Genomic DNA, 1,011,324 nt, shown 5'->3' with positions numbered 1-1,011,324 from the left:
CACAGCTCTGCTTACATACCCAACTGGCTACCTACTTACCTGACTACCTACCTATTTAGATGCTTACCTGGTTGGACTTGATGGACGTATGTCTTTTTTCAACCATACTAACTATGACTACCTACTTACCTACCTTGATAGCTGCCTGGCTACCTACATCCATGGCTACCTACCTGGATACCTACCTAGCATCCTTCCTACCCGACTACCCAGCTAACTGCTTGGCAAACTATTTATATAACTACCTACTTGGCTACCTAGCTACCTGACAATCTACCTATATACCTACCTACCAACCAACTTATTTACGTATCTAACTACTGTGGAATATACATACCTACCTAACTACTTTGGGGGATATGCCTACTTAATGGGACCTACTAACCTACCCACTTCTACTGTGCAGGACATCAATAAGAGCATTATAATTGTTTGGGGGCTTATAGATGGGGTGATTGTATAAAGATCTGACATGTTTGTCCTGCTGATGCTGGAGAGATGGCTTTTGGCTGGAAGAAGTCGTCACAGTGGTCTGAGATGGAAAGAGAAAAAAAGGAACGAGAATGACTAGGATCAGAGAAGACGTCACCTGTGAGTCTCTGGATGTACAGTAACTATAACACTGTATACAGATTCTGTGCAAAGCTGGTATCAACCACTATATGATCCTGTATATATTCAGTTATGTGGTCTGCAGATCCTTAATATAACTGGTATCTATCACTAAATGGGATCTGTATGGAGGGATACTGGTCTGTGTATACTGTTTTAATTTGGTGCAGTATGGTGCATTAGTCAGTTGCTGTGTGATGCATAGTGTATTTCTGGTGTGCTGGGATTATTTGGCCCTTGTATACTGGTACTCCTGTACTGGGCCACCTCATCAGTGTTGCTTCATCCGCTCTCCTCAGACCGAATGAAGTGACTCTAAATGTTATATTGTTTCAATACCATTGTCATGTCTGTATTGGCCTGTGTTCAAACACAGCTATTGGTTTGCTTTTGTGTGAACAGTTTTATGTTCCCTGGTCAGGGAATAGTTAATAGCCTTTTGCTTACTAGCCAATAGCTCCAAGGGTTTCTCTATTTAAAGACAGCCCAGCCTACCCTCAGTGCTGGTGATTACAGATTACACATGGACATGCTGCATGGAGCTCTTGGTGAAACACTCTTTATTTGAGCTTTTAATCTACTTTTTTTACTTTAGCATGCACTTTGTATTTTCTGGTTTTAGCCATGGTTAGGTGGCATGCTTATAGTAGATTTTAATCTGTGTTTGTTCAGTCGGTTTTAGGATTTGTATGTTCTTTTTGCTATGTGTCTGTTCACACTGTGTTTTCTCTTGTATCCGTTCCTATGAAGTTCTGTGTTTTATATTTCTGTTTTCCTACTGGGTCAACTTCTGACCCAACTGTGGAGTGTGCAGCGGGCCAGTAGTCTATTTGGATTTATTATTAATGGCTACTTTGTTAGTGGAGTGGAGTTTCCAGTTTGTGTGTCCAGTTGGAACTGTGTCCTATGTTGCATCCATGTTGCTGTTCCATGGGGACTCCTTGTCTACTGGAGGTGTTCTGAGGAATTGCGATTCATCCTGTCTTGTGTTTAGTGTGAACAGTGTTCTATATTATATCCTGTGTATTTTGGCATTCCTGTTACCTGACCATGGAGAATCCGTGTTTACTGGAGGTTTTATGTGGGATTGTGAATGTTCCTACTTAGCAATAGATCCCGTTTACCTGCCCGTGGGGACTCAGAGGCTATTGTTATTCCTGTATCTACCAGAGGTTTTTCTAGGGGATTAAGCTTATTCCTGTTTTGTACTGGAGTATGTTCAGACATCCATTTTCCTGTCTGGTGTTTTGAACTCTATGTTTATTAGTCCTTTATTTAGATCTTTGGAGTTCTGTTTAGAGATGAGTGAACTTACAGTAAATTTGATTCGTCACGAACTTCTCGGCTCGGCAGTTGATGACTTTTCCTGCATAAATTAGTTCAGCTTTCAGGTGCTCCGGTGGGCTGGAAAAGGTGGATACAGTCCTAGGAGACTCTTTCCTAGGAATGTATCCACCTTTTCCGGCCCACCGGAGCACCTGAAGGCTGAACTAATTTTACGCAGGATAAGTCATCCACTGCCGAGCCGAGAAGTTCGTGACGAATCGAATTTACTGTAAGTTCGCTCATCTCTAGTTCTGTTCATAACCACTTAGCTATAGTGTCCTCTGTTCACGACCTCTGACTCCTTTGTTCATGTCCACTGATCTATGGAGTCCTATGTTCATGACTGCTAATATAGTGTCCTCTGTACTAATTCTCTGATCTGTGCCCTCTGAACTTTTATACTATGGAGTTCTATGTTCCTGTATGTTTCTGGTTTGTGACCAACTATTTATTAGTATGTATTTTTATGCCCCTGCACTTTAGTTTAGGGAGGGACCGGCGCCCAGTTGTCGATCCACCGTTTAGGGTGGATGGGCAAGTAGGCAGGGAGAGCGGTTTTAGGGTCAGTTTAGGGCTCACTATCCCTGTCCCCCCGGTCGGTCCCTGACAACCATGGTATAAACATATTATTTATTACTATAAAATAATATATTTCATTTTAGTTATTTTATTTTTTTTACCAATTTTTCTTCATGCTTTCCCTTCTATAAGTGGGACACATATAGTGTGTAATGTATAAAAATATAGTCACTTAGGCCTTCAGCACCTGAAAGACATACTGTCCAGCCAACCTTTTCATACCTCAGCCACGTGACTAAGTTTGGCATAGCAACTGGTACAGTTCGTACTAGACCACCACATTTCCTTCAACGGACTTCTTGTTCCTGTGGACTAGCTGTGAATTCAGCCAATGTTTTCTCCCTCCCACTAGACTTACTTGACTTTCCCTCTTCCCCTTTTGAATTTGTGTGTACCTCAAATAGATTGCCCGACTATTAATCTTTTTTTCTACTGTCTACTAAAAGAACATTAATTGGTAAATAAGATTATTTTACTACTTTTCTGTGGTCTTTCATGCTTTCCTTCTGCTTTAGACGCAAACTGTCTGCCCCTTGTGTAAAGTACATCCTATAACAGACTTCCTGTTCCTGTGTAAAATTCAGCAAACTATCTCCCTCCCTCTATCTGGCATGGGTTATGGTCAAGTAAGTGTAGTGGGAGGAAGATAGAGTTGGCTGAATTCCTGGCCTGGAGTGTACGCAGGAACAGGAAGTCTGTCACAGGATGTATTCCAGGCAGGACATTGGGTGGAAAATAACAAAGCAAAAGAAAATTATGAAAGACAACAAAAGGAAGAAAAATAACCTCATCTACCAATATATGTGTGATGCCCCACCATGGGTTAAGCGGTTGAGTGTCGAATATTTTGTTTGCTTATGTCCTGACAGGCTATTTAGGAGTTATGCAAACACCCACACAAACTGCATTTTCCTAGTCAACAAACCCCCCCCTTGTAGATTGTCATTCCTCGCGGGCGGGGCCATCTCTCCTTCTAAATAAGTCTGTCTCATGTTAATTTTACTTATATTTGTGTTTTAATCCCTTATCAAATGTACAAAAAATAAAGAAAATAAAATAAAAACAATAATAATGTTTGTAGCAGGATACAAAATGAAGAAGCTGCAACTCTAAGACTGGACACTGGAGGTCAGAAGTGATCTGCTATTTTGTAATCACTTAATAAAGATGTTTCTATGTTATTGTTATATTTTATTCTTTTTTCTTATCTTTATCAGCTACACATAACAAAGCCGTAACAACAATTTGTGTGCCATAAGGCATAACCATGATACTGAACACGTGTGTAACAAATCAAATTAATGACCATTTCTATCAGACAGTTCTGTCTGTTCCTGGAAACCTTGGGGAACAACAAACATGGTCAAACATACATTGCATGTCCAAAATAGTCGATTAGGAGGCTGGAAAAGTTGGGTCACTTACAAACTTTGCAGGAGCTACCATTGTAGTCTTACTGTAGCTATAATTATTGTGGGGGTGTCTGTGCCCCGTGGACTCCTGAAAGGGTAGCATATTGTCTAGGGTTTCCACAAGTCTGCTGATGGTTTAGTAAAGGCAGTAATCACTGACGTTTCCCTGCTGCTTGCATAATAGCGTGTATGGGCACTGTGGCTGTCACTGTTATGGGGGCACTGTTTCTATTACTATTATAGGAGTACAGGAGGGGTTATAGCAAGGAATAATTAACTGCACCAACCATGACCACTGCCATTACCATCACATAGTGACTGGATAATACAATTATATTGATACAGAATAGGAACCACTATACACAAACCAATATCACAAATAACACCACTATACAAGAGACAAATAATTGCACCAAAACATGACCATTTCCATTACACCACATAGTGAATGGATAATACTACCATACTGCTACTGAATAAAAACCATTGTGCACAGACCAATAACCCCCATATAGTGTTGACCCCGGCTCTACACAAGCACTGCAGACCATATAAAAGGGTTAACTAAAGCATAATTAATAACACCTGAAAAAAAAAGATAAAAAAAAAAAACAATTGGGGTCTATTCACACAGCAGAAATTCTGCATGCAGAATTCTCCCTCAAATGAAAGCTCAACTGGACTTCAATGGGATTCCGAACTCCCATTCACACTTCAAAATTTCTGCGGAAATTCTGCCTTGTGAATAAGTGTCGATCCCATAGATCGGTGTTCATTTAAAGAGCCTTTACACAGTGCAACTATGCAACTATTGTGCATGTAGGGCTGCATAAAAAATTCTGGATTTTTCATACAAGCCTTTACTTCACCCCTTCATCAGAAGTAGAGATGAGCGAATTTACAGTGAATCAATTCGTCACAAACTTCTCGGCTCGGCAGTTGATGCCTTATCCTGCATAAATTAGTTCATCTTTCAAGTGTTCGGGTGAGAGAGTCTCCTAGGACTGTATCCACCTTTTCCAGCCCACAGGAGCACCTGAAAGCTGAACTAATTTATGCAGGCTAAAGGCAGCATTTGCCGAGCCGAGAAGTTCGTGACGAATCGAATCACTGTAACTTCGCTCATCTCTAATCAGGAGCACATCATCTATTACATGGGGAGATGTGTGGATGAGAACAATGGCTTTTTAACACTGCTTCTCTCGCTGCTTTATCTTATGGTGACCTTCACTTTTCCCATAGCCCCCAGATCTGACACCAGGCATGGTGGAGGAGTTGGGGTGCTTCTAGCCCCACAATGCACTTTTCAAGTCATCCCCCCATTACCTTCACTCACGTTTCCCTCTTTTGAGGTCCATACCCTCAGGCTCTTCCGCCCATTGTCTCTCAGAGGGGCAGTCATCTATCGTCCTCCTGGTTCTCCCCAAATGTTCCTGGATCATTTTGCCACCTGGCTCTTTCACTTTCTTTCCTCAGAAACACCTACACTCATCATTGGTGATTTTAATATCCCCATTGATTCCTCAATCTCCTCTTCTGCCTCTCGGCTTCTGTCTCTAACCTCCTCCTTTGCCCTTTCACAGCTTACTGACTCTCCCACACGCAAGGATGGGAATACACTGGACTTGATCTTCTCTAGACTTTGCTCTGTCTCTAAATTCACTAATTCTCCTTTTGAGCTCTCTGACCACAACCTTCTCTCTTTCTCTATCAGTAACTCCTATCCTCTTCCAGACACTCCAACCTTGTACACTTACAGAAACCTGCGTGCCATAAACACCAATCAATTTATAGACATTCTACAATCTTCACTATCACCAATCTCTTCTCTCTCCTGCCCTAATCTAGCAGCCAAACATTACCATGACACCCTAAAGTCTACCCTGGATCAAATGGCACCCTCCAAAACACGAACCTCCCGACACAGACGGCAGCAACCCTGGCACACGCTAACAACCCGCTTTCTCAGGCGATGCTCTAGGTGGGCTGAACGTCTGTGGAGGAAAACTAAGACTTCTTCATACTATCTGCACTATAAATTCATGCTTAAATCCTATTACTCCGCTCTTCATCTCGCCAAACAAACATATTTTACCTCCCTCATCTCCTCTCTGTCTAACAACCCAAAAGGCCTTTTTGACACGTTCAACTCTCTCCTTCGGCCTGAAGTACAGACCCCAATCACTGATCTCTGTGCTGAAGATCTGGCCAAATACTTCAAAAATAAAATCGATGACAATCGGATTAAATCCTCTCCCAGTCCCCTAAAAGTTCTGATCCAATTCCCAGCCACGTCTCCTCTTCATCACTCTCAGTTTTTGAGCCTGTAACGGAGGATGAGGTTTCCAGGCTCCTCTCCTCCGCCCGCCCCGCTACCTGCTCTAGTGACCCCATGCCTTCACACCTCATCCAGTCTCTCTCTCCTGCTATCAGCTGTCACCTAACTAAAATCTTTAACCTCTCCCTCTCTTCTGGGGTCTTTCCCTCCTCTTTCAAACACTCTATCATAACCTCACTATTGAAAAAACCATCTTTGGACCCATCCTGTGCAGCCAACTATCGACCCGTCTCAAATCTCCCCTTTATCTCCAAACTCCTGGAACGCTTGGTCTACTCCCGCCTTATCCGCTATCTCTCCGAGAACTCTCTCCTTGACCCCTTACAGTCTGGTTTCCGCTCCCTTCACTCCACAGAAACGTCCCTAACCAAAGTCACTAACGATCTTCTGACGGCCAAATCAAATGGCAATTTCTCTTTACTGATTCTCTTGGACCTCTCTGCGGCTTTTGACACTGTGGATCACCAACTCCTCCTCAGTAGTCTCCGCTCCATCGGTCTCGAGGACTCTGCTCTCGCCTGGTTTTCCTCCTTTCTCTCTGGCCGCCCCTTTAGCGTCTCGTTTTATGGCTCTACTTCTTCTCCTCCCCTTGCTGTCGGGGTTCCCCAGGGATTGGTCCTGGGTCCTCTACTCTTTTCACTCTACACATCCCCCATTGGAAAAACAATCAGTAGATTTGGTTTCCAGTACCACCTCTATGCTGATGACACCCAACTCTATACCTCTTCCTCCAACATCACCCCTGCACTCCTACAGAATACCAGTGACTGTCTCTCTGCTGTCTCAGACATCATGTCCTCTTTATATCTGAAACTAAATCTTTTGAAAACAGAACTTCTTGTTTTTTCTCCATCAACTGATACTGTACCTAACCCTGACATTTCCATCTCGGTATGTGGGACTACCATAACTCCCAGGCAGCAGGCTCGCTGTCTTGGAGTTATACTTGACTCTGATCTGTCTTTCACTCCCCACATTCAGTCCCTTTCACGTTCTTGTCACCTGCATCTCAAAAACATTTCCAGAACTGTCCGTTTCTCACTACTGAAACTGCTAAAACTCTCATTATTGCTTTGATTCACTCTCGCCTCAACTACTGTAACTCTTTACTAATAGGCCTTCCTTTCTCCAAACTCTCTCCTCTTCAGTCCATCCTTGATGCCGCAGCCAGACTCATCTTCCTCTCCAGCCGCTACTCCGACGCCTCCTCCCTGTGCCAGTCACTACACTGGTTACCAATTCAGTCCAGAATACAGTACAAAATCCTCAGTCTCATACACAAAGCTCTCCACAATGCTGCACCTCCCTACATCTCCTCTCTCATCCCTGTCTACCATCCTACACGTTCTCTCCGATCTGCTAATGATCTCACACTAACATCTTCTATAATCCGAACTTCTCACTCCCGTCTCCAAGACTTCACTCGTGCTGCCCGGTTCTCTGAAATGCTATACCTCAGTCCCTCAGACTCAACAACAACATCCATAGTTTCAAATGTGGCCTGAAAACACATCTCTTCAGACAGGCCTATAACATTCTTTAATTGGCCTCAACATATCCTCAACATATCCCCACACCTCTTGTTTGAATAGTTATTGTGTAATATTATGTCTGATACTTGTCTTTGTTTGTACCCCATAATTGTAAGCGCTGCGGAATCTGTAGGCGCTATATAAATAAAATTATCATTATTACTAAAACTATGTGATCAGCAGATGAACGAGCGTTTATTGGCTGATCACTGGGCTGTTCACAAAATATTAGCGCTGTACTGTATTTGCCACCAGATGCCATCTCTTCCCTTGGCCATTGTAAGGTCATGTTTGTGCCTTGTGGTCAAAGTGCTCTTTATGTGGTTTTCCTGGAGCAACCTGTTTATCATTATATGCATAATGGAAGTTCTGCTATATACATTTACATATGATTGTTCCTGATATATACACCACTAGGCTGCCATATGCTGCTTTTCCAGTCAACCACAAGAGTTGTGCTTTATAGACAATAAATACCTTAATCTCCGTCTGTGCCAATTTGATTTCACAAACCCCATTTATGTGAGAGGGATTAGAAGTTAAGACTGAATTCTTGGAATCATTTCTTATCGATAACATAAACAGTTGTAATTTGAGTGAGGAGACAGTCCACAGAAGGAAGGAATTCTCTGCAGCTGTAGAACAAGGGAAAAGTGGGGAGGAGGGGGGGTCATAGTCGGAATTAAAGAGACAGTAGAAAAGCTACTTTCCCTCTATGAAAGTGGCTCCGTTGCAAACGGACGTTAAGGGCTCTTTTTTTTATTTTTCACTTTGACCACCCTTAACATCGGTTATTGTAATGGTGCCTAATGGCAGTCATAACGGTCAAAGAGGATCCCATTCACTTTAATGGGATTCCTCTAAGGTCTGCTAAAACTCCTATTATTGCGGCCAAAGATAGCAGGAGAAAAAGATATCGCTGGCACAATATTTTCTCCCGCTATCTTCCTAACGGACTTCACCTACCGTGCACAAACGGTAGTGTAAAAGGAGCCTAAGAGCCAATACCATATTATCTGAACTGATGAAAAAAGTTATAATACCATTTATGACCACTAGGCTAAGCAGTGAGGCAGTTTACTCAAAAGTGTATCCTTAAAGGGGTTCTCCACTGCCCTGTCTTCCGGAGCTCCGCTCGCAGTGTGATACCCTGGGGGATGTAGGGTATGGGGTGTGTAGCTGTGCAGTAATCAAAGGGCACATATATTATTATTATTAGAGATAGACTTGAGGAGAGGCGACTAGGGGCTGTCCAACCTGAGGAACCCTACCTGAACGTAGTTACTCTGACTTTGGGGACCTCTACACGATACCGGGACACGGTGCAGGGGCCTCCGTATTGCTCCTATGATGATATTGCAGGGCGGGCACAGCGCTGGCGTCCCTCGTGGTGGATGGTAATGGAGAATGATGTGTTCTCAGGGCGGTTGGAAGATGGATCTTTCCCAGCAGGTTCTGGGAAACCTGCTGGGAAAGATCCATCTTCCACCCGCCCTGAGAACACATCATTCTCCATTATCATCCACCACGAGGGATGCCAACGCTGTGCCCGCCCTGCAATATCATCACAGGAGCAGTACGGAGGCCACTGGGGACGTTGTGCCAAACGCACCCCTGCACAAGCAACACTCTGCACAAGTGACAGCCCTGTGCCAGCGCAGCCGGCGTGTGGTGAACGGAGTTAACATCGAGCGCCAGGAGCGGGTGAGATACACTGTACCAGCAGTACTCAATACAGATCAGTCCAAAGCCTGTATTAGCCAAAAAGACTGAAACAAGTAACCACTCAGTGGATATATTATCTGTTCATATATTTACTGCAAAGACTTATTGTTACGCCGAGCGCTCCGGGTCCCCGCTCCTCCCCGGAGCGCTCGCTTCACTCTCCCCGCTGCAGCGCTCCGGTCAGATCCACTGACCCGGGGCGCTGCGATTCCGCTGCCAGCCGGGATGCGATTCGCGATGCGGGTAGCGCCCGCTCGCGATGCGCACCCCGGCTCCCGTACCTGACTCGCTCTCCCTCGGTCCTGTCCCGGCGCGCGCGGCCCCGCTCCCTAGGGCGCGCGCGCGCCGGGTCTTTGCGATTTAAAGGGCCACTGCGCCGCTGATTGGCGCAGTGATTCCAATTAGTGTCTTCACCTGTGCACTTCCCTATATCACCTCACTTCCCCTGCACTTCCTTGCCGGATCTTGTTGCCATTGTGCCAGTGAAAGCGTTCCTTGTGTGTTCCTAGCCTGTGTTCCAGACCTCCTGCCGTTGCCCCTGACTACGATCCTTGCTGCCTGCCCCGACCTTCTGCTACGTCCGACCTTGCTTCTGTCTACTCCCTTGTACCGCGCCTATCTTCAGCAGCCAGAGAGGTTGAGCCGTTGCTAGTGGATACGACCTGGTCACTACCGCCGCAGCAAGACCATCCCGCTTTGCGGCGGGCTCTGGTGAAAACCAGTAGTGGCTTAGAACCGATCCACTAGCACGGTCCACGCCAATCCCTCTCTGGCACAGAGGATCCACTACCTGCCAGCCGGCATCGTGACAGTAGATCCGGCAATGGATCCCGCTGAAGTTCCTCTGCCAGTTGTCGCTGACCTTACCACGGTGGTCGCCCAGCAGTCACAACAGATAGCGCAACAAGGCCAACAGCTGTCTCAACTGACCGTTATGCTACAGCAGTTACTACCACAGCTTCAGCAGTCATCTCCTCCACCGGCTCCTGCACCTCCTCCGCAGCGAGTGGCCGCTCCTGGTCTACGCCTATCCTTGCCGGATAAATTTGATGGGGACTCTAAGTTTTGCCGTGGCTTTCTTTCCCAATGTTCCCTGCATCTGGAGATGATGTCGGACCTGTTTCCCACTGAAAGGTCTAAGGTGGCTTTCGTAGTCAGCCTTCTGTCTGGAAAAGCCCTGTCTTGGGCCACACCGCTCTGGGACCGCAATGACCCCGTCACTGCCTCTGTACACTCCTTCTTCTCGGAAATCCGAAGTGTCTTTGAGGAACCTGCCCGAGCCTCTTCTGCTGAGACTGCCCTGTTGAACCTGGTCCAGGGTAATTCTTCCGTTGGCGAGTATGCCGTACAATTCCGTACTCTTGCTTCAGAATTATCCTGGAATAATGAGGCCCTCTGCGCGACCTTTAAAAAAGGCCTATCCAGCAACATTAAAGATGTTCTGGCCGCACGAGAAATTCCTGCTAATCTACATGAACTTATTCACCTAGCCACTCGCATTGACATGCGTTTTTCCGAAAGGCGTCAGGAACTCCGCCAAGATATGGACTCTGTTCGCACGAGGCGTTTCTTCTCCTCGGCTCCTCTCTCCTCTGGTCCCCTGCAATCTGTTCCTGTGCCTCCCGCCGTGGAGGCTATGCAGGTCGACCGGTCTCGCCTGACACCTCAAGAGAGGACACGACGCCGTATGGAGAACCTCTGCCTGTACTGTGCTAGTACCGAACACTTCCTGAGGGATTGTCCTATCCGTCCTCCCCGCCTGGAAAGACATACGCTGACTCCGCACAAAGGTGAGACAGTCCTTGATGTCTACTCTGCTTCTCCACGTCTTACTGTGCCTGTGCGGATGTCTGCCTCTGCCTTCTCCTTCTCTACTGTGGCCTTCTTGGACTCTGGATCTGCAGGAAATTTTATTTTGGCCTCTCTCGTCAACAAGTTCAACATCCCAGTGACCAGTCTCGCCAGACCCCTTTACATCAATTGTGTAAACAATGAAAGATTGGACTGTACCATACGTTTCCGCACGGAGCCCCTTCTTATGAGCATCGGATCTCATCACGAGAGGATTGAACTTTTGGTCCTCCCCAATTGCACCTCGGAAATTCTCCTTGGACTTCCCTGGCTTCAACTTCATTCCCCAACCCTGGATTGGTCCACTGGGGAGATCAAGAGTTGGGGGTCCTCTTGTTCCAAGAACTGTCTAAAACCGGTTCCCAGTAACCCTTGCCGTAACTCTGTGGTTCCTCCAGTAACCGGTCTCCCTAAGGCCTATATGGACTTCGCGGATGTTTTCTGCAAAAAACAAGCTGAGACTCTACCTCCTCACAGGCCTTATGATTGTCCTATCGACCTCCTCCCGGGCACTACTCCACCCCGGGGCAGAATTTATCCTCTCTCTGCCCCAGAGACTCTTGCCATGTCTGAATACGTCCAGGAGAATCTAAAAAAGGGCTTTATCCGTAAATCCTCCTCTCCTGCCGGAGCCGGATTTTTCTTTGTGTCCAAAAAAGATGGCTCCCTACGTCCTTGCATTGACTACCGCGGTCTTAATAAAATCACGGTTAAGAACCGCTACCCCTTACCCCTCATCTCTGAACTCTTTGATCGCCTCCAAGGTGCCCACATCTTTACTAAATTGGACTTAAGAGGCGCCTATAACCTCATCCGCATCAGAGAGGGGGATGAGTGGAAAACGGCATTTAACACCAGAGATGGACACTTTGAGTATCTGGTCATGCCCTTTGGCCTGTGCAACGCCCCTGCCGTCTTCCAAGACTTTGTTAATGAAATTTTTCGTGATCTGTTATACTCCTGTGTTGTTGTATATCTGGACGATATCCTAATTTTTTCTGCCAATCTAGAAGAACACCGCCAGCATGTCCGTATGGTTCTTCAGAGACTTCGTGACAATCAACTCTATGCCAAAATTGAGAAATGTCTGTTTGAATGCCAATCTCTTCCTTTTCTAGGATATTTGGTCTCTGGCCAGGGACTACAGATGGATCCAGACAAACTCTCTGCCGTCTTAGATTGGCCACGCCCCTCCGGACTCCGTGCTATCCAACGCTTTTTGGGGTTCGCCAATTATTACAGGCAATTTATTCCACATTTTTCTACCGTTGTGGCTCCTATCGTGGCTTTAACCAAAAAAAATGCTGATCCCAAGTCTTGGCCTCCTCAAGCAGAAGACGCCTTTAAACGACTCAAGTCTGCCTTTTCTTCGGCTCCCGTGCTCTCCAGACCTGACCCTTCCAAACCCTTCCTATTGGAGGTTGATGCCTCCTCAGTGGGAGCTGGAGCTGTTCTTCTACAAAAAAATTCTTCCGGGCATGCTGTCACTTGTGGTTTTTTCTCTAGGACCTTCTCTCCAGCGGAGAGGAACTACTCCATCGGGGATCGAGAGCTTCTAGCCATTAAATTAGCACTTGAGGAATGGAGGCATCTGCTGGAGGGATCAAGTTTTCCTGTTATTATCTACACCGACCACAAGAACCTCTCCTACCTCCAGTCTGCCCAACGGCTGAATCCTCGCCAGGCCCGGTGGTCTCTGTTCTTTGCCCGATTTAATTTTGAGATTCACTTTCGTCCTGCCGATAAGAACATTAGGGCCGATGCTCTCTCTCGTTCCTCGGATGCCTCAGAAGTTGAACTCTCTCCGCAACACATCATTCCACCTGACTGCCTGATCTCCACTTCTCCTGCCTCCATCAGGCAAACTCCTCCAGGAAAGACCTTTGTTTCTCCACGCCGACGCCTCGGAATCCTCAAATGGGGTCACTCCTCCCATCTCGCAGGTCATGCGGGCATCAAGAAATCTGTGCAACTCATCTCCCGCTTCTATTGGTGGCCGACTCTGGAGACGGATGTTGTGGACTTTGTGCGAGCCTGCACTATCTGTGCCCGGGATAAGACTCCTCGCCAGAAGCCCGCTGGTTTTCTTCATCCCCTGCCTGTCCCCGAACAGCCTTGGTCTCTGATTGGTATGGATTTTATTACTGATTTACCCCCTTCCCGTGGCAACACTGTTATTTGGGTGGTCGTTGATCGATTCTCCAAAATGGCACATTTCATCCCTCTTCCTGGTCTTCCTTCTGCGCCTCAGTTGGCTAAACAATTTTTTGTACACATTTTTCGTCTTCACGGGTTGCCTACGCAGATTGTCTCGGATAGAGGCGTCCAATTCGTGTCTAAATTCTGGAGGGCTCTCTGTAAACAACTCAAGATTAAATTAAATTTTTCTTCTGCATATCATCCCCAGTCCAATGGACAAGTAGAAAGAATTAACCAGATCTTGGGTGATTATTTGCGACATTTTGTTTCCTCCCGCCAGGATGACTGGGCAGATCTCCTTCCATGGGCCGAATTCTCGTATAACTTCAGGGTCTCTGAATCTTCCTCCAAATCCCCATTTTTCGTGGTGTACGGCCGTCACCCTCTTCCCCCCCTCCCTACCCCCTTGCCCTCTGGTCTGCCCGCTGTGGATGAAATTTCTCGTGACCTTTCCATCATATGGAGAGAGACCCAAAATTCTCTCTTACAGGCTTCATCACGCATGAAGAAGTTCGCGGATAAGAAAAGAAGAGCTCCTCCCGTTTTTTCCCCTGGAGACAAGGTATGGCTCTCCGCTAAATATGTCCGCTTCCGTGTCCCTAGCTACAAGTTGGGACCACGCTATCTTGGTCCTTTCAAAATTTTGTGTCAAATTAATCCTGTCTCTTATAAACTTCTTCTTCCTCCTTCTCTTCGTATCCCTAATGCCTTTCACGTCTCTCTTCTCAAACCACTCATCCTCAACCGTTTTTCTCCCAAATCTGTTCCTCCCACTCCTGTTTCCGGCTCCTCGGACATCTTCTCTGTCAAAGAGATCTTAGCTTCCAAAAAGGTCAGAGGGAAAACTTTTTTTTTAGTGGACTGGGAGGGTTGTGGTCCTGAAGAGAGATCCTGGGAACCTGAGGACAACATCCTAGACAAAAGTCTGCTCCTCAGGTTCTCAGGCTCTAAGAAGAGGGGGAGACCCAAGGGGGGGGTACTGTTACGCCGAGCGCTCCGGGTCCCCGCTCCTCCCCGGAGCGCTCGCTTCACTCTCCCCGCTGCAGCGCTCCGGTCAGATCCACTGACCCGGGGCGCTGCGATTCCGCTGCCAGCCGGGATGCGATTCGCGATGCGGGTAGCGCCCGCTCGCGATGCGCACCCCGGCTCCCGTACCTGACTCGCTCTCCCTCGGTCCTGTCCCGGCGCGCGCGGCCCCGCTCCCTAGGGCGCGCGCGCGCCGGGTCTTTGCGATTTAAAGGGCCACTGCGCCGCTGATTGGCGCAGTGATTCCAATTAGTGTCTTCACCTGTGCACTTCCCTATATCACCTCACTTCCCCTGCACTTCCTTGCCGGATCTTGTTGCCATTGTGCCAGTGAAAGCGTTCCTTGTGTGTTCCTAGCCTGTGTTCCAGACCTCCTGCCGTTGCCCCTGACTACGATCCTTGCTGCCTGCCCCGACCTTCTGCTACGTCCGACCTTGCTTCTGTCTACTCCCTTGTACCGCGCCTATCTTCAGCAGCCAGAGAGGTTGAGCCGTTGCTAGTGGATACGACCTGGTCACTACCGCCGCAGCAAGACCATCCCGCTTTGCGGCGGGCTCTGGTGAAAACCAGTAGTGGCTTAGAACCGATCCACTAGCACGGTCCACGCCAATCCCTCTCTGGCACAGAGGATCCACTACCTGCCAGCCGGCATCGTGACACTTATTGTATCAGCTGCATCAGAGAAGGACACAATATCTTTTTCCAGACTGGTATATATATATATATATATATATATATATATATATATATATATAACATTTTTTTTAATATATATTTTATGGTTGCCAGAATATAAAGTCTTCCTTTTTTAGGCGATTAATACCACTAGGGCCAAGTGGAATATTTACCTTTATTATATCTGTGCCAGGATTAGAGTAATTTTATATAATTGTTTTATATATGTTTAATAAAATTTATATAAATTGAAGCATCTCTATATTAATTTGGAATTCATTGTGTACCTTTTGGGGTAAAATCCTAGAAGGATTGGTTATATATTCTTTATATATTATTTATTCCCGGTCGTTGGGGTTTCGGCATATAACCAACCATATCCTCGGATTTTTGATTTGTGAGCTGCACACATTTCCCCTTTTTTACAGATTTGTAAATTACTTCTATTTAAAAATATTGTTCCTTCCAGTACTTATCAACTGCTGTATACTACAGAGGAAGTATTCTTTTATTTTTGAACTTCTTTTCTGTCTGACCACAGTGCTCTACTGACACCTCTGTCCATGTCAGGAACTGTCATGGACAGAGGATAGGTTTGCTATGGGGATTTTCTCCTGCTCTGGACAGTTCCTAACATGGACAGAGGTGACAGGACAGAGTACTGTGGTCAGGCAGAAAATAAATAAAAAAAGAAAAGAACTTCCTGTGGAGCATACAGCAGCCGATAAGTACTTAAGATTTTTAAATAGAAGTAATTTACAAATCTGCTTAATGTTCTGACACCAGTTGATTTAAAAAAATATTTTTTTTTCTGCCGGAGTACCCCTTTAACTAAGAAAGCTATCAGGGTTCTTCACAGGTGTGGTCTGTGTTAAACTATTGCAAGGATCCCTTCCCTCACTTATGGTTTTTGGTTTACTGAGATACAACTTCTTGAGCATATCCAGGAAGGAAATCCCCAGACTTTAATGTGAAAAAATAAGTAGAATGAAAAAGTGACACTTACCTTCGGTCTTTAAAAGTAGTGCCTTTATTATTCAATTTCCTAAAATCAGCAGGCTGGGATGTGGATGGAGGCTGCGGTGACATATGTTTCAAGGTGCTTTGTCTAGATTTTTCTGTCCACAGACAAAGCGCCTTGTAGCACGAAACATATGTCGCTCCAACCTACGCCCACATCCCAGCCTGCTGAGTTTAAGAAATTGAATAATAAACTACTTTCACTCTACTTTTTTCTTCATACTAGTAACTGTACTACAAGGAGAGCACCAACTGGTCAAAAAACTCAGTGACTCCCATGCTATTTCATGGACCATTTTTTCTTTTGTGACTAACATGCATAACTAAGCAGTGCCAGCTACGGATCTCTTCATCGTATATCCCAGACGTTAATGTGTTGTTAACTAGGCTAGGTCTGTAAGAATAGCACACCTAGTTCTTCTTTTGCAAACAGGCCCGTTGGAATTTGGCTTTCTCCTGAATGCTATGTCTTATAGTACCTCTATAGCAGGACATGCTAGACAGGATAAGCTTTGCTGGAACAGTACTGGAATAGTAGGCAAACTATCTCTGAAAACTAAAGAGCTGCAAAACGTGCTCACACTGCTGTGATTGAATGGGATAAAAGTGAGGATTTCTATTTTGATGAAAAACTTTAGTATGGACATCACGTGCACCAATAATATGGGCACTATGTAAATCTTTTAATGCCTTCCATGAAATGCTGTTCCCAGAAATCCAACCATTTACAATAATTATGAACAAACTTGTTAACTTGACAAATGTAAGAAAACACATTGAATTATTAGTAGGCGAAAGATGTCCTTTAGAAAAGACCTTTACTTGATCTGTTGTTGGAATTTTAGATGACAATTTCATGACCCCCTTGCAAGAATTCTCCCGATTATTGAGTTGATGTCCCATCCCATTGTCTCCTTGTTGGCATATGTTTCTTGCGGCCTCCACAGTATTTTAAGTTTAGTTAGTTTTTTGGCTTTTTTTCTGCTTGTGATAATACAAGGGATTTTTTGAAACATGGGATGAGGGGCTTTCCACTTCAGATGAGGGGCTTTCCACTTCCAATTCTTTTTCAGCAGAACTAAAAGTCCCCTTTTGTTTAGTCCATTATTTGTTGTTCCTATGGGATTTTTTTAAAGATAGATCTTGGCACACTTACACCTCTCCCCCACCTCCCCCACTCATATACCTGGTTCAGCTTGTGATCAATGGTGTCACTTTGCAATTTTATTTTTTTAGTTTCCATGATGTGGTTCTCAAGTTTGTCAATTTTATCATTGACCTCAGAGAGCAGAGCGCTCACCCCCAGCAGCTATTAGCATATTCTATACTGGGACTGGCCAGACAGAGAGAATATGTAGGAGGCAGGGAGCTGGGTGAGCCAGCTCCCTGCCTCCATTGCGCAGAGCTGTGTAATGCAGCTGGACGATTAAGAAACAGAAACTCTGCAAATACAGCACATATTCAAGTAAGTGAGGACTTTTTGTAAAGCTGTCCAACCGCACTATAACCCAGCATACAGATTCTCTTTAATGTACTCTTTTAGTTTATCAGCCTGGCAGTTGCAGCAATGTTACTAGGTTGTTCCTAATTGTCTTTTTAATCAGCACATGTGTGTTGCAACATAGTTTACTCCCACTTCCCATTCTTCCTGTAACAGAGCTGGTTGTGGATACTCTACTTGTGTGGCTGATGACTCGGACGTTATCGGGGAGCAGAGTCTAAGGTGCCGCTGGTCTTCACCAGAGCCCGCCGCAAGGCAGGATGGGCTTGCTGTGGCAGGCGACACCCAGGTCGCTACCCGACACGGCTCAACCACACAGGTAACTGGGCAAGGCGAGGTACCGAAGGAAGAGGCAGTAGCATAGTCAACGTAGCAGAAGGTCAAGGCAGGCGGCAAAGGTTCGTAGTCAAAAAACGTAGCAGGAAGGTCTGGATACACGGGTATGGCAACAGGCAATAGGAATGCTTTCTCTCAGGCAATAGGCACTGAAGATCCGGCAGGGAAGTTTGGGAGGTGCAAACAACTTATAATGTGGTGTCAGGTGTATTCACTAATTATGGGCGTACTGGCCCTTTAAACTTCAGAGCTCCAGCAAGCGCGCCCTAAGGGACGGAGATGCGCATGCCGGAGCTGAGAGACAGAAGGAGCTGCAGGAGCGGAGCATGATGAGAAACGGGACGGGATTCACATGCGGGCGAAGTCCTGTGATGCGAATCCTTGCCCTGCCAGTGGTCGGGGACACTGTGCTCAAGACCGGTGCTTGCGGCTGGAGCACAGTGTGTAACAGTACCCCCCGCCCTTTGGTTTCCCCCTCCTTTTACAGCTCAATAATTTTTTGAGAAGATTCTGATCTAGGATGTTATCCTGTGGTTCCCAAGACCTCTCCTCTGGTCTGGATCCCTCCCAATCTACAAGAAAGAAACGTTTTCCTCTGATGAGTTTGGAGTCCAGAATTTCCTTGACAGAATATACATCGCACGAGGTACACGAGATGGGAGTAGGAAGAATGTCCTTTTTATGGAAGCGATTATGGATGATGGGTTTCAAGAGGGAGACATGAAAAGAATTTGGGATCCGAAGGGAGGAAGGCAGATGAAGAGAATAAGCCACTGGATTAATGTCACGATGCCGGCTGGCAGGTGGTGGATCCTCTGTGCCAGAGAGGGATTGGCGTGGACCGTGCTAGAGGATCGGTTCTAAGTCACTACTGGTTTTCACCAGAGCCCGCCGCAAAGCGGGATGGTCTTGCTGCGGCGGTAGTGACCAGGTCGTATCCCCTAGCAACGGCTCAACCTCTCTGGCTGCTGAAGAAAGGCGCGGTACAAGGGAGTAGACAGAAGCAAGGTCGGACGTAGCAGAAGGTCGGGGCAGGCAGCAAGGATCGTAGTCAGGGGCAACGGCAGGAGGTCTGGAATCACAGGCAAGGAACACACAAGGAACGCTTTCACTGGCACTAGGGCAACAAGATCCGGCGAGGGAGTGAAGGGGAAGTGAGGTGATATAGGGAAGTGCACAGGTGTAAACACTAATTGGAACCACTGCACCAATCAGCGGTGCAGTGGCCCTTTAAATCGCAAAGACCCGGCGCGCGCGCGCCCTAGGGAGCGGGGCCGCGCGCGCCGGGACAGAACTGACGGGGAGCGAGTCAGGTACGGGAGCCGGGGTGCGCATCGCGAGCGGGCGCTACCCGCATCGCGAATCGCATCCCGGCCGGAGGTGGTAACGCAGCGCCCCGGGTCCGTGGAACCGACCGGGGCGCTGCAGTGAGGGAAGTGTAGCGAGCGCTCCGGGGAGGAGCGGGGACCCGGAGCGCTCGGCGTAACAGTACCCCCCCCCTTGGGTCTCCCCCTCTTCTTGGGGCCTGAGAACCTGAGGATCAGACTTTTGTCCAGGATATTGTCCTCAGGTTCCCAGGACCTCTCTTCTGGACCACAACCCTCCCAATCCACTAAAAAAAAAGTTTTTCCTCTGACCTTTTTTGAGGCTAAGATCTCTTTGACAGAGAAGATGTCCGAGGAGCCGGAAACAGGAGTGGGAGGAACAGATTTAGGAGAAAAACGGTTGAGGATGAGAGGTTTAAGAAGAGAGACGTGAAAGGCATTAGGGATACGAAGAGAAGGAGGAAGAAGAAGTTTGTAAGAGACAGGATTAATTTGACACAAAACTTTAAAAGGACCAAGATAGCGTGGTCCCAACTTATAGCTCGGGACACGGAAACGGACATATTTAGCGGAGAGCCATACCTTGTCTCCAGGGGAAAAAATGGGAGGAGCTCTTCTTTTCTTATCTGCGAATCTTTTCATGCGAGAAGAAGCCTGTAAGAGAGAATTTTGGGTCTCTTTCCATATGGTGGAAAGATCACGAGAAATTTCATCCACAGCGGGCAGACCAGAGGGCAAGGGGGTAGGGAGGGGGGGAAGAGGGTGACGGCCGTACACCACGAAAAACGGAGATTTGGAGGAAGATTCAGAGATTCTGAAATTATACGAGAATTCGGCCCAAGGTAGAAGATCTGCCCAGTCATCCTGGCGGGAGGAAACAAAATGTCGTAAATAGTCACCCAAGATCTGGTTAATTCTCTCTACTTGTCCATTGGATTGAGGATGGTATGCAGAAGAAAAATTTAATTTAATCTTGAGTTGTTTACAGAGAGCCCTCCAGAATTTAGACACAAATTGGACGCCTCTATCCGAGACGATCTGTGTAGGCAACCCGTGAAGACGAAAAATGTGTACAAAAAATTGTTTAGCCAACTGAGGCGCTGAAGGAAGACCAGGAAGAGGGATGAAATGTGCCATTTTGGAGAATCGATCAACGACCACCCAAATAACAGTGTTGCCATGGGATGGGGGTAAGTCAGTAATAAAATCCATACCAATCAGAGACCAAGGTTGTTCGGGGACAGGTAGAGGATGAAGAAAACCAGCGGGCTTCTGGCGAGGAGTCTTATCCCGGGCACAGATAGTGCAGGCTCGCACAAAGTCCACCACATCAGTCTCTAGAGTCGGCCACCAATAGAAGCGAGAGATGAGTTGCACAGATTTCTTAATGCCCGCATGACCTGCGAGATGGGAGGAGTGACCCCATTTGAGGATCCCAAGGCGTTGGCGTGGAGAAACAAAGGTCTTTCCTGGAGGAGTTTGCCTGATGGAGGCTGGAGAAGTGGAAATCAGGCAGTCAGGAGGAATGATGTGTTGAGGAGAGAGTTCAATTTCAGAGGCATCTGAGGAACGAGAGAGAGCATCGGCCCTAATGTTCTTATCAGCAGGCCGAAAGTGAATTTCAAAATTAAATCGGGCAAAGAACAGAGACCACCTGGCCTGACGAGGATTCAGCCGTTGGGCAGACTGGAGGTAGGAGAGGTTCTTGTGATCGGTGTAAATAATAACTGGAAATCTTGATCCCTCCAGCAGATGCCTCCATTCCTCAAGTGCTAATTTAATGGCTAGAAGCTCTCGATCCCCGATGGAGTAGTTCCTCTCCGCCGGAGAGAAGGTCCTGGAAAAAAAACCACAAGTAACAGCATGCCCGGAAGAGTTTTTTTGTAGAAGGACAGCTCCAGCTCCCACTGAGGAGGCATCAACCTCCAATAGGAAGGGTTTAGATGGGTCAGGTCTGGAGAGCACGGGAGCCGAAGAAAAGGCAGACTTGAGTCGTTTAAAGGCGTCTTCCGCTTGAGGAGGCCAAGACTTGGGATCGGCATTTTTTTTTGTTAAAGCCACAATAGGAGCCACAATGGTAGAAAAATGTGGAATAAATTGCCTGTAATAATTGGCGAACCCCAAAAAACGTTGGATGGCACGGAGTCCGGAGGGGCGTGGCCAATCTAAGACGGCAGAGAGTTTATCTGGGTCCATTTGTAGTCCCTGGCCAGAGACCAAGTATCCTAGAAAAGGAAGAGATTGGCATTCAAACAGACATTTCTCTATTTTGGCATAGAGTTGATTATCACGAAGTCTCTGAAGAACCATACGGACATGCTGGCGGTGTTCTTCAAGATTGGCAGAAAAAATCAGGATATCGTCCAGATATACAACAACACAGGAGTATAGGAGATCACGAAAAATTTCATTAACAAAGTCTTGGAAGACGGCAGGGGCGTTGCATAGACCAAAGGGCATGACCAGATACTCAAAGTGTCCATCTCTGGTGTTAAATGCCGTTTTCCATTCATCCCCCTCTCTGATGCGGATGAGATTATAAGCACCTCTTAAGTCCAGTTTGGTAAAAATATGGGCACCTTGGAGACGATCAAAGAGTTCAGAGATGAGGGGTAGGGGGTAGCGGTTCTTAACCGTGATTTTATTGAGACCGCGGTAGTCAATGCAAGGACGTAGAGAGCCATCTTTTTTGGACACAAAGAAAAATCCGGCTCCGGCAGGAGAGGAGGATTTACGGATAAAGCCCTTTTTTAAATTTTCTTGGACGTATTCAGACATGGCAAGAGTCTCTGGGACGGACAGAGGATAGATTCTGCCCCGGGGTGGAGTAGTGCCCGGGAGGAGGTCAATGGGACAATCATAAGGCCTGTGAGGAGGTAGAGTCTCAGCTTGTTTTTTGCAAAAAACGTCCGCAAAGTCCATATAGGCCTTAGGGAGACCGGTTACATGAGGAAGCACAGGGACACGGCAAGGTTTACTGGGAACCGGTTTTAAGCAGTCCTTGGAACAAGAGGGCCCCCAACTCTTGATCTCCCCAGTGGACCAATCCAGGATTGGGGAATGGAGTTGAAGCCAGGGAAGTCCAAGAAGGATTTCAGAAGTGCAATTGGGGAGGACCAACAGTTCAATCCTCTCATGATGAGATCCGATGCACATTAGAAGGGGCTCCGTGCGGAAACGTATAGTACAGTCCAATCTTTCATTGTTTACACAATTGATGTAGAGGGGTCTGGCGAGACTGGTCACCGGGATGTTGAACCTGTTGACGAGAGAGGCCAAGATAAAATTTCCTGCAGATCCAGAGTCCAAGAAGGCCACAGCAGAGAAGGAGAAGGCAGAGGCAGACATCCGCACAGGCACAGTAAGACGTGGAGAAGCAGAGTAGACATCAAGGACTGTCTCACCTTTGTGCGGAGTCAGCGGACGTCTTTCCAGGCGGGGAGGACGGATAGGACAATCCCTCAGGAAGTGTTCGGTACTAGCACAGTACAGGCAGAGATTCTCCATGCGGCGTCGTGTCCTCTCTTGGGGTGTCAGGCGAGACCGGTCGACCTGCATAGCCTCCACGGCGGGAGGCACAGGAACAGGTTGCAGGGGACCAGAGGAGAGAGGAGCCGGGGAGAAGAAACGCCTCGTGCGAACAGAGTCCATATCCTGGCGGAGCTCCTGACGCCGTTCGGAAAAACGCATGTCAATGCGAGTGGCAAGATGGATGAGTTCATGTAGGTTAGCAGGGATTTCTCGTGCGGCCAGAACATCTTTAATGTTGCTGGATAGGCCTTTTTTAAAGGTCGCGCAGAGTGCCTCATTATTCCAGGATAATTCTGAAGCAAGGGTACGGAACTGTACGGCATACTCGCCAACGGAAGAATTACCCTGGACCAGGTTCAACAGGGCAGTCTCAGCAGAAGAGGCTCGGGCAGGTTCCTCAAAAACACTTCGAATTTCCGAGAAGAAGGAGTGTACAGAGGCAGTGACGGGGTCATTGCGGTCCCAGAGCGGTGTGGCCCAAGCCAGGGCTTTTCCAGACAGCAGGCTGACTACGAAAGCCACTTTAGACCTTTCGGTGGGGAACTGGTCCGACATCATCTCCAAGTGTAATGAACATTGGGAAAGAAAGCCACGGCAAAACTTAGAGTCCCCATCAAATTTATCCGGCAAGGATAGTCGTATTCCAGAAGCGGCCACTCGCTGCGGAGGAGGTACAGGAGCTGGCGGAGGAGATGATTGCTGGAGCTGTGGTAGTAACTGTTGTAGCATAACAGTCAGTTGAGACAGCTGTTGGCCTTGTTGCGCAATCTGTTGTGACTGCTGGGCGACCACCGTGGTGAGGTCAGCGACAACTGGCAGAGGAACTTCAGCGGGATCCATGGCCGGATCTACTGTCACGATGCCGGCTGGCAGGTGGTGGATCCTCTGTGCCAGAGAGGGATTGGCGTGGACCGTGCTAGAGGATCGGTTCTAAGTCACTACTGGTTTTCACCAGAGCCCGCCGCAAAGCGGGATGGTCTTGCTGCGGCGGTAGTGACCAGGTCGTATCCCCTAGCAACGGCTCAACTGTCACGATGCCGGCTGGCAGGTGGTGGATCCTCTGTGCCAGAGAGGGATTGGCGTGGACCGTGCTAGAGGATCGGTTCTAAGTCACTACTGGTTTTCACCAGAGCCCGCCGCAAAGCGGGATGGTCTTGCTGCGGCGGTAGTGACCAGGTCGTATCCCCTAGCAACGGCTCAACCTCTCTGGCTGCTGAAGAAAGGCGCGGTACAAGGGAGTAGACAGAAGCAAGGTCGGACGTAGCAGAAGGTCGGGGCAGGCAGCAAGGATCGTAGTCAGGGGCAACGGCAGGAGGTCTGGAATCACAGGCAAGGAACACACAAGGAACGCTTTCACTGGCACTAGGGCAACAAGATCCGGCGAGGGAGTGAAGGGGAAGTGAGGTGATATAGGGAAGTGCACAGGTGTAAACACTAATTGGAACCACTGCACCAATCAGCGGTGCAGTGGCCCTTTAAATCGCAAAGACCCGGCGCGCGCGCGCCCTAGGGAGCGGGGCCGCGCGCGCCGGGACAGAACTGACGGGGAGCGAGTCAGGTACGGGAGCCGGGGTGCGCATCGCGAGCGGGCGCTACCCGCATCGCGAATCGCATCCCGGCCGGAGGTGGTAACGCAGCGCCCCGGGTCCGTGGAACCGACCGGGGCGCTGCAGTGAGGGAAGTGTAGCGAGCGCTCCGGGGAGGAGCGGGGACCCGGAGCGCTCGGCGTAACAATTAAGATGTTTATAGACCTTGAAAGGACCCAAATAGCGTGGACCCAGGTTGTAACAGGGTACTTTGAAGTGGATACATTTAGATGACAACCACACTTTGTCCCCAGCTGAGTATTCAGGAGGAGGGTGCCTTATCTTGTCCGCTTGAGATTTCATATGGGTTATGGCACAAAGAAGGGAGAGACGAGTCTTCTTCCAGATGGAGGTGAAGTTCCGTACAAGTTCATCTGTCATAGGGACACCGGAGGGATAAGACAAGGGCAAAGGTGGATGAGGATGACGTCCATAGACCACAAAGAAGGTTGAAGTTCCTGTGGATTTGGTATCCCTATGGTTGTATGAAAACTCAGCCCAGGGAAGTAGATCGGCCCAGTCATCTTGGCAGGCAGAAACAAAGTGGCAAAGATAATCTCCCAAGATCTGGTTCACCCTCTCAACTTGACCATTGGATTGGGGATGATAGGCAGAGGAGAAATCCAACTTAACTTGAAGATGTGAGCAGAGTGCCCTCCAGAATTTGGAGACGAACTGGACTCCCCGGTCAGAGACAATATGTGTCGGTAATCCATGGAGACCGAAGATATGGGAAAGGAACAGTTTAGCTAGTTGAGGTGCAGATGGTAAACCAGGCAAGGGCACAAAATGAGCCATTTAAGAAAATTGATCCACAACAACCCAGATGACCGTATTGCCATGAGAAGAAGGAAGGTCAGTAATGGAGTCCATTGCAATATTAGTCCAGGGCAGGTCAGGGACAGGAAAAGGATGTAGAAGAGCAGCAGGCTTGGGACGTGGTGTTTTGTCCTGGGCACAGACTGAGCAGGAACGAACAAAGTCAATGACATCCCATTTCAGAGTGGGCTACCAATACTGTCAGGAAATTAGTTGCAAGGATTTACGGACACCGGCATGACCAGCCAACAGAGAGGAATGACCCTATCTCAAGATTCGGAATCTCAGACAAGGAGATACATAAGTCTTCCCAGGGGGCAGATGCTGAAGAGTTGCTGGTGCTGCGGAAATAAGACGATCAGGAGGAACAATATGTTGAAGATGTGATTCCAGGTCCAGTACCTCAGAAGATCTAGATAGAGCATCAGCCTGAAAATTCTTCTCTGCTAGACGGAAATGAATAAAAAAGTTAAACCTGGAGTAGAACAGGGACCAGCGAGCCTGTCAAGGTTTGAGACAATGGGCAAACTGAAGATAGAGCAAGTTCTTGTGGTCCATATAGATAGGATGCACTGAGCCCTCTAAGAGATGTCGCCATTCTTCCAAGGCCAACTTAATAGCCAGGAGCTCACGATCTCCAATAGTATAATTTCTCTCCGCTGGAGAGAAGGTCTTAGAGAAAAATCCGGAAGTCACAGTCCTTCTCTTAGAAGATCTTTGTGTCAAGACTGCTCCTGCACCAACTGATGATGCATCCACCTCCAAAGTAAATGGGTTGTCAGGATAAGGTCTTGACAACACCGGAGCAGAAGCGAAGGCAGACTTTAAGTGTTTGAACACTTCTTCGGCCTCTGGAGTCCAGACTTTTGGATTGGCAGGTTTTTTGGTAAGAGATACGATGGGGGCAACCAAGGTGGAATAGTGAGGAATAAACTGCCGATAATAATTGGCAAAGCCAAGGAAGCGCTGAATCGCTTTCAGACCAGAAAGTTGTTAGGATCCATTTGTAGTCCTTGACTGGTAAGAATATACCCCAAAAATGGAAGACTGTTTTTTTTCAAAGGTACACTTTTCAAGTTTTGCATAGCATTGGTTGTCTCGGAGACGCTGTGAAACTTGACGGAGATGGAGACGATGAGTGTGGAGATTGGGCTAATAGATGAGAATGTCATCCAAATAGACAACGACACAGGAGTAGAGAAGGTCCTGAAAAATATCATTGACAAACTCGTGGAAGACTGCTAGAGCATTACATAGACCGAATGGCATAACAAGGTACTCAAAATGTCCGTCTCGAATATTAAACGCAGTCTTCCACTTGTCCCCTTCTCTTATCAAGTTATAGGCACCACGAAGATCCAGTTTGGAGAATATCCTGGCACCTCGCAGACGATCAAACAACTTTGAGATTAAAGGGGATAACAGTTTTTTGCTGTAATTGTATTCAGTCCTCGGTAGTCGATGCAAGGATGCAACGACCCATCTTTTTTTCAATGAAGAAGAACCCGGCTCCGGCAGGAGAAGAGGATTTCCTGATAAATCCCTTCAGAAGGTTCTACTGGATGTAGGTTGACATGGCCTGGGTTTCAGGAACAGACAAGGGGGTAGATTTGGTTCCTGGGAGGTGTGGTGCCAAGCAGTAAATCAGTGGAACAATCGTATGGACGATGTGGAGGCAAGACTTCTGAAGACATCAGCAAAGTCCTGGAGGAATGAAGGTAAACCGGGTAGAGGACTAGACAATGATTTCAACTTGGTCACACTTATATGAATACAGTGGTTGTTGCAGTACGGACCCCAGCGAAGAACTTCTCCAGTTTTCCAATCCAGGTGTGGGGTATGAAGCTGCAAGCAAGGTAGGCCAAGCAAAAGAGGAGAAGTACAGTGTGGGAATACATAAAAGGACAAATTCTCCTTATGCAGGAACCCGATCTGCATCGACAGGGGTTCTGTGCAATATAGCTCAGTCCAGTCTTTCTCCATTGACCGTAGAGATGTACAGTGGTTTTAAGAGGCGAGACACTGGCAGATGATACCTATGCACTAGGAAGGCATCAATAAAGTTCCTCGCTGAGCCAGAGTCCAGGAAAGCCAGAACGGAGATGATCTCTTTAGAGGGAAGAAGAAGCTTGACCATCAAATTTAAGCATTCACACCTAGGGAGGCCTCTCCCATGAACACTAGGTGCGAGCGTTTCCCTGTGGCTGTGGACACAGAGGACAATCTTGAAGGAATCGGTCTGCACTGGCGCAGTATAGGCATAGATTTTCGGTTCGTCGGCGAGTTCTTTCCTGCAGGGTCAGGCGAGACTGATCCACTTGCATAGGCTACACTGCGGGAGGCAACATAGAAGGTTGTGGTGGTTGCTGGAAAACTGGTGCCAGATGAAGAAAGCGCAGAGGTCGTGCAGATTCCCTTTCTTGTAGTAGTTCCTCTCGTCGCTCGGAGAAATGGATATCAATCCGGGATGCCAATTGTATAAGTTCATTCAAGTTAGATGGCAGTTCCCGGGCAGCGAGGACATCCTTCATTTGGCTTAGTAATCCTCTCTTGATAGTAGCGCAGAGAGCTTCATTATTCCAAGACAACTCTGACGCCAGGGTCCTGAACCGGACGCCGTACTCGCCCACAGTGGAGTTTCCCTGAGAAAGACTCAGCAAAGCCGTCTCAGCAGAGAAAGCTCTAGCAGGTTCTTCTAAGACACTGCGAAATTCCATCAGGAACACCTGGAGATTGATAGTGATAGCATCACTGCGATCCCACAGCGGAGTTGCCCAGGCCAAGGCCCTTCCAGATAGGAGACTGAGGACGAAGGCCACCTTTGCACGTTCCGTGGAGAACTGGGCCGCCATGAGTTCAATGTGCATGGAGCACTGCGTCACAAAACCATGACAGGACTTGGGTTCCACCTCAAACTTTTCTGGAAACAACAAACGGAGTTTGGTTCTGGAGGATACTGCTACAGCGGGAGGCTGTACTGGAGCTGGAGGAGGCTGAGGCTGTGGCGGATGCTGCTGAGCAGATAGCAACTGCTGTATAATGGCAGATAGCTGGTTCAGCTGCTGTGCCTGCTGGGCCAACTGCTGTGACTGAAGCACCATGATAGAAGCAACATCCGTGTTGTCAGGCAGAGGAACCCCAGTGGGATCCATGGCTTGATCTTACTGTAACGGAGCTGGATGTGGATCCTCTACCTGTGTGGCTGATGACTCTGACCGTATCGGGGAGCAGAGTCTAAGGTGCCGCAAGGCATTATGGGTTTGCTGCAGCAGGTGACACCCAGGTCGCTACCCCCTGACACGGCTCGACCACACAGGTAACTGGGCAAGGCGAGGTACCGAAGGAAAAGGCAGTAGCATAGTCAGCATAGCAGAAGGTCAAGGCAGGCGGCAAAGGTTCGTAGTCAAAAAACGTAGCAGAAAGGTTTGGATACATGGGTATGGCAACAGGCAATAGGAACGCTTTCTCTCAGGGACAGAAATGCATATGCCGGAGCTGAGAGACAGAAGGAGCTGCAGGAGCGGAGCATGGTGAGAGACAGGCCAGGATTCGCATGTGGGCACGTCCCGCGATGCGAATCCCGTCCTCGCCGGCGGTCGGGGACACAGGGACACTGCGCTCACGGCCGGTGCTTGCAGCTGGAGTGCAGTGTGTAACACTTCCTATTTAAGGAATAAAGGAATTGGGTTTAGTTATCTGATAAAGAGTTGGAATCCACTCGAAACTTGTCCTGATGTCTTGTCCTGTGTACGCAATGCTATGAATTGCTGTTTTTACAATGTAAAATAGAGGCAGAAGTTTTATCTGTATGCTGGATCATCTGATTTCTTTAGTTAAGTTATTTATATATTTAATACAGGCACTAAGGCTCTGTTCACATTCTGTTTCCCCAGTACATGTGGAGTTATATGTCTGCCATACTAGCGGCAGACCCCCTGAGTATAATAAACTGAACCTAGTCAATTAGTGATTATGGGGGAGATCCATCAAAACTTGTGCAGGGGAAAAGTTGCCCATAGCAACCAATCAGGTTGCTTCTTTCATTTTTGAAACAGCCTCTGAGAATTCAAAGAAGTGATCTGATTTGTTGCTATGGGCAACTGGTAAACCTTTCCTCAGCACAGGTCTTGATGAATCTCCTCCTATGTGACTATACATTCCGGAGAGGGACCAAACATAGTCACTAGCTCAATACATTCAGCCTATTTAACTCAATGGGCTTGCTGCCAGTATGCAGCAGTATACATCAACATACCTTTTTAATGTGTTGCCAATATATACCTCTGACATACATGGGTACCGAGATTTAAACATTGCCTCAGAAACAGCACAGTTCTAAGAAAAGATGTTCCAGAATTTATATTTATGGGGAAACACAAGCATTTACTAAAAAAGACATGTCTGGAGAGTTAATAGAGTCCCTTAAAGCAATAAGGTAAAGTTCAGAATAAGTAATTTCCATCTGGAAACATTCCAGCTGGAGATTCCGAGGGCCGCAGGCTCTGACTAAATCAGTTGGCACTAGAACCACATGGACATTGCCATCCCCATAGATAGGAATATATTCCAAGCAAGATCATTCTTTCGGATGCGGTATTTCAGAAATTTCGTAGCACGCACTATGCTACAGAATCCCATTGACGCCAATGGGAGTCTTCTGCACCATCATTTTTAAGTGGAATTACGTGTGGAATTACGTATTCTGTGGTCTGAACCTAGCCTAAAAGCATCTACTGAGACCAATGTACTGCATCCACTTATAGCAGCACACAGACGTGGCTGCTGCTATAAGAAACATGTAAAGTATGTACTATACAGAGCCACTCAGGCTTCTCATAATACAGTCTAATATTAGCATTGGCCTTGGCAGAAGTAATCTGTGTGGATCATCTTTCAGTTTATCTTGGGGCTGTACAGTAAATACCAAGCACAGGAGTTTCAGCCTTACTGTACGCACTAGAATCTGTTGTTATATCAGTCAGATAAACCTTAAAGGGTAGCTCCCACCATCACTTTTTTTTTCTGTCCCTGCCTATTACCCATCTTAATCATTTTTTTTTACATATTAAAAATGCTTTTTTGTCTGCCTGGTAGTGTGCTCACTACCAGGCAGACTTCCCCAGCAGGCACCACGTCACTGATGCCTGCTGGGGCCGACACTTCCGCCCGTAGTTCACCTATACAGGGTGCCTCCAGCTGTTTCCCCACTGCAACTCCCAGCTTGCCCTGACATCTATTGGCTGTCAGGGCATGCTGGGAGTTGTAGTGGGGAAACAACTGGAGGCACCCTGTATAGGTGAACAGTGGAGCACATACCTCTCCCCGCTGCGCAACCCGCAAACAGCCCCCCCCGGGCCCGTCGCGCCGCTCAACTGACTCCCCCTCCCCCTTAGTTCACCCAGAGTACCCCCTCCCCGCCGCGCAGCCCGCAACCCCCCCCCCCCCCGGCCCCGCCGCTCCGCTCAACCCACTCCCCTCAGTTCACCTATTCAGTGTCCCTCCAGGCTTCCCCACTACAACTCCCAGGGCATGCTGGGAGTTGTAGTGGGGAAACAACTGGAGGCATACTGTATAGGTGAACACCGGAGCACATACCGCTCCCCGCTGCGCAGCCTGCAACCCCCTGGCGCGGCGCTCAACTCACTCCCCCTCCCCCTTAGTTCACTCAGAGTACCCCCTCCCCGCCGCGCAGCCCGCAACCCCCCCCCCGGCCCCGCCGCTCCGCTCAACCCACTCCCCCTCAGTTCACCTATTCAGTGTCCCTCCAGGCTTCCCCACTACAACTCCCAGGGCATGCTGGGAGTTGTAGTGGGGAAACAACTGGAGGCATACTGTATAGGTGAACACCGGAGCACATACCGCTCCCCGCTGCGCAGCCTGCAAACCCCTGGCACGCTGCTCAACTTACTCCCCCTTAGTTCACCCAGAGTACCCCCTCCCCGCCGCACAGCCCGCAACCCCCCCCCCCCCGGCCCCGCCGCTCCGCTCAACCCACTCCCCCTCAGTTCACCTATTCAGTGTCCCTCCAGGCTTCCCCACTACAACTCCCAGGGCATGCTGGGAGTTGTAGTGGGGAAACAACTGGAGGCATACTGTATAGGTGTACACCGAAGCACATACCGCTCCACGCCGCGCAGCCTGCAACCCCCCCTCCCCCGGCACGCCGCTCAACTCACTCCCCCTCCCCCTTAGTTCACCCAGAGTACCCCCACCCCGCCACGCAGCCCACAACCCCCCCCCCTCCCGACCCCGCCTTTCCGCTCAACCCACTCCCCCTCAGTTCACCTATTCAGTGTCCCTCCAGGCTTCCCCACTACAACTCCCAGGGCATGCTGTGAGTTGTAATGGGGAAACTGGAGGCATACTGTATAGGTGAACAGTATACATAATACTTGAACATATACATAATACATGTATACATAATATAGTGAACATAATACTTTACCTTCCCCCCTAGCCTGCGCGCGTCCTCTTCCTTCAAAGCGCTCGGTCCCGCCTGTCTGATTGACAGGCGGGAGCGAGCCCAGCAGTGATTGAATTTCGACTCGTTGCCAGGCTTCAACGAGTCAGAATTCATTAGTGACGTCACTGCTGAATGCATTCGGCCACTAGGAGGACGACCCCTAGTGGCCGAATTTAAAAGTGATTTTAAACTGTTTTAAAATCACTTTTTTTAATTAAACTATATTAGAGATTAAAAAATTCCTGTAAGGGTCAGTTCACATGTGCATATTTTCTGCCGCAGATTTCCTTTGGTAGATTTTCCTACCTATTGAAGTCCATGGGCAGCAAAATCTGCTGAAGCAAATCTGCAGCAGATCTGCAGCAAGAATATGTACGTGTGAACACACCCTTAGGGCTCATTCACACGTGCATATTTTTGCTGCAGATCTGTTGCAGATTTGCTGCAGCAGATTTTACTGCCCATTGACTTCAATGGGCAGCAAAATCTGTTGAAGCAAGTCTGCAGCAGATCTGCAGCAGAAAATCCACCCATGTGAATGAGCTCTAAGGGTCCAATCACAAGTGCATATTCTTGCTACAGATCTGCTACAGATTTGCTGCTGCAGAATTTGCTGCCCATTGATTTCAATGGGTAGGAAAATCAGCTACAGCAAATCTGCGGCAGATCTGCAGCAGAAAATACGCACATGTGAATGGGCCCTAAGGGTACGTTCACACATACAGGATGTGCTGCATAATTTTGCTGCATATTTTGTGCAGCTGATTTTGCTACCCATTGACTTCAATGGATAGCAAAATCAGATGCAGAAAATATGCAGCATATCCTGTACATGTTAGCATACCCTAAGGGTATGTTCCCATGTGTGTATTTTCTTCTGCAGATTTGCTCTAGCAGATTTTCCAACCCCTTGAAGTCAATGGGCAGCAAAATCTGCATATCTAAAAATATACATGAAAATATACATGTGGGAATGTACCCTAAGGGTTCGTTCACACATGCGTATTTTTGCTGCAGATTCTGCTGCAGATTTTGCTGCCAATTGACTTCAATGGACAGCAAAATCTTCTAAAGCATATCTGCAGCAGAAAATCTGCTTGTGTGAACGCACCCTAAGGGTACGTTCACACGGGCATATTTGTCAGCGGATCCGCTGACAAGGCCCCTAAAGTGCTGCCCTCTTTGTGCCTGCTAATAGTGGCAATCCGCTGCTACCAGCAGACACACTGCGATGTGCGAGTTACCCTGCAGTGTACGCGCGCACATCGCGGCCGCTCTCTGTGTATCTGTGTAGCTCAGGGAGACGGGGGAGCGGCCGCGATGTGCGGCTACACTGCGACTCGCACTTCACAGTGTGTCTGCTGGTAGCGGCGGATTGCCGCTATTAGCAGGCACAAAGAGGGCAGCACTTTAGGGACCTTGTCAGCGGATCCGCAGCTGCGGATCCGCTGACAAATACGCCCGTGTGAACGGTTTTCCACTGCGTATTTAAAAGGGGGCGGGCTCTTCTCAGCTGTCCGCAGCAGATTTTCCGCTGTGGAATTTACGCTTCGGAAAATCCGCGGCAGTCCCTACTGACTTCCAAGGGGCTTGTGGCGGATTTTCCGCAGCATAAATTCCGCCGCGGAAAATCTGCTGCAGACACCCGAGAAGAGCCCGTCCTCTTTCAAATACGCAGCGGAAAACCCGCAAAAAAATCCGCTCGTGTGAACGTACCCTAAGACTGTATTTGCACATTGCAGTTGCTTTGTCATTTTATTGCAGTAGTGAGTAACACAGTAAGGGTTGCATTGCATGTTTTCAATAGTAAGTATTCATTGCAGTATTGGAAACGGCAATGCAGCTGCAACACAACCTGATCATGTGTTCTCACCCTAAAAATGCTGCAGTATCGCTCGGCTCTGCAATAAAACTGCAGTACAACAACTATGTGTGAACATAGCCCCAATGCAAGTTCTTCAATTATCTGACTCAATGAAAAATTAGGGCAAACAGATACACTATATTCCATAAAGTAATATATGTTTCACAGATAGAATGTCAAACTTAATACTTAACATTCAGTACAAATTGCTAAAACAAATAACCATCAAAATGATGCACACACATAGTCATACTTCCAGTTATCGGTATAGTTCAATGTGCAGGCTATGTTACAGATAATAGAAAGACTAAATAATCATGTGTCTTACCATTGGTCTCCCTTTCACTGGTCATTGGAGTTAGTATGGGGCATTTCCACCGGTTCCACATTTTAAGACACCACAGTTCTTCCTATCACCATCAGAGCTCTAGTCACCATCAGAGCTCCCAAAGACTTGGCATCCAACTTTCCGAGAGTCCTGAATGGAAAAGCTGCTAAGCTAAGGAGCTTGAGTTGTTTACTGCATACTGAGACACATCTGCCATTCAGAAGGCTGGACTAGCTGGGTTACAAACTCTATGGGGTACATAATTGTGGTCATAATGGTTACCTCCCAACTTTCCCTGGAACAGATATAACCAGTGTTTCCTAACCAGTGTTCCTCCAGCTGTTGAAAAACTACAACTCTCAGCAATGCTAAATCAGCTCCGTGGCCCCTTCAGTATAATAGACTGATTTTTGTCACAAATTGGCCTTTTTCAGCTATTTCTGATGGCATATTTCACATGCATGCTCCAAAAAATATTTACTGCACTTCACTGTGTAAACTGTAGCATATATATTAATAAAAACAATAGAGCGGCCAGTGAATGCGTTTTTTGGCACTTATGTTGTCATATGACATGTAATAAAATGCTCTCTGACCATGTAATCTCAGCATAAAACTCCTGGTTTTGGATAACTCCAAATGTTATGGTAACTCTGTGCTGAAAACAAATGCCAAACTTTCCAGATTATTGGATGATGGAATAAATGAATATATGAGATTTCCTCCATATTGTATTTGTCTGTAAAACCAAGTAATTCAATATTTCTAGAAATTCTCCAATGGAACCCTTCATTTCATCAGGGTCTGCCAGAATATGTCATTGGTAAACAATTCAGAACAGTCTCATGGTCAAATGTCCAAGGCTGCGGGCATTGACTACATGCAAGAAATGTTATTGTATGATACAATGTCTGTAGTCCCGGCTCCCATAGCAATCAGTAGATTTAATCTTCTTTACATTTAACCCCTTAAGGACCGGAGGTTTTTCCGTTTTTGCATTTTCGTTTTTTGCTCCTTGCCTTTAAAAAATCATAACTCTTTCAAATTTACACCTAAAAATCCATATGATGGCTTATTTTTTGCGCCACCAATTCTACTTTGTAATGACGTCAGTCATTTTGCCCAAAAATCTATGGTGAAGCGGGAAAAAAAATCATTGTGCGACAAAATTGAAAAAAAAAAACGCTGTTTTGTAACTTTTGGGGGCTTCCGTTTCTACGTAGTACATTTTTCGGTAAAAATGACACCTGATATGTATTCTGTAGGTCCATACAATTAAAATGATACCCTACTTATATAGGTTTGATTTTGTCGGACTTCTGGAAAAAATCATAACTACATGCAGGAAAATTAATACGTTTAAAATTGTCATCTTCTGACCCCTATAACTTTTTTATTTTTCCGTGTATGGGGCGGTATGAGGGCTCATTTTTTGCGCCGTGATCTGAAGTTTTTAACGGTACCATTTTTGCATTGATAGGACTTATTGATCACTTTTTATTCATTTTTAAATGATATAAAAAGTGACCAAAAATGCACTATTTTGGACTTTGGAATTTTTTTGCGCGCACGCCATTGACCGAGCGGTTTAATTAATGATATATTTTTATAATTCGGACATTTCCGCACGCGGTGATACCACATATGTTTATTTTTATTTTTATTTACACTGTGTTTTTTTTTTTATTGGAAAAGGGGGGTGATTCAAACTTTTAATAGGGGAGGAGTTAAATGATCTTTATTCACTTTTTTTTTGCACTTTTTTTTTGCAGTGTTATAGGTCCCATAGGGACCTATAACACTGCACACACTGATCTTCTATGTTGATCACTGGTTTCTCATAAGAAACCAGTGATCAACGATTCTGCCGGATGACTGCTCATGCCTGGATCTCAGGCACTGAGCAGTCATTCGGCGATCGGACAGCGAGGAGGCAGGTAGGGGCCCTCCCGCTGTCCTGTCAGCTGTTCGGGATGCCGCGATTTCACCGCGGCTATCCCGAACAGCCCACTGAGCTAGCCGGGATGCTTTCGGTTTCACTTTAGACGCGGCGTTCAACTTTGAACGCCGCGTCTAAAGGGTTAATAGCGCGCGGCACAGCGATCAATGCCGCGCGCTATTAGCCACGGGTCCCGGCCGTTGTTAGAGGCCGGGCCCGACCCGCTATGACGCGGGGCCACGCCGTGGCCCCGCGTTATAGATCGGGAGTGGACACATGACGTTCCAGTACGTCATGTGTCCTTAAGGGGTTAATTAGAAATTAGGGGACAAAACCTTAAAAAAAAATAGAAGATGCAGATATTAGATAGATACACATGAAATATCACAGCAGCACATCCAGATAGCGGTTAAAATATGGCTTTATTCAACACCAGAATGCTGTGGCAATGTTTTGGCCATGACCATTGTCAAGCCTTTCCATAGCTGGCATCCTATCTGAACTTCTTTGGTTGTGCTGCTCATCTTCATTTTTAGATAGACAGACAGACAGGTAGCTGCGTGAGACTTAAGGTGCGTTTTGTTCTGCGTCTCCAGGCTCTGCACCTTATAAGCCATTACTATTTTCTCCTTCTCCAGCTCTTCCATGGCTACCAGCCTAGCCATGTGATCACTTTGTAGAGCCAGATATGCCTCCCACAGGACATTCACTTCTTCATCCTTGAATGAGACCTGCTTGGCCAGACTCTCCAATTCTCTCTCCTTGCTGGTCACAAGATCCTGGGAGTGGGACAGTTCATCCTGCAGAGTTGCAAACTAATTTTTCTGCAGCTGAAGCTTTGCTTCCTGCTCTTTCAAGCCAACTCGTTACAACTCTTCTCCTTTAGGGGTTGTCATCCCCTTTGCAGGGATCTTGGCCCCTTGGGCCTCAGAGTAGTCCCCGGACAGTCTCTCTGGACTGTTTCTCTGCTCTCCGGCAGACTTCTCTTTCACTTCACCACCGTCTCTCCGCTCACTCGCAGAAACGTCAAGAGCTCCTGGGTCTGCAACATCAACCTCTGGTCCAGTGGTTTGACCTTCCTGGTCACGATCCACCTCTGGTCCAGACATCACATCTCCTTCACTCAGGACTCTGTCTATCACAGTAAGCAAAGCTGGGTGCCAGCTCCACATGTACTCTCTTCAGTACTTTTGCATTATCCACAGACATCTCTGTAGCTTCTTTTCCAGTCACCTCTTCCAGATGACCGCGCAATTCTAGCCCCACCTTGGGCTCATCTTCAGCTGGCGGATGCAACCCATGTTCCTGTACCTGATCCGTTTCTGGTTTTACTGAAGATTCTGTTTCGGTCAGAGGCCCACTTGTCAGTTGAGTCTCTGGATCCTCTTGGACTTGACTCACGTTCTGTTCTTCAGCTCTCCCAGTAGTCTGGCAGACCCCTATCTGACATATATCTAGTGACTGCTGACACTCCTCATCCTCAACCTCTGCTGAGAAACTCTCAACTAGTGTGTGGTGCAAGTCAAGTGTTCCCATAACAGTCCCATGACAGTCTTCCCATAATTGCTGAAAAAATGGAAAATCCATCCCCAGTACTACATCATACTCCACGGAGGGCTTTATTGCAACCCTGTGACTCACAGTAGCATAGGGAGTAGAAATACAGACATTAATAGTTTTACACCCCCAAATAACTGCCTGTATAGACATTATGACAGGGTCCGGCTTCACCAGACTTATTATACCCCTAGACTCCAGCAAAGCAATCATCTTTTTACTACCTACTACCACCTCACACAGGTTTTCGTTTGTCCCGTCAGAGATGGTAGCAGTATACATTACTTCAGAACACATAGGCATGAATTTTTTACAAAAAACATTATCACACTGCATAGGTTCAAAATTGACAGGACAGTTTACACAGTCAAGTAGTGACAGACCATCCATCATTAGCTCAGAAACCTTTGTGTGCAGTTTCTCTGCTCTCCTCATTCCACAACTGCCACAAACATGGGAAGTCTCTGCTTAGTATAAACTCCACATTAACCCCTTAAGGACTGAGCCCTTTTTCACCTTAAGGACTGAGCCCTTTTTTGCAATTCTGACCACTGTCCCTTTAAGCATTAATAACTCTAGGCTGCTTATACCGATTGTTTTGATTCCGGGAATGTTTTTTCGTGACATATTCTACTTTAACACAGTGGCAAATTTTCGTTGTTACTTGCATCCTTTCTTGGTGAAAACTCCCCAAATTTCATGAAAATTTAAAAAATTTAGCATTTTTCTAACTTTGAAACTCTCTGCTTGTAAAGAAAATGAATATTCCAAATAAATTATATATTGATTCACAAATACAATATGTCTAGTTTATGTTGGCATCATAAAGTTTACATGTTTTTACTTTTGGAAGACATCAGAGGGCTTCAAATTTCAGCAGCAATTTTCCAATTTTTCTCAAAATTTTCAAAATCTGAATTTTTCAGGGACCAGTTCAGTTTCAAAGTGGATTTTAGGGGTCTTCATATTAGAAATACCCAATAAATTACCCTATTGTAACAACTGCACCCCTCCAAGTATTCAAAATGACAGAAAGTGTGTTAACCCTTTAGGTGTTTCACAGGAATAGCAACAAGGTAAAGGAGAATATTCAAAATCCTCATTTTTTACACTCGCATGTTCTTGTAGAGCCAGTTTTTGAAATTTTACAAGAGGTAAAAGGAGAAAAAGCCCCACAAAATTTGTAACCCAATTTCTCTCGAGTAAGGAAATACCTCATATGTGTATGTCAAGTGTTCAGCAGGCGCAGTAGAGGGCTCAGAAATGAAGGAGCAACAATGGGATTTTGGAGAGTAAATTTTGCTGAAATGGTTTTTGGTGGGCATGTCACATTTAGGAAGCCCCTATGGTGCCAGAACAGCAGAAAACCCCACATGGCCTACCATTATGGAAACTACACCCCTCCCTCAAGGCACATAACAAGGGGTCCAGTGAGCCTTAACACCTCACAGGTGTTTGACGACTTTTCATTTAAGTTGGATGTGTAAATGAATTTTTATTTTTTTCACTAAAATGCTGGTTTTCCCTCAACTTTTATTGAGTTGGGTTATAGGAGAAAATGCCTGCCAAAATTTGTAACCCCATCTCTTCTGAGTATGGAAATACCCCATGTAAGGACGTAAAGTGCACTGCAGGCCCACTACAATGCTCAGAAGGGAAGACGTCACATTTGGCTCTTGGAAAGCAAATTTGGCTGAAATGGGGCATGTCGCATTTAGGAAGCCCCTATGGTGCCAGAACAGCAAAAAAACACACATGGCATACTATTTTTGAAATTACACCACTCAAGGAACATAACAAGGGGTACAGTGAGCCTTAACAACCCACAGGTGCTTGACAAATTTCCACTAAAGTTGGACATGAAAATGAAAAATTAGATTGTTTTCACTAAAATGCTGGTTTTACCCCAAATTTTTCATTTTCCCAAGGGGTAATTGGAGAAAATGCCTCCCTAAATTTGTAACCCCATTTCTTCTGAGTATGGAAATACCCCATATATGGATGTTAAGTGTTCTGCGGGTGAGCTACAATGCTCAGAAGAGAAGGAGTGCCATTGAGCTTATGGCGAGAGAATTTGTTTGGAATGGAAGTCAGGGGCCATGTGCGTTTACAAAGCCCCCCGTGGTGCCAGAACAGTGAACCCCCCCACATGTGACCCTATTTTGGAAACTGCACCCCTCACAGAATTTAATAAGGGGTGCAGTGAACATTTACACCCCACTGGCGTTTGACAGATTTTTGGAACAGTGGGCTGTGCAAATGAAAAATAAAATTTTTCATTTTCACACACTTTTCCAAAAATCTGTCAGACACCTGTGAGGTGTAAATGCCCACTGCACCCCTTATTACAAGATGTGAGGGGTGTAGTTTCCAAAATGGGGTCACATGTGGGGTGGATCCACTGTTCTGGCACTCTGGGGGCTTTGTAAACACACATGGCCTTCAATTTCGGACACATTCTCTCTCCAGAAGCCCAATGGCGCTCCTTCTCTTCTGAGCAATGTAGTTCGCCCGCAGAGCACTTTACATCAACATATGGGGTATGTTCTTACTCAGAAAAAATGGGGCTACACATTTTGGGGGGCTTTTTTCCTATTCTCCCTCACACGGGCGGAGGTTTACAATGAATTTCTCGCTGGGAGTTTGAGCTGCAGCGGAAAATTTGCTGCATCTCAAACTTGCAGCAGAACTCGCTGTAAACCCGCCCGTGTGAATGTGCCCTGTACATTCACATGTGGGGGGGGGGGGCAAACCTCCAGCTGTTGCAAAACTACAACTCCCAGTATGCACTGACAGACCATACATGTTGGGAGTTGTAGTTATGCAACAGCTGGAGGCACATTGGTTGCAAAAAACAGAGTTTGTTACTTAAATCAGTGTTTCGCAACCAGTGTGCCTCCAGCTGTTGCAAAACTAGAACTCCTAGCATGTACAGTCTCTCAGTGCATGCTTGGAGTTGTATTTTTGCAACAGCTGGAGGCACACTGGTTGCAAAACACTGAGTTAGGCAACAAACTGTTTCACAACCAATGTGTCTCCAGCTGTTGCAAAACTGCAACAATCAGCATGCACTGACAGTCGAAGGGTAATTATGAAACAGCTGGCTGCACCCTTTTTCATAGAAAAAAGTGTCTCCAGCTGTAGCAAAACTCCAACCCCCAGCATGCACAGACTACCAAAGGGCATGCTGGGAGTTGTATTTGGAACTCCAGCTGTTGCAAAACTACAACTCCCAGCATGCCCTTTGGCTGTGCATGCTGCGAGTTGTTGCTAAGCAACAGCAGGAAATGAACAGGCCTCACCTCCTGCTGTATCCTTCCGCTGGGACCGCTACTGCTGCTGCCGCCGATCCTGCTGCTCCTGTCGCCGCCACCGATCCCGAGGGGACCCCCGCCGGACCAGGGCAAGGTAGAAGACCCCCGCCGGGCCGATCTCCGCCATCTTCACCGTCCCGATCACCACCCAGCAGGGGGGGTCTTGGGACCCCCCCCAGGGGTTTGCACTGGGTGCCTGCTGATAGATATCAGCAGTCACCCCAGTCCGGTCCCCACCCGGCGAGTGGTGGGGACCGGAATTCCCACGGGTGTATCCATACGCCCTCAGTCCTTAAGGACTTTAAAACGGGCGCGTATGCATACACCTCTAGCTTATGGCTCACTGTCCCATAACATGTTTCAAAGTCAATTAGAACAGTCTTAACAGGCTCTGGTCGGGTCTTCAAAAAGGGTATTATGTCCAGCATGACTCTGGATACAGCCTGGTGAACAGTGGCATTCCACCCACCAATAACTCATGGGTCCTCATGTCCATCTTTTCTGGCCTCCTGACCAGAGGACAATCAGGTGCGAAGACATCCTCTTGCTGCACTGCAGCCAATTTCATCAAGGTGCTCACCATAGCATCCATCTTTGTGATAACTGGTTGCTGTCGATGTTGGTTGCTCCTAGCAATTGCATTTCGACGTCAACCCATCTTTGCAAAACAACATGGCTTACTGCTGTTGCGCTGCGCAGGTGGTCCGTCCACCTGTCTCCTCAACTGAGAGAGCGCTCACTCACTTGATGCGATCCCTTGCCCCTAGCAACGCTTTCACCACAGGCTCAGTCCTTCACTTGTACTGCACTGCTGCACTTGTACCACTTGCAACATGCACGGTTGGTTGCTCCTTGCAACAACTTCACTGCAACTCTACCGTTGGTTGCTCTTAGCAACGTACTGCCTGCATCCTCCACCAATTGTAAGGATTTCTCCCTAGGGTCGTCCTTGACACAGCCACAGGATACGTTTCTGCTTCATTCAGCAGGCAAACAACAGTTCTTTATGCAAGTCTGGCTCCTCGTCAGCTTTATTAAACAGGTTGCAAAATAAATAAAAACATAACACAGGAACAAACAAAATCCTAGACCATCTAGACACTAACTAAACAATCCAGCGTGCCCTGACTATCAACTGGTGGCTTTTCCTGGCCAGTTAAACTTATGCCTCCTTCTACTCACTGTTCACTCACAGCATTTGCAACCTCTTGCTGTGTGTCTCGTCCACATCACTCTTGTGTGTGTCACTCACAGCCCTGGCTGTGTGCTCCTTTTAGGACCCCTGCCTCCCCCCCAAAGCCACCTTGCTGTCTTCTGGGGAGAGCCCAGATTATTCTGTTTGACTTCCTTTTAAACATACTCTCTGCTACATCATTAATTAGGCCACAGGTCGAGGTCTCTCCAGGGTTAGCTAGGGAAATACACTCTTTCCTTGCCACACTGTCACAAAATATATATATACATATGAATTCAGGTAGAAAACAGACATGGTGCACATCTTTTTTTTTGTTTTAACATGTGTCTGCACCCTTCCCCACCCCCTCAGCCCAACCCTATATAAGTAGTAATTAACTACACATGGGCCATTTCTTTCCTAGCAGCCTCCCAGTCTGACTGGGAGAGCATGGTAAGTGAGCTGTAGCATCCTGTTCACACTGGTGTGGTGCTGTTTGGCGTCCGTTGCTGCCGTGGCGCCGTGTCTGCGGGGAGGTGCGACCCATGGACTGGTCTGAGTGGCATTTGGGCCGCTCTATCCAGTTGGGTCGTTCCCCCTGTGGGCACTGGTGTCGCGGCGGTGGTGGTCGCCGCCCAGTGCTACGCCATTTTATGCTAGGGACGTTAGGGACCCACTCTAAATAGGTGGCCTTGATGTGGCGAGTGGGCTTTGTACTTTTTGATCAAAACGTATGTACTAACAACCTGTTAGTTTTTGATATTATGCTGAGAAGCAATTAGATCATTGTGCAAGATTGTAGATGTGCACCATGTCTGTCTTCTACCTGAATTTATATATATATATATATATATATATATATATATATATATATATAGCTGGAACTTTGCATCAAGCTGTAAATAAGATCTTTTCTGTCTCCTTGTCTTTGCATTTCAACAAGTTTCACTCCATTGTTAAGAAAAGTATACCATGGCATAGAAAAAGCAAGCAACAAAATGTATCTGTAACACTCACGTTTCTGAAGACAGGAACTCCGGTGTATGTGGATCCGCTGGACCTGTGTGGCAGATGATTCGGACTGTACCAGGGAGCGGAATCTAAGGTACCTCTGGTCTTCACCAGAGCCCGCCGCAAAGCAGGATGGGCTTGCAGCTGCAGGCGACACCCAGGTTGCTACCCCCGGCACGGCTCGACCACACAGGTGGCTGAGGAGATGTGAGGCACAGGAGGGATGAGGCAACTCGTAGTCTGGATAGCAGTAGGTCAGGGCAGGCGGCACAGTAGTGTAGTCATGAAATTCGCACAGTGCGCATGCGGAATTATATATTTCACCTTAAAGAAGGGAGGGATAAGTGTGCAGTCTGGAAGTGCCAATATTCGCATACATTTGCATAAAAAAGTGATTATTCGTCACGAATATATATCATTATATTCTAAATATTCGTGAAATCGCAAAGTGTCGATATTCGCCAAAAAAAATTAGCATTTCGAATATTCGTGCTCAACACTAAGCAGGAGATCTTTCTACCCTACATCTCTATTGCAAACCCTCAGAAGCAGCAGCAAAGAGGACATCATAGAGCAGTACTGGCCACCACTTCTGCTGTATCTCTATCATCTATAACTCTTTTCTTGCATATTCTCCTTCATTCCCTCTACCCTTTCTATAGACTTGTATGGGCTGTGTAACCTGATCTGTGTCACATTCGTTTCTGTGTTTTTGCATTTTTCTGTTTTAGGTCCTGTTCAGACATTAGTTTTGTGCCTGAACAGTTTCTGTGCGAATTCTCCCTGATTTGGGAAGAGTTACCTTGTTATATCTAAGTCTGTGTTCACACTGTGTATTATGTCAGTCCTGTTTTTACCTTGTTCCTGCTACTTCTAGGATAGAATCCTCTTCTGAGCCTTGTGCTAATCTGTCTATCTAGGAGTGAGTGAGTCTTGTGCCTGTACCTGCGTTTGCTTGTATATCGTATTTCTGTTTTCCTCTTAGGCCAGTACCCTGATCACTCGGTGGAGAGTGCCTGCTGGCTAGCAGTCTATTTGTCTTTGGCATTGATGACCCTCCATGTTTGGAGTGGGGTGTCTAGTGTGTTCTTTGTTCTAAGTCCAGTGTGAGCAGTGTTCTTGATTTCCCGACCCGTTTTATGTTAGTTTGCTATATCCTGCCTTGTTTGTATTTATATATCTGTTTGTTGATTCCGTTATGTTTCTGACTTGTCCCGACATGTTTGTTTTGTTGACTTTGATGCCCACTTTAGCATTAGGAAGGGACTGGCTTTAAGTTGTCATTCACCGCTAGAGTGTCTAGGCAAGTAGGCAGGGAGAAATGTCTTAGGGACAGCTTAGGGCTCACATCTCCCTGCCCCCCCATTCATGACAGTTGTTTGTGATGACAGTTAAACTTTAGTTCCACTCTCAGCATCAGCTTCTTAAGGTTCAAGGACAAACTTTAAATGCACATTTACTGAATTGCCCCTAACCACTCTTACATCCCATTTAGGGATACGTCACCAATACACATAGGAATGCAGGCCAAAAGATATTTAATATATACTGTGGTGTAACTGGTTACCTTGACTTCAATAGAGCACATGTAGTTTATTATTGACTACATTCACCTGTCTCTCTTTCTTGCATGTCTACCTTTTTTTTTTTTATTATTATTTTTTTAGGGGGGTTCAGGACTCAAAAGAAATGTCTCTACTATGGTCAGCTTACAAAAGAGAGGAAGGGGATCATCATTTTCATCCTCTTTAGCTACACAGGTCACACAGACCTCTAATGCCAACCATGAGTGACACTACTTGGGTTACTGTTTGATATCCAGTCAGAGTCAGCGGGCGTGACAGAGAAGAGATTAGCACATTAATCCGTTTTCTGCTTGCATGCTTTATGCATATTTAAAATATGCCTATTATTGTGAATAATTACATGCGTGGTGTGAGGACAATTATCTGAGCCTGACCACTGTTCCAGCACCAGATCTCAAAAACGTATTCAAAAACAAAGGGGTCTGCAGGAGCTGTCCAATAAGGCATGTGTGATAGCCACTGGAGAAATGATGAGAGTTATGCTGGGTGTAGTAGTCCTTGATGTCACATGGTGTCTCCTCTGTGACCCCACAACCTTTTGTCAATGAAGCAATTTCCATACGCAAAGTTAAGCAATAAAACCTATGGACTCTAGGATTTCATGAAACAACGTGTAACTTGACTCAAATTTCTGGTGCAATTCCAATATATTATGGTTGCTTTAGGATAGCTTGGATTGTTACAGCTTTTCATCCCTTTAAAGGGGTTCTCCACCATAAGGTGATTTTATTACATACCTGCCAGAAAGTAATGGACATGGCTTAGGAATGATCTGCGCTTGTCTTGGGGCTAAATGGCTATGTTGTGAGATTACCATAACACTGTGCCTAGCTTTTTGTGAACTGGTTTTTCCTGTTTTAGTTTTCTTCTTTGCCTACAAATCCCATAATTCCATTTTCCCCCCTCCCACACATCAGCCACCCCACCCATTGAAACATAAATGAACTGCATCCATCACACACAGGTACAGAAACTGTAATATGAACTACACTAACTTTTCAGCCCCTGTAGCATAGTCAAATAAAAATATTCCTGGAATACCACTTTAAAGATGTCATCCAACTATCAAAACTTATTCCCCATCCACAGGATAGGGAATAAGTGTCTGATTGCGGGGATTCTACCACTGGAACTCCCTGTGATCTCCAGGGGGTGTAATACACTGAGCCACTTTTCCACTGAGCTCTTTGGCTCCTACGTTTTGAGGTGTACTAGTCTTGGCAGTGATGGCCTGCTCAACTAGTCACCGGCTAAGGCCAGACCTCACTGCATTCAGTCATTGACTGAGCAGTCCGTCACTGCAGAGACGCCTGGGGAGCGGAGAGCTCAGTGCAATGCACAACAATACATTCGCAAAACTCTCCAGTACCTCATACACATCTAATGCACAAAACAAACCTTAAAGGAGAACTGTGGTGAAACATTTTTCATTTCCCCTGTGCCTGGGCTGCAAAAACGAAAAAAACAAACGTTCACTCACTTTCCTACGTTCCACTGTTGTGCCGATATCAGCGTCCCGGTCCTCCAGTGCTGGTCTTCTTACTGCTTCCTTGGCACGGTGACTAATACTGCGCTCAGCGTATTGCCGGCCGCAGCAATGTCCCGCCTCGGCCAGTGATAGGCTGTGCGCACTGTCATGTATGGAGCCTGGGCCCCGCCTTCTCCCTGCTGCCTGTTTCACCACAGTTATCCTTTCAGACTCTCAACCACCCAACAACTTTCCTAGGATGGCCGCTGGAACAGTCGTACTGGGACACCAAAGGTGTAGTTTAGTTTTACCATTGTTAGATCACCTTTCCCCACCAATAGTGCATTTAACAGTCTACATCTATGTATGATGTTCAGCATCTATGCAGATACTGTGCTTTACTTACATTGCAGTGATGTTGATCTAAATGATGGTATGTACCCTATTCATATCCAAATCTGCATTTACAACTCACCTCTTGAAATCCATCAGTGTTGAATTTAGTTCTTTTAAATGCAGAAGCATCACTCCTAAAGAAACTTATGGTCTTAGAATGTATTCATCCATGTTCACAAGGAAATTTATTAGTGCCTGAACAGAATTCAATTTGCCAAATTTTCCCCAAAAATTTGGTTTGGTCTGAAATTATTCGCGGTGAATCGCTATTAAAAACAGCTATTTCTGGCCTACAGAGAGCCTTAATAGGGGTGTAAAACACTTTGTCTTGCTGTAACATGCATAGGGTGTGTGCTGGGTTAGTGAAATAATACTGGTATTCAGAATGACATGCAGATCAGAGGCGTCACTATTAAAATCACTGTCACAGAGTGGCACAATGACAGAGCCTGGAGGTGGCATCAGTATGATGAGACCATAAAGTGGCTAAATGACACAGCGTGGAGGTGGCGGCAGCATGAGGAGACCACATAGTGGCTAAATGACACAGCCTGGAGTTCGTGGACGCATATAGTGGCTGAATGACAAAGCCTGGAGTTTGTGGCAGCATGAGGAGAACATATAGTGGCTGAATGACACAGCCTGGCGTTGGGGGCAGCCTGAGGAGACCACTTTGTGGCTGAATGACACAGTCTGGAGTTTGCAACAGCATAAGGAGAACATATAGTGACTGAATGACACAGCCTGGAGGTGGCAGAAGCGTAAGGAGACCATATAGTGGCTTAATGACACAGCATGGAGTTGGCAGCAGCATATAGTGGCTGAATGACACAGCCTGAAGTTTGCAGCAGCATGAGGAGAACATATAGTGGCTGAATTACACAACATGGAGGGTGGCAGCAGCATGAGGAGAACATAGAGTGGCGGAAAGACATAGTGAAGAGATGGCGGCAGCATGTGGCTGTATGACACAGCACGGAAGTGGCGACAGCATGAGAAGAACATATAGCGGCTGAATGACACAGCGTGGAGCTGGCAGCAGCATGAGGAGACCACACAGTGGCTGAGTGATACAGCCTGGAGTTGGCGGTAGCATATTGTGCCTGAATGACACAGCCTGTAGTGTGCGGCAGCATGAGGAGACCATATAGTGGCTGAATGACACAGCCTGGAGGTGGCGGAAGCATGGGGAGACCATATAGCCTCAATAGGGGTGTAGAACACTTTGCCTTGTCCTAACACGCATAGGGAGTTTGCTGTGTTAGTGAAATAAAACTGTTATTCAGTATGACATGAAGATTACAGGCATCGCTATTAGAATCACTGCCGCAGAGCATCTGGATGTGGCAGCAGGGAGACAATATGGTGTAAAAATTGAAGAGAAAAAAAGAGATTGTTTATGTAATTTTTTTTTCATTTAATTTGGTTTGATTAAAAAAATTTTGAGTACCCATTTTGATGAGCATCGAGATGGCTGTCCTCCGCCAGGCGAGATACCACATGTTCAAGCCCCTGCCTCTCAGCGCCCCCCTGACTGTGAAAGTGCGAATGTTTCATTAAATCAGTTATGGTTCATTGTTATCGCTCCAAGCTGTTTCATTGGATTATTGTGGTAATTCCACAGGTAATATATGACGTTGACGACCATAGGGCCTCAGTCTTGAAAAGATTACATTGATTTTTTTAAATTTAAGATTTATATTAGATTCCCAAGTTTAAAGTCCTGGCGTTTACTTTGAACTAATACTGAATGGCTACAAAACCAAATCTAACAAGGATTTACATGGCGGCACAATGACAGAGCCTAGAGGTAGCAGCAGCCCATTGAGACCATAGGGCCTCACAGTAGAAAAGATTAAAGATATTTTGTAAAATTTTAATTGAAGATTTTAGCTACATAAAAATGTTTTAAGTTTCATCTAAGGTACCAACAGCATAAGGAGAGCATATGGTGGCAGAATGACACAGCCTGGAGGTGGCAGCAGCAGGAGGAGACCATAGGGCCTCACAATTACAAAGATTAAAAGATACATGTTCAAATTTTCATTGAAGACTTTTGGTAGCTTGTGCTACCATGACATTTTTTAGGTAATGTCCCAGCAGCATGATGAGACCATAGGGCCTCACAATCCCTAAGATTAAAAGATACATTTTAAAATTTTTAATGAAGATTTATGGTTGCTAGTGCTACCATAACATTTTTTTGCTAATGCCCCAGCAGCATGAGGAGACCGTATAGTGGCTGAATGACACAGCGTGGTGGTAGCAGCAGCATGAGGAGACCATATAGTGCCTAAATGACACAGCGTGGAGTTGGCGGCAGCATGAGGAGACCATATAGTGGCTTAATGACACAGCCTGGAGTTGGGGGCAGCATGAGGAGAACATATGGTGACAGAATGAGACAGCTTGGAGCTAGCATCAGCATGAGGAGAACATATGGTGGCAGAATGAGACAGCCTGGAGGTGGCATCAGCATGAGCAGAACATATGGTGGCAGAATGAGAAAGCCTGGAGGTGGCATCAGCATGAGGAGAACATATGGTGGCAGAATGAGACAGCCTGGAGGTGGCAGCAGCAGCATCAGGAGTCTTGACCCTGTGGTGCTGTGGGTGGCAATACCAGTACCCGGTGATGAAAAAGGGTGAAAAAAGGAGAACTTGGCATTAGATGTGTGGCATGAGGTGGGTGGCAGGATCAGAATAGTAGCTGAGGCAGGTAGGCAAAAGAAAACGGTCTCTGTTGTAAAAGTGTTAGTGCGCACAAGTAGGTATTGAGGATATGCATTACATAAAACTTAACTTTTAATAATATGCATAGGATATAATATATGGATCCAAATTATTATTTTTTTTAAATCAAACAAAAGGGAAAAACACCATGCACCACCTACACCACCAAATATTGATGCAATGCAACCTCTAAAAGGTGAAAGGGAACAAGGTATGGTCCATGAGGGGGTAAAAACTTCCCCTGTAAGGCCCTACTCTCGCCCTATTAATTCCCTTCTTAGCAAGTGTTTCTCAACCTAAAAAGGGCGGCCCCACACAGGAAACTCTCCCTATTTCCACTTAAAAACCCTGGGAAATGGCAGTGTTTGTAGGGGGAAATAAGGAGAGGTTCCTGTGTGGGGCCGGCCTTTTTAGGGCGAGTAGCACTTGCAAAGAAGGGAAATAATAATGCGAGAGTAGGGCCTTACAGGGGAAGTTTTTACACCCACCGGTTACAATGGACCACACTTTGTTCCCTTCCACCTTTTTAGAGACCTTTGCATCACATCAATACTTGGTGGTTTAGGTGGCACATGATGTTTTTTGCAAACCTTTCCTTTTGTTTGATTTTAAAAAAAATTTTGAGTACATATATTTTATCCTAAGAAAAGTTTTAGCTAATGCATATACTCAATACTTACTTGGGGTCTGATGTCGAGGAATGTTTGTAACTGGGGAGCAGCACCATAAACATGTTTTTCACTATCCATATTTGTGAAGTGTTGGTGTGGCACCATGGTCAATCTACTCTGATGCATCAGGCATTGGTGGGTGGAAATCCTGGCTGATCCATGCCTGATTCATCTTCACAAAGGTCAGTCTCTCCACATTTTTCGTGGACAGAGGAGTTCTCTTTGGGGGTTACTATCAACCCCGCCGCACTAAACACCCGCTCTGATGGCACACTACTGGCCGGGAAGGACAGCTTTTCCAGGGCAAACTCTGCTAGTTGCGACCACAAATCAAGTTTGGCTGCCCAGAAGTCCATCGGATCTTCAAGGTGTGTTGGCATGGTCATGTCAAGGCATGCCATCACCTGCTGATTCAGGCCCTGCTCCAGGTCTACCTGCTGCTGATGACTTGCTTCACTATGCGGGTGAAAAAGCTACTCATCAGCGACTGTAGACTCAGGCTGCTGCTGATGGAGCTGGTACTGCTCCTGCCACCCCACCCCTCCCCAGCAGCTATGGCAGTGGAAGGTGAGCACAGAGGGCCCCCCGAGTCAGACCTGCGAGAGGATGGACGATAGCGCGGAGAGGCATTGGCCAACTGACTACGTAGGATGTCTCTGTAGTAGGTCAGTTTGTCCTCCCTCTCAGTGGGTGTGAAAAGGCCCCCAATTTGTGTCGGTAGCGAGGGTCCAATAAGGTGGAGAGCCAGAAGTCACCCCACTGACGAATGGGGACAATTCAGCGTCCACTACGCAAGCAAGTGAGCATGCATCATGCCATTTGTGCAAGTGACTCGGAGGGACTCCGTGCCTCCATCTCCACTGCATACTGCCACAGTGTGTCTGGGTCGTGTGTCTCGCCTTCCTCATAACCCTCTAGCTGCTCTGGCTGCTCCAGCTCCTCCTCTCCTGTCAGATGACTAGAAAAAGCGCCCATTTTGCAAAACCTAAACTTTGCTCCACTGTGCCCCTCCCCCTCCTCCTCCTCAGGTTCAGCCCCCACATAGCTCATGTGTCTATGAGATGAAGATGCCACATCTCCAGTGGCCTGACCAGCCACTGTTTTCAACACATCTTGTAGTAGATGAAGCAGTGGAAGGAAGTAGTTCATCCCGTAATCCTGGCGACTGACTAATAATGTGGCTTCCTCAAAAAATCGATGATGGCTTTTCTCTGTTCGTATAGTCGATCCAACATATGGAGGGTGGAATTCCAATGGGTGGAAACGTCGCAAATCAGACTATGTTGGGGTATGCCATTCTGACGCTGCAGCTGAAGGAGGGTGGTGTACGAGTGGCTGAAGTGCATGCAAAGTTTCCTTCCCATTGTTAGGATATCTTGCAGATGGGGGGAACACTTCAGGAACCGCTTGACAACCACATTGAACACGTCTGCCATGCAGGGCGCAGGGCTCAGGCTTCCTTGTCGAAGCGCAGACTAGATGATCTTCCCATTTCCAGTTTTCATGGCGTCAGCCATGATTCGATTTCTTTATGAATGACTTTTAGCAGTTCCTCCACTGTGTGACTCCGTTCACCAAGGCAAACCATGTGAAGAACAGTTTTACATTACTGTGCCCTGCACACATGGTATGCTGGAGGGGCACTGAGAGTTGTCCGTGCAGTGGAGGCTGAGGAGACAGTGGAGGATGAGGAAGTGGAGTGGCGCACTGTCATTGGACCAATGGCCTGAGAGCATGGAGGCAGAAGCGGCGTGACCTGTCCAAGTTGCTGTTGTGGCTGTGCAGGAACCACATTCACCCAGTGGGCCATAAAGGACATGTATTGTCCCTGACCATAGTTACAGCTCCACACGTTAGCGCTGCCATGCACTTTGGTACACACCCACAGGCACAAGGACTGGCCTACCTTCTGTTCCACAAAATTGTGCAGGGCTGGTACTGCTTTCTTTGCCAAGAAATGATGGCTTGAGACTCTCCACCACTTGGAAAGGGAGGGACTGCAGCACCAGCAACTTGCACAGGAGCACATTCAGCTTCTGTGCCGTTCGATGAGTGGGCGCATACTGTTGTCTCTTGGACATGGCTTCACCAATGGATTGCTGGCGGAATGACTGACTCAGAGTAGGAGGAGCAGGAGCATCTGGAGCGACAGAAGATGGGTATGACACACAGCTCCCTTTGGCTGAGATGGTGGAGCCTTGGCTGGCTGAAACGGAGTGGCGTGCCACTGGGTGGTGCAGAAGGCTGGCCCACCACATCAGAGCCACGGTTCTCCCAGGCCGCTTTATGGTTACCCTGCATATTTTGACGCCGGGCTGTGGTGCCAACATTGGTGCCCTGGCCACGCTTCACCTTCTGCCGACACATCTTGCATGTGGCCATGTTAACCTCCTCCGGATGCTTGATGAAAAAGTGCCACACCGCCGAGTAGCTGATTTTCCCACCAACAGTCCGCACTGATTGACTGATACTGCTGCCGACTCCAGGAACTCCTGTTTTACTACCTCCTGGGAAGGCTGCCACGAAGCAGGTGGTCTACCCCCTGTCACGTTTGGCTCCAGACTTTCCACTTCTGATACCATGCTGACTGCTAACCATGCTACCACCTTGCTGGCTCAGCTGCTGCCTCACGGGCAACCTGCAACCCTCTTCTCATGATGATGATAAAGCCCCTTCTGCTCCGGCTCCTATGTGCAATCGGCTTCATCATCATCGAGTTGTGTCTGCATGTCACTGATGTCCTCCTCAGGTTCCTCAACAGTGTCTGCTTCAGGAGGCTGAACACTCGCAACACCACCTCCCACGCCACTCTCCTCATCACTACTTGCCCGCCTAGCGGAGGAACCGGCAGATGTTTCCTCCACTTCTTTGCTGGGCAGTAGCTGTTGACTGTCCTCTAGATCGTCCTCACTAAATAGTGGAGCTGAACCCACAGCATAAGATACTTCTGTGGGGGAGGGAACAGCATAGGACAGAGGCCATGGGAAGACAGGGACTGCTCCCGGGCCATACCAACTGAGGGTAGTGTCATAGGAACCCACCAACTGTTGACTGGGGGTGTCAGATGTCACTTGTGATGAAGTGGATGACCGTGTTAACCAATTGATGATGGCAGATGGGTTGACCGCTAGCTGATAGCGGGAGCTCAGGCCTCTCGCTCTGACTCCTGTTGCCACTCCCCCCTCGTCTGCTGCAAACTCTGCCTGATGAATTTAAGCCTCTACCACTCCTCTGTGTACACCCTGGCACTTCTCTGTCTGACATACTTAGTGCGTATATGAGGGAAATACAATACGCTCCATTACGCTTAAAAAAGTATTTGTGTACAACACCAGCCGATGTCTACTTTTGCCTGGCCTTTCACAGTATCAAGACCCTTGAGACTTTAACAGGAACAAAATAGTACACCACTGAGATGTACGTATGAGGAGAGTACAATGTGCTCCAGTACGCTTAAAAAAAGTATTTGTGAGGACTGGGCTAATAACGCTGTGGTAACTTCTAAACTTTCCATTAATACATCCTTGCAGGAAACAGGCTGGAAAGTGTTGCATAGGTGGTGTCTGGTGCCAATCTGAATAGCTAAGATGTACCCCGCAGCCTCCTCTCTTTGTTTCCGTAACTGCCAACAGATGGGCACTATGTTCCATACTTGGTGGGACTGCCTGTGGGTGAGACGCTTTTGGATACGTGTTTATCATCTGATATTATCTGTTACAGGCATCAACTTGAAAAAATCTCCCGAACAGGCACTGCTGAATGCACCGATTCATAATATCCCTAAAGGAATACGTAAACTTATCTACTACATCTTCTTGGCTGCCAAGATTGCTATAGCTACCAGTTGGAAACCGACTTCCGTTCCCTTTCACTTTATTAGATGTAAGCTGAACTGGATTATGACTAATGACAAATTAACTAGCATTCTTCTAGACTCCCAAAAAGCATTCAACGCTACCTGGCAGCCTTGGATGGAGTATTTAAGTAATTCTCCTTAATATTACCTCTAGCATAAGGAACTCCTTTTCCCTTCTCCTGCCTTCTCCCCTATTCCTTTCCCACTCTTCTGTCTCTATCCCGTGTGTTTTGTGGGTCCCCCCTGGTGTTTCTGTCCTTGTCGTGTTGGTTTCCCGGATACCCCGGGACTTGTTTATCTTTAAACATATATATATCATTCCAAGTTGCTCACAGTAAAGTCCTTTTCCTCTTTTTTCTTTATTTAGTCTTTTCGTTGAGTGTTTCAATAAGAATTAGAGACTAATAATGGGGGTCCTCCATGAGATGACTGACAGTCGTGGTCCTAAATGGTCTACTAAAAGCGACCTCTAGAAGTTCCCATACTGTGAAGACTAGCTTTACCTTCTAGTTTTAATTCCTTTCTACTATTATGGAGGTCCCCTTCTTATTGACATGTTTTTTTATATCTGTTCATTGATTTGTATTCTTTTTATGAGCAACTTTAAATGTAGCCTTTTCCTGTATTCTAATCGTTTAATTAAAAAATGTTGATAGTACAAAAAAATAAGTATTTGTGTTCAACACCAGCCGGTGTGTACTTTTCCCTGGCCTTTCACAGTATCTAGGCCCTTGACAGATTAACAGGTTCAAAATAGTACACTACTTAGATTTAGGTATATGGTACGCACTTATGAGGGGAGGACAATGCGCTCCAGTACACTTAAAATAGTATTTGTGTACAACACCAGCAGTACACACCAGTTCTGCAGCATACAGTCACTGTGTACTACACCCAAAATTGCACTCTCTCTCAATCTCACTCCTTTCCCTGTCAATGCTTCTAGGCAGGATTTGAAATTGAGCTGAATCGCTGCTGTTCTGTGCGACACTCTGCTCTCTGTCCCTCTGTGCAACAGAAAGCAGATGTGACTAGGAGGTTAATCGCTGCTTGAAAAAGCTTTTCTGGCCAACACACAGTGCTGTCTGAGTCTATCTATATCTCTGCAATGAAAGGCTGAAGTGACTGGCCGCAATGTGGCTGTCAATTATGTAGGGCTGTGACATCACAGGGGTGGCTGGCTGCTGATAGGCTGCATGCTGCATGTGATTCAGGATCATCCCTCCTACCCTTGTTCCCGCCTTCCCAGAATTCCTTGCCTCATGTCCTCACATGTGGATACATCATTTTAGATGCCCTGGAGCCTGGACCACACTAAATGGAGTTTTCATGAAGTGATTTTTCCTGAAATTCCTAACGAATTCGGATTCCTCAGATTCGATTCGCTCATCCCTAATAAATACCCTTGAATATAAAAGAATGCATTATCTAACTAGTCATATAATTCATGAAAATACAGCAGCATTCATATTCATATCTTTCTCTCTCTCTCTCTCTCTCTCTCTCCATATATATATATATATATATATATATATATATATATATATATATATGAAGCAAAAGAAAATAAGAAATCAGGAGGCACTCACATTTAGATGGTGGGTCACGGCTTCTTTATTGTGGATGCGGCAGTCTGCTGACAGTGGTGTGGGACACCAGAACGGTGGATGCAACACTGAGTGACAATTGTTTCACGCCCCTCTGGGCGTTTCTTCAGACCCGTGCCTGAGATCCAGGCAGGAGCAGTTGAGCGGCGATAACACTGATCAATGCCATGCTGTTGCATGGCAGTAATCAGTGTAGGAAATTAGTGTGTGCAATGTTATAGTCCCCTATAACATTGCAAAAAAAAAGGGAAAATAAAGTGTTAATAAATGTGATTTAACCCCTTCCCTAATAAACGTTTGAATCCCCCCTTTTCCCATTTAAAAAAAAACTGTGTAAATAAAAATAAACATATGTGGTGCGTAAAAGTCCGAAATATAAAAATATATTGTTAATCAAACCATGGTTAATGGCATACACGTAAAAAAAAAATTCTAAAGTTCAAAATAGCATATTTTTGGTCATTTTATATACCATAAAAAAAATGAATAAAAAGTGATCAAAAAGTCAGATCAAAACAAAAATGGTACTGATGAAAACTTCAGATCATGGCGCAAAAAAATTAGTTATTTATACGGAAAAATAAAAAAAACTATAGGGGTCAGAAAAGGACATTTTCAACGCATTAATTTTGGTGCATAGAGTAATTATTTTTTTGTTTATAGCTGTAAAATAAAATCAAACCTAAATTAGGTATACTTGTGACCGTATTGGACCTACAGAATAAATATAAGGTGCAATTTTTACCAAAAACTGCGCTGCGTAGAAATGGAAGCTGATAAAAATTACAAAATGGCATTTTCTTTTCAATTTTGCCCCACAAATAATTTTTTTCTGGTTTTGCTGTAGATTTTGTAGTGAAATTATTAATGGTATTACAAAGTTAAATTGTTGGTGCAAATAAAAAGCCCTCATATGGATTTTTAGGTGGAAAATTTAAACTGTTAAGATTTCTAGAAGGTGAGGAGGAAAAAAAAAGTGCAAAAAAAAAATGAAAAATTGCCAAAGAGGGAAGGGGTTAACAAAAAGATTTAAAAAGAAAGAAAAAAAATTGGACGTACTTCGTCATCTCATGGGACTTTTGTAGGAATCTGAGAAGTGGCCAGTGGATATATGAAGTTTTAGTAGAGGCCCTGGATCCATTGGGCCTCTTTTCCTCCTCCCTAAGGTCCCTCATGTGCCGTTTCCTGATGGATTCCCATGTATTTTTAATCTGCTCGCCTAGAAGGAAAAAAATAGATTATAATAAAAAAAAATTAAACATTTTTTTTTTACCGACAATCCATCTTTCATGGGATGACAGGTCGTCCCAGGTGTTACAGATGGCACTGTAAATCTCGTACCAAAGAGCCTTTGAGTATTGGTGCTTGGTGTGGTATGGGTCGGACGAATCCCACAGAGTAGGACAAGCCTCGACCATAGCTATAAGGAGATTATCATCTATAATGATCTCCGGCTCTTCCCGCACCCCTTCAATGTTCGCCTGACCGGCCCAAGCGCCACCCTGAAATTAGAAAGATTCTGTGAATAGTTTAGCAAAAATTGTAGTGTATTCAGTTGACTACAAAAGCAATCTCATTGGCTCTTTAAAGGGGTACCCCTTTAAAGCTTTAAGAAAACAAGCAAAAGAATGAAGAAGCAATGTGATTAGTTGTTATGGGCAACTGACTTCCAAAGTACACTTAAAACAAGTATGTCTATTTATTAAATACTCCTGATGCCTCTTCCTCTTGTTGGCCGAGGCTCGGGACACTATATAAAAAAAAAAAATAATTTAAATTACAGTATAACAACATGTAGAAAAAACTGCAATATAATTTTAAAATATATATTGGTTCAGGCTCTTTGGAAGACCTATCCTGTGAGTCCTGGGGGGCAGACACATGAGGGACACTCTCCTCTTCGGATTCCTCGTGAGAAATTCTAACATCTTCAGACTGTAAAAGCAAAAAATAAATAAAAAAAATTAAGTAAATTATCAAAAACTTATCTATGATAATTACTCAAAAAGAAAAATACTCACACTTGGGCTTCTGGAACGTGTTCCAATAATTGTTTCTGAACTGTTGGAATCCTCCTCACAGGAGGTGGAGGGTTCAACTACATGCTTCTGAAAAAAAATAATTCAGAAATCATTGCCCTTTAAAATTGTCAAAAAAGTGAATACTCACCTTTTTAGATTGTACCTTCTTGTGTTCTTTGCTTTTTACATTTTTGGGGTGAGGAATACTGTGTTTCTAGAAAAATGTTTTTTTATTTAATAAAATCCTAAAAAAAAAATAAAAAGTGGCACAAGGTCCAAAATTGGTAAACAATTCAGGGTCCTTATCCTCGGATGAGGATTCGATTGGGACTAGCTTCTGAAAAATACAAATTACCAAAAAAAAACTATTCAGAAATAATTGCAATTAAATAATGTCAAAATAATAAAATAAATAATTCCAAATGTGGAAACTTATCTTTTTTTAGTGCCTTCTTGGGCTCTTTGAGATTTTTTTTATTTTTTGGGCATTCCTCCTATAATAAAAAAAAAAAATTGTCACTTTAATTATAAAAAAAAAAAAAAATTTCATTAAAAAATAAAAAGGCAGAGTTGCGCAACACAGTCCAAAATCGTCCTGTACATTTCCCTAGCCAAAGCATTCCTGCCCCCATACAAACTGCGGACAAAAATGCCCATGGCCTGCAAAATAGCAAGCACATGGCAGACAGAAAAATGCAGCAGAGTGTCACCACACGGTCCAAAATCATCCTGCACGCTTCCCGAGCCAAAGCATTCATGCCCCCATGCAAGTTGCAGGAAAAACTGCCCACGGCCTGCAAACTGGCAAGCACGTGGCGGGCAGAAAAATGCAGCAGATTTGGCTCCACACAGTCCAAAATCATCATGCACACTTCCCTACCCAAATCATTCATGCCTCCATAAAAACTACAGGCAAAAATGCCCAGGGCCTGCAAAAGAGCAAGCACATGGCGGACAGAAAAATACCACAGAGTGGCACCACAACACGGTCCAAAATCTTCCTGCACACTTTCCTAGCCAAAGCATTTATGCCCCCATACAAACCGCAGGCGAAAATGCCCGCAGCCACAAGCGCATGTTCCCAAATGCACTGAAAAAGTCACAAAAATACTGCATAGCAGCCATCCATGTTCCCACCTTAAGTCAAAGGTGTTTTTTTTCCTCAAAAAATGGGGGATTGTGGTGGATGGTGTTAGATAATGGCGAAAACGGACAAGCTAGTCCAGTGCACTGCTGCCTCCTGCAGAGTCCAGGAAGAAGAGAGGGGGTGTGACAGGAGGTGTGAGCACTACGCCTGATTCCCATGTGACTTCAGGGGTCTGAAGGCTTTTACAGAGCATGCTCAGTAAAAATAATGTACGTTATAATAATGGGCATTAACAGGTATATTTGCAAACGTCCGTCAGCCATAGACTTCAATGTTAAAAATAACGGCCGTTAATTTACCTGTTTATTGTGACGGAAGAAAAATTTGTGCATGTGCCATTTTTTTCTTTCTTCAGAAATAACGTCCGGTCTGTAACAGGTCATAACGGATAATCAAAAAATCCCATAGACTTTAATGGGATTTTGTAACGGCCGTTAACGGCCGTTTTAAGACTTTTTGTAACGTAAGTTTATAACGGGTCTTTTAAAGGAGCAACTTTATAGTGTGAAAGCAGCCACAGCAGTTCCTGTGCTACCTTAACCCCTTAAGGACCAAGCCCATTTTCACCTTAAGGACCAGAGCGTTTTTTGCAAATCTGACCACAGTCGCTTTAAACATTAATAACTCTGGGATGCTTTTACTTTTCATTCTGATTCTGAGATTGTTTTTCATGACATATTCTACTTTAACATAGTGGTAAATTTTCGACGTTACTTGCAACTTTTCTTGGTGAAAAATCCCCAAATTTGATGAAAATTTTACATTTTTTTAACCCCTTAAGGACCGGGGTTTTTTCCGTTTTTGCATTTTCGTTTTTTGCTCCTTGCCTTTAAAAAATCATAAGTCTTTCAATTTTGCACCTAAAAATCCATATGATGGCTTATTTTTTGCGCCACCAATTCTACTTTGTAATGACATCAGTCATTTTGCCCAAAAATCTACAGTGAAACGGAAAAAAAAATCATTGTGCGACAAAATTGAAAAAAAAAAACCCGCCGTTTTGTAACTTTTGGGGGCTTCCGTTTCCTACGTAGTACATTTTTCGGTAAAAATTACACCTTTATCTTTATTTTGTAGGTCCATACGATTAAAATGATACCCTACTTATATAGGTTTGATTTTGTCGGACTTCTGGAAAAAATCATAACTACATGCAGGAAAATGAATACGTTTAAAATTGTCATCTTCTGACCCCTATAACTTTTTTATTTTTCCGTGTATGGGGCGGTATGAGGGCTAATTTTTTGCGCCGTGATCTGAAGTTTTTAACGGTACCATTTTTGCATTGATAGGACTTATTGATAATTTTTAAATGATATAAAAAGTGGCCAAAAATGCACTATTTTGGACTTTTTTGCACTTGGAATTTTTTTGCGCGCACGCCATTGACCGAGCGGTTTAATTAATTATATATTTTTATAATTCGGACATTTCCACACGCGGTGATACCATATATGTTTATTTTTATTTACACTGTCGCGATTCTGCCGCATGACTGCTCATGCCTGGATCTCAGGCACTGAGCAGTCATTCGGCGATCGGACAGCGAGGAGGCAGGTAGGGGCCCTCCCGCTGTCCTGTAAGCTGTTCAGGATGCCGTGATTTCGCCACGGCTATCCCGAACAGCCCACTGAGCTAGCCGGCTACTTTCGCTTTCGCTTTTAGCCGCGCGGCTCATCTCTGAGCCCATGGCTAAAGGGTTAATAGCGCGCGGTGCCACGATCGGCGCTGCGCGCTATTAGAGGCGGGTCCCACTATGACGCCGGGCCCGCCGTGATATGATGCGGGGTTACTGTGTAACCCTGCGTTATATCAGGAGAGCAGGACCAAGGACGTACCGGTACGTCCTTGGTCCTTAAGGGGTTAAATTTTAAAATCTCTGCTTATAAGGAAATTAGACATATCAAATAAATTATGTATTGATTTACATATATAATATGTCTACTTTAAGTTGGCATCATAAAGTTGACATGTTTTTACTTTTAGAAGCCTTCAGAGGGCTTCAAAGTTTAGCAACAATTTTCCAATTTTTCACAACATTTTCAAAATCGGAATTTTTGAGGGACCAGTTCAGTTTTGAAGTGGATTTGAGGGATCTTTATATTAGAAATACCCTATACATGACCCCATTATAAAAACTGCACCCCCAAAGTATTCAAAATGACATTCAGAAAGTGTGATAACCCTTTAGGTGTTTCACAGGAATAGCAGCAAGGTGAAGGAGAAAATTCAAAATCACGTAGACCCAGTTTTTGAAATTTTACAAGGGGTAAAAGAAGAAAAAGTCCCCCAAAATTTGTAACCCAATTTCTCTTGAGGAAGGAAATACCTCATATGTGGATGTCAAGTGCTCTGCGTGTGCACTAGAGGGCTCAGAAGGTATGGAGCAACAATGAGATTTTGGAGAGTGAGTTTTTCTGAAATGGTTTTTGGGGGGCATGTCACATTTAGGAAACCCCTATTGTGCCAGAACAGCAAAAAAAAAAAAACAACAACAACATGACATACTACTTTGGAAACTACACCCCTCAAGGCACATAACAAGGGTCCAGTGAGCCTTAACACCCCACAGGTGTTTGATGACTTTTCGTTAAAGTCGGATGTGTAAATGAATTTTTTTTCACTAAAATGCTGGTTTTACCCCAAATTTAAAATTTTTACAAAAGGTAATAGGAGAAAATTCCCCCCAAAATGTGTAACCCCATCTCTTCTGAGTATGGAAATACCCCATGTGTGGATGTCAAGTGCACTGCGGGCATACTACAATGCTCAGAAGAGAAGAAGTCACATTTGGCTTTTGGAAAGCAAATTTTGCTGAAATGATTTTTGGGGGGCATGTCGCATTTAGGAAGCCCCTATGGTGCAAGAACAGAAAAAAAAACACATTGCATACTATTTTGGAAACGACACCCCTCAAGGAATGTAACAAGAGGTACTGTGAGCCTTAACATCCCACAGGTGTTTGACAAATTTCCCCTAAAGTTGAACGTGAAAATGAAAAATTCGATTTTTTTTTCCACTAAAATGATGGTGTTACCCCAAATTTAACATTTTCAAAAGGGGTAATAGGAGAAAAAGCCTCCTATTTCTTCTGAGTATGGAAATACCCCATTTCTTCTGAGTATGGAAATATCCCATATGTGGATTTAAAGTGCTCTGCGGGCAAACTACAATGCTCAGAAGAGAAGGAGTGCCATTGAGCTTGTGAAGAGAGAATTTGGTTGGAATGGAAGTCGGGGGCCATGTGAGTTTACAAAGCCCCCTGTGGTGCCAGAACAGTGGACCCCCCCCACATGTGACCCCATTTTGGAAACTACACCCCTAACAGAATTTAATAAGGGGTGCAGTAAGCATTTACATCCCACTGGCGTTTGACAGATCTTTGGAACAGTGGGCTGTGCAAATGAAAAATAAAATTTTTCATTTTTACAGACCACTGTTCCAAAAATCTGTCAGACACCTGTGGGGCGTAAATGCTAACTGCACCCCTTATTACAATACGTGAGGGGTGTAGTTTCCAAAATGGGGTCACATGTGGGGGGGCAAATGTTCTGGCACTATGGGGGCTTTGTAAACACACACTCCTTCTCTTCTGAGTATTGTAATGCGCCAGCAGAGCACTTTACATCCACATATGGGGTATGTTCTTACATAAATGGGGCTACAAATTTTGGGTGGCTTTTTTCCTATTCTCCCTTGTAAAAATGAAAAATGTAGGGTAACACCAGCATTTTGGTTAAAAAAAATTTTTTTAAATTTTCACATCCAACTTTAACGAAAATTCGACAAACACCTGTGGGGTGTTAAGGCTCGCTATACCCCTTGTCACATACCGTGAGGGATGTAGTTTCCAAAGTGGGGTCACATGTGGGTATTTATTTTTTTGCGTTTATGACAGAACTGCTGTAAAAATCAGCCACCCCTGTGGAAATCACTAATTTAGACCTCAAATGTACATAGAGCGCTCTCTCTCTCCTGAGCCCTGTTGTGCACCCTCAGAGAATTTTACGTCCACATATGGGATATTTCCATACTCAGGAGGTCTTTTTTTCCTTTTTACTGCTTGTGAAAATTTTAAGTATGGGGCAACACCAGCGTGTTAGTGTAAAAAAATTATTTTTTTTACACTAACATGCTGGTGTAGACCCCAACATTACCTTTTCATAAGGGGTAAAAGGAGAAAAAGCCCCCAAAAATTTGTAACGCAATTTCTCCCGAGTACGGAAATACCCTATATGTGACCCTAAACTGTTGCCTTGAAACAAGACAGGGCTCCGAAGTGAGAGAGCGCCATGCACATTTGAGGCCTATATTGGGGATTTGCAACCGCCACAAAAATACCCTACGGCAGTGTTTCTCAAACAGGGTGTCTCCAGCTGTTGCAAAACTCCCAGCATGCCTTGACAGTCAGTGGATGTCCGGCAATACTGGGAGTTGTTTTTCAACAGCTGGAGACTCCGTTTTGGAAACAGTGCCATACATGACTTTTTTTTTTTTTTTATTGGGGGGGGGGACTATGTATGGGGTATATGTATATGTAGTGTTTTACAGCGAGTTTCTCGCTGGGAGTTCGAGCTGCGGTGGAAAATTTGCCGCATCTCAAATTTGCAGCAGAAAACTCGCTGTAAACCCTGTACATTCACATGGGGGGGGGGAGGGCAAACCTCTAGTTGTTGCAAAACTACAATTCCCAGCATGTACTGACAGACCATACATGCTGGGAGTTGTAGTTATGCAACAGCTGGTGGCACATTGGCTGTGAAACTGTGAGAGTTCCTTACTTAACTCAGTGTTTCGCAACCAGTGTGCCTCCAGCTGTTGCAAAACTAGAACTCCCACCATGTACAGTCAGTGCATGCTGCGAGTTGTATTTTTGCAACAGCTGGAGGCACACTGGTTGCGAAACACTGAGTTATGACACAAACTCTGTTTCACAACCAATGTGTCTCCAGCTGTTGAAACTGAAACAATCAGCATGCATGACAGTCGAAGGGCATGCTGAGAGTTGTAGTTTTGCAACAGCTGGAGGCACACTGCTACAACTCCCAACATGCCCTTTGGTAGACTGTGCATGCTGGGAGTTGTAGTTATGCAACAGCTGGATGCACACTTTTTCATAGAAAAAATGTGCCTCCAGCTGTTGCATAACTACAAGCCCCGGCATGCACAGACTACCAAAGGGCATGCTGGGAATTGCAGTTGGAACTCCAGCTGTTGCAAAACTACAACTCCCAGCATGCCCTTTGGCTGTGCATTCTGATAGTTGTTGTTAAAGGGGTACTCCACCCCTAGACATCTTATCCCCTATCCAAAGGATAGGGGATAAGATGTCTGATTGCGGGGGTCCCGCCGCTGGGGACCTCCACATTCTACCATGCGGCACCCACCTGTAATGGATTCCGGAACCGCTGGAGGCCCTCAGGCTAATACCATCCCTACCACAGGGACGTAAGATCGTGAAGTCACGACTCCGCCCCCGTGTGACGTCACACCCCATCCCCTCAATGCAAGTCTTTGGGAGGGGGCGTGACAGCTTTCACGCTCCCTCCCATAGAGAGCTCACCAGAGACCCGATTGACCTGGAATCACTGCAAATCGCCGGTCTGAATTAATCGCCGATAGGGGGGGTGTCAGGACCCCCCCATGGGTTTGCACGGGTGCCTGCTGATAGATATCGGTAGGCATCCCGGTCCAGTCCCTGCCCGGAGTGTGGCGGGGACTGAAATTCCCACGGGCGTACAGGTATGCCCTGTGTCCTTAAGTACCAGGACGTCAGGGCGTACCTGTACGCCATATGTCCTTAAGGGGCCATTGTGATGCCATGGCCACACCCCTTCAATGTAAGTTTGTGGGAGGGGGCGTGACTGCCGTCAGGCCCCCTCCCATTGACTTGCTTTGAGGGGGCATGACCATGACGTCACAATGGGCATGGCCCAACCCCCGTAGCACACAAACAGCATTTGGAACATTTACTTCCGAACGCTGGCCAGTGGAGTACCCCTTTAAGGAACCTTTTCCCATGCTCCTTTGCCAGCGTCTTCACTGTTCTCTATTACAGTCAGCGTCAGCTCCTCCTGCTGATGTAATATCATGAAGCCTACCTCAGGGGTCAGGACATGGAGGAGAAGGGGAGAGAGTCTGCATCTGAGGAACCAGAGTGACCCGTCCCCTGCCATGTGCATTATGGAGTGACTGACCCCCACACCACCCAGCTTTCCTACATACAGTGAGTGTATTATGTGTAAACTGTGTATGTAATGTCCAAATATACGTATATGCTGTATAGACTGTACTGTGTTTATACACTTGTGTAGTGTGTGTCTCTGTATGTGTAGGTGTGTATTTACATGATGCCTGTATGTAGCATGATGCTTTTTGTCATGCATGCAGAGATACTAAAGAGGTTGTGCAGCAGCTCTTCCTTTCTCCCAATCTGTCATTGAGCATGGAGGGATGTTGTTGCACGTTAGATAAGACAGTGACCACAGAACCTAGATGACTCCCAGCAGATATCCTAATAATTATTATTTTTACGTTTTCCTTTTTTCCTCCTCGCCTTCTAAAAATCCTAACTCTTTTATATTTTCATCCACAGACTAGTATGAGGGCTTGTTTTTTGTGCAACCAGTTTTCCTTTGTAATGCCATCACTCATTTTACCATAAAACGTATGGTGCAACCATAAAAATACTATTTGTGTGGGGAAATTGAAAAGAAAACCGCAATTTAGCAAATTTTGGAAGGTTTCGTTTTAATGCTATACAATTTATGGTAAACATTACATGTTTTCTTTATTCTGTGGGCCAATACGATTAAAATGATACCCATGATTACATACTTTTCTATTATTGTACCACTTTAAAAAAATCTTTTTATCCAAATTAGTATTTTTAAAATCCCTCTATTTTGCTGACCTATAACTTTTTCATTTTCCGTATAAGCGGTGGTATGAAGGCTCATTTTTTGCACCGCGATCTGTAATTTTTATGGATACCACATTTGCTTATATAAAACTTTTAATACATTTTTTATAAATTTTTTGGGGAATAACATTTTACAAAAAAACAGCAATTTTGGCCATTTTTTATTTACTTTTTACGTTCACACTATTCACCGTACGGGATCATTAACATTATATTTTAATAGTTTGGATATTTACGCATCCGGCGATACCATATATGTTTATAAATGTTTTTTTATTTTTCTTCATTTACCCTTTTTTGGGGGAAAAAGGGACAATTTACTTTTTTATTGGGGGAGAGGATTTAAAAAATGTATGTTTTACTTTTTTTCTAGTCCATATAGGGGATTATTTATAGCAATCACTTGATTGCTAATACTATTCAGTGCTAATGCATAGAGCATACGTATATATAAAAAAAACGTAACCACTGAACTGGAACAACCGAAGTGTCTGATTGTGTGGCAGGGTTAAATTTAGAGGGAACAGTGTGTGGCAGGGTTATATTTAGAGGGTACAGTGTCTGGCAGTATTCATGGGGCACAGTGTGTATCATTATTATATTTACAGGGTACGGTGTCTGGCAATATAAATGGGGCACAGTGTGTGGCAGTATTATTATATTCATAGGGAATAGTGTGTGTGGCAGTATTATTAAATTCAGAGGGTACAGTGTGTGACAGTATTTTATTCAGGGGGTCCAGTATGTGGCAGTATTACATTCGTTGATATAGTATTTGGCAGCGTTATAATGATTATTGTTTTGATATAGAGGATGAGGATCTTCCGATAAAGTGATGAACCAATGATGTCTGGGTGTCAGACTCTGCAAAGAGTAGATATAGCTGGTGCCTGGACCAACAGAGAAGACATTCCTCAGGTCATTGATATTGTGCATTTTACTGACTGTCCCATCAGAGCTGTAGTCACTTGTGAGTTCTGCATTGATGATGGGTGAAACTGTGCCCCAATCTGTGGCTCTCCAGATGTTGCAAAACTACAACTCCCATAGGGGTTGTACAGAGGAATAGTTGCTGAGTTGCCCATAGCAACCAATCAGCTTCTTTCATTTTTAACAAGGCCTCTGAAAAATGAAAGAAGCAATCTAATTGGTTGCTATGGGCAACTGGGCAACTTTTCCTCTGGACAGGTTCTGATAAATCTCCCCCATAATGCCTGAGACTCTCCAGATATCATGGGAGTTGTAGCTTAGCAATAGCTGGAGAGACACTTGAACCGAGGTGATCAGTGGGGGTCCCAGTAGTTTGACCACCACCAAAAAAATGGGCTGCTTATTTTAAAATGTCCGGCCTATTTTTGGTCCCAGTCCGGCCCTGGCGCAGGGAGATAGGGGGACCCAGGGCAATTTTTGTGGTTTCTAGCTACGCCCCTGAGTCTTGGCATCTGTGCAAGGACATCACTATAACCATTACTCGGTTTATGAAGCAGAAAAATGTTTTGGGGTCAAAGCTGAGACTTTATGTTCATACAGTGAAGCTTTCAAAGAGGCTTTACATAAAGCTTAAAGGTTTCATTGTCAACATTAAGTGATAGATTGTTAATTACTTCTGGGGTAAGGGTGCATGCACACCACGTTTTTTTTCTATATAGTTCCCGTATACCGTTTCAAGTTAAAAACTGTATGGAACCGTATAGAAAACCATATGCATTGACTTAACATTGTAAACCGTAAGTCAAACACATCATTCGGTTTAGTCCGTTTTGCATCTTATACGGTTTTGTCCGTTTTTTTTTTTTTTATCCGTGCCCAAAACCATGTCTTTTGGTCTGGGTGAAAAACTGTATTAAACCGTATACGTTTATTTTTTATTTTTTTACATGGGAGTCAATGGGAACCGTACAGAACCGTATGTGCGTATGGTTTCATCCGGTTTGCACAGTTTTTGACTTGCACAGTTTTTTTTCTTGGAATTTCAATCAAACAAGTGAAACTTTATTCAAAATGGAGTGAAAAGTTAAAAAAAGGATGCAACCGGACATCACTTTTCAAACCGTATACCGTTGAAAAATTATGTCTGGTTGCATCCGTTTTTAAGAGAAAAAAAAGTATGCGTTTAAAATTTTTCACTCCATTGTGGATAAAGTTTTACTTGTTTGATTAAAATTCCTAGAAAAAAAATGTGCAAAGTCAAAAACAGTATGGTGAAAACTGGATGTAACCGTACGCACATACGATTCTGTACGGTTCCCCTTGACTCCAATGTTAAAAAAACGTATACGTTTCAATGCGGTTTTTCACGCGGACCAAAAACCTTTATGCCCTGACCAGATTAAAGTTGGTAGAGGCCCTGCATAAAAATGTACATGCACCCCACCCCCACCCCATCACACCTCTGAGACCCAGAGACGACTTGATTTCTAATTACATGGAGAATGAATGCATGATTCACAGCTTGTGGAACGTGTAGAAAACAAGATTGACTTAAAGGGCTACTCCGGTGGAAAACTTTATTATTTTTTTAAATCAACTAGTGCCAGAAAGTTAAACAGATTTGTAAATTAGTTCTATTAAAAAAGCGTAATCCTTCCAGTACTTATTAGCTGCTGTATACTACAGAGGAAATTATTTTCTTTTTGGAACACAGTGCTCTCTGCTGAATCACGAGCACAGTGCTCTCTGCTGACATCTATGTCCATTTTAGGAACTGACCAGAGCAGCATATGTTTGCTATGGGGATTTTCTCCTACTCTGGACAGTTCTTAATCTTTTTAACTTTCTAGCACCAGTTGATTTAAAAAAAAAAAAAAAAAAAATATGAAGTTTTCCACCGGAGTACCCCTTTAAGGCCCTTAAAGTGTTCATTCAGCTTTTTAAAATGTATACCTATCTCATAGGTCATCATCATTAGATCAATGGGGGTCTCACTTTTGCTTGATAAGCATATTTGCCAAAACTACATGCTTATGCTCCTTTAACCCCTTAAGTACCAAGCGTTTTTCTGTTTTTGCACTTTAGTTTTTTCCTCCTTACCTTTTAAAAATCATAACCCTTTCAATTTTGCACCTAAAGAACCATATGAGGACTTTTTTTTTGCTTGTATGAGGGCTCATTTTTTGCGTTGTGATCTGAAGTTTTCATCGGTATCATTTTTGTTTTGATCAGACTTTTTGATCACTTTGTATTCTTTTTTTATGGTATAAAAAGTGACCAAGAATACGCTATTTTTGACTTTGGAATTTTTTTGTGCGAAGGCCATTGACCATGCGGTTTAATTGACAATATATTTATATAGTTTGGACATTTATGCATGCGATGATACCACATATGTTTATTTTTATTATGTTTATATATTTTTTTATATGGAGTTTGGGAAAAGGGGGGTGATATAAACTTTTAATAAGGCAGGGGTTAATGGGTGTTTTTTTTAAAACTTTTTTAAACTTTTTTTTTTACACTTTTAGTCCACTTAGGGGACTTTTAGGAGGAATCCTTTGATTCCTCATACAGATCAATGTGGTTCCATAAAACCACATTGATCTGTGCGCTCGATTGATAATGCCTGGCGCTGCTGCATATATGTTATTTATTTTACTTCTGTATTTTTGTTGACAAAAGCTTCATGTAGTCTGAAATTCATCTCCAGTGACATTAGATATTCAGGGTGCTGCCCTTACCTATGTGAGGACCAGGGAAGGTGTATGATAAGGGTAGTAGTCTCTGATGTTTGTGCCACATAGCTGAGTGGTGTTAACCCCCAAAAGTACATTTTGTGTCCCACATTTCTTTTCTAATAAAGATGTTCCCACACACAAATGAGATGTCTGAAGCCAGGGTTCTGGTAAACAACTTGAAACTTTACTTAACTTCTGATGCCATACAGTTCAATACAGACACCTGAATTTAGCTTGAAAAGTACAGCTTGATGTAGTACAACTTAGGATTCAGAAGAAGAAGAAATTATTCACTGTCCCTTTAAATCATACTTCTTTCGCAGATACTTTTGCAGTAATTTAGTGCTTTAGCACGTGTATGTAAAAAATGTTCTCTGCAGCTATGTGTTACAGTTCTCTATTACTCTAGCTCACAGTCCAAATTATAGAAATTACTGGATGAGGATATCAAGGGGGGGGAGGGGGGCATGATGTGATAAAATGTAGGGACTCCATGTTACTTGCACTCTTCGCAGTAATATTTGATATGGCACTAAGAGAAATGTATCAAGGTAAGCTCACCCTGATATAGCAGACAGGTTGGCACTGGTCCAACTGGAGGCCAATAAGAGAGCCAGAGAGATGCAGCAAGGCCCTTGTTCAGCTGTATTCTTGCATGAATAAATGCCTTTTGGGACAGAAATGTAGAGTATGTATATATGTGGTGAGGGTGTGATGAGGGCAGATGGAATTAGCCTAGGGGCAGATGGCATTAACCACTTATGTTTGTGACGCCAGGGTGTGGTTTATCCTCTACACCACCCGAAGGAATACCACTGGATCCTGGGCTAGGCACATGGCAAACAATCACTCCAACGCCAAGTTACGGAACAACGGCAGCTTTACTGAGTCAGACAGGTGTAACAGTCTATACAGCTTGGCTAGGCCCATGGAGGTGACCAGTGACTTCAGAGACCTTAGGGCTTGCTGGGACTTATAGTGGACTTGGACAATTTGGATGCAGGCCACACTGACTTGAGACAGGATGACTTGGACTGATTTGACAATGACAGACTATGACTGACTTCACCCCTTCTGTAGCTTACCAGGCTTTGACTTGACCTGTGGGGCAATGGACTTGAGAATCTGTGGCTGCTTGACTGACTTTAGGCCTCCTCTGGACTCCAGACACACACCTAGGACTTGACCTTACTGCAACTCAGCATACAAGAGCATAAGAGCAGAGCTTCAAGAGAGGGAGCTAGCTTATATGGGGGAGACTAGGCTTATATCTGGGAGACTAGGAGGGGTCCCATAGGTCATCCTTAGGTCACATGGTCACTGATACTTCACTTGGTTTCAACCACATGACAACAGGTCTTAAAGCTATAACACATTTAATGTACATCATATGGTATAACATATGCATTTAAGGAATTAGGTAGAACAAAAGTGCAGGGGGGGGGGGGGCAGGGGTCACTGTATGGAGTCTACCAGCTAGGGTACAGGGGTGCAACTCCTGTACTGGGCTACCACATGCCATTTGCAATATATAAGCTCACTAAACTTTAGCCTCCTCAGGGATGACAGGGCTCAGGGGCAAGACATGTGCATCCGGCAAAGGCCAGGCTCTGACTAACAAGGACAAGGTTAGGTCTACCTCTTTTCCCCAGGAAAGATGGGGGACTTGGGACTAGCCCTTGTATTTATTAGTCAGGAGTTCTACATGTGACTGAATTCCTGTTCAGCTGTACACTAAGTTACAGAAAAACATTAGCCCTCTGCACACTGTAGACCTCAGTATATTCTTTAGACTTATGGTGCAAAATAGGAAATACATTAGAAATGCAGAAAATACGCTTTGCATCACCTCAATATTTGAGAGACATATATAACACATCTATGAAACCTTTTATACCTCAACCTCTTAACTACTCCAATGACTAGCAGCTGGAGATGCTGTACCACCACACCGATTCTTTACACTGCAGCTCTACTTGTTCCAATTGACTATTTGGATACGTTCAGACGAGCGGATTTACAGCGTAAATTTTATGCTGCGGATCCACCGCTGAAGGACCTCTGTATGCTGCCTTTACATGTGCCCGCTCGGAGCGGCAATACGCGACTACGTGCAGACACATTGCGGCCGTTCCCCCTGCTATATGAGCTAGGCCAAGAGCTGCCGCGATGTGCAAGTATACTGCGCATGCGCGTGGCGACTCGCACATTGCAGTGTGTCTGCTCTTAGCAGCGTATTGCCGCTCCATGAAGGCACATGTAAAGGCAGCATACAGAGGTCGTTTATCGGTGGATCCAGAGCGAAATATGCGCTGTAAATCTGCTTGTCTGAACATACCTTTATGGAGAAGCACAAGTTCAGAAGAAAGGAGCAGAGTGGATTGCAGAATACTTGTAAACTACAAGCATCTAAACTACCAATACAAAACTGGAAACTGAGGAGAAAAGCCTGGCATTTTGCATCAATTACTCTTTAAAACAAATTGATGGCTGAAAGTATACCATATGAATCACATGACACCCAAAGGTCCAAATTAGCAGCTGCAGGCACATTGGTGCAGAAACTGGGGCCTGGATCGTTTGAACCACATTGAGACTTTTCCCAAAATTCACAATGTATTGTTTCCATGGAAGACTTCTGTTATCTGTCTGGCTGTGTGTAAAGCAAGTACCAGCTACTTTTAGTAACACAAGCCTGTCTAGTGCCTTAAATAGAACCTCCCCGGAGCCCGTGCCACATGCCAGCTATATCAGTCAGCCTTTCGACCTTATTCAGTTTAGAAGCCAAAAAAAATGCTCTATAAAATGACTTTTCAAATTCAAAGCAGAAGATGAGTAAATTGTCATCTCTGCTGGTGTAAAACTTCACCTTCCACATCTCATAATAGGAGCAGAAAATCTGGAACACAATATTTATCCTGGGACCACTCCTCCCAATTCACAAAAGTGTGAAAGAGAAGACAAGAGGAACAAGAAGCTCATCCAAACACAGACCCACACCTTAGAACACAAGAATCTGGGAAAGCTAGGTGACAAGTAAAATGATGCACCAATTTAAAATGGTATTTTTCCTTAGTTATGTATATAGGAGCAGGGAAAGTGTCGGTGTATCACATGCCAGATTTGCCATTTAGAAAACTGTGAAACCTGGGTGAAGACTTCTGTGAATGTTGTAATGGCTGACTCCTTGACCAACACTTTTTGCATTGTGCAAACCCCATATTGCTGAAGCCAGCATCTCCCTACCCTACTGCCAAGTTTATGGAAAAGGTCCCATATGCAGCCATGTTGCATTTACACAAATATTGGAAATCTAGTCTTAAAGGGGTTTTCCGGCAAAAAGAAGCAACCTGTGTATGGTGTCAAAAGGATAATAAAGCAACTTCCTAATATATAGTGTTTTAGCCATAGTGCACAGATCTCTCCATATTGGCTATGCTCTCTCCCATGTAGCTGTGATATCCCATAAAACCAGAGCTTTCCTCCCCCCCCCCCATTTCTGCTAAGGACATAATCATTGATGTGAAAAGGGAAGCTAATATTGCTGCTGTCATGTCTGTATTGGCCTGTAGTTTGCTTGTGTGTGAACAGTTTTATGTTCCCTGGGCAGGCAGTAGTTAATGTCTTTGACTTGCTAGCCAATCGCTCCTAGGGTGTGTCTATTTAATGTCAGTCCAGTCTAGCCTCTGGGCTGGTGATACTTCATTATATCCTGACTTGCTAAAATGCTGGACATGCTGCATGGAGCTCTTGGTGAAACATTCTTTGTTTGAGCTTTTAATCTACTATTTTGCTTTAGCATGCACTTTGTATTGTCTGGTTCTAGCCATGCATCTAGACATGCTTATAGTAGATTTTAATCTGTGTTTGTATAGTCAGTTTTAGGATTTGTCTATCCTTTTTGCTATGTGTCTGGTCACACTGTGTTTTCTCTTGTGTCCGTTCTTATGAAGTTCTGTGTTTTATTTACTGGGTAGGTATCCTGGTGAGTGTGCCGCTGGCCAGTAGTCTATTTGGATTTATTATTAACACCTTAAGGACCAAGCCCATTTTTACCTTAAGGACCAGGACAATTTTATTTTTGCATTTTCGTTTTTCCTCCTCGCCTTCGAAAATCCATAACTCTTTTATATTTCCATCTACAGACAGGGCTTGTTTTTTGCGTGACCAATTGTACTTTCTAATGAAACCTCTCATTTTACCATAAAATGTACGGCGACCCCCCCAAAAAAATTTTTTTTGTGAGGAAATGTAAATGAAAACTACAACTTTGCACATTTTGGAGGGTTTTGTTTTCACACTCTACAATTTATGGTAAAAAGTGTTCTTTATTCTGTGGATCAATACGATTAAAATGATACCCATGGCTAGATACTTTTATATCTAAAATTGCCCTATTTTGACCACCTATAACTTTTTCAATTTTCCATATATAGGGCGGTCTGAGGGCTAATTTTTTGCGCCGTCATCTGTACTTTATTTTGATACCAGATTTGCATATATAAAACTTTTAGATAATTTTTAATTATTATTTTAAATTTTTTTTATAAAATGTGACAAAAAAGCCGCATTTTTGGACTTTTTAAATTTTTTTTACGTTCACGCCATTCACTGTACGGGATCATTAACATTATATTTTGATAGTTCGGACATTTACACACGCGGTGATACCAAATATGTTTATTTAAAAAATTACGCTTTTTGGGGGTAAAATGGGAAAAACTGACAATTTTAATTTTTATTGGGGGAGGGGATTTTTTTTACTTTTTATTTTTACATTTTGCAACCTTTTTTTTTAACACTTTTTATGTCCCGATAGGGGACATTTGATTGCTAATACTGTTCAGTGCTATGCATAGGACATAGCACCGATCAGTATTATCGGTCATCTTCTGCTCTGGTCTGCTCGATCTCAGAACAGAGCAGAAGACCCCAGGAGAGGGGACCTCTGGCCGCCATGCTGGATGATCGGATCACCGCGGCAGCGCTGCGGGCGATCCGATCATTCATTCAAAGTACCGCACTGCCGCAGATGCCGTGATCTGTATTGATCACGGCATCTGAGGGGTTAATGGCGGGCATCCGCGCGATTGCGGATGTTGGCCATTACGGGCGGGTCCCGTAATGGCCTGCTATGTATGACGCGAGCACCGTTCCGATGCTCGCGGTCATACACAGGACGTAAATGTACGTCCTGGTGCGGGAAGTCCCACCAAATCAGGACGTACATTTACATCCGTGGTGGTCGTTAAGGGGTTAATGGCTACTCTTTTAGTGGAGTTGAGTGTCCAGTTTGTGTGCTCAGTGTGGGACTTGTCTACTGGATGTGTTCTGAAGGGATTCCAATTATTCTGGTCTTGTGTTCAGTGTGAACAGTGTTCTATAAATATATCCTGTGTATCTAGGCATCCCTGTTAGCTATCCATGGGGACTCCGTGTCTACTGGAGGTTTTATGTGGGATTATGATCATTCCTGTTTAGCGATAGATCCCATTTACCTGTCAGTAGGGACTCAGAGGCTATTGTTATTCCTGTGTCTCCCGGAGGTTTTTCCTAGGGGATTAAGCTTATTCCTGTTTTGTTCTGAAGTATGTTCAGACTTATCTGTTTTCCTGTGTGGTGTTTTGAACTCTATATGTTTATTAGTTCTTTATTCAGATCTTTGGAGTTTGTTCACGACCACGGAATCCTCTGTTCATGTCCACTGATATAGTGTCCTCTGTACTAACTCTCTGATCTGTGCCCTCTGATTTTTATACTATAGAGTTCTATGTTCCTGTATGTCTCTGGTTTGTGACCGACTATTAGTATTTGTTTTTATTAGGCCCCTGCACTTTAGTTCAGGGAGGGCCCGGCGCCCAGTTCTTGATCCACCGGTTAGGGTGGATGGGAAAGTAGGCAGGGAGAGCGGTTTTAGGGTCAGTTTAGGGCTTACTCTCCCTGTGCCCCTGGTCAGTCGCTGACAGCTGCTCTTTAGATTTTAAAGGGGTATTCCAGGAGTTTATTTTTTATTTAACTATGCTACAGGGGCTGTAAAGTTAGTATAGTTCATAATGTAGTGTCTGTACCTGTGTGTGATGGTTTTCTCACATTTCTTTTGTGATTTTCACCCCAATATTTATTTTTAACAGCATACAAAATGACTGTTGTCTCAGATTTTCCCAGGTTGCAATGCGGCCGAGCCTGTCTGCTTCAATGGGTGGAGCGATCGTATGGTGGGAGAGAGCTCAAACTAATTCAACAGCTGTAGGCACCCTGATTGAAAACCACAGATCTTTTGAATGGATGCAGCTCATTTATGTTTCAATGGGGGAGGTGGCTGATGTGTGGGAGAGAGGAAAATGGACTTATGGGATTTGTAGGAAAAAGAAGAAAATTCAAACAGGAAATACCAGTTCACAAAAAGCTAGCCACAGTGTTGTGGTAATCTCACAACATAGCCATTTAGCCTAGACAAGAGCAGATCCTTCCTAAGCATGTCCATTACTGTCTGGCAGGTACCTACTAAAATCACCTTATGGTGGATAACCCCTTTAAGGCAGCTGGAAGTCTTCCTCACCTAAGACAGCATTGATCTTGTTCTAAACGTGACCTATTGTCATGGAGAAAGGCTTCCTGCCTTAAAATCTACTGAGCAGTAATATGAGCCCCCCCCCCCATCACATAAATGGTCCTGAGCATACAGAGGGGAGGGAGAAGCAGAGACAGGAACTCTTGCTTTCAGAGAGTGTGATGGGACGTTACAGCCACATCACAGAGAGCTCAGCTGTATAATTAATTTTATATCAAGACAGGAGACATTTGCATTATGCTATTCTTTTTTACTGCAGAATGTATAGCAGCGAAACATAAAACATTTTTACAATAAATATGAAGAAAAAACTTTGTAGGTACAGGTGTGAAGCCAAGGATGCTACCTATTTGACAGGTAACCAATGAGAATGCACCATAGTTTATATAAGGCACTGCAACACATATCTTCCTCTTTCTTTGCTGCTTTGCTTGCAAACAGATGAGTATATTCATTTCTCCTTAACCCCTACAGGACCCATGACGTAACGGTACGTCCCGACACCCTGGGTCTTAAGGACCAGGGACGTACATTTACGTCATGTGCAGTTTTAGTCCCCGCCGTGTGCTGGGCGGGGATCGGAGCGGGATGCCTGCTGAAATCATTCAGCAGGCATCCCGTGCAAATGCCCAGGGGGGTCATCAGACCCCCCCCCATGTCTGCGATTGCGGCAAATCGCAAGTGAATTCACACTTGCAATTTGCGCGATTCCGGGTCATTACGGGTCTATAGTGACCTGGTGACCCGGAATGTAAGGGGGATCGCGGGTGTCTAAGACACCCACGATCCCACTGAAGCGATAGGAGTGAGGTGGCAGGGTTGCCACCCCTCCTATCCCTGCTATTGGTGGTCTAGACGCGACCACCAATAGCAGATCGGGGGCGGGAGGGTTTACTTTAGTTTTCCCCGTCCTGCCCACCCACAATAGGCGGGGCAGGACGGGGAAAGTGACGGGGACCGGCGCCGAAGATTCACTTACCGATTCGGGCGGGCGTCGGAGGCTGCAGGCGACGGAGATCGGCGGCCGGCGATGACGTGCGGCTGGATCCGACGGAAGCCGGTGAGTTGCCTAGCAACATCTGGAGGGTACAGTTTGAGACCATTATACAGTGGTCTCTAACTGTAGCCCTCCAGATGTTGCAAAACTACAACTCCCAGCATGCCCAGACAGCTGTTTGGGCATGCTGGAATATGTAGTTTTGCAACAGCTGGAGGGCTACAGTTTGAGACCACTATATAGTGGTCCCTAAACTGTAGTCATCCAGATCTTGCAAAACTACAACTCCTAGCATGCTCAAACAACTGTTTGCTGTCAGGGCATGCTGGGAATTGTAGTTTTGCAACAGCTGGAGGTCCACAGTTTGGAGATCACTTTGCAGTGTCCTCTAAAACTGTAGCCCTCCAGATGTTGCAAAACTGCAAATCCCAGCATGTCCAAACAGCAATCAGCTGTCTCGGCATGCTGGGAGTTGTAGTTGCGTACCTCCAGCTATTGCATAACTACATCTCCCAGCATGCCCTTCGGCGATCAGTACATGCTGGGAGTTGTAGTTTTGCAACAGCTGGAGGCCGACTGGTTGGAAAATACTGTTAGGTAACAGAACCTAACTGAAGGTTTTCCAACCAGTGTGCCTCCAGCTGTTGCAAAAGTACAACACCCAGCATGCACGGTCTGTCAGTACATGCTGGGAGTTGTAGTTTTGAAACAGCTGGAGGTTTGCCCCCCCCCCCCCATGTAAACGTACAGGGTACATTCACACGGGCAGGCTTACAGTAAGTTTCCTGCTTCAAGTTTGGGCTGCGGCAAATTTTTCGCCGCAGCTCAAACTTCTAGCGAGAAACTCACCGTAACCCGCCAGTGCGAATGTACCCTAAAAACACTTCACAACACTAACACCTAATAAAGAGTAAAACATTACATATACACCCCTTACACTGTCCCCCCAATAAAAATGAAAACCGTATTGTATGGCAGTGTTTCCAAAACGGAGCCCCCAGCTGTTGCAAAACAACAACTCCCAGCATTTCCGGACAGCCACTGACTGTCCAGGCATGCTGGGAATTTAGCAACAGCTGGAGGCACCCTGTTTGGGAATCACTGGCATAGAATACCCCTATGTCCACCCCTGTGCAATCCCTAATTTAATCCTCAAATGCGCATGGTGCTCTCTCACTTCGGAGCCCTGTCATATTTCAAGGAAACAGTTTAGGGCCACATATGGGGTATCTCCGTACTCGGGAGAAATTGCACTACAAATTTTTGGGGGCTTTTTCTCTTTTTACCCCTTATGAAAAGGAAAAGTTGGGGCTACACCAGCTTGTTAGTGTAAAAAAATAAAAAAATTTACACTAACATGGCGGTGTTGCCCTTTACTTTTTATTTTCACAAGCGTTAAAAGGAAAAAAAGACCCCCAAAATTTGTAACGCAATTTCTCCTGAGTACAGAAATACCCCATATGTGGGCGTAAAATGCTCTGTGGGCGCACAACAAGGCTCAGGAGTGAGAGCACACCATGTACATTTGAGGTCTAAATTGGTGATTTGCACAGGGGTGGCCGATTTTACAGCGGTTCTGACATAAACCCCCTCAAAAAAATACCCACATGTGACCCCATTTTGGAAACTACACCCCTCACAGAATTTAATAAGGGGAACAGTGAGCATTTACGCCCCACAGGTGTCTGACAAATTTTATTTTTCATTTGCACAGCCCACTGTTCCAAAGATCTGTCAAACGCCAGTGGGGTGTAAATACTCACTGCACCCCTTATTAAATTCTGTAAGGGGTGTAGTTTCCAAAATAGGGTCACATGTGGGGGGGTCCACTGTTCTGGCACCACGGGGGCTTTGTAAACGCACATGGCCCCCGACTTCCATTCCAAACAATTTTTTTCCCAAAAGCTCAATGGCGCTCCTTCTCTTCTGAGCATTGTATTGCGCCAGCAGAGCACTTGACGTCCACACATGGGGTATTTCCATACTCAGAAGAGATGGGGTTACAAATTTTTGGGGGTCTTTTCTGCTATTAACCTTGCAAAAATGTGAAATTTGGGGGGAAACACATTTTTGCGAAAATCTTTTTTTTTTTTTTTTACATATGCAAAAGTCGTGAAACCCCTGTGGGGTATTAAGGCTCGCTTTATTCCTTGTTACGTTCCTCAAGTGGTCTAGTTTCCAAAATGGTATGCCATGTGTTTTTTTTTTTGCTGTTCTGGCACCATAGGGGCTTCCTAAATGCAACATGCCCCCAAAAACCATTTCAGAAAAACGTACTCTCCAAAATCCCCTTGTCGCTCCTTCGCTTCTGAGCCCTCTACTGCGCCAGCCGAACACTTTTCATGGACATATGAGGTATGTCCTTACTCGAGAGAAATTGGGCTACAAATATAAGTATAAATTTTCTCCTTTTACCCCTAGTAAAAAAATTGGGTCTACAAGAACATGCCAGTGTAAAAAATGAAGATTGTGAATTTTCTCCTTCACTTTGCTGCTATTCCTGTGAAACACCTAAAGGGTTAAAACGCTGACTGAATGTCATTTTGAATACTTTGGGGGGTGCAGTTTTTATAATGGGGTCATTTGTGGGGTATTTCTAATATGAAGACCCTTCAAATCCACTTCAAACCTGAACTGGTCCCTGAAAAATAGTGAGTTTGAAAATTTTGTGAAAAATTGGAAAATTGCTGCTGAACTTTGAAGCCCTCTGGTGTCTTCCAAAAATAAAAACTCATCAATTTTATGTTGTCAACATAAAGTAGACATATTGTATATGTGAATCAAATTTTTTTTTATTTGGAATATCCATTTTCCTTACAAGCAGAGAGCTTCAAAGTTAGAAAAATGCCAATTTTTCATCAAATTTTGGGATTTTTCACCAAGAAAGGATGCAAGTTACCATAAAATTTTACCACTATGTTAAAGTAGAATATGTCACGAAAAAACAATCTCGGAATCAGAATGATAAGTAAAAGCATTCCAGAGTTATTAATATTTAAAGTGACAGTGGTCAGATGTGCAAAAAACGCTCTGGTCCTGAGGTGTAAAATGGCCTGGTCCTTAAGGGGTTAATATATTATATTCATACCTTCATTGTTCATAATCCTTTATCTTATAAATTGTACAATAAAATATATATGTGGTAAAGTGTATGGGAAAGTGGTGGATGGGGTGTATATTTCTCCTGGTTTTCTCAGCAAGGCATGATAAAGGAAATCCAGAAGGATATGCTGCTTTAGCAGAGCATAGTCTGCTACAGCTCTCTTGTTAAGTTTCATGGGCTGGATATCCTGGACTGGAGGACAGGTTGGATGTGGGAGTGCTCCAGTCCACACCCCTAGTTCACTATGGGTTTCCCTATTTCAAGGTGACCTCAGGTGAGGTTGGGTGGCTGCTGATTGCTGGAGAGACAGAGGAGAAAACAGCCACAAACAGGACTGCTGCTAAAACCCACCAGGTCTGAACTTTCTTCTATGGACACTTTTGTGAGTTTGCTTGGAGCCAGACATTTGGCCCACAGTAGGATAGTGAGGTATCCTGATGTTTAGTTTGAGCTGCACAGGTTTAGGTTTTGTTATTTTGTTGGCGCTATGCTTTGTGCTGAAAATCACTTAACCTCTTAAGGACGCAGGGCATACCTGTACACCCTGCGCCCGGTCCCGGTATATAACGTGGGTCGGTCCCGGTGGCTAATAATAGCTGGGACCCTGGGCTAATAGCCTGCGGCAGCGATCGTTGTGCCGCAAGCTATTAACCCTTTAGAAGCGGCGATCAAAGTTGATCGCTGCCTCTAAAAAGCTTCCCGGCAGCTAAAACGGGCTGATTGGGACCATCGCGATAAAATCTCGATGTCCGGATCAGCTAGGATGCGAGCGGAGGTCCCCTTACCTGCCTCTGTCAAGTCCGATCGGCGGTAGATTGCTCGAAGCCTGAGATTCAAGCTTGAGCAATCGACTGCCTATAACACTGATCAATGCAAAGCTATGGCTTTGCAGGGATCAGTGTAAAAGATCAGGGGAGCTATAACACTGCAAAAAAAAAAAAAGGAGGGGGGGGGGGAAGTTAATAAAGGTCATTTAACCCCTTCCCTAATAAAAGTTTGAATCACCCCCCTTTTCCCATTTAAAAAAAAAGTGTAAATAAAAATAAACATAAGTGGTATCGCCGCGTGCGGAAATGTCCGAATTATAAAAATATATTGTTAATTAAACCGCACGGTCAATGGTGTACACACAAAAAAATTCCAAAGTCCAAAATAGCATATTTTTGGTCACTTTTTATATCATGAAAAAATAAATAAAAAGCGATCATGGCACAAAAAATTAGCCCTCATACCGGCCCGTACCCGGAAAAATTAAAAAGGTGTGGGGGTCAGGAGATGACAATTTTTAATGAATTAATTTTCCTGCATGTAGTTATGATTTTTTTCAGAAGTACGACAAAATCAAACCTATATAAGTAGAGTATCATTTTAACTGTATGGACCTACAGAATAAAGAAAATGTGTCATTTTTACCGAAAAATTTACTGTGTAGAAACGGAAGCCCCCAAAACTTACAAAATTGCATTTTTTTCTTCAATTTTGCCACACATTTAATTTTTTTTCCGTTTCTCCATGAATTTTTTGATAAAATGACTGATGTCACTGCAAAGTAGAATTGGTGTCGCAAAATATGTCATCATATGGAATTTTAGGTGCAAAATTGAAAGCGTTATGATGTTTAGAAGGTGATTAGGAAAAAATGGAAATTCAAAAACAGAAAAACCCTGCGTCCTATATATACACATTTGCAAGTGAGTGGTAGGCCCAGGTCACAGGAGTCCATCAAATAGAGAAGAAGACTTACTGCAGTACTCCAAAATGATGAAAACTGAGTAGCTTTTATTCCATCATGTATTCATGGTGCAATGTTTTGGCTGTCCATTGAAGCCTTTATCAAGCATAGCAATGAGTGACCCAAAGGGGGTATGTATACCCATGATACATAAAGTGTAATTATACAATTAAACTACAATAAGATGTAATAAAAAGGCCCAAAATGTGTGTGTGTATATATATATATATATATATATCTATATATATATATATATATATATATATATATATATATATATATATACACACACACACACAATATGTACATTTGTGGCGTCAGGGTGTGAGGTGCAGGGTAGACGTTATAACCCAAGAGGCAGATGTTATTAACCCCTCCTTATCATGATTCCAAGGCGCGGTTTAACCTTACCCACCCAAAGGTAATACCACTGGTACTGGCCTAGGCACGGAGGCAATGAAGACCCCGACACCAAGCTCCGGACAAACGGCAGCTTTACTGAGGGCAGACAGATGACACAGTCTATGCAGTACAGCCAATATCCCAAGGAGGTGACCAGTGACACAGGGGGACCTTGCAGGCTTGCTGGGACTTGCAGTAGTTTGACAGACTTTGGTGCAGGCCACGGTGACTAAACAGTAGACTTGACTGACTTGATGACTGTCAATTAGATGACTTTGGCTTACTTGAAATTGACAGGTGGCTTCAGACTTTAGGCTTGAGGCCTCCAATGCTCCGGGCACACACATTGAGACGACTTGACTGCACTGGACCTCAGGAACAAGAGAGAGACTGCAGCTCCTCCCTTGGTTATATAGGGGGGCTGTTAAAGGAGCCCATAGGTCACCTTGGGGGTCACCTTGTCACTAGTGCCTCCTGGGATATTGGCTGTACTGCATAGACTGTGTCATCTGTCATTTTAAGTAAAGCTACCGTTTGTCTGTAACTTGGCATCAGTGTTTTCATTGCCCCTGTGCTTAGCCCAGGACCAGTGGTATTACCTTCAGGTGGTTAAGGCTAAACCATGCCCTGGCATCACGAACAAGAAGGGGTTAATAACATCTACCCTGCACCTCTCACCCTGACGCCACAAATGTACATATTGTGTGTGTGTGTGTGTGTGTGTATGTATATATATATATATATATATATATATATACACACACATTTTGGGCCTTTTTATTGCATCTAATTGTATAATTACACTTTATGTATCATGGGTATACATACCCCCCTTTGGGTCACTCATTGCTATACTTGATAAAGGCTGCATTGGACAGCTAAAACGTTGCACCATGAATACATGATGGAATAAAAGCTACTAATTTTTCATCATTTTGAAGTCTTCTTTTCTATTTGTTGGACTCCTGTTACCTGGGCCTACCACTCACTTGCAAAAAAAAAAAAAAAAAAATATATATATATATATATATATATATATATACATATATATGAACAGCTCATGCGATGGGGTCGGCAATGACAGCATACTTTACTATCCTACTGTGGGCCTAATGTCTGGTCCCAAGCAAACTCACAAAAGTGTCCATAAAAGAAAGTTCAGACCTGGTGGGTTGGAGCTGCAGTTCTGGCTGTGGCTGCTTCTCATCTCAGTCTCTCCAGCACTCAAAGCCGAACAGCCCTTTTACTATAGGGCTTCCTCCCTAGCAATCAGCACAGGAAGCCTCACCTGAGAACACCTTGGATTAGGGAAACCCGTAGTGGACTAGAGGTGTGGACTGGAGCACTCCCACTTCCAACCTGTCCTCCAGTCCAGGAAATCCAGCCCATGTAACTTAAACAAAAGAGCCCTAGCAGACTATGCTCTGCTAAAGCAGCATATAACCCTCCGAATTTCCTTTACCGTGCCTGGCTGAGGAAACCAGGTGAGATGTACACCCCATCCACCACTTTCTCATACACTTTACCACAATATATATTGTTTCTCTCTTATCGTTTTCAATATTGCCTTGTACATACAGTCATGGCTGTAATGTTGGCACCCCTAATATTTTTCAAGAAAATGAAATATTTCTCACAGAAAAGGATTGCAGTAACACAAGTTTTGCTATATACATGTTCATTTCCTTTGTGTGTATTGGAACTAAACCAAAAAAAGAGAGGAATAAAAGCAAATTGGACATAACGTCACACCAAACTCCAAAAATGGTCTGGACAAAATTATTGGCATTCATAACTTAATATTTGTTTGCACACCCTTTGGAAAAAATAACTGGAATCAGTCACTTCCTATAACCATCAATAAGCTTCTTACACCTCTCAGCTGAAATGTTGGACCACTCTTCCTTTGCAAACTGCTCCAGGTCTCTCTTATTGAAACGGCACCTTTTCCCAACAGCAATTTTAAGATCTCTCCACAGGTGTTCAATGGGATTTAGATCTGGACTCATTGCTGGCCACTTCAGAACTCTCCAGCGCTTTGTTGCCATCCATTTCTGGGTGCTTTTTGACATATGTTTGGGGTCATTGTCCTGCTGGAAGACCCAAGATCTCGGACGCAAACCCAGTTTTCTGACACGGGGCTGTACAGTGCAACCCAAAATCCGTTGGTAATCGTCAGATTTCATGATGCCTTGCACACATTCAAGGCACCCAGTTCCAGAGGCAGCAACACAACCCCAAAATGACCCTCCACCATATTTCACTGTAGGCACTGTGTTCTTTTCTTTGTAGGCCTCATTCCATTTTCGGTAAACAGTAGAATGATGTGCTTTACCAAAAAGCTCTATCTTGGTCTCATTTGTCCACAAGATATTTTCCCAGAAGGATTTTGGCTTACTCACTCAAGCTCATTTTGGCAACATGTAGTCTTGCTTTTTTATGTATCTGTTTAAGCAGTGGGGTCCTCCTGGGTCTCCTGCCATAGCGTTTCATTTAATTTAAATGTTGACGGATAGTTCGCACTGACACTGATGCTCCCTGAGCCTGCAGGACAGCTTGAATATCTTTGGAACTTGTTTGAGACTGCTAATCCACCATCCGAACTATCCTGTGTTGACACCTTTCATCAATTTTTCTCTTCTGTCCACGTCCAGGGAGATTAGCTACAGTGCCATGGGTTGCAAACTTGATAATGTTGCGCATTGTGGACAAAGGCAAATCTAGATCTCTGGAGATGGACTTGTAACCTTGAGATTGTTGATATTTTTCCACAATTTTGGTTCTCAAGTCCTCAGACAGTTCTCTTCTCCTCTTTTTGTTGTCCATGCTTAGTGTGACACACACATACACACAATGCAAATACTAAGTGAACTTCTCTCCTTTTTATCTGCTTTCAGGTGTGATTTTTATATTGCCTACACCTGTTACTTGCCCCAGGTGAGTTTAAAGGAGCATCACATGCTTGAAACATTCTTATTTTTCCACAATTTGGAAAGGGTGCCAATAATTTTGTCCAGCCCATTTTTGGAGTTTGATGTGACACTATGTCCAATTTGCTTTTTTTTTTCCTCCCTTTTTTGGGTTAGTTCCAATACACAAAAAGGGAATAAACATGTGTATAGCAAAACATGTGTTACTGCAATCCTTTTCTGTGAGAAATACTTCATTTTCTAGAAAAATTTCAGGGGTGCCAACATTGACAGCCATAACTGTATTATGATATTTAATTATTATATTCAATCATATCCACTTATTTTTCTCTTCCTTATCATTCTTTCCCCCTTCTTTACCTGGAGAGATGAGCGAAGTTGCAGAAATTCGATTTGTCATGAACTTCTCGGCTTGGCAGTGACTGACTTTAGCCTGCATAAATTAGTTCAGCTTTCAGGTGCTCCGGTGGGCTGGAAAAGGTGGATACAGTCCCAGGAGTCTCCTAGGAATGTATCCACTTTTTCCAGCCCACCGGAGCACCTGAAAGCTGAACTAATTTATGCAGGATAAAGTCAGTCACTGCCAAGCCGAGAAGTTCGTGACAAATCGAATCACTGTAACTTCGTTCATCTATAATTACTTGTTTCTTTAACATCAACTTTTCTTCTATTATCGGTACCCACACCGTTTTCTTCAGCCCGTTACACTCCGGACCCAAGACATATTGCTCCCGTGTTGCACAGCTTCTTTCCCTTATTCTCGTGATATTGCGACTCAGTTGGTGATCAACTGAGCCACTCTCGCTCCCACGCTCTTCATATTCCTGTTAGAAGCGGCTAGTCCTGTCAGTGGCATACAGCTCTGCCACTTGGCTCCTCAGTTAACCCCTCAATACTTGTATATCTATGCATTTCTATTTATTTTGTCCTTTTCAGGACAAATTATTAACTAAACACCTTCCTATTAATTATTCTATTCATTCATTTTAACCTCACAGTCATTTTCCACTATTACTAATTAATCTCATATTATTTATTAATTTATTTATTAACATTCATAGTATCTATTCCATATATATAAATTAATTACTAGTAATATATTAATTAAATGTATTATATCTAAAATATTTATAAATGTATTTTATAACAAATTCATATCTATATACAAACTATTTACAATTTATTTTATATATATATACATAATGTCTGCAGACCAAGTGCAAACAAAACATTGGGGGAGATTTATCAAAACCTGTCCAGAGGAAAAGTTGCTGAGTTGCCCATAGCAACCAATCAGATCCCTTCTTTCATTTTGCAGAGGCCTTGTTAAACATGAAAGAAGCGATCTGATTGGTTGCTATGGGCAACTGGGCAACTTTTCCTCTGGACAGGTTTTGATAAATCTCCCCCATTGTGAATATGTTTCAAGTGACCAAATACAGGACATTGTGGATCAGTTGCTAGGTCAGTGCAATCTTCCATGAAGACTGCTATGACTAGTATGGGGGAGACTATAGCATTATCTGTTGCTAGAGCCATATCTCAGTCCTTCGCACAGAAGGCACATCAGCTGCACAACCGATCTCATAGTCACACATTAACCCCTTAAGAACGGACCCATTTTTTTACCTTAAAGGGGTACTCTGGCGCCAAATATCTTATCCCCTATCAAAAGGATAGGGGATAAGATGATAGATCACAAGGATTCCACCGCTGGGGACCCCCACGATCTCTCCTGCAGCACCCCCGTTATTCATCTGCACAGAGCGAGGATCGCTCTGTGGCTGTTGACTGATGGTGCAGGGAACGGAGTATCATTACATCACAGCTCCGCCCCTCATGACATCACGCCCTGCCCCCTCTATGCAAGTCTATGGGAGGGGGCATGGCAGCCATTGCATTGTGGGTCTCTTATCAGCTTCCATTCAAGCGATCTTCCCCGCTCCACTACACTACAGAGCTCTTCAGAGATTGAAAATCCGACATTTACAAGAAGGATTAGGGTATTCAGATGAAATACCTCTTTCATCAGAAGCCAGAGAGGAACTCATATGGTGGCTTCATCACATTCAAGAATGGAATGGAAAAGCAATTTTCAATTCCAATCCAGACCTTATCCTGGAATTGGATGCAAGTCTCATCGGCTGGGGAGATTGATGTAGATCACTTTCAACGGGGGGCAAATGGTTCCCCTCAGAATCTCAACTACACATCAACGGCCTGGAACTACTAGCAGGCTTCTTTGCTCTAAAAAGCTTTGCAAAAAAAAAATCTCAGATATGTATTCTGATTCGTATGTACAATATTTCAATGGTCCAATATATAAATCGTTTAGGAGGGACAACACCGGAACTTCTTTCGAATATATCCAAAGATCATTGTTATTTCTGACTGGACAGGGAGATTACCCTGAAAGCAGAGCATCTTCTGGGCTTTTCCAATACTATAGCAGATTGGAATTCCCGCTGTCTTTCAGACCACAGCGATTGGAAATTTGACCATCTAGTTTTCCAACAGATCTATCTCCTCTGGGGTCCTCTTCATCTTGACCTCTTTGCATGCAGACTCAATAGTCAACTACCTTGTTTCTACAGTTGGCGCCCCGATCCAGAAGCGGAGGGAGTAGATGCCCTCAATCAAACCTGGCCCTCAGGGATACTTTATGAGTTCCCTCCATTTGCTCTCATTCCCAGAGTTCTCATTTAAGTAACAATCCAAAAATCGACCATAGTCCTGATCACTCCTTACTCAAGCATGGTTCCCTCAAGTCCTCAGTATGTTAATAGACTTTCTGAGAATCCTTCCGAACTTCCCAAATCTCCTTCTGGATCCTTTAAGACAGTCCTCATCCTCTGATCCTCTCACATCAACTTCCCCTAATTGCATGGCTAATTTTGCGTCAATTACCATTGACTCAGAATTTTCATTATCAACTAGAAATATCATTGCAGAATTCTGGGCTCTGGGTACCAGAACTGCTTACCGATACGCTGGTAAAGCTTATCAAACCCTAAACCTATGTCGTTCTGCTATTTCATTCTATCATCAACCCATTGATTCCATTCCAATTGGAAAAACATCCCCTTTTCTGTAAACTTTTAAAAGGCATTAGTTTTAAAAGTCCACCTTTACCCAAATATCAGTCCACTTGGGACAGTGATCTTCTTCTAGATCTATTTATCTCTTGAGAAAACAATGATTCCACTCTTCTTTGTCTTATCTCTATCAAACGTATTTCTGATGTCAAAGCCTTAGACATCACTCTTAGACATTATTTTCCTCAAGGAGTTAGTTTTATTGTTCACAGACGTACAAAAACTAATTTACAAAATGTTTTCTATCCTTCTTTTCTCCATCAAGAAAAATTGTGTGTAGTTCGTTGCCTTAAAGCTTAAGAATCAAAAACTCAATCTCTTCGTCATTCATCTCAGTCTCAACTCTTTATTTCATACTGTAAACCCCACCTTTCTCTCTCTCTCTCTTCAGCTACTCTTGCCAGATGGGTTAGACAAGTCATGTCTCTTGCTAACATTGATGTTTCTGTATTTGGTGTCCATTCCACTAGAGGTGCTGTTTCTACAAAACTTATCCAATCAGGAGGCTCTCTCTCAGATCTACTTAAAGCTGCAAACTGGTCTTCAGAATCAATCTTTAAGACTTTCTACTTTAGACCTGAATAACATGTATCTATGAATTTATGTATTATAATATTATATGCTTTAAACATGCCTAATGTGAATGTTTCCTGTCTGAGATTTTCCACAACCCTATGTGACTGAAAATGTAGATTTTATGAAAGACACTAGACGAGCATTATCCCTCCCTATTTCCCATTCCTATATTGTTATTACTATATATTTATATTTTCTTTCAGCTTATTGACATGCTTCAGGAGTGGTTCCATCTTCATCGGATACTTCATCTCTTCAACCAATACCTTATGGAATCCCTATATACAGAACCTTCTGACATCTTCATTCAACCTTGTTCCAGTTCTTCCTTCACTTACCTGAATAGATGACTCATCCTGTCCTTCCTGACGGATGCATGATAGATGTTTCTACAGTCAGCAAGTACTGTTTTTGGACTCTATATTCATGTCTATACAATTTAGACCATACATTTAAACAAAACATAAAATAGAAACTGTGTTAAAATAATTGATTTTATAGAAATTTTACCATTGGTCCCTAATGGTAAATTAATTGCTGCCTGCTATTGTTAAAATGCTCCTGTATTGATGGTAATGTCTGTTGGTTCAGAATTCCGATAGTCCGGCAATTAACATGCATGGGGTCAAACTCCACCAGGAGTCCCCGAATGGATGAAGCCCGCAAATTAGCGACTTGAATACTTGCAGTTCTATTTTCTTAGAACAAAAACAGAGGATTCCTCCTGGATCAGACAAGCTGCATGCCCGGTGATGAGATGAAGAGTCAGGTGAGGTAGGCGGATCTGTTTAGTAAAAACCGGCTTATCTGTAGATTGTCAGCAATTGGCAGTGCGTTTTCTTTAGTGCTGGATTCAGATTATATAAAACTCTAAAAGTGTTTCAGGGTGCTTAATCCGACCCCTTCTTCAGTAGATAATTTATATAAATTATCTACTGAAGAAGGAATCGGATTAAGCACCCTGAAACGCGTTTAGAGTTTTATGTAATCTGAATCAAGCACATTTTACATGTCTTGAGATGCAATAAAGAAATCTTAAGTTTGATGTGTTTGTTGTGCTTTGGGATTATATTTTCATCAGGTAAAGCTATGAATCACAGACTAATGAACAAATACAAATCTGCATCTGAATTTCTCACTAGAAAGAATTCTGCACATGAAAACTGCACCTTGTATAACATTCAAGGAATATACCTAGTATTATCTGTGGTATCCCGGTACCGGATTGCATCCGTTACCTTGTGGTGAGGTCCCCAAAGTCAGAGTCCCTAGGTACCGCTGGGGTCCTCATCTATAGTTAGTCCCTAGTCACTCCTTTAATAGTTAAAACTATTCAAATTCTAAGTGTGTATATATATATATATATATATATATAGTGTACTTACCTTGCTGTAGTGTCACAGGACCTGCGGGTCACGTGATGCGTTCCAAAACTCTATGGTTTTATGGTTGAAGGACCTTTGGAGGAAGTCAGGTGATCGCCCACCATGCATTGTAACGGTGAGTGACAGCTGACCCAGACCAATCCAAAACGGCCCTGCCCCTGCTCATATAAGGGAGCAGTGGCCATTAATCTTTCTCTTTCCTCGTGGGCTGCTGATAGAGGAGGATCTGCGCAGCTGTCATCAGCAGGGACTAGGCCCAAGCCTTGCGGCAAAGGCCATCTTGCAAAACTGTGAGTTACCTCAATCCCTGTTAAGTCTGCAAGATCACCGGACCTAAACAGACCCCTAAATCCGGACGAATCTCTGCATCAATCCTAATTCTACTAGTACTTTGGATAAGCTAATGGTCCGCGGCATCTGTCAATCACTGCCGTACTACATAGAGACTGTATTGCTAAGACTGTTGCTGTTAATTGGATGTACCGCAAGTACCTCAGTAAAGTTTAAACAAGTTCAAGTTCATCCCTATTGTGGACCTTCATTCATTTAAGCACGCACATACCGTTTCTGGGAAGGGTGGCGCTAGGCCGAAGATTTACCTCAGCGTATTAACCCTCACCCTGGCGTCACGACAGGGGTTAAGTTAACCCCTCATATACCGAAGCAACGCCCCAGCTACACTACACCCCCCAAGGCCCTACCACATATCTATGGTTGAGATTAGCACCATATCATTCGCTTCATTGTTCAAGACTCAAAGGGTTAGGTGTCTGAGTCAAACTAAAGGAGAATTACAAAACAGTCACAGAAAAATAAAGAAGTAGAACATCCAAAATGTAAGAGAACCTTTTAGGAAGAAAACCCATGATAAAATGTTAACACAGAATCTGCTGCTGTCACTTTGACAGATTATTATTATTATTTATGCTAAGGCTTCCAGTATACATTTTGTGAAATTCCACATTATATTGCAGTTCTCTGCTGGGAACAAGCCCCAATTTTTGGAATTACTGGGCTGTCAGATGCAAGAACTGTAGTTGTTGCAGATTTTTATTAAATTGAACCTTAAGGGTATGTTCCCATGGCGAAATTTCACTGCAGCAGAATTCAATGGGATTCTGCTGCACTGTTCAGACCACAGAATTTCTGCACCAAATCTTTCTGGCGTGGAAATCCTATTTCCAATGTCTGCAAAAACATTGAACATATTCAATGTTTCTGTGGAGTCCACATAGAAGTGCATTGTCATCTATGAGACGGCACATTTCTGAGCAATCCTTGCACCACCGGCATATTCTGCCAGCGCTCGGCTGTCAGTGGAAAGTCTGCATGGAGTTTTCTGTGCAGACATTCCATCGTGTGAACATACCCTAAATGGTCGTCTATTTCTGGGAGTCTGGGAGTCAAAGTCTATGTAATGCGGTCCAACTTTTGTCTCAGATGAGTAGGTTGAGAGACAATAATTTTTTTTTCTCATTTTCCTAGCTGCTCTTTTTGGCACAGTAGTCCAGATAACTTTTAATAGAGGTGATAGCTACCCATCCTCTTCAGAAGTCAACATGTTTATTCGGCAGAATTATTCATTTACAAAAAAAAAGGATATGGCTACACCAGTCTTATGTGTATAGATGGTTTTAAATCTAAAGACCCCTTCCCCAATCTATTATCTGTAAATGTAGTGGGGTGGTTGCCACTTGTCCTAGAATGATCCAAGATTACTTTGAGCTGAGAAATAGCATATGTCCAGATATGACAGCAAACCCTCTTCAGCTATGTCAGGCAGCTGTTCTCTAGCTTCCAGGACGGGCTCACATGTCAGGAGTCTCTCACAAAGAGCCAGCCAACAACAGGCAGCAAACCTCATCATCAGTCCAGATTACTGTACCCAAGAAGTAAGTCACTGACCGTAGAGTACCCAGGGATAAATCAGTATGGCTGAGGAACAGTCTTACTATGAAGAAAAGATCTCCAAGGACATTCTCACTAAGGAGATCAACCTGGTGGATAGAGACCCAAAGAAGATAAACGAGGATGTGGTCAAGGTTTGGTCTATCCATCTCTTTTATAGTTGTCTAACTATCCATTTTATTTATTTATTTATCTATGAGAAAAAAGAAGGGGAGAGTGCATGTGAGGGAGTGTGAAGGTAGATTCAGACTACACAGGGGTTGTTTGTAGTCTGTAGCCATGGAGACATATTGGACTGCATAGAATTTTATTGGCATAGTTGCTTTACTTATCTTTGTAGGAGAAGGTAGGATTTAAATGTACTCTGTCCGCACTCTGATATTATCTAAGCTACTGTATTATGTAGCTGCCCGTACAGCAGAGAGTAATACCTTTGTGCTGTCTGTGTTGTCAAAACTTAGAAAACTGCACTTTTTACCTGCAGGGCATAGCACAGGAGTTTTCCAAGGGCACTTCACCCAATATTACCAGACTCCTGAATGACAAAGTTGATTAGATATCCAGTCATATATCTAATGGTCTTTATCACTCCATTACTACAGTATGTATTACATGCCATTTATGTAAAAGGAGAAGCAGGTTAGCAACAACTTACTGTAACCCAGCTTTTCCACCAACAGATACTTCTAAGGCCTCTCTTTCTGATTTCTAGTCCTTACAAAAGGGTACGTTCACACGTAATCAGTGTTGGGTTTTATGCAATGAAAATTCTTCTAGCGGATTTTATGTAGACCTATTGAATTCAGTGGGTATCAACATAATCCGCTTGCAGATTTCCCACAGCTGATTATGTAGATGTAAACTTACCCTTATATTAGATCAATATATTATCCGAAACTAACTAACCTTAAAGGGTTTATTTAGTGAAAAGCCTTTTGTAAATATGACTAGGGTGCCTGCATGAAAAAAAAAAAAAATCATTACTTACCCCCTGCTCTCCCCGATGCCTTTGGTATCACTGCTCCCAGCGTCCGATGCAATCCTTTTCCTGGTGCCAAGGGTCAAAACGTCAAAGTGTAGCTCAACAAGTAGCTGGCCTTTATTGGTGACTGTTCTAAGCCCCGCTCTTCTTCCTGGTGCTGGGGCCCAGTACATCACATTGCTGCTCAGCCAATAACTGGCTGCGGATAGCGATTCTCTGAGCTGCACTGTGGCACATTGCTCCCTCATCACACCGGAGGCTGGAAGCAGTGACACTGGAGGCACTGGGGAGCAAGGAAGGTAAGAAAGGTTTAGTTGTTAATGCAGGAAGCCTGGGCATATATAAAAAAAAAGATTTTTGCCAGATAACCCTGTTAATGCTGATTTAGTAAAGTTGGTATACTTATGCCTTGTTCACATTGCCGTCGGACTCTGCTATTCTGTATTCCATCTGCAATCCGGCCAGAGGGATGGGAGTCTATTTTTTTTCTCTGCTAAAATCCTGTAAAATTACTGGGTCACTGACCCCATGTAAGTGAATGGCGTCCGTCATGACCTGGTAGTAGCCGTTTGCATCCGACCCGTTTCAGGGTCCGATCAGCTAAAAAAAAAATAATAATTATCGAACCCTTAGCGGGTCAGATGCAAACGTCTGTGTGAACCTAGCCTTACATCATATTGGCCTGTGCTAACAACTTGTAGCGTAGTAGCTGGGGTTGTCTGGCCCCTTTAAGGCAAAAGGGTTGGCAGGCATAAAATTTAAGTAATGCTCACATGTCATGATCTCCTGACACATCTATCCAAACAGTGCTGATCCCAGCTAAGCTGCTTTTGTTTAAATATGCAGCATTAATGACTGTGAATTTCCAAATCAGAAGCACATTAATAATTCCCTGTGAGCATGTGAATGGGTATAAAATACACTGCGAGGCTTGGCCACACATGGTCCTGGACACATGAGACTGGCCGTACAGTATGCTATATTTACCTTTTTGTTAATGATGCCCCAGAGATGGTCCTGAAGTTGTGTATCATGAGGTCCTGCTCATATGAGGTTATGACTGTGATGGTGATATGAGGAATAGACTTCCTTCTGCTCCTTTCTCTCACACATCGCATAGGAATGGGGGGGATCAAGAGACACCAGATTCATCTTTTTCTTTCTGTTTAAAAAAAAACTTCTAAAAAAAACTGCTTCAAAAAGCACCTCTGATCTTCTTTTGATGTGGATTCTAATGTGGCTTTTCAGACTGTTATTTTAAGGTTCCCACTGATTTCAATGTGAGATTCCCAGCAAAACCGTTCTGAAAAAGTAACATGGCAGTTCTTTCTTCTGCACTGTTTTTATATATATATAAATATTTTTTTTATCATTCCCCTTTGAAGTCAATGGAAGCTGGAAGCAGCATGTTTTGGGGCATTTTGGAGGGGCTTTTTAAAGTGCAAACATATGGGTACGCTCACACTGCAGAATTCCGCGCAGTGAACTGTACCATCAGTGTGAATGGGTCTTCCGCGAGACCCGTTCACATTGCAAAATTTCAGCACCGGACAATTCTGCCGGTGAAATTGTTCCACGCAAAGAAAGAACATGTTCATTCTTTGCGTGGAATTCTGCGAGTACTGCATAGCCGTCAATGGTGACGGTGCAGTGCCCCGCGGTCCTAGGTTGAGGTATTTTCGGCGGCAGCTGCCAGACAGAATCCGCAGTGTGAACATCAAAAGTGGTCTCCAAAAGGTATGCTGACCTATACCACAGTATACCAAACCTGTGCCCATTTAGTTCAATGGAACAAATGGAATCTTCTTGGTCCATTTTTGAATATATACTGTTATGTTGCAGGACTGCAAAGTGTAGAATGCCATCCTTTTAGGACAAAGACTTTGGCATATCACAAAGGCACAGTAACATCATAAAATATAACTTTGTAAGGGATTGAGTATGTGTAATTGCAGTTCATCAGATAGATTGATAGTAAGAACAGATTGCTAGATGATGATGCTATTCCTGGATTCCTCTAAATGCAGCCCTTCTGTTAATATCATTATTCTCAGCATTATTAGATCTGATGTGACACTTTTGTTTCCTTCCCGTAACTCTTTGAAATGGAGTCCGGAGCAGCTGGCTGAGTGAGACGCTCGCTGGCAGAGATCCACCATCTGAACATTGATTACATTGAAGCTTTAATGCCAATCTGATGAATTGCAAACATTTGACTGCCAGAGGAATCAGCAGCCATATTGAGAAGAGGAAGGCATAGCTGTCTCCATGGAGAACATGGAGTTAAGTACGGTAGTTACCTGTGAGCAAAGCTTCAAAAAGAATTGGGGCTAAGGTTCTAAACCTGCAGACTCTTTCATGTCATCTACAATAACTATGCTGTTTGATGGGCGTTCTCACAGGTGGAAGCTGCACAGAGCCTCTGACACCTAATTGGACAATCTCAGCTTTAAAGGAAGCCAAAGCCTTTGGTAAATTTCTTTCTAACTTGATAGACATAATGAGCCAAAACCAGAAGTGGATTCATAAAAAATGTGAAATATAAAGGAAGGACTTACACTTCTAAATCCTTCTGGATCCACTTCGGTCTTTGGCTCAAAAACCTGCAGTGGCAAATAAACTGTTGTGAGTGTGATGGCAGATCAGACCATTTATGACAAAGAAAATATGTAGAAAAAACATGTTTAGTTGGCTTAAGTTCATAAACGCTAAAAAAAAGTTAGCATTTTCCTTACTGTGTTTCTGACTGCTGTTCTCAAATGCAGATGCTGGAACACAGCCTTAGTGCTGCACCAATACTTATTAAATTCCATACATTCGAACTGATTTAGGTCTTCAATTAAAGAGGTCTTCAAGAATCAAAGGGGTACTCCGCCTCTAGACATCTTATCCCCTATCCAAAGGATAGGGGATAAGATGTTTGATCGCCTGGGTCCTGCCGCTGGGGATCCCCACAATCTACCTGCTGCACTCGGCATTCATTTAGAGCATCAGGTACAGCGCTGGAGGTTCGTGACATCACAGCCATGCCCCGCTTGTGAAGTCACAGCCACGCCCCGCAATGCAAGTCTATGGGAGAGGGTGTGATGGCCGTCACGCCCCCTCCCTTAGACTTGCATTGAGGGATGTGGCCGTGACGTCACGAGCCTCCGCATCGCCAGTCATCCGGCATGGAGCGAAGTTCACTCCGTGCACTGGATGTCTGGGGTGCCGCAGCTGAGATTGTGGGGGTCCCCCGCGATCAGACATCTTATCCCCTATACTTTGGATAGGGGATAAGATGGCTAGGGGCAGAGTATCCCTTTAAAGCATACCTGCCATTTCAAAAGAGTTTTGGAAACCAGAATGGTTTTGTTACATTAACCCTTCAGAGAGGTGATAATGTGATTTTAGTGCTCTCACTGCTGTTATTGAGCCCCTAAGTGTCACCTCCATGGTGTATTTTTCATTCTCTCTATTACAGGGGACAGGACCACTACTGAGATGTTTGCCAGCAGTACTCACACAGGCACTTACTTTTCCTTTATTTGCCTGGCTAATCTCAGCACAGCACATACTCCTCTCTGCTATTCCATGTCATAGTACTGGTGAAAGTGCACAGGACTAATGTTTTGGCTATGGGAAGGCAGAGGGTTATGATGCATGTAGTAGTCCTTGATGTATATGTCATGTGACAAAGGGGTACTAACCTGATGTCCCTCGCTAATATATCTTTCTGTAAGGGAAGCTGGTCATGCATGCAAACCACAGGAATAAGTGTTCTCATGCTAAGATTCCATGAAACAACTTGCATGACAAATTACTGAAACTACTGAACAAGGATTTTGACAGGTTGACTTACCATAGTAGAAGATGCAAAATAGGACTCCACTTTACTCACTCTTTGGTAGTAATCTGTGACACTTGGAAAGGTGTATTTAGGGAAGTCTGCCTGACTTGGCACACTAGCTGGCAGTGAACCAACCATTTGGCCTACATAAAAATCAGTGTAAGGCAGAAAGTTCCTTGTTCAACTCTTTGGGGCTTATATGTAAAATAACATATTCTTGCAGCATAAGCTGAAACAGGGATTAGAAACTGTGACTAAATAGGATACATGTTAGATAGGCTCAGTCCGTCTCTCTAATACTAGAAAGAGACTGAGCCTAACAACAGACAGTGGACACGAGATTGCAGGGACTGGAGACATCTAGTGGCCAAGATTTTAGAGCTGTTTTTCTTGGTGAAGGGGACAGTTTGTTTTCTAATGAACAGATATGAAAATTTACAAAATTACCAATTATTGCTGCACCCCCACCAATCCTCAGAATGAAGACAGTGGCATGGAGTATTGCTTTGCAAGTAGCTACAAAATAACCAAAATTCACCTAAATTTAAATGTGTTTCAGTTCCCTCCACGCTAAGTGGGAATAAGATATAATAGTGCTGTTACAGTAATCCGGGTAGGAAGGGACACTGGTATTTGGTAGTTCGGGATTATACAATATACCCAGGTAGACTCATTGGGGGAGATTTATCAAAATATTTAGACTGTTTTTTCCCGTCTAAAATTGTCGCACAGAAAGTCGCAGTCTAAATACGTGCGGCTCTTTTGCGACTTTTGCTTTAGAGGATTTTTAGAACATGATGTATTCTAGTCTATTTTAGATGGAAAAATGCATTGGTGCTGAATTTATCAATAGCGACTTTTTGGGGAAAAGTCGCATTGGCCAAAAGTACGCTGAAATGTCAGACCATGCTGGATTAGGTTTAAAAACAATCTAAATCATGGATCCTGAAGTCCGTGCACAGAATTTATCAAGAGCCTTGCGAATTTTGACAACTAAAGCGCACAATAGACCGGCCTAAAGCTCTGTAGGTTGGTCTATATTGACACGGGAAATAGACAACTTTGATAAATCTCCCCCATTCTGTCCACATGATATGAGGCGCCCTATAATTAACTTGATCTTGTGTCTTCTTTGTACAGCTGGACTTTGAAGATGTGATTGCAGAACCATATGGGACTTACAGTTTTGATGGTGTTTGGAAAGCCAGTTATACCACCTTTACCGTCACCAAGTACTGGTGTTACCGGCTTCTCTCCGCCCTCATTGGTATACCCCTCTCCATCATCTGGGGCCTCCTCTTTGCTCTCATCTCCTTTTGTCACATCTGGGCAGTGGTTCCATGCATCAAGAGCTACCTCATAGAGATCCAGTGTGCTGGTCGGACATTCTCCCTGTGCATCCACACCTTCTGTGACCCAATATATGAAGCGATGGGTAAAGTCTTCAGCGCCATCAAAATAACTTTGCAAAAACAGGGGTGAGCAGTTCCTGCATGTCAAAAACTCTACCTCTTACCCTGCACATCTACAGCAAACCTATCAGCACTGCAGTGGAACCTCTTTTTATATCTATTTTTACACTTTTTCATTTCTAACATTATCTGTTCTGTTTCTTTTGTCTAAACCAGTTATAATGTAACAGTAAGCATCACATGTTTCCGTTATAAAGAGGTTATTTGTTTTATGTTAAGTTTATTAAATGTAAATCATTGTGCAACTTTCTAACATACTTTAAGTTCCAATGCCTTATAATAGTCAAGATCTCTGATTGTATGATTGCTTGTCCTTTATATTTAAAATTATAAACACCCCCCCCCCCCCCACACACACACACACACACACATATTTTTGGTATGCTACTGTATCTTGTCTGCAATGCCAAATTTACTAATGTGTGACTATACTCCAGATTATGATTTTCTAATCCTAATTGGGAGGTATCATATCAATTGTTTCCCTCTCCTGTCCTGAGGTTATGCATATAATATTATGAAGTATCTATTAGCCGCCCATTATTTCATGATTTCTTTCCTAACTAGGTTTATATTTTTTATTAATCCATAATTTGTGGAATTTTAGCATGTTCAGTGATGCATGGAATTCCATCTATTAATCTGCATTGTAAATAATCAGAAATCCTCTTTCATCAACCTGTACCGTAAATATTATATTCCCCAGTATTATAAATTGGGCTTGGTGTGGTTTTTGCTTTAAATATCTGCCAATGGCTTTAAAATATTCTGGGTATTATCTGTATTCAACCTCCGTATGCTCCTGTATGCTAACCTAGATGTCAGTTGTTTGATCCCCTCTGATGTCCTCCAAAAGTAAAAACATGTCAACTTTATGATGCAAACATAAAGTAGACATATTGTATATGTGAATCAATATATAATTTATTTGGAATATCCATTTTCATTACAAGCAGAGAGCTTCAAAGTAAAAAAAAATGCAAAATTTTCAATTTTTTCATCAAATTTGGGAATTTTTCACCAAGAAATGCTGCAAGTATCGATGAAATGAAAGATAAAAGCATCCCAGAGTTATTAATGCTTAAAGTGACAGTGGTCAGATGTGCAAAAAATGGCTGGGTCCTTAAGGTGAAAATGGTCTGGGTCCTTAAGGGGTTAATACCTTGTTACACTGTTATCTGGATCAAAAAAAACATTTGTAATGCACTTAAAGGTTGAACTTCTTGGATTTCTTTATGTCTTTACTTTTCACATACGAAATTGTTACTAAGGTCAAGAGAAGACAAGGAGTCAAGAGCTGTCTGCGATTTAATGATAGTACTGCTTTAAACAAGTTATGAAGATGCTGCACCTAGAGTTGACGCTCTTCAAAGTATAGGTCAGCCTTTTCATTCTGGAGCTGATGAAGGCGACTAGAGTTGCAGTCTCTATGTGGAACAACAGAAGGTGTATGTTGCATGTCTCTGTTTAAATACAATTCAGCTGTAAATATTATATAAGGAAATTCATTATCATACATGATAGGTAAAGATACACTAACTCCAAAGACGGCATCACACGGCATCTATGGGATTAGATACTGCAGCTCATCAGAGATTATTGCAGAGCATGGGGGAGGTTTTAGTGCAGGCTAACTGGGTGACGTTGTCCCTTGGGGATATTTGGTGATTATGTCACGTGGCGGGGCGTTGTAGCCAGGTGTTAGTCCTGCAGGAATGCGTGGGGACTGAGTTCCTGCACTTTTTCCACAGCAAAGACACCGTTCCTATTAGCAAGAGTCCTGCAGGAGCAGCCCTTGAGCGGAAATCTTTGGTGAGTTCCCACACTTTTCTCCCCAGGACTTGACCCCTGGTTGTAGCTAACCTGGTGTTCCCCTGTGAGCTCAAGCAATTGTTTTTTCAAAGGTTCTGTTTCCATAGTATGAAGTAGAGCCCTGCATCGGGATTGGGATCCCGCAGGTCCCCTGGGACCCAATAAAAACTTGTATGCAGTTATGAGGTTGTTGCTCAACGATTCCGTAATATCCTGCGCAGTCCCACAAAACTCCGATATGCCACAGGGGCTGATGGAATGAAACAAGAGGTAATGAAATGGCACAAGGTGGTAAATGAATGGTACTTGGGGTAATGAAATGGCACAAGGGGGTAATGAAATGGCATAAGAGGGTGATAAAGTGGCACAAGGTGGTAATGAAATGGCAATAGGGGGGTAATGAAATGGCATGGGGGTACTATTTCCAAATGCTGAGACAAAATGTTTGCAGGAGCTGGCAGGATTGGACACACAAGCTGCAGGAGTGGAACACACACCTTTCGGGAGCAGCATTTAGAAAACAGTCCTGTGCAGGACTCTAGTATGAAGTGCCAGAATGATAACTCCGGACACTAGGATAATGTGGAAACAACTGGATACTTTACTGAATGTTCTGTGAAAATCCAATTAAAACACAGTCATTTCAGCACAGAGTGGAAAGATACACGTTGAGAAGATGAGTGAGAAGTTGGTCACTGTCCCTTTAAGAGTTTCTTATAAAACAGAAAAACTGACTGGAAAGTCTCCGGTTTGCTTGTCATATATGTAAGTGAACTTTCTAGTGAGTTGATGTCAGGATGCAGTCCAGTTAGTTGAAACTCTACTGTGATAGGCCTACACAGGTTGGCTTACTATGGTGCAAACACTGGAACTTTTACTCACAAAGTGATTAGACCTGCAGTTGAGCCAGGACTGAACAGACTGTATCACGCACAACAGACTGTATCACACATAATAGAAGTCGATCTTAGCAGACAGTTTCATATAAGATAAGCTTAGATACAGCACCTCAGCAGACAGTTTGATGTTAAAGGGGTACTCCGCCCATAGACATCTTATCCCCTATCCAAAGGATGGGGGATAAGATGTCTGATCGTGGGGGTCTCACCGCTGGGGACCCCCATGATCTCGGCTGCAGCACCCCAGACATCTGGTGCATGGAGCAAACGTCGCTCTTTTACGGATGACTGGTGATGTGGAGCAGAGGCTTGTGATGCCACGGCCACGCCCCCTCAATGCAAGTCTATGGGAGGGGGCGTGATGGCCGTCATGCCCCCTCCCATAGACTTACATTGAGGGGCGTGGCCGTGATGTCACAAGTGGGCGTGGCCGTGACATCACGAACCTCCAGCGCTGCACCCGACGCTCTAAACGAATGATGGGTGCAGTGACGGGGACAAGATAAGATATCTAGAGGCAGAGTAACCCTTTAAGCTTAACCCCTTAAGGACCAAGGACGTACCGATATGTCCTGAGTCCTTTCCCTTTCTATAACGCGGGGCCACAATGGCCGGGACCCGTGTCTAATAGCATGCGGCAGTGATCGCGGTGCCGCGTGCTATTAACCCTTTAGACGTGGCATTCAAAGTTGAACGCTGCATCTAAAGTGAAAGTGAAACGATGCCGGTTAGCTCAGGGAGCTGTTCGGGATCGCCGCAGCGAAATCGCGGCGTCCCGAACAGCTGTTAGACATGAGGAGGGTCTCCTACCTTGCCTCCTGGTGTCCGATTGCCGAATGACTTCTCAGTGCATGAGATCCAGGTGTGGTAGCCCTTGGGGGGTGTATGGTAGTGGTGGTATGGTAACGGTATATAAGGGGTTAATATTAACCCTGTCACTCGTGACGCCAGGGTGAGTGCTGGTATTATTGAGGTATAGCTTCGGCCTATCGCCGCCCTTCCCAGAAACTATAGGCGTATGCAGATAATGACTGAAGGTCCACACTGGAGTTAAACTTGAACTGAAGTAAGCTTTACTCTTGAACTTGCGGTACATTCAGAATACAGTAACAGTCTCTGTAATACACTTGTATAGACTTCAATGACTGACAGTTGCTGTCTTTTGCAGGTTAATAGAATCAAGGTAATTGGTGTGTGGATCCGTCCGGATTTAGAGGTAGATTAGGTCTGGTAGTCCCGCAGAGTGTTTGGGGATTTATACACTCTATAACTATAATTGTTCAGCCGTTGCCGCAAGGCTCAGGCCTAACTCACTGCGATTACTGCTGTACAGGTCTTCTCTTATCAAGAGCACAGGAGAAAGAGGGCTAAAATGGCTGCCGCTTCCCTTATATGGACAGGGGATAGAGCCTAATTTGATAGGTCCAAGGTCAGCTGTCACTCACCGTCACACAGGCTTCTGGGTGATCATCTGACTTCCTATACACATAATAAAACCAAAGCAAGGCTAGAAATACCAAAGTGAGGCCTGGAACGCATCCAGAGTGAGGCTTGGAACACATCACATGACCCGAAGGCCCTGCGACGCCACAGAAACAAGTAATTAACCATTTATTTACATATATTATGTTATTTACATTAACCTATGCATAAATTACTAATTATATACTAGAATAGAGGCGACTAGGGGTAGACTGGATTAATAGGAATCCCTACGTCCTAGGGACTCTGGCTATGGGGAACCATAAATAAACAAGTATCGTATAGAATGCGGTACTGGGGCACCACACAGGCATGAGCAGTCAAGCGGCAGAATCATCGATCACTGGTTTCCTATGAGAAACCAATGATCAATGATAAAGATCAGTGTGTGCAGTGTTATAGGTCCCTATGGGAGCTATAACACTGCAAAAAAAAGTGAAAAAAAAGTTAATAAAGATCATTTAACCCCTCCCCTATTAAAAGATTGAATCACCCCCCTTTTCCCATTTAAAAAAAAAGTGTAAATAAAAATAAACATAAGTGGTATCGCCGCGTGCGGAAATTTCCGAATTATAAAAATATATCGTTAATTAAACCGCATGGTCAATGGCGTACGCGCAAAAAAATTCCAAAGCCCAAAATACTGTGTTTTTGGTCACTTTTTATATCATGAAAAAATGAATAAAACATGATCAACAAGTCTGATCAATACAAAAAGGGTACTGCTAAAAACTTCAGTTCACGGTGCAAAAAAATGAGCCCTCATACCAACCCATACGCGGTAAAATAAAAAAGTTATAGGGGTCAGAAGAGGACAATTTTAAACGTATAAATTTTCCTGCATGTAGTTGTGATTTTTTTCAGAAGTACGACAAAATCAAACCGATATAAGTAGGTTATCATTTTAATCGTATGGACCTACAGAATAAAGAGAATGTGTCATTTTTACGGAAAAATTTACTGCGTAGAAACAGAGGCCCCCAAAAGTTACAAAATGGCATTTTTTTTTTCAATTTTGTCTCACAATGATTTTTTTTCCCCGTTTCGCCGTAGATTTTTGGGTAAAATGACTGATGTCACTGCAACGTAGAATTGGTGGCGCAAAAAATAAGCCATAATATTGATTTTTAGGTGCAAAATTGAAAGGGTTATGATTTTTTAAAGGTAAGAAGGAAAAAACGAAAGTGCAAAAATGGAAAAACCCCTGGTCCTTAAGGGGTTAAGGTATATCCAAAGTTTAACAAAAAAAAAAAGAAAGAAAAACTTTTCCTTTTGACATGTCATAGTGACATGTGAAAAGTTTTAACCAGTGGGGTTTGTTGCTGAGGCCCCCACCAATTACTGAAAAGATAGGACAGGAATGCTAAGTTGAGGACTGTGCCCCTTTATTTCTGCACAGACCTTTATTACCCTTTGCTCGGCTTTCCAGAGAGAGTTGAAGAAACAAGGGGCCCAGCTGAGTGTTTCTGCCTGTTTGTTTTAATGATCAGTAAGGGTCTCACTACATGGACCCCCATCAATCAAAGCTTCTAGGATGTTACAAGGAGTGCACGTCCAGAAGAAAATGACATCACAATCCTACATCTACATTTGGAAGTCGTCTCCCGCAGAGCTGCCAAGGTCTTTCCATGAATTCTTTCCACAAAGTAGCTGCTTTTGAGGTTGATTATAAATATCATCACAAGAAGTGGTTCTGTTACTGTTACCATCAGAAGTGTCAAATAAACCGCTGTGAAGAGAATAAAGACTGCACAATAATAATCAGAATAAAAACCTCAGCAAACCGCAGTCTAAACTAGACGTCAGAGAATTTCCGCTGATACAATTCATGGCAAACCCCTTGTACTGGGCCCACAGTAAGGCGGTTTAACCCCTTAACGACACAGGACATAAATGTCCTGGTGATCTGGTACTTAATGCACCAGGACGTACATTTACGTCCTATGCATAACCGCGAGCATCGGAGCGATGCTTGCGTCATGCAAGCCAGGGAACCGCCCATAATGGCAGACATCCGTGATCGCACGGATGTCCGCCATTAACCCCTCAGATGCCGTGATCAATACAGATCACGGCATCTGCAGCATCGCGATCACTGAAATGGATGATCGGACCGCCTGCAGCGCTGCCGCGGCGATCCGATCATCAGGCATGGCAGACGGAGGTCACCTGCCTCTGCTGCCTTCCTCTGCTCTTCTGCTCTGGTCTGCGATCGAGCAGACCAGAACAGAAGATGACCGATAACACTGATCAGTGCTATGTCCGATGCATAGCACTGAACAGTATTAGCAATCGAATGATTGCTACAAATAGTCCCCTAAGAGAAGTGTAAAAATAAAAGTAAAAAAAGTATTTAAAAAATGTGAAAAAACCCCTCCCCCAATAAAAACATAAATTGTCCCATTTTCCCTATTTCACCCCCAAAAAGTGTAAAAAAAAATTTTTTATATACATATTTGGTATTGCGTGCATGCGTAAATATCCCAACTATTAATATAAAATGTTAATATGATACCATACGGTGAACGGCGTGAACGGGAAAAAAAAAGTCCAAAATAGCTGCTTTTTTACAACATTTTATTCATTTTATTCCAAAAAAAAGAATAAAAAAAGTATTAAAAGGTTTATATAAGCAAATATGGTATCAATGAAAAGTACAGATCACGGCGCAAAAAATGAGCCCTCATACCGCCACTTATACGGAAAAATGAAAAAGTTATAGGTCTTCAAAATAGGGGGATTTTAAGCGTACTAATTTGGCTAAACAGTTTGTGATTTTTTTTAAGTGCAACATTAATAGAAAAGTATGTTATCATGGGTATCATTTTAATTGTATTGACCCAAGGAATAAAGAACACATGTCATTTTTACCGTTAATTGTACGGCCTGAAAACCAAACCTTCCAAAATTAGCAAAATTTCGGTTTTCTTTTTAATTTCCCCACACAAATAGTATTTTTTTGGTTGCGCCATACATTTTATGGTAAAGTGAGTGATGGCAATACAACGGACAACTGGTTGCGCAAAAAACAAGCCCTCATACTAGTCTGTGGATGAAAATATAAAAGAGTTATGATTTTTTGAAGGCGAGGAGGAAAAAACAAAAACATAAGGGGTTAAAGAGACATTGCACTGGTGTGCCACATTTTTCTGTGCATTATGTTGTACTCTGTTATCAGTAGTGTTGAGCGGCATAGGCCATATTCGAATTCGCGAATATTCGCGAATATATGGACGAATATTCGTCATATATTCGCGAATATTCGCATATTCGTTATATTCTCGTTTTATTTTCGCGTATGCGAAAATACGCGCATGCGAAAATTCGCATTTGCGAAAATTAGCATATGCTAATATTCGCACATGCGAATTTTCGCGCGCCAGTCTCACACTGTAGTATTAGAGCCTTCTTTACACCACACAAGCTGGAAGCAGAGAGGGGTGATCACTGTGATGTGTACTGTGAAGAAAAAAAAAAAAAAAAAAAACGAATATTCGTAATTACGAATATATAGCGCTATATTCGCGAAATTCTCGAATTCGCGAATATGCGATATTCGCGAATAATATTCGAATTGCGAATATTCGCGAGCAACACTAGTTATCAGCTATGTCAGGCTGACTTTAGGTTGAGTGCTCCTTTACATCACCCTTTCCCTTATTACAAATCTCATCTTCTGTAATAAAATCCATGGAATGCTATTTCTTGTGTAATATAAAGTAACATGTTGGTGCAAGTACAGCCAGGAAGTAAAGCAAAGGGCAACACAACAGAAATGTGTCCTTTCAATAACTGGAAATGATCGCCCGGAGTAAGTTATTGCAGATATGAAGAATGAAGGTTACAAAGGACGCATAAACTAGTCAGACCCAGGGTCAATTGTACATACCATGGAGAGAGGTAATGTGGGCCCAAGCACTGTCCCCATGGACATTCTAGCAATGATTGGGGATTAATAAGGGCCCGCTAACTGCCCCTTTACTATTTAGAGAAGACATTGGTCATAGGATACAGCAAATAGTTGCTTGAACTAGCCCATTCAGATGCCCAATTCTGAGTTCTTTTTTGGGCCACCATGTCTTCTAGAGGCCACTAAAATAGAATAACAGCTCAAAGGGAAACAAAGTAATCTCCCCATACTGTGAGCTGAGATAAAAATAATTATTTTTGCACATGTTTGTGGTGTCCCAGTCGGCATCCTATCCGGTAAGTGTGTATATAGGTCCCCATAGCCAGAGTCCCTAGGACGTTGGGGTCCATTTTGTCTAGTCTGCCCCTTGTCACCTCTCATCTAGATAGTCATTAAACTAATAATTTATTCAGGATTTATGTAAATATAATAGTACTAATGTATATAACTAGTGAATTACCTGTCCGGAGAGTAGCAGGACCTGCGGGTCACGTGATCAGGTAAACTCTATGGTTTTTGCTTAAGGACCTTTGGAGGTCCCAGTGACGTATTGCACCCATCATTCTGTGTAACGGTGAATGGCAGATATTCGAACCAATCAGAACGACCCCGCCCCTGCCCATATAAGGGAGCGGCGGCCATTATTCTCTCTCTTGTTCCAGGGCTGTCAAACGAGCAGGATCTGCGCAGCTATCTTCCACAGTGAGTTAGGCCCGAGCCTTGCGGCAACGGCTGATCTATTCAGAATCGTGAGTGTATCAATCCCTAAGCACTCTGCAAGATCACCGGACCTTATCTATCCCCTAAATCCGGATGGATCTTTGCAAATTACCCTAAATTCAGAGACTTGTATTACAATTCAAGGTCCGCAACAACTTTCAGTCACTGAACTATATAGAGACTGTTTGCGTGCATTGGATGTACCGCCAGCCTTTCAGTAAAGTTTATCCAAGTTCAAGTTCAAGTACCTTGTGGACCTTCAGTCATTTTATACATGCACCTATTGTTACTGGGAAGGGCGGTGATAGGCCGGAGAATTACCTCAGCATACTAGCCCTCAGCCTGGCGTCACGATCTATAGGGTTAACATTAACCCCTCATCTACCGAAACAACACCCCAACTACCATACACCCCCCAAGGGCTACCACAAAGCCTTTTTGGCGTTGCACGAACAGGATTCGGGTGTGTGCCTACTACAGTTGCCACTAGTGAAAGTGTACTCCCCCCAAGAAAACAAACTTTATTTATGTGCTGTAAACCGTGTTGCTGTGTACGGGAGCGGTGTTTGTGGTGCACCATACAAGAGGGCCACGAGAAAAGTAAGGGGGGAGGCAAAGATTTATCTACAACTGAAATGTGTAAACTGCGCAATGAGTTCATGCTACGATCCTTTGGTCCGGTTGTCACAGGCGGAGCCGAACCGCTGCCCGAAAAGCGTGCGAAGAAAACCCGCGCTGCGCCACGCCCCGCCCCTGGGCGTGGTCACCAAGTTGCTGTGTCGCAGACGAAAGGGAACTCAGAGATACAGGAGTCGTCTCTGGAGGGACTGGAAGTCGGGGCTGCACTGATAACATCCTTCCTGCCCAGCGCCATTTTGGAGAAGCCCACTATAAAAGACGCCACGCACAGCGACCTTTTCAGTCTGCACAGAGAGCCGGAGAGTACAGACATGGCGGAGAGCAGCGTTCCACGTGGTGAATTTGGCAAAATGGCGCCGGAAAAGCAGAAAGTTGTGGCAGTCGCAGCCCGACTTTTCCAAGAACTTGCTGACCGTCTACAGCGGTTGATATTAGACAAAGAGGGGGCCTGCAATCTTCCCCCACTGCCTGATGATGACGACGATTGGCCAGAGACACCTCCAGCGGAGAGCGCAGGAACACCTGAAGGTAATTCACCGGTGAGATTGTCCCCTCACCACAGAACCTGGGGCTCGTGGGCCGAGATCCCGTCAGAGGAGTCTGCTGTGAGTACCCCGCCAGAGGCGGCCTATTCTTCCTCCTCCAGCCCTGAGGTCATACCTCGATCAAGCTTGCCAAGTGCATGACCGTGCTCACCAAAATTGCCGCAATGGGTGTTCGGAGATGAGCTGGAGCTGATCGAGTACATGCACAGAGTACTTCAACCATTACCTGGGAAGCCACTCCCACCAATCCCAAATGCAGAAAAAGAAAGGGCCCGTCAAGAAGCCGAGTTGGCGAATTGATGGAAAAGTTAAAGGCCCGACACAAAGAACTCTATGCCCCCAAGCACATGCATTTGCCTTATGAAGAAAAAGTGCGGTATCAAGAAAATACCAAAGAAAGGGAGGCATTGTACATACGCAAATGGGATCACCCCCGAGAAGGGGAGGAGCCATTAGAAAGAAGAAGAGAAACTGTGGCCAAGTTCGAAAAGGTCAGAGGTTATGGGACACTCCTTGACTGCCACACTGGGCAGACCATCCTCGTAAACCGTCAAGCAGTACAAAGGCCATATCTCCATAAGAAGTTCTACACCTTGGAGGTGGGTGAAATTGTGGAGTACACCCCCGTCCAGAGCCTTCGTGGAGAATGGGCTGCAGCGGTCACCAGACCAACAGCCCAACACAGCTTCCCTTCAAATATTTCACGTCAACTGATTGGGAGTCCAATCCCTTCAACTTGAGGCCGAAAAGGTCTGCTCCTAAAGCCTCCACCAGCGTGCCCAAGGAGGAGGAGCCTAAACAGTCAAGTTCATCATCTTCTATGTACAGCACAGAGTCAAGTTCATCATCTTCTATGTGCAGCAAAGAGCAAAGTTCTTCACTTTCTACAGATTGTCGAGAGTCAAGTCCTGCTCAAGTTCAGGGAAGTAAGCCCAAGTTGCAGGCACCAAAGACCGTACCTAGACCCTCTCGGAGCAATGAGAGTTTGTCTGTTCCAGAGGTTCCAATGCACGTACCTAGGCCCTCTCCGAGCAATGAGAGTTTGCCTCCTGCACAGGTATCAATGTATGTACCAAGGCCCTCTTCTGACATGGAGAGGTTGCCTTGTCACAGCGAGCGCTCCGGTCTTCACCTCCGGACCGGAGCGCCCGCTGCCTCTGTCCTCTGCTCCGGGGCCTCGGCGTCTCCCGGTCAGACGTACTGACCGGGAGCGCGGGTCTCACAGTGGCAGGGACGCGGCTAGCTTGGCGGCTGGTCCCCGCTCACGCGCCACGTCCCTGTTCGACTTACCTGCTCCCTGCGCAGCGCTCTGCTCCCCTGGATCCCGGCGCGCGCACGCCGGCTTCAGTAAATTTAAAGGGCCAGCGCTGGTTCCTCACCTCCCACTGGCCCTTCCCAATAAAAGGCACCTGCCCTTTCCTGCCCTTGCCGGATCTTTGTGCCTAGTGCCTTTGAGAAAGAGTTCCCTACTGTGATATTGCCTTGCCAGTTGCCGAACCCTTTGCTACCGTATACTCGCCTGTGAACCCTTGCTGCCTGCCCTGACCTCTGCTACGTCCGACTACGCTCTTGTCTGCTCCCTGTGTACCATGCTTTATCAGTTGCCAGAGAGGTCGAGTTGTTACTGGGGGATACGACCTGGTAGTTACCGCCGCAGCAAGTCCATCCCGCCTTGCGGCGGGCTCTGGTGAAAACCAGTAACTGCTTATAACCAGTCCTCCAGTACAACCCGTGCCATCGACTCTCTGGTCCAGAGGATCCACTACCTATCCTGCCGGTACGTGACAGTAAGATCCGGCCATGGATCCCGCTGATGTTCCCCTGCCAAGTCTAGCGGACCTCACCTCCATTGTGGCCCAGCAAGGTCAGCAGCTGGCCCAGTTGACCGCCATGATGCAACAGCTCCTGCCTGCTCAGCAACAGCCTGCACCACCGCCTGCACCTGCTGCATCACCTCCTCCCGCAGTTACCACTGGAGCCAGAATCCGTTTGTCTCTACCAGACAAATACGACGGAGATCCTAAACTATGCCGTGGGTTCCTGTCTCAGTGCTCTCTTCATCTCGAGCTACTATCAGACCAGCTTCCGTCTGAGCGAGCCAAGGTAGCTTTCATCCTCAGTCTGCTCTCCGGGAGGGCCCTGGCCTGGGCTACACTGCTTTGGGACCATGCTGATCCAGCCACCGCTTCTGTCCAGAGTTTTTGTCAAGAGTTTCGTAGTGTTTTTGAGGAACCTGCCCGGGTTACCTCCGCAGAGACTGCTTTGCTAAACCTGTCCCAAGGAAATTCTACCGTGGGTGACTATGCCGTCCAGTTCCGCACCCTTGCTTCCGAGCTGAACTGGAATAATGAAGCTCTTTGTGCCACCTTTAAGAAGGGACTTATTTGTAACATTAAAGATGTCCTTGCTGCACGTAACCTGCCTACCACCCTGAGTGACCTCATCTTGCTAGCCACCAGGATTGACAAACGTTTCTCTGAGAGACAAGAGGAACTCCATCTTGAAAAGGTTCCAAGCTCGTTCCAAACGCTGCCCTCGTCTGACTCCAGTTTTCCAGCATCCACCTCTATCTGTCTCTGGGTCTTCCGCTGTGGAGGCCATGCAGGTGGACCGTTCTCGTCTGACCCCTCAAGAACGGAGTCGCCATATAAACGAGAACCTATGTTTGTACTGTGCTAGTACTGAGCACTTCCTTAAGGACTGTCCTCTTCGTCCTCCATGTTCGGGAAACGCTCGCACCTCGTGGATGTGGTAGAGGCATTACTAGGTGTGGATTCTTCCTCTCCACGCCTCATTATATCCGTGCAGTTGTTCCTTTCGGCCAAGTCCTTCTTCACTGCTGCTGCTTTCTTGGATTCCGGCTCTGCCGGTAACTTCATCCACGCCTCCTTGGTCAACAAGTATCAAATTCCTATAACCTGTCTGCCCAAGCTGTTCCTTATTTCTACGGTCAATGGGGAGAAAATCTCTGCTACGGTACAATACCACACCCAGCCCCTGCGGATGGACATGGGATATTCCATACCGAGACTCTGGAATTTCTTGTTCTTCCCTTCTGCTCCTCCGAACTCCTGCTGGGTTTACCGTGGTTGCAACGCCACTCTTCTGTATTGAATTGGTCCACCGGTGAGATTCTGCATTGGGGTTCCTCCTGCCCTGACCGGTGCTTCAAGCCTGCTCCTATCAAAAAGGTCCCACCAGTTCCTCTGCCACCAGGTCTCCCCAAGCCTTACCATCAATTTGCAGACGTCTTCTGTAAAAAACAAGCGGAGACTCTTCCTCCTCACAGGCCTTATGATTATCCCATTGACCTGTTATCGGGCTCTACTCCTCCTCGGGGCAGACCCTCTAGAGACTCAGGCCATGTCGGACTATGTACGTGAGAATTTACAGAGAGGCTTTATTAGGAAGTCTTCGTCTCCTGCTGGAGCCGGGTTTTTCTTTGTGTCTAAAAAGGATGGTTCTCTCCGACCCTGCATCGATTATAGAGGGCTCAATAAAATTACCATTAAAAACCGTTACCCTCTGCCTCTAATCTCTGAGCTGTTTGACCGTCTCAGAGGAGCCAAGATTTTCACCAAGTTGGATCTCCGCGGGGCCTACAATTTGATCCGCATTCGTAAAGGAGACGAGTGGAAGACCGCATTTAACACCCGGGACGGTCACTTTGAGTACTTAGTGATGCCCTTTGGACTTTGTAACGCACCCGCAGTCTTCCAGGAGTTCGTAAACTACATCTTCCGGGACCTTCTCTACACTTGCGTTGTAGTATATCTGGATGATATCCTTATTTTTTCATCCAATCTGGTTCAACATCGAGTCCATGTCCGGCAAGTTCTCACCCGACTCAGGAGTAACCGCCTCTACGCCAAAATTGAGAAATGTCTGTTTGAGCGTACCTCCTTGCCATTCCTGGGGTATATCATCTCTGCCCAAGGTCTGCAAATGGATCCTGCCAAGCTATCTGCAGTTCTGGACTGGCCACGCCCCTCTGGTCTCCGAGCCATACAGAGATTCCTGGGTTTTGCCAATTACTACAGACAGTTTATTCCTCATTATTCCACCCTGGTGGCTCCTCTTGTGGCTTTGACTAGAAAGGGTGCCAATCCCCAGACCTGGCCTCCTCACGCTGAAGAGGCCTTTCTGTACCTGAAAGCTGCCTTTGCATCTGCACCTGTTCTCTCCCGGCCAGATTCTTCCAAGCCATTCTATCTTGAAGTGGATGCATCCTCGGTGGGAGCTGGAGCTGTATTAACTCAAAAGTCTTCCAGGGGCAAGACCATAACTTGTGGCTTCTTCTCTAAAACCTTTTCTTCCACGAGAAGAATTACGCTATTGGGGACAGATAACTGTTGGCAATTAAATTGGCCTTGGAGGAGTGGAGACATCTTCTCGAGGGTGCTCCTCACCCTGTGACCATTTTCTCGGACCATAAGAACCTAGTCTACCTCCAGTCTGCTCAGAGACTAAATCCCCACCAAGCCCGTTGGTCCATCTTCTTCGGCCGCTTCAACTTCCAGATTCACTTCCGTCCCGCTGCCAAGAACATCAGGGCAGATGCCCTTTCTCGTTCTTCCAGTGTGGTGGGCGACTTACCCACTCCTCAACACATTGTTCCACCTGAGTGTCTCATCTCGGTAGCACCTGTGGACTTACAGCTACTTCCTCTGGGTAAGACCTATCTTCCTACTCGCCAGCGGTTGCAAGTTCTCAAGTGGGGCCACGCTTCCTTCCTTGCCGGTCATCCTGGGATTAAGAAGTCTCTGCAGTTAATTTCGCACAGATATTGGTGACCCTCGCTAGACAGAAATGTCACTGAATTCGTCCTGTCCTGTGCAATCTGCGCCCGGGACAAGACTCCTCGTCAGAAACCTGCGGGCCTTCTTCTGCTCCTCCCTGTTCCGGAGACCCCTTGGTCACACATCGCCATGGACTTTATCACTGATATTCCCTCCTCCCATGGTCATTTGGGTCGTGGTTGACCGTTTTTCAAAGATGGCTCATTTTGTGTCCCTGCCTGGTCTCCTGTCTGCGCCTCAGTTGGACAAACAGTTTTTTCTTCACATCTTCCGCCTCCACGGTGTTCCCAAACACATCGTCTCAGAACATGGGGTGCAGTTCGTTTCCAAGTTTTGGAGGGCTCTCTGTGGTCAACTCGGAGTCAAGCTGGATTTTTCTTCCTCGTATCACCCTCAGTCCAACGGCCAAATAGAAAGGGTGAACCAGACTCTGGGAGATTATCTAAGCCATTTTGTGTCCTCTCGTCAAGATGATTGGTCGGATTTACTCCCTTGGGCAGAGTTCTCTTATAATTTCAAACAATCTTCCGCCAGCAATAAGTCTCCATTTTTTGTGGTCTATGGCCGTCATCCTCTGCCTCCTCTGCCTAGGGCCTCCGCCCCCTCCTCTGTACCAGCTGTTGAGGACCTCCTTCTGGACTTCTCTTCTATTTGGCGAGAGACCCACTCAGCCATTCTCAAGGCCTCGACCCGTATGAAGCTCCAGGCCGACAAAAGTCGTAGAGCTCCTCCAGAATTCAGTCCCGGTGACTTGGTGTGGCTCTCCTCGAAGTACATCAGATTTAAGGTACCAAGTTACAAGCTGGGCCCTCGTTACTTAGGTCCCTTTAGAGTCAAGAGCCGCATTAATACGGTGTCCTACCAGCTCCATCTTCCTCCCTCCCTCAGAATTCATAACTCTTTTCATGTCTCCCTTCTCAAGCCTGCTATCTTTAATCGCTTCTCTCCTACACTTCTTTCTCCCACCCCTGTCACTGGTACCTGTGATATTTTTACTGTTAAAGAAATCCTAGCCACCAAGCTTGTTCGGGTGAAAAGATTTTTTTGGGGCCGACTGGGAGGGCTGCGGTCCTGAGGAAAGGTCTTGGGAGCCTGAAAATAACATCTTGGACCGCAGTCTCATCCTCAACTTCCTTGGTGCCAAAAAGAGAGGGAGACCTAAGGGGGAGGTACTGTCACAGCGAGCGCTCCGGTCTTCACCTCCGGACCGGAGCGCCCGCTGCCTCTGTCCTCTGCTCCGGGGCCTCGGCGTCTCCCGGTCAGACGTACTGACCGGGAGCGCGGGTCTCACAGTGGCAGGGACGCGGCTAGCGTGGCGGCTGGTCCCCGCTCACGCGCCGCGTCCCTGTTCGACTTACCTGCTCCCCGCGCGGCGCTCTGCTCTCCTGGATCCCGGCATGCGCAGCCCCGCTCTCTAGGGCGCGCGTGCCAGCTTCAGTAAATTTAAAGGGCCAGCGCACCGGTAGTTGGTGCGCAGGTTACTCACCTCCCACTGGCCCTTCCCAATAAAAGGCACCTGCCCCTTCCTGCCCTTGCCGGATCTTTGTGCCTAGTGCCTTTGAGAAAGCGTTCCCTACTGTGATATTGCCTTGCCAGTTGCCGAACCCATTGCTACCGTATACTTGCCTGTTAACCCTTGCTGCCTGCCCTGACCTCTGCTACGTCTGACTACGCTCTTGCCTGCTCCCTGCGTACCATGCTTTATCAGCTGCCAGAGAGGTCAAGTTGTTACTGGGGGTTACGACCTGGTAGTTACCGCCGCAGCAAGTCCATCCCTCCTTGCGGCAGGCTCTGGTGAAAACCAGTAACTGCTTAGAACCGGTCCTCCAGTACAACCCGTGCCATCGCCTCTCTGGTCCAGAGGATCCACTACCTATCCTACCGGTACGTGACATGCCTGCTTCCAGGGTACCGACGACAGGGTCACGGGTCGCTCCTAATTTGGAGACGGTACTCAAGCCCTATTGCCACACTTTGATCCCAGCTAGTAAGCCTATAACCCCTTCTAATGCTGCTTTCCACCACTCCATCCTCACCAATGTGGTGTGGCAAAGCTATGTCAATTCTACACTTGCCCTGATGTAGGGAGGTGCAGAGGAACCAAGAGAGGCACAACAAGAGTAAAGAAGAATATTCTCTGAAGGGACTTTAAAGTAATGTTAGATTGTTTCTTGTGTTAACCACTTTTATTTTGCAGCAACTAAGTTCAAGACTTGTGCCTAGCAGGACTGTGCTAAGTTTGTTCCAGTTCAAAGTTCAGCAACGTAACCACTAAGCTTGTGCCTTACTATTAAGTCAAGAGACTCCTAGCCAGTAGGAGATTCATCAAGGACTGTACCCGGCTGAGTTGTGGTTAAGGCCGTGTTTACCTTTCCCTTTCATAAACTCTTAGTGTAGGTGGACTGCTGATCCTTACACGCCACTTTGTATATTTCCCTTTAATTGGACTCCTAGTGTAGGTGGACTGCTGATCCTTACACGTCTATTTTATGTATATACCAGCAGCTTCATAAGAACTCTTATGCTAAATGTTGCACTTATCAGGTGAATGCGCCTGAACCATGTTGGAGTGTTGATAACTGTGTAAATTATGTAGTAAATACGTATATGGTTCTTGTACACAGGAAGGTATCCTCGTGTCTGTGTACATAAAAAATAGGTAAGGGTTGTACATAGAAAGATAGTCTACTGTTTATGTACATAAAAAGTGAGTCAGAGCTGTACACAGAAAATATCAACGTGCTGCACGTGTACACTCAACACTAAAAACATAAATGATTCTTGTACATACAAATGTATAAAATGCTAAAGGTGTTTTAGAAAGTAACTCAACAGGTGACACCCCGGCCTCTCCGTATGTAGTATTATTGCTGTCGCCAATCGCTAGCACCTGTCTCAACAAAAATAGTAGGGAAGATTCCCCTTAATATAGTACTTGCACACATAGTACTCTAAACTACTCACTTAAATGTACTACCTCAAGTTTCTCTAGTACATACACCAAAGTAAATATCTCACTTAAGAAAGCACTTAGGAATTGTAGCCTATTGAAATTCAATTCCTGCCACTGTTAGATACACTTCTTCTTCTCCTTTTTTGCGTGTGTGACATACCCTGGCCAGTAGGTGCTCTTGCGAATATAGAATTAAACACGTATTTCTAAGAATAACCTGGTTAGGTTGTTTTGAAAGTGCTCTATGGGTAAGTAGCGTGTAGCCAATAGAACCTAGCAGCCAACCTTACTGTGACCTAGCTTCCGGCTAGCCAGTATAACCTTTTGTGTACTAACAGGTAACTTATTGTTGGCGAATAAAATGTGTGAGATAATGAAAATGTCTAGTCAGCTTGATACTAAAAGTATAGAGAGCTGTACTAATGTTCAGTTTAGCCTTATAAAAATGTGTAGTGAGCTAATAAAATGTCTTAGGAGCTAACAACTACATGTCAGATAGCTGCCTGATTGTCTAGTAAGCTTTAAAATGTATAATAAGTTTAATAAAATGTCTATGAAGCTAGAAACTAAAAGGTTAGATAGCTTCCTTAAATGTCTAGATAGCACCAATGTCTAGATAGATTTCTATTGTCTAGCCCAGATACTAGTAAGGGTATCAGGGAATGTAAATGTGTTCCATGTTTACTTAGGATGTATAGCAAATTTACAGATCATCGTGTTCTAGTCCTAGTCCCTCTGTCTTAGGGGACAGGCGTCGAGGTCGACTTATCTTAAGTAAGGGAGTTTGTGGTGTCCCGGTACCGCATCCTATCCGGTACCTGTGTATATAGGTCCCCATAGCCAGAGTCCCTAGGACGTCGGGGTCCTTTTTGTCTAGTCTGCCCCTTGTCACCTCTCATCTAGATAGTCATTAAACTAATAGTTTATTCAGGATTTATGTAAATATAATAGTACTAATGTATATAACTAGTGAATTACCTGTCCGGAGCGTAGCAGGACCTGCGGGTCACGTGATCAGGTAAACTCTATGGTTTTTGCTTAAGGACCTTTTGGAGGTCCCTGTGACGTATTGCACCCATCATTCTGTGTAACGGTGAATGAGAGATATTCGGACCAATCAGAACGACCCCGCCCCTGCCCATATAAGGGAGCGGCGGCCATTATTCTCTTTCTTGTTCCCGGGCTGTCAAACTAGCAGGATCTGCGCAGCTATCTTACGCAGTGAGTTAGGCCCGAGCCTTGCGGCAACGGCTGATCTATTCAGAATCGTGAGTGTATCAATCCCTAAGCACTCTGCAAGATCACCGGACCTTATCTATCCCCTAAATCTTCAACGGATCTTCGCAAATTACCCTAAATTCAGAGACTTGTATTACAATTCATGGTCCGCAACAACTGTCAGTCACTGAACTATATAGAGACTGTTTGCATGATACTGTTATTGTGCATTGGATGTACCGCACGCCTTTCAGTAAAGTTTATCCAAGTTCAAGTACTTTGTGGACCTTCAGTCATTTTATACATGCACTTATCGTTACTGGGAAGGGCGGCGATAGGCCGGAGAATTACCTCAGCATACTAGCCCTCAGCCTGGCATCACGAACTATAGGGTTAACATTATCCCCTCATCTACCGAAACAACACCCCAACTACCATACACCCCCCAAGGGCTACCACATGTTATTATGTCAATTACTTTTTCATATGGCTAGGAACACACGATGCAGAAATGCTTCAGTAGAACATGTGCCAAAGGCAGAAGTGGATCCAACTGGAAGGGGAATATAAAGGAAGATGTTATACTTTTCACCTTTTCGGCTGGATCCACTTCTGCCTTTAAAGTGTTCCTGTCATTAACAAAAACTTTTTTATATAATGTAGAAAATAACATTATATGTATCCATGTATGTTTTATATGTATATAATGTCTCCCTGCCGCACGGAGGATCCATGAATCAACCGACTACAAGGACGGTGAGTGCAAGAGTACGCTTTTCTATGTATTGGATTCTAGCCTTGTCTCCTTTAACGACTTAGCACCCCGTCAGTATTGCATTTTCAGCTACGGCCACTGAACATTACTGGGAACTGTTGCACTCAAGTAATCAGTTGTTTTAGGTCCGCTTTTCAGTGACTGTGCCCTCTGTTTTTTCTCTTTTTCTTGTGTAACATTATATGTTTATTTGTAATACACATTGGTTAGAAAATCGGTATATTTTTGTCCCTGAAGCTATTTCCTGTGTGTCTCTATGAGGAGTCCAAATACAGGAAGATTGAATCGACAAGCAGGGCTCTGTACACTGAGGACAAGCAGGGCTCTGTACACTGAGAACAATCAGGGCTCTGTACACTGAGGACAAGCAGGGCTCTGTACACTGAGGACAAACAGTGCTCTGTATACTGAGAACAAGCAGGGCTCTGTACACTGAGGACAAGCAGGGCTCTGTGCACTGAGGACAAGCAGGGCTCTGTGCACTGAGGACAAGCAGGGCTCTGTGCACTGAGGACAAGCAGGGATCTGTGCACTGAGGACAAGCAGGGCTCTGTACACTGAGGACAAACAAGGCTCTGTACACTGAAGACAAGCAGGGCTCTGTACACTGAAGACAAGCAGGGCTCTGTACAGTGAGGACAAGCAGGGCTCTATACACTGAGGACAAGCAGGGCTCTGTACACTGAGGACAAGCAGGGCTCTGTACACTGAGGACAAGCAGAGCTCTGTACACTGAGGACAAGCAGAACTCTGTACACTGAGGGCAAGCAGGGTTCTGTACACTGAGGACAAGCAGGGCTCTGTGCAGTGAGGACAAGCAGGGCTCTGTACACTGAGGAAAAGGAGAGCTCTGTACACTGAGGAGAAGCAGGGCTCTGAACAGTGAGGACAAGCAGGGCTCTGTACACTGAGGACAAGCAGGGCTCTGTACACTGAGGACAAGCAGGGCTCTGTACACTGAGGACAAACAGGGCTCTGTGCACTGAGGACAAGCAGGGCTCTGTGCACTGAGGACAAGCAGGGCTCTGTACACTGAGGACAAGCAGGGCTCTGTACACTGAGGACAAGCGGGACTCTGTACTGTGAGGACAAGCAGGGCTATGTACACTGAGGACAAGCAGGGCTCTGTACACTGAGGACAAGCAGTGCTCTGTATACTGAGGACAAGAAGTGCTCTGTATACTGAGGACAAGCAGGGCTCTGTACACTGAGGGCAAGCAGGGCTCTGTACACAATCAGAATAAGTACTATTGATAACCACCCTCTGTTTCCTATCACTGAGCCAGTTACTTACCCACTTGCACACATTCTCCCCCAGCCCAATCCTTCTCATTTAATGCACCAACCTTTTACGTGGCACCGTATCAAATGCTTTGGAAAAATCCAGATATACGACATCCAGCGATTGCCCCTGGTCCAGTCTGCAGCTCACCTCCTAATAAAAGGTGATCAGGTTAGTTTGACAGGACTGATCCCTCATAAAGCCATGCTGATATGGAGTCATACATTTATTTGTGTCAAGATACTCTGAAATAGCATACCTTAGAAAACTCTCAAACAATTTACATAAAACGGAGGTTAAACTAACAGGTCTATAATTCCCGGGGTCACCTTTTGACACCTTTTTAAGTTTTGGAAGTTTCTCCCATCTGGACACAAGATCCTTGGAGCTCAGCAAGAGTGACCATTTATTACGAACTTTCTTAGTTACCTTGGGTGGTCAGCTCTAGAAAGTGTTCTTGTTTTTTTCTTAACTTGTTACATTTGAGAATTATGGAGGCAGCTGTGTTCTTGGGTACATCCTGTGCAACAAAATCTTTTCTACCCTTCTGCAGATTTGTAGGTCCACAAAATTCTGTCTATGAGTGCCACATGCAGTTCTTTCCCTCTGATGGCTTGGTTTTTGCATTTATATATATTGTCTGTGAGACCTTATATAGACAGGGCTGTGTCCTTCCAAATCATGTTCAATCCACTTCATCAATATATAGAAACATCTCAAAGATGACCAAGAGAATTGGGAGGCCCCCAGAGCCAAACTTCCAATTTCAAGAAAAAAAATCATATTTTCATATTCACATTATGAGTTGTTGAGTGCAGATTGATGGAGAAATAAGATTATTTTTTATTTAATTTAAGCACATGGCCTCTACATAACAAAATGTTAAAAACGTGAAAGGGTCCAAAAACTTTCTAAATGCACTGTATGTAGCGTATATGTTTGGGGGGGGGGGGTGCACTGGGCATCAATATCACATTATCTCCATGTAATCTAGAAAATCAAAGACATGTGTACAGAATTGTCAGTGATGATCAGCAAAACCTTACATCCTGGGGGAACTGGCTGGGACAGATCCCATTCTCGGCTTATAATCCGTATGTAAGGGAAATTTCAATATGTGCCTGAAGCAATAAAGTTTCATTGACGTCAAGCATTCTTCATTTTAGTCCCCCCCCCCCCCCCCCCCCTGTTTTTTTTAGAATATTTATCATATCTTCTTCATTCATAAAAAAAAAATGGCAACCACATTAATAATCAGTTCTGTCTCTCCCTTAATTAAAGTCTAGCTCCACCCCAGCAGCAATAGAAAGAATATCATTACTATCATTTGCAGGTCTCTCCTTGTTGTCCTCCCCCTAATGTATTCTTTAGGTTTGGTACCTCTGGCTAGAAACCACTTTTCATCTTGTTGGGTGACCTCCATTTCAGCTTGGTAGATGTGTCCAGAAGTAAAGTTATATCTGCTGTGTCATTTGTTATACAGTATAATATGTTAGTAATGGTAGTCACTTGGAAACCATCAACAAGATGCTGTAGACAGATTTATTACAACTGTGATTTTTCTAATACTTTGAGTTAGGTAATAGTGTCTGGTTGGTGCACTGTCCGCTCTCCTGAAACATGCATTCCTCATGAAATATCAATCCTGGAGTATATTTACTTAGAAAATTATATTGCGCTGTTCCTCTGTTTCTCCTACTGAAAATAATGAATGGGTTTTTACTATTCCTCTTGTTAAAGGGGTACTCTGCCAGAAAACATCTTATCCCCTATCCAAAGTATAGAGGATAAGATGTCTGATCACAGGGGTCCTACCGCTGGGGACCTCCGGAATCTCCAGGCTGGTAGAGGCGGGAACATGGAAGCTTGGAGCTTCTGTGTTCGTGCTGTCACGCCACACCCCCCCCCCCCCCTCCATTCATGTGTATTGGAGGGGGCAAGGCAGCTAGTACGTAGTTGTCACGTCTCCTCCCAAAGACATGAATGGGAGGGGCGTAGCGGCTGTAGTCGCCAGTCATCCAGCACAGAGCTGAGTTCACTCCGTGCTCCGGATGATTGGGAGGGGGAATGTCTCTTTACAATCAGAGACCCTCTGATCAGTCCTGAGAGTGTCAAACAGGGCTCTGTGCACGGAGGACAAGCAGGGCTCTGTACAATGAGGACAAGCAGGATTCTGTGCTCTGAGGATAAGCAGGGATCTGTACACTGAGGACAAGCAGGGCTCTGTACACTGAGGACAAGATGGGCCCTGTACACTGAGGTAGAGATGTTGCAAATTGTTCGCCGGCGTACAGTTCCCGGTGAATTTAGCATGTTCGCATCGCCGGGCGAACATATGTGAAGTTTGATCCGCCTCCTATACTTTAACATTGCAGTAAACTTTGACCCTGTGAGTCAGAGTCAGCAGACACATTACAGCCAATCAGCAGCAGTCCCTCCCTTCCAGACCCTCCTACCTCTTGCACGGAAGCCATTTTACCCTCATTTAGCATGTTGCAGGCTTAGAAAGTGGAGGGTCAGAGAAGCTGCTCCTGCTGTATAGGGAAAGCGATAGCTAGGTTGCTGCTAGGTGGTGTATTCAGGGTCCAGTTTACTTCTAAAGCACTAGTGTAACATCTGCTTTAAGGACAGCACCCAAAAAATCCCTTTTTAGGGCTGAACGATATCAGTCCGTGTGTGTTGCAACAGCTGGAGGCACCCTGGTTGGGAGGGAACCGCTGGTTAAAGGGGTACTCCAGTATAAAACTTGAGTTCCTTCAAGCAACTACTACAGTATTCAAAGGGCTGAAAGATATCAGTCCGTGTGTTTTGCAACAGCTGTGTTTTGCCAGTTTTTTTTGCCTGCAGGGAAAATTGTGTCACCCTAGTGCAAATCACATTAGGTGTGACAGTTGTGCAAATAAAAAAAAAAATGTCAGTTCACGTCACAGTTGGCATTTTTTTTTTTTGCCTTCAGGGCAAATTGTGTCACCCTAGTGCAAATCACATTAGGTGTGACAGTTGTGCAAATTAAAAAAAAAATACCTTTTTTGGCTGTTAAATAAAACCAGTCGTCACTGTCAGTTCACGTCACAGTTGCCAGTTTTTTTGCCTGCAGGGCAAATTGTGTTACCCTAGTGCAAATCACATTAGGTGTGACAGTTGTGCAAATTTAAAAAAAAAAAACTTTTTTGGCTGTTAAATAAAACCAGTCATCACTGTCAGTTCACGTCAAAGTTACCACTTTTTTTGCCTGCAGGGCAAATTGTGTCACCTTAGTGCAAATAACATTTGGTGTGGCAAATTTAACCAAAAAAATTACAGGCAGAGGAAGGCTACCCTGCAGGGGCCGTCATGGTGCTGGGATTCTCATTGGCCCTAGAATGGCCAGTGTTCAGAGGCCACATACCCTGAACCCCCAAAGTTCTGAGGACTTAGTTGACTGGCTATCACAAGACACCCAATCTACTACAGCTTACGCTCGGAACCTTGATGCACCATTCTTCTCCTCCTCCAGCTTAGCTTCGAGCACCTCTCATGCTACCACTTGCCCGCCTGCCGCCACCACCAACACTAGCACCACAGCAACTTTACTTGATCTGTCAGGGGAGTTATTTACACATCAGTTTGGAGACATGAGTTATGCGCAACCATTATTGCCAGAGGATGTAGTTAACAGGGATATGTCTCAGTCAGGCAGCATTACACACATGGACGTACGGTGTGATGATGATGTTGTACCCGCTGCTGCTTCCTTTCTTGAGGTGTCAGATAGCGGTGAAGGTGTTGATGATGACAATGTGTCCGTGGATGCCACGTGGGTGCCCACTAGAAGAGAAGAAGAGGGGGAAAGTTCAGATGGGGAGACAGAGAGGAAGAGGAGACGAGTTGGAAGCAGGGGGAGGTCGTCGCAAGGAGCTAGTGGCACAGTCAGACAGCATGCATCGGCACTCGGGGTCAGCCAGACGGGACGCCAATCAACGCATGCTGTTGCCACCAGAATGCCGTCATCGCAGAGCTCAGCAGTGTGGCATTTTTTTTGTGTGTCTGCCTCTGACAACAACGAGGCCATTTGCAACCTGTGCCAGAAGAAACTGAGTCATGAGAAGTCCAACACCAACCTAGGCACAACTGCTTTGCGAAGGCACATGATGTCCTCATCACAAACGCCTATGGGATCAACACGTCAGTACAAGCAGCACACAAAGTCAAAGCCGCCATCCTCCTCCTGGTCCAGCATCTTCAGCCAGGTCAACCACTGCTGCCCTCCTTGCCCCCTCTCAACCATCCGCCTCTCCGTCTCTCGCCGTGAGCAGTTCCTGCTCATCTGCCCACAGTCAGGTGTCTGTCAAGGAGATGTTGAGCGCAAGAAGACAATGTCTCAAAGTCACCCCCTAGCCCGGCGTCTGACAGCTGGCTTGTCGGAACTGCTAACCTGCCAGCTTTTGCCATACAAGCTGGTGGAGTCTGCGGCCTTTAAAAAATTTGTAGCCATTGGGACACCACAGTGGAAGGTACCCGGCCGAAATTTTTTTGCACAAAAGGCAATCCCCAACCTTTACTCCATTGTGCAAAAGGAAATGATGGCATGTCTGGCACACAGTGTAGGGGTAAGGGTCCATCTGACCACTGATACCTGGTCTGCAAAGCATGGTCAGGGCAGGCATATCACCTACACTGTGCATTGGGTAAACCCGGTGACGGCTGCCAAGCTCTGCAGAGGAGTTGGTGACACTGCCACGACTTGCAGGCAGGGCTGCTGCCACCTCCTCTACTCCTCCTACTCCATCCTCTTCCATAACATCCTTTGCCGAGTCCTCTTCCACTGCTGCGTCTTGCTCCACATCACCGGCACCCCCCAGCTCCCCAGGTGCTATTCCACATCCCGGATACGTAAAATAAAAGAAGAACAGGCGCTCCCTTGTGGAGAATCAACGGGATCACAGGTGCGTGAGAAGGGAGGGTAAAAATGAAGGCTCACCCTGCCAAGTTGTGCACATTCCCATACAACAAGGATCTGCGTTTGTAGTATAGAGAACGTGGTCTGCAGCCTTCCTGAAATCGACAGGGATGCAAGCTTCAGGGGTGCAGGAATACAGGCGCTGACCAAGAAGGGGACCAGTGAAGCCAGGTAGGTAACAAACAGCTTTAATCTAATGCGACGCGTTTCACCGCGCTTGCGCGGTTTCATCAGGCATCAATGAATGAAACCGTGCAAGCGCGGTGAAACGCGTCGCATTGGATTAAAGCTGTTTGTTACCTGCCTGGCTTCACTGGTCCCCTTCTTGGTCATCGCCTGTATTCCTGCACCCCTGAAGCTTTCGCCCTTGCATCTACATCCCGGATACGGCAGTGTCACGCCATCTTGGGGTTGACTTGCCTCAAAGCGGAGAGTCACAACGCACCAGCGTTCCTGTCGGCCCTGAACGCACAGGTGGACCAGTGGCTGACTCTGCTCCAACTGGAGATCAGCAAGGTGGTTTGTGACAAAGGAACAAATTTGTTAGCGACATTGAGGTTGGGCAAGTTGACACATGTGCCGTGCATGACACATGTGTGTAATCTGATTGTGCTCAAGTACCCAGGCTTACAGAATGTCCTGAAGCAGTCCAGGAAGGTGTGTGGCCATTTCAGGCGTTCCTACACGGCCATGGCGCACTTGTCAGATATCCAGCGGCGAAACAACATGCCAGTGAGGCGCTTGATTTGCGACAGCCCGACACATTGGAATTCAACACTCCTAATGTTCGACCGCCTGTTCCAACAAGAAAAAGACGTCAACGAATATTTGTATGACCGGGGTGCTAGGACATAATCTGCGGAGCTGGGATTTTTTTTTGCCACGTTACTGGACGCTCATGCGCAATGCCTGTAGGCTCATGCGTCCTTTTGAGGAGGTGACAAACCTGGTCAGTTGCACCGAAGGCACCATCAGCGACATCATACCGTTTGTTTTCTTACTGGAGCATGCCCTGCGAAGAGTGCTGGATCAGGCAGGCAGCTGGATCATGAGCGTGAAGAGGAAGAGTTTTTAACACCATCACCACCAGTAACAGCCTTATCAGCATTGCTTGCTGGACCTGCAGCAACGCTGGAAGAAGATTGTGAGGAAGAGGAGTCAGAGGAGGAATGTGGCTTTGAAGAAGAGGAGGAAGACCAACCACAGCAGGCATCCCAGGGTGCTCCTTGTCACCTATCTGGTTCCCGTGGTGTTGTACGTGGCTGGGGGAAGAAGATGATACCTTCCCTGACATCACTGAGGACGAGGAACGGGACAAGAGTAGCTTGGCATCCGTCCTTGTGCAAATGGGGTCTTTCATTCTGTTGTGCCTGTTGAAGGACCCTCGTATAAAAAGGATGAAGGAGAATGACCTGTACTGGGTGTCCACGCTACTAGATCCCCGGTATAAACATAAAGTGCCTGACATGTTACCGCATTACAGCAAGGCGGAAAGGATTCAGCAGGTCCAAAATAAATTAAGAAGTACGCTGTACACAGCGTATAAGGGTCATGTCACAGCACAACAGGGATCTAACAGGGGAAGAGGTGAAAGTAATCCTCCTCCTCCTCCCACGAAAACGCCGGCAAGGACAGGATGCTGTACAGACAGAGCTTTTTAAGTCCTACGCATCGCCACAGCCCTTCGGGGTCCACCATCAGAGAACGACTTGACCGACAGGTAGCAGACTACCTGGCCTTAACCGCAGATATTGAAACTCTGAGGAGCGATGAATCCCTTGACTACTGGGTGTGCCGGCTTCACCTGTGGCCTGAGCTATCCCAATTTGCGCTCGAACTTCTGGCCTGTCTCGCTTCAGCAGGAGGTATTGTTACTGAGAAGAGGAGTCGCTTTGGTCAAAAAAGTCTGGATTACCTCACCTTTCTTAAGATGAATTAGGGATGGATCCCGAAGGGACTGACACTGGGCGATACATTTGACTGAACAAGGCCTGATCAGATGAGCTGCCTTGGGCTAAAAATGGTCCACACGCTGCTGTATTTGAACTCTGAATGCCGGATGACTTGCGTGACTTATCCGCCACCAACTAGGGTTCAAGCCGCAATGTTTTAGGGCACTTTCTGCCTGCCAAAACAAACAGAATTTTTTCAGCGGCTGCGACAATACCAAATTTTCCAGCCAGGTGTACATGCCTAATTTTTCGGGGCTCAGCTGCTGCACTTGTTATGGTGCTGCAATTTTTCTGGCCGCTGCTACAGCTGCGGCTGCAACAATACCCAATTTTTCATCCAAGTGTACATGCCTAATTTTTCTGGCCTCTGCTGCTGCACTTGTTATGGTGCTGCAATTTTTATGGCCGCTGCTACAGCTGCGACAATACCAAATTTTCCAGCCAGGTGTACATGCCTAATTTTTCTGGCCTCTGCTGCTGCACTTTTTCTGGTGCAGCAATTTTTCTGTCTGCTGCTACAGATGTGGCTGCGACAATACCAAATTTTTCATCCATGTGTACATGCCTAATTTTTCTGGCCTCTGCTGCTGCTGCATTTGTTATGGTGCTGCAATTTTTATGGCCGCTGCTACAGCTGCGACAATACCAAATTTTCCAGCCAGGTGTACATGCCTAATTTTTCTGGCCTCTGCTGCTGCACTTTTTCTGGTGCTGCAATTTTTCTGGCTGCTGCTACTGATGCGGCTGTGACAATACCAAATTTTTCATCCATGTGTACATGCCTAATTTTTCTGGCCTTTGCTGCTGCACTTGTTATGGTGCTGCAATTTTTCTGGCCGCTGCAACAGAAGCGGCTGCAACAATACCAAATTTTTCAGGCATGTGTACATGCCTAATTTTTCTGGTACTCTCTGCTGACATCTCTGTCCATTTTAGCAACCGTGGATATTAGATGTATGCTAAGGGTAGCATGGTGGCTCAGAGGACTGCAGCGCTGGGGCCTTGGGTTCAAATCCCAAGGGTTCAAATCTCAATGTGCTGCCTCAAGGGGGGCTCTAACTATGTGCTGCCTAATATGGGGGAATCTTATGTGCTGCCTAAAGGGGAGCTCTAACTATGTGCTGCCTAACATTGGGGAATCTATGTGCTGCCTAAAGGGGGGATCTAACTATGTGATGCCTAAAGGGGATCTAACTATGTGATGCCTAAAGGGGGCTCTAAGTGCTGCCTAAAGGGAGCCTCTAACTATGTGCTGCCTAACATGGGAGAATCTATGTGCTGCCTAAAGGGGGGATCTAACTATGTCATGCCTAAAGGGGGGATCTAACTATGTGCTGCCTAATATGGAGGAATCTATGTGCTGTCTAAAGGGGGGATCTAATTATGTGATGCCTAAAGGGGGGCTCTATGTGCTGCCTAAAGGGGGCTAAAGCACGTTATTCCAAACCATTTAGGAATGTTAGGTGATTTATGCCCTTTATGGATTAAAACCAGACTCTGCATCAACTATGTAATTTTCCATGGGAGTTTTGCCATGGATCCCACTCCGGCACGCCACAGGTGTTAGTTCCCTTGAGACAACTTTTAAATCACTATTGTGGCCAGACAGAGTTCCTGTGGGTTTTGAAATTCGCCTGCCCATAGAAGTCAATGGCGGTTCGCCGGTTCACGAACTTTTGCGGAAGTTCGCGTTCGCGGACCGAAAATGTTATGTTCGCGACATAACTACACTGAGGACAAGATGGGCTCTGTACACTGAGAACAAGCAGGGCTATGTACACTGAGGACAAGCAGGCTATGTACACTGAGAACAAGCAGGGCTATGTACACTGAGGACAAGCAGGGCTATGTATACAGAGGACAAGCAAGGCTCTGTACACTGAGGACAAGCAGGGCTCTGTATACTGAGGACAGGCAGGGCTCTGTACACTGAGGACAAGAAGGGCTCTGTACACTGAGGACAAGCAAGGCTCTGTATACTGAGGACAAGCAGGACTCTGTACACTGAGGACAAGCAGGGCTCTGTGCACTGAGGACAAGCAGGGCTCTGTGCAGTGAGGACAAGCAGGGCTATGTACACCGAGGACAAGCAGGGCTCTGTATAAGGACGACAAGCAGGGCTCTGTACACTGAGGACAAGCAGGGCTCTGTACACTGAGGACAAGTAGGGCTCTGTACACTGAGAACAAGCAGGGCTATATACACTGAGGACAAGCAGGGCTATGTACACCGAGGACAAGCAGGGCTATGTACACTGAGGACAAGCAGGGCTATTTATACAGAGGACAAGCAAGGCTCTGTATACAGAGGACAAGCAGGGCTCTGTACACTGAGGACAGGCAGGGCTCTGTACACTGAGGACAAGAAGGGCTCTGTACACTGAGGACAAGCAGGGCTCTGTACACTGAGGACAAGCAGGGCTCTGTACACTGAGGACAAGCAGGGCTCTGTGCACCGAGGACAAGCAGGGCTCTGTACACCGAGGACAAGCAGGGCTCTGTATACAGACGACAAGCAGGGATCTGTACACTGAGGACAAGCAGGGCTCTGTACACTGAGGACAAGCAGGGCTCTGTACACTGAGAACAAGCAGGACTCTGTACACCGAGGACAAGCAGGGCTATGTACACCGAGGACAAGCAGGGCTCTGTGCAGTGAGGACAAGCAGGGTTCTGTACACTGAGGACAAGCAGGGCTCTGTACACTGAGGACAAGCAGGGCTCTGTGCACTGAGGACAAGCAGGGCTCTGTACACTGAGGGCAAGCAGGGCTCTGTACACTGAGGACAAGATGGGCTCTGTACACTGAGGACAAGATGGGCTCTGTACACTGAGGACAAGCAGGGCTCTGTATACAGAGGACAGGCAGGGCTCTGTATACAGAGGACAAGCAGTGCTCTGTACACTGAGGACAAGCAGGGCTCTGTAAACTGAGGACAAGCAGGGCTCTGTATACAGACAACAAGCAGGCTCTGTGCAGTGAGGACAAGCAGGGCTCTATACTCTGAGGACAAGCAGGGCTCTGTTTATGGAGGACAAGCAGGGCTCTTTATACGGAGGACAAGCAGGGCTCTGTACACAAAGGACAAGCAGGGCTCTGTGCACTAAGGACAAGCAGGGCACTGTACACTGAGGACAAGCAAGGCTCTGTGCACTGAGGACAAGCAGGGCTCTGTACACTGAGGACAAGCAGGGCTCTGTACACTGAGGACAAGCAGGGCTCTGTACACTGAGGACAAGCAGGGCTCTGTGCAGTGAGGACAATCAGGGCTCTGTAAACTGAGGACAAGCAGCGTTCTGTACACTGAGGACAAGCAGGGCTCTGTACACTGAGGACAAGCAGGGCTCTGTACACTGAGGACAAGCAGGGCTCTGTACACTGAGGACAAGCAGGGCTCTGTGCAGTGAGGACAAGCAGGGCTCTGTACACTGAGGACAAGAAGGGCTCTGTACACTGAGGACAAACAGGGCTCTGTACACTGAGGACAAGCAGGGTTCTGTACACTGAGGGCAAGCAGGGCTCTGTACACTGAGGACAAGATGGGCTCTGTACACTGAGGACAAGATGGGCTCTGTACACTGAGGACAAGCAGGGCTCTGTATACAGAGGACAGGAAGGGCTCTGTATACAGAGGACAAGCAGAGCTCTGTACACTGAGGACAAGCAGGGCTCTGTAAACTGAGGACAAGCAGGGCTCTGTATACAGACGACAAGCAGGCTCTGTGCAGTGAGGACAAGCAGGGCTCTATACTCTGAGGACAAGAAGGGCTCTGTACACTGAGGACAAGCAGGGCTCTGTGCAGTGAGGACAATCAGGGCTCTGTAAACTGAGGACAAGCAGCGTTCTGTACACTGAGGACAAGCAGGGCTCTGTACACTGAGGACAAGCAGGGCTCTGTACACTGAGGACAAGCAGGGCTCTGTACACTGAGGACAAACAGGGCTCTGTACACTGAGGACAAGCAGGGTTCTGTACACTGAGGGCAAGCAGGGCTCTGTGCACTAAGGACAAGCAGGGCACTGTACACTGAGGACAAGCAAGGCTCTGTGCACTGAGGACAAGCAGGGCTCTGTACACTGAGGACAAGCAGGGCTCTGTACACTGAGGACAAGCAGGGCTCTGTACACTGAGGACAAGCAGGGCTCTGTACAGTGAGGACAATCAGGGCTCTGTAAACTGAGGACAAGCAGGGTTCTGTACACTGAGGACAAGCAGGGCTCTGTACACTGAGGACAAGCAGGGCTCTGTACACTGAGGACAAGAAGGGCTCTGTACACTGAGGACAAACAGGGCTCTGTACACTGAGGACAAGCAGGGTTCTGTACACTGAGGACAAGCAGGGCTCTGTGCACTGAGGACAACTTTCAAAATAAAATAAAAATATATATATTTTTTTTTTTACCACAGGTGCACTAGAAGCATAAGGTTATTATTAGAGATCTGAAATGTGGGATGCATTAAGCTATTCAAGTTATGCCATAATAAAATAAGGTCATTACGGTACCCTACTTGTTTATGGTTTCCATGTAGGGACGGATGTTTTTCTACATAGTAAAAGCAAACATAATGCTTGATTTTACATTTTTAACCAGAGAGACAATTTTAGCAGAAGGTGAATCTTCATTTCAGAACTATGTCAACATTGCCCTGCTTTTCGCTAGTTATTTATCCTAACTTTGTAATTATATTTTTCGTGACACCTTCTCTTCTTTCACTGCAATATCACAAATGTATTGAGTCAAAAATGGAAGAATAGAAAATGAGTTTTTGAATAACTGTTGTAATTGGCTGGCAGGGCTCCTTCCGTCTGCGGGTAATGACTTCTGAAAAGAGTTTATTGAGAAAATTGACTTTACAGCTTAAAAAACTGTTATGATTTTGTGTTTTCCTTCTTGAAATTTTATCTTCATACTCAGTAAAGACATGTACTGGGAATAGTGCTTTGCTTTTGTTTTTCCCGTGTATTTTTGTTTCTCTCTTTTTCTCTTTTTATTCCACACTTTTGTGAAATTGTAAATGTTATTTTCTATGTGAAAAACACAAACAGTTATATAAAAAAATAAAACACAATATGAAAATGTAAGACCTAAAGCAACACAATGAATAAAATGGCATGGTTCTGTGATGTGTACAATATTCTAACAATGTTCCTTCCAGAGAAAAATAATGGGCAAATGGGCAATGACCTAGGATCCAGCAGTTCCTAGGCCCACTGCTTCTGTGTCATGATTTGTGAAGGGGAATAAAGACAATAGTTACACAGTGGAAGGAACAGCAGCACAGAGTATTTTAGGAAGAGTTTTGTTGACTTTTTTTGTGAGATCAAACTGTAGGAGCTTAGAGCAACCAAGTAGAGGGAACAGTTCGAGGAATTTACTATTTATTACTGAGTGAGTGTCCAACATGCTGACTGGGGTGTATGTATAATTTACCATTTTGGCACTTTTTTTTTAAATTATTTATATTGTTTTTACTAGATTTTTGCCTCTCCTTGTGTATGTCACGATTCGGCTAGCTGGAGGTGGATCCTCTGTGCCAGAGAGGGATTGGCGTGGACCGTGTCGGTGGACCGGTTCTAAGTTGCTACTGGTATTCACCAGAGCCCGCTGCAAAGCGGGATGGTCTTGCAGCGGCGGTAGCAACCAGGTCATATCCACCGGCAACGGCTCAACCTCTCTGACTGCTGAGATAAGCGCGGTACAAGGAAGTAGACAAAAGCAAGGTCGGACGTAGGAGAAGGTCAGGGCAGGCAGCAAGGATCATAGTCAGGGGCAACGGCAGGAGGTCTGGAACACAGGCTAGGAACACACAAGGAAACGCTTTCACTGGCACAATGGCAACAAGATCCGGCGAGGGAGTGCAGGGGAAGTGAGGTATAAGTAGGGAGTGCACAGGTGAGGATACTGATTAGGCCTGCTGCGCCAATCAGTGGCGCAGTGGCCCTTTAAATCGCAGAGACCCGGCGCGCGCGCGCCCTAATGAGCGGGGCCGCGCGCGCCGGGACAACACAGACGGGGAACGGGTCAGGTGGACCGGTTCTAAGTTGGGCACGTCCCGCATCGCGAATCGCATCCCGGCTGGGAGTAATATCGCAGCGCACCCGGTCAGCAGGTCTGACCGGGGCACTGCGAATGAGAGAACACTGCGAGCGCTCCGGGGAGGAGCGGGGACCCGGAGCGCTTGGCGTAACAGTGTATTACCCTGTCCAGATGCGAATTACACTGTAATATATACCTTTTCTTTTTTTCGTGTAGCTTGCGCCCTAATGACAGTAAAAGAAAAGGTCACACTCCCAGCGGCACAGAGTATTTTTGGAAAGAAATGTACTAATTATATATGCCTCGTTGAAGACAAAAAAAGTTCTTAATCCTTCCAATACTTATCAGCTGCTGCAAGCTCCACAGGAAGTTTTTTCTTTTTGAATTTATTTTCTGTCTGACCACAGTGCTCTCTGTTGACACCTCTGTCCATGTCAGGAACTGTCCAGAGCAGGAGAAAATCCCCATAGCAAACCTATCCTGCTCTGGACAGTTCCTGACATGAACAGAGGTGTCAGCAAAGAGCATTGTGGTCAGACAGAAAAGAAATTCAAAAAGAAAAGAACTTCCTGTGGAGAATACAGCAACTGATAAGTACTGGAAGGATTAAGGTTTTTAAATAGAAGTAATTTGCAACTCTGTTTAACTTTCTGGAACCAGTTAATAAAAAAAAAAAATCAGATTTATCAATGTGGCTCATGATAGCTCAACTGTCTTACACCAACAATTGGTTGCACCAAAATGTGACCCAAATTTCTGGCATTGTTTTTTTTTTTTGTGTCTGAAGTTGTGACAAAAGCCACACCCATCCTTGAAAATGACACACCATGTGACAACTCTCTTCTTGGCCACACCCTCGTCAGTCAAAGTGCAAAAGTGTCTAAAACTAATTGTAAATGTGGTGCAATACAAGCATGCATACCAGTTTTGTTTTTGTAAAAAGCACCATCATAGTGGAGCATTGGGCCAATACGAGGGGGCTGAGAAATATTGAGCCTTACTCACACTAAATTGAGCTAGGAAGCTGTAAACTGCAGTGTGTACTGGCCAATTTGTCTATATTCAGTGGTGCAAAATGAACCATCTTCGATTTTAACTAAATTTTTTCGGTCCAAAGTGAACATGGCAGCAACTCCAAAAAAAAAAAAAATGTGGAAGACATAAGATCAGAATCAAGTTCCTGTTTCTTTAATGGAAACGTACACAGCAGATCCATGATGAAATGTCACAAACTTTGGGTGACAGTGTCTCTTGATATGCAACAGGTGGGTTGTCAATTTTTAAAACGTCCATTTCAGTGATGAAAGGGAGTAACCCAGTGGAAGGCATATTTCTGTCTTTGTGCCTGCAAATGTGAAAGCCATCCATGACATGATCATGGAAGACCACTGAATATCAGCCAAAAGTATTGCTACATATCTGGAATTATTATGGGAGAGAGTTGGTAGCATCGATCAACATGACTTGAAAATAAGAAAGCTTGCAGCAAAGTGGAACCCAGAACTTTTGACAACCGAACAAAAGAGGACAATGCCTAGTCACACACTGCAGGTGAAACAGTGGCAGATTAGACCTCCTTATCCTTTCAAGTGATGCCAAATCCACTATTCGCCCAATCTGTCTCTTTCTATCTGTTCTCCAATCTCAAAAAACACTTAAAGAGACAACAGGATTTGGGAGTGTTCCGGAGGTAACTCATGCTGCAAATGAGTGGTAAAACCAGTAGTCGGAAAAATTTTATTTGCATATTGAATATGGGGGATATGTAGAATGGTGTAGCAGCTACAGGTTGCTGGCTAATTTTTTTTTCTGGATAAGGCTCAATACTTATCAGCACCCCCTTATATCTGTAGGCCATAGTGCTGCAAACACACACTAATAGCCACAGTGTGACCCTCAACACATTAGCAGTCAGTGACCCTCCCCATACAATGCAAGCCACATGCAATCACTTCTACCAGAATATCCTCCATACATGTAAATCAATTTCCATGGAATGTTTTAGATGCGATTTTAAACCTCCTAAGAAATCCAAACTGAAATAATGACTGCTATAGACTGGCGATAAATAACTCCGTTTATTAAAGATAAACTTTTTTTTGTAAAGACAGAAAATAAAACTCTCAGAATAAATCAGTGATCTGTAAAATGACACGACAAAAGTGCTCCCTTCTTTAAAAAAAAAAATATATATCTACAAGGTGCGTTATATTGGAAGAAGTATAAAGCTTCTTTCCATTTTTTATCTCTTTTGGCGACAACCAAGAAATTATTGGTTAGCCATTCAATACGTTTTTAGTTTTTCTTAATCATTCTCAATGCAATGGAAGCTGCCATTTTGCACTCTGAATACTAACAAGACTCCAGTTTGCTAATGTATAAGCAGCATAACTGTTGCTGTAAGCCCCATATAAAAGAGTGGTTCAAAATGGCTGCTCCCAGGGCGTAAAAACTTTAATTATAACTTAACAAGCCCCCCCCCCCCCCCCCCCAATAATTGTCAATAGACCTTTAAAGAGCTTATAGTGCTGAAACAACAGAGATTTTCTGGCAATCGAGGGGTTAAGAGAAGAAATATTGCAATGCCTTAAACAACCTAGAACGCCATGCTGAGCTCTGCACTCAAATACACAGACATGGATTTTATCTACGTACATTCATTTATATAGAGAAAAATATTTTATGCAGAAACCAGACTGTGTGTGTTGGTGCACGAAACAACAGTGCACAATGTGACAATACAATACCTATGGTTATATCACAGCCACAGGGTGATTATCCCTTTAAGTAAAATAAGATTTGTTATTTAATGAACGCTGCAGGCAGCGGACGTCACCCGCAATAAGTATAATGAATATGATAGAGTTGTGGCTTGCTAAGATATGTTGGTGTCTCTGTACAAAAATGATAATTTTATCATGTTTACATATTTATACACAGCGTTTTATGACAAATTGCACAGAAAGCAGTAATGAAAGCCCCTCAGTGGGAGCCGCGCAGCCAACAAAAGGCAAGTCCATAGTGTAAATCAGGAGGTGCCCATGAAAATTCACATGATCATTTTATGCATATCATGTTAGTTCTGATCCCAGTGTCACATGTAAATTAAAGGGGAATTCCACGGTTGGCTGTATTCCCAAAAAACACATCAGAAAAACAATAAGGATTGTCAAGCCTTGTGTACTATTAAGCTTTTATGATAAAAAGTTTTGTAACTTTTTTTAAATACTTCGATGGGAATTCATTAAGGTTTGTATATTTTATATTACTGTATATTCTCGAGTACAAAAGCTGCAATTTTTTTGCGCAAGTCTCTTTTTGCTGGTTTTGTGTCATTCTTGGCACATTTTTATTTGTTTAGGAGGGAGGGTCTTAGTGGGAAGGCCTGTAGTATAATTCACACCAGCAAAAGTTACTATATATTTAAATCTGAAAAGGCACGGACAGCCAAACGTGCACAGAGTGTATGCCTCTTAGTACATTTGGCACATCACAAGCTTAAAGGGGTTGCCCGGGAGGTTCCCTGGCGCTTCCCTTCCGCTCCCTGGTCATCTTGAAAGTATACTGTTCCGAGACAGGAGGGAAGGAGTGCTTGTCCCGATGTTGCAGCAATATCAAGCACATATTGGACATCGTGTGTGGACGTGGTTTTACTTACACACGATGTCAAATAGATGCATGATGTTGTTGCAACATCGGTAACATCCTGCAGCTTTTGGACCTCACAGGGGGACAAGCACCTGCCCCCTCCAGTATACTTCTGAGATAACCAAGGAGTAGAAGTAGAGTGCCAGGAAACTCTGGGCACATTTGGCTGTCCGTACCTATAGTAACTATTTCTGGTGGAAGTGAAGTGCCAGGGAGAAGAAGAGGTAGGACCTTTTCTTCTTCCCAGCCAACTCCCTTAAAGGGGTACTCCACTGGCCAGCGTTCGGAAGTAAATGTTCTGAATGCTGTTTTCGCGCTGCTGTGGTCAGCCACGCCCCTTGTGACATCACGACCATGCCCCCTCAATGCAAGTCTATGGGAGGGGGCGTGGCGGCCGTCACGCCCCCTCCGATAGACTTGCATTGAGGTGGCACCGGCCGTGATGGCTAGTGAAGTACCCCTTTAAGACAGGCAGAAGAAACACTGGCCTTAATGAATTACACTTTGCGTTTCAACTCCTCAACCATTTTCAAGATCTCTACTGGCTGTCAGTGATTAGAAACATTCTTACTAAAACCCGACTTGAGCAAGTCTTGCTCATCAAGCTGATGGGTACTTGTAGCAATGTATTCTTATTGTGTGAGAGCAAGCAGAAATGTTCTAAATATTACAGAACTAAATCTATCTCAATTTACATATAACCCAATTGCCCGTATATAAGGCATTAATATAGCGATCTCCTCACCAGACCTTTGATATGTGAATTAGGGCACTTTTTTAGGTGCAGGGGAGGTGCAACATGTGATTGCTACACATCATGGCGTGCTGCTAATTTGCCAGGGCTTGGCCCAGCACCACCTCTTGTATCAGGTAACTACCAGCATTATTCCCTCAACATGCAACGTGGAGTAAGAGGGGGGGAGGATACTTCCCAAGATTTCAGGAGACCCTAATAATGACAGAACAGCTGCCCATCACCACTTCATGCATATGACCTCCACACTTTCCTTCACATTCATGAGCCATATAATCACACTTAATCTACAGATCTCAGCAGTGTCCTGATTTTTGATCAGTATCCGATCCCGGGGCCTTCTCAGTCCGTATTGTATCTATGTGGGGCATTTATGCTGTAGATGGCTGTGTGATACTTTTTTGACTTGAACTCTTGCGGCTCAACACAAAGGTTGAGGAGTTGCTCTTCCTACTAGCGCTCAGGTCGCTCCCCTGCTGCCGGGACTTCAGGTATCGAGCAGAACAGCACAGGAAGCTTTGTAGGAGGTCGTGGAAGAGGTGACCAGTGAACAACATGTAGATCCAGGGGTTACAGCAGCTGTTGAGGCTTCCAAGTAGCATGGCAATGATGAACAGTGATGCTGGGAAAGAAAGAAAAACAGAGATGTATAAATATCAGTGAGCAATGTGTATGTACATCATAGATGAGTTAAAGAAAAAGATACCTAAGGCCCTCAAGCCTGCAATATACAATAGCACGGATGTCTTTTTGTGTTGCAGTAGGGCCTTTGGCCCCCCCAAAGGCGCTAAAGTCCAGGCGTACCTGCTACTTCTAGATCCCTATAGCTACAACCCTGTACATATATACCTGCATACATGAGGGAAAGAAAAAGAAGGATATATTGATGTTAATAATAAACATACAGATGTAGCAGAGGCATGTTTGACAGGACTTAAAGGGGAACTCTGGTGGAAACAAGTGGAATTATTATTATTTTTTTTTTCAAATCAACTGGTGCCAGAAAGTCAAACAGATTTGCAAATTACTTCTATTTAAAAATCTTAATCCTTCCAGTACTTATCAGCTGATTAATGCTCCACAGGAAGTTCTTTTCTTTTTGAATTTATTTTCTGTCTGACCACAGTGCTCTTTGCTGACACCTCTGTTCATGTCAGGAACTGTCCAGAGCAGGATAGATTTTCTATGGGGATTTTCTCCTGCTCTGGACAGTTCCTAAAATGAACAGAGGTGTCAGCAGAGAGCACTGTGGTCAGACAGAAAAGAAATTCAAAAAGAAAAGGACTTCTGCTGTATACTACAGAGAAGTTTGAAGTTCTTTCCAGTCTGACCCCAGTGCTCTCTGCTGACACCTCTGTCCGTGTCAGGAACTGTCCAGATTAGAAGCATATCCCCATAGAAAACCTCTCCTGCTCTGGACAGTTCCTGACACGGAGAGAGGTGTCAGCAGAGAGCACTGTGATCAGACTGGAAAGAACTTCACCAATTTCTCTGTAGTGTATCTGTCGTTTACGCAGCTGATAAGTACCGGAAACGTTGATATTTTTAAATAGAAGTAATTTACAAATCTGTTTAACTTTCTGGAGCCAGTTGATTTGAAAACATTTTTTTTTTCCCCAGAGTACCCCTTTAATTGAGGCATTTTAAGATATTGTGTATATTTAGTATATTGTGCCTAGTGAGTTTTACATTGGACTGCGTAAAAAAATGCCCATTTGTATAGATGTGTGCTGACTATATACCCAGCCTAAATATGCTGAAGAATGATTGATGGAGCGTGAAGTAAGTGGTTCACAAGGAATAGAGCAAACCACCCACCTCAATTTGTATGACTCATGCAAGTGGGTATCATCAGCAATGTCCTGGTTAACCCTGCATCTCCATGGTGATCACGCACCATCACAGCCCCAACAGCTGACTGGCACCAACATACTGGGGGCTGCACACAACTGTGTTCAACATGTGCAGTACTGCATCTTGTGATGGTGCATAGAGCCAACAGCTCTCTACCCTGTTAATCTCATGTGCAAGTCACAGGTTGTTTAGACAGATATTATCACTGCCTGCACTGGACATCTAGCAGAGGAGGGAACAGAGCACGAGTTTAAAGGGGTTATCCACCAAAAGGTGATTTTAGCACTTACCTGCCAGAACTGGGTATTTCCTGTTAGATTTTGTTCTGTAAACTACACATCCCACAGTTCTATGCTTGAAAGTTTGAGAGTACTTTCCTTCCTCCCAAACATCAGCCACCCCACCCATTGAAACACAGTGTTTTCTAACCAGGGAGCCTACAGTTGTTGCTAAATTGAAGGATAGGCTCCCTCTGATCACCTGACTAGTGATGTCAGGTCTCCACACATTGCAACCTGGGATATCCTTAAACATGAGTCATTTTGTATGCTGTTAACCCCTTAAGGACACATGACGTACTGGAACGTCATGTGTCAGCTCTCAATCTATAACACGGGGCCACAGCGTGGCCCCGCGTCATAGCGGGTCGGGCCCGGCCTCTAACAATGGCCGGGACCCGTGGCTAATAGTGTGCGGCACTGATCGCAGTGCCGCACGCTATTAACCCTTTAGACAGGGCGTTCAAAGTTGAACGCCGCGTCTAAAGTGAAAGTGTGCCGGTTAGCTCAGTGGGCTGTTTGGGATAGCCGCGGCGAAATCACAGCATCCCAAACAGCTTACATGACAGCTGGAGGGTCCCTACCTTGCCTCCTGGTGTCCGATCGCCGAATGACTGCTCAGTGCCTGAGATCCAGGCATGAGCAGTCAAGCGGCAGAATCATCGATCACTGGTTTCTTATGAGAAACCAGTAATCAATGTGAAAGATCAGTGTGTGCAGTGTTATAGGTCCCTATGGGACCTATAACATTGCAAAAAATAAAAGTGAATAAAGATCATTTAACCCCTTCCCTATTAAAAGTTTGAATCACCTCCCTTTTCCCATAAAAAAAAAACACAGTGTAAATAAAAATAAACATATATGGTATCGCCGCGTGCGGAAATGTCCGAATTATAAAAATATATTGTTAATTAAACCGCACGGTCAATGGCGTGCACGCAAAAAAATTCAAGAGTCCAAAATAGTGCATTTTTGGTCACTTTTTATATCATGAAAAAACGAATAAAAAGCAATCAATAAGTCCTATCAATGCAAATGGTACCGTTAAATGGTACCGTTAAAAAATGAGCCCTCATACTGCCCCATACGCGGAAAAATAAAAAAGTTATAGGGGTCAAAAATGACAATTTTAAACGTATTAATTTTCCTGCAGGAAGTTATGATTTTTTCCAGAAGTATGACAAAATCAAACCTATATAAGTAGTGTATCATTTTAACCGTATGAACCTACAGAATAAATATCAGGTATAATTTTTACCGAAAAATGTACTACGTAGAAACGGAAGCCCCCAAAAGTTACAAAACTGCGTTTTTTTTTCCAATTTTGTCTCACAATGATTTTTTTTCCGTCTCACCGTAGATTTTTGGGCAAAATGACTGACGTCATTACAAAGTAGAATTGGGGGCACAAAAAATAAGCCATCATATGGATTCTTAGGTGCAAAATTGAAAGAGTTATGATTTTTTAAAGGCAAGGAGCAAAAAACGAAAATGCAAAAACGTAAAAAACCCCGGTCCTTAAGGGGTTAGAAATAAATATTGGGGCGATAATCACAGAAGAATTGTGAGAAAACCGTTACACACAGGTACAGACACTATATTATGAACTACACTAACTTTACAGCCCCTGTAGCATAGTCAAATAAAAAAATACTGGAATACCCCTTTTTTCTTCCTTTCACTGGCACCCAGAGGCCATTTTACTGGGCTTTTTGTAGGGCTAAACTAATATATACAGAACTATAAGGGGGGCTAACTACTGTGTGGGGCCACTATTGGGGGACTAATTAATGTTTGGGTTAGCCCAGGGCTTATGGTACAGTTAATCTGTCACCGTTAGCACAACATCTTTGTAGCTCTAAATATAACATCATACACATAAAAGTTACGTATTGGTACTAAAAGTAACAAGTTGATGACAACCTGTAACACCCTCAGAACAGGAATGAATGTATTGCATGGATTTATGTCGATCAACACCACTTTCACGGTTGTAAGTTCCCTTTAAGTGCTATCTTATGTATTGGCATCATGTTATAGAGCAGAAGGAGCTAAGATGATTGATGTGTATATCTTTGTGGGAAAATGATGCCATGGAGTAGGGCTCTGTGGCTGCTGAAGCTTTCACGGGTTGTGAAAAGTGGGGTGGCTCCCAGATATGAGGGTTAGGCTAGGTTCACACTGCCATCGTCCACTGACCTGTTCAGCTCTTTTTTGTTGTGTGTGCACCAAATGGACCCTGAATAGGTCAAAGCACAAGTGACATTGCTGGGTCCTGAAGGATCCCATCTACTTGAATAGGGTCAGTTGAGTGTCTGATATTTTACAAAAGTTGACCGTAGAAAAAAGATCAGACATGCAGTATTTTTTTTCTCTGGTTAACACTGAGTGACGGAGCTCCCTTTCGCAGAACACAGCAGCAATGTGAAGGTAACTGTCACGGATCGGCAGGCTGGAGGTGGATCCTCTGTGTCAGAGAGGGTTTGGCGTGGACCGTGTCGGTGGACCGGTTCTAAGTAGCTACTGGTTTTCACCAGAGCCCGCCGCAAAGCGGGATGGTCTTGCAGCGGCGGTAGCAACCAGGTCGTATCCACCGGCAACGGCTCAACCTCTCTGACTGCTGAGATAGGCATGGTACAAGGGATAAGGCAAGAGCAAGGTCGGACGTAGCAGAAGGTCAGGGCAGGCAGCAAGGATCGTAGTCAGGGGCAACGGCAGGAGGTCTGGAACACAGGCTAGGAACACTCAAGGAAAGGCTTTCTCTGGCACAAGGGCAACAAGATCCGGCAAGGGAGTGCAGGGGAAGTGAGGTATAAGTAGGGAGTGCACAGGTGGAAACTAATCAGGAAGATTGGGCCAGGCACCATCATTGGTGCACTGGCCCTTTAAATCTCAGAGAGCTGGCGCGCGCGCGCGCGCGCCCTAGAGAGCGGAGCCGCGCGCGCCAGCACATGACAGCAGGGGACCGGGGCGGGTAAGTGACTTGGGATGCGATTCGCGAGCGGGCGCGTCCCGCTGTGCGAATCGCATCCCCAACGGCCATGTCAGTGCAGCGCTCCCGGTCAGCGGGACTGACCGGGGCGCTGCAGGGAGAGAGACGCCGTGAGCGCTCCGGGGAGGAGCGGGGACCCGGAGCGCTCGGCGTAACAGTACCCCCCCCCCCCTTGGGTCTCCCCCTCTTTTTGGGACCTGAAAATTCTTTAATCCGGAAGACGTCTGAGGACCCGGAGACCGGAGTAGCTTTCTCTAGGTATTTAACTTCAAAGGGTCCAAGGTAACGTGGTCCCAGATAAAAACTGGGGACACGGAAGCGGATATACTTGGCGGAGAGCCACGCAAAAACAGGAGGAGCTCTTCTCTTTTTTCCGGCAAGTTTCTTCACCCGGGATGAGGCTAGTATGAGGGATTTTAGAGTCTTTTTCCAGATGGTGGCGAAGTCCCGGGAAACCACATCAACAGCGGGCACACAAGAAGGCGTGGGGGTGGGGAGGGAGGGAAGAGGGTCAAGCTTGGCACGGGGCAGAGTGTTAACAGGACGGGGGCTGTGAGGAGGAGACACAGCATAGTCCAGATAGGCCTTGGGGAGACCAGGTAAAGGGGGAGACACAGAGGTTTGACTGACGGGACTGGGAGCAGACGTGAGGCATTTTCTGTGGCAAGAAGCACCCCAGCTCATGATCTCCCCGGTGGTCCAGACAAGGGTAGAGGAGTGGCGTTGGAGCCATGGCAGACCGAGGAGGACTTCAGAGGAGCATTTGGGCAAAACAAAAAGTTCCATGCTCAAGAGCAGGGGTTCTGTGGGGTAACGCACAGTGCAGTATAGAAGTAAATCTTCTTTCTTTCTGCGGCGAGTCCTCTCTTCAGGGGTCAGGCGAGACCGATCCACTTGCATAGCCTCCTCGGCGGGAGGCACAGGGGTGGATTGCAAAGGATACTGTGAGAGAGATGCTCCGAGCGGTGTGGCACATGGCAGGGCCTTCCCAGGCAGGAGACCACGGCAGAGTCTAGAGTCCCCATCAAATTTGTCCGGCAGGGACAAGCAGGGGTTAGGAGCGACCGGTCGCTGCGGAGGAGTTGCAGGAGCCGGCGGAGGAGATGGTTGTTGCTGTTGCAGCTGCTGTGTCTGTGACTGAAGTTGCTGTATCTGCGGCAGCAGCTGCTGTATCTGTGACTGAAGTTGCTGTGTCACGGTGGTCAAGTATGCCAGCTGGTGATTTCGTTGGGTGATCATTAGGGATTGCTGGGCAATCACCGTGGAAATGTCGGCAAGACTTGACAGCGGCACCTCAGCGGAATCCATGGCCGGATCTACTGTCACGGATCGGCAGGCTGGAGGTGGATCCTCTGTGTCAGAGAGGGTTTGGCGTGGACCGTGTCGGTGGACCGGTTCTAAGTAGCTACTGGTTTTCACCAGAGCCCGCCGCAAAGCGGGATGGTCTTGCAGCGGCGGTAGCAACCAGGTCGTATCCACCGGCAACGGCTGAACCTCTCTGACTGCTGAGATAGGCATGGTACAAGGGATAAGGCAAGAGCAAGGTCGGACGTAGCAGAAGGTCAGGGCAGGCAGCAAGGATCGTAGTCAGGGGCAACGGCAGGAGGTCTGGAACACAGGCTAGGAACACTCAAGGAAAGGCTTTCTCTGGCACAAGGGCAACAAGATCCGGCAAGGGAGTGCAGGGGAAGTGAGGTATAAGTAGGGAGTGCACAGGTGGAAACTAATCAGGAAGATTGGGCCAGGCACCATCATTGGTGCACTGGCCCTTTAAATCTCAGAGAGCTGGCGCGCGCGCGCCCTAGAGAGCGGAGCCGCGCGCGCCAGCACATGACAGCAGGGGACCGGGACGGGTAAGTGACTTGGGATGCGATTCGCGAGCGGGCGCGTCCCGCTGTGCGAATCGCATCCCCAACGGCCATGTCAGTGCAGCGCTCCCGGTCAGCGGGACTGACCGGGGCGCTGCAGGGAGAGAGACGCCGTGAGCGCTCCGGGGAGGAGCGGGGACCCGGAGCGCTCGCCGTAACAGTAACCTTAGTTGAATAAGCGTCCCCGGACAAGCAGCGGGAAGGGGGGGTTTAATATGGATGTGTTGAGACTAAGCAGTGGGTTCTGTTAAGTTTCTTTAAAATTCCACAATACCTAAAAAAAAAAATGCTCTGATATGGAGAGTCAACACCACCTTTAATGAGCATTAGCACAGTCTTCATTATCATCATCATCATCATTAGTACTCTGGGTTAAGGGCAGCTGAAATAGCTTCTGTTCTGGTCTCCAGTGGCTGATTTATGAAATGCTTCTTCTTAAAAGCTGTATCCAAATATATGAATTGTTACAATTGATATATCTGATCTTTCCATGCTTACAGAGTCCAGTGGGTAAGTTAATCAATAAGTTACAAGTTACCGTATATACTCGAGTATAAGCCGAGTTTTTCAGCACGATTTTTCATGCTGAAAACACCCCCCTCGGCTTATACTCGAGTGAACTCCCCCACCCGCAGTGGTCTTCAACCTGCGGACCTCCAGAGGTTTCAAACTACAACTCCCAGCAAGCCCGGGCAGCCATCGGCTGTCCGGGCTTGCTGGGAGTTGTAGTTTTGAAACCTCCGGAGGTCCGCAGGTTGAAGACCACTGCGGCCTTCAACATCATCCAGCCCCCTCTCACCCCCTTTAGTTCTGAGTACTCACCTCCGCTCGGCGCTGGTCCGGTCCTGCAGGGCTGTCCGGTGAGGAGGTGGTCCGGTGGGATAGTGGTTCCGGGCTGCTATCTTCACCGGGGAGGCCTCTTCTAAGCGCTTCGGGCCCGGCCTCAGAATAGTCACGTTGCCGTGACAACGACGCAGAGGTGCGTTCATTGCCAACGTACTTCTGCGTCATTGTCAAGGCAACGCCTCTATTCCGGGCCGGAAGCGCGGAGAAGAGGCGCCCCCGGTGAAGATAGCAGCCCGGACCACCTCCTCACCGGACCACCTCCTCACCGGACAGCCCTGCAGGACCGGACCAGCGCCGAGCGGAGGTGAGTACTCAGAACTAAAGGGGGTGAGAGGGGGCTGGATGATGTTGAAGGCCGCAGTGGTCTTCAACCTGCAGACCTCCGGAGGTTTCAAAACTACAACTCCCAGCAAGCCCGGACAGCCGATGGCTGCCCGGGCTTGCTGGGAGTTGTAGTTTTGAAACCTCTGGAGGTCCGCAGGTTGAAGACCACTGAGGGCGAATGATGAGAAGAGGATGATGAAGGGGGGGTGTGGGGATGATGAAGGGGGGTGGGGATGATGACAAGGGGATGATGAAGGGGGGGTGTGGGATGATTACAAGGGGATGATGAAGGGGGTGTGTGGGATGATTACAAGGGGATGATGAAGGGGGGGTGTGGGATGATTACAAGGGGATGATGAAGGGGGATGTGTGGGATAAGGGGATGATGAAGGGGGGATGTGCGGGATGATGACAAGGGGATGATGAAGGGGGGATGTGTGGGATGATGACAAGGGGATGATGAAGGGGGGATGTGTGGGATGATGATGAGGATGTTAATGACGGGTCTGGATGATGACAGGGGGGGATGAGGTATTTCCCACCCTAGGCTTATACTCGAGTCAATAACTTTTCCTGGGATTTTGGGTTGAAATTAGGGGTCTCGGCTTATACTCGGGTCGGCTTATACTCGAGTATATACGGTATACAGAATCTTTTTCCAGATATATATATATATCTCAATCTGCTCAGTTCTTCCAGCCTTATAACATGATGCCAATAGATTAGATAGCTTTTTTGTGGTGACAGGTTTTCTTTAAGGAATGGCCTCAGGCCTCCACACGACCTTAGGAATGACCTCAATAAAAGGACAAGAAAAACATCCACATCCTTATCTATGAACTGCTCCAGCTATTTACTCCCCTCCTCATATTGACCCTTATACTTTGCATTACTTGCCTTATTAGGCCCACACTTTCACATCAAGTTTTGGGGCTACTTTGCTGATATACACCAGAATAGCAAAAAAATTAAAATAAAAACTATAGATTATAGTCCACTAGGGGATTCTTTTGGTTTCTTTTCAGATGATACAATTTGTTTGTGGGACTCAAAATCCCAGTAAATTACATTTTAATTCCCACACACAAAACGGATACCTGTTTGAAGGAATTCCAGCACATACCAGTGACATTGCACCTAAATGTGATGTAAATGGGGCCTTACCGTGCTATTCCTATGATTATGTCTTCAGATATTGAATTAAACCATGCCTGATTAAGAGACCTACTCTGTCTTTTCATTTAGCAAGGGGTCACACAAATGATCAAGCGATAGTTCATGCGGCCCTCCCTACCTGGTGGTTGAGCCAATAGCCATAACGCTTTTTGTCAAGGAACACAGATCTATGAGACTGGCGCTTGTTTACAGCATCAAGCTGTCTAATAGGGCCCAAACACAGAGCAAACATAGGCAACCTACAATATTTTCAACTACTGTACTACTTACAATAACACTAGTTTTGCTACCTTCTGCCAGAAGAGGGCAGCATCTCTCTTTTGTACAATGCAGGAGAGTTTCATTGGTAGTATAGGAATGTGAAGTAAGAAGTGGTGGACTACATGTGTTGGGGGTAATATGGGTTATGGGAACACAGTATAGCATTATGTGGGCACTGTTTGGCTCTATGTCTGCAAAGTATGGCACCCTTTGTTTCTGAGCTCTGTTTGTATCTTTGTGGTCATGGCACTCTGGGTTCTGTTCTCTGAGCTATATGGTACACTGTAGACATTTAGAATGAACAATATATCTGGATATAGAATGGCACTAGCTGGGCACTGTATTAGCAATATGTGCAATACATACAATAAAAAGATGATATATATAGAATTGTCTGGGCAAAGTAAATTTTATATTAGACAGGAGGCCTCACATTATATGCAATTCTTTCTTTACTGCAAAGGGTTAACAGCAAAATAGTAAAACATTTTTACAATAAATAACATGAAAAATGTTTTAGGTACACAGGTGTACAGGTATTCACAACCAAACATGCTGTACATAACAGTAGCCAATGAGTGTACAGGCTGAGTGATATCAGGTCCTGAGTAAAGGAAATACTCTTCTTTCTTTGGATTATTAACAATAAAATTAAGTATAAACCAGAAAAATTACAATAAAGAGTTCTTAGAGAAAGTCAACAAGCGGAATTGTATGAAATCCATCTGGCAAGTAGGTGAAAACAGGTTGAAGTCTGACGTCACAGGTATGAAGGTATCCAACTGATAAATGAAGAACTGGTCAGAAGAACATGGTAAATATCCAACAGGAGATGAAACATAACAAGCAGAGCCATATTCCAGAATAGTTAGTACACTGATCGGTAAGCAGTCCTGGTACTTGGAGCCCAGGCTTCAGAGAGGATAGCTCTAGTTGATGAAGAAAATTCCGGGTCAAATGTGTCTGGCCCGATATCAACCAAGCAACCAGAGGAAGTTGAAGCGAAACAACGAGAGGATGAGGAATGTTTGATGGGTCTAAGAGAAGATTCAGAAAAAGAGGGAGGATTCTAGGGAAGTCTATTACCATACTGAGTACTTGTGGAAATCAAGATTGAGCTGGCCACCAAGGAGTGATCAGAACTATGGTGGATTTTTGCATGAGAACCTGAATCAGGATCCTGGATATGAGGGTGAAAGGAGGAAATGCGTAAAGAGTTTGAGTAGGCCAAGTCTGAAGAAGTACGATTGAGTTGGGATGCAAATAGGTCCAGGTGAAGAGGTCCCCAAAGGAGATTGAGTTGTTGAAAAATCAGTGGATCTAGTTTCCAGTCCAGTTTCCAATCACTGGAATCTACAAGATAGCGAGAATTCTAGTCTGCGTTCCCATAAGAGGCCTTTTAATAAAGACGACACTATTTCTCACCCTTCTAAATTGGGTCAAGACATTACTGAAGGCATGCATCCATCCTGCAGCCACCATTCAGATGCCCATAAGTCGCATCCACAACCCTCTACCCATGAGGAGGTATATGATATACGGGGTGAAAGAGCCTCAAAACGCTCAAAACCAGTTTCTTTTGTGGAATACTCTGAACAAGACTCTGACAATAATTCTGATTATTCAGATTTAGAAGACCCCTCTTATGATCCCATAGACTCTGAGGGAAGTGACATCAAATTTCGATTAATCTAATATTACCGATTCAGCTGTCCTTGACACCCTTGCAATGCTATTTCTTTGATCCATCCCAGATCAAGCATCCGAGGTCCGGGGAGTGGGCCCCTAATCCCCAAGTGGAAAGATTTATATGTTATTGGATTAAAAACAGTCTGGATAGGAAAACCAGAAATAAACTATGGGCCGAGTGCCCAAGACCAACACTCTCTCTCAACGCTGCTCACACTCCTGAGGTAGACCCATTCTGATAAAACACATTCAGAAATCCGGCAAGAACTCTAAAAAGGGTATAGACCGTAGTTTTAAGGCTTGCCAGGATGAGTTTTTGGATCTGTTGGGTCCCCTCTCAAAGATCCTAGACATATCTGAGGAGGCTGCCACCTCCGGAAATCCTATTGATGTTCCCACACTTAGAGGGTGGGCACAAAGAGCAATGTGCCTATTCGGTAACGTTAATGAAGCCTTTCGCACAGAGAGGCGACACTCCATTTTAATGAAGCTCGACCCACAGTCAACTCATCTAGCACCATCAGAACCGGCTACACCCACTGAAGGATTTCTCTTTGGAGAAAACTTCATAAAGGAGATATCCAACTATGTGGGTCTCTTTTCGAGCTTAGATAAAGCTCAGTTAAAAAAATTTTGGACAGGCTGGGAAAAACCCGGGGCCATTTTCCCAGCTGGGACCCACAATATAGAAGCTAATATAGAGTTGGACAGATCATTCTATGTCCCTGCTACCTCTCAACCACCACCATTCTTCCCTTATTGGGGATGCCCTTGGAGGGCAAGAGGCCAGAGAGGCTCCACAAGATCCAGACCCTCAGGTAAGCCATCTCAATATCTTCCCTCCTCCAGTGGGTGGAAGACTCCTTTTTTCCCAAAATTGGGAGTCCATATCTTCCGATCATTGGATTCTCACTACAGTGAAGGGCTATCAAACAGAATTCATGTTTCCTCATCCCCATCCATTTTTCAAACGAAGACCAGTCCCCGGTACATTCAGAGATAAAAGACCTTTCTTCAAAAAACGCTATCATTCATGTACCCCTGGATTCCCCAGGTTTTATCAGCAACCTCTTCTTGGTAAAGAAGGATAGAGGTCACAGACCTGTTATAAACCTCAGCCTTTTGAACAATTTTGTTCAATACCGTCATTTCAAGATGGAAGGAATCCATCTTCTCAGGAAGATTGGTTGATCAAAATCGACATCAAGGATGCATACCTTACTGTACCCATCAATCATCTCAACCCTTCCTACAATTCCTTTGAAACAACATGAAATGGCAATTCACTTGCCTTCCTTTTGGCCTATCATCCGCCCAATGGTGCTTCACGAAGTTGATGAAACCCTTGGTAGCCCTCCTTCGTTCTCAAGGAGTCTGTCTAATAATTTATCTAGACAACATCCTCATCATGGCCTCTTCATTCTCAAGCTTACTTTCATATGGAATGGACAATTTCTCTCTTAACCTATCTTGGCTTTCGGATCAATTACGACAAGTCTATCCTCTCTCCCTCTCAGGAACTGGAATTCCTGGTGTTTCTAATCAATACACGTTCGGCTCTTTCGAGTCTTCCTTCAAAGAAATTGAAGACTATCCGCAAAGAGATACGATCTCTTCTCCACAAGGATCTGATATCTCTTTGCTCAATAGCTCAAATTGTTGGTCTTCTTACTGCTTCGATCCAAACGATCTTTCCAGCCCCATTACATTACAGGGCTCTCCAATGTCTGAAGATTCAACACTTACAAGAGGGTCTAGGTTACTCAGATGAGATTGCTCTTTCCTTGGAAGCCAGACAAGAATTACTCTGGTGGCTTCAACACATTCAAGAATGGAACGGGAAGACCATCTTCCTTTCCAGACCGAATGTTGTTCTAGAATCAGATGCCAGTCTGATTGGTTGGGGAGCTTGTTATTGTCCCCTCTCCACAAGCGCAAATGGTCCCCTTCGGAATCTCTGCTACACATCAATTGTCTGGAACTTATAGCGGATTTCTTCACTTTAAAGACTCTTAGCATGGACAATATCTCTGCTGTCCAATATATAAACCGCTTAGGAGGAATAAAATCAGAACTTCTTGCCAATATAACAAAAGATCTTTGGCATTTCTGTCTGGATAGAGATATTATTTTAAAAAGAGAATACCTTCCTGGTTTATCTAGTATGGTAGCAGACTGGAATTCTCGCTATCATGTAGATTCCATTGACTGGAAACTGGATCCCGATTTTTCAACAACTCGATCTCCTTTGGGGACCTCTACATCTGGACCTATTTGCATCCCGACTCAATCGTCAACTTCCTTAATTCTTCAGTTGGTGCCCGAATCCACTTGGCCTACTCAAACTCTTTACACATTTCCTCCTTTCACCCTCATTTCCACGGTCCTGTTTCAGGTTCTTATGCAAATATTTACCATAATTCTAATCACTCCTTGGTTCCACAAGTCCTCAGTATGGTAATATGCTTCCCGAGAATCCTCCCTCTTTTTACGAATCTTCTCTTAGACCCATCCTCATCCTCTTGTTGTTTCACTTCAACTTCCTCTGGTTGCTTGGTTGATTTCGGGTCAGACACATTTGACCCAGAATCAACTAGAGCTATCCTCTCTGAAGCCTGGGCTCCAGGTACAAGGACTGCTTACCGATCAGCCTGGAAATTTTGGGTTGATTGGTGCACACAACGGAACCTGGATCCGTTCTTGCATCTATCCCTCACATCTAGAATTATCTCTCTTCATCTTTTAATGCTGGTAAACTTAATGCTGGTAAACCTTACTGCACTATTAATCTTTATCGTTCCGCTATTTCTTTTTATCACGATCCTATTAATTCTATCCCTGTCGGTCAACACCCCTTAGTCTGTAAACTTTTTAAGGGTATTTGTCTTAAACATCCTCCATTACCTAAATACCATTCCAGTTGGGACGTCCACTTACTTCTAAATCTTTTCATCTCTTGAAATGATAATGATGCATTGTCTCTGAAACTTCTGTCTTTTAAACTAACTACTCTCCTTTGTCTTACTTCAATCAAGAGAGTCTCCGACATCAGAGCTCTGGATGTCTCTCAAAGACGCTATTCTCCTCACGGTGTTATTTTTACGATTCGTAGACGTACCAAAACTAATCTTCAGGAAGTGTTCTACCCAGCTTTTCCCCATCACGACAAATTTTGTGTTGTTTTTTGCCTTAAATCTTACGAATCAAAAACAGAATTTCTTAGACTATCATCTTTCTCTCAACTACTTATATCTAACTGTAAACCTCATTTACCCGTTTCTTCCGCAACTTTGGCTAGATGGATCAGACAAGTTATGTTCCTTGCTTCTTGATACTTCAGTCATTGGAGCACATTCGGCTAGAGGTGCAGTGTCTACCAAACTCATTCAAACAGGAGGTTCTCTTTCAGATCTTCTTAAAGCGGCAGATTGGTCTTCTGAATCTACCTTCAAAACATTCTATTTTAGACCTGAAACTCATGTATCTATGTTTCTTCTATAATATGTAATTTGTTATTATTCATATATATCATTATTGCATTATAGCTTTAAACTTGCATATAATGCGAGGCCTCCTGTCTGATATAAAATTTAAGATTTCCCTACTCTTTGTGATCGAAAATATAGATTCTATGAAAGACAGGAGGCGAGCATTATCCCTCCCTTGACCCATCCCTCTAATTTTTTTTTTTTTTTTTTTTCAGCGTACTAACTATTCTGCAATATGGCTCTGCTTGTTCTGTTTCATCTCCTGTTGGATATTTACCATGTTCTTCTGACCAGTTCTTCTTCAGTTATCACTCATTGAATGGATACCTCCATTCCAGTTGGATACCTTCACACCTTTGACGTCAGACTTCAGCCTGTTTTCACCTACTTACCGGATGGATTTCAAACAATTCCACTTGTTGACTTTCTCTAAAAACTCTTTATTATAATTCTTTCTGGTTTATACTTTATTTTATTGTTATTAATCCAAAGAAAGAAGAGTATTTCTGTTACTCAGGACATGATATCACCTAGCCTGTACACTCATTGGCTACTGTTATGCATAGCATGTTTGGTTGTGAATACCTGTACACCTATGTACCTAAAAAGTTTTTCTTGTTATATATTGTAAAAACATTTTACTATTTTGCTGCTAAGCCTTTGCAGTAAAGAAAGAATTGCATATAACGCTAGGCCTCCTGTCTAATGTAAAATCTATATTTTCCCTCACCAAGAGTAGAAAAATCTTCAATTATCTGCATACATTGTATTCAGGGTCTATATGGCACTATGATGATATATTTTTTACACACATATCTAGTATTGGTGTTACTTGGGCGAGTCCACATTACTCTCCCCATTCCTGGAGAACCTGGGACACAGTCATATGATTTATGCATACTTATATACTGTATGTGCATAATAACACGGGCTTGTGTAGGTCAGTAGAATATTTCACATGGGCCTCCTTCATTTCTCTGGAGTACAACTCTTGCACAACAGCTTTAGGAAAAATAAGTTATTATAGACATATCGGATACATATTCAATACTTCAAGACTACCGCCTATGAACACTTTGGTGTTCCTGTATTAAGCTTGTTGTGAAGTTTCTTTGCCTTGTTGTGAGATTTTTTTTTCCTGTGCACGTTTTCCTGTGCCCAGCAAATATATTGACTGATTTATAGCAACCAATCAGATCGCTTCTTCTATTTTTCAGAGACCTTTTAAAAAAACAAAAAATCTGGTTGCTATGGGCAACCAAACCACTCTTCCTCTACATAGATAAATCTCCCCCTTGTGCAGAGAAAGTTTTTCAGTTGCTCATAGTAACCAATCAGATTGTTTCTTTCTTTTTTTAAAAGATCTTTGAAAAATGAAAGAAGCAATATAATTGGTCACAGAGGGAAAAAGGCTCCATTGTTCCTCTGCACACATTTTGGTAAAGCTACATGTCTATGGCTCAGTGGTTAGCACTGTTGCCTTGCAGTACTGGGGTCGATGGTTCAAATCCCACCAAGGACAACATCTGCAAAGATCTTGTATGTTCTCCCACACCTCAAAACATACTGATAGGTTTAGATTGTGAGCCTCAATGCGGACAGGGACCAATTTGAATGTACAGTGCTGTAGAATCTGTGTGCACTATATAAATAAAGCGTTATTATTATTATGAATAGTCAATGTGGGAATTATTATGTACCTGCAATGAAGTTGCACGCAGATGGAGCATACCAAGGCATCTGTGGAGCAGTATTTCTCCTTAGAGGGAGACCAAACTGAGTTACTGTTGAGTTAACTAACCCCAACAGGGCTGCACGCTAAAAATACCAGGGGTTGATAACTAAAACAATAAATGGGAAGTGAAAATGACCCAGAGATAAGATGTGCGGCCAGCTGGCTCCAGAAAGGTGGGCACATGCATATTTCTAAATAGCCCTTATATCCTGTTCCTCTATGATCAGTATCTGCACAAAGCCCGGTTCCCATGCAGTGTAGGGATTGTCCTAGCAAATCACCTAGATAAGTGGTGGTGATAACTGATAAGCATCCTGAAACTGCACTGCAATTCCCAGCTTGTTTTTGCCTCTAAATACTGCTATTTGTGATAAAAGGTACAACAAAAAAATCACATAACGCTCTATTGATCAGCCAGGTGTATAAATAAATATTCAGGACAGTATATGGAAAGATTTCAAATCTAATTGGAAAACTACAACTCCCATCATGCTGAAAAACGCTGGTATCAATTTTCACTTGCACCAATCAGCTACATGATGGCAATGTGGCACTGTGTCTGATGGTTTTTTGTTTGTTAGGTTTTTTTGTTTTGTTTTTAACAATAACACAAAAAAACACCATGAGGCTAGGTTTCCACTTGGTTTTTTTGTACACCTAAAAAAACGCCAGCAAAAAACGCCAGAAAAACTGCCACAGGTTTTGGCAGTTTTTCTGGTGGTTTTTCTGGCGTTTTCCCTGGTGTGTGGAAACAGCCAAATTTGTCCCCTGTTGCAGTTTTTTCACTGCCTTCTGGGTACCACTCTGTGGGTCGGATGCTGAGCGCCCGGTCCACAGAGTGTAAGGAGATGAGGAGTGATGTATAGCATCACTACTCACCTCCCCGGCAGTATAGTATACAGGGGGGCATAGTGTACCTGTGTATACTATACAGGCGCCGGAATCCTGTCACCAGACTGATAGGACTCCCTGCTCCTATAGCCCCTTTGGGCGGTATACAGAATATACAGCTATCTATAGATAGCTGTATATAGTGTATACAGAACAGGAGGTCCACTTACCTCCCTCATTTCTGTCACCACCGGTCCGTGTAGCTCCACCCCCTAGTGATGATATCATTAGGGGCGGAGCTACAGACGTATTCAGGCTAGTCTGAAGCTCTGTTCACATTGTCCATTTTGAATAATGGGAACAGACCCTTCTGCCAGTGTCTACCCAGACAGGGAGACTCCAGCTGTTGCTAAACTACAACTCCCAGCATGCCCAGACAGCCAAAGGCTGTCTGGGCATGCTGGGAGTTGTAGTTTTGCACCAATTGGAGGCTCACTGTTTAGGTAGACATTGCATTATGGGTGCTCTCCCCTGCAGAGAGTGCAAAAAATTACGACGAATTCAATGGATTACGACGGATGAACTTTATTTTTTTAATTTTAATAAAATGGTTAACGAGGCTGTGGGGGAGTGTTTTTTTTAAATAAAATAGTTTTGTTGTAAATGTGTTGTGTCTTTTTTTAATTGAATATTCAGGCTTAGTTATGGAGGCTGTCTAATAGATTACTAAGCCGGGGCTTAGCGTTAGCCCCAAAAACAGCTGGCGCTAACCCCCAATTATTACCCTGGTACCCACCGCCACAGGGGTGCCGGGAAGAGCCGGTACCAACAGGCCCGGAGCATCAAAAATGGCGCTCCTGGGCCTAGGCGGTAACAGGCTGGTGTTATTTAGGCTGGGGAGGGCCAGTAACAATGGTCTTTGCCCACCCTGGTAACGTCAGGCTGTTGCTGCTTTGTTGGTATCGTGCTGATACTGAATATACAGGGAACCCTATGCGTTTTTTTTTTTTCATAAATAAAAAATAAAAAAAAATAAAAACGCATAGGGTTCCCCCTATTTTCAGTATCAGCCAGATACCAACCAAGCAGCAACAGCCTGACGTTACCAGGGTGAGCAAGGACCATTGTTACTGGCCCTCCCCAGCCTAAATAACGCCAGCCTGTTACCGCCTAGGCCCAGGAGCGCCACTTTTGATGCTCCGGGCCTGTTGGTACCGGCTCTTCCTGGCACCCCTGTGGCGGTGGGTACCGGGGTAATAATTCGGGGTTAGCACTAGCTGTTTTTGAGGCTAATGCTAAGCCCTGACTTAGTAATGGATTCTGTCTATTAGACAGCCTCCATAACTAAGCCTGAATATTCAATAAAAAAGAAAACACAACACATTGGAAAAATTATTTTATTTTAAAAAACACTCCCCCACAGCCCTCGTTAACCATTTTATTAAAATATTAAAAATCCTGTTCATCCGTGGTAATCCATCGAATCCGTCGCAATCCTCGGCATACACGGATCTGAAAAAAACACAAAACATTTTTTTACGCTCTCTGCGGGGGAGAGCACCCATAATGCAATGTCTACCTAAACAGTGAGCCTCCAATTGGTGCAAAACTACAACTCCCAGCATGCCCAGACAGCCTTTGGCTGTCTGGGCATGCTGGGAGTTGTAGTTTAGCAACAGCTGGAGTCTCCCTGTCTGGGTAGACACTGGCAGAAGGGTCTGTTCCCATTATCCAATACGGACAATGTTAACAGAACCTTATACCCTTGCCAGCCTGGATCGCGTCTCTAGCTCCGCCCCGTAATGACGTAATCATTAGGGGCGGAGCTACACGGACATGCGGGGACTGGACGGAGGTAAGGGGACTCCTCCATCTTCTGTATACACTATATACAGCTATCTATAGATAGCTGTATATAGTGTATACCGCCCAAAGGGTTAACCTACACTGTCCAGCAGTGTAAGTTAACTCTTTCCTTTCCGGGCTGGCTTAGCGCACAGCTCAGCAAGGGGTTAAGTGAGCCAGCAATGTGTATACTGTATACACATTGCAGGCTCACTGTAAGTTCTTGCTGGGCAGTAGGTATACAATGTATATCTACTGCTCAGCATCAGCTGTTCTCCCGTCTCTGTAGCCTTGAGAACAGCTGATCCCGACATTCACATCAGGAGGAGGTGTGTCAGGAGGAGTGACATCCGCTGTGATCTGTCCCTTACTGCAGGTACTCCGACTCCCAACATGGAGTACACTCTGCTCCATGCTGGGAGCTGTAGTACCTGCATTAATAGACATGACTGGGGGAGATTCTAGCTGCCCATACCATGCCCTGTCTCTGCCCGTACCAACCCACTTCCAATAATGACCAACACATCTGTATGATGCAAAGGCCACAGCAGCCCAACTTTATTAAATAACAATTACAACATTGTGCATAAATATATAACTTTTGTATGAACGTCCTACAACAACAATATAAATATATATGTATATAACCATAATTGTTACCCCGTTACCAGGAGAAGACCCGACAAAGAGGTCTCGACAAGAGGTCGTTTTTATAAAAACTGCCAAGGAGCCCAAAAACGCCAAAAGGATTAAAAAAAATGTCAAACTGAAAAGCACCAAGTGGATTTGGCATTTTGCAGTTTACTATTGACTTGCAGCTAACATCTGGCCGCAGCGTTTTTCACCAAAAAACGCCATGCGGCAGAATGGGCGTTTTTATTGGCGTTTTTGTAAAGAAAAAACAAGTGGAAACCTAGCCTGAAAGGACCTGGAGTGTTACAAGTAGAGCAGCTGTTATCAGTAGCACATATGGATGTAAATGTATCAGGCAGATCTCATATGTGACATAACGTCATGATCATGCGGTGTAGTTTTCTCATTTATCTCATTGTAAGCAACAGTTAAAGGGGTACTCCGGTGGAAAACAATTTTTTTTTCAATCAACTGGTTCCAGAAAGTTAAACAGATTTGTAAATTACTTCTATTTAAAAATCTTAATCCTTCTAGTACGTATCAGCTGTTGTATTCTCCAGAGGAATTTCTGGAATTATTTTCTGTCTGACCACAGTGCTCTCTGCTGACACCTCTGTCCATGTCAGGAACTGTCCAGAGTACAAGCAAATCCCAATAGCAAACCTCTCCTGCTCTGGACAGTTCCTGCAGAGAGCACTGTGATCAGATTGACAAGAATTTCCAGAAATAAATAAAACTTCCGGTGGAGTATACAGCAGCTGGTAAGTACTGGAAGGATTAAGATTATTAAATTGAAGTAATTTACAAATCTGTTTAACTTTGTGGCACCAGTTGATTTAAAAAAAAAATTATTTCCACCTGAGTACCCCTTTAACCTCTCCCCAACCAGAAATGGCTGATAACAGAGAGCAGATGAGGGTCACCTGTACAGCACATAGAAAGGAGTTGGAATGCTGGTGCAGTGTCCCTTCAATGCACTATAATAGTCACCTATCTGCAGAACAAGATAAATAGACATGAGCGTTCAATACAATGGCGCAATAGAGCACCAGATCTGTCGGCTTTTAGGACAAAAAATGAAAATGAGCAAAGAGCTTTCAGCTTCAAAATTACAAAGGTTACAATCGAATCCAAATAAATTATGAACAATAAATGCTACAAGTGCAGGAGAACAGCAGCAGAGCAAACTGCAGCTTGTTTAGGGAGTTAAGCCAAGAATAGTGAAATATGACAAGACACTGAAACATTGAAGAGTTATACAGGTCAAGGTTACTGAGGAGTCTGAGATTCTCATTACATGAGATCAAATCTTAGTCACTGTATGATGAAATGTGTGGCAACTTTCCAATATACTTTCAGTTAAATTTTTTCATAGTTTTCAAGATCTCTGTTTGCTGTCAGTGAACAGGAATGTTTGATTTCCCAGTACGGGATATAGTCCCTTACAGTACTTAGGCCCTGTCAGGTTGAGTCCTACTGTGTCCTAGGGGCTCTCCTGCAGTGTCTCCTCCATACAGGGGAGGACTGACCTTCCGGTCCGATCGGACGTCGTCCAGGTTAAGGGCCTGCCACCGCCGCTACTGAGGATTCGGAGATCCCCAGCAGACAGCGCTGCCTTATCCGGTATCTGCGATACACGCACATACAGGGGAAGGCGTCCCCTCTGTCTGAGCCGCATCTGCAGCTTACACAGAGGAGACATGACCTCCGCCCCAAAGCAGCACGCAGTACAGGCACCAATGACGTCACTTATCAGCGCCTGTACTGTGGAGGGGAGAAGACGCGGGCCCCTGTTGTTGAGGAGATTGCTGCGTGGGACATCAGGTGAGCATAAATTTTTTTTTAACTCTGCTATATACCAATGGGGTAGGGGGAGGGGGGTAACGCTGCCTATACCTATGCGGGGTAACTCTGCCTATACCTGTGGGGAAAGGGGGGGGGTAACTCTGCCTACACCAATGGAGAAGAGGGAGGTGAGTCTGCCAATACTAATGGGGAAGAGGGGGGTAACTCTGCCTATACCAATGGGGAAGGGGGGGTAACTCTTCCTATACTAATGGGGAAGAGGGGGGGGGGTAACTCTGCCTAAACCAATGGGGAAGGGGGGGTAACTCTGCCTATACCAATGGGGAAGAGGGGGGTAACTCTGCCTATACCTATGGGGAATGGGGGGATTTAACTCTGCCTATACCTATGGGGAATGTGTGTGTGGGGGGGGGGTTAACGCTGCCTATACCTAAGAAGAAAGGGGGGTTAAGTCTGTTCCTATACCTATTGGGAAGGGGGTTTAACTCTGCTGCCTATACCTATGGGAAGGAGGGTTAAGTCTGCTGCCTATACTTTTGGGGAAGGGGGGTTTAACTCTGCTGCCTATACCTACAGAGAAGGGGTGGGGTTAACTCTGCTGTCTATACCTACAGGGAAGTGGAGGTTAACTCTGCTGCCTATACCTACAGGGAAGGGGGGCTGCCTAACTTTATACCTGGATGCCTAACTACTTACCTACATACCAGGCTATCTAACTACATACATACCCAGCTACCTAACTATGTACATACCTGGCCTTCATACATGGCTGCCTAACTACCTAGCTAGCCCCCTACCTACCTGGCTTGTCACCTACCTACATATCTGGCTTCCTGATCTACCTAACTAGTTACCTATTTACCTGTCTACCTACCTACCTGCCCTTTTACTGTGCAGGACACCAAGGAGGGCATTATTTCAGTTTGTGGGCCTATAGATGGAAAGATTGTGTAGAGGAGGGGAGGGCACGGGAAAAATGTAAAGTCTGACATGTTTGTCCTGCAGATGTTAAGAGATCGACATGGCAGTCTTATGCGGACAGAGAAGAAAAGGAAAGAGGACACCGCTGATCAGAAAAGACGTAATTGTGAGTCCCAAAATATAACTTTAATCACTTATATGGTATACACATCCTGTGTACAGCTGATATCTACCGCCATATGGTCCTGTATACAGATCCTGTATACTGGTCTGTGTATAGTGGTTTTATTCAGTACAATATGGCGGTATCATCCAGTTATTGTGTGGTAGTATATATTTACTCCTAGTATTATTGGTCATGGAAATTTATCTATGTTAAAGTGTTTCTTACATATATAAATTTTAGTTTATTGTGTGCGGGATTTGGGTGGAATAGGGGCGTGGCCGAAGATTGAGGAGCTGCAGAGACTAGCAGGGGCCTTTGCCTTTTTTTGGTCCAGGGGCCCCGAGTGTCGTCAGTCCGCCCCTGCCTCCATAGCAATATTTATTAGGTATGGTGTTATGTGATTTATGTATTAAGGACCTTTAAGTTGTCACATGATAATGTGTTCACATGATGTGTTATTTTACCTAGAGAGCACCAGCTAACCAGGTGACCTGCAGCTTGACCTATGGGCTTCTGGCTCAGCCCCTCTTTATAAGAGGGAGAACAATTACAATCTCTTCTCTTCTACCTCACCTCCTGCTGAGGAACAGTAAAGACCAGATGTCTCAGAGCTAAAGTCCAGCATATCTGGAGGCCTCAAGCCACCTACAGCCACATTCCAGTAAGTCAAGTCTATGTCTGCTGTGACTATCTACAACCCAGTCCAGTCTAAAGTCAAGTCTATTTTAGTCTGCATGGCTGAACTAAAGTCTATCAAAGTCACTAGAAGTCCCAGAAAGCTGCGAGGTCCTTCTGTGTTACTGGCCACCTCTCTGGGATGCTGGCACGCTGTAAAAACTATTTCCATCTGTCTACAGTAAAGCTATCGTTAACCCTTACCTGGTCTTGGACTATTATTGGGATACCTGGAAAACCACGCCCTGGCGTCACGAACATTTAGGGGTTAATAACACCTTGCCCCTGGGCTACAACATCTGTCCCATCCACCACACCATCGTACCCCGAGACTACGGTTTTAGGTCCGGTCACAAAACTGGATACAGGTCAAAAATGAGCCGACCGGTGTCACCGTTTGACTCCGGTCGGCTCATTAAAGTGAATGGAGTTCAGCGCTGGTCCAGCTGGGGTACGGGAGAGCCAGGTTTGCCCCTCCCCCAGCCGGATGCGGCAGCCGTAGTGTAAAAACGAGATGTGAATACAGCCTTACACCAGTGTTTCCAAACCAGGGTGCCTCCACTTGTTGCAAAACTACAAAGCCAAAGGCTGTCCGGGCATACTGGGAGTTGTGGTTTTGCAACAGCTGGAGGCTACCTGGTTGGGAAACACTGGTTTAAACACTGCAACAAGTAATGCAGCAATAAATGTATACATTGTATCACAGTTTTATTGGGTTTATCAAAATTTTTAATAAAATATATAATTTTTATAATAATTTTGTAAGTGCTTCTGGCATTTTTCAACCAGAAAATGAATGTTGCACTCAAACCTTGGTGTGGTCCTGTGTGTTTAGCCCACTATGGGGGGTACGGTATATTTATGTGGTTCTGAGGCTGTAGAACTACAGTCTCTGTTGCAGCTGTGCATGAAATTACTTCCCTCCAAAGCATTTACTGGGAGAAAATAGGAAGAAGTAACAGTTCAGAAGATACAAGAGCCGCTCTGGGCTGATGGGACATCTTGTCATCTCACATAGTGGGGCTTTCTAGATATTTTGCCTCCGCTCCTCAGATCTGCTCCATGTACTTATTTCCCCGTCTGCTCTTCAATGTCTTTCCTCCAGACCAATTTCTATGTCTTTACACATAACCTTGCAGCCTACTGACATTATGTGATGGATGGCATCATAGCTGGTCCCACCTCTAAAAGCCAAGGCATCCATCACAGTCAAGAAGGAGACAATCTCTGACCCCTGCTATCTGGGATACCACTGAGAAAAGCATCTCAAAGAATACAAAGTGGCCTCAAAATGTACAGCAATAGAAATGAGGGTGGGACACTAAAGCAATGGGTTCCAGAATCACCTGGGTCTTCGTTCACACGTGCATATTTTTGCTGCAGATTTACTTCTGCAGATTTTTCTGCTCATTGACTTCGACGGGTAGGAAAACCTGCTACAGCAAATCTGCGGCAGATCTGCAGCTAAAGGGTGCGTTCACACATGCGCATTTTTGCGGCAGATCTGCAGCAGATTTGCTGCCAATTGACTTTAATGGGCAGCAAAATCTGCTTAAGCAAATCTGCAGCAGAAAATACGCACATGTGAGCGCACCCTAAGGGCCCGTTCACACATGCGTATTTTCTGCTGCAGACCTGCTTCAGCACATTTTTGCTGTCCATTGAAGAGAATGGAAAGCAAAATCTGCTGCATCAAATCTGCAGCAAAAATATGCATGTGTGAACGTAACCTATGTGTGCGTTCACACGTGCGTATTTTCTCCTGCAGATTTGCTGTCACAGATTTTGCTACCCATTGAAGTCAATGGGCAACAAAATCTGCAGCAAAAATATGCACGTGTGAACACACCCTAAAGGTACATTCACACGGGTGGATTTATCTGCGGGTTTCCCGCTGCGGGCAGGCTCTTCTCGGCTGTCTGCAGCAGAATTTCTGTTGCGGAAAATCCTTCGCAGACCCTACTGACTTCAAAAGGGGCTTGCAGCGGAAAGCCTGCTGAGGACAACTGCAAAGAGACCACCACCTTTCAAATACACAGCGGGAAACCCGCAAATAAATCTGCCCGTGTGAACGTACCCTAAGGGTGCGTTCATTCGGGCATATTTTCTGCTGCAGATCTGCTAAGCAAGACTGCAGCAGAAAATATGCAAATGTGAACATACCCGGTTTCATAGGGGCATAACATGGCTGCATTGTTGTGCTGTGTTACCCAACCTGATCAAGTATATTCTGAGGCATACAATGTTTGTATTATGCTTCAAAATACACCTACTTTACATTGTAATATTTTTCTCCTGAATTGCATTGAATTCAATAGAAAAACACTGCAAGGTTCATGTCCATTTTTTTTTAATTTACAATATGTCACTTATTTTGGAAATAGTCTGGCCTTTCTCTAAGTATATTACAGATATATTACTCTGCCTAATTTCACAGAAATGCACACATCACATCAAATTTGCAAGTAAGGGCATCATCTGCCTGTGTATAAAACACTACAAAAAGCTAAAAAAATAAATAAAAAAGTCCTGCAAACTCAAAGCTTATTTTGCTTGTATACAAGAGTATTTTTGAGCCTCATTATACACTCTGTGAAGATAACTTCCAACGTCATTTTAGCAAGTTTCCAACTCCATGGGTGATGACTGACCTTCCGCTCCCTTCCCTGTCAGAGAAAGCAGAACCATGCAGATTGAGGAGAGCTGTGAAAGCAATTAATACCAGCCGCTATAATGTGCGAAAAGCTGAATGGATCAGCTCCGTCCTGCCAGAGAATGAAGGAAATTTGGGATAAGTCTGATGCACTGTGGATTCCAGAGGAAGTAGCTGCCTAAGACAATAACCTCGGAACATCAAGAGGAATTCCTGCAGGACTTCAATCGTTTCCTTATTGTTTCTCCTGTGTACAAGGCTCTATCCTGAAGGCATTTTTTAATAGTTCCACTAAATGTTCTACTCTAATCCAGAATTGCCGTTCTGCTGCCAGGATATTTAAGAATATTTTTTTTCCTGATTAGAGAAAGATACTAAAACATGTTCTTTTTTCTCTCATCTGTTTCTATTTTATGATTGTCATTAACATGGGGCTGCCATCTTGCCTGAGCAGTTTTTAAAGGGGTACTCCCGTGGAAAACTTTTTTTTTTTTTAATCAACTGGTGCCAGAAAGTTAAACAGATTTGTAAATTACTTCTATTAAAAAAATCTTAATCTTTCCAGGACTTTTTAGGGTCTGTATACTACAGAGGAAATGGTTTTCTTTTTGGAATACAGAGCTCTCTGCTGACATCATGACCACAGTGAACTGTCCAGAGCAGCATATGTTTGCTATCGGGATTTTCTCCTACTCTGGACAGTTCTTAAAATGGAGATGTCAGCAGAGAGCACTGTGGTCCAAAAAGAAAAAAAATTCCTCTGTAGGAAAGATTTTTTTTAATAGAAGTAATTTACAAATCTGTTTAACTTTCTGGCACCAGTTGATTGAAAAAAAAAAGTTTTCCACGGGAGTACCCCTTTAACAGCATTTAGTGATGTGATATGCTTTATAGCAGGAACCATGGACAATAGACAGGACCAGTCTCATTCACATGAATTTGAGACATTGCTGAGCATGCCTTTTCAGAGGTCATTTGTAGAAGGAAGGGGAATGCTGAGCTGTGCTGTGAATGGTAGTGGATCCAGTGTTATCTATATACCGGTGCACCTTGCACTGTACTACTGAGAAGAAAGGCATTACTAGGAAATGATCTGTACAGAACAGGAAGTCTCAGCTTAGTTTCAGACCTAGTGGCCAGAATGAAATCAACAAGATTTTATATAAAAAAAATTATTTAAAAACAAAGTAAACATGACATCCAACCCATGTGAAAGGCCTTAAGGCATTAGGAGGAACTTGTTAATATTGTTTAATTTTTAGGGGAGATTAGCACTGCTTGCATTTATGTTTACATTTAACATATATGTTGATAGAGATGAGACTGTATTTGTTAAATAGATGCTAAAAAGTATTCTGCTCTATGCCATGCAGTAGAATCTGTTTCACACTCACCTTCATTATACATTTTTTGCTGTATACAAAAGCTTATTCATATGCTATTTTCATGCTAAACATAATGAAACAGTAAAAATAGACATAAAACACAGTGTAAACCCAGCCTTAGAAAGCACAAGCTTAAAGGAGTACTCCGGTGGAAAAAAAAAATTAAAATCAACTAGTGCCAGAAAGTTAAGCAGATTTGTAAATGACTACGATTTAAAAATCTTATTTCCACCGGAAACCCCTTTAAATTATTTATTTATACTGATTTAGTCTTATCGTATAATCAAGCACAGCATAAAATGTGCAGCGTATATGCTATGTGGGAACATACCCTAAGACTGTCTAGTCTAAGTTTGGCATATTCTACGCTACATCCTCTTTCAGTTTAGCCACACTCCTTCTGATACATCACACTGCCATGTTGAGCGAGGAACATTTTACTAACCTTTTTGGCACACAGTGAAACCATATCTGCCATGAGACAAATGAGTATCTCACCTTTAGAGGCAAATTGTAGAGTCCCAGGGGGCCGCATGTTACATGGAGTGGCCATAAATCATACTGTCTAGCATCTTCTGCTACACACCACTGGCTTCATTGACCCCATGATCTCCAAATGATGGCTGAATACAACTGTGGTATGCAAAGGCAGTCAGGAGTGGGAATGTAGTAAGTATTTGATAACTGTACGCAGATTTTCTGCATGTAACCCTTTCTTATTGATGATTTTCTATGAGGGTAGAGGCACCATCTCAGTTTTCAGGCAGCAGAAAAGCTTAACTAGGTCCTGGCCCTACATATAATAAATGTGCTGCAATTTGACATACATGACAAAATTCTGGCGAAACAGCTAGTAAATCTGATCCATTATTCGAGATCATGATGTCAAATAGACACAGCATCCGGTGTTTGAAAAATGAAAACTTCCAGCATGTTCCGACATTCTTCCACATGTTCTCGTTCTTTCGTTTTGCTGTATTTTTCACTTGGTTTTCAGATACGGTGGTGATATGACTATAGCTTCTTGGTCAAGAACAGTTTGCTAAGCTTTTCCATCCCATATTATTACAACCTTTAGATGAGAGGGTAAAGCGGAAACCTTATACCATAGAGTAAAGAGAATCTGGAGTGACAGACATGTCCTCTGCAGGTTACTGGTAATAAGGTCTCAGGACTAGGGAGTAGTGAGGATGACCTCCTCTCAGTGAAACACACTCATTCATTGTTAAGTTTCCAGTCCCAGATATTCACCTCTTATCCAAGAGCAGAATGATTATAATGTAGCTGTTATCTGGCAGGAAATATGCCCCCTGTGGAGACTGTCCTCGTTACCACTGACCTCATTACTCCCTTCTTCATAGATATTGATCTGGTCACTAACCACAAACTTTTCTTTCTCAGGCAAGTGCTATAGATCAAAATTACTAGTAATATACTCCCATTTTAAGTATATTTAGGGTCTATTCACACGAACAGTACTCTGCGCAGATTTCATGTGCAGGATTTCAAGTCATTCAGTTTACATTGAAACATGAGGAGACCATATAGTGGCTGAATGGCACAGCCCGGAGTTGGCTGAAGCTTGAGAAGAGACCATATAGTGGCTGAATGAGACAGCCTGGAGGTGGCAGCAGCAGCAGCATCAGGAGTCCTGAAAGTGTCCCGGTGATAGAGTGGTGCAGTGGGTGGCAATACAGTACCCAGTGACAAAGGTGGGTGAAAAAAGGTCTGATGCAAAGAAATGTTTTGTAACTGGGGAGCAGTGCCTTAAATCTGTTTGGCACTATCCATATTTGTGAAGGGTTGGTGTGGCAAGATGGTCAATCTACTCTGATGCAACAGGCATTGGTGGGTGGAAATCCTGGCTGATCCATGCCTGATTCATCTTCACAAAGGTCAGTCTCCCCACAATTTTCGTGGACAGACGAGTTCTCCTTGGGGCACACTACTGGCCGGGCAGGACAGCTTTTCCAGGGCAAACTCTGCTAGTTGCGGTCACAAATCAAGTTTGGCTTCCCAGAAATCCAGCAGATCTTCAAGGTGTGTTTGTATGGGCATGTGAAGGTATGCCACCACCTGATTGGTTCAGGACCTGCTCCATGTCTACCTGCTGCTGATGAGTTGCTTCACTATGTGGGTGAAGAAAGGTACTCATCAGCAACTGTAGATTTAGGCTGCTGCTAATGGAGCTGATACTGCTCCTGCCACCGCACCCCTCCCCAGCAGTCATGGCAGTGCCACAGTGCGTTTGGGTCCTCTGTCTCGCCTTCCTCATAACCCTCTGTGGCTGCTCCTGCTCCTCCTCTCCTGTCAGATTACTAGAAAAACCGCCCATTTGGCAAAACCTAAACTGTGCACCACTGTGCCCCTCCCCTCCTCCTCCAGTTCAGCCCCCACAGGGTTCATGTGGCCGTGAGATGAAGGCGCCACGTCTCCAGTTCCCTGACCAGACATCATTTCCAACACGTGTTGTAAGAAATGAAGCAGTGGAATGACATTGTTCATCCCGTAATCCTGGCAACTTATTAATAATGTGGCTTCCTCAAAGGGCCTGAGCAAACGGCAGGTGTCACGTATGAGCTGCCACTGGTTCGCATTGAAGTTACACAGGGGAGTACCTCTATCCGCTTGGATCATCAAGAAATCGGTGATGGCTTTTCTCTGTTCGTACAGTCGGTCCAACATATGGAGGGTGGAATTCCAACGTGTGGCAACATCACAAATCAGACTATGTTGGGAGATGTCGTTCTGACGCTGCAGCTCAAGGAGGGTGTGCTTTGCGGTGTACGAGTGGATGAAGTGCATGCAAAGTTTCCTTCCTATTGTTAGAATTTCTTGCAAATGGAGGGAACACTTCAGGAACAGCTTCACAACCAGATTGAACATGTGTGCCTTGCAGGGCGCATGGCTCAACCTTCCCAGTCACAGCGCATACAGGATGTTCTTCCCATTGTCAGTCACCATGGTTCCAATTTCCAGTTTTCGTGGAGCTCTGATTTCTTTACGAATGACTTTTGGCAGTTCCTCCCCTGTGTGACTCCGTTTGCCAAGGAAAACCATATGAAGAACAGCATGACACCACTGTGCCCTGCACACATGGTATTCTGAAGGGCCACTGAGACTTGTCTGGGCAGTGGAGGCTGAGGATATGGTGGAGGATGAGAAGGCGGAGTCGAACACTGTTACATGACCAACGGCCTAAGAGCGTGGAGGAGGAAGCGGCGTGACTTGTTCAAGTTGGTGTTGTGGCTGTGCAGGAACCCCATTCACCCAGTGGGCCGTAAAGGACATGTATTGTCCCTGACCACAGTTACAGCTGCAGACGTCGACGCTGCCAGGCACTTTGGTACACACCGACAGGCTAAAGGACTGGCCCACCTTCTCTTCCACAAAATTGTGCAGGGCTGGTACTGCCTTCTTGACAAAGACACAAGCAATCAGTTCTCTGAAAGGTGCAGAGTCCATCACTTAAAAAGGGAGGGGCTGCAGCAGCAGCAACTTAGACAGGAGTACATTCAGCTTCTGAGCCGTTGGATGAGTGGGCGCATACTGTTGTCTCTTGGACATGGCTTTACCGATGGATTGTTGGCGGAATGACTGACTAAAAGTAGGAGGAGCATCTGGAGTGACAAAAGGAGGGTATGACACACAGCTCCCTTCGGCTGAGGTGGTGGAGCCTTGGCTGGCTGAAAGAGGGAGCGGCATGCCACTGGGTGATGCAGTAGGCTGGACCACTACATCAGAGCCACGGTTCTCCCAGGCTGCTTCGCTTCTCGCAGGGTCGTGGTGCCAACATTGGGACCCTGACCACACTTCACCTTCTGCCGACATATGTTAATCTCCTCCGGTCCGGATGCTTGATGAAAAACTGCCACACTGCGGAGTAGCTGATTTTACCACCAACAGTCCGCACTGATTGACTGCTACTGCCGCCGCCTCCAGGAACCCCTGTTCCACTACCTCCCGGAAAGGTAGGCTGCCGTGAAGCAGGTGGTCTTCCCCAGGCACATCTGGCTCCAGAATTTCCACTTCTGCCACCATGCTGACTGCCAACCATGCTACCACCTTGCTGGCTCAGCTGCTGCCTCACGGGCAACCTACAACCCTCTTCTCCTAATGATGATGATGAAGCCCCTTCTGTTCCCAGCTCCCAACTGTGATCGTCTTTATCATCATCAATAAGTGTCTGCACATCACTGATGTCCTCCTCAGGTTTCTCAACAGTGTTTGCTTCAGAACCCTGAACGCTGGCAACACCGCCTCCCACTTCACTCTCCTCATCACTACTTGCCCGCCTAGTGGAGGAAGCGGTGGATGTCTTCTCCACTTCTTGTCTGGGCAGTAGCTGCTGACTGTCCTCTATTAGATCATCCTCACTGAATAGTGGTGCTGAACCCTCAGCATAAAAAACGTCTTTAGGGGAGGGAACAGCATAGAACAGAGGCAATGTGAGGACAGGGACTGCTCCCAGGCCATGCCAACTGAGGGTTGTGTCTGAGGAGCCCACCGACTGTTGACTGGGGGTATCAGATGTCACTTGTGATGAAGTGGATTACCGTGTTAACCAATCGATGACGGCAGATGGGTTGCTGGTCGAGACACGACCACTAGCTGATACCGGGAGCACAGGCCTCTCGCTGTGACTCCAGCTGCCACTCTCCCCTAGTCTGCTGCGACCTCTGCCTGATCAATTTAGGCCTCTACCACTCGTCTGTGCACGTCCTGGCACTTCTCTGCCTGACATACTTAGTGTGTATATGAGGGGAGTACAATACACTTCACTGCGCTTAAAACTGTATTTGTCTAGTACAGCAGCAAGTGTGTACTTTTGCCTGTCCTTTCACAGTATCTAGGACCTTGACAGATTAACAGGTACAAAATAGTACACTACTTAGATATATGTATTTGGTATGCACTTATGAGGGCAGAAAAATGCGCTACAGTACACAAAAAAAAATTTGACCACAACACCAGCAGTACACAACAGTGATGCAGCACACAGTCACTGTGCACTACACGCAAAATTGCAAAAAGACTCTCTCAAATATTATTAGGAATGGACTGCTGGGTATGGATTATACTGTCAGACTAGTATAACCAGCAGACCAGTTGTTGTGGAACAAAAACACAGATTTGCCCTAAAAAATTATTTCTCTCTCCTCTTAAAACGTTTCTGCAGCTGAGGCAACACACAGCTCTCTGCCCCTCTCTGTAATACAATGCTGTTCACAGTGACTGAGGGGTTAATTGCTGCAATAAGAATACATTTCTGTGCAAAAAACGCTGTGCTCTGTGTCCAACAGAAGGCTGAGGTGACTAGGAGATGAAACGCTGCTGCAAAAAGCTTTTCTGTGTAACACACACACAGTGATGTATGTCCTATCTCTCTGCAGTGTAATGAATTAAAGGGGTATTCCAGGCAAAACCTTTTTTATATATATATCAACTGGCTCCGGAAAGTTAAACAGATTTGTAAATTACTTCTATTAAAAAATCTTAATCCTTCCAATAGTTATTAGCTTCTGAAGTTTTCTGTCTAACTGCTCAATGATGATGTCACGTCCCTGGAGCTGAGCATGATGGGAGAATATCCCCATAGGAACTGCACAGCTCCCGGGACGTGAGTCATCAGAGAGCAGTTAGACAGAAAATAACAACTCAACTTCAGAAGCTAATAACTATTGGAAGGATTAAGATTTTTTAATAGAAGTAATTTACAAATCTGTTTAACTTTCCGGAGCCAGTTGATATATAAAAAAAAGTTTTAGCCTGGAATACCCCTTTAAGTGAATTAGCCGGAATATGGCTGCCATTTATATGGGGCTGTGACATCACAGGGGTGACTGGCTGCTGATAGGCTGCATCCTGCATGTGATTCAGGGTCATACCGCCCACCCGCCTTCCCAGCGTTCCTTGCCCCATGTCCTCACATGTGTATCCCCCATTTTAGATGCCCTGGAACCTGGAACACGCTAAATGGAGTTTAATGAAGCCATTTGCGCGATAGAATCGCGGCGATATTCTCATTCGTGGCGAATCGAAATTTTCAGGAAAATCGTAACGAATTTGGGTTCGTCAGCTTCGATTCGTTCATCTCTACTTAGACATTTTTTGATTATCTCCTCCCATGTATTACTCCAGATAATCCAGAATGTATGAAAATGTGTGTACTATCAGATATAGTCATAGAAAAACCCATACAAGTCCAGGAAGATTTAAGGGCCCAAAAAACAATGGGGAAGATTTATCAAATCCAGTCCAAAGGAAATAGAGCAGTTTCCCAAAGGATTGAATTGTGAACTTTAGGTAACTGCTGCACTTTTGCTTTGCTCTAGTTTTGATATATGTTCAGTGTTGCCATAAAATGGACATATGAGTTTGTTTATAAAACTGCCCCCTATCCCGGTGTTTGGTGCTTCCAAGGTCAGAATGCAGGCTGCCATAAACCATCATAAACAGCGTCTACTCATAGTAGATTAGCTACTTACAACTATGAAAGCTTCAATGAAAAATAGCAAACATGGATCTTTGCAGGCGCATGGACAGCAGTGGATAAAAGTTCATGGAGTCTTCAATACATATAGATGTTTATTTTAAGCACATAAAAGCAACGCGTTTCCTGCCCGTAGCGGGCACTTCATCAGGCAAGTGTGCATGTATACAGGTATCAGAGAAAGCACAATGTGATACCTGTATACATGCACACTTGCCTGATGAAGTGCCCGCTACGGGCAGGAAACGCGTTGCTTTTATGTGCTTAAAATAAACATCTATATGTATTGAAGACTCCATAAACTTTTATCCACTGCTGTCCATGCGCCTGCAAAGATCCATGTTTGCTATTTTTCATTGATGCTATTTGGACTGGTGAACCAGGATAGACCGGAGGATCGTGGCTGCTGACAACCTAACCTGATTAATACGCTGTATGGTGTTGTGCACTTAGCGCAACACATTGTGGTAAGTGTGACCTTTATTGCACTTATTCACTGTCTATAAACGTATCACACTAGGGGTGCGTGTTCCCTCTTTTTTCCCTTTTGTCTTTGCAACTATGAAAGCTTGTAAGGGAAACAACTTTAATAATAATCTATTATTTGGGAATTGTTCAATGATATATATCGGTTCAGGTTCAAGCCACACATCACACCCCTTCATGTCTGGCCACCACCACATCATAGCCTAAGCCTAATATCCATTTTACTAAACTCAAAACCCAGAGATGAAATACAGAGGGAGAGACAGGACCTGAGCTCATTGAGAGAAATCTTTCTAATGTCTGTGTCAAGTTTCTAATTCTCCATGGGGCTTGTTACGCAGAGCTGCCGACCTCCCTGACGTCATGTCTCTTTCATGTATTTTTAGAAGAAGGTGAGAACAGAATGCCTGGCTCTATGGAGAGGGTACATCTTAACCTGGCAGATTTATGACATTATAATTATTTTATCTCCTTCAATGTGCCCAAAACAGATTCTGTGCCAAGCTGTTATTATTAATATAGAAGCCAGGCTGCTTATGTGATGGGTGGCACAGGCTGGATAGGACCCTGGGCAATACAGGACAGGATCATGACTAATTCTGACTGGTTTATATGGCTCAACTTTGATAATTTCAGAGGGTATAGTTATAGGAGATGCAGAGGTTACAGGTCCCCAAAGCCCTCAGGCTGCATAAAAAGACACCAATATTACATATGGACTTTAATCGGCACATGGTAGGTGAAGGCCATATTTCCGATTCAGCCAATCATCTCTGAGCTTACTATTATGTTGAGTGTGTGTGTGTGTGGGGGGGGGGGGGGGGTTGGCTGATACTTAACAGACCTAAATTATTGTGGCTAGCACAATAGTGGCACTGGCTATCTTTGGAGGTGCTCAAACACAGAAGAGGCAATGGGCACAAAATGTGATTGCTAAATATGTGTTGTAATATGGAAATCATAATTGATGTAGCTACAGAGAGTTCAAAGATGACATGTATGTATAGATCCCAAAACTGTATTCTCTGAGGCTACTACCCCAGGATCAACAAAGAGCAGTTTTCTTCTATGTCTGTTATTCATCCCCCCGAAGTAACAGGTGAATAAACATAGTGCATAATAGATAAAGTAGGAATGTTGGCAGGTGAGTAAGGCTGGGTTCACACCACGTTTTTGCAATACAGCTCCCGTATACATTTTCAATTTGAAAACGGGTACGGAACCGTATTGAAAACCGTATGCATTGACTTGAAAGCCATATGCCAAAAGATGCATCAGGTTACATCAGTTTTGCATCATGTACGGTTTTGTCAGTTTTTGTCCCATACCAAAAACCGCAGCCTACCACGGTTCGGGTGAAAAACCGCATTGAAATGTATAACGTTTTATATTAACATGGGAGTCAATGGGAACCGTACAGAACCATATGTGCTTACGGTTCCATCCGGTTTTCACCATAGGGATTTTTACTTTGCAGTTTTTTTCTTGGAATTTCAATCAAACAAGTGGAACTTTATTCATAATGGAGTAAAAAGTTAAAACACGTATAAGTTTTTTCTTAAAAAAACTGATGCAACCGGACATCATTTTTCAAACCGTATACGGATTAAAATTTGTACACAGGTTTTGATACAGTAGGTTTTGAGGAATCCGTTTTTTTTTTATCCAAAACCTGATACAGGAACTGTATTGCAAAAATGTGGTGTGAACTCAGTCCAATACAGGAGAAAACTCTACTAAATTGTTACCATTGTAGCAGCCTCAGAAGACACATCTGATACAGTTTTGAGATTAACGTTATACTAAGGAATTCATGTAGCTCCACTGGATGGACAGATTAGTCTTACCCTATAACATGATGTATATAAAGGCAGAGTCAACTCACTGTAGTAACTAATGCATACCAATTCCATGACCATGTCCCAACCCAACATATCAACTGTTGTATTCACAGGTTGCAGCCAAAGGTGTGCACAACAACCACTCTATAACATCACGGGGAATGATGTACTAACATTTAATGTAACAGTTCATAATCATCCATGTACTATATTGATTTATGAGAAATTACCAGTCAATGACTTTGACTTGCTTCAGGTGGTTTTTGGGAATAGAGAATTACAGCAGGTTCACAGAACTCAAATGCGGCCATGTACAAATGCAAAGGTACATCTGAGAATTGCATTGAAAAGGTCAACATAATAAATAACAGCCCATTTTCAAAGGTACATGTCTTGTTAAAAAGAATTAGGATCCATGTAGGACTGTAAAAAGATGTTCCCGCCATCAGGAAGATATGTCTCTGCATAAAAAATATTCTAAAAGAGTTTGCACAAATTAATAAAGAAAACTTTTCATCTCCGCATTCAGTTACACAAATATAAGGTTAAGAGTATAACTACTATACTGCTCCCAATGGACAAGAATATAACTACTAAAATACTGTCCCCATGTACAACAATATAACTACTATAATACTGCCCTCTATGTACAACAATATAACTACTATAATACTGTCCCCATGGTACAAGAATATAACTAGTATAATACTGTCCCCTAGGTAGAAGATTATAACTACTATAATACTGTCCCCTAGGTACAAGAATTTAACTACTATAATACTGCCCCCTATGTACAAGAATATAACTACTATAATACTGACCCCTATGTACAAAAATATAACTACTATAATGTGAATTCGGGTAGAAAACAGACATGGAGCACATCTACAATCTTGCATAATGATCTGATTGCTTCTCAGCATAATATCAAAAACTAAAAGGTTGTTAGTATACATTTTTGATCAAAAAGTACAAGCCCACTCGCCACGTCAAGGCCACCTATTTAGAGTGGGTCCCTAACGTCCCTAGCATAAAATGGCGTAGCACTGGGCGGCGACCACCACCGCCACGACACCAGTGCCCACAGGGGGGGGGGAAACCACCCACTGGTAGAGTGGCCCCAATGCCACTCAAACCAGTCCATGGGTCGCACCCTCCCGCAGACACGGCGCCACGGCAGCAACGGACGCCGCACAACACCACACCAGTGTGAACAAGGTGTAATAGCTCACTTACCATGCTCTCCCAGTCAGACTGGGAGGCTGCTAGGAAAGAAATGGCCCTTGTGTAGCTAACTACTACTTATATAGGGTTGGGCTGAGGGGGTGGGGAAGAGTGCAGCACATGTTCAAACAAAAAAAAGGAGGGGATAGAAAACACAGTGTGAATTCAGGTAGAAAACAGACATGGTGCACATCTACAATCTTGCATAATGATCTGATTGCTTCTCAGCATAATTTCAAAAACTAACAGGTTGTTAGTATACATTTTATATAATGTATACTAACAACCTGTTAGTTTTTGATATTATGCTGAGAAGCAAGCAGATCATTATACAAGATTGTAGATGTGCACTATGTCTGTTTTCTACCCGAATTCATAACTACTTTAATACAGGCAGTATTATAGTAGTTATGAATTCGGGTAGAATATAACTACTATAATACTGCTTCTACGAGCAAGACTATAACTACTATAATACTGCCTGTACAGAAATATAACTACTATAATACTGTGAATTGTTTCTATTCTGACAATGAAAACCTATTTAAACCTAGGCCTGTTCACACAGCTGCACTTTGTTGCAGACTTTGTAGACTGTTGTAGAATTTTCGTGTACATTAAATTCCACAGAGGGGGTGCATGTGCGGTGTCCCGGTACAGGACCTTGTCCTGTCCCTGTCTAAAGTCCCCTCAGCTAGAGTCCCTCCATTCCTCAGGGCTGTCCTGCAGGACTTGCCCCTTGGTCGCCTCATATAAATGTATTTTATATAGTGTACAAATGTATAGGACCTACCCAGGTCACATGATATATTATAATGGTTGTATAGATGTTTAGGACCTTCTTGGGTCATGTGATGTACCCAGAGTTCTCTGGGTTCAGGACTTACAGGGTTTGCAACCAATGGGATTAGTCCAGTCCCCCTAGTATATAAGGGGCTGTAGTCTGTAAATTCTGCTCTCTTGTTCCTGCTTTTATCTCCCGGATCCAAAGCAAGCACAGCATCAGCGTCAGCATATCTTCATTCATCTCCACTAGGCCAAAGCCTAAAGAATCGGCAGCCACTAAAACCGTGAGTTATAAAGCTCTATCTACAAATTCTTTGTGACTACTATTTCACTGAAATCTTATAATTAGTAGCACAGTGGCCTGCTTAAAGCTAATGACTATTAGTCCCAGCAAAGCCTGTGAGGAACCTGCATCCCGGTTACCTCAAGAGAAACTGTACAATTGTAAAGACTGTTGCGTAAAAGTTCAAGTAAAAGTTTCCAGTTATCTCATAAATTCTGCTGTGAACATTCCGTTTATTATCCCTGCCGTTTGTGGGCCGGTTGGCAACAGGATCTCCAATACTAAGCAAACCTCACCCTGGCGTCACGACAATTAAGGGTTAATACCACCAGACCGTGTAATATCATTGCAACACCCCAGACACCACACATGATTAGTGAAAACCTAACTTTTGATCGCGGGGATCCCTCCGCTAGGGACCCTCGTGATCTTTCCTGCAGCACCCCTGTTCTTCAGTGGCACAGAGCGAGGATTGCTCTGTGGCTGATGACGGGCGGTGCAGGGGACTGAGTATTGTGATGTCACGGCTCCGCCCCTCGCTCTGTGCAGCTGAAAAACAGGGGGTGCTGCAGGAGAGATCGTGGGGGTCCCCAGCAGCGGGATCCCCCCGATAGAACATCTTATCCCCTATCCTTTTGATAGGGGATAAGATGTTTAGCGCCAGAGTATCCCTTTAAAGAAGCTCCTGAGTCAACACAATTTTTACTTTTTAGGACCATTGCCTGCACACAACTGCAGAGCCCCTCAACATCTTCAGTTGATTCTCTGCTCTCTATGGGGGAGATTTATCAAAAACTGTGCAAAGGAAAAGTTGTCCAGTTGCCCATAGCAACCAATCAGATCTCTTCTTTCATTTTTAACAAGGCCTCTGCAAAATGAAAGAAGTGATCTGATTGGTTGCTATGGGCAACTGGGCAACTTTTCCTTTGCACAGGTTTTGATAAATCTCCCCCTATGCTCCTAGGAGCCCAAGAGCCACATAGGCCGATGCTTCACTGTAGTATAAGCCAGCCTCTGTTCTCTAGATGACTGCCCTCAGCCCTCACAGGTCTTTATGTCTCAAGAGCAACCTTGAAATATCTTTCACGTAAATGGTTCTCTATAGACCTTCCTGATGTCACATCATTGATCTCTCACTCTCTAAAATATGTTCATGACATGGGAATGTTCCTCAGAGGCCTGATTCATGCACACAAAATCCTTCACATTCATTCAGACATTGAGTGTTTTGGCTATCCTTAGGTCCATCTGGGCTACTGTTCTGTTGTGGAGTTTACTTTGTTTAGCTTTGTTAACATCTTATCCCCTATCCTTTTGATAGGGGATAAGATTGTGGTGGCCCAGTACAGGATGGTATGTCCCCGTACTTCTCCTGCCCTGTTAGGCAGAGTCTCTCCATGTCCCCAGGGCCACCTTTATTTGTTATCTCCTGTGTATATAAGTTGTATAATAAAATGTACTGTTTCTTTAACAGCTGTTACCATGTGATTGTTACCCAGGAGCCACTAGTGACCAGGTGACCCCCCAAGTGACCTATGGGCTCCTTGCACAGCCCCCCTATAAAAAACAGGGGAGGGGCTGCAATCTCGCTCTTAGCTCATTTCTATTCCTGCTGAGATCCAGTGCAATCATCTCAGAGAGTGTGTCCGGAGCATTGGAGGCCTCAAGCCTAAAGTCTGCAGCCACAAGTCAGCTCAAGTAAACTGAAGTCATCATCTTGTTCGTCACAAGTCAGTCATCAGTCAAGTCAATTGTCTAGTCATCATGGCTTTCACTAAAGTGTCTCCACCTACTGCAGGTCCCAGCAAGCCTGCGAGGTACCCCTGTGTCACTGGTCTGTACTGCATAGACTGTGTCATCTGTCTAACCTCAGTAAAGCTACTGTTTTTCCATATCTTGGCGTCGGTGTCTTCATTGCCCCCGTGCTTAGCCCAGGACCAGTGGTATCGGTGGTTAAGGCTAAACCATGCCCTGGCGTCACGACAAGAAGGGATTAATAACATCTGCCCCTTGGGTTTTAACATCTACCCTGCATTGCACCGAGCTGACACCACTAGATGTTTAGCGCCAGATTACCCCTTTAATTCACTACATGGCTTGTACCTTTGTTACGACATAATGGTCCATTTTGGGCTCAGGAAAAACCACATAGATGTCTGTAAATGTCCAGACATGACTAATCAATCATGAAGACCAGCTGGCGTACTAAAGGATATCAGTAGAGCCAGTCACTTCAGTTATCACCATCAGATCAGGGCCAATGTTTATTGTAACCATCAGGAGCAGAATATGATTGGTTGGGGTTCCGTAGACAAGACCAGATTCATATCATGTTATATAGGGGACAAGTCTCACGAAAGCAACATTCATTTTCATTTCTACGCTTTTTTCTTTATGGGTGCCCCAAATACGAAATTAATTATATCCAAATTCGCAGTGGTCAATGGCCAGATGACCTGAGGATAGGATTAGCTGTTTTATCCAATTTTTACACTACTATGGGAAAGATTTATGAAAAACTGTGCAGAGGAAAGACCACTTCTTTAATTTTTCAGGGGTCTTTTCAGAAATTAAAGAAGCGCTCTGATGCTATGGGTAACACAGCAAATTTTCCTCTAGAAAGGTTTTGATAAATCTACCCCTATATTATATATGCTTACTGCATACATTTTACACATCAAATTAAAAAAATAACAAAAGAGCCCCTAGGAAGCCTAGAATTGTATCACTCTTCCTGGTCTATGCTGGAGTTTTGGAGTTCTGTATCACACAGAGCTCCAGATGCTAAAAAGATATGACCCTGTTTAGATTACAAAATAAATGGAATTTTTGGTTAAATGAAGCTTAATCATTATTATATGATGAAGAGTTCAGTAACTTTTTTAAATGCTTTATCAATTTCTCACGATTTTCATGATCTCTGCTTGCTGGCAGAGTATGCAGACACTTTTTATTATACTCAGAGGCTGAAGACCTCGTTTTTCATTTCCAGTTATCTGCTTTATTGTACACCAACAGCGCTTGACAAACATGATTGACATCAGGCAGAGTTATTCCTGTGGTTCGCATGTTTCTCTACGCCTTCTTTGCTTCTTCTTTTTTATCCTATTTGTCCACTGGATATTTTATTCTTGTCATGTGCACTGCACAACTGCTCAAACACCTGTTTTGGGGAAACTAAGGGTAGTGAGGGTCTTTTTGGACATTTGGTGCATCCTTAGACCATAAACCAATGGTCTAAAACTGTGGCCCTCCAGATATTGCATAACTTCAACACCCAGAATGCTGGGAGTTGAAGTTTTGCAACATCTGGAGGGTGACAGTTTGAGACCACTGCCATAAACTATAAAAGCTAGAAATAATTTCAGTCTGGGGGCCCTTTGGAAAATTGTATGGAACAATGCAGATGTTCATTACCCGAAGCAAGATATCGAACAAGGCCCGTTTCCATTGTTTGTACAACATAAAACCTAAGTATATCTTGTTGCCTAATTTCTATTTACTTCTTTGTATCTTTACACACTTTTAACTTTGTTTTCGTATTTGACTTTTTGTTGCACTTTTTGTTTTGTCTTTGTATTAGGCTTTATCACATAAGTAAACTACATCTATTGCATGTGAAACTATTTATGACTTTCTTAGCATCCATTATAAAACAATATGGAAACAAGCTGGATACCTGGCAGAGCTCTGATGTTCACTGAGTCTTGTACCTGTGTCAATTGGATGAAGTCATAGCAGATGTTCAGCACAAAGTATGCTGTACAATAGAGATGTGCATTATATAGTGATGTTCATTATTCAGCATTCATAGTGATTAAGCTTCTTTTACATACAACGAGACAATTCCTTTAAATGGGCACTGTCAGATACAAAAAATTTTGATATGTTGTAAAGCAGGGGTCCTCAAACTTTTTAAACGGGGGGCCAGTTCACGGTCCCTCAGACCGTTGGAGGGCCGGACTATAGATAACAAAACATGAATAAATTCCTATGCACACATATATCTTATTAGTGGACTACCACTTTAAGTACACAGCACAGTTCCCCCCACATTAGGTTGGCAGTATAGATCCCCACATTAGGGTTGGCAGTACAGTTCCCCCACATTAGGTGCAGTACAGTTCCCCCACATTAGGTTGGCAGTATAGGTCCCCCACATTAGGTGCAGTACAATTCCCCCACATTAGGTTGGCAGTATAGTCCCACACATTAGGTAGTAGTTCCCCTACATTAGGTTGTAGTTCCCCCCACATTAGGTGCAGTATAGTTCACCCACATTAGGTTGTAGTTCCCCCACATTAGGTGCAATATAGTCCCCCACATTAGGCTTGCAGTATGTTCCCCCACATTAGGTGCAGTACAGTTCTCCCACATTAGGTGCAATATAGTCCCTCACATTAGACTGGCAGTATAGTTCCCCCACATTAGGTGCAATATAGTCCCCCCACATTAGGCTGGCAGTATAGTTCCCCCACATTAGGTGCAATATAGTCCCCCACATTACGTTGTCAGTATGTTCCCCCACATTAGGTGCAATATAGTCCCCCACATTAGACTGGCAGTATAGTTCCCCCACATTAGGTGCAATATAGTCCCCCCACATTAGGCTGGCAGTATAGTTCCCCCACATTAGGTGCAATATAGTCCCCCACATTACGTTGGCAGTATGTTCCCCCACATTAGGTGCAATATAGTCCCCCACATTAGGCTGGCAGTATTGTTCCCCCACATTAGGTGCAATATAGTCCCCCACATTAGGCTGGCAGTATAGTTCCACCACATTAGGTGCAATATAGTCCCCACATTAGGCTGGCAGTATAGTTCCCCCACATTATGTGCAATATAGTCCCCCACATTACGTTGGCAGTATGTTGGCCCACATTAGGTGCAATATAGTCCCCCACATTAGGCTGGCAGGATAGTTCCCCCACATTAGGTGCAATATAGTCCCCCACATTAGGTGCAGTATAGTCCCCCACATTAGGTGCAGTATGTTCCCCCACACTAGGCTGGCAGTATGTTCCCCCACATTAGGTGCAGTATGTTCCCCCACATTAGGTGCATTATAGTCCCCCACACTAGGCTGGCAGTATGTTTCCCCACATTAGGTGCAGTATGTTCCCCCACATTAGGTGCAGTATAGTCCCCCACACTAGGCTGGCAGTATGTTCCCCCACATTAGGTGCTGTATAGTCCCCCACACTAGGCTGGCAGTATGTTTCCCCACATTAGGTGCAGTATGTTCCCCCACATTAGGTGCAGTATGTTCCCCCACATTAGGTGCAGTATAGTTCCCCCACATTAGGTGCAGTATAGTCCCCCACACTAGGCTGGCAGTATGTTTCCCCACATTAGGTGCAGTATGTTCCCCCACATTAGGTGCAGTATAGTTCCCCCACATTAGGTGCAGTATAGTTCCCCACACTAGGCTGGCAGTATGTTCCCCCACATTAGGTGCAGTATGTTCCCCCACATTAGGTGCAGTATGTTCCCCCACATTAGGTGCAGTATAGTTCCCCCACATTAGGTGCAGTATGTTCCCCCACATTAGGCTGGCAGTAAAGTCCCCCAAATTACGTTGGCAGTATGTTCCCCCACAGGCATACAGCCTCCAGCCATAAAGTATGGCTGGAGGCTGTATGCCTGTGTACTGCCCCATTTCAGTGTTCCGATCACCGCTCCTCGGGTCCAGCCATAGCAGGACCGGAGGATCGGTGGTCAGAACACCGAAGGGACGCGCCGCTGGTAAACACTTACCTACTACCAGCGCGCGTGTCCTTGCTTCTTCTCCGCTGCTCCGCGCTCGGTTGCCATGGGCGCACGCATGGGACGTCAGTGACGTCGCTGCGTGCGCCTGCTCCCGGCGGTCCCCGCGTTTTTAAAGTAAACGCGAGCCGCAGGGACTTCCCAGAGGCATCCTTGTGTTCTGAAAGCATGTTTCGGAACACAGGGATGTCCTAAGGTAAAAACACCCGGCGGGCAGGGTAAATGCGCTCCACTGGCCGCATGTGGCCCGCGGGCCATAGTTTGAGGACCCCTGTTGTAAAGCATGCAAAACCAATTGGTTTTGCAATTGCTTTCATTAGAAAATTTTCAGTATTTCATTCTGAAAAACCCAGTCAAACAACTGCCTCCCCCCCCCCCCCTGCCTGCTTGGACACATACTAGTCCTGCTGTGTCCATGCATCATCACCAATGTCATGGACACACTTCTTTGATTGACAGCTGAGAGTGCAGGGCTCACAGCTAGAGGAAAAATCCTCCCACTGTCTGCTTGTGTCCCGGTACTGTCAGTGAGGACAAGCTGGGAGTTGTAGTTTTGCTAATGCTAGGGGAGATGTAAGCAGACAGCATACTGATGGAGGGGGCGGAGACCTGCACAGTGAGGCCACGCCCCCTCCCTTTGAGAGGAATTCAGACTAGTGAGCTAAATTAAAAGTGTAATAAAAAAATATATAAAGCAGCTAGACACATAAAAATTTGATGTACATGGTCAGGAATAGGTACTGAGTGATAAATTTTAAAAAAAAAGTTTTTTTGTTGAATCTGACGGGTACGCTTTAAATCCAAATAACTAATGCCACATCTATGGTCATTGCTACAATCCAACTGTCTGTGCTGCCTATTACATGAGAAGGGTTCTGGGTTTGCTACAAGTTTTGGGAAAATCATAGCAAAAACTATGATATGACAGCATTGTGTGATTATATATTTATTATTGACTATTAATTCTACTTTCCCTAATGTACAAATAACTTTGTAGTTTTTGTTGCACTCATCCTGTGACGCAGAAGAGTCCTGGCGCCATTAAATATGTAACAGTCTATCATGTACATCAATAATGTAACTTCTGTGCGTCTAATAAGTTTGTGCCAGTCCAACAACTCATTAACTGGCAGAACAGCTGTGCCTTAATGGGCATCAACTTCCGCACATTAAGCCTCCACTCTACAGGTCAGCAGTGATGCTTAACGAACACAGAACTGCTTCCAGAGGATGGAGGGGGCCAATTATTCGGCATGTTTATATGATAGAAAAGTCAATTAGGAGTCTGTAGAGAGTGGAAGGGCACAGTGTTAATGCACTGGGGGCAAAGATGCCAAATGGCTGCAGCTTTCCAGATTACACTTGCCATGAGATGGTGGAGGGTGTGTAAAAACATCAAAAAAAAATTTTCTTTAACCCACACAACTTCCATTACTGACATCATTAAAGTGAACCTGTCATCTTGTACACTCACACTAAACCCAATAAAAAGGGGTTATAGTGAGGGTGAACCTGATTAAAGAGAGGTGTAGATCACCCTTATTGGTGGTGCGGTTCCGGAGATCCAGGCTGCCTATAGGCACCATTGCTAATCCCACCCCCCACCCTCGTACAATCAAGGCAGGAGTCAGTATACAGAGCTTCCAGAGCCCACCTTGCACTCACACGAGTGAAGGGTCTATGTAGATTTATGAGGTGGGCAGACATATGAGGGAAGAAGGGGGCGGAGGCATAGAAGCTCTGTATACCAGCTCCCACCTCCATTGCGAAGGACGGATTAGCAAGGGTGAATGTAAACAGCCTGGATATTTGGAACTGGACCACAGATCCGGTGAGTTATATACCTTTTATTAATTAGATTTACCCGCACTATACCCATGTTTATTGGGTTTATTCCAGATGAACAATATATATAAGATCTGGCTGACTTTGTCTCTTGCCCTTAGTATGTCTCTTAGAAGATAATCTTATATGGGTCCATAACATAATGTTTATAGTCAACACTGAATCAATGGAAAAATGTGAAGTATTTGGGGGATGTGGCTTTTACCCATATTTTCAGAAAGACACAAGAGAACACAGCAAGCACACAGTGCCCGCATCCTCCACCAACCCCTCTGTGCATCTAAAGAAAAAACAAAGTATGATTTGAATCTCAGCACTTAAGTCAGGGACATTCTGGCTTTTGATTTTTCTAGAAAGCAGCGGTCATTGAAAACACTGCATATCCATTTATTAGAAAGTAGCAGTAACACCACAGAAAATGCAGCCTATGCATTCACTACAGACCATTGGTGCCCTTACTACGACAGACATTCTATTCACTAGAGATCAGCAATGACATCACTAAGAATACAGCATATACATTCACTAGAGATCAGCAGTGACATCACTGAGAATACAGCCTATCCATTCACTAGAGGTCAGCAGTGACATCACAGAGAATACAGCCTATCCATTCACTAGAGATCAGTAGTGACATCACTGAGAATACAACCTATCCATTCACTAGAGATCAGCAGTGACATCACTGAGAATACAGCCTATCCATTCACTAGAGATCAGCAGTGACATCACTGAGAATACAGCCTATCCATTCACTAGAGATCAGCAATGACATCACTGAGAATACCTCCTATCCATTCACTAGAGATCAGCAGTGACATCACTGAGAATACATTCTATCCATTCACTAGAGATCAGCAGTGACATCACTGAGAATACAGCCTATCCATTCACTAGAGATCAGCAATGACATCACAGAGAATACATCCTATCCATTCACTAGAGATCAGCAGTGACATCAGTAAGAATACATCCTATCCATTCACTGGAGATCAGCAGTGACATCACTGAGAATACAGCCTGTCCAGTCACTAGAGATCAGCAGTGACATCACTGAGAATGCAGCCTATCCATTCACTAGAGATCAGCAGTGACATCACTGAGAATACATTCTATCCATTCACTAGAGATCAGCAGTGACATCACTGAGAATACATCCTATCCATTCACTAGAGATCAGCAGTGATATCACTGAGAACATATCCTATCCATTCACTAGAGATTAGCAGTGACATCAATGAGGATACAGCCTATCCATTCACTGGAGATCAGCAGTGACTTCACTGAGAATACATCCTATCCATTCACTAGAGATCAGCAGTGACATCACTGAGAATACAGCCTATCCATTCCCTAGAGATCAGCAGTGACATCACATAGAATACAGCCTATCCATTCATTAGAGATCAGCAGTGACATCACTGAGAATACAGCCTATCCATTAACTACAGATCAGCAGTGACATCATTAAAGGGGTTATCCCACCATAAGGTGATTTTAGTATGTAACTGCCAGACAGTAATGGACATGCTTAGGAAGGATCTGCACTTGTCTTGGGGCTAACTGGCTATGTTGTGAGATTACCATAACACAAAGGCTTTTTGTGAATTGGCCATTTCCTGTAGGAGTTTGTATATCAAACTACAAGACTCCTTGTTTGTAAGTGTGAGGTCACTTTTCTCCCTCTCACATATCAGCCAGCCCACTCATTGAAACACACCTGGGCACCTTCCATGCAATAGACCAGTGTTTTCTGACCAGGGTGCCTCCAGCTGTTGCAAAACTACAATTCTCCCAGAATGATCTCCCTCCCACCAAGCAGTAACTCCACCGAATGAAGCAAAGACAGGCTCCCTCTGAACGCCTGACTAGTGATGTAATGTCTCGGCCCACACTGCAACCTGGGAAAACCTGAGATGACATTTTGTATGCTGTTAAAAATAAACATTGGGGCAAAAATCACAGAAGAATTGAGAGACCACCATGGCACACAGTATAAACGTATATAAGTATATTAATAATTATTATATATAAGTATATTATTATTATAAGTATATTAATGGCCCATACAAAAAATATGGAGAAAAACTGTTCCAGGTTAAACCCCCCCAAAGGACGAGGGGGCACTCCCTCCGTCTAGAGAAGAAAAAGTTTAGTCTCAAGGGGCGACACTCCTTCTTTACTGTGAGGACTGTGAATTTATGGAACGGTCTACCTCAGGAACTGGTCACAGCAGGAACAATTAACAGCTTTAAAACAGGATTAGATACATTCATGGAACAAAATAACATTAATGCTTATGAAGAAATATAAAATCCCATCCCTTCCCCAATATCGCGCCACACCCCTACCCCTTAATTCCCTGGTTGAACTTGATGGACATATGTCTTTTTTCGACCGTACTAACTATGTAACTTTGTAACTATGTAACAGGTATAGACACTATATTATGAGCTACACTAACTTTACAGCCCCTGTAACACAGTCAAATAAAATAAAAATCCCCTTAAAGATACCCCTTAAAGAAAACATTCTCTCTCTTAACTAAAAAGCAGATGTGACACCATAGAGAAAGCAGCCTATACATACATTAGAGAGAAGTAGAAACATGGCTGAGGGTGACGGAGTTCTCCTTTAACTCTCACATGGGCTTTAAGGCTTCCCTGGTGTAAAATCTTGTTCATTTCCCGCTATTTGTGTTTTTCATTTGTAGATGGCAGAGATCAGAATGATTAATAGGAATGCCAGAAGGACAGCGTGTAAGTATGACATACAGGAAATCGCCTTCAGTCTGTACATTTTATCTTATTTTTTTCTTTAAAAATTTGGGTGAATTACAAAGGATTAGTTTCCAGTATAAATGCAATCACTGCAATCTAGACACGTGCTAATTGTGTGATGACATCCCAAAGAGGATCAACAACAGGCACGAATGTAATATCCTCAGCAACATGTCTGTCATCTTCTTCCTGTGTAGGGAAGGGAGGCACAGAGCAGTGAGGGTAGATAATACCCAGATTAGAGGTCTACAACTTGGGGCTCCGTGGCTGCTACAAAACTACAACTGACTAAGGCTGTTAGGGCAATAAGACAGTACTGCTCCCAAGACTTAGATTATACATTGTTCCAGATTCCCCAAGGCATGGTACCCACTGTGGTCCATATAACACAGGATCAAAGGCTAGGATCCAGACCCTGCATACTCAGCTCTTAAACACTGTCCATGCTTATAAGACTAGAACTACGGACAGGGCTCACCTTCATCTGCAGAATTTGGGTGGTGGGATAGGGGATCTATCAAGATCTCTGTAGAGAAAAGGTTGACCAGTTGCCCATGGCAATCAATGAGATCGCTTCTTTAATTTTTTAGAGGCCCTTTTCAACATAAAAGCAGCCATCTGATTGCTTTGGGCAACTGGTCAACTTTTTCCTCTCACAAGTTTGATAAGTCTCCACCATTGAATATACAGCCCCCAAATGTCTAGTTCTGCCCCTGTATGGGTTTGGCATAGACAACCAGGTTTATGGAGAAGAGCCAAGGAACTTGCCAAGGATTCCATTTGTTGTCATTATCATTGTCACACTGTCATGTGCTACACACTGAATTTTTCCGGGTTGGAGATTTCGTGGTGTGAACCTAGCCTAAGGGATCGTCCACACTGCGGAGTAGCAGTGTCCCAAGCAGACATTCAGCCAGAGGAATTCCGCTGTCTAAAATGTACATAGTGTGGATGAGCCCTGAAGCTGCTCTTTGCACTGCCTAATCCGGGGGTTCCTGATTGGGAGACAACCTGTTTAACCTCCTGTGTCCTAAGAGTGTAAATAAAGAGGGGTTCCAACCCTTCAAACTGCACCTGACTTGCGGCAGATGAAGCTTCAGAGTGGTGAGACTGGTTTTGTGCTCTGCCCCAAGGCTGTGTTTCATCTTCCACTGTCATTTAGGTTTAATTAAATATGAACACTTGTACAGAATTTACTGACACCAAACAAGCCGAACGCCACAACTTATGTATGTGAGAGCAAGGAACAACGCCCACGGTTCAAAACCATCCACCTGAGCCAACCTGATTTATGACACAGACCTATCCCAGATGTCACATAATCCTAAACACAACCATTCTATATAACTCAATAAATTGTATAGTGCAGGATCATTATAAAGTCACAAATGTGGCATTTCATCATTGTCGTTTTCTGTTCCTATGATGGATGAAAACAATAACAGAGTTCTAAATGGGGGAAGGGGGAGTCCGACCGCTGGGACCACCCACGATCTCCTGCCCAGCACCGTGGCTCTCCCCATGCATGAAGCGGCCAGACAGGAGACTGCAGGGGATCTCAGTGGTCCCCTTCAAGTGTATGGGGTATGGGGGCCTCCCAACTCTGCCCCCAACAGATGATGTTGGGAGAGAAAGAAGGGTTGGGCATGTTGGATTTAAACTGCCTGACCTTTTTTTTCTCTGAGCGATAAGAGCTGTCTAACAGCGGCTTCCCTTACGTCCTAACCAGCAGCACAAGTGGGGTGTTCTGCCCCTGTGAAGCTGGCAGGACGGTGGAATTTTTAATTCCGCCCAAGCAATTTAAATTAATTAGCCCCCCCATAAAAGGCCTCCTCCCCTAGGCCATCTCGCTTTTTTTCTGTCCTGTGTAAGGACAGCAGGACGGTGCAGGCTCCTTTGGAGCCTGCCTGGATGTCTCCCCTGTATTGGGGAGATATTTTTGGGGCGCAGTACCTTTTTCAACTGCCCCCTGTTTTTTTCTCTTTATATTATCTGGGCCTCCGGCCTGGTTTATCTTAAAACTATTTGTTTTGACTATTTTATTGCTACAAGGATCCGGTGATCCCTCATAGCATTAGGGATGCCGCTGCAGGTTTTTTTCTTACCCGCCTGGCGTCCCACGTGTCCCGGCTCACGCTCGCCTCCATTACTCTGTGCGAGCCGTGGACCGGAAGTACGTCATCTGACGACTTCCGGTCCCGGCCTCACTTTCTTCAGCGCTTTGCGCTGCCTTTTAAGTTTTATACTTAGGTGGAAAGTCAGGCGTGAGCCCTTTCCTAGTTAGGGAAGGGCTCAGTGGATAATTTTTATTAAAAATTCCCTTCCGGGTGTTTCAGCCTATTGCAGGCTGATCTTCTCTGAAGGGGGCGGGGCTTCCGGGCCCTTTCCCATATAAAGACAGCTGAGACCTTCATTCAGTCTCTGCTGCCATCATAGCTAGTCCTATTTACAAGCCTAGCATTAGTGGTTAGAGCTCCTATCTGCATTATAGGTATCTCTCCCTCTCTATTTGGCGTTAGGGCGATAATAATTTTGTTTATTATCCCTAACTTATTTTCTTTCTTTCCAGAGTCATGTCTACTCCTTCCTCTAGTGACCCACACTCTGGTGGTCGTAAGGCTAGCGCCAAAAAACGCCATCTAGCTTGCGCCAATTGCGGCACTCCGCTTCCGGACGCTTACGAATATAACAGGTGTCCCGGTTGCCGTCCACCCCCTAATCCAGCTGAACCTACTGTCCAGGACATGTTCATCTGGATGAAGGAGTTTATGGGAAATTCCATATCTGAAATTAAGAGTGCTCTTGTTCCCAAAAGAGCTAGAACTGAATCCACTCCTCCTTCTGTGGCGGAAGAATCCGTTATGTCGATCGATGTATTGGACCAGAGGTCATCTGTACAGTCTGAACAGCCTGTTGAGGTGAAGATGTGTCCGCCTCTTTTCCCTGCGGAAAAGACGCAGAGATTACTTAGGTCCATCCGGTCAAGGGACCAGGATGTTGACCAAGGGGAAGCCTCTGCATCCACCTCTAGAGAACCTTGGGTTTTCAAGGTGAATGATGCACGCAAAAAGATGATGAAGGCTGAGTGGAAGCACCCAGATAAACCTGCGCTTGTCACTCGTACCTTCAAATTGATGTACCCTCTCTCGGACGCGGAATCTGATTCCTGGATGCCACCTCCTAAGGTTGATATGGCAGTAAATAAACTGTCCAAGAGAGTCTTGGTTCCCGCGGATGATGGAAGCAACCTCCAGGACCCGCTTGATAGGAAGGTGGATTCCCTTCTCAGACGCACATATTCAGCAGCATCAGCGTCTGCCTCTGTGGCTATTGCCTCGGGAGAAGTGTCTGACTTCGTGAAGGAGCGTGTGGAGCGCATACAGACTGAGATTGACAACAATGTCCCTAGGGAAGACATCTTGGACAGCTTCAAGACACTCCTCCTTGGTATAGACTTCCTCTGCGAGGCCTCCCAGCAACACCTTAAGCTAGCTGCCAAGTCCATGGCACTCGCTTCTGCTAGCAGACGTCCCTTGTGGTTACGCCCTTGGGTAGCGGACAACACCTCCAAGTTTAACTTGTGTGGGATGCCTTTCGAGCCTACTTGGCTATTTGGTTCTGAGCTGGATCGCATAATGGAAGGTTATGCTGACAAAAAAGGCAGGTGCCTTCCTGTTCAGGCCTTTCGGGGTAAAGGTAGAGCAAGAGGGGGGAAGTCCCAGGGCCCTCCTAGATCCCAGAGACGTCAGTCCTTTCAAAAACGTGGTGGAGGTCGCGGCCGCGGTAAAGACCGGAAGGCCGAGCTATGACTCTCCACTGACATCCACCAACGTTTTCCCTCTCCCTTCCCCTCAAGTGTTTGTTGCAGAGAATCTATCTGCCCATCCTCCTCCAGTAGGAGGACGTTTAAGTTTATTCCTTACAACCTGGATGCAAGAAATCCAGGATCCCTGGGTTCTGAAGGTTATTCAGTCGGGGTACAGGATAGAATTTACCTCCCCTCCCCCAAGGAAGTTTGTCTTAACAAAGTTACTTCCTCAGCCAAAACAGGCTGTCATAGAAACCTCAGTTCTCCAATACTTGGGAAAGCAAGCTTTGGAAGAAGTTCCCCCAGATCAAAGAGGATCTGGCGTCTACTCCCCGATATTTTTGGTTCCCAAACCAAATGGCGACTGGCGCATGATAATAGACCTGCGCTACCTAAACCGATTTATAAGGAAAAGGCGGTTCAGAATGGAAACCATTCGCTCGGTGGTCAGTATCCTGAACCCACAAGATCTCATGGTCACTATAGACTTGAAGGATGCATACCTTCATGTCCCTATATTTCCTGCCCACAGGAAGTTCTTAAGAATCGCCGTCACCATAAAAGGTATGGTAAGGCATTTCCAATTTGCTGTTCTACCGTTCGGCATTACCTCCGCTCCCCACACCTTCACAAAGGTGGTGGCTCCAGTTGTCTCTGCTCTAAGACTAAAAGGCCTAGAGATTGTTCCTTATCTAGACGACTGGCTTTTAAAAGCCGCGACTCTAGACATTCTTCAAGCTCATCTTCAACTGACCCTGGATTTTCTTCAACACCTAGGGTGGCTCATAAATTGGGAAAAATCCGAGATCATCCCATCTACCTCAAGAAGGTTTCTGGGGTTTGTCCTAGACTCCTCTCGGATGACGCTGTCTCTCACCCCAGAAAGGAGAGAGCGCGTCATAAAAGCCGCAGAGTTTTTGTCGGTACCACGCAGAGTGCCCATCAGAACTCTAATGAAGATGTTGGGCCACATGTCAGCGTCTGCAGAAGCAGTCCCCTGGGCCCTGTGGCACCTCCGACCTCTCCAAGATCAGGTCTTGACTGCCTGGAATCGCAACCCCAGTGGGTTGGACAAAAAGTGCACCCTGTCGTCCGAAGTCCGTGCCTCTCTCAGGTGGTGGACGAACCTGACAGATGGGAAGTCCTTGATTCAACCTCTGTGGATCACTCTGACCACAGACGCCTCCCTTCTAGGGTGGGGAGCCCATCTGGACGACCATCCGGTTCAGGGTACCTGGACCCCTCAGGAAAGGTTACTCTCATCCAACATGAGAGAACTGAGAGCAGTTCGTCTTGCGCTCCTCCACTTTGCTCCCCATATCTTAGGGAAAGCAATAAGAGTCCGGTCAGACAACACCACTGTAGTGGCTTATATCAACAGACAGGGTGGCACAAAGTCCCAAGTGCTCCTCAGGGAGACCGGACTTATTCTATCATGGGCAGAGCTCAACCTATCCCACCTTGTTGCAGTCCACATCAAGGGGGATCTCAACGTAGTGGCAGATCGTCTAAGTCGCGGGCTTGCAGTCCAGGGAGAATGGTCTCTCAACGAGAAGATCTTCAGGAGGATAACCCTGAAGTGGGGTACACCAGAAATAGACCTCATGGCAACCCGGCTGAATGCCAAAGTGAGCAAGTTTTGTTCCCTTTACAAGGAGGACAATCCGGTGGCGATAGACGCTCTGTCCATCGCATGGAGGTTCAGGCTGGCCTACATATTCCCTCCACTTTCCATGATACCCAGGGTATTGATGAAAGTCAGGCAAGACCAGACCTCAGTGATTGCCATCATCCCATTCTGGCCGAAGAGGTCCTGGTTCACCCAACTCATGAGGATGAGTCAGGGGTGTTATTGGAGGCTTCCCCACGTGCAGAACCTTGTGTCTCACAACACAGGCTCCTGCCTAGATCTGAGGAGACTCAATCTGACAGCCTGGAGATTGACAGGACCCTACTAAGGAGTGGGCTTCCTGCGGAGGTCTTGAGAACTATTGCACACTCGAGAGCAGAGTCTACAAACAAGGTTTACTCCAGGATAAAGAAGATTTTCCTTCAATGGTGTGCAACGAAAGAGGTAGTTACCTCAGATCCTCCTCTTTCTGCAATACTGCGTTTTCTCCAGGATGGCCTTGACAAGGGTCTTAGCCCATCCACCTTAAAGGTTCAGGTCGCAGCACTCTCTGCCTTCCTAGGCAGGTCTCTATCACAAGAATCCCTGGTTAGAAGATTCCTCAAAGGGGCTGAAAGACTTAAACCTACAGTTCTCAGACCTATTCCCAGTTGGGATTTAACCACTGTTCTCAGGGGGTTATGCGCTCCCCCCTTTGAACCTCTGGAAGAAGTAGACTTTAGGTATTTATCCCTTAAAGTCACTTTTTTATTGGCCATAACCTCAGCCAAGAGAGTGGGTGAGCTTCAGGCCCTTTCGGCTTTCGAGCCTTACACTGTTTTTCTACAGGACAGAGTCCTGTTGAGGTTTTTACCTACCTTCCTTCCTAAGGTTCCGACTTTCTCCAATACCAACCAGGTCATTTCTCTTCCAGTTCTACTGCCTAATCCATCCTCTCCTGAAGAAGCGGTTGACCACACTCTGGACATCTCTAGAGCTCTCAGAGTCTATATCTCAAGAACTGGAGAATTCAGGAAGTCGGAACACCTCCTTGTCTCTTTTTCTGGAAAGAACAAGGGCTTGAAAGCCTCTAAACCTACCCTGAGTAGGTGGATTAAGGAGGCAATCCGAGAGACCTTCATAGTCCAGGAGCTAACTCCTCCTGCCTTTGTCACTGCCCATTCCACTAGGGCAGTCTCTACTTCCTTTGCTGAGAAAAGGTCTGTTCCTCTGGAACAGATTTGTGCTGCTGCTTCTTGGAGCACCCACAATACTTTTTTGAGTCATTACAGGGTTAATGCCAAACGATCGGAAGAGTTGGCCTTTGGGCAGTCAATCCTAAGTGCCACTCTGCCGTAGTCCCTCCCTATTTGTGTTGTTACTCGCTAAGTCCCCACTTGTGCTGCTGGTTAGGACGTAAGGGAAGCGTTAATTTTTAACGTAAATTTGTTTTCCCTTAGTCCTAACAGCAGCACACAAATTTCCCGCCCTAAACTTTTTTGTTACTTGTTATTAAGCGAGATGGCCTAGGGGAGGAGGCCTTTTATGGGGGGGCTAATTAATTTAAATTGCTTGGGCGGAATTAAAAATTCCACCGTCCTGCCAGCTTCACAGGGGCAGAACACCCCACTTGTGCTGCTGTTAGGACTAAGGGAAAACAAATTTACGTTAAAAATTAACGCTTACTCCTCCCCTCTTCAAGGAATGTTCATGTGTATTGGTAGATGTGTATAAATAAGGTAGCTTGAACATTCTGCCAACAGTTATTGAAGGTGTAAAGCCACCTGCAGGCCCATACAGGTTTTCAGCCTGTATTTATATTCTGTGCCAGCAAGTGGAGGGAGAATTATCAGACCTTGTGCAAAGGATTGGTAAGCAGTTGCCCGTAGCAACAAGATTCCAGCCATTCATTTTTCAAAAGACTTTATTGCTATAGGCAAGTGCTCCTTTGCACAGGGTTTGATACATTTCCCCAAAGTATATTAGAAAGCTCCAGCTTTAATAACCCTCCTCCCACGTGTCTGATCTGATGCCAGCTCATCGTATTATCTTCTGCGTCACTCACAGAAATCTTCACAAATAATAAAAATGAAGGTTGTGTTTTGTGACTTTATTATTTGCTAGTTTGTACAGGAAACAGCACCGCTCTGTGCAGAACATACGAGTATCTGGACTCTGGACATATTGAAAGAATATTCTATTCTGTTCTCATCAGGGCAATCCCTATTAGAACATGCTGTAATATGAGAATATGCAGCGTATTTTGTGGAGTGTGAAATATACTGTATATACGCTACGTGTGACCCTACCTATAGGGTCTATTCACACGTACAGTATTCTGCGCAGATTTGACCCGCTGGATTTTCTGCTGCAGATTTCAATGTAAACTGAACACAGCTTGAAATCCTGCGCATCAAATCTGCGCAGAATACTGTACGTGTGAATAGACCCTTAAGCAATAAGTGGAAACCACTAATTAGCAGGCAAGCTGCAGCTGACATATCTTTTGGAATAAGGATGCCGGAGAACAAAAGTCTTAGGTTGGGTTCACAACACGTTTTTGTCTCTATTATACTGTTTCTGTTACAGTTTTGTCAACTACACTATTATGTACACCAAAAAAACCTAACAATCAGTTTTTCCAATTTTCTAATAAAAGTCAAAGGGAAAACAGATGATGTTGTATAGTATACAGCAGCATGCCTTTTTAGCCTTTTTTGAGAGTATAAAACATAAGTATAGTTGCATTCACACCATGTTTTGGGCATGCAACAGCCAGATCCAGAAGGAGAATTTAAAACTGGCTGCTGCTGTATCCCCGCCAGACCCGCTGTACTACATTTACTTCAATGGGCCAGACGGAGTTAGATTCTTGGACCATATGAGTTTTTGTTGCTGGACTGGAACCACAGCAGACCATGGTTTTCAGTTCGGCAACAAGAACTCATACAGTCCAAAAATGAGCCAACTGGAGTCACTCTGTCCGGCTCATTGAAATGAATGGCAAGGTGGCAAGGATGCGGCAGCAACCGGTTTTTAAATTCTTCAGCCAGATCTCCCATATGCCCAAATCGTGGTGGGAATGCACTGTTAAATAGAAACAAACAACATTAAAGGGGTATTCTAGGAATTTTCTTTTCTTTGACTATGCTACAGGGGCTGTAAAGTTAGTGTAGTTCATAATATAGCGTCTTTACCTATGTGTGACGGTTTTCTCACAATTCTTCTGTGATTTTCACCCAACTATTTATTTTTAACAGCATACAAAATGACTATTGTCTCGGATTTTTCCCAGGTTGCAATGCGGCCGAGACCTGACTCACTAGTCAGCTGATGACAGGGAGCCGGTTTGCTTCAATGGGTGGAGTGATCGCTTGGTTGGAGAGAGATCAACTGCAACTAATGCAACAGCTGTAGGCACCCCGATTGAAAACCACAGGTCTTTTGTTTCAATGGGAGGGGTGGCTGATGTGTGGGAGGGAGGAAAATGGAATTGTGGGATTTGTAGTCAAAAAAAGAAAAGTCAAACAGGAAATACAAGTTCACAAAAAGCTAGCCACAGTGTTATGATAATTTCATGACATAGACATTTAGCCCCAATACAAGCCCAGATCCTTTCTAAGCATGACCATTACTGCCTGCCAGGTACATACTAAAATCACCTTATGGTGGATAACCCCTTTAAATGGGAACAAAGAGAATCTTACTATATGACAACAAATATCCCTCTTAGGTTTTATAAACTTAGTCTCACTTAGTCTCATGTAGTATCTCCAGACTATGGAAATAAAGTTTAACCCCTTAATACAGAGACATGAAATAGATGCCAGATGTGGCAGAGAATATAGCCAAATATAACCAAAGAGGCAGAGCTGTCTATGGGATTCAGCAGCACAGTTCACACTATGGAAAATTCCGCAGCCGAAGGAATGATCTCAGAATGACATTCTTTCTGGGGTCTGCCTTCTAAAGGGACTGTGCCGTCGGCGTGGTCCTAGCAGACGGAATGTCCGGAAATTACTCAATAAAAACCTAGCCTATGGGTCTATTCAGATGTGGTTTTTACTGTGAATTGATGCAGTTCTACAGGTAAAAAATGTGAGCTCAAAACGACAGCATGAACGTGAACTATTTTGCAAAATGGTTGTAGCTGCACAACAAGAACCACACCCCAACCGCTACATCTCTTCTAAACAAACCGCCATATACAAACACGACAACCAGTCCAGCAATTACCAGGAGGACATTTTCAATATGGTATTTATTATTGCAGTCAGCCGGGGGGGGGGGGGGGGGGGGGATTATATGCTTTGGAGACATTCCACCAAACCACTGACGATAGGGGAAATCATTATCTGATGCACAAATCTCTGATTGATGGATTTCAGTGCAGTGTTATGAGACTGATGACTCTCTGGTTGTCATGGGGACTACAAACACCAGCATGTCACAAGGAGGGGGGGGGGACATGCTTGAACTTATAGCAGTACTGAAAATCTATAACCTCTGGAATGCAGTCGGGTCTACGCAGCAGGGGTTAAATACCCAGCTGCAGACATGTTATTCTTATGGGGGTTTATATCGTAATATCTACACTATATGTTACTGCTATATAAATCTATATAAATGATGGGTTGTCATGATGTATGATCACAGGACCCAGAAAAACAAGCAGATGCCTGATACATTCTTCACAAACCAGAGATAATTCTATACCTGTGTTTTCCAAACAGTGTGTCTCCAGCTGTTGCAAAACAACAACTCACAGCATGCCCGGACAGCCGAAGGCTGTCCGGGCATGCTGGGAGTTGTAGTTTTGCAATAGCTGGAAACACACTGTTTGGAAAACACTGCTATATACCCTACCAGTGGCCTCCAGACTGTTGCTGTCGGAGCATGCTGAGAGTTGTAGTCTGGTAACCACTTGGGAAACATGTCCCACCCATGCTTCCTGTATTTTGTCTCTGCATAGAGGCACACAGGCAATAGCTGCAGGGACAAGACAGCATTTCCCCCCAAAAAAATATACACATTGGGGGAGATTTATCATAACCTGTGTAGAGGAAGAGTGGTGCAGCTGCCCATGGCAACCAATCAGATTGCGTCTTTCATTTTTCACAGGTCTCTTTAAAAATGAAACAAGCAAGCTGATTGGTTGCCATGGGCAACTGCACCACTTTTCCTCTACACAGTTATTGATAAATCTCCCCGATTATCTACATTATATAAAAAGTTTTTGCAAACTTGAATTCACTTGAATTCATATGTCATGAAAAAGCTCACAAGGTATCCCCTAGAAGTCCATGGGAGACGTAAGGCATCCATATATGGTGCTGCGAAGAACCATCGCGGTCATCCACCCTTATTCATGGTCTCAGCCATCCTAAAGGAGATATCTGGGATAGAAAAACTTATCCCCTATCCTAAGGATAGGGGATAAGTGTCTGATCGCGGGGGATGCGACCGCGAGGGCCCCTTACAATCTACCATCCGGCACCTCGGCTCTCCTCCTGAATGGGGTGTGTCGACTACCGCACAAAGCGTTCCCTCATTGCATCTCTATGGGAGATGGAGCGCTGCACTCAGGAATCTCCGGATCTCCCATAGAGCTTCATGCAGTGGTCGCATGCTCCATTTAGAAGGAAAGCCGGGGCGTCGTGCACAAAATCTGACACTTATCCCCTATCCTGATGCAGGCAAACTAATAGTACACCTATGTATTAACCCCTTATACCCCAAAAGCAAGAGAGTAGAATAGCATAACACACAGTTAAAAATAATATACACTGGGAATAAAACAACTCTAACTAGACTGCTTAATAAATATAAATGTACTAGCCGGCCAGGAAACACAGCAGCAATTATAGATTATAGCCACCGGCTTAAATAAAAATAACAAAACCTGGACATCAACTTAAGTCTGCAAGTAAAGAACAACGCAGGGGGAAAAAAAACAACACACTAAGTGCCATTCAATAGTATAACATTAGTTCTCTTTTTAGATTGAGACCATTAGGACGGAGTCCAAAAGTATTCAATATGCCTTTTAATCAACAGGCGGCATAACCAGCCCCCCCCCCCCTCCCCTCTCTATGTGGCTTACCAACACGTTTAATGACGTAGATCAGTGTTTTTCAAACAATAAGTCTCCAGCTATTGCAAAACTACAACTTCCAACATGCTGGGAGTTGTATTTTTGCAACAGCTAGAGGCACACTGTTGAAAAACATTGACATAGATCTTAATTCCCTAATGCCTTGATAATTCTGAATAAAATTTTGTGTTGCTCTGGAATCATTTTTACCTTGCAGGTTCTGTATATTGTTAATGTGTTTTAGCCTCCGTGTGTTGCTCCCCCATCGATGGCACTCGATAATATAAATCAGGTAAGCAAAATTAAAGTGCTGTTGGATATGATAAGTGACTGTATCATGTCCCTATTGGTATAAAACTCAGAATATGTGTTGGGTGACTGTCACGATGCCGGCTGGCAGGTAGTGGATCCTCTGTGCCAGAGAGGGATTGGCGTGGACCGTGCTAGTGGATCGGTTCTAAGTCACTACTGGTTTTCACCAGAGCCCGCCGCAAAGCGGGATGGTCTTGCTGCGGCGGTAGTGACCAGGTCGTATCCACTAGCAACGGCTCAACCTCTCTGACTGCTGAAGATAGGCGCGGTACAAGGGAGTAGACCGAAGCAAGGTCGGACGTAGCAGAAGGTCGGGGCAGGCAGCAAGGATCGTAGTCGGGGGCAACGGCAGGAGGTCTGGAACACAGGCTAGGAACACACAAGGAAACGCTTTCACTGGCACAATGGCAACAAGATCCGGCGAGGGAGTGAAGGGGAAGTGAGGTATAAATAGGGAGTGCACAGGTGAACACACTAATTGGAACCACTGCGCCAATCAGCAGCGCAGTGGGCCTTTAAATCGCAGAGACCCGGCGCGCGCGCGCCCTAGGGAGCGGGGCCGCGCGCGCCGGGACAGGACAGACGGAGAGCGAGTCAGGTACGGGAGCCGGGATGCGCATCGCGAGCGGGCGCTACCCGCATCGCGAATCGCATCCCGGCTGGAGACGGTATCGCAGCGCACCGGGTCAGTGGAGCTGCCCGGAGCGCTGCGGTAGCGAGAGAGAAGCGAGCGCTCCGGGGAGGAGCGGGGACCCGGAGCGCTCGGCGTAACAGTACCCCCCCCCTTGGGTCTCCCCCTCTTCTTAGAGCCTGAGAACCTGAGGAGCAGACTTTTGTCTAGGATGTTGTCCTCAGGTTCCCAGGATCTCTCTTCAGGTCCACAGCCCTCCCAATCCACCAAAAAGAACCTTTTTCCTCTGACCGTCTTGGAGGCCAGTATCTCTTTCACTGAGAAGACGTCAGAAGAACTGGAGACAGGAGTGGGAGAAACTAATTTGGGAGAGAAACGGTTGATGATGAGTGGTTTAAGAAGAGAGACATGAAAGGCATTAGGAATACGGAGAGAAGGAGGAAGAAGAAGTTTGTAAGAGACAGGATTAATTTGGCACAAGACTTTGAAAGGACCAAGATAGCGTGGACCCAGTTTGTAACTGGGGACACGAAAGCGGACATATTTAGCGGAGAGCCATACCTTGTCTCCGGGAGCAAAAATGGGGGGAGCTCTTCTTTTCTTATCGGCAAACTTTTTCATGCGAGATGAAGCCTGTAAAAGAGAATCTTGGGTCTCTTTCCATATGGTGGAAAGATCACGAGTCACTTCATCTACAGCGGGCAAACCAGAGGGCAAGGGAGTAGGGAGGGGGGGAAGAGGGTGACGGCCGTACACCACGAAAAATGGGGATTTGGAGGAAGATTCAGAGACTCTAAAGTTATACGAGAATTCGGCCCATGGTAGAAGATCTGCCCAATCATCCTGGCGGGAGGAAACAAAATGTCGTAAATAATCACCCAAGACCTGGTTAATTCTTTCTACTTGTCCATTGGATTGAGGATGATATGCAGAAGAAAAGTTTAATTTAATCTTGAGTTGTTTACAGAGAGCCCTCCAGAATTTTGACACGAATTGGACGCCTCTATCCGAGACTATCTGTGTGGGCAACCCGTGAAGACGAAAAATGTGTACAAAAAATTGTTTAGCCAACTGAGGCGCTGAAGGAAGACCAGGAAGAGGGATGAAATGTGCCATCTTGGAGAATCGATCAACGACCACCCAAACAACAGTGTTGCCACGGGATGGGGGTAGGTCTGTAATAAAATCCATACCAATCAGAGACCAAGGCTGTTCGGGGACAGGCAGAGGATGAAGAAAACCAGCGGGCTTCTGGCGAGGAGTCTTATCCCGGGCACAGACAGTGCAGGCTCGCACAAAGTCCACGACATCCGTCTCCAGAGTCGGCCACCAATAGAAGCGAGAGATGAGTTGCACAGATTTCTTGATGCCTGCATGACCTGCGAGATGGGAGGAGTGACCCCATTTGAGGATTCCGAGGCGTTGGCGTGGAGAGACGAAGGTCTTTCCTGGAGGAGTTTGCCTGATGGAGGCTGGAGAAGTGGAAATCAGGCAGTCAGGAGGAATGATGTGTTGCGGAGAGAGTTCAACTTCCGAGGCATCCGAGGAACGAGAGAGAGCATCGGCCCTAATGTTCTTATCGGCAGGCCGAAAGTGAATTTCAAAATTAAATCGGGCAAAGAACAGAGACCACCTGGCCTGGCGAGGATTCAGCCGTTGGGCAGACTGGAGATAGGAGAGGTTCTTGTGATCGGTGTAAATAATAACTGGAAATCTTGATCCCTCCAGCAGATGCCTCCATTCCTCAAGTGCTAATTTAATGGCTAGAAGCTCTCGATCCCCGATGGAGTAGTTCCTCTCCGCCGGAGAGAAGGTCCTAGAAAAAAAACCACAAGTAACAGCATGCCCGGAAGAATTTTTTTGTAGAAGGACCGCTCCAGCTCCTACAGAGGAGGCATCAACCTCCAATAGGAAGGGTTTAGATGGGTCAGGTCTGGAGAGCACGGGAGCCGAAGAAAAGGCAGACTTGAGCCGTTTAAAGGCGTCTTCCGCTTGAGGAGGCCAAGACTTGGGATTGGCATTTTTTTTGGTTAAAGCCACGATAGGGGCCACAACGGTAGAAAAATGTGGAATAAATTGCCTGTAATAATTGGCGAACCCCAAAAAACGTTGGATAGCACGGAGTCCGGAGGGGCGTGGCCAATCTAAGACGGCAGAGAGTTTGTCTGGATCCATTTGTAGTCCCTGGCCAGAGACCAAGTATCCTAGGAAAGGAAGAGATTGGCATTCAAACAGACATTTCTCTATCTTGGCATAAAGTTGATTGTCACGAAGTCTCTGAAGAACCATACGGACATGCTGGCGGTGTTCTTCTAGATTGGCAGAAAAAATCAGGATATCGTCCAGATATACAACAACACAGGAGTATAAGAGATCACGAAAAATTTCATTAACAAAGTCTTGGAAGACGGCAGGGGCGTTGCACAGGCCAAAGGGCATGACCAGATACTCAAAGTGTCCATCTCTAGTGTTAAATGCCGTTTTCCATTCATCCCCCTCTCTGATGCGGATGAGATTATAAGCACCTCTTAAGTCCAGTTTGGTAAAGATGTGGGCACCTTGGAGGCGATCAAAGAGTTCAGAGATGAGGGGTAGGGGGTAGCGGTTCTTTACCGTGATTTTATTAAGACCGCGGTAGTCAATGCAAGGACGTAGAGAGCCATCTTTTTTGGACACAAAGAAAAATCCGGCTCCGGCAGGAGAGGAGGATTTACGGATAAAGCCTTTTTTTAAATTTTCCTGGATGTACTCCGACATAGCAAGAGTCTCTGGGGCGGACAGAGGATAGATTCTGCCCCGGGGTGGAGTAGTGCCCGGGAGGAGGTCAATAGGACAATCATAAGGCCTGTGAGGAGGTAGAGTCTCAGCTTGTTTTTTGCAAAAAACATCCGCAAAGTCCATATAGGCCTTAGGGAGACCGGTTACAGGGGGAACCACAGAGTCACGGCAAGGGGTACTGGGAACCGGTTTTAGGCAGTCCTTGAAACAAGAGGGCCCCCAACTCTTGATCTCCCCAGAGGACCAATCCAGGGTTGGGGAATGGAGTTGAAGCCAGGGTAGTCCAAGGAGGATTTCGGAAGTGCAATTGGGGAGGACCAAAAATTCAATCTTCTCGTGATGAGGTCCGATGCACATTAGAAGGGGCTCCGTGCGGAAACGTATGGTACAGTCCAATCTTTCATTGTTTACACAATTGATGTAGAGGGGTCTGGCGAGACTGATCACTGGGATGTTGAACCTGTTGACGAGAGAGGCCAAAATAAAATTTCCTGCAGATCCGGAATCCAAGAAGGCCATAGTAGAGAAGGAGAAGGCAGAGGCAGATATCCGCACAGGCACAGTAAGACGTGGAGAAGCAGAGTAGACATCAAGGACTGTCTCACCTTTGTGCGGAGTCAGCGTACGTCTTTCCAGGCGGGGAGGACGGATAGGACAATCCTTCAGGAAGTGTTCGGTACTGGCACAGTACAGGCAGAGATTCTCCATGCGGCGTCGTGTCCTCTCTTGAGGTGTCAGGCGAGACCGGTCGACCTGCATAGCCTCCACGGCGGGAGGCACAGGAACGGATTGCAGGGGACCAGAGGAGAGAGGAGCCGGGGAGAAAAAACGCCTTGTGCGAACAAAGTCCATATCCTGGCGGAGCTCCCGACGCCTTTCGGAAAAACGCATGTCAATGCGAGTGGCAAGATGGATGAGTTCATGTAGGTTAGCAGGGATTTCTCGTGCGGCCAGAACATCTTTAATGTTGCTGGATAGGCCTTTTTTAAAGGTCGCGCAGAGGGCCTCATTATTCCAGGATAATTCTGAAGCAAGAGTACGGAATTGTACGGCGTACTCGCCAACGGAAGAATTACCCTGGACCAGGTTCAACAGGGCAGTCTCAGCAGAAGAGGCTCGGGCAGGTTCCTCAAAGACACTTCGAATTTCCGAGAAGAAGGAGTGTATAGAGGCAGTGACGGGGTCATTGCGGTCCCAGAGCGGTGTGGCCCATGACAGATCTTTTCCAGACAGAAGGCTGACTACGAAAGCCACCTTAGACCTTTCAGTAGGAAACTGGTCCGACATCATCTCCAAGTGCAGGGAACATTGGGAAAGAAAGCCACGGCAGAATTTAGAGTCCCCATCAAATTTATCCGGCAAGGATAGTCGTAGACCAGAAGCGGCCACTCGCTGCGGAGGAGGTGCAGGAGCTGGCGGAGGAGATGATTGCTGAAGCTGTGGTAGTAGCTGCTGTAGCATCACGGTCAGTTGAGACAGCTGTTGGCCTTGTTGCGCTATCTGTTGTGACTGCTGGGCGACCAACGTGGTGAGGTCGGCGACAACTGGCAGAGGAACTTCAGCGGGATCCATGGCCGGATCTACTGTCACGATGCCGGCTGGCAGGTAGTGGATCCTCTGTGCCAGAGAGGGATTGGCGTGGACCGTGCTAGTGGATCGGTTCTAAGTCACTACTGGTTTTCACCAGAGCCCGCCGCAAAGCGGGATGGTCTTGCTGCGGCGGTAGTGACCAGGTCGTATCCACTAGCAACGGCTCAACCTCTCTGACTGCTGAAGATAGGCGCGGTACAAGGGAGTAGACGGAAGCAAGGTCGGACGTAGCAGAAGGTCGGGGCAGGCAGCAAGGATCGTAGTCGGGGGCAACGGCAGGAGGTCTGGAACACAGGCTAGGAACACACAAGGAAACGCTTTCACTGGCACAATGGCAACAAGATCCGGCGAGGGAGTGAAGGGGAAGTGAGGTATAAATAGGGAGTGCACAGGTGAACACACTAATTGGAACCACTGCGCCAATCAGCGGCGCAGTGGGCCTTTAAATCGCAGAGACCCGGCGCGCGCGCGCCCTAGGGAGCGGGGCCGCGCGCGCCGGGACAGGACAGACGGAGAGCGAGTCAGGTACGGGAGCCGGGATGCGCATCGCGAGCGGGCGCTACCCGCATCGCGAATCGCATCCCGGCTGGAGACGGTATCGCAGCGCACCGGGTCAGTGGAGCTGCCCGGAGCGCTGCGGTAGCGAGAGAGAAGCGAGCGCTCCGGGGAGGAGCGGGGACCCGGAGCGCTCGGCGTAACAGTGACAAAAAAATGTTGTGTTACCCACTGTCGGTTTACAGGGTGTGGCGGTGGCTATGACCTGACAAGATATACCTTGCAACGAAAGATCCAAAAACTACACAGTTTTAAGACTTCCAAGCAAGTAGAAGTTTAAGGATGACGCACTCACCACATACTTCTTAATAGAAATCCTGGCTTTATTCGGCACAACACAGGATCACAGCAGTGGGAAGGACGGACACACAGGAAGCAACGGTGGAACAGGTGAGGCAGGGGACATACAGGGAGGGTGGCAAAAAGTTTCGCACACAGTGGTGCTTCCTCTGGCCCGCACTGACGTAACACATCAAGGTGTAGTTTATATGGAGTAACCTGATGGGCGTTACTATAGAAACAGTAAACAAGTGCAGAAAACTCTGGTGCAACAAATACAATATAAAATCATAAAAACATCCCCATAATGATCATAGCGAGTGAGGTTCAGTGGAAAAAGGCACCAAACTCATTTTTATCATTTAATTCCAAAGGACCGAGCGCATTGGCTCTAATAATCCAACGGGCTTCCTTCTCCATGAGTAAACAGTGTCTGTCCCCACCTCTTAAAAGGAACATCAACTTTTTCAGTGCCGGCAAATTTTATACAGGACACATCATTATCCCCTTAAGGACTCAGAGCGTTCCTGTACGTCCTGAGTCCGCTCCCGTCCATAGCGGTCGGGCCCGGCCTCTAACAACAGCCGTGGCTAATAGCGCACGGCACTGATCAGGGTGCTGCATGCTATTAACCCTTTGGAAGCGGCATTTAAAGCTGAATGCTGCGTCTAAAGTTAAAGTAAAACGTTGCCGGTTAGCCAAGGGGGCTGTTCGGGATCGCCGCAGTGACCCGAACAGCTGTAGGCCAGCAGGAGGGTCCCCTTACCTGCCCCCTGGTGTCCGATCGCCGAATGACTGCTCAGTGCCTGAGATCCAGGCATGAGCAGTCAAGCGGCAGAATCATTCTAAAATTATAAAAATATATCGTTAATTAAACCACACGGTCAATGGTGTGCACGCAAAAAAAATCCAAAGTCCAAAAATGCGTATTTTTGGTCACTTTTTACATCATGAAAAAATGTATAAAAAGCGATCAAAAAGCCAGATCAATACAAAAATGGTACCGCTAAAAACTTCAGATCATGGCACAAAAAATTAGCCCTCATACAGCCCCGTACATGGAAAAATAAAAAACATATAGGGGTCAGAAGATGTAGTACAAAATCAAACCTATATAAGTAGGGTATCATTTTACCATATGGACCTACAGAATAAAGGTAATGTGTCATTTTTTTACTGAAAAATGTACTGCATAGAAACGGAAGCCCTTTAAATTTACAAAATTGCGTTTTTTCTTAAATTTTGTCGCACAATGATTTTTTTTCTGTTTCACCGTAGAGTTGTGGGTAAAATGACTGGTGTTATTACAAAGTAGAATTGGTGGCGCAAAAAATAAGCCATAATATGGATTTTTAGGTGCAAAATTAGAAAACGAAAGTGCAAAAATTGAAAAACGCTCAGTTCTTAAGGGGTTATTATGTGAGTCATGTATATGGGCTTGTTTTTTAGGGAAGCATTGGAATTTGTCCTAAAAAGAATGCATTTCAATACAACAACAAGTGGTTTAGACAATGTCAAGGGGCCGCAATGGGGACCCCGGTCTCCTGCGTTTACGCCAATGTATTCTTGGCCATGTTTGAAAGCAGATTCGTCTTCACCTCCAATAACCCCTACGTAAAACACATAACATTTTATCTTTCTTTCGTTGATGATATTTTTGTTGTTTGGGAGGGAAGTGAAGACGAATTTGCTCAGTTTGTAAACTATCTTAAAACGGTAAATGACGTAAACATGATGTTTACACATCAGTTTGGAGGAAAGCAATTAGAATTTTTAAATGTCCAAATTTTGGCCACAGAAGAAACACTAGGTACCACCACATTACGTAAGAGCACCTCCCACAATACCTTTTTCCATTTTCAAAGTTCACACCCAATTCACACCAATTTGTCCGGATCAAACACATTAACAGTAGATACCTTGAGGAGGCTAAAGATTTAACCAGCCGCCTGTTAGCATGGGGATATCCCAATAAAATAGCATCTAAAGCCTTTGAAAAAGTACAGCAAAAAACTAGACAGGAATTATTAAGTCCTAAACCCAAAAAGAGAGAGAATACTGATCAAAGGTTTATGTTTTTGTTCAAAAACTTCCCCATGAACCATGTAATCAGTAATATCATTAAAAATAATTGGTTACAAGAGGATACAGATTTCAAGGTTCTTACAGCATCAAAACTGATAGTCACACAAAAACGTAATCAGACTCTGAATTCCCTCCTAAAAACTTTTAAAAATCAAAGCATAAAAAAACAGAACAGTTGATAGTGTTCCGAAAGGAAACTTTAAATGCCATAATTGTTTTATTTGTAATCAAAATCTGGCAAAAAGTTGGTTCAGGTTAGAGAATTATTCTTTAACAGTGAGAGAATGAATTACCTGCCAAACTACATTTGTAGTATATGGTTTAATCTGTCCATGTGGACACTATCATATCGGTAAGACAAAAAGAAAACTCCTGGTTCACGTAAAAGAGCATTTTCGCTCTGTCCGCAAGGGGTCACAGTCACAATCACAGTTTATAGCCCATATCCGTGACTCACATAATAATGATGTGTCCTGTATAAAATTTGCCGCCATTGAAAAAGTTGATGTTCCTATAAGTGGTGGAGACAGACAACCCTTATTCATGGAGCAGGAAGCCTGTTGGATTATTAGAGCAAATGCACTCGGTCCCTTGGGATTAAATGAAAAAAGTGAGTTTCTCCACTGAGCCTCACTCGCTATAATCATTATGGTGATGTTTTTATGGTTTTATGTTGTATCTGTTGCACCAGAGTTTGCTGCACTTGTTTACTGTTTCTATAATAACGCCCGTAAGGTTACTCCATATAAACTACACCTTGACGTGTTACGTCAGTGCAAGCCAGAGGAAGCACCACTGTGTGCGAAACTTGTTGCCACCCCCCTGCCTCACCTGTTCCACCGTTGCGCCTTGTGTGTCCGTCCTTCCCACTGCTGTGATCCTGTGTTGTGCCAAATAAAGCCTGGATTTCTATTGAGAAGTACGTAGTGAGTGAATTATCCTTAAACTTCTATTTACTTGGATATTTACCTGAACTCTACCTATTGGATGAGAGCACCTTCTCTACTCACATAAATTATGGAGCCAGTGTACACTAGTTACTAGCGGTGCCAGAATTTTTCCTTGTTCCTTGGTGAGAGTTTTAAGACTTACATTATGGGTAACACAGAGATTGAAATGGTTGGCACTAAAATATTTAAGAAGTAATGGTACTGGAGAGGCGTCCCCATGCCATAGTAACAAGAGATCATCTATGTAGCTCCCATACCATCATAGCCTCCATTTATATGGTGGGAGCATTCCTAGTGTATATGCTAAACAGAGGGGAACATTTTTAAAGGGTACTGCACTCATTTTATTATTATTATTATTATTATTATTTATTTTTTCAGTTTGCCCAGGCTGTAAAAAGAACAATAAATAAACGCTAACTTACCAGTGTGCAGATATCACCCTCCCGTTTTCTGGGCCCTGGTCTTCTACTGCATTCTGGGGCCCAACAGTTCACATTGCACTGAGCTTTTGGCCAGCTTCAGTTTTGTCCCGCCACGGCTGGTGATATGCTGAGTGGCAGTGTCATGTAACAGGCCCTGGCACCAGAAAGGAGGCTGTGCCCAGGGAGGTTACAGTACACTGCCGCTCAGCCTATCACAGGCTGAGACGGGACCTCTCAGGCCCCAGAATGCGGAAGAATACCGGGGCCCAGAAGACAGGAGAGCAATATCTGTATACCGTGGGAGGAGTGGTAGGTTAGTGGAGTACCCCTTTAATATGAACCCAGTGGAATACCCCTTTAATCTGAACCCAACCTTAGAAATCACATAGTCAGTCAAAGGTTTAGACAATCCTCTGTGAACTAAATGTCCAAAGAGAAGACAGATACCTGGCACTGGTTATGGAGGAGGCTATCAATCACATGTAGGTGAGTAGTTAAGCAGAGCGGTATGATCCAATCAATGTGCATTGCACATATGAAAATAACTTCTAGTATGATGTGTAGGAAGAAAGAAATGAAATCTGGAGCACTCACCCAATTATCTTAACAGTCAGTACTTTATTGATAGAAATCCATAAAGGTAAAATCTGTAAAAAAAAAGTACATGCTGGGGAGCGGAGGCAGTAGTGTGCACCGGGCGTCAGCTACCGTTTCACGCACAGAGGCATGTCATCAGACCCATCGGTGATTTTACCTCTGTGGATTTCTATCAATAAAGTACTGACTGTCAAGATAATTGGGTGAGTGCTCCAGATTTCATTTCTTTGTTCCTACACCTCTGTGAACTAAGGCTAGGGTCGCACAGCCATTGTGCTCCGACCTGGTTAGGGTCTGTTCAGCTTTCTTTTTCTTTTTTCTTTTTTTGTGCCTTACAAACCCTATACAGGTTGGTGCACAACTGACATCACCGGATCCCAACGGATCCCATTGACTTAAATTGGGTCCGTCTGGTGTCCAGCAACTTACAGAAGATGAACAGTGAAAAAAATAGGACATACACTATTTTCTTTTCTTCGCTCATTGCCCGACAGAGCTCCCTAGCAGAGCATAAACTATTTACCAGCACTAATACATTCTGGTCCACTTTCAGGACAGGAAAACATTTGTGTTGCGGATTGTAGAATGGACTATACTAGATACAACTGTAACAAACCCTCAGCTGTGACAATATTATACTCTTGTGTATGAACGAGAGATTTCCTTTTTAAGCAGAGATCTTGAATTTGTAATGAACTCAACCTGTTAAAAGTCTGTTGGAGAGTTACAGAACTCTTCATTGCACAAGGCTTACTGGAAACCTGCCTTGAACAACTGCAAGAGCAATACAGACACCACGTAGCAGGAAGACAGAGAAGACCCAAAGTGTAACTTGTAAGACTGAAATTGTGCATTGTCAATGTCTACAACAGCAAGCTAAAACCTGGGGCTCTCCAGCTGCCGAAAACTACAACTCAAAGCATGCATGGAAAGCCTTCAGCACTCTGGGCATGTTGGGAGTTGTAGTTATGAAACAGCTGGAGAGCCCCAGGTTGGGAAAATGCTGGTCTTCAAGAACAGTACACATAGGCAACAACCAGAGGAAGGACTAAGATACCTGGACAGCTATGAAACCAGCCATTTGCAACTTATCTGCAAGCTATGTTTCAGATTTTGTAGCCGATTTAGTTGTGGCTTTCATCTTTTGCTCTGTTGCAAACATCTGCAACCTATCACACAAGCTGTTGTACAAATTTCTAACATTGTTTACAAATTTCAAATGCATCTGTAAAAATAATGATGTAGGCATATATTGGAAAATAAAACATTTACACATCAACGGGCACAAACACAATAGTGCGCAGTCAATATAAACAGCAGGCAGCTCTAAAAAGGACACAGGAGTCCAGACCGGGAGAACATTGAAGAGGAAAGTGAGAACCATCCTAGACAGAGGTGCAGTGGAGAAACAATACGATATTCTCAGAGGGAGGTTTGTGGAAAGTGCACAATATTATAGCAGATTTCTGCGCCAAGGTTCTATCAATCTACTGTCATGTGGAACCTCTTACCTTCTTTAGGGGGATTGGGGTCCCACACTGACCACATCTGGACGAAAAAGAATGGGGTCCAGCAGGCAATATAAGCCAGCACTATGATGAAGGTCATCTTTACAGTCCGGATTTTAGCCTTGGAGATAAGCCTGACACTGCTGACCCTGGACAGGGTGGCTCTTCTGCTGGTGCTCAGTCTAAGATTGCTCTCGCACACAGTCTTCAGACGGATGTTTTGCCAGATCTTGTAGCTAATAAGCCCATAGCAGATGCTGAGGATCAGCACCGGGATAATGTACACAGACAGGGTTATCCATGTGATATAAGCTTTAGGTCCCCAGGGCAGGATAAAGTCAGCTCTGCAATCATAAACCCCATTTCCCACCTCTTTAAGGGAGAAGATAGCAGTTTGGGGGATGCTAAGAAGAAAGCTGAGGATCCAAGTAAAGAGGACATAGACACGGTCTGATCTCCTATGCAGAGACCTCAAGGGCTGACAGATAGCCAAGCATCTGTCTAGGGACATGAGCAGGAGCATATAGGTAGAAGCAAACATCCCTACTACCTGCAAGTAAGTGACCAACCTGCAAACAAAGTCTGGAGCATAGAACCTGAAGGTGATGTCCCAGATGAGTTGCGGAAGCACCTGGAACACTGCGACCACCAAATCTGCAATACTCAGGTGCTTCATGAAGAAGTACATACGGGAATGCTTGTGTCTATTAATGTAAATCCCCAAAAGTACACAGATGTTTCCAGCCAAGGCTAGGAAGAGGATGAGGGCCAGCACAGTCACTTCCACCTTTGCTACTTCTTCATTCCTTTTCAGGGGGTCCCTAGTGTTGTTGAAGCTTTGATTCCGGTTCTCCTGGCTGGAGTTTAACCATGAGGTGTTTTGCAGCCCGGAGCAGTCTGTATTAAGGCACTCCATCTCCAGGTGTAGTGATTCAGCTATACAAATCTACTAAATGTTCCTAAATTTACATCATCCCTTGAAGGAGAACATGCCCCTTGGCTCCTGAGGACCCTCCAACCTCTGGGTCACTCCAGACAGGTGACGGATCTGCTGCTTGCAACCTTCTGGATGCTTTCCTACTCTCTTGAAGATGAGGTGAAGAGGTGGTCTTTGCCAGCCCCTCCTTCCCCCCAGGACATACAGACACCCCCACCCCCTCCCCTGGACAATTATCAGAAAACAAACATGTGCAACCTCTTGTAGTGTATAAAAGCAATAGACTAGGAGAATCCCCAGCAGGTTCCATCCACAGGACTACTTCCAGGAGATGCAGCTCTTTGTATGTTTCAAAGCAAATTGTCCAAAATGTTGAACCTAACCTCCAGGTCAGCTGGTCAGGAGGACCACCACCCTCTGTGCAATATCCAGATAAATGGCTCAGTCCATTCTACACACTGAAGAAAAGTAGTCACCCACACAGGCCCCAGCTCCAGTCTATGAGATTCCTCACCTCTGTGAGACAGCTCTGTCCACAACTCCTCCTTGAACAGGTTCAGTGTCGCTCAGGAGCCTCCTCTCCAATAACCCTTCACATCTTGCAGACTGAGGAGAATGAGCAGCAGGGAAAGATGGAACAGCCCGCAGTCTCCGCCACATTAGGAGTAACGTATACTCTGCCAGGCCTGCACTACTCCCGGGTGACCTCTAGATGGAGGTGCAGGACATGGATCTTTATATGCTGCTGGAATGTGTCTGAATGGATGCGGAACCTCTGGGATTGTGGATGTTATACTACAAGGTAACAGATTATTCACACATTACAGGCGGCACTAGAAGCTGAGAAATGCCAACAACTTGAGGCAGACAGCTTATTTCTCTGCTGGTGGAAATAAAACCCATAAGGTCGTTGGTTAAAGGGGTTATCCAGCATAAAGTGATTTTAGTATGTACCTGGCAGATAGTAATGGACATGCTTAGGAAGGATCTGCGCTTGTCTTGGGGCTAAATGGCTATGTTGTGAGATTACCATAACACTGTGGCTAGCTTTTTGTGAACTGCTACTTCTTGTTTGACTTTTCTTTTTTTTGACTACAAATCCCACAATTCCGTTTCCTCCGTCCCACACATCAGCCATTGAAACATAAATGAGCTGCATCCATTCAAAAGACCTGTGGTTTTCAATCAGGGTGCCTACAGCTGTTGCATTAGTTGCAGATTGATCTCTCTCCCACCAAGCGATGCCTCCACCCATTGAAGCAGACAAGCACCCTGTCATCAGCTGACTAGTGAGTCAGGTCTCGGCCGCATTGCAAGCTGGGAAAAATCTGAGACAACAGTCATTTTGTATGTTGGTAAAAGTAAATATTGGAGTGAAAATCACAGAAGAATTGTAAGAAAACCGTTACACACAGGTACAGACACTATATTATGAACTACACTAACTTTAAAGCCCCTGTAGCATAGTCAAATAAAAAAAATTCCTGGAATACCCCTTTAACTAAAGTTATGGGAACTACTAGACCCACCAGGCTTCTAGCAGGGGCACATTCATGCTTGAAATCTAGGGTAGGTGGAAAAATAGCACAGTGCAAATATGGCAAGTTAGGTCTCTATCTGGTCACATCCTACTCCCCTATATATGTAAGACTAGGTTTATATGATGTTTTCCCAGTACATGGTATATACCAGTGTTTCCCACCAGAATGCCTCCAGCAGTTGTGAAACTACAACTCCCAGCAAAAGGCTGTCCGGGCATGCTGGGAGTTGTAGTTTCACAACAGCTGGAGGCACACTGGTTGGGAAACACTGGTGTAGACATTGGAGATACATATACTGTGACCTATAGACAGAGGGTCTATTGGGTTTAACCCCTTCAATTATGCACTTAAAATTCCATATTATGGCTTATTTAAAAAAAAAAATTTGCGCAGCCAATTCTACTTTGCAATTAGTAATTTTACCCAAAAATCCACGGCGAAATGGAAAAAAAAATTCACTGTGTGACAAAATTGAAGAAAAAATGCCATTTTGTAATTTTGGGGGGCTTCCGTTTCTACGCAGTGCATTTTTCGGTAAAAATGACACCTTTTCTTTATCCTGTAGGTCCATATGATTAAAATGATACCCTACTTATACTTTTGTCTTACTTCTGGAAAAAGAGGCTAATTTTTGCGATCTGAAGTTTTTAGCGGTACCATTTTTGTATTAATCGGACTTTCTGATCACTTTTTTATAAATTTTTTCATGATATAAAAAGGGACCAAAAATACGCTATTTTGGACTTTGGAATTTTTTTGTCCGTACACCATTGACCGTGCGGTTTAATTAATGATATATTTTTATAGTTCGGACATTTCCACACACAGCGATACCACGTGTTTAATTTTATTTATACAGTTTGTTTTTTTGTTTTTGTTTTTTGGGATGGGAATGGGACAACAGCAATGTGAACCTAGCTTAAAGGTGTTATCCAGGATTAGAAAAACCATAGCTGCTTTCTTCCAGAAACAGCACCACTCATGTCCCCAGTTTGTGTGTGGTAATGCAGCTTAGTTCCATTGTAGTAAACGAAGTTGTGATATCACAGACAACTTAAGGTCAGGTGTGGTGCTGTTTTCCCAAAAAAATTAAATCTTGGATAAGACCTTTAAGCTCTGTATATTAAAAATTGAGCTTTGGACACATAAAAATACATAAAGATGTAACTAAAGCAAAATTTCAGATCAGTTAAAAAGAGTTATCAGTGAGAAAACAAGGACCCAAAATGTGTCTGATTTGCCCTTAGCAACCAATGACAGCTCAGCTTTTATTTTTCTTGTGCAATTTGAGTTCTCATATAATATTCCACAGAACTATAGGGCCAGGTTCAGACTACGGAATCTCCGGGCAGAAAATTTCTAAACGGAGATTCGGAGTGCGGCCATCGTTGACTGAATCAATCGGCGCTAGGACCGTGCGGAAACTGCAGTCTTCAATAGATTGCAATGTGTTCCGCGAGTATTTTCACCTGAAGAAAGAGGCAACGCCATTCTTCTGGTGGAAATTTCCAAGCGGATTTTCCGTTCACAAATTCTGCTTCACAAATTCCGAAGTGTGAATTTGTGAATGGAGAACAATTCACTACACTGTACATTTTAGTAAGTGGAATTTCTGCCTGCAATTTCAAAGCGGAATTGCAGGCGGAAATTCCGTAGTGTCAACCTAGCCTAACAATGTCATAGTGATCTCTATGTGAAGGATTTTTTTTGAGTCAAAGCCAGAGGAGGATTCAAAAAGAATGGGAAATATGATTCAAAAAAATATGATAAATACCCCTATAGTGCCTCCTTTGAATATACAGGGTTCATAGGGTTTCTGACCTGGTGTCCGGAATTTTACCAGACTAAATAGGACTGTATATTGCCCTGTTTTGTATGGTTTTTTTTTTTTGTTTGTTTGTTTGTCTCTTAACAGAACCTCTGACTTAGATGTAAACAAAGCCTTAGTAGAGCATAGGAGCAGATACCAGAAATTGCATGAAAAATTAAAGGGATTGTCCAGTTCCTAATTTCTTTATTTATTTAACCGATAAAATGGACTATCCCTCTAAAAAGGATTTACATATAGAATTTAATAAATTACAGTGGCTCCAACAATTTTTTCCCTGGTCCTCAGATTGTCAGACTTGTCAAGCTCTTCTATTCATTTTAGATGCGTAAGGGAAGTGACAACTACTCCTAGTGCCAACAATGGTGCTCAGTGTGGTTGTCACTTTTATGTCGCTTAATGACTGGACCCAAGCCCCAGAACAGATACATATGGTCAGATATCAGTATTAAAGGGGAATAAAACCACAGGATAGGGGATAAATGCCTGATCATGGGGGGTACACCTGCTGGAATCTTCAGAACGGACCCACCTCCTACTTAGTGACAGCCTGCTCCGCCAATCCCCAGACACAGCAATGTCATGACTGGTGGAGCGGGCCGTCACTCCTGAAACCAGATCATCTTGGAAAGTGGGGGCCAGAGTGCTCCATGGTAGGACTTTCTTACTGCACAGATTGCGTGACTTGTGGCTTTCATGTTTTATTCTTCTTAGAGCTGTTGAACAGAAGCCAATATTTCATTTATACAATCTGTACTTTCCTCGTATGCGATGTCTTCCGTGATCCGCACCATACAGTGCTTGTTTTGACAGGACATGATGCTTTGCACACAGATGAGAGGTTTCCCATATGTTTGGAGCCAATCTGCCTGTAATCACATCCATTTAGCCTGGAATCGAGTGCACACTCACCTGCAGAGTCAGCCCAGGCTCACCTAGTGAAATGTGGCTCACATATAGCAATCCCCAGCTGGCTCCCGACTGAGGAACAGATGTGCAAAGCATAGAGTTCACTGCTAAGCCAAATATCAAAAGAGATATGTGGAGCCTGTGAAATCTCACGAACAAACTCATTTTTGGAGGACATCAGACCAAGCTCGGCCAGGAAGCAGCAGCCAAACACAAAGCTTCTGCTTTATAAACTGCATTATAGGAGAAACAGAATGCACAAAGAGCAACTACATTGTGAATTTGAGAATTACCCCATAGGGGGCACTGTTACAGAGGCTGCCTTATCATAAGGTCTACAGCTTTGTAATATACTTTGTGTTTCAGTGCCTCACAATGTATGCTTGTTGTCAGTAAATAGAACAAAAAGATGAATTCCAAAACATGTCAAGAGCTAACACTTCTCACAGCTGAGGTGTGTTCACAGTGTCATTTGAGTTTTATAAATACAGTACAAGTGTATTTGAGCCTGACATTTTAAAGGTTATCACCTTAACAATTATGGAGACCCATAAGAACAGGATGGGCTGCTGATGATGTGTTTATCTCACAGGGGGTTATGTACATTGTAACAAACCCTGAGATGTTATAAGTATTGGGTCAGGACAGTTTTTCAGCCTCAGCATATATTTCCCATTCACTGTCATTATGACTTTTCAGTATGCAACAATGAAAATAAATGTCTACTCTTGAAAAAGGGGGGGGGGGGGTTAAAGCTTTGTTTTCAGATACAGAGCTCCAAATCTCACGTACAAGCATAGAATTAAATGATACATTCCAGCTGCCTGCAGCCAATATGGCAGGTACTGAGGAAATAACTGCATACTGCTCATGTATTGCACTCTTTTATGGTGTTACAACGGGAGGCTCTGCTGTCTTCCACATCTGGGAGCTGAATGGGATACAGAACTGACATTACAATTTAGGGGGAGGAAAGGGTCATTGCAGTGTCCTAGTGCTCATTTACCAGTTGCTGTAGTCTAAAGGTTGTCATGAGGTTGCAGAGTGTTACAATAGCTAGATCCTGCTCAGGTATTGTGAGCTCAACATGCCCAATGTGTTACGTTATTTCACACTGCTACACATATGCATACACAGAGTAAAGATGAGCAAGTGTTCGTGATTTTTTTGTACTGCCACCATTGGTGGAAATATGTAAGGATGCATGAGGTTTGGGACATATGACCTGTTCAGATTAGAATGTGGGGAGTAATCTCCTGAGTACAACCCTTTCTTCCCAGTGGGTTGATACCAGTCTAGGCAATGTGAGAAGTCATCAAGGCTTTATCTTGGTTCACACTATGGGGACCAGATCATTTGAATGAGCCAACCGGAGTCAGATAGTGACTCCGGTCGGCTAATTTTTGCCCCTTATCCGGTTTTGTGACCGGACCTAAAACCGCAATATACCACAGCAAAAATTAGCCCTCCGCACTCACCATCTGACTCTGTTCGGCTCATTCAAATGAATGAGATTGGGTCCTGGTCGGCTGGAATACGGGAGCTCCCTGTTTTCACTCCCCCCAGATCCGGTCCCCGTATAGCCAAAACGTAGTGAGAACCCAGCCCAAGTCTATTGTGTCTTCCTGATAGCAAAGTCTGCTGTGCAGTAACTTAGCTTAGTCCAGGCTCTGCTAGTTCCAAGTGAAATCAGCTCTGGGTCGAGCACTGTGACATTTGGAACACTTTACCAAAGAATTATTTCCAGTCCACACAGAGTGGGTATTCATTCCTACCATCCGGTTTGTGCTCCAAGAGAGAGAATCATCGAAGCTAAAACATATAGAAGCTATACAAGTGCTCTTCTGCTATCACCTGACAAATCTGACGAATCCGAATTTGTTACGAATTTCAAGAAAAATTTGATTTGCAACGAATGTGAATATCGGCGCGATTCAATTCCTTCATTAAACTCCATTTAGTGCGGTCCAGGATCCAGGGCATCTAAAATGGCAGATCCACATGTGAGGACATGGGGCAAGGAATCCTGGGAAGGCGGGAACAAGGGTAGGCGGGATGATGCTGAATCGCATGCAGGATGCAGCCTATCAGCAGCCCTATATAATTCTGGTGGACAGAGAGCGGTGCATTTTTCACAGAAAATAATTTTTACTGCAGCGATTAACCTACTAGTCACTTTCTACAGCATTATATTACAGAGAGGGGCAGAGGGCTGTGTGTTACCTCATACGTTTGAACAAGCTGGCTCAGCTGGAGAAGCGTTAGGAGAGGAGGGAGGAATACATTTTTAGCGCAACTCTGTGTCTTTGTTCCACAACAAATGGTCTGCTGGTTACTAGTCTGTAGACGGTATAATACATACCCAGCAGTCCATTCCTAATAGTCTTTAGTGTACTGCTGGTGTTTTGCACAAATGCTTATTTAAGTGTACTGTAGTACATTTTTCTGCCCTCATAAGTGCATACCACATACCTACATCTAAGTAGTACACTATTTTGTACCTGTTAAACTCTCGAGGGCCTAGATACTGTGAAAGGCCAGGCAAAAGAAATGACCGGCTGGTGTTTTACTCAAATACTTTTTTAAACATACTGTAGTGCATTTTTCTGCCCTCATATGTGCATACCACATACCTACATGTAAGTGGTGTACTATTTTGTACCTGTTAAACGCTCGAGGGCCTAGATACTGTGAAAGGCCAGGCAAAATTACTCACCGGCTGGTGTTGTACTGAAATACTTTTTTAAGCGTACTGTATTGCATTTTTCTGCCCTCATAAGTGCATACCACATACCTACATCTAAGTGTTGTACCATTTTGTTCATGATAAAGTCTTAAGGGCCTAGTTATTGTAAAAGGCCAGCCAAAAATACACACCTGCTGCTGTTCTAGACAAATACTGTTTTAAGAGTAGTGAAGCGTATTGTACTCCCCTCATATACGCACTAAGTATGTCAGGCAGAGAAGTGCCAAGTCGTGCACAGAGGAGTGGCAGAAGCTTAATTCATCAGGCGTAGGCAGAGGTCGCAGCAGAGTGGGGCGTGTGGCAGCAGGAGTCGCAGCAAGAGGTCTGAGCTCCCGATGTCAGTTAGCAGTCGTGTCTCGACGAGCAACCCAGCAGCCGTGATTGATTGGTTCACTCGGTCATCCACTTCATCCCAAGTGACATCCGACACCCCCAGTCAACAGTCGGTGGGTTCCTCAGACTCAACCCTCAGTTGGCATGGCCCTCATGATGCTGCTGCCACCTTCAGGGTTACAGAAATTCCTCTGCATCAGACCACAGGTAAGTATTGAGGCTATGCATTAGCAAAAATGTAACTTTTCTTAGGATATAATATATGGGCCCAAATTTTTTTTTAAATCTAACAAAAGGAAAGTCGTTCAAAAAACACCATGTGCCACCTACACCAGCAAGTATTGATGCGATGCAAAGACCTCTAAAAGGTAGAAGGGAAAAACGTGTGGTCCATTGTAACAAGTGGGGGTAAAAACTACTTCCCCTCTAAGGCCCTACTCTCGCACTATTAATTCCCTTCTTGGCAAGTTTCGTCCTAAAAAGGGCAGCCCCACACAGGAACCTCTCCCTATTTCCAACTAAAAACCCTAGGAAATGGCAGTGTTTTTAGGTGGAAATAGGAGAGGTTCCTGTGTGGGGCCACCCTTTTTAGGACGAGTAACACTTGCCAATAAGGGAATTAATAGTGCGAGAGTAGGTCCTTACAGGGGAAGTTTTTACCCCAACCTGTTACAATGGACCATACATTTGCATCACTTCAATACTTGGTGGTGTATGCGGCACATGCTGTTTTTTGCACACCTTTCCTTTTGTTAGCTTTCCAAAAAAATTTGGGTCCATATATTTTATCCTAAGAATAATATTAAAAGTTAAGTTTTACGTAATGCATATCCTCAATAATTACTTGTGCACACCAACACTTTAACCAAAAAGACCGTTTTCTTTTGCCTACCTGCCTCAGCTACTAATCTGACCTTCGCCACCGCATACTGGTATTAACATCCACCCCCTCACTCTACCAAAATGTACCAAAGTGCACGGCAGCACCAACGTGTGGAGCTGTAACTATGGTCAGGGACAATACATATCCTTTACGGACCACTGGGTAAATGAGGTTCCTGCACAGCTAGAACATCAACTTGGACAGGTCACGCCGCTTCCGCCTCCACGCTCTCAGGCCGTTGGTCCTGCGACAGTGTGTAACTCTGCCTCCTCATCCTCCACCATGTCCCATAGTCACCCCAAGGAGAACTCATCTGTCCACAAAAAATGTGGAGAGACTGACCTTTGTGAAGATGATTCAGGCAGGGATCAGCCAGGATTTCAACCCACCAATGCCTGATGCATCAGAGTAGATTGACCACGGTACCACACCAACACTTCACAAATATGGATAGTCTCAAACAGATTTAAGGCGCTGCTCCCCAGTTACAAATATTCCTCCGTATCAGACCTTTTTTTACCCACCTTTGTCACCGGGTACTGGTATTGCCACCCACCACACCACTCTGTCACCGGGTCACTTTCAGGACTCCTGATGCTGCTGCTGCCATCTCCAGGCGGTGTCATTTTGCCCTCATATGTTCTCTTCATGCTGCTGCCACCTCCACGCTGTGCCACTTAGCCACTATATGTTCTCATGCTTTTGCCAAATCCAGTCGGTGCCATTCAGCCACTATATGGTCTCCTCATGCTTCTGCCACCTCCAGGCTGTGTCACTCAGCCACTATATGTCTACTCATACTGTTGCCAATTCCAAGCTGTGACATTCAGCCACTATATGGTCTCCTCATCTGCTGTCAACTCCAGGCTGTGCCATTCAGCCACTATATGTCTACTCAAGCTGTTGCCAACTCCATGCTGTGCCATTCAGCCAGTATATGGTCTCCTCATGCTTCTGCCACCTCCATGCTGTGTCATTCAGCACCTATATGTCTCCGCATGCTTCTGCCACCTCCACGCTGTGTCATTCAGCCACTATATGGTTTACTGATGTTGCTGGGCCTGGGGCATTACCTAAAGAATTTTATGGTAGCACTAGCTACCATAAATCTTCAATTTAAATTAGAAAATTCATCTTTTAATCTTAGGGATTATGAGGCCCTATGGTCTCCCCATGCTGCCGCATACTCCAGGCTGTGTCATTCAGCCACAATATGGTCTCCTCTTGCTGCTGCCAATTCCAGGCTGTGTCATTCAGCCAGATTATGGTCTCCTCATGCTGCTGCCAACTCTAGGCTTTGTCATTGTGCCGCCATGTGACTCCTTGTTAAATTGGGTTTTGTGGTCATACAGTATTAGTTCAAAATAAACACCGGGACATTAAACTTGGGAATCTAATATAAATCTTAAATTTAAAAAAATTTATGTAATCTTTCCAAGACTAATAAATGAAACATTCGCACTTTCACAGTCAGGGGGCGCTGAGAGGCAGAGCCTGGAACAGGTTGTGTCATGGCTGGCGGAGGACCGCCATCTCGATGCTCACCAGTATGGAAAATCAAAAAATTAAAATAAATTCAAATGAATTAAAAATTACATAAAAATCTGCCACATCCAGATGATCTGCGGCAGTGATTCTAATAGCGATGCCTGTCATCTGCATGTCATATTAAATAACAGTATTATTTCACTCACACAGCACACTCCCTATGCGTGTTAGGACAAGGCAAAGTGTTCTACACCCCTATTGTCACACTCTGCGCTCCGGCCGCAAGCAACAGCCGTGAGCGCATTGTCTCTGTGTCCCCAACTGCCGGCAGGGGTGGGATTTGCATCACGGGACGTGCCCACATACAAATCCCAGCCAGTCACTCACCACACTCCACTGCAGCCTCCTTTCCTGTGTCTCAGCTCCGGCACGCGCGTGAGCTCTGAAATTTAAAAAGCCAGTATGCCCATAATTAGTTGTTATACCTGACACTACATTATAAAGATAAAAAAAACAACAGGATGCACTCCGTAGTGTGATACCTTCAGGTAAGACAATACCGCAAAGTGTGAACTGTGCTTACCAAGGTGAGTTGTATTCCATCCAAGTACAACCATGGCACTCCATGCCAACATAAAACTAATAAATTGTGACTTCCTCCAACACCAGAAAGGTAAAAAGGGCGCTGAGACCAGGATAAAATTGAGGAATTTTTTTTACCCACAATGCAACGCGTTTCACTGAAATTCAAACCCATGATGAGAAACAAGATTAACCCTTTAGAAACTTTTTCACAATAAAATACAGATGTATAAAAATGTATACATGAAAAAATAGAAACAATATAAAAATATGCATAAACACATGCTAGAGACATAAAATATACAGAAAGAAAAATATATACAGAACTCAATGGGCATTTTCTAGGGTTTCGTTCAGACCATCTGGAAATAAAGTAGCAAGGAAAAACATCCAAAACGCTTCTCTGTTGTTTAATTTTTGCATGCGGCTATGAATGTGTTCTGAAATAGTTTCAAGGATCATGAGTTTCAAACTGTTCATACAACTATTGTGCTTGAGAGTTAAATGACAGGAAATGCTATGAAGCATAACTCAATTTTTTATATTAGATCTGTGTTTATTCATACGTGACCGCACGGTCTGAACTGTGCGGCCCACGTACTGAAGTCCACAGGTACAGGTCAGAAGATAAACAACATAAGAACTATCACAGATGTAATGCCCTTTAATGAAAAAATATTTCTTCGTAATATGGGAAGAAAAGGAGAAAAATGGGTCTCCTATCATGGAAACGTGCCAGGGGTTTCCATCGCTCCCTGACCATTAACAGTGGGAGTGTCACATTAAATCTACTGGGAGCTAATACATTTCTCAAATTTGAAGATCTACAGAAGGTAATCCCTGGTTGGTGAGGTATTATATTTTTCATAATAGGGTCATTCATCAAAATTGACCAATGTTTGGAAAACATTTTTTGATATTACTTACAGCACAAAGTTGTGTTAATATGAGTTATCAACAACCGAATTGCCTGATACACTGGTAGGTTTCTCCTTTACTAAAGTCTGGATGGTACATTTTTATCCATTTGGGGTTGTGAGAACTATTATAGTCGAGTAGACTGTTCACATCCACCTTTTAAAAAAAAAGTTTCAGTGGAAATATTTTCCAATACCATCTTTCTTTATAAGTAAGTCAAGAAATTCTATTTCATTTTCAGGAAAATGTGAAGTAAAAGAAAGATCCCAGTCATTAGAGTTGAGGTAGAAGACAAATTGTTTGGCCAAAGCCGGATCGCCCGACCAAACAAAGATTAAATCATCTATAAAACACCTATAAAAAATTATAAAGGGACTAAATTGAGGGCACTGCGCTATATAAAGGGACTTGAATCGACCCATTATCACATTTGTTTAACTGGGGGCGAAACGAGTCCCCATAGCGCAGCCCCTCATCTGCCTATCAATAGTGGTGTTGAACGAAAAAACATTGTGCTCCAAAATAAATTTCATAGCTTCAATCAGAAATAAACTCTGAGAAACATTGAATGAACAGTCACTGTCAAAGATATTGTGAACAGCTTTCAGACTTACATTTGTAGAAATATTTGAATAAAGTGCACAAACATCTAAAGTAATAAAAGACAAATGTGGGGGTAAAACTGAAGACTGTAATTTTCTAATGAGCTGTGTAGAATCCTTAAGGTAAGCAGGTAACTGTTAAACAAAAGGTTGTAGAAATAAATCAATATAGTTGTAACGCCGAGCGCTCCGGGCCCCGCTTCCCCTCCGGAGCGCTCGCGGCGTTACTCTCCTACTTGCAGCGCTCTGGCCAGCGAGTCTGACCGGGAGTGCTGCTCTGTGTCCCTCGGCAGGGATGCGATCCCCGTGGTGGGACGAGCCCGCCCGCGGGTAGCATCCCGTGTCACTTACCGGCCCCGTCCATCTGCTCAGTCCCGGCGCGCGCGGCCCCCGCTCCTTAGGGCGCGCGCGCGCCGGGCCTCTCAGATTTAAAGGGCCAGTGCACCATTAATTGGTGCCTGGCCCAATTAGTTCTAAGCACTCACCACTCCATAAAAACCCACTTCCCCTTCCTGTCCCTGTTGGATCTTGTTGCCTTGTGCCCTGAGAAAGCGTTTCTGTGTGTTCCATTGCCTGTGTATCCAGACCCTTGCCGTTGCCCCTGACTACGAACCATTGCTGCCTGCCCAGACCTTCTGCTACGTCCGACCTTGCTCTTGCCTTGTCCTTGTGTACCGCCAGTGAGGTTGAGTCGCTATCGGGTGGAACAACCTGGGGGTTACCTGCCACTGCAAGTCCATCCCGCTTTGCGGCAGCTCTGGTGAAAACCAGTAACCCCTTAGACTCCGTCCCCCTGGTACGGCCCACGCCATCACCTCACTGACACAGAGGATCCACCACCCGTGTCCTCCCCGCATACCAGTCCGGATAATGACAGTAGATCCGGCCATGGATCCCGCTGAGGTCCCGCTGCCCAGTGTCGCTGACCTAACCTCCGTGGTCGCTTAGCAATCACAGCAGATCGCGCAACAAGGACAACAGCTGACTCAGTTGACCGCTATGCTGCAACAGCTTCTGCCGCAACAACAGCAACCATCTCCTCCGCCAGCTCCTGCATCTCCTCCGCAGCAAGTGGCTGCTCCCAGTTTCCGCCTGTCTCTTCCAGACAAGTTTGATGGGGACTCTAAACTGTGCCGTGGATTCCTGTCCCAGTGTTCCCTACACCTGGAGATGATGTCAGACCAATTTCCTACAGAACGGTCCAAGGTGGCGTTCGTGGTCAGCCTCCTGTCTGGAAAGGCCTTGTCATGGGCCCCACCGCTTTGGGACTGCAACGATCCTGCCACTGCTACAATCCAGTCCTTCTTCTCAGAAGTACGTAGTGTCTTTGAGGAGCCAGCCCAGGCTTCCTCAGCCGAGACTGCTTTGCTGAATCTTATCCAAGGGAGTTCTTCAGTGGGCGAATATGCCATCCAGTAGACATGTTCAATTCGATTCGGCACGAATGTCTAATTTATCGAATTTTACCGTTTTTGGGCATTCGGACCGATCCGAATGCACGAAAACATATTTTGAACATTCCCGAATAGCCACGATAATACAAATAGCAAAATAACGAATGCATTCGCTATTTCCCGAATACATGCGGTAAATAATGAATGCATTCGTTATCCGTAAAGGAACATAAAGAATTCATTCTAATAACAAAGATAATAAAAAGGATACAGATAGTTTGATTGTTTGGATACATTCAGTATTCGGGTACATTCACAGTAAATCTTTTTATTCTTTTTTGGACTTAAGTGATCCTAAAAAATTATGGAGATACCTTTTTTATTAAAATTTCGTAGGGTACCATAAAAAAATCATAATAAAAAAGAAACAGTAGTGATGGAAAAAATTGTATCTAACGAAATGTATCTTTTTATTATGAAATGTTTATAAATTTTTAAACAGGGATCATGTGATTATGTGAGTCGGTAAAGCACTAAAAATGTAGCCGACAATAATAAAAATGTAGTGTGTGCGTGTTTTTCACTTTTTTTAAAACATTTTTTAGGTAGTACTACTACTCCCAGCATGGAACACACTCTTCCATGATGGGAGTAGTAGTTACCTGTACTAATTGACAGATCGCAGGGGTCCCTTGCGATCCTCTTGTATAATGTATAGATGCGGCGGCTGCTCTTCTATGGTCCCCTGCACTCACGTATATATACACATATTCATATTTCCCGCAGAGCTGTGATTGGCCAGATGGTTCCAGCCAATCACAGCTCTCTGTGTGAAATATGAATATGTGTATATATACGGCCGTGCAGGGGACCATAGGAGAGCGGCCGCCGCATCCATACATTATACAGGAGCATCACAGTGGGTGTCAGGAGTGATACCCACAGTGATCTTTCTTTTACTACAAGTACTGCTACTCCCAACATGGAGTACACTCTGCTCCATGCTGGGAGCTGTAGTACCTGCATTAATAGACAGATCGAAGCGGGTGTCAGAATTTACACTCGCTGCAATATGTCTATTAATGTAGGTACTACAGCTCCCAGCATGGAGCAGAGTGTGCTCCATGTTGGGAGTATTAGTACCTGCAGTAAGGGACAGATCCCAGGGATGTCACTTCTCCTGACACCCGCTGCGATAGTCCTTATGTGAATGTCGGGATCAGCTGTTCTCAGGGCTACAGAGCCGGGAGAACAGCTGACACTGAGCCGTAGGTATACATCCTATATCTACTGCCCAGCAAGAACTTACAGTGAGCCTGCAATGTGTATACTGTATACACATTGCTGGCTCACTTAACCCCTTGCTGAGCTGTGTGCTATGCGCAAGCCCAGCAAGGGAAGAGTTAACTTACACTGCTGGACAGTGTAGGTTAACACTTTGGGCGGTATACACTATATACAGCTATCTATAGATAGCTGTATACTGTGTATACAGAAGACGAAGTCTGCTTAATTCCCTCGAGTACCGGGCAGGTCCATGTAGCTCCGCCCCCTAGTGATTATGTCATTAGGGACGGAGCTACAGAAGGGAACAAGGCTAGTTAATCTGAAGCTCTGTTCACATTGTCCGTTTTGTATAATGTGAACAGACCCATCTGGCAGTGTCTACCAAGACAGGGAGACTCCAGCTGTTGCTAAACTACAACTCCCAGCATGGGCATGCTGGGAGTTGTAGTTTTGCACCAATTGGTGGCTCCCTGTTTGGGTAGACATTGCATCATGGGTGCTCTCCCCAGCGGACAGCGCCAAAAATGTCATAACCATTTTTTTGTGTTTTTTTTCTTCTCGTTTCAGATCCGTGTATGCAGAGGATTACTGCGGATTCGATGGAGTACGGGGGATTATTATTTTTTTCTTTTAATAAAATGGTTAACGAGGGCTGTGGGGGAGTGTTTTTTTAAATAAAATAATTTGTTGTGTTTTTTTTTCATTGAATTTTCAGGGTTAGTAGTGGAAGCTGGTCTTATTGACTGAATCCATTACTAAGCCAGGGCTTAGCGCTAACCCCCAATTATTACCCCTGTACCCACCGCCACAGGGGTGCCGGGAAGAGCCGGTACCAACAGGCCCGGAGCGTCAAAAATGGCCCTCCTGGGCCTAGGCGGTAACAGGCTGGCGTTATTTAGGCTGGGGAGGGCCAGTAACAATGGTCCTCGCCCACCCTGGTAACGTCAGGCTGTTGCTGTTTGGTCGGTATTGTGCTGTGAATGAAAATACGGGGAACCCAATGCGTTTTTTTATTTTTATTTATTTAAATAAAAGAAATAAAAAAAACGTATAGGGTTCCCCATATTTTCATTCTCAGCACAATACCGACCAAACAGCAACAGCCTGACGTTACCAGGGTGGGCGAGGACCATTGTTACTGGCCCTCCCCAGCCTAAATAACGCCAGACTGTTACCGCCTAGGCCCAGGAGCACCATTTTTGACGCTCCGGGCCTGTTGGTACCGGCTCTTCCCGGCACCCCCGTGGCGGTGGGTACCGGGGTAATAATTGGGGGTTAGCGCTAGCTGTTTTTGGGGCTAGCACTAAGCCCTGGCTTAGTAATGGATTCAGTCAATAAGACCAGCTTCCACTACTAAGCCTGAAAATTCAATTTAAAAAAAACACAACACATTGGAAAAATTATTTTATTTAAAAAAACACTCCCCCACAGCCCTCGTTAACCTTTTTTTAAAAGAAAAAAAAAAGAATCCGCCGTAATCCATCGAATCCGCAGTAATCCTCTGCATACACGGACCTGAAACGAGAAGAAAAAAAACACTCCCAACACCAGAATACCGAATGTATCCGAAAAATCAAAACCGAAAATATTGCCGAACCAAAATTTTTTTCCAAAACGAAAAAACGAAACGAAAATTTTTCTAGTGCACAAGTCTACCATCCAGTTCCGCACCCTCGCCTCTGAGCTATCCTGGAATAATGAGGCCCTCTGCGCGACCTTCAAGAAAGGCTTATCCAGTCACATCAAAGATGTCCTGGCCGCACGAGAAATTCCTGCTAACCTGTCTGAACTCATCCATTTGGCCACCCGCATCGACATGCGTTTCACGGAAAGACGCCAGGAGCTTCGTCAGGAAAAGGATCTTGTTCACATCAGGCGGTTTTCCTCCCAGGCTCCTCTCTTCCAATGTCCTTTGCAATCTGTTCCTGTGTCTCCTGCCGAGGAGGCTATGCAAGCCTGACCCAACAAGAGAGGACTCGCCGTAGGAATGAAAACCTGTGTCTATACTGTGCAAGCACCGAACATTTCCTAAAAGACTTTCCTATTCGTCCTCCGCGGCTGAGAAACGCAAACACTCACCTAGTTAACGTAGGAGTGAATTCTACCTCTCCACGATTGACTTTACCTGTGCGTATTGCTATACCCGCTAATGCTACTTCCTTCTCCGTTGTGGCCTTCTTGGACTGGGGTTCAGCAGGATTTTTCATTGAAGCCTCCCTAGTCAACAGATTCAACATACCAGTTACCCGTCTTGTCAAACCTCTCTTCATTTCATCCGTCAATGAAGAGAGACTGGTCTGCACCGTGCGTTACCGCACTCAACCGCTACTCATGAGTGTTGGAGTTCACCATCATGAACATATTGAATTTTTTGTGCTACCCAACTGCACTTCTGAAATCTTTCTGGGCTTACCCTGGCTCCAACGTCATTCGCCTAGCCTCGACTGGGTCACCGGGGACATTAAGAGCTGGGGATCTTCTTGCCACAAGCGATGTCTCCACCCAGTTTCTTCCTGCCAAGTCTCCATGGCTACTCCATTGCCAGGTCTTCCTAAGGCCTATCAGGACTTTTCGGACATCTTTTGTGAAAAGCAAGCATAGGTCTTACCTCCACATAGACCCTATGACTGCCCTATCGACCTGCTCCCTGCTACCACACCGCCCCATGGTAGGATTTACCCACTTTCTGCCCCGGAATCACAAGCTATGTCTGAGTACATACAAGAAAACCTCAAAAGAGGTTTTATCCGGAAATCTTCTTCTCCAGCTGGAGCTGGATTTTTCTTTGTCACTAAAAAAGATGGATCTCTCCGCCCTTGTATTGATTACCGCGGTCTCAATAAAATTACCGTAAAAAATCGCTATCCTCTGCCTCTCATCTCCGAACTCTTCGACTGACTGCGAGGAGCCAAGATTTTCACCAAACTTGATTTAAGGGGCACATATAACCTCATCCGTATTCGAGCAGGCGACGAATGGAAAACCGCCTTCAATACCAGAGATGGTCACTTTGAATACCTAGTCATGCCCTTTGGTCTATGCAACGCCCCAGCAGTCTTTCAGGAGTTTGTTAATGAGATTTTTCGGGACATGCTGTACTCCTGTGTGGTAGTCTACCTTGACGACATCCTCATTTTTTCCTCCAACCTAGAGGAACATCGCCTTCATGTTCGTCAAGTGCTCCAGCGACTACGCCAAAATCAACTTTACGCTAAAATTGAAAAGTGTCTATTCGAACGCAGCAGTCTTCCCTTCCTGGGATACATTGTGTCCGGACAAGGTCTTCAAATGGACCCTGATAAACTTTCTGCGGTAATGGATTGGCCTTGTCCCACTGGCCTGCGAGCGATCCAAAGATTTCCCGGATTTGCAAATTATTATCGTCAATTCATTCCCCACTTCTCCACCATCGTTGCTCCTATTGTAGCACTGACTAAGAAAACTGCTAATCCGAAATCCTGGCCTGGCCTTTAACCACCTCAAAGCCGCCTTCTTCTCAGCTCCAGTCTTGTCCAGACCAGATCCTCGGAAGCCCTTCTTCCTCGAGGTTGACGCCTCCTCTGTTGGAGCTGGAGCTGTTCTCCTTCAAATATCCGCTAAAGGAAAAAATGTCACTTGTGGATTTTTCTCCAAAACTTTTTCTCCTCCAGAAAAAAACTATTCCATTGGAGACCGTGAACTATTGGCAATTAAGTTGGCCCTTGAGGAGTGGAGATATCTTCTGGAAGGATCCCTTCACCCTATCACCATCTATACAGATCACAAAAATCTGTCTTATCTCCAATCCACCCAGCGGCTAAAACCTCGCCAGGCTAGGGGGTCGTTGTTTTTTGCCCGTTTCAACTTTCAAATCCATTTTTGTCCCGCAGACAAGAATGTCAGAGCTGATGCTCTATCTCGTACCACCGATGCCTCTGAAGCCGAGACCCTTCCTCAGCACATCATCCCCCCTGAGTGTCTGATCTCTTCTGCTCCTGCTTCTCTGGTGCTTACCCCTCCAGGAAAGACTTATGTTCCTCCCCATCTTCCCCTCCGGATCCTTAAATGGGGCCATTCCTCAATTCTGGCTGGTCACGCTGGAATCAATAAGACTTTACAGTTGATTGCCAGACACTATTGGTGTTCCTCCTTGGAAAAGGATGTGACCGATTTCGTACGAGCCTGTACAGTATGTGCACGTGACAAGACCCCTCGTCAGAAGCCTTCAGGTCTTCTCCATCCGCTGCCGGTGCCTGAACAGCCTTGGTCCCACATAGCCATGGACTTCATCACTGATCTTCATGTATCCCATGGCAACAATGTCATTTGGGTGGTCGTTGATCGTTTTCCAAAATGGCTCACTTTATTCCGCTTCCAGGCCTTCCTTCTGCGCCACAGTTGGCGAAGCAATTTTTTCTGCAGATTTTTCGTCTTCACGGGCTTTCCACGCATATCGTCTTGGATAGAGGCGTTCAATTTGTGTCTAAATTTTGGAGAACTCTCTGTAATCAATTAAAGATCAAATTAAATTTCTCGTCCTCCTAACACCCGCAGTCCAATGGTCAAGTGGAGAGAGTGAACCAGATCCTTGGTGACTACCTGCGACATTTTGTCTCCTCGCGCCAAGATAATTGGGTCGACCTGTTACCCTGGGCTGAATTCTCGTACAATTTAAAAAACTCTGAGTCATCCGCCAAGTCTCCGTTTTTTGTGGTGTACGGCCGTCACCCGCTTCCCCCCCTCCCCATTCTCACTTCATCGGGAGTTCCTGCCGTAGATGAATTGACCCGGGATTTTTCCTCGATTTGGAAAGAGACTCAAAAGTCGCTCTCACTGGCCTCTTCTCGAATGAAGAGACATGCGGATAAGAAGAGAAGAACTCCTCCTGTCTTTGCCCCTGGTGACAACGTGTGGCTCTCTGCAAAATATATTCGGTTTTGTGTCCCTAGCTACAAGCTGGGTCCACGTTACCTCGGGCCATTTAGAGTCAAAAGTCAAATCAACTCTGTCTCCTACAAGCTCCATCTTCCTCCTTCTATTCGTATTCCTAACTCCTTTCATGTATCCCTTCTCAAACCTCTCATTCTTAACCGCTTTTCCCCCAAGGTCACCGTTCCTGCTCCTGTCACTGGGTCCTCTGACGTTTTCTCGGTAAACGAAATCCTCGCCTCCAAGGTTGTCAGAGGTAAAAAAAAAATTCTTGTTGACTGGGAGAATTGTGGCCCCGAAGAGAGGTCTTGGGAGCCCGAGGACAATATCCTCAACAAGGAGCTCATCCATAGGTTCCTGGGCTCCAAAAAGAGGGGGAGACCAAAGGGGGGGGTACTGTAACGCCGAGCGCTCCGGGCCCCGCTTCCCCTCTGGAGCGCTCGCGGCGTTACTCTCCTACTTGCAGCGCTCCGGTCAGCGAGTCTGACCGGGAGCGCTGCTCTGTGTCACGGCGGGGATGCGATCCATGTGGCGGGACGTGCCCGCCCGCGGGTCGCATCCCGTGTCACTTATCGGCCCTGTCCTTCTGCTCAGTCCTGGGGCGCGCGGCCCCGCTCCTTAGGGCGCGCGCGCCGGGTCTCTCAGATTTAAAGGGCCAGTGCACCATTAATTGGTGCCTGGCCCAATTAGTTCTAAGCACTCCCCACTCCATAAAAACCCACTTCCCCTTCCTGTCCCTGTTGGATCTTGTTGCCTTGTGCCCTGAGAAAGCGTTTCTGTGTGTTCCATTGCCTGTGTATCCAGACCCTTGCCGTTGCCCCTGACTACGAACCATTGCTGCCTGCCCAGACCTTCTGCTACGTCTGACCTTGCTCTTGCCTTGTCCTTGTGTACCGCACCTGTCTCAGCAATCAGTGAGGTTGAGTCGCTATCGGGTGGAACGACCTGGGGGTTACCTGCCACTGCAAGTCCATCCCGCTTTGAGGCGGGCTCTGGTGAAAACCAGTAACCCCTTAGATTCCGTTCCCCTGGTACGGCCCACGCCATCACTCCACTGACACAGAGGATCCACCACCCGTGTCCTCCCCGCATACCAGTCCGTATCCTGACAATAGTGAGATAAATTACTAGTGAGGGAACCTATACCCGAAATGATAGGACGACCAGGGGGATGTGTAATAGATTTGTGAAGTTTGGGATAATAATAAAAAATAGGTAGTGAGCAATGTTTAACTGACAAGAAATCTTTTTCCTTCTTATTTAATAGGGACAGATTTAAAGCTTTTTTAATTAGTGCATTATATTCAAGTAGATAATGGTGGGAAGCTTCCAAAGCAAGAAGCTCGTAATAATTTGTGTCAGACAAAATATTTAGAGCCTCCTTGATATAATCATCTCTATTTAAGATAGCTATCCCCCCCCCCCCCCCCCCCAACCCCTTTATCGGCAGGGCAAACATGTATTATTTTGTAATGATCTAATAGCATTACGTTCATGGTTGGAAAGATTATCAATATAACCAGAAAATCTAACAGTCTCATGTAGTTTACATAACTCCTTGGAAACCAAAGGGTAAAATGTTGTTTTCAAGTGTGAACCTTTATGCTGAAGGGGATAAAATGAAGAAATCGGTGTAACTTCAACATGTCTTATAATTGAAGGAGTGGTGTTATCCATAACTTCACAAAAAGGTGATGTAAGTGGATTACTGAGAGACATCGGTGTATCACAATTACAATGAATAACATTATCACTATCACGTTTCTGCTTCAGGGAAAAATGTCACCCCAATGTAAGTTTACGCATAAATCTATTCAAATCCCCAAAAAGTTGAAAATTTTTGGTACAGCGGTTGGACAGAAAGAAAGACCCTCAGTTAAAAGGTAAATTTCATTCTGTTGTAACATATAAGAAGACAAATTAAACAATTTAATGTTAGACTGATCTTTAGTATCAGATAAAATGGATTCAATGTCTATTTTGGCAGTTTGTTCTTTTTTATATTGTGATCTGATTTTACGTTTGGCCCCTCCTCTAGACCCTCTGGGTGATTTTTCTTTTTCTTATGGGGGTATTTTGAGCTGGTAAAAAGTATTGGGTAATACGGTTTAATGGTGGACTTTTCAAGATCAGGGGAGGGTGCACAATGTTCACACCCACAGGACGGGAGTCTAAAAAACATGTGGAATCACCATGTATGGAAAAATAGAGCTTTCATCATTTATTTCATGAACAGTAATATATAGTGTTAGAGTATTATCGTCAAAATAAATAGATGAAAGGGATTTATCATGAGTACAGGGAAGTTGTGAAGAAAGTTTGTAATCTTGTTCTATTTCCAATGCTACGCAGATTCCCCCACAAATAGATATTGCTGACACTGGGAATATTACATGAGATCCCTATGTCTACTACACATAAATTACCATTGCATCCTGTTAGTATTATTAGTGGGGGCACACGACCTAAAATATGTCAGTCACCTCATAGTGGTCGTATGATAGTTATCATAAATAGAACAGAAAAACACTTGAACAGCCTATTTTACATAATAAAACTAATTATCACAGAGATTTAACTACAAACCATGCTGCAGGTGCAGCTATAATTTCCTCCGGTAAGGAACATCCGATTAAACCTTGTTCTATTATTTCTAGTCCTACTAACCTTGAACCCTTGATATATGAGCGTTCAGATGGAGCGTTACGTATCTCGGGTCCGCATTTCACATCTTCTTCACAAGTTCCCTGTGCACATGATAAATCCCTTTCATCTATTTCTTTTGACGATAATACTCTAACACTAGATATTACTGTTCATGAAGTAAATTATGAAAGCTCTATTTTTCCATACATGGTGATTCTACATGTTTTTTAGACTCCCGTCCTGTGGGTGTGAACATTGTGCACCCTCCCCTGATCTTGAAAAGTCCACCATTAAACCGTATTACCCAAGACTTTTTACCAGCTCAAAATACCCTCATATGAAAAAGAAAAATCGCCCCAGAGGGTCTAGAGGAGGGGACAAACGTAAAATCAGATCACAATACAAAAAAGAACAAACTGGCAAAATAGACCATGAATCCATTTTATCTGATACTAAAGATCAGTCGAACATTAAATTTGTTTTCTTATATGTTACAACAGAACGAAATTGAACATTTAACTAAGGGTCTTTCTTTCTGTCCAACCGCTGTACCAAACAATTTCCAACTTTTTTGGGATTTGAATAGATTTATGCGTAAACTTACATTGCAGCGACATTTTTCCCTGATACAGAAACGTGATAGTGATAATGTTATTCATTATAATTGTGATACACCGATGTCTCCCAGTAATCCACTTACATCAACTTTATGTAATAGTGAATTAATGAATAATACCACTCCTTCAATTATAAGACATGTTGAAGTTACACCGATTTCTTCATTTTATCCCCTTCAGCACAAAGGTTCACACTTGAAAACATTTTACTCTTTGGTTTCCAAGGAGTTATGTAAACTACATGAGACTCCTAGATTTTCTGGTTACATTGATAATCTTACCAACCATGAACGTAATGCTATTAAATCATTACAAAATAATACAGCCATTATTGTAATCCCTGCAGATAAAGGGGGGGGGGGATAGCTATCTTAAATAGAGATGATTATATCAAGGAGGCTCTAAATATTTTGTCTGATACGAATTATTACGAGCTTCTTGCTTTGGGCCCTTCCCACAATTATCAACTTGAATATAATGCACTAATTATAAAAGCTTTAGATCTGTCCCTATTAAATAAGAAGGAAAAAGATTTCTTGCCAGTTAAACATTGTTCACTACCTATTTTTAATTATTTACCCAAACTTCACAAATCTATTACACATCCCCCTGGTCGCCCTATCATTTCAGGTATAGGTTCCCTCACTAGTAATTTATCTCACTATATTGACTTATTTCTCCAACCTTTTGTTTTACAGTTACCTTCTTACCTTAAGTATTCTACACAGCTTATTAGAGAATTATAGTCTTTAGTTTTACCCCCACATTTATCTTTTATCACTTTAGATGTTTGTGCACTTTATTCAAATATTTTAACACACATAGGTCTGAAAGCTGTTCACAATATCTTTGACAGTGACTGTTAATTCGATGTTTCGATGTTTATTTCTGATTGAAGCTATGGAATTTATTTTGGAGCACAATGTTTTTCAGTTCAACACCACTATTGATAGGCAGACGAGGGGCTGCGCTAAGGGGACTCGTTTCACCCCCTGGTTACGCAAATGTGGTAATGGGGCGATTCGAGTCCCTTTATATAGCGCAGTGCCCTCAATTTAGTCCCTTTATAATTTTTTATAGGTGCTTTATAGATTATTTGATTTTTATTTGGTCGGGCACTCCAGCTTTGGCCAAACAATTTGTCTCCTACCTCAACTCTAACGACTGGGGTCTTTCTTTTACTTTACATTTTTCTGAAAATGATATAGAATTTCTTGACTTACTTATAAAGAAAGATGGCATTGGAAATATTTCCCCTGAAACTTTTTTTTTTAAGTGGATGTGAACAGTCTACTCGACCATAATAGTTCTCACTACCCCAAATGGATAAAAAATTTAACATACGGACAATATTTGTGAGTCCGAAAAAACTACAAGTGATCATGATTTAATGAGACAGTTGGACATCGTCCGCAATCGTTTCATTGATAGAGGTTACCCAAAACCAATTCTGACACATGCTTTTAATAAGGTTAAAAATATATCACAGGAGACTTTAGTAAATGAGAAATCTACCAGTGTATCAGGCAATTCAGTCAATTTTGATGGATGACCCTATTATGAAAAATATAATACCTCACCAACCAGGGATTACCTTCTGTAGATCTCCAAATTTGAGAAATGTATTAGCTCCCAGTAGATTTACATCTGTCACTCCTACTGTTAATGGTCAGAGAGTTATAGATACCCCTGGCACGTTTCCTTGTAAGTATTCCCATTGCATGTGCTGCTCCATGATAGGAGACCCAGTTTCCTCCTTTTCTTCCCATATTACGAAGAAATGTTTTTTAATTAAAGGGCATTATACCTGTGATAGTTATTTTGTTCTTTATATTCTGATCTGTACCTGTGGACTTCAGTACGTGGGCCACACGGTTGAGACCATGCGGTCACGTTTGAATAAACACAGATTTAATATAAAAAAAAATGGATTTATGCTTCATGGCGTATCCAGTCATTTAACTCTCAAGTTCATAGTTGTATGAACAGTTTGAAACTCACGATCCTTTAAACTATTTCAGAATACATTCATAACCGCATGCAAAAATTAAACATAAGAGATATATTTTCCCTTGCTACTTTATTTACAGATGGTCTAGAAAATGCCCATTAAGTTCTGTATATATTTTTCTTTCTTTATATTTTATGTCTCTAACGTGTTTATTTATGCATATTTTTATATTGTTTCTATTTTTTCCTGTATACATTTTTATACACCTTTATTTTATTGTGAAAGCGTTTGTAAGATTGTAAAGGGTTAATCTTGTTTCCCATCATGGGTTAAAGATTCTCCCTATATAACACCCACACCTTGTTCAATCCTACATGCCTGAAGAAGTGGAATTGTGGGTAATAAAAATCCTTCGATTTTATCCTGGTTTCCGGGTCTGTTTTACCTTGCTGGTGTTGGAGGAAGTCTCAAATTATCAGTACTATATTGTAAAGTCCCTGCCCCTCCCACACTTCCCTGCCGGATCTTCAGTGCCCCTAGCCTGAGATTAAGCGTTCCATATTACCTGTTTGCCTTACCCATGTATCCAAACTTCCCGCTACGTTATTTGACTTCACACCTTTGCCGCCTGCCTTGACCTTCTGCTACGTTTGACTACGCTACTGCCTCATCCTTTGGTACCCTGCCTTGCCCAGCTACCTGTGTGGTCGAGCCATGTTGGGGGTAGCAACCTGGGTGTCGCCTGCCGCAGCAAGCCCATGCTGCCTTGCGGCGGGCTCTGGTGAAGACCAGTAGCACCTTAGAACCTGCTACCCAATACAGTCCGTGTCATCAGCCACACAGGTTAGAGGATCCACATCCTGCTCTGTAACAGCAAGATCCAGCCATGGATCCCACTGGCGTTCCTCTGCCAGATAATCTGGATCTCGCTTCAATCGTGGTGCTCCAGTCACAGCAGTTGGCCCAGCAGGCACAGCAGTTGAGCCAGTTACCCGCCATGATGCAGCAGTTGCTAACTGCTCAGCAACAACCGCCACAACCACAGCCTCCTCCTGCTCAAGGGGGCGAATATGCCATTCAGTTATGTACCCTGGCATCAGAGTTTTCATGGAACAATTAAGCTCTTTGCGCCTCCTTTAAGAGGGGATTATCTAGTCACATCAAGGATGCCCTTGCTGCCCGGGAATTGCCATCTAACTTGAATGAACTAATACAGTTGGCATCCCGGATTGATATCCGTTTCAATGAGCGATGTGAGGAACTTTGCCAAGAAAGGAGTCGGCATGATATTGGCGCTTTCCTCGTCTGGCATCTGTCTTCCAGCAACCACCACAACCTTCTATGTTGCCTCCTGCAGTGGAGGCTATGCAGGTGGATCAGTCTCGCCTGACCCTGCAGGAAAAAACCTGTTGACGAACTGAGAATCTATGCCTATACTGTGCCAGTGCGGATCATCTCCTAAAAGCTTGTCCTCTATGTCCACAGTCACAGGGAAACCCTCGGACCTAGGGTTTGTGAGAGAGGCCTCCCTAGGTGTGAATACCACCTCCCCACGCTTAAATTTGACAGTCCAGCTTTTTCTACCCTCCAAAGAGATTGTCTCTGTTCTTACCGTCTTGGACCCTGGTTCCGCAGGTAATTTTATTTATGCCTCCCTAGTATATAAGTATCATCTTCCTGTATCTCGCTTGTTAAAGCCCTTGTACATCTCTATGGTCAATGGAGAATGACTGGACTGGACTGTGCTATACCGCACTGAACAGTTGTCTATGCAGGTCGAAGCATGAGGAGAACTTGTCTTTCTAAGTACTCCCTCATTATACTTCTCCTCTCCTGCTTGGCCTACCGTGGTTGCAACTTCATGCCCCGCAGCTGGATTGGAAAACTGGAGAAGTTCTTCGTTGGGGACCGCATTGCAAAAACCACTGTATTCAAATACTTTGTCTAAGTTGGAACCATCTTCTTGTCCTCTGCCCGGTTTGCCTTCGTTCCTTCAGGACTTTGCTGATGTCTTTAGTAAAAAACAAGTTAAAGTTTTACCACCACATCGTCCCTATGATTGTCCTATTGACTTACTGCCTGGCTCCACACCTCCTCAGGGCAGAATCTACCCTCTGTCGGTCCCTGAAACTCAGGCTGTGTCTAATTACATCCAGGAGAATCTTAAGAAGGGATTTATCAGGAAGTCTTCTTCCCCTGCAGGAGCCGGGTTCTACATTGTGGAAAAGAAAGACTGGTCTTTGCGACCTTGCATCGACTACCAAGGCTTGAATAAAATTACAGTGAAGAACCGGTACCCACCAGCTTTAATCTCAGAATTATTTGATCGTCTGCGGGGTGCCAGCTAGACCTTTGAAGGGCCTATAATTTGATTTGAATACGAGAAGGGGACGAGTGGAAGACTGTGTTTAATACTCGTGATGGGCTTTTCGAGTATCTTGTGATGCCATTCGGACTCTGTAATGCTCCAGCAGTCTTCCATGAGCTTGTCAATGACATTTTTCTTGACCTTCTATACTCCTGTGTCGTTGTCTATTTGGATGACATTCTCATCTACTCGCCCAATCTCCACACTCATCATTCACACCTCTGCCAAGTTTTACAGCGTCTCCGAGACAACCATCTTTAGGCAAAACTTGAGAAGTGTACTTTTGAAAAGACCAGCCTTCCGTTTATGGGGTATATTGTTACCAATCAAGGTCTACAAATGGATCCTAACAAGTTATCCGCTTTACTGGAGTGGCCTGAACCTTCTGGCTTGAAAGCAATTCAATGCTTCCTTGGCTTTGCCAATTATTCCTCACTACTCCACCTTGGTTTCCTCCATCGTTTCTCTTACCAAGAAAACTGCTAATCCGAAGGTCTGGACTCCTGAGGCCAAAGAAGCGTTCACACAGTTAAAGTCCGCCTTCGCTTCTGCTGCTGTGTTGTCAAGACCCGATCCAGGTAAGCCATTTATTTTGGAAGTGGATGCTTCTTCAGTTGGTGCAGGTGCAGTTTTGACACAAAATCCTCCAAAGGAAGAACTGTCACCTGTGGATTTTTCTCAAAGACCTTCTCTCCTGCAGAGAGAGATTATACCATTGGAGATCGCGAGCTCTCGGCTATTAAGTTGGCCTTGGAAGAATAGTGCCATCTCTTGGAGGGCTCTGTACATCTGTTTACTATTTATACTGACCACAGGAACTTGCTCTGTCTACAGACTGCCCATCGTCTCAACCCTCGACAAGCTTGCTGGTCTCTGTTCTTCTCCAGATTTGACTTTTTCATTCACTTCTGTCCAGCAGAGAAGAATCTTCGGGCTGATGCTCTATCTATGTTTAGAAATACAAGACCAATAATCTCACCTACAACATATTGTTCCTCCTGATCGTCTCATTTCCGCAGCACCAGCAAGTATATAGCACCTGCCTCCTGGGAAGACTTACATAACTCCCTGTCGAAGACTCCAAGTCTTGAAATGGGGTAAATCTTCTTTGTTGGCCGGTCATGCCGGTATTTGTAAGTACTTGCAACACATCTCCCGACAGTATTGGTGGCCAACTTTAAAACAGGATGTCGTTGACTTTGTTCGTTCCTGCTCGGTCTGTGCCCGGGACAAGACCCCTCGTGCCAAGCCTGCTGGTCTTCTACATCCTTTGCCAGTTCCTGAGCTGCCCTGGACCGACATAGCAATGGATTTTATTACTGACCTTCCTTCTTCTGGCAGCAATACGGTCATCTGGGTTGTCGGGGACCGATTTTCCAAAATGGCTCATTTTGTGCCCTTGCCAGGTTTACTATCTGCACCACAGCTTTCCAAGCTATTCCTTTGTCATATCTTCCGTCTCCATGGATTGCCTACTCATATCGTCTCCGACCGGGGAGTCCAGTTCATTTCTAAATACTGGAGGGCCCTCTGCTCACGTCTCCAAGTTAAATTGGACTTCTCCTCAACTTACCACCCTCAATCCATTAGTCAGGTTGAAAGGGTGAACCAGATGACTGGGCCGATTTACTACCCTGGACCGAGTTTTACTACAACCATAGGAATTCTGAATCCACTAGGACTTCACCCTTCTTTGTGGTCTATGGGCTTCATCCTCATCCTCCTCTTCCCTTATCTTCTTCTTCTTCTGGGGTTCCTATGGCTGATGAACTAATGAAGAATTTCGCCTCCATCTGGCAGAAGACTTGTCACTCCTTTTTATATGCCATGACCTGTATGAAGTCACAAGCGGACAGGAAAACACGCCCTCCTTCTGAATTCTCTCCTGGGGACAGAGTGTGGTTGTCTTCCAGATATATCCGCTTTAAGGTACCCTCTTATAAACTGGGTCCACACTATTTGGGTCCATATAAAGTCAAAAAAACTACTTAATACCGTGGCTTATTCCCTCTATCTGCCCTCCTCTCTCCGAATCACGAATTCCTTCTATGTCTCCCTCTTGAAGTGTGTCATCCACAATTGTTTTTCTCAAAAGGACGTCTCGCCTTCCCCCATCTTTGGTACCTCTGATATTTTTGTTGTTAAGGAAATCTTAGACTCCAAGCTGGTCAGAGGAAAACACTTCTTTCTTGTGGATTGGGAAGGATTCGGTCAAAAGGAGAGCTCTTGGGAACCACAGGACAATATCTTGGACCAGGATCTTAGAAAAAAACAATTCTGAATCGCAAAAAGAGGGGTAGACCAAAGGGGGGGGGGTACTGTCACACTCTGTGCTCCAGCCACAAGCACCAGCCATCAGCGCATTATCCCTGTGTCCCCGACTGCTGGCGGGGCTGGGGTTTGCATCGCGGGACGCGCCCGCATGCAAATCCCAGCCTGCCACTCACCACATTCTGCTGCTGCCTCCTTTGTGTCTCAGCTCCGGTGCATGTGTCCCCGTTTCCGCCAGAGCTTTGAAATTTAAAGGACCAGTATGCCCATAATTAGTTGTTACACCTGACACTACATTATAAAATCCCTGCACCTCCCACACTTCCCTGCCGGATCTTCAGTGCCCCTAGCCTGAGATTGAGCATTCCATATTGCCTGTTTGCTTTACCCATGTATCCAGACCTTCCCACTACATTATTTGACTTCGCACCTTTGCCGCCTTGCCTTGACCTTCTGCTACGTTTGACTACACTACTGCCTCATCCTTTAGTACCTTGCCTTGCCCAGCTACCTGTGTGGTCAAGCCGTGTCAGGGGTAGCGACCTTGGTGTTGCATGCCGCAGCAAGCCCATCCTGCCTTACGGCAGGCTCTGGTGAAGATCAGTGGCACCTTAGACTCCGCACCGCAATATGGTCCGTGTCATCAGCCACACAGGTTAGAGGATCAACATCCTGCTCCGTAACACCTATTGAGCCTCTCTGTAGGCCAGAAATAGCCGTTTTTAATAGCGATTCGCCGCACATAAATTCAGTCCGAACTAAATTTTAGGGAAGATTCGGTGAATCGCCCAAATCAAATTTTTAAGAAATTCGCTAATCTCTAATTACTTGGACTTTCAGATGGGGACATTGTTGCTGTAAATGCTGTGCTAACACTATGCATCAGAAGAAGTCCTTTGTTTCTAATGTAACAAAAGATTTTCCCTATATCACCATACACGAATTGCACGTCTGTCTTTGTTATATACTTAATGGAATGTTCCTGCGGCAACATCACATAACATCTCAGGAACAGATTAAATAAACATAGGAGCAATGTTACTAATAGCTTTTTGTTGCACAGTGTTTTGAGACACACTTTCGCTTGTCATAACAGTAATTTTGAGCCATTTACTGTCACACTGGTCAAAGATATTTCAACTATGCATCAACACCAGTTTAAAAGGCTTTAAAAAAAAAGAGAACTTCTGGATTTACAAATTACGCACCCTAGTACCTCTAGGGTTAAACATAGAAACAACATCCCTGGCCACACTAATGTTTACCTTAGCTCAGATCAATATTTACCATAGCTCAGAATAGACCTATGGTTATAGGGTTACAGCTTTGCTGACATCTTGAATGGCTGGCCTGGGTCAGGTGATTTGCCTACATGACAACAGCATGCTTGGTTACGCTCTTACTGTAACTCTAGTTCAAGCATACTGTTGTGTACTGTTGTGTGTACGCCACTTTGACACCCACTGGAAACTCTTTAGCTAGTGAATTTAAATAATTGGTACTAAAAATGTGTTTTGTTTCTTTTTTGCCATTTTAATGTGGAGCTCACTCTAGTTACAGGTTGGAAATGTCCTCCACATCCACAGTAATATTTATTTTACATGTTGGATTCCTGATCCAAACGGAACCTGTGCGCTCCAAGCTTTTTATTATCAGTACAGTACACCAAGAATTACCTGTCTTCCACGGCTGATATGTTAGTTTTAGTATTCTGATTATTGTATGTATTCTTTTAATGTATAATCTACACCAGAAGTATCATATATTTATTTATCCAGGTATAGAAGAGAAAGCGGCAACTCACCATATGTCATTGCAAGCACTTATTCATGAAAGTGCAGACAGTGATAAAACTATCCTCTGCTCACCATGGGCTGGGGCGCTTCAGTGCTGTGTGCGGTGTGTACAGGTGACAGCTGTTTCGCGGCTGGATCACGATTCTACAGACCTGCCCACCTTCTATGCGCACTGAAGTAGCAGCCTCATGTGGCATCAGCTAACAGGTATGTATATGTAACAACAAGGAAAAAGTTAAAAACAATACAAAAGTTTATTTTAAAAAATTCCCATATCTATCCGACATCTATTTTCTATCTAGTTTAATACGTTTATTATACTAAACATTTTCTTTCATTTCCCGGTCAGAAGTTAACCCCTCCCTGGGTTTTATGGTGCCATTTTACATGTACTTATGTTTCTATATATACCTGTATATTACATGAATTCTCTATCCAATAAAATGAAGGATATCCATCTGAAATGCATTACTTGTACTTTTTAATTGGAATAAAAAAACAAATATCATCTGCAACTGAGGTTTACATCTCTTTGAGGGTTTACTGGAACTGCAGATCCTGACAGGTTTTTTCTTCACCACTACTGGTTGTCTCCAGTTATCGCCACCCTATGGCGTAGCGGCTTCAGTGAACACATCAGTTTACCCCATTAGGTTTCAATGTATATATCCTGTATGCTCCAGGTAAGCAGTATACAATCCCCATCCCATGACATAGATTGCTCAGTGTCTTTGGTAATGCATCAATCACCCCTGTGGTCTCTTTGTTTTTTTCACAAAGCTATTGTTACACAAGAGACTTTTGTTAGAGCGACTTCTACTCTTAACTACACTTAACTACCTCTATTGTTATAATTTAGGAATGCCCTTCTGTTAACTGAACCTGCTCATAAAAAAAAAAAAAAAAACGCAGACTGGATTTACAAATTACGCACCCTAGTACCTCTAGGGTTAAACATAGAAACAACATCCCTGGCCACACTAATGTTTACCTTAGCTCAGATCAATATTTACCATAGCTCAGAATAGACCTATGGTTATAGGGTTACAGCTTTGCTGACATCTTGAATGGCTGGCCTGGGTCAGGTGATTTGCCTACATGACAACAGCATGCTTGGTTACGCTCTTACTGTAACTCTAGTTCAAGCATACTGTTGTGTACTGTTGTGTGTACGCCACTTTGACACCCACTGGAAACTCTTTAGCTAGTGAATTTAAATAATTGGTACTAAAAATGTGTTTTGTTTCTTTTTTGCCATTTTAATGTGGAGCTCACTCTAGTTACAGGTTGGAAATGTCCTCCACATCCACAGTAATATTTATTTTACATGTTGGATTCCTGATCCAAACGGAACCTGTGCGCTCCAAGCTTTTTATTATCAGTACAGTACACCAAGAATTACCTGTCTTCCACGGCTGATATGTTAGTTTTAGTATTCTGATTATTGTATGTATTCTTTTAATGTATAATCTACACCAGAAGTATCATATATTTATTTATCCAGGTATAGAAGAGAAAGCGGCAACTCACCATATGTCATTGCAAGCACTTATTCATGAAAGTGCAGACAGTGATAAAACTATCCTCTGCTCACCATGGGCTGGGGCGCTTCAGTGCTGTGTGCGGTGTGTACAGGTGACAGCTGTTTCGCGGCTGGATCACGATTCTACAGACCTGCCCACCTTCTATGCGCACTGAAGTAGCAGCCTCATGTGGCATCAGCTAACAGGTATGTATATGTAACAACAAGGAAAAAGTTAAAAACAATACAAAAGTTTATTTTAAAAAATTCCCATATCTATCCGACATCTATTTTCTATCTAGTTTAATACGTTTATTATACTAAACATTTTCTTTCATTTCCCGGTCAGAAGTTAACCCCTCCCTGGGTTTTATGGTGCCATTTTACATGTACTTATGTTTCTATATATACCTGTATATTACATGAATTCTCTATCCAATAAAATGAAGGATATCCATCTGAAATGCATTACTTGTACTTTTTAATTGGAATAAAAAAACAAATATCATCTGCAACTGAGGTTTACATCTCTTTGAGGGTTTACTGGAACTGCAGATCCTGACAGGTTTTTTCTTCACCACTACTGGTTGTCTCCAGTTATCGCCACCCTATGGCGTAGCGGCTTCAGTGAACACATCAGTTTACCCCATTAGGTTTCAATGTATATATCCTGTATGCTCCAGGTAAGCAGTATACAATCCCCATCCCATGACATAGATTGCTCAGTGTCTTTGGTAATGCATCAATCACCCCTGTGGTCTCTTTGTTTTTTTCACAAAGCTATTGTTACACAAGAGACTTTTGTTAGAGCGACTTCTACTCTTAACTACACTTAACTACCTCTATTGTTATAATTTAGGAATGCCCTTCTGTTAACTGAACCTGCTCATAAAAAAAAAAAAAAAAACGCAGACTGGATTTACAAATTACGCACCCTAGTACCTCTAGGGTTAAACATAGAAACAACATCCCTGGCCACACTAATGTTTACCTTAGCTCAGATCAATATTTACCATAGCTCAGAATAGACCTATGGTTATAGGGTTACAGCTTTGCTGACATCTTGAATGGCTGGCCTGGGTCAGGTGATTTGCCTACATGACAACAGCATGCTTGGTTACGCTCTTACTGTAACTCTAGTTCAAGCATACTGTTGTGTACTGTTGTGTGTACGCCACTTTGACACCCACTGGAAACTCTTTAGCTAGTGAATTTAAATAATTGGTACTAAAAATGTGTTTTGTTTCTTTTTTGCCATTTTAATGTGGAGCTCACTCTAGTTACAGGTTGGAAATGTCCTCCACATCCACAGTAATATTTATTTTACATGTTGGATTCCTGATCCAAACGGAACCTGTGCGCTCCAAGCTTTTTATTATCAGTACAGTACACCAAGAATTACCTGTCTTCCACGGCTGATATGTTAGTTTTAGTATTCTGATTATTGTATGTATTCTTTTAATGTATAATCTACACCAGAAGTATCATATATTTATTTATCCAGGTATAGAAGAGAAAGCGGCAACTCACCATATGTCATTGCAAGCACTTATTCATGAAAGTGCAGACAGTGATAAAACTATCCTCTGCTCACCATGGGCTGGGGCGCTTCAGTGCTGTGTGCGGTGTGTACAGGTGACAGCTGTTTCGCGGCTGGATCACGATTCTACAGACCTGCCCACCTTCTATGCGCACTGAAGTAGCAGCCTCATGTGGCATCAGCTAACAGGTATGTATATGTAACAACAAGGAAAAAGTTAAAAACAATACAAAAGTTTATTTTAAAAAATTCCCATATCTATCCGACATCTATTTTCTATCTAGTTTAATACGTTTATTATACTAAACATTTTCTTTCATTTCCCGGTCAGAAGTTAACCCCTCCCTGGGTTTTATGGTGCCATTTTACATGTACTTATGTTTCTATATATACCTGTATATTACATGAATTCTCTATCCAATAAAATGAAGGATATCCATCTGAAATGCATTACTTGTACTTTTTAATTGGAATAAAAAAACAAATATCATCTGCAACTGAGGTTTACATCTCTTTGAGGGTTTACTGGAACTGCAGATCCTGACAGGTTTTTTCTTCACCACTACTGGTTGTCTCCAGTTATCGCCACCCTATGGCGTAGCGGCTTCAGTGAACACATCAGTTTACCCCATTAGGTTTCAATGTATATATCCTGTATGCTCCAGGTAAGCAGTATACAATCCCCATCCCATGACATAGATTGCTCAGTGTCTTTGGTAATGCATCAATCACCCCTGTGGTCTCTTTGTTTTTTTCACAAAGCTATTGTTACACAAGAGACTTTTGTTAGAGCGACTTCTACTCTTAACTACACTTAACTACCTCTATTGTTATAATTTAGGAATGCCCTTCTGTTAACTGAACCTGCTCATAAAAAAAAAAAAAAAAAACGCAGACTGGACCTTTACTTTCATTCACGTATATACATTTGATAAAGCAGTGGATGCCGGCTGTCAAGTCATTCTCCAGTGCATACTTTTCTCAGGTTTTTCAGGAAAAGCTCCAAAGAGCCTTTTAATTTTCCTAACAAGATTTAGCTCAGGGTCAGAGGTTACTATAATTCAGAAGAGTTTTATTAACCAAATCTGCTACAACCAATAAAATGGCCAATACCTCTGTATAAAATTAAGAGAGGGAGGGGTCCGTAAACCAATACATTTTAATAGAATGATGATGTTCTTTCCTGAATCACTGCAACTTAAAACCAAACTTAAGATACAATGCTACGGACAGTCCAGATCAGTGGCACACGTGAAAGGCTAGGAGATATGATATTTCATTGATAAAACACCTGTATTACTGAAGTGCAAGTACTGATTGCTGTCTGGTAGTGCCTCTTTACAGTACCGTGTTGTATAGCGTCCCATTTTGCCCTTTTCCTGTGCCAGGACTAGCTGCTCCTTTGGACACCAAGTGAGGGAGGCTCCATTTTATTTTTTTGGTACAATGTGGGTACTATACAGGACCCTGTGTACTACAGTGATGTACAGCTCCTAGCAGATACTTTTATGTGTAAGGACTTGCTTTGTGTTCGCTATTGGTTCATTTTTCTTGAATTTTTTTTTTTCATATTTTGAGTTGACATATTGGGGGCTTCAGAACCAATTACTAGTCTTTCTTTGAGTTTTGATACAATACTTTTTAACTTAAAATGGCCATCCTAAAAGCAATTACTATTGTAACATGAGGGACCACTGTATACATAAATAATATGCACCCCCCCCTCCCCCTACGCCCTTACGTCAGATAATCATATGCCTCTCCTGTGGTTGTTTCCACTATGACATTTCTCATCGCTCACATCAAATAGTGGTAAATTAAAGCTCAGGATTACTTCTTCCACGTTGTATTCCGGTTGGTATTAGTATGCTAATAATTCAGACTCAGGAACCTTTCATCTCTGTTTCATGTGAATTTGAAGTCATTTTCATTAATTCAGATATACCAATTCCATTCCTCACCGATGCAATGCCTCAAGGTGGGTACACAGAGGCAGATACTTGGAAACAGAAAAATTGAGGGTTATACAGTGTATTCCCTAAAGTATTATTTTTAGGAGAAATTAAGTAACTTTGTACTTGCTTTGCTCAACCATAACCCTTTCTTAATTAGGTGTGGATGAAAAGTCATCACACTTTTAAGGGAGTCCAGGCAAACACACAAAGATTACCTTACAAGCACTAAGATATATGTATAATTTGAATAATTTGGAACTGCATTACTGCTATAAAAATAATTAAAGGGGTACTCCAGTGGGGGGAAAAAATTGTGCTAACTTTGTGCCAAAAAGTTAAACAGATTTGTAAATTACTTCTATTTAAAAATCTTGATCCATCCAGTACTTATTAGCTGCTGTGCGCTCTAGAGGAAGTTGTGCAGTTCTTTTCTGTCTGACCACAGTGCTCTCTGTTGACACCTCTGTCCATGTCAAGAACTGTCCAGAGCAGAAGCAAATTCCGCAAACCTTTTCTGCTCTGGACAGTTCCTGACATGGACAGAGGTGTCTGCAGAGAGCACTGTGGTCAGACAATGGAAGTGGAAAGTATAAATAGTTTGTGTGGTGACCATCATTTTCCAGGACTGCCTTAAGCCTCTTAGGCATGGAGTTTGCCAGAGCTTCACAGGTTGACACTGGAGTCCTCTTCCATTCCTCGACATCATGGAGCTGGTGGATGTTAGATACCTTGCGCTCCTTCACCTTCGGTTGGAAGATCTGGAGACATTCTTGGACAGTCCTTCCCCTTTACCCCCAAAGCAATGTCCCCGCAAGGGTTAAATGACATCTGTACTGCTAAATTTCCATATTCCTGTGCCCGGCTGCAAAAATAAACAAAATAAACTTTGACACACCTTCCTGCGTTCCCGTGTTGCTACGGTAACGGCCTCACGGTCACGGGAACATCACACAGCCGTCAGGCTATCACCGGCCGTAGCGATGTCCCGCCTCCGCCGGTGATAGGCTGAGCGCCCTGTCATGTAAGGAGCTGGATGGCTTTGTGACGTTTCCGTGACCGCGAGGCCGTTAGCGTAGCTGGAAGGTGAGTCAAAGTTTATTTTGTTTATTTTTGCAGCCAGGCCGAGGAATATGGGAAATTTTGCAGTACAGATGTCCTTTAATCCTTGCGGGGACATCGTTTTTTTTGGGGGGGGAGTGAGGGGGGTGGAAGGGCAGGAAGCAGAGCAGCACCCGCGGGTCACATATGCTTAGTTCCCTAATGTGAGGACAGTGCTGTGGCTGACAAATCATTGGGGGGGGGGGGGGGGTCAAATGGGGGCGGGGTCTCATAAGATCAGTTCCCCCCACTGACAATTCATTAATTCCCTGATGTGGGGACTGTGGGGTGACAGTGGGTGGGATGAGTGTACTAATGAGCAGTGTGGGGAAAGGGAGTGCTAAAGGGGAAAGAAAGAAAAAAGCCGCCCACAAACAGGGCTGGGTGGCAACGCAAAACAAGTTGGCCAGGCTACAAGGGATGCTGGGAGCTGTAGTTAATGCTACACTACATGGACACACTTGTGCAAAGTAAGGAAAAGAAAGACAAAGAGCAAGCACGAGACCAGAGATAACAAGAAAACTCACCTGCAAGGGAAAGTAGAAACTGAACAAACACATTGGCCACTGGAGTAGCCCTTTAATATGCTCCTCTTCAGCAAACTGTTTTCAGGCTTTCTTATGCTTCATCTTTAGAAGAAGCTTTCTTCCATGGAGACCAATTTAATGCAGTGTGCGGTGCATGGTCTGAACACCGAGGCTGACCCCCTACCCCTTCAACCTCTTCAGCAATGCTGTTGGCATTCATAAGTCTATTTCCCAAATACATCCTCTTGTTACGCCGAGCGCTCCGGGTTCCCGCTCCTCCCCGGAGCGCTCGCTACACTCTCGCTCCCGCAGCGCCCCGGTCAGGTCCACTGACCGGGTGCGCTGCGATACCGCCTCCAGCCGGGATGCGATTCGCGATGCGGGTGGCGCCCGCTCGCGATGCGCACCCCGGCTCCCGTACCTGACTCGCTCTCCGTCGGTCCTGTCCCGGCGCGCGCGGCCCCGCTCCCTAGGGCGCGCGCGCGCCGGGTCTCTGCGATTTAAAGGGCCACTGCGCCGCTGATTGGCGCAGTGGTTCTAATCAGTGTGTTCACCTGTGCACTCCCTATGTATACCTCACTTCCCCTGCACTCCCTCGCCGGATCTTGTTGCCATTGTGCCAGTGAAAGCGTTCCCTTGTGTGTTCCTAGCCTGTGTTCCAGACCTCCTGCCGTTGCCCCTGACTACGATCCTTGCTGCCTGCCCCGACCTTCTGCTACGTCCGACCTTGCTTCTGTCTACTCCCTTGTACCGCGCCTATCTTCAGCAGTCAGGGAGGTTGAGCCGTTGCTAGTGGATACGACCTGGTCACTACCGCCGCAGCAAGACCATCCCGCTTTGCGGCGGGCTCTGGTGAATACCAGTAGTGACTTAGAACCGGTCCACTAGCACGGTCCACGCCAATCCCTCTCTGGCACAGAGGATCCACCTCCTGCCAGCCGGCATCGTGACAGTAGATCCGGCCATGGATCCCGCTGAAGTTCCTCTGCCAGTTGTCGCCGACCTCACCACGGTGGTCGCCCAGCAGTCACAACAGATAGCGCAACAAGGCCACCAGCTGTCTCAACTGACCGTGATGCTACAGCAGCTACTACCACAGCTTCAGCAATCATCTCCTCCGCCAGCTCCTGCACCTCCTCCGCAGCGAGTGGCCGCCTCAGGCCTACGACTATCCTTGCCGGATAAATTTGATGGGGACTCTAAGTTTTGCCGTGGCTTTCTTTCGCAATGTTCCCTGCACTTGGAGATGATGTCGGACCAGTTTCCTACTGAAAGGTCTAAGGTGGCTTTCGTAGTCAGCCTTCTGTCTGGAAAAGCTCTGTCATGGGCCACACCGCTCTGGGACCGCAATGACCCCGTCACTGCCTCTGTACACTCCTTCTTCTCGGAAATTCGAAGTGTCTTTGAGGAACCTGCCCGAGCCTCTTCTGCTGAGACTGCCCTGCTGAACCTGGTCCAGGGTAATTCTTCCGTTGGCGAGTACGCCGTGCAATTCCGTACTCTTGCTTCAGAACTTTCCTGGAATAATGAAGCCCGCTGTGGATGAAATATCTCGTGATCTTTCCACCATATGGAAAGAGACCCAAAATTCTCTCTTACAGGCTTCATCACGCATGAAGAAGTTTGCTGATAAGAAAAGAAGAGCTCCCCCCATTTTTTCTCCCGGAGACAAGGTATGGCTCTCCGCTAAATATGTCCGCTTCCGTGTTCCCAGCTACAAATTGGGACCACGCTATCTTGGTCCTTTCAAAATTTTGTGCCAGATTAATCCTGTCTCTTATAAACTTCTTCTCCCTCCTTCTCTTCGTATTCCTAATGCCTTTCACGTTTCTCTTCTTAAACCACTCATCATCAACCGTTTCTCTCCTAAACTTATCTCTCCCACTCCTGTCTCCGGTTCTTCTGACATCTTTCCCGTAAAGGAGATACTGGCCTCCAAAAAGGTCAGAGGAAAAACCTTCTTTTTGGTTGACTGGGAGGGCTGTGGTCCTGAAGAGAGATCCTGGGAACCTGAGGACAATATCCTAGATAAAAATCTGGTCCTCAGGTTCTCAGGCTCCAAGAAGAGGGGGAGACCCATGGGGGGGGGTACTGTTACGCCGAGCGCTCCGGGTTCCCGCTCCTCCCCGGAGCGCTCGCTACACTCTCGCTCCCGCAGCGCCCCGGTCAGATCCACTGACCGGGTGCGCTGCGATACCGCCTCCAGCCGGGATGCGATTCGCGATGCGGGTGGCGCCCGCTCGCGATGCGCACCCCGGCTCCCGTACCTGACTCGCTCTCCGTCAGTCCTGTCCCGGCGCGCGCGGCCCCGCTCCCTAGGGCGCGCGCGCGCCGGGTCTCTGCGATTTAAAGGGCCACTGCGCCGCTGATTGGCACAGTGGTTCTAATCAGTGTGTTCACCTGTGCACTCCCTATGTATACCTCACTTCCCCTGCACTCCCTCGCCGGATCTTGTTGCCATTGTGCCAGTGAAAGCGTTCCCTTGTGTGTTCCTAGCCTGTGTTCCAGACCTCCTGCCGTTGCCCCTGACTACGATCCTTGCTGCCTGCCCCGACCTTCTGCTACGTCCGACCTTGCTTCTGTCTACTCCCTTGTACCGCGCCTATCTTCAGCAGTCAGAGAGGTTGAGCCGTTGCTAGTGGATACGACCTGGTCACTACCGCCGCAGCAAGACCATCCCGCTTTGCGGCGGGCTCTGGTGAATACCAGTAGTGACTTAGAACCGGTCCACTAGCACGGTCCACGCCAATCCCTCTCTGGCACAGAGGATCCACCTCCTGCCAGCCGGCATCGTGACACCTCTGGATAGGACGCTCAGCACATGCTCAGCACTTCATTGGTCGACCATAGCGAGGCCTGTTCTGATTAAAACCAGTCCTGTGAAACTGCTGTGTGGTCTTGCCCACGTGCTTTATTTAGCCCACGCCATCTTTATATGTAATAAAAATTCTGATAGAGGTTTGCTATAAGCCACCAAACATAATAGAAGAGGCAGCAGATCAATTACTGAGGCAAATAAACAAGTCAGCCAATCAGAATGAGGTGATAATAATGGGGGACTTTAACCCCTTAAGGACCCAGCAATTTTTCACTGTAGGACACGGCCATTTTTTGCACATCTGACCACTGTCACTTTAAACATTAATAACTCTGGAATGCTTTTACCTTTCATTCTGATTCCGAGATTTGCTTTTTCATGACATATTCTACTTTATGTTAGTGGTAAAATTTTGTCGGTACTTGCATCATTTCTTGGTGAAAAATTCAAAAATTTGATGAAAAAATTGAACATTTTGCATTTTTTTTTTACTTTGAAGCTCTCTGCTTATAAGAAAAATGAATATTCCAAATAAATTATATATATTCACATATACAATGGGGGAGATTCATCAAAACCTGTGCAAAGGAAAAGTTCTCCAGTTGCCCATGGCAACCAATCAGATCCCTTCTTTCATTTTGCAGAGGCCTTGTTAAAAATGAAAGAAGCGATCTGATTGGTTGCCATGGACAACTGGACAACTTTTCCTTTGCACAGGTTTTGATAAATCTCCCCCAATATGTCTACTTTATGTTTACATCATAAAGTTGACATGTTTTTACTTTTGGAAGAGATCAGAGGGCTTCAAAGTTCAGCAGCAATTTTCCAATTTTTCACAAAATTTTCAAAATCAAAATTTTTCAGGGACCAGTTCTGTTTTGAAGTGGATTTGAAGGGCCTTCTTATTAGAAATACCCCATAAATGCCTCTCCTGTGGTTGTTTCCACTATGACATTTCTCATCGCTCACATCAAATAGCGGTAAATTAAAGCTCAGGATTACTTTTTCCACGTTGTATTCCGGTTGGTATTAGTATGCTAATAATTCAGACTCAGGAACCTTTCATCTCTGTTTCATGCGAATTTGAAGTCATTTTCATTAATTCAGATATACCAATTCCATTCCTCACCGATGCAATGCCTCAAGGTGGGTACACAGAGGCAGGTACTTGGAGAAAATTCAAAATCTTCATTTTTTACACTCACATGTTCTTGTATACCCAGTTATTGAATTTTTACAAGGGTTAAAAGGAGAGAAATCTTCCTAAAATGTGTAACCCAATTTCTCTCGAGTAAGAAAATACCTCATATGTGTATGTCAAGTGTTCGGCGGGCGCAGTAGAGGGCTCAAAAGGGAAGGAGCGACAGTGGGATTTTGGAGAGTGAGTTTTCTGAAATGGTTTTTGGTGGGCATGTCACATTTAGGAAGCCCCTGTGGTGCCAGAACAGCAAAGAAAAAACCCACATGGCATACTATTTTGGAAACTACACCCCTCAAGGCACGTAACAAGGGGTTCAGTGAGCCTTAACACCCCACAGGTGTTTGACGACTTTTCGTTAAAGTTGGATGTGAAAATGATTTTTTTTTTCACTAAAATGCTAGTTTTCCCTCAAATGTAAAATTTTTACAAGGGATAACAGGACAAAATGGCCCCCAAAATTTGTAACCCCATCTCTTTTGAGTATGGAAATACCCCATGTTAGGACGTAAAATGCCTTGCGGGCAAACTACAATGCTCAGAAGAGAAAGAGTGCCATTGAGCTTTTGGGAAAAAAATTTTTGGAATGGAAGTCAGGGGCCATGTGCGTTTACAAAGCCCCCCATGGTGCCAGAACAGTGGACCCCCCCACATGTGACCCTATTTTGGAAACTACACCCCCTCACAGATTTTAATAAGGGGTGCAGTGAGTATTTACACCCCACTGGCGTTTGACAGATCTATGGAACAGTGGGCTGTGCAAATGACAAATTAAATTTTTCATTTTCACGGACCACTGTTCCAAAACTCTGCCAGACCCCTGTGGGGCATAAATGCTCACTGTACCCCTTATTACATTACGTGAGGGGTGTAGTTTCCAAAATGGGGTCACATGTGGGTATTCATTTTTTTGCGTTTATGTCAGAACCGCTGTAAAATCGGCCACCCCTGTGCAAATCACCAATTTAGGCCTCAAATGTACATAGTGTGCTCTCACTCCTGAGCCTTGTTGTGCGCCCACAGAGCATTTTACGCCCACATATGGGGTATTTCTGGACTCAGGAGAAATTGCGTAACAAATTTTGGGGGTCTTTTTTTCCTTTTAACGCTTGTGAAAATAAAAAGTATGGGGCAACACCAGCATGTTAGTGTACATTTTTTCATTTTTTTTACACTAACAAGCTGGTGTAGACCCCAACCTTTCCTTTTCATAAGGGGTAAAAGGAGAAAAAGCCCCCCAAAATTTTTAGTGCAAGTTCTCCCGAGTACGGAGATACTCCATATGTGGCCCTAAACTGTTTCCTTGAAATACGACAGGGCTCCGAAGTGAGAGAGCTCCATGCGCATTTGAGGACTAAATTAGGGATTGCATAGGGGTGGACATAGGGGTATTCTACGCCAGTGATTCCCAAAAAGGGTGCCTCCAGCTGTTGCTAAATTCCCAGCATGCCTGGACAGTCAGTGGCTGTCCGGAAATGCTGGGAGTTGTTGTTTTGCAACAGCTGGAGGCTCCGTTTTGGAAACACTGCCATGCAATACGTTTTTCATTTTTATTGGGGGGGGGGGACAGTATAAGGCGGTGTATATGTAGTGTTTTACTCTTTATTATGTGTTAGTTAGTGTAGTGTAGAGTTTTTAGGGTACATTCGCACTGGTGTGTTACGGTGAGTTTCCCGCTAGGAGTTTGCGCTTCGGTGAAAAATTTGCCGCAGCCCAAACTTGAAGCAGGAAACTTACTGTAAGCCTGCGCATGTGAATGTACCCTGTACGTTCACATGGGGGAGCAAACCTCCAGCCATTTCAAAACTACAACTCCCAGCATGTACTGACAGACCGTGCATGCTGGGAGTTGTACTTTTGCAACAGCTGGAGACACACTGGTTGGAAAACCTTCAGTTAGGTTCTGTTACCTAACTCAGTATTTTCTAACCAGTGTTGCAAAACTACAACTCCCAACATGTACTAATCGCCGAAGGGCATGCTGGGAGATGTAGTTAGGCAATAGCTGGAGGTACGCAACTACAACTCCCAGCATGCCAAGACAGCTGTTTGGACATGCTGGAATTTGCAGTTTTGCAACATCTGGAGGGCTACAGTTTTAGAGAACACTGCAAGGTGATCTCCAAACTGTGGTCCTCCAGCTGTTGCAAAACTACAAATTCCAGAATCCCCTGACAGCAAACAGTTGTTTGGGCATGCTAGGAGTTGTAGTTTTGCAAGATCTGGAGGGCTACAGTTAGAGACCACTGTATCATGGTCTCAATTTGTACCCTCCAGATGTTGCTAGGCAACTCACCGGCCTCCGTCGGATCCAGCCGCACGTCATCGCCACCCGCCGATCTCCGTCGCCCGCAGCCTCCGTCGCCCGCCCAGATCGGTAAGTGGATCTTCGGCGCCGGTCGAAGTTAACCCCCCCGCCCCCTATCTGCTATTGGTGGTCGCGTCTAGACCACCAATAGCAGGGATAGGAGGGATGGCACCTGCCACCTCACTCCTATGCCTTCAGGGGGATCGTGGGTGTCTTAGACAACCGCGATCCCCTTATATTCCGGGTCACCGGGTCACTATAGACCCGTAATGACCTGGAATCGCGCAAATCGCAAGTGTGAATTCACTTGCGATTTGCCGCGATCGCCGACATGGGGGGGTCTGATGACCCCCCTGGGCGTTTGGACGGTATGCCTGCTGAATGATTTCAGCAGGCATCCCGGTCCGATCCCCGCCCGTTGCATGTTAGTGTAAATTTTAAAATTTTTTAAACTAGCAAGCTGGTGTAGACCCCAACTTTTCCTTTTCATAAGGGGTAAAAGGAGAAAAAGCCCCCCAAAATTTTGTTTAACTTTCTGGCACCATTTCATTAAAAAAAATTAAAAAAAAGTTCTCCACTGGACTACCCCTTTAACCACTTAAGGACCTAGGGCGTATGGATACTCCTTGATGTCCTGGTACTTAAGGACCCTGGGCGTATCCATACGCCCGTGGGAATTTCGGTCCCAGCCGCGCGCCGGGCGGGGACCGGACCGGGATGCCTGCTGATATCGTTCAGCAGGCATCCCGCGCAAATGCCCATGTCGGCGATCGCGGCAGATCGTTGGTGAATTCACACTAACGATCTGCCGCTGACCCGAAGATACAAGGTGATCGAGGGTGTACAATACACCCCCTATCACCCACTGTATCTATGGGGAGGTGGCGATTTTGTCACCCCCCCCCCCCCCCCCAGGAGCGCTGCTATTGGCTGGACGATCCAGCCAATAGCAGCCGGCAGGGGAGGTGTTAACTGCATCTTCTTGCAGCTCTGCCCGTTAGCTGAGTTCGGTAATCGGGCAAAGCTGCTTGAAGGTGCCAGGGACCCCCCCCCCCTGTGAGGATTGGAGCCCCCTCAGGAATGACGATTCCCCGTAGAGCAGGGACAGAAAAACCCCCAGGGAAAGGTAGGAAAGAATAGTGTAAATAGTGTAAAACAGTAAAAAGTTTAAAAAAAAATCCCCCCCCCCCTGACCCCCTAATAGGTCCCCAAGAATCTGCCTGAGATTTTTTTAGCTTGACCCGGGCCCTATTAGGGGTTCAGGGAGCTGCATTTGGCCCCCCCATTTTTTTGGGCCACAGCTTTTTATTTTTGTTCATATAACGGTGTTTGATTTCTAATCACACATTTTTATATATAGTATACACCAAGCACACACACTACATAGATCCCCGCCACCCCCCCACACACAGGCCCCCACCACCGCCCCCCGCCACCGTAGAAAAAGGCGATGGCTCGCCGGGCATTTTCGGTAGCGGAGGCATACGCTTTTCTTGCCTCCGACTCCGAATCTGTCAGTGAGGACGAGGAAGATCCAACATTCCTGTGTTCTTCATCGTCCTCCTCATCATCTAGTGAGATGCCGCCAGGCGAGGCCACGCACCCCCCATGAAAGTTTCCAGTGGCTGGCACTAGTGCAAGTGGTGATGCCGCTCGTACTAGGAGTTCGACCCCCCCAGCGATTTTACCGGAGCTCCCTTCCGGTGAACCTATCTGGAGACCCCCAGAGCGTTATCAGCCACGGATTCCGGAGTTTGTTGGCGACTCCGGAATCCGGATTGACACGGCTGGGTTCACTGAATTTGACTTTTTCAGTGACAGCCTGGTCAATCACATGGTGGAGCAGACGAATCTGTACGCCAGGCAGTTCATCGCCCACCACCCTGATTCTTTTTTAGCCAGGTCCAATGAATGGTACGCCGTCAGTGCAGCCGAAATGAGGACATTTTGGGGCCTTGTGCTGCACATGGACCTGGTCAAAAAGCCAAATGTCAGGCAGTACTGGAGCGGGGACGTCCTATACCAGACCCCGCTGTACAGTATGGCCATGGCACGGAAGCGGTTCGAGGCAATTTGGAAATGCCTGCATTATGCAAATAATGCGGCATGTCCACCCCGAAGTGATCCCACCTATGACTGGCTTTACAAAGTGAGGCTGGTCATCAATCACTTTGGGGCCAAATTTTTGGAGGCCTATGTACCACTTAGGGAGCTCTCTGTAGATGAGTCTCTCATCAGTTTTAAGGGGAGACTCATCTTCCGCCAGTATATTCCCTCGAAGCGGGCTCGATATGGCGTGAAGCTCTATAAATTTTGTGAGAGTACTTCCGTGTACACTCTCAAGTTTAGGGTGTATGAGGGACGAGATTCCCGTATTGAACCCCCAGATTGTTCCCCCACTCTGGGTGTTAGCGGGAAAATCGTTTGGGACCTTATGTACCCATTGCTGGATAAGGGTGACCACGTGTACGTGGACAACTTTTATACCAGCATCCCTCTCTTCACATCCCTTGCCGCCAGATCGACGTCCGCTTGTGGGACCGTGCGGAAGAATCAGAAAGGTCTCCCTCTAAATTTTGTTCATACACCTATGCCCAAGGCTGAGTCCCCTGCCCTAACCCATGAAAACCTGTTGCTGGTCAAGTATAAGAGGGATGTCCTTATGCTGACCACTATTCATGGTTATGGCAGCTCACCTGTCCCTGTGCGAGGTACCACAACAACGGTCCTCAAGCCCGATTGTATTCTGGACTACAATCGGTATATGGGGGGAGTTGATCTTTCTGATCAAATCCTGAAGCCATATAACGCCATGCAGAAAACATATGTATGGTACAAGAAAGTTGCAGTCTACTTGGTACAGGTTGCCATGTACAACTCTTTTGTACTGTACCAGAATGCTGGCAACACAGGGACATACCTTCAGTTCCAAGAAGAAGTCCTAAAGGTCCTGATCTTTGTTGACCGGGAAAGAGCAGGCCGGACTTCCCAAGGTACTGAAGTTATAGGTGCCAGGATCCCAGGCCAACACTTTCCAGGTGAGGTCCCCCACACTGGAAAGAAGGGACGATCCCAGAAAAAATGCATAGTGTGTAACAGGAGGGGGATTCGGAAGGACACCACCTATCAATGTGACACTTGCCCTGATCATCCGGGCCTCTGCATTAAAAACTGCTTCAGGGAGTATCACACTTCCATGCAGTACTAAATTTTCCCTTTTCATTAAAATTTTCCATAATTTTACCCCAATGTACCAAGTCCAGAGTACATTCCAAATTTGAACCCCATAAAACCCCTAAATTGCCTAAAAAACTCTCATAAAAAGAAAAAATCTGATAAGACCTCTGGGGGTATTTTTTTCTCTGGGTCATGGGTCACTGAGTCACTATCATCGGGGACTTTTTATGTTGCCTCAAATGCGCAGCGCTCTCTCCACCTGAGTGGGGTGCGCATTTGAGGCAACAGGTTAGGGACGGCCACACACATCACATTCCCAGAATGATGATTCAGAGCATAGGGTTTGGGGTGGGCATATTTTTTAGTTTTGGCTATGCTCTGGGTCATCATTCTGGGAAGATAACCTGTTTTATCCTTTTATGTCCCACTGTACCCCTTGTTAGTGTCACGATGCCGGCTGGCAGGAGGTGGATCCTCTGTGCCAGAGAGGGATTGGCGTGGATCGTGCTAGTGGACCGGTTCTAAGTCACTACTGGTTTTCACCAGAGCCCGCCGCAAAGCGGGATGGTCTTGCTGCGGCGGTAGTGACCAGGTCGTATCCACTAGCAACGGCTCAACCTCTCTGACTGCTGAAGATAGGCGCGGTACAAGGGAGTAGACAGAAGCAAGGTCGGACGTAGCAGAAGGTCGGGGCAGGCAGCAAGGATCGTAGTCAGGGGCAACGGCAGGAGGTCTGGAACACAGGCTAGGAACAAACAAGGGAACGCTTTCACTGGCACAATGGCAACAAGATCCGGCGAGGGAGTGCAGGGGAAGTGAGGTATACATAGGGAGTGCACAGGTGAACACACTGATTAGAACCACTGCGCCAATCAGCGGCGCAGTGGCCCTTTAAATCGCAGAGACCCGGCGCGCGCGCGCCCTAGGGAGCGGGGCCGCGCGCGCCGGGACAGGACCGACGGAGAGCGAGTCAGGTACGGGAGCCGGGGTGCGCATCGCGAGCGGGCGCCACCCGCATCGCGAATCGCATCCCGGCTGGAGGCGGTATCGCAGCGCACCCGGTCAGTGGATCTGACCGGGGCGCTGCGGGAGCGAGAGTGTAGCGAGCGCTCCGGGGAGGAGCGGGAACCCGGAGCGCTCGGCGTAACAGTACCCCCCCCCCTTGGGTCTCCCCCTCTTCTTGGAGCCTGAGAACCTGAGGACCAGATCCTTATCTAGGATATTGTCCTCAGGTTCCCAGGATCTCTCTTCAGGACCACAGCCCTCCCAGTCAACCAAAAAGAAGGTTTTTCCTCTGACCTTTTTGGAGGCCAGTATCTCCTTTACAGGAAAGATGTCTGAAGAACCGGAGACAGGAGTGGGAGAGATAAGTTTAGGAGAGAAACGGTTGATGATGAGTGGTTTAAGAAGAGAAACGTGAAAGGCATTAGGAATACGAAGAGAAGGAGGGAGAAGAAGTTTATAAGAGACAGGATTAATCTGGCACAAAATTTTGAAAGGACCAAGATAGCGTGGTCCCAATTTGTAGCTGGGAACACGGAAGCGGACATATTTAGCGGAGAGCCATACCTTGTCTCCGGGAGAAAAAATGGGGGGAGCTCTTCTTTTCTTATCAGCAAACTTCTTCATGCGTGATGAAGCCTGTAAGAGAGAATTTTGGGTCTCTTTCCATATGGTGGAAAGATCACGAGATATTTCATCCACAGCGGGTACACCAGAGGGCAAGGGAGTAGGGAGGGGGGGAAGAGGGTGACGGCCGTACACCACGAAAAATGGGGATTTGGAAGAAGATTCAGAAACTCTGAAGTTATACGAGAATTCGGCCCATGGTAGAAGATCTGCCCAGTCATCCTGGCGGGAGGAAACAAAATGCCGTAAATAATCACCCAGGACCTGGTTAATTCTTTCTACTTGCCCATTGGATTGAGGATGATAAGCAGAAGAAAAGTTTAATTTAATCTTGAGTTGTTTACAGAGAGCCCTCCAGAATTTAGACACGAATTGGACGCCTCTATCCGAGACGATCTGCGTGGGCAACCCGTGAAGACGAAAAATGTGTACAAAAAATTGTTTTGCCAACTGAGGCGCAGAAGGAAGACCAGGAAGAGGGATGAAATGTGCCATCTTGGAGAATCGATCAACGACCACCCAAACAACAGTGTTGCCACGGGATGAGGGTAAGTCTGTAATAAAGTCCATACCAATCAGAGACCAAGGCTGTTCGGGAACAGGCAGAGGATGAAGAAGACCAGCGGGCTTCTGGCGAGGAGTCTTATCCCGGGCACAGACAGTGCAGGCTCGAACAAAATCCACAACATCCGTCTCCAGAGTCGGCCACCAATAGAAACGAGAGATGAGTTGCACGGATTTCTTGATGCCCGCATGACCTGCGAGATGGGAGGAGTGACCCCATTTGAGGAGTCCGAGGCGTTGGCGTGGGGAGACGAAGGTCTTCCCTGGAGGAGTTTGCCTGATGGAGGCTGGAGAAGTGGAGATCAGGCAGTCAGGAGGAATGATGTGTTGCGGAGAGAGCTCTACTTCCGAGGCATCCGAGGAACGAGAGAGAGCATCGGCCCTAATGTTCTTATCGGCAGGCCGAAAGTGAATTTCAAAATTAAATCGGGCAAAGAACAGAGACCACCTGGCCTGGCGAGGATTCAGCCGTTGGGCAGACTGGAGATAGGAGAGGTTCTTGTGATCGGTGTAAATAATAACTGGAAATCTTGATCCCTCCAGCAGATGCCTCCATTCCTCAAGTGCTAATTTAATGGCTAGTAGCTCTCGATCCCCGATGGAGTAGTTCCTCTCCGCCGGAGAGAAGGTCTTAGAAAAAAAACCACAAGTAACAGCATGCCCGGAAGAATTTTTTTGTAGAAGGACCGCTCCAGCTCCTACTGAGGAGGCATCAACCTCCAATAGGAAGGGTTTAGATGGGTCAGGTCTGGAGAGCACAGGAGCTGAAGAAAAGGCAGACTTGAGCTGTTTAAAGGCGTCTTCCGCTTGAGGAGGCCATGACTTAGGATTGGCATTCTTTTTGGTTAAAGCCACGATAGGAGCCACAATGGTGTAAAAATGTGGAATAAATTGTCTGTAATAATTGGCGAACCCCAAAAAACGTTGGATAGCACGGAGTCCGGAGGGGCGTGGCCAATCTAAGACGGCAGAGAGTTTGTCTGGATCCATTTGTAGTCCCTGGCCAGAGACCAAGTATCCTAGGAAAGGAAGAGATTGACATTCAAACAGACATTTCTCCATTTTGGCATAAAGTTGATTGTCACGAAGTCTCTGAAGAACCATGCGGACATGCTGGCGGTGTTCTTCTAGGTTGGCAGAAAAAATCAGGATATCGTCCAGATACACAACAACACAGGAATATAAGAGATCACGAAAAATTTCATTAACAAAGTCTTGGAAGACGGCAGGGGCGTTGCACAGGCCAAAGGGCATGACCAGATACTCAAAGTGTCCATCTCTAGTGTTAAATGCCGTTTTCCATTCATCCCCCTCTCTGATGCGGATGAGATTATAAGCACCTCTTAAGTCCAGTTTGGTAAAGATGTGGGCACCTTGGAGGCGATCAAAGAGTTCAGAGATGAGAGGTAGAGGGTAGCGGTTCTTTACCGTGATTTTATTAAGACCGCGGTAGTCAATGCAAGGACGTAGGGAGCCATCTTTTTTGGACACAAAGAAAAATCCGGCTCCGGCAGGAGAGGAGGATTTGCGGATAAAGCCCTTTTTTAAATTTTCCTGGATGTACTCAGACATAGCAAGAGTCTCTGGGGCAGAGAGAGGATAAATTCTGCCCCGGGGTGGAGTAGTGCCCGGGAGGAGGTCAATAGGACAGTCATAAGGCCTGTGAGGAGGTAGAGTCTCAGCTTGTTTTTTGCAAAAAACATCCGCAAAGTCCATATAGGCCTTAGGGAGACCGGTTACAGGGGGAACCACAGGGTCACGGCAAGGAGTACTGGTAACCGGTTTAAGGCAGTCCTTGTAACAAGAGGGACCCCAACTCTTGATCTCCCCTGTGGACCAATCCAGGGTTGGGGAATGGTGTTGAAGCCAGGGTAGTCCAAGGAGAATTTCGGAAGTGCAATTGGAGAGGACCAAAAACTCAATTTTTTCGTGGTGAGGTCCGATGCACATTAGGAGGGGTTCCGTGCGGTAACGCACGGCACAGTCCAATCTTTCATTGTTAACGCAATTGATGTAGAGAGGTCTGGCGAGACTGGTCACTGGGATGTTGAACCTGTTGATGAGAGAGGCCAAAATAAAGTTTCCTGCAGATCCGGAGTCCAAGAAGGCCTTAGTGGAGAAGGAGAAGGTAGAGGCAGATATCCGCACAGGCACAGTAAGACGTGGAGAAGCAGAGTTGACATCAAGGACTGTTTCACCTTTGTGCGGAGTCAGCGTACGTCTTTCCAGGCGGGGAGGACGGATAGGACAATCCTTCAGGAAGTGTTCGGTACCGGCACAGTACAGGCAGAGATTCTCCATGCGGCGTCGTGTCCTCTCTTGAGGTGTCAGGCGAGACCGGTCAACTTGCATAGCCTCCACGGCGGAAGGCACAGGAACGGATTGCAGAGGACCAGAGGAGAGAGGAGCCGGGGAGAAAAAACGCCTCGTGCAGGAATTTCTCGTGCGGCCAGAACATCTTTAATGTTGCTGGATAGGCCTTTTTTAAAGGTCGCGCAGAGGGCCTCATTATTCCAGGAAAGTTCTGAAGCAAGAGTACGGAATTGCACGGCGTACTCGCCAACGGAAGAATTACCCTGGACCAGGTTCAGCAGGGCAGTCTCAGCAGAAGAGGCTCGGGCAGGTTCCTCAAAGACACTTCGAATTTCCGAGAAGAAGGAGTGTACAGAGGCAGTGACGGGGTCATTGCGGTCCCAGAGCGGTGTGGCCCATGACAGAGCTTTTCCAGACAGAAGGCTGACTACGAAAGCCACCTTAGACCTTTCAGTAGGAAACTGGTCCGACATCATCTCCAAGTGCAGGGAACATTGTGAAAGAAAGCCACGGCAAAACTTAGAGTCCCCATCAAATTTATCCGGCAAGGATAGTCGTAGGCCTGAGGCGGCCACTCGCTGCGGAGGAGGTGCAGGAGCTGGCGGAGGAGATGATTGCTGAAGCTGTGGTAGTAGCTGCTGTAGCATCACGGTCAGTTGAGACAGCTGGTGGCCTTGTTGCGCTATCTGTTGTGACTGCTGGGCGACCACCGTGGTGAGGTCGGCGACAACTGTCAGAGGAACTTCAGCGGGATCCATGGCCGGATCTACTGTCACGATGCCGGCTGGCAGGAGGTGGATCCTCTGTGCCAGAGAGGGATTGGCGTGGACCGTGCTAGTGGACCGGTTCTAAGTCACTACTGGTTTTCACCAGAGCCCGCCGCAAAGCGGGATGGTCTTGCTGCGGCGGTAGTGACCAGGTCGTATCCACTAGCAACGGCTCAACCTCTCTGACTGCTGAAGATAGGCGCGGTACAAGGGAGTAGACAGAAGCAAGGTCGGACGTAGCAGAAGGTCGGGGCAGGCAGCAAGGATCGTAGTCAGGGGCAACGGCAGGAGGTCTGGAACACAGGCTAGGAACAAACAAGGGAACGCTTTCACTGGCACAATGGCAACAAGATCCGGCGAGGGAGTGCAGGGGAAGTGAGGTATACATAGGGAGTGCACAGGTGAACACACTGATTAGAACCACTGCGCCAATCAGCGGCGCAGTGGCCCTTTAAATCGCAGAGACCCGGCGCGCGCGCGCCCTAGGGAGCGGGGCCGCGCGCGCCGGGACAGGACCGACGGAGAGCGAGTCAGGTACGGGAGCCGGGGTGCGCATCGCGAGCGGGCGCCACCCGCATCGCGAATCGCATCCCGGCTGGAGGCGGTATCGCAGCGCACCCGGTCAGTGGATCTGACCGGGGCGCTGCGGGAGCGAGAGTGTAGCGAGCGCTCCGGGGAGGAGCGGGAACCCGGAGCGCTCGGCGTAACAGTTAGTTATTAGTGTACCCCATATAATGCCCCTTGAGGGGGGGTCCCACTGTTCTGGCTCCATAGGCTGAAGCTCAAGGCCCCTGACTGCCCTCCTGTTCCTCCGTAACCAGTGTGCACCCGGAGATCCGTTTTACGGCCAGATATAAGGTATGTCCTTTTTCCAAAGAAATGTATTTACAAATTAAATTTTTTTTTGCTTTTTTGCTCTCAAAAAGCCAAATATGACTCCTTCTCTTCTGAGCATTGTAGTTCGCCCATAGTGCACTTCAGGTCAACTTATGGGGTACCTCCATACTCAGAAGAGATGGGGTTGCAAATTTTGGGGGGTATTTTCTGCTATTAACCCTGCACAAATGTGAAATTTGGGGATAAGGATAGGGGATAAGGATAGGGGATAAGATGCCTGATCCAAAGGGTAGGGGATAAGATGCCTGATCGCGATGGTCCCGCCGCTGGAAACCCCCATGATCTTGCACACAAACCCCGTTAGAATCAGTCCCTGGAGCACGTTCGCTCCGGGTCTGATTGTGACATCACGGACCCGCCCCCCGTGTGACAACACGCTCCGCTCCCTCAATGCAAGCCTATAGAAAATCTTTATTTTTTTTTTTTTTGTGTTGTCCACAGTGCTCTCTGCTGACACCTGATGCCCGTATCAGGAACTGTCCAGAGGAGGAGACAATCCCCATAGCAAACCTATGCTACTCTGGACAGTTCCTGACATGGGAGCACAGAGAGCACTGTGGACAACACAAAAAAGAAATTCAAAAAGTAAAGAATTTCCACTGTAGCATACAGCTGCTAAAAAGTACTAAAAGGATTAAGATTTTTTTAATAAAAGTCATTTACAAATCTGGCACTTTCTGTCACCATTTCAGTAAAAAAAAAAAAAAAAAAGTTTTCCATCGGAGTACCGCTTATATTTGTGCAGATCCATTTGGGTGTACAAATTACCCAGTAGGTTCCTATTGAGGCATCTGTGGTTCAGACTTGCTCTATTAATCTTACACTGTGCATTTCCCCTAGGCATAGGCCCCTTATCTTGTATCCATCCTTATCATGCTCCTTAGGCTAGGTTCACATTACGATTTAACGATCCGATTATCAGACATTAAAATCGGACAAAATCGGATTGCAAAAAATCATATACAATCGTATGTAAAAATTTCTTTGCTATCCGATTTAAAATTGTATCCAAAAATCATACAGATGAAAATTCCATCCGATTTTCAATAAAAATCTGATCCGGTTTTTAAAATGATATGTATGACAATGGCAATAAAGTTTTATATTATTTGAAGTGTATGTGTAAAGGACAATAAAGCTTTAATATTCAATGCATAAAAGGGGTGTGGCGAAAGGTTAGAGCAGTGATTCCCAACCGTGGTGCCGCGGGATTTTGTCGTGATTTTTTTTTTTTTAAATGTCCAGCCCGGCCTGCGCGCTTATGACTGACGGCGCAGGTGGGAAGGGAAGCCTGCGTGCACACTGCGTCCCCCTCTCCCTTGCGGCGCAGTGAGCCTAAAATGGTGCCCTGGGGCGGAATGAGCTGCATCTGTGCCGGACTCCCGTGCCTGCTGTGTAACTGCAAGATGCGCGGGCCGGCTTGTTTAAGGTACCGTACCCTTTCCACCCCTCTCTTTCCCCTTCTCAACCCTGTCCAAACCCCCCACCATCACCGTCACCTAGGTCCACCCTCTACCCCACCCTGTCACTCTTGTCCACCCCCCTGTCATCCATGTCCACCTTGTCCACCTCCCTGTCCATCCCTGTCCCCCCCCCCCTGTCACCAATGTTCAACCCCCGTCACCCATGTCCACCCACCCCATCACCCATGTCCACCCTTCTACACCGATCTGTCACCCTTGTACACCTCCCTACACTCCTCTATACCCCTCTGTCACCCATGTACACTCCTCTACACCCCTCTGTCACCCATGTACACTCCTCTACACCCCTCTGTCACCCATGTACACTCCTCTATACCCCTCTGACACCCATGTACACCCATCCATCACCCATGTACACTTCTCTATATCCCTCTTTCACCCATGTACACTCATCTGTCACCCATGTACACTCCTCTACACCCATCTGTTACCCATGTACACCCATCTATCACCCATGTACACTCCTCTACACCCCTCTGTCACCCATGTACACCCATCTATCACCCATGCACACTCCTCTACACCCTTCTGTCATCCATGTACACTCCTCTATACTCCTCTGTCACCCATGTACACCCATCTGTCACCCATGTACACTCCTCTACACCCCTCTGTCACCCATGTATACTCCTCTACACCCCTCAGTCACCCATGTACACTCCTCTACACCTCTATGTCACCCATGTACACTCCTCTATACCCCTCTGTCACCCATGTACACCCATCTGTCACCCATGTACACTCCTCTATACCCCTCTGTCACCCATGTAAACCCATCTGTCACCAATGTACACTCCTCTACACCCCTCTGTCACCCATGCACTGTTACGCCGAGCGCTCCGGGTCCCCGCTCCTCCCCGGAGCGCTCGCTACACTCTCCCCGCTGCAGCGCTCCGGTCAGATCCACTGACCCGGGGCGCTGCGATTCCGCTTCCAGCCGGGATGCGATTCGCGATGCGGGTAGCGCCCGCTCGCGATGCGCACCCCGGCTCCCGTACCTGACTCGCTCTCCCTCGGTCCTGTCCCGGCGCGCGCGGCCCCGCTCCCTAGGGCGCGCGCGCGCCGGGTCTTTGCGATTTAAAGGGCCACTGCGCCGCTGATTGGCGCAGTGATTCCAATTAGTGTCTTCACCTGTGCACTTCCCTATATCACCTCACTTCCCCTGCACTTCCTTGCCGGATCTTGTTGCCATTGTGCCAGTGAAAGCGTTTCCTTGTGTGTTCCTAGCCTGTGTTCCAGACCTCCTGCCGTTGCCCCTGACTACGATCCTTGCTGCCTGCCCCGACCTTCTGCTACGTCCGACCTTGCTTCTGTCTACTCCCTTGTACCGCGCCTATCTTCAGCAGCCTGAGAGGTGAGCCGTTGCTAGTGGATACGACCTGGTCACTACCGCCGCAGCAAGACCATCCCGCTTTGCGGCGGGCTCTGGTGAAAACCAGTAGTGACTTAGAACCGGTCCACTAGCACGGTCCACGCCAATCCCTCTCTGGCACAGAGGATCCACTACCTGCCAGCCGGCATCGTGACAGTAGATCCGGCCATGGATCCCGCTGAAGTTCCTCTGCCAGTTGTCGCTGACCTCACCACGGTGGTCGCCCAGCAGTCACAACAGATAGCGCAACAAGGCCAACAGCTGTCTCAACTGACCGTTATGCTACAGCAGTTACTACCACAGCTTCAGCAGTCATCTCCTCCGCCAGCTCCTGCACCTCCTCCGCAGCGAGTGGCCGCTCCTGGTCTACGCCTATCCTTGCCGGATAAATTTGATGGGGACTCTAAGTTTTGCCGTGGCTTTCTTTCCCAATGTTCCCTGCATCTGGAGATGATGTCGGACCTGTTTCCCACTGAAAGGTCTAAGGTGGCTTTCGTAGTCAGCCTTCTGTCTGGAAAAGCCCTGTCTTGGGCCACACCGCTCTGGGACCGCAATGACCCCGTCACTGCCTCCGTACACTCCTTCTTCTCGGAAATCCGAAGTGTCTTTGAGGAACCTGCCCGAGCCTCTTCTGCTGAGACTGCCCTGTTGAACCTGGTCCAGGGTAATTCTTCCGTTGGCGAGTATGCCGTACAATTCCGTACTCTTGCTTCAGAATTATCCTGGAACAATGAGGCCCTCTGCGCGACCTTTAAAAAAGGCCTATCCAGCAACATTAAAGATGTTCTGGCCGCACGAGAAATGCCTGCTAATCTTCATGAACTTATTCACCTAGCCACTCGCATTGACATGCGTTTTTCCGAAAGGCGTCAGGAGCTCCGCCAAGATATGGACTCTGTTCGCACGAGGCGTTTCTTCTCCTCGGCTCCTCTCTCCTCTGGTCCCCTGCAATCTGTTCCTGTGCCTCCCGCCGTGGAGGCTATGCAGGTCGACCGGTCTCGCCTGACACCTCAAGAGAGGACACGACGCCGCATGGAGAACCTCTGCCTGTACTGTGCTAGTACCGAACACTTCCTGAGGGATTGTCCTATCCGTCCTCCCCGCCTGGAAAGACGTACGCTGACTCCGCACAAAGGTGAGACAATCCTTGATGTCTACTCTGCTTCTCCACGTCTTACTGTGCCTGTGCGGATGTCTGCCTCTGCCTTCTCCTTCTCTACTGTGGCCTTCTTGGACTCTGGATCTGCAGGAAATTTTATTTTGGCCTCTCTCGTCAACAGGTTCAACATCCCAGTGACCAGTCTCGCCAGACCCCTTTACATCAATTGTGTAAACAATGAAAGATTGGACTGTACCATACGTTTCCGCACGGAGCCCCTTCTAATGAGCATCGGATCTCATCACGAGAGGATTGAACTTTTGGTCCTCCCCAATTGCACCTCGGAAATTCTCCTTGGACTTCCCTGGCTTCAACTTCATTCCCCAACCCTGGATTGGTCCACTGGGGAGATCAAGAGTTGGGGGCCCTCTTGTTCCAAGGACTGTCTAAAACCGGTTCCCAGTAACCCTTGCCGTGACTCTGTGGTTCCTCCAGTAACCGGTCTCCCTAAGGCCTATATGGACTTCGCGGATGTTTTCTGCAAAAAACAAGCGGAGACTCTACCTCCTCACAGGCCTTATGATTGTCCTATCGACCTCCTCCCGGGCACTACTCCACCCCGGGGCAGAATTTATCCTCTCTCTGCCCCAGAGACTCTTGCCATGTCTGAATACGTCCAGGAAAATTTAAAAAAGGGCTTTATCCGTAAATCCTCCTCTCCTGCCGGAGCCGGATTTTTCTTTGTGTCCAAAAAAGATGGCTCCCTACGTCCTTGCATTGACTACCGCGGTCTTAATAAAATCACGGTTAAGAACCGCTACCCCCTACCCCTCATCTCTGAACTCTTTGATCGCCTCCAAGGTGCCCACATCTTTACTAAATTGGACTTAAGAGGCGCCTATAACCTCATCCGCATCAGAGAGGGGGATGAGTGGAAAACAGCATTTAACACCAGAGATGGACACTTTGAGTATCTGGTCATGCCCTTTGGCCTGTGCAACGCCCCTGCTGTCTTCCAAGACTTTGTTAATGAAATTTTTCGTGATCTGTTATACTCCTGTGTTGTTGTATATCTGGATGATATCCTAATTTTTTCGGCCAATCTAGAAGAACACCGCCAGCATGTCCGTATGGTTCTTCAGAGACTTCGTGACAATCAACTCTATGCTAAAATTGAGAAATGTCTGTTTGAATGCCAATCTCTTCCTTTTCTAGGATATTTGGTCTCTGGCCAGGGACTACAAATGGATCCAGACAAACTCTCTGCCGTCTTAGATTGGCCACGCCCCTCCGGACTCCGTGCTATCCAACGCTTTTTGGGGTTCGCCAATTATTACAGGCAATTTATTCCACATTTTTCTACCCTTGTGGCTCCTATCGTGGCTTTAACCAAAAAAAATGCCGATCCCAAGTCCTGGCCTCCTCAAGCGGAAGACGCCTTTAAACGACTCAAGTCTGCCTTTTCTTCGGCTCCCGTGCTCTCCAGACCTGACCCTTCCAAACCCTTCCTACTGGAGGTTGATGCCTCCTCAGTGGGAGCTGGAGCTGTTCTTCTACAGAAAAATTCTTCCGGGCATGCCGTCACTTGTGGTTTTTTTTCTAGGACCTTCTCTCCGGCGGAGAGGAACTACTCCATCGGGGATCGAGAGCTTCTAGCCATTAAATTAGCACTTGAGGAATGGAGGCATCTGCTGGAGGGATCAAGATTTCCAGTTATTATTTACACCGACCACAAGAACCTCTCCTACCTCCAGTCTGCCCAACGGCTGAATCCTCGCCAGGCCCGGTGGTCTCTGTTCTTTGCCCGGTTTAATTTTGAGATTCACTTTCGTCCTGCCGATAAGAACATTAGGGCCGATGCTCTCTCTCGTTCCTCGGATGCCTCAGAAGTTGAACTCTCTCCGCAACACATCATTCCACCTGACTGCCTGATCTCCACTTCTCCTGCCTTCATCAGGCAAACTCCTCCAGGAAAGACCTTTGTTTCTCCATGCCAACGCCTCGGAATCCTCAAATGGGGTCACTCCTCCCATCTCGCAGGTCATGTGGGCATCAAGAAATCTCTGCAACTCATCTCCCGCTTCTATTGGTGGCCGACTCTGGAGACGGATGTTGTGGACTTTGTGCGAGCCTGCACTATCTGTGCCCGGGATAAGACTCCTCGCCAGAAGCCCGCTGGTTTTCTTCATCCCCTGCCTGTCCCCGAACAGCCTTGGTCTCTGATTGGTATGGATTTTATTACTGATTTACCCCCTTCCCGTGGCAACACTGTTATTTGGGTGGTCGTTGATCGATTCTCCAAAATGGCACATTTCATCCCTCTTCCTGGTCTTCCTTCAGCGCCTCAGTTGGCTAAACAATTTTTTGTACACATTTTTCGTCTTCACGGGTTGCCTACGCAGATCGTCTCGGATAGAGGTGTCCAATTCGTGTCTAAATTCTGGAGGGCTCTCTGTAAACAACTCAAGATTAAATTAAATTTTTCTTCTGCATATCATCCCCAGTCCAATGGACAAGTAGAAAGAATTAACCAGGTCTTGGGTGATTATTTGCGACATTTTGTTTCCTCCCGCCAGGATGACTGGGCAGATCTCCTTCCATGGGCCGAATTCTCGTATAACTTCAGAGTCTCTGAATCTTCCTCCAAATCCCCATTTTTCGTGGTGTACGGCCGTCACCCTCTTCCCCCCCTCCCTACCCCCTTGCCCTCTGGTCTACCCGCTGTGGATGAAATTTCTCGTGACCTTTCCATCATATGGAGAGAGACCCAAAATTCTCTCTTACAGGCTTCATCACGCATGAAGAAGTTCGCAGATAAGAAAAGAAGAGCTCCTCTCGTTTTTTCCCCTGGAGACAAGGTATGGCTCTCCGCTAAATATGTCCGCTTCCGTGTCCCTAGCTACAAGTTGGGTCCACGCTATCTTGGTCCTTTCAAAGTTTTGTGTCAAATTAATCCTGTCTCTTACAAACTTCTTCTTCCTCCTTCTCTTCGGATCCCTAATGCCTTTCACGTCTCTCTTCTTAAACCACTCATCCTCAACCGTTTTTCTCCCAAATCTGTTCCTCCCACTCCTGTTTCCGGCTCCTCGGACATCTTCTCTGTCAAAGAGATCTTAGCCTCTAAAAAGGTCAGAGGGAAAACTTTTTTTTTAGTGGACTGGGAGGGTTGTGGTCCTGAAGAGAGATCCTGGGAACCTGAGGACAACATCCTAGACAAAAGTCTGCTCCTCAGGTTCTCAGGCTCTAAGAAGAGGGGGAGACCCAAGGGGGGGGGTACTGTTACGCCGAGCGCTCCGGGTCCCCGCTCCTCCCCGGAGCGCTCGCTACACTCTCCCCGCTGCAGCGCTCCGGTCAGATCCACTGACCCGGGGCGCTGCGATTCCGCTTCCAGCCGGGATGCGATTCGCGATGCGGGTAGCGCCCGCTCGCGATGCGCACCCCGGCTCCCGTACCTGACTCGCTCTCCCTCGGTCCTGTCCCGGCGCGCGCGGCCCCGCTCCCTAGGGCGCGCGCGCGCCGGGTCTTTGCGATTTAAAGGGCCACTGCGCCGCTGATTGGCGCAGTGATTCCAATTAGTGTCTTCACCTGTGCACTTCCCTATATCACCTCACTTCCCCTGCACTTCCTTGCCGGATCTTGTTGCCATTGTGCCAGTGAAAGCGTTTCCTTGTGTGTTCCTAGCCTGTGTTCCAGACCTCCTGCCGTTGCCCCTGACTACGATCCTTGCTGCCTGCCCCGACCTTCTGCTACGTCCGACCTTGCTTCTGTCTACTCCCTTGTACCGCGCCTATCTTCAGCAGCCTGAGAGGTGAGCCGTTGCTAGTGGATACGACCTGGTCACTACCGCCGCAGCAAGACCATCCCGCTTTGCGGCGGGCTCTGGTGAAAACCAGTAGTGACTTAGAACCGGTCCACTAGCACGGTCCACGCCAATCCCTCTCTGGCACAGAGGATCCACTACCTGCCAGCCGGCATCGTGACATGCACACTCCTCTACACCCCTCTGCCACCCATGTACACCCCTCTGTCACACATGAACACTCCTCTACACCCCTCTGTCACCCATGTACACTATTCTACACCCTTCTGTCACCCATGTACACTCCTCTACACCCCTCTGTCACCCATATACACTCCTCTACACCCCTCTGTCACCAATATACACTCCTCTACACCCCTCTGTCACCCATGTACACTCCTCTACACCCCTCTGCCACCCATGTACACCCCTCTGTCACCCATGTACACTGCTCCATGTACACTCCTTTACACCCCTCTGTCACCAATGTACACTCCTCTACACCCCTCTGCCACCCATGTACACCCCTCTGTCACCCATGTACACTCTTCTACACCCCTCTGTCACCCATGTACACTCCTCTACACCCCGGTCACCCATGTACACTCCTCTACACCCCTCTGTCATCCATGTACACTCCTCTACACCCCTCTATCACCCATGTACACTCCTCTACACCCCTCTGTAACCCATGTACACTCCTCTACACCCCTCTGTCACCCATGTACACTCCTCTACACCCCTCTGTCACCCATGTACACTCCCCTACACCCCTCTGTCACCCATGTATACTCCTCTACACCCCTCTTTCACCCATGTAACAGGTTTAACGGTGAAGAATTTTGTGCGAAAGAAATTGTGATGATGGCCCGGGCCAGATGGAGAAGAGAAGAAGGCAACGACGCAAATTAGAGAAGACGTCATTTGTGAGTTGCTGTATAAAGTTGCTGTATAAATCAGCACTTTAAACTACATACCCACTGCTAAATAGATATAGTGCATTTCTACACCCCTCTGTCACCCATGTACACTCCTCTACACCCCTCTGTCACCAATGTACACTCCTCTACACCCCTCTGCCCCCCATGTACACTCCTCTACACTCCTCTACACCCCTCTGCCACCCATGTACACTCCTCTACACCCCTCTGTCACCCATGTACACTCCTATACACCCTTCTGTCACCCATGTACACTCCTCTACACCCCTCTGTCACCCATGTACACTCCTCTACACTCCTCTGTAACCCATGTACACTCCTCTGTCACCCATGTACACTCCTCTACACCCCTCTGTCACCCGTGTACACTCCCCTACACCCCTCTGTCACCCATGTACACTCCTCTACACCCATCTGTCACCCATGTGACAGGTTTAACGGTGAAGAATTTTGTGTGAAAGAAATCGTGATGATGGCCCGGGCCAGATGGAGAAGAGAAGGCAACAACGCAAATTAGAGAAGACGTCATTTGTGAGTCGCTGTATAAAGCAGCACTTTAAACTATATACCCACTGCTAAATAGATATAGTGCATTGCGTTTTTTTACCGTTTTTTCCTTTTATCTTTTTTTTTTTGCTCGTCAACCTCAGTAGGGGTGCCCCGCGGAAAAAAAAATTCCCGATGTGTGCCCCGACCCGAAAAAGGTTGGGAAACACTGGGTTAAAGAGTGGAGAAAGAGATAGGAGCTACTTCTGATTCAGTGAGAAAACTCTTGTGTGTTAATTAGCTAATTAAGCATGATTACCACATTACTTGCGAGATTGAGGATGCTGCAATGGAGGAGGAGGAGGCAGAAGAGACTACATATGAAGTCTCAGCAGCGACATTATTGGGTACATCCAGTAAACCTTGTTCCTAAGAAGCATGGGGCTTTTCACAACCTGTATAACCAGCTTTGCAGATATCCGGAGAAGTTTCAAAACTATTTTTGAATGTCTGCTGAAAGTTTTGAAAAACTACTGCAGCTAGTTGGAGCTGACATTCATTGTCTGGATACTAGATTTCGAAGATGTATGTCTGCAAGGGAAAGACTAGCTGTAACCCTAAGGTAAGATATCACCCTATAGTGGAGATATATATCAAGACTTGTATAGAAGAAGAGTGGTGCAGTGGCCCATAGCATTCAATCTGATTGCTCATTACAAAAAAAAAAAGAAGACTTTGATAAATACAACAATCTGTGTTGTTGCTATGGGCAAACGTACCACTATTCCTATATGCATGTTTTTCTTTATAAAACTTTATTTATTTATTTATTTTTTTAGGGGTGGGTGGTTGGTTTATGAACAACAAATGAGAAAATCTTTGTACCCATTCTTTCTACACAGATACGTTGCAACTGGGGAAAGTTTTAGCTCCCTGCATTACCAGTTTCGTCTTGGCAAGTCGACTATTTGCTGCATCGTCAAGGAGACGCGTCAGATTACATGGGAAAAGCTGCAGCCACATTATATACCACATCCCACCTGTGACCAGTGGTTGTCAATAGCTGCAAAATTGAGGGGGCAAACTTCCCAAATTGCGTAGGAGCAGTGGATGGGAAACATATTCGCAACAGGAAGCCTGCCCACAGTGGACCAAGTTTTTATAATTATAAAACATTTTTCTTTGTAATATTGATGGCAAATCTAATGCTCAGTATCAGTTTGTGGCAATTGACATTGGGGCATATGGCCATACAAATGATTCCAAAATCTTCAATGAGTCCAGTATGGGGTATGGGGAAACGGTTGTACCAAGGGAGTTTTAATATACCTGCTCCTCAAGTACTCCCAGGAACAGAGGGACCACCGGTGCCTTTTGTGTTGGTGGGAGATTAAGCCTTTCTCATGTGCCAAAATTTAATAAAACCATATGGCTCACGAAGACTGAACCCTACAAGGAAAATCTTCAATTACAGGCTTACCAGGGCACAACATTTTGTGGAGTGTGCATTTGGTATAAGGACAGCAAAATGGCGCATTATCAACACAACCATTCAACTGGCTCCAGAGAACATTGACAACATTGTGAAAGCATGTGTTGTCTTGCACAATCTTGTGGCAAATTTGAAACCAATCACTGACCCAAATGATATTGAATTACAGTTGGACATTTTAGAAAATGTTTCAGCCCGATCGACCAGAGAGGTCTTAAATATACGTGACCAATATACTCAGTACTTTGTAAGCCCACAAGGCAAAGTTCCATGGCAGGACAACCTCTAGGTAGGTACATTGTTAAACTATAGTAACTCAACTTAGGTCCACTGTTAAAACTATGTAAAACAGTATAGAGGGAGAGTGGTGCAGTTGCACATGTCAACCAATGAGATTGCATATTTAATATCACCAGGCTCTATAAAACTTAGAGAAGCACCCTGATAGTTTGCTATGGGCAATTTCAACACTCATCCTCTGCTTATTTTTTTTATTTTTTTTCCTTTTTTGTTTCAAAAGGGTATATACAGGGGTTGCCAAAATAAAAATAAAAATTCCTTATAAAACAGCTGCCCATCTGTCTACAGGTTGTGTGTTCAAAAATGGCTACATTCCCTTCAATGGAACTCTTCCACCCAACCAGGAGACAGATGGGGAGCTGGTTGTGAGTAGCTCTGGTTTAAAATTCCAGGGAAAAAACTCCAATCTGCAGCAGATCTGTAGCAAAAATATGTGCATGTGAACTTAATGCTTCATTATGTTCACACATGCATATTTTTTTCTACAGATCTGCTACAGATGTACTGCTGCAGATTTGGCTGCCCATGGGCAGAGAAATCTGCTGGCTCAAATCTGCTTCAGATCTGCAGATTAGAGAAAGCACATTTTTCTTGTATAGAAGTACCATATATACCGGCGTATAAGACAACTTTTGAGCCCTAGAAAATATTTTCTAGAGTGGGGGGTTGTCTTATACGCCGGGTATGGCGGGCGCTGCAATGCCGGGACGCCCGAATTATCAAAAGAGAGAGCATATGCCCCCCCTGCTCTGTACCTTGTATGCCCCTTGTACCGCTATCCTCCCGGCCGATGCACAATATCCTCCCGGCCGCTCGCATTTCGCTCCTGCGCATGTGCGAGATTTCATGCGGCGGGTGTGGATACACGGGATCCTCGCGGCCGCTCGCATCTCGCTCATGTGCGACGTATCTAAGTGCGGCGCATATGCGCATGTGCGAAATCTGTCAGGAATTTGCATATATGCATATGCAAATCCTGACAGGTGCCGCAGATGTGCATATGTGAATATGAAACATAACAAAAACATGTTCAGGGTATAGGTGGCACATGTTTAGGGTCTGGGAGGCAGGAGGGTGGACAAGGAAGGTGGTGGGATGCAGGGATGGTGGTGGTACCATGGGATGGCGGTGGTACCTATGGATGGTGGTGGGATGCAGGGATGGCAGTGGTACCCAGGGATGGTGGTGGGATTCAGGGATGGCAGAGGTACCCAGGGATGGTGGTGGGATTCAGGGATGGCAGAGGTACCCAGGGATGGTGGTGGGATGCAGGGATGTACAGCTCTTGGAGACAGGGAGGGCTGGGCAGGCAGGGAGAGCTGACCAATCCAAGCAGGCTTTGTATACAACAACCAGCCCAACCAATCAGGGCAAGTGATGTACAGTACAGTACCTTCCCAGTGATTGGCTGTTTGTTGTATACAAAGCCTGCTTGGATTGGTCAGCTCTCCCTGCCTGCCCAGCCCTCCCTGTCTCCAAGAGCAGTACATCCTTGCATCTCACCACCATCCCTGAATCCCACCACCATCCCTGGGTACCACATGCAGTACAACACCAGCATCTGTACCTGTTCATACAGTCTTAGTACATAAAGTGCAGTATAAAAATGTCCAACAGTTAAAACCCCATCATGGCTGCACCAGCAAGAAGAAAGAAATATGAAGCCAGTTTCAAACTCAAAGTTATAAACTTTGCCATGGAACATAATAACTGCGCTGCTGCAAGATGATATGGAGTGACCGAAAAGATGGTTCGGGACTGGAAAGCAAATGAAAAAGCATTAAAGAGTATGCCAAGGGGTAAGTGTGCATTAAGAAGAGGCACCCCACATTGGCCTGAACTCGAAAAACACGTAGCAGACATGGTAAATGAGCATCGCCAAAATGGTTATGTAGTGACAAGAAATAAAATATGTTTGTTTGCACTTCAGTGGGCCAAATCTAACCCAGATCAGAGCAACAGCTTTAAGGCCACTGCATCCTGGTGCAGTAGATTGATGGCAAGACATAATATGGTACTGAGACAAAAGACAAAAATTGCCCAAAAATTACCTGCAGATCTTGAAAGCAAAGTAAATAGCTTCCATCGATACATCATACAACAGCGCAATAAACATGGCTATGTGTTAAGTAGTATTGGAAATATGGATGAAACTCCAATGAATTTTGATATGGTTGGAAGTAAAACTGTCCATCAAAAAGGTGAAAAAACTGTTTTAATTAAAACAACAAGACATGAGAAGTCCAGTTTTACAGTGGTACTGGGATGCACAGCTGATGGTGCCAAACTGAGACCAATGATAATTATTAAACGCAAAACAATGCCAAAACTCAAGTTCCCTGTTAGTTGTTTTGTACATGTGAATGAAAAAGGATGGATGGATGAAGAAGGGGAAAAGCTATGGCTCGATAATGTATGGAGCAGGCGACCAGGTGGACTTATTCAAAAACGTAGTCTACTGGTGTGGGATATGTTCAGGGCTCATTAAACCCCCAGCACTAAGCAAAGGCTTGCAAGACTAAACACAGATGCAGCAGTTATTCCTAGAGGATTGACATCGTTGGTACAGCCACTGGATGTGTGCCTAAACAAGCCATTTAAAGATCGCATTCGAGAACAGTGGAATGAATGGATGGTTAGTGGCGAAAAGTCATTCACAAAAGGAGGAAACATGCGTGCTCCACAGTTGGATGTTTTGTGCCAGTTTGTCATAAAAGCCTGGAATGATATTGATGCAGAAACAGTAATCAAGTCTTTCAAAAAGTGTGGCATATCAAATTCATTAGATGGTATGGAGGACGACTACTTGTGGCAAGATGAAGATGAAGCCGAAGCTGAGACCACACCATCTGATACTGAATTTGATCCATATGATGACTGCCTTACAAATGTATCACAAGATGTCATTGATGTACTCATGATGTCAGATGAAGAACAAGAGGATTTTGAAGGATTTTAAAAGGAATCTGTCATGCCAGCAGTTATGATGGGCGTTGCTAACTCCCAGGGACTTGCTCTCTCTATTGTTCGTTATCTTCCTCCTATCACTATCAGTTCCAGTTTGGTTGACAGGATGGCAGCTCCCATGGGTTTATTGTATTTCCCTTCCTTTCAGCTTAAGAGTAAATTAGGAAAAGTTTAATTTAATTCACTTGCACTGTTTTATTTTTACATGTTTGATGACAAAGAGCAGGTCATATTTATTTGAATTAAAATTACCATATTGAAATCAGATCGAATGCTTTTTAAATTTTTCTTTGGTGTGTGTTGAAAAAGGGGTAGTCTTATATGGCGAGTATATCCCAAACTCTATATTTTATGTGTAAAAGTTGGGGGTCGTCTTATACGCCGGCATATACGGTATATGTAAAATGAAGTCAATGTATTGCGCTAATTATTATTATTTTTTTTTTTACTGAGTGCATCTGCCTATCCCACATACAACAATGAAGAAATAGTCTCCTGAAATCTTTAAATAAATATGTTTTTTGTAATTATATGTTTTTTCGATTGTATTTTTTGTAACACCAAAGGTTGAATACAAATTTTTTACTAAAGTGCAAAAACCTTTACAAGAAGGTAAACATTACCCAAAAGTGGGTATTGACAGAATATATTTTCCAAAATTACAATTTAGAAGTAAACATGTTGATATAAAATTCAAGTTTTACAAACATTACCCATAAAGGGTGAAAAACCCATTGTATAAAATATGACAATTTTTACATTTTAAATGTTACGAAATGCAGGTTTGTACATATTTGGTTTAAATTTGAGGTTTAAAGTTTTCTATTTCTTTTTTTTGTTGTTGTTTTTTTTTTTACAAAAACTTTGGGGAAAAAAAACAGAAATATGTTTTTTGAAATATGTTTTGTTTTTAGATTGTATTTTTTCTCTACCAAAAAACAAAACACCAAAGGTTGAATTAAAAAATGTTTTCTATAGTGCAAAAACCTTTTCAAGAAGGTAAACATTACCCAAAGATGGGTATTAAGAATACGTTATCAAAAATTACATTTGAGAAGTAACCATATTAATATAGTAACATAGTTCATAACATAGTTCATAAGGTTGAAAAAAGGCCAGAGTCCATCAAGTTCAACCTATAACCCTAATAAGTCCCTATTGAGTTGAGTTGATCCAGAGGAAGGGAAAAAACCCTCATACTAGAGGTAAAAATTCCTTCCCGACTCCAAATATGGCACGTCAGAATAAATCCCTGGATCAACCTTCTGTCCGTATAAATCTAGTATATATAACCAGTAATGTTATTACTCTCCAAAAATACATCCAGACCCTTTTTGAACTCTATTACAGAGTTCACCATGACCACCTCCTCAGGCAGAGAGTTCCACAGTCTCACTGCTCTTACAGTAAAGAACCCCTGTGTGTGCTGGTGTAGAAACCTTCTTTCCTCTAGACGTAGAGGATGCCCCCTTGTTATTGATACAGTCCTGGGTATAAATAGATCATGGGAGAGATCTCTGTACTGTCCCCTGATATATTTATACATAGTTATTAAGTCTCTCCTAAGCCTTCTTTTTTCTAAACTAAATAACCCTAATTCTGATCATCTTTCTGGGTACTGTAGTCCTCCCATTCCCCATATTACCCTGGTTGCCTGTCTTTGAACCCTCTCCAGCTCCACTATATCTTTCTTTTACACTGGAGCCCATTACTGTACACAGTATTCCATGTGTGGTCTGACTAGTGATTTGTACAGCGGTAGAATTATTTCCTTGTCGTGGGCATCTATGCCCCTATTGATGCACCCCATGATTTTATTAGCCTTGGCAGCAGCTGCCTGACACTGGTCACTACAGCTAAATTTACTGTTAACTAAGACTCCTAAGTCCTTTTCCATGTCAGTCGTCCCAAGTGTTCTCCCATTTAATACATAATCCCAGCACGGATTTTTCTTCCCCATGTGCATTACCTTACATGTATCAGTGTTGAACCTCATTTGCCACTTCCGAGCCCAAACCTCCAACCTTCCAGATCCATTTGTAACAGTGCACTGTCCTCTATAGTGTTTACCGCTTTACAGAGTTTAGTGTCATCTGTAAAGATTGCTACTTTACTATTCAACCTCTCTGCAAGGTCATTAATGAATATATTAAATAGGGCAGGACCCAAGACGGACCCCTGTGGTACCCCACTAGTAACAGTCACCCAATCAGAATAAGTACGATTAATAACCACACTCTGTTTCCTATCATTGAGCCAGTTACTTAACCACTTGCACACATTCTCCCCCAGCCCAAACCTTCTCATTTTATGCACCAACCTTTTATGTGGAACCATATCAAATGCTTTGGAAAAATCCAGATATACAACATCCAGCTATTGCCCCTGGTCCAGTCTGGAGCTCACCTCCTCACAAAAGCTGATCAGGTTAGTATGACTGGACCGATCCCTCATAAAGCCATGCTGATACAGGGTCATACATTTATTTTTATCAAGATATTCCAAAATAGCATCTCTTAGGAAACCCTCAAACAATTTACATACAACCGAGGTTAAACTAACAGGTCTATAATTCCCAGGGTCACCTTTTGACCCCTTCTTAAATATTGGCACCACATTTGCCATGCGCCAGTCCTGGGAAACAGTCCCTGTCACTAAAGAGTCTGAATATTAAAAATAGGGGTCTGTCTATTACATTACTTAATTACTTTAGAACACGGGGGTGAATGCCATCTGGACCTGGTGATTTTTCTATTTTGATTTTTTGTAGGCGCCACTGTACTTCTTCCTGGGTTAGACAGGTGACCTGTACTGGGGAGTTTACCTTATCACACTGTATTTCACCTGCCATTTCATTTTCCTCAGTGAATACAGTGGAGAAGAATTTGTTTAATATATTTGCTTTTTCCTGATCCTCATTTATAATTTCTTCCTCATCTTTTTTTAAAGGGCCAACACTTTCATTTTTGACCTTTTTGCTATTTATATAGTTAAAGAACATTTTGGGGTTAGTTTTACTCTCTTTGGCAATGAGTCTTTCTGTCTCTATTTTTGTGGCTTTTATCTGTTTTTTTTTACATATTTTACATTGTTCTCTATAGCTTTTTAATGCTTCTTCACTGCTGTCCTGTTTTAGTAATTTAAATGCTTTATTTTTGTCATTTATTAACCCTTAACATTTTTATTCATCCATATTGGATTTCTTTTATTTCTGACCCTTTTATTCCCATAAGGTAAATACATCTTACAGTGAAAATTTAAGATATGTTTTAAAAGTCTCCCACTTAGTGTCAGTATTGTTCTTTTTGATAACATTATCCCATTTTATATTGTTAAGGGCTTCTCTGAGTTAATCGAACTTTGCCTTATTAAAGTTCATTGTTTTTGTGGCCCCTCGAGAGATTCCCTTATTGAAGAACAAGTTATAATGTATATTATATGCACTATTTCCTAGGTGTCCATCTACTTGCACATTAAGTACTCTGTCAGGTATGTTGGTTAATATTAAGTCTAGTAGGGTGCCCCCTCTGGTAGGGCCCTGCACCATTTGGGACAGATAATTGTCTTTAGTTATAGTCAGAAACCTGTTTCCTTTATGAGATTCACAGGTCTCAGTCTCCCAGTTTATATCAGGATAGTTAAAGTCCCCCATTATTTTCACATCATTTTGATTTGCTGCCTTGTTTATTTGCCTCAATAATTGATCTTCTGGCTCTTCCATTATGTTTGGTGGCTTATAGCAAACCCCTATCAGAATTTTTTTATTTTTATCTCCATATATTTCTACCCATAATGACTCCACATTATCTTTTCCCTCCCAAATATCCTCCAGCAATGCTGCCTTCAAATTGGACTTTACATAAAGACAAACTCCTCCCCCTTTCCATTTTGTCCGATCCTTCCTGAATAGACTATAACCCTGAATGTTGACCGCCCAGTCACAGCTATTGTCCAACCAAGTCTCTGTTATACCGACTATGTCATAATCCTCCTCAGAAATTTTAAACTCCAGTTTGTCAGTTTTATTGGACAGACTTCTGGCATTAGTCAACATGCACTTCAATGGTGGTGTATGTTTTTTTTTTCCTATGATGCCTATCCCTATTAACTATTCTAACCCCTCCCTCCGCTCCACCCCCAGGTACATTATTAAGTCCCCCCCTCTATCTACACTATCTTCCCCCTCTATGTTGTAGGTTCCCTCCCCCCAGTCCCTAGTTTAAACACTCCTCCACCCTTCTAGCCATCTTCTCCCCAAGCACAGCTGCACCCTCCCCATTGAGGTGCATCCCGGTAACCGACAGCGAAGTCGGCCCAGTTCTCCATGAACCCAAACCCCTCCTTCCTACACCAGCTTCTGAGCCACTTGTTTACCTCCCTGATCTCCTGCTGCCTCTCTGGTGTGGCTTGGGGTACAGGTAATATTTCAGAAAATACTACCTTGCCTTAAGCTTGCAGCCTAAGTCCCTGAAATCATTTTTAAGGACACTCCACCTACCTCTTACTTTGTCATTGGTGCCAAAAATTAAAGTTTTACAAACATTACACATACAATATGTCAACTTTATGTTGGCATCCTAAAGATGACATGTTTTTACTTTTGGTAGACATCAGAGGGCTTCAAAGTCCAGCAGCAATTTTCCACAAAATTTTCAAAATCTAAATTTTTTAGGGACCAGTTCAGTTTTGAAGTGGATTTGAAGGGTCTTCATAATAGAAATACCCCACAAATGACAGACACCATTATAAAAACTGCACCACTCAAAGTATACAAAATGATATCCAGAATGTTTGTTAACCCTTTAGGTGTTACACAGGAATAGCAGCAAAGTGAAGGAGAAAATTCAAAATCAGAATTTTTTACACTAACATGTTCTTGTAGACCCAGTTTTTGCATTTTTACAAGGGGTAAACGGAGAAAATACCCACCAAAATGTGTAACCCAATTTCTCTTGAGTAAGGAAATACCTCATATGTGGATGTAAAATGTTTTGTGGGTGCACTAGAGGGCTCAAATTCAATGGGGTTTTGGAGAGTGAATTTTGCTGAAATGGTTTTTAGGGGGCATGTCGCATTTAGGAAGCACCTATGGTTCCATAACAGCAAAAAAAAAAAAAACATGGCACGTAACAAGTGGTACAGTAAGCCTTAACACCCCACAGGTGTTTGACGACTTTTCAATAAAGTCGGATGTGTAAATAAAAAATTACAAAATTCACTAAAATGCATTTTTCCCCCAAATTTACCATTTTTGCAAGAGGTATTAGAAGAAAATGCCCCCCAAAATTTGTAACCCCACTTCTTCTGAGTATGGAAATACCCCATGTGAGGATGTAAAGTGCTCTACGGACGAACTACAATATTCAGAAGAAAAGGAGCGCCATTGGGCTTTTGGAAAGAGAATTTGTTTGGAATGGAAGTTGGGGGCCATGTGCATTTGCAAAGCCCCCGTGCTATCAGAACAATGGACCCCCCCACATGTGACCCCATTTTGGAAACTTCACCCCTCACAGAATGTAATAAGGGATGCAGTGAACATTTACACCCCACTGGCGTTTGACAGACTTTTGGAACAGTGGGTTGTGCAAATGAAAAATTTAATTTTTTTTATTTTCACGGTCCATTGTTCCAAAAATCTGTGAGACGCCTGTGGGGTGCAAATGCTCACTGCACCCCTTATTACATTCTGTGAGGGGTGTAGTATCCAAAATGGGGTCACATGTGGGGTATTTCCACCGTTCTGGCACCACGGGGGGTTTTGTAAACGCACATGGCCTTCAATTCCAGTACATTTTTTAATTTGTTTTTAAATTTTCTAATTCAGTTTTTTGGTTTTGAAGGGGTACTCCGGCGCTAAGACATCTTCCTTTGGATAGGGGATAAGATGCATGATCGCGGGGGTCCCGCCGCTGGGGACCCCCGTGATCTTGCACGCAGAGCCCCAGTTACAATCAGTCCCGGAGCATGTTCACTCCGGGTCTGATTACTGGCGATCATGGGGGCCGGAGCATTGTGACGTCACGGCCCCACCCCCGTGTGACGTCACGCTCCGCCCCCTCAATGCAAGCCTATGGGAGGGGGCGTGACAGGGAAACACATCATCATGTAGCAATTTCTGATATCCAGTGGCCTACATGATGATGTGTTTCCCTCTTTATGCACTGAAGCTGGCATGTTCCCTTAGTTTTTCCAGCAAAATGGTGCACCACCACATTATGGGTGTCAGGTCCGAGCATTTCTAGATGAACAGTTTCCTGGAAAGTGGATTGGTCGTCAAGGTCCAGTTGAATGGCCCCCAAGGTCTCCCGATCTGACCCCCTTAGACTTTTATCTTTGGGGTCATCTGAAGGCAAATGTCTATGCTGTGAAGATACGAGATGTGCAGCACCTGAAACTACGGATACTGGAAGCCTGTGCTAGCATTTCTCCTGCGGTGTTGCTATCAGTGTGTGAAGAGTGGGAGAAGAGGGTTGCATTGACAATCCAACACAATGGGCAGCACATTGAACACATTTTATAAGTGGAAATATTAGTGTATGAAAAGTTTGGCCATACATATACCCAGGTTTAATACATAATACCTCTCGGCAATAGATCAAGAAAAAATATATATGTTGTCCCTACCAGGGACTGAGGTGCCTTCTAAAATGTAACTTTTAATAATGTAGTTTAAAAATACCGATCCACAAACAAAAAATAATAATAAATCTTCAAGAAGTGATATTATCACACTGTTGCGACTATTGAGACCAATGACACGGTAGGTATAGCACCAGTGGTTAGGTACACACCATGCTATAATTATGTAATCCTAGATGTGATGTTGACACTATCATATATAGTAATCAAACAATATTTATCAATATATTTTCCCTTCTCCCAACGCGTTTCCATGTAGGGGTTAGAGTATATAGTTATCCCCCACACTTCTTCAGGGGATTAGGTCTATGGTTAAGGCAAACTCTGGAGTCAATTATCACGCTAATATGTCACTGTATATGTCTCTTTAAATGGGCAGATTTATCAACCAATGACACCCAGAGGATAACCACCATGAAGCAAACTGCGTCAATAGAGCTCCGGCTCTATGATTAGCTATCGCGTCCAGAGACCAGGCAGGGCGTTTCTCACCATCCCGGTTAGTGCCTATAATGATAAAAAATCATGGACATCTCCCTTAATAACCAGTAGATAACTTACCCCTCTTTGCTGTTTTTCGTGCATTAGCAAGTGGGTACTTACTGTCTACTGGATCAAATGAAATGAGAGAGCCGGGCACAGAAAAAATAATATGCCCTTATTTAGAATCTCATTCAAGCAGAGTGTGTGGAGCATATACAAAGTAGCCGCATAATAACTAACAAGAGGTAAGTAATAAAATGTTGTCTGAATTACTTACATACAGCTGTTCAAGACAAAGTGCGCATGAATCGCTGCTGTGGCAGAGAGTACCGGAGCGGTGTCCGGGCTGTCTGCGTGTCAGGTGAACACGCCGGCGTCTCCATCAAGCCGAGGTGCACCCTATTTATGACATTGGAGGCCCGTCCCCATGACGCCGCTCAAGGGGGCGTGGTCCCCGCTCAAGTCCCGACATCGGGATAGATCGGGTTTGGCAGTATTCAGACGTCGGATGCACTATTGGCTAAGTTGTAAACATATAAATAAACAAACACTGACTTAGGCTAAAGACATGGAACAGGTATTAACTTATAAATAAGATAACTATGCCCAGTATCGGGTCCGTTGTGCCTCCATCTGCACAATGTTGCAGGCATCTTTATTAATCCAATCCTGAATGTCAGTATGCCTGCTCTAAATTGTGACTTTCTCTCTGCATAACACATTGGTTATCAGTATATCTACACGCAGTTAGTAATCACATAATAAACCGCCATAAACCAGATTTTTAGTCCTGTGTTGATCAGGTAAGTAATAAATACAATCCTGACCATGATCCAAGTTTTTTTCATCCTACCCATATTTTGAATGGTGCATTAGAATATTTCATAGAAGTCGGTACTGGAGGACATAGTGATGTCTAAAGTTGCAATATCGATACATCATTTCCAGATCATTGGCAAAGATGGGTAGAAGCAAAAAAATAAGGATAGTGTATATAGTAATAATACATATTAGCAAGTAAGTCTATTAGGTGGACGGGGGGAAAAAAAGTCAGAATACTTCCTATAACACTCAATGTCCCATTCATATAGATAGTAAAGAACCCCATTATCAATAAATCCATATTGTTCATAGGTCCCATAAGGTGAACGGAAATGTGTATGGGACAACATATGTTACCTAGGCATTTATAGAGATATATGATATTGGAACTATAGTATGGAGGGGAGAGGGATTTTTATTAATATAAATATATATATATATATATATATAGGGGTAGAGGGGAGAATGGTAGAAAAAATCTTTTTAGAAAAAAAAAAAAATTTTGGGGGGGGGGGATATGAGACCCACAGAATGATTGTTGGACTGGATATCCCTATTTGAAAAAAGGGGAGGGGGATTAGGATGGACCTAGGGAGACCTGTTCTAGCCCTGTTGGATCCTGGTATAGATCACCTCAACCTAAGCGGCATGGACGCCCTAAAAAGGGCGGTACCGAATGTCAGGAACCTCCTGTTGCACCCTAGATCTCCCTAGCTATATGGGTGGCACCTAAATCCTTAAGATCCACTGGGATCTCCCCTAGCTACCTCAAATCAGCCACCCTTAGGTAGGTCCTGTCCGTGGATCTCTTCCCAATACCTCTAAATGAAACAGGAAAACGATAGTTGTTCATTAAGGCCCCTTGGGGCCATAGTTTGTAATTTGTAGATCCATCTACATTCTCGTTGCAGAATCGATCTATCCCAATCTCCGCCCCTTTGTAGTGGCTTAACCAAATCAATACCAATGAATTTTATATGAGATATATCACTATTGTGCATGGTATTTATATGCACTGCGACTGGGGTATTTCTGGCATTTCGAACATCCCCTACGTGCTCCAGTACTCTTCGACGAAATTCGCGTATCGTTTTGCCAATGTATCTCTTGCCACATTGGCACACAGCTAAATAAATGACCCCTCTAGAACTACAATTGATAAAATGCTTGATATAGATATTATTACCTGATTCTGTATCCTCAAAAGATTTTGTTTTGGATATATGAGAACAGGCACGACAGTGGCCGCACTGAAAACAGCCCTTTGTGCTCCCTACCCCCAACCATGTTTTTGGAATATCAATTTGAAGATGACTGTGGACGAGTTTGTCGCCCACACTTGGTCCTTTACGATATGTAATTAATGGTCTCGGGCCTACCACTTCTCTCAAATCTGGGTCCATTCTCAATATGTCCCAGTGCCGATGGATGATATTGTTCACCTCCTGGGACATATTGTCGAATGTCCCTATTATTCGTGTATATTTTATAAGTGGTCAGAAACTTGTAAATAACTCATGAAATAATAAAGTTACGTTAAAACCAAGCACATCATTGTTTTTCTTGTGAAATTCACAATAAGTTTGATGTGTCACATTTCCTATTGAAAAAACAAAAGTTGGATTCAAAATGGCCGACTTCAAAATGGCCGCCATGGTCACCACCCATCTTGAAAAGTTTCCCCCCCCCCCCCCTCGCATATACTAATGTGCCACAAACAGGAAGTTAATATCACCAACCGTTCCCATTTTATTAAGGTTTATCCATATAAATGGCCCACCCTGTATATTATTTTTATAATTAAATGGCCCCTTTCTACATTTTTTATATTGCCGGCTAGATTTTTAGTTCTCTGCTCACCCACAAACATTGATCCCTGTTTAAAAATGAATAAACATTTTGTCCTGAAAATATAAATGTTGTTAAATACAATTTTTTTGCATCACTACTGTATCTTTTTTTTTTTTTAATGGTACCCTACGAAATTTAACAAAAAAAGGTATCTCCACTACTTTTTTGGATCACTAAAAAGTCCAAAAAAGTCCAAAAGTCCAAAAAAGTCCAAAAAAAGAATAAAAACTGCCTTCAAAAACGGTAAAGTTAAAACTCACATGGCGTTTTCTTGGCGTGTTTTCAATCCCATAGACTTCAATGGGAGGAAAACGCCAAGATTTTCCCGAAAAAAGCACCATACTCTGAATTTGAGGACATTTTTGAAAACCAGCCTCTGAGGCCAAAAGAGTTGAAAAACGCCCAAAGGATTTAAAAAAAAATGTCAAAATGAAAAAAGCCAAGTGGATCTTGCATTTTGCAGTTCACTATTGACTTGCAGCTAACATCTGGCCGCTGCGTTTTTTCACACAAAAAAAGCTGTGTGGCAAAATGGGTTTTTTTAGCGGCATTTTTGCATGAAAAACCTCAGTGGAATTCTAGCCTTATAATTGCTGCCCCAGACACCACACATTTTGCAAATGCACAAACCTACACATGAAAAAAAACAACTTTACATGAGATATGCATTGGTAGAGCACAGTGCATAAAAATACCACAAATGCTCAAAAATACATATAAATCAAAAATTGCAATATTGTCCAGTCATTATGTACATAATCATGTAGTGTACTCATTTTCTGTAGGTCAGGGTAGGGCTCTTAAATCTTTTCTGTCAGGGATATCCCAATATGGCAACCTGTCTCCTCAGATAGCACCTGTGTGTGTGTGTGTGTGTGTGTGAAAGGCTATGCCATGCCTTATATATAGCAGTGTATTCTGGGAAGAAGAAGAATCTAGTGGTTTCTAGCACTTTCCAGAGTCTACTGCGCATACGTAAAAAAAATCATGTGCGATTAATGTGATAGAATCGCACAAACGATTTCATGTGATTTACATAGACCTCAATAATAAAAGAAAATCGGACACGATTTTGATCCAATTTTGAATCTGGACAAAAAATTGTAGTCAACCACGATTTTACATCCGATCTTAAATCGCGCAAAATTGAATGTGGATCAAAACTGATGCATTTGTTATCTATCATTAATGCATGGAAGTCAATGGATACGACTTGGCATGCAGATTTGTACGATTTCAAAGTAAAAAATCGTGAGAATAAGTAGGATGGTAAAATCGTGATGGGAATGCACCCTTAGCGTTAAGCGATAGTCTTTAAACACCCTTTCCCCTCCAATCACCACAAACCCAGTAGCTCCGATTTTTCACAATCCTGATTCCTCTTGGTGTGGTGCCCTCTTCCTTCTCTTTTTGGATAAAAAAAAAGTGGTTTCTTCACATATATGACTTTACTGACAGCTTAGGGGTCAAGTCTCTAAATTATTTGACGAGTTACATGGCCTTCGGGATACAGAGCATTTTGTTGTATTTAAATTATCCCTTTTTCTGACCGTTTTTTAAATAATAATATAGACATTACATGCAGGAACCAATTTAGAATATGTTTTTGTGCATTTACTCTATTTTTGGTACCATATGACATATGCATTCGTGATAAGGTTTGTTCCTTAACAGAATACTAATATTAATTTCTGTAAAATAAAACCTGAGCTGTGATTGTTTGTTTTTTTGCCACACAGATCGATTCATCAGGCTCTTAGTCTTTATTGGTTTACTGCTTTAAATGCACCTCCCTCTGGAATATATATATAAAAACGATATTTAAAGGAAAACTGTCAGTAAACTCCCCCCACACTAACCAGAGATACTGGCTGGTAGTGCGGGGGACGCTGATCAATATGCTGCCTGCCATGCCCGGATCTGCTCTACCGTTCGCCCGTCATCTTCATTCTTCTGGATATGCAAATGATCTGCCAACTGGCACGGGCAGAGTTATAAGGCTGCTTCTGATATTAAGACTCAACCTTTGTAGGTCCCTACTCTCATGAGGAAATTGATACTGTCCTGCCACAAGAGATATCAACTAAATATGAATAAAAACAAAATAGTAAATCTCAGTAACAAAAATAATGGCTCACACATGAACTTGAGTCCTATCTTTTAATGAAACTATTGGCTACTGTAAAACATGGTGGAGGTTTTATGGCATTTTTAAAATGTAACTGCTTTCAGGCTCCAACAGCAAGATGTCTGTTTAAATTGCCCCCCTGGATCCTGGGTTTTCGAACATTCCCTGGGATGGGCGCCAACTTAGTCCTTCATGGGCGGAGCCTCTGGGGGTTGCTGTGGTTACTCCCGCTGCGGCTGGCTGCTGCTGAGGAGGTGACATGCTGCCTATGCTGAAAACTCCTGCTGGTAGCTGGTGGTGCCAGGGACGGAGTGGCTGTGGTCCCTTTCTGCTTCAAATAGTGTCTGTCTGTGGACCCTCTCTCTTGCCATCATTCTCAGGTTGCCTGCTGCTGCCCTCCCTACACCCAGCGGTGCCTCACTGAAGTTCTCTTTTGGATGATTGAGGAGCGTTATCTGGACTGTCAGTTGCCTTGCCTTCTGTGAGTGCCTTGAGGAAGACCTCTGTGATTGCTGGGACTTGTGGTGCCTTGCCCAGTTGCTGAGGACTGCTATATATACCTTTAGGGGAGACCGTTGTTCCTGGGACTGTAACATTAGTGTCTTTCTACCTGCTCTCAGTGTGCCCTTCTAGCCATGGGTGGCCCCGTGGTAGTCACAGAAATAAGAAATCTAAACTGAATGCTGAGGCCTCTCGGACGACCTCTGATGAGGATGCTTCCTCTGATGATTGGTCTTCCCGTTCTGTGGCCCGGGATCCTGGTGCTCAGACCCCGCTTGCTACTAAAGTATCTGTGCAGACGGCAAAAGCACTGAGCCAATTCCCTAGACCACCGGACCGACCTAGGGGTGACTCTCCTGATTCACCTCTGTCATTATTTGATGGTTCTCAGAGTCCTCCGCAGTGATTGTTCCCTGAAAGACCTGTCTATGATGCTGCTGCTCTGAACCATCGGTTCTCCAAACTTTTGACTGCCTTTACATCCTGTCAATCCATAATGGTGAATAAAGTAGATGAACTGCGGCAGGAATTTGTTATTCTGTGACATGAGACCCAGAAGATACTCTCCATCCTTTGCCGGACAGAGTTGATTCACTACAGCGTCAGATGATTGGAGTTCTGAGCCGTATGGATATGGAGAACCGCCTGTGGCACAACAACATCCGTCTGGTGGGCCTTCCTGAAAAGGTGGAAGGGAATGATCATGTGCTGTTCTTGGAAAAGTGGCTGAAGGAGATTCTTCCAGTGGACACCTTCTCTCCTTATTTCTCAGTTGAACGGGTTCATAGAGTCCTAGCTAGACCCCCTCCTCCTGGGGGTCCCCCATGTCTCTTTCTGGCCAAACTCCTACACTTCAAGGACAGAGATGCTATTTTACGTGCAGTGTGAATTATGGGAGAGGTAATTTGTGAGGGGAGCAAAGTATCCTTCTATCCTGACTTTTCTGTGGAGTTACGCAAGCAGTGGGTGCAGTTCACTGAGGTCCGGTCGAAGTTGCGTGCCAAGGGCTACCGCTACTCAATGCTTTATCCTTCTTGCCTGAGAGTGGTGGATGGAACATCCACTAAGTTCTTCACCTCCCCGACTGAGGCTCTTCATTGGGTGGATGTGGCCCCTCCTTTCAGACCTCTGTATTGAACTGTCATGGACTGTCCTGCTCTCGGCTGTTCTCCCCTATTGCGCTTTAGGTAGTGGTGGGGAAGATAGCATTCCTTAGGGTCTCTATAGGTTCCAGATGGGATGATAGGTGACTGGTATAGGATGAATGAGGAGCTACTGGCCCCTATACTCCTTAAACTGTTTCACTCGATAGCTGTCACAGATTCCCTCCCAGACTCTATGACGGAGGTGTTGATTGTTGTGCTTCCCAAGCCTGGAAAGGACCCGTTGCTGCCTGATTCTTATAGACCTATTTTTAAATGTTGATATTAAGATCTTGGCTGGTGTGTTGGCTACTCGCCTATATGGGGGTCATTAACGCTATCATTCATCCTGACGAAACTGGGTGTATGCCGGGTAGGGCTACTGATGTTAATGTGAAGCGCCTGCAGCTTAACACCGCAGCAGTGGGGGAGGGCTTTCCTACTGGAGTGGTGATTAGTTTGGTCCCCGATTCTGTGCCTGGGTTCGCTTCTTATACGATAGCCCCAGGGCTCGTATTCACACTAACTTGGATGTTTCATATGTTTGTATGTTTCATATTTTTGTTTTGCCCATTCTGCAGCACCTGAAACTACAGATACTGGAAGCCTGTGCTAGCATTTCTTCTGCGGTGTTGCTATCAGTGTGTGAAGAGTGGGAGAAGAGGGTTGCATTGACAATCCAACACAATGGGCAGCACATTGAACACATTATATAAGTGGTCAGAAACTTATAAATAACTCATGAAAGAATAAAGTTACATTAAAACCAAGAACATCATTGTTTTTCTTGTGAAATTCCCAATAAGTTTGATGTGTCACATGACCCTCTTCCTATTGAAAAAACAAAAGTTGGATTCAAAATGTTCAACTTCAAAATTGCCGCCATGGTCACCACCCATCTTGAAAAGTTTCCCCCCTCACATATACTAATGTGCCACAAACAGGAAGTTAATATCACCAACCATTCCCATTTTATTAAGGTGTATCCATATAAATGGCCCACCCTGTATTATCAACCTACTTGACAGGTTTAGTTCGACTTCAGGCTTGCGGGTCAACTGGGCTAAGTCCTCTCTAATGGCACTCTTGCCTGGAGTCTCTGCCTGGAGTCTCCCTCCCCTCCTCTCTTCCACCAGGGGTGCAAGTGGTCCCTCGTTTTAGATACCTTGGGGTGGAGGTTACTGGGTTCCCGGTGGAATATCTGTCCCTGAACTTGGAGCTGCTCTTTTGCTCCACTCCCGTGATCTCTCTCCCCTCCCCCCCCCCTAGGAAATATGAGGGAGATTTATCATCGTTGCTTTGGTAAGCAAGTTCTGTAGGTATTTTTTTTTCTTGCTTTTGGTTTTGCTTATGTGTGACATATTTACAAAACACATTTAGCTTACATAAGCAAAAAAATAAAATAAAAATAAATCCCTTTTGGTACCTCACCTCTGAGGCGTTGGGTACCAGGGTAATAATTGGGGGTTAGCGCTAGCTGTTTTGGGGGCTAACGCTAGGCCCCGGCTTAGTAATTGCCTTCGTCTATAAAACGACTTCCCCTACTAAGCCTGTAAAGGAAATTAAAAAAACAACAACACTTTTTGAAAACTTTTATTTAAAAAAAAACTCCCCCACAAGCCCTCGTTAGCCATTTTATTAATATTTAACAAAAAGAAAAACACTGGTCATCGACATAATCCACCAAATCCAAAGAAGTCCTCTGCATACACAGATCTGAAATGAGAAGAAAAAAAAACACGGAAATTGGTTTAAACCAGCGTTTCCAAACAAGGGGCCTCTAGATGTTGCTAAACTACAAACCCCTTCATTTGTAATTTGGCAACAGCAAGCCTCCAGTTTAGCAAGAGCTGGAGTCTTGCTGCTTCTAAACTACAACTACCATGAAGGAAGTTGTAGTGTAGGAACAGCTGGAGGCACCCTGTAGCTAAACTACTACTCTGTAGCTAAACTACTACTGTAATGGGAGTTGTAGTTTTGCAACACCTGGAGGCACCCACCAGCTCATTCCCACCAACTCATCTCCCCCCCTCCTGCTCATCTCCCCCCACAGCTCATCCCCCCTTCCAGCTCATCCCCCCTTCCAGCTCATATCCCCCCCAGCTCATCTCCCCCCTCCTCCAGCTCATCTCCCCCCCACCAGCTCATCTCCCCCCCACCCTCCAGCTCATTCCCCCACACCCTCCAGCTCATCTCCCTCCTGCCCGGTAATCTCCCGCAACCCCCTCGCTTATCTTTCCTCCACCGCTTATCTTTCTTCCGCCGCTTATCTTTCCTCCGCCGCTGGTCAGCTTCATCTTGCCGCCTGTACATCTCCCACCCCACCGCTTGCTGTTACAGGGAGTTGTAGTTGCAGCGGTGAGTGGGCAGGTGGTAGATGCAGGCCGGCCGGCTCCCCAATCTTCAGCTGAGGCATGCAGTTCAAGCACAATTTGGATCCCTGACATTTACTCCTGTGTTTTTTGATGTGGAGCTTCTCCTGGGCACCATGAATCTTTCTAAACCCCTTACTCAGTCCTATGCTCTCCTCCAGTCGGTAGGACCTAGCCCATTCTCAGAAGCCTTTCATACATGGGTACCGGATTTTTCTGAGTACAAGTGGAAAGAGGTTGAAGGCTCTTACTATTCCTCCGTAGTTAGTAGTAGAGATATGTTGATTCAGTCTAGATATGTCTATACATTGTATTATACCCCTGCTAAGCTGAAGCGTATTGGTGTTTCTCCGTCTGACTTATGTTTTCGTTGTTCTTCAGAAGTTGGTATCTTTTTGCACGCTGTCTGGGAGTGCCCTGTTATAGCCTCTTTCTGGGGGAGGTGATGAAGTTTCTGATCTCTAGTACACATAAACGCCTACTGATCCGCTTCCTGCTGTTCTGTGCACGTAAAGACCTGGAAGGATACCTCCCCTCCCCCTCTGTCTCGATGGCTAAATATGGTTAACAAATATGTCCCATTGTACAAGGCATTGTATGTGAGTCGTAAGTGCCCTAAGAAATTTGACAAGGTGTGGACCCCTTGGCATTTACTTGATGTGACGACTGACCTTCCAACTAGATTTGCCCACTAGGTTTTCTATAGCATGCTGCTGTTCTCTTCGGGAAAAGGCCGGGGGTTGTGTGTGTGTGTGTGTGTCTATTGGTGTTGGGCTTCTCCGGTTGGGTCCCAGCTGTGCCCTTCCTTCCTGCTGTTGAATGTTTTTGCATACCTTGCATCTTTGCTATTGTGATGGAGTTGGTCTGTGGATCTACGGAGGCGGTTGTTTTATGTTTCACCTTGTTGGTGATGTTTGTTAATTAAACTGCAAAACTAAAGAGTTAAACAGGTATCCTACTGCCAGAGCATGATTGCAGTTATGCTTTGGGGGTTTGGATACTTATTTTAATTGTCTTTGTTCAATCGGTTAGTTCTTACTATAATTGTCTTTTACATTTGCGTGGTAACAGTTTTGGTAAAGGCCTGCCCCACCACTGACTGTGCCTCGGTATACATAGGTACAACAGCCTAGCAGAACTGTGAATGTATATTTGGTTGTGACTCATGTTTATAATAATGTCAGAGAAGAAATCACACTATGTTGTGTTTCATTTACAATAAAGATTAAATGTTTTTCCAGGACACACTGACTTGTATGTGCATTTTCTATTATTTTAATAACTGGTCTCAGCTGCTGTTAACAAACAACAGAAACACATAGATGTAATTTCCATCTCACTGATATATTTAAACAAAACAATGACTGGTGATATATCATGGAGTTCCAGCACTGGCGGCAGCACAACACAGAACCAACAAGAAAAAAAAACTGATATGAAAAACCTTGAAAGTCAGCAGCAGCTGAGAACAAGAAAGGAAATACTAAATCACCACTGGGGGACAAGCAAGCAATGTCCAAGACAGTTACATGAAAACTCACAAAGGACAGGGGTTTCAGAGTCATTCTACAACAGCATTACACTTCCATGTCTATCCTTCAAGGTGAGGTTTTGTATAGATATAATGGCTACTACAGATTACGCTGTAATCAGATTATGTAGTAAAATACAGAGTCCTCTCCACTGACATCATTGCAATATTAGTTTACTACTTTAACTAAAATATTCTGCATTTCCCCAACATATTTTTTGTTTGGACCCCAAGCATAGCATATGTTTGGAAAATAGACATAATGAAGTAGCAATTAGACTATGTTCTGCCCATGAAAGGCAACGGACCAGTTGCCAGGGTTGGGTCACGTGTAGTATTTTGCTGCATATTTTCTGCAGCTGATTTTGCTTCTGATTGAACCTACTCTAACAAGTATAGCCCAACATGGGACAGAAGACGAGAAGTGAATTTAGACTGAGAGGCAACTTTGGGAGCTGGCTTCTGAGAAAGGGGTGGCATAAGGATCAGTTTGTGTGAGAAATAGAGTGGTCTTCTGGTGTGATCTTAGGTATTTATTTAGGGGTCTGGTCTGAGGTCTACATTACTTTAGATGTCTATTGTCTGTATTTAACCCCTTAAGGGCTCAGGGTTTTTCCATTTTTGCATTTTCGTTTTTTCCTCCTTACCCTTTAAATTTTGCACCTAAAATTCCATATTATGGCTTATTTTTTGCGCCACCAATTGCAGTGACATTAGTCATTTTACCAAAAAATCCAAGGCGAAAGGGAAAAATTTTTTATTGTGCGGCAAAATTTAAGAAAAAATGCAATTTTGTAAATTTTAGGGGCTTCCATTTCTATACAGTGCATTTTTCGGTAGAAATTACATCTTTTCTTTATTCTGTAGGTCCATACGATTAAAAGGATACCCTACTTATATAGGTTTGATTTTGTCGTACTTCTGGAAAAAATCATAACTACATGTATGAAAATTAATATGTTTAAAATTGTCATCTTTTGACCTCTATAACTTTTTTATTTTTCCACGTACGGGGTGGTATGAGAGCTCATTTTTTTGTGCCGTGATCTGAAGTTTTTAGCGGTACCATTTTTGTATTGATCTGACTGTTTTTGGACTTTGGAATCCTTTTGGGCGTACGCCATTGACCGTGCGGTTTAATTAACAATATATTTTTATAGTTTCGACATTTTCGCACGCGGCGATACCGCATATGCTTATTTTTATTTACACTTTTTTTTTATGAGAAAAGGGGGGTGAGTCTTACTTTCATTAGGGAAGGGGTTAAATGATCTTTATTAATTTTTTTTCCACACTTTTTTTTTGCAGTGTTATAGCCCCCTCTTATGGCTATAATACTGCACACACTGATCTTCTAGACAGATCACTGCCATGCATTAACATGGCAATGATCAGTGTTATCGGTGGTCGATTGCTCAAGCCTTGAATTCAGGCTTGGAGCAATCAATCGGCGATCAGATGCGCCGGAGGCAGGTAAGGCTCACTCTGCTCACGTTCTAGCTGATCGGGACATCGCGATTTCACCGCGATGGTCTTAATCAGCCTGACTGAGCTGTCAGGAGTGTATTTTTATTACTTATGACGTGGCAATCAACTGTGAACGCTGCGTTTAAAGGGTTAATAGTGCGTGGCACAACGATCGGTGCCACACGTTATTTAGCCCAGGGTCCCGGCTTTCATTAGCCACCGGGACCAACCCGCTATGATGCGGGGTCACGACATGACCCCGCGTTATAGATCAGGAACGGGGCGCAGGGCGTACAGGTATGCCCTGCATCCTTAAGAGGTTAAGGCTCAGAGTTCAAATGCGTATTCATTTCTGGGTCTGAGTTTATTTAGATGTCTGGATGGTGGTTGAACTATTTTAGGAATCTGGTCTTTGAATTTTTAGTGGTCTTGTCCACAGAGATTTCAGAGCTCTGATTGGACCACTTAAGGTCATCACTAAGCCACTTCTGTAATGCCTTGGCTGTGTGCCTAGGATCATTGACTTGTTGGAAGATGAAGTTTTCGCTTAGCCTGAGGTCCAGAGCACTTTGGATTAGGTGTTCATTAAAGGGGTTATCCGAGGACAAAAATAAATAAATAAATAAAAAGGACTCCACATGGTCTCTCTGGCTGAACCCCATCCGCCCCCCACCCTACACACACACTTAGATAGGTAATTAGATATATGTAATAGAGGACAACATTATATAATGTATCAGTTATTGTATAGATTCACTAGTCTTTAACCCAATTTGTGCAAATAACAAAAACAAACTACTAAGTAGACTTATCTCCAGTCCATACAGTCATTGGCACAGCAAATCAGCACTGCAAACACATCCGAATGGCCATTCTCAGCAATAACCCCAGTGGGGAGTTGATTGGGGTGCCGTGCAGGACAGTGCCGTGCCACAATTTTAGCACATTCTACAGGTTCATATGTTTATACCTGCAGGAAACAGTTCTAAGGGATTAATCTAGACAAGTATACTGTTTTTATATAAAAAGAAATTGTAACAATACTACAGAAGCCCATAAAAACCCTGCTTCATCCCTCCGTGTTCCCCTCCACAAATATAGACAATTTATTATTTTCTGATCATGCTGTGGAATCCTAATGTGATAAATCAACATTTAAACCAGAGTGAAAGCTAACACGGAGAGACGTGTCAGCAGAGAGCACTGTGGTAGTGGTCAGACTGGAAAGAACTATACAACTTCCTGTGGAGCATACAGCAGCTGATAAGTAGTAGAAAGATTTTTAAATAGAAGAAATTTACAAATCTGTTTAACTTTCTGCGACCAGTTTATTTGAAAACATTCTTTTTCATTCTCTGAAGTAGCCCTTTAACTTTACAGTGTGTGATTAAGGGTTTACACAGAGCCAGTATACTCAACCATCTCTAGAAACAGTGAGCAAGCATCTTTTATTTTTGTTTCCACAATGAAATATGTCTAGTCCATAGATAAATCACCAAAAGGTAGCAGTTAATTAAAGAGTACCTCTGATGAACTTGTTAAATTTTATAATCCTCTCATCCTCCCAGTTCACTTTCCCCATCATGATAAACCACTCCCTGCCTTTATTCTTTTGTTATTTTTTAGTCTTCTACCTTGATATTTCTCTGTATTTTCTGCTCAGTCTTAGTCAGATTTACAGACTGGGAAGGAGCGTTCCCCAGCAGGTGTGATATCATAGGAAGCAATAGAGGGGAGAACTTCCTCCTCACTCTGCTACACACAGCCTAGAGCAGTTCAGTGTGAGAGGAGCTATGATTGGCTAAGGCTGCACACACCTCCCTCAGCACTCCAGATTGCATTTCCTGATTTTGGACTTCTGCCAGGCCAGCAGGAGTCAAAAGTCTGTGCAAGAGATAGGGGGAAATGTGCTTTGGACAAGTAGGAAAACACCTAGTGGCAGCTTTTTTAAACACAAATAAAATATAGAAAACTTAATTTTTTTTAAACAAAGTAAATTAGAAAGATTTTTTTTTAGATAAAGGACAGTGCCCATTTAACTTCCCATTAGTTTACTGCATGACTTTCCCTTTAAAGGGAATGTGTCATCAGAATATGAACTACAGTTTGGTTTAAATCAAGTTTTTATGATTTACTTAATAGAGGATAAGATGTCTGATCATGGGTGTCCAAGCCGCCAGACCCCCATGATTAGACATCTTATTCCCTATCCTTTGGACAAATCCTTATATTCAGAACGCTGGCTTTGGGCGGCTGTGACAATGCCTCAGACCCCCAACATTGTCCCTTCCAGTCATGTAATACAATTAGACTCCCCAACACTGTCCCTTATAGTCAAGTGACTATGCCTGCCAGACCCCGAACTTTGTTTCTTCTTGTAATGTAATAATGCCTGTGAGACCCCCCAAATTATCCCTTACAGTCACGTGATATCTGTCAGACCCCCAACATTGTCCATTCAAGTTATGTAATACATGTCAGATCCCCATCATTGTTTCTTCTAGTCATTTAACAATGCCTGTCAGCCCCCCCAACATTATCCCTGCTAGTCATGTGACAATGCCTTTCAGACCCCACAATATTGTCCCTTCCAGTCATGTGACAATGCCTGTCAACATATACTTGGAGAAGTGTTATTATGCCTTTTTATAGCTTTAAAATCTTTGTTTTTATGACATCATTGATAGTGTATGCATGGTTGTTGTAGCGGCAGCAGACATGTAGATGTGATTGTGGCTGCTTTCTGTATTTCTGACTTGCTGCTTGAGGAGAGCTGCGGGTTCATACCTTAGACAGCATTGCCAGGGAAATTGCCCTCACAGGATCACTGGCATACAGCTCCCAAAAACTGCTGTTTACACTTAGTACAGAGGCCTCTACATAGCCCAGGAGGAGCTGGTTTGGCATTATTTGGCATCATGTCTAAACTTTTATAATGCAAAAATAGATAAACAGAAAAGTTTCTGGGACAATGTGTGTTTTTTATGTGATCACGATTAATACTATCATCCTATTTGCCCACATGTTCGTGTGCTTCTGCTCATTTTTAACATAAAATACATAATAATATAGTAATAAAGAGCAATAACAGAACACCATTTCTAAGATGGACAAAGGTTTATTACAAAAGAAGAATTATCCATGGAAGTAAAGAGAAGTGGGTTAGAGATATTGGTGCAAATAAAATAAAGGAGAATTCTGCCCGGAAGGAAATTCATTTTGCAGGGTACACAGAGTAACACAATTTTTTTAGGTTGTTAGGTTAGGGAACATGTATGAAGGGGTTTTTTCTGGGTTAGAAAGGTTAGTGTGGCTGGGTTGTAATAATATCTAGACTCCTTTTTTTAGTGACTGAATATACTGCCAATATAGTCTAAAAATGGTCCTTCTATAAGCAGGCCACCCGTTATCTGAACAAAGACCAATTTTTGAGCAGATTTTAGTGAAAATCCTTTTGATAAGACCTTAATCGTTTGGAAGTATATCTGCACTGTGCTGCATCACCAAACTGGACGTCTCCTGAGGAAGCCATTTTTCAAAACGTGTAAGTAGGGGTAGGTGGTGCTGTGCTCCAGATGGCATACACGTTAGTTGGTGTGATCTGTATGCTTAAGCGTCTGCTCTTTGGTCTTTTCTTCTCTCATGCTTATGCGCTTTTTCTGGGCAACTTATATGTGGTATTATCCCTATACTGCTATGGTTCATGTAACTACAGATTTTTCTCTCTCATATACTGTATCATCTTTTTTTGAATGCCATTTTGTATGTACTTCTGCTGCCAGCATCTCTCTTTTTCTAAGTTTTGTATTCCTAGTGCTTTTTTTTCCCTAATTTTTATTTGTATTTTGTATGCTTTAATTAGTATGTCGAACAATAAAGTATTCATATTATCTCTAATGGTGACTGGTGTATAATATTTGATGAATATGTATAAAAGAGAAAATTGCAGTACAAGCACTCACCAGGTTAGATGAAAAACACGTTTTATTTCAGATTCCACACATAGTGCACATGGCGCGGGTAGAAGAAAGAAGTCACCGGAGCACTGTGGAGCTCTCGGGTCCCAAAGGTCCCGTTCGCGGTCAATCCACTTGGTCAGGCCCACAACTAGTGCACACGGATCAGGTTAAATAACCTATGACACTGTGGCATTGATCAGCTGATGTGTTGGAAAGTTGCTAGTGCTAAGCAACATGACGCTCTCTGACCATGCTGTCATCCCGGCAACCAAGTTGCCTTGAGATATGTACTAATGTATAAGGCTGGCTACACTGAGGAAAAAGAGGAGGAGAAGACCGGCACATCAATGGGTACGCAGGTCTCCTGAACATATGCTAATTTTTTTTAGCATTTCTAGAAGCTAAGCTAATTTAGTCTCAAATAAACCCGTTCTTGAAGTACATAAAAATGTACAGACGTTATGTGGATGACATATTTGTCATATAGACTGGGGATCACTTACCTTTTTAAATACTGAAAATGAGGCTTTCACCTCAGCCTTTGATGACTCTGAAATAACATTTCTGTATGTGGTATTCACTTTGAAAGGAGACTCCATCCAGACACAAGGTTACTGAAAACCCTCTTCACCACCTCTATATTTGCATTTTGATTCTTACCATCCTAAACACACAAAAGAAGTGCTGCCGTACAGCCAGTTCGGTTACCAACGACCAGGTGAGATTGATAACATCATTCCACAGACAAACACCACAAGTCAGGGATATACTGTCTAAATACTGGAAAGTCCTATCAATGGATCCTGTTCTCAGGTTATATCTACCCAACACACCATCCATTACCTTTCATCGGGCCCCTAATTTGAGAGCAAATTGGTACGCAGCAGCCAGGCATCTTTGGAGCAAACAAACCCAGGTGGGGATGCAAACCCTGTGGTAAATGTGTTGCCTGTCCCAACATGTGCATGGATGATACCTTCTCGAACAGTGATGGTACACATATATTTAAGATCACTCACACAATTTCTTGTACTACTACAGGTGTTGTTTACCTTGCAACATATCCATGTGGCCTGATCTACGTAGGACTAACTACAAGAGAACTCAAAAGGAGGATCAGAGAGCATGTGCTGGGGCTCTTGGCTGCCAAAGAAGAACATGATCTGAATGTACTCACCACAATCCCTTGTCACTTCAAAGAACATCACAATTCTGATCCAACAGGATTCAAGGTGAGAGGGATTGATTGTGTATTCACCGGGATCCGTGCTGGGGATTGGAAAATCCATCTGGCCCAAATGGAAACACGCTGAATTTACAGATTGAAAACCATATATCCTCGTGGTCTTAACGACCATGCTAGTTTCGTACCTTTTTTATAAGTCAGCACCCATTTCTTTTGGTTTAAGTAGTATACGTCCTGATCCTGGGTTTTATGGGTTCAATTCTGAACCCACAGTTTTTAGGTATTTTTTAGCAGTGTTTCTTCATTTCTTATCTATTCTTTATTCTGTGGTCCTTGCAATTTAGTTGTTTTTTTCACTCTTTTTTTTTACGCAGTACCAAGCATCTCGTACTATCATGGACCTCTCCATTTGGAATTTTGGAATACTGTTTTTTATTCATCTTTTAACAAAATTTCTCTCCCTCCAATGAATATGCTCCTTGTCTAGGATACTTTCTCCATTTTTTATAGTCTTTTTTTTATAGGTATTTGCCATGCCATTTTAATATTTGGCACCATATTCCCTTTGCACTTTATATACATTATTATCAATATCACAGATATATATTTTTTTACTACTATTTATACTTTTTTTTTTTTTTATATTTCCCCAATATGGTTTTAATTCCCCCCTCACATGCACTTTATTCACTCTTTATGCCAATTAGTGTTATTTATTATTAGTATTTCACATACCAATCTTATGTATCTATTTTATAGCCCATGCACATTCATCTATATTGGTATACACAATTTTTACAAATTCACTATAGACATGCTTGTAGTGGTATTTATACCACCTATCCACATTATGTATTCATTTCATTATCTCATGCACATTCATCTACACTAGTATACACACCTTTTCACATATTCATTACAGACACACTTGTTGCGTTATTTACACTACACACCGTTACCATTGTATGTAATTTTATTGTATAAACAATATTATATTTTTCTTTTTTTCACAGCCTTACAATCTTGGTAATGGGTCACTCTATCTTCGGTGGTGGTAAGTGTCTTACACATTGTTCTGCGTTTACACTGTTAACTTCTGTTCTCTTGTCACTGGCACTGTGGTTTTCTCTATCTTGCCTATGTCTTCTCTTTGCGCATGCGCCGCTTGGTTTCGCTCCATGGCAACCTCTCCCTTACACTACGCATCACAGGAGCGATTCATTTAGCCGGCCTTACCTCCGCAACAGACACGGAGATCATGACCAGTGCGCATGAGCGAAAGTCTGTGACGTCCGCTCATGTGACTATTACTTAGGTAATAGACTAGGAGGGATAGCCATGACATGCTATGATTGGTCCTTTTACTGTATAAATACCGTCCTCCATGCCCATTAGACATGCCCCCTGACGAAGCAGTGTGCGAAAACGTACGTTCGGGGTGGAGGTAAGAGGTATCCAGACTAGGTGCATGTCCATTGTCTTTTGCTTTTCATGCTATATGTTTTATTTATACCTGTGCATTTGTACCATGTTTTCCATGCATTTATGAAGTTCCCCATGTGGCTAATTGTTTCTCATACCTGGCTGACTTAATATTCTACCATCTATAAGTTATACTTGATCTGCACACTTCCCCTGGACATACAGTTCCTCTCGTCCTCCCAACTTTTTTCCTGTGCCACCATCTTGCCATCCTCTACATGTTTTTTACGTGTTTTTATATGTCATGTTGTTTCAATAAAGTTATACCCGTTTTTCTAAAATTATACTTTGGTCTCTGATAATTTGGTGTTTAGTACAGCCAGTTCCTAAGATTAAAAAAGATCAACAGTGATCATGAAAGTTTCCTAGAACAAGCTGACCATTTAAAACAACATTTACTAAGAAAAGGCTATCCTGAGAAAAGTCTAAGACAGGGGAGAGATCCCGGTTAGAACTCTAACTAAACGAAAGAAATTAAATACCCATAGATTTACATTATCTTTCCAGTACAGTATCATGTCAGATGCCATCAGAAAAGCAGTCTATTATCATTGGTATATTAATTCAGGGATGTGGAAATCCTATAGCCCGACACCCGGGGCAAGTAGTTTCGGGCGCCGGGCAGGTGAATTGTTTATAGATTTAGCCCTGTATCGGGCTAGCAGGTAGAGACAGACTTCCCCCTTATTTTTCTTTAATGTCGGTGTGAGGTGCAGGAGCGGATGGAAGGCTGCACCTCACACCAGCTCTCAGAGTGTATGGAGGGGGCGGCGGCGGCCTCCAGCTGACTGCAGAGTCCTCTTATCTCCCCTCCCGGAGGATGGACGGAGCTCAGAGACACAGCAGGGTGACAGCTCCATCCCCCGCACTCAGCTCTATCCCTCCCCCTGCCCCTGCTCTTTCTTCACAGGACCTAATCCACCACGGGGCGGTTGCTAGTTTGCACGGGGAAAACACAGAGCAGGGGAGGGTGAGGGGGAGGACGGAAATCTCCCCTCACACCAGCCAGGACTACAGCTCTGATGTCCACTCATGGCGGCTCAGGTGAGGAGACCGAGAATGCAGACGGCGGCAGGAAGGGTGGTTGTATATGTATGGTGTGATGTGTATGTGTGATGTGTGTATGTAATGTATGATGGGGGGGGGCAGCGGCAGGTGTATGTATGATGTGTGCATATGTATGGTGTATATCAGTGTTTCCCAACCAGGGTGCCTCCAGCTGTTGCAAAACTACAACTCCCAGCTGGGAGTTGTAGTTTTGCAACAGCTGGAGGCACCCTGGTTGGGAAACACTGGTGGATATGTATGGTGTGAGTGTATGTGTGTATGATGTCTATGTGTGATGTGTATGTAATGTATGATGTGTGTATAATGTCTATGTGTGATGTGTATGTAATGTATGATGTGTGTATAATGTCTAAGTGTGATGTGTGATGTGTATGTAATGTATGATGTGGGGGGGGGGGGGGCAGCGGCAGGTGTATGTATGATGTGTGCATATGTATGGTGTATATGTATGGTGCGAGTGTATGTGTGTATGATGTCTATGTGTGATGTGTATGTAATGTATGATGTGTGTATAATGTCTGTGTGTGATGTGTATGTAATGTATGATGTGTGTATAATGTCTATGTGTGATGTGTATGTAATGTATGATGTGTGTATAATGTCTAAGTGTGATGTGTGATGTGTATGTAATGTATGATGTGGGGGGGCAGCGGCAGGTGTATGTATGATGTGTGCATATGTATGGTGTATATGTATGGTGTATATGTATGAGTGTATGTGTGTATGTAATGTATGATGTGGTGGGGCAGTGGCGGGGGTGTGTGTATGTATGATATGGGGGCAGTGGCTGGTGCATGTATGTGTATGCATGAATGTTTTGTATAGGAGCGGACTGTCACGTCGGGCATTGGGGCAGTTGTGCCATCTAATTTTATTTATTTTTAGTGGCACCCGCACTAAATTGCACCCTCAGAATCCTGCCCCTTCATACTCACCCGCCAACCAAGAGCCCCACGGATGCACACAAACGCGCCCAAACCAAAACTACAACTCCCAGCATGTTGGACCATATAACCAAAACTGTATAACTATAAACTGCAACATGCTGGGAGTTGTAGTTTAGGTTCGGGTCAGCTGCAGAGCCATAGGCTGCATCAGGGCATGCTGGGTGTTGTAGTTACTAACTGCAATTCCCAGTATTCCTTGACACATCCTATGGCTCTGCAGCTGACACAAACCAAAACTACAACTCCCAGCATGTTACACAATAACCTTAACTATATAGTGCAACATGCTGCAACACCCACACAACCATAGGCTGCATCAGGGCATGCTGGGAGTTGTAGTTATCTAGTAACTAAATGCAACTTCCAGCATTTTCTGACACAAAATGCAGCACACAAACTGGAGAAGCAGAACCCCCCCCCCCCAGTAACACATAAGTCCCTATTGAGACTGAAAAATAGTGATTAAAATATTTTTTAAAAGTGCGTATACATGTGAATAAGCCCCTTTCCTAATAAAAGTTTCCAATTTTCTTTAACCCCTTAAGGACTCAGCCCATTTTGGCCTTAAGGACTCAGACAATTTAATTTTTACGTTTTCATTTTTTCCTCCTCGCCTTCTAAAAATTATAACTCTTTTATATTTTCATCCACAGACTAGTATGAGGGCTTGTTTTTTGCGCGACCAGTTGTCCTTTGTAATGACATCACTCATTATATCATAAAATGTATGGCGCAACCAAAAAACACTTTTTGTGGGGAAATTAAAACGAAAAACGCAATTTTGCTAATTTTGGAAGGTTTCGTTTTCATGCCGTACAATTTATGGTAAAAATTACATGTGTTCTTTATTCTGAGGGTCAATACGATTAAAATGATACCCATTATTATATACTTTTATATTATTGTTGCGCTTAAAAAAAATCACAAACTTTTTAACCAAATTAGTACGTTTATAATCCCTTTATTTTGATGACCTATAACTTTTTTATTTTTCCGTATAAGCAGCGGTATGGGGGCTCATTTTTTGCGCCATGATCTGTACTTTTTTTGATACCACATTTGCATATAAAAAACTTTTAATACATTTTTTATAATTTTTTTTTAATAAAATGTATTAAAAAAGTAGGAATTTTGGACTTTTTTTTATTTTTTTCGTTCACGCCGTTAACCGTACGGGATCATTAACATTTTATTTTAATAGTTCGGAACTTTACGCACGCGGCGATACCAAATATGTCTATAAAATTTTTTTTTACGCTTTTTGGGGGTAAAATAGGAAAAAACTGACGTTTTACTTTTTTATTGGGGGAGGGGATTTTTCACTTTTTTTTTACTTTTACATTTTTTTTTACACTTGAATAGTCCCCATAGGGGACTATTCATAGCAATACCATGATTGCTAATACTGATCTGTTCTATGTATAGGACATAGAACAGATCAGTATTATCGGTCATCTCCTGCTCTGGTCTGCTCGATCACAGACCAGAGCAGGAGATGCCGGGAGCCGCACGGAGGAAGGAGAGGGGACCTCCGTGCGGCGTTATGAATGATCGGATCCCCGCAGCAGCGCTGCGGGCGATCCGATCGTTCATTTAAATCGCGAACTGCCGCAGATGCCGGGATCTGTATTGATCCCGGCACCTGAGGGGTTAATGGCGGACGCCCGCGAGATCGCGGGCGTCAGCCATTGCCGGCGGGTCCCTGGCTGCGATCAGCAGCCGGGATCAGCCGCGCATGACACGGGCATCGCTCCGATGCCCGCGGTTATGCTTAGGACGTAAATGTACGTCCTAGTGCGTTAAATACCACCGCACCAGGACGTACATTTACGTCCTGCGTCCTTAAGGGGTTAAATAAAAATAATGTACAAAAATAAACATAAGTGAACATAAATATGATGTTAATTAAACCATGCGGTGAATGGTGTAAATGTAAAAAATAGTCCAGAATTGTTCATTTTTGGTCACTTCATATGAGAAATGTTTTATAAGGTGATCAAAAAGTTACATCTAGACTTTTCTGTGGTTGCCTCGGGTGTAAGAGGAGCTACAGCTCTCCCACCTCTAATACCCTGGCATGCTGCGATCACCTATTAAACCATTAGATCACCGCTGTCAGCAGTGTCTAAAGGGATCTTATATCCATCCCTGGTGGTCTAGTGGGGGGGATCAGACTTTTGGTTGAAATTATTTCATCAACCAGGACAAGTGAATTTTCTTGAGGGACAAGTAGATTGTGTTCCGCTTTAGTCCCTTGGACAAGTAGTTTTTTTTTTAATTTCCACACCCCTGATTATAGAGAAAGACTCGCTACTACAGGAGGTGGCTGTAAAGGCAAGTTTTGTTTTGGAAGATGTACATATTGCAAACAGTTGCAGCAAGGACAAAACTTCCAGATAGGTAGTGAAGTCCATGTTACTGATTTTATCACCTGATGGACTCCTTATGGTGTGTACTGTGTTAGATGTCCCTGTGAAAATTTTTATGTGGGCTCCACTATACGCCCTATGTTCATAAGGTTCCGCGAACATTTGAGACTTTCCCGAATGGGTATTGGAGTTTCGAGATTAGCAAAACGTCTGCAAGAAATGAATAAGGGTTGTCCCGATCATTTAACCTTTTTTCGGCCTAGAGTGTTTAAAACAAACAACCCTGGGACAACCTTACTGTGCAGAGAAGCAAGACAGATAACTAAATTAGAAGCCACTGGTCCTCTTGGTTTCAACAAGCGCAATTAATTTAATGCTTTCCTATAAATTACATTTTGAAATCTTCTGTATATTTACCTGTTCTCACTGTTTTTGGTTTTGTTCAAGGATTACCAGTGTTTCTTCCCCTGTGCTCTCCTCCTTGTCTTCTGCTATTTCCCATTAACACTCTTTTTCCTCACCGTAGCCAGCCTTATACATTAGTACACATCTCAAGGCAACTTTGTTGCAGAGATGACAGCCTTGTCAAGGAGCATCATGTTGCTTATCAATTTTCAAACACATCAGCTGATCGATGCCACGGCGTCATAGGTTATTTAACCGGATCCGTGTGCACCAGTTATGGGTGTGACCAATGGGATTGTCAGGACCCACGAGCTTCGCAGAGCTCTGGTGACTTTTCTTTCTTCTATCCTCGTCATGTGCACTGTGTGTGGAATCTGAAATAAAGCGTGTTTTGCATCTAACCTGGTGAGTGCTTGTACTACAATTTTCTCTTTTTTACATATTTACGGATTCTTTTTTTGTCCAAGTAAGAGCACCCGTGATATCACGCTGCCACACACTCCTCTCTCGTGCATCACTCTCCAAAATGTTAATGGAAGAACAGTGCTGAGACTGCTATTCTCTCTTGTTCTTAGATAAAATTTGGTGAAGTATCCCCAAACTGGAGCAAGGAACATCAAGGGAGAGATCCTGCCAGCATCATGCCACATCATTAGAGCTAAAAGAGCAGAAGGAGCATTTCCATTTAACTCGACAATTAACGCATTGCATATTATGATGCAGCAAGCTTTACCTTGACATTTATGACATCACAAAGTAAAACATTAATATATCAGAACAGATCTATTAACGTCTGTAAAGCTTTCCAGTTAAGTTCTGATTGGAACCGGTCTATGAGTTATAAGTCATTATAAACCCTTGACAATCATTCATTAAAAAAATCACTTTCAGTAAATCCAACAGACATTGTAATTTATACACATTACATGCAAATCCTTTGAAGTCTCAGTATCGCACTGCTGACTAGAAGTGGTGCTAAGGGAAACCAATTATTTTCCGAATAAAAAGCAGTCTGTCTATCCAAGTGATACCAGTGGGGGGCTAGAAAGTGATCAGGACTTGGTTTCAATCAGAATGTGGCACATGCATTATATTTTTATTGATTACATCTAGATATTGAAGCATGTTCTTTTTTTATAATCTGCTTCTGTTTGCTAATTGTATATGTATATATATACACATTATTACGTGGGTGGCAATACTATCTATACTTCTGCTCTATTAACTGCATTGAGATATATGTTTTACTGCAGCTACATGGATCATTGGAAACAACAGTCCGGAGCTGACTCAATGACTTTTATGGGAGAACGTTCAAGGCATTTATTTAGGGGAGACTGTTCGGCAGGTCTGTTGGAGCTGTATACTACAGCCTTTGGAAGACTGTTCAAGGCATGCTCTATAACCAGTGAACAGGTTACAGTGCAAGTAGAACGGGAGCTGTGAGCACCACCTATTGTCAATGGTGGGTCCTGTGTTATCTACAGTAGTTTTAGTGTCACCTTTTATTGTAATCCTACCTTTGATAATAGTGAAAAGACAGCAGAAAATGTTTTCTCTACAAAACATAGTTACCTAGTACAGTTGTCCAAAATATATATCTATCAAGATCAAAGTTGTGTTAAGACAGAGATCAGGACATGCTGTGCAGCGTGACTGGGCTACGTCAGAACGGCAACAGGTTGAGGCAAGTGACTACTTTTATTTTTTTACTACCCCTGCCTGAGCACATTTCAATGTAAAAAGGATTCGTGGGCCAAACCCTTTAAAACAATAAACTTAAGTGAAGATGACCGATCTAGATGTTTTTAAAATAATCACAAGCAAGTTATTAATCATACTATAAACCTGTAGAGCAGTTTTATAGTAGTACAGCAGGAAAACATTGGTTACCAATTGGTAGTGGCTGCACACAACACTGCTGTTACTTGATGATGTTAATATAAAGTGTTCCTGACTCTTCTCTGATGTTATTGTACCAGTCAGACAGGCTGTGTAATTCATGTCAGCAGGGGATCATAATTCACAGCAGTACAGCTATTCAGTGGAAGAAAGAAGGCATTTCTATCTCAGGACGTTAAAGCGATTGCTAATTGATAAAGGATTACAATTTTAATAGCATGCAAGATCATTTAAGGACTCCCCAATTTTATTTAAAGCTGCAGACAGTGAAAAGTCATTTATTACAGCAATATATTTACTACAGGACAGTGCCAGTTTTATGTTTATCCCTGTCAGAATCCTAGAAGTCTTTTCCTCAGTTATGGGGTTAAATTTTAAAGGCGATGAGCCATCAGAAAATAACTTATTGTTTAAAACAAGTTTTTATGTTAAACATATTTTTTTTAAAGAATTTAGGTAATTTTTTTTTTTTTTTTTATATAACTTTGCATTTTACTATATGATATAACTAGAAGAGTACCAGGTGATTCCAGGTCTTCCTATGTAAACCTTGTGGGAGAGGAAAAGCAACAAACTATTGTGACCTCATATCTGTTCCTCATCCCCCGTCCTCAGAGCTGGTGGAGTAAGGTGGGGCTGAGCTGTGATAAAAAGATAATGGTTAAAGGACTTGTGGGAGTATTGGGCAGAAATTGTGTTTTTGTCCCTTAGCCAAAACAAAAAAAAATCTGGAAATATAAAGAGAGTGGCTTGCAGGAGGGGCATGGCTTGTGGAAAAGGTGTGGTTTGGAAAGCTGGACCGACACACTGCAGAGGAGATTCCGAGCAGAGCTTGTGGAGTTAGGTACCCATATACTCGCATGGGCATAACTTTAGAAAAAAAAAAAAAAACCCTTGCAAATGAGGTTGCGTTAGGGCTAATTTAACTATCCTATATTTTAGTTGACATATAAGTAATATATGTACCAAGTTTAATCAAAATATATTCAGCTAATTGGAAGTGATGCTGGAACATACAAACACACCCATACACACTTATATATATATATATATATTTATTTAGATAATCCTGAAATCGTGCAGTTTTCGTTCGGACCACTAAGCTGAGACTGCCTGTTCTGTCTACGATAAGGAGGAGGCCGCTGGAAAGTAAACTGTACAGCATTACAGTAAAAGGTGACACCAGCAGATAGAGAAGAGAGAAATGGAGATGCTTATTGTGGCTATGTTCATGGGTCTTGCCGTAAAGCTTATCACCAATAATCATTTGTGCAGCCAGATCCTCCTGGAGGCTCTGTAAATGGATGCCTATTACAGAGATGAGGACTTACTTCCCCAAGCCTGTTGACTCGTGTAAGAGAGCCTACTGAAGCTAAAAATGAATGTGAAGGTACTGGTCTATCTGATCAGTATGGCTGTCAGGTAGAACTGAGAGAGGAAACAGAGAGAGAAGGACCTTCTTGGTGATAAGTAGCGGAACAGGAAACCCAACACAGTCGACCATGGGACGTAACAGACAGCTACTTACTTTCAGGGAAACTAATGCAAGAGATGCCTGAAACAGCTTAGTTGACCAGAGAAAAAAAAGTTGGAAGCACAGGTGGTATAGTGCATACATAAGGATGTATGAAAGACATACAAACAAATCTAGTGAAAACAGCAAATAGGAACAATTTATTTACTGAATACATTCAGATGTTATCAGGGACAAACCTGGAGCAACCAGAGAAGTATAAAAAGCACAAAAAGATTTTATCTTTATGGTAATATTCTTAATAAAAAAATATATAGGCTGGAGTATTTTTTCATACCTAAAATAGGCTCAATACAAATCAATATGTGAAAGCACAACAGGGCTATTATTGCAATATATGAGAGAAGTCTAAAAATAACAATGTTTCCATCACAAGTTTGTTCTACATTCATGATAAAATATTTGTCATGCACATTTTGGAGGTCACAGTCTGGACACAAGGTCCATGTGAAGCATAAAACACTATATATTACACTATCCTCCATCTGCAGGGCTCCCATAAATACCCCATTATCTCCCACCTACAAAAATAGTGTGGTTGACAATTTCACATTTTGTACACTTTCCCTGCTACACCACAGGCTTTTACAGCAAATGTTGTCCAAGAATTAGTAGAGAAAGGGTCCAGCACTCAGGTATAAAGTTAAAACAAATCCAATTTTATTGAAACTTCTTTAAATTGTCTGGTGGACTTTGCACAAAATAGTTAAAACCCTTTGTTTGTGTGCTAAGTCCACTGGACATTTTAAAGAAGTTTCCAGAAAACTGGATATGTTTTAACGTTATCCCTGAGTGCTGGACTCTCTCCAATCGGGAGTTTCCTTTCTCTACTGATGACTACCACAAAGCGGCTCTGTGTTCCCAGTCCCATGCACCTCGGATAAAATATCCATGAAAACTGACATCAAGAGTGATGAGCTGTAACCAACCTGCTTTTTTCTAGTCCAAGAATTAGCATTATGAAGATATCTACTTTTCCCAAATAAATCCTACAATCATGTATTACCATTAGGGTATATTCACATGTACATTGCAGGAGATGGAATTCATTATAACTCTAAGATCTCCTAGTTATATCTAACGTTTGAGACCGCAATTGTTCTAAACTTTTAACATGTCTGTGCTACATGTCAAAAGCTTATTTAAATGACACAAATTGTTTAAGCATTTTTATAAAACATGTAGTAAAGTTATAGATCACTTACTGCCCGTGCCTTATTTTAGCGCTTTGAATGGTCCCGCAGAGCCTCCTCAATCCCCCATTATGCTCTCCTGGCTGGATGGCTCTCCCGTCCTAAACATGGCACCCTATGTAGGAGCATGTGACCATAACGCCACTAAGTCTACCCCATAGGAACGCACCCCATAGAAGAATCTAAAGGAGGCGCAGTGAAGAAGGTTGAGAGATGTTGTATGGCAACATGCTCTTCCATAAAAAAAGGCACCACCAAACGGCTTGGACAACAAATTGGGGGAAAGACAGGGTGGAGCCTCCTTGTTACTGCATCGGCAGTAAGTTATCTATCGTTAAATTTACTACAAGTTTAATGTGGTCAATGTCAAAAATTCTGTTTCTTGAAAAGTTTGGTGACAACCAATATGCTGTAATGAAAGATTCACAGGGGCTCCTGAATTGTAAATATACAGTTTCTTTATGGAATAAGGGGAAGTAACACTAGATAAAAACATAGATGAACTATTCATAAATCCAGACAATCAAACCTATTGGAGTTATAATGGAGGACATATTGACTCTTTAAAAAAAAAAAAAAACTAGACTGACATGGACGACATTTACTGGGAAATTATTGATTTCACAGGTGAAATTTTCCCAACTCATCTCCTAAGCTCTGGATACAGCAGATTTTCAGGTCTCTTAAGTCAACCATGGTGGGGTAATGAAAAAAATTATTTGCGCTGCCTCTTGCTTCTGGATGGGAGCAGTTCAGATGATCCTTCAGTGGAGAACATTTTCCTCTTCTTTCCTCTGCCTCCTGACCGATCACTGCAGACACAGAATTAAGACATTTAACAGGTTAATACAGATACATATTTATACATGGTATGCCACATCCTGTTTTTTTATTCTACCAATTACTGTTTATTCCACAGGCCCTATGAATACTAACACAAAATCTATATGGTTTCTTTAGTCAAAGAATTCCCTAATGAAATGTCATTACTATAATTCTACACATTAGAATTATTCTACTTGAACAGTAGAGTCACTGTATGTATGCCTTTTTTATCTCTTACATTCTATATTTTACTCCAGAGTGGCACTCACTATTCTGCTGCCAAAATCACAGATTACAAGATAATAAACGATTGTCTAGTTCATAGATTGTGTAAACATACACAAGATACAAACTATACACCAGATTTTTAACAGAGGCTTAGGCTATTTGAAAATGTGGTGCATCTTTAGACTGTCTTATTATTTTGGTCAATATCTCATAACAACATTTTTCTCCTGGCAGCTATTGGTGGTTTCTCATCCAGCATTTACTAGAGCTGGGCTAGAGGAGCAAGAACATAATGCTAAGAAGGAAAACATCCAAGTCCAGCATTGTTCTGGTTCCTACAGCAGTTGGCTACACGCGAAATCCATAGTCTGGGTATTAATTTCAGAATGAAACTTCCTTACACAGACAACACATGAATGCTGTACTCCTGGCTCCAGACAGAGCACATGGATTATATTAGAGAGGGAGGGAATGGTGCCTAACATGTCCAGCCCCAGAGCTCAGCACAGCACTATTCCTCACAAACAACATATTTCAATATTGCGTCATACCAATGCTTCATCTCAATTTATACTGATTCTACGAGCAGAGACCAATTTATGAGCGTGAGAACCTGAAATGTCAGGGGAATGTTATGTTGTATGTATGCACAAAAACTATCTGAATTAATATTTCTGAGGATCCCAAAATCCAGCGTCAAGGAAAATTGGAAATACCCCAAATAAAAATTTGCACCCCCCAAAATGCCCTCAAAACCTTGACTTAATCCTTACATGTGGACACTATGCCCACAGTGCATCTTGGATAACAGAATTCTACAGGGCTTATGAGCATACGATCAAATGGTCCCTTGGTCAAAAGACTGGATGGATGGACTCTTCTTTCTCATTATGTTATACTGATTGGAAAAGTATAAGTTCTATGCCGTGTTATTCTTTATATTAAAATGATAAACCACAGCAGAACCCCACTATATATCATGCAGGCTGCCTGATGCCAGTGGTCTGCTTGCCAGAAACCATATCACAAATATAAATAAAGCCTAAAGCATTTTATTATTTTTTCAAACTTTCCAAGAGTATGTATTTAAAGGGGTTATCCAGCGTCCACTGTAGCTGCCTCTCGGCTCCATCTGGTTCCCCAATCTTCTGGCTTTCAAAGGCTGACGAGTGCTTGGTGTAGGACTATTCGAGACGGGATACCACTGCGGCTAGTGATGGTCTGAGGGGGCAGGCCATGCACTTATTGCTTGTCTCAGAAGTAGGATGAAGACCAGGGGACCAGATGAAGACAAACGGAAGCTGCAGTTTACCAGGGCTAGGTAAGAATAGAGTTTTTTTTTCTATTTCTTTTCCCCAGCAATATATACATTTTAGCAAAATGCTGGATAACTCTTTTAACTAGTTATTTAGATGAAAGCATGTTGGCTAAAATAACATGTTTTTTCCCTCTAAGTACTTTTATTACCTGTCAAAGAAGAATCTCACTGTGTTCTGTAATAGAAGACTAATGAAAACCACAGCAGGGCCAGCTTCTGTGGTTCTAGGAATTGGATGCACAAAGATAATCTGTTCCCCTTTAAATGGTAATCTGCATGGTCATGTATGGGAAATGAGGGCACATCAGGAATACACCAGACACTGTGAATGTAGAACAGAACCCCAACCCCAAGAAATAGATAAATTGTTATGCTAAGCAGGTGGTATATGAACATGATATGACTCCATTATGACAGCTCACAGAGAGATGTTTGTGGAATTTATACTCCTGGGTATGGTTTCCTGACTTTAATTTGCTTCTAAAGACTGCTGCCCTCCTGCTTTATGGCTTAGTTTGCCACTAACTGGGTATATACACTTAAAAAAATAAAAATAAACATTTATTGCCTCAATATGAAAAAAAAGATTAAGACGTTTAAGAAATAAGTTTAAGAAACTTTGCAAATAGTTGTAACAACTAAATAAAATGCTATAGTTTTATGTCTACAGCCCCTATATTTAGGTGTCTCCATGGTTACAGATTATAATAAAATATTACGTGCAGTGTTATCCTGTAGTACAGTGTGATTTTCAGCACGTGTCACTGCCACAGAAGCCTATGACATTATACGTTCAGGATGGGGTAACGTTTTAAAGTTCAACCTACCCTGATTCCGCCTTCCCAAAGCAAATCACAAAGTGCAGAGCCCCAATAAATACTACTACATTTAAACAGATCTTTTATTTAGCAGCGAGGAGAGCAGCCTAAAAGTTGTCTTACTTGGAGAAGCTCCAGGGCGCTAGTAATTTTGAGCTGAATCCCATTACTTGTTAGCACTGTCATTACAGACGGAGTCATTAGTCAGAGATGAGTCCAATTAACTAATTGTACAAGCAACGTTCTCTCCACCAAGAGCAAACTACAAGTCTGGAAGCAAATGTTAAAGTAGAAATGAGAAAAAAATTGATTCTGCTCCAACTAAAAAGTAAAAAATTATACCAAAAAATCTTAAAAGTAATGCGTGCATTCCCAAAATGTGTTCATAGTATTCACAAAGACAATAACAACTGAAGAGTCAAGGAAGAATCTGCCAAGTAAGATTATGTTGAGCCAAGGCAGTATTCAGTAAGCTATTTAAGCCTACAAAATTGCTACCAAAAAGAACAACTCGGTACTTCCTGTGAAATTCATGATTTTATTACATATTGCAAATTTCAATACAAGACACGGATGAGAAAATCCCTTAAACCCATACAAAATATATAGCTCCATTCCTCCTAAAATGTGTCACACCCCCTCCCATAGGCTTGCATTGAATGTGAATTGAATGTCACACGCCGCCTGCCCCGTGGGCGCCGGTAATCAGACCCGGAGCGAACATGCTCCGAAGACTGATTATAAACGGGGTGTGGCGTGCAAGATCACGGGGGTCCCCAGTGGCGGGACCACCGCGATCAGGCATCTTATCCCCTATCGTCGGAGTACCCCTTTAACATCTCTATCCAATCCAGAATAGGAGGAATGTAGGGGATGCCTATTTTCATGAACAACTGTTCAATGTTTATCAGAAGGAACAAACAAAAATGCTGCTAAATGATGGCAGGCCATAACTTAATCTTTAACATTTTAATTTCACACTTACTGGTTAAAGGATACTGATACAAGGGCATGCTATGCTTCTATTCCCATTATGATGCAGATCAGCCACAATGCTATATACTGATGACCAACCACACACACGCCTTCAATTTATGAAGAGGGAGTAGATGTCTAGTATTTAAATTGCACACAGATAAGGCAATATTACCAGGTGCCAGTAACATGATAGCGTGTAGTGCACCATGTTGGCTTACAACCTATTAGTGAAACCTATACTATTTGATCAGGCAGGCTGCCCAGCATCTTATATGTGCACCCCACAATGCACTGACACGCCAAGCTCCCCCAGTATCACAAGGCCAGACCATATCACAAACTATATATATATATATATATATATATATATATATATATATATACACTCATATGATAAACATGAGGTATTAGTTGATATTTTGGCCAAAACACACAAGCTCGCAACCCACATCAAGGGTCCTCTGTCACATAGGCATAAAGAAAGTAGCAAACCTCTCCAAAAAGTCACAAACCTAAGCTAGGTCAGACCTGGCTTACAAAGCTGACTTTGAACGGCACTTTAAGAAAAAAATTTTTAGGGTCCATTCACATATACAGCATCTGCTGCATATTTTTGCTTTACATTTTGTGCAGCTTATTTTAATGTCCATTGAAGTTAATGGAGAGCAAAATCAGCTGCAGATCCTGTACATGTGAACGTACACTCAAAGTATAACCTTTTGTGCAGAAAAGTCGCAGAGGAGAGGAGGAAACATACATAATGGTGTTCTGAAGTGATTTATAGTTTTTTGCTTATGTGTACCAAATTGATCAATAATTGCCAATAGTATGATAAACGTATAATAATAAGTAAAAGCAAAGCAAAAATAATGGATTAAAAACTCACTTTCCAAAGACCACAATGATAAATCTCCCCCATTTTATGAAAGTTCCTTGTGGGTTTAAGGATTTCACAGCTTGCTTTGATGTAATATATACAAGGAATGTCAGACAATCATACGGAATTGTAAAAATCATGGTCTACGCAATATTAAGGTGCAGAGGTTAAGGATGAGCTGTCACTACTGATGAATCACCTACTGCACACTCGGACTGACCTCTTTAGTTTAGAATGAGTGGTATGATACCTGGTTCATTATGTGCAGTGTCACATCAGTGAGCCATTAATGACGGTCACTAGAGGTGAGTACCCCCTCCCACTGCTTTGTGTGGGAGGGAAAGGCCACTTGTTAGTCACTGCTGCCAGTCTGAAATCTAAGTGCCTTGGGAATCAATGCGGCAGTTGCCGGTACCTGGCATACAGTCACTGAATATTGGCTTCACAATAGTCAGGAAATAAAGGACAGAACATTAAAACCGGAGGCTGTTTAGTTGGAGATCACACTCCTGCAAACAAACCCCCACTACAGTGACTGCTTACTGATCGTGTCAGCTCCTCACATAAAGCGAGATACACAGCACAAGATGCATTCACATGAGGAGTCACACAGTGAACACACACCCACTGGCAACTTTATTAGGTACACCTGTTCAATTGCTTGTTTACACAAATAATTAGCTAATCATATGACAGCAAATTAAGACACGTATATGTGGTCAAGACAACTTGCCAAAGTTCAAACCAAGCATCAGAATAGAGAAGAAAGGTGGATCTTCTAAGGATTTAGGTGACTTTGAACATGGCATGGTTGTTGGCACCAGACAGGCTGGTGTGAGTATTGCAGGACCAGCTGATCTACTGGGGTAGTGATGGCGAACCTTTTTGAGCCCGAGTGCCCAAACCCTAATGGACGCCAACTTTTTTCCCCTCAAAGTGTCAGCACAGCAATTAAATCAGAATATTGAGGTTTAAGTTTAGAAAAAAACAACTTATGTAGGCAGTATAGTTCCCCCACATAAGGTTGCAGTTCCCCCACATTAGGTTGGCAGTATAGTTCCCCCACATTAGGTTGGCAGCATGTTCTCCCACATTAGGTTGTAGTTCCCCCACATTAGGCAGTATAGTTCCCCCACATTAGGTTGCAGTTCCCCCACATTAGGTAGTCAGTATAGTTCACCCACATTAGGTTGTATTCCCCTCCCCCACATTAGGTAGGCAGTATAGTTCCCCCACAGACATACGGCCTTCAGCAAGATACAGTGTATGGCTGAGGGCTGTATGTCTGTGTACTGCCTCACAGTGCTCCGTCCACCGCTCCTCCGGTCAGGGGTCACGACCTACTGCTATGGCCTATAGGCCATAGCAGTAGGTCCCGGGATCGGAGGAGCGGTGGTCAGAGCATTGAAGCTGAAGTGTAGCTGGTAACTTACCATGTCGGCCAGCGTGCGTCCTCCTCCTCGATGCTCCTCCGTCTGCCACCTCCCGGCCGCCCCTGCGCTTTTTAAAGTTAACACGGGGCCGCAGAAAGGTAACCGGGACATCCTTGTGTCCCGAAAAGATCTTTCGGGACACAGAGATGTCCTGGTTTTCCCCACCTGGCGAACTATGGCCGCGTGCCCACAGAGAAGGCTCGGCATGCCACCTGTGGCACATGTGCCATAGGTTCGCCATCACTGTACTGTCTCATCTAAGCATCTTTTAAGAATTTCTTTAAAATGTTTCATTATGTGCTGCTTCTGAGACATTCTTATCTAGCTGCTTCAAATTCCCACACATGTTTTGTTTAAGTGATGTTCAGGCTGTGTTCATATGTCGCAGTGGTATTGCACAACTATTGTATTGCAGCATTTTTTATGTAATTACTCAGTATTGAGATGGTACTGCAAAGAAAATGCAACGAGTGAACTCAGTCTTGGGTACAGCAGTTATGGGTGTGAATAGTGAAATTGAACCAAATGGTCAAATATAACCAAAAAGGAAGAATTCGGGAAGGGTTTTTTTTTTTCTCTCCACAACACTAACTGTGAACTACCTGTATGGGACACTACTGCTAGTGAGGCACCTGATAGTATGGGTCTTTAATGGGCAAAACTCTTTACATGGTACACATGTCTATGTTATTAGGATCAGGATAGCTAAACAAATTTTGCAGCATATATTCAGGTGCTCCAAATTAAAAATCTGCACCATAGGTCAATGATCGCATTAATTAATAAATAACTAATACATTTTAACAAATTTTGAATCACTTGGTTGCTATCGCAATACCCTACCATTGTGAAAACCCATTGTGTAAACATATCCTTGGGCTGCTTTCACTGTAGCGGATCTTACGTCTGTATTACATCTGTTTTTTTGAGGACTATATGGAGCTAAAATGAATCTACAGTATAGGGCTATTCATATGGGAGTATCAAATATGCAACATTTATTTAAAAAATGTAGCATGCACTACTTCCATTTTTACTTCCATTTATGATCAGATATTAAAATATGGTTGCAGCTGTTGCATATTTTGTCAGTATTGGAACAATTTTAAAAGTATAATTTCTACATCCCATCAGTATTTACTTAGAGAAATACAGATACAATACTGCTACATTTCTATTTGTAATATGTCCGTATTTCATATCTGTATTACAGGTATTTACCAATATGTTTATGTAAACATAGGTCTTGTACTCACTTTTTCCTAATAGACTAGACATCTGTCAGCCAGCATTGTCACCCTATTTTTCTTCTTATATTTTCAAGACAATTAGTATATAGTTTAGAAAAATGGTATAAACACATATTAGTAGCATTTACAAAGAACGCTAAAATGATGAAAATAACCATCAAAACCTGTACAAAATCCTCTAACTTAAAAAAAAAATCATAGACAAGTGAAGACAAACACTGGAAAAACGTCCAGGCAGTCACGAATGGTTTACCACGCTGCTATCAATCCTTTCTCCTGTGTCCACATTGCTGGGTGCTTCATTAATAAAACTGCTTTATTTCTCCAGGATTAATTTTTTATTTTTATTTTTTAAAGATACAGTAAGCTTGAGTTGATCTGGAGCGAAAGACTCTGTATGAGAACGTGATCCTAGAACCTCATAAACAGTTGACAGTCTGAAATCTAGTATCATAGAAAGTATATAAAACAGATCAGTAGATGTTGTTGGTCTAGGATGGCACTGATCCTGTGTGTCACTTTTACTGCATTCAGAAACCGGATGTGGAAGGCTTAAAGGGGTAGTCCAGCGGTGAAAAACGTATCCCCTATCCTAAGGATAGGGGATAAGTTTCAGATCGCGGGGGGTCCGACGGCCATCACGCCCCCTCCCATAGACTTGCATTGAGGGTGCGTGGCCGTGACGTCACGAGCCTCCGCTCCGCATCGCCAGTCATCCGGCACGGAGCGAAGTTCGCTCCATGCATTGGATGTCTATGGTGCCGCAGACGAGATAAGATTGGATAGGGGATAAGATGTCGGGGGGGGGGGGGGGGGAGTACCCCTTTAAAATTCTCTGCACTTCATTAATAGTGGCCACAGCTAATTGGCAATTTGTGGTAAAGCAGTCTATTGCGAGCTGCTTAGAATTTGACACAATTACCGATGAAGTACAGATGATATACGCTACCATATGCAGTAACTACAATGTGTAGGATCACCCTCATTGGGTATCCAACTCACAGACTACTGTCAGGCACATACTAGGTGTTGCTAGGTGGCTGTCTCTCGAAGACAGAAGAAGAGGTTGCAAGAATCTGGAACATGCAACCTGCACTTTTCTCTAGTAAAAAGCCACCTAGCAATAGCATGCATTCTACCATCTCAAATGACAATATAAAAATGACACAAAGACTCTAAAAGTCAAAAGTATATACATTAACTAGCAGATTTATAACATTCATATATTTGCTATAATTACCTGAACTATAGCAGATATATGTGATTACTGGGAAAATGTTATTGGTATGCATATTTTGCTGGATTATACACATGTAAGTAGGGAATAAAATATGCATGTAAATTTTCTTTATATATATACATAAAGATTGTCATTTGACCAATCTGAGACAGAGTTCATTCACCAGCAGGTCTTTACTTCCAAAGAAAATTTTTACAAGACTAGTTGTCTATTCCCATCACTTTTAAGTGCTGTACCTTTCAAGTGACAGATTTTGTCAAGCTCTCCTTTCTACACAACTAAAACATATGTTATCCTTCTATTTAATGGAAACATATGCTCAATGCACATGTGTGTGATAAAAGGGAAAACCAAAAAATAACAAGTCTGCAGCAGACACTCAAATGGGATCTAAACCTTATTTGTTCAGTTATAGAATAAGAGTGCAGTCAGCAGTGTAAAGAATGGAGGACTCACTCTGGTTACTCTGGCTGCTGCGCTTTAACCTGTTCAGGACCCAGGGAGTACGGGTACGTCCTGACACCCTGGTACTTAAGGACCCAGGACGTACCTGTATGCCCGTGGGAATTTCGGTCCCCTCCGCGCGCCGGGCGGGGACCGGACTGGGGTGACTGCTGATATCGATCAGCAGGCACCCCGCGCAAATGCCCAGGGGGGGTCATCGGACCCCCCCATGTCGGCGATCGTATCAAATCGATGGTGAATTCACACCGGCGATTTGGGCAATTCTGGGTCATACGGGTCTATGGTGACCCGGAAAATAAGGGGGATCGGGGTTGTCCAAGACACTCACAATCCCCCTGAAGGGATAGGAGTGAGGTGGCAGGGGTGCCACCCCTCCTATCCCTGCTATTGGTCGTCTAGATGCGATGACCAATAGCAGAACGGGGGCGGGGGGGGGGGGGGTTAACTTTCGGTTTCCCCATTCTGCCCACCCACAATAGGTGGGGCAGAACGGGGAAACCGACAGAGGACCGGTGCCGAAGGTCACTCATCTGCGGAGGCTGCAGACATCGATCGGCTGCGGTGATCGGCGATGTCATGCGGCTGGCTTCCTGGATCCTACGGATGCCGGTGAGTTGCCTAGCAACATCTGGATGGCTACAGTTAGAGATCACTATACAGTGGTCTCTAAACTGTAGCCCTCCAGATGTTGCAAAACTACAACTCCCAGCATGCCCAGACAGCTGTTTGGGCATGCTGGGATTTGTAGTTTTGCAACATCTGGAGGGCCACAGTTTGGAGATTACTGTGCAGTGGTCTCTAAACTGTAGCCCTCCAGATGTTGCAAAACTGCAAATCCCAGCATGCCCAAACAGTAAACAGCTGTCTCGGCAAGTTGGGACTTGTAGTTGCGTACCTCCAGCTGTTGCATAACTACATCTCCCAGCATGTCCTTCGGCGATCAGTACATGCTGGGAGTTGTAGTTTTGCAACAGCTGGAGGCACACTGGTTGGAAAATACTGAGTTAGGTAACAGAACCTAACTGAAGGTTTTCCAACCAGTGTGCCTCCAGCTGTTGCAAAAGTACAACTCCCAGCATGCACGGTCTGTCAGTACATGCTGGGAGTTGTAGTTTTGAAACAGCTGGAGGTTTGCCCCCCCCCCTGCCCCAATGTGAATGTACAGGGTACATTCACACGGGCAGGTTTACAGTAAGTTTCCTGCTTGAAGTTTGAGCTGCGGAAAATCTTTTGCTGCAGCGCAAACTCCTAGCGGGAAACTCACCGTAACCCGCCAGTGCGAATGTGCCCTAAAAACACTACACTACACTAACACATAATAAAGGGTAAAACACTACATATACACCCCCTTACACTGTCCCCCCCCCCCAATAAAAATGAAAAACGTATTGTACAGCAGTGTTTCCAAAACTGAGCCTCAAGCTGTTGCAAAACAACAACTCCCAGCATTTTCAGACAGCCACTGACTGTTCAGGCATGCTGGGAGTCTAGCAACAGCTGGAGGCACCCTGTTTGGGAATCACTGGCGTAGAATACCCCTATGTCCACCCCTATGCAATCCCTAATTTAGTCCTCAAATGCACCTGGCGTTCTCTCATTTCCGAGCCCTGTTGTATTTCAAGGAAACAGTTTAGGGCCACATATGGAGTATTTCCGTACTCGGGAGAAATTGCACTACAAATTTTGGGGGGCTTTTTTCTCCTTTTACCCCTTATGAAAAGGAAAAGTTGGGGGCTACACCAGCCTGTTAGTGTAAAAAAAAAAATATTTTTACACTAACATACTGGTGTTGCCCCATACTTTTTATTTTCACACGCGTTAAAAAGGAAAAAAAAGACCCCCAAAATTTGTAACACAATTTCTCCTGAGTCCGGAAATACCCCTTGCTACTTTCCTTGAGGGGTGTAGTTTCCAAAATAGTATGCCATGTGTTTTTTTTTTTTTTTTGCTGTTCTGGCAGCATAGGGGCTTCCTAAATGGGACATACCGCCCAAAAACCATTTCAGCAAAATTCGCTTTCCAAAAGTCAAATGTGACTTCTGTTCTGAGCATTCTTTGCTGCGATCGCCGATAAGGGTGGACCTCAGGACCCCCCTGGGCGATATGCCGGGATGCCTGCTGAATGATAGCAGCAGGCATCCCGGTCCGATCCTTGCCCGGCGAGCAGCAGGGCCGGAAGTACCCATACGCCCTGAGTCCTTAAGGACTCTGAAATGTGGGCGTATGGATCCACCCTGCGTCCTTAAAGGGTTAAAGGGGTACTCTGGTGGAAAAAAAATTTTTAAATCAACTGGTGCCAGAAAGTTAAAAAGATTTATAAATTACTTCTATTAAAAATTCTTTACCCTTCCAGTACTTTTTAGCAGCTGTATGCTAGAGGAAACTCTTTCCTTTTTGAATTTCTTTTTTGTCTTGTCCACAGTGCTCTCTGCTGACACCTCTGTCCGTATCAGGAACTGTCTAGAGCAGCATAGGTTTGCTATGGGGATTTTCTCCTGCTCTGGACAGTTCCCGATATGGGCATCAGGTGTCAGCATAGAGCACTGTGGACAAGACAAAAAATGTATTCAAAAAGAAAAGAATTTTCTTTGTAGCATACAGCTGCTAAAAAGTACTGGAAGGGTAAAGATTTTTTTTACAGAAGTAATTTACAAATCTGTTTAACTTTCTGGCACCAGTTGATTAAAAAAAATGTTTACCCCTTTATTCATAGAATAAGCGCTAATGGCGTGAAACGCCTTAGAGACTATTATCCTGTATTTCTGAACCTCTGTATGCAACCTTCAATAAATCTGGAATAGTTTTTTTCTACACATCTGTGGGTCCGAGCGCAGGTGTAAGCATTAGAACGGGTGAGCTGTTACCTGCTCCTACTATATGAAAAGTGGATCAAAGGACTTTAGATCCTATTACTATAAATAATGGGGGTCCTGTTACAGACTTGTTTAAAAGGGGTACTCCACTGGAACATTTTTTTTTTAATCAACTGGTGCCAAAACGTTATACTGTTTTGTAAATTACTTATATTAAAAAATCTTAACCCTTCAGCTACTGTACTACAGAGGAAGCTTTTTTTTCTTTCTTTTCTGTCTGACCACAGCGCTCTCTGCTGACACATCTGTCCATGTCAGGAATTGTACAGAGCAGGATAGGTTTGCTATAGGGATTTGCTCCTGACATGGACAGAGGTGTCAGCAGAGAGCGCTGTGGTCAGACAGCAAAGAAATTCAATAAGAAAAAAACTTCCTGTGGAGCATACAGCAACTGATGAGTAAGATTTTTAAATTTAAGTAATTTACAAATAGGTTTAACTTTCTGGCACCAGGTGATTTAAAAAAATGTTTTCCAGCGGAGTACTCCTTCAAGGCCCAGGAGTCTAAAGAGCCCAAAATACTTATTAAAAAAGAAAGCTACAGGTTATTTTCACCCACTTGAATACAGTTTTGGTGCAGACATCACTGTCACCTTGGTAATTGGCTAATTTGAGCACTTATGCTTGGAGGGAACATTTCATATAATCACAAGAAGACGTATTAGAGATTCTGGAGGAATTAGGATGGTAATGATGGTAAAAAGTGCCCATGTTTATTATAGGTGGTAATTAAAGGTCTCTGAATCATCCGCATATTGTTTAGCACAATACCCGAGCTGTACCCGCTGTCACTTTAGAATGAGGAGCAAAAGCCCCGATGCGAGCAGCATTCACCATACTACTCTTAGCAGTCACGAATTGTTCTAGCAGTGATGTGCTTAATAAAGGTACACATGCTGCTCTGCATACTGTGACATTCAGCAGTCAGTTCTGTAAGTGAACTCCATGCAGCAACCATGACACCAGCAGCATATACATATTTTTATTTTTTTAAATGCCCTTTACCCCATGTAGCTAAACCTGTACATTAAAGGGGTACTCCGGTGGAAAACTTTTTTTTTTTTTTTTAAATCAACTGGTGGCAGAAAGTTAAACAGATTTGTAAATTCCTTCTATTAAAAAATCTTAATCCTTCCAGTACTTATTTGCTGCTGAATACTACAGAGGAAATTCTTTTCTTTTTGGAACACAGTGCTCTCTGCTGACATCACAAGCTTAGTGCTCTCTGCTGACATTTCTGTCTGTTTTAAGAACTGTCCAGAGTAGGAGAAAATCCCCATAGCAAACATATGCTGCTCTGGACAGTTCCTAAAATGGACAGAGGTGTCAGCAGAGAGCATTGTGGTCATGATGTCAGCAGAGAGCTCTGTGTTCCAAAAAGATAAGAATTTCCACTTCGTAATTTTTGAAGCGGAATTTGTGAATGGAAAACTTGCTTTTAAATTTCCGCCTGAAGTTTGGCGTTGCTCATTCTTTAGGCAGATCTACGGCGCTGGCCGTACTCGGAATCTCAGATGGCATTTTGGAGATTCCGCAGTGTGAACCTAGCCTTAAGGTAGAGTCACACGTGTCATATTTTTCTGTGTATTTACTGCAACTGAATTTGCTACTCATTATTTTCAATGGGTAGGAAAATATGCAGTAGCAAATGCACAGTAAAATACGCCATGTGTGACTCTACCCTTAAGGAAAAAAGTATTGTGAACTACATTTTACTGGAAATTACATTCTATATTTTACAGGATGTTGAAAGATTATCTGCAGAAGATACAGATTAAAGGGTTATCTAGGAAAAAACTTTTTTTTTATACATCAACTGGTTCCAGAAAGTTAAACAGATTTGTAAATTACTTGAATAATATCCTTTCAGTACTTATGAGCTGCTGAAGTTGAGTTGTACTTTTCTGTCCAAGTGCTCTTTAATGACACGTGTCTCGGGAACTGTCCAGGGTAGAAGCAAATCCCCATAGCAAACCTATTCTAGTCTGTGCAGTTCCCGAGACAAGCAAGGAGTTGTCAGCAGAGAGCACTGTTGCCAGACAGAAAAGAACAAATCAACTTCAGCAGCTGATAATTATTGAAAGGATTAAGATTTTTTAATAGAAGTAATTTACAAATCTGTTTAACTTTCTGGAGCCAGTTGATGTAAAAAAAATGTTTTTTCCTGGAATACCCCTTTAACTTTATCTTTTATTACAATGAAAATGCTGGATTAGGTTTTTTTTTTTGTTTTGTTTTTTTACATTATGTGAGCCTCTTCTCAAGCTACAAGTCTGTATTCATCTCTACATGAAAAATCTAGAATGAGCGGGGTCACTGACTACAGGCACATGAGAGGTCCAATCCTGGAGGCACTCCATGTAGATATAAAAACATTGTCCTACTGCCTGAAGTGCGATCTAGCTGCAAGGAGTCAATGGATGTCAGTATGTTTGATAAGAACAATAAACATTATGGTCCGTATCTGGCTCAGTAAATAGAAGGACTACCAGACTGTTGATATGGGGGGGAGGGGGGGGGTCTCAAGCTGTAATCTGTCTAGAACCTGGCAGAAAGTGTTTAATTTCCTTGCAGAGCCCCAACAGGGTTTAAGTGTTACTGTTGTTAGAAAATACTTTTTTTTTTCCCCAATTTATCACCGCCTTTAAAAAAATTATTATTTTCTTAATATACTTTTTTCGATATAAAAAAAAACATGTGTTTGCTAAAGATGGGGGGGGGGGGGGAACTAGCCACTAGAGGTATAGGTCTCTTTCATTTTGTCATCAAACCCTGGTCATCTAGTCTGTGGGGGGGACGGGACATTGGTCAGACATTTGTAGAGATTGGTCAGACATTTGGAGTGATGCAGACATTTGGAGTGATGCAGACATTGGTCAGACATTTGGAGAGATGCAGACATTGGTCAGACATTTGGAGTGATGCAGACATTTGTCAGACATTTGTAGTGATGCAGACATTGGTCAGACATTTGGAGTGATGCAGACATTGGTCAGACATTTGGAGTGATGCAGACATTGGTCAGACATTTGGAGTGATGCAGACATTGGTCAGACATTTGGAGTGATGCAAACATTGGTCAGACATTTGGAGTGATGCAGACATTGGTCAGACATTTGGAGTGATGCAGACATTGGTCAGACATTTGGAGTGATGCAGACATTGGTCAGACATTTGGAGAGATGCAGACATTGGTCAGACATTTGGAGTGATGCAGACATTGGTCAGACATTTGGAGTGATGCAGACATTGGTCAGACATTTGGAGTGATGCAGACATTGGTCAGACATTTGGAGTGATGCAGACATTGGTCAGACATTTGGAGTGATGCAGACATTGGTCAGACATTTGGAGAGATGCAGACATTGGTCAGACATTTGGAGAGATGCAGACATTGGTCAGACATTTGGAGAGATGCAGACATTTGTCAGACATTTGGAGTGATGCAGACATTGGTCAGACATTTGGAGTGATGCAGACATTGGTCAGACATTTGGAGTGATGCAGACATTGGTCAGACATTTGGAGTGATGCAGACATTGGTCAGACATTTGGAGTGATGCAGACATTGGTCAGACATTTGGAGTGATGCAGACATTGGTCAGACATTTGGAGTGATGCAGACATTGGTCAGACATTTGGAGTGATGCAGACATTGGTCAGACATTTGGAGTGATGCAGACATTGGTCAGACATTTGGAGAGATGCAGACATTGGTCAGACATTTGGAGTGATGCAGACATTGGTCAGACATTTGGAGTGATGCAGACATTGGTCAGACATTTGGAGTGATGCAGACATTGGTCAGACATTTGGAGTGATGCAGACATTGGTCAGACATTTGGAGTGATGCAGACATTGGTCAGACATTTGGAGTGATGCAGACATTGGTCAGACATTTGGAGTGATGCAGACATTGGTCAGACATTTGGAGTGATGCAGACATTGGTCAGACATTTGGAGTGATGCAGACATTGGTCAGACATTTGGAGTGATGCAGACATTGGTCAGACATTTGGAGAGATGCAGACATTGGTCAGACATTTATATGTTTCTCTACATGCACAAAATTAATGGATGTATTGTGGACTTGCACCCTACACTATAGGCATACTGTAGACTGTGGGTATGCACCAGTGCAGTGACAAGAGAGAGGGAGAGAAAAGAGTAAGTTTATGGCTATGTTCACACACCAGAATTTCTTCATGGAATTCCGCATAAATTTATAGCCAATACACTTGGGATTTAGCTGTCCCATTTACACAGCAGAATACATTAAAGTAAATGGCAACAAAAAACGTGGTCTCCAATGGCAGGAAATGCTCAACCCCAAATGCAATTGTGCATTTATACTGGGGGAGCAGATCCTGCCCTTGTAGTTCGTTGCTAGGGGCGATCCCCAGCATAAAAATGCATACAATGGAGGATGCCTGCAGTGGACTACAAGTGCCACAATAGAATCCTACACGCAGGCTTCATGTCGGCCTAATGCTGCTGTAATTGCCCACTGGCCCCTGGTTTTTGCTTATCACGCACAGGTAGGTTAGCGTTAGGTCCCGTGCCATTTGAGAAACCTTGGCGTTGGTGTGCGGGCTCTGGTGAGTCCTTCATATAAGGATACACTGGCGAATGTCTCAATTCGGGATAGCCAATGTCATTGTATACATCTACCACAGTAGTGCACCTAAATTTCTGTATTGCATTATAGTAAATGGGCAATACATTTCTGCAGAATTTACTGAAGAATTTTCCTGCAGAATTCCATACAGAAATTCTGTCGTATGAACATAGCCTTAAAGGAGCCCCGCAGCCATAGAATACTTATTCCCCATCCGCAGGATAGGGGATAAAGATCTGATCACGGGGGGTCCGACCGCTGGGACCCCCGCAATCTCTCGGCTCTGCGCTGCTAATGCTCGTGTTTTCGACCTCATTAAGAGGTCGACAGACACGCCCCCTCCATTCAGCTCTATGGGAGAGGCCGAGGTGTATGAACACTGCATCTCCGCCTCTCCCATGGAGGCATGCTGTAGTTGACCTGCCTCCTGCATGGGAGAGCCAAGGCAGAGTCGGGGCCCAGTACAGGAGATCGCTGGGGGTCCCAGCGGTCGGACCCCCCGCAATCAGACACTTATCCCCTATCCTGCGGATAGGGTATGAGTGTTCTATGGCTGCAGTACACCTTTTACAGAACACCCACAGCCACCAGCAAAACTACAGGACAGTTAGTACCCCTTAAGAGAAAAAGATAAGGTATTTCACATATAAAATATCAATGTGCATAATTGATTTAAGAGCAAATTACTACACCAGCTTGAGCATTTTTAGGGATTATACAACTAATGACAGTAACGTTTTAAGTAGTAGGGTTAAGTGGGTATTCCGAATAAATTACTAAAACACTGGATAACAATTATGATAGACCCTTTCAAAGTGAACACAAATACAGCATCAGATTGACTATATCATGGAAGAATTTTGAGAAACACGAATTTTTATTGAGTGCAATGTGGTTAAACACATAGGTGGAGATTTATCATCCTGATCTATTCTCTGCAGTAGTTTAGATATTAACATTTTCAGAGGTTTGGTCTAGTGTGCGACAAATTTATCAAAAGTCACACTGTTTCATAAATTTGGTGCACGAACTTCCCATCACCTATTAGATTGCATTACTGGCTGGGTCGACATGGTCTCAGGTTTCAGCTTAGTTTGCGTTGATGCGACTTCTTAGGAAAAGTCACAGTTGATAAATTAACTTAAAGAGTACCTGTCAACAAATACAACTTTTAATATAGTATTCCTTATGTAATTAGCAGACACTTTAACATTCACTGGCTTTTCTCATCGGGTGTCAGAAGTGAGACCGGTATGATAAATCCCTCAGCCCCTGTACTACCACCCCCATCATGGAACAGAGTCTGTTCCATGATGGGGGTAGTAGTACAAACACTAATGTAACCTCCCCAGCCACCGGCAGACTCCTGCAGTGGCGAATTACTACTCCCATCATGGAAACAAGCATGTTCCATGATGGGAGTAGTAGTAGTCCCTCAGCACTGCAGGAGTCTGCTGATGTTACCTCTTCTGAGCAAGCAAATCTGTAAGCCAGGGTTGAACTGGAGTAAATATATGGCATTTTTTGATGGTGTGCGACTTTTTGCGACAGATGCACATTATAAATCTCTCCATTTTCAAAACTTGCTTACATAAGCCAAACAAAAAAAACTTGCTCTTCTCGCTCTGCAGGCATAAAGTCGCACAAAAAAACTGTGTAGTCGCACAGGAGACATTTGAGAGACAATTATAAGCAAGAAAAAGGGAGTAAATCCTTTTATAAATGTCCCCCAATATCCTTAAATGCTTTCCAGGTGATTTTCTATGGCCCACTAGCAGATCTTCAAACAGAGCTGCATTCCAAGTAGCCACTACTTTTAGATCTCCTCAGATGTTGCAGTTATACTTGGTGTACTGGATATGTTTTAACAACAGTTTCATGTTTTCGTGTGTTTCTTTTATGTGTACACCATAGCCAACAGGTATTAAAGATGGACATTGCTATTGCTTAAGAAACCAAGGGTTTACACTGAACACTGATCAATAATAAACTGATGCCATTTTTTGGAGGGCCATACTCACAACCCAAACATGTGAACAACTCTTCTACAGAAAACAAGCCTGTGCAAACAGTTTTGTTGAATTATCATCGCAGCTTCGAAAGACAGAGATTGTTGTTCATTTTGACAGCAATCACCATTCTTGCTGTTTTGAACCCAGTTTTTCTGCTTCTACTTATGAAAAGTCCCTCACCAGATCATTTCATTCACAGTTATTACAAACGGTTCACCAGACATGCATGGTTCAATATGCGGATCAGTGTCACTATCAGTGCTCAGCTGGTGAATTGCAGGAACTTCATCTGTTTTGTCTAAGGCTGCTTTCACACTATAAAATTGATCCATTTTAAAGATCCGTTTGATGTTCCGTTATGAAAACCCTGAAAATTGGCCATTTAATGTCCGTTAGAAAATCCCATACGTCCGTTAGAAAATCCCTTTATAGTCTATGGGATTTTTACATTATCCGTTTTAATCCGTTATAGTCCGTTATGAATAACAGACGTTATTTTGTGACGGAAGATAGTAACGGGAGAAATAATGCATGCACTATTTCTTCCGTTCATTCTCCCGTCACAAAATAACGTCCGTTATTAATAACGGACTATAACGGATTAAAACGGATAATGTAAAACTCCCATAGACTATAAAGGGATGTTCTAACGGACGTATGGGATTTTCTAACGGCCGTTAAATGGCCAATTTTCAGGGTTTTCATAACGGAACATCAAACGGATCTTTAAAACGGATCAATGTTATAGTGTGAAAGCAGCCTTAGCTCCATTTTTCCTGGTGGCTCGGGGATCGGAACACTGCAGTTATGTTGCACTGGTCACATGGCTGAATTTAAACAACAACAAAAAACATGGTCTCAAATGGCTGGAGGTGCTCAACCCCAAATGCGGTTGTGCATTTATACTGGGGGAGCAGATCCTGCCCATGTAGTCCATTGCTAGGGGTGATCCCCAGCATATAAATGCATACAATGGAGGAAACCTACAGCGGACTACAAGTGCCACAATAGAATTCTACACCAGATAGATGGTGTGGATGTGTAACAATTAGAATCATACAATACAGGAATTTAGATGCACTACTGTGGTAGATGTATACAATGACATTGGCTATCCCTCAACACTGATGTTAAAATTGAGACATTCGCCAGTGTATCCTTATATGAAGGACATACCAGAGCCTGCACACCAACGCCAAGGTTTCTCAAATGGCACGGGACCTAGCGCTAAACCTACCTGTGCGTGATAAGCAAAACAGGGGCCAGTGGGCAATTACGGCAGCATTAGGCCGACTCACAGAGTCCTCCCAGGTACCCTCCATTGTATGCATTTTTATGCTGGGGATCGCTCCTAGCAACGGACTACAAGGGCAGGATCTGCTCCCCCAGTATAAATGCACAACCGCATTTGGGGTTGAGCACCTCCAGCCATTTGAGACCACGTTTTTTGTTGTTGTTTAAATTTTATACTTGGAGGTGTGTAAACTCCATATGTAATGCGCCTTGAACATTTTCCAGGCAGCATTAAGGTAGCACCTGTGAGGCCATGCACCTATATTAGCCAACTTAGGTGGGGCTTGCAGTTTGCCTCCCCCCTCCCATTGTATGTGTGCTTAGCCATGCTGGAGGGTACCTGGGAGGACTCTGTGAATCGACCTAATGTGGCCGTAATTTCCCACTGGCCCCTGTTTTGCTTATCACACACAGGTAGGTTTAGCGCTAGGTCCCGTGCCATTTGAGAAACCTTGGCGTTGGTGTTCGGGCTCTGGTATGTCCTTCATATAAGGATATACTGGCGAATGTCTCAATTCTAACATCAGTGTTGAGGGATAGCCAATGTCACTTTATACATCTACCACAGTAGTGCACCTAAATTCCTGTATTGTATGGTCTCATGGCTGAAGGCAAAATTGGGTAATTAATTGCTTATTTTATGCAAAAAAAGACCTCAGTCGGACAAAACTAACAGTCCTTTAGGTTGTCCTTCTGGTCTCGCCATATCATCAGGACAGTAAACAGAACTGCCTTCTAGGTACCTCTGATCCAAGTTCTAAGGTCGACATGACATATTGCACAACAAATGTGAGGAGCTCTGGCCTTGTCTTGATCAACAATCTTACAAATAAAGTACAGTTCATATGCTTTCTTAACAAGTCCAATCATTGAGCTTTTTTGATGCTTAAGAGTATACTTGTATACAAATGTAGCAGAAGTATCATGACTGTTGCAACATTGGCGAGTCCTAAGTCTGGATTATAACTGGCTTACCTTTAACATAAGGTACATTAGGCAATGCTATAACTTGAACTGATATCAACATAATGGGCCTCTACTTCCTAAGAGTGGAGAGTAGTTTTCCTTGTATTTTTTCCCCCCCAACAGGTATTTTTCCATGTTATTTACTAAAATTGCACTTTTTCCTACATTTTGCTTTTTTACACAAGCTCTGAGCTGGTAGGTTTTCCAGAGCTCAAATCCACCATATTTTATGTGGGAAATGTCGGGGACACGTTTCTTTTTGGTGATATGTCCCTTTCCCAGTGGCCACGCCCTCTTTTCTGGGTTTAAGAGAAAAGTGAAGAGTAAGTATGTAAGGACTTTTTCCCACAAATTCTGGCGCACTATACAAAAACTACATAATCTACTCAGAAAAGATTTAGTACATTAGGCAATATGTACAATCTGTGTATGCATGCTGCTAGTATAACCTTTCCAGATAGCATCTGTCAGCCTAGGCGATGCCCAAGCTGTATCAGTTCCACAAAAGTTAGGAAACCTGCCAGGTCTGAGCTACAAAAGTAATTGTATAACGTGAGCAAAATATTTATACTTAAAATATGACAATTTTCTTTTTGTTGCAAAAACTGGTTATTTTCGTGATCTATAAAAAATAAACTATATAAATCTATATGATATAAACAGAAGGGTCTAAGAAGCAAATTCTTTCTTGCCCAGTGAAATCAATAGACTATTTAATGCACAGATAAGTCAGGTCCTTCAGGGTGAGAGACACTTTGTAGCCACACTCAACTATAAGAAAAGGGTTGTCAGACTTAAACATTTGGCAAAGGTATAGTGTTAGAATAAAAAAGAATCACTAGTTTTATTTTTGCCACATCCAGTGCCATGACTGGTCCTTCCTATCATCTTTGTTTAAAAACTTCTGTGGTGATGTCCCCATATACCTATGTCACTGCAGTACTGCAAGCACCGTCTTTGCTCTTGTAAAAAAAAAAATGGAAATGAGCGCAGACGGGTGCAAACGGATGTGAAAGGATTGTAAAAAAAAAAATCCCATTGACATTGTAATCCGTTTCAATTGGCAACAGCAGAACCTTAACGGGGAAAAAGAAACGGGGACAGACGGCCGTGTGAATGAACCTCTAGTCGTGAATTACAGAAACAGCAAAGCTTGCGGCCCTATTCTGTTTACACAACTCATATTTAAGTTAATAGGAGACATGAAAACTATGGAAAACAGTCTGATCAAATAACTACTTTGGATTCCCGACTACCTACGTGGCACAACCAGGTCAGAGTGCCCTCGATCTCAAGATCGGTGCAGGTCCTGGAAGTAACGCCTGCATCTATTGGATATTTATGGCTTATTCTGTGGCTAGTCCCCAATTTTCAGAATGGAAATACACCTTCAAGTCTAAATATGGTTAAAAAAAAGGAAAAATTTCTAAGCTAAAGTTTAATGGTACAATATGTATGCTGCTTTATACACAATGCATCATAGATTTAGGTTTTTGTTTTTTTTCTTTGCGTTTTGTAAACACAGTTAATAAAAGATTTCATACAGGCTTGGACCAAGGTAGAAACTAAAAAAAAAAGTTTAATCATCCCCCAGTGTGTTGCTGCTGTTCCCACTGGAACTGCTGCAGTGTTGCTGTGTACTTTGCGCACATGACACTGCAGCTAATCATTGGTTTAAGCAATCCCTTTGTGCATGCATTGCAGGTAACTAACTACAGGATTTTATACTGGTCTCCTGATCCATAAAATATTATTGTGCTGAAAGGTACCCTTCAATATACTTTAAGGAAAGATATATTCGGTGCCATTATGAATCATCTGTTTTGTACAAAAAGACCAGAATGGCATTAATAAGATAGCAAGATTGTAAATCCACATAGTACATAGCACTAGCAGACAATTTTATTTGGCCTTAGCTTTACCTTGATTTCATGCAGTCATTATGGGGGAGATTTATCAAAACTTGTCCAGAGGAAAAGTTTCTGAGTTCCCCATAGCAACCAATCAGATCGCTTCTTTCATTTTTGACAAGGCCTCTAAACATTTTTTTTTAAATCAACTGATGCCAAAAATTCAAACCAATTTGTAAATTAATTCTATTGAAAATCTTAATCCTTCCAGTACTTAGCTGCTGTATGCTCTAAAGGAAGTTGTATAGTTCTTCTCTGTCTGACCACAGTGCTCTCTGCTGACACCTCTGTCCATGTCAGGAACTGTCCAGAGCAGGAACAAATCCCCATAGAAAACCTCTCCTGCTCTGGACAGTTTCTTACATGGACATAGGTGTTTAGACAGAAAATAAGTACACAACTTCCTCTGTTGCATACAGCAGCTGATAAGTAATGGAAGGATTAAGATTTTTATACAGAAGTAATTAAAAAATGTGTTAAACTTTTTGGCACCAGTTGATTAGAAAAAAATAGCTTTTCACCGGAGTAGCCCTTTAAAGGACATCTGTACTGCATGAATTTTACATATTCCTGTGCCCGGGCTGCAAAAATAAACAAAATAAACTTTCACTCACCTTCCAAGGTTCCCCTGTTGCTCTGGTACCAGCCTCACGGTTCTCCGCTGCGGTCCTCTTGCTGCTTCCTGGGGACGGTAACGTCACAGAGCCGTCAGCATATCACCGGGCGCAGCGATGTCCCGCCTCGGATGGTGATAGGCTAAGCGCACTGTCATGTAAGGAGCCAGCCAGAGCTCTTTACATGACAGTGCACTCAGCCTATCCCCGGCCGAGGCGGGACATCACTGAGGTCTCTTAGAGCCAACGGAGGTTCTGTGACCCGGTCTATCAGTGTCGTCCAAGTAGGAGCAGTCAGTCTTGTACTTTGCGGTGAGTGCAGGATATTTCTCTCTGCTTGTTGTCATGCTATTCTGAAGTCTGTACTTGTACTTCCTAGGACCCCAGCAGGACTAAGATTGCTGATTGGCGTCTCCACCTACCAAAGCATGTTCCTGGAGAGTGCTGAAACTCTGGCTAGGGGATTTGGTACTGCCTCCTGTTTACCTCTTTCTGCATGTACAGTATTAGGTAGGGTAAAAGCTGCCAATGACAGCTAAGTGTCTACACTGTACCTCAAAAACTCTATTGTTTGTACTGCATGAATTTTACATATTCCTGTGCCCGGGCTGCAAAAATAAACAAAATAAACTTTCACTCACCTTCCTAGGTTCCCCTGTTGCTCTGGTACCAGCCTCACGGTTCTCCGCTGCGGTCCTCTTGCTGCTTCCTGGGGACGGTAACGTCACAGAGCCGTCAGCATATCACCGGGCGCAGCGATGTCCCGCCTCGGATGGTGATAGGCTAAGCGCACTGTCATGTAAGGAGCCAGCCAGAGCTCTTTACATGACAGTGCACTCAGCCTATCCCCTATTCAACACTTTGCATGAAATTTTCCACATAATGTGCATTGTGGATAATAAGAGGCCTGTGGGTGAAGTATAGTGGAGAATGCCTCCTTATATATCACTGCATATATATCTCAATGTTCCTGCCCTCCTGCTCCTGCCACACGTAACTTATGTTTCTAAAATCTAACAAGAGCAAATGCTTTTATTTCACATGTTCAATTATTGACCTTTTGCTGACAATAAAAAGGTGGCTGTGTTGGTAAGAAGTACACTGGCTTGTGTTCTGTTGAGGATTGAGGGGGAGGGGTGGGATGAAAATTGGGCTGAAAAACATTAGCTTTGTACACTCTCATTTCTTTACTATTTTGATTTTTACACAGCTTTTTGCATGGAAAAAACATACGTTACTGAAAACAAGTAAACTGGCTGCCCCGGACACCCAGATGAACTCCCCTAAAATATGATGTTTATGTCTCTGTTAATTTATTAAAGGGGTATTCCGGACTTAGACATCTTATCCCTTATCCAAAGGATAGGTGATAAGATGTCTGATCCACGCCACGCTCCTACCATTCATGTCTGTGGGAGGGAGAGTGACGGCCATCAGAATGCCAGGAGCTGCACAGAGATGGCAGGACCCCTGTGATCTTGGTGTGGCTCCTGGCATTCTGCTGACTGTCACGCTCCCTTCCATAGACATCAATGGAAGGGGGGTGGCGTCACGTCTTCGTCTCGGGAGCAGTGCCGAGATCACCTGTTGGATAAGATGTCTAATGCTGGAATACCCCTTTAAGTTTTTGATCAATGAACTTACGTAAAGTTCAGGCCAATGAGTATAAATGTGAGACACGGGGAGATTTACTATTATTGTCTATTCTCCGCAGTACTTTAGACGAGAAAAATCTCTGAGCATGGGCCTATTGTCCATGCAATTTATCAAATGTTGCACAGCGTTTTAGTAAATTTAACGAATGGACATTATTACGGTATATTATATTCACCGCAGCACTTTAGAAACGAGAAAAGTTACATAGAAGTCTCGTAGCCTGAGACAATTAGACGAGAAATGTCTTATAAAAGTCTCAGAGCCTTAGACAAATATATCAAAAGTCCAGTAATTTATTCAAAAAGACTTGTCGCCACACAGAAGGTATATGCTAAAGAGAACACCTTGTATGTTTTCTGTGAGGTGGTTACACTTGCTTTCCTTCTTAGATTCCGATATTTGTTCAATAAATTTAAGAAAATATAACAAAAATTACCAAAAAATAAATAAAAAAAATAGGGATCAATGGGATTATATTGTATTAAAGGAGATATGCAGCACTGATACGAAAAAAAAAAAACTATCTGATGGATCTTGTAAAGACCTATCCAGCATGACGTCTTTGGTTAAAATCAGTTCAGCCGTTTTCCTGTTATTCCCTCCCAAAAATCCCTCTGTTTGCATGCATGGAGGGAGAAGCAGAGTCATAAAAGACTACATTTCCCAAGATCCTCCTCTCCTACTTCCTATAAGGCTCCTTTCACACTATATCTTGCTCCGTTTGAAAGACCCGTTACAATGTCCAGTTAAGAAAACCCTTAAAAACGTCCGTTAAAAAATCCCATTCAAGTCTGTGGGATTTTTTGATTATCCGTTATCACCCGTTATAGCCTGTCATATACCATGGCAAAATATGTATCCATGTTACAGGGTGATTGTTGTCATTTGTGATATATGTCCTGTAAAATGTCAATTTGTATGTACATCTTGTAAATTTAATTACCCTTACCTGAGTTTAGCATTTCAACAATAATTAATTCTCTTTGATCAGGGCACCATGGAGCCTACATGTCTATCCAGCCTGGGTATAGGTGTGACTAATCCTAGCAGAAGGTTAATTAACACAGCTGCTCTATGACAGGAAAGGTAACACCATTTTAGCCAGCAAGGCACCAGCCTGGGTGTCAATAGATGAAAGAGATGTATGAAATTGACCCAATTGGAAAATCCTATAATTTTCAATATTAAATATGGGGTTCAGGGAAGTGCGTCCCTGGCCCTATTATATATGGTTGGATTCTCCATCATATTACCTTTAAAATGAGTCCTCACATGACCCTTGTGTATTGATCCCTGCCCGAACTGTATGCAGTGGGTAAATCATACACAATAAAAGGGTCATATCAGGTACCCCTAGAAAGAGGAGTGCCTGGCCCATGATAGAAGATAGAGGACATTTCCTATTCTTTGGGCATAGAGGTATCACAACTATCAATCTCTCCTCCTTGTCCCACCCAGGGGCTGAACATAGAGGGATCACATGTCCATAGAAGGGTATAAAGCTACAGACCTGGGGGGACTAGGGTGCGCTTGCATGGGGGACAAGATCTAATTTTGGATGCCAGACGCCATTTCCTACCAGACCCCCATGGGATAGAACTCTGTAACTTTCTGTAAGTAAGGATTCTATATTTTTCCCACTTATTTTATTTTCTGTGTGGTGAAACTTTGTCTTGTTAACATCTATTTTTACATGTACTGTGAATATTTTTCTTTCATAATAAATCATTCATTTATTAAGTACCGCCTTATGTCTGGTAAAACGGACGTACACTGGTCCCTCAACATACGATGGTAATTCGTTCCAAATGAGCCATCGTTTGTCGAATCCATCGTATGTTGAGGGATTTGTGCAATGTAAAGTATAGGAAGCTGTACTCACCTGTCCCCGCCGCTCGAGATGGTGTCCCCGCCGCTCCCGATGGTGATCCCGGGCCTCCGCTGGGCTCTCCTGGTCTTCTCCGGTCCTCCGCTGTCTTCTCCGGTCCTCTTCTGTCTTCCGCAAGGCCTTACTGGGCCTGCGTAGCGACGTCATTACGCCGCTGTGTACGCCATTCCTATTGGATGGCGTGCGCAGCAGCGTATTGACGTCATCGGAGAGGGCCGAGAAGACACCGGAAGACCAGCGCTGGACCCGGAGGGCACCCCGGAGCATCGTGGAGGGGTAAGTAATACTTACCGCACCACACGGGGAACATTAAGCTGCTATCCGGCAGCAGCTTAAGCATTTGGCGCTGCCGGATAGCACTTAATGCGATGGCCCCGACATAAAAAAGCATTGTATGTTGATGCTGACATCGACATGCGATGGCCTCCGAGTACATTGTCCTTGAAGAGATTGAAGTTATAGTCTTAAATTTACTTACCTGTTCGGCTACATTATAGATTTGGATTCATCTTTTTCCTGTTTTTATATACTACTGGGGATAGTAGAATATATTTGGGAATTGTAGCATATCCAGATTGGATTGATAGCTTCCTGTCGGCTTGAAATTGACAGGTGGTGGCAGCGATACCTTTTAATTTGGGTGGTTTAAGAGGGATTTTTTTATCATTATTTTCGGTCTAGTGTAGACAAATAGTGATTTTATAGATAACCCTTCCACCCGCACGTCTCGGTTCGTGACATAGCCCCTTATGAATAACAGATGTTACATGCACTAATTTTTCTCCCGTCACAAATAACGTCCATTATTCATAACGGGTGATAAGGGATCAAAAATTCCCATAGACTTGAATGGGATTTTTTAACGTCCGTTTTTAAGGGTTTTCTTAACGGATCTTTAAAATGAAGCAACATATAGTGTGAAAGGAGCCTAAGCTTCTGCCCTTCCCCCTGCTCTCCATTATTGAGGAAATGATAATAAAGTATAGCCCTACTCCCTCCATATGCATATCCCCTCCCATCCTTATGAGGTCCCTCTCCCCACCCTCCCCTAGTCCAAAAGAAATGTAAGCTGCAGCTGTGTGCTGTGCTATATCATATTACAGCAGTGTTTTCAAACTGTGTGCGTCCAGCAGTGGCAAAACTACAACTTCCAGCATGCCTGGACAGCCAAGGGCTCTATTACTTGTTATACTACCATAAAGAACACCGGACATTGGCTGTCCAGACATGCTGGAAGTTGTATTTTTGCCACTGCTGGGGGGACACAGTTTGGAAAACACTATTACATATTATACTGCCATAAAGAACACCGGACATTGGCTGTCCAGGCATGCTGGGAGTTGTAGTTTTTCCACGGCTTGACATACACGGTTTGGAAACCACTGCCGTAAAATGTTGAGTGCAGGCGCAGAAGCCTGTAGCTATATCATGGCAGTACCAGTGTTGTTTATTGTAGTGAACATATAATAGTGTTTTCCAAACTGTGTCTCCAGCAGTGGCAAAACTACAACTCACAGCATGCCTGGACAGCCTTTGGCTGTCCGGACATGCTGGGAATTGTAGTTTTGCAACAGCTGGAGGCATCCTGTTGGGAAACATTGGTGTTATCTGAAATCCACTTGCTGTCCCATCAGAAGCTCAAACTATTTTTCTGCCTCCCTCGACTGCTTTACACTGCAGCTCTTCTCCATCACATCATAGTTAGGCCCTTTCACACTGTTTGTTTGTTTTTTAGCCTTTGAAGGTCGTTAGCAAGACTAAAGCACAACGGGCAACAACGGGTCCTGACGGATCCGATTGACTATAATGGGGTCCATCAGGCGCATTATTTTTGGCGCCGAATAACGGAAGAAAAAGACGGCTATTACAGTAATTTTTCTCCCGCTATTCTCCTAACAGGTGTCACACTGCTGTGTTATAACAGCAGTGTGAAAGTAGCCTTAGACAATGGAGCAAAGCTACACGCACAAACCGTAACTTTCACACTGCCATTATGACACAGAAGTGTGACGCCTGTAAGGAGAATAGCGGAGAAAGATTACTGCGATAGCCATCTTTTTTTCCCGCTATTCGCCATCAAAAAGAATGGCGCCCAAAGGACTCCATTATAGTCAATCGGATTCGTCAGGACCCATTGTGCTCCAGTCTTGCTAACGGCCTGCAAAGGCTAAAAACAAACAAACAAGGGGAGCCTGACGGCCATTAGGCTCTGAGCACGATGGCGAAAACTAGTGTGAAAACTAGGAAAACTAACTAATGTGATGGAGGAGTTGCAGTGTAAAGCAGTCGAGGGAGGCAGAACAATAGTTTGAGCTTCTCATGGGACAGCAAGTGGATTTCAGACTACACCAGTGTTTCCCAAAGGTTGTCCAGGCATGCTGGGAGTTGTAGTTTTGCCACTGCTGGAGACAAAGTTTGGAAAACACTATGATGGAGATGTATCATTGGTGTCTTTCGAAAGTGAGTTTTGAAGTCTTATTTTTTTTTTTTGCTTTGCGTACAGATTTACCATACTATACCAGGGGATTGATACATTTGGCGTACAAAAGCAAAAAAAAAAAAAAAAACCAATAAATCACTTCAGAACAGCACTTTTGTCTACTCTAAAGTCACAGTAAAGAATACATTTGCAATATATATCTGTGTGTGTGTGTGTGATGTGTTTGTTTTTTTTCCCCTCCATTTTTAGTCTAATTTATTTCACAGTTATTTATTTTTTCCTTTCCCATTTTTTTTCCCCACCAGACAAAGGCTGTCTGGGAACGATGGGGTTTTAGATTCGCAACACCTGGAGGCTCCCTGTTTGGGGAGGACACCCATAAAGCAGTGTCTTCCCAAACAGCAACAGCCTGACGTTACCAGGGTGGGCGAGGACCATTGTTACTGGCCCTTCCCAGCGTAAATAATGCCAGCCTGTTACTGCATAGGCCCAGGAGCCTATGGCTGTCCGGGCATGCTGGGAGTTGTAGTTTTGCCACCACTGGGGACACAAAGTTATGAGACCACTGTACAAGCAATGCTCAGCCTATCAGGGCTGACTGAATAATGACCTAATGAATACGGTATTTATAAGGGGGCGGATTGTCTAGCTGGAAGAGGAGAGTGAGGGGAGGGGGAATTGAGAGCAATAGTAACATTTCGAGCCTAAGATGGCTGCCTAATGCAGCTCTATGGGCTCCAAAGTAATGCTAGCTTAACCAACTACTAAGCTTCCTGTATACAGCTAAGGTAGGAATTACAGATGAACAGTGAAGAAAATGCAAGTATATGGGAAAGTTACATAACTTTTGTTTTTGCTGTATGTGAAAAGCAATTGTTGTGCGCTGCATATCTCCTTTAATTTATTAGATTACCCTTAAGATTCAAGCTAAAATGTCATTTAAAATGTACAACAGAACTGTGTGGCATTGCACATCCTAAAAAATTGATAAAAGGCTTCCTACTAACAATTTAGATTGGATTTCCGCCAGGTCTGACATTTCTGCGTATTTTCCGTTGAGACTTTTTTGAGACTTTCCAATAAAAGTCTCAGCTGATAAATTCCTCACTACTGAATTTTAAGCTCTATTGTAGACCACTACTGTTTACTATTTCTGTGGAGAAGGGCTCTAAAGCAAAAGAAGTATAAAAGTCTCAACTAAAAAGACTGAGACTTTCTGAGAAACAAATATAGACCATCTAAACTGGTCCAAAAAGTTTGATAAATGTCCCCCACAGACTTGACTTTACACAAGGGCTTACTAATATAAGTCTTAATCTGGATACAGACTCCTGCTTATACACTTCACGGACCACCCATTAAATGGAATTGGGAGAAAAAAAATGACAAAATAATAACATACATGCACACCTGTCATTTCTGGCATTTTTTTCTGTGGTGAAACCCCAAAATTGCTTGCATAAATAAAAATAATAGAGCATGCTGCAATATTAAAAAACTTCCACTGAGCCTAAAAATGTAAGGAAAAAAAGGCCTATTGACTCCTAGTTAACATCTTGCTGCAGCATTTTTGGGTCACAATGGCTTTTTGCTTGTGATTTATGCTAGGTCTAATCCTCTCTGCTGAGGTGATATATAGCAAGGGGGCACATCATACAAACACTTTGCTGCAATTTCCTGCCATTTTACTTGTGCCAAGGCCTAATACGTGACAACATACAATTGTGACTGAACAATAGATGCGCCGTCATTGAACGCAGGCTGAGCACAGCCTGGCTGCAGTGAGCGAAAACTTATTCCTGAGCAGACAATGAGTTGGCAAACAGTGCGGACTGCTCAGCAACAGACAATGAGCAAACATAATGTTTAACCAAAGAATTAGACTGGAAGTCATAAAGCGAACATTGACCAAGGCACAACTGTTCGGTCTCCTAGCAACAGCAAGACAAACTCATCTCATCTTTTATATTTTTAGCCTATAGATTTCCCAAGTTATCAGAAGGAAAGTGAACTGGCATAGGCTGAAACGTCCTGCTAAAAAAAATAGCTAAATATCAAATCATCAATTATCCCCTGAAGCCAAAATATTGTTATAAACTGTGTTCTCTATACAGTGCCAAAGTCAATATAAAGATTCTAAAGCCAATATGAACTATTTCAGGGAGACGGAGGATTGGGTAACACATCAACATGGGTTCACTCAATGGTCTAGTACATAACAGTAACAACAAGATCAACTCACACATTCTTTTCCAACCAATTTTATTGCTTCAGTTCATCTAACATAAAACATGAATAATCGGTATCTTTATGATTGCTGTGTGTAGCCTGATCCTGCCGTCATGTATTTTTCCCTTGTTATTTACGAAACCGGCAGTAGATGAGGAGGCAGAGAAAGCTAAGTAACACATTAATGGAAGATCAGACTACATGCATTGTTAAGGGAAGACACATTTTTTCATCCAAATACTGGGCAACGTTTTGTCATTAAAGGAAGATATACATGTAGATCCTCCTATGTAGTATATATCTGCTACATTGTCCATGTGGAATACATTACATTGGAGAGATCACTAATGAATGTTGAGTACGCCTTAATGGTCACAAATCATCCATCAGAACAGGCAAAACGGAGTTCCTTATCCCTAAACACTTTCTAGAGACAGGCCACAATATAAGTAAAGAAAAAAACGTGCAAGTGCAGCTCACAATTATTGTATAGCACTAACCGAGGTCAAAACAGGGCATGCAACTATACCTCAGTTCAAGAAAAATGGGAAATAAAAACAGAAAATTTGCCCGGACCTTCCAGGATAGTGTAAATAATTAAATATATATATATATAATGTATATTGTATATTAATATATAAAAATATATAAAATAGATTTCTGGGTCGTGCTTCAATGATAATTCGATTGTTTTATTAAAATATTATAATATACAATACGTTACTCCTCACAGGGCCCATATGAGAAGAACACATAAAATGTAAAATGTAAGCAATCTTACAATATAAATATTGATAGATCAATCACTGGTATATAAATAAGCTTAGTATATGCATACAATTCCTATATTCTATGTAGCTGAATTCCACAATAGGGTGCTATTAGAAATAAAGATTGTGTCCTTTTGGACAAAACAGTTTGTATCAAATTGTATACTATGTTACCGGTCCTGTATGTAATAGTTGTGGCAGCTCAAGAAGCTCACGCTGGAGGCAGGTACAGTTGTTCCCGTGCCTAGATGGATAATGGCACAAAAAAGCTCCAGGTGGTTTAGCCTAGCAAAAGTCCTGATGGCAGGTGGTGGTGGTTGTCACGGGCTGGAGGCGCTGGCAAGCGCTGATGGTTTCGGATGACCGGGAAACCACGGCGCTGGCAGGCGCTTTAGGATGTTGTTTTCCTCACCGCTGGACTTAGATGCTGGCAGGATGTAACCAGACACCGCAAACTAAATACATGGAGCTTGCCTCGTGTTATCGGCGTGTGACATTAGCAGAGCTGGAATTGTATTATCAGGACCGGACACATACAGGACTGAATCGGCTTCTGCACGAAAGTCCACAAGATGTAATCAGCTTCCTCCGTAAGTAGTGAGCACAGTTCATATGTAGCGTTAATACCAGTGATAGTACAAACAAGACTAGAGACGTTTCAGGGTTCTCTAATGCGACCCTTTCCTCAGTAGTCAAGACTCAGTGGAGCCCCCTCTCTCCTTTTACCTTGATATTATACAGACTTTGGGGTTAGAGTTTATTTATAAATGTTGTGTTGTGGGATTTTTTGGTATTCTGTATAAAATGAAAAATAAACATTTAAGAAAAAAATATATCCTGATATAAAATTTGAGACTTAGACCTGTGAATCTCATAAAAGGAAACAGGGTTCTGACTAAAGCTAAAGACAATTATCTGTCCCAAATGGTATAGGGCCCGACCAGAGGGGGAACCCTACTAGACTTAATATTAATGTAAAAAACAAATAAAAGACGCAAAAATAGAGACAGACTCATTGCCAAAGAGAGTAAAACTAACCCCAAAATGTTCTTTAACCCCTTAAGGACGCAGGGTTTTTCAGTTTTTGCATTTTCGTTTTTTCCTCCTTACCTTTTAAAAATCATAACCCTTTCAATTTTCTCCCTAAAAATCCATATTATGGTTTATTTTTGTTTCACCAATTCTTCTTTGCAGTGACATTAGTCATTTTACCCAAAATTCCACAGTGAAACGGAAAAAAAATCATTGTTGCGACAAAATCGAAGAAAAAAACGCCATTATGTAAATTTTTGAGGCTTCTGTTTCTACGCAGTGCATATTTCGGTAAAAGTGACATCTTATAATTATTCTGTAGGTCCATACGGTTAAAATGATACCCTACTTATATAGGTTTAATTTTGTCATACTTCTGGAAAAAATCATAAATACATGCAGGAAAATGTATACGTTTGAAAATGTCCTCTTCTGACCCCTATTACTTTTTTGTTTTTCCACGTACAGGGCGCAGTGATCTGAAGTTTTTATTGGTACCATTTTTGTTTTGATTGGACTTTTTGATCAATTTTTATTCATTTTTTTAATGGTATAATAAAGTGACCAAAAATAAGCTTTTTTGGACTTTTTAATTTTTTTACGTGTACGCCATTGACCGTGAGATTTAACCCCTTAAGGACCAGGCCCATTTTGGCCTTAAGGCCCAGATCAATTTTATTTTTGCATTTTTGTTTTTTCCTCCTCGCCTTCTAAAAATCATAACTCTCTTTTATTTCCATCCACAGACCCATATGAGGGCTTGTTTTTTGCGTCACCAATTGTACTTTGTAATTACATCACTTATTTTACCATAAAATGTACGGCGCAACCAAACAAATATTATATGTTTGAAATTGCCCTATTTTGACCACCTATAGCTTTCTCATTTTTCCGTATATGGGGCGGTATGAGGGCTCATTTTTTACGCCATGATCTGTAGATTTTATCAGTATCACTTTTGCTTAGGTTTTACTTTTTATTTTTTATTAATTTTTTTGGGAATAAAATGTGACAAAAAAGCAGCAATTTTGGACTTTTTAAAAATTTTTTTACGTTTACGCCGTTCACCGTATGGGATAATTAACAATATATTTTAATAGTTCACACATTTACGCACGCGGCAATACCAAATATGTGTATTAATTATTTTTTACGCTTTTTTGGGGGTAAAAAGGGAAAAACTGACGTTTTACTATTTTATTGGGGGAGGGGATTTTTCAAATTTTTTAAACTTTTTTATTTTGCATTTTTTTTAAACTTTTTATGTCCCCATAGGGGACTATTCATTGCAATCCTTTGTATAGGACATAGCACTGCTCAGTATTATCGTCATCTTCTGCTCTGGTCTGCTCGTTCTCAGACCAGAGCAGAAGACCCCGGGAGGCGGCCAGAGCCAGGTGAGGGGACCTCCGGCCGCCATGCTGGATGATCGGATCGCCGTGGCAGCGCTGCAGGAGATCCGATCATCCGTGCACAGTACTGCACTGCTGCAGATGCCGTGATCTGTATTGATTATGGCATCGGAGGGATTAATGGCGGACATCCGCGCGATCACGAATATCCGCCATTCCTGGCGGGTCCCTGGCTGCTGAGAGCAGCCGGGACCTGCCGGGCATGACGCGAGCACCACTCCGGTGCTCGCGATCATGTCGGCGCGTAAATGTACGTCATGGTACCACGTCACCATGATGTACATTTATGTCCATTGTCGTTAAGGGGTTAATTAACAATATTTTTTTATAGTTTGGACATTTACGCACGCGGCGATACCACATGTTTATTTTTATTTACACGGTTTTATTTTTTAATGGGAAAAGGGGGGTGATTCAAACTTTTATTAGGGAAGGGGTTAAATGATCTTTATTAACACTTTTTTTTTACAATGTTATAGTCCCCATAAGGGCCTATAAAATTACCTACACTGATCTTTTACACAGATCACTGGCATGTATTAACATACATGTGATCAGTGTTATCGGTGCTTGACTGCTAATGCCTGGATCTCGGGCACAGAGCAGTCATTCGCCGATCGGACACCGAGGGGGCAGGTAGGGTCCCTCCCGGTGTCCTGTAAGCTGTTCGGGATGCCGTGATTTCCCGAACAGCCCGACTGAGTAGCCGGGATAGTTTCACTTTCGCTTCAGACGCGGCAGTCAGCTTTGATCGCCGCGTCTGAAGGGTCAATACAGGACATCACCGCGATCGGTGATGTCCTGTATTAGCCGCGGGTCCCGGCCATTGATGGCCTGCCGGGACCGCCGCGATATGACAATGTGACCCCGCAGCATATCGCGGGAGCCAGCGCAGGACGTAAATATACGTCCTTCGTCGTTAAGGAGTTAACTACATAAATAGTAAAAAGGTTAAAAATGAAAGCTTTGGCCCTTTAACCCCTTAAGGACCGGAGGTTTTTCCGTTTTTGCATTTTCGTTTTTTGCTCCTTGCCTTTAAAAAATCATAACTCTTTCAAATTTACACCTAAAAATCCATATGATGGCTTATTTTTTGCGCCACCAATTCTACTTTGTAATGACGTCAGTCATTTTGCCCAAAAATCTATGGTGGAGCGGGAAAAAAAATCATTGTGCGACAAAATTGAAAAAAAAACGCTGTTTTGTAACTTTTGGGGGCTTCCGTTTCTACGTAGTAAATTTTTCAGTAAAAATGACACCTGATATGTATTCTGTAGGTCCATACGATTAAAATGATCCCCTACTTATATAGGTTTGATTTTGTCGGACTTCTGGAAAAAATCATAACTACATGCAGGAAAATTAATACGTTTAAAATTGTCATCTTCTTACCCCTATAACTTTTTTATTTTTCCGTGTATGGGGCGGTATGAGGGCTCATTTTTTGCGCCGTGATCTGAAGTTTTTAACGGTACCATTTTTGCATTGATAGGACTTATTGATCACTTTTTATTCATTTTTAAATGATATAAAAAGTGACCAAAAATGCACTATTTTGGACTTTGGAATTTTTTTGCGCGCACGCCATTGACCGAGCGGTTTAATTAATGATATATTTTTAAAATTCGGACATTTCCGAACGCGGTGATACCCCATATGTTTATTTTTATTTTTATTTACACTGTGTTTTTTTTTTTATTGGAAAAGGGGGGTGATTCAAACTTTTAATAGGGGAGGAGTTAAATGATCTTTATTCACTTTTTTTTTTTCACTTTTTTTTTGCAGTGTTATAGGTCCCATAGGGACCTATAACACTGCACACACTGATCTTCTATGTTGATCACTGGTTTCTCATAAGAAACCAGTGATCAACGATTCTGCCGCATGACTGCTCATGCCTGGATCTCAGGCACTGAGCAGTCATTCGGCGATCGGACAGCGAGGAGGCAGGTAGGGGCCCTCCCGCTGTCCTGTCAGCTGTTCGGGATGCCGCGATTAGCCGCGGCTATCCCGAACAGCCCGACTGAGCTAGTCGGGAACTTTCACTTTCACTTTTAGCCGCGCGGCTCAGCTCTGAGCGCGCGGCTAAAGGGTTAATAGCGCGCGGCGCCGCGATCGGCGCTACGCGCTATTAGAGGCGGGTCCAGGCTTCACTATGACGCCGGGCCCGCCATGATATGACGCGGGGTTACTGTGTAACCCCGCGTTATATCAGAAGAGCAGGACCAAGGACATACCGGTACGTCCTTGGTCCTTAAGGGGTTAAAAAACGATAAAGAAGAAATTATAAACGGTGATCAGGAAAAGACAAATATATTAAACAAATTCTTCTCCACTGTATCCACCAAGGAAAATGAAATGCCAGGTGAAATACAGCGAGATAAGGTAAACTCCCCAGTACAGGTCACCTGTCTAACCCAGGAAGAAGTAGAGTGCCGCTTACAAAAAATCAAAATAGACAAATCGCCAGGTCCAGATGGCATTCACCTCCGTGTTCTAAAGGAATTAAGTAATGTAATAGACAGACCCCTATTTTTAATATTCAGGGACTCTTTAGTAACAGGGACTGCTCCCCAGGACTTGCGCATGGAAAATGTGGTGCCAATATTTAAAAAGCGGTCAAAAGGTAACCCCAGGAATTATAGGCCTGTTAGTTTAACCTTCGTTTTATGTAAATTGTTTGAGAGTTTTCTATGGGATTTCTATTTTGGAGTATCTTGACAAAATAAATGTATGACCCTATATCAGCATGGCATACTAAAAACTATATACACCAACAAAAAGAACCAATAGTGTAACATTTTTAGTTTATTAAACATTTATCAAAAAAGTACAAGACAGATTTAAAAAAAAAAAAAGATGTTAAAACTAAGGCACTGATATAACAATACAGAAAAGTGGAGATGGTGGGACAAGCGCATACACATGGAATGCAGGGGAAAGAGAAATACAGGAGAAAGTCCAGCGGGCACATTTCTCAAGGAAGTCACTGGTAAACAAAAACAGTATTATAGTAGCCAACATAGAGAAATATGCCACAGTGTACAAAAAACACACAAACTCCATAGGACCTCCTGTCATGTGTGCTGCCAACCTAACAGCTCCAACCCCAACGTACGTTTCACTTGTGCTTCGTCAAGGGGCGCCTCAACTTTCGTCATATCAGTGCCTTAGTTTTAACATCTTTTATTTTATTTTATTTTTTAAATGTCTGTCTTGTACTTTTTTGATATACGGTATGTTTAATAAACTGAACATTTTACACTATTGGTTCTTTTTGTTGATGTATATCTTTGAAGTAAACCAACTTTTAGTATATTTATCATTGATTGCTATCTGTTGGAGGTATAATACTAATAACTATGTATAAATATATAAGGGACCTTACAGAGATCTCTCCCATGATCAATTTGTACCCAGGACTGTATCTATAACATGGGGAAATCCTCTACGTTTAGAGGAAAGAAGGTTTCTACACCAGCACAGACAGGGGTTCTTTACTGTAAGAGCAGTGAGACTGTGGAATTATCTGCCTGAGGAGGTGGTGATGGTTAACTCGGTAAAATAATTTAAAAGTGGTCTGTATGCATTTTGGAGAATAACATTACAGGTTATGGATTCTAGATCTATAGGGACAGGAGGCTTATCCAGGGATCTATTCAGATTGACATTTTTGGAGTCTGGAAGGAATTTTTACCTCTAGTATGAGTTTTTTTTTGTTTTGTTTTTTACCTTCCTCTGGATCAACTCAATAGGGACTCATTAGGGTTATAGGTTGAACTTGATGGACTCTGGTCTTTTTTCAACCTTTTGAACTATGTTACTATATGGGTCTGAGCTGCTCTAATTATCATGATGTGATACACTTGTTGTTTAACCAATCACTTTCTATGTATGTATATTTACACTGCTCCAAAAATAAAGGGAACACTAAGAGAACACATCCTAGATCTGAATGAATGAACTCATCATATGAAATACTTTCGTCTTTACATAGTTGAATGTGCTGACAACAAAATCACACAACAATTATCAATGGAAATTAAATTTATCAACCCATGGAAGTCTGGATATGGAGTCACGCTCAAAATCAAAGTGGAAAACCACACTACAGGCTGATCCAACTTTGATGAAATGTCCTTATAACAAGTCAACATTAGGCTCAGTAGTGTGTGTGGCCTCCACTTGCCCATATGACCTACCTACTACACCTGAGCATGGTCCTGATGAGGTGGAGGATGGTCTCCTGAGGGATGTCCTCCCAGACCTGGACTAACGCGAGACATGATGTCCCAGATGTGCTCAATCAAATTCAAGTCTGGGAAACGGATGGGCCAGTCCATAGCATCAATGCCTTCCTCTTGCAGGAACTGCTGACACACTCCAGCCACATGAGGTCTAGCATTGTCTTGCATTAGGAGGAACCCAGGGCCAACTGCACCAGCATATGGTCTCACAAGGGGTCTGAGGACCTCATCTCTGTACCTAATGGCAGTCAGGCTAACTCTGGCAAGAACATGGAGGGCTGTGCAGCCCCCAAAGAAATGCCACCCCTCACCATTACTGACTCACCGCCAAACCGGTCATGTTGGAGGATGTTGCAGGCAGCAGAACATTCTCCAAGGTGTCTTCAGACTCTGTCATGTCTGTCACATGCTCAGTGTGAACCTGCTTTCATCTGTGAAGAGCACAGGGCGCTAGTGGTGAATTTGCCAATCTTGGTGTCCTTTGGCAAATGCCAAATGTCCTGCACGGTGTTGTGGTCACCACCTTCAGAACCACTCCTTTATTTTGGGGTGTCTTGCTAATTGCCTATAATTTCTACCTGTTGTCTGTTCCATTTGCACAACAGCATGTGAAATTGATTGTCAATCAGTGTTGCTTCCTGAGTGGACAGTGTGATTTCACAGAAGTGTGATTGACTTGGAGTTACATTGTGTTGTTTAAGTGTTCCCTTTATTTTTTTTGAGCAGTGTAAGTAAGTCTCATTGTAATGTTTTGTATGCTTTATGAAGGCACTGTATGCTGAAACATTGCACTGTTCACTGCTTGGTGCAATAAAATTTCAGCCCTAATTTGAAAGTTTGGATCCCTGTAGTTGTGCTGTGATTTTGCTTCTTTGGAGCTAATAAGGTTATTATTAAGTACTACAACAACACTAAGGAAAAGATATAAGATTATTATCTCTAGTATGAAATGGTAGTTGGCAGAAGAAAACCGTAACATTTGTAGAAATCAACATTCTACAAGTATAAAAAGTAGTGCAAAAAATATCATTTCTGTTGTCCTTATATAAGGCTATACAACTTCTCATTGATGCTGAACATAAAACATGTAAAAGGAAGTCAAATAAAATCTGTGTGTTAAGGACTACAAATACCAATCTGAAAACGCAATTGCAATAAAGATTGCAAGCATCATGAAAAGAGATGAGCAAACTTTTGAAAAGTTTGGTTTGCATTGAGCTAGTTATCCACGAACAACTAATGAAATAAGCCTCATAACTTGTGCATAACACTGCATAAGAGCTCTAAAGCCCCGTATAATACTGCTAGGAATATATTTTTTGTAGTTTTGAAGTGTTTTTAAGGCTCAGTTAATGTCAAAGTTATGGCAACATGTGGCAACATGGGGTAACCCATGGTAACTAACAGCTTGTTTAAAAAAAAACATTGCACTAGTGTATTTTTTATGTTTTTTAACACTAAAGTGAAGTTACATAAAGTAACCCTGGTTACTGGCAGATGCCTGCAGAGTTAAAATGCACACTGAGGTATCGTAATGGCTTTTTGAAAAAAAGATTACTTTTTTAGATACGCAAGTCATACCTAGCAATGTTTGAAAGTTCTACGAGCTCATCTTAATTCATGAAAATAACTTTAAAAAAAAAACAAAAAAAACATATGAGCTGTTACTAGCCATGGGCTTAGGCTCTCATCTGCACTGAGGTTTCTTTTATTAACAAAAGCTATGTGTCACTGCCAAATCCGCTGTGTATCGGGCAACTGCTCTGAGCACATTTCTGGTTGCCCTTACTGAATAACTTTGTTATATCAGTTCGGACATCTATAAAACTAATCTCTACAAATAAGTACATTTTTATTCTTACTGTAAAATCTTTTTCTTTTTCAGGATCCATTGGGGGACGCAGAGACCGTGGGTATATGCTGCTGCTGAGTTCTTTGACTGTCTTTTTCAGTATGAAATACTGAAAATTTTCGAACGAAAGCAATTGCAAAACCTATTGGTTTTGCATGCTTTTCAACATATCAAAAGTTTTTATATCTGACAGTGCCTATTTAAGCCCTTTTTTGCAATTCTGACCACTGTCACTTTATGCATTAATAACTCTGAGATGCTTTTACCTGATTATTCTGATTCCGAGACAGTTTTTTCGTGACATATTCTATTTTATGTTGGTGGTAAATTTTTTGTCGATACTTGCATAATTTCTTTGTGAAAAATTCCCAAATTTTATGAAAAAATTTAAAATTTAGCATTTTTCTAACTTGAAACTCTCTGCATGTAAGGACAATGGATATTCCAAATAAATTTTATATTGATTCACAAATACAATATGTCTACTTTGTGTTGACATCATAAAGTTGACATGTTTTTACTTTTTGAAGACATTAGAGGGCTTCAAAGTATAGCAGCAATTTTCAAAATTTTCACTAAAATTTCAAAATCTGAATTTTTTAGGGACCAGTTAAGTTTGAAGTGGATTTGAGGTGCCTTTCTGTGAGAAATGCCCCATAAATGACCCCATTATAGAAACTATACCCCCTCAAAGGTTTCAAAAACACATTCAGAAAGTTTGTTAACCCTTTAGGTGCTTCACAAGAATAGCAGCAAAGTGGAGGAGAAAAATCTAAATCTGCATTTTTTACACTAACATGTTCTTGTAGCCCCATTTTTTTCATTTTTAAAAGTGGTATTAGGTGAAAAAAACAGGATACAAAAATACAGCGATCGGCAGCTACCGTATATGGACACAGATATTCCCTATTTTTGCTCTATTAACAGCAGCAGGTTCTCTAATGCGGTCCCACTTCAAATATGCCATCCTCCCGTGCTACAACCTCTTATAGCAGTGATATAATTCCTTCGGAGAGGGAAAAGAAACGGAGGGAGCACTCACTGTTAGGGAGAATTGTAAGTGGAAGCTTTATTCAGTAGACGGTGCGGTGCACAAACTTCATTCAGCGGGATGCCGCGGACCCTCGGACACACGGGTTAACAGCTGCTTTTGCACTGATGGGCCCCCAAAATTTGTAGCCCAATTTCTCTTGAGTATGGAAATGCCTCATATGTTGACAAAGTGCTCTGTGGGCTCACAACATGACTCAAGAGGGAAAGAGCAACTGTGGAATTTTTTAAAACAAATTTTGCTGTCATGGTTTTTGGGGGCCATGTTGCATTTAGGAAGCCCCCATGGTGCCAGAACAGCAAAAAAAAAAAAAACAACACATGGCATACTATTTTGGAAACTAAACCCCTCAAGGAACATAACAAGTGGTATAGTGAGCTTTAACACCTCGCAGGTGTTTGATGATTTTGCATTGAAGTTGGACGTGAAAATGGAAAATTTGAATTTTAACACTATAATGATGGTGTTACCCCAAATTTTTCATTTTCCCAAAGGGTAATAGGAGAAAATGGACCCCAAAATTTAAAGCCCAATTTCTCCCATTTAAGAAAACGCCCCATGTGTGGACGTTAAGTGCTCTGCTGGCGCACTACAGGTCTCAGAACAGAAGGAGTGGCATTAGTCTTTTTGAGTGTGAATTTTGCCGAAATGTTTTTTGGGGGTATGTTGCATTTAGAAAGTCCCCAGGGTGTCAGAACAGCAAAAAAAAAAAAAAAAAAAAAAAAAAAACACATCATCAACTGTGGAATTTTTTTAAACAAATTTTGCTGTCATGGTTTTTGGGGGCCATGTTGCATTTAGGAAGCCCCCATGGTGCCAGAACAGCAAAAAAAATAAAAAAAAAATAAAAAACACATAGCATACTATTTTGGAAACTAAACCCCTCAAGGAACATAACAAGGGGTATAGTGAACCTTAACACCTCACAGGTGTTTGATGACTTTGCGTTGAAGTTGGACGTGAAAATGTGATTTTTAACACTAAAATTATGATGTTACCCCAAATTTTGGGGTAATAGGAGTAAATGGATCCCAAAATTTGAAGCCCAATTTCTTCAGATTAAGAAAATTAAGATGTCTGATCGTGGGGGGCCCGCTGCTGAGACCCCCCGCGATCTCCCTGCAGCACCCGCGTTCTATGCGGGTCCTGAATCTCCGGTTTCGGAAACCTCCGGGTTTCCGGGACTCGGGACCGTGACGTCACGCCACGCCCCCTCCATTCATGTTTATGGGAGGGGGCATAGACATGAATACCATTTTGGAAACTAGACGCCTCCAGGAACGTAACAAGGGTTACAGTGAGTACTTACACCTCACAGGTTTTTTGAACAGTGGGCCGTAAAAGTGAACATTTTTATTTTTAATACTAAATTGCAGGCATTAACCAACATTTTTTTAGTTTCACAAGTAGTAAGAAAAAAAAAAAGCTCCACAAAATTTGTAGCCCAATTTCTCCAGATAAGGATATACCCCATATATGGCAGTAAAGCACTATGCGGTGCAAAACAGGGCTTAGGAGTGAGACGGCACCAATGAGATTTGAGGCCTAAAGTGGTTGAGGTTCTGACGTAAAATGGTTGAGGTTCTGACGTAAAATCTAAAAAAAAAAAAAAGAATTACTTCTATTAAAAAATCTTAATCCTTTCAGTACTTATGAGCTTCTGAAGTTAAGGTTGTTCTTTTCTGTCTAAGTGCTCTCTGATGACACCTGTCTTGGGAAATGCCCAGTTTAGAAGAGGTTTGCTGTGGGGATTTGCTTCTAAACTGGGCATTTCCCGAGACAGGTCTCATCAGAGAGGACTTAGACAGAAAAGAACAACCTTAACTTCAGAAGCTCATAAGGACTGAAAGGATTAAGATTTTTTAATAGAAGTAATTTAAAAATCTGTTTAACTTTCTGGAGCCAGTTGATATATATATATATAAGTTTTTTCCTGGAATACCCCTTTAAAACTGCAGGAATGTCCCTGTGTTGCCAGCCTACTGGGACAGTACAAAAGAGTTGTACATGGCAACCTCTACCATGTAGACCGCAAATTTTTGTACCATACACGTGTTTTCCGCATGGCATCATATGGCTTGAGGACTTGATCAGAAAGATCAACTCCCCCCATATACAGATTGTGGTCCAGAATACAATCGGGCTTGATGACCAGTCCCGCGGTACCTCGCACAGGGACAGGGGTGCTGCCGTTCCCATGAATTGTGGTGAGCATAAGGACATCCCTCTTATACCTGACCAGCAACAGGTTTTCATGGGAAAAGGCACGGGACTCACCCGGGGGATAGGAGCGTGTAGGGATGGGGCAGAAGGCCTCTTTAATTCTTCAGGACTGTCCCACAAGCGACCGTGGATCTGGCGGCGAGGGATGTGAAGAGAGGGATACTAGTATAAAAGTTATCCACGTAAAGGTGGTAACCTTTATCTAGGAATGGGTGCAAAAGGCCCCAAACGATTTTCCCGGTAACACCCAGAGTGGGGGGTTCAAAACAAGAATCACGTCCCTCATACACTATAAACTTGCAAGTGTACCCTGAGGTGCTCTCGCAAAGTTTATACATCTTCACGCCATACCGTACTCGCTTGGTAGGGATGTATTGCCGGAAGCCGAGTCTCCCCTTAAAGCTGATGAGAGACTCATCAATAGCGACCTTCCGCCATGGGACATAGAATGCATTATCAGCATAATGCAAACATTTCCGAATGGCCTCGAACCGGGGACGTGTCATGGCCATACCGTAAAACAGGGTCTGGTAAAGGACGTCCCCACTCCAGTATTGCCGGACACAGTTTTATTTTTATTTTTTTAACTAGACCCATATGCAGCACGAGGCCCCAAAAGGTCCTCATTTTGGCTGCATTGACGGTGTACCATCCATTGGGTCTAGCTAAAAATGAGCCCGGGTTTGCGGCGATAAACTGTTGGGCTTACAGGTTCGTCTGGTCAACCATCAGATTGACAAAGTCGTCAATGAAAAAAAACGTAAATAGTCCATTTCAGTGAACCCGACAATGTCAAGAGACAAGAGTCGCCAACAAACTCAGGAATCACAGGCTCTTGGTCCGCTGGCTGAGTCAAGACAAATTCGCCGGTATGGGGCACCAGTGAACTTGGCTGGGGGGCTTGACTAGTATTAGCGCAAGGGGGACTCATACTAGCATGGGGCACAAGGTCAGGAGCAGAGGAGGTTTGTGGCCTCGCTTGGTGGCGTCTCCGCAGCTTCCGCTCATCATCAGAAGCCATCATCAGACGCCTGAACCCCCCCCCCCCCCAAAAAAGGCTGATCAGTGATAAATCACTGACAGCAGAGGGGCAGGTCACACAGTACAGGCCTGCTACTGGTGGCACGGACCGCCTATAGGTGCAAAAAAAAAAAAAAGGCCGCTTTAACCCGAAAAAGCGCATGCACCACAAAAAACGCTGATCAGTGCTACGGGACTGATCAGCGGCGGGTGGGTTTTAGCTAACGGTGGTGAACCGCTCTTTTATAGCTAAGAGGATCCGGCTACACGTTTAGCAAAAAGAAAAAAAAGGTCTGCGCCCCGCCCAAAAAAAAAATGCTGGGGGCAGACCGCAGCGACCCTGTAGGGCCGGGGTCATGCAGCTAAAGGTGCTGCGGACACCTACAGAAAAAAAGGTCTGTGCTAAAAAAAAAAGCTGGGGGCAGACCGCAGCGACCCTGTAGGGCCGGGGTCACGCAGCTAAAGGTTCTACGTACCCAGGGACACCTACAGACGGTACGCCAAAAAAAATTCTTTTTTTTTTAACCCCTAACTGTCCCTACCTAATCTACTGCTTTCCCTGAAAGGGGCCACAGAAAGGGGCAAGGGGGCACTTTTTCAAACTTTTTTGTGTATGAAGGGGGAGATGGCAGCACAGGGCTCTGTCCTGCACACCAGATCTCTGTAAAATGGTGGGCAGAACGGAGCAGTGTGCTCCTGTACCCACCTCCCCCCTCCCCATACTGCAGTGATTGGTGCGGTCACTGTGACCACGCAATCACTGCTGTACTGGGGGGTGGCAACAGTGCCGCCCCTCAGTACTGTATGGATGATGATTGTTGGTGTATATTACACCACCGATTATCATCATTATCCGGGTCAACGGGTCACACGTGACCCAGATGACCCGAAACAGCAGCATACCGCCGGTCAGTATTTACCGGCGATCTGCAGCGATCGCCGATATGGGGGATCCTCAGGATCCCCCTCGGCACACTGCTGGGATGCCGGCGGGGAACGGAATCGCAGCAAATCACTGGTCTGAATTATGCCGGGATGTCGGCTGAGCGTCTGGTGAGCGGCAGGGGCCGGAAGAACGCAGGGCGTACCCATACGCCCTGAGTCCTTAAGGACTCGGAAATGGGTGCGTATGGATATGCCCTGCGCCATTAAGGGGTTAAAGTTGAATATGTAACGTGTTTCAAGGGCAAGCTGTCCTCTTCCTCAGACATGTGTATGCAGTAGAGGTAAGTCCGTTTAAATACATCACAGGAAATGACATCACTTACATGAACACCTGATGCAGTTTTAAAAATACATCTTACACATTAGGGAAATGTGAAAGAATTCCAGAAAACCAAATACAAAGAATGTGCATGCAATATACAAAACAAGAAGAAATAATAAATAAATAAATATTTTAAAATTTTTTCTTTTTTTTCCCTTCCCTTTCTCCATTTTCTTTCTTTCTTTCTTTCTCCTTCTTTCCAATTTCCCTTTAAAATCAATTTTTTTTAAACCTTCAAAAAATGTTTTGCAAAAAATTTAAAACATTTTTTTTAAAATAAAAATGTACTCAAAAAGGACTCCCGATTAATCAACCGTTGGTAACGGTCTGGATGCTCAAAAGGTATAGATTCCAAAATGCAAAATTTGATAGAGTTTCAATCGCTACCATGTTCAGAGGCGACGTGGCGCGAAATACTATGCAATTGGAAAGGTAAACTTCCGAGATGGCAGAACGGATCCAGCGCGAAATGGTCGCTTTCAAAGCAGGAAGTCCCTTACGACGACCCTCCATAAGCACAAAGAAAGAGTCACACTGGCGGAAGGAGGATGTGACCAAAATGTAAATCCAAACAGCCGTACCACATCAAGACCATGAAGCAAACGTTCCCTGGGATGGGACGGTGATGGACAATAAGACGGAAGGACGATATCCTCGTTAAGGTGAAAGGCGGAGACCACCTTAGGGAAAAACTATGGGACCGGACAGAAAACAACCTTGTCCTTTTGTAAAATCAGGTAGAAAAAACAGCAGGAGAGAGCCGCCAGCTACAAAACTCTCCTAATGGAAGTGACCGCAATGAGGAAGGCCACCTTCCAGGAAAGGATACAAAGAGAAACGTCCCGGAGAGGTTCGAAGGGAGTACCCTGCAAGGCACTGAGAACCAGATTCAGATCACATGGTGGAGTAGGGGATCTGTGAGGTGGGGCCGCATGAGCAACACCCTGCAGAAAAGTCTGGATGTGAGGATCGGACGCCAGGTGAAAGAGAATGGAAAGCGCCAACATCTTGCCATTAAGGGAACTGAGAGCCAAGCGTTATTCCAGCCCAGACTGTAAAAAGGAAACAAGTCGTGGGAGGGAGAACACAACTGGGGAGAAGGAGCAAGATTCACACCATCGAAAGTAGGACCGCCAAGTACGGTGATAGATCTATACAGAGGAAGGCTTGCGTGCCTTGATCATTGTGCTGTCGCTGGGGAGAGAACCCCCTGGCCCTCAGAACTGTGGTCTATACCACCACGCTGTCAAATGCAGCAACAGTAAATTGGGGTGGCATAGGGAAACCTGAGAGAACAGGTCGGGAAGAACCGGGAGGCGCAGCGGTACGTCATCCACCTGTCGAAATACATCGGCATACCACACTCACCTTGGCCAGTCCGGAGGCACAACAATGGCGGGGACGCCCTCCGCGTTGAGCTTCCTCAGGACCCTGGGAAGAAGAGGAAGAGGGAAGAGATAGGGAAGGACAAAGTGCGACCACGAATCACTAGGGCGTCTACGGCTAGGGCCAGAGGATCTCGGGACTTCGCGACAAAGTGAGGAACTTTCTGGTTGTGGCGGGACGCAAAGAGGCCCAGGTCCGGAGTGCCCAAGAGGTTTCAGATCTCTGTTAAGACCTCTGGATGAAGAGACCACTCGCTGGGGTTGGCCAAGGAGCGACTGGGAAAGTCCGCCTCCCAATTTTGTGAATGTGAATCGCCGAGATGGGGGGAACCTTGAGCTCCACCCAGAGAAGGATCCTGGATACCTCGGCCATTGCTGCAGGACTGAGTGTGCCACCCTGGCAATTGGCATATACCACAGCCGTGGACTTGTCAGACTGGACACGAACAGGATGGTCAAGGAGAATGGGCTCTCAATAAAGGAGGCAAAGATAAATCGCCCGAAGTTCCACGATGTTGATGGGGAGGAGAGCTTTCTGGGAGGACCAAAGGCCATGGACCGTCCAATCCCTGAAGACCCCCCCCCCAATCGCTGAGACTGGCATCCGTCGTGATGACCTGCCAGTGGAGGGGCAGAAAGGATCGTCCCTGTCGAAGAGGGGACCGAAGCCACCACAGGAGGGACTGGCAAGTCCTGGGAGGATGAATGATCCTGCAATGGACTTCTGGTGGAGAAGTCCATTTCACAATGAGATCCTGGGCAAAGGGAAACTGTGTCTGAACTTTCTTAGTCCCCTGAAAGCATTTGTCTGGATGCTTAAATGCTGTTTCCAGTAAGGAGTCAAATTTAGCATGAGAGCTGAATACCTTAGGCGAGCGACGGGAACGTTGAAAGGAAACTTCTGGAGCTGGGTCCGAAGTTCCAGGGTCCTCTAGGTGAAAAGTGTCCCTGATGGCTGAAACCAAATTGTCTACCATGTCGGACACACTGGTTCGGTCCTCTGAATCAGAAGCAGAACTTGACGCCTCATCTTCCAGTTCACCAGGAGAGTGGGAGCGAGTGGAGGCAGCCTTAGACGAAGGTGAAAAATACCTGGGTACGCACACCTGGAGACCTAGGACTGCAACCAGGAGAGCGGCCTTTAGAGCAGGGGCACTTCCGGGGGGCCAGGGAGGAGGAACAAGACATCTGAGGAGAGCGCCCGTCCCGAGCTCCGGATTCTGGAGATGAGCCAGAGGAGAACACCTTAGGGCGAACGAGCCTCTCTGGAGGGCTGGCGTAAGGAAGACCTCTCAAATGCAGTCACCACGGAAAGGGAAACCCGTGCCAGGTCGGAAACAGACAGAGGGAAAAAACCCATTCCAGGGGGGGGATTAGCAGAGCCCACAGATTCTGGCAGAACTTCCTGGGAAGAAACACCAGAAGGGCCGGAGCGCGCAGTGGTGAAGGCAGGACAGGTTGGTTCAGCAGAACCACAAGGCATTTTTGTTTTGCAGCTCACACAAGTGTAATAAGTGACCAAGGCCGCAGAGACCTGTCTGATTGGGGGGGGGGGGGGGGGTTCTGGGTTCGGACATTGTGTAAGCAAAAAAAAAAAAAAAAAGACAGCAAAAGGGAAATGGAGCCGTCTCACCGGAATCTGTGCATCCTTGCATCCTACCACCCCAATGAATGCACTGTATGCTTTGACCTGAGGAAGACACTCTGTGTGCTGAAATACGTCATCCATTGTGTCAAATAAATTCTTATTGTCCTGTGCTGGCTCGAGTCTCCCCTTTTGTGACCTCCTTTGTGCAGCGCCTCTAAGACCGTGTCTTTTCCCATTATCCTTAAATTAGAAGATAATGCATGAGTAGATTTAATTTGGAGTCAGACCTGATTTCACATCTAATGAAGTTGGCATTGCTGAAAATGATACAGGATTTTCCACCTTGATAACCCCTTCCCTCTTTGGCGATTTTTCATTTTTGCACTTTAGTTTTTTCCTCCTCACCTTCTAAAAATCATAGCACTTTCAATTGCCCACCTAAAAATCCATATGGGGGCTTGTTCTTTGCACCAACAATTTTACTTAGTAATACCATTAATAATTTCACAAAAAAATCTATGACGAAACCAGAATTTTTTTTTTTTTTTTTTTGCCCCACAAATAAAAGTCATTTTGTAAGTTTTAGCGGCTTCCGTTTCTACGCAGTGCATTTTTCGGTAAAAATAGCACATGATATTTATTCTGTGGGTCCATAAAGTCGCAAGGATACCCAATTTATATAGATTAGATTTTATTTTACTACAAAAAAAAATTATAACTACTTGCACCAAAATTAATACGTTGAAAAATGTCTTATGACCCCTATAACTTTTTTATTTTTCTGTATAAGGGGCGGTATGAGGGCTCATTTATTGTGCTGTGATCTGAAGATTTTATCTGTACTATTTTTGTTTTGATCTGACGTTTTGATCACTTTTTATAAATTTTTTTATGGTATAAAAAGTGACCAAAAATACGCTATTTTGGACTTTGGAATATTTTTTGACCATGCGGTTTAATTAACAATATATTTTTATAGTTCAGACATTTACGCACGCAGCGATACCACTTTTTTTTTATGGGAAAAGGGGGGTTATTCAACCTTTTATAAGAGAAGGGGTTAAATCACATTTATTAACACTTTATTTTCACTTTTATTTTTTTTGCAATGTTATAGCCCCCATAGGGGACTATAACATTGCACACATAGAGCTGGGCGGTATGACCAAAAATGTGTATCACGGTATTTTTGTAAATGATGGCGGTTCCACGGTATTTACCCCCCCCCCCCATCATCATCATGTGATGGGGGGGGAGCGTCAACCCCCCCTCCTCCCACCGGTTTATCAGCCCAGCGCTGCGCTGTCCCCCACATCGGGGGGACTAATCATATGTGACCTGAGAGCACTGCTTCTCTCCCCCCCTGCCAAATAATTATCAGCTGCTGCGCTGTACTGTACTCTGTATTCCTGTGCCCGGGCTGCAAATATTAAAAAACAAACTTTAACTCATCTTCTTCCTATGTTCCCCCGTTGCTCCAGAACCAGCCTCACGGTCCCCCCGCTGCTCATGCTGCTTCCTGGGGATGGGAACGTCACAGAGCAGTCAGCCTATCACCGGCTGCAGCCCTGTCAGCTGCCTATCACCGGCCGGCTTCTTACATGACAGTGCGCTCAGCCTATCACCTGCAGAACAGCGCCCACGGGTGACACATGATTAGTTGCCCGATGCGGGGACAGCAAGCTGCGGCTGATAAATCATTAATTCGAGGGGGGGAGGGAGGGGCCCAACCGGTATTGCGGTATGGGAAAAATTCATATCGTGGAGAAGAACAATGTCGGTATTCGGTATGAACCGGTATACCGCCCAGCACTATGCACATACTGATTTTCTACACTGATCACTTCTATGCAATAGCATGGCATTGATCTGTGTTATCGCTGCTCAATTGCTCCTGCCTTGATCTCAGGCACAGAGCAGTAATTCGGCGATAGGACCGCAAGGAGGCAGATTGGGATCCTCCTCGACCCCTGCAATCTGTTTGGGACGCCGCGGTCCCGAACAGCACCACTGAGCTAACCGGCAAAGTTTACTTTTTGTTTTAGACGCGGCGATCAAGTTTGATTGCCATGTCTAAACGGTTAATGCCTGATATCCGCTCGATCGGCGATGTCCGGCATTAGCCGTGGGTCTCGGTTGCTTATAGCAACCGGGACCCACCGGGTATTATGTGCACTCACCTGCAGAGCGCTCGTCATACCTCGGGAGCCACAGATGGACATTAATGAACGTCCATTTGCGGCAAGGGGATAAAGACCTTCTCAGTACAAGTAAGCTATTTTCTGCCAAAATTAACAGTTTATATGCTACATATTTAGAGAGAGGTTATCAGAGTATATTCATATATGCATATGGGCCGAGATTTATCAAACCTTGAGAGAGAAAAAAATAGAGTGATTTTCCCACAGCAACCAATCACAGCTCAGCTTTCACTTTACCAGAGCTTGTTACCTGAGCTGTGATTGGTTGCTGTGGGAAAATCACTCCAGTTTTTCTCTCAAACAGTTTGATAAATCTGGGCCAGGGTGTATACTGTATAAATCATGAATGTGTTTATACTTTTCTGGAAATTAATCTTCAGAGCCAGGGATGGAACTAATATTAATACAGTGGTCCCTCAAGTTACAATATTAATTGGTTCCAGCACAACGATAATATGTTTAGACCATTCTATGTGGAGATCATAACCCTTTGAAAACCTGGTAATTGGTTGTGAAGCCACCAAAATATCATCCAAAAATAGGATGAAGTGAGGATTAAAGAAAAATAAGTAGATAACTAATACAGAGAAAGAAAGTCCTCACAAATAAAAGTAAGAAAGAGCTGCTGGAAGCTGTAAATCACTGTCTATGTAGAGTAAAGGAGCTTCTTCAGAGTTCTGTACAGTACACGCAATGTCCTAAAAAAGTAAAATGAAGCCACCCTTACTTGGTGTCCAAAGGAGCAGATAACCGTTGCACAGATAAAGAGTAGTACAGAACATGTAGTACCACCCTGTACTACCAGACAGCCAGTCAATGCATGAACTTCAGTAATATAGGGGTTTTACCAGTGAATGCCCATTCTGATTAGTCGGTTCTTCCAGCCATTGACATGTTTCACAGATCTGGACTGTCCATAGCATTGTATGTTGAGTCTGGTTTCAAGTTACAATGGTCCAGAAAGGACCATTGTATGTTGAAACTATTGTATGTTGAGGCAATTAAAAAGTGAGTGATCACTGTACCCTTCCCAGGATCTGAGCCATTGATAACTTACTGTCAGGAATACAAAATAAATAATAACTTTCTACTACACTTAGGCCAGGGATCTCCAAAGTTTGGTGAAACAATTACCTGCATGCCCAAACAGCAGCAAACAATGCATGCTGGGAGACATAGTTTACCCTCCAATGAAATGATTACAATTTGTAGATCACTGGCTTAGACTATTGGAAGTGCACCAATACTTTGTTGCCTTGAACCTTCAGTGAGGTGAGAAGAAGATTTTGAGCTCTTAATACTATGAGTTCATGAGAACACAGTGCAAAGCTATTTCTCATTCTCTCCATTTCAGGGGCAGAACTGCAACTGGGCTATTTGCCAACACTACTCACACACTGACATGCTTTACCTTACTTCTCTGGCCAATGACAGGAGAACACCCACTTTTAATCCAGGTTCCTCTCTGCCATGGTGTATGGCTTTGGCAGAAGGGAGAGATCTTGCACATATACAGTGCTAGAATAAAGTGCCCTGGACTGAACAGGCTGGCGCTATGCTGAGGAATGTTTTACAATACACTACTATAGGCGGTATGTAGGGAAAGGAGGGGGTTATAGTGCCACAAGTGGCAGCCCGCTAGGAAGGCAGAATGGGGAAAACTGATATTAAAAGGTAGCGTCAGAGCAGTTACAAAGTTCAAGGGATGAGGCAAAAGGCAGTTCCAATACATAGGTAGGATCAGCGGACAGACAGGCGGAGAGGCAAGCTTCAGGGGCCATAGCAGTGCAGGATGCAATTCAAAATGGAACTTGCTAAGGTCAGGAACAGCAGGGAGTTCCTGGCTGAGCTTGGAGGAGGATCCATAAGGGAATGCACACTTGCTCTATAAAACTTAGCCAGTGCTAACGTTCGCCCCCTAGTGGACAGAGCGGAAACTGCAGCAAGAGACACACTAGAGCAGGAAGACCAAGAAATACAGCAGAGACATGGCACCAAGAATGTTGTCCGACGCTGGTAAAAACCAGGACACTTGGTAGGCTGGTGGTTGTCTAAATTTTAATACATTAAAATGGTACTTCAGGGAAATAAAATTATCCCCTATTCCATGATCAGTTTCTGATCGCAGGGCGTCCCCGAAGTACCCTTTTATGTACAACTCTTTAAAATCAAAAATATGCTCTGCTACACAGGTTTTCAGATTTATTGCTGTGCAGCCAACATATATTAGGCTACATATCATATGTTTTATGATCACAAGGTCTGTGTCACAAATGAAATGAAAGAACTGGCTTCATGCAGTTCACCATTCTGTATACCAGTTTTGTGCCAGTATGACAGCCCTTCTTCCACAGTCTCTAAAATTTTAGAATCTCTTTTTAAAAACCACAGTTTTGCCTTTCCTTGCAACACACAAAACAGCTTCAATGATATAATTCTATCTTGACTTGTTATAGGTATTTCAATATAATGCTTTTAATTAGATTAAAATTGCTGCTATATGTACTACAGAGAATTGAATATGTAGCCACTCTTTTGTATAACAAAAAGTATGGATTCTTGCCTTGTATTCCTGAAAAACTTAGATGCCCTCTTCAATATCTATTTTTTTGTACCTATTATGTGTTATGTTTTATTCACATAATCCCCATTAAACATATCTGAACAGCCGTTGATAGTCATCAGTATGTCCTCTTAAAGGGAGATAACTGCATTAGGCTGGAGACAAAAGTCTCCAGAAAAACCAAATGTTCTTTCTGTACGCTTTTCAGTTCACACTAATGAGTAGGAAAGGTGAATGTATCTGATGTAGGACTGGCCAACTGCTGAGCCCACAATATATAGAAGAGTCTTAACCATTCAGAAATAAAGTACAAAGCAAAAAAGGTAATAGTTCATATCAATTCCTGTCACAATCCATGTTTTTAATAACCCATATATGTATTTATGATCAAAGAACTGGTTTTCTTATCTCAAGCACCGGGATTGTAAGAGCTTAATTTACGGATCTTTCATTCTCACGTTGGTGAAAGTCTGCATGTGAAGTTGCTGGTCATGCTTTTCATCTATGAGACTCCTATAGGTGATGTGACTTAAGACAAGGTGGCACTGTCTGTTAAATAAGGGAATGGGTCCAGATGGTACCCATCCCAGGGAGCCCTCTAGGATTTTTGATATGTTGTATTCCATCACATCTGCATACATGCCTTTAATTACTGTATCTGGGTCATGTGATTACTTGACCCATAGTTTTGATGTGTCCAAGAAAGTAGTCAGTCGTGGGTAAGCTGATTTCCTATGAACTACAGGATGACATCATCACCTATCAGATCCCTCCTGACAGCTCCTTAACCTCTCCCAGCTCTATGTATATACTACTGCTGCTGCTGTCTCTATGAGATCAGGATATATGGTAGTTATACAGCTCCCCTGCAGCGGTGTTCATACACATTACATTTGTTTGCTGCAATGTTAAATTATGATTATGGGTCAAATCACATTCACCTCATGTCAGTATTGCTCTAAAAAACACACAGACACTCAATAATAAAATGCATTAACACTGCATATAATAAACAGTATATTTGAGTACTCGCTCATGTGTACTATTGTTCATTTTATACTTCAATATTATTTGCCTATGTATTCCTTTCCTTCTTAGTTGTTTAGACTGCTGGAGTCTAGCCAGGTGATTGGGTTAATCTAATTAGTTTACCTGCAGTGATGAGACTCCACCCCATCTCCCTTTGCCAAGCCAGAGGCTTTAAGAAATAATTGTAGGCAGCATTAGGAAATCATTATTTCAACAAAGCCATTTATACAGTTGCCCATAAAGAGCTGATCAATTATTGTGGTTTGGACTTCATTCCTGGACAGTTGAGTGGATTTGCAGTTGGCTAAAGACTAGATATCAGGGTTGTTGTTAATGGTGTGTACTCTGAGGAGATAGCTATTCTTGTCCCCACAATGCAGAGCCAGAGTAAGAGGAGAGGACAGAGGGATCTTGGCCCAGTCATCCAAGATGGCAAAAGTGTGCCTTCTCCACAGCATGGCCACGCTCTATAGTCCTCCCCCATATAGTGGTGTAGTTGAAGTGGGATTTACAGACTTATGGAGGCATCGCAATAAAGTGGATCGGCAGTTTTGTTGTTATTTGGCATGGCTGTATGAATGGGGAAAGCAATGGTGAATGGAATTGTCTGTATATGTTTAGACTGGTTTTGGAGTGCATTTACCTTCTTTTTAGCCTAATGTAAATCATTTAAATGTGTAAATCCTTCTACTGTTGTATGTTAAAATATGAAAAACTAGTAATTGGTTCTAAAGCCCCCAAGATTTAATCCTAAAAAAAAAAAAAAAAATTTTTATGTAGATTAAATACTGGCAGATATCTAATAAGGCAAGTCCTTATATGCCAAAGTGAGAAATAGCCGCCATCAGTTCAAAAACAAATCCTTTATACATAGGTAGATTAGTAGTATTTCTCTACAGTACAGTGCAGCACACACAACAAGCAGAAATAAAAAATGGAGCCACCCTCACCTGGATCAAAGGATCAGCTCATCCTGGCACAAGTAAAGGGCAATATAGGACATGTAGTACTGCACAGTAGAGAAATACTACTAGTCTACCAATCAGTGCATGGACTTCAGTAATATGGGTGTTTTACCGGTAAAATACCTGCTCTGATTGGTTGGATCTTTCAGACGTTCATATGTGCTGCAGATCTGGACTGTCTGTGGCATTTAATGTGGAGTGGGGTTTCTAGTTACAAAGGTCCAGAAAAAAACATTGTATAATAATAATATTGTAACTTTAGGGACATCTGTATTGCTTTCTAGCAACACGTCCAACCCTTTTTGCCTACAAAACTAATGACATTACACATGGGACTCTTATACCCGCTAGAGTTTATATATTATATCCTCTTACATGGCAGTTTATACAGAAGATTATACAGCCTATTCTTCATCACGCTTCTAATACATATTGTAAATAATATTTTTATGATAGTATTAACATGAGAGTGCTGAGGATCATCATTCCTTCTGAAGGCATATAGCTCATCTACCTATTTAATACTGAAGTGCACCTCATAATTTCTCTATTTTAACAATGCCAAAGATTTGGTGTGGATGTGAGGACTGGGTTTGGCGTACACTTACTTAACTTGTTGTTGGCCTAATGCAAATAGTGTATTTAAAGGGGTTATCCAGGAAAAAACTTTTTTTTTTGTATCAACTGGCTCCAGAAAGTTAAACAGATCTGCAAATTACTTCTATTAAAAAATCTTAATCCTTTCAGTACTTATGAGCTTCTGAAGTTAAGGTTGTTCTTTTCTGTCTAAGTGGTCTCTGATGACACCTGTCTCGGGAACCACTCAGTTTAGAAGCAAATCCCCATAGCAAACCTCTTCTAAACTGGGCGTTTCCCGAGACACGTGTCACCAGAGATCACTTAGACAGAAAAGAACAATCTTAACTTCAGAGGCTCATAAGTACTGAAAGGATTAAAAAAAAATTAATAGAAGTAATTTACAAATCTGTTTAACTTTCTGGAGCCAGTTGATATATAAAAAAAAGTTTTTTCCTGGAATACCCCTTTAACTGTCAAAAGCTGATTAACCCTTTGAAGGTTCATCCATGCTATGTGTACAGTGGGTGATCACCACAATGTACTGACTCTTTTGTAACCATATGCACGCATTGTTCTGAAAACACTACTACTTTGGAGCAGACTTTTTGTGCTCTTATGTACTCATCAGTTTGTATTGATTGTAAGCTGCTGACATCTAATATTATTTTCCCCACTTGAGGTTTTCTGAATATAGATGTTTTGATGTTTGATACAGTTTACTAATTGTGCGATAAAACTAAATAAAAGCTCAGTGAAACCCATTTAAAAAGAAAACAGGGGTAATAAGAAAAGATGTAATAGTCATTACAATAAAACCTTTAGGTGTTTAGTTCATCTTAAGAAGGCACATCTGATTCTAGCCGTTCTGATGTGGAGAAATGATCCAGAACAGACAAAGATCTTCTCATGTCCAAAACAACGGTTCAGAGGAGGCAGGAGGTGCAGAAGACAGAAGATATAAAACATGGAAAAGAAATGACTAAATTGAATGATTTATTGGGCAGAGTAATGAATAAGTGATCCTGTCCTACTCCTGTCTGTTTATGAAACAAATGGAAATGATCAAAGAATTGAAACTACGCTCTAATATGCACATTATTTTCCAAGCATTACCTAACACATTTGCATGTTTATTGACAATGAAAAGCTTGTGCAAGCTGAATTTATGGTTTATGAGAATGATAAGGTACTATGAAAAGAATTTATAATAAAAAAATGTTCTGATCTGATCTGGCGGCTGATGGAAATCTTATACACATGTAACTCATTTCATTACCCTTTACAGTCAAGAAAAGATTCAGACAAGTTTCTTGCTGGAAAAAGATTTTAAAGCATTGCATGATGGGACTATCATAGGCTTCATATTTTGAGGTCAAGAGAAACTTATGTAAACGCCACTTTTCGACAATTCATGAGCTCATAAATTACAATACAGTAAAATCTTCCTTAGCGGACACCTCCCAATAGCGGACAGTTTTTAATTCCTAGGCAGAGTCCCATAAGACTTAAAGGGGTATTCCAGACAAAAACTTTTTTTTATATATCAACTGGCTCCGGAAAGTTAAACAGATTTGTAAATTAAAAAATCTTAATCCTTACAATAGTTATTAGCTTCTGAAGTTTTCTGTCTAACTGCTCAATGATGATGTCACGTCCCGGGAGCTGTGCATGATGGGAAAATATCCCCATAGGAGCTGGACAGCTCACGGGAGGTGAGTAATCAGAGAGCAGTTAGACAGAAAACAGCAACTTAACTTCAGAAGCTAATAACTATTGGAAGGATTAAGATTTTTTAGTAGAATTAATTTACAAATCTGTTTAACTTTCCAGAGCCAGTTGATATATATGTATATATAAAAAAGTTTTTGCCTGGAATACCCCTTTAAGACTTATTTTGCACCCTCCGAATAGGGGACAAAACACTCCCAATAGGGGACAATCAGGCTTAAGTGCCGGCCCTACCTTGTACACAAGGGGGGGGGGGGGGGATACAGTCAATACCCCAAGTAAGGGGCCCAGGCTGCAGTAGCCCCAGCACAGAAGTAGAAGACAGCTGTTTAAACAGTGGTCTCCTGCTTCTGTACGTCTGCAGGCCACATCATTCACCACCCTGATCCCTCCGTGCCACTTTATTTCCCTTGTGCCTAATCAATCCCCCCCCTTTATTACCCCCTGTGCCACATCATTTCCCACAGGGGGTGGTAAAGAGGGGAGGGATGAATTTGCACTGAGGGTAATAAAGGGGGAATTAAATGGCACAGGGGGATCAAGGGGAAATGATGTAGCACAGGGAGTAAGGGGGATGATTTGGCACAAGGAACAGGGGCAATAAAGTGGCACAGGGTATAAAGGGGGATGAAATGGTACAGGGGAGTGATAAGGGGTAATAAGGGGTGGCACTAGGAGATTCTTCTGTAATATCACTTGTATCATGTTTTACAGGTAATTGCACCCTGGAGTGAGTACAGTACAGTATATGGTTATTTAAAAAGATGTTTGAGCCTTTTTTCCCCAATTGGGGACATCTCTTAATAGCGGACACTTTTTTATTTCCCATGAGTTTCCCCTATTGGGAGATTCTACTGTATTATAGTTTGTATAGATGATGGTGTAGTATATGTACTAGATGGGGAGTTATATGTTTGGAAAGTTTACACTATTGTAGACTATTTAAAATATACTGCAAACTTAGGAGAGATCCTATCTTCTTGTTTAGGGTGTCAATGAATAATATACTGGGAAAATGTGTCCGACATTCCTTCCCCTCCCTAACAGTGACTATAACTACCTCCGAAATGGTGGTGTCAGAGAGTTGCTCTGTATATCTTTCTTTCTAGAATTCACAGTGGAGCATGAATGGTGCATCAATCTCCACACATCTTTATGAGGCTCTCCTCAAGGAGAAACGTTACCGCTTTGGTATCACTACCATTTTATTGTCTCATGCATTATTTCTCTTTTGTCTCAGTGCCTGGTTTGATATTTTGTTTTACAACCTTTAGTAAAATGCATTCTCGCTTATCTGAAGGAAAACACAGAAGTGCTTGAGGAGCTTCACAACTTTCATTAGCTCCTAAAATTTGCTTGCTGTGGAGTATTATTTACTTCGATAAATATAGTGCCTATACGGAGTACCAAGGAAAGTTTTACTAATGGCACTTAGCGCACCAGGGTGTAGATTTATGCTCTGCATCCTGTACGATCTATGAAGTGAGTTCTGCTCTTTTCATAGACTGCAAGTCCAGGGGACCCAACACTAATGTCGGACATTAGCAATCACGTTGATGGCTGCCATTAACCCTTCAGAAGCAATGATCAATGCTGATTGTTCTGAAACTACAGTATCTGCAGGGCTGTCCAAGACTCAACAGATCACCTGCAGTGCGATTGTGGGGTCCAATGAGTCAAGATGACAGCGAAAGGTCTCCTAGGCTGCTCTGGGAATCTGCTTGTATGGTCTGACAGACTTTAAAAGTGGATCGCTGATATCACTAAACCATGCTATGCCAATGTATAGCACTGACCAGTATTTACAATCAGATTGTTATTTGGTATTGACGTGTGTGAAATTGTCCAAACTATTTAAATATAATGTTAAAGGGGTACTCCAGTGGAAAATATTTTTTTTAAAATCAACTGGTGCCAGAAAGTTAAAAAGATTTGGGAATTACTTCTATTTAAAAACCTTAATTCTTTCAGCACTTATCAGCTGCTGTATGCTCCACAGGAAGTTGTATTTCTTTCTGGAATTCATTCCAATCTGACAACAGTGCTCTCTGCTGACACCTCTGTCCATGTCAGGAACTGTCCAGAGTATAAGCAAATTCCCATAGCAAACCTCTCCTGCTCTGGACAGTTCCTGATACGGACAGAGGTGTCAGCAGAGAGCATGGTGGACAGACTGAAAAGAACTCCAGAAAAAAATACAACTTCCTGTGGAGCACACAGCAGCTGATAAGTACTGGAGGATTACGATTTTTAAATAGAAACTCTAAGACACCAATTGATTTAAAAAAAAGTTTTTTTGCACTGGAGTACCCCTTTAATGATCCTGTAGGTGAATGACGTAAATGAAAAAAGAAAAAATAGGAAAGTCCAAACTTGCAGATTTTTGGTCACATCGCAGAAAAACACTGAATAAAAAGTGATCAAAAAGTATCATAAATGCAAAAGCTATACCAATAAAAACTACAGATCATGGCACAAAACACAAACACAGTGCGGTGAGAAGTTTACAACAATTGGTGCGATTTTACACAAATGGAAGAAACACAAAATAACTGGAAATCTCTCTTGGTTGGGAAACTATCTATGTAAGATCTTACCTCATGGAGTTTTAATGAGAATTGCAAGGAATCAGCCTAAGGCTACACGGGAGAATCTCACGGTAGCTAAAGACCAGCAGGGATGTGGAAATCCTATCGCCCGATGCCCGGGACATGTAGTTCCAGGCGCTGGGCAGGTGAATTTTTCATATATTTAGCCCTGTATCGGGCAAGCAGGGACAGACCGACTTCCCCCTTATTTTTCTTTAATGCCGGTGTGAGGCGCTGGAGCCGATGCAAGTCTGTACCTCACACAGGCGCTCACGTTGTATGGAGGGGACGGCGGCCCCCCACTGATTTCAGTAGCCGGGGGCCGCTGATCAGAGCCCCCGCCGGCGTTTCTGCCTGTCTACGTGATTGTCGCTGGGAGCAGATTTGCAGATGTGCCCTGCGCAGGCATGCACAAGTCTGCTCTTAGCCCCTGAGGTGCCGGCTGGCAGGTCTTTATTGTTTGTGAAAAGAGAGTTCATGCGGCCTAGGGGCAAGCGGCTGAGCGCCGCCCCCGACACTGTTGCACCGTGACTACAGTGCTGATGTCCACTCGTGGCCATGTATGACTAGGGGGGGGGGGTGTATCAGAGGCGGGTGTATGTATGATGTGTGCATATGTATGGTGTATGTGTCATGTGTATATATGATGTGTGTATGATGTCTGTATGTGTCATGTGTGTGTAATGTATGATGTAGGGGGCAGCGGCAGGTGTATGTATGGTGTGAGTGTATGTGTGATGTGTATATATGATATGTGTATGGTGTATGTGTGATGTGTGTATGTAATGTATGATGTGGGGGGCAGCGGTAGGCATGTATGTATGATGTGTCTATGTATTATGTATGTAATGTATGATATAGGGGGCAGTGGCCGGTGTATGTTTTGTACTATGTATGTTTTGTACAGGGGCGGACTGACACGTCGGGCACTAGAGCAGTGCCCAAGCCAGTTGTGCTATCTAATTTTTTTTATTTATTTTTAGTGGCTTCTGGCCACCTGCACTAAATTGCACCACCAGAATCCCACCCTCTTCATACTCACCCGCCGACCAAGAGTCCCACGGATGGACGCAAACACGCCCGAACCAAAACTACAACTTCCAGCATGTTGCACCATAACCTAAACTGTAGAACTATAAAGTGTAACATACTGGAAGTTGTAGTTTTGGTTCGGGTCAGCTGCAAAGCCATAGGCTGCATCAGGGCATGCTAGGTGTTGTAGTTACTAACTGCAATTCCCAGTATTCCTTGACACAGCCTATGGCTCTGCAGCTGACACGAATCAAAACTACAACTTCCAGCATGTTACACAATAACCTTAACTGTCCTACTATACAGTGCAACATGCTGCAACACCCACAGAACCATAGGCTGTATCAGGGCATGTTGGGTGTTGTAGTTACCGTGTTTCCCCGAAAATAAACCCTACCCCGAAATAAGCCCTAGCAGGCAATATAAGCCCTACCCCGAAAATAAGACCTAGTCCAGGGGTAATCTGCTGGCGGAGCGCGGTCCAGATCCGGACCGCGGCCGCCAGTAATGCCCGCAGACCCCCCCCGGCCGCCATAGTAATGCCCGCAGACCCGACACCGCGCCCGGCCACCACAGTGCGGTAATGCCCGCAGATTCCACATCTCCCAGGCCACCCCAGTAATGCCCGCAGACCCCACAGCCCCCCCCCCCCCCCGCCTGCTTTGGCTGGTCCCGTGGCAAGTTAGCTTACAGTAATTCAGCCGGGGCAGGGACGCTGATGTTCTTAAACGTGCATACGCGCCGACGTCATGGACGTGTCCCTGCCCCCGGCTGCTAAGCAACAGGAGAAGATCTCGCCGCAGGGTACCGTACGGTGAGAAAGTGAAATGAGTACCGGTACCCAAGTTTATTATGGCAGAGGGGTGGGGAGCACTGTAGGGCAGTGTTTCCCAACCAGTGTGCCTCCAGCTGTTGCAAAACTACAACTCCCAGCATGCCCGGACAGCCAAAGGCTGTCCGGGCATGCTGGGAGTTGTAGTTTTGCAACAGCTGGAGGACATTGGTTGGGAAATACTGCTGTAGGGTACGGTAGGAGTGTGGAGGACAACAGGGGAAGGGGAGGATGGGGGGCTGAAGGAGTATGGGGGGCTGCAGGAGTGTGCAGCCCCCCCATCCTTCACACTCCTGCAGCCCCCCATCCTCCACACTCCAGCAGCCCCCCATTCTCCACACTCCTGCAGCCCCCCATCCTCCACACTCCTGCAGCCCCCCATCCTCCACACTCCTGCAGCCCCCCCAATCCTCCACACTCCTGCAGCCCCCCCAATCCTCCACACTCCTGCGGCCCCCCATCCTCCACACTCCTGCAGCCCCCATCTTCACTCTCCTGCAGCCCCCCATCCTTCACACTCCTGCAGCCCCCCATCCTTTACACTACTGCAGCCCCCCCATCCTTCACACTCCTGCAGCCCCCCATCCTCCACACTGCTGCAGTCCCCCATACCGTAAATAAATAAGCCCTACCATGAAAATAAGCCCTAGTGTTTTTTTTGTGACTAAAATGGCATAGTGAACCCCAGGCCACGCCTATCCGACTGTCAGTGACTGCAAAGAAAAGTGTTTTTGTGGTAATTACAACTGGAATAAAGAAGGTAAAAGTAATGCTGGATTCATAGTCTACACACATAGTTTATATGCCCCAAACTCACGACAGTTGCGCTTTCAGCTAAAAACTCTTTCTGACACAGCAAATGGGCTTGTTACAATACATCAGTAGAACATTCAGCCTGTAGCACAAAACATAAGATTACACACAGATTTATTACAATGACTCTATAACTCTATGGCAGACTGTCTGGATAAGCCAAGTTTGCTTTTAAAGGGGTTTTCTGTCTGTAAACAAAAATATTTTCCTTCATTGATAGAAAGATACGGAGCAATGATTAAATAGGCACTGTTAGATTCAAAAACGTTTTATACCTTGTGCATCCTGCCAAAACATTAATTTTTCTAATATACTTCATAAAATATGTAATTTACTTTTTATAGCAATTATGGCTAATAAAAACACCCCATACCATCCAGAACACAATCCTGTCTGCCTGCAGCATCATCTTTATCAAAGCTGAAGAACAGGCATTCACAAAGTCCAGTAAGTGAGGGTGGGTCTAGCAGTCCCCGATGCACTCTCCTGTCTTATCAGACTGCAGCAAGCAATAAAGGGAGAAGGTTATATAGAGTAGCCTGTAGTGATTGGATGAAAAGACCCCGCACTCAGGTAGGAAGATGAGTCATGCAGAGTGAGGACATGCCCCCTCCAAAGCACAGAATGACAAACCAAGTGAGCAACAGATAAAAGGTATTTGTGAGAAATATAGGTGCTAGACACATAAAAGACTAAATTTACATGATCAGGATTAAGCTTCTTTCACACTGCTGTTCGGACACGGCAGTGTGACGTCTGTCATGGAAGCCGGGAAGAATAGCGGGAGGAAAAATACATTATGCAATCTTTTTTCCTCCCGCTACTCCCGTCGAAAAACAACGGTGCCCGACAGAACCCATAATAGTAAATGGGATCTGTCGGGACCCATTGTGCCCCATAACAAAGAATGTCTGTTAAGGCACACAAAAAAAAAAAAAAAAAAGTGCCTGAAGGACTTTCTCCGAAGGGGAGTTGTGCCTGGGCGTTGCATTTCAGTGTGAAACGGGCCTTAGGCACTTGTTAACACAACCTTATTGTGGTATTTGACAGTTACACTTTAATCTTTACTTCAACAGCACAGGATAATACCTTTATTTAAGTGTACTTTAGCTTATCACACTAGTGACCTACTGATCCTGCTAGGTAAGATGATACAGCAGCAGGAGAACTTCCTTGCAAATGAGTCAGTAAGAGCTTTAAATGGCTGTACAGTCTATAATACCCAGACAGCAGCAGCAGACAGATATAAATGTTCGCGCCTGCAATGAAATGAGCTGAGTTTGTTATCTCCAGTGAAATCCAATAATATCCCGGATTTCTGCTGTTATTGTTCTATCACTATGTTCTTTCAACATGACCCGAGGAGATCTATTTTATGAATTAGTCACTCCGTGTCTCAAAAATATAGAAACAAAATAAAGATATATAAGCCCAACAGGATCAAATACAGATTTTAGTCTACAGGTTCTTCGCCTTTGTTACCAACAGTTTCAGTACCTAAATAGATCTAATAACATGGAAGAAATGTTTCAATAGATCCTTCGTAATGAAAAAAAAAAAAGTATTATTTTTGATTCTACAGTTCCTACATAAATATGTGTATCTCGATAGTAACATGCAACAAAAATAGTACAGTCTGACCCTGAAACAATTCTCCCTTCTACTTCTGGCTAGCCTATCAATCTATGTTATCATAAAATAAAGAACAAATGAAAGGCAACATTACTAAAGGACCAGAGTACCCTGGATTTGAGTGTAGTCTGTTACCATGGAGACATAAAGTCCTGTATTGAAGCTGTAGAAACAAAATGATAGGTCATAAGGGATCAGAATTAACCCCTTAAAGGGGTACTCCGGTGAAAACCTTTTTTCTTTTAAATCAACTGGTGGCAGAAAGTTAAACATATTTGTTAATTACTTCTATTAAAAAATCTTAATCCTTCTGGTACTTCTTAGCTGCTGAATACTACAGAGGAAATTATTTTCTTTTTGCAATGCTCTCTGATGACATCACGAGCACAGTTCTCTCTGCTGACGTTATTATAATAATAATAAATCTTTATTTATTGTTGTCCTTAGTGGGATTTGAACCCAAGTCCCCAGCACTGCAAGGCAGCAGTGCTAACCACTGAGCCACCATGCTGCCCTTAGCATACATCTGCTATGCACGGTTGCTAAAATGGACAGAGATGTCAGCAGAGAGCATTGTGGTCGTGATGTCATCAGTGTTCCAAAAATAAAGGAATTTCCCCTGTAGCATTCAGCAGCTAATAAGTACTGGAAGGATTAAGATTTTTTAATAGAAGCAATTTACAAATATGTTTAAATTTCTGCCACCAGTTGATTTAAAAGAAAAAAGGTTTTCAACGGAGTACCCCTTTAAAGGGGTACTCCGCCCCTAGATATCTTATCCCCTATCCAATAAGATGTCTGATCGCGGGGTCCCACTACTGGGGACCCCTGCGATGTCTCCTGCAGCCCCCCCAAGCTAAGTTGGCTCCGTGGCTGATGACTCACGATACAGGGGCCGGCGGTTCGTGATGTCATGGCCCCACCCCTTTTGAGGTCTTGCCCCGGCCACTTAATGCAAGTCTATGGGAGGGGTACTTGCATTGAGGGGATGGGGCGTGACATCACAAGGGGGAGGGGCTGTAACGTCATGAACCGCTGGCCCCTGTATTGTGAGTCATCAGTCACGGAGAAAACTTAGCTCAGTACAGCTGATGACTCAGGGGGCTGCAGGAGAGATAGCCAGGATCCCACTGCTGGGGACCCCTGCAATCTCTCCTGCAGCCCTGAGTCCTTAGATTTTTCCTCATTACCTTCTAAAAATAATAATGCTTTACATTTTCCACCTACAGACCCATATGAGGGCTTTTTTTTTTAAACCAATTTTACTTTGTAACGACATCAATCATTTCACCACAAAATCTACCGCGAAACCAGAAAAAAATATTTTTGGGGCAAAGTTGATACAAACCCCGCCATTTTGTTACTTTTGGGGGCTTCCGATTCTACACAATGCCCTTTTTGGTAAAAATTACACCTTATCTTTATTCTGTAGGTCCATACGGTCGCAAGGATACCTAATTGATATAGGTTTTATTTTATATAACTACTTTAAAAAAAAACTTATAACTACATGCACCAAAATTAGTATGTTTAAAATTGTCATCTTCTGACCACTATAACTTTTTTATTTTTCCGCATATGGGGATGTATGAGGGCTCCTTTTTTGTGCTTTTTAATCACTTTTTATTAGTTTTTTTAGGGTATACAAAATTACCAAAAATACGCAATTTTGGCCTTTTTTTTACGTATACGCCATTGACCGTGTGGTTTAATTAACATTATGCAAAAGACATGGAGAATGAATACTTCTGCACTCCCCTATAAAATTATTCAATCTTTATTTCATGTCCTCGTAAAAACAGAAAAACAGCTGACCAGTGCGGGGAGGGGGTGAAGGAAACACGCTGCAGCCGAGGCTGAGCAGGTGAAGCTACAAGCCTGTTTTGCGGGTAAATCCGCTTCCTGGTGCCTCACCTCGTGTGTGAACGGTACACCTATACATATCTATGACGAATGTGAGGACAAGAGAAACTCATCCGGAGTTCACACAGCAAGAAGAGCCAAAAAAAAACAGAGGCCCGCCTGAAGAAAGATCAGGTGGGGCAGAAAAAAAAAAGCGAACGCAGAGAAAAGTGACATGGAACATGAAGAAATAAGAAGAATTGTCAGACACGGTTCAGAATGAGGATTGCATCAAATTACTATCCAAGGGCTTATATTTCTGTATACCCAGTAAATTCGACCCAGTAGCTTTTGAAGTTGACCTCTTCAAAGGAGCGCGATGGATGTATTTGTTTAAATACTTTGAAACAAGCAGCAAAAAAGAAAAAGATTTGGCCACCAATAAGGAGAGAGAAATACCAGCTGCCATTGGACCATTAGGTTTCTCCGCTCCCAATAGTTTTTCAGCGCAAGATCAGGAGTGCCTTATGGACCAGGTCAGCATGGAGAACATCGATAAAAGTATTGAAGACGACACCCTCCACCTCACCACTTTTTCAGGAGGCACACCTTCCACATTTTCACTACAAATCCAACCTGGCAGTAGCCTTGATATTTTTACAGCATAAGTAATTAAAGATGTCAAGTCCCTTGTATTTTCTTCTGCCTCCAGAAACCTCTCTGACAAAGATATCAGAGCCATGAAATGGCTGAAATCTAGGAAAGACCTAGTTATCAAGAAGGCAGACAAGGGAGGGAGCGTGGTCCTGATGTCCAAATAATACTATGCTACAGAGGCCAAGCCGCAACTAACAAACACTGAAGTGTTTCAAGAAGTAGAAAACAGAAGATCGCACTCACCACTGCAGCTCCTTTATTTAGACATGCACAGCAGGTACAGACGATCTAGACGCTGAAGTGTACTCTCCTTTAACTGCTGACCCTACTAATCGGATGATCTTCAAACTCAGGAATTTTCTACGTAAAAGCATAGAACAGGGCTTGATAAACAAAAAGAAAGCCTAAAAGCTGATACCCAACTGTGTAAGTAAACCACAGTGGTATTTCTTGCCCCAAATTCAAGTTTAGAGTCCCCACCTGGAAGAACAATAGTAGCTGGCATAGGAGCACCCTTGGAACACCTCTCCAAGTACCTCGACCACTTCTCCTGAACATCCCATCACATCTGAAAGATTTTGAAGACTTTCCACTGGGAAAAATCTTTTCACTTGGCTACAATTGACACGAAAAACCTATATACCCGGATCCCCCAAAAGATGGGCATCGAGGTAATAGGCAAATTTCTCCTGGCTGCTGAAAAAAGTCCAGAATATTTGGAACTTGTAAAAGAAGGTCTTAATCTTGTACTGACTAACAATTTATTTTTATGGCGAATGGTAAACACAAGAAATGGGTACGGCGATGGGCACACAAGTGGCGTACACATTCACTAATCTCTTCCTAGCCTCCTGGGAACAAAAAGTAATCTACAGTTCTCGTAATCTGTTCCTGAAGCAGCTGAAATTGTATACTAGATTTGTAGACTATGTTTTCATTGCCTGGGATGGCAATAAAGAAGAATTTGATGCCTTCCGCAAATATCTCAATGAAGAGAACAAAATGAATATGTTTTTCACAAGCAACTTCTCTGCAAATAAAATTGAGTTCCTTGATGTTAAGATCCATGTTAAAGATGATTTTCTTACCGCCACAGGATTTTGCAAAAGCAAAAAACTAATTCCTATCTCCACTACAATAGTTACTATCCACAACATACCAAAAACTCACTTCCATACAGCCAATTTAAAAAAAAAATCAATAATAAAGAGGAGGGCATTGAAAAACAAGCATCAGAATTAATGAACAAATTTCTGGCCGGAGGCTATCCCAAGAACCTGCTGACAGAAGCTCTTGAAAAGGTACTGAGTATCTCTCGTAAAGATCTGGTATACAAAACACAAAAAAAAACTAAAAGCAAGCGCCCAGAATGAAGAAATAAGGTAAGTGTTCTGCTTTAAATTCAACCTATTAATGGACATGATCAAGAAGGCCCTTCACCAAAACTGGCACATAATTGAGAGAGATCCCATCCTACAAAGGTAGCAACCAAAAAACCCACTGTCACCTTCAGGAGAAGTGACACCATAAAAAACATCCTTGTTTCCTTTTCCAGTAAAAATGCACCAGAGAATTGGCTCACCTACTATGAACTGAAAGGAAATTTCAAATGTAGCACCTGTATACACTGTGCCCAAATGTTTAAATGAGCCTTTATCAGACTGGGGGGTTATGAGATCTACATAAAGGACTTTATATGCTGCCATCCGAATGGGTGATATACACCATCTGAAATAAACCCGCAGCATTTCTATAAACTTCCCATCTCCCTTACTCTATATGTAATCCAGGACTCACATTGCATTATTGTTTTTAACCATTTTTGCTTTTTTCCAGCATTTTTAATTGATAACTTTCAAGCACAGGTACACACTACTTTGCTCCACACACAGGAGTGTGACGTAATTTGCAACATCTATGTATAGACTAGGTGAGGCCCAAGGAAGCGGATTTACCCGCGAAACAGGCTTGTAGCTTCACCTTCTTAGCTTTGGCTGCAGCGTGTTTCCTTCACCTCCTCCCCGCACCGGTCAGCTGTTTTTCTGTTTTTACAAGGACATGAAATAAAGATTGAATAATTTTACAGGTGAGTGCAGAAGTATTCATTCTCCACATCTTTTGCCTTTTGGACATTGTTATTTTCACTTCTATAGACCCCTGTCTTACCTGATTACTACTACCCCATTCAGAGACTTGTGCCTCACCTACATGTTGGGAGTAGTAGTGCGGTCTCTTCTGCTCCTCTAGTGCCTATGTAATTAACTTTATATTTTTATAGTTTGCACATTTACGCATGCGGCAATACCACATGTTTGTTTATTTTTGTTTACATTTTTTTTTCAATGGGAAAAGGGGGGGGGGGGGTGATTCAAACTGTTATTAGCGAAGGGGTTAAACCACATTTATTAACTTTTTTTTTTTTTTACACCATTTTTTGTTCTCATAGGGGACTATTACATGCAATCTTCTGATTGTATACACTGATCAATGCTTTGACATAGCATAGATCGGTGTTATTGGCGCTCTGATGTTCCAGCCTGATGCGCAGGCATGGAGTAGCAGATTGCCGGTCGGACGGAGATGGAGGCAGTTAGGGACCCCTCCCCCATCCTTTCAGCTGTTTGGTCGTGGTGATCAACTTTGATCAGCGCATCTAAGGGGTTAATGCTGGACATCACTGGAAGTGGAAGAGAGGTGGTTGTGGTAAATATAAAGCAAGCACACTAAGCGATTGTTGAGCTACAGATTGTGTGTCTGTATACAAGAGTGTGAAATATACGAGTATAAAAATGAAGGGACTTAAAATTAAGGGTATACTGTAAGAAGTATTGTGAGCATTTTGAGTGCATTTCTGTGTCCCCCCCCCCCCCCTCTCTTTCTCCATCTGGGAGGATTACAGGTGGAGAGAGGGTGGAGTAACTAAATAATTAGAAGCTGATAAATTGCAGCTGTTTGCAGCCAGCTAGCCATTTGGATTCACTTCCAGGCAATGGAAGAGAGGTGGTTGTGGTAAATATAAAGCAAGTACACTAAGCGATTGTTGAGCTAGCGACTGTGTGTCTGTATACAAGAGTGTGAAGTATACAAGTGAGTAAGTATAAAAGTGAGGGGACTTTAAGGGACTTTAAATCCAGGAAGTTTAAATTGAAATATTTTTTTATTTTTTTTATTTTCTGTAAATTTTTGCTATCCCCAAATCTAGTATGGCCTCCATGTTGGAAAAGGCAGTCCAGTGTGCATCTTGCACAATGTATGCAATCCTTGAACAGCAGTTTGAGGGTGCATATTGTTGTGCGAGATGTGTGCGAGTTGTTCATTTGGAAGCCCAGATCCTGGATGTAGAGGAGCAACTGGCAACACTGAGATGCATTGACAACCCGAAAAGGAGTCTCCTGCTCACTGAGCAAGTACTCTCTGGGGTAGAGGTGGGGGAGGATAGTGGGACGGAGGTGCAGGACAGTCAGGCAGTTAGCTGGGTTACAGTTAGAAAACGGGGTAGAGGGAAAAGTGTCAGGGAGGCAAGTCCTGAACTGGTACACCCCAACAAGTTTGCCCGGTTGGCAGATGAGGGGGATGCCATTTCAGAGTTAGCGGCACTGCAGCAGGACTCTGCCTCTGACTGCCAGGGGTGTGTCTGCTCCAGTAAGGGGGAGGGAGGAGTGCAGGGCAGGACAGACAAGTACTGGTAATGGGGGGGGGGGGGGGGACTCAATTATTAGGGGGACAGACAGGGCGATCTGTCATAAAGACCGGGACCACCGAACAGTGTGTTGTCTTCCTGGCACTCGAGTTCGGCACATCGCGGATCGGGATGACAGGTTGCTGGGTGGGGCTGGAGAAGACCCAGCAGTCATGGTAGATATTGGCACCAATGACAAAGTAAGAGGTAGGTGGAGTGTCCTTAAAAATGATTTCAGAGACTTAGGCTGCAAGCTTAAGGCAAGGACCTCCAAGGTAGTATTTTCTGAAATATTACCTGTACCACGAGCCACACCAGAGAGGCAGCGGGAGATTAGGGAGGTAAACAAGTGGCTCAGAAGCTGGTGTAGGAAGGAGGGGTTTGGGTTCATGGAGAACTTGGTCGACTTCGCTGTCTGTTACCGGCTCTACCGTAGGGACGGGCTGCACCTCAATGGGGAGGGTGCTGCTGTGCTTGGGGAGAAGATGGCTAGAAGGGTGGAGGAGTGTTTAAACTAGGGACTGGGGGGGGAGGGAACCTACAACATAGAGGGGGAAGATAGTGTAGATAGAGGGGGGGGGGACACTTAATAATGTACCTGGGGTGGAGCGGAGGGAGGGGTTAGAATAGTTAATAGGGATAGGCATCATAGGAAAAAAAAAACATACACCATTGAAGTGCATGTTGACTAATGCCAGAAGTCTGTCCAATAAAACTGACGAACTGGAGTTGAAAATTTCTGAGGAGGATTATGACATAGTAGGTATAACAGAGACTTGGTTGGACGATAGCTGTGACTGGGCAGTCAACATACAGGGTTATAGTCTATTCAGGAAGGATCGGACAAAACAGAAAGGGGGAGGAGTCTGTCTTTATGTAAAGTCCAATTTGAAGGCCGCACTGCGGGAGAATTTACGGGAGGGAAACGATAACGTGGAGTCATTATGGGTAGAAATATATGGAGGAAAAAAAATAAAAATTCTGATAGCGGTTTGCTATAAGCCACCAAACATAATGGAAGAGCCAGAAAATCAATTATTGAGGCAAATAAACAAGGCAGCAAATCAAAATGATGTGATAATAATGGCGGACTTTAACTATCCTGATATAAACTGGGAGACTGAGACCTGTGAATCTCATAAAGGAAACAGGTTTCTGACTATAGTTGAAGACAATTATCTGTCCCAAATGGTACAGGGCCCGACCAGAGGGGACGCCCTACTGGCCTTAATATTAACCAACAGACCTGACAGAGTAATTAATATGGAAGTAGATGAACACCTAGGAAATAGTGATCATAATATAATACATTATAACTTGTTCTTCAATAAGGGAATCTCTCGAGGGGCCACAAAAACAATGAACTTTAGGAAGGTAAAGTTTGATCAACTCCGAGAAGCCCGTAACAATATAAAATAGGATAATGTCCTCAAAAAGAACAATATTGACACTAAATGGGAGACTTTTAAAAATACCTTACATATTCACTGTAAGATGTATATACCTTATGGGAATAAAAGGGTCAGAAATAAAAGAAAACCAATATGGATGAAAGGGGGCAATAAATGACAATAATAAAGCATTTAAATTACTAAAAAAGAACAGCAGTGAAGAAGCATTAAAAAGCTATAGAGAAAAATGTAAAATATGTAAAAAACTGATAAAAGCCGCAAAAATAGAGACAGAAAGACTCATTGCCAAAGAGAGTAAAACTAACCCCAAAATGTTCTTTAACTATATAAATAGCAAAAAGGTAAAAAATGAAAGTGTAGGCCCTTTAAAAAATGAGGAAGAAATTATAAACGAGGATCAGGAAAAAGCAAATATATTAAACAAATTCTTCTCCACTGTATTCACTGAGGAAAATGAAATGCCAGGTGAAATACAGTGTGATAAGGTAAACTCCTCAGTACAGGTCACCTGTCTAACCCAGGAAGAAGTACAGTGTCGCCTACAAAAAATCTAAATAGACAGGACTGGCGCATGGCAAATGTGGTGCCAATATTTAAGAAGGGGTCAAAAGGTGACCCCGGGAATTATAGACCTGTTCGTTTAACCTCGGTTGTATGTAAATTGTTTGAGGGTTTCCTAAGAGATGCTATTTTGGAATATCTTGATAAAAATAAATGTATGACCCCGTATCAGCATGGATTTATGAGGGATCGGTCCAGTCAAATTAACCTGATCAGCTTTTAAGAGGAAGTGAGCTCCAGACTGGACCAGGGGCAATCGCTGGATGTCGTATATCTGGATTTTTCCAAAGCATTTGATACGGTTCCACATAAAAGGTTGGTGCATAAAATGAGAAGGTTTGGGCTGGGGGAGAATGTGTGCAAGTGGGTAAGTAACTGGCTCAATGATAGGAAACAGAGGGTGGTTATTAATGGTACTTATTCTGATTGGGTGACTGTTACTAGTGGGGTACCACAGGGGTCCGTCTTGGGTCCTGTCCTATTTAATATATTTATTAATGACCTTGTAGAGGGGTTGAATAGTAAAGTAGCAATCTTTGCAGATGACACTAAACTCTGTATAGGGTAAACACATTAGAAGACAGTGAACTGTTTCAAATGGATCTGGATAGGTTGGAGGTCTGGGCTGGGAAGTGGCAGATGAGGTTCAACACTGATAAATGTAAGGTAATGCACATGGGGAAGAAAAATCCGGACTGGGATTATGCGTTAAATGGAAGAACACTTGGGACGACTGATGTGGAAAAGGACTTGGGAGTCTTGGTTAACAGTAAATTTAGCTGTAGTGACCAGTGTCGGGCAGCTGCTGCCAAGGCAAATAAAATCATGGGATGCATCAATAGGGGCATAGATGCCCACGACAAGGAAATAATTCTACCGCTGTACAAATCACTAGTCAGACCACACATAGAATACTGTGTGCAGTACTGGACACCAGTGTACAAGAAAGATATAGTGGAGCTGGAGAGGGTTCAAAGACGGGCAACCAGAGTAATACGGGGAATGGGAGGACTACAGTACCCAGAAAGATTATCAGAATTAGGGTTATTTAGTTTAGAAAAAAGAAGGCTTATGGGAGACCTAATAACTATGTATAAATATATCGGGGGACAGTACAGAGATCTCTCCCATGATCTATTTATAGCCAGGACTGTATCAATAACAAGGGGGCATCCTCTACGTCTAGAGGAAAGAAGGTTTCTACACCAGCACAGACGGGGGTTCTTTACTGTAAGAGCAGTGAGACTGTGGAATTCTCTCCCGGAGGAGGTGGTCATAGTTAACTCTGTACTAGAGTTCAAAAAGGGGCTGGATGCATTTTTGGAGAGAAATAACATTGCTGGTTATGTATACTAGATTTATAGGGACAGAAGGTTGATCCAGGGATTTATTCTGACTGCCATATTTGGAGTCAGGAAGGAATTTTTACCTCTAGTATGAGGGTTTTTTGCCTTCCTCTGGATCAACTCAATAGGGACTTATTAGGGTTATAGGTTGAACTTGATGGACTCTGGTCTTTTTTCAACCTTATGAACTATGTTAGGTGATGTCCGGCATTAGACACAGGTTCTGGCGGCTGATAGCCGCAGGGATCACCCGGCTATGATGCAGGGTCAGCCCGTGACCCCGCATCATAGCAGGGGAGCGGGACCAGGGCGTACAGGTACGTCCTTGGTCCTTAAGGTGTTAAAGATTCCCTAAGTAACTTCTTTAGCTTTTCAGGGTATTTAAAGGGGTATTCCGTGTTTTATTTTTATTTGACTACACTACAGTGGCTGTAAAGTTAGTGTAGTTCATGATATAGTGAGGGTAATATTTGAAACTCTTCACGTTAAAAATGTGGTGTTTTGCGTCTAAGTTTTGGTGTGAAAAAGGCTCCATATGTTCTATTAACACACAATAGCACATATGGAGCTGATGAAGAAGGTGGTGTGCCTGTGCAATCAGTGCAGGAGCACTGCTGTGACTGACCAACTGCTGCAATGGCTAAAACTGGAGATTACTCCAATCTCAACATTCAACCCCTAAATGCCACAGTCAATAGTGCCATCTAGGTGCTAGACAGAGGTTGTGGGTTCCCTCTGTCACCTCATACACACCCCACATACAAAATGAAAAGACATCATGGATTGCTATAGCAGCCGGGGCCTAACAAAAGTCAGCAGACCTTAAATAGCCTTTTGCCAATGGCACAGCCTAAGAGAATGCTTGACAGGCAATGCTTTGGTTTACGGAGGAGTATAACAAAGCATTGTATCATTCATAAGAAGATTGCATTGAGTTCACATAAAAAAAAAAACATAAAAAGAAATTAAAACAAAAAAATATAAACACATGGTTGTATAGGAGCCGAAGACACAAAACTACATTGCAAAAGTAAAAACATAATAGAAGAAATAATAGAGATACAGTACTACCACAATTGTAACAACCTATATAATAAGGTTAAAGGGGTACTCTGGAGGGAATTTTTTTTTTTTCAAATTAACTGGTGCCAGAAAGGTATAAAGATTTGTAAATTACTTCCACTCAAAAAAATGTAAACCTTCCAGTACTTATTAGCTGCTGTATACTCCAGAGGAAGTTGTGTAGTTCTTTACAGTTTAACCACAGTGGTCTCTGGTGACACCTGTCAGAGTCAGGAACTGTCCGGAGCAGGAGCAAATTGCCCGTAATGAACCTCCCTTGCTCTGGACAGTTCCTGACACGGACAGAGGTGTCAGCAGAGAGCACTATGGTCAGACTGGAAAGAACTACACAACTTTTTCCGGTGCATACAGCAGCTGAATGAATAAAAATTTGAAATAGAAATCACATCAATCAAATTTTATTTTTTGTCCCTTCAAGAGTACCCCAATTTTTCCAATGTAAATAACAATTAAAGGACTTGTTCAAATCTGAAAATCTTCCTTCAGTTGTGTTTATGGACTGTAGCCATTGTGCTCAGTCTACTTGTAACCATGTCTGATCTGCTGGAAAATGTTTCTTCTATGGGACAGAATTAAGAGTACTGGAGTAAAGCAGTTTTGTGTCAGGTCGACAGACCCAGGATGGAACTCGCTGTCTCATTGACATTATGTCTATTATTGAGCAGGGTCGTACGCAGTCTCTGCTTCTAGCAATAGATGCGGAGAAGGAGTTCGACCGAGTTCACTTGGGTTATCTAGAAGAGGTACTGGAGAGATTTGGATTAAGGGGAACCTTTAAAAATGAAGTTATTACTTTATATAGTACCCCGTCATTACGGGTCTACACTGGTGGATCCCTGTCTGAGAAAATCTGTATCTCCAATGGAACAAGACAAGGTTGTCCCTTATCTCCGCAAATTTTTGCTCTCTGTATGGAACCTTTAGCGGAATTAATACGCCTGTCTAAAAACATCTCAGGAGTTCAGATTGGGTCGGGGGACTACCGTGTGGGCCTTTATGCTGACAATGCCATTCTGTCCGTAACCTCCCCAGATAAATCATTAGAGGCGGTAGAGGAGGTACTTGCTACATTCAGTAAAATGAGCTATTATACGGTTAACTCAAGTAAATCTTTGGTTTTACCATATAATATCCCAGAAGAAGTACAGAAGTCCCTTCAAAAGAGAGTTCCATATACTTGGGTAAAGGAATATATTAGCTACTTGGGCATAAACATGACGTTTCCTATTTCAAATTTGGCATCCTTTAATATAGCTACTATAACCAAAATTCTTAGACAAGATATAAATAAGATTTCTAAAATAAAAATTCCCTGATCTAGTCGCATTAGTCAAAATGTTATTTCTACCTAAGATTTTATATTTATTTCGAAATTTACCTATATATTTTCCTAGGAATCTAATCTCTCAAGTCCAAAGCCTGTTGATGCAATACATTTGGAAAGGCAAGAGAGCGAGGGTGGCTTCTAGAGTCATGTGTACCCCATACTTAAATTGCTACTATTGGGCATCCATTTTGGAACAAACGCAATTTTGGTGGAGCGGGGAGATAAGAAAGCAATGGGTAGAGATAGAAACGGTAGTTAGTCCCGAGAACACTCTCCGTGACCTACTGTGGAAGACATACTTAACTAAAACGAAACCTTTAAATCTACTTCCCACTGTAGACGCTGCACTGCACGCCTGGTCCTCTCTGAATGTTCCCCGAGTCGTATCCTCCCTCCCCCTTGGCTCGCTACCACTCAGTGTCATTCAGTCTCAAATAGAAGATTCCAATCTCACACAATGGATGAAACACGGAATTAACAGTTACGCTGACATCTCAGATACACGGGGGATTCTTGCTTTCGCTGATATAGCAGTTAAATTTAATTTATCAAATACAGACTTCTATAAATACCTACAGGTTAGGCACTTTATTTCCTCTATAACCAGTGGAGTTTTTTTGGGTTCACCAAGAGTTTGTACCTTTTATTCAGAAGTGCCTATGAAGAAAGTGATTGCTATTATATATAGGAAGTTGGTTTCTAAACCCATTGTTCTTGCATCCCATACGAAATGGGAACTTGAACTGAATAAAAAATTTACTAATGAACAATGGGAATTCGTATATCATAGCGTACTTAAAGTGTCCCATTGTGCCTCGCATTTTGAGGTACACCGGAAGCTGCTGTATCGATGGTATTTGACCGCATAGAATGTCACGTCAGTTTCCGGGGTGCCGAGATGTATGTTGGCGCTGTAAGAAAGCGAGGGGCAGTTTCCTTCACATTTGGTGGGAATGCGAACGGATTGTTCTACTGTGGAATGAGGTTTATAACTTTCTGTCTCAGGTATTGGGTTACTCCCCCCCCATGGAGCCCAGAGACTGTTTATGGGGTTGGAAACGACCCTGGACCATGATAGGACTGCTATGATTCATTTCCTAACAGTGGCCAATCTGGGTATTGCGGCCAGGTGGAAATCGGAAGATCTCCCCAACCTGCATTGCTTGATAAATTTAACACACCTAAACTGTACACTGGAACATTTAATAGCCGTATCTACTTTTAAATTAGCTAATTTTTTCCCATTGGTCGAAATGGCTCAAGTTTAAACCTTTAAATCAATCTTAGGGTAATAGGTGTAAAGGAGCAGTTCCATTATTTCTTTCCCCTGCTTTATCAGAGACAGAATGCCAGTTATTAGATTATAGTTTAGTAATTATAGAAGACTATCTCCCTTTTTTCTTATTTCTCAGTTTTTTCTCCTTTTCTTTTCTTTCTTTCCATCCCTTTTTCTGGTGGCCGACCTGATTTTCGTATACTAATAATAGATTGCATAAAGTTCGGATGCCATATTTGTTTGGATTTTGTGAATGATGTACTGTTGAAACTATAATAAAAAGAATATAACTAAAAAAATAAAATAAAAAAAGAGTACTGGAGTAAAGCAGACGAAATGTGGTTACATGGGGTATACGTTTGGTCCACTCAAGAGAATGAACACAGCGTATTATACATTTAAATATATTATTATACATTTTGCCAGTATTTTTATATGTTTGCAATAATGACGAATAGACCCTCTCCACATGGTGTTCTGTTCCTACAGTATGTTTACAGCGTATGTTGGGCTGGCGTTATGTCACGGATCATTTATAGACACTATCACTAGAGCCTCCTGAGGCAGAAATACAATAATTCCCTCCGTTTGCTTCTCCTAAGTTACTGGCACATGTTTTGCATTAGAATGATCATCAGGCGTTTGTTCGTATGTGGTAATTTTTCATATATGTGGTAACTGTCTCTATATATGAATTTATTTCATAAGCACAGAACCCCCCCCCCCCCCCCGCACTTCGTTTTGGGAGTGGGCAACCTATCCCACTGCAGCGTTTACAGTGGGATACCTTGCAGCCTTACGCATGATTTAATCGTCAGGAGTCCTCTTGACTTTATAAACTGTAACAGAAAGCCAAAACGTGATATAAACTAGAACAAAGGGGATTAAAAGTCACAGCACTGCTTGGTGCAAGGACTGTAACTGAGCCCCGAATAGCCTGTCGGCCTAGTTATGCAGTCATAATTCCTCCCACCCTTGTTTATAGATTATATCTTGTATATTATAGTTTTCCTATTTTATGTTCTCTTTGATCTTACCCATTGGATTAATGAGACAAATGATCAGGGGCATGTTCTGGCACCTTATGTGCTTACTGCAGAGGATAACATGTCCTCCAGCACATTTGACATGCCTGCCTGCAATACAGTCACAACTTTATAGATATAAAGGTAGCAGTGAGATGTGACACGGGTGTCAATATAAAATAAGACAACCTGGAACATATTCTCTTCATTCTGTATTCCTAACTGTCACTCAAAGTCTCAGAAATAATCATAAAGGGAATTAAAACACAATTGTCAGAAATGTAACAACACTTCTTAGTGCCTATATATTCCTGCACATTGTACATTATTCTGCTGTCTATTGTCCATGCCACAGTCATGGCACATATTTCCCTCCCTTCAAATGTAAATTAGGCTCCTCCATCTTTAAGATTTTTGCCCACATAAGCATCTCCACCTATGCTTAGTCATGTTTCAACTAAGCAATTCTAAAAGAAAGATGATAATTAGAAGTAGGGATGCACGATATATCACAAAAGCAATCGAATCGCGATTTTTGCAATATACCGAGGACTTTCTCGGACTGGCTTCAAGCATTAGCCATTCTGGCGAGCGTTGTTGGGGAAAAGGACCCGTCTAGTTGCTCGGCTCTCTTTTGCTACCTGGACTCCATTGGGGAGGTGTATCGGGTTTACGGGGGTACCTCTTGGTTGCAGTATGACGAGCAGTTCCGTCAGCGGAAGCCCGTTCGCCTGGCGTTGCGGTGGGACCACAAGGACATTAGCCTCTGGATGAGGCTCATGTCCGGGCTTTGGGGGTGGGGGGGGGAGTGAGCAACAGTCCTTTCGGGACGGAGCTAGCGGTTCTGGGATGGGGCGGCTGGCGGATGCAGGTAAGGGCTGCTGTTGGCAGTTCAAAGACAGTCAGTGCAAGTTTGGGAGTGAGTGCAAGTTCAAGCACGAATGCTCCGGCTGTGAGGGAGCGCACAACCTGTCCCATTGTTTCAAGTGGGGCAAAGGGAGAGGTCTGGGGAGACTGAGCAGAAGAGGGGCGATGCCAGTGAGGCTGGCAGAGATGCTGCCCTTCCTCGCGCGGTACCCAGATAGGGGGGAGGTGGCGTTGTTGGTGGGCGGGTTTGACAGGAGTTTTCAGATTTCATGCGAGGTGCGGGGGTCTGGCGTGGTTGGTTGTAATTTGGCCTCGGCACACCCTGTGGTGCGGGCCAAGTTGCTTAAGGAGGTGGACTTCGACCGGATGGCGGGCCCTTTCCAGACTTTGCCACTTTGCCATTGCCAGAGTTGCGCCTCTCCCTGTTGGGTTTGGTCCCGAAGGAGCCCAATAAGTTTAGGCTCATCCACCACCTCTCTCTCTCCCTGAGGAGGTGTCAATGAATGACGGGATTGATCTGGCTTTGTGTGCGGTCTCTTATACCTCCTTTGACGCATCTGTTTCTTGGGGGCGCCGGCTGGGGCGCGGTGCGCTGATGGCGAAGACCAACATTGAGTCAGCCTTTCGCCTGTTGCCGATGCACCCCGAGTTTTCACCTGTTGGGTTGTGTTTGGGAGGGCGGTTTCTTTGTTGATATGTGTTTGCCCATGGGGTGCTCCATTTCGTGTTCCTATTTTGAGACGTTCAGCACCTTTCTGTCGTTGGTTCTGCATTACCTAGATGATTTCTTGTTCTTGGGCCCGGCGGGGTCGGCTTTGTGTGGGGTGTTGCTGCAGATGATGGAGTCGGTGGCGGCATGGTTCGGTGCCACTGGCCCCGGACATGACGGAGGGGCCGACTACGGTGATTAATTTCTTGGGGATCACCGTGGCACTGTCCTGGTGGAGTGTAGGTTGCCGGACAACAAGCTGTTGTAATTGCAGGTGGCGGTGGGGTCGGCGGTGAGGGCGCGTAAGGTGCAGCTGAGGGACGTTCAGTCCTTGTTGGGCCGCTTGAATTTCGCGTGCCACATTATGACGATGGGGCAGGTGTTCTGCCGGAGGTTGGGGGGGTGCGGAGGCCAAGGATAGTTCCTTTTTGTCCAAGTTTCAATTTGTGCAGGTTTTTCGCAGTTGCCTGGGAGTGTTGGGTTGTATCTCGGGGGAGTATAGTTCGCACTCTTTTCACATCGGGGCTGCCACGGAGGTGTCCCGGTGGGGACTGGGACCGGAGGTTATTAGGGAGGTAGGAGTATATATTAATTTTTTTTTCGTTATGGGGAGTGTTGTTGCTGATTATATGTAATTGTGTCTTACAGATCAGGGGCCCTGTTTGGTGTGGATAGCGGGGCATTCATATGTGCGCAGGGGTGGAGTGAGGGCTGTGGTTCGGCCAAATGGATGGCAGCTGGGTTTTTATAGGGCGGTGGCTCAGGTTCGTTGGCTGGGTCGGGGGGGGCTGCTGTGGTCGGAACTGCTACCGTTCATGCAGTTGTATGTGGAGGTGGATCGAGCTCCTGATGTCTTGGTCATCCATGTCGTTGCTCCGGGACATTAAGCTGGACCTGCTGCGGCTTTGGTCTTCCTTTCCAGGGATCCTGATCGTGTGGTCGGATATGGTGGCGCGGGTGAAGTGGAGGCAGGCACGGTCAGTGTGCAAGGTGAGCAGGGCCAGAGCTCGGGTCAATAAGGCTGTGGGAAAATTTGTGGCCAAGAATGGGGGTTCGTGGTCCACCACGTGGATTTGGAGGGGCCGTCCACTGAATTTCTGGGGTGGGACGGAGTACACCTGAATGACATCAGGATGGATCTGTGGTGGAGGCCAGGTCATAATGGCCGGGGGGGGGGGGGGGGTAGCCAGCTACTTATGGGGGTGCCTAGCGGAAGGGACAGAGTGGTCTCCGAAGATGGTGCCCTTGGGTCAGGTGATGGTCGACCAAGGGCAAAGTAGGAGAGAGTGCCTGGATGAGATGTGAAGGTTATTTATATTGGTATGGGAGGGTATGTTAACCCTGATTAACGTGTTATATTTTGTTTTTTATTTTGTTACATTATTTATGAAGAGAGTTTAAGATGTTATATATTTGTTACTTGTTTGATAATAAAATTGTTGGTCCGCTGTGGCCTTTGCACCATACAAAAGTCTGTGTTTATTGGGGGGTGGTGATAGAAGTAGGGGATGGGGTGCAAGGGTAGCGTACCTCTACACTCCCCTAGTCATGTGCATGCAACATAATAAATTGTGTGAATGTTTAAAAGAATGCACAATGGTAAAAAAAAATAAAAATAAAAATAAAATAAAAATAAAAACAAGGTCAGCAAGGAAAATGTAAGTCGGCACTGCTATGCAAAAACGCGGTGGTGTTAAATTCGTCACAGCTGCACACCCACTATTCAGAATAACTGCTTTTCCGCGGTGCTCAATCCCAGAAATAAGTGTCCAATATATATATTAAAAAAAAGATGATGGCAATCACGGTATTGCGGTTTCTTTTACTTTATTTTCAGTCGGGTCAGAGTACAGGTTGGCCAACCTGTACTCTGAGCCAACTAAAAATAAAGTAAAAGAAACTGCAATACCATGAGTGCCATCATCTTTCTTTGAATATGTAAGAAAAAAAAAAAAAAACAACTAATGTTTTACATCCTACGCTACATAGGGAATGGGGTATACTAGTGCATTTTTTTTTGCAAAAAATCTGGGCACACTAAGCCACGCCCCCCTTCCATGTGCCCCCTTAGTGTTTTAGTTCATCACCATTTCTAAGGTCTCTGTTACCATCAGTGAATGGTAACATTCTTGTTTATATTTAGTCTAAAAATCCAATCTCTATCATGCCTCACAACTAAACCATGCAGCTCTGTATGCGGCACGATATCTGGAAGGGTTTTAGCCTCTAAACAAAAATGCCCCATTCACAGTAAGTACAGAACTTTAAAATGATGAAAAACAAAGGGGAACATAATCAAAAGTGCCTGCATTAAATTAACTGATGTAAAATGTGCAAAGAAATAAATGCCTAACATGACTTGCACTACATTTGCAATCTTTGGAAATCAGGCAAAGACTACCCCAGAGGATGTGAGATATTTTAAGCTGCTGAATTTATTTCCATGAATAGGACTACCTACTTCAAAGAGAAAAGTAATTACTAGAAAAGTAATTTTCATTCCTGAAAGTATTCTGATTGGAGTAGGAGCTAGTCTGCAGATGCTAAAAGGCATGTTCGTACTTACAGGGCAGAACTGGATGCTTTCGGCATTGTGGCCTCTTCTATGTCCCGTAGAATGTCAGAACTTGAGCTGAAGGAATTAAGAAAAGGAAAGGAAAATAATTAAGATTTGTTCATCGTCATCTCAATAAGTGTCACTTACATGTATAGGACCACAAGGCAGACTGTTCCTTGTTAGTATGCTCAGTCTGGGCTATTGCAAAGGAGTAACATTCCCAAATAGTTTCATACTGCATAATTGCCATTCGCCATAATAATTTATTTGGGTCCAGAGTTGGCATTTTGAGGGGCCATTTACAGACTGCAATCTTGCTCCATATTACAGGTATTGTTCTTATACGCATGCCCTACTTTAAAAGGAATCAAAAAGGTTTTTTTTATGTTAAGAGTTACAGACACTGTTGGATAGCTATTAGGGTATGTAAACTGTACCTTTCCTGGAGCAGATGGGTGCAGCTAAACTTAAAGGGGTTTTCTAGGAAAAAAAATTCTGACTATTCTACAGGGGCTGTAAAGTTTGTGTAGTTCATAATATAGTTTCTGTACCTGTTTTTAATGGATGGTCTAGCAATTCTTATGTGATTTTGCCCAAATGATTATTTTTAGCAGCGTACAAAATAAGTGTCGTCTCAGGTTTTCCCAGGCTGCAGTGCGGCCCGAGACATTACATCACTAGTCCGGTGTTGAAAGGGAGCCTGTCTGCTTCAATGGGTGGATGGACCCAATGGGAGGATGGACCGCTGGGTGGGTGGGAGGAGACTATTCTCCACATGGTTGCAGGGAATTGTCCCAGGGTGGGGTGGCTGATGTGTGGGAGAAAAGTGAACTCCTACTTACAAACAAGTGATCCTGGGACTTATAGTTGAAGGGAGGGAACTTCAACAGAAAATAGCAATTTCACAATTTTTATGGGGAACTCATTTAGCCCCAAGACAAGCACGGACCCTTCCTAAGCATGTCTATCACTGGCTGGCAGGTAAGTACTAAAATCACCTTATGGTGGATAACACCTTTAAAAAAGAAACACTTTCTGAGCCAAGTGTCAAGGAGGCAGTGTTGAGTTGCTTAAGTGTGACAGCCTGGCACACTTACTCACTTGTTCTTATCTCCCAGCTCCCCATTGATTGTTTGCAGAATCCTGTATGCTGGGAGGTACAGGTAGCTGGTCCTAAAGAATGCTTTACTTACGTGTCCACATTTAAATAAAAACTGCCCCCTACAAGTCTCATTTGGCAGCAATATTGTAAGCAGAAATTACACATGGGTAAGCATTGGTATAATCGCATTGGCTATGTAGATGTCTTTTTCCTCCCCTCATTTACAGTGAACTACTATAGTGTGAATCTTTACTGTGCCAAGACTACACAGTAACAATACACTAAGTCCCTCAGAGAAAATACAGTTTGCTAAAAACATAGAGGACAGTGTGTAGAAAGAAAAGCCCTATAAAATGGGAAGACGTGCGCTCAAGAAATGGGGCATCTTGCAAATACAAATCTAAGTGATGAATACATGGCAGAATCAGGATGTGTGGAATTCTAGAAATAAAGGCATGCAGGATAAGAGCCAGAAAGCTTTCCGTGCATCATTGCCAGCTCAATTTTACATCCACATGAGTTTCTCCTGACAGGACTATATTTCATGGATTTCCAGAAAATGCAACTCACGCATTTCAGTAATAAATTAAAACATAGGACATTCAAGGCATATTTTATGAGTTTTCAAAAAGATAAAACAAACAAAAGCCAGGAGAAGGAGCTGCTGCGGAGATCTCCAAATCTTGATATCGATAGACTGGACTTCATCTTCAGGCTTAAAGGGGTATTCCAGGAAATAATTTATTTTTATATATCAACTGGCTCCAGAAAGTTAAACAGATCTGTTAATTACTTCTATTAAAAAATCTTAATCCTTCTAATAATTATCAGCTGCTGAAGTTGAGTTGTTCTTTTCTGTCTGACAACAGTGCTCTCTGCTGACATCTCTGTCTGTCTCGGGAACTGCACAGAGCAGAATAGGTTTGCTGTGGGGATTTGCTTCTACTCTGGACAGTTCCCGAGACAGGTGTCATCAGAGAGCAATTAGACAGAAAATAACAACTCAACTTCAGCAGATCATAAGTACTGAAATAATTAAGATTTTTTTTAATAGAAGTAATTTACAAATCTGTAAAAATTTCTGGAGCCAGTTGAGATATATATATATATATCTCATTAGGGATGTCCCTATACCGATACCGGTATCGGGGCCGATACTAGCCATGGTATCGGGGACATTAATAAGAGTCCCCGATACCATGTCCGATACCTGGTGCCCTTTCTCCCGTCCTCCGATCCGCATCATAGTGTTCCATGGAGGAGCATGTGACACACACGTCACTCCGCCTCCTCCCCTGAGTCCAGCGTAACGCTACGGAGGAAGCAGAGTGACTTATATGTCACATGCTCCTCCATAGGACGACACGATGCAGACCGGAGGACGGGGCAGCAGAGCAGCAGTACCAGCCCCCGACCCGAGGAGGTGAGCTGCCTGAGAGGAGGGGGCTGCTACTAATGTCTAAACGGGGGGGGGGGGGGGGGCCCTGCTGCTGTCTAAGCGGGGGGCCCTGCTGCTGTCTAAACGGGGGGGAGGCCCTGCTGCTGTCTAAGCTGGGGGCCCTTCTGCTGTCTAAGCTGGGGGCCCTTCTGCTATGTAAACGGGAGGGGCCCTGCTGCTGTCTAAACGGGGGGGGGGGGGCTGCTGCTGTCTAAAGGGGGGCCCTGATGCTGTCTAGGGGGGGGCCCTGATGCTGTCTAAAGGGGGGGCCCTGATGCTGTCTAAAGGGGGGGCCCCTGATGCTGTCTAAAGGGGGGGGCCTGATGCTGTCTAAAGGGGGGGGGGGCTGCTGCTAATAGGGGGGGCTGCTGCTGTCTAAAGGGGAGGGCTGCTGTCTAAAGGGGGGGCTGCTGTCTAAAGGGAGGGCCCTGATGCTGTCAAAAGGGGGGGGGGGCCGGGGGGGGGGGGGGCCTGATGCTGTCTAAAGGGGGGGAGCCTGATGCTGTCTAAAGGGGGGGGGGCTGCTGCTGTCTAAAGGGGGTGGCCCTGATGCTGTCTAAAGGGGGGCCCTGATGCTGTCTAAAAGGGGGGCCCTGATGCGGTCAAAAGTGGGGGGCTGCTGCTGTCTAAAGGGGGTGGCCCTGATGCTGTCTAATAGGGGGGCCCTGCTGCTGTCTAATAGGGGGGGGGCTGCTGCTGTCTAATAGGGGGGGCTGCTGCTGTCTAATAGGGGGGCTGCTACTGTCTAAAGGGGGGGCCTGCTACTGTCTAATGAGGGGGGGCCTGCTACTGTCTAAAGGGGGGGGCCCTGCTGCTGTCTAAAGGGGGGGCCCTGCTGCTGTCTAAACGGGGGGGGGGGCTGCTGCTGTCTAAACAGGGGGGGGGCCTGCTGCTGTCTAAATGGAGGGGGCTCTGCTGCTGTCTAAACGGGGGGGGGGGGGGGGGCTGCTGCTGTCTAAACGGAGGGGGGGGGCTGCTGCTGTCTAAACGGAGGGGGGGGCCTGCTGCTGTCTAAAGGGGGGCCCTGCTGCTGTCTAAAGGGGGGGCTGCTGCTGTCTAAAGGGGGGAGGGGCTGATGCTGTTTAAATGGGGGCCCACTGTCTAAAGGGGGGCTGCTGTCTACAGGGGGGGGCTGCTATTAATGACTGCCAGGTGGCTGCTGCTAATGTCTGCAAGGGGAGACTACCTCCTATTAAAGGCAATCTTACAGCAGAGTCACCTGCACTAACTTGAATTTATATGTAGATAGTGCAGGTAACCCGGTTTCTACCACTGCTCACCATGTGTACATCGGTCTCACCGCCAATGCAAATTCCCTGTTCTGTCCAATGGAGAAGAGAGAAATCTTGGCTCATACTACAGCAACCGGGTCACCCTGTGGTCAGATTCCCTTTAAAATATAAGTACTCGTACTTGGTATGGGCGAGTACTAGAATTAAAGTATCGGTACTCGTACTCGGTCTTAAGAAAATAGTATCGGGACATCCCTAATATGTATATAAAAGTTTTTTCCTGGATAACCCCTTTAATCTACATTCAGGAACTAAGATCAGTATCTACTCAGTATACTTTGCTTATCTTACACCTTTCTTTTGTTGGACTATATATTTCAGTCACATGCACAGCTGTCTGTACATTCTTCAAAGGCCTGTACACTTAGCTAGAATCTTAAAATGAAATATTTACTTCTGCATTGCACTGAGGTTGAAATAATGTAGATGATCCCTAAGTTAGATTAATGCTACATGATCACAATATCTATTACAGTACTTCACAGTAGAGTAGACCTTGTACAGCCACTGAACCAGTGGATACTGCAAGAGAGAGATAAGTGTAAGAAACTAGCAGAATTCTCTATGATGAAAGAGGGCAAATTCTATTACAAACTTTCATAGAAACTGTGTGCAGTATACCATGTCAGTAACTACTATGCAGGCAGCTTCTGATCATTTTTTAGTATTTATATAAACTAGGGGTGTAAGAAAAAAAATTGATTCAGTCAAGTATCGCAATATTTCATTAGACGATACAAAGCGATTCAAAATATTTTCATATCGATCTTTTCAAGGATGTGGAATTCCTATCTCCCGACGACCGGACTGGATTGAAAGAAGCTGGATGATCATTTCCACAAACTGTCAGTGATCTAGGCCATTCTGACCAAGCTGTTAGCAGGTGTAGATGTGTAATATCCCAGCACAGGATATACTCCTGTACAGTACTTAGGCCCTGTCAGGTTGAGTCCCTCATTGTCCTAGAGGCTCTCCTGTAGCGTCTCCCCCTTAGTAGTAAGTCTAATGTTATGTATAGTGTTGTAAATATAGTGCATAATGTTATGTATAGGTATATAAAGTATAAAAGAACCTTTAAGGACCTTTGGAGGTATCAACGGTTATGTTCATATGATGTGTTATGTTACCTAGAGAGCACCAGTTGACCGCCTGACCTGCAGCTTGACCTATGGGCTTCTTGCTCAGCCCCCCTTTATAAGAGTGGGAGCCATTACAATCTCTCTCTTACACCATCACTCCTGTTGAGGACAGCAAAGCACATACATCACAGATCCTGTGTTCAGTACACCTGGAGGCCATAAAGCCTGTACACCAGCCACATTGTCAGTAAGTAAACTCATCTATGTCTACCAAAGTCAAGTCACTAGTCAAGTCATTTATAGTCAGAGTATGAAGTCTGACCCAAAAGAATTGCAAGTTCCAGCAAGCTGCAAGGCCCTTTCCGTGTTACTAGTTGACTCTCTGGGATTCTGGCCCAACTGTCTCACCTCAGTAAAGCTACCGTTAACCCTTACCTGGTCTTGGACTATTATTGCCCTGCCTAACCTTGGGATAGCGGTGCTACCATTCGGGCGGAAAAAAACACTCTGGAGTCACGAACATTAGGGTCTCAGGTCAAATTTATTTGCGGCAAATCTATATTAAAAATGGCTATTTCTGGACTACAGAGAGCCTCAATAGGAGTATAGAACAGTTTGCTTTGTTCTAACACGCATATGGAGTGTGAGAAATGAACGGAGCAGCATGTGAGAAATGTGACAGCTGGAGAGAGATGCTCGGGCACCGTATGGTACAGGGGAATTATTAAAACTTGGGGGAGGGGGGGCGGTGTGCATGCACAGAAAAGGGCAAATTATATGTGAGGGGCACAGGACAGGGGGCATTATATGTGAGGGGCACAGGAAAGGGGGGCATTATATGTGAGGGGCACAGGACAGGGGGGCATTATATGTAAGGGGCACAGGACAGGGGGTATTATATGTGAGGGGCACAGGACAGGGGGCATTATATGTGAGGGATACATGACAGGGGGTATTATATATGAGGGGCAGAGGACATGGGGCTTTATATGTGTGGGGCAGAGGACATGGGGCGTTATTTGTGAGGGGCACATGTCAGGGGGCATTATATGTGAGGGGCACATGACAGGGTCCCCCCTGTCATGTGCCCCTATAATGCACCTATAATGCCCCTCTGACATTTGCCCCTTACTTATAATGCCCACCTGTCCTGTGCCCCTCACATATAATGCTCCATGTCCAGTGCCCCTCACATATAATGCTCCCTGAGGGGGCCGGACATGGGGCATTATATGTGAGGGGAACATATATATATATACTTTGATAAAAAGGCCCACCAGGCCCATGATGCTCTTAATCCAGCCCGGAAGGAGCCACATGTTACATGACAGCACAATGACAGAGCCTAGAGGTGGCATCAGTATAAGGAGACCATATAGTGGCTGAATGATGGCCTGGAGTTTGTGGCAGCATGGGGAGACCATATAGTGTCCGAATGGCACAGCCTGGAGTTGGCTGAAGCATGAGGAGACCATATAGTGTCTGAATGGCACAGCCTGGAGGTGGCTGATGCATGAGGAGACCATATAATGGCTGAATGGCACAGCCTGGAGGTGGCTGATGCATGAGAAGAGACCATATAGTGTCTGAATGGCACAGCCCGAAGGTGGCTGAGGCATGAAGAGACAATAAAGTGTCTGAATGAGACAGCCTGGAGGTGGCAGCAGCAGCATCAGGAGTCCTGAAGTGACCCTAATGCAGGGGAATTTCTGAAATTGGGGACCAGCACCTTATAGGGTTTCTTCACTCCCCAGCGTCCGGAACATTGAGTTCCTTAACGCTGTGTGCGGGCTTCCATGTTCATGCCCACCCCTCAATGAAAGTCTATGGGAAGGGGGCGCGACGGCCATCACGCCCCATCCCATAGACTTGCATTGAGGGGGCGGGATGTGACATCACATGACAGGGTTTGAGGTCATAACGACTGCTAGCTGACACCAGGAGCTATGACCTCTCACTGCGACCCCGGCTTGGCAAACACCCCTTAACTGCTGTGACCTTCTGCCTGTGCCTGATGAATTTAGGTCTCTGCAACTCCTCTGTGCACGTACTGGCACTACTCTTCCTGACATACTTATTGCGTATATGAGGGGAGTACAATACGCTTCACTACGCTTAAAACAGTATTTGTCTAGAACAGCAGCAGGTGTGTACTATTGGTTGTCCATTCCCAGTATCTAGACCCTAGAGAGTTTAACAGGTACAAAATAGTACACTACTTAGCTGTAGGTATGTGGTATGCACTTATGAGGGCAGAAAAATGCCAGAAAATAGCTGCCGAATATATAGGGCTGTGACATCACAGGGGTGACTGGCTGCTTATAGGCTGCATCCTGCATGTGATTCAGGGTCATCCCGCCTACCTGCCTTCCCGCCTTGCCTTCCCAGAATTCCTTGCCCCATATACTGACATGTGGATGCCCTGGAGCCTGGATCGCAGTAAATGGAGCTTAATAGAATCGCAGCGATATTCGCATTCGATGCAAATCTAATTTTTCATTACATTCGTAACAAATTCGGATTCGTCATCTTCGATTTGCTCATCTCTAGCCTCCATGTCCAACAGGGTAGTAGAGCCTCCTTTCAATTATTGTAATTTTTTCCCCAATAAACCTATCCTTTCACTCTCAAATTGTAATCATTTACAGATATCAATATTGCATTCACACATATAAAGTTTAATTCAATTACAACAACTTCCACTTGTTGCATTATCTTCAGTGTATATTCAGATCTCTGAGTATTCAGTGACAGTATACATATCCCCATATATACCTTTATGAATTGCTTGGCACACAATCAAATGTTCACAAATATAAAGGATATGCAAATGACCATCAAGTGTCCAGAGGGCAGAGAGCATTTAAAAGGTAGAGATTTGTGTTTATTTGGTTGCCTTTTGATGTTTTGTTTTTAGTAAATGTTACTTTCTTTAACAGTGATATATGTTTGCATTTACCATGTATAAAATGTAACCTGAGAATTTACTGTGATATGCCATTTTGATGCCTCTACTTATTCTTTTAGTCTTCACAATGTTTTCTGCATGCATTATTGCCAGTGACACTACTAAAGCTGGCCTTGAACAATTGACTTTTCTTGCAGAATTTGTTGATTTAAGCAGATCTAGTTGAGGACTAGTTATATGTCACCCTGATCAATCTTGCTGTCTGCTGCTAGCGATAGAGTGTGGCAAGAATGAATTACAGTGCATGCTTATGCTTCAGTTGTACACATATGTTGTACAACATTGTTGTACACATTGACTATATGCCTCATAGCATGTTCTGTTAATTTTCATTCTGGGAACTGCGCTTTTTGAAGCAGGTTCTGTACATTCATCTAAAAATCTTTTGAGCTTAGCAAAGCTGTTCAGTGGTTTCTGTCCATAATTCACACCGTGTTTTTGCAATACAGTTCCCGTATACGTTTTCAATGTGAAAACCGAACAGAACCGTATTGAAAACCGTATGCATTGACTCTCCATTGAAAACAGTATGCCAAACAATGCATCCGGCTGCATCGGTTTTGAGTCTTGTACAGTTTTGTCTGTTTTATTCCAGTACCCAAAACCGTAGCCTACCATGGTTTTTGGTCAAGGTGAAAAACCCTATTAAAGCGTATACTTTTTTTTTTTTTAAACATGGGAGTCAATGGGAGTCCATTTAACATGGGAGTATGTGCGTATGGTTCTCTCCGGTTTGCTCCATACGTTTTATGACTTTGCACAGTTTTATTTTCCTGGAATTTCAATTAAACAAGTGAAACTTTATTCATAATGGAGTGAAAAGTTAAAAACGTATAAGTTTTTTCTTAAAAAATTGATGCAACCGGACATCATTTTTCAAACCGCATACTTTTTTTTTTTTTTTACCGTATACGGGTTAAAATTTGTACACATGTTTTGATACAGTTTACTCTGGTTTTGAGAAATCCGTTTTTCATCAAAAACCTGATATGGGAACTTTATTGCAAAAATGTGGTGTGAATGCAGCCTAAGCTTGATGATTGATTTTAACCCCTTCCCGCAGAATGTCATATATAAACGCCGGGTTGTGCAGTGCGTTCGCGCATCCCGGCGTTTATAAATGACATTCAGTTAACCCGGCGATGCGCAGCATCGCACGGGTTAACTGGCAGAAGTCCCGCTGTTTCCAGCAGGGGACAACTTCTGCTTCACCCCCAGGACCATCAATTGATGGTCCTGGTCAGCGATCACTGTGATTGGTCCCTGTGGACCAATCACAGTGATCTGGGGTGAAAGTTCAGATCCCCCGCACTGCCCGCCCCTGGAAGTCGGGCAGAACGGGGGACGATGACTGCGGGGGCTCGCGGGGACCTGCGGCATTCGGGGGGAACACGAGGGGACCGGCGGACTTACCTGATCCAGCGGCGGGACCGAGGAGCAGCGCGGGACCGGCCACGTGGACGAGCAGCGACGGGTAAGTATGTGGTCCTCAGAGGCAGCAGTGAAGATCTTCACTGCTGCTTCTAGGAGTCTGAAAACTACAACTCCCAGCATGCCTAGACAGCCTTTGGCTGTCTGGGCATGCTGGGAGTTGTAGTTTTGCAACATCTGGAGGGCCTCAGTTTGGAGACCATTGTATAATGGTCTCCAATCTGTGCTCTTCCAGCTGTTGCAAAACTACAACTCCCAGCATGCACTGACTGTCCAGGCATGCTGGGAGTTTTAGTTCAGCAACATCTGGCCCTTCAGATGTTGCCGTACTACAACTCCCAGCATGCCCTTCAGCTGTCTGGGCATGCTGGGAGTTGTAGTTTTGCAACAGCTGGAGACACACTGGTTGGGAAACATTGTTTCTAACTCAGTGTTTCCTAACCTGTGTGCCTCCAGCTGTTGCAAAACTATAACTCCCAGCATGCACTAAAAGACCATGCATGCTGGGAGTTGTAGTTTTGCAACATCTGGAGGGCCCCAGTTTGGAGACCATTGTATAATGGTCTCCAATCTGTGCTCTTCCAGCTGTTGCAAAACTACAACTCCCAGTATGCACTGACTGTCCAGGCATGCTGGGAGTTTTAGTTCAGCAACATCTGGCCCTTCAGATGTTGCCGTACTACAACTCCCAGCATGCCCTTCAGCTGTCTGGGCATGCTGGGAGTTGTAGTTTTGCAACAGCTGGAGACACACTGGTTGGGAAACATTGTTTCTAACTCAGTGTTTCCTAACCTGTGTGCCTCCAGCTGTTGCAAAACTATGACTCCCAGCATGCACTAACAGACAATGCATGCTGGGAGTTGTGGTTTTGCAACAGCTGATGCAAGCCCCCGCCCCGCCACCCCCGTGAATGTACAGGGTACATTCACATGGGCGAGGCTTTTACAGTGGGTTTCTCGCATCTTGAGATGCAGCAAATTTTGCACTGGGAAACTCGCTGTAATCCCCCGCCCATGTGACTGTACCCTAAAAACACTACACTACACTACCACAAAATAAAATAAAAAGTTAAAAACACTACATATACACATACCCTTACACAGCCCCCCTCCCCCAATAAGAACGTCCGGTACACCACTGTTTCCAAAGCAGAGCCTCCAGCTGTTGAAAAACAACAACTCCCAGTATTGTCGGACAGCCGTTGACTGTCCAGGCATGCTGGGAGTTTTGCAACAGCTGGAGGCACCCTGTTTGGGAATCACTGGCGTAGAATACCCCTATGTCCACCCCTATGCAAATCCCTAATTTAGGCCTCAAATGCACATGGCGCTCTCACTTTGGAGCCCTGTCGTATTTCAGGGCAACAGTTTAGGGCGACATATGGGGTATCGCCGTACTCGGGAGAAATTGCGTTACAAGGTTTGGGGGGCTTTTTCTTCTTTAACCCTTCATGAAAAGGAAATGTTGGGGTCTACACCAGAATGTTAGTGTAAATTTTTTTTATTTTTTACACTAACATGCTGATGTTGCCCTATACTTTACATTTTCACAAGAGGTAAAAGGGAAAAAAGCCCCCCAAAATTTGTAACGCAATTTCTCCCGACTACAGAGATACCCCATATGTGAGGGCAAAGTGCTCTGGGGGCGCACAACAAGGCCCAGAAGGGAGAGCGCACCATGTACATTTGAGGTGATTTGCACAGGGGTGGCTGATTGTTACAGCGGTTTTGACAAACGCAAAAAAAACAAAACCCCACATGTGACCCCATTTCGGAAACGACACCCCTCACGGAATGTAATGAGGGGTGCAGTGAGAATTTACCCCCCACAGGTGTCTGACGGATCTTTGGAACAGTGGTCCATGAAAATGAAAACTTGTACAGCCCACTGTTCCAAAGATCTGTCAGACACCAGTGGGGGGCAAATGCTCACTGTACCCCTTGTTACGTTCCTCAAGGGGTCTAGTTTCCAAAATGGTATGCCATGTGTGTTTTTTTTTGCTGTTCTGGCACCTTAGGGGCTTCCTAAATGCGACATGCTCCCCGAGCAAAATTTGCTCTCAAAAAGCCAAATATGACTCCTTCTCTTCTGAGCATTGTAGTTCGCCCATAGTGCACTTCAGGTCAACTTATGGGGTACCTCCATACTCAGAAGAGATGGGGTTACAAATTTTGGGGAGTATTTTCTGCTATTAACCCTTGCAAAAAGGTGAAATTAGGGGGGAAACACACATTTTAGTGGAAATTTATTTTTATTTTTTTTACATATGCAAAAGTCATGAAACACCTGTGGGGTAATAAGGCTCACTTTATTCCTTATTACATTCCTCAAGGGGTCTAGTTTCCCAAATGGTATGCCATGTGGGTATTTTTTGCTGTTCTGGCACCATAGGGGCTTCCTAAATGCGACATGCCCCCCGAGCAAAATTTGCTCTCAAAAAGCCAAATATGACTCCTTCTCTTCTGAGCATTGTAGTTCACCCATAGTGCACTTCAGGTCAACTTATGGGGTACCTCCATACTCAGAAGAGAAGGGGTTACAAATATTGGGGGGTATTTCCTGCTATTAACCCTTGGAAAAATGTGAAATTTGGGGGGAAACACACATTTTAGTGAAAAAAAAAAATTTTTTTTTACATATGCAAAAGTCGTGAAACACCTGTGGGGTATTAAGGCTCACTTTATTCCTTGTTACGTACCTCAAGGGGTCTAGTTTCCAAAATGGTATGCCATGTGAGGGTTTTTTGCTGTTCTGGCACCATAAGGGCTTCCTAAATGCAACATGCCGCCAAAAACCATTTCAGAAAAATGTACTCTCCAAAATCCCCTTATCGCTCTTTCCCTTCTGAGCCCTCTACTGCGCCCGCCGAACACTTTACATAGACATATGAGGTATGTGCTTAGTCGAGAGAAATTGGGCTACAAATATAAGTATACATTTTCTCCTTTTACCCCTTGTAAAAATTTAAAAATTGGGTCTACAAGAACATGCGAGTGTAAAAAATGAAGATTGTGAATTTTCTCCTTCACTTTGCTTCTATTCCTGTGAAACACATAAAGGGTTAAAATGATGACTGAATGTCATTTTGAATACTTTGGGGGGTGCAGTTTTTATAATGGGGTCTTTTGTGGGGTATTTCTAATAAGAAGACCCTTCAAATCCACTTCAAACCTGAACTGGTCCCTGAAAAATAGTGAGTTTGAAAATTTTGTGAAAAATTGGAAAATTGCTGCTGAACTTTGAAGCCCTCTGGTGTCTTCCAAAAGTAAAAACTCGTCACTTTTATGATGCAAACATAAAGTAGACATATTGTATATGTGAATAAAAAATTTTTTTATTTGTAATATACATTTTCCTTACAAGCAGAGAGCTTCAAAGTTAGAAAAATGCTAAATTTTCAAATTTTTCATCAAATTTTAGGATTTTTCACAAGGAAAGGATGCAAGTTACCACAAAAATTTACCACCATGTTAAAGTAGAATATGTCACGAAAAAACAATCTCGGAATCAGAATGATAACTAAAAGCATCCCAGAGTTATTAATGTTTAAAGTGACAGTGGTCAGATGTGCAAAAAACGCTCTGGTCCTTAAGGCCAAAATGGGCTTGGTCCTGAAGGGGTTAACAACCACCAGCAGATTAATGTGCAATATAATTTAAGGCATGTACACAGTGATGCCACCAGGAGAATAGAGAGCACAACACTGGAGTATAATACAGGATGGAAGTCAGGATCAAGACAGCATGCAGCAAGTGATGTAATGCACATACGTATGTGAAGTTGTGTCCAGGCCAAAGGAAACATTATTTGTTTACTGCACTTTAAATATGTTTAGTGGTAATGTGACATGTTCCTTGTAGGAAATGCTTGCTCATTTATGTTGTGTTCATGTGCCCTTCATTTGCTTTGCAAAACTTTGCATATTGGCCCTCATTTACTATTGCAAAACCGACATGTTTTGTCGGGTTGTGCGCCAGAATCTGTCGCATTGCGCCAGAAATTCTGTCTGCGCCAGAATTGAAAAAACCTGACTAACTCTCCATTTTGCTAAGAAAACACGAAAAAAGGGGCGTGACTGCCGGGAAAGGGGGCGTGGTCTCAGAAAAGGGGTGTGTTCCCGACATTTTCACAAAAAACAACATATTTACTAAGGTTTCCACATAAAATGTGGTGGATTTGAGCTGAGGAAACCAGACAGATCAGAACATGTGTAAAAAAAGCAAAGTGTAGGGAAAGTGGAAAATGTAGGGAAACCTTAGTAAATACCGTGGAAAATAAATTGTAGGGAATTAAAACCCACAAAGAAACCTACACTCCACTCTTATTAAATGAGGGCTATTATGTGCTATTTATTTATTGTGCATCCTATCTGCTGATTGCCACCTTTGAGCAACAAGGTGGTGTGGAAATACCATCACTGTTCTCTATGCTGCTGACAAAGAGGGGCAAAGTGGCTTGAGTGGAAAGCCCTGTAGTTTAGGAAGATGGACAGCACTTGTTATTGAGGGAATAGAGCTGCACCTATAAAATATGCAGGTGCCCATGTGACTGGGAAGTGTAGTGCATACAATGCCTGCAGAACACTGAGCTGCTGAGTGGTAGAATACTGCTTCTTTACTGACCTGACAAGAAAGAGATCTGCTGAAAGTAGCTAGAAATAAAGCTGCTTACAGTTGCTGCAGCAAAGTGAGGTGGGCTGCAAGTGTGGTGGGCTTGATGATGCAGAGAGGTTCTCCACTACACAACCAAGTCCCCTTTAGCCCATCACATTCAGTATATGAGGCGACCACGGGCCTAAACAGACCCCTGAAGCGGGTGGCATGTGGCGCCCAGCTTGTCTGGGCGCCACATGCCACCCGCTTCAGGGGTCTGTTTAGGCCCGTGGTCGCCTCATATACTGAATGTGATGGGCTAAAGGGGACTTGGTTGTGTAGTGGAAAACCTCCCTGCATCATCAAGGTTATTGTGGTCAGGATGTGCATCCTGAGGATAGCAGAAGCAGGAAAGGCAGCAACAGCTGTAGTTACCAAGTTATTGTGCTCATTACTAAAGCCAAGACACCAGTACTTCTGCACTTTATAAAAACCATGTCTTTATGTGAAAATGATCAGGTGTGTGCTGTATACACATCAAACCACCAAGCTTTCTATGAACCTAAAGACTTATTGTTGTGTAGGGTTGGTTACCAGACTGGCCCTCCTCTTTCCATACCCTAAGCCAGTAGTTCCCATCCAGGGTGCCTCCAGCTGGAGGCACCCTGGTTGGAAAATACTGCCCTAAGGCTGGGTTCACACTACGTTTTTGCCATACTGTTTTCAATCCGTTTTTCTAGAGAAAACCGTATGGCAAAAAAACGGATGGAACAGTATTGAAAAAAGTAAACCGTATGCGTTTTTAAACAGTATACTGTTTTTAAAAGTGTATACAGTTCCGTCAGTTTTTATTGAAAAAAAACAAATACGTTTTTGAAAATTTTGTCCATTTTAATGGGAGGGGTCTTGGGTGGGGACTTTTGGATTCAAATGCGTCCATGTTAAAAAAAACGTATGCGGTTGCAGTACGGTTTTTAAACCGGAGTCAAAACCGTGGTTGACCACGATTTTGTCTCCGGTTTAAAAACTGTATTGCAACCGCATACGTTTTTTTGAACATGGACGTCAATGGGAAACGCACATGTATACGGTTCCATATGGGAAAAACGTATACATTTTTACTTTGCACATGCGCATTTGAATCCTAAAGTCCCCACCCAAGACCCCTCCCATTAAAAATGGACAACATTTTCAAAAACGTATGTTTTTTTTTTCAATAAAAACTAACGGAACTGTATGCACTTTTAAAAACAGTATACTGTTTAAAAACGCATACGGTTTACTTTTTTCCATACTTTTCCATCCGTTTTTTTTTGCCATACGGTTTTCTTTAGAAAAACGGATTGAAAACAGTATGGCAAAAACGTAGTGTGAACCCAGCCTAAGCTGCCATTTCTTACACCTTTACCAGCAGAATAATGAATAAACTCTAAAGTATGATACAGAATGTTGTGGCTGAGAAAAGCTGGGCAGGCACCAATGCAGGTAGGCAGGGGTTAATTAGCTGATGTGTGGAGTGGGAAGGCACAGAGAGTGGAAAGACTCCTGGGGGTGCTAATCATAAGTCCAAAAATATTGTATACAACAAATAGTAGAAAACAGGAGATTGAACTCACCCATTGGAGGTAAAAACAATGGGGGAGATTTATCAAAACCTGTGCAGAGGGAAAACTTGCCCAGTTGCCCATAGCAACCAATCAGATTGCTTCTTTAATTTTTCACAGGCCTTCATAAAAATGAAAGCAGCAAGCTGATTGGTTGCTATGGGCAACTGGGCGAGTTTTCCTCTGCACAGGTTTTGATAAATCTCCCCCAATATCTTTATTGGATGCTTGTTAAAACATGCTGATGTGGGGGTAGAGAGATGTGGTCAGCGTTAGCTGACTGACTGGCCGAGGCGAGGCAGCGCTCCTTTCACGGTTCAGCCCGCTTTCTCAAGCCTCTACCCCCACCTCAGCATGTTTTAACAAGCATCCAATAAAGATATCGTTTTTACCTCCGATGGATGAGTGCAATATCCTGTTTTCTACTATTTGTTGTATATAATACAGAATGTGACTCAGGATCACTACATTATAACTATTGATGAGTGGCAGTGGCCATATTCGCATTTGCGGTATTTCGCGAATATATTGATTATTTGTTCTATGTTCCCGAAATTCGCATATTCGCTATGTTAATTCCCTTTCTTTTCCATGCGAAAAATCGCATGGAAAATTTGCATAGAAATTTGTTTGTGAAAAAAAAACAAAAAAAAAACAGAATATTTGTCATTACGAATATATAGCACTATATTCTAAATATTCGCAAAATCGTTAAGTGACGATATTCGCGATAAAAATTAGAATTACAAATATTCGTGCTCAACACTAACTATAACTAATGTATTTACAACGTGATTATTTGTATTTATTAAAGGAAAACTGTCAGCTTGCTTCCCCCCCCCCCCCCCCCCCCCCCGCACTAATTAGTGGTACTGGCTGATCTTCGTTTTTCCCTATATGCTAATGAAGTGCTAACTGGCACAGGTGGTGTTAACTGGCACTCTGACGTCACCGCTGGCTGCAGCGCTGCCCAGCTCATTAATATTCCTCCCCTCCCTCTGCCTCCCCTCCCCGCTCTGTAATGAAGAAGGAGAGGTGGAGGAAGGGTAGGAATATTGATGGGCTGGGAGGTGCTGCCGCCGGCGGTGATGTCAGAGTGCCAGTTACCCCGCCTGTGCTAGTTAGCACTTCATTAGCATATAGGGAAAAGCGAAGATATCGGCAGAACGGCGGGGCGGATCCGGGCACAATAAGCATCAAACTGATCAGCGTCCCCCGCACTACCAGCCAATACCGATGGTTATTGCGGGGGGAGCAAGATGACAGTTTTCTTTAAATATATAAATATACAGAAGTGGACACGTTATTAAATTACAGCTCTGAACATGACAAAACCTCTAAATATATATGCTCCTAATTGGTGTTCATAAACCTTTCATATGTGTTTGAAGTTCCACTAGAAATTACTGCAGATTCAGCTGCTTTATGCTCCACAGGTTCTTTTCTTATTGAATTTCCTTTCTGCCTGACCGCAGTGCTCTCTGCTGACACCTCTTTCCATTTTAGGAACTGTCCAGAGCAGGATAGGTATTCTATGGGGATTTGCCCCTACTCTGGACAGTTCCTAAAATGGACAGAGGTGTCAGCAGAGAGCACTGCGGTCAGACAGAAAGGAAATTCAAAAAGAAAAGAACTTCCTGTGGATCATAACAGCAGCTGATAAGTACTGGAAGGATTAAGATTTTTTAATAGAAGTAATGTACTTCTTCCAGTGGAGTACCCCTTTAAGCACAGCGTGCAGCACTATTTTGTCTAGTGAAAAGCCATACACCGCGACAAATCCAACGGACCCCAGTAAAATCTTTAAAGTCAATTGGGTACAGTCCATGTCCAACATGAAAGACATATGGCACTGCCACCATTTTCATTATTCTCCTTTGATGGAAGAGCAGCGTAATGGAGAGAACAATGTAAATGTGAAGTGTGCTGTGTGTATCAAAGGTCTTCAGGTTCAGGGCAGTCAGCTTCTATTTACAGTGTTTTCTCTTCATGTTCTTGCTCATTTGTCATCTTATTAGTGTGTGCAGTAATATTATAATTAGACTTTAAATTATTTGATATAAGCGAGAATCCTTCAGCTTCTAACTAATAGAGATTTAGTTCTAATTTACTGCTTAGATTAAGATTTAGTTAATTAAGGGGCTTTGTTTGCATTACATTAACACGGAAGGAAACCTGAGGAGTCTGGGGAGTGTTTTCTAGAATCTCAAGAGCTGTTGCCACACTTTTGCTACTGGCATATTTTGCACTATTATACACTTATTATAAAAACCAGCATTTCTTAATAAAATTTCCCTGCGTGTCCCTTTAAATAGGTTTATTTCACTGTTCATGAGGACAGCTGGCACTAAATCTCATCTGTGTCTTTAGTGATGATGGACAAGATACGGCGTTAGTATTCGATCTATACATGCTATTATCACCACAGAACACAAAAAATCTGGGCTTTTTAGGCCCTTGCTCCAATGGTGTTCTTATGTTGCCGTCATGTACACTGGCAGAAGCCAATTTATCACTTCTCTCTCTGTAATTATAGTAAGGTGAGCTTGCCCACATTGCTGTCACAAATTGAAATATCTGAAGGAAACTGCATGTCCTCTGTATTCATAGCACAGACAACACCGCATTTCCTGAATATTAAAACCAAACCAAGGTTTATCTGATCTTTTGCATGGTTGAGAAATTGATCTGTTATAATGTATAGTACTGGTTTATAACTAAAGGACAGGTCTACCTCCAAACATTATTTTACAGTTCATGCATTGAATCAATTTACGTACAAACTTTACATATTTTAAATACTTTACTTATCCTGAACTGATTTTTAGTTACCTCCTGTATTATATCCCACAGCTGCACTCTGTTTTGCTGATGGTGTCCTGGTGTACATATAGTACTGTACTTTTTCCATACTGAGTTACACTCAGTATTATACTTCAGAGCTACACTCACTATTCTGCTGATGGAGTCACTCTGATGATACATAACACCACTTATGTATTGATTCCAAATAACTGTCTGTATCACACAGTATTAGAGTTAGGCCTGGATAGTTTAGAAAACAACTCATCACAGAGGCATATCACACTTAAAATATATAACTTTTGTTACTTTGTTCAAGGCTAAAAGACATATAAAACGACAGAGACAAATGACAAATATCGGGATCCCTTTGTTTAGGTGACAAAATGATCCAGTATACTGATCATATAATGATTAGCCAAAAAAAACAAACAAATGCAACAGGATGTAGGTATGTTGTGAATAAAAACTACTGTAATACAAATGGGGGATACAATGCAGGGGCCGGGATGACGCTACTCTAGGGTGGCGTCATTCGACCCTGCAGTGTATCAGCCATTTGTAGACGTGTGGGTATTGCATGCTCTGATGTTGGTTTCAATGTTTGTTATATTTATGTATACTATATGCAGTTCTTGCACCTATCTTTGATTACTATACAAGTATAAATAGTACCCTCTGATTACCATCACGTATTATGCAGGGTGTCCGGTGATGCCACATTTTTTTTATGTTTTTTCCTCCTCTCCTTTGTGTGTGTTAGTTTTAATGTATACCAATAAATATTTAGTTTTTATCATCATCCAAGTGACTCCTTTTGTAGTGGTTTGGTTTTGAACATATAATGAGCATAGACACTTATTCACATAGGAAATTGTGAACTGTGTATAATGGTCCCTTTTTTTTTAACCAAAAATCATATGCAAAATATCAAGAAAAACCCAACACAAAACCATGCCATTCCAACAGGTTTTCCGAATTTTTTTTAGTGCAGTTTATCAGAAGGAAGAAAAAAATGGGACTTGACAAAAGTCATCACGCTAAGGGTCTATTCACACAGCAAAATTTCTGCCTGAAATGAAAGGCCAATACACTTCTATAGGTTTTCGCACTCCTGTTGACACTTGGGAATTTCAGCTTGCGGAATTCTGCTAGCGAAATTCTGTCAACAGGAGTGCGGAAACCCATAGAAGTGTATTGGGCTTTCATTTCAGGTGGAATTCAACCGGTGGAAATTCCGCCCTTGTGAATAGACCCTAAGACACATCCTTATATAATAATTATGCCCCAAGCATAAAAAAAGGAATAATATATACCCTCTGTTAATGAAACAATACACAGTAAACAAACTGCAAAGTAACGAATGATCATTTAAACTATAGGCTCCCTTTTCGCCGATATTCTGGCTCCCGCAGTTAAACTGTACACTCATTAGATGCAAGTTATGAATCTCTTGTAATACAGCTTGTAGAGACTGTGGTGATGGAAATATGTATTAACGTCATTAACTGTCACCCATATGTGATCCCGATCCTCATATATCAAAGCTCTTTATCCTGCATTAAACACATGCGATGCCTATTCTGTAAATGTTCGGGGTTAGGACTGGTATCTCTCAGAAAAACAGCAATTTATATAACAAGAAACTACTAAAGCAGTGGTGGAATGTAAAATGTCACTTTTAAGTGTTTTCCATTTTTTTTTGTAATTTTATAAGCAGCGACTGGATGAAAGTCTGAGAGTAGAAAACTATTTCTCTTTCTAATTAGGTCTTAAAAACGTAATTCCAGGCAAAACGTGTTTAGAAGGCGCAAGATGTATACAAAGGGACTTAAAAGGATTCCTTTTTAACCCCCATATGAAGCCATGGTGTGAAGGAGCAAGGCACTTCATTTAGAAATTCTATACAGGCAGTGATGACTGCTGACCCAATTTAGTGCAGTAAGCTACTATAAGCTGAATATATCTAAGTCTATTGTTTTGCTGTTCTTTATGGGCAGGGATATCAAAGCTCAGTACTTTTGTGTGGGCATCGGAGTCTCTAACCTATCTAGGTATTAGACTGATCCCTTTTCAATCTCAATCTTTACCGGCCAATATAGAAGCATTACAGTTACAGTTGCACATAGATATAGCGGCAGACTTCCAATATCTTGGATAGGCCAAATAAAGGTAATTAAAATGGTTCATCTGACAAAAATCCTGCACATTTTTCAGAACCTCACAATTAAAATCCCATGGTCAGTAAATTAAGGGTTTACAATGTACCCTCCTAAGATACATTTGGCAAAACAAGAAACCTAGAACATCATCTAAAATACTATATCTATTGGTTGGGGAAGGCAGATAGGGGTGTCCTGATCTCTTAGTTTACTACTGGGCAGCCTTGCTCAGACACATTGGGTGGCATTAGAAGCACAAGTAAGCAAAGCATCATCACCAAGATCGGCTCTATGGGAGGTAGTCTTACTACGTAAAGCTCTGACTCTTAATAGCTCAACTTTGACAGCAAGTACAAATGTATGGCTACATGCTCTCTCACACCAAGTAATTAACCCCATTAAATATGATAGTACACCTATCGAGGTGAGCCAACACCTCTTGCCTGCTGCGGATCTTTCTTGTTGGGTCAGCAGAGACATTAATACACTTGGGGATATTAGCGAGGGAGATACACTGACCCCCTGACCTATGATGGCCCCGACATACGATAATTTCAACATGTGATGGCCTCTCAGAGGCCATTGTATGTTGAAGGCAGCATCAACATACAATGCTTTTGTATGTCGAAGCCATCGCATTAACGGCTATCCGACAGCGCAGACTGCTTCATCTGCCGCCAGATTGCCGCCAGATAGCAGTTTATGGTTTACCATGTGCTGCAGTGACAGAGTGAGGATCCCGGGGAAGCAGAGACGTCCGGAGCGTTGGGAATGCGGCAACAGCGATGGAGGGCGACATCCAGGGCAGCGGTGACGAGCGGTGATGGGTACGGAGCGGCGGGGACATGTGAGTATAACTGTCTATTCTTTCCATTGCACGGATCCCTCAACATACGATGGTTTCAACAAACAATGGTTCATTTGGAATGGATTACCAACATATGTTGAGGGACCACTGTACTTTATTACCATTTGAGGTTATTTCTAGTAAGCTCAGTATACTGTCTAAAGATTTTTTTTTAAATAAAACAAATGCATGGTATTGAGGAAAGGATACACCTTTGGGTGGATATGAGACTTACATTTTGGGCTCTAAAGGCAAGAGTGGGGGAATATCTAAGGCATATAAAACCTTACAACTTTCCTGTCCATCCATAATGATGCATTTCCAAGGAAAATGGAAGAAGGACTTGGGCATTTTAATCCCTGCGGCCTCGTGGGTTAAAGGGGTACTCCGGTGAAAAACAACTTATTTTAAAACAACTGGTGCCAAAAAGTTAAACTGATTTGTAAATTACTTCTATTAAAAAAATCTCAATCCTTCCAGTACCTGTCAGCTGCTGTATACTACATAGAAAGTTCTTTTCTTTTTGAATTTCTTTTCTGTCTGACCACATCGATTTCTCTGCTGACACCTCTGTCCATGTCAGGAACTGTCCAGAGAAAGAGAGGTATGCTATGAGGATTTGCTCCTACTCCGGACAATTCCTGACATGGACAGAGGTGTCAGCAGAGAGCACTGTGGTCAGACAGAAAATAAATTCAAAAAGAAAACAACTTTTTCTGCAGTATACAGCAGCTGATAAGTAATGGAAGATTTTTTTTTTTTTTTTATAGAAGTAATTTACAAATCTGGCAATGTAGAAGAAATGATGGCACTCACCCGAAAATGGACTTGCATGGATGACTTTTATTTCGTGCTTGTCAACCAAAGTGCATGTGCATAGCAGCGTTCAGGCAGGTAAGAGCGGGCAAGGACGCCAGGAGACCTGCACGCTGGGTCTCCCGGCGTCCTTGCCCGCTTTTACCTGCCTGAACGCTGCTATGCACATGCACTTTGGTTGACAAGCACGAAATAAAAGTCATTCATGCAAGTCCTTTTTCAGGTGAGTGCCATCATTTCTTCTACATTGCCATGTTGTAAGAATTATTTTATTTTCTGCAAGATTGAGCACCACCCTTAGGACTAGATCCTTACTTGCACCTTATTCACGGACTTATGTTCACTCCCTGTACAGCAGTGCAGGATAGTGTTTCTATTTGGATAATTTACAAATCTGTTTAACTTTCTGGCACCAGTTGATTTAAAATAAATTGTTTTCTACCGGAGTACCTCTTTAAGGTATACTCAATTCCACTTAAGGTGTCCCACTGTGTGTCCTATTTAGAGTTTACTCCCGTAAACTGATGTACCAATGGTAACTCACACCAGCCAGATTGGCAAAGATCTATCATAGGGCTACTCCCATGTGTTGGCAGTGCAGGATAGGGAATGCATCATTAATACATATATGGTGAGACTGCTTAGTGGTGTAGCAGTTGTTGGGAGAGATTCACCAGCTGTTGGCAGTATTATTAGGGGGTGAGACCAATTTCAGTTGGAGACCAGAAGTGGCCCTATTGTCGCAGCTATAGGCAAACACAATCTAAATAAATAACACACAAACAATTGTACCATTCATGTCTAATTGAACACATATAAACACCTAGGTTATTGACTTCTCCAAAAGCTATTGGCAAAAAGGGTTTCGGTTAAGGAGATGAGATTGGAGACACGAGTATCACAGGTGCTTTATTCATTAAATAAGGATGCACAAACCTGGTTACTGACAATTCTGTTCTTCTCAAGTAATATTGTAAGCAAAAACTATACTTTGATTTAAACAACTTTAAGAAGACCTCAGAAGATATATAAGAATGTAAAAGGACCTGGGTGTAAACAAACTGTCTACAAATGAGAACAATCAGGACTGTTGCTAAAGTGGGTGTTATTAAGATCACTCTAAGGGTAGGGTCACACGTGCCGTATCTTTCTGCCGCTGATTTTGCTACCGATTGACTTTAATGAGTAGGAAAATACGCAGCAAAATACGCTGTATACTTTAAAAGTACAAAAAGGGCAATCCTGTAAGAGGAGAGAGGAAAAAACAATGGTAACATTAAAACTTGCAGAAGAATCTAAAAACTGTAAATATTTTTGTTCATGAGTTTACAATAAATAAAAAAAATACTGAAAAAGAATGGTGCTGATGAAACAAAACCGAGAGCGACCACTGACATCCAGTCTCAAAACACCGGGATGTTCCACAATGCTTCTGGGAAATTATTTTGTGAAAAGAAGAGACAGTTTTTATAAACAAATGCAAAAATCTAGGTTATTCCCAAGATCTAGGTGACTTCTTGCATCTGTACACAGAGGGTTTGGCACTACATATAAAATAGAGCTATAACCCCTATAAAAATATACTATGAAATAATTCAGCTCACATTTGGTGTTATAAGGTGGAGATCCCCTTTAAAGGTCATAAATAAGTATCAGTATTCTTAATCAGTTCTAAAACATCGTGGTACCAACAGCTTAGCACCGAGGGCATTACAACTAAGCCAGCTCTGCATGGTTGGATGTAATTAGTTAATAGGAATAATAGAAGGTGTGACTAACTTCTGTTTCTAGATCATGATATGTTCTATATTTGGTTCTGTAGATAATTTAGGAAACTGGGTCACACTGTGAGTAGACTGAGCATAGAGATCAACATGCTCACATAATAACAATGTAAATCTATCTTTCTCCTCTGGACAGTCTCTGTAAAGTACATGTGCTGCCCAACTGTTCTTTGATGATTTCCCAATTGCATGGGAGCCATCGGAAAAGTTTCCCACCAGGACACATCTCATCACTACCTAGAATAAAGCATGTTTTCTTGTGAAGACCCTGTGAAGATTTCTAAGTGAGGTCTCGCATTAAATCTATACTAGTTACACAATGTCATACTCTTTTCATTGCCAGCAAAATTCTGGACTGTGTGCCTACTAATCATCAAAGGGATAGGGGACTATTAATACCAACACTATGCACTAGGATCGCTTATTAAAGCGCAATTAGCAATTCACTGACAGAGCTATTAGGAAGCTTTGGGCTAGAAGAATTAGTGCTATGCAACAGTTGTTTTCTTTATATAGAGTGTCCTTTATAATGTTCTGCTATGAAAATACATGTGACCAAGGCTAAAACTCTACAATCCAAATCATAATTTGTGAAAAGTCAATCTACAGACTTGTCCAATAAACCAGATACTGTACACCAAATTGTTGGCTTACAAAGACACCCTGCTCCCCATCTGAATTTTTCTTCAGTGTTCATTAGGGCACATATTTGATAGATAACCCATTATAGCTACAAATGGAGGATGAAATCAGACACTTTAATGCTCTGCTTTTTCAGATTGACTGCATAAAGAGCTGATGATAAATAAATTATACACAAATAAACATAAATGAGAAAAAAAATCAAGTTACTGTGGAACATACAGTAGACTGAGGGGAGGACCCCTGATGCTTGGTGAGGGCTGGCAATCTGCTCTAAATGCAAAGGGGTAAGACTTTACTGTAAGAAGAACACTGTAATGGCAAGTGGAGATTCATAGGCCATTAGAGCTCTGGGAATTCTGGGAAGGGAGGATATGCAAAGCAGCTCCATCACACAGCATTTTCAGGTAGCTTTTACTAAATGTTTAAATGTCAGTTTTCCAATAAACTACAGAGTTTTAGAAACTAACTGAATTTTTGCTAAGCCAGAGATCTCTCCATAAGGAAAAAGTATCCATGCATCTGCAGATAGCTGTTTCTGGGATTTTACCCCTTGTCAATACAGAGTAGGGTGTTCTGGCTTAGCTGTCATAGAGCTGTCGATGTAGCTCAACAGTGGTAAGATTTCTCCTTGAGGAGAACACATAGAAACATAGAATGTTTCGGCAGATAAGAACCATTTGGCCCATCTACTCAGCCCAATATTCTAAATCAGGGGTCTCAAACTCGTGGCCCTCCAGATGTTGCAAAACTTTAACTCCCAGCATTCCCGACAGCCAGTAGCTGCAGCAAATGGCTGTCTGGGTATGTCCAGGCATGCTGCGAGTTGAAGTTTTGCAACATCTGGAGGGCCGACAGTTTGAGACCCCTGTTCTAAATATGCTCGTGTGGTGGCCCAGTACAGGAGTTGCAACCCTGTACCCTTGCTGCCCTGTCAGGCAGCCTCCATACAGTGTGCCATGGCCCCCCCCCCCTACACCTATTCCATTGTCTATTCATTTGTATGCCTGTTATATAATGTATTATACCTAAAATGTGTTATAGCTTTAAGAACAGTTGACATGTGATCAACCTGTTGTCATGTGGTTGTAACCCAGTGTTGTCATGTGGTTGTAATCAGTGACCATGTGACCTAAGGGTGACCTATGGAACCCCTCTCCTAGTCTCCCCCATATAAGCCCTGGGTCGAGCTAGCTTGCTCTCTTAGCTCTTGGAGCTCTGCTCTCTTCCTGCTTAGCTGAGTTGTAGGGAGGTCAAGTCCTAGGTGTGCGTCAGAAGTCCAGAGGAGGCCTAAAGTCAGTCAATCAGCCACGGATTCTCAAGTCCATTGCCCCACAGGTCAAGTCAAAGCCTGGTAAGCTACAGAAGGGGTGAAGTCAGTCATAGTCTGTCATAGTCAAGTCAGTCCAAGTCATCCTGTCTCAAGTCAGTGTGGCCTGCATCCACATTGTCCAAGTCCACTATAAGTCCAAGCAAGCCCTAAGGTCTCTGAAGTCACTGGCCACCTCTGTGGGCCTAGCAAAGCTGTATAGACTTGTTACGTCTGTCTGACTCAATAAAGCTGCAGTTGTTCCGTAACTTGACGTCTGAGTCATTATTTGCCCCTGTGCCTAGCCCTGAATCCAGCGTTATTCCTTCGGGTGGTGTAGAGGATAAACCGCGCCCTGGCGTCACAAACAAAAGGGGTTAATGCCATCTTTCCCTAGGGTAATTCCATCTGCCCTCATCCCACCCTCACCATAACTTTGCAATCAATCTCCGTTAGTTTCTAGAATACTAGGGAAAGCTACCTGAAAAGGAATGCTTTTACATATTCTTGTGTGTGTGTGTGTCTGTGTATATATATATATATATATATATATATATATCAGGGATGCGGCCGGGACATGCAGTTCCGGGTGCCGGGCAGGTGAATTCGTCAGGCAGTTAGTCCTGCTTTGGGCAAGCCGCGCTAAATGCCGGAAGAGTTCACATAGGACGGGGAAAGACTGTCTTGCCCCTTCACTAAGCTGCTATATATCGCAGCTGTATGCTGCAGGCAGCCTATAGCGAGAATTCCTGGTAGAGGTGTTTACGATGAGTGATGTCATCGCACATGCAGCGCAGGATGACGGGACGCTGATGTCCTATGTGGCGCGTTCGATGACGTCACTCACTGCGCTCACCTCCTCCAGGAAGTCCCTGAAGAACAGGGAGATGTAAGTAGCAGTGAGTTACTTACTCAAACTTGGCTACTTACTATATAAGGGAGGACCTGCCTACCACTAGGGGCTAACCTATCTGCTTAGGGCAGTGCTTCCCAACCATGGTGCCTCGAGCTGTTGCAAAACTACAACTCCCAGCATGCCCGGACAGCCGAAGGCTGGGAGCCCTACCTGCTGGGGGTCATATCTATCTGAAGGCCTTTCTACCTACTGGGAAGTCCCACCTAATCATCAGCTAGGGCTTTCCAGTAGGTAGACAGGCCCCCAGAGTGATATGACCCCCATCAGTGATGGGAGTCATATCTATCTGGGGGCCTGTCTACATGAGCCCTACCTGATGTGGGTCATATCTGTCTGGGGACCCGTGTACCTACTGGGGAGCCCTACCTGATGGGGGTCATATCTGTCTGGGGGCCTGTGTACCTACTGGGGAGCCCTACCTGATGGGGGTCATATCTGTCTGGGGGCCTGTGTACCTACTGGGGAGCCCTACCTGATGGAGGACATATCTATCTATGTGGGGGTCTGACTACCTATTGTGGAGCCCTACATGATGGAGGTCATATCTATCTGGGTGCCTTTCTACCTACTGAAGAGCCCTATCTGATGGGGGTCATATGTATCTGCGGACCTGTCTACATATGGGGAAGCTCTACCTATTGGGGACATATCTTTCTGGGGCTCTGTCTGCCTACTGAGGGAGCCCACCCTTCCTACCAACTGGGGGGACATATCTATCTGGGGCATTATTTACTCACTAGGGGAGCCCTACCTGCCTACCTACCTGATGAGGGGAAGTACCTACCTGATAAAGTGACACACCTTCCTGAATGGGGGACTACCTATTTAATGGGGTGGACTTACTTATCAGGGGCCCTAGTCACCTAATGGGGTGACATACTGGTCTGCCTATTAAGTTTCTATTAATAAAGACCTTATTTACATACTATTTTGTGTGAAATTATTTTATGTTCCAGGACAAAGAGATTGCGCTCCGTTTTAGTCCCTTGGACAAGTCGTTTTTTTTCCAATTTCCACACCCCTCTGTATATATATGTTTGCAAGGATGAGAATTTCCAGGGTACTGTAATTCTCTAATGTGTTATAAGAATCCCTGAGAGCTAAATATTTTCTAAAGCATGATGCTGTACAAAGGAATTTAGGTGCACTTCAGAGGAAGACATGGTATGAGAACGAGATGAGGTGGTCATGGCAGAGTAACTGTAGGTCATGTTTCCCTGTATCTTAGCAGTTAATGTTTTTAACAAAGTCATCTGTTTTTCTCTAATATTTTATTTATTATTTTCACAAGAAAAAAAAAAAAGTTTCATTATTTCAGAATTGAGCATTTTATCTGCAAGGGTTTGTTTATAGAGGTGATGGATGGGACCTCCTCATCAAACCAATACAAGATGAAGTATTTAGGGAAGACCTAGTATCTCTTTTGTTCTCTTCCACCTTGGCCTGGTTTCTCAAGCACATGTGAGCTGAATAATGATATCTTTTTACACTGACTTGAAGCAAATAAGAAAAAAAAAATCAACTTAAAAAGGAATTCGCTTCCTGGCATCTCATTTCATCCCTGAGCACAGATGGAAGGAAAGTAGAATTGAGATACAGTTAAAAAAATAAAAAGTTCCCTCTGGTGGTGCCAGCCACCCGGAAAGGCTTATGTCTTCCTCTGGCAGACAGGAGGAGGGGCTCAATTCATATATTTAACAGCTTGTACATAATGTGCCAAAGCAAAATTATCAGAGGTTTTATTAGACAGTTACATGACTCTTCGGCCAGAAAACAACACTGCACGTGGCTATCACGCTCTACTCAAGTTCTACTTTGTTTATGAGCCAAAGGCCAAGTAATGGAACACTCCTGAGAGTTATTCCTGGCAAAACAGTGTCATAATGCTGCAATCCTGCGGTGGCTTTAGACAGGACAACATTTAACCCTGTATTCAAACATTACAGAAAATCCTGACAGTAAAAAAGATTAAATGGCAATTCTTGCAAGCAAATAAATTGGCCTTGCTGTGGTCTCAATGGGCATTGCCAGCAGGCATTCAATTCCTCAATCCCACAAAAAGTTTAAAGAGGAAACGGTAGCCATTACTTCTAAAGAGATTGCCATTTAGACTTCTAAAAGGATAAATCTAAATAATAATACATTGAAACTTTGTTGCTTCTATATCGATATCCTGATTGATTGCAATCAGGATATTGCAGATTGCAGATTGGTGCCAAGCAAGTGACCATCAATAGAAAAATCTACAGAGACTGCCATTTCTTATTAAAAGATCTTAAAATATTTGGCCAGTGCTGGAAAAAAAAGGGGGTCAGACACAGCACCACCCCTCTCAAAAGGCTGTGTCTGGTATTGTATCTTAGCCTTTTACACTGAAATGGTGTTAATAGAGCTATTAAAGGGGTTTTCCAGGAACAGAAAAACAGAGTATAAATCTTCCATTAACAGCACTACACCTGTCCTTAGCTTGTGTGCGGTATTACAACTTAGCTCCATTTACCTTAATGGAACTGAGCTGCAATACCACCCACAACCTGAAGACAGTAGTGGTGCCGTTTTTTGAAGAAATCCGCTCTGGCTTAACATTCCTGGATAACCCATTTAAGCAAAGCTTTGTAAACTGCCTTGAATATAAAAAAAAAAGAAAAATATATAATATTAAAGGGGTTATCCAGGAAAAAACTTTTTTATATATATCAACTGGCTCCAGAAAGTTAAACAGATTTGTAAATTACTTCTATAATTTTTTTTTAATCCTTTCAGTACTTATGCTTCTGAAGTTAAGGTTGTTCTTTTCTGTCTAAATCCTCTCTGATGACACCTGTCCCGGGAAACGCCCAGTTTGGAAGCAAATCCCCATAGCAAACCTCTTCTAAACTGGGCGTTTCCCGAGACAGGCGTCATCAGAGAGCACTTAGACTGAAAAGAACAACCTAAACTTCAGAAACTCATAAGTACTGAAAGGATTAGGATTTTTAATAGAAGTAATTTACAAATCTGTTTAACTTTCTGGAGCCAGTTGATATATATAAAAAAGTTTTTTCCTGGAATACCCCTTTAAGGTGTATTCAGGTACTTAAAAGGATGTATATGTTTCCATTGTTATAGATTGCAAATAAATCCACCAAGCAGTCTGATTCTCCATTTACAGGTTGGTCTTTCCCATTTTACTTTTCTTTTATTGATGTCAGGTTATCAAGACCAGAATACATAAAAAACTGCTTATATATATATATATATATATATATATATATATATATATATATATATATATATAAACAAACTATACTTTATTACCATACTTATTAGTCCCATAAGGGGAGTACAAATTTAAATGTCTAATAGTTTGCACTATACAAAAAACTGACAGGCATCCTATTATGTACAAATATGGCAAACTTGGGCTCTGGCTGCCTTGGAAACTCCTCATCACCCCAAAATCTGGTCATGGGCCGACAGGATAGGGAGACCTTTTCCTGTCAATCAAGGTTACATCAAGGCGGTCTGTTTGCTGGGCTTTTTACCCAGACCAATCATAAGGGGCTGAATAAAGCCTGTTACCTAAAGGGTCTGGGAAGAAATGGATGCAAGACACTAATGAAAGGAACAAGGGATCTGGGCTAATAAAAATTCATCCGGCTAAAACCTTATTTGATGCAACAGTAGATGTTGTTAGCAAACATGTTGCATATTTTATAGCTGTTTAATAAAGGAACATGAAAAATAAGTAAGGATATTCTAGCAATTTCACCAATAATAAGCCTGGATGTAATACAAACCCATGTTCAGTGACATTGATTTGTGCTTCCTATTAGTAAGGTTACTTTTCTGTCCATTAAACGCTAAGAACTGAACAAACAACAATTAAAACACTGTCCCATACCGAGTAGAGGAGATGCACTGGATACATTATATGTAATTATCAGCAACTGTAATGACTCTGCTGGCTCTCAGTGATATAAAATCGATTTAACTGTATGAAAAAAACGGCTTTCAAAAAGTCACTCATTTAGAAATCCATCTGCATTGTGTAGCCAGTCCGGGATATTGCAGTGACTTGAATCATCTAAAATGTTCAATGGCTCAACATAATTTAAACCGCATAAAAGGACATTTAATCAAAGCTAAATGAATTCTTGAAGAAGCGCTTCAACAGGCACCAAGGCTGTGGATTACGAGGTTACTTGGGCCGTGCTCACTGACTGCCAGTATATTTCTAGGAATCCTGAATGTCTGGCATTACAGAATGATGAAGGGCTGTGGAGATAAACCTGGAATTAGCAGTCCTTGCACGCACACAACAGAACCAACAAGTCTGATCCTTTCACTATCAAGGCTGTGGGTTGGTGGCATTCCAAGCACACTGTTTCACACATCACTAAAGTTTATGTCCGGCAACTACACAGAGCATGTCTGTTCGGGAATGTGTATCCTTAAGTCATATATTCCATTTTCCAAATGGGCTATGCATCTGTATCCTCTTGCTGTGAGGTAAAGAAACATTTATAGCTGTTGGGAGCTAGCGGGGTATGCTAAATGTATTATCTGTAGCTGGAAGGGAGGAAGACAGGGTTTAACAGAAGGCACTTCACATAATACAGCTTTACTAGTAAATCTAGATGCTATGTTGAATAACTTCAAGGCTTTACAGTCTTAAATTCAATTTACATCCACACAATATTCCACAAACTTATGGCTAGCTTTCATTGTGTTGGATCTCAACATCCCCAGGTTCTCTCTGCTAGGTCAGTGGCTGCAGAGAGTATGATCTGCTGGGAGAGTATGGCTTATATCATACAAATCTGCTGCAATGTCTGTCTACAACAATGTGGGTTCTATGAGATCACATGTAATTTTTCAGCAACAGTGCATTTCAGCCTCAATGGTTCATACTTTAAGACCCAAACTTAGGAAATAGGGCAATAAGGTTTAGGTAGGAGAGAGGCCAATATATATACGGTATTTGCCTCCTTAAAGGGTTACTCCCCTGGAAAACATTTTTTTTTTTTTTAAATCAACTGGTGCCAGAAAGCTAAACAGATTTGTAAATTACTTCTATAAAAAAAATCGTAACCCTTCCAGAACTAGTCAGCTGCTGTATGTTACACAGGAAGTTTTTTTCTTTTTGAATTTCCTTTCTGTCTGATCACAGTGCTGACACCTTTGTCCATTTTAGGTACTGTCCGGAGCAGAATAGGTTTGATATAGGGATTTGCTTCTACTCTGCACAGTTCCTAAAATGGACAGAGGTGTCAGCAGAGAGCACTGTAGTCAGAGAGAAAGGAAATTCAAAAAGAAAAGACCTTCCTCTAGAACATACAGCAGGTGATAAGTACTGGAAGGATTAAGATTTTTAAATAGAAGTAATTTACAAATCTTTATAACTTTCTGGCCCCAGTTGATTTAAAAAAAAAAAAATGTTTTCCAGTGGAGTACCCCTTTAAACTTTTGTAGGTTGCTAAGTGAAAACTGGCACACTCTTTGATTCAGAGATAGTAGTGCATCTGAGGCAACCTAAATATAAAGGGTCTGTTTAAGAGTCCCCTTTAACAAACCCCTACACCGAGCAGTGGATTAATATAGAGTCCTTCAGAGCAATAGGTAAACACACTGAGCAGGAAGGAAACAGATCATCAGTGGATTATAGGCGGAAAGCAGATGTAGAGTAGATTACAATGTGCACAATAATATTCATAACACAGAAGTGCCAGAGGGACGAACTGTGTGTAAATTCACTTATGCCTTATAGGTGCAGATTTATATGTGTGATGGGCCGCAGCAGGAAAATCTGTATCCTACTGAAGGAAAAATAGAATTATCATATATTGACATCTGTAGACAAGGGATTTTACAGTGTTTGGACATCCTGGATACAAATAGCATCTGAACATAGAGGAAAGGAAATTAAGAGAATTCATCTTTATAGCCTGGCAAACAAAATACAGATGCTGTATCTGCTGCTTTACTTACATTGATCTGTATTCAGTACTATTCCAGAGTAACACTATTTTTAATATATACTTTTCCCTGGCTATTTTGTAAAATAAATCAACACGTGATACTTACCTTCCCCATTCCCCCACTCCATCGACGTCTAGCTATACTTGCCACAATTAGGATTTCAAGATTCCTATGGGGTTCCCCAAACTGTCCTGACCCTAGGTTATGTCTGCCCAAAGACCTGGTCTAATACTGACAACCAATCAAATCCCTTTACCTGAAATTTTTTTTTTTTTGTCAACACCTCCTTTAAAAAACAAATCCCAAAAAGATGTTAGAACTGTTAGGTGTAAAACATGGGTCATACTGATACAAGATCTGTACTTCTCAAGGAAATCTGTCATTTTCTGTCATAAGTAAACTAATGACTGTGTGAGCCCCAAAGCGCTATTACCTATATTTTAGTGTATATTAGGCAGTTATCCTGTATTTATAGCAAATAAAGTAATCTGAGGGAAATTAACTATTCTATCGACAAGTAACAAGGTTGATTAGTAAACTCCAACAAACAACCTCCAGAAGATAAAAGACTGCATGTAGCTTTATTCCAACATTTGAGGCACAATAGACAACAGTAATTATATTTTCATGGCCAGAATGGAGAACAATACTTATGAAACGTCAACGTTGATCTTTAGAACACCATGCTTTGAGAAGGCTCCAAGGCTGAATGTCTCATTGGGCAAATGCAGAAACCATCTATAGGTATGTATCTTCACTCAAGGCCATGTGAAGAGGGCAAGTGATAATAAATCTCTCTATAACACTTAGCAACTTTGCAAATAGTTTACTTAGCTTGTGTAGACAATGCGTTACATTACATGCTCTACATGAGTCACCTTTAAAGCTCCATTCAATCCTTCTGGCTTTCACTTCTGTATATTAGAAGATCTAGGTAGGGGTTTATCTTTACATAGACTTAAATTACTCATCACTTCTCTGTGTTACAATTTGGGATATGCAAGCCAGGCTACTTAAAAAAATAGAAGAGAAGATAATTTGTAAATTAGATTAGGTAGGAAGTTAACCCCTTAAGGATGCAGCAAGATTTGCCCTTAAAGGAGTACTCCTCCCCTAGACATAAAGGATAGGGGATAACATGTCTGATCGCTTCCGGGTGACAGGAAAGCACCACGATCACGCCCCCTCCATTCATGTCTATGACATCACACGCTCCCTCCCATAGATATGAATGGAGTGGGCATGGCGTCACAAACACGGAAGCCCTTGGCTCCCATGTTTAGGAATGCCACAGCGCCGGCCCGGAGATTGCGGGGGGTCCCAGTGACCCCCCTGCGATCAGACATGTTATCCCCTCTCCTTTGGATAGGGGATAACATGTCTACTGTAGGGGCGGAGTACCCCTTTAAAAACAAAGGACATTTTAATTTTTTGCCTTTTTGTTTTTCCATATCACCTTCTAAGAAACATAACTCTTATATTTTTTTTTTATCCGCAAAGCCATATGAGGGTGTGTTTTTTTTGCAAAACCCATTGTACTTTGTTATGGCTCATTTAATTTTACTGTAAAATGTACGGCCCAACCAAAAATTATTATTTTGTTTTTATGGCCGAATATCTGCAATTTTGGACTTTTTTTTTTTTAAATTTAAGCTGTTTACCGTACGAGATCATTGACATTATATTTTAATAGTTCAGACATTTCCGCACACAGCCATACTAAATATGTTGATCTGTTTTTTTTTTTTTTTTACTTGGAAATTTTTTTTAAAAGCGGGAATATTTTTTTATGCTTTTTTAAAATTATTTGCAATCTTTTCATTGCTTTTACATGCATAGCACTAATCAGTACTATCTGCAATTTCCTAGAAGGCAGACCAGAGAAGAAGATTGCAGCAGTGAAGCTCCAGTAGCCATCTTGATTCATCAGACCCCGGTAATTGATCATGGCATCTGAAGGGTTAATGGTGGGCAGCAGCCATTATCAGCGAGTACCCGGCTGCTGACAGCCAGCATTTATTTTAGTCCATTACAAGAATGTTCAACATGGGAATTAAAAAAGAGGAAACTGTGCAACCTCCACACATGTAAAGCTTGCAAAGTGTCCTGTTTTTATGCACCTGTTTATAGAATATTTTAATGGACTGAAATAAATGCTGGCTTTAAAGGAGTACTCTGGTGCAGAGTATTCCTGCTCCGTTCTGCCTGGGCTGCAAAAAAAATGAAAATGAACCATCTCTCACCTTCCTGGGTTCCCGCGGAGCACCACTACAGCTGATCGGTCCTCCGGTCCATCTTCTTCATACTACCGTGTGTAACGAAGCGTCACATGGCGCTCAGCCTATCCCCGGCAGACGCGATGTTCTGCCTCGGCCGGCGATAGGCTGAGCGCCATGTGACGCTTCGTTCACACGGAAGTATGAAGAGGATGGACCGGAGGACCGATCAGCTGTAGTGGCGCTCCGCGGGAACCCAAGAAGGTGAGAGATGGTTCATTTTCATGTTTTTTTGCAGCCCGGGCAGGACGGAGCAGGAATACTCTGCACTAGAGTACTCCTTTAAAATGATTTCTAGGCAGTATATAACTCACTTTCCTGGATTGCTCTGTTGAGAGCTACTGCACGTAAAGCTGCTCTGTGCTGCTGGATCCTGCTTCTCAACAAGGGGTGATCTGATACTCTCCATTATTTTTCCTTTTCTCTGTTGCTGTGGTACCACAAGTAGTAACATGCCTTGGGCTGCATTCACACTACGTTTGCTGCCTACGGCTGCTGCATCCGGCTGGAAAATTTTTAAAACCGTGAGCTCCTATATCCAAGCCGGACTGGCGCCGAAACCCATTCACTTTAATGAGCCGACCTGAGTCAGTGACTCTGGTCGGCTCATTAAAGTGAATGAGAAGCTGCGCGGGTCCGGCTGAGATATGGGGCCGCTGGTTTTGAAATTTCCCAGACAGACGCAGCAGCTGTAGGCAGCATACATAGTGTGAATGCAGCCTTAGACACTGTTGTCACACCCTATCGTTCACTCTGGAAACAGCTCAAGTCCATATTGTCTTTACAAGGCAGACTATCAACTCACTGAGGGATCAGTTACATGAAATGACAGGTACACTTTAGGCACTGCATCCACTCATAGCATGATGGAAATAATAACTGAATAGTTACAGATTACAAATCACAGTCTGAAGATGTGCATGTATCTTGAGGCAGAACCAGTCCTGTCTGAAGCAAAGACAATCCTTCCTGTGACATGGGACACACTCCTGTTCTTAAGTCCTATCCCAAATGTTCCTAGTAACTTGAAGATTGTCAAATATGGCAATTTTTACAGCAATGATCCCACAAGTTAGAAACTAAAGACAGAAAATAAACAGCCCAATAAAAATAAATGATGGCATTAATTAAAAGTACCCATGGTTGAAAAAAAATCAATTGCCAAATATGTAGGACATCTAAATACAGAGAGACTGAAGTTTTTTTGGCATAAGTGCAAGGCTACACAAACTTAGTGGCAACAGGGAGAAAAGAATGTACACTGGGGAAAAGTCCAAAGACATTCTAAAATGTCCCTGTCATTTAAATATAAACAAACTTTTGACATGTCACAGACATGTCAAACATTTTAATCGGTCAGGGACTCAGTACTGAGACCTCTCTTGATCATAACAATTAGTGGGGGAAAGAGTACAGTTATACGCTTCACTTCTCATTGCAATCTCTGTCCAGTCACTGGACGGGCCCCATATACCGTCTAGTACAACTGGACAGAGATCGCAGCAAGCAGGGGAGTGAAGCACATACCATGCTCTCTTTTTTTTTAACTGATTAAAATTATTATTATTATTATTATTTTTTTTTTTATGACAGGGACACTTTGAGATCAAAGGCCTTAGTTCTTTTTGTGTATTCAAAATATATCAGGTGTGATCACAAAGTTTAACCAGGAAAGGGAGACAGGCCCTGACAGACACATTTTGGTAGCATCATAAGATTATGCAATGCCATTGTGTACTCTTGTTTGGAGTTGTCCTTCTGCAGGGAACCTGAAAATGTATTGTCAGAGATGCATAGATACACCCTGAACAGGCAGATCCTGTCTGCATGGCACCTCACAGAAAATACAAAGAAGGGAAACATGGCAGTGACTGGATGTTCAGGAAACGCAAAGAAGAGGACCACAGCAGTGACTGGATGTTTAAAGGGGTACTCCGGTGCTTACACATCTTATCCCCTATCCAAAGGATTCGGGATAAGATGCCTGATCGCGGGAGTCCCGCAGCTGGGGACGCCCGGGATCATGCACGCGGCACCCCGATTGTAATCAGTCCCCGGAGAGTGTTCGCTCCGGGTCTGATTACGGTCGACCGCAGGGTCGGCGGCATGTGACGTCACGCCTTCGCCCCCATGTGACGTTACGCTCCGCCCCTCAATGCAAGCCGACGGAAGGGGGCACCGGAGTACCCCTTTAATAAACTGTCAGCAGAAGGAAAGCGGGCAGATTAGTACGCTCCTTTGTTGTGTTCCCTGCACACCCAGCAACATATACAAAATGCTTTCAGCCCAAACAAACTCTTTAATCTTTGCCCTAGACCACTAGAGATTTTGACAGTAACCTTTTTTTCTACCCTAGATCACCAAGTATTCTGACAGTGACCCCTATTACTGCCCTAGATTACAGGGGTTGCAGACAGAAACCTTTTCTCTGCCTAAGAAGCCAAAATGTTATAAACCTTAATTACAGTACCTTCAATAAATAAGGATTATTATGCAGTGCTACACCAGGGGTTCTTAACCAGGGGTACGCCAAGGGTTATGTTTGGGTACGGCAATTAGCTGACAAATACCGTCCATGCATTGGCCAATATTTGTCAGCCCAGTGGCTGCCGGGCCTGACGTGTGACCCTCCAAATCCCACCGAATGGGATAGACACAGGCCTGGTAAGTATATTAAACTAAGTGTAACACCGCAGTATTGGAGGGTGTCATTGTATGTATCTCATATATTGGCCCAGGGAATTGGAGGGGGGAATAATGGCATACAGGGATTAATTTGGAGAAGGGGGGGGGGGGGGGGGGAATCATTCCACCCCCCCGGGGGCCTCCATCTTAATCCCCTTGTGGCTTTTATTCTCCCCTCCCTCTGATTCCTTTTTGCCATTATCCGAATTTGGCAAAAGGGAATCAGAAAGAGGGGGGAATAATGGCACAAGGGGATAAGAGATAGGGGGCACAAGGGAATTAAGTCACACATTAGTATCGCATTAGAAAGGTAATCACATGCCATTATGAAATTAAGTACTTTCATGACTTATTTTGTCCGTGGATACCGCTCCCATGTAATTTCCGCATGAACTTACACGCGAGGGGAACCCGCAGACATAATTTCACCCTTTGGGGGTAGAGTCGCAAAAAAGATTGAGAACCATTGTGCTACACAGCAAAATGTATATGCCGTTTGTTTTGGATTTCCCAGTTTAGAGGAAATAGTGCTCAGGTTCCACTGTCCCACACACTTGCTATAAAGGCTTAGAGGGAACATTGGTCCTTGCATTTTTAGGCAGGGGTTGGAAATTAGGAAAAAACAAAACAAAAAACAAAAACAAAAAAAACGACTTATCCAAGGGACTAATACAGAGCACAATCTACTTTTCCCTCATGACAATCCATTTGTCCTGGTACACAAAATCATTTTACCCAAAATAGTAAGTAAATAAGGTCTTTATTAGTTTATTTAGTTTTTGCACTTCCGTTTTTTCCTCCTCACTTTTAAAAGCCATACTTTTTCCAACCACAGAGCCACATGAAGGCATGTTTTTTGCTGGACCAATTGTACTTTGTAATGACACCTTTCATTTTTCCATAACATATGCTCGCTCCGAAACACAAAAAAAAATATATATATATATATTTGTGATGTGAAATTGAGGAAAAAAAAGCAATTTTGCAAATTTGGATTTTTAATTTTTTACGCCATTTACCTTGTGGTCAAACTAACAAGTTATTTTGATACTTTAGCTCATCCTAATTACAGCAATACCAAATGTGTTTGCTTCCTGTCATGTTTCACTAATTGAAAAAAAATTCTAAACTTTTTAGAATTTTTTTTTAATTGCCATTTTCTGACCCCATAACATTTTTATTTCGACATAAACTGGGCGGTATGAGGGCTCATTTTTTACGCCATTATCTGCTGTTTGTATCAGTATGATTTTGGTATTGATTGGGCTTTTTGATCGCTTTTTACTTCATTTTTTATGCTATAAAAAAAAAAAAAGCCATTCCGTGGTTTGATACTTTTTAACGTTAACGCCATTGACCGTATGGAATATTTAATGATATATTTTAATAGTTCAGACAATTATGCATGCACAAATACCAAATATGTTTATTTTGATCGTTTTATAAATAAAAAATGGGAAAAGGGGGGCGATGAACTTCTAATATGGTGTGTTTTTTAAATATTTGGTTGGTTGTCGATCCACCCCACTAGGGATGGTTAGAAGAACCCTTTAGACTGCCGCTGTCAAAGCTGACAGCAGTGATCTAAAAGGGTTAATAGTTGGCTGCAGCGATCGCCACATGCCGGTGTGAGGTGGTTTTTTGCGCCCCCGTAGATCCATGCGTCCGCTCCTCCCCCAGCTCTCCGAACATTTCCGAAGCTAGAACTGGGGGAGGGCAGAGCAAGGGGAGAGAGAAGGTCCACGCCCTCTCCCTCATCTCCCTGAGCTCGGCTGGACGCAGTTCTCTGCGGCCCGCCCCCTCCCTGAGGACGTAAATCTCCACAGCAGGTCCCCTCCCTGAGGACATAGAGCTCCACGGCAGGTCCCCTCCGTCATCTCCCCGAGCTGAGGACGTAGAGCAGTGCTCCCAATGAGCTCTATGTGTAAAGGGGGACATACTGTACGGGCTAAATGTCCCCCTTTAGCCCATACAGCATGTCCCCTTTTAGCCTGTACAGTAGGTCCCCCTTTACACATAGAGCTCAGTATGTCCCCCTTTAGCTTGTGCAGTCTTTAGCCCGTACAGTATGTCCTCCTTTGTCCCCCTTTAGCCTGTAGCCCGTGCAGTATGTCCCCCTTTGAGGGGACCTGCCGTGGAGATCTGCTGGGGGAGATGAGGGAGGGGACCTGCCGTGGAGATCTGCTGGGGGAGATGAGGGAGGGGACCTGCCGTGGAGATCTGCTGGGTGAGATGAGGGAGGGGACCTGCCGTGGAGATCTGCTGGGGGAGATGAGGGAGGGGACCTGCCGTGGAGATCTGCTGGGGGAGATGAGGGAGGGGACCTGCCGTAGAGATTTACGTCCTCAGCTCGGGGAGATGAGGGAGGGACCTGCCATGGAGATTTACGTCCTCAGCTCGGGGAGATGAGGGAGGGGACCTGCCGTGGAGATCTATGTCCTCATTGAGGGGGCGTGCCGTAGAGATCTGCGTCCAGCAGCCGAGCTCAGGGAGGGGAGATGAGGGAGGGGGCGTGAACTTTCTCCTTCCCCTTGCTCTGCCCTCCCCCAGTTCTAGCTTCGGAAATGTTCGGAGAGCTGGGGGAGGAGCGGACGCATGGATCTACGGGGGCGCAAAAAAACACCTCACACCGGCTATTAGCAGCGGCCCTCAGCTCCAGGAATCAGCTGGGGGCCGCCAGGTGTGGAGCGGTTCGGAACCTGCTCCATACACCCTGAGCGCTGCCATATTAGAATTAGAGGTCCAAGTGATAGGATTTCCACATTCCTGTTAGGGCAGGGTTATAGTCTGGAATTTTTCTAGCTGGAGACCTCAAGAGCGGCCTACACCAAATCAGCCGGAGATAGGACCACACGGACAACGGCAATGTATTTCACTGAAAGAGTTAGCAGGATCATTTTTCGGCAGCCGACTGTCATTCACAGCAAGCGAAATTCCGCTCAGAAATTCTGTAGTGTGATCCTAGCCTAAATAAAGCAGTTATCTGCTGAGTTAATACTCTCCACAATTCTGAGGTTCAGCCTGTGCACCCCAATGGTCAGGGACAAAGTGAGTAGCAGTGTAGCCAACATTCTGATGCTGGACATTGTCCGGAGGTACATGGACTAGAAGAGGAGCCTGAGGGTAATGAGGAAATGTATGTAAGTTTAGTCTGAAATTAGGGAGGGGGGTCTTCATAAATGTAAAGGTCGGGGTTCTGAAACTATTTGTGCTGCCATAAAGTCTTTCAAACTTTGCAGTCTGGACAAGTCTGACAGCCAAGTGTCTTCAATCCTTGTTAATAGGATGTGTCATTACCCAGGATAATACTGTCAGCAATATTGGAACAGTATCACAGAGTATAGGGACAGTGCCCTTGGACAAAAGGAAGCATAGTAGCCAGTTGTCAATTTATATACACGAGCAAAGAAGGGTAAGCTGTTCAACCAAAAATAAACCTGCTAATACAGAGAGGTAGTGTTGACTTTAGACATACAGGGTAATATGGCAGCAGGAAAGGAGGGCCTCGTATTTGAGGAACAGCCCAGGGCCCACAGTTTACCACCTCCACATCATGAACCTGCACACGGCCTGAACTTTAATGAGGAGCAGAGAGAGGAAAGTTTCCAGCATATTAGATACAATAAAAAAGGAAAACCTTCATTGTATCATATAAAGGCACCAGTGACTGGGTTAGACATGCTAACACATTTCTGATCCATTTGAACCCTTAGTCATGACACTTATACCCAATGCTGTGGCATCTTAAATGTTAAACATTAGTTGCCAGTTAGCTCAGTGGGTTGATCGGGACTGTGGCGCAATCACAGAACCCTGATCAGCTGATAAAACAGGCAGAGGATCCCTATCTTCCTCTGTTGTTGTTCGGTTTGAAAATTATAAAAAATATCAAAATTATGACCTGGTGAATTGTAGACAAAGCCCATCAATACAATTCACATCTGAGTCCGACTATTTCTTCAGAAATCAACAAGTTCTTTTTATGACAGAATGACATTAATGCTTGAGGATGTAGTTTTGCAATATACAAATAATACACAGGTATTATAAAAGTATGCAGATTTGTTGGTTATAAGGTTATAAACATAAATGAGTAATAACCACAATTATATATGCAAATGAATATCAATTAGATATATTAGTAAACATTACAAGCTTGTTAATTGACTACTTATAGAAGAACAATAAATGTGAGTAGTAAGTAACTTGTTAAAACAAAAGCTACTAGGTTAGGAATATTATATAGGTAAAAGGTTACATATCACTGTGTCCAGATGATATCAAGATGGGAAATATCTAAATCATAGACATATAAATATGGAATGCTAAATACACTCCCTGCCCCCTTCTAACCAACTACACATCACATGATTCCATGAATGGGCAAATCCATCTAAGGATATAAACAAGGAAGAACTATGATATACTTTCACTCCATGCTGGACTATTTTCTAAACATGACTTTGGTAAGATTATTAAGACAATTAAATAGCAATGATATATGATCTTGCTAGACTATATTTTAGGAGGAAGAACTTGAAACAAGTTCCCTGTGTGGGAAATATACTTATAACACTTAGTTTGGAGAGTAGGAATTCTATCAATATCTAAGCAATTATTTAAAGGGTTATTCCAGGAAAAAACTTTTTTTTATATATCAACTGGCTCCAGAAAGTTAAACAGATTTGTAAATTACTTCTATAAAAAAATCTTAATCCTTTCAGTACTTATGAGCTTCTGAAGTTAAGGTTTTTCTTTTCTGTCTAAATCCTCTCTGATGACACCTGTCTCGGGAAACGCCCAGTTTAGAAACAAATCCCCATAGCAAACCTCTTCTAAACTAGGCGTTTCCCTAGACAGGTGTCATCAGAGAGGATTTAGACAGAAAAAACAACCTTAACTTCAGAAGCTCATAAGTACTGAAAGGATTAAGATTTTTGAATAGAAGTAATTTACAAATCTGTTTAACTTTCTGGAGCCAGTTGATTTATATATATATATATATATATATATATATATATATATATATATATATAACGTTTTTTCCTGGAATACCCCTTTAATGTTTTGAAAGATTATGAGTCTTGATTCTTCTGAAGGTAGAATGAAGTCTCACAATATCCTAAAACTATAATCTCAATATGGAGATAATTAATTATTTTAATTAATTAATTTACTCACCAATCCAAATGGTATAATTCCATCCACATTATCCAAATTAGTCTTAATTAAATGGAATACCATTTTTGTGTCTCTTACCAAGTCTATGTAAGAACCTTGCTTCGGCTCTTAGGAACGCTGAACGGCCCATCTCATCGTCATGGATAGCCATTGTCAGTCCGGCTTGCTGGAATCTCACATGGCTTTTCCACCTTGTTGGACCTCTTTCCTTTGTGTGGGAGAGAGTTCTTTGTCTTTCTTTTTCCCTTGTCTCTCTTCCTTTGTGTCTTTGTGTGTTCTACAGTCCACCAACATCTAGTTTACAAGACTTTTTAATTAGTTAGACACACCTCCCTAAATTGGAATTCCCCAATGAATGTAGGATGGGCGTGTACATATGGTAATGACTATAACATCACTATATTACCCAGAAAGCATTGAGCATATCACCCATAATGCCTTTCTTTTCGGTGTAATGTCAACTATCCATACGCTAGGAGGTGCTATTGCATAAACAATTAGCATCATTACCATTAAGGGTTAACTGTCAATAACTGGTCCTAAACCCACATTCAACAATTGAAGCATGGAGCCATAATTAAAAATTCAGGGATAATTTTTTCATATATAAGTAATCAAAACTTGGATTCTCATAGACATACAAATTTATTGGAGAGATAAGAATACCATGGAGGACTCTTTTACACAGACGTGTGAATATCTCTCTTTGTCTAGTCAAATGGGTAATTAATTGTCAGTCAGAATAACATTCACAAGACTGGCTAACTAGCCTTGTACACTGAAGGTTCATTATCGAAATCTATACTTGAGACCTTCCCACCAGGTCTTAGGAATGCAAACACTGAGCAATGTTCCCTGTGAGAATCATATGTAAGATAATAGACATATATAATGTCCTTTACAATACTAACAGTATATGACAACATAATATGTCCTACTGATTAACTTAAATATATAAAGAACTAAGGTTCATTCGGATGAGACAATTATTTCACAGTTTCTTATCTCAACCCACTTTCTCACCATTCACCCCACTTTACCTTGGGGGAATTGTAGTGGTGTGGTCTAGAAAATGTAATTAGCCCCTTTATCTGTCTTATCTAACAGCCATAAATATCTAAAGAGACAACAAGCATTCTTCTCTCAGACTGGTACTTGTAGAGGAGAACTTTAGAATACACTGTGGTCTATTTAGAACATACAACGTGGCAGACATGTCATGCTATTTTTCTAGTAAACATAGTGATTAGCATGACACTGTGCTGCCGGACTGGTGCTCTGTGAAAACATAAACATGAAACTATATAATGTTATTTAAACCACACAGTGAATGGCAAAAACAAATCCCAGTATCCATTAAAGTTTAGAGTTGCTCACTTGGGTCACCTCATATACCAGAAAGAATATTTAAAAAAAAGCAATCAAAAAGTCAAAACAAAAAACGATAACAACTACAGAACATGATGCAAAAAAAAAAAGAGTACTCATACAGCCCAGTATACAAAAAAGCTAAAGTGTTAAGAGAGTCAAGAGAAGGTAATTGTTACACCCAGCGCTCCGGGTCCCTGCTCCTCCCCGGAGCGCTCGCGGCGTTTCTCTCTCTGCAGCGCCCCGGTCAGACCCGCTGACCGGGAGCGCTGCACTGACACTGCCGGCGGAGATGCGATTCGCATAGCGGGACGCGCCCGCTCGCGAATCGCATCCCAAGTCACTCACCTGTCCCGGCCCCCGGCTGTCATGTCCTGGCGCGCGCGGCCTAATTAGCTTCCACCTGCTCCCTGGCTATATTACCTCACTTCCCCTGCACTTCCCCCTGCCGGATCTTGTTGCCTTGTGCCAGTGAAAGCGTTTAGTGTTGTCCAAAGCCTGTGTTCCAGATCTTCTGCTATTCCATTTGACTGCGAAACTTGCCGCCTGCCCCGACCTTCTGCTACGTCTGACCTTGCCTCTGCCTAGTCCTTCTGTCCCGCGCCTTCTCAGCAGTCAGAGAGGTTGAGCCGTTGCCGGTGGATACGACCTGGTTGCTACCGCCGCAGCAAGACCATCCCTCTTTGCGGCGGGCTCTGGTGAATACCAGTAGCATCTTAGAACCGGTCCACCGACACGGTCCACGCCAATCCCTCGCTACACAGAGGATCCACATCCAGCTAGCCGAATTGTGACAGTAATGTTAGGCTTATTAATTTTTTTACAAAAAGTAATAATTATTTAACATTAGTAAAATAAAATAAATCCTATATAAATTGGGCATTGTTATAATCGTACTGAACTACAGAATGAAGATAACATGTCAGATTTACTGTAAAATACACTGTGTAAAAACAAAACAAAAAGTTGCAAAATGTCCTCTTTTTTTCAATACAAAGTAGAATTGGTTCCGTATAAAACAAGCCCTCCTATGGCCCTGTAGGTGGAAAATTAAAAGAACTATGGCTATTAAAAGGCGATGAGTAAAATATGAAAAATGCAAAAATTAAAAATAACTGGTTAAGATTTCAAAATTGTTTATTTACTCATTTATTTACAATTGTAGGATAAGTCATGGTGGTGGTAGTCTGGCTGCTGGGACACTGGACCAGCGGTCACTCTGAAATTAAATAACATTGAATAGTTTCAAATGAGAGAACACAGTATAAAATGTTTATGTGGAGAAGACTTACTAAATCAACATATGAAAAACTCTACATTTTCTAGGACTTTGCTACAAGGCATAAGGTATAGTAAGTGACTTGACAGTGACAAGGCTACATTTGGATGGAGAGATGACTGATGTGTCTTCAGTACGAACATCTCTCTCCAGTTATCAAAAATCTAAATATCCAGCTGCACAGATCCTTGTGAAGACGCTAGTCCTCTTCTTTGCTTTCAATGCTCTAATGGGGTGCACCTGTTTATAGCTGAAATATCATTACAATCACCATTCAAACCAGAAGCTAAAAGAAAAAACATAAGCTCCTGCACATTATCCATGCAAAAAGGGTTCCTGTGTTGTGCTTCCATGTGACCAAGAGACAAGCCTGACTCACATATCATAAAGATCACAACAAATGGTCTGATAAATAGAAATCAGCTCATTTCTGGACCACAGATGTGTTATTGTAGCCACATGGGGCAGAATTAAACATAAACCAACTATACATTCACTGGAGCGGCAGTTGGTGATTACTGTATTGCTTACAAATATAATGTTCTGTTACTAATTTTCCTATAACTTATTTTTAATTTACAGTCCATTATACCACCCAGCATTATAATTTCCAACTCCCAGGAACGTGAAGTACGACTTTAGTTTAATAACATTTCATAGGATACCTTATGCTTGCATTAAATCACATTTTCCACTTTAATCACATTTACAATATTAGTGTATCACAGATTGCGAGATGTTTATAAAGTTCACAGTTTTCTAACACGCTCGCTACTGGAGTGTGTGAATGTATCATGGGCTTCTAGTATAAGAAACCCCAGCACACAACCTGCAGCACAGTCATGATAGATACAGAAGGTGCTGTAACTATTATAAAAGTGTGTGAATAGAATCATGTTTTAACAACATGGGCTTTTTTTCCCTAAAAAAAATACTTCTGTTTTTATTCAACACAATAGGACACGGATTATGGGCAGAATTCCCAAGTATACAGATGTGGGTTGTGTAAAAAAAAAAAAGATATATATATATATATATATATATATATCTGTTAAAACTTGTTGTGTGTACATGTCTATACAAGTTAAGTTACACACATTTTAATAATACGGCAAATTATTAAACTAACAGGCCACCTGTGCTTGGATTATCTAGTGCATTTTTTTTTTTTTACATTTTGTTATGTTGCGGACTTAAAATAAAATATTAATTCAAGCTTTCCCCTATTATTCTGCACTCAATACACCATAATGGCAAAGTGGAGATCCTCTGAGGATGTTTGGAGCGATGTTGGAAAACTGGATCCATAAAGAGTACCTCTCATCAAAAGATTTTTTTAATATTTTATAGTTTAACATATATAGATTAATTTTGTAATTTGATTCTATAAAAAAAAATAATAATCTTTAATGTGTTTTTTATGTTTGAAATTTTGGCCACTAGGGGTCTCCCTAGGAGACAGATGGGGAGGGGGATTAGGGAAAGTTTAGTTAATGATAGGTACTCTTTAAATAGGTGCTATGCAGGAAATAGCAATCAAGTACATTAGGATCTTGAAAGCAGGATTACAGTAAAGACAACACGTTTTGACGAGTTATACCCCTCTTTGTTGTGGACCTGACGAAGAGGGTTTAACGCCTCAAAGCGTGTTTTCCTTACAATAAACCTGTTATCTTGCTTCCAAGATCCTAAAGTACCCGATTGCTTTTTCCTGCATGGCGCCTATTCAAGTATTCAGCTTTCCCAATTGACCATCTGAGCATAGCTCTGATCACCCCCAGAAGACCTCTACATTTTCCCGCACTGTGCTCCAGTCCATGGGAGAATATCTGGCTGCAAAATTGCCCCAGGAAGGACCATCGGCATTTCCGAGGAATTTCCACTCATTAAAGGCGAACTGCAATGTTGCTTCTGCAACATGGAAAACTAAAATTTAGCATTGACGTAAATATTTGATTGAATTAAAGGGGAACTCCACCCCTAGACATTTATACTCTATAGAAAGGATAGGGGATAAGATGTCTGATCGCGCGGGGGGGACCCCCGTGATCTCGGCTGCAGCACCCCAGACATCCGGTGCATTGAGCGAACTTCAGCTGGCTGGCGATGCGGAGGCTTGAGACTTCACAGCCACAACGTCTTAATGCAAGTCTATGGTAGAGGGCGTCACACCCTCTCTCATAGACTTGCATTGAGGGGGTGTGGTCGTTACATCACAAGCAAGGCGTGATCTTGATATCACAAGCCTCTGGCACTGCACCGACGCTCTAAACGAACAACAGGTGCAGCAGAGAGATTGCGGGGTCCCCAGAGGTGGGACCCCCATGATCAGACATCTTATCCCCTATCCTTTGGATAGGGGATAAGATGTCTAGGGGCGGAGTACCCCTCTACGTATCAGTACTTAGTTGAAGAACCTTTTGGCAGCCAGTACAGCCTCCAGTCTTCTTGGGTATAATGCCACATGGTTTGCACACCTGGATTAGAGGACTTGCTGGAGTGACAGCATGCTCACATGCTGAAATTGGGGTCATTTTTATTTACACATGGTTTTTGGCTTTTAACCCCTTAACGACGAAGGACGTAAATGTACGTCCTGGTGATGCGGTCCTTAACGCACCAGGACATACATTTACGTCCTAAGCATAACCGAGGGCATCGGAGCTATGCCCGGATCATGCGCGGCAGGTCCCAGCTGTTGATAGCAGCCAGGGACCCGCCGGTAATGGCAGACACTCGCGATCCCACGGATGTCCGCCATTAACCCTTCAGATGCCGTGATCAATACAGATCACGGCATCTGCAGAATCGCGGTCACTTAATTGGATGATCGGATCGCCCGCAGCGCTGCTGCGGCGATCCAATCATCCAGGACGGCAGACGGAGGTCCCCTCACCTGCCTCCGCTGTCTTCTGCTCTGATCTGCCTTCCCGCAGACCAGAGCAGAAAATCACCGATAACCCTGATCAGTGCTATGTCCTATACATAGCACTGAACAGGATTAGCAATCGAGTGATCACAATAAATAGTCCCCTATGGGGACTATTAAAGTGTAAAATTAAAAGTTAAAAAAAGTAAAAAAATAAAGTTAAAAAAATTTGAAAAACCCCCTCCCCCAATAAAAACGTAAATTGCCCCATTTTCCATATTTCACCCCCAAAAAGTGTTAAAAAAATATTTTATATACATATTTGGTATCGCCGTGTGCGTAAATATCTGAACTATTAAAATAAAATGTTAATGATACCGGACGGTGAACGGCGTGAACGTGAAAAAAAAGTCCAAAATAGTTGCTTTTTTATAACATTTTATTCCAAAATGTATTAAAAGTTTTATATAAGCAAATATGGTATCAATAAAAAGTACAGATCACGGCGCAAAAAATGAGCCCTCATACCGCCGCTTATACGGAAAAATGAAAAAGTTATAGGTCTTCAAAATAGGGGGATCTTAAATGTACTAATTTGGTTAAAAAGTTTGTGATTTTTTTTTAAGCACAACAGTAATAGAAAAGTAGGTTATCATGGGTATCATTTTAATCATATTGACCCAAAGAATAAAATACACATGTCACTTTTAATTGTACGGCGTGAAAACGAAACCTTCCAAAATTAGCAAAATTGCGGTTTTCTTTTTAATTTCCCCACACAAATAGTATTTTTTTTGGTTGCACCATACATTTTATGTTAAAGTGAGTGATGGCATTACAATTGACAACTTGTCGTGCAAAAAAGAAGCCCTCATACTATTCTGTGGATGAAAATATATGATTTATGATTTTTTGAAGGCAAGCAGGAAAAAATGAAAATTTAAAAATAACGTTTTCTGCGTCCTTAAGGCCCAAATGGGCTGCGTCCTTAAGGGGTTAAACCGTATCCACAAAGCTGCAGCAAAGCAGTACTGTATAAGTGCACCTTAAGATGCATAAAATGCAATCACTGTGTCAGAAGACATGCATCTCAATAATAAAAGAAAGAAAAAAATAATTATTGGTTCCAGATACATCTAAAATCTTACGGCTCCACATCTCTAGTTTCCACCACACATCCATATTTGGTAATTATTTTTTTCTTTGCTCTTCCAAATGTTTTATGTCTGAAAGTATAAGCAGATTTTTATAACAATTTTTTGTAACAGCATAACTACCATAAAAGTATTTTGCTATTCTGTATGGAAGCCTTGATATTGCAGATAGATTACTTTTCCAGGGTGTTTGCTCCACTACCAAGCAGAACACAAAATTGTAATGTGCTAAATATAAACATACTGAGAAGTATGTACAGCGAGTAAAATACGCTCTGTGCGCTCATACAACATAAATTATCTTCATTCACTGTTTATAAGCAACTTGGTTAAAGGAGTGAAGTCATTGCATAACATTAGACAAGCGACGTGAGCATGGAGAATGGAATTTGCAACAGTCATAGTTTTCCATTGAGAGAGAACTTTTCTAAACGACCCAAGCATGAGGCTGGACCAGAGGACACCGAAAATGGCCAACACAAGTTAAAAATCTCTTGGCTGTTTAACTAAAGCCTCCCGATTTGATATAATGTAACCTGAACAAAGCAAGGAACAAGCAATATCAAAAGTAGATGTTTCCTTCAGGTCCCTCAATTGTAAGTCATTGGGGGAGATTTATCAAAGGATTTAGACCATGAACATGACTCATTCTAGTCTATTTTAGACAGAAAAATGCATTGGTGCTGTATTCATTAATAGCGATTTTACGGCAAAAAGTCGTATTGGCCAAAAGTACGCTGAAATGTCAGACTATGCTGGAGCAGGTTGAAATACAGTCTAAACAATAGATCCTGAAGTCTTTGCACAAGAGCTTTGCGACTTTTGATAAATTAAGCGCACAATAAACAGTCCGGATCCACTGTAGGTTGGTCTATACTAATGCGGGAAATAGACAACTTTGATAAATCTCCCCCATTGTGGTAGCAAAAAAGTGTCTCTTTTTTGAGGGGCCAGAACACCCCACATTACATAGACTTAAAGGGGTATTCTGGCACATAAGAACTTAGAGGGGTATTCCAGGATTTTTTTATTTTTTTTATTCGACTATGCTACAGGGCTGTAAAGTTAGTGTAGTTCATAATATAGTGTCTGTACCTGTGTGTGACTGTTTTCTCACAATTCTTATGTGATCTTCACCCCAATATTTATTTTTAACAGCATACAAAACGTGAAGTGGCATTTCTAACACTGGGATATGCCACTTCATGTTTTCCAATGTGCTAATGATGTGTTTTGTGTCCCAGATAAAGGTGGGGGTAAGTGAGTGAGTGGTTGACATTTTTTTTTTTATCTGGGACACAAAACACATCATTGGCACATTGGAAAACAAAGTGGCATAAGGATTTTCTGTGGGCAACATGTGGCGTCATAGCTCTGTACCCCTTCATTCCTTGGGAGCAAGGTTTGTTTGCTCTCTCCCAAATGCTTGATCACTATAGTAATTACTCTCCTGGTCTGAAGGAATTTCTTATCTTGTCAATTGTTTTTTGTTACAACATAATTTTTTTTATGTTTGAAGGGGAATATTACCTTCAGACCAGGGGAGCCCCTATGGGCGCTAAGTACTCGCCCTCTCTGGCAAATATCTTTATGATCAATTGGGAGATTAAGTAAATGTTTTCATCATCCAACCCTTTCTATGGAAATATACAATGGGTGGGAAGTTTCATAGACGACCTGTTAATTGTATGGAGAGGTACAGGGCAAGAGTTTGAGGCATTTACCAAGTACATTGATTCAAATGACTTCAACCTTAGATTCACATCACCATAGGAACACTATAAACTTTCTTGACATCAATATCTCTGTAGTTAATAACTAAGTCATCAGCTCCCCTTATAGAAGAAAAACAGCTACCAATTCTATTTTAAAAGCATCTTTGAGCCAGGCACATAGTTACTGTAATAACATTCCTTATGGGGAGATGTGCCGTTTAAAAAGAAATTGCTCTAAAGCCAGTACTTTTGAGGTGGAAGCTAATAAGCTGAAAAATCGATTAGAGGAAAGGGGGTATAAAGAAAAGATTGTCGATAAGGCCAAATCCCAAATTGATAAAGTACACAGGGGGAACGAACCAAACCTATGAGCAACAAGCCAAAGAAGATAAATAAAAATAAATGCAGCAAACCAACCTTTGTCACTGCCTACAGTACACAGTTCAATTTGATTAGGAAAATCATAGAAAAGTACATCCCAGTGTTAGAGGAGGTGTAAATATAGTGTCTAGGAAAGGACCATCTCTAGGCTCTACGATATCCCCGAGCCTGTTTGCCAGTAACAGGACGGGGAAACCCTGCCCTACGTGGTTTGCGCACAAGTGCAATTGGAGGTCTGGATATCCACGATGCCTGAGCTACTTTAATTGCAATACGTCTTCAGTAGTGTATCTGGCATCATGCATGTCCTGTCGTGCACGAGTAATGCCCTAAATGTGAGAACTAGAAAACATGTATCTGACATTACAATGTTAATATATCTGCACTGTCACACCATTTTAGGGAGGCACATCAAGGTGACACTAGGAATTTAAGGATTTGTGGCATTGAAAAAGTCAGTTGGGTGCAAGAGGAGGAGATCTTAGAAAATGGCTATACAATCGGGAAGCGTACTGGATGTTCATTTTATGAACCAGACAACCATTGGGCTTGAATCACAGATTAGATCTCATCAGCACATATTGACTACAATTGGACTTCATTCAGACAATGCGTTTTGTTTTTTAGTGAAAAATGTGCCCGTTTTTTGTTGAAAATTTTAATATAAACATATTCACATTATGAATAAATCTATCACATTGATGTCAACCCACTGTTACCATGCTAACCAATACGGGCTGCCAGTGAAATATTAATTATTGTTAATTATATTGGATATAAAATAGAGTCACTGGAGCACAATAGCCCGTTTGGAGATGCAGGGGTTAACAGTTGGAATACTCACCTGTCCAGAGGGTGCTAGCTTGAATGAGAAAGAATCCAAGCCACAGGAAGTAGGATGTGGCTTCTAGAGTATTTTAAAGCAACTATAATTTATAATTTAATCTAAATTCATCAAAACCTGTTCAGAGAAAAAGTTGACCAGTTGCCCATAGCAAACAATCGGATCGCTACTTTACTGTTATTACCTTGCGTAGCAGCCCATGGCAACCTGGTTGTTCAGCAAATACAGCAGTGTGGACACATTCAAGTTAATGGGACAAGCTGCAGTTTCCTACACTATGCAGTGAAACACTCAAAAGTGGATGCAGCATTAGAACAGCACTATGGGGCAGATTTATCAAATCCTGCCCAGAGGAAAAGCTGCCCATAGCAACCAATCAGATTACTTCTTTCACTTTTAACAAGGCCTCTGCAAAATGAAAGAAGAAATGTGATTGGTTGCTATGGGCAACTTTCCCTTTGCACAGATTTTGATAAATCTCCCACTATGTCCCCTTTAATTTCAAGAGGCTTGGTCTCAATAACAGAGTGAAGGCATATCCTGGCAATATAAAATTATTTAATGATGGGGAAACAACTTTAAAAGGGAAAATGTCAGCTCTAGCTGGTGTTTAAAACTTAAAGGGGTACTCCGCCCCTAGCATCTTATTCCCTATTCAAAAGGGCCCCCGGGATCTCTGCTGCAGCGCCCGCTATCCTTACTGCACAGAGCAAACTCGGTCTGTGCATAATGACGGGCAATACAGGGGCCGGAGCATCGTTATGTCACGGCTCCGCCCCCTCGTGACGTCACGGCTTGCCCCCTCAATGCAAGTCTATGGAAGGAGGCGTGGTGTCGTGCCGTGATGTCACGAGGGGGCGTAGCCATGACGTCACGATGCTCTAGCCCCTGTATCGCGGGTCATTACACACAGAGCGAGTTTGCTCTGTGCAGTAAGGAAAGCGGGGTGCTGCAGCGGAGATGCCGGGGGTTCCCAGCAGCGGGACTGACATCTTTTCCCCTATCCTTTGAGATGGTGTCGAGCTGCAGTTTGTATGCCTTCTCCCTTCTCTCTGCCTCAACTGATTTATGTGCGTAGAGCCCTGTACAGCAATCATTCGAAAAAGGGTGGAATGGGGTAGGCATGCATGCTGACCCTTAGAACCACGTTTTTCACAACTAAGCACTAAGCATTTAACAGAGCTGACAGATTCCCTTAAACTTTCAGCATGCCAGGAACTGATGTCATACAACAAATGGGGAGTTACATGTTGGGAACTACTGCATTCACTTTAAGGGTGCTGAAGTGGTGCAAGCAACTCAATGTTAATGGGACAATACACAGAGTTAACACTAACAAACTCAAAGAGCCATTTCTTAAGAAACCCAATATAGTTATCCTATACTGTAAATGTTATTTCTCTCCTGTCAGAATTTACGGTGTGGAAAAAAACTCTGAAAGTTAGGATAGGTTCACACTGCCGTTTGCATCTGACCCGTTAAGGGTCCGATCGGCTTTTTTTAATTTTTTAATTTTTTTTTTTTTTAATCCAAACGGACCCTGAAACAGGTTGTATGCAAACAGCTACTGCTGTGTCCCCAACGGCCCCCATACACTTACATAGGGCCCTTTGGTGATCCGGTAATTTTACAAGAAGTTAGCGGAGGAAAAAAATTGTGCTTGCATTTTTTGTCCACTAAACTTGACAGAACTGCCAACGAATCTCCACCTAACGGAGCCCGAGGGCAGTGTGAACAAGGCCTTATAATAATGTTTACAGGAAAATAAAGCAGCAGGATCTGGTCTTGTACAATTCTCCTGTCACAAAAGAGATCTGTAGATGGTTGGCACTTTTTATGACATGTCACAAGAAAGGGCTCAGCTCAAGTTCTGCTCATTAGTCTCTGCTTTAAATATCAATAGTTGACAGTTACTATCACACTGATGTAAATTGCTCCTATTTATTCATCACACTGTAATCAGATCACTTGTGTCTCAGAAATGACCTTTAATAAGACTGAAGCGTGCCATACACATGGCTGCTGGAACCACAGACTTATATTTAATTTCTATAAATTACCGTACTTTTTAAGGAATGATCAGCACTTTTAAGGAATGATCAGCACTTTCTGTGCCACTTATGTGCATTCTGGGAGTTGCAAGTTACAAATATCTTATAATTTAGTCACATTTAGAGATCTCTTTAGAAAACTGCTGGTCTCCTTTTTACTCTCATGACGCAGAATCTCTATGAGCAGATGCGCTCATAAGTGGGAAAATTACTCTGACAAATAGGTGTACAGAGTTCCCAAGACTTAAAATCAACTGGTACCAAAAAGTTAAAAAGTTAAACTGTTCTAAACTAACTCAGGCTATGTTCCCTAACCACTCCTAACACCCCTCCCACCCTTAAAAAAATTTCAGAGCTTTTAAAAGCTCTGTATGATGTGCAATCTGTATGATGTGCAATCTCCCAGCAGGAGAAAGTGGGCGTTTCTCAGCAGGCATGACATCACTGAAGCCTGCTGGGAGACCACTTCCACCCTCACATCATTGCAGCATTGTGATAAATAGAAAACCTCAAGCTCTGTGCAGCTTTCAGCGAGGCTCTATGCAGCTTTCAGTGAGGCTCTGTGCAGCTGTTAATCAAGCTCAGTGCAGAGAAACACTTCCTGAGTTTGGTCTCCTGCCTGGCAGGGAGGAGACCAAACTCACTGGATTAATTGTGGTAGGGAACAGAACAGAACTACTTAGGGGCCGTTTCTTCTATTACATTTTAAACATAATTATGTAGATAATTTTAAAAACAAGTGAATGGGAAAGTGTCTACTAATTACACAAGGAACACTATATTAAAGTTTTATTTGGTGATAGGTACTCTTTAAACAAATTAATTACTTCGATTTAAAAATCTTAATCCTTACAGTACTTATCAGCTGCTGTATGCTTCAGAGGAAGTTTTATAGTTCTTTTTGTCTGACCACAGTGCTCTCTGCTGACACCTCTGTCTGTGTCAGGAACTATCCAGAGCAGGAACAAATCTCCATAGCAAACCTCTCCAGCTCTGGACAGTTCCTGAAATGGAGGTGTCAGCAGGGAGCACTGTGGTCAGACAAAAATAGAACTATACAAATTTTCTCTGCAGCATACAGCAGCTGATAAGTACTGGAAGGATTAAGATTTTTATATAGAAGTAATTTACAAATCTGGTAATTTTCTGGCAACAGTTATTAGAGAAACGTTGTTTTCCATCAGAGAACTCCTTTAAGATCCTGTATGTTGCAAGATGGTGTCTCGTGGATCAGACTAATATTCCAGAATATTCCTCAAATGCCTGGTAAGAATGAGATTGGGGAAATTTGGAGTCCAGCTCTTTTGTTAGGCTACTAAAACTATTCCTGAATAATCCTGGCAGTGTGGAAGAGGGCATTATCCTGCTCAAAAGGACCATTGCCATTAGAGAATGCAATTGCCATCAGGAAAGTACTTAGTGTGCAACATTGTTCAGGTGGGTAATAAGTGTCTAGGGAAGCCTTCATGACATGACAGACAGGCAGACCTGACCTGACTGTAGGCAGACAAAGAAATCAATGTAATTAAGAGAGGCCCTCGTTCAGCATTTTCCTCTCTTGTAAAGATAAAGTTCTCTCTCAGAGACCAGAATATTGTAGAACACATTCTCATAGCATAGACAGAAAAACAAGCAGGAACAGTGACTTGATTGCAGATTCAGTTAGAAGACATGTGGCCTATGTGTATGTAGGCATAGCAAAGACAGAAGCTAGTGTAAAAGACATGTGGCTCTGGCAAAGGCCAGGCCAAGACAACTCACTAATTAGTTTTAGATCATACCACTTCCCCAGAAAAGAAAAGCTGCACTAGGGATTTTCCCCTGCACTAAATGGCTGGGGGGGGGGGGGGGTGATATTCAGCTGTATGAACATTAGATGCAGCAATGTGAGAACCCTTAGCACTCTGTAAGATGTCAGTGTATGCATTAGATAAAGTGCAATGCAGATAAACACATTTGCAAGATTCCCCCAGTACATGATACACACAATATACATCCAGCAAACCTTTATACACTCAGCCACCAGACAGCTCTCTAACAGCTGTACTAGCACACCACAATGGCTTCTTGTAGGTGCTACAATTTTATATCCACAGATTAAGTGACAGATTTTCTTTCATAATGTGAAAGAAAACTTAGAATGCAACAAGTCCAAGGCTTAAACATAAAAGAGACATCCAAGTTTTGTTCTTTCATCGTGTCATTGTTCTGAATGTTTACAAGCACACAGGGAATTAAAATGTACTAGTAAATAGTGGTAGGTAGATACAATGGATGAGACTGTACTGTGAGTCTGAGCACCGCGCTGTGGAGCGAGTGATAACAGGACACAATCTTTCTGGCAGCTGTCCTTGCTCTGCAGCACTGCAGATAAGATGGTCTCTTTTCTTATTTCACAATGCCTACAGCTTTGCAAAAGCTTAAAAATAAAATCCCATTTACTAGGACCAAAAACAACTTGCTGTACCATGTTTTGGAAGAGTCTGTGTAAGAGAATTTGCCCCATGTCTAGATATCCCCATTACTGCACGTATCAACATTTTGCAGTAAATATATGTGTAATCCATAAATTCTTGAGTGTGTCTTTTAGTTTGTTAGTTTTACAATAATGATAAACAGGAGGAAAAGAAAGTCATGACATCAATAAAGATTGTCACCTACAGTATCTGTCCACACCTCTGAAAGGATGAAGCAACCTGGTTATGCATCATAACACTAAACTCATTGGCAAATTTGTGATTCTGGTACCTGGCAATGAGAGGTGACCACAAACATTTCCTATTGGCAGAAGGAAGGCAAACTACAGGCAGATGAAAAGGATTTTAACACTTAAAGAGCCAAAACAACTCAGATTTTTCTTCTATATTATTTATATTAACTGGCAATTCCAGGTGGAAATGCTCCTTAAAATGGCAACTTCTGTTGAGGCCTTCATAGGTATGATTGTTGCTAATGTTTTAGAGTTTTCTGTTCAACACATTTGTAACATTCTTAGCATGGATCATACATAATTGATCTGGGGGTTCACATATCTCCTTTTATATTAAAATATTAGGCGTCTAGTAGCCTGACAATGTGAATGTGTGCACAATGCAGGAAATGACACATGCTCCCTGCACAAGGTTTTTATTATAAAGCATTCTTCAGGCAAATATTCATCCTTAACCTGCATAAATCACTACAGGACAAACCATTGTAACTAAAGACTGCAAACATATCTAATAAGGAAGCAAATGTCCCCTCTATAGCTGCCCATAGACACTGGACTTTCCTAAACAACAAGTTACTGGTAAAAAGAGAAGGCTAGAACAAAAAAAGATTGCAAGTTTTTGCACCTTTTCCCATTGTTTTATGGGGGAACTCTAATACTATTAATCATATCCCCTATAACAAAGTATAGGTGATAAGTGTATTATCACAGGGTGCACGGAGTGGCGGAGGTCGACACCCCCCCTCTATGCACTATGGGAGAACCATAGTTACACGAGTACAACGCTTGTTTATCTCCGGCGCTCCCATAGAAAGTGCATGGAGGAGATGTGTCGACCACTGCCGTTCTGTGCACGGGGAGAGCTGGTATTCTGAAGAAAGATCCAGATGACTGTTAAGCAGAGATAGGGATAGGAGGAGACGTAATGAGGCATTCCAGCCTCATTCACACATGGTTTCTCTTTGGCGTAGCAGCTATCTAATAGCATTAGCAGTTTGATATGTGAACTGCAGCTGACAGATTCGCTTTAAATGTGATGTTAAGGGGTAAAAAAAAAGTTTATACATAACTGGGGATGGTAAAAGACAATGATAAAATACTCACATAATAATAAAGTAATTCTCACCTGCTCCTGAGATGGGATATAGAGATGACTGAAGTCACAGTAATTCGATTCATCACGAACCTCGCGGCTCGGTGGTTGCTGACTTTAGCCTGAATAAATTAGTTCAGCTTTCAGGTGCTCTGATGGTCTGGAAAAGGGGGATACAAGCCTAGGAGACTTTCACTGTATCCACCTTTTCAAGCCCACCGGAGCAAATGAAAGCTGAACTAATGTATACAGGCTAAAGTAAGCAACCACCAAGCCACAAGGTTTGTGACTAATCGAATCATTGTAACTTCGCTCATTTCTAATGGGATACCACTGTGGCCAGTGATTGGCTGAGGCAGTTCTGATGAGAGAGGCAGTTCAAGCACAGAGCAAACAAAACAAGTGCACAGAGCTGTTTGTTTCCTTCTCATTTGAAATGTGTATAGATGACGGTGCATCCCTGGCAAACAGCTTATCAGCAGGGGTACAAGGTGTCAGCACCTCACTGATTCTATATTGATGACCTATATGCTGAAGATAGGTCGTTAATATACAGTATTTTGCTAGGAAAACCACTTAAAGGGGTACTCCAGTGGAAAACAATTTTTATTAAATCAACTGGTGCCAGAAAGTTAAACAGATTTGTAAATTACTTCTATTAAAAAATCTTTACCCTTCCAGTACTTTTTAGCAGCTGTATGCTACAGAGGAAATTCATTTCTTTATGAATTTCTTTTTTGCCTTGTCCACAGTGCTCTCTGCTGACACCTGATGCCCATATCAGGAACTGTCCAGAGCAGGAGAAAATCCCCATAGCAAACGTATGCAGCACTGGACAGTTCCTGACACGGACAGATGTGTCAGCAGAGAGGACTGTGGACAAGACAAAAAAGAAATTCAAAAAGAAAAGAATTTCCTTGGTAGCATACAGCTGCTAATAAGTACTGGAAGGATTGAGATTTTTAAATAGAAGTCATTTACAAATCTGTTTAACTTTCTGGCACCAGTTCATAAAAAAATAAAATAAATAAATAAATAAAAAAAAGTACCCTTTTTAGGTAGTTGTCCACTTAATACACTCCTTTTATTGAGAATGCCCTCCAAATGATAAGTTGATTATTCTCAGTCCTGCTGCTGGGATCTCACAACATGCTCTAATCTTTAGGGGAAACTAACAGTCAGTGTGGACAGTAACAAGGAGCATGAAAAGACTTGTGAAGACATATGAAGTTAGAAGACATGTGTCCTATGTGTATGTAGTGCTAGCAAAAACAGGAGCTAGGTAAAGCACCTGTGGCTCTGAAATTCCAGGCCAAGACTACTCACTAACTAGTTTTAGATCCAAACCTCTTATGTCACTTTGTAATATATTACTTATTTCTGCTCAGCATAATTTTCCAGTTCTTTAGATGCAGTCAGCAGTATAAAGAATGGAGGCTTCCTTTCAAGTTGTCATGACTAAATGTAATGTAATTGTGGTGGCCAAGTACAGGAGTTGCTCTCCTGTACCTTTTCTGTCCTGTGTGGTGGACTATTTTAGAGCCCCGAGTCCACCTTCATTATAAGTGCCCTAAATGGTTAAGTGACCTATGTCATTGATTCATTTGTATGTATAATGTTCAAATGCCAAAATGTTGTAACCAAGTCATGTGTAACCAGGGAAGGTGTCAGTGACCAGGTGACTAGTGTGGTGACCTATTGAACCCCTCCAAATTGCTCCCTAATAAACCAAGGGAGGAGCTAGGTCTGTCTGATGAGTCTAAGCTGAGGAGCAGTACAGTCAAGACCTGAGAGTGTCTGGTATCCTGAAGAGACCCAAGGTCTAACCACGCAGCCACGCTTCCACCAACCAAGTGCCCCTTCAGGTGAACGTCAAAGCCTGGTAAGCAGTCACAGGGGTGAAGTCTAGTCAGTCATAGTGAAGTCAGTCAAGTCTGCTAAAGTCAGTGTGGGTCTGCATTATTCAGTCCAAGCCCACTACAAGTCCCAGCGAGCCCGCAAGTCTCCTTAAGTAACTGGTCATCTCCTTGGGCCTAACAGCTGTAAAGACTAACATCTATCTGCCTCAGTAAAGCTGCCGTTGTTCCTTAACTTTGCATCAGAGTGATTATTTGCCACGCTCCTAGCCCCGGAACCAGCAGCCATACCTCGGGTGGTGTAGAGGATAACCACGCCCTGGCTTCACGAACACAAGGGGTTAATGCTATCCGCACCTAGGGTAATAACTTCTGCCCTTCATCACACCCTCACCACATAATAATTTTTTATCTATTTTATAAAATAATAAAACTGATGTAAGAAAGAAAAAAGTGATAGGCCATCTTTCTTGTTCTTGGTAAATAAGCTTGCACCATGCTGGTTAATTGGGAAGAACAAAAGCTGAAGTGAAAGCTGCAACAACAAAAAAGTTGCTATATTAATCATAGCAGAAATGAATAAGGTTTGTAAAGGCTGGAGAATTACATTTTCAATGCTGTAGCCATAAAGATTAAGGAAATTACTTACTGTGTAAATAAGTAAGAGCGACTGCAGCAGAACAGGACATTTTTGAGTGGTTGTATGGGCGGCAGTAGTTCACTATTTACACTTCCTAAGCAGAGCTATTTTTTCCATAGACATTCAGTAAAAACTTATTAATCATTAGGTTGTTATGAAACAGTTCAGCAATGGGAATATAATGTTGTGTTCTTGATCTACAAGCGTTAATAAATTCCCAAATGGACATGAAGAAAAAAAAAGAACTGTCCATTTTCTCCATGCAGACAAGCACAAGACAGGATCCCTTTTCACTAGGATTATATGTCTTATTGTGGGGCATGACTTGCCCCTTACCTTAGACACATTATAAGTTATGTATAATACTATATAGTAAAAACAAATTGACAACAAGTGGGAGGGTTCCTATATTTGCTAAAATAACAGTGGTTAGAATGAACAGGACAGTATATAAAAAAACGGTTCCGTTGTATAGCGATGCTCTACTGAAACAACAACCAAAGCGACCACATGTACTTGGATACTTCTAAGAAACTCCTTTCTAGGGATTGTGCAAAATAGTCCAGATACCTTGGAAACAACCTGATCTTGTGCCAGTATCCCAGCACAACACAGACAGCTTCTAACTTATACTCAGAAAGTCAGAGATGAACACAAAGTGGCGCTAGCTGTCGTCAGCAAAACATTGGCAAAACATTAGCTAGGTATCTGAGCAGTGAGGGTAGGTAAGACCTGCGTAGGTAAATGGAATAATACATCACCGATAGGGAAGGTACTTTGTCTATGATTGTCAGTTGTAAAATGGAATATTTTCCATTCACATCTAAAGCAAAATTCTAAAGTATAAAGCAATTTTCCTAATACTAGACAGCAGTGCATTGTGAAAGCTTATCTACAAATTACACAGTAGAGGTTAGGCCTGAAAATAGATGGAGCTAAATGGTCATCTGTTTCCACAGAAAAGCACCAACATGAGAGTAGAAAACGCTATGTGGTTATGATCTGTATAGAGAATATAATTCCTGTAGGGAACAAACGGTTGTATTGGGTACAGCTGATGAGGGAGCACTGTGACTTTTTGGCAGTTTTACAGTGGCATGGTGTATAAGGGTGCATTCACACCATGATTGTTCAAATACGGGAACCGGATCCGGCCGGGAGATGTGAAAAAGGGGCGCTCCCGTATCCAAGCCGGGTCACCATCTGACTCCGGTCGGCTAATTCAAATGAATGAGATGCAGGACGGTTCCGGGGGTGATACGGGAGCGCCCGGTTTTCACATCTCCCAGCCAGATCTTGTCCCAGTATTGAACAATCGTGGTGTGAATGCACCCTAACATTTGTGTCACCAGTTCAGCTTGATGATTGCCCAACTGAGGCAGGTGTAAGCAGCCTAAAGGGTTACTCCAGTGGAAAACAAATCAACTGTTGCCAAAAAGTTAAACAAATTTGTAAATTACTTCAATTTAAAAATCTTAATCCTTCCAGTACTTATCAGCTGCTGTATGCTCCTGAGAAAGTTGAATAGTTATTTCCTGTCTGACCACAGTGCTCTCTGCTGACACCTCTGCCCATGTCAGAAACTGTCCAAAGCAGGATAGGTATGCTAGAAAAAAACTATACAGCATACAGCAGTTGATAAGTACTAGAAGGATTAAGATTTTTAAACAGAAGTCATTTAGAAATCTGTTTAACTTTTTGGCACCAGTTGATTTAAAACATTTTTTTTTTACACCTGAGTACCCATTTAAAGGAGAACTACTGTGCCTGAAAATGCATCCCCTATACAAAGGATAGGGGACCCTCTGCAGTCTCGTGCATGGCACCCCAGTAGTCCCCAGGAACGGAGCGCGTTGACCCCCTCACCCAGTGGCCTACACACTACCTCCATGTATCTCTATAGATGAGCCGGAGATAATCGTACGCTGTATTTCCAGCTCTCTCACAGAGATACCTGGAGGGTCAGTCACCGCTACGTGCTGAGGTCGACACGCCCTGTTTCCTGGGGAGAGTTAGGTTGCCGTGTACGAGATCGTGGAGTCCCAGCTCCACTATATAAGCATATGATGGAGTAATAAGGAATTATATCATGGTTCTGGAATTTGTGTTCATACAGAAAAGATTCTGATTAGCTAAGATTTAATACTCTTCCTGTCACAATACCGTGCACCAACTACAGTCAAGCTGTGCAACATAATGTTTCAATAAGCAGGGGACTGTAAATACAGTGGAGAAGGTATATGAAGTCAGGCATATCCACAGTGAGGCATGCGGTCACCAATTTTGAGAGTAGCAGACATCATATTGCACTACAGGAAAGTGTGGTTTATGAAAAGTGACCAAAGCATATACAGTCATGGCCATAAATGTTGGCACCCCTGAAGTTTTTCAAGAAAATGAAGTATTTCTCACAGAAAAGGATTGCAGTAACACATGTTCTGCTATACACGTTTATTCCCTTTCTGTGTATTGGAACTAAACCAAACAAGGGAGGAAAAGCAAATTGGACATAATGTCACACCAAACTCCAAAAATGGGCTGGACAAAATTATTGGCACCCTTAACTTAATATTTGGTTACACACCCTTTGGAAAAAACTGAAATCAGTCGCTTCTTATAACCATCAATCAGCTTCTTACCCCTCTCAGCCGGAATGTTGGACCACTCTTCCTTTGCAAACTGCTCCACTTCTCTCTTATTGGAAGGGCGGCTTTTCCCAACAGCAATTTTAAAATCTCTACACAGGTGTTCAAAGGGATTTAGATCTGGACTCATTGCTGGCCACTTCAGAACTCTCCAGGGCTTTGTTGCCATCCATTTCTGGGTGCTTTTTGACATATGTTTGGGGTTATTGTCCTGCTGGAAGATCTCGGACACAAACCCAGCTTTTTGACACTGGGCTGTACAGATGCCTTGCACACATTCAAGGCACCCAGTGCCAGAGGCAGAAAAACAACCCCAAAACATTATTGAACCTCCACCATATTTCACTGTAGGTACTGTGTTCTTTTCTCTGTAGGCCTAATTCCGTTTTCGGTAAACAGTAGAATGATGTGCTTTACCAAAAAGCTCTATCTTGGTCTCATCTGTCCACAAGACGTTTTCCCAGAAGGATTTTGGCTTACTCAAGTTCATTTTGGCAAAATGTAGTCTTGCTTTTTTATGTATCTGTGTCAGCAGTGGGGTCCTCCTGGGTCTCCTGCCATAGCGTTTCATTTAATTTAAATGTCAATGGATAGTTTGCGCTGACACTGATGCTCCCTGAGCCTGCAAGACAGCTTGAATATCTTTGGAACTGGTTTGGGGCTGCTTATCCACCATCCGGACTATCCTGCGTTGACACCTTTCATAAATTTTTCTCTTCTGTCCACGCCGATGGAGATTAGCTAGAGTGCCATGGGTTGCAAACTTCTTGATAATGTTGCGCACTGTGGACAAAGGCAAATCTAGATCTCTGGAGATGGACTTGTAATCCTGAGATTGGGGATATTTTTCCACAATTTTGGTTCTCAAGTTCTCAGACAGTTCTCTTCTGTTGTCAATGCTAAGTGTGGCACACACAGACACAAAATGCAAAGACTAAGTGAACTTCTCTCCTTTCAGGTGTGATTTTTATATTGCCCGTGCCCGTTACTTGCCCCAGGTGAGTTTAAAGGGGCATCAAATGATTGAAACAATCTTATTTATCCAAAATTTTGAAAGGGTACCAATCATTTTGTCCAGCCCATTTTTGGAGTTTGGTGTGACTTTATGTCCAATTTCCTCCCCTTTTTGGTTTAGTTCCAATACACACAAAGGGAATAAACATGTGTATAGCAAAACATGTGTTACCGCAATCCTTTTCTGTGAGAAATACTTAATTTTCTTGAAAAACTTCAGGGGTGCCAACATTTACGGCCATGACTATATCCAGTAACCAGGATAGTCTTACCCACCATTACCAACATTGCTGTAAACAAAAGTGACAAAATAGATGCCACTGACATTCAATGATACAGGACACAAAAATGGCTTGCAGTTACATTAACAAATTCCCCTTTTTGTTTATGTTTAGATATTCTAAAATGTATAGTAAACCTTGCCACAGATGAGAACTGAGCTCTGAAAAGCTTCTCTAACCAATTAAAATCAGAGCTCACTTATTAGATGAGTCAAATTTACCTTAATCAGCAAAGAATTCCCATGGGGCATAAAAAAAAATACAGAATCATGCAAATACTCTATACAGGTGATTTAAAAGTACCCACTAAAAAGTCCCAAGACAACAGTCAGTGAGGACAGGCAATTCCTATTAGCCATTTTAAGGCAAGGAAATGTGCATAGCATACAGTGTGTACCTTCTGCACAACATTCCCCCTCCATAGCACTTTATATTTCGACTTGTCACTAGACACTTCTACAGCAGTTTCTACTTCCCAAAGACCACTGGTATCACAAACACCCTTGATTCTTTGGGTAAATGAGTGATTGATGCTCTCTACAGAGCGAAGGAGCTGCACCCAACAATAAGTAAAAAATTTGCCATCCTCTCTCTATCCTGAATGTTGACTACAAGATCCTTGCTAATGTACTAGCCAATCGGCTGAAGGTTATGATTAGATGGATCATCCACCTGGATCAAACCTGCGGCATTCCTGGCTAAAAGAACACAAAACAGCATTGCCGTCATTGGGATATTGTGCAATACATCAAGGTCCTGATCAGTCTCAATCATAAAAAAAAAAAAAACATTTGCTTATGTTTCACACATGCTCATATGCAGAGTGCTATGGAGGTTCAGGCTGGAGGAAATCTTCTGCTCTAATGTTAACGAGATATACCTTTTTAGCTCTGTGTGGGTGAATAGCTGGAAGACTACTGACCCATTTAAGTCCTCACTGGGGTCAGACAAGGTTGCCCTTTCATATCTTTTTGTGTGTGTTACAGAGATCCTTGAAGAGTCTATTCAACAAGATCCAGAGGTCAGGAAAATCACCACAGTGGAACAGTCAAGTGGCCAAGTGTTCGTTCAAGGTAAGAATCTTCCATGTCGACAGCCCTCAGAAGGAGGCTTGGTGGGTCAGTGTATGTCTATCTTCTATTTCCTATGTCTGTGCAGGAGGCTGAGATGGGACTTTGTAAGGTAATACCAGCTGGTGGGAACTGAAGCCTAACTTGTGAAAGCCAAAGACTGTCTTAGATCTCATCCAAGCAAAGGTTTTCTTGCAATGTATTCCAGGGATGCCTTTGGCTACAGCAGAGACTGTGGAAATATGTGGCTCCTCGTAGGCACAAAGACATGGCATGGCCATTCAGGGGGTCTGCCCCTGAAAACTTTCCAGCATGGCCGCATACTTAGCACTGTGGTGAGCTGGGTGAGGCAATGATGTAGCAGGGCCTGGTGGTATTAACTCTTGGATTGTCATGACACCAGGGTGCGGTTGTATTGTATAGAAGGCCCTGCTGACAACCGGTCCACAAATGGCAGGATAATAAACGGAATGTCCACAGCAGAATTTATGAGATAACTGGAACTTTTACTGAACTTCTTATGCAAACAGTCTTTATAAACATACAGTTTCTCTTGAGGTAACCGGGATGCAGGTTCCTCACAGGATTTGCTGGGACTAATAATCTTGAGCTTTAAGCAGGTCACTGTGCTACTAATTATAGGATTAGAGTTGAATAGTAGTCACAAAGAATTTGTAGATAGAGCTTTAGAACTCACGGTTTTAGTTGCTGCTGGATCTTTAGGCTTTGGTCTAGTTGCAATTGTGCTTGAATTGGTATTGCTGAAGTGTACAGGATGATTAGCAGGAACCAAGAGAGTGCAGGAACAAGAGAGATAATTTAGTGACTGCAGCCTCTTATATACTAGGGTGACTGGACTAATCCAATTGGTTGCAAAGCCTGTAAGTCCTGAACCCAGAGAACTCTGGGTACATCACATGACCCAGGAAGGTCCTAAATATCTGTACAACCATTATAATATATCACGTGACCTAGGTAGGTCTTATACATTTGTACACTATACAGAAATACATTCATATGAGGTGACCAAGGGGCAAGCTCTGCAGGAGAGCCCTGTGGAATGGAGGGACTCTAACTGAAGGGACTTTAGACAGGGACAGGATAAGGCCCTGTACCGGGACACCACAGCACCACCAGGTACTGCCAAAGGAGCGAATATCTGAGCAAACACCCTTGCACATTACTAGGAATCATATAGATAATGTACATATTTGCCATATGTACATTATCTATATGATCCTTAATCTTAATCCTAATATCTCTTTCACTGCACGAACATTAGCCTGATTGGATATTTTTGGACAGTGCTTTTTTCCATGCACATACTGATCCCAAAAGCTGCATAACAATTTTTAGCAACTGGAGCATATCCATATTATTACAAGTAATGGTACCATGCTTAACCTTTATTGTATGTACAATAGCCCAATTTGCCTGTTTTCATAGTGTATTCACATGGAGATCCTTACATATTTACACTGCTTTTCTCAGCTCCTGTAAGATTCAGCTTTTGCTTGGGACCTGATGATGTCAGGGTCAACTTCAGTACAGCCAGAATTCAAACCAAGTTGCTTAACTCCGCCTGTACTTTCTATGTAACTAGGACCTGAAGAAGACAGCAGTTGTTCTTTAGAAATGTGTTGTCATCTTGCCTGTATTGATTAAGAACAATAAAAAAAAGCATCCTTCAGAACACTATTGTCCCATATGACTATTGATTCCTTGGTGATTGCTACAGAATCCAAGCCAACTTTAAGAGGGATTTTGCCGAACCCCTCATTCCACATTGTACCGTCTTCTACTGTTCCTGATCGGATGGTGTATCGGTGGCCAGCAGCTCCCAGCTTCCGGACAAAGAATCCTTGATTACTATTAAGGCTATAAACCAGGGGTCTCAAACTGGTGGAACAAAATTTTGCTGCCCGCACCAGGGATCTAGAATTTCTATCGCCCGACCCCGGGACATGCAGTTTTGGCGCCAGGCAGGTGATTTCTGAAGGCATTTAGCCCTGCTTCAGGCAAGCAGGGCTAAATGCTGGAAGACTTCACACACTTCGGCAAACACTGCTACATGGGACCCGATGCACATATGATGGGGCAACCAGTCTTGCCCCGTCACTAAACTGCTACTTACATCTGACTGCGGGGACTTCCTGGCGGAGGTGTGCGCAATGAGTAACATCATTGTAAGCACTACACAGGGACGCCGACGTCCTGGACAGTGCGTGCGATTATGTCACTTATAGTGCGCACCTCTGCCAGGAAGTCCCCACAGTAAGATGTAAGTAGCGCTGTCCAGGTGGGAAATCTGTGCCAAGGCTACCTAATGTGGGGAAACTGTGCTAAGGCTACCTAATGTGGGGAAACTGTGCTGCGCTACCTAATGTGGGGAAACTGTGCTGCGCAACCTAATGTGGGGAAACTGTGCTACAGCTACCTAATGTGGGGAATCTATGCTAAGGCTACCTAATGTGGGGAATCTATGCTAAGGCTACCTAATGTGAGGAAACTGTGCTACGGCTACCTAATGTGGGGAATCTGTGCTATGGCTACCTAATGTGGGGAAACTGTGCTACGGCTACCTAATGTGGGGAAACTGTGCTACAGCTACCAAACGTGGGGAAACTATGCTACCTAATATGGGGAAACTGCTACTTTCCTAATGCTCCCCCCCCCAGCAGTAGCACCCCCATCATCCATCAGCTCATGCTATTACCACAGGGGGATAGAAGAAATGGGGGGGGGTATTGCTGGTAGATGATAGAGGTTCCACTGCTGGTGGGGGGTGTTGCTGGTGGATGATGAGGGGCGCATGATGGGGGCATTATATGTGAGGGGCGCGTGTGGCCAGCCTCACTCAGCTGCTCCAGTTTGAGACCCCTGCTATAAACTGTGATGTGCCTGCAGCACAACACTGTAAGGTGAGCACCTTCTAGCTTATCTCTCTAGCTTATCTCTACAGCTTTTCTGTGTCTTTTTTCTATATTAGATGTATATTACTTACAGGGTTGGACAGGGAGGCAATGCCACTTGTATTTACATAAATTTAACAGAAGATTCTCTGAGGCCCAGGGTTACCCACAGCAAGGTGACCATGACACTACAATGAAACATGTGCACAGATGGTGGTCCATTTGTTTTTACATGAGCTGTCGCTATATACCACCCTCCTGACAGTATAGGACAGTTAATAGATGAACAAAAAGTAAAATAGTAAGGGTTGTTTTTCCAAAACAAACACAACGCGAAAAAACATTGCACTGTGGGTAAAAGTAGCCTTCTATGGCACAATAAATGCAGCAATGATACTTTTTTTTTTAATTATTTTAAATACAAAATAAAATTAGGAAATTGGAGAGGCAAACAGGAAACACTGATAGATGATCTGGCTCCAATGTTAGATATCTGTGAGAATACAGAGAGATAGACACATTGTGTCCCACAGAGAGGGCTCTTGGTGTTGCTACACTGGAAGTCATGAAGAATTATGACAGAACCAGGCATACCCTTGGGAAGTGACATGTGCCTCTTTGATGTAAGAGGGGTACAAAGGGTCCCGCAGGGAAAGTACTTGGTGCAGACAGATGATAGTTTTGAATATAGAACAGCACTTTTATTTTTTTCCCAACAATTTGTTAACCCTTGTACACCACAAAGCTTTCAAGTAAGCAGTTCCATAACAGGAAAGAAACGCTGAATGATGCCACACTTTACAGGGAAGTTTTTATCCATCCCACAATCACATGTCTATTAACCTCTTCATGACTGCAGGATTTTCAAGCCAATAACGCAAGGTAAATTCAACCCATAACTCAGGTGCCATCTATTCCCCTCCACCCCTCCGTGGAAATATGTTGTCTCATCACCTTTACTATAGTAAGGCATCTTTGCCTTGAACTTACTACCTGGATTTGTATCTGTATAACAGTGGCCACCCCAAGCCCAACCATAGATTTAAGGACCCAAAACTGAAAACACTGTAGTCCACTATGATTCTTTCAATTCGAGTCTCTAGATACATGGTTGAGCCAGGACCTGTGTCCATATTCTGGTCATGTGGACCTAAATTAAAATAATATGTATACATTAAAATCAATGGACTGTGCATGAAACATAAACAATCCCTCAGAGCACATGCCACCGACTAACAGAAGAGGTGCCCATCTTGTACCACCTTCACATAGTTAAAGCGCAAATACAGAAGTCTCAGCAAAAGCAGGTAGCAGAGTATTTTTTTTTAACCAATGTACAGATGCACTTAGCGGTACAACCTGTGTCTGAGGTATTGAAAGAATTTTATTGATCAGTCATACAATAAATTACAATCATACAAAGCATGACAGCACAATATACAGCACAGGTTCCCTAAGCTATACACCATAGCACAGGCTACACTAACACTCCGCTCCATCACTTATTATAAAAGAAACAATGCTGAACAACAATCTGAGGGTTCGGTCTACAAAGAAATGTGCTGATGCAGTAAAGCAAAAAGAAAAAGCTGCGTTTGAAAGTGAGCTCAAAGCATTGCTCTAAGACATAATGAGAGCGATTCCTGGAAATCCAGGATGGAAAACATGGAATGGAACTATTTAATTTTCCAGCTGCAGAGGGTTCAAGTCACTGAAAAAAATGTACATGATATGTTTCTAGAAAGTGACTAATTATGAGGATTTCAGAAAGCTCAGGACTGGTTCCTTCTCGGTAGAAATTACTGGTAATCTATAACTAGAACAAAGGAAAGCGATGCATAGTGTGATAGCGTCAGGAAAATATATAAATGGACAGAAGTTCAAGTACTCACCAGCGGTGGTTGTACTGAGCCACGTACAACAATGCTAAAAGCTTCAGTATTAGCTAGGATCCAGCAGCCATTCCTAAGGGAAATTCAGCAACCACACAAACACCTTCAAGGAAATCTCAGGAGCAAGCAAGGCGCGTGGACCTCATTCAGGGATAAGATAGTTTATTACCCACAATGCAACGCGTTTCACGGAAGACCGCTTCATCAGGCAGGCAGATATGCATTGTGGGAAATAAACTATGTTATCCTTGAACGAGATCCATGAGCCTTGCTTGCTCCTGAGATTTCCTTGGAGGTGTTTGTGTGGTAATCTATAAGGTTGTTTGGGCTGCCACTGCTAATATTTTACACATTTGGAGTAGTTGTCCCCCAGCAGTCTCATGTTATACATCTATTGGATTGGTTTTAAAATTTACAATAAAACAAAAAGAGGCACTCGCTGCTGGAGTAAATTGACCAAAGACAAGGGTCCATTTACACAGTGCATTAATATTAATGCATCCCCCCCGGACATGCCTGATCTGTGATCTCTACTGACTCCCAATTTATATCTTTCTCTATGACTGAAGAAGCACTCAATACCACAATATCCTGCAGCCAATTCACCTATATCAGCGCCAATTGTTTTAGCTTATCTTAAATGCAAATGAGTAATCTCTTTTGGTTGTGTAGAACACATCACAGAGGTGTAAGAATCACAGAACAACAAGTGCTCAGAACCCAACACTTACACCGCCAGGCAGCCAGCCCACAAATGACTACTGCTGTATGGTGCTTTTGGAACCTGACATTGCTGGAAGTGAGACAGCAAACCTTTTTATTTATTTATTTATTTATTTTTTACCTTGTCCTGATTGCTGTTCACTGTCTGGTCCTGTGGCTGTAAAATGTCTTAATAATAAAAGCAGCAGAAGATTGTAGCAGATTTTGTCTAGTTGCGTACTACATTTGAAAGATGTACTTCATAAACTGTCCCTGAAATGTTCTCATCTTAAAAAGGGACTGTGGCCTATTCAAAAAGTGTCAGCTGTCATGATCCATGTGGAGTCACTGGTCCACAGACTCATGCTTAGTAACTGTCAGTGCTGTTAGTGTTGGTGCCAAATAAAGTTAGAGCCTACATTGTCTGTGGCATCATATTCGTCCGATTCTACACAGTAAGGCTATGTTCACACGGGCAATGTCTGCACGGAAAAGCGATGGCAAAGCATACCAGTGCTAGGACCGCTCGGAGATATGCCCTCTCATAGACTGCAGAAATAACAGACATGTCTATTCTCTCTGTGGACACCGGAATTTGAATTTCCATGCCAGACATTTCTGACACAAAAATTCTGCTATGTGAACAGTGCAGCAGAATCCCATTGAAATCAATGGGACTCTGTTGCTGCGAAACTGGAATTCTGTGTGAAAATTACATTGTGTGAACATTGCATACGAGTACTCAGGTTCACACCCTGTTGAAAATTGAGCAGTCATGACCAATCCCTTAAAAGTTCATAGAGACAGTCTAAGAAAGTGATTCCATGAACCTTAGCACAACCCAGTTGAGAAGTAAACATTGATGACCGTGAGTTGACAGTCTAGGCCAGTGGTCTCAAACTGTGGCCCTCCAGATGTTGTAAAACTTCAACTCCCAGCATGCCCAGACAGCTGTTGGCATGCTGGGAGTCAAAGTTTTGCAACATCCGGAGGGCCACATTTTGAGACCACTGGTCTAGGCACTACTTCGTTTTTACACCTGATATGCTAACGGCACTAATAGGTAGGTAATAGCTAGAACAATATGTGCACAAAATTGTGGAGGAAAAGTTCCACATAGATTATGAAAGCTATTTCTGTTCTATAGAATGTGCGAAAAATGTAATATACAGTCATGGCCATAAATGTTGGCACCCCTAACATTTTTCAGAAAAGGATTGCAGTAACATGTTTTGCTATACACGTTTATTCCCTTTGTGTGTATTGGAACCAAACCAAAAAAGCTAATTGGACAAAATGTCACACAAAACTCCAAAAATGGTCTGGACAAAATTATTGGCACCCTTAACTTAATATTTGGTTGCACATCCTTTGGAAAAAATAACTGAAAGCAGACGCTTCCTATAACCATCAATAAGCTTCTTACACCTCTCAGCCGGAATGTTGGACCACTCTTCCTTTGCAAACTGCTCCAGGTCTCTCTTATTGGAAGCTTTTCCCAACAGCAATTTTAAGATCTCTCCACAGGGGTTCAATGGGATTTAGATCTGGGCTCATTGCTGGCCACTTCAGAACTCTCCAGCGCTTTGTTTTCATCCATTTCTGAGTGTTTTTTTACATATGTTTGGGGTCATTGTCCTGCTGGAAGACCCAAGATCTCAGACGCAAACCCAGCTTTCTGACACTGGGCTGTACAGTGCGACCCAAAATCCGTTGGTAATCCACAGATTTCATGAGGCCAGGCACACATTCAAGGCACCCAGTGCCAGAGGCAGCAAAACAACCCCAAAACATCATTGAACCTCCACCATATTTCACTGTGGGTACTGTGTTCTTTTCTTTGTAGGCCTAATTCCGTTTTCGGTAAACAGTAGAATGATGTGCTTTACCAAAAAGCTCTATCTTGGTCTCATCTGTCCACAGGACATTTTCTCAGAAGAATTTTGGCTTACTCAAGTTCATTTTGGCAAAATGTAGTCTTGCTTTGCGTCTCTGTGTTAGCAGTGGGGTCCTCCTGGGTCTCCTGCCATAGTTTCTCATTTCATTTAAATGTCGACAGATAGTTCGTGCTGACACTGATGCTCTCTGAGCCTGCAGGACAGCTTGAATATCTTTGGAACTTGTTTGGGGCTGCTTATCCACCATCCAGACTATTCTGCGTTGACACCTTTCATAAATTTTTCCCTTCCGTCCATGCCCAGGGAGATTAGCCATGGGTTGAGAACTTCAGTTCTCTTCTCTTTCTGTTGCTAATGCTTAGTGTGGGACACACAATGAAAATACTAAGTGAACTTCTCTCCTTTTTATCTTTTCAGTTGTGATTTTTATTTTGCCAACACCTGTTACTTGCCCCAGGTGAGTTTAAAGGTGCATCACATGCTTGAAACAATCTTATTTTTCCACAATTTTGAAAGGGTGCCAATAATCTTGTCCAGACCATTTTTCGAGTTTGGTGTGACATTATGTCCAATTTGCTTTTTTTCCTCCCTTTTTTGGTTTAGTTCCAATAAACACAAAGGGAATAAACATGTGCATAGTAAAACATGTGTTACTGCAATACTCTTCTGTGAGAAATACTTCATTTTCTTGAAAAATGTCAGGGGTGCCAACATTTACCGCCATTACTGTATAGCCAAAATTACTTGATCTAAGATGTCAGAGCAGCAGAAACTTTGTGTGTGCCTTATTTATTTACAATTTCCAATGAAGGAACGAAAACCAGGCACTGCAAGGGTTAAGACAACTAGCCACTGATGTCAATAGTGGTCCTAAACACTGGTCTGTGTGGTGCTCAGTGTCTATCATTAACAAGTGCTATAATGTTAGCGATGAGAGCAAGAGAGACATGGCAACTCACCAGGCCGGAAGAAGCATAATCTGAAACGGACGTGAAACGGACGTTGCCTTGTCCCCGCACCTGTTCCACTCTCCCCCACTCCAGTGATAGCAAGCCCTTACTCTATGTGATTTTGCTTCAGTGCCTGAATAAATCACAGTTTCTCAGAAGTCTACCTGGTGAGTAGCCGTGTCTCTTTTTTGCTCTCATCGTTAACCTTATTTATTTACAGACTGCTCAACCATAAGGCAGAACAGTGGAAAGGATGTTAAAATGCAAGATCAGTAAAATATAAGTTCACTTACTTTAGACAAAAATTTCCAAAAGCCAGACAAACCCTTTAAAAAGTCACTGGCCAACCTTGCTTCCTGAGAGGTTACAGCGTCCCCTCATCTACTGAGCCTCATGAATAGTCGTGAATTAGATTTATTTTACTTTGCTCAAAATAATGAGCCATTCAAGGTGGCAAACATAAGAACACTAACTTGGCCCTGAGGTTAATAAATAGGATGAAGGCGATCAATATGGCATTGGGGATGTCATTGAGACAGTATTGCTGTGAAAGTGACATCATGGTGCTGCCTTCATACTTGGCCATTCATAAAATTATCACATTATTGCAACTAATGTGTCACTATCATTTGTCCATTAAAGTAGAAAATATATAGACGCTGGAAAGAAATTGCTTTACCGGGAAGAGGCGAGATGTTTGGAAGGGTTTCCTTGCTCAGTGACATTTCATTACAATGGTTCAGCTTGTTAAAGAGCGCAGAGTAATTTATGTTCTGGCTGTAAATAACCCACAAAGTAAACAGTCCTGTTATTTTGTCTTACTGGGAGAATCCTTTATTCGAATGCATTTGATTAAAGATAAAAGACAAATGTTACAATAAGCCTTATTTTAGAAACCTGCTGGAAGAATACAGGTGCACTGCTGTATTTTATTTAGTTGCCAAAGGGCCACAGCCATCCATTAAAGTCGATGGACATCTCTGATTTCAATGGGCTGGACTGCAATGTAGGGGAAATGAGCATTTAGAAATGAACTAAGGTTCACTACTGGCACAGCGTGTGCTCACAAAAGGATTAACCCCTTAAGGAATCAGCCCATTTGGACCTTAAGGACTCAATTTTATTTTTACGTTTTTGTTTTTTCCTCCTCCCCTTCAAAAAATCATAACTCTTTTATATTTTCATCCACAGACTAGTATGCGGGCTTGTTTTTTGCGCGACCAGTTGTCCGTTGTAATGCCATCACTCACTTTATCATAAAATGTATGGCGCAAGCAAAAAAATACTATTTGTGTGGGGAAATTAAAAAGAAAACCGCAATTTTGCAAATTTTGGAAGGTTTTCACAAAGTAAGGTTTTCACAAAGTAAGATAATCTGATATGGCATTCTTATAAAGAATAATGTATTTCAATAACAATATGAAAAGTGTGCACATTGCTATAATCTCTACCCACAGCTGAATGGATTTGGATGCATTACAATGCATTGTGGTCTCTATGTTTTAGGATCCCAATGACCTTTCCCTTTGACAAGTTTTAGTGAACATTATTAACACAATAATTGCTTTTTCACTGTTTTCCCCCAAATAAAATTGGCAAACTGAGATCAAAGTAAACCTGCCCTTCGCATCATAATAGTCCTACTTTGGTATTTTCAACATTCTTTTCCAAGAACAAAAAGAACTGTGAGAGTTCCCAAGCAAATGGATATATTTCCTTTCAAGGTCAACTATCCTGACATAAGCCAGGGAATATTCATGTCCTTTTTAAAATACAAGAATGGAGCGCGGGTAAAGGTCAGGGTGGTCATTACAAAATGTCTAGGCTTCCAAATATTATGTGTGATAAGGACTGACACATCCTGTCCCTGGTCTGTATTAGGACAGTTTTCCATTACCATCTGTAGATATGGGAGAGATTCCCTTGTTGAGAACTAGCTGCTGCTTAGAGCAAGTTATTATTATAGACTAAGTAAAAAAAAAATGTAATACATTTTTAACCACTGTAGGAATAAGAAATGCATATAGTAGTCAGACTATTTGGATACTGGTGTTGGGGAGAAGAAAGTATTGTCTGTAACTTATAACTTTCTGCAGATAACCATGATTTGCACATTTGTCTAGACCAGTGTTTCCCAACCAGGGTGCCTCCAGGTGTTTCAAAACTACAACTCCCAGCATGCCTGGACAGCCAAAGGCTGTCCAGGCATGCTGGGAGTTGTAGTTTTGCAACATCTGGAGGAACCCTGGTTGGGAAACACTGGTCCAGACACTAGACAGAGTGGGGACAAAGTATAAACGGCAGATGAAAAGGCATTACAAAAGATGCTGGATGTTGCTGTGGCTAACTATAAAAACAAAAGAAAAGCTTAAAAAACAAACAAACAAAAAAACAGGACAATGTATAGTTGGTTTCGAAATAGTCCCAGTTATTGCAACATTTATTGGAAAGTAGAGGTGTTCCTAGAACAACCTTCGCTGATAAAGAACTTGATCAACTATACGTAATAATAGCACATTGGTCAGTATCATATGCACCCTCAATGCACATGTGACTGGCTTTAGTTTTCAATGAACAGGTGTTCAATAATACCTCATTGCAAAAATAAAGTTGGAATCCACAGAGGGCATAGTGATGGGTCAATTGCCTTCCTGTGGAACCCTCCAGTGTACGTGAGTAGATTCTGCTATGCCTTATTGTCAGATTCCGCTTATTGATGAAATTGTTTACTGCTGGATTTCATTAATGGACCTTTGTTTGAATGTAATGTGTACCTCTCTCAGCCACTTGTCTCTTCATTTGGAAAATAAAAAATTTTACTTAAAAAAAAAAAATCACAAACCCTTCCAAAACACCTCAAACCGACACCAGCCAAGACCTGGCTCACAAAACCGCCTTTGAACAGCATGTTTAAAAAAAAGTTGCACATTTTGACGCAGTGGATTAAAAAGATGTACTAAAAAGTTGCAGAGAAGGGAACTTACAAAAGGGATATACTGAAGTAAAGACTGACAGTGAGGACATGCTGGGAGTTTTAGTTTTGAAACAGCTGAAAAGTCATAGGTTGGGGGCTTGCTGCTCTAACATGTGTCTCTTTTTTGGGTACACAACTACAACTCCCAGCATGCCCTGACAGGGAGGACACGTTGGTTGTAGGTTTTGCAACAGATGGAAAATCATAGGTTGGTGCTTGCTGTCCTAACTAGTGCCTCTCTATATGGTACATAACTACAACTACCAGCACACTGAGTTTATTTAAATGAGAATATGCCCCTCCCCCTCAAAAATAAGTCCCCCTAATAAACATACGGTATTAAACTAAAATGTTAATGGTCCAGTGAGGTGAATAGCGAAATGTAAACAATTGCATATTTTTGGTCACATCACATCCCAAAAAGTTACAAAAGCAGTACTGTTAAAATCTACAGATAATGGCGCAAAAATAAAGCTTCATATAGCCCCGTATATGGAAGAAAAAAATAGTATTAGGGGCCAGCAGGGGGTCTGGAATGCAATACAGCAACATGCAGCACTTAAAGGAGATATCCAATAGTGAAAAATCTGAAAATAAGTACCTGCCACAGGTTAGACCTTGACTCCATGATGCCACCGCACTTTTCATTATATGTCTGCCCCATCCCGTTTGTATGCTATGCCACTGTGAATATAGCAGCACTTCCTGGTTATGGAGCCTGAGCTCCCATCATCCTCTTCACTCTATCTTTGCAGATGACACCAAGCTTTGTAGCACGGTACAGTCTATAGAGGATGTGCATAAGTTACAAGATGACTTGGATAGACTAAGTGTCTGGGCATCCACTTGGCAAATGAGATTCAATGTGGATAAATGTAAAGTTATGCATCTGGGTACTAATAACCTGCATGCGTCGTATGTCTTAGGGGGGATTAAACTGGCAGAGTCACTGGTAGAGAAGGATCTGGGTGTACTTGTAGATCACAGACTAGAGAATAGCATGCAATGTCAGGCTGCTGCTTCCAAAGCCGGCAGGATATTGTCATGTATCAAAAGAGGCATGGACTCAAGGGACAGGGACATAATACTCCCCCTTTATAAAGCATTAGTACGGCCTCACCTGGAATATGCTGTTCAGTTTTGGGCACCTGTTCATAAAAGGGACACTGCGGAGTTGTAAAGGGTGCAGAGACGCGCGACTAAACTAATATGGGGCATGGAACATCTTAGCTATGAGGAGCGATTAAAGGAGTTACAATTGCTTAGTCTTGAGAAGAGACGTTTAAGGGGGGATATGATAAACGTATATAAGTATATAAATGGCCCATACAAAAAATATGGAGAAAAACTGTTCCAGGTTAAACCCCCCCAAAGGACGAGGGGGCACTCCCTCCGTCTGGAGAAGAAAAGGTTTAGTCTAAAGGGGCAACACGCCTTCTTTACCGTGAGGACTGTGAATTTATGGAACGGTCTACCTCAGGAACTGGTCACAGCAGGAACAATTAACAGCTTTAAAACAGGGTTAGATACATTCCTGGAACAAAATAACATTAATGCTTATGCAGAATTATAAAACTACATCCCTTTCCCTTATCCCCTTACACCCTTCCCTTCAATTCCCTGGTTGGACTTGATGGACGTATGTCTTTTTTCAACCATACTAACTATGTAACTATGTAACTCTGAAAAAAATTACTTCCTCTCAAGTCTGTAACATAATGTACACCCCAAAGCCTGCCCATATCACGCCCTTCTGTGCTAAATCTCTGCCCATCTTATTGCTTATAGCTCCTCCCCCCCTCCCCCTGCTCTGTTTACACAGGACCTAACTTATCATGGGGAGGTTTCAAGTTTGCACAGGGAAAGCACTGAGCAGGAGATGTGTGAGGAGACATACTGCACTGCACGGGCTGGGGATGATTTCTATATGTGAGGAGACATACTGCACTGCACGGGCTGGGGATGATTTCTATATGTGAGGAGACATACTGCACTGCACGGGCTGGGGATGATTTCTATATGTGAGGAGACATACTGCACTGCACGGGCTGGGGATGATTTCTATATGTGAGGAGACATATTACACTGCACGAGCTGGGGATGATTTCTATATGTGAGGAGACATATTACACTGCACGGGCTGGGGATGATTTCTATATGTGAGGAGACATACTGCACTGCACGGGCTGGGGATGATTTCTATATGTGAGGAGACATACTGCACTGCACGGGCTGGGGATGATTTCTATATGTGAGGAGACATATTACACTGCAGGGGCTGGGGATGATTTCTATATGTGAGGAGACATACTGCACTGCACGGGCTGGGGATGATTTCTATATGTGAGGAGACATACTGCACTGCACAGGCTGGGGATGATTTCTATATGTGAGGAGACATACTGCACTGCAGGGGCTGGGGATGATTTCTATATGTGAGGAGACATACTGCACTGCACAGGCTGGGGATGATTTCTATATGTGAGGAGACATACTGCACGGGCTGGGGATGATTTCTATATGTGAGGAGACATACTGCACTGCACGGGCTGGGGATGATTTCTATATGTGAGGAGACATACTGCACTGCACGGGCTGGGGATGATTTCTATATGTGAGGAGACATATTACACTGCAGGGGCTGGGGATGATTTCTATATGTGAGGAGACATACTGCACTGCACGGGCTGGGGATGATTTCTATATGTGAGGAGACATACTGCACTGCACGGTCTGGGGATGATTTCTATATGTGAGGAGACATATTACACTGCAGGGGCTGGGGATGATTTCTATATGTGAGGAGACATACTGCACAGGCTGGGGATGATTTCTATATGTGAGGAGACATACTGCACTGCAGGGGCTGGGGATGATTTCTATATGTGAGGAGACATACTGCACTGCACAGGCTGGGGATGATTTCTATATGTGAGGAGACATATTACACTGCAGGGGCTGGGGATGATTTCTATATGTGAGGAGACATATTACACTGCAGGGGCTGGGGATGATTTCTATATGTGAGGAGACATATTACACTGCAGGGGCTGGGGATGATTTCTATATGTGAGGAGACATACTGCACGGCACGGGCTGGGGATGATTTCTATATGTGAGGAGACATACTGCACTGCACGGGCTGGGGATGATTTCTATATGTGAGGAGACATATTACACTTCAGGGGCTGGGGATGATTTCTATATGTGAGGAGACATACGGCACGGGCTGGGGATGATTTCTATATGTGAGGAGACATACTGCACGGGCTGGGGATGATTTCTATATGTGAGGAGACATACTGTACTGCACAGGCTGGGGATGATTTCTATATGTGAGGAGACATACTGCACGGGCTGGGGATGATTTCTATATGTGAGGAGACATATTACACTGCAGGGGCTGGGGATGATTTCTATATGTGAGGAGACATATTACACTGCAGGGGCTGGGGATGATTTCTATATGTGAGGAGACATACTGCACTGCACGGGCTGGGGATGATTTCTATATGTGAGGAGACATATTACACTGCAGGGGCTGGGGATGATTTCTATATGTGAGGAGACATACGGCACGGGCTGGGGATGATTTCTATATGTGAGGAGACATACTGCACTGCAGGGGCTGGGGATGATTTCTATATGTGAGGAGACATATTACACTGCAGGGGCTGGGGATGATTTATATATGTGAGGAGACATATTACACTGCAGGGGCTGGGGATGATTTCTATATGTGAGGAGACATACTGCACGGCACGGGCTGGGGATGATTTCTATATGTGAGGAGACATACTGCACTGCACGGGCTGGGGATGATTTCTATATGTGAGGAGACATACTGCACGGCACGGGCTGGGGATGATTTCTATATGTGAGGAGACATACTGCACTGCACGGGCTGGGGATGATTTCTATATGTGAGGAGACATATTACACTGCAGGGGCTGGGGATGATTTCTATATGTGAGGAGACATACTGCACAGGCTGGGGGTGATTTCTATATGTGAGGAGACATACTGCACTGCAGGGGCTGGGGATGATTTCTATATGTGAGGAGACATACTGCACTGCACAGGCTGGGGATGATTTCTATATGTGAGGAGACATATTACACTGCAGGGGCTGGGGATGATTTCTATATGTGAGGAGACATATTACACTGCAGGGGCTGGGGATGATTTCTATATGTGAGGAGACATATTACACTGCAGGGGCTGGGGATGATTTCTATATGTGAGGAGACATACTGCACGGCACGGGCTGGGGATGATTTCTATATGTGAGGAGACATACTGCACTGCACGGGCTGGGGATGATTTCTATATGTGAGGAGACATATTACACTGCAGGGGCTGGGGATGATTTCTATATGTGAGGAGACATACGGCACGGGCTGGGGATGATTTCTATATGTGAGGAGACATACTGCACGGGCTGGGGATGATTTCTATATGTGAGGAGACATACTGTACTGCACAGGCTGGGGATGATTTCTATATGTGAGGAGACATACTGCACGGGCTGGGGATGATTTCTATATGTGAGGAGACATACTGCACGGGCTGGGGATGATTTCTATATGTGAGGAGACATACTGCACGGGCTGGGGATGATTTCTATATGTGAGGAGACTTATTACACTGCACGGGCTGGGGATGATTTCTATATGTGAGGAGACATACTGCACTGCACGGGCTGGGGATGATTTCTATATGTGAGGAGACATACTGCACGGGCTGGGGATGATTTCTATATGTGAGGAGACATACTGCACTGCACGGGCTGGGGATGATTTCTATATGTGAGGAGACATACTGCACGGCACGCGCTGGGGATGATTTCTATATGTGAGGAGACATATTACACTGCAGGGGCTGGGGATGATTTCTATATGTGAGGAGACAAGGCAAGGATAACAAAAAAAAGTATTAAAAAAAAACATTAACCAATTATGTATTTAACCCTTGCTAAAAGTCCTAAATGCAATGACCGCCAAAGCAAGAATAACTCAGGGGTGTGGAAATTTAATTAAAAAAAACTACTTGTCCACGGGACTAAAACAGAGCAAAATCTACTTGGCCCTCATGACGATCCACTTGTCCGGACCAATTTTGGCTTGTACACTCTCATTTTTTTCTCCTCGACCTATAATAGCCATAACTGCCTACTATAATGATACCTTTTAATAACATATTCACCGAACCAAAAAAATAAATATATCTATATCTATATATATATATATATATATATATATATATATATATATATACACACATATATAATTGGTGAAGTGAAATTGAAATAGTAAAAGATAATTTAGCAAATTTGGTGGTTTTATTTTCTATGCCATTTACCTTGTGGTTTGACTAACATGTTGATACTTTAGGCCCAGCCTGATTACAGCAATACCAGATCTGTATAGATTCCGTCAAATTTTACTAATTTAAAAAAAATTCTGCACTTTTTAAAAGAAATGTAATTGCCATTTTTTGACCCCTGTCTCTTTTTTTTCGCATACCAGGCTGTTTGAGGGCTATTTTTTTACGCCGTAATCTGTTTTTTGTATTGGTACCATTTTGGTATTGATCTGACTTTTTAATCGCTTTGTAATTTTTTTTCTGGGATATTATAAAAATTGCAATTCTGTCTTTTGGTATTTTTTTACATTTACGTAATTTACCGTATGGGATACATAACGTTATATTTTAATAGATCGTACAATTACACACACAGTAATACTAAATTTGTTTATTTCTATTATGTTTACATGTTTTTATATAGAAAAAGGCGGTGATTTGAACTTTTAACATGGAAGGGGTTAATGTGTGTCTTTTAAACTTTTATTAAACTTTCTTTTGTTTTACACTTTATTAGACTTTTAAGGAGGAATCATTAGATTCCTCATACAGATCAACAGAGTTATATTGAACTCCATTGATCTGTGTGCTCTGCGATCCATTGATAGAGCCTAGTCCAGCCAGGCTCTATCTATGACAGATCCACAGACAGAAGGGAAGCAGAGGTAAGCCCTGCGGCTACCTCTATAGTGGACCCAGCCCCCGCCCCCTGCGATCACGCTGCGGGGGGGGGCTATCCACCCCACCAGCTCACCAGGGAGCATTCACAGGTCCCTTTAGACGCCGCTGTCAACAGCGGTGATCTAAAGGGTTAATAGTAGGGATCGACCAATTATCGGTATGGCCGATATTATCGCCGATGATCACGATTTTGGGCATTATCGGTATCGGCAATTACCTTGCCGATAAGCCGATAATGCCCCGCCCCCCCGCACCACCCCCACCGCACCGCGACCGACCCGCCGCACTGCGTTGCACCCCCCATCGTAGTGCTGGTCGGTATACCGGTATGAACCGGATACTGTTTTTTTTTCTCCCACAGTATGGATTTTTGCCCATACCGCTATACCGGTCGGGCCTCTCCCCCAACCTCCGAGTCAATAAAAAAAATGAAACTTACCCGTAATGGGGGAGGTCCGGGCCATCCATCCTTCCTGTAGTGTCCGGCGGGATTCCGGGTGGAGGGTGAACCGGTCCGGGCTGTCCTTCTCCGGGGTCCTCTTCTCCACTCCGGGCAGGCTCCGGCCTAGTACGCTGCATACACGCCGCTACGCCGTGACATCAGGTGCGTCGCTGCGCAGCGGCGTCTATGCAGCATTACTAGGCCGGAGCCTGCCCGGAGTGGAGAAGAGGACCCCCGGAGAAGAAGGACAGCCCGGACCGGTTCACCCTCCACCCGGAATGCCGCCGGACACTACAGGAAGGATGGATGGCCCGGACCACCCTCCCCGGACAGTCCCTGCAGCAACTGGGAAGGCGAGTTAGGGTTCTGGGATGGACAGGGGTCTGTATAATATACTATACCTACAGTAGGTCCTCCAGCTGTTGAGGCCCTCCAGCTGTTGCAAAACTACAACTCCAAGCATGCCCGGACAGCCAACGGCTGTCCGGGCATGCTGGGAGTAGAAGTTTTGCAACAGCTGGAGGCACCCCTAGGCGCGGTGCGGCGCGGAGGGGGGAGCGGTGGCGGTGATAGGACTCAGGACCCCCGGACAGGCAGGGGGAGAGAAGCGGGTGGCGGCGGCGGCCTATGGCACCGCAAAAGCCACTGCAGTGCATTGATTTAAAGCGCCCGCTTTAAATCAATGATCTGCAGCGGTGTCGCGGGGGATAAATAGCCGATAACTTATACCGGAATATCGGTATAAGTTATCGGCTATCGGCCCTAACCTCCACCGATTATCGGTATCGGCCCTAAAATAACGATATCGGTCGATCCCTAGTTAATAGCCAGCCATGGTGATCGCAGCATGCTGGCTATTAGCGGCCGCCCCCGGCTACCGAGAACAGCCGTGGGCTGCAGAGTATGGAGCAGGCAGGAGTCGGGAGCCCACTCCATACAGACTGCTGAGCGCTGCCGCCCATGTCAGGTCTGGCCCTGCTTGTCAGAAGCAGGGCTAAGGGCCGGAAAAATTCACCTGCCCAGCACCCAGAACTGCATGTCGCGGGCGTTGGGCCATAGGAATTCCACATTCCTGTAACCTCAAGTGCAGAAAGTGATATATTTCAAGAGTAATTACAGGAACATCACCAATGCTCATACACAGTTTATTGAACTACAAGAATAATATAATATAACACTGGATCTTTAAATTCAATATAGCCTAATCTGACAGGAAAAGCCAAAAACAACCTTCCTAATCTGTGTGAAGGTAGTGGGCTGATTACTGAGCTGAAAAGATCTCAATCTCTGGCACGGAGCTCCCCTGCAGGCTACATAAAGGAAGCCATTAGTCTCTGCCTGTTTTAGTGCTTGCACTATCTTAAAAATGTGGACATTCTTTTATTCCCTGTTAATAATAATACAATTTGTTTGGGGAAACTTGATTATCTACTAGTGATAAATTGTTTCACTGTGGAGTAGGAATTAGACGTATGGAGCACACATGTTGTTTAATGTAAGCAAAGGCCTGGTGCTATATCTTGCAGATGTTGGCAAGGATATTCGCACTAAGTGTTGGATAAAGCACGTGTGCGTGATAGCTGAGAGGGCATCCAAGATGGATGTACACTGTATTTACAAAAGATTTCCTAAACCTACAAACCAGCATCTAATAGTATACCTTCAATACAAAAACCAATCTAAGACCGACAAACTATTCATATATTCCAAAGTTGACTAATGTACAAAACACGACAATACAAAAGAGTAGCCCTTCCATTAAAATCTCCCTCCCCCCCCCCCCCCCCCCCCCCACCCCACTTAAAACAACCTAAACCACAAAAGAGAAAAGGGCGGGTGCATACAGGGGAATATCCAACAGTATTTCAATGTTTTACAGTGGTAACTGCTGTAACAGAATACCAAATACAACAATGTGCAACAAGAATAAAGGAAAAATAACAATTACAAATTTTTCTGCACGCTTAATGTCCAAGTGTTAAACTCAAAAAAAACAAAACACTTTTTTGCCTCTATAAAGTACACTTACCCCCAGTATTCATACAGTGTAATCTGTTTAAAGGGGTATTACAGAATTTGTATCTGTGCTACAGGTGCTGTAAAGTTAGTGTAGTTCGTAATATAGTGTCTTGTAACTGTATTTTATGTGACCTTCGCCCCAATGTTAATTTTTAGCAGCATACAAAATGAGTGTTGCAGTGTGGCTGAGACATTGCGTCACTAGTCAGGTATTGAAAGAAAGCTTGTCTGTGCTTCAGTGGGTGGAGTGACTGCTGGGTGGGAGGGAGGATCATTCTCCACAGGGCTGAGGGAGACTCCACCCCCTCTGTCTATGCAAAGCCAAAGGCATTATGGGAGATGTAAGTTGCACTAGGAAACCATATTAGTGTAGAAACAGTAATCAAGATGACAATCAACACATGCCACATCAACTAAACATGAACACACAAGAGCATCTACAGGGTGGGCCATTTATATGGATACACCTTAATAAAATGGGAATGGTTGGTGAAATTAACTTCCTGTTTGTGGCACATTAGTATATGTAAGGGGGGAAACTTTTCAAGATGGGTGGTGACCATGGCGGCCATTTTAAATTCGGCCATTTTGAATCCAACTTTTGTTTTTTCAATAGGAAGAGGGTCATGTGACACATCAAATATATTGGGAATTTCACAAGAAAAACAATGATGTGCTTGGTTTTAACATAACTTTATTCTTTCATGAGTTATTCACAAGTTTCTGACCACTTATAAAATGTGTTCAATGTGCTGCCCATTGTGTTGGATTGTCAATGCAACCCTCTTCTCCCACTCTTCACACACTGATAACAACACCGCAGGAGAAATGCTAGCACAGGCTTCCAGTATCCGCATACACTGCTATATACTACTATATACACCGCAGGAGAAATGCTAGCACAGGCTTCCAGTATCCGTAGTTTCAGGTGCTGCACATCTCGTATCTTCACAGCATAGACAATTGCCTTCAGATGACCCCAAAGATAAAAGTCTAAGGGGGTCAGATCGGGAGACCTTGGGGGCCATTCAACTGGCCCACGACAACCAATCCACTTTCCAGGAAACTGTTCATCTAGGAATGCTTGGACCTGACCCCCATAATGTGGTGGTGCACCATCTTGCTGGAAAAACTCAGGGAACTTGCCAGGTCCAAGCATTCCTAGATGAACAGTTTCCTGGAAAGTGGATTGGTCGTCGTTGAATGGCCCCCAAGGTCTCCTGATCTGACCCCCTTAGACTTTTATCTTTGGGGTCATCTGAAGGCAATTGTCTATGCTGTGAAGATACGAGATGTGCAGCACCTGAAACCTGTGCTAGCATTTCTCCTGCGTGTTGCTATCAGTGTGTGAAGAGTGGGAGAAGCATTGACAATCCAACACAATGGGCAGCACATTGAACACATTTTATAAGTGGTCAGGAACTTGTAAATAACTCATGAAAGAATAAAGTTACGTTAAAACCAAGCACATCATTGTTTTTCTTGTGAAATTCCCAATAAATTTGATGTGTCACATGAACCTCTTCCTATTGAAAAAACAAACGGATTCAAAATGGCCGACTTCAAAATGGCCACCACGGTCACCACCCATCTTGAAAAGTTTTCCCCCTCACATATACTAATGTGCAACAAACAGGAAGTTAATATCACCAGCCATTCCCATTTTATTAAGGTGTATCCATATAAATGGCCCACCCTGTACTCTGTTATATAAGCAACTTCAAAAATTTCCTAGAGCATTTTTTTTTTTAAAGGAAACCTGTCAACATGAAAATGCTGTTACAATCTTCAGCATGTTACAAAGCAAGAAGAGCTGAGCAGATTCACTATTCCATGGGAAATTATTTATATATTTAAATATCTCTTCATTTAAGTCTAGAGGATGGTCTTTGTGTATACATAATTGATACAGAGATAGCTGTTAGTCATTGAGAAGCACCGCATATTGGACTCCTGAGCCCAGAATAAGCAAAGGTTTACATAGTTTCATGGAAAAGATTCAGAATACCTTGTATCTGCTCAGGTTTTTGTGCTCTATAACATAATGTCTACAGATTGAGCAGCTTTTCATGGCATCAAATTCCATTTACATGTAAAAACATAGATATAAAAATAGCAGGAGTTTCCATTACATCTCATTCCAGCCTCACCTATACCCTTTCCCCACTGTCACACTGTATATTCCACATTCCTGGAGGATCTTGGCACATACTTGTTTCTTCTCTTAGTTTACGAGTGTTATCACTATAGTGGTAATGAGTGCGGATTTATATAGAAGATGACAGATTTACCAACAATCACATGCCAAAAAAATGGTTTTGAAACATGTATTGCTAATACTGAAATAATGTATAGGATTGAGATAATGAGTTTCCATCTACTATGAGCAGCTGTGGAAAATAAATGAGTATACATCATATACATAATATATCATATACATAATATAAAAGATAAATGGCAGTGCTCATTCTGATAATAGGACAGTGTAAAAGGGCCAGTGACCAACCCCCAAATAAGCAAATGATAATTTGTTGGGTGATTGATTTAAGCTTTTGTGAGGATATTTATAGTTGAAATGATGGCTTACTGTTGGTTTTCCTATGTCCACCATGAAAGCTCCACCAGAAAAACTGTTCCTTGACCCTACATAGGAGCAGGAACACAGGGAGAATAAAAAGCCCCTTTCCCAGGTCGACCTCAGTGATTACAAATAAACAAAAATGATAGACATACTAAAAGAAAAAAGCGAGGAAAATACATGGGTGCTGTCATAGTGGACAAGAGCATGAAATACTTTTCATCCAAAAGAAAGATCCTGAGCAGAAGACAAATCCAGCTTATGGGCCAGCATTTATCATTGTAGGTGTAAGTGAAGTAACTCAAAATCAGCAGAAATGTGTAAACCAAAAGGTGCAAGAAAGGCGAAAAAAAAACCTGCACCTTTTCTAGACACAAAAAACAATCTAAAGACAATGATAAATATCAGCCATGGTGCCTATAAAATGTATGCAGACTGAACAAGGTTGCTACTCTGCTGGCCATAAGCAGGGTGGAGTACACCTTAAGACCCTCTGGAACTTCTCCCATAATTTTATAAGCTATTCCATATACTAATTTTAGCCATCCCATGATAAAGCTTTTAGCTGCCTATTTACCCTAGTTAGATAATTGAAACTGAAGATAGAGTGTTATACTTCCTCTATGAGTAAGGCTGGGTTCACACCACGTTTTGTTAAATACGGCTCCCGTATACGGCTGGGAGGAGGGGGGGTGGGGCTTAATCGCGGCGCCCGCACTCAGCCATATTCGGGAACCGTATTTAATGTATGTCTATGAGCCGACCGGAGTGAACCGCAGCCTCCGGTCAGCTGCTTTTTCAGCCGTAAGCGGTTTCCCGAACACAGGCAAAAACGTGGTCGACCACGTTTTTGCCTGCGGTCGAGAAACCGCCGAAAACGAAGCCGACCGGAGGCTGTGGTTCACTCCGGTTGGCTCATAGACATACATTAAATACGGTTCCCGAATACGGCTGAGTGTGGGCGCCGCGATTAAGCCCCGCCCCCCCTCCTCCCAGCCGTATATGGGAACCGTATTTAACAAAACGTGGTGTGAACCCAGCCTTAGTGACATTTAGAGAATATAAAACTTTTTCTTTTTCATTACTGGGGTTACTGCAGATCTATGGCAGGACAATGTCTTGGGACCTGTGAAAGGCTAGGATTCCACTTGGTTTTATTTCTGACAGTTTTTAGATTTCTGCCACTGCAGTTTTTGAGCCAAAGTCAGAAGTGGATCCATAAGGAAGGATAAGTATAAGTCCTTCCTTTATATGTCCTATTCCTTTTGAATACACTTCTGACTTTGGCTCAAAAACTGCAGTGGCAGCATTCCAAAAACTGCCAGAAAAAAAAAACAAGGGGAATTCTAGCCAAAATCTGTAACCACTTTTCGTAAGAAATAAGGGGAAACTTAAATACTAGCCTATCCTCTAGGACAGTAGTTTGTTTGGTTCTTCAGTAGACAACGCCTGAGGTTCACTAATCCTCTGAGCAGAATGATTGTTACAAGAAAAAAGCTTTTCACATCATGAATTTGAGAGAAGCTGCTTTCAAAGCTCAATCTATTCCGGAGTAAAACCCAAATAGGGTTCTAAGGTACACCAAGTTATAGGTTTTTGGCAACAGCTTTAATAAAACCTTTAAAGGCTGTGTTTCCATTTGGTAGATTTTTTTTTTTTTTAAACTGCCATTGCAGGTTTTGACCCAAAGCCAGAAGGGGATCCAAACGCACCTTCAATGTGAATAAGTACCCAGGAGAGCCCTTTGACTAACCCATTTTAAAGAAAATTAAGCAATTTGAAAATATCTGGCTGTACTAGATCAGGAGGAGAATCTCGGCACCAACATAGACATGTATTTCATCGTTCTCCTCCTTTACAGGAGTGTATTAATCACCTTCTGCAAGAGACACCTTTGCTGACTATTATGGACTTCTCAAAATCCATGCTGTGAGATAAAAATGATCCAGGTTTTGATAATATATTGGACCTTGGCAAGATGATCTTTGAAAGCATGCCATAGACTTACGTAGGCTGAATCAACTTCTTATGAGCCATAAAAGGAGATATAAAAATTGTTTGTAGAGCTCTTGCAGTCAGAGACAGAGTGAAAAGTTATGGAAAAGTTATCAACTGCAATTGGGTTTTCCTTGGGGATAAAGCCACTTAAAGATTTAGGAGAGACTTTAGAACTATATGTACAACCCAAAATATTGCTCTAAGATAATTGAAGGATGCCAAGGAACAACACAACTGTGCGCTTAAAGGGGTTCTCCACCATAAGGTGATTTTAGTTTGCACCTGGCAGGCAGTAATGGACATGCTTAGGAAGGATCTGCGCTTGTCTTGGGGCTAAATGGCTATGTTTTGAGATTACCATAACACTGTGGCTAGCTTTTAGTGAACTTGTATTTCCTGTTTGACTTTTCTTTTTTTGACTACAAATCCCACAATTCCATTTTCCTCCCTCCCACACATCAGCCACCCCTCCCATTGAAACAAAAGACCTGTGGTTTTCAATAAGGGCGCCTGCAGCTGTTGCATTAGTTGCAGATTGATCCCTCAACCCATTGAAGCAGACAGGCTCCCTGTCATCAGCTGACTAGTGAGTCAGGTCTCGGCCGCATTGCAAGCTGGGAAAAATCCAAGACAACAGTCATTTTGTATGCTGTTAAAAATAAATAGTGGGGTGAAAATCACAGAAGAATTGTGAGAAAACCATCACAAACAGGTACAGACACTATATTATGAACTACACTAACTTTACAGCCCCTGCAGCATAGTCAAATAAAAAAAATCCTGGAATACCCCTTTAAGTGTTCCCTTTAGTTTTTTTGGAGCAGTGTAACTTTTTTTGCCAAAGTTTAGACATTAATGAGATACTGTATGTCATATGTCCCCTTAAAGAAATGACAAAAAATTAATAATTACTGCTCAGAATCTTAATCACATCCATGTACGTAACAACCTTTGCTTTTTCCATTTTTAAAACATGTGATGGTCTTTTTTTGGCATACGCTGCCCTTTTTTTGGGATTTTTCAGGTTTGTAGGTTTATCTTGGAGCACTGTAGCACAAATTCTGGTGCAGACAGAATTTATGTGGCACTGTGCCATATTTTGACACACAACCAGAGAAAAGCAGTTCGGGATTACAGTAGTAAATCAGGGTCATAGTGTCCCTTAATCTTAAAGAGGAGGTGACAACAAATATAATGCAGATACTACTCCATTCACAGAGCTAGGTTCAGATTTCAGCTGGTTGCTCCTCTTTGTTGTCTTTTCCTTACAGTAACCTACTATTTAGCAACTAAAGTACAACCGTATATGCTGTATATGTTAATCAATAATTTTTCAAAAGAGTGCCTTTATGTTATTATCAGCACTGCTATTCACAGTGCAATCTGCTCATATGCCATTTGTCAGATTATCTTAATGTACCTCCCTGGTGACGTCACCCATTACTGGGTGACAAAAAATGCGTTGGCAGCATACATTGGTACATGTTATGACCATTGAGCAGACAGATTCTTGAAGTTGCATTGCTTGGGTCTTTATACAAGACTCTGATTTAAATTGGCACTGTCAGATTTAAAAAAATGTTATATGTTGTACATCTTGGCAAAACATTAACTTTTCTAACTTACTTAAAAAGAAAATGTTTATTTCCTTTTTATAGAAATCATAGCTTATAAAAACATGGCTTTGTTCAAGCTGAAACACAGGCATGGACAAAGTCCAGTAAGTGAGAGTGGGCTAGCACTCCTCTGTGCTCTCTTCTGTCTGATAGGACTCCTCTGTGCTCTCTCCTGTCTGCTAGTACTCCACTGTGCTCTCTCCTGTCTGATAGGACATGATAGAGCACAGAGGAGTCCTATCAGACAGGAGAGAGCACAGAGGAATCCTATCAGACAGGAGAGAGCACAGAGGAGTCCTATCAGACAGGAGAGAACAGAGAGGAGTCCTATCAGACAGGAGAGAGCACAGAGGAGTCCTATCAAACAGGAGAGAGCACAGAGGAGTCCTATCAGACAGGAGAGAGCACAGAGGAATCCTATCAGACAGGAGAGAGCACAGAGGAGTCTTATCAGACAGAAGAGAACAGAGAGGAGTCCTATCAGACAGGAGAGAGCACAGAGGAGTCCTATCAAACAGGAGAGAGCACAGAGGAGTCCTATCAGACAGGAGAGAGCACAGAGGAGTCCTATCAGACAGGAGAGAGCACAGAGGAGTCCTATCAGACAGGAGAGAGCACAGATGAGTCATATCAGACAGGAGAGAGCACAGAGGAGTCCTATCAGACAGGAGAGAGCACAGAGGAGTCATATCAGACAGGAGAGAGCACAAAGGATTACTATCAGACAGGAGAGAGCACAGAAGAGTACTATCAGAAAGGAGAGAGCACAGAGGAATCCTATCAGACAGGAAAGAGCACAGAGGAGTCCTATCAGACAGGAGAGTGAGCACAGAGGAGTCCTATCAGACAGGAGAGAGCACAGAGGAGTCCTATCAGACAGGAGAGTGAGCACAGAGGAATCCTATCAGACATGAGAGTGAGCACAGAGGAGTCCTATCAGACAGGAGAGAGCACAGAGGAGTCCTATCAGACAGGAGAGAGCACAGAGGAGTACTATCAGACAGAAGAGAGCACAGAGGTGTACTATCAGACAGGAGAGTGAGCACAGAGGAGTGCTATCCAACCCTCACTTACTGGACTTTGTCCATGCATGCGCTTCAGCGTGGACAAAGCCATGATTTTATAAGCCATGATTTCTATACAAATAAAATTTTCTTATGAAGTATATTAGGCAGGTTAAGGTTTTTGCCAATATGCACAACATATAAAAAGTTTTTGCCTCTGAAAGTGCCCATTTAAAAATATATGAGTGTCAGACAGGATTGTCTGACTCTTGTGGATTTTAAGAGTCATCTGACTCTTCTAGAACAGGGGCCTAGCAAAGGTTAAGGGAATTAAGACGGATTCCAAGTACCAGGCAATTGTGGACAAAAACCTTCAGGTGTCTGTTTAAAAGCTAAGCATAAAGAGTAAATTCACCTTTTAAACAAAATGGACACATCCACAACAAAATGGACACCATCAACAAAATGGACACATCCAAATCCACAAACAAATAGCCTCAAGGAAAGATGATTAAAGGGGTATTCCAGTAAAAACCTTTTTTTTTATATATATATCAACTGGCTCCGGTAAGTTAAACAGATTTGTAAATTACTTCTATTAAAAAATCTTAATCCTTCCAATAGTTATTAGCTTCTGAAGTTTTCTGTCTAACTGCTCAATGATGATGTCACGTCCCGGGAGCTGTGCGTGATGGGAGAATATCCCCATAGGAACTGCACAGCTCCCGGGACGTGAGTCATCAGAGAGCAGTTAGACAGAAAACAACAACTCAACTTCAGAAGCTAAAAACGATTTTTTAATAGAAGTAATTTACAAATCTGTTTAACTTTCCGGACCCAGTTGATATATAAAAAAAAAATTTGGCCTGGAATACCCCTTTAACATTTTGGAATAACCAAGACAGAGCCCAGGCCTTACTCTTATTGAACATCTGTGGAGTGATCTGAAGAGGGATGTGCATAGGAGATGTCCTTGTCACGATGCCGGCTGGCAGGTAGTGGATCCTCTGTGCCAGAGAGGGATTGGTGTGGACCGTGCTAGTGGATCGGTTCTAAGTCACTACTGGTTTTCACCAGAGCCCGCCGCAAAGCGGGATGGACTTGCTGCGGCGGTAGTGACCAGGTCGTATCCACTAGCAACGGCTCACCTCTCTGGCTGCTGAAGATAGGCGCGGTACAAGGGAGTAGACAGAAGCAAGGTCGGACGTAGCAGAAGGTCGGGGCAGGCAGCAAGGATCGTAGTCAGGGGCAACGGCAGGAGGTCTGGAACACGGGCTAGGAACACACAAGGAAACGCTTTCACTGGCACGATGGCAACAAGATCCGGCAAGGGAGTGCAGGGGAAGTGAGGTGATATAGGGAAGTGCACAGGTGAACACACTAATTGGAATCACTGCGCCAATCAGCGGCGCAGTGGCCCTTTAAATCGCAAAGACCCAGCGCGCGCGCGCCCTAGGGAGCGGGGCCGCGCGCGCCGGGACAGGACCGAGGGAGAGCGAGTCAGGTACGGGAGCCGGGGTGCGCATCGCGAGCGGGCGCTACCCGCATCGCGAATCGCATCCCGGCTGGAAGCGGAATCGCAGCGCCCCGGGTCAGTGGATCTGACCGGAGCGCTGCAGTGGGGAGAGTGTAGCGAGCGCTCCGGGGAGGAGCGGGGACCCGGAGCGCTCGGCGTAACAGTACCCCCCCCCTTGGGTCTCCCCCTCTTCTTAGAGCCTGAGAACCTGAGGAGCAGACTTTTGTCTAGGATGTTGTCCTCAGGTTCCCAGGATCTCTCTTCTGGACCACAACCCTCCCAATCCACTAAAAAAAAGGTTTTCCCTCTGACCTTTTTAGAAGCTAAGATCTCTTTGACGGAGAAGATGTCCGAGGAGCCGGAAACAGGAGTGGGAGGAACAGATTTGGGAGAAAAACGGTTGAGGATGAGTGGTTTAAGAAGAGAAACGTGAAAGGCATTAGGGATACGAAGAGAAGGAGGAAGAAGAAGTTTGTAAGAGACAGGATTAATCTGACACAAAATTTTGAAAGGACCAAGATAGCGTGGTCCCAACTTGTAGCTAGGGACACGGAAGCGGACATATTTAGCGGAGAGCCATACCTTGTCTCCAGGGGAAAAAATGGGAGGAGCTCTTCTTTTCTTATCCGCGAACTTCTTCATGCGTGATGAAGCCTGTAAGAGAGAATTTTGGGTCTCTCTCCATATGATGGAAAGGTCACGAGAAATTTCATCCACAGCGGGCAGACCAGAGGGCAAGGGGGTAGGGAGGGGGGGAAGAGGGTGACGGCCGTACACCACGAAAAATGGGGATTTGGAGGAAGATTCAGAGACTCTGAAGTTATACGAAAATTCGGCCCATGGAAGGAGATCTGCCCAGTCATCCTGGCGGGAGGAAACAAAATGTCGTAAATAATCACCCAAGACCTGGTTAATTCTTTCTACTTGTCCATTGGACTGGGGATGATATGCAGAAGAAAAATTTAATTTAATCTTGAGTTGTTTACAGAGAGCCCTCCAGAATTTAGACACGAATTGGACGCCTCTATCCGAGACGATCTGCGTGGGCAACCCGTGAAGACGAAAAATGTGTACAAAAAATTGTTTAGCCAACTGAGGCGCTGAAGGAAGACCAGGAAGAGGGATGAAATGTGCCATTTTGGAGAATCGATCAACGACCACCCAAATAACAGTGTTGCCACGGGAAGGGGGTAAATCAGTAATAAAATCCATACCAATCAGAGACCAAGGCTGTTCGGGGACAGGCAGGGGATGAAGAAAACCAGCGGGCTTCTGGCGAGGAGTCTTATCCCGGGCACAGATAGTGCAGGCTCGCACAAAGTCCACAACATCCGTCTCCAGAGTCGGCCACCAATAGAAGCGGGAGATGAGTTGCACAGATTTCTTGATGCCCACATGACCTGCGAGATGGGAGGAGTGACCCCATTTGAGGATTCCGAGGCGTTGGCGTGGAGAAACAAATGTCTTTCCTGGAGGAGTTTGCCTGATGGAGGCTGGAGAAGTGGAGATCAGGCAGTCAGGTGGAATGATGTGTTGCGGAGAGAGTTCAACTTCTGAGGCATCCGAGGAACGAGAGAGAGCATCGGCCCTAATGTTCTTATCGGCAGGCCCGAAAGTGAATCTCAAAATTAAATCGGGCAAAGAACAGAGACCACCGGGCCTGGCGAGGGTTCAGCCGTTGGGCAGACTGGAGGTAGGAGAGGTTCTTGTGGTCGGTGTAAATAATAACTGGAAATCTTGATCCCTCCAGCAGATGCCTCCATTCCTCAAGTGCTAATTTGATGGCTAGAAGCTCTCGATCCCCGATGGAGTAGTTCCTCTCCGCCGGAGAGAAGGTCCTAGAAAAAAAAACACAAGTGACAGCATGCCCGGAAGAATTTTTTTGTAGAAGAACAGCTCCAGCTCCCACTGAGGAGGCATCAACCTCCAATAGGAAGGGTTTGGAAGGGTCAGGTCTGGAGAGCACGGGAGCCGAAGAAAAGGCAGACTTGAGTCGTTTAAAGGCGTCTTCCGCTTGAGGAGGCCAAGACTTGGGATCGGCATTTTTTTTGGTTAAAGCCACGATAGGAGCCACAACGGTAGAAAAATGTGGAATAAATTGCCTGTAATAATTGGCGAACCCCAAAAAGCGTTGGATAGCACGGAGTCCGGAGGGGCGTGGCCAATCTAAGACGGCAGAGAGTTTGTCTGGATCCATTTGTAGTCCCTGGCCAGAGACCAAGTATCCTAGAAAAGGAAGAGATTGGCATTCAAACAGACATTTCTCAATTTTGGCATAGAGTTGATTGTCACGAAGTCTCTGAAGAACCATACGGACATGCTGGCGGTGTTCTTCTAGATTGGCAAAAAAAATTAGGATATCGTCCAGATATACAACAACACAGGAGTATAACAGATCACGAAAAATTTCATTAACAAAGTCTTGGAAGACAGCAGGGGCGTTGCACAGGCCAAAGGGCATGACCAGATACTCAAAGTGTCCATCTCTGGTGTTAAATGCCGTTTTCCACTCATCCCCCTCTCTGATGCGGAAGAGGTTATAGGCACCTCTTAAGTCCAGTTTAGTAAAGATGTGGGCACCTTGGAGGCGATCAAAGAGTTCAGAGATGAGGGGTAGGGGGTAGCGGTTCTTAACCGTGATTTTATTAAGACCGCGGTAGTCAATGCAAGGACGTAGGGAGCCATCTTTTTTGGACACAAAGAAAAATCCGGCTCCGGCAGGAGAGGAGGATTTACGGATAAAGCCCTTTTTTAAATTTTCCTGGACGTATTCAGACATGGCAAGAGTCTCTGGGGCAGAGAGAGGATAAATTCTGCCCCGGGGTGGAGTAGTGCCCGGGAGGAGGTTGATAGGACAATCATAAGGCCTGTGAGGAGGTAGAGTCTCAGCTTGTTTTTTGCAGAAAACATCCGCGAAGTCCATATAGGCCTTAGGGAGACCGGTTACTGGAGGAACCACAGAGTCACGGCAAGGGTTACTGGGAACCGGTTTTAGACAGTCCTTGGAACAAGAGGGCCCCCAACTCTTGATCTCCCCAGTGGACCAATCCAGGGTTGGGGAATGAAGTTGAAGCCAGGGAAGTCCAAGGAGAATTTCCGAGGTGCAATTGGGGAGGACCAAAAGTTCAATCCTCTCGTGATGAGATCTGATGCTCATTAGAAGGGGCTCCGTGCGGAAACGTATGGTACAGTCCAATCTTTCATTGTTTACACAATTGATGTAAAGGGGTCTGGCGAGACTGGTCACTGGGATGTTGAACCTGTTGACGAGAGAGGCCAAAATAAAATTTCCTGCAGATCCAGAGTCCAAGAAGGCCACAGTAGAGAAGGAGAAGGCAGAGGCAGACATCCGCACAGGCACAGTAAGACGTGGAGAAGCAGAGTAGACATCAAGGACTGTCTCACCTTTGTGCGGAGTCAGCGTACGTCTTTCCAGGCGGGGAGGACGGATAGGACAATCCCTCAGGAAGTGTTCGGTACTAGCACAGTACAGGCAGAGGTTCTCCATGCGGCGTCGTGTCCTCTCTTGAGGTGTCAGGCGAGACCGGTCGACCTGCATAGCCTCCACGGCGGGAGGCACAGGAACGGATTGCAGGGGACCAGAGGAGAGAGGAGCCGAGGAGAAGAAACGCCTCGTGCGAACAGAGTCCATATCTTGGCGGAGCTCCTGACGCCTTTCGGAAAAACGCATGTCAATGCGAGTGGCTAGGTGAATGAGTTCATGTAGATTAGCAGGAATTTCTCGTGCGGCCAGAACATCTTTAATGTTGCTGGATAGGCCTTTTTTAAAGGTCGCGCAGAGGGCCTCATTATTCCAGGATAATTCTGAAGCAAGAGTACGGAATTGTACGGCATACTCGCCAACGGAAGAATTACCCTGGACCAGGTTCAACAGGGCAGTCTCAGCAGAAGAGGCTCGGGCAGGTTCCTCAAAGACACTTCGGATTTCCGAGAAGAAGGAGTGTACAGAGGCAGTGACTGGGTCATTGCGGTCCCAGAGCGGTGTGGCCCAAGACAGGGCTTTTCCAGACAGAAGGCTGACTACGAAAGCCACCTTAGACCTTTCAGTGGGAAACTGGTCCGACATCATCTCCAGATGCAGGGAACATTGGGAAAGAAAGCCACGGCAAAACTTAGAGTCCCCATCAAATTTATCCGGCAAGGATAGGCGTAGACCAGGAGCGGCCACTCGCTGCGGAGGAGGTGCAGGAGCTGGCGGAGGAGATGACTGCTGAAGCTGTGGTAGTAACTGCTGTAGCATAACGGTCAGTTGAGACAGCTGTTGGCCTTGTTGCCCTATCTGTTGTGACTGCTGGGCGACCACCGTGGTAAGGTCAGCGACAACTGGCAGAGGAACTTCAGCGGGATCCATGGCCGGATCTACTGTCACGATGCCGGCTGGCAGGTAGTGGATCCTCTGTGCCAGAGAGGGATTGGCGTGGACCGTGCTAGTGGATCGGTTCTAAGTCACTACTGGTTTTCACCAGAGCCCGCCGCAAAGCGGGATGGACTTGCTGCGGCGGTAGTGACCAGGTCGTATCCACTAGCAACGGCTCACCTCTCTGGCTGCTGAAGATAGGCGCGGTACAAGGGAGTAGACAGAAGCAAGGTCGGACGTAGCAGAAGGTCGGGGCAGGCAGCAAGGATCGTAGTCAGGGGCAACGGCAGGAGGTCTGGAACACGGGCTAGGAACACACAAGGAAACGCTTTCACTGGCACGATGGCAACAAGATCCGGCAAGGGAGTGCAGGGGAAGTGAGGTGATATAGGGAAGTGCACAGGTGAACACACTAATTGGAATCACTGCGCCAATCAGCGGCGCAGTGGCCCTTTAAATCGCAAAGACCCGGCGCGCGCGCGCCCTAGGGAGCGGGGCCGCGCGCGCCGGGACAGGACCGAGGGAGAGCGAGTCAGGTACGGGAGCCGGGGTGCGCATCGCGAGCGGGCGCTACCCGCATCGCGAATCGCATCCCGGCTGGAAGCGGAATCGCAGCGCCCCGGGTCAGTGGATCTGACCGGAGCGCTGCAGTGGGGAGAGTGTAGCGAGCGCTCCGGGGAGGAGCGGGGACCCGGAGCGCTCGGCGTAACAGTCCTTTCAATTTGACAGAACTGGAGAGCTTTTGCAAAAAAAAAAAAAAAAAGTGGGCAAATATTGCTATGTCATGATAAGCCATGCTAATAGAGTCCTACCAAAAACTGTGGTTCTAGAATTAGTTTAAGGGCGTGCATTAATATGCAATCAGGTTGTAGAGTGTAATTTTCTTTTTCTCCACTACTCAAAAGATTTCAGTTTGCTTTGTTCACGTTATAGGTCACATAAAAAATTTGGAAAAAGTTCTGACATGATTTATATTTGTCTCATTCTTTAAATGGGCACTGTAATCATTTTTTTTTGTTTTATATGTTGTCATACTTCTGTATTGCACTGTATTTTTTCACTGTGTAAATTATTTTAATTTACTGTTGAAAATCCGGCCACTAGTGGTCTACCTCCTAGTGGCCGGCTGTAGCCTGCTGTGACGTCACAGCTGAATTCAGACTGATCCCGGGGATGGCTGTAACAAAGATAGATTGTTTCCAACACAGGGTGCCTCCAGTTGTTTCACCACTACAACTCCCAGCATGCCCTGACAGCTCAAAGATGTCAGGACATGCTGGGAGTTGTAGTTGTGAAATATCTGGAGGTACACTATTAGGAAAACAATCATGGCCTGCATAGATATGCTAAGGGTGTATAGATGAGCTAAGGGCGGAAGTCGGCCCCCAGCAGGCATCAGTGACGTCACGTCTGTTGGGGAAGTCTGCCTGGTAAGTAAGCACACTACCAGGTAGACAAAAAGCCATGTCTAAGATAGTAAAAAAATAAATAAATGCAGGGAGGGGGTTAGGGATAGATGGGCAATAGACAGGGACAGAAAAAAAAAAGGATGGTGGGAGCTACTCTTTAACAATTACCTGTAATTTTAACAGGGATGTGTTGACTTTTTATACCAACTGTATATGCTGCTCCTTTAAAAATTTCAATGCATGCCCTTAATGGGGTACCCTGGTGGAAAACTTTTTTTTTTTTTTTTTTTATCAACTGGTGCCAGAAAGTTAAACAGATTTGTAAATTACTTCTATTAAAAAATCTTAATCCTTCCAGTACCGATTAGCTGCTGAATACTACAGAGGAAATTATTTTCTTTTTGGAACACAGAGCTTTCTGCTGACACCTCTGTAGGAGTAGGAGAAAATCCCCATAGCAAACATATGCTGCTCTGGACAGTTCCTAAAATGGACAGAGATGTCAGCAGAGAGCACTGTGGTCATGATGTCAGCAGAGAGCTCTGTGTTCCAAAAAGAAAATAATTTCCTCTGTAGTAGTCAGCAGCTAATATAAAATCTAGAAGGATTAAGATTTTTTTTTATAGAAGTAATTTACAAATCTGTTTAACTTTCTGGCACCAGTTGATAAAAAAAAAAAAAAAAAGTTTTCTAACGGAGTACCCCTTTAAAGGTGTACTCCAGTGAAAAACATTTTTTTTTAATCAACTGGTGCCAGAAAGTTAAACAGAAGTAATTTACAAATCTATTTAAAAATTGTAATCCTTCCAGTAATTATCAGCTGCTGTATACTACAGAGGAAGTTCTTTTCTTTTTTAATTTATTTTCTGTCTGACCACAGTGCTTTCTGCTGACACCTCTGCCAGTCTCAGGAACTGTCCAGAGCAGGAGCAAATCCCCATAGCAAACCTCTCCTGCTCTTGACAGTTCATGAGACAGATAGAGGTGTCAGCAGAGAGCACTGTTTTAGACAGAAAAGAAAAATAATTTAAAAAGAAAATAACTTACTGTGGAGCAGCTGATACAGCAAACAGCAGCTGATAAGTACTGGAAGAGTTAAGATTTTTTAAAAAGTAGTAATCTTTCTGGCACCAGATCATTTGAAAAAAAAAATTGTTTTTCACCGGAGTACCCCTTTAATTGCATGTGGCTTTCTTCTGCTACATGTCGGTGTGGTTTTTAGAGTCCCATCCAAATGCTCGGTCATGTAAACTTGGCTTCAAGCAATAACAAACAAACAGAAAAAAATATAAGAGGGATATCTATCATTGTTGCTTTGGTAAGCGAGTTCTGTAGTCATTTTTTTTTCCTTTGGTTTTGCTTATGTGTGACATTATTATCATACTATCACACGGGGTGGATAAATTTGGCTTAAAAACAATAAATCACTTTGGAATACAATTTTTTAGCACACATAAGCAAACAAAATGTATATGTGTTTATAATTTTTTTTTTTTTTATCACTTTCTTTCCCCCCTAAATGTACTAACCCATTTTTTTTTTTTTCTTCTGATTTCAGATCCGTGTATGCAGAGGACTACTTCGGATTCGGTAGACTACGGTGACCAGCTTTTTTTGGTAAAAAATTAATAAAATGGTTAACGAGGGCTTGTGGGGGAGTGTTTTTTTTATTTTTTTTTGAATAAAAGTTTTTAAAACGTATCTTTATTTTATTTTACAGGCTTAGTAGTGGAAGCTGTCTTATAGATGGAGTCCATAATGAAATACACAATTATTACCCCGGTACCCACAGCCACAGGGGTGTCGGGAAGAGCCGGTACCAAGAGGCCCAGAGCATCAAAAATTGAGCTCCTGGGCCTAGGCGGTAACAGGCTGGCGTTATTTAGGCTGGGGAGGGCAAGTAACAATGGTCCTCGCCCACCGTGGTAACGTTTGGTTGGTATCTGGCCGAGAATTAAAATAGGGGGAACCACACAGGTTTTTTTTTTTTTTTTTTTATTATTATTATTTAATTATTTATGGGGGGGGGAACGCATAGGGTTCCCCATATTTTCATTCTAAGCCAGATACCAACCAAACAGCGACAGCCTGAGGTTACTAGGGTGGGCGTGAACTACTGTTACTGGCCCTCCCCAGCCGAAATAACGCCAGCCTGTTAACAACTAGGTCCAGGAGCGCCATTTATGATGCTTCGCCTGCTGGTACTTGCTCTTCCCCACAACCCTGTGGCGGTGGGTACCAAGTTAATAATTGGGGGTTAGCGCTAGCTGTAATTAGGGTTAACACTAAGCCCTGTCTTGGAAATGGACATAGACTATAAGACAGTTACCACTACTAAGCCTGTAAAGTAAATTAAAAAACACAACACGTTTTAAAAACTTTTATTGCAAAAAAAACACTCCCCCACAAGCCCTCATTAATCATTTTATTAACATTAAACAAAAATGTGGGTCATCGTCGTGGCCCTTCGAATCCGCCGTAATCCTCTGCATACTCGGATCTGAAATGAAAAGAAAAAAAAAGAAAACACAAGAAAATGGTTAGCACATTTATGGTGTTCTCCCCTGGGGAGAACGCCCATAAAGCAGGGTTTCCCAAACAGGGACTCTCCGGCTGTTGCTAAACTACACCTCCCCCCCCCCCCCCCCCCCCCGACCCCATCCTATAGCTGTCTAGGAATGATGGGAGTTGTAATTTTAGAACTGTGAGCCTCAAGTTAAGCACCAGCTGGAGTCTCCCTCTTCCTAAACTACAACTCTCATGATGGGAGTTGTAGTTTAACAACAGCTGGAGGCACTCTGGTGTTAAAATGTCTCCCCTTTACTGTGCCGTAGTTTCACATTTCTGTGAGCCGCCTGGCTCTGCTCCCTGGCCAGTGGCCCCCCCCCCACATCTACCACCCCTTAGCTGTGGCAACTACAACTCCCAGCATTCCCTTACAGTGAGGACATGCTGGGAGTTGAAGTTTCAACAGCTAGTGGGCTGGCGGCATGGAGCTGGCCGGCTCACAGGAATGTGAAAGTATGGCACTGTTATTTTTATATTTCCCACCTGAGCCATGATCAGGGCTCCGGGCGGGAAATATGAAATTACAGTGCCGTACTTTCATATTTCTGTGAGCGAGCCGGCTCTGCTCCCTGGCCGGCTGTCCGCATCTACCATCCACCTGCTAGCTGTTGGAGGACTACAACTCCCAGCATGCCCTTACAGTGAGGACATACTGGGAGTTGTAGTTGCACCAGCTAGTGGGCGGGAGGTAGATGCGTGTAAGTGGCCAGGGAGCGAAGCTACACACAAAGTCGCATAAAAGTTGCAGTTCCGACTTTTTTTTTTACAGAATAACATTTTTATTAAGTAAGTATCAATCACAACAATGACAAAGAAGCAAGAGAAAGTCTTGCCAGCGAGTAAAGGCACATACAGCATTGGAGATAACGAGCTAAGCAAGAGTAGTATACTATAGGCACTTGTTACAGCATCGCCTCATGGTATCCAAAACGTGCTTCCACAATTAATGCAATCAAACAGAAACTACTCATGTCCGTGGCAGTGGCAGTCATGAGAGAGAAACTCCATCTAAGTCAGCACGTAACACTGAGGCATTAAGTAATCAACATATATAGCACTTGTATTTAGTCGTTTAACGAGTATAGAAATGAAGCAGATGCATATCGGAAGCAAGTCTGAGCTTAAGAAGGTTGCAAGGGTCGGAGGAGGCAGGGGAGGGGAAAGGGGAGGGGAGGGAGGGAAAGAAGAAAGGGAGAGGAGAAAGAGGGAAGGAAAGTGGTAGGTGCATGAGGGGAGGGAAGAAGATAGGCAGAAGAAGACAAGCAGGTCGAGAAGTGACCCGAGGGGGAGGAAGGTAGAGAGAGAGGAGGAGAGAAGAACTGAAAAGAAAGACAAGGAAGTGAGTAGATAGATCTAAAAGGTTTAAAAGTAGCTTAGTGAGATTCTCTCGTGGTGCAAATACCTCTCCAGACTGGTCCCCATCCATCGATCCCTCCTCTAGTGCAGTTCCGACTTTTATACGACTTTTTAAAAATGCTGTCAAAAGCAAGTTTTGTAAGCCAGGTCTGACCTGGCTTACAATTGCAACTTTTTAAAGGGGTTGGTGACTTGTTTTTGGTTATGTGCGACATTTGCACTTGATAAATTCCTGATCACTGCAAAGTGAAAATTGAAAATTGCTTAGGTAGGGCTGATATTGGTATTTTATGCTTACCCACAAAAGTCACACGTGCAACTTTTGTAAGAAAAAAAAACCCCTCTAAATTCCTTGATATATCTCCTTCATAGAGTGTACCAAGTTTACGAGACATAGGGATATGCATGCATATATATATATATATATATATATATATATATATATATATATATATATATATAAGGATTGGCAGCAAGCACAACAATCTTCAGAGGAAACATCTTCAATTCAGCCAGGTTGGGCTCCGATCTTTAATTTAATAAGTCAATGTGAAATTACATTTCCCTCTTGCTGCCCTTCAACTTAAGTCTGCCTTTTTATGCAGCTGCTTAATAAAAGATAAAGGTTGGATCTGCGGGAGACTAAACTCAAACTGGAAAATTGGAATCCAAATTCTTGCTTGGATGAAACCAGATAAGAGAGGAGTTCACTGGATATGCTCTTATTAGAGCAGCTATATATCAGCCATACAAACTCTATGATTGTCATTTGTCTGGCTCCTTGTGACTATGATACTTAAAGTTACACACAAGATTGACAACAAAAGAAGACCACATGGTCCATCCATATAGATGTATCCTAAGATAAAAATGAAAAGGAAATTACATGTTTGCCCCAGTCTAAAGTTTAAAGAGAACCTGCCATCACTTTCATGGGGCCTGAACCACAAGTAATCTGTCACATTGCAGCACAGCGAATCGCTGGCTGTAGCGGTGTCCCGCCAATGATTGGCTGTGCGGCAATGTAACGTATTGAGCCCCGACACATGGAAGATCGGGGCCAGAGCTTAATACGTCACATTGTCGCTTTACTGCCAGATACTGTGGGAAGCATGAGATAAATATAGATAAAAAAAAAAAAAGTATGTAATAAAATAACCTACAATGTATGGATACTGTATACATGGCTTCTGTAGGTAGTATTAAATTATTAAAAATTGTCATATTGCCCTAAAAATATTTGCACATCTAGATTGAATAACAATATATATTATATATATATATATATATATATATATATATATACACAAACACAGTACATACATACAAACATAGGTTCAGAGACAAAGTGCCATAATGTAAACATAAAGAAAGTAATATCTTGAAGGAGAACAGCACTCCAAAGTATTAAAGGGGTATTCCAGGCCAAAACTTTTTTTTATAGATCATCTGGCTCCAGAAAGTTACATAGTTACATAGTTAGTACGGTCGAAAAAAGACATATGTCCATCAAGTTCAACCAGGGAATTAAGGGGTAGGGGTGTGGCGCGATATTGGGGAAGGGATGAGATTTTATATTTCATCATAAGCATTAATCTTATTTTGTTCCAGGAATGTATCTAATCCTGTTTTAAAGCTGTTAATTGTTCCTGCTGTGACCAGTTCCTGAGGTAGACCGTTCCATAAATTCACAGTCCTCACGGTAAAGAAGGCGTGTCGCCCCTTGAGACTAAACTTTTTCTTCTCCAGACGGAGGGAGTGCCCCCTCGTCCTTTGGGGGGTTTAACCTGGAACAGTTTTTCTCCATATTTTTTGTATGGGCCATTAATATACTTATATACGTTTATCATATCCCCCCTTAAACGTCTCTTCTCAAGACTAAACAATTGTAACTCCTTTAATCGCTCCTCATAGCTAAGATGTTCCATGCCCCATATTAGTTTAGTCGCGCGTCTCTGCACCCTTTCCAACTTCGCAGTGTCCCTTTTATGGACAGGTGCCCAAAACTGAACAGCATATTCCAGGTAAGGCCGTACCAATGATTTATAAAGGGGGAGTATTATGTCCCTGTCCCTTGAGTCCATGCCTCTTTTGATACATGACAATATCCTGCAGGCTTTGGAAGCAGCAGCCTGACATTGCATGCTATTCTGTAGTCTGTGATCTACAAGTACACCCAGATCCTTCTCTACCAGTGACTCTGCCAGTTTAATCCCCCCTAAGACATACGTTGCATGCAGGTTATTAGTACCCAGATGCATAACTTTACATTTATCCACATTGAACCTCATTTGCCAAGTGGATGCCCAGACACTTAGTCTATTCAAGTCATCTTGTAACTTATGCACATCCTCTATAGACTGTACCGTGCTACAAAGCTTGGTGTCATCTGCAAAGATAGAAACAGAGCTGTTAATACCATCCTCTATATCATTGATAAATAAATTAAACAACAGCGGGCCCAGTACTGAACCTTGGGGTACACCACTAATAACCGGGGACCAATCAGAGTACGAATCATTGACCACCACTCTCTGGGTACGATCCATGAGCCAGTGTTCAATCCAGTAACAAACTAAAATTTCCAAACCCAAAGACCTTAACTTACCTGTCAGACGTCTATGAGGGACAGTATCAAACGCTTTAGCAAAATCCAGAAAAACTATATCCACAGCCATTCCTCTGTCAAGGCTTCTACTCACCTCTTCATAAAAGCAAATTAGATTGGTTTGACAACTTCTATCCTTAGTAAACCCATGCTGGCTATCATTTATAATACAATTATCCCCTATGTATTCCTGTATGTAATCCCTTATAAGTCCTTCAAACAATTTACCCACAATGCACGTTAAACTTACCGGTCTATAGTTTCCTGGGGAAGACCTAGAGCCCTTTTTGAAGATTGGCACCACATTCGCCTTGCGCCAGTCCCTTGGCACAATACCAGACACCAGAGAATCTCTAAATATCATGAACAGGGGTACAGATATTACTGAACTTACCTCTCTAAGAACTCTTGGGTGTAGTCCATCCGGCCCTGGGGATTTGCTTACATTTATATCACTTAACTTACCTTGTACCATCTCTACATTAAGCCAGTTCAGTACATTACATGATGTGTTACCAGCACTGACCTGGCCAATGTCAGCTCCTTCTTCCATAGTGTATACAGAACTAAAGAACCCATTCAGTAGCTCCGCCTTCTCTTGATCGCCTGTGACAACCTCCCCATTATCATTATTAAGGGGTCCTACATGCTCTGTCCTTGGTTTTTTTGCATTTATATATCTAAAAAAATATTTAGGATTAGTTTTGCTTTCTTTTGCCACCTGTCTCTCATTTTGAATTTTTGCTGTTTTTATTACATTTTTACAGATTTTATTAAGCTCCTTGTACTGTTTAAATGTTATAGCTGACCCATCAGATTTGTATTTTTTGAAGGCTATTTTTTTGTTGTTTATTGCTCTTTTAACATCATGTGTCAGCCATGTAGGATTTAGTTTTAATCGTTTATATTTGTTCCCCTTTGGTATATATTTAGCTGTATAGTTATTTAGAGTTGATTTAAAGATGTCCCATTTACCTTCTGTATCAGTATTTGAGAACACCTCCCCCCAGTCTATGTCCTGTAGTGCAGCCCTCAGCCCAGGGAAGTTTGCCTTTTTAAAGTTATATGTTTTTGCCTTCCCCGCCTGTCTTTGTTTTCTACATTTTAAGTCAAAAGTAACTATATTGTGGTCGCTATTACCAAGGTTTTCCCGCACAGTTACATTACCAACCAGCTCTGCGTTGTTGGAAATGATCAGATCCAACAAGGCATCACTTCTTGTTGGGTCCTCCACAAACTGGCCCATAAAATTATCCTGCAATAAATTTAGGAATTGTCGCCCCTTTGTAGTTTTAGCCAACCCCGGACCCCAATCTATATCTGGATAATTAAAATCTCCCATTATTACCACTGTACCTGCCCGGGCGGCCCTCTCTATTTGTTTATGAAGCCGAACTTCTATCTCTTCAGTGATATTAGGGGGTCTGTAGATTACACCAAATACAATTTTTTCAGTATTTCCCTCCTTTTGTAATTCTACCCACAATGATTCCACATCCTCAGAATCATCACACACTATGGCATCGTTCACACTGACTTTCATACCACTTCTTACATACAGACAGACTCCACCACCTTTTCTGTTCATTCTATCCTTGCGAAACAATGTAAACCCCTGCAGATTGACAGCCCAGTCATGCGAGGAGTCCAGCCATGTCTCAGTGACCCCAACTATATCAATATGTTCCTCCAGTATCAAGGCCTCAAGCTCCCCCATTTTATTTGCTAGGCTTCTGGCATTTGTGAACATACACTTTACATTTCCATCCTTTATGTTATTGGGGTTAATGGGATTCAAGGGTGTAAGTTTTATTTTCCTATGAAGCTTATTCCTATTAACTATTCTAACCCCTCCCTCCGCTCCACCCCCAGGTACATTTATAATTCCCACCTCTCTATCTACACTATCTTCCCCCTCTTTGCTGTAGGTTCCCTCCCCCCAAGTCCCTAGTTTAAACACTCCTCCACCCTTCTAGCCATCTTCTCCCCAAGCAAAGCTGCACCCTCCCCATTGAGGTGCAGCCCGTCCCTACGGTAGAGCCGGTAACCGACAGCGAAGTCAGCCCAGTTCTCCATGAACCCGAACCCTTCCTTCCTACACCAGCTTCTGAGCCACTTGTTTACCTCCCTGATCTCCCGCTGCCTCTCTGGTGCGGCTCGTGGTACTGGTAGTATTTCAGAAAAGACTACCTTGGAGGTCCTTGTCTTAAGCTTGCGGCCTAAGTCCCTGAAATCATTTTTAAGGACACTCCACCTACCTCTTACTTTGCCATTGGTGCCAATATGTACCATGACTGCTGGGTCCTCTCCAGCCCCGCCCAACAACCTGTCAACCTGATCCGCCATGTGCCGAACTCGTGTGCCAGGCAGACAACACACTGTTCGGCGATCCCGGTCTTTGTGACAGATTGCCCTGTCTGTCCCCCTAATAATTGAGTCCCCCACCACTAGTACCTGTCTGGCCTGCCCTGTACTCCTCCCTCCCTCCTTACTGGAGCAGACACCCCCCTGGCGGTCAGAGGCGGTATCCTGCTGCAGTTCTGCTAGCTCTGTAATGGCATCCCCCTTATCTGTCAAGCGGGCAAACTTGTTGGGGTGTGCCAGTTCAGGACTAGCCTCCCTGACACTTTTCCCCCTACCCCTCTTTCTAACTGTAACCCAGCTAACTGCCTGACTGTCCTGCAACTCCGTCCCACTGTCCTCCCCCACCTCTATTCCCGAGAGTGCCTGCTCAGTGAGCAGGAGACTCCTCTCCATGTTGTTAATGCTTCTCATTGTTGCCAGTCGCCCCTCTAGATGCAGGATCTGGGCTTCCAAACGGACAACTAGCACACATCTTGCACAACAATATGCACCCTCAAACTGTTGTTCAAGGATTGCATACATTGAACAGGATGTACATTGGACTGCATTTTCCAACATGGAGGCCATCTAGTTATGGGGATTTCACAAATGTATAGGAAAAAACAGACAGTCAAAATTACACTTAAAATTTTTTGTAGACCTTGTGGGTTCAAAAATTAAAACTCACAGCGATCTCAACCTCCTGCTTTCAAACTCCAGTTTTTGAAACTCCTCTTTCACGCCCCCTCTTACACAGCAACACTCAGAAAGAGCAAGCTAAACAGATTTGTAAATTACTTCTATTAAAAAATCTTAATCCTTCCAATAGTTATTGGCTTCTGAAGTTGAGTTGTTGTTTCTGTCTAACTGCTCTCTGATGACTCACGTCCCGGAATCTGTGCAGTTCCTATGGGGATATTCTCCCATCATGCACAGCTCCCGGGATGTGACATCATCATTGACCAGTTAGACAGAAAACTTCTGAAGCTAATAACTATTGGAAGGATTACGATTTTTTAATGGAAGTAATTTACAAATCGGTTTAACTTTCCGGAGCCAGTTGATATATATAAAAAAAGGTTTTGCCTGGAATACCCCTTTAATGCGGGTGCAAGCTGGTCGAGCCCAGGTCAGAGCTCCCATACATACCAGTACAACAGAAACAGTAGCTGTTCAGGCTTTATTCATCAGATGCAGCGACGTTTCAACAGTCTGTACCGGTCTCTGCTTGACAAAGACCGTGAGAGACAGTTGACACGTCAGTTGAAACGTAACACGTAGTCATCTAGACCAGAGTGCTGCTATTTTTGCTATACATCATCAAAAATAATAAATCTGTAATTATGAAAATAAAAATAGAAGTTAACATAAAAAACTAAAATAAGAAGGAATAAGAATTTGCTTCTGAATTGCAATCTGATCAAATGGCTTTCTAGCATTAAGAGCAGGCACTGTGTAAGCAGCTGGGCTCAAGATAAGGAAAGACTGCCCATCAGGCTTCTATAGACTAGTCCCCATGGCAGGCTGTACTCCCCACTGCATCTTGAGCTGGGTTGCTTACACATTGCCTAGACAAGTCCTGGTCAACTGGTGCTGGAAAGTTAAAGGGGTACTCCGCCCCTAGACATCTTATCCCCTATCCAAAGGATGAGGGATGAGATGTCTGATCGCAGGGGTCCCGCTGCTGAGAACTCCCGCGATCTCCCCTGCAGCACCCCCTGTCATCTGCTGCACGGAGTGAACGTCACTCCGTGCATGATGACGGGCAATACAGGGACTGGAGTCTCGTGACATCACAGCCCGCCCCTCAATACAAGTCTATGGGAGTGGGCGTGATGGCTGCCACGCCCCCTCCCATAGTCTTGCATTGAGGGGGTGGGCCTTAATGTCACTAGGGGGTAGGTCGATGTCTCAATAGTTCGGCCCCTGCATCGCTAGTCATCAAGCACAGAGCGAAGTTCGCTCCATGCAGCAGATGATGAGGTGCTGCAGGAGAGATGATGGGGTGCTGCAGGAGAGAGCTTCTATTAAAAAATATTAACCTTTCAGTACTTATGAGCTGAAGTTGAGTTGTTCTTTTCTGTCTAAGTGCTCTCTGATGACACGTGTCTCGGGAGCTGTCCAGAGTAGAAGTAAATTCCCATAGCAAACCTATTCTGTGCAGTTGCTGAGACAAGCAGATATGTCAGCAGAGAGCACTGCTTCCAGACAGATAAGAACAAATCAACTTCAGCAGCTGATAATTATTGGAAGGATTAAGATTTTTTAATAGAAGTAATTTACAAATCTGTTTAATTTTCTGGAGCCAGTTGATCTAAAAAATTTTTTTTCCTGGAATACCGCTTTAAATGCATGATCATTATTGATCCTCTAGTATATATTTGCTGAATATTCAGCTGCAAGTAGCTTTTCCATATTGTGCTATATTTCAAATTTCATGTATTTGTATGTTGATACATTATAACTATTTTAACACCATTTTATTGGAGTTGCAACAAGGACCCTTATTAACCATAAAACATCACATTATAGGTACTACTGTATTTGTAACATCATTTACAGAGAATGGACAGAAAGGCAATACAGCAGTATTGTGCAGCATTACTATTATTACCTACATCGCTTATAGGATAAATTAGGGAGGCACTACTATCTGTACTACATAATTTACAGAAAGTGGGCATGGAAGCAGTACAATCTATGCCTACACTTAGAGAGAGGCAGTACTATCTGTGCCCTCATCGTTTACAAAGAAAGATAATATTATGTGCCTACACCATTTAAAGAAAGTGTGCACTGTCTGTATCTATACCATTTGCAGGGAAAGATAGGGAAGCAGAACTATCTGTACATTAATCATTTACAAAGACAGGCAAGAAGGCAGGGCTATCAGCAACTTGTTACTGTCATCTCACTTTGGTTGTTGTCTAGTTTAGAACCCTATTTGGAGAATGATGTTCAGCATTAAAAACTACAATTCAGAAATTTGCAACAAAGATTATCTAGGTAGACACTTTACGGTATCCTACCTGGCTCTAGACTCAGGTGAAAGAGGGAAAACCGGTGAGCTGGAGCGAATGACTGATGACTTTTCTGCTTCCGGTGAACAATCTTGCACAAACTCTGGCAATGGCTGATGGTTAGGAGAGTTTTCTGCGTTCACTTTTCTGCACACGCTTTTCTGGCTGATAATATCTACAAAAGAAAGACATTTTTAAAGGATTATACTACACATGCAATGCTAATTTTTTCAAGCAAACTTTGTACTTAAACTTCAAGTTGACCTGTCAGCCGGGTGTTGGTGGTAAAACAAAGTACATGACTATAAAAGGCTTTTAACAATAATTTTCCAAATGTCCTATACCCTGCACAGTAAGAACCTAGGAAAGTCCAGCTTATGTACTCAGAACTGCCACCTGTTTTCTCACTTCTAGCTGTTTTTCTTTGCCAGATTGACAGCCATGTCCTGCGAGATTTGCATTGAGGGAAACAATGATAAAGCAGCCTAAGGGCTGTCAATTAAAAGAAGGTAGGAACTATAAGTGGGGCACAGAGGCAGTGGTTGCCAGTACATGGGCTGGGCTTGCCTGAGCTCTTTCCAGTAAAAAAAAAATTTTTTAAATACCGTCATCAGTATAACCACGTTCTGAGCCTCTGTTTTTTTTGTAATCCCAGGTCTTCTGGATACGCTAATGATCCTGCTTGCTGCAAGGATGGCGTTCCAAAGCCCCTGATGCATTGCGAGGTCCAGCCAGCATATTCATTGTAACGCCTCCTCTCCTGTGCTGAGCCTTCTCTGCTGGAGAGTGGAGCTTCACTCTGCAACTTAATGCCTCTCTCGGCATGCGCAAAAGTCAGAGCCACATGCGTTATGCTAGAGCTGCGCGGTATGACCAAATATGTGTATCATGGTATTTTTGTAACTTATGGCGGTTCCACGGTATATAACGGCTCAGCCCACTGTCTTGTAAGAAGCCGGCTTCTTACATGACAGTGAGCTCGGCCTATCACTGGCCGGGGCGGGACATCGCTCCGGCCAGTGATAGGCTGACTGCAGTCCGACGTTCCAGTCCCCAGCGTAAGGCCGTCGTAAGTAAGTTAAAGTTTATTTTCTTTATCTTTTGCAGCCCGGGCATAGGGATACAGCGTACAGCAGTGGTCTCAAAACTGCGGGCCTCCAGCTGTTGCAATACTACAACTCCTAGCATGTCCGTTGGCTGTCCAGGCATGCTGGGAGTTGCAGTTTTCAAAAATTTGGAGGACCGCAGGTTGGAGACCACTGGCGTACAGTGAGTTCCAGCGCCGGCAGCCCCCAACAAAGAGGAGGAGGGCAGTGTTTGCGGTCGACATATGTGAGTAGTACCCCGCTGGGATGATAATTGGGGGGGGGGGGAGCAGAACAGCACTGGCAGGTAACATAATTTGGTGGGGGGGGGGGGGGGGGAGCAGAACAGCACTGGCGGGTCACGTATGATTAGTTCCCCGATGTGGGGACAGCGCTGCGCTGGGCTGATAATTCATTCCCAAGGGGGAGGAGCCAACTCGGTATTGCGGTATGGGAAAAATTCATATCGTGCAGCCCAAAAATGTTGTTATTCGGTATGAACCGGTATACCGCCCAGCCCTACGTTATGCTGCAGGATGGAGCTCCGTTCTGCAGCAGAGAAGGCATTAAAATTAAGATGCCAGCCAGGACCAAGCAGGATCATTAGAATATCCAGATGATCAGGGATTAGCGAAGAACAGAGGCATGGAACGAAGATCGGTAAGCGTCATTTTCATCAGTGTCATCTGCACTACAAGCCTTAAATATTCCCTTTAATATTAGAATCAAAGAGAAATGTATGGAAAAGTAAAGCCTAACATTTCCATATTCTTAATTATTTGGTGATCTCCTGTAGACTTTAAATATTTGGGTAGTCGGCAATAGTCTCTATAAACATAATCCTGACACTTTCTTGCATAGTTATGCAGTGGCACAAAGATTGTGTCAATGCAGGAAAAGAGAGACGGCTGTCAGTGATCGTCAGGCTCTCCAGAGAGAAGTAGGGAGGTTTTCTTTACCATTCTCTATCTTCCTAATCACTGTATACAAAGCGCTCAATGAGTTCTATGTATACAGCTCAGCAGGAAGCAAATATGGCTTCCAGTTTCCGTGGCTAACTTTCATGTGATCACCTCTGCAGGATCTGCTGGGTCCCAGCAGACCCAGATCACCTCTGCAGTGTTTCAGGGTGCTGTATTCCCCATGTACCTTAGGTTACTAAGTTAGTCCCGCTTAATGAGGAAAACAGGCAAAAGAAAGTTGTGTCAAAATGTCCCCCTTATGTCTTATTGCAGGGGGGGGGGGGGGGGGGATGGGGGGGGGGGGTATGAGATAATGGGATAATAAAAAAATAGCCCAAACTAAATTTTTGTCCCACCCCTATATAGAAATCACTGTAACAGAAATTGGAAACAATTTAACAAATTATTTAAGCATCACTTCATGTTATAAATAGAAATAAAATTAACTAAAAATTTATTTCAGTTTTATTTCTTTATATTTTACCCAAATCACAAAAAAAATTAATAGAAATAAAGAACTATGCATTCTGGGAGAAAAAGGCACAAAAATTATCTAAATTGAACAAGCAGCTTTATAGCTTTCAAATTCTGAAAATCTGTCTGGCCAGGAAAGGGGGGTAATAAGCACGGTCTGGAAATGGTTACCATATCCATTTTAGATTTTCATGCATTCGCAGTAAAATAATTACAAGGAAAAGAGTCAACAATAAAAAATAAAAAAAAGTAATCATTGAAAAGTAGATGTGTAAAAAAAAAAAATCTATCAATTTTTAAATATTTGTCCATACACAGTATGGCCTTCACCTGGTAGTTATAGCGTATGTGTCTGTGTCTACCTAATGTGCAGAGTCCTGGCGGACACATAACTTAGTCACACTCCTCACAGCTACTTCTCTGCATGGTGATTCACTGTTCGATGTAGTGAATAGGATTCTGTTGTCTGAGAAGGACCAGAGCCTCTGAGGTAACATGACAGCATAGCTTGGGTTCACACTACGTTTTGTCCCATACGGGACCGCATACGGCAGGGGGAGCTGAAAACTTGCGCTCCCGTATGCCTTCGCATGCGGTCCCATATGTAATTCATTTCAATGAGCTGACCGGAGTGAAACGCTGACTCCGGTCGGCTCAGTTTTGCCCCGTATGCGGTTTTCCCACCGCACCTAAAATCGTGGTCAACTACGATTTTAGGTCTGGTGGAAAACCGCATATGGGGGAAAAAATGAGCCTCCCGGAGTCAGCGTTTCACTCCAGTCAGCTCATTGAAATGAATTACATACGGGACCGCATGCGAAGGCATACGGGAGCGCAAGTTTTCAGCTCCCCCTGCTGTATGCGGTCCCGTATGGGACAAAATGTAGTGTGAACCCAGCCTTAGAAGGCTTTTTTTCTCAGCTTGTTTTGGATTATACAGCTTGATGACCTAGTAAGCAACAACTGAAGTGTCAGCTCCCCTAGGGAGGAAGGAAAATGTTTCTCTATATTCCTCTACACTTGTACAGGTTCCATCCTGTGGACACCGGTCTAACTTCTGATGGTCTACATGTACCCCAGGGATTGGAGTGATATGCACAAAACCAAGTTTCACCTATGGTGAAAGTCCAAAACTTCAAACCATTTGCTTTCACACTTGCCCACGGAATTACATGAGGCACTCTCCTCTTTTCATTTTTTGTCTCTTTCTCTCTAAAGGGTGGAAGAAGATATTGGCCCTCATTTACTAAACTAAAACCCACTAGTTTTTCTCTGGGTTTTCCAAATTATTTTGATGCACAGTGTCTGAGACTGAGACATGTCTCAGACACTGTGCGACAGTGTGCACCAGGAAAATCCAACTAACCTGACATTGCATTGTGAAAAGCCAAAATGGGGGCGTGGTCTGTCACAAAGGGGGCGGGACCGATAAATAATGGGCGTGGTTTCACAATCCGACCTATTTACTATTGAATTCACAGAAAATCCTGTGAATAAATGGCTGGGAATTTCCACCTAGAAAAAGCTAGTCAGAAAATTTTCCGACTGTGATCCCTATAGTAAATAGGGTGGAATCCTACAAGTCTGAAACAACATTTCACACTAGTAAAAACCCTATACTCTTAGTAAATGAGGCCACGTCTGTCCAGAGCTCTTTGCCCAGTGACAAAGATTACCAGCAACACTGGTTATTTTTGCTAGAAACACTAATAATTATTTTAAAACTGCTATTATCATCAATTCAGGACTTCTGGTATGAAACTGATTAATGGGCTAACTCTCAAGATGACTTTCATTACTCACTGGGTCAACCACAAATATCACTGTTCTACATTAACCTTCCAAGGAAATGCACCACCTGTTCTTCTAAACATATTTCTGTCTAAAGGAACAGAGCTGCAATTTTAAGAAAGGTACTTAAAAGCATGGACCACTGATGAGACAGGAAGTAGATTTTAGGCCACAGTATCAGTCATGAGCTGCCGATGATCATAAGCATTATCAATAGGTTGTGATCTCCATAAAATTCTTAGCTCACAGCTGCATATCTACTAAATTTGATATAACAAGTGTATGAATCACTTCATCATGCCAGCAAGAAATAATTTTGTGTCATTGGTCCCCATTTAGCAAAAGGTTGAGGGTTACAGTGACGTACGGACCCCTTAAATGATTAAACACAAATTATTAATGTGTCTATTACATCTCTCTCCAAGAGTCTCTGTGTGCCCTGATTGCAGCGTTGATCTTCTGTACTAATGATGCTGATGTTAATGCTTTAATGGAGATGTGGTAAGAATAAAAAGATTTCTTTTTTTAAAAGCAGGCACTGCAAACTCTAATGGATTTATTACATTACTGAGGCCCTCACATGTTTAAAGAGACACATGGCTAACGAGCTAATGCTTGTTCTCTGCTGTTAAGATGTTAATAACTGTTTGGCAGATACATAAAATAAAGCCTACCGCCCCTAAACTCATCAACAGTAAAGGACAATGTCCCATTAACTACCATGTCACCTTAAGTTGCTTTTTAGATGAAAACAGTACAGCTTCAATCTGCAGAAGAGCCGAACCTGAGCTGTTCTACAATACTAGAGAATTCATGTGACAGCAGTGAAGAAAACCGAGTATTCATATGAGAGGCGGGCATTATAGGGGAGGCAGGAAAGCTCCGCAAGCCTGCTCTCCGCCTCCATTGCGCAGAGAAGATCTGTAACAATAAAGCAACGGGGTGTCATGTTTTGTGAATGTCTTCACTAATATCTGTAAGTAAGACACTGCTTTACTTCTGTTCACAAGCACTATAAACTTTTTTTGTCTTTAACATGCATGTATTGTCAAATTATTTCTTATCTTTTCTAGGGTTACCATCATTTTTTTCTCCAGGCCATTTTTTTTTTTTTTCAAAAGGATTTTGATGAATTACAATACAAGATCAATGACTAATTTTCATCTGTTAACTGTCAATTTTTATCCATTTTTACTTTTGTCAGTTTCAAGTTTTTCAGGAAGCATTGTGGGTTCATTGTTTACAAGCTTTTCACTGTTTACTGAAGGTGTGCCCCGTGCATCTGAGAGCTGCTGCTCTCGCTCCCCACGTATGTCTGGCTGCTTGTTTGGAAACTGCACTTTAAAGAGAAAAGTGTTATTTGGGATAAAGAAAATACCCGGGTGAGTGCAACATATTCTCTTTTTACCATTGTCATATTTATGGACTGTTGCTTTCAAGAGTCTGCACCCTGGAGTGTATCTCGAACACCTTACTATCCAGCTTATGGTCCGGCATATTGGGGAAGAGCGTCATATAGCAGTGCCTGAATAGCTACCATTGTTTTCTTACTATAAAACTATATACTACTACTACTCTGGTCAGCCCCAAAATTATAGACCTTCATCTACCAGTATACACTACCCTTGCTTGGGATGTAGTCACAGATCAATAGCTGAAGTGAAAGAATGAATTGAAAACTGGGTTGCTAAAATTATATAATGTATGAATACCTCTGCTATATTTGTTCAGAGAGTTCTAGTTTCCAAAGTCTTTAATGAAAACGCTTTTTTTTGTTTGTTTGAGTTTGTAGGTGATCTTGTTTCCAATATGAGAGCCGCAAGAAGCAACACATGTGGCTGCAGGATGCCCTGAACATCTGGCTGAACTTTTGATGACCAGGGCCAGACTGGCCTACCACAATACTGGGAAAAAATACGGTACAGCAGGGTCAAGAAGACTGCACCAGTGTAGGGGCAGGAGGCAGAAGTTAAAGCCACTCTGCCTTCGGCACTCAAAACATTGACCTGATTAACCTCCCTAGGCCATCCAAGTAGGAGCCGGAGATACCTTTAGCTGCCAGACAGAGGCTCCTCCTCTAGATGACGATCAATGCAGCTGACGTACAGATATGACAGCCGCATAATGACACTCTCTAACTTGGTGGGAGTGGTACTAAAGGAACTACCGGTCTACTGGAGGTGGAATCTGTGGGGACTACCTGCCTGGTGGGGAACTAATCTGAGGGGGCTGTCTACTGGGGGGGGGGGGGAATCTGAGCAGACTAACTGCCTACTGAGTAAGGTGGGGTGCACTGTTATTATTTTGAGGACTATAAGGTGTTTTTCTGGCACATTCTGCAGAAAAGAGTGACATCTGTAAGAAGTAGTCATGGCGGTTTGTAGAATAAATAGAAAAGAAAATGACTCCAAGAAGGCTTCACCTGTGAATCACTGCTGGTAGCTACTGCTTTATGGTTATTAGATGGGGAAATATTAGTCTTATGGGTGGGGGGAGAACTGGGTAGGTCCAAAATTTCACCTGGTACTAAGGTCCAAAATTTTCTCTGGGACCCATATGATTCTACTTACACCCCTGGCCAGCAGGCAGGGCACAGCATCAAGTCTGCAACACGACGGAAAGGAAGCCTCACAAATGAAATGCCAGGCATCCCTTGGAGTCTCTAATGCTTAGAACCAGTACTGCGAAAGCCTGGAATTTTATTTCACATTTTTATTTTTTTGGCTCATTGCCGTTACAAGTGTTCTATATACAGTGGTCCCTTAAGTTAAATATTTATTGGTTGCAGAATGACCATTGCATGTTGAAACCATTGTATGCTGAGACCATAACTCTATGGAAACCTGGTAACTGGTTCTGAAGGCCCAAAATGTCATCCAAAAATGGGGAAAAATGAGGATTAAAGAAGTAGATAACATACAGATAAAGCAAGTGAAACGGAGCCACTCTCACTTGGTGTCCAAAGGAGCAGCCTACCATAGCACAGGCAAAGAGTAGTTAAGAATGTGTAGTGCCTCTCTATACTGAAGGGAGGTGCTGCCAAATAGTAAGAGTATGTATTAGTGAAATGCCCATTCTGATTGGTCAGTTCTTTTAGCCATTGACACGTTTTACAGATATGGATTGTCCATAGCATTGTATATTGATTATAGTTTCAAGTTACAATGGTCCAGAAAAGACCACTGTATGTTGAAAATATTGTAACCTTAAGCTCATTATAAGTTGAGGTACTACTGTATGTTTCTTAGGTCATCTAATACCTGATATTGATCAGGTTGCTTTGATGATGGATTATAGGTATTTTACTGTGTTAAGAAATGAAATCCTCCTAATACAGCTTTATGATTATAATCGTCCCCATAAGTAGATATGACCTGATAATAGGAGGAAGATGCAAGGAATTTAAAGGGTACCTCTCATCAAAAAAACTTTTGATATATTATAGATTAATGTATGCAGAATAACTTTACAATTGCATGTTATTAAAAAATATGCTTCTTTCTATTTAATTTTCCACTTTGAAGAAATGACCACTAGGGGTCTCCCTACCAGTCCTGGCAGCAAGCATTTCAGACTCATGCTGGAGTCCTAAACACTACGAGCTGCCAGTCTGCTTTGTTCACAAAGGAGAACACTCAGAGCTGCCAGCCTGCTTTGTTCACAGCCTGTTTGGCTGTGAACAAAGCAGGCTGGCAGCTCTGAGTGTTTAGGACTCCAGCATGAGTCAGAAATGCTTGCTGACAGGACTGATCGGGAAAAATACAATAGAAAGAAGCATATTTTTCATTAACATGCTATTGGAAAAAGTTATTCAACATTCATTAATCTAAAATATATCAAAAGTTTATTTGATGAGAGGTACCCTTTAAACAAAGGGTGAATCTGCACTCAAAAAGTATTTAATAATGAGCCTTTATGAATATCTTTTCTGCAGGTCCTACAGATTGTTAAACATAACTCATTCTGTTTTTCCATCCTCTTGTTCAAATCCCTAAATGTTCATTAATAAAGAGATTTTATTTTAGAAAAAGTCATCTCAAGCTGACCCGCAGAGACTGCCTTCATCTGAGCCCGGGTTCTTGTTAAATAAAGAATGAATCATTCATTTCATAAGCAGTCTGATTCCAGACAACTCAGGACATTGCACAGCAAGACAAATCCATTAGAGAGCCAGTTTGCCACTAAATTCTAAACTGTTTCAGAAAGGGGACCAGTGGTAGGAGACTTTTTATCTCAGTGCACACAGTGCAAATGAAACAAAAATAAATTTAAAAGTAAGCACTGCCATTAGTAACAACACACAGGAGTTACCCTAAATGTGAACCATACCGAACTCGACTTTGAAATGATAAAATTATAAATTTAAGTAACTCTAAGGCTGGGTTCACATCAGGTTAAGCTCTGTTTGCTGAGTCTGTTCAAATTACAGGACTTGGGAAGAGAAAAAAAAAAGACACTGCAAGCAGTCATTTTTTTTTCTCCGCTCAACTCCTGCATAACCCGATGGTCCACATTCAACGTCAATGGAACCTGTCGGCCCCATTGACATTTGTTGTAAAGCACAATGTCAAGGTCCATCCTTTGTCGTAGAGCCCTCCGTGGGACAGTTTTTTCAATTCCACCACCTCCCGTGGGGTGTTTGCTCCACTCCCACCCGTTCCCGCAATATTTGTGTCCAATCCTGATAAAACGTTTGTCCAATCCCACCTGCTCCCGCAAAAATGTTTGTCCATTCCCGCCAGCTCCCGTTTATATAGGAATACACTAGGCAGACACTAGGGTGCATTGCTCTGCACATACTCCCCATGTATAGCAGTGTGTACCAAATTTAAATAGGTTTTATTTTAGTTTACTACTGTAAAAATTATAACTACATGTACCAAAATTAGTATTCTTAAAATGGTCTGACCCCTATTGCTTTTTTATTTTTCCGTATACAGGGATGTGCAAGGGCTAATTTTTTTGTGCCGTGGTCTGTAGTTTTTATTTTTTGTTTTGATGGGACTTTATGATTGCTTTTTATGGCATATAAAATGGCATACAAAAATGCACAAGTTTGGACTTTAGTATTTTTATACGTGTACACCATCGACCGTGCAATTTAATTAACATTATTTTTTAATAGTTCAGACATTTAAGCACGTGGCGATATCACATATGTTTATCTTTTTACATTATTTTATTTAAAAAATTGCAAAGGATGAGCGGATTCAAGATTTTATTAGGGAAGGGGTTAATGGGAAGGGGTTCATTTTTTTACACTTAAAGAGGTATTCCAGGAAAAAACTTTTTTTTATATATCAACTGGCTCCAGAAAGTTAAACAGATTTGTAAATGACTTCTATTAAAAAATCTTAATCCTTTCAGTACTTATGAGCTTCTGAAGTTAAGGTTGTTCTTTTCTGTCTAAATCCTCTCCGATGACACCTGTCTCGGGAAACGCCCAATTTAGAAGAGGTTTGCTATGGGGATTTGCTTCTAAACTGGGCGCTCCCATAGGAAGCTCCTATAGGGTGTGTGCAGACTGCGGAACATTGCACTCTAGGGTCTGTAGAAGACCCTAGGGTGCAATGCTCTGCAGTACGCACATACCCCCCCCCCCCCCCCACCCCATGTGTATAGCAGTGTGTGTGTGTGTGTATGTATGTACATTTATATACAGGTGGAGGTATGTGCAGAGCATTGCACCCTAGTCTGTAGTACAGACTAGGGTGCAATGCTCTGCACATACCCCCCATGTGTATAGCAATGTGTGTGTGTACATTACTATACAGGTGGGGGTATGTGCAGACTGCAGAGCATTGCACCCTAGGGCCTGTAGAAGACACTAAGGTGCAATGCTCTGCAGTGCACTTACCCCATGTGCATAGCAGAGCAGAGGCCCTGGTTGGAAGTCACTTACATACCAAGCCCGGGCCGCAGCACGAGCACAGCGCACTTTGTGCCTCTGTGTGTGAACATTGGTGGCAGCTCTCTGACTTACCGGGCTGGAAGAAGAAGATGGAGAGAGTACAGTACACGATCCTCCGGAGCAGGCTGAGCTCAGGGGGCTCCACAAAAAGGCGGGGGAGCAGCAGCAGCTAGGGGGGGGTTGGATAAGACGGTATTGGGAGGGGCAGACAGTCAGTCATTGTCTCGACTTATATTAAGGCTGGTGCGAGATTTTGCGGAACCCACAAGCATAGTGCCTGACCGCCCGCAGCTGCCTCCTGTACCCTCACGATATGGGTCCCACAGGATCCCAATGCAGGCCTCTACTTTGTCACTAGAATGGATTTAGTGATGGAGCTCCCTGAACAGAGCTCAGAACAACGCTAATGTCGCTTGACCTGACTTCTGGGTGTAGTTACAAGAGCAGGCGCTCACACTCCAGCAGGCTCTAACGTCCTAGTTACCTAGTTACATTACCGCATTCATGACAGGGGTGGGAAGAGTAGAGAATATCAATAATAAGAGGCAAGGCAGTATGGCAAGCCTACATTGCGCACGGCGGCGCAATAGCAACGGGAGGTTAAACGGACCTATTAAAATAAGTAACCACTCTTTTTAGTGCTGTTCACCTGAACTATAATCTAGTATATTAGTATGAACAGCCTGCCAGTCATTAGAAAAAGTAGCAGGTCCCAGTATACAGGGGCATACAGCAGCACAGAGTACTTTAGGACAGCAGCATATTGATAATTTTACAGAAAAGTACAACTTTATCATTTATTTTATGGACAACATCAAGCGAGTTCTAAAGAGAAGTTGAAGGTCACAATATAACACAGAAGACAGACATACATCTATGTGTGTGCATGACTGAGTAAATCTATTAAATCATGTATGCCAGATTTATGCCATACGAAAGCCACATGGTTTTGCACAATTTGCAACTTTTTCCACTTTTGTGCCACCTATGGCTCAACTCGAAAAGAGGCAGTACTTTTCTAGAAGAGTGTGGCAATGGCCCAGTAGAAGTCACACAGGAAAATGTATGTAAATTATCGCAAAAAACAAAAACAAATAACTACTCCAATTCCTAGATGACAGATTGGGAAGCAAGAACAGTCAAAGATGTTTTAAATTTATTAAGAGACTGACGGCTCTCTGTTGCAGGTCACAGGTTTGGCAGACATGTAGGAAGGAACACATATAAGAAGCATCATAGAGATGCAGTGACATATAAGTTACATTGTGAAAGTAGCAGTGTCTCCCATAGTGCTTCAGTTCATTCAAATGGAAGTTAGGATTTGTTTAAACAAAAACAAAAAACATTGTGATAAGGGAAAAATACAGCACATGGGTACTGGACACCCTCTATTCCAGTACAGGAAGGCTGCAAGCACTCACTGTTTACATAATCAGAGGTTCAATGAAAGTAATGGCCACAACTGGTTAGTCTCCATCCTCCTCAGGGAATTACACAAGTAGTCTCTGTCTCATAACCACTAAACTTTGTTTACCATCAAACACACGCTCCTATTGGTGGTGGGAATACCCCATATCTGCTGTGGCCTGCCTCTGCTCCAGGACCTGGATGGAGCAAATGCCATCTTCTCACACAGCTTCTGGCTTGACTTGTGTCTGCACCCACTCAGTGACTCCGGGACAGCATCCGCAGGACTGCACCTTTGTATCTGCTCTGGACTGTTCTCTATCCACGGCAGTGATCTCCCCTCGGGAACAGAGGTGAAAGCTTCTCTTCAGCTATGGTCCAGACCTCCCACCTGTAGGACTCCAGCTCTGCCTCTCTGCTATCTGTGGCTTGTGCAGGGAAAACAGCTGTCCTCACTAAGACAAAGGTCAGTGGCCTGTCCTCTGGAACCCAGGCCCCACTGGAGGACCTTGCAGGGTCTCCCCCCTGCTTCCCTGCCATCCTTGGGGATACCACAGCTCCTTACTGAGGGACCTGGCATTTCCTGGGATTCCTATATCCCCCCCTCCTGCTGGAGACCTCTCATCCCCCATCATGGTAGCCCAGTCAGCTGCTCCACCACCTAAACAACAGAAAGTCTCTAGGAGAAGACATTTTCCTCCCTTAAGCAGGATTTGAAACAAAAGTCTGACAGGATTGAATCCCTAAAGGAGGACCATGATTCTACCGGGGTATACATTACCCAGGTACAGTCTACCGTAGCCTCCCAGCCTGAGCTCCTATGTGACCTTTATCGCCACGTGTAGGACCTTGATTACCTCAGCAGACATAATAATATCAGAGTGTGGGGCCCTTCTGAAGAAACTGACAATGAGGATCTCCAAGTGACCCTGAAAGACATTTTTAATCTTATCCATGGCGAGCCACTCACAAGATCAAACTGGACAGAGCGCATAGGGCCCTGCGCACAAAAAACGCTTCTGGGACACACTGCAAAGTTGTCTGCGGTATGCATGATTACACTGTGAAGGAAGCCATTATGGCTAAAGCCTGCAGTCACCTTACCATTTTCCGATGGCCTACTTGCTATATTGTTCCTTGGGTTGTGTAGTTTAGCTTAGTCCTTTACCTCTACTTGTGCCTTGCTTACTCATTTTAGTCAGGCATTGTTGTTCTATGATGATGTTTGTCATCTAGCTATGTTCGCATTGGGGCAGGAATTTTCCTATCTCTTCCTATGTTCCTTTGTTATCGTCCACTCACCTCCCCTTTGGGGCCATGCTGATTGCACTGCACATATTATTAGTTTCTCAGTGCTAAATTACTGTTTTTGGTTTTCCTTTCTTCTTCTAAACTTGTCTTGTGCTGTCATTACTGTGGTCCCTTGTCTCCTCCAGTCTGCCAGTTTCCTTTTCCCTTTTTTTTTTTTTCCAAGGTTCTGTCCGGAGATTGGCTCTTCCTTAGTCACCTACTACTGCGTCTAAGACTTCCATGTCTCCCGATATGGGTGGGCTACCTTGTGCTTTGCTCTTTGTTCAGTCACTACATCAACTATGGTCCGCTGTGTCTCCTTAAATGTTAGGGGCCTTAACTCGGCTGTCAATAGATGGCGGGCCCAAAGAGACTTATCCTATTTACGGGCTGATGTGGCCTTCATCCAGGAGACCCACTAAAACCATACTGGGATCTTTCCAATTTGTCCATCACCTGTACCCCAAGGCTATTTCTAGATAGGAAGAGTGCAGGAGGGGCTATCTTGATTTCGAGGAACTGTCACATTCAAGTACAGTCTTCTTATATTGATCCCAGGGGTAGATTTGTGATGATCAAGGGCACTCTGGCAGGAAAGCCGCTGTAGTTGTATAGTATTTACGCTCCAAACAATTTCCAGATAGTCTTTCCACGGAGGGTTTTCTCTAAACTACGTAAATAAACCCGTATTGCGGCAGTTACAATCACTATCCTTCCCAAGCTGCTCTATTTATTTTTATTTTATCTTGCCTGTTAGAGCCCCTTTATCGGCTCTCTGGGCTCTTCAGTAGGCTTCCAATTTATTGGGTAGGCCAAGAGACACGGACTACCTGGTTAAATATTACCTGGAAGGTCATCGTCATCATTTATCCTCCTGGTCTTCTTATCATGCTTATACTAAATGGATGGAGATTAAAAAGCTTGAGTTAGACCTGATGCACCCTAACTCCCTCCTCTGGAATTCTCGCCTGTTATTGGCCACACAAGGTCCCTATTCTGTGCCCTAGAGAGGTATATCTGTGGGTTACTGTGCTGGAATACTAGGCCTTTGTTCTCCCTCCTCTCTCCACCTTTCTCTACTTCCCGGAGATCCTAGCAAGTGTGATTCAGGACAGAAGGTTTATGCCTGGGGCTCAAAGTGACTTTTCTGTTATGCTGACGTAATTGACGCTTTCTCCTGGACTCTGCTCTTCTTTGATCAGCTCATAACTAAGAATGGTCTTCACTCCTCCAAATGACTGTTCTACCTACAATTGCGCCATCATATGGTCTCCAAATTGGGGTCACTGACTGTATTCCTACCAAGTTTGAGCAACTCTACCATCAGGGCCCACAGTTCCTGACATATACTCTATCCTCATTTCCCCTGTGGGTGATGATGTGTGGTCCCATAAATATATGAGCCATTGGGAGGAGGCTAGGAACACCCATATTTCCTTGGCCCAGTGGAAGGTAATATGGGAAAGGGCCTCTAAGGCCTCAATATGCATGGATTGTAAAAATACCCATTACAAATTGATCATGGGTTGGTACCATACCCCAGAGTTACTGCACAGACTGAATCCTGCTATTCCATCCCTCTGCTAGTGTTGTGTGAAGGGGAGTGGGTTTGACATATCATATGCTTTGTTATTGCCCCTTAATTGTTGGATTTTGGGAGGAGGTTGGTCACCTGCTAACAAGCATCTTTGAGATTCCTGTCCCCTTGGTGTATCTCGTCCATCTTACATCTCAAAAATGGGGGGGGGGGGGGGGGGGGAGGGGGGGAGAGGTCAAACTACTCCTGCATATACTCTTGGCAGCCAAAATGCTGCTAAAGTTTTGGAAGAGGTCGGCTCCTTCTCTTCTTGAGCACCTGAGGAGGATTCAGGAGAATTGATCTCTGGAATATCTTACTGCTTCTCTCAATAATGTGGTTGACTTGCTCACTTCCATCTGGGGGCCTTGAGATTGATCTGCAGACAGACAACCCCATGATACCTCCAAACTCCCTCCATTCATTCCTTTTTAGTTCTCCCTCTCGTTGTCTATGTTTTGTCTTCGTGTTGTGTTATGTGTGTTTCTTTTTATATTCCGTTTCTCATGTCTTTCTTGAAAGTCCTCTTCCTCTAGGCATATTTCTTGTTTCTTAGTTACCTACAGAGCATGGGTCTCCTGGCCATGTTCGTTTAGCATCATTTTGGTTCTATTTTTATAGTCATACCTTATGTTTTGCTACAACACAGCAGAGGAAGAGGAAGCCGGCACATACGAGACTAAGCATGAAACATAGCACGAGGCAACACAGACACTGACTCACAGGAACCTGCAGCGGAAGTGCTCAGCCGAGCACAAAGCACATGAATCCAACGAGGAAGAAAGACATGTAGGCGGCACTCACCAAGCAGGGTAAATTTATTGCAGTCTCTCAGACGAGATACAGGTCTCAGGCGGGGGAGTAGAAGTGGAGGACGGGGCTTGACCAGAACAAGTTGTTTCGTGCGGCTCGCACACTTCCTCTAGCCGGAACGTATCTCGTCTGAGAGACTGCAATAAATTTACCCTGCTTTGTGAGTGCCGCCTACCTGTCTTTGACCTTATGTTTTGCTGTTTGCATTTGGATAGGTTTCACTTAAGCTTTCTTTGATCCTTGTTCGCTGCATGCCACAAGTTTCTTGTGGTAGGCTGCATGCTCTTACTGCAGCCTTTTAACATAACTTCCCTTCATATCTTATTGTGGTCAATGTTTATTTTGTAAAAACACAAGAACAAATATACAGTTAAAAAAAAGGTTATAGCTACAAAATTATTTAAGGCTACATTATGTTGGCTGCCACTGAAGAGTGACAACTGCCTAGCTTTCCATAAACTATAAAAGCGATGTAAAAGAAATGCCTAGATTTTTCCCTCTCATTACTTTATTACAGTATCAGTATTACTGTAGTGTAAAACAACAATACACAAACCAGGAAGTAGAGCCCTGCATTGAGTTTGGGATCCTGCGGGACCCAATAAAAAACAAAACAAAACTGAAGGATATAACCTATTTTCATTAGTGGTGCTTTTGTCCTCCTCCTTTGATCCCATCTGTGCATTGGTACTTTCATGATCTCTACACATGTTGTATATTTCCTGTTTTAGCTGTTTGTTAACCGACAAAAAAAATTAACAAAAAAGATTGAAACAGAAAAACAACAGGATAGTCATTTCATGTGTACCACTCAAATAAGGGGGGACCAAGGAACAGCACTCTAAACTGTATAAAAAAAATAAAACAGAATAGTAGTTTAATCACATTTTTATGCTACTACGTAGCTAGAAAAATAGTACTGACAGCTGTACTTCATCTTTTTTTTTTTTTTTAGTACATTAGGTCAATCCATGGAATATCAGCAGCCCCTGAGCATAAGCTTTAATTAAACAAAATTCCCATAGTATACACTGTAGTTTGGAATTGGCTAAAACTGATGCTTGAAATATCAGCATTTCCTCTGCTGTCTCCATCTCCTGCTGAGTAATTATAGTTTGTTTGTCTGAAATAAAGCGAACTACAAAAGGTTATGCTGAGGTTTTCTGCCAAAGATATGAAAAGTTTGCTTTTTAATCAGAAACGGTGAAGAAGAATGGATAGTTGTAAGGTTAAGAAGATCAGTTTTAAGTAAGAATTAGCAGTGCAACTTTACAATGATCCCAGACGTCAACCAATGGTTAGTGAATAATACTCATGGTTTACCAAATCATGTTGATCAGATATGTCGAAAGTTGTTGATCGCATCGGGTCTCACTCCTGAGACCTCCTGTGATTGTGAATTATAAGTGGGGGAAGTGGGCGGCATTGCACTCCACTCCCCGACTGATCAAGAGACCCGTACATTTCTCTGGATAGAAACCTATGCACAGAAATGCAGGGGCCTGCTGGACGGAGAGCGGAGGACAATGTCTCTCACTTTTTATGCATATAATGCACAATTGCAGCAGGTCTGTGCAAGTTGTTTTTAATTACAGTAATGCTTTAAAAGCTGCTTTTTTGTTCACTTGGGTTATCTTTGTGTTATATTAAAATATTTTATGATCTGAACACATTTGTGCAACACAAGTTTGAAAAAAAAAATGTAAATAAATTAGGAAAGGGGCAAATACATTTTTACAGCACAGAATTTGTGTGGTGTTTTTTTTTTTTTATTTTTTTTAATGAATGGACATACTGCATTCTTAGTAATATCACCATAATTTTCAGTTTCATTCTAAACTATAGCTGTCTATTAAATTAATGCATAGGTAAAAAATAAATAATATAGTCCAGGTTTCAGTGTAAAGTACAAACATTAAACATACAGCAGAAAACTAAAGATCAGAGTAAGATATGATAAGCTGCTATTCCCTTTTTAAGAACTTAATAAGCAGAAGGCTGCATCTACGTGACCAAAAGGAGGCTTAATAGTTAGTTTATTTTCAAGTTACATGTTGACAGAGTAGATCAAAGCAAAAAAAGCAGAGAGAAGACTTAAATCATCGCATATTTATTTCAAAGATCACTATCAATGAGATGGCTTTCAAGCGAGAGAAGAAGGAAACAGGACAAAAAAATTAAGAAAACGAGCATATGTTTAACAGTCAGTGGAGAAACAGCAAACTACAGACTGGACATAGCAACAGTTTGTATGGCTCAACAACAAAAAAATTATATTAATTATATATAGTATAGTTCAGCCTAATATCCTGCAGTGTTGACCCAAAAGTCTACCCATGGGCTAAAAAGGAGATTTTTATGCTTACCGTAAAATCTCTTTCTCGAAGGATCCATTGGGGGACACAGACCATGGGTATATGCTACTGTCTTTAGGAGGCTTGACACTATGGCAACAAGAAAAGTCAGCTCCTCCCAGCCGCGTATACCCGCCCACAGGCACCTGAGGTAATCAGTTTTAGTCCCAGAGCAATAGGAGAAGACCGACAGGTCAAGAGAAAAACCACAAACTGTCCGAGCAACCAGAAGAAAAAGGTAACTGAACACACCCTCAGACAGATAACTGAAATAGGAATACCAGAAAAAGGGTGGGAACTGTGTCCCCCCAAAGGATCCTTCGAGAAAGAGATTTTACGGTAAGCATAAAAATCTCCTTTTCTCTATCGGCTCCATTGTGGGACACAGACCATGGGACGTACCAAAGCCGTTCCTTGGGTGGGTAAGGAAATCAGTCAGGTGGATGGCTGGACCACCGCCGCCGGCAACGCCTTACGACCCAGAGGAGCATCAGCTGATGCAAAGGTATGAATCTGGTAGGACCTTGTGAAAGTGTGCAAAGACGACCACGTGGACGCTTTACAGAACTGTAAGGCCGAAAGTGCCAAGGATGCCCCGAAAAACGGGTGGAATGAGCCAAAACCCTGAAGGGTGGGATCTTCCCTTTGCAGCGGTAAGCTTCCAAAATTGCAGACCGGATCCACCGAAAAATGGTGGCCGTAGAAGCAGGTTGTCCTGTACGACGACCTTCCGGAAAAACAAAAAAGGGAGTCACACTGCCGAAAGGAAGGAGTGACTGAGAGACGAGTCCGAACAGCCCTTACCACAACCAAGTGGTGGAGCAAACGCTCCCAGGGATGAGAAGGGGCCGGACAAAAGGACGGTAGGACGATGTCCTCATTGAGATGAAAAATCTAAACCATCTCAGGTAAGAAGGATGGACCTGGATGGAAAACAACTTGTCCTGGTATACAACCAGGGAGGGAGAACGGCAGGAGAGCGCTGCCAGCTCTGACCCCTCCTAACAGAGGTAAGAGCAATAGGAACACCACCTTCCGGGGAAGGAGGCAAAGAGAAGTGTCCCTGAGAGGTTCAAAAGGGGCGCCTCGCAGGGCACCTAAGACCAAGTGTAAGTCCCAAGGGAAAGAAGGGGACCGATAGGGAGGGGCAGCTTGTGGCACTCCCTGAACCAGGTTCGGACATGACAATTGAAAGCCAGAGGACGTTGAAAAAGAATGGAAAGGGCCGAACCTTTGACCCTTAAGGGAGCTGAAAGCCAACCCTTGGACCAGCCCCGACTGGAAAGAGAAATGGGACGGGGAAGGAAAACCACGACCGGAGAAAAAAGGCTGAGTTTCACACCAACGAAAATAAGACCGCCAGGTATGGTGGTAAATCTTGCAGAGGAAGGCTTGTGTGCCCTCAGCATGGTGCGAACCACTCGGGAAGAGAAACCTCAAAGGTCCTCAGAACCGCTGTCTCAACCGCCACGCCATCCAAAGCAGAGGCGGTAAATAGGGGTGGCACATAAGACCTGAGATAAAAGGACTAGACGATAGAGAAGGCACAGCGTTAAGTCGTTCAGGAGCCTGACCATGACGACGAACCACGCCCGCCAGGGCCAGGCTGGGCCACGAGAATGGCGGAAACGCCCTCTGCTGAGAGTTTCCTCACGGCCCCGAAAAGAGAGGAAGGGGAGGAAACAGATAAGGTAGGGCAAAGCCCGACCAATAAACAGATAAGGTAGGGCAAAGCCCGACCAAGAGAGAGGGGAACGCTTCAGTTGTGGCAGGACGTGCAGAGGTCCACGCCTGCAGCGCCCTAGGGCTTCCAGATCACTGCAAACATCTGTGGATGTGGGGACCACTCGCCTTGGACGACTGAGGACTGGCTGAGAAGACCACATCCCAGAGGCGCCCGGAATGAAGATAGCTGAGATGTCCGGAAACCTAAGTTCCGCCCAGAAGGGAATTTCCCAAGAAGCAAGCAAAGAAAGGATTGCCCTAGGCCCAACATGTTGAAGGGGAAAAGGGCTTCTCGGCCGGTCCCTGAAAACACCTCCCCAGCCCAACAGACTGGCAGGGAGGGGCAGGAAGGAGCGCCCCTGAAAAAAAACAGGGGGGAAAGGAAGCCACCATAGAAGGGACCGACAAGACTGTCGAGAGAAACGATCTTGCGGTCGAGAGACAATGGAGACCTGTCCCACCGGAAGAAAATAACCAGTGAAGAGGTTGATGATGAAACTGGGCAAATGGCACGGCCTCCACGGCCGCCGCTAACCAACCCAGGACATCCATGCAAAAGCAAATGGAAACTGGAGCAGGGTGCCGAAGTCATCGGACTCTTGATAAGAGAGTCTGCCAATTGGTCGGCGGAGTCGAAAGCGGGCAGAGGCCGCGTCGAACTGGAACCCCAGGAGAGCGGTTGGACTTGTCCCGATTGACCATCCAACCAAAGTGAGACAAGGTCTGGAGGTTGAGACTAAGAATCTCCAGGATCGGGGCCCTGGCTGGAGCTCTGATCAGGAGGTCGTCCAAGTAAGGAATCACGGAAACAACTGTAAAAGGGCTATCACAGGTGCCAGGGCTTTGGTAAAGGTCCGCGGAGAAGTGGTCAGACCGAAATGAAGAGCCACAATAGAAAATGACCGTACGGAACTGCAAAGCGGAGGTACCGCTGATGACCGGGAAAAAAATGAGATGTGGAGGCAGGTATTCTTGATGTCCACCGAGGAATGAAAATTCCCCGTAAACCAGGAACGCCAGCACCGAACGAAGAGACTCCATTCGGGATGGGAAAGCAGAAGATGCTGGCTGAGATACTTGAGAACCAAGATTGGGCGAAAAGAAACGCCTTTCTTGGAGACCACAAAGAGGTTGGAATAAACCTCGAAAATGCTCCCCTGAAGGAAATTACTCCCTGGATAAAAAAGGAGCTGGAGCGCGCCCCAAACTGCCTTCGCTAGAGAGGGGATCAGGAGGGTCCTGGAAAGAAAAAAGGCAATCCCATGGAAGGGAAGCAAATTCGATCCTGTATCCATTGACTACCACATGCCTGACCCAGGAATTCTGAATGTGCGTGGTCCAGGCATCCCAGAAGAGTAAGAGGCGACAACCACCCGAGAAAGGTCGGCGGGTGGGGGGCAACCCTTCAGACCGAGGAAGACCTACGGGTGCCTGATGGGGCTGCAAAATGGCCGGAACGGATAGCCGACCTCCGGGAGGGACAGGTCCGGAAGGAGGAGCCCTCTTCCCATGAAGGCGCCTGGCTGGACCCTTTGTTGGTACCAAAGGTTCGCAGAAACGGAAGGAGGACTTACGACGGAAAGCGGTTCCGTGAGCCTTATCCAGTGGTAATAAAGAACTCTTTTCCGCCCGTCGCCTCACTTCCTGAAGGCAGCATCCACATTCCAGGCTTTAAGCCACATGGAGGGACGGTGGCCTACCAGGTAGCTTGTGGCAAAGCCAGCACAGTGGCTGAGCATGGAAGCAGAACACAGAAAAATCTCCAGCTGCGGAGCATCGGAGAGCTAGATTACATAAATCCTCCAGAGGAATCTTGAAGACTACCCTGGTGGAGATGGGTGACCATACTGAAAAGGCCATTGACACCCAGGCCGAAGCAAAAGCAGGAAGAACCTGCTGTCTCAAAGGCAAAGTTTGCCAAAGTCTCCACCTTCATGTCCGCTGGATCCTTGAAGGCAGCCGCATCAGCCAACGGCCAGGTAGGCACCTTAGAGAGGCGGGAGACCGGCAGATCCACAGTTGGAGAGGAGGTTCACCGAGCAATGAGGTCCTTGGCGAAGGGATACCACGCTTTAACCTTCTTCGTTTCCTGAAACTTCTTGTCAGGGTGCCTCCAGGCGGATACCAGCAGGGCGTAAAAGTCAGCGTGAGAGCTGAAAGTCTTGGGTGGCGGTAGGGCACGAAGAAAGGAGACTTCTGGAGCCATGTCCGAAGTTCCTGGGTCCTGTAGATGGAAGGTGTCTCTTATGGCCAAAACCAATGAGTACACCACATCAGGCATCCGTGCGTTCCTTTGAGTCGGAGGCCGAATCAGAAACCTCATCCACAAGTTCTCCAGGTGAATGGGAACGAGGTGAGGCAGCCCTGGAAGAGGTCAGGCACGATGAGAGGAAACTTGTGGTCCATGTCCCAAGTTCCTGGGTCCTTTAGCTGGAAGGTGTCTCTTATGGACAAAACCAATGAGTACACCACATCAGGCATATACTTGTGGTCCTCTGAGTCGGAAGCCGAATCAGAAACTTCATCCACAAGTTCACCAGGTGAATGGGAACGGGTGAGGTGGCCCTGGAAGAGAGGGAGACGGACCTGGTACACGGGTCTGGAGAGCCAGAGCGGCGACCATGGGAGCGTCCTCTGGGGGAGCGACGCTTGCTACAGGTCGGAGTAACGGGGTGATGCCTGCGAGGGGAGCGCTGTTGCCTGTCAGAAGACTCGGGGAATGAGTCAGATGAAACACCCCTATGATGCTGTGAGAGCGTCAGTATAAGGGGAGAGCGAGTCCCTCCGGAGGGCCGGTGTAGGAGGGCCTCTCCAAGGAAGTCACCCCAGAATGGGAGACCTGAGCCAAGTCAGAGGGAGGAACCCCAGGTTGAAGGGGCGGCCAAACCCACCGGGTTTAAAGAGCAACCAGGGTAGAAATAGCAGGGGGGGGCGTCTGGGGGAGCAGTGGTGCATGCAGAACAAGTGGGTTCAGCAGAACCAGACATTTTTGAGTTACAGCCTTACAAGTGTAATAAATAACTAAGGAGCTAGTTATCTGTGAGGAGGGAAGAACTGTACTGGGCACGGACTATAGCAAAAACTGAACAGTCACACCCAAGCTGTGTCCCTAAGGCAGCTGTGATTAGCATGTTGCAATGCCCATGAGAACTGCGGAGGAGAGGAGAAAACCTCTGAACCAATGGCCAGAGGGGGCTGTGCTAAATGCAAGGGCTCTGTGATTGGCCCTGTAATAACCGCCTATGCGCACGCACAGCGCTGATTGGGGCTTAGTTTGCGCCCTTATGCAGGCTTTGGCAGCCTGGGTGGGCGGAGCCAAAGCGCACCGGGCCGCCGAAGTAAAATACAACCCGGTCCCTAATGGCTCCCGCTCCCAGTCCCGAGCGCATATGTGAAGGGAGGGAGGCGAGACACTGTTGGCAGCTGCGCTGCTGAAATGAAAGTAAGAACGTCGGCAGCCGCGCTGCCGAAATGAAAGACAAGCGCCGTGGCTGCCTTCTGTAGCCGTGGTAAAAAGGCAAACACCACACACACACACATGAATACTGTGAAACACCACACACTGCTCAGCCCCAGATATAATAAAAGTCCCCCCCATAAAGAAAAGGAGGGAAATCCCTCCTGGCCAGCCCCAACAGTCCCCATATAGAAGAGTGGGCAAAAAACTGGGGGTCTCCAGATGTTGAAAGTCCACACCTAAAGAAAAAAGGGGGATATTCACCTTAGTCAGAAGAACTTACCTCATGAAGTCTTCCTATGAAGTCTTCAGCCAGCTTTTGTATCCTGCATCATGCCTGACTGCCATGTTCGAGCAGGGAGGTAGTGGGACCGGAATCCATGAGGTACAACCCCAGGCACTGACCGCTGGCTAAAGGGGGTTGACAGTACATCCACGATGCCTGTGCCCCCTCAATCGCAAATGGGGAAACCGTGAACGCTATGTTCCTGAGTCCCCACCTGAAAACAGGAAAGAAAAAGGAATAAAAAACTAACACTTCCCTAACCTAGGAAAATAAAAAATATGAGACCTGGTCTGGACAGAACTCCAGACCAGTGTCTACCTCCTTAGACACTAATCTAAAACTGATTACCTCAGGTGCCAGTGGGCGGGTATACCCTGCTGGGAGGAGCCGACTTTTCTTGTTGCCATAGTGTCAAGCCTCCTAGAGACAGCAGCATATACCCATGGTCTGTGTCCCCCAATGGAGCCGATAGAGAAAGCCTAAAATTCGTCCCGACTCCAGATCAAGCAATCAAAATAAAGCCTTAAAGGAGATATCCAATGCAGCAAAGAAAAAAAAAATACCTAGCCATTCCATAGTATATTCACCTACCACCTCTCTGACATGTTTGTGATTTTTTTTCTGGCCCCTATTCACCGGCTATTCAGCTCATAAATTCCAGTTACTTCCTGGTTATGGTGGCTATGCCTGTGATCTCAAAGACTACATTTCCCTGCATGCACTGCTCACATTTCCTGCTCTCAGCTGCCTGAGCAGAGATCTTGTTACCATCCCTAACTTATGTTAGCCACTCCCACAGCTCTGCTAGCTCACTCCCACATAACACTGAGCTCCAATCATAGCCCTATACAGCAGGGTGGCCACGAGGAAACAAACTAATCCCAGTACTCAGATAGAGGGATCCGGGAGTTGAAGCTGCAGTTTTACATTGTAAAATCACTCCCTCCCCCTCCTCCTCCTCTCAGTGAAACAGCTTTACAGTGGCACAATCACCTCCCCCCTTCTCTGCCCTGCACTCCTCTCTCCCCAGTGTTCAGTGTGACAGCTCTACTCTCCCTCCCCTCCATTCTCAGTGTGACAGCTCTACTCTCCCTCCCCTCCATTCTTAGTGTGACAGCTCTACGCTGGCAGCTCCCTCCCCTCCCCCATCTCCTCAGTTATCAGTGTAAAAACATTAGCAAGGAGAGGGGAGAGAATCAGCCTGTTTGCTGGGGCTGCTATGATCTGAATCAGCCGGCATATAGGCAGTGCTGCTCAGCCAATCATTGCAGAACAGAGGGAGGACAGTGTGAATATTCATCAGATGGGAGGGGCTAAGGCCGAGCTCAGGGAGCTCTCTGCAGCACAGGGGTTTTCTGGGCAATTGTCACGTCTCGGGCCCAGGATGCTGCTGATAACAGCCTGAATAGGGGGTCGCAAGTCATGAAAACCTGGAACAGCTGAATTTCCTGTCAGACAGAAGAATGCAGAAAAAGCTTGTTTCTAAGCAGCATTGGTAATGGAAGTGATTTACAAACCTATATAACTTTACCTTCTGCACTAAAAGCTGAACAATTTTTTACTGTGAGACTTGTCCTTTAAATCAACAACCCTGTTGCAGAATCTGGTGGCTGTAACTTGTAATAGTACTCTCCAGAAATGTATCTGGGCCACTTTTAAACTCTTTTCTATAGTTTTATTGCTCTTGCAGTAAAGAATCCCCCTTCTGAAGTATGCTGGTGTAAAAAGCTTTAGGTGTAGAGGCTCAGGTGTCCTCCTTGTTAATACAGTCCTGGGTATAAATAGAGGGAGAGAGTATTGCCCTTAGATATTTTTATACATAGTTATTATGTTACCCTTCAGCCATGTTTTTTTCTAATCAAAAACAAGATCGCTGACTGGACTGACCGCTTATGTTGATAGTCCAAATATAATCTGTAAGAAAATCTTCAGACAATTTACCCAGCAAAGGTTGCAGGCCTATAGTTGCCAGGCTTTTTTTTTTTCATCCCTTTTCAGATGTTAGCACCCCATTAGCTAGGCTCCAGTCCTGGGGAAAATACTTACAGCGTTCTTAAAAATTAGAAATAATGTTCCATCATGGGAGTAATATGTCAGCTCTATATCATGCTTAAAGGAGTACTCTGGTGGAAATCAATTTATTTTAAATCAACTAAACCAGATTTGTAAATTACATCTATTAAAAAATCTTAATTCACTTATCAGCAACTTATACTACAGGAAGTTCTTTTCTTTTTGTATTTCTTTTCTGTCTGTCCACAGTGCTCTATGCTGACACATCTGTCCATGTCCGGAATTGTCAAGAGAAGGAGCAAATCCCCATAGTAAACCTATTCTGCTCCGGACAGTTGCTGACATGGACAGAGGTGTCAGCAGAGAGCACTGTGGACAGACAGAAAAAATTTAAACAGAAAATAGCTTTCATGTACACTGCTCAAAAAAATAAAGGGAACACTAAGGTAACACATTCTAGATCTGAATGAATGAACTAATTGTATGAAATACTTTCGTCTTTACATAGTTGAATCACACAAAAATTATCAATGGAAATCAAATTTATCAACCCATGGAGGTCTGGATATGGAGTCACACTCAAAATCAAAGTGGAAAACCACACTACAGGCTGATCTAACTTTGATGTAATGTCCTTAAAACAAGTCAAAATGATGTTCAGTAGTGTGTGACCTCCACATGCCCGTTTGACCTCCCTACAATGTGCTCAATAGGATTCAGGTCTGGGGAACGAGCAGGCCAGTCCATAGCATCAATGCCTTCCTCTTGCAGGAACTGCTGACATACTCAAGCTACATGAGGTCTAGTATTGGCTTGCATTAGGAGGAACCCAGGGCCAACCGCACCAGCATATGGTCTCACAAGGGGTCTGAGGATCTCATCTTGGAACCTAATGGCAGTTAGGCTACCTCTGGCAAGCACATTGAGGGCTATGCGGCCCCCCCAAAAGAAATGCCACCCCACAGCATTACTGACCCAACGCCAAACCGGTCATGCTGAAGGATGTTGCAGGCAGCAGAACGTTCTCCATGGAGTCTCCAGACTCTGTGCTCAGTGTGAACCTGCTTTCCTCTGTGAAGAGCACAGGCCACCTGTGGCAAATTTGCCAATCTTGGTGTTCTCTCGCAAATGCCAAACGTCCTGCTCGGTGTTGGACTGTAAGCACAACCCCCACCTGTGGACATCGGGCTCTCATACCACCCTCATGGAGTCTGTTTCTGACCGTTTGAGTGGACACATGCACATTTGTGGCTTGCTGGAGGTCATTTTGCAGGGCTCTGGCAGTGTTCTTCCTGCTCCTCCTTGCACAAAGGTGGAGGTAGCGGTCCTACTGCTGGTTTGTTGGCCTCCTCCACGTCTCTTGATGTACTGGCCTGTCTCCTGGTAGCGCCTCCATATTCTGGACACTACGCTGACAGACACAGCAAACCTTATTGCCACAGCTCGCATTGATCTGCCATCCTGGATGAGCTGCACTACCTGAGCCACTTGTGTGGGTAGTAGACTCCATCTAATGCTACCACTAGTGTGAAAGCTCCACCAGCATTCAAAACTGACCAAAACATCAGCCAGGAAGCATAAGAACTGAGAAGTGGTCTGTGGTCATCACCTGCAGAACCACTTCTTTATTGGGGGTGTCTTGCTAATTGCCTATAATTTCCACCTGTTGTCTGTTCCATTTGCACAACAGCATGTGAAATTGATTGTCAATCAGTGTTGCTTCCTGAGTGGACAGTGTGATTTCACAGAAGTGTGATTGACTAGGAGTTACATTGTGTTGTTTAAGTGTTCCCTTTATTTTTTTTGAGCAGTGTACAAAAGTTCGGCTTCCAATACTGAGCCCTGATCGTCAGTCAAAGCAGGGATGAGTGGGGGAAGGAGGAGATATGCATGCTGCACCTAAGCACAGCCTTTTTTGAACAAACTCTGAGCATGATACAGAGCTGGAACATTCCCTTTAACCCCTTAACGACGAAGGACGTAAATGTACGTCCTGGTGAGGTTGTACTTAACGCACCAGGACGTACATTTACGTCCTAAGCATAACCGCAGGCATTGGAGCGATGCCTGGATCATGCGCAGCAGGTCCCGGCTGTTGATCGCAGCCAGGGACCCGCCAGAAATGGCGGAAATCCGTGATCCCGCGGATGTCCGCCATTAACCCCTCAGATGCTGTCATCAATACAGATCACGGCATCTGCAGCATCGTGGTCACTTAAATGGATGATCGGATTGACCGCAGCGCTGCCGCGGCGATCCGATCATCCAACATGGCAGCCGGGAGTCTTCTGCTCTGATCAGCCTTCCCGCAGACCAGAGCAGAAGATGACCGATAATGCTTATCAATGCAGTGTCCTATATATAGCACTGAACCGCATTAGCAATCGAATGATTGCTATAAATAGTCCCCTATGGGGACTATTAAAGTGTAAAAATAAACAAAATTTTTATTTTTGTTCATATAACTGTGTGTGATTTCTAGTATACACCAAGCACACACACTACATACATCCCCGCAACCCCCCCCCCCACACACACACCCCCTCCCCCCACTGCCACCGCCCCCCATCCCTGCCAACGTAGAAAAAGGCGATGGCTCACTGGGCATTTTCGGTAGTGGAGGCTTACGCTTTTCTTGCCTCAGACTCAGAATCTGTCAGTGAGGACGATGAAGATCCTACATTCCTGTGTTCTTCATTGTCCTCCTCATCATCTAGCAGTGATGATGAGCCCCCTGCACGGCGGCGGAGACGCTGCCAGGCGAGGCCACACACCACCCCTGAAAGTGGGTGGCACTAGTGCGAGTGGTGATGCCGCTCGTACTAGGAGTCCGACCCCCCAGGTGATTTTACCGGAGCCCCCTTCCGGTGAACCTGTCTGGAGACCCCCAGAGGGTTATCAGCCGCGGATTCCGGAGTTTGTTGGCGACTCCGGAATCCGGATTGACACGGCCGGGTTCACTGAATTTGACTTTTTCAGTTATTTTTTCAGTGACAGCTTGGTCAATCACATGGTGGAGCAGACGAATCTGTACACCAGGCAGTTCATCGCCCACCACCCTGATTCTTTTTTTACCAGGTCCAATGAATGGTACACCGTCAGTGCAGCCGAAATGAGGACATTTTGGGGCCTCGTGCTGCACATGGGCCTGGTCAAAAAGCCAAGTGTCAGGCAGTACTGGAGCAGTGACGTCCTATACCAGACCCCGCTGTACAGTATGGCCATGGCACAGAAGCGGTTCGAGGCCATTCGGAAATGCCTGCATTATGCAGATAATGAGGCATGTCCACCCCGAAGTGATCCCACCTATGACCAGCTTTACAAAGTGAGGCCGGTCATCGATCACTTTGGGGCCAAATTTTTGGAGGCCTATGTACCGCTTAGGGAGCTCTCTGTAGATGAGTCTCTCATCAGTTTTAAGGGGAGACTCATCTTCCGCCAGTATATTCCCTCGAAGCGGGCACGATATGGCGTGAAGCTTTATAAACTTTGTGAGAGTACCTCCGTGTACACTTACAAGTTTAGGGTGTATGAGGGACAACATTCCCATATTGAACCCCCAGATTGTTCCCCCACTCTGGGTGTTAGCGGGAAAATCGTTTGGGACCTTATGTACCCATTGCTGGATAAGGGTTACCATGTGTACATGGACAACTTTTATACCAGCATCCCTCTCTTCACATCCCTTGCTGCCAGATCGACGTCCGCTTGTGGGACCGTGCGGAGGAATCAAAGAGGCCTCCCTCTAAATTTTGTTCAGACACCTATGCCCAAGGGTGAGTCACGTGCCCTTACCCATGAAAACCTGTTGCTGGTCAAGTATAAGGATAAGAGGGATGTCCTTATGCTGACCACTATTCATGGTAACGGCAGCTCACCTGTCCGTGTCCGAGGTACCACAACAACGGTCCTGAAGCCGATTGTATTCTGGACTACAATCGGTATATGGGGGGAGTTGATCTTTCCGATCAAATCCTGAAGCCATATAACGCCATGCGGAAAACACGTGTATGGTTCAAGAAAGATGCGGTCTACTTGGTACAGGTTGCCATGTACAACTCTTTTGTACTGTACCAGAATGTTGGCAACACAGGAACACGCCTTCAGTTTCAAGAAGAAGTCCTAAAAGGTCCTAATCTTTGCTGACCGGGAAAGAGCAGGCCGGAGTTCAGAAGGAACTGAAGTAATAAGTGCCAGGATCGTCCCAGGCCAACACTTTCCAGGTGAAGTCCCCCACACTGGAAAGAAGGGACGATCCCAGAAAAAATGCAGTGTGTGTAACAGTAGGGGGATTCGGAAGGACACAACCTATCAATGTGACACTTGCCCTGATCATCCGGGCCTCTGCATTAAAAACAGCTTCAGAGAGTATCACACTTCCATGTAGTACAAAATTTTCCCTTTTCATATTAATTTTACATAATTTGACCCCAATGTACCAAGTCCAGAGTACATTTCAAATTTTAAACCCATAAAACCACAAATATGCCCAAAAAACTCTCATAAAAAAACTAAAAACTGATAAGACCTCTGGGGGTATTTTTTTTTCTCTAGGTCATGGGTCACTGAGTCACTATCATCGGGGACTTTTTATGTTGCCTCAAAAGCGCTGTGCTCTCTCTCCACCTGAGCGGGGTGCGCATTTGAGGCAACAGGTTAGGGACGGCCACACACATCACATTCCCAGAATGATGATTCAGAGCATAGGGTTTGGGGTGGGCATATTTTTTTGTTTTGGCTATGCTCTGGGTCACCATTCTGGGAACATAATCTGTTTTATAATCTTATGTCCCACTGTGCCCCTTGTTAGTAATTAGTGTACCCCATGTAATGCCCCTTGAGGGGGGGGGGGGGTCCCCACTGTTCTGGCTCCATAGGCAGAAGCTCAAGGCCCCTGACTGCCCTCCTGTTCCTCCGTGACCAGTGTGCACCCGGAGATCCGTTTTACACCCAGATATGTGGTATGTCCTTTCTCCAAAGAAATGTATTTACAAATGTAAATTTTCTTTGCTGTTCTGGCAGTAAATGTGACATGCCGCTCTTCCCCCCCCCCCCCCCCCCCATTTCAGCAAAATTAGCAAATGTGACTCCTTCTCCTCTGAGCATTGTAGTGCGTCTGCAGTGCACTCGACATCCACCATGGGGTATTTCCATACTCAGAAGAGATGGGGTTAAACATTTTGGGGGGCATTTTCTCCTATTACCCCTTGCAAAAATGGGATTTTAGTAAAAAAAAAATAATAATAATTTACACATCCAAAGTCGTCAAACACCTGTACCCCGTTAAGGCTCACAGTACCCCTTGTTACGTTCCTTGAGGGGTGTAGTTTCCAAAATAGTATGCCATGGGTTTTTTGTTTTGCTGTCCTGGCACCATAGGGGCTTCCTATATGCAACGTGCCCTGAAAAACAATTTCAGAAAAATTTGCTTTGCAAAATCCAAATGTGACTGTTTCTCTTCTGAGCATTGTAATATGCCAGCAGAGCGCTTGACGTCCACACATGGGGTATTTCCATACTCAGTAGAGATAGGGTTACAAATTTTGGGGGGCATTTTCTCCTATTACTCCTTGTAAAAATTAAAAATTTGGGGGAAAACTAGCGTTTTTGTGAAAAAAATTTAAATAAAATTTACACATCCAACTTTAACGTAAAGTCGTCAAACACCTGTGGGGTGTTAAGGCTCACTGGACCCCTTGTTATGTTCCTTGAGGGGTGTAGTTTCCAAAATAGTATGCCATGTGTTTTTTTTTTTTTGCTGTCCTGGCACCATAGGGGCTTCCTAAATGTGACATGCCCCCCAAAAACCATTTCAGAAAAACTCACCCTCCAAAATCCCACTGTCGCTCCTTCCCTTCTGAGCCCTCTACTGCGCCCGCTGAAAACTTTACATACACATTAGGTATTTCCTTACTCGAGAGAAATTGGGTTACAAATTTTAAAAAAAATTCTCTCTTTTTACCCCTTGTAAAAAGGCAAAAACTGGGTTTACAAGAACATGCCAGTGTAAAAAATGAAGATTTTGAATTTTCTTCTTCAATTTGCTACTATTCCTGTGAAACACCTAAAGGGTTAACAAACCTTTTGAATGTCATTTTGAATACTTTGAGGGGTGCAGTTTTTATAATGGGGTCATTTATGGGGTATTTCTAATAAGAAGGCCCCTCAAATCCACTTCAAAACCTAACTGGTCCCTGAAAAAATCTGATTTAGAAAATTTTGTGAAAAATTGGAAAATTGCTGCTAAACTTTGAAGCCCTCTGATGTCTTCCAAAAGTAAAAACATGTCAACTTTATGATGCAAACATAAAGTAGACATGTTGTATATATGAATCAATATATAATTTATTTGGAATATTCATTTTCCTTATAAGCAGAGAGCTTCAAAGTTAACAAGATGCAACATTTTCAATTTTTTCATCAAATTTAGGAATTTTTTTTTTTCATCAAATTTAGGAATTTTTCACCAAGAAATGATACAAGTATCGACAAAATTTTACCGCTAACATAAAGTAGAATATGTCACGAAAAAACAATCTCTGAATCAGAATGAAAGGTAAAAGCATCACAGAGTTATTAATGCTTGAAGTGACAGTGGTCAGATGTTAAAAAAATGGCCGGGTCCTTAAGGTATATTTGGGCTGGGTCCTTAAGGGGTTAAAGGGGAACTCCAGTGGATTTTTTTTTTTTTTAAATCAACTGGTGCCAGAAAGTTAAACAGATTTGTAAATGACTTCTATTTAAAAATCTTAATCCTTCCAGTACTTATCAGCTGCTGTATACTACACAGGAAGTTCTTTTCTCTTTGAATTTATTTTCTGTCTCACCACAGTGCTCTCTGCTGACACCTGTGTCCATGTCAGGAACTGTCCAGAACAGGAGCGAATCTCCATAGCAAACCTATCCTGCTTTGGACAGTTCCTGACATGGAGAGAGAGCACTGTGTTTAGTTAGAAGAAATTCAAAAAGAATTTTGCAATGCAAGACAAATCTAGGCCTGAAGCCTGCTAACTTAAGCCGAATACAAAACCGTGAGTTCAATCTAACTCAATCCTATTTCTACGTGACTGCTGGACCTAGACAATTCCCCTAAATCCAGTGGAACAGCGTAAAGCAATTACTTCAAGCTTATTCCCTACAAGGTCCCAACCAAACCTGTGAGGAACCTATGGTCCGGTCCTCTGTAAAGATTGTTACAAAGTTTAACATGCATAAAATCTGCAGTAAAGTTATCTTCAGTTTACTTAAATTCCGGTTGTGGACAATCCTTTATTCCTCCCTATCGTTCCTGGGACGGGTGGCGGTAGGATATATATACAGAGAGGAACCCACACCCTGGCGTCACGACAGTTAAGGGTTAATCCAACACCATTCATCACTGCACAGCTACACACCACCTACCCTACACCCCCAAGCTACCACAACTATACAGGTCTAAAATAAACACCCCCTGATAGGCGTAATTGTCATTAGATAATACATGTTATTCACCTATGTTTCTGTCACTTTCAGTCAGTTCCACTTTCACCTTCTTTCCCTTAGGGGTCTTCCATCGCCCCTTCACCTGTTCAATGAGCTGCTGAAATTCATTCTTGTGTTTCTTCCCTGTAATAGAAATATACAATTTTTTGAGCAATCAAAAGTGTCATGTTTACCAATATATAAAGAAGATAAAAGAAGCTCTTTTGGTTTAATTTATTATGGGAATGGTCTAATTAGTTCAAGAAACCCTTTACGGGTTACATTTAAAATTACAATAATACTGCCCTCTGTGTACAAAAAATATAATACTGCCCTGTATGTACAAGAATATAACTACTTTAATACTGCCCCTATGCATATTGTGTAACTATTAGAATACTAAGTAGAAAGTACAATAGTGAAAAGTAAGCAGTCACCAAACATTTACAATTTTTTTTTAATGTTTTTTATTACATTTCTTTTGACACATAAGTCTAAAAAGCATCACAGGTTACAATCGAATACAAAATGAATGCCCTTACCTAATCTTTCCAGTTAGAGAAGTGAAAGTATAAAGAAAGAAAAACAATGTCCCTCCATTTCAACTAGGGTGTAAGGAGCAGGCTCCTGACTGATTTCAGTAGCTAGGGCCAAAAGATAAAGTGTGTATTTAAAAAATAAAAAAAAGTTTCATAAAAGTTTAACAAACTAACCCCTTCCATATAAAAATCCTGACCTGCCCGGATCTGTCGGCATCTCCGTCTAGGAACACAGAGTCAGAAGCTTTGCGGTGAGTGCGGATAGCTCTTTTTGTTCTGTGGTTACATAGTATCTGACACAGCTTTGTATCAATTGTTTCCAGCACCTCCGCCGACTCCATACTTCAATGTCTCCTCTGCTGCCTCACTTCTGAACGTATAAGGCTACCTAATTAAACCCTGACACTCCGCAATTAGTGGTGCTGTCCTTTGATCCTTTTACACATACTCATATGGGTATGAAGATGATTTTTTTTTTTAGTTATGGCTATTAAATGGAAATTGGCCCTGTCCTTAAAGGGGTACTCCACTGGAAAACATTATTATTATTATTTTTTTTTTTAAATCAACTGGTGCCAGAAAGTTAAACAGATTTATAAATTACTTCTATTTAAAAAGCTCTACCCTTCCAATACTTATCAGCTGCTGTATGCTCAACAGAAAGTTTTTTCTTTTTGAATTTCCTTTCTGTCTGACCACAGTGCTCTCTGTCCAGAGCAGGAACAAATCCCCATAGCAAACGTATCCTACTCTGTACAGCTCCTAAAATGGACAGAGGTGTCCGCAGAGAGCACTGTGGTCAGACAGAAAGGAAATAAAAAAAAAAATAACTTTCTCTGTAGTAAAAAGAAGCTGATAAGTACTGGAAGGATTAAGATTTTTAAATAGAAGTAATTTACAAATCAAAAATACACAATGCAGCCCGGACCTTCTAGGTGAGTAAATAAAAAAATATATATACGTGGATCGTGCTTCAATAATAATCAATATGTATTATAAAATATGAATAAGATTAGGCACTTCTCACAGGGCCCTTGTGAGAAGAACATACATATTAAAAGGAAACCTAACAATATATTTAGGCATATAGTAGTTAAAACTATAATCCTGGCATAGGATAATAAAATAGCAGAATAAGATCTGTACCAAACAAATATGTTAAAGAATTGCTCTTCTGGATATTTAGGGTAGATATGTCCCTTTTAGATACAGTAGCAAACAGTCTGTAATATTAAAAATTGTTATCGGTCTGTAAATGGTAACTCAGGCGATGGGTGTTGTTCCCGCAATGGCTGAGTGTCCGTGGTGCGCACAGTCCTCTGTGGGGCGCTTCCAATCGTGAGCCTGGTCCAGTATTGTCTGATTGAGCGCGGTGACAGTCGCTAACGGCTGAGGCGCTGGCAGGCGCCGAAGATCGCAATGATGCCCGGGGACTGCTGGCGCTAGCGTGCGCTGGAGTTGGTATTCCTCACCGCTTTACTGGTTGGTAAACAGGACCGTATACTGGAGGGCTGGAAGTTCACCTCGTGTTGCCGGCGTCTGACGTCAGCTGTAGTCAGAGCCGGGATGGCTGCCCCGGGATGGTTACACCGGAATGGATCTGAACTGCTGGACCGGGTAGGTAGCAGAGTAAGAGCGCTGATGATGGTACAGTTCATAAAAGATAACCGGCCTTGAGGTTTGGGCACAGTTCTTCGAAGGTAATACTATGCCAGTAGATGTGCATAAACGACTAGACGCGTTTCAGGGTTGTATAATATAACCCTTTCCTCAGTAGTCATGATAGTTGCCATGAATCATCGGTTATTTTATATAGGCACAGATCCCACCCCTTAACACATTGATAGATAATAATAAAAAAATAAATGGATTCAATGGATCGGTTCACTTAGAGAGCAATACTATATGTATAAAGTCATGTGTGAATTTTGTTGGAAAAGTATAGCAATGCGTTTTCCCAAAACAAATGTATTTTTTAAAATAAAGAGAGATAATAGAAATAAAAATAAAAATAACTCACAGACAGCGTATTGGAAATAGATAGATAAAACAAAAATAATAAAAATAATAATAAAAATAAAAATAAATAAAAATAAAATAAAAATAATAATAATAGTACTAATAGAAATAAAAATAAAAATGAAAATAAAAATAAAAAAATAAAAATAATGAAATAAACACAGGGAAGAAAATAATAAATAATAAATAATGAATAAAAAGAAAAACATATATGATCAGACTTGAATAACAAGTCTCCCCGGGGAGACCTATCGTGTCTGGGATAGGTTCGATTACTTCGAACTTGTCCCAGTACGTTGATAGGTTTCTCCAGCCATTTGTCCAAAAAACTCATACATATTTAAAGGATACCACTCAGATCATAGAAGTTTTGGAAAAATTCAAATGGAATGATAAACACATATTAGCCACCTTAGACGTATCATCATTGTACACCATTATTAAGCACGATTTACATAGTTACATAGTTAGTATGGTTGAAAAAAGACATACGTCCATCAAGTCCAACCAGGGGATTGAAGGGAAGGATGTAAGGGGATAAGGGAAAGGGATGTAGTTTTATAATTCTGCATAAGCATTAATGTTATTTTGTTCCAGGAATGTATCTAACCCTGCTTTAAAGCTGTTAATTGTTCCTGCTGTGACCAGTTCCTGAGGTAGACCGTTCCATAAATTCACAGTCCTCACGGTAAAGAAGGCGTGCCGCCCCTTTAGACTAAACCTTTTCTTCTCCAGACGGAGGGAGTGCCCCCTCGTCCTTTGGGGGGGGTTTAACCTGGAACAGTTTTTCTCCATATTTTTTGTATGGGCCATTTATATACTTATATACGTTTATCATATCCCCCCTTAAACGTCTCTTCTCAAGACTAAACAATTGTAACTCCTTTAATCGCTCCTCATAGCTAAGATGTTCCATGCCCCATATTAGTTTAGTCGCGCGTCTCTGCACCCTTTCCAACTCCGCAGTGTCCCTTTTATGAACAGGCGACCAAAACTGAACAGCATATTCCAGGTGAGGCCGTACCAATGCTTTATAAAGGGGGAGTATTATGTCCCTGCCCCTCGAGTCCATGCCTCTTTTTATACATGACAATATCCTGCCGGCTTTGGAAGCAGCAGCCTGACATTGCATGCTATTTTGTAGTCTGTGATCTACAAGTACACCCAGATCCTTCTCTACCAGTGACTCTGCCAGTTTAATCCCCCCTAAGACATACGACGCATGCAGGTTATTAGTACCCAGATGCATAACTTTACATTTATCCACATTGAACCTCATTTGCCAAGTGGATGCCCAGACACTTAGTCTATCCAAGTCATCTTGTAACTTATGCACATCCTCTATAGACTGTACCGTGCTACAAAGCTTGGTGTCATCTGCAAAGATAGAAACAGAGCTGTTAATACCATCCTCTATATCATTGATAAATAAATTAAACAGCAGCGGGCCCAGTACTGAACCTTGGGGTACACCACTAATAACCGGGGACCAATCAGAGTACGAATCATTTACCACCACTCTCTGGGTACGATCCATGAGCCAGTGTTCAATCCAGTTACAAACTAAAGTTTCCAAGCCCAAGGACCTTAACTTACCTGTCAGATGTCTGTGAGGGACAGTATCAAATGCTTTGGCAAAATCCAGAAACACTATATCCACAGCCATTCCTCTGTCAAGGCTTCTACTCACCTCTTCATAAAAGCAAATTAGATTGGTTTGACAACTTCTATCCTTAGTAAACCCATGCTGGCTATCACTTATAATACTATTATCCCCTATGTATTCCTGTATGTAATCCCTTATAAGTCCTTCAAACAATTTACCCACAATGCACGTTAGACTTACCGGTCTATAATTGCCTGGCGAAGACCTAGAGCCCTTCTTGAAGATTGGTACCACATTAGCCTTGCGCCAGTCCCTTGGCACAATACCAGACACCAGAGAATCTCTAAATATCATGAACAAGGGTACAGATATTACTGAACTTACCTCTCTAAGAACTCTTGGGTGTAGTCCATCCGGCCCTGGAGATTTGCTTACATTTACTTTACTTAACTTACCTTGTACCATCTCTACATTAAGCCAGTTCAATACATTATATGATGTGTTAGCAGCAGTCACACATTTTCTTCAACAAGGCCACATCAAATCACCTCAGATTAATTTTATCACTTCAGCTATTCGTTTTATTTTAACTCACAATAATTTTTATTTCGAAGGGGATTTTTATTCACAGTTAATTGGTACCGCGATGGGCACCAGGTTTGCGCCAAGCTACGCCAATTTATTTATGGCGAAATGGGAGGAGAGTACCATCTTACCTCGTCTTGGTGCAGGCCTGGTGCTCTGGAAGCGGTACATTGACGACATTTTAATTTGGGAGGGGGACACCGTTGATTTAGAACACTTCATAACTAATTTGAACACTAATGATCACAATCTCCATTTCACATCCACCATCAGTAAAATAATATTAGTTTTCTAGATATTATTGTAAGTGCTAATCGGGATAACCTCATATGTAAGACATATCATAAACCAACAGCTAAGCACTGCTTCATAGGCTACTCCAGTTGTCATCTACCTAGATGGATGACCAATGTCCCAAAAGGACAATACCGGAGGATAAAAAGAAATTGTACCTCAGACGAACAATTTTTGGAAGAGGCGCACCACCTCACTAATAAGTTTAAGGAGAAAGATTATCCCGACCAGCTACTCCAAAAATCTCTAGACCATGTTAGGACATTAGATAGGACTACCTTTTTCACAAAAAAAGAAAAAATGTATAATGCTGATAGCTTTGGAGGAAAACTGGTGATTCCTTTCAATAGATCATATAAAAAAATAGAAGGAATAATTAAAAAACATTGGCATCTGTTACAACAAGATCGAGAGGTGGGCTCACTACTACCGTCACGTCCCCCAATAGTCTACACTCGAGCCCCAAATTTAGGCCTCACTATAGCACCATCTATAAAACCACATGTAAAGAAACAGAATAACTCTTGGCTAACCACTAAAGGATTTATTAGGTGTGGAACATGTGCCAACTGCACAAAAATAAAGGGCCCCAAAAAAGTTGTAGAAATCTGCTCTCAAACTAACACTTTCAAATGGAAAATTGAAAATCTAATAACTTGTAATTCAAAGGGTGTCTTATACATTATAGAATGTGGATGTAAGAAGCAATATATTGGCCGAACCAAAAGGGCCCTCAGAATGAGGATAGCTGAACATCTCAACAATATCAAAAACAAAAACTTGAAACATCCACTGTCCGCACATTTCTCTACAGTTCACAATAGCGACATGTCTTCTCTCTCCTTCACTGGTCTCCAGCTAGTCAAAAAAGATTGGCGAGGGGGTAGTTTCTTACTGAAAATGTCTAAAGCGGAAAGCAAGAAAATATTCGAATTTGCAACATTGGAACCTGGCGGACTCAACTCCAACTTCGAACTTTTTGGATTCTTATAGGGGATGCACTCGGCCCATGGGGACACCCCTATTTGGTCATTAAGAGGGTTGTCCCATCGGCTGACTTCATCCCCTATAGATTCATCTACAATGATGTTATTCAAGTCTGATCATATATGTTTTTCTTTTTATTCATTATTTATTATTTATTATTTTCTTCCGTGTTTATTTCATTATTTTTATTTTCATTTTTATTTCTATTAGTACTATTATTATTATTTTTATTTTATTTTTATTTATTTTTATTATTTTTGTTTTATCTATCTATTTCCAATACGCTGTCTGTGAGTTATTTTTATTTTTATTTCTATTATCTCTCTTTATTTTAAAAAATACATTTGTTTTGGGAAAACGCATTGCTATACTTTTCCAACAGAATTCACACGACTTTATACCTAGTATTGCTCTCTAAGTGAACCGATCCATTGAATCCATTTATGTTTTTTATTATTATCTATCAATGTGTTAAGGGGTGGGATCTGTGCGTATATAAAATAACCGATGATTCATGGCAACTATCATGACTACTGAGGAAAGGGTTATATTATACAATGAAACGCGTCTAGTCGTTTATGCACATCTACTGGCATAGTATTACCTTCGAAGAACTGTGCCCAAACCTCAAGGCCGGTTATCTTTTATGAACTGTACCATCATCAGCGCTCTTACTCTGCTACCTACCCGGTCCAGCAGTTCAGATCCATTCCGGTGTAACCATCCTGGTGCAGCCATCCCGGCTCTGACTACAGCTGACGTCAGACGCCGGCAACACGAGGTGAACTTCCAGCCCTCCAGTATACGGTCCTGTTTACCAACCAGTAAAGCGGTGAGGAATACCAACTCCAGCGCACGCTAGCGCCAGCAGTCCCCGGGCATCATTGCGATCTTCGGCGCCTGCCAGCGCCTCAGCCGTTAGCGACTGCCACCGCGCTCAATCAGACAATACTGGACCAGGCTCACGATTGGAAGCGCCCCACAGAGGACTGTGCGCACCACGGACACTCAGCCATTGCGGGAACAACACCCATCGCCTGAGTTACCATTTACAGACCGGTAACAATTTCTAATATTACAGACTGTTTGCTACTGTATCTAAAAGGGACATATCTACCCTAAATATCCAGAAGAGCAATTCTTTAACATATTTGTTTGGTATAGATCTTATTCTGCTATTTTATTATCCTATGCCAGGATTATAGTTTTAACTACTATATGCCTAAATATATTGTTAGGTTGCCTTTTAATATGTATGTTCTTCTCACAAGGGCCCTGTGAGAAGTGCCTAATCTTATTCATATTTTATAATAAATATTGATTATTATTGAAGCACGATTGTTACGCCGAGCGCTCCGGGTCCCCGCTCCTCCCCGGAGCGCTCGCAGCGTCCTCTCATTCGCAGCGCCCCGTTCAGACCTGCTGACCGGGTGCGCTGCGATATTACTCCCAGCCGGGATGCGATTCGCGACGCGCCCGCTCGCGATGCGCATCCTGGCTCCCGTACCTGACCCGTTCTCCGTCTGTGTTGTCCCGGCGCGCGTGGCCCCGCTCCTTAGGGCGCGCGCGCCGGGTCTCTGCGATTTAAAGGGCCACTGCGCCTACTTATACCTCACTTCCCCTGCAATCCCTTGCCGGATCTTGTTGCCATTGTGCCAGTGAAAGCGTTTCCTTGTGTGTTCCTAGCCTGTGTTCCAGATCTCCTGCCGTTGCCCCTGACTACGATCCTTGCTGCCTGCCCTGACCTTCTGCTACGTCCGACCTTGCTCTTGTCTACTCCCTTGTACCGCGCTTATCTCAGCAGTCAGAGAGGTTGAGCCGTTGCCGGTGGATACGACCTGGTTGCTACCGCCGCTGCAAGACCATCCCGCTTTGCGGCGGGCTCTGGTGAATACCAGTAGCAACTTAGAACCGGTCCACCGACACGGTCCACGCCAATCCCTCTCTGGCACAGATGATCCACCTCCAGCCAGCCGAATCGTGACAACGATCCACGTATATATTTTTTTTCATTTACTCACCTAGAAGGTCCAGGCTGCATTGTGTATTTTTGGTTTTCCCTTTTCTAGCAATTAAGGTATAGTTGCTTGCCCAGTTTGACCTCGGTGCGTATTAGTTGTGAGCTGCACATACCTATATATTTTTTTCTTAATTTACAAATCTGTTTAACTTTCTGGCACCAGTTGATTTAAAAAAAAAAAGTTTTCCATCAAAGTACTCCTTTAACCCCTTGCCGCAGAACACGGGGTTTATACGGCGCCGCGGCATAGGAGGGTTATGAAGCGAGCTTAGGAGCTGAGCTTGCATCATACCCGCACGGTCCCGGCTGCTATCAGCAACCAGGACCCGAGGCTAATGCCGGACATCGCCGTTCCGGCAGATGTCCAGCATTAACTCTTTAGACGTGGCAATCAAAGTTGATCACCGCGTCTAAAAGTGAAAAGTAAAAGCATCCCGGCAGCTCCGTAGGGCTGATCGGGACATCGCAATAAAATCCCAATGTCCCGATCAGCTAGGACGCAGCAGGAGGGTGCCTTACCTGCCTTCCTGAAATCCAGGCTTGAGCAATCAACTGCCGATAACACTGATCAATGCAAAGCTATGGCTTTGCAGTGATCTGTGTAAAAGATCAGTGTGTGCAGTGTTTACAGCCCCCTATGGGAACTATAACACTGCAACAAAAAAAGTTAATAAAGATCATTTAACCCCTTCCCTAATAAAAGTTTGCATCACCCCCCTTTTCCCATAAAAAAAAAGTGTAAATAAAAATAAACATATGTGGTATCGCCGTGTGCGTAAATGTCCGAACTATAAAAATATATCGCTAATTAAACTGCAGGGTCAATGGCGTACCCGCAAAAAAATTTCCAAAGTCCAAAATAGCGTATTTTTAGTCACCTTTTATAACATAAAAAATGTAATAAAAAGCGATCAAAATTCCGATCAAAACAAAAATGGTACCGATAAAAACTTCAGATCACGGCGCAAAAAAATGAGCCCTCATACCACCCCATACATGGAACAATAAAAAAGTTATAGGGGTCAGAAGATGACTATTTTAAACGTATACATTTTCCTGCATTTATCGTATTTATCGGCGTATAACACGCACTTTTTAGGCTTAAATTTTTAGGGCTATGCGTGGTATACCCCGGTAAATACGGTAGTTATGATTTTTTTCCGAAGTAATAAAAAAATCAAACCTATATAAGTAGGGTATCATTTTAATCGTATGGACCTACAGAATAAAGATAAGGTGTCATTTTTAATGAAAAATGTACTGTGTAGAAACAGAAGCCCCCAAAATTAACAAAATGTCTTTTTTCTTCCATTTTGTCGCACAATGATTTCTTTTTCCGTTTCACTGTAGATTTTTGGGTAAAATGACTGATGTCATTACAAAGTAGAATTGGTGGGTGCAAAATTGAAAGAGTTTTGATTTTTAAAAGGTAAGGAGGAAAAAATGAAAAACACTATGTCCTTAAAGGTGTATTCAACCCCTAGACAACTTATCTCCTATCCAAAGGATAGGGGATAAGATGTCTGATCGCGGGGGTCCTGTCGCTGGGGACCCCCGCAATATAGAATGCGGCCCCCACCTGTTTCTTGTCCGGAAGCGCTGGAAGGTCTGGGTCCCGACCACGGGAATGGAAGTTTGTGACGTCACGACTCCGCCCCCGTGTAACGTCACGCCCCATCCCCTCAATGCAAGTCTATTGGAGGGGGCGTGTCATTTATGAAGTGACCAAAAATCAGCAATCTTGGCGTTTGGAATATTCATTAGTTTACGTCTTTTACTGTGCAGCATCAGGAACATCATAAATTAATAGATTGGACAATTACACACGTGGCAATACCAAATATGTTTATTATTTTACAGTGTTTTATTAAAAAAATAGGAAAAAGGGGTCGATTTAAACTTTTTAGGGGGGAGATTTTTTTATATAAATTTTTTTTTAACCCATTTTTTGGCCTTAGGGGCCTATCATAAGCCATTAGGGGATTTGATGACTGATCGTGGTGGTCCAGCCTCAGATAACTTAATGTCTAGGGGCGGGGTACGCCTTTAAGCAATCGTCAATCCATCGAGTACCAGAAAGGATGGGTGAGTCCCTGTTTTACCCCAGTAACCCCTCTGCAGCCTGCAATCACATCGATGAGAGGCAGATGGGTCCCCTAGACCCCAGGGATGACCAGCATTTAATGTTTAAATGCCATAATTGCTAACCTTTATTACTGGCAGATGTCAGCTGCTGATAGCAGCGGGGATCTGCCGGTTATGACATGGACCCGACCTGTGGGCCTGCGTCATATTCCCCTCATCCGACCCATGATGTACCGGTACTTCATAAGTCTGGAAAGGGTTAAAATTGCCATATTCTGACCCCTATAACTTTTTAATTTTTCCAAATATGGGGCTATATGACCGCTCCTTTTTGTGCAAAGTGATCTGTACTTTTTATCAGTACCCCTTTTGCGTATATGTGACTTAAATCACTTTTTCATAAAAATAAATGTTGGGATGTGATGCAGCAATTTTTTACGTTTACCCTGTTCACTGTATGGGACCATAAACAATAGGTTTATGGCAATAAAAAATTTTATTGGGGAAGGGGCTCATTTTCCTTTTTTTTTTTACTATTTCACACTTATGTCCTCATTGGAAAGAATCTTTTGATTGCTAATACTGTTCAGTGCTATGCATAGGCACTAATCAGTATAACATGCAATCTACTTCTCTGTGAGAAGATGACAGAAACACGGCAGGAGGCAGGTGAGGGGACCTTCGACTGCCATTTTGGTTCACCGGATCCCTGTGACCATTCCGCAGGTGGCCCGATGATTCTCTGTATGGGGCATACAGAGAGTCTTTGGGCCACCCGCAGAATGTTATGCTTTATATCCCTTGATCAGTGAAGGGAGTTCATGACTAGGAAGTTTTTAAAGGGGTATTCCGGGCTTAACTAACTTTTAACTATCCTGCCCATTATGAAGAATGATGCTAGTTCTACATTTACTTACTATAGCGCTCTGCTGTGGATCGTCTTCTCTTTCTTCTTTATATGGTCCCCGCAGGTCTAGTGTTTCCATCTAGATATGGAGGACGTACGTCTCACAATTCTTTGCGGCTCGAGGTGGAAGCTGGTATCAGGGGGATTGGCTATTTCTTGTATTCCTTCACAAGCTAGCCCCCTGATGATGTTTGCGGTCCATCTATATGTCCTGACGTGCCAGCATTCCCTGCGTTCCCGCATTCGGCAGATTGCCGAGATCACGGGAAGTTGGCACGTCAGGGTGTACAGATGGACCGCAAACATCATCAGAGGGCTGGCTTGTGAGGAAATACAAGAAATAGCCAATCCTCCTGATACCAGCTTCCTCCTCGAGCCGCTAAGGATTGTGAGACGAATGTCATCCATGCCTAAACAGAAACGCTAGACCTGGGGGGACCATATAAAGAAGAAAAAGAAGACGATCCACGGCAGAGCGGTATACCAAGTAAATGTAAAACTAGTATAATTCTTCATAATGGGCAAGATAGTTAAAAGTTAATTAAAGGACATCTGCAGTGTTCCAAACACTTATCCCCTATCCTTAAGATCTGAACATCTGAAGGGGGGTCTGAACGCTGGGGCCCCCGGCGATCTCCTGTACGGGGCCGCGGCTCTCCCGTGCAGGGGGCGTGCCAGCCACAGCATGACGTTGCGGCCGGCACGTCTCCTCCATACATCTCTATGGGAGAGGCGGGGAGGCAGCGTTCGTGCCTCCCCGTCTCCCCCATAGAAGGAAACAGGAGCGCTTATGGCGGCGCCCCGTTAGGGAGATCGGAGGGGGGGGGGCCCAGTGGTCGGACCTCCCGCGATCAAACACTTATCCCCTATCCTGTGGATAGGGGATAAGTGTAATGCCGCTGCAGTTCTCCTTTAAGCCCGGAATACCCCTTTAACAACATGAATTCCCACACTTTCTTCTCCCTGTCACTCTACTGTCACTAATTACTTTTCAGTATTAGAATCTTTAGATCTGTAATTTTGCGTAGGGCAAGAATTGAATGAGGTTAATCAGGATTTAACAGTTATTTTTACATAGTGTACAAAATGCCACCATTTATATAATAAATGCATTGCAATCTACTTCCTGCATCTTTGGGTTGACCCATCACACTGCAATCCCAGCATCCCACCTTGGCCAGTCATTGGATGAGCAGTGGTTTGATTTATTGAGCCCCATCCCTGGTCTTTTTCCTGTTGCCGGGGCCAAAAATATCACATTGCTGTCTCAGCGAATTACTGGCCAAGGTAAGACATGTCGTTGGCCAGGGAATAGATGAGCCACAGTGTGACTGATATACCACAAGAACCAGAAAGAGGATTGCAGTGGAGGTCGGGAGCAGGATACCGGAGGCACAAAGGGAGAGGCAGGAGGCAAGTCCAGTTTCATTTTTTGTGTTTTTTTTTTATTTTTTATGCCAGCATTTTGGGCAGTATGTTTTAAAAAAACGGTAAATCTTGGATAACCCCTTTAATTACGACAATAATTTTGTTTCTATGTATGAGAATATAACTACTATAATACTGCCCTCTATGTACAAGACTATAAACTATCATAATACTGTCTCCAATGTACAATAGTGAAATGAACACAAACATTAAACATCTCCTATTCTAAATTATACATAGTTTTCATGAGAAACTCTATTAACCTACATGTTTTTGAGGACTTTTTCTTTTTTTTTAACAGCAAATCATTGCTGAAGGTATCAGTGGCAGGATTAAAGGGGATGTGTTATCAGAATATAATCTATTGTTTAAATCAGGTTTCTACATTGAACATTTTTAAGAATTGTTGGTGTTTTTTTCTAATTTTCCATTTTACTATTTTATAATATAATCCTGAAGTCTTGCAATTTTCATTTTCACCACTAAGCCTAAAACTAAGCTAAGATTTTTTATTCTGTCTGTGATAAGGAGAAGGCTGCTGGAAAGTAATGTCTACAGCATTACAGTAAAAAGGGACACCATTAGATCAAGAAGTTTAGCCTCCCCTCCCAGTAGAATGACCTTTGCAAAGGTCTCAGAGCACATTTAGTAACACCTACAATTCGTGTAAATTGGACATCTCTTGTCTATTGTTGCTTATCTCCATTTGGGCTGCTGTAAAGCTGTAATGTTTTTTTGTTTCCTTTCATTGAGACTTAATAAGATGACTTATAAAAATAATTTTGCTAGCAGTCTGCTTTACACACATAAGGATAAAAAGGATTTGCAGATATGCTGAAGTATATTGGATTATCAAAAAACACAAACTACAGCCTCGCACTGCTACCAAGTGAGGATATCCCCAGCTGACATTTTTCCTTAGTCGATCGTCAGATGAAGGTGTTTAAATACAGACTATACCCACAGACTTCACAAAGGACACAGTGATTGGAATTCTAATTAAAAAGTCTTTGTTGTGCCCGGATTCTCAGTAAAATAAATGTCTTTGTCATTAATATAAATCGCTGGCATTGCTTGCTGCTGTTGTTAAAGGGGTTACCCAGGAAAAAACTTTTTTATATATATCACCTGGCTCCAGAAAGTTAAACAGATTTGTAAATTACTTCTATTAAAAAATCTTAATCCTTTCAGTACTTATGAGCTTCTGAAGTTAAGGTTGTTCTTTTCTGTCTAAGTGCTCTCTGATGACACGTGTCTCGGGAACCGCCCAGTTTAGAAGCAAATCTCCATAGCAAACCTCTTCTAAACTGGGCGTTTCCCGAGACACATGTCATCAGAGAGGACTTAGACAGAAAAGAACAACTCAACTTCAGAAGCTCATAAGTACTGAAAGGATTACGATTTTTTTATAGAAGTAATTTACAACTTTCTGGAGACAGTTGATATATAAAAAAAAAAGTTTTTCCTGGATAACCCCTTTAACTGGTTTAAAAGGGAGTTTGTGATTTACAAAAATTAAGGTTTAAGATTAAAAAACAAAAACCTTGGCAACTTTCTCATACATCTTAAATCTAGAGCCTATGAAACCAATCCTGACCATGTCCTGCTCTACAGGTGCACAGTGTATTACAAGAGAGTTCATACAGTGTAAAGATGGCAAATCTATATACCGGTAAGCTACTTTCTGCAAATTAAAGGGGTTATCTGACTAAGATAAAAAAAATAAAAAAAGCCTCCCTAAATATGCCCCTGTGCACTTATTCCACCTGATCCTGTAATCTCCCAGGGGCTTAGTTTCATGCACCGCCAGGAGACTACAATTACCGGCAGTCAGTGCCATGGATTACCTGCTCGTTACAGAGTGGGCAGAGAATTAAACAGTGATTTAGGGACCTATCTTATTGAAGGAACGAAGAAGAAAGCCAGTCTCCCAGCATCACATGATCTCCATCTTGGCCAGGGGGGGCACTGCAAAGGAGCAATTTATTAGGAGACTGACTGGCCAGGAAATAACACTTCCTTTTGGTACGTACTGCTGCAAATAGGAAGAATGGTTAGACTAGGTAAACTATGTGTATTAAAAAAGTAATACGCTTTACAGCAGGGAGCCATTACCAGCAATTTTTTTTTTATTAATCAGATAACTTCTTTAATGATTTGGCATGAGCTGTACATCAAGGGCTCTGGCCAACCATAAAAGAACAAAAGAGCTTTATGGAAAGCGCTGCAATATTTTTCTTACCTTCAAAGGCTACGTATTCCCACCTTTAGGGTGCGTTCACACGCTAGTAGCGAGTTTCCCACTGCGAGTTACGCTACCATCCACGGACAGTCCCCAAATCTGACACTATTGCGGACTGTCTGTGGACCCATTCAAATCAATGGCAGTGTAACTTGCAGTAGGTTTTTAGGTTTCCCGCATTGTGAAACCCGCTGCTAGTAATAGCGTGTGAACGCACACTTATATTGTTTAATAATGTGCAGCTCTTTGATTGAGTCAAGAACGGGACTTGACCCCACAATATGTTTGGATGACCAATACAGATCAGACTGTATGATGTTTTAGTATGCAACTAAACATTGTTGGATGGGTGTCTTTTTTTTAAAACTAGCATCATAAGAAATCTTGTGTAAGAAGTTTGTGTAGTTACCTTACTTTAAAGGTATGTTCACATGAGCATATTTTATGCTGCAGATCCGTCGCTGAAGGACCGCTACATGGTGCCTTTAGATGTGCCTGCTCGGAGCGGCAATACGACGATACGAGCAGACACACTGCAATGTGCGAGTTGCCGCGCGCATGCGCAGTATACTCACACAGCGCTTCAGCATGCACATCTAAAGGCACCACGTAGCGGTCCTTCAGCGGCGGATCTGCAGCATAAAATACTCTGTGGATCTGCTCGTGTGAATGTATTGAAAATTAGGGTTTCCTAAAACTTTACCTACTGAAGCCTCACCCAAAATACATGTGAATAAAATTATATTACACTACAATTTATGTGTCTCCTAAATTCTGTATAATAATAAAATGAGTCAACATTGCTACACCTGAGAATATTGTAACCAAGGAAAGGAAAGAAAATGGGTAGCTTATATTAATGTTTGTGAAAACTGCCTTCCCCAGCTATGACTCCCCAACAACTAGGCAGTGCCTCTTTAATAAGGCCCACCTAAGAGTTTGGGAAGCACTGTTCTTGATTACCATTTGTTCTTTGCTACTTTGAGTATTGACAGCTCCAGACAAACTAGAATATTTTTTGTTTTCTATTTCTTTACATACAGCATCTTGAAAGTCAAAATAACATCCTAGTGATATCTAATAGGTGTCCAATATGTATCTCCTTGAGGACACAGGAATATTTTGCTCTTTTGAACTTTCGTTTTTTTCCTCCTTGCTTTCTAATACCCATAACACTTTACATTTTTTCAATTACAGCTTGTTTTTTCTGCCATCAATTTTACTTAGTTATTACATCACTTATGCCAAAACAAAATCTAAAGTGAAGAAGCAAGAAAACACATTGTTTAAAACAGTGAAAAAAAAAACTAAAACAAAACACCATTTCAGTTTTCTACGTTGTACAGTTTTAGGTAAAAATGATACATTATCTTTATTCTGTAGGTTTATCTTATTACGGTGATACCAAAATTATATAGGAGTTATGTTTTACTACTCTAAATTTTTTTTATTTTTGTTTACAAAAATTAGTATGCTCTTCTAACCTCACAAGAATGTAAGAGGGCTAAATATTTGCGCTGTCATCTGTATTTTTTAACCTCTTGGAGACGAAGCCCATTATGACTTTATAGGGGTACTCCGCCCCTAGACATCTTATCCCCTATCCAAAGGATAGGGGATAAGATGTCAGATCACTGGGGTCACGCTGCTGAGGATCCCCGCTGCGGCACCGCGCTATCATTCCAGCACCGAGCGAGTTCACTCTGTGCGTAATGACGGGCGATACAGGGGACGGAGCAGCGTGATGTCATGGCTCCCCCCCTTGTGACATCATGGCCCGTCCCCTTAATGCAAGTCTACGGCAGGGGGCGTGACGACCGCCACGCCCCCTCCCATAGACTTGTATTGAAAGGGGCGGGTCGTGATGTCACAAGGGGAGGGGCCGTGACGTAACGATGCTCCGGCCCCTGTATTGCCAGTCATTATGTGCAGAGCGAACTCGCTCTGTGCTGTAATGATAGCGCAGTGCCGCAGCAGGGATCCCAGGGCTCCCCAGCAGCGGGACCACGGCGATCTGACATCTTATGCCCTATCCTTTTTTAACCCCTTTTTAACCCCTTTTCCCTCTAGTATGAAAATACCTCATATGTGGATGTAAAGTGCTCTGTGGGTGCACTAGAAGGCTCAGAAGGTAAGGAGCGACAATGGGGTTTTGGAGAGCGAATTTTGCTGAAATGATTGTTGGGGGGCATATCGCTTTTAGGAAGCCCCCATAGTGCATGAACAGCAAAAAACACCCATATGGCACACTAATTGGGAAACTATACCCCTCAAGGAATGTAACAAGGGGTACAGTGAGCATTAACACCCCACAGGTGATTGACACACTTTCAATAAAGTGGGACGTGAAAATGAAAAATCTGATTTTTTTTCACTAAAATGCTGATGTTACCCCAAATTTTTCATTTTCATAAGGGTTAATAGGTTAAAATGTAACTCAAAATTTGAAACCCCATTTCTCTCGAGTAAGGAAATATCTCATATGTGGATGTAAAATGATCTGCGCGTGCACTAGAGGGCTCAGAAGGGAAGGATAGACATTTGGCTTTTGGAAAACAAATTTTGCTGAAATGGTTTTTGGGGGGCATGTCGCATGTAGGAAGCCCCCCATGGTGCCAGAGCAGCAAGAAAAACAAAAACAAAAAAAACACATGGCACATTATTTGGGAAACTACACCCCTCAAGGAACGTAACAAGGGGTACAGTGAATCTTAACACCCCACAGGTAATTTAGCAAATTTTACTAAAGTTGGATGTGAAAATTACAGTACATTTTTATTTTTTCACTAAAACGCCACTGCTACCCTAAATTTTTTAGTTTTACTAGGGGTAACAGCCCACCAAACTTTGTAACACTATTTTTTCTGGATATATGGAAATACCCCATATGTGAATGTAAAGTGCTCTTCAGGTGCACTACAGGGCTCAGAAGAGAAAGAGCGCCGTTGGAATTGAAGGCCATGTGCGTTTACAAACCCCCCCTGGTGCCAGAACAGTGCCGCCCCCCCCCCCCACACACATGTGACCCCATTTCGGAAACGGGGTCACGGCACTGTTCTGGCACCATGGGGGTTTTGAAAATGCACATGGCCTTCAATTTCATCAAAATTCTCTCTCCTAAAGCCCAGTGGCGCTCCTTCTCTTCTGAGCATTGTAGTTTGCCCGCAGAGCACTCTACATCCACATATGGGGTATTTCCTTAAAGGAGTACTCTAGTTCAGAGTATTCCTGCTCCGTCCTGCCCGGGCTGCAAAATAAATGAAATTGAACCGGCCGAGGCAGAACATCGCGGCGGCCGGCGATAGGCTGAGCGCCATGTGACGCTTCGTTACACCCGGAAGTATGAAGAGGATGGACTTGAGGACCGATCAGCTGTAGTGACGCTCCGCGGGAACCCAGGGAGGTGAGTGATGGTTCATTTTCATTTATTTTGCAGCCCGGGCAGGACGGAGCAGGAATACTCTGCACTAGAGTACTCCTTTAAGCAGAAGAAATGCGGATACAAATTTTGGGGGGCTTTTTCCCATTACCCCTTGTGAAAATGAAAACTTTGTGGTAACACCAGCATTTTAATGGGAAAAAAATATAAAAAAAATTCATTTTCATGTCCAAGTTTTAAGAAAATTTTTCAAACACCTGTGGGGTGTTAATGTTCACTATACCCCCTTGTTACGTTCGGTGAGGGGTGTAGTTTTCAAAATGGGGTCACATGTGGGTGTTTTTTTCTTGCGTTTACGTCAGAACCGCTGTAACCCATGCAGCCACCCGTGCAAATCCCCAGTTTAGGCCTCAAATGTACATGGTGAGCTCTCACACCTGATCCCTGTAGTGTGCCCACAGAGCACTTTACATCCACATATGGGGTATTTCCAGACTCTGGAGAAATTGCGTTACAAATTTTGGGGGTCTTTCTTTCCTTTTACCTCTTATGAAAACCAAAAGTAAGGGGCAACACTAGCATGCTAGAGTAAAACACTTAATTGTTTACACTAACATGCTGGTGTAGATCCACACTTTACCTTTTCATAAGGGGTAAAAGGAGAAAAAGCCCCCCAAAATTTGTAGCGCAATTTCTCCCCTATACGGAAATACACCATATGTGGCACTTAACTGTTGCCTTGAAATATGACAGGGCTCAGGAGTGAGAGAGAGCCATGCGCATTTGAGGTCTAAATTAGGGATTTGCATAGGAACGGACCCGGATGCAAGCATAGCGCTTGCCTCCGCCACCAAAAAATACCCTACGGCAGTGTATCCCAAACAGTGTGCCTCCAGCTGTTGCAAAACTCTCAGCATGCCTGGACAATCAATTGCTGTCTGGCAATGCAGGGAGTTGCTGTTTTGCAACAGCTGGAGGCTTCATTTAGGAAACAGTGCCGTAGGAGATGTTTTAAAATTTTATTGGGGAGGGGGGTTAGGGGGAAATGTGTAAGGGGTATGTGTATAGGTAGTGTTTTACTCTCTATCTTATGTAGGTGTAGTGTAGTGTTTTTAGGGTACATTCACACGGGTGGGGGTTTACAGCGAGTTTGCCACTGGGAGTTTGCCGCAGGATAAACTTGCAGCGGGAAACTCACTGTAAACCCCCGCCATGTGAATGTACATTCACATGGGGCGGGGGAAAACCTCCAGCTGTTGCAAAACTACAACTCCCAGTGTGCAACGACAAACCATGCATGCTGGGAGTTGTAGTTGTACAACAGCTGGAGGCACACTGGTGAGGAAACACCTATTTAAGGTCTGTTACCTAACTCAGTGTTTCCACACCAGTATACCTCCAGCTGTTGCAAAACTACAACTGTCTATCAGTGCATGCTGGGAGTTGTAGTTTTGAAACAGCTGGAGGCACAAGGGTTGGGAAACACTGAGTTAGGTAACAGAGCCTAACTCAGTGTTTCCCCAACGGTGTGTCTCCACTGGACTTTGGTACTATCACTGACCATGCAGTTAAAAAAAAGATATATATCTCTATTAGGAATGCACCGAAATCTTCCTGTAATGACGGACAATGAAGATTGCTCCGATGTCCGTCACTTAATCGGTTAATGACCATACCCAGCAGCCCCCTGCTAATTCTTGTAGCTGGGGGCCGACGCTAATAGCCAACATGCAGCGACCATCTATTAACCCTTTAGATCGCCGCTGTCAAAGCTGACAGCATCCAAAGGGACATGTAAATGCTCTCTGTTGGTCCAGTGGCGTGGATGGCCCTACCCGCAGCACGGATGCTGGAGGGGGGGGGGGGGGGATCGATCCACTGTGGAGGCGGCCGGAGGGCTTACCTCTGCATCATCACTGTCCGTGGCTCTTCAGTTGATTGAGCCTGGCTGGAGCAGGCTTAACCAAATGAGCATAAATCACACAGATCAATGGAGTTCTATGACACAGCATTGATCTGTATGAGGAATCTAATAATTCCATCTAAAAGTCCCCTAAGGAGACTAATAAAGTGTAAAAAAAAAAAAAAAGTTAACTAAAGGTTTCAAAAACATCCATTGACCACTTCCATATTAAAAGTTTAAATCACCCTCCTTTTCCCAATATCCATATAAAAATTATGATAAAAAAATAAAAATAAACATATTTGGTATTACAGCGTGCGTTATTATCCAAACTATTAAATTGTTATGTTTCTGATCCCGAACTGTGAACAACGGAAATGCAAAAAAATTCCAAATGCTAAAATTCCTGATTTTGGTCACATCACATCCCGAAAAAAAAGTAATAAAATGTTTAAAAAAAAATTTTAAAAAGGGGGGGGGGGAGGGGCAATGCATTTTCGGTTCTTAGCCAAGCACAGCCTAAATTTTCAGTTACGGACCCAAATTTCTCTTTTGGTGCATCCCTAATAATAATCTGGGCCAATACGCTTACATAACCACATAAGCCAGTTCCGATATGTCAAGATGCTGGTGACAGAGTAAACTTAGATCAAATGAGCCAATATACAAATGGAGAGAAAATAAAATCTAATTATTATTTAGACTTTCTTCTAGATATAAAGGATTAGCTTATACCAATAGATCGATTGTGGGATAAATAAATAAACATCCCATTAACGTAAAAAGAGTGATTAATGCAATAACCCATCTGATTTCTAAATGTGGGTTATGTTCCTACACGTTTCATGCCCCTTAATCATCAGGGAACGATGAAGGGGTGATGACAAAGCATGATAGCTTCATTGACAATGATGGTCGATGTTGTGCTGTGGTTCGTTAGCTGTAGCATGTACTGAAATGTAATACTTATGTGTTGTGCCCCCTATTAGAAATTTTACTCTTTTTTTTTTTGGCATATATTTTCACTTTTATTCACAATTGACTCAACTGAATTAAATCTTGATTTATTACACTTGGATCAGGCTTTAAAAAAAACTCAGATGGGAGCTGAAAGGTTGCATGTCTGTTCACATTGGTAATTAAACTACTTCTTCCTTATTGAATACTCCTATAGTACTGTGACTATTATATCTGCCATCATCTCTTTTATTGTCTTTCTATCTCAGTATCTTATACAGTGGGGCAAAAAAGTATTTAGTCAGATTCCATTGTGCAAGTTCTCCCACTTAAAAAGATGAGAGAGGCCTGTAATTTTCATCATAGGTATACCTCAACTACGAGAGACATAGTGAGAAAAAAAATCCATAAAATCACTGTCTGATTTTTAAAGAATTTATCTGCAAATGATGGTGAAAAAAAGTATTTGGTCAATAACAAAAGTTAATCTCAATACTTTGTTATATACCTTTTGATTGCAAAGACAGAGGTCAAACATTATCTTTAAGTCTTCACAAGGTTTTCACACACTGTTGCTGGTATTTTGGCCCATTCCTCCATGCAGATCTCCTCTAGAGCAGTGATGTTTTTGGCCTGTCGCTGGGCAACAAAGACTTTCAACTCCCTCCAAAGATTTTCTATGGGGTTGAGATTTGGAGACTGGCTAAGCCACTCCAGGACATTGAAATGCTTCTTACGAAGCCACTCCTTCATTGCCCGGGCAGTGTGTTTGGGATCATTGTCATGCTGAAAGACCCAGCCATGTTTCATATTCAATTCCCTTGCTGATGGAAGGAGGTTTTCACCCAAAATCTCACGATACATGCCCCCATTCACTCTTTCCTTTACATGGATCAGTCCCAAAGCATTATGTTTCCAACCCCATGCTTCACAGTAGGTATGGTGTTCTTTGGATGCAACTCAGCATTCTTTCTTCTCCAAACACGATGAGTTGAGTTTTTACCAAAAAGTTCTACTTCGGTTTCATCTGACCATATGACATTCTCCCAATACTCATCCAAATGCTCTCTAGCAAACTTCAGATGGGCCCGGATAAATACTGGCTTAAGCAGGGGGACACGTCTGGCACTGCATGATTTGAGTCCCTGGCGGCGTAGTGCGTTACTGATGGTAGCCTTTGTTACTTTGGTCCCAGCTCTCTGTAGGTCATCCACTAGGTCTCCCCGTGTGGTTCTGGTATTTTTACTCACCTTTCTTGTGGTCATTTTTACACCATGGGGTGAAATCTTGTGTGGAGCCCCAGATCGAGGGAGAATATCAGTGGTATGTCTTCCATTTTCTAATAATTGCTCCCACAATTGATTTCTTCACACCAAGCTTCTTGTCTATTGCAGAATTCAGTCTTCCCAGCCTGGTGCAGGTCTACAATTTTTTTTCTGGTGTCCTTCAACAGCTCTTTGGTCTTGGCCATAGTGGAGTTTGCAGTGTGACTGTTTGAGGTTGTGGACAAGTGTCTTTTATACCGATAACAAGTTCAAACAGGTGCCATTAATACAGGGAACAAGTGGAGGACAGAGAGGACTCTTAAAGAAGTTACAGGTCTGTGAGAGCCAGAAATATTGCTTGTTTGTACGTGACCAAATACTTGTTTTCCACCATAATTTGCAAATTCTTTATAAATCAGAATGTGATTTTTATGGGGTTTTTTCTTATTATGTCTCTCATAGTTGAGGTATCCCTATGATGAAAATGACAGGCCTCTCATATTTTTAAGTTGGAGAACTTGTACAATTGATGGCTGACTAAATACTTTTTTGTCCCACTGTATCTGGAAGAACAAATAGTTTCCTATGGGTGGTACTCTACTTTGAGCAATGCACGTATCCTACTGGGTTTCAACCTTTTCGACCTATATTCCTTTAATGTTGATATACCCCCCACCCCCCTTGTCAGAGTGTTGCTCAGGCATGGGCACAGATTTATCAATCTGCCTAAAACAATACTGTCAGTTTTTTTCCCTATAGCAACCAGTCACATATGAAAACTGAACTGTGATTTGTTGGTATGGGCAAACCAGAGAGTTTTTGTTTAAGACAGATTGATTAATCTTGGCCACTGTGTTATTCACTTGTTTTGGCATTTTTGAATGGGGTGCTGGCAGTGGTGTGTGTGTCTTGAATATTAGTCTTTCTAGAGATTTTTGCCAAACATTCTTGATAGTTTTTTTTTATTATTCTTCTTCTTTATTTAAAAAGTATAAAAATCAGAAAACACATAAAAATCTTATATCTCCCTTTTATATTTATTTAAGTATCCTTATATCCTTCTATTTAATAACTAACTGTATTTACCTTATATGTTTGAAGTATGTATACATACCTCATATTTATCCATCTAATTTCTACAAATTTTCTATTTCATGTCTAACTGTTACGCCGAGCGCTCCGGGTCCCCGCTCCTCCCCGGAGCGCTCGCTACACTCTCCTCACTGCAGCGCTCCGGTCAGATCCACTGACCCGGGGCGCTGCGATACCGCCTCCAGCCGGGATGCGATTCGCGATGCGGGTAGCGCCCGCTCGCGATGCGCACCCCGGCTCCCGTACCTGACTCGCTCTCCGTCGGTCCTGTCCCGGCGCGCGCGGCCCCGCTCCTTAGGGCGCGCGCGCGCCGGGTCTTTGCGATTTAAAGGGCCACTGCGCCGCTGATTGGCGCAGTGGTTCCAATTAGTCTGATCACCTGTGCACTTCCCTATATCACCTCACTTCCCCTGCACTTCCTTGCCGGATCTTGTTGCCATCGTGCCAGTGAAAGCGTTTCCTTGTGTGTTCCTAGCCTGTGTTCCAGACCTCCTGCCGTTGCCCCTGACTACGATCCTTGCTGCCTGCCCCGACCTTCTGCTACGTCCGACCTTGCTTCTGTCTACTCCCTTGTACCGCGCCTATCTTCAGCAGCCAGAGGTGAGCCGTTGCTAGTGGATACGACCTGGTCACTACCGCCGCAGCAAGACCATCCCGCTTTGCGGCGGGCTCTGGTGAAAACCAGTAGTGACTTAGAACCGATCCACTAGCACGGTCCACGCCAATCCCTCTCCGGCACAGAGGATCCACTACCTGCCAGCCGGCATCGTGACAGTAGATCCGGCCATGGATCCCGCTGAAGTTCCTCTGCCAGTTGTCGCTGACCTCACCACGGTGGTCGCCCAGCAGTCACAACAGATAGCGCAACAAGGCCAACAGCTGTCTCAACTGACCGTTATGCTACAGCAGTTACTACCACAGCTTCAGCAATCATCTCCTCCGCCAGCTCCTGCACCTCCTCCGCAGCGGGTGGCCGCTTCTGGTCTACGCCTATCCTTGCCGGATAAATTTGATGGGGACTCTAAGTTTTGCCGTGGCTTTCTTTCCCAATGTTCCCTGCACTTGGAGATGATGTCGGACCAGTTTCCCACTGAAAGGTCTAAGGTGGCTTTCGTAGTCAGCCTTCTGTCTGGAAAAGCCCTGTCTTGGGCCACACCGCTCTGGGACCGCAATGACCCCGTCACTGCCTCTGTACACTCCTTCTTCTCGGAAATCCGAAGTGTCTTTGAGGAACCTGCCCGAGCCTCTTCTGCTGAGACTGCCCTGTTGAACCTGGTCCAGGGTAATTCTTCCGTTGGCGAGTATGCCGTACAATTCCGTACTCTTGCTTCAGAATTATCCTGGAATAATGAGGCCCTCTGCGCGACCTTTAAAAAAGGCCTATCCAGCAACATTAAAGATGTTCTGGCCGCACGAGAAATCCCTGCTAATCTACATGAACTCATTCACCTAGCCACTCGCATTGACATGCGTTTTTCCGAAAGGCGTCAGGAGCTCCGCCAGGATATGGACTCTGTTCGCACGAGGCGTTTCTTCTCCTCGGCTCCTCTCTCCTCTGGTCCCCTGCAATCCGTTCCTGTGCCTCCCGCCGTGGAGGCTATGCAGGTCGACCGGTCTCGCCTGACACCTCAAGAGAGGACACGACGCCGCATGGAGAATCTCTGCCTGTACTGTGCTAGTACCGAACACTTCCTGAGGGATTGTCCTATCCGTCCTCCCCGCCTGGAAAGACGTACGCTGACTCCGCACAAAGGTGAGACAGTCCTTGATGTCTACTCTGCTTCTCCACGTCTTACTGTGCCTGTGCGGATGTCTGCCTCTGCCTTCTCCTTCTCTACTATGGCCTTCTTGGACTCTGGATCTGCAGGAAATTTTATTTTGGCCTCTCTCGTCAACAGGTTCAACATCCCAGTGACCAGTCTCGCCAGACCCCTCTACATCAATTGTGTAAACAATGAAAGATTGGACTGTACCATACGTTTCCGCACGGAGCCCCTTCTAATGTGCATCGGATCTCATCACGAGAGGATTGAACTTTTGGTCCTCCCCAATTGCACTTCTGAAATTCTCCTTGGACTTCCCTGGCTTCAACTTCATTCCCCAACCCTGGATTGGTCCACTGGGGAGATCAAGAGTTGGGGGCCCTCTTGTTCCAAGGACTGTCTAAAACCGGTTCCCAGTAACCCTTGCCGTGACTCTGTGGTTCCTCCAGTAACCGGTCTCCCTAAGGCCTATACGGACTTTGCGGATGTTTTTTGCAAAAAACAAGCTGAGACTCTACCTCCTCACAGGCCTTATGATTGTCCTATCGACCTCCTCCCGGGCACTACTCCACCCCGGGGCAGAATTTACCCTCTGTCCGCCCCAGAGACTCTTGCCATGTCTGAATACGTCCAGGAAAATTTAAAAAAGGGCTTTATCCGTAAATCCTCCTCTCCTGCCGGAGCCGGATTTTTCTTTGTGTCCAAAAAAGATGGCTCCCTACGTCCTTGCATTGACTACCGCGGTCTTAATAAAATCACGGTTAAGAACCGCTACCCCCTACCCCTCATCTCTGAACTCTTTGATCGCCTCCAAGGTGCCCACATCTTTACCAAACTGGACTTAAGAGGTGCTTATAATCTCATCCGCATCAGAGAGGGGGATGAATGGAAAACGGCATTTAACACCAGAGATGGACACTTTGAGTATCTGGTCATGCCCTTTGGCCTATGCAACGCCCCTGCCGTCTTCCAAGACTTTGTTAATGAAATTTTTCGTGATCTTTTATACTCCTGTGTTGTTGTATATCTGGACGATATCCTGATTTTTTCTGCCAATCTAGAAGAACACCGCCAGCATGTCCGTATGGTTCTTCAGAGACTTCGTGACAATCAACTCTATGCCAAAATTGAGAAATGTCTGTTTGAATGCCAATCTCTTCCTTTCCTAGGATACTTGGTCTCTGGCCAGGGACTACAAATGGATCCAGACAAACTCTCTGCCGTCTTAGATTGGCCACGCCCCTCCGGACTCCGTGCTATCCAACGCTTTTTGGGGTTCGCCAATTATTACAGGCAATTTATTCCACATTTTTCTACCGTTGTGGCTCCTATCGTGGCTTTAACCAAAAAAAATGCCGATCCCAAGTCTTGGCCTCCTCAAGCGGAAGACGCCTTTAAACGGCTCAAGTCTGCCTTTTCTTCGGCTCCCGTGCTCTCCAGACCTGACCCTTCCAAACCCTTCCTATTGGAGGTTGATGCCTCCTCAGTGGGAGCTGGAGCTGTTCTTCTACAAAAAAATTCTTCCGGGCATGCTGTCACTTGTGGTTTTTTTTCTAGGACCTTCTCTCCGGCGGAGAGGAACTACTCCATCGGGGATCGAGAGCTTCTAGCCATCAAATTAGCACTTGAGGAATGGAGGCATCTGCTGGAGGGATCAAGATTTCCAGTTATTATTTACACCGATCACAAGAACCTCTCCTACCTCCAGTCTGCCCAACGGCTGAATCCTCGCCAGGCCCGGTGGTCTCTGTTCTTTGCCCGATTTAATTTTGAAATTCACTTTCGGCCTGCCGATAAGAACATTAGGGCCGATGCTCTCTCTCGTTCCTCGGATGCTTCGGAAGTTGAACTCTCTCCGCAACACATCATTCCTCCTGACTGCCTGATTTCCACTTCTCCAGCCTCCATCAGGCAAACTCCTCCAGGAAAGACCTTTGTTTCTCCACGCCAACGCCTCGGAATCCTCAAATGGGGTCACTCCTCCCATCTCGCAGGTCATGTGGGCATCAAGAAATCTGTGCAACTCATCTCTCGCTTCTATTGGTGGCTGACTCTGGAGACGGATGTTGTGGACTTTGTGCGAGCCTGCACTATCTGTGCCCGGGATAAGACTCCTCGCCAGAAGCCCGCTGGTTTTCTTCATCCCCTGCCTGTCCCCGAACAGCCTTGGTCTCTGATTGGTATGGATTTTATTACTGATTTACCCCCTTCCCGTGGCAACACTGTTATTTGGGTGGTCGTTGATCGATTCTCCAAAATGGCACATTTCATCCCTCTTCCTGGTTTTCCTTCAGCGCCTCAGTTGGCTAAACAATTTTTTGTACACATTTTTCGTCTTCACGGGTTGCCTACGCAGATCGTCTCGGATAGAGGCGTCCAATTCGTGTCTAAATTCTGGAGGGCTCTCTGTAAACAACTCAAGATTAAATTAAATTTTTCTTCTGCATATCATCCTCAATCCAATGGACAAGTAGAAAGAATTAACCAGGTCTTGGGTGATTATTTACGACATTTTGTTTCCTCCCGCCAGGATGACTGGGCAGATCTCCTTCCATGGGCCGAATTCTCGTATAACTTCAGAGTCTCTGAATCTTCCTCCAAATCCCCATTTTTCGTGGTGTACGGCCGTCACCCTCTTCCCCCCCTCCCTACCCCCTTGCCCTCTGGTCTGCCCGCTGTGGATGAAATTTCTCGTGACCTTTCCATCATATGGAGAGAGACCCAAAATTCTCTCTTACAGGCTTCATCACGCATGAAGAAGTTCGCGGATAAGAAAAGAAGAGCTCCTCCCATTTTTTCCCCTGGAGACAAGGTATGGCTCTCCGCTAAATATGTCCGCTTCCGTGTCCCTAGCTACAAGTTGGGACCACGCTATCTTGGTCCTTTCAAAATTTTGTGCCAGATTAATCCTGTCTCTTACAAACTTCTTCTTCCTCCTTCTCTTCGTATTCCTAATGCCTTTCACGTTTCTCTTCTTAAACCACTCATCATCAACCGTTTCTCTCCCAAATCTGTTCCTCCCACTCCTGTTTCCGGCTCCTCGGACATCTTCTCCGTCAAAGAGATTCTGGCATCCAAAAAGGTCAGAGGGAAAACCTTTTTTTTAGTGGATTGGGAGGGTTGTGGTCCAGAAGAGAGATCCTGGGAACCTGAGGACAATATCCTAGACAAAAGTCTGCTCCTCAGGTTCTCAGGCTCTAAGAAGAGGGGGAGACCCAAGGGGGGGGGTACTGTTACGCCGAGCGCTCCGGGTCCCCGCTCCTCCCCGGAGCGCTCGCTACACTCTCCTCACTGCAGCGCTCCGGTCAGATCCACTGACCCGGGGCGCTGCGATACCGCCTCCAGCCGGGATGCGATTCGCGATGCGGGTAGCGCCCGCTCGCGATGCGCACCCCGGCTCCCGTACCTGACTCGCTCTCCGTCGGTCCTGTCCCGGCGCGCGCGGCCCCGCTCCTTAGGGCGCGCACGCGCCGAGTCTTTGCGATTTAAAGGGCCACTGCGCCGCTGATTGGCGCAGTGGTTCCAATTAGTCTGATCACCTGTGCACTTCCCTATATCACCTCACTTCCCCTGCACTTCCTTGCCGGATCTTGTTGCCATCGTGCCAGTGAAAGCGTTTCCTTGTGTGTTCCTAGCCTGTGTTCCAGACCTCCTGCCGTTGCCCCTGACTACGATCCTTGCTGCCTGCCCCGACCTTCTGCTACGTCCGACCTTGCTTCTGTCTACTCCCTTGTACCGCGCCTATCTTCAGCAGCCAGAGAGGTGAGCCGTTGCTAGTGGATACGACCTGGTCACTACCGCCGCAGCAAGACCATCCCGCTTTGCGGCGGGCTCTGGTGAAAACCAGTAGTGACTTAGAACCGATCCACTAGCACGGTCCACGCCAATCCCTCTCCGGCACAGAGGATCCACTACCTGCCAGCCGGCATCGTGACACTAACATTCAAATGCTGTTTATAAATAGAGATGAGCAAATTTTTTAGAAAAATTAGATTCGGCCGATTCGCCAATTTTATTATTATTTATTTTTAAAACGATTCGATACGAATACATTCTCGGCAAATTTTTATTAGTAATGTATTTTAATGATGTGTTTAACCAATTCATGCAGAATGCCATATATATATATATATATATATATATACACATATACATACAGCGGATGACGCAATACCTTCACGCATTCTGCTGTATATATACAGCGTTCATTAAATGCTCGCTCCCGCAGCGCTGATCGGGTTTATTAGCTAAAGTTTCGGGGTGTCCGGCGGGAGACCACTTCCGCCTGACACCCCGGGACCCCATTTGATTAACCCGATCAGTGATCGGGTGTGCAGGGTCGGCGGGTGCGTGGCAGGGGTGCGCGGCGGGTTCGGGGGTACGCAGCAGGATAGACGGGAGCGGCGGGTGTCCAGAGGTCCGGCTGCAGCATCCATGATGCCAAGCGTAAGTGCCCTCCCCCTTACAAGTTGCAAAACTACAACTCTCAGCATGTCCAGACAGCGAATGCATGCTGTGCCTCCAGCTGTTGCAAAACTACAACTCTCAGCATGCCCAGACAGCCATTTGCTGTCTCGGCATGCTGGAATTTGTAGTTTTGCAAGATCTGGAGGGCCACAGTTTGGAAATCACTGTGCAGCAGTCTCTAAACTGTTGCCCTCCAGATCTTGCAAAACTACCAGCATGCCCGGCAACAAGCGGCTGACAGTACATGCTGGGAGTTGTAGTTTTGCACCAGCTGGAGGCACACTGGTGGGTAAACACTGAGTTAGTCTGTTACCTAAATCAGTGTTTTCCCACCAGTCTGCCTCCAGTTGTAGCAAAACTACAACTCCCAGCATACACAGTCTGTCAGTTCATGTTTAGAGTTGCAGTTTTGCAACAGCTGGAGGTTTGCGCCCGTAAACTTATAGCTGTTGCATTCACAGGGTACATTCACATGGGCGGGGGTTTACAGCTAGTTGATTGAGCTGCGGCAAATTTTCCACCGCAACTCAAACTCCCAGCGGGAAACTCACTGTAAACCCCCGCCTGTGTGAATGTACCCTAAAAACACTAACTACACTATACTACCAAAATATAGAGAGTAAAACACTACATTATACACCCTTACACAATTACACCCCCCCCCCCTACCCCAAATAAAGATGTGTTTCCAAAACAAAGCCTGCAGCTTTTGCAAAACAACAACTCCCGGTATTGCCGGATGGCCATTTACTGTCCAAGCATGCTGGGAGTTTTGCAAAAGCTGGAGGCACCTTGTTTGGGAACACTGGCATAAGGTATTTTTGGTGGCAGAGGCAAGTGTAACGCTTGCATTTGTGTCCGCACCTATGGAAATCCCTAATTTACCCCTCAAATGTGCATGGCGCTCTCTCACTTCGGAGCCCTGTCTTATTTCAAGGCAACAGTTTAGGGACACATATGTGGTATTTCCATGCTCGAGAGAAATTGTGTTACAAATTTGGTGGGGCTTTTTCTCCTTTTACCCCTTATGAAAATGGGGTCTACACCAGCAGGTTAGTGTAAAAAAAAAAAAGTTTTTTACACTAACATGTTGGTGTTGATCAATACTTTTCATTTTTACAAGAGGAAAAAGGAAAACAAGACCCCCAAAATTTGTAAAGCAATTTCTCCTGAGTACGGAAATACCCCATATGTGGACGTAAAGTGATCTGCAGGCGCACAACATAGATCAGGAGTGAACATTTTTTTTTTTCACTAAAATGCTGGTGTTACCCCAAAGTTTTCATTTTCACAAGGGGTAATAGTAACAAATCCCTCCAAAATTTGTAACCCCATTTCTTCCGAGTAAGGAAATATCCCAAATGTGTATATAAAGTGTTGTGCGGGCGAACTACAGGGCTCAGAAGAGAATGAGCACCATTGGGTTTTTGGAGAGAGCATTTGGCTGGAATTGAAGGCCATGTTCGTTTACAAAGCCCCCATGGTGCCAGAGCAGTGGACCCCCCCACACACACACACGTGACCCCATTTTGGAAACTACACCCTTCACAGAATGTAATAAAATTTTTCATTTGCACAGCCCACTGTTCCAACGATTTGTCAAACACCAATGTGGTGTAAATGCTCACTGCACCCTATATTACATTCTGTGAGGGGTGTAGTTTCCAAAATGGGGGGGTCCACTGCTCTGGCACCATGTAAATCTTTGTAAACGCACATGGCCCCCTGACTTCTATTCAAACCAAATTCTCTCTCCAAAAGCCCAATGGCGCTCCTTCTCTTTTAGGCCCTGTAATGTGCTCGCAGTGCAGTTTACATCCATATATGGGGTATTTCCATACTTAGAAGAAATAGTGTTCCAAATTTGGGGGGGAGGGGCTTTTTCTCCTATTACCCCTTGTAAAAATGAAAACTTTGGGGTAACACAAGCATTTTAGTGAAAAAAATAAAATTTTTATTTTTCACGTCCAACTTTAGTAAACATTCGTCAAACATCTGTGGGTAGTTAAAGCTCACTGTACCCCTTGTTAAATGCTTTGAGGGGTGTAGTTTGCAAAATAATATGCCATGTATATGTTTTGTGCTATTCTGGCACCATATTGGCTTTCTAAATGCCACATGCACGCCCGAAAGGCATTTCAGCTAAATTTGCTCTCCACAATCCCATGGTCACTCCTTCCTTTCTGAGCCCTCTACTGCATCCGCAGAGCACTTTACATCCACATATGAGTTATTTCCTTACTCAAGAGAAATTGCATTACATATTTTGGGGGGCTTTTTCTCCTTTTACTCTTTGTAAAAATTCAAATAATGGGTCTACAAAAACAGGTTAGTGTAAAATTTAAGATTTTTAATTATCTCCTTCACTTTGCTGCTATTCCTGGAAAACACCTAAAGGGTTAAACTTTCTGCATGTAGTTTTGAAAACTTTGAGGGTGGCGTTTATATAATGGGGTCATTTATAGGGTATTTCTCACAGAAAGATCTCTCAAATCCACTTCAAACTGAACTGGTCACTGAAAAATTCAGATTTAGAAATTTTCGTGAAAAATGGGAAAATTGATGCTAAAATTTGAAGCCCTTTTATGTCTTCAAAAAGAAAAAAAATGTCAACTTTATGATGCCAACATAAAGTAGACATATTGTATATGTGAATCAATTTATAACATATTTGGTAAGTCCATTTTCCTTACAAGCAGAGAGTTTCAAAGAAAAAAAAAAGCTAAATTTTCTAATTTTTCATGAAATTTTGGAATTTTTCACCAAGAAATGAAGTATCGCCGAAAATTTACCACTAACATAAAATAGAATATGTCACGAAAAAAGAAATCAAAAACCATAGATACTCATAGTCTACTACCACAATTATGGAAAGCCTTTCAGAATGTGTCACTAAAAAACAATCTCAGAATCAAATTCATAAGTTAAAGCATGCCAGAGTTATTAATGCTTAAAGTGACAGAGGTCAGATATGCAAAAAACGGCTGCGTCCTAAAGATCAAAATGGGTTGTGTCCTTAAGGGGTTAATAAAGTGTGTGTTTCCCTTTTTTTTTTCTAATTTTTTAGGTAGTACTACTGCTCCCAGCATGGATCAGACTGTTCCACGAAGGGAGTAGTAGCGCCTGTGCTAATAGACAGATCGCCCAGGGTGTCACTCCTGACACCTGCTGCTATCGTCCTGTGTAATGTATAGATGCGTACACCAAGAAGATGAGGAGCAAACAGCAGGAGGGGAAATAAGGACACTGTGGGGGGGAGTAAGTATTAGAGATGAGTGAACTTACAGTAAATTCGATTTGTCACGAACTTCTCGGCTCGGCAGTTGATTACTTTTCCTGCATAAATTAGTTCAGCCTTCAGGTGCTCCGGTGGGCTGGAAAAGGTGGATACAGTCCTAGGAAAGAGTCTCCTAGGACTGTATCCACCTTTTCCAGCCCACGGAAGCACCTGAAAGCTGAACTAATTTATGCAGGAAAAGTCATCAATTTATGAAGGAATTTACTGTAAGTTCGCTCATCTCTAGTAAGTATAAGCACACTGGGTCTGTTCCATGATGGCGGTAGTAGTACAAAACACTAATGATGCCTCCCCAGCCTTCTCGGCCTTTTGGCTAAGATCAAGTGTAGTATCTGTTCTTATCAGTTTTTCATGCCGGTGTACCGTAACGCCGGTATGGGGCTGGTGGGGATGGGTGCTGCATGGAGGATGCAGGTGTACCAGGGCTTTCCGGGGCTTGTTCTGAGGAATCAGCTCGACGGCTGCCCCGATGTGACCTGTTCCCTCCGGGTCTCGCCATGAGGCTGAGAGGGTCTAGAGCCGAGGTACTTTTGTGCCTCGGGGAGTGGTGACCCCGAGGTGCCGAAACTCACTGGGAGGATAGACTCACTGAGTTGAAGCACGGGCACCATAATCTCTTCACCTTGTGGCACTCACCTCTTGATTCCCGGCCTTCTGGCTAGGATCAGAGAAATTTTTATAGATCCGGCCGGATGTCCGGGCAGTATATCCGCACACATTCACTTATTTATTTCATTTTTTGTCTCACTGTGTCACTTTTTGCGTGTTGTGTGTTCACAGGATTTGTCAGGACGCGGTAGCCCTTCTGGGTGTCCCTCCTGGCGTTCTAGGGGAGGTGTGTGTGGCCATTAGGTTCCGCATCTCCCTGCAAACACCCGGGTACTCCTGCTTGGCAGGGTACCTACCGTAATCGGCTCTGCGGGCAGATACCTTGGCTAACGCCAAGGGGGATGCCGGGAGCATTTGTGGTCCCCTAGTAGCTTCGGCGAAAAGGGACATCGAACCTGGAACCTCGCAGGTACCTTTTGGTCCGGAGGCGAAGGGTAAGGTTTGTTGGGGGGCCTCTCTCCTATCGGAGAAGGGCTAGCGATAGACCGCATCCTTTGTGCACGTTTTTTTAGTGTAACACGTTTGCACTTTTTCTTGCACTTTGGGTGAATCGAAAGCACGTTCCTCGGCTTTAGATAAAAAAAAAAAAATAATGATGCCTCCCCAGCCACCGGCAGACTCCCGCAGCCAGGGAACTACTACTTCCATCATGCAAACAAGTCCTTTCCATGATTTGAGTAGTAGTAGTCCCGGCTGCAGGAGTCTGTAACCAGAGGTGTTAAAATAACGGTACATGACGGATGTTATAATGGTTCTTAATCGATGAATATGCCTGTTATTTTGACGGACATTATTCAGCCATCAGCACCCATTATTTCATCCATTTTATAATTATACAATACAGAAAATGGATGTTTAATAACGGATGAATAGTGTGAATGAAGCCTAAAATGTAGACTCTATTCTTGGGTGTATAAATTTTTTTTATAAAGACACAAAAAAAAAAAATGTAGAAAAGGGGCAATTTAAATGTAAAAATAATATACTTTTTATAATTACATTTTTTTTTTATTAGTAATATAGTTTAATATTGTGTTTAATAAAGTGTGTGTATATTTCACTTTTTTTTTGTCTATTTTTAAATTTTTTTAGGTTGTACTACCACTCCCAGCATGGAACAGACTGTTCCATGATTGGAGCTGTAGTACCTGTACTAATAGACAGATCACAGCAGGTGTCACTCCTGACACCCGATGCGATTGTCCTTTCTATTGCAGAGATGCAGCGGCTTTCTTCTGTGCTCGCATCTCCACTATACTCCGGCCGGTCAGTGATGTGAATAGATTTCACATCACTTACTCATATTTTCAGCAGAGAGCTATGATTGGCCAGATGGTCCCAGTCAATCACAGCTCTCTGCGGGAAATATGAATAAAAGGTATATATATATATATATATATATATATATATATATATACAGCATATACTCAAACTACAGTGGGACCAGAGAAGAGCGGCCGGCTGCCCACATCTATACAGTGGTCCCTCAACATACGATGGTAATTCGTTCCAAACGACCCATCGTTTGTCGAACCCATCGTATTTTGAGGGATCCGTGCAATGTAAAGTATAGGAAGCTGTACTCACCTGTCCTCGTCTCTCCGGACCAGGTCCTCACCGCTCCCGATGCTGTCTCAGGGGCTCCCGATGCTGTCCCGCTGCTCCGGTGTCTTCTTCGCGATCCTCCGGCTTCTTCCGCATCTTCTGCAGGGTCCGGGCCTCACTTTCTGGTGACGTCATTACACTGCAACGCCGGCGCAGCGTGCGTAGTGACGTAATAACGACGCCGGAAAGCGAGGCCCGGACCCTGGAGAAGATGCGCAAGACACCGGAGGATCGCGAAGTGGACCCGGAGTAGCGGGAATAGGTAAGCAAACCTGCCAGGGATGCTTAAACTGCTATCCGACAGCAGCTTAAGCATTTTGCGCTGTCGGATAGCAGTTAATGCAATGGCCCCGAAATATAAAAGCATCGTATGTCGATGCTGACATCGACATGCGATGGCCTCAGAGGCGATCGTATGTCGATTTTATCATATGTCGGGGCCATCGTAGGTCGGGGGGTTACTGTACATTATACAGGACAATCACATCGGGTGTCAGAAGTGACACCCGCTGCGATCTGTCTATTAATGCAGGTACTACAGCTCCCAGAATGGAGCAGTGTGCGCTCAATGTTGGGAGCAGTAGTACCTGCAGTTGAGGACAGATCACAGCAAGTGTAACTCCTGACACCAGCTGCGATCGTCCTATCTATCGCAGAGATGCGAGTGCAGGAGAAAGCCGCTCGTATCTATACATTATACAGGACGATCGCAGGGGTGTCGCTAAATAAGAAATTTGTTGTTTAGAAGCAAGTCGAGGTTCAGATTCGGTCCAAATCTAATTTTTCATGAAATTCGGAATGAATTTGACTTCGTCAGATTCATCTGTATTTAAAACCATTCATCAATTACAATGATATACATAATTAAATAATCCAATACACTACTAAGCAATAGGGCAAAAATAAACTATAACTAAATAATTTCTAGTATGTAGATTGTATGTACATATCATAATCTCATTCAGAATCAGTCACAAAAGAGAACAAAACAGGATTTTCTGGAAGGCGAAAAAAATTACTAACATCTGTTAAAATTAAGATCCAGGGAATGTTTCCTCTGCTGGTCTGGGAAGATCAGCAGTTCCCCAGGCTGAAACCCACATCCAAAAGGATTTCAACTCCAGCTTTTCCATTAATGGAGGGAAACTTAGCACATTACTACATTACCAGAGGGATATATACTATGCATACACTAGCCGTTTTGGAACTAGAGAATCCTAGATTTGATCAGAAGGATGAAGCACATTTGATCATATTATCTGAGGTTACAGATGTGATCATTAATGATGAATACAGCTTTATTCCTGTTAGACTAGTTGCGCTCCTGACCACAAAATATTATTAGCCTCTTACCATTTGTGACTTCTCGATGATTTATGTGGTTAACAAGCTCTGGGGGATTTAATCAGCGCACCATGGTGGGACAAAAGTAATAATTCTAAGACGATAGATCATTAGCATGCTCCTTGGTGAGAAGATAATGAACACAAAGAAATTGCCTTCATCTGTCGGAGAAGAGCTGCACTGGAAAGTCGACTATAGGTGGAGAAAGCTGACTAAGTACAGAAAGTAATAGGCTGTGTTCACATCTGTGTTGGAGGCTCTGTTAAAGCCTCCGTTAAGGATTGCATTAACTATGTCATACAAAATAACGCAGCATGTAGTGCTTTATTTTCTGGCACAATCACACGAAATTCACAGACCAAAAGAATAAGTATAGGCTTGTGCTAAGATGGCTATTACTGAAATTCAAACCTAATATATAAATATATAAACACACACACATATATATATATATATATATATACATACAGTGGTCCCTCAACATACGATGGTAATCTGTTCCAGATGAACCATCGTTAGTTGAAACCATCGTATGTTGAGGGATCCGTGCAATAGAAAGAATAGGAAGTTACACTCACCTGTCCCTGCTGCTCCGGACTGTCAACGCTTGTCACCACTGCCCTGGATGTCGCCCTCCATCGCTGTTGCCGCGTCCTGGGGTGTCCCCGACGCTCCTGAAGTCTCTGCTTCCCCGGGATCCTCGCTCTCCGTCGCCGCCATCACGTCACTACGCACGCCGCTCATACTGGATGACGGGACGGCGTGCGCAGCGACGTGATGATGACGAAGGAGAGCGCCGGCGATGCAGGGGATCCCGAAGAGGACGCGCCGGAGCCCCGAGGACAGGTGAATTTATATATATATATATATTTATATATATATGTCATGGTTGATATGTCTAGACATAAGGTGGACACAGATAGATGCTGAGCAAAGGAATGCAAATTACTCCTGCTGTTCACATATGGTCTGGGTGGAGGCTGGATGGACACAGGAAGATAGGGGGGATACTGACCAAAGGAATGCAAATTATTCCTGCTGACCACCTCAGGTCTGGGGAGAAGACAACTTGGAGACGCTGGAGGTACCCCCCTACAGGAATCTGGGAAGATAAGAAGAGCTGAGTGGGGAATTCAGAGGAGTGTGTGATGTCCCAGAGACAGGACCTGATGTTAGGACAGAGCCTGCAGTTGCTGTGATTATCTCTGGGGTAAGAGTTGCTGCTAGTACAACACTGCCCTGGAGATTGTGCCCCAGAATCTGGGAAATTGCTGGGATAGAGGAGCCATGGCTGAGGCCACCCTCTGGAACAAGGAATCGTGTTATCTGTGGACTTAGATGTGGACCCCTGTGAACTGAAGAACAAATGTGAGGACCGGCCCTCCCAGGGGACTTGAGGTACCACTAGACATGGAGCTGTTATCTTCGGACAATACATTGAAGAGTGAAGTGTTGGACCCGGAGCTGAATCCCGGGATCTGCAGTTTGTTCCTTCCCCAGTGCCTGTGCCCTTCTGTTGACCATTGTTTGCCCAGTGACTGTGCCTTTCTGTTGCCCATGGTTTGTGTTTTGTGATCTCTGCCAATAAACCTGGTGCTGTTCTCCCATCTCTTGCTCTGTTGATTGTGTGACAATCCTGAACCCTGTCACAATTTTTTATTCAGATTCAGGAAAGTTTTATTCAACAAAATACAAAGTATATGAGGTGATGTAGAAAGAAATGGTGGTGTCCAGCTCACAGAAGAATAGCAATTAAAACATAGCTTTTACTAGATCATATTAAAACATAAAAAAAAAAGAAACAAAAACCTAACAAGTACTCCAAAGTGTTTCGAGCTTTGGACAAGTCATGGCAACGTGATATAAAACAGTAAAGGTTGATATACACTACTAGATAAATGCATGATCAAACATGAGTGCCTGAGAGATGTCGGACAATGGATTCAGCGTGTGACGACAGTTCCGGTCCACCCAGGTGCATGAGTGGAGACCTGGTTTGGATATTCACCATGCAACTCGATGAGAAGTGGAACTGCGATAGTCAATAGCAACTTACTGTTGGATATAAACGTATTGACCAATATTCAAAACTGCAAATACACCTTACAGCCACCTGAATTAATTAACAGGAGTTTAGATGGTAATGCACATGCACAAGATTAATTATGCGAATATCATGTATCAGTGAAAATGAAAAATAATAAAAAAAATAAAAAAAACACCTCATACCATGCATGTTATACTTCATATATTAATAATATCAATATGGATCATAACTAAAAAATAATGCTAATAAGCAATTTCATATATTATATTAGTGATCCTAGAGATGTTAACATGAACATTCATGATAATTCCTGAAATACATAGTCATACAATGGTAATACATTGCCAAAAGGTGGATGAAAATGGTGATTTGCTAAGGGAAACCACATTTTGTGTGTGAATGGGTGGTGGGCCGATATTAGTGGCAAAATAATGAAAACAATCAGTAAGTTACATAGCGGAGTACAGACATCAGTAAGATCTCGACCCATAACACCATCCACACTGTGCCCGCCGGATAAGAATATATCTGATGTGCATATGCGCAAGGAAAATGGTAACCAGACTGAAGAAAATATAAAATGTATATTATGATACACTCTACCAGTCATATATAAAAACAATGATGACTAGAGTACTCATTGGTTGAAAAAAACCAAATTAATGGATATACATTAAATCATTAAGGTAATTGAGCCCGCTTGGTACACAGGAGTCCAAGGATAATATCCAAAATGCCTCCAGTCCTCTCCACAGCGGGGTTGTTGAACTTTTTCTATACTGGTAATTTGAATACAGGATGCATGCCCCACATGCACTTCTCGAATATGTTTGGTGAGACCGGAGGGGGACCTCGTACTCAGAGTAATGTCAGATGGTGAAATATTTATCATATGTCCTGCTACCCGGAGTTTCAATTTTCTTGTTGTGCACCCTACATATTGTAGTGCACAGTTCATACAGGTGGCTTAGTATATAACATGGTCAGTGTTACAATTGATCAGTCCCTAAATCCGGTATGTGCGATTGGTAACAGAAGACATGAAATATTTTGTATTGGACATGAATTTGCCCAATTCCACTTGTAGCATCCGGTGGTGGAAAGCCAAGTATTACTATTGTGGGGAGTGATATTCGCTAGGTGATAATTGGTCCCTAAGTGACTGCGCTCTTCTAGCGACAAACCTAACTCCACTTTGTAGGATTTTGGCAAGGATTAAATCCTGATGAAGAACTGGAAGGTGTCTCTGGATAACTTCTCTTATGCTGTCAAAGTCCACAGAATACAGTGTCTAGAAAGTTATCATTCCTTGGGAATATTTCAAGGATGTTTTTAGTTTTTTTGAATTTTCACCTAGATAATGGGCTCTAGTCTTAGCCTGCATAATTGCTTTAGCTCTGTGCAATGGTTGGTTGGTACCCACATAGTTGTAAGCATTGTAAGCGTTTGTTGATATCCTGTACTGTGAATTCATAAGTTTCTGGAGATGAGGAGGCTCTTTTTGCCCTCACATATTCGCCTATGGGCAAATTCCTCACTGTATGGCGTGGGTGGCAGCTTTTAGCATGGAGAATGGTATTTTGATGTTGGTTTTCGGTACATAGTCGTGTTGATGGTATTTTTGTTGCAGTCTCCAATTAAGGTGACATCCAGATGTAAAAAGACCCAATGGCCTTGAGGGGCCAGAGAACAGAGTGGGTCATCAAAAAAAAAAATTGTAACAATTCAATATAGGAGCAAAAAATTTCCAGGTCAACATAACACCTAGGAACATGGCAAGAGAGATAAACAAACATGCTACCTGTAAACATAATACTCCAATATGGGAGGGGACACTAGAAGGGGCCAGTTAAAACAAGAAAGCAAGGGTGAGCTCAACATCGGAAATATGGTCAGCAGCGGCCTAGTAGGGCACACCGCCATGACTACATAAAGAATAGGAGTACTCAGCAGAAACAAAGAGAATAAAAGAAGGAAAGAAAGATATACCATGGCAATCCAATAGGTCACACACCTGAAAATAGCGGCTGAAGCTGGGACCTGACAAAACACGAAGCACTGTTCAGATAAACCTGAAGAAACAAGGGGACAATAGGCCGGGCTTGTCTACTTGCGGCCCATAAGCACAGAGACCGATATCTCTGGGACGACCAAAATTCTGACCATGGAAGCCAGGTGGCACCATACTTGACCACCTCTGCGGGGAGAACAGACAGGAGTTCTTCCATGTGTTGGATGTGGGCTATTTCTGTGAACCACTCCTCTAAGGAAGGGGGGGCAGGACACTTCCACCTTCTAGGGATGACTGTATTGGCTGCTTGTAGTAGATGTCTGGCAAGGGATTTCTTATATTTCGATTGTGCCATAGGAAACATGTAGAGCAAGGCAACCTCAGGGCTATGAGGGACCCGAACACCTGTCATTTCTAAAATAACCTGAAGAACTGAGCGCCAGAAAGAGGCTAGTCTGGGACAAACCCAAACATGCATCATTGTACCCTCAGCCAATCCACATCGGGGACCATGTCCACGGTAGAGTAGAAAGGGCTTAGGGACAAATATCCTGTGTCAAGCGAACCCATAGCTTAGATTTAGTGTTGTGGAATAGATCTAAAATGTGTGCATGAATACAGGCCAGTTGATGTATGCGCCCCATACAGTTTGGGGTGGGTCACTGTGAGTCGGTTAAGCCAGGGACGGGCAGAGGACCACATGAACCACCCAAAACATGTCTGCAATTGGTGACAATACAGGGAATTGGGACAAGGGATATGAATGGGGATGGCCTGTAGCAGATACAACAGGTTAGGCATCAAGGTCATTTTTATGATACTAATACGGCCAAACCAAGAAAATTCTCAGTGATTCCAGGACTCTAGGTCCTTATGGAATTGTGCCAACATAGGGGAGAAGTTCAGAGAAAACTATTGGGAGAGATCGGATGGTCCCCAAGGATGTAAAACACCTATAGGGCCAGGCAAATGGGAACGCTGGAAGAAGGGATTCCACTGCACTTCCGGGCAAGGAAACACTGAGTTCCTCTGATTTAGATAGATTTATTTTAAAATTGGACCACACACTGAACTCAGCTAGACGCGCCATCAAACATGGGAGAGATACCAAGAGGTCGGTGATGTAGACCAGCATATCATTTGCGAAAGCGGAGCATTTATATTCACAGCCTCCAACAGCCACAACGTGGATGTCAGGATCTGCCCTAATTCTGTCCAGAAGATATTCCATGACCAAAACGTACAGAATAGGGGACAACCCTGCCAAGTGCCATTGTGGAAGTAAAAGGGATTAGAGAGAGAGCCATTGATTTTTAAGCGGGTTGCGGGGGAGCAGTATATCGCCAGGATTTTCGTAAAAACTTATCTTTATTCTGTAGGTCCATACGATTACAAGGATACCCAATTTATATAGATTTTATTTTATTTTAATACAAAAAAATTATGAACTACATGCACCAAAATTAGCATGTTTAAAATTTACATCTTCTGACCCCTATAACTTTTTTATTTTTCCGTGTACAGGGGGTATGAGGGCTAATTTTTCGTGCCGTCATCTGTAGTATTTATCAGTACTATTTTTCTTTTGACGGGACTTTTTGATTGTTTTTTATTAATATTTTTATGTATTATGAAGTGACCAAAAATGCACAATTTTGAACTTTGGTATATTTTTACGTGTACGCCATCGACCATGTGGTTAAGCTAACCTAATATTTTAATAGTTCGGACATTTACGCACGCGGCAGTACCACACGATTATATTTATTACATTATTTTAATTAATGGGAAAGGGCGGTGATTTAAACTTTTAATAGGGAAGGGGTTAATGAACTTTTATTTGAAAAAAATAATAGGGGGGCTAAAACATGCAATCTTCTGATTGCATACACTGATCACTGCTATGCCACTGCAAAGCACTGATCAGGCATGATCAGTAGATCGCCGATTGGACAATGGAGAGGCAGGTGAGGACCCTACCGTCGTCCGGTAAGGTGAATTGGGACATCTCGATTTTGTCGCGATAATCCCAATCAGCTCCGCTGAGCTGCCGGGATTCTTTTACTTTAGACGTCGCAATCAACTTTGAACGCGGAGTCTAAAGGGTTAAAGGGGTACTCCGCCCCTAGACATCTTATTCCCAATCCAAAGGATAGGGGATAACATGTCAGATGCCAGGGTACCGCTGCTGGCTGCCTGCTATCATTACTGCACAGAGCGAGTTCGCTCTGTGCATAATGACGGGCGATACAGGGGACGGAGCAGCGTGATGTCATGGCTCCGCCCCTCGTGACATCACGGCCCACCCCCATAATGCAAGGGGACATGAAGACCGCCACGCCCCCTCCCATAGACTTGTATTGAGGGGGCGGGCCGTGATGTAACGATGCTCCGGGCCATGTATTGCCCATCATTACGTGCAGAGCAAACTCGCTCTGTGCAGTAATGATAGCGGGGAGCCGCATCGGCGATCCCGGGGGTCCCCAGCAGCGGGACCCCGGCGATCTGGCATCTTATCCCCTATCCTTTGGATAGAGGATAAGATGTCTATGGGCGGAGTAACCCTTTAATGCCGGGCATCAGCCCGATCGGCCATGCCCGGCATTAGCTGTGGGTCCTGGCTGCCCTTAGCTACCGGGATCCACCGGGTTTGACCCATTTTCCGCCAGTGAGAACAGTTTAAACCTGTTAAACTGCAACAGGGTGTACAGGTGCGCCGAGTCCTTAAAGGGGTTGTCCACCATAAGGTGATTTTAGTATGTACCTGGCAGACAGTAATGGACATGCTTAGGAATGATCTGGCATGTCTTAGGGCTAAATGGCTATGTTGTGAGATTACCATAAAACTGTGGCTAGCTTTTTGTGAACTGGTATTTCCTTTTTGAGTTTTCTTCTTTGCCTACAAATCCCATAATTCCATTTTCCTCCCTCCCACCCATCAGTCACCCCACCCATTGAAACATAAATGAACTGCATCCATTCAAAAGACCTGTGGTTTTCAACCATCACACACAGGTACAGAAACTATATTATGAACTACACTAACTTTACAGCCCCTGTAGCATAGTCAAATAAAAAAAATTCCTGCAATACCCCTTTAAGGATTGGGGATGCAGGGTGTATGCATATGCCTTGCATCCCCAAGAGGTTAATGGTATTATCTCTGGCCTCCCTCCACGGCACAAACCCCACCTGATCAAGGGGGACAAGAGTGGGAAGGACACTATTCAACCAATTGGCCAATAGTTTAGAATAAATCTTAAGGTCCACGTTCAGGAGAAAGGAAACTCGGGTCCTTTCTCAGGTTTGGAAAGGACCACCACATGTGCCATGGTGGAGGTGGGCAGTATGGGCCTATCAGGAGAAACTGAATTAACCCCTTAAGGACCAAGCATTTTTCTGTTTTAACACTTAAGTTTTTTTCTCCTCACCTTTTAAAAATCATAACCCTTTCAATTTTGCACCTAAAAATCCATATGAGGGCTTATTTTTTGCACCACCAATTCTACTTTGTAATGACATCAGTCATTTTACCCAAAATTCTACGGCAAAAACGGGAAAAAAATCATTGTGCGCGACAAAATTTAAGAAAAAACACAATTTTGTAACTTTTGGAGGCTTCCGTTTCTACACAGTACATTTTTAGGTAAAAATGAAACTATCTTTATTCTGTAGGTCCATACGATTAAAATGATACTACTTATATAGGTTTGATTTTGTCGTACTTTTGGAAAAAATCATAAACTACATGAGCGAAAATTAATACATTTAAAATTGTCCTCTTCTGACCCCTATAACTTTTTTATTTTTCTGCGTACAGGTCATTTTTTGCGACGTGATCTGAAGTTTTAATCGGTACCATTTTTGTTTTGATCAGACTTTTTGATCGCTTTTTATACCTTTTTATGGTATAAAAAGTGACCAAAAATACACTATTTTGGATTATGGAATTTTTTTGCGCGTACGCCATTAACCATGTGGTTTAATTATAGGGGTATTCCAGGCCAAAACTTTTTTTTATAAGTCAACTGGCTTCGGAAAGTTAAACAGATTTGTGAATTACTTCTATTAAAAAATCTTAATCCTTCCAATAGTTATTAGCTTTTGAAGTTGAGTTGCTGTTATCTGTCTAACTGCTTTCTGATGACTCACGTCCCGGAAGCTGTGCAGCTCCTATGGGGATATTTTCCCATCATGCACAGCTCCCAGTACGTGACATCATCATTGAGCAGTTAGACAGAAAACTTCAGAAGCTGATAACTATTGGAAGGATTAAGATTTTTTAATAGAAGTAATTAACAAATCTGTTTAAATTTCCGGAGCCAGTTGATATATAAAAAAAAGTTTTTGCCTGGAATACCCCTTTAACAATATATTTTTATAGTTCGGACATTTATGCATGCGGCGATACCACATATGTTTATTTTTATTCTGTTTATATATTTTTATATGGAATTTGGGAAAAGGGGGGTGATTTAAACTTTTAATAAAGAAAGGGTTAATGTGTGTGTTTTTCAACTTTTTTTTTTTTTTTTTTTTTACACTTTTAGTCCCGTTAAGGGACTTTTAGGAGGAATCATTTGATTCCTCATCCAGATCAATGTGATTGTATAAAACCACAGTGATCTGTGTGCTCTGTGCTCGACTGATAAAGCCTGGCCCTGCCAGGCTTTATCATTCTGAGCACCGGAGCCGAGACAGGATATGAGGTAAGCCCTCAGCAGTGGATTGATACTTGGGAGCCCGTGCCATACCACCTTAACGGCACATGGACGAGTATACACGTCCATAGTCGTTAAGGGGTTAAAGGCATTTAACATAATGGGCGACAAAGATTCCAACAGAGATTTATAAAATCTAACCGTCATCAGGGCCGGGGCTCTTTCCGCCTGGGAACTCCTTGATTACAGCTCTTTCGAAGAAAAGGAAGCGTCCAGCGTCTCCACCGTATCAGAGGGAAGTGTAGGAAAGGTGAGGGAGTGCAGAGGGCAGGAGATTATACAATTCAGAGAAAAATGAGTAGAAGGTGGGTATGATATCCTCTGTAGTGTGGACCATAGATCCCGAGTGTGAAAGAATGTCAGGGATGTGGGTCTGGGTCAGTCTACTCTGCAAAGCTCTGGCAAGCATACATCCACTTTTGTTCCCATATTCATAAAATTTACTCCAACCTACCTGGAGCCATCGACCTCCAGATGACATTTCCCTTCAAGTCCAGCCAGCTGAAAATCTTGCAGAATTGGCTGCAATTCCAGTGAAGAGACTTTAGATAAATCCCTATTAATGGCTTGGGCTTTCTCTCGTTTCAGTCTAGAACCATGTTTAATTAGCACCCCACGGAAGACGCACTTAAGCGCCTCCCATTGGAGAAAAGGGGTGGTGGGGTCTGACTCATGATCAGTTACAAAACCGGAAACAGTCTTGGTCAGATCAGCCATGTAAATTGGGTCTAGAAGCAAGTATTCATGCAACCTCCAGAACCAATCGGACTTAAAGGGGTACTCCGCCCCTAGACATCTTATCCCCTATCCAAAGGATAGGGGATAAGATGTCAGATCGCCGCGGTCCCGCTACTAGGGACCTCCAGGATTGCCGCTGCAGCACCCCGCTGTCATTACTGCACAGAGCGAGTTCGCTCTGCACGTAATGACGGGCAGTACAGGGGCCGGAGCATCGTTACGTCACGGCTCCGCCCCTCGTGACGTCACGGGCCGCCCACCTCAATACAAGTCTATGGTAGGGGGCGTGGCGGTCGCCATGTCCCTGCCATAGACTTGTATTAAGGGGGCGGGCCGTGATGTCATGAGGGGAGGAGCCACGACGTCACACTGCTCCATCCCCTGTATCGCCCGTCATTACGCACAGAGCGAACTCGCTCTGTGCAGTAATGACAGCGGAGTGCCGCAGCTGCGATCTCGGGGGTCCCCAGCAGCCGGACCCCGGCGATCTGACATCTTATCCCCTATCCTTTGGATAGGAGATAAGATGTCTAGGGGCGGAGTATCCCTTTAAAGGGGTACTCCGGTGCTTACACATCTTATCCCCTATCCAAAGAATATGGGATAAGATGCCTGATCGCGGGAGTCCCGCAGCTGGGGATGCCCGCGATCATGCATGCGGCGCCCCGTTTGTAATCAGTGCCCGGAGCGTGTTCGCTCCGGGTCTGATTACGCTCGACCGCAGAGCCGGCGGCGTGTGACGTCACGCCCCCGCCCCCGTGTGACGTTACGCTCTGCCCCTCAATGCAAGCCTACGGGAGGGGGCGTGATACCTATCACGCCCCCTCCCGTAGGTCATCTAGGGAGCAGGAGCAGGGTCCCTCTGCATCGAGGGGTCATAGCAGAGAGGAGAGCAATAAACAAGACTGGTGGGTGCATTCACCAAGCCTACCTGTTTCCCGGGCAGTCTAGCTGTGATGGCGTGCAGACCGCCTCCTCCAACAGGAGAGGCACTTGTGGAGAGAGTGTAGCCTCCATCTTGTGAAGTGCTGGGCTCAGGGCGTTCAGCAGCACATGGTAACTATGGAGGAAGATTAGGGTCCCGGCTGCTGGGGGATGGCTGCGGTCACCTCTGGAGGAGAGGAGGCAGGCATTCGGCAGTCCAGCAGAGCAGGAGCTGGAGAGAGTGCAGGAGGAGACAGCTGGCTGTATGCAGGCATGCTGGCGGGGCCTGCTGAAGTGGAGGAGCTGGCAGCCATGATGTCCTGAGGTAGGGATGCACTCCGGCACGGCTGGAACCTAGAAAAATAGCCAGTCATGTCCCAAAGAGGAGAGGGGGGGGATGGATGAGGGCCCATTTCTTTGTTTTCTTGGAAGATTTCCTAGAAAGTTCTTATGGAAGAGTGCAGGACCAGAGCGCCAGCAGCTTGCGTCCTCAATCTTCCATGGCAAGCTACACCATTATAACTTTTATTAAATGCAGTCAAAATACCAGAGAAGTCATATCCTCTGGTATCCAACTAGAACATACAACCAAAATACCAGAACAGAACATGTAGTGTGTGCACAAGAAGGGCAGGATAGCAGCTCGGAGAGATTTGATCAGACCCATCTAAATTAGCATAGTATAGTACTACCATTGTGCCTATACAGTGTGATCTCCCTGAAAAGAACAGCCCCATGCAGGAACCTATCTCTCCTTGTATCATGGGCAAGCACATCACCCACCAGAACCCTATGACATGAGTGGTTTTTAAAAGCGACATAAGGAATGCACAGCAAACACCAGGAATGCATCTTAAAATGATAAAATTATGGAAAACAAGCACTTGGACCACCCCCTCCCCCTTTCACACATTGCTCATTCACTTTCCAGAAAACACTGTTTATCCTGCCAATCTGTGTGTTTGGAGCAGAATAAAAAACATGATTCACATTTTCAACATCAAAATATACATTGCCCAAGGAATTCTCACAGGAGAAAAGACTGAATTCTTGGGATGTGTTGTCTTATAAATTTAACCCATGGAAGATAAAAGTTATTCAAGACTAACTAACTCTTGTCTCCATTTGCTTTGTCATTGTATACACTCTATTGCTCTGTGTTAGCAGCCATTTCAACTGCACAACTCCAGGCAAATGAAGGATGTCCCTTATTCAGAGCCTTCATGAGCAGAGGATAGCTACAAAGAGGACACTGCATGTCCATAAATTATATGGATAGAGCACTGATTTCAGTCAGCATCATGTTAAACTTCATTGCCCTGTGATAGAACTGCAGGAAAGTTAAATACTTTTTTCCCCATGTGGCAGCTGATCACTGGGAATCCCAGTTGCTAGATCTCCTATGAGCAGTTTATCTTTGAAGCTAACAAAAAAAGGATAGTCCAAAGTGGAAAAATCCTAGAAGCTTTTTCAAGGTGGAAGAACCCTTCAAGTTGTGGCCAGTGTTAGGATACTGTAATATGCATGCATAATAACTGTGGCACCAAATTTTTTGTTGCAATATACATTAACCAACATCTACAACTCACTCTCTTTTCTCCTCACTAGAGATGAGCGAACTTACAGTAAATTTGATTTGTCACGAACTTCTCGGCTCGGCAGTTGATGACTTTTCCTGCATAAATTAGTTCAGCTTTCAGGTGCTCCGGTGGGCTGGAAAAGGTGGATACAGTCCTAGGAAAGAGTCTCCTAGGACTGTATCCACCTTTTCCAGCCCACGGGAGCACCTGAAAGCTGAACTAATTTATGCAGGATAAGTCATCAACTGCCGAGCCGAGAAGTTCGTGACGAATCGAATTTACTGTAAGTTCGCTCATCTCTACTCCCCACTAGAGGCCTGGTTTGATGCAGCATCTCCTGTTAAGCTAGGCCTCTTTCAGACATGAGAGTGGTATGCCAGGCCATTCTGTGACATAATGTCACGTGACAATGCCCTGAAAGATACTAAAAACACGGTTGAGTAAAGAATCGGGAGTTGTACATGGCAGGAAGAAGTGGAAAAGCAACAGAAAGGCATATATGAGCAAGTTGCAAGTGGGCCCCAATATATAAACCTAAGCCTTTAGAGTTTTTTTTTCTATTAAATAATAGCAACCTATCAAATAGTTAAAAGGGTCCAAAACAAACCTGACAGACTAATGACACGCATGGCTGGTCTGAATTTTGGTCAAGAAATGCACATGTGTGGAGACATAACTATTGAAGGGCTTCGTTTCTTGGTCCCATTGAGTCTTATTAGACTCTTTGGAGATCAGCTATGGACAATCAGGTGGGAGCAACACATGCTGCGATATTGGAGCTTTCATGAATACTAGTTCACATGTATGGATCTAGTTGGATAAATTGACTCTAGGAACCCACAACCTTATTATTGTTTCTGAATGTTGGAGAGAATTAAAAGGTATAAGATGATGTTGTTTACAATAGAGAAATGTTATGACTTCTCTTGTTTGAATGGTCTTGGGAATGTAGGGGACCTATCTGCTGAGACCTCTTCATGCCAAAGAGCCCATTAAGTAAGTACTAACCAGATTCTTCCCTCATAACTTTAAGCAAAAGAATGTTGGCTGATGACTTCAGAAGAGGCTCCCAAGAAGAAGAAAAAATACATAACATGCATATGCAACTGTAACTATAAAAATAACTATAACAATATGAAGTGGACAACATTACAGGTGGGTGACTTGATAGGTTCCACATGCTTAAGACTGCTATAGGTAAAAAGTTGCTAACTACAAGTGGCCGTCAGGGTGGTCGACCTGAATACTATGTACCACATGGGTAAGAAAAAGTGCAATATTTGGCTAGGTGCACCTTTCCATGCGATAAAAGTGAAGTTAATTGCTGTACATTTTTAAAGTCCATGTTATTTTAAGAGACAAGCCATTTAAGGGTATGTTCACACATTACTAGTGGCTATTAGGAGAAAGCAGAATACATTACTATACTATACTTGCACCATATTTCATGTGAGCACTATAGCTACACTGGCTGCTATTAGGGCTGAGTGCTCAATTAAACAGTAACACAGTTTTTGTAGGAAGAATTAATAATTGACTACATCTCGCGGTCTAGAACATTCCAGACAGGCCCTCCAAGTCACACATTGTAAATCATTCTGTGACATTAAAGGGAATGAAAACAAAAAGAGGTTATTAAGAACAGCAATTATTATATAGTGCAGAAATCCTGAACACGGGAGAGGACAACAAGCCACAATTCATCTTAATGGAAATTTCTTATTTCAAAACAGTTTTCCATAAATGGTTACTAAATAAATTGAACGCACAAAATGTGCTCGACCAGAAGTGCCTGAAATATATATTTTTTTTAATGTAAGATCTAAACCAAATAAGCAGGCTCCTCCCATTATATATATATATATATATATATATATATATATATATATATATATATAGATATATGACCTGCTGCAATTGTGCTTATAGCAGCAGCCAATCCTAACAAACAGAGCTGCAGTGTAAAGCAAGGGGGAGTTACAGAGTAGCAAAATAAGTCACTAAAAAGACTGGAGGTGAATTTCAACCTACTTATATCTCCACAGACAAAAACACTAAATTCAGAGTCATTTCTTATACCTGTGTGCCACAAAGCAGCCAACATTGAAGGAAAGGAACAAAAAAATTATCCAGTTATATTATCCATATATAGCATAGTGTTGATTTATGGTAGATAAAGTATTTCACAAGCACACTGTGACAGTTGTTGCTCACCACTGCCTTTTGGTCATATTCTTGCTACAATTTTTTCTAAATCCCGATGCAAAAGATGTGTTTTCAGTGCAATTTCAGGAAAATCCCAGCAGAAAATGCCATAAAAACGTAATTGCCATAAAAACGTAATTGAGCACAACCCTCAGGGAGCAGCAACAGGAAGGGGTAAGAGTTTGAGAGCTGCAAGGAGTGATCTAGTAGGTAATGATGTTATTCTGTAGTTCACAGGAAGTCAACTGACCAAGGACTGACCACTTAATCTAATACATTTAACACTGATTTTCTATAGGTCACACGGGTAGTCACATTGCCCAGTTACAGTAATACAGAACATGGATGGAGCTGTGCTGGAATGAAACAGATGGCACTGTAGGACTAGTGATTGTGTGGCATGATATGGGCAAGGAAAAAAAAAGAGTGCATTTTTAAACTGAATATAGACTCTAGGTTTTTACTGATTAAAGCCAAACACAGACATGTTATTTTTTTTCTAATCTGTTTCTATTTTCTGATTGTAATTGTTTTTATGCAATTTATTTTTAAATTATTGTGGGGACAAACATCTTGCCTGAGCCGTTATTAACAGCATTCATATACACGCTTTACAGCAAGCCCCAAGGACATAGGCAAAATAGTATGGTGCATTCTGTGTTATGGATATACTGGGGTCGTCTTTCATTACACTCTTACTTGTTATAAGGACACTGCTGAAAAGTAATCTATAAAGAACAGGAAATGTCATCTTATTTTTAGGCCTAATGGCCAAATAAAATCTGTACTATTACATCATAATATAGATAGTAAAATGGAAAATTGGAAAATTAACAAAAATTCTAAGAAAAAAAATACAAATCTTTGCCAGAATCAGTGGGTCAATTTCCGATGACACATTCCCATTAGGTATTCTCTAACCACGGCCTATAATGACATAATACTTAAAAAGACGGAACAAAAATGAATATCCTTTCCAATGTCTGTCAATATGTACAGACTGATATTTTGTTTCTTTGCAAAAAAGGCTGCATGGAAAGAAAGTTTCCACAGTTACAAAGGGCTCAATAGGTTGCCATCAGATCTGTGGGTGGCATTGGTACCTGTAAAAGCTTCTAATCTAGAACAGAGCTGATGCTTTATCTGAATGTATTGAACACTGGAGAATTACGCAATCCTGACGTGAGAGACTGCTGGGCTACAAAGGTTTTGCCTGTCTTCTAAATGAGCCCATCTACTCTTTAAACAATACAACTATATGACAAGTCCCATATACCCCGATGAGCTGTGAGCAGCATCCTCTGTCAAAAGGGACCGGTTTGGATTCCTGCATTTAAACAGATGTTTCAACTTTTGTTGTGTTTGACGTGATATAAAAAGATACCTCAGAAAGCAGATATGAAATCAGAGGCTAAAAACCTGTAATGCTGAGTCACTGGAAGCAATACAGCGAATAACAAACCACATTTCACTAATAGAAATAATTTGTCCTTTCTGTAATACACTTTTTAACTGCTTGAATAGATTAAGATTTTGAGAGTGACTCCCATCATGACTCAGTATGTAGGAAGTGATCTATTCTATTTCCCCTTTTTCCTGTGCTTAGTGTTGTCCCCTTGCTGAATAGGCTTTATATCAGCAGTCAGAAGAAGCTGAGTAATGGAATGGATCACTGCAGTGCTGGCATTTTTTATTTCACACTCACTTTAAAGGGAACACAAAATTAGATTGTATCCACTGTAAGGGAGGGTTCCCACCACAATTTTTCTATACAGTTTTTGGATACTTTTTAAAAAACAAAAAAGTATGCAACCGTACAGCAAACCGTGGCCATAGACTTTCCATTCAAAACCGTTGGCACTAGGGATCGACTGATTATCGGTATGGCCGATATTATCGGCCGATAATCGCGATTTTGGGCATTATCGGTATCGGCAATTATCTTGCCGATAAGCCGATAATGCCCCGCCCCCCGCACCGCCCCTACCGCACCGCGACCGCCACCCCCTCGACCCGCCGCACCGCACCCCCCACCGTGATGCTAGGCGGTATACTGGTATGGATTTTTTCCCATACCGCTATACCGGTCGGGCCCCTCCCCACCCTCCCAGTCAATAAAAAAATTAAACTTACCCGTAATGGGGGTGGTCCGGGCCATCCATCCATCGTTCCTGTAGTGTCCTGTGGGCGTTCCGGGTGGAGGGTGGTCCGGTCCGGGCTGTCCTCCTTCTCCCACGGTCTTCTTCTCCACTCCGGGCAGGCTCCGGTCTAGTACGCTGCATAGACGCCGCTACGCCGTGACGTCAGGTGCGTCGCTGCGCATGGGCGTCACTGCGCAGCGACGTCTATGCAGCGTACTAGGCCGGAGCCTGCCCGGAGTGGAGAAGAGGCCCGCCGGAGAAGAAGGACAGCCCGGACCGGACCACCCTCCACCCGGAATGCCCCCGGAACACTACAGGAACGATGGATGGATGGCCCGGACCACCCTGACAGGTAGGGGGAGAGAAGCGGGTGGTGGCGGCGGCGGCGGCCTATGGCCCCGCAAAAGCCACTGCAGATCATTGATTTAAAGCGCCCGCTTTAAATCCATGATCTGCAGCGGTGTCGCAGGGGGTTAAATAGCCGATAACTTATACCGGAATATCGGTATAAGTTATCGGCTATCGGCCCTAACCTGCACCGATTATCGGTATCGGCCCTAAAAAAACGATATCGGTCGATCCCTAGTTGGCACCATATTGTATACGGGTGTCTCAGTTTTTCAAACCACACGGTTTTTACTTTTTTTTTTCTGGACAGAAAACCGTGGCCTACCACAGTTTTTGGTCCGGGAGAAAAACCGTATTGACCCGTATACGTTTTTTTTAAACATGAGAGTCAATGTGAACTGTACAGACCTGTATGTGCATACGGTTCCAGCTGGTTTTCTCAATACGGTTTATGACTTAGCACAGTTATTTTTTCTTGGCATCTCAATCAAACAAGTGAAACTTTATTCATAATGGAGTGAAAAGTTCAAAACGTATACTTTTTTTTCTTAAAAAACGGATGCAACCGGACATAATTTTTCAAACCGTATACAGATAAAACTTTGTACACACGTTTTGATATAGTTTAGTCAGGTTTTGAGGAATCCGTTTTTTTAAATAAAAAAACTGATTAAAAAAAAACTATATTCCAAAAATGTGGTGTGAACCCAGCCTAACATTAGCTACAGGGTCTAAAGCATTAAATGGGCACTCTCATTAAAAAAAATTTTGATATTGCACTCCTTATGGTAAATAAAAAATCTTTCTAATGTACTTTGTTTAAAAAAAAAAAAAGTTTTCAATGTTTTATTTGTGTTAAAAAAAGCTGCCACTCTGTGTCTCCCTACTTGTCCAGAGCACATTTCCCCTCATCTTTTGCACAGATTTTGGACCCCTGCTGGCCTGGCAGAAGTCCAAAAGCAGGAAATGCTGAGGGGGGGGGGTGCAACCTTATCCAATCAGAGCTCATCTCACACACTGAACTGTTCTAGGCTGTGTGAAGCAGAGTGAGGGAGAAAGTTCTCCTCTGTATCAGATTCAGATGATGTCATGCCTGCTGGGGAATGCCTCTTCCCAGTCTGTGAATCTGACTGAGACTGAGCAGAAAATACAGAGAAATACTAAATAGAAAACTAACAAATAATAAAAATAAAGGAAGAGGATGGTTTATCATGATGGGGGCAGTGAACTAGGAGGATAATTACATTTAACAAGATCATGAGAGGTACTCTTTAACCCCTTAAGGACCAAGCCCATTTTGACCTTAAGGATCAGGCCAATTTAAATTTTTGCATTTTTGTTTTTTCCTCCTCGCCTTCTTAAAATCATAACTCTTTTATATTTCCATCCATAGACCCATATGAGGGCTTGTTTTTTGCGTCACTAATTTTACTTTGTAATGACATCACTTATTTTACCATAAAATGTACGGCGCAACCCAAAAAATATTATTTATGTGGAAAATTGCAAAGAAAACCCACAATTTAGCACATTTTGGAAGGTTTTGTTTTCACGGTGTATAGTTTATGGTAAAAATGACATGTTTTTTTTATTCAGTGGGTTAATGCAATTAAAATGATAATCATGCTATATTATTTTCTATAATTATACCGCTTACAAAAAAAATCTCAAACTATTTTAACAAAATGAGTATTTTTGAAATTGCCCTATTTTGGCCACCTATAACTTTCTAATTTTTCCGTATAAGGGCAGTATGAGGGCTAATTTTTTTGTGCCGTGATTCGTAGTTTTTATAGGTACCACTTTTGCTTAGGTTTTACTTTTTATATATATTTTTATAATTTTTTGGGGAATAAAATGTCAGAAAAATTCAGCAATTTTGGACTTAAAATTTTTTTTTTACATTTACGCCATTCCCCGTATGGGATAATTAACAATATATTTTGATAATTCAGACTTTTACGCACGCGGCAATACCAAATGTTTATAGATTTTTTTTTTTTACACTTTTTTGGGGGTAAAATGGGAAAAAAAAGGATGATTTGTGTTTAATTCGGAGAGGGGATTTTTCTAATTTTTTTAACTAAATTTTTTACATTTTTTTACTTTTAACTTACACTTTAATAGTCATCATTTGATTGCTAATACTGTTCATTGATATGCATAGGGCATAGCACTGGTCAGTGTTATCGGTCATCTTCTGCTCTGGTCTGCTCAATCTCAGACCAGAGCAGAAGACCCCTGGAGACGGACAGAGGCAGGTGAGGGGACCTCCATCCATCATTATATATGATTGGATCCCCACGGCAGCATCTGAGGGGTCCCTGGCTGCTGATAGCAGCTGGGACCTGCCGCGCATGACGCGAACACGGGTTCGGTGCTCGCGGTCATGGCAGAGCGTAAATGTAAGTCATGGTGCGTTAAAGACACACTGTCATTGTTAAAAACTTTTTATATATTGCAGGACTCATTATAATATAACATTTCACAATATACACCTGTTAAAAAAAATTTAAATTTTCACCTTAAATTCAAGCTCAAAATAGATGCCACTAGGGGTTGTCTGTCTTTTAGCCAGACAGACTAGTCTAGATTTTACAGCATACTGGATACCGGCCGTAAAGCATACCGGTATCCAGAATAGGAGATTTCTATTGAGTGTATGCAAAACTACAGATAAAGGATGTGTGGACATGCTGGGAGCTGTAGTTTTACAACAGCTGGAGGCAATACTGCTCTAACACAGTTATTTACAAACATTGCAGCTTCAGTTGTTACTAAACTCCAACTCCCAGCATGCTGAAATAGTCAAAGCTTTCTCGGACTCCTAAATGACAAAGAAGTTGATCAGACATTCAGGAGTCTGTGAAAGATGAATGACACACATAGCGACAGCTATGCTGATTAGCATCCAGCTTTACTAGGAGAAGATAAAAGATAGAGATAGAACATATATTCATAGAAATGCTGTACTTTTATCTAAAAAATCCTTGCACTAATTTTATAAAGATCTATTCTTATATTTATACATTTTATCCTGTTATGAATTCACCATAATGTCTTCTGATTACTGCAGGCAAGCTCCAAGTATCTTTCTCTGTGTAACATGACACAGCATAAAACCAGAGAGGAAAGGGTTACAGAGTAGAGAGTACTGATTGGCTGACTGCACAGGCTTGCTCCTGTGAGGGAGACAGACTGACACGCCCCCTCCAGCCTGCATAATGATGAAAAAGTAACTCACCAGCAGATAAATGCTTATATATCTGATATATAGGTCTGAGACACATAAAATTTATATGCACATGATCAGGATTGGGTCCTGAGTAACATATCACTTTTTTTTCTTTTTTTTTGCACTATGACAGGTATGCTTTAAGTACCACAGCACCATGACGAACATTTACATCCATTGTCGTTAAGGGGTCAAGTAAGCATTTTTACCATGCCTCTATGTCTGTGGAGGCAGCTACTCAGCACCGTTTGGGGAACTAGTGTGTGTGTGTGTGTGTGTGTGTGTGTGTGTGTGTGTGGAGGGGGAGTTCTTCCTACTACTTTCATCACCTTATGTCAGTGTTTTCCAAACAGTGTGCCTCCAGCTGTTGCTAAACTATAACTTCCAGCATGCCCGGACACACATGAGAGTTGTAGTTGTGCAACATCTAGAGGAACATTGGTTGGGAAACACTGGCTTATTCCAATACATTTAGCATCACGTAGTCAGAAGCGGGGTTAGTATGGGATCATTGTTGCAACACTACAACTTGAATGGAGGGGGCGGGGCGTGACGTCACGTCCCCAGTCCAAGAAACCCGGAGGTTTCTGAAACTGGAGATTCAGCACCCGCATCGAATGCAGGTGCTGCAGGGAGATTGCGGGGGGTCTCAGCAGCGGGTCCCCTGTGATCAGACATCTTATCCCCTAAACTTTGGATAGGGGATAAAAAATTTTGCCCGGAATACCCCTTTAAAGGATAGGACATAAGATGTCAGATCGTCGGGGTCCCGCTGCTGGGGACCCCCGGGATCTCCACTGCAGAACCCCGCTATCATTACTGCACAGAGCAAACTCGCTCTGTGCGTAATGACGGGCAATACAGGGGCTGGAGCATCGTTACGTCACAGCTCCGCCCCCTCGTGATGTCACAGCCTGCCCCTCAATATAAGTATATGGGAGGGGGTGTGGCAGCCATCACGCCCCCTCCTATAGACTTGCATTAAGGGCTGTGTTGTCACGAGGGGGTGGAGCCATGACGCAACGATGCTCCGGCCCCTGTATCACTGGTCATTACGCACAGAGCAAGTTTGCTCTGTGCAGTAATGATAGCAGGATGCCGTAGCCCCTATGATGCTGTTCTGGCATATCATAGGGGCTTCCTAAATGTGACATGCCCCCCCCCCCCCCCCTTCCCCCCAAACCATTACAGCTAAATTTGCTTTCCAAATGCCAAATGTGACTCCTTCCCTTCTGAGCATTGCAGTGCAACAGCAGAGCACTTGACATCCACATATTGGGTATTTCCATACTCAGAAGAAATGGGGTTACACATTTTGGGGGGCATTTTCTCTCGAGTATGGAAATACCCCATGTGTGGACATCATGTGCTCTGCTGGTGCACTACAATGTTCAGAAGGGAAGGAGTCACATTTGGCTTTTGGAAAGCAAATATTGCTGAAATGGTTTTTGGGGGGCATGTCGCATTTAAGAAGCCCCTATGGTGCCAGAAAAGCAAAAAAAAAAAACACATGGCATACGTTTTTGGAAACTACACCCCTCAAGGAACGTAACAAGGGGTACAGTGAGCCTTAACACCGTTTGACGACTTTTAATTAAAGTCAGATGTGTAAATAAATAAATAAACATCTAACTAAAATGCTGTTTTTTCCCCATTTTTACAAGGGGTAATAGGAGAAAATGTCCCCCAAAATTTGTAACCCCATCTCTTTGAGTATGGAAATACCCCATGTGTGGATGTAAAGTGCTCTGCAGGTGAACTACAATGCTCAGAATAGGAGGAGCACCATTGAGCTTTTGGAGAGAGAATTTGTTTGGAATGGAAGTCGGGGGCCACGTGAGTTTACAAAGCCCCCATGGTATCAGAACAGTAGACCCCCACATGTGACCCCACTGGCATTTGACAGATCTTTGGAACAGTAGGCTGTGCAAATGAAAAATTACATTTTTTATTTTCACGGACCACTGTTCCAAAAATCTGTCAGACACCTGTGGGGTGTAAATGCTCACTGCACACCTTATTATGTTCTGTGAGGAGTGTAGTTTCCAAACTGGGGCCACATGTGGGGGGGTCCATTGTTCTGGCACCATGGGGGCTTTGTAAGCACACGTGGCCTTCAATTCCAGAAAAAAAATTCTCTCCAAAAGCCCAATGGCGCTCCCTCTCTTCTGAGCATTGTAGTGTGCCAGCAGAGTACTTTACATCCACATATGGGGTATGTTCTGGGGCAACACCAGCATGTTAGTGTAACACTTTTTTTTTTTTTTTTTTACAATAACATGCAAGCATAGACCCAAACTTTACCTTTTCATAAGGGATAAAAGGAGAAAAAAACAACAACATTTTTTAAGCAATTTCTCCCGAGTACGGAAATACCCTATATGTGGCACCAAATTGTTGCCTTGAAATACAACAGGGCTCAGAAGTGAGAGAGAGCCATGCGCATTTGAGGCCTAAATTAGGGATTTGCATAGGGAAGGACCCGGATGCAAGAATTACACTTGCCTCAGATACCAAAATTACCCTACGGCAGTGTTTCCAAAACAGGGTGCCTCCAGCTTTTGCAAAATTTCTAGGATGCCTGGAGAGTCAGTGGCTGTCCGGCAATACTGGGGGTTGTTGTTTTGCAACAGCTGGAGGCTCCGTTTTGGTAATAGTGCCGTACCATACATTTTTTTTTTTTTATTGGGGGGAGGTAACTGTGTAGGGCTGTGTGTATATGTAGTGTTTTACTTTTTATTTTGTACAGTGTAGTGTAGGTAGTGTTTTAGTGTATGTAGTGTAGGTAGTACTGCTGGGGCCCCAATCACGCCGCCGATGCCGGGGATCTGGGGCCCAGCCTCAGGTACACACTCCCGGCACCTTTCAGGACCCATCTGGCATTGTCTCGGGATGCCTGCGGAATGATTTCGACGAGCAGCAGGGACTGGAAGTACTCAGGGCATACCGGTACGCCCTGAGTCCTTAAGGATTGGGGATGTAGGGCGTATGCATACGCCCTGTGTCCCCAAGTGGTTAAAATCCCTCTATTTTGACAACCTATAACTTTTTCATTTTTTCAGTATAAACAGCAGTACGAGGGCTCATTTTTTGGGCCGTAATTTGTACTTTTTATTGATACTACATTTGTATATAAAAAACTTTTAATCAATTTTTTATAAATTTTTTTGGAGAATATGATGTGGCAAAAAAGTTACAATTTTGTATTTTTTTAGTTTTTTTTTGTTTCTTATGTTTATGCCGTTCCCAGTACGGGATCAATGACATTATATTTTGATAGATCGGACATTTATGCAAGCAGCGATACCAAATATGTTTATAAATGTTTTTTTTTTCAATACACTTTTTTCGGGTAAAATGGGAAAAAGGGACATTTAACATTTTTATTGGGGGAAGGCATTTTTCAAATTTTTTTACCTGCCGTGCATGATGCGAGCAAAGAAAAAAAAAAAAAGATAAAAAAGATAGCCAGCACTACTACCTTATACATGGGTGCACGCTGCTGTGGCAAATACAAAGTATACAAAACAGAAGGTTGCAGCAGCACTCTTGGTCAAAAAATGTAGGCTCTTAGCGCACTTTCTGATCAAAACGTGTCCCCCATCCACCATAAGGAGGTAGCCTCTTGTCGGATGGGACCCTAACATGCTTAATCCACTCACCTCTGCTGGGCATATGGCCTCTGACTGGGTGACATGCAGGATCCACTATCAATTTAAAAACCTCCTGTGAAACAGGGAGGAGTGCATGGCTAGAGAGGGTGCCACTCTCCCTAACATGTATAGCAAAAACACAATCTCACACCTTTGGGGAAGGTGCACTTTCTCCTGCCAGGAGCACACACAATGTGAGCAAGGGGAAAGGTATTGTGGTGGACCACCGGTGTATGGCGGGACCACGGGTGTAGAGGTGTAGGTGGTGGGATCAGATGGTATTAAAGGAGTAGTCCAGTGGTGACTCAGTGGTGGGCAACTTATCCCCTATCCTAAGGATAGGGGATAAGTTGCAGATCGCGGGGGGTCCGACCGCTGGGGCCCCCTGCGATCTCCTGTACGGAGCCCCGACAGGCCGCGGGAAGGGGGCGTGTTGACCTCCGCACGAGGCGGCGGCCGACACGCCCCCTCAATACAACTCTATGGCAGAGCCGAAGCGCTGCCTTCGGCAATCTCCGGCTCTGCCATTGAGATGTATTGAGGGGGCGTGTCGGCCGCCGCTTCGTGCGGGGGTCGACACCCGCTATCTTGGCGGAGAGCCGGGGCCCCGTACAGAGAGATCGCAGGGGGCCCCAGCGGTCGGACCCCCCGCGATCTCAAACTTATCCCCTATCCTTAGGATAGGGGATAAGTTTTTCACCACTGGACTACCCCTTTAACCCCTAGTGTAATGCAGTACTTATTAGCGGCTGTATATTTCAGAGAAAGTTCTTTTGTTTTTGGATTAATTTTTTCTGTCCACAGTGCTCGCTGCTGACTCCTCTGTCCGTATCAGGAACTGTCCAGAGCAGCATAGGTTTGCTATGGGGATTTGCTCCTGTTCTTGACAGTTCCTGATACAGACAGAGGTGTCAACAGAGAGCACAGTGGACAGAAAAAAAAAAAGAAATCCAAAAAGAAAATAACTTTCTCTGTAGTATATAGTAGCTAATAAGTACTGGAAGGATAAAGATTTGATAATAGGTAATTTACAAATCTTTTCAACTTTCTGGCACCAGCTGATAAAAAAAAAATTATTTCCACTGGAGTCCCTTTAAGCCCTTAAGGACGCAGGGCGTACAGGTATGCCACTGTTCACAAGTCCTGCAAGGTTACATCTTGATGTCAGAGGCAGGTGGAGGATGTGGAGGAGAAAAGAAAAATGATGCAACTAGTTTTGCACCTTCAGTCACTTTTTCCAGCTAACATGCAACCGTTACATGTTAGTTGGAAAAAGCACCTGAAGGCGCAAAACTAGTTGCATAATTTTTCTTTTCTCCTCCACATCCTCCACCTGCCTCTGACATCAAGATGTCTAGTCAATAAAGTGCCCTGAATGTTCAGCATCTGCTAACGGGTGAGTGCGGGTTTTTTTCACATCTTCCTTGGATTTAAATTGTACTTAATTTGACCAGCACCTCCAAGCACCTGCATTTATACCCCGTCTCCTTGTGGCGTGAACACTTACAGGCATTTGATATATGGGACTCTTTACACACAGTGCCACTTCACCAAACTAGTTCTAATATACCTACAATAATACTGTTACTTTGCACAAGAATATAACTTCAATATCTTTCCTCCTACAGAAAGGAATAAAATGATATAAATCGGAAAAGCGTAGAGAATATTTAACTTGCATTTTGTGAAATTTTTTTGTTCTTTTTTTGAGTATTTAATAAAGATAGCACAAACGCAGACAAATTGTGCTAGTATAAGTTTGTCATACAGGATGCATACGTTTTAATATAGTTTCTCAGCTTGTATATGTGTATTAACAAGAAAGATACTTTTAACCCCTTAAGGACGCAGCCCTTTTTCACCTTAAGGACTGAGCCCTTTTTCGCAATTCTGACCTCCGTCGCTTTACGAATTAGTAACTCGAAAACGCTTTTACCGAATATTCTGATTCTGAGATTGTTTTTTCGTGACATATTCTACTTTATTTTGGTGGTAAATTTTCAGCGTTACTTGCATCCTTTTTGGTGAAAAATCCCCAAATTTCATGAAAATTTTCAAAATTTAGCATTTTTCTAACTTTGAAGCTCTCTACTTGTAAGGAAAATGGATATTCCCCAAAAAATTTATTTTTATTCACAAACACAATATGTCCACTTCATGTTGGCATCATAAAATGGACATATTTCTGCTTTTTGAAAAAAATAGAGGGCTTCAAAGTAGAGCAGAAATTTAAAAAAATGTCATGAAAATTGCAAAATCTGAAGGGACAGATGTTACAGAACTACAACTCCCAGCATGCCTGGGCAGTCTGGGCATGCTGGGAGTTGTAGTTTTGCAACATCTGGAGGGCTACCATTTGGGCACCACTGTAACAGTGGTCTCCAAACTGTGACCCTCCAGATGTTGCAAAACTACAACTCCCAGCATGCCCAGACAGCCAAAGGCTGTCTGGGCATGCTGGGAGTTGCAGTTTGGCCTTCCTAGTGGCTGCCACAGTAAAGATCACTTTACTTTCACTTTCATTGTATTTACCATAAGGAGTGCAATAGCAAAACATTTTTATTGAGAGTTACCTTTTAAGTCTGACAGTTTAAACAAAGTATATTACAAATATTTTTTATTTACCATAAGGAGTGCAATAGCAAAAATTTGTTTTAATTAGAGTGCCCATTTAAGTACAATTTACATGAGTTAGTAGCACCTCACATTTAAGTTCTGTGATAAAATGCTCTTGAGGCCAGGGTCATGTATATTCTTCTTTCCTGTTATAGTCTTGATGAGTATTTAGTGAGTATATCTAGAGTTCCTACAGAACTGCATCAGAAATGCTGTATAAAATCCTGACAAGAAGCCGGTGTTTGCATTTTGATAACAAATGGTCTCTATAGTCTCTATATTTAGATATTTATCAGGATAAACTTAGAGGGGAAAATCACAACTTGTTTTATAGCAAACCATCAAATACTAGTTGTCCATTATCATTTATACCATTGCTGGTCACACCTAATGAACTCACAGTATAATATTCTGCACAAATATATTGTAAAATGCCATTTTCACCATTCATTTTGCAGGAGCTACAATGTGGCTGGTGAAAAATAACTAAGCGACACTTCATTTAGGTTCTGTATGGGAAACAGTTTCCCAGGAAAGAAGAAAGACACAGTGGGTAACCAAACAGCCGACCCCAGAAGCTAGATGACTCCCGTTGCTCTGGGGAATATGTCAGTGCAAAATTCCTTGCTAATAACAATACCAGCCCCGGCTGCAAGGGAAATAATTGTTAGCTAAAGCTTACTTGTACATTCTTAAAAAATGTTTCTCCAGCTGGCAGCACAATGCTACTACTTACATATTCCTAAGTATTGCGATGGGCCAGAAGACAGTTTCCATCTTAAATTGTCCACGACTCTGGACAGGCACCTTTTTATGAATCCGCTTAAATTATTTTACATTCGCCACTGTGTATTTGCCCCAAGCCCTGGGTGTATGTTGATGAAACATGTTGGAGCCCATCTAATAAAACTGAATGGAGACAAAGTTTGACCTGTGCTGTTGAACTGCTGTTACCCCTGTAATGACTGACCACGTGACTAGCAGGGGCTCACTATTGGTACAGGCACAATACAATGCTCTGCCAAACACTGACTGGAGCAGTAACCCACCTCAGCTCTACATTATGCCCAGCACTGCAGACATTGGTAGATAGTTGAGAGAGAGAGATAAAAAAAAAGGATATCTGGCTGTTTGAAAAGTTCTAAAGTCATGTTTTCTTTCTGATCTCATAGAGGCCAGGCCGAGCTGCAGTAGGCATGCCTCCTCCTTCTGAACATGATATAGAGCGGACAGATTGCCTTTAATATAAATGCAGTAAGGAGAGGGCTGGGAAGAAGCATTATTAGGAGAATTTTTTTTTTCCCTGCTGAAGGTTTCCTCTTATGTGACCATAGTGGTGGAGGGCAGAGACTGATGGATGATGCTTTCAAATAATTTACTCACAGACCAATGCATTATGAAAGGTTCAGTGTGCTGGAAAACCAGGGACTAAGCTTACATTATCCGAGAATAAATATCAGACATGAAACAATATCATCACTCATCACTCACTGTAATCCTGATGAATCTCATCTATTTGCTCTTCACTCTGTTCTTTGGTGAATGTCATGCCCTATGAGATGAGAGAGGAAAAAGACAAACAATGAATCTTAGATTGAATTTTAATTCGAAGTGAGGAAGAGAAAATGACACACACACACACAGATATATATATATATATATATATATATACACACATACACACACAATGTACTAAGTATGTTGGAACAAAGAAAATAGAATCTGGGCACGCCACTGCCTCTGCTCCCTAGCATGTACTTATTACATTTATCTCTGTGGATTTCAATCAATAAAGTACCGACTGTCAAGATCATTGGGTGAGTGCTCCAGATTCTATTTTCTTTGTTCCGACATACTTTATCAGAATTTGTTTATATACCTGTGATGCACCACTGATTGAACTGTACCACATAGCTGAACGGCTCACCTGAACGTGATTTATGGTCTACTCTATAACCGGTGCAAGGTACTTGTTTTCTCTTTGGACATTTTCTTTACATACTGTACTAAGTAAACCCTTTAGAATGCTTCCTAGTAGTGAAAAAAAACTTTCACCCAATCAGCTCCTAGAGCTTTCCATTAAATGTTACAATAAGGGTGTTGTTCTATCCTGTACTCTGATGTCATCCTTAGTTGTCTGGTCCATCATACCCGTTTGTTAATTGACAGCCCTTTAAAGGTCACATCATAGAAATGGAAGCAAGGCGACGTCTCTGTGCAGCCATGCATGGCCTCAAAGGTTCAGATATAGTTGCTTGTTGCTGCTGCTTGGATAGCCAGGGATGAGGTTAGAAATGCAATTTGTACAGATTGAATGTGCTGCAAGCAAAGATGCTCTTTTCATATAGTGATCAAAGAAAGGATGAGAAGACAATAGATGTGCTGCAATACAACTAATGTGTGGCTCAATCAATCAGTGAAAAAGAGAAAGGAATCCTTTATGGTTAAACCTTTCATTTTGTTGGTTTTGCATTTCTTCTTCTTGCAGGAGACACAATTCTAACAGATTATAATATGTTTTGATTCAGAATGAGAAGCAACTGGTCACTGTAAAACCTTATTAAGTAATATTCACACATTGCATATATACTGTGTATCTTACGCAACAGATTTTATGCAGTGTAAATCAATATAAATAGTTGAGAAACGCATAAAATCTGCTGCATATACAGTTCCTGTGAACATACCCATTAGCGGTTTTTCACAGACAAACCTGCTTAAACAGATTTTTTGTGAAAGAACATCCATCACCCATTTGCCAGATAAGTGATTAGTGTCTGATCTCGGGGTCCCACCATGTAGACCCCCATCAATCACAGAATTGCGGATCCCTTGTCCCCCAGTTCAAAGTTAAATATGCACACTGTCACTCTAGGGGCCTAACCCTCTTAAAACAGCTCCTTCAACAGCGAGTTGATCACCAAGGCCCACCTGCACCCAGACATGTCAACCTCTGGGAGCATGTACACATTTACAATGTTGCAGGTGGGCCCACTAAAATCAGCAACATTAACAATGAGTGACCACGTTATGTGTGGTCCAGTAGGAAGATAATGTTATAGCGGGTCTACACTCTGCATAATAAAGAGAGTACAGGGACGATTGTCAAATGCAATTCAAGAAACTTGCTTTTCCGATGTTTACATTGATCAAACCACTTAATAATGTGGAAAACTTAATCTCACAGATACTTAGATACCATTTATTTTCAGTAAGCTAACTGACCTGGCAGTGTATAAATATTACCATGTAACATACCCATTCTGTGGTTCATGTAAACAATATATGTAAAATGTTCATTTAACATTTAAACAAACATTAAACCTAGAAATGAATAGTGAATAGCAGATAATCTTCCCCCGTGTTTGTAAGTCTGCATGGTTTCCTTACTGTTCTGACGAAGCGAGTGTGACGCGTGTAACAGCTGTAACACGGCTTTTCTGCAGTTAGTTGCTCCGTGTGTACTCCAGGCACTTGTTTATACTTTTGCACAGAAATAAAGGACTGGTTTTATCGCTACTAAGTGGTGAGTGCTTTCCGATTCTTTTATTAAAGACTGCTGCATTATACATCTTGTTTTTCCTGGGATTAAGCACCCCACTGCCTTGATAATAACCAATGGAAGACCTCAGGTGAGCTTGGCCTATTGATTTATAATGTATGTGGGTCCCATGTGCACGGTGAAGTGTAAAGCTTAGTGGTGCTGACTTACTGTCTCTAAACCATTGTCGTTCCTAAAACGAGAGATGTCGGCCGATCTGTTCCACTCTCAACTGATGACCAGCTAAAGGGATGGGGCTTGGCCAAAGAGGTGGAGCTTGAAAATCCCTTTGTACTACTGGAAACAAGGCAGAGGAGGGAAGTTCCTGCTGCAGCCAGCTGATGTACAGCATAACATTGGACAGGGAGGAGGGGGTGGTAGATAACTTTTGTCACAAAGAAGATTAACTTATATATTGCTGAGATTCTGATACCAATAGGAAGCAAAATAGAGTCAAAGGAAAGGAGGAGATTAGAAGAAAAATATTTTTCATTTTTACATGCATTTTAGGTTTAGTGTTTTTTTTAAGGGCCCAATACTTCATTTATCTTAATGGACAAATTAGTATTATTTATAATATTCCAATAATCCAAAATATTTATTAAAAAAATAGCTGTCAGATCCTACAGTACTTTCCAAGGGAAATTTTACAAAATTAAACATAAATGAGGGAGATCTGAGGAATAACATAAAATAGGCGGCAGCCATCTCTTATACTTACACTTTCTTTTTTTGCCTCCAAAGCTGAGCGTATCTTCTCATTTTTCTCGATTTCACTAACTATTTCTGCAGCTATTACAAAATAAATAAAAAATTGTTAGGATAAGTGCAGTGAATACAATTTTTTTTTTTGAAAAATCCAAGGTTAGGTATAAGCAGTATGTCTCCAAATTGAACAAAATACAGTATCGGAGGCTATGATACAGCGAGCGCTTGGTCTACATCGGCACTTCAGACATCAAATGTGTAATGAAGGGATTGTTATTCAATTAATTACTAAGAACTAGGACGTGAGACATTTTCTACTCTCCCATTCAAGTGTTAAAGCAAAACATGTTACTGCAGGGCCTGCACATTGTTCCTATTGGAAAATCAATTTGTTAGCGTATCTGAAAGAGAATTTCTCTGTAAAATGCACAAAATGAATTGTCCTCTTCTGTCAAGTAAAGAAAAAGCTACTCACACAGTTAAAGTAGAAATCCAGTGGAAAACAAATGTTTTTTAATCAACTAGTCCGAAAAGTTATACAGATTTATGTTAAATCTATTTAAAAACCACAGTGCTCTCTGCAGACACCTCTGTCCATGTCAAAAACTGTCCAGAGCAGAAGAGGTTTGCTATGGGGATTTGGTTCTACTCTGGACAGTTCCTGACACAGACAGAGGTGTCAGCAGAGAGAACTGTGGTCAGACTGGAAAGAACTACACAACTTCCTATGTAGTATACAGCAGCTGATAAGTACTGTAAGGCTTAAGATTTATAAATAGAAGTAATTTACAAATATGAATAACTTTCTGCCACCAGCTGATTTTAAAATATTTGTTTTCCAACAGAGTACCTCTTCAAGTTAGCCCCTGGGAAAGCTGTGTAGCAGTGAATTTGCCTGTAACATTTCTAATAGGGGTTGTAACAACTTTTTAAACCCCCTGAACATCAAATCAGCCAATTCAGTGTGTAACACAGCCATTACGCCACTGCTTTCTTAACAACAAAGATCTGTCAATGCTAAATACATAAATGGCTGCCTTTACAACGCACACCAAAGTTACAAATAGCATTCACTGACATCTTAAGGGAAATGTGGGTTTAGAAGGCAGAGGCCTGGAAAAGCTGGTTAACACCACACATTCAGTGATCATTTGGTTTCATTTGGATTCATCACCAAACTATCTAATAAACTGAAAGAGGTTTTCTTTTTCTTATTAGAACGTGTTCTTTGTACAACTATGAAAAAATATATAACCTTCTATGCAGGAGATTATATTCCAATGAAGTCCTTTACTTGGAATCATTTCCCACAGTGTCCTAGGCATCCTGTGCTCCAGTAACTAAGCTCCGAGAAGGGAAGCTAAGCCCAAATGCCATTATCTCAAATAGAAAACATCTGCAAATTAATAACTCTATATTATAGAACCTGACTTGCTGATCCACATATTCTGGACTTTTTCAACCCAGAATTTTCTGAAATTATGTTGTAATAAACATTATTTTAAACTAGAGAATATAAGCAACTAGGTTTTAAAAGACAAGGGAGAAAAAAATGATGGGGGGCATTTACCATTGTAGGTGTAAGTGAAGCATTTTTCTGCACCTTTTTTTGTGTGCTGTAATGTGTAGGAGAACCAGATTTATTAAATGTTCGCAGAGCATTTGATACATTTTGTGCAGGTCACATTTTCTGACATTTTACTCTTCACATACACTAAAAAGCTAAGTCTGGGCTGGGGTACTTTAGAGACATTTCAGTGGCTTTGCGTCTTTTTTGTGCCTTTTCAGGAAAAGGCACAGTTCATAGAACCCTTCCATATCATGTGTATTGCCAAAATCAGTGGATTGCAACTCAAAATCAGCAGAAATATGTAAACCAAAAGGCACAAAAAATGCGCAAATAAACCCTGCTTGCACCTTTTTTGCGCCTTTTCTAGACACAAAAAAACAGTCTAAAGACAATGATAAATGTCGGCCTATGAGCTTTAGGTTTTTTCCCTAAAATCCTCACATACCATAGAAAATTAAGATAAATACATGATACCTGGTCAAAGCTTCACCCCATTTAGAACAGATTCAGATTCACACAGGCCTGTGACATATGGATGCATTTCTCCATATTATGGCCACAGGTTCTGGCCTCACTGCACTTCTGATCACCCAAAATCACAACTGTTAGATCGGCTCATCAGAGGTTAAAGGGGTACATCTTATCCCCTATCCAAAGGATAGGGGATAAGATGCCTGATCACGGGAGTCCCGCCGCTGGGGACCCCCGTGATCTTGCATGCGGTACCCCGTTTGTAATCAGTCCCTGGAGTGTGTTCGCTCCGGGTCTGATTACCGGCGACCACAGGGCTGGCGGCGTGTGACGTCACGCCTCCGCCCCCGTGTGACGTCACGCTCCGCCCCTCAATGCAATGCGGCTGCTGCTCTATGGGATCAGTATACCAAATAAGTATACCCCTTACCTACCTAAGGTTGAGTTCACATGTTACATTTGTGCTATTTTTCTGTTTTTGTTGTGATTTCCCAAAATATTTTATTGCAATTGCCAAAATCTCTGTTAAAAATGTGTAAGCTTTAGCAATGTTTTGGAAAAACACAGTTACCTGCAGTAAAAACATGAAAAGTCTGTAAAAATGTAACATGTAAACATTGTTTATATTTTCATAAAACACCTCAATTGTGAATATTGGTCTAATTCCTTTCTCCTTATGATAATAGTTTCCTTAAATATTCAAACTGAAGAAAATGCATTAAAACTTCATGTAATGTAAACTGACACTATCCTACTCATGAGTTTTTAGCAGTATAGGATGATAGCGCCAAGCAAAGTAATAGATACATGTATTTATGAGACTCCATCGCCTCTCCCGGCAAAGTCAGATGCTTTATGGGAAATGTAGCCAGCAGTAGAAAATCATTTCAGTGAAAAAACAGATATGGCTGAAAACCCATGCATGACACATCAGCTAAAACAGATGAGCACAATGCATATAAAAGAACCTCTACATTATTCTGTAATAACAGCCTATGCTGCACTATATAAGAAAAAAACATCCCAGAGAATTTACTTTAACAGAAAAAATAAAATAAATGACTGTGGCTGATGATAAAAAGGGAAAAAAATTTCAGTATAAAAATGCATGTTTGAAGTGAATATAGAAAGAGATGCAGACAACCAATTAGGGAGATACAAGTTGAATAGCCTAGACATCGCTGTATGCATGTATGGTGTCAATGTCTGGCAAGGCCGGTTATAAGGTGCGGGGAGCTGGATTATGGTTTTGTCATGCTTTTAATTAGTATTTATTCAGCTGAGTATCAAACATGAGCAAAAAGAGAAGATCTCATTACTAATAATTCAGAGATTATACTTAACAAAGGGGGGCATACACATAGCTTACACTCATCCATAGTGCTAGGAAGCAATAGTTAAAGCAAATATTTACCTCAACATAATGTAACAGTTTTCTTTAGACTTATTCAACAAAGAATGTAATCACTTTGTAATTATACATTACTTATCCTTCAATGATCCTGAGTTTCAGACTGTATTATACTCAAAAGCTGCACTCACTATTCTGCTGGTGGAGTTACTGTGTACATACATTACATTACTGATCCTGAATTAAAGCTTGTATTATACTTCAGAGCTGCACTCACTAGTCTGCCGGTACAGTCACTATGTACACGCTATGTATATAATGGGTGTGGTCTTCCCCACCCATATGGTAAGACCATACCGTACGTAGTTTGCCCCCTTTATGAAGAATCCCCCCTGTAGGTAGAAACCCTGCCTTCCATATTGTCACTAGCAAAGTTTCACCATAAGCGGTTATACTACAATTACTATGGTGCAGTACAACTTATCCCCTATCCAAAGAACAGGGGATAAGTATCTGATTGCAGGGGGTCTGACTGCACCCAGTACTCCTTTATGAAGCCCCTACTTTCATACTGCACCCTGTTCTCTGTAAAAATATAGCTCTAGCACGTCGTTCAGTGTAATGCTGTGGAGGAAGCAGAATGATGTGTGCAGTCAAATGATCCTCCATAGAACGCCATCTTACAGATGGGGAAGCGATCCAGTTAGTAAGGATAAGAATATGCTGTATTGTGAATAGACCATTAAAGGGAAAGTTTTGGATTAAATTATTATTCTGAACACTCCCTGATCTATTATTGATTGATTACCCTACCCTGAGCAGCGCACATCATTTTTAAAGACTGCATAACCCCTTTAGGGTCTATTCACATGTACAGTATTCTGCACAGATTTGAAGCTGTGTTCAGTCAATTAATTTATATTGACATCTGTAGCAGAAAATCCTGTGCATCAAGTCTGCGCAGAATACTGTACGAGTGAATACACCATTAAGGGGATAATTTTGGATGAAAATATAAATTCTATCAGGGCCATGAACAGGTTCAGACTAAACAGTCGCCCCTTCTCCCCAACTTACTTACTGTTCAGTTATTAAGTTACATTGATTTACAACGCATCAAATGTGCATGGTACATCTATCTTTTTTCTTTTGTACATACAGGCGGAATTTATCTAGACCTATCAAGACCATAAAGGAGCTATCATTCTGCCTTTTCAATCTTTTACCTACTACTAAATGATATCGCCTTGCAGCAGTAAGCAGTCAATAGTTTCTATGATATTCAGGCTTTTTAAGGCTGAACACTGACTGCAACATTTGGGGTGATTTATCAAACTGTGAGAGAAAAAGTGGAGTGATTTTTCCACAGCCACCAATCACAGCTCAGCTAACAAGCTCTGGTAAAGTGAAAGCGGAGCTGTGATTGGTTGCTGTAGGAAAATAACTCAATTTTTTCTCTCACAGTTTGATAAATTATGTCCTAAGAAATGAAAACAAGAGCAACCCAGATCACAAAAAAACTTGAAATGTAAGAATGCGTTTTGGTCACACAGAAATAGTTCCAGCATCCAATAAAATTACACTTAATAAATTCCATAGGAGTGAAGCACAGCATAGCCATTGTCATATAGTAATAAGAGTACTTTGCACCAGTGGTAAACTGGCAATCATTTCCCCTAGTATTCAAGTGTTTTAAAGGGATTATTCAGCTTTAGGGTATGTTCACACAGTAGGAAAATGTGCAGAATGTCAGCATGGAAAACACTGTCTGCAGATTGGGAGTGGAAATCCGTTCCACTGAAATGAATAGAGCCAAGTTGTAATAGCACAAACAACCTGCAGACAGGTATGGTGCTGTTTGTGGAAGAAATGATGCCTGTTTTTTTGATTTTTGGATAACCCCTTTAAGGGCTCGTTCACACTGCAAAATCTCAACCTGGCCGAATACTTCGGCGCTAGGGCCGCGGGGCACTGAGCCATCACCATTGAAGGCTATGGTCCGCTCACGGATTCCGCACAAAGAATGAACATGTTCTCTCTTTGCGCGGAACACTTCCTACAAATTCCGCAGTGTGAACGGGTCTCACGTCAAAGTTCACACCGCGGAATAGTGTGAACGTACCCTAAGCCTGAATGCATATAGATATGATCACCGGATTGTTTGTGAGGCCACTTACTTGCATCATTGTAGTCAGCACATCCCTTGTTTACAACAGACAGGGATTTTTAGGGACACCCAATCCGAGCGATCAGTTAATGAACAAGCGATTGGTTGTTCCTAGGCTGATTGAGGAGTCTTACACGGAACAACAATTGGCCTGTTTGGTCAATAATCACCCCATGTAAAAATCCCTTACCTGCTGCTTATATTATGCAAATAAAGTTTTAATTTAAGAAACCTCAGCTGCAACATTTCATTTTTTATGCTTATTGTACAAGCCAGTCAACTCTAACATCTCCGTGGGAACTACAAATATTTTCTACTTAACACTTTGTAATAATGAAAAAGATTAGATGCTGCGGATCTCGCTGTCTTATACGTGCAAACACTTTATAGCAGAGATGTTTTATCACATTTCTTGTATACAAACCACCACCCACAATACCAGAGGTCTCATTTCCACTGTCAGGCATGAGAACATTTATATTATAATAGATAGAGAAAAAAAATAGGTGACAGTTCTACTAGGCTAGGGGTGAAAAGTGAGAGAAAGAAAAGGAGAAAATAAAGAGAATAAGAGTTTCCAATAATAAAACTTCTCTGCTCAGAGGCTTCTGGGTTGTGAGTTGTGAAATTAGCAAATGTGTTCAGTGGTAAATGATGTGTAAGGCGTAAATGTTAACTACACCCCTAATGTAATAAGGGGTGCAGTTTCCAAAATGTAGTCACGTGTGTGTGTGTTCCACTTTAATTCAAGTCAAATTCTCCTTTGCCCTGTATTGCGCCTGCAGAGCACTTTACATCCACTAATGGGGTATTTCCTTACTCAGAAAAAATGGGGTTAACCCCCATAGCAAACCGTTTCCTACTCTGGACAGTTCCTGACACGGACAGAGGCGTCAGCAGAGAGCACTGTGGTCAGACAGAAAAGAACAATACAACTTCCTCTGTAGTATACAGCAGCTGATAAGTACTGGAAAGATTAAGATTTTTAAATAGAAGTAATTTACAAATCTGTCTTACTTTCTGCCACCGGAGTACTCCTTTAATGCCGCACATCAACCAGATGTCTGTCATTAGCCAACCAGCTATGACGTACGCTCAGCTGCTGAGCACGCTTCATATTTCGGGAGTGGGCACAGGGCATATTCACGCAAATGTCCAGTATTGGTCCCAATACCAGTATCCCTACAAATCATCCCCCTCTTTATTAACCTCTGTGCAACATCATTTCCCCTTGATCCCCCCCCCCTTTGCCATTTTATTCCCCCTTCATTACCCTGTGCCATTTCATTCCCCTTTATGCCCCCTGTGCCACATTATTGCCCCCCCCCCACTGATACCTGTACCACTTTATTTCCCTTGTGCCAAATCATCCACCCTTTATTACCCCTTGTGCCGCATAATTTTACCCTCCCCTACTCCTTCTGACCCCTTGTTGCTATAGTATTAGATTACAATGACTGTGTTTGTTTTTAAATACTGTACTGTTAATAAATCATTAACTATTCTTTATTGATTACATTGTTGAGTTTTTCTAAAAATAAAAATAAAATTACAGTGCAAAATTGTTTATAAAATAGCTTTTTTCCATGTTTTATAGGTAATTCCACTCTGGAGTGAGTACAGTACAGTATACGGTCATTTAGAGAGACTTTCTCCAGTAGTGGACCAATAGGAGACACTTTTCTTTTTCCCATAAGTGTCCGCTATTTGAAGAGTCTACTGTATTATTATTATTATTTATATTATTAGCTATATTGTTGTAGATAGGGGGCAATATTATACAACACCTCTTGTGTGGTAGAAGCAGTTACATGTTGATGACCTACAAGCTACAATACAACAGGCAGCACATTATACAGCAGGTGCTCTTTAAGCTTTTTCTGCCTGTGATAATGTATGACAAACTCCCCTTATCCACTTGCACTGATGTTATAGTGCAGAGCGATTGCAATTTTATTGGATGTGACTAAAGTGATTAAGCTAAACACATGGCCAAATGCTTTTGTTTTTTTACAGCTTAAATACATTACTTCTGTGCTTGCATTATAAAATGTTTCTCCTAAGCAATAACACAATCATGCAAAATAAAATGTTGCCCCTAGGTTTCCCGCAGGAGAAGATTTACATAAAACTACATTATCACGAGTTCTACAATAAGTCCTGTGTGAGGAATCTAAAAGGTCTGCACTTACAGCCGAAAGTCAGAAGACAAATCATCCAGCAACAAGCCCATGAGAAGAAGCAGAGACCTAAGGGGTTTGTTTGGCAATTGCAAAAGATTAAAAATTGATCACTAAAATGGGCAAATAATAAGGCTGTATCGTTTTCTAATGTTTATCCAATCATATCCCAAGAAAAATAAAAAAGGTATGTAAACACTTTCATCCTCAGGAGCTCACACTACAATCTCTCCATGTCAAACACAACTTTATAAGATGGCAAGTAATTTATCAAGGTCTTTTAAGTGTAGGAAAAAATCTACAAAGACATGGGGAGAATAAAGACTCTGTTGACACTATCGTCATGGCTATCATTACAATGGAAACTATAACGGGAGTGCTGGACCTGTTAAATAACTTTGCCTGATACAATGGAAACCATAACGGGAGTGCTGGACCTGTTAAATAACTTTGCCTGATACAATGGAAACCATAACGGCATTGCTGGACCTGTTTAATAAATGTGCCTGACAGACCTCACTGGCTATTTTATGGCGTTTGTCAGGTTCCATAACGATGTCTGCCATTTCTATGGGAAAGATAGATGACTGTTTTCAGTAGTTTTTCGGTAAGTAATCCATCTTTATCCTTTCGCTCATGACAGCACCCCTAGAGACACTAGACTAGAAATTAGATTAGGGGAGGACCTGCAAAACTTTGCGGCCAAGAGACAAATCTGATGTGGGATTTAACTGTAAACTATAGTGTTTTAAAAATATATAAATCCTACAAAATAACCACCACCTGTGTGGTATGCTACCCAAAGCACATATAAATACAATTAAAAAAAAGTAGCCATAACAAAACAAAACCAACTAAATATAAATCTTTGTTGGTAAACAAAACAATTTTGAATACATAAACACAAAATGCGTCAAGAAAGTCCTGCAGGAAATGGAGAGGAATAATGGTTCTGAGCAAATAATGTTTTTGCTCAAAAAACTATATATAATGGGAGAGATCAGGCTAAATCCATATGCAGAGATTTAGCCAGACCATTTCCAATATATATATATATATATATATATATATATATATATATTTTTTTTTTTTTTTTTTTTTTATTTTATTTTTTTTTTCATTTTTTTTTTTTCATTCCTCGCACCATTATCCTTTTCTGTCTGACCACAGTGCTCTCTGCTAACATCTCTGTCCAAGTCAGGAACTGTCCAGAGCAGGAGCAAATCCCCATAGCAAACCTCTCCTGCTCTGTGCAGTTCCTGACACGGACAGAGGTGTCAGAAGAGAGCACTGTGGTCAGACAGAAAAATTCAAAAAGAAAATAACTTCATTCGGAGCATACAACAGATGAAGTACTGGAAGGATTAATATTTTTAAACAGAAATAATTTACAAATCTGTTTAACTTTCTGGCACCAGATGATTTAAAAAAAAAAAAATTCCCACTGGAATACTCCTTTAAGTAGCTCAAAAAGGTATGGCAAAAAGACCAGGTAGCTACCTTGCATATTAATTCAAGTGAAGCCTCAGCTTGTACGGAAAAGTACAATGGAGGAGTTTGGTTTTTATAGACATGGGCCAAGGAGATCCAGGTTCTGATATATTTACTGTTTTGAAACAGCGAAAGTCCTTGGTAGAGTCCAAATATTTTAAAAGGCACCGTCTGACATCAGGATTATGAAAGGATTGTTCTCCACCATTTTTGGGGTTTGTACAGAAAGATGGTAGCATAATCTCTTGGGCCTTATGAAATTCAGACACTACTTTTGGAAGAAAAGAAGGCAATGTTTTCATCACTACTCTGTCCTCCAGAATTTAAGTGTAGGGAGGAAAAGCTGAAAGGGCTTGGAGCTCCCCCACCTTCCTAGCTGTGGTTATGACTATAAGAAAACACATTTTTCATGCAGAATGTCATTTTTTTCCCGACATGGCTTCCCTGATCGTACAGACATGAGTTATAAAAAGATTTGTTGCTGTGTCCTTGATGGGATTTGGTTTGACTAGCGGCAAGAAGTATTTTTGAGCAGCTGAGTCTAGAAGAGTATTGAGGGGATGATTAGATTTTTTGAGATTTAGATTTCACCATTAAGAATTTAGAATAGAGGAGAAATCCTGCAGTTGCTGACTTAAGATGACTGCGGACTGGGATATAATCAAGAAGTCATCTAGGTAGAGGATTAAAAGTATATCTCCAAGTCCTTATGAGGGCCGCTACCTCTACCATCACTTTTGTGAAAACCCTTGGGGCTTGAGAGACCCCAAATGGAAGAGCTTGGTACTGCAGGTGTGTCCATCTCCCTTCCATACGACCCTTAGGAACTTCTGATGTAAACTGTGAATAGGTATGTGATCTTGGCATCTTATAGATGCCATCATGCAGTCAGGGTACAAGAGGTGGATTGTTGACCTTAAAGATTCCATCCAAAACTTTTTGTAAAACAGAAATTTGTTCAGAGATTTTAGATTTATGATTACACTAAAAGTTCTATTTGTTTTATTCACCAGGAAGAGAGGAGAAAAAAAATTATCTTCCCTTCTCCTGAGGGGAAACTGGAACTAAACCCTTCTTTAATAAAAGGGATTGTATTTCTGAAGACCTAGCATCTTGTTTTATGGAATCCGCCACTACCCTTGTGGAAAAGAATCTGTCCAGAGCAAGAAAGCTGAACTCTAGAAAAAGCCAGAACTTATTGAATTTAAAATCCAGGGGCTGGGGGAGGATATTATTTCCCCAGGTCTCCACAAACCCGGACAGCCAGCACCAGCCCCAACCCTCTTACCGGAATCATGGCATCATTTCTAAGCATCTTTAGAACTTGAATCCTTATTGGGGTTGAACAAGGAACCTTCCTCCTTGCTAGGAGCTTTAAATTTCTTGTTATCCTGAGGTCTTTGATTTTGTCTCCTACCATGAATGGAGTCAGGAGTTCATTCTTTGAGTGGACACAGAAAATTGAATTTCCGTGCCGGAAAGACCTGACACAGAAATTCTGGCATGTGCACTGAGCTGCAAAATCCCATTGAATTCAACGGGACTTTGCTGCAGCGGAATCACCATGCCGGATTCCAATGCGGAATCGGTCAAGGAAATTCTGCCGTGTGAACATGGGCTAAGCCAAATAGCTCTTCTTGATGAATTAGAGAGGGCAGCTGCAAGGGCAGCAAGCTTAATGGAGTAAACAGAGGTATCAGCTAGAAAGTCAGCAGCTTTAGAAATTACTGAGAGGGAATTTAGAATTTATTCAATTAGAATTTTTTCAACCAGATGGGATTTAAGTTGAGTCAGCAACATCCTAAGATAGCAAACCACATTAGATCTTAGAGAAGCAGTTACTGATTCCCAGGTTATTTTGTTAAAATAATCTGCTTTCCTATCCATTGGATCAGAAAGGGACCACAGGTCTTCAAAGGGTAGCGCTGATTTTTTTCGCCATAGGCGCATATACTGAATCAACACTATCCCAACATCTGGCTTCTTGAGGCTTCCTACCAGAGGACAGGAGACCTGAACTGAGGTGTGGAGAGGTGTGTCCTATGTTTATGTCCTCTTGTTTCCTGTCCTGCGGTAGGTTATATCCTCAGGTTTCCTGTCCTTCACTAGGAGGTCCTCTCCAGGAGTGCTGTCATGAGCAAAGGGGGTAAAAATAGCACAGCATGCTTTGCTTTGTTGGTCATTCTGTCCAATTTGAAAGGAAGAAAAAGACTAGAAATCCTTGTAAATAAAGTCTAACTTCCTGGCCAAATGGGACTTGAATTAAGGGGCCTTGAACAGAACGGAGTAAAAGTTTGCAACAACCAGGTCATCTACTCATAAGCATTAGACCATGGATGCCCTACTCACCACTGATGGGTGACTGATCAAACCCATAACATACATCAGCGTTACATTACTGTTGAAATAAAATTTAATGATTTTTTAATAAAGTGCTAAAAGACAATGCCACAGGGTTGCCTGGCATTACAGTACTGATGCTTACACTTGCATATGGTATTAAAGTCAAAGCTCACCTTATACTGTTTAATTTATCTATAAATTCAAGCTTAAAGGACAACTGCAGCGCAATATACACTTATCCCCTATCTACAAGATAGGGGATAAGTGTTTGATCGCGGGGGGTCCAACCACTGGGACCCCATTCGATCTCCCTCTCATAGTGAGCGCTAAGGCGCGTAGCGTCGACCTAGAGGTCGACGGTGATGCCCCGTCTCCTCCCCGTCCCAATACAGTTCTATGGGGGAGACGTAGAGATGTATGGAGGGGGCGTGCCGGCCGCTACGTCATGCTGCGGCTGGTACGCCCCCTGCACGGGACCCACAGCATAGCCGCGGCTCCTTACAGGAGATCACAGGGGGTCCCAGCGTTCAGACCCCCCGCGATCAAACACTTATCCCCTATCCTGTGGATAGGGGATAAGTGTTAATTACGCTGCAGATGTCCTTTAATAGTTTTGTAACTATATTACATTATCTATCTTGCAGTTGTTGTAATGTACAGTCTTTATCCTGCACAGATAAAATCTCTCCATTCATTGTATTATAATCTATTCACAAGGTGTCAAAAAGTTTTGTTGCTTGTTGTCACCACTAGGGGATGAACTATAAACATATGCATTTTATTCTTTCTGATCTGCATAAAGATCCATCCCTAGTGGTTGCAACAAACATTGAGAAGTCTGAACCAAAGAATTTTGCAGTTTCTAAACATTATTTATAACAGCCTTTTGTAAAGATGAAAGAAGCGATCTGATAGGTTGCTATGGGCAAATGGTCAACTTTTCCTCTAAGCAGGTTTTAATAAATCTCACACAGTAATGTACAAATGGACAACTACCCCATAAATAATTTCTAACATTTCTATTGGTTTCTGATGCAATCAAAAAAAAAGGTGTCTTAAAAAAACTAATGGAATATAAAATTGTAGAACCATGATCAAACTGAACAACAAAACACTCAAAGCTGCAGTATTTTTTTTTCTTTTGTGGTTTGGGCTGTCACTAAGAACACACTGATCTGGAGAATTGAAGCCAAAATAAAAAGAAAAGCCTGAAAACAGTAATAGTGATATTTAAAGAAATTAATTGCCTTTGAGACAAGCCTTGAAGAAAACATAGGTCCGGAAAGAGACTTTTCAAGCTTTCACATGGGAAAAAAAACCCTGATTTATTAGTTTATAAATTGCTACCATGTTCAGCAAGTAATGTACAAATAATCTCATCGGATCAGTAATGGAAAGCCTAGAAGCTGGGGAAAGGGTGGGGTGCTACGACAATGAAGTGACCTAAGCAAAACAGGGCATGGGGCTCCTGATCACGGAATTAGTCACAGATGTAATTGACAGGATCTGGTTCTAGCCAAGGACATGCGGCCACGCATGGTCTTTTGGGATCAGAGATGCAAACAAAAAATAAATTACATCTTCACCATTAAGAAGCAACAAATGTCCTGTTATTGACCAATTATTTTGAATCCAAAGATTGCGAAATATAAAAAGAAATTTAAAGTAAATAAAAAAGAAAAATTAAAAGGGTACACTCTCCTATCCACAGGATAAGCGATAACAAGCTGACTGGTAGAGAGGTCCAACCATAAGGGCCCCCATCGATCCCAAGAGCAGGGACAAAATTTATACAGGGATAATTTATTACAAGGACAATTTTGTGCCCATTTACAGGATGGATAGGGGTGCAAGTGGACTCCCACCATTTACCTTACTGGCCCAGATAATGAGGAGAACAGATAATTTCTGAGAACACCACTTTAAAGTCAACCATATATACAGTTGAAACCAGAAGTTTACATAAACTATATAAAAAGAAAGTCCATGCAAATGTATGTAGAAACAGCGGCAGCCGTCACTGGCTATTATAGCTGTATGAATCAGCTCCTAGGGCTAGAAGCGGCATGCAGTCTGTGAAGAAAGTGCATATATGGTGGTGCTCAATCCAGAATAGCGTAGAAATGCAACATCATGTGTAGAAAAGATGATGGAGGCACTCACCAAATAAATTAAATGCTGTACTTTATTCTGTGGAAGACATACAAAAGGCAGGTGTAAACATGTGGGACGCCAAGTGGGTGATAGCTATTTCACGCTGATAGCGCTTCCTCAGACCACTCCCCCCTCACCTGTGTGTCTGGCTTAAATACTCTCTCCAGCTAGCACAGGTGGGGCGGGGCGGGGCGTTTACAATGTGAATTTAAAACCAATAAAGAATACACATTAAAAACAAAAGCAAAATTACTATGTGTTCAAAATACAAAAATGACAAAGAATTTTTTGCAAAGACTTTGAAAAGAATATATGAAATCATTGCACATATAAAAATATTCTTAAACAAAGACACTTAGGTCCAGTCTATCGTTCAATCCTAAATTGCCTTCTGCCCGTGTCTGAATAATCCATCTAGCCTCCTGTTGCAATAATAGTTTACGTTTATCAATACCTTCTCTTTCCCCCACTCTTTCAATACCAAAAAATACAAGAGATTTAATATTGTTCTCATAGGCCTCTGCCATATGATTAATGAATCTAGTTGAGCCTTTCTTAGTCTTCAAGGAATGGACATGCTCCCTAAATCTCTTATTCATGGAACGGATCATACATCCTATATAAACCCTCTCAATATGGAGATGACCCTGTATTTATGCAACAGTGGACTGAAATACATATCAAATATTCACTGGAGATGATACGATTGGTCATCTCCAGACATGAACAAGAATACATGGTCATAGTCGAGGACCTTAATAAAATTAAAACGGAACTCAAAGAGCGCTTCTCTGAAACACAATTCTTATCAATCCAAAAGAAAGGAGAAAAAGAGTACTAGCAGTCCGCGCAACAGTGAAAGAAGTAAAGCATGATAAGTTCATGCGAGACAAAGTGGACTTTGATGGCAATAACGTTTTTGAATCTAGCGGGACAGAGGATAGAGACACTGTTCAAACTGTACCTCCCAATGTGTCTTCTACAACATATGACCATCAATCAGCTGAAACCCTCCCTTTAGGAGAAGGAAGAGGATGAGGAGAGGGCAGCAGAGGAAGAAACAGTGGCCACAAGAGGAAGACGGTCTCCTGGAGGCAACAGGAGACTCCCTCCTGACACCACTTCTATGGGGGGTGAGCTATCTGTTATTAATTTTACTGATTTTACTATCTCCAAGGATGTAAAGACAGCTCTAACCAAGGGACTTAATTTCTGCCTAGTAGAGGACTTTGATTATGTGGGTTTTGTTATTGATCTATATAAATCTGTATGTAAATTTAATTTAAAAAAATTTTTTGCAAAAAAAAACAGTAAAGTATGATACCTGCCTAGAAGGTGAAATTGCAGCAGTTATAAGTCCCCTTGGGTTTAGCACTTGTAAAGAAGCGACAGAGGTAGAGAGAGTTCAAAGAAGAGCTACTAAACTAGTACATGGATTGCAGGATAAAACGTACCAGGAAAGGTTAAAGGACCTTAACATGTATAGCTTGGAAGAAAGAAGAGAGAGAGGGGATATGATAGACACTTTTAAATACATAAAGGGAATCAACACCTTAAAGGAGGAGAGGAGATTTAAAAGAAGAAAAACTACCACAAGAGGACATAGTTTTAAATTAGAGGGGCAAAGGTTTATGCAGTAATATCAGGAAGTATTACTTTACTGAGAGAGTAGTGGATGCATGGAATAGCCTTCCTGCAGAAGTGGTCGCTGCAAATACAGTGAAGGAGTTTAAACATGCATGGGATAAGCATAAGGCTATCCTTCATATAAGATAGGGCCAGGGACTATTCATAGTATTCAGATTATTGGGCAGACTAGATGGGCCAAATGGTTCTTATCTGCCGACACATTCTATGTTTCTAGAGGTAGAATTGAATTGTATTGATATTCTCATGGATTTACTAGGTGAGGAAGACAGCAGTGAGACAACTCCCTCCCCTGATACTCAGCTTTTTCCTGAGTTCACGGGAGGGACAAATTCTACTTTCTGTCCCCCAATCCAGACAGGTACCCCCCTTGACTTATTTTTCAAAAATGTATTGAAGGATATTCATGCTCTAAAATATCCAACTGAAACAATCTCTCCAAAGCCGAAATAGAAGCATTAGCGGTTTTGAGGAAAAGGGAACATGTCACAAAGAAGTCTGACAAAGGGGGCAATATAGTATTAATGTCTATTAATGTCTAGACAGTACTACTGCCAGGAAGCCTATAGACAGCTAAATGACAAGAAAAATGATTGTAGGTTATCAGGGAATCCAGTCCAGAGACTTACAAATAGATTACAGTCACTGCTGAGGTCGTACATGGAAAAAGGAGTGTTGTCAAAAAGAATTGCAGAAAAATCATTACCTAAAAAAAAAAATGGGGGGTTCAGCACATTGGTAATTTCCACCCAAGGTGCACAAAACCTTAGAGAACCCCCCCGAATGCCCCATTGTGTCCGGGGTGGGTTGTCTAAGAGAACCCTTATCTAAATTCATAGATTGGCTGCTCCGCCCATTACTAAGGGAGTTTCCCTCCTTGGTAAAGGATACTACTGAATTTTTACAAACTTTAGAAGGTATGGCTTGGCCAGAAAATTGCCTCTTAATGTCGATATACATTGAGAGTCTGTATACCAGCATACCCCAGGATAAAAGTGTGGCAGTAATTAGAGAAATTCTAAGAGATGCGGAGAAGAGCAGTCAATACATTGATTTTGTTTGTGATGCACTGGAATTTATCCTCACAGGGAATACCTTTCAGTTTGAAGATTCATGGTTTGCCCAGAAGGGGGGAGTGGCCATGGGGACACCGGTCGCGTGTACCCTGGCCAATCTTTACGTCGTGGTATTTGAAAAGAGATTTATTTTATCAGGCACAAATCCTTTTCTCAAATTTATCATTTGTTACAGGAGATTCTTGGACGATGTTTTCATCGTCTGGACAGACACAGAGTCCTCTTTTGGGGATGCCGTGTCTGCCCTAAATCGTTCCAACTACATGACTCTCCGCTTCACTTGGAAGATTGGCCGCCACGAACTAGAGTTCTTAGACGTATTGGTGAGACTGAAGGATGGTAATCTGAACACTGTAGGGTACAGGAAACTCACGACATGTAATGCCCTTTTACATTTTAATAGTTATCACACAGAACATGTCCGGAAGGCAGTGCCTTACGGGCAGTTTTTGAGGTTAAAGCGAATTAACAGTGAAAGTTCAGATTACTCCCTACAAGCCTCAGACTTACAATGGAGGTTATTAAATAGAGGCTATTTTTTGGTATTGAAAGAGAGGGGGAAAGAGGAGGTATTGATAAACGTAAACTATTATTGCAACAGGAGGCTAGATGGATTATTCAGACACGAGCAGAAGGCAATTTGGGACTGAACGATAGACTGGACCTAAGTGTCTTTGTTTAAGAATATTTTTATATGTGCAATGATTTCATATATTCTTTTCAGAGTCTTTGCAAAAAATTCTTTGTCAATTTTTGTATTTTGAACACACAGTAATTTTGCTTTTGTTTTTAATGTGTATTTTTTGGGGGTTTTAAATTCACATTGTAAACGCCCCACCCCACCTGTGCTAGCTGGAGAGAGTATTTGAAAAACTTTTTTTTTTTTTTTTAAATCAACTGGTGCCAGAAAGTTAAACAGATTTGTAAATTACTTCTATTAAAACATCTTAACCCTTCCTGTACTTATTAGCTGCTGAATACTACAGCGTAAATTCTTTTCTTTTTGAAACACAGAGCTGTCTGCTGACATCATGAGCACAGTGCTCTCTGCTGACATCTCTGTCCATTTTATGAACTGTCCAGAACAGCATATGTTTGCTATGGGGATTTCCTTTTACTCTGGACAGTTCCTAAAATGGACAGAGATGTCAGCAGAGAGCACTGTGCTCATGATGTCAGCAGACAGCTCTGTGTTTCAAACGGAAAATTTCCACTGTAGTATTCAGTAGCTGATAAGTAAAGGAAGGATTAAGATTTTTTAATAGAAGTACGGTAATTTACAAATCTGTTTAACTTTCTGGCACCAGTTGATTTAAAAAAAAAAAAAAAAGTTTTTCACCGGAGTACTCCTTTAAGCCAGACTCACAGGTGAGGGGGGAGTGGTCTGAGGAAGCGCTATCAGTGTGAAATAGCTATCACCCACTTGGCGTCCCACATGTTTACACCTGCCTTTTGTATGTCTTCCACAGAATAAAGTGGAAGGAGTGCCTCCTTCAAAAAATCATCTTTTCTACACACTATATAAAAAGACACATGCATGTTTTTCTCACAATTTAACATTAAATCAGAATAAACCTTATTCATTTTAGGTCAATTAGGATTACTTCCCCGGATATTCACAGAGCCGACCTGAAATAATCTGAACTTTACAACATCTTTACAGCCGGATCTATGTTATCACATTGTAACCTGGTCTTTTTAATATGTAATAACTCTATTTATTATTCTATGTACTTTTGTTTTCTTATTCTCAAATATCTGTTTTAAAGAAAAATTCTTTAATAATAAAAGTTATAAAAAAAAATAAAATAAAAGGATTACCAAAATTATTTATATTTGCCAAATGCCAGAATAATGAGAGAAATAATTTTTTAAGGCATTTTTATTACTTTCTGCAAAGTCAAAAGTTTACATACACTAGGATAACTATGCCTTCGACCCCTGCTGGGGACCCCCGGGATCGCCGCTGCGGCACCGTGCTATCATTACTGCACAGAGCAAATTCACTCTGTGCGTAATGACGGGCGATACAGGGGACGGAACAGCGTGACGTCATGGCTCCACCCCTCGTCACATCACGGCCCACCCCCTTAATGCAAGTCTATGACAGGGGGCGTGACGACCACCACGCCCCCTGCCATAGACTTGTATTGAGGGGGCGGGTCGTGATGTCATGAGGGGCGGAGCCGTGAAGTAACGATGCTTGTATTGCCCGTCATTACGCGCAGAGCGTGGCGATCTGACATCTTATCCACCATTCCTTTGGATAGGGGATAAAATGTCAAGGGGCGGAGTACCCCTTTAAGGACACAGACCATTTTATTTTTTGCATTTTCATTTTAAAATTCATAACTCTTTAATATTTCCATTCACAGACCAGTATGAGGGCTTGTTTTTTGTGACCAGTTGAACTTTGTAATGACATCACAAATTTTACCCTAAAATGTATGGTATACCCCCCAAAAAAACGCTGTACACTTTATGGTAAAACTGACATGTTTTCTTTATTCTCTGGGTCGATACAATTAAAATAATACCCATGGTTACTTACATTTCTATTATTGTACTGCTTTTAAAAAAATTCTCAAACTTTTTTTTACAAAATCAGTATGTTTAAAATTGCCCTATTTTGACCACCTCTAACTTTCTTATTTTTCCGTATTCAGGGATATGTGAGGGCTCATTTTTTGCACCATGATCTGTAGTTAGTACCAAGTTTGCACCTATGTGACTTTTTGATTGCTTATTATAACATTTTTTGCAGTTTGATGTGACAAAAAAAGCTGAACTTTTTTTTTTTTTTTTACGTTTACGCCGTTCCCGTAGGGGATAATTAATGGGGTATTTCAGGAATTTTTTTTATTTGACTATGCTACAGGGGCTGTAAAGTTAGTGTAGTTCATAATATAATGTCTGTACCTGTATTTAACAGTTTTCTCACAATTCTTCTGTGATTTTCGCCCCAATATTTATTTTCAACAACATACACAATTACTGTTGTCTCAGATTTTTCCCAGCTTGCAATGCGGCCGAGACCTGACTCACTAGTCAGCTGATGACAGGAAGCCTGTCTGCTTCAATCGGTGGAGCGATTGCTTGGTGGGAGAGGGATCTACAACTAATGCAACAGCTGTAGGAATCCTGATTGAAAACCACAGGTCTTTTGATGGATGCAGTTCATTTATGTTTCAATGGGTGGGGTGGCTGATGTGTGGGAGGGAGGAAAATGGAAGATTTGTAGTAAAAAAAAGAAAAGTCAAACAGGAAATACCCGTTAACAAAACGCTAGCCACAGTATTATGGTAATCTCACAAAATAGCCATTTAGCCCCAAGACAAGTGCTGATCCTTCTTAAGCATGTCCATTACTATCTGCCAGGTACGTACTAAAATCACCTTATGGTGGATAACCCCTTTAACATTATATTTTTATAGTTTGGACATTTATGTACGCATCAATACCAAATATGTTTAATTTTTTTTTTATGCTTTTGTGTATTAATATGGGGAAAAGGGGTGAAATGCACACAGGAACAAAGATCTACATTTTTGGAGACATGTCCTGTGGTCTGACAAAACTAAAATTGAACTGTTTGGCCATAATGACCATCGTAACGTTGGGAGGAAAAAGGGAGAAGCTTGGAAGCCTAAGAACACCATCCCAACTGTGAAACAAAGGGGTGGCAGCATCATGTTGTGGGATTGTTTTGCTGCAGGAGGGACTGGTGCACAAAATAGATGGCATGAAGTGAAAAAAAGATTATGTGGCAATACTTAAGCAACATCTCAAGAAATCAGCCAGGAAATTAAAGCTTGGGCAGAAATGGGTCTTCCAAATGGACAGTGACCCAAAGCATACTGCCAAACTGATTACAAAGTGGCTTAAGAATAACAAAGCCAATGTTTTGGAGCGGCCATCACAAAGCCCTGATCTCAATCCTATTGAAAAAGTATGGGCAAAGCTGAAAAGGCAGGTGCGAGCAAGGTGACCTACAAACATGGTTCAGTTACACCAGTTTTGTCAGGAGTGTACCAAGGAACAAGGGGCCGTCATTGATAGTTGATATGTGTCACCGAGGTTCCTGGCCTCAGTGAGATAAGAGCCGGTTTTTCTCTAGTGTCAGTGTTTCAGATTGCAGTATGACACTTCAGCTTGTCAGTATGGCTGTAAAGCTGATCCGGGATGTCTTTTACTGGGAATAGTCAGAGTTCTGGGTGGGTGACTATTCCCCACGTTCCATGCCGGGTCTTATAAAGCAGTCAGCACTGTCAGGTGTGTCGTGTGTGTCTGACCTCCATCTGATAGTGAAGCTGTGGAGTCCACTGAGCTGAGGGCTAAAGACTGCAAACAGGCATGCAGGCTGCCTGGAAGTCTGCCAGTGCACTTTTCTGTGGCTGAGCATTTAGCCGGGTGTGAACCGACCCCTAGGATTCCAGGTGAACTTTGTTTTACTGTGTATGAAAAAGACTTATGTTTTGCCGAGTGTGAATTAAACACTGAAGTTTGATTTACAACATGGTTCCTTGCCTCTAAACTGTGTCCGCTAACCTGACTACAAGAGCAAATCCCCATCGGAGGAATAGGCCAAAATTCCTACCAAATATTGTGAGAAGCTTGTCATACAGTTTAAGGGCAATGCTATTAAATAATAATGAAATGAATGTAAACTTTTGACTTTGAAGAAAGTAATAAAAATGTCTTAAAAATTATCTCTCTCTCACTATTCTGGCATTTGGCAAGTATAAATAATTTTGGTAATCCAAATTGACCTAAAATGGGTAAGGTTTATTCTAATTTCATGTCAGATTGTGAGAAAAACATGCATGTGTGTCTTTTTATATAGTGTATGTAAACTTCTGGTTTCAACTGTATATATATTTGTTTTTATATACTTACATTTATATTTACATACTAAGTGTTATTTTACCTTTTTTTGCAGCAATAAAAACTTTTAGGAAAAGGGAAACAAGAGGTAAGACTAAATTAAAAATAAATTTACTTAAAGGGTACTTCTCATCAAAAAAACTTTTGATATGTTATAGATTAATGTATGCAGAATACATTTTAAATTGCATGTTATTAAAAAATATGCTTCTTTCTATTTAATTTTCCACTTTGAAGAAATGACCACTAGGGGTCTCCCTACTAGTCCTGGCAGCAAGTATTTCAGACTCATGCTGGAGTCCTAAACACTACGAGCTGCCAGTCTGCTTTGTTCACAAAGGAGAACACTCAGAGCTGCCAGCCTGCTTTGTTCACAGCCTGTTTGGCTGTGAACAAAGCAGGCTGGCAGCTCTGAGTGTTTAGGACTCCAGCATGAGTCAGAAATGCTTGCTGACAGGACTGATCGGGAAAAATACAATAGAAAGAAGCATATTTTTCATTAACATGCTATTGGAAAGTTATTCAACATTCATTAATCTAAAATATATCAAAAGTTTATTTAATGAGAGGTACCCTTTAAAATGATAAACAATAATTTGGGCGTTTCTAGCTACAAGAATACCCCTTGTTTATTTGCTCCATATTAAGAGCCCCACCAAAAGGAAATATTATATGACAACATTTTCTAAAAGTAGCCTCAACATAATAGGAAATACACTAAACATTGATAGCTTCTGAATCTTAGGGATACACTTCCGTGGTCTGTTCAGCCTCCACTGACGCAGTAAACTATGCTTGCAGGATACATCCCCTTCTCCACATATAGCATTTCAGGGACAGAGGTTTATTGCATTTAGAGGGACAGAGGTCAGGCCCACAGGGATCTATAAATTATCGGCTGCGTTCTCTCTCCTCAGCAGTAATCAGGGATACCCAATCCTGTGCAATTCTCTATAAGCCTGGGGTTAATACGCTTATTGGTAAAAGCTGAAAACATAACTACTGTTTGTACCTGATTTGGGATGTAGTGAGTCACATTGTGCATTGTACATATGCACAAACTCCTGGTGCCTCCTGATCATCTGCTTCTTGGACCCATGAGTGGACAGCCCAACCTCCTTCAATCTCTTCCTTAAGTCCCTCTCTGAAAGGAGATTGTACACAACTTTGGCCACAGGTTTCCGCTTTTGAACTGAACTGTAAAAAAATAAAATAACAGTGAACTGAACATATAAAGAAAAAATACTCAGACTTCAGATCATAAGTGACATCATCTTGTATGAAATCTTTTTTCTACATAGTTACTAAGTCACATAATTAAATAGGCACTGTCAAATATAAAAAATAATTGATATGTTGTAGATCTTGGCAAAACAATAGTTTTTCTAATATACTTCTTTAAAAAAATTCACATTTTATTAAGGAAAACTGCCTTTGAAAATCCCACCACTAGGGGTCCACATACCTCCTGAGACACTGATGAGTCCCACAGCAGCATGAGCGTGTCCAAGGGTCATGGACATGAGATGGCTGATTGACAAGGCTGCAGAAGAAACACAGCCTGCAGCAACACAGAGTTTTACCAAACATGTCCCTCCAGCTGTTGCAAAACTTCAACTCCAAGCATGCCTGGACCGTAAAAGGTTGTCTGGGCATGCTGGGAGTTGTAGTTTTGCAAAAGCTGTAGGCACACAGCTGAATGAAACACTGCAGCAAAAAAGAGTTATCCAAACACTGTTCCAAAAGTACAAATCCCAGCATTACAGGACTGCCAAAGGATGTCACATATGAATGACACAGGAAGATCTAAGTTATACACTGACCATATTGTCTCTGGTGGTAGAGTACAGGCATTTACCAATATTCATTGTGTGTGTGTGTGTGTGTGTGTGTGTGTGTGTGAGTCTGTGTACAGCATAAATCCAGAGAAGAAAGCAGGGCTGCCAGGCTCCTGAGAGCAGTGAGTCAGCAGAGTAAAGGAGGGGGAGAAGTAATCACAGTGCAGGCAAAAAAGGGACACACCCCTCCTTTGGTGAGATAAAAAAAAGACATTGAGCAGCTGTAATATGCCATTTTTCAGTGAAGTATGGGTGACAGAGACATTTTTTTTTTTTTTGCGGGATCGGGCTTTAAGGGTTATTCCTATCATAACTTATGATATTATCAATAGGATATGCTATAACATTAAGATCAATAGGGGACCAACTTCTGGGATTACTGCTAATTCTGGAAATAGAAAAATATAAATACTTTAGACAGGAGATGGCCAGGAGTTAAGCTGTGCAGGAAAAGACTTTGAAGGAGATGTGATGCAAAGAAAAGGGGTTATCCAGGAATAAACTTTTTTATATATATATATATATCTATATATCAACTTGTAAAATACTTCTATTAAAAAAATATTAATCCTTTCAGTACTTATGAGCTTCTGAAGTTAAGGTTGTTCTTTTCTGTCTAAGTGCTCTCTGATGACACGTGTCTCGGGAACCGCCCAGTTTAGAAGCAAATCCCCATAGCAAACCTCTTCTAAACTGGGCGTTTACCGAGACACGTGCCATCGGAGAGCACTTAGACAGAAAAGAACAACCTTAACTTCATAAGCTCACAATGGTTGCCCGGGCTTGCTGGGAGTTGTAGTTTTGAAACCTCTGGAGGTCCGCAGGTTGAAGACCACTGAGGGCGGATGATGAGAAGAGGATGATGAAGGGGGGGTGTGGGATGATGACAAGAGGATGATGAAGGGGGGGTGGGATGATGAAGGGGGGTGGGGATGATGACAAGGGGATGATGAAGGGGGGGTGTGGGATGATTACAAAGGGATGATGAAGGGGGGTGGGGATGATGACAAGGGGATGATGAAGGGGGTGGGGATGATAAGGGGATGATGAAGGGGGGATGTGTGGGATGATGACAAGGGGATGATGACAGGTGATGATGATGAGGGTCTGGATGATGACAGGCGGTGATGATGATGAGGATGTTAATGACGGGTCTGGATGATGACAGGGGGGATGATGTATTTCCCACCCTAGGCTTATACTCGAGTCAATAACTTTTCCTGGGATTTTGGGTTGAAATTAGGGGTCTCGACTTATACTCGGGTCGGCTTATACTCGAGTATATACTATATATATATATATATATATATATATATATATATATATATATATATATATATATATATATATATATATATACTAAAATCATTATCCTTACCATCCCCGGGGGACGTTTGTGCCCCCAGGGATGGTGAAGATATTAAGTTATAAAGTCCCCCCGGCCCCTGCCCACATCATCGCTCTGCTCCGTCTGCTTAGGGAGCAGAGCGATGACGCGAGCCATCATTTAAGCCATCGGGGCGGGGCCACAGCGAACGGAGCTGGTTAGTGTAAGTCCCCACCCAGGGGACAACTGGCAGAAACTTCAACCGCGAATGGTGAGGATAATAATTTTAGCATATATAATGCTTTGTCGAGCGTTATATATGCTAAAATCTGCTCATTGGTTCCCTTTAAAGATAAACAATCTGATTTAAGCTAAGGTCAGCTTTCATTTTACCAAAGCTCAATAAAGGGGTACTCTGCCCCTAGATATCTTATCCCCTACTCAAGAATAGGGGATGAGATGTCTCCTGCAGCCCCCTAGTCATCTGCAGCACGGAGCCAAAGTTCGCTCTGTGTCTGATGACTCACGATACAGGGACGGCAGTTTGTGATGTCAAGGCCCCGCCCCATCATGACGTCTGACCTGCCCCGTTAATGCAAGTCTATGGGAGGGGTGTGGTCGCTGTCACGTCCCCTCCCATAGACTTGCATAAAGGGGGCAGGGCCGTGACATCACAAACAGCCGGCGTATTGTGAGTCATCAGGCACAGAGCAAACTTCGGCTCCATGCTGCAGATGACTGGGGGGCTGCAGGAGAGATTGCGGGGTCCCCAGCGGTGGGACACCCGCGATCAGACATCTTATCCCCTATCCTTGAATAGGGGATAAGATGTCTAGGGGCAGAGTACCCCTTTACTACCCCAAATGTACTAACTAAACAGTTCTCAATTCAAATAAAGGCTTAGAACAGTTTTAAAAACAAGCTGGAAAGTTGGCTGGGAAAAAAAGAAAAATAATTTTTGCCTGGCAATGCTGCCTAATATTTGTAGACAGCAAGAGAAGCAATTCTGGTACACAAATACATTTTCCTCAAAAACCATCCTCCGACAGAGAAACCATTCAAAAATTAATGATGCAGAAAAATAAAAATGACATTCGCTGTTCTGAGCTTTGAATCCACCAGAAATAGCATTATAATGCAGCGTGCGTATTCTAAGGAAAAGTTCAAGAAATAATGCACCACCTTGCAGACTTTAAAGCCACTGTGTCTAAATTCCATGGTTCACAGGGTTAACAGATGCTGACACATTCCGGATGTAATGTCATTGGTGCAGTGTATTTTATCCAAGGTGCATTATCATAAAAAAAAACTTCAGAGATTCATAGTGTACAGACATGTACATATAGGGGGAGATTTATCAGCCAGTGTGCAGCCACTTCACAGTATTTTTTTCTTTGCTGTGTTTTTGGCTTCTGTGTGCAAAATTTATCAAAACGGTGCAGGACGTTGATAAATTTTGCACGAATAAAAAATACCCTCAGAACTTGCTCTAGGAAGTCATTTTTCTAAGGCAAGGCAGAAGCAGTATGCAGTAAGGTCACACATAGTGTATATGCAGCATATTTTATGCTGAGCAAAATCCTCTGCATATTCTCCTATGAGCAGACATGTAGGGATACCCACAGCAGCCCTGTGCGTGCTGAGTGGTATGGAGGCGGGGCAAGTGTACCAACGTGACAATGAGGCACAGGCCTGCCTACAAACCTCACATGCTGCCCTGAAGTGGCCCTGTGTGTCTGCTCATAGGAGAATACGTGGTGTATTTACTGCTGCGCCCCATGAAATCTGCTGCATTTACACTACATGTGACCACTCTAATATTGACATATTATTCTTGATCTTACAAATGGGCAGTCACTATAAATTTCCTTAAAATGCACAACATTTTTTTGTGTAAGGTACTGGAATTCATAAGCACTAGTGGCATCAGAAAGGGAAGTGTGTCCAACATGCAAGTTATGATAATGTTTGTTTAATTTATTGTTTAATTTATTTATCAATGATATAGAGGATGGTATTAGCAGCTCTGTTTCTATCTTTGCAGATGACACCAAGCTTTGTAGCACAGTACAGTCTATAGAGGATGTGTGTAGGTTACAAGATGACTTGGATAGACTAAGTGTTGGGGCATCCACTTGGCAAATGAGGTTCAATGTGGATAAATGTAAAGTTATGCATCTGGGTACTAATAACCTGCATGCGTTGTATGTCTTAGGTGGGATTAAACTGGCAGAGTCACTGGTAGAGAAGGATCTGGGTGTACTTGTGGATCACAGACTACAGAATAGCATGCAATGTCAGGCTGCTGCTTCCAAAGCCAGCAGGATATTGTCATGTATAAAAAGAGGCATGGACTCAAGGGACAGGGACATAATACTCCCCCTTTATAAAGCATTGGCACGGCCTCACCTGGAATATGCTGTTCAGTTTTGGTCGCCTGTCCATAAAAGGGACACTGCGGAGCTGGAAAGGGTGCAGAGACGCGCGACTAAACCAATATGGGGCATGGAACATCTTAGCTATGAGGAGCGATTAAAGGAGTTACAATTGTTTAGTCTTGAGAAGAGACGTTTAAGGGGGGATATGATAAACGTATATAAGTATATTAATGGCCCATACAAAAAATATGGAGAAAAACTGTTCCAGGTTAAACCCCCCCCAAAGGACGAGGGGGCACTCCCTCCGTCTGGAGAAGAAAAGGTTTAGTCTAAAGGGGCGACACGACTTCTTTACCATAAGAACTGTGAACTTATGGAACAGTCTACCTCAGGAACTGGTCACAGCAGGAACAATTAATAGCTTTAAAACAGGGTTAGATACATTTCTGGAACAAAATAACATTAATGCTTATGCAGAATTATAAAACTACATCCCTTCCCCTTATCCCCTTACACCCTTCCCTTCAATTCCCTGGTTGGACTTGATGGACGTAGGTCTTTTTTCAACCATACTAACTATGTAACTATGTTGGTGCTATATCTGTGACCACAGATTCATGTATCCTACGATAATTATAATAATTCTTCCCATTAGTTGCATAGCTGCAAATTAATTATTTTATCTAATGCACTTTCCAATTAATATTTTGTTGCATATCTGTTTTTTGACTAAATATACAACTATGGTCAGATGCTATTACAGTTCTAGTGCTCTAAAAACTGTGTACAGCCCCTGGTTAATTCTAAGCTCTGCTCATCTTACAGCACAGGTCTACAATGCATTCTGCTTCAATCAAAAACATGCAGGTTTTCTTCATCGATCTGCACTCAATGGGGGGGATTTATCAAAACCTGTGCAGAGGAAAAGTTGACCAGTTGACCATAGCAACCAAAGATATTTTGGGGCTCACCCTATATAAAAATATAAAATTATAATATATAATAAATATATATATATATATATATATTTATTTATTTTATCTTGAGGTGCTTGTGTTGCACGTAACCCTTCGTGCCAAAAGAAAAAGGTAATTATAAAATACTGAGACTACAGACTATATATATATATATATATATATATAAAGTGTAGAAAAATTATGCATAAAAATATGGCTAGTTATACGCACAAAATTATTTGAAAGCAATGATTTATTCAAATGCGATAAATAAGTGTATTGGCAAGGGCCCTGCTTAGACACTTATCGCATTTTAATAAATATCATTGCTTTCAAAAAAATTTGTGCGTATAACTAGCCCAATTTATTAGTTTTTAAACACTATATATATTTATATACATATCCGGAGGTCTGTATTCTCTGTATTTTATAATTACTTTTTTCTTTCATTCTTAGCAAGGCTTCTGAAAAATAAAAGAAGCTATCTGATTGGTTGCTATGGGCAACTTCTCATTTACACAGGTTTTGATCCATCTCCCCCAATGCCTCATAATGCGAAAACTGAATTCTAGAAATTACTGAAAGTAAATTCCTGCAAGTTTATTGAAAAAGGTAAAAATGAAATTTCACATGAAAATAAGTATTCATACCTCTTGCAATGAAGGGGAACTCTGGTACTTTTGTTCTTCTCACGATAAGTGCATGTTGGCGGGGGCTCCAACTACTGGGACCCCCCACGATCTCCCGCCTGGTGCCCTGGTGTTGTGAAGATTTTTGTTCAGAACACCAGTCCTCCTTATGCACAGAGTGGTGGTGGTCGGCAAGCCCTCTCCATGCACTGTCTATGGGAGAGCTGGGGATACATGAGCACTGTACTTCTGTATCTCCGGGTCTCCCATATACAGTGCATGGAGGGCGCGTGTTCTAAACAAAAATCTTGAGAACACCAGGTGCAGGGCAGGAAATTGCAGAGGATCCCAGCGGTTGTACTCCCCGCGATCATATACTTACCCCCTACCATGTGGTTTGGGGATAAGAACAAAAGTACCCCTTTAACCTCTGGAAAAACCCAATATTTTTTATCATCTTTGAGATGCTTTTACACTTTGATTGGAGACACATGTGGTAAATTCAGTTAATTGGACATGATTTGGAAATACTCTCTCCAAAGGAAACAGCAACAATCGCCAGGTCCAGTATAGTAGCAAACTGATATTTATTGCATCAATAACAGCAACGTTTCGGCTAAAAGTGAGCCTTTCTCAAGCATTTGGAAATACACAGACCTGTCTATACTGTGTAAGGTCTCACAGCTGAGAAAAATCAAGCCATGGGGCAGAACTAACTGTAGGGCTTAAAGATTGTGTAAAGCCACAAACCTGAAGAAGAGTACAAAACGTTTTCATGTTGTACATTTTGACAAAACATTAACGTTCTAATATACTTCAAAGAAAAGCATATCTCCTTTTTAGGAAAGAAAGGAAGGACGGACGAACGAACGAGACTAGAAGTCCCCATCCGGTCATGAACATAATTCTGTCTGGCTGCACTGTCAATTTTGTCCCAACTAAAGCACATGCATGGACAAAGTCCAGTAAGTGGGGGCAGTCCTCTGTGCTCACTCCTGTCCTGTCTGAAATCCGAAAGGAGGAGTTAGGCTGGGTTCACACTACGGTTTGTAACTACGGTTCCCGTATACGGCTGGGAGAAGGGGTGGGCGGGGCTTAATCACGGTGTCCGCACTCAACCGTATTCAGGAACCGTATTTAATGCATGTCTATGAGCCGACCGGAGTAAACCGCAGCCTCCGGTCGGCTTTGTTTTCGGCCATATGCAGTTTCCCAACCGTAGGCAAAAACGCGGTCAGCCACGTTTTTGCCTGCGGTCGGGAAACCGCATACGGCCGAAAAAGCAGCCGACCGGAGGCTGCGGTTCACTCCGGTCGGCTCATAGACATACATTAACTACGGTTCCCGAATACGGCTGAGTGCGGGCGCCGTGATTAAGCCCCGCCTACCCCGTATACGGGAACCGTAGTTACAAACCGTAGTGTGAACCCAGCCTTACAAAGCAGCCTGCAGTGACTGGATAAAGTAACCCAGCACAGCAGACTCATGGAGAAAGTGAATGAATAGTGAATGAGGGTGGGTTCAGCGCTCATCTGTGACATATCCTTTCCTGAGCAGTGGATGTCAAAATGAGTTAAATAGCAGATGGGAGGTATTTGTGAGACAAACACAAAAGCCGGAATCATAAAAAAGACATGTAAAGCATCTGTATGACCTAGTGAGTAAAATATATTAGCATTATTTTTATTCTTTAATATGACAGGTACACTTTAAATAAAAGATATTTGGAACAACCAGGACTTTTCCTAGAGCTGGCTGCCCACCATATCAAGCTATCAGAGAAAAAGGGCCTTGCTAATAGAGGTGACTAAGGATCCAATGGTGACTCTGGCTTGGCTCCAAAGACACATGAATCCCACCCAGAATTTGCCAAAAAAAAAAATAAAAAATAAAGCCCCTTAAGGACAAGATGATCTGATGGACCGTTTTCAGGCCTTAATTCTAAGCATCACGTCTGGAGGAAAAAAAAAAAACATGCCATGATCATCACCTACCCAATATTATCGCTCCAGTAAAGCATGGTGATAACAGCAACATGCTGTGGAGGTGTTTTTTTTTTGCAGCTGGGACAGAGACTGGTCAGGGTTGAGTGGAAGGCAAATGGAGCAAAGCACATAGATATTCTACCCCTAACCAGAATGTTCTGGTCCTCATACTGGGCCAATGGTACACCTTCCAACAAGACAATGGAGGATATTTATCATAACCTGTACAGAGGAAAAGTTGACCAGTTGACCATGCTTCTTTCATTTTGAATAGGCCTCTGAAAAATAAAAAAAAGCAATCTGATTGGTTGCTATTGGCAACTGGTCAACGTTTCCTTTGAACAGGATTTGATAAATCTACCCCAATGACCATAAGCACACAGACCAGACACCACAGGAGTGGCTTAGGGACAACTCTGGCTGGTCCACTCATGGACATTCACAAAGTCCTGACTTGAATCTATTTGAACAACTCCTGAGACCTCAACATGGTTTTTAATGACTATTCCCATCTAATCTGAAAGAGCATGAGAGGATCTGCAGAGTAGAATGGCAAAAATGCCCGAGTCAAGGTGGGGAAACCTTGTGGCATCAACCCCCCAGAAGACAAGACACTGTAAACGCTGTCAGAGGGGCTTCAACTAAGTACTGTTGAGGGTATGAATACTTATGTCAATGCAAAAGATTTTAGTTTTTTTATATCTTTTCAGAAAACTAGCAAAGCTTAATAAAATTCAGTTTTCACTTTTTCATTATGGGGTATTGAAAGCAGAATCATGGGGGGGAAAAATGTAATCCTTTGTTTTCCATTTTAGCACAAGGTAGCAACATAACAAAATGTGAAATGGGGTGGAAGAAGTTCCAAATGCATTATATGTCTAGAGTAGTCTCCAATGTATACCTCCGATATATGGCCATAATCTAAGCCACTGTCTAGCAACAGACTAGAATAGATGACAAAATTGGCCAAATTATTAAACAAATATATGTATTTTTTTGCTGTGTCCCATTGCATAGGGAAGCAAAGTCTGCTTCACATTCCAGTATGCTGTCCCCAGATGGTGGCCAAAAGAAAACTATTTTAGCTTCTGTCAGAGGAAAGGAGGGCTATGACATGCACCGAATGTGTGCACAAAAATGTGACATGCACACAGAATTATTTAAGACATAAGAAGTGGCTGCAAGCAGACTTTTGAAATAGGACAACAACATGCCACAGAATTATAGTAAATCACGTAAGAAAGTTGGTGAAAAGTTGCAAATAAAAATTCTGTGCTTTGAACGTGTTGAAGTCTTTGTTTAAAAATAAATAAAGACAACAAAAACCTGTCTATAGTCCCAGTTGTATGGGTAGATCAACCATACCTGTTCATCTGTTCGCAGTCAACCTCTGGCTGGCACATTGGAATGTAACTCCTGTTTGCACAGCACGACAGATTTTTTACATCTGGTTACTCTGCAGACACTGAATTCGCAAAAGCAAAAAAAAAAAGTTCTTACTGGTAATTCAGTTTCTAGGAGTCCAGGAGTCTAGGAGTTCTAGTACAGGAAAGGATTCTCCCTGCCACAAAATCATCAGTAAATAACCATTTCATCAGAAAATAACCATAGACCTAAAAAACACAATATACACACAAAGGAGGGATATACAGTCATGATCGTAAATATTGGAACCCCTGAAATTTTTCAAGAAAACAAAGTATTTCTCACAGAAAAGGATTGTAGTAATACATGTTTATTCCCTTTGTGTGTATTGGAACTAAACCCAAAAAGTTATTTCAGCTATTTTTTCCAAAGGGTGTGCAACCAAATATTAAAGGGTTACTCCGCTCCCCAGCGTCCGGAACATTGAGTTCCTGAACACTGTGTGCGGGCTTCCGCGTTCACGCCCACCCCCTCATTACGTCACGCCCCGTCATGTGACGTCACGTCCCGCCCCCTCAATGCCAGTCTATGGCGGGCCTGAACACGGAAGCCCGCACACAGCGTACAGGAACTCAATGTTCCGGTATGACGTGGAATTCTGCGGATGCTGGGGAGCGGAGTAACCCTTTAATATTTGGTTGCACACCCTTTGGAAAAAATAACTGAAATCAGTTGCTTCCTATAACCATCAATAAGCTTCTTACACCTCTCAGCCGGAATGTTGAACCACTCTTCCTTTGCAAACTGCTCCAGGTGTAAGGGTGCCTTTTCCCAACAGCAATTTTAAGATCTCTCCCCAGGTGTTCAATAGGATTTAGATCTGGAGTCATTGCTGTCCACTTCAGAACTCTCCAGCACTTTGTTGCCATCCATTTCTGGGTGCTTTTTGACGTATGTTTGGGGTCATTGTCCTGCTGGAAGACCCAAGATCTCGGATGCAAACCCAGCTTTCTGACACTGGGCTGTACAGTGCGACCCAAAATCCGTTGGTAATCCTCAGATTTCGTTATGCCTTGCACACATTCAAGGCACCCAGTGCCAGAGGTAGCAAAACAACCCTAAAACATAATTAAACCTCCACCATATTTCACTGTAGGTACTGTGTTCTTTTCTTTGTAGGCCTCATTCCTTTTTCGGTAAACAGTAGAATGATGTGCTTTACCAAAAAAACTCTATTTTATTTTCATCTGTGCACAAGACGTTTTCCCAGAAGGATTTTGGCTTACTCAAGTTCATTTTGACAAAATGTAGTCTTGCTTTTTTATGTCTCTGTGTCAGCAGTGGGGTCCTCCTGGGTCTCCTGCCATAGCGTTTCATTTCATCTAAATGTCGATTGATAGCTTGCGCTGACACTGATGCTCCCTGAGCCTGCAGGACAGCTTGAATATCTTTGGAACTTGTTTGGGGCTGCTTATCCACCATCTGGACTATCCTGCCTTGACACCTTTCATCAATTTTTCTCTTCTGTCCATGCCCAGGGAGATTAGCTACAGTGCCATGGGTTGCAAACTTCTTGATAATGTTGCACACTGTGGACAAATGCAAATCTAGATCTCTGGAGATGGATTTGTAACCTTGAGACTATTGATATTTTTCCACAATTTTGGTTCTCAAATCCTCAGACAGTTCTCTTCGCCTCTTTCTATTGTCCATGCTTAGTGTGGCCCACACAGACACACAATGCAAAGACTAAGTGAACTTCTCTCCTTTTTATGTGCCCACACCTGCTACTTGCCCCAGGTGAGTTTAAAGGAGCATCACATGCTTGAAACAATTTAATTTTTCCACAATTTTGAAAGTGTGCCAATAATTTTGTCCAGCCCATTTTTGGAGTTTGGTGTGACATTATGTCCAATTAGCTTTTTTCCTCCCTATTTTGGTTTAGTTCCAATACACACAAAGGGAATAAACATGTGTATAGCAAAACATGTGTTACTGCAATCCTTTTCTGTGAAAAATACTTCATTTACTTGAAATATTTCAGGGGTGCCAACATTTACGGCCATAATTGTATGAGGATTACTAGAAACCAAATTGGTAAAAAAATTATTAGATTCTACCAAGTCATCCTTCCTGACGGCACCACAGGAGAATACCAAATGACCATCTTAGGGTGGGAACACTGCTTGTAGAACTTTTCTCCTGAAGGAGAGATCCTTTACTGACAACTGGTTTACATGGTAGTGCTTTGTGGAGGGATGACCAAGCAGCGGCCCTGCATATTTGCTTGATGGACGCATCGGCTCTTTCGGCCCAGGAAACAGACATAGCTCTTGCATAGTAACCCTGTTGGAGGAGGCAATCCTTAGAGAGTCAGAAGAGTATAGAAAAAAAGAAAAAAAATAAGAACAGAGATTGCGCTCTGATAGTGCCGATATCTTTTTAACAGTTAGGTGCGTATGGCAAAAAGCCGCTCACCTTTACCAGTTGTGCAATATGTAGGCACAACACCAGGGTACGCTTTGGATGGTTCGCGGCACGATCCGGGAGCCGCTTGTTATCGGCACCGCTGGCAGCAGTCTGTATTGCAGCAGGAGGCAGGTTACGGGTATCCCTGGGAGGGGATAAATCTAAATCAGACTTGTGCTTTAGCACTACACCGGGGTAATAAAGACGATTCTCGCAGGTGGTATACTGTAATAACTTTTTATTGGCCGATGTACAGTGATATACACAGGTAATAGCAGTTACACAGTTTAGTAGGTGCACAGGACAAGGCATTTCCATAGGGGATTCCTCTCTTCGTTAGGTGCTGACGAGAAGAGGAATCCCCTCTTGAAACGCCTTGTCCTGTGCACCTACTAAACTGTGTAACTGCTACTACCTCTGTAAATCACTGTACATTGGCCAAAAAAAGTTATTACAGTATACCACCTGCAAAAATTGTCTTTATCAACCCGGTAAAGCGCTAAAGTTAGATTTGGGATCATCCCCTGCCAGGGATACCTGTAACCTGCCTCCTCCTGCAATCCTTAAAGAGTAGCATTCATAAATTGCCTTTTTATCTAGTTAAAAAGGGTATTTTTGGATACTTTCTTTCCTTAATTTTTACCCTGGAATTAGATAAAGAGGTTTTGGTCTATCCTCCAAGTTTTGGTAACATATAGATACTGTAAGATCGTTCTGCGATGCAATTCTTTTTCATTGTTATTGGTTGGAAACTGTTGACAAAAGGAAGGCAACACTATGTCTACTGATCTGTGGAACTCTAAGACCACTTTTGGAGAAAGGGAGGGATCGAATTTTAAAATGATTTGGTCATCAAGAATAGTTAACTTGACATCTCTCATAGATAGATTAAAGCTTGTTATCTCTTCTGGCTGTAGATATGGCCATTAAGACCACCAGTGGGATGTGAAGAGGTCTATTTGTGGGAGACCCCACTTGCTTGCCAAAGTCTGAAAGTTTGGTTTGTTCAGGGACCATTCCCCCTGAATGAGGGGTAGTCTGCTTGGAGATTTAAAGTCTCCTTCAGATGAATGGCCATAAGAGACTTTAAATTATTTTCTGCCCATTTAATAATCTTTTGGGACAGAAGATGTCCATTTCCCTTCTTGAAGCTGCCCTGATGCTGTAGCAATACTACTGTAGCGGTATTGTCGGAAGGAGTATATTTTTACATTAGAGTTCCACAGAATGTGTAGTGCCACTTTAATAGCTTCCCAGGACACTGCTAATTCTTTGAAATTTGAGCTGCTAGAAAGTATAAAATATTTAGCCAAATCACCTGAAAGGATTTAGGACCTATACACGTGCCCAATCCTCTCTTGCTGGAGTCAGTGGTGATTCATATTGATGGCTCTTGGTGCCAGAAGATATTTTTTCTCAAAAGAGAGAGATGTTTTCAATTGTCTTGTCAGACCTTTTTTTCCCAATAAAATTGGAATGTGATCCCATATTGCTAGGATTTAATGTTGAAGAGAGTGCGTTCAGGATATGGCTGGAATACACACTTTGTTCAGGAATGGAGTACAGACATGGCTTCCCTGGTGAATATAATTTTTTTCTTCTGGAACAAAAAGATCTTTTTTGACCTGAAGAGGTGTTATTTTCTTCTTCTGGAAGGTAGGACATTTGATTATCGTAGTCTAATAGTATTCCCAATATTTTTCTTGTATCCAGTTGTATATCTGACTTGAAGATTGAGAATCCATCCCAAATTCTTGATTTTTGCCACCACTACAAAGCCACTATTAGTCCAAATATGGAATTATGTTAACTTCTTTAAATGAGATACAACTTCTGCCATGAGTTTCATTAAGATTCTGGGAGATGATGATATCCCCAATGGGTATTTGTGGAACTAGAAGTGATGCATTTTATGATCTAGTAGAAAACCTCGGAAACGCTAGATATTTGTGACAGACAGGTACATGATAGTATGTGTCTTGTAATCTATTGACTCCATCCAGTAATCTTTCCCAATTAATAGCATAAGGGATTTTATAATGCCCATCTTAAAGTAATGATATGTTATGCATTTGTTTAGTGGCTTTATTTATTTATGTATTGTATGGTCCTGTAGCACCCGTTGAGTTTTGGTACTAGAAATAGGTAATGACCAGTCATCTCCTGTGCTTGAGATACTGGTGTAAGACCCATCCAAGAGCTATTGGACTACTTCTAGGTGAGTGTTGATGGACTGTGGGATGATAAGATAGTAGTTCTAGTTTGAACCCTGTTTTGATAGATGTTAGAATCCAAGAATTTAATGTTATATTTACCCTTTCTTTGTAAAATCCTGAAATGCTGCAGCCGACATAACCGTCAATGTTTGTTTATGAAGGACGGCTGGATCAGAATTAATAATTACAGACATTTGGATAAATTATGTGTCCAAGATTTAGAATTTGGTGCCATTTGGGAGCTTTATCCAATGATCAGCCTGCTAATTTTTGTTTGATTACGCCACCCATGCGCACCCACACAGGCTGAGGCATGCACGGTAGGACCGCAATTTCGTCAGCCTCCATACAGACCACCGGCTTTCAGGTACAAAGATGGGCATGAGGACAAGGGGTAGGAAGCCTGGCTAGTGGGACCGCACCACCATAATTCTCCCTCCAGCGTAACCTCACAGAGGTCAGAAGAAGGGACTGGGGTCCTGACAGTCAGGAACAGAATAGGGGGGAGGAAGGTGCAGACACAATTGACTCTGAGGTAACACTGACCCTAAATGTGTGACAAGTCAGGTAATAATGTTTCTTCCAGAAACTTTTTGATGCCCTATAGAATACAGTTACCCAGAGACTGGTCAGGACTGGTCTTTAAAGCCACCTCAAAAGAATGTATAAATGGAACAACTGAGACTGAAAATTCTACAATGAAAATATTTGTTCTATTACACTTGGAGAAAATTAATAACCACTGGAATATCTCCACATATATATATAACCGCGTTGCCTTTCTAGTACCATAAAAAGTGAATAGATATTGGCCAAACAATACATGTATGCAAAGAATCTTAGATGAAAACAATGCAAATATTCCTATTCATTTTAGATATCAGCACATTACCCCAAGGTAAGCGCAGACAATTATGGCACTAAGCATAGAGAAGGAGAAAGCAGAATGGGATTCACAATTACATTTCAGAAACATTTATTCTTTATTCAACCAGGAGTGTTGAAAGGCATGCTTCCATTAATGGATCAGCTAACAAAAAAAAAAATTATAGAAGCAAATAAGGCAGCACCACCTGTAGCACACTTGACACCACTGCAGGTAACCCCTTCGAAGCTCAAAAGCAACACCCTTTAACTATCATTCAAACTTTATTATCTACCATGTACTACTTGTATTTTCTTTTTGTAGCCAAAACTGGGAGTGGATCCCGACAGAAGAAAAGCACGGCGGGAAAAAAAGCTATAAATTATTTCTGGCATTCCTCCAGGCCTCACTCCGTGCACCCCTTAAAGGGGTACTCCACTGCTCAGCGTTTGGAACAAACTGTTCCGAACGCTGAAGCCGGCGCCGGGAGTTTGTGACGTCCTAGCCCTGCTCCCTCATGACATAGACTTGCATTGAGGGGACGGGGTGTGATGTCATGAGGGAGCGGGGCTATGACTTCACAAGCTCCCAGCTCCAGCGTTCGGAAGTTTGTTCCAAACGCTGAGCAGCGGAATACCCCCTTTAAGGACTCAGCATTTTTCAGTTTAGTCATTTTCGTTTTTTTTTCCTCCTTACATTTTAAAAATCATAACCCTTTCAATTTTCCACCTAAAAATTCATATTATGGCTTATTTTTTGTGCCACCAATTCTACTTTGCAGTGACAGTCATTTTACCCAAAAATCCACGTCAAAACAGAAAAGAAAATCAGTGTGCGAAAAAATTTAAGAAAAAAAGCAATTTTGTAACTTTTGGGGGCTTCCGTTTCAACGCAGTGCATTTTTCGGTAAAAATGACACCTTGTCTTTATTCTGTAGGTCATTACGGTTAAAGTGATACCCTACTTATATAGGTTTGATTTTGTCGTACTTCTGGAAAAACTTAACTACATGCAGGAAAATGTATGCGTTTAAAAAATGTCCTCTTTTGACCCCTATAACTTTTTTATTTTTCCGCATATGGAGATGTAGGAGGGCTAATTTTTTGTGCCATGATCTGAAGTTTTTAATAGAACCATTTTTGTTTTGATCAGCCTTTTTCATCACTTTTTATAAATTTTTTGGACCGTGCGGTTTTACAATATATTTTTATGGTTTGGAAATTTACGCACGTGGCAATACCACATATGTTTATATTTATTTTTATTAACATAGTTTTTTGTTTTGTTTTTAATGGGAAAAGGGGGGCGATTCTGACTTTTATTAGGGAAGGGGTTAAATCACATTAATTAACACTTTATTTTCACTTTTTTTTTTTTTTTTTGCAATGTTAGGGGCTATAACATTACATACACTGATTTCCTACACGGATCACTGCCATGCATTAACATGGCATTGCTCAGTGTTATCGCCGCTCGACTGCTCCTGCCTGTATCTCAGGCACGAAGCATTCATTCGGCGATCAGACACGCAGGGGGAAGGTAGGGATTCTCCTAGTGTCCTGCAAGCTCTCCAAGACCGGCGCCAACTGAGCTGCCGGGATAGTTTCGGTTTCCCAACTTTGATCAACGCATCTGAAGGGTTAATACTGGGAATAATCACGATCGGTGATGTCTAGTATTAGCCGCGGATCCCGGCCATTGATAACTGCTGGGAACGACCAGATATGACGCGGGGTCACCATGTGACCCCGCGTTATATTGCGGGAGTCGTTGCAGGACGTAAATATAGGTCCTGCGTCGTTAATGGATTAAAAACACAGATCCTTCAAAAGTCAAATCATGAATGGGACATCTCATCCTAACTGGCAATTGTAAAGACCTAATAATGTTGAAAAATGACTTATAAAAAGGTACCTGTCACGATGATCCAGTGACAATATTTGTGTATACTGGTAAGCATTCTCATAGCCTGAGACTTGGCTCGGCATGACATAATCAGGAGTCGAAATGCCGGAAGTCTTATAGATTTTGCATTGCACTTTCCGAATTTTGACTCCTGATCGCTTAATGTCCTCCAGCAGTGTTAATTCAGAAGGTGGCAAAACAGCCTTCTATGAAGGAGAAGGCAATTCTCATTCTTTCCTGTCTCAAGTTATTGGAAGGTGCTGATTCTCTTTATGACAAATCAGCACCTGCTGATATGCCTAATCTTGTATGAATGTTCTTAAATGCGTTGGACACTGACTTACGAGGTAGCTACCTGTGTGTGGCAAAAGAGAGACAGTTTGCTAAATCCATTTATTGCAGAATAAATCCCTGGATGGCTGATCCATTTCTAGCATCTAGATAGGAAGCAGGTACAGCGATGCTGAGCACCATCTGCGTCACGCAACAGTCTACCGGTAACCAAATGTGAACAAGCTTCAAACACAGTAGATGCTGGTATAGTGCTGGGGGGGGGGTGCTATCTAGTGGTGCACAAACTGCATTAAATATTCTCAAGTAGAATGAAGATGCACTCACCCCATCTTGTAGCAAGAAAAGCTTCATTTATTGTTGCAGTGAGGTAACAGGCAAGACCGACTTCCAACACAAGCTGCAAGGGTCTTGCCTGTTACCTCACTGCAACAATAAATGAAGCTTTTCTTGCTAGAAGATGGGGTGAGTGCATCTTCATTCTACTTGAAAACCTTTTTAGCATCTACTTGCAAGATTTGTTATAACTTTCTGTGACATAGTTCTACATGGTGACTGTGATAGCAGCACATCGGTATTGTTACTGTTCTGGGTACATACACACACACACACCCTACATACATTATATATATGTATATAATTTAATATTTTTTTAAATAATTTAAAAATTTTACACCCCGTTTTCTGCTGGAATAGGTTAATATTTTGGAGAAAGAGTTTGGAGGAATGAGGACAATGGCTACTGTCTACAAAACAGAGAGGGGGAAACAGACCAGCAATGCTTCTCTCTATTCTCTGCAGTAGAGTAAACTTGAAGGTCCGATGATAATTGTTGAGTCTAAAGGGTCTTATAAACAGAATGATTACGGAAACATAGAATGAGTCGACAGATCTAGTCTGCCCAAAAAGTATTAAAAGTGTTAAAGTATTTGTATTATTAGTCGGCAGCACATCTGTTAAGAAGAGTGCATGAACACTATCATTTGTGTGGCATTTAACTAACAATAACTGTGCCATGAAAAGATTCCTTTTCAGAATCACCAATTGACTCGATAGGTGCTTTTATCGGACAGCACTCCGTCCACACAGCATTAGCCTAAAATGGCTTGCTAGGGCAGAGCAAGCTGTAAATAAGGTAATTGCACAAAAAAAGATTATTAGAAGTATGAAAGGGGGGGGGGGACTTAATTTGATAATCTTTCCCTGTACTGTATCCCAAAACAAAAATCAATATTCCAGGCACAGTCTGATTCTGTGGTCCTTGATGCACCTCTTGAGCTTCTGTTCTTGGCACTGGTTGCATAAGTAAAAAAAAAAAAATATTACAGATTTTCTAACAATGAACTGGAAAATCAATTAAAATCTGCAGAGTATCCGCTTCCAGAGATCTGACAATCAGTAGCCAGGCTCCTGCAACAACTGTAAAATATATTACCAATTTTGACAGGGAGCTTAACCACCTGGAAGACATTACAGAAGAGAAGGAAACAGACTTCATGTAGTCAACTGATTTGCAATAGACAGCAAAGATGTCAATAAATTATCAAAAATGAAAGCATATATAACATCCCATATCTGAAAACACTTTATAGTCATATAAGTGGTGTGTTTAGTGCAAATAAAGTCTGCCACTCTGTGGCCATGAGGTGAATGGACAACATGAGGTGTACAGATGCTGCACCATAAAAGGATGATCATTTTATATATATTTTTTTTTTATGCAAAGATGGCACCAAAGAGACTGTAAGGAGTCAGGGGGAATGTAGGAGAAAGTTTTTATAATGCACATAAGATTGAACTCATCAATAGGAGACCGAGGAACATCAAAAATAAATGTTAGGATAAGTTTAGTCTTTATTGATATACTCTACTCTAAAATATACAATCTTAAAATGCTAAATGCTAAATCTACCCTTTATAAATATAAATCAAGCCAGCAGTAATAATCAGTTAAATAAACAGTTTTTAGTCTAGATGTTCCAAATTCTATTAAGCTGTTTGCTTTATTTGTTTCTGGGAAAGATTGGTAGTAACCACATATTTACTATTGCAGCTCCCACATTGGTTGAAAGCAAATACCTGGATGAGGACTCTCTTCACAGCCAGAAAGCTGCCACTAATTTGGAAGCTATAAGGGTACGTTCACATGAGCAGATCCACATCGTATTTTACGCTGTGGATCCGCTGCTGAAGGACCACTGTATAAATTCCATCATGGTTAGTATTGGATACTACTAGCTCTACAAATAAGCCTCAACATGACTATTTTCCTGCTACATATATACTGAAATAGTATACAGTGTGTCATGTTGTCTATCTATAGACATGATATCCTTTGACAACTGGTGAGCACGTGTCATGTACATAATAACCTTGGATATTATGTGGTATTGAAAAATGACATCTCATAGTATTTTACAAAAACCACACTAAAGGCTGATCCAACTTTGATGTAATGTCCGTAAAACAAGTCAAAATGAGGCTCAGTAGTGTATGTGGCCTCCACGTGCCTGTATGACCTCCTTACAATGCCTGGGCATGCTCCTGATGAGGTGGGGGATGGTCTCCTGAGATATGTCCTCTCAGACCTGGACTAAAGCATCCGCCAACTACTGGACAGTCTGTGGTGCAACGTGGCGTTGTTGGATGGAGCGAGACATGATGTCCCAGATGTGCTCAATCGGATTCAGGTCAAGGGAACGGACGGGCCAGTCCCTAGCATCAATGCCTTCTTCTTGCAGGAACTGCTGACACACTCCAGCCACATGAGGTCTAGCATTGTCTTGCATTAGGAGGAACCCAGGGCCAACCGCACCAGCATATGGTCTCACAATGGGTCGGAGGATCTCATCTCGGTACCTAATGGCAGTCAGGTTACCTCTGGCAAGCATATAGAGGGCAAAGCTGCCCCCAAAGAAATGCCACCCAACACCATTACTGAACCCCCGCCAAACCGGTCATGCTGGAGGATGTTGCAGGCAGCAGAACATTCTCCACAGCATCTCCAGACTCTGTCATGTCTGTCACATGTGCTCAGTGTGAACCTGCCTTAATCTGTTAAGATCACAGGGTGCCAGTGGCAAATTTGCCAATCTTGGTGTTCTCTGGCAAATGCCAAACATCCTGCACGATGTTGGGCTGTAAGCACAACCCCCACCTGTGGACGTCGGGACCTCATACCACCCTCATGGAGTCTGTTTCTTACTGTTTGAGTGGACACATGCACATTTGTGGCCTGCTGGAGGTAATTTTGCAGGACTCTGGTAGTGCTCCTCCTTGCACAAAGGCAGAGATAGCAGTCCTGCTGCTGGGTTGTTGCCCTTCTATGGCCTCCTCCACGTCTCCTGATGTACTGGCCTGTCTCCTGGTATCGCCTCCATGCTCTGGACACTTCGCTGACAGACACAGCAAACCTTCTTCCCACAGCTCGCATTGATGTGCCATCCTGGATGAGCTGCACTACCTGAGTGTGGGTTGTAGACTCCATCTCATGCTACCACTAGAGTGAATGCACCGCCAGCATTCAAAAGTGACCAAAACATCAGCCAGGAAGCATAGGAACTGAGAAGTCTGTGGTCACCACCTGCAGAACCACTCTTTCATTGGGGGTGTCTTGCTAATTGCCTATAATTTCCACCTGTTGTCTGTTTCATTTGCACAACAGCATGTGAAATTGATTGTCAATCAGTGTTGCTTCCTGAGTGGACAGTGTGATTTCACAGAAGTGTGACTGACTTGGAGTTACATTGTGTTTGAGTGTTCCCTTTATTATTTTGAGCAGTGTAAGTTGCAATTTAGGAAAAAACATATAATAGGAAGCGGTCCCAAACTTCGGAAGTTTAATACAGTGTGGTTCTAGAGCTGGATTTACGTAAAAGTAATAAAGGCTGCAAGGTCTCACTCACTCCATATAAATAAATGTTCTGCACTTTTAGGCTGCGTGTGGACTTTACAGAGAAGAGTTCAGTCTTCTGGTAATTCATGGGGCTTCTCTTGTTCCAATTGCAAAACAAGCAGGAATGGGGGATGAAAGCATTTCTAAAGAGGAATTTCTACCACTCATTCTATACATCCCAGATTCTATTTCAACATAAAGACTGAGCTGAGCCCTTTTAGGGTAGGGTCACACATGCCATATTTTGCTGCTACGATATACTTATTAGCATGTTACATTTGTATATATCAGTCCTGTGTACTGCTTTTGTTAAAAATGGTGTTTCATAAATATGCAAATTAGGTAACTCCTGAAAATACAGACCAAAGCATATGGGGGGCAATGACCATACACTTTTTTTTAGTTGCAAAATGTCACAAATTTTAGAGAAATATGCTTTTCTATGAAACTTTTTTGGGACTTTTTGACACAGTACGTTTTAAAAATGTCTTCTGCAGCAGCCAATTTCATTTTGGCTTATGTAGTGGACAGAAATGTATTATTTCAGGCTTTTCTGAAAATTCCCTACATTTCTGAGCAAGGGATATAAAAAGTCTCAACCTCCCGCCTCCACTGACATGGTGTAAAAAAAGAAGAAAGGGTTGTCAACAATACATAATATGTAGGTATGCTAACATTACTAATTTTAGCAGTAACAAGTGAACTTATTTTAATGCACATCATTTTTTGTGTGTTGTTGGGGGGGGGGGGGGTATAGTCTCTAAACACTTAACACAGCCTATTTTAGCCTTGAAGGGGTATTCCAGCCTTAGACATCTTATCAATGTCTGATTGCAGGGGTCCCGCCGCTGGGACACCCACGATCTCCGTGCAGCCCTTGGCATTCTGTGCTAAAGACACTACTCCTGAGACAGAGACGTCACGGACACGCCCCCCTGGGGGCTGCTTGAAAATTGTGAAGGGCCCAGCGGCAGGACACCTGTGACCTTTGGAAAGGGAATAAGATGTCTCAGGCCAAAATACCCCTTTAAGGACACAGCCAATTTTAGACTTAAAGGAGTACTCTGCCCCCAGACATCTTATCCCCCTATCCAAAAGAAAGGGATAAGATGTATGATCACAAGGGACCCCCGCAATCAGACATTCTCCTATCCTTTGGGAAGGGGATAAGATGTCTAGGGACGGAGTACGCCTTTAAGCCTTTGGGCAGCAACAGGGTGCAATGTATCAGTGTTTAATAAAAAACTACTTGTCCATGGGACTAAAATGGAGCAAAATCTACTTGTAACTCGTGACAATCCACTTGCCCTGGGAAATTTTCACTTTTACACGCTCGTTTTTTCCTCCTCGCCCTATAATAATCATAACTACTATAATGATACCTTTTAATTGTTCCATAACCTATGCTGCGAAACAAAAACAAAAAAAGTATTGGTGAAGTGAAATTGAAATAGCAAAAGATAATTTTGCAACTGTAGTGGTTTTCTTTTCTACGCCATTTACCTTATGGTCGAGCTAACATGTTGTTTTGATACTTTAGGCCAGCCTGATTACAGCAATACCAGATTTGTATCGTTTCTGTCATGTTTTACCAATTTAAAAAAAACTGAACTTTTTTGAATTTTTTTAATCGCCATTTTCTGACCCCTGTAGGTTATTTTTTTTTTCGCATACAAGGCTGTATGAGGGTACATTTTTTGCGTCATAATCTGTTTTTTGTATTGGTATAATTTTGGTATTGACTTTTTAATCGCTTTTAAAGGGGTACTCCGGTGGAAATATTTTTTTTTAAATCAACTGGTGCCAGATAGTTAAACAGATTTGTAAATTACTTCTATTAAAAAAAAATCTTAATCCTTCCAATACTTATTAACTGCTGAATACTACAGAGGAAATTCTTTTCTTTTTGGAACATGTGCTCTCTGCTGGCATCACGAGCACAGTGCTCTCTGCTGACATCTCTGTCCATTTTAGAAACGGTCCAGAGAAGCATATGTTTGCTATGGGGATTTTCTCCTACTCTGGACAGTTCTTAAAATGGAGATGTCAGCAGAGAGCACTGTGGTCATGATTCAGCAGAGAGCACGTGTTCCAAAAAGAAAAGAATTTCCTCTGTAGTATTCAGCAGCTAATAAGTATTGGAAGGATTAAGATTTTTTAATAAAAGTCATTTACAAAACTGTTTAACCAGTTGATTAAAAAATTGCGATTCTGTGGTTTGGTATTTTGTTTTTACATTTACATAATTTTCCATTCGGATACATAAAGTTATATATTAATATTTCGCACAATTGCACACGCAGCGATACCAAATATTTATTTTTATAATGTTTACATGTTTTTATATAGGAAAAGGGGGTGATTTGAACTTTTAATATGGGAGGTGTTTGTGTGTGTCTTTTAAACTTTTATGAAAACATTTTTTATCAAATTTTTTTTTTTTTTACACACTTTATTAGTCCCTTAGGGCGCTTTTAGCAGGAATCATTAGATTCCTCAAACAGATCAATAGCGTTCTATTGAACTCTATTGATCTGTGTGCTCTGTGATCCATTGATAGAGCCTTGTCCAGCCAGGCTCCATCAATGACAGAGCCACGGACACCAGGGAAGCAGAGGTAAGCCCTCAGGCTACCTCTATAGTGGATCACCCCCGCAATCGCGCTGCGGAGGGGGCGATCCACCCCCACTAGCCCACCAGGGAGCATTCGCATGTCCCTTTAGACACCGCTGTCAGCTTTGACAGCGGTAATCTAAAGGATTAATAGCCAGCCACGGTGATCGCCGCTGATGCTGGCTATTAGTGATGGCCCCCAGCTACTGGAAACAGCCGGGGGCTGCAGAGAACGCAGCGAGCAGGAGTCCGGAGCCCGCTCCATACACTCCTCTGAGCGCCGCCGTGCTTGTCGGGGCTTTCATATCCGGCCCTGCTTGCCTGAAGCAGGGCTAACAGGGATGTGGAAATCCTATGGCCTGACCTGGGCGCCTGGCAGGTGAATTTGTCATAGCTTTAGCCCTGTATCGGGCAAGCAGGCCCCCCCCTTTTTTTTAATGCCGGTATGAGGGGCAGGAGCCGACGCAATTCTGAACCTCACACCGGCGCTCAGGGTGTATGGAGTGGGCTCCTGACCAAGCCCGCACCATACTCGGCAGCCCCCGGCTGATTTCAGTAGCCGGAGGCCGCCGCTAATAGCCTGGCCTGCGGCTATTACTCCTTTAGATCACCACTGTCAAAGTTGACAGCAGTGTCTAAAGGGATCTTTTCACCATCCCTGGTGGTCTAGTGGGGTGGGTCGACCCTATGGAGGGGCCTGACGAAGCGCAAAGGCGCGATAACGGACCGTCGCCCATCTGCTGCGTCCACCCGTCTGTCTGTCATCTGTCCACCTCCCTGCCACCTTGTATACAGCAACATGAAATAAAGCATCTATGCAAGAAATTACCTGGTGTCCGAGGTTAGTGCTCCAATGTTCATACATCTCTTTGTTCGTGATATGTCTGAAGTCTGCATTAGATTGTGAAGCACTACCCACACCACGCGAACTGGCTGCATAATCACCTGTCTGCCAACAGGTGTCTCCTTCTGAGAGATACGTGAATCTAAACAGTGCCAGGTCTATCCTCTTTGTGATGTGAACATAATAAAAATAAGCATTTGGTATTGGCGCATACGTAATTGACTGAACTATTAAAAAATTAAATTTTATGTCCTGTACGGTAAATGGAGTTAACGTAAAAAAAAATCCCAAATCACAGAATTGCGCTTTTTATGTTTATAACACCATATCCCAGAAAAAAATGAAGTAGAAAAGTGTTCAAAAAGTCCGATCAATACCAAAATAGCACCGATACAAAAAGCATGTTATGGCTCAAAAAATGAGCCATCATACAGTCGAGTATACGGAAAAATAAAAATATTATAGGGGTCAGGGATTTTTTTTTATTAAAAATTAAGAAAAAAAATTAATTATTAAAACATCACGGAAACTAAACAAATTTGATATTGGTGTAATCAGGCTGACCTAAAGTATCAAAATAATATGTAAGTTTGACCACAAAGTGAATGGCGAAAAAAAGACCACCACCAAATAAGCATTTTTTTAAATCTTACCTCACAAATATTTTTTGTTGTTGTTTCAGAGCATAAGTTATGGAAAAATGAAAGGTGTCAATAAAAAGTATACTTGGCCCCACAAAAAACAAGCCTCAAACAAGGTCTGTAGATGGAAGAATAAGAGCGAAGAATATTGTAAGCAGTTTATTTTATTTTTTTTAATGGATCTGCAGATAAAGTGATCAAAGGGGGCAAGTAAATAACATGGGCAACCTCCTTGCATCTAGGGGCCTATGGTAATAACTCTTTCCAGGCAACTTACACCTTTACTGCTTTGCAGTTATCTCTACATCTTATATAATTTTTTTATTTTTATTTTTTGAGTAGAGCATGAGAGTGTAATTCAGTCGCAAGAAGAGATCAAACAGTAAAGTTAGTGCTTTTGGGGACAATTAATATCAACATAAGAGCTGCTATTAAAACCTGGAACAAGATTGCTCTTTGTCTCACTTAAAACTCCTGGAAATGTTTATATTTATAGGTTATACATGTGTCCCCTGCTGCTACAATGTACAGATGGATTACTGGAAACAGTGTTTTAATCTATTATAGTAATGGTCTGCTAGAACTCCCAGCCTGCAGTGACAGCTGCAGGCATACTAAGAATTGCAGTTTCCCAATACACTTAAAGGGCAGGGCCAGATTAAGGCTGCCTAGAAGACGGAGAACTTCATGATTAATCCCCCCCCCCGACAGTTCCCCCACATTAGGTGCCGTATAGTTCCCCCGCATTAGGTTGGCAGTATAGTTCCCCCCACATTAGGTTGGCAGTATAGTTCCCCCCACATTAGGTAGGCAGTACAGTTCCCCCCACATTAGGTAGGCAGTACAGTTCCCCCCACATTAGGTAGGCAGTACAGTTCCCCGCACATTAGGTTGACAGTACAGTTTCCCGCACATTAGGTGCAGTACAGTTCCCCCACATTAGGTGCAGTACAGTTCCCCCACATTAGGTGCAGTACAGTTCCCCCACATTAGGTGCAGTACAGTTCCCCCACATTAGGTGCAGTACAGTTCCCCCACATTAGGTGCAGTACAGTTCCCCCACATTAGGTGCAGTACAGTTCCCCCACATTAGGTGCAGTACAGTTCCCCCACATTAGGTGCAGTACAGTTCCCCCACATTAGGTACAGTACAGTTCCCCCACATTAGGTACAGTATAGTTCCCCCACGTTAGGTACAGTATAGTTCCCCCACGTTAGGTACAGTATAGTTCCCCCCCCCCACATTAGGTACAGTATAGTTCCCCCACATTAGGTACAGTATAGTTCCCCCCCACATTAGGTATAGTATAGTTCTCCCCACATTAGGTACAGTATAGTGCCCCCACATTAGGTACAGTATAGTTCCCCCCATTAGGAACAGTATCGTTCCCCCACATTAGGTACAGTACAGTTCCCCCCCCCCCACATTAGGTACAGTATAGTTCCCCCCCCCCCCCCACATTAGGTACAGTATAGTTCACCCCACATTAAGTACAGTACAGTTCCCCCACATTAAGTGCAGTATAGCTCCCCACATTAGGTGCAGTACAGTTCACCACATTGGGTACAGTATAGTTCCCCACATTGGGTACAGTACAGTTCCCCACATTAGGTACAGTACAGTTCCCCCACATTAGGTACAGTATAGTTCCCCCCACATTAGGTACAGTACAGTTTCCCCACATTAGGTACAGTACAGTTCCCCCACATTAGGTACAGTATAGTTTCCCCCACATTAGGTACAGTATAGTTCCCCCCACATTAGGTACTGTATAGTTCCCCCCATTAGGTACAGTATAGTTCCCCACATTAGGTACAGTACAGTTCCCCCACAGCCATACAGCCTCCAGCCATATACAGTGTATGGCTGAAGTCTGTATGCCTGTTTGCCTCAGTGTTCCGACCACCACTCCCCCAGTCCGGGGACCGGGGTCACGATCTACTGCTATGGCCTATGGGCCATAGCAGTAGGTCCCGGGACCGTAGGAGCGGAGGTCGAAACACTGAAGATGATGTGCCACTGGTGACTTACCATGCGCGCGCGTCCTCCTCACTGCTCCGTTCCGCTTTTCTCTTATGGGTGCGTCCCTGCGTGTGCTATCTCCCGGCGGCCCTTGCGTTTTTAAGTTAACGCGGGGGCCGCCGCAAAGAGGTAACCGCCGGGACATCCTTGTGACATCCTTGTGACACAGGGATGTCCTGAATGTGACGGGGGCCCATGAGCGTCAATGATGATCCGTCCCTGTTAAAGGGGTACTCCGGTGGGGAAAAAAATTAATTTCAGATCAAATTGTGCCAGAAAGGTAAACAGATTTGTAAATTACTTCTATTTAAAAATCTTAACCCTTCCAGTACATATTAGCTGCTATATACTACAGATATATTTGTGAAGTTCTTTCCAGTCTGACAACGGTGCTCTCTGCTAAGACCTCTGTCCGTGCCAGGAACTGTCCAGAGCAGGAGAGGTTTTCTATGGGGATATTCTTCTAATCTGGACAATTCCGGACATGGACAGGTGTCAGCAGAGAGCATTGTTGTCAGAATGGAAACAACTGCAGAGTTTTCTCAGTAGTATACAGAAGCTGATAAGTACATGAAGGCTTCAGATTTTGAAATAGAAGTAATTTACAATCTGTTTAACTTTCTAACACCAGTTTATTTAAAAACTTTTGTTTTCCACTTGTTTACATCGGAGTTCCCCTTTAAATCACTGGTTACAGACCACTGTGTTTTACAGAGAAGACAAGCAGTGGATGAAGCGATAGTATAGAAGTTGCAGTTATACAAGGGCCCTAAGGCTTGACAGGGCCCAAAGGTCAACTAGGAGATCTAGAGATTATGTATTGCACCCAGGGACTCCACGTTACACCTCTGCAACGTTAAAAACAATTGTGAGTAGGTACAAAGGCTTTATTATTGTCTCTTGGACTTCTCTTGGATTTTGCATTAAGATGTGTTGACACTTTGTACATTTGTCTCATCTGGTTACACCTATTATTGCTACTATTTTTTGGACCAGAGCATGTCTTAATATTGCACTACAAAAAAGGGTTGATGCAATTCTCTGTAGAACATAAAAATCTAAAATTAATTATTGTATTTTAACTGTACAATTTAATATAGAAATCCATACGTCCCCTTTCAGAGTATGGGTACGACCTGCATTCTTCCGGCCCCTGCTGCTCGCCGGGCGGGGACCAGGATGAAATGGATGAAATTAACTATTTCAGGGTTTTTTTCAGTGACAACTTTGTCAATCTGAGGGTTGACCAGACGAACCTACATGTATGAACCCAACAGTTCGTCACTACAAACCCGGGGCGCATTTTATGCTATTGCCAATGGATGGTACGCCATCAATGCAGCAGAAATGAGGACCTTTTGGGGCCTCCTGCTGCATATGGGTGTAGTTAAAAAACCCAGTGTCAGGCAATACTGGAGTGGGGATGTCCTCTACCAGACCCCACTCTACGGTATGACCATGACACGTCCCCTTTCAAGGCCATTCGGAAATGTTTGCATTATGCTGATAATGCGGCATGTCCCCCCCCAAATTTTGGGAGGCCTATGTCTCTGGGCGGGGGGGTCGCTATTGATGAGTCTCTCATCAGCTTTAAGGGGAGACTCAGCTTCCGGCAATACATCCCTATCAAGCGAGCGCAGTATGGAGTGAAGATGTATAAACTTTGCGAGAGTATCTCATGGTACACTTGCAAGTTTATATAGTGTATGGGGGACAAGATTCCCGTTTTGAACCCCCAAGAATGTCCCCCCACTCTGGGTTTTAGTGGGAAAATCATTTGGGGCCTTTTGCACCCATTTATAGATAAAGGTTACCGCCTTTACGTGGATAACTTTTACACTAGTATTCCTCTCTTCACATCCCTTGCCGCAAGATCCACGGTCGCTTGTGGGACAGTCCGGAAGAATCGAAGAGGCCTTCCGCCCCAACCCCTACACGCTCCTATCCCCCGGGGTGATTCCCATGCCTTTTCCCATGAAAACCTGTTGCTGGTCAGGTATAAGGACAAGAGGGATGTCCTTATGCTCACCACAATTCATGGGAACGGCAGCACCCTTATCCCTGTGCGAGGTACTGCGGGACCGGTCCTCAAGCCCAATTATATTCTGGACTACAATCAGTATATTGGGGGGGAGGGGGGGAGAGTTGATCTCTCTGATCAAGTCCTCAAGCCATATGAGACCATGCACAAAACACTGGTATGGTACAAAAACGTTGCGGTCCACATGGTACAGGTTGCCATGTACAACTCTTTTATACTGTCCCAGTATGCTGGCAACACAGGGACATTCCTGCAGTTCCAATAAGTAGTTCTAAAGGCCCTCATCTTTGGTGACCACTAAGGAGTGGGTCAGAGCACCTCTGGAATTTCAGTGCCCTGGAACGTCCCCGGCCAACACTTTCCAGGTGAAGTCCTCCACACTGGAAAGAAGGGAAGATCCCAGAAAAAATGCAGAGTGTATCACAGGAGGAGGATTCGGAAGGACACCACCACTCAGTGTGACACTTGCCCCGATCATCTGGGCCTCTGCATTAAAAACTGCTTTAGGGAGTATCACACTTCCATGGAGCACTACATTTTTAATCCTTTTCCATGATTTTAATTCCCCAGAATGATACTCCAATATACCAGCCTAGAGTACATTGTCTTCCAAATTTTAAAACCAAACTCCCCCCCCCCCCCCAAATAAAATAAATAAACCTATATCCCAATACCCCCGATATCTAACCATCATACCTCAGGGTGGGTACTTTCTGTAATGGTGTCACAAGTGGGGGCTTCATTTTTGTATTTTCCTCTGAGTGTATGTAACCGTCAGCTACTGATATGCCATAGGCCTCAAATAAAAACTGACCTCTATGACTTCTGATCCTTGTTGTGCGCCCGTCTAGCACCTTACCCCATATGTGGATGTGTTTCTATAGTCAGGAGGAAAAGCCTTCAAAAATTTGATTTCTCCAATTACCCATTGTGAAAATGTTAAAAATTGGGTAACCCCAGCATTTTAGTGTAAAAAAAATATTAATTTTTCAATTTACGGCCCACTCTTCAAAAAAAATAAATAAATAAAAATCCTGTGAGGTATAAGTACTCACTGTACCCCTTGTTACCTTCCTTGAGGGGTACAGTTTCAAAATTGTGGTCACTTTTTTTAGATTTTATTTCAGAACCTCAACCATTGCAGTGCAAAGAACCACTTTAGGCCTCAGATCTCATCGGTGCTGTATCGCTCCTATGCCCTGTTTTGCACCTGCATAGTGCTTTACTGCCATATATGGGGTATATCCTTATTCTGGAGAAATTGGGCTACAAATTTTGTGAAGCTTTTTTCCTCTTACTACTTGTGAAACTAAAAATATTTTGGTTAATACCATCATTTTAATGTTAAAAATCTAATTGTTCACTTTTACGGCCCACTGTTCAAAAAACCTGTGAGGTGTAAGTACTCACTGTAACCCTTGTTACATTCCTGGAGGGGTCTAGTTTACAAAATGGTGTCATATGGTGGGGGTTTCTGCTGTTCTGGCATCATGGGAGGTTTGAAAATGCACATGGCCCCCGACTTCAATTTCAGCAAAATTGTCTCTCCAAAAGACCAATGGCGCTCCTTCTATTCTGAGACCTGTAGTGCACCAGCAGAGCACTTAACGTCCACATATGGGGCATTTTCTTAATCGGGAGAAATTGGGCTTCAAATTTTGGGGTTCATTTTCTCCTATTACACCATGTGAACATGAAAAATTTGGAGTAACACCATCATTTTAGTGTTAAAAATAAAAATTCTCACTTTTATGACCCACTGTTTGAAAAACCTGTGAGGTTTAAGTACTCACTGTAACCCTTGTTACATTCCTGGAGGGGGTCTAGTTTCCAAAATGGTGTCACATGTGGGGTGTTTCTGCTGTTCTGGCATCATGGGAGTTTTGAAAATGCACATGGCTTCCGACTTCAATTTCAGGAAAATTGTCTCTCCAAAAGACCAATGGCGCTCCTTCTATTCTGAGACCTGTAGTGCGCCAGCAGAGCACTTAACATCCACATATGGGGCATTTTCTTAAACAGGAAAAATTGGTCTTCACATTTTAGGGTATATTTTCCCCTATTTTCCCTTTTGAAAAAAAAATTTGGGGTAACACCATCTTTTTAGTGTTTAAAATCAAATTTTCCATTTTCACGTCCAAATTCAACGTAAAGTCGTCAAACACCTGTGAGGTGTGAAGGTTCACTATACCCGTTATGTTCCATGAGGGGTGTAGTTTCCAAAATAGTATGCCATGTGTTTTTTTTTTTTTTTTTCTTTTTTTTTTTTGCTGTTCTGGCACCATGGGGGCTTCCTAAATGCAACATGGCCCCCCAAAACCTCGCTCTTGAGCCTCCCTCTTGAGCCATGTTGTGAGCCAGCAGACCACTTTATGTCAACATATAAGGTATTTCCATACCCGAGAGAAATTGTGCTAAAAATTTTGGGGGGCCTTTTCACCTAATACCACTTTTAAAAATTAAAAAATAATGGGTCTACAAGAACATGTTAGAGTAAAAAATGCAGATTTAGATTTCTCTTCTCCACTTTGCTGCTATTCTTGTTAAACACCTAAAAGGGTTAACAAACTTTCTGAATGTCATTTTGAATACTTTGAGAGGTGTAGTTTTTATAATGGGGTCATTTATGGGGTATTTCTCACAGAAAGGCCCTCAAATCCAATTCAAACGTAACTGGTCCGTGAAAATTTCAGCCCTCTAATGTCTTCAAAAAGTAAAAAAAACATGTCAACTTTATGATGCCAACATAAAGTAGACATATTGTATTTGTGAATCAATATAACATTTATTTGGAATATCCATTTTCCTTACAAGCAGAGAGTTTCAAAGTTAGAAAAATGCTAAATTTTCATAAAAGAAAGGATGCAAGTAATGCCGAAAATTTACCAATATGTTAAAGTAGAATATGTCACGAAAAAACAATCTCAGAATAAACGGTAAAAGCATCCCAGAGTTATTAATGCATAAAGTGACAGTGGTCAGAGTTGCAAAAAAGGGCTGAGTTCTTAAGGGGTTAATTTCCTGTTAACCCTAAAAGTAAACAGATCTATGAGATACATGTACTGGCGAAGAAAATAGTGATAGTAGTCTGTGTAGTAGTCACTGCCAGGTCATAGCTGGTACATAGCACTTAGGGGGTGAGCCTGATGACAAAGCCAAACTGCTGTGAGTAATCTAGTTATTTCAGTTCCAGCTCCTGCAGTGTCATCTTCTGCTCAAATGAAGCACAAAATATAACACCACAGGTTTACCACAATGTATGTAAAGGTATTGTTCTGTAAGGGTACAGTGGAGCCTGCCGTATAGGTTAGAAGTTTTGTATGTTTTCTCTCCTAGGGAGATAGTATCTGGCCTTATGGTGCACAATAACATACGCTATGGGTAAAAAAAAAAAAAAAGATATATATACAGTGGTCCCTCAAGTTACAATATTAATTGGTTCTGGGACGACCATTGTATGTTGAAGCCATTGTATGTTGAGACCATAACTCAATGGAAACCTGGTAATTGGTTCTGGAGCCACCAAAATGTCATCCAAAAATAGGAAAAAGTGAGAATTAAAGAAAAATAAGTACCGTATTTATTGGGGTATACCACGCACCGGCCTATAACATGCACCCTCATTTTACCAAGGATATTTGGGTAAAAAAAGTTTTTTACCCAAATATCCATGGTAAAACGAGGGTGCGTGTGTGCGCGTGTATACCCCGATACATCCCCAGGAAAGGCAGGGGGAGAGAGGCCGTCGCTGCCCGCTTCTCTCCCCCTGCCTTTCCTGGGGTCTAGAGCCCTGCTACCGCCCTTCTCTCCCCCTGGCTATCGGCGCCGCTGCCCGTTCTGTCCCCCTGACTATCGGTACCGGCGCCCCATTGCCGGCGCCGATAGCCAGGGGGAGAGAAGCGGCGCCGACAGCCAGGGGGAGAAAAGGGGCAGCGGCACCCATTGCCGGCGCCGCTGCCCCGTTGCCTCCCCCCATCCCCGGTGGCATAATTACCTGGGTCGGGTCCGCGCTGCTCCAGGCCTCCGGCGTGCGTCCCCGGCGTCGTTGCTATGCACGGCGCGGCGCACTGACGTCATGCGCCACGCCGTGCAGCACATAGCAACGACGCCAGGGACGCACGCCGGAGGCCTGGAGCTGCGCGGACCCGACCCAGGTAATTATGTCACCGGGGATGGGGGAGGCAACGGGGCAGCGGCGCCGGCAATGGGTGCCGCTGCCCCTTCTCTCCCCCTGGCTATCGGCGCCAATACCGATAGCCAGGGGGTGAGAAGGGCCGGCAGCAGGGCTCTAGACCCCAGGGAAGGCAGGGGGAGAGAAGCGGGCAGCGACGGCCTCTCTCCCCCTGCCTTTCCTGGGGCGGTATCGGCGTATAACACGCACATAGACTTTAGGCTAAAAATTTTTGCCTAAAAAGTGCGTGTTATATACCGATAAATACGGTAGATAACTAATATAGATAAAGCAAATCCATACATATAAAAGTAAGAAAGATCTGCTGGGAGCTGTAATCACTGTCTATGTCAGTGTTTCCCAACCAGGGTGCCTCCAGCTGTTGCAAAACTACAACTCCCAGCATGCCCGGACAGCCAACGGCTGTCCGGGCATGCTGGGAGTTGTAGTTTTGCAACTGCTGGAGGCACCCTGGTTGGGGAACAATGGTTTTTGTAGAGGACAGGAGCTTCTTCAGGGTCCTATACAGTACACACACTGTCCCAAATGGAGCCGCCCTTACTTGGTGTCCAAAGGAGCAGCTAACCCTGGCACAGGTAAGGAGTAGTACAGAACTTGTAGTACCTCCCTTACTGTAGGGGGCGCTACCAGACAGCCAGTAAGGGCATGCACTTCAGTAATAAAGGTGATTTACCAGTAAAATGCCCATTCTGATTAGTCAGTTCCTCCAGTTGTGACATGTCTCACAGATCTGGACTGTCTGTACATTGTATGTGGAGTCTGGTTTCAAGATACAATGGTCCAGAACAAAACATTGTATGTTGAAACTATTGTATGTTGAGGCCATTGTAAGTTGAGGGATCACTGTATGTATATATATATATATATATATATATATATATATATATATATATAGATAGATAGATATTATTTTTTTTTTTTATTAATAAAAAAAAAAAACCTGTGCAGAGGAAAAAAAATTGGGAAGTTGCCATTGTAACCAATCAGATTGGCTGCTTGAGCAGCTTCACATAAGGTGCTAGGTAAAGGATTGCCAGGGAATTATTGTTAGTGACACAAAATTTATGAGGGCAGACAACCCCTTCAAGAAGCAGTAAAAAACTAGAGAAGTACTAACTTCATACCTGGTTTCATACCTACCAAAGTTTGAAGCTGTTCTTGGTCATGTCAGAAAACATTTTAGTTATTTTATTATTCATCCATGTGGTAAGATTCTCTAAAAGTATATTAGACTTTTGTAAGTGCTGTTTCCAATTACGAGTACCTGCAACATACTACAAAGTGGCTGAAAACAACTGCAACATGTTCCTAATGGTGTTTATATTACATTAGTACAAAGTGACCTGGAATAGAATCCGATAGATAAATGTCCATTAAGGCCGATCTGAGAGATTAAACATCAACTACTGTATTACCAACAAGATGGGGCACGGCCACAACCAAACTAAACTGAATGCTATTTCCCTGCAGCGCCCCTATAGACAGAAATGCATATTACTTTTTAAAAATTGTATTCTCAGTATCACGGCACGATTAGACGCAAGGATAAGTTAGCAGAAATGTAGAATCGGCTGCAGATGTATTTTTATGCCTGGATGGGCCAATATAATTCAGTGATCCAAATGATGTTACTGGTGAATGTTACTGGTGTTCAGGTGATTGACTTGAAGGGGTCCATGCCGATCAGAGCACAGGTACAACGGCAGACAATTTTGAGCTTCTGCTGACATATGCAAGTCTACAGCACTAATAGTAATGTAAATGCCCCCTTATATTTTAATACACAAAAAAAAAAATCAAACAATGAATTTACAGAAACAGAATCCCCAACAGAGAGGAATGAACACAAAAATATACAATATATTTACAAGTACTGAAACATAGAATTAAAGAAAGTGACACAGTGGACTGAGTGGGTGACATCTGTACCAAGAAAGCAGATGGCTGTGGACACAAAACTTTAGTTTTTAGGATCAGCTGTACAGTAGGAACTGACTTTTATATGTTCAGTGAGTCAGCTTAGGAGCCATATAAAAAGCCATTAGACAAATGTGTCTGGCTTAAGGAAAACGGGATGCAGTAATAAACCAATCCCATGATAAAACTCTTCTGTGGCCTAAGGCCAGGACACTGTGAAATTAAAAGCTTCGTTGCATGAAAATGGACAGGGAGGCATTGAGGATTTATCATCCCAGAGCTCCTGATGCTTAAGGGAATCAACTTATTAGATTTCTGTGTGTGTGTGTGTGTGTGTGTGTGTGTGTATATATATATAAATATATATATATATATATATATATATATATATATATATATATATATATATATCTATATATGTATATATTGCCTCTGAAAAAATAAGCAGTTAGCTAACTTCCATACCAACATTTAAAATCAGAGGAAATCTGAATTTGGTATTTAGGATTTCAATATGCCAGATAAAATGTATTGTCACAAATACATAACTGCTAACATGTCATATTGGATGAATATGTCTATGTGTAAATTTTCCAGTACAGCACCTGATCAAAATCTCTTAACAGTGCACTCTCAGGTTTTGGACGTGCAACATCAGGTGATCAGAATGACATTAAAGGGGTTATTCACCATAAGGTGATTATAGTACATACCTGGCAGACAGTAATGGACATGCTTAGGAAGGATCTGCGCTTGTCTTGGGGCTAAATTGCTATGTTGTGAGATTACCATAATACTGTGGCTAGCTGTTTGTGAACTGGTATTTCCTGTTTGACTTTTCTTTTTTTGGACTATAAATCCCACAATTCCATTTTCCTCCCTCCCACACATCAGCCACCCCACCCACTTAAACATAAATGAGCTGCATTCATTCAAAAGACCTGTGGTTTTCAATCAGGGTGCCTACAGCTGTTGCATTAGTTGCAGATTGATCCCTCTCCCACTAAGTGATCCCTCCACCCATTGAAGCAGACAGGCTCCCTGTCATCAGCTGACTAGTGAGTCAGGTCTCGGCCGCATTGCAACCTGGGAAAAATCTGAGACAACAGTAATTTTGTATGCTGCTAAAAATAAATAGTGGGGTCACACACAGGTACAGAAACTATATTATGAACTACACTAACTTTACGGCCCCTGTAGCATAGTCAAATAAACAAAATTCCTGGAATATCCCTTTACATTCGTTAAAAACTCCACATTTATTAAAGGGGTACTCCGGTGAAAAACATTTTTTTTGTTAAATCAACTGGTGCCAGAAAGTTAAACAGATTTGTAAATTACTTCTATTAAAATGTTTTAATCCTTCCTGTACTTATTAGCTGCTGAATACTACAGTGGACATTCTTTTCCATTTCAAACACAGAGCTGTCTGCTGACATCACGAGCACAGTGCTCTCTGCTGACATCTCTGTCCATTTTAGGTACTGCCCAGAGTAAAAGGAAATCCCCATAACAAACATATGCTGTTCTGGACAGTTCCTAAAATGGACAGAGATGTCAGCAGAGAGCACTGTGCTCATGATGTCAGCAGACAGCTCTGTCTTTCAAAAAGAAAATAATTTCCGCTGTAGTATTCAGCAGCTAATAAGTACAGAAAGTATTAAGATGTTTTAATAGAAGTAATTTACAAATCTGTTTAACTTTCTGGCACCAGTTGATTTAAAAAAAAAAAAAAAAAAAGTTTTTCACCGGAGTACCCCTTTAATGCTTTTGCTAGAAAATGGTTGTAGAGAAGTTGCAAATATTTTAGCAAATAAGCATAAGCGAATGTTCAAAAACTTGCAACAATTAAATCCACTCCTGGCAGATTTGCTGCAGACATTTTTACGACTGAAAATCCACTCACTTGCAAGTTAGTTGCAGAGATTTCTGCGACAAAAAGTCACATGTGCAATTCTAGGAAAACGATCACTAATGTGACAAGGCCACTGAACTTTTATAGCAGCTATACAGATTGCACTAGGTATTTTACCCTTTTATTGGGAAGTACTCAGGACCATTGCTGTTTGCTTTTTTTCCCTGTCCTAGAATATGAACTGTTCTAGAAGATGACCCTAAAACCAAGCATGCCAAAATAGGAAAACAAATTGTAGCTTTATTTATTATTAAAACATATTGCAAACAATTAAATGCCGTTATCAAACGTTGTGGTATGTAGGCAACAACAAGCACCCTGCCAAGGTCATGCAGCCCATGAGAGGCAATTCCCTACTGAAAGGCTTTAATCCACATCCTGCTGCATCACGCACAAGTTTGATAAGAACTAGTCTGCTGCACAGGGACATACAATACTGTGTGCCAGGGACATGGGCTCTGGGCACCTGCTGTTCTGCAAAAGGATAGATGGCAGCTGCTAACTGACCGCCAAATCGAAGACTGACCTCCCTATTGTCACACAAGGTAACCTTTTACTTCATGCAGCTTGTGATCCTCTTTAGTGTTTTGGATCCAGTAAAAGTTAATGCAAATATAAGAACCAATCTGCAGGAATAAAGAAAGACCATGGGGAAGATTTATCAAAACCTGTCCAAAAGGAAAAGATGCTGAGTTGCCCATAGCAACCAATCAGCTCGCTTCTTTCATTTTTAACAAAATGAAAGAAGCAATCTGATTGGTTGCTATGGGCAAATGAGCAACTTTTCCTTTGCACAGGTTTTGATTAATCTCCCCCCATATATGTAATTGCAGGTTGTTCCCTCTCCTCACACAGAACTTTCCAAGACTTTAGATTAGAAATTGTCACTTCCATCACATATGAGCACTCCTCCACCTGGGCTAAACACATTTGTACCATACATGAGCAGCATTATCCCTATATATATCCTACATAAGCATAACTTTTCCTGTCTGTACTATACATAAGAAGCATCATTTCCCATCCGTACCATACGTAAAAGGCATCATCCCCATTATGTACCTGATACAGTGGTCCCTCAGGTTACAATATTAATTGGTTCTGGGACGACCATTGTATGTTGAAACCATTGTATGTTGAGACCAGAACACTATGGAAACCTGGTAATTGGTTCTAAAGCCCCAAAATGTCATCCAAAAATAGGAAAAAGTGAGAATTAAAGAAAAATAAGTAGATGACTAATATAGATAAAGCAAATCCTTACATATAAAAGAAAGATCTGCTGGAAGCTGTAAATCACTGTCTATGTCAGTGTTTTCCAAGCAGGGAGCTTCCAGCTGTTGCAAAACTACAACTCCCAGCATGCCCGGACAGCCTTTGGCTGTCCGGGCATGCTGGGAGTTGTAGCTTTGCAACAGCTGGGGGCACCCTGCTAGGGAAACACTGGTCTATGTAGAGGACAGGAGCTTCTTCGGGGTCCTTTACAGTACACACAGTGTCCTAAAAAGTAACATGTAGCTGCCCTTGCCCTTGTAGTTGGTGTCCAAAGGAGCAGGTAATCCTGGTACAGATAAAGTGTACAGAACATGTAATACCTCCCTGTACTGTAGGGGGCGCTACCAGACATCAGTCCGTGCACATACTTCAGTAATACAAGGGTTTTACCAGTAAATTTCCCATTCTGATTGGTCAGTTCTTCCGGTCATTGACACGTTTCACAGATCTGGACAGTCTGTACATTGTATGTTGGGTCTGGTTTCAACTTACAATGGTCCAGAAAAAAACATTGTATGTTGAAACTATTGCATGTTGAGGCCATTGTAAGTTGAGGGATCACTGTATAAGCAGCGTCTTCCATCTGTAACATTATAAGCAGCTGAATCTCTTATCTGCATCATACACAAGTAGAGACATTGGGGGAGATCTATCAAAACCTGGCCAGAGGAAAAATTTGCCCAGTGGCCCATAGCAACCAATCAGATCACTTCTTTCATTTTTCAGAGGCTTTTTCAAAAATGAAAGAAGCGATCTGATTGGTTGCTATGGGCAACTCAGCAACTTTTCCTCTGGACAGGTTTTGATAAATTTCCTCCATTGTCCATCTCATCTATTTTGCCTGGATACAGAAATATCTGGTAAAGGTTACATGACGGTTATAAGGCAAGCATAATAGAAAACACAGAAGGCATCATAATTTACCGCAGACAGCTTTAGGAAACAAAAACTTTCCAGGAGATGAGCTTTTTGTAAGTGCTGCTGTCTGGACTTCGTGTATGTGTAGAAGACTAAGTGTATGTGTGCAATTGTCATCCTTACCTGCGCAGGCTCTCTTTTTTTTCATCCCTAGTAAGGCAGCCGTCCAAGTGATTGTTGATGTATTGCTCCAAAATGCCGACCCCACACACCGGGCATTCCACTGGAAGATAATATGAAGAATTAATGGGAAATAAGGAGTAACTTAAAACAAACAAATCTTTATAGATATATATAAAACTCAATGGGTGGGGGGAATTTATCATTGTATATAGAAAAATATGGGTTTGTTTTTTTTGTCTTTTTTCGCGCAAATTTTGGCGCAAAAGGCGCAAAAGGCATTATCTTGTGCAAATATACACCACCTCGGAGGACACGTACCAAAGTGTCTATTTTGACACAGTAAGGACTGCTACTCCCATCATGGACAGACTCTGCCCATGATGGGAGTTGTAGTCCAGGGGCTGAGGTGCAGATCGCACTGGGTCATTCTGCAGAGACCCGCTGCGATCCGCATTTGTTAACTTTACAAGCCGGCGGTATATGCGGCTACACTATGCTGCCCGCCGCTCCTGTATACACTGTCATAATTCATAATCCCCACCGCCGGAATACAGGAGCTCTGATTGATCAATAGCTATTCACCAATCAGAGCTCCCCTCTCCCAGCGGGGATTATGAATTATAAGAACTGCATATAGGAGCCCGCGGCAGCGCAATGTAGACGCATGTACCGGCGGCTTGTATAGTTAATAAATGCGGATCGCAGGAGAGTGATCTGCCCCTCTACCCTTGGATTACTACTCATACCATGGGACAGAGTTTGTCCCATGATGGGAGTAGTTGTAGTACTGCAGCGCTGTAGAGGGATGGCACTTGCACATCCCCCAGCTGCGGGACTTTTAGGACTACTACCCCCATCATGGACAGACTCTGCCCATGATGGGAGTTATAGTCCAGGGGCTGAGGTGCAGATCCCACCGGGTCATTCTGCAGAGACCCGCTGCGATCTGCATTTATTAAGATAATAAGCCGACGGCACATGCGTCTACACTGCGCTGCCACCGGTTTCTATATACACTGTCATAATTCATAATCCCTTCCGCCGGGAGAGGGAAGCTCTGATTGGTCAATAGCTGTTCACTAATCAGAGCTCCCGTGTTCCGGCGGGGATTATGAATTATTACAATGTATATAGAAGCTGGCGGCAGTGCAGTGTAGACACATGTACCGCCGGTTTGTATGGTTAATAAATGTGGATCGCAACAGATCTCCAGAGAATGATATGCTGCGATCCACATTTAAGTTAAAAAGCCGGCGGTACATGCAGCTACACTGCGCACCCCGCCGGATTCTATATACACTGTAATCATTCATAATCACCGCCGGGAGAGGGGAGCTCTGATTGGTCAATAGCTATTCTCCAATCAGTGCTCACGTGTTCCGGTAGCGAGGATTATGAATTATGACAGTATATATAGGAGCACAGGAGCGCAGTGTAGATGCATGTACCGCAGGATTTTTTATTTAAATGCGGATCACAACAGATCTTTCTCTGGATATCTGTTGCGATCTGCATTTATTAACTATACAAGCCGGCGGTACATGCGTCTACATCGTACTGCCCGCCAGCTGGTATATACACTGTCGTAATTCATAATCACCACCGGAACACGGGAGCTTTGATTGGTGGATAGCTATTGACCAATCAGAGCTTCCCTCTCCCGGCGGCGGGGATTATGAATTATGAGCGGTGTATATAGAAGCCGGCAGCAGCGCAGTGTAGACACATGTACCGCTGGCTTGTTAACTTAAATGCGGATCGCAGCGGGTCTCTGCATAATGACCCGGTGCGATCTGCACCTCCGCCCCTGGACTATAACTCCCATCATGGACAGAGTCTGTCCATGATGGGAGTAGTATTCCTAAAAGTCCCGCAGCTGGGGGATGTGCTAGTGCCATCCCTCAGCAGCGCTGCAGTACTAAAACTACTCCCATCATGGGACAGGCTCTGTCCCATGACAGGAGTAGTAGTCCAAGGACAGAGGGACAGATTTCTGTTCACATTATGCGTTTTGCATAATGGGAACAGAGCCTTTCTGGCAGTGTCTTCCCAAACAAGGAGACTCCAGCTGTTGCTTACTACAGCTCCCAATGATGGGAGTTTTAGTTTAGCAACAATTGGAGGCTCCCTGTTTAGGAACACACTGCATTATGTGCGCTCCTCCCAGGGGAGAGCAAAAAAAAAAAATGCACTAACCCATATTTCTTGTTTTTCTTTTCTTCTCATTTCAGATACGTGAATGCGGAGGACTATGTCAGATTCGGTGGACTGCGACGATGACCAGCGTTTTTTTTTTTTATTTCAATAAAATGGTTAACGAGGGCTGTGGGGGGAGTTTTTTTTTTTTTTTTTTTTATAAAAAAAAATTTCAATGTGTCTTGTTTTTTATAATTGAATTTTCAGGGTTAGTAGTGGAAGCTGTCTTATAGACGGAATCCATTACTAAGCCGGGGCTTAGCGTTAGCCCCAAAATCAGCTAGCGCTAACCTCCAATTATTACCCCGGTACCCATCGCCACAGGGGTGCCGGGAAGAGCCGGTACCAACCGACCCGGAGCGTCAAAAAATGATACATAAAATAGGGGGAATCCTATGCGTTTTTTTTTTTTTAATAAATAAAAGTGTGTGGTTCCCTCATTTTTTCAGTATCAGCCAGATGCCAACCAAGCAGCAACAGCCTGACGTTACCAGGGTGGGCAAGGACCATCATTACTGGCCCTCCCCAGCTAAATAATGCTAGCCTTTTACCGCCTAGGCCCAGGAGCGCCATTTTTGACGTTCTGGGCCTGTTGGTACCAGCTCTTCCGGGAACCCCTGTGGTGGTGGGTACCGGGGTAATAATTGGGGGTTAGCACTAGCTGTTTTGGGGGCTAATGCTAAGCCCCAGATTAGTAATGGATTCTTTCTACAAGATGCCTTCCACTACTAAGCCTGAAAATTCAATTATAAAAAACACAACACTTTTTTTTAAAAACACTCCCCTCAAAGCCCTCGTTAACCCCTTTAGTGACATTTAAATAAAAAACGATGTTCATCGTCGCAATCCACAAAATCTGACATAGTCCTCCCCATTCATGTATCTAAATTTCAAAGAAAAAAATAAAACAAAAAGTTTAGTACATTTTTTTGTTTCCACACACAAAGAAAAACGCAGGAAAAAGCTGGGACAGTTTTTCTGGCGTTTTTTTAAAAACCTCAATGGAATCCGACTTCAAAGCAATAGAACAAAATCCCTACATCTATTTTTCCTGTGAGGTAGAGAAGGAGTGCACGGTAGAGCGAGGGGGGCGTTTCTATATTTGCTCAAGATTTATCAAAGGAGTGTACAACCTTAGTAAATTCTAAGCAAGAGTGTACAATAGACAAGCAGTGTAAAGGGGTAGAACTGTGTCTACAATAGGCGCATAATGATAAATCTCCCCCAATGTGTGTATGTTCCAGCATCAATTCCAAACAGCTAAAGATATTACCATGAAACTTGGCACACGTTACTTATACGTTAAAAAACATAGGATAGGTGATTTAACCATTACTCCCCCATTTGCCTAGGTCGGGGTTTTTGTTTAACCCCTTAACGACCAAGGACGTATATTTACGTCCTTGGCCGGCTCCCAGGATGGTCCCGGCATGTAACTGAAGCCTTTGAACGCCCCGTCTAAAGGGTTAATAGCGCGACAGCCATCGCGGTGCCGGGCGCTATTAACCCTTTAGACGGGGGGTTCAAAGTTGAACGCCGTGTCTAAAACGAAATTAAAAGCTTCCCGGCTGCTCAGTGGGGCTGATCGGGACCATCGCAGTGAAAATGCGGTGTCCGGTTCAACTAGGACGCGAGCAGAGGTCCTCTTACCTTCCTCCGGTGCATCCGATCGTCGATTGATTGCTCCAAGCCTGAGATGCAGGCTTGAGCAATCAACCACCGATAACACTGATCAAAGCTATGGCCTTGCAGTGATCAGTGTAAAAGATCAGTGTGTGCAGTGTTATAGTCCCCTATGGGAGCTATAACACTGCAAAAAAAAAAGTATAAAAATTTTTTTTTTTATAAAAGTGATTTAACCCTTTCCCTAATAAAAGTCCAAATCACCCCCCTTTTCCCATATAAAACAAACAAACATGTAAATAAAAATAAACATGTGGTATCACCACGTGCGTAAATGTCTGAACTATAAAAATATATCATTAATTAAAGGAGTAGTCCGGCACGCACTTTTCTTATTGTATCCATTCCGGGCAGCAAAAAAAAGAAAAAAAAAAGAAAAAAACTTTCTCTTGCCTGCCTGCGCGCCCCCGGAGCTCCGGTACAGGTGTTCGGTCGCCGGGCTGTTTGCTTCTTACTTCCTGTTAGGCCGGCACGTCACACGGAGCTTCAGCCTATCACCGGCCGCAGCGATGTCCCACCTGTACCGGAGCTCCGGGGGCGCGCAGGCAGGCAAGAGAAAGTTTGTTCTCTTTTTTCTTTTTTTTGCAGCCCGGAACGGATAAAATAAGAAAAGTGCGCGCAGGACTACTCCTTTTAACCGAACGGTCAATGGCGTACAACAATTTTAAACTTATAAACTTTCCTGAATGTAGATCTGATTTTTTTTCCAGAAGTACGACAAAATCAAACCTATATAAGTAGGGTATCACTTTAATCGTATGGAGCCACAGAATAAAGATAAGGCGTGATTTTTACCGAAAATGTACTGCCTAGAAACGGAAGCCCACAAAAGTTACAAAATTGCATTTTTTCTTCAATTTCGTCGCGCAATTATCTTTTTTTTTCCGTTTCGCCGTAGATTTTTGGGTAAAATTACTGATGTCACTGCAAAGTAGAATTGGTGGCACAAAAAAAGAAGTCATCATATGGATTTTTAGGTGCAAAATTGAAAGGGTTATGATTTTTAAAAGGTGAAGAGGAAAAAACGAAAGTGCAAAAACAGAAAAAACCTGCGGTCTTTAAGGGGTTTAAGTTCAATACAAGTGTATGGGAAATATATGTTACTGCATAACTTCCAAATGGCTGGAGATATTTTGATAATACTTGGTCACATGTTATTTATATGTCCACTTAAAATATAGGATAGTTAATTTAACCCTTAACTACCCCCATTCGTGAGGGTCGGGGTTTTTGTTTAAAGTCTAATGCAAATCAATGTGAAATGTATGTTCCCACATAACTTCTGTACGGCTTTCAATAATACCTGGTACATATATTACTTATATATCAAATAAAAAATATGATAGTTAAATTAACCCTTACCTACACCCTTATATAAAAGATGGCTTTTTGTTTCAAGTCCCATACAAGTATATAGTATAGGACTTCCAGTGCCTTACTCCACAAGTTCCGCTCTGCATCTCATGGTGCAAGCCCCACCCCCATCTCACAAAGACACGCCCACTGTTTAAGCCCCACCCCATCGGTCTGGCTTGCAAATCACGCCCAGTCCCACAACGCCACGTCCCCTTCTATCTTCAGCTTACAGTATCTTCATCACAAATCAGTCCCACCTGAGGACAGGATATGAGGTCGGGACATGAGGTCGAGATAGGAGGACGACATATGAGGTCGGGATGTGAGGACAGGATAGGAGGTCGGGATAGGAGGTCGGGATAGGAGGTCGGGATAGGAGGTCGGGATAGGAGGTCGGGATAGGAGGACGGGATAAGAGGACGGGATAAGAGGACGGGATAGGAGGACGGGATAGGAGGACGGGATAGGAGGACGGGATAGGAGGTCGGGATAGGAGGTCGGGATAGGAGGACGGGATAGGAGGACGGGATAGGAGGACGGGATAGGAGGACGGGATAGGAGGACGGGATAGGAGGACGGGATAGGAGGACGGGATAGGAGGACGGGATAGGAGGACGGGATAGGAGGACGGGATAGGAGGACGGGATAGGAGGACGGGATAGGAGGACGGGATAGGAGGACGGGATAGGAGGACGGGATAGGAGGACGGGATAGGAGGACGGGATAGGAGGACGGGATATAACGTTGAGATATGAGGTCAGGATATGGGGACGGGATTTGACAACAATATAGGAGGATGGGATATGGAGTCAAAAGCTGCCAAATATTTGTTGATTTTCCTCCACAACAAGGATTTGTACTCAGCTAGTAAAATAAATAAATGCAGCTTATTTGGAAACACTGCTATGAACATAAGAATCTTTGTCTGTGGAGCCTGGGCCTTCCAGAGACAGAGCAAAACCAAGCTCAAAAATAGACAATACTCTGGGAGGATGTACTAGGCCAGGTAATAGCTCAAACTCCATAGAGGCAGCTCTTGCCTATTACCTGGAGTTCCACAGGGAAGAGGAAAATCGATCCCGAGTTAGCAAGACTGAATGGAGCATCATGGGACACACTGGTGTTCTGAAATTAGTGGCTTCCCAGAAGTTCTTGTACAATGCTTCACTCAGATACCCTGTTGTATTCAATGGGGGAGATTTATCAAAGGATTTAGACTGGTTTTTCCTGTCTACATTTGTCGCACAAAAAGTCGCTGTCTAAATATGTGCGACTTTTCTGCGACTTTTGCTGTAGAGGATTTTTAGAACATGATGCATGCAAGTCTATTTTAGACGGAAATGCATTGGAAAATGCATTGGTGCTGAATTTATCAAGTGAGACAAGTCGAATCTGCCCAAAAGACGCTGAAATGTCAGACCATGTTGGAGCAGGTCTAAATGAAGTTTAAGCTGTAGACCCTGAAGTCTGAGCACAGAATTTATCAAGGGCTGTGAGACCTTTAATAAATTAGGAGCACAATAGACAAGAGACTACCACATACGCTGGTCTATAAGCATACCCAGAATAGACTAGATTAGTAAATGTCCCCCAATGTGTTTAGGAAAACTACAACTCTCTGTATGCCCTTATAGCATAGCTGGTCATAGTGTTCTTAAAATCTTGTGAGCCTTTAAATGATTTCTACCACTTGATTCTTTAAGGTGTATCTGTCATTAACAAAAACTTTTTATATGATGTAGATAATATATGTATATTTGTAATACACATTGGTTAAAACTTTTTTTATATTTTTGGGTAAAAAAATACTGTCCCTGCAACTATTACCTGTGTGTCTCTGCGAGATCAAATACAGGAAGTGAGGGCAGGACAAGCAGGGCTCTGTGCAGGCTCCTGGCTTGTCAATCACCCTGATGTGTGAGCTGGGAGCATGTCAAAAAGCGTCACTGCACTAAGCCCTGCTTGTCCTCAGTGCCCAGAGCCCTTCTTGTCCTCGGTGCCCAGAGCAGAATGTGACATAGAAAACATAATGACATCAACAGTACACACTATCAAAAGATAACCCTCTCTCTTCAGGTTACCAGGGATTTACCTTTTACTTTTGCCAAGGAAGTGGATGGGGTATTTGGAGGAGACACTTCCTCTGATGTTTGATCCATTACACCTGGTTCCTGTTTGACTTTTATAGTGGAACTTGAAGGAGCTGACAGTTCCCCATCCAGTGTTGCATCCATGACATCATCTGTGGCACTGTAGGATCTATTGGATATCTTCTTACTTGATTTTACCAGGAACGTGTCCATAGATTTGTTTTCCTGCTTTATGTCTTTTCCAGCAAACAACTGTCTCTTACTTGAAGCTAGCTTGCCTGTGGAATGATCTTGTGGAGTCTGTGGTGAAGTGACCGAGAGAGATTGGGAAAGATACTTCCTAAGAAATACAACAGGTGAGTTTACTTGGTTACCTACTGACAGAACAAACATACAGCTCATTATAAAACATGAAATGCAATAGAAGACATCAAAATATATCCAGATCACTGATCTATGTTATCTATGCTGTTTCTTAAAGGCTTTTACATGACCCCCGCCAATCCTATTTACATGAATATGAGTTGCACATCTATTGATTCTATTACCTTGCTGATTTTGATAAATGGTTGAGGATAATGGGTATTTGTAGAGCAATACAGCATTTGTTTTCAATTATACCTTGTTTGACCGAACCATTAAACTGAATTAGAAAGCCAATAAAGTGTTTAGGACCCTCAGTCCAACTTTCCAACCCAATATTCAAACCAGAACACGTTTAGAACTTATATGGATGTATGTCACACACCAGTTGTTTACTGATAAAATAAAGTAGCAGGGCATTACCGTATATACTCGAGTATAAGCCGAGTTTTTCAGCACGATTTTTCGTGCTGAAAACACCCCCCTCGGCTTATACTCAAGTGAACTCCCCCACCCGCAGTGGTCTTCAACCTGCGGACCTCCAGAGGTTTCAAAACTACAACTCCCAGCAAGCCCGAGCAGCCATCGGCTGTCCGGGCTTGCTGGGGGTTGTAGTTTTGAAACCTCCGGAGGTCCGCAGGTTGAAGACCACTGCGGCCTTCGACATCATCCAGCCCCCTCTCACCCCCCTTTAGTTCTGAGTACTCACCTCCGCTCGGCGCTAGTCCGGTCCTGCAGGGCTGTCCGGAGGCATAGTGGTTCCGGGCTGCTATCTTCACCGGGGAGGCCTCTTCTAAGCGCTTCGGGCCCGGCCTCAGAATAGTCACGTTGCCTTGACAACGACGCAGAGGTGCGTTCATTGCCAACGTACTTCTGCGTCATTGTCAAGGCAACGCCTCTATTCCGGGCCGGAAGCGCGGAGAAGAGGCGCCCCCGGTGAAGATAGCAGCCCGGAACCACTATGCCACCGGACCACCTCCTCTCCGGACAGCCCTGCAGGACCGGACCAGCGCCGAGCGGAGGTGAGTACTCAGAACTAAAGGGGGTGAGAGGGGGCTGGATGATGTCGAAGGCCGCAGTGGTCTTCAACCTGCGGACCTCCGGAGGTTTCAAAGCTACAACTCCCAGCAAGCCCGGACAGCCGATGGCTGCCCGGGCTTGCTGGGAGTTGTAGTTTTGAAACCTCTGGAGGTCCGCAGGTTGAAGACCACTGAGGGCGAATGATGAGAAGGGGATGATGAAGGGGGGGGGTGTGGGATGATGACAAGAGGATGATGAAGGGGGGTGGGTGGGATGATGAAGGGGGGATGTGTGGGATGATGACAAGGGGATGATGAAGGGGGGGTGTGTGGGATGATGACAAGGGGATGATGAAGGGGGGATGTGTGGGATGATAAGGGGATGATGAAGGGGGGATGTGTGGGATGATAAGGGGATGATGAAGGGGGGATGTGTGGGATGATGAAAAGGGGATGATGATGAGGATGTTAATGACGGGTCTGGATGATGACAGGGGGGGGGATGATGTATTTCCCACCCTAGGCTTATACTCGAGTCAATAACTTTTCCTGGGATTTTGGGTTGAAATTAGGGGCCTCGGCTTATACTCGGGTCGGCTTATACTCGAGTATATACGGTAAGTACATTTGGGGTGGATGCACAAAAAACCTTTCTAAGGGTCCATCTACATGGATTTCCTGTGGATTTTCTGCACATATTTGGTGAAAAATATCTGCAGCAGATTTTGCTACCATCAAATTCAACACGTCAACAGAAAACTTGCAATAGTGGCAGATTTGCTGTCAACTGTAGCAAAATCCCTAAGGGTACAATCACTTTTACTTTACTTGCTGCAAACGTCATGCACAAAAGTCTACAGGTAATCTTACAGAGGGCCATTTATCATTGCATGTCTTTAGAAAGTGTGCTTTAAAGTAATTTCATTTTTGCTTTGGTTTTGCTTACATGCAACATATCCTAATGTTACACAGGGGTTGATAAATTTGGTGCAAAAAATCACTTTAGAACACTGTTTTTCATCAAACTTTTTACCCTGTTGCACAAAAAAAATATGCAACTTTTCTAAAATGCTGTCCATTGCCAGTTCTGTACGCCAGGTCTGGGCTGGTGTAGATTTGTGACAAATTGAGGGCTTTTGCGACATGCAACCTTTTAAAGGGGTACTTCACTGGAAAACATTATTTTTTTTAATATCACCTGGTGTCAGAAAGTTAAACAGATTTGTAAATTACCTCTATTAAAAAAATCCCAATCCTTCCAGTACTTATCAGCTGCTGTTATGATCCACAGGAAGTTCTTTTCTATTTGAATTTCCTTTCTGCCTGACCACAGTGCTCTCTGCTGACACCTCTGTCCGTTTTAGGAACTGTCCAGAGCAGGAGAGGTTTTCTATGGGGATTGGCTCCTACTCTGGAAAGTTCTTGGCATGGACAGAGGTGTCAGCAGAGAGGAAATTCAAAAAGAAAAGAATTTCCTCTGTAGTATTTAGCAGCTGATAAGTACTGAAAGGATTAAGATTTTTTAATAGAAGTAATTTACAAATCTGTTTAACTTTCCGGACCCAGTTGATATATAAAAAAAAGTTTTTGCCTGGAATACCCCTTTAATTCCCTACAATTTATTTTCCACTGTATTTACTAAGGTTTCCCTACATTTTCTACTTTCCCTACATTTTGCTTTGTTTTACACATGCTCTGAGCTGTGAGGTTTTCCTCAGCTCATACCCACCACATTTTCTGTTGAAACCTTAGTAAATATGTCAGGTTTTTGTGAAAATGTCGGGGCCACGGAACCTTTTCGGAAACCATGCGTCCTTTTCCAGACAGACACGCCCCTTTTTCAGGTTTTTCTAAGTAAAATGGAGATTTGGTCAGCTTTGTTCTTGAATTTCTGGTACAATGCACCAGAATCTGGCGCACAACGTGGCAAAACATGTCGGGCTTACAATAGTAAATCAGGGCCAATGCATCTAAGCTTTAGTCACCAACTGAAATAAACACCCAGCACTGAGATTATTAAATAACTGGTAAGATTAACAATAAGTGGTGACTGACTGTGCCTGTTTATAGACAGCCCACAATGTATTGACAAACAGCTGATGAAACTTTTACAACATTGCTGGCAGATTTTGTTCAGGGGAACATTTGGAGCCCACAAAACACTAATTTGCAGAATATTAGATTAGACATTTGCAGACAGAAAGCCAGCATGTAGCCACCACAGAGCTGGCACTCAGTCCTACAAAGCTGTAGGAGGCACGGTACACGAACAAAATACACAGACAGACACCAATGATGCCAGGGCCATAGAGCTTTTAATGAACTCTGCAGGCTATGAAGTTTCTCACTTGTAAACATCAGGCAGATCTGACTATCTGAATGCCCCAGCATCAATATGCAGTACAGAGGGTATGTACCCCAGCGGAGAGAGGAGAAATTGGTTTGTGCGCATTAACTTTCGGCCTGTTTAATTAAGCACAGCCCTCTGTAGCGGGCAGTGGGATTGCTTGTATTACAGCAAATAATGTCTGCAGTTGTCCTACGCTTCCTGCAGAGATCCATCACATCATATTAGATTTACATTTCATAGAGAAAGATTTGCAAGGTGGCATTCATGGAAGATAATTTTAATTTTACAACCCTGTTAAGAATAGATGGTTTTACATGCAGAGATAAATCTTTATTCTGTTCATTTGCCGACTTCCCTGCTAAGAGAACTAGAGGCACCGGGCACAAAAAAAAAGCTGACAAATGTCAAGTTCTGGTCTTAAAAGATATTAATCTATACAACCCCCCCCCCCCCCCCCCAAAAAAAAAATAGTTTATTTACTGCTATTCAGTGGTAGGTGCCCTTTATTTACCGTATATACTCGAGTATAAGCCAACCCGAATATAAGCCGAGGCCCATAATTTCACCCCCAAAACACAGGAAAAGTTACTGACTCGACTATAAGCCTAGGGTGGGAAATACATCATTCCCCCATGTCATCATTCTCCCCCCCCCCCGTCATCAGCCAGACCCCCGTCATTAACACCCCCGTCATCATCACCGCCTGTCAATCCCTTCATCAGTGGTCTTCAACCTGCAGACCTCCAGATGTTTCAAAACTACAACTCCCGGCTGTCCGGGCATGCTGGGAGTTGTAGTTTTGCAACATCTGGAGGTCTGCAGGTTGAAGACCACTGAGAAGGGATTGACAGGCGGAGAGTTCACTCGAGTATAAGCCGAGGGGGGCGTTTTCAGCACGAAAAATTGTGCTGAAAAACTCGGCTTATACTCGAGTATATACAGTATTTCTTCAGCATCTCCTGTTTTATCAGAGGCTCACTCTATGGTTTTGTCCCTCTATCAATCTTTACTTTGCAGCTTTCTTCAAATTTGGTAAAGTGTGCAAATATAAGCTCAGCAGCATGCTAGTAAATGGGGAACTGATGTCTATTAAAGAAGTATTCCAGGATTATTAATTTTTCTTTATTTTTTTTTTTTGCTTATAAAGAGCTGCACAGGCTATTATTAGAGAATAACTTAGATGTTCTTGTGTATGCCTTTTCCTTACCTCTTTTTGCTGATGTGGTGGGGAGTTTCATCATTGTCTCTTGTCATCTACTCAGACTGCTAGGGCTGGAGATCACCCAGGTGAACTCAGACTCACAACTGGGTTGGTTTCATTTCACATTATGCCGTTCTCATGCATTTGCTTACTCAAATTGCTGCCATTAATGTTGCCATTATTAATAAAGTGATTGACCTATAATCACAATTACGGTGTTTTATAACGATTTAACATCTTAAGGCAGTGATGCATTTTAGTGCATCATAATTACATGCTTGCTTTTTTTTTTTGGCCAAAAATGAAAACCCCGGAAGAAGTCTGTTGACGAAACGTCGGGTGCTGGAGGCCTGCCATCACTAGCCACTAGGCAAGTTACTACTGTTCTAGGTCTTGCATTCAACTTTCAATGTCAGTTTTTCAGTAGGATCACTATTTGTCTTATTGTGGCCCTAAGTGATCCTTGCATTGGGCTCTTACTATTTATTAAGCCGAGCACTTTGCTTGTGATGTTTTAAATACATCTCTTTTATAAAGGGTATATCCACGCTGCACATTGTTTCCCTACTGGGTTATCTCCCTATCCATATACTTTTGTCCAGTACATTGGACAATGATTATTGCTTATATTTTCTCTGTTGGTAATGTCTTTTTTTTAAATGTCTTGTCATTTGCATATATGTTCAATAAAAACTATTTTGGATCTGATCTATATACGCCTGTTTTTCGCTAGTTACAAATGAGGTGAAAAGGTCGAAAAATTATGTGTTTTATTGCATCTATGCAAATTGCAGATAAATTCTCAATTTATACCGCGATTTTTGGTAATTTACGGCAAAACCACATGCTGCAATTATCTGCTGTACTGCTAATTAGCTGCATTGTGGGAACACAGCCTTAGCTGTTTTTAAAGTGAGTTTCCATTTTTACCATAATTTTCACATTGCAGTATGATCTAAAGAAAATAAATAAAATAAAAAGAAGCATCAGCAAGAAACCCAATGGGGGACATGTATCAAAGATTTTACCCCTGTTTTGTGTGTATTTTTTTGCGCAAAATTTTGCGCAAGCGCTTTTTTTTTCCCCATTTTTGTGTGCACGTTTTGGTAGAGCATGTCCTCCAGATGTGGCTGAATCAGGGTACCTTGGAGTGACATCTATAGTACACATGGATTTATTACCTGCGTTCTTTTCCTTTGCACCAAAAATTTTGACGCAAGTGCGTCTTTTTCCCCATAAATATAAGCCATCTTTAACTGCACGTAGCAATCCTTTCTATTTCTGAAGGAAAGTTCTACTAAGGAACCACCAGAATGTTTTTACTTTCCTATCTCAATTCCTCATTTGGTTTGCTTTATATTGCTTTTTACTCCTTGGTTATTCCAAAGCACTTTTAAAATAATTTGCATATAGAATATTTGTTTACAGTTCAGTTATTCATTAGATCACTTGTATATTGGTATTGTTATTTTATGATCCAACAATTTAATACATTTACATAGGAAATGTTTGATAACTTATCATTGAACAAGCTCCGTCACATTAAAATAGCTTTGTAATCCACTTAAGGCTGGGTCCACACTACGTTTTGTCCCATACGGGAGCGCATACGGCAGGAGGGAGCTAAAACCTCGCGCTCCCGTATGTGACCGTATGCGCTCCCGTATGTCATTCACTTCAATGAGCCGACCGGAGTGAAACGTTCGGTCCGGTCGGCTCATTTTTGCGCCGTATGCGCTTTTACAACCGGACCTAAAACCGTGGTTGACCACGGTTTTAGGTCCGGTTGTAAAAGCGCATACGGCGCAAAAATGAGCCGACCGGACCGAACGTTTCACTCCGGTCGGCTCATTGAAGTGAATGACATACGGGAGCGCATACGGTCACATACGGGAGCGCAAGGTTTTAGCTCCCCCCTGCCGTATGCGCTCCCGTATGGGACAAAACGTAGTGTGGACCCAGCCTAACACTGTAGATCATTCTCCTTTTATTTTTAAAATTTACTGCTTTCCGTTATACTTTTCCCCAGCGCCCGGTAAGATGGTGGCTATCACTGATAGCCAGCCATCTTACCATTTGACCATCTGGGCATGCTGGGAGGTGTAGTTTTGCAACATCTGGAGGGCCACAGTTTGGAGACCACTGTATAATGGTCTCCAATCTGAGCTCTTCCAGATGTTCCAAAATTACAAATCTCAGCATGCCCACTCTGTCGAGGCATGCTGGGAGTTGTAGTTCTGTAACATCTGGAAGACCACAGATTGGAGACCATTATACAGTGGTCTACAAACTGTGGACCTCCAGCTGTTGCAAATCTACAACTCCCAGCATGCCCAGACTGCCCAAGCATGCTGGGAGTTGTAGTTTGTCAACATCTGACCGTTCAGATATTGCCGAAATACAACTTCCAGCATGCCTGGCCATGCTGGGAATTATAGTTTTGCAACAGCTGGAGGCACACTAGTTGGGAAACATTATTTGTTTCCTAACTCTTTTTCCCAACCCGTGTGCCTCCAGCTGTGCCTTCAAACTATAACGCCCAGCATGCACTGACAGACCATTCATGCTGGGAATTGAAGTTGTGCAACAGCTGGAGGCACACTGGTTTGGAAACACTAAGTTAAGTAAAAAACTTTCAAGTGTTTTGCAACCAGTGTGCCTTCAGCTGTTGCATAACTACAACCCTCAGCATGCACGGACTGCCAAAGGGCATGCTGGGAGTTGTAGCAGTATGCCTCCAGCTGTTGCATAACTACATGTTCCAGCATGTCCTTCTGCTGTCACTGCATGCTGAGATTTGAAGTTTTTGCAACAGCTAAAGGCACACTGGTTGCGAAACACTGAGTCTGTTTCCGTGTTTCGCAACCAGTGTGCATCCAGCTGTTGCAAAACTACAACTCCCAGCATGCACGGACAGCCAAAGGGCATGCTCGGAGCTGTAGTTTTGCAACAGCTTGATGTTTCCCCCCCCCCCCAATGTGAATGGACAGGGTACACTCACATGGGCGGAGGTTTACAGGGAGTGCTGCAAGATTGAACCTGTGACTGTACCCTAAAAACACTACACTACACTACACTTAAATAAAATAAGTAAAAAACACTATATATACACATACCGCTACACAGCCCCCCTCCCCTCCCCAATAAATATGAACAACGTCTGGTACGGCACTGTTTCCAAAATGGAGCCTCCAGCTGTTGCAAAACAACAACTCCCAGTATTGCCGGACAGCTATTGACTGTCCAGGCATGTTGGGAGTTTTGCAACAGCTGGAGGCACCCTGTTTAGGAAACACTGGCATAGAATACCCCTATGTCCACCCCTATGCAAAACCCTAATTTAGGCCTCAAATGCGCATGGCGCTCTCTCACTTCGGAGCCCTGTCGTATTTCAAGGCAACATTTTAGGGTCACATATGGGGTATCGCCGTACTCAGGAGAAATTGCCTTACAGATTTTGGGGGACTTTTTCTCCTTTTACCAATTATGAAAAGGAACAGTTGGAGTCTACACCAGTATGTTAGTGTATAAAAATACAATTATTTACACTGACATGCAGGTGTTGCCGCATACTACTGCACTACATTTTCACAAGAGGTAAATGGAAAAAAAGATACCCATTTTTTGGGACACAATTTAGCCGGAGTACGGAGATACCACATATGTTGGCGCAAAGTGCTCTGCGGGCGCACAACAAGGCCCATAAGGTAGAGTGCACCATGTACATTTGAGGTGATTTTCACAGGGGTGTCACAGATGTTAAATGAAGAATAAGGACATTGGTATAATTGATGTGTTATAATTGGGTGCAAAAAGTGGTATTATTGTGAGATTAAAACTCTACATAATGAAGAAAAAAAATTCTAAAACTAATAACGAGGACAAAACTTACTGTTTAGGTGCAGATACGCTGCAGACAAAGCTCCTACTAAATAGAGCTGCGGTGTAAATTTATGCTCTGAGGAGAATTCTAAATTTAAACGCAATTCAAGAAAGTAGCTGCACAAGAATGATCAATTTAACGCAGCTGCGCCAAATTTAGACAACAGGCAGAGGGGTAAAAAACTTCTATTATACACTGGAAATGATACATGTCCCCCAATGTGTGAAAACAGCCTCAGGGTAGATGTATAACTACTATATAGCCTGAACCCTTATAGATAGCAGATAGAGCTGGGGGAGGTGAGGAGGGGTACGATTGCTAATAGGAGGCATATGGTAGATAATTGTGTCATCCTTTAGAAGACAGGGAGCCAAATCAGAATTTCTGTTGGAACCATGAGGTACTGGAAGATTTGGAGTCTCAAGAAACTGATCAATTGATCAAATTATACAAATGGCGCTGTAATCCTAGTGATGGTGAGTGTGTATGATTAAAGAAAAGAAGCTGTCCAGCGGCTGGGGTTTTCTTTGTTTTGTTTTTATTTAGTTTTTAAGTATACCATTCTCTAGTATATAACAAAACAAACCTTTACATATCTTCTGCACTTCTGCAATGCCTCCGGAGTACTGCTCTGGACCCCTGCAGAGATTCTCTTTCTGATCCGCAGTGTCACTGTTGAGCTCTTTAAGAACCCGGGCCCAGTGTGTCACATTGCCGCTCAGGGAAACGCTGGCCAAGGTGGGGCATCGTTGCCACCAGCGATTCCCTTAGCAGCAGTGTCACACACTGGACCCAGGTACTTCCCAGGCCCGACATGACAGGGTGCTACTCAAGAAGACAATCGCTGAGGGGACTGGAGCAGGACACCAGAGGCATCGCAACAATGCAGGAGGAGAGTAAAGGTTTGTTTTGTTCTATACTACAGAGCGGGCATACTATTGGGGAAAACCTATTTAAAGACACTTACTTGCCTCAAAAAAGTTAACCAATTAGCCTAAAATGGTATGCAACACACCAGGTTTAAACCAGGTACAGTAAACTAAAGACATGTTACTTGGAGTGTTGGCTCTTGCACTTTTCATATCCAGACGTTTTGCTATAACCATGTCCAGCTCCAATCCGTACTAATATATCCAACCAATGAGCTAAGCATTTCTTGGGTGTGACTGTACAGAAGAACGAACGCGAGACACGGCTCCTCGCTGACAGTATTTTCTGTTCATTTCAAGGATATGCGATAATTCTCTAAAGGGAAGCAGTAAATTAAAGTCAGTGCTTCATCAGGTATCACTTGTACTGCTGAGTGAATGTGGTAATTCGCTGTTGTGGGCCAGACAGTGATGGATTGAGGAAACGTCAGTGTTTAAATCATTTTGGAAACAGAACATCGTCTCATATCTAATCAGAGAAAAGCAACATTCAGCCAACCTCTCCATTCACTAAGAGCCTTTTCATATTTTGTCATAATGGATGTAGGCTTTACCTTTCTAACATTTAATAAGGAGCGATGGTTAGGGTCATAGAAGAGCAGATCATAATACCATTGATTGAAACATTTTACGAAGATTATACTCCTGAAAATGCTATGCAGCACATACGGCAAGACGAATGCTGATTAAAACCGAAGACAAAGCCGAGTACTGAAATCCCAATTGTCAATGTAAAAAAAAAATCCTATTTTATTTAGGATGACATCTGACAAGTTTAGTCCTTTATATGAGGACTGCACCTTAAACTTTGCTTCTAATACATTATAAAATTTACAAAAGCTCACAGACCCCAACTAAGAACAAAGTGTAATGTCCGTTTTTCCATTTTTGCATTTTTTGGGTTTTAGGCCCTGTTCAGACCTTGTTTTTCATGCTTTTTTAGTTTTCTGTGCTTTTCTTCCAGGCATGGAAGAATTTAAGGGGTACTCCACTGCTCAGCGTTTGGAACAAACTTTTCCAAATGCTGGAGCCGGCAGCTTGTGATGTCATAGCCCCGCCCCTCAAGACATCACGTCCCGCCGCCTCAATGCAAGTCTATGGGAGGGGGCTTGAAAGCAGTCACACCCCCTCCCATAGACTTGCATTGAGGGAGCAGAGCTATGAAATCACGAGTTACCGGCTCCAGCATTCAGAACAGTTTGTTCCAAACCCTGAGCAGCAGAGTAGCCCTTTAATCCTTTCATGCAATGCGGGTGTGCCTATATATCTCCAGCTCAGTTATTGAGAGCAATACACTTAGTCAATGAAATACACTTTGTCTGCTTGTGCAATAAAGCTACTATGTCTGCTTGAGCATTTACCTTGTAATATTTTATCTGGGTTTTTAGCCATTGTTAAATAGTCTTGCTTATCTGAGATTTTAGTCTGTTACATTTAGGCAGGGCTGTGGAGTCTGAGTCGAGGGGTCGGACGAAATTTTGGGTACCTGGATTTGGAGTCGGCAAACAATGCACCGACTCCTACTAAATTTTAATTGGAATAAAAAAAATAAAAAATAAAAAAAGCAAGTTTAAATGTCCCAATTCACAAAAAGTTATAATTAATGACTTCTCGTAACCGCAAAACGAACACGTTAAGTGACCGTGAAGAAGCTTTTCATGTGCTTCACTATATGGCACGCAACGCACAATTAGGAGCGGCAATACTTATACTTTCCATAGTGTTGTGTTCTGCTGTTACAGGAAACCCATGGGTAACCTAGCCTCTCACTGATAAGGGATTAAGTAAATATGTTTTTTGCAGGACTAGAGACACTTGTATAAGTGAAGGGAATGGAGGGTCAATAGTTCAAGACTGAAGCTGTAAACCATTGGAAAAACTGCTGCTATAAAAACTTGTAAACTCGATTGTTAGCTTAAAGGGGTACTCCGCACCTAGACATCTTATCCCCTATCCAAAGGATAGGAGATAAGATGTCAGATCGCCGGGGTCCCGCTGCTGGGGACCCCCGGGATTGCCGCTGCGGCACCGCGCGATTTCGCTCTGTGCATAATGACGGGCGATACAGGGGCTGGAGCATCGTTACGTCAGGGCTCTACCCCTCGTGATGTCACGGCCAGCCCCCTCAATACAAGTCTATGGCCATAGACTTGCATTAAGGGGGCGGGCCGTGATGTCACGAGGAGCAGAGCTATGAAGTTACGCTGCTCCGTCCCCTGTATCGCTTTGTATCCGTCCCCCGAACTCGCTCTGTGTAGTAATGAAAGCGCGGTGCCGCAGCGGCGATCCCGGGGGTCCCCAGCAGCGGGACTCCGGCGATCTGACATCTTATCCCCTATCCTTTGGATAGGGGATAAGATGTCTAGGGGCGGAGTACCCCTTTAAACATGACTATGGGATTCTACTAGGGAAATCATGTTTTATAATAAATGCCCCTTCCTTGATCCTCCCACTGCCCTATCTTCAGCAGCAGATCAGCACACAAACTGTTCAATACAGTAGACTGTTGGCTTCCCAGCCAGTAGTCCTGTGGTAATGACAGGTATGTTACCTTTCTTTCCTTCAAGGAATGTATAAAATACATTCGCATATTAATACAGAGGAGTCGGAAGTACAGAAAACTCCGGAGTCAGAACATTTATCTACCGACTCCACAGCCCTGCATTTAGGATGTATGTTCTTTCTGATTTGTTTGGTCTGTGTTCATGCTGTGAGAATCCTGTCCTGTGTTCCTCCTCTTAGTGGAGTTTGGTTTTGAATTTATCCTGTCTTGTATCAGTGGGTGGTCTGACCCCTGGGACCCTTAAAGATCACAAGAACAATCCTCACTTGGCCCCTGGGTGAATAAAGCACAGCACACTTGCTTGGTCGCAGCTCCATTCAACGTGTATAGTTATGAGACTGCCAGAAGTAGAGTACAATGCTCCGCTATCTTTGAAAGTCTCAAAGTCTGAATGAATTGGCAATTGAGCATGTAAGCTAACAGCCCATTCATTCTAGAAACAAAATACCTCTATTCTCATGATTGGTGGTGGTCCCAGCCATCAGATCCCTACAGATCAGATACTTAACCCCTATCTTGAGGATCATTTTAACTGCTAAATTACCCCTTTAGAGCTTTGGGATGTGCTCAGCGTCTACCCATGTAGATATGTTGTACAGGTCCCTATTTGTGAGGTTAATCTTTGTTTATTTGCAGCTAATGTTTCTTAAAAAAAAATCATGAATGTAATTTTCTTTACAACACCTTTCGTTCTGACTCCATAGTTCATAATGTATGTAAAATGTGTTATACTGTGATGTGTTGCTATGTGTTTCTATGGTCCCTAGATGTCTGTGCGGCAGCAAAACATATAAAAGACAATGATGACCAGATGTAGTCTGTGTTTGGTGAAAGCCACATGGAGTGCTAGGGAAAATATTTAATGCAACCACTAGACTATTGGGTCTGGGGCTGCAGCTCGTGTGTAATAAGTAAGAGCCTACTTGATTAAAGTTGCTGCCAAAAAGGCAAAGAAGCATGTAAGTTGTGATTGCTGAGAGACACTAGAACACAGACTGCTTTAGAAGACCACTGATGCTGAGGACAGAATTGTGTAAGGGGCGCTGCATGACCCAGAAGCAGGAGCTGCCTGACTGCAGAGGGAACGACTTTGGTGCAACTATAAGACAAACAGGTTGACTTAATGAAGTACCCACAGCGAGAGAGAGCAAGAGGACTGCTGAGCGAGATAAGTGCACAAGATGGTCAGGAAAGAGACCGTGTCAACTACCAGGCCACAAGGCAATAGACAACTACAAGCCATTTTTTAAGCTGTAGTTGAATATTAGAATTAAGTCTTTTAACCATAAAGTTTGTGAACTGTGTAAATATCATAACTGCCATAGAACTGCCTCTTCGTGATTGAAGTGAAGATCAAGTGGCAATGAACCCATGTATGTGTATCTTGTTTTTTTTATTGAAGCACCCTATTTTCTGTGGGGTGGTGCCCTTTAGACCCCATTACAGTACTTTTCAGAATGTATTCATCTCATGCAAATAGATTCTCTGTTCATACAGTTTAGTTTATTGTCAACTCACCATATGAACCCAGCTATGGCTGAATGCCTGCTTGCAGAAGGTGCTGTAAAAATTATTGGTGCGGTAGGATGTGCTCCTGCTGAATTTTGCCCAAAGAATTAACATGCTCATTCTTTGGGCGGATATCATTTCTGCAGTGTGCACAGAGCAGCAGAACACCATTTAAAACAATAGGAGACTCTGTTGCAAATAGAATTCCACCAGGGAAATGCCCACAGTGTGAACGAGAAGTCCAGGTGCAGTAGCATGACATTCTGAACCCACTACAGCATCAGGGAGCACCGGAGAACGGGGCAGGAAGAATATAGTGTGTTTTGTTATTTTACACCCTAAGCAGGTTCTAGTTCATTTTAAAATTGAATCAGAGAACCTCTAAAGGTGAAAACCATTAATTATTTTCTGAATCCTTTCACAACCCCAGTCTAGTTAGCACAAAACCAGAAGCATCATAAACATCCACTAACTCATCTAAAGAAAAACAACAATAGGCAGGATGTAAATGTTACAAAAAAATAAAAAATAAACCATGGCACTCCATCTCATAATTAAAACATTAACACAAATTGGTTCTGATCAGGAAAACTTCAGCTTTTCAAAACCTGATGAGTGACCAGAAGGAACTTCTGACGACATTTCAGTAAAAAGTTTTTATTCTTGTGCATGACTTGGGGAAAAAACTTTTCTAGTTTTTGATGGTTGAGCTGGTGATCTATAACTGTCCTGAAATATAGTATATAAAAGGAAAAATATGTATATGACAAGTTACAGTGCGCACATAGTATATGAAAGCTTTTCTGAGCAGCTCCAACATTCTCCTTAAGTTTTAGATATAAAAATAATTGGCTCTTCACTTCACAGGTCACAGCAGTCTCTCTCTTACTGAGGCCCACAACTTTCTGTCACATTTACCCATATTTAAAATTATGACACTTTGGAAGCACAAAAAAGTAAAAGATGCCAAAACCCAAATTGAGAAGTCAGCCTTTTATCAAAATGTTTCCAGTCTCCAAAGCTCCAAAACCAGGAAAAAAAGAACCAACAATAAAAAAAAAGAGGAAAATGTTTCAAATATATTCTATTCACTTAGTATAAGGATAAGTTCACATAGTCGAAGAGCATTCTTAAAGCCAAAAAAAAAAAAATGATCCGGCAGGCGCTAGGACTGCTCGGAAATGTGCAGTCTCACAGACGGCAATGGATTTCCAAGCAGAATCCGCAGAAGAAAAAAAAAAAAACACATGGCTATTCTTTTTGCAGAAGCCAGAATCAAGATTTCCGTCATGTGCACAGTGCAGCAGATTCCAATTTTTTGATTGGAATATTCTTACAGAAATCCGCTCGGAGATCCCGCAGTGAGAAAATAGGGTACTTCACACAGATGGATCCACAGTGTATTTTAAGCTGCGGATTCACCAAAAAATGGACCCTTAAATTGTGCCTCAAGCTGTGCCTGCTCGTAGCAGCGATTCGCTGCAGACACAGTGCAATGAGAAAGCCGCCGCGCTCATGCGCAGTGTACTCGCACACTCGCCAGGAGCAGCCGCGATGGAGGCACAATTGTAGGGGTCCATCGTCTTGAGATCCGCATTGTTGAATACGTTGCGGATCCGTCCGTGTGAACGTACCCTTAAAGTCAATGGGTGCAGGAAACAGCAATTCTTATGGAGCTGATATAGTACTGCATTTTCAACAGTGTTTCTGAACATTCCCAAGTGAAGTCAATTAGAGCTGGGAACCAGGTTTCGTTTGAAGCTTACCTTTATACTGTGGGAAATCGTTTTATACTGAGTGAATGTAGCCTAATGGAAACATTTTCAACTTTTTCCTTGTTGGTTCAATTCCTGGTGTTGGTAAAATGATGACCAAAATGAGTACCAAAATACACCCTGTTCCAAATTATTATGCAAATGAGATTTAAGTGTCACAAAGACTAAATATTTTGTTTTTCAGTTTAACTCATGGATGGCATTGTGTCTCCGGTCTCTTGATCACTGAAATCAACCTCAGGACACCTGTGATAATTAGATTGCCATGTGAGGCCAATTTAAAGAAAAACTACTAAAGATGGGTGTTCCACATTATTAAAGGGGTAATCTCGTGGAAAACTTTTTAGGGGCTATATAGAGGAAATGCTTTACTTTTTAGATTTTTCTGATGTCATGACCACAGTGCTCTCTGCTGAGATCTCTGTCCATTTTAAGAACTGTCCTGAGCAGCATATGTTTGCTATGGGGATTTTCTCCTTCTCTGGACAGTTCCTAAAATGGACAGCAGAGGTCAGCAGAGAGCACTGTGGTCATGACATCAGATAAATCTAAAAAGTAAAGCATTTCCTCTTTAGTATATAGCCCCTTAAAAGTACTGGAATTTTTTAACAGAAGTAATTTACAAATCTGTTTAACTTTCTGGCACCAGTTGATTAAAAAAAAAAAGTTTTCCACGGGAGTACCCCTTTAACCCCTTAACGACCAAGGACGTATATTTACGTCCTTGGCCGGCTCCCGCGATATAACGTGGGGTCACGCGGTGACCCCGCGTCATATCGGGTCGGTCCTGGCATGTATCTGAAGCCAGGACCCGGGGCTAATAGCGCTCAGCAGCGATCGCGGTGCCGCGAGCTATTAACCCTTTAGACGCAGCGTACAAAGTTGAACGCCGCGTCTAAACCAAAAGTGAAAGCTGCCCGGCTGCTCAGTGGGGCTGATCGGGACCCCCGCAGTGAAAATGCGGTGTCCCGATCAGCTGGGACACGAGCGGAGGTCCTCTTACCTTCCTCCGGCGTGTCCCCTCGGCGATTGATTGCTCCAAGCCTGAGATGCAGGCTTGAGCAATCGATTGCTCCAAGCCTGAGATGCAGGCTTGAGCAATCGACCGCCGATAACGCTGATCATTGCAAAGCTATGGCTTTGCAGTGAACAGGGTATAAGATCAGTGTGTGCAGTGTTATAGCCCTCTATAGGAGCTATAACAGTGTAAAAAAAAAGTTAAGAAATGTCATTTAACCCTTTCCCTAATAAAAGTTTAAATCACCCCCCTTTTCCCATAAAAAAAACAAAAAAAAACATGTAAATAAAAAATAAATATAAACACGTGGTATCGCCGCGTGCGTAAATGTCTGAACTATAAAAATATATCATTAATTAAACCGCACGGTCAATGGCGTACGCGCAAAAAAATTCCAAAGTCCAAAATAATGTATTTTTGGTCACTTTTTATATCATGAAAAAATTATCAAAAAGTGATCAAAAAGTTCGATCAATACAAAAATGGTACCGCTAAAAACTTCAGATCACGGCGCAAAAAATGAGCCCTCATACCGTCCCATAAGTGGTAAAATAAAGTTATAGGGGTCAGAAGATGACAATTTTAAACGTATACATTTTTCTGCATGTAGTTATGATTTTTTACAGAAGTACGACAAAATCAAACCTATATAAAGTAGGGTATCACTTTAATCGTATGGACATACAGAATAAAGATAAGGTGTCATTTTTACCGAAAAATGTACTGTGTAGAAACGGAAACCCCCAAAAGTTACAAAATGGCGTTTTTTCTTCCATTTTGTCGCACAATGATTTTTTTTTTCAGTTTTGCCGTAGATTTTTGGGTAAAATGACTGATGTCACTGCAAAGTAGAATTGGTGGTGCAAAAAATAAGCAATTATATGGATTTTTAGGTGCAAAATTGAAAGGGTTATGATTTTTAAAAGGTGAGGAGGAAAAAACGAAAAATGGAAAAACCTGTGGTCCTTAAGGGGTTAAGCAATATGGGGAAGTAAAAAGGATCTCTCATCTGCCAAAAAGAGTGAAATAGTTCAATGCCTTGGACATGGTAGAAAAATATTAGATATTTCACAAAAACCTAAGTGTGATCATCGCACTATTAAGAGATTTGTGGCTGATTCAGAGCACAGATGGCTTTGAGCAGATAAGGGCACATTGAGGAAGATTTTAGCCAGATCCATGAATTGGATCAAGAGAGCAGCTGCTAAGATACCATTACATAGCAGCAGCTATTTGAAGCTGCTGGCGTCTCTGGAGTCCCACGGACATCAAGGTGTAGAGTCCTCCAGAGTCTTGCAACTGAGCATAAACCTTCTATTCGGACACCATTAACCAATGCTCACAAGCAGAAACAGCTGCATTGGGCAGAAAAATACATGAAGCAGTGCTGTTCACTGATGAGTGTCGTGCAACCCTGGATGGTCCAGATGGATGGTCCAGTAGTAGACAGTTGGTGGATGGCCATCCTGTTCCAAAAAGGCTGCGACTTCAGAAAGGCGGTGGTGGAGTCATGTTTTGGACCGGAATCATGGGAAGAGAGCTTATCGGCACCTTTAGGGCCCCTGATGGGGTAAAGGTGACCTCTGCAAAGTATGTAGAGTTTCTGACTGACCACTTTCTTCCCTGGTACAGAAGGAAGAACTATGCTTTCCGTAGTAAAATAAAAAAAATAAAATCATCTTCATACATGACAATACACCATCTCATGTTGCAAAGAATACCTTCGCATCAATGGCTGCTATGAGGATAAAAGAAGAGAAAGTCATAGTGTGGCCTCCATCCTAACCTGACCTCAATCATATTGAGAACCTTTGGAGCTTCCTCAAGCAAAAGATCTAGGAGGGTGGAAGGCAGTTTACATCCAAACAGCAGCTCTGGGAGGCTATTCTGACATCTTGCAAACAAATTTAAGCAGAAACTGTCCAAAAACTCACAAGTTAAATGGATGCAAGACTTGTGAAACTGCTATGAAATAATGGGTCCTATGTTAAAATGTAATGTGACCTGTTAAAATGTTTAAAAAGTTACTGCAGGATAACTGCAGCGCAATATACACTTATCCCCTATCTACCAGATAGGGCATAAGTGTTTGATCGCGGGGGGTCCGACCGCTGGGACCCCCCCCCACGATCTCCTGTATGGGGCCGCGGCTGTGCCGTGGCTCTCCCGTGCAGGCGGTGTGCCTGCCGCAGCATGACGTTGCGGACGGCACGCCTCCTCCATGCATCTCTATGAGAGAGGCGGGGAGGCAGTGTTCGTGCCTCCCCGGCTCCCCCATAGGGGGGACGGGGAAGAGACGGGGAGTCACCGTCGACCTCTAGGTCGACGCTACGCGCCTTAGCGCTCACCATGAGCGCTAATGGCGGCGCCCCGTTAGGGAGATCTCGGGGGATCCCAGCGGTCGGACCCCCCGCGATCAAACACTTATCCCCTATCTTGTAGATAGGGGATAAGTGTATATTGCGCTGCAGTTGTCCTTTAAGTTTGATTGAAATAGCTTTTGATTTCTTTAAATATGCTGCAAACACAACAAATTACAATTTTCAGTTCTTTACAACCTATAAAGTGTTTTGAAACTTACTGTGCGTAATAATTTGGAACAGTGCATTGTAAGGTTTTTATGTTTAAAAAAATATTGTTATCATTAGGAGGTTTGTTCAATAAAAGTTGAATTGTACTCTTAATAGTTGATAACATGAGAATAATGCTGACTGCTATTTACAAGAATTATTTAGGTAAATTAGAAAAATGTAATTTGTTTAAAGCCTAATTAGGCTGTGTTTGTGGGAGGGGCGTAAGGGATAAAACGCTCCACGCCCCACTCACAGGTGCGTGTGTTGCGTTTGGCGGTAGTATCAGGTAACTGTGCACCGCTGTGAGCTCTCACGTCCCTCCGGAGCATTCAGAAGTCTGGGTTCCTGCCTCGTGCTACAAGTCGGCCGGGTAAGTCCGCTGTATAGCGGTTCATGCGGGGTTATGTCAGGCGGCAGTGGTGGGTAGAATTTGTGGTGCGAGCCTTACGTGGCTGGCAGGCAGTCTCGGCCAGGACGTCAGGGGTATGTGCGATGTAACTTGTCAGGAGGTGGGGAGGAGATCCGGTGTTTGCGGCCCGGGAGTGAGCGTGACTCTGCCTCCGGTCCCAAGTGGCCTCCGCAATGCGAGCCGTTCGGGACCCTGGAGTTCCGTTTACTCCCGACTCATGCGTCCCGGTTGTGGCCAAACACGGGGACGACTCACCACACTCCGGGTTACAAACATCTCCAGGACCGTCTGTGCGCGTTTATGTGCCACGGCTCTCTTGTTTAACTCTTCCCCTGCTGTCTGCATTGCGTTCCCGACCACACGGGGGCCGGAGCTGTGTTAAAATAAAATATTTCAGTGTATTATATGGATCACGTACGGGGGGGGGGGGGGGGGGGGTTAGGTGGAATGCTGCAAATTACAGGGGAGGTAATTGTTAAGGGAAAAAAATACTCAAAGTTGTTAAAAAAAATTAAAAAGGGGGAATTTTCATAATTTTAAATAAACTGTGTACATATGGGTACGGTTTAAGGGGTAAGAAGCCACACAAATATAAAGAATGTATGGAAACATAGGCAGGGGTTTGTGGACGTGTATACAGGCTGGTATTCCATGCAGTGTACATATGTTGTATGTGTGTGTATACATCCATACGGACGTATACATGGATATACATGATGGGAAGGGGCACATACGGGTATAAGTATATGATGGTACGTGCTTTTGGGTCGGCATAGGCGGGGGTCATACTGGATACAGGCATAATTGAACAAAGTGAACATAGGGGTACAGGTATACAGATGTATAAGTTGGCAAGATGATACGGTCAGACGGGGGTTGTCAGGCGCTTCATAGATTCAAGGTGACGCTGAGTTTCTTCATCTATAGCTGGTTGTCTAAGGTCTCAGGCGTTTCTGTAGCCCAGATCACGAGCTTTCCTGTCATCCTGTCAGCATCAAGTGGTCAGTCATAGGTTAGTAGTTGTTTATCCATAGGTTGGTGGTAACAAGTTGTGGTTTCTCTGTTGGGAATTTAGGAGGTTGCACGCAATCACTTGGGATCATTGTCAGAGATCACAAGGCATAGTCGATGCCGCCTCGTCTTTCAGCAAAGCACAGTCGATGCCTTCCACACTGATCTATAGGTGGTAATTTTACCGTTATCCTGACCGACATTGTCAGGGGAGACTACTGCATAATTGATGTTACTGAGTCCTTTTCAGAGCATCAAACGGCTACGCTTACAATAATTACCATCCCAATCCTGACTCTTCTTCAGGGGTAACACGCACGCCACTGTTACCGACACGTCTTCAGAGCAGTGGCATCACTCCTGCTTGAGTTCATATAATTAGGTGTCTCGTAAATCACACGTTTTTCTGTCCGGCACAAGTGCACATAGGCAGTGGACTTTACCACTAACCTGGCACGTTTTTCAGGGTTGGGGGTCACTGCATTCTGAGCATAGTCATAGTCTCAGATCACATCCTGTACACATAGACCGTGGCCTTACCGTCATCCTGACATGTTTTCAGGGGAAGCCACGGGTAGTTCTGTTGTTACCGACACGTTTTTCGGAACACACACAAAAAAAAAGTAAACACATACATTTTGTTGCTCACACGATGCAGGTCACCACTTGATAACCACTGGCTGGTCACAAATATAACACGAATAGTTGCAACGATTTCACGGTTAGTGACGATACCGGTATATTTCATCCGCTGCGGGTAGTCATTGTGGCTTTTGTATCTGTTGCTTCAGGTTATCGAAGCAGGGTCGTTTTCTGGGATTCAGGCGTGCAGGTCAGTATTGCTTTACAAGGCTGTTGAGTATAAGGTAGCAGCATATTCATGGTTTCGTTTATTTTTCACCGGCACCCGTTTTGGACTGGACAGGGCGAAGTACGTCGCTAACCATGTCTCACGGATCCGACATTGAGGATCAGTTGTCGATCCCCAAAACTCCAGCCAGGAGCTCCGTATACGGAGGAACATCTGGGGCTTACCGTACATGGACCGTTTCCCACAATTAATGGGGGAACTCCGTAGGAAGGGTACTCCTTTCCCAGCTACTGCCCGAAAAAATGAACTTTACAAGCTATTGATGGCTGAACCAGGGGCAGGAGGTAGTGAGGAGACGACCCCGGGGCAGTCTTCATCAACTAAATGCGATTATGTCATCCATGATGACGTCGTTGTCAACTTTCAATTCCAGACTGGCAATGTTGGAGAAGGGAAACTCTCGTGATCAGGCAGCCCCTGATACGATAGCCACACCCTCAACCTCCCAAGCTGCTGGGGCAGGTACGCTAGGGGAAGCCCCAAAAATTGCCCCGGCACATTTTGTCCCAGCTTCTGTCCGAAAGGACATTTTGGACGGGAAAGACATCAACCTGGCATCCCTGCTCATTTCCTCCCAAGACCTCACAGAGACTAAGACTGTTGCGTGTGGCGAATTGTCTGTGGTATTGAAGAGCAGGGACGTCAGGATTAGTCGCAAATTAACTTTCCAGGAATTTGTCATAGCTTTCAGTATGTTTAGGGATGTGATTTGTTCAGTGAAGCCAGAACGAAGAGAAGAGTTGGAACATCTATACCAGATAACTGAGTTCTCATACAAGTAAGGGGGTTGTCATTTCTATGACTACCACAAGTCGTTTTCTGCCAAGGCAGCTGCAAGCCACACTCAATATGGCTACACCACCGACTGGAGCATGGTAGATACTGTTTTGTTTTGTAAACATTTTTCAGGCCTGAAATCCCCAGCCTGTGCAATATGCCAGTCCATTTTTCACTCCACAGCTTGGTGTGCTAATAATCAGCAACCTGAAGCTAGCTCAAGCAAAAGTGACATGCCTGTTTCTGGTTTTCGGCAGAAGTCGGCTATTGCAGTTGATAAGTTGGGGCGCCCAGTAAGGTACTTGGGTCGCAGTCAGATCTGCAACAACTATAACTTATCAACCTGCAACTATAGTAATTGCCGTCTTTTCCCTGTCTGCTTTCAATGCTACAGGGCCCATCCCAGCTCAACTTGCATGGCCAAAGGTCAAGCGTGACAAGGCCGGATTCAGATTCAGGCACTGGCAGGGGTGCTGCTTGGTCACCCAGATCCAAGCTGGGTGGATTGGCTGGTCAATGTTTCTCACATGGTTTCCATACTGGCCTAGTGACACTACCCCAGTCCACATTTGAATGCAGCAACCTTTTGTCGGCAACCAAGGAACCTCAACTGGTGTCAGCCCTGTGGGCAAAGCTACTGGCAAATTTAACAATAAAAAGAGGTTGATTTTCGACCTTTCAGCACCCTACTCTTCTGTGGTACCTAGTCTAAATTCATTAATTCCGTCAAATGAGGTGACTATGAAATACACTTCCATCGACCAGGCAATTCAGCACATTATACAACTGGGTACAGGGTCTTGGCTTTCAAAGGCTGACATAACAGATGCTTTTAAATTACTACCAATACACCCAGAACTTTGGAAATTACACGGGGTCAAGTGGGAGAACGCATACTATTTCGCAACAAAACTCACTTTTAGCTCAAAAAGTAGCCCGTGGATTTTCGATCAGCTGGCACAGGCACTTCACTGGGCTTTAGTCAATACCAAAGGCTGTTCAAAAGTCCTTCATTACTTAGACTATTTTCTACTAGTTGAATCACCTTCTGCGCACCCTTCGGATCTATCTAGTCTCACGCAACTTTTCGATCACCTTGGGGTTCCAGTCTCTCCCAACAAGACAGAAGGTCCATCCACCAGACTCACTTTTCTGGTTGTGGTGCTTGACACAGTAACCATGCAGGCTAGTCTACCTACGGAGAAGCTAAATTGAATAAAAAAAGTGATCCACCATTTCACCATCACAAGGGTCACCACCAAGGTTGAGCTCCAGAGTTTGTTGGGCATGCTAGCTTTTGCAATGCGGATAATACCGCAGGGCAGGGCTTTCACCTCTCGGCTATTAGCACTCCTTCAGTCAGGTTCTGATCAGGACAGTCACATCCATCTTGACTCACAAGCTATGGCCGACTTGATAATGTGGGACAATTACATAGCGGCATGGAATGGTATCTCCTTCTTCATCCCAGCAGTCGCAGCCACCTCTCCCAGAGTCATCACTGATGCATCAGCATCTGTGGGCTTCGCAGCTATTCACGGTCATCATTGGATGGCAGGCCGGTGGCCGCCTGAAGTTTTTGAAATATCAGGTTTCAGCAAGACCAGCACTTTTTGAGGTTTACCCAGTGGTGGCGGCGGCAGCGGCTCAAACCTGGGGCCATCACTGGGAAAATCAGACGGTTCTATTTCTATGTGACAACGTGGCTACTGTCGACATTGTCAACAAGAAAAGATCAAATTCTCAAGAGGTCATGAAATTTGTCAGGAGGCTGGTATGGATCTCTCTGCAACACAAGTTCAATTTCATAGGTCAACATGTGTCCGGCAGGGAAAATATCGCGGCAGATGCATTATCTAGAGCTAAATTCGACATTTTCTTCCAGGTCATGCACAAGGCGGATCCTGTAGGCTACCCGGCACCGCCGCTCCATATGATGATGATGGACTAGCTAATTTCTCTGGCGTTGCAGTTAACCTCATCAATAAATCTCTGGCACCAAGCACTAGGAGAGGTTATGATACCGCATTGACATCTTACAAACATTATCTATCACTATACAACATTCCGTTCTCTTTCGATTTACACATAATACTATCCTATATCGGTTTTTGCCACTAAGCTCTTAATCTTTCCCACTCCACTGTCAAACAATACTTGGCGGGCATACAACATTTCATTTCTCTTACCCAGACAGAACATCCATATTTTCAACACATGCAGTTAAAGCAGCCCTGAAAGGGGCACAGTTGAGAAAAGCACCCAAGGCTCCAGGTCGCCTTCCTATTTCTTCTGAAATATTCAGAGCTATGTCAAGGCTGTTAGATGGAAACCCTTTCAGGTTTCTACCTAGCCTAGTACTGAAAGCAGCTATCTGGCGTTTTACGGATTTCTCCGGCCAGGAGAATTCTCATGCGCCACAAAACACAGCAAAGCAATAACAAAGGCTCAGTTGAAATGGTCTGATGACAGTTTTCATCTGAGTCTCAAGGTCACCAAGACATGTCGAGAGGGGACGGTCATAAAATATTTCCCGTCGGGAAATCAATGGTGCTCAGTCGCTATGTTGTCACGTTTGATGAAGGCATTAAACGACAGACCAGCGGATTCCCCATTATTACCGTTTCACTCAGGAGGGCTCACCACGTCCCAATTCAGTTCTCATATATGCACGTCAATTACCGTATTTATCGGCTTATAACACGCACTTTTTAGGCTAAAATTTTTAGCCTAAAGTCTACCTGCGTGTTATACGCCGATAAGCCGCTGCAGTTCAATGATTTAAAGCGGGCGCTTTAAATCAATGAACTGCAGCGGCTTTGCAGGTGCAGAGACCTGCCGTCGCTGCCGGCTTCTCTGCCCCTGCCTGTCCTGGGGTCTAGAGCCCTGCTGCCGGCCCTTCTCTCCCCCTGGCTATCTGTGCCGCTACCCGTTCTCTCCCCCTGGCTATCGGTGCCGATAGCAATGGGGCAACAGTGCCGACAGACAGGGGGAGAGAAGGGGCAGCGGCACCCATTGCCGGCACCGCTGCCCCGTTGCCTCCCCCATCCCCGGTTGTATGCCGGGGTCGGGTCCACGCTGCTTCAGGCCTCTGGTGTGCGTCCCATGCGTTGTTGCTATGCACTGCACGGCACGGCGCACACCGGAGGCCTGCAACGACACGGCGGCCGCACACCAGAGGCCTGAAGCAGCGCGGACCCGACCCCGGCAACAGGTAATTATACAACCGGGGATGGGGGAGGCAACGGGGCAGCGGCGCCGGCAATGGGTGCCGATGTCCCTTCTCTCCCCCTGGCTATCGGCACTGCTGCCCCATTGCCAGTGCCGCTTCTCTCCCCCTGGCTATCGGCAGCGGCAATGGGGCGCCGGCACCAATAGTCAGGGGGGGAGAGAACGGGCAGCGGCGCAGATAGCCAGGGGGAGAGAAGCGGCGGCAGCAGGGCTCCAGACCCCAGGAAAGGCAGGGGGAGAGAAGCGCGCAGCAACGGCCTCTCTCTCCCCCTGCCTTTCCTGGGGGTGTATCGGGGTATACGCATGCACACACACACACCCTCATTTTACCAAGGCTATTTGGGTAAAAAACTTTTTTTACCCAAATATCCTTGGTAAAATGAGGGTGCGTGTTATAGGCCGGTGCGTGGTATACCCCGATAAATACGGTAAGAATTTAGATCTCGACCCCAGTAGATACTCAGGGCACTCCTTCCGCATTGGAGCAGCTTCTGCGCACAAGGTTCCACCTTACATAATAAAGAAATTAGGAAGGTGGAGGTCAGGTTGCTTTTCCACATACATACCTGACCCCAGTAAAGAAATGGCTGAAGTGTTTAAATATTTGGCGCTTTAATCTTCAATAAAATGCCATACTTATACCCTACATGGTGTTTTCTTTGCCCACTAAAGGCTGATCCTCGGTCGCAGTTTCTGGCACAGTTTTAACCGCTTTATGTATAAGTTTATTTGGTCAATACTAACATTACAGGTTACCCCATGGACGACAGTTCCTGAACTCAGGTAAGTCTGTTTCCATACTCATGTTACACATTAGCCCTGACAACAAGTTTAAAGCCTAATTAGGCTGTGTTTGTGGGAGGGGCGTAAGGTATAAAACGCTCCAAGCCCCACTCACAGGTGCGTGTGTTGCGTCTGGTGCAACCCACTTCCCTCCCTTTAATTACATAATCTTTATATAGGGGATGCCCACTAAAGGCTGATCCTCGGTCACGGTTTCAGGCACAGTTTCAACCGCTTTATGTATAAGTGTATTTGGTCAATACGAACATTACAGGTTACCTCATGGATGACAGTTCCTGAACTCAAGTAAGTCTGTTTCCATACTGATGTTACACATTAGCCCTGACCACAAGCATAATAATTTGGAACAGGGTGTACATCCTGTGATCATACCGCATATTTATTTTATTTTTTATTTTATTTATTTATATAGCGCCTACAGATTCTGCAGCGTTTACAATGCATATTCAATATAACAACCAGCTAGGCAGTGAGGGAACAAAATGATTTGATCCCCTGCTGTTATATGTATGCCCATTGACAAATCAGCCTATAGAGTAGGTAAATTTTAACAGTAAGTTACAGAAAAACACTTTCCAATTATTTATGAACTGATATGCATTTTACAAGAAAATTAATTGACACCCTATCAATAAGCAAGATTTCGGGCTCCCAGGTGTCTTTTATACAAGTAACAAACTGAGATTAGGAGCACTCTCTTAAAGGAAGTGCTCATAATCTAAGCTTGTCACATGTATAAAACACATGTCCACAGAAGCAATCAATCCAAGCAATCAATTGGATTTCAAACTCCTCACCATAGCCAAGACCAAAGAGCTGGCCAAGGATGTCATGGACAAGATTGTAGACTAACACAAGGCTGGAATGGGCTACAAGACCATCTTCAGGAAGCTTTAGAGCGCATCCTCAGCGTATTTGACTTTACGGATGCGACGCCAGCTGTCACATAGCGGCTACAAGACCTTCTTCAAGCAGCATTAGAGTGCATCAACAGCGTATTTGACGTTGAGGATGCCCCGCAGGCAGTAAAAGAGTGAGGGCAGAGTGAACTCCCTGCTACTGCCGTAGCTCAGTGTGTCCGCCAGTGACTGCGGGAAATCCACAGCTACGAGCAGGCACACCGAGCTATGGCAGCAACAGGGAGATCTCTCTGCCCTCACACTGTGACTGCCGGCAATGCATCTGCAGCGCCAAATATGGCGCGGATGCACTCCTATGTGACCCTACCCTTATGAGCAGTTTACAACAGTTAGTGGATTTATTTGTAAATGGAAGAAACACAAAATAACTGTCAGTCTCCCTTGGTCGGGGGCTCCATGCAAGGTCTCACTTGGGGAGTTTCAATGAATATAAAAATGATTAGTATCAGCTCAGAACTACACAATAGTATTGTTTCATTCTCAAGGCAGCTATAGTCACCAAGAAAACAACTGGTAATACACTATGACTTGAAAGACTGAAATCCTGCAGTGCTCGGAATACCCCCTGCTTAAAAAAAGCACATGTACAGGCCAGTCTGAAGTTTGCCAATGGAGAAGCCTTTCTGTGCTTTGTCCCAGGCACTGTCAGACCTTGATATGTACTAACAGCTGAGCTGCTGTAGGGCTCATTCACTCTGCTGCTGAAATTCATCCCATTCAGCATCCATTCGGCACCAAACAAGGAAGCCAAAACAGATCCTTTGCACAAAAAGGACACTGCGGGGTCCCAGTGGGTTGAGCGATGGAGCTCCCTTTAGTGGAGGTCAGCGTCAGTATGAAACCAGCCTCAGGGTGGGTTCACACTACGTTTTCTCCCATACGGGAGCGCATACGGCAGGGGGGAGCTAAAACCTCGCGCTCCCGTTTGTCACCGTATGCGCTCCCGTATGTCATTCATTTCAATGAGCCGGCCGGAGTGAAACGTTCGGTCCGGTCGGCTCATTTTTGCGCCGTATGCGCTTTTACAACCGGACCTCAAATCGTGGTTGACCACAGTTTTAGGTCCGGTTGTAAAAGCGCATACGGCGCAAAAATGAGCCGACCGGACCGAACGTTTCACTCCGGCCGGCTCATTGAAATGAATGACATACGGGAGCGCATACGGTGACATACGGGAGCGCAAGGTTTTAGCTCCCCCCTGCCGTATGCGCTCCCGTATGGGAGAAAACGTAGTGTGAACCCAGCCTTAGGCTGGGTTCACACTACGTTTTTGCCATACTGTTTTCAATCCGTTTTTCTAAAGAAAACCTTATGGCAAAAAAACTGATGGAACAGTATGGAAAAAAGTAAGGCTGGGTTCACACTAAGTTTTTGCCATACTGTTTTCAATCCGTTTTTCTAAAGAAAACCTTATGGCAAAAAAACTGATGGAACAGTATGGAAAAAAGTAAGGCTGGGTTCACACTAAGTTTTTGCCATACTGTTTTCAATCCGTTTTTCTAAAGAAAACCGTATGGCAAAAAAAACGGATGGAACAGTATGGAAAAAAAGTAAACCATATGCGTTTTAAAACAGTATACTGTTTTTAAAAGTGCATACAGTTCCGTCAGTTTTTATTGAAAAAGGAAACGCACATGTATACGGTTCCAAACAGGAAAAACGTATACGTTTTTACTTTGCACATGCGCATTTGAATCCTAAAGTCCCCACCCAAGACCCCTCCCATTAAAAAATGGACAAAAATGTCAAAAACGTATGGTTTTTTTTTTTCAATAAAAACTGACGGAACTGTATGCACTTTTAAAAACAGCATACTGTTTAAAAACGCATACGGTTTACTTTTTTCCATACTGTTCCATCCGTTTTTTTGCCATACGGTTTTCTTTAGAAAAACGGATTGAAAACAGTATGGCAAAAACGTAGTGTGAACCCAGTCTTAACCGTATGCGTTTGTAAACAGTATACTGTTTTTAAAAGCGCATACAGTTCAGTCAGTTTTTATTTAAAAAAAAACCCATACGTTTTTGAAAATTTTGTCCATTTTTAATGGGAGGGGCCTTGGGTGGGGACTTTAGGATTCAAATGCGCATGTGCAAAGTAAAAACGTATACGTTTTTCCCGTATGGAACTATATACATGTGCGTTTCCCATTGACGTCCATGTTAAAAAAAACTTATGCGGTTGCAGTACGGTTTTTAAACCGGAAACAAAATCGTGGTCAACCACGGTTTTGACTACGGTTTAAAATCCGTACTGGAACCGCATACGTTTTTTTTTTAACATGGACGTCAATGGGAAACGCACATGTATACGGTTCCATACGGGAAAAACGTATACGTTTTTACTTTGCACATGCGCATTTGAATCCTAAAGTCCCCACCCAAGGCCCCTCCCATTAAAAATGGACAACATTTTCAAAAACGTATGGGTTATTTTTTTTATAAAAACGAACTGTATGAACTTTTAAAAACAGTATACTGTTTAAAAACGCATACGGTTTACTGTTTTCCATACTGTTCCATCCGTTTTTTTGCCATATGGTTTTCTTTAGAAAAACGGATTGAAAACAGTATGGCAAAAACGTAGTGTGAACCCAGCCTAAGGGTGGGTTCACACTACGTTTTCCCCCATACGGGAGCGCATACGGCAGGGGGGAGCTAAAACCTCGCGCTCCCGTATGCCTTCGTATGCGCTCCCGTATGTAATTCATTTCAATGAGCCATCCGGAGTGAAACGTTCGGTCCGGTTGGCTCATTTTTGCACCGTATGCGCTTTTACAACCGGACCTAAAACCGTGGTTGACCACAGTTTTAGGTCCGGTTGTAAAAGCGCATACGGCGCAAAAATGAGCCGACCGGACCGAACGTTTCACTCCGGTCGGCTCATTGAAATGAATGACATACGGGAGCGCATACGAAGGCATACGGGAGCGCAAGGTTTTAGCTCCCCCCTGCCGTATGCGCTCCCGTATGGGAGAAAACGTAGTGTGAACCCAGCCTTAGCCTGCTAATTGGAACCAGACAACTGCTAAATACAGTCTGTTAAAATATAACATATACATACATATATATATATATATATTTCATATAGTGTTATCACAGATTGTACTGGCTTTAGCAAGTTCGCTCAATTTACTCAAGATACAAAGTTCAGGGGTACAGTACAGGTCTTTCATTTTCAATAAGTTATTGTATGCAGCTACGCCCTGTTCCCTGAGATCCCCTACAACCCCTGATGTATCAGGAGGCTTGGCTAGATCTTGTCTACACTCTAGCGCCGCACCGAGTAACATCATCACAGCTGATCATCCCCTACAGCCTACATCACCCTTCTATATACACATAGCTTTACTGGAACATTGAGGGAAGAATGATCTGTGCTTGAAGCATGCTGCCTTGTGCTGAGCAATGCCACAGACAGAGGAACAGACAGGGAATGACTATTTCAGTTTTTGCAGAATTGTGGATTTGTGCATTACTGTGTGGATAAATATTTTGTTGTGTAAAGCAATGTTCTGAGCAGCTTTGGTCGGGAACTGGCAAAAGTGCTTGGGGGGGAGTGAGCAGGCGGGGTGGGGCAGGGGTTGTGATGAAGGGATGAGGGAAACTGCTGCATTCTGGAAATTGTAGTACTGAGCAACAGTTTGTCATCTGCGGTGGATAGGTAAGCAGTTGTATATGTTTCTGCAACATTTTTACTTTTCTTACCCAACGTCACAACACCTCTTTAAGACCAATCATTAACTACTCTGGTGTGTCGCTTAAACCAGTGACTTACATATTAGGCAATGGCCCTGATTTACGATTGTAAACCAGACATGTTGTGTTGGGTTGTGTGCCAGATTCTGACGCATTGCGCCAGAAATTCCGGCTCTGTCAGAAACTGCACCAGAATTGGAAAAAACCATACTAACTCAATTTTACTGAGAAAACCCGAAAACAGGGCGAGACAGTCAGGGAAAGTGGGTGTGTTCGCCAAAAAGGGGCGTGTCCCTGACATTTTCACAAAAACCCAACATGTGGTGGATTTAAGCTGAGAAAAACCTGACAGATCAGAGCATGTGTATAAAAAAAAAAATGTAGGGAAAAGTGCAAAATGTCTGTAGTTTTGTAAGAGCTGGAGGCACTCAGCTGGAGATTACACAGCTATAAAACAGAGTTTTACAAAGATTGTACCCCCAGCTGTTGCAAAACTACAACTCCCATCATGGGAGTTGTAGTTTAGAAACAGCTAAAGGCTGCAATTGTTGCAATGGTTATCTCCTATACTGGATACCAACACACTTTACAGCTGGTATTCAGTATGCTAGAAAATACAGAGTAGTCTGTCTGCATAAAGAAAGATGACACCTAGTGGCGGCTATTTTCCTTTGTTATGTTTTTAGTAAATTCAACATTTAAAAAAATAAATAAATGCATATTTAAAAAAAGTTATCTTAGTACTACAAAATATAAAAAGTTTTTCATAGTGACAGTGCCTCTTTAAATTCCATTTTGGCAAACCTCTCAACCAAAATACTAGTCAATGTAGTAGTTATATTTTTATTGCTGTCAAAATCCATTAGTTCAGTATGAGGGAGGTCAAGAAACTGTAAAAATGCACACGATGGCCACAATCTACAAAACTGCAACATTTTTGTTATTACCGGACAAACATCAGTCTTCTAATCAGAAAATTTTGTATCTGTCTGTTGTTCAAGGTAATAGAAATTTTACAGTATCAGCATGCCGCTATGACTTCACACAATAATAATAATAATCCAGCACACAAAAAGGTAACATAAGGCCTTATAAAGCTTCAAACAACCCATAATGATTTTAACTAATCAGCGGCACAAGCTTTAGTGCATCCAGTCGGGCAGCCTGTGGGTATACCACGTACAAGCTGACCAAGGCTATCGGAAAACAGCGGAAAGGCAATAAGATGTGGTATTGATTTTAGTTTGTTTTTATGTGTTGTTACAAAGCTCAAGTGAATTAAATGAGGGTCTGTGATCTATGTCTTTGGCACAAGTTGTTTTCTTTATCAACACACAGATAGGACATTACAAAGTAAATGGAATAGAGACACAATACAATGACGCTCAAATATACTGTCCACCGTAACAATGAGGTTCACTTTAGAAACTAAAGGTTCAGTTTACATTCAGATATAATCTATAGATCAGGATTAAGTATCTATTGAAAATCATGGTGATTAAAAAAGGATGGTGCAAAAAACTGTAGCCTCTGTATTTATAACATAGAAAACACATCTATTAACACGAAGAGACACTATCCAAGTTTTATTTATACACTACAAATGTTTAACCCCTTAAGGACCAATGCAAATAAACCTGTACGTCCCTGAAAGACCAGGCCTGTTTTTCCAAATCGGGGATGTCTGTCTTTATTAGAGAATAACTCTGGTAACGTTTTGCCAATCACGATAATTCTGACATTGTTTTTTGGCACAAGTTGTCCTTCATGAACATAGTAAAAGTAAGCAGATATCATTTGTAGTTTTTTTTTTACAATGCAAAAAATCACGAAATTTTTACCAAAAAATTACGATTTTTTGCTATTTTAACACTAATTGGTTGCATATATTTATACATACTGACCAAATAGTTTATGAAACTTATACTTTCAGATGTCTACTTTATTTTGACGTCATTTTTTAGTTTTTAATTAACATTTTAAATTAATTAGAAGCCTAACAATTTAACTTGAAATTTTGAAAATTTTGAAAATTTGAAAAGTACATCTTTTTTTATGTGCTATGCAAGGTTTGCAGTAATTAAAAGGTAGTAGAACATAGGAACACCCCCCCCCCCCCCCCAAATGACCCCATTTTAAAAACTAGACCCCTCAAGGTATTCGCTAAGGGGTACAGTGAGTATTTTAACACCATAGTTTTTTGGCAGGAATTATTACAAAGTCAGTGTTAAAAATTCGAAAATTGCAATTTTTCACAAATGCATCATTTGGGGGGCATATTTTTTGTACATCACTTCTGATATTGAAAGAAATGCACCCTGTATTTTATTTAGCTGCTTGTCCCATGTTCGGAAATACCCCCGCTTTGGCCATATATGGTTCCTTGGCCGCGTGGTAGGACTCAGAAGGAGAGGAGCGCCATTTGGCTTTCAGGGCAGAACAGTACCCCCACCCCCACAAGTGACCCCATTTATATACCGCACCCCTACAAGTTATTGGCTGGACCAGGGACCTCTCTGATTGGTCCTTGGTCGGCTGGCAGTATAACGCGTCTGTCTGTGACAGTTAAGGCTCCTGATGGATATATCCGCCATGTTGTGGGAATAAGCACCCGCTCATGGCGAATATATCCATTACTGCTGCGGCTGGGTAGCTAAGCGTGTCCGCTCATGACTGCTGGCGGGAAATCCGCCGCTATGAGTGGACCCACAAAGCTACCCAGCCGCAGCAGGGAGCTCATTACCGTGACTGCTGCATAATGTGTAGGATCACGTGGCGGACATAAGCAGCATATTACATGCTCCGCCATGTCCGCCAATGCGATCCTACACATTATGCATTTTTTTTTATTAGATTCATTATAAAATGTATTTTTAATATTTTTTTTTCACTTTTATTACATTTTTATTTATTTTTACACTTTTTAATGCTTTGGAATACTTCGTATTCCAAAGCATTGCAGTTATATGCTGCCTGCCAGTTTTCACTAGCAGGCAGCATATTTCACTAGCAGGCAATACCCAGGGCAGACCTGGGGGTCTTTGTAGGACCCCCGGCTGCCCAGGTATGCAGCAGCACCCCGCGATGCTCCGGGGTGCTGCAGGAGAGACAGAGGGAGCCCCCCTCCCTCTGTCAGAACTCCTTACAGCGCGCGGTCACTTCTGACCGCGGCTGTAGGGGTTACACTGTCAGGAGTGAAGTGAACTTCACTCCCGGCAGTGCGGCCACACACAGCACCCCGCGATCGCGATGCGGGGTGCTGCAGAGGAGACAGAGGGAGCTCCCTCCCTCTGTCATAACACTTACAGCCCGCGGTCACTTCCGACCACGGCTGTAAGGGTTAAAACTGCCGGGACCGAAGTTTACTTCGGTCCTGGCAGTGCAGCAGGGTCCCGGCTGTGTGATACAGCTGAGTCCCTGCCGCGATCACGTGGGTGCACTGGGCAGCACCCACGAGAAGAATGGACGAGTATAGACGTCCAGGTGCGGGAACGCCCGCCAACCTGGACGTCTATACTCGTCCATGGTCGTTATCGGGTTAAAGTGATTTTCAATGGTGACACTGCAGATGTCAGGGCAACAGTTTAATTCCATCCAGATGCCTTCCCGCATATCCTCGGATGTGGACTCCACTCTTGCAGGGATGACTTGTCTCAGTCAGATCCTGTGGTCAGGGAGGGCAGAAACACCAACTCCTTGAGACCAGCACAACATTGGTGAATTGTTGTTATTATCTGAATGTTCAATAGATGAATAAAACAGAACTTTGGATTAGCAGAACCAGAAACAATGATTCAGCAAATTGTGCTGGCCTTCGTGATCACCCTGCAACTTCTTTCCTTCTGTGGGGTTACATGAAAGGACACAGGATCTCAGTGACCAGTGAAAGTGAAATAATGGAGTCTACGGAGGAAATGAATCAAAACCTGTGTGGAGGAAGAATTGTGCAGTTGCCCATAGCAACAAAAAAAGATTTCTTTTCTCCCCCGTTAGGCAGTGTTTCTCAGACGCGATCCTCAGGATTTTCTTAGTTTTTCACAGGTGATACAATTATGGTCAGTGAATCAGACATCCCCACAGTCACCGTATATAACATGTCAAAGACTAAGGAAATCTGGAAAACATGACCTGTCTTGAGGGCCGCGCTTGAGAAACACTGCCTTAACAAAGACTTTTTTATTTTTTCCAATTTTGCAATTATGATTTTTAGAAGGGTAGGAGGGGGAAAAAAAACGCTTTCAATTTTCCACCTGCAAACCCATAAGGGCTTGTTTTTTGCACCATCAGTTTTACTTTGGAACGACATAAATAATTTCACCACAAAATATATGGCAAAACAAAAAAGACTATTTGTTGGGCAAAAAAAAAAAAATGCCATTTTGTTGTTTTGGGGCATCCGCTTCTATACACTGCACGTTTTGTTAATAATGACACATTATCTTTATTCTGTAGGTCCATACGGTTACAACGATACCCAAATTATATAGGTTTAATTTTGTTTTACTTTTTAAAAAATGATTAATTTTTGTACGCTTAAAGGGGTATTCCAGGAATTTTTTTTATTTGACTATGCTACAGGGGCTTTAAAGTTAGTGTAGTTCATCATATAGTGTCTGTACCTGTGTGTGACTGTTTTCTCACAATTCTTGTGATTTTCACCCCAATATTTAATAGTCAAACCATGAAGCTTTTATTGAAATAGCAAAAAACTGAAAAATTGTTGCCTCCAACAGGTAAATAATAACTGTCCTAGGACCAAATAAACAGTAAACAAAGTACAGTGGTACACTCTAAAAATGATGGCGATTACAAAGCTCTCAACAAATAGAAAAGGGCATTTTAAGTGATAACATCCATAGAGGCTCAGCAATAAGTCTTGACGAATCCGATACATAAGATACAGAACCCGCAGGCTGACCCTTCACAGACGAAGGAGAAGCTACCTCTCAAAGAGTCAGGCGATGAGTCATATTGGGACAGTAAGTCTATAACAGCCAAGGCTCCCACACAACTTTAAAGCTATCTACCATATCTTCCCTAACTGCTGATAACTTCTCATGAAGCATAATAAAATTTATCCTGGAGATTACTTCCCCAAAAGTGGAGAGTTGATTGCTTCCATTGTGATACGATATGAATCCTAGCTGCCAAAAGTATATATTGCGAAAGGCAAAATACTCTATATCGCAACCTAATGTATTTTACAGCCGAGGAGGCAGAAGGCAGGCGTCCCCGAAACACGGTTGGGTAAAATGGAGTCCAGAAGGTCCAGTACTTGCTTCAAAAAGTCTGAAACTACCGGACATGACCACCACACGTGGTGCCCAGCCTACTGCAAGTACGGTAACATAACGGTGAGACAGTGGGGTAAATGGTGTGTAATCTAACAGGGACTAGATAAGTTATATGAAGCACTTTAAGTTAAGGACACCTGCCAACTGCCATGGCTCAGTACCGCACAGCCGTCCTGCCGCTGAGATAGGGACATAGTTGTGTGCAGGTCACCCTCCCAGTCAAGCATGAATTTCAATTTTGTGTCTGGAGGTGGAGCATATAGATGAGAGTACAATAGTGAGAATAGACCCGGGCGCTTCAAAGAAGGTGGGTTGTATTACTTGTGAACGAGTGACCTGGGTGTGGAGAAAGGAGAAAATCTGGGGAGCCCTAAAAAGCTCGGCACAAGGGACAGAGTGAGACAGTCGGAAGGATTCAAATGGGGGGAGGCATTGCCTAGTCAAGAAGTCATAAAGTTTGGTAAAATTGGCAGAGCTCTACCAAGAAAAACTCAATGGGGTCACGCCAGGGGGAAAAAAGAGGATTAGATAGAATAGGCAACAGTGGAGAAACAGGAGATTGAAGATGAAACTTAAAGGGGTACTCCGGTGAAAACCTTTTTTCTTTTAAATCAACTGGTGGCAGAAAGTTAAACATATTTTTAAATTACTTCTATTAAAAAATCTTAATCCTTCCAGTACTTAATAGCTGCTGAATGCTACAGAGGAAATTCCTTTCTTTTTGGAACACTGATGACATCATGAGCACAGTGCTCTCTGCCGACATCAGATGTATGCTAAGGGCAGCATGGTGGCTCAGTGGTTAGCACTGCTGCCTTGCAGTGCTGGGGACTTGGGTTCAAATCCCACTAAGGACAACAATAAATAAAGCGTTATTATTATTATAATAACATCAGCAGAGAGAACTGTGCTCGTGATGTCCACTTGCAGAACCAGTTACGTTGTGTATACCCTAATTTGCCCATGTGGCAGGTTTTACATTGGCAAAACCATTAGGCCACTGTTTCACAGGATCCATGAGCATGTTAGGTCACTGAGTACAGGAGTAGGAGCTATCAGGTTTATAGCCCACATTAATGAGTGCCACGCAGGAGAGCCCATCCCCTTTAAGTTTAGCACAATAGAAAAAGTGGAATATGCGGGGAAAGGTAGAGATAGGAACCAGGAACTCCTAAGAAGGGAATCCAAATGGATCCTCCGGACAGACGCATTGGGTCAGTTAGGTCTAAATGATAAATGCGAAATGGGGGGCTTTTTTAGCCACCTAATGGTTGTATAAAGTAGGTGAGACTCACAGCGTCATTAGGATGTTGGTTTTAATGTATTTTGCACTTTATATGTGATTTTAGCATGTTTGTTGTTATGGTCACTATGGTGATACCTGCGCCGGCAGGTATAAGAACACACCTTCTGACGGAATGACATATGGCCTGAGGAAGTGCTACGAGCACGCCACTCCCCCCGCTTGCCTGTGTGCTCGCTCTCCCGCTGTACCTGCTGGCGTGTTTTATCTTATATGAATAAAGAAGACACTTTCGTTCGAAGTCTGGTGAGTGCAGCGTATTATTTCTCCTATACTAGTACGAAGCTATAAAGAAAATCCCATGGGGGAATGGTGAGGAACAGAGAGGCCACTTTAAAGCAGGAGAGCTTCCCGGGCATAGTATGTGGTAACCTGTGGCAACCACAGCATCAAAAGCGAAGTCCTCTCACAGTAACTAGGGGTGCTCCTCAGAGGGATCATAGTCCATCCATACGGAATCCAGACAGTGATGGGAAAGTCTCTTGTGGTCAGAAAGTGGTCTTGAGGCGGTTCAGTGTCCATCCGTGGGGGATGGGTGGTGCAGAGATCCCTGACCACAGTAGCCCAGGTCCTGGTCAGGCGCCCCGCTCGCTGTGGTAAGGGTGGTGGGTCCACTAGAGCAATCCTTTCTTTGTTTAAAGCATCCCGGGCTTCAGGGAACATTTTGACAACATGTGTCCGGCCTTGCAGCTGGAAAGTTAGGGAAAAAGGGAATCCCCACCTGTATTTAATTACTTCTCTTTGGAGGGCTAGGGTGATGGGTCGGAAATCCCTGCGGCGGGACAGGATAGTGGGTGCCAGGTCAGAGTATAAATGCACAGAGGGTGCCATGCCTGGGAGCACCGGGGTGTTTCTTGCCGCTTGAAGCAAAATATCCCTCACCTCCGGGTAGTGCAATATAAGGACCATGAACCTGGAGGTCTCGGGGTCCTTGGGTCTGGCAAGGGCTCTGTGAATCCTGTCAAACCGGAGCATCTCCGGTTCTAGCTGTGGGGCCATGTAATAAAATAAGGCAGGGACTGTCTTTCCAAGGTCCACAATCTCTTCTGGGAGCCCCCGGAGACGCAGGTTTGCTCGGCGGGATCTATTTTGAAGATCCTCCAATTTGAGCTCCAAGGCTGGGAGTTGCGCAGCATGGTCATCTAGATCATGGCGGTCGGCCTCCACAGCGTCCGTGAGTTCATTTAGCTATGCCTCCGAGTCCGCCACTCACTGACCAAAAACCTGGAGCTGGGTAGATATGTCCGACACTGCCTTAGCTAGGGAAGTCTATAAGAGGTCCTTGATATTGCGGTACATCGCCACCGGGGTTAAGTCCTGTGCTGCAAGAGCTTCTTCCTCATCAGAGTGAGCAGGCACGGGAGGTGGCCATCTTAGAACTAGGCCCCGCTCTAAAGATATCCGGAATTGACTGCGAAAGCCCACGAGAAAGCTTCTGGTTCTTGTTCTTAGAGGAGCGGGACATGTTCCCCTCCACAGAGATGTAGGTATCTGCCAGATAGTAGCCGAATTCGGCACTTATAAGGGCTTATGATCTCCGGTCAGCGCGGAGCTCACATCACATGCGCTTCCCTTTAACCCCAATATTTATTTTTAACAGCATACAAAATGACTGTTTGTCCTAGGTTGCAATGCGGCTGAGACCTGACTCATTAGTCAGCTGATGACAGGGAGCCTGTCTGCTTCAATGGGTGGAGCGATTGCTTGGTGGGAGAGGGATCAATCTGCAACTAATGCAACAGCTGTAGGCACCCTGATTGCAAACCACAGGTCTTTTAATGGATGCAGCTCATTTATGTTTAAATGGGTGGGGTGGCTGATGTGTGGAGGGAGGAAAATGGAATTATGTGTGGGAGGGAGGAAAATGGAATTATTTGTAGGCAAAAAAGAAAATTCAAACAAGAAATACCAGTTCACAAAAAGCTAGCCACAGTGTTATGGTAATCTCACAACATAGCCATTTAGCCCCAAGACAAGTACAGATCCTTCCTAAGCATGTCCATTACTGTCTGGCAGGTACGTACTAAAATCACCTTATGGTGGATAACCCCTTTGAATTGTCCTCTTTTGACCCATACAACTTTTTTTTTATTTTTCTGTATACGGGGATGGGTGAGGGCTAATTTTTTTGCCATGATTTGTAGTTTTTATTAGCACCATTGTTTATTTTTTTTTTTATAAGATTTTTTGAATGCTTTTTACACATTTTGTAGGGCATACAAAATAACCAAAAATACGCAATTCTCGACTTTGGTATTTATTTAATGTATATGCCATTTACAGTGCTGTTTAATATCAGTACTATAAAAATATAAAGTTACTTAAAGTACGCAGTGATCCCACATATGTTTATGGGAAAAGGGGGGCAATGGGGGGGGCGATTAAGGGGTTAATGTTAGGCACTACCGTGATCGGTGATGTCAGGCATTAATCATGAGTTCCAGCGGCTAATAGCCGCCAGGACCATCCCATTGTGACTTGCATCACTGAAGAGGTGCGGGCACAGGGCGTACATGCACGCCCTGCATCCTTAAGGTGTTAAAGGGGTTATCCAGGAAAAAACTTTTTTTTATATATATATCAACTGGCTCCAGAAAGTTAAACAGATTTGTAAATTACTTCTATTAAAAAATCTTAATCCTTTCAGTACTTATGAGCTGCTGAAGTTGAATTCTTCTTTTCTGTCTAAGTGCTCTCTGATGACACATGTCTCGGGAGCTGTCCAGAGTAGAAGCAAATTCCCATAGGAACTGCACAGAGCAGAATAGGTTTGCTATGGGAATTTGCTTCTACTCTGGACAGCTCCCGAGACACGTGTCATCAGAGAGCACTTAGACAGAAAAGAACAACTCAACTTAAGCAGCTGATAATCATTGGAAGGATTAAGATTTTTTAATAGAATTAATTTACAAATCTGTTTAACTTTCTGGAGCCAGTTGATCTAAAAAAAAGGTTTTTTTTCCTGGAATACCCCTTTAAAGCCTCTGAAAAGCTAAAGAAACAATCAATCATACAGGTTGGTAGAGGCAACTGCACCACTCTTCCTCTACACAGGTTTTGATAAATCTTCCCCCATATCCAAAAACATCCTGTCACATGTTTGGACAGAAATGGATAGTATGTCTTTCCATGTTAAAGAATTTGTGTTAAGACTATATATATATACCAAAGCTATCATTTAGCAACATCCTTTTTGATTTACAAAATCTATAGAAAAACCTGCCCTCAAGACACTATGCAACTCTTATTTTTACAAATGATATAGTGGTCATGAAAAACCACAACTCTGGATGCAATCATAAAAAGACAAGTATATCAATTAATAAAGCCTCAAGACTAATATCACTCCCTCTCTAAAACATAACTTTTTATACAAAAAATGTAAATATTGGGACAGAAGAAGATCAAGCTGGGCTGCGATATGGGACTGGAAACAATGCATTAGGGGAAGAATAGAGTGATGGAAGCCATTAGACTACTACATCGACCTTTACTCCCTGAAAACCACTGATCAAGATGCTGCCAGCAAGTTCCTGTCAGGTATCAGGTACACCCTTGATCCTGCAGGTAAAGAGGATATGGTCACTGTCCTTGTGGTGGTGGACTAATAACGTTTGGTTCCTAATGAAGCTATTTTCAATCAAAAATCATGTTTCCTCCCTCTGTCATAGGAATACATAAGCAGTCCCAACAGAACAACAGATAAAAAAATGGCTTAAAGCTACGGTACCTATAGTAGCCATGTACGGTGAGATGTAGTGTGGAGAACTTTATGAAGTAAGCGGATTGCCAAGCCACTTCACTGTATACTTCCTTATGTGCCAGTCATTGTGGCATGATATTCAAACATACAAATGCAGTGGTTATTATTTACACAGTACGGACTACACATGAGGGGCTATATCTAGATTGGCTATATATATGGGTGTATTGATTTGGCTTGATCTGATAGCTTAAGGGATTGAAGCCTGCCCTGTCACCGCCTCATAGGAGGACACAAAGTTAATCGATGCACTATTTAATTTGATTTTGTTGTGGTTAAAATGGCCTTTTTTGTATGTGTCATTTAAAATGGGAAGGGTGAGGGCTTTATAGGAAGGGACAGTCTGTGGAGAAAGTACGGAGAGTGCTCCGCTAAGGGACGCCTACGAGCACTAAAAAGGGAGAGTGAGGGCCTATGCAAATTTGGGACAAATTTGATTGGATGGGCCTTACTTCTATGTTTGACCTACCTCCATGGCGGCCTGATATGGTAAGTGGGAATTCTATTTGACCATGTATCCTATTAGTGACAACAGTAATATTTCATTTAGGCTGTTCTGTGATGTTTTGTGGGGTCACTGGTATCTGAGATTGTGTCACTATATTTTTAACAGTTTATATAAAAAGTTATGTTTTAGAGAGGGGGAATATTTTTCTACATGGTATTCTGACTTACAAGCTTCCCATTAGTGTTTGAATAGCCAATTTTCTATGACTGATTATAACAATTATTATAGAGAAACAATGATAAGGTCACATGATCTTTTCACATAAGATGCTTATGTTCGAAGATGGCTATACAACAATGCTAAGTGGTGAGCTACTGAAGAAAAAGCCTACGGCAGGCTATGAAGTGTGTTCAGCTAACTAACAATTGAAAATCCAACAACATGCTTTTTATTGCAAAAGCTATTTCCTTCACAGACTGAGCTCTTAGCCTATTCAATAAAAGACTAGGCCTCCCCACTGATACAGAATTGCATTAGATGCACCCGTGGCTGTGAACTGCAGACTCTACCTATAATTAATACACACAGCCATACATTGCTGATTTATATAAATTGTATAGATGCGGGCGGCCACTCTTCTCTGGTCCCACTATAGTTTATGCCGTATATATACCTGTTATTCATTTTTCCCACAGAGAGCTGTGATTGGCTGGAACCATCTGGATAATCACAGCTCTCTGCTGGAAATATGGGAAGTGATGGGAATTCTAGTCACATCACTGGCCGGCCGGAGTATAGTGCAGAGATGCAAGCGCAGGAGAAAGCCGCTCCATCTCTGCAATAGAAAAGATGGGAGTAGTAGTAATACCTAAAAAATGAAACACACACACACTTTGTTAAACACAATGTTAAAATACATTACTAATAAAAAAAATTGTTTGGAAGAAGAGATGTTGCTGGCCTTTCTATACCCTTGCCTGACCTGCACCTCTGTGTAATATAGAAAAAAGTTACATAACAAAATGATAATACATTATGAAGGAATAATATATGTATGGAATAGGGGATGCAGCTGGCTTCTGTGAATCTGTCCGTCCCATGAGCTGAAACTGCAGACAGCTGCCCCCAATTCACAGCAACTCTATCAGCAGCAGTCATAAGTTGTTCTATTCCCCGACAGTTTTCTTTTCCACAGATTTACATTAAATAGAACAACTAATGATCGGGACTAACAGCAAAAATTCTCTCACCCCCGCCAGTGCAAAGGCCAGTATAGGCTTTTCTCAGATGTGTAATACATCACTATAAGGCTAGGATTTCACTGAGGTTTTTTCCCACCAGCAAAAGCGCCAGGAAAAACTGCCACAGCGTTTCCTGCGTTTTGGTTGTTTTTCTGGTGTTTTTACCCCTTTGGCAGTTTCCCTGCAGGTGTTTTTTCATTGGGTACCACAAAAATAAACAAAAAAAGATGCGGGATGATGCAGTAGTAGGGATGTCTGAATTTGTAGGGAATCATTTATATAGGTTTTAAAACGAAATTCTTTTTAATTTTTTTCTTATTTTTTTAATTTAATTTTTCTATTTTTAATGTTTGATTTTCCTTTTTTTTTTTCTTGTGGCTTTATAATTTTTTTAAACACCCAAGAATGGAGTCTACATTGTATTTTATTCTGCCAGAGCAGAGAAAATCACTAACTAGACTAGAGTATCTGCAAAGGTCACAGGTTAAATAAGTGGTTAATCTGCATAATAATTGGTCAATTGATTGTGCTCTTGTGGTTTACCACATATTTAACCTGTGACATTTGTAGCTACTGTTTATTGATAACGATTATTTCATCTCTGCACTGAAAAGAAAAAAGTCTGCTATGTAGATTTCAATAATTTCCTTATGAGTCACAAAAATAAATAAAAGATGTAAAACTGATACTGTGGCCATGCCTGAATTTGTAGGCAACAAAATTTAAATGTTGTAAAACTAAATTATTTTTTTATTAAAAAGCAGTGAACAATTTTTTGCACATCTGACCACAGGCACTTTAAGCATTAAAGGGGTATTCCAGGCAAAAATATTTTATCCCCTATCGAAAGGATCTCCCTACAGCATCCGCATTCAATGTAGGAGCTGCGTCTCTTTTCAGAAACCTACGGGTTTCCAGGACTGTGGACGTGACATCACGCCATGCCCCCTCCATTCATGTCTATGGGAGGGGGCGTGATGGCCATCATGGAATGACATCACATCTCCAGTCCCAGAGACGCAGAGGTTTCCGGAACTAGAGACGCAGCTCCCACATAGAATGCGGGTGCTGCAGGGAGATCGTGGGGGGTCCCAGTGGCCGGCCCCCCGTGATCAGACATCTTATCTATCCTTTGGATAGGGGATAAAATGTTTTGGCCCGGAATACCCCTTTAATAACTCTGGGATGCTTTTACTTATGAACTGGATTTCGAGACTGTTTTTTTGTGACACATTCTACTTTATCATAGTGGTCAATTTTCGTCGATACTTGCTTCATTTCTTGGCGAAAAATTCCAAAATGTCATGAAAAATTTGAAAATTTTGCATTTATCTAACTTTGAAGCTCTCTGCTTGTGAGGAAAATAGACATACCAAATAAATTATATATTGATTCACATATACAATATGTCTACTTTATGTTTGCATCATAAAGTTGACATGTTTACTTTTAGAAGACATCAGAGGGCTTCAAAATTCAGCAGCAATTTTCCAATTTTTCACAAAATTTTCAAAAAGGACCAGTTCAGTTTTGAAGTGGATTTGAGGGTCTTCATATAAGAAATACCCCATAAATTACTCCATTATAAAAACTGCACCCATCAAAGTATACAAAATGATATTCATAATGTTTGTTAACCCTTTAGGTGTTTCACAGGAATAGCAGCAAATTCAATTTTTACACTAACATGTTCTTGTAGACCATGTTTTTTAATTTTTTCAAGGGGTAAAAGAAGAAAATGCCCCCCAAAATGTGTAACCCAATTTCTCTCGAGTAAGGAAATACCTCATATGTGAACGTGAAGTGCTCTGTGGGTGCATTAGAGGGCTCAGAAGCGAAGGAGCGACAATGGGATTTTGGAGAGTAAATTTAGCTGAAATGGTTTTAGGGGGGCATGTCGCATTTAGGAAGTCCCTATGGTTCCATAACAGCAAAAAAAAAAAAAAACACATGGCATACCGTATTTATCGCACTATAAGACGCAACCTGACCATGAGACGCACCAAGGTTTTAGAGGAGGAGAACAAGAAAAAAAATATTCTGAACCAAACGGGTACTAAAATATTTAATCAACTATAACAGAATAATTATTCAACCCCTGACCTATAATGTCCCCCCTGACATGTGCTCCTGACCTATAATGCCCCCCTGACATGTGCTCCTGACCTACAATGCCCCCCTGACATGTGCTCCTGACCTACAATGCCCCCCTGACATGTGCTCCTGACCTATAATGCCCCCCTGACATGTGCTCCTGACCTATAATGCCCCCCTGACATGTGCTCCTGACCTATGATGCCCCCCTGACATGTGCTCCTGACCTATAATGCCCCCCTGACATGTGCTCCTGACCTATAATGCCGCCTGATAGGTGCTACCCACATAAAATGCCCCCCGACATGTTCCTCCGACCTATAATGCCACCCTGACATGTGCTGCTGACATATTCCCACCCCCGTTATTTGCCCTTCCCTGTATGGTATTGCGCTTGAGCAGCTTCTTCTTACTTGCTTTAACCTTTATCAGACGCTGCTCTATTCTTGCAGAGTGTGCACCACGGGAACGAGATCTCCGGGCACCGGCGCGATGATATGACGTCATCGCGCCGGCCTGCCGTGGAGGAAGTCCCGCGGCGCACACTCTGCAAGACTGGAACAGCATCTGATAAAGGTGGGGGGATGCCGGATGGTGCTCCTGCTCCATCAGCTATAGTACAGGAGGGGCAGTGATCTCCATGAGACGCACAGACATTCGCTCCATAAGATGCACAGACCTTTCCTTCCCACTTTTGGGGGAGAAAAAGTGCGTCTTATGGAGCGAAAAATACGGTACTATTTTGGAATCTACACCCCTCGAGGCACATAAGAAGGGGTACAGTGAGCCTCAACCCCCCACAGGTGTTTGACAACTTTGTTACATTCGAAAGTGTAAATGAAAAAAAACTTTTTTTTTCACTTAAGTGCATTTTTTTCCCCAAATTTACCATTTTTACCAGAAGTAATAGGAGAAATGGAGTAACAAATTTTGGGGAGCATTACACATCCGACTTTAACGAAAAGTCGTTAAACACCTGTGGGGTGTTAAGGCTAACTGTATGCCTTGTTACGTGCCTTGAGGGGTGTAGTTTCCAACAAAATAGTATGCCATGTGTTGTTGTTTTTTTTGCTGTTATGGCACCACAGGGGCTTCCTAAATGTGACATGCCCCACAAAAACCAAATGTGGCTCCTTCTCTTCTGAGCATTGTTGTGCGCCAGCAGAGCACTTGACGTCCACATATGTGGTATTTCCATACTCAGAAGAAATGGGGTTACGAATTTTGGGGAGCATTGTCTCGTGATTATGGAAATACCCCATGTGTGGATGTCAAGTGCTCTGCTGGTGCACAACAATGTTCAGAAGAGAAGGAGCCACATTTGGCTTTTTGAAAGCAAATTTAGCTGAAATGTTTTTTTGGGGGCATGTCACATTTAGGAAGCCCCTGTGGTGCCATAACAGCAAAAAAAACACATGGCATACTATTTTGTTGGAAACTACACCCCTCAAGGCACATAACAAGGTGTACGATGACTTTTTGTTAAAGTCGGATGTGTAAATAAAAAAGAAAAAAATTTCACTAAAATGCTGTTCCCACCCCCCCAAATTTACTATTTTTACAAGAGGTTGTAGGAGAAAATGTCTCCCAAAATTTGGAAATACCCCATGCGTTGACCTCCATTGCTCTGCGGGCAAACAAAAATGCTCAGAAGATAAGGAGCTTCTGGAGAGAGAATTTGTTTGAAGGAATTTTGCGTTTACAAAGCCTCCATGGTGCCAGAACAGTGGACCCCCCCACATGTGACCCCATTTTGGAAACTACACTCAGAGAATTTAATAAGGGATGCAGTGAGCATTTACACCCAACTGGTGTTTGACAGACTTTTGGAACAGTGGGCTGTGCAAAGGAAAAATTACATTTTTCATTTTCATTAACCACTGTTCCAAAAATCTGACAGACACCTGTGGCGTGTAAATGCTCACTGCACCCCTTATTACATTCTGTGAGGGGTGTAGTTCCAAAATGGGGTCACATGTGGGGGGTGGGTCCACCCTTCTGGCACCATGGGCTTCAGTTCCAGCCAAATTCTCTCTCCAAAAGTCCAATGGCGTTCCTTCTCTTCTGAGCCCTGAAGTTCCCCGCAGAGCACTTTACATCCACATAGGGGGTATTTATATACTCAGAAGAAATGGTGTTACAAATTTTGGGGGGATTTTTTCCTATTACCCCTTGTGAAAATGAAAAATTTGGGATAACACCAGCATTTTACTGAAAAAATAAAAAAAAAATCATTTTCAACGAAAATTCTTCAAACACCTGTAGGTTGTAAAGGCTCACTATACCCCTTGTTACGTTCCTTAAGGGGTATAGTTTCCAAAACGGGGTCACGTGTGGGTGGTTTTTTTTTGCGTTTATGTCATAACCGCTGTAACGATCAGCCACCCCTGAGAAAATCACCTCAAATGTACGTGGCGCTCTCACCCCTGAGCTTTGTTGTGCACCCAAAGAGCATTTTACATCCACATACGGGGTATTTCCGTACTAAGGAGAAATTGCATTTCGAATTTTGGGGGTCTTTTCCTTTTACCTTTTGTAAAAATAAAAAAGTATGGGGCAACACCAGCAATTCCTGTTGAAAATAAAAAATTTTTACAATAACATGCTGGAGTAGACCCCAACTTTACCTTTTCATTAGGGGTAAAAGGAGAAAAAGCCCCCCAAAATTTGCTGCGCATCGCCGGGCTTACTGAATGACTTATACGTTTAAGTCATTCTGCAGGGAGAGGAAAGGAAATGAAATATAAATTAAAAAAAAATAAAAATAAGCAAATCAAACATTACAAAATTACAAAAAAGAAAAGAAAAAAAATAATAATTTTGTTTTAAAATATATAAAATAATTCCCTACAAATTCAGACATCCCTACTGTATCATTCCTGCATTTAATTTTTTTTTTTTTTTTTTTTTTTGTGGTGCCCAATGAAAAAACACCTGCAGGGAAACTGCCAAAAGGGGTAAAAATGCAACTTCCACACAAAGGTAAAAAACCCAGAAAAAATGCCCGGAAAACTGCCAAAACACAGGAAAAAGCTGTGGCAGTTTTTCTGGCAGTTTCTCCTCCGTGAAATCCTAGCCTTATAGTGATGTATTACACATCTGAGAAAAGCCTATACTGGCCTTTGCACTGGCGGGGGTAAGAGAATTTTCCCTGTTAGTCCCGACCATTAGTTGTTCTATTCAATGTCAACCTGTGGAAAAGAAAACTGTCAGTGAATAGAACAACTTATGACTGCTGCTGATAGAGTAGCTGTGAATTGGGGGCAGCTGTTTGCAGTTTCAGCTCACGGGACGCACAGATTCACAGAGGCCAGCTGTATCCCCTTTTCAATACATACGGTATATTATTCCTTCATAATGTATTATTTTGTTATACAACTTTTATCTATATTACACAGAGGTGCAGGTCAGGCAAGGGTATAGAGAGGCCAGCAACATCTCTTCTTCCAAACAATTTTTTTTAAATTAATAATGAATTTTAATATTGTGTGTGTGTTTCACTTTTTTTCTCTATATTTTAAATATTTTAGGTAGTACTATTACACCCAGCATGGAACAGATTGTTCCATGATGGGAGTTGTAGTACCTGTACTAACAGATAGATCACAGCAGGTGTCACTCCTGACACCCGATGCGTTTGTCCTTTCTATTGCAGAGATGGAGCGGCTTTCTCCTGCGCTTGTATCTCTGCACTATACTCTGGCAGGCCAGTGATGTGAATAGAACTCCCATCACTTATTCGTATTTCTTGCAGAGAGCTGTGATTGGTCAGATAGTTCCAGCCAATCACAGCTCTCTGCGGAAAAATCTGAATAATAGGTATATTTATGGCATATACTCATACTACAGTGGGACCAGAGAAGAGCGGACGGCCGCCCGCATCTATACATTATACAGGACAATCGCATAGGGTGTCAAAATTGACACTCGGGGAAATCTGTCTATTAGCACAGGTACTACTACTCCAATCATGGAACAGTCTGTTCCCTGCTGGTAGTAGTAGTACTAACTAAACAAATGTAAACAAATTATTACAATTATTAAACACATTATTAAAATACATTACTAATAAAAATTCACCAAGAATTTATTCGGACCGAATCAATTTTTTTTGAAAAATTCACTCATCTTTAGTCTTCACAGCTGATACATTGTATACTTTCATTAAATGCATCCCTCTAATGCCTGTATTTTTATCTATTAATAAAAAAGAAGCAACAATGAGAACAGTGTTCCCAGTGGACTACAGATGTTTTACAAATGCTTTCTGCACAATACTGCAAAATGAAGTCCCTTCAAAACATATACAAGTCGTTGTGAAATGGTTAAGTCACACGGGGAGATTTATCAAAACTTGTGCAAAGGAAAAGCCAACCAGTTGCCCATAGCAACCAATCAGATCGCTTCATTTTTGAAAATGAAAGAAGGGATCTGATTGGTTGCTATGGGCAACTGGTCAAGGTTGACTGCCATAAATCCTACAATCAAGCATGCATAGTTTTTCTAAACGAAACTTCACTTAATTAAACATCTTATATAATCTTATAGGTCTTGTGTCCATGGATGTAGACGTTTTTAAAAATGTTAAATAAATGAAAGTTTTACAAAATTTTCCTTTTGCTGGATTATTCATTTTGGAAAAAACTATGCATGTGGATTAGTGGCCGGGACTAGAGGCTATCAAGAAAAACAGAGTTTGAAAACTATTGTGCACTGTCTATGTGTTTGCTATACTACTGTCAAGCATGGCAGGGGTTCCTGTATACTTTACGGTGAAATATTATGGTACTTTTCTGTTCAATAGTTGGCCTCAAAAGGAAAAGCACCAGCCCTGAGGTATCTGAACATTCTAAGAACTACACCACAAAAAAAAAAAAAAAAAAAAAAAAAAAAAAAACAGTACTCTACATTTTTTCAATGAAGTACAACGATTACATTACTGGCACTATTTATTCGCAGTAAAGTCATAAAAATCTCTATTTTGAAAGGACAAATCTATTCCCAGGAGGCAATGTGTGGAACAGGTGAGTAAATAATAATATAAAAAAAAACAAAGAAAAAATTCAAGCACGCAGAGGAAATAAAAACAATGCCCTGCAGTGTCACAGAGACTGGCAGGAGTTTACCGCCTTGTTATACCTCATCAATCTGAGCCACCAGCTCAAACCAGGATTTTGTAGGAAGATTTCATTTGTTTGCTGAGAGCAGACAAATTAGATTATGTGGCAATCTGCATAATTTGCTATGTAAATGTACAGATGCTTAACCTCAAAACAAAATGCAATCAAAATAAATGATTTAGCTGTGCCCAAAGCTCTGAATACTTCATACAAACTGGTTTATACTAAACTGAGAAGATTTCCAAACAACAAAAAATCCAATGAAAATTAAAAGGCACACTAAAAAGTTTGGATGATGAGAAGCAGAACAATCCAGCATTAGATTTGATTGCGCTGTTCAATTTTGTTCTCATTATCCTGGATTGAAAAATAACAAAACCTATTTAAGGATTGAAGGAGAAGGTTTGTACAGACATTGTTGTTCCATAAAATACAATTAGAAATGACAGTGGGCTATAAAGTCTTCCTTTACAAGGAAATGCTTTTATGGGATATGATGGGTAAATTAAGGTACAGCTGTCAGTCAGTTTAACAAATGTTGCCAGACTGTGCATGATTTACAGGGCAGAACGAGGACTGCATTGCGCTGCAAACTGTGGGAAGTTATGGTACTACCAGAGTAAAAATACATAATAATAAAAGAGTTATTTGTATATGCAATCACTTTATGATCAGTGGGGATCTATACACTGAAAATGAAGGGTCTGCATCGGTGCTGTAGCACTGCACCCCCTTAGATGTTTTTTTCCCCATTCTCACACACAGCTAAGAGGTCAGAAGCATTGCTGAGAGAAAGCTGTACATGGGAACCCAGTGCTAAACCAGTGTTGCAGCCCAATCCTTCTCAGGATGGAGGGAACCAGGGATTAATGCCTGGACGCCTTTCTGGAAAGCAATAACATTACAGGTTATGGATATTAGATTTATAAGGACAGAGCACTGATCCAGGGATTTATACAGATTGTCAAATTGAAGCCAGGAAGGAATTTTTCCTCTGTTATGGGGCAATTGGCATCAGCCTCATAAGGCTAAGTTTCCAAAACGCCAGAAAAAAACGCTACAGCATTTTCCGGTTTGTGGCTTTTTTTCTTGCGTTTTTTGCCTTTGAGTGGAAATTGCATTTTTGGCCCCTTTAACGTTTTTTAAAAATTTGTTGGGTGCCAAAAAAATAAATAAAAAGGGTTGCAGTAGTGATGGAAAAAAATTATTATTTAATGAAATTTATATTTTTCCTAGCGAAATTTTAATTAATTTTTGAACAGGGATCAATTTAGGTGGACGGGCAGAGCACAAAAAATGTAGCAGATATTAAAAATGTAGTGAGTGTGTGTTTTTAATTTTTTTTTTTCTTGTGCGTTTTTCACTAGTTTTTTCTTGATTTTTTATATTTTTAAGGTAGTACTACTACTCCCAACATGGCACACACTGTTCCATGATGGTAGTAGTAGTTCATGTACTAATAGACAAATCGCCCTGAGTGTCACTCCTGACACCCAATGAGATGGTCCATAGTATAACAGAGATGCAGAGCGGCTCTACGCAGCACTTGCATCTCTGCACTATCCTCCGGGCCGGCGAGTAATGTGAATATTAATTCACCTCACTCATTCATAATTTCCGCCCAGAGTGGGGATTGGCTGGATGATGGCAGCCAATCCCCGCTCTCAGCTGGAAATACGAATGAGTGAGTGGCTGGCCGGAGTACAGAGCAGAGATACGAGTGCAGGAAGGAGAAAGCCGTTCCACATCTCAGGGATGAAGGATGATCGCAGTGTGTGTCAGGAGTGACACCTGCTGTGATCTTTCCTTAACTGCAGGTACTATTGCTCCCAACATGGAGCACACTCTGCTCCATGCTAGGAGCTAAAGTACCTGCATTAATAGACAGATCGCAGCGAGTGTCCCTTCTGACACCTGTTGCAATCTGTCTATTAATGCAGGTACTACTGCTCCCAGGATGGAGCAGAGTGTGCTCTAATGTTGGGAGCAGTAGTCCCTGCAGTTAAGGAAAGATCACAGCAGGTGTCACTCCTGACACCCGCTGTAATCCTCCTGTATAATGTATAGATGCGAGCGGCAGGACGCTCTTCTATGGTCCCCTGCACTGAAGTGTATTTAATATATAAATATATATATATATATATATATATATATATATACACACACACACACACACACCTATTCATATTTCCCACAGAGAGTTGTGATTGGCTGGAACCATCTGGCCAATCACAGCTCTCTGCGGGAAATAGGAATAGGTGTATATATATGGCAGTGCAGGGGACCATAGAAGAGCAGCTAGCCGCATCTATAAATTATACAGAAGGATTGCAACGGACCGGGGCGGTCTGTAAATTAGTACAGGTACTACTACTCCCATCATGGAACAGTGTGTTCCATGCTGGGAGTAGTAGAACTAACTAAAAAATGTTGGGGGGGGGAAAACACTACAATTTTATTATTGTCGGCTACATTTTTAGTGCCATGCCGGCCCATATAAATTGATCCCTGTTTAAAAATTAATAAAAATTTTGTTATAAAAAAGATAAATTTCATTAAATACAATTTTTTCCATCACTACTTTATCTTCCTCTAGATCTTCATCACTTTTTTGGATCGCTGAAGTCCAATAAAGAATAAAAACTGCCTGCAAAAACGCCAACGTTAAATCCCACATGTCATTTTTCTTGGCGGTATTTTTACTCCCATAAAGACTTCTATGGGAGAAAAAGCCACGATTTCTGGGGAAATAAAATGCCATAGGCTCAACATGCTGTGACTTTGTAAAACCGCCAAGAAGCTGAAAATAGAGTGAAAGAACGGCAAAAGGATTTAAAAAAAAAAACTGAAAAACGCAAAGTGGAAAAAGAATTTAGCGATTTCTCTTTGGATTACAGCTAACATCTGGCCACAGCGTTTTTTCAATGAAAAAACGCCATGGGGCCATTTGCCATTTTTATTTGGGAAAAACGCACACAAAAAAACAAGTGGAAACTTAGCCTAAGGGGTTTGGCCTTCCTCCGGAACAACACAGAGTTATAGGTAAAACTGGTATTTTGTCAACCTATTAAAATAAGTTACTATGAAAATAAAGTGATGGCATGTCCTAGCATAAGATGGGAACACCCTTTTAGGGTAGAGACAAACATAGCGTATCCGCAGTGTATTTCACACTGCATAAAATACGCTTCAGATGCTGCTAAGGGCAAACACACATGGCTACCCCATCACAGCTATGTATGTGCAGTATGGAGGCTGGTCCCAGAGTGCAAACATGATGGTGACATGTATGCCCACCTCCAAACCTTACTGTACACAGGGCTGCGGCTGGGTAGCCATGTGTGTCTGCTTGTAGCAGTATCTGCAGCACATTTCCTGCAGCTTGAAATAAGCTGCGGAAGTGCAACGTGCACATGTAAAAGATCTGCTGCATATTTTCTTAAAGGAAAACTGTCACGTTTTCTCCCGCACTATCCACAGGTACTGATTTTGATTGCCATGACACATTTCTGGGATTTCACTAGAGCTAGGAGAACCCTAGTTTTCCATCAAAGGGAAAAAAGGCAGGGGAAAGCAAGCGGGTAGAGGTGTTGCAGCCCAGGTCACTAAACCTCTTTGACGCCTCTGACTGGTTATAAAATGTATTTTATTTATTTTTTTAACAAAGATTGTACATACAAGTACTATTGATCTAATTAAAAGTAATGCTAAATACACATCAGCAATTTAATAGCTAATTCCTAGGTAACTGATTCAGTTTTGATTCAGAAAACAAAAAAATGAACAATATATCAGCACTGCCAGTCGCAAAGAGAATAATTTCAAAGAAAAAGGTGCATTACATTAAGGTGACCAAACAAGTTACATAAATATCATTCAAATCCACCAATTTCGACAAAACGAGTTAACCAAACGTTTATGGAGGTGTTCAACTCTTAACCGAAAGGCAGTTTTTATAGGTGGTAGCTTCAGTTATCCCTGCTCACTATCCCTTCCACCCTCAATTTCCTAGTGCTGGGAGTCAGTACATCAGATTGAGGCTCAGCCAATCACTGGCTGCTGTGTTATATGGGTGACCAGGGGATGGTAAGTACAGTAGTTTTTTTCTATTTAAGCAGGCAGCCTGGGCATATTATTAGATTTAAAAAAAAAAAAAAAAGAAGAAAAACTTTCTGCCGGAATACTCCTTTATGGTCTATTCACACGTACAGTATTCTGTGCAGATTTGACGTGCAGATTTGATGCACAGGATTTTCTGCTGCAGATTTAAATGTAAACTAAATGACTGAGCACAGCTTCTAATCTGCAGTTACAAATCCTGCGCATCAAATCTGTGCAGCATACTGTACATGTCAATGTACCCTTAAGATGTAGGCCACCTTAACTACTTTTGTGCAGTTCTATGATTTACAAGTGTAGGCTCACCAAAGAAAAAACCTGCACTTCAAATCTGCTGAATATTATTTTTTATACTTATTATTTATAACCCATATAAAGACGGTTTCCCTGAAAGAAGCTGTGTGCACAGAAACCCAGATTGTGAACTAAATCAGATGGCTTTATATAAACACTGCAGAGGCCATTACCTCACTGTCCTGGGCCATCAAGAAAAAGTTTAAAGGGGAATCATAACTGAACTGCTAAGGTCAAAGTTACACAAAGGGACATCACTATCAATCAATAAATTATGCATGAAGGAGGGGAATAAGCAGATGGTCCTATACTTTCCTTTTGTTTTGCACTTAGAATTAAAATAAATAAATAAAATACACTATTCCTTATTATATAATTCAACTCATATTTATCCTGCAGTATAGCATCAGGGCAGGGGAAAGAGAAAGGATGAAAGTCTGTCAGGACTTTTGAACCACCGGATGCTATATTAGAGATATTTTGCTGTACACAAATGTATTGAATTTTGTGCAAATAAAATTCTCAAAAAGAATTTTTCCACTTCACCTCTAGCTAGGTTTAAATGGTCACTAATATTCCATACAAAATACAGTCATTTATTAGTATCAGAATACTGCTCCCATACTTCCATTTTGCTGTAATGTTTTAGCCACTAGGGGTCTTCTTTTCAATGTTTCGCTGTTGGTTGTTCGATTCAATCAATTTTTTGTTGCACAGACATTGAGATACAAAAAAGGAAGTGGGAACAGACAGGCTCACTGCAGTGTACAGAGCTATCAGCCATGGAACTGCTGCTCTGCAGCCTCTGATGTCAGCCATATAATTCCTGCTCTGCTGCCTCTGCTGTAAGCCGCAGGATTGTCATCATTATAATCATTTCTAAGTCTGAATAATGCAGAACACATATGGGTAGCTTGAATGTGTAGTGGAAGGATAATGGGCTAAAGTATGTATGTCTGCATGAAGCAAAGAATTTACTAACAATATGATGAATACATGTCTCCTCTGTGTGTGTGTGTATATATATATATATATATATATATATATATATATATATATATATATATATATATACGGGATGAGTATTTAACTCAGGGAGAGTTCACCACTCCTGGTGTGACGGAGCTTTCAAGGGCCACTAAGCACTCCGCAGGCATTCTGGGTAGGGGAATATGCAAATCAGCTCATTACATCACCTTTTCAGATTGAGGCTCAGCCAATCTGAAAAGGGCTTAGTGGCCCTTGAAAGCTCCGTCACACCAGGAGTGGTGAACTCTCCCTGAGTTAAACACTCATCCCGTTTAGTTGGTCTAAGGCCCCTCATCTCAGCCAAGCCAGATCACCCTGCTCTGTATTGACGAGGGGCAAGAACCCCGAAACAGCTTTCTGCAGACGGGTACTCTTTCCTTCTGGAGAGAGTGTTCTGGTTTGGCATTAATCCCGATTAGCTTTTTATATTCCGTAACTGGAGCTAAGCTGATACCAGAGAACATCGCCTAAAAAGGTGATGTAATGAGCTGATTTGCATATTCCCCTACCCAGAATGCATGCGGAGTGCTTAGCGGCCCTTGAAAGCTCCATCACACCAGGAGTGGTGAACTCTGCCTGAGTTAAATACTCATCCCGTTTAGTTGGTCTAAGGCCCCTCATCTCAGCCAAGCCAGATCACCCTGCTCTGTACTGACGAGGGGGCAAGAACCCCGAAACAACTGTCTGCAGATGGGTACTCTTTCCTTCTGGAGAGAGAGTTCTGGCTTGGCATTAATCCCGATTAGCTTTTTATATTCTGGAGCTAAGCTGATACCAGGGAACATAGCCTGAAAAGGTGATGTAATGAGCTGATTTGCATATTCCCCTATATATATATATATATATATATATATATATATAGATAGATAGATAGATAGATAGATAGGGACAGGCATTCAGATCATGGCTGGCATCCTGTTGGTGCTTAATGCTGTCCGTCTACAGATAAAGGACACTCCCTGTACTGCAAAGAAAAATTCAAAGGACTATACAGCACAAGAAATACTAATTATGTAGCTGCGAAGAATAGCGTAAAAGAGGAACTCTGGTGGAATAAAAAAAATTTCAGATCAACTGGTACCAAAAAGTTATACAGATTTGTAAATTACAGTATTTGTATTTAAAATTCTTAATCCTTTCAGTACTTATAAGCAGCTGTATGCTCCAGAGGAAGTTGTGTAGTTCTTTTCAGTCTGCCCCCAGTGCTCTCTACTGCCACCTCTGTCTGTGTCCAGAGTAGAAGCAAATCTTCATAGTAAACCTCTCCTGCTCTGGACAGTTCCTGACATGGACAGAGGTGTCAGCAGAGAGCACTGTGGTCAGATTGGAAAGAACTACACAACATCCTCTGGAGCATACAGCAGCTGATAAGTACTTGAAAAATTAAGATTTTTAAATAGAAGTAATTTACAAATCTGTATAACTTTCTGGTACCAGTTGATTAAAAAAAAAAATACCCCTTTAATCAGCTCCTAATCCTTTAACAATAAAGTCTTTTTTTTTTCTTTTTTTTTACATTTTTCATGAAAACCATTTTGGCAGTATTCTTGTCAATAAATACAGTAGCTTATACCAAGCAAAATTATGAGGTAGGAGAAATACAATAAAATACTTCATTCCAAGTATCTAGCTTTTTTTAATCAGACCAAGAAGCTCAGGAAGGAGAGGAGACATACCTGGCACTGGCAAACGTTCTCACCAGATCATCTAATAATCTGTTATTCCGTAACTCAGACTCTGTGACGGCCTGGAAAGAAACACAGCAATCAGTGCTGGGCAAAGAAATGAAATTACGTATTGTAATTGTTTTTCATTGAGCCTATGACAGAACCCTTGGAGAGCCCTCCTTCCTCGAGAAATGAAACCGTTAAAAAAGGTATGCATAAAAGATCAGACACTCCCATCAGCTCCAGTCCTTATCAAGGTACCCAGAACATCTATAAGAAAATGTGAGAAAAGCACGCGACCTACCACCTTGGCTACCTAAAAGACTACTTTGTTTCTTCTAAAATCATACTATTTGCCTGATTTTTATGTACATATATATATATATATATACACACACACACACACACATATACACACACACACCTTTTTTTCATACAATATTTCTTATATGTTTAGTATACCCATAAAGGGAAGAAATTATGAGGGTGCTGTCATGTGCTCAAGTAATTTCCCCTTCGTCATGTGACAGCACCTTTGGAGAGTAGACTAGACTAGCTTAAATTTAGGGGGGGGGGGGGACTAACACCTGCAGAACCTTTCTGCCAAACACTAGATGCTCCTTTAGGGGCAGATTCAACCTATAGTAGTTAAAAAAAAAAAAACGTATCACACTTAAGGACTTTGGGAGACACCTCCTGACATCCAAATTATGGAAACTGGCCTCACCCTCATTGGCTAGATTTTTACAAAAAGATGGGAGTACCATCTCCTATGATCGGTGGAAGTCTGTCACTACTTTGGGCAAAATGCAGGATCTAGGGAAATCGCTACTCTATCTTCTTGGATAATCATAAAAGGTTGTTCAATAAAGATAGCTGTGATCTCACCTACCTTTCTAGCTGATGTGATGGCTAAAAGGAAAGCTAATTTAGTAGTCGGAATATTTTTACCCAAGGGGGATCTGCCAATTTGAATTCAAACAGTGCACTCTTGTCTAGCCCTGCCTGAAGAAAATCTAGAGTTACAGGTACATTAGGATTCTGCATAACAATCACTGGAGACTCTGCAAACCTATAGAAGGTTTTCCATGTTCTTAAATAAATCTCTGAGGTTACTTTTTTCCTAATAGCTAGCAGTGGTACTTGGTCTGAAAGTCCTTTGTCCCTTAACAGCTGACGCTCAATAGCCATGCCGTCAGATGTAAATTGTTCAGCCCTGGGTGGAAAATTGGACACTGAACTAGAAGGCCTGGGACCTGGGAAAGAACCCATGGGTTCGGAGAGGCTTCTCAAGTGAACCACACCCTCCTAGGCCAAAAGGGCGCTATAATGAGTGTGGCATTACCTCCTTGACCTTAATGAGAACCCTTGGGATAAGCCTGATTGGGGGAAACGCAAAAAAGGAAACCATGTGAACATGACTGGGCAAAAGCATCTATCCCTGATGAGATATCCTCTACTTGTCTGTTCTCCCTGGTGGCAAAAAGATCCACTATCGGGTTCCTCCACAACTGCATGATCAGTCTGAAGATCCCAGTTTAGAGACCACCCCCCTAGCTAAGTTTGTGTAGGCTTAGATAATGAAGGGCTGATAATTACAGTAGGTGCATCCCTGCAAACCGGAAAATGTAATTGGTTATTCTGATAAGATCCCTTGTACCCCCCTGATTATTTATGTAGGCTACTGTAGAAGCGTTGTCTATATAGATCCTTCCTTTTATCTTTGGTAAAGATATGGAGTAGACCACTGCTCCTAATTCTCTCACATTCTGGGAGTCCCCTACCTGTTCACTGCTCCACTGTCCCTGAAGTAGAAGGCATTCAGCATGGAACCTCCACACCTATGGGCTGGCATCCGTATTGTTCCAAGGAATGGCTCCAAACCGATTGGACTTCTTTTTCCACCAAAGTAGGGATCTAAGTGTTACTAAGGATAAGGTCAATTTGCAATCCAAGGAAGTTTTTAATTTGTCCCACACATCTAGAACCTGTGATTGTAGAGTTCTTGTTTGGTATTGAGCCCATTTGACCGCAGGGATTGAGGATGTTAAAAAATACTTAAAATAAACATGGCCTCTCTTATGGAGATTGTTTGTTTCATCAACACATACTCTACCACTGATATTATCCTTAAGATCTTTGACTGGGGAAAGATAGTTTGTTTCTCTGAATCCAGAAGCACTCAGAACGACACAGTGCTTCTTTGAAGTTCTTGTGGATTTCTCCATGTTTACCTCTAAACCCAATTTTACAAACACCCTCTCTACTCTCACAATCTGACTGGGAGTGCCCAGGATGGAGGGACTCTGGAACCGCTCAGGGAAAAAGGTAACCTGGATGAGAGCCCAGCAGCTGCAGTGGCTCCCCAGGGAGACTACACTACCGGGGATGTCAGTTATCACTAAAATACAATCGGGGCACTACAGTTGCCGCCTTCATGTGCTCTTAGAACTGAGTTCACTGCCTTCTGCCCTGGACAGGAAACGGAATTGGAGGTTAACTGTTACCCATCCTGAGGAAGGAAGGAGAAGGCTCTCCAAGGGTTCTGTCATAGGGCAAAGGGGAAAATACTATCGGAACTTCATGAAACTTTATGTAGTATTTATTGTATCTTCTTTCCACTTTTATACTAGTGTGCACACAGTATATAAACCTACAACAACACCTGCCAAAATTAATAAATGAATATAACCAAAAAGTACTTATCGAAATATACTTTATTAGACAAAAATGTTTTCATGTATAACATGCAATTGATAATACTGTCCTCGCCAGATAAAAACAAATACACACAAGACAATATTTAAAATAACGGATGGGGGAACATCCTGGGTAGTCTGTCTAGTACAGACTCTTAATGTGCACCCTCTGAAATATGCAAATATAGGAGTTCACAAAAATTGTAACTAGAGCAGATGATCTAAATAAAGACACCTCAAAAATAAATGTAAACAATTATATATCAATATTGCACTTAGCCCCAGATAAATATTGGATCACTGTGATATGTGGATCCAATATATTAATGATCTCACAGTTATAATAATACAACTAATCCTGTATTCAAATGGATCTATAGTAAAGTTACCACTGTGTCTATAGTAAGGTGGCTAGTGCATAGCTAAAGGTGCAGCATAAATATTGGGCATGGTACAGGTAGATACCAAAATAACAATGTTATAAGGTGTCAGAGTGAACAAGCAAGGTATCCATACCAATCAATGTAGTAAGCAAGAGAGATGCTCCAGGATGTCCCCCCCCCACCCCCACCCCCACCTCACACTCCGATGCGTTTCGCCAAGCTTCCTCTAGGAGTATTGAGCTGGAGGACAGGTGGGGGGTATATATAGTACCACTCATAACGATTAGGCCAGCAACTAACTAGTGTGCACACAGACCTGGCCTTGGTCAATGCTGAACCACTTATGGATCTGCTACTTGCTACCACATCAATTCTCAACTTTACTGCAGAGTCTCCATAGCAACAGATGCATAGAACACATTTCCACAATGACAGCGCATCATATACTTTTGATATGAGTAGTTGTTACTATAACAGTAAATGCACTATTTATAAATAGCAAGAGCTTCTCTGGCAGGTTTTAAATATTCAATTCTTCATCATTTCAGATCTAATGTAATCTTCTTAAAGGGGTATTCCAGGAAAAAACTTTTTTATATATATATCAACTGGCTCCAGAAAGTTAAACAGATTTGTATATTACTTCTATTAAAAAATCTTAATCCTTTCAGTACTTATGAGCTTCTGAAGTTAAGGTTGTTCTTTTCTGTCTAAATCCTCTCTGATGACACCTGTCTCGGGAAACGCCCAGTTTAGAAGCAAATCCCCATAGCAAACCTCTTCTAAACTGGGCATTTCCCGAGACAGGTGTCATCAGAGAGGATTTAGTCAGAAAAGAACAACCTTAACTTCATAAGCTAATAAGTACTGAAAGGATTAAAGGGGTTATCCGATGCTCCGCAGCTGGGGATGCCCGTGATCATGCACGCGGCACCCCGTTTATAATCAGTCCCCGGAGCGTGTTTGCTCCGGGTCCGATTATGGGCGACTACAGGGCGGGCGGCGTGTGACGTCACGCTCCGCCCCGCAATGCAAGCCTACGGGAGGGGGCGTGATAGTCGCCTGTAATCAGACCCGAGCGAACACGCTCTGGGGACTGATTATAAACAGGGTGCCTCGTGCATGATCACGGGCGTCCCCAGCTGCGGGACTCCCGCGCTCAGGCATCTTATCCCCTATCCTTTGGATAGGGGATAAGATGTTTAAGCACCAGAGAACCCCTTTAAGATTTTTTTAATAGAAGTAATATACAAATCTGTTAAACTTTCTGGAGCCAGTTTATATATCTATATGTAAAAGTTTTTTCCTGGAATACCCCTTTAACCAATGGCATCTATACACATAAGAAAACCTTCAGCCAAATGGTCAGCTATTACCCATAATTCCCTATTAACATTAGGTTAGATTACAGGTCTGACATCGAGATGGAGCTCAACTGCTGCAAAATTTATGAAAACCTATGTTAAGGAATAAAGCATTTGTGAAATTCTCAACCATGCCATGTACTTTATTAATAGGCAGATTTGCACTTAAAAACTTTGGACACATTTGAATACATTTTATAAATTATTTCCGTTTATTTATTTAGTCTATTATGGCATTGCTAAAAGAAAAATCCTGTAAACAAGTATAATGGTGAAGATAGCCTAAGACAGTGTTTATATTACACAGTTTTTGAGTATGTTCACATGGCAGAATTTTCCACTGCAGAAAATCTGCATTCCAAATTCTGCAAAAACATATTTAGTTTACTGCATGGGACACTTATAACTCCTCTACATTATTGTGCATATCTGTAGAAGTTCTCTATTGTATTCTCAAGGGGTACTCCAGTGGAAAACACTTTTTTTTTTATATCAACTGGTGCCAGAAAGTTAAAAAGATTTGTAAATGACTTCTATTTAAGATATTAATCCTTCCAGTACTTATCAGCTGCTGTATGCTCCACAGGAAGTTATTTTCTTTCTGAATTTCTTTTCTGTCTGACCACAGTGCTCTCTGCTGACACCTCTGTCCATGTCAGGAACTGTCCGATTCAGGAGAGGTTTGCTATGAGGATTTGCTTCTACTCTGGACAGTTCCTGACATGGACAGAGGTGGCAGTAGAGAGCACTGTGGTCAGACTTGAAAAAACTACACAAATTACTCTGGAGCATACAGCTGCTTATAAGTAGGGATCGATCGATATCGTTTTTTTTTTTTTTAGGACCGATACCCTGTGGAGGTTAGGGTCCATAGCCGATAACTTATACCGATATTCCGGTATAAGTTAACGGCTATTTATCCCCCCCGGCAACACTGCTGCAGATCATTGATTTAAAGCGGGTGCTTTAAATCAATGAACTGCAGCGGCTTTTGCAGTGCCAGAGACCGCTGCCGCCACCCGATTCTCTCCCCCTGCCTGTCCGGGGGTCCTGAGCCCTATCCCCGCCAACGCACCTCGCCACATCCCCCACCGCACCGCCAGAGACCGCCGCCGCTTCCCCACTGCCTCCCCCATCCCCGGTTTTATAATTACCTGTTCCCGGGGCCCAGGGTCCACGCTTCTTCTGGCTCCTGCGGCATCCTCCTGAGCTGTCACTGTGCCCACTGACGGTGACGTCGCCTTGAGGACGTCACTCGTCATTGTGCTGCGCAGCGCACATCGTAACACAGGACGCGCAGGTGCCAGAAGTAGCCCCGGACCCCGGGAACAGGTAATTATAACACCGGGGATAGGGGAGGCAATGGGGCAGCGGCGGAGGTCTCTGGCCGGGGCGGGGCGGTGGGGGGTGCGGCGCGGTGCGGTGGGGGGTTGTGGCATTATCGGAATATCGGCAAGGTAATTGCCGATAATGTCCAAAATAATGAATATCGGACGATAATCGGTCGTTCCCTACTTATAAGTACTGAAAGGATTAAGATTTTAAAGAGAAGTAATTTACAAATCTGTGCAGAGCAGGAGAAAATCCCCATAACAAACCTCTTTTGCTCTGGACAGTTCCTGAAATGGACAGAGGTGTCAGCAGAGAGCACTGTGGTCAGACAGAAAGGAAATTCAGAAAGAAGAGAACTTCCTGTGGAGCATATAGCAGCTGGTAAGTACTGGAAAGATTAATATTTTTAAATAGAAGTAATTTACTAATCTTTTTAACTTTCTGGCACCAGTTGATTTAAATACATTTTTTTTTCCACTGGAGTACCCCTTTAAGATAATGCCTTTGATGTATTAAATTCTCACAAAGACCTTGATAATTAGGCACATTTTCAAAACTCTGCAAATACGAAAAGTCTGATGCAGTTTTAAAATGATAATCCATCTTTAGAAATTCTGTTGTGACTGTTTTTCTATAAAAATAAGGTCAACTTTTTTGTACAAAAACTGTTGTGCAAAACAAAAAATTCTGCTAAAATGATGCTGGTTTTAGTTTAATTTAAAAAAAAAGTGTGAACAAGAATGATGATTAGGCACTAGATTGGTAAAATGAGTTTATATCTTGAGAACACACATACTGTTCCCAAAGATATTCCCATGGCACCAAACCAAATCCAAGCCCTTATATATGCCTGATACTGCTAGTTTTAGTCTGATGTCTGTGCGTATTGCAAACAAGTAATCTCATTACACAAGAAAGGTTTATTCCCTTTTCTTATAACCACAAACATCCATATTTTTTTGTTGTGGTACTTGTATTATAAATGCTTTTTTATCTATTCCATGTACCGTACACCATGAATAATAACTATGAATAACTATCAGGTTACACATAAAGCTGTCCAAACATTAGTTTTTTGTTCATTGTTTTAATGCTGCGGGTGTCGGCCACACCCCTCGTGATGTCATAGCCTCGCCCACAAAATGCAAGTCTATGGGAGGCGGCGTGATGGCTGCCATGCCCCCTCCCATAGACTTGCATTGAGGGGGAGAGGCTATGACATCAGGAGGGGCGTGCCCGACCCCGCAGAGCAAAAACAGCGATCGGAACATTTAGTTCCGAACGCTGGCTTGTGGAGTACCCCTTTAATATCAGCTGGACCCACTGATTCAGTGGGACCAGCCAACCATTTCATCAGTATGGTGGCAGTCTCCACTAATACTGTAAACAACAAATCTATGTTGTGTATGCCACATTTATGAAACTCTATAAACATGTCAAATTCTACTTAAAATTTGCACTGCCGGTCACTTTCTGCACAGACAATATGATGGTGCTTTATCCATGGAAAACTGAACATATCACATTAGAGATAGAAGGAAAGGCATCAATTTTCCAAGAAATGTTGATAAAACACAGATGGATAATAAAGTGAAAAGGGCGTCATACACTCCTAAGTAACCAAAATGAACAAACTAGCCATGTCACGTTGCAGGGTAGAGTAGCTAACTGGATATTCCCAAGAGCCAAGCCAATTTTTGCTAAAGGTGTAGGTGTAGTTCTCATGTTGAGGAGTGCATGAAAGGAAACAACTTGGAACTTCACTACACCTTCTGTACAAATCCAGTAACAACACAGTATTTTCAGCATGTTACACTTTTCAAGCAGATGAGTAAAAAGGTGGGCACTGTCCCTTTAAAAAACACATAACTGAAAAGTATTTAGGACAAGTTATACACTTTATTGGGGAAGGTAGTGGGAATGCAGTTTCAACAGATACAGTCTAGTATAAACTCTGCTGTGGAAGGCCTACATATGTTACCTTACTGTGGCGCAAATACTTGTAATCTTACTCACGGGTTTGCGGCACGTTACCCAATGCACAGGGTCTATGCAAGAATAATTTGTGACAAGTTAGCCACACAGTACTGACCGTAGGTCACTAAAGAAATTATTTTAAGCAGAGGGACCCTAATTCAGCTTTCTTCTCCTCTGACTAGACGACACTCCTTTTTGGAACTAGAAACTGTAAGCACCATGCACTCACAGTATAGACTGGAATAGTTAAACCTTTTAAACTCCATACAATGCTGTGATCACCGTACACATAACCCAGACTGGTCACAGGTGTGATGTTGCTTGCAACTTCAACAGAACTTGTTTTTTGTTTAAAGCAGGCTTAACTTGACACAGAGGACACAGATGTTACTCTGGACAAAGCCAGACCTTAGACTCAATTTGTTTGGGTCCAGACTAGAGATGAGCGAACTTACAGTAAATTCGATTTGTCACGAACTTCTCGGCTCGGCAGTTGATGACTTATCCTGCATAAATGAGTTCAGCTTTCAGGTGCTCCGGTGGGCTGGAAAAGGTGGATACAGTCCTAGGAAAGAGTCTTCTAGGACTGTATTAGGGATCGACCGATATCGGTTTTTTAGGGCCGATACCGATAATCGGTGGAGGTTAGGGCCGATAGCCGATAACTTATACCGATATTCCGGTATAAGTTATCGGCTATTTATCCCCCCGCGACACCGCTGCAGATCATTGATTTAAAGCGGGCGCTTTAAATCAATGCACTGCAGTGGCTTTTGCGGTGCCATAGGCCGCCGCCGCCACCACCCGCTTCTATCCCCCTACCTGTCAGGGTGGTCCGGGCCATCCTTCCTTCCTGTAGTGTCCGGCGGAAGGGTGAACCACTCCGGGCTGTCCTTCTTCTCCGGCGGTCAACTTCTCCACTCCGGACAGGCTCCGGCCTAGTAACGCTGGATAGATGCCGCTGCGCAGTGACGCCCGTGCGCAGCGACGCACCTGACGTCACGGCGTAGCTGCGTCTATGCAGCGTACTAGGCCGGAGCCTGCCCGGAGTGGAGAAGATGACCGCCGGAGAAGAAGGACAGCCCGGACCGGTTCACCCTTCACCCGGAATGCCCCCAGACAAAACAGGAACGATGGATGGCCCGGACCACCCCCATTACGGGTAAGTTAAATTTTTTTTATTCACTCGGAGGGTGGGGGAGGGGCCCGACCGGTATAGCGGTATGGGCAAAAATCCATACCGGTATACCGCCCAGCACTACGGTGGGGGGTGTGACGCGGTGCGGGGGGGGCGGTTGCGGTGCGGTGGGTCGGGGGGGGGGGAGCGATCGCGGTGCGGGCGGTGCGGGGGGCGGGGCATTATCGGCTTATCGGCAAGGTAATTGCCGATACCGATAATGCCCCAAATCGTGATTATCGGCCGATAATATCGCCCATACCGATAATCGGTCGATCCTTAGTCTGTATCCACCTTTTCCAGCCCACGGGAGCACCTGAAAGCTGAACTAATTTATGCAGGATAAGTCATCAACTGCCGAGCCGAGAAGTTTGTGACAAATCGAATTTACTGTAAGTTAACCACAGATGACTGTACTGAAAGGTTTGGGACTCTATCTACAGCCATTCCAGAAGTTTCTAAAGGGGTTATTCAGGGGGGAAAAAGAATTTAAATCAACTGGCTCCAGAAAGTTAAACAGATTTGTAAATTACGGTACTTCTATTAAAAAATCTTAATCCTTCCAATAATTATCAGCTGCTGAAGTTGAGTTGTTTTTTTCTGTCTGGCAATAGTGCTCTCTGCTGACATCTCTGCTTGTCTCGGGAACTGCACAGAGTAGAAGAGGTTTGCTATGGGGATTTGCTTCTACTCTGAACAGTTCCCGAGACAAGTGTAGTCAGAGAGCACTTAGACAGAAAATAACAGTTGATATATATAAAATGGAGTTAGTTGATATATATAAAAGTTTTTTTTCCTGGATAACCCCTTTAAACTAGCTGGGGAATGTATCAAGTGACTAATGAATTACTCTTTACTAATTACTTCTTTACAGCATTAGGCAAGTGTTTAACCCTTAGGGTCCATTCACACTTTGGAATTTCCAAGCTAAGAATTCCAGGGATTCTGGTCCAGCAGCCTTCCATTATTTTCAGTGGGATTCCGCTGCACACTGCAGGAAATCTTCTGTGGAAATTCAAATTCTGGCCAAAGATCATTCTTCTGACACAATTTTGCACAGACAATTACCACCTATGGTGAAGGTGCATATTTGTGCGTTTCTAGTGCCTATGAATTTCAGCAGCACCCGCTACAGCTGTATTCTTTGCTCCCCCCAAAATATCTCTGGGCAGAGAATCTGTATTGTAAATGGGCCCTTACACATTTGTGAGACATCAGTGTATACTATTATGACAATGTAATACACAAAAGCAGTTTTACAAGTAAACAAACAGTATTCCATACACAGATTTATGCAGCTCTAAGCATGAGCCATAGATTGCAATGTATTCTGCGCTGACTACACCAAAAGAATAAGCACGATCATTCTTTTGGTGGCAGAATTTCAGCGTCTGAAGTTCTGCCGTTGAAGTTCTGAAGCGTGGACAAAGCAGCGGAATCCCATTGACTGCATTAGGATTCTGTTGCACCGGAATTTCCTAGCAGAATTTCTAAGTTGAATTAGACTTGGAAACTCTTCAGTAGGAACCCTGCCCAACCCTTTTCACCTACTTTACTAAAGTAATATTTTTGTTTTTATTTAATAGGGAAATTTATTTTTACATTCTAATATAATAAATTAAAAGATTAAAAGTAGAATCCAAGCAAGCTGCACACCGGAACACTTGCAGACATTTGTTTTTTTTCCACACACTGGGGGACATGTATCAAAGATTTTACCCCTGTTTTGTGTGTATTTTCTTGCGCAAAATTTTGCGCAAGCCCTTTTTTTTGCGCAATTTTTTTGCGCACGTTTTGCTAGAGCATGTCCTCCAGATGTGGCTGAATCAGGGTACCTTGGAGTGACATCTATAGTACACATGGATTTATTAACTGCGTACTTTTTTTTTTACACCAAAAATTTTGCCGCAAGAGCTGGTTTTTTTGCGCAAATATAAGCCATCTTGGACTTAACGTAGCAAGATGCTCTAAATCATTGATTCTATTTTCCAAAGAGTGGATTTAGGAGATTACTATATTTACCCGCAATTTATGAAGCTCATTGCACTTGATTGATAAATTTAGCGCTTCTGCACATAATTTAGAATTCGGGAAAAGGGGTAAAATGCTTCTACCATACACAAATAATGATACATGTCCCCCACTGTGTGTATATATATATATATATATATATATATATATATATATATATATATATATATATTATATATACCGTATATGTATTCTGAATACAACAATCTCAAGCACACAAGGAAGCCATTAAAGTAGCAAACGTTCCCTGAACATTTCCATTTTTTTTCTGGAATAAGCACAGCACAGTCCCTAAAGCACAGCAGCAAATCATTCGTGACTTATCATAATTGCTTCCCACAAGGGACACAGCGTGAAAGTAGTCACAGTATAGTGGACTGCAATGATCTGCATAGCTTGGCCATTTATCAGCATTATGAATTGTGCATTTATGACTGGAGAACAAGGTGACTGTGACACGCCAGTGACGTCAGGGGATAAAACCCTTGTGGGTTTATTTAATGCCGTATACTGAAGATACCCAGCCAAGTGCTGAAATTTCACAAGAATATAAAGTGTGTAGGAGGAAGGCAGAGAGATTAGAAAACACATCTTAAAAAATTCACAATCTACACACGTGTAGATTCAGACTGTTTTCTGAGCCTAAATACCTGCGTTTTTTATAGTAGGACTTTAATTATACCAGCTGCTATAGGACACAAACTGAGCTTGCCTCTTCATAATAAAATTAGGTTTGCAATACTGATGTATGAATCAGCACTAAACCATACTGCAGATGTTTTTTGCATCTCATTTACCAGCTTCATAGGTAAGAGCGTTTATATATGCACCGAGAAGTTTGCAGTAAGATTTTTTTATGCAAAACATATATATAAACCACAAATACAGAAGAGTGAATGCACCCCAAATTATTTCTACAAATTCCTCCAGAGTCTTTTCATGGCATAGTTACAATGCATTCAAAAAGGTTTTACACCCTCTTCTTTTTTTCAGATTTTGTAGATGGGAAAAAAAATAATAGTTTTTTTGAATTTACCACAGGTGACTTGAAAAAAGGTGTAGAAACATCTCAGAAATGATCAAGAGAAATGGGAGGCCCCAGAGCTAGATTTCAAGTGTCACAGCAAATAGTATAAATACTTAAAGGGGTACTCCGGCCCTAAGACATCTTATCCCCTATCGAAAGAATAGGGGATAAGATGACTCATCGCGGGGGTCCTGCTGCTGGGGACCCCCGCAATCTCTCATGCAGAACCCACCTGTCTCAGCTGCACAGAGCAACGACAGCACCATGTCTGAAGACTCACGACCATGGGGCCAGAGTATCATGATGTCAGGACCCCGGCCCCTCAATAAAAGTCAATGGGAGGGGCGGGGTGTGACATCACAAGGGGGCGGAGTTGTAATGTCACAATACTCCAGTCCCGTGGTCGTGAGTCTTCAGACATGGCACTATCATCCCTCCGGGCAGCTGAGACAGGTAGATGCTGAATGAGAGATTGCTAAAGTACCACTTTAAATGGACATTGTCAGATTCCAAAACTTGTTTTATGTTATGTTGTACAACTTAACAACATTTTCTTATGTATGTTAGAAAGGTTAATGTTTTGCTATTTCCTTTTTATAGAAATCATGGCTTATAAAATCATAGCTTAGTCCAGGCTGATGCACAGGCATGGATAAAGTCTAGTAAGTGAGGGTGGGCTAGCACTCCTCTGTACTCTCTCCTGTCTGATAGGACTCCTCTGTGCTCTCTCCATCTGTTAGGAGAAGAGAGAGCACAGAGGAGTCCTATCAGACAGGAGAGAGAACAGAGGAGTACTATCAAACAGGAGAGAGCACAGAGGAGTCCTATCAGACAGGAGAGAGCACAGAGGAGTCCTATCAGACAGGAGAGAGCACAGAGGAGTACTATCAGACAGGAGAGAGCACAGAGGAGTACTATCAGACAGGAGAGAGCACAGAGGAGTGCTATCAGACAGGAGAGAGCACAGAGGAGTGCTATCAGACAGGAGAGAGCACAGAGGAGTGCTATCAGACAGGGGAGGGCACAGAGGAGTGCTATCAGACAGGAGAGAGCACAGAGGAGTGCTATCAGACAGGAGAGAGCACAGAGGAGTGCTATCAGACAGGGGAGGGCACAGAAGAGTACTATCAGACAGGAGAGAGCACAGAGGAGTCCTATCAGACAGGAGAGAGCACAGAGGTGTACTATCAGAGAGGAGAGAGCGCAGAGGAGTGCTATCAGACAGGGGAGGGCGCAGAAGAGTACTATCAGACAGGAGAGAGCACAGAGGAGTCCTATCAGACAGGAGAGAGCGCAGAGGAGTGCTATCAGACAGGAGAGAGCACAGAGGAGTGCTATCAGACAGGAGAGCGCACAGAGGAATCCTATCAGACAGGAGAGAGAACAGAGGAATCCTATCAGACAGGAGAGAGCAAAGAGGAGTCCTAGCCCACCCTCACTTACTGGACATTGGCCATGCCTGTGATTCAGCTAAAACAAAGCCATGATTTTATTAGCCATGATTTCTATAAAAAGGAAATAACATTTTCTCATGAAGTATATTAGAAAGGTTAATGGTTTGCCAAGATGTACAACATATAAAATGTTTCTGTATCTGACAGTGCCCATTTAACCCCTTAAGGACGCAGGGCGTACGGGTATGCCTCCATTCCCGAGTCCTTAAGGACTCAAGGCATGCCTGTATGCCCTGATCCTGCTAATGGGGTTTAAACCGTTCTCACAAGTGGAGAACAGGTTAAACCCAGTGGGTCCCACGGCTAATGCTGCCAGGACCCACGGCTAATGCTGTGTATCGCCAATCGGGCCGATGCCCGGCATTAACCCTTTAGATGCCGCTATCAAAGTGGATTCTGGCATCTAACCTGAAAGTAAAACTATCCAGGCAGCTCAGCAGAGCTGATCGGGACTATCGCAACATAATCGCGATGTCCCGATCAGCTTAATGGATGACGGGAGGGGCCTCCCTGTCGTCCAATCGGCTATCTACTGCTCCATGCCTGGAGAATATACATGAATAAATCACCCCCCTTTTCTTTTCTTTTTTTTAATAAAATAATGTAGTAAAAAAAAAAAATATAGTCATATGTGGTACCGCCGCGTGCGTAAATCCAAACTATTAAAATATAAGGTTATCCAAACCACACGGTTGATGGCGTACATGTAAAAAAAAATACCAAAGTCCAAAATTGTGAATTTTTGGTCACTTTATATTCCATAAAAATATTAATAAAAAGCGATCAAAAAGTCCCATCAAAACAAAAATGGTACCGATAAAAACTACATACCACGGCGCAAAAAAAAAGAGCCCTCAAATAGCCCCATACGGCAATTTTAAACAAACTAACTTTGGTGCATATAGTTATAATTTTTTTTAAAGTAGTAAAATAAATAAAACCTACATAAATTGGGTATCCCTGTAACCGTATGGACCTATAGAATAAAGATAATGTGGCATTTTTACCAAAAAGTGCAATGCATAGAAACGGAAGCCCTAAACATTTGCTATATGTCGTTTGTTTTTGTTTTTTTCCCATTTCACCCCACAAATAATTTTTTGGGTTTCACAGCAGATTAGGTTATAAAATAAGTAATGTCATTAGAAAGTACAATTGGTGACGCAAAAAACAAGCCCTTATATGGCTCTGTAGGTGCAAAATTGAACGTGTTATGATTTTTAGAAAATGAGTAGAAAAAAAGCTGAGCGCGGTCATAGCGGGTCAGTCCCGGCGGCTATCTGCCGCCAGGACCCATGTCTAATGTCGGACATCACCAATTACGGTGATGCCTGGCATTAGCCCCTTAGACATTAACCCCGCATCTAAAGTATAAGTATCCCGGCAGCTCAGGCAGGCTGTTTGGGACCACCGTGGCGAAATTGCGGCTTCATGAACAGCTGAGCGCCGATAACACTGATCAATGCTATGCTATGGCATAACATTGAGCAGTGTATGCAATCAGAAGATTGCATGTAGGAGTCCCCTATGGGGACAAAAAAAAAAGGTGTAAAAAAAGTTAAAGAAAAAAGTTAATAAATGTGATTTAACCTCTTGCCTAATAAAAGTTTGAATCACCCCCTTTTCCCATTTAAAAAAGAAATATGTAAACAAAAAAAAAACATAAACATATGTGGTATTGCCACTTGCGTAAATGTCCGAACTATAAAAATATAATGTTATTAAACTGCACGGTCAATGGCGTACATGTAAAAAAAATTCTCAAGTCCAAAATTGCATACCCTAAAATTTTTTTAGAAAAAGCAATCAAAAAGTCCCATAAAAAAAAAAAAAATGGTACCGATAACAACTTCAGCCCACGGCACAAAAAATTTGCCCTCATATAGTCCCGTATAAGGAAAAATTAAGTTATAGGAGTCAGAATAGGACAATTTTAAACATTCTAATTTTCGTACAAAAAGTTATAATTTTTTTAAAACAAGTAAAACAAAATCAAACCTATATAAGTTGGGTGTCATTTTAATCATTTTTACTGAATGACACTTTATAGGTCACTCAATACTGGGTAGAATCGGAAGCCACGAAAAGTTACAAAATGGCGCCTTTTCTTTTTTCATTTTTGCCTAGCAAATATTTTTTTTCTAGATTTGGTGGTGAAATTAGTAAAGTAAAATTGGTGGCACAAAAAAAAGCCCTCAGATGAGTCTGTAGGTGGAAAATTTAAAGAGTTATGATTTTCAGAAGGAGAGAAGGAAAAAACGAAAGTGCAAAAATGAAAAACGGCTCTGTCCTCAAAGGCTTTTATCCATGTGAACTTATTGTTTTTAGGGGGGAAAAAATAGGTGAATATAACATGACTGGAGATGTAGATCTTTCCATTATCCTTAATCAATGTACCTATAAATATACTTGTGTACAGTTTTCTGCATCATAATAAAACAACTACTAAGTATGTTTCTGTGATGCCTGGTGTGACTTATCACAGGCTTAACTATAAAGTCTGCTCTCTTAGGCAATGTTCACATCATGTTTATGGTTTCCATTTAAAAAAAGAAAGGAATTTGAAGAAAAAAAAAAGAGAGAGTATGGGTGGATAATTGATTGAATAGATCAGCAGCATTATGACTGATAATGACAACTATCAGAAGGATACTTTCAGAAAATATAGGTAGCTGGCTACAAGTACCGTATATCTGGGATCTTTGCAACCAAGTTGCAGTAAACTCTTTGTCTACCCCAACTGTGCAAGCCCCTAAAGTGCCTGTGCTCATCCCAGTCCAGATTTTTATCTATTATTTTTTACATAAAGCAGGGCAAACAAGAGGTCACAACTGACAACCATATTAGATGAATGTGAAATGTATAACTCGACAGTAATTCCTCAAAATATAGCTGGGATGGCATTGTGTAGTAGGTAAATGACTGCATGAAAAACCCTGTGTAAAGGAGTCCTACAGGGTTAAAATTAAGCAGCTTCACATTAGCACACAGCCTTAATACTCTGGAAAAATAGCCATCATTTTTGAAAACCAGCAGAACAAATTTAGCTGAAATGTATTCACTAAGGGCAAAACTAAAATAATAGTTTGTGAAAGAGACTAAAAGAACGGGCATTATGCCAAGCAAAGATAAAAAAAGGCTGCACATTTACTTTTCAAAAACCAACATGCCTAACCTACATATAACACATACCATATAAAATCCTGAATTGTAGTTATAGTCCTAGAAAAACAAAAATCACCCAAGGCTGATCACTTCCTATCTGTGCCACTCTGGATAAAAGTAGACAGCAGCTATACGTGAGAAGAAATGGGTTACATTTACTTTCTCTTGACATCAATGGGGCATTGATTCCACAAGGGTTCCAGGTAGATTTTGAGGTAAAATCCACACGAAAATTCTGTTCGAATCTGCCAAATTATAAATGGCGGAATATCTGTCATCAAAAATTCTGGACAAATATTCTGTGCACGCACTGAATCAATCAGTCAGTGCTAGGACCGTTTAGACGACATGTGCCTTCTTCATAAATATTAACATGTTCAATCTTTCTGCAAATTCCGGAATTTTCTGAAATTCTGCTGCATGCACAGTGCAGCAAAATTCCATCGGAAACAATTGGAGGCTGCAGCACCAAGTGTGCACTTGTTTCTGCATGGAGTAGTAGAGGATTTCAGGCTTTCCTCATGATTTGTTAAAGGGGTACTCCACTGGATAACATTTTTTTTTTTTTTTTTTTTTTAAATCAACTGGTGCCAGAATGTTATACAGATTTGTGAATTACTTCCATTAAAAAATCTTAATCTTTCCAGTACTTACTCAGCTGCTGTATGATCCACAGAAGTTATTTTCTTTCTCAATTTCTTTTCTGTTTAACCACAGTGCTCTCTGCTGACACCTCTGTCCATTTTATGAACTGTCCAGAGTAGGAGCAAACCCCCATAGCAAACCTATCCTTTTTCTGTTACCAGTTGATTTAGAAAAAAAAATAAAATAAAGGTTTCCACTGGAGTACCCCTTTAAGTTTTAACAGATTGCGGATTCACGGAGGAAGTTCAGTAAGGCATTTCCCAACTGCATTAGCCTTTTATCAGGGCTCAGACAAAAACAATAAAAATGTGTAGTCACCAGCACCAGCCAATCAGTGGCTGAGAAGAGTGGTCCATGTAGCCAGTGATTGGTTTGGTGGGTACTTCCAAGCACCATAAGATCAAGGCAGGTGAATACACATTTTTCTACTGATTTTACCCAAGCCAGAAATTTAAATAGGCACCGTCATAAAAACAAAACAATATCAAATGTTTCAGTCTGTAGACCAATCAGTAGAATGAGCCGAGAGATGTGCACCCTTAGCACATTCTCTCCTGGTTCTGTGCCACATAATGCAAGTCTATGGGACCATCATTCTCGCTCAGATATGAGGAATTTTATCAAAACCTGCATAGAGAAAGAGTGATCAAAATTCCTAAGGCAACCAGTTAGATTTGCTTAGTTGATTTTACAGAGGCTTTTTTTTAAATTAAAGGAAGAACACTTCCTCTACACAGGTTTTGATAAATCTCCCCATAGACAAAGAGCAGGAAGAGAAGTGTGTGGCTTCTTGTTCTAGTAATTTATTCAGGGTCTGAACACTCAAACCCTTACTGATAAAATGTGCCTAGGACATTTGAAAAGGTACACTGTAAAGGAAAATCTGCCATCAGCTTCACCTGCACTAACCTGTTGGTACAGCTAGGTAGTACAGGTGACACTGATGACAAGTATACTTGATCCTGTTCCATGCTCTGGTTCTTCCACTATCTTCCTCTGTATCGTTAGTTACAGTGCTGACTTGGAGCATAAGTGGAGCTTCCTGACATCAACGCTGCTGTCTGCTAGAAGCGGAATCCAGCAAGGAAGCAGTAGGAGTTAAGTCAGGAAGCTCCGGCCCGGAATGGAAGATACGGAGGCGGAACCAGAGAACGGTACGGGATCAGGTATGAATTTGTTGTCACCTGCACTACCTGCCTGTACTGACAAGATAGTGCAGGTGAAACTGATGGCAGATTTCCTTTAATTGTAAATAAATAAAAAATTCCAGGCAACCTCTTTCAGGTGCAAATAAGTTAAGAATATACAGTATTAAATCATGTTTAAGGGTAGAGTCACACACAACATATACACAGCATATTTCACACTGCGCAGCATATTCTCCCGTGCTACCCGGCAGCAGCCCTGTGGCCAGCACCTGTATCACATGACCAGGAATTAATCACAAAGAATTAATACAGAAAAGTATATAGAAAAAACTGTCCTTTATCATAAAAAAAAAAAAAAACTAACATTTTTGGAAACTGGAAAATGCCTTTGATTATGAACCCTTGAATCTAGCCAACAGCTTCATCAACAGGAATACATTTAACTAGAGTGCCTTACAAGGGGAATGAAAAAAAAATCATGGATGTTAAGGACATACCACACAACAGGTGGGACACTGCGTCTTGTATGACAGAAACTTGCGGATGCAGAGAGAACAGTCTGTAAAAAGAAGGAAAAACATGTTATTGAAGCCAAAAAATCAGTACATTGAGTGTTCACACAACTGACAAAAAACAAGTTCAGACAACCGCACAAGTTAGAAAAACAGTCAATATTTTCATATTTCATTTCATGAGTGCATGCATTGCTGTTCCCACAGGATACGGCCTTGCGCTAATTGCTGAAAGGTAATTCAGCCACATATGAATGCCACTTAACTCCCCATACAAGAGGGGGTTTGTTGCTAAGATTAACAAATACTTGTCACTGTCATCACTTATTCCTAGCCAATGAATGCAATCAGTAACATTTTGTTCTCAATTAAGCACCAAATGCAGCAAACCTCATCAGATTCATTGACATTTCAGAAGAAGACGCTGATCTATAGGATAGACGGAAAAAGGAAGCATGGTTTCCATGTACTGTATATTACTGCTTATAACAGCACTGTAAACAGATATTTTCTTCTACATAGTAGTCACACAATTACGGTATTCCAGCAATGTGAAATCAGCAGCTCACCCTCTTGCTAAGGTCCCATCCATATTACACTTTGGTTGCATGCTGCTGGTATATCAGGCATAAAAAAGGTAATTAAACATATAATATGGTGTGGCTGCAGAAGTTAATAGACTAAACAGTTCACTTGTGACATTTGGTATATTTCTCACACACATTTGGTTAAAGGTTTTTGTGCCCCAGAAACAAAACATCAGTGTTTGTGAAATAGATCAAATGTCACTAGAAGGCTACATTTGATCTAATAAACAAGTTCTCTGGTTATACATATTGATGGCTTTTCCTCAGCATATGTCAGAACTGTAGCCAGATCTAGATAGCCAATGAGAATAGGTAACAGCACCATCAACAAAATACAGTGGTCCCTCAAGTTACAATATTAATTGGTTCTGGGACGACCATTGTATGTTGAAACCATTGTATGTTGAGACCAGAACTCTATGGAAATCTGGTAATTGGTTCTGAAGCCCCAAAATGTCACCCAAAAATAGGAAAAAAAGTGAGGATGAAAGAAAAATAAGTAGATGACTAATATAGATAAAGCAAGATTGTACATATAAAAGTAGGAAAGATCTGCTGGGAACTGTAATCACTGTCTATGTCAGTGTTTCCCAAGAAGGGAGCCTCCAGCTGTTGCAAAACTACAACTCCCAGCATGCCCGGACAGCCAAAGGCTGTCCGGGCATGCTGGGAGTTGTAGTTTTGCAACAGCTGGGGCCACCCTGCTTGGGAAACACTGGTCTATGTAGAGGACAGGAGTCCTGTAAGTAAAAAAAAGTAATGGAGTCGCCGTCACCTGGTGTCCAAAGGAGCAGCTAACCCTGGTACAGGTAAAGAGTACAGAACATGTAATACCACTCTGCACTGTAGGGGGCGCTACCAGACACCAGTCAGTGCATACGCTTCAGTAATACAGGGGTTTTACCAGTGAATTCCCATTTTGATTGGTCGTTTTTCTTCCGGCCATTGACACGTTTCACAGATCTGGACTGTCCTTGGCATTGTATGTTGAGTCTGGTTTCAACTTACGATGGTCCAGAAAAGACCATTGTATGTTGAAACTATTGTATGTTGAGGCCATTGTAAGTTGAGGGATCACTGCACAATTAATGTGTGGCCTACTGCACAGAATACATCCCAAAAAAGAAACCAACACTAAAAATCCTAATGAATAATAAATTACAAACTTATTAATGATATATGTATCAAACAAAACCCAAAAATACCCATAAAAACATAAAGACATCAGACATGATTAAAATAGAATGGTGGGGGAACATGGGAATAGCAGCCTGATCAAAATGTGACCAAAAGAATCCAAAAATTTTGCACCAGCCTTGAACCTAATTCAAGTAGAATATAAAATGTGTGCACATCCTTGAACAATTTTTGAATAAATTATGAAGTTTAGGAGTAAAATGAATTAAATCATATATCAATTCATATATATACTAGGGATCGACCGATTATCGGTATGGCCGATATTATCAGCCGATAATCACGATTTTGGGGATTATCGGTATCGGCAATTACCTTGCCGATAATGCCCCGCCCCGCGACCACCCCCCCGCACTGCGCAGCGGCGTCTATGCAGCGTACTAGGCCGGAGCCTGCCTGGAGTGGAGAAGATGACCCCACGGGAGAAGGACAGCCCGGACCGGTTCACCCTCCACCCGGAATGCCGCCGGACACTACAGGAAGGATGGATGGCCCGGACCACCCTGACAGGTAAGGGGAGAGAAGCGGGTGGTGGCGGCGGCGGTCTCTGGCACCGCAAAAGCCATTGCAGTGCATTGATTTAAAGCGCCCGCTTTAAATCAATGATCTGCAGCGGTGTCGCGGGGGGATAAATAGCCGATAACTTATACCGGAAAATCGGTATAAGTTATCGGCTATCGGCCCTAACCTCCACCGATTATCGGTATCGGCCCTAAAAAAAACGATATCGGTCGATCCCTAATATATACATACCATATTACCATAAAGATGTACAAAAATATAAACAATGTAATAATTCTATATTACTACCCCATAGCCCATCCTGATATCCCATCCTCAGGTGGGACAGATTTGTGATGAAGATATTGTAAGCTGAAGGGGACGTGGCTGTGTGGGACTGGGCGTGATTTGCAAGCCAGACCGATGCACAAAAAGGGTAGATAAAGGGGTGGGGCTTAAACAGTGGGCATGTCTTTGTGAGATGGGGTGTGACTTGCAAGCTGGACTGACACATTCACCAGGAGATGCGGAGATGGTGGAGTAAGGTACTGGAAGTCCCATATACTTGCATGGGACTTGAAACAAAAACTCATCTTTTATATAAGGGTGTAGGTAAGGGTTAATTTAACTATCATATATTTTTATTTGACATATAAGTAATATAAGCAACATTCAAGGACCAGTTCAGTTTTGAAGTGGATTTAAAGTGCCTTCATATTAGAAATACCACATAAATTACCCCATTATAAAAACTGTACCCCTCAAAGTATTCAAAATGACATTCAGAAAATGTGTTAACCCTTTAGGTATTTTACAGGAATAGCAGCAAAGTGAAGGAGAAAATTCAAAATCTTCATTTTTTACACTCGCATGTCCTTGTAGACCCAGTTTTAGAAATTTTACAAGGTGTAAAAGGAGAAAAAGCCCCCCAAAATTTGTAACCCAAGACCTCAGTAAGGAAGTAAGGAAATACCTCATATTTGTGTGTATATAGTGTTCGGCAGGCACAGTAGGAGGACTCAGAAGGGAAGGAGCAACAATGGGCTTTTGGAGAGTGAGTTTTTCTGAAATCATTTTTGAGGAAAATGTCACATTTCGGAAACCCACATGGCGCCAGGACAGCAGAAAAAAAAAACAACACATGGTATACTATTTTGGAAACTACACCCCTCAAGGAACATAACAAAAGAGCCTTTACACCCCACAGGTGTTACACGACTTTTGGGTAAAGTTGGATGTGTAAATACATTTTTTAGTTTTTCACTAAAATGCTGATTTTCCCCCAAATTTCAAATTTTTACAAGGGGTAATAGGAGAAAATGCCCCCCAAAATTTTTAACACCATCTTTTCTGAGTATGGAAATACCCAATGTTTTGGAAAGCAAATTTTGATGAAATGGATTTTGGGGGGAATGTCGCAATTAGGAAGCACCTATGGTGCCAGAACAGCGAAGAAAGAAAAAAAACCTTGGCATACTATTTTGGAAACTACACCCCTCAAGGAACGTAACAAGGCACACAAAAAGCCTTAACACCTCACAGGTGTTTGACGACTTTTTGTTAAATTTGGACTGTGGGGCGTAAATGCTCGCTGTACCTCTTTTTACATTACATGAGGGGTGTAGTTTCCAAAATGGGGTCTAATGTGGAGGGGGGTCCATTGTCCCTTCTGAGCATTGTAGTGCGCCAGCAAAGCACTTTACATCCACATACTGGGTATGTTCTTACTCAGAAGATATGTGGTTCCAAATTTTGGGGGGCTGTTTTCCTATTTCCCCTTGTGAAAGTGAAAAAATTTGGGTAACAGCAGCATTTTAGTGAAAATCTTTTTTTTTTTTCATTTTCCCATCCAACTTTAATGAAAATTCTTCAAACACCTGAGGGGTATTTAGGCTCACTATACCTCTTGTTACGTTCCGTGAGGGGCGTAGTTTCAAAATGGGGTCACATGTGGGTATTTATTTTGCGTTTATCTCAGAACCGCTGTAAATCTGCCACCCCTGTGCAAATCACCAATTTAGGCCTCAAATGTACATGGTGCGCTCTCACTCCTGAGCCTTGTTGTGCGTCCGCAGAGCATTTTACGCCCACATATGGGGTATTTCCATACTCAGGAGAAATTGTATTGCAAATTTGGGTTATTTTTTTTCCTTTTACCGCTTGTGAAAATAAAAAGTATGGGGCAACACCAGCATGTTAGTGTAAAATGTTTTATTTTTTTACACTAACTTTTCCTTTTCATAAGGGGTAAAAGGAGAAAAAGACCCCCAAAATTTGTAGCGCAATTTCTCCCGAGTACGGAAATACCCCATATGTTGCCCTAAAGCTCCTTGAAATACGACACGGCTCCGAAGTGAGAGAGCGCCATGCGCATTTGAGGACTAAATTAGGGATTTGCATAGGGGTGGACATTGGGAATCACTGACGTAGAATACCCCTAACAGGATGCCTCCAGCTGCTGCTAAACTCCCAGCATGCCTGGACAGTCAGTGGCTGTCTGGAAATGCTGGGAGTTGTTGTTTTGCAACAGCTGGAGGCTCCGGTTTGGAAACACTGCCATACGATACTTTTTTCATCTTTATTGGGGGGGGGGGGGCAGTGTACAGGGGTGTATATGTAGTGTTTTACCCTTTACTATGTGTTAGCATAGTGTAGTGTTCATTCACACTGGCGGCGGGTTATGGGGAGTTTCCCGCTAGGAGTTTGTACTGTGGCGAAAAATCTGCCGCAGCGCAAACTTGAAGCAGGAAACTCACTGTAAACCCGCCCGTGTCAATGTATAACCCCTTAAGGACTCAGCCCATTTTGGCCTTAAGGACTCAGACAATTTAATTTTTACGTTTTCATTTTTTCCTCCTCGCCTTCTAAAAATCATAACTCTTTTATATTTTCATCCACAGACTAGTATTAGGGCTTGTTTTTTGCGTGACCAGTTGTCCTTTGTAATGACATCACTCATTATATCATAAAATGTATGGCGCAACCAAAAAACACTATTTTTGTGGGGAAATTAAAACGAAAAACGCAATTTTGCTAATTTTGGAAGGTTTTGTTTTCACGCCGTACAATTTATTGTAAAAATGACGTGTGTTCTTTATTCTTAGGGTCAATATGATAAAAATGATACCCATTATTATATACTTTTATATTATTGTTGCGCTTAAAAAAAATCACAAACTTTTTAACCAAATTAGTATGTTTATAATCCCTTTATTTTGATGACCTCTAACTTTTTTATTTTTCCGTATAAGTGGCGGTATGGGGGCTCATTTTTTGCGCCATGATTTGTACTTTTTTTTGATACCACATTTGCATATAAAAAACTTTTAATACACTTTTTATAATTTTTTTTAAAATAAAATGTATTAAAAAAGTAGGAATTTTGGACTTTTTTTATTTTTTTTCGTTCACACCGTTCACCGTACGGGATCATTAACATTTTATTTTAATAGTTCGGACATTTACGCACGCGGCGATACCAAATATGTCTATAAAAAATGTTTTTTACGCTTTTTGGGGGTAAAATAGGAAAAAACGGACGTTTTACTTTTTTATTGGGGGAGGGGATTTTTCACTTTTACATTTTTTTTTACACTTGAATAGTCCCCATAGGGGACTATTCATAGCAATACCATGATTGCTAATACTGATCTGTTCTATGTATAGGACATAGAACAGATCAGTATTATCGGTCATCTTCTGCTCTGGTCTGCTCGATCACAGACCAGAGCAGGAGACGCCGGGAGCCGCACGGAGGAAGGAGAGGGGACCTCCGTGCGGCGTTATGAATGATCGGATCCCCGCAGCAGCGCTGCGGGCGATCCGATCGTTCATTTAAATCGCGAACTCCCGCAGATGCCGGGATCTGTATTGATCCCGGCACCTGAGGGGTTAATGGCGGATGCCCGCGAGATCGCGGGCGTCGCCCATTGCCGGCGGGTCCCTGGCTGCGATCAGCAGCCGGGATCAGCCGCGCATGACACGGGCATCGGTTATGCTTAGGACGTAAATGTACGTCCTGGTGCGTTAAGTACCACCTCACCAGGACGTACATTTACGTCCTGCGTCCTTAAGGGGATAAAAACAGTTTCAAAAAACTGTACTGACAGACCGTGCATGCTGGGAGTTGTACTTTGCAAAAAAGGACAGATTCTCTTTATTCTGTAGGTCAATGCAATTAAAACAATACCCAATTTATATAGCTTTGCCTTTTTGTTAACATAGTACGATAGTAGAAAACTTTTCTGGCATTAAGTAATTTTTTTCCAAACATTTTTATAATGTTTGAAAAAAAAAAAAAAAAATGCGCCTATACTAAATATATAAATTTTTTCCCCATTTGTGTTTTTTTTTCCCCCCCACAGCCGGACTTTGGCATAGTATAGTACAGTGTGATCTGTGATCCACTGATATAGCCTAGCTAAGCATCAGTGAATCAGTGAGCTGCGGCAGGTAAGGGGACCCTCCTCCGCAATCTTATTTTATCAAACCCCCCCAATCACGTCGCCGGATTATGATAAACTCCACTAAGCTAATGGCAACATTTATTTTAACTTAAGATGCCATGATTGGCCTCAGTGTCAAAAGGGTTAATGATGCGCAGCTGGGGTATTGCCAACACACAATGTAGCCAACACTCTCTGAAGCGAGTATATGCCCTGGTGGGTTAAGTCCCAGTTGGCAAGGGTGTACCTGTATGCCCTATGTCCGTAATGGGTTAAAGAGAATCTAATTCACCCGCACTAAACACAGTATACTGGGGTTATAGTACAGGTGAAGAGCTTTAAAAAAAATAAATAAAAAAAAAGGGGTCACTTACTTTTATTAGTTAAGTATGTCCTGTGTTTTGGACATTTATCTATACATGGCTTTTGGGCTCCTGTGCACAATGAAGGAGGGGAGCAGGCTTGCACAGCTCCCATGCCTTTTCACTATACCACCTTTGGCCTACCTCCTTGCTGAATATGCTACAAACCGCTTCACTTTCATGTACGCGACATGAGAGCTGCCTTACTAAACCTGGAAGTCAGGTGTAGCGAGGAGCAGAGTGCGCTCAACCCACCCCTCACCTTTGCTGTGCAGACAGATGTCCGCTACCATTTCTGAGCCAGCTCTGCACTGGTGTAGAACAGATTCTGTTTTTAAATACCCTTTAGGAGATTGTCCTGACACTTTGTTGGACTATTTTGGGTGCCATGAAGCCTTGTTTACAGCAATTAAGCCTCTGCTTGACGATCCTAGAAAATCATTGTTTTAGGGAGGAATCTTATAAGCAGCAATGTCCTTGCATGTAAAGCACTTTTGATGCAAAGCAATGCTCTGCTCTTAAATTCCAATCAGCATGATAGAGGGATATCAGCTGCCTTTTCCTTGTAAACACTTTCTTTTAAGCTAATGAGAAGATTGTTGAAATTATGATAGCAGATAATTTTGCCTCTAGACATCTCCGCCTCTAGACATCTTATCCCCTATCCAAAGAATAGGGGATAAGATGTCTGATCGCAGGGGTCCCGCAACTCTCCTGCAGCACCCTGTGTCATCTGCTGCATGGAACGAACTTTGCTCCGTGCCTGATGACTGGCGATACCCGTGCCGGCCCCACATCCTCGTGACATCACGGCCCGTCCCCTCAATACAAGTCTATGGGAGTGGGAGTTATGGTCGGGACCCCTGCGATCAGACATCTTATCCAAAGAATAGGGGATAAGATGTCTATGGGTGGAGTACCCCTTTAAGTTAGTCTCCATGGAAAGGAAAGACTTCACATTTTATTGAAATTAATCTGATCAATCCTTATAATCTAGACTTGTCCCTAAAAGTGAAAAGCAAAATTTGTCTTCTAAAATGCCTGCTTCATGTGAGAAGAACACTGATCTGGCAAACTCTCACTATAGGTGCTCCTACTGTATGTAATGCACACATTCTGTTCTGTCTATTTTCAGTGTAGCTTGTGTGCCCCTACTGTTACTATTGTGCCTCTATTGTTATTGTAACAGAATAGGTAAAGCGTAATCACATAATAGCGGTCAATTACCCAAAGGTAGTTCAGTGAGTACAATCTCTCCCCGCCCATCGCAATTCCTCTCCTAAAACTCAATTCTATTGAGCAATTTGTACAAATGTGGAGAGCTTATTTCGTTATCTATTGTGTGATGCCAGTCGAACATGTAAGGCAGAACACATTCACCACTGTCAAACTATGCCCTTCTAAATCATCTCAGCTCTGCTGTAGTATGTGCTTGGATCATCTTTGTAACTTTTTTATTGTATGCCAAAACACAAAAGAGTATTTGATATTATTTAACCAAAAATACTTTTTTCAGAAAACAAAAGCATTACATAGGTAAACAAGGGCAACATTGTTTGAATATGCACTTTTTATTGCATTGTTTTGTACCAAGGGATATCTGACTGGAAGCTGTTTTCCTTCTTGTCTATCAAGCAGGTTGGCAGTATTTGGAACACATTATCCAGACAGGCTTCATTCTGATATCTCCTTTAAATGCCACTATATAATATGAAATGTATCTCTTTTTTCATTCCACTGTACATTAGTCATCTCTTTTTTTTTATGATGTTTTAATGCTAGGTTTTTAAAAAAATATATAAATGTTTCATAAATAATATTCCATACTTTCTTGTGTTTTAGGGAACCCCATCTTTTTTGTAGGTTTGGTTGCCATTGTAACATGTCAAAAGTTTTTTGCAAAAAAAGTGATACTTATGCCCCAATTCCTCTGTGCACTTCATAAATCTATCCCTTGGGTCACAACAGAATTTTTCACTATGTCAAAGGGGTATGCCCATCTCACTAGAAGGTCTCCCTGGCCCACTCCGGCTGGTTTTCAAGCTGAACACAGTTAAAGGAGAACTACGGGATTTAACATTTTATCCCCTATCCTAAGGATAGGGGATACGTTTCAGGTCGCGGGGGGTCCGACCGCTGGGGCCCCCCACGATCTCCCGTACGGGGCCGTGGCTCTCTGCATAGAGAGCGTGTCGACCACCGCACGAGGCGGCGGCTGACACGCGCCCTCCATTTACTGTTATGGGAGAGCCGAAGCGTTGCCTTCGCCAATTACCGGCTCTCCCATAGCAGTGTATGGAGGGGGCGTGTCGGCCGCTGCTTCATGCGGTGGTCAACACACCCTCTCTAACCAGAGAGCCGGGGCCCCGTACGGGAGATCGCAGGGGGCCCCAGCGGTCGGACCCCCCGCAATATGAAACTTACCCCCTATCCTTAGGATAGGGGATACATTTTTCAATCCCGTAGTTCTTCTTTAAGCTGGCTGCTTCAAACATTTTTTTTCCAATGAAATCCCTTTACACAGTAGTTGTGTAAACAACGTAGTGCACTATTATGTCTAGAATTCTGCCTATGTTGCCTTACTTGTGTATCCTTTTACTTTTTATAACGTATGATTTAAAAAAATAGCAACAAAAATTAAACTACTGTAATTAGTGCTGGGTGGTATACCGGTTCATACCGAATACCCGTGTGTTTTTTCTTTACGATATACATTTTTTATATACCGCAATACCGGTCTGTGACACAGTTGAGAAAGGCTGCTTAGCCATAACACGTACTGTCATTGCCTTGTATGCTATGTTTATGCACAAATAAACACCTCGAGGGAGATTTATCAAAACTTGTCCAGAGGAAAAGTTGCTCAGTTGCCCATAGCAACCAGTTTGCATCTTTCATTTTTTAACAAAGCCTTTGCAAAATAAAAGAAGTGATCTGATTGGTTGCTATAGGCAACTGGGCAACTTTTCCTTTGCACAGGTTTTGATAAATCTCCCCTATAGAGGTTAAAGGGGTACTCCGGTGAAAACAGTTTTTTCTTTTAAATCAACTGGTGGCAGAAAGTTAAACATATTTGTAAATTACTTCTATTAAAAAATCTTAATCCTTCCTGTACTTATTAGCTGCTGAATACTACAGTGGAAATTCTTTTCTTTTTGGAATGCTCTCTGATGACATCACGACCACAGTTCTCTCTGCTGACGTTATAATAATAATAAGTCTTTATTTATTGTTGTCCTTCGTGGGATTTGAACCCAAGTCCCCAGCACTGCAAGGCAGCAGTGCTAACCACTGAGCCACCATGCTGCCCTTAGCATGCATCTGCTATGCACGGTTGCTAAAATGGACAGAGATGTCAGCAGAGAGCACTGTGTTTGTGATGTCATCAGTGTTCCAAAAAGCATTCAGCAGCTAATAAGTACTGGAAGGATTAAGATTTTTTTAATAGAAGTACTTTACAAACATGTTTAACTTTCTGCCACCAGTTAATTTAAAAGAAAAAAGGTTTTCACCGGAGTACCCCTTTAAGCAAGAACGTCGAGAGCCGGGACCCTTCTTTGATAACTTGGATCCCACACCGGTCCACGAGAAACGATATCATGCAGTGCCGACCCGGATTTGCTATACTATAATTAATACCGTCCAGCTTACAAAAATGCAAGTACTATGTTTCCATTTGCCTTATGTATAAGAAAATTACTATTATACTGTTTCCTATGTACAAACATATAATACAAACAAACATACAAACAAAAAGTACTATAATACTGCCTCCTGTGTACTAGAATATGACTACTATAATCCTGCCTCTTATGCACAATAAAACTACTATAATACTGCCTCTTATGTACAAGAATATAACTACTATAATACTGCCCTTTATGTACAAGAATTTAACTACTATAAGACTGCCTCTTGTGTACGAGAATATAACTACTATAATACTGCTCCCTATGTACAAGAATATAACTACTATAATACTGCCCCCTATGTACAAGAATATAACTGCTATAATACTGCCCTCTATGTACAAGAATATAACTACTGTAATACTACCCCCATGTACAAGAACATAACTAGCATGATACTGCCCACTATATAAGGCTATGGACCTGCATGCAATATCAGATAGAAATCAATCAATTAGCTACATTTCATGAGATTAGGATATCACAACATTCCCTTGCAGCATCTTTCATTCAGTAATAATAATACCTTTCAGACCAGGGAATATTATTGTTTCATTGAACAAGACAAGCTCCATAACAAATGTATTGATTTCAGAATATAAATTTACTTTCTTTGAATCTAATGGAGATTAGGAAATAGTTCTGTACGGCAATAATGAACACTTGTTTCCTGCCGTAGGGAATGCAAATGTAAAAAAAATATTGTGAAGGTAAGCAATAAAGTCACCTTTACCACAGCTTCAGGAATAAAAGCAATGTGTGCCGCTATATTACCAACTTCATCATCCATGAAACTGCATTTTTATTCGCTGCATAGATTATATACATGGAGAGAGCGCTGAGCCTGATGAAAATAAATATAAACGGTAAACGGATTTGTAAGCATTATTCACAATTAAATCGCTGCTTTCGTCAGCGTTTAGAAGAGATATACGAATCTTTCAGCCATAAATCTGAATTTTATAATGGAGAAATTTACATCTCATTGAGACTTGGATGATGCTCATCGCTGGTTGGTAACTGAATAATACGTAAGGACATTACTCTCTTAGGAAGCCTGATTACTCCATGGGAATATCATAAATCTGCTTTTTCTAAACTTCACCTTTACTCCAATTTCATCGGCCAAAGCCCCAGGCAGCAAAGATTCCAGATAAGACCTCTTGGGGGCCAATACACAGCTTGGCATTTTATAGTGCATTTTATGTTCCGTGGACTGTGATAATAGAAAAACAGCAGCTTAATATCTATTTGAAATACACTAACCAAGGACAAACTACAATATTGCTTAAAGGGGTACTCAGGAGGAAAACTTTTTTTTTTTTTTTAATCAACTGGTGCCAGAAAATTAAACAGATTTGTAAATTACTTCTATTTAAAAATCTTAATCCTTCCAGTACTTATCAGCTGCTGTATAATACAGAGGAAGTTCATTTCTTTTTTAATGTCTTTTCTGTCTGTCCATGGTGCTCTCTGCTGACACCTCTGTCCATGTCAGGAACTGTTCAGAGCAGGAGAGGTTTGCTATGAGGAATTGTTCCTGCTCTGCACAGTTCCTGACAGCAGAGAGCACCGTGGACAGACAGAAAAGAAATTAAAAAAATGTAACTTCCTCTGTATTATACAGCAGCTGATTGGAAGCATTAAGATTTTTTTATAGAAATAATTTACAAATCTGTTTAAACTTTCTGGCACCAGTTGATTTAAAATAAAATAATAATAAGGTTTCCACCGGAGTACCCCTTTAACCCCCTTAAAGGGGTATTCCGGGCAAAAACATCTTATCCCCTATCAAAAGGATAGGGGATAAGATGTCTGACCGCGGGGGGCCCGCCACTGGGACCCCCCGCATCTCCCTGCAGCAGCCAGCATTCTATGCGCAGCTGCGTCTGCAGTTTCGGAAATCGCCGGGCTTCCGAGACGGGGACGTGACGTCACGCCACGCCCCTTCCATTCATGTCTATGGGAGGGGGCGTTGCGGCCGTTATGCCCCCTCCCATAGAAATGAATGGAGGGGGCATGGTGTGACGTCATGTCCCCATCTCGGAAGCCCAGAATACCCCTTTAAGGACCAAGCCCATTTTCACCTTAAAGAGCAGAACATTTTTTGCACATCTGACCACTGTCACTTTAAGCATTAATAACTCTGGGATGCTTTTACTTATGAATTTGATTCCAAGATAGTTTTTTCGTGACATATTCTACTTTAACATAGTGGTAAATCTTTGTCAATACTTGCATCATTTCATGAAAATTTTTCAAATTTAGCATTTTTCGAAATTTGAAGCTCTCTGCTTGTAAGGAAAATACATATTCCATATACAATATGTCTACTTTATGTTTGCATCATAAAGTTGACATATTTTTACTGTAGGAAGACATCAGAGGGCTTCAAAGTTCAGTAGCAATTTTCAAATTTTTCATGAAATTTTCTAAATCGGAATTTTTCAGGGACCAGTTCAGTTTTGAAGTGGATTTGAAAGGCCTTCATATTAGAAATACCACAGAAATGACCCCATTATAGAAACTACACCCCACAAAGTATTCAAAATAACATTCAGAATAAGCAAAGTGAAGGAGAAAATTCAAGTTTTTGAATTTTTACAAGGGGTAATAGGAGAAAAAGACCCCCAAAATTTGTAACCCCATTTCTCTTGAGTAAGGAAATACCTCATATGTGTTTGTGAAGTGTTCGGCCGGCACAGTAGAACCCTCAGAAGGGAAGGAGCGACAATGGGATTTTGGCGAGTGAATTTTGCTGAAACGGTTTTTGGGGGGCAACAATGTAGCATTTAGGAAGCCCCTATGGTGCAATAACAGCAAAAAAAAATAGTAACAAGGGATACAGTGAGCTTTTACACCCCTCAGGTGTTTGACGACTTTTCATTAAAGTGGGATGTGTAAATTAAAATAATTTTCTTTTTCACTAAAGTGCAGTTTTTTTTCCCAAATTTACGATTTTTACAAAAGGGTAATGGGAGAAAATGCCCCCCAAAATTTGTGACCCCATCTCTTATGAGTATGGAAATACCCCATGTTAGGCCGTAAAATGCTCTGCGGGTGAACTACAACGCTCAGAAGAGAAGGAGTCATATTTGGCTTTTGGAAAGCAAATTTTGCTGAAATGTTTTTTGGGGGGTATGTCGCATTTAGGAAGCCCCTATGGTACCAGAGCAGCAAAATAAACCCCATATGGCATACTATTTCGGAAATTACACCCCTCAATGAACATAACAAGGGATACAGTGAGCCTTAAACACCCCACAGGTGTTAGATGACTTTTTGTTAAAGTCGCATGTGTAAATGAAAAAAAAAAAATGTTCTCACTAAAACAGTTTTTTCCCCAAATTTTACATTTTTACAAGGGGTAATAGGAGAAAATGCCCCCCCCCCCCCCAAAATTTGTAACCCCATTTGTTCTGAGTATAGAAATACCCCATATGTGGATGTAAAGTGCTTTGCGGCCATAAAAAAAAAACTATTTGTGTGGGGAAATTAAAAAGAAAACCACAATTTTGCAAATTTTGGAAGGTTTTGTTTTCACGCTGTGCATTTTATGGTAAAAATGACATGTGTTTTTTATTCTCTGGGTCAATACGATTAAAATGATACCCATGATTATGTAACGTTCACACCGTTCACCGTACGGGATCATTTACATTTTATTTTAATAGTACGGATATTTACGCACGTGGCGATACCAAATATGTACATAAAAAAAAAATTTTTAAACTTTTTGGGGGTAAAATAGGGAAAAATGGGACAATTTACGTTTCATTGGGGGAGGGGTTTTCACATTTTTTTTAACTTTATTTTTTTACTTTTATTTTTACACTCTTATAGTCCCCATAGGGAACTATTTATAGCAACCATTTGATTGCTAATCCTGTTCAGTGCTATGTATAGGACATAGCACTGATCAGGGTTATCGGTCATCTTCTGCTCTGGTCTGCGGGAAGGCAGATCAGAGCAGAAGACTCCCAGACGGCAGCGGAGCCAGGTGAGGGGACCTCCGTCTGCCGTGCAGGATGATCAGATCGCCGAGGCAGCGCTGCGAGCGATCCGATCATCCTGTTAAGTGACCGCGATGCTGCAGATGCCGTGATCTGTATTGATCATGGCATCTGAGGGGTTAATGGTGGGATCGCGGATGGCGGGATCACGGGTGTCCGCCATTACCAGCGGGTCCCTGGCTGCGATCCACAGCCGGGACCTGCCGCGCATGATGCCGGCATCGCTCCGATGCCCGCGGTTATGCTCAGGACATAAATGTACGTCCTGGTGCGTTAAGTACCACATCACCAGGACGTACATTTACGTCCTGCGTCGTTAAGGGGTTAAACATGCATGGGATAAGCATAAGGCTATCCTTCATATAAGATAGGGCCAGGGACTATTCATAGTATTCAGATTATTGGGCAGACTAGATGGGCCAAATGGTTCTTATTTGCCGACACATTCTATGCTTCTATGTTTCTATAAATAATTTATTTGGGATGTCAATTTTCAAAGTAAAAAAATTAAACATTTTCAAATTTTTCATCAAATTTTTGAATTTTTCATCAAGAAATGATGCAAGTATGGACGAAAATTTACCACTAACATGAAGTAGAATATGTCACGAAAAAACAATCTCGGAATCAGAATGAAAAAGTAAAAGCATTCCAGAGTTATTAATTCTTAAAGTGACAGTGGTCAGATTTGCAAAAAAGGGCTGCGTCCTTAAAGTGAAAATGAGCTGCGTCCTTAAGGGGTTAAGTACCAGGACACAAGGGCGTACCTGTACTCCCTCTGTCCTTAAAAGGTTAAACACAATATTTATTAAAAATTACATTAAAATACAGTAAATATATTAGTAAAAAAAAGTTGCATTAAATGAAAATAAAAAATATATATTTTTTTTTTAAAGACATGGACCCTTTATCCATTTTTAATATTATCCGGTAAATGTTCATGTCCCTGACTGCACACATAAATTGTTCCCTGCTTAAAAAAAAAATAACACCAGAAAAGAAACTCCAAAACGCAGGGAAAATCAGTGGCAGTTTTTGTGCCATTTTTATTCCTTAAAAAAAAAAAAGGTGAAAAAAAAAACCCCAAGTGGAAACCTAGCCTTACAGAACAAGTCCACAGAAGGCAGTAAGCAGTGTGCTGCGTTCCATAGTCGCTATACAAAGCAGACAGATGGCGTTCACAAAGGTTATATCACATAGCTCCTATCAGTGTGAATAAAATAAATAATTTTAAGGCACATTAGAAACCTGCAGGGATTTGGTGGTAGGAAGCTTATCATGTAAATGAATTATCAGATTACCTCTAGATAGATAAGTGTGTTCTGGAAATCAGTCCCAGGACATCAAATAAACGTCAGAGCTGAATATTATTTGCTGCAGATCACACTGAGGGGTGTGTGGCGTGATCTCACCCCCTCAATAACATTTGTCACATCACTTAGCAGGTCGGTGCAAAAATCCAAATAAACTGCAATGGCATATTTAGCAAACAAAATTATACTTAATATGGAGGAAAAGTAAAAGTTCTGCTGCTTTTCAGTGTATTTTGTTTAAATTCCTTGACATTTCAGTAATCCACTATTTACTGTGTCCTGCTTGAACAGCTGATGAACTGGTTACAGTGTGTTGATGAAAGCAGCCGTCTGCAAGCTAAACACAAGACCTACACACCTTAACCCCTTAAGGACACATGACGTACTGGAACGTCATGTGTCCACTCCCGATCTATAACGCGGGGCCACGGCGTGGCCCCGCGTCATAGCGGTTCGGGCCCGGCCTCTAACAACGGCCGGGACCCGTGGCTAATAGCGCGCGGCATTGATCGCTGTGCCGCGCGCTATTAACCCTTTAGACGCGGCGTTCAAAGTTGAACGCCGCGTCTAAAGTGAAACCGAAAGCATGCCGGCTAGCTCAGTGGGCTGTTCGGGATAGCCGCGGTGAAATCGCGGCATCCCGAACAGCTGACAGGACAGCGGGAGGGCCCCTACCTGCCTCCTCGCTGTCCGATCGCCGAATGACTGCTCAGTGCCTGAGATCCAGGCATGAGCAGTCATGCGGCAGAATCATCGATCACTGGTTTCTTATGAGAAACCAGTGATCAACATAGAAGATCAGTGTGTGCAGTGTTATAGGTCCCTATGGGACCTATAACACTGCAAAAAAAAAGTGAAAAAAAAAAGTGAAAAAAAAAAGTGAATAAAGATCATTTAACTCCTCCCCTATTAAAAGTTTGAATCACCCCCCTTTTCCAATAAAAAAAAAAACACAGTGTAAATAAAAATAAAAATAAACATATGTGGTATCACCGCGTGCGGAAATGTCCGAATTATAAAAATATATCATTAATTAAACCGCTCGGTCAATGGCGTGCGCGCAAAAAAATTCCAAAGTCCAAAATAGTGCATTTTTGGTCACTTTTTATATCATTTAAAAATGATAAATAAGTCCTATCAATGCAAAAATGGTACCGTTAAAAACTTCAGATCATGGCGCAAAAAATGAGCCCTCATACCGCCCCATACACGGAAAAATAAAAAAGTTATAGGGGTCAGAAGATGACAATTTTAAACGTATTAATTTTCCTGCATGTAGTTATGATTTTTTCCAGAAGTCCGACAAAATCAAACCTATATAAGTAGGGGATCATTTTAATCGTATGGACCTACAGAATACATATCAGGTGTCATTTTTACCGAAAAATGTACTACGTAGAAACGGAAGCCCCCAAAAGTTACAAAACAGCGTTTTTTTTTTCAATTTTGTCGCACAATGATTTTTTTTCCCGCTTCACCATAGATTTTTGGGCAAAATGACTGACGTCATTACAAAGTAGAATTGGTGGCGCAAAAAATAAGCCATCATATGGATTTTTAGGTGTAGATTTGAAAGAGTTATGATTTTTTAAAGGCAAGGAGCAAAAAACGAAAATGCAAAAACGGAAAAACCTCCGGTCCTTAAGGGGTTAAGGGTACCTTCACACAGGCGGATCACCTGCAGAATTTCAGTAGCGTATTTCTGCGGAAAATCCACAGCGTATTTTGCTACCATTGACTTCGATGGGTCAGCAGAAAATACGTAATAGAGGCAGATTTCAGTGGGTCTGAAGGAAAATCTGCAAGTCAATGGTAGTAAAATACGCTGCGGAAATTCCACAGGTAATCCGCCCGTGTGAATGTACCCTTAGACTCTAGGCCAGTGTTTTCCAACCAGGGTGCCTCCAACTATTGCATAACTACAACTTCCAGCATGCCCGGACAGCCGAAGGCTGTCCGGGCATGCTGGAAGTTGTAGTTTTGCCACAGCTGGAGGCACCCTAGTTGGAAAACACTGGTCTAGACTCCAGTGGTTGTCCCAGGGTTCAAAGTTACGTCTTATTCAGGGGAAAGGGGATAACAAGCGTATTGGACCATCCACTAAAACCCCGACTAGTCAGGATAAAGGAGGTCAACGGTCCCCTGAATAAATAGAACAGCAGCACAAAAGCTCGACTACTGCTCTGTTTATTCTCAGTAATGCTTCCGAAAAAATAGCCCAACGCTGAAATCAAATGTTTAGAATCCCCATCTTGATATCTCATCACTGCATAAAGGCGGGACACTTGTGTGGCCAGTGATTGGCTAAGCGAGCCCTTCCTTTTTTTTTTTAAGACAGCAATCAGGAAGTGGTAAGCAGCATGGACTGAGCACGGTTGTGACGGCAAGGCATCAGCCAGGTAAGTAATGCTAATACATTTTTTTTTTTATTCATTTTTTATTTATTTACTTTTTTACTATATCCAAGATTGGCTACTTAAAAAAAAAAAAAAAAACAACTTCTATTAATTTACAATTTAAATGGACATAGTGACATATTAAATGTTTTGATTGGTCAGGGTCTTCGTGTTCGAACCATCATCAATTACTAGAACAAGCCTGGTAATACAGTCTCTCCCCTCTGTGTGTCATGTGACCGAGATGGTCTCAAAAATCAAGGGGACCATGTCACACAGAAAAAAATGTAATTAAATAAATGAACTTTTGACATGTTACAAGTGAGTGAAGTCTGAACACCCAAAAGTGTTTTTTTGGGGGGGCTAGATACACTTTAATAAAATGGATTTCGCCCCACCCCACAGCAGCAGCAGCTTCTTCTCTAACATGGGAGAAGGCACTGCAGGAAGAGGCAGGAGCTGCTGGGCAGAGCTACAAGTTCAGCAAACTACCCATACTTTCCCCTTAGGGTAGGAACACACATTGCAGATACACAGCGCATTTTCTGCTGCAGTAAATCTGCAGTGTACCTGCAACGTGTATCCAAGCTTTGTACTGAAGAGGAGCAAATAAGTGATGCAGCATGCCAGTATATGCCCTGGTCCTACACTAGAATGTGTTGGGATTCCTTTTCGAAGACACAGGGTTGATTTCACTGCTCTTGGACAAAGCATAAGTGAAACGCGTTGGAGGGTGAGGTGGGGGAGCCGTTCACACTACTCATACTGCATTGGGATAACTACCTAGCATAGTCTGTAGCATTGGCAGTGACTATTTGATTGCCATGCACTTTTGTTTACTATGATGCAATATTTTAACTATGATGCACTTTACCTATTAATTTGCTGCTAGTGTCTATGATGGTGCAATACTTGATCTTGATGCCATGCACTTTAGTACATTATGGTGCAATATTTTGAATAACATGCACTTTACTCAGTATTAAATATTATTGCCCATTATGATGTAATATTGAGATTTACATGCTCTCTCTAGTTAGGGGATTATAATTCCCAACATTGTATATGCTGTTTTGAGAGGCATTGGCATCATGTACATATGCTGCTGGTATTGCCAGTAACATATCAGAGCATACTTGATTTATGGTATTTGATCATGCATATTTGCTTTGATATGAAACATTTTGGCTGCCATACTGATTTTAATGTCTATTTGTGTAAATGTTTTGATGGGTAATTTTGGGGTGTAATTTTAATTATTTACAATTAAATTTGAACTTGGTATAACATGTTGGTTATTATTTGGTTAAAGGGGTATTCCAGGGAAACACCTTAATCCTTCCAATAATTATCAGCTGCTGAAGTTGAGTTGTTTTTTTCTGTCTGGCAACAGTGCTCTCTGCTGAAATCTCTGCTTGTCTCGGGAACTTCACAATGTAGTAGAGGTTTGCTATGGGGATTTGCTTCTACTCTGGACAGCTCTTAGAAAAGAACAACTCAACTTCAGCAGCTCATAAGTACTGAAAGGATTCAGGCTTGAGCAATCGACCGCCTAGAACATTGATCAATGCAAAGCTATGGCTTTGCAGTGATCAGTGTAAAAGATCAGTGTGTGCAGTGTTATAGCCCCCTATGGGAGCTATAACACTGCAATAAAAAAAAAAGTTAAAAAGCAAAAGAAGTTAATAAAGGTCATGTAACCCCTTCCCTAATAAAAGTTTGAATCACCCCCTTTTCCCATAAAAAAAAGTGTCAATGAAAATTAAAATAAACATATGTGGTATCACCGCTTGCGAAAATGTCCGAATTATAAAAATATATCGTTAATTAAACTGCACGGTCAAGGGCGTATGCGCAAAAAAATTTCAAAGTTCAAAATTGCGTAATTTTTGGTCACTTTTTATATCATGAAAAAATGAATAAAAAGCGATCAAAAAGTCAGATCAATACAAAAATTGTACCGATAAAAACTTCAGATCACAGCGCAAAAAATTTGCTTTCATACCGGCCCATACATGGAAAAATAAAAAAAAGTTATAGGGGTCAGAATATGAGAATTTTTAACGTATAAATTTTCCTGCATGTAGTTATGATTTTTTCCAGAAGTACGACAAAATCAAATCTACATAAGTAGGACCTATAACCGTGTGGACCTATGGAATAATGATAAGGTGTAATTTTTACTGAAAAATGCACTGCGTAGAAACGGAAGCCCCCAAAAGTTACAAAATGGCATTTCTTCAATTTTGTCGCACAATTAATTTTTTTTCTGTTTCGCTGTGGATTTTTTGGTAAAATGACTAATGTCACTGCAAAGTAGAATTGGTGGCGCAAAAAATAAGGCATCATATAGAATTTTATGAGCAAAATTTAAAGCACTATGATTTTTAGAAGGTGATGAGGAAAAAATGAAAATGCTAAAACGGAAAAATGCTGAGTCCTTAAGGGGTTAGTAATTTACAAATCTGTTTAACTTTCTGGAGCCAGTTAATATATAAAAATAATTTTAAAAAAATCCTGGATAACCCCTTTAAAGGGGTACTCCCACACTAGACATCTTATCCCCTATCCAAAGGATAGGGGATAAGATGTCTGATCGCGGGGGTCCCACCGCTGGGGACCCCGCATAATTGCATACGGCACCCGTTTTTTCACCAGAACCGCTGGAGGGTCTGAGTCGCGACTACGGGAACGGAAGTCTGTGACGTCAGGACTCCACCCCCCCATGTGATGTCACGCCCCGCCCTCTCAATGCAAGTCTATGGGAGGGCTGTCATGCCGGCTGTCATGCCCCCTCCCATAGACTTGCATTGAGGGGCGGGGTGTGACGTCACACAGGGGCAGAGTCGTAACACCACAATCTCTCGTCACCGTGGTCGGGTGCCGAAGACTCCAGCGTTTCCGGAAGCGGCAACAGGTAGGTGCTGCAGCCGAGATTCCGGGGGTCCCCTTTGGATAGAGGATAAGATGTCTAGGGGTGAAGTACCCCTTTAACAAGGTCATCTGCAACCTTGTTTTCTGTTAATGGGGTACTCCAGTGCTTAGACATGTTATCCCCTATCCAAAGGATCGGGGATAAGATGCCTGATCGCGAGGGTCTCGCCGCTGGGGACTCCCGTGATCTTGCACGCCGCACCCCTTTTAAAATCAGTCCCTGGAGCGTGTTCGCTCCGGGTCTGATTACTGTCGATCAGCTGGCACGTCCCGTTTCATAGGTTTGCATTGAGGGGAGCGGAGCGTGACATCACACAGGGCGGAGCCTTGACGTCACAACGCTCTGGCCCCGTGATCGACAGTAATCAGACCTAGAGCGAACACACTCCGGGAACTGATTTTAAACGGGGTGTGGCGTGCAAGATCACGGGGTCCCCAGCGGGGGCCTACAATGCAACATTTTTGTTCTACAAAGTCCTTAAAGGGGTACTCCGGCACTTAGACATCTTATCCCCTATCCAAAGGATAGGGGATAAGATGTCTAAGCACCGGAGTACCCCTTTAAGGACTTTGTAGAACTAAAATGTTGCAATGTAGGCCTGACCCTTTGTACAGGTCAAATCATAGCTAAAACACCTAGAAATGTATAACACAATACTGTCATTGGTATTTGACAGCAAATAACTTCAGGCAGTATACTGCTTATAATCCAGCATTATATGGTCTAGAAATTCTGATCTAGCGCCTGTCAGAATGCTGCTGCTACAGAGAGCAATGTATGGTGGGGGCTCAAATAAAGGAACACAGAGCTTTTCTAAAAAAAAAAGAAAAGAAAAAAAAAAAAAAAAAATCACATCTGACAGCAGGTAAAGCTAAACCAGTGTCTGTTTCAAAGGGCAGCGAGTAGAATTTAGATGTGACTGGAGAAAACAACATGAACCTAGTAATGAAAACTACTTGTGTGCAGGGTAAAAGCAGACACCATTCTAACCCTAACCATAATGGCGAATATTATTTCATAACAGAAGCAGTATTGTCAAAATAACATCGCTCTGCTATTTAGTCTATCATATCCTTGAACGGATCAATGCCTGCTGTACATAATTCACAGTAATGGAAATTCCTGGCACGGAGAACAGATTTCATGACAAGCAATCCTGAATTATGTTGCATTCTGAACAATTTTTATCAGTGAAATGATACAGAAGATAATTCAAATAAAATTTGAGTAAGAGCAGAACATTTCAAAGCTGATGGGCGATTGCGACACATCAATGGTGCAAAACAATAGCAGAGGTTAATTTGGTATAGTCGTATTTCATCAAAATAATGTTTATGTGTGTATGTGTACAGTGAAAAGATTTTAGGAAGAAGCGCAGACAGTAGAAGACTGAATTCAGACACAGGTTACAAGTGTACTGGAATCAATCTGCTCCTTTCTCTCGGTTATGTAATCAGGATACTCACAGTTATGTGAACACTGCGGAATCATCATGGCAATGTTAAAGTAGTCAAAGCAAATCCCACAGTGCAGCAAGTCCTCTAGTTCCTGCAAGACAAATGGCAACAGTCAGAAAAAAATGTAAAAAAGAACAGAACTCCAAAATACAAGACATACATTTACCCTAAAAGCTACAAAAATATAAAAAACAGACACTGTTACAACTATACAATAAAATTGACAAAAAACAAGTGCACAAGATTAGGAGCCTTTCTTCAGGATAAAAGCCATATGTTGTAGGATTGTGGTCCTTGTAATTTCCTGTAAGGCAGCAGTTGCTAAAGATAAGAGATGACTCCCGACAAGCACATAAAACTACCAAGAAATTGGCAAAAAGCAAAAGAGTAACAGTAACATTTCTTTAACTTCTTAATAGCTAGAACCAATCAGGTCTGTAAATCAAGTAATGGACAAGTCGTTTTGTAATGGACAAGTAGTAGTAAATAAAGTAATGGACAAGTAGGTTTTCTTTCTCTGTTTAATCACAACATTAACTTTCCACCTGGGCCAATACAAAAGAAGCTGAACTTAACACAAGTTTATTTTATTATTTTTTAGACTAAAATATCTGTAAAAGAAAAAACTATTTAGTTTTTGTTGAGGTTTGGAAAAATGCTGTTTGTTTATCGCAAAAACCGCACCACTTATGTCCACGTGTCTAGTATTGCAGCTCAGCTCCACTGAAATGAATGCGACTGAGATGCTGTACTTAAAGGGGTACTCCGATGGAAAACTTTTTTTTTTTTTTTTTTTTAAATCAACTGGTGCCAGAAAATTAAACATATCTGTAAATTAATTCTATTAAAAAACCTTAATCCTTCCAGCACTTATTAGCTGCTGAATACTACAGAGGATATTGTTTTCTATTTGGAATACAGTGCTCTCTGCTGACATCTCTGTCCATTTTAGGAACTGTCCAGGGCAGCATATGTTTGCTATGGGGATTTTCTCCTACTCTGGACAGTTCCTAAAATGGACAGCAGAGGTCAACAGAGAGCACTGTGCTTGTGATGTCAGCAGAGAGCTCTGTGTTCCAAAAAGAAAAGAATTTCCTATGCAGTATTCAGCAGCTAAAAAGTAATGGAAGGATAAAGATTGTTTAATACAAGCAATTTACAAATCTGTTTAACTGTCTGGCACTAGTTGATTTAAAAAAAAAAAAAAAAAAAAGTTTTCCGGAGTACCCCTTTAACACATGACTTGTGATCCGATCATCCAACACAGTGGCCAAAGGTCCCCTTACCTCCTCCGGCTGTCATCCCGGGGTCTTCTTCTCTGATCTGACATTGAGCAGATCAGAGAAGAAGATATCCGATAATACTGATCAGTGCTATGCCTATACTGTACATACTACTGTTCGGTATATGCAATCGAATGATTGCTATAAATAGTACCCCATGGGGACTATAAAAATGTAAAAAAAATAAAAAAAAAGGAAAGAAAAGTTTAATTTCTTTTTTTTTTTTTAAAAGCCCCTCCCACAATAAAAATGTAAATGGCCCCTTTTTTCCTATTTTATCCCCAAAAAAGCGTAAAAAAAATAAACATATTTGGTCTCACGGCATGCGTAAATGTGAACTATCAAAATATGATGTAAAATATCTCCTATGGTGAATGGCATAAATGTAAAAAAAAAGTTCAAAATTGCTGTTTTTTTTGTCACATTTTATTCCCCAAAAAAAATTAATTAAAAGCAATTAAAAAGTTAAATATATGCAAAAGTGGTACCAATAAAAACTAAAGATCACAATGCAAAAAATGGGTCTTCATTAAGCCCCGTATACGGAAAAATTAGAAAACATACAAATTTTGTTAAAGAAGTTCTAAATTTTTTTTTTAAAGCATTACAATAATAGAAAAGCATGTAACCATGGGTACCATTTTAATCGTATTAAACCACAGAATAATGAAAACATGTCATTTTTACCATACATAATTTACTAAATTGCAATTTTCTTTTCTATTTCCCCACAAAAATAATATTTTTGGGTTGTGCCATACATTTTATGGTAAAATGAGTGATGTCATTACAAAGTACAATTGGTCAACCCAAAAACAAGCCGTCTGTGGATGTAAATATAAAAGTTATAATTTTTAGAAACAGGAGGAAAAAAAAAAAAGTAAAAATAGAATTGGCTTGGTCCTTAAGGGGTTAATCGATAAATTTATCAGCAACAAATCGATTGTGCAATTAATCATTTGTTGCAGCACTAAAGGGGATACATTTTTAGGGGCTGGAATACCTATTTAAACCTGGCCTTACATGTGAATAGAGCTTGAGGTCACATATATTTGTTTTATGTCTGGGCTGGACACAAGCTTTGACATCATTGTGCACTTGTCTACCGCCCCTAAATCGACAGTCCACAGTAAACTGCTTACTAAGATATTTGCTAAACTAAACTGCTCCCTCCTCCCCCACCTGTATCCTCCCATTGTGTATCGTAGATGGCGGTTAGCTGGGGAATGTAGCACAAAATGTATCTAATGAAGAATTGCGTAGACAAAGTTTTAACCAATAAAGTGCTTTTAACACCCAATTCACACAACCCCTTTTGCAGACGTCTCTTTCATCTATATAAACCTTGTACAGTCTCTTCCTGTTTTAATAAAAAGAAAGTATAATGTCAGCTAACAGGTGTCTGGGTGGTCTTTTCTACAGTGTGCACCGCTCTTGATAAACTAATTCGGAAGGGAGAAGATACTCATCTGATACCAGGTCTGGTTGTGATCCATTTCAAAGAAACCGTATAGTGTATGAGGATATAGGTCACAAGTTTGAGCTTGGAGCAGAGGGATAGTCCATATAAGAGCACATGCACACTATCTATATTCAGCTTGGACTTGAAGGGGTATTCCAGGAAAAAAAACGTATTTTTTTTATCTCAACTGGCTCCAGAAAGTTGAACATATTTGTAAATGACTTCTATTAAAAATTGTAATCCTTTCAATAATTATCAGCTGCTGAGGTTGAGTTTGTCTGGCAACAGTGCTCTTTGCTGACATCTCTGCTTGTTTCGGGAACTGCACATAGTAGAAGAGGTTTGATATGGGGATTTGCTGTCACGCCCCCTCCCATAGGCTTGCATTGAGAGGCGTGATGTCACACGCCGCCGGTCCTGGGGTCGCCGGTAATCAGACCAGGAGCGAACACGGGACTGATTTTAACTGGGGAGCTGCGTGCAAGATCACGGTGGTCCCCAGCGGTGGGACCCCCACGATCAGGCATCTTATCCCCTATCCTTTGGATAGGGGATAAGATGTCTAAGCGCTGGAGTACCCCTTTTACGGAAATTCAGGGAGGAAATTCCTTGCTGACTCCATGCCACCTGGAATCAGCTCTTATTTTAAATAGAATTTAAAGCGGTACTCCGCCCCTGGCATCTTATCCCCTATCCAAAGGATAGGGGATAAGATGTTAGATCGCCACGGTCCTGCTGCTGGGGACCCCGGGGATCGCCGCTGCGGCACCCCGTCATCATTACTGCACAGAGCGTGTTCGCTCTGTGCGTAATGACGGGCGATACAGGGGCCGAAGCAGCGTGACGTCATGGCTCCGCCCCTCATGACATCAGGCCCGTACCCTTAATGCAAGTCTATGGCAGGGGGCATGACGACCGCCACGCCCCCTCCCATAGACTTGTATTGACAGGGGCGGGCCGTAACGATGCTCCGGCCCCTGTATCGCCCGTCATTACGTGCAGAGCGATCTCTCTCTGCGCAGTAATGATAGCGGGGTGCTGCAGCAGCGATCCCCGGGGTCCCCAGCAGCAGGACCGCGGCGATCTAACATCTTATCCCCTATCCTTTGGATAGGGGATAAGATGTCTAGGGGCGGAATACCCCTTTAACCACAGAAATAAGCTTTATTCTTTCGGTGGAATCAAATTCTGCATGGGAAGTTCCACTACGTAACTTCTGACACGTGTGAACTGGGCAGCAGAAACCCAGAGCTCAATTAAAGGCTGCTACAAGCAGAATTGGATAGATATGTGTAATGTGCGTGGGTACGTCTACTTTTATATGGGATATATAGATACACATATGCAGCAGATTTGCCCGTTTTCTTCAACAGGTTTAGCCTGACTTCAGATTTAGTTGACTTCAATGGGGTCTGCTGAGGATTTTTAGTCATGGCTAAACCACAGCAGAAAACTCCCAGAAGATTCGTCCGTGTGAACATACCCTTGGGGCTCATTAACACGGCAGAATTTCCTAGTGGAATACAGCTTAAGGGTATGTTCAGACGTGCAGATTTTTGCAGCGTATTTCACTGCGGATCCACCGCTGAAGGACCTCCTATATGCTTCCTTTATATGTGCTTGCTCAGAGCGGCAATATGCCGCTACAAGCAAACACACTGCAATGTGCGAGTCGCCGCGCAGTATACTCGCACATCACGGCAGCTCTCGGCCTAGCTCATTGAGCAGGGGAAGCGGGCGCGATGTGTGCGAGTACACCGCGAATGCACGGCGAATCGCATATCGCAGTGTGTCTGCTTGTAGCGGCATATTGCCGCTCTGAGCAAGCACATATAAAGGAAGCATATAGGAGGTCCTTCAGCTGTGGATCTGCAGTGAAATACGCTGCAAAAATCCACACGTCTGAACATACCCTTAAGCTGTATTCCACTAGGCACATTTAAGGGCACCATACAGAGGTCCTTCAGCTGTGGATCTGCAGCGTAAAATACGCTGTAAATCCGCACGTGTGAATGCACCCCTAAGGGTACGTTCACACGGGCGGATTTATTTTTCGATTTTCCTGCTGTGTATTTGAAAGGGGGGAGGGCTCTTCTGGGCTGTCCGCAACCGATTTTACACGGCGAAATTTACGCTGCGGAAAATCCGCCGCAAGTCCCATTGAAGTCAGTAGGGTCTGTGGCGGATTTTCCACAGTGAAAATTCCACCGCAGAAAATCTGCTGCGGACAGCCGAGAAGAGCCCGCCCACTTTCAAATACGCAGCGGGAAACCCGCCCGTGTGAACGTACCCTAAAAATTCAGCTTAGTGGCTGCTGAATACAGATCTTCTAAAGGATATTCTGCCGTGTATGGACCTTTCTGACCACCGGAAATTCAGACAAAATTTACTGCACATTGGGGGAGATTTATAAAAACCTGTGCAAAGGAAGAGCGATGCTGTTGCCCATTGCAACCAGATTGCTACTTTCTTTTTTTACAGGGGTCTCTAAAAATTAACCCCTTAAGGACTCAGCATTTTTCCATTTTCATTTTTTCCTCGTCACCTTCTAAAAATAACGCTTTCAATTTTGCACCTAAAAATCCATATTATGGCTTATTTTTTGCGCCACCAATTCTACTTTGCAGTGACATTAGTCATTTTACCAAAAAATCCACGGCGAAACAGAAAAAAAAAATTGTGCAACAAAATTGAAGAAAAAATTTCATTTTGGGGGCTTCCGTTTCTACGCAGTGCATTTTTTGGTCACAATTACACCTCATCTTTATTTTGTAGGTCCATACGATTAAAATGATACCCTACTTATATAGGTTTGATTTTGTCGCACTTCTGAAAAAAATCATAACTACATGCAGGAAAATGTATACGTTTAAAATCGTCATCTTCTGACCCCTGTAACTTTTTTTTTACTTATTTTTCTGCGTATGGGGGCTCATTTTTGCGCCGTGTTCTGAAGTTTTTATCGGTACCATTTTTGTGTTGATCAGACTTTTTGATCGCTTTATATTCATTTTTTTATGATATAAAAAGTGACCAAAAATACGCTGTTTTGGACTTTGGAATTTTTTGGCGTGTACACCATTGACCGTGCGGTTTAATTAATGATATAATTTTATAGGTGGGACATTTACGCACGCAGCGATACCACATATGTTAATTTTTATTTACACAGGTTTTTTTTTTTTTTTATGGGAAAAGGGGGGTGATTCAAACTTTTATTAGGGAAGGGGTTAAATGACCGTTGTTTACTTAAATTTTTCACTTTTTTTTTTGCAGTGTTATAGCTCCCATAGGGACCTATAACACTGCACACACTGATCTCTTATGCTGATCCCTGCAAAGCCATAGCTTTGCAGGGATCAGTCAGATAGGGGCTTGATTGCTCAAGCCTGTAGTTCAGGCTTGGAGCAATCAATCGATGATCGGACGCCGCGGAGAGAGGTAAGGAGACCTCTGCCTGTGTCCCAGCTGATCGGAACATCACGATTTTATCGTGATGTCCCGATCAGCCCGACTGAGCTGCCGGGAAGCGCTTACTTTCGTTTTCAGACGCGGCGGTCAACTTTGATCGCCGCGTCTGAAGGGTTAAAAGCACGCGGCACAATGATCGGTGCCGCACGCTGTTAGCCCAGGGTCTCGGCTATCGTTAGCAGCCGGGACCAACCTGGTGTGATGTTTACGCCCTGAGTCCTTAAGAGGTTAAAGAAGCAATCTGATTGGCTGCTATGGGCAACTGTACCACTCTTTCTCTACACATGTTTTAATAAATTCCGTAAAATTCTGCTGTCTTTAACTCTGCATTTCGAGGTCACAGAAAATTCGCCCTAATTCCATCCAAATTCTGCTTAAATTTTGCAAAGCTGCAAAATATCCAATTTGCCTTTCTGTGCGGAGTTGGCGTGGAATATCAGAAATTCTGGCACGTAAAGGCGAAGTCTCATACTAAAAAACTTTGCTGCCGAAGATTGCCCCATAGAGAAATATGGAGGGGGCGGGGGGTCATGACTAGAGATGAGCGAACTTACAGTGATTAAATTCATCACGAACTTCTCGGCTCGGCAGTTGATGACTTTATCCTGCATAAATTAGTTCAGCTTTCAGGTGCTCCGGTGGTCTGGAGACTCTCTCCTAGGACTGTATCCACTTTTTCCAGCCCACCGGAGCACCTGAAAGCTGAATTTATGCAGGTTAACCCCTTAACGACGCAGGACGTATATTTACGTCCTGTGCCGGCTCCCGCGATATGAAGCGGGATCGCGCCGCGATCCCGCAACATATCGCGTCAGTCCCGGCGCTCATCAACGGCCGGGACCCGCGGCTAATACCACACATCGCCGATCGCGGCGATGTGCGGTATTAACCCTTTAGAAGCGGCGGTCAAAGTTGACCGCCGCTTCTAAAGTGAAAGTGACCCGGCTGCTCAGTCGGGCTGTTCGGGACCGCCGCGGTGAAATCGCGGCGTCCCGAACAGCTGGCCGGACACCAGGAGGGCCCTTACCTGCCTCCTCGGTGTCCGATCGGCGAATGACTGCTCCGTGCCTGAGATCCAGGCAGGAGCAGTCAAGCGCCGATAACACTGATCACAGGCGTGTTAATACACGCCTGTGATCAGGATGAGAGATCAGTGTCTGCAGTGTTATAGGTCCCTATGGGACCCATAACACTGCAAAAAAAAAAGTGTTAATAAAGGTCATTTAACCCCTTCCCTAATAAAAGTTGGAATCACCCCCCTTATCCCATGAAAAAAATAAAAGTGTTAAAAAAAAAACATATGTGGTATCGCCACGTACGTAAATGTCCAAACTATAGAAATATATAGTTAATTAAACCGCACAGTCAATGGCGTACGCGCAAAAAAATTCCAAAGTCAAAAAAAGCGCATTTTTTCACTTTTTATACCATTAAAAAAATGAATAAAAAGTGATCAAAAAGTCCGATCAAAACAAAAATCATACTGATAAAAACTTCAGATCACGGCGCAAAAAATTAGCCCTCATACCGCCCTGTATGTGGAAAAATAAAAAAGTTATAGGGGTCAGAAGAGGACATTTTTAAACGTATAAATTTTCCTGCATGTAGTTATGATTTTTTCCAGAAGTGCAACAAAATCCAACCTATATAAGTAGGGTACCCTTTTAACCGAATGGACCTACAGAATAATGATAAGGTGTCATTTTTACCGAAATATGCACTGCGAACAAACGGAAGCCCCCAAAAGTTACAAAATGGCGTTTCTTCTTCGATTTTGTCGCACAATGATTTTTTTTTCCGTTTCGCCGTGCATTGTTGGGTAAAATGACTAATGTCACTGCAAAGTAGAATTGGCGACGCAAAAAATAAACCATAATATGGATTTTTAGGTGGAAAATTTAAAGGGTTATGATTTTTAAAAGGTAAGGAGGAAAAAACTAAAGTGCAAAAACTGAAAAACCCTGAGTCCTTAAGGGGTTAAAGTCAGTAACTGCTGAGCCAAGAAGTTTGTGACGAACTGAATTTACTGTAAGTTTGCTCATCTCTAGTCTAGTATTCTGCGCAGTTTTGATGCACAGGATTTTGTGTTGCAGATTTCAATGTAAACTGAATGACTGAACAAAGCTTGAAAACTGGGCAGGATACTGTATGTGTGAATAGACTCTTAGTTCACATGTGGCAGGCATTTCATCTGAACTATCCTCACTGACATGAAGTGTTGTCACAGAAATCTCTGCCATGTGTGAACATAGCCCTGGACTGTAAAGTTTTCTATTGTGTATCACCATTATCGCATGTAAGATTGCAGTCAGCTCCAGACACACTATGGAAATAGCATTGTACCACAACCATGCGATTTTACTCATACTTTAATAGAAGTGAACAGAACAAGTAGCATACTCATTCTCACTACGGTAATAAACCAAACGTAACTTTGTCTCAATGCAGCTGCACACAGCATCACGTGATATCTACTGCTACATTGTCCCAGTATGATCCGTATATGTAACACCACTGTACGCGCCCCCTCATAGACGACAGTCCCGCCCGCCGCCGGTAATGGTCGCTCGCTTTTCACCTGGAGAGGACTGCGCGTCTGGCCCGTGGGGGCCCCGTCTGTGGTAGTTGCTGCCATAGTGCCAGAAAAAGTACCCTGCGAAGCCTCCGAATTTCCCGGGAACGTCTAGCCACGCCCCTTCCGCGTAGAGGCGTCTGGGAGGTTCATTCAGTCAACTGGTAAAAGCAGCTGCAGAGTGGAGCTCCAGGCTACACAGGAAACATGTGACCTCCACCTCATTTTCTCCACCTCCCTTTCCTACGCTAAACTCCGCCCGTTACTGTCATATGATCATCATCAATAAATATGAAATCATCGCAGGTCCTGCACATCCAGCATCTATTAGATACAGCGCGTACACTGCTGTTGGGCGTGTGTAGAGATCTCCGCTCCTCAGTGTATGAACCCAGTTGTAAGGTTTTTTACATGGGAGGTTTTGTTACAGTGTGTTTTCAGTATATGATCCCAGGTTATTATATGAGGAGGTTTTGTTACAGTGTGTTATTAGTATATGATCCCAGGTTATTATATGAAGAGGTTTTGTTACAGTGTGTTATCAGTATATGGTCCCAGGTTATTATATGAGTAGGTTTTGTTACAGTGTGTTATCAGTATATGATCCCAGGTTATTATATGAAGAGGTTTTGTTACAGTGTGTTATCAGTATATGGTCCCAGGTTATTATATGAAGAGGTTTTGTTACAGTGTGTTATTAGTATATGGTCCCAGGTTATTATATGAATAGGTTTTTGTTACAGTGTGTTATTAGTATATGATCCCAGGTTATTATATGAAGAGGTTTTGTTACAGTGTGTTATCAGTATATGGTCCCAGGTTATTATATGAAGAGGATGTTGTTACAGTGTGTTATTAGTATATGATCCCAGGTTAATTTATGAAGAGGTTTTGTTACAGTGTGTTATCAGTATATGGTCCCAGGTTATTATATGAGTAGGTTTTGTTACAGTGTGTTATCAGTATATGGTCCCAGGTTATTATATGAAGAGGTTTTGTTACAGTGTGTTATCAGTATATGGTCCCAGGTTATTATATGAGGAGGTTTTGTTACAGTGTGTTATTAGTATATGATCCCAGGTTATTATATGAAGAGGTTTTGTTACAGTGTGTTATCAGTATATGGTCCCAGGTTATTATATGAAGAGGTTTTGTTACAGTGTGTTATTAGTATATGGTCCCAGGTTATTATATGAATAGGTTTTTGTTACAGTGTGTTATTAGTATATGGTCCCAGGTTATTATATGAGAAGGTTGTTGTTACAGTGTGTTATCAGTATATGGTCCCAGGTTATTCTATGAAGAGGTTTTGTTACAGTGTGTTATCAGTATATGGTCCCAGGTTATTATATGAAGAGGTTTTGTTACAGTGTGTTATCAGTATATGATCCCAGGTTATTATATGAGGAGGTTTTGTTACAGTGTGTTATTATTATATGGTCCCAGGTTATTATATGAAGAGGTTTTGTTACAGTGTGTTATTAGTATATGGTCCCAGGTTATTATATGAATAGGTTTTTGTTACAGTGTGTTATTAGTATATGGTCCCAGGTTATTATATGAGAAGGTTGTTGTTACAGTGTGTTATCAGTATATGGTCCCAGGTTATTATATGAAGAGGTTTTGTTACAGTGTGTTATCAGTATATGGTCCCAGGTTATTATATGAAGAGGTTTTGTTACAGTGTGTTATTAGTATATGGTCCCAGGTTATTATATGAAGAGGTTTTGTTACAGTGTGTTATTAGTATATGGTCCCAGGTTATTATATGAAGAGGTTTTTGTTACAGTGTGTTATCAGTATATGATCCCAGGTTATTATATGAGGAGGTTGTTGTTACAGTGTGTTATCAGTATATGGTCCCAGGTTATTATATGAAGAGGTTTTGTTACAGTGTGTTATCAGTATATGGTCCCAGGTTATTATATGAGAAGGTTGTTGTTACAGTGTGTTATCAGTATATGGTCCCAGGTTATTATATGAAGAGGTTTTGTTACAGTGTGTTATTAGTATATGGTCCCAGGTTATTATATGAAGAGGTTTTGTTACAGTGTGTTATCAGTATATGGTCCCAGGTTATTATATGAAGAGGTTTTGTTACAGTGTGTTATCAGTATATGGTCCCAGGTTATTATATGAAGAGGTTTTGTTACAGTGTGTTATTAGTATATGGTCCCAGGTTATTATATGAGGAGGTTGTTGTTACAGTGTGTTATCAGTATATGATCCCAGGTTATTATATGAGGAGGTTTTGTTACAGTGTGTTATTAGTATATGGTCCCAGGTTATTATATGAAGAGGTTTTGTTACAGTGTGTTATTAGTATATGATCCCAGGTTATTATATGAAGAGGTTTTGTTACAGTGTGTTATCAGTATATGATCCCAGGTTATTATATGAAGAGGTTTTGTTACAGTGTGTTATCAGTATATGGTCCCAGGTTATTATATGAAGAGGTTTTGTTACAGTGTGTTATTAGTATATGGTCCCAGGTTATTATATGAATAGGTTTTTGTTACAGTGTGTTATTAGTATATGATCCCAGGTTAATTTATGAAGAGGTTTTGTTACAGTGTGTTATCAGTATATGGTCCCAGGTTATTATATGAAGAGGATGTTGTTACAGTGTGTTATTAGTATATGATCCCAGGTTAATTTATGAAGAGGTTTTGTTACAGTGTGTTATCAGTATATGGTCCCAGGTTATTATATGAGTAGGTTTTGTTACAGTGTGTTATCAGTATATGGTCCCAGGTTATTATATGAAGAGGTTTTGTTACAGTGTGTTATCAGTATATGGTCCCAGGTTATTATATGAGGAGGTTTTGTTACAGTGTGTTATTAGTATATGATCCCAGGTTATTATATGAAGAGGTTTTGTTACAGTGTGTTATTAGTATATGGTCCCAGGTTATTATATGAATAGGTTTTTGTTACAGTGTGTTATTAGTATATGGTCCCAGGTTATTATATGAGAAGGTTGTTGTTACAGTGTGTTATCAGTATATGGTCCCAGGTTATTATATGAAGAGGTTTTGTTACAGTGTGTTATCAGTATATGGTCCCAGGTTATTATATGAAGAGGTTTTGTTACAGTGTGTTATCAGTATATGATCCCAGGTTATTATATGAGGAGGTTTTGTTACAGTGTGTTATTATTATATGGTCCCAGGTTATTATATGAAGAGGTTTTGTTACAGTGTGTTATTAGTATATGGTCCCAGGTTATTATATGAATAGGTTTTTGTTACAGTGTGTTATTAGTATATGGTCCCAGGTTATTATATGAGAAGGTTGTTGTTACAGTGTGTTATCAGTATATGGTCCCAGGTTATTATATGAAGAGGTTTTGTTACAGTGTGTTATCAGTATATGGTCCCAGGTTATTATATGAAGAGGTTTTGTTACAGTGTGTTATTAGTATATGGTCCCAGGTTATTATATGAAGAGGTTTTGTTACAGTGTGTTATTAGTATATGGTCCCAGGTTATTATATGAAGAGGTTTTTGTTACAGTGTGTTATCAGTATATGATCCCAGGTTATTATATGAGGAGGTTGTTGTTACAGTGTGTTATCAGTATATGGTCCCAGGTTATTATATGAAGAGGTTTTGTTACAGTGTGTTATCAGTATATGGTCCCAGGTTATTATATGAGAAGGTTGTTGTTACAGTGTGTTATCAGTATATGGTCCCAGGTTATTATATGAAGAGGTTTTGTTACAGTGTGTTATTAGTATATGGTCCCAGGTTATTATATGAAGAGGTTTTGTTACAGTGTGTTATCAGTATATGGTCCCAGGTTATTATATGAAGAGGTTTTGTTACAGTGTGTTATCAGTATATGGTCCCAGGTTATTATATGAAGAGGTTTTGTTACAGTGTGTTATCAGTATATGGTCCCAGGTTATTATATGAAGAGGTTTTGTTACAGTGTGTTATCAGTATATGGTCCCAGGTTATTATATGAAGAGGTTTTGTTACAGTGTGTTATTAGTATATGGTCCCAGGTTATTATATGAGGAGGTTTTGTTACAGTGTGTTATCAGTATATGGTCCCAGGTTATTATATGAAGAGGTTTTGTTACAGTGTGTTATCAGTATATGGTCCCAGGTTATTATATGAAGAGGTTTTGTTACAGTGTGTTATTAGTATATGGTCCCAGGTTATTATATGAGGAGGTTGTTGTTACAGTGTGTTATCAGTATATGATCCCAGGTTATTATATGAGGAGGTTTTGTTACAGTGTGTTATTAGTATATGGTCCCAGGTTATTATATGAAGAGGTTTTGTTACAGTGTGTTATTAGTATATGGTCCCAGGTTATTATATGAATAGGTTTTTGTTACAGTGTGTTATTAGTATATGGTCCCAGGTTATTATATGAGAAGGTTGTTGTTACAGTGTGTTATCAGTATATGGTCCCAGGTTATTATATGAAGAGGTTTTGTTACAGTGTGTTATCAGTATATGGTCCCAGGTTATTATATGAAGAGGTTTTGTTACAGTGTGTTATTAGTATATGGTCCCAGGTTATTATATAAAGAGGTTTTTGTTACAGTGTGTTATCAGTATATGATCCCAGGTTATTATATGAGGAGGTTGTTGTTACAGTGTGTTATCAGTATATGGTCCCAGGTTATTATATGAAGAGGATTTGTTACAGTGTGTTATCAGTATATGGTCCCAGGTTATTATATGAGAAGGTTGTTGTTACAGTGTGTTATCAGTATATGATCCCAGGTTATTATATGAGGAGGTTTTGTTACAGTGTGTTATCAGTATATGGTCCCAGGTTATTATATGAAGAGGTTTTGTTACAGTGTGTTATTAGTATATGGTCCCAGGTTATTATATGAATAGGTTTTTGTTACAGTGTGTTATTAGTATATGATCCCAGGTTATTATATGAGAAGGTTGTTGTTACAGTGTGTTATCAGTATATGATCCCAGGTTAATTTATGAAGAGGTTTTGTTACAGTGTGTTATCAGTATATGGTCCCAGGTTATTATATGAGTAGGTTTTGTTACAGTGTGTTATCAGTATATGGTCCCAGGTTATTATATGAAGAGGTTTTGTTACAGTGTGTTATCAGTATATGGTCCCAGGTTATTATATGAAGAGGTTTTGTTACAGTGTGTTATCAGTATATGATCCCAGGTTATTATATGAGGAGGTTTTGTTACAGTGTGTTATTAGTATATGGTCCCAGGTTATTATATGAATAGGTTTTTGTTACAGTGTGTTATTAGTATATGGTCCCAGGTTATTATATGAATAGGTTTTTGTTACAGTGTGTTATTAGTATATGGTCCCAGGTTATTATATGAGAAGGTTGTTGTTACAGTGTGTTATCAGTATATGGTCCCAGGTTATTATATGAAGAGGTTTTGTTACAGTGTGTTATCAGTATATGGTCCCAGGTTATTATATGAAGAGGTTTTGTTACAGTGTGTTATTAGTATATGGTCCCAGGTTATTATATGAAGAGGTTTTGTTACAGTGTGTTATTAGTATATGGTCCCAGGTTATTATATAAAGAGGTTTTTGTTACAGTGTGTTATCAGTATATGATCCCAGGTTATTATATGAGGAGGTTGTTGTTACAGTGTGTTATCAGTATATGGTCCCAGGTTATTATATGAAGAGGTTTTGTTACAGTGTGTTATCAGTATATGGTCCCAGGTTATTATATGAGAAGGTTGTTGTTACAGTGTGTTATCAGTATATGGTCCCAGGTTATTATATGAAGAGGTTTTGTTACAGTGTGTTATTAGTATATGGTCCCAGGTTATTATATGAAGAGGTTTTGTTACAGTGTGTTATCAGTATATGGTCCCAGGTTATTATATGAAGAGGTTTTGTTACAGTGTGTTATCAGTATATGGTCCCAGGTTATTATATGAAGAGGTTTTGTTACAGTGTGTTATTAGTATATGGTCCCAGGTTATTATATGAGAAGGTTGTTGTTACAGTGTGTTATCAGTATATGGTCCCAGGTTATTATATGAAGAGGTTTTGTTACAGTGTGTTATCAGTATATGATCCCAGGTTATTATATGAGGAGGTTTTGTTAGTGTGTTATCAGTATATGGTCCCAGGTTATTATATGAAGAGGTTTTGTTACAGTGTGTTATTAGTATATGGTCCCAGGTTATTATATGAATAGGTTTTTGTTACAGTGTGTTATTAGTATATGATCCCAGGTTATTATATGAGAAGGTTGTTGTTACAGTGTGTTATCAGTATATGGTCCCAGGTTATTATATGAAGAGGTTTTGTTACAGTGTGTTATCAGTATATGGTCCCAGGTTATTATATAAAGAGGTTTTTGTTACAGTGTGTTATCAGTATATGATCCCAGGTTATTATATGAGGAGGTTGTTGTTACAGTGTGTTATCAGTATATGGTCCCAGGTTATTATATGAGAAGGTTGTTGTTACAGTGTGTTATCAGTATATGGTCCCAGGTTATTATATGAAGAGGTTTTGTTACAGTGTGTTATCAGTATATGGTCCCAGGTTATTATATGAAGAGGTTTTGTTACAGTGTGTTATTAGTATATGGTCCCAGGTTATTATATGAAGAGGTTTTGTTACAGTGTGTTATTAGTATATGGTCCCAGGTTATTATATAAAGAGGTTTTTGTTACAGTGTGTTATCAGTATATGATCCCAGGTTATTATATGAGGAGGTTGTTGTTACAGTGTGTTATCAGTATATGGTCCCAGGTTATTATATGAAGAGGTTTTGTTACAGTGTGTTATCAGTATATGGTCCCAGGTTATTATATGAGAAGGTTGTTGTTACAGTGTGGTATCAGTATATGGTCCCAGGTTATTATATGAAGAGGTTTTGTTACAGTGTGTTATTAGTATATGGTCCCAGGTTATTACATGAAGAGGTTTTGTTACAGTGTGTTATCAGTATATGGTCCCAGGTTATTATATGAAGAGGTTTTGTTACAGTGTGTTATCAGTATATGGTCCCAGGTTATTATATGAAGAGGTTTTGTTACAGTGTGTTATCAGTATATGGTCCCAGGTTATTATATGAAGAGGTTTTTGTTACAGTGTGTTATCAGTATATGATCCCAGGTTATTATATGAAGAGGATTTTGTTACAGTGTGTTATCAGTATATGGTCCCAGGTTATTATATGAGGAGGTTGTTGTTACAGTGTGTTATCAGTATAGTATCCCAGGTTATTATATGAAGAGGTTTTGTTACAGTGTGTTATTAGTATATGGTCCCAGGTTATTATATGAGGAGGTTTTGTTACAGTGTGTTATCAGTATATGGTCCCAGGTTATTATATGAAGAGGATGTTGTTACAGTGTGTTATTAGTATATGGTCCCAGGTTATTTTATGAGGAGGTTTTGTTACAGTGTGTTGTTAGTATATGGTGCCAGGTTATTATATGAAGAGGTTTTGTTACAGTGTGTTATCAGTATATGGTCCCAGGTTATTATATGAAGAGGTTTTGTTACAGTGTGTTATCAGTATATGGTCCCAGGTTATTATATGAAGAGGTTTTGTTACAGTGTGTTATTAGTATATGGTCCCAGGTTATTATATGAAGAGGTTTTGTTACAGTGTGTTATCAGTATATTGTCCCAGGTTATTATATGAAGAGGTTTTTGTTACAGTGTGTTATCAGTATATGGTCCCAGGTTATTATATGAAGAGGATTTTGTTACAGTGTGTTATCAGTATATGGTCCCAGGTTTCTATATGAGGAGGTTTTGTTACAGTGTGTTATTGGTATATGGTCCCAGGTTATTATATGAAGAGGTTTGTGTTACAGTGTGTTATCAGTATATGGTCCCAGGTTTCTATATGAGGAGGTTTTGTTACAGTGTGTTATCAGTATATGGTCCCAGGTTATTATATGAAGAGGATGTTGTTACAGTGTGTTATTAGTATATGGTCCCACGTTATTTTATGAGGAGGTTTTGTTACAGTGTGTTGTTAGTATATGGTGCCAGGTTATTATATAAAGAGGTTTGTGTTACAGTGTGTTATCAGAATGTGATCCCAGGTTATTATATGAAGAGGTTTTGTTACAGTGTGTTATCAGTATATGGTCCCAGGTTATTATATGAAGAGGTTTTGTTACAGTGTGTTATCAGTATATGGTCCCAGGTTATTATATGAAGAGGTTTTGTTACAGTGTGTTATCAGTATATGGTGTCAGGTTATTATATGAAGAGGTTTTTGTTACAGTGTGTTATCAGTATATGGTCCCAGGTTATTATATGAAGAGGTTTTGTTACAGTGTGTTATCAGTATATGGTCCCAGGTTATTATATGAGGAGGTTGTTGTTACAGTGTGTTATCAGTATATTATCCCAGGTTATTATATGAAGAGGTTTTGTTACAGTGTGTTATTAGTATATGGTCCCAGGTTATTATATGAAGAGGTTTTGTTACAGTGTGTTATTAGTATATGGTCCCAGGTTATTATATGAAGAGGTTTTGTTACAGTGTGTTATCAGTATATGATCCCAGGTTATTATATGAAGAGGATTTTGTTACAGTGTGTTATCAGTATATGGTCCCAGGTTATTATATGAAGAGGTTTTTGTTACAGTGTGTTATTAGTATATGATCCCAGGTTATTATATGAAGAGGATTTTGTTACAGTGTGTTATCAGTATATGGTCCCAGGTTTCTATATGAGGAGGTTTTGTTACAGTGTGTTATCAGTATATGGTCCCAGGTTATTATATGAAGAGGATGTTGTTACAGTGTGTTATTAGTATATGGTCCCAGGTTATTTTATGAGGATGTTTTGTTACAGTGTGTTGTTAGTATATGGTGCCAGGTTATTATATGAAGAGGTTTGTGTTACAGTGTGTTATCAGGATATGATCCCAGGTTATTATATGAAGAGGTTTTGTTACAGTGTGTTATCAGTATATGGTCCCAGGTTATTATATGAAGAGGTTTTGTTACAGTGTGTTATCAGTATATGGTCCCAGGTTATTATATGAAGAGGTTTTGTTACAGTGTGTTATCATTATATGGTCCCAGGTTATTATATGAAGAGGTTTTGTTACAGTGTGTTATCAGTATATGGTCCCAGGTTATTATATGAAGAGGTTTTTGTTACAGTGTGTTATCAGTATATGGTCCCAGGTTATTATATGAAGAGGTTTTTGTTACAGTGTGTTATTAGTATATGGTCTCAGGTTATTATATGAGGAGGTTGTTGTTACAGTGTGTTTTCAGTATATGATCCCAGGTTATTATATGAGGAGGTTGTTGTTACAGTGTGTTATCAGTATATGGTCCCAGGTTATTATATGAAGAGGTTTTGTTACAGTGTGTTATCAGTATATGGTGTCAGGTTATTATATGAAGAGGTTTTTGTTACAGTGTGTTATTAGTATATGATCCCAGGTTATTATATGAGGAGGTTGTTGTTACAGTGTGTTATTAGTATATGGTCCCAGGTTATTATATGAAGAGGTTTTGTTACAGTGTGTTATCAGTATATGATCCCAGGTTATTATAGGAAGAAGTTTTTGTTACAGTGTGTTATCAGTATATGATCCCAGGTTATTATATGAAGAGGTTTTGTTACAGTGTGTTATCAGTATATGATCCCAGGTTATTATAGGAAGAAGTTTTTGTTACAGTGTGTTATCAGTATATGGTCCCAGGTTATCATATGAGTAGATTTTGTTACAGTGTGTTATCAGTATATGGTCCCAAGTTATTATATGAAGAGGTTTTTGTTACAGTGTGTTATTAGTATATGGTCCCAGGTTATTATGTGAGGAGGTTTTGTTACAGTGTGTTATCAGTATATGATCCCAGGTTATTATATGAGGAGGTTTTGTTACAGTGTGTTATTAGTATATGGTGCCAGGTTATTATATAAAGAGGTTTTTGTTACAGTGTGTTTTGTTATTAGTATATGGTCCCAGGTTATTATGTGAGGAGGTTTTGTTACAGTGTGTTATCAGTATATGATCCCAGGTTATTATGTGAGGAGGTTTTGTTACAGTGTGTTATTAGTATATGGTGCCAGGTTATTATATAAAGAGGTTTTTGTTACAGTGTGTTGTGTTATTAGTATATGGTCCCAGGTTATTATATGAGGAGGTTTTGTTACAGTGTGTAATCAGAATATGATCTAGGGATCGACCGATATTGATTTTGTAGAGCCGATACCAATAACCTGTTTCTGGCCCCACAGTAGCCGCTGCAGATCAATGATTTAATGAACTGCAGCGGCTTTTGCAGGGCCAGAGACTGCCGCCGCCACCTGCATCTCTATCCCTGTCTGTCCTGGGGTCCTGAGTCCAACCACCACCGCTGCCCGCCGTGTGTGTGTCCAACCACCACCGCCGCTGTCCTGAGTCCAACCCCGCCGATTTGAACAATGGAGATGGAGAAGCTGCTGAGTGAGTTTAGCCCCAACCGCCCCTCCGCAGCCCTGCCTCGGCCCTGCACTTTGCTGCCCTGCGGCCGGAGCATGCTGTACCCGGACACCGGAGGAGTGTTGTCCCCGGTCACCAGCCTGGCCTTCACCATGAACTGACTCACCGGCCTGGGGATATAATTATAATTACCTGTTCCCGGGGTCCGCGCTACTTCTGGCTCCTGCGGCGTCCTGCGCTGTTGCTTTGCACTGCGCAATGATGAATGATGTCCTCAACGACGTCAGTGGCCCGGCGCACAGTAACAGCTCAGGATGCCGCCGGAGCCAGAAGTAGCGCGGACCCCAGGTTATTATATGAGGAGGATTATGTTAGTGTGTTATTAGTATATGGTCCCAGGCTATTAAATAAGGAGGATTTTGTTACAGTGTGTTATCGGTATATGGTCCCAGTTTATTATTTGAAGAGGTTTTGTTACAGTGTGTTATCAGTATATGGTCCCAGGTTATTATATGAGGAGATTTTGTTACAGTGTGTTATCAGTATATGAGCCCAGGTTATATGAAGAGGTATTTGTTACAGTGTGTTATTAGTATATGGTCCCAGGTTATTATATGAAGAGGTTGTTGTTACAGTGTGTTATCAGTATATGGTCCCAGGTTATTATATGAGGAGATTTTGTTGCAGTGTGTTATTAGTATATGGTCCCAGGTTATTATATGAAGAGGTTTTGTTACAGTGTGTTATTAGTATATGGTCCCAGGTTATTATATGAGGAGATTTTGTTACAGTGTGTTATTAGTATATGGTCCCAGGTTATTATATGAAGAGGTTGTTGTTACAGTGTGTTATCAGTATATGGTCCCAGGTTATTATATGAGGATATTTTGTTACAGTGTGTTATTAGTATATGGTCCCAGGTTATTATATGAAGAGGTTTTGTTACAGTGTGTTATTAGTATATGGTCCCAGGTTATTATATGAGGAGATTTTGTTACAGTGTGTTATCAGTAAATGGTCCCAGGTTATTATATGAGGAGATTTTGTTACTGTGTGTTATTATTAGTATGTGATCCCCAGTAGTTCGGTTATTACATGAGAAGGCCCCTCTAAATGATACAGTTCTGTCATATTCTCATCCACCCTCTTCTTATCCTAACCTTACATTGTTTCCCATCCTTTCCTCCTGTAACTTATATAAAGGTCCTGATGTTCTGATGTCAGAGCATGATATGTGTTGTAGTTTTGCAACAAACATCCGGAGAGCCACATATTGAGTAACACTGACTTTAGATAAATCCCCCCCTTGATAATACTCGCCTGTCATAGTTCTCCTGCTGCTCTATATTCAGATATAGGCAGTGCCTGAATCATTCGGGGAGCGCTGAACGAAAGAATGGAGCAGAGCGCTCAGATTTTCAACTGTATTGGAGTCTTAAAGTGGTAGTCCAGCAAAAAGCACTTATCCACAGGATCTACTGTGATCTCCCGCCCAGCACCCGGACTCTCTGAGAGAAACTCTTGCTACAGATAGCACATGCTTCGTTCATTTGCATGGGAGCGCTGGAGAAACCGGAGTGCTGTACTCGGGCATCTCCTGCCCTCCCATAGAAGTGAATGGCTGGACTACCCCTTTAAAGGGGAAGTTCAGTTAAGTAAAATATAAATTTAATTTAATTCCCTCATGTAATGATAACTATTACTTCCTAAGAAAGTAAATTAAAAGTAATGTTCCATTGCAGAACTATATGAAGCACAAAATGTGCGAAATGCAGGAAAATGATCTATCCTGTGTCCACTCTGTCTCTGCTTTCTTCCCCTAACTGCCTCTGGCTCCCACCCTTGGAGACAGAGACCATGTGACTTTTATGCTGTCTCTGAGTCCATGTAAGCCACACCCCTAGAAGCAACTGCACAGAAGAAAGATCTGATAAGTCTGAGGAAGTGAGGGGGTTAACAGATGGACTTTGACTTTTTGGGAATGCTGGGAGTTTTAGTTTTGCAACAGATGGAGGCACCCATTTTGTGAATCATTGCTATAAAGTACAGAAGATGGAAGCAGGATGGGAATGGTTGCTTAGTAACGCTCTGAGGGTTGGGGCCACGGGACTGGGGAAGAAAATGGCAGTTAGGAGGAAGTGAGTACAGAGCGGCAGCAAAGAATGCTGGGACCTGTAGTTTAAAGACAGAATGTGGGGAAGGGAACAAGTAAGAGGGAAGAAAGGTGTATTAGATCCACGTACAAGAGATTTAGTAGGTCACAGTAGAATAATAGATGCATGGTTAATGTCCTAAGCTGATTTGAGTTTTTTTTTTTTATTCCGTTCATTGGATAACCCCTTTAAGACACCTAAACAACTAAATAGAAGTGTTACGCTGAGCGCTCCGGGCACCCTGCTTGCCTCGGTGCGCTCACGAAGTCTGTCCCCATGCAGCGCTCTGGTCACACGGTCTATAGGGCGCGCGCGTGCCGGGACTCTTAAATTTAAAGGGCCAGTGCACCAGTGATTGGTGCCTGGTCCAAAGTGGTTAATTTAGGGTTAAAGGTTTCTGCTTTGACTTAATTTAGGCCTGCACCTGTGCACTGCCTATAAGTACCATCTCCTCCCTCAGCCTCCTGACGGATCTTTGTTGCCTTGCGCCTGAGAGAAAGCGTTCCTTGTTCCTGTGTTACCCTGCCTGTTGCCGAACCTGTTGCTACTGACTACCCGGTGTGAACCGTTGCTGCCTGCCCTGACCATTTTTGCTACGTCTGACTACGCCTTTGCCTGATCCTCTTGTACCTTGCCTTATCTCAGCAGCCAGAGAGGTTGATTCGCTACTGGGTGGAACGACCTGGGGGTTACTTGCTGCAGCAAGACCATCCCGCTTTTCAGCGGGCTCTGGTGAAAACCAGTAACCCCTTAGACTCCGTTCCCCTGGTACGGCCCACGTCATCACCTCTCTGGCACAGCGGATCCACCACCAGCTCTTGCTACCTCCTGCCAGTCCGGATCCTGACAGTAAGATCAGGCCATGGATCCCGCTGAGGTACCTCTGCCGAGCATTGCTGACCTCTCTGCTATGGTGGTCCAGCTGTCGCAGCAAATTGCGCAGCAGGGACAACAAATGAATCAGTTGTCCACCTTGTTGCAGCAACTCCTGTCTGCCCAGAAGCAACCGTCGCCACCGCCAGCTCCAGTGTCACCTCCACAGCCTGCTGCCGCTTCCTGCAGCTCCAGAGTCCATCTGTCCTTGCCGGAAAAATATGACGGTGACTCCAAGCAGTGTCGCGGCTTCCTGTCTCAGTGCTCCCTGCATCTGGAACTTATGGCGGACCAGTTCCCATCTGAACGCGCCAAGGTGGCCTTTATAGTTAGTTTGCTAACCGGGAAGGCCCTGGCCTGGGCTACACCATTGTGGGACCGCATGGATCCAGCCATTTCCTCCGTCCAGTCCTTCTGCCAGGAATTTCGGAGTCTGTTTGAGGAGCCAGCCCGGGCTTCCTCAGCCAAGACAGCACTTCTGAATTTGACTCAAGGAAGCTCTACAGTGGGTGAATACGCCATCCAATTCCGTACCCTGGCCTCAGAGCTGAATCGGAATAATGAAGCACTTTGTGCCACCTTCAAAAAGGGACTAAGCAGTGAGATAAAGGATGTCTTAGCCGCACGAGATATACCATCTTCTTTTAGTGACCTCATACATTTGACCACTAGGATTGACAAGCGTTTCTCCGAGAGACAAGAGGAACTTCGTCAGGAAAGGGAGAGAGCTCGTCCTAGATGCTATCCTCGTCTGGCTCCGGTTTTCCAGCGTCCACTGCAACCCTCTTCTGGGCCTCCTGCCGTGGAAGCCATGCAAGTGGACCGGTCTCGCCTAACCCCTCAAGAACGGAGCCGCCGTAGAAGCGAGAATTTGTGTCTGTACTGCGCCAGCTCAGAGCACTTCCTGAAAGATTGTCCTCTCCGTCCACCACGTTCGGGAAACGCACGCACCTAGTAAACGTGGGAGAGGCGTTACTAGGTGTGGATTCCTCCTCTCCGCGTCTTACGGTATCTGTGCAGCTATCCGTACCCACCAAGTCACCCTTCACTGCAGTCGCTTTTATGGACTCCATTTCTGCCGGCAACTTCATCCATGCTTCCTTGATTGACAAGTATCATATTCCTGTGGTTTGTCTTCTCAAGCCCTTCAGTATCTCCACAGTCAATGGAGAGAGACTCGCTGCTACAGTGCAGTTCCGTACTCTGCCACTCCAGATGGACATTGGGTTTCTTCATACAGCGAAACTGGAGTTCTATGTCCTCCCCTTTTGCGCCTCTGAACTCCTCCTGGGTCTGCTTTGGCTCCAACGCCATTGTCCTGTCTTGGATTGGACCTCCGGAGAGATCCTAAGTTGGGGTCCCTCTTGCTTCAGCCGCTGTCTCAAGCCTGTTCCTGTCAAGCAAACCTCCGCTGCTTCTCCTCCAACGGGTTTGCCAGAGCCATATCACAGTTTTGCTGTAGTCTTCTGTAAGAAGCAAGCCGAGGTTCTTCCTCCTCACAGACCTTATGACTGTCTTATTGACTTGTTGCCAGGGACTACTCCACCACGGGGTAGAATCTATCCCCTCTCACCACCAGAGACTCTTGCCATATCAGAATACATCAAAGAGAATTTGCAAAGGGGATTTATAAGGAAGTCTTCCTCACCAGCAGGAGCAGGGTTCTTCTTTGTCAACAAGAAGGACGGCTCCCTTCGTTCATGCATTGACTACAGAGGTCTTAATAAGATCACAGTCAAGAATCGCTACCCTCTCCCCTTGATCTCTGAGCTCTTTGATCGTCTGCGTGGGGCCAGAATCTTTACCAAGTTGGATCTCCGTGGGGCTTACAACCTGATCCGCATAAGAGAGGGTGATGAGTGGAAGACCGCCTTCAACACACGGGATGGCCATTTTGAGTACCTGGTGATGCCCTTTGGTCTCTGTAACGCACCAGCTGTCTTTCAGGAATTTGTGAATGACATCTTCAGGAACCTGCTCTACACCTGTGTGGTGGTCTACCTAGATGACATCGTCATCTTTTCATCCAGTCTGGAACAACACCAGTTACATGTGCAACAAGTCCTGTCCCGCCTGAGGAGGAACCGCCTCTATGCCAAGATTGAAAAGTGCCTATTTGAGCAGACCAGTCTGCCTTTCCTTGGGTAGATAATTTCTGCCCAAGGCCTACAGGTGGACCCGGCTAAACTCTCTGCAGTACTGGACTGGCTGTGCCCCTCCGGTCTACGTGCCATACAAAGGTTCCTGGGCTTTGCAAACTACTATAGGCAGTTCATTCCACACTACTCCACCCTTGTGGCTCCCATCGTGGCCTTGACAAAAAAAGGAGCCAATCCCAAGTTGTGGTCTTCCCAGGCCGAGGAGGCCTTCCAGTCCTTGAAAGCCGCATTCGCCTCCGCACCAGTTCTCACCAGACCAGACCCCTCCAGGCCTTTCTCCTTGGAAGTAGACGCCTCCTCCGTAGGAGCTGGAGCCGTGCTCACCCAGAAGTCACCAAAAGGAAAGACTGTAACATGCGGTTTATTTTCCAAGACATTTTCTCCTGCCGAGAGGAATTACTCGATAGGTGACAGAGTGCTGTTGGCCATTAAATTGGCATTAGAGGAATGGAGGCATCTTCTCGAGAGCTCTACCCATCCAGTGAGCATCTACACAGATCACAAAAATCTATCTTACCTCCAGTCTGCACAGAGACTTAATCCCCGCCAGGCCCGCTAGTATCTTTTCTTTGCACACTTTAAATTCTGGAGAGCCCTCTGTGGACAGTTAAAGATCAAGTTGGACTTTTCCTCCTCATATCACCCCCAAACCAACGGTCAGGTGGAGCGTGTGAACCAAATTCTGGGTGACTATCTTCGTCACTTTATCTCCTCTCGCCATGACGACTGGGTCGATCTTCTTCCGTGGGCAGAGTTCTCTTATAACTACAAGGACTCTTCTGCTTCCAACAAGTCTCCCTTCTTTGTGGTTTACGGCCGTCATCCTCTGCCGCCTCTGCCCTTGTCTTCCACCTCCGATGTACCTGCAGTAGACGACCTAGTACGGGACTTTGCTTCCATCTGCCGCAAGACACGTCTCTCTCTCCAACAGGCCTCATCCCGCATGAAGGTCCAGGCGGATAAAAAACGTCGGGCTCCTCCAGTCTTTACCCCCGGAGACAAAGTCTGGCTATCTTTGAGGTACATCCGTTTCAGGGTCCCAAGTTATAAACTGGGTCCTCGCTATTTGGGACCCTACCGAGTCAAAAAGAATATCAATGCAGTTTGCTACCATCTCCACCTCCCTTCCACTCTAAGAATTCCCAACTGCTTTCACATCTCCCTCCTGAAACCGGCGGTTTTCAATCGCTTCTCCCAAAGATATGTCGCTCCTACCCCTGTGTCTGGCACTTCAGATATCTTTTCTGTGTGGGAGATCCTGGCCTCTAAGTCGGTCATCGGAAAAAAATTATTTCTGGTCGACTGGGAGAGCTGCGGTCCTGAAGAGAGATATTGGGAGCCGGAGGAGAACATCCTGGACCGCAGTCTCTTCCTCAAGTTCTTGGTTACCAAAAAGAGGGGGAGACCTAAGGGGGGGGTCCTGTACGCTGAGCTCTCCAGGCACCTTGCTTGCCTTGGTGCACTCACAGCGTGTGTCCCCATGCAGCGCTCCGGTCACGCGGTCTCGGCATGCGCGTCCCCGCTCTATAGGGCGCGCGCGTGCCGGGACTCTTAAATTTTAAAGGGCCAGTGCACCAGTGATTGGTGCCTGGTCCAAAGTGGTTAATTTAGGGTTAAAGGTTTCTGCTTTGACTTAATTAGGCCTGCACCTGTGCACTGCCTATAAGTACCATCTCCTCCCTCAGCCTCCTGCCGGATCTTTGTTGCCTGAGAGAAAGCGTTCCTTGTTCCTGTGTTACCCTGCCTGTTGCCGAACCCGTTGCTACACACTACCGCCTGTGAACCGTTGCTGCCTGCCCTGACCATTTTTGCTACGTCTGACTACGCCTTTGCCTGATCCTCTTGTACCTTGCCTTATCTCAGCAGCCAGAGAGGTTGAGTCGCTACCGGGTGGAACGACCTGGGGGTTACCTGCTGCAGCAAGACCATCCCGCTTTGCGGCGGGCTCTGGTGAAAGCCAGTAACCCCTTAGACTCCGTTCCCCAGGTATGGCCCACGTCATCACCTCTCTGGCATAGCGGATCCACCACCAGCTCTTGCAACCTCCTGCCAGTCCGGATCCTGACAAGAAGAGCTGGACTGCAGACACACTATGTGATGAGGGGGGCCTGCTGTGAAGGGTTTTTTTTGATAAAAAATTAGCTAAAGGACACTGGTGTGTCCAATTGTCAGTGCAAAACAGAAATAGATGCTACACTTCATAGACACACTTGTGCAAAGAAAGGAAAAGAAAGACAAACAAAGAGCAAGCACGAGACCAGAGATAACAAGAAAACTCACCTGCAAGGGTAAATAGAAACTGAAAAAATAAAGTGGCCACCGGAATACCACTTTAAGATACTGGAGGAAATTTATTTCATGGTGCGGTTCTTCCACCCCAGACATTCTGAACCCAGACATCTCTAGAATGCTAGACTTTTTCCAAGAAGGGTTCGAAAAAGGTCTTTCTATTAGTACCTTAAAAGTTTACACGGCAGCCTTGGGCTGCTACTCTCTAAATGAACATAAATGGATAAAAATATTTTTTGCTGCTATATCTAGAATGAAACCTAAGATATCTAACTTGACTCCCCCGGGATCTAAATTTAGTTCTTTCTGCCTTAACCAAACATCCTTTTGAACCATTATCTGAGAACTCTGTTAAATTGTTGACCTGTAAAACTGCTTTGTAAGTTGCCATCACTTCGGCAAGGAGAGTAGGAGAAATCCAGGCTCTATCTATTGAAGAACTGTATTGCATGATTCTGTATGACAGGATTATTTTTAATCTTAATTTAGTTTTTCTCCCAAAGGTTGTCACTAATTTCCATAGGTCTCAAGATATTATATTGCCTTCATTCTGCAATAATCCACAAAATTAGAAAGTCCTAGATAACATGGATGTCAGAAGATGTGTTATTCACTACATGGAGACTAAAAAATCTTGGAGAAAACATTCTAACCTTTTTATTCAATTTCAAGGGCCCAATAAGGGCAAGCTACACAAAAATGCAATTTCTAGGTGCCTGAAGATAGCTATCCAGGAGGCTTATAAATTATTTGGTAAGCAAGTCCCTGAAGGTCTTCGTGCTCACTACACTAGGGCGCTAGCTGTCTACTGGGACGAAAAAGCTTCAGCCTCCATCGAATAGATTTTCAGAGCGGCAACATGGTCATCTCCACTTGCCTTTTTTCAACCATTATAAGTTGAATGGAACATCTTCCCAAGATCTATGTTTTGACCGGAAGGTGTTGCAAGCTGTGGTGCCTCCCTAAAGTCACCTGTTTATCTGGTATGTCTCCTGGTGGTGCTGTCATGATGATAAAATGAAAAGTTGCAATGATTACTTACCGATAATTTTGTTTTTCATGAGTTCATCATGATAGCACCCTTTAATTCCCGCCATTCAATGTGGATAAGTATTTATAGATGTATTTTTTATGTTTTAGAAGTTTTTTTTTAAAACCACTGATGGGGAGGGGCCTATTTAACCTCTTTGTGTTTCCTATTAGAGCTACAGGGGACAATCTCATGGTGGTCTTGTCATGATAAACTCATGAAAAATGAATTATTGGTAAGTAATCCAACTTTTTCCACTAAAATACTAGTGTTACCCCAAATTTTTCATTTTCACAAGGCGTAACAGGAGGAAAAGCCCCCCAAAATTTGATTCCTCAGAGTCCTGTCTACAAATGCTCGCAGTTTAGGTAATAAAATCAATGAACTTGGGTCAATAATGGCATCTGAAAATGTAGATTTAGTGGCTGTTACTGAGACATGAAGTAATGACTGGGACATATCCATACCAGGATACTCTTTATACAGAAGAGACAGAGAAGGCAAGAAAGGAGGAGGAGTGGCCCTATATGTGAAAGAAAGCATAAAATCGAACCTAATACAAGTTAGTGAGGCCAACATAAAGTCAGTTTGTGTTACATTGCAGTTTGGTAATCAGACAGTAACTTGTGTAGGTGTGATATATAGACCACCTGGTCAAGTTAAAGAATTAGATGATCTACTAGTTGAAGAAATAGCTAAAATGACAATGAAAGGAGAAGTTATCATTATGGGAGACTTCAATCTTCCAGATATAAACTGGAAAAACAAAATAGCTCGTTCTGACAGTACAGATATTCTAAATTTCCTACTGGGATTAACTCTACAACAAGTGGTTGAGGAGCCAACCCAGAGGGAGGCCATTTTGGATTTGGTATTCACAAATGGGGATTTGGTATATGATGCTATTGTAGGCGAAAGCTTGGGATCTAGTGATCACCAGTCAGTGTGATTTAATATAAGAACAGTGAAGGAGTCACACCACACAAAAGCAAAAGTTTTAGATTTTAGAAAAACATACTTTTTGAAAATGAGATTAGTCATAAACGAGGCCATATCTGACTGGAATGGGTTACAAGGAGTCCAGGAGAAATGAGACTACCTAAAAGATGCATTATTGAAGGCAACAGAAAATTGCATTAGACTTGTCAGTAAAAGCAGAAAAAGGAAGAAACCACTGTGGTACTCAGCAGAAGTGGCCATAATCATAAAAACCAAAAAGCTAGCAATTATAAAACAACCCAGAGCAACGAAGATAGGGAAATCTACAAGACTAGGCAGAAAGAGGCCAAGCAAGTTATAAGAACTTTTAAAGCGCAGGCAGAAGAAAAACTAGCTCAGTCTGTGAAAAAAGGGGATAAGACATTCTTCAGATATATAAATGAAATAAGGAAATTAAAACAAGGAATAACTAAATTAAAAACAAAGAAAGGCATGTAGAAGAGAATAAAGGGCTAGCTGACTGCCATAATGAATACTTCTGTTAAGTTTTTACAGAAGAAAAAGAAGGATAAGGACCTCAATTAGGGAGGAAGGCTAATGAATCATTTGATGCTTGTGTCTTTCCAGAGGAAGAGTTTCTACGTTTGCTGTCTAAAGAGAAGATAAATAAGTCACAGGGGCCTGATGGGATACACCCAAAATTATTAAAAGAGCTTAGTGGTGAGATAGCAAAACCGTTAACAGATTTATTTAACCAATTACTGGGAACAGGAGTCGTCCCTGATGATTGGAAATTAGCAAATGTCGTGCCCATTCACAAGAAAGGTAGTAGGGAGGAATGAAGCAACTATAGGCCAGTAAGTCTGACATCAATAGTGGAGAAATTAATGGAAACCGTACTAAAGGATAGGATTGTGGAACATCTAAAATCCCATGGATTGCGAGATGAAAAACAACATGGGTTTACTTCAGGGAGATCATGTCAAACAAATCTTTTATAGATTTTTTTGACTGGGTGACTAAAATAATAGATGGCGGAGGGGCAGTAGTCATTGCATATCTAGATTTTAGTAAGGCTTTTTACACTGTCCCACATAGAAGACTTATCAATAAACTATAGTCATTGAGCTTGGACTCCCATAGTGTTGAGTGGATTTGACAGTGGCTGAGTGACAGACAACAGAGGGTTGTAGTCAATGGAGTATATTCAGAGCAAGGTCTTGTTACCAGTGGGGTACCTCAGGGATCTGTACTGCGACCAATTTTGTTTAATATCTTCATTAGTGATATCGCAAAAGGTTTTGATTGTAAGGTATGTCCTTTTGCTAATGGCACAAAGATATGTAACAGGGTTGATGTTCCTGGAGGGATACGCCAAATGGAAAAGGATTTAGGCAAACTAGAAGAATGGTCAGAACTCTGGCAACTGGATAAGTTCAAGACAATGCACCTAGGGCGTAAAAACCCAAGGGCAGAGTATAGAATATTTGACACAGTCCTGACCTCATTATCTGAGGAAAGAGATTTAAGAGTAATTATTTCAGAAGACTTAAAGGTAAGATGACAATGTAATAGAGCAGCAGGAAATGATAGCAGAATGCTTGGATGTATAGGGAGAGGTATTAGCAGTTGAAAGAGAGAAGTGCTCATGCCGCTAGAGAGAGTTCAGAGAAGAGCTACTAAACCAGTTCATTGATTGCAGTATAAAACTTACCAGGAAAGGTTAAAGGACCTTTAAAGCTTGGAAGAAAGAAGAGACAGAGGGGATATGATAGACTTCTAAATACATAAAGGGAATCAACATGGTAAAGGAGGAGAGCATATTTAAAAGAAGAAAAACTATCACAAGAGGGCATCGTTTTTAAATTAGAGGGGCAAAGGTTTAAAAGTAATATCAGGAAGTATAACTGTCAGGGACAGACCAGGGGACAGGGAGAGTGAGTCCTAAACTGACCCAAAAACTCTCTCTTCCTGCCTACTTGCCCATCCACCCTAAACGGTGGATCGACAACTGGGCGCCGGTCCCTCACAAAACTAGTGCAGAGGCCTAATAAAAACATACTAATAAATAGTCTGTCACAAACCAGAAACATAACCGGAACATAGAACTCTATAGTATAAAGTTCAGAGGACACAGATCAGTGAGCAGCACAGAGGACACTATATCAGTGGACATAAACAGAGGAATCAGTGGTCGTGGACAAAGGACACTATAGCTAAGCGGTCATGAACAGAACTCCAAAGATCTGAATAAAGAACTAATAAACATATGGAGTTCTAAACACCAGACTGGAAAATGGATAACTCTGAACATACTCCAGAACATAACAGGAATTAGCTTAATCCCCTTGAAAAACCTCTGGTAGACACAGGAATAACTATACCCTCCGAGTCCCCACTGACAAGTAAACAGGATCTATCGCTAAACAGGAATTATCGCAATCCCTCATAACACCTCCAGTAGATGGAGTCCCCATGGAACGGTAACAGGGATGCCTAGTTACAACTCAGAAAAATGGATACAACAGGATATAATTATAGCACACTGTTCACACTGAACACAAGACAGGATAAATCGCAATACCTCAAAACACCTCCAGTAGACGAGGAGTCCCCATAGAGCAGTACCAGGGATGCAGCATAGGACACTGTTCAAACTGGACACAAGACAGGATAAATCACAATCTCTAAAAAAAAACACCTACAGTAGATAAGGAGTCCCCTTGGAACAGTAAAAATGCAACAAAGGACACTGGACACACAAACTGGACACTCCACTAACGAAGTAGACATTAATAATAAATCCAAATAGACTACTGGCCAGCGGCACACTCCACAGTGTGGTCAGAAGCTGACCCAGTAGGAATACAGAAATATAAAACACAAAACTTCATATAAACTGATACAAGAGAAAATACAGTGTGAACAGACACATAGCAAAAAGAATATACAAATCCTAAAACCGACTAAACAAACACAGCATAAAATCTACTAAGAGCATGCCACATAAAATGTGCTAAAACCAGAAAATACAAAGTGCATGCTAAAACAGAGATTGTAAATTAAAAGCTCAAACCAAAGAGTGTTTCACCAAGAGCTCCATGCAGCATGTCCAGCATCTTAGCAAGTCAGGATGTAATGATCTCATTCACCAGCCCAGAGGCTAGACTGGGCTGACTTTAAAGAAACACACCCTAGGAGCTATTGGCTAGCAAGCTAAAGGCTTTTCACTATTCTCTGACCAGGGAACATAAAATTGTTTGTGAACACAGACCAAGACAGACATGACAATTACTTTACTGAGAGAGTAATGGATGCGTGGAATAGCCTTCCTGCAGAAGTGGTCACTGCAAATACAGTGAAGGAGTTTAAACATGCTTGGGATAAGCATAAGGCTATCCTTCATATAAGATAGGGCCAGGGACTATTGATAGGATTCAGATTATTGGGCAGACTAGATGGGCCAAATGGTTCTTATCTGCCGACACATTCTATGTTTCTATGTAACACAATTTATTCTGAGTAAGAAAATACCCCATATGTGCATGTAAAGTGCTCTGCATGTGCACTACAATGCTCAAAAGAGAAGGAGCTAAATTAGTTTTTTGGAGAAAGAATTTTGCTGGAACTGAAGGCCATGTGCATTTACAAAGTCCCCATGCTGCCAGAAGAGTGGACCACCACCACCACATGTGACCCCATTTTGGAAACTACACCCCTCTTGGAATATAACAAGGGAACTGTGGGCATTTACACCCCACAGGTGTCTGACAGATTTTTTGAAAATATTGTGGGGTTTCCATTGTTTTGTAAATGCCTATGGCCCCCGATTTCCATTCCAACAAAATTCTCTCTCCAAAAGCCCAATGACGCTCCTTCTCTTCTGAGCCCTGTGGTGCGCCCGCAGAGCACTTCACATCCACATAAGAGGTATTTCCATGTAGGGCTTGTTTTTTGCTTCACCAATTGTACTTTATAACATAATCTGCCGAGATACAAAAAAAACAACAATTTATTTGTGGGGTTAAATTAAAAAACAAAAACGACATTTTGTAACTTTTGGGGGCTCCCGTTTCTGCGCAGTGCACTTTTTGGTAAAAAAGATAACATTATCTTTGTTCTGTAGGTCCATACAGTTACAAGGATACCCATTTTTTTGGTAGATTGTTTTTTTTTATTTTACTGCTTTATAGCTACATGCACCAAAATAAGTATGTTTAAAATTGTCATTTTCTGACCCCTAGAACTTTTGAGGGGACTGTTTGATCGCTTTTTATAATTTTTCTAATGGTATATGAAGTGACCAAAAATGCACAATTTTGAACTTTGGTATTTTTTTTTTACATGTACGCCATCGACCATGCGGTTTAGCTAACCTTATATTTTAATAGTTTGGACATTTATGCACGCGGTGGTACCAAATATGATTATTTTTTCTTTTATTTAAAAAATGGGAAGAGGGGGGATTCAAACTTTTTTTTAACCATAGGGGCTATAACATGCAATCTTCTGATTGCATATACTGATCAATGCTATGCTATAGCATATCATTGATCAGTGTTATCGGTGCTCTGCTGTTCCAGCCTGCAGAGCCTGGCTGGAGCATCAGGGGCTCGATCGGACGGAGAGGAGTCAGATAAGGGCCCTCCGTCCTCTCAGCTGATTAGGACATCGTGGTTTCACTGCAATGGTCCCGATCAGCTCAGCTGAGCTGCCGGGATACTTTTACTTTTGTTTTAGATGCGGCGTCTAAAGGGTTAATGCCAGGAATCAGCCCGATCGGCGTTGCCCAGCATTAACCCTGGGTCCTAGCTGCTGATAGCAGTCGGGACCCACCGGGTTTGAAGCATGCTCAGCTCATGAGCACACTTCAAACCCCGTTAATGGGACCAGGGCGTACATGTACACCCTTGGTCCTTAAGTACCAGGACACAATGGCATACCTGTACGCCCTTCGTCCCCAACAGGTTAACGGAGTACTGCAGCCTTAGATAACTTATCCCCTATCTGCAGGATAGGGCTTAATTGTCTGATCACAGGAGTGATCACAAGGAGTCCGCCAGGTCTCCTGTACGGGGCTCCAGCTCCAGCTGCGGCCATCCCTCCATATTCTTCTATGTGAGAGGCGGAGATGCAGTGTTTGTGCATCCCTGCCTCTCCCATAGAGCTGAATGGAGGGGGCTTGTCTGACTGCAATCACATTAGGGGAGGGCTGGAGGTAGGGACAGTGCCCTGTTACATTTAGATTAGTTCTTTTTATCCATTGCCAAGTTTCAAATGTAGTCTTACAATTTAGTTTTTATTAAAAAAAAAAAGTAAAAAAAAATTATAATATCGAAACAAAGTTAACATGTGATACAAGATAAAATGGTGTAATGGAATAAAGGGTATAGCTGTTGTACACATACGAATCTGAGTATTCAGAGAAGTAAGCAGAGTTGCACATAGGTTTTTCTTCACCTGGGGAAAACACTTTGGCCCACATTAATCATTGCAGTGCAAGTGAAGCATTTTTTTTACACCTTTTTTTTTGTGTGCTGATAATGTGTAGGAGCACCAAATTTATTAAAAGGTAAAAGAGCTTTGATAAATTTTGTGCAGGTCCACATTTTCTGAAATTTCTGTCTACACATACACCAAAAAGCTATACCATGTCTGGGCTGGTGTAGTTTTAGAGACTTTTCAGTGGCTTTGCGAATTTTTTTGCTCCTTTTTACAAAAAGGGGCAATGATAAATCCCTTCCATATCATGTCTATTGCCAAAATCAGTGGATTGCAACTCCACATCAGCAGAAATGTGTAAACAAAAAGGGGCAAAAAAAGGCGCAAAAAACCCTGCTTGCGCCTTTTTTGTCCCTTTTTTAGACACAAAAAACAGTCTAAAGACAATGATAAATGTGGCCCTTAGTTTGTATCCCTAGCCCTAAATCTAACAACAGTGGCAAAAGGTAGATTAGCTTGCTACATCTGCAGCGTATTAGACCCATGTGCAATTACCAGAATATTTTTTTGCCGCAAAATTGGAGTGGTTTTTTTTTTAATGGTTACTAAACCATTTAATATTCAATATTTATTGAGGATAGATTTGGCATCTTAACATTTAAGGACCCGGGGTTTTTCCGTTTTTGCACTTTCGTTTTTTCCTCCTTACATTTAAAAAATCATAATTCTTTCAATTTTGCACCAAAAAATCCACATGATGGCTTAATTTTTTGCTCCACCAATTCTACTGTTACGCCTAGCGCTCCGGGTCCCCGCTCCTCCCCGGAGCGCTCACGGCGTCTCCTTCCCTGCAGCTCCCCGGTCAGTTCCGCTGACCGGGAGCGCTGCTCTGTCCTGGCCGTTGGGGATGCGATTCGCACAGCGGGACGCGCCCGCTCGCGAATCGCATCCCAGGTCACTTACCCGTTCCCGTCCCCTGCTGTCATGTGCTGGCGCGCGCGGCTCCGCTCTCTAGGGCGCGCGCGCGCCAGCTCCCTGAGACTTAAAGGGCCAGTGCACCAATGATTGGTGCCTGGCCCAATTAGCTTAATTGGTTCCCACCTGTTCCCTGGCTATATCTAGTCTCCTCCCTAGCACTCCCTTGCCGGATCTTGTTGCCTTAGTGCCAGTGAAAGCGTTCCTTGTGTGTTTAATAGCCTGTGTACCAGTACCCTTGCTATCTCCCCTGACTACGAACCTTGCCGCCTGCCCCCGACCTTCTGCTACGTCCGACCTTGCTACTGCCTACTCCCTTGTACCTCGCCTTTCTTCAGTATCTTCAGCAGCCAGAGAGGTGAGCCGTTGCTAGTGGATACGACCTGGTCACTACCGCCGCAGCAAGACCATCCCGCTTTGCGGCGGGCTCTGGTGAAAACCTGTAGTGGCTTAGAACCGGTCCACTAGCGCGGCCCTCACCAATCCCTCTCTGGCACAGAGGATCCACCTCCTGCCAGCCGGCATCGTGACAGTAGATCCGGCCATGGATCCCGCTGAAGTTCCTCTGCCAGCTGCCGCCGACCTCCCTTCATTGGTCGCCCGACAAGAGCACCAGCTGTCGTACTTGACCACCATGCTACAGCAGCTCCAGTCACAGCAACAGCAGCAACAGTCACAGCTACAGCAAGTTCAGTCTCAGCTACAGCAGCAACAACCATCTCCTCCGCCAGCTCCTGCTCCCCTTCCGCAGCGACTGGCCACTCCTAGTCTCCGCCTGTCTTTGCCAGACAAATTTAATGGGGACTCTAAGTTTTGCCGTGGCTTCCTTTCGCAATGTTCTCTGCACTTGGAGATGATGTCGGACCTGTTTCCTACTGAAAGGTCTAAGGTGGCTTTCGTAGTCAGCCTTCTGTCCGGAAAAGCCCTGTCATGGGCCACACCGCTCTGGGACCGCAATGACCCCGTCACTGCCTCTGTACACTCCTTCTTCTCGGAAATCCGAAGTGTCTTTGAGGAACCTGCCCGAGCCTCTTCTGCTGAGACTGCCCTGTTGAACCTGGTCCAGGGTAATTCTTCCGTTGGCGAGTATGCCGTACAGTTCCGTACACTTGCTTCAGAATTGTCCTGGAATAATGAGGCCCTCTGCGCGACCTTCAAAAAAGGCCTATCCAGCAACATTAAAGATGTTCTGGCCGCACGAGAGACTCCTGCTAGCTTGCATGAACTCATTCATCTAGCCACTCGCATTGACATGCGTTTTTCTGAGAGGCATCAAGAGCTCCGCCAGGAAAAAGACTTAGATCTCTGGCCACCTCTCCCACAGTCTCCACTGCAATCTGCGCCTAGGCCTCCCGCCGAGGAGGCCATGCAAGTGGATCGGTCTCGCCTGACCCTGGAAGAGAGGAATCGCCGTAAGGAAGAGAATCTTTGTCTGTACTGTGCCAGTACTGAACATTTTCTGGTGGATTGCCCAATCCGTCCTCCACGTCTGGGAAACGCACGCTCGCACTCAGCTCTCGTGGGTGTGGCGTCTCTTGATGCCAAGTCGGCTTCTCCACGTCTCACGGTACCTGTTCGGATTTCCACTTCAGCCAGCTCTCCCCTCTCAGCCGTGGCCTGCCTGGACTCTGGAGCTTCTGGGAATTTTGTTCGGGACTCCTTTGTGAATAAATTCCGTATTCCGGTGACCCGTCTTGTCAAGCCACTCCACATTTCCGCGGTCAACGGAGCCAGGTTGGACTGTACCATACGTTTCCGCACGGAGCCCCTTCTTATGAGCATCGGATCTCATCACGAGAGGATTGAACTTTTGGTCCTCCCCAATTGCACCTCGGAGATTCTCCTTGGACTTCCCTGGCTTCAACTTCATTCCCCAACCCTGGATTGGTCCACTGGGGAGATCAAGAGTTGGGGGTCCTCTTGTTCCAAGAACTGTCTAAAACCGGTTCCCAGTAACCCTTGCCGTAACTCTGTGGTTCCTCCTGTACCCGGTCCCCCTAAGGTCATTAAGGACTCTGCCTGCCACAGGAAATGCCCTTCCCCCCCTCCCAGTTCCATCAGGCAAGCTTCTGTGTCCCCTCATGGCCCTCGTCCTGGTGTCACACTGCCCCGTGCCAGGTCCCGCCCTCTGCCCTCTCTCCCCATTTCTACTCCTGCGGTTCTGCCTGCCGTTGAGGAATCCCTCCATCCTTTCCCGGTGTCCTCATCCCAGGGGAGGCAGTTACCCGATAAAGAGAAGGGGAGACCTAAGGGGGGGGGTACTGTTACGCCTAGTGCTCCGGGTCCCCGCTCCTCCCCGGAGCGCTCACGGCGTCTCCTTCCCTGCAGCTCCCCGGTCAGTTCCGCTGACCGGGAGCGCTGCTCTGTCCTGGCCGTTGGGGATGCGATTCGCACAGCGGGACGCGCCCGCTCGCGAATCGCATCCCAGGTCACTTACCCGTTCCCGTCCCCTGCTGTCATGTGCTGGCGCGCGCGGCTCCGCTCTCTAGGGCGCGCGCGCGCCAGCTCCCTGAGACTTAAAGGGCCAGTGCACCAATGATTGGTGCCTGGCCCAATTAGCTTAATTGGTTCCCACCTGTTCCCTGGCTATATCTAGTCTCCTCCCTAGCACTCCCTTGCCGGATCTTGTTGCCTTAGTGCCAGTGAAAGCGTTCCTTGTGTGTTTAATAGCCTGTGTACCAGTACCCTTGCTATCTCCCCTGACTACGAACCTTGCCGCCTGCCCCCGACCTTCTGCTACGTCCGACCTTGCTACTGCCTACTCCCTTGTACCTCGCCTTTCTTCAGTATCTTCAGCAGCCAGAGAGGTGAGCCGTTGCTAGTGGATACGACCTGGTCACTACCGCCGCAGCAAGACCATCCCGCTTTGCGGCGGGCTCTGGTGAAAACCTGTAGTGGCTTAGAACCGGTCCACTAGCGCGGCCCTCACCAATCCCTCTCTGGCACAGAGGATCCACCTCCTGCCAGCCGGCATCGTGACATCTACTTTGTAATGACATCAGTGATTTTACCCAAAAATCTATGGCAAAACGGAAAAAAAAAATCATTGTGCGACAAAATTGAAAAAAAAACACCATTTTGTAACTTTTGGGAGCTTCCATTTCTACACAGTACATTTTTTGGTAAAAATTACACCTTCTCTTTATTCTGTAGGTCCATATGATTAAAATGATACCCTACTTATATAGGTTTGATTTTGTCATAATTATGGAAAAAATCATAACTACTTGCAGGAAAATGTATACGTTTAAAATTGTCATCTTCTGACCCCCATAACTATATAAATTTTTCCACGTATGGGCGGTATGAGGGCTAATTTTTGGTGATGTGATCTGAAGTTTTTAGTGGAACCATATTTGTATTGATCAGATTTATTGATCGCTTTTTATTCCTTTTTTCATGATATAAAAAGTGACCAAAATACGCTATTTTGGACTTTGGAATTTTTTTGCGCGTACGCCATTGACTGTACAGTTTAACCTCTTAAGGACCCATGACGTATGCATACGTCATGAGTCCCAGTCCTGCGATATAACGCGGGGTCACACGGTGACCCCGCATCATATCGCGGCAGGCCCGGCGTCATAGTGAAGCCGGAACCCGCCTCTAATAGCGCGCGGCACTGATCGCTGTGCTGCGCGCTATTAACCCTTTAGCCGCGCGCTCAAAGCTGAGCCGCGCGGCTAAAAACGAAAGTAAAAGTGCCCGGCTAGCTCAGGGAGCTGTTCGGGATCGCCGCGGTATAATCGCGGCATCCCGAACAGCTGTAGCACAGGAGGAGGTCTTCTTACCTTCTCCTGTGCTGTCCGATCGCCGAATGAATGCTTCAAGCCTGATATCCAGGCTTGAGCATTCAATCGCCGAAAACCCTGATTGATCCATTCCTATGGAGATGGATCAATCAGTGTAAAAGATCAGTACATGCAATGTTATAGCCCCCTATAGGAGCTATAATATTGCATTAAAAAAGTGTAAAAAAATCATTAACCCTTTCAATTATCCCTTCCCCTAATAAAAGTTTGAATCACCCGGCATTTCCAAAAATAAAAAAAACATTATGTAAATAATAATAATAAAAATAAACATATGTGGTATCGCCGCGTGCGGAAATGTCCAAATTATAAAAATATACCACTTTTTAAACCGCTCGTTCAATGGCGTACGCGCAAAAAAATTCCAAAGTCCAAAATAGCGCATTTTTGATCACTTTTTATACCACAAAAAAGTGAATAAAAGTGATCAAAAAGTCTGATCAGAACAAAAATTCATCATCTTTTCCTCTATATAACACTGGGTTCATCTGGGAACCATGAGCTGCTCAGGCGGCATCACTGCAGAGAACAAACCAAGGTCTCACTTATTATGCAAAACATGTTCCTCCTTTTAACGTGCGACAGACAAAGCAAAGGTGTTTTGACATGTGGAAATTAGATTGCTGGAGTCTAGACCAGTATGTTAGTGTAATGGTCAGGAACAAACCATCTGTTCTAGAGTAATCTGAGTATCAGATATGAAGCATATTATATTAACATTGGGCTCAAAAATGCTGATGCCTTGTCACCTGGGGTACTGAACAGTGACACACTGACACTTGGGGTATACAACAGACAAACACACACTGAACCTTGGGGTTACAGGATTATAAACATATATTAGCAATATTAAAACTTATGGCAGCAACAGAAAAGACCATCTGGTCCACTTACTCTTCTCATTGATTATTATTATTTATCTGAGAGTACATATGTTTTTCCTAGGCAGTTTTATATTCACTGTGAGACCGTGACAGGAATGGTGGTCGAGGATCGCTATATTTCCCCAAGGGACCTGCCATAAGTTAAAGAAACATGTAGAAACATAGAATGTCTCAGCAGGTAAGAACTATTTGGCCCATCGAGTCTGCCCAACCATCTGCCCAATATTCTGAATACTATGAATAGACCCTGACCTTATCATATATGAAGGATAGCCCTATGCATATCGTATGCTAAAACTCCTTCACTGTATGTGCAGCGACCACTTCTGCAGGAAGGCTATTCCATGCATCCACTACTCTCTCAGTAAAGTAATACTTCCTGATATTACTGCATAAACCTTTGCCCCTCTAATTTAAAACTGTCGTCTTATGGTAGTTTTTCTTCTTTTAAATATCCACTCTTCCTTTAAGCTTTGTTCACATGGCAGAATGTCCACACGGAAAATCTCCATGTGTACATTTTGCAGACTGCGGGGATCAGCATAGCATGCCAGTACTAGGACCATTTGAAAATGCACCATCTTATAGACATCATTGCATTCCATGCAGAGTCTGCAGGAAGAATGGACATTCTTTCTACAGACAGATGTTTCTGGCACAGAAATTCTGCTATGTGAACAGCGCAGCGGAATTCCATTAAAATCAATGAGACTCTGCTTCTGCGGAATCTCTGTGCGGAATTCCAACATTGGAATGGAAATTCTGGCTTGTGAACATAGCCTCACCATGTTGATTCTCTTTATGTATATAAAAGTTTCTGTTATATCCCCTCTGTCTGGCCTTTCTTCTAAGCTGTACATGTTAATCTCTTAAGGATTCAGGGCGTACCTGTATCCCGCTCCCATGATATAATGTGGGGTCAGATGCTGACCCCGCGTCTTGGTGGGTCGGTCTCGGCACCTAGCAATGGCCAGGACAAGTGGCTAATACCGGACAACACCAATCGTGGTGATGTCCGGTATTAACCCATTAGACGCAGCGATCAAAGTTGATTGCCGTGTCTAAAATGTAAAAAAATACTTCCTAACAGCTCAGCGGAGCTGATTGGGACCACAGCAGTAAAACTCAATAAGCTGAGGAGGGTCCCTACCTTCCTCCATCGGCGATCTACTGCTCCATGCCTGAGATCCAGGCTGGAGTAGTAGAGCGCCGATAACACTCATCTATGCTATGGCATAGCATTGGTCAGGTTATGTAATCAGAAGATTGCATGTAATTGTCCCCTGTGGGGGCTATACAAGTGGGGAAAAAAAATTATATGAGACGGGATATGAGGTTGAGATATCAGGACGGCATAGGAGGTCGGGATATGAGGACGGGATAGGAGGTCGAAATATGAGGACAGGATAAGGAGGTCGGGATATGAGGTAGAGATATGAGGACGAGATAGGAGGACGGGATAGGAGGACATCAGGTCGGTATAGGAGGACGGGATAGGAAGACTGGATAAGGAGGTTGAGCTATGAGGTCGGGATATGAGGACTGATTATGAGGACTGGATATGAGGACGGGATAGAGGTCGGGATATGAGGTTGAGATATGAGGACGGGATATTGGGTTGGGATATGCCAACAATATATGGGGATGGGATATGAAGTCAAAAGCTTCCTCCTTTGTTGATTTTCCTCCCCAACAAGGATGAGGAAGGAAAAACCAGGCAACGCCGGGTACTCAGCAAGTGTATGTCTATATATACATATATATATATATATATCAACTGGCTCCAGAAAGTTTAACATATTTGTAGATTACTTCTATTAAAAAAATCTCAATCCCTTCAGTACATATGAGCTGCTCAAGTTGAGTTGTTCTTTTCTGTCTAAGTGCTCTCTGATGACACTTGTCTCGAGAACTGTCCAGAGTAGAAGCAAATCCCCATAGCAAAACTCTTCTACTCTGTCCAGTTCCCAAGACAGACAGAGGTGTCAGCAGAGAGCACTGTTGTCAGACATAAAAGAACAACTCACCTTCAGCAACTGATAAGTACTGGAAGGAGTACGTTTTTTTTAATATAAGTAATTTACAAATCTGTTTAAATTTCTGGAGCCAGTTGATATATAAAAATTTTTTTTCCTGGAATACCCCTTTAAAGATAAAATTCCTCATGTTCGCATTGAAGACATCTAGTGTCTCCTCCAAGGGGATGTCTTGTTATCATCTTTTATTTATCATCTCAATAGAATATGCCTGTAATGCATTTACCCATCTTTGGTGCTGTATCTGTGTTTACACATGTTAGATCAATGGTCTAAAACTGTTGCCCTTTAGATGTTGCAAAACACTATACGACACAGCTCCAACGTGACGGGTAAATACATTAAAGGGGTACTCCACTGGGCAGTGTTTGGAAGTAAATGTTCAGAACGCTGTTTTCACGCTGCAGGGGTCGGCCACGTCCCTCGTGATGTCATGGTCATGCCCCCTCAATGCAAGTCAAGAGTGGGTGTGACGGCTGTCATGGGGGCATGGCCATGGCCATGATGTTACAAGGGGCGGGGTCGACCCCCACAGTGTGAAAACAGTTGGCCAGTGGAGTACCCCTTTAAGGACATATGCTGTTGAGATGATTAAAAAGCTTTCCTGTGGAGGAGAGACCAAACATCCTTTACAGCAATGTGAGGCATATTGAATCTTTGAATAAGATACCTGTAAACCTGCAAGACTAAATTTCATAAAGCAAAATATATTCTATTATTGAAGGTTAAAAAAATAAATATTTGACAATAATCATCTACTATATACCAACTGTTATGTAATTCCCATCAAATAAGTACCATCATTCTAAGGGATATTGATCATGTATGTTCCTGTAGTGAGTGCTGGTATTTAGGTCATATCTAAATAATGTTTTACTTACATATTATCATCTAACTTTATAGCACTATCGTGTTATTTTTAAGATATTGGCCCAGATTTATCAATCTGGGGAAAAACAATATCCAGAGTTTCCTATAGCAACCAATCACAGCTCAGCTTTCATTTTATCGGAACAATTTGAGGTAGTAAACCGGAGCTGTGATTTTAATAAGAAAACCAGACAGATTTTGTCCTCAGACACCTTATCCTGGTGGGGTGGTACACTATTTTGCAAAATGGTTCGCTAAGAACCTGTTTTCTCTGTAAAGCAGTATTGCAATGTAAAACATGTTATATTTCACATAAAGTGATCCCTCAACTTACAATGGCCTTAACATACAATATTTTCAACATACATGGTCTTTTCTGGACCATTGTAACTTGAAACCAGACTCAGCAGACAATGCTACAGATAGTCCAGATCTGCAAAACATGTCAATGGCTGAAAGAACTGACCAATCAGAATGGATATTTCACCCCCCACAGTACAGGGAGGTACTACATGTTCTGTACTACTCTTTACCTGTACCAGGCATAGCTGCTCCAGGTGAGGGCGGCTCCATTTTACCTTTTTAGGACATTGTGTGTACTGTAAATGACCCTGAAGAAGCTCCTATTTTCTACATAGACAGTGATTTCCAGCTGCTCTTTCTTACTTTTATATGCAAGGACTTTCTTTATCTGTATTAGTTATCTACTTATTTTCTTTAATCCTCACTTTTTCCTATTTTTGGATGACATTTTGGGGGGCTTCAGAACCAATTACCAGGTTTCCATAGGGTTATGTCTCAACATGGTTTTAACATACAATTGTCATCCTGGAACCGATTAATATTGTAACTTATTACATATAATAGTTGTGTAGGATGTGCTGACCCATTCATGCTTTTTGTTTGTCCTCAGACAGACTGATAAATAAATAAATTATTATAATAAATATATAAATTGTGAATATTTTCGTACTATATGTTATATTGGTATTTGCATTTATTGTGGTGTATTTGCTATTAAGCATTATCTGTTACTTTGAGCAAAATGGAATTATAATGCATGCCCCACTAGAAATAATCAGTTCCTTGTTGTCTTAATAAAAACATTGTATATACCATTAATGCTCTGGACCAGTATGCTAGGAAATAAGTAGGGATTAATAAAACATTCAAGTTTTGATCCTGTACGCTGGATCATCTTTTTTTGTTTGCTATCCTCATACAAAGCATGCTTCTGAAAATCCAGAAAAGTTCTCAGGATTACGCTCAGATTCCACTGTGCAAACAGGCATGGCCACCTTTGCAGAAGGACACAAAAAACTTTAACTAATTTTCCAAAGTTCCCCTGCTGCGCCGATATCGGTGTCCCGGTCCTCCGGTGCTGGTCTTCTTCTTGGTTCCTGGAGATGGTGAGGAATACTGCGCTCAGTGCATCGCTTGCAGCAGCAGTGTCCCGCCTCGTTACATTACAATGCATTCAGCCTATCACTGGCCGAGGCGGGACATTGCTGCGGCCGGCAATACGCTGAGTGCAGTATGACTCCCCGTCCTCAGAAAGCATGAAGAAGACCAGCACCGGAGGACCAGGACACAAATATCGGCGGAACAATGGAAGGTGAGTTAAAGTTTTTTTTGTTTGTTTTTTGCAGCCTGGACACAGAGGAAATGGAAAAACAGGTATTTGACAATTTTAATAACTACATAGGGAACTATATAATTATTGAGATTAGAATACCCTTTTTAATCTGCAATATATTTACTGGGTTTGATCATGTCCTCCCTTGTTTTCTTCAGACTATACAAATTAAGTTTTTTTATAGGGGTTTTCTCATCTCAAATATTTATGGCATATCCACAAGATGGGTGTTACGTTATGCGCTCTGGCCAGACACGCTGGCCGTGAGCGCATGGTCCCCTTACCTGCTGTAGCCCCAGTCCGTCACTCTCCGGGTGCTTCTCCTGCCTCTGCCTCTGCTTCTCTGCTCCGGCGTTCTAGTCCCCGTCCCCTAGGGCGCGTGCGCCGAAGCTTTAAGATTTAAAGGGCCAGTACGCTCATTAGTGTAATCCACCTGTGGCTCATTTATAAATTCCTCCACCCTCCTCAGTTTTCTGCCGGATCTTTGTTGCCTTGAGCCTGAGAGAAAGCATTCCTGTTATTGCCTTGCCGTGTATCTGATCTCTTGCTTTGTGACTCAACCTTGCTCCTCTGCTGCCTGCCTACTGACCTCCTGCTATGTCCAGACTACGCTACTGTGCCGCCTGCCCTGACCTTCTGCTATCCAGACTGCGAGTTGCCTTATCCTTCCTGTGCCTTGCATCTCCTCAGCTGCCTGTGTGGTCGAGCTGTGCCATGGGTAGCGACCTGGGTGTCGCCTACAGCAGCAAGTCCATCCCGCCTTGCGGCGGGCTCTGGTGAAAACCAGCGGCACCTTAGACTCCGCTCCCTGGTATGGTCCGAGTCATCTGCCACACAGGTCCAGCGGATCCACATCCATCGGGGTTCCTGTCTACAGGATAAATGTTGAATAGATTTGTGTCCCAGGTTACAGAAACAACAGCCCATGTCCTGGCCACCTCTGGCCATTACAACCGGTCAGGGCTGGGGCCTGAGGTGTAGAGTTAGGTGTGGTTCTCAGGGTTGTGACCTGCATCTATGAGACAATTTCATATCCTTCCGATATGTCATAAATGTTTTAGATGGAATACCCTTTTTGAGTCTCTAATGAGTTTCGTACCTCTGACCTTCCCCTATTTGCATAGCCCTCTCTTCCTGTTTTATCAGTGCCATTTGTAAGTGAATTCTTCAAGATAATGACTCATTGGCACTTAATGTACAGGACAATGTCACGTCTACACTTACATAGTTAGTACAGTCGAAAAAAGACATATGTCCATCAAGTTCAACCAGGGAATTGAAGGGTAGGGGCGTGACATTGGGGAAGGGATGGGATTTTATATTTCTTCATAAGCATTAATGTTATTTTGTTCCAGGAATGTATCTAATCCTGTTTTAAAACTGTTAATTTTTCCAGCTGTGACCAGTTCCTGAGGTAGACTGTTCCATAAGTTCACAGTTCTCATGGTAAAGAAGGCGTGTTGCCCCTTGAGACTAAACTTTTTCTTCTCCAGAAGGAGGCAGTGCCCCCTCGTCCTTTGGGGGGGTTTAACCTGGAACAGTTTTTCTCCATATTTTTTGTATGGGCCATTAATATACTTATATACGTTTATCATATCCCCCCTTAAACGTCTCTTCTCAAGACTAAACAATTATAACTCCTTTAATCGGTCCTCGTAGCTAAGATGTTCCATGCCCCATATTAGTTTAGTCGCGCGTCTCTGCACCCTTTCCAGCTCCACAGTGTCCCTTTTATGAACAGGCGACCAAAACTGAACAGCATATTCCAGGTGAGGCCGTACCAATGCTTTATAAAGGGGGAGTATTATGTCCCTATCCCTTGAGTCCATGCCTCTTTTTATACATGACAATATCCTGCCGGCTTTGGAAGCCACAGCCTGACATTGCATGCTATTCTGTAGTCTGTGATCTACAAGTACACCCAGATCCTTCTCTACCAATGACTCTGCCAGTCTAATCCCCCCTAAGACATACGATGCATGCATGTTCTTAGTACCCAGATGCATAACTTTACATTCATCCACATTGAACCTCATTTGCCAAGTGGATGCCCAGACACTTAGTCTATCCAAGTCATCTTGTAACTTATGCACATCCTCTATAGACTGTACTGTGCTACAAAGCTTGATGTCATCTGCAAAGATAGAAACAGAGCTGTTAATGCCATACTCTATATCATTGATAAATAAATTAAACAACAGCGGGCCCAGTACTGAACCTTGGGGTATACCACTAATAACCGGGGACCAATCAGAGTACGAATCATTGACCACCACTCTCTGGGTACGATCCATGAGCCAGTGTTCAATCCAGTTACAAACTAAAATTTCCAAACCCAAAGACCATAACTTACCTGTCAGACGTCTATGAGGGACAGTATCAAATGCTTTAGCAAAATCCAGAAACACTATATCCACAGCCATTCCTCTGTCAAGGCTTCTACTCACATCTTCATAAAAGCAAATTAGATTGGTTTGACAACTTCTATCCTTAGTAAACCCATGCTGGCTATCACTTATAATACTATTATCCCCTATGTATTCCTGTATGTAATCCCTTATAAGTCCTTCAAACTATTTACCCACAATGCACGTTAAACTTACCGGTCTATAGTTTCCTGGGGAAGACCTAGTGCCCTTCTTGAAGATTGGTACCACATTCGCCTTGCGCCGGTCCCTTGGCACAATACCAGACACCAGAGAATCTCTAAATATCATGAACAGGGGTACAGATATTACTGAACTTACCTCTCTAAGAACTCTTGGGTGCAATCCATCTGGCCCTGGAGATTTGCTTACATTTATATTACTTAACTTACCTTGTACCATCTCTACATTAAGCCAGTTCAGTACATTGCATGATGTGTTACCAGCACTGTCCTGGCCAATGTCAGCTCCTCCTTCTTCCCTAGTATATACAGAACTAAAGAACCCATTCAGTAGCTCCGCCTTCTCTTGATCGCCTGTGACAACCTCCCCATTATCATTATTAAGGGGTCCTACATGCTCTGCCATAGGTTTTTTGCATTTATATATCTAAAAAAAATATTTAGGATTAGTTTTGCTTTCTTTGGACACCTGTCTCTCATTTAGAATTTTTGCTGTTTTTATTACATTTTACAGATTTTATTAAGCTCCTTGTACTGTTTAAATGTTATAGCTGACCCATCAGATTTGAATTTTTTGAAGGCTAATATTTTGTTGTTTATTGCTCTTTTAACATCATTTGTCAGCCATGTAGGATTTAGTTTTAATCGTTTATATTTGTTCCCCTTTGGTATATATTTAGCTGTATAGTTATTTAGAGTTGATTTAAAGATGTCCCATTTACCTTCTGTATCAGTATTTGAGAACACCTCCCCCCAGTCTATGTCCTGTAGTGCAGCTCTCAGCCCAGGGAAATTTGCCTTTTTAAAGTTATATGTTTTTGCCTTCCCCGTCTGTCTTTGTTTTCTACATTTTAAGTCAAAAGTAACTATATTGTGGTCGCTATTACCAAGGTTTTCCCGCACAGTTACATTACCAACCAGCTCTGCATTGTTGGAAATGATCAGATCCAACAAGGCATCACTTTTTGTTGGGTCCTCCACAAACTGGCCCATAAAATTATCCTGCAATAAATTTAGGAATTGTCGCCCCTTTGAAGTTTTAGCCAACCCCGGACCCCAATCTATATCAGGATAGTTAAAATCTCCCATTATTACCACTGTACCTGCCCGGGCGGCCCTCTCTATTTGTTTATACAGCCGGCCTTCTATCTCTTCAGTGATATTAGGGGGTCTGTAGATTACACCAAGTATTATTTTTTCAGTATTTCCCTCCTTTTGTAATTCTACCCACAGTGATTCCACCTCCTCAGAATCATCACACACTATGGCATCGTTCACACTGACTTTCATACCACTTCTAACATACAGACAGACTCCACCACCTTCAGACTCCACCACCTTTTCTGTTCATTCTATCTTTGCGAAACAATGTAAACCCCTGCAGATTGACAGCCCAGTCATGCGAGGAGTCCAGCCATGTCTCAGTGACCCCAACTATATCAATATGTTCCTCCAGTATCAAGGCCTCAAGCTCCCCAATTTTATTTGCTAGGCTTCTGGCATTTGTGAACATACACTTTACATTTCCATCCTTTATGTTATTGGGGTTAATGGGATTCAAGGGTGTAAGTTTTATTTTCCTACGAAGCCTATTCCTATTAACTATGATAACCCCTCCCTCCGCTCCACCCCCAGGTACATTTATAATTCCCACCTCTCTGTCTACACTATCTTCCCCCTCTTTGCTGTAGGTTCCCTCCCCCCAAGTCCCTAGTTTAAACACTCCTCCACCCTTCTAGCCATCTTCTCCCCAAGCAAAGCTGCACCCTCCCCATTGAGGTGTAGCCCGTCCCTACGGTAGAGCCGGTAACCGACAGCGAAGTCAGCCCAGTTCTCCATGAACCCAAACCCTTCCTTCCTACACCAGCTTCTGAGCCACTTGTTTACCTCCCTGATCTCCCGCTGCCTCTCTGGTGCGGCTCGTGGTACTGGTAGTATTTCAGAAAATACTACCTTGGAGGTCCTTGCCTTAAGCTTGCTGCCTAAGTCCCTGAAATCATTTTTAAGGACACTCCACCTACCTCTTACACTTGGGGTATGAGACAGTGACATTCGGACACTTGGGGTATAGGACAATGACACACTGGCAGAGGGCAATGGTGTACTAAAAATTACGGTATTGTATAGGACCTTAACACAAACTTGGGGTCACAGGACAATAATACAGTGACACTTGGGGCACAGGGCAATGGCACACTGACACTTGTGGTATAGGACAATGGCAATTTGAATATTGGGCTCATGGGACAATGACACACTGACACTTCAGGCCCAGGGCAATGACACACTAATACTTCAGGCTCAGGGCAATGACACACTTGGGGTGCTGGACAATGACACACTGACATTTGGGGTTCGGGATAATAGTACATATGGGGCAATGACCCTGTCAGGCCCAGGCCTGAGTATTAAATCATATATGTGTATTATAATTGTACTGTGTGTACTGTATTATCCAGGACATGGGTGAGGGGTCATTCAGACGGTGTGTCCCTGTTTGTGTATTGCAGTTTATTAGGGGGCCTGGCTGGTTGTTTGTTTGAAGTCAGGAGTTTCTTTGAAGCGGCAGGATGGGAGATAACAGATGCCCCTTGGTGGGATCAGAGGGGAGGGGGGAGTGGAGCTTCCCTCCAAAAAACAAGCAGATATGATATTTAAACAATGCTAGACTCAAAGTTGTTTGGTAAGATCTATGCCCCAAGCTGACAAGACCATCCTAAGAATAGCTGGAGACTCACTCTCATGGACTGCTATAATATTACGCTGTAAGAACTTCATTTTTGCTTTCTGAACTTGCTAAACTCTTTTATATATTTTTGTAACTGTATGTCATTTGTTTCTGTATTTTTATATAGTCAGCACTGTGATACCTTTTATCAGATTAAATGTTTAATCAGCTCTGGTCTTTGATCTCTAAATATATGAGCTCACCTTTCTGAAGGCAGCTCGGGTGAAACACGTTTATCTAAGGTTTAATTTGGTGATTTTCTGGGACTAGTAGTGGATACCCAGAGGTCTGGCGGCTTTAAACCTTGCACCATCACACTCTCTCTAGCATCTTGGCTGGACCGATAGGGTGTGATCGTGACAGACCCATTAACAGTTGCGGCATAGGACAGTGACACGCTGAAAATTGGGGTCGCAAGGCAATGACTATTACTAAAAAAGTGCAATCACACTCAACATACACCCACTAAATATCTAGTATAAATTGAAATAATTCAAGTTTTCTCTTTGACCATCCAGACCCTAACCTGTAACTTCTATAACAATCTGACAGGCTCTCATCAGATCTGAGGAAGGAGGAAAAAGCTCTCCACAATGTTATTCTTTGTGGATGTGGTGGTCTAAATTGTAGTGTTAATAAATATGATATAATGCCTACCCACTTTTCACTGTCTGTTTAGCTGACACATAATCAGCACTACAAATGGCTGTGAAAGAAAACCTACTCCTGAAATCTCAGATTATTTCATTATAAATGGAGATAAAGCATTTATAAGAACTCACACAGTCTCAGCAGGCAACTTAAAAGCTCTTTTGCTGAAGTGGTTTACTGAACATCGCTCATGCCATACAAAAATAGCTAACTATTTTAAAGGGAGTCTACCACCAGTTCGCCTCAATTGAAACTGCTTGCACCACTATATAGCTGAAGTGACTCCGTAACTGACAATACTTTTGTTTTATTTCAGTGCTACCCCAATTTCCTAACAAATGTGTTTTTAAGTCATATGCAGGTTTCGGTGCACTATTATGACCACCCGGACCACTCCCCTCTCATCTTTATGCAACACCTGTTCAGAACAAGACACACCTTCAACGCTGATATCTTGTAGAGGCCACAGCAGTTTTCACACTTTAACCATAACTCTATTGTCTCTGCCTAACTTCTATGTAATGGCACCTGCAGTACTTTTTATTCCATGTTTTAGTGGGATGTTACCAAGAATAAGCAATTCTGACATTGAGTATTTTTGTCATTTATGGCGTTCACCATTTTTGCGCTCGTTCGCACGAATGGATTTGCAGCGTGTCTTACACCGACGATGGACCCTACAGTGTGCCTCCAGATGCGGCAACCCGTCGCTATGAGCAGACACACTTTGTTGTGCAAGCACCGGTATACTCGCACACATAGCGGCCGCTCCCCCTGCTGGGGGTGGACATGGGTGACAGGGGGGGGGGGTTTGGTCAGGGTTGAGAAGGCGTAAAAGAGGGGTGGAAAGGGTACGGTACCTTAAGCAAGCCGGCCCGCGCAGCTTGCAGTTCCATGGCAGGCACGGGAGTCCGGTGCACACGCAGCTCGTTCCTCCTCAGGGCACCATTTTCGGCTCGCAGCCGACGAAGGGGACGCAGCGGATGCAGGGGGAAGGGCACTCTGGTTTCCCTCCCCCCCCCCATGCGCCGTCAGTCTAAGCGCGCAGGCCAGGGCGGAACATTTGCAAAAAAAAAAAAATCACGGCAAAATCTTGCAGCACCACGAGCAGTGCAAAACGGCACACACCTGTGCCACGGAACCGCGGTTGGGAATCACTGCTTTAGTCTATGATCTACAAGTACCCCCAGATCCTTCTCTACCAGTGACTCTCCCAGTTTAAATCCCCCCCCCCCCAAGATATACGATACATACAGGGTTTTTTTGGACCCAGATGCATAACTTTACATTTATTCACATTGAACGTCATTTGCCAAGTGGATGTCGCTGGTCTCGTGCCTACTGAGCGTTCACGTGACCAGCGACCATGAATATTCAAATCCAGCTGGCAAGCCTGCCTCCTCTGGGCAATTCAGTGCAGAAAGAAGCCGATCTTCAGAGGGAACAGGCGTCGGCCTGAAGGTATGTATATGAGTAAGAGACCCCACATCGGTCTCCTGTTCACCTGCACTATTACTTGGAGTATTGGGTTTACTGTGGGTGAATGGGATGACCGCTTTTCTTCAAAGATTCATACAGTATGTGTGCCCCTGGGAGACACGTGACTTAGTGGATTGCTTAGTGGATTACTAGTAAGTAAAAATAAATCTCTTATCCTGCCTGAAAATTATTTTATTGGCACATTATACATTTCTACACAAAAAGTATCCATTGTTGTAATGTAATTGTTGCTGTGGGGAAAAAGAAAGAACAAAAGCAAAAAATGGCAGAAAACCAGTTGCAATAACACACATGTGGAGCTGAATTAAATCATGAATTAAATAGAAGCTGACCGGAGAATCACTCTCACCAACCTGTTTATACCGGGTAATAGTGTGGGCGTTGCTAATTCTAACACAGGTTACCTGTTACAAATCCATTGCACCGTTTCTGAAATATATATAAACTTCCAATATGTAAATCTTCGACTTGGTGCACTGGGGGCATTCCCCAGCCCTTGGTGCACCATTCTGCCTGCCAGCACTGGTCCTGGACTGTTTTTCTTTATTTTCCCTTATTTTCCCTTATTTTCGGTGTATCACAGGGCTTATGCAGGCAGGCAGTATGGTGCACCAAGAGGCTGCAGAACACCCCCCAGTGAATCAAAAAGATGATTTACATATTACAAATGTTGTATATATCTCTGGTACATCACAGCAGATTTGGAAAAGTTACCTCTGTTAGAATGAGCATCATCCGCACTATTACCCTGTAGAAACAGGTTTGTTCAGGTGATGCTCAAGTCAGTTTCCCGTTAAAGGAGTAGTCAAGTATAAGAAAACTTTTTATCCTCCATGCAACTCTATGGGAGAGGCGGGGGTACCTGAATGCTGTATCTCCGGCTCTCCCATAGAGATGCAAGGAGGGGGCATGTAGGCCTCAGCTTCGTGCGACACATCTCTAGTCATCTGGAGATACGGGAGATTGCAGGTGGTCCCAGATGTCAGACCTCCTGCAATCTGACACTTGTCCCCTATTTTCCAGATAGGGGATAAGTTTTAAGCCATGTTTCTTTTTTGTTAGTTTTTTTTAATGCTAAATCATTAGTAAAGGATACGGCTGTGCTGCACACAGATCATGGCTCCATTTATACCTGTATAACTTTATTGCTTCTACAAATTGTTGCTCCAGTAAATGGATGAGACAGCTTGAGAGCCAAGGTGCTAATTGCTTGTCTCATTATAGTGTCTGCCTAACTGACTTTTTTCCTCTCCCAAAATATAACGTCACTTTCCCTTTGTATCTGCTGAAGAGCTACAGATTAAGCTCTGAAAAGCGAGATTGTGATGAATTTCATTGAAGTTGAAATATTAACCTGAAAATACATAAATAACACAGACAAGGTATGGGGGGATGGTTGTGGGTGTCATAACCAAGGAACAAGCAGCAGTTGAAAGTTTAGCAGAAATAGTATCAAAACTTTTTGTAAAGCAGCTGTACTTGGTCATCCTCAATTTACAAATGACATGTTATCTTTATTATGGAGGTCAATTCAATTAAAATGATACCCAGTTTATATAGTTTTTTCTATTACTGTACTACAGTATTTTAAAAACAAGGAAAACTTTTTTTTTTTAAGAAAATCAGTATGACTAAAAGTGTCCCTTCCTGACCCCTTTTTTTTTTTTTTTTTTTTTTTTTTTTTGCATATGGGACTGTATGAAGGTAATTTTTCACATGATCTGTAGCTTTTACCAGTACCATTTTTTTTTTTTGTGGGGGGACTATTTGATTGCTTTTTATTTATCTTTTTCAGATAAATGATGTGACCAAAAATCTGCATTATTGGCGTTCACTGTTTTATTTAAAGGGGTTATCCAGGAATTGGAAAAGAGAGAGAGAATTTCTTTCAAAGACCGCTCCATGTCTGTCTCAAGGTTGGGTGTGGTTCTGCAGCTCCATTCCATTGAAGTTAATGGAGCCAAGTTGTAATACCACACCCAAAGTAAAGACAGACAGGGAGCGGTCTTTGAAAGAAAACAGGTCTGTTGTTCAATTCCTGGACAAGCCCTTTAAGTTTACTCAGTTTACCTTGGGGGATCATAAACGTATTTTTATTGTTTGGACAATTATGCACATGACAATACCACATGTGTTTATCATTTTTATGTATTATATGTGGTATTGGGGGGTAAAATGGAAAATAAGGGTGATTTTTTTTTAATTAGAGGAGGGGCTTTTATATAATTACATTTTTTTTTTTTTAGATTTTTTTTATTCATTATTGGTGATCCAGCGGCCCGATGCTGGTAAGGGGACCTTCTGCCATCATTTTAGCTTATTGGACCCCAATGACCACATTGCAGGAGATTTAGTACCCTGAGCTAACCATCGTGTATAATTTAATGCTTTAGACACCCTAATTGGCATTTATCACTGCGTCTAAAGGGTTATTGATGGACTAGCTGGATCGCTGCTCTCGTCATTAGCAGTGAGTGACCGGCTACTGATAGTAGCAGACACCACTGTAAAGCGAGCGCTTCTCCTACACTTACTTCAAAGTCACTGAACACTCCAGGGCATACATTTACGCCATGGTGTGTTAAGGCCTGGGAAGCAAGAGCATACATTTATGCCTGATATCCTCAAAATGTTAAGTTTGAAGTCCAACTTTTATTTGGAGGGTCCCACAATCGAGGACTGACTACTTGTGCCCACAGAATTAGACGAGGCACTCCCCTCCCATTTTTCTTTTCCATTTCATTAAGTGAAATGTGTGCTCTTTTCTCCTTTTTTTTCTTCTTGTGATTCTTAAAAGAACAGATAAGGCATAGATTTCCATGTATGCATTGTTGTATCCATACTTTAAATTGTCACTGTCATTTAAAACAACTTCCTCCAATTTTGTAATTCACCAAAAATGACTCCTTACTCTATGAAACAGCTCCAAAGTCTTGACCACTAGGTGTTTCCTTTTCTGCATCCTGCTATTCATTGCCCGTTGTTAGGGGAATTCCATCTTTTTTAAGTAGACACAACAAGATGGAACACAGAATGAAAGGTAGGACTTGCCCAATTCTATGTGCAGGAGAGGGAAAGTTTGACCCTGGGCTATGTACCTGTGATCTCTGAGTCTGTCTTTCTCCTTAAAGGACAACTGTAGTGCAAAACTTTTATAAATTGCTGTGCTCAGGCTGCAAAAATGAACAAAATAAACTTTAACATACCTTCCTACGTTCCCCCGTCGGTCTGGTACCGGCCTCACGGTCCAGCGGAGCGAACCTCATTCAACTTCCTGGGGACGGAGACGTCACAGAGCCGCCGGCGTATCACCGGCCGCAGCGATGTCCCGCCCCGGCCGGTGATAGGCTTAGAGCACTGTCATGTAAGGAGCTCTGGCCGGCTTTTTACATGACAGTGCTTTCAGCCAATCATCGGCCGGGGCGGGACATCGCTGTCCAGGAGTTGGCAGATGCTTTAGTCCAGGTCAGGGAGGACATCCCTCAGGAGACCATCCGCCACCTCATCAGGAGCATGCCCAGGTGTTGTAGGGAGGTCATACGGGCACGTGGAGGCCAAACACTACTGAGCCTCATTTTGACTTGTCTTAAGGACATTACATCAAAGTTGAATCAGATGTAGTGTGGTTTTCCACATTGATTTGGAGTGTGACTCCATATCCAGACCTCCATGGGTTGATAAATGTGATTTCCATTGATAATTTTTGTGTGATTTTGTTGTCAGCACATTCAACTATGTAAAGAAGAAAGTATTTCTAACGATTAGTTCATTTATTCAGATCTAGGATGTGTTATCTTAGTGTTCCCTTTATTTTTTTGAACAGTGTATATCCACAATGTTTCTGATTTTATTGCAGAAATGCAGCAAATCCACATCTGCATCTGTAAGTGCGGATATTTAAACAATGCAGCATTTCGACACTGAACTTTGCAGAGGATAATTGACATCAAATTGTGTGAATTTGTTGCACATTTTTCTGTGAACATTTTTAACTGACACTTGCAGATTTTGTCTGCGAATCTGCGTTTTTTCTCAGCAAAATCCACAAAACTGCAGAAATATTGCAGAACTTAGACCTCTTCTTTGATGTTAGGGGGAAAACTGCAATAAGGCTAAGTTTCCACTTGTTTTTTTTTTCTGGCAGTTTTTGGAATACTTCCACTGCAGTTTTTGAGCCAAAGCCAGAAGTGTACTCAAAAGGAATAGGACATATAAAGGAAGGACTTAAACTTCTCCTCCCTTATGGATCCACTTCTGACTTTGGCTCAAAAACTGCCAGAAAAAAAACCAAGTGGTAACTTAGACTAAATCTGCATTGTTTTCAAACCAAAATTGACACACTGTAAAGTTGAAATCTTCCTCACAGGTTGCATGTTTTTATCCACGGTGTGGGAATATCATTTTAACATGTGGATTTAATGCAGATTTTCAAACATAAATTCCGCTGTTGAAATTTTCCAGTATAAGGGCTTGTTCACACAAGCAGATTTATTTCAACTCGCAGCAGGCCCTCCGCTGCAAATTTTTCGCAGCGGAATCTCCACTGTACAAAATCTGATATTGTGAAAAAGCTGCTGCAAACGTGAAGTTCATCTTGTGAGAAAACAAAATAATATAAAAATAAATGAAAAACTAAAGTGACAAACACAAGAAAATTGTAAGTTGTATTTATTATACTTGTCTAAATCTTGCCATAGAGTAACATATGCCCAAGGACGGGGCTTTATTGTTGAAACTTGTCTCACTTGCGGTGTATTTTAAGGCATACACCCACTGACGTCACTGCCAGGTATTTCTCACCGGCACTGACGACAGTGGGGGAGTGGTCTGAAGAAGTGCACCTGGTGCACGAAATAGCTATAACACGCTCCTGGCGTCCCTCCTCCCCATGCTGTAATCTGCAGGTTTTCTGAATAAAGTACAGCGGACACCCTGCTCATGGTGAGTGCCATCATTTTTTCTTCTGCATTATTCATTGATTTTCGGATTGAGCACCCCGTGGAAGGTGTATGAACTGTGGGGCCTCAGCGTCTAGATATCGGTGTACGAGAGCTGTGCCGAGCTCTTTTTCTTTTTGGAAGTCTCGATTGTCGAAAGTTTGTGCGCAAACTGTTGCCTTTCTCACAACCTTTAGGGTACGTTCACAAGAGCGGATCCCCAGCGCGTATTACTCTGCAGATCCACCGCTGAAGGACCACTGTATGCTGCCTTTACAGGTGCTGTCTCAGAGCGGCAATCCGCCACTACGAGCAGACACACTGCGATGTGCGAGTTGCTGTGTACTCGCACATAGCGGCAGCTCTCGGCCTAGCTCATAGAGCAGGGGGAGCAGCCCTGATGTGTGCGAGTACACTGCACATCGCTTCAGTGTATCTGCTTGTAGCGGCATATTTTTGCTCCGAGCAGGCACTTGTAAGGCTAAGTTTCTACTTGTTGTTTTTTTTCTTTTTTTTTTAAATGCCAAAAAAAACGCCAATTCTGCCGCATGCCATTTTTTTGGCCAAAAAACGCTGCGGCCAGATGTTAATTGTAAATCATTGAGAAATCGCAAAATTCTTTTTCCACTTGGCGTTTTTCAGTTTGGCGTTTTTTTTATCCTTTCAGTGTTTTTTCACTCATTTTTGGCACTTTTCAGCTCCTTGGCGGTTTTTCAAAATCGCAGCATGTTGAGCCACTGGCGTATTTTTCCCCTAAAATCGTGGCGTTTTTCTCCCATAGAAGTCTACGGGAGTAAAAAAACGCCAAGAAAAACGCCATGTGGGTTTTAACTTTGGCATTTTTTCAGGCGGTTTTTATTCTCTTTTGGACTTTAGCGATCCAAAAAAGTGATGGAGATACCTTTTTTAATAAAATTTCATAGGGTACCATTAAAAAAAATAAAATAAAGATACAGTAGTGATGGGAAAAAATTGTATTTATATAAATTTTTAAACAGGGAACAATTTATATGGGCGGGCAGGGCACTAAAAATATAGCCGACAATAATAAAAATGTAGTGTGTGTTTGTTTTCCACTTTTTATTTATTTTTTAGGTGGTACTACTATTCCCAGCATGGAACACACACTGTTCCATGATGGGAGTAGTAGTACCTGTACTAATTGACAGATCGCCCCGGGTTCAGGTGCAATCCTTCTGTATAATGAATAGATGGAGCTGGCCGCTTTTCTATGGTCCCCTGCACTGCCGTATATATACATCTATTCATATTTCCCGCAGAGAGCTGTGATTGATCAGATGCTTCCAGCCATTCACAACTCTCTGTGGGAAATATGAATAGGTGTATATATACATCAGCGCAGGGGACCATAGAAGAGCGGCCGGCCACATCTATACATTATACAGGAGGATCACAGCGGGTGTCAGGAGTGACATCCGCTGTGATCTTTCCTTAACTGCAGATACTACAGCTCCCAACATGGAGCAGAGTAGTAGTACCTGCAGTTAAGGACAGATCACAGCGGGTATCACTCCTGACATCCACTGCGATCGTCCTATCTATTGCAGAGATGTGGAGCGGCTCTATACAGCGCTCGCATCTCTCCACCATACTCCGGCCAGTGATGTGAATAGAACATCATTCATTCACATTTCACAGAGCTGTAATTGGCTGCAACCATCCGGCCAATCCCCACCCTGGGCGGAAAATATGAATTCTATTCACATCACTGGCCAGAATACGCAGCAGAGATGCGAGCGCTGTATAGAGCCGCTCCGCATCTCTGCTATATTATGGATAATCAGATCGGGCCATATGTCTATTAGTACATGTACCACTACTCCTACCATGGAACAGTTTGTTCCATCCTGGGAGTAGTAGTACTACCTAAAAAATGTCAAAAAAGTTAAACACACACACACTTAAAAAATTAATTACAATTTCGTTATAAAAATTTCGTTAAATTTCGTTAAATACATTTTTTCCATCACTACTGCATCCTTTTTTTTTTTTTTGGTACCCAACAAATTTTGAGTACCAAAAAAACAAAAAAAAACAAAAAAACAAAAGGGGCCAAAAATGCAATTTCCACATTAATGAAAAAAACGCCTGAAAAAACGCCAGACGCAGGAAATTGCACTGGCATTTTTTTCAGGTGTTTTTTTTTTCTTGCGTTTTTTTTCAAACCTAAAAACACAGGACAAAAAAACAAGTAGAAACTTAGCCTAAAGGCAGCATACAGAAGTCCTTCAGTGGCAGATCTGCAGCATAATACGTGCTGGGGATCCGTTCGTGTAAGCGTACCCTTAGGGTGCGTTCACACGTCTGTATTTTTGCTGCAGATTTTGCTGCCCATTGACTTCAATGGTAAGCGAAATCTGCGAAAGCAAATCTGCAGCAGAAAATCTTCACATGTGAACGCACCCTTAGGCTAGGTTTCCACACAGGTTTTTTTTTTTTTGTTTTTTTTTTGGTATCCTGCCAAAGCAGCTTTTGAGCCAAAGCCAGAAGTGTATTCAAAAGGAAAAATATAAAGGAAGAATTTATATTTCTTCTTCCTACTAGATCCACTTCTGACTGGCTCAAAAACTGCAGTGGCAGTTTTCCAAAAGATGCCAGAAAAAAACCTTTGTGGAAACCAGGTTCACACTACGGAATTTCCGCCTGCAATTCCGCTTTCGAATTGCAGGCAGAAATTCCTCTTACTAAAATGTACTGTATAGTGAATGGGTTTCCGTTCACAAATTCACACTTCGGAATTTGTGAAGCGGAATTTGTGAATGGAAAATGTGCTTTGCTCATTCTTCAGGCAGAAATACTTGCGGAACACATTGCAGTCTATTGGAGACTGCAGTGTCCACGCGGTCCTATTCCTATTTTGAAAATTTCAGCCTGAAGAATGGTGTTGCTCATTCTTCAGGCGGAAATACTCGCGGAACACATTGCAGTCTATCGGAGATTGCAGTGTCTGCACGGTCCTAGCGCCGACTGGGTTCACACTGTGGAATCTCTGGGCAGAAAATTTCCACCTGGAGATTCCAAGTCCGCACTCGGACTCTCCAGGTGGAAATGTTCTGCCCAGAGATTCCACAGTGTGAACCCAGTCGGCGCTAGGACCGTGCAGACACTGCAGTCTCCGATAGACTGCAATGTGTTCCGCGAGTATTTCCGCCTGAAGAATGAGCAACGCCATTCTTCAGGCTGAAATTTTCAAGCAGATTTTCCGTTCACAAATTCGGCTTCACAAATTCCGAAGTGTGAATTTGTCAATGGAAACCGATTCACTACACTAGGAAATTTCAGGCAGAAATTCCGCTTACTGAAAAGTAAAGCGGAATTGCAGGCGGAAATTCTGTAGTGTGAACCTAGCCTAAGGTTAGGTTCATACTGTGGAATTTCTGGGCAGAATTTATGCCGGAGATCGAGCCAGCGGCACTAGGGCCGCGCAGTATACATTGCCGTCCCCATAGATGGCAATGCATTTCTGAGCAGGTCTCCCAAAAGATCCACCCAGAAATGCATTGCAGTCTATGGGGGCAGCAATGCAGTCTGCTTGGTCCTAGCACCACCGTCTCAATCTCCAACAGAAATTCTGCCCAGAAATTCTGCAGTGTGAACCCAGCCTAAGGGTCTCATCTCATGGCAGAATTTCAGCTTGCAGAATTCTGCCTCAAATTAAAGCCGATAGACATCTATGCGATTCCGCACTCCCATTCACACTTCTGAATGGGAGTGCGGAATCCCATAGAAGTCTATGGGCTTTAATCTGAGGTGGAATTCCACAAGCGGAAATTATGCCGTCTGAATAGACCCTAAGGCTACGTTCACACTATAGAATCTCCAGACAAAAAAATTCTATCTAGATATTCCGAGTGCGGCCGTGCTAGGACCGCGCGGACATTGCCATCCCCAATAGACGGCAATGTCTTCCGCGAGGGGATCCGCCGGAAATTGTGCACCACCATTCTTCAGGCTGAAATTTGAAAGAAAATTTTCCGCTTACAAATTCTGCTTCAAAAATTACTAAGTGTGAATTGGTAGACAGAAAACCCATTGACTCGCATGTACATTTTAGTAAGCAGAATTTCTGTCTGCAATTTCAAAGCGGAATTGCAGGCTAAAATTCTGTAGTGTGAACCTAGCCTAAGTGTGCAGGTAAGGAACTCTGAGATACACCATGATACACTTTTGGGGTTTTCTCTTTTATTCCAATAGATTAATGCTGACTCTGAGCAGCAGGATGGTCTGTAGTTGCCAAATATTTAAATATAGAAATTATTTCAGATATTCTTAACAAGCCATGGAGTAGCTACCATGGCAGCAGAAGCTTTGTTCTGTAAAAGCCTTGCAGGTGCTGATCTGTCAAGCTGAGCAGAAAGACATTGCTGATAAACAGAATAGACAGATACATATTTAACTCCTGTCTGTGCGCAGCAACCCAGCAGCAAGGATCCGTCAATATCCCGTGGATAGCTGCACACGTGTTTGCCTCCGTGCTGCTCTCATTTAGTCAATTGACTCATTTAGCAGAGCCTGACGAGGACAGAGGGGGTTGAAAGTATGAGAAGTAGCTGATGAAGCATGTCTCTAGTAGATGGGCTCTGCTAAATTGAATTTATTCACATCAGAAAGGCTTCTGGTGTGGATACAGAAAGTACTGTTACAGTACAGCACACATTTGTCTTTCAATACATTCTGTAAAGCTGCAAACTTCACAATGGAGTTATCTGAAATAGGTTTTCCACAAACCTAATAAGGTGAATCTGTAATACATTGGCCCTTAATTGTGTCTCAGCCATAGCTGTAACCAGAACACTGTGTCAACCACAAAAGTTGTCATAATGGGTTGTCAGCAATATGTGATTTCGTATTGTATTATACAATGTAGTTGTCAAGGATTAAAGAGGCTAAAAAAGCTATAAAAAGCAGTGTGAGACAAAGAGGTGAGACATTGAAACATTGTGTTATGACTTTACTATTACTGACCTAACAAGCAGCAGGGCTACCAGTTTCTGGATATATGGGCATACACAGTTTCAGCTATGTTCAAGTGTGTGCCACCCATCTTGGAAGATGTAATGCTTTCTTGCTGTTCATGTAAAATGCTTCTGCAGTAAAGGTGCCCTGCCTCAACCTTACATCTTTAGATGGCAATCTACTCATCTCCCACTACTCCTAGTACAGTGGTCCCTCAACATATGATGGTAATCCGTTCCAAACGGACCGTCGTTTGTTGAAATCATCACATGTTGAGGGATCCGTGCAATGTAAAGTATAGGACAGTGGTCTACAACCTGCGGACCTTCAGATGTTGCAAAACTACAACACCCAGCATGCCCGGACAGCCGTTGGAGGTCCGCAGGTTGTAGACCACTGTTAGACAAAGTTATACTCACCTGTCCCCGCCGCTCCAGACCGTCACCGCTTGTCACCGCTGCCTGGGATGTCGCCGTCCATCACTGTCGCCGCGTCCCTGACGCTCCAGCAAGGCTTCTGCTTCCCTGGCATCCGCTCTCTCCGTCGCCGCCATCACGTCGCTACGTACGCCGCTCCTATTGGATGACGGGACGGTGTGGGCAGCGACGTGATGACGTCGATGGAGAGCGCCGACGATGCAGAGGATCCCGAAGAGGACGCGCCGGAGCCCCGAGGACAGGTGAGTGACCATCACCGGAGCTCACGGGGCACCGTAAACGGCTATCCGGCGGCAGCTGAAGCAGTCAGCGCTGCTGGATAGCCGTTTATGCGATGGCCCTGGCATAAAAAAGCATCGTATGTTGATGCTGCCTTCAACATGCGATGGCCTCTGAGAGGCTATCGCATGTTGAAATTATCGTATGTCGGGGCCATCGTAGGTTAAGGGGTCACTGTACTTTACAAGCTATAGATGTCCCCAGTATATTTTGCTTACCTTAAATGCCCCCATAATAATGTGCTTGCTACAGCAAATAATCCAAGATACTGCATTCACCATTACATAATTAGGCAAATGTGCCCTTCAGAACTCACACAGCTGGGTAAGAAGTTCTGTGGGAGCTTAAATGGTGGCAATGTAGGTCATGACCCACCTTCCTCATTCAACAACTTAACACAAAACAATGACTCAAGGACTTGGTAGGGACTTTTGGCTAATTGAGGTAGGGGAGCCACATGTAAGCGCAGAACACCTTCATTCACATAATGAAAATTGAGAATAGTCATCGCGTGGATCAGGCTATGAATGGACTAAAGAGGGGGTGGGGAGTGATGTCACAAGGGGGCAGGGTGACCACGGAAGCTAAATCAGAACTAAATGTTCCAGACGCTGGGGAGCGGAGTACCCCTTTAAACACAAGTACTGTATTATAAATCGCACATGGGAGGTAGGATCACGGTTATAGGTTTTTCATTGGAACTGAGAACCTTCAAGTTACACATACAGCCTATGGTGTTTGCGAATAAACTGCATTCATTTAAAAGGAGCTGTGCTGTAATTCTTGGAACTGCCGTGCAGAAAAAGACTGAAGGTCACAACCGTCTAAGATCTAACAGAACAGAAAGTCGTCTCAGTTTATGGGCAAACAGCTGATTGATGGGGTGCCACTGATGAGGACCTATCCTGAAGATAAGCTATCAATATATTGTGACAAGAAGTCCCTTTAGGTAGTGTTCACTAGTGTTGAGCGGCATAGGCCATATTCGAATTCGCGAATATTCGCGAATATATGGACGAATATTCGTCATATATTCGCGAATATTCGCATATTCGTTATATTCTCGTTTTATTTTCGCATATGCGAATATGCGCATATGCGAAAATTAACATATGTGAATATTAGCATATACAAAATTAACATACGCGAAAATTCGCATATGCGAAAGTTCGCACTCCAGTCTCACACAGTAGTATTAGAGCCTTCTTTACACCACACAAGCTGGAAGCAGAGAGGGGTGATCACTGTGATGTGTACTGTGAAAAAAAAAAAACGAATATTCGTAATTACGAATATATAGCGCTATATTCGCGAAATTCGCGAAATTCGCGAATTCGCGAATATGTGATATTCGCGAATAATATTCGAATTGCGAATATTCGTGAGCAACACTAGTGTTCACATGTTGCGGCTAATTAGCGGTACTGCATATAATTACCGCTTGCATCATGGAAATAGCTGTAAAGTGGTGTGTGGTACCGCTAGTTTGCTGCAGTCTTTGAACACAGCCTTAAAGTATACATTCACTGGTCACTTTATTAGGTATACCTGTTCAATTGACACGTAAGGTGGGGCGTGTCAATGGGAAGGTTCAAGGGGTGGCAAAATTAGCTTTCGCCTAGGGTGGCAAAAATCCTTGCACCAGTCCTGTTAGGTACCTAATAATGTGGCCAGTAAGTGAATATGTTTTGAAGGAATTTTTAGAACCCTATAAATCACTTTTAATCCTTTTTGGATTAGCATTGCTGAGAATGCTCACTGGTTTGCACATTGTTGGCTTTAGTTAATGATGACCTTACTGGTGCACTGTGATTAACTGGATTAAGACTGAGGTTGGGATTGAATTCAATACTTCATGGATGAGAACTTCTATTTATTGCCTTAAGCGTCATCTGTTTGACCTATTTTAGCACTGCTCCATTTGGAGACAGCTATCAGTGACAGTCTCATCAGAGGTACAAGCTGCATCTTTGTCCCTCCACCATCCTTTGCACTGCATATTTGCTTGTTCAGACTGTCTGATGTGTAAGTAACACAAGCTCAACAGCAAGTCAGTATGTGAGATACAAACAACTAAACTACCAAAATTACCGGGATACCTACCACATTAAGGCTAGGTTTTTTTCTGGTGTTTTTTGGAAAACTGCCACTGCAGTTTTTAAATGAAAGCCAGAAGTGTATCCAAGAGCAAGGAGAAGTATAAGTCCTTCCTTTATATTTCCCATTCCTCTTGGCTTTGGCTCAAAAACTGCAGTGGCAATTGCCCATAAAACGTCAGAAAAAAAACTGTGTGAAAACCTAGCCATAGGCCGGTTTAAGATGAGCATTGTAGAGCCACTTATCTGTATTATGCCTGCAAGTACTGGTACCAATAAACAATAACATATAACAATATTATGTCCTTATCAGTTCCCATCATTAAAGGAAATCTGTCACAAGTGTCACCTGCACTAACCTGTCGGTACCGACACCGATTACAACGGTACTGATCTTGTCCCGTTCCGGGCACCCGGCTTGGGGCACGAGCGGAACTTACTGATGTCACTGCTGCTGTGAGACCCGGCACAGAGCAGCAGCGGCTTTGGGCATGGGCAGAGCTTAGTGACGTCACCGCTGCTGCTCCCTGCTGGGTCCTGCTGTGAGAGAACAGTAGTGGTGAAGTCACTAAGCTCTGCCTGTGCCCCAAGCTAACGGAGGAAATTGGGGCACAGGAAGGGATAAGGTGAGTACCATTTTCATCAGTGTCACCTGCACTACCTGTCAGTACCGACAGGTTTATGCAGGTGACACTGGTAACAGATTTCCTTTAAACCCAGCCTCAGACCGACGCTGGGAAAAATTTGCATAAGGCTGTGTTCATTTTGCATTTTGTTAACAGTACTTTCGTGGTCCTGCATGCATTCTTGCGGCAAATTACAAAAATGGTACGCTTAACAGCAGTTTGCATAGTTTTGCTTAAAACTGCACAATTTTTCTGCAATTTCAGAAACAATCGCAATAAAAGTGCAACAGTACCACTATAATAATGCTGCATGCAATAGTACTGAGGAGTCTGTCTTTCTGCTTCAAATGGGTTTAATAATTGTGCAAATGAAATGAAAAAAAGAACTGCTTTGCAAAAACCTTAGGGACCCACCGTATTACCAATATTGTGACATGCTCAATATGTTCTGCAATCTCTATAAAGCTCCACACCGAGAAACATCAATTTTCTGCTTTCAGTCTGGGATACTTGATCATGGTGATTTTAATTAAGACAAAAACTGCAGTCGGGAATTTTTAACAACCACTTGTGTTGCAAATTCATCAATAAAAGCAAATTGTCATCAAAGAATATGTCAGCAAGAAACCCAAAGCTCCTGAGATGTAAATCCTTCATGCTGGAATTCATTATTTGAAGTTTCATAATATTCAGCAAAAACAACAGCGTAAAATATGCTAAACATTACCAGGATTGAATTACAGCCAATAGAAGTCAAGAGGTCATAAATGGAGGTCACTTCTTCTAATATTATTATGAAAGATTAGCCACTACAAATAGATGCCTCCCTCTAGTGGTGTATAATATATAGGTGGCGCATAGAGTCAAACCTACCTCATGACCACGTACTGACTAAAGATGATGAGTTACAGTGAGGGTTGAGAGCAGGGATGTCACTAGAGGGGGGCTAATGGGGCTGTAGCCCTGGGTCTCAGGCTGATGCTTTTTATTATTATTATTATTATTATTAATAAGACTGGAAGAAGCATCGTTTAGACGAGAACCAGTCTGTTGTCTGTTACCCTCCCCTGCACGCACCCCCGCTATCCTCGCTGTATCTTTCTCAGTTTGGAGTGCTGTTTATCTTGTCATGCCTTGACACCAATGAAGATTCCAGCTACGACCAGCCTATTCAAGAGTGTGGTGAGTGCATTTTTCTACTCTCTAAGATTTATTCTACATGAATGTTCGTTTTCCCAAAGAATTGCACCCCACACAGAAACTAGCAAGACAAGTTTTTTCTCCATGACTTATTGTACAGCAAGCAGTGCCTAGAAATATTATTCTTACTTCATTTTGCATTATTATTATTGCCACCACTGCTTTAAGACAGCAGTGGCTTCTGGGTAGTGTTGTGACATGCCGCATGCAGGCATGCCAGACGCACCTGTCAGTCCCGCTGTTGTCCTGCTCTCCGTGCCCAGCAGCAGTATCAATACATGTCAGCCTTTCTGGTTCGGCATGGAGAGCTAGAGAACAGCATCTCACTGACACAGACTGGCAAGGGAAGAGGAGTGCTCCACAGACCAGCCCCCACTTACCTGTGCCGTACATTTCCCTGTCGCCCCCGCACTATACATCTCCTGCCGATCACATGTGCCCGCCGCAAATATCCCCGCCACCTCCTCCACCCACTAACATCAAAACTACTACTCCCAGCATGCCCTGACAGTGAGGACATGCTAGTGTGGTGGCTAAGTACAGGAGTTGTCATCCTGTACGCCTGTCTGTCCTGTGTGGCGGCTTCCCTTTTAGTATTCTCCTGGGTCCACATCCCTCCTAAGGACTGTAAAGTGTTAAAAGCTCTTATGTTATATGTTGGTTTATCTTTTATAGGCATTTGTCTCTTAAAATATTGTTGTGTTACCAAGGAAGGTGCAAGGGAATAGGTGACTCGTTGATCACCTATGGGATTCCTCCAAATTGCTCCCATATATAGCTGGGAGGAGTCAGCTTAGTTTCAGTTTAGATCTAGCTGAGGTACATTCAAGTGAAGACCTGAGAGTTGTGTAGTGTTCCTGAGGGAGACCAAGGCCTAAACACGCAGCCATGCAGCTTCTACCAGTAACCCCTGCAGGTCAAAGTCAAAGCCTGGAGGTAAGCACAAATACAGGGGACCAGTCTAGTCAAGATAGTCAAGTCTGTCAAGTTACTAAAGTCAGTGTGGGTTGCACAAGTCAGTCCAAGTCAACTACAAGTCCCAGCAAGCCAACAAACTCCCTAAAGTTCACTGAGCATCTCCTTGGGACTGAAATGAGCTATTAAGACTTTAAGATCTGTCTACCTCAGTAAAGTCCCAATGTTCCGTAACCTTGCATCGGAGTGATTATTTACGTCGCGCCTGGCCCAGGAACCAGCGGCCATACCTCAGTTGGTGTAGAGGATAACCACGCCCTGGCATCACGAACACTAAGGGTTAATACCATCTGCCCTAAGGGTTGACAACATCTGCCCTTCCAACACCCTCACCACACTAGGGGTTGTAGTTTTACAACAGCGCAGCCAGCCCCTGTAACATCTCCCCTTTACCTACTAGCATTAGCAAAACTAGAACTACTAGCAAGCCCTGACAGGATTTGCTCGGGTTGTAGTTTTGCAATAGCTGGGGAGTGATAGGTTGGGGATTACTGTATCCTAACAAAGCAGTCCCCAACCTGTGACTTCCTAACATTAGCAGAACTACAACTCCCGGTATTCCCTTACAGTGAGGAATTGCTGGGGTTGTAGTTTTGCAACAGCTGGGGAGTCATAGGTGCTGTAAATGTACGGTGCTGTATGCCAACTTGCTGCAACGCCATACATTTATGGCACATGTCACTAAGGAGTTAAAAAATAAAAAAAAGCATGAGGGCCCTCCTCTATTTGCTAACCAGTCAGGTTAAAAAAAAATATTAAAAACATTTTGTACCCTCCCTCCCCCAATAAAAATAAAAAATCTTCACCTTTTTCTATTTATAAAAAAAAATTATATAAAAAAACCCCACTAAATATCTGGTATCGGTGTGTGTCAATGTCCGATCTTTGAAAATATAATGTTTATTATGCCACAGTCTATGATTCACCTGGTTCCGATTATCCTGTAGAAAGCTTATAATAGTCTCCCACAGTGCCTATCCAGAGCTCTCTTCTCACTGCCTGTGACATCACATAATGCCACTTGCGTGACGTGCGGCGATTAAGAAAAATCCTACTAGATGTGTGTGTGTGTGCATATATATATATATACATGTGTGTATGTGATGTCCCAGTACAGGACATGGTCCTGCACTACACTTAGACCCTGTCAGGTTGGGTCCCTCAGTGAGCTGAGGGCTCTCCTGTAGTGTCTCCCCTGCTGTTACTTTAATGTTATTTATTGTACTATATGTATAGTCAGTATACTAATGTATAGACAGTATAAAGGACCTTTGGAGTACTAATGTAATTGTCTAAAGTACCTGTGAGATGTGACATGTTATGTTTATGTTACCCAGAGGGCACCAGCTTAACACATGACCCGCAGCTTGACCTATGGGCTTCTGGCTCAGCCCCCCCTTTATAAGGGGGCAGCCATTGCAATTCTCTCTCTTCTACCATCATTGCTTCTGAGACACAGTGGAGACTAGATGTCTCAGTGCTAGTGTCCAGCTACCTGGAAAGCCTCAAATCTACAGTCACTTCTAGTAAGTCAAGTCTATGTCTGCTGTCACTATCTACAGTCCACTCAAACCTAAAGTCAAGAAACTAAGTCTATTACAAGTATAATTGGTCCCAGCAAGCTGCAAGGACCTTCTGTGTTCCTGGCCACCTCTCTGGGATTCTGGCCAAGCTGTAGAGACCATAACAACTGTCTGACCTCAGTAAAGCCTCCTTTAATCCATAACCTGGTCGTGGACTCTCATTTCACTGCCTAGCCATTGGGATAGCAGAGATATCGCTTGGGTGATTCCCGATACCCACAAACCACTCTGGCGTCACGAACATTAGGTGTTAATAACACCTTGCCCCTGTGGTTAATACCATCTGCCCCATCCACCTACACTGCTACACTCTGTGGTCCCGCCATTCACCGTGGCTCACCATATATATCCCCTTAAAGGGGTATTCTGGGATTTTTTTTTTATTTGACTGTGCTACAGAGGCTGTAAAGTTAGTGTAGTTCATAATATATTGTCTTTACCTGTGTGTGACGGTTTTCTCACAATTCCTATGTGATTTTCACCCAAATATTTATTTTTAACAGCATACAAAATGACTGCTGTCTCGGATTTTTCCCAGCTTGCAATGCGGCCGAGACCTGACATCACTAGCCAGCTGATGACAGGGAGCCTGTCTGCTTCAATGGGTGGAGGGATCAATCTGCAACTAATGCAACAGCTGTAGGCAACCTGATTGAAGACCACAGGTCTGCAGCTCATTTATGTTTCAATGGGTGGGGTGGCTGATGTGTGGGAAGGAGGAATATGGTATCATGGGATTTGTAGGCAAACAAGAAAACAGAAAACAGGAAATACAAGTTCACAGAAAGCTAGCCACAGTGTTATGGTAATCTCACAGCATAGCCATTTAGCCCAAGACAAGCGCAGATCCTTCCTAAGCATGTCCATTACTGTCTGCCAGGTACGTACTAAAATCACCTTATGGTGGAGAACCCCTTTAAGGACGCAGCCCTTTTTCACCTTAAGGACTGAGCCCTTTTTCGCAACTATGACCACGGTCATTTTACGAATTAATAACGCGAAAACGCTTTTACCGAATATTCTGATTCTGAGATTGTTTTTTCGTGACATATTCTACTTTATTTTGGTGGTAAATTTTCAGTGTTAAGTGCATCCTTTTTTGGTGAAAAATCCCCAAATTTCATGAAAATTTTGAAAATGTAGCATTTTTCTAACTTTGAAGCTCTCTAAATGTAAGGAAAATGGATATTCACAATAAATTTTATTTTTCTTCACAAATACAATATATCCAAAATTAGAGGGCTTCAAAGTAGAGCAGCAATTTTTAAAAATTTAATGAAAATTGCAAAATCTGAAGGGACAGATGTTACAGGACTACAACTCCCAACAGTGGTCTCCAAACTGTGACCCTCCAGATGTTGCAAAATTACAACTCCCAGCATGCCCAGACAGCCTTTGGCTGTCTGGGCATGCTGGGAGTTGCAGTTTGGCCTTCCTAGTGGTTTCCACAGTAAAGATCGTTTTACTTTCACTTTCAATCCCCCCCACCGTCGATTCCCTACCTGAGCAAGTATCCAGCAGGCTCCAGCGAAGATCCCGGATCCCCAGGCATCTTCTCCTGCAGGTACTTCTCCTCCATCTTCTTCCCAGATCCCCTCCACATCCAGGGGCGGGCAGAATGGGGGGTTGCCATGGCAACCCCCTGTCCTGCGCTGCAATTGGTCAGAACTCCGTTCTGACTAATGGCAGGGGATAGGAGGAGATCGCAGCTCTGCGACCTCACTCCTATCTCTTAGGCTGATTGGGGCTGTTGCTGACAACTCCGATCAGCCCTATTTTCCGGGTGATCGGGTCACCAGAGACCCGATCAGCCCAGAATTGGAGAAAATCGCATGTCTGAATTGACATGCAATTTTCTCCGATCGCCAACATGAGGGGGGTCTCAGGACCCCCCTGGGCGATGTGTCGGGGTGCCTGCTGAATGATTTCAGCAGGCATCCGGCTCCGGTCCCCAACCGGCTAGCGGTGGGGACCGGATTTCCCACAGGCATATGGATACGCCCTCGGTCCTTAAGGACTCGGAATGCAGGGCGTATCCATATGCCCTGTGTCCTGAAGAGGTTAAATATATATGGTGTCTCAGGGTGTGAAGGTGAATGAGGCAGATGTTGTAGCCCAGGGGCAAGGTGTTATTCAACCCTAAATGTTTGTGACGCCAGGGCGTGATTTTCCCGATAACCACACAAACGGTAGTACCGCTATCCCAAGTTAAGTAGGGCAATAATAGTCCAAGACCAGGTTAGAGTTAACGGTAGCTTTACTGTAGATAGATGGAAACAGTCTTTACAGCTAGGCCAGGATTCCAGAGAGGTGATGAGCAACACAGAAGGACCTCGCAGCTTGCTGGGACTTGTAGTGATTTTGACAGACTTTAGGACAGCCACGCTGACTATAATAGACTTGACTATAGACTTGACTTGACTTTAGGTAGTGACAGCAGACATAGATGACTTAACTTACTGGCACGTGGCTGCAGGTTAGGCTTGAGTGCTCCAGATGTGCTGGACACTAGCTCTGAGACGTCTGGACTTTACTGTGCCTCCGTAGGAAGTGTGATATAAGAGAGAAATTATAATGGCTCCTCCTCTTATAAAGGGGGCTGAGCCAAAAGCCCATAGGTCAAGCTGCAGGTCACCTGGTTAGCTGGTGCTCTCTGGGTAACACATTATGTGAACATATTATCATGTGATTAATTCAAGGGTCCTTAAAGGGGTACTCCAGTGGAAAACTTTTTTTTTTTATCATTTGTAAATTGCTTCTATTAAAAAATCTTAATCCTTCCAGTACTTATTAGCTACTGAATACTACAGAGGAAATTCTTTTTCTTTTTGGAACACAGAGCTCTCTGCTGAATCACGAGCACAGTGCTCTCTGCTGACATCTCTGTCCATTTAAGAAGTCCAGAGTAGGAGAAAATCACCATAGCAAACATATGCTGCTCTGGACAGTTCCTAAAATGGACAGAGATGTCAGCAGAGAGCACTGTGCTCGTGATGTCAGCAGAGAGCTCTGTGTTCCAAAAAGAAAATAATTTCATCTGTAGTAATAAGTACTGGAAGGATTAAGATTTTTTAATAGAAGTAATTTACAAATCTGTTTAACTTTCTGGCACCAGTTGATTTTAAAAAGTTTTCCACCGGAGTACCCTTTTAAAGGTCTTTTATACATAACACACATAATACTATACATAATATATATTACTATGGGGGAGACACTGCAGGAAAACACCTAGGACACAGAAGGACTAAACCTGACAGGGTCTAAGTACTGTGCGGGACTAAATCCCGTATTGAGACATCACATATATATATATATATATATATATATATATATATATATATATAAATTAGTAGAAGTCCGCAGCACACAATCCGAATAAGTGAAAAAAGTGAAGTTTTATTCCATAAACAGGTGAAAGTTACAGCGACGTTTCAACCAGCTCTCCTGGTCTTTCTCAAGCATAACACAAGTGAACAAAAGGACCCATTTTATGGGCCATGCAATTACAAACTCAATTAGTGAAGAAATATATAAAATCAATACATAGTGTAAAAAAAATTCTAAAAATACATCACATAAACAAGTGTGAAAATATGTGTCACATATATCTGTATACAATACAGTACATGAATATAAACGTGAATCCCAAAATCATGTAAAATCCCTAATAAGGTTCTGATCACCTATTCAGAACAGATGTGCAAAATAAATTAAATCATTAAAAAACGATATTTGCAGTAACGGATATGGGGGATCACTCACCGCCATGATGGAGAATGTAAGCGTGGGTAAAATGTAACTGCGCATGTGCGCCCAAATCCTGTAGCGGAAGTCAGAGGATGTATTTATCATGTAGTCATGGTGACCGTGTATGGACGGAGCGCATCGGCCCTACTGCGCATCCTCATGGCGTTCCAAGCCTCGCTCTCATACTAAGAGCCTACGTGTCCCATTGCGCACGCGCGCAGTATTCCAGGCCTCGTTATCACACCTATCAGCCCGTCTAGCGTCCCGGTCACCATGGCAATGTGTCATGTGATAAAATAGTAAGTAAACATATTGATATAAGCTAAATAAAGAAAATGAAACAAAATAAACAAACTCAAATAATCAAAATTGGGATGGTCTAGTTATTTAAAGTATTCGTACAGATCCCACATATATATTGAGACGTGTGGCTTCAGATCCAAGTGGCAGGCACAATGAAGTGTCCCCACTCCGATCCGCTGGAGCGCGGTATCCAGTGGTAGCCATAATCTGAGGTCACCACTGAAACCAGCTCTCTATTTCACCACATATGCCCTAGTCCTGGGCTAGAAAGGGGACTGTAATTAGACCACTGGAACTGCGTCCAGATATGACTCATCCCGTAGCTGTTGGCAAAAGTAAAATTCTAAATTAAATAATAATCAAAATTAATAACTACGTATAAATTATAAAAGATAAATAAAATATATATATAAAAATATATATATAAAAATAAAAAATAAAAAAATAAAAATAATAAAAAATAATAAAAAATAATAAAATAATAAAAATAATGGAAAAAATGAAATTACTAAATAAAGTAAAATAAAATACGCAAAGCTAAAAATAAAGTTGTGATGTACTGAATATATTGTATGTATACCATAGTTAATGTGTATCACACATGTATTATGCATCCCTGACTTCCGACAGAAAACATCAAACGATAACTTAATTTAATGATATTTATTGTGGGTGAATAAAAAGAACATTTTCATATAAACATGAGTGGCAATAATCCCCACCGGTTACTGCAAAAAAAGAAAGACAAAGAACATGGTTAATAATATGTTCTAAAAGGAAATATTCCAAAAATCTAAGTAGTAATATCACTTGTGTTGCATACACCGGTTTCCATGTAACCTAACTCAGAGAATGTCCAGGACTCACTACCTGCCTACCACCCTATGTGAAATCTTAAAGTCAACATTTAGACCATGAGGTCTCAAAGAATTGAGAATGTATATCCATTTAAGTTCAAGTCTCTTCAGACTTCCCTGCCTGTCACCCCCTCTTTTCAAAGGTGGTACATGGTCTAAGACCATGAATCTCAGGTCCCTTTCACTATGTGCAAGATCTGTAAAGTGCTTAGACACCGGGAGGTCAAGTTTTTTCTTGCGAATTGAGTATCTATGTTGATTCAGTCTAGTCTTGAGGTTCCATGTGGTCTCCCCAACATACAGGAGACCACACGGGCACCACAAGACATAGACGACAAAAGATGTACTGCACGTCAGATATTGTTTAATGGGAAAAACCTGTCCTGTGGACGTATGACAAAAGGACTTACCCTTTGCCATAAGTCCACAGTTGGTACAAGATCGACAGGGGAAACTTCCCCTTCTAAAAGTGGTAAGGTACTGTTGGCCACTCCTTTTGTTAGACATATCTGCTTTTACCAACTTATCTTTCAAGTTGGTAGGTCTCCTATAGGCCATAATGGGAGGTGATTTTAATTGTGGAATATGTGTATATCCCTCAAGTAAATTCCAGTATTTCCTAACAATCCTGCCGATCTCAGGGGAAAGATCATTGTACGTGGAGACAAACGCTATGCGAGGATCTGTGGGCATCCTACTCCGTCCAGACATAAGTCCCCTTTGTGTCCTATCAATTCTGTCCTTTTGCCTCACTATTAGTCCCATAGGGTATCCCCTATTCTTGAAGTTTTGAACCATTCTATCCAGAGCCTTGTCATACTTTTCTTCCGAATCCGTGACCCTCCTTGCCCTCAGCAATTGGCTATAGGGCAAGGAGTTCACCATAGATCTAGGGTGACAACTATCAAATCTCAGCAATGTATTACAATCAGTGTCCTTTACATAGAGGTCTGTAGTCAAGTGATGTCCCTGTATCGTCACTAGTACATCCAGAAAGCTCACCGATACATAAGAGTGGGTCAAAGATTTCACATAGGGTGGTAGGCAGGTAGTGAGTCCTGGACATTCTCTGAGTTAGGTTACATGGAAACCGGTGTATGCAACACAAGTGATATTACTACTTAGATTTTTGGAATATTTCCTTTTAGAACATATTATTAACCATTTTCTTTCTCTTTCTTTTTTTGCAGTAACCGGAGGGGATTATTGCCACTCATGTTTATATGAAAATGTTCTTTTTATTCTCCCACAATAAATATCATTAAATTAAGCTATCGTTTGATGTTTTCTGTCGGAAGTCAGGGATGTATAATACATGTGTGATACACATTAACTATGGTATACATACAATTTATTCAGTACATCACAACTTTATTTTTAGCTTTGCGTATTTTATTTTACTTTATTTAGTAATTTCATTTTTTCCATTATTTTTATTTTTATTATTATTTTATTATTTTTTATTATTATTTTTATTTATTTTTATATTTTTTTTATATATATATTTTATTTATCTTTTATAATTTATATGTAGTTATTAATTTTGATTATTATTTAATTTATTTTAGAATTTTACTGTTGCCAACAGCTATGGGATGAGTCATATCTGGACGCAGTTCCAGTGGTCTAATTACAGTCCCCTTTCTAGCCCAGGACTAGGGCATATGTGGTGAAATAGAGAGCTGGTTTCAGTGGTGACCTCAGATTATGGCTACCACTGGATACCGCGCTCCAGCGGATCGGAGTGGGGACACTTCATTGTGCCTGCCACTTGGATCTGAAGCCACACGTCTCAATATATATGTGGGATCTGTACGAATACTTTAAATAACTAGACCATCCCAATTTTGATTATTTGAGTTTGTTTATTTTGTTTCATTTTCTTTATTTAGCTTATATCAATATGTTTACTTACTATTTTATCACATGACACATTGCCATGGTGACCGGGACGCTAGACGGGCTGATAGGTGTGATAACGAGGCCTGGAATACTGCGCGCGTGCGCAATGGGACACGTAGGCTCTTAGTATGAGAGCGAGGCTTGGAACGCCATGAGGATGCGCAGTAGGGCCGATGCGCTCCGTCCATACACGGTCACCATGACTACATGATATATACATCCTCTGACTTCCGCTACAGGATTTGGGTGCACATGCGCAGTTACATTTTACCCACGCTTACATTCTCCATCATGGCGGTGAGTGATCCCCCATATCCGTTACTGCAAATATCGTTTTTTAATGATTTTATTTATTTTGCACATCTGTTCTGAATAGGTGATCAGAACCTTATTAGGGATTTTACATGATTTTGGGATTCACGTTTATATTCATGTACTGTATTGTATACAGATATATGTGACACATATTTTCACACTTGTTTAAGTGATGTATTTTTTGATTTTTTTACACTATGTATTGATTTTATATATTTCTTCACTAATTGAGTTTGTAATTGCATGGCCCATAAAATGGGTCCTTTTGTTCACTTGTGTTATGCTTGAGAAAGACCAGGAGAGCTGGTTGAAACGTCGCTGTAACTTTCACCTGTTTATGGAATAAAACTTCACTTTTTTCACTTATTCGGATTGTGTGCTGCGGACTTCTACTAATTTGTATTACATATAGGACCATTGACCAGGGTCCGGCTCTGTGTGCACCGCTATTTCTTCTTTTTTTGGGGTGCTGTTTCCCTTGGATTACTGCTATATATATATATATATATATATATATATATATGATATGTGGTGGTAATGATGGTGGTTGTCAGTCTGTCAACGGTGTTTCTGGGGGTGGGCTAGGGGCATGTCTTAGGGTGTGTTAGGGGCGTGGCTGGGCTATGGGCTCTAGCCCTGGATCTTTTGGAGACATAGCAACGCCCCTGGTTGAGAGGATTATTAGATCAAAATGCAAGACCCAGGTCGAATCAGTGCAAAATGGCTGAAAACGCCTTCTCAAAGTGAGGCAGTGGTATATCAGATACAGTACTTAGGCTAGGTTTCCACACAGGTTTTTTTCTGGCGTTTAGGAAACTGCCACTGCAGTTTTTGAGCCAAAGTTAGAAGTGGGCCCATAAGGAAGGAGAATTATAAGTCCTTTCTTTATATTTCCAAAAAATGCCTGTGCATAAGAATATAAATACAATAACCCCTATGTAAAAGTATATAACTATTATAATACTGCCCCCTATGCATAACAATATAACTACTACATGACAAGCTTTTATATTTAAAATTAAAAGTATAGGCAAACATCAGTCTGTAACTTAGAAAGTAGCTTTGTGGTTTCCTGTTCAGGCTCAGAATATTGCTGAGTTAATAATTCTCCATTTTATAAGAAGAGAATATGTGGCAGTAATGTATTCATGCAGAGGCTTCCAACCCTTTTAAACCCAAGAAAATGGTGCCAATTACATTGAATGCTGGAAGTGTAAGTCAACAGCAGCCCCTCTGGTTTTATCCTAAGATGATCTTTGACAGCGTTGGATGTCTACAGGTTTAATTTGGCCAAACATGCCCTGAGGATAAAGGATTGTGGGATTAAATTGAATAAATATGCCTTCACTGGGAACATGAAATAGAAGTCACATTTGTAACTTGGCACTTACCTTAAGCCAAGAAATGCTGGGTGAAAAAACTGTTAGGAGTTGCAATGGCCGCCATATTGGTTACATATTGATCTCTATTTAAAGGGGTTATCCGGTTATTAAAAACGTATCCCCTAATCACAGAATCTCCAGAACGAGACTCGTCTCCTCCTGCTGAGTGCTCTGTCCTGCACTTTCTGAGACATACTAGTCTTGCCAGTGAAAGCCCGCTCAACTAATTTCCGGTCCCAGTGAATGGCTGAGTGGGCCGTCACTTCCAAGATTAGTATTTCTCAAAAGGTGAGGGCCATAGCACTCAGTGGGAAGAAAGGGGCCCCATTCTGGAGATCATTAGGGTTCCAGCAGTCAAACTCTCCCCCTATTTGGTACACAGGGTATAAGCTTTTAATAACCCTTAAAGGGGTTATCTGAAAGTAAAGGTATAAAAAAGGGTTCAAACCTTGAGCTGATTAAAGGGGTATTCTAGTATACAAAAGTTTACCCAATTTGATAGCATGCTGTACAAAGTAATCCTCAATGTACATTTAGCAAATCTTGTCAATAGTTACCCACATGATTTCCAACCACACATTGCCTTTAAAATGTAATTGTTATAATATGTTGCTAGAGTTGCAATCTATAGTTCAGCGTGGTAGTCACATATGCTCAGTTGCAACTCTAAAAGTTATAGGAGGATGACCTTATCTATATATATAAAACTCAATGTGTGTGTGTGTCCCAGCATCACGTCCAAACAGCTGAAGATATTAACATGAAACTTGGCACACATGTTACTTCTTTGTCAACAACAAACATAGGATAGGTGATTTAACCCTTACTCACCCCTATTTGCCAGGGTCGGGGTTTTTGTTTAAAGTCCCATACAAGTCTATGGGAAATATATGTTACGGCATAACTTCCAAATGGATTGAGATATTTCGAAAATACTTGGTCACATTGTGGTGTCTCGGTACCGTATTGCATACCGTACCTTGATTAGGGGTCCCCAAAGTCAGAGTTCCTTGTAACTGTGGGGGCTGGCTTCTTTAGTCATCCCCTAGTCACCCCTCAAATAGTTAATATTCTAGTAAATTATATGTAAATGCTGTATATTATATGTATGCTTACCTTCATAGCGTCGCAGAAGCTTAGGTCATGTGATTCGGGTTAGTACTCTATGGTAGGTAAAAGGACCTTTGGAGGTTCATGGGTCAGGTGATTACCCATAAGACTTTGTAAAGCTGATTGACATATAAGGGAGCTTCAGCTCTTTTGGGTTGCTGACATTTCATGAGGACAGACCTCCGCAACTTACAACGACTGCTACTAGGCCACAGCCTGCTGTCCTCGGCCTGAAACGAAACAGTGAGTTCTTACAACTTCCCCGATTATGCTAGCGAGACCTCTGGACCTAAACATACCCCTAAATCCAACGGATCTATGCTTACATAATCCTACTAATCTAAAGAATTTACAAAAGTCCCAACCATACGTCAATCTCAGCTGCTCTGTACGTAGACTTTGTTATAAAGACTGTTCCTGTTATCCCATGTTACAGAAAATCTTCAGTAAAGTTTCCGAAAGTTTTCAGCAAAGCTCTGGTTGTGGACATTGCATTTATTCTACATCTCCATATCGCTTTGTCAAGAGGTTAGTGGGCACTTGACAAAGCTGCGTCCAGCAGCGAAACATGTTGAGGGGGGCTGAGCTTTGATTTTAAACATCAGGGTTAGCTCCTGCATTGGTTGTACACACTGCAGGTGTACACCGATCATGAATGTTGAGAGTGCTGTATAGCATCTAATACCTCAGGAGCGGAAAAACACTGGGTTTTTAAACCAAATTGTGTGCTAAATTATGAGTTAATAATAAAGTTTTGGGAATATATGGGAAATTGGGTTATTTTTGGGTCACCTAGGTGACCTATAGGAATTGAACTTGAGTATTAACCTGCCATATATTGGTCTATACATGGGCGATAGGCCAAGCATCACAGTATTAACCCTCACCCTGACATCACGACTGACAAGAGTTAATTATAACCGTGATATACTTTACAGCAACACCCCAACTGCCATACACCCCCCCCCAAGGCACCACAACATGTTACTTATATATCCACTTAAAATATAGGATAGTTAATTTAACCCTTAACTACCCCCATTTGTGAGGGTCAGGGTTTTTGTTTAAAGTCCTATGCAAATCAATGGGAAATGTATGTTCCCACATAATTTTTGTACGGCTGGAGATATTTCAATAATTCCTGGTACACATATTACTTATATGTCAAATAAAAAGATATGATAGTTAAATTAGCCCTTACCTACACCATTACTTAAAGGATGGGTTTTTGTTTCAAGTGCCATGCGAGTATATGGGACTTCCAGTACCTTACTCCACAAGCTCCGCTCTGCATCTCCTGGTAAATGTGTCAATCCGGCTTGCAAGCCACACCCCATCTCACAAAGAGAGGATGTCAGGATAGGAGGTCAGGATAGATGGTCAAGATATGAGGTCGGGATATGAAGACAGGATATGAGGTCAAGATAGGAGGACGGGATAGGAGGTCAGGATATGAGGATGGAATATGAGGTTGGGATAGGAGGTCAAGATAGAAGGTCGAGATATGAGGTCAGAAGGTCGGGATAGGGAGATGGGAAAGAAGGTCGGGATATGAGGTCGAGATATGTAAGCAAATCCCCAGGGCCGGATGGACTACACCCAAGAGTTCTTAGAGAGGTACGTTCAGTAATATCTGTACCCCTGTTCATGATATTTAGAGATTCTCTGGTGTCTGGTATTGTGCCAAGGGACTGGCGCAAGGCGAATGTCGTGCCAATCTTCAAAAAGGGCTCTAGGTCTTCCCTAGGAAACTATAGACCGGTAAGTTTAACGTGCATTGTGGGTAAATTGTTTGAAGGACTTATAAGGGATTACATACAGGAATACATAGGGGATAATTGTATTATAAGTGATAGCCAGCATGGGTTTACTAAGGATAGAAGTTGTCAAACCAATCTAATTTGCTTTTATGAAGAGGTGAGTAGAAGCCTTGACAGAGGAATGGCTGTGGATATAGTGTTTCTGGATTTTGCTAAAGCGTTTGATACTGTCTGACAGGTAAGTTAAGGTCTTTGGGTTTGGAAATTTTAGTTTGTAACTGGATTGAACACTGGCTCATGGATCGTACCCAGAGAGTGGTGGTCAATGATTCATACTCTGATTGGTCCCCGGTTATTAGTGGTGTACCCCAAGGTTCAGTACTGGGCCCGCTGTTGTTTAATTTATTTATCAATGATATAGAGGATGGTATTAACAGCTCTGTTTCTATCTTTGCAGATGACACCAAGCTTTGTAGCACGGTACAGTCTATAGAGGATGTACATAAGTTACAAGATGACTTGGATAGACTAAGTGTCTGGGCATCCACTTGGCAAATGAGGTTCAATGTGGATAAATGTAAAGTTATGCATCTGGGTACTAATAACCTGCATGCATCGTATGTCTTAGGGGGGATTAAACTGTCAGAGTCACTGGTAGAGAAGGATCTGGGTGTACTTGTAGATCACAGACTACAGAATAGCATGCAATGTCAGGCTGCTGCTTCCAAAGCTGGCAGGATATTGTCATGTATCAAAAGAGGCATGGACTCAAGGGACAGGGACATAATACTCCCCCTTTATAAAGCATTGGTACGGCCTCACCTGGAATATGCTGTTCAGTTTTGGGCACCTGTCCATAAAAGGGACACTGCGGAGTTGGAAAGGGTGCAGAGACGCGCGACTAAACTAATATGGGGCATGGAACATCTTAGCTATGAGGAGCGATTAAAGGAGTTACAATTGTTTAGTCTTGAGAAGAGACGTTTAAGGGGGGATATGATAAACGTATATAAGTATATTAATGGCCCATACAAAAAATATGGAGAAAAACTGTTCCAGGTTAAACCCCCCCAAAGGACGAGGGGGCACTCCCTCCGTCTGGAGAAGAAAAAGTTTAGTCTCAAGGGGCGACATGCCTTCTTTACCGTGAGGACTGTGAATTTATGGAACGGTCTACCTCAGGAACTGGTCACAGCAGGAACAATTAACAGCTTTAAAACAGGATTAGATAAATTCATGGAACAAAATAACATTAATGCTTATGAAGAAATATAAAATCCCATCCCTTCCCCAATATCGCGCCACACCCCTACCCCTTAATTCCCTGGTTGAACTTGATGGACATATGTCTTTTTTCGACCGTACTAACTATGTAACTATGTAACTATATATGAGGACGGCACATGAGGACGGGATATGAGGACGGGATAGGAGGACGAGATATGAGGACGGGATAGGAGGTCGGGATATGAGGACGGGATATGAGGATGGGATATGAGGTCAAGATATGAGGACAGGATATGAGGTTGGGATATGAGGACAGGATAGGAGGTCGGGATATGAGGACAGGATAGGAGGTCGGGATATGAGGTCGAGATATGAGGTCGGGATATGAGGACGTTATAGGAGGTCGACATATGAGGTTGGGATATGAGGATGGGATATGAGGTCGGGATATGAGGTTGAGATATGAGGATGGGATGTGGGGACGGGATATGGGGTTGGGATATAACAACAATATACGGGGATGGGATATGAAGTCCAAAGCTTCCTCCTTTGTTGAATTCCCCCCCCCCCCCCCCCCCCCAACAAGGATGAGGAAGGAAAAACCGGGCAACGCCAGGTACTCAGCTTGTTTTCTATAAAACAAAAGAAGATGGAAACTAGGAACTTATGTGAGAGGTTCAGCAGTAAGAGTGCACAATATGAAAGGCAAAAGGGGATGGGTGGGTCTCTTTATAGCTCTAACAGCATCTTTAATCTCTCTTGTTTAGCATCAATGTAATTGTTACGCCGAGCGCTCCGGGTCCCCGCTCCTCCCCGGAGCGCTCGCTGCATCCTCGCATTTGCAGCGCCCCGGTCAGACCAGCCGACCGGGTGCCCTGCAATATCCCTCTTAGCCGGGATGCGATTCGCGATGCGGGAGGCGCCCGCTCGCGATGCGCATCCCGGCTCCCGTACCTGACTCGTTCCCCGTCTGTCTTGTCCCGGCGCGCGGCCCCGCTCCTTAGGGCGCGCGCGCGCCGGGTCTCTGCAATTTAAAGGGCCACTGCGCCACTGATTGGCGCAGCAGGCTTAATCAGTGTGTTCACCTGTGCACTCCCTACTTATACCTCACTTCCCCTGCACTCCCTCGCCGGATCTTGTTGCCATTGTGCCAGTGAAAGCGTTTCCTTGTGTGTTCCTAGCCTGTGTTCCAGACCTCCTGCCGTTGCCCCTGACTACGATCCTTGCTGCCTGCCCTGACCTTCTGCTACGTCCGACCTTGCTCTTGTCTACTCCCTTGTACCGCGCCTATCTTCAGCAGTCAGAGAGGTTGAGCCGTTGCTGGTGGATACGACCTGGTTGCTACCGCCACTGCAAGACCATCCCGCTTTGCGGCGGGCTCTGGTGAATACCAGTAGCAACTTAGAACCGGTCCACCAACACGGTCCACGCCAATCCCTCTCTGGCACAGAGGATCCACCTCCAGCCAGCCGAATCGTGACAGTAGATCCGGCCATGGATCCCGCTGAAGTCCCACTGCCAGTTGTCGCCGACCTCACCACGGTGGTCGCCCAGCAGTCGCAACAGATAGCGCAACAAGGCCACCAGCTGTCTCAACTGACCGTGATGCTACAGCAGCTATTACCTCAGCTCCAGCAACTATCTCCTCTGCCAGCTCCTGCACCTCCTCCGCAGCGAGTGGCCGCTTCCGGCCTACGATTAACCTTGCCGGATAAATTTGATGGGGACTCTAAGTTTTGCCGTGGTTTTCTTTCGCAATGTTCCCTGCACTTGGAGATAATGTCGGACCAGTTTTCTACTGAAAGGTCTAAGGTGGCTTTCGTAGTCAGCCTTCTGTCTGGGAAAGCTCTGTCATGGGCCACACCGCTCTGGGACCGCAATGACCCTGTCACTGCCTCTGTACACTCCTTCTTCACGGAGATCCAAAGTGTCTTTGAGGAACCTGCCCGAGCCTCTTCTGCTGAGACTGCCCTGCTGAACCTGGTCCAGGGTAATTCTTCTGTTGGCGAGTACGCCATCCAATTCCGTACTCTTGCCTCCGAATTATCCTGGAATAATGAGGCCCTCGGCGCGACCTTTAAAAAAGGCCTATCCAGCAACATTAAAGATGTGCTGGCCGCACGAGAAATTCCTGCTAACCTGCATGAACTTATTCATCTTGCCACCCGCATTGACATGCATTTAACCGAAAGGCGTCAGGAGCTCCGCCAGGATATGGACTTTGTTCGCACGAGGCGGTTTCTCTCCTCGGCTCCTCTCTCCTCTGGTCCTCTGCAATCCGTTCCTGTGCCTCCCGCCGTGGAGGCTATGCAAGTTGACCGGTCTCGCTTGACACCTCAAGAGAGGACACGACGCCGCATGGAGAATCTATGCCTGTACTGTGCCGGTACCGAACACTTCTTGAAAGATTGTCCTATCCGTCCTCCCCGCCTGGAAAGACGTATGCTGACTCCGCACAAAGGTGAGACAGTTCTTGATGTCAACTCTGCTTCTCCACGCCTTACTGTGCCTGTGCGGATATCTTCCTCTACCTTCTCCTTCTCTGCTATGGCCTTCTTGGATTCCGGATCTGCAGGAAATTTTATTTTGGCCTCTCTCATCAACAGGTTCAACATTCCGGTGACCAGTCTCGCCAGACCCCTCTACATCAATTCTGTTAACAACGAAAGATTGGACTGTACCGTGCGTTACCGCACGGAACCTCTCCTAATGTGCATCGGACCTCATCACGAAAAAATTGAATTTTTGGTCCTCTCCAACTGCACTTCTGAAATTCTTCTTGGATTACCGTGGCTTCAACGCCATTCCCCAACCCTTGATTGGTCCACAGGAGAAATCAAGAACTGGGGTACTTCTTGTCACAAGGACTGTCTTAAACCGGTTCCCAGTACTCCTTGCCGTGACCCTGTGGTTCCCCCTGTATCCGGTCTTCCTAAGGCTTATATGGACTATGCTGACGTTTTTTGCAAAAAGCAAGCTGAGACTTTACCTCCTCACAGGCCTTATGACTGTCCTATTGACCTCCTCCCGGGTACTACTCCACCCCGGGGCAGAATCTATCCTCTGTCTGCTCCAGAGACTCTTGCCATGTCGGAGTACATCCAGGAGAATTTTAAAAAGGGGTTTATCCGCAAGTCCTCCTCCCCTGCCGGAGCTGGATTTTTTTTTGTGTCCAAAAAAGATGGCTCCCTACGTCCTTGCATTGATTACCGCGGACTTAATAAAATCACGGTAAAAAACCGCTACCCCTTACCTCTTATCTCGGAACTCTTTGATCGCTTACAAGGTGCCCACATCTTTACCAAACTGGACTTAAGAGGTGCTTATAATCTCATCCGCATCAGGGAGGGGGACGAATGGAAGACTGCATTTAACACCAGAGATGGACACTTTGAGTATCTGGTCATGCCCTTTGGCCTTTGCAACGCCCCTGCCGTCTTCCAAGACTTTGTTAATGAAATTTTTCGTGATCTCCTATATTCCTGTGTTGTGGTTTATCTGGACGATATTCTGATTTTTTCTGCCAACTTAGAAGAACACCGCCAGCATGTCCGCATGGTTCTTCAGAGACTTCGGGACAATCAACTTTATGCCAAAATGGAGAAATGTCTCTTTGAATGTCAATCTCTTCCTTTCCTAGGATACTTGGTCTCTGGCCAGGGACTACAAATGGACCCAGATAAACTCTCTGCCATCTTAGATTGGCCACGCCCCTCCGGACTCCGTGCTATCCAACGTTTTTTGGGGTTCGCCAATTATTACAGACAGTTTATTCCACACTTTTCCACTATTGTGGCTCCTATCGTGGCTTTAACCAAGAAAAATGCCAATCCTAAGTCCTGGTCTCCCCAAGCGGAAGACGCATTTAAACATCTCAAGTCTGCCTTTTCTTCTGCTCCCGTGCTCTCCAGACCTGACCCAGCTAAACCCTTCCTATTGGAGGTAGATGCCTCCTCAGTGGGAGCTGGAGCTGTCCTTCTACAAAAAAATTATTCCGGGCATGCTGTGACTTGTGTTTTTTTTTTTCTAGGACCTTCTCCCCGGCGGAGAGAAATTACTCCATCGGGGATCGAGAACTACTGGCCATTAAATTGGCGCTTGAGGAATGGAGGCACCTGCTGGAGGGATCAAAATTTCCAGTTATCATATACACTGATCACAAGAATCTCTCCTATCTCCAGTCTGCCCAACAACTGAACCCTCGCCAGGCCAGGTGGTCGTTATTCTTTGCCCGTTTTGACTTTGAAATTCATTTTCGCCCTGCTGACAAGAACATTAGGGCCGATGCCCTCTCTCGTTCTTCTGATGCCTCTGAAGTAGAGGTCTCTCCGCAACACATCATTCCTCCTGACTGTCTGATCTCCACTTCTCCAGCCTCCATCAGGCAAACTCCTCCAGGGAAGACCTTCGTTTCTCCACGCCAGCATCTCGGGATTCTCAAATGGGGACACTCCTCCCACCTCGCAGGCCATGCGGGCATCAAAAAATCCTTGCAACTCATCTCTCGTTTTTATTGGTGGCCGACTCTGGAGACTGATGTTGTTGATTTTGTGCGGGCCTGTACTGTCTGTGCCCGGGATAAGACTCCTCGCCAGAAGCCTGCTGGCCTCCTTCATCCTCTGCCTGTCCCCGAACAGCCTTGGTCACAGATTGGTATGGACTTTATTACGGACTTTCCCTCATCCAGTGGCAACACAGTTGTTTGGGTGGTCGTTGATCGATTTTCCAAGATGGCACATTTTATTCCTCTTCCTGGACTTCCTTCAGCGCCTCAGTTGGCAAAGCAATTTTTTGTACACATTTTTCGCCTTCACGGTTTGCCCACGCATATCGTCTCGGATAGAGGCGTCCAATTCGTGTCTAAATTCTGGAGGGCCCTCTGTAAACAGCTCAAGATCAAATTAAACTTCTCTTCTTCTTATCATCCCCAATCCAATGGGCAAGTAGAAAGAATTAATCAGGTCCTGGGTGACTATTTACGGCATTTTGTTTCCTCCCGCCAGGATGACTGGGCAGATCTTCTACCATGGGCCGAATTCTCATACAACTTCAGAGTCTCCGAATCTTCTGCTAAATCCCCATTTTTCGTGGTGTACGGCCGTCACCCTCTTCCCCCCCCCTCCCTACTCCCTTGCCCTCTGGTTTGCCCGCTGTGGATGAAGTGACTCGTGATCTTTCCACCATATGGAAAGAGACCCAAAATTCTCTTTTACAGGCTTCATCCCGGATGAAAAGATTTGCCGATAAGAAAAGAAGAACTCCCCCCATTTTTGCTCCCGGAGACAAGGTATGGCTCTCCGCTAAATATGTCCGCTTTTGTGTCCCCAGTTACAAACTGGGACCACGCTATCTTGGCCCTTTCAAAGTCTTGTGCCAGATTAACCCTGTCTCTTACAAACTCCTTCTTCCTCCTTCTCTTCGTATTCCCAATGCCTTCCATGTCTCTCTCCTTAAACCACTCGTCATTAACCGCTTCTCTCCCAAACTTGTTTCCCCCACTCCTGTTTCCGGTTCTTCTGACGTCTTCTCCGTGAAGGAGATTCTGGTCTCCAAGACTGTCAGAAAGAAAAATTTTTTTTTGGTGGATTGGGAAGGCTGTGGCCCAGAAGAGAGATCCTGGGAACCTGAGGACAACATTCTAGACAAAAGTCTTATCCTCAGGTTCTCAGGCTCCAAGAAGAGGGGGAGACCCAAGGGGGGGGGTACTGTTACGCCGAGCGCTCCGGGTCCCCGCTCCTCCCCGGAGCGCTCGCAGCATCCTCGCATTTGCAGTGCCCCAGTCAGACCTGCTGACCGGGTGCGCTGCAATATCCCTCTCAGCCGGGATGCGATTCGTGATGCGCATCCCGGCTCCCGTACCTGACTCGTTCCCCGTCTGTCTTGTCCCGGCGCGCACGGCCCCGCTCCTTAGGGCGTGCGCGCGCCGGGTCTCTGCAATTTAAAGGGCCACTGTGCCACTGATTGGCGCAGCAGGCTTAATCAGTGTGTTCACCTGTGCACTCCCTACTTATACCTCACTTCCCCTGCACTCCCTCGCCGGATCTTGTTGCCATTGTGCCAGTGAAAGCGTTTCCTTGTGTGTTCCTAGCCTGTGTTCCAGACCTCCTGCCGTTGCCCCTGACTACGATCCTTGCTGCCTGCCCTGACCTTCTGCTACGTCCGACCTTGCTCTTGTCTACTCCCTTGTACCGCGCCTATCTTCAGCAGTCAGAGAGGTTGAGCCGTTGCTGGTGGATACAACCTGGTTGCTACCGCCACTGCAAGACCATCCCGCTTTGCGGCGGGCTCTGGTGAATACCAGTAGCAACTTAGAACCGGTCCACCAACACGGTCCACGCCAATCCCTTTCTGGCACAGAGGATCCACCTCCAGCCAGCCGAATCGTGACAGTAATTATGCCCGGGCTGATCAGGAGGTGTGGATGACCTTAGTGTCCACACCCTCTTGAGCTGGTCTACTTATCCTGCACTCTGTTTCCATGTTCTTGCCTTCGATAAAAATTTTGTTATTGAACTACTTGGCTGCTTGAATTGAAGCAGAATTTATACAGAAGCTCTGTATAAAAAAAGTTATCCAGATCATTATAAAGATATATATTCAATTTAACCTGCATAGGCTTTTTTTTTTAAATTATTATATAAAAAGCCGTTCATTTTTTTTATTTAGGGAATTCTTGTTTGTGGGAAAGCATGATCTGAAGGAAAAGTGGCTCTAGGCAACATAAACAGTCAGTGGCTTGACCACAGCACACACAGGATCTTTGATATTGATACAACGTATCAGCCATTTATGCTTCTTCTGCTGAATTCATTACAGACATATTTTCCAATAAATTTAAGACCACTATGTGGAAATGAGAGGAGCGTGACGTGTGTGTACGCAGACCAGAATAGAGGGCTGGCATTTCTGCTATTTTACCACATAATAATTGGTGGTATTATATTCAAAACAGTGATATTTTAGAAGTGCTGGTTGACAGAAAGCTCTAAACCCCAGACTGGGATAGGAATGAAGAGAAAAAACCTTTGCCAGCAGGCATAGTACTATCTCAATCTAAAGAAGGGGTAGGGTGTACCCCGAAATGTGTCATTGCTGTACATCAATAAAGTTGACTATACTTTATCCCCGTTACTCAAGTGTGATACCTCCTATGGACCTCTGAGCGCCTGCTGGCAAAGGTTTTTTCTCTTCATTCGTATCCGAGTTATCCACTGGACACCGGCTGGTACTCCTGGACCTTGGGCTGCACAGGATCCACAACCCAACCATCTCCTACACCCCTTTACGTTGTGATATGCATATTTCCTATACGCTTAAGGTGAGATTGCACCTTCCTCCTGCTAGAAGCGGGGTAACGCACAAGGCGCTGTTTTTCAGTCTTTCCCTTTTCCACTTTTATACAGGCTAAACGCCAGACAGCCGGAGTACAAGTTAACAAAGCCAATTTTATGTTATATCATTTTTAATAGGGAAAACTAGAAGAAGCCATTTAGCTTATTAATACAGAATTAATAGTCTGTAGTACTTTACACAGTTACTGTATAAAACAAAAAAGTGTTATTATACTGGCATTTCTTATGTTGAAGCAGTTTTTATCTTATACACATAAATCATGATTGGACATACAGAAAATTACCAAAGATTTGCACTATTGGTGCACTGAAAATAATAAGCGTAAGCCTATATGTTCAGTAACCTTACTGTTTTTTTGTATTGGTATATTACTTTTACATTCAAAAGCTGAAAGCTTCTGCAGTTCCTATACTTTTCAATGGTTTGCTTTATTTGTATTATGTGGTAGCCCAATATGGGATGGTGTTTCCTCGTACCTTTCCTGCCCTGTCAGGCAGTGTCCATCAGTGTCTCCAGGGCCCCCTGCAGTTGTTTCCCCCATGTAAATATGTTGTGTATTATATTGTGTGTTGTATCTTTAACCCCTTAAGGACCCGGGGTTTTTCCGTTTTTGCATTTTCGTTTTTTCCTCCTTATCTTTAAAAAATCATAACTCTTTAAATCTTTCACCTAAAAATCCATATGATGGCTTATTTTTTGTGCCACCAATTCTACTTTGTAATGAAGTCAGTCATTTTACCCTAAAATCTATGGCTAAACGGAAAAAAAAAATCTATGAGAGACAAAATTGAAAAAAAAACTTCCGTTTCGGGGGCTTCCGTTTCTACACAGTACATTTTTCGGTAAAAATGACACCTTCTCTTTATTCTGTAGGTCCATACAGTTAAAATGATACCCTACTTATGTAGGTTTGATTTTGTCGTACTTCTGGAAAAAATCAAAACTACATGCAGGAAAATGTATACGTTTAAAATTGTCATCTTCTGACCCCTATAACTTTTTTATTTTTCCGCGTATGGGGCGGTATGAGGGCTCATTTTTTGCGCCATGATCTGAAGTTTTTAGCGGTACCATTGATTTGCATTGATAGGACTTCATGATATAAAAAGTGACCAAAAATGCACTATTTTGGACTTTGGAATTTTTTTGCGCGTACGCCATTGACAGTTCGGTTTAATTAATAATATATTTTTATAAATCGTTAATTTCCGCACGCGGCAATACCACATATGCATATTTTTATTTTTATTTACACTGTTTTTTTTTTTTATGGGAAAAGGGGGGTGATTCAAACTTTTAATAGGGGAGGGGTTAAATGATCTTTATTCACTTTTTTTTTTTTTTTGCAATGTTATAGCTCCCATAGGAACCTATAACACTGCACATAGTGATCTTTTACATTGATTACTGGTTTCGCCGCTTGACTGCTCATGCTTGGATCTAAGGCACTGAGCAGTCATTCGGCGATCGAACAGAGAGGAGGCAGGAAGGGATCCTCCAGTTGTCATGTAAGCTGTTCGGGATGCCGCAATTTTGCGGCGGCTATCCCGAACAGCTCCCTGAGCTAACCGGCATGGTTTCACTTTCATTTTAGACGCAGCGTTCAACTTTGCATCTGTGTCTTCATTGCCCCTGTGTCTAGCCCAGGATCCAGCGGTACACCTTCGGGTGGTTAAGGCATAACCACGCCCTGGTGTCACGAACACAAGGGGTTAATACCGCTACATGTGTTGATGAGAGGGTGTGGAGCTTGTGGACAGTGCCCGAGCTCCACACCACACCCTCTCATCATTAGGGTGGGATTACACCTACACACCACTACTCCGGAGACACCACTCCAAGAACCACGGCCATCCATCTGTTACCTTCTACCTACTATCCGGGTTAAATCTAAGGACCCTCTACTCTATCTACAAGATTCACATCCACCCTTATACTACTAAGGACCCTACACTTTGGACTGACGGATTTACTATCTATCCTATCCATAAAATTACTCAGTCCACGACCACCGGCAACTGTCGTCATACCTACCACGGGTCCTCTCTCCTAACTATAGTGAGGACCATCTTATCTACAATTCCATACATGTGTAGGTACACATACTGTGGTGCCCGAGTCAGTACATGACCCTTGCTTTAAGTATTCCTACGTATCCCTGAGGAGTTACTTGTTTTGCTTCAAGCTAGCGAAACAGGTTGGATATATGTTTTCATCTATATATGCATAAACTTTCATTTTTGTTTATGAATGTCTAATATGACCTATGTGTGTTTATTTGTGAATACTAAGTACTATCCCTGGGGCATACCCGCGGATTCTGTCTGGTACGACAAATTACACATGTTGAATACTAATCTCCCATTACGGTTTGTATGTACTCTGTGGAATATTCTACATGCAGCTATACTGTACCTGCGCACCAGCCCCAACTCTCTGTATCCCTGACCTAGCCTAGGGACAACTAGGAGGTTCCGGTGTAGGCCCAGGTCATAAGAACAGGGGACCTACTATTCTTAGGCAGGACATTTAGAGTAGGGCAATAACAGGTCTGGTCATCCACCCATTATCTATTGGAGCTGCTTCATTATACTTGTAGACAATGTATTTTTCCGAATGTCTTGACCTGTTTACTCTCAGCTCTATGTGAATTATTAACCCCTTAAGGACCCAGCCATTTTACACCTCAGGACCCGGCCATTTTTTGCAATTCTGACCACTGTCACTTTAAACATTAATAACTCTGGAATGCTTTTAGTTATCATTCTGATTCCGAGATTGTTTTTTCGTGACATATTCTACTTTAACATAGTGGTAAAATTTTGTGGTAACTTGCATCCTTTCTTGGTGAAAAAGCCCAACATTTTATGAAAAATTTGAAAATTTTGCATTTTTTTAACTTTGAAGCTCTCTGCTTGTAAGGAAAATGGATATTCCAAATAATTTTTTTTTTTTATTCACATATACAATATGTCTACTTTATATTTGCATCATAAAATTTACGTGTTTTTACTTTTGGAAGACACCAGAGGGCTTCAAAGTTCAGCAGCAATTTTCCAATTTTTCACAAAATTTCCAAACTCACAATTTTTCATGGACCAGTTCAGGTTTGAAGTGGATTTGAAGGGTCGTCATATTAGAAATACCCCACAAATTACCCCATTATAAAAACTGCACCCCCCAGAGTATTCAAAATGACATTCAGTCTGCGTTTTAACCCTTTAGGTGTTTCACAGGAATAGCAGCAAAGTGAAGGAGAAAATTCACAATCTCCATTTTACACTCGCATGTTCTTGTAAACCCAATTTTTTAATTTTTACAAGGGGAAAAAGGAGAAAATGTATACTTATATTTGTAGCCCAATTTCTCTCGAGTAAGCACATACCTCATATGTCTATGTAAAGTGTTCGGCGGGCGCAGTAGAGGGCTCAGAAGGGAAGGAGCGACAAGGGGATTTTGGAGAGTACGTTTTTTTGAAATGGTTTTTGGGAGGCATGTTGCATTTAGGAAGCCCCTATGGTGCCAGAACAGCAAAAATCCCCCACATGGCATACCATTTTGGAAACTAGACCCCTTGAGGTACGTAACAAGGAATAAAGTGAGCCTTAATACCCCACAGGGGTTTCACGACTTTTGCATATGTAAAAAAATAAAAATAAAATTTCACTAAAATGTGTGTTTCCCCCCCAAATTTCACATTTTTGCAAGGGTTAATAGCAGAAAATACCCCCCAAACATTGTAACCCCATCTCTTCTGAGTATGAAGGGACCCCATAAGTTGACCTGAGGTGTACTATGAGTGAACTACAATGCTCAGAAGAGAAGGAGTCATATTTGGCTTTTTGAGAGCAAATTTTGCTCGGGGGCATGTCGCATTTAGGAAGCCCCTATGGTGCCAGGACAGCAAAAAAAAAACACATGGCATACCATTTTGGAAACTAGACCCCTTGTGGAACGTAACAAGAAATAAAGTGAGCCTTAATACCCCACAGGGGTTTCACGACTTTTGCATACGTAAAAAAAAAATAAAAAAAATCACTAAAATGTGTGTTTCCCCCCAAATTTCACATTTTTACAAGGGTTAATAGCAGAAAATACCCCCCAAAATTTGTAACCACATCTCTTCTGAGTATGGAGGTACCCCATAAGTTGACCTGAAGTGCACTACGGGCGAACTACAATGCTCAGAAGAGAAGGAGTCATATTTGGCTTTTTGAGAGCAAATTTTGCTCGGGGGGCATGTCGCATTTAGGAAGCCCCTATAGTGCCAGGACAGCAAAAAATACCCACATGGCATACCATTTTGGAAACTAGACCCCTTGAGGAACGTAACAAGGCATAAAATGAGCATTTACCCCCCCACTGGTGTCTGTCAAATCTTTGGAACAGTGGGCTGTACAACATTTTTAATTTGCACAGCCCACTGTTCCAAAGATCTGTCAGACACCAGTGGGGTGTAAATTCTCACTGCACCCCTCATTACATTCCGTGAGGGGTCTAGTTTCCGAAATGGGGTCACATGTGGGGTTTTGTTTTTTTTGCGTTTGTCAAAACCGCTGTAACAATCAGCCACCCCTGTGCAAATGACCTCAAATGTACATGGCGCACTCTCCCTTCTGGGCCTTGTTGTGCGCCCCCAGAGCACTTTGCGCCCACATATGGGGTATCTCCGTACTCAGGAGAAATTGCGTTACAAATTTTGGGGGGCTTTTTTCCCCTTTACCTCTTGTCAAAATGAAAAGTATAGGGCAACACCAGCATGTTAGTGTAAAAAGTTTATTTTTTTTACACTAACATGCTGGTGTAGACCCCAACTTCACCTTTTCATAAGGGGTGAAAGGAGAAAAAGACCCCCAAGATTTGTAAGGCAATTTCTCCCGAGTACGGCGATACCCCATATGTGTCCCAAAACTGTTGCCTTGAAATACGACAGGGCTCCAAAGTGAGAGCGCCATGTGCATTTGAGGCCTGAATTAGGGATTTGCATAGGGGTGGACATAGGGGTATTCTACGCCAGTGATTCCCAAACAGGGTGCCTCCAGCTGTTGTAAAACTCCCAGCATGCCTGGACAGTCAACGGCTGTCTGGCAATACTGGGAGTTGTTGTTTTGCAACAGCTGGAGGCTCCATTTTGGAAAGAGTGGCGTACCAGACGTTTTTCATTTTTATTGGGGAGGGAGGGGGGCTGTGTAGGGGTATGTGTATATGTAGTGTTTTTTACTTTTTATTTTATTTTGTGTTAGTGTAGTGTAGTGTTTTTAGGGTACAGTCACACGGGCCGGGGATTACAGCGAGTTTGAGCTGCCGCGCAAAATTTGCTGCATCGCAAACTTGCAGCCCGATACTCACTGTAAGCCCCCTGCCCATGTGAATGTACCCTGTACATTCACAGGGGGGGGACCTCCAGCTGTTGCAAAACTACAACTCCCAGCATGCCTGAGAATGTTTGGGAGTTGTGGTTTTGCAACAGCTGGAGGCACACGGGTTGGGAAACACTGAGTTAGGAAACAATGTTTCCCAACCAGTGTGCCTCCAGCTGTTGCAAAACCACAACTCCCAAACATTCTCAGGCATGCTGGGAGTAGTAGTTCGGCAACATCTTTAGAGCCAGATGTTGCCGAACTACAACTCCCAGCATGCTTGGAGTTGTAGTTTTGCAACATCTGGAGGACTACAGTTTGCAGACCACTAATACAGTGGTTCCCAATCTGTGCCCTTCCAGATGTTGCAAAACTACAACTCCCAGTATGCCAAAACTGTCCAGGCATGCTGGGAGTTGTAGTTCTGCAACATCTGAAGGGCCAGATGTTACAGAACTACAACTCCCAGCATGCCTGGACAGTAAGGGCATGCTGAGGATGTGTAGTTTTGCAACATCTGGAAGGGCACAGTGGTCTCCAAACTGTGGACCTCCAGATGTTGCAAAACTGCAACTCCCAGCATGCCCAGACGCCAAGGGCTGTCTGGGCATGCTGGGAGTTGTAGTTTACAGGGTCCTATTACAGCAATGCATGTCGCTTTACGGCGACGTGCATTGCTGTAAAGGGCCCGACCGCGGCTGAAGATCTACTCACCTGTCGCCGCCGCCGCCATCTTCCTCGCCGGGATCCAGGTCTTCAGGGACGAGGTAAGTACCGGGGCCGGTCCCCAGCACTCCCCCGTCCCCCGCCTCGTCCTCCGGTCTTCCTCCCGTCCTCTCCGGACTTTCAGGGGCCGGGCAGGGCGGGAGGAAGTAACCGCCCCCCCTCCTGCGATTGGTCGGTTAACTAACCGACAGATCGCAGGGGATCGGAGGAGGTGGCCGGCTTGCCACCTCGCTCCTATACGTTAGCATGGTCCCGGCTGTCTGTGACAGCCGGGATCATGCGAAATTACCGGGCGGTCGGGTCCCAGAGACCCGATCAGCCCGGTATCGCCGCAGATCGCAAGGGCGATTTCCCTTGCGATTTGCGGCGATCGCCGACATGGGGGGCCTACATGGCCCCCCTCGGCGTTTGCCCTGGATGCCTGCTGAAGGATTTCAGCAGGCATCCAGTTCCGATCTCTGCCCGGCGAGCGGCAGAGACCGGAAAACGCCATGACGTATGCATACGTCATGGGTCCTTAAGACCCAGGGTGTGAAGACGTATGCATACGTCATGGGTCCTGAACAGGTTAATAAATATATGAATGGATATGTTTTTCGTGATTTTTCCGATTACTATTACAAATTACTACCAGGTGCCTGCAAAATAGAGGGGGATCATCCATTACAATACCCCACTAGCCAAGTCCAAGCCGCTGCAGCACTTCAGCAATTTTCTTAAAGGGGGCAGCACATTATTCTTCTTAAAGCAACATCACACTCAAAATCCAACCAAATATCAGAACCCAGCTATCCAGATCAACCGGGCGACGGTGCCCCTCCATCTCCAGCAGCGGTCATCACCTGCCCCAGCGGCCTTAACCCCTTAACGACCAAGGACGTATATTTACGTCCTTGGCCGGCTCCCGCGATATAACACGGTGTCACGCGGTGACCCCGTGTCATATCGGGGCGGTCCCGGCATGTATCGGGTCGGTCCCGGCACGGTGCCGCGCGCTATTAACCCTTTAGACGCGGCGTTCAAAGTTGAACGCCGCGTCTAAACCGAAAGTGAAAGCTGCCCGGCTGCTCAGCGGGGCTGATTGGGACTACCGCAGTGAAAATGCGGTCTCCCGATCAGCTAGGACACGAGCGGAGGTCCTCTTACCTGCCTCCCGTGTGTCCCCTCGGCGATTGATTGCTCCAAGCCTGAGATTCAGGCTTGAGTAATCGACCGCCGAAAACCCTGATCACTGCAAAGCTATGGCTTTGCAGTGAACAGGGTATAAGATCAGTGTGTGCAGTGTTGTAGGTCCCTATGGGAGCTATAACACTGCAAAAAAAAAGTGTAAAAAAAAAAAGTTAATAAATGTGATTTAACCCTTTCCTTAATAAAAGTTCAAATCACCCCCCCTTTTCCCATAAAAAAAACCACCATGTAAATAAAAATAAATATAAACATATGTGGTATCGCCGCGTGTGTAAATGTCCAAACTATAAAAATATATCATTAATTAAACCGCACGGTCAATGGCGTACGTGCAAAAAAATTCAAAAGTCCAAAATAACGTAGTCCAGAGTGTAAGGTCCTTAGTAGTATAAGGGTGGATGTGAATCTTGTAGATAGAGTAAAGGGTCCTTAGATGTAACCCAGATAGTAGGTAGATGGATGGATGGCCGTGGTTCTTGGAGTGGTGTCTCCGGAGTAGTGGTGTGTAGGCGTAATCCCACCCTAATGATGAGAGGGTGTGGTGTGGAGCTCGGGCACTGTCCGCAAGCTCCACACCACACTCTCTCATCAATACATGTAGCGGTATTAACCCCTTGTGTTTGTGACACCAGGGCGTGGTTATGCCTTAACCACCCGAAGGTGTACCACTGGATCCTGGGCTAGACACAGGGGCAATGAAGACACAGATGCAAAGTTACGGACATCGGTAGCTTTACTGAGGTTAGACAGTTGTTACAGTCTATGCAGTACAGCTAGGGTCCAAGGAGGTGACCAGTGACAAAGAGACCTCGCAGGTTTGCTTGGACTTGTAGGAGACAGGAGAATTTAGTGCAGGCCACGCTGGATAGACAGAAGACTTGACTTGACTGACAGGACTGTGACTTTAGCTTACTTTGCACTTGACTTGTGGCTGCAGGACGTGACTTGTGGCTGCAGGACGTGACTTGTGGCTGCAGGACGTGACTTGAGGCTGCAGGACGTGACGAGGCTGCAGGATGTGACTTGTGGCTGCAGGACTTGACTTAAGGCCTCCAATGTTCTGGGCACACACACTAAAAATCATAACTCTCTTATATTTCCATCCACAGACCCATATGAGGGCTTGTTTTTTGCATCACCAATTGTACTTTGTAATTACATCACTTATTTTACCATAAAATGTATGGCGCAACCAAAAAATATTATTTATGTGGGAAAATTGAAAAGAAAACAGCAATTTAGCAAATTTTGGAAGGTTTTGTTTTCACGCTGTACACTTTCCGGTAAAAATGGCATGTTTTCTTTATTCTGTGGGTCAATACAATTAAAATGATACCCATGTTATATGCTTTTCTATAATTGTACCACTTAAAAAAAATCTCAAACCATTGTAACAAAATTAGTATGTTTGAAATTGCCCTATTTTGACCACCTATAACTTTCTAATTTTTCTGTATATGGGGCAATATGAGGGCTCATTTTTTGCGCCATGATCTGTAGTTTTTATCAGTACCACTTTTGCTTAGGTTTCACTTTTTATAAATTTTTTATAAAAAATTTTTGGATTAAAATGTGACCAAAAACAGCAATTTTGAACTTTTTTTTTACGTTTACACCGTTCACCGTATGGGATAATTAACAATATATTTTAATAGTTCAGACTTTTATGCACGCGGCAATACCAAATATGTGTATTAACTATGGTTTTTATGCTTTTTTGGGGGTAAAATGGGAAAAACTGACGTTTTACTTTTTTATTGGGGGAGGGGATTTTTCAAATTTTTTTACTTTTTTATTTTACATTTTTTTACTTCTTTTTTTTTAAACGCTTTTTATGTCCCCATAGGGGACTATTCATAGCAATCATTTGATTGCTAATACTGTTCAGTGCTATGTATAGGACATAGCACTGATCAATATTATCAGTGATCTTCTGCTCTGGTCTGCTCGATCTCAGACCAGAGCAGAAGACCCCGGGAGATGGCCGGAGCCAGGTGAGGGTACCTCCGGCCGCCATGCTGGATGATCGGATCACCGCGGCAGCGCTGCGGGCAATCCGATCATCCATTTAAAGTACCGCACTGTCGCAGATGCCGTGATCTGTATTGATCACGGCATCTGAGGGGTTAATGGCGGACATCTGCGCGATCGCGGATGTCGGCCATTACCGGCGGGTCCCTGGCTGCTGATAGCAGTCGGGACCTGCCGCGCATGACGCGAGCACCCCTCCGGTGCTCGCGATCATGGCGGCGCGTAAATGTACATCATGGTGCGTTAAGTACCACATCACCATGACGTACATTTACGTCCATTGTCGTGGGGTTAATGTTGCCAGTTTTGCCTGCAGTGCACATTAACAACCCTGGTGATCCAGTGTCTGCATCGGTATTCATGGGGAACCCTGGCCTTCCTAACTACAGTGGAGACCCCTTCACCCTGAGGGATTTCAAGGAAAGGATCCAGAGTTTGTTTCTTTTACTCTTTCCCTCCTAAGCAACAGGTGCAATTGCTCACAGGACAACTACAAGGACCAGCGTTAGAGGAAGTCCGCACCTGGCCAGCCTCCGAGAAGGCAACTGTAGAGCAGATCTCTGAAGGACTGTACCAGGTATTTGAGTCACATTCTCCCTCAGAGGTACGTCTCCGGCTGTATGAAAGACGACAGAAGCCAGGTGAGACCTTGAGAGCGTATGCCGTAGCTCTACAGAATGCCCTAGAGACTGTCCAAAAACTAGACGGTATAACTCCCGAGCAGGGCAATAAAGTGTTACTAGACAGATTTGTTGATGGGGCTCATAATAAGTAGGACAAAGCCCAGCTGAGAATGTTAGCAGTTCAAAACCCCAACATGTCGTTCCCCGCTTTCAAGAGATTGGCTATCCAAATGATTGAGTCCGGGACTGAGTTAGAGGGAGCTTGTTCACCTGTCCAAGAACCACTAGGGGCAGTAACTAGACCTATACCACCACCATCACCAGCCCCCACCCTAGCGTCACTTGCTTTGACACTCACTGCCGTCTCGGATTTACAGAGTGTTAGGTGAGACATTGAACTGTTGACTAAGGCTGTGAAGGAGCTTGCCACCCGGTCTGTTCCACAAACTAACCCTTGCTCGTGTTCCCCGCAATTTCAACCCCTGCAACCATCCACCTAGTAGACCCCCAGGGACTTAAAGACCCTTTTGTACCCATTGTAATTAAAGGGGTACTCCTGTGAAAAACCTTTTTTTTTTTAAATCAACTGGTGCCAGAAAGTTAAACAGATTTCTAAATTACTTCTATTAAAAAATCTTAACCCTTCCTGTACTTATTAGCTGCTGAATACTACTGTGGAAATTCTTTTCCGTTTGAAACACAGAGCTGTCTGCTGACATCGTGAGCACATTGCTCTCTGCTGACATCTCTGTCCATTTTAGGAATCTGTCCAGCGTAAAAGGAAATCCCCATAGCAAACATATGCTGTTCTGAACAGTTCCTAAAATGGACAGAGATGTCAGCAGAGAGCACTGTGCTCATGATGTCAGCAGACAGCTCTGTGTTTCAAAAAGAAAAGAATTTCCGCTGTAGTATTCAGCAGCTAATAAGTACAGGAAGGATTAATATTTTTTAATAGAAGTACAAATTTACAAATCTGTTTAACTTTCTGGCACCAGTTGATTTAAAAAAAACTAGTTTTTTCACCGGAGTACCCCTTTAACCCATAAATTGGAAAACGCAGTGTTGGGATTTAAATGGATTTCCCCTGAGGTTGCGGACCGGCCCTCAGGAAAACAGTCATCAGGTCCAATCCCAGAACAACCTCACTTTATGTCGCCTCCTTCCCCAATGTAAAAATTATTGTAGAAGATGTACCATTGGAGGCGTTGATAGATACAGGGTCACAAGTGTCTACTATAACTAAAAACGTTTTCTATCAACATTGGGTTGCTTGTTTATTGTGCGAACCAGAGGATGTTAACTTCAGAGTAGTTGCGGGTAATGGGCAAACAGTCCCCAGACATTGTGACAGATAAGGGGTCTGCTGAGTTTATATTGGGGATGAACATTATGAAAAACTGCTTTGTTGAAATGGTAGATGCTTTGCATGCCTCTCTTCCCCATATGTCCCCTTCAGGCCAGTGGGCTGCGCAGCACCACTTGAAGGTTCTAAAAGCGGAGCACAAGTTTGCCAACAAGCAAGGTGAGATCTGCAGAGTTAGAGTACAAGACATCAGGTCGGTGACCTTGCAACCCAACACGGAGACTATCATCTGGTGTTGTTCACGTCCCAGAGTTAAGAATAGAGACTATCAAGACCTGTTGGAGCCTATGCAACTAGAAGACCACCCTATTGTCCAAGCTGCGAGAAGCCTTGTCACTGTTACCAACAGGAGAGTGCTGTCAATTTGTCTGATGTTGCCACTGTATTACCTAAATACACCCCAGTAGCCCAGTTGTATCTCATGGAGTCATAGGACATCTTCATGGAACATATGGTGGCCAGACAGTGTGCAGTCCAAGTGGCTGAAGGATCCAGTACGAGTCTTCCCGAGCCCTGGTGGGCACAACTCCAAGTTGGAGACGACACTACCCCAAGAGATCAAGTCAAGGGAGTCATCAATGTCACCAAGAGGTACAATGAAGCTTTTAGCAAACACCCCACAGATTTCGGGCATACGTCCATGATCCAACACCGAATCCTCACAGGCGACAGCCCACCTATCAAGGAAAGACATCGCCCGGTCGCACCAGACATGTATCAGGCTGTCAAGAAGATGCTGGCCAACATGAAAGAGGCAGATGTCATCCAAGAAAGTCAGAGTCCCTGGGATGCGCCACTAGTCCTGGTCAAGAAAAATGACAGAACCATAAACTTGTGTCGACTACAGGAAACTGAACAATGTCACACATAAGGACGCTTATCCTTTGTCAAGGATCGAGGAGTCACTCACAGCCCTCGGGTCTGCTGCTTATTTCTCCCCCCTGGACTTAACCAGCAGATATTGCAAAGTGCCCATGGCCATGGAAGACCAGGAGAAGACGGCCTTTGTGACACTCATGGGACTGTTCGAGTTTAAAAGTATGCCGTTTGGGCTATGTAATGCCCCTGCTATGTTCCAGCATTTGATGGAAAGATGCCTGGGCCATCTGAATTTTCAAAGTGTAATATTGTACCTGGACGATATCATTGTGTATTCCAAGTCCTACCAGAAGCACTTCAGTCATCTGTCAGACGTCTTCCAAATCCTGATCAAGCATGGGCTGAAGATCAAGCCGTCAAAGTGTCACTTGCTTAAACCTCAGGTACACTACCTGGGTCATGTTGTCAGCGCCAAGGGAGTCCAGCCCAATCCTGAAAAGGTGGAAGTTGTCAAGAACTGGCTTCCCCACGCATGGTGAAAGATGTCAGGAGCTTCCTGGGATTTACCGGCTATTGCCGCCACTTCATTCCCCCCTTCACCCAGATTGCAGAACCCCTCACAGCTCTTTTACGGAATACAGCGAAGGAGAACTACAATGGAAGACTACCTGTCGAATGGGCCAAAGAGCATGAGACAGTGTTCCGAGCTCTAAAATGTCTGCTGACAGAACCACGCATCCTGGCTTATCCAGACTACAGTCAGCCATTCCGGTTATATACCATGCCAGTTTCGAAGGTCTGGGAGCCATCCTGTCCCAAGTCCAGGAAGGACAGCAGCGGTTAGTTGCCTATGCCAGTCATAACCTGCGAGGAGCCGAAAAGAGCGATGCAAACTACATCTCATTCAAATTGGAAGTTCTCGCTTTGGTATGGGCCATGACTGAAAAGTTCAAAGACTACTTGGCTGCCGTGCCATTTACTGTCTACACAGATAATAACCCGTTGACCCACCTGAACACCAGCAAGTTGGGTGCCATTGAACAGCATTGGGCTTCAAGATTAGCCAATTATAGTTTCATCATCAAGTACAGAAGCGGCAAGTTAAACGTCAATGCCGATGCACTGTCTCGGATGACCGCCGGCGAAGAACCCCCTATCAAAGACGTGTGGGAAGACGTGGAGATGCCCCTATTTTATCAACAGTTCGTGAATCAAAATGTTGTGACTGCACTCAGGGATGGCAAGCCCAGGTCCGAAAAGGTACAGGAAGACCTATACACCTGGAAGACTCTTCAAGACAAAAGTCGAGTCATGGGGGATCTGTTGGACTACCTGCTGGCGAAAAAGGTACCAAACCATCTACACTGGACCCAGTGTGATTATGAGCTGAAATGTCTGTGTTGACAGAGAAAGCAACTGTTTGTGCACAAGGGACTGTTGTGCCAAAATTCTTTGGATCCGGTCTCTGGTGATCGACTTAATCTTATTCTGGTTCCCCAAAGAGATGCGCCGATGGTCCACAACACATACCATGATCAGTTGGGACACTTTGGAGTCCACAAGACAGAAGCTACTGTCAGGAGCAGATTCTACTGGATCAAAATGCGGAGCAACATTGAGATATGGTGCAGTGAATGTGCAGTCTGTAACATCACCAAGAATGTGTGCAAGGATGCCAAAGCACCCCTCCATTCCATCCACAGTGAAAGGCCTAACCAGTTGGTCACTTCAGACCATGTCAAGTTATCTCCTACCCAGTCCGGGAACACTTATGCTCTCACCATGGTGGATCACTACTCCAGATGGGTTGTCGTTGTACCCGTTAAAGACCTCACAGCCAAGACAACAGGCCAGATGTTCTACTCCAATTGGGTGCAAACCCTTGGGTGTCCTGAGCCTGTCCTAACGGACCGTGGAATGGCCTTTGAGGCCCAACTCTTCCAAGAACTGTGTAAATTCCATGCCTGCAATAAACTCTGGACTACTGCCTACCACCCCCAGGGGAACGGGCTCTGTGAACGTTTCAATCAAGTCTTTATCCACATGTTACGAGCAGCTTCTGTGTCAAGACAAGAATAGTGGCCCCGACTGCTGCCTGAACTATTGGAGATTTATAATAACACAGTCCACTGTTCTACGGGGTACACCCCTTTTTACTTGATGATGGGACGCCATGGACAGCTGACTAAAGACCGAACATTTGGGCTCCAAGCCCTATTCAACAACTCTCTGCAAGCCTCCCTGGATCTGACCACAGAGTACAAAAGCCTGGGTATGAGCCACAAGTTGTCTGTCTGTGTCTAAAAGAAGATCTACCAGTGCTCCCCGTACCATCTCTCCCAGCTGTTAGACCTGCAAGAGAGTACATCCCAGGCGAGGGGATTCATCCATCTATGGACTTCCCTATGTTTTCCTTAAGTCAGCCTGTGGTCTTCTTTGTCCCACCAGCCATGGGGTCTGTTCCACCAACATTCATTTCTACTCCAGCTCCAGTCCTGTCACTGTTGGCTTCAATTTATACACCAGTTTCCAGAGTGCCAACTCAGTCACCAGTCTCTCCAACACCACAATCAGTGACTCCGAGTCCTGCCAGTCCGGACCCTGCACCAACTCTAGAATTCGCTGAGGAAGACCCCATCATAGTTCCAACTGTATCGAGAGCTTCAGAAGACGCAAGTGTTCCAGACTCTCCCGAAGTGGTGTTGCGTAGGTTCCAAAGGTCCACCCAAGGACAACTCCCAGAAAGGTACAAAGATTAACTCATAAATAAAAGTTAAGTACCACACATAGTCTAGTGTAGTCAGTACACTATTATTACTTTAGTCTAATCCAATGTCAATGATTAGATAAGACTGTAGCCTTGTATATTTTTATATTTTCCAGTCCACCCATGTCTATAATGAGTATGTCTGATGTTTTCTCCTGTCCCAGTGTGCAGGATACTTTACTGGCCAGAAGGTATTCCTGATAGCTTCACAACACATGTGTAGAGACAAAGTTAACCAAATGTAAATGTATTATGATGTTTGGAGTCTGTGTATAGAGTTCTGGGGGGAAGTGTGTCAAACCAAGGGACCCCAGTAGCCAAAGCAGCCCAATCTGAAATGTCTTGTAAAGTTGTTATGTATATAGTTGCTGGAGAGTGTCGAGAAGGAGATTACAAGGTCAAAAATCTCCACCCATGTTTAGAACATGTATGGACTCATTGCTGTTTCCCAGACCTGTAAAGGACACAAAAATGCCCCAGGAACTGTCATTGGCCCCAGTGGGCACTACGGTCCTCTGCCCTCCAGGACTGGGCATCGAGGGTGACTGTAATTAAGAGGGGGGGGGGGGGGGAGATGGGCGGTTGTGGTGGCCCAGTACGGGAGGGTGTTACCCTGTACCTTTCCTGCCCTGTCAGGCAGTGTCCCCAGGGCCCCCTGCAGTTGTTTCCCCCATGTAAATATGTTGTGTATTATATTGTGTGTTGTAGCTTTAATAAATGTACCCAGGAGGTACTAGTGACCAGCTGACCCCATAGGTGACCTATGGGCTCCCTGCTAGTCTCCCCCATATAAACCTTGGGTGGAGCTAGCTTCTCTCTCTTGTTACTGAGGTCCAGTGCAGTCAAGTCGTCTTAGTGTGTGTTTCCAGAAGGAGGCCTTAAGTCAAGTCCTGCCGCCTCAAGTCAAGTCATGCAGTCACAAGTCAAGTGCAAACTAAGCAAAAGTCACAGTCCTGTCAGTCAAGTCAAGTCTTCTGTCTATCCAGCGTGGCCTGCACTAAATTCTCCTGTCTACTACAAGTCCCAGCAAACCTGTGAGGTCTCTGTGTCACTGGTCACCCCCTTCGGCCCTAGCTGTACTGCATAGACTGTAACAACTGTCAGTAAAGCTACCGTTGTCCGTAACTTGGCGTTGGTGTCTTCATTGCCCCCGTGCCTAGCCCAGGATCCAGCAGTATCCCTTGAGTGGTTAAGGCTAAACCACTCCCTGGCATCACAAACACAAGCGGTTAATACAGTCTGCCCCTAGGGCAACAACATCTTCCCTGCACCACACACCCCGCCATTACCACAATTACATTTAGACAATTTTAGCAAGGTAAAGTGTTTGGACTTTAGACATCTATGTTGGGTGGGGAATATTAGTGTGAATGACCCACTGGGGACTTGTGTGTGTCTCATAACTAGAGCAAAAATGCTATATTAAATAGACAGAGAGCATGTGAACCTCCCCTGTCATGTTCCTCTGGGGGTGAAGGACTGGTCTCCCACCCACACAGGCTCAACAAGATCATAACTTCTGAGTCCCCAATGAACAAAAATATACAAGCTAACTCAGAGGTGGCTTATTGTCGCAGGCTCCAGGCCCTGTTTGGTTGCAAGGTGCTAAAAATAAGAATGATTTGTTCCTTCCTGTTCAAGAACACAACTCCCAGAGCTGTCCCACTGGGTCCAACGAATATCTCTCTCTACCCTGGAATGTGCTCCTTGCCTTGAGAAAGACTGACAGCAGGGCCGATAGTAAAATAGATTGCTTTCACCATTGTCATAGGTAAGGAAATCCTGCAACCTGTTTACATCAATACAGTTTGTTTTTATATAGATTTTTTTGGAAAGATATGAAACCATTTTTTTCTCAAAACTAATTTCACATAAAATTTAAAAATCCAGATAACTGCTTTCACATGCACAATGACCATGAAGCTGAGGTATGCTCTCGAATGTTATTTATGCTTCCTCCATGAGAAAGTGCGACGACTTGGTTCAGTCACCTAATATCTCAGCCTCCTGGATTCCTAAGGCCATGTTTGATGGAATTTCCCTGCGGAATTCCACATTAGGGTATGTTCACAGAATTGTTCTGCAGTAGCAGAGTCCCATTGATTTCAATGGGATTCTGCTGCAATGGTCAGGCGGCAGAATTTTTGCTCCAGATGTTTCGGGCACTGAAATCTTGATTCTGGCGTTCGCAAAATGCTGATGCTCTGCTGGCGGTGGAATGTCCACACAATGTGAACATACCGTTAGAATTCTGCCTGGAGATTTCCAGAGTCCCATTGGTTTTAATAGGATTCTGCTGCATTGTTCTCATAGCAGAATTTCCGCACTAGTGCGGAAATTCAGGCCCGTCGCTACCGGACCAGCAAACCAAGCAATTGCTTGGGGCCCCGAGCTGGCTGGGGGGCCCCGAGCAGAGCCGGTGCTTGTCCACCCTGTAGCGACGGGGCACTTCGGGGGGCCCGCACATTTCAATTAAATTACCTTTTTGTAGAGCGTGGGCCCCTTAAGAAACAAAGCAGGGCCGGACAGGTCAGGGGCTAATGGGAGTAGAGACGGCACGTGCCCCGTGCAGGCACGCACGTCTACTCCAATCACCTGAACTGTCCCTGCCTACGTCCCCATGCGAACCTCCAGCATCCTCCCCGTGCAGTGACAGGAGCAGCAGCAGACTCACACCGCTGCAACGATCCACGGCAGGGTGAGTAAACTGGCGCGGGGGGGGGGGGGATTGTATGGTGGTTAGGGGACTACAATGGTGATGAGAGGTGTGTGTTTGGGGGGGGGGGGGTGTTATGAGGGTCATGAGAGGTGCAGGGGTGTTATGGGGAATGTTATGGGGGGGTGTTGTAGGGGTGATGAGAGGTGCAGGGGTGTTATGGGGAATGTTATGGGGGGGTGTTATGGGGGTGATGAGAGGTGCAGGGGTGTTATGGGGAATGTTATGGGGGGTTGTTATGGGGGTGATGAGAGGTGCAGGGGTGTTATGGGGAATGTCATGGGGGTGTTATGGGGGTGATAAGAGGTGCAGGGGTGTTATGGGGGTGATGAGAGGTGCAGGGGTGTTATGGGGAATGTTATGGGGGTGTTATGGGGGTGATAAGAGGTGCAGGGGTGTTATGCGGGTGATAAGAGGTGCAGGGGTGTTATGGGGAATGTTATGGGGGTCATGAGAGGTGCAGGGGTGTTTTGGGGAATGTTCTGGGGGGGGTGTTATGGGGGTAATAAGAGGTGCAGGGGGGTTATGGGGGTGATAAGAGGTGCAGGGGGGAAGTTATGGGAGTGATGAGAGGAGCAGGGGGGGTGTTATGGGGGGGATGAGAGGTGCAGGGGGGTGTTATGGGGGGGATGAGAGGTGCAGGGGGGTGTTATGGGGGGGATGGGAGGTGCAGGGGGGGTGTTATGGGGGTGATGAGAGGTGCAGGGGGGGTGTTATGGGGGTCATGAGAGGTGCAGGGGGGAGTGTTATGGGGGTCATGAGAGGTGCAGGGGTGTTATGGGGGTGATGAGAGGTGCAGTGGGGGTGTTATGGGGGTGATGAGAGGTGCCCCCCCCCCCTGCACCTCTCCTCATCACCCCCCCCATAACCCCCCCCCCCTGGTTATAGTAGTGATGAGGAGAGGTGGGGAGGGGAGTTATAGTAATGATGAGGAGAGGTTTGGCGGGCGGTGTCTTGCGCATCTTCTGCAGGGTCTGGGCCTCGCTTTCAGGTGACGTTATTACGCTGCTGCGCCGGCGCGGTGTGCGTAGTGACGTAATAACGACGCTGGAAAGCAAGGCCCGGACCCTGGAGAAGATGCGCAAGACACCGGAGGATCGCCAAGTGGACCCGGAGCAGCGGGAATAGGTAAGTGAACCTGCCAGGGATGCTTAAACTGCTATCCGACAGCAGCTTAAGCATTTTGCGCTGTCGGATAGCAGTTAAAGCGATGGCCCCGACATATAAAAGCATCGTATGTCGATGCTGACATCGACATGCGATGGCCTCTGAGAGGCCATCGTATGTCGATTTTATCATATGTCGGGGCCATCGTAGGTCGGGGGGTTACTGTATTCAGGTTACATCTGTACGTAAAATCCAGGTAGCCTCCTTTTTGAGCAAAAGCCCATTCCGGTCACCACCATCTTTTGGAATAGGGACCTGCTCAAGACCTTAAAAACGTAACACCCGCTGGTCTCCACCATGGCTATTCCTGACGTGTTCTATAAGCCTAGGGCATCCCTGCCCGGTTCTTATAGAACGAAAATGTTATGGGGGTGATGAGAGGTGCAGGGGTGTTATGGGGAATGTCATGGGGGTGTTATGGGGGTGATAAGAGGTGCAGGGGTGTTATGGGGTGATGAGAGGTGCAGGGGTGTTATGGGGAATGTTATGGGGGTGTTATGGGGGTGATAAGAGGTGCAGGGGTGTTATGGGGGTGATAAGAGGTGCAGGGGTGTTATGGGGAATGTTATGGGGGTTATGAGAGGTGCAGGGGTGTTTTGGGGAATGTTCTGGGGGGGGTGTTATGGGGGTAATAAGAGGTGCAGGGGGGGTTATGGGGGTGATAAGAGGTGCAGGGGGGAAGTTATGGGGGTGATGAGAGGAGCAGGGGGGGTGTTATGGGGGTGATGAGAGGTGCAGGGGGGTGTTATGGGGGGGGATGAGAGGTGCAGGGGGGTGTTATGGGGGGATGGGAGGTGCAGGGGGGGTGTTATGGGGGTGATGAGAGGTACAGGGGGGGTGTTATGGGGGTCATGAGAGGTGCAGGGGGGAGTGTTATGGGGGTCATGAGAGGTGCAGGGGTGTTATGGGGGTGATGAGAGGTGCCCCCCCCCTGCACCTCTCCTCATCACCCCCCCCCCATAACCCCCCACCCCTGGTTATAGTAGTGATGAGGAGAGGTGGGGAGGGGAGTTATAGTAATGATGAGGAGAGGTTTGGCGGGGGGTTATGGGGGTGATGAGGACACAGAGGATAAGAGGGGGTGTATATGTATATATGATGTGTATGCATGTGTGGCAGTATTGTATTCAGTGGATACAGTGTGAAGCAGCATTATATTCAGGGTACAGTGTGTGGCAGCATTATATTCAGGGTACAGTGTGTGGCAGCATTATAGTCAGGGTACAGTGTGTGGCAGAATTATATTTAGTGGGTACAGTGTGTGGCAGAATTATATTTAGTGGGTACAGCATGTGGCAGTACAGTGGTCCCTCAACATACGATGGTAATTCGTTCCAAACGATCCATCGTTTGTCGAATCCATCGAATGTTGAGGGATCCGTGCAATGTAAAGTATAGGAAGCTGTACTCACCTGTCCCCGCCGCTCCGCACCAGGTCCTCACCGCTCCCGCTGCTGTTCCAGGGGCTCCCGATGCTGTCCCGCTGCGGTGTCTTCTTCGCGATCCTCCGGTGTCTTGCGCATCTTCTGCAGGGTCTGGGCCTCGCTTTCAGGTGACGTTATTACGCTGCTGCGCCGGCGCGGTGTGCATAGTGACGTAATAACGACGCCGGAAAGCAAGGCCCGGACCCTGGAGAAGATGCGCAAGACACCGGAGGATCGCGAAGTGGACCCGGAGCAGCGGGAATAGGTAAGTGAACCTGCCAGGGATGCTTAAACTGCTATTCGACAGCAGCTTAAGCATTTTGCGCTGTCGGATAGCAGTTAAAGCGATGGCCCCGACATATAAAAGCATCGTATGTCGATGCTGACATCGACATGCGATGGCCTCTGAGAGGCCATCGTATGTCGATTTTATCATATGTCGGGGCCATCGTAGGTCGGGGGGTTACTGTATTCAGGTTACATCTGTACGTAAAATCCAGGTAGCCTCCTTTTTGAGCAAAAGCCCATTCCGGTCACCACCATCTTTTGGAATAGGGACCTGCTCAAGACCTTAAAAACGTAACACCCGCTGGTCTCCACCATGGCTATTCCTGACGTGTTCTATAAGCCTAGGGCATCCCTGCCCGGTTCTTATAGAACGAAAATGTTCTTGTACACGGGTGTACATGCACCGGATGGTTTTCCCTATGTAGTACAGGCCACAAGGGCACTGCACTACATTAACCACGTATTAAGGATTTTACGTACAGACGCTATGGGACCACCTGGTTTGAACGAAAAAATTAAAATGAGTATATATTTTTGTCCTGACTATAATTTTTTCTGTACCCCATTTATGAGCATTCTTGTGCTGTGCTCAGTTTATATTAATGTTTTTTGATTTTACATACCTTGAATTGCACTGTTTATGTCTGTCCTCTTTTGTTGCTATCACTGCTCACAGCATTATGCCCGCCCATTTAGGGGCGTTCTCTGGCCTGTAGCGTAGATAACCCTTGATACGGCGCTCCACTGTTCGCCAGCGTCTGAGCGCAGTACGCATGCGCCTAGAGATATCAGGCGGAGTGTTGTTTTGTGAGTCGTTGCCGTGATGACGGACGCCGATGATGCGCATTTGCTTGCGTATTTCGGAGGCGCCGCCGCCATGTCACGGCAGGGAGCCGGAAGAAGCCACCGGCGAAACACTGTGTCGCTCCATCCTCTGGACAAGTCCAGCTGTCTGTCTGTGATCCTCCAATAAATCTTTCCTGCATTTCACAGTGAATTGCCGCTACTTCTTTTTCTACACACCTTGAAAATAAGATTTGTGTTCAGGGCTTCACACTCGTGCTCGTGGTTACAGTAATACATATGTACCTGTATGGCAAACATTACGCTAAACCTAACGGTCAAATTTGTGCCCAATGACTGTGATGACGGAGGGCGCGCCTTTAGTGGGCATACCCTGTAATTGATGATTTTGAAAAGAGGGAGGGTTGGGAGGGGTCCGCAAAACGTCACGTATGCCCCTCCCGTAGAAGCAGAGGCGTTATATACCCCCGCCCCAACCCAAAACTACTTGATGCCCCGCCTGAACGAGTGGGGGGCGGAAAGCTCCCGCCCCTCACACAAATTCAGCCAATAGGTTTCCCACTTGTGTTCAGGTCTTCACACTCGTGCTCGTGGCTACAGTAATACATATGTACCTGTATGGAAAACATTACACTAAACCTAATGGTCAGATTTGTGCCCAATGACCGCCACGGAGGGCACGCCTTTAGTGGGCAAAAATGAACCTGGTAGGAATAGAAAAGGGGTTTATAATCATGGATCAAATACCAACAACCTTAACACGAACCCCAATTTTGCCTCTGAATTGAGACCGAAATAAAGAAACTGCGAACTATCTAGCCTAGTAATTGATGCCTGGAACCAAAGCTGTGGTAAACTTTCTTATTCTGAAATAAACCAGTCGGCATTGAAACCAGATCAAACTGACATACAAGCAGATAAATGCCTCTTTAACATACTTGCCTGTGACATAGTGGTAAGAGGGAAACCCATAGATACCTGTTAGGCACCGTATGAAACTATCCGGTCCCTGCTATTAGTTGGCAAAAACAAACTGTTAGCAAGTGACACACAACACGCTACCTGACAGACCTGGCCTGTGCGTCATGAAATTATTTCCAAGAGAAACATGTCTGTGATAACAACTTCACAGTGTATGCTCCTGCAGGCGTGGCAGGTATGAAGCGTATACAACCACCTACTTTTCGTGACGTAGTAGTTCGGCAGACGTGTCAGTAAAAATAATTACGCTGTGCCTTCCCCTGCAGACGTGGCAGGTAGCACGGGTATACAACAGTTTGTGAAGCGTGATGTTATTACTCTGAGGATGTGTCAGTATTGCTCTGAAGATGTGTCAGTAACCATAACTTGTGTAGTACCTTCCCCTGCAGACCTGGCAGGCCTACCAGGAAACCAACGCCCTATGTGTCGAACTGTTATTGCTCTGAAGGAGTGTCAGTAACAATGACCTGCGTGGTGTCCCCCCTGCAGATGTGGCAGACATACCAGGTAAACGACCACCTATGTCTCATGATGTCATTTCTCTGAAGATCTGTCAGTAACAAGAACCAGCATGGTTGGTTTCAAGGGGCAGGTATAACGGGTAAACAACCACCTATGTGTTTACTATTGTTTGTTCTGAAGACATGTCGGACAACAACCTGTGTGTGCCTCCCCCCTGCGGTTGTGGTCGGCATAATAGGTAAAGCACCACCTGTGTATCGTAATGTTGTTGCTCTGAAGGCGTGTCAGTAACAATGACCTGTGTGGTGCCTCCCCCTGCAGACGTGGCAGGCATAACAGGAACTGACGACCTATGTCAGTGTGACGTAACTTTGGCAATAAATGGGAAAACTATAACGTAAGCCCCAAGCGTGAGCACAGTAATTATAAGCGTATGAGCCGTATGATGGTATGCACGTGTGTATACTATAACTGCATGCACTGCATAGAAGCACTCACCACATACAGTAAATACTATGAGCATTTACACCACAGCCACCCCACCAGCTCGCCGTTGCCATGCGCCTTCATATGGCATCAATGCCATGAGCGTCCGGACAACCCGAATGACAGTTATACTGATCCTTTTACCTGTAAAAGGAGAGAAAAAAATGAAGATTTAGACATTTCTCCTTCACATTGCTGCTATTCCTATGAAACACCTAAAGGGTTAACACACTTACTGTATGTCATTTTGAATCCTTGAATACTTTGAAGCCCTCTGATGTCTTCCAAAAGTAAAAACATGTAAACTTTATGATGCAATCATAATGTAGACATATTGTGTATGTGAATCAATATATAATTTATTTGGGATGTCCATTTTCCTTATAAGCAGAGAGTTTCAACGTAAAAAAATTCAACATTTTCACATTTTTCATGAAATTTTGGAATTTTTCACCAAGAAATGATGCAAATATTGACGACATTTTACAACTAACATAAAGTAGAATGCGTTACGAAAAACAATCTCGGAATCAAAATGAAAGGTAAAAGCATCCCAGAGTTATTAATGCTTAAAGTGACAGTGGTCAGATGTGCAAAAAATGCCTGGGTCCTGAAGGTGAAAATGGGCTGGGTCCTTAAGGGGTTAAGGACAAAGAACAATCTTTTTAGTATGCTTAGATCAGCTACACAAGCTGTAGTCATTCATTTATAGTGTTGAGCGGCATAGGCCATATTCGAATTCGCGAATATTCGCGAATATATGGACGAATATTCGTCATATATTCGCGAATATTCGCATATTCGTTATATCCCCGTTTTATTTTCGCATATGCGAATATTCGCGTATGCGAAAATTAACATATGTGAATATTAGCATATACAAAATTAGCATATGCGAAAATTCGCATTTGCGAAAATTAGCATATGCGAATTTCGCAAATGCGAATTTTCGCATGCCAGTCTCACACAGTGGTATTAGAGCCTTCTTTACACCACACAAGCTGGAAGCAGAGAGGGGTGATCACTGTGATGTGTACTGTGAAAAATAAAATAAAATAAATAAAAAAACGAATATTCGTAATTACGAATATATAGCGCTATATTCGCGAAATTCGCGAATTCGAGAATATGTGATATTCGCGAATAATATTCGAATTGCGAATATTCGTGAGCAACACTATTCATTTATATGATAAGGTTATATTATTATAATGCTAATATAATAAGATAGATTTATAATGTGTTCACACTCATGCTCCTGAAAGCAGTAAAACATATATTAATACCCCGGCTGTATTTTATTATAAGCCCAGATTGTAATTCTTTGCACATGGTGTACAATGTCTCTGGATATTTATGTATTCCTTTGTGAAAGCTGCTTTGTTAACAAGGATCAGCGTGAAAATTCTGAAAAGTTTTAAAAGATTTTGCAACATATTATAATAGCAGGACTGGCGTCCACACACGACAGACCTAGCAAGTGCCAGGGCTCCACGCAGGAGGAGGAAGACTACTCACTGTGGAATACTACTTATAGTGGGACCTAACTGCAGGGGAAACTTACCTACTAGGGGACCTACTTACAGGGGGTACTTTCCTACTAAGGAAACCTACATAATGAGGAGAAATACTGTAGATACCCTGCGCTCCACCTCCACCGTGCGCTCTCTCAGCTTTTAAGTCTCATAATGGAGAATAACAAATTCCTGCCTTAATTGATCTACTTTAGAAACCATTAAGATCTGACAAGTAAAAATGGCTGCCAGGACTTGAGAGAATTTCTAGTCGATAGGAAGGGAGTAGGGAAGGAGAGGACACCAGCCAATGCAGATAGACAGTAGAGAAGCTCAGAAGTCCAGTGTGGGACACAGACACAGCAAGCTCTATAATGTAGCAAAGAGCAACAGAACACAGTCCAGAGAAGAGGAAAGTGCCCCAAGAACACTAGCATGGCAGCTACCACACAGATTTAGGCACAGTTCCTAAGGAACAGCAGCCAGAGGAGGACTGAACTCACTGACCACCAGCGGGAAGGGCAGCAGCAGGCACACCACAGCACAGCAGGAGCAGCAGCCCGGAGAGCTCAGGCAGGAGGGAGACAACAGCCCCCCTTGTACCAGGGGGAAGGATGGGAGCCTCACCACAGCAGCCCCACTCAGTCAGGAGCAGTAGAGATGCTGGCAGCTTAGGGGGTGACAGTGGCCCCAGTAGAACACAGCAGGCTCCCACAGCAAGTCCCAGCAGGCAGCCACAAGGATTTCCAGGCTCAGCAGAAGCCCAGCCCATGAAGCAATGGCCGCCACCTCATGGTGTCCCACTCTCCACACAGCTCTCGGAGACTTGAGCCGAGTCCACACCACCTCCGCACTGGACTTCAGGGATCCATACCTGCCACCGACTCCTGGCAGCAGCAGGAGAGAAACAGGCCAGAGGAGAGCTGCCCACCAAACACAGCCCCCACCACGGACCATGGACACAGACTGGAGCGCAGCCACAGAATATTAGAGACTCACCCAGGAATTCCAGACACCGGGGACCACCAGGACCGGTAAGTAGGCACCCAGCAGGGTAATATTAACAGGGTTTTAGAGCAGGACCGTGGGAGCTGCAGCAAAACGCGTACACTCAGCCCTGCATGTTGGCCACGTCCATAATGGAGAAACTACGAACTGGAAAAATCTGTTCACCAACTGGAGCTACCTAACTACCTAACTAATGAGGGGGCCTAGCTATCCCATTCCAAACTACCTACCTTTTCCGCCAACCAACTTACCCACTATGCTGTGTATGACAACTCAAAGAGGTATTATTACTGTTTCGGGTGCTAGTTTGTCTGAAAGGTTTTGCAGACATGAGTCATGGCTGGAAGAAATTGTCCTGGCAGTCTGGGTCAGATAGAAGAAACGAGGACATGAATGACTCTGATCAGAGAAGATGTCACCTGTACCTGGATCTAACTGCACTGAAATCTTGTATAGATTCTGTAGAGGTAACAGGTGCTTAACCCGCCCAGGACACAGGGCGAACAGGTGCAACCGGGTGGTGATTGGAACAGGATGCCAGCTGAAATCAACCTCTGGGGGGGGGGTCCTAAGACCCCCCATGTCAGCGATCACCGCAGATCACCGTTGAATTCACACCGATGACCTGATGTCCCATAATCAGAAGGTGATCGGTGGTGTACTATACACCACCAGTCATCTCCTGTTGCTAGGGGGAGGTGGCGATGATGCCAGCAGCTGTTGGTCGGACAGTTCCTAAAATGGACAGAGGTGTCAACAGAGAGCACTGTGGTCAGACAGAAAAGAAATTCATAAAGAAAAGAGCTTCCTGTGGAGCAAACAGCAGTTGATAAGTACTGGAATATTAAGATTTTTAAATAGAAATAATTTACAAATCTGTTCAACTTTCTGGCACCAGTTGATAAAAAAAAAAAAAAAAAATGTTTTCCAGTGGAGTACCCCTTTAATGTCCCCTTCTCTCAGCTCTGCCAGCCCACCTACCTCAGTCAGCAGGCAGAGCCCCCTCTGTGAAGATCTGTGCCCCTCAGGGCAGAGAAAGGTGCTTCCTGTCACCCTTAGTGCAGGGAGAGTTACAGTGAGGGACAGGTAGGTGTAAAAGTAAAAAAAAAAAAATTTAACAAAAATTCCCCCCCCCCCCCCCCGACTGCATAATAGGTCCCCAAGAGTCCACTACACATTTTTTGCTTGACCTGGGTCCTATTAGGGCTTCAAGGCGCTGCAATTTGCCACCCTTTTTTTTGTTGGCCAGAGGTTTTTTTTGTGTTGTAATATAACGGTGTGTGACATATAATCACACACCGTTATATAGTTTGCACCCAAGCACACACACACTTCCCCCGCTCCCCTGCACACATCCCCTAACCCCCAGCCACTGCCCGCCCCCCTCCCCACCTTAGAAAAAACAAGTGATGGCCCGCCGGGCACATTCGGTGAAGGAAGCATATGCCTTCTGCCAGTGAGGACGGGGGGGATCCTATTTTCCTGTGGTCTTCCTTGTCCTCCTCATCATCTAGTGCTGTTGATGACCCCCCCCCCCCCCCCAGAAGGCGGTGGCGAGGCCACCCCCCATGATAGTGACCCAGTGGCCGACACTAGTACGAGTGGCCATGCAGCTCATAATAGGAGTCCGACCCCCAGAGAAGTGTACCGGAGCTCCCTACCTGTGAACCTGTCTGGAGACCCCCAGAGGGATATCAGCCACAGATTCCTGAGTTTGTTGGTGACTCAGGAATCCAGATTGACATAGTCGGATACACTGAAATTGACTTTTTTAGTTATTATTTCAGTGACGACTTTATGAATCTAATGGTGGAGCAGACAAAATTGTACGCCCAACAGTTCATTGCCCACCACCCAAATTAGTTTTTGGCTAGGCTCAATGGATGGCACGCCGTCAATGCAGCCAAAATGAGGACATTTTGGGGCCTTGTGCAGCATGGAGGCCTAGTAAAAAAAACTGTGTCATGCAGTACTGGAGCAGGGACATCCTCTAGCAGACCCCAATCTACAGTATGGCCATAACACAGAGGTGGTTCGAGGCCTTCTGGAAATGCCTGCATTACACTGATGATGCAGCATGTCCCCCCCAAGGTGATCCTGCCTATGACCGGCTTTACAAAGTGAGGCCGGGTCATAAATCACTTTGGGGAAAAATTTTGGGAGGCCTATGTATCCCTAAGGGAGCTCTCTGAAGATAAGTCTCTTATCAGTTTTAAGGGGAGACTCATCTTCCGCCAGTACATTCCTTCGAAGCGGGCGCGGTATGGCGTGAAACTCTACAAACTTTGCAAGAGTACCTCAGGGTACACTTGCAAGTTTAGAGTATATGAGGGACGGGATTGCCGTATTGAACTCCCAGAATGTCCCCCCACTCTGGGTGTTAGCGGGAAACTCATGTGGGACCTTGTGCACCCACTGCTGATAAGGGTTACCACGTGTACAACTTTTATACCAGTATCCCTCTGTTTACATCCCTCGCCGCCAGATCCACATCCGCTTGTGGGACCATGAAGAAGAACCAGAGAGGCCTCCCTCAAAATTTTATCTAGACACCTATGCCCAAGGGTGAGTCCTGTGCACTTACCCATGAAAACCTGTTGCTGGTTAGGTATAAGGATAAGAGGGATGTCCTTATGCTGACCACAATTCATGGTAATGGCAGCTAACCTGTCCCTGTGTGAGGTACCCCAACAACTGTCCTTTGTCCCCAATGTACCAAGTCCAGAGTACACTCCAAATTTTAACCCCATAAACCACAAAATTGCCCAAAAAACCCTTTTTCCTATTATGCTTTGTGCAAATTAAAAATTTGGGGTAACAATGGCATTTTTGTGAAAAAAAATCTGTTTTGTCATTTTACGGCCCACTGTTAAAAACACCTGTTAGGTGTAAATATTCACTGTACCCCTTTTTACGGTCCTTGAGGGGTGTAGTTTACAAAATAATGGCACTTGAGGGGGGTCCCATTGTTCTGGCACCATGGTAGCACTGTAAACGCTCAAGGCCCCTGATTCCAATTCCAGCAAAATTCTCCAAAATCCGAATGTCGCTCTTGCTCTTCTGAGACCTGGTGTGCACCCGCAAGGCAGTTTATTTTATTTTATTTTTTATTTGCTTTATTCTTTTCAGACATACAAAGTTAACATCATCAATGTCATAGTAATACAATGGAATTCAATATACAGGGTGGGCCATTTATATGGATACACCTTAATAAAATTGGAATGGTTCGTGAAATTAACTTCCTGTTTGTGGCACATTAGTATATGTATATTGAATCCAAATTTGTTTTTTTCAATAGGAAGAGGGTCATGTGACACATCAAACTTATTGGGAATTTCACAAGAAAAACAATGATGTGCTTGGTTTTAACGTAACTTTATTCTTTCATGAGTTATTTACAAGTTTCTGACCACTTATAAAATGTATTCAATGTGCTGCCCATTGTGTTGGATTGTCAATGCAACCCTCTTCTCCCACTCTTCACACACTGATAGCAACACTGCAGGAGAAATGCTAGCACAGGCTTCCAGTATCCATAGTTTCAGGTGCTGCACATCTCGTATCTTCACAGCATAGACATTTGCCTTCAGATGACCCCAAAAATAAAAGTCTAAGGGGGTCAGATCGGGAGACCTTGGGGGCCATTCAACTGGCTCACGACGACCAATTCACTTTCCAGGAAACTGGGAACATGCCAGCTTCAGTGCATAAAGAGGGAAACACATCATCATGTAGCAATTTCATATATCCAGTGGCCTTGAGGTTTCCATTGATGAAGAATGGCCCCACTATCTTTGTACCCCATATACCACACCATACCATCAATTTTTATGTTCCAACAGTCTTATAGGGATCTATCCAATGTGGGTTAGTGTCAGACCAATAGCGGTGGTTTTGTTTGTTAACTTCACGATTCACATAAAAGTTTGCCTCATCACTGAACAAAATCTTCTGCATAAACTGAGGGTCCTGTTCCAAATTTTGCAGCACCTGAAACTACGGATACTGGAAGCCTGTGCTAGCATGTCTCCTGGGGTGTTGCTATCAGTGTGTGAAGAGGGGGAGAAGAGGGTTGCATTGGCAATCCAACACAATGGGCAGCACACTGAACACATTTTATAAGTGGTCAGAAACTTGTAAATAACTCGTGAAAGAATAAAGTTACATTAAAACTAAGCACATCATTGTTTTTCTTGTGAAATTCCCAATAGGTTTGATGTGTCACAAAAGTTGGATTCAAAATGCCTGACTTCAAAATGGCCACCATGGTCACCACCCATCTTGAAAAGTTCCCCCCCCCCTCACATATACTAATGTGCCACAAACAGGAAGTTAATATCACCAACCATTCCCATTTTATTAAGGTGTAACCAAATAAATAGCCCACCCTGTATATATTTTTACCTTTACCATGAAAATGTTAGTAATGAGTAAAGACATATAACATTAATTAATCCCTCACTAACATAGCATAACTAACATTTTTTTTACATAATATTGCCAAAATCCATTATACTAGCCAAAAATCATTTACCATTTAATCTATACCTAAGATTATTTAATATAGCCTATCCAATTGCTAACTCTGGTTTAATCACTTCTTTCATAAGAAAGTTATTAAACAATTCAAATAAACCTGTAATCTCATTTATTTGTTTATGCTCTATTTTCTCTGTGAATTTACCATTCTTAAGCTTTTTAGCAATTCACCGTATTTGCTTTTGAAACTGTCATTCAAACACCTAGTTAAAGCCGTGGTGTCCCATTCCTCTGTCTTAGCTACACTAACAGCTGTGTTTTTTTAAAAACGGAATGCACTCTGACACTTTGCAACTAGGTGTTACTCGTACTGGTATAGTATACTTTCAACATTAGTTGTTTCCCTAATGGCTTAAAATTTACATGTAATATTTTTCTGCGCCGCTCATAGAATTTATCTTGATTTTTGTAATTCTTTTTAGACAATGTTGGGGTTACTCATTATGTGTTGAAGCCTTCTGAATCTGTGGAATTTCTGGTATGTGTCTCTTCTGGAGGTTTTCTCCAGCGGTATGTCTCTCAAAATGATGACATTTTACCTTTCTTTTGTTGCTTCCTTGCAACATCAATAATTTCAGCAATTTCTATCAAAGTTGATTTCTTTGATGCTATAGCTAATATTAATTTATCCAAGAAATTAAACTTTTTTATCAACTATCACAGTTTGAATTTTGTCAATCACCGCATTTTTTACCATAAACACCTTGAAAATTCTCTCAAAACAGCTCAGGTATTCAAAGACGCACTTGGGGACATTTACTTATCTAGTCTATTCTGGGTATGCTTATAGACCAGCGTATGTGGTAGTCTCCTGTCTATTGTGCTCCTAATTTATCAAAGGTCTCACAGCCCTTGATAAATTCTGTGCTCAGACTTCAGGGTCTACAGCTTAAACTGCATTTAGACCTGCTCCAACATGTCTGACATTTCAGCGTATTTTGGGCAGATGCGACTTGTCGCACAAAAGTCGCACTTGATAAATTCAGCACCAATGCATTTTCCAATGCATTTCCATCTAAAATAGACTTGCATGCATCATGTTCTAAAAATCCTCTACAGCAAAAGTCACAGAAAAGTCGCACATATTTAGACTGCGACTTTCTGTGCGACAAATTTAGACAGGAAAAACCAGTCTAAATCGTTTGATAAATCTCCCCCACTGAGTTTTGCCGATTTTAAAAGTTCAATGGGCGGAATGTCTACAATGACACCTGTACAAAGCATTGTCAGTCTGTCCACATAATCAAATTCCAACCAATCATCACCTTGGACATTGTGATTTAACTCTATGATTCTCCATATATCTGTAGGAAGCCATCATTTTCGCAATGTATTTGTTTGTGGCTTTATTAGACTATATTTAGCTATATGTGACTCAAATCCCTCAGCATTTTTCGCTACATGTCATTTCTTATGAAATGTAGGGATTTCACTTTTAAGCTTATTCAAGTAGGCTAATTCTTTTAGCTTTAAGATATGCATAGACCTGTCACTTTGACAGATGGCAACAGCTGACTGTTCTGTACTACATGGAGATACAAAGTGAGTATCATATGTCGGCACAGACATAGATTGATTCTGACTTGTTACATCAGTACATTGTACAGCCATATCTTTTTTGGACACAATTTCACTCCCATGTGTCAGAACATGATCATGGAAAACTTGTGACATATGTACCAAATTTTCTAGCTTACATTTCTCTTTATTTACAAATAGTTTACCATCTATTTCTTTATCCTTAGTTTCATATTCTGTAACTAACTTAATCCATAATGTTTTAAGTCTATTTTAGCCATAATATAGAGTAATTAAAACAATACTCACAAGATATCCCAGTCTGTGTTGCCGATATGTCTGATCCTTAGCAATGTCCACAGCTCTAGAGTCCTAGATTCTCGTCTTCTGGAAAGCTTGAATATGGAATTCACACGTCTCTCCCCCTGTACAAGCTTGACAAAGACGAATGGCTGGCTTCGCCAAAATGTTAAATATTTATAACGGTCATAGTTTATGACACGGTCACCATTGGAGAAATAAGTGAGTAACTAGTGTTAAGTAAAACACATATACATTTATTGCAAGCTACTAGACATCATGGCAGATAGTGTTACAATAAGTACAATAGGAAATGTAGACATGTCCTTAGAATTGTCTCGCCAACTGAGGTTTGTGTGAGTTGGATCCATTTTGGAAAGTTCTAAGGTAGACACTTCTGTCAGCATCCTTCATCAGGCTAGTCTGGTCTGGTCTGGTCCTTCCTCCTTGGTTAGCTTGGCTTCCTTTATTAGTCTTGTTGCCTTCATTAATGATGCTGCCCCCTTGTGTTGCAGACTTCTTATATACCATACCTATGGGTGTGTTTAGTATGATTGAAGTGTGTCCTTTACATATGTGGGCGTGCTTATCCTAAGTAAACCTGTGTCTTCTATCCATAAATATACTTATGTAGTATATAGCTCCTCCTAGTGGGTTGGCTTGAATGTATCTTTAACTTATGCGTGTATATATTATGTAATGGCTAGACTATTATTTGATTGGACATTTTTCACCCTTTATATATGGTATTCCTTTAAGTCCTCTTTGTGACTATTCTCAAATAGTATATAATGTGTCATGCACACCTCTTGCCTCAGCAATTCTATCCAAAGGTTCAGCTGTCCAAGGTTGTCATGTTCAGCCATCTTGGATTGTATAAACTTGTTTCACAGAGAAAACATTGTATATTAAAAAATGTCTCTCATAATATTTTTACAGGAAGCTACCTGTGGCCTGGACCAAAGAGCACGAGACAGCCTTCCAAGCTTTGAAACGCCTATTGACGGAGTCACCCATCCGGCATATCCAGACTACACTCAACCGTTCCGGCTGTGCACCGATGCCAGCTTAGAAGGTTTGGGGCGGTCCTATCCCAAGTCCAGGAAGGAGAAGAGCGGGTGATAACCTATGCCATTTGTAATCTGAGCGGAGCAGAAAAGAATGATGCCAATTACAGCTTCTTCAAGCTGAAAATCCTTTCCCTCATATGGGCTGTGACTGAGAAGTTTAAAGATGATCTGGCTGCCACACCATTCACTGTCTATACGGATAATAATCCGTTGGCCCACCTGAATTATGACTTCACCATCAAGTACAGAAGCGGCAAGTCCAATGTCAATGCTGATGTGCTATCTCGGATTGCCCCCAGCGAGGAACCACCTGTCGAAGACGAATGGGAAGACGTGGTGATGCCCCCATTCTACAAGAGATTCGGGAGTCAGAATACTGTACCTACCCTCAAAGAGGGCAAATATAGGTCCAAGAAAGTCCAGGAAGATTTGTACACCTGGAGGTCTCTGCAGGACGAAAGTTGGGTCATGGGAGATCTGTTGGACTGCCTTCTAATGAAAAAGGTACCAACCCGTCTACGTCGGGCTAGGAGTGACTATGAGTTGAAACGGCTGTGGCAACAAAGAAAGCGACTGTTCGTGCACAAGGGACTGTTGTTCCAAAACTCTTTGGTTCCGGTTTCAGGTGAGCGACTTCATCAGATCCTGGTTCCTCGAAGGGATGCAGCGATGGTCCTCAATGCCTACCATGATCAGTTGGGACACTTCGGAGTCCACAAGACAGAAGCCACTGTCAGGCGACGGTTTTACTGGATTGGGATGCGGAGCGACATTGAGAAATGGTGCAGTGAGTGTGCCGTCTGCAACATCACCAAGAACGGGCCTAAGGACGCCAGAGCACAACTCCACTCCATCCAGAGTGAAAGGCCTAACCAGTTGGTCGCGCTAGACCATGTCAAGTTGTCTCCTACCCGGTCTGGGTACTCTTATGCTCTAACCATGGTGGATCATTATTCCAAGTGGGTAGTAGTCGTACCAGTCAAAGATCTTACAGCCAAAACCACAGCCCTCTGGGTACAAATCCTCCGATGTCCAGAGTCTGTCCTCATTGACCGAGGAACGGCCTTTGAGGCCCAACTCTTCCAAGAGCTGTGTCAATTTCATGCCTGCAAGAAACTCAGGATGACTGCCTATCACTCTCAAGGGAATGGGCTCTGTGAGACGATCAATCAAGTCTTCATTCAAATGCTGCGAGAAGCATCTGTGTCCAGGCTTGAAGAGTGGCCCTTGTTGTTACCCGAGCTCTTGGAGATTTATAACAACACCATGCACTGTTCCACTGGATGCACCCCATTCTATTTGATGATGGGCCAACATGGCCAGCTACCAAAAGATCGCACATTCGGACTCCAGGCTCCATTGAATAATTCTCCACCATCAAAGAAGGATCCAAGAAGCAAAAGAGATTTTCAACAGAAAGATGGGTGAGGCTAACAGGAGCAGCACCAAGCCTGCAACCGTCATGCCTCCGCCAAACCCCTCCAAATAGGTGACAATGTCTGGCTGCGGAAGTTCCCGAGAACTCAAAAACTGGACTCCATCTGGGAAATGGAGCCCTATACTGTGACCGCAGTAACCTATCCCGACTCAGTAGCCAAGGCATTGGACAAAGAGCCTCAGGCAACCCAATCCGCAAATGTCTAAGTTTAAAGTTCTAAGTCTAGTCATGTATACAATGTCTAGTATATAGTCTAGTCATGCACAGTAAATTACATACCCAGTCAAAATGTCATGTTGTGTATAGTTAATTATTATGCATAGTCAAGTCATTACATGCATAGTCATAGTCATTAACAATCCTGTTCTCGGTTGAACAAGTAAAAAACTCAGAACGTGTATGGACAATTTATACAGAGACTCTAATGTTATACGTTATTTCACTCAAGGAAATTTACCAGCCTCAGGACTGCATCCGGCCCCACGGCGACCTCGATCCTCAACTACGACAGAACCTGCATCGAGGATGACTTGTGTTAAGTAGAGGGGTTTGTAATATCCCAAAAAAATCCTAATTACATGCAAGAAAATGTATACGTTTAAAATTGTCATCTTCTGACCCCTATAACTTTTTTATTTTTCTGCGTACTGGCCGGTATGAGGGCTAATTTTTTGCACCGTGTTCTGAAGTTTTTATCGGTTTTGCAGTGATCGGACTTTTTGATCGCTTTTTATTCATTTTATTCATTTCTTCGATTTTGTCACACAATGATTTTTTTTTCCGTTTCACCGTGAATTTTTGGGTAAAATGACTAATGTCACTGCAAAGTAGAATTGGTGACGGAAAAATAAGCCATAATATGGATTTTTAGGTGGAAAATTTAAAGGGTTATGATTTTTAAAAGGTAAGGAGGAAAAAAATGAAAGTGCAAAATCTGAAAAACCCTGAGTCCTTAAGGGGTTGAGAGGTTAAACCATAACTGGTTGTGGACTCTCCTTTCCTTAACTAGACATTGGAATAGGGGAGATACCGTTCGTGTGGTTAAAGTACCCAAAAAACACTCTGGCGTCACAAACACTAGGGGTTAACAACATGTTGCCCCAGGGATTAATACCATCTGGCCCCACCACCTACACCGCTACACCCGTGGCCCCGCCATACACCGGTGGTCCACCACAGTAAATCTGTAGCATTTGCAGCAGAATTTATTGGAAATATCACAATACATTGACAACATGATTTTCTTTTCTTTTAATTACTTTACTTACTTTATGACCTGACTTAATTCAACACTTGAACCAGCATTCTGTATATTTTTTCTTTGAGAGGACCACCTTCATGATATTACAATTTTGGGTAGTCATCTCAATGAAGTTTCACTGTGTATGTGTTTTAAGCAACAGAAAGCTTACTGTCCTCATTCTCTTCCTGATGTTCTTCTGACTTTTCAGAAAATGTCAACATCATAACCTGGTAATAACAGCATTACAGCATTAGGCAGACATTACACAACAAGATTGTTAGGACTGCCAAGTGTCAGTAAGCCCATTGACATGTGTCACTAAATTTGCCAAATATTTTTTATGTAATGGACTGGTTTGTCAGTAAGGCACAGACATTCCAACTAAAATATCAGAAATAATAGCAGGTTGAAAAAGAAATCACAGCAAAAAATTATGGCTTTATATAGTAAAATGTTATAATCACAGAGAGTAACACAATAACAGCGGTAACCATGTTTCTCTTCCCCACAAGGGTTGACGGCAGAATAAGTGCAGTGTTACAGCAAGGAATTATTATCCATTAGTTGTGTTGATTTTATCCTGGATCAACAATGGACATTTCTAAAAGCTGCTACACAGTCGATAAGAGTAGAGATCAGGTACATGTTTACTCATTAAATGTTCTTAGTGTTTGCCAGCAGTACAATTATATATACTAACAATCTTCTATCCTTTTAGTTTTATATTTTTATCCGTAGGGGCAGTACTTTTTAGTACTCTTTCACATATGGCACAGTATCATAGTAATTAAGGAATATACTTGTACATAGCAGACAGTATCATAGTAGTTACATCCTTATACAAAAGGGACAGTATTATAGTTGTTATATTCTTGTACATAAAGGGCAGTATTATAGGATCTACATTCTTGTACATAGGAGACAGTATTATAGTAATTATATTCATATATATATAGGGGGCAGTTATATAGTAGTTATATTCTTGTACATAGGAAGCAGTATTATAGTGCTTATTTCCTTATACAAAAGGTACAATATTATAGTAGTTATATTCTTATACATAGAGGGCAGTTTTACAGGATTAATATTCTTGTACATAGGAGACAGTATTACAGTACGTATTTCCTTATACAAAAGGGACAATATTATAGTAGTTATATTCTTGTACATAGGACACAGTATTATAGTACTTATTTCCTTATACCAGTGTTTCCCAACCTTTTTCAGCTCGGGGTACCCCGCGAAAAAAAAAAAAACACGGGGCACCCCTACCGAAATTGATGAGCAAAAAAAGGAAGAAGGCTGCAATTCCCAATATCCAATATCTATTTATCAGTGGGTATGTAGTTTAAAGTGCTGCTTTATACAGCAACTCGCAAATGACATCTTTTCTGATCAGCATCGTTCCCTGTTCTTTTCCGTTTGGTCCGGACCGTCTTGACCATTTCTTCCACCCACAAGCAAAACAAGTCTATTAGGCTCCACACTTTGCCAGCATTAGCCTCCAGATTCCCCTTTTACAAGTGAAGAGGAATACAGGGGCGTATAGGTGTAAAGGGGTAACAGAGGGGTGCAGAAAGGTGTACATGGGAGACAGGTGTGTAGAGTGTACATGGGTGACAGATGGCTTTACATGGGTGACAGAGGAGTGTAGGGGGTGATAGAGAGGTGTACAGGGGTGACAGAGGGGTGTAGAGGAGTATACATGGGTGGAAGAGGGGTGTAGAGGTGTGTACATAGGTGGCAGAGGGGTGTAAAGTAGTGTACATGGGTGGCAGAGGGGTGTACATGGGTGGCAGAGGGGTGTAGGAGTGTACATGGGTGGCAGAGAGGTGTACATGGGTGACAGAGGGGTGTAGAGGAGTGACAGATGGGTGTAGAAGAGTGTACATGGGTGGCAGAGGGGTGTAGGGGAGTGTACATGGATAGCAGAGGGGTGTAGAGGATTGTACATGGGTAACAGAGGGATGTACATGGGTGACAGAGGGGTGTACATGGGTGGCAGAGGGGTGTAGAGGAGGGACAGATTGGTGTAGAAGAGTGTACATGGGTGGCAGAGGGGTGTAGAGGAGTGTACATGGGTGGCAGAAGGGTGTAGGAGTGTACATGGGTGGCAGAGGGGTGTAGGAGTGTACATGGGTAGAAGAGGGGTGTAGAGGGGTGTACATGGGTGACAGAGGGGTGTACAAGAGTGTACATGGGTGGCAGAGGGGTGTAGAGGGGTGTACATGGGTGGCAGAAGGGTGTAGGAGTGTACATGGGTGGCAGAGGGGTGTAGGAGTGTACATGGGTGGCAGAGGGGTGTAGAGGGCTGTACGTGGGTGACAGAGGGGTGTACAAGAGTGTACATGGGTGGCAGAGGGGTGTACAAGAGTGTACATGGGTGGCAGAGGGGTGTAGAGGGGTGTACATGGGTGGCAGAAGGGTGTAGGAGTGTACATGGGTGGCAGAGGGGTGTAGGAGTGTACATGGGTGGCAGAGGGGTGTACGTGGGTGACAGATGGGTGTACAAGAGTGTACATGGGTGGCAGAGGGATGTACATGGGTGGCAGAGGAGTGTAGAGGAGTGTACATGGGTGGCAGGGGGGTGTAGAGGAGTGTACATGGGTGGAAGAGGGGTGTACAGGGATGACAGAGTGGTGTACATGGGTGGCAGAGGGGTGTACATGGGTGACAGCGGGGTATATAGGCATGTACATGTGTGGCAGAGGGGTGCAAAGGGGTGTACATGGGTGACAGAGGGGTGTACATAGGTGAAAGAGGGGTGTAGAAGAGTGTACATGGGTGACAGTGGGGCGTCGGGGGTGACAGGGGTGGACAGGAAGGACAAGGTGGTAACAGGGGTGGACAGGAGTGACAAAGGGACAGAGGGTGAACATGGGTGACACAGGAATGGACAGGGATGACAGAGAGGTGGATAGGGGGATGGCCAAGGTGGACATGGATGACAGGAGGGTGGACATGAGAGATGGGCTCAGAGGGGTGGACTAGAGTGACAAGCGGTTAAAAGAAGGGTGGACAGGAGTGACAGAGAGTGGTGGCCTGGGGTGACAAAGGGACAGAGGGGTGAATAGGGGGGTGGACATAGGTGACAGAGGTGTAGACTGGGGGTGGAACATGGGTGACAGGGGGATGGAAAGTAGTGACAGAGGGGTGGACATGGGTGAGGGGGGGATGACAGGAAGACAGGAGGGTGGACATGGGTGAGGGGGGGATGGACATGGGGTGGACAAAGATGACAAGGGGGATAAAAGAGGGGGGGGAAAGGGACAGAGGGGTGAATAGGGGGGTGGACATGGGTGACAGGGGGCAGACTGGGGGAAGTAGACTGGGGTGTGGACAGGGGGGGTGAACATGGGTGAGAGGGGGTAGACTGGGGGTGAACATGGGTGACAGGGATGGACAGGGGAGAGGACAAGGTGGACATGGATTGACAGGAGGGTGGACATGGGTGAGAGGGGGATGGACATGGGTGAGAGGGAGAGATGGACATGGGTGAGAGAGGGGGATGGACATGGGTGAGAGAGGGGGAAGGACATGGGTGAGAGGGGGGATGGACATGGGTGAGAGGGGGATGGACATGGGTGAGAGGGGGGATGGACATGAGTGAGAGGTGGGGGGGATGGACATCGGTGACAGGATGGGGGTGTGTGGTCATGGTACAGTACCTTAAGCAAGCCATTTTTCTTTCCTGTTCTTCCCCTCTCCGGCAGGGCACCGATTCAGGGCTCTGGCAGGGCAATCATTCACTGCACCGCAGGGTGGAGGGGGACGCTGGGGCACGGGTCACTACACTGGCCCGGCGCAGCTTCCACGTTCTTCCCCTCTCTGGCAGGGCACTCACTCCCTGGGCCGCAGGGGGGACGGGGATGCTGGGGGACGCACGCACGGCAAAGCTAACACAGCGCACACAAACTTACCTCCCCCTGCGGCACCGGCAATTTTTTAAAATTTTTATTTGACGGCAAAATCCCACGGCACCCCGGGCAGTGCCGAACGGAATCCCAGTGTGCCACAGCACCCCGGTTGGGAATCACTGCCTTATACAAAGCGTGAGGGGGGGGGGGGGGGGGTAACACAGAGAGATGGCCTACCCCGACGCTGCAGGTACTGTGCCATATCCACAGACTCCACCTTCCCGTCACCCATGTCCATCCCCCCCTCTCATCCATGTCCATCCCCCCCTCTCACCCATGTCCATCACCCCTCACCCATGTCCATCCACCCTAGTCACCCCTCTGTCCCTTTGTCACCCCTCTTTTATCCCCCTTGTCATCCTTGTCCACCCTCCTGTCATCCCTGTTTACCCCAATATCTCCTGTGTCCACGCTTCTGTCATCCATGTCCACCATGGCCACCCCTCTGTCACTCCTGTCTATCCCCCGGTCACCCATATTCACCCCCTCTGTCAACCCCTCTGACCACCTCCCAGTCTACACCTCTGTCACCTATTCACCCCTCTGTCCCTTTGCCACCCCAGTCCACCCCTCTCTGTCACCCCTGTCCACCCTCCTGTCATCCATGTCCACCTTGGCCATCCCCCTATCCACCCCTCTGTCATCCCTGTCCATCCCCGTGTCACCCATGTCCCCCCCCCCCATTGTCCACCCCTTTGACCACATCCTTGTCACCGATGTCCCCTCCTCTATCCCTTTGTCACCCCTGTCCACCCCTGTTACCACCTTATCACTCCTGTCCACCCCTGTCACCCCTGAGGCCCCCGTCACCCAAGTACACTCTTCTACACAACTCTGTCACCTATGCACACCCCTCTGTCACCCATGTACACCCCTCTACACCCCTCTGCCACCCATGTACACCCCTCTGTCACCCATGTACACCCCTCTGTCACCCATGTACATTCCTCTACACCCTTCTGCCACCCATGTACTCTCCTCTACATCCCTCTGCCACCCATGTACACTCTTGTACACCCATCTGCCACTCATGTACACCCCTGTGTTACTCATGTACACTCCTCTACACCCCTCTGCCACCCATGTGCATTCCTCTACACCCCTCTGCCACTCATGTACACTCCTACACCCCTCTGCCACCCAGGTACACCCGTCACCCATGTACAGCCCTCTGTCACCCATGTACACTCCTCTACACACCTGTCTCCCATGTACACCTTTCTGCACCCCTCTCTTACCCCTTTACACCTATATGCCCCTATATTCCTCTTCACTTGTAAAAGAGGAATCTGGAGGCCAATGCTGGTAAAGTGTGGAGCCTAATAGGTTTGTTTTGCAGGTTTAATGGTGAAGAGTTGTGGCTGGAATAAATGGTCAGAATGGTCTGGACCAGACGGAGAAGAACAGGGGACGATGCTGATCAGAGAAGACGTCACTTGTGAGTTGCTGTATAAAGCAGCACTTTAAACTACATATCCACTGATAAATAGATATTGGATATTGTGCATTGCGGCCTTTTTTTTTGTTGTTTTTTTTTTGCTCGTCAATTTCAGTATGCCATTTTGTTATTGCTTGACATTGATATGAGCTTGTATGAATTTCCTGCACAACTTCCGATTGGTTCCACTATTCTGCCTTACCATAAATCCTGGGGGTATCTGAGTACTAGGAGCCCTTTTTAGGACCCAGGAAAGGTGATTGCTAATGGTGAGACCTGGTTCTACAGTCTAGTTACTCACTGTACAGCAATTGTCATCGCTATCATTGGTCCTCTCACTATTGGGGCTCACAACTCAAATGCCAAATAAACCTATTAGTGGTTTTTGTTTTGCTTTTTTCGAGGGGGGAAATAGAGTACTGTAAGAAAAATCATACAAACATAGTGGAGAACATACAAACTGTATACAGACTGAAACCCAGGACCCCACTGCTTAAAGGCAAGCACACTAACCACTGACGTGTTACTGTTTACTACTGTAAGAGCAGTGAGACTATGAAACTGTGGTCATGGTGAACTCAATAAAAGTTGAAAAGAGGCCTGGACATGTTTCTGCAGTAATAACATTACAAGTTATGGATACTATATCTATGGGGACATAATGTTGAACAAGGGATTTATTCTGATTGCCATATTGGAGTCAGGAAGAAATTTCTCTCCCTGGTATAGGGCAATTACCATCAGCCTCATAAGGGCTTTTTGCCTTCTTCTGGATAAACACAGTAGGGACAACCTTAAATGTGCACTGTCAGATCCAAGAGCCTTTTATAAGTTGCTACTGATGAAAATTAAAGACCTTTTGTAATATGGTTGTTTTGACACTAACCAGTCCTGCAGCAACATCAGGCTTGTCCATGAGTAATGGACAAAGCTGCATAAGCAGACACACCAATCACTTCCCACCACAAGGGAGGGACACACCACCATCCCCTGAGAGGATTTCTAACACTGTGTGCTAATCAAAAGAGGTATTTTTTTTATAATTAACTAGCTGAGTACCTAGCGTTGCCCAGTTCTTACTACCTAATCCTTGTGGGGGAGGAAAAGCAACATAGGAGGAAGTACTTGTTTTTATATCCCATCCTCGTACCCCGACCTCATATCCCGTCGGCATATCCAGTCTTTCTATCCCAACCTCATGTCCTGTCCTCATATCCAGACCTCATATCCCATCCTCATCTCCCGCTCTCATACCCTTTCCTCATATCACATCCTCTTATCGCGTCCTCATATCCCGACCTCACATCCAATCCTCTTATCGCGTCCTCATATCCTGACCTCATATCCTGTCCTCATATCCAGTCCTCATATCCTGACCTCATATCCTGTCCTCATATCCCGACCTCATATCCCGTCCTCATATCCCAACCTCATATACTGACCTCACATCCTGACCTCAGCTATGATGAAGATACTGTAGGGTGAAAATAGAAGAAGGAGTGGTTTTGTGGAAGTAGGCATGACCTGCAAGCCCGACCAATGCACAAAAAGGCAAGAAAATAAAAGGGGTGTAGCTTAAATTGTGGGTGTGGCTTTGTGAGATGAGGTGTGGCATGCGGGAGGGGTGTGATCGGACTGATGCACTCACCAGGAGATGCAGAGCAGAGCTTGTGGAGTAAGGTACCGGAAATCCTATATACTTGCATGGGACTTGAAGGGGTACTCCGCTGCTCAGTGTTTGGTACAAACTGTTCTGAATGCTGGAGCTCATGACATCACGCCCCTTGTCATGCCCCCTCCCATAGACTTGCATTGAGGGGGCAGGGCGTGATGTTATGGGGGGGTGGGGCTATGATGTCACGAGCTCCCGGCAACGACTCCAGCGTTCAGAACAGTTTGTTCCAAACGCTGATGTCATGTTTGTCTTGGTCTGTGTTCACACACAGTCAATGGATTTGCTTGTGTGTGAACAGTTTTATGTTCCCTGGTCAGGGAATTATTAAAGCAATTGGCTTGCTAGCCAATAGATTCTAGGGTGTGTCCATTTAAAGTCAGCCCAGTCTACCCTCAGGGTGGTAATTGAGATCATTACATATGGACTTCCTGAGATCCTGACATGCTGCTATGGAGATCTTGGTGAAACACTCTTTATTTGAGCTTTTAATCTACTATCTCTGTTTTAGCATGCACCTTGTATGTTCTGGTTTTAGCCATGGTTATGTGGCATGCTCTTAGTAGATTTTTAGCTATGTTTGTTTAGTCAGTTTTAGGATTTGTATTTCCTTTCTGTTATGTATCTGTTCAGACTGTGTTTTCTCTTTTATCTGTTTTCAGTGTTGTCACTCCATGGGGACATTCCTGTGTCTACTGGAGGCTCTGATCTAGATATCCCTGTTACCTGTCCATGGGGACTCCGTGTCTACTGGAGGTTTTCTGAGGGATTGCGATTCCGGTCTTGTGTTCAGTGTGAACAGTGTTCTACAATTATATCTTGTTGTTTCTGTTTTCTGAGTTGTAACTAGGCATCCCTGTTACCTGTCCATGGGTACTCTTTGTCTACTGGAGGTTTTCTGAGGGATTGCGATTCCTGTCTTGTGTTCAGTGTGAACAGTGTTCTATAATTATATCCTGTTGTATCTGTTTTCTGAGTTGTAACTAGGCATCCCTGTTACCTATCCATGGGGACTCTGTGTCTACAGGAGGTTTTATGAGTGATTGCGATTATTCCTGTTTAGCGATAGATCCCTGTTATCGGTCCATGGGGACTTTGTGTCTACTGGAGGTTCTGGGGGATTATGCTATATTCTTGTCTGTTCCCGGAGTCTGTTTAGATTCATCCATTTTCCTGACTGGTGTTTTGAACTCTATTTGTTTATTAGTTCTGTTTTCCTCTGTGCTTTTCCGTAGGTCTATAGTGTGCTGCTCACTGATGTGTGTCCTCTGAACTTAATCTGTTATAGAGTTCTATGTTCCTGTTATGTCTCTGGTTTGTGACCGGCTGTTTATTAGTATGTGTTTTTAGGCCCCTGCACTTTAGCTCAGGGAGGGACCGGCGCCCAGTTGTCTATCCACCGTTTAGGGTGGATAGGCAAGTAGGCAGGGAGAGCGGTTTTAGGGTCATTTTAGGGCTCACTCTCCCTGTCCCCTTGTCGGTCCTTGACAGCTGAGCAGCGGAGTACCCATTTAAGACAAAAACCCCATCCTTTATATAAGGTGGTAGGTTAGGGTTAGTTTAAGTATCATATTTTTTATTTGATATAAAAGTTACATGTGTACTAAGTTTCATGAAATTATCTCCAGCCATTTGGAAGTTATGCTGGAACATACATTTCCCATAGACTTGCATGAGACTTTAAACAAAAACCCAGACCGTCGCAAATGGTGGTGGGTAAGGGTTAATTTATCTAGCCTATGTTTGTACGTGACATATAAGTAACATGTGTATGTAATATCGTTAGCCGCTTGGAAGTGATGCTGGAACATACACCCATACATACATATACACATACATTGGGGTAAATTTACTATAATTGTCTATTCTCCGCAGTACTTTAGATGGGAAAAATCTCTGAGCATGGGCCTATTGTCCATGCAATTTATTAAACGTCACACAGCGTTTAGTAAATTGTGGGAATGGACATTATTGTCTATTCTCCGCAGCTCTTTAGACGAGAAAAGTCTTGTAGCCTGAGACAATTAGACGAGAAAAGTCTCATAAAAGTCTCAGAGCCTAAGACAAATATATCAAAAGTCGCAGCACGTAGTACAGTAATTTATTCAAACAGACTTGCCACCACACAGCAGGTATAATCTAAAGTATAATCTAAAGTAAACACCTCATAATAAATTAAAAACAAAAATAACCAGTAAAAAAATTAGGGATCAATGGGATAAAATTGTTAAATTAATTTAGAATTTTATATATTATCAGATTAGATTATCCTTAAAATTCAAGATAAAATGTCATTTGAATCATAAACAGCACTGTGTGGCATGGTACATCCTAAAAAAATTGCTAAAAGACTTCCTATTAACTATTTAGATTTGATTTCTTCCGGGTCTGACATGGTCTGACATTTCTGCATATTTTCTGTTGATGAAACTTTTTTGCATGTTAAGATCTATTGTAGACCACTATACTATTTCTGCGGAGAAGGGCTCTAAAGCAAAAGTCCCATAAAAGTCTCAACTAAAAAGACTGAAACTTTCTGAGAGACAAATATAGACCATCTAAACTTGTCTAAACAGTTTGATAAATGTCCCCCATTGAGTTTTACATATATATAGACATGGGTGATAGAGGCATAAAAATTAGATGTACATGGTCAGGATTAGGTACTGAGTAACATATTAAAGGGGTTCTCCGGCGCTAAGACATCTTATCCCCTATCCAAAGGATAGGGGATAAGATGCCTGTTGGCAGGGGTCCCGCCACTGGGGACCCCTGTGATCTCACACGCAGCACCCCGTTATAATCAGTCCCCGGAGCATGTTCGCTCCGGGTCAGATTACTGGCTATCACGGGGGCCGGAGCATTGTGACGTCACGGCCCCACCCCCGTGTGACATCACGCTCTGCCCCCTCAATGCAAGCCTATGGGAGGGGGTGTGTTGTCACACGGGGGTGGGGCCGTGACGTCACAATGCTCCGGCCTCTGTGATAGACCCGGAGCAAACATGCTCCGGGGGCTGATTATAACGGGGTGCTGTGTGCAAGATCACGGGGGTCCCCAGCGGCGGGACCCCCGCCATCAGGCATCTTATCCCCTATCCTTTGGATAGGGGATAAAATGTCTTATCGCGGGAGTACCCCTTTAAGTTTTTTTGTGGGATCTGACAGGTACTCTTTTAGAACTATGTAACCAATATTGCACTTTATTGCTTCATAGGCTTTGATCTTTATTGATGACTTCTTCCAAATACACAATTTATACATTTACGTTCAGCTAGATAAAAAATAACAGTCAAAATTTTTCTTCTTAATCCAGTCTAATATTTGGAAATGCTTTGCTACTGTTTACTTCGTTTATAGCCAGGGCTGGTGCAAACCTTCTCCTCATGTAATCTCCTTACTACTGGGGTGACACACTGTAACAAACCCCCTCCTCATGTAATCTCCTTACTACTGGGGTGACACACTGTAACAAACCCCCTCCTCATGTAATCTCCTTACTACTGGGGTGACACTCTGTAAGAAACCCCCTCCTCATGTAGTCTCCTTACTACCGGGGTGACACACTGTAACAAACCTCCTCCTGATGTAATCACCTTACTACTGGGGTGACACACTGTAAGAAACCTCCTCCTCATGTAATCACGTTACTACTGGGGTGACACACTGTAACAAACCTCCTCCTGATGTAATCACCTTACTACTGGGGTGACACACTGTAAGAAACCTCCTCCTCATGTAATCACGTTACTACTGGGGTGACACACTGTAACAACCCTCCTCCTCATGTAATCTCCTTACTACTGGCATTACACACTGTAACAATCCCCCACCTCATGTAATCTCCTTATTACTGGGGTGACACATTGTAACAAACCTCCTCCTCGTGTAATCTCCTTACTACTGGGGTGACACACTGTAACAAACCCCCTCCTCATGTAATCTCCTTACTACTGGGGTGACACTGTAACAAACACTAGTTTAGCAGACAGCATCACATTGAGCAGTATTAGCGTTACAGCAGACAGTATCACACATTATAGGATTAGATACAGGGGCTCAACAACCAGTATCAGACATAGGCAAACAATATCACACATAGAGATTAGATACAGAGCTCAGCATACAGATCACACATAGATTAGATATAGGGGCTCTGCAAACAGTATCACACATAGGGCATTAGATACACAGCTCATCAGACATATTACACATGAGAGGATTAGATACACAGCTCAGCAGACAGATCCCACATGGGAGATTAGATACAGGGGCTCACCAAGCAGTATCACACATGGGGGATTAGATACACAGTTCATCAGACAGATCACACATGGGGGGGATTAAATACAAAGCTCAGCATACAGATCACAAATGGGGGGATTAGATACAAAACTCAGCATACAGATCACACATAGGGGATTAGATACAGGGGCACAACAAACAATATAACACATGGGGGGGGGGATTAGATACACAGTTCCATAGACAGATAACACATGGGGGATTAGATACACAGTTCAACAGACAGATAACACATGGGGGATTACATACATAATTTATCAAACAGATTACACATGGGGGGAATAAGATACAGAGGCACAGCAAACAGTATCACACATGGGGGATTAGATACACAGTTCATCAGACAGATCACACATGGGGGATTAGATACACAGTTCAGCATACAGATCACACATGGGGGGATTAAATACAAAGCTCAGCATACAAATCACACATGGGGGGATTAGATACAGGGGCACAACAAACAATATAACACATGGGGGGATTAGATACACAGTTCCATAGACAGATAACACATGGGGGATTAGATACACAGTTCAACAGACAGATAACACATGAGGGATTACATACATAATTTATCAAACAGATTACACATGGGGGAATAAGATACAGGGGCACAGCAAACAGTATCACACACTGGGGGATTAGATACACAGCTCAGCATACAGATCACACGTGACAGGAGTCTAACCCAGTCAGTGTCTCTTCCCTCTCTCTGGATGGTCCTGTCAGGAATGTCTGATTTTCACTAAAGACACGTGGAGCTGTTTCACTAAAGACACATGGAGCGCAGTAGTTGAGGCAGAGACGTTGGAGGAGAGAGGAGCGCTTCTCCACCAGGATAAATGGTGGGGCAAGCTGTGGATTAACAGGATTGCCTCCTGAAGGTAGAGCATTAAAAGGTTAACGACAGGCACGTTTATCTTGTACCCCTCCCCTACCTATAGTCTGCCCAGCAACCAGGGGATGGTATGTCCCAAGAGTGGGGGTAAGGAGCACCGTATTAGGTTACATTGTCTTTTCCCGGGTGTTTTGGGGACTCCTCCCATGTGTATATAAACCGCTGTATTCTTCACTTCCTCCTCTTTGCTGCCCTGGACCCAGAGTTTTGCCCTCCCTCCCTTTTTGTTATCTGTTTGTGAAGTCACAGCTTGGCGGAAAGAAGTTGGAGAAAGCGGCGTCAACCCGGTTTAGACCTCCACACAGGCGGTGTGGCAGTACCTCCCGGGTTGGCAAGAAGCCAATGTGCCTTGTTGCCTTGCCTTGTTGCCTTGGTGTTGTGGGATGGGGGCGCTGTCACAGACAATCGCTGCTTTTGCTTGCAGCTCCTCCAGCATGATGAGGCCCTGGAGGGTGTGTGTATTGTCAGTGGAGCGCTGTGTACAGGGCTCCTCCAACATGGGGCAGGGTGGTGCTATCAGGGCTGTGCTGGGTGGGAAAAAGCTAACTGGTTGCGTTTGCTGCAACAGGCAGAGCAGCGCCCCCCTTCAGGGGCTGCTCTGGGCGGTTGCCTACTTCACCTATAGGCAGAGTCGGCCCTGTTTATAGCCAAAATTCTGATGCATTTGGCTCAGTAAATCTTCCCAAGTTTGGCACAATTAATGGCGCTTATACTTTCTACCCATAAACAGCTCTCATGGACGGATGTGATGGATGAAGCAGAGTTCAAAGAGGAATTCTTGTGTTTGCTTTCCTCCTTGTCAGCAATCAACAAGCAAATTAAAATAAGAAGAAAGTCAATGTTAGCCTAGGCCTCTCATCTGTTTCATGGCAAATGAGAAGTTTGATGAGTTTTAGAGTGAACACATTGGCCATTCTCCAAACTGCTCTGTACAGAAATACATTTGTAATAAGCAAAGTAAATATCATGTAGCAACACAGATACCCAGGGGACACTGCAGAAAGAGAGGCTGAAGAAAAGCAAAGAGGTGTCTCATCTATATCGAGTACATTGACCGTGCATGTACACAAAACGGTGTCTCTCTGTAACAAACTAGTGAAAACATTCCCACAACCCCATCAAAATGAATAAACAAGCACTTTATGTATCTGACAAATATTACACAGAGGAGTTCACAGAACTTTATGGGCTATAGAAATTTAAACAAGATACCGGGACATAAGTAAGTTTGTGTGTGTAAGTGTGTGTGTGTGTGCGTGTGTGTGTGTGCGTGTGTGGGGGAGGGGGCAGGTAACATATCACTCAGCGCCAGGGCTGCCATCAGAAATTTTGGGGCCCCTCACACAGCTCCATGCCTGGGGCCCCCCACCCCCGTGGCCTGCCCCCAATATTATTTTATTTTCTAATTATATATATATTTTTTAAATCAGATATTTTTTATTAAGATTTTAAACATTTTTAACACAAAAACAGTACACCAACAGTAAACCCCCCTCCACCCACCCCACCCACCTTACAAACAAACCGTCCATCTCTCCCCACTGCAGCATCAATAATACATACTAGTAGTGAACTAGAGGTTCAAATATACCCATATTCCGATGAAATTGCTCCCTCACACCTTGCACACATAACCTCAGCAAGCGGTACCTACAGGCATTCCAACAAAGCCACCAGAGAAGGATAGAGATTAAAAAAAGCTGATAGGGAAAGGAGGGAAGCCACATACATAAATCCCCAGAATTCAAGCCAAGCATACCATGGCAAGCACAGCCCAAGAACTCACAATCAATTATGAACCAGTGGTCGGGGGGTCAAAATGGTGTACCCAGGGTCCCCAAACACCGTCAAATATCCTTTCAACGTTACATTTAATATATATATCCCTTTCTCCAAGCGCACTATCTGCCGTAATCTTTTAATAAGATCAGCTACACCCGGAGGAGACGGTCTGATCCAGAACTGCGCGATCAGTTTCCTGGCTTGATACAGCACATGTAAGATTCACACTTCTCTCAAGGAGGGTTCCTCATCACAACCAATAAGGCCAAGTAAGCACACCTTAGGTTCTCTATGCAGTGTAACCCCATAAACAGCCCTGATAAGATGTATCACATCAGCCCAATATGTATCTAAGACGGGACACGCCCACACCATGTGAAGCAGGTTAGCCTCCAACTCACCACACCTCGGGCAGGCAGAGTCAGACCGCACACCAATACTATGTAAGAACAGTGGGGTCTTATACACCCTGTGCAAAAAGAACAACTGCGACAGTCTATTAGACTCTGACAGGGACAATGACGGGGTAAGCGACAAAGCAGTAGACCATTCCTCGTCACTCAACCCACCAAGGTCTCTCTCCCACTTAGTTCGGACTGTTAAGGGGAAACGTTCATAGTAATAACTCAGGAGCTCACCGTACAGCCAAGAAATAACTCCCGCAGATTCCCTCTTCGTAACTACAGATTCCAGGACCCTGTTACTTTGCATCTCCATCAGCCGCAGCTGATTCTGAGTTTCGTACACATGACGGAGTTGCAGGTATCGATAAAATGATGAGCGCGGTAAAGCGAACTCATCCTGCAAGTCCTCAAAAGATCGGACTACCCCCTGTACAGCCAACTGCCCCACTTCACACAGTCCCTTTCTCTCCCAATAACCAGCATCCACAAAAGAACAGAAAACTGGAAAGCCCGGGTTACGCCACAACGGTGTACATGACATGAAACTTGTAATACCCAGTAGCTTACGCGTGTGGCCCCAAAGCTTGCAAAGGAGCTGGGTGGTGGGAGAGGAATCCAGAGGTCTGGTCAGGGCTCCAATTTCCAGAATATACAATGGCACCCTCCCTCCATATTTGGTCATAAATAATCTACCCGTAGGACCCAGGAGAGACGTCTTCACCCACCCCCTAACCTGATGTAGTTGCGAGGCAAGATAATACAACCAGGGATTAGGTAACGCCAGTCCACCCGAAGTTTTTCCCCTTTGTAATGTCTCAAGTTTGATCCTAGCAGTCGCACCCCCCCCCCCCCCCCCCACACACCAACTGCCTGAAAAGCCGCTGTATCCTATGAAAGTAAAACATTGCTATCCACACAGGTGAGTTCTGCAGCACATACAATAACTGCGGCATGAGCACCATTTTTATTAGATTAGTCCGGCCAATCACTGAGATCGGCAATTTACACCAGACAGCTACCTTCTGAGAACTCCTGTCCAGTATGGGTGTCAGATTCCGGGGTATGAAATCATGTAAAAGGGGTGTGATGGTAATACCCAAATATTTAAATTCCTCAACCACCTGGATATTAGAGAGGTCAATCTGAGGAATACCAGGCAAAGGATCCAGGGGCATCAGTACCGACGTGTCCCAATTAATGAGCAGGCCAGAGTAGGTACCAAACTCGGTAATAATGGACATAGCAGGGGTCAGGGACCTAGCAGTATCACCCAAAAACAGTAACATATCATCTGTGTAGTGCGCTACTCTCTCGTCCATGGATCCATAACGGAATCCAAGTAGATCAAGTGAGGATCGCAGGAGGCAAGCCAGCGGCTCTATAGCTAGTGCAAAGAGTAGAGGCGACAGGGGGCACCCCTGCCGCGTAACTCTCCTCAACTTAAATGATGGGGAAAGCCGTCGATTAATCCGAAGACGGGCAGTCGGGCATTGATAAAGGAGTTTAACATAGAAAAGAAACCTGGGCCCGAACCCCATAGCCCCCAGCACCTTCCATAGATAATTTCATTTGACGCTATCAAATGCCTTGGCAGCGTCCAATGAAAAAATCGATCTAGCCCCTGCACCCTCATCTGCAAATTAAGATACACTCTCCTAATATTATCTAATGTAGATTTACCTGGCATAAAGCCAGTCTGATCCCCATGGACGAGAGACAATACAACCTTAACTAATCTGTTAGTGAGTACCCGGGCCAGCAACTTCCCGTCAGCACACAACAATGAGATCGGTCTGTAAGAACCTGCACATAAAGGGTCCTTTCCCGGTTTTGGGATAAGTACTATAATGGCCTCCATCATTGAACGAGGCAAAGCGCCCTCCAAAGCCGCCGTCCCGATCACTCGCAACAGCTGGGGGAGGAGTATCCCTGAGAATTTTTGATATACCTCACTCGGAAGGCCATCCGGCCCCAGGGCCTTTTCATTAGCAACGTCTTTCAGAGCTTGTTCCAATTCCTCCAGAGAGATGGGCGAGTCCAGCTCCTCCCTCTGCTCCAGAGAAAGGGAAGGAAGCGAAGCCCTGCCCACAAAGTCCGCCAAGGCCTCCTCGGTACAAGAGGACCTGGTAGAGTAAGCCTCCTCATAAAAGTCTACCATCACACCCAAGATCTCCTCATCCGCCTTGACCTCTCTCCCCCGACCATCCCTCAAACAGCCAATATACACAACACCCTGCTGGGCCCGAGCAATGGAAGCCAACAATTTACCCGTTCCCTCACCACACTCAAAGTAGCGCTGCTTACTAAAAAACCTCTTATGTTCGGCCGTCTACTCCAAGTATTTAGTATAGTCATCCTGCGCCCTCAGCCACACTTCCTCCGCTCTAGGAGTAGGGTGCAAGACATAGCTAGCTTCAGCTTCAGTTACAGACAATGACAACTTTTCACCCCTCCCTCTAGTGAAGGACTTGTGGATACTTATGTCCCGAATAAACAGACCACGCATGAACACCTTTAGAGAGTCTCAGACCATGGAGACCGAAGCTGAACCATCATTAAGGGCAATAAAGTCCCTGAGTTCCGCACCAACTAATTCAGCAGTAGTTAGCAAATGTAGCCAGAACGGGTCCAGTCTCCACTGAGGGCGCACCCCACCGGCGCCCCCCCCCCCCTAAATCAATTCGTAAATGGATTGGAGATTGATCCGACAACCCCCTGGCCAAATATTCAATATCTCTAACCAGTCCAGCCATGGTCTCATCCCCAACTGCCATGTCTATCCTGGACAGGGTGCCATGCGTGGCCGAGTAACAGGAGAACTGTCTAACACAGGGATTACGGAGGCGCCACAGATCAAATAAGTCTATTTCCATCAACAGCTTAGCAAGACCAGTAGGCCTAGAAGAGGGAGGGGCCTGAGTTCCCCAAAACTTATCTTTGGAAGCATCCAAAACCTGGTTAAAATCAGTCACCACACATAAGCACGGGGGCCACCGGGAATCCAGACACTATAGTGAGAATACGCCGTACGACATCACCACCATAAGGGGGAGGGATATATACACCAACCATGATAAGCAGTTGATGAGACACCTCACACAATACACAGACAAATCTACCATCAGGGTCAATGCTAGAGGAGAAAGCCTTAAACGGAATAGATTTGTGGACCAGAAGACTAACCCCTCTAGCATGAGAGGAAAAGGTAGAATGGTAAGAATGACCGACCCATGCCCTATGAAGGGCCGAGGTGGTTTCTGCTGTTAGATGAGTTTCAGTGAGGCAGAGTATGGCAGGGTGAAAATATCTCACCGAGTTAAAGATTGCATAGCGCTTCGCCACATCCCCCCAACCCCTTAACATTTCATCCTATTAAATTAAAGACTGCCATCAGGGATATTGAAGCAGAAGAGGGCGATCATGGCAACACTGGAATCAAGGGAGCACAACTGCACATTCGCAGGAACCCTACAGACAGTACGTATAGCAACACAGGGAGAGACGGAAAACAAAACAAACAAACACCCCAAAACAAAGTACAAATACAGCCACACAAGTCGCCGCGGCACCCAGGGGCACTAGTGTACCCACACCACTCATAATCAGTCGTACTAATGAAGCATATCAGGAGTTGTGCAGTAAAGTGAGAGCATACAGCAGGCATACAAACGGCCAATCGAACACATGCAAGTATGCATTCGTTCAGCTCCTAAAATGAAAACTTATCATAGATATACCACATAGTAAGCATTTGTGCATCATCCCCTCCATAATCCAACTTCAGCCCCCCCCACCCCCAGAGGTCATACAGTAGGGAAAAATAGTCAGATATTAAGGCAATATAGATGTCTCACATATGGAACTGGAAAAATAATAGGTATGAGAGACAAAGCGGGCCGCTAACAACAAAGCCCAATATGTCTCACATAGTAACCTAAACTATAATGTGCAATCAAATACAAGAACCATCAACGTAGAATATTAGCAAGTATCAGCATGACACCATCCGCATGAGCACATGGAGGAACAGTTCAGTCCGGGTCCGGTCCCAGGGAGCCTTCATGGGCCCTCCGGCGCAACTGGGACTCATGGGCATCCAACCATCTCACAGCAGCATCTACTCCCTCAAAGAAGTGGGTGGAACCCAAGGCAACCACCCTCAATCTGGCAGGATACAGCATGGAATATTGTACATGCAAGGCCCGCAGTCTCCTTTTAACATCCAAGAAGGAGGCACGCTTCTTTTGCACCTCCGCCGAAAAATCAAGGAAGAAAGAGATGATGTGATTGTCCCAAGTCACGGGTTGTTTCTCTCTAGCCAGCCGAAGTATCAGATCTCGGTAATGAAGAAGTTTCACCAGCATAGAGCGGGGTGGGCCACCAGGGGGAAACGGCCTCATAGGAACATGGTGAGCTCTTTCCACCGCAAAGAGAGGAGTCAGGTTATCTGCTCCAAAGACATCTTTAAGCCATGTTTCCATATATTCCGTTGGAGAGCGTACCTCACATTTTTCAGGCAGTCCCACTATGCGCACATTGTTTCGGCGCAGACGATTTTCCAGGTCATCTGTTTTAGCTTTAAGTAGGGCAATGTCTTGGCTGTGTCTAGTAGAGTCCCGGACCAACGGAACAACTGTATCCTCAATGTTGCTGATCCGACCCTCCGCTGCCGAGGTGCGGTCAGTCACCCGTTGCAGGTCGTGACGTATAAGTGAGATGTCAGATTGTACAGTTCCCACCTGCACGGTTAGCTGAGAAATAGTTATATTCCATCTTTGTATTTCAGTGAAAACAGCAGCCAAGGTAGGTTCCGCTCGGGGTTTAGGAGAAACAACAGCAGCTGCAGCAGCAAGCTCAGGAGGAGTACTAGGTAGGGAGACACCTGGATCCTCAATAGAAGCCTCAAAAAGATCATCACAGTCCCCTAGGGGGCCCGGGGGGGAAGGCCATACCAGCCATTGGGAGAGGGGCCACTCCGTGGCCAGGGGAGTAAGGGGACGGGTGTCTCAGGGCAAACCTTTCCAATTTGGCCGACACCTCTTGTTGTAGAGTCAGTGTATTTCTACCAGCGGATGACCCACCGGTTCTCTGTTGAGAGGTACTAGCCCCCTCTTTGTTCCTACACACCATATCAAAGTGCAAGTAATGTAGCAGGGAGACCGCTCAGGCAGCGTGGCAACAGTATGCAGCACTCAATTCAGCCAGCAGCAGTGGGAGTCAGAGTTCCTCTATAATCCGCAACAGCAGGGAGCACTTAGTCCGCCCAGCAGCAAGAATAAGCAGGGCACCCCTTTAAGGTGGAATATCGTTCAGCACTCAGTCCAGCCAGCAGCGGTAAGAGTAGGAGTTAGAGTACCCCTTTATGTTGTGGCAGCGTACAGCACTCAGGCCAGCCAGCAGCAGGAATAGACAAGGTACTCCTTTAAGTTGCAGCCATATTCAGCACTCAGTCCAGCCAGCAGCAGTAGGAGGCAGAGTACCCCTTTAAGTTGTAGCAGCTGTCAGCACTCAACCCAGCAAGCAGCAGTGAGAGACAGAGTACTCCTGTAAGTTGCAACCACGTTCAGCCCTCATTCCAACCAGCAGCAATATGCATCAGAGTACCCCTTTAAGCCGTATCAGCCGGCAGCACTCAGTCCAGCCAACAGTCCAGCACACAGTCCCCGGTATGATGTAAAGGGCAGGAGGGGTCCCCCAAGCCACAGCAGCCCTCCCTTCAACAATGTCCCCGCAGCTCCACTCACCGCAATCCAGGGGTTCTCCAGCTGTTGAGACTCCAGGTATTGTGGGCGCCCCCCTCCCACAGGCCGCTGCCCACCGACCACATACAGAAGGGCCAGGCACTCACCAATGGAAACGCAGGGACCCCGGCAAGAGTCCCTGCCGACTCACAAGATGGCGGCCGGTACAGCACGAGGCCGCTCTCCCACCTGCACCACCGGGCTGTTCCTCCGCTGCCACAAGGTCCTCTCTCCACAGCCTCCGAGGACATCGGGGGGCCCTGCAGTCAGCGCCGGCGTCCGGAGGCACCAGCGCTCTTCCCCGCGCAGACACCAGCAGCCGGAGATATAGGGGTGGGAGGAGTGTCCCAAGATGGCGCCCAGGACCCCGCTGCGGCCACAGAGAGGATCCCCGCCAGACACCCCCGCAGGCCGCTCACAGTACCCGCTCACCGGACCCGTCCACGATGCGCCACCAGTCCAGGTAAGAGGCCTCCTCGGCTCCCCATGGAGCGCAGCAGTGCTCGGACGGCAGCTAGAAGGGTCACCAGAGGCCGCAGGCTTCAGGGCCTAGATCGCTCCCCGCAGCTGGGCTCGTTCCCGATGCCACTTCTCCTCCAAACAGCACCTCCACAAGGATCCCCCAAGCAGCAGTCCTGCAGGGCAATGCAGCACACGTAGATAGGCAGGATAGGTGAGATATCTGCAGGATAATTTACAGGATGGCAGGAGCTCTCCTCACACACGTCTGCTAAGGCAGCTCTAATTTCTAATTAGATTAGAACAGAGTGCTGTGTTATATAACACTGTGCTATTAAAGGAGTTGTTTGGTAAAAAATTAGTTATCCCCTATCCAAGGATAGGGGATAAGTTATAGATAGCGGGTGGTCTGAGCATTGGGCCCCCCCGCTATCTCCTGCACGGATGGAAGGGGGGCATGCTGTACCCCGCAAGGTGCGCCGGCCGACACGCCCCTCCATGTACCCCATAGAGATACATGAAGGGGGTGTGCCGGCCGCGGCTTCCTTCCTGCGGGGTACAGACATCAGCTTCCAGCAAACTGCCAGGGCCCCGCAAGGGGGTCCCGGCACTTGCACCCCCCTGCAATCGATAACTTATCGCATATCCTTGGATAGGGGATAAGTTAGTTTTCACCAGACTGCTCCTTTAACAGAGGGGCCTACCCAAACTATATGGAAGCAACTATTAACAGAGGGGCCTACCCAAACTATATAGGGGGCTCCATATAGTTTGGGTAGGCCCCGATGTTAATAGTTGACCCCCCCCCACAGGGCCCCGATGCGAAAAATTACCTTGGGGCTCCCTACCCATCCCCCTGAACCCCCTCCCCCCCTACAGGGCCATTTTTCTGGTGGGGGTGCGACTGCTGAAACCCCCACCGATCACCTCGGTTGAAGTGGTTCTCCAGCTGTTGGAAAGCTAAAACTCCCATCATGTCTGGAGAGCCTCAGGCATTATGGGAGTTGTAGTTTTGTAACAGCTGGAGAGACACAGATTGGACACAGTTTTACCCATCATCATTGCAGAACTTACAAGTGACTACAGCTCTGATGGGACAGTCAGGAGAATACACAATGATGTCAGTGACCTGAGTGACGTCTTCTGACTTGAGTGATATCTTCTCTGTTATCTTTTCTTCATCTGGTCCAGAGACCAGGTCTTCCTCCAGCTCCATCTTCTCTGCAGAGTCTGACATCCAGACATCATTGGCTCCTCACTTTGTGAGCAGATCCTCATCCTCTGCATGAAGACAGTAATCATTATAACCTTGCCAGAAAGTGTAACCTAAATAAAATACTGCCCCACACTGTACCCTAAATAAAATACTGCCCCACACTGGATTTTGCTAAAGCATTTGATACTGTCCCTCATAGACGTCTGACAGGTAAGTTAAGGTCTTTGGGTTTGGAAATTTTAGTTTGTAACTGGATTGAACACTGGCTCATGGATCGTACCCAGAGAGTGGTGGTCAATGATTCGTACTCTGATTGGTCCCCGGTTATTAGTGGTGTACCCCAAGGTTCAGTACTGGGACCGCTGTTGTTTAATTTATTTATCAATGATATAGAGGATGGTATTAACAGCTCTGTTTCTATCTTTGCAGATGACACCAAGCTTTGTAGCACGGTACAGTCTATAGAGGATGTGCATAAGTTACAAGATGACTTGGATAGACTAAGTGTCTGGGCATCCACTTGGCAAATGAGGTTCAATGTGGATAAATGTAAAGTTATGCATCTGGGTACTAATAACCTGCATGCATCGTATGTCTTAGGGGTGATTAAACTGGCAGAGTCACTGGTAGAGAAGGATCTGGGTGTACTTGTAGATCACAGACTACAGAATAGCATGCAATGTCAGGCTGCTGCTTCCAAAGCCGGCAGGATATTGTCATGTATCAAAAGAGGCATGGACTCAAGGGACAGGGACATAATACTCCCCCTTTATAAAGCATTGGTACGGCCTCACCTGGAATATGCTGTTCAGTTTTGGTCACCTGTCCATAAAAGGGACACTGCGGAGTTGGAAAGGGTGCAGAGACGCGCGACTAAACTAATATGGGGCATGGAACATCTTAGCTATGAGGAGCGATTAAAGGAGTTACAATTGGTTAGTCTTGAGAAGAGACGTTTAAGGGGGGATATGATAAACGTATATAAGTATATTAATGGCCCATACAAAAAATATGGAGAAAAACTGTTCCAGGTTAAACCCCCCCAAAGGACGAGGGGGCACTCCCTCCGTCTGGAGAAGAAAAAGTTTAGTCTCAAGGGGCGACACGCCTTCTTTACCGTGAGGACTGTGAATTTATGGAACGGTCTACCTCAGGAACTGGTCACAGCAGGAACAATTAACAGCTTTAAAACAGGATTAGATACATTCCTGGAACAAAATAAGATTAATGCTTATGAAGAAATATAAAATCTCATCCCTTCCCCAATATCGCGCCACATCCCTACCCCTTAATTCCCTGGTTGAACTTGATGGACATATGTCTTTTTTCGACCGTACTAACTATGTAACTATGTAACTATGTAACTGTACCCTGAATATAATACTGCCCCACACTGTACCCTGAATATAATACTGCTATACACTGTACCCACTAAATATAATCCTGCCACACACTGCAACCTGAATATAATACTGCCACACACTGAAACCTGAATATAATACTGCCACACACTGTACCCTGAATATAATACTGCCACACACTGTACCCACTAAATATGATACTGCCATACATTGTACCCACTAAATATAATACTGCCATACACTCTACCCTGAATATAATACTGCCACACACTGTCCCCTGAATATAATACTGCCACACACTGTACCCACTAAATATAATCCTGCCACACACTGTAACCTGAATATAATACTGCCACACACTGTACCCACTAAATATAATACTGCCACACACTGTACCCACTAAATATAATACTGCCATACACTGTACCCTGAATATAATACTGCCACACACTGTCCCCTGAATATAATACTGCCACACACTGTACCCACTAAATATAATACTGCCACACACTGTACCCTGAATACTGCTCCACACTGTATCCACTGAATATAATACTGCTATACACTGTGCCCACTAAATATAATCCTGCCACACACTGTACCCTGAATATAATGCTGCTCCACACTGTATCCACTGAATATAATACTGCCACACATGCATACACATATACACCTGCATCTCTTCTCATCACTACTATAACCAGGGGGGGTTATGGGGCGTGATGAGGAGAGGTGCGGGGGGGGCACCTCTTGTCATCACCCCTCATAACCCCCCCCCCTGCACCTCTCATCACCCCCATAACACCCTGCACCTCTCATCACCCCATAACACCCCTGCACCTCTCATCACTCCCATAACCCCCTGCACCTCTCATCACCCCCATAACACCCCTGCACCTCTCATCATCCCATAACCCACTGCATCTCTCATCATCCCCATAACCCCCCTGCACCTCTCACCACCCCCATAAACACTCTGCACCTCTCATCACCCCCATATCCCCCCTGCACCTCTCATCACCCCCATAAACCCCCTGAACCTCTCATCACCCCCATAACACCCCTGCACCTCTTGTCACCCGTATAACACCCCCCCGGCACCTCTTATGACCCCCATAACACCCTTGCACCTCTTATCACCCCCATAACCCTCCTGCACCTCTCATCACCCACATAACACCCCCCTGCACCTCTTATCACCCCCATAACCCCCCTGCACCTCTCATCACCCCCATAACCCCCCTGCACCTCTCATCACCCCATAATACCCCCCTGCATCTCTCATCACCCCCATAACACCCCCCCTGCACCTCTCATCACCCCCATAACACCCCCCCTGCACCTCTCATCACTCCCATAACACCCCCCCTGCAGCTATCATCACCCCATAACACCCCCTGCACCTCTTATCATCCCCATAAGCCCCCTGCACCTGATCACCCCCATAACACCCCCTGCACCTCTCATGACCCCCATAACACCCCCTGCACCTCTCATGACTCCCATAACACCCCCTGCACCTCTCATGACCCCCATAACACCCCCATGCACCTCTCATCACCCCCATAACACCCCCTGCACCTCTCATCACCCCCATAACACCCCCTGCACCTCTCATCACCCCATAACACCCCCCTGCACCTCTCATCACCCCCATAACACCCCCCTGCACCTCTCATCACCCCCATAACACCCCCTCTGCACCTCTCATCACCCCATAACACCCCCTGCACCTCTCATCACCCCATAACACCCCCCTGCACTTCTCATGACCCCCATAACACCCCCCTGCACCTCTCATGACCGCCATAACACCCCCCCTGCACCTCTCATGACCCCCATTACACCCCCCCTGCACCTCTCATGACCCCCATAACACCCCCCTGCACCTCTCATCACCCCAATAACACCCCCCCTGCACCTCTCATGACCCCCATAACACCCCCCTGCACCTCTCATGACCCCCATAACACCCCCCCTGCACCTCTCATCACCCCATAACACCCCCCTGCACCTCTCATCACCCTCCCCCCACCCAACACACACCTCTCATCACCATTGTAGTCCCCTAACCACCATATGCCCCCCCCCCTCCCCCGGGCCCCCCCCGTGCCAGTTTACTTACCCTGCCGTGAATCGATGCCACGGCGTGAGGCTGCTGCTCCTAGTCCTGTCACTGCACGGGGAGGATGCTGGAGGTTCACGTGGGGACGTAAGCAGGGACAGGTCAGGTGATTGGAGTAGACGTGCGTGCCTGCGCGGGGCACGTGACGTCTCTACTCCCATCAGCCCCTGACCTGTCCGGCCCTGCTGTGTTTCTTAAGGGGCCCGCTCCCTACAAAAAGGTAATTTAATTGAAATGTGCGGGCCCCCCGGACTATGAGGCCCGGTCATAGTACTGGGGGCACCCAGCGGTCAGTGAGTGACAGTCGCAGTCAGGCCATTTAAAAAAAAAAAAGGTCCAGGGACGCCCGGGCCTCCTGAAGCCCCGGGCCCCATACAGGTGTATGGGTTGTACCCCCCTGATGGCGGCCCTGCTCAGCGCTTGCAGGCCAGAGAGCTGCTGCCGTGAACCGCTTTAATAACTAATTTCCCAGGTCCTGGGATCCTGCCTAAATTGTGCTACCTGCACCAGTTTTATGCTGCCTGTTCTTGATGAAATGTACTACACAAAATGGAGAAAAATAGATTAAATTAGTTTGAATCAGATTAAATCAGGGTAGAACAGACTAGACAAATGTATTTCAGACTAGATTGCATTACATTAGATAAAATATTGTTGATCAATTGAACCTCATAATACATCTGTAACGGTAAACTTATAGGCTCCCTCTATTGGTGCCTAAAGTCATTCAGAATTTTATAATTTATTTCTATCGCTAGTGGGAGAAAGTTGAATCTGGAGCTCTGCATTAGAAAAACTGTTCTGACCACTATAAATCTAGATTTAGCCACATGGAACTGTCAGGTCTCTACTTCTGGGAGTAATCCCACTGTATGTGGGGCTGGAGGGCCATGAGATGCAGGTGCAAAGCACTGAGGGACCAGGCAGAGGGATGTTCAAAATCAGGCCAAGGTCTTTGTAATGGTCTTACCGTAAACGGCTAAGAGGTGGATCCGCTGTCCTGTGTGGACAATTACTTAACTGTACCAGGGAGCAGAGTCTAAGGTGCCACTGGTTTTCACCAGAGCCCGCCGCAAAGCGGGATGGACTTGAAGCAGCAGGCGGCACCCAGGTCGCTACCCCTGGCACGATCCGTCCACACAGGTTGCCCAGATGTAGCTTGGAACAGAAGATAAGGCATAGTCAGACAAAGCACGGGTCAGAAGGTAGGCAGCAAAGTAGCGTAGTCAGGTCACAGGCACTAGGTCAGGAGGCAGGTGGCAAAGTAGCATAGTCAGGTCACATGAACTAGGTCAGGAGGCTGGCGGCAAAGGAGCAAGGTCAGGTCACAAGCGGGAGGTCAGGAACACAATAAGGCACACACAATAAGAAGCTTTCTCAAAGGCACTAAGCACAAAGATTCGACACCATAATTGGGAGGTTCCGGACTAATATAGGGACTTCCCAGCAAAGAACCAATTATGAGCATACTGGCCCTTTAAATTTAGCAACACCGGTGCGCGCGCCATAAGGAAAGGGGACACGCGTGCCCGCGAAGCAGGGCAGGAGACAGGCCGGGACCAGAGGGAGCTGAGGAGATGCCCGGGGCTTGCATGCAGGCGCATCCAGCATAGCGAGTCCCAGAGCCACTGTAACAGATAGTAGGGGTGCGCTCACAGCTGGACAAAACGGCCGGAGCCTTACACATGGCAATGCCCGGGACACGCATGCAGGCACGACCCACACCGCGACATCCAGAGCCACAGGAGACAGGGGAGAGGGAGCGCTCACAGCCATTAATTCTGGCCAGAGCGCTGCCCATAACAGTACCCCCCTTTGGGTCTCCTCCTCTTTTTGGATCTAAGAAAATCTCAAACCAGGCTGCAATCAACAATATTCTCCTCCGGTTCCCAAGACCTTTCTTCAGGACCAAAGCCCTTCCAGTCAACAAGAAAATAACTATCTCTTTCACTTCAAAAGTGTCCAAAGAACCAGAGACAGGGGCAGGAGCAATGACTTTTTGAGAAAAGCTATTAATAACCAGGGGCTTGAGCAAAGAGACATGAAAAGAATTTGGAATGCGAAGGGAGGAGGGCAGACATAATTTATAAGAAACAGGATTGATTTTTTAAAGAACCACAAAAGGACCTAGGTAACGAGGACCCAACTTGGAAAGATGGAAAGATGGAGGAGGTCTTCTTCTCTTGTCCGCCTGAGACTTCATCGGGGAGGAAGTGGACAGCAACGAGCGTCGAGTCTCCAGCCAGATGGACTCAAAATTTCTGACTAGGGTATCTACGGCCGGCACTCCAGAGGAAATTAGTAGGGGAAGAGGTGGACGAGGATTAAGACTGTAGACGACAAAAAAGGGAGAAGACCTCATGTACTCAGAGTCTCTATGATTGTCAGAAGATCAACCCAATTTTCTTGCTGAGCAGAAACAAAATGTTGCAAGTAGCCCTCCAGGACCTGATTAATTCTCTCCACTTGCCCATTGGATTGAGGGTGGTAGGCGGAAGAAAAGTCCAGATTCATTTTTAAACGAGAACAAAGGGTATGTCAGAATTTGGAGACAAATTGCACCCGTTGATCCGAGACAATGTGGGAACCATGTAGACGAAAAACTTGTTGGAGAAAATGTTTAGCCAACTGAAGAGCAGAAGGCAGTCCAGGTAAAGGAATAAAGTGTGCCATCTTGGAAAACCGATCAATAGCCACCCAGATGACGATATTATTACAGGAAGGAGGAAGATCGGTGATGAAATCCATTACTAAATGAGTCCAAGGGGTATCTGGAATAGGCAAAGGCTGTAAGAGTCCAGCAGGTTTTAACCGGGGAGTCTTGTCACGAGCACAGGTGGTACAGTAACTGATGCAGTCTGTGACATCCTGCATGAGATGTGGCCACCAATAGTGTCAAGAAATTAACTGTAAAGACTTCTTGATCCCAGAGTGACCACCCATCAGCGAGGAGTGTCCCCAACTGAGGAGACAACGTCTGAGACGAGGAGGTACGAACGTCTTTCCGGGTGGGATTTGAAGAAGGGAAGTTGGAGCTGCAGTAATAAGGCATTCAGGAGGCGGAACGAGAAAGAGCATTGGCTCTAACATTTTTCTCTAAAGGGCAAAAATGAATGATGAAGTTGAATCGGGAGAAGAAGAGTGATCATCTTGCTTGATGGGGATTCAGGCGTTGTGCTGATTGAAGATATAGAAGGTTCTTGTGATCAGTAAAAATGCTGACTGGATGTGTAGAGCCCTCCAAAAGATGGCACCATTTTTCTAAGGCAAGTTTAATGGCAAGGAGTTCCCGATCACCAATAGAATAGTTTCTCTCTGCAGGAGAAAAGTTCTTGGAGAAAAAAACACAAGTAATGTTCTTGCCTTTAGAGGACTTTTGAGTGAAAACTGCGTCAGCTCCTACAGAACATGCGTCCCCCTCCAAAAAGAATGGTTTTCCTGGATCAGGTCTTGAGAGAAGAGGTGCAGAAGCAAAGGCAGACTTTAATTGAAAGAAAGCCTCTTCGGCCTCAGGAGACCAATTATTGCTGTTAATATTCTTTTTGGTAAGGGCCACAATTGGGGCAACTAAGGAAGAAAAATGAGGGATGAATTGACGATAGTAGTTTTGCAAACCCCAAAAATCATTGAATAGCCCGAAGACCAGAAGGACGTGGCCAGTCCAAAATGGCAGAAAGCTTAGCAGGATCCATCTGTAGTCCTTGATGGGAGACTATGTATCTCAGAAAAGGAAGACTAGTTCTTTCAAAGAGACATTTCTCCAGCTTAGCAAATAGACATTTCTCCCGGAGACGCTATATGATATGATGAAGTTTCAAATTGGGAGAGAAAACCAGGATATTGTCCAGATAAACTACCACGCAGGTCTACAAAAGGTCACAGAAGATATAATTTACAAATTCTTGAAACACTGCAGGAGCATTACAGAGACCGAATGGCATAACTAGATACTCAAAATGGCTGTCTCAGTGTTTAATGCCGTTTCCATTCATCGCCTTCTTGAATGCAAATTAAATTGTATGACCCCCGCAGATCCAATTTAGTGAAGATTCTGGCTCCACGTAGACGATCAAAGAGCTCTGAGATCAAGGGCAAATGGTAGCAATTTTTTATTGTGATTTTATTAAGTCCCCGGTAGTCAATGCAAGGATGAAGAGAACCATCCTTTTTTCCTACAAAGAAAAATCCAGCCCCAGCAGGAGAGGTGGATGTCTGAATAAAACCCTTTTGAAGGTTTTCTTGAATATCTTTTTCCATAGCTTGTGTCTCAGGTACTGACAGTGTATAAATTCTTCCCCGAGGAGGAGCAGTGCCTGGTTGAAGATCATTGGGACAATAATAACGGCAATGTGGAGGAAGAGACTCTGCTTGTTTTTCACAGAATACATAAGCAAAGTCACGATAAGAAGAAGGTATGCTTGACTTAATGAGAGGCGAAGGAACAGTCTTAGGCTGAAAGGACTCCAGACAGTGACATTCACAAAAAGTTCCCCAACGAGAAACTTCTCCAGAATTCCAATCAAATTGAGGGGGAGAATGATGCTGTAGCCAAGGAAGTCCTAGAAGAAGTTCAGGCATGGTCAAACGTGAAGAGGTACTATTCACACCCATGGACGCATCTCCTAAGTGCCCTAGGAGCGAGCGCTTCCCGGACGCTGAGGATGAAGAGTACACTCTTTAAGGAAGTGTTCAGGGCTGGCACAATAAAGTCATAAGTTCTCATTGGGTCAACGGGTTCTTTCGTGAGAAGAAAGTCTGATCAGATCCACCTGCATGGGCTCTTCTGCAGGAGAAGTTGGAAAAGATTGCAGAGGACATTGATATACGGGGGACAAACGGGGATAACGCCTTGACCGGAGTGGTTCCCTCTCTCGAAGAAGCTCCTCTTGTCTCTACGAGAACCGCACATCAATATGAGTAGCAAGATTGATGAGATCAGTCAGGGAGGAAGGAAGATCTCGAGCCACCAATGCATCCTTGATCCTACTTGAGAGACCCTTTTTAAAAGTAGTGCACAAAGCCTCATTGTTTCAGGCCAGTTCAGAGGCCAAGATACGGAATTGTAATGCATATTCTCCCACCGAAGAATTTCCTTGAGAGTGATTCAGTAAAGCAGTCTTCGCTGTAGAAGCTAAGGCCGGTTCCTCAAATCCATTATGGAATTCAGCTAGGAAAGTCCGGAGATCAGAGGACAACGGGTCATTGCGGTCCCACAGCAGGGTAGCCTAGGCAAAGGCTTTCTCTGAAAGGGAGCTGATGACAAATGCCACTTTGGCTCGCTCAGTAGGAAACTGGTCTGCTAGAAGTTCAAGGTGCATGGAACACTGAGTAATGAAGCCCCTGCACAACTTCGGATCCCCATCATATTTAGTAGATAGAGACGAATCTTGGAACCAGTAGAAGCAACAGGAGCAGGAGTTGCGGAGGGTTCTGCCAGTGAAGGTTGAGGCTGTTGTGCAGATAGGAGTTGCTGCACCAGTGCTGAAAGCTGAGACATCTGCTGCGCTTGTTGTTCAATCTGTGCAGACTGTCGTGCCACAATAGTAGAGAGGTTGGCAACACTCGGCAGAGGAACCTGGGCTGGATCCATGGCCAGATCTTATTGTAACAGTCTTACCATAAACGTCTGAGAGGTGGATCCGCTGTCCTGTGTGGACAATGACTGAACCGCACCAGGGAGCGGAGTCTAAGGTGCCGCTGGTTTTCACCAGAGCCCTGCAGCGGAAGGGGACACCCAGGTCGCTACCCCTGGCACGATCCGTCCACACAGGTTGCCCAGATGTAGCTTGGCACAGAAGATAAGGCATAGTTAGACGAAGCATGGGTCAGGAAGCAGGCGGCAGGAGGTCAGGAACACAATAAGGCACACACAATAAGACGCTTTCTCAAAGGACTAAGCACAAATATCCGGCACCATAATTGGGAGGTGCCGGACTAGTATAGGGACCGCCCAGCAAAGAACCAATTATGGGCGTAATGGCCCTTTAAATTTAGCAACACCGGCGTGTGCGCGCCCTAAGGAAAGGGGACGCACGCGCCGGCGAAGCAGAGCAGTAGACGGGCTGGGACCAGAGGTGAGGAGATGTCCAGGGCTCGCACGCGGGCGCATCCCATATAGCGAGTCCCGGAGCCACCGAAACAGATAGTAGGGGTGCACTCATGGCCAGACAGAGTGGCCGGAGCGTTACCCATGGCAAAGCCCAGGACACGTGTGCAGGCCGTAAGTCCCGGAGCTACAGGAGACAAGGGAGAGGGAGCGCTCAAGGCCATTCATTCTGGCCAGAGCGCTGCCCATAACAGTCTTGAGTGGGCAGCTTAAGTTCATAGTTAATAGTCAGATAGGTCAGGGGGAAATACAGGTTTCGGAGTTAGAGGTTGGCCAAGGTCAAACACAGGAGGGTCACAGAAGTAACATAAAGCAGGCAGGAATGACATCAAAGAGGCACATTGGGGTCATACACTGTACAAATAGCATGCACTCTAATGCCTTTTGCAGAACTTTATTTCTCAGGCAGGCAAACAAAGGGGTGAAGGATGGATTTGGGTGCAAAGCCAAGGATGACAGCAGCAGGAGGAACATGGGGAAGGGAGGAAGCATGGACTGGATGCCATAAAGTAAAGGTAATGCCACATAAAGCAGTACACCATCCAACTGCAGAGTTGCAAAAATATGCAGTTTTTAAGACCCTAATCTGGAGTATGGTTTGTGCGAATCATTGCCTGGATTCATAAGTGCTGTATAATGCTTTATTTGCTTAAAGAATGTCAGTTCAGTGAGATCTAGTGCTATGATGCATTAGACAGTGCAAATTCTTTATACATTATCTGTAAATAATTCCATGAGGTTAAACTGAATATACAGTTTGTAACTATGATTGATATAATTTTATTACATTGCTTCGTAATGGTGAATATTATTGCAGCAGTTGCCCCTTGTCCTTTTTTCCCTATCAGTAAATCATATAGTGTATTTTTTATTTGTCTCTTGGCTTGACCTCTGCAGGATGAAAACTGCCCAACTGAGACACGTCTAAACCAGTGATATAATCTCTTAATAATAACTCTTGGGTTACTAAAGTTTATCTTGGATTTCATAGTTTTTCTCCTTGAAATCTCTTCTGAGGAACTGAAGTTTGAATAAGCAACTCCACAATGACTAAAGCCCGGGGAGCTTTGTTGTTTTAGTCCTCCTAAGAAACTGTCTCATGTTTTCCTGATAATAGCAAGAAGAACTATTATGAAAGATAAACCCTAAAAAAAGATGTACTTAGCAGTCTCAGAAGACATCCGAATGTGCTAGCTAGAGATTGAGTTTGTGCCCAGAAATAGTTGATTCATTAACCCCTTGAGGACCTGGCCCTTTTTCATTTTTGCACTTGTTTTTCCTCCTCCCCTTCTTAAAATCATAATGCTTTAAATCTTCCACCTACAGACCCATATGAGGGTTTTTTTTTTGCATCACCAATTTTACTTACTAATGACATCAATCATATCTTTATTCTGTAGAGTCATATGATTAAAATGATACCCAACTTTTATAGGTTTTATTTTGTTTTACAAATTTTAAAAAATTATAACTTTTAGTACAAAAATTTGCATGTTTCAAAACGTCCTGTTCCAACCTATATAACTTTTTTATTTTTCCATATACAGAGATGTATGAGGGCTAATTTTTTGTGATCACTTTTAATAAAATTTTTTAGGGTATACAAAGTGACTTAAAACTGCAATTTTGGACTTTTTTTGTGTATACGTCATTGACCATATGTTTATGTTTATTTTTGTTTACATATTTTTTTTATTTAAAAAAAAGGGATGATTCAAGCTTTTGTTTAGGGAAGGGGTTAATTCACATTTATTACCTTTTTTTAACTTCCTTACGCAATTTTGTAGTAGTCATTAGATTGCATATACTGAACAATGTTATGCCATTTATACATTTATCACACATTGCTTGCAGTACTTAGTAATGTCCAAGGGGCAGCATCTTGTTTCTCTTGTATACATTCAAAGATAAAAAATTACCAAGATACAGCTAACCTGGACAATGGTGCACAACCTCAACTCTCCTGGATCACCATCTAAATTGTATTCACAGCCAGCATTAAGTGTAGATAAAATCTTATTTCCTTTATTAATTTCCCAGTTCAAAAGCCTTTTGCTCACATGTACGTATTGCATGAGAGAAGCCCCAAAAACTGATGCATTTTGGTCCTCATAGAGCCTTACTTGGTCATGAATACTGCTTGGACATTATACATTTGAAGTTGTGCTTTTTCAATTTTGTATTATACTATTTTCTATTACCTCTGGCAAAGATGGCATTACTTTTTCCCAAATTGAATTTCTTTTTTTCTTCTTATGTGGTTTGAAATGTAGCCAGCAGTTTTATTTCTACATTTGTGCACAACTTACTTAATACATTTCCTTTCTCTTTTTATCTGGACAAGATTGAAAAAAAGCAGATTAAAAAGTGAATCATAAATATAAAATGCTGTAGAGCGGCTGTGTTCTCTTCTTTGAAGATCACTGATATCTAGAATTAATATCTGTGGATTCTGCCAAATATACCCATGTGCTTCTGGGCAAGACGAATACCAAACATTATGCTAATGTAAGATGATCGAGTAGGAAAGGGTTGCAAACCCCTGGCAAGGAGCCTGATAGTGACCACCCTGCAGAGAAATGGGTTGCTTACAACTCAAGCTTAAATGAGATGTCCAGTGGTAAGAAATTGAACCCCTATCCCCACAGTTCTGCTGTTCATCATGTCATATCCTCTAGTCATCTCCAAAGCTGCACTCACTTTTCTGCAGTTACATCTTGTCTTATCCTGCAGTCAACTCTGCTGCAGTCACAATTCTGGCATTAAATCGTGACTTATCCTTTAGTCACCTCTAAATCTGCACTTACTATTCTAACTATTCTTACATCTTGTCTTATCCTCCGGTCACCTTCAAAGCTGCAGTCACTATTCTACCATTACCTTGTGTCCTATCATCCAGTCATCTCTAAATCTGCAGTCCCTTTTCTGCCATTACATCATGTCTCGTGCTCCAGTAACGTCCAGAGCTGCATTCACTATTCTGCTGTTACCTCATGTCTTATACTTCAGTCACATCCACATTTCTTATTTTGTATCTTACTTTTCTCACTTTGAATTTTGGGTATTTTGTATGAATGGACACTGCAGGCAGTAAAACAAACCAAAAACATTATTTCCCTATCCTCTTCTCAAACCTAAATAAAAATTTTAATATGCATTATATGTACTCCAAAGTGACTCATCCCATTTTCATGGGCACTAGGCCCCCATCACTACGTGGGGGGAAGGGGGGGTTACCTACCTACTGGGGGCATCTACCTAATGGGGAAAATTACCTACCTATTAGGGGCTTCTACCTGATGGAGAGGGGGGATTAACTACCTACTTTGGGCATCAACTAGAGATGAGCGAAGTTACAGTAATTAGATTCGTCATGAACTTCTCGGCTCGGCAGTTGCTGACTTTAGCCTGCATAAATTAGTTCAGCTTTCAGGTGCTCCGGTCAGCTGGAAAAGGATGATACAGTCCTAGGAGCACCATTGGGCTTTTGGAGAGAGAATTTTGCTGAAATGGTTTTGGGGGGGCATGTCACATTTAGGAAGCCCCTATGGTGCCAGAACAGCAAAAAAAACAACAACAACATGGCACACTTTTTGGGAAACTACACCCCTCAAGGAAAGTAACAAGTGCTCTACTGGCGCACTACAGGTCTCAGAACAGAAGGAGCACCATTGGGCTTTTGGAGAGAGAATTTGTTTGGAATGAAAGTCGGGGGCCATGTGCGTTTACAAAGCCCCCGTGGTACCAGAACACTGGACCCCCCCCCCCACATGTGAACCTATTTCGGAAACTGCACCCCTCACGGAATGTAATAAGGGGTGCATTAAGCATTTACACCCCACTGGTGTTTAACAGATTGCTGGAACAGTGGGCTGTGCAAATTAAATTTTTTTTTTTTTCATTTTTATGGACCACTGTTCAAAAAATCTGTCAGACACCTGTGGGGCATAAATGCTTACTGTTCCCCTTATTACAATCTGTGAAGGGTGTAGTTTCCAAAATGGGGTCACATGTGGGGGGGGGGGACACTGTTTTGGCACCATGGGGGCTTTGTAAACGCAAAAATCTCTCTCCAAAAGCCCAATGGTGCTCCTTTTCTCCTGAACCCTGTAGTGCGCCCGCAGACAATTTACATCCACATATGGGGTATTTATATGCTCAGAATAAATGGTGTCACAAATTTTGGGGGGCTCTTTCTCCTATTACCCATTGTGAAAATGAAGAATTTGGGGTAACACCAGTATTTTAGTGAAAAAAATCAAATTTTTCATTTGCACATCCAACTTTAATGAAAATTTGTCAAACAGCTGTGGGGTATTAAGGCTCACTATACCCCTTGTTACGTTCCGTGAGGGGTGTAGTTTCCAAAATGGGGTCACATGTGGTTTTGTTTTTTGTTGCGTTTATGTCAGAACCATTACATCAGCCACCTCTGTGCAAATCACCAATTTAGGCCTCAATGTGCATGAGCCCTGTTGTGCGTCGGCAGATCACTTTACACCCACATATGGGGTATTTCCGTACTGAGGAGAAATTGCTTTACAAATTTTGGGGGTCGTTTTTTCCTTTTACCTCTTGTGAAAATTAAAAGTATGGGACAACACCAGCATGTTAGTGTAAACATTTAATTTGTTTACACTAACATACTGGTGTAGACCCCAACTTTTCCATTTCATAAGGGGTAAAAGCCCCATATGTGTCCTTAAACACAAAGATCTCCAGCTGTTGTAAAACTACAACTCTCAGCATGGATTGACAGACCATGAATGCTGGAAGTTGTAGTTTTGCCACAGCTGGAGGCACACTGGTGAGGAAACACAGAGTTAAGTTACAGACAAACTTAGTGCTTCCCCACCAGTGTGCCTTCAGCTATTACAAAATCTACAACTCCCAGCATGTACGGTCTGTCAGTGCATGCTGGGAGTTGTAGTTTTCCAACAGCTGGAGGCACACTGGTGGGGACACTGGTGAGTTTCTGTTACCTAACTCTGTGTTTCCTCACCAGTGGGCATGCATTGACAGACCGTGCATGCTGGGAGTTGTAGTTTCATGCATGCTTGGAGTTGTAGTTATGCAACATCTGGAGGGTCACAGTTTAGAGACCACTGCACATTGATCTCCAAACTGTGGCCCTCCAAATGTTGCAAAACTACAAATCCCAGCATGCCCAGACAGCAAATGGCTATGTGGGCATGCTGGGAGTTGTAGTTTTGCAAGATCTGAAGGGCCACAGTTTAGAGACCACTGCACAGTGATCTCCAAACTGTGGCCCTCCAGATGTTGCAAAACTACAAATCCCAGAGCGGGGGAACTGAACATTAACCCCCGCCCCCCTTCTGCGATTGGTCGGTCGCTTCTGACTGATCAATCGCAGGGATAAGAGGGGTGGCACCCCTGCCATCTCACTCCTATCCCTTCAGGAGGACCGGGGCTGTGTCAGACAGCCCCGGTCCCCCTTATTTTCCATGTCACTGGGTCACCGGAGACCCGTATGACCCGGAATCGCCGCAAATCGCTGGTCAGAAATGATTTCAACAGGCATTCCAGTCCGGTCCCCACCCGGCGAACGTCAGGGACCGGAATTGCTCAGGGCGTACAGATACGCCCTGAGTCCTTAAGGATCGGGGATGCAGAGCATATGCATACGCCCTGCGTCCCCAAGAGGTTAAGCTACTAACTGGAGGATTATGAATGTAAACAAAAAAATGAAATTGATGGGGAAAAAAATATATCATTTTCTACGTCTAAAACCCTCAATAAATAGGTTTCCCTAGTACTCCATGTGGTTCACACCATACACTCCCTCTACTTCCTACCAGCAATGTCTCATATCATTTTTCTGCAGCAGAACCACCTAGTGGCAACAGCAATTTATAGCAACACAATAAAGCATAAATTCAAGTTACAATACTAATTGGGTCCAGGAAAACTATTATATGTTAAAAATATTGGACCTTGACTTCCGGTTCCGGTGCTGCCATGCATGGATGCAGCTGAAAGAGCTCCCACTCCTCCCGGCCCTTAACCCTATTCTCTCACCGGCATCTGCTCTCCCAGACAGTCTCACAGCTCGGGTACCTGCTCCCAGTCCCTGCCGGTCTGTATGGAGCGATATTTTGCTCCATAGCTGCCAGAAAACCATGGCTTAGCACGGTGATAGCTCGGCCACCTCCTCCCAGCGCTTTGCGGCAGCGCATCATGGTCGCGCTGCGACAGCAAACAGCCAGTCTTCTCATCCCTCCTCCCGGCCTCCAGCGGGATCGCACCCTGACCTACCTGAGGGACATCTTGAGACATATTCAGCTCCTCCATAGCAGCAGGTGAGCTCTGTAATTAAGGGGACTCCCCCCTCCATAGTCCTCACTGAATCTTGTGGTGCTAAGATGGCGGCGGGAGGTCTCTAATCCCCTCTCATGTACAGTCCCCCTGTACTCCTGGGGATTTACATGCTCCCCCTCAGCTCAGTATGACAGCCAGAGAGCCACCCTAAGGGAGCACCTACAGTTTTCTCTGCTCAAGGGGGACAGCCAATCTTTGATTTTAAGACTCTGGCTGCTCAAGTGATCGCCCAGATAGTGCCAGACTTACAGAGGACACTGGAAGCAACATTGCAAGCTTCCTTTGACAGACTTCGGTCTGACCTTGCTCACACCTCAGCTACAGTAGCGAAGGTCCAGAATTATGTTAAAACACTTGATAGGGGGCACGCTGATATGTCTGCTCATGTCTCTGATCTCCAGCAGGAGAATGCCAGCCTTTGGGCTAAACTAGATGACCTGGAGAACCTCGCTAGGTGGAATAACCTGTGCATACTGGGGATCTCTGAACAAGTTAAGGCATTTGATCTCCAACGTATTTGTGAGAAGGAACTTTCTGACGCCTTGGGCCTTGACCATTATTGTAGAGTGTAATGGGTGCACAGACTGGGCCCGGAACCTGGGGTCCGTGACCACACAATGAGACCCTCCCCATCTTCACAACAAAATCAACCCCACCAAGTCATCTTTAAACTTTTGGATTATAATGACCGTCAGGCCCTACCGCGGGCTTTCCGGGGATGGACTGCCCCTCTAGTGATCTGGGACTGTCAGGTCTTGCTATTTGAGGACATCTCGGAGCCTGTGGTGAAGAGGCGCAGAGCTTTCAATGGGGTATGCTCCGAACTGTTCCGGCGCAAGACTAAATTTCAACTTCAATACCCTGTATTCTACGTATCTTCCATGATGATGGCACTTACTCTGTATTCAACAGTCCATCTGCTGTGGAGGCCACACTACACAGTCCTGCCAGATCTGACCCCATGAGAGGGAGCCCGCGTCGCTCTCAAGAGGACCCTTCCACCTTCTCTCCCCGATGTTCCAGTTCCCAATGGGAGGTCTACTGATTTCTTGTTACCACCTTGAAGCTTCATGATGGACTGTGCCTTGCGGGGTGCTCTGCTTCCTGGAACACATGGTGATCTCTGCCATTTACCTGATGTAGCTGCCGATATTGTGCCTTCAGCCCTCTCCGGTTTATTTCGTGGGGGGTGGGGGACTTTAATGTTTTCTTGCTCTTTAATGGGATTCATCTTGTTTAATGTGGGCCGTTCCATTTTGTCCTGTGTTGAATAGACAGAATATTGTTGCTCTTCATCGCAGCTTCTCTCAGGACCCTGGGTCACTTAGGATTCTTTGTTTGGTGGGAGGGCTTGTTTCCCTATGTACCTGTATTCCACGCGGGGAGTGTTTATATTGTGCCTTCTGAGGGGGTTCCATGTTGCCCCTTTTTCTCCTGCTACACGCCGGGAGGCTACGTTTTTAGTGCTGGTAGAAAAAAGAGAAGTGCCTAACACGATGTAGGCCACTGTCACGATCCCGGCTGGTAGGAGGTGGATCCTCTGTGCCAGAGAGGGATTGGCGAGGACCGTGCTAGTGGACCGGTTCTAAGTCACTACAGGTTTTCACCAGAGCCCGCCGCAAAGCGGGATGGTCTTGCTGCGGCGGTAGTGACCAGGTCGTATCCACTAGCAACGGCTCAACCTCTCTGACTGCTGAAGATAGGCGCGGTACAAGGGAGTAGACAAAGGCAAGGTCGGACGTAGCAGAAGGTCGGGGCAGGCAGCAAGGATCGTAGTCAGGGGCAACGGCAGGAGGTCTGGAACACGGGCTAGGAACAAACAAGGGAACGCTTTCACTAGGCACAAGGGCAACAAGATCCGGCAAGGGAGTGCATGGGAGGAGGTTAGATATAGTCAGGGACCAGGTGGAAGCCAATTAGGAAGATTGGGCCAGGCACCATCATTGGTGCACTGGCCCTTTAAATCGCAGAGACCCGGCGCGCGCGCGCCCTAGGGAGCGGGGCCGCGCGCGCCGGAACAGGACCGACGGAGAGCGAGTCAGGTACGGGGACCGGGGTGCGCATCGCGAGCGGGCGCCACCCGCATCGCGAATCGCATCCCGGCTGGAGGCGGGACCGCAGCGCACCCGGTCAGTGGATCTGACCGGGGCGCTGCAACAACGAGGATGAGGCGAGCGCTCCGGGGAGGAACGGGGACCCGGAGCGCTCGGCGTAACAGTACCCCCCCCCCTTGGGTCTCCCCCTCTTCTTGGGGCCAAAGAACCTGAGGAAAAAAAAATCAATTTTTTCGTGATGAGGTCCGATGCACATTAGGAGGGGTTCCGTGCGGTAACGCACGAGACAGTCCAATTTTTCATTGTAAACACAATTGATGTAGAGGGGTCTGGCGAGACTGGTCACAGGGACGTTGAACCTGTTGATAAGAGAGGCCAAAAAAAAATTTCCTGCAGATCCGGAATCCAAGAAGGCCATAGTAGAGAAGGTAGAGGCAGATATCCGCACAGGCACAGTAAGGCGTGGAGAAGCAGAGTTGACATCAAGAACTGTGTCACCTTTGTGCGGAGTCAGCGTACGTCTTTCCAGGCGGGGAGAACGGATAGGACAATCCTTCAGGAAGTGTTCGGTACCGGCATAGTACAGGCAAAGATTCTCCATGCGGCGTCGTGTCCTCTCTTGAGGTGTCAAGCGAGACCGGTCAACTTGCATAGCCTCCACGGCGGGAGGCACAGGAACGGTTTGCAGAGGACCAGAGGAGAGAGGAGCCGGGGAGAAAAAACGCCTCGTGCGAACAAAGTCCATATCCAGGCGGAGCTCCAGACGCCATCCGGAAAAACGCATGTCAATGCGAGTGGCAAGATGAATGAGTTCATGTAGGTTAGCAGGGGTCTCTCGTGCGGCCAGAACATCTTTAATGTTGCTGGATAGGCCTTTTTTAAAGGTCGCGCAGAGAGCCTCACTATTCCAGGACAACTCGGAAGCAAGAGCACGGAACTGAATGGCGTACTCGCCAACGGAAGAAACACCCTGGGCCAGGTTCAGCAGGGCAGTCTCGGCAGAAGAAGCTCGGGCAGGCTCCTCGAAGACACCACGGACCTCAGCGAAGAAGGACTGGACTGTGGCTGTGGCAGGATCATTGCGGTCCCAGAGTGGTGTGGCCCCAGACAAGGCCTTTCCAGAAAGGAGACCACGGCAGAGTCTAGAGTCCTCATCAAATTTGTCCGGCAGGGACAAGCAGGGGTTAGGAGCGGCCGGTTGCTGCGGAGGAGTTGCAGGAGCCGGCGGAGGAGATGGTTGTTGCAGTTGCAGCTGCTGTAACTGTGACTTCAGTTGCTGTGTCACGGTGGACAAGTATGCCAGCTGGTGATTTTGTTGGGTGATCATCGTGGAAATGTCGGCAAGACTTGACAGCGGCACCTCAGCGGAATCCATGGCCGGACGCTGCGGAGGAGTTGCAGGAGACGGCGGAGGAGATGGTTGTTGCAGTTGCAGCTGCTGTGTCAGTGGCAGCAGCTGCTGTAACTGTGACTTCAGTTGCTGTTTCACGGAGGACAAGTATGCCAGCTGGTGATTTTGTTGGGTGATCATCGTGAAAATGTCGGCAAGACTTGACAGCGGCACCTCAGCGGAATCCATGGCCGGATCTACTGTCACGATCCCGGCTGGTAGGAGGTGGATCCTCTGTGCCAGAGAGGGATTGGCGAGGACCGTGCTAGTGGACCGGTTCTAAGTCACTACAGGTTTTCACCAGAGCCCGCCGCAAAGCGGGATGGTCTTGCTGCGGCGGTAGTGACCAGGTCGTATCCACTAGCAACGGCTCAACCTCTCTGACTGCTGAAGATAGGCGCGGTACAAGGGAGTAGACAAAGGCAAGGTCGGACGTAGCAGAAGGTCGGGGCAGGCAGCAAGGATCGTAGTCAGGGGCAACGGCAGGAGGTCTGGAACACGGGCTAGGAACAAACAAGGGAACGCTTTCACTAGGCACAAGGGCAACAAGATCCGGCAAGGGAGTGCATGGGAGGAGGTTAGATATAGTCAGGGACCAGGTGGAAGCCAATTAGGAAGATTGGGCCAGGCACCATCATTGGTGCACTGGCCCTTTAAATCGCAGAGACCCGGCGCGCGCGCGCCCTAGGGAGCGGGGTCGCGCGCGCCGGAACAGGACCGACGGAGAGCGAGTCAGGTACGGGGACCGGGGTGCGCATCGCGAGCGGGCGCCACCCGCATCGCGAATCGCATCCCGGCTGGAGGCGGGACCGCAGCGCACCCGGTCAGTGGATCTGACCGGGGCGCTGCAACAACGAGGATGAGGCGAGCGCTCCGGGGAGGAACGGGGACCCGGAGCGCTCGGCGTAACAGCCACTTCTATAGTGTCCGTGTGCACAGAGTGTTTACTATGTGGTTTATTGTTGAATTTCTGTTTTGCATCTCTAGTTATGCATCCTCATTGCGGGGGTCTAGTACATGGGTTTTGACTGCGCAGTCTTATCCACTAGATTCCCTCTCCCAACCTCAATAGTGTGAGTGTTTTTGTGGGTGTATGTTCGTCTTCCCTCCCTCCTCTCTGCTCTCATCTCCTTTTCTCTTTTTTTCTATCTCCCTCTCTTTACCTTCTCTCTGCAGCCATGCACTTGATCTCCTGGAATGTCAACGGCCTCCACTCTTCTAATAAGCGAATGCAGATCCTACGTCACCTGAAAAGACTACACCCAGATGTTGTTATGCTCCTGGAGACTCACCTAGCCTCTGAGGATCTGACCCGCATGTCCAAGCTCTGGGTAGGTGCTGTTGTCGGGTCACCGGCGGTAGGGGGCAAGACGGGCACCTTGATTCTTATACACAAAAACTTCGGGGGTATGGTGGTAGCCCAGGAGGTTGATAAGGAAGGTCGATGGGTGTGGGTACAATTACGTTATGAGGGTCGAGATTATAGCCTGTATAATTGTTATGCTCCTAATAGGGATAACAGACTGTTTTTTCAGTCATTGGATACTATAATTTTAGCTGATAGTAATCCCTATGGGTGGTGACATGAATGCTGTAGCTGTCACGATAGAGGATAGGAAGGGGGGGTGCGGACTGTACACTTACTCAACCTAGTGACAAGGTGGTCTCTGATCTCTGAGACCCTTGGCGATTGACGCACCGAGATAGCAGAGATTTTACCCACTTTTCTCATAGCCACTCTTCCTGGTCCCGAATAGATTATATGCTTGTTTCTCCAGGCCTGTTGGCCAAGGTAGTGTCCTCAGATATCCACACCATGGTGATCTCAGATCTCTCCCCTATCTCTCTCTCACTAGCTGACTCCTTCCTGAGGGTCGCCAATTTTCAATTGCGCTTTCCCGTCTATATGGCGAAAGATGATAACTTTGCTGAATCTCTGAAAGGCTGGTGGCATAATAGTGCCCATGTTTCAGATGCTCCTCTTTACTGGGAATCGGCCAAGTCATGGCTTTGTGGTCGTCTGATCGCCTATATAGCCACAGTGAAAAAGAAGTCCCCCCACCACTTCCAAGAGGCCAGCAAGGCTTTACAATCTGCTTATACCTCCTACATAGCACAACCAACAGCGGCATCTTGCCAGGTGTGGAAGGAGGCTAAAACCACCTTCGCCCTATGGTGTAAATGTTTGACTGCCTACTCCAGGTTTTGAGCGGAATTGTTTCGCTTTGGTAATAAGTCTGGTCGCCTCCTTGCATGCCTGGCCAAGGGCCATAGGCCCCCGCAACACTTCTCCTCCTTGCGTGACAATTTTGGAATGGTCCACTCTGACCCTAAAATGATGAATTCCATGTTCTGCTCTTATAACATGTCCTTATTCTCCTCTTCCCCTGCGAATATGGTTTTCGGTAAGACGTTTCTGGAGTCGGTTCAATTGCCCTTGCTGTCCTCCGATCATTAAGATGCTCTTAATGCAGACTTCATTGAAGACAAAGTTCGCCAGACCATTAAAGGTTCATAATGCGAAAGTGACGGGTCCTGATGGTTTCTCGGGTAAATTCTATAAGGTATTGATTGATCAAGTGATGCCTCCATTACCGTCTTACTTTAACTATCTCCTGCATTCTGGCTCTATGCCTTTGCACTCAAACACTGCCGTCACTAAGCTCCTGCTAAAGCCCGGCAAGGGTCCCCTCCTGCCCCAATCGTCCCATCCCATATCCCTTAGTAACCAAGACTTTAAGCTAGTGTCTAAAATGCTTGCTGATCGCCTCAGTGTGTTTCTGCCCTCGTTGATAGGTCCTTCTCAAGTGGGCTTTGTCAGCAATCGATCAGCAGTGACTAATATCCGCAAAGTGCTAACTGTCCTGGATAGGGTGCAGCACCATCCAGAGCCTGGGGAACAACCACTGTTACTGGCACTTGATGTCGAAAAGGCATTCGATAATGTCCAGTGGGACTGTCTCGGGATGGTGTTGGACAAGGTTGGCATTACTGGTCATTTCCATACATTTTTAGGGTGTCTCTATGCTTCCCCCAGGCACAAATTCACACTTCAGGCATATTGTCTCCCCCTTCCCTCTTCTTAAAGGAATGCGATAGGGATGCCCCCTGTCCCCTCTCTTATTCAATCTGGCCCTAGAACCTTTGGCCGTCATCTGGAGGACTCGGATTTGTATCAGGGCATTGCAATCCAGCGCAAAATGGTCAAATTGACCCTTTTCGCAGATGATGTTTTGACTTCCTAGCCAATCTGAGTGCCCATTACGCCCCCCTGATGTCCACTTTAGCTCATTTTGGTACCTTCTCTGGGCATAAAATCAATCAATTAAAAAGTGAACTCCTCCCGCTGGGACCCTCTAGACCTGCCTCTTACTGGAATACCCTGGACATGCCCGGGGATCTTTTCAAGCCCTATATTATTTACTTAGGTATAAAAATTGGTAGAGACCCCTCTTCCCTCTACACATTGAATTATCCCCCTTTGTTCAAGCAGATTCAGGATGAGCTTCGTTGCTGGCATCATTTACCGATCTCTTTCCTAGGCAAATGTCATTTAATTAAAATGATCAGCTTTCCTCGACTCTTATACCAGTTACAAACCCTGCCTGTTTTATTGAAGCTTAAGGATGTGACTACTCATAAACTCAGCCTTCACACGCTTTATATGGGCATATAAGTGCCCGCAAATTGCCTTACAAAAACTGATGCTTAGCAGGGCTGATGGCGGTGTGGGTTTTCCCAACCTCTGCGGCTTTAACCTCTCATGCCTCTTTTGACATGTCATGGACTGGCTTCATGAGTCTAGTTTTCATTCCAACTATTCTCTGGAGGCAGATCTCACTTCTCCTTGGAATTTGATGTCCTGCCTCCAAACCCGCATCCTATGCCTTCCCATCCATATAAATCGTTCGTTAGTAATTAGGGACACTATCTTAATGTGGAAAGCTGTTCGTAGGGTTTCTAATGACAGGAAATGCTCAACCCCAAATGTTGTTGTTCATTTATGCTGGGGGAGCAGATCCTGTACTTGTGGTCCGTTGCTAGGGGCAATCCCCAGCATAAAATGCATACAATGGGGAATGCCTGCAGCAGACTACACAATGGCATCCTACACCTGATGAAAAGTGTGGATGTATAACATATAGAATAATACATAAATTTAGGTGCACTACTGTGGTAGATGTAGACAGTAACATATGACTAACCCTCACAATGATGTTAAAATTGAGACATTAGCCAGTAAGTCCTTATATGAAGGACATAGCTGAGCCTGCACACCAATGCCAAGGTTTCTTAAGTGGCACCTAACACCAAACCTACCTGTGCCATATGGGCAATACCAGGGGCCAGAGGGCAATTACAGCGGCATTAGGTCAACTCACAACCTGCTCCCAGTTCACTCCAGTGTGACTAAGCACAAATACAGTAGGAGGAGGGAAGAAGGCTATGAACCTCACCCAAGTAGGTTGATATGTTGCTGGCCTCACAGGTGCACGACATGCTGCCTATAATAGTGATTAAAGGGATTATCCAGGAAAAAACTTTTTTTTATATATATCAACTGGCTCCAGAAAGTTAAACAGATTTGTAAATTACTTCTATTAAAAAATCTTCATCCTTTCAGTACTTATGAGCTTCTGAAGTTGAGTTGTTCTTTTCTGTCTATGTTCTCTCTGATGACACGTGTCTCAGGAACCGCCAAGTTTAGAAGAAAATCCCCATAGCAAACCACTTCTACTCTGTGCAGTTCCCGAGACAAGCAGAGATGTCAGCAGAGAGCACTGTTGCCAGACAGCTAGACTTCAGCAGCTGATAATTATTGAAAGGATTAAGATTTTTTAATAGAAGTAATTTACAAATCTGTTTAACTTTCTGGAGCCAGTTGATATAAAAAATAAAAAAAAAGTTTTTATCCTGGAATACCCCGTTAAGGCACATTAGATTTGGAGTTTATACACCTCCAAGTACAAGATTTGAACAACAAGAAAAAAAAACGTGGTTTCAAATGGCAGGAAACGCTCAACCCCAAATGCAGTTGTGTATTTATGCTGGGGAAGAAGATCCTGCGATTGTGGTCCATTGCTAAGGGCAATCCCCAGCATGAAATGCATACAAATGCATGCCTAGGAAAGACGGTGGCTCCGCCCACAGGAAATTTTAACTAACTTCTCATTTTCTCCGTGTCTCAACTTCTCTCTTTTTGTACTTCCCGGCTCAGGAACCAGTCCTCCAAATTGACTTTCTCCTCTTTTGCAGACATGGTAGGTCCACAAACTAGGAAGGCGTTTATTTCAGCTTTGTATAGATGCTTTAATGACCGTCTTTTAAAGATCTTAAAACATACACATTTCGGTAAATGGAAATCGATTCTTCAGGATCCTTAAGTATGCAATATTGGAGGGTTGGTCAAAAGGGCTAATGTCATCAATGAGCGCTGGTGCAGAACATTTTTTAAGCTAATGCACTTTGGTAACTTGGGCTTTAATATCCCGGCTACCTCTGCATTCCCGGACAGACTTACTGTCTGTCCGAAATGCAATACTCCAGACACAGATTTTTATTATGGCATTTTGTCCTGTTCACAGTCGCAGAGCTTTTGGGGGGACATTGTAGACTATATTGCTAGGTGTTGGACTGTTCGGGTTCCATTGACTCCTCAGGCACTTCTTTTCCAGTCTGTTGATCTTTCTGTTGCAGAGGAGCTGGGTCTGCGATTCATCCCAAAATTCCTCCTAGTTATTTTCCTGGTGGTCACGCGCATAATTATGCTTGACTGGATAAAGACTACCATGCCGGTCATAGCCAATGCGGTAGCAAAACTTAAAACTTTCTTGGAGGTCAGACTGGACACAGAAAAACACAGAGAGTGCAATGCGAAGAAATTATTTGTTTGTGTGTCAGCTTAATGGTCGTGTTGTTGGTGTGCATGGGTGCAGGCCCGTTGCAAGCCGGTGTTTGCCTGTCCTCTTGCACTATCCCGTTCGGCTGGCAGCTCACCCTGTCGGCCTGCCGGGCCAGCAGTGCGAGAGCCTGCCTGGAGAGGCAGGCAGAGACTGAAGCCGCTGCCTCTGGCTCCTTTTTGTGCCCCACTCCAGCTCACCGTCCATCGGCCCGGGCCTCCTATGTGCGCGCGGATCACCATGTCACGTGACGTCATGCTGAGTCCCAGAATTCAGGGGCCGGCATCCTGACGCCAGCCCTAGAGCGTGACATGACGGTGCGTGAACTGCTGACGCGCGGCAACTTCTCTGACGGTGAGTGAATGTGAAGGTTCTGCACTCAATTTCTAGGAGTACTAGTACTACTATCTACCTGCCTACTGGGTCTGGGGGGAGAGGGTTAATCTGGGGGTACTACCTTCCTACTGGGGGGAGAGGGGGTTAATCTGGGCCCCCCCCCCCAGTAGGCAGGTAGTACCCCCAGATTAACCCCCTCTTCCCCCGAGTAGGGAGGGAGTACCCCCAGATTTACCCCCTCTTCTGGGGGTACTGCCTACTGGGGGAGGGGGTTAATCTGGGGGTACTACCTTCCCACTGGGGGGGGAGAGGGGGTTAATCTGGGGCCCCCCAGTAGGCAGGTAGTACCCCCAGATTAACCCCCTCTTCCCCCCTGTAGGAAGGTAGTACCCCCAGATTAACCCCCTCTTCTGGGGGTACTGCCTACAGGGGGCAGGGGGTTAATCTGGGGGTACTGCCTTCCTACTGAGGGGAGAGGGGGTTAATCTGCCCCCCCAGTAGGCAGGTAGTACCCCCAGATTAACCCCCTCTTCCCCCCAGTAGGAAGGTAGTACCCCCAGATTAACCCCCTCTTCTGGGGGTACTGCCTACTGGGGGAGGGGGTTGATCTGGGTTACTACCTGCCTACTGGGGGAAGGGGGTTAATCTGGGGGTGCTTCATGCCTCCTGGGGGAGGGGTAATCTGGGGGTACTACCTGCCTACTGGGGGTCAATCTGGGGGAACTACCTGCCTACTGGGGGGAGGGGGTCACTCTGGGGGTACTACCTGCCTACTGGGGAGGAGGGGGTCCATCTGGGGGTACTACCTGCCTACTGGGGGGAGGGGGTCAATCTGGGGGTACTACCTGCCTACTGGGGAGTAGGGGGTCAAACTGGTGGTACTACCTGCCTACTGGGGATCTAATTTGGGGGTACTACCTGTCTACTGGGATGGGGGTGTTAACATGGGGGGAGAATGTCACATGGGGGAAGATGAGACAGGGTAGGGATGGGAAGGGGAGAATGTGACATGGGGGGATAGAAATGAAATGGGGAGAATGTGATTAGGGGGGATAGAAATGAAACGGGGAAGATGTGAAATGAGTGGTGCATATAAAATGGGGGAATAGATGTAAAATGGGGGGGGGGAGATTGGACATGAAATGGGAGGATTTCACTATTTGTTTATAATATTGAAATTGCAATATTTAGATCCATAATCGCAATCGCACAGTTTCCCCATATCATGCAGCCCTACTAGCTATGTACCTGGCTACCTAACTACCTACATCAGTGTTTCCCAACCAGGGTGCAAAACTATGACTCCCAGCATGCCCAGAAAGCCAGAGGTCACCTGGGCACTGTAGTTTTGCAACAGCTGGAGGCACCATGGTTGGGGACTGTTGGGCACCATGCTCTTTTACTGAATGGGACACCAAGGGGGGCATTATTACAGGCCTATAGATGAGGAGATTGTGTAGTGTTAAGGAGAGCACTGGAAAATGCAGGGTCTAAGATGTTTGTTCTGTAGATGAAGAGAGATGAAGTTTTAGCTGGAAGAAGACATCATGGCGGTCTGAGTCAGACGGGGAAGAAAAGGAAAGAGGAAGACGCTGATCAGAAAAGACGTGACCTGTGAGTTCCTTCATGTAGCTGTAAACACTTATATGGGGTATATATCCTGTGTACAGCTGGTATATAATCTCTATATCAAATTCATTTATTACCTTGCTATTATGACCCATTTATTGTGTGTTTTACTTTCTTAACTGTGTGGGTACTGCGTTACTCACATCTGTTATACATGTGCATTGTAGTTAAACATACTTTTATTGCTGTTCTTATAAAATTGAAAACATTTTATAAACAGAGTTTACAAAAAAAAATATTGGACCTTGAGACCAAAACCAGTAACATAGTAACATAGTTCATTAGGTTGAAAAAAGACCAGAGTCCATCAAGTTCAACCTATAACCCTAATGAGTCCCTACTGAGTTGATCCAGAGGAAGGCAAAAAAAACTTCTACTCGAGGTTAAAATTCCTTCCCAACTCCAAATATGGCAGTCAGAATAAATCCCTGGATCAACGTTCTGTCCCTATAAATCTAGAATCCATAACCTGTAATGTTATTATTCTCCAAAAATGCATCCAGACCCCTTTTAAATTCTTTTACAGAGTTAACCATGACCACCTCCTCAGGCAGAGAATTCCACAATCTCACTGCTCTAACAGTAAAGAACCCCCATCTGTGCTGGTGTAGAAACCTTCTTTGCTCTAAATGTAGAGAATGCCCCCTTATAGATAAGTAACGTATAGATACAGTCCTTGGTATAAATAGATCATGGGAGAGATCTCTGTACGGCCCCCTGATATATTTATACACAGTTATTAGGTTGCCCCTTAGCCTTCTTTTTTCTTAACTAAATAACCCTAATTCTGATCATCTTTCTGGGTACTGTAGTCCTCCCATTCCCTGGAATAATCTGGTTGCCCGTCTTTGAACCCTCTCCAGCTCCACTATATCTTTCTTGTACACTGGTGCCCAGTACACAGTATTCTATGTGTGGTCTGACTAGTGATTTGTACAGCGATAGAATTATTTCCTTGCCATGGGCATCTATGTCATGGGCATCTATGATGCACCCCATGATTTTATTTGCCTTGGCAGCAGCTGCACAACACTGGTCGCTACAGCTAAATTTACCTTTACCTTTTCCACATCAGTTGTCCCAAATGTGCTCCCATTTAATACATAATCCCAGCCCAGATTTTTCTTCCCCATGTGCACAACCTTACATTTATCTGTGTTCAACCACATCTGCCACTTCTCAGCCCAAACCTCCAACCTATCCAGATCCTTTTGTAACAGTGCACTGTCCTCTATTGTGTTTACCGCTTTACAGAGTTTAGTATCATCTGCAAAGATTGATTCTATACTATTCAACCCCTCTACAAGGTCATTAATAAATATATTAAATAGAACAGGACCCAAGACTGACCCCTGTGGCACCCCGCTGGTAACAGTAGTGGGGTACCACTAACAGTAATTAGTGCTAAAGCCCCAAAATGTCAAATAGAGGAAAAATGTGAAGATTAAAACAAAATAAGCAAAAAGCTTAACCCTTTGGTCAATACTCCCATTACACTGTTTGCCGAGCAAATCCCTGGAGAGTGGTGTCCTGCCCTATGAATTGAATCCCATTGAGATGCTGTGGCAAGACTTTAAGGCATGCCTGTCGTATCACAGAAAAAAAATAAAGCTTATATATGACACTCTCTAGATCATGCAAGATTCTTTAAATGTATTTTTTATGTTTCTAGCTTCTGTATTTGGCTCACAAACCCCTCCGTCGTGCTGCTCGCTCATTCTGATATCTACTGATCCCTCCAATATAAGCAAATTAAAATAAAAAGTGGGACAACATTCCTAAACAGTGGTGTAAAAGACTTATTGTAAGTTATTGAAAATGTTTGGTTGCAGTTGTTCCTACCAAAGGTAACACAACCAGTTATTAGGTTTAGCAGAGATATGACTGTTTCACGTAGGTGATAAGGTTTTGCATAAATAAGCCTTCAATAAATGGAATGACCATTTTTAAGCTGCATTTGTGTTTACTTAACTAGTTAGTTAGATAGTCTTAAAAGTTTAAATGTGACAAATTAGCAAAACTAAGTGAGAGGCAAATATTTTTTCACAGAAATGTATTGTAGTGGTAATATTATTGTACACTATGAGCAATATTATAATAGTTGTATTCTTGTACATAAGGTGCAGTATTATAGTAGTTATTTTCTTGTACATAGGAGCAGTATTATAGTAGTTATATCCTTGTACACACAGCACAGTGAATTAGTAGTAGTATTCTAGTATGTAGTGGGCAGGATTGCATTAGACATATCCTTGTCACTAGTATGTATTGAATTTTTATATTATAAATATCGAGCCAGATACCTGCTTATTCCTGCTACTCCTGGTATTATGGATGAGAGATTCAGAATAATAAAGATTATCAGCAATACTTTTTTTGTTCTGTTTTTCATAAATAATTCTTGACCTTCTAAAACACCTATAAGACCTATTGATAGTATTAAAAAACTAAAGTGTTTTGTATCGATGGTTGCTTCCTATTCATAAGATACATGGATATATAGATTTCAATATACAGTGCATTTGGAAAGTTTTTAGACCTTTTTTTTCTCACATTTTGTTATATTGCAGCCTTGTGCTAAAATGTGTAAAATGTAAGTTTTCCCAATTAATCTGCGCTCAATAATGAGAATGTGTGGTGAGGGGGTGTGATGCAGGGTAGATGGAATTACCCTAGGGGCAGATGGTATTAACCCCTTGTATTCGTGATGCCAGGGCATGGTTTATCCTCAATACCACCCAAAGGTACACCGCTGGATCCTGGGCTAGGCACCGGGCAATAATACCGGACAACAGTAGCTTTACTGAGTTTAGACAGGTGGAAAAGTCTATACAATTCAGCCAGGCCCACGGAGGTGACCAGTGACTTCAGAGACCTTAAGGGCTTGCTGGGATTTGCAGTAGATTTGGACAATTATAGTGCAGGCCACTCTGACTTGAGACTGACTAAGCTTTGACTGTAGGTTACTTGTAGACTTCAAGGCTTGTGGCTGCAGGACGGACTTGAGGCCTTCTATGGACTCCAGACAGACTCTAGGACTTGACTGCACTGGACCTCAGCAAAGACTAAGAGCATAGCTCAAAGAAAGCGAAGAGACTCCTCCCTGGGCTTATATAGGGGAGACTCTGGTGGGGTCCCTTAAGTCACCCTTCAGTCACATGGTCACTCATACCTCACTGGGCTACACTCACATGACAACTGTTGATCACATGTTAACATTTCTTAAAGCAACAACACTCTTATATACACTTTACAGTATAACAAATGGCAGAAAATATATGCATGAGGGGACAGGTGTAGAGGGGGCCCAGGGGTCACTGTAGGGAGGCTGCCAGACAGGGCAGCAGGGATACGGGGGTACAACTCCTACATTGGGCCACCAAAAATCCCCCTCTTAAACACAGCCGTCCTCGGTGCCCAGTCTTTGAGGGTGAAGACCGTAAGTGGCCACTGGGTCCAGGTGACAACAGTTCCTGAGGCATTGTTGTAAAATGTCCTTCACAGGTCTGAATATGAGGAGTCCATGTAGCAGTTTGTGAAAATGTCCATACATGCTCCTTGTTGAGGAACCTTGTAACTGCATCCTTAACATGTTTAATACACTTGAACCGGATCGGGCTGCCGGAGGCTCTCTACCCGATGCCTGAGCTGCTGGGGCCTATCGGCAAAAGCTACTACTCCCCAGAACACTATCCATACTTTTATACAACATACCACTGTTACCTTTATATACAGCAACTCTGTGACTATACGGGCTTCATTTATATCTCAGGGGAACCCTCTGGCCAGTAGAGGGCCCTGTACACGTGGACAAGAAAAACATTAGACAGGTGAACATTTGACATTATGAACTGGAAATATACATTTTAGTTGCAGTCCTAACTAGGCATTACTTATGAATAGCCTACATAATACATTACGTACATTACTGAATTGGTTCTATGCAAGCTGACTAAAATGGACTATATATTGTCACGATTCGGCTTCCAGGTAGTGGATCCTCTGTGTCAGCGAGGGATTGGCGTGGACCGTGCTAGTGGACCGGTTCTAAGAGGCTACTGGTGTTCACCAGAGCCCGCCGCAAAGCGGGATGGTCTTGCTGCGGCAGTAGCAACCAGGTCGTATCCACTAGCAATGGCTCTACCTCGCTGACTGCTGAGAAGGCGTGGGACAGAAGGACTAGGCAGAGGCAAGGTCAGACGTAGCAGAAGGTCGGGGCAGGCGGCAAGGTTCGTAGTCAAGATGGATAGCAGAAGTTCAGGTAACACAGGCTTTGGACACACTAAACGCTTTCACTGGCACAAGGCAACAAGATCCGGCAAGGGAGTGCAGGGGCAGTGAGCAGATATAGTCTGGGAGCAGGTGGGAGCCAATTAAGCTAATTGGGCCAGGCACCAATCATTGGTGCACTGGCCCTTTAAGTCTCAGAGAGCTGGCGCGCGCGCGCCCTAGAGAGCGGAGCCGCGCGCGCCAGCACATGACAGCAGGGGACCGGGACGGGTAAGTGACCTGGGATGCGATTCGCGAGCGGGCGCGTCCCGCTGTGCGAATCGCATCCCCGACGGCCATGACAGTGCAGCGCTCCCGGTCAGCGGGACTGACCGGGGCGCTGCAGGGAGAAAGACGCCGTGAGCGCTCCGGGGAGGAGCGGGGACCCGGAGCGCTAGGCGTAACAGTACCCCCCCTTAGGTCTCCCCTTTTTTTTGTCCGGTAACTGCCTCCCCTGGGATGAGGACATCGGGAAAGAATGGAGGGTTTCCTCAACGGCAGGCAGTACAGCAGGAGTTGGAATGGGGAGGGAGGGCAGAGGGTGAAGCTTGGCACGGGGCAGGGAGACACAAGGACGGGAGCCATGAGGAGGCACAGAGGCTTGCCTGACGGGACTGGGAGGGGGGGAGAGGCACTTCCTATGGCAGGCAGAGTCCCAGTTCTTGATCTCCCCGGTGGTCCAATCAAGGGTGGGAGAATGAAGCCGGAGCCATGGCAGACCGAGGAGGACCTCAGAGGTACAGTCGGGGAGGACGAATAACTCAATTCTTTCGTGGTGGGGTCCAATAGACATCAGGACGGGTTCTGTGCGGTAACGCACGGTGCAATCCAATCTGACTCCGTTGACCGCGGAAATGTAGAGCGGCTTGACGAGACGGGTCACCGGGATGCTGAATTTATTCACAAACGACTCCAAAATAAAATTCCCAGAGGCACCAGAGTCCAAGCAGGCCACGGCTGAGAGGGAGGAGTTGGCTGAAGGAGAAATCCGCACGGGCACCGTGAGACGTGGAGAAGCAGACTTAGAACCAAGAGACGCCACACCCACGTGAGCTGGGTGCGTGCGTGCGTTTCCCAGACGAGGAGGACGGATAGGGCAATCCACCAAGAAATGCTCGGTACTGGCACAGTAAAGACAGAGATTTTCTTCCCTACGGCGATTCCTCTCTTCCTGGGTCAGGCGAGACCGATCCACTTGCATGGCCTCCTCGGCGGGAGGCCCAGGCGTAGATTGCAACGGATACTGTGGGAGAGGTGCCCAGAGATCTAAGTCTTTTTCCTGGCGGAGCTCTTGGTGTCGCTCAGAAAAACGCATGTCAATGCGGGTAGCCAAATGGATGAGTTCTTGCAGGTTGGCAGGAATCTCTTGTGCGGCCAGCACATCCTTGATGCGACTGGATAGGCCTTTTTTAAAGGTCGCGCAGAGAGCCTCGTTATTCCATGATAACTCGGAAGCAAGAGTACGAAATTGGATGGCGTACTCGCCCACTGAAGAATTACCCTGGACCAGGTTCAACAGGGCAGTCTCGGCAGAAGAAGCTCGGGCTGGCTCCTCGAAGACACTCCGGACTTCAGCGAAGAAGGACTGGACTGTGGCTGTGGCAGGATCATTGCGGTCCCAGAGCGGTGTGGCCCAAGACAAGGCCTTTCCTGAAAGAAGGCTTACTACGAACACCACCTTAGACCGTTCTGTAGGAAACAAGTCCGACAACATCTCCATATGCAGGGAACACTGAGACAAAAATCCACGGCAGAGTTTAGAGTCCCCATCAAATTTGTCCGGCAGGGACAAGCGGAGGCTAGGAGCGGCCACTCGCTGCGGAGGAGGTGCAGGAGCTGGCGGAGGAGATGGTTGCTGCTGTAGCAGAGGCAGAAGTTGCTGTAACGTGGCGGTCAACTGCGACAGCTGCTGTCCTTGTTGGGCAATTTGCTGCGATTGCTGAGCGACCACCGTGGTAAGGTCAGCGAGACTTGGCAGCGGCACCTCAGCGGGATCCATGGCCGGATCTACTGTCACGATTCGGCTTCCAGGTAGTGGATCCTCTGTGTCAGCGAGGGATTGGCGTGGACCGTGCTAGTGGACCGGTTCTAAGAGGCTACTGGTGTTCACCAGAGCCCGCCGCAAAGCGGGATGGTCTTGCTGCGGCAGTAGCAACCAGGTCGTATCCACTAGCAACGGCTCTACCTCGCTGACTGCTGAGAAGGCGTGGGACAGAAGGACTAGGCAGAGGCAAGGTCAGACGTAGCAGAAGGTCGGGGCAGGCGGCAAGGTTCGTAGTCAAGATGGATAGCAGAAGTTCAGGTAACACAGGCTTTGGACACACTAAACGCTTTCACTGGCACAAGGCAACAAGTTCCGGCAAGGGAGTGCAGGGGCAGTGAGCAGATATAGTCTGGGAGCAGGTGGGAGCCAATTAAGCTAATTGGGCCAGGCACCAATCATAGAGAGCGGAGCCGCGCGCGCCAGCACATGACAGCAGGGGACCGGGACGGGTAAGTGACCTGGGATGCGATTCGCGAGCGGGCGCGTCCCGCTGTGCGAATCGCATCCCCGACGGCCATGACAGTGCAGCGCTCCCGGTCAGCGGGACTGACCGGGGCGCTGCAGGGAGAAAGACGCCGTGAGCGCTCCGGGGAGGAGCGGGGACCCGGAGCGCTAGGCGTAACATATATTATACTGACAACTTTATACACCATACTACTACTTATTCTCTGTACCTAGCTGGTAGTTATCCTTGTGTCGACCTTTGGGATCTGTGCAACACTACCTCTGGAGGGTCTTGGAGGATCGGTGAGGCTTTGAAGTGGACGTCGGCTCCACAAGGCGCAGGATTTACTCAGAGAAGAAAAGGTAAAATCGCAGGTAGTTTAATTCCCAAGATGTAACATGTTTCACTGCACATTCGCAGCTTCATCAGGCATAACAAGAAGCATATGGGTTACTGCATTATAGGAATGACAATTAACCCTGTGAGTGTAATGATGGGACGGGAAGGAGATATACATTATATTTCATATATCACACTAGTGAATTGAAAAGAAAAAACGGGGAAAAAATTATAAATATATCACATAAAAAATATATGAAAAAGTATATAAAACCTGTTACATAGCAAAAAAAACTAAATACATGGGGTAAAATATATAAATATATGCATTGGTGCATATACACATAGAAAACTGCACATTTACAGATATATGACATCCACATGTATATAAAACAAAAAAGAAAAAAGAAGAAACAAAAGCAGGAGAAAAAATAGAATAGAAAAGAAATAGCGCACTGATACAAGGAAATGGCCAGAGATCCAGCGTGAACCAGAAGATAGTAAGAGTTGGATCTGAGGGCAATATACAGCATCGCCCGCTATAGGAACTAACGCTCATTCAGACCATACGGTACTAACGTGGACAACTTAAATATTCAAAAAGACTCAATTAATTAAATATTGAAAGCGGTTCAGGATGCTATCTGGTGAAGTTTCAAGAATGATTAAACGTAAGGAAGATATATCATTTTTGTGGATTAGTGTGAAATGTCGGGAAACACTGTGTAATGTGAAGCTATTTTTAATGTTAGACCTATGTTTGCACATTCGGGAACATACAGTTAAATAGTGTGCCCAATATATTGAAAATGACAACTACAAGATAATAAATATATTGCGTATCGCAATAAATAAATTGGGTGATGGGAAGTTTTTTTTTGTTTTATGATTCAAATTTTTCATTGTAGCCGCTGATCATGCCACAGCATAAGCAGCAATTTTTATTATAGGGAAAACAACATTTTGTTGATGGAACACAGGATAAACTAGCGGTACTAATGCTTTTCAATCTATTCTGTAAATTTTTTGACCTCCTGTTTGGGACAAAATCTTTTACAGTAGGATTGCTACGGATAATATGCCAATTGTGCTTAAAAATTATTTTATTCTCCATAGCTCCGCTACTATAATTAGTAATAAAATTATATTTAAACCAATTGTCCATGTCTTTTTTGTTTTTATATTTAGTTATATTTTTATTGAATTTTGATATGTGTTCCCTTTCACTGTTATGTTGTTCCTCTACATTCTTTTCCACAGGGTTAACCAACTTTACTTGTTTTTTATTTTTTATCTCTTTGATATGCTTGGGTTAATAATGATACTGGATAACCCTTAGCTAAAAAATGTTCTCTTAAAAGTATAGCCTGATTGAAAAAGTCAGAGTCTGAAGTGAAGTTTTTACTTATTCTAAGGTATTGCCCGTAAGGGACGCCCTTCAACCAACTGGGATACTGCGCACTATTATACTCTGTTCACATCAACGAATTTGAAATGAGTTTTGTATATGTATACAAGCTGCTCTATTTTGAATTTCTAAATCTAAAAATGGAATATTGGCTGTGGAAAAATGTCATGTAAATTGAAGTCCCCACTTATTGGAATTCAAGTATGTGACAAAGTCTCTAGCTTGAGATTCAGTATCTGTCCATACAAAGAGCAGGTCATCTATATAATGACGGAAAAATGATATAGAGGGGGAATAGATCTGTCGTGCTAATTATGCCCCAAAAATGAATCACTATGTTTAATATGTTTCATAGCATAATTGCATGATGTCGGCCATTTTGCGTATAATATAAGTAGGCCACAATTCTAAAGTTCTCCTCTAAAAGTGCCAGTGTGGGAGAAGAATGCTTCTTGTCTCCTTAGATATTTATGGCTATTTAGATAAGACTAATAAGGTCTAGTTACACTCTCTAGATGACACTACTACAATTCACCCAAGGTAAAGGGGGGGGGGGGGGGGAATGGAGAGAAAGGGGATGAGATAAGAAACTGTGAAATAATTATGTCTCATCCAAATGAACATTAGTTATATATATATATATATATATATATATATATAGTAATCAGTAGGACATATGATATTGTCATATACTGTTAGTATTGTAAAGGACATCAGTATATATCTATTATCTTCTATATGATTCTCATAGGGCTCAGTGTTTATATTCCTAAGACCTGGTGGAAAGGTCTCAAGTATAGACTTTGAGAATGAGTCTTTGTACAAGGCTAGTTTGCCAGTCTTGTGAATGTTATTGTAACTAACAATAAATTACCAAGACTAGACAGACAGAGAGATTCACACGTCTGTGTGAAAGATTCCTCCATGGTATGCTTATCTTTCCAATAAATTTAAATGTCTAGTTGGTGACTCTATGTCTATGAGAATCCATGTTTTGATTACTTATATGTGTCACACCTATTAAATTATGACTCCATATGTCAAGTGTGGAATGTGGGTTTAAGACCAGTTATTGACAGTTAACACTTAATGGTAATGATGCTAATTGCTTAGGCAATAGCACCCCCTAGTGTATGGGTATTTGACATTACACCGACAGGAAAGGCATTATGGGTGATATGCTCAGTGCATTCTGGATATTATAGTGATGTCATAGTCATTACCATATGTACACACCCAACCTACATTCATTGGGGAATTCCAATTTAGGAGGGTGTGTCTAACTAATTAAAAAGTCTGGTAAACCAGATGTTAAGGACTGTAGTCTGTACTGTAGACTGTGCGGAAGAGAACACACAAAGACACAGGAAATAGATCCAACCAGGTGAGAGCCATGTGAGATCCCAGCAAAGTGGACTGATCACATGGTACCAGACCAATGGCTATCCATGACGATGAGATAGACCGTCCAGCGTTCCTAAGAGCCGAAGTGAGGTTCTTACATAGACTTGGTAAGAGACACAAAAATGGTATTCCATTTAATTAAGACCAATTGGGATAATGTGGATGGAATTATACCATTTAGATTGGTGAATAAATTAATTTAATAAAATAATTAAATATCTCTATATTGAGATCATAGTTTTTGGATATTGTGAGACTTTGTTCTACCTGCAGAATAATCAAGACTCATAATTAAATAGTTGCTTGGATATTGACACAATTCCTATTCGCCAAACTAAGTGTTATAAGTATATTTCTCACACAGGAAACTTGCTTCAAGTTCTTCCTCTTAAAATATAGTCTAGTGAGTTCATAAAACTCTGTTATTTCTCTTAATGTCTTACCAAGATCATGTATAGAAAATAGTCCAGAATGGGCTGGAGGTATATCATAGTTCTTCCATATTTTTAAATCCTTTGATGGATTTCCCCATTCATGGAGTCATGTGTTTGAAGTTGGTTAGAAGGGGGCGGGGAGTGTATTTAGCATTAATATTGATATGTCTATAATTAGATATTGCCCATCTTATTATCATGAGGTTCCTCTGAACACAGTGATATGTAACCTTTTTCTAATATGATATCCTAACCTAGTAGCTTTTGTTTTATTGTAACAAGTTACTTGCTACTCACATGTATTGTCTACTATATGTAGTCAATTAACAAGCTTGTAATGTTTACCAATATATCTAATTGATATTCATTTGCATATATCATTGTGCTTATTACTCATTTATGTTTATAATCTTATAACCAATAAATCTGCATACTTTATAATACCTGTGTATTATTGTATATTGCAAAACTACATCCTTAAGCGTTAATGTCATCCTGTCATAAAAAGAACTTGTTGATATCTGAGGAAATAGTCGGACTCAGATGTGAATTGTATTGATTGGCTTTGTCTACAATTCACCAGGTCATAATTTTGATATTTTTAATAATTTTCATATTTTTTTATTTTTCATAATTAATATTTTTCTGATCATAATTCATAAATGTGTTATTACCGCATGACAGATCAGAAACTGTGCTATGTGGAGGGCCTCAAAAGACCCCATAAATAAATTAGCATAACTTGGGGTGAAGCGCGTCCCCATAGCACAGCCTCTGATCTGTTGATAAATAGTACCAGGTCGAAGGAAGGTAGTTCAGAAACTTCTTTGTAGAGATTCCACCCTGCATCCTGATCAAGCATTGTTTCTCCTACAATCTATTCCATTTATTCTCAAACATAATGGGGGAGATTTATCATTGCTTTTAGAACATTTTTTTGTCTATGTTTTGGCGCAGTTCAGGCGCAAGCAGCATATTTAGCGACTTTTATGTGTCTTTTGATCTAGATAGTTTCCCTCTTTTTGCCTACCCGTACAACTTTTTCTTTTTCACCATGCAGTGGTCACATATTTATCATTTGCGACTTTTGCCAAAAATCGCAATTTTGTGCGCAAAGGTACTTTTTTAGGCGCAAAGCTACACCAAAGCAAAGCTCTTGTGGACAACAGCGTCCTACTCCCCTTCTATGAAACGCACTCAGGAGCTGAGCACGGGTCATAGCTGGGTGGTCCTGGTGGCCACCAGGACCTGTCTCTAATAGTGTTGCTCACGAATATTTGCAATTCGAATTTTAATCGCAAATATCACATATTGGCGAATTTGTGAATATTGCGAATATAGCAATATATATTCCAAATTGTGAATATTCGCTTTTTTCCCACATATGCGCATATGTGAATATTCGCATATTCGTATGTGAATATTCGCATATGCGCATATTCGTATATGCATATTTTTGCATATGTGAATATTCACGTGTGCGAATATTCGCATATTCTTTCTTTTCACTTGTGGGCCAATTAGAATTATGCAAATACACTTGTCAGAGGTTATCAACAACAAACCTAGCAACCAATAGTAAAGTTGTCCACCCCGTCACTGTTTTCTTCCACGAATACGTGAATATTCACATATGCGAATATTCACAAATGTGAATATTCACATATGCGAATATAATGAAAACACGAAATTCGCGAATATAGGACGAATATTCGTCTACATATTCGCGAAATATCGCAAATTCGAATATGGGCAATGCCGCTCATCACTAGTCTCTAATGCCAGACATCACTGATCATGATGATGCCTGGCTTTAACCCCTTAGACACCGCAATCAAATTTGATTGTAGAGTTTAAAATGCAAGTAAAAATGTCCAGGCAGCTCTGTGAAAGTAAGTAAAAACACCTAACCTGCCAAATTTAGGACCCGGGAAAGTGTCTACTTCCCTCCCTCAAAAGCGTCTAGAAAAACTGTATGTGGTAGAGCTTTTCCCACTTACAGCAGAGCTGTGCAAAATTCATCATCCTGCTGCAAACCCAAATAAACATGGGAAAATAGCTCTATTGTAGACATTCTTTGATAAATCTGGGCCAATATATTTTCATTTTTTTGGATAGAGTCTAACTTGTTGGTCATTGGAATCTTTCTTAGCCAGACTTCATCGCCCAATTGAAGTGGTTTGGCGGAGGCATGACGGTTATAGTCCTCTTGTTGTCTCTGTTGAGCCTTGCCCATCTTCTTGCTGACAATTTCTTTGGCTTCTTGGATCCTTCTCTGGTGGTCAGAGAGCCATTCCATGGAGGCTTGCAGAGAGTTGTGGAACAGAGCCTGGAGCCCGAAATGTCCGGTCTTTAGCCAGCTACCCATGTCGCCCCATCATCAAGTAGAAAGGGGTTTACCTCATTGAATAATGGACTGTGTTGTTATATATCTCCAGTAATTTGGGCAGCAGTCGGGGCCAGTTTTCTTGTCTCGACATAGATGCTGCTCGCAACATGTAGATAAAGACTTGATTGATGCGCTCGCAGAGCCCATTCCCCTGGGGGTGTTAAGCATTAGTCCGGAGTTTCTTGCAGGCACGGAATTGTCAGAACTCTTGGAAGAGTTGGGCCTTGAAGGCTGTTCCTCGGTCTGCTAGAACAGACTCCGGACACCCAAGGGCTTGCACCCAATTCGAGTAGAACATTTGAGCCGCTGTCTTGGCTGTGAGATCTTTGAAGGGTACAACGACAACGCATTTGGAGTAATGATCCACCATGGTGAGAGCATAGGTATAACTGGATCGGGTAGGAGACAATTTGACATGGTCTAGCGCGACCAACTCGTTGGGCCTTTCACTCTGGATGGAATGGTCTTGGTCTTGCGTCCTTGCGCACATTCTTTGTAATATTGCAGACTGCATCATTTCTCAATGTCACTCTGCATTCTGATCCAATAGAATCTTCGCCTGACAGTAGCTTCGGACTCCAAAGTGTCCCAACTGGTCATGGTATGCGTTGAGGACCATCGCCGTGTCTCTTCAGGGAACCAGAATCTGATGAAGTCGATCACTAGAGACCGGATCCAAAGAATTTCTGTACAACAGTCCTTTGTGCACAAACAATTGTTTCCTCTGTCGCCACAGATGTTTCAACTCATACTCACACTGGGCCTGGCGTAGACAGGTTGGTACCTTTTTCGCCAGAAGGTAGTCCAACAGATCCCCCATAACTCGACATTCATCTGGAATAAGAGTCTTCTTTAACCTTTTTGGACCTGGGTTCACCGTCCTTGAGGGCGGTCACAACATTCTGGTTCACAAACCGTTGATAAAATGGGGGCATCTCCACGTCTTCCCACACGTCTTCGACAGGTGGTTCTTCGCCGGGAATCATCCGAGACAGTACATCGGCATTGACATTTGACTTGTCGCTTCTGTACTTGATGGTAAAACTGTAATTGGCTAATCTTGAAGCCCAATGCTGTTCTATAGCACCTAACTTGGCAGTGTTCAGGTGGGCCAGCGGGTTATTATCCGTGTAGACAGTAAAAGGCGTGGAAGCCAAATAGTCTTTGAACTTTTCGGTCATGGCCCATACCAGAGCAAGAAGTTCCACCTTGAATGAGCTGTAATTAGCATCGTTCTTCTCTGCTCCTCGCAGGTTACGACTGGCATAGGCAATTACTCACTCTTGTCCTTCCTGGACTTGGCACAGGACAGCTCCCAGACCTTCGAAACTGGCATCAGTATATAGCCGGAACAGCGGACTGTAATATGGATACGCCAAGATGGGTGGTTCTGCCAGAAGATGTTTAAAAGCTCGGAACGCTGTCACCTGCTCTTTGGCCCATTCAATAGGCAGTCTTCCATTGTAGTTCTCCTTCGCTGTACCCCATAGGAGGTTGCAGCCGGCAAATCCCAGGAAGATCCTGTCATCTTTCACCATGCGCAGGGTAGGCCAGTCCTTGACAGCTTCCACATTTTCAGGATTGGGCTGGACTCCCTCTGCGCTGACAAAATGACCCAGGTAATGAACTTGAGGTTTAAGCAAGTGAATTTTGATGGCTTGAGCTTCAGCCCATGCTTGATCAGGACTTGAAAGACGTCTGACAGAGGTGTTCCTGGTAAGACTTGGAATACATGATGACATCGTCCAGATACAACAAGACACTTTGGAAATTCAAATGACCCAGGCACCTTTCCATCAGATGCTGGAACGTGGCAGGGGCATTGCGTAGCCCAAACGGCATACTTTTAAACTCGAACAACCCCATGGGTGTCACGAAGGCGGTCTTCTCCCGATCCTCTATGACCATGATGGGCACTTGCCAATATCCGCTGGTTAAGTCCAGGGTGGAGAAGTAAGCAGCCGACCCGATTGCCGTGAGTGACTCCTCCATCATTGGCAACGGGTAGGGGTCCTTATGTGTGACATTGTTCAGTTTCCTGCAGTCGACACAGAAGCGGATGGTTCAGTCTTTCTTCTTGACCAGGACAAGTGGCACCGCCAAGGGGATCTGACTTTCTTGGATCACGTCGGCCTTCTTCATGTTGGCCAGCATCTTCATGACAGTCTGATACATGCCTGGTGCGACCGGTGTCTTCTTTGATAGGTGGGCAGTCACCTGTGAGGATTCGGTGCTGGATCATTGAAGTCCGCCCAAAGTCTGTGGGGTACTTGCTGAAATCCTCATGGTACCTCTTGGCAACATTGATGACTCCATTGACTTGGTCTCTTGGAGTAGTGTCGTCTCCAACCTGGAGTTGCACCCACCGGGGCTCTGTAGGGCTCACACTGGATCCTTCAGCCACTTGAACTGCATGCTGTTGGGCCACCAGACATTCTGTCACAATGTCCTTCGACTCTAGGTGGAAATCCGTTTAAATCCCAGCACTGCATTTTCCAATATCCTGGCTTATTACAGTCAGTGCAAAAAGGTCTTTGCGTCCCGAGTATTTAATAGGCAGAGGATTACGGTGATTGTAATTGTGGGGAGCAGGGGCAGGTTTTCTAGGCAGGGATGGTTCACGGTCAGGTGGAGCGGCCCGGGTGGGAAGCTCCTTCACAGCCTTAGTCAGTTGTCAATTTGTCCTGCCTAACACTCTGTAAATCTTGTTAATGTTAATGTTGACTGCAGGTGGAGGGGGGTGACAGGACCCTGGCTACTGGAGCAGGTGATGACCTTGCTGCTGGAGATGTGGGGGCGCTGGTGCCCGCTTAATCTGTGGTGCTGGGTTCTGACATTCTGTTGATTTTTTAGTGCGCTGTCACTTTAAGAGAAATATGGTATGTTCCCCTTTAAGATGCTCACTGAAGCGCTGCAGTGGCTTTGATTATGCACCCGGTTATGGATAGTCTTGCGACCAGACTTACAGGGAGTAATGTACTGACGGCTACGGGCACCGGAGACTTAATGCTGACAATCGTTGGTGCTAGACAGATGACAGCGGAGACAAGTGCAGCAGCCAGAGACGCCAATTTGGCTGCGCCCAGGGAACTTCGGGCTTTGGTCCGGTAATCAAAATCTTCTCCTGTGCAACACAGGGCGTCTCTTTGGCTCCTCCTCGCTGTACTAGCGCTGTACTGAAGAGGCATCACCGCTGGGGACTGATGGGGCGGAGCTGCGATCGCTCGCTTGCACGGGAAACACAGGACCAAGTTAACCCTTTCAGGTACAACTGCAATACAGTTCACAGTAACAGATATCAGTCTTTTCTTCACCTCCCTCTCTATTTCACAAGCGCCTCTTGACATAAACTTTTCACAGACAAAGTCCTGTATACTTTCTGGTGCAATTTTTGTCGCACAAGCATTTTACTCTGCAATACTGGACACAGTTCAGACTGGGGGAGGACTTTAGGCATAAGGCGCACACCTGTATCCTGTTCGTAGGATGCCAAAAGCTGTGGTGAGTGGGTGTGATGCAGGGCAGATGGAATTACCCTAGGGGCAGATGGTATTAAAGGGATATTCCAGGAAAAAACTTTTGTTTTTACATCAACTGGCTCCAGAAAGTTAAACAGATTTGTAAATTACGTCTATTAAAAAATCTTAATCCTTCCAATAATTATCAGCTGCTGAAGTTGAGTTGTTCCTTTCTGCCTGGCAACAGTGCTCTCTGCTGACATCTCTGCTTGTCTCGGGAACTGCACAGAGTAGAAGAGGTTTGCTATGGGGATTTGCTTCTACTTTGGACAGGTCCTGAGACAGGTGTCATCAGAGAGCAAAGAACAACTCAACTTCAGCAGCTCATAAGTACTGAAAGAATTAAGATTTTTTAATAGAAGTAATTTACAAACCTATTTAACTTTCCGGAGCCAGTTGAGATATATATATATATATATATATATATATATATATATATATAAGTTTTTTCCTGAATAACCCCTTTAACACCTTGTATTCATGACACCAGGGCATGGTTTATCCTCAATACCACACCCGAAGGTATCCCGCTGGATCCTGGGCAAGGCACGGGGTCAATAATGACTCAGACGCCAAGTTGTGGACAACGGTAGCTTTACTGAGATTAGACAGGTGGAAAAGTCTATACAATTCAGCCAGGCCCACGGAGCTGACCAGTGACTTCAGAGACCTTAAGGGCTTGCTGGGATTTGCAGTAGATTTGGACAATTTTAGTGCAGTCCACTCTGACTTAACAATAGATGACTGTGACGGATTTGACTTGAGACTGACTAAGTTGTGACTGTAGATTACTTGTAGACTTGAAGGCTTGTGGCTGCAGGACAGACTTGAGGCCTCCTATGGACTCCAGACACATTCTAGGACTTAAAGGGGTACTCCGGTGAAAACCTTTTTTCTTTTAAATCAACTGGCTACGGAAAGTTAAACAGATTTGTAAATTACTTCTATTAAAAAATCTTAATCCATCCTGTACTTATTAGCTGCTGAATACTACTGAGGAAATTCTTTTCTTTTTGGAATGCTCTCTGATAACATCACAAGCACAGTGCTCTCTGTGCTAATAATAATAATAAGTCTTTATTTATTTATTGTTGTCCTTAGTGGGATTTGAACCCAAGGCCCTAGCACTGCAAGGCAGCAGTGCTAACCACTAAGCCAACATGCTGCCCTTAGCATTCATCTGCTATGCACGGTTGCTAAAATGGACAGAGATGTCAGCAGAGAGCACTGTGCTCGTGATGTCATCAGTGCTCCAAAAAGAAAGGAATTTCCTCTGTAGTATTCAGCAGCCTATAAGTACTGGAAGGATTAAGATTTTTTAATAGAAGCAAATTACAAATATGTTTAACTTTCTGGCACCAGTTGATTTAAAAGAAAAAAGGTTTTCACCGGAGTACCCCTTTAACTTCACCGGACCTAAGCAAAGACTATGAGCAGAGCTCAAAGCTTATGTAGGGGAGACTCGGGTCCCATAGGTCACATGGTCACTGATAACTCACTGGGTTACACTCACATGACAACTCACATGACAACTGGTAATCACGTTAACATTTCTTAAAGCAACAACACTCTTATATACACTGTACAGTAAAACACATGGCAGAAAATATATAAATGAGGGGACAGGTGTAGAGGGGGCCCAGGGGTCACTGTAGGGAGGCTGCCGGACAGAGCAGCAGGGGTAGGCGGGTACAACCCCCGTACTGGGCCACCACAAATGTAAAAACAGATGGTTGGACATTTTTGAGCATTTATTAAATTGTAGCCCCTACACCACACCGATCTCACGGGCGTCCGCCATTAACCCCTTAGGTGCCGGGATCAATACAGATTCCGGCATCTGCGGCAGTGCGCGATTTGAATGAATGATCGGATCGCCCGCAGCGCTGCTGCGGGGATCCGATCATTCAGAACGCCGCACGGAGGTCCCCTTACCTTCCTCCGTTCGGCTCCCGGCGTCTCCTGCTCTGGTCTGAGATCGAGCAGACCAGAGCAGAAGATCGCCGATAACACTGATCTGTTCTATGTTCTATACATAGAACAGATCAGTACTAGCAATCATGGTATTGCTATGAATAGTCCCCTATGGGGACTATTCAAGTGTAAAAAAAAATGTAAAAAAATGTAAAAGTAAAAGTTAAAAAAAAGTGAAAAATCCTCTCCCCCAATAAAAAAGTAAAACGTCAGTTTTTTCCTATTTTACCCCCAAAAAGCGTAAAAAATACATTTTATAGACATATTTGATATTGCCACGTGCGTAAATGTCCGAGCTATTAAAATAAAATGTTAATGATCCCGTACGGTGAACGGCGTGAACGAAAAAAAAAAAAGTCCAAAGATTGCTACTTTTTTAATACATTTTATTTAAAAAAAATATAAAAAATGTATTAAAAGTTTTTTATATGCAAATGTGGTATCAAAAAAAGTACAGATCATGGCGCAAAAATGAGCCCCCATACCGCCGCTTATACAGAAAAATAAAAAAGTTAGAGGTCATCAAAATAAAGGAATTATAAACATACTAATTTGGTTAAAAAGTTTGTGATTTTTTTTAAGCACAACAATAATAGAAAAGTATGTAATAATGGGTATCATTTTAATCGTATTGACCCTCAGAATAAAGAACACACATCATTTTTACCATAAATTGTACGGCGTGAAAACAAAACCTTCCAAAATTAGCAAAATTGCGTTTTTCGTTTTAATTTTCCCACAAAAATAGTGTTTTTTGGTTGCGCCATACATTTTATGATATAATGAGGTTTGTCATTACAAAGGACAACTGGTCGCGCAAAAAACAAGCCCTCATACTAGTCTGTGGATGAAAATATAAAAGAGTTATGATTTTTAGAAGGCGAGGAGGAAAAAATGAAAACGTAAAAATTAAATTGTCTGAGTCCTTAAGGCCAAAATGGGCTGAGTCCTTAAGGGGTTAAGGACCATTTTTTTTTTTATTTTTTTTTTTTGCACTTTCGTTTTTTCCTCCTCACCTTCTAAAAATCAGAACAGAAATTTTGCAGCTACAGACCCATATGAGGGCTTGTTATTTGCGTCACCAATTTTACTTTGTAATGACATCAATCATTTCCCCACCAAATTTACGGCAAAACCAGAAAAAATATATTTGTGGGTCAAAATTGGAAAGAAAACGCTATTTTGTAACTTTTGGGGGCTTCCAATTCTGGGCAGTGCACTTTTCATTAAAAATGACACCATATCTTTATTCTGTAGGTCCATATGGTTACAAGAATACCCAATATTTATAGGTTTTATTTTATTTAACTACGAAAAAAAATCTATAACTACATGCACCAAAATTTGTATGTTTAAAATTGTCATATTCTGACCTGAATAACTTTTTTATTTTTCCGTATACGGGGCAGTATGATGGCTCATCTTTTGCACCGTGATCTGAAGTTTTTATTGGTACCATTTATGTCTTCATTGGACTTTTTGATCAATTTTTTTTTATAAACAAATTTTATGGTATACAAAGTGACCAAAAATACGCAATTTTGGATTTTGTATTTTTTTTACACATATGCCATTGACCGTGCGGTTTAACCCCTTAAGGACTGAGGGTTTTTCCGTTTTTGCACTTTCGTTTTTTTCCTCCTTACCTTTAAAAAAATCCTAATTATTTCAATTTTACACCTACAAATCCACATGATGGCTTATTTTTTGCCCCACCAATTCTACTTTGTAATGACATCAGTAATTTTTCCCAAAAATCTACAACGAAATGGTAAAAAAAATCCTTTAGCGACAAAATTGAAGAAGAAACGCCATTTTGTAACTTTTATGGGCTTCCGTTTCCCGATTTGGAATTTTTTGGCGCGTACGCCATTGACCATGAGGTTTAATTACTGATATATTTTTATAACTCGGACATTTCTGCACGCGGCAATACCACATATGTTTATTTTTATTTACACTGCTTTCTTTTTTAAATTGGAAAAGGGGGGTGATTCAAACTTTTATTAGGGAAGGGGTTAAATGATCTTTATTAATTTATTTATTTTTTTCACTTTTTTTTGCAGTGTTATAGCCCCCTCTAGTGGCTATAATACTGCACTAACTGATCTTTTACATCGATCTTTGTTATCTCATAGGAAAACACTGATCGATGATTCTGCCGCTTGACTGCTCATGCCTGGATCTCAGGCACTGAGCAGTCATTCGGCGACGCAGGAGGAAGGTAAGGACCCTCCTTGTGACTGCCAGCTGTTCGGGACACCACAATTTCGCTGAGCTAGCTGGGAGCAGTTTACTTTCACTTTAGACGCGGCGATCAACTTTGAACTCTGCGTCTAAAGGTTTAATAGCGCGCGGCACCGCGATCAGGGCCGAGCGCTATTAGCGACGGGTCCTGGCGGTTGCCCGACCAGCTATGATGCGGTGCCACGGCTTTATAGAAAGGGAGCCGACTCAAGGCGTATAGGTATGCCCTGCATCCTTAAGGGGTTAATTAATATTATATTTTTATAGTTCGGATATTTATGCACACGGCAATACCACATATGTTTATTTTTATTTTTTTATGGGAAAAGGGGGGTGATTCAAATTTTTATTACTGAAGGGGTTAAATCACATTTCTTAACTTTTTTCTTTTTTGTATTTTTTTTGTCCCCATAGGGGACTATTACATGCAATTCTTAGATTGCATACACTGAACAATGCTATGCCATAGCATAGCATTGATCAGTGTTATCTGTGCTTGATTGCTCCAGCCTGGATCTCAGGCTTGGAGCAATGGAGCGACGATCGGACGGTGGGAAGGAAGGTAAGTACCCTTCCGCTGTCCTCTCAGGATGCCACGATTTCACCACGGCGGTCCCGGACAGCTCCGCTGAGCTAACAGCCAGTGTTTTCTCCTGTTTTAGATGCTGGGATCAACTTTAATCGCGGTGTCTAAAGGGTAAATGCCAGACATCATCCTGATCGGCGATGGCAGGAATTAGCCGTGGGTCCTGGTTGCCAATAGCAATCGGGACCCACCAGACATGAAGCGAACTCAGCTACTGAGCGTGCTTCACATATCGGGAGCTGGCCATGGATGCAAATATACGTCCGTGGTCGTTAGGGGGTTAAACTCTACAGGCAGTTCTTTCCCCCTCGTCACTTGGTTTTTCACTGATTTGCATTGTCAGCTGTGAGACTTTACACAGACAGGGCTGTGTCTCTTCCCAAATCTTGTCCAATCATATGAATTTACCATTGGTGAATCAGATCAAGGTGAAGAAACTGCTCAAGGATGATCAAGAGAAATGGAAGATCCCAGAGATACATTTCAAGTGTCATATAAAAGGGTCTAAATACTTATGTCCATGTGAAATATAACTTTTTCCTTTTTAATGAGTGCAGAATGTTTTCTTTATAATAGTACAAGTCTACAACATAACAAAATGAGAAAACAGTGAAAGGACCTGAAGACATTCCGAATGCATTGTATTTCACTCTTAACCCAAGTAAACCAAATAGTAAAATGTATTCATCTCAGGAATGGAGGGGGGTGCAGCAACAAAATAGAAATAAAATTGGAATAATATATTAAAACCACACTTTTTACTGGTCCTCTGTATTACTAATAGTATTGACATTACTGGTCACAATGGTCACTTTTCCTCGATTGCTCTCTTCCGCTGGTATCCTTTGCAGTTTAGCTACTTTGAGACTCTAGGGGGAAAAAGTTTTCTGAGCCATTGTTGTATTATATACATGTCTTTTAAGAATGTAAGAGTTTTATTTTTTTATGGTTTACATATCAATCTTTTTTAAACAGACTTAATTGACGTAGTTAAAACTCTTCATATACAAGAGAGATGACTCCTGTTGACTGTATCATGTTTGATACTGACTCCCAAGACACCTTTAATATGTTACCTTGAATGTAAAGAAGCCACGATCCATCCCCATGATGTTATGGAATCTGTTTATTACCATGAACTTGAATCCATCATCCGATTAGCCTCCAAGAAAACCTTTCTCCTTCTATCCTAATCTCAAGGTTTTATTCTCATTGTCAGATGTCCTCATTCATATCCAAACTTCACTAGAAAGTTGAGTTATGAAGATTTAGCCTGTCCAATAGTTCCTAGACAATTCTTGGCCAACACTACTACCACACTTGATAAATTGATGACTTGAGCTGAGAAGCTTAATATTTTAACCCTATGCCCTAAATTAATCCTCAGACCAGTCAGGGCCAAAATGTCTCACTGCAAGTGATTAAATGTAAATCAAAGGATTGAAATCTAATAACAGTTTCATCACTGAAACGTCTAAGATACTCCAGATGTGTACCTGAACTGTGGCCTTTCATGAGGCTCCAGTAAGACCTATCTCAAGGAACTACAATGTATCTGCAATTCCAAGCCAATAACTGAAGCCAAAAGGAGCTGGAACAATGCATTGTATTCATTTGTGATTTATGATGTCTATGATATGCTTCCGAGCATTGAATGTAGAGGCACTGCCTCTGTATGTGAATAGAGTCTGCAGTTCTCACTACAATGGAAGCCTCGTAGTCATTGTGGTATCATGGGAAGCTCTTGCAAGAAGTTATTTTGAACAGTACACATTTACACGTTTTCTAATTTTTGTTCAGTCTTTCCTGAAAAGGGACAGACTGAGACTACACTGAACCTGGCTGTGACATTAGTGAGCCCTAAGGTGAAGTCCTTCAGTTGGCATGGTGCAATCTATTAGTGACAGCCTTATATACAGTGGGGCACAAAAAGTATTTAGTCAGCCACCAATTGTGCAAGTTCACCCACTTAAAAAGATGAGTGAGGCCTGTAATTATCATCATAGGTATACCTCAACCATGAGAGACATAATGAGAAAAAAAATCCATAAAATCACACTGTCTAATTTTTAAAGAATTTATTTGCAAATGATGGTGGAAAATGAGTATTTGGTCAATAACAAAAGTTCATCTTAATACTTTGTTAAATACCCTTTGTTGGCAATGACAGAGGTCAAACGTTTTCTGTAAGTCTTCACAAGGTTTTCACACACTTTTGCTGGTATTTTGGCCCATTCCTCCATGCACATCTCCTCTAGAGCAGTGATGTTTTCAGGCTGTCGCTGGGCAACAAGGACTTTCAACTCCCTCCAAAGGTTTTCTATAGGGAGATTGGCTAGGCCACTCCAGGACCTTGAAATGCTTCTTACGAAGCCACTCCTTCGTTCCCCGGGCAGTTTGTTTCGGATCATTGTCATGCTGAAAGACCCAGCCATGTTTCATCTTTAATGCCCTTGCTGATGGAAGGAGGTTTTCACTCAAAATCTTACGATACATGGCCCCATTCATTCTTTCCTTTACACGGATCAGTCGTCCTGGTCCCTTAGCAGAAAAACATCCCCAAAGCATGATGTTTCCACCCCCATGCTTCACAGTAGATATGGTATTCTTTGGACTGAACTTAGCATTCTTTCTCCTCCAAACATGACGAGTTGTGTTTTTACCAAAAAGTTATACTTTGGTTTAATCTAACCATATGACATTCTCACAATACTCTTCTGGATTATGCAAATGCTCTCTAGCAAACTTCAGACTGGAAATGTACTGATTTAAGCAGGGGGACACGTCTGGTACTGCATGATTTGAGTCCCTGGCGGCGTAGTGTGTTACTGATGTTAGCCTTCGTTACTTTGGTCCCAATTCTCTGCGGGTCATTCACTAGGTCCCTCCGTGTGGTTCTGGGATTTTTGCTCATTGTTCTTGTGATAATTTTGACACCACGGGGTGAGATTTTGCGTGGAGCCCCAGATCGAGGGAGATTATCAGTGGACTTATATGTCTTCCATTTTCTAATAATTGCTCCTACAGTTGATTTCTTCACACCAAGCTGCTTGCCTATTGCAGATTCAGTCTTCCCAGACTTGTGCAGGTCTACAATTTTGTTTCTGGTATCCTTCGACAGCTCTTTGGTCTTGGCCATAGGGGAGTTTGGAGTGTGACTGTTTGAGGTTGTGGACAGGTGTCTTTTATACTGATAACAAGTTCAAACAGGTGCCATTAATACAGGTAACGAGTGGAGGACAGTGGAGACTCTTAAAGAGGTTACATGTCTGTGAGAGCCAGAAATCTTGCTTGTTTGATGGTGACCAAATACTTATTTTCCACCATTTGCAAACAAATTCTTTAAAAATCGGACAATGTGATTTTATGGATTTTTTTTCTCATTATGTCTCTCATTAGTAATAATTATTAATTATTATTATTAATAAAGCGGAACTGTTCCATAAAAATAGCCGAATAGACAGATTACTGGTATACTGCAACCATACATAGGCATAACCAATCACTGAAAAGACTGGACTCGCATGTCCACTATAGCTAAATTCTATCATAAATTATATAATTATAATAAATTCTATCTCAAATATCCACAACAATTAGCTAAAAACCTATGATGAAAATTACAGGTCTCTCTAATCTTTTTAAGTGGGAGAACATGCACAATTGGTGGCTGACTAAATACTGTAAGGCTCCTGGTTTGGCTTTTGTAGTTTAGTGGGGTAGAAGGGGGCCCAGGAGCACTGAATGTTTGGTTAGATGGTCAGAGTTCAGCTTGGGATAAAGGGAGTATATGTTTATAGGGCACTGTTTCCCAACCAGGGTGCCTCCAGCTGATGCAAAACTTCAACTCTTAGCATGTCCTGGAGTTGTAGTTTCACAACAGCTGGAAGCACAGTGATTAGAAAACACTATGATTAGAAAACACTATTTCAGGGAATACTGTGCAATGTATTTATTCTTAGCACAGTGTCCAATCATAGTCTTGGGAGGGATACTTTGATGTAATAAGGTTAAGTCAGGGATACAGTACTTTAATGGATAGTTTTGGTTCTTTATTATCCATGTAATTGGCAGAGTGAATTGCTTGGTAAATGTATGGATGCCAATGACAAGTGCAGAGAAATTCATTGCAGAAGCTCTCCACTGTCTGCTCGGGTTAATAGGCAGATCATCCTCTTGTGTTTGTCCTCCAGCCAATCTTTCTACTATTATTTTTTTTTCCTATCTTGCTGACACTTGTTTCTAATCTATGAGTGTTTTTTGTCCATTTCAGGTCTAATCTTGAGACTCCAGCTGTGGCAGATTCATGATCTGATAGCTGATATTGGCTGTCATCCCTGTCTCATCCCCTGTGAGTTGTTGCTGTACTGGAAAAACATTTCATGAAATGTCCCTGAAAGCTTAAAAGTCCAGGTAAAGAGGATCAGAGCTAAATCTTTACATTAACCTGACATTACTGCTAAAAGACCTGGATCTTATGCTTATTTAAAGCGCAACTCTTCCATAAAAATAGACGAATAGACAGATTACTGATATACTGCAACCATACATAGGTGTGGTGTCCCGGTACCGTATTGTATACGTTACCTGTATAGACATCCCCATAGTCAGAGTCCCTAGGACGTCGGGGTCCCTCTTTTGTAGTTTTCCCCTTGTCACCTCTGTTACGCCGAGCGCTCCGGGTCCCCGCTCCTCCCCGGAGCGCTCGCTACACTTCCCTCACTGCAGCGCCCCGGTCGGTTCCACGGACCCGGGGCGCTGCGTTACCACCTCCGGCCGGGATGCGATTCGCGATGCGGGTAGCGCCCGCTCGCGATGCGCACCCCGGCTCCCGTACCTGACTCGCTCCCCGTCAGTTCTGTCCCGGCGCGCGCGGCCCCGCTTCCTAGGGCGCGCGCGCGCCGGGTCTTTGCGATTTAAAGGGCCACTGCACCGCTGATTGGTGCAGTGGTTCCAATTAGTGTTTACACCTGTGCACTTCCCTATATCACCTCACTTCCCCTTCACTCCCTCGCCGGATCTTGTTGCCCTAGTGCCAGTGAAAGCGTTCCTTGTGTGTTCCTTGCCTGTGATTCCAGACCTTCTGCCGTTGCCCCTGACTACGATCCTTGCTGCCTGCCCCGACCTTCTGCTACGTCCGACCTTGCTTCTGTCTACTCCCTTGTACCGCGCCTATCTTCAGCAGCCAGAGAGGTTGAGCCGTTGCTAGGGGATACGACCTGGTCACTACCGCCGCAGCAAGACCATCCCGCTTTGCGGCGGGCTCTGGTGAAAACCAGTAGTGACTTAGAACCGATCCTCTAGCACGGTCCACGCCAATCCCTCTCTGGCACAGAGGATCCACCACCTGCCAGCCGGCATCGTGACAGTAGATCCGGCCATGGATCCCGCTGAAGTTCCTCTGCCAGTTGTCGCTGACCTCACCACGGTGGTCGCCCAGCAGTCACAACAGATTGCGCAACAAGGCCAACAGCTGTCTCAACTGACTGTTATGCTACAACAGTTACTACCACAGCTCCAGCAATCATCTCCTCCGCCAGCTCCTGTACCTCCTCCGCAGCGAGTGGCCGCTTCTGGAATACGACTATCCTTGCCGGATAAATTTGATGGGGACTCTAAGTTTTGCCGTGGCTTTCTTTCCCAATGTTCATTACACTTGGAGATGATGTCGGACCAGTTCCCCACTGAAAGGTCTAAGGTGGCTTTCGTAGTCAGCCTGCTGTCTGGAAAAGCCCTGGCTTGGGCCACACCGCTCTGGGACCGCAATGACCCCGTCACTGCCTCTGTACACTCCTTCTTCTCGGAAATTCGAAGTGTCTTTGAGGAACCTGCCCGAGCCTCTTCTGCTGAGACTGCCCTGTTGAACCTGGTCCAGGGTAATTCTTCCGTTGGCGAGTATGCCGTACAGTTCCGTACCCTTGCTTCAGAATTATCCTGGAATAATGAGGCACTCTGCGCGACCTTTAAAAAAGGCCTATCCAGCAACATTAAAGATGTTCTGGCCGCACGAGAAATCCCTGCTAACCTACATGAACTCATCCATCTTGCCACTCGCATTGACATGCGTTTTTCCGAACGGCGTCAGGAGCTCCGCCAGGATATGGACTCTGTTCGCACGAGGCGTTTCTTCTCCCCGGCTCCTCTCTCCTCTGGTCCCCTGCAACCTGTTCCTGTGCCTCCCGCCGTGGAGGCTATGCAGGTCGACCGGTCTCGCCTGACACCCCAAGAGAGGACACGACGCCGCATGGAGAATCTCTGCCTGTACTGTGCTAGTACCGAACACTTCCTGAAGGATTGTCCTATCCGTCCTCCCCGCCTGGAAAGACGTCCGCTGACTCCGCACAATGGTGAGACAGTCCTTGATGTCTACTCTGCTTCTCCACGTCTTACTGTGCCTGTGCGGATGTCTGCCTCTGCCTTCTCCTTCTCTGCTGTGGCCTTCTTGGACTCTGGATCTGCAGGAAATTTTATCTTGGCCTCACTCGTCAACAGGTTCAACATCCCGGTGACCAGTCTCGCCAGACCCCTCTACATCAATTGTGTAAACAATGAAAGATTGGACTGTACTATACGTTTCCGCACGGAGCCCCTTCTAATGTGCATCGGATCTCATCACGAGAGGATTGAACTGTTGGTCCTCCCCAATTGCACTTCTGAAATCCTTCTTGGACTTCCCTGGCTTCAACTCCATTCCCCAATCCTGGATTGGTCCACTGGGGAGATCAAGAGTTGGGGGCCCTCTTGTTTCAAGGACTGCTTAAAACCGGTTCCCAGTAAACCTTGCCGTGTCCCTGTGCTTCCTCATGTAACCGGTCTCCCTAAGGCCTATATGGACTTTGCGGACGTTTTTTGCAAAAAACAAGCTGAGACTCTACCTCCTCACAGGCCTTATGATTGTCCCATTGACCTCCTCCCGGGCACTACTCCACCCCGGGGCAGAATCTATCCTCTGTCCGTCCCAGAGACTCTTGCCATGTCTGAATACGTCCAAGAAAATTTAAAAAAGGGCTTTATCCGTAAATCCTCCTCTCCTGCCGGAGCCGGATTTTTCTTTGTGTCCAAAAAAGATGGCTCTCTACGTCCTTGCATTGACTACCGCGGTCTTAATAAAATCACGGTTAAGAACCGCTACCCCCTACCCCTCATCTCTGAACTCTTTGATCGTCTCCAAGGTGCCCATATTTTTACCAAACTGGACTTAAGAGGTGCTTATAATCTCATCCGCATCAGAGAGGGGGATGAATGGAAAACGGCATTCAACACCAGAGATGGACACTTTGAGTATCTGGTCATGCCCTTTGGTCTATGCAACGCCCCTGCCGTCTTCCAAGACTTTGTTAATGAAATTTTTCGTGATCTCCTATACTCCTGTGTTGTTGTATATCTGGACGATATCCTGATTTTTTCTGCCAATCTTGAAGAACACCGCCAGCATGTCCGTATGGTTCTTCAGAGACTTCGTGATAATCAACTCTATGCCAAAATAGAGAAATGTCTGTTTGAATGCCAATCTCTTCCTTTTCTAGGATACTTGGTCTCTGGCCAGGGACTACAAATGGACCCAGATAAACTCTCTGCCGTCTTAGATTGGCCACGCCCCTCCGGACTCCGTGCCATCCAACGTTTTTTGGGGTTCGCCAATTATTACAGGCAATTTATTCCACATTTTTCTACCATTGTGGCTCCTATTGTGGCTTTAACAAAAAAAAATGCCGATCCCAAGTCTTGGCCTCCTCAAGCGGAAGACGCCTTTAAACGACTCAAGTCTGCCTTTTCTTCGGCTCCCGTGCTCTCCAGACCTGACCCATCTAAACCCTTCCTATTGGAGGTTGATGCCTCCTCAGTGGGAGCTGGAGCTGTCCTTCTACAAAAAAACTCTTCCGGGCATGCTGTTACTTGTGGTTTTTTTTCCAGGACCTTCTCTCCGGCGGAGAGGAACTACTCCATCGGGGATCGAGAGCTTCTAGCCATTAAATTAGCACTTGAGGAATGGAGGCATCTGCTGGAGGGATCAAGATTTCCAGTTATTATTTACACCGATCACAAGAACCTCTCCTACCTCCAGTCTGCCCAACGGCTGAATCCTCGTCAGGCCAGGTGGTCTCTGTTCTTTGCCCGATTTAATTTTGAAATTCACTTTCGACCTGCTGATAAGAACATTAGGGCCGATGCTCTCTCTCGTTCCTCAGATGCCTCTGAAATTGAACTCTCTCCTCAACACATCATTCCTCCTGACTGCCTGATTTCCTCTTCTCCAGCCTCCATCAGGCAAACTCCTCCAGGAAAGACCTTTGTTTCTCCACGCCAACGCCTTGGGATCCTCAAATGGGGTCACTCCTCCCATCTCGCAGGTCATGCGGGCATTAAGAAATCTGTGCAACTCATCTCTCGCTTCTATTGGTGGCCGACTCTAGAGACTGATGTGGTGGACTTTGTGCGAGCCTGCACTATCTGTGCCCGGGATAAGACTCCTCGCCAGAAGCCCGCTGGTTTTCTTCATCCTCTACCTGTCCCCGAACAACCTTGGTCTCTGATTGGTATGGATTTTATTACTGACTTACCCCCATCCCATGGCAACACTGTTATTTGGGTGGTCGTTGATCGATTCTCCAAAATGGCACATTTCATCCCTCTTCCTGGTCTTCCTTCAGCGCCTCAGTTGGCTAAACAATTTTTTGTACACATTTTTCGTCTTCACGGGTTGCCTACACAGATCGTCTCGGATAGAGGCGTCCAATTTGTGTCTAAATTCTGGAGGGCTCTCTGTAAACAACTCAAGATTAAATTAAATTTTTCTTCTGCATACCATCCTCAATCCAATGGACAAGTAGAGAGAATTAACCAGATCTTGGGTGACTATTTACGACATTTTGTTTCCTCCCGCCAGGATGACTGGGCAGATCTTCTACCTTGGGCCGAATTCTCGTATAATTTCAGAATCTCTGAATCTTCCTCCAAATCTCCGTTTTTCGTGGTGTACGGCCGTCACCCTCTTCCCCCCCTCCCTACCCCCTTGCCCTCTGGTCTGCCCGCTGTGGATGAAATTTCTCGTGATCTTTCCACCATATGGAAAGAGACCCAAAATTCTCTCTTACAGGCTTCTTCTCGCATGAAGAGATTCGCAGATAAGAAAAGAAGAGCTCCTCCCATTTTTTCCCCTGGAGACAAGGTATGGCTCTCCGCTAAATATGTCCGTTTCCGTGTCCCGAGCTATAAGTTGGGACCACGCTATCTTGGTCCTTTTAAAGTTTTGTGTCAAATTAATCCTGTCTCTTACAAACTTCTTCTTCCTCCTTCTCTTCGTATCCCTAATGCCTTTCACGTCTCTCTTCTTAAACCTCTCATCCTCAACCGTTTTTCTCCTAAATCTGTTCCTCCCACTCCTGTTTCCGGCTCCTCGGACATCTTCTCTGTTAAAGAAATCTTAGCCTCTAAAAAGGTCAGAGGAAAAACTTTTTTTTTAGTGGATTGGGAGGGTTGTGGTCCAGAAGAGAGGTCCTGGGAACCTGAGGACAATATCCTGGACAAAAGTCTGATCCTCAGGTTCTCAGGCCCCAAGAAGAGGGGGAGACCCAAGGGGGGGGGTACTGTTACGCCGAGCGCTCCGGGTCCCCGCTCCTCCCCGGAGCGCTCGCTACACTTCCCTCACTGCAGCGCCCCGGTCGGTTCCACGGACCCGGGGCGCTGCGTTACCACCTCCGGCCGGGATGCGATTCGCGATGCGGGTAGCGCCCGCTCGCGATGCGCACCCCGGCTCCCGTACCTGACTCGCTCCCCGTCAGTTCTGTCCCGGCGCGCGCGGCCCCGCTTCCTAGGGCGCGCGCGCGCCGGGTCTTTGCGATTTAAAGGGCCACTGCACCGCTGATTGGTGCAGTGGTTCCAATTAGTGTTTACACCTGTGCACTTCCCTATATCACCTCACTTCCCCTTCACTCCCTCGCCGGATCTTGTTGCCCTAGTGCCAGTGAAAGCGTTCCTTGTGTGTTCCTTGCCTGTGATTCCAGACCTTCTGCCGTTGCCCCTGACTACGATCCTTGCTGCCTGCCCCGACCTTCTGCTACGTCCGACCTTGCTTCTGTCTACTCCCTTGTACCGCGCCTATCTTCAGCAGCCAGAGAGGTTGAGCCGTTGCTAGGGGATACGACCTGGTCACTACCGCCGCAGCAAGACCATCCCGCTTTGCGGCGGGCTCTGGTGAAAACCAGTAGTGACTTAGAACCGATCCTCTAGCACGGTCCACGCCAATCCCTCTCTGGCACAGAGGATCCACCACCTGCCAGCCGGCATCGTGACAACCTCTCACTTGGTCGATCACTATATAGCAGTTCTTATCAATATAAGTATAAGTATAGAGATATGTATATATTTAGTTATCTACCTGTTCGGAGCGTAGCAGGACCTGCGGGTCACGTGATTAGGTTAGAACTCTATGGTTTTGCTACAGGACCTTTGGAGGTTCCCGTGACGTGTTCACCCACAATGCACTGTAACGGTGAGTGACAGTCGTTACGGACCAATCAAAAACGGCCAGACCCTGCCCATATAAGGTAGCGAAATGAAATCCCGGCACTCACTGTTTGTTGCTTTGTGAAGATGTGTTTATTCACACAAGGTGATAGTACAAACTTGATGCGTTTCGGTCAATGCCTTGCTCCGACTGACATGTCAGTCTGAGCAAGGCATTGGCCGAAACGCGTCAAGTTTGTACTATCACCTTGTGTGAATAAACACATCTTCACAAAGCAACAAACAGTGAGTGCCGGGATTTCATTTCGATACTGTTACTTTATTTCCACGAGCACCACGAAAGAGTGCGAGTGCCGACTCATACCTTGGGACTCCTGCAAATATAAGGGACCTGTGCCATCTTGATCCCTCTCTTGGGTTGCTGACTCTGAAAGAGGAAGGACCTCCGCAGCTTACAAGACGATTTAATAGGCCAAAGCCTTGCGGCCTAGGCCTCTAACATAGCGGATAGACTAAGCAATTCCCAGCTACCCATCGCAAGATCACTGGACCTAAATACTCCCCTAAATCCAGCGGATCTCTGCTATACAATCCTTAAGAAGCTAAATTGAGCTTATCTGATCCCAACCGACTGTCAATCGCTGCTCAAACTGTATGTAAAGAGACTCTGTTATCTGGACTGTTACTATTGCTGCATGTACAGAAATTCTTCAGTAAATGTTCCTGCAAGTTTTCAGTTAACAGTGGTTGTGGACAATCCTTTATTTCTGCATCACCTATTGCTCTTGGGAAGGGTGGCAATAGGCCTATAAAGAATACAGCATTTAACCCTCACACTGGCATCACGAGTGACAAGGGTTAACAGCGCCCTTAACTATCCTGAACAGCAACATCCTAAATACCCTACACCACCATAAGACAGTATCCTCTCATCCGCCACCACAACGGCGTCGCACGAACATGATTCGGGTGTGTGCCTAGTACTGTTGCCACTCGTGAAATTGTACTCCCCCCAGAAAGTAACGGACTTTATTCATGTACTGTGATGTATACTCCGGAGTTAGGGGTTGGGCGCACGGTGCTGTGTGGAGAAAGTGCACATGTAAAGTAAGGGGGGATGGGAAGAATACAGCAGAGTTACAAGTTGTAAGAGAAAGAGCTGAAGTCAGCGCGGGGCCTTCCTGCGTGCGAGATGCAGAGACCCCGCCCACTGAATACCTCGGTGCCGCGCCAGCCATTTTGTTGGAGTCTAGTGCCGGAGACCAACAAAGAGAGATAGTTCAGCACGGGAAAAGGCGCAGAGTGTGACAGCGGGTTGGAAGTTGTAAAGAGCAGGAACAGTACAGGACTCTGAGACACCAGATTGCCAAATTGAAGTCCTATATAGAGTCACTTCAGCTGCCGATCAACACACTCTAATTTCAACTGAAGGCTATTGAGTTTCAAGTCACCGCTCTCAAATTTGAAATCTATGTTCTCAAGTTTCAGATTAGAGAACAACTGCACATCTCCTCGGGACCTAGGAATCCAATATTTATTTAAAGGGCCAGCATACCCAACACAAAAATGTCAGAGCCTGCAGCGTCACAGTCCCCACCTGAGCAACAAGGGGGCGATGCTCCAGTGACCCCACCAATGGGGTCTCCAGAACTAGTTAGAAGGGTGCTGCCGTCTTCACCAACGCTTTCTACCTCGCAAAGACGTGCCCTCCCTGTGATTCCAGCAAGACCTCCGCCACAGGCAGAGCAGGATCCAGCAAGTCCACCTCCAGCCTCCCCCTATGTGTTGGGAGCCCCTGTTGCTGCACCTGTCTTTTTGGGGAATCCTGTGCTTCCCACCTACAATGGTGACCCTTTCACATTGAGAGACTTTAAAGAGAAGTTCTACAGCCTCTTCGGATTTTATGCATTTCCGCCCCATCAACAGATGCTATTGCTTCTAGGACAGCTCCAGGGACCTGCCTTGGAGGAACTTCGCACCTGGCCAGCATCTGACAAAGCCACAGTGTGGCAGATTTTCGAAGGACTTTCTCAGGTGTTTGAATCTCATTCCCCCTCTGAGGTACGCCTCAGACTATATGAACGACGTCAGAAACCAGGTGAGACTCTCAAAGCATATGCAGTAGCTTTACAGAGCGCATTAGAGGCGGTACAGAAGCTGGACAGCATCACGCCCGATCAGGGCAACCGAGTACTGATGTACCATTTTATAGAAGGGGCACTGAACAAATGGGACAAAGCCCAACTTAGGATGCTGGCCGTGCAAAATCCCGACATGGCTTTCCCAGCTTTTAAGAGACTAGCGGTTAAAGTGATCGAATCAGGACCCCAGACAGAGGAGGTTGGGGTTCCGGCTACAGAATCTCCGGGGCCCTCGCCCCAGTCACCTGTCCCTTCTCAGCCTGCCCTTTCAACACCTTCTTCTAGCCCTTGGACAGCTGATCTACAAGACATTAAGCAGGACATTGAACAGTTAGCCAAGGCCTTTAAAGAAATGGCTGTTCGGCCCAATCCTCCTAGATCTGCAACACCTCCACCTAAGAAACCTGACCCCCGCCCTGCTGATCCACCTAATACCCCTCCTGTGAGACCGCCTGGAAGTCAGAGACCTATCTGTAGTTATTGTAACAAGAATGAACACTGGAAGAGCCAATGCTGGGCTTTAAACAGGCGTCCCCTGGGGTCGAGAACCACACCCCAGGAGTAGCTGCTGAAGGTCCAGAACCAACCGGTGACAAGAAAGGACTGTCTATGTATGTTGCTCCTTGCCCTTATCTACAGGTGATAGTTGAGGGTATCTGGTTGCAAGCTCTGATAGATATGTGGTCTCAGTTGTCCACTATTCCGCAGGGAGTTTTCTATAAGTATTGGGGTCCAGAAAGGTTGTGTGAGCCTAAAGAAGCGGAATATAGAGTAATTGCAGGGAACGGGAAACCAGTACCCAGACATGGCTACTGGGAGCCCACGGTGAAGGTGGGAGAGCATGTGTTAGAAAGGCAGGGTGTGATTGTCACCAGTGTTAGGGATGAAGGGGCAGCTGACTTCATCTTAGGAATGAATATCATGAGGCACTGTTTTGATGATATTGTCTGTGCACTGCATGCATCTCTCCCTCCATTGTCACCTCCAGGCCAGCGAGCTGCACAACATCACCTCAAAATCCTCCAAGCAGAACAGAAATTTGTGAATCATCAAGGAGAAATCTGTCGAGTCAGGATTCAAGACATACGCGCTGTTACTCTGCAACCACAGACGGAGACAATTATGTGGTGTCGTGCCCGACCTGGGGTGAAAAATCAAGATTACCACGCGCTCTTGGAGCCCATTGTGTTGGAAGATTGTCCCTTGGTGCGAGCCGCTAGAAGCCTGGTAACAGTACAAAATGGGAAGGTTCCGGTAAGACTAATTAATCTCTCTGAAGTTGCCGTCCGGCTACCCAAATATACCCCTGTGGCTAAATTGCACCATTTGGATGCAAGAGATGTGGTCTCGAAGTCACAAGTGGCCCAACGAGGATCTGATCAGAGTCCAGCGGAACCCTGGTGGGTTCAACTGCAAATAGGGGACGAAGATACCCCCAGGTAACAGGTGGAAGGAGTCATCCATGTCGCTAAACAATATCAAGAGGCTTTCAGCAAGTTCCCCACAGACTTTGGCAGGACCACGATGATCAAACATCGGATTCTCACTGGGGACAGTCCACCCATTAAGGAGAGGCATCGCCCCGTGTCTCCTGGAATGTATCAGACCATAAAGAAGATGCTCGTGGAAATGAAAGAGGCTGATGTTATCCAAGAAAGCCAGAGCCTTTGGGCCGCACCTTTGGTTCTTGTGAAGAAAAAAGATGGGACTATCCGCTTTTGCGTAGATTACCGGAAATTGAACGGCATAACTCACAAGGATGCCTATCCTCTCCCCCGTATTGAAGATTCCTTGACTGCACTGGGGTCTGCCGCCTACTTTTCCACACTGGATCTGACAAGTGGTTACTGGCAGGCACCAATGGGGGAGGAGGATAGAGAGAAGACAGCATTTGTGACCCCCATGGGACTCTTTGAGTTCAAAAGAATGCCCTACGGACTGTGCAATGCACCGGCTACTTTCCAACGCTTAATGGAGCGATGTTTAGGACATCTCAACTTCCAGAGTGTTCTGTTGTATCTAGATGACGTCATTGTCTTTTCCCGGACATAGGAACACCTGGACCACCTGAAAGAAGTTTTCCAAGTCCTTATCCAACACGGGCTCAAGGTTAAACCCTCCAAATGTCACTTGTTGAAGCCGCAAGTACACTATATAGGACATGTCGTCAGTGCCCAAGGAGTCCAGCATGATCCGGACAAAGTGAGTGCTGTGAGAGAGTGGCCTACACCCAAGACAGTGCGAGACGTCCGAAGTTTCCTGGGATTTGCTAGTTATTACCGAAGCTTCATCCCCCATTTTGCCCAAATTGCTGGACCCTTGACCGAGTTACTGAGAGGAACTACCCCGGAGAATTATAATGGGAGGCTACCCATACAGTGGGCCGAAGATCAAGAAAATGCCTTCCGAGCCCTGAAATACCTCCTCACGGAACCCCCTATTTTGGCGTATCCCGACTACGGCCTGCCGTTCCATTTATATACAGACGCTAGCTTCGAAGGTCTGGGAGCAGTCTTATCTCAGGTACAAGATGGCAAAGAGAGGGTAATTGCCTACGCCAGCCGACATCTCCAAGGCGCCAAAAAGAATGACGCCAACTACAGCTCCTTCAAACTGGAGCTCCTGGCCTTGGTCTGGGCCATTACAGAGAAGTTTAAAGACTATCTGGCTGCTACTCCCTTCACGGTCTACACTGATAACAACCCCTTGGCCCATTTGAACACTGCTAAGTTGGGGGCTCTTGAACAATGCTGGACCTCCCGGTTGGCTAACTATGATTTCAACATCAAGTACCGCAGCGGAAAAACTAACGTTAATGCGGATTAACTTTCTCGTATGGCCCCGGGGAAAGCACTTCCTGCTGAAGATGTGTGGGAAGATGGGGAGATGCCTCCCTTCTACCGAAGGTTCGTGAGCCAGAGTGCTCTAACTGCCCAGGAGGGTGACGAACCTGAATCTCTCAAAGTCCCTGAAGATTTATCCACATGGAAGACATTTCAGGACGAAAGTCGGGTTATCAGGGACCTCTTAGACTATTGCCTCCACAAGAAAGTGCCCACTCGGCTGCACAAGACACAAGGGGACTTTGAATTGAAACGGCTGTGGCGACAGAGGAATCGCCTGTTCCTGCACAAGGGGTTGGTATACCGAAATTCCCTGGACCCAGTTTCTGAAGATCGCATACATCAGATTGTGGTCCCTAGAAGAGATGCAGCCATGGTCCTGATTGCCTATCATGACCAGTCCGGGCATTTCGGGGTCCATAAGACTGAAGCCACCATCAGAAGAAGATTTTACTGGATAGGGATGCGGGGAGACATTGAGAAATGGTGCGCTGAATGCTCCATGTGCAATGTTATCAAGAATCCCCGAAGGGACGCAAGGGCCCCTTTACATCCCATCTGTACGGAGAGGCCGAACCAGATTGTTGCCTTGGATCATGTGCCCCCACTCGATCTGGCTACTGCCATGCTCTGACCATGGTGGATCATTACTCCAAGTGGGTGGTCGTGGTCCCTGTCAAGGACCTTACCGCCAAGACAGCTGCTCAGCTCTTCTATCGCCATTGGATCCAACCTCTGGGGTGTCCCGAATCGGTCCTCACAGATTGGGGAACCGCCTTTGAAGCCCAGTTGTTCCAAGAACTTTGCCAGTTGCATGACTGCAAGAAGCTCACGGCCTACCATCCCCAAGGGAATGGGCTCTGCGAGAGGATCAATCAAGTGTTCATCCAAATGCTCAGAGCTGCCTCTGTCTCAAAGCACAAAGAGTGGCCCCGGTTGTTGCCTGAACTCCTAGAAATTTACAACAACACTGTCCACTGTTCTACAGGGTATACGCCCTTTTTCCTGATGATGGGCGGACATGGCCAATTGCCAAAGGATCGGACCTTCGGGCTGCAGGCACCTTTCAACAATTCCCCTCAGGTTTCCCAAGGTTGGGTGTCGGAGCATCAACGAAGAATAGAGGAGGCTAAAAACATTGTTGAGAAGAAAATGGGTGAAGTTCATGGGCGCCAGCAGAAAGATTATAATCGACATGCTTCAGCTCAGCCCTTACAGCTTGGAGATAAGGTGTGGCTCCGGAAGTTCCCTAGGACCCATAAATTGGACTCATTGTGGGAAGGGGAACCCTATACCGTTACTGCAGTCCCTTACCCGGAAACGGATGTATATGAGATACAGAAAGAAGGGTTCTGTTACGCCGAGCGCTCCGGGTCCCTGTTCCTCCCCGGAGCGCTCGTGGCGTTCCTCTCTCTGCAGCGCCCCGGTCAGACCCGCTGACCGGGAGCGCTGCACTGACACTGCCGGCGGGGATGCGATTCGCATAGCGGGACGCGCCCGCTCGCGAATCGCATCCCAAGTCACTCACCTGTCCCGGTCCCCGGCTGTCACGTCCTGGCGCGCGCGGCTCCGCTCCTTAGGGCGCGCGCGCCAGCTCTCTAAGATTTAAAGGTCCAGTGCACCAATGATTGGTGCCTGGCCCAATCAGTCTGATTAGCCTCCACCTGCTCCCTGTCTATATAACCTCACTTCCCCTTCCCTTCCTTGCCGGATCTTGTTGCCTTTGTGCCAGAGAAAGCGTCACAGTGTTTGCCTTACCAGTGTACCTGACCTCTTGCTGTTACTATTGACTATGAACCTTGCCGCCTGCCCCGACCTTCTGCTACGTCTGACCTTGCCTCTGCCTAGTCCTTCTGTCCCACGCCTTCTCAGCAGTCAGCGAGGTTGAGCCGTTGCCGGTGGATACGACCTGGTTGCTACCGCCGCAGCAAGACCATCCCGCTTTGCGGTGGGCTCTGGAAAATACCAGTAGCAACCCTAGAACCGGTCCACCGACACGGTCCACGCCAATCCCTCGCTGACACAGAGGATCCACATGCAGCAAGCCGAATCATAACAGTAGATCCGGCCATGGATCCCGCTGAGGTCCCACTGCCAGTTGTCGCTGACCTTACCACGGTGGTCGCCCAGCAGTCCCAACAGATTGAGCAACTTGGACAACAGTTCGCCCAACAAGGACAGCAGCTGTCGCAGCTGACCGCCATGCTACAGCAACTTCTGCCACAGCTACAGCAACAACCATCTCCTCCGCCAGCTCCTGCATCTCCTCCGCAGCGAGTGCCCGCTCCTGGCCTCCGCTTGTCCCTGCCGGACAAATTTGATGGGGACTCTAGACTTTGCCGAGGTTTCCTGTCACAATGTTCCCTACATTTGGAGATGTTGTCGGACCAATTTCCTACAGAACGGTCGAAGGTGGCTTTCGTGGTCAGTCTCCTCTCTGGGAAGGCCCTGTTATGGGCCACACCGCTCTGGGACCGCAATGATCCTGTCACTGCCTCCGTACAGTCATTTTTCGCTGAGATTCGAAGTGTCTTCGAGGAACCAGCCCGAGCTTCTTCTGCCGAGACTGCCCTGCTGAACCTGGTCCAGGGTAATTCTTCAGTAGGCGAGTACGCCATCCAATTTCGTACTCTCGCCTCCGAATTGTCTTGGAATAACGAGGCCCTCTGTATAATAACGAGGCCCTATCCAGTAACATCAAAAATGTACTGGCCGCACGAGAAATTCCTGCCAACCTGCATGAACTTATCCATTTGGCCACCCGCATTGAAATGCGTTTTTCTGAAAGACGCCAGGTGCTCCGCCAGTAAAAAGACCTTGATCTCTGGGCACCTCTCTCACAGTATTCTTTGCAATCTATCCCTGTGCCTCCCGCCGAGGAGGCTATGCAAGTGGATCGGTCTCGCCTGACCCATGAAGAGAGGACTCGCCGCAGAGATAAAAATTTATGTCTGTACTGCGCTAGTACCGAACATTTGTTGGTGGATTGCCCTATTCGTCCTCCACGTCTGGGAAACGCACGCACCCAGCTCACGTGGGAGTGGCGTCTCTTGGTGTGAAGTCTGCTTCTCCACGTCTCACTGTGCCTGTACGGATTTCTCCTTCTGCCAACTCCTCCTTCTCAGCTATGGCCTTCTTGCAGGGCCGGATTAACGTAGGGGCGGATGGTGCTGCCGCTCCAGGCCCCTACATGAAAATAGGCCCAGAGGCCTGCACAGACGGCCCGCATAGGCCGCCCGGCACCCGCAATAAATATGATAACAGAAAGAGAGGGCCGGCCCTGCACTGTCCCAGGCCGGCCCTGCGTCTTACTTAGGGCCCTGGGTCACTGCAGGCCGCTGCAGCACTGTTTTCTTTTTATAAATAGTTAGCCTCCGGCCCTTTAAGGTGAGTGCAGGGGCCGTGGCCGCAATGCATCTCTGGGAAGAGAGCCGAGGGATGCTCCTCCCCCTCCCCCCACACTCCTCTGTGTGCAGGCTGCAGCCCTATTGGAGCAGGCAGGTGCTTTGCTTCCTGTTCCATTGCTGACTACATCACCTGCCCGTGCCGAAGGGGAACAGGAAGACTTCCCCTGCCCACCGCTGTGGCCCCCCATACAACAGGTAATTTTCTGGGAGGAAAAGGTTGAGGGGCAAATTGCTGTTTGGGGGGTCAGTGGGAGTTAAATGGGCAATTTCTTAATGTTTCCTGACCAGGGTGCCTCCAGCAGTTTTAAAATACAACTCCCAGCATGCCTTTGGCTGTCCAGACATGCTGGGAGTTGTAGTTTTGCAACACTTTATCTATCTATCTCCTATCTATCTCATATCTATCTATCTATATCATATCCATCTATCTCATATCTATCAATTTCTCATATCTATCTCCTATCTATCTACCTATCTATCTATCTATCTATCTCCTATCTATGTCAGTGTTTGCTGACCATGGTGCCTCCAGCTGTTGCAAAACTATAACTCCCAGCATGCCTTTGGCTGTCCAGACATGCTGGGAGTTGTAGTTTTGCAACACTTTATCTATCTATCTCCTATCTATCTATCTATCTATCTATCTTATATATATATATATATATATATATATATATATATATATATATATATCTTATATCTATCAATTTCTCATATCTATCTATCTATCTCCTATCTATCTATCTATCTATCTCCTATCTATCTATCTATCTATCTCAGTGTTTGCTGACCATGGTACCTCCAGCTGTTGCAAAACTATAACTCCCAGCATGCGTTTGGCTTTCCAGGCATGCTGAAAGTTATAGTTTAGCAACAGCTGGAGGCACCCGGGTTAGGAAACACTGATCTATGTATCTAATATCTATATTATATCTGTGTTTCCAATATACCAGTGTACCCAGTATACCAGTGTACCCAATATACCAGTGTACCCAGTGATACAGTGTACCCAATATACCAGTGTACCCAATATACCAGTGTACCCAATATACCAGTGTACCCAGTGATACAGTGTACCCAATATACCAGTGTACCCAATATACCAGTGTACCCAGTGATACAGTGTACCCAATATACCAGTGTACCCAGTGATACAGTGTACCCAGATACCAGTGTACCCAATATACCAGTGTACCCAGTGATACAGTGTACCCAATATACCAGTGTACCCAATATACCAGTGTACTCAGTGATATAGTGTACCCAATATACCAATGTACCCAATATACCAGTGTACCCAGTGATAGTGTTCCCAATATACCAGTATACCCAATATACCAGTGTACCCAGTGATACAGTGTACCCAATATACCAGTGTACCCAGTGATACAGTGTACCCAATATACCAGTGTACCCAGTAATACAATGTACCCAATATACCAGTGTACCCAATATACCAGTGTACCCAGTGATACAGTGTACTCTCCCCAGGGCACCGGCTGCTCTTCTGCCCCACATAGTGGATAGTCCTGATGGGCAGGGGCATATACTGTAACTGGGGTCCGGGTATATATACTGTCACTGGGGTCCGGGTATATATACTGTCACTGGGGTCCGGGTATATACTGTCACTGGGGTCCGGGTATATACTGTCACTGGGGTCTGGGTATACACTGTCACTGGGGTCTGGGTATACACTGTCACTGGGGTCTGGGTATATACTGTCACTGGGGTCTGGGTATATACTGTCACTGGGGTCTGGGTATATACTGTCACTGGGGTCTGGGTATATACTGTCACTGGGGTCTGGGTATATACTGTCTATGGGGTCCGGGTATACACTGTCACTGCGATCCGGGTATATACTGTCACTGGGGTCCGGGCATATACTGTCACTGGGGTCCGGGTATATACTGTCACTGGGGTCCGGGTATATACTGTCACTGGGGTCCGGGTATATTCCTCTTTCCTTCCTCATTAAACTAAAGGGCTCTTGTTTTTCTTGTCCTGTGTTTTCAGATATTTTTTTTTATAGATAATGTGGAAGTTAGTAGGCAGAGGGGGGGCCTTGAGTTGTGTAAGGGGCCCCAACATTTCTGATGGCAGCCCTGGTCTTGTATATAATCACTTATATGGTATACAGACCCTGTGTACAGCTGGTAACTTTTGCTATATGGGCACTGTGTGGGGGAATACTGGTCTGTGTATAGTGGTTTTATTCAGTACAGTATGGCGGTATTATCAAGTTATTGTGTGATTTATATATTTCCTCCTTGTATACTGGTATTCTTGGTCATGGAAAATTATCTTACCTACGTTAACTTTTTATATATTTTCTTTTCTTTTATTTTGTGTGTAGGTTGGGGCATTAGGAGGCATTTGGATGGGATAGGGGCGTGGCAGAGATGTGGCCATGGGTGGAGCCTCACAGAGGGCCCTTGCTTTATTTGGTTCGAGGGCCCTGAGTGTTGTCAATCGGCCCCTACCTGGGTGGTCACATGGGCTGGGTAACCTCCTGACCAGCGTGACTCACGTCACGGTATTGTAGGACTCTCCTCCCCCCTGTCAGAAAGAGGATGGTATGTGCTGCTTTCCTGCCTGGCCCACGGCGGTAAAAAATTTTTACTGTGTGACAGCGGCTGAGGTCCCACCGGCGGTCATTGTTCTCTGCTTCTGAAGTCCACCAAAAAGGTACCACCACCAGTCATGAACTGACTTGCAATTCAGGTACATAGAAAAGCTAGGTGACAATTTCTCACCTAGATTTTCCATGCTCCTGAATGGCAAGCCTGCCTATAAAAGCTCAGTTTTTATAGGCAGACATGCTTCAGGAGCATGGAAAACTAGGTGAGAAATTGTCACCTAGCTTTTCTGTGTACCTGAATGGCAATGGTGCTTATCATAGCTCAGCTATTATAGATAGATTTACCTATAACCTTTCTGTCATATCTGTCTATTCTATGGTAAGCAGATATGCCATTCAGGAGCCCAGAAAAGCTAGGTGACAATTTCTCACCTAGCTTTTTCATTCTCCTGAATGGCATATCTGCTTATAATAGCTCAGCTATTTTAGACAGATTTGACTAAAGGCTATAGGTAAATCCTATAATAACTGAGCTATTATAAGCAGATATGCCATTCAGAAGCATGAAAAATCGAAGCAAGAAATTGTCACCCAGCTTTTCTGTGCTCCTTAGTGCCATTTCTGCTTATATTTTAAGCTAATATAGACAGATTAGCCTATAATTAATAGTAGATTATCCTTATAGGCTATAAGCAGCAATGGCATTCAGGAGCACAGAAAAGCTAGGTGATAAGTTCTCACCTAGCTTTTTTATGCTCCTGAATGGCATATCTACTTATAATAGCACAGCTATTATAGACAGATTGGCCTAGAAGTTATAGACAGGTGTGCTTGACCCCTTCCTGCGAAAAAAAAGTAATAATAAAATTTAATTAACCCTTTCCCTAATAAAAGTTGAATGACCTCCCTTTTCTAATTTTTCAAAGAAACATTTTTTATCCAAAAAAAAAAAAAAGTGATATCGCTGCTTATAATGTTGAGTAATCTGCATGGTCAATGGCCCAATTTGGGTATTATTGTAATCGTATGGACCTACAAAATAAAGCTAATGGGAGAGACTTATCAAAACCTGTGTAGAGTAGTGGTGCAGGTGCCCGTAGCAACCAATCAGATCGCTTCTTTCATTTTTTTTTTTAAAAGCCTCTGAAAAATGCGATCTGATTGGTTGCTATGGGCAACTGCACCACTCTTTCTCACAGATTTTGATAAATCTCCCCCAATGTGGGACTGTTTGCAAAAAGTGCACTGTGTAGAAAGACCCCAAAATTGCATTTTTATTCAAGTTTGTCCCACAAATATTTGTTTGTTTGTCATTGCAAAGTATAATTGGTGACGCAAAAAAACAAGCCCTTATATGAGTCTGTAGGTAGAAAAGTAAGAGTTATGTCTAGAGATGAGCGAATCGGAGCTGACGATCCAGAATTCAATACGAATTTCAGAAAATATACGATTCGAAACGAATGTGAATATCGCTGCGATTCTATCGCACAAATCGCTTCATTAAACTCCAGGTGCAGGCTCCAGGGCATCTAAAATGGCAGATCCACATGTCAGTATATGGGGCAAGGAACGCTGGGAAGGCGGGAAGGGAGGTAGACATGATGACCCTGAATCACATGCAGGATGTAGCCAGTCACCCCTGTGATGTCACAGCCCTATATAATCGGTAGCCATCTTGCGGACAGTCACTTCATTATATTACACTGCAGAAGGATCATAGGACGCAGAGCCTGTGTGTGCTACAGCAGAGAAAAGCGCAGTCCTCCTAACATCCTCCTAGTAACATCAGATAAAAGAAGCGATCTGATTGGTTGCTGTGGGCAACTCAGCAACCAGCATATTCATCTATCCTGGTAATTTAATGTGCATAACGTGACGGATGCGCTTTATTTGTGTTAAACAAAATTGCTTTGTGTTGCTTTTTCATTTTATATATTTCGATAAAAAGGCCCATCAAAATCTTCAGCACCAGGCCCATGATCCTCTTAATCCAGCCCTGCCTTCTTGGACTCTGGTTCTGCGGGAAATTTCATTTTGGCCTCTTTTGTTAATAAGTTCAACATCCCTGTGACACGTCTCGCCAAGCCGCTCTACATTTCCTCGGTCAACGGAGTGAAATTGGACTGCACTGTGCGTTACCGCACAGAACCCCTGCTCATGAGCATTGGACTGCATCACGAAAAAATTGAACTTTTTGTTTTGCCCAACTGCACCTCTGATGTCCTCCTCGGTCTGCCATGGCTCCAACGCCACTCTCCTACCCTTGACTGGACCACCGGGAAATCAAGTGCTGGGGTGCTTCTTGACACAAAAAATGCCTCACCTCTGCTCCCAGTCCCGTCAGGCAAGCCTCAGTGCCTCCTCCTACACCTGGTCTCCCCAAGGCCTATCAGGACTTTGCTTTGCCTCCTCGTAGCCTCCGTCCTGGTAACACTCTGCCCCGTACCAAGCTTCACCCTCTGCCCCCCCTCCCCATTCCCACTCCTTCTGAACTGCCTGCCTTTGATGAGGACTTCTCTGTCTTCCAGAAGGAAACTCTACTATCGCTCCCAATGTCCTCGTCCCACGTAAAGCAACTACCGGACAAAAAGAGGGGGAGACCTAAGGGGGGGGGTACTGTTACGCCGAGCGCTCCGGGTCCCTGCTCCTCCCCGGAGCGCTCGCGGCGTTCCTCTCTCTGCAGCGCCCCGGTCAGACCCGCTGACCGGGAGAGCTGCACTGACACTGCCGGCGGGGATGCGATTAGCTCGCGAATCGCATCCCAAGTCACTCACCTGTCCCGGTCCCCGGCTGTCACGTCCTGGCGTGCGCGGCTCCGCTCCTTAGGGCACGCGCGTTCCAGCTCTCTAAGATTTAAAGGGCCAGTGCACCAATGATTGGTGCCTGGCCCAATCAGTCTGATTAGCCTCCACCTGCTCCCTGTCTATATAACCTCACTTCCCCTTCCCTTCCTTGCCGGATCTTGTTGCCTTTGTGCCAGAGAAAGCGTTACAGTGTTTGCCTTACCAGTGTACCTGACCTCTTGCTGTTACTATTGACTACGAACCTTGCCGCCTGCCCCGACCTTCTGCTACGTCTGACCTTGCCTCTGCCTAGTCCTTCTGTCCCACGACTTCTCAGCAGTCAGCGAGGTTAAGCCGTTGCCGGTGGATACGACCTGGTTGCTACCGCCACAGCAAGACCATCCCCCTTTGCGGCGGGCTCTGGTGAATACCAGTAGCAACCGTAGAACCGGTCCACCGACACGGTCCACGCCAATCCCTCGCTGACACAGAGGATCCACATCCAGCAAGCCGAATCATAACAGGTTAGAGCCGCAGGTGGTCCACAGAAACAGAATCAAAGTGCGCCTGAAAGAAGACGTGCTGGGCCCACTTCCGTCTACTCCACCTACTCCACCTCCAGCAAGGCCAGTGAGAGAATGCGTGCCGGGAGAGGAAATTCATCCCACTATGGATGTTCCTTTGTTCCCCTCTCATCAGCCTACCATGTATTGGGGTATACCGTTTCCAGCTCCAGCCAGCCAGCCGCCGCCGGTTGCTGCGCCCAGTCAGATGCCAGTAGCCATTCCACCCAGCCAGTTACCAATAGCTGTTGCTCCCTATCAACCACCATTGGTTGCTACACCAAGCATCAGTCCTACTCCTGTGGCTGCTCCAAGTCTTGATGCACCTTCTCCACCTGACTTCAGAGAACCTCCCAGTCCAACCGAAGATATTGCTTCTGTTTCCAGCCCTCCAGCTGGTCCCTCGGGGACTGAAGTTCTTGCAGAATCACCAAGTGAGGAGACTCCTGATGACTCGGAGGTGGTGTTGCGGCGGTCTCAAAGGACTACACAGGGTAAACTACCCTTAAGGTACCAAGATTCACATTCAGTACCTGCACACATAGTACCTTCAATGACTCACTTCAATGTACTACCTATATCTTTTCATTACGCTAAATTACTCACTTAAATGTACTACCTCAGTCTACTTCAGTACATACACAAAAACTAGAATATATCTCACACTCTAGAAACACTTAGGAATTGTAGCCTATTGATACTCAATTCCTGCCACTGTTAGGTACACTCCTATTTCTCTTCTCTTTATTACATGTGTGAGATGCTCTACCTGGCCAGTAGGTGCTCTTGCAAGTTTAGAATTAAAAACGTATTTCTAAAGGTAACTTAGGTAGGTTATACTGTTGTGTTCTAGGGGTATGTAGCGTGTAGCCGATAGACCCTAGTAGCCATCCTTATTGTTAGAGAGCCTCGGGCAAGCCAGTATACCCTTCTGTGTATTAGCAGGTGACTCATCGTGGCAAAAAGAAAAATGTGAGACTAAATGTATAGAAAGCTGTGTACTAATGTATAGTTAACCTCGTAAATGTTATAGAGAGCTATATAAAAATGTTTAAGGAGCTAGAAACTAAAGGTTAGATAGCTTCATCACTGTCTAGATAGCTTCATAAATGTCTAGATAGCTTCAAAATGTCTAGATAGATTCCTGTTGTCTAGTCAAGATACTAGTAAGAGTATCCAGAGAATGTGAATGTGTTTAATGTTTACTTTTTGTCACGATGTACAGAATTTTTTTTATAGGTATAATCCTCTTCTAGTCCTAGTTCCTCTGCCTTAGGGGACAGGCATCGGGGTCGACTTATTTTAAGTAAGGGGGTTTGTGGTGTCCCGGTACCGTATTGTATACGTTACCTGTATAGAGGTCCCCATAGTCAGAGTCCCTAGGACGTCGCGGCCCCTCTTTTGTAGTTTTCCCCTTGTCACCTCTCACTTGGTCGATCACTATATAGCAGTTCTTATCAATATAAGTATAAGTATAGATATGTATATATTTAGTTATCTACCTGTTCGGAGCGTAGCAGGACCTGCGGGTCACGTGATTAGATTAGAACTCTATGGTTTTGCTACAGGACCTTTGGAGGTTCCCGTGACGTGTTCACCCACAATGCACTGTAACGGTGAGTGACAGTCGTTATGGACCAATCAAAAATGGCCAGCCCCTGCCCATATAAGGGACCTGTGCCATCTTGATCCCTCTATTGGGTTGCTGACTCTGGAAGAGGTAAGACCTCCGCAGCTTACAAGACGATTTACTAGGCCAAAGCCTTGCGGCCTAGGCCTCTAACATAGCGGATAGACTAAGCAATTCCCCGCTACTCATCGCAAGATCACTGGGCCTAAATACTCCCCTAAATCCAGCGGATCTCTGCTATTCAATCCTTAAGAAGCTAAATTGAGATTATCTAATCCCAACCGACTGTCAATCACTGCTCAAGCTATATGCAAAGAGACTCTGTTATCTGGACTGTTACTATTGCTGCATGTACAGAAATTCTTCAGTAAAAGTTCCTGCAAGTTTTCAGTTAACAGTGGTTGTGGACAATCCTTTATTTCTGCATCACCTATTGCTCTTGGGAAGGGTGGCAATAGGCCTATCAAGAATACAGCATTTAAACCTCACCCTGGTATCAAGAGTGACAAGGGTTAACAGCGCTGTTAACTATCCTGAACAGCAACACCCTAAATACCGTACACCCCCACAAGACAGTATCCTCTCATCCGCCACCACATAGGCATAACCAATCACTGAAAAGACTGTACTCGCATGTCCACTATAGCTAAATTCTATCTCAAATATCCACAACAATTAGCTAAAAAATATCTTTATTGGGTAACAAAATTACAAAAAGTTCTAAATATTAAAATCAGTAAGTCATTCAGGCTAGAGAGTCTCAGGTATCAGAGTACTCTAGTGGGTCAATCCCCAAAACTTTTCTCACGACGCGTTTCCCCGTACATAGGTAAACATACAGTTCATCGGGGTTATGAACAGAGATAAAGTGAAGATATTTAGATATATAACTTGTATACACTATTCCACTCTATGCCAAGAAATAGCACATAAAGCACATAGATGGCACATAAATAACACATAAAAAGGACATAAATGGCACATAGCTGACAAGGCAATATAGAGCAAAGCAGTCACGATGACACTTGTTCCAGTGGACTTAACAATCCATAAGTGTCCTTAAGTTGAGGTCCTATCTCCTATAATAAGAAAAAAACAGAGACAGAAAAAACATACAGGTAAAGCATATGACAGATACAAAGCAAATACAAACAGTACATTCAATGCACATACATAAAAGGAAAAATACTAAGAAAGAAGATATACCAAATAATAAAAACATAACAAAATAAAATGAAAATAATAATGAGCCTAAGAATGATAATAATAACACTAATGCATAGTTAAAAATAGATGAAATAGCATAAGATCATAAACTAATCTCATATATATAGTAGATAATAGAGTGGAATAGTCTTATTACCTTCAGATAGACCAAAATTAAATCCACATGATTAGATGCAGGAAGGACATATGAAAGCAGTGTCCTTTTACGGGCCTTTCTTAAATGGGTGGAGGATGTTCCGGATTTATCAGACTGCCATTGGATAGAGGTGGAGGGTACTTTCCATTCTACTGTTGTTAGTAGCAGAGACATGTTGATCCAATCTAGATATGTCTTGCGGCTGTATTATACCCCTGCTAAACTGAAACGTATTGGTGTTTCTCAGTCTGATCTGTGTTTCCGGTGCTCTCTGGACATTGTCACCTTTCTCCATGCTGTCTGGGATTGTCCTGTCATTGCCTCATTTTGGAGGGAGGTCATGGGGTTTTTGGCAGATAATCTGGATTTCCCCTTTGTACTTACCCCTATGGAATGCCTGTTAGGAGTCCTCAATGACATTGTTTCTGGTCTTCATAGACGCTTGTTAATTCGCTTTCTGTTATTCTGTGCCCGTAAGGTAGTAGTGATGTTCTGGAAGGATTCTTCCCCTCCCCCTCTGTCTAGGTGGCTGAATCTGGTGAACAGATATATTCCGTTGTATCAGGCTCTCTACGTTAGTCGCAAATGCCCTAGAAAGTTTGACAAGGTGTGGACCCCCTGGCTTCTGCTGGACGTCTCAGCTGACTCTCCGGCTTGATTGATCTAGTAAATCTCGTACAGTGTGTTCCTGTTTCTTGGATCGGGGGGGGGGGGGGGTGAATTGGGGTTACCGGGAGGTGTGTATGTGTGAGTGGATGTGTGTTTGTTTGTACTGGGCTCTCCCTGGTGGGGTCTCTGATGCTTCCATCTCCTTGCTACTGGCTTGACTGAATGCATATTATCATCCCCTATTGTGGTGGCGTTGGGCTTTGAGACCCTAAGGGGAGTGTTGTTGCTGTATATCTTGTTGGTTGTTTGTTATTTAATATGCCAAATAAAAAATGATAGTAGTGTCCATCCCTCTTTCATAATGGCCCCCACTGCTTACATTATAAATCTACATGTATAGAAACATAATATAAATGAGTATATAAACTAATAAATCCAACAAGAAAACAGCATATTATAAATATTTGGATGTAAATTTAGGTGTACCTCCAGATGTATCCTCAAATTAAGGTATATATAGCTCATGCACTTCACCGCTATAACCACTGGAAACACCCAAAACCTTTGCTACAGGGACAACAAAGTATATCAATAAGTCCCTGCCAGCGTGCCCTTACAGATATACAAACATAAACCTACACCTATATATATATATAGGGTCGTAGAAAAAACCACAATTACCTAAAATATGCTAATGCCTCTTCAAACAATATATCACCTAATAGCCGGGATAGTGTGAGCCAGAAAACGTAGCCCCTTGCTACAGTAGTGCAGAAATTATATAAGCAATCCTAAAACATGGTGGAGTAACAGCACCTTTCTACATATGACTCAGTTAATGCTTCTAAACAGCTGGAGACACGCCCTGTGCAATGAACCAGTGCTTCAATGTATGATAGTCAGGTACAAAACATCTCAGATAGAAAGAAAAGCACGGAGCACTGACCGGTTAGCTGCATCAGGTTTCTTTATTCAAAACCACCGGGTATCCATGTGGAGGGAGAGAGCGGACTCTGGACAAGACTTCGGGCAACGGACCGTGTCACACGTTAGCGCTTCTTCAGGCGCTAGGTCCGCACGTCTGTGGGTATGCTTTTAAAAGACCAACCTGGTGGTCATGACAACCAACCCGGCTGGGAGGAGGTACAGGTGTGAGGGGAATGGTGGGGAAGGGAAAAAGGTGAAACAAACAAGAACACATGAGGAATTTTAAAAGTAAAAATCACTATAGTGAGTCCATAAAGAAAGCGCATACCACTAGACATATATATTAAATGAACGCACTCATTTCATTATGGTCATTGAGACCTAAAGGACCAGTGGCATTAGTGCGCAGAATCCAGCGCGATTTCTTCACTAATAGACTCTTGTGTATATCATTTTTTTCTGGTGAAGGTTCTATTCGATCTATGGCTGAGAACTTTATGGCTTTTGGGTCCCCATTGTGGGCACTTATCATGTGGGTAATGAATTTATGTGACCCTCGGCTGACTTTGTTTGGGTTGACGGGTACTCACTTTGCACTATAGATGTAGAGAGCCCCACAGGCTCTCAGGGAATTCTTAAGTAGGACTGATCTTTCACCTACATTTATTGATTTTGTTTCAGAGTCTTTACAGTTAGTCCTGACTAATAATATCTTTTAATTTAACACTCAATGGTACAGACTACTATACGGCACGGCGATGGGTACACCCATCTCGTGCACGTACGCAAATATATTCTTAACCATTTTCGAGCACAATTATATTTTTTCTGCATGTAATCCATTCATTAAGCACATCAAACTCATAATGAGATATGTCAATGACATATTCGTAGTGTTGAGTGGCACCTAGAATGAATTCACTCAGTTTGTAGATTATTTGAATAACATCAACACAGTTAACATGTTTTTTACATCTTTTTATGGGGGTTTGTCCCTCGAATTTCTGGATGTGATGATCCAGATACAGCACAACACAGTTATAACTACAGGGTATAGGAAACCAACCTTCAAGAATGCCCTCCTACATATTGAATCATCACATCCCACTCAGCTCAAAGCCAGTATACCATATAGCCAAATGGTCCGACCAAAGCTTATCAATAATAAATAGATGAGCTTAGTCAAAGATTTCTCAACAGGGGATACCCCAAATATGTCATAGAGGCTGCACGTCAGCACATTGACAACACACCTAGACAAGCACTACTAACAAATAAAGGTAGAAGACAACAACAGAACAGATGCTTTTTCTCATTTAAAAATACTTCTATGAATGAACATATTAAAAGAACCATAAATAAACATTGGTACATGTTACAAAGGGATGAGGATCTCAATACTATCACAGAAAATAAATCCATCATCACATATAAAAATTAAAAAAACACACCATTTCAGATTTGTTAACAAGAGAACAAAACAAGAAAATCAAAATTCAAAAGAAAGATTGGATCACAATGGGTAGACCAATAGGTAACTACTCATGTGGGTCTTGCTCATTTTGTTCTTTCAATGCACAGGCTAAAGAAGCAAATCTAGGTGGATATAAAATCAAAATCAAACAATTTATTACATGCAGATCCAATTTTGTGTGTACTGGCTGAAGTGTGACTGTGGGCACTATTATGTGGGTAAAACCATTCGCCCGTTGTTCCACCGAATACGAGAGCATATATGGTCACTAAAAACCGGCCGAGGGTCACACATATTCATTACCCACAGGATAAGTGCCCACAATGGGGACCCAAAAGCCATAAAGTTCTCAGCCATAGAACGAATAGAACCTTCACCAGAAAGAAACGATAGACACAAGAGTCTATCAGTGAAGGAATCGCGATGGATTCTGCGCACTAATGCCATGGGTCCTGTAGGTCTCAATGACCATAATGAAATGAGTGCGTTCATTTAATATATATGTCTAGTGGTATAAGCTTTCTTTATGGAATCACTATAGTGATTTTTGCTTTTAAAATTCCTCATGTGTTCTTGTTTGTTTCACCTTGTTCCCTCCCCCACCATTCCCCTTTCACCTGTAGCTCCTCCCAGCCAGGTTGGTTGTCATGACTACCAGGTTGGTCTTTTAAAAGCACATCCATAGACGTGCTGACGTAGGGCCTGAAGAAGTGCTAACGTGTGACACGGTCCGTTGCCCGAAGTCTCGTCCAGAGTCCGCTCTCCCCCTCCACATGGATCCCCGATGGTTTTGAATAAAGAAACCTGATGCAGATAACCGGTCAGTGCTCTGTGCTTTTCTTTCTATCTCAGAAATTATATAAGATGCCAGGCAGCAAAAAGCCTGGCAGCAAAAGCAAAAAAAAAAAAAAGAGGGGGGGGGCACAGTTAACCAAACAACCTCAATCTTACAAAGGGTTAATCCCCGAGGGCATATAGGCCCCCTTACCTCTATATGTCACAGATAGTAATACATCATAATGATAACTCCCAAGTAAGAGGTGCCTCACCACCATGGAGCAGCTTTATCTACAATAAGTAACATGAGGGACATGTTCACATCAATAGTACAGCTCATCACCAGCCCGTATTAATAACCTAAAAAGATGGACTTAATCTTACCTTCACTTCACATCTCTCTTGTTCCTAACCACTGCATATCTGCATTCCTGGATGGTGGTGTCTGTACTCCGCCCCTAGCCCCATTAAATACTAGCACATTCGGATTAGCATGGCAGACTAGATGCCACATGCGTCACATCAGCCTCACTTCCTGTCTGCATGTCACTGTTGATATGATGCGTTCCACGCCTCGCAACAAGTCAAATCTCCTATATGGCTTGTGTACCAACCTTACATTATGCGTTCCAGAGTCTAATAGTAAATCTGCAACATACGGAAGTTCGCTATAATTTTTATAACACTTTAATACCAATCTCAGAGATGATACAAATGGAGAGAATACATAGGGGGGCAATTATGATTACAATGGTTGTATTAACACATTATCATAGACCCAAAGAGTATTCTATATGTTTAGACAGACACTAAATTCAGACTGTTAATATTAACCAATAATTGATAGTGTGCCTATAGGGCATCATTTATGGAATAATCACAAAAATGTTTTGCTTTTCAAAAGCCAGTACATTAGGTTATCTCACTACTTTTCTCACATTAAAGGGTTCCCTTATATTCTATAGCTGCCAATAGAGAGGGACAAATCCATGTCCTCCCCTATACAGGCTAGATAATTCAGAAATGAAACTAATCAAAAAAGATCAAAATGAAAAAATAAATAAAGAAATAATAATAATAAAAATATATGTAATAAAGAACAACACCCTACCTACTTGTACACCTAAATAAAGCATATGAAGGAAAGTCACTCATTAATGCCCATAGGCAGAACTGTTTTCATCCAAGAATCCATTCTGCCTTTTTCTGAAGGATTCTCCAATCCCATTTACCTCCTCTAGGGGATCGGCATACAACCTCCACCACACAAAAAGATAAATCCTTGTAGTTACCACCATGTCTTTCCCAGACATGTTGAGCAAGGGGGGTATCTCTCCTATTTTTGGACATCACAAATATGCTCCCTAATCCTCTTCTTGAATGCTCTTTTCATCTTACCCATGTGCAAGTACACAGGTAGACCACACCTTCGCAAAATCCCATTTATTATATGTCTTATTGGTCACCACTGAAAAAAGTCTGCACTACTGTGGCAAGGGACTACATTTTCTGGCTCACACTATCCCGGGTATTAGGTGACATATTGTTTGAAGAGGCATTAGCATATTTAAGGTGATTGTAGCTTTTTCTATGACTCTATATATGTGTAGGTTTATGTTTGTATATCTGTAAGGGCACGCTGGCAGGGACTTATTGATATACTTTGTTGTCCCTGTAGCAAAGTTTCTGGCTGTTTCCAGTGGTTATAGTGGTGAAGTGCGTGAGCTATATATACCTTAATTTGAGGATCCATCTGGAGGTACACCTAAATTTACATCCAAATATTTATAATATGTTGTTTCCTTGTTGAATTTATTAGTTTATATACTAATTTATATTATGTTTCTATACATGTAGATTTATAATGTAAGCAGTGGGGGCCATTATGAAAGAGGGATGGACACTACTATCATATGTCCTTCCTGCATCTAATAATGGATTTAATTTTGGTCTATCTGATGGCATTAAGACTATTTCACTCTATTATCTACTATATATAGTAGAGATTAGTTTATGATCTTATGCTATCTCATGTCTTTTTAACTATGCATTAGTGTTATTATTATCAATATTAGGCTCATTATTATTTTTATTTTATTTTATTATTTTTTTATTATTTGGTATATCTTCTTTCTTTGTATTTTTTCCTTTATGTATGTGCATTGAATGTACTGCTTGTATTTGCTTTGTATCTGTCATACACTTTGCCTGTATGTTTTTTCTGTCTCTGTTTTTTCTTATTATAGGAGATAGGACCTCAACTTAAGGACACTTACGGATCATTAAGTCCACTAGAACAAGTGTCATCGTGACTGCTTTGCTCTATATTGCCTTGTCAGTAAAGTGAAGGAAAGAAGGAGGCCCTTAGGTCCGGCGCTGCTCGGTCCACAAAGGTTCAGTGGAAGATGTGATGGAGGTTAAAAGTAGTTTATTTAAAATTAATAAATAAAACTAATTTCCAAATGCATGCAAGCAATGACGCTTTTTGGGATTAGCATATCCCTTCTTCAGATTGCAAATGTATAAAAAATGATGGACATGAACCTTTAAATAGGCAGTGAAAGAGCGCCAAAACCGATGTTCAGGGTCAGGGGGCGTATATTCAACCCGGATCTGAATCGGGGGACATTACCATTACAGAACGTATAACGTATTAAAATACAGAAAAATATATATGTATACACAGATTAAAATTGATGAAATTACATAAAATTCTTATGTATTTTAGGCAGATAATAAAATAAAGGGGTATCAGGTATCTCTCAACCTGATACCCCTTTATTTTATTATCTGCCTAAAATACATAAGAACGCTACCAACCCCCCAGGACACCCCATAATTTCAGGTATAAATTCTCTCACCTCCAACCTTTCCCAGTATATAGACATCCTATTACAGCCTCTTGTTATCACTTCACCCGCTTATCTCCGCGATACTGCCGACTTTATAAATTCCATAATTAATATCCCCTGGAAAGACTCTTATTGCTTCCTAACAATGGATATAACATCTTGGTACACAATAATAGACCTTGACCAAGGCATACAGGCTGTATCTTTTTTTCTAGACTCAGATCCCACAATGCCAACTGCACAATCACAATTACGTCTCATTCAATAACCGCATCTATAAACAGGAACGGGTTACGGCGATGGGCACGCGCTTCGCACCCAGCCTGGCAAATCTTTTCATGAGTCATTTTGAACAGCAGTCTGTCTATACACACCCTTTATTCCATCATTGCATTATTTACAGAAGGTTCATCGATGACATATTCATCATTTCTGATACTGATCTCAACTCTCTAAATACATTAATTCTGGATCTGAACAATAACACACTTCACCCACAATATCCACCCTAATAATGCTGAATTTTTGGATTTCATTGTCTTTCACAATCCAGATAATTCCATCAATACCAAAACTTACTTAAAACCAGTTGCTAGCAACAGCTATTTGGATTATAGCAGCTCCCACTTTCACAAATGGTTAACCCCTTAAGGACTCAGCCCATTTTGGCCTTAAGGACTCAGACAAATACATTTTTACGTTTTCATTTTTTCCTCCTTGCCTTCTAAAAATCATAACTCTTTTATATTTTCATCCACAGACTAGTATGAGGGCTTGTTTTTTGCGCGACCAGTTGTCCTTTGTAATGACATAACTCCTTATATCATAAAATGTATGGCGCAACCAAAAAACACTATTTTTGTGGGGAAATTAAAACGAAAAACACAATTTTGCTAATTTTGGAAGGTTTCGTTTTCACGCCGTACAATTTATGGTAAAAATGATGTGTGTTCTTTATTATGAGGGTCAATACGATTAAAATGATACCCATTATTACATACTTTTCTATTATTGTTGCGCTTAAAAAAAATCACAAACTTTTTAACCAAATTAGTACGTTTATAATCCCTTTATTTTGGTGACCTCTAACTTTTTTATTTTTCCGTATAAGCGGCGGTATGGGGGCTCATTTTTTGCGCCATGATCTGTACTTTTTTTGATACCACATTTGCATATAAAAAACTTTTAATAAATTTTTTATAATTTTTTTTAATAAAATGTATTAAAAAAGTAGCAATTTTGTACTTTTTTTTTTCGTTCACGCCGTTCACTGTACGGGATCATTAACATTTTATTTTAATAGTTCGGACATTTACGCACGCGGCAATACCAAATATGTCTATAAAATTTATTTTTTACGCTTTTTGGGGGTAAAATAGGAAAAAACGGACGTTTTACTTTTTTATTGGTGGAGGGGATTTTTCACATTTTTTTTACTTTTACTTTTACATTTTTTAACATTTTTTTTACACTTCAATAGTCCCCATAGGGGACTATTCATAGCAATACCATGATTGCTAATACTGATCTGTTCTATGTATAGGACATAGAACAGATCAGTGTTATCGGCGATCTTCTGCTCTGGTCTGCTCGATCACAGACCAGTGCAGGAGACGCCGGGAGCCGGACGGAGAAAGGTGAGGGGACCTCCGTGCGGCGTTCTGAATGATCGTATCCCAGCAGCAGCGCTGCGGGCGATCCGATCATTCATTCAAATCGCGCACTGCCGCAGATGCCGGGATCTGTATTGATCCCGGCACCTGAGGGGTTAATGGCGGACGCCCGCGAGATCGCGGGCGTCGGCCATTGCCGGCGGGTCCCTGGCTGCGATCAGCAGCCGGGATCAGCCGCGCATGACACGGGCATCGCTCCGATGCCCGCGGTTATGCACAGGACGTAAATGTACGTCCTGGTGCGTTAAGTACCACCGCACCAGGACGTACATTTACGTCCTGCGTCCTTAAGGGGTTAAATAACATCCCGTATGGTCAATATAAGCGGATAAGGAGAAATTGCACACAACTGTCAGACTACACTTTGCAAAGTAAAATCCTAACCAAGAGATTTAAATCTAAAGGCTACCCAACATCCTTGATTCTAAACAGTTGCCAGAAAGCAATAGCTCTAGATCAACAGACCTGTTTACTACCTTCAGCAATAAAAAATACTGACCAAAAAAATACGCGTTTCCTCAGATGCCATTCTGAGGAAGGAGGTATGATCCTCTGAAACGCGTCTATTTGGTATTTAAATAAACACAGTGCTTCCTAGCACTTTCATCTCGATCTGGCTTCCACCTGATTCTTCTGATGTTCTGAACAGCGCCTTCTGACAAGGTTTATTTTCCTATACTCTGCATGCACCTTATGGGAGAAGTTCCCTTCTACCCATTCCTACCTTGGGCCCAGCAGTTCATATTCAGAGGATCTTTCCATACCCCATAGGGGTTATATGCGCACATTCTACGTGGTCAGGTGAGCGGCCATTTATAAGAGCCCCCCTCTGCCCTGAGTCATTAAGGGACCACGGCATCTTGGGTAATACGCGAGGCGCTGTCCTCTTTTTTCTCTAAAGGGGTATCAGGTTGAGAGATACCTGATACCCCTTTATTTTATTATCTGCCTAAAATACATAAGAATTTTATGTAATTTCATCAATTTTAATCTGTGTATACATATATATTTTTCTGTATTTTAATACGTTATACGTTCTGTAATGGTAATGTCCCCCGATTCAGATCCGGGTTGAATATACGCCCCCTGACCCTGAACATCGGTTTTGGCGCTCTTTCACTGCCTATTTAAAGGTGCATGTCCATCATTTTTTATACATTTGCAATCTGAAGAAGGGATATGCTAATCCCGAAACGCGTCATTGCTTGCATGCATTTGGAAATTAGTTTTATTTATTAATTTTAAATAAACTACTTTTAACCTCGATCACGTCTTCCACTGAACCTTTGTGGACCGAGCAGCGCCGGACCTAAGGGCCTCCTTCTTTCCTTCACTTTCCATTATCATACGGGTTCCTGCACAAGATACCAGTCAAGGCACCTCGGCTGCAGCACGGATATCATCAGTACCCCTCGAAACGGGGAGACATGCATAACCCTCAAGAGGGTAACCAGGTGAGAGTTTACCCTGCCTGGGTTTCCATCTGGGGTCTTTTGTTTTACGTTATCACACAAGGCGCTGTCCTCTCTCCACTTTTTTTCTCCATTTCTTCTTGTCAGCTATGTGCCATTTATGTGCTTTTTCTATGCTATTTATGTGCCACCTATGTGCTATTTCTTGGTATAGAGTGGAATAGTGTATACAAGTTATATATCTGAATATCTCCACTTCATCTCTGTTCATAACCCTGATGAACCGTATTTTTACCTATGTACGGGGAAACGCGTCGGGAGAAACATTTTGAGGATTGACCCACTAGAGTACTCTGATATTTGAGACTCTCTACCCTGAATGACTTGCTGAATTTAATATTTAGGACTTTTTGTAATTTTGTTACCCAATAAAGATATTTTTAGCTAATTGTTGTGGATATTTGACATACATAGGCATAGCTGCAATATACCAGCAATCAGCTTGTAGGATGTGTCGACAGTCGCTAGTTTATTCACATAGAGCAGTGGCACTGATCTTGCGGACCGTGGTCCAGATCCGGACCGTGGCCGTTTCAGGGAACCGGCAAGTGGAGGCGTACACTATCCTGACATTCATATGTATTTAAGGCATCAATATAAATGAATAGCCTAGCGCCACCGGAGCGAGGGAACACTCTGCACCCTGCCCGGCATGTGCTTTCCCTATGATGCAGGCAGTGCAAATAGCGCTACCTGCATCATCTGCTCTGGACAGACCTAACTGGAAAAGGCCAGAGCAATGGAGCAGTGCTGAAACCTGGGACAGAGGAGCAGTACTGGGACAGGGGAGTACAGCCCCCATCATGCTCTTCTGTCTGTACATGATAAGAGTTGTAATTTTGCAAAAGCTGGAGAGTCACTGTTTTAAATGCACAGTTTTTCTATGGGGGACAGCTCATAGTGGCAGAGTTTATATGGGGGCAGACATAGAGACACAGTTTATATGGGGGGGCAGGCATAGAGCCACAGGTCATATGGGGGGGCAGACATAGAGACACAGTTTATATGGGGGGTGTCAGGAATAGAGGCACTGTTCATATGGGGGGCAGACATAAAGACACAGTTTATATGGGGGGGGGTGGCAGGCATAGGGGCACAGTTCATATGGGGGGCAGACATAGAGACACAGTTTATATGGGGGGCAGACATAGAGACACAGTTTATATGGGGGGGTGTCAGGAATAGAGGCACTGTTCATATGGGGGGCAGACATAAAGACACAGTTTATAAGGGGGGTGGCAGGCATAGGGGCACAGTTCATATGGGGACAGCTCATAGTGGCATAGTTCACATGTGGGCAGACATAGTGGCACAGTTCATATGGGGGTGGCAGGCATAGTGGCACAGTTTTTTGTGGGAGGAGGTTGACAGGGATAGAGGCACAGTTCATATGGGGGACAGCTCATAGTGGCAGAGTTCATATGGGGGCAGACATAGTGGCACAGTTCAAATGGGGGGGTGCAGACATAGAGACACAGTTCATATGGGGGGTGGCAGGCATAGTGGCACACTTCAATGGGGGGGCAGACATAGTGGCACATTTCATATGGGGGGCAGGCATAGTGGCCCAGTTCATATGGGGGGACAGGCATAGTGACACAGTTCATAGGGGGGCAGGCATAGTGGCATAGTTTTTTGTGGGGGGAGGTTAGGCATAGTGGCAAACTTCATATGGGGGCAGACATAGTGGCCCACTTCAAATGGGGGGCAGACATAGTGGCACAGTTAATGGGGGGGAGCAGGCATAGTGGCACAGTTCATATGGAGGGCAGACATAGTGGCACATTTCATATGGGGGCAGGCATAGTGGCACAGTTCATATGGGGGACAGGCATAATGGTATAGTGGCACAGTTCATATGGGGGCAGGTGTAGCGGCACAGATCATATGGGGGGCAGGTATAGCGCACAGTTCATATGGGGGGCAGGCATAGTCTGCATGACTCAATGAGGGGGCACAGACACCTTGTTCATTGTTTTAAGGGATGCAGACATATAATTCAGTTCAGGGCACAGTGGCAATGTAATATTCAGGCGCGGTGTATGTCAGTATTATACTCAGGCACACGGTGTGGAGCAGTAATATATTCTTGGGCACAGTATTTGACAGCATTCTATTTAGGTATACAGTGTTTGGTAGTATTATACTCAGGGGCATAGTGTGTGGCAGTATTATACCAGGGGCACAGTATGTGGCAGTTACATATTCAGGGGCACAGTGTGTGGCAGTTATATATTCAGGGGCACAGTATGTGGCAGTATTATACCAGGGGCACAGTGTGTGGCAGTATTATACCAGAAGCACAGTGTATGGCAGTTATATATTCAGCGCCACAGTGTGTGGCAGTATTATACCAGGGGCACAGTGTGTGGCAGTTATATATTCAGGGGCACAGAGTGTGGCAGTATTACACCAGGGGCACAGTGTGTGGCAGTATTATACCAGGAGCACAATGTATGGCAGTTATATATTCAAAGGCAGTGTTTGATATCATTCTATTTAGGTACACAGTGTGTAGTAGTATTATATCAGGGACACAGTGTTTGACAGCATTCTATTTAGGTATACAGTGTGTGGTAGTATTATACTCAGGGGCATAGTGTGTGGCAGTATTATACCAGGGGCACAGTGTGTGGCAGTTATATATTCAGAGGCACAGTGTGTGGCAGTTATATATTCAGGGGCACAGTGTGTGGCAGTATTATACCAGGGGCACAGTGTGTGGCAGTATTATACCAGAAGCACAGTGTATGGCAGTTATATATTCAGGGCCACAGTGTGTGGCAGTATTATACATGGGGCACAGTGTGTGGCAGTTATATATTCAGGGGCACAGAGTGTGGCAGTACTACACCAGGGGCACAGTGTGTGGCAGTATTATACCAGGATCACAGTGTATGGCAGTTATATATTCTGAGGCAGTGTTTGATAGCATTCTATTTAGGTACACAGTGTGTAGTAGTATTATATCCGGGACCCGGTGTTTGACAGCATTCTATTTAGGTACACAGTGTATGGCAGTATTATATTCAGGGGCACAGTGTGTGGCAGTATTATATTCAGGGGTACAGTGTGTGGCAGTGTTATACCAGAAGCA

The 1,011,324-nt window shown here is 43.7% G+C and overlaps 3 protein-coding genes, 1 long non-coding RNA gene and 1 pseudogene across 13 annotated transcripts; 3 read left to right on the top strand and 2 right to left on the bottom strand.

The window, feature by feature from the left end:
* Nucleotides 1-91,143: 91,143 nt before the first annotated feature.
* CAV3 (caveolin 3) lies at nt 91,144-98,359 on the top strand. 2 transcript variants are annotated; one of them, XR_008845493.1, is made up of 2 exons: nt 91,144-95,272; nt 97,771-97,895. XR_008845493.1 is itself a non-coding variant. In XM_056528340.1 (2 exons), exons 1-2 carry the CDS (start codon nt 91,843-91,845, stop codon nt 98,110-98,112), a joined length of 453 nt encoding a protein of 150 aa, XP_056384315.1. In that variant the 5' UTR covers nt 91,144-91,842; the 3' UTR covers nt 98,113-98,359. The 2 variants fall into 2 exon arrangements, 1 of the variants encoding a protein (XP_056384315.1); XM_056528340.1 differs by having other exon boundaries at nt 91,144-91,953; nt 97,771-98,359.
* A 35,772-nt stretch (nt 98,360-134,131) lies between these two features.
* OXTR (oxytocin receptor) lies at nt 134,132-209,756 on the bottom strand. Its single transcript, XM_056524997.1, has 2 exons — nt 208,626-209,756; nt 134,132-137,090 (listed from the first exon to the last, which is right to left on the bottom strand). The coding sequence occupies exons 1-2, from the start codon at nt 209,536-209,538 to the stop codon at nt 136,840-136,842; spliced, it is 1,164 nt and encodes a 387-aa protein (XP_056380972.1). The 5' UTR covers nt 209,539-209,756; the 3' UTR covers nt 134,132-136,839.
* A 100,984-nt stretch (nt 209,757-310,740) lies between these two features.
* On the bottom strand, nt 310,741-888,033 carry RAD18 (RAD18 E3 ubiquitin protein ligase). Of its 9 annotated transcripts, none has more exons than XM_056524992.1 (13): nt 887,911-888,033; nt 775,868-775,949; nt 752,949-753,010; nt 734,059-734,129; nt 676,776-677,113; nt 669,449-669,548; nt 629,840-630,024; nt 607,507-607,577; nt 604,736-604,796; nt 540,662-540,775; nt 508,036-508,201; nt 395,951-396,016; nt 310,744-312,673 (listed from the first exon to the last, which is right to left on the bottom strand). In XM_056524992.1, the coding sequence occupies exons 2-13, from the start codon at nt 775,893-775,895 to the stop codon at nt 312,577-312,579; spliced, it is 1,359 nt and encodes a 452-aa protein (XP_056380967.1). In that variant the 5' UTR covers nt 775,896-775,949; nt 887,911-888,033; the 3' UTR covers nt 310,744-312,576. The 9 variants fall into 9 exon arrangements, 8 of the variants coding, with proteins under 8 accessions (XP_056380965.1, XP_056380967.1, XP_056380966.1 ...); XM_056524991.1 differs by lacking the exon at nt 887,911-888,033 and adding an exon at nt 796,360-797,141; XM_056524987.1 differs by lacking the exon at nt 887,911-888,033 and adding an exon at nt 784,653-784,918.
* LOC130277945 (U2 spliceosomal RNA) lies at nt 573,767-573,843 on the top strand (annotated as a pseudogene).
* On the top strand, nt 669,242-682,351 carry LOC130276096 (uncharacterized). The gene is made up of 3 exons (XR_008845018.1): nt 669,242-669,378; nt 677,019-677,129; nt 682,024-682,351. It is a non-coding gene; the product is annotated as an uncharacterized LOC130276096 (long non-coding RNA).
* Nucleotides 888,034-1,011,324: the final 123,291 nt, after the last annotated feature.

The sequence above is a fragment of the Hyla sarda genome, chromosome 6 (genome assembly GCF_029499605.1).
Source record: "Hyla sarda isolate aHylSar1 chromosome 6, aHylSar1.hap1, whole genome shotgun sequence".
Classification (NCBI taxonomy): Eukaryota; Metazoa; Chordata; class Amphibia; order Anura; family Hylidae; genus Hyla; species Hyla sarda.
The sequence above is the reverse complement of the archived record's forward strand: the minus strand, read 5'-3'. Positions and strand labels throughout refer to the sequence as shown.

Bases quoted from the DNA above. Each gene is read 5' to 3' on its own strand.
- OXTR (XM_056524997.1), bottom strand. From the start codon at position 209,538: ATGGAGTGCCTTAATACAGACTGCTCCGGGCTGCAAAACACCTCATGG. The intron at 137,091-208,625 runs GTAAGAGGTTCC...TTTCTTTCCCAG, and splicing joins CCCCAATCCCCCTAAAGAAG to CATCACTGTTCATCATTGCC.
- CAV3 (XM_056528340.1), top strand. From the start codon at position 91,843: ATGGCTGAGGAACAGTCTTACTATGAAGAAAAGATCTCCAAGGACATT. The intron at 91,954-97,770 runs GTTTGGTCTATC...TTCTTTGTACAG, and splicing joins TAAACGAGGATGTGGTCAAG to CTGGACTTTGAAGATGTGAT.
- RAD18 (XM_056524987.1), bottom strand. From the start codon at position 784,709: ATGGCAGCAACTACCACAGACGGGGCCCCCACGGGCCAGACGCGCAGT. The intron at 753,011-775,867 runs GTGAGTATCCTG...TTCTTTTTACAG, and splicing joins TCCGCAGTGTTCACATAACT to ACTGTTCTCTCTGCATCCGC. The intron at 508,202-540,661 runs GTGAATAACATG...TTTCTTTTGTAG, and splicing joins TGAAAGTGACAGAAACATAG to ATATTATCAGCCAGAAAAGC.